The sequence below is a fragment of the Macaca fascicularis genome, chromosome 12, assembly GCF_037993035.2.
Source record: "Macaca fascicularis isolate 582-1 chromosome 12, T2T-MFA8v1.1".
NCBI lineage: Eukaryota > Metazoa > Chordata > Mammalia > Primates > Cercopithecidae > Macaca > Macaca fascicularis.
In genome coordinates this window covers 73,981,134-74,995,046 of record NC_088386.1, presented here as the reverse complement: position 1 = coordinate 74,995,046, position 1,013,913 = coordinate 73,981,134, and the positions used below count along the sequence as shown (strand labels likewise).

Sequence of the window (1,013,913 nt, the reverse complement as noted above, 5' to 3'; positions counted from 1 at the left end):
AAGGTTGAGCCTTACTGGAACAATCTACCAGAGGGCCTCCATGGGGCCTCCCCAGCATCCTCCTTGTTATCTCAGGTAGTTACATAGTAGCAGAGAGAACATTTTAAGAGTCCTGGGTAAAAATCAAAGCCTTCTTAAGAAATGGTGTTGAAACTCCCAGCACATCTTCTGCTGCATTCCATTGATCATGCAAGTCACTAAGACCAATTCAGATTCAAGAGGAAGAAAATTAGACATCATTTCTCAATATGAAGAAGAGAAAGAATTTGCCACCATCTTTAATCTACCACACTGTTACAGAATTTGGAGGGGAGTGGCTACAAAACCATTACAGATCCTGTTTCTTCCTACCCTACATGCAAAACATGTCAGTTTTTAAAAATGAGAATTAGGGTGGGACTTAGATTCTCATTTCTAAAAATTTAAGGCCAGTAGGTGGCAGTGTAACTGTGATGCATGGCTTCATGACTTCCTCTATGAGTTTAGCTAACTGAAAATTGTTGGTCTTAATATTTTGGTCTTATAATCAGGTTTCTTTCAGACTCTAGTAAGATATCAGTTTGATATTCAGAATTTGGCATTTTTAAGAAATATGACTCATTTGAAGTCTAACAATACTAGTTACACTTAACCTTGGTTGGACCTTCAGTCATGATTTATAGACAGCATGCCCTGAAGGAATTGTGTTTCCATTTAGCACTTTGGAGTACTTTTTATTTTTATTTTTAGGGACTTCAATGGCCATGATATTTTGTTTACCTTTCATTATCCTATATTTCATTAAAGCTTACTGCAATCCTCAAAAATTTATAAATGACAGTATTTAAATAGACTCAGGAATTTACTGATTAGATTTATAGAGTTAAGATTTGTTAAAATTACCATATGGAAGAAGTACAAAAGAATACCAGTTAATTAAAATGAATGCTTTCAAAAGAAGCCATGAACAACTTCAAGCAATTATTTATAAAACACTATTAAATGCATATATGTCATCATCCACCCTAATTCTGAAGTGCTAGTGTGGGTCAACCCTGGAAAGGATACACGTATTTGAACTAACACCTATTCCTATGCTATTTCTAATGAGAAAAGAGTGCCATTCTACTTCACTTATTGTGAAAGTTAAAAAACATACTGCTTCCTCTGACACAGTCTAGTTCTGGTCTCCGTAGAATCAAAAAACTAGTCTCAGGTAGGGTTGCCAGATAAAACATAAACTACCCAGTTAAATTTGAATTTCAGGTAAACAATGAATAATTAAGATAACCAATGATAACATAATTCAGATAAACAATGATAAACAACGGATAAAGATTAAGTTAGCATCAAGGCCTATACACCTTGATGTTTTAAATAATTTGTAGTACAATATTGCACATAGCAGAAGTCTGTTTCATAAATACACATGCAATATTTGGGACCTACTTATACTAGAAGATTATTTGTTGTTTATCTAAAAGTCAAATTTAAGTGGGCATCCTATATTTTTATTTGCTAAATGTAGCAACCCTTTTCTCAGGAGGATTTCTCCTCATCTCAAGAACCATGATGCTTCGGGAGAGAAACAACCTCTTGAGTATTAAAAACAAAATAATGAGTTTTTTAAAGGTACATTAATATATACTCACAAATAGGCAGAGGAAGGAACTTGCGTGAAGTAAAAGTCAATGACATATTGACTTTGCATAGGACCAGCAAGGCGGAAAATGTAACTGCAGATGCCTCTTACTGAAAGCTACAGTGATACCTGTTTATCAAAATTAAACCATTGTAAAAGGAAAAAACAAAATTTTAATTTATCTTATTCACCAACCACAGCACCCTTGATTTTCTTTTCTGCCCTAAATGAATTCTGGCTTTTCAGAGCAGAAATAGATATGGTCATGTCGAATTTTTCTCTCAGATAGTGTTTAAAAAAAAAAACAAAAACTATACTGCATTCAGTGTCACTGGGAAAGAGAACCAAGAAAATTCCCACTGGAAAAACGAACAAACAAAGGAGAAAGACATGACAGCATCAGGTGGAAATCCTGTTGTGCAGACTCCCAAAGGGAGCCTAAAGAGACTGACCAAGGAGATTGAATTTGGGAATCTTTTGGAAAATGGGCACCCACTGCCTGGGGTACCATCAGGGAGAAGAAACTTGTGGGGAGGAAAGAGATGTCCAGGAGCTGTTTGATGGATAAAGATTAAGTTAGCATCAAGGCATATACACCCTAGATGAGCACAGACATCTTCAGGTGACAGGGTGAAGGATTTCATTCCACCTCTGCAGGTCTGTGTGGATTCTCGCCTTCCTTAACAGTGTTTCTTCCATCTGATCCTTGTTTTGTTAATATGATGGCCCTCGATGTCAGAGGTGACATGTCTCTTAGGAAAAATATTAGTTTCTAGTACCATAGTGGGTTGAGGAGAAGCTATGCAGTGCAAGAGCAAATTCCACAGGGGATGCTATGTTTGCCTCCTTCCCTCCTCCGTGTAATTAGCTCCATAGGGGAATTCATCAAGGACATGTCATTGCAGGTTCTCAGCAGCTATGGAGTGTGACTTGGTAATTGCCTTTACGTATTTGGCTAACATTTCTAAAGCCAGATTGACTAATGTATTCTTCTGTTCCTAGCTAAGTGCTCAAAATGCATAAAATCTCTGGTCGTCAGAATCCCTTCTGTATGCGCAATGAAAATATCTTCATGTCATATTTTTCATTTTAAGAAGTCACTTAACAGATAATTGGACAAACTTGACATTAAGCATCTGCTGTTTATTTTTATTGTAGTGAAAAAGTAAAATTAGGATAAGGCAGAAATAAATAAGAAAAATACATAATTTGCACTCAAAGACCTGAATTCAAATCCTGATCATGTCATACACACATTAGTTCGGTGATCTTATGTCAGAAAAATATTGTATTTTGTTTCCCCCAAGCCTCAGGTTTTCACATATATAAAATAGATATAATAGTATTCAACTCACAGGGTGATTCTGAGAAGCACATATAATTAAACATGTGAGAATGTTTTTTGTACATTACCACATGCTGTATACCTTTGCATAGTAAATGGATAAATCAAATCAATAATTTTTCTGATTTTAAATTTGAAAATTGTAAGATTCTCTCAAATTAGCCAACTTTTTGCTACCTTGCATTTATTTATTTTATTACAGGTTCAGCGGGTACATGTGTAGGTTTGTTTTATATATATATACACACACACACACACACATATATATATGGCATGATACTGGGGTTTGGACTTCTAATGAACATAGGACCCAATAGGCAGTTTGTCAACTTGCCCCCCTCCCTTCTTCCCCACTTCCCCACTTATGGAGTCCCCAGTGCCTGCTGTTTCCATCTTTATGTCCATGTGTACTCATCGTTTAGCTCCCAAGTGAAAATATGCAGAATTTGATTTTCTGTTTCTGTGTTATTTCACTTAGGATAATGCCCTCCAGCTGCACCAATGTTGCTGCAAAGAACATAATTTCATTCTTTTTTATGTCAAATTAGCCAATTTTAAGTCTTTAGTGGTGACCTAGACACAGAGAAAAATTTATCTGTAAAGAAGAAATAGCAAATTCATCAATTGTATCTTTTATGCTCCTAGTCTCAAAGGTATAATCCAAATTCAAGTAATAGGATAACAGAACCAAAGTAAATGCAAAATGTTTGCTTATCACAAGAATGTTTGAATTTTATATCTTATATTCCACATAAGAAAAACATAATCTCAAGTTTAAAAAAAAAAAAGCTTTCTTACATTGTAAAAAAAAACACAACTCTTGTTATGAAAAATAAAATACTCATCACTGATGTAAAAACTTGTAAAACACAGTGTAAAAACACTGATGTAAAAAACTTAAAATATTATAAAGAGTATTTAAACATACAAAACAAACTATGGAAAATATTTACAATTCATATGCCATATAAAGGTTCATATTCTTACACAGAGAACTCATAAAATGGTGAAGTCTTTTATGAGAGTAAAAGAGGGGTAGGTGAACTCTTTCAAAAAAGAAATTATCTAATAGAAAACCAGACAAAAAGGCAAACCAAAAAAGACAAAATATACACAAATGCCTGATAGGAAAAGATGTTCCTCTTTACTTAAGTAATATGAACGAAAACAACATGTTTTTGATCTAGCATATTAACAAATTTTCTAATATTTTTAAACCTGGTATTAAAGAGGGTAGGGAAATAGACATATCCATACACTGTTAGTAGTAATGAAACTTGCTTCAACTTTTCTGGAAGGATGGTTGGTCATATGTATCAATCATCATGTTAGTTATGCCTAAGTTTTGGCCCAGAAATTCCATGTCCAAGATTTTATTCTAAGACAATAACTGTAAATTTTAAAAGATTCATGCACAAGTATGTTTTGAAATAGAAAAAAATAAGTTCATGCCTAGGACAGGAGGAAAAAAAACCTAGGGAACCAACATGCAGTGGGAAACAACAAGGCCATTAAAAATGACAACATCTCCAATTATTGACATGAAAAGATATCAATGATATATGTCTAAGTGGGGAAAGTAAATGGTTATAGAATGCATCCTGAGTGTGATCACATTCACGTTTTTTGGTTTTTTTTTTTTTTTTTTTTTTTGGAGTTTTGCTCTTGTCACACATGCTGGAGTGTAGTGGTGCTGATCTTGGCTCACTGCAACCTCCACCTCCCGGGTTCAAGCGATTCTACTGCCTCAGCCTCCCAAGTAGCTGGGATTACAGGCACCCACCACCACTCCTGGCTAATTGTTTGTATTTTTAGTAGAGAAGGCGTTTCACCATGTTGGGCAGGCTGGTCTCGAACCCATGACCTCAGGTGATCCACCCGCCTCGGCCTCCCAAAGTGCTGGGATTACAGGCATAAACCACTGCGCCTGGCCTAAATTTTAAAACTGTACCTGTGTGTTTGTATTTATGTATGGAGAGATGTCTGATAAAAGTGGCTAATTCCCACTGATAAAAGAAGTTATCCTTGAGTTGTAGATTTCTCTATGGCTTTATATTTTGATTATAATTTTTGGTATAGTTTGAATTTTTTACAATGAATATGTCACTGTTTCAGGATCATGCAAATATAATCAGTTGTCCCACTGTAATAAAAACATATACTTTTCACTTATAGTGACAGAGCAACAATTTCAAAGGACTCTCTGAAATTATAATTAGAAAATAAGCATATAATAAATATCAAATAAGAATGGTTGATTATAAATATAAAAAGCGAGTTGAGACATTTTGTGTTACTTTAGTTTTTTTTTCTTGAGAGATACTGTTTTCCTTACATGTTGAGAAACTGTAATATGGTTACTTTGAAAGAGGAAACACCCAATTTGTTTAAATAATGTAAATTGCCTCTTGAGGCCTATGACTCTCAATGCCATTCACACGGACTTTTCCCACCTTTCTCCTAGGTTCTGGGCTTTTCTCTTGCCCCAACAATGCCATGCTTTTTATAACTAAGCACCAGTTTTTCGGGAATTGCATAACCAGTGAATAGATTCATATGGCTCTATTTTTAAAAACTGAGAAATTGTGCCTATTTATGCTAATAATGACATTATTACTAGAATAAAATACATTTGTCTTTTACTGTTGATTGGAAGTGCATTTGTACTATAAAATATATAGTTTGGTGGACTGGAAAAAAAAAGGCAGCCTTTCTTTTTCCTCTTTGAGATGCCCACCATCTTAGGCATATTTGTCTGACATGAAAAGAGCACACACTAGAGAAGTGCAAATAGCTGGTAAAATCTCCTTGAAGAGCAACTGACAACATTTAACCTACAAGACCCAAAAGGTTCAAATGATAAAAGGATGATGTAAAACACAAGCTCGCTTTCCTTCAAGGAGTCGGAATTCCATTCGGATGCCCTCCCTAAGAGAATTCACAATTTGGATGCCAATGATTGTTTCACTTTCCACTAAATATAAACACATGGCACGTATGAGACTGAATGTTAAAATCAAAGCTTGCATGATAAATAGGAGAACCCTCTAGTGAAGAAACACTTTGCCTTTTGATTTCTAGCTCTTCAGGATAAAGATCAATAGACTCTTCCTCACGGCTCCTGGTAATAAGAGTCTCTCCTGAGATGCAGTATCATTATGGATAGCTGGTAGCCAAGTTCACACCTTTGTTAAAACAAAAGGCTAGCTTTAACTCTCACTCTTAGAATTCCCAACATGGCTGAGCCCATTTTAAAATCAATATAGTGGGCAGCTAAGCACTGAAATTAGTTTGGAAGCAGAACACCAAGCAAGAGTGGAAAAGTACCACTCTCAGCCAAAGAGCAAGAACTTTTCAATAGGGTGGTGGTTTGCTTCATCTACCGGCAAAAAACATAAACTGACCCACTAGTCACTGAGGTGCAAAATACAACCTGGATCACAGATTCTCCAAGATAGTGGGTAGAATAATCACCTGGAAAGATTTTTAAAATGCAGATGCCAGAGTCCCACCCTAGAGATTATTATTCAGAAAGGTATAAGTGGTTCCCAGAAATCTGCATCATAGCAGGTGCCCCCTAGTGTAACGAAGAGAAGGCAGAACAGTCTAGCTCATAAGATTAAAGAAAGCTTTATTAGCTTCATTTAAAAGGACACCTATTATACTGCTGCATCTAGGCAGTGCTGTATGTGAGGCCCAGATTAAAGCCATAAAGATTTCCAAAGATTATACTGAGTAGACCCAACTTCAGACTAGGGCTTCAAGGAGGTCCATCTCAAACAATCAAATATTTTTTGGTAAACAATAAAGATTTTTTAATGCCCTGGGAATCAATTCACTTGTTTCCCCATTGCAAACAGAATCTTACATATAGCCCTTACTGTAAAAAAAAAAAAAAAAAAAAAAAAAGGCCGGGCACAGTTGCTCATGTAATCCCAACATTTTGGGAAGCTGAGGCAGGTGGATCACAAGGTTAGGAGATCAAGACCATCCTGGCCTACATGGTGAAACCCTGTCTCTACTAAAAATACAAAAATTAGCTGGGTGTGGTGATGGGTGCCTGTGGTCCCAGCTACTCGGGAGGCTGAGGCAGGAGAATCACTTGAACCCAGGAGGTAGAGGTTGCAGTAAGCCGAGATTGCGCCACTGCACTCCAGCTTGGTGACAGAGCGAGACTCCACCTCAAAACAAAACAACAAAAAAAATAGTTTATAATATAGAAGAGGACCCAGTGAGTCGAGACAAGTAAAGGAACCAGATAACCTCTAATTTAAGAATAGTAATAAAAGAAAAGTGGTTTCAGGTATTTATGAAAGATTTAGGCTAGTTCTTAGGTAGCAATTCTAGAAAACTAAGAGGAGGATTACTGAAGGTGGCTTTCAATGCAAGGTCTCTAAAATTTACCCATTACTATTATGAACTAGGCAAAGCATGACTTTATCTAAAGGACAATCAGTAATTGAGAATACAACTGAAGGAACTTCTCTGTCCTATGATCCTAATTTCTTAATAAATCTACTACAATAACACTAAAATTTGGCTACAATAATACTTGATTTATAACTCAGGGGATAAGGTGTTCGATGTAAGCTTATTTTTTATATACATGAATCTTAGTCCCTTCAGAACTTCATTTCTCTTGGTTTTATTTAAACTTTTGACTGGAACACTTTCTAAAAGTTATTACCTATGGTATTGCCTGTGCAGTATATTATAGCAAGTATATCATTTGCAACATGATATACTGGCTAGAATCTTTTCTTGATGAGTTAAGTTCATCATTGAAACCATTATTTGTAGCACATATGTGGATGTCATATAGTCATGGAAAAAACAATGAACTAAAAATCAGAATTTCTAAATTTTGGTCAGCAGAACCAATACTTACTGGTCATGTTACCTTAAGCAAGTTTGAGACTCCATGTCCTCCTCTATAAAAAGGGAATAATACTATTTGCCTTGCATTTGCCAAAATGTATTGTGGAGATCAAATAAAAACAATTATAGTTAAGTGCTCAATACATTTTTAGCTTTCTATCTTTGGCATGTCAGGCACTGCACATAAACAGACAAGGAATCAAGGCTCACAGAAAATAACTTTTACAAATTGATCCCAGGCAGCTCATGTCATCTCCAGTGCTCCCCATGACTTTGCTATATCACTGTTAGAGCATCATATTCCACGGCCAAATCCTGGAAACCATTTGTAGAAACACAGAGCTTGTGAACTATGTACAGAGGTTCCTGCTGAGACATGACATCTGAGTTACAAAAATGAATGGAAAATGAATGGAAAAGAGCTTTTAATTTAGTCCCATTCAACTGTCACTTATTGTTTATATCAAACACTGAAAAGATGGTAAACAGATGATTCCCACCTTCTGGTTTCTTAAAATGCTGGGAAGTAGAAAAGGAAGAAGGGCAGTGGAGAGGAGGAAGTGGCCATGAAAAATAAACACATATGAACATTATTTCGATGTATGGTAAGATCAAAGGGAAGATAACTAGCCTAGCTAGGCGGGTGGCATATGTGTGGCATGAGTAGGTGCTGAAAAAAACTTCCTGGAGATTCAGGTAGTTAAAGTGGCAAGAAGAAAAGGCATCCGGTGAGAAAGGATGGCATGAAGATAGTGCAGCGTATGGGGAGAACCAGAGCAGTTCACAGAGCCTGAAATGAGAAGCTGGAGAGGTACAAGGAGGCTGGAAGGTAGATATGGATCAGTCATGAAGAGCTGTATACAGTGGTCTATGCTAAATCCTGTAGCTTGTGGGGATTGCTAGAGGTTTCTAATTGGTACTAATATGATGGGATTTGCATTTAGGGAGATCTTTCTGGCAGCAATAAAAGGAGGGATTGGAAGAAGTTATATGGATCAGAGAAAGAGTTATGAGGCCATAAGAATGGCCTGAACTAGGGCCTCAGTAATAAAAACTACGAAATGTTTTGGACAACGAAAACCAAGCAGCAGCAGTAGCAGCAGTGATGACAGCATAATGTTCATAATGTTACTACACTTGAGGCATCTCAAGAGCAAGAACCTGGGACCTGGTACTAGGTAGAAGCTCACCTGATACTCATTGAAAGAGTTTATTTTTATAATCTCCATGTATCCAGCATGATTGTAATATTCTCTGAGTTCAACTGTTTTTGTTTTGTTTTGTTTTGTTTTGTTTTTTGAGACGGAGTCTAGCTCTGTCGCCCAGACTGGAGTGCAGTGGCGTGATCTCGGCTCACTGCAAGCTCCGCCTCCCGGGTTCACACCATTCTCCTGCCTCAGCCTCCGGAGTAGCTGGGACTACAGGCGCCCGCCACCACGCCCGGCTAATTTCTTTTTGTATTTTTAGTAGAGACGGGGTTTCACCGTGTTAGCCAGGATGGTCTCGATCTCCTGACCTCGTGATCCGCCCGCCTCGGCCTCCCAAAGTGCTGGGATTACAGGCTTGAGCCACCGCGCCCGGCCCCTTGTTTTGTTTTTTTGAGATGGAGTCTCGCTCTGTCGCCTAGACTGGAGTGCAGTGATATGCTCTCAGCTCACTGCAACCTCTGCCTCGCAGGTCCAAGCAATTCTCCTGCCTCCACTTCCCAAGTAGCTGGGAGCACAGGCGCCCGCCGCCGTGCCCGGCTAACTTTTTATTTTTTGTAGAGACGGGGTTTCATCATATTGGCCAGGCTTGTCTTGAACTTCTGACCTTGTGATCCACCTGCCTCGAAACTCCCAAAGTGCTGGGATTACAGGCATGAGCCACTGCGCCTGGCCCTATTTACTTTTATAATGCATAATTTTTTTGTGTGTCAAATTGCAAAGTAGTCATTTTTTACCCTTTTTAGTTTCTATGAATGGAGAAACCAGAGAAGCAAGACTGTTAGAACTGTGTGTAGAAAAGGAACAGAGCTCCCAGAGCAGCCTGAGGGATGCTCCCAGAAATAAAGTGTACTAGAATCATCCTAGTCTTTTTGACATCTATTTTGGCTGCTCAACAGCATCTTTTTTCTTTCTTACTTTTAGTTGTTCCATAGTGTTTGTAAGTTGAAGATGTCATATCAATGATTTCTGGAAATTTATTATGAATCACTATTATAACATGAAAATAAATCATAATCTTCTTAATTCATTCTACCAACTAAAACGTGCTAGGTGCTGTGCTAAGAATACTGAAATAAATGAGACTCACACCTGGCTCTGAAGGAAATTATTAAGACTCCCAAAGAAAGCAAAGTCAATTATTGGGGTAGTAGGCTCCTTTTACCTGCATTTGCCTGTTTGTTTTAACTTGAACTGAATTATTCTCCTTCTGGTAATGCTGAGATGAGTTTAATCTAGGAGCTCTCAACCTAGCTGAGAATTACCTGGGAAGGTTCCAAAAAATATCAAAGCCATGGCCTTATCATTAGATCAACTAAATCCGAATCTAAAATGATGAGCCCCTGGCATTGACATGAAAACAAAGAGACTCCCCAGGTGACCTTCATGAGCAGACCTAACAATCATCAAAAGGCTTAAAACCCTGTGTTATTCAGAGCTGATGAAGGACCACAAATACAAAGCCCAGAGGCATTTGGTGCCCCAGATCACTTCTATTTGAGAGCAAAATATGTCTCCCAAGCTCAGGGAAAAAAATAAACAAACCAGCTAAGTGGGTGTGTGAGTGGTGAGAGAAGAGAATATATTTTGATTAAATGATGTCTTGCTTTACTTAATCAGATTATCTTCTGATTTCACCCATGTGTGGGCTTCCAGACCATTCTCATCTGGCGTTGTGTCCATGAGAACTTGGAAAGAATAACATTTGTATTAATTACTAAACTTCTGATGGAAACAAACAAACTCTAGAAACTAGTCTGCTAAAATGATTGATCTAAAGTTCCTAAAGTGGTCCAGAGTAATCTGTTCCACCACTGATGTCAGTACAACAACAAAAGAAATTAACTCCCCACAATTGACACATTCCTGTACGGTTGGCTCCAAAAATTACCAGAGGAATTTTTAAGAATATCTTATTATAAATTAACAATTTATAATTGTATAAGTGTATGGGGTACAAAGTGATTTCATGATTTATAAATCCAATGTGGAATAATTAAATCAAGCTAGTTAACATATTTATCACCTCAAATAAGTAACATTTTTTATGGTCAGAATATTTAAAATTTACTCTCAGCAATTTTGTAATGTTCAGTACTCTTACTATTAACTATATTCATCAAACTGTTCAATAGACCTCAAAAACAAAAAGAAAAAAACAGTATTCCTTCTGAGATTTTGTACCCTTTGGCCATCATCTCCCCACTCCCTCCACCCCCCAGCCTCTGCAATCAGCATTCTACTGGGAAATTGGCACGTATTAAATTTATGAAAATCATGAATTGGTTTTCATGAAATGGCTTTCTGATCGCATAGCAGTATTTGGATACACTAGTCCATTTGCTATATGTTTATGGTGATGAAGGTAGGGAAAGATGATCCCACATATTTAATAAATAGTAGTAAGTGATGACTGGATACACTAATGCTAAAAAGTCATGGGTGCTTCTGAATCATGATGTTTGTTGAAGTCTCAAACAGGTTTAAAATCATCTCTATCTGCTTTGAGTGTGAATTTTGCTTCCATGGGGTGATGTCATCTGGTTTCCTTTCTGAAACCTCATGCCATTATCAGATTCTGTAAAGTGAGCCACAGGGGGAACCTCACACAGAGCATGACAACAGCAGGACAGTAATCATATTTTATAAGACAGAGACTCTCTCCCTTTTTTCTCTTTCCTTCTTTTAAATTTTGCTAGCCAAATACAAATCCTTGGCAAAGGGCTTTCTCATTTAGGGACATCCCTGATAACTCTAATACGTTGTGCTCCAGCCATGACTGTCTCAGAAAAATGTGGGGGGACTCCCTTTTCTGCATCCCTTAGAACATTTTCTAAAATAAAGCTGGAAACATACATTACAGACGGAAATGCAATCCTGTTCACCAAGAACTCCATGCTTGGACTGACTCCTGTTACAGAGCCCCATGCAAATTAGCCACTGAAGAGAGAAACCAACAGGTAATGGAAGGATGCCCTGCACGTGTTTGCATACCTTCACACCCGAAAGTTAAGACCCATCATCTGTGAGTGCCAGGACCTGGAGGAGGAGAGCAGGTTTCCAGCCAACTAAGAAAGCTGGTGGATGTAAGCCTCCTGGTATCCCCAAACAGGTGGAGCTGCTGTGGGGGCCTCCGCGAGCAGGGAGGCAGAAGTGGGGACTGACTTGCTAGTAACTGAGGCAGCAGGCAGTCATCCACAGGTGTCCCAGTTGGTGTTGATTCCACGCAACCTGCTCCCCTACTCTCACTGTCTGGAGACGTAGGTAAAATAGTGCTCATTAAAAGCAAACACAGGCAGTGGAGCTAAGCTATTAGGCAATGCTGGAACTTGACAATCTAGGATAAGTCAAAATCCTTAGAGGCAAGACCAATTTGGCATTTAGGAAGATCAGGAGTCATTTTCGACGAGCAGGGGGTGCACTGTTTCAGCTGCTAGAGCTTTGATGCTGGTCAGCTTGACTTCCCGGCACAGCTCCCTCCTAAGGGCAGTTCAGTCGATAAAGGGACCCGTCTGGAGCAATTGCAAATGCGCTTGGCTCTAATCTCAATAATCAGTGTGAAACCTCGATCCAGCATGTGTTGAATGCAATGCAGTTTTCTTTTTCTTCTCTAGGAAGCAGATGGGAACCGTTACAACAAAAAGAGCCAAAGGAAAAAGAAAGCCTGTGGTTTTGCTGCCCCTGCAAGTAAGTGGGAAGCAGTTTCCTGCTTTCTCCAGAGATGCTTGGAAGAAAATAGGATGTTCTAGGACATAAGTCTGAAAAGGTAAACAAGCCATTTAATTAACTGAACCACTTTGGAGCAAAAAAACAAGGAAAGGATGAGATTAAGTACAAATCAATACAAACTATAGAAATATGAGATTCTTATGGACATAATGTTTCCTCCCAAATTGTATACTGGCCTCTGCCCCCTCCTATCACCAACTACCCCAACATAAGGGTGCCTTCTCCCAGGCAGGAGCCATTTTATTGCTTTAAACAAGTGTGTATAATCCCGTTAGACTTTGGTTTCAGAGGGCCCATGGCAGGTGTGCCTCTGAATCCCGGGACCTAAAACCGTCTTAGTATTCTTTGAACTATGCCTTACACAGTGGCTTCCACAATTTAGTAAGTTCCTTCTGACTTGATTGTGGGGATCATGAAGATGAACTGCTACCATTTTATTTAGTTATTTTACCTGTTCCCAGGCGATGCAGAGAGTCAGTAAAATTAATTAAATCAACACTCTCCATTACCACTCTTGCTATTTCCCCAGAATAACTTGTCACTCTCTAAGAAAAAGAATTTTTTTCCCCAAGGCTGTTTTAAAATGATAATACAACCTCTGCTACAAATGCAGGAGGGCTGGCAGTAAGATGTGCAAACCTACCTTTCTAAATGTAATTAAACCCATGTAGCAAGGATGTCTTTTGGAGCCATAGTTTTCTATTGGGTTCAGGCATATTTAGGCATATTTGGAGAATTTGCAGGGTGGAATCTCTTTGCAGAGCAGAGCAAATGGCCTTCTCTCACAGTCAGCGGCCCCAAAGAGGAAGGGCCCAAAGGGCCCCTGGCAAGTGAAGAAGGAGCTGTGGGTTGAGGGGCTTACCCTGATAGCAAAGCCTTGGAGAGGGAGACAGTTCTTAATCTCTTTGGCTCATAGACCCCTTTGAGAACCTGCTGAAAGTATTGGTATTGGACCCTGTGCAATACCACAGAAAACATTTACATATGCATTTACAACACTCAATTTCTTACACCATACCTGATGCATTCTCGGATTCCAGGAAACCTATCTGTGGATCACCATCAATGGTTCTGTGGACTCAGGGAAACACTTTCCTGAGAGTTTCTGCTTCTCAAGAATTGACTGGAAATAGCTCAGCATCCCTACCCTGTCTCCAGCCGACTTCCCTGGATGCAGGTCTGGTCCTGGACAGTAAGGAGGCCACTGTTCTCAATTCAGTAACACACTGGCCTCCTAGTGACACTCCTTTGGCCCCCTTGTCTAGATTCATTCCAAGGGGGAAGATTTGGTCTCCCCCACTTCACCTCAGGCACTCGTAGGACAGCCACCAGACCTGGATATCTATGCCCAGCAGAGAGGTGGGACAGTGCACATGCCATGGAGGTGCCACACATGTGGAACACTTCTGGGAGAACCCACCAAAACCTGGGGAGCTGGGAACTTACCCAGGCAAGGGCCCTCTAGCAAGCCAACCAAATGTGAGTATAATGGTACAGCGATCTCATTGGTACATTATACCTGATAATTACCTCCTTTACATCATTATTTGGGATTTGGTACTGGACAATGTTAGTCTAAGATATAAGAGCATTTCTGGAGTAAAGGTCTTTCCAAACTTCAGTTTATTATAACTAATTTTTTTACCATCTATTTATTTCATGTTGTCAAGACTGTTAAACACTGAAAGCATCCCTTGAATCGGACATCTCCGAACACAACTCTCAGAAGGGAGGTGGGGTGGGCGGCTGTGTTTCCAAAGTGAGAGCACTGAAGGGCTAGGCATGTAGATAAGTGTGTTGGAGGGGAAGGGAGTGGGAGGCAGTCCTGGATAATATATGCATATGTTCCCCCTAGTCCGGTGGTAGGAAGCTACACTGACTTGCTGAATCTTAGGAATATATCTGCACCCAAAAGCAGGCTCAGTAATTGAGAGATTATTGTCTTTTTGCTTCTATATTCATGTATTTACCTCTTCTAGTCTACTGGCATTTTGTTTCCTTCAATGCATCGAACTTACAAAGGTGTTGGCAAAAAACAGAATTACAACAAAATTATTAGAATCTATGCTTTCCACATAATGGGGTAGGGGATGTTGCAGGGGTGCTGCTATCAATATCTTAAATAGAACAAATTAATATTCAATGACTAAAATAGAACACATTTAGACTCTACTTTAGGTCACCTGTAAACTTGAGCAAGTCAGTTAACCTGTCCTGTTCCCTTAGACGCAAAATAGGATTTCAGCTAGATTATCTCTAATGTACATTCTGTTCAAAAATATTATTCATGCCTGTAATCCCAGCACTTTAGAAGATCAAGGTAGGAGGATCACTTGAGCAGAGAAGTTTTGAGACCAGCCTAGGAAACATAGGAAGACTCTGTCTCTACAGAAAATTTTAAGATCAGCCAGTTGAGCATAACTGTAGCCTCAGCTACTCAGGAGCCTGGGATGGGAGGATCACTTGAGTCTGGGAGGTCAAGGCTGCAGTGAGTCATGATCATATCACTGCACTCCAGCCTGAGCAACAGACTAAGACTCTGTCTCAGAAAAAAAATAGTACTGTGGATATAACCATGATCAAAATACCTTGATTTTATATGGATCTTTGATATTCACAAAGCACTTTCTTTACTTTAATGTAGCTTATTTAGTGGTTGAGAACACAGGTTCTGGAGGCAGACTTCCTGTCTGAGTTCAACTTCTGGCTCCACCACTTACGAACTGTGTGACCTACAGCAAAGTATTAACCTCTCTGTGCCTTCGTTTCCTCATCTGTAAGTGACAATAATAATTCCTTCCTCACAGGATTGATATGAGGAATAAATGAATTGTCACATACAATGAGCTTAGAACAATGTATGGTATATCATAACTGCTCAATAAATATAAATGTTAATTATATTTACTTAAAAATTTAATTCATACGTGAGTTGGGGCCTTCTTTTAATTTTTCATCTGATTTACCTTTCGTTATTTTCTTATGCATCTTTTTTACTCCATTTAATCTCTTATGAAATAATTTCATATGGTCAACAAATTTGAATTTGCAATGGCCAACTTAAGGGCATCCTTTAGTTGTGTGCGGAGAGATACTGTTTGAAGCTGATACTCATTGAGATGTCATTTGAAGCTATTCTTTTCCCCCATTTGTACCAGTCATATGTCTACAAGTTTCTGAAGTAGTTTATTTTGCTCATAAATAGAATCCATCAGTAGTTCAACTCATTTATGGAACCCACCGACTCTTCCATGAAGGTAAGATGGCCAAGCACCTATAAAGTGACATTTAGGGTCACTAAGAAGCTGCCTGTTTCAAATAGGTCCCACTAACCACCTCATCCTTCTATCGGCATCAATGTTTCTTTCTCTTCCTATGTGATCTGAAACAAACACTGTGACTTCTTTGGTGCTAAGGTATAACTCACTGCTTTGGGGCAATAGGAAGGTACTGCTTCTAGAAAGTACAAGCACTGTACATACAACTATTACTTTTCAAGGCATTTTAAGGTGATTATTCTCATATGCACCTTCCAGTGCACCTGAAGGACCAGGTAGTCTTATCACAATCTACAGATGAGGAAACAGGCTGAGAGGTGGCCAAAATTACAAACATACTCATTGATTTGCTGAGCAATTAATAAGTCCTCAGCTTGGTCTCCTTTGGGGGCTTAAAATGGAAGACCTACATTTAGAGGAGTTTACAATTTAGCTTTGTTTCTTTTTTTCCCTTGGGGGTTAGAAATTGTGTTTAAAATTTCTAGATTTCTAGATTAGCTGTTGTCATGAAAAAAAGAGAGAACCTATGACAGAGAATATGAAACCAAAAACAGCTGAGTTTCAGAAAGGAGGTGAAATGGAAGAAGATACCAGAACATGATTCAAATGATCAAAACAGCCAAAAGTAATGGTCTTCAGTAAGGCAGAACTAAGATGAAAAAGCAGCTGAGGAAAAATGGGCCCTGACTGCAGCATTAGATTCCTGATAATTCACTGAAAATAAGTAAAACCGACTGTGGTCAGTTTGTCCTGGGACCAGCCCTGGATCTCACGCAGCCCATGGTATTATAAAGACAAGGACCTCTAGGTGCTGAATTACACATAGCAACTGGAACTTCCTCATTCTGAGTGGAGGATCAGATGTGGGTTTATTCATCATCAGGAAAACTGCTCCCTGATGTTGTCCTAAAGTCGTGTGAGGTTTTATTTATTTTTTTTACAGTTTCAGGGCTGGAAAAGCTATGGAGATATTTTAATTCCATTCCCTTTCAAAAATTAGCAATTGATATCGCACCCTTATTTACCATTTGATTTATTTTCTCTGCCTTTCCTACCTCATCTCGCTCCAGATGCTCTTGAGCACCTGCCTCACATCACACATTATTTCTCAAGAATATCTTGTTGAGTGCATGTCCTGCCTAGCATTCATTCCCCCTAATTACTAATGCGAGTAATTAGCACCTGGCTGTCACCTGAGACCTCCATCTCCCCAGTAGTGTAGTATGGGTATGCCTAGGCCACCCCTGGCTACATTGGGTATGTGATCCAAGTTCATGCTGCTAAACTGGAGCTTGAGAAATGGAGAGAATTAGGGATCCTTCATTGGGCAGTGTGGTCCTGAAAGCATTTCTCACTAGTTGTTATCTCTAGATACCTGAAACTGTTCTTCCCAAGACCCAGCCATTCATCTTTTCTTTGATTCTGTAAGTAGTTCTGTCTTCTCCTACCAATAAATTCCCATTTCCCTTTGTGCTAGTCAGGATCAATTTTTGTAGCTTGTATCCAAGAATTCATAACTGATACAGTGCTTCAGACATATTGGAGCAAAGCAAAATTCCTTTCTCTGTAACCATTAAGCTTTAATACGTTTAACAATCCAAGACGTTTTGCTATGTTGAGAGACAATGTGTCATATGATGAGTAAGAACCATGCACCCTTTCTGGTTTGAATCCAAGCTTCATCCCTCACTGTCAGTTGAGGGCACATAACCTCTCTAGTCCTCAGTATTTCCCTCTGATAATAATAGGTTCTATCTCATGGAAGTCTTTAAGGTCTAAATGATCTAATATGGATCTTTCTATGTATTTAGTACAGCTAGTACAGAATCTAGAACTTGATAAGCTCTCAGTAAGAGTATCCATTATATTTCTTGCTCTCCATATCTAGTAAGTTCATATTAAATCGAGATGAACAGGCTAAGTGTTCAGGATTCGAATAATTCCCTTTCAAGCCACTACATCAACATATTGTGTGATTTCGGTGTTGCCTCCATCTTTTTTGCTATAAAATGAAGTAAAACAGATGGATTGTGAGATAATGAGTATATAAAGCACTATGAAATCCTTAGATAAAAGGGGTCCCTGAGTATCATTATCATATGACAAGAAATTGTTACTTTAGGTCAGGTTTTATATTTTTAATATATTTTAAATGCATTTCTGGGTCAACATGCGAGATGAGGAAAACAAGTGGTGTTTGAACAGAAACTCATGAACAGTGGTATAATTACTTCCTGGCCTGCATTGCCTTGTTATAGTCAACTCACTGCACAAAGAGTTTGAAAGACAAAAATCCTAATTTTTCTGAGGTTTACAATTTCTGGGACCTAGTTCTGATAAACAAGGCCATGCCAAGTCTACTTCTGTGACTTGGATGAGCTCAAGCACTTGTAACGAAATTCCAGAACAGTCAGCTCTTCATTTTTTAATAAACATCAAGCCAGAATCAGTATCCTTTCTCAATAGAGCTGTTTTTAGAGTATCTCAAAATTCCTTGATACTTCCAAGGACACCAACATCATCTAATTTATGAATAGCAAAGATTATCTCCCTTTCAGTCATTACAGGGAATATAATAAAAGTAAACATAATTATGCCCAATGAATGATAGACAATTCCATAGGTAGCATGGTTTGGAATTGAACCTGAATTTTAGTTGTCTCTAGTACTCATTAGCTATGTGACTTTGACAAATTACTTACATTATTTTTTTTAGTTAAACAAGATAACACATAATTTATAAGCTACTGTGTGAAAAACGTCTAACCCAATATCTAGCACATAATAAATATTTCTTCTCCTTACGGCCCTGAGATAAAAGATTCTATAACCTTGGTGCAATCCTAAAGCCCTCAGGTTTTCAGGTCATTCTCTTGAGGGTTAAATTGAGTTTATAACAACATAGGAGAGTGATAATTTTCCTATCTGCTCCTCAGATCTCCCAACAGAATTAACAGGAACTCCTGAAACTGTTTTCTTTCTCAGATTACCTACATAGGAAGTCTATTTAGTAATGAGAAATAATGGGACTGAAAACAGGACCCAGGTAACCTATTCCTAAATCTGCTATCAACATCTGCCGGCCAGGATGCAAGCAAACTCACAGCTTTCTGGTGCCCCCTGGAGGCTACCAACACTCTGCCTCATAATGCAAGGAACTTGTCTCTAAGGGCAAAAAAGGGAAATTCAGTCTCGCTCCTACACATGTTAAAGTTAAAAATTATCTCAAGCTTTTGTCGTCTGATCCTAAATTCATTTTTATTTTCTCATATAGAGTAGTTATCTTTATTTCTATGCTCATTAACTTTCTATGTCTGAATCCCTTAGAAGAAATAATAACAAATATTGGAGAGAAGGTAGTAAAAAATGATATTCCAGAGAAATGCAAATCAAAACCACAATGAGATATCACTTCAAATGTGTCAGCATGGCTATCATTTAAAAAAAAGGAAAATTACAAGCGTTGGTGAGAATGTGGAGAAATTGGAACCCTTATGCACTACAGGTGGGATGTAAAATGACATACCGGCTATGAAAAACAATTTGTCAGTTCCTCAAAAATTAAAACATAGAAATACCATATAATCTAGCAATTCCACTTCTCGGTATATATATGCAAAAGAATTGAAAATAGGAATACAAACATATATGTACACCCATATGCATAGCAACATTATTCACAATAGCCAAAAGGTGAAAGCAAGCCATGTCCATTGATGGATGAATGGATAAACAAAATGTGGTTTGTGTATACAAATGAATACACTAACTGAAATATTATTCAGCCTTGCAAATTAAGGAAATTCTGACACATGCTACAACATGTATAAACCTTAAAGACATTACGCTAAGTGAAATAAGCCAGTCACAAAAAGACAAATACTGTATGATTCTTCAAGTAAGGGTACTTGGAATAGTCAAATTCATAGAGAAAGTAGAATGTTGCCCAGGGTTGGGCACAGAGGAAAATGGAGAGTTATTGTATAATGGATACAGAGTTTCAATTGTATACGATGAAAAATTCTGGAGAGGGATGGTGATGATGGCTGTACAACAGTGTCAATGTATTTAATGTCTCTGAACTATACATTTAAAAATGGTTAGAATGGTAAATTTTATGTTATATATTTTACCATAATATTTTAAAATCAATTAATTAAGAAGACTGTTTTTTATCCTTTAAGTTCAGGGGTACACGTGCAGGTTTGTTATATAGGTAAACTTGCATCCTGGGGGTTTGTAGTACAGATTATTTCATCAACCATGTATTTAGCCTAGTACCCTTTAGTTTTTTTCCTGATCCTCTCCCTCCTCCCACCCTCCACCCTCTGATAGAACCCCATGTCTCTTGTTCCCCTTTGTGTCTATGCCTTCATCATTTAGCTCCCACTTATGAGCAAGAACATGGGTCATTTGGTTTTCTGTTTCTACATTAGTTTGTTAAGGATGATGGCCTCCAGCTTCATCCATGTCCCTGTAAAGGACATGATCTTTCTTTTTTATGGCTGCACAGTATTCCATGGTATATATGTATCACATTTTCTTCATCCAGTCTATCACTGATGGACATTTAGGTTGATTCTATGTCTTTGCTATTGTAAATAGTGCTGCAGTGGACATATGTGTTCATGTGTCTTTATAACAGAACAAATTATATTCCTTTTGGGTATATACCTAGTAATGGTATTGCTGGGGCAAATGGTATTTCTGTCTTTTGGTCTTTGAGGAATTGCCCCCACTGTCTTCCACAATGGCTTAACTAATTTACACTCCCACTAACAGTGTATAAGCATTCCTTTGTCTCCACAACCTCACCAGCATCTGTTATTTTTTGACTTTTTAATAATAGCCACTCTGATCCTTAGATAGTATCTCATTGTTGTTTTGATTCGCATTTCTCTAATGATCAGTGATGTTGAGCTTTTTTTCATTGATTTTTGGCTGCATGTGTGTTTTCTTTTGGAAAGTGTCTGTTCATGTTCTTTGCCCACTTTTTCATGGAGTTGTTTATTTTTTTCTTATAAATTTGTTTGAGTTTCTTATAGATGCTGGATATTAGACTTTTGTCTGATGTATAGTTTGCAAAAATTGTCTGCCATTCTGCAGGTTGTCTATTTACTCTGTTGATATTTTCTTTTGCTGTGCAGAAGTTCTTAATTAGATCCCATTTGTCAATTTTTGTTTCATTGCAATTGCTTTTGGCATCTTCATCATGAGATCTTTGCCCGTAGCTATGTCCTGAATGGTATTTCCTAGGCTGTCTTCCAGGGTTTTTATGGTTTTGGGTTTTACATTTAAGTCTTTAATTCATCTTGAGTTAATTTTTGTACATGGGGTAAGGAAGGGGTCAAGTTTCAATCTTCTGAATATGGCTAGCCAGTTATCCCAGCACCATTTATTGAACAGGGAATCCTTTCACCGTTGCTTCCTTTTGTCAGGTTTGCTGAAGATCAAATAGTTGTAGCATGTGGTCTTATTTCTGGGTTTTCTATTAACTATAGTTAATACTACAATGGGCAATAGATCTCTTGAAGTTATTCCTCCTACCTAACTGAAATTTTGGGTCCTTTGACCAACAACTCCCCAGTACCCCTCCCCTCCAGCCTAAAAATGTTCACAATAACACTTTTAGGTAATCAGCATTTTACTCTCTGTTTCAATGAGTTAGACTTTTTTATACTCCACATGTAAGTAAGATCATATAGTATTCAGCTTTATGCATCTGGCTTATTTCACTCAACCTAATATCCTCCTAATCCATCCATGTTGTCACAAATGACAGGATTTTCTTCTTTTTAAAGGCTGAATAGTATTCCATTGTGCATATATAACACATTTTCTTATCCATTCACCTATTAATAAACACTTAGATTGATACCATATTTTGGCTACTGTGACTAATGCTGCAATAAGCATGGGAGTACAGGTATCACTTCAATATACTGATTTCATATTCTTTGAATATATATCCAGCAATGAGATTGTTAGATAATATGGTAACTCTATTTTTATTTAAGGAATCTTTGTAGTATTTTCTATAATGGCTGTGCTAATTTATATTCCCACCAACAGTATGCAAGTGTTCCCTTTTCTCCACATCCTTACCAATACTTTCTATCTTTTGTCTTTTATGTTTGTTCGTTTGTTTGTTTGTTTGTTTTCAAGAGACAAGGTCTCATTCCATGGCCCAGGTTGGAGTACAGTGGCATGATTATGGCTCACTGCAGCCTTGAACTCCTAGGCTCAAGCAATCCTCCTACCTCAGCCTCCCAAGTAGCTAGGACTACAGGCACATGCCACGATGCCTAGATAATTCTTTTGCCTTTTTGACAATAACCATTCTAACAGGTATGATGTAATATACCATTGTTTTAATTTGCATTTCCCTGATGATTAGTAATGTTGAGCATTTTTTTCATATACTTGTTGGTCTTTCATATGTCTTTCTTTGAGAAATTTCTATTCAGGTCCTTAGCCCATTTTTTAATTGGATTTTTCATTTTCTTGCTGTTCAACCGTTTGAGTTCCTTATATATTTTGGATATTAACCCCTTAATGGATTTATCATCTACAAACATTTTTTCCCATTCTGTAAGTTCTCTCTTCACTCTGATGATTGTTTCCTTTGCTGCACAGAAGATTTGTTTGATTTGATGCAACCCTCAACAGTCTATTTTTGCTTTTGTTATCTGTATAAACATGTTACATGTTAGGGATCATGTCCAAAAAATATTTGTCCAGACCAAGGTCATGGAGTTTTTCCCCTATGTTTACTTCTAATAGCTTTAGAGTTTCAGGTCTTACATTTAAATTCTTAATCTGTTTTGAGCTGATTTTTGCATATGGTGTGAGATAAGGATCTAGTTTCATTCCTCTGCATGTGGATATCCGGTTTTCCTAGGACTGCTTATTGAATAAACTGTTCTTTCCCCATTGTGTGTTCTTGGCATCTTTGTCAAAAATCAATTGACCATAAATGCATGGATTTATTTCTGGGCTCTCTATTCAGTTCCATTAATCTGTGTCTGCTTTTATGTCAGTACTATGGTGTGTTAATTATTATAACTTTAATTATCTATTTTTGTGAAACAGAGTCTTATGGTTTAAAACGACAGTTATTTGTTATTTCTCATGATCCTGTGAGTCAAGAATTTGCTTGGCTCACCTGGCTTGCTCTGCATCACATGATGTCAGCTACTGAACCTGCATTTATCTGGGATCTGGACTGGGGCTGATATCTGAGATGCTCTTCCACCCCTAGCGTTTCTCTCCTTGTAGCCACTAATCATTTATTAGTCCAGCCTATACTTCTTTATAGCATGGTGGCAGGGATCCAAAGGAAAAAATAGCAGAGGTCATCATAACTCTTAAGAACTTGTCTTAGAAGTCCTAAAATATTATTATTTTCACCACATCTTATTTGTAAGACTCAAGGGGAGAAAAAGTAGACAGCTTCTTGATGTGAGGGGCAACATACAAGAGTGGGGAAATTGCCAGCAGCTATATTTGGAGATTTTCTACCACAATAACATTTTTAGATTATTTTATTTAAATTTTTTTTATTATTTTAGATTCAGGGAATACTTGTACAGATTTGTTACATGGGTATATTGTGTGATGCTGAGTTTTGGGCTCCTAACAATCCCATTGCCCAAGTGATGAGCATGACACCTAATAGACAGTTTTTCAAGCCTTTTCTCCCTCTCTCCTTTCGCCCTCCTGGGATCCCCAGTGTCTATTGTTTTCACCTTTGTGTTCATGTGTACCCAATGTTTAGCTCCCACTTAGAAGTGAAAATATGTAGTATTTAGTTTTCTGTTTCTGCATTAATTTACTCAGAATAATTTCCTCCAGCTGCATCCATGTTGCTGCAAAGGACATGACTTTGTTCTTTTTTTATGGCTGCATAGTATTCCATGATGTCATATGTATCACATTTTCTTTACCCAGTTCATCATTGATGGGCACCTGGGTTGATTCCACGTCTTTGCTATTATGAATAGTGCTGTGATAAACATGCAAATACATGTGTCTTTTTGGTAGAACAATTTATTATCTTTGGGTATATACCCAGTAATGGGATTGCTGAATCAAATGATAATTCTATTTTTATTTCTTTGAGAAATCTCCAAACTATTTTCCACAGGGGCTGAACTAAATTTACATTCCCACCAACAGTGTATAAGTGTTCTCTTTTCTCTGAAACATTGCTAACACCTGTTATTATTATTTTTTACTTTTTAATATAAGCCATTCTAACTTGTGTGAGGTAGTATCTCATTGTGGCTTTGATTTGCATCTTTCTCATGATTAGTGATGGTCTGCATTTTTTTCATATTTCTTGGCCACTTATATGTTTCCTTTTGAAAAGCATCTGTTCATGTCCTTTGCCCACTTTTTAATAGGGTTATTTGTTTGTTTCTTGTTGATTTAAGTTCCTTATAGATTCTGGATATTAGGCTTTTTTTTTTTTTTTTTTTTTTTTTTTTTTTTTTTTTGGAAACGGAGTCTCACTGTGTCACCCAGGCTGGAGTATAGTGGAGCTATGTTGGCTCACTGTAACCTCCGCCTCCCAGGTTCAAGCGATTCACCTGCCTCAGCCTCCTGAGCAGCTGGGATTACAGGCGGGCACCACCTCACCTGGCTAATTCTTTTGTATGTTGAGTAGGGATTTCACCATGTTGGCCAGGCTGGTCTCGAATTCCTGACCTCAGGTGATCTGCCTGCCTCGGCCTCTCAAAGTGCTGGGATCACAGGCATGAGCCACCATGCCCAGCCTTGGATATTAGACTTTGTTGGATGCATAGTTTGTAAATATTTTTTCCAAAAATATTTTTTTCCAATTCTGTAGGTTGTCTGTCTACGCTATTGCTAATTTCATTTGCTGTGCAGAAGCTCTTTTGTTTAATTAGATCCCAATTTTCAATTTTCGTTTTCGTTGCATTTGCTTTTGAGGACTTAGTCAAAAATTTTTTGCCTAGGCCAGTGTCTAGAAGAGTATTTCCTACTTCCTACTTTTTTCTAGAATTTTTACAGTTTTAAGTTTTATATTTAAATCTTTATTCTAATAAATAGATCTTTATTTATACAGTGATAGGTAGGGGTCCAGTTTCATTCTTTTGCATACAGTTAACTGGTTTTCCCAGCATCATTTATTGAATAGAATATCCTTTCCCCATTGTTTATTTTTGTCAACTTTGTCAAAGATCAGTTGGTTGTAGGTATGCAGCTTTATTTTAGTGATCTCTATTCTGTTCCGTTGTTCTATGTGTCTATTTTTGTGCCAGTGCCATGTTGTTTTGGTTACTGTAGCCTTGTAGTATGGTTTGAAGCTAGGTAGAGTGATGCCTCCAGTTTTGTTGTGTTTGTTTAGCATTGCCTTGGCTATTTGGGCTCTTTAGGAGTCCAATATGAATTTTAGAGTAGTTTTTTCTAAAAATAACTTTGGTAATATGAAGGGGATAGCACCAAATTCATAAACTGCTTTGGGTGGTATGGACATTTAAAAAATACTGATTTTTTCTAATTTGTGAGCATGGGATTTTTTCCATTTGTTTGTGTTGCCTATGATTACTTTCAGCAGTGTTTTGTAGTTTTACTTGTAGAAATCTTTCACCTCCTTGGTTAGATGTATTCCTAGGTATTTTATTTTTCGTTAATTGGAATTGCAATTTTGATTTGGCTCTTAGCTTGAATGTTATTGATGTATAGAAATGCTACTTATTTTTGTATGTTGACTTCTGTATGTTGATTTTTGTAGCCTAAGACTTTACTGAAGTCATTTATCAGGTCTAGGAGTCTTTTGGTGAAATCTTCCAGTTTTCTACATATAGAATTATATCATCAGCAAAGAGATAATTTAACTTCCTATTTTATTATTTGCATGCCTTTCACTTCTTTCTCTTACCTGATTGCTCTGGCTAGGACTTCCAGTACTATATTCAATAGAAGAAGTAAGAGTGAACATCCTTGTCTTGTTCTTAGGTGGAATGCTTCCAAATTGCACTTGTTCTGTATGATGTTGGCTATGGGTTTGTCATAGATGGCTTTTACTATTTTGAGACATGTTTCATCAATGTTCAGTTTGAGGGTTTTTATCATGAGGGGATGCTGGAGTTTACTGAATGTTTTTCTGAATCTATTGAAATAATCATACAGTTTTTGTTTTCTATTCTGTTGATGTGGTTTATCATATTTATTGATTTGCGCATGTTGAACTATCCTTGCATCCCACTAATATAGCTCACTTGATTGTGATGAATTAACTTTTTGATGTGTGAAGGCTGAATTCAGTTTACTAGTACTTTGTTAAGGATTTTTGCATCAATGTTTATCAGGGATATTGGACTGAAGTGTTCTTTTTTGTTGTTGTTGTTGTTGCATCTTTGCAAGATTTTGATATTAGGATGATATTGGTTTCATTGAATGAATTAAAGAGGAGTCTCATCTTTGAATTTTTGAAATACTTTTAGTAGGATCGGTGCCAGCTCTTTTTGTATGTCTAGTAAAATTTGGCTATGAATCTATCTTGCCCAGGGCTTTTTGTAGTTGGTAGCTTATTTAATCACTGATTAAATTTCATTACTTATTATTAGTCTATTCTGGATTTCTGTTTCTTCCTGGTTCAATCTTGGGGTATTGTGTATTTCCAGGTATGTATCCATTTCCTCTAGATTTTCTAGTGTGTGTACATATAGGTGTTCATAACAGTCTCTGAGGATCTTTTGTATTTCTGTGGGATTGGTGTGATGTCACCTTTGTCATTTCTGATTGTGCTTATTTGAATCATCCCTCTTTTTTCTTTATTAATCTAACTAGGGATCTATCAATCTTGTTTATCCTTTCAAAAAACTAACTTTCAATTTGTTGGTCCTATTTTTTTTTTTTTTGTTCTCAATTTCATTTTGTTCTGCTCTGATTTTTAGTTATTTATTCTGCTAGCTTTGAATTTAGTTTGTTCCTGTTTTTCTAGTTCCCTTAGGGGCAAGGTTACATTGTTCATTTGAGATTGTTCTATTTGGTACTCATGGACAACAAAGATGGAAACAATAAACACTGGGGATTCCAAAAGGGGGAAAGAAGTGAGGGAGTTTGGGAAGGATTGAAAAACTACTTACCAGGTGCTATGTTTTCTACTTGAGTGATGGGATCATTGGAAGCCCAAACCTCAGCATCAGGCAAAAAAGAAAAAGGGAAGGAGTGGTAAATTGTATAAAACACGCAATTCAGAGAAAATAATACTTGAATGGCCAATAAGCATATGAAAATATGGTATATATTTCTTCATAATCAGGGAATAAAATTAACATGACAATAATATACTGTTACTGAACTTGCATCCATCATGGGTTTACCATAATTCATTCTCATTCTATATAAATATACCTAAGACTCTAAGAGTAAGTGGGGACCCTGAGAGTCCAGGCTATTAATTTAAACCAGAACTTGCTTCAAACAAAGAAAGTAATCCAAATAACTAAAGAAATCTAAAAAACACAAATATCCAAAGAATGTTATCATATCCTGTCTTATTCACATTACTTCCCTATATTAGCTAAACTTTACATTAAAAAAATTTTTTTTTTTTTGAGATGGAATCTCACTCTGTTGCCCAGGCTGGAGTGCAGTGGCGCAATCTCGGCTCACTGCAAGCTCCACCCCCCAGGTTCACGCCAATTTCCTGCCTCAGCCTCCTGAGTAGATGGGACTACAGGTGCTTGCCACTACGCCCGGCTAATTTTTTGTATTTTTAGTAGAGACGGGGTTTCACCGTGTTAACCAGGATGGTCTTGATCTCCTGACCTCGTGATCCGCCTGCCTCGGCCTCCCAAAGTGCTGGGATTACAGGCATAAGCCACTGTGCCCAGCCTAAAAATATTTTTAAAGGAAAAGATAGAATAACCTAAAGTTATTTTTTCTTTGAGATCTTTCTTATTCATCAATGACTCAAAGATAGAGTGATGGCAGAATGTGTGTGTAACAAGAAATGAATAGAGCAATTTTTTTTTGTATTTCAATTGTTAGGCAGGAATTAAACACATATGCATACACGAACTACAAAATACTGGTAATTCTACAAATGAGTGAAATACGCTTATTAAAACTGGCACTGCATAATATCAAGAAGAATAGTTAAATTTATGCTAATAACTTAAAATTTTTCTTAAAATGATGATTACCCCTATTGGGTATCATAATTAATACAATTACTTCAAAAGAAAAAGCTTTATATATTAGTATTTTCAATGGAATTCTTTCCTTCTTCTGAGCAAGAGGCCCACATTCTTATTGCTCTGAGCCCCAGACATAATCTAGCCAGGCTTGTTAAAATCTGAACTATTCTAACTGTGACAAAAGTTTATTTTCTTATGTATTCAACCAACCTAGAGTTTTTTATCTTTCCACAAGCACCAAGTTTCAGCTGTTACTGAGGAACTGGAGAAGGGAGAAGAGAAAGCAACCAAGGGAGATGAGTAAGCAGTGGAACACAAAATTAATGCTGAAAGGCTGAAGTCATCGACCTCTTTAAGAGTAGGTTAAATACATTCATTTACATCTTAGGGTCATTGTAACAAGAATGTGAGCACACCTTTTGATCTCATATCCACTACACCCCAGTGGGTGTGTAGTGAGATAGTCATGGCACTTCTGTTGCTGTACAAGGGGGTACCCTCTTTTCCCCCATCTACATCTTCCTGTCCTGTGTCATACCTGGTGTGGGGGTTAACAGATAACCAACCTTACTCCCAGCCTAAAACTCCAACATCCAGGGAATCAAACACTTTGTGTTTCAGGCCGGGCACAGTGGTTCAGACCTGTAGTCCCAGCACTTTGGGAGGCCGAGACAGGTGGATCATTTGAGGTCCGGAGATCAAGACCAGCCTGGTCAACATGGTGAAACCCCATCTCTACTAAAAATACAAAAAATTAGCTGGGCATAGTGGCGCACACCTGTAGTCCTAGCTACTAGGGAAGCTGACGTAGGAGAATCACTTGAACCCGGGAGGCAGAGGTTGCAGTGAGCCGGAGTCGCGCCACTGCACTCCAGTCTTAGCGACAGAGTGAGATTCCATCTAAAAAAAAAAAAAAAACCTCTGTGTTTCAGTTAAATCTTTCTGGTTCTTTTCAGAGAGGGAAGTTTGCTACATCTGTTCATGTTCCTCTCCTTTTTTCCCTTCTACTTAGTGAGCAGGTCTCTTCTTGGGTAGGCTTAACCCATCACAAACTTGGGAGCTGGGAGAAGGGGGACTTCCCAGGGAGCAAATATAAGGATGTAATCCTGGCCACTTACAAGTCGTGTCTTGAAAGTGACTCCATTTTGTCTTTAAGTCATGTCACTCTTTACCACAGTCAAGACAAACTTGGGACTGTTTCCCACCTCCAAAGTTCTGTGCAGCTCAAGAATGATTACCAAAGCTGTCCCAACCAAAGAAGAGTTTGAAAACTGCCTAATGAGTGGTGGAGAAACTTATGATCCCCCTGTGACACATCGTGCCCCACTGTCAGCCTGGTCAGTGTTGAGACACCTACCTGGGAGCTCCACTTTAATAGGAGAGGATGAATCCCGGCCTCACTGGCTGTGCTCCAAGAGGGCTCTGTTGCCTGGATCCCAAATCACTGTTTAGTATTAGCATTCAAGAGCTTCAGGGCTCCAAGCACCACACTATTGCCCCCTGGTGGATGACAGAGTAAAGTAGCTTTTCCAGGCTGAACACCTAGATGGAATATTTCTTCAAGTTTGGTTATTAATTTGATACGTAAATCCCAGTAACTGCCTACTCTAACCTATGCTCTGTCTAGAACAGTGAAATATTTTTCCATAGACCAGACAGTTTAGACCTTCATTTAACTGGCAGTATTTCTCAATCATCAGCAGTTTCCTCAACCATATCATTTATTGATGTTTCTACTGTCCTCTATAAGTCTACTTCTCCAGTCCTTGGCATGCTACTTTTTGGGGAAAAAAAAAAGTCCCAAATAGCAATTACTGAATACCACAAGAGCCACTAAGTATCTAAGGGATCCAGTACACAGCAGTAGGGGTGGCCAGAAACTTCTAATTGTAAGAGTAGTTAAATCACCAACTTCCTCTTTCCTTCCATGAATGATATCCATTTCTTCAGAACTAGGTGAGTGTGGAGTTTGGGTAAAATATGAATGTTCAAGCATTCTCACTAACTTGATAAATTTAAAGTCTCCTCCTGCTAGAAAACAACCAGATACTAGAAAATGTGTAAAAAATACACTTCCTCATCTGAAAAAGTGATTCTACCAAAAACCACTCAATAGCATTCTTAAAGGAGAAATTTTATAAATTTTTCACTTAAAAATCAGTATTGAGAAAAAAGATAACTCCTATAAACACTTCTATTTAACATGATGCTTGGGTTCTTGCACATTGGGAACCCCATCTTAGCCCACCTATATTTTCCTCTTTTAGCACAGTAAGGGAGGAAAGTAAATAAAAACAAATAAGGATTGGAAATGAAGAAAATAAATTGCTTATTCACAGATTATATGAAGATACAAATATTTTTAAAGAAATTATTTGAATTGATAATAATAACTCAAGGTTCCAAGCACCACACTATTGCCCCGTGGTGGGTGATACAGTATTACTGTTCACAGTATCCATCACTGGGCAACATGTCCATCACTGGGCAACAGAGCTAGACCCTGTCTCCAAAAAAAAAAAAACACACAAAAAAAAACAAAAATCACTCCCTTCTCTTTTTCACAGTGTCCTTTTTCACAATAGTTCCTATTCCTTTTTAACTCTAGGTATTTTGAAAATCTTACATTAATTCTTTTTAGATTATTATCTGCAATTCTCAAGGTCTTAATTATCTTGTTTGTTGCATTTGCTGATGCTCAGCTAATTTATTTTGTGTGTCATTTGTATTTTTTATTGTGAAATCATCTCCAGAAGGAATTATTATTGTTATTGAATTCTTTTGTCATGAAAGTATCTTACAGAACAGTTTTATACTTGTTTCTTCTGGAACCCAATATATTTCAAAGATTCAAGTATGTTTTTATGTTATGTTCTCCACTGTGAGTTCCTGAGCCATGAAGTACTACGAATGTGTATGCCATATCTAAGGGTGGTACAAACTTGAGGTTATAATTTCTAATACATGACTTCTTTTATACTGAAAGCACAGGACAAATAAAAACATTTTCACTCTTTCCCCCAGCCAAGGGCAGAGTTTGTCTGGTCCCCCTTTAACAAATAGGGCAGTACATCCAAGATCCAACATTTATCCGGCAGTGTCAGTTCCATTTTCTGTATGTTCTCAAGACTGAGGCCATGACGCCTGCTCTAAGGAAGCATTAGAATCCCAGCAGAAGCTTCAGTCTGGTTTTAGTCTTTGCTCAGTGCTTTAGTTTTGATTTTTCTCTTTTCATCTGGCAGACAGATTTCTCTTTATTGTGAGCTTGATTATACATTCACAAATGTTTTAAGTGTATCTTTTATCCAACATTTTTTATGGGTTGTATTATGAAGACCTCATCTATGTTAATATAGTCCACCATGTTGGTAGAAGTTTCATCAATGAATTATTTTTTCTTTTTTTAATATGTATTAATATTCAGTTTTTCGAGTGCTAGTTTGCTTTTAATTTTAATGTTTTGCATCCTTCTTATAAAATAAGATATATATACAGGAACAAAGAATAATGCAACAAACACAAATGTCCCCACTACCCATCTTAAGAAAAAAGTGCTAATAGAGGTTATGCCACTGAGTACCTACCTCAAATAGGATACCCTTCTATTCTTCCCAGCAATAACCCTTTTCATAATTTTGGTATTGATTTTTCCATATATTTCTTTCTTCTTTTACTACATGCTTCAATAGCCTTAACGGCATGGTTATACATATTTTCAACTTTATATATATATAAAATTTGTATATATATAAACTTTACATATATTTTTATATAATTAACATATATAATATATAAATATATAATATATATTATTTTATATATATATTTTTTCCATCTCTGATGGAAATATATATCTATTATATATAAATATATATTTATATTTTTATATATAAACTTTATATGTATATAAATTTAAAAATATATATATAATATATATGTGTATGTGTATGTATGTGTATGAATGCATATAGTACCACATTAAGTTGCTTCATTTTATTCAACACTATGTTTTTAGATTCGCTCATGTTAAAATATGTAGCTCTGGCTCACTGATTTTCACTACTGTGTAGTGTTCCTTTTCATGACCATTTCACAATTATTTATCTATTCTCATAGGCTATGGTTTGAATGTGTCTTCCAAAGTTCACATATTAGAAACTTAATCCCTGATGCAACAGTGTTAAGAAGTAGAATCTTTCAGAGGTGATGAACAGATGCCCTCATGAATGGATTAATGCTGTTATGGGAATGGGTTAGTTATCATGGGAGTGGCTCCTGATAAAAGAATAAGTTTGGCGCGCTCTCTCTCTCTCTCTCTCACACATGCTGTGTCACCATGCAATGTCTTCCACCATCTTACAATGCAGCAAGAAAGTCTTCATCAGATGCAGATCCTTAATCTTGGGCTTGCTAGCCTTCAGAATTGTGAGCCAAATAAAATTCTATTATTTGTAAATTACCCAGTCTGTGATATTCTGTTATACTAACACAAAACACTAAGACATTGCATCAGTGGATATCTATGGTATTTCCAATATTTTGCTACTGCTGACAATGCTGCTGTGAATGTTTTTGTGTATATGTACATGAATTCTATAGGAGTGAATATACTGACTTGTAGAACATTTGCATTTTTAGCTTTACTAAAAATTGACAGATTTATGTAAAGTTGTTATATAAAATTTCCTCTATGTATACTAAACATCTTACAAATTCTCCTTCCCTTTTGCTTCCCTCTCAATACCTTCCACATGGATTGCAGACACTTCACTAAACTCTTTCTCCTATTCTCAAGACAACTCCCAAATCTCTGCATGTTCTTTTCAACGTTCTGCAGGTCTTTTACCCTCATAGGCTGAAACACTTTAGGATAGCAGGAGTACTTGGTTGGCTTCGCCACCTTCCATTTGCCCTTGACCCATTGAAGGTAAAGGTAAACATCCCAGCCACCTAGTAAATAAAGATTTTTTTCTCCTTTTCTAACTCATTTTAATATAGGAAATTCTGTCATGAATAAAATTATTTAAATTTTTACACAAATGACTTCCCAAGTTAATACATAAACGTATGTGTTCTCTTAGGTATAGTTTGACATGTTAATTTCAACACATATTCTAGAGGAAATATGAATTCTTTTGTTTATCATGCAAAAGGACTTACTCTGATACAAAAATTCTGGGCTTCATAGCTGACCTTCAAAGGGAGAACACAAAACTCCTGAAATTATATACACTATGTGCATACATGCATTATGTGCATTTTGCTTGGGGGAAGGTCTATAACTGTTATCAGATTTTCAAAGAAGCCCTGACTTCATAATAATGTATAATCAACTTTCTACCTATGGAATAAATTTCAGATACATATGGAAGAGGTCAGCCCCACCAGAGCCTAATGGGTACACAGGGTACCTTGGCACCTTTCCCTCACTATAAATAGCCCTTTTCCATAGTCTGGATCTATTTCTTCAGGGAAACTGTAGACTCTGGGTTACAATTAAATTATCTTTCTGGTCTATAATGCTATAATATATATTATAAATCAATAACGATGTCTGCCTTTGTAAATGTTTCCAGTTTAAAGCCACAGATACATAAAACTTGTAAGACAACACTTCTGTATATTGTTCTAATCAACTGAAATAATTTGAAATGGCAAAACATTCCTTTATACATAATACGTATCCTAGAGGCTTTTTAAAACATTAATTTAATACGTATCTCTATGGGGCTTCAAGGAAATTGTTGCTCACTTTCAGGATAAAGAAGAAAGAATAGGCAGAACGCAGAGAATGGTTAGGGCAGTGAAACTACTCACTCTGACAATGTAATGATAGATACATGTTGTTATACATTTGTCCAAACCCGTAGAATGTACAACACCAAGAGTGAACCCTAATGAAACTATGGACTTTGGGTGATTATAATGGATCAATGTAAGTTCATCAATTGTTACAAAAGTACCACTCTGGTGGGGGATGTTGATAATAGGGAAGGCTAGGTATGTGTAAGGGTAGAGGATATATGGGAAGTTTCTGTACCTTTTGTTTAATTTTTCTGTGAACCTAAAGCTGCTCTAGAAAATAAAGTCTATTTTACAAAAAACATGAAAGATTTTTTTTCCATTTCAGCTGATCACTAAGGATATGCCTTTCTCAATTTACTATAGAGAATGCATTTATGAAGGTCCTGCTAATATATTCATGGAATATGAGACATGCAGCCACCCAAATTCATGGCTAAATTTCTGAATTGACAGAGTAAAATTGCTAACAACAGAAACGCTTGTATCGACCAAGCACTGTGGTTTGATTAAGTTTACTCATTTATTTTATAAATTTGCTGTAAAGCTATTAGAAGAGTTTTATTACTCAAATTATGAGGCTGAGTCAGAGTAGCCTTTTAAATCTATAAATTAATTAGAACTGTATTTTTAGAGCACTGAAAATATCTACCCCTTTCTTTCAATGAATATATTTCCTTTCTCTATTACAAATAAATTGTGCCTCGTTTGCCATCATTCATATATATAGTACTTGGACAGATCGCAAATATAATTATAAATTTACTTCACAATCCACTTCTGGGTAGATGAGAGAAGCTTATATATGCATGTGATAGAAGAAATTACCCTTCATTAAAGCATTTTCTCCATTCAATACATTTAAACACATGCCCAAGCAAGGATATAGTTCTCGCCTATTTGTATTCTCCATGCAAAATGCTTTTTGCGTTCTTTATAACTTCCATGTGGGAGTTACCTCAGCCTAGCATTTATACTTTCTCCTAGTTTTTTCTTTTTGGCCACCACTTTGTTCTTTCTACTACTTTACCATCACTTTCTTGTTATCCTTTCTATAAGGCATTTATCAGTTCATTCTTGTTTTTTTCCTTCTCTAATCCTCATATGCCAGATTTGATTGTTTTTTCTAACTCCATTCAGAACCAAATCTGACTGTGTGCATGTCACTGGGCAGGGCTTACTCCACCACCTTCACTCATCAGTCATAGCAATTGGTCCAGGGATAGGTAGAAGGCCATGGCTGAATAAATCTGGAAAAAGAGAGTTTTCTTTCTTTCAGGGTTTTCTAGGTTGGTAGTATTTAAGACTGGAGCTCACGGAAGCCACCTTGCCACACAGGAAGAGATTGTCTGAGCATGATGCCACCACACAGAAAAGAACAGAGCAAAGAGAATAAGAGAGGCAGATTCGAAAGATATTTTCAAATACTGAGATCCAGTTTTGCTTGATCCATCCCTTGACTTTTATATGAAAGCAATGATATGCTTTGACCACTTTGAATCATGTTTGTTTTGTATGAAGCATTCCAATACCTTATTTTGTTTTAAAAAATTTTATTTGCATTCAATAAGAGGTAAGATATTCCTAACAAAATCCTACATATGTGTCCATTAGAACAACATTGCGTTAGTTAAGATACACCAGATTGCTAGAAATGGAAACGAGTTTCAATCTTGTCTAAATTGAAATAGGTATTTGTTCATTTCTATAAAGTTTCAGAGGTAAGCTAGGCTCGGGCATGGCTGAGTTCCAGAACTTCAACTACTAATTGTCCATATTTTAGTTGTCCACCCATTCCTCTTTTCAGCTTGACATCATTCTCTCCCCTTAACAGGTTTTCTCCATGTGGAGATAACGTAACAGCTGGCAGCTCCAGAACTGCATACCAGTCACGTTTTTATGATCTTTAAATAAAAGGTTATGCTTCCTCCAGCCCCAAGTACTCTGATTAGCCCTTCATAACTACGCCTGAAAAAAATCACGTGGCAAATATATAGTCTGTGACTGACTAGCCCTGAATTCCATGCCCACCTCTGCAGTCAGAAGGAAGCCTCTTGCAATGGATGATCCCAGTAGCACCCCATGAATTTGGAACAGATGGAAGTGGTAGGGAAGCAGTCTCCCAAGTAGAAACACAAGAGGTGTAAGATTTCTGTGAAACACATCAAGTTGCCCACTCATATTTATCTCTTGTCCTTCTCCAGACCCCACTAAAATGAGGAAATAACTGATTTTTTTAAAATTATGGGATTGGAGGAAGTAAAGGGTGAGAGAGCGCAACACAATTCTGGAAGGCAAGAAAACAATAGAAGAAGAGAACCAATCATGTTGGAAGATGTCAAAGCCTAAGGCATGGTCAGAGGCTGACGTCTGAAAGGACTTTGCATCACCTGGCATGGCTGCGGGTGGGGATAAGGTGAGGAGCTGTAAAAAAAGATATGGGTTGAAGTTGTGTGGAGTGGTCAATCCCTCCTGACTACCGATAAGCAGAATTTCAGAAATCTTTAATTCCCATGCAGCAGATACCTTCAATAATGCATCGTCAGGAGACTGAGGTTCTTTCTCTATAGAATTTGAATGAGAAACATGAAAGTCGGACAATCAGACTGGCAGAGGAAGGGGTAGGATATGGGGCTGGTAATAGAGAATTAATTTACAAGCTGCACATAGCTCCTCCAAACCCCATCCTCATTACATCTTTGTGCAGTGTACTGCCTGAACTAGAATATGTGGATATGTCTAGAACTATAAAATCTTGCTTAACTACAATCTTTGTCTGCATCCTCCTTTTAGGAAAATGAGGTAAAAGGAAAACAGTAAGCTTATGATATCAGAGAGTTATTTAAAACAAGAAACTGTAGTTCATTCCAGTTTTATGTCTCTAACAAAGCTACACAGAAATTATGAATATTCTAGGAGATGCCCCAGGCATCACATGATCCTAAATCATCAAAACAACATTGACTTGCGTTTGGCATTTTGTACTTACTGAGCCAGGAAAGTGAAGTGGTTCAATGTAGAAAGGTTTTCTAAACTAATAATTAAAACAAAGAGTTTTCTTTCTTTTTTTTTTTTTTTTTTTAATTATACTTTAAGTTCTGGGATACATGGGCAGAATGTGCAGGTTTGTTATACAGGTATACACATGCCATAGTGGTTTGCTGCACCCATGAACCCATCTTCTACATTAGTTATTTCTCTTAATGCTATCCCTCCCCTAGCCCCCCAACCCCCAACAGGCCCCAGTGTGTGATGCTCCCCTTCCTGTGTTCGTTTGTTCTCATTGTTCAACTCCCACTTATGAGTGAGAACATGAGGTGTTTGGTTTTCTGTTCCTGTGTTACTTTACTGAGAATGATGGTTTCCAGCTTCAGAACATTCTGATTAATTGTGATTTTGCTATATATTGATATTTTATAGCTCCTACCCCGTTTGTCAGCAGCTACCTCCCTATCGTTGAATTGATTAGTTATATTTAATAACGTTTGGTGTTTGGATTCATTTAGCAATAACACTTGGAAATTTCTTACCAGCTATTTTTAAAGTCTTAATTTGTTTTTTGTTTTTGTTTCTGTTTTTTCACCAGCTATTTAGGATAAGAGAATGTTTACATCTTAATGTAAAAAAAGAAAACAGGCATAAATAGTATTTTATGTATAGAAATGCTTTCTTTCATTACTTGGTGCCTGCATCTCTAAGTGTTTACATAGCTTCTCTGCCTGTATGATGTTGCTAAAAACATGAATCAGGAAGGAGAAAAAAAAAGTTGAATATCTAGTCCAAGAAGGAGAGAGGTTTCTATAAAAAATGTGTGTGTTTGTATATATATCTATGTATGTATATGTATGTATATATCTATGTATATGCATGTGTATATATCTACATACATCAATATGTACATATATTAATATATCCATGTATATGTATGTATACATATGTGTGTATTTATATATGTGTATACATATATATGTCTGTGTATATACACACAGCCACACCTTCTCTCGGCATTCTTGTCAAAAATCAGTTGACCATAGATAACTGCCTATATAATATGCACTGTGTGTGTATATATAACTATACAGGAAAAACAGGGTGCAAAGAAGAAAAAAAGAACCTTTTGTTGTTGTTGTTTTGAGACTGAGATTTAATACAGGCAAAATCACTGTGAACATTATAAATCACTTATGTAAGTTTAACCATTCTCCTACATATGATCCTAAGCTTTGTAAATGGGGAAATTCTTTTATTATTATTATTATTATTATACTTTTAGGTTCTAGGGTACATGTGTACAACGTGCAGGTTTGTTACATATGTATACATGTGCCATGTTGGTGTGCTGCACCCATTAACTCGTCATTTACATTAGGTATATCTCCTAATTTTATCCCTCCCCCCTCCCCACAATAGGCCCCAGTGTGTGATGTTCTCCTTCCTGTGTCCAAGTGATCTCATTGTTCAATTTCCACCTATGAGTGAGAACATGCGGTGTTTGGTTTTCTGTTCTTGCCATAGTTTGCTGAGAATGATGGTTTCCAGCAGCATCCATGTCCCTACAAAGGACACGAATTAATCCTTGAAAAAAAAGAACTTTTAAAAAAACATGTAATTAGAATCATCAAAGAGATAAGAAAATAATGCATGCATAAAATAAGAAAAAATATAAAATAAGAAAGATTAAGGTTATTAGAAATTAAAAATGTTATCATCAAAATGAGAAATTTAATAAAAGAGTTGGAAGATAGAGTCATGGAAAACTCTCACACAGTAAAACAAAGAAACTATTTTTTTAAAAGAGAGGGATAAAGCAATAAAGTCCAGAGGTTCAAGCTAGGAAGTCCTACATCCAGCCAAGATGAGTTCCAGAAAAAGAGACCAGCGGAAATCAAAGAAGAGAAATGGTCAAAGAAATAATAATGATAAAATTTCCTACAACAAAAGGATATGTCTCCAAGTTGTAAGAGACCACTAAGTAATTCACACTTACTAATGAATTTAACAAAAGAAGTGCAAAACATATTTTCAGAACTACAAAATATTGTCAAAGGAAATTAAAGAAGATATAAATGATTTTTAAAAACGCAAGATGGCTGTACTCCCCAAAGTAGTCTACAGATTCAACATCATCCTTGTCCGACTTTGGGCTGCTTCTTTGTAGAAGTTGACAGGCTGAATCTAAAGTTCACACTGAACTTCAAGGAGCCCAGAAGGGCCAAATCAATCTTAAAATAGAATAACAAAGTAGGAGGATTTATTCCTTCTAATTTCAAAGCTTACTACAAAGCAACAGTAATCAAGACAGAGTGGTACTGGCACTGGGATAGACATACATATCAATGGAATAGAATTGTGAGTTCATAAATAGACCTGTGTGTCTATGATCAACTGATTTTGACAATGATACCAAGAGTATTCAATGAGAAAATAACAGTCTCTTCAACAATTGGTGCCAGTGCCATTCAATAGCTACATGCAGAAGTATGAAGTTAGACCCTTACTTTACATCTTAAAAAAAAAAAAATCCAAAATGAATCAAAGACTTAAACATAAGAGCTAAAACTCCTAGAAGTAAACATAGTCATAAATTTTCATGACCTTTTATTTAACAATGATTTCTTATGTATGGCACCAAAAGCACAAAAATGAAAGAGAAAAAAGATAAATTTGAATTCCTAAAAATTAAAACTCTTGTATATCAAAGGACACTATCATGAAAGTGAAAAAACAATCTCCAGAACTGAAGAAAACATTTGCAAATTGTATGTCTAATAAGGATGTAGTACCAATAATACATATTTTAAAATCTCTTATAACTCAACAAAGAAAAGAAACAGTAGGCAAAGGACATAAATAGATATCTTTTCAAGGAAGATATGCAAATGTCCAACAAACACATAAAAAAGATGCTCATCATCATTAATTATTAGGAAAATGCAAATCAAAACTATAAGACACCACTTCACATCCATTAGGATAGCTATAATAACAATTTTAAAACAACAAAACATAAATGTTGGTAAGGATATGGTGAAATTGGAACCCTTGTACTTTGCTGATGAGAATTTAAATGCTGCTGCCACTCTGAACTACAATTTGACAGTTCCTCAATAAATTAAACATACAATTACCATAGGACCCAGAAAGTAAACTCAGGTTTATACACAAAGTATTTGAAAGCAGATATTCAAACAAAAATGTATAGATGGATGTTCATAGGAGTGCTGTGCACAATAGCCAAAAGGTGGAAACAACTCAAATGACCATTGACAAGTGAGTGGATAAACAAAATAGGGTAGACTGAGCTACCTGCATGCACTGTGCAGTGCCAGAGAGGTCAACCAGAATCAAGATGTCTGGCACTGAGGAAGCAATTTTTGGAGAGCGTGACAGTCATACTGCTGTTCATGGCAGTTCAGTATGCTTTGGACAGTGCCAGTACACAGTAGAAGAGTACCAGGCCATCCAGAAGGCCCTGAGGCAGAGGCTGGGCCCAGAATACATAAGTAGCGCATGACTGGAGGAGGCCAGAGGTGTGTTACATTGAGGGTCATTGGGTAATTAATCTGGCCTATGACATGTTTGGTTACAACGGTGGGGCACACTCCATCACACAGCAGAATGTGGATTTTGTTGACCTCAACAATGGCAAGTTCTACATGGGAGTCTGTACATTTGTGAGGGTCCAGTTGAAGGATGGTTCATATCATGAAGCTGTGGGTTATGGTGTTAGGGCCTCCAGTCCAAGGCCTTATCTTTGGAGAAGGCAAGGAAGGAGGCAGTGACAGAAGGGCTGAAGCGAGCCCTCAGGAGTTTTTGTAATGCACTTGGAAATTGTATTTTGGACAGAGACTACTTGAGGTCACTAAACAAGCTTCCATGCCAGTTGCCTCTTGAAGTGGATTAAACTAAAGCAAAGAGACAAGATTTTGAACCACCTGTGGAATAGGCAAGATACAACAGCTGCCAACTGAACATGACCCTGGGACACCCACAACTTCAAGTGGTGACCTTCCCTTGCGGACTAAGCCACGTTGTGATTCAGGGGGACAAGGATTGCAGCTTTCCAACTTCTGAACTCATCCACTATTGGTGAGAGAGGCCACGTACCAGCAGAAGCTCTGGCAAAAGCAGCTGCAGCAGCAGTTCCGGGAGCAGATGAAGAAACAGCAAGTCCACACCTTTTCGCCATCAGTTGAGAAGAGTGAGGAGACTCTTGGAGACAACTCTGAAATCTGGGATGTGACTCCAGATGCAGGGGATGGTGTGGTCAAGATTTGTCTAGAGAAGAACCACCCCAGACCTCTGACACACCAGCCTTGAACAACCAGATGGTGACCCAGAACAGGACTCCACACAGCCTACGCTGCCAGAAACCACAAGCAAAATCTGGATCTTGAGACCTCCAAACTTACAGCACTGACCAGCGCATAACAGGAAACTGGGAAGCTCATAGGAAGGGCCAGGACATAAAAGGAAATTGGATACATTTTAACTGAACCTCTGACTACATCATTGGACTCTGTCACAAAGGGACTTTGGAAAACTACTTTTTGGTCATGAAATTGTTCATCACTCATGGAGAATTAACTTTATTGCTAAGGATTTATCATGCTTCATTTTGAACCTCATCAATAGGATCTGACTGAGAGCCTACTGCAGTTAGAGCTGAGCACATTTAAAAACCTCATCCCACACTCTAGTTGGGAGAGGCTCTGGACAGATGAAACACCTTTTCTTTGGCTTGTGAGGCTTCCCACTATTTATTTCTAAACTATTATATTAACACTGATGGACATTTTAGGAATCACCAATGGCTGCTTGCCCTCAAGCAATATAGGCCAGACTTAGTACTAACCACCTGCCTCAGCAATTACCTACATTCAATTGCTTTGCATAACCTCTGCCTTCTTTCCTTTAGGGCACCAAGCATTTAATATTGTCCACATTAAGCACTGAGGATCATGACAGGAAAAAGGTTGGAGTAGCACTTTTTACTGCTTTGTATCAATCCAGGCTACAATCTTCATTTAATATAAATAAACTCACTTATGGGTTTATGACATAAAAAAATAGAGTATATTTATTTAATGGAATATTATTTGCCCTAAGAAAATAAGGTACTGATATATGCTACAACACAGAAGAACTTAAAAACATGAAAGAAGCCAGTCACAAAATACCACAAATTACATGATTTCTTTTATATGAAATGTCCCAAACAGACAAAATTATAGAGATATAAAGTAGATTTGTAATTACTTAGGAATGAGGAGGATAGGGAATAGGGGCTTGACAGCTAAAGGGTATGGGGTCCTCTGTGGTGATAAAATGTTATAAATTTGTCTTTGGTGATGGTTGCAGATAGCATGGATATACTTAAAAATCATTGAATTATATTCTTTAAAGTAGTGAATTGTGTGCTGTGTTAATTATATCTTAGTAAAACTATTTTTACAACTTGTAAAGGAAAAAATGGTAGGGCACCAAATGCTGAACACATTGACTAGAAAAAGACCCACATCAGTGCACATCAACAGGAAAAAAGAAGACACTACAATCTCCAGGTAAAAACCTTAGCCTTAGCTTACATTAAAAAGATTGTCGGGTGAGAATGGCATTGCCTTGTAAAAGAGAAAGCTTTGTAAGTTAGAAGACAATAGAGTAATATAAAATAATTGTTGAGGCAAAATAATTTTCAGTCCCACATTTTTATTTGAAAATGAGGACAGAAGGAAGATGTATTCATAAATGCAGAGTATACTTTACCTTCCATGCACCCTTTCAAAGGGAACCATCCTTCTACTGGAGAATAGACTCCAGTAAAGTCAGCAAGTAAAACAAAAAGAAGAGCCAACCCAATAGTACAGTCAAGAGGAGCCCCAGGTTACTGACTTTGCAGCCCATATTGGAGTGAGAAGCAGAGAGACCTCAACTGGATATCTCTATGGAGAAGCTATTCAGTAGAATAGTGGATATTATGGAGCATTTTGAAGCACTCGTTGGGCAGTGTGGGGAGAATACATGGATAGCAAGTATTACATGTGGAAAAATTTGATAAGGAAAAAACACTGCTGAAAAGGGGGGAAATGTATCATAGTATCATATGTATCATAGTATATGTATATACACATATATATACACACATATATACATACATATAAATACACACATATGTATATGTGTGTACATATATATGTATATATACACATGTATACATATATACGTACACACATACACACATATGTATATATGTATATATGTGTGTGTATATATATATGATTTTGCCTCACAATAAATAGTATGTTTATAGTTATAATGAATTGACATTAGATATAGATTTAATTTAAAAATACTGATATATACTAGGCAATGGGAGGAGAAGGAGTAAGACAGTATAAGAGAGCCACATGCCTAAAATTAATAACTTGAGAAAATAAGTATGTTTTTGATTTAGGAATAAGAACTTGAGAATAGAAGAAATCACTAAAAAAAAGTCAAAAAATTGTCTTTGGGTAGAAGGACATGAAGGGTCTGGGACTTATTTTTCATTTTAAGTTTATGGTACTTTTAAATTTTTCAACCATCTCCATGTATTATTGATTTTTATTTCATAAATACTTCAAAAACAACAAAATTGAAAAGGTGATGGGGTCAGGCACGGTGGCTCACGCCTGTAATCCCAACATTTTGGGAGGCCGAGGCAGGTGGATCACCTGAGGTCAGGAGGTCGAGACCATCCTGGCTAACAAGGTGAAACCCCATCTCTATGAAAAATACAAAAATTAGCTGGGCGTGGTGGTGGGCACCTGTAATCCCAGCTACTTGGGAGGCTGAAGAAGGAGAATCTCTTGAACCCAGGAGGCAGGGGTTATAGTGAACTGAGATCATGCCATTGCACTCCAGTCTGGGCAACAGAGTGAGACTCCATCTCAAAAAAAAAAAAAAAAGGTGATATACAAATCTTTTGATACCTATTTCACTAACCTGAGCTTTATATTAGAGCTACGAAGACAAGCTATGTTGACAGACTCCTTTGGTTGGTGTCTACACAGACAAAATTCTAAACACTTAAGGACAAAATGCTTTTGTTGATGCCAGTATTATAATTTCATTGAGTATATATAGTTAAAGTCTTACTTAATTTCACTAGTTCCTTTTCTGTGTTTCTCTGACAAGATTCTAATTTAATATTGTATAATTGCTGGCTCTGCTAGCAAAGCACCTGCGCACTCTGTGGTTAAGAGAGTCCTGATAATTTGTTAGCTCTCTTGAAACCTTGTGGATTTTTAGACATACAAATCCTACTTTTAAGAAATTGTCAAAGTAATCCTCAATAGACCAGGAATTCAGGTCAGAAAATACTTTAAATCCCTCAGACAGTAACCTAAATCCTTTAGGTTACTTTGGAGGATCTGAAGTGGGATGATATGTTTAATTCTGTGAATTATATGGCAAAATTGGAGTCACTTGGCAAATTCTTGCCATGATGCTACACTCTAGGGAGAGGAAGTCCATGCATGCTACATTATATTCCTGGGAAAACACAAAAAATAATGATTTCTTTCCATTACCCTGATCCCTTCAACATCCTGTTCCCCAGAAACCTCTGTAAAAAAACAGTTGCCCTCTGGATAAATGACCAGATCAAAACAATTTGGCCAAAAATTTTGAAATCAATACTTCTCATCTTTTCACCTCTAACTTCTCAGCTCTTTTAAGCTATCTTAACCCAGGTGTTCTCAAAAAAGAACTTTTCTTGAATCTAACATTGATTTTGTTGTTGTTGTTATTCTATACGATTGACTGAGTTTTTTCCACTCAACTTACTTGGCTATCTGATTATGGAAAGTAAAGCAACTCTCCATCTGGTTACCTGCTTACCTAACCTCTGTGTAAGAAACCTTAATGGAACCTGAATTTGCTCTTTTTTTTTTTTTTTTTTTTTTTTTTGAGATAGAGTCTTGCTCTGTCACCCAGGCTAAAGTGCAATGGCTCAATATCAGTTCACTGCAACCTCTGCCTCCCAGGTTCAAGCAATTCTCCTGCCTCAGCTTTCTGAGTAGGTGGGATTACAGGCACCCACCACCATACTCAGCTAATTTTTGGGTTTTGTTTTGTTTTTTTTTAGTAGCGGCAGGGTTTCACCGTGTTGTTCAGGCTAGTCTCGAACTCCTGACCGCAGGTGATCCACCCTCCTCAGCCTCCCAAAGTGCTGAGATTATAGGCATGAGCTACTGCACCTGGCTGTCATTCATTTTTAAATATTATTTATTTAAGAAATACTCCATGCATACACACAAGCCTCAGGGATGTACCCTGGATTCTAGCTGAACTAACAATTTAAAAATGATTTGTGATCACAAAATACATATTGGTCCATCTGTACTCCATAAGGGCCTATCTTGCCCATCCTCCTTCCCGACATCCTTGTCCAGGGCTCTCCCTCCCACTAGATAGGGACACACAAATGATCCTTCTGTAACTTCTGCCATCTAAATGCCTCATGCTGGAGACCTTCCTCAGTTCCTTCCATGACCTTACTCTCGGTTTCATTAAGGACTGAAAAAGAAAAGGAAAGCCAAAGCAATAAACGGTAGCCAAGAAAAGTTTGCTTAGCCTCCTTTGTTGTCTCTGCCCAATTTTAATTTGGTAATAATTTGTAGGGAACAGATAAAGTCAGGACCAGTCTTTCGTTGATGATTTTAAGGAAACAAAAAGCACTGATCTTGAAGTTTAGTCCCGGGATGTGTCTACTCTTCAATGGCAACTTCCATGTCCTTGGGCAAGCCACTTAACCCCTCTGATTTTATTTATGAGACAATAATCATATCATAGTTGTTATTTTTCTTTTTTTAACTTTTAGTTTCAGGGGCACATGTGCAGGTTTGTTATATAGATAAATTGCATGCCACAAGGGTTTAATGTACAGATTATTCCATGACACAGGAAATAAGTATAGTATCCAATATGTACTTTTTTTATCCTCACCCTCCTCCCAACTCCACCCTCAAGTAGGCTCCAGCATCTATTTTTCTACTCTATGTCAATGTATACTCAATGTTCAGCCCCCACTTATAAGTGAGAACATGCAGTATTTAGTTTTCTGTTCCTGAATTAGTTCACTTAGGATAGTGGCCTCCAGCTCCACTTATGTTGCTGCAAAGGATAGGATCAGCATAGTATTCCATGGTATATATGTACTACACTTTTTTAATCCAGTCTACCATTGATGGGCATTTAGATTGATTCCATGTCTCTGCTATTGTGAATAATGCTGTAATGAACATACACATGCATGTGTCTTTATGATAGAACAATATATATTCCTTTGGATATATATCCAGTAATGGGACATGTACCCAAATGGTAGTTCTGTTTTAAGTTCTTTGAGAAATCTCCAAAGTGCTTTCAACAGTGGCTGAAATAATTTACATTTCCACTAATAGTGTATAAGCATTCCTTCCCTTTTCTTCACAACCTTGACAGCATCTGTTATTTTTTGACTTTTTAATACTAGCCATTCTGACTGGTGTGAGATGGCATCTCATTGTGGTTTTGATTTGCATTTCTCTAGTGATTAGTAATGCTGAGCATTTTTCATATGCTTATTGGCCATTTGTATGTCTTCTTTTGAAAGTGCCTGTTCATGTCCTTTGCTCACTTTTTAATAGGGTTGCTTGGTTTTTGCTTATTAATTTATTTAGGTTTCTTATAGATTTTGGATATTATACCTTTCTCAGATGCATAATTTAAACATATGTTCTCTCATTCTATGGGTTGTTTACTCTGTTGATAGTTTCTTTTGCTGTGCAGAAGCTCTTTAGTTTAATTAGGTCCCACTTGTCAATTTTCATTTTTGTTGCAATTGCTTTCGGCATTTTTGTCATGAAATCTTTGCCAGGGCCTATGTTCAGAATGGTATTTCCTAGGTTTTATCCAATGATCTTTACAGTTTCATGTTATACACTCAAGTCTTGAATTGATTTTGTATATGATGTAAAAAGGCATTGATTTGAATCCATCTTGAATTGATTTTGCATATGATGTAAAAAAGATATCCAGTTTCAGTCTTCTGTATATAGCTAGGCTGTTATCACAGTACCATTTATTGAGTAAGAAGTCCTTTCCCTGTTGCTTTTGTTGACTTTGTCAAAGATCAGATGGTTTTAGGTTTGTGGCTTTATTTCTGGGCTCTCTGTGCTGTTCCATTGGTCTATGTGTCTGTTTTTGTACCAGTAACATAGTGTTTTGGTTACTGTTGCCTTATAGTACAGTTTGAAGTCAGGTTTTATATATATACATATATAAAAATAATCTGCCAGATTTTGGTATCAGAATGATGCTGGCCTCATAGAATAAAATAGAGAGGAGTCTCTCCTCCTCAATTTTTTTGAATAGTTTTAGTAGGAATGGTACCAGTTCTCTTTTACATGTCTGATAGAATTCAGCTATGAATCTCTCTGATCCTGGGCTTTTTCTGATTGACAGGCTTCTTATTACTCAACTTTGAAACTTGTTATTGGTCTGTGTTGCGGGAAGTCAGGGCCCCCGAATGGAGGGACCGGCTGAAGCCATGGCAAAAGAACATAAATTGTGAAGATTTCATGGACATTTATTAGTTCCCCAAATTAATACTTTTATAATTTCTTATGCCTGTCTTTACTGCAATCTATGAACATAAATTGTGAAGATTTCATGGACACTTATCACTTCCCCAATCAATACCCTTGTGATTTCCTATGGCTATCTTTAATCTCTTAATCCTGTCATCTTCGTAAGCTGAGGAGGATATATGTCACCTCAGGACCCTGTGATGATTGGTTAACTGCACAAATTGTTTGTAGAGAATGTGTGCTTGAACAATATGAAATCTGGGCACCTTGACAAAAGAACAGGATAACAGCAATGTTCAGGGAACAAGGAAGATAACCTTAAACTCTGACTGCCAATGAGCCAGGTGGAACAGAGCCATATTTCTCTTCTTTCAAAAGCAAATAGGAGAAATATCACTGAATTCTTTTTCTCAGCAAGGAACATCCCTGAGAAAGAGAATGTGCCCCTGAGGGTAGGCCTCTAAAATGGCCGCTTTAGGGGCAGCTGTCTTTTACGGTCAAAGACAAAGGGATGAAATAAGCCCTGGTCTCCTGTAGCGCTCCCAGGCTTATTAGGATGAGGAAATTCCCACCTAATAAATTTTGGTCAGACAGGTTGTCTGCTCTCAAACCCTGTCTCCTGATAAGATGTTATTAATGACAATGCATGCCTGAAACTTCATTAGCAATTTTAATTTTGCCCTGTCCAGTGGTCCTATGATCTCACCCTGCCTCCATTCGCTTTTTGATATTTTATTACCTTGGGAAGCATGTGATCTCTGTGACCCACACCCTATTCATACACTCTCTCCCCTTTTGAAAATTGCTAATAAAAACTTGCTGGTTTTATGGCTCAGGGAGCATCACGGAACCTGTTGACATGTGATGTCTCCCCTGGACACCAGCTTTAAAATCTCTCTCTTTTGTACACTTTCCCTTTATTTCTCAGACCAGCTGATGCTTAGGGAAATACAAAAGAACCCACATTGAATATTAGGGGTGGGATTTCCCCCAATAGGTCTGTTCAGATTTTCACTGTCTTTCTGGTTAATCTTGGGAGGTCATGTTTCCAGGAATTTATCTATTTCTTCTAGTTTTCCAGTTTGTGTGCAAAGCAGTGCTCATAATAGTCTCTGAAGGGTTTTTGTATTTCTGTGGGGTCAATGGTAATGTGCCTTTTGTCATTTCTTATTGTGTTTATTTGGATCTTCTGTCTTTTTTTTTTTCTTTATTAGTCTAGCTAGTGGTTTATTGGCTTTTTTTTTTTTTTTTTTTTTTTTTTTAGAAGTCTTGCCCTGTCACCTAGGCTGGAGTTCAGTGGTGCAATCTCAGCTTACTGCAACCTCCACCTTCCAGGTTCAAGCAATTCTTGTGCTTCAGCCTCCTGCTAGGTGGGATTACAGGCATGCACCACCAAGCCCAGCTAAAATTTTTTGTATTTTTTAGTAGAGATGGAGTTTCACCATGTTGGCCAGGCTGGACTTGAACTACTGGCCTCAAGTGATCCTTCCTCCTTAGCCTCCCAAAGTGCTAGGATTACAAGCATGAGTCACTGCACCTGGCCTATCAGTCTTATTTACTCCTTCAAAGTACCAACTTCTGGTTTTGTTGGATCTTTTGGAATGGCTTTTTGCATCTAAATTTCATGCAGTACAGCTCTGGTTTTGGTTATTTCTTGTCTTTTGATAGCTTTGGGGTTGGTTTGCTCTTGTTTCTGTAGTGCCTCCAATTGTGATGTCACATGGTTAATTTTAGATCTTTTTAACCTTTTGATGTCAGTATTTAACGCTATAAACTCTTAACACTGCTTATCTGTGTCCCAGAGATTCTGGCATGTTGTATCTTTGTTCTCATTAGGCTCAAACAATTTCTTGATTTCTGCTTAATTTTATTATTTACCCAGAAGTCCTTTAGGAGGAGTTCAGGTCCCGAATATCTTTGTTAGTCTTCTGCCTGAGTCATCTGTCTAATACAGTCAGTGGGGTGTTGAAGACTCCCACTATTATTGTGTGGTTATCTAAGTCTCTTCAGAGGTCTCTAAGAACTTATTTTATAAATCTGAGTGTTCTTGTGTTAGGTGCACCTTGAATTCCTCACGGGCAAGTCATTCCCACAACACCCTTACACCCATCCCCTCTGCCCCAAGATTTGGCCAAAGGACCTTTTGTTAAAGCAGAGAAAAAAACACAGTTTTTCAAGTCAGTAGATTATTTCCTCTAAATCTTCAGCACAATATCCAGCTATGAAACTGATATGCCAAAATGTTTATAGGGAGTAATAACTGGTTGGTGAAAATTCAAGAGTTTTTTGGGTTTTGGTTTGGTTGTTTTGCTTATTCATGTCTGTCTCATTGTTTTAATTCCTTTTTACAATCAACACATATTATTTTATAAGAGAAAATAACTCAAAAGCTTTTTAATAATATTAAGACAAAGAATAGAAGGGAGATAGAAAATGGTAAACTTAGACTCAGGAAATCTAGCTCCATTATTGCTAAAATAATGCTTTTAATTAATAGGGAGGGTATTAAAATACATTGACTTTATTATAAACCCAGTCTTCTGTAGTTCCGTGTTTTATGACTTTTTTTTATTCTGTGAAGAATTTCATTTGTATTTTGATAGAGATTGCTTTGAATCTGTAAATTACATAGTATAGACATTTTAATAATATTAATTCCTCCAATTCTTGAATATAGCACATCTTTCCATTTTTTTGTGTATCTTCTTCAGTTCTTTTCATTAATATTTTATAGTTTTTCCTTGTAGAGATCTTTCACCTCTTTGGTTAAATTTATTTACACGTATTTGTTTTTGTAGCTGTTGTAAATGGAATTGTTCCTTTATTCCTGTCCCTGATTGATCACTATTAGCATATAGAAACATTACTGATTTTTGTATGTTGATTTTGTAGCCTGAAACTTTGCTAAATTCATTTATCAACTCTGAGAGTTTTCTTAGTGGAGTTCTTAGGTTTTTCTAAATATAAAATCCTGTCATTGCAAACAGAGATAACTTCATTTCTTCCTTTCTAATTTGGATGCCCTTAATTTCTTTCTCTTGCCTAATTGATCTGGCTAGAACTTCCAGTACTACATTGAATCAAAGTGGTGAAAGGGTTTCCTTGTCTTATTCCAGATATTTTTTCCCATTCAGTATTATATTAGCTGTGATCTTGATATATATGACCTTTATCATGTTGATGTATGTTCCTTTTATACCCAATTTGTTGAGGGTTTTTAATTATGAAAGGATATTAATTCTATCAAATGCTTTTTTATCTTCTATTGAAATGATCATATTGTTTCTGCCCTTGATTCTGTTGATGTGATATATCATATTTATTTATTTGCATATGTTAATCCATTCTTGCATCCCTGGGATGAATCCCACTTGATCATGGTGAATAATATTTTAATGTATTGTTAAATTGAGTTTGCTAATATTTGGTTGAGGATTTATATATATATATTCATCAGGGATATTGGACTGTAGTTTTCTGAGTTTGGAACTATTCCCTCCTATTCAATTATTTGAAATAGTTTGAGTAGAACTGGTATTAGTTCTGTTTAAATACTTGGTAGAATTCAGCAGTAAGTCCATCAGGTCCTGTACTTTTCTTTGATGGCAGTCTATTTATTATAACTCTTATATCATTACTCATCATTGGTCTGTTCAGTTTTTCTGTATCTTCCTGATTCAGTATTGGTAGGTTGCATGTGCCCAGGAATTTGTCCATTTAGTCTAGGTTTTCCAATTTGTTGGCATATAATTGCTCACAATAATCTCTAATAATCCCTTGCATTTCAGTGGTATCAGTTGCAAAGTTTTATCTCTTTTCATTTTATTTATTTGGCTAAAGGATTTTTTATTTTATCTTTTCAAAAAATCAACTTTTCATTTTGTTGAATTTTTTTGGTCTCAATTTCATTTATTTCTGCTCTGGCCTTTATTATTTCTTTTTTTTCTACTAATTTTGAGTTTAGTTTGATCTTGCTTTTTTAGTTCCTTGGGGTTTATTGTTAGGTTGCTTGAGTCTTTCTGTTTTTTTATATAAGCATTTATTGCTATAAACTTCCCTCTTAAGACTGCTTCTTCTGTGATATGGTTGGATGTTTGTTTCCTCCAAATGTCATATTAAAATATAATCCCAGCCTGGTGCAGTGACTCATGCCTGTAATTCCAGCACTTTGGGAGGCCAAGGCGGGTGGATCATGAGGTTAGGAGATCGAGACCATCCTGACCAATGTGGTGAAACCCCGTCTCTACTAAAAATACAAAAATAAGCTGGGCCTGGTGGCACATGCCTGTAGTCCCAGCTACTCAGGAGTCTGAGGCAGGAGAATTGCTTGAACCCAGGAGGTGGAGGTTGCAGTGAACCAAGATAGCACCACTGCACTCCAGCCTGGCAACAGAGGGAGACTCCATCTCAAAAAAATATATGTATGTATGTGTGTATGTATACACACACACACACACATAATATAGAGAATATATATATATATATAATCACCACCTAGTGTTGGAGGTGGGGCCTTGTAGGAGGTGTTTGGATTTCGAGGGCAGATCCCCCATGAATGGCTTAGCACCATCCTCTAGGCAATGAGTGAGTTCTTGCTTTGGTAGTTCACATGAGATCTGGTTGTTTTAAAAAGCATGGCACCTGCACCCTCTCTCTTGCTCCCATTCTTGCCATGAGACATGCTGGCTCCATTGCCTCTGCCATGCTTGTAAGCCCCCTGAGGCCCTTACAAGAAGCAGATGCCACCATCACATTGCCTGTACTATATGCAGAACCATGAGCCAATTAAACCTCTTTTCTTTATAACTTACCCAGACTCAGATATTTCTTTATTGCAATGTAAGAACAGACTGATGTATGCTGTTTCCCATAGGTTTTTGACACGTTGTGTTTCATTTTCACTTCTTTCGGTAAATTTTTAAATTATATTCTTAACTTTGTAATTGGCTCATTGGTCATTCAGGAGTATGTTGTTTAATTTCCATGAATTTATACAGTTTTCAGTGTTCCTCTTGTTGTTGATTTCTACTTTTATTCCATTGTTTTAAGAAAAAATATTTAATAGGATTTCAACGTTTGTGGATTTGTTGAGACTTGTTTCGGGGCCTTACATATTATCTATCCTAGAGAATGTTCCATGTGCCGATGAAAAGAATGTATACTCTGCAGCAGTTGGATAAAATGTTCTGTACACATCTATTAGGTCTATTTGGTCTACAATATAGTTTAACGCCAATGTTTCTTTGTTGATTTTCTGCTTTGAATGACCCATCCATTGCTGAAAGTGGGAGTATTAAAGTTCCCCAATATTATTGTGTTATATTCTTTCTCTTCCTTTAGATCTATTAATGTTTGCTCTACATAGTTGAGTATTCCAGTGTTGGGTGTATATATATATATTTACCATTATATGCTTTTGCTAAATTTTATAATGATGTTTTTGTCTCTTTTTACAGCTTTTCACATAAGGTTTATTTGATCTAGTATAAATATAGCTATTCCTGCTCTCGTTTTACTTACATTTACATGGACTATCTTTTTCCCCATCTGAGACGTTGGGGTTTTCTAAATATACAATGGTGTCATCTGCAAACGGAGACAATTTGACTTCCTCTTTTTGTAATTAAATACACTTTATTTCTTTCTCTTGCCTGATTGTCCTGGCCAGAACTTCCAATACTATGTTGAATAGGAGTGGTGAGAGAGGGCTTCCTTGTCTTGTGCTGGTTTTCAAATGGAATGCTTTCAGTTTTTGCCCATTCAGTATGATATTGGCTTTGGGTTTGTCATAAATAGCTGTTATTATTTTGAGATACATTCCATCAATACTTACTTTATTGAGTGTTTTTAGCGTGAAAGGCTGTTGAATCTTGCTGAAGACCTTTTCTGCATCTATTAAGATAATCATGTGGTTTTTGTTGTTGGTTCTGTTTATATGATGTATTACATTTATTGATTTGCATATGTTGAACCAGCATTGGATCCCAGGGATAAAGCCAACTTGATCGTGGTGAATAAGCTTTTTGATGTGCTGCTGGATTCGGTTTGCCAGTATTTTATTGAGGATTTTTGCATCAATGTTCATCAGGGATATTGGCCTAAAATTCTTTTTTGTTGTTGTTGTTGTCTTTCTGACAGGCTTCGGTATCAGGATGATGTTGGCCTCATAAAATGAGTTAGGGAGGATTCCCTCTTTTTCTATTGATTAGAATAGTTTCAGAAGGAATGGTACCAGCTCCTCTTTGTACCTCTGATAGAATTCAGCTGTGAATCCATCTAGTCCTGGCCTTTTTTTTGTTGGTAGGCTATTAATTATTGCCTCAATTTCAGAACCTGTTATTGGTCTTTTCAGATATTCAGTTTCTTCCTGGATTAGTCTTGGGAGGGTGCATGTGTCCAGAAACTTAACCATTTCTTCTAGATTTTCTGGTTTATTTGTGTAGAGGTGTTTATAGTGTTCTCTAATGGTAGTTTGTATTTCTGTGGGATTGGTGGTGATATCTCCTCTATCATTTTTTAATTGCCTCTATTTGATTCTTCTCTCTTTTCTTCTTTATTAGTCTTGCTATCCGTTTATCTATTTTGTTGATCTTTTTGAAAAACCAGCTCCTGGATTCACTGATTTTTTTGAAGGGTTTTTTGTGTCTGTATCTCCTTCAGTTCTGCTCTGATCTTAGTTATTTCTTATCTTCTGCTAGCTTTTACATTTATTTGCTCTTCTCTAGTTCTGTTAATGGTGATGTTAGGGTGTCAATTTTAGATCTTTCCTGCTTTCTCTTGTGGGATTTAGTGCTATAAATTTCCCTCTACACACTGCTTTAAATGTGTCCCAGAGATTCTGGTACATTGTGTCTTTGTTCTTATTGGTTTCAAAGAACAACTTATTTCTGCCTTCATTTTGTTATTTACCCAGTAGTCATTCAGGAGCAGGTTGTTCAATTTCCATGTAGTTGTGTGGTTTTGAGTGAGTTTCTTAATCCTGAGTTCTAATTTGATTGCACTGTGGTCTGAGAGACAGTTTGTTGTGATTTCTTTTCTTTTTACATTTGCTAAGGAGTGTTTTACTTCCAATTATGTGGTCAGTTTTAGAATAAGTGTGATGTGGTGCTGAGAAGAATGTATATTCTGTTGATTTGTGGAGGAGAGTTCTGTAGATATCTATTAGGTCTGCTTGGTACAGAGCTGAATTAAAGTCCTGGATATCCTTGTTAACCTTCTGTCTTGCTGATCTGTCCAATACTGACAGTGGGGTGTTAAAGTCTCCCATTATTATTGTGTGGGAGTCTAAGTCTCTTTGTAGGTCTCTAAGGACTTGCTTTATGAATCTGTGTGCTCCTGTATTGGGTGCATATATATTTAGGATAGTTGGCTCTACTGGTTGAATTTATCCCTTTACCATTATATAGTGGCCTTCTTTGTCTCTTTTGATCTTTATTGGTTTAAAGTCTGTTTTATAAGAGACTAGGATTGCAACCCCTGCTTTTTTTTTTTTCCCACTTTCCATTTGCTTAGTAGATCTTCCTCCATCCCTTTATTTTGAGCCTATGTGTGTCTCTGCACGTGAGATGGGTCTCCTGAATACAGCACACTGATGGGTCTTGACTCTATCCAATTTGCCAGTCTGTGTCTTTTAATTGGGGCATTTAACCCATTTACATTTAAGGTTAATAGTGTTACGTGTGAATTTGATCCTGTCATTATGATGTTAGCTGGCTATTTGCCTGTTAATTGATGCAGTTTCTTCCTAGCATCAATGGTCTTTACAATTTGGCATGTTTTTGCAGTGGCTGGTACCAGTTGTTCCTTTTCATGTTTAGTGCTTCCTTCAGGAGCTCTTGTAAGGCAGGCCTGATGGTGACAAAATCTCTGAGCATTTGCTTGTCTGTAAAGGATTTTATTTCTCCTTCACTTATGAAACTTAGTTTGGCTGGATATGAAATTCTGGTTTGAAAATTCTTTTATTTAAGAACGTGAGTATTGGCCCCCACTGTCTTCTGACTTGTAGGGTTTCTGCTGAGAGATCTGCTGTTGGTCTGATGTGCTTTCCTTTCTGGGTAACCTGACCTTTCTCTCTGGTTGCCCTTAACATTTTTTCCCTCATTTCAACCTTGGTGAATCTGACAATTATGTGTCTTGGGTTTGCTCTTATCAAAGAGTATCTTTGTGGTGTTCTCTGTATTTCCTGAATTTGAATGTTGGCCTGCCTTGCTAGGTTGGGGAAGTTCTCCTGGATAATATCCTGAAGAGTGTTTTCCAACTTGGTTCCATTCTCCCCATCACTTTCAGATACACCAGTCACATGTAGATTTGATCTTTTCACATAGTCCCATAGTTCTTGAAGGCTTTGTTCATTTCTTTTCACTCTTTTTCCTCTAATCTTGTCTTCTCATTTTATTTCATTAATTTTATCTTCAATCACTGATATCCTTTCTTCCACTTGATTGAATCAGCTATTGAAGCTTGTGTATACTTCATGAAGTTCTTGTGCTGTGGTTTTCAGCTCCATCATGTCATTTAAGGTCTTCTCTATGCTGTTTATTCTAGTTAACCATTCATCTAACCTTTTTGAAAGATTTTTAGCTTCCTTGCGATGGGTTAGAACATGCTCCTTTAGCTCAGAGAACTTTGTTATTACCGACATTCTGAGGCCTACTTCTGTCAACTCATCAAACTCATTCTCCATCCGGTTTTGTTCCTTTGCTGGCGAGGAGTTGTGTTCCTTTGGAGGAGAAGAGGCATTCTGTATTTTGGAATTTTCAGCCTTTCTGCTCTGGTTTCTCCCCATCTTTGTGGTTTTATCTACCTTCAGTCTTTGATGTTGGTGACCTATGGATGGGGTTTTGGTGTGGATGTCCTTTTTGTTGATGTTGATGCTATTCCTTCCTGTTTGTTAGTTTTCCTTCTAATACGCCCCACAGCTGCAGGTCTGTTGGAGTTTGCTTGAGGTGTGCTCAAGACCCTGTTTGCCTGGGTATCACCAGCGGAGACTGCAGAACAGCAAAGATTGCTGCCTGCCCCTTCCTCTGGAAGCTTTGTTCCATAGGGGCACCTACCTGTATGAGGTGTCTATTGGCCCCTACTGGGAGGTGTCTCCTAGTCAGGCTACACAGGGGTCAGGGATCCTCTTGAGGAGGCAGTCTGTCTATTATCAGAGCTCAAATGCCATGCTGGGAGAACCAGTGCTCTCTTCAGAGCTGTCAGTCAGGGACATTTGAATCTGGAGAAGTTGTCTCCTGCCTTTTGCTCAGATATCCCCTGCCCCCAGAGGTGGAATCTGTAGATGCAGTAGGCCTTCCTGAGCTGCAGTGGGCTCTGCCCAGTTTGAGCTTACCTGCTGCTTTCTTTACACTGTGAGCATAGAACTGCCTACACAAGCCTTAGCAATGGCGGACACCCCTCCCACTGCCAAACTCCCACATCACAGGTCAATCTCAGACTTCTGCGCTAGCAGCAAGCAAAGCTCTGTGGGTGTGGGACCCACCGAGCCAGGCACAGGAGGGAATCTCCTGGTCTGCCGGTTGCAAAGACCATGGGAAAAGCACAGTATTTGGGCAGAAGTGTATTGTTCCACCAGGTACAGTCATTCATGGCTTCCCTTGGCTAGGAAAGGGAAATCACCCAACCCCTTATGCTTCCTGGGTGAGGCAATGCCCCACCCTGCTTTGGCTCACCCTCCATGGGCTGTACCCACTGTCCAACCAGTCCCAATGAGATGAACCTGGTACCTCAGTTGGAAATGCAGAAATCACCCATCTTCTGTGTTGATCTTGCTGGGAGCTGTAGACCACAGCTGTTCCTACTCAGCCATCTTGGAAGCGACCAATATCTTCCTTCCTTCCTTCCTTCCTTCCTTCCTTCCTTCCTTCCTTCCTTCCTTCCTTTCTTGTTATGTGATTTTTCTGTGGTAGTATGTTTTAATTTGTAGCTTTTAATTTTTAGTGTATCTATCATAGGTTTTTGCCTTGCGCTCACCACAAGGCTTACCAAAAACATCCTATAGTTATAAGTATTTAAAACTAACACCAAAATCTGAGGGGGAAAATGGCAGATAGGAGACAGAACTAACTTGCAGCTCCCACTTGGATGGACAGAGCAGCATGTAGAGACCCACATCATAAACTTTTGCTTCAAGAACTACCACAGGAATATACCAGGAAAGCTGAGAGAATTCACAGACCCTTTGAGGGAGGTGGATTGCCACTGCAGGCTCTGTGGGACAGCCGAGGGACCGTAAGTCAGCTTGCTTTCTCTGCTGGGAATTTGTAGCCTGGGGCAAGTTCTCAGCCCTGCTCACCAGCTGCCTGAAAATAACTCAGTGCTGTTGTGGGGGCATGGTGGGAGTGAGACCAGCCTTTTGGGCTCTGGGTTCCATGGGAGCCTGATGAGCCTATGGCTGTGGTTTTCCCCAACTTTCCTGATGACTGGTGTGATGCAACAGAGGCAGCCATAATTCCCCAGGAACATAATTTACTTGGCCTAGAAACTGCACCCCTATCCCCCACAGTGGCCAAAACAAGCCCCACCCAAGGATAGTCTGAGCTCACATATGCCTAACCCTGCCCCCACCTAATGGTCTTTCTCTACCCACCCTGGTAGCTGAAAACAAAGAACACAATCTCTTGGGAACCTTATGACCCACCACCTGATCCTTCATATACTACCACAACTATGCATTCCTGAAAGCACCACCTCTAGCTGGAGGCCAAAGAACACAAAATCAGCACACTTAAGAAAAATACAACCAAGGACCCTCACACAGTCCAGTGCATTCCCCTGCTACCTCCACCAGAGCAGGTGCTGGTATATTAGTACACTCTCATGCTGCTATGAAGAAATACCCAAGATGGAGTAATTTATAAAGGAAAGAGGTTTAATTGACTTACAGTTCCACATGAGTAGGGAAGTCTCAGGAAACTTAGAGTCATGGCAGAAGGCACCTCTTCACAGGACTTCAGGAGAGAGAAGAATGAGAGCTGAGTGAAAGGGGAAGCCTCTTATAAAACCATCAGATCTCATGAAAATTTCCTATCACAAGAATAGCATGGGGAAACTGCCCCCATGATTCAATTACCTCCCACCACCACACATGGGGTTTATAGGTATTACAATTCAAGACAAGAGTGGGACACAGCCAAACCATAACAGCTGATATCCGTAGCTGAAGACAGAGCACATCACAGGACTCTCTACAGACACTCCCCAGTACAAGCCTGGAGCCTGGTAGCTCTGCTGGGTGGCTGGATTCAGAAGAGGAATAATAATCACTGCAGTTCAGCTATCAGGAAGCGCAATCCCTAGGGGAAAGGCAAGAGCACTACATCAAGGGAGCACCCCATGGGACAAAAGAATCTGAACAGAAGCACTTGAGTCCCAGATCTTCCCTCCGACATAGTATACCCAAATGGGAAGGAACCAGAAAAACAATTCTGATACTATGACAAAACAAGGTTTTTTAACACTCCTAAAAGATCACACCAGCTTACCAGCAATGGATCTAAACCAAGACAAAATCTCTGATTTGCCAGAAAAAAATTCAGAAGGCTGACTATTATGCTAATCAAGGAGGAACCAGAGAAAGGTGAAGTCCACCCTAAAGAAATTCAAGAAATTATACAGGATATGAATTTTAAAATATCCAGTGAAATAGATAGCATAAATAAAAAATAATCACGGAATCTGGAAATGAAGGACACATAGAGAATTGCAAAATGCACTGGAAAGTCTGCAATAGAATCAAACAAGTAGAAGAAACAACTTCAGAGCTTGAAGCCAGTTTCAAATTAATGCAATCCAACAAGACAATTTTTTTTTTCTTAATGAACAAAGCCTCTAAGAAGTTTGGGATTATGTTAAACACACAAACCTAAGAATAATTGGTGTTCTTGAGAAAGAAGAGAAATCTAAAAGTTTGGAAAACATATTTGAGGGAATAATTGAGGTAAACTTCCCCAGCCTTGCTAGAGATCGAGACATCCAAATGCAAGAAGTTCAGAGAAGACCTAGGAAATTCATCTCAAAAAGATCATCACCTAGGCACATAGTCATCAGGTTATCTAAAGTCAAGAAGAAGGAAAGAAACTTAAGAGCTGTGAGTCAAAAATATCAGGTAGCCTATAAAGGAAAACCTACCAGATTAACAGCAGATTTCTCAGCAGAAATCCTACAAGCTAGAATAAATTGAGGTCCTATCTTTAGCCTCCTAAACAAAAGAATCAGCCAACAATTTTTTATCCAGTGAAACTGAGCTCCATAAATGAAGGAAGGATACAGTCTTTTTCAGACAAACAAATGCTAACATTTTACCACTACCAAGCCAAATTTGCCACTACCAAGCCAACACTACAAGAACTGCTAAAAGGAGCTCTAAATCTAAAACAAATCCTTGAAATAAACCAAAAATATTAAGTTAGGTTGGTGAAAAAGTAATTGCAGTTATTTGTGCAAAAGTAATTTGTGGCAAAACAATAATAACTTTTGCACCAATCTAATAGGATCTCCTTAAAGCATAAATCTCACAGGACCTGTAAAACGATAACTCAGTGAAAATAAACCAAGGCATTCAGGCAACAAATAGCATGATGAATAGAATAGTGCCTCACATCTCAATACTGATGTTGAATGTAAATAGCCTAAATGCTCCACTTAAAAGATACAGAATGGTAGAATGGATAAGAATTCACCAACCAAGGCCGGGTGCGGTGGCTCAAGCCTGTAATCCCGGCACTTTGGGAGGCCGAGACGGGCGGATCACAAGGTCAGGAGATCGAGACCATCCTGGCTAACACGGTGAAACCCCGTCTCTACTAAAAAATACAAAAAACTAGCCAGGCGAGGTGGCGGGCACCTGTAGTCCCAGCTACTCGGGAGGCTGAGGCAGGAGAATGGCGTAAACCCGGGAGACGGAGCTTGTAGTGAGCCGAGATCCGGCCACTGAACTCCAGCCTGGGCGACAGAGCGAGACTCCGTCTCAAAAAAAAAAAAAGAATTCACCAACCAAGTATCTGCTGTCTTCAAGAGACTCAACTGACACATAGGGACTCACATAAACTTAAGGTAAAGAAGTGGAAAAAGACATTCCATGCAAATGGACACCAAAAGCGAGCAGGAGTAGCTATTCTTACATCAGACAAAATAAACTTTAAAGTGACAACAGTTAAAAAAGACAAAGAGGGACATTATATAATGATAAAAGTACTAGTGCAAGAGGAAAATATCACAATCCTAAATATACATGAACCTAACACTGAAGCTCCCAAATTTATAAAACAATTACTACTAGACCTAAGAAATGAGATAGATGGCAACGCAATAATATTGGGGAACTTCAATACTCTCCTGACAGTACTAGATGGGTCATCAAGACATAAAGTCAACAAATGAACAATGGCTTTAAACTATACCCTAGAACGAATGGACTTAACATATATTTAGAGAGCATTATACCCAACAACTGCAGAATATACATTCTTTTCATCAGTACATGGAACATTGTCTAAGATAGACCATACGATAGAAAAGTCTCAACAAATTTAAGAAAAAAGTCTCAACAAATTGAAGAAAATTAAAGTTATCACAAGTATTCTCTCAAATCACAATGGAATAAAATTGGAAATCAACTCCAAAAAGAATTCTGTAATCCAAGCAAACACATGGAAATTAGATAATCTGCTCCTGAATGATCATTTGGCCAACAATGAAATCAAGATGAAAATTAAAAACTTCTTTGAACTGAAAGATAATAGCGACACAACCTATCAAAACCTCTGAGACACAGAAAAGGCAATGCTAACAGGAAAGTTCATAGCATTAAATGCCTCCATCAAAGAGTATGAAAGAGCACAAATAGACAATCTAAGGTCACACCTGAATGACCTAGAGAAACAAGAACAAACCAAGTCCAAATTCAGCAGAAGAAAAGAAACAACCAAGACAAGAGAAAAACTAAATGAAATTGAAGCAAAAAAAAAAAAAAAAAAAAATACAAAAGATTAACGAAACAGAAAGCTGATTCTTTGAAAAGATAAATAAAATCGATAGACCATTAGCAAGATTAACCAAGAAAATAAGAGAGACGATCCAAATAAGCTCAATTAGAAATGAAATGGGAGACATTACAACTAAGATCACAGAAATACAAAAGATCATTAAAGGTTACTATGAACACACTTAGGTGCATAAAATAGAAAACCTAGAGGAGATGGATAAATTCCTGGGAATATACAACCCTCCTAGATTAAACCAGGAAGAAATAGAAACTCTGAACAGACCAATAACAAGCAGTGAGACTGAAATGGTAATGTAAAAGTTACCAACAACGACAACAAAAAAGTCCAGTGCCAGATGGATTCACAGCTGAATTTCATCAGACATTCAAAGAAGAATTGGCACCAATCCTGTTGATGCGATTCCAAAAGATAGAAAAAGAGGGAATCCTCCCTGAATCATCCTGTGAAGCCAGCATCAGTCTAACACCAAAACTAGGAAAGGACATAACAACAAAAAAATAAAACTACAGACCAATATCCCTGATGAACATAGATGCAAAAATTCTCAACAAAATGCTAGCAAACTGAATCCAACAGCCTATCAAAAAGACAACATGTCATGGTCAAGTGGGTTTCATACCAAAAATACAGGGATGGTATAACATCCACAAGTTAATAAATGTTATACACCACATGAGCTTTTCTGCATTCAGTATAATGTTGTATAATGTTGGCTATGGGTTTGTCATAGTTAAAACATTCCCCCCGAAAACTGGAACAAGACAAGGATACCTACTTTTACCACTTCTATTCAACATAACAGAATGGAAGTCCTAACCAGAAAAATCAGACAAGAGAAAGAAATAAAGGGCATCCAAATAGGTAAAAAGGAAGTCAAACTATCTCTGTTTGCTTGTGATATGATTGTATACCTAGAAAACTTTAAGAACCCATCCAAAAAACTCCTAGAACTGGTAAATAAATTCATCAAAGTTTCAAGATACAAAATTAATGTACACATATTAGTAGCTCTGCTATACACCAACAGCAACCAAGCTGAGAATCAATCAAGAACTCAATCCCTTTTACAAAAGCTGAATATATATACACACATGCACATATGTATATATACATATATACAAACACACACATATATATGTATATATATACACATATACACACACATATATACACATATGTGTATGTAGACATATATACACACATAGATGTACACACATTATATACACACATAGATATGTGTGTGTGTATATATATATACACATTATATATACACACACACACAGACACACACACACAAACACTTAGGAATATGCTTAACCAAGGAGGTGAAAGACCTCTACAAAGAAAACTACAAAACACTGCTGAAAGAAATCACAGATGACACAAACATATGGAAACACATCCCATGCTCATGCATGGGTAGAATCAATATTGTGAAAATAACTACTGCCAAAGCAGTCTACAAATTCAATACAATTCCCATCAAAATGCCACCATCATTTTTCATAGAACTAGAAAAAACAATCCTAAAATTCATATGGAACAAAAAAGGAGCCTGCATAGCCAAAGCAAGACTAAAACAGAACAAATCTGGGCTGGGCACAGTGGCTCACGCCTGTAATCCCAGCACTTTGGGAGGCTGAGACTGGTGGATCACCTGAGGTCAGGAGTTCAAGACCAGTCTGGCCAACATGGCAAAACCTCACTTCTCCTAAAAATACAAAAATTAGCCAGGCATGGTGGCGAGCACCTGTAGTCTCAGCTACTTGGGAGGCTGAGGTAGGAGAATCACTTGAACCCAGGAAGCAGAGCTTGCAGTGAGCCAAGATTGTGCTACTGCACTCCAGCTTGGGCAAGAAGAGTAAAACTCCATCTCACAAGAAAAAGGACAAATCTGGAGGCATCACATTACCCGATTTCAAATTATACTACCAAAACAACTTGGTACTGGTATAAAAACAGGCACATAGACCAAAGGAACAGAATAGAGAACCCAGAAATAAAGCCAAGTACTTATAGCCCACTGATCTTTGACAAAGCAATCAAAAATATAAAGTGAGAAAAGGATATCCTATTCAGCAAATGATGCTGGGATAATTGGCAAGCTACATGTAGAAGAATGAAACTGGATCCTCATCTCTCACCTTATACAAAGATCAACTCAAGAATGACCAAAAACTTCAATCTAAGATCTGAAACTGTAACAATTCTAGAATATAATATTGGAAAAACTCTTCTAGACATTGGCTTAGGCAAAGACTTCATGAGCAAGGACCCAAACGCAAATGCAACTAAAACAAATAGATGGGACTTAATTAAACTAAACACCTCCTTAACAGCAAAAGAAATAATCAGCAGAGTAAACAGACAACCCACAGAATGGGAGAAAATCTTCACAATCCATACATCTGACAAATTACTAATATCCAGAATCTACAAGGAACTTAAACAAATCAGCAAGAATAAAACAATCCCATCAAAAAGTGGGCTATGCATATGAATAAACAATTCCTCAAAAGAAGGTATACAAATGGTCAACAAACATGTAAAAAATGCTCAACATCACTAATTATCAGGGAAATGCAAATCAAAACTGCAATGCAATACCACATTATGCCTGCAAGAATGGCTATTTTCATAAAAATATCAAACTAATTTTCAATTGTTTGAAACTATTCCAAACAACTGAAAAGGAGCCCCAGTGGTGTGAGTTTGTAAGAGGGATCTTTCAATCCATGGGTTGCAAACTTCTATGGAAAAAGCACAGTTTCCCCAGCTGGGTAGCATGCTCACTCACTGCCTCCCTTGTCTATGGGGAGGGGGTTTCCCTGCCCTATGTGGCTGTCAGGTGGGCAGCCACACCACACTGTTCTTCCTTCTCTCTGTGAGTCACGCCAGCTTTCTAGTCAATTTTGATGAGAGAATCTGGATACCTTGGTTGCCAGTGAAGGATTCACATACTTATTATGTTTTCTTTTGATGGGAGTCTCTGAACACCACTGCTCCTAGTTGGCCATTTTGGCCCCGACCCCCCTTACTTATTTAAATAAGCTTTCTATCCCCTTGTCTTTCTCAGTTCCCTCTTCAACTCCAATAACTCAAATATTTGCTCTTTTGATGTTGTTCCATAAGTCCTGTGGTTTCATGTATTCTTTTTCAGTCTTTTTTTCTTTTCTGACTGTGTATTTAATCCATTTATGGGCTCACTTATTTTTTTCTTCTGTTTGATCAATTCTGCTGTTGTTGCTCTCTATGGTACTTTTCATTTCATTCATTGTATTTTTCAATTCCAGGATTTCTGTTCGATTTTTTTGTCATTGTTATTTCAATCTCTCTGTTAAATTTATTTGATAAATTTCTGAATTGATTCTCTGTTATTGTTGAAGTTCATTGAACTTCCTTAAAACAGCTATTTCATATTCTTTGCCTCAGAGATCACACACCTTCACAACTTTAGGATTGTTTTTTGGCATCTTATTTTGAGGTTTTATTTCCCTGAATGTTCTTGGTCCTTCAGAAGTGTGACAATGCCTGCACAAAGAGTAATCAGGTATTTATTTTAGCTTTTCAGTCTGGTTTTATTTGTGCCTATCCTTCTTCAGAGAACCTTCCAGGGATTGTAAGCTAACTCGCTATTGTGTTACCCGAGTCTGTGATCACCGCAGCCATCTCAGCACAAGAGGATAGTATAAGCCTAGGCTTGCCATGAGTCTTGAGAGGGTTCTGAGGTTGATGCAACTTTCTAGCCCAAATGATCCTGGGGAAGACATAAGGAGGATATTGGGACTATGTAGGAACACTGGCCAAGGACCTGAGTCAACAAGACTGTCCCACTGTCCCAGATGAACATGCTTCCCAGCAGTTCTCTGCATAGGTGGGATGGGTCCCCAACTCCAGTGAGAGGAGCTGCATTTGAGACTGGGCCCCATTGGGATTTGCTGTGGGAAAGAGGCTGTTGTGCTTGTCTGACTCAGGTGGGTATACATCACCAAACAGGTCTCTGCACAAGTCAGATAGCTCCTTAACTGGTACAGAAAGGGCCAGAGCTGAGACTGAACCTTCCTGGGACCTGCCGTGGGATGAAGGTTGACAAGACTATCATATCTGCTTCGATAGGTGTGAATCTCCTAGCAGGTCCCTGCACAGATGGGATAGTGCCCCACCTGCAGCAGGAAGAGCTAGTACTAAGACTGGGTCCCCTTGAGATCTGCTGTGGGACAAAGGCTGGAGAGCCCAGTCTTGGCTTTGATGGGTGTATGTCATCCAGTAAGTTCCTGCATAGATAGAATGGCCCACCAATTGTAGCAGGAGGGGCTGGAATTGAGACTGCCCTCCCCCCCACCTCTCCAGGATCTCCTAAGAAACAAAGGTTAGAGAGCCCATCTTGTTGGCCCAGATGGGTACATATCTTCCAGCAGGTCTCAGCACAGATGGGATAGCTCCCTGACTACAACAAGAGGGGCCGGAGCTGAGACTGAGGCCCCTTAGCGTCTGCTGTAAGGCAGAGCATCTCTGAGGTGGGACCTCAGCTGAGGAGAGCCGGAACAGCCCACAGGGAAACTTTCAGGTTCACTTTGGAAACCAATATCAATGGGTAGCCAGCCTGTCCACCAAGGTAGTAGTGTACATGGTTCTTTCTGGACCCTTGCACAGATGGTTTTAGTTGAAAGCTCAATGCCAAACAGGGCTGTAGCCTAGCCCTTTGAGGGACTAGACTGTCTCCAGATTTGAACCTGGAAGCAAACTCAGCAAGGCAGATCAGCCAGCTGGGTGTTGTTCTGCACCCTCAAAACAACACTCTTGTAGATCTTGAGTTCTGTTAGGACTTCACAAACTCCCACCTGAATTCTGAGGCTCCTGCACAAAGACTTTTAACTGTGGATGGATGCAGAATTCTTATTGTTGTGGCGGTATATGAACAGGTTAGCTTCTAACCCGCCATCTTAATAACATCAGTCATATATTTAAAAAAAAATTTTGGTGTGATAATAGACAAAGAGTGTGGAAATATTACAGATTAAAGGAGATTAAAAAGATGTAACTAAATGCAGTTCTGGACTGTTAGAGAACCCTGTTCTGAAGAGGAGAAAGTTTTATAAAAGACGTTATTGGGTCCACTGGCAAAATTAGAATATGGATCATATATTAGGTAAAAGTATTATATCAATGTTAAATTTACTGATGCTGATAACAATACTGTAGTTATGTAGGAGAATACCTCTACTCTTAGAAAATAGACTACTCTGAAATATTTGAAGGCAAAGAACCATGAGGTTAGCATCTTATTCTTGAATGATTCCAGAAAAAAAAGTACGTGTACACACATAAACACATACAGTTCTTCCAAGCATACATTATTTTGACGTCTCACAATTTATATAATTATTATTACATAATAGTTGTAACATGTCAAAAATTTTTGTACATCTATTTACATGATCTCATGGGTTCCCTTTTTTTAGTGTATTAATATGGTAGCTAATCAACATTCAATAATTGATTTTTGAATGTTAAACCAATATTGCATTCTTGGAATAAGCCTGACTTAGTCCTGATGTATTATCCTTTTTTTGTATGTTGGTACAGTTAATTTCTAAAGTTTGCTTTAGCATTTTTGCATCTATGTTCTTGAGGGGTATTGATTCATAATTTTTTTCTTGTAATGTCTTTGTATACTTTTAGTCTGAGAATAATATTGTCCTTAGTGAATGAATTGGAAAATACTCCTTCTTCAATTTTCTGGAAGAGTTTGGGTAGAATTGGTATTAATTTTTCTTAAATATTTGGAAGAATCTGTGAACAAAGCTGTTTTGGCCTGGAGTTTTTCATTTTAGATATGTTTTTAACAAAATATTCTATTTCTTTAATTGATAGAAGGTTTTTCAGGGTTTTTTTCTTAAGCAAGCTTTCATAGTCTGTGACTTTTAAGAAATGTGTCTATTTCACATAAGTTGTTACATTTATAGGTATGATGTTGTTCATAACATTCCCTCGCCATCCTTTTGCTATTTGTAAATTCTGTAGTGATGTCACATTTCTCTTTCACAAATATTGGTCATTCACGACTTCTCTCTTTTTTCCTAATCAGTGTGGCAGGAATTTTATAAACTTTATTGATTATCTTTAAGAACCATTTTGGTTTCATTGATTTTCTCTATTTTTCTGTCTTCTATTTTATTATTTCCACTTTGCTCTTTCTCTATTATTTATTTTCTTCTTCCTCTTCTGATTTTCTTAATTATCTAACTCCAGATTTGATTCACTCTTCCTTCTCTAGTTTCATAAGGTAGAAGCAGAGGTTGATTTGAGACCTTTTTTCTTTTCTAAAATAAGCATTTATATATATATATGTATTTTTTTTTCTTTTCCTTTTTTTGAGATGGAGTCTCACTCTGTTGCCCAGTCTGGAGTGCAGTGGCACGATTTTGGCTCACTGCAAGCTCCTCCTCCCGGGTTCACGATCCTGCCTCAGCCTCCTGAGTAGCTGGAACTACAGGTGCCCGCCACCACACCTGGCTAATTTTATTTATTTATTATTTTTTTTTTTTTTGTATTTTTAGTAGAGACAGGGTTTCACCGTGTTAACCAGGGTGGTCTTGATCTCCTGACCTTGTGATCTGCCTGCCTTGGCCTCCCAAAGTGCTGGGATTACAGGCGTGAGCCACCACACCTGGCCTAAATATATATTATTTTTTAAAGGCCGTATTTAGGCTGGTCATGGTAGCTCTTGCCTGTAATCCCAGCACTTTGGGAGCCCGAGGTGGGTGGATCACCTGAGGTCAGGAGTTCGAGACCAAATTAGCTAGGCATGGTGGTGCACGCCTGTAATCCCAGCTACTCAGGAGGATGAGGCAGGAGAATCGCTTGAACCCAGGAGGCGGAGGTTGCAATGAGCCAAGATCGCAGAATTGCACTCCAGCCTGGGCGACAGAGCAAGACTCCCTCTCAAAAAAATAAAATAGAGTAGCTATATTTAAAGTACTGCTTTAGCAAATTCTGATGCATTATATTTGCATTTTTATTCAGTTTAATTTCTAGTTTCCCTTTTGGTGTTTTAATTCACCTATGTGTTATTTACAAGTGTTTTAATTTCTCCCTGTGCCACAGCCTAGAAACTTTCCCTGAGCAGTAAAACTGGAAGAGTTATAGGATTGACTTTTTTTGTTTCCTATCTCTCAAGGATTACTCACTTTCAATGCCTGATGTCCAGCATCTTAAAAACTGAAAACTATTTTGAATAGATTCTGTTTAGTTTTCTTTCTTTTACCCTTTTTTTTTGTTAGTTTTAGGCAGAAGGTAAATCTGGCTGGAAACAGAATTCCTCCTTTTCTTTTTGCTTAGGTTTAAATGTCTTGTAAGAGATCTTATCAGAATGAGGCAAAGAGCATGTAAGAATAAAAGACTAAGACTGGTAGAATTCTGGTACAATCTACCTGTTCTTCATAAAAGAAAATGATGCATGCAGCCTTGTGTTTATTAAGTCATACCCTCTTGGGCTATTTTATCAAGTTATATTTAATATAAAATAACCCTCGGTTACAGACAAGACCCACATGACTTTAAACTATTTACTCATTCAACAATGAAAAAGTCACTGAATAAATATGTATTAATCACCTATTATATGATAGGTACCTGGGATAGGGCAAAAAAATAAGGTAGTCTTTGTCTCAATGTTAATCAACATTTAAATAAGGAGATACACAGAAAATAAACAAATCAAGAAACAAACAAGATCACTTCAAATAATTTTAAGTATCACAGAGAAAGAAAAACAGCGTCTAGAGAAAGTGGTAAGGAAGAAAGGATGTTCTAGCTCCTTAATCTGAAGATCTGGCATTGTGTTTAGATTTGAATAAAGCAAAGAAGAAATGGTATGATAGTACAGCATGGGATCAGGAGGTAAGGAGACATTCCAAGCCAAGGAAATAGCAAATGCAAATACACCAAGAAGAGATAGAGTTTTCTGTAATTGTGGGTTATACAAAAAATCAGAGTGGTTGGAGACTAAAGAAGGTGGAAGACTGGTATGGGATGCGGTCTAAGAGCTAGCAGAAACCCCTTTATGTGGGCCTTGTTGGACATAGCAAGGCACTTGGAATTTCAATGGGACACCAGCAGAGTTTTGTGCAATGAAATGTTATGATAAGATTTCTGCTTTGAAAAGGTAACTCTGCCTGCTATGTAGGATGCATGGGTTTCAGTAAGATAGGATGGAAGTTTGAACTAGAATTATAGCAGTAGAATTGATGAGAAGTGATCATGCTTGGAATATAGAGTTGACAGTACTTGATAAAGGATAGATTGTGGACTATGAAAGAAAGCAAGGAATCAAGGATGTTTGTAGCCTGAGATACTTGCATGTTGGATATAGCATTTTCTCAGAGGAGAAAATCTGGTAGATAAGCAGATTTTTGAGTTTTCTGATGCATGCGTAGATGTGTCAGTCTGGCAGTCAGATACACAAATCTGGAGCTGAGGAGAGGGGCCCAGACTGGAGACAGAATGTGGGGATCCACTAGCTTATTACAAGATCACCTAGTGGGTAATAACATAGCACAAGACCTAAGTAATTTAAATTTAGAAATCAAGTAGTTTTTTCTAGTTCTGTGAAAAATGATATTGATAGTTTGATAGGAATAGAATTGAATCTGTATATTGCATTGGATAATATGGATGATTTAACAGTGTTGATTCTTCCAATCCATGAGCATGGAATTTTTTTCCATTTGTGTCATCTATGATTTTTTTCAGCAGTGTTTTGCAATTTCTCCTTGTAGAGATATTTCACCTCCCTGGCTAGATATATTCCTAGGTATTTAATTTTTTATGTATGGCTATTTTAAATAGGATTGCATTCTTTATTTGGCTCCTATATAGAACCGAAAAAGAGCCCAGGTCAGGCACGGGGACTGACGTCTGTAATCCTAGCACTTTGGGAGGCCAAGGCGGGTAGACAGCTTGAAGCCAGGAGTTTGAGACCAGCTTGGGCAACATGGTGAACCCCCATCTCTACAAAAAAAAGAAAAAGAAACAATTTGCCGGGCACGGTGGCACATGCCAGTAGTCCCACCTTCACAGGGAGGCTGAAGTCAAGGCTGCAGTGAGCCCAGGAGGCTGAGGCTGCAGTGAGCCATGATCATGCCACTGCACTCTGGCAGGGGTGAAAGAGCAAGACTCTGTCTCAAATAAAAAATAAAAATGCCCAAATTTCCAAAGCAATCCTAAGCAAAAAGAACAAAGCCAGAGGCATCACACTACCCAATTTCAAACTATACTATAAGGCTGCAGTAACAAAAACAGCACAGTACTGGTACAAAAACAGACACATAGACCAATGGAACAGAATAGAGAACCCAGAAAGAAAGCCACACACCTATGGTCATCAGATCTTCAAAAAATTCAACAAAATAAGCAATGGGGAAAGGACTCCCTACTTAATAAATGATGCTGGCATAGATGGCTAGCCATATTCAGAAGAAACTAACTGTATCCCCCTGTTTCACCATATAAAAAAAATCAATTCAAGATATATTAAAGATTAAAATGTAAAACCTCAAGTATAAGAATCTTAGAAGAAAACCTAGGAAACGTTTGGACATTGGCCTCTGCAAAGAATTTATGACTAAGCCCTCAAAAGCATTTGCGACAAAAACAAAAATTGACAAATGGGATCTAAGAAAACTAAAGAGTGTCTGCACAGCCAAAGAAACTATCAACAGAGTAAATCAACAACCAACAGAGTGGGACAAAATATTTGCAAACTATGCATCTGACAAAAGTCTGATATCCAGAATCTATCAGAAATTTAAATAATTGAACAAGCAAAAACCAAATAACCCCATTTAAAAATGGGCAAATGACACGAACAGATACTTCTCAAAGAAGACATACAGCTGGCCAACAAACATGAAAAAATCCTCCACATCACTGATCATCAGAGAAATGCAAATCAAATCCACAAAGAGATACCCTCTCACACCAGTCAGAATGGCTATTATTAAAAAGTCAAAAAACAACAGTTACTATTGAGGCTGTGGAGGAAAGAGAATGTTTATACACTGTTTGTGGGAATGTAAGCTAGTTCAGCTACTGTGGAAAGCAGTTTGGAGATTTCCCAAACCACTTAGAACTACTGTTCAACCCCCCAATCCCATTACGGCTATATATCCGAAATAAAACAAATCGTTCTGCTAAAAAGACACAAGCACTCACATGTTCATCGCAGGACTACTCAGCATAGCAAAGGCATGGAGTCAACCTAGGTGCCCATTAATTGTGGCCTAGATAAAGAAAATATGATGCATATACACCACGGAGTACTACATAGCCATAAAAAATGAAATAATGTCCTTTGTAGCAACATAAATGCAGCTGTAGACCATTATCCTAAGCAAATTAACACAGGAACAGAAAACCAAACACTTGATGTTCTCATTTATGAATGAGAGTTAAATACTGAGTACACACGAACGTAAAAATGGCAACAGTGGAAACTGGGGACCACTAGATAGAGAAGGGAGGAGGGAGGTTAAGGATTAAAAAACTATTCAGTACTGTGCTAAATGCCCGGGTGATGAGATCATTCATACCCCAAACCTTAGCATCACGCAATATAACTTTGTATATTGTATGCACATGAACTGCTGAATCTAAAGTAAAAGTTATAAACAAATGAATAAATATTTTTTTAAAAAAAGAAAAAGAAAATTAGAGGAGAGGTCAGGCTACCAAAGATACTCAGAAACAGTGGCAGATGAAATAGTAAAAAAACTCACAACTATGAAAACAAAGTGTTTCCAGAAAAAAGGAGTATTTATGATAAAAACTGCTGAGAAGTCAAATACAATGAGATTGAAGAACCACTGGACTTGCTAAGACGGAAGTCATTTGTGATATTGATAAGAGCTACTCATTGGAGTAGTGGAAAATCAAGTCCAAGAAGATAGAATGGAATGGTGAGAAAGCAGAAACAGTAAGTGCAGGAATTCTGTGCTTATGGTATCTATATTCCTGTACATGAGGATACAGTCGTAGGTACATTTTGTGTTTTAAATAAAGTGCCCTCAATAAAGTTAAATTAGGCTGTGCCAACCAAGGTCTTTCTCATGTTACTCTGTGCAACCTCTTCAATGTGTGTTAAGTTAGAGAAGATTCTAACTTAGATACACAAAATTGTAGAATTGAGCTGAATCATTTTGCTCTTCCGAACACCCTTTATTCAATGCGCTAGAGTATTTTTCCAAAGGAACTTATTTTATTATTATCCTATATTTTATTATGTAATATTTAATATATTCAAAAAGTTATCAAATATATTATGAAGGATAATAAGTTATGGGGGAAATACTTATGAATCCTCTACCTAACCTAAGAATTATTAATTATTAATATTATTTTGCATCTCACTGTGGGATCCTCTGTCATCCTCCTGCCTCCAGCTCTCCCCAAGGGTAAAAGCTACTCTAAATTTTATTTTCCCCTAGATTAAAAAATAAGTTTTATAATATACACATATATTCCTAAACAACATATTATTTCCTTGTCAGTCAGCCTTCGCAGCATATGTGTTACAAGCCTTTTTTCTTTGTAGAAATAAAAACTTAGGTGATTATGATTTACCAAAGGCCAAGAAACCAACTAAAACCAGAGCCAGATGTAGTTACTCCTTCTTGGTTCAGATCATAACTCATGCTAATACTCACAAGAGCTAGTACTGGAAAATAAAGTCACTGTGGAAAAGGCAGTCTTTCCAGCTTAACTCAAACACAACCTCAAATCATTTATAACAATGCACCAAGCAGTTATTACCAATTGCTTGGCTCTTTTAGAGACATGAACTGGACAGAAAGCCCTGTTGGTTGAATAACATGCAATACAGTTGTTATCCCAGTGCTTTTTCTCAAGTATGACATGATTTCTTTCTCATTTTAATGTTGAAAATGCTTTTTAATAACCTCTACAGTTTGATGTTGGAAAACTTATATTGAGAAACACCAGGAACGATTTCTTTCTCCAATTTGAAAATCAATAGTAACATTTCACATTTTTGTACCAGGAGTTTATGCACCAGGAGCATTTCACTAATGAAAGCACTATTTTAATATTATGTTGTAATAGAATTATAGAATCTCAATATTAAATGTATAAATGTATTGCCTCTGCCCTGATATTATCTTCTTTTCATAGATGATACTACCTGACTGCAGTCAGTAGTCCAATTAGCAGTAGACTTCACCAAACCCAATATTCTTTTGACCAATCTGTCCTTAGTCAGAGATTTAGCCCTTCATTTAATAGCTCAGCTGACACATTAATCTTGAAGTAAATCCTTTATTTTGTATATAAACAAAATGTTTCCAGAAAGAAGGAATGTTTATGGTAAAAGCTGCTGAAAAGTCAAATGCAATCTAGTGGATAACCACTAGACTTGGGATGATGGAGGTCATTTGTGACTTCCGTCAAATATGGTATTGAGTTTCTGCATTATTCTTGAAATTAAGCTACCACTTTATATCCCAAGTGTAATATGTGCTTCCCTGTCTTGCATAGGGACTCATCTCCTTCTTCTGATAATAGTACCCCACTTTCCTATAAATAATCCATTTCATATGATTTAGGTAGAGCGCATAATCAGCCATGGTCAATAAGAGAGCCTCTTGCCCCAAGTCAGAGTGATTAGTTCTAAACTGACTATATGATCCAAGCCTGGCCAACCTGATCTAACATGAGGACTTTTATTTGGGGAGGTTTAAACTCGTAAGATACATATCTTGAAGAAGTTAACTGCTTGAATGTAAGTCCCGTAGTGCCATCAGCAATCTTGCCTGACATTTGAGAGTACATTTTTAAGAAATAATGACATAGAACCTTCATAATTACTTGGGACACTACCCCCTCTGCAATCTTATCCGCCCATAAAACAATTTCTATTAAATGGACTAACAGAAATTGTTAGTTCTAAACTTTTAGTTAAACGAGCTAAAAATAATTTTCCCTTAGGCAGGGTGCAGTGGCTCATGCCTGCAATCCCAGCACTTTGGGAGGCCGAGGTGGGCAGATCACATGATGTCAGGAGTTTGAGATCATCTGGCCAACATGGTGAAACCCCATCTCTACTAAAAATTAAAAAAAAAAAAAAAAAAAAAAGCCAGGCAAGGTGTCAAATGCCTATAATCCCAGCTACTCGGGAGGCTGAGGCAGGAGAATCACTTGAACATGAGAGGCACAGATTGCAGTGAACAGAGATCATGCCACTACACTCCAGCCTGGGTGACAGAGCGTCTCCAATAATAATAATAATAATAATAATAATAAATTTCCCTTAAATAGTTTCAGTAGAATTTTTAAGCTTTCAACTGAAAGAGCCATGGCTAACACATAAACAAGTATACGAAAATGGGATGTGGCAGGCAATAGACCTTAAAATGAGGTGTAGGCTGAGTCCAGGTGGAATTTATGTGGCCTTGAGACAGTTAATTAAACTATGGGTATTGTGTTTCAGGATACAAATCATGTGCTTACTCAGGCTATAGCTTTAGTAACTTAGTAAAAAAGACATTCAGAGACTTCTGCTTTCAACCAAGATGGAGCAACAGAGACTAGAATTGCCCTCCTGTCACAAACAACTAAATAATAGGAAAAAATACATATAAAGCAGTGATGTTCAGATTTTGGACAACAGGCGTCATAGGACACTGATTCCTGAAAAAGAAAACTAATGAGGTAAACTCTGGAAACTTGCTAGAGACAGTTTCTAGGATACAGTGCAAACAGAAGGAACCCAGACAGAACCCCACAGTCTCCTGACTTGGAAAGGTAGAATTAACGGTTTGCAGAGGCCAAGGAAACTAGAATTTGGGTGAAGAATCAGAGAGGAGAGAACTTCTGGTCTAAAGAGTTCTGGAGATCTTCAGAGGTTCCCTTTCCCTCATCATCTCTTCACCTGAGTCCTGTCATTACATATATATGAGAAAACAACCCTAGGCCATGGAAAGAACCATCTGAAAGGGGCAGATAGAACAATCCCTGGAAGTCCCACAAGGCCAGTAATAGTTACCGTTTCCTTTTGTCAGAGTAGAAAAATGGCGTTATACACGGGGCATTAGGTGGAGCACTCTGAAGGGTATTAACTCACAAGCGGGCAAAACTAGCCCTAAAGGCTAATCTGGTCCCACCTAACAAAAATCTGTTTTGTTAAACTGTCGTAAAGTAATTTAACTATGTCCAGAATAAAAAGCTCCAGAATATTGTTTTAAATACATGAATATCCAGTAGCAGGCAAAGTAAAATTATCAATATCTGGCATGTAATAAAAAATTATCGGGCCTTCAAAGAAGCAGGAAAATAAGACCCTTAGTAAGTAGAAAAATCAATCAAAATAGAAACAGATGATAGAACTGGTAAACATAAACATGAAAGAACTTATTATAACTTATTCCATATGTTCACAAATGTAGAGGGAAACATGAGCATGATAAGGAGAGACATAAAATATGTAAAAATGATCCAGACTGGTCATCCAGATATGAACAATACAATGTCAGAGATTTAAAATACACCAAAACAAACTGCAACCCAAAGGCACCTGACAAATAATGCCTTTGTTTGGAATCAAATTCTGTTCTAGGTGATCCAACTGAGCTCCATTTCATTTGTGAAATGGTGATAATAATAGTATCCATCATATTGAGATATTATAAGGCTTAAATGAGCTAACAAGTACGATTCAGAACAGACCTTGGCACATAAAGAGAATTCATGAATTTAGCTAATAATATTAGCAATGTATCTTATTTACATATTTCACCCAGTTGCTCTGCTGTGCTCCAGCTCCCTCTTGATTTCCCAGCTGTTAGCTATCTGCTTAGAAGAACCAATTTTCACTATTTTTGCCTACACATCCAGTTTGACTGAACTTTCTTTTCCCATACTCTGCTGACTATGATCCTTCCCCAGGGCCAGTCTACTTTCTACTTCTTTTCCCACTTGGTTTAGTCTTTCCTGCTGTTTATCAAATTTGCTATTCTCTTTCTGACAACAGGGAACCTTGAAAGTCATCCAGTCCAATCACTAAAACTCCAACAGTGATAGGTATTATAAAGAGTTTAGTTTATTTTCCTAGGCTAGAAGTTTATTTCAGACAAGACATAATACACAAACCAGTTTTGTAAAGATTTTATTATTGAAATAATGAGTTTGACTAAATCTTATTATATAAACCATTCTATTTTAGTTTATATTATATATATAGAATATTATATACTATCATAATAAGTAAAATAATAGTGTATTATATAATGTGACATTGCATAGTATTTTACCCTGTATTTATAAATGTGATTTCTATATAAATGAAAAGTTACTAGTTAATTATAGCTGTAATCCATTTTAGCAATCTTTGTGTCAAGGAAGGTTTTTATATACTATCTCATTTCATTTCACCACAACTCTATAGAGTATTTACTATTGATATTCCTACTTTACAAATGAGAAAATTGAGCTTCAGAAAGGTTAAGTGACAGAAAGTTGGTGATACTGGATTCTATTCCATGTCCTTCCAAGTAAAAACCTAAGTTCTTAACTACTCTGCTATACTGGATAAAAATGAGATAAGTGCCTGGAATAGACCTAGCATTTGTTATTCTACTTCAAATAGTATGTTACTAAAGCACAAAACAGGAAGATTCATAACATTAATGCTGAGAAGGCTCTGGAAATCTACAGATAGAAATAATTCCTGGAGAGAGAGGACAACCATACTATCCCATACCTTGAATCACCATGAATTCAAAACAAGTATGATGTCTAGCTGTAGTCAGAAATCAATTTTCTTTCTATCTTTTCATAGCTTCTGTTTCCCCACTCTTTAAACTGTCCTAATCTGCTTTCCTGCCGTGACTTATTTCCGGTAATGTATAGCTTGGATCACAGTATCCACACACCTGGTGGGCTGTACGTAGCTATCCATGCTGTGAATGTTAAGGATTGTAGGAAACTGGGAGGTACAATACAAGCCCTCATAACTTCAAAATGAAGACCTGAGCTCTGCAGATGGTGGGAACTGGCCAAAGACAATAGCATCAAAACCATAGGTGAGCACTCTCACGTGCAAAAGCAAAACTCAATCAGAAGCCACATAGCAGAGCATTTTGATGAAAAAGAACATGTTTTATTAGATTCAGTTTCATCTATTTGTTGAACTGTATGCCTTTTATCATAAAATACTCATGTATGAACATATCCTGTAAACAGTACTCATTATGGTCAGGCACTACGTTTGGTATAGGGAATACCAAAAAAAAAAAAAAAAAAAAAGTCCCAGATGTCAAAGTCTTCATATTCAGGTAGAAAAATCATTATGTAAATATGTTGATACCCACCAGCCAAATGCCACCAGAAATACACCTGTATTCAAAGCTGGGTTTATTATTTGCTGCAACAAGGGAGACCCCAGGCCATGAGGAACAAAGAGGAGTCTCAGAGGGTTATAGCGAGGACTTGTTATAGGGTTTGAGTTCGGGCTTGCATTAGGTAATTTAAGGGATGGTTTAAGGAAACAGTGGTTTTTGTCCACATCAGGTGCTGTCAGAGGGTGGGAGTAATTCTATGATTGGCTGTCTTAAATTTTATTGAGGAGGAGGAAAGAATAAAATGGGGTTAAACTTGCAGTTTGTAAGGCAGCAGGAGCTATTAACTGGGAACGGGGTGTATGTGGCCACTATTATGGTTAGCACTGTGTTCTTGTTTTTTTCTGGGCTCTGATGTAACTATAGAAGGTTCCTGTTTTTGTTTTGATCCATTATGTGGTTTATGCACAGAGTAACATCATATGATTTTGTTTTTCTATAAAGTGTGTGTGCAGCTATGTTCAGCAGGATAACTATGGCTTGCCTGGGAGAGAAGTTGTTTTTTCTGCCTCAGTTGTGAGCTACACTACACCTTGATATGTGCTAAGTTACAAGAATACACACATGTTTAAAAAACTAACAAATCCTGCTTATGAATAGGTGTTCTTTAGAAAAAAGGTTTATGTGAATAGTATATTGAAGAAACAGAATTTACTGGGCTCGGGAGAGGTCAGAGGACATCTCCAAGCAAAAGCAGTGTGCAAGTACACACAGCATGATGGGGAACTTTGAGCGGAGCAGCACTGCTAGAATGAATGAGGGAGCTGAGTTGGTGAGGCTGAGGCTGAGTCAGCAGGTCATGGTCAAGTCATGAAGGAGTTTGGAGTTCATTCAGCTGGTAAATATGAATCCATCAAAAATAATTTAAATCAGAGTCCATGCATGGTGGCTCACGCCTGTAATCCCAGCACTTTGGGAGGCCGAGGCAGGTGGATCACCAGAGGTCAGGAGTTCAAGACCAGCCTGGCCAACATGGTGAAACCCCATCTCCACTAAAAACACAAAAATTAGCCAGGCATGGTGGATGCATGCCTGTAATCCCAGCTACTCGGGAGACTGAGGCAGGGTAATTGCTTGAACCTGGGAGGCAGAGGTTGCAGTGAGCCAAGATCACATCATTGCATTGCATTCTGCACTCCAGCCTGGGCAACACAGTGGGACTCCATCTCAAAAAAAAAAAATGAATCAGAGAACAACATAATCAAATCAATGTTTTAGGAAGCAAACCTTGGCAAAAATATGGAGAACAAACTACTCTAAAGAGATTTTTTAAAAAGAGACAAGTTAGTAAATTACTTTAGCCAAGAGACAATTCACATATAAGCTGAATCAGTAGCAGTGGGGATGGAGGATCGAGGGGTATAAGAGACATTGCTGGTATGCAACTGACCAGAGTTAGAGATTATATCCTACATTAAAATGTAAGCTGCATCAGGGTGAAATCAGGTGCATTTGCTCACACTGTACACCTAACAAGTACAGTGTCTGGCGTGTGGCAGTTGCTCAATGAATGTTTGTTAAATTAAAAAAAGAATTGTGAGGGATGGGTTGAAGAAGATGTGAATGAAGGAGAAATAGATATTTCTAGATCATGGTGCTGGGTGAATGGTGATTAAATAAACTGAGATAAGGGAGCATATATTTGTGGAGGAAGATGTTAGTTTGATTTTGGACAAACCCACAAAACAAAATAGATATTTTTGGCTTTATATATGTAAAATCTTTCAGGGGATATTTTTTAAAAGACAATATGACAACAACCTGAAGTGTGTTGATTAACCAAATAAAAACTCAGAGTCCTTAAATTATTCACATATGTTAAAAGAGGTTAATAAGTTCCTTCAATGCTGAAAACTACCCCATGATAGATAAAAGGCCTAGACTTATTAATTATATTTGGTGACTAAACAGACAGAGCTAAAAACTAAAGTTCTGGAAAATATAACTGGCATATGAAATGAAAAAATTTCTTGTCTTCACCATAATTTTTTCAGCTTTATTGAGGTATAATCAACATATAATAAACTGTATCTATTTAAAACATACAAGGTGATGAGTTTTGACGTACTTACACACCTCTGAAATAGTCACCACAATCAAGATAATGAATATATCCATCAACTCTAAAAGTTGCCTTATGGCTCTTTGAAATCCCTTTCTCCCTCCCTTCCTTTATCGCTCTATCCTCCAGCCCCAGTCCCAAGCAACGACTGATCTGGGTTCTATATGTATAGTTTAATGTGTGGTTATATAATTTTATATAAACAAAACCATACAGTGTATCTTCTTTTTTGTCTGACTTCTTCCACTTGGCATAATTATTTTGAGAATCATCCATGTTATTGCATGTATCAAAACTTTATTCCTTTTTATTGAAGAATAGTATTCCATTGTATGAACATGCAAGCAATTTCTGTATGGATTCTCCTATTGGTGGACATTTAGGTCGTGTGGCAGCTTCAAAATATGTTCAAGAATATGATTTTGATACTACTTCGACACTTAAGAAATGGAGTCTAATTTCCCTCTCCTTTCCAGTATGGACTGGCTTAGCAACTCATTTCCAATGAATGGAATAAAGCAGAAGTGATGACATGCAACTTGTGAAGCTAAGTCATATAAAGATTTTGGACTTCCTTCCTGCTCTTTTGGGTCATCCACTCTGGAGGAGGCCAACTGCCATGCTGTGAGGAAACTCAAGTAGCCCTATGGAGAAGGCCATGTAGTGAGAAACGGAGGTCTCCTGTCAGCAGTCATGTGAGTGAGCCAGGTTGAAAGCAGATCTTCTAACATCAGTCCAGACATCAGATGACCACAGACCCTTGACAGCTTGACTGCAACCTCATGGGAGACCCAGAGCCAGAACCACCCGACTAAGCTGTTCCAGGATTTCCGAACCACAGAAATTATGAGATAATAAATATTTGCTGTTTTGTCACTAAATTTTGGGTTCATGTGTTACACAGCAAGAGAAAACTAATATAGGTTATTTCAGATTCCGAGTTATTACAAATAAAGCTGATATTAACATCTGTATACAAATATGTGTATGAATATATGCTTTCATTTCTTTAGGTTTACTACATAATTTGACTAAATTTTTATTTTGCCTCATTTTTTTTCCATTCAAGTGTCAAGTTGACCCAACAAGGTTATACGCTCCAGGTACTTAATATTCCACACAATGCTCATCCCCATGCTAATTGACTAGTAGATAATCAATGTTTTGAATTGAGATAAATTGAGAACAATAATAAGTAGCCAAATGACTTTCAGTAGGCAGCCAAGAGAAGGGAGAAGGTGATTCAGTGTTGCTGTTGAACACACTGACTGACTTTCCCTAACCCTATCCTGTGAAAAACAATTTGATTTGCTTTAGGCTCAGGAGAGCAATGTACTTTGGAGTTCATAAAGAAAGTTTTACCCCCAGGTGATGTGAGTTCTCGTTTGAACACCACACATAAATGGGTAGAATTAATTCAGCTCCATCCTGGTGAAAAACTGAAGTGACATGCTCCCCAAAATAGAAATAATAGGTATTTGATCACATTGCCAGACTCCAGACTGGGTCTTCTCTCTTTCAGTTGCTTTTTAACCAATTTAAGCTGTGCTTAGGGGAACAAACTATGGCATTGAGAATTTGAGTGAGATTTCTCTTTCAGCTCTCAGATGTGATTGGAGAGAGCAGATAGAGAGCATACAGACTGCTTTGCTCAAAGAGTTTCTACTGATTTAGTTCCTTTATCTGGTATGGGGGACACTGAGTTTTCTAAAGGGATAGAAATATATTAAAGAAGCATTCTGAGCAAAGGGGGTTTACCAAACTGATCCACAATGTACTGAATTTATATTAAACATAATTATATATATTAGTGAGAGATAGGAATCACTCCATAGCAGTTCTTGAGAGGTAGCAATAATACGAAATTTTCTAAAATATTAATGAAATTTTCTGTTTTACATTTTCTTATACTAATCTTGCTTCTATTCTACCAAAAAAAAAATGCCTAGGGGAGATTTAGAATTGTTAAAACAGGAATGTAAAGAGGGGAAAAAAAGTGTTAATATTCAGCTCTTGCTATCTGAAAAGCAGCAACTTGTTTTAGAGAAAAAGAGAGCAGAAGGATTTTGCACTCTTTTATTGCTTCCTTTAGAGAGCCAAGATAGGTAATCTTAGTCATAATGTTTTTTATATAAGGAGGATCCTATCCACATAGGAAGACTGAGCAAACAAATTCATCCTCAGCCTGGTTAATAGGAAGTGAAGAACCAGAGTAGAAGGGAGTGGAGGCAGTGAGTAGAGGAAACATCAAGGCCGTTGATCCCTTTCATGCCTCCAGTGCCCCGTGTAAAAGCACACAGGGGCTTTAGAAATATCCTAATAAATATATTGGCACTTGAGAACCTCAGTTCTATTGGTATGCATCCCTCACTGCAAGCCTAGGAGAAGGCCTGCACCCAACCACTTTCAGTGTAGAAAAGAGCAAAATACTGGAGGTGGAGGCAGAAAGCAAGTAGACACGGGAGCTTGAATATTCATGTCAGAAATGCAGAAAACCCTCCACAACCTGATAAAGGTATGGAGAGGCAGTGAACACTGCTGAACCAACAGAGAGTTTCAGGTCCCGAACAAACGGCCAAGACCATAGATGCCAGTGGGAGTCAGACCAGAGATACCGCAAATAATCCCCCAGAGGCCAGTGAGATCTGTGGAGTCCCAACAGTGACCAGATTTAGCAGGAGACTACTGGTCTGACTACTGACCAGGTAAGTGCAGTGTTATACACCCTCTTCTGCCCCTCTTTAAGATGGGATGTGAAGATAGAGAAAGGATTGTATCTTATGTAGTTTTATGGGGTTTGTTAGAACAGTGCTTGGAACAATATAGTATCTTCTGGATCATTTTATTTATTTATTTATTTGAGATGGAGTCCTGCTCTGTCACCCAGGCTGGAGTGCAGCGGCGCGATCTCGGCTCACTGTGACCTCCACCTCCTGGGTTCAAGCAATTCTCTTGCCTCTGCCTCCCGAGTAGCTGGGATTACAAGCACACACCACCATGCCAGGCTAATTTTTTTTTTTTTTAATTTTTAATAGATACGTGGTTTTGCCATGTTGGCCAGGCTGGTCTGGAACTCCTGACCTCAGGTAATTCACCCACCTTGGCCTCCCAAAGTGCTGGGATTGCAGGCGTAAGCCACCACACCCGGCCAGCCTCTGGATCATTTCAGAGTGACTGGGCAATCCTAGAAAAATATAGGAGCTATTGTTAATTTATCCATGACAGTTGTGATGACAATACATTTTTGAATGTGCTATACTAGTTTGTAATTGCATTAGTTTGCTAGGGCTGCTATAACAAAGTACCAGAGACTCGGTAGCTTAAATAACAGAAATTTATTTTGTCACAGTTCTGCAGGCTGGAAGTCCAAGATCAAGGTGGTGGCCTTGTTATTTTCTTCTGAGGCGTCTCTCTTTTTGGCTTACAGAGGGCCATTTTCTTCCTGCCTTTACATGGTCTTTCCTCTCTGCCTGTGTTTATCCTAATCTCCTGTTCTTATAAAGACACCAGTCATATTAAATTAGGGCCTACCTCTAGTATCCTCATTTGATCTTAATTACCTCTTTATAGGCCCTATTTCAAATACAGCCACATTCTGAGGACTGGGTTAGGGCTTTAACACAGGAACTTGGTGGAGGAGTAGGGACACAATTTAGACCATAATAGTAAACAATCAGAAATTAGTGACTAGGGGCCTGGTGCGGTGGCTCATGCCTATAATCCCAGCACTTTGGGAGGCTGAGGTCGGTGGATTGCCTGAGGTCAGGAGTTCAAGACCAGCCTGGCCAACATGGTGAAACCCCATCTCTACTAAAAATGCAAAAAAATTAGCTGGGCATGGTGGCAGATGCCTGTAATCCCAGCTACTCGGGAGGCTGAGGCAAGAGAATTGCTTGAACCCGGTAGGCAGAGGTTGCAGTAAGCTGAGATGGTGCCATTACACTCTAGCCTGGGCAACAAGAGCAAAACTCCATCTGAAAAAAGAAAAAAAAAAAAGAAAAGAGAAGAAATGAGTGACTAGGTGTGATGGCTCATGCCTGTAATCCCAACAGTTGTGGGAGACCTAGGTGGGAGGATAGCTTGAGGCCAGGAGTTTGGGAGCAGCCTGGACAACATGGCGAGACCCTGTTTCCACAAATAAAAAATAAAAAAATTAGCTAGGCATGATGGCACATGCCTGTAGTCCTAACTTCTCAGGAGACTAAGGTGGGAGGATGACTTGAGTCCAGGAATTTGAAGCTGCAGTGAGTTATGATCACATCCCTACACTCCAGCTTGGGTTGTAAGAGTGAGACTATCTCTAAAAATAAATATAAATCAGAATTAAAATGTCATAATTCTTAATTCTTTTCTAATCCAAATAGTCAAGAATATAATTTTAGAGTTTAATAAATAATTCTGCTTCAGAAATTTTTATGCATAAAAATTTTTATTCTTTGTTACCCTGGTTGATTATTTATTACCCCCAGCTGGAGAGCCTTTGAAAAAACAAATTCCCAAACCCCATCCCAGACCTGCTCTCTGTGTGGTGGAATTCTCTGTGGCACCAAATAGCAAGAGCTATTCAAAGAAGAGGATATGTTTTCACTGTCCACTATAGGGGATATACGTTATTTTTTGCTACTCCAGTCTCTATTTTCTTGGTGTCTTTTGGAAAATTATTGCCTCCAATATGTGCAATCCTGGACCCATAAAACAAGATTGTCTGTCCTTCTCTAGCTCAGGGGTGGACCAGGGACCAAAGATGGCTACTTTGGCCTCTCTCCTCCAAGACTTTGAACTTTAAGTGGAAGAAAGGAGAATTGGAACAGTATCCTGAAACAACTGTGGTATACTCAGTGCTATCTGATTCCTGGAGATAGCTGTTGCTCTTATTTTTTAAGCCTCGTTCTCTACCTTCTTACTATTATCTTTCCATAGGTTCCTTTTCTGTTTTTTGTTAGCCAAAGTTGATTCCTCTTGCTTGGACCTCAAGACCTGCAACTAATGTAAACATTTGGAAAGTAAGAGGAATAGCTACTTGGAATAGACAAGGAGATAGGTACAGCCCAGTTTCAGATAAATTACGGTAATTTCTAATTCATGTCTTTTAATTAGTAACTTTTAACAAATTTCTTAGATATAAATAACTGGTAAGACATTAACTACAGTTTACTAAGAGACTTAACCCTAAGGAACATGAATTAACAGACAGTATCTGCCAGAAAAACATTTCTCTTTCTCTAGAAACAGGGGAGCCAGCTGTGAAATCTAATTACCAGAATTTTGACCATTCCCAATGTTCTGGTTCTCAAAGCCCACATCTAGATGTAAAGACTATATTTAGCTTCAAAATTTTAGAGCTTTAACTTGAGAATCTAAAAATCCACAGAAATAAGCAAAAAGTCTTTGAGGAAGTTAATAAATAGGACATGCTTGGATGCTGAGTTAGTAATTTCTGTCAGTCTATCGACAACAGCAAGACAGACACCATAGATACCTCAGAAGAGAGATGGAAATTAAATAGAAGAGAAATAGACCAGAGTCTATACATATCCTCCCTCTTCTAGAGGATACAATATGGGAGGTCAGCAGTCTGGAATAAAAACTTGCGATATCCCCACATTCATACTCTTAGTTGGAGTCATATCAGTGTGAAAAACTGTGAAGGGTTAAATTTTTACCCTACTTGCAAGTTGATGAATAAACCTTCCACAGTTTCACTGGTACTGGCAGAATACACCAAACTCCTGGGTCAAAAAACAAAGGATTTTATTAATCATAGCAATAGCAGTAGCCACAGGGGCAGCATTTGCATATGTTTCTCAAGCCTGAATTCCCACAGGGTGACATAAAGAAAGCTATTTCACTCCTTTATACATAGTTGATAACATTGTAAGAGAGAAACTTTGAGCTTAGGACACCTGGATCTTTTATGATGGACAGTGAGTCTACCTGACCTTTGTTCCAGAGGCAGACATTGTCCTATTACCCTGGTCAGGAAACAAATGTGCTTTCTGTCCCAGAGAGAGTCACTGTCTTCCAAGTCTTTCACTATATACTCAACCTTGAAAAGATAGTCTGGAACAAAGGCATTCAGGGACTCTGTTTACAAGATGTGCAAGAACATGAGACCCATAGAGAACTGTGTTCCAACAATCAATACCTACTAAAAACCTTCAAGGTAAGTATTTTACTCGCTTTTTAGAAAAGGAAAATGAGAGTAAAAGAAGTTAAGGAACTCATATTAGGCCCCACAGTGGTGCAGCTGGAATTGATACCCAAGACTTTGTTTTTCCATGGCCTCTCCCCACTAAACCGCTGCCAAAAACCATCCGTGTTTATGGTTTATGTTTATGATAAGCCAAAAATCATGACAGATCCTTCTAGGAGGAAGATTTCTGTCAGCTTATTATGCCCCCCAGGGTGACAAATGCAATTTCCTGAAAGATATCCTAGAAAAACTAAAACAAAACTTTATAAACAAGCTTAGCATGCCTCCCGCAAAGTGAGATTTGTCTACAGTAGGCCACCAAATTCTAATTGTCAACAAAAGGGGGAGGGGAGAGAAGGAACTATTGTCCAAGGTGAAAGAATATCCTAGGAACCTGAATGGAGTATCTATCCTCTTTTGTCCATTTCCAGAAATTGGGCTTCCAGAAACCTGGGAGGAGTGGCAGAATCTATCCTAGGAGGGTAGAAAAGAAGAGGGAGAATCTTGTTTAAACCTAGGAAGATTTGGTAGCTTGTTTCCAAGATGGCCACCACCGATTTTCTCCCTTCCTGTATGTACGTTTAATCCCCTAAAGAGAGGTAGGGTCTAATCCTCTCCCTCCACCTCCCACACCTCTTACCCCTCACCCCTTGAATCTAAGCTGGATTTGGTAAATTTCTTAAATAAAAAAATGTAACAGAAGTGGTATTCTGGGACTTGCAGACTTTAAGTCATAAGAAACCTTGCAGATTTTGTTCAAGTCTCTTGAAATGCTTGGTCTGGGGCGAGTATAAAAAGTCTGACTACCAAAACTGCCATGCTGTGAGGAAGCACAAGCTGGTCATACGGAAAGAGATAGCTGTCCAACAGCCCCACACTTCCAGCCATCTCAACCCATGCACCAGTCACATAAGCTAAGGAGCCATGTTGGACAGTCCTGTGCCAGCAGATGCCACGTGAAAAACAACAATAAAGAAGGATAAAAAAAAAAAAAAGAAAGAAAAAAAAAGAAAACAAAAGAAACTCAACCCACAGGGAGAACAAAGACCCCATACATATGGCTCAGTGTAGAGCCGTCCTAAGTATCTCAAGCCACGTCTGCTGTGCCTTATCCAAATTCCTGACTCACAAAATCATGCATACAATAAAATTACTGTTCTATGCCCCTAAATTTTGAGGTGGTTTGTTAAGAAGCAATAGATAAGAGCAAAAATAGGTATAACTGAAATACATGTTGGGAGAGTGGTTAAAAAATCAGACTGGGGCAAATATTAAACAGAAATTGTAAATTCACATTGTGAGCTGATTAGAAGTTTAACATGCAATTAAAACTTAAAAATAAATGTTTCACAGAGTTAACAGGATAAGATTTTAAAATGATGTTTGAAATCTCTTTCAGATACTGACTGATTGACCTAAAGTAGGAAAAGTTATCATTCTGGGGTAGTGTATCTCAACCAAGAGCAATTTTGTCCTTCAAGGTACATTTAGCAATGTCCAGAGACGTGTTTGGTTACCACATTTGGGGCAGGGGGCGCTACTGGTATATACTGGAAGTTGCTAAATGTCTTATAATGCAGAAAGCAGCCTCCCATAACAAAGAATTATGCAGCCCAAATTGTCAGTAGTGCCAAGGTTGGGAAACCCTATCCTAGACTGTCTGAGGCAACTATATTAAAGGGATTTGGCAAAGTCATAACTTCTTCCATTTGGAGAGAAGCTTTTGTTATTCATACTTTCTTGTCCATAATACAATGTTAAATGTTTATGTGGATCGCAACATGTGGGTTTCAGTCTAATACATAAAGAAACATTTCTTGAGGTATTTATCTGGTATTTTATTAGCAGTAGGCAATTCACTAGCACTGTGGATTTCACAAGTTTCCTGACTTCTGTGAGCTGTTATGTAACATGGAGATTGACATGTCAATGATTATTGTACTATGGGATAACAGCAGTACTAGAGACTGGAAAATAGGACAAAGAATACTAAAGTAGGCAGGGGATTTTCAGGAAAGGCTTCAAAAGGGAGGACCACTGAATTGAAACTACAATGAATAAGTCGGAATGTTTCAGACTGGAAGCTGGAGAAAAATAGCCTTGACTGGTATGTAAGCCCAGTTAGTTCTATAAAATAAATTGTGCTTTCCTTTAATAGTATATGAAGCAATTAGGAGTTGAATCAGATATAGAATCACTGGAGGCTTCTGAGAATTTGATTGGAAAAAGTACAATGGCTGGTAATTTAAATCTCCAAGAGAAAAGTCAGGAAAACTGAACAAGTTTTCAGAATCTAACTTCTTCATGGTCCAAAGATTATAAATATAAAACACACGAAACACAAAAACAAGTTTGGCCATGGCTAAGAATAAATGATTGAAAGCTGATAACAGCTTTTTAAGGATACATGGCCAGCATTAAATGTAAGGATAAAGAATAAAGAGGCTTTATCACCAGCATAGAGAAAGCATTAGATGAAAAAATGTAAGTTAAACTTTGGAAAATAAGTTTTGTCTTTGTTGTTTTCTAAAATCTTTTTCAGATTGAAACAATCATTTTTTGAAATTCCAGGAGATCCTTATGATAAATAACTGAAAGTCTCTTATGCTATCACATGCATTCAATTTTCCTATGTTTTCCCTGTAGAGACACACAAAAAATCCCTGTGGGCTTCAGAATATCTTAAGTACCTTAGTCACACAATGTTCAATTTGAACTGGTATCACTTATAAGCTTTTATGATTCGAAAATCATATAGTATGACATTTTTAAATAGCCCAAAGACTATCATAGAATTTCTATAATCATTTGCCACGGTTGTGTATTCTAACACTCAAGAAAATATACCTGATTTCAAAAGACATGTTTCCCTTGGCAAAACTGCTGTTTCGAAATGGAGCAAAGCTTCTTACTTCACAGAATACTCCGAAAGCACAGAACATCACTAAAGCAATGTACATTATCAGAATGTTGTGAACTAACAGAAAACCAACACCAGAATTCCACTGCACTAGGCTGGCCTGGTTATGCTCAACTAGGTAGAGGCCAAGCTCTCTCCCTGGACATTGGGCAACTCTGGTTTCTAAAAATCAGTTCTTATGTAATTATTTCCAAGTAGGTAAGTGAGACTTATGCTAGCATAACTAGTGAATGAATGCCCCAAATATAAAGTACATGATGTGATGATTCCTTTGCAAAAAGCAAAAACCGGATCATCTCCAGGGGAGGTCATTTAGATTGTTTTCATCCATACATAGCACTTTTCTCAAAATGTAGTTTTTAGACCACTTGCATAAACATAATCTGGGGTGTTTGCTAAGAGGCAGTTTCCTGTGTCCCCTCAGACCTAGTGGAAAATAATTTTTAGTTTGATTTTTTTGGCATGCTATAATTTATGAACTGTGTCTTTATGTTAAAAGTTCAGCAAAATTTTGCATAAGAAAATTACTTATTTTGTGTGGAATTCACTCTAGAATGTAAAATCATACTGAAAATATAGCTTTTAATTTCTTTAATGGTTTTGAGTGTTTCTAGCCTACGTCTACATGACAGGATAACCGCATTTGGGGGTGGGGGAAATCAACTATTGATTCCTTGCTTAGGAAATAAGATATTTCATCACAACTTTTATCAAAGTCAGTGAGCCATCACAGTAAGTGTTGAGACTGTTTCCTCTGTTCCCACTTTAGAAGGATTCAATGGGGTTGTTTCATAGAGCAAATTTCTCTGCAAAAAACAAAATATAAATAAATAAGTTTTAAAGTATGAATGTGGCTTAGCCCAGGGAAGGAGAGTTGATTTAACTTGAGAGCCAAGGAAACCTGAGGTAACAATTAGCATTAAAAAGAATAAAGTGTATTGTACTGAAAGGGCATCTTTCTTTTATATTATATGTCATGTAAACACACCAATCTTAAAACCATATATTCTTATAGGTCTTTAGTCTGCCCCACAACCCCTAGCAAAGTGTTATTAATACTTTGGGAGGGAGGGTTGGGCAGTGGAAGAGGTTGACATGCTCATGACTGAATGAATGAAGTGTACTTTCTTTCCATTCAATGTTCTAGGGTGCCAACAGCTCATTCCTTCTGAAGTGCATTCCCAGAGGAGCTTATCTGTTGATTAGCCAGAGACCTTAGACTTAATGAAAATGTATAAGCTGGGACAGATTCCTCTTACTGCCATTTTGGGGTCATGAGCAAGATGAGAGAGCAGAGGAAATTGTGATGAGAATGAGCCATAGGAGAGTAGAAACAAGACAGAGACAGAGAAGAGATCACGAAGCCTCTGAAAGATTGAGGTTGGTCTTCTGGTCCTAGTTGACATAAGACCTACTTAAATGCCATCGGGCGTCCTTATAGTTCACAAGACTTCCAAGCACCTGTAATAGCCCTCTTTTCCTTTGATTTGGCTTATTTTAGTGGCCCTCTGTTCTAGCATTCTTGAAACATAGAGTTTCTGAGATAATATGATTAATAATCGTGTAAAATTCCATACAAAGCATTTACAATGGGGATCTGCCTTCTCACTTCATCAATAGCCTGGCCTTTCTGAAATAGCTTCTGTATCTTTCATGAGCATTTTAGGGCATATTGTGTGGATAAGAATTACACAGAGAAGAAGGTATTTGGGCTCACCTCACCCTGTCTTGACTTGGGTAAACATGGTCTTTAATCAGCTGAATTCCCGTCTAGGGATTAAAAACTAACATTTATTTAAAATATTGCACAGGCAAAGATGTTTATGGTCATTAGCCCTTTAATCTTCACAACTTTGTAAGATTCAAACTCAGAGAAGTTAATTAACTTGCTCAATGATCAGAGCTAGAAAATGTTAATGTTTATACCATAATTCAGGTCTCTACTTCCTAGTTTGGAACTCTTTCTACTAGGCCAGTATCTCTCAAAATATAGTACACATATTAAATATGGTACCAAAGAGTATTTTAAATAGATTATGAAAAATATGTTTAAAGTTACACATTTATTTAATATACTGGAAATACAATTAAATCCAATTTTATTTTATGAATATATATAGTAAATAATAGTACAGATGGCATATAGATATGGTAAAAATATTGAAGATAAATGATTAAGTTTGAAAAACCCTCACCACACCAAATTCACAACTTGACAATATGTTCAAAAGTGATCCAATGGCCATATTAAGTTTAAAATTTGGATGTAGGTAAGATATTTTTAGGGAAGAATACACCTGTAGTATTTGATCTCCATATTATTTTGAAATTATTAATGTGCAGAAGACATTATTACATTTTAAAATTATCCTATTGTCATCAATATTCAATATAAAAATAATCTCATCAATATTCAATATAAAAGTATAATAAATATGTTTCTAATTTAATATGTGTACATTAAAATTGCTGAGTAACAATATGGGTACACTCTTGTTTTGTTTTGTTTTGTGTTTTGTTTTTGTTTTCTGAGATAGGGTCTCGCTCTGTTGCCCAGGCTAGAGTGCAGTGGCACGATGTCTGCTCACTGCAACCTCCACCCACCAGGCTCAAGTGGTTCTCCCACCTCAGCCTCCCAAGTAACTGGGACCACAAGTCAACACCACCATGCCTGATATGGTTTGGCCCTGTATCCCCACCCAAAATCTCATCTTGAATTGTAATTCCACATGTCAAGGGAGACCAGGTGGAGATAATTGAATCGTGTTCTCATGACAGTGAATTCTTACAAGATCTGAGGGTTTTATAAAAGGCTTCCTCCTTCACTTGGCGCTCATTCTCTCTCCTGCTGCCCTGTTGAAGAGGTGCTTTCCACCACGATTGTAAGTTTCCTGAGGCCTCCCCAGACATGCTGAACTGTGATCAATTAAACTTCTTTCCTTTATAAATTACCCAGTCTTCATTAGCAGCATGAGAACAGACTAATGCCCAACTACTTTTTTAAAATTTTTATTACACTCGGGGTCTCACCGTGTTGCCCAGGCTGGTCTTGAACTCAGCTCAAGTGGTCCACCCACCTTGGTCTCCCAAAGTTCTGGGATTACAGGCATGAGCCACTGCACCTTGACCAACCCTAAACTACTCTAATGCTTTAACAAATGCTAAAAAGGTTTAAACATGCACTTGGCAACTTTGTACGTCTTGAGAAAGTTTTCCAGGTAATCAAAAAAAAGACAGGGTATTATTCTAATGAAGGCCAAGAGAGTTCAACCACCGAAGAAATATAATGAGCCTTTAGTAATGTACTCCCTGGAGTTTCTTGCCCATATGATGAAATGGACCTGAGAAAGGAAAATGAACAAGAAATCAAAACTAGGGATGACTGGACACTGTGGGCATAAGTACCAGAACACTCATAGCCGAATAAAAAAAAAAATCCTTCTCATATTAACTTTGAGGTTCTTTCAGAGAGATGTAAATGTGCAATTTAGGGGATTTCTGACACTGAATCATCTCTGTTGTATGGGAGCCAGAGAATAGCAGCAATAAGTCTAGATTAGGAAGCAATCCAAAGCTTCGTTCTCCTAGCTCTGTCCTCTATTAACTGGGAGAATTTGGGGAAGACTTTTTACTGCTCCAAGTCTCTGTTTCCTCACTCAGAAAATATGAATAAAAATACCTCCCTGACTAGATTAAAAGAATATTATAAAGGTATATCATAAATTGCTAAGTACTCTTTATCTGTTAAGCAATATTATATCTAGATAAATAGCTAATAAAAGGATTAATTTTTTCTCCTTATGAGATTTGCTTGCCTTATTTTCTCCTATAGTGCAAAGCTTGGTGTATTTCTTTTAAGAAGGATAATTTTTCTGTAATATAATACATAATAGTATTTTAAATGTAAAGGCTGGATGCATGCTTATAGTGGGATATGGGAGAAATCCTATATTAAAGAAAGATTTTTTTCATCAAGAAACATTACAGTAGATTCCGTAGTATATTGGATGAGATTCTCCAATTTAAATAAACAGCAACCTGCTCTTTTTAGGATTGGAAGGAAGGAGGAATGTGTTTATTTTTCACAACATGGGATCCACTAGTCTGGAGATATATCTGAAGTAAAGAATTCATGCCCTCTGCATCTGACTCATGACAATGTCACTGCTGGTTTGAGGATGTTGTCTTTTTCTTTTACTGCCAACTTGGATCTTAACTGAGGTTCTAAAATCCTGTCATCATTTTGTTTTCTAAGACCTCATTAAGTTTGACTTTTCAGAATAAGATCACTCTAGAAGCAGCTTTAATCAACAGGCTTAATGAGGGAGATGGTTACAGAGTTCCATGTATGTATAAAAGGCTTATTTTTTTGTTTGTTAATTACTTTAGAAACATTTCTGTATTCCTTGACAAATTCACTTTACTTTTATCCAAGACACACATTGTCCTTGAAAATCATTTGATGCCCTTTGCCTTGGCCAGATGTCAAATACGTTGACCATTTCTAAAAGCCATTTCTCTTTCAGATCTCCTATTGAGGTTGTTTCAAGTACTGTGATTCTATATTGCCTTTTATTTCTTGGTAATATTCTTCTGCTCAAATATCTGGAAGAAAGGTTGCTTACTGTACCCTCTAGTGGTGATTGTGACATTCTCTTAGAAATATGTTTATTTCCATCTTTGGACTTTACTAAAAATTTAATGTACAGTATGAAATAATTTCATCAATCTTTAAGGAGATACAAATGATGAAATTACACTGTGATGGTGTTTTTAATTGCATCACAAATTGTTTCATAGGAAAACATCTTAATTTCCTCAAAATTTCTTAACCCAAATTTTATTCAATTAAAATCAAAGGGTTTAAATTCTTTTATTTTAGAATATTGTCAGTACTTAGTTATTCACACTCCTGGAGGAAGTATGCATAGCACTCTGCACCTCCCAAAATATCATTTATATTTGAATTTACAGGACCTTTTCATTCATGTTTAGTCATAGTGCATTTCACTTTCTAAGAATTCACAACAGTGGAAATAAAACGAAGAGGCCACACATGGAATTTCTGACTCTACAAGAACTAAGAATTTATCCACATGATTCCTCCTCCAGTATTCTGCCATTTCTTCTTTTCTTTCTCTGCCTTTCCTGCTCTCCATTTTCTCCCCACCCCAAAGTGGATCAAGGCAAGTCTTTAAAATGAGAGGAAGCATGTGCTTTGGAGGAGCTGCTGCCAAGAGTACAGCTGTTGCTCTGTGTCCTTTTTTCTCAGGTAGAAATTTAATTAGATAATTTTATTCTAAAGTTCTTGCCTCCAAACTCTAATGAGTTATAGTTCATATGTAGAGGATGAGAATAAATGCAGTTAAGAAAAACAAAGGAGATAATCAAGCTGAACAGGTGGTTCTCAACAAAAACTTGAAATTAAGATTTGTCTTCTACTGAGAATAATTAAGAGATAGCCATAAATTAAAATGACTTTAATAAATACATAAAATGTCTTGTTCCTGAATAAAAAGACTCCATATTTTAAGCTGTCAATTTTCCTAAATTAATCTGTAAATTCAATGGCATTCTAATGGAATTTTTAATAAACTTAAATAAATGTTTCTAAAGTTTATCTGAGAGAATATAGAGAATATTCAAGTGAGAACAGCCAAGAAGAAGAACAACAACAAAAATTTTAATAAGGGCCATAGAGAGAAGGATTAGATTTAATATATGTTTAAAGGTGATACCAAACCACAATAAATAAAATGGCATGTTCTCAGCTCAGTAAAAGAGACATATTCCAATGGAACAGAAAGAAAACAAATAGTAATATATAGTATTTTGTTTTATTTTATTTATTTTTAGAAAAAGGGTCTCATTCTGTTGCCTAGGCTGGAGTACGGTGGTGCTATCATAGCTCACTGTAACCTTGAACTCCTGGGTTCAAGCAATCCTCCTGCCTCAGCCTCCTGAGTAGCTAGAACTATAGGCACACACCATCACACCTAGCTAACTTTTTTATTTTTTGTACAGACAGGGTCTCATTGTATTGACCAGGCTAGTCTTGAACACCTGGCCTCAAACTATCCTTCCCCCTCGACTTTCCAAAATGCTGGGATTATAAGCATGAGCCACTTGTTCCCAGCCATATCCTACAGAAATGCTTTAAGTAAAGGTACAGATATCTGTACCTATAGGGCCATATATAATGGCTATTTATATATGTAAGTATATAATACAGATATATAAATATATATAATACAGATATATATCTGTGTATATATAGCTCTCTCTATATATACACACTATATTATACATGTTTTATATATATATATGGCTACTTTTATGTTATTAAAAATGACCCAAATGCTACTATGGATAACAATATAGAAGTTCCTTAAAAAAGTAAACAGAATCACCATAAGATCCAATAATTTCACTTCTGAGTATAAACCCCGAAAAACTGAAAGCAGGAATTCAAGAAGATATTTGTACACCTACATTCATAGCAGCATCATTCACAATAGTCAAAGCAACCCAAATTCCATCAACCAACAAATAAACAAAATGTGGTATATACATATAGTGAAATATTATCAGCCTTAAAAAGGAAGGAAATTATGATGCATGCTCACAACATCATTGGACCTTGAAGAAATTATATGCTAAGTGAAGTAAGGGAGTCACAAAAGGAAAAATACTGTATGATTCCCCTTATATGAGGTACCTAGAGGAGTCAAGTTCTTTGAGACAGAAAATAGAAGAGTGGTTGCCAGGAGCTGCAATGAAGTGGGAATGCAGAGTTTGTCTTTAAGGGTACAATGTTTTCGTTAGGGGAGATGAAAAAGTCCTGAAGATGAATGATAGTGATTGTTGCACACAATGTGAATGTACTTAATACCTCAAAACTCTACATTTTAAAATTGTTAAAATCATTAATTTTATGTTGTAGGTATTTAACCACAATTTAAAAAGTGTTGCATGGTAAATGTTGGAATACTCCTAGACTTACATCATCTATTAAAGTATTTTGAAATAAATACTTGTGGCAGTATTTGTTTAAACAACCAAAATGATCATCAGCAAACTAGTATAACCATGTAACTATGGAATAGCATGCAACTATTAAAAAGCATAAAGTTGACAATATATGGAATGATGCACAAAATGTATTGTCAAATGAAAGAGGATGGAAAATTGTATTTGAGTTACTTTACATATTTCTTTTGTAAAAACAATATTATATCAAGTTGCCCAAGGGTAAGACCATCTAACCCACATGATAGAAAAAGCATCATCTTTGTTATTTTCTTCTTGGGATCACAGAGCCAGTCTCACTCTTTTATATACTAGTTGGGTTTCCCTATAACAGATAGAAGTTCTCCACTTTCCATCATACTAGGAAGATATTCATCCTGGGACAGAAAATGAGGACTTGAGTAGGAATTAGTCTGAGGTGAGGAGAAATTGTTTCTTTTTTCTCTGGGTTTGAGACCCGGTGACTGTGAGGAGCCAGGTGTCCTGACCTGTGCCTGACTACACGGAGAAAAGCTGATGACAATTCAGGAAGGTGGCTGGACCCATAGGTGACCTACGGCAAAATGGACCTGAACTGTGAAGCAATGTATCTTCCATGTTGGACTCTCCTTCCATTAGTCTTGGTTCTTCTGTAAGGGGAAATTATGGTAGAGCCCACGTCCATATTGGTGGGCAGTGGTCAGTGCCAGAGAGCAGCCATGTCCTCTGGAGTAGAGATAGTGAGAGTCATCACTGGATCAAGAGGGATACTAACATGAGGACAGGACCAGAGGAGAGGGATGCCAGGGATGTGTTCCTTAGCACACGTTAGGTATCAAAATCCATTGGAAATATCTGAGACACATTCTTTAGAGGAGATAGCATCTTAATAAGACTGGGGGAGCAGTCTCACCATTGTGGTTTGGATTAGAGTAATTATAAACAAGATATATTCTAGGGTGTTTCTTACCCTTAAAGATAGAAGTGGTTCAACACTGCCAATTCCAGGTCCTATAGAGTCTAAAACATTTCCAAGTGTTCTGTGAATTTAGGGGGAATCAGGTAGCAAAGAAGTAAGGAGCTGTGTTTCCTGGCCACCTCTGTCTCTCAGCCCATGGGTGCCTGCTTCCACACATATGGGCTTTTTTTCCCACACAGCTTCAGTATGGTCTTGACACTCACCCCTGTTCCCACAGGAAAAGCTCGCTCACACCAAGTATTCTGTAGATATAAAAGGCTTTACTAAGCCATTAGGGGAGACATGGTGCTGCCTGCTGCACTGGTAATGCCATGATGCCCCCATAAGAGATTGCTGGACTCCAAATGTTTCCTGGGCACCTCAGCACCATGAATTCTTCTCTTCACTCCTCCCCCATTCAGCTCCCAGTCTTGCAGCCTCCTCTGGCTCCCCTTCCCTCCCTCTCATTTACTTCTCCCTGGGTTATTCTCTACTCTTCTCTCTGCCCTTTTTTAGAAGGAAAAAAAAAAAAAAAAAAGAACTCCTCTCCTTTTCTCATGCAGAGCAATTCTACCCTATTCTCTGAAGTTTGTGCATCAACCAATACCTTTTCAACATCTTTAAGATTTTTCTTTTAATTCAATCATATATTAGCTTTACAAACAAAAACTGGCCTCAATCTATAATAAATTTTCAGACCAGTGGTTGAGATAACAAAAAATATTTCCACCTTGATATAGAATATAGATGGATAAATGATAGAAAGAGATTAAACCCCAAAAGTAAAATGACTTAGTAAATCAAATGCTGATTTACCAAAGAGTCAACAATAAATTATCTTTAAGGGAATGGACCGAATTATTTTCATTTTCTTCATTGAGTATTCTCAATGATTTTTTAATTTTGATAATGAGAATATCTCATTTTCCACTGAAACATCAAAGGTGAGACAGACGAAGCCCCTGCCCTTGGAGCACTCCTAGTCCAGTCCATGCAGCCCAGGCATCAAGCCTGGTATGGTATGGTTGGTCAGTGTGGGTTGTCCCTGGCCATCCAAAGAACTGAAACATCTCATTGCATTATCACTGTCTATACTTTGTGGAACTCATTTTATATTGTTTTAAAACATTTTCTAAGTGGCAACAGACCCACCTTCTGTCTCCCAGAACCATAAGGTCCCATCAGTTCCTGGTTTTAATGTGTTTCCTTAATGAGTTCCTTCTAATAAAATCAGTATTTGATTTTTCCTGTCATTCACACAGCAATTTATCTTTTGTCAGGTTCTAATTGAAAACATCCAAATAATTCCTCTGGAGCTCCAATGCCAAGGAGCCAGATTAGGCATACTTTTCTGCTCATCCTGATAAGAAAACCAGAGAATTCTAAACTACCAGTTTTTTTTCCTAGGCTTAGAATTTAAATTATTTCAATATATTTATGAAATGAGACAAGTTTTTAGCAAAAGCAGTGCTCAGTAATTGGAAAGTCAGTTACCTTTTATCTCTTGGTTAAAAAGAAGAAGTAGGTCAGTTCTTTGTTAATATTATTAGCAAATACTATTTATAGCATGATATAAATTACTGAGAAAAGACATCCCAATTTTCACTTTTAAGCAGAAGGCAGGAGTTAACTCATTCTTATTCTTAAACATATTAAGGATACAGCGGACTAATTTTTCAGGAGGAGAGAGTGTGTCCTTACCACCTTACAAACAACAACTAACTCACTCAGACAATTTTCACTACTCACATCATGTATCTGCTGGAAAGATTTGTCACTCATGCACATTTCAGCCACATATCACAGGTCTATGTGATGGAGAGAAAATATGAACTTGAGAATAAAATATTTATGATATGGAGTTACTCATGCCCCTTTATAGACTTTTCTGTGTGTACTTATATCTCAACTGTAAAACTAACATTCTGGTAGATCTCTTTGCATTTGAATCTTCTGCTGAGGAGATTTAAATTGCCCAACCACTAAATTGGGTGCATCTGAAATAAATCATGAAGTATTTATAAATACCATCATTTCAAAGGCAAGAAAAGGATATTTATGCATTTGGCTTATTACTAAACTGAGAATAAGGTTGTCTTGGAGGCAACAAGATTATCAAACAGCCTCTGTGTTTGCACACATCAGAATGAATGACAATCTGGACATGGAATACAAGAGCAAATAGTTCTCAGGAAGAACCATGATTTGCGGCTTTTCATCTAAGTCTAGGTGAAATCATTACCAAATCTCTACTTTTCTGCCTTGTTCCTAAATGACTTGGAAGGACGGTGACATCATCCTTTGATGCTTAGAAAAGAAGGAAACCATATTTCAACTAGAAAGGATAGGAATAGTAAAACTCCTCAGACTGGAAATTTTTGCATCTGACAACACACCAAAAGCCATTGGGACAAATGTGCTCTCAAGGGCTGTCCTACTTTCAGCTTCCTCTCCTTTCTAAAGATTCTTCAGTTCTCAGCTCTGCTTCTGGAGGGATGCTGGCCAGAGTTCCAGGATAAACGATTCCCTGAGAAATGTTTCATGTTGAAGTCCTGTACAAGGCCAGGGAGCGGTGATGAATGGCAGCTCCAAGGGAAGTCGGAAATCTAATCACAGGAGGAGCCTTTGGATCTTTCATGCTCACTGACTTCACAGGATTTGTTTTGAGCCTGTAGACTGCGGATTAAAGCAGGAAGACTAGAGCTTGTGTCCCTGCCTGGTATCACTTTCAAAATTTAGAACAATCCTTAAAAGACGCCAAGAACTGAGATCTGAATTATAATTCTGTCAGTTGTTCTTTGCTTGCCGCATTCCCATTTAGTGCCTCTTCAAGTTCTGCAAATCCCTGGATCATTTTGGTGATTTGAATCATGATTCTCTACCTGGTATTTGGGAAGAATGACCACAAATAGGCTAACCCATCCACCTCCCAAGAGTTTTTGTTCTTTGTTATTGCTGATAAGTTGGGTTTCCATTGCCCTGAACCCCCAGTCTTGTATATTCCTGAGGTATTTGAGTTCTTTATATGATCTATTTCTACAACACTTATTTTCTTCAGTGAATTAAACCTACAGATACATATTAGTTTATTATTTTAGTTTTGAAGAGTAGAAAAGAAAGCATTTTCTTCATGATTTCCCCTTCTCCTATCTGTTGAAGCCATTTTGGGGTCACATTAGAAGTTCAATTTTGTTCTCTGATTTTTATTAAGGCAGTGAGTTCCCTTCAGATTTACCCTCTGAAATGCTACCATGCCTTTCTTTTAAAATGTTCATGTAATGTTCAAGAATATAATGAACACCTTAGAACTCATGAAAGAATTGCTTAAGGCTGGGCATGGTGGCTCACGCCTATAATCCCAGCACTTTGGGAGGTGGAGGTGGCCAGATCACTCAAGGTCAGAAGTTCGAGGCTAGCCTGGCCAACATGATAAAACCCCGACTCTACTAAAAATACAAAAATTAGCCAGGCGTAGTGACAGGCGCTTGTAATCCCAGCTACTAGGGGCTGAGGCAGGAGAATCGCTTGAACCTGGGAGGCGGAGGTTGCAGTAAGCCGAGATCGGGCCACCGTACTCCAGCCTGGGCAACAGAGCGAGACTCTGTCTCAAAAAAAAAAAGATCTGCTTGATAAAGAGACAGACCATTTGAATGGGAGAATTTGAGAGAGAGGACTTGCAGTCTTCTTTATTATCTAATCTAAGTTTATCCCCCACATCTACCTCCTTCACCAGCTACTATGGCTCTCACAGAGACCTTACATTGGGCACACATAGTTTTGATGCTATCATGAGCTATATAAAAAGTTAGAACTAGTGTGAATTTTGTCTTTCTTGGTAAAGTGATTTTTCTCCAAAGCATAAAATAAATAAAACTCACTTTGGATCACGTTTTGAGTTGAAGTGTGTCGTCCCCACTGCCCCCAAATTCATTCATATATCAAAGTCCTGTGAGTGTGACCTGAGTAGGAGATAGAGTCTTTACAGAGATAATCAAGTTAAAATGAAGTCGTTAGGGGAAGACCTTCATCTACCACAAATGATGTTCTTATAAAAAGGGAAATTTGAACACAGACACGCATAGCAGGATGATGATGTAAAGAGACACATGGAGAAGGTAGCCATGTACAACCAAAGAGAAAGGCCTGGAACAGATCCTTCCCTTAGGACCCGCAGAAGGAACCAACCCTGCAGACACATTTTGCATTTTGTACTTCCCACCCTCCAGAACTATGAGACCATGAATTTCTGTTGTGAAAGCCACACATTTTGTGGTACTTTGTTGCAACAACTCTAGCAAACTAGTACAGAGCCCAGTCGTTGTTGTTATTGTTTAAATAGAAATGGGGATTCCTTATGTTAACCAGGTTTGTCTCATGCTCCCAGCCTTAAGGAATCCTTCTGCCTCAGCCTCCCAAAGCACTGGGATTACAGATGTGAGCCACCACTTCACAACTAGTGAGCAACCAGCCCCAGTTATATTTAATTGCTTTCCTCTTTACCTTTCACCCAATAACTTTGTTTTCTATACTGAAGTGTTCATTGTGATAGCCCCCTCCTTCCCTTCTTCCCTGAAGCTTGAGTTGTGAGATGATACCTCTCTTAGAAGCAGGCTGCAAGGCTTGGGGTTTGGCACTCAAGATCTAAATCTGAATTGTTGACTGCACAAGCTCTGATTGACACCCCTGGAATATAATTATGACAACATTTATCATGTGCTATGCCTTTTTTAGGTGGTAGCTCTTTAACAAACATCACTTGTCACAAAAACTCTAGGAGAGATGCGCCAATATAATCCCCACTTGACAGAAGAAGAAACTGATAATCAGCAAGATTAAGTAACTTTCCCAAGGTCACACAACAGTTTAACTGAGACTTGAACCCAAGCAGTCCAACTGCAGAGAATATCTTTGCAGAAACCAAATGAGGTAGTCCCCTAACCAGAATGTCTACAAAAAAAATGAAATGCCCAAAATACTGGAGTGACTAAATAAGCTATGATTTACACATGCAATGAAATATAAAATATAGCATATATATAATATAAACAAATCAACATATAACATATATAACAAAATCATGACTATAAATTATTTTTCATATATTTAACGATATGGAAAAATGTTTATAATACAATATTAAATGAAACAAAGTATATTAAAGCTGTCTACTTAGTAAAACCCCAATTTTGTGGTTAAAAATTAGAAAATGTCAGTACTCTCCAGTGATTGCATAAAAAGGTGATTTTAATTTTTTTATGTTTCTATTTTCAATTTGTATGACTATATTCCACCTTTAAAATCCAAAAATTAAGGCACAGTAATGCATAAAACTTCCTAAATGCTGTCTAATTTCTAGCATTGAAGAAAAAGGAGTCTGTTTTGTTTTTTTTTCTTCCACAACAATCACAGCCACCTCTATCTAAAGGTAAGGTAGCCTCCCAGCCTGGCTTTGTCTAGATTCGGTTCCTTAATTTTCATAAGAAAATATCAATTCTACCGCCAGCTCAAATGGATGTGTCCTTCATTAACATCGTAGATTATTTATACTTGCCTTGAGCAGCTCTCCAGAGAGGATAACCTTGAACTCAGCTGCTTAGAAGAGTTAAAAAGCTTCTTGTAAAAAGAGAAAAAAAGAAAAGAAAAGAAAGAAAAAAAGAAAAGAAAGAAAAAAAATCAGGTAAAATTCCCGGATACCCATCCAGTTAATCTATTTCTATGAGACTTGACATTTTACCACCAAATCTTACAGCTGTATCCTACAACCACATTGTCGAGCTCCTTGCAGGATTACCTTTACTGAGCCAAATTTGGCCATGAAACCATCAGCTTGCATTGATGGACCTTATAAGTAACAACCCTATGAAACCCATTATTGCATTATATGTGCAGTGCTACTGAACAGTTGTCCACCACATCATTACACTTTAGGAAGGAATTTCTCTCAGGTCAAAAACTGTTATGATTCTTCTAAAAAACAGGTTTGTTTTCTTCTTATGGACATTTCAATTGTATTATCCATTTACAAATTAGAGATCTCGCACACACATCTGTATTAGCTGCTGCAAAGCTCTAGACCAAATATGAGGTGCCCCTCTAGCAAATGTCCAGGTGTATGCATGGTGTGCTAGGCCCAGATTTCCCCCTAGCACTCATTTCCTCCTTTTTAAAATTTTACTATGCTCCTTCAAAGCCGTTGTACAACAAGAAGGAGGAAGGGAGGAAATGAATGAATTAATGAAGAAAGAAATGTGTGGTGGGAACTTATGGTTATGATTGTGAGTCAACACAATATGAAGGAGAGTTTTATTGCTTTGTCTGTGTTTCTGGAACAATCTACAGTGATTCAGGAGGTGCTGCCCTGAGGAAAACATGACAAATGGAAGAGTTTTCTCCACTACTTGGCTTCAAGAAGAATGACAGTGTCCAAGTCCCAAGTACACATACAGGTCTGACAAGACCCACTGTGACCATAGAAACTACCTAAAACAGACTGTGTTCTTAGGAAATAGGCCTGGTGCATTGGATCCAAGTGAACAAGTGAGAGAGGCAGTGAAGAGTGATTTTTCCTTTGTTCCTTTCCAATTTTCTAAGTTCAAATTCTATACTGCATCTTTACACACAACCTTTCAACTTCAGAAAAGTGAGGATAAAGCAGGCATCAGAACAAGGGAGAGCAGGCTCTACCTACCAGCAACAACAGTGTGATCACTGGATTAGGGCCTCTTTGCTCATGGGTACTGAGAGATTTACACACAGCTTTTCAGAACCCGCGCTGTTCATACCTAGGAGAATTTCTGCTGTTCCCTTCTTTACCTTGCCTCACTGGGTTTTCATCATCTGTTGGTCGTTTTGTTGTTGTTGTTGTTGTTTCCATTTAGCGTTTAAGTTTGGTGTTTCAGCTTTCCCTGGAGGCAGGATTTGATCTCTTTCTTTCCTGTGAGCAGCAATGTGACCTGCCCTAACATTCCCTCCAGAACAATTTTTCTCTGTAAAGTGTTGAGTCACTGAAGAGAGCTACAGACACTCTGTGAGCAGCTATAGTCAACTGAGAAAACAGAATCATTTTCCAGGATTTGAAAAGTTCCTTTCAAGAGTGAGCAAATTCAGGAGGATCAGGAAAGTGGGCGAGAAGTTCATGCAGGGTAAAAAGCACAAAGTCCATTTCAGAGTTGCAGGAAGATCATATTTCATAAATGAAAATGGTATGAATGGAAAATTCTCTATTTAGCAGCAAGGAGGTAGCTCATCAGTCTTGGGCTGGGACTGCAGAGAGTTCGGTTTAGTTCTCATCCTTTCCTACCGGTCTCCACCTTTGAGTTTTTCACCAGTTAAATGGGAAGATGACCTTTGCTCCTCCTGTAATAGAAGGGTACTGAAAGGATGAATGTGTGAAGTTCTGAGCCTCTGAATGCCTTGATTTAGCTCTTGATCTTCAAATAGCTATTGCTTCAGAACCAAAGTCTGGGATTCAAACTTTCCATTTTAAATTTCCTAAAGGTCAATGAATTAAAAGTAAACTTTTTAAGTAAAAGAATGAAGCAGGCTGGACACAGGTGTTCATGCCTATAAGCCCAGAACTTTGGGAGGCCTAGGCAGGAGAATCACCTGAGCCTAGGAGTTCAAGACCAGCCTGGGCAACATAGTGATGAGGCAGGAAAATCAGGTCTGGAGGCAGAGAACAGAAGGCCAATACACACTTGAGCTATAACAAGAAATACCATCTCCATAGGACATATGCCATAAATGACTTTGTAACTTTACTTCATCCTCTTCATTTACATAGGGTGTACCCCAAGTAGAGGGTATTTAAACTCATGAAAACTCTGTAACAAAGCCTTTGAGCCCCTATTCTCAGGCCCGCTCCCACACTATGGAGTGTACTTTCATTTTCAATAAATCCCTTCATTCCTTCCTTGCTTTGTTTGTGCATTTTGTCCAATTCTTTGCTCAAGACGCCAAGAACCTGGACACCCTCCACCGTTAACAGTGAGACTTTATCTCTACAAAAAAGTTTAAAATTAGCCAGGTGTGGTGGTGCATGCCTATAGTCCTAGCTATTCGGGAGGATAAGGTGGGAGGATCACTTGAGCCCAGGACGTAGAGGCTATGTGAGGTCAAGGTAGTGAGCTATGATCATACCACTGCACTCCAACCTGGGTAACAGAGCAAGACTCTCTGTCTCTTGGAAAAAGAAGAAGAAGAAGAAGAAGAAGAAGAAGAAGAAGAAGAAGAAGAAGAAGAAGAAGAAGAAGAAGAAGAAGAAGAAGTAGTATGGTAGGATATACAGTATACGTTTGATACTATAAGCCTTTAAAAATGGGTATTGGTGAAAACTTCTTGTGAATAAACAATATTTCAATATAAAAAAGATTTAAAAATGAATATTCGTCCTACTGAAACACAGAGAACCGTCCCATAAAATAATGTGTGACTGTGATTTTATGACAAGACCCTCCTCCTGTTGATGCTCAGAAATGGACCTAATTGAATGGTTTTTGTCATGGACAGAAATGTATCTGATCCCATCATTTTATGTCGTATATTGCATGCTGAGTTATTTTGGACTGCTTTATCGTGGTGGTTCTGGAAGAGAGGCAGAAATCGAACCCACTCATGAAAAAGTCCCGGATATTAAAAAATTTAGACCTATCAGTAACTTTTATAATAACCTTCTGTTGAGAATCTATTTTTTCCAAAGCATCATCACTCTTCATAATTAGTTCTGTAATTTTCCTGTAGAATATGATCCATTTCATTTGAAGTGCTAAAACCAAGCACTAGTAGTTGATCACTGTCTGTCTATAATTTGCATTGTTCTTTATCCAGGAAAATATTAGTTCTTATTAGCCAGATAGAGATCTATTAGGAATGTCAACATAACTTAATTAAAGCATAATATTAATCATAATACTATCTTCCAGACTCAAATACTTCCCCAATGATGTTTACTTATGTAGATCTTCACCAATGAAATACAAAAATAAATCAGATGAAAGCATTTTTGATGAATAGAGAGATTTAACCAAAGCCTTTCTTAATGAAAAAATAATGTACTAGAAAGTATAGAAAGAATTGTATCTGCTAAGTCATATTCAAAAGAGGATCCCAATAAAATAAGAAATGTATTTTACCAACTTTATATCTAAACATTAAGTAATATTTTTTGAATTTCTGAGTGTTTCATGCACTGTGTGTCATAAATATTAGCCAACAAATCAAGCGCATAACCTCTACTAGTTTCCCCAAATTTTATTTATTACTATTTAAAATGCACAATAAAATCTTAGGCCTTAGAAAAAGTTTAGCCACAATCACAGTTTTCTTGTTTAGTATCTACATATATAATAACATTGAAAACCAAAGTGTCTTCTGCATTATTGAGGATGACTGTAATTTCTTTGGGGAAAGTTGTTCATTATTTTGGGAAAATATTCTAATAAATTTTTGGTTAGGCAAGACAAGGCCCAAAAGTTGGCACTGGAATAGTGTTTGGGGATTGTGGAGCAGTGGGAAGTGAGTACTGAGTCAAAAAGGTGACAATGGAGGAAAAAGAGGTTCTCAAAGTCCAGTCAAAAAAAATGAATTTTTGGAGACTGACTTAACTCTCCAAAGTTAAGCGACTCTCCATAAAAGGCTGTCTTCCTCAGATGTAGAGAATGTTGCAATAACTTGTTTGGGAACTTTCTGGTTGGGGTTGTAGTTGCCCCAGAAACAGCTGGGTTGTCATACAGGAAATGAAGAGGAAAAGAGAATGAGGACTTAGATCTGTACAAGAGTAGCCCTAGCCACAAGAGAAAAGGTGAAAAAAAAAAAAATCCCTCCTTAGCGATCCTCAGAGGACTTGAAACAAGCACCACAGTACTTTTAGCAGTCTCCTGGGATAAGAGCCTTGAATTACGGTACTAAAAGAAAGAGTCATCCCAGGAGGCTGGAGAAATTTATGGATATTAAGTTTGCACCTTAATTTATTCTGTTGAAATTCTTTTGGATGCAAGTAGCAAAAAAGTAGCCTGATTGGATTAAACAATAAATGGGAATTTTTAGCTCGATAGATTAAAAAGTCCAAACATTTTATGGGAGTTGAGGTGAGATTTGGTCAGGTACAGCTCCTTTGAGTCATGGCTCTTTGAATCTTCTTCCCAACATGCATCAACTTTGCCCTCAGGCTGTCTTCACAAGGTGACTGCAGCGTCAACTGAGACCACCTGCCCGTCAGTCACATCCAAAAGAAGAGGCTGGATTCCTCCAACCAACGAACAAGGGAAATGTCATGTGTTGATTATTAGGCCTACGTTACCTGAGCTAATAAAGGTGTCGATGAGACTGGGCTACCTGGACTGGTTTTGGTATGTCAGGGCTAAGGACTGCCATGGAAATGGAGTCAAGAATTATGAGGGAAAAAGGGAGGATGCTTGGAAGACAACTTTGATGTCCTTTATGAAAATCTTACTATCGTCCAGGCACAGTGGCTCAGGCCTGTAATTCCAGCACTTTGGGAGGCCGAGGCAGGCAGATTGTCTGAGCTCAGGAGTTCGAGACCAGCCTGGGCAGCATGGCGAAACCCCATCTCTACTGAAAATGCAAAAAATTAGCCGGGCGCGGTGGCGGGTGCCTGTAATCTCAGCTAATCAGGAAGGTGAGGCAGGAGAATTGCTAGAACCCAGGAGGCAGAGGTTGCAGTGAGCCGAGATCGTGCTACTGCACTCCAGCCTGGGTGACACAGCAAGACTCTTGCTGAACTTTTACATCAGGAAGAGTTTTAGGAATAAGTTTATGGTCCACTAAAATTTCAGTTAACTGCTCAAGAAACTCCAAATTTAATTCTCTCTCCATGGCTACTATATAATAAAATTATCTTAAATTTAGCAATGCTATTTTCTCAGAGTTAGCCAAAACCCATTTAATCTATAGTATTTTTATTGAAACTTACCGTACCGAGAACTGAACATTTTAATAAACCGATAGCAGTTTGAAAGCTTTAAAGAATCAAGCAACTCAAGACTTCTTCTCATGAAGGCAGAAGCTGGATATTGGAGGAACTGGAGTTCTTGAGACAGCAGAGGGGGATTGGCCTCTGCAACCCCACAGTCAGAAGCTAAGGCATGCTGCCCAAATATAATGCCAGCTGTGCAGCCTGATAAAAGGAGCCCAGCTGTGAGGCTCAAAAGGATTTTCAGGACTCCCTCTGGGCATCATTGCACCAGCATATGGGGGCTCTCCCAATAAATACCAAAAGTCTGAGTCGCAGGAATTCCTGCCAGCAGCCGCACAGTTGGAGTGATCCTTCAAGCAGCAAACAACATTTTCCAGATGTACAGACTCAGTGTGCTGGGAGATCGGCTTGGGGAAAACAGGCTAGACGTTTATCCCTGCTGACTGAAGAGGGTGTGTGGCTGGTGCCCTTCTAGACATGAATTCAAGAATTCAGTTGTATTTGTTTTACCACAGTGAAGAAAGAACTAAAGAATAATAAGGGTGATGGTTCTAGGAATCAGGAGACCCTGGGGCTCAGCTGCAGGCTAAAGTTTAGAGTACCTCCCTCGCTTCCTGAAGGATTCTTCCATTGCTTATTTCTACTTTGCCGATAGGCAACCGTTGAATATTTGTATGGCACTTTCAAAGATCCTGGAGTACTCTGAAGATATGGGAGTCATTTCCTTTTATATCTCTTTTTGACTCAGACTACATTGATCTGGCAAATGCTCTCCTTCTAAAAACTTTCATGAACTTCACCTGGTAGAACTTTATTTATGGTCAATTTAGCAAGATCTTTAAAGATTAAAAACAAGAATATTTGCGTTTTAAAAAATATTAACTCTCTTGATTATGAACCCAGCCAGGAAAACAGAACAAAGTTGGATGACAAATGCATTATTTATGTGAGATTGTTTAATTAATTGATTTGAATAATTTTCATCATGTTGGTTTGGATTGACAGATAACGTACGCTGTTCCGTAGCTGCTTCAGACCATGTTAGCCTCTTCTAAAGGAGGGCAGTTTTTCATCTGGGCACACTGACCTTGAACAGAAGAACAGATTATGTGCTGTAAACCCGTCTCAGCTGCTACAAAGATTCTCTACTTCAAAAATATCTGCCTTGCAGGTGCTGAAATCCTTACCCCTGTACCTTATAGCTTGGAAGAAGGCATTTCCAGGAGCCCCCTCTTAAAATGTAAATATTACTTGGAAAAGTCATATATTTTGCCAACTCACATCTGGTTTATATAGAATGTCTCCTTGAATTTATAATTATTTTTCTTGAACATTCCAGTTACGGGTGGTACCTAACATTTTCTTCCATACTATCTGAATTCTTTATATTTGAAGTATTCTTTATTCCTATAGGCTTGACTATGAAATTATTACATACATACACACACACACACACACACACACACACACACCACCTGTTTATGTAACCCATTCTCTGAAGCATGTGCCACAAAACAGCATCGTACACTGATGTTGCTATGAATGTAATTCTAACCTCATTGATAAGTCATGTATTTCAACCCCCCTGAGCTCAGTGTTGTATCCTATTCTTACTATTCCATTTGCCATTTTCTAACAGTAAAAGCTACCCTGTTGCTAGGTAACCTCAGCAATTTTGCACGTAGCCCTCTACTTTCTACATTCTTCTGGATTCCTTCTTGTGGTCTAATTATAATTGTTTTTCTTCTGAAGTCTCTCTCCCCATTCATGGTTGCCATTGTCATCGGATAGCTGTCAGTGCATTATTGTCACTCTTGAATTCACTGATGATAAGCCACAATTTGCTCATCCTTCACAGAATAGAAAATTGACATGTTCTTATGATGCATCTGCATGCTTTCAGAGAAATAGTTCCTCTCTTAGAGGTTACATTCCCAAAGAAGATTTTCAGTATGTGGCAACCCTCCCCCTCTCATTTGCCTCACCTTTCCAACCCCTACAGTAATTCCTTTTCTTCAGAAAGCAGGCTTGTATCTTGATGATAGTCATGTTTTTGTGCAATGATAAAATTCTTACAGAAAGTAAACAATAAACAATGTTCAGCCTATGAACTAGTAAACACCAACAGCCATAAAAATGACAATAACTACATTTAGCTGTGGACGTTTCATGTGCCAGGCACTGCTAAGTGATTTGCACACATTATCTCATTTGATCTTCATAAACTCTGTGAGGTATCATTACTCCAATCTGGTAAATGAGGAATCTGAGGTGAGACCCAGAGAGCCCAGATTATATGGTGAGTGAGTAGCAGAACCAAGATTTCTTCATTTATGATGTCATTGATTATAAAAAGTAATATCAACTTAATAACAGCTTTACATTAAATGTAAATTTGTAAGATAAAGCCTGAATTCAGAAATATGAAAATAAGGAAAAACATGTACCTTAGAAACAAAAAAAATTACTGTATGTATATAACCTAGTTACATTCTCTTGCTTATGAATAAGAATGGTTCTCTAACATTACTTCTGATAAATAATGTCATTGGATCAATGCCTTCTAATTCCATTGTTTCCCTCCCCACACCCCAACTCCTATCTTGCCACTACCATTTAATGGGATTCTTTCTAATGCATAAATGGCTGAGTATTTTGTAAGTTATGAAGTCAGAAACTTACTTCAAATTTGAAATCAGAAAGCCTGGAGTAAAGATGATAAATCATCTTGAGCAAGATAATTCATTGACTTAACTTCTCTGGTCATATTTTGTTTACCTTTATTACATTTTTTGATGGAGAGACAGATTTCTAAAAATACCTAAGTTCTCCACTAGCCTGTGACTTCTTTGATAGTAAAGTTAGTCTTTTGTTTATCCTGATATTTCTCTGTGGTACTTACAATACCTTGACATACTAAGGTACGTGTTCAGAAAATATCTCTTTAATCAAATTTGTTAATACATGTTTTTTTCCAAATAGCTACAGTGTGCTGATGTTATAAGAACCAATAAAGTAATGTGGGGAGACCTCAATTACATCTGTTCCCTAAGAAATACCATCTCAGAGTTGTGCTTTTACCTATTCCTTGGTGCGTTGCTTAAAGAAGTTAAGATTCTACTCTTTCCACAAGAATGTAACTTCTCAAATATTTAATATGTGCCTTCTTCTTTGAAGAGAAAGAACTTCCTGTTCTGATGTATAGGTTTCTTCAAGGAAGAAGGCACAAATGAATGGGAGGGAGAAGGGCGAGCACAGAGTTAATTTTACTAGGCTTTAATACAGAACGAATAGAAAAATTTTTGCCTTAGAGATGATTTGAAACTTTTATTTCAACATGTATGGTATAATGTGCATGTACTTTTATCATCTCTCTCTCTTGAGAAAATAGCCATTTTAGGTGCAGAAATTAAGCCAGAAAACATTGTAAGAACATCTATTTTCTAAACACTTTCACTCGGCTAGTTGTGAAATAAATAGATTAAGCTTACTTGTAGTGCTATTGTGTTGCAAAGCACAATGAACTCTTCATAAATGCATAGATAACCAACTGGAAGAAGAGTAGAGACAGAAGATAAGCCTCTAATTTAATTGGGTGATTAGTCATTTAATTTCCTTTGTCTTTTCTTTCTTTCCTGGTACACTTCATCTCAGAAGTGTTTTATAAAAGAAACTAAACTAGAAAGAGAGAGGGAGAAAAAGATCCTGATTGGTGAGTTGTGGGTAAAAAGCTCTACTTGGAATCAGCATAAAAACAAAAGAGAAAATGGAAAAGAAGTCTGAACATTAGATACCTGTTTGGGCTTATACTGCTTTTCTCATTCAAGATTTTGAATCTTGGATTTAATGAAACTAATCCATGTCGTTTGGGTTGCATATCTTTGGATAAAAACAATGTAAACTTTTGCTGTTTTTTTAATGTTATTTTGTTTTAGTTATTTATTATTTTGAGATGGGGTCTCACTAATGTTCTCCAGGCTGATCTTGAACTCCTAGGCTCAAAGGATCCTCCTGCCTCAGCCTCCCAGGTAGCTGGGATTACAGGCGTGTACCACCATGCCTGGCAACATTCTCTGTGTAGATTTATAGGTTTTTCATTACTTATCTGATGATAAGTCTCTTATATCATCCTATTTCAACTATATCAAAGTACACAAATTCCATATAATACGAGGGTGTAGAATTTGTTTCAAGTGCTATTAATTATATCTTTTGAGACCAGATTTTGTCTTTTATCTAACCAATGCTTTACATATTTTGTGGAGGCCATGAGGTCGATATTTCTTTTCATGTTCAGAATTCTTATTTATGTCTTATTCTCCAGATGCTTTTTCAGCATTACAGTCACACTGTTACACTCGGGTCAGCAAACACACTGTGTGAGGGCCATCATTCCCCAATTCTACACCCAAGGCAAATATTACTCATTGATCTTTTCTTTTTAGCCTGTGGTTGTACTTGGAATCCTTCTCAATGCCACACACCAGACATCCACTACTAATGCAATCTCAGCATAAAAGCTTTTTGCCAAACTATGCCAAAGATTAATTCATCACCTTCATTTTCTTTAATTATTGTAACCAAATTGTTTCAGGATGCTTTTCTACCTGATTGGATGTTCTCCTACCTTAACAGATCTTTCTTGTGAATTAGAAAGTGATATTAATTCACTATGACAAGGGTTCCTTTATAGAGAAAAAAGTTCTCCCACTAGGAATTCTAGTCCTGAGGTTTATTTTACACATTGTCTGACAAAAATGGATAAAAATTTAATCTAGGCATTTTCTGAGTGAAGACATGGAATCAAAGTTACAAGATAAACATGCAGTCTTAGATTTGTATATCTTTGTATGCACCTGCCTCATGCATTCTTAGAATATTTTTAAACCAATCAAATCTGAAGTACAGTTATCTTAGATGTCCAGAATATATGCTTTCTTTCCCATGTTGCTTAAAATAGATTCAGCTGGTCAGAAGTGATCAGCCTCCAGACACAAATATGAATTTTGGATTCTATTTACAACAGAATGGAATTATCCCTCTGATATATTTTTCTAATGGGTTTATTTGCTTCAGGTTGAAATGTGGAAACTTCTTCAGCATTTGTTCAGCAACAATGTAGACCACATCAATTCAATTCATGCATAATAAATTCCAGGGATAAAAAGACAAATCCTTCCTTCCTTCCTTCCTTCCTTCCTTCCTTCCTTTCTTTCTTTCCTTTCTTTCTTTCTCTTTCTTTCTTTCCTTCCTTCCTTCTCTCTTTTCTTTTCTTTCTTTCTCTTTCCTTCTTTCTTTCCTCCCTTCTCTTCTCTTTTCTTTCTTTCTTTTTCTTTCTTTCTTCTTTCTTTCTTTCCTTCCTTCCTTCTTTCTTTTCTTTTATTTTCTTTCTTTCTCTTTCTTTCTTTCCTCTCTTTCTTTCTTTTCTTCCTTCCCTTCTCTTCTCTTTTCTTTTCTCTTTGTTTCTCTTTCTTTTTTTCTTTCTTCCTTCCTTCCTTTCTTTCTTTCTTTCTTTCTTTCTTTCTTTCTTTCTTTCTTTCTTTCTTTCCTTCGTGGTGTGTGTATGTTTGTTTGTTTGTTTGTTTTGACAAGGTGTCACCATGTTGCCCAGGCTGGTTTCAATCTGTTGGGCAACTCAAGCAAACCTCCCATCTCAGCCTCCCAATTAGCTAAGACTACAGGCACACACCACCACACCTGGTTTAGAACATACATCTCTAACATTTAATTAGAAATCATATGCCTATATGCTATTTTTCTTTAGATTCATTTCACCAAAGTTCTAATTTTATTAGTTTCATCAAAGTCAAGTAGACCTTGCTATGATTATTGGAAGCAGTGGATAAAGGATTTAGCACAATGCCTTGACAGTTGTAGATTCTTTGTTGCTTTGTTTCTTTTTCATTTTATTTTATTTTATTTTTCAACTTTTGTTTTAGATTTTGGAGGTACATGTGCAGGTTTGTTATCTGGGTATGTGGCTTGATGCTGAAGTTTGGGGTATAAATAATCCTGTCACCCAGGTACTGAGCATAGTTCCCAAAAGATTTTCAACCCTTGACCCTCTCCCTCTTTCCCCTCTCTTGTAGTCCCCATTGTCTACTGTTGCCATCTTTATGTCCATGAGTACCCAAAGTTCCCACTCGTAAGTGAGAAGGTGAGGTATTTGGTTTTCTGTTTCTCTGTTAATTCACTTGGTATAATGGCCTCCAACTGCACCCATGTTGCTGCGAAAGACATGATTTCCTTCTTTTTATGGCTGTGTAGTACTCCATGGTGCATATGTACTATATTTTTTAATCCAGTCCACTGTTGATGGGTACCTAGGTTAAGTCTATGTCTTTGCTATTGCAATAGTGCTGTGATGCACATGCAAGTGCATGTGTCTTTTTAGTAGAACGATTTGTTTTCTTTTGGATATATACCCAGTAATGGGATTATTGGGTCAAATAGTAGTTCTGTTTTAAGTTCTTTGAGAAATCTCCAAACTGCTTTCCACAGTGGCTGAATGAATTTACATTCTAACAACAGTGTGTAAGCATTCTTTTTTCTCCACAGCCTTATCAGCATCTGTTATTTTTATTTTTAATAATAGACATTCTGACTGGTATGAAATGGTATCTTATTGTGGTTTTGATTTGCATTTTTCTGATGATTAGTGACGCAGAGCATTTTTTTTATGTTTTTTTGCCATTTGTATGTCTCCTTTTGAGAAATGTCTGTTCATGTCCATTGCCCATTTTTAAAAATTTTTTTATTTGTTTTTTGCTTGTTAAATTGCTTAAATTATTTATAGATTCTGGATAGTGGACCTTTGTTGGATGCATCGTTTCTGAATATTTTCCCCCATTCTGTAGGTTGTCTGTTTAGTCTGTTGATAGTTTCTTTTGCTGTGTAGAAGTTCTTTAGTTCAATTAGGTCCAATTTGTCAATTTTTGTTTTTGTTGCAGTTGAGAACTTAGTCAAGAATTACTTGCCAAGGCTGATGTCCAAAATGGTATTTACTAGGTTTTCTTCTAGAAGTTCTATTGTAGGTCTTACATTTAAATCTTTAATCCATGTTGAGTTTTTTTGGTTGTTGTTTTTTTTTGTTTTTTTTGTTTTTTATGGTGATGGTGAAAGGTAGGAATCCAGTTTCATTCTTCTGTGCGTAGCTAGCCAGTTATCCCAGCACCATTTATTGAATAGGAAGTCCTTTCCTCATTGCTTGTTTTGTCAAAGATCAGGTGGTTGTAGGTGTGCAGCTTCATTTTAGGGGCCTCTATTCTGTTCCATTAGTCTATGAGTCTGTTTTTATACCAGGTTTTGTAACAGTAGCATGCTGTTTTGGTTCCTGCAGCCTTATAGTATAGTTTGAAGTCAGGTAATGTGATGTCTCTGGCTTTGTTCTTTTGGTTAGGATTGCTTTGGCTATTTGAGTTCTCTTTTGGTTCCATATCAATTTTAGAATAGTTTATTCTAGTTCTGTGAAAAATGGCATTGATAGTTTGATAGGAAAAGCATTGAATCTGTAGATTGCTTCAGGCAGTATGGCCATTTTAACAAGGTTGAGTCTTCCAGTTTATGAACACGGAATGTGTTTCCATTTGTTTTTGTCATCTACAACTTCTTTTAGCAGTGTTTTATAGTTCTCCTTGTAGAGATCATTCACTTTCTTGGTTATGTGTATTCCTAGGTCTTTTATTTTTCTTGTGGCTATTTCAAATGGGATTGCATTCTTGATTTGGCTCTCAGCTTGAATGTTATTGGTATATAGAGATGCTACTAATTTTTGCACATTGACTTTGTATCCTGAAACCTTACTGAAGTTTTTTGTTGTTGCTGTTGTTTATTTTTGTTTTTTATTTAGAGGAGGCAGCAAGTACAGTGTGGGGAAAGTTAGAGAAAGCAAGGCAGGTTCTCAGCCTTCATGTATTATTCTTAAGAGTCTGGCTCTTGGCCCAAAATTGCACTCTCCAATCAGCAAAACAAAAACCTAGAATTAAATAATCCATCCTCCTAAAACATAGTTTATCCTGCCAGCTGTTACCCATCACATCACAAACATTACCATCTTATATGGTACTCTCCTTAAGACAAAGTGTGGTAAGTATAATTTTTGATACACATACTTATCCAACAGAGGTAGCTTCTTCATACATATCTGCTAATGCATTTGATGGCAGTGATTGAAAACTGATGTCTGCAGACAAACCTTGGTAAGGTGTGGTATGAAAATACAGGTTTGGCCACTCCATTGCCATGTGATAAGCAGATTGCTCCAATACCCAGGTCTAGTTGGAAACATAAATATGAAGGTCAGGGCTGAGCGCAATGGCTCATGCCTGTAATCCCAGCACTTTGGGAGGCCGAGGCAGGCAGATCATGAGGTCAGGAGATCGAGACCATCCTGGCTGACATGGTGAAATCCCGTCTCTACTAAAAATGCAATAAAAATTAGCTGGGCATGGCAGCGGGTGCCTGTAGTCCTAGCTACTCAGAAGGCTGAGGCAGGAGAATGGTGTGAACCCGGGAGGCAGAGGTTGCAGTGAGCCGAGATCGCGCCACTGCACTCCAGTCTGGGAGATAGTGTGAGACTCCGTCTCAAATAAAATAAAATAAATAAATAACAAATAATAAAAAATGAAGGTCAGATAAAATATGCAAGCTGAAGATAGAGTAGTTTTACATCCCCACTGGGTATATGGATCATACCTACAGGTATTATGCAAAGATGTGGAATAAATGGGGTTCCCCCAAAGAGAAACGGTTAAACATTAGAAAAGACCTAGGATGAAACTCCAGAGTGAAACACATTTTAAGTTGTAGATAAGATCAGTGAAGGAGTCTGAGAGAGGTACAAAGAAAACCAGGAGGTAATGGTGATAGAAAACTCAAGAGAAAACATAGTTCCAAGAAGGAGGAACAGCTCTGTTCATTCAACTTTTCCTTTTTTTTTTTTTTAAATAAAATTTAATTTAGCTGGGCATGGTGGCTCAAGCTTTTAATCCCAGCACTTTGAGAAGTCAAGCTGGGAGGATCGCTTAAAGCTAGGAGTTCTAGACCAGCCTGGGCAACAAATCAAGACCCTGTCTCTACAAAAAATTAAAAATTGGCCAGGAATAGTGGCACACACCTGTAGTTCTAGCTGGGCTGAGGTGGGAGAATCACTTCAGCCCAGACGTTTGAAGCTACAGTCAGCCATAATCATGCCATTGCACTCCAGTGTGGGCAATTGAGTGAGACTTTGTCTCTAAAAACATATAAAATTTTAAAAACTTTTACGTTATAGTAGATTCCAATTGAGATTACGGAAGAGGTATAAGGCAGGTGAAGGAAAGTTTAGAGATAGGATGGTGGGAAGTTGAGGAATTATTTACCAGATCACTTCTGTTTCCATGGCAAGTTGAAGGTAAATTTATTCAATAAATATAAATGGGGTGAGTTATAAAAGTTCGGGCAGCTGCTGAGCAGAATGAATTCATTCTTATCCGTCACACAATGACTACAATATATGCATCAGAAACCAATGACAGCAAAAATCATACCTGATATCTGATTCAAAAATATCAAAGTAGTGTGGAATATATTTTAAAACTTGAACTGAGATTCCAGTGATCTGAGTTACATCTCTGGCTCCGCCCCTAACTAGCTATGTAACTAGATTAAGTGACCAGTTTATCTGTTTTCATTTTTCTGATACTCAGCTCACTTAAGTTATTTCTAAGGTAAGAAAGCCCAGTGAGGAACAGCTTTCCTAGTGATGTTGGTGGAGGATTGTTTCCAGCATTCTCTTTAGATATGTTGAGTTTGATATGCTTATTGACATCCAAGGGAAGACAGCAGATGTGCAGTGAACACTACAAATCTGGAACTTGAGGCATAGAGATACATATTTGGAAGTCATCTTCACATAAATGTATCTTAAAGCCATGGGGCAAATGAGATCAAGAGACAGAGAGTAGTGCAGCTAGGAAAGAGAAGACTGGATTCTATCACACTGCAATATTTACAGAACAGGCATAGGAGGAGTAACAAGAGGCAGGAACTGTAGAGTTATCAGTGAGGCAGGCATAAATCAGGAAAGTTGGACTAAAGAGGACAAAAAGAGAAAAGAGAGGGTTGTTGAGTGTGTCAGTCCTGCTGAGAGAAGAAGACAAAGAAGTAATCGCTGAATTTGGCAACATGAGGAGCACTGGTAAGTAAAAAGGAGTCATTTTAGTGGAGTAAAAGGTCAAAAACCCAATGGCAATGAGATTATGGAGCTAGAAAGTCAGGCATGTCTTTTCAATGTATTTGCTGTGAATCTGAAGCAAAGAAGTGAGACTGAGGCAGGAAGGGAATATGTAGTCAAAAGAGTTTTATTTTGTTAAGGTACATGCCCTACAAACTCAAGCATGCTCCAGTCAGGATGTTATGAATTGTTTTTAATGTTTCTGTCCAGCTCCCAGTCCTTGGGAAAAAATGTTCTTATTTTCTATGTTATTTTCTTTCTTTTTCTTATCATGGTTTCTTGGTCATTTTAGCCATAGAGCCTATAGTTGTTCAATTCCTATCAGTTCTGGTACATGATGAATAAACCGACTTCTTCCAATTTTTTAACTCTTGAAGTATATTGTATTATATTCTAGAAAGGATTTTAGAGATTTAATTCAATCATCTTATTTTATAGGTGAGAAAACTGAAGCATCAAAAAAAATAAGAAAATACTTCAGTGATGGATCCAGAAATAGAATATAGGAATCGATATATTTACCATTTGACAAAACACGTTTCTCTTCCTCAAATTTACCTCAATATGTCTGAGCACTGTCCTCATCCCACAGAGAGCTCTCTGCACATCTGAATCCAATAAAGCATCTTACCTTTAACCATTGAGAACCAAAAATTAGGCCATTTCATACCACACCCAAAGCAATTCCTGTGAACATTCAATACACTTTTACTAATATATTTAAGAAATCCTTTGAAATTTTGAATTGGGCAGTGAGAGGTCTTTCATTACAAATGGTAGAAAATGTTTTGTTCTTATGGACTGGCGACTTTGCCCATTAGATCATGAGATCATAGAGGGCAAGAGTCTTTGAATTTTCAGAACATAAAACAACACCTTGCTTATAGTATATGTCAAAAAAAAAAATCCTTACCTATTGATGGAAAGAACAGAACACTAGCTGCTTGGTCTGCTTCTTAGAAAACTACATTGTAAGTAGCATTCATAATTTTGGTTCTTGAACAGGCCATAGCCCGCCTTTATTTGGTTTAGTCTTCTGATTAACAATTACTATCATATTCTAGGTTATGTTGTTCATCATCAGTTTCTATGTAATAATAGTTTTCTTTCTTCCGTAAGAATTTGTAAAACTAGGTGTCTACTGTATTATCTTCTCTGTTCCTTGACCTAGTAAGAGTCTCAATCTCTAATCATTATATGAATCTGGAGATACATGTAGGATGTTAATACTAGTGATAACTTCTGAATTAAAGATTGAGAACCTAGCCTTTCTTAGGAGCATTATAGAAACATAGAAAAGTATTCACATGAAGAAAATGATGTTACTATGTACATCATTTTCTATATGCCTTACAGACATTGTATGATTCAATGGTCTAAGCCCTGAATATAAGGAGAACTGACTTTTACATTGATTTCCAAAGCTCACTCTGAAAAAGTGACTTCATCTGAAAAATGAAAAGTGAATCCTTTTGAATAGTCAGTGGAATAGTGAACCTTTCCAACATCCATCAGAAATGTCATTTTAAATAGATGATAAAGGGTGAAAAAAGTTAAATTCCAATTAGGGAGTATACTTAAAGGGCTATTTTATGTTTAAAGTCTCAAAGTGAAATTGAATATAAAAACTATAACAGGAAAAAAAATTGTTATTCCTAATAATGTTTCTTGGAACACTTTATAATGTCCAAAGAGATTTGACTCAACCATAAGAAAATTCTATTTAACTCAAAAGTAGTTTAAGGTGTTTTGTAAAATCTAAGCTGGAAGCAGCTCAAAAGGATAAGAAAAATATTATAATTCAAGGAATCCAGAATTTCCTGACAATTTTTAGACAAGTGACTTCATTTGCCTGTGGCACTTTCCACATCTGTAAAGTTACTTGCCAGTAAGGACTTTAATAACAGCAAACCTTACTATAGATAAAGTGCTTGATGGAAAACTATAGAAATCTGGAATTTGAAAATCTAACGTTCCTTTAGAAAGTAAATTAATATCCCACTTGAGACTATGTGAGTATCATGTTGGTATAATCTAGTGATAACTATATGCCAGAAAAAAAAAAGAATTGAAAGGGTCAGACTCAGCAGAGCAAACAGAAAATATCTCAATAAAAACGCTTCTAATTTGAATATTGAGATTTATGAAGTTTGAGATTTTTCCAACAGAATAAAACCCTTAAGATATGTGGCACGCTTTGACTCCAGAACCACCAAGTCACACCTACTGGCTCCTCTACCACATAGGAACAAGTGGAAGCTGGCCCAAATTCAGACTAGTTGCTTCATACTCATAATCAATATGTGTAGGAATTTCCACTTTGCAATTCACATTAAAAACATAAAGCAAAAGCAAAGATTTTACCACCACTGAGAAAGTATCTAGTTCCTAGCAAGCACCAACATATGGCATCAAGCAACTGCTGCAGCCCTTCTCTTTCCAAAGGCAAAGGGAGCAGATCCATAGCTAGAAGTTCAGTCCTTGTAGTTCAAGCCATGCTCCAAAGGCTTCAAGTTAAAAAGTGACTGCAGCAGAGTACAAAATATAGGAAAGGCTGATTAGGAAAGCAGACTTACTGTCATCAATTGATGACAGTAAAAGGATTTTCTAGCATTTTGGAATTTTCTAAATGTAAAAATACAATATACAAATAAACTATGCTTCATATATACCAATGGTTTCTTTGATGCATGGTGAAAAATCTTTGTAGAGTGACAGCTAGAGGACTTCAAGGGCTCCATTGATCATTCTGAAGTGAGAATGAGATGATACATTCATTGAGGGAAAATTTCATAGATAGTTTTGTATCATTTTGCAGTTCCTCACTATATTTGATAGATTAAATTGTGGGAAAGCTGTGTGCAAGCCAAATCATATTTTAAAAGCATTCATTGAGCTTGCTGAATAGAGAAATGCAATTGTGGGCCGGGCACGGTGGCTCAAGCCTGTAATCGCAGCACTTTGAGGGTCTAAAGTGGAGGATTGCTTCAGTCTAGGATTTCAAGACCAGCCTGGGCAACAGGCGAGACTTCGCCTCCAATAAAAGAGTAAAGAAGTAACTAAATTCTGATTATAGAGAGATAAATGATAACATAATTAGTGGCACAATTGAGTTATAATTGAAGAAACATGCTTGGTGAAGTTGTGAAACACGTCCTGAATTCCACACACCTGCACCATTTCCAATGGTTAGTTCTAATTTGGAAATGGTGTCATTCCTTCTGATAATAACTTCAGACTGAAGAAATAATTCTGTATTACAGTAGTAAACAATGTAGTAGGTATTTTACAGTTCACAGTGCTACCTGGATAATCAGCATGATTCACTAGCCTGTTTAGTAATTCTGACATGAGACTGAAGCCAGACAGAACAGGCTTCTGAAGTAGTTCAGGCTTCTGAAATAGTAGAATCTAGGATTAAACCATATTTTAATGTAAATAAAGCTATTTAATTAGGAGGCAAAATAAAATCATTTCTTGTTCATTGATTATATCTACTTGAAAATAAATCCAAGTGTTCTTCAGTCACACCCTGATTGATCCTTCAATTTTAAATTTCTGTACATGTTAGGGTCTTTTATTCTTTTTTTTTTTCTTTTTTTTCTTTTTTTATGCAGGGTCTCACTCTCTTGCCTGGCCTGGAGTGCAGTGGCGTGTTCACAGCTCACTGCAAACTTGACCTCTGGGGCTCAAGCAGTCCTGCCACCTTTGCCTCTTGAGTAGCTGAGACCACAGGCACACGCCACCATGCATGACTAATTTGTTATTTTTCCAGAGACGGAATCTCACCATGTTGACCAGGCTACATGCTAGGGCCTTTTGCCATACTCAGGTTACCTCCAATAATTTACAGTATGGTAAGATGTGGTGATAAAGAAAGCAGAATTCTCTTGGAAGGAATATGAATTCCATTGCAGATGAGCCTCAAGAATAGAAGAAAGCGGCTTGGGACTAGATCACTGGACAACTCTCAGCATAAGGCAAGATTCATTAGCAACATCAATTAGCAAGAGTCACTCCACCTCCCACCTTGGTAATGGCTTATTTCTCCCCGTCATTGCTTCTGTGGTTCTTACCATGACCTACTAAATTCCCAACAGATATTAATCATCAGGATTCAGAAACAAAAAAAAAATAAGAATTTCTGAAAATTCTCAGCAATTCCCCAAATTATAAGTAATCTATGTTTTTCATAACACTTCCTGTATTGTTAAGAATACATTGTCATAGTAATAAGCAGTAAGTCATGTTTCTGTGATAGGCATATACTAAATCTCTCAGAGTTTTTCTATAAAAATGTTATAATAATAAATTATGGTTTGTTATTATTAAGACCCTAATATATTAGCATGTTATCTTAATAATATGTAAAGAATAATGTCTACCTGATAATTTTTAAAACACTAAAAGAAGGCAAGAATAACACAAAATAATATGCAACAAAATAATTTTAAAATTAAAAAAGAATACCATAACTATTTAATATTTTAAATTATCATTCTTAAAGTAAAACTTTAAAACACATCTAGAATTAATTGCCTTGTTCAACAGAAAATATTTTTTCCTTTTGCATTGACAGTCAGATTTTTAAGTAGGTCCAAAAGCATCCTCAAGTTGGACATTGAGTACATGTACCTTCTTATAAGTTTATGTCATTTTTTTATATATATACTTTAAGTTCTAGGGTACATGTGCACAACGTGCAGATTCGTTACATATGTATACATGTCCCATGTTGGTGTGCTGCACCTGTTAACTGTATTTACATTAGGTATATCTCCTAATGCTATCTCTCCCCCTCTCACCCAACTCCACAAGAAGCCCCAGTGTGTGATGTTCCCCACCCTGTGTCCAAATGTTCTCATTGTTCAATTCCCACCTATGAGTGAGAACATGCGGTGTTTGGTTTTCTCTCCTTGCGATAGTTTGCTCAGAATGATGGTTTCCAACTTCATCCATGTCCCTACAAAGGACATGAACTCATCCTTTTTTATGGCTGCATAGTATTCCATGGTGTATATATGCCACATTTTCTTAATCCAGTCTGTCACTGATGGACATTTGGGTTGGTTCCAAGTCTTTGCTATTGTGAATAGTGCCACAATAAACATATGTGTGCATGTGTCTTTACAGCAGCATGATTTATAATCCTTTGGGTATATACCCAGTAATGAGATCACTGGGTCAAATGGTATTTCTAGTTCTAGATCCTTGAGGAATTGCCACACTGTCTTCCACAATGGTTGAACTAGTTTACAGTCCCACTAACAGTGTAAAAGTGTTCCTATTTCTCCATACCCTCTCCAGCACCTGTTGTTTCCTGATTTTTTAATGATCGCCATTCTAACTGGTGTGAGATGATATCTCATTGTGGTATTGATTTGCATTTCTCTGATGGTCAATGATGATGAGCATTTTTTCATGTGTCCGTTGGCTGCATAAATGTCTTCTTTTGAGAAGTGTCTGTTCATATCCTTTGCACACTTTTTGATGGAGTTGTTTGATTTTTTCTTGTAAATTTGTTTAAGTTCTTTGTAGATTCTGGATATTAGCCCTTTGTCAGATGGGTAGATTGTAAAAATTTTCTCCCATTCTGTAGGTTGCCTGTTCACTCTAATGGTAGTTTATCTTGTGGTGCAGAAGTTTTTTAGTTTAATTAGATCTCATTTGTCAGTTTTGGCTTTTGTTGCCATTGCTTTTGGTGTTTTAGTCATGAAGTCCTTGTCCATGCCTATGTCCTGAATGGTATTGCCTAGGTTTTCTTCTAGGGTTTTTATGGTTTTAGGTCTAACATTTAAGTCTCTAATCCATCTTGAATTAATTTTTGTATAAGGGATAAGGAAGGGATCCAGTTTCGGTTTTCTATATATGGCTAGCCAGTCTTCCCAGCAGCATTTATTAAATAGGGAATCCTTTCCCCATTTCTTGTTTTTGTCAGGTTTGTCAAATATCAGATGGTTGTAGATGTGTGGTATTATTTCTGAGGCCTCTGTTCTGTTCCATTGGTCTATATCTCTGTTTTGGTACCAGTACCATGCTGTTTTGGTTACTGTAGCCTGTAGTGTAGTGTAGTTTGTAGTGTAGTTTGAAGTCAGGTAATGTGATGCCTCCAGCTTTGCTCTTTTGTTTTAGGATTGACTTGGAAATGTGGGCTCTTTATTGGTTCCATATGAACTTTAAAGTATTTTTTTCCAATTCTGTGAAGAAAGCCATTGGTAGCTTGATGGGGATGGCATGAATCTGTAAATTACCTTGGGCAGTATGGCCATTTTCACAATATTGATTCTTCCTATCCATGAACATGGAATGTTCTTCCATTTGTTTGTGTCCTCTTTTATTTTGTTGAGCAGTGGTTTGTAGTTCTCCTTGAAGAGGTCCTTCACATCCCTTGTAAGTTGGATTCCTAGGTATTTTATTCCCTTTGAAGCAATTGTGAATGGGAGTTCACTCATGATTTGACTCTCTGTTTGTCTGTTATTGGTGTATAGGAATGCTTGTGATTTTTGCACATTGATTTTGTAACCTGAGACTTTGCTGAAGTTGCTTATCAGCTTAAGCAGATTTTGGGCTGAGACAATGGGGTTTTCTAAATATACAATCATGTCATCTGCAAACAAGGACAATTTGACTTCCTCTTTTCCTAAATGAATACCCTTTATTTCTTTCTCCTGCCTGATTGCCCTGGCACTATGTTAAATAGGAGTGGTGAGAGAGGGCATCCCTTTCTTGTGCAAGTTTTCAAAGGGAATGTTTCCAGTTGTTGCCCATTCAGTATGATATTGGCTGTGGGTTTGTCATAAATTGCTCTTATTATTTTGTGATATGTCCCATCAATACCTAGTTTATTGAGAGTTTTTAGCATGAAGGGCTGTTGAATTTTGTTGAAGACCTTTTCTGTATCTATTGAGATAATCATTTCATTTTTGTCTTTCATTCTGTTTATATGATGGATTACATTTATTGATTTGCATATGTTGAACCAGCCTTGCGTCCCAGGGATGAAGCAAACTTGATCATGGTGGATAAGCTTTTTGATGTGCTGCTGGATTCGGTTTGCCAGTATTTTATTGAGGATTTTTGCATCGATGTTCATCAGGGATATTGGTCTAAAATTCTCTTTTTTTGTTGTGTCTCTGCTAGGCTTTGGTATCAGGATGATGACAGCCTCATAAAATGAATTAGGGAGGATTCCCTCTTTTTCTATTGATTGGAATAGTTTCAGAAGGAATGGCACCAGCTCCTCTTCGTATCTCTGGTAGAATTCAGCTGTGAATCTGTCTGGTCCTGGACTTTCTTTGGTTGGCAGGCTATTAATTATTGCCTCAATTCCAGAGCCTGTTGTTGGTCTATTCAGAGATTCAACTTCTTCCTGGTTTAGTCTTGGGAGGGTGTACATGTCCAGGAATTTGTCCATTTCTTCTAGATTTTCTAGTTTATTTGTGTAGAGGTTTATAGTATTCTCTGATGGTAGTTTGTATTTCTGTGGGATCGGTGGTGATATCCCCTTTATCATTTTTTATTGCATCTACTTGATTCTTCTCTCTTTTCTTCTTCATTAGTCTTGCTAACAGTCTATCAATTTTGTTGATCTTTTCAAAAAACAGCTCCTGGATTCATTGATTTTTTGGAAGGATTTTTTTGTGTCTCTATCTCCTTCAGTTCTGCTCTGATCTTAGTTATTTCTTGCCTTCTGCTAGCTTTTGAATGTGTTTGCTTTTGCTTCTCTAGTTCTTTTAGTGTTGATATTAGGGTGTCAATTTTAGATCTTTCCCGCTTTCTCTTGTGAGCATTTAGTGCTATAAATTTCCCTCTACACACTGCTTTAAATGTGTCCCAGAGATTCTGGTATGTTGTGTCTTTGCTCTCATTGGTTTCAAAGAACATCTTTATTTCTGCCTTCATTTCGTTATGTACCTAGTAGTCATTCAGGAGCAGGTTGTTCAGTTTCCATGTAGTTGCACAGTTTAGAGTGAGTTTCTTAATCCTGAGTTTTAGTTTGAGTGCACTGTGGTCTGAGAGACAGTTTGTTGTAATTTCTGTTCTTTTACATTTGCTGAGGAGTGTTTTACTTCCAACTATGTGGTCAATTTTGGAATAAGTGTGATGTGGTGCTGAGAAGACTGTATATTCTGTTGATTTGGGGTGAAGAGTCTGTAGATGTCTATTAGGTCTGCTTGGTGCAGAGCTGAGTTCAATTCCTGGATATCCTTGTTAACTTTCTGTCTTGTTGATCTGTCTAATGTGACAGTGGGGTGTTAAAGTCTCCCATTATTATTGTGTGGGAGTCTAAGTCTCTTTGTAGGTCTCTAAGGACTTGCTTTATGAATCTGGGTGCTCCTGAATTGGGTGCACATATATTTAGGATAGTTAGTTCTTCTTGCTGAATTGATCCCTTTACCATTATGTAATGGCCTTCTTTGTCTCTTTTGATTTTTGTTGGTTTAAAGTCTGTTTTATCAGAGACTAGGACTGCAACCTCTGCTTTTTTTTTGTTTTGTTTTCCATTTGCTTGGTAGATCTTCCTCCGTCCAATTATTCTGAGCTTATATGTGTCTCTGCACATGAGATGGGTCTCCTGAATACAGCACACTGATGGGTCTTGACTCTTTATTGAATTTGCCAGTCTGTGTCTTTTAATTGGAGCATTTAGTCCATTTACATTTACAGTTAATACTGTTATGTGTGAATTTGATCCTGTCATTATGATGTTAGCTGGTTATTTTGCTTGTTAGTTGATGCAGTTTCTTCCCAGTATCGATGGTCTTTACAATTTGGCATGTTTTTGCAGTGGCTGGTACTGGTTGTTCCTTTCCATGTTTAGTGCTTCCTTCAGGAGCTCCTGCAAGGCAGGCCTGGTGGTGACAAATCTCTGAGCATTTGCTTGTCTGTAAAGGATTTTATTTCTCCTTCACTTACGAACCTTAGTTTGACTGGATATGAAGTTCTGAGTTGAAAATTCTTTTCTTTAAGAATGTTGAATATTGGCCCCCACTCTCTTCTGGCTTGTAGGGTTTCTACTGAGAGATCCGCTATTTGTCTGATGGGCTTCCCTTTTTGGGTAACCCAACCTTTCTCTCTGGCTGCCCTTCATATTTTTTCCTTCATTTCAACTTTGGTGAATCTGACAATTATGCATCTTGGAGTTGTTCTTCTCGAGGAGCGTCTTTGTGGCATTCTCTGTATTTCCCGAATTTGAATGTTGGCCTGCCTTGCCAGGCTGGGGAAGTTCTCCTGCATAATATCCTGAAGAGTGTTTTCCAACTTGGTTCTATTCTCCCCGTCACTTTCAGGTACACCAATCAGATGTAGATTGGGTCTTTTCACATGGTCCCATATTTCTTGGAAGCTTTGTTAGTTTCTTTTTACCCTTTTTTCTCTAAACTTCTCTTCTCCCTTCATTTCATTCATTTGATCTTCAATCACTGATACCCTTTCTTTCACTTGATTGAATAGGCTACTGAAGCTTGTGCATGGTCATGTAGTTCTCATGCCATGGTTTTCAGCTCCATCAGGTCCTTTAAGGTCTTCTCTATGCTGTTTATTCTAGTTAGTCATTTGTCTAATCTTTTACAAGGTTTTTAGCTTCTTTGCAATGGGTTCAAACATCCTCCTTTAGCTTGGAGAAGTTAGTTATTACTGATCATCTGAAGCCTTCTTCTCTCAACCCATCAAAGTCATTCTCTGTCCAGCTTTGTTCTGTTGCTGGCGAGGAGCTGCATTCCTTTGGAGGAGATGAAGTGCTCTGATTTTTAGAATTTTCAGCTTTTCTGCTCTGGTTTCTCCCCATCTTTGTGGTTTTATCTACCATTGGTCTTTGATGATGGTGATGTACAGATGGGGTTTTGCTGTGGATGTTCTTTCTGTTTGTTAGTTTTCCTTCTAACAGTCAGGACCCTCAGCTGCAGGTCTGTTGGAGTTTGCTGGAGGTCCACTCCAGACCCTGTTTGCCTGGGTATCACCAGCGGAGGCTGCAGAATAGCAACTACTGCAGAACGGCAAATGTTGCTGTCTGATCCTTCCTCTGGAAGCTTCATCTCAGAGGGTCACCTGTCTGTATGAAGTGTCAGTCGGCCCCTACTGGGAAGTGTCTCCCAGTTAGGCTACTGTGGGGTCAGGGACCCACTTCAGGAGGCAGTCTGTCCATTCTCAGATCTCAAACTCCAAGCTGGGAGAACCACTACTCTCTTCAAAGCTGTCAGACAGGGACGTTTAAGTCTGCAAAAGTTTGTGTTGCCTTTTGTTCAGCTATGCCCTGCCCCCAGAGGTGTAGTCTACACAGGCAGGCAGGCTTCTTTGAGCTGCAGTGGGCTCCACCCAGTTCGAGCTTCCTGGCTGCTTTGTTTACCCACTCAAGCCTCAGCAATGGCAGACACCCCTCCCCAAACCCCGCTGCCACCTTGTAGTTTGAGCTCAGACTCCTGTGCTAGCAGTGAGCGAGGCTCCGTGGACATGGGACCCTCTGAGCCAGGCATGGGATATAATCTCCTGGTGTGCCGTTTGCTAAGACCATTGGAAAAGTACAGTATTAAGGTGGGAGTGTCCCAATTTTCCAGGTACCATCTGTCATGGCTTCCCTTGGCTAGGAAAAGGAATTCCCCAACCTCTTGTGCTTCCTGGGTGAGGCAATGCCCCACCCTGCTCCTTGGGCTACACCCACTGTCCACCAAGCCCCAGTGAGATGAACCCACTACCTCAGTTGGAAAGGCAGAAATCACCCGTCTTCTGCATGGCACATTCTGGGAGCTGTAGACTGGAGCTGTTCCTATTCGGCCATCTTGGAACCTCCTCCTTAAGTTTATGTCATTGTTTAATGATGAAAATATTTTGTCTGTTTGCCCTGATTTTGGTTTTACAGCCAAAATCAATATTACTTTTGGTAATTCAGATTTTGGATCTGTTTCCCATTTTATATAGGGAGCATTCACATTTTTTTCTCTCTGCTTTTTCCTATTACAGTATTTACAAAGATCTATAGCCTGCAGTGAATATTTAAACATTGAAAACACCAGCAAACATTATTGGATAGTATTCATGTAATTTCATTCAGATCTCCTAGCAAGGTTTATAGGATTTTACCGATTTGGCAGTTTAAGAACTTACTTTGCTTCCAAAACTTATTTCTTAGAACACCACTCACACAATTTGTATAAAGTAAACTAAGCATATAAACTTTTTTTTTTTTGCAAGAATAACTCACCATTAAAAAGAGATGGGGCCATGAAAACACACTTGTAACGTGTCCACGGCTGCAAGCAAGACTGACTGGATTGTGACCACTTATCTTCCATGTGCTCTTGTCCTATTCCCGGAAATGTTGACTTTAGCCTTTGACTCCACATGTTACTGTTTCCTGTTCTTGCTTTAAACTTGACATTAGTGGTTTCCATGGATCTAATAATGTTTCTATGCTGATTGTTAGGCTTTAATTTTCACAGGAGAATTTGAATACTCTCTCTGTTTTCCTGATTTCTCAACTGAGTTTTCTAGAGATTCAGCATTCAGGAAAACATAAATTTTCTGAGAAATGGTAGGAAGGAATTTCCATACGAAAATATCATGACCAACCAATCCTCTAATCCCTCTCTCTCTACTGATGCCACTTTTTAAAAAACCTGTTGCTCAGGCTGGAGTCCAGTGGCACAATCATAGCTTACTGCAACCCCAAACTCCTGGGCTCAAGTGATCCTCCCTCCTTGGCCTTACAGGTGTGTGCCACCACACCAGGCTAATTTTTTAATTTTTTTCATGGAGACAGGGTCTCACTATGTTGCCCAGGCTGGTCTTGTAGGTGTGAGCCACCACACCTGGTCCCACTGATGCATCTTTATTGGGCCTTACAACCCTTTTCACTCAAAGGTTTCTACTTGCCTTCCCCATATATCTTCCAGTTGGCCCAGTTCACCTCCATTATCACCTCTTTAGCTGGTACTATTCTCTCCAGACAATTCTTGGGCCAGGTGCTTATCTCTGGTCCAACCAGCTGTGGTCTGCAGGAAATGGGGGTCAAAGATCTCTAGGCTGCTCCCTCAGGTCCAGGTTAGGGATAGGACAGCTTTCCTCAAATGGAGTTCATGAGCAAGCTGGGCACAATGATTAACTAGTGTAATGCTTTCTCTGTGAGTTGCTAAAGCTTCCTTCCAGGGAAAATAATGCCCATAAGTGAAAGTAACAAAATATCATTGCCATGTGAAGAGTGATTACCCTGTAGGTCTTTTTGTTGTTGAGCACCTGTATACATATTGATCCCTAAAACAGGCAGAACTGCAAAGAGGGGAGAAGGCATAGAGGGTTTGGGTATTTGGGAAAAGTAACCCAAAAGACAGGAGCTAGGGATGGTGAGGACAATGTGAAGAGAAGAGGCCAGTACAAAGAAACTCCTTTTGGTGGCACCGCCAAGGAAGGGATTTTAAAAACAACAAACATGAACAAAAGTACAAGTTGAGTGCCTTTCCTTCCAATGACATATCCTCTTCCACTGGTTTGTTTCTTTCCTTTCTTTTCCCTCTTTGCTTTTTTACATAGTTGTAAAATGATGATATAACAGAGACTTTGGCTGTCCCCTCAAATCCCTTCTCCCTTCTTCTTTGGTAATGGAGTTCCTGACTTTTGTCTGCACACAAGACCATCCAGATTAAAGACTGCCTTTCCCAGTTTGCAGCCAGACTGGCCACTTGACTGAATTCAGGCCAGAGGACTCAAAGCAGAAGGGTCATATGGCAACTTCTGGGAATCATCCTTCAGAGACAGTACATAGACCCTTTGTATTTATTCCTTCATCCTGTGCTGCCTGGAACACAGAAATGCTTCCATCTTCAGCTTCAATGTTGAGTCTGTGCATAGTGGATCAACAACATTAATGTCCATGTGCCATCAGCATCCTGGCCCTGGACCACCAAATGAACTTTCATTTAACAGGGAAATAAGTTTCTATCTACTTTAAGCCACTGTTATTTGGGGCTGTCTTCACACATATGTGAGCTTAATCTTTTTTTTTTTTTTTTTTTTTGAGACAAGGGTCTCACTATGTTGCCCAGGCTGTTTTTGAATTCCTGACCTCAAACAATCCTTCTACCTCAGCCTCCCAAATTGTTAATTGTTGGGATTACAGGCATGAGCCACCACACCTGACAACTTAATCTTAAGTAATATAGGTGCATGAATTTTGCTAAAGTCTATCATTTTAACTTATTATATCATACTTTCAATTGCCAAATAATCTTTGTAACTGCAAGTTTTAATAGCATTTTGCAGCTTCATCTCATAAATATGCCACAATTTACAAAAGCAATTCCCTATTATTGAGTGTCTGTTAGTATTTATTTAATTAGCTCTAAATGCGCCCTGGTTTTAATATACCCATCCTTACTAGAATAACTACAATAAAGTAATTATTTTTGTGTCTACTCAATTGCCATGACACTATTTATTTAATAATTCTTATTCCTTTTTGATTTGTGCTACTGCCTTTGTCTGATTTTAAAGGTTTACACAGTTAATTTCCGGGTTACTTATTATATCTCACTAATCCATCAATTCTTAGGCCAATATTTTATTTATTTTAATGACCATACCTATAATATGACCTAACTGCAAATATATGTTAAAATACTTATGATTTTAATGTTTTTATTGTGGGTCAGTCTATTTTACTTATGTATCTTATAACCACAGTTTACTTTTTAGAGCTGAGTCTGTCGTTTGAAAATAATGCCAGTAATAATGATACCTTGCTTTCTCTCTAAACAGTATTTATTTCACAGTTCCATCAAATGTATTGGTTTTTTTTTTTTTTTTTTGAGTCCTAAATGGAGCTATTATGACATTCTTCAGATTAGTCCCATTCAACTACTCAGTCTTCCAAAATTCAAAACCAGAGAATTCTAAAAAGAAGTTACAATCAGGCTCTCTGAAATTGTTGTGAAATGCTCTTAAGAAGACAGCTGTCAACTCCCTTGGCTGCAGCCCCAGCATTTCCTTCAGATTATTGATGGAGTTCCGCAGTCAGGTCAAAGCTGGTTAGCCTCTTGCTAACTTTGGTTGCAGCTGTCTGCAGTCATGCCGAGCGTGAGAGGTCCAGTAGCACAGGCCATCAAAACACTGTTCTTTGCCTGCTTTAAAAATAAATCCCTATAAAGTAGGACAAGTAATTGAAACTTTGCAATTTTTCGGCCTGAGGCCTCAACTCTGTTCTTAAGATGATGAAGCATTAGCAGATCTGTTTAGAAAAGAGGTGAGAAGCTGCTTGAATAATAAAACATGACAGAGAGAAACATTTTGCAGATTTTTAGTTTGTACTGCCGACAACAGAATGATATACTATTCTCGGTATTCAACTGGCTTCTCAGAATAGAATACTATCTATTTTGTGCAAAGGAATATGGAAAAGATCTATTCTTCTGTATTTTAAGTGTTTGGACTACCACTAAGGTATAGTTCAAGTGTGATAGGACAAAAATTCAAGCAATTTCTAAGATAATGTATTTTTTTCTTTTAGAAAAGCTTAAATCCCAACTAGATCAGCTGGATATTTTCTGTAACAATGTATCTATACAAATGTTTTAAAATGTTATACAGCAAAAGTTATAGCCACTTTAATCAGTACCAAGAAAATGAAATGGAAGTCTTCTAAGGTGGTATATAGATACCTTTAAGAAATTCCATACAAATTAACTTTGACACTAAGGCAGACCAAGACAGAAAAATGGAATAGGTAGAGATCATGATCAGGTTGGAAAGGAATCATCAAGGGCACTTACCAGGCCATGAAACTGTCCTAGCTTAAGTCAACCTGCACATAAGACAAGGAATTTTTTTTTTTTTTTTTTTTTAAGATTGAGTCTTGCTCTGTCGCCAGGCTGGAGTGCACTGGCACAATCTCGGCTCACTGCAACCTCTGCCTCCCAGGTTCGAGCGATTTCTCCTGCATCAGCCTCCCAAGTAGCTGGGACTACAGGTGTCTGCCACCCTGCCCAGCTATTTTTTGTATTTTTAATAGGGACAGGGTTTCACCACGTTGTCCAGAATGGTCTCGATGTCTTGACCTTGTGATACACCTGCCTCGGCCTCCCAAAGTGCTGGGATCACAAGTGTGAGCCACCGCTCCTGGCCAGTACAGGGAACTTTAATGAAACAAAAAACTAAAAGGAACAGTAGAAAGGCTGCTCTAAATCAGCATTTCTCAAACTGGATGCGAACATGTGTGCAAGAGAAAAGCGTTCCATGCTCACTCTGGTTAGGGAGATGCTGGATTAAGCACGTTTCTAAGCATTCTTTTTTTTTTTTTTTTTGAGATGGAGTCTCCCTCTGACGCCCAGGCTGGAGTGTAGTGGCGCGATCTCAGCTCACTGCAAGCTCTGCCTTCCAGGTTCACGCCATTCTTCTGCCTCAGCCTTCTGAGTAGCTGGGACTACAGGTGCCCGCCACCACGCCCAGCTATTTTTTTGTATTTTTAGTAGAGAGAGGGTTTCACTGTGTTAGCCAGGATGGTCTCGATCTCCTGACCTCGTGATCCACCCGCCTCGGCCTCCCAAAGTGCTGGGATTACAGGCGTAAACCAGCGCGCCCAGCCTTGGATTAAGCACATTTCCATACTGCAGGATTTCTCTGAGCCTTCTGTGGGCCAAAATAGATCATGGACCTCCAAGAAAGGCAATCTTCCAAATTTACTTGACCTCTAATGTGGCCACCTATTTCTAGTTCCTGAAATGCTGATTTAGAGAATACAGCTCAAAATAAACATGTAGTTATTTAGATGTTTGTTGTTAAAAAGTCAGGTGCGCCAACAGAGCAAATGAATGCTTTGTTCTCTGCGAGCAGGAAGTTCAGGAGCTCTGCTGTGGTACCACCCTGAGGCATTAAATTGGCTCTAGAAAACTGTGACATAGTTTTTTAACATCTGAAGAGTATATAAAAATTAAGTATTAGAACAGAACAAGAGAATTCAGAGTTCTATTATACAGTTGTTAATTTGTTCCGTTTATGATATGGTTTGGCTATGTGTTCCCTCCCAAATGTCATCTCCAGCTGTGATCCTCAGTAATGGAGGAGGGGACTGGTGAGACATGATTAGATCATGGGGGCAAACTTCCCCTTGCTATTCTCATGACAGTGAGTATGTTTTCACAAAATCTGGTTGTTTGAAAGTGTGTAGTACCTCCGCCTTCTCTCTTTCTCTCTCTGTTTCTCTCTCTCCCTCTTTCTCTCTCTCTGTCTTTCTCTCTCTCTCTCTCTCTCTCTCTCTCTCTCTCCCCCCCTCTCCCCTGCCCTGCCATGGTAAGATGTGACTGCTTCCCCTTCCCCTTCTGCCATGATTGTAAGTTTCCTGAGGCTTCTCAGCCATGCTTCCTGTATAGCCTGTGGAACTGAGACAATTAAACCTCTTTTCTTTGTAAATTACCCAATTGCAGGTAGTTCTTTAGAGCAGTGTGAGAATGGACTAATACAATTTATAAAATAGTAGAATTTTAAACCTTGGGAAGATCTTAATAGAACTTCTAGTTTTATCACTTCTCTAACTTTATAATGGGGAAATTAAGGCCCAAATCACTTATGTGGTTTGTCCAAGGTTATTCAATTAGTTAGGAGCCTAATGAGCCCAGTTCTGATCATGCTCATGGAATACTCTCATAATTCCCATATAACAGGCCAGTTGTTTTTCCTTTTTTTTTTTTTTTGAGCCAGAGTCTCGCTCTGTCACCCAGGCTGGAGTGCAGTGTGTGCAATCTCGGCTCACTGCATCCTCTGCCTCCCAGGTTCAAGCAATTCTGCCTCAGCCTCCTGAGTAGCTGGGACTACAGGCATGCACCACCGTGCCCTGCTTTTGTTTTTTGTTTTTGTTTTTTTTTGTATTTTTAGTAGAGACGGGGTTTCACCATGTTGGCCAGGCTGGTCTCAAACTCCTGACCTCGTGATCTGCCCACCTCAGCCTCCCAAAGTGCTGGGATTACAGGCATGAGCCACTGCACCCGGACTTTTAATTTTATTTTATTATCTTTTTTCTGTAGACATGGAGTTATGCTATGTTGCCCAGGCTGGTTTTGAACTCCTGGCCTCCAGCGATCCTCTTGCCCCAGCTTCCCAAAGTGCTGGCATTACAGGCGTGAGCCATTGCGCCCGGCCTCAGTTGTTTTTCTTTTGTTTTAATTACACACATACAGAGAAAAATGAAAATTCTGCCTTTGCTCAACCCTTTATCTCACAATTTTCTCCAGAGTTAACAATTTTTATGTTGCATTTTTATTTTGTGCTTAATATCTGTACCTCTCTAATTTTATTTGAAATTGTATTACTCATCTATTAATTTATACAAGAATCATTCAGTGAGCATTGCTCATGTGCCAGCCATCAGAATCTGAGTCTTTGCCCTAAAATTGCTCAGTCTTGTGGGAGAGATAGCATGTTCTGTGATAAGTATTGTGACAGAAGTTAGACAGGAAACTCAAGGGCCACGTTTCTTGAACTGTGAGAAATCAAAGGAAGCTTTCCAGAAAGAATAGAACCTTAACTGACTCTCTCAAAGGGCAAACAGGACAAAGGCAGAAGAATAATGGGTTGACATCATGAGAACAGCACAGCAAAAGTGTAGAAGTAGGGGAGGTGTATCATGTAATGTTGTGTGGCTTTGATAGGGAACAAGGCAGGGAAATACATGTGGAGTCAAAGAGGCACACCAGATCATGAAAGGACTTAAATGCAATGCTAAAGATTCTAGATCTCACATGTTAAAAAGACCCAACTGGCAGCAATATGGCAAAGGGATTAGAATGAAAGAAGACAAGAGGTTATGGCAGTGGTCCAAAGGAAGAGTGATGAGGACCTGAAATATGATATGGGAGATGGAAAGGGAATCCTAGGGTCAAGAGCTCACAAGGAGCAAGAATAGAAGCAGGGAACCCCCTCTGAAGAGAGATAAATGCAGCCTGGAACTAAAAGAGGAAAATGAGAATGGAGAGTGGGTTGGTTTGAGATGTATTTTGGAAGTAATATCATAGGACTTGCTGTTAGGCTAGATAGTCTGGGTGTAGACAGGAACAGGAAGGAATTGAGCACAATGCCAGATTTCTGGCTTAAACAGCTGGGCAGATGATGGTCCTCTTTTCTTTTAGCTTGCAGAGCTAAAAGACAAGTAGGATTAGGAGAAAACATGTTTTGGACTTGTTAAGTGAGACATTCAAGAGAATGGCATGTCAACAATTGGACATGCAAGTGTTGAGTGCCGAGGAGAAGTTTGGGCTAGAGATATTAATCTGGAAATGTTCAGCATATAACACAGATGCTATGTTTAAAGTCAGAAAAGAAGGCTTAAAACACATAATATCAAGGGCAGGAAACGAAGCAGCAGCTAACTAAGGAGAACCTGGAATGGTCCAAGAGGTGGGAGTAAAGTAAGATGAGAACTGAAACGTCTATCTGAGTTATCAGCTACAAGGGCCAGAAACTGAGAGACTTTTTATTCTTCTTCAAAAGCCCTTCTTTTCTCTATAAAATAGAGGCAAGTTGTTTTCTGAGACAGACAGGGAGGTAGTGTATTTCAGGGGAGTTAGCATGACTAGTGAAGATTTGCCAACAAATGCTGTGCGGAATAAGTGAGGGGAGCCACCAACAACAGACTCAGAATCACTATTGCACGTCATTGATGCCCCAGCTACAATGGGCTCCAAGATGCTGAGGGGGTTTGGTCCATATTGTATGTATTTAAATAGAGTGATAATTTTTATAGACATCTGATTAGCTTCTGTCTTCTGTCTTAGCTCAGGCTGTTATAACAAAGTACCACAGACTGAGTGGCTTATAAACAACAGCAATGTGTTTCTTACAGTTCTGAAGGCTGGGAAGTCCAAGATCAGGGTGCTGGCATGGTTGTGTTCTAGTGAGGACTCTCTTCCAGGTTGCAGACTACCAACTTCTTGTTGTATCTTCACATAGCAGAAAGAGAACAAGTTAGCTCTCTGGCCTCTTCTTGTAAGGGCACTAATCCCATTCATGAAGGTGGTGCTCATGATCTAATTACCTCCCCAAAGGCCTCATATCAAAATACGATCACCTTGAGTATTAGATTTCAACATATAAATTTTGGAGGATACAAACATTCAGTGCACAGTACCTTCCTTTTGGTCAATCATCCATACCTCATATAAGCCTGTTCAATAGAGTTAAGCAATCATAATTTAAAACACCACTACTCACCTAGTTCTATTGACACCTAGATTGCAGTCTGGGTGCAGAGGAGGAAATAGATCATCCCCATCCTGCAAGTCTGAAGATCAGAGTTACCCAAGGGTCATAGTCTCAAGATAATATATTTAATTGCCTTGTGACTTCATCAGATTAAGTGACTGAGATATTTTACCTTCCTTGGTGAATACCATTAACCTAAAATTTACTCATGTGAATATTATTTTCTGATATTTAAGAAAAGTTTGTTTGTTTTTTAGCTAAAACTTCCCTCCAAAATATAAAATGGAGACATCAAAGAATGTGATAATGCTATTAGGCATGCTTGACTGCTTCTAGAAGAAAAACAAGTAATTCAGACTGAGAAAGCAACTTAAGGGAGAAATTTGATACCAAGTAAAAGGAATCTTTAAAATAAGAAATTTAATTATATTTCCATTAAAAGCAGAATTTATAGTTTATTTATTTGCATAAACTATATACAAATATATGTATATATGCTTATACTTCCTATTACAACTTCGAAAATCTTTTTTAATTTTTTTTTTTTTTTTTTTTTCCTGAGAGAGTCTCACTCTGTCACCCAACTGGAATGCAGTGGTACGATCTTGACTCACTGCAATATCTGTCCCCTGGGCTCAAGTGACCCTCCCACCTCAGCCCCCTGAGTAACTGGGACTACAGGTGTGTTCCACCATGCCCAGATAATTTTTTCTGTAGAAACAGGGTTTTGCCATTTTGCCCAGGCTGGTCTCGAACTCCTGGGCTCAAGCGATCCTCTTGCCTGGCTTCCCAAAGTGCTGGGGTTACAGACATGAGCCACTGCACCTGGCCTGAGAAATCTCAAGAGTTGGGACTGGAGGTCCACAGCACATGGGGTTATAACATACGGACCTGAAAATCAATAATATCCCACTACCAGGCGGTATAATATACTGGTTATAAGCCTAGACTTTTGGATTGCCTGGGTTCAGATTCTGTTCCATCATTCCTAACACAAGAACCTTGATCAAGTTATTAAACGTTTTTATCATTTTGTTTTCCAGTCTGTAAAATGGGAGTCATTTTAATACTAATATATCTCTTTTTTATTAGAATTAAATATTAAATATTATTTAAATTAAGTATTATATTTAATATTTAAATATATAATTATAAAATTATATAAAATGTACATATAAAAGTAATATTTTGTAAGTGCTTGATAAATACTGGAATAGATCTTTGAATTTTTTTCCAATTTCTGGATTAAACAATACATAAATTACTATGTGAGAAGCCATGTATTTTGAAACAAAACAGACTAAATTAATTTGAGGAAATGCATTGTGTCTATCAAAGAAAATACATCTTCAGTTAGGCACACAGGCAAGTATTCTGTTTCAGTTACTTATTTGCTAGCCAATGAATATTTGTTGAGCAGCTACTATAAGCCAAACACTATTCCAGGTGTTTGGCACAGAGAATATACCAGGGAACAAAAAAAGACAAAAATCTCTACCCTTGTGTAGTTCAAATCCTAGCAAGGAAAGATAGATAATAAAAAATACATAGTAAGTAATTTTAAAGTGTGTTAGATGGTGATAAATGCTGTTGTGAAAAAAGTAGAGCATAGTAAAGGGAACTGGGAGCAGAAGTTGAGATGTTGAGAATGGGGGAGGTTGTAATTTTAAGTGGGACAATCCTGGTAGTATTTTTGAGAACGTAACATTTTCAAAAACACTTGAAGGAGGTGAGAGAACGAGCTCTAGGGGTTGCGTTAGTTTCCTAGGGCTGCTGCAACAAAGCAGACGTTTATTTTCCCACTCTTCTGGAGGCTGGAAGTCTGAGATTAAGATGTCAGCAGGATTGATATTTCTGAGGCCCCTCTCTGGCTTGTATGTGACCCTCTTCCCCCTGTGTCTTTCCACGGTCTTTCCTCTGTGTCTGTGACCGGCTTTCCTGTTCTTTTTAAGGACACGATCATATTGGATTAGGGCCCATGTTAATGATCACATTTAAACTCAAAACCTTTTTAAAGGCCCTATCTCCAACTAGTCACATTCTGAGGGACTGGTGTTAGGACTTAAAGCATATGAATTTTGGGGGAACACGATTCAGCCCATAGCAAGGATATCATATTCCATGCAAAAGGAAAAACTAGTACAAAGGCTCTAAAATAGAAACTAGAGTGCTGGAGAACAGCAGGGAGCTGGGTAAGGTGGAGTGAGTGGGACTGTGGAGAAAGGCAGATTACTAGAGCCCTGTGGGCCATTGTAAGATCTTGGTGTGCTACTGAGTAAAATGGAGAACTGCGTTTGGACTTTCGGGAGAAAGTAACACATCTGCCTTATATTTTAAAACAGCCATTGGTTACTGTGTTGTGAATAGACTGCCAGGAACAAAGAGAATAGGGAGACTAGTTAGGGGTCCCCTGACTATGATCCAAGAGAGATAATGAGGCTCAGATGCAGGCCACAGCTGGGGACAGCAATCCGTGGAAAATGTCAAGATACATTTTGGTATTTATATATTCAACTGTCAAGCAATTATTGTGTGCCTACTATTTACCAAGGCATGACTTTTAATGAGGGGAAAATAGAAATGTAAATAGATTTGAAGCAAAAATTAGGGATATAGACAGAGGGAAATGAGTGAATTGTTTTTCTTCAGAGAAAATAAGATAAAGGCTTACCAAGGTAGTGAAATGTAAAATCATTAAATGACTTAAAAGTAATTTAATTAGAAATCTGTTCACATGTTAAGAACTTTGTTTCTAAGGTGAGGAAGAATGCCATCCTAATTGTTTTCAGGTCTGGTACTATCTACTTCCCCTTACCTTTCAGTTTCTCTCTATTTTTTCCATTTGGAATGAAACAACATTTGTTCCCCTTTCATACATTTAAAGACATCTGGTTACAGCATGTGGATCACTTCCGAAGCCCTGGAAGGGAAAGAGCTGAAGTGAAGCAAAGGACAAAATACAAAGCGGGGAGAATGGGTAAGGAAGAAGGAAGCAAGAAATGCTTGGTGAGGGTTCCAGGCAGATAAAATTCATCCAGCCCGCATGCCAAGGTCCACAAAACAAACGAACGAAACACTTAAATAGCACTTTAATCAGGGACTAAAAGGTGATCTGGTCTACAACAGACCACATGCAAGAAGGTAGTCCCATAAGATTATGATACCACATTGTTTACTGTACCTCTTCTATGTTTACATATGTTTATATACACACATACTCTTACTATTGTGTTCCAGCTGCTACAGTATTTAGTACAGTGACATACTGTATGGGTGTGTGGCCTAGGAGCAATAGGCTAAAATATATACCTAGGTGTGCAGTAGGCTGTACCATCTAGGTGTGTGTAAGTACACTCTACGACATTCACACAACTACAAAAAGGCTAACTACAAATTTCTCAGAATGTATCCCTGTGAGTAACTGATGCATGACTATACCACAGACTGGTGGTTGGAACAGCAAATATGTATTTTCTTGCACTTCTGAAGGCTGGAAGTTTGAGATCAATGTGTCAGCAGCTGTTTTCTCCTGAGGCCTCTCTCCTCGGCTTGTAGATGGCCACCTTCTCACTGCAGCCTCACATGGTCTTCCCTCTGTACTCAGGAAACCCTGGTGTCTCTCTGTGTGTCCAAATTTGCTTTTCATGTAACTACACCAGTCAGATTGGATTAGAGCCCTTCCTAATGACCTCATTTTAATTAACTACCTCTTTAACAGCCCAATCTCCAAATATAGTCACACTCGGAGGTACTGGAGATTAGGGCTTCAAAATACTAATTTGGAGATGGGGGAGGACACAGTTTAACCCATAACAGTGGGTTTAACCAACTTCATTTAATTTTTTTAAAAATCTTCATATATTCTTTGACTCCATGTTGGAGTTTAATTTATAACTTGTATTAGTCCATTTTCACGCTGCTGATAAAGACATACCCAATACTGGGCTGTTTACAGAAGAGAGAAGTTTAATGGATTTACAGTTCTACATGGCTGAGGAGTCCTCACAATCATGGCGGAAAGCAAGGAGAAGCAAGTCATGTCTTACATGGATGGCAGCAGGCAAAAAGAGAGCTTATGCAGGGAAACTCCTGTTTTTAAAACCATTAGACCTCGGGAGACTCATTCACTATCACGAGAACAGCACAGGAAAGATCCAATTCCATAATTCAGCCACCTCCCGTGGGTTCCTCCCATGACACATGGGAATTACAATTCAAGATGAGATTTGGGTGGGGACACAGCCAAACCGTATCATAACTTTAAAGAGAATGCAAGCTAATTAATTGAGCATAAAGTAAAATACTTTAGTCTTCAGTAGAATTACTATATGCATTACAAATATAGGCTTCTTCAGATAAAGTATTTAGATGAATTAGCTTCCTCTGTTGTTCTATACAAAGAACAAAGATATGAGATCTATTTTAACTCAACCATATTGTGTATGAATCTATGTATAAATCATGGGAAGCTAATACTAACTTCTGTCATAATGCAATATATATTTTCCTTCTTTCCTTCCTTCCTTCCTTTCTTCCTCCCTTCTTTCTTTTGCTTCCTTTATTTCTTTACTTTCTTTCTTTCAACAGGGTATAGGTCTGTCACCCAGACTGGAGTGCAGTGATGTGATCATGGCTCACTGCAGCCTCAAACTTCTGGGCTCAAATGATCCTCCCATGTCAGCCTCCCGAGTACTTAGGACTACAGGCAGGTGCCACCATGCCTGACTAATTTTTCTATTTTTTCTCGATACAAGGTTTTGCCTTGTTGCCCAAGCTGGTCTTGAACTCCTTGGCTTAAGTGATCTGCCTGCCTCAGCCTCCCAAAGTACTTGGATTATAGGTGTGTGCCACCACGTCTGGCCTACATTTCCTTAGGATAAAATATTTCAGAAATAAAATTAAAGAAAAATTTTCCGCATTTTTTGTTTTAAAAATTCCCCATGACTGGACAATAATTATTTGTCCATACTATGGGTTGGCTGATAAAGGGGTTTGAAGGTATATTAATTCTCTACTAAGCCGGGCGTGGTGGCTCATGCCTGTAATCCCAGCACTTAGGGAGGCCGAGGCAGGCAGATCACGAGATCAAGAGATCCAGACCATCCTGGCCAACTTGGCGAAACCCTGTCGCTACTAAAAATACAAAAATTAGCCAGGCGTGGTGGTGAGCACCTGTAATCCCAGTTACTCAGGAGGCTGACGCAGGAGAATCACTTGAATCCAGAAGGTGGAGGTTGCAGTGAGCCAAAATCGCGCAACTGCACTCCAGCCTGTATGACACAGTAAGACTCCATCTCAAAAAAAAAAAAAAATTATCTACTAAAACCCAAAGCAAAAAAGTTCATTTCAGATACTGTGAGAGACGGCTTCGTATTTATTATATTTTACTGTTTGTGGAGCACAGTGAACTATAGTTTGAACCAAGTTCTTAGAAATAGGAGTCAAAGCATCTGTTACATTCTGTGGAAATGAAAATGTGTGTTTGCCGGGCGCGGTGGCTCAAGCCTGTAATCCCAGCACTTTGGGAGGCGGAGACGGGCGGATCACGAGGTCAGGAGATCGAGACCATCCTGGCTAACACGGTGAAACCCCGTCTCTATTAAGAAATACAAAAAACTAGCCGGGCGAGGTGGCGGGCGCCTGTAGTCCCAGCTACTCGGGAGGCTGAAGCCGGAGAATGGCGTGAACCCGGGAGGCGGAGCTTGCAGTGAGCTGAGATCCGGCCACTGCACTCCAGCCTGGGTGACAGAGCGAGACTCCGTCTCAAAAAAAAAAAAAAAAGAAAAGAAAATGTGTGTTTGAGTATCTATTTTATTTTCTAAAAACTTTTCTTTCAAGTGCAAATAAATATTTCTCTCTCCAAATGATACTTGTTTCTCTTTTTCTGCCCTTCTGATTCAAGAAAATATGGATCACTGAAGATAAAGCAAAATCTAATGCTTTGACTTCATAGCTGTTGGAATTTCATTCTCATAGCTGTCCTGTGTTGCCATTTAAACATTTGCTTATAAAGATGTGTTTAAGATATGGCCGCTACCATGTATTAAGTTCACAATGCTGTCAGTCAATTAGATTGCCCCATTTTTTCCAGCCTATTTTTTCAAGTTGCAAATTCTAAATAAGTAATCTGTTAAATTATTTCACATAATTTAAAAATAGCACATCATTACCATCAGCCACCAAGTAGAATTATTTAATTTTAAAGTCTTTCTTCATTCCCTTACTGAAGAAATTGTTCTGCGATCAATTTGACCTTTTACCAACATAATTGCCAGATAATTAACAATGATAAATGATTATGATCTGAAATATTTTAACTAATTATTAAAGGACAACATATACTTCTTGAGAACAGGAAGTATATATTTTCTATAAAATATTAGATATATTCATTTATTTTATCCATTTAACACATACTTTGTACCAGAAACTGTCATCATGGAATTTACATTCCTAAAGTAAAGAAAACAAAGCTGGGCATGGTGGCTCATGCCTGTAATCCCAGCACTTTGGGAGGCCAAGGCAGGCATATTGCCTGAGCTCAGGAGTTCACGACCAGCCTGGGCAACAAAATGAAACCCCATCTCTATACTAAAATACAAAAATTTAGCCGAGCATGGCAGCGTGTGCCTGTAGTCCCAGCTACTTAGGAGGCTGAGGCAGGAGAATTGCTTGAACCCAGGAGGCAGAGGTTGCAGTGAGCCAAGATTGCACCATTGCACTCCAGCCTGGGCAACAGAACGACTCTGTCTCAAAAAAAAAAAAAAAAGAAAAAAAGAAAAAGAAAACAAAGGTATGATATCTATATGATATCCTACATTAGAAGGTTCTAATGCTATGGATAATAATAAAAGCAGGGAAAGGGAGTTGGGATTCTGCATGTGAGGGAAAAGGGGTGCAGTTTTCAAAAGGATGGTCAAGGAAGATAACATCTATGACAAATGTGGGTATCTGGAAGAGGTGTAGATGGCCAACCATACTGGCTTGTCGGGGACTAAGGGATTTCCTTGGTTGCAAGACTTTCAGTGCTGAAACCAGGGCAGTCCTGGCCCAAGCAAACCAGGACAGTTGGTCACCTGACAAGTGTTCCAGATAGAGGAAACAGGAAGAACAAAGGCTCTGAGATGGGAGCATGCCTAGCAGTTTCAGGAACTAGTAAGGAGGCCAGTGCAGCTGTAGAGAGGATGAGGTCAGAGACAAGAGAGGGTCACATCATGTAGGGCCTTGTAGTGGATGCAATGGAACTCTACCCAAATCCTCTCCCCAGGGCTGATGATCCCATCCTGCATGCCGCTAGGCTTGCATTATGTCTTGGAATGGTGCTTGCTCTTGACTTCAGGGAACTTCCTGCTCCAAGATAGCCTAGAAATATGGAAAAAAATAAGGAAAACTTAGAAATGTTATGATGCATAAAATATAGGTAGATAATAGTCTATTATTATTTTATCATTTACTACCACAAAATATACACAAATCTATTATAAAAAAATAGATATACACAAATATATTAAAATTTATCAACACCCGCACAAACACTTACAGACCATACACGGTGCCATGACGGGTCAAGAGAAATGTAAGCAACCATAAAGATGCTATTAAATTATAATTGCATAAAATTAACTGTAGTACATACTGCATAACTGTAATTATTTTATAGCTACCTCTTGCTGCTACTGCGGCAAGTTCAAGTGATGCAAGTATCCACTTATAGCACTGTATGAGGCTAATTATCTCTGCATAAGCAGTTCATCTCTCTAGTAAATTGCTTATTGTAGTAAAAAGTGATCTCTCCTGGTTCTCAGGTATTTGTCATCATGTGTAGTGCAATACCGTAAACCTCGAATAACACCATGGGACCCACATGAAGTGCCACTAGTGATGCTGAAACTGCACCCAAGAAGCAGAGAAGTCATAACATTGCAAGAAAAAGTTGAATAGCTTGATATATTCTGTAGATTGAGTTCTACAGCTGTGGTTGCCTACCATTTTAGAGAGAGGATTTATCTTGTAAACAGATGATGCAAGCTTATGCTATCAAGAAATACAGTACAGTACTGTGAAGACATTTTCTCTTCCTTATGATTTTATCAATAACATTTTCTTTACTCTATGTTACTTTATATATGTAATAATACAGTATATAATACAGCTAACATACAAAACATGGGTAATTGACTGTTTACGTTATCATTAAGGCTTTTAGTCAACAGTAGACTATTAGTAGTTAAGTGTTTGGGGAGCAAGTGGCCCTAATCCCGACGTTGTCCAAGGGTCAACTGTGCTCCACACCTCCCTTTTGTGCACACACACACATAGAAATACAGAAGTTTCTTAATTGCTTACTTCAGATTGTTTTTCTGAGCTTCATTGCTGCTATTGCACAGAGAACTGGGCTATAATCCAACCAGGAAATTTTAGGTCTGAAGAGTTGGCATTTCCCTTTGTGTCTCCAAATGTGGGGAGTAGGTGCACCAATTCTTCAGATAATTCAAGAAGTTCCTAGGTGTTAGATGGATTGTATCATACATTGAATTCCATTGTGTTATTAGGACTCCAGTTGTTTTAAATAAAGTAGGTACATCAAAGAGCAACAAGAAAAAGGGAAGTTCTTGCCCTCAAGGGTTTTATTCTACTTGTCTATGAGTCATTTTCCTGAAAATATTCAATAATAAATGGTTTACTCCAGCATACCTCAGAACCTTAATTTCCAGTGGAGCCAGCATTTTTAGGCAGTGATAAGGGGGTTAAGAAAACATCAAATGGGGAAACAACTATCTCCTTTCTCGTCACACACACCAACCTAAATGTCCAGCTGCCCAGGCAATATACTAACTGCATTTGGTATATCCAGCATATTTATATTTCAGGCTTCACTGAAGAGTTTCCAGGAAGACAGTAGACTCCAAATTCATATTCCTTAGGAAAATGATGAATAGGTAAATATTAAGTAGGTGGCAGCTCCACTCTTTATCATGTGCATAAAGAGGCTCTTTATCCCTCAGTTCTAACTGTTGCTTTTGTTTGTTTGTTTGTTTGTTTGTTGAGACAGAGTCTCACTCTGTCAACCAGGCTGCAGTACAGTGGTGTGATTTTGGCTCATTGTAGCCTCAGCTTCCTGGGCTCAAGGATCCTCCCACCTCAGCATCCGGAGTAGCTGGGACTACTGGTGTGCACCACCAGGCCTGGCCAATTTTTTGCAGAGACAGGGTTTTACCGTGTTTCCCAGGCTGGCCTCAACCTCCTGGACTCAAGTGATCCTCCCATCTCAGCCTCCCAAAGTGCTGGGATTACAAGCGTGATCTACCACACCCATCCTGAATGTTGTTTTTAACCCACTGTTTCAGTATAAAAGTTTCCCTGGCATATAAGTTTTTTCTGAGTATATATGAATTTTTATGTAATTAAAAACTTCTATGTTTATTTATTTATTGAGACAAGGTCTTGGTCTGTTACCCAGGCTTGAGTACAGTGGTACAATCATAGCTCACTGCAGCATCCCAGACTCAAGTGTTCCTCCTGCCTCAGCCTCCCAAGTAACTGGGACCACAGGTGTATCCCACCACACCCAGCTAATTATTTTAATTTTTGTAGCAACAGAGTCTCACTATGTTGCCCAGGCTGTTCTTAAACTCCTGGGCTCAAAGGATTCTCCCACATCAGCCCCTGAAAAGGCTGGGATTACAGGTGTGAGCCATTGCACCTGGCCTCATTAAAAATGTTTAGAAACTAATAAGGTTAGTTGTGTTTATAGTCTACACTAGAACAATGTTAGCTGTACAGAGTCAGAAATAGAATAAAAGGATCCTTTTGTTTTATAACATATTTATAAAGCTGTGGAAAGTACAGTGGCTTGAGAGTAAGCGGATCTGAATTTATTCCTGACTCTAAAATCGATTCACGTATAGACTAGCATGATGGACTTTGGAAAGAATAGGTCCGATAACATGATAAGTTTCTAAAAGAGAAGCAAGTTGTGAAAGGCTTTTCTACATAGGCTTAATTTAGAAAACGGACAATGGTGGGGACCCAACTCTGGCCTCCAGGGCTCACTGAATGGTTTCGCAATCTTCAGTAAATCTCTTAATCTTCAGAGACTTGGCTTTTTTTTTTTTTTTTTTTAATCTATTAGATGGAATTATACCTACTTTGTCTCAGAGAACTGGTTACATGCATTAATAGATATTGGGGCCAGGCATAGTGACTCACACCTGTAATTCCAACACTTTGGGAGGCTGAGGAAGGAGAATCACTTGAGGCCAGAAGTTTGAGATCAGCCTGGGGAACGTAGCAAGACTCTGTCTCTACAAAAAAAATTTAAAAATTAGCCAGACATGGTGGTGCACACCTGTAGTCCTAGCTGCTTGGAGACTGAGCATGTGGATCCCTTGAACCCAGGAGTTTGAGGTTGCAGTGAGCTATGATCACACCACTGTACACCAGCCTAGGTGACAGAGCGAGACCCTCTCTCTAAAATTAAACAAATAAAAAAGATGTGAGCATGATTTGAGAACTAAAAAGAAAAACAAGGTACTGTTTTTTATTTCTTGTATTTTTAAGGGCAAGTAAAAACTGCATCTTCTCTCTGCGCATTAGAATATAGTTTTGAAATTAACTGATGCCATATGTATATAAAGTGCTTTTAGCTCTTTAGAAAACATTTTATATTCATATAAACCCAAATGCAAATACACATAGACATAAATATATCAGCTAACAGAACCCTGTAATGTGCAGAGTATAGCACATTTTGGGTACTTAATCAGTTTTCACTGAAGGAATGAATAAAGCTAAAAGCAACAGAGGATCAACTTCTATTGTACTAAATCATGTTTTTAAAAATATATTAAAGCTAGTAATGTCTACAAATGACAAACAAATTTTAAATTTTCGTAGTTATATTTAAATTTCAAAGATTTATAATTTTATAAACAAAAATATAAACTCATCAGCTGATTTCAACCAAATATATTAGTTACTATTTAAAGTATCAAATGATAATCTTTTAAAAAGGAATTAAAAGAATTACTAAATATTAGAATTGCACATTACTTTTGCCATGTAAAAAAATACCCAGTTATGGAATCTGTCATTTCCTTCTGTTTCAGAGATTACATTTTATGGCTATCCTTTTACCTATCTAAAACCAGACAGGCCTCTGCCTGTGACCTTCAAAATGTATCACAGTTTCCTCTTGCACCTGGGCCATTATCAGACAAGTTCCACTTTATCTTGATTATAAGAACATGTATTCAGTAAATATTTCTCCATTTTATTAAGCATTTTAAGAAATAAAAAATGATGTCAGAGTTGCTTAACATAATAATAGCTGTTAAAGAACCTTACTAAGTACCAGACACTAGTCCAAGAGCTTGATATGCAATTAAATTAATATCCACAACAATCCTATCAGATATGTATGATGATTATCCTCATTATAGAGACAAGAACATGAGATGCAGAGAAGTTTAAAATCTTGCCTGAGGTCACACAGCTAATAAGTGATAGAGCCAAGATTTGAACTCAGGCAGGATAGCTCCAGAGCCAATGCTAAGCAATAGGCTTTATTGCTTCTCATCTAAAGGGCCTCATCTTCTTATTTGAATGTGTCATTCTTCACTTGCTTGGAGGCCTACCCTACAAGGCTGGAATAAAAATCACATTTTACCAAACACACATTTGGAGACATTCTATACCAGGGGCTGGCAAACTTTTTCTGTAAAGGACCAGACAGTGAATATTTTAGGCTTTGCATGCCAGTAAGTCTCCGTTGCAAGCTCAAATAGTGTTTTAGCACAAAAGTAGCCACAGACAAAGTAAACAAATGAAAATGGCTTTATTCCAATTAAAACTTTATTTACAAAAACAGGCCCTGGGTCAGACTTGTTCCATGGACCATAGTTTGCTAACTCCCACTCCACAGTCTTACTCTTTTTTTATTCATCCAAGTTACTTGGAGCTGTTCTGTGCACAGCTTTAGTTTAGTAGGAAATGGCTCCTATTCTTGCCTGCATGCACAGACAACTCTTAAAAGAAAAGACTCCTTTTTCGTATGTTACTTATTCTATAGCTTTTACTTTGCCTTTCTACCCAATTCTCAGACCTGGGTTTAAACCTTGGGTGCCAATTTCTCCTTCTTTTTAGGAAGATCAATACTTTTTTTGTTACTGGAGCTTCTAAAAGAAATATTTAGATTTTTGTCATACATTTTTGTTCTCCAAATGTGAAAGAATGCCATTTTACTACCCTCAGTCTAATAATAATGATTCAGGAAATGACCATTAATTGGACATTAAACCCACCAGATAAAAAGATACTGGAAAAGAGGATATTCGTTGGTCCTGAAGTATTACCCACAAATGAATCTACTTACTACAAAGAGAAAATATACCTGTCAGTATAAGAGCTAGAGGACACCACTTTAATTAAATGGTCAAAAGCAAAGTCATCAATAATGGAATAAACTGGAATTATGTGCCTCCATTTGTAATATAACGGGAAGGACATTACATTACCTATGTAATATTTTTGCCTGAAATCTTTAACCTAAATCCAATCATGAGGAAATAATCTGACAAATTGAAATTATAGGACATTCTGTTATACAATTGGACCTAGACTCTGAACAAAACAAAGAAACAAGGTAAAGCCTGTTCAAGATTATAGGAGAAAAAATATATGACACCAAAATGCAATGGATGAAACTTAATTGGATCTTGGACCTAAAAAAATTGAAAGACATTTTTGGGACTTGGAATGTATATTAGATAATATTATTGAATCAATACAAAATTTCTTTTGGAGATTACAGAAAAGTTAATCGACTATTTCTGCCCTCAAAGAACTCATCATCACTGGGGAAAAACAGACCAATAAGCAAAGAGTAAAACTAGAACATCTTTGAATTTCTCTCTCTAGATAACCATTATTTAAATTGATCCATAAAAACAGACTTCACAGTGAGTTCACACAATTATTAGACTCCACAATAAGGCACGTAGTTCCCAAAACCCAAGGTTGGACCCAGCTACTATCCATTTGACATACATAGTGTAATAGGAAAGATAAGAAAAATACCAAAATCATACTCTGCCCTGAATTTTATTTAAATTCTATATGGGATTGGAAATGAAATACCAAGGAGATGCCTCCCTGTCACCAAAAATGAACAGAGATAACACAGTATGACAAAGCTTCAAAGAAGCAAGGACATTTAGAAACAGACCTGAATAAAAGGAAGGAGGATTTCAACAGGCAGAGATGGGAGGAGAAGCATTCCAAAAGCATAGAGGCAGGAAAGAGGAGGCCAGTTCCTGAAAGCAAAAGCAATGCAATTTTCTTGGGGCACAAAAGACAGAAAAGTAGGTAAAAGCCACTTATGTGGAGATCTTTGAATGCCAGGCTGAGAAGCAAACATTCAATTCAATCACCAATGTTTTTAAATGGGATAATACTTTGAGTTATAAGTTGAAGATAATTAATCTAGAGAAAGTATACTGATGGAAGCAGATAAAAACTAAAACTAGGGAAAAAGTATTAGGTGATGGATTAGTCTTTCTCTTGCTACCATAACAAAATAACCCAGATTGGACTGTGCAGAATGGCTCATGCCTGCAATCCCAGCAATTTGGGAGGCCGAGGTGGGCAGATCACTTGAGGTCAGGAGTTCGAGACCAGCTTGGCCAACATGGTGAAACCCCACGCTTCTAACAAAAATTAGCCGGGTGTAGTGGTGTGAGCCTGTAATCCCAGCGACTCAGGAGGCTGAGGCAGAAGAACTGCTTGAACCCAGGAGGCAAAGGCTCCATCTCAAAATAAAATAGAATACAATAACCCAGAGTGGGTAGTTTAAACAAGAGAAATTTATTTTCTCAAAGTTTGGGAGCCTAGAAGTCTGAGATGAGGGTGCCAGCATGGTTGGGTTCTGGCAAGGGCTCTCTTCTTGACTTGCAAATGGTTGTCTTCTGGCTGTTTCCTCATACGGTGGAAACAGAGCGCTTCTGGTCCTTTCCCTATAAGGACACCAGCCCTTTTGGGTTAGGGTTTCATCCTTATGAACTTGTTTAACTTTAATTGCCCTCATCTTACTAAAGACCCTACTTCCAACACAGTCACATAGGGGAGTAGAGGTTCAACATGTGAACTTTGGGGGAACATAACTTAGTCCACAGCAAGTGGTTACTTTTACTAAATACTACAGAGGAATATAATTATCCAAATTTGGATGATAACAGTGGGAATAGAAAGAAAAGGCAGATGCTAGAGATAGATTTAAGCCATAGGATTTAGTAAATAGAAGTGAGAGAAGAGGGTGGAACAGCAAGGAAAGGAAGAAAAAGCCAAAACTAACTTCAAAATTCTCAGTTAGCATGACCCCTTGCTACTAGAAGCCGAGAATGAAGTAGGAAGAAAGCGAAGCTGGGTGTGCGTAGGGCTGGCTTCACAGGCATAAGACCCGTTCAGTCCAACGGCACCCCGCTCCCAGAACGGAGCCATGTGTGGTTTAATGCTCTGCTGTCCCTGTCTTGAAATTCTTAATAATTGCATCCTTTAACTTATGTTTTATAACTGAAGCTCAATGAGACAATGGAGCATGTGAATGGGCAGACGAGATACGTACAAATATGTGTCTGCTGTTCTTTGCTGCCCTATGTGCCCTTAGCATTTATATGGCCCATGAGCACAGAATTCTCGTGGACCTACAACATGTGAAGTTCAATGAGACTTGAAGCAAGTAAAAGGCAAGCACATGGCCTGGCGCAGAGGCTCACGCCTGTAATTCCAGCACTGTGGGAGGCCAAGGTGGGCGGATCACTTGAGGTCAGGAGTTTGAGACAAGCCTGGCTAGCATGGTGAAACCCCATCTCTAATAAAAATACAAAAAAAAAAAAAAAAATTAGCCCGGCGTGGTGGTGGGCTTCTGTAATCCCAGCTGCTTGGGAGGCTGAGGCAGGAGAACCGCTTGAACCCAGCAGGCATAGGTTGCAGTGAGGAAAGACTGATTGCGCCACTGCATTCCAGACAGAGTGAGGCTCTGTCTCAAAAAAAAAAAAAAAAAAAAAGACAAGCATATTATGTATATGCTTGAGTAAGAGGAGGGACTGACAGCTCTAAGAGGCCAAACTTTCCCTTTAAACCAGAACTTACTTCAAACACAGAAAGAAGACAATGGCATTCTAAGAAACATGAATGACCAAAGAACACTGTTATATCATTTCCTATTTATGTTAATTTTCTTACTAGTCACCCTCTTAAGCTGAAAATAAGGACATAAAAGAAAGGAGATTATAGAAGATACTTACAGAAACAAAAGAAAAAGGGAAAACAGGTAACCTGTAGTTCTTTTTCTTTTCAGTCCTTCGTAACTAATCAGCAAGTCAAAGGCATACAGTGCCTTAATACACAGGATGTATGTGTATTAAGAAGTGAAATAGTACAGGTGCAGTGGCTTACCCCTGTAATCTCAGTACTTTGGGAGGCTGGGGCAGGTGGATCACTTGAGGTCAGGAGCTCAAGACCAGCCTGGCCAACATGGTAAAACCCCAGTACAAAAATTAGCTGGGTGTGGTGGTGCACACCTGTAATTCCAGCTACTCAGGAGGCTGAGGCACGAGAATTGCTTGAACCCAGAAGCTGGGAGGCGGAGGTTGCGGTGAGCAACGATGGTGCCCCTGCAGTCCAGCCTAAGTGACAGAGTGAGACTCTGTCTCAAAAAGAAAAAAAAAAAAAAGCGAAATCAAAATTGAGTTAGGTTTGTGTAATGTTTTCTCTGTTCTGGTAATAACAAAGTACATATACGCATGTACACTGAATTGCAAAATTTCTGTGATTCTGCATACATTAAATGTTCTATTTGTGTTTGAAACTGGCACCGCACACATAAAAGTCAGTGGTAAAATGCTAATCATTAAACATTTTAATTTGTCTTTACCTAGGATGACATTAAAGATCAAATTAAAACACTATGATAAGTACAAAGAGAGACCACGGCATAAAGGAAAAAGCTTTTTATTTCAGTACCTTGAATGGCACTTTTTCCCTGCTTTTCAGCAAGGGTCTCCTCACTTTTCATTTGCGTGAGGTTCCACAAATTATGTACCTGACCCTCATTGTGTGTGTGTCTATGTGAAAGCGAAAAAGAGAGGAGTAGAAAGGGAAGGCACACATGCAAGAGTTTCAACTCAGAAGACATATGTAAACGTACCATGTGCCAGGCATGTGGCCCTGTACCAGACACTGACAAGCTACAAAACTAAAGAAGATAGATTGCACTTTGGCTAGTGGAGAATGATGAGTCAAATTTGGGACTTGCTGAGTTTAAAATAACAGCAGAACTTTCAGATGAAAATATCTAAAAAATAGCTGAACATGTGTGTGTGGTACAGCTAAAAGAAATATGAAAGTGAATTGCATAGAACTGTAGTAGTAAATATTTCCATAACAACAAAAATATGAAAAACATGAGAATGAACTTTAAAATAAATATGCATCATTTATATGAGGAAAATGAAAAGCACTTCTGAAGGACATCAAAGATGGTTTGAACAAATCAAAAGCCTATTGTATTCTTAGACTGGAAGATTCAGCATCATAAGAATGTCAATTCTTCCTAAGTTATTCTGTAAATTTAACCTGATCCCCATAAACATAACAATAAGAATTTTTAAAATTTGGAAGTAGACAAGCTGATTCCAAAGTTTATACATAAAAATATATAAATAATAATCAAAAATTTCAAAGGAGAGATGAGGGACTTCCTATTCTATAACAGAAAGGCTACAGTCATTAAAATAGTTCGGAGCATGTTCATTAATAAAAGAGAACGTCCAGAAGAAGACCACAAAACATACAAGGAGATGATACAAGTGCTACTTTTATAGTACTTCAAATTGAGGACGAAGTAAAATTATTCAGCAAATGATATTCAGACAAATGGATAGCAAGCTGGAAAAAAAAATTGGATTCCTACCTTACACTTTACATATAAATAAATTCCAGATGGATCAAAGATTTAGACACAAAAATGAATCCAAAGTACCAGAAGAAAATATGGAATCATTTTATATTAAATAATATCAGCATGGGAAGGGCTTCTGAGGATAACATAAAACTCAGAAGCTATTAAAGATTGGTAAATTTGACCACATAATAATCACAAAAATTCTGCAGGCAAATTAGCAAAATAAAACCATCCTACATAAACTAAAAACTAAGAAATAATATATACACCATATATCAGAAGCAAATTGCTATAAATTTTATTTTTTTGAGACGGAGTCTTGTGCTTGTCACCCCGGCTGGAGGGCAATGCGTGATCTCAGCTCACTGCAACCTCTGCCTCCCAGGTCCAGATGATTCTCCTGTCTCAGCCTCCTGAGTAGCTGGGATTACAGGCACCTACCACCATGCCTGGCTAATTTTTTGTATTTTTAGTAGAGATGGGGTTTCACCATGTTGGCCAGGCTAGTCTCAAACTCCTGACCTCAGGTGATCCACCCGCCTCAGCCTCCCAAAGTGCTGGGATTACAGGCATAAGCCACCGCGTCTGGCCTATAAATTATTTTTAAAAGACTAACTATTCAATGTAAAATATGAGTGAGGAGCTAAATAATATTTTGAAAATAGTTTATTAAAAAGGAAGTACAGGTGGCTTTTAAACATATATATGAAGATATCAGTCCTCACGATACTACACTGAGATGCTATCTTTTACCTATCGGACTGGCAAAAACCAAAATATTTTATAACACAGTAATGAAGTATTACTGGAGAGGTTGTAAATTGGTACAACCTCAACAAAAGGCAATTTCACAATATCAATCAAAATAACAAATGCACATATTTTTTGAACTAGTAGTTCTAGTCCTAAGTACCTATCCTGTAAGTACAAAATGATTGTTTAAGATAGATTATAAGAGACTCTGAAGCAGAGTAGATGTTTATCATTAGATGACTGGTTAAAAAAATCATGACATGTTCAAACAATGAAATACAATACTAGTAGGAAAAGATCTTCAAAATCTATTGTTTTTCTGGGGTGTTTTGATTTTATTTTTGTGTTTGCTGTTTTAAAAAATTGGTTTTTATTTTTGAGACAGAATTTTGCTCTGTTGCCCAGGCTGGAGTGCAGTGGCGTGATCATGGCTCACTGTGGCCTCAACCCCTCAGACTCAAGCCATCCTACAACCTCACCCTCTCAAGTAGCTGAGACTGCAAGCATATGTCACCACGCCTGGTAAAAAAATGTTTTTTTTGTAGAGACAAGGTCTCACTAATTGCTCAGGCTGGTCTTGACCTCCTAGGCTCAAGCGATCCTCCTACCTCAGGCTCCCGAAGTGCTGGGATTACAGGCATGAGCCACCATGCCTGGCCCCAAATCTATTGTTAAGTAAAAAAATGTAATGTGTAGAATAGTACATAGTATTGTAATATTTGTGTGGGGAAATTATACACATATACATACATATGTATGTACTCAGATGTTTGTAAATGGATAGAATATTCTTTTGAAGATTTGATCTTTATTTTAAAATTGCCAGGAGTGGTAAAATATATAGACACAGAATTGAAAGAGAGAAAAACAAATTGCTTATGTAATTGCCATAAAAATCAGAGAATGTTATCTATAGCCATTGTGATAATTTATTTCTAGATGTATCCTGCTTTTAAGATACTTCTAATTCTGTTAAATAATATCCTATCTTTTTCAGATGCCATTAACTGAGGATTTTAATTGAGGATCCAAATATTTTCATTTGACTTTGTAGGTTAATTTGTATATTCAAACTTGACAATTTAACACATTTTAAACTTAAGAGCTTTTGAAAGAAGGGATTGACTGAATATCTTAACTACCTTTTTATTTTTTCCTGAGACAGAGTCTCTCTCTGTTATCCAGGCTGGAGTTCAGTGGTGCGATCTTGACTCACTGCAACCTCCGCCTCCCAGGTTCAAGTGATCCTCCTGCCTCAGTCTCCTGAGTAGTTGGGATTACAGGCCTGCACAACAATGCCTGGCTAATTTTTGTATTTTTAGTAGAGACAGCATTTTGCCATGTTGACCAGGATGGTCTCGAACTCCTGACCTCAAATGACTCACCCGCCTCAGCCTCCCAAAGTGCTGGGATTACAGGCGTGAGCCACCACGCCCAGCCAATATCAATATTTTCATTTAAGCTAAAGATTAACAGGGTAATAATAAACATTTTCCATTTTTGTTGGTAGATTCAATGTAGTTCAGAATTTGTATTGTAAAAATTTCTTTTTTTAACTTTTATTTTAAGTTCAGGGGTACATGCGCAGGCTTGTTATATAGGTAAACTTGTGTCATGGGGGTTTCTTGTACAGATTATTTCATCACCCAGGTATTAAGTCTAATGGCAATTAGTTATTTATCCTGATCATCCTGATCCTCTCCCTACTCCCACCCTCCACCCTCCACTAGGCCTCAGTATCTGTTGTTCCCCTGTATGTGCCCATGTGTTCTCATCATTTAGCTTCCACTTATAAGTGAAAACATGTGGTATTTGGTTTTCTGTCCCTGCGTTAGTTTGCTAAGGATAAAGGCCTCCAGCTTCATCCATGTTCCTGCAAAGGACATGATCTTGTTCTTTTTTATGATTACACAGTATTCCATGGTATGTATGTATTATATTTTATTTATCCAGTCTACCATTGATGGGCAGTTAGGTCGATGCTGTGTCTTTGCTATTGTGAATAGTTGTAAATGCATAGCTGATTCTTAGATGGTTCCACAAAAGACTATTACTAATAGTGGTAGTTGGCTCCTAGGAGAGAAACTGGATGGCCCAGGGTCAGGGAAAAAAAAAGAGACTTATTTGTCACTGTATATTATTTTGTGGTTTTGAATTTAATATTATGTACATATAGTACTCAAAAAAAAATAGATGAAGAGACTCAGTATTTAAAAACACTGAGGCATTGAGATAGATGAGGTCTCTGAGTATGAGGATATTGGCAGAAAAGGGCCAAGGACTGACAAATGTCTCTATTTGAAGAAGGAAAAAAATGTCAGCTAGACACCATTACCAGGGAAATAGACTGAGAAGTGAAAAACAGGATAAAACAGTGTCATGGACATTGAAAGAGAAGAGTTTTGAGAAGAAAATCAAGGGTTCCAAAAGAAATGATAAATACCTTTAGCTGTAAAATAATTATAAAACTTTGTATATCAATATCTGCAAAAAAGTATGGCGAAATTTTTTAAAAGTCAATATACTTAGTATAAAAACAACTAATATAAATCGAAGGAAAAAACCCAACATTGTAACAGAAAAATTATCAAAGGGCATGAAGGAACAATTCACCAAGAAAATACAATTGCCAATAAACATATTATTTTATCATTCAGGAAATGCAAATTTAAAAAGAAGAAATCTTTGCTTATATATTTAGAAAAAAAATTGTAATGCAGTTCTCAATGCCAATGGGAACATCAATTGGGACATATATTTGGAAATTTGTTAGTATGTGTCAAGAGACCTTATAATTGTTCTATCTTAAATTTTTTTTTGAGAAAGAGTCTTACTCTGTCATCCAGGCTTGAGTGCAGTGGCGCCATCTTGGCTTACTGCAACCGTTGCAGGCTGGGTTCAAGCAATTCTCGTGCCTCAGACTTCCCAGTAGCTGAGATTATAGGTGTGTGCCACCACGCCTAGCTACTTTTTGTATTTTTAGTAGAGATGGGGTTTTGTCATGTTGGCCAGGCTGGTCTCGAACTCCTGGACTCAAGTGATCCACCCGCTTCAGCCTCCCAAAGTGCTGGGATCACAGGTATGAGCCCACAGTGCCTAGCCTGTTCTTTCTTAAATTTAACACTGTATTTTTTATTTCCAGGAATTTGTACCAAGGAAATAATCAGAATTGTCTAATATTATATGTGAAATGTTCATTATAGCATTATATCTAATAGCAAAACAAAAGTCAATTGCAATGTTAATCAATAGGTTTAAAAAAAGTGGTTCATTCATAGGATAAAACACTATATAGTCATTAAAATGATATATCCAAATATTATCTTATTATGCAGAACAATGCACATGGTACAGATTAAATGTTAAAAGCAGGCTGTAACATTCTATATAGGGTAAGAAACAATTTTCTAAAAATGTACACATGTGCATAGTGCACACCTTTTTATGGTTTTTGTTTTTAGAGTCAGAGTCTTGCTCTTTTACCCAGGTTGGAGTGCAGTGGTGTTATCTTTTCAAATATTCTAAAATGTCTGTATTATGAGATCACTGGTGGGTTTTCTTTTCCTTACACTTTTCAGAATGGTTGAAATCATCTGCAATGAAAGGTATGTATTTTATAATGAAGAAAGTGATAAATATTATAGAAGCAAAAGGGCAGAAAGAAATACATGGTCACCAATTGGATAAGTCACCTTTTGGGATGCCCAATTAGCCCACACTCCTCATCCCTGAGAACACCCTCCCAAACCCTGCTCCTTTGCCTGGTATACCCTCTCTCGTAATGGGACTGTCATTCACTCAGTCCACCACCTCTCACATCTGTCTGCCTCCTTAGTTCAGATCCTTATCCTCTTTCACTCAGAAGTTCAAGTTTCCTACATCATCTTCTACCTTCAGTCTTACAGCCTTCCAATCCAGCTTCCATCTACTTGCAAGGAAGTGTGTTATTTGCAAATTACTAATGTATTAAGAAGGACAAAAACGAGGAGGAAAACCTTGTTAGCACCTTGCGTAGTGCCTATAGGTTTAAGTCCAAATTCCTTCGATAAGTTCAGTGTCTTCTGTTATTTTGCATTGCCTTTCATTCTAGCTGTGAAGCCCAGCTCAGTTCCTATGTTCTAGACATACTGAACTATTTGCAGTGCCCTTAACAGACCTGGTTGCTTTATGTCTCTGCACCTTTGGTCATGTACTTCCTCTGCCACTAATGATGCCATAGCCTGCTTCCATCCACCTGATCAACACACATTGTCTTTCTAAAAGACTCAAGTGTAAAGCCATTCATGACTTCCCTGGGTAGAGGTAACTGCTCCCTCATTTGTGGTTCTACTTTTTTCCTTTAGAGCTTTATATCACATAGTTTGTGCACATCTCCTTTGATAAATAGACTGAACAACATTTGACATCAGACAATGTCCTTTTCAGCCCCAGGATCTAGTTTAGAGAATAGTGAAAACCTAGTAACTATTTGTTGATTAAAAGAAAAAGGGAATGAGTGGTTAACAGTATCAAGTACTATAAAGAGAGAAGAGAGGGAAAAAATCACTGAATATGATAATTAAGTAGTCATTGTTAACTTTGAAAGAACTATATCAGTTGATTTAGTGGGGAGGCTGCAAGTAGTGAATGAACGGTGAACAAGTAATCATTTCAATTCTAGATATTTTTCACTCACAAGAAAGCTGTCACTGAATGGAAGGAAAAAGAAGATAATAGCTTGAAAGAATATCTGAATTTTGGTTTTTATAAATAACAGAAACATAAATATTTTGTAGCTACAGAAAAAGAAATTACTCACAGGACAATCCTGATGTCACATGGCAAGATTAATTTTACAGGAAGATCTTAAAGCATGCACATTGCAAGTGCTTCCACAATTTATGCATTTCATTTATTATTAATAACTAGGATGAGAAACTCCTGCTGGCTCTGCATTTTCCCACCCCCTCCTCCACATCCCTAAGAGGAAAAAATATTAGTCAGATCAACCTCAGATTTTCTGGTTCAGCATTAGTGTGCATGAGTCTATGGATTTTGTCTTCTGCCCACCTGCTTGGTGAGCTGCTAGGCCTGTGACGCAAATGGGCTTTCTCTTTCTCTCTTCCTATTAATTTGATAAGACTGTTTGCATATTTCTTAACATTTCTTATATTTTATCTGCTTGTCTTCTGGGCTGCATTTTGTATCATTTCTTCAGATGGGTACTCGAATTTGCCAATATTTTTATTTAGCTCTTCCTAATATGTGCTTTAACCAATCAATTGAAATTTTTTACTTCAACAATTCTATTTTTTTTAATTTCTAAAAGCTTTATTTGGTTTGTCTTCAAATTTGCCTGGTCTTACAGAAGAGCCTGTTATTGTTTGCTTAATTTTTGTGTTTCCATCTTTTAAAACATTAAACATTTCATATAATTTGTTTCATATTCTTTGATCATTCCAGTATGTGAAACTCTGATTGAACAAAATGTGATATTGGTTGTTTCTGCTACTTTCATGAATTTGCTTGTTTATATTTTTTATAACCCTTGATTATGAAGTCCCATTTAATTGATTTTAATCTGTGGGAATCCTGGAGTCCTAACCTGAAGATGTGTTTCCCCAAAACTCATCTTCTGTACGGAGCCCCATGCCCCACTAGTAATCTGGAACCACCATAACTCCTTTCCAGGTTTCTGGCTTTGTGAGAGCTACCCTTCATCAGTTCTCCAACTTGCCCCAGGACCCTTTCTCTGGGTCAGTCTGACCTGGTGACTTACAGCCCACTGCTTTGCTTTCATTCCCCCAAATCCTGTGAGCCTAGAAGTGCATGGCATTATTGTTTTGTAGCAAAATAAGGTCTTTCTCCCATTTTCTTGTGAACCTCTTTCAATCAAACTTCCTCTCCCATCATTCCATCAAAACTGCTTTTCCTAAGGTCACCAATAATCTCCAAGAGCAAGGGTGACTTTTCCACTTCATCTTACTTCTTGTCTCAGTCTGTTTGTTCTGCCATAATAGAATACCTGACACTGAGTAATTTATAAGTAACAGAAATTTATTTCTCACGGTCCTGGAGACTGGGAAGTCCGAGATCAAGGCACTGACAGGTTCATTGCCTGATGAAGGCCTATTTCTCATAGATGACACCAACTATGCCCTTATGCCCTCATAAGGTCAAAGTATGGAAGCACAAACCAGACCAAATTCCCTCCCTTGAGCCCTTTTATAAGGACACTAATCCATTCATGAAGGCAGAGTGCTCATGGGCTAATCACTTCCTGAAGGTCCCACCTCTTAATAATGTTGCATTGGGGATTAAGTTTCAACATGAGTTTTGGGAGGAACACAAATATTCAAACCATAGAATCCTTGCTGTGATGATATTTTTAATTGTTTTATTTTTAATTTTTGTGGGTACATAGTAGATGTATATATTTATGGGGTTCATGAGATGTTTTGATCAAGCATGCAATGCATAATAATCACGTAATGAAAAATGGTGTATCTATCCTCTCAAGTATTTATTCTTTGTGTTATAAACAATCCAATTAGGCTCTCCTAGTTATTTTAAAATGTAAAACTATTATTGACTGTACTCACCCTGTTGTGTTATCAAATACTAGGTCTCACTTATTCATTCTATTTTTTTGTATCCATTAACCATCCCCACCTCCCGCCTACCACCCTTCTACCCTTCCCAAACTCTGGTAACCATCCTACTCTCTAACTCTGTGGATTCAACTATTTTGATTTTTGGATCCCACAAATAAATGAGGACATGCAATGTTTATCCTTCTGTACTTGGCTTATTTCACTTAATGTAATGACCTCCAGTTCTACCCATGTTGTTGCAGATGACTGAATCTCATTCTTTATATAGCTGAATAGTACTCCATTATGTATAAATGCTACATTTTCTTTATCCATTCATCTGTTGATGGACACTCATGTTGCTTCCAAATCTTGGCTATTGTGAATAGTGCCTCAACAAACATGGGAGTGAAGATATCTCTTCAATATACTGAGTCCCTTTCTTATGGGTATATATAGCAGTGGGATCGCTAGATTATATGATAGCTCTATTTTTAGTTTTTTGAAGAACCTCCAAACTGTTTTATGTAGTAGTTGTATGAATTTACATTCCCACCAACAGTATACGAGGATTTCCTTTTCTCCACATCCTCACCAGCATTTGTTATTGCCTGTCTTTGGATATAAGCCATTTTAACTGGGATGGGATAACATCTCATTATAGTTTTGATTTGCATTTCTCTGATGATTAATGATGTTGAGCATCTTTTCATATGTCTGTTTGCCATTTGTATGTCTCCTTTTGAGAAATATCTATTCAAATCTTTTCCCCATTTTTTAATCAGAGGATTAGATTTTTTTCCTATAGAGTTGTTTGAGTTCCTTATATATTCTGATTATTTAATCCCTTGTCAGATGAATAGTTTGCAAATATTTTATCCTATTCTGTGGGTTGTCAGTTCACTTTGTTCATTGTTTCTTTTGCCATGCAGAAGATTTTTAACTTGATGTGATACAATTTGTCAATTTTTGCTTTGGTTGTCTATGTTCGTTGAATATTACTTAAGAAATCTTTGCATAGGCTGATGGCTTGGAGGGTTTCCCCAACGTTTTCATGTAGTAGTTTCATAGTTTGAGATCTTAAATTTTAGTGTTTTTGTTTTTGTTTTTGTTTTTGTTTTGTTTTGTTCTGTTTTGTTTTGTTTGAGTCGGAGTCTCACTCTGTCACCCAGGCTGAAGTGAGTGCAGTGGCACTCAGCACACTGCAACCTCCACCTCCCAGATTCAAGCGATTCTCCTGCCTCAGCCTCCCGAGTAGCTGGGACTACAGATGCATGCCACCACACCCAGCTAAGTTTTGTATTTTTAGTAAAGACAGGGTTTCACCAAGTTGGCCAGGATAGTCTCAATCTTCTGACCTTGTTATCCGCCCACCTCGGCCTCCCAAGGTACTGGTATTACAAGCGTGAGCCACCATGACAGCCAGATTTAAGTCTTTAATCCATGTTGATTTGATTTTTTTTTTTTTTTTTTTTTTTGAGATGGAGTCTCGCTCTGTCAGCCAGGCTAGAATGCAGTGGCACAATCTTGGCTCACCACAACCTCTGCCTCTTGGGTTCATGCAATTCTCCTGCCTTATCCTCCTGAATAGCTGGAATTACAGATGTCACCACCAGGCCCAGCTAATTTTTGTATTTTTAGTAGAGAGGGTTTTGCCATGTTGGTCAGGCTGGTCTCGAACTCCTGACCTCAAGTGATCCACACACCTCAGCATCCCAAAATGCTAGAATTACAGGCATGAGCCACCGCGCCTGGCCTGATTTGATTTTTGTATATGGAGAGAGATAAGGGTCTAGTTTCATTCTTCTGAATATGGATATCCAGTTTTCCCACCACCATTTGTTGAAGAGTCGTTTCCCCAATGTATGTTCTTGGCACCTTTCTCAAAAATGATTTCATTGTAGGTAAATGGATTTGTTTCTGGGTTCTCTATTCTGTTCCATTGGTCTATGTGTCTGTTTTCATGCCAGTAACATGCCATTTTGGTTACTATACCTCTGCAGTATAATTTGAAATCGGATAATGTGATTCTTCCAGTTTTGTTATGTTTATTTAGGATAGCTTTGGGTATTTTGGGTCTTTTGTGGTTCCATATAAATTTTAGGATAGTTTTTTCTATTTCTGTGAAGAATGTCATTGGTATATTGATAGGAATTGCATCGAATCTATAGATTGCTTTGAGTAGTATGGACATTTTAACAATATTGATTCTTCCAATCTTTGAACATGGAATATTTTTCCATTTTTTTGGTGTCTAAAACACTAATGAAGGAAATTGAAGAGCACACCAAAAATAGTGGTTAGTGTTTTCATTATAAAGATCTTTCACTTCTTTGATTAATTCATAGGCATTTAATTTTATTTGTGGCTATCATAAATGGGATTACTTTTTAATTTATTTTTCAGATTGTTCATTGTTGGTATATAGAAATGTTATTAATTTTTTGTGTTGCTTTTGTATCCTGCAACTTTACTGAATTTGTTTATCAGTTCTAATAACTTTTTGGTGGATTCCTCAGGTTTTTCCAAATATGAGATCATACCATCTGTAAACAAGGATAGTTTGATGTCTTGCTTTCCAATTTGGATGGCCTTTATATCTTTCTCTTGTCTGATTGCTCTAGCTAGGACTTCCAATACTATGTTGAATAACAGTGGTGACAGTGGGCATCCTTGTCCTGTTCCAGATCTTAGAGAAAAAGCTTTCAGTTTTTCCTTTCTGTATGATACTAGCTATGGGTCTGTTGTATACGGCTTTTATTATGTTGAGGTATGTATTCTCCTTTTTTTTTTTGAAACAGAGTCTCACTCTGTCACCCAGAATGGAGTGCAGTGATGCTATCCTGGCTCACTGCAACCTCTGCCTTCTGGGTTCAAGCAACTTTCCTGCCTCAGCCTCCCAGGTAGCTGGGATTACAGGCTTTTAGCTGGGATTACAGGCCAGTTTTTTAGGGCTTTTATCATGAAAGGGTATTGAATTTTATCAAATGCTTTTTCAGCATCAATTGAAATGATCATATGACTTTTGTCCTTCATTCTGTTGATATGCTGTATCATACTGATTGATTTGCATATGTTGAACAATCCTTGCATCCCAGGGATAAATCCTATTTGATCATGATGAATATTATTGAATTTCATTTGTTCATATTTTCTTGAGGATTTTTGCGTCAATATTCATCAGAGATGTAAGCCTGTAGTTTTCTTTTTTTAATGTGTCTTTGTCTGGTTTTGGTATCAGTACAACACTGGCCTCATAGAATGGGTTTGGAAGTATTTCCTCCTGCTCTGTTTGTCTGAATAGTTTGAGTAGGATTGATATTAGTTATCCTTAAAATGTTTGGTAAAATTCAGCAGCAAAGCCATCAGGTCCTGGGTTTTCCTAACTTGGAGACTTTTATTATGGCTTTGATCTCATTACTTCCTATTGGTCTGTTTAGATTTTGGATTTTTCATGGTTCAATCAAGGTTGTAGGTGTCCAGGAATTTGTCAATTTCTTCCAGATTTTCCAATTTATAGTCATATAGTTGCGAATGGTAGCCACGAATGATCCTTTGAATTACTGTGGTATCAGTTGTAATGCCTCCTTTTCCATCTCTGATTTTATTTATCTGGATCTTCTGTCTTTTCTACTTAGCTAGTCTGGCTAAAGGTTTATCAATTTTCTTTAACTTTTCAAGAAACTAGCTTTTTGTTTCATTAATTTTTTGTATTGTTTTCTGCATTTTAATTTCATTTATTTCTGCTCTGGTCTTTATTATTTATTTTCTTTTACTTTTTGGGATTTTTGTTTGTTTTACTTTTCTATTTCTTTAATATGCATAATTCGATTGTTTATTTGAAGTTTTTCTTATTTTTTATGTAGGCACTTATAGCTATAAACTTTCCTCTTAGTAGTACTTTTGCTGTATCCATAGGTTTTGGTATGGTTCATTATCATTTGTCTTAAGAAATTTTTCAATTTCCTTCTTAATTTCTTCATTGACCCACTGGTCATTCAGGCACATACTGTTTAATTTCCATGAAATTGTGCAGTTTCCAAATTCATTTTATTATTGATTTCTAGTTTTATTCCATTGGGATGAGAAAAGATGCTTGATATTATCTCAGCATTATTGAATGTTTTAAGACTTGTTTTGTGATCTATCTTTGAGAATAATCCATGTGCTGAGGAAAAGAATGTGTATTCTGTAGCCATTGGATGAAATGTTCTGTAAATATCTGTTAGGTCCATTTGGTCTGTAGTGCTGATTAAGTCCAAGTTTCTTTGTTGATTTTCTGTCTGGAAGATATGTTCAATGGTGAAAGTGGGGTGTTGAAGTCTCCAGTTACTATTGTATTGGAGTCTATCTGTCTCTTTCACTCTAATAATATTTGTCTTATATAGCTGGGCACTTCAGTATTGGGTGCATGTATATTTAAAATTGTTATATCCTCTTGCTGAATTGACCCCTTTATCATTGTACAGTGACCTTCTTTGCCTCTTCTGATAATTTTTGTCTTGAAATCTGTTTTGTCTGATTTAAGTATTGCTACCCCTGCTCTGTTTTGGTTTCCATTGGCATGGAATATCTTTTTCTATCCCTTTATTTTCAGTCTGTGTGTGTCTTTATGGGTGAAGTGTGTTTATTATAAATAATAGATCATTGATCTTGTTTTTTTAAATTCATTCAGCTCATCTATGTCTTTTGATTGGAGAGTTTAATCCATTTACATTCAACGTTATTATTGATAAGTAAGTGATTTGTTTTCTAGAAGTTTCTTGGTCTTCTCTTCCTTCTTTCTTTCCTTTCTGTCTTCCTTTTAGTGAAGGTGATACTGTTTGGTTATATGACTTAGTTTCCTGCTTTTTACTTTTTGTGTATTTGTGGTATGATTTTGGTTTGAAGTTACCATGAGGCTTGCAAATACTATCTTATAACCTATTATTTTAAGCTAACAACAACTTAACACTGTGATATGGTTTGACTGTGTCCCCACCCAAATCTTATCTTGAAGTGTAGGTCCCATAATCTTCACATGTCATGGGAGGAACGTGGTGGTAGGTAATTGAATCATGGGGGTGGGTTTTCCCGGGCTGTTCTCATGATAGTGAATAAGTCTCACGAGATCTGATGGTTTTATAAAGGGGAGTTCCCCTGCACATGCTGTCTTGTACGTGCACCATGTAAGACGTGACTTTGCTCCTCCTTCACCTTCCACTATAATGTGAGGTCTCTCCAGCCATGTTTAACTGTGAGTCTATTAAATATCTTTTTCTCTATAAATTACCCAGTCTTGGGTATTTCTTTATAGCAGTATGAAAATGGACTAATACACAATGTTTGCATAAACAAACAAACAAAGCAGCAAGCAAAAGGAAAACAACACTCTATACATTAACTTTATCCCCCTGCTTTTTAACTTGTTGTTACTATTTATATCTTATTGTACTCTCTATGTCTTGAAAAATTGTTGCAGTTCTTATTTTTCACTGGTTCATTGTTCAGTCTTTTTACCTATGATAAAAATATTTTACATACCACAGTCATAGTGTGATAGTATTTTGTACTTTTCTGTGTACTTACTATTACCACTGAGTTTTGTACTTTCAGATGATTTCTTCTTACTTATTACTGTCCTTTTCTTTCTGATCCAAAAGCTCCCTTTGGCATTGCTTATAGGACAGGTCTGGTATTGATGAAATGCCTCAGCTTTTGTTTGTCTGGGAAAGTGATTATTTCTTCTTCATGTTTGAAGGGTAATTTCAGCAGATGTACTTACTATTCTAGGTTAAAGGATTTTTCCTTTAGCACTTTAAACATGTCATGCCACTCTCTCCTGGCTTATAAGGTTTCTACTGAAAAGTCTGCTGCCAGATGTATTGGACCTACATTGTATGTGATTTGTTTAGTTTCTCTTATGCCTTTTAGGATCCTTTCTTTATCCATGACCTTTGGGAGCTTATTTATTTAAGTGCCTTGAGGTTAAATCTGCCTGGTGTTCTATAACTTCCTTGTACTTTAATATTGATATTTTTCTCTAGGTTTGAGTTCTCTGTTATTATCCCTTTGAATGAACTTTCTAGCCCATCTCTTTCTCTATCTCCTCTTTAAGATGAATACCTCTTAGACTTACCCTTTTGAGGTTATTTTCTAGATCTTGTAGGTGTGTGTCATTGTTTTTTATTTTTTATTTTTTTGTTTGTTTTTGGTTTTTTTTTTTTAGATGGAGTCTCGCTCTGTCACCAGGCTGGAGTGTAGTGGCACCATCTTGGCTCACTGCAACCTCTGCCTCCCGGGTTCAAGCAATTCTCCTGCCTCAGCCTCCTGAGTAGCTGGGACTACAGGCACACGCCACCACACCCTGCTAATTTTTTTTAATTGTATTTTAGTAGAGACAGGGTTTCACCATGTTGCCCAAGCTGGTCTCAAACTCCTGAGCTCAGGTAGTCTGCCCACCTCAGCCCCCAAAGCGTGAGCCACCTTACAGCCATCAGCCACCGCACCCGGCCTGTTTTTTATTTTTTATTTTGTCTCCTCTGACTGTGTATTCTCAAATAGGCTGTTTCTAAGCTCACTAATTCTTTCTTCTGCTTGATCAATTCTGCTGTTAAAAGACCCTGATGCATTCTTCAGTATGCCAATTGCATTTTTCAGCTTCAGAATTTCTGTTTGATTCTCTTTAATTATTTTAATCTATTTGTTAAATTTATCTGTTAGAATTCTGAATTCCTTCTCTTTGTTATCTTGAATTTCCTTTGAGTTTCCTCAAAATAGCTATTATGAATTCTGTCTGAAAGGTCACATATCTCTGTTTCTCCAGGATTGATCCCTGGTGCCTTATTTAGTTCATTTAATGAGTTCATGTTTTCCTGGATTGTCTTGATACTTGTGGATGTTCACTGGTGTCTGGGGACTGAACTTAGGTATTTATTGTAGTATTTGCAGTCTGGGCTTGTTCATACCTGTCTTTCTTTGGAAAGCTTTCCAGCTATTTAATAAATATGGGTATTGCAATCTAAGCTGTCTCTGCTTTAAGGGGAACCCCAAGTACCGTAGTGCTGTGGTTCTTGCAGACTCACAGAGGTACCATCTTGATGGTCTTGGACAAGATCTGGAAGAATTCTCTGGATTACAAGGAAGAAACTCTTGTTCTCTTCCCTTACTTTCTTCCAAGCAAATGGAGTTTCTTTTCTGCTCTGAGCCACCTGGAGCTGGAGGTGGAGTGACACAAGCACCCCTGTGGCCACTACCCCTATGACTGCACTAGGTCAAACCTGAAGCCAGCACAGCACTGGGTCTTGCCCAAAACCTGCTGTAATCACTTCCTGACTACTACCTATGTTCACTCAAAGCCCCAGGGCTCTACAGTCAGCTGGTGCAAAGCCAGCCAGTCCTGTGTTCCTCCCTTCAGGGTGGTAAGTTCCCCCAGGTCCTGGGAAGATCCAGAGAGGCCATGTGGGAGTAAGGGTCTAAAGTCAAAAACTTTAGAAGTCTACCTGGTGTTCAATTGTTCTGTGGCTGAGCTGGCACTCAAACCACAAGTCAAAGTCCTTCCAACTTTTCCTTCTCCTCTCCAAACGTGGAGGGGCCTCACCCCATGGCCACTGCCACCTCAGGTCCACAAAGAGTACTGCCAGACTACCACTGATGTTTCCTAAGGCCCAAGGGCTCTTAGGTCAGCTTATGGTGAATGCTACCTGACCTGAGACTCACCCTTCAGGGCAACAGGCTCCTCTCTGGCCCAGAGCCAATCCAAAAATGCCATCCATAAGCCAAGTACTAGCACTGGGGACCCCAGGAGCCCACTTGGTTCTCTACTCGCCTATGGCCGAGCTGGTAGCTACAAAGTCCCCTTCACTTTTCCCTCCACTTTTCTCAAACAGAAGGAGTCTCATCCTGTAGCCAACACAACTGGGAATGTGCTGAATCTCACCTGAAGCCAGGAAGTCTCAGAGTCTCACTCAAAGCCCTCTGATATACCTGGGAATCACTGCTGGTTATTCAGGGCCCAAGGACTCTTCAGTTAGCAGGTCATAAATCCTTCCACACAGGGTCCTTCATTTCAAGGCAGTCAGTTCCCTTCTGGCCCAGGATGTATCTAGAAATGTCATCTGGGAGCTAGGGCCTGGAACAGGAGCCTCACAACTCTGACTGGTGTCCTATCCTGCTCTGGCTAAGCTGCTATCCAAAGTGTAAGACAAAGTCCTCCCTACTTTTCTGTCTTCTCTCCTGAAGCAGAAAGAAGAAGTGTCTTTAGAAGCCACAAGCTGTGCAACCTGGGGTTAAGGGAGGGGTGATGCCAGCATTCCCTTAGCTGTCCCAGTTGATGTCCCAGTAACTTGTATGGCCCCCAACCCTCTGCCCCACCCAGTTCACTGACTCTAGGCCCAGTTAAGCTCTAGGGCTGGCCTAGGTGTTGCAGTCCTTGGGGCTTACACTGTCTTTCAAGTTTATCTGAAGCCCCAGAGCACTTTAGCATGCAGTGGTGAGGCTTGCAGGAACTCAAGTTCCGACTGCCAGCATTAGTGAATCTACTCTGGCTAGGGCTATTTTAAATGCACCCTCCATGGGTGGATGTCAGCTGAGTTTGGTCTGGTTTTGCTACTATAGTAAGGGCAACGCTGAGTTCAATGCCTCATAGATGCTGGCTCTCCCTCTCCCTAGTGCATAGAAATGCCCTCTGCACCATGCCACCGCTGCCAGGGGGTGGGGGAGGGGTGGCGTCAGGGATTCAGAACTGTTTTTCTTACCTCTTCAGTGCCTCTTTCTGCGATATGAAGTTAAAATCAGGTACTATCAGTGCTCACCTGATTTTTGGTTCTTATGAAGGTTTTTTGTGTGTAGGTAGTTGTTAAATGGGCGTCCTTGTAGCGGGAAGATCGGTGGAGTCTTCTATTCCACCATCTTGTTCCAACCCTCCTTTATGTGATAAGTATTTTCATGTGTCAACTTGGCTGGGCCATACTGTTCAAATATTTGGACAAACATTTTTTTGGATGTTTCTGTGAGCATGGTTTGGTATGAGATTTACATTTAAAACAGTCAATTTTGAGGAAAGCAGATTGCCCTCTATAACATGGGCAGGCCTCATCCAATCAATTGCAGGCCTCAATAGAACAAAAGATTGACCTTCCTTGAGCAAGAAGGAATTGTGTAGCAGGTGACCTTTGGACTTCAATTACATCATGAGCTCTTCCTGGATATCCAGCCTGTCCACCTACCCTGCAGATTTTGGACTTGCTAGCCTCCATAATTGCATGAGCTAATTTCCTTAAAAAAAAAAAAAAAAGTCTCGGCTAGGTGTGGTGGCTCACGCCTGTAATCCCAAAACTTTGGGAGGCTGAGGCGGGCAGATTACGAGGGCAGGAGATCAAGACCATCCTGACTAACACGGTGAAACCCCATCTCTACTAAATATACAAAATAAATAGCTGGGCGTAATGGCGGACTCCTGTAGTCCTAGCTATTAGGGAGGCTGAGGCAGGAGGAAGGCAGAGCTTGCAGTGAGACGAGATCGCACCACTGCACTCCAGCCTGGCGACAGAGCGAGACGCTGTCACAAAAAATAAATAATTGAATAAAGTCTCTATACACACATCCTATTGGTTCAGAAAAAGTCTGACTAAAACAGTTGCCCTATTAGTAGCGTTTGACAGAGTTGTTCATTCCCTCCTCCTCTGAAAACTTTATTTGCTTGGTTTCCAGGATAACACACTGTCCTGGTTTTTCTCCACCTCTGGAAAAACAGCTCTGGCTGTTTCTCCTCAGTCTCCTTTGCTGATTCCTCCTCATTTTCCCAGCTTCTAAATGTTGGCGTATTCCAGAGCTGAGTCATTAGACCTCTTCTCTACTCTAGTTAATCTCACCAAGTCTCATGGTTTGAACATTATATATACACTGCTACACCAACACATTCCAAATGTATATTTATAGTCCAGACCTCCTTCTTTAACTCCAGGCTCATCTGTCCAGCTGCTTATTCTAAATGTGTGCTTACTGTCTGATAAGCATCCCAAAGTTAACATTTTCAAAGCCAAATTATTGAGCTCTGTGTGTTTCCCAAACTGCTCCTCCTCATAATCTCCATGGTAAATATAATATTATCATTCTAATAACTCAGACCAAACACCTCAGAGTTATCCCTGGATTTCTGTTTTAGTGACACCCCCCATCCAATCTGTCAGGAAATCCTGATGCTCTATCTTTAACATATAACCAGAATGTAACCACTTCCTACCACCCTTGCTGCCACCACACTGGGCCAAGCCACCATTATGTCTGCCCTGTGTAGTAGCTCTCACCTTGCGATGGTCTCTGTGCTTCCACCCTTCTCCAGAGGGATTCATTCTGGTTGCATGCAGCAGCCAGAGTGAGTCTTTAAAAATACAAACCCGGCCGGGCGCGGTGGCTCAAGCCTGTAATCCCAGCACTTTGGGAGGCCGAGACGGGCGGATCACGAGGTCGGGAGATCGAGACCATCCTGGCTAACACGGTGAAACCCCGTCTCTACTAAAAAAATACAAAAAACTAGCCGGGCGAGGTGGCGGGCGCCTGTAGTCCCAGCTACTCGGGAGGCTGAGGCAGGAGAATGGCGGGAACCCGGGAGGCGGAGCTTGCAGTGAGCTGAGATCCGGCCACTGCACTCCAGCCTGGGAGACAGAGCGAGACTCCGTCTCAAAAAAAAAAAAAAAAAAAAATACAAACCCACCTATCACTCCTCAGCTCAAAAGTTTTTCAACTTGCTCAGAGCTGAAGCCTCAGTCCTTACAATTCCTTAAAAGGCCCTATACAATCTCTCTTCACTCCTCCCATTCCCCTTCCTCCACTTGCCCCCTTGCCCTGGCAGATATGACCTCACCTTAGGTCCTTTCATATGCTGTTTCCTCTGCATGAAATGTTCTTCCTACAGATGAACATCCCTATAGTTCCCTCCCTCAACTTCTCCAGTCTTTGTTCATTGGCTACCTTCTTGGTGAGTCCTTCCAGGTCATCTGATCTAAAACCCAAACTATCTCTCATTCCTTATTGCTTCTCCCTCCTTAATTTTTCTCCATGACATTTATTTGACAAATGCACATTTTACTTCTTTATTTTTCTGTCTCCTCTCTCATTACAATGTAAGTTCCATGAGGTAGGAATTTTTGTTTTATTTGCTGTAGCATCCTCAATTCCCAATACAATACTTTAAAATAAAAGACAATAAATGTTGAATGAATGAATGACAAAAAACTGTAAATACTCATTCTTGGAAAGAGTGTGGGAAAAGAGATGATCTCTCACATTGTGGGGGAAAATACAATTTATGCAATATTTTTACAGGTTTTTGTGTCATACAGTGAGCTATCAGCTCTGATACACACAGAAAATGCATTTTGTGCCTAAAGCTGCTTAACTTATATCATTTACATTACCTGCCTGCCTCTGCAGCCTATTGAGTTTTCCACCCCTAGCCCACAGGTACTTTCCATTTTAATCCTTCTCTTAAATGATCCTCATGCAGCCACAGCAAGAATATTCAAAATTCTCCTCCAAACAGCATGTTGTTTGGTGCTTCTCAGCCACTGTATACTTTTTCTTCTGCTTTTTCCCCGCTTTCTCTGCTGAGATAATGACTTTCTTCTAGACTCAGTTCAAATGTCAAAGGCTCAGTGAACCCTTCACTAAACACCCGAGCAGTGACTCCCCTTTGGGTCCTGGTAACATTTTCTGTAGAATTTAATTACCACTATGGTGTATATCATGTTGCATTGAGTGTTTGCTTGGGTTCCTGTCTCCCAGTTACAATGACAGCAAACACATGACATCCCCGTCTTTGTCTGCAGGTCTCTAACACAGTGCTGGCCTGACACTTTTGGTTGCATGAACAAAGAAGTCATTGAATGTCTTTTCCTATGTTTCTTCATGCTTATCTTTTTTCCAAGTAAAATGTTTAAAAGTTGGCCAGGTAACATTAGAACGATACATCTTTCCAGATACAACCAAGCTGATGCCTGCACACAGAATCTCTAAACACTTCCAGAGTCGGATACTCTTGCTTGAAAGCATCGAGGCACAGTTTCTGTACAGACAAGACACCCAGGATTGGTAGACAGGAGGGGAAGCTGAACAGCAGTAATAGCCCCTGCCCCAAATTTGCTACTGTACTTTAAGTGGAGAAGTCCAGATGACAATTTTTTCCATTGTTAGAAATGGTGATAGAATATATTCATTGGGTTGTCTACCTTTTTTATACAAAAAGTTATGATTTCATTATAAAATGGTTAACTAAGTAAAATGTTTAACTCGGTGGCTCTCCTTCTTCGAGACCCCAAAGAGAAACGTACCCTTCATTCCTTTTTCCCCCTAAATCTAAGACAACATTAATGAGGCATAAAACTAGCTGGTGTCAGATGTTTTGAGCACACTGGTCCACAGTGCCGGAATCAAGTAACTCCACACCCTAAGAAGTGGCTTTAACCCAGGATGACACAATCTGTATTTGTCAAATCGCCAACTTAAAAAAGAAAGAAATTGTTTAAAAGCCCTTTGTTACACAATAATGTTTTATTCAGAAGGAGAGGAAAAGTTAGACTGATACAAAAGGCAATTCTTTCCATTGTCCACTTTATCCCACAACCAAATCAACTCTGCTTCTGTGTTGCTAGTGCCTCCTCCGACTTTATGCAATGGGACTTCTCACGAGCTGCCATTCAGCTGCTCATTGCAGAAGAGTTGTACACACCTCTCCAGTGCAGCCGGAAAGAGTGACAGAGTGGAGGGAGCCTGGGCATGGGTGGAGATTATTTTTAAATGTGGTTTGTCCCTATTTTGTCCAAAAACACAGGATCTAAAAAAAAAAACAAAAAAAAAAAAACTGTAGATAAACAAGAGAACCATTTCTGACCACCAGAGAATTGAAGCTACGAGGAAAACACTTTAGTCTCTGGCCCAGAGTGTTAAAGAGTCCAGGGCAGAACACATTACTTGATGGCTAAGATAAATATTGACCTTTGTATTCAATCTGATAACTGGCACACATTAGAAAAACAAAGGAGAACCTTATGACTTGGACCAAGCTTGTTTTTAACATTCTTTTCCATCTTACTAATATCTAGGACCCAGCCCCATATTGAAATATCATGTAACAGAAACCAAAGAGCTTTCTCTGTAACTTAACTAATATTTCTCCAATGAGATCTGAATATTTCACTCTGCAGATTGAATTTGACAATCAAGTGTTTTTATCTCTTTAGCTCTGAATAACATATTTTTAGATTCAAATTTTCTAATGCAAGTAATAAGTAAAAATGTTCTGATCAAGCAAAATTGTGTTTTTCTACCATCATCATGAATAAATTGAAGGATTTTTTCTAGGCTAGGATTTTAAAGGAACATTCACAAACCAGAAAAATGTAATTGAGTATAGGTTTTTAATATAAAATGATGAGACTAGAAGTAATTTACATTATAATTTTAACATTTGAGTGGGTAATAAAATATTTCACAAAAATCACCTTTCCAGCATGAGGCTTTGAAAAGCACACATCTTGCAATGAATATCTATTTTTTTTTTAATCTGCCTGGTATCCCTTTCTCTCCTTCTTCGGTAATGCCTCATCTTCTTTGGGGTAAACTTTCTCCCAAGATTAGAGCTGCTAGTTAGGATACCCAGCTCCCCACATGCCAGACCAATCTTGTTCTACTGGCCACAGTGTTTGAAGTTTCACCTGACACAAAATATCAACCACTCCTTATATTTTTCTGCATGAGCTATTAAAGCTGGGGGATGTATGTACAGCCAGTGCTATTTGGGCCTCTGCTCCTTGTAGTCTGATTTCCTGTTGGACAGATTGAAGACAAGTCCGAGAGGAACAGATTTGATAGAAGGGGCAAAAAGAAAGATGCTGACTTTGCTAGGGTCTCTGATACTGGTCTCTGAGGTCCCCAGAAATGCAGTTCTTCCTTCAATGCTCTGAGTTACCTCAGTATTAATCCAGAAAAGCCATCATACCTCCACCTCGATACAGTGCAAATTGGCTTTGGCACTTGCAACCAAAGAGTTCTGACTCAGGAACGCTCATTTGGGCATATATTGTAGCATTTAATGGTTCTTATGGAAAAATATTGATTGAAGAGAACTATAAAAATTGGCATAGCCTGTTTACTGTATTCCATTATGTAATATATTGTATATTACCAGGAGCATTTAAAATGATTTCCCTGAACAATTTGCTTTTCACTTGGCCTCCTTTGTTGACCTCTCTCAGAAAGTTTATATTAATTAAGAGTGACAGTAAATTGATCACTGAAATTAGAAGCTTTTCCCTTGTCTGAAATGCTATTTTATTTTTTATAATTCACAATACTTTTAAAGCACATTTAATGCTTAAGACATAAACGTATTTTGCCTAAATTATGCACTACATCTATGTACTGCACACATACAGATAATACTGCAAATATTCTAATACTTTCCAAGGCTTATATCAATGAGTAGTCAAGAGGCCTGAATTATAGTGTTTGATATTTTGTTAACCAACTCTAGAGCTGGGTATGTTGCTTAACTTCTCTGAGTCTCAGGGAAAAGAGGATGGAATAGATGGGTGTCTTCCAGTTTTAAGATCCTAATTTTACAACTAGGAAAGAAAATCAGTTCTGTTAAAAAACCGTTTTGCTGATTTTACAAAAAGAAAATCAAACACTGCTCTTTATTTATTCCTTTGGATAGTTTACCAAAAACATTTCATGAAACTGTGATTGGGGTAAGAAAACCACCTGACCAAGTGAATGCAAACTCTCTTGGTCTTAGAAAAGGTTCTGTTGCCTGAAGCAAGGGTCCCCAACCCCTGGGCTGTGGACAGGTACTGGTCTGTGGCTTGTTAGGAACTGGGTGCCTAGCAGGAGGTGAGTGGCTGGCCAGCAAGCATTACCACCTGAACTCTGCCTCTGGTCAGATAGTGGTGGCATCAGATTCTCAGAGGAGCACAAACCCTGTTGTGAACTGCACATGCGAGGGATCTAGGGTGCACACTCCAATGAGAATCTAGTGCCTGATGATTTGAGGTGGAACAGTTTCATCTCACAACCATCCCCCATCCCCTCATCCCATGGAAAAAAAATTGTCCTCCATGAATCTGGTCCCTGGAGCCAATAAGGTGGGGGATGGCTGACCTAAAGGACTCAAAATACATTGTCCTAGATAATGAACTAACAGGAGACTAAAACTAAAACAAAAATACTTAAAAATGTCATTTGTACAATTTCAGAATCATGAAAGTTTTTTTTTTATTTTTTTAAATACAAGATCTTTTTAAATGCTTCAGTGAAAGAGAGAAATTTTGAGCTGGGAATTAAAAGGTCAAATCAGTCAAAACTGATAAATTGGACACTCAGATTAATTTATTTGTAATATTACTAAATATTTTTCATAAAATTCAATAATGTATTAAATGTACATTAAAATAAATGTTATATACCTTTATATGTCAACAATTTTCAAAAATTTATTTTGAAATGTTAAACAGATAGCCCCAAATTTCCGTTTTTGTTTTGCCCCTAAACATATGAGTTATGGGATGAAGAACACCAACCCAGTGCTACAGTTTTGGCATCACCATCTCATGGTTTTGTGACTTTGGTATGTTAGGTGATTGTGGTTGCAAGATATAGAACTCAACCGTGTTGCTTTGGGGATTGGGGTGTTGGGGTTTTTAGTTTATAAAGAATACCTATGATATCTCAGCCATGAAATCAAGTGTTCCATGAACAATAGAAAAGTTGAACAATCAAAGACCCTGATATAGTTTGGCTCTGTGTCCCCACCCAAATCTCATCTCGAATTGTAATCCCCACATGTTGAGGGAGGGAAGTGATTGGATTATGGGCATGGTTTTCCCCATGCTGTTCTCATGATAGTGAGTGAATGCTCATGAGATTTGATGATTTTATAAATGGTAGGTTTTCCTGAGCTCACACATGCTCACTCTTCTCTTGCCTGACACCATGTAAGACGTGTCTGCTTCCCCTTCCACTGTGATTGTAAGTTTCCTGAGGCCACCACAGCCATGTGGAACTGTGAGTCAATTAAACCTCCTTTGTTTATAAATTACCCAGTCTCAGGTATTATCTATATAGCAGTGTGAGAATGGACTAATATAGACCCTAAGAGGAGAGGAATGCAAATTAAATTGTGCATTCTGGAAGACAGAATTTAACGGGTATTCAGAACCCAAGGCATCAGTGGGAGTTTGTAGTCTTTTCATAAGAGCAGGGATTCTCATCCTTGTGGAATGTTCCAATCATCTCAGGAGTGTTTAAAAATACAGACTTTTCAGGTCCCATCTACAAAGTTTCTGGTCTAGTTGACCTGGGGGAAAAGCTCCCAGGTAGATTGTCAATGTCGTGCTCTGTGTATAGTTTGATGTTGTGGCTCGTTATCTTGGTGCCTGCTGCGTGATGACCCAGCCACTAGCTGGCTCCCTCAGCGTCTCCCCTACCTTCTTTTCCACAGCCTCACTGCCTTGGATCCTTCAAGCCTTACCTGTGACTTCACCTGATTAGCAAGGCTTTCTCTCATAGTAAAAATTGTACCCTAAACCCCAGCACTCTCTAGTCCCCTTCCCTGCATTATTTTTATCTAGCACTTATCACCTTCTAGTGTACGATTTGATTTACTTATTTTGTGTTTATTGCCCGTCCCACCCACCAGAATGCAAGATTCATGAGGCAGAATTTTTATGTATTTTGTCCATACTGTATCCCCAGTACCTAAATCACAGGAGACACTTAATCAATACTTGTTGAATGAATATATGAATGGATATTTTCTGCTCAGTCATTGTTTGGTAGACAGTAGCTTCTTCTCACTGGTGATCTGTCAGGGCCCTTCCTGCCCACGGACACCCTCTGTGACTCCTGGATTTTAGCTTCCCCAGTTGATTGCCTGATTGGATCAGGGTTTTTTTTTTTTTTTTTTGGACTGATTTTCTCCCTCCAGGTCATTTTTTGAATGAGTATGACTTGTCTGTGTCTAGGTCAGTGCCCACCCAGGGGCAATCAACAGTGATTCAGGGATTACACACACAGTACAAGAGTCTTGCCTGGGGCCACCCTTCAGCAAGGGCTGGAGGAGGGGCAGTTTCTCCAAGCCAACTTTGCTGCAGGATGACTGTGTAGCAAATTACCTAACCGAGCTGAGTTTCAGGAAACTGGCAGTAACAATACCAGTCTGTCTGAGACCGATTGAGAATTCTTCAGTGGTTCAAGCGAACAATGTATGGAACATGCTCATAGAAGGTGTTTTCACTATTAATTTATGATATAAATAAAACAAGATGAGTATGGAAAGTTATCTAATTTTAGATGACATTCAAATGTGGCTTAAAAAAAATACTTGCTAGTATGGTAGATCACTCCCATAGTTCCAGCTACTCGGGAGGTTAAGGTGGGAGAATCGCTTGAGGCCTCGACTTTGAGACCAGCCTTGTCAATATAGGAAGACCTTATCTCTTAAAAATAAATAAATTAGGCCAAGTGCAGTGGTTCATGCCTGTATCCCAGCACTTTGAGAGGCTGAGGCGGGTGGATCACAAGGTCAAGAGTTCGAGACCAGCCTGGCCAACATGGTGAAACCCCGACTCTACTAAAAATACACAAATTAACCGGGTGAGGTGGCACGTGTTTGTAGTCCCAGCTACTCAGGAGGCTGAGGCAGGAGGATTGCTTGAACCTGGGAGGCAGAGGTTGCAGTGAGCCGAGATCGTGCTGCTGCACGCCAGCCTGGGCGACAGAGTGAGACTCCCTCTAAAATAATAATAATAATAATAATTATATAATAATTATTATTATTTATTAATCTATGATAAGTAGTAGAGGAGAAATTAAGAATTTAGAAACTTGTTGTTTGAGGTGCCTTTGGATTCTTTTTCTCCACCCTTTAATGTTTTAAAATGTTACTCTCATTTCACATTGATTTCTAGTTGGCAGGGGCTTCTGCACATAACTTCCAAAGTGATATTTAAGAGGAATAAATGCAAAGATCTGCACGGTTTCCAAAACAAATTGCAAAATACAGGTTGGAGAAGATATGGTTTTATAGCTGGATGTATGCTAAAGACTTAAAGATTTGGGGGTAATTTTTGCTTGTTTTTAGTTGGCAATGACATGATATTTATGAACAGTATGGGGTGGTAGAAAAATAATGTGATATCAAACTGAATTTTGAAATATCATCATTAGAATGCAGAAAATTGTACTCCTCTACTTCTTTCTTTATACTTGCAAGATTGGATTCAGTTCTAGGTGCCACATTTTAAGAGGCACTGGAGAATGTTTAGATAAACGCACATGGAGATGAATGGGATGTGAATAAAAAGTGGGTGGGGAAGGCACACATTGTGACTGTTGACTTCAAATGTTTACAAGGCTGCCTACGGAAGGGGAACCATGCTGTTCTGTATTAAACAATGTTAGTACTAGGTTCAGATTCACTGGACACATTCATACACATGGCATTCATATTTACAATAATGATTTAAGGTGCTATTATCATTTTATCCTTTTAGAATGGAGCAAACTCATACTTGGAGCAGTTTTGTGCTTTTCCAAGGTCACACAATTAGGAAGTTATAAACCCAGGATTTGACCACACTTCTTTGGAGTTTAAGTCCAGTGGTGTTTCTACCAATACTGCAGCTACCTACCAAATGTATACAGAGACACATTTCAGTTGAACATAGAAACTAGCAGGACTGTTTAAAAATGAAAACTGTTGTGAGGTCGTGAATGATTTCCTATCACTTGGAGTTCAAACATATGCTGGATAGCTAGTTTGCAAGAATCTAGCATATATATATATTTAACTTTATAACAAAATATTAAAAACAAATGCGAATCATAGAGCCGAAGAAACTCCAGAAGTGAAGCCTCATGACTATAAGTGATTGAGCTAAGTTCATTCAGTAGTTACTGGAAAACATAGCATCCAAATTTCATTCTCTGAATTGATTTAAGGTGCTATTAATGTTTTTTCCATTATAGCAGTTACTTCTCACCTAACACCTAGGTAATACAACGTGGAACCAGAAATATGGAAAGAGGAAGGGCAGGGATATTTTGTGAATTACTATAACGGATTGCTTGGCATGCTCTTGTTTTATTAGGATAAGCAAAGAATGTGAATGGTCGTTGGAGTGAGTTTTAAATGATAAGCAGAGAACACCATATAGTAGAGAAGGGAAAAACAGAATACCACGGAAGGCTAAAAAAGACAGGGACTGTGAACTTCACTGTATTTTCTTCTTGCTATGTTCTGGGGAGCAAAAAATGAACTAGATAAAATCCCTGTCCTTTTAAAGAACACACAGTCTAGGAAGAAAAGGCCACCAAGCAAAGCAACAGGAAAAAAGCAAGTACTAAATATTATCATATGGAACACTGTAAATAGATGATTTTATGAAAGCAGAGAGAAAAAGTATTTAATTCATTGTAAGTGTGTGGGGTAAGGATGCAGATGTGGTGAAAGGAGATGATTGCAGGGAAGATTCCAAGGAGGAAGGAATGTACTATCTTCATTATCTTGAAGGATAATAGGAGTTCAACTGGTTAAATGAGGGATGGATTTCAGGTGGGGGAAAACTACAAGGGCACAAAGACAAAGCCTGTTGAATTTGTGTGATACGTAGATATGTTAGGAGTTGAAGCTGGAGCCAAGGAGGTCAAGAGATCAGATTTTAAATGGCTTTGTAAACCATGATAATAGGTTTGACTCTGATTCAACCTGGTGGAGAGACTCTGAATGATTTTAAAGAGGGACATTGCATGCTCAGCTCTGTCTTTTTGGAGCATTCTCTCTGGCAGTTATGTGGAACTGAAGCAGCAGTGAAATTAAAGACTTGACCTAAAAAGTGGCAAAGAGGTGGAAGTCATGGAGACAGACTGATATTCACAGAATTAAGAAGAAGAATTAATCCATGGGATTTTAAGTCAGAAAACTTTAGTGGAGAGAAATTTGGTTGCTTAGTTGTTGGAATGGCAAGATTTTATCAATGGAATTAGGTGATACTCAAGTGAGTGGCTGAGTGAATAATATGGAAGTCTTGAAATTGGGACCACACAGCTGCTCTGATCTGGTGTGAATTTGCTGATGACTCTTTTGAACTGAATTCAGGAAATGACATAAAAATGATTTGCGCAATAAAATGAGAACAAGGACTCTTAAGTCAGTATATTTGGAGAAAAATAACTAGGTTGGTAAAAATGGGGAAGTAGCCATTATCAGGGAGCCCCATTTGTGGATTAATTTTGGACTGTCCAATGGAAAGATCCTCAAAGCAAAACAAATGCCCTGAATCCAGCCCTTCCTCACAGCAACCCTTTCCCTTTCATCTGCCTTCATCCTTCAGCCACACCACGCCTTGGCAGTGGGTACTTGGGAGCAGCTCTTGGAGACCTTGTACTCGAACCTCGAACTCCAGGATGAAGCCAGAGGAAATAAACGACCTGCCAAGGTGTCAAGTAGCGGGCCCTCTCTGAAGCCCAAATTTCTGACTTCAGGTCTAGGGACCCTTCCACTTTCCCAGACTGCCTCCCGCCTGGGGAGCCTGGGCCTCGACTAGGGGTGGGGACGGCAGGGTCCGTCCGGGATCGCCAGAGTCCCGCTCGCGCCCAGCCCTCAGCCCCAGGCCCGGTTGGACGCCCCGCCCCGTCCCACCCCGCCTGCTTCCCCCTTCCCGCGCCGGGCTGGGTCGCTGTACCGCCGTCACCCGGGCGTGCGCGGGGTCGCGCGGACGCGGCTCGGGCCGCGGGTGCCGAGAGGTCGCCGGGCCACCCGCGCCCCCGCTCCCGCCTGACGCACGGAGGGGCCGGGACGCGATTTGCCGCGAGTGACTGGAGCCGCCGCCGCCGTCGCCGCTGCTGCCGCCCGGGCCCGCTCCGCCCCCAGCCCGCCTTCCTCCCGCCGCGCCCTCCGCCTCCGCCCGCACCTCGCTAGCGTTCCCCTGTCCTCCCCAACGCCCCGGAGCCGCCGGCCGCTAGCGTCAGCGCCAGCCAGGTGAGTGTGGCCGCCGCTCGGCCTGGGCGGGAGAAGCGCGCAGGCCCCGCGGCCGGGCGGCCGGTGCAGCGGTGGCGCGGCGGCGGCGGCAGCGGGCCCGGCTTTCTTCCCCCGCGCGGGCCGCGGGGCGGAGGGGCTGCGCAGTGAAGGAGGGGAGCCCCCGCCCCGCCACCCCTCCGCTCCCAGCGCCCTGGCCGCCCCCGCCGCCGCAGACAAAGCGCCCGAGGTGGGAGCCCTGCGGGCCGCCTTTGCCTCCGCGCCGTCTGCCGGGTGCGGCCGCGGCCCGCAGAGACCGGGCCGCGCGCTTTTCCGCTCTTGAGCGCCCTTGTTCATTTCTGGGTGAAAGGGACCCGAATTGTGCAACAGGTTTGGGCGTTAATCCTTATTTTCCAGCGGGTCTCTTTTGCCAGCGTGCAGGAACCAGATGTGGCTCCCGGCTCTGGGGCGAGTCCCCACGTCCAGCGCCCGCGGCTGGCTCCTTTGTGTGACCGGTGACCGGCCCTGTCGGGTGGGTGGGGGACACGGACTCGAGGCCCCAGGGCTGTGCCGAGGCTCCTGGACGCCTCCTCAGGTCGCGGGGCTTGGCTTCCACGGGCCTGCCGGAGGTTAACATCCCTCCAGCGTTTGGGAGAGTCACAAAGGGGAGGAGAGAGCGGGTTGGCCAGGGTCCGTGGTTGTGTGTTTTTCTATTTTAGGTAGACTCATACTAGAAAAGAGCCGCAGTCTGACCAGCTCTTGAGGGTACGGGTGGCATTTCACCCTGGGATGCACGGTTTGGACTTGGCTGTTGCTCTGATATCCCCCTTGGTTTTCTTGGTGCTTTGACATCTTTCTCTCATACACAGACATCGCGGGAGAAGTTGGAAGTGCTGCCGAGGGAGTAACTAGATAGCAGCTGTTTGACAGGTCGTCTCTTGCTTCACGTTTTGCCTGTGTCAAGCATGCCCACCATGTATCCCAGCATAGCTTGGCAAACCATCAAATTTAAATTGCTACTCAAAATCCTAATCCTTATACATACTGACATACACAGACACATATATATGTGTATATTTTTTCTATTTTGGCTGGCTAAATCTTATTAATGTGAGAATTTTTCCCCCCAAGGAAGAATGCATAATAAGGTACACTTTATCTTTGTTTACATACCTTGGGTTATGCCAATACCTAGCTGGTTTCATTGGTATGCTATTTTAGTGTAACAATACTAATTCCTTTAGCTTTGAGCAGTAAAATACGTCTTTGTTCTGGGACCAGGAAGCTTTTATACGTAATACTTTGCCCCACGACTAAATACATGAAAAAATTCCCGAAGGACCTAGAAAGCATTTCACAACTCTATAGGCTGTTTTTATGTTCCAAATTCCAGGAAATCGTTTTGTTGAATATTCAAACATTCTGGACTAAATTTAACCTTAAAAATTGGGCCCACTCTAGTAAGTTCCCCAGCAGTAGAAAAATGAATTGATTGCATTTACCAAACATTTTAGCCGCTGTGAGTGAGAATTGAATGGAATAATTGATGTAAGAGATTAGGAGCTAGTGATGGACTAGGAATCTGACAACAGAATGCAGAATGTAGAAAGTTGTAAGTAGAGGTCACGAAGTTGCATCTCCTTGGGTTTTAGTTGATTGCTAGGCATTTAATGACATTTTTAAACAGGTAATCTAATGATGTATCTGAAAATGAAATGTCCACTAATTAAGAAAACAAAGTATTGCATTTTGACCTTTTTAAAAAAATGTGTTTTATAATGACTTGTTGAAGCTTTTCCACTCTCTAAAAATGAACTTGGTATTAATAACATTTCTTTTGAAAAAATGAAATTATACCAAACTAATCCGATTCTTAGAAAGTTTCTCTGTTATAGTAGTTTTACTTTACTAAAAATACCATTAATCTGTGTAGTAGCTGACTTCAAAGATCTTTTAAAGCTGTTACAAGCAACAGGAACAACCTCTTGAGGAAAGTAGAATATTTACTAATAAAAAGTAGCAAGCAGAGAAGTGAGCCACGACTGGACCATTCCATCCTGGGTGACAGAGCCAGCCTTGTCTCAAAAGAAAAAGCAGAGACTTAAATATTTATAATAATTTTCTTTGAGATATAATTCATATGCCATAGAATTCACTTTTTTAAAGTATACAATTTGGTGGTTTTAATATATTCACAAAATTGCGCAAATGTCAACACTAACCCAAGAACATTATTATCCTAAAAAGAACCTTGTACCTAGTAGCTTTTGTTACTATTCCCCCTCCCCCATATTTGACAACCACTAATTTACTTTATGTCTCTATGGATTTGCCTATTTTGGACACTTCATGTGAATAGAATCATAATATGTGGCCTTTTGTGTCTTTCACTTAGCATTATGCTTTCAGGGTTTATTCATATTATACCGTATATCAATACTTCATACCTTTTATGGCAGAATATTATTTTGTTATATGGCTATGCCACATTTTGTTTGTCCAGTCTTCAATTGATGGGCATTTGGGTTGTTTCTACTTTTTGGCTATAATGAATAATGTTGTGGATACTCAATTACAAGTTTTTGTATGGTATATATGCTTTCAGTTTTCTTGGATGTATACCTAGATGTGTAATTGCTGGGTTTTATGGTAATTCTGTTTAACTTTTTGAGGATCTACTAGACTGTTTTCCATAGCTGCTGCGCTGTTTTACATCCCTTCTAGCAGTGTATGAGGATTCCATTGTCTCCACATCCTTGCCAACACTTAATGTTTGTCTTTTTGATGATAGCCATCCTAGTGGCTGTGAAGTGATATCGCATTGTGATTTTCATTTGTATTTCATCTTTTCATGTTTTTATTGGCCATTTGTGTATCATTTTCTCATTTAATCTTTTAAATGGTGCTGTAAGGTAGGTTTATTCCTATTTTACTGCCAGGAAACTAAAGTGCAAAGAAGTTTAATCATTTGCTTGTTTTTTTAACCTTATAGTTAATAAGTTGCAAAGTCTGAATGTAAACTCAGGTCTTCTGACTCTACTTCCTGCACTCAATGAGGCATATAGAAGTTAAATTGTGTTTGTGAATATCTGGCTGATCAGTGACAAAGTGAGGGAAAAATAAAAAAAACCAAACAATAACAAAAAATAAGGTGTTGTGGCCACACTGCTACATATTCATCAGATTTTATTATGCATTTTCAAATAAATTCCTTTTCTTCTATCATAATAAGGTAGGTCTGCTTTCCACATTTCCAACGGGGAAAGAGAGTCAGAGTGATTCAACCTAGTAACAGCTTCTTAATGGCATAGCCCATCCTAGAACCCACTGTTTCAGAATTTGAATGTATGTATATATAGAGAGTAAAAGCTGAAAATCTCCCTTCACTTTGTCCTTTCCCCTTCTTCACTCCTAAGACCACTTCCGTGTTAGAGAAACCGCTGTTAACAGTTTGAGGTGTATATTTCCAAACCTGTATCTTTGTATTTATGTGTGTATTTATGTATAAATATACATTTTCATATTCTACCGTACATAAAGACATGTTGCTATTCACAATGTTTTTTCTTTTACAAATGGGATTATACTATACATATTCCTTTGTTTTTCACTTAAATATGTTAAACTTTTGCATATGTAATTACAAAGGATAAATCTAATATTACGTTTTCATTCAAGTTTGCTATCCATGCCTGGCGTTGGTGTCAGGATGAAGCCAGAATTGAGAATGATTAGGAAACTTTTCACTTTTTTCTGTGCTCTGAAACAGTTTAAAATATCTGCCCTTTAAATGTTTACTAGAAATCATCTGACAACTTGGGGTCAGAGAGAGATCTGAGATTACCTTTCTAATTTTTTTTTTTCTTTAGAGACAGGGTCTCGCTCTGTTGCCCAGGCTAGAGTGCAGTGGCGTGATCACACCTCACTGCAACCTCAACTGCCTGAGCTCAAGTGATTCACCCACCTCAGCTTCCCAAGTGGCTGAGACTACAGGCATGTGCCACCATGTGCAGCTAATTTTTGCATTTTTTGTAGAGGTGAAGTTTCTTGGTGTTGCCAAGGTTGGTCTCAAACTCCTGAGCTCAAGCAATCTGCCCACCTTGGCCTTCTCAAATGCTGAGATTACAGACATGAGCCATTGCACCTGGCCCATTTTCTTATTTGTAAAATGGCAATAATTCCTACCTTATAAGAGTTTTGAAATATTAAATGATATGTGAGCTAATATATGAAACGCCTCAGTAGTTGCATCTAACAAAATGAATAAATGTAATAAACTGTAACATGCTATACAAATGTAAATATGTTACTACAGTTATTGTAATTATGCTTTAACCTAATAGGAACAGGTTTAAGTAGATAGGATGGTGGAGCTAGGGACAGTTTCCACTAATAAATCAGAAGGATCTGTAAAAATTCACAGGCCATTTGCGATTTGATTCTGGTAGACAGTGGTATCTAAATACACTCTTTAAGAAGGATAGTAGGGAAAATCATTAACAAAACAGATCTGGATTAATCTTGTGTTGTCACTTGTTAGCCTTGTGACTGGACAAGTTAATTTCTCAGTAACATGAGATAACACCTTCTTTTATAGGGCAGTTAAGAAGAAAGAGATTAGTTTCTAGCATGCAGTAGATGTTCAAAATAGTCGATGTTTTTTCTTTCTATGTAGTGAATACCCAGCAGTGACAAACCTGAGATGTTGAGTTTTACTATTTTACGGTTGCTTAGTGAGTTGGAAAGAACATTAAGCCATAAGTCAGAGTTTTGTTCTCTCCTATGTTTATTAGCCATTGGCTGTGGATGAGTCACCTAAGTGCTTAGATCCTTCTGTTTTCCTTATCTATAAAAAAGCTAGAGAACTAAGACAGGCACGGTGGCTCACACCTGTAATCCTAGGACTTTGGGAGACTGAGGCGGGTGGATCACAAGGTCAGGAGTTCAAGACCTGCCTGGCCAAGATGGTGAAACCCTGTCTCTACTAAAAATACAAAAATTAGCCGGGTGTGGTGGCGGGCGCCTGTAATCCCAGCTACTTGGGAGGCTGAGGCAGAGAATTGCTTGAACCCGGGAGGTGGAGGTTGCAGTGAGCCGAGATCATGCCACTGCACTCCAGCCTGGGTGACAGAGTGAGACTTTGTCTCAAAAAAAAAAAGGCTAGAGAACTACACATTTTATCTCATTTAATTTTTCCAATAATCCTATCAGATAGGGATGATTTCCATTTTCCCTTTCTAATAGACAAACAAAGGTGCAGGAATTGGATTTTCCAAGGTCTACTTGGTGGACTCTCCCAGTCCTGGCACTATTCTTTGGCTCATTACAACTATTCACTCCTGGGATGATAGGGCGTGCCCTTATATACAGGGAATACCAAGGGGGGAAACCTACTATAAACTGAAATGCTAAGTGTATGAATAAACAAAGCAGTGTTGGATGAGACCACTTACTTATTAATGACTTCCATTAATAAAATACAAATAGAGGATTGTTAATGTGTCCCAAAGCCAATGCTTAAGAGTAGCAATTTAAGATGATACTTCATTTTCTCATAATCACCTTATCTAAATAATTTATTATCTACTCCTAATTTCATTTTCAGTTTGACCAAGTAAAGCAGAGAAGTAAATTAGTAAGTTAGTGGTCAGAGCTGGTTTGATAGTGGTGTGTGTGTGTGCGCGCGCGGGTGTGTGTGACAGCTGAGAAGTATAGTTCTTCAGCAGCTTGGCATATGCAGAAACTGCACATTCTTGGAAAGAAGTAATCTGATTATAATTCATTGCCTTCTAGTAGATTTGCAGAGTCATTTAGAAAATGAACCTGCCTTTGTCAGCTGGTTTGTAAAGACCTATTGATTATATTCTTGAAAGATAGTAATATTGTCTTTCCTTTACTAGGCATTGCCAAAGCTTTTGCTTGTGAGTTTCATTTTATTTGATCAGGTTCAGTGATATTGATTTGGTATCTCTGCATGCTTTGTGCTAGGGATATATGAAACAAAATGCTGTTGAGAGATCACAAATTGAATTGTGATTCAGTAATAGTTTAGAAAGTTTAGAAATTCTATCTATTAGGGCTTCAGTTAGCCTATTTTTGTAGTAGAAGTGGGAATTACTGTGTTTAGGTTAGATAATTTTTATCAGAAAAGGCTTGAATTGCACTGTGTAAATTCTCACTGACATTGCTTCTTTTCTGCAGAATACAAAATACTTTGGAGCTATATATAAGAATTAGAAAACGTGGTTCTTGTTTTCAAAGAGTTTATAATCAATCAGGGAGGCAATGAAGGAAGAAACTGAGTAAAAGAATAAAGAGCTCTTAAAGCTTGTGTCTTGTCTTTGTAAAATCAATTTTGCAACATTGGACTTTGGTAAGGTGTCATAGGTCTCTCCTGAGGGACAATATGAGAAACATCTATCCCTTTGAAGACTGGTGATTATGTGTCTCATATATTTTGATCATTCTATGGGGCTTTTTTTGCTATATAAAATTACTGTTTGATTTAACTACCAAGGGTAGCTCCCCTTCTGAGTACTTCTCTGTGTATCTCTTAGATTGCCTGGGTTTTCCTTTTTGTTATGGCTGCTAGAAAGCCAGAACTAGATTTGTGGCCCACTGCAGAACACATAAATATGTTTTTGTATTATACAATTTTTAGCCTTTTTCTTGGCACCGTTTTTGGTTCTTTTCTCTATTCTTTGCGTTTATTTTTAATTTGTTAACTTGTTATAGTGCATTTATTGTGTCTTTAACCCTTTTCAGAACAAAATGGGGTATATACAAATAAAGGCATACCCCTAAGGTATTGCCAGTTCAGTTTCAGACCAACACAGTAAAGCAAATATCTCAAAGCAAGTCATACAAGTTTTTTGTTTCTCAGTGCATATAAAAGTTATGTTCACACTGTAGTTTACAAAATGTGTAATAGAATTATGTTTAAAAAATGATCTATATATATCTTCATTTAAAAATACTTTATTGCTTAACAATGCTACGGATCCTCTGAGCCTAAGTGAGTTGTAATCTTTTTGCTGGTGAAAGGTCTTACATTAATGTTTATAGCTACTGACTGATCAGGATGGTAGTTGCTTGAAGTTTGGGGTAGCTATGGTAATTACTTCCTTACTTTCTTTTCTTTTTCATAAGGGCAGCCCCCTGAACCAGAATAGGTTCAAGATAGACTCCCTTATTCTATGACATAGGATGAGATGTGTTCTGATTTTAAATAAAATTGAAAAAAAAAAAAACCCAATAATGAAGTATGCCACGTTGATGGACTCTTCTCATGAAAGATTTCTCTGTGGCATGAGATGCTGTGTGGTAGCATTTGAGCCACAGTAGAACTTTCACAATTTGAGTCAGTCCTCTCAAACCCTGCCACTGCATTTTCAACTAAGTGTATGTAACATTCTAAATCCTTTGTTGTCATTTGAACAATGCTTATGGCACGTTCACTAGGAGTAGATTCCATCTCAAGAAACTACTTTCTTTGCTCCTCCATATAAAGCGACTCCTCATCTGTTAAAGTTTTTGTTGTTGTTGTTTTGTTTTTTTTTTTTTGAGATGGAGTCTCACTCTGTCGCCTAGGCTGGAGTTCAGTGGCACAATCTCTACCCAGTGCAACCTCTCCCTCCCAGGTTCGAGTGATTCTCCTGTCGCAGCTTCCCAGGTAGCTGGGACTATAGGCTTCTGCCACCACGCCCGACGAATTTTTTGTATTTTGAGTAAAGACGGGGTTTCACTGTGTTAGCCAGATTGGTCTCCATCTCCTGACCTCGTGATCTGCCTGCCTCGGCCTCCCAAAGTGCTGGGATTACATGAGTAAGACACTGCGCCTGGCCCCATCTGTTAAAGTTTTATCATGAGATTGCAGCAATTCAGTCACATCTGCAGGCTCCACTTCTAATTCTAGTTCTCTTGTTGTTTCTACCACATCTGCAGTTACTTCCTCCACGAAATTTTGAACTCCTTAAAGTTATCCATGGAAGCTGGGATCAACTTCTTCCAAACTCCTGTTTATGTCAGTATATTTTGACCTCCTTCCATGAATCACAGATGTTCTTAATGGAGTCTAGATTGGTGAATCTTTTCTAGAATGTTCTCAGTTTGCCCAAATCCATCAGATAAATCACTGTCTATGGCAGCTATAGCCTTTGAAATGTATTTCTAAAATAATAAGACTTGAAAGTCAAAATTACTCCTTGATCCATGGGCTACAGAATGACTTTTTTGTCAGCAGGTATGGAAACATTAATTTCCTTGTACATCTCCATCAGGGTTCTTGGATGACCAGGTGCATTGCCAATGAACAGTAATATTTTCAAAGGAATCTTTTTTTTTTTTTTTTTTTTTTTTTTGTCTGAGCAGCAGGTCTTAATAGTAGGCTTAAAAGATTCAGTAAACCATGCTGTAAGCACTTATGCTGTTATCCAGGCTTTGTTATTCCATTTGTAGAGAACAGGCTGAGTAGATTTCAGTCTGTTCAGAATGGTAAATGAGCATCGGCTTTCACTTAAGGTCACCAGCTGCTTTAACCCCTAACGAGAGTCAGCCTGTCCTTTGAAATTTTGAAGCCATTTACTTCTCTCTTGCTGTGAAAGTCCTAGATGACATCTTTGTCTAATAGAAGGCTGATTCATCTACTTTGAAAATCTGTTGTTTAGTGTAGCCACCTCCATCAGTTATCTTAGCTAGATTTTTTTGGTAACGTCCTGCAGCTTCTACATCAGCACTTGCTGCTTCATCTTGTACATTTATGTTATGGAGATGACTTCTTTCCTTAAACCTCATGAACCAACTCCTACTAGCTTCAAACTTGCCTTCTGGAGCTTCCTCACCTGTCAGCCTTCATAGAATTGACTAGAAGTAGTGTCTTGCTCTGAATTAGGCTTTGGCTTGAGGGAATGTTGTAGCTGGTTTGGTCTTCTATCCAGACCACTGGACCTTTCTCCATATTAACAATGTGGCTGTTTCACTTTCTTATCATTCGTATGTTTTCTGGAGTGGCACTTTGACTTTCCTTCAAGAACTTTACCTTAGAATTTACAGCTTGACTAACTCACTAGAGACCTAGCTTTTGACCTTTCTTGTCTAAAGACATACCTTCCTCAGTAAGCTTAATCATTTCTAGCTTTTCATTTAAAGTGAGAAATGTGACTCCTCGTTTCACTTTAATATTTAGAGGCCATTGTAGGATTATTGATTGGCCTAATTTCAATATTATTGTGTCTCCTGGGATAGAGAGGCCTGAGGAGAAGGAGAGAGACAGGAGAACCCCCATTTAGTGGAACAGTCAGAATATACACGATATGTATTGATGAAGTTCGTTGTCATATGGGTGTGATTCATGGTACCCCCAAACAATTAACATCAAAGATCGCTGATCACAGATCACCATAACAGATATAATAATAATGAAAAAGCTTGAAATATTGTGAGAATTACCAACATGGGACACAGAAACACAAAGTGAACACATGCTGTTGGAAAAATGAGCTGACAAACTTGCTCCACTTAGGATTACCACCAACCTTCAATCTGTGAAAAAAATAGTATCTGCAAAGCACAGTAAAGCAAAGTGTATTAAAGTGAGATCTGCATGTAGATATACATAAAATCCATGGCAAATATATTGAGGCAAACAGATTAATATAGTAGGGACTAGATATGGCAAGTATGTTTTATTTCATGGGCTAGCTTTAATTGATAGTGAAGACTGCCTAGAAGACTGCATTGAGAAGTTAGTTGGATATAGCTTCTGGATTTAGTGGGAAAGGATACTGTGATCATTGAATGGTGTTTATTGTTGTGAGTAGGCGTAGTGATGGCGTTAGTGCCTGTATTTGCTGTCCCTGGTATAGATAGAATATTCAGAATGCTAAATAGCACATAGGTGGGTGGCTTTTAAGTTTAAAGTTAGGTTTTGCAGGGAGAGATGCGAATTTGGGGAAAAATGCTGGTGACTCTGGAATTAGCAGTCAGATTGGTTCAGCTGGAATAAAAAGTCTGTAGTGCATTAAGGAGAAATGAAGTTGGTGGAAAAAGTGAGGAAGGGGATGTAGGAAGCCTTAATGGATAGATGGAGTAGATTAGATTTTCTTTTTTAGCTCCTAAATTTTTTTTTTCTCATTAATCCTCTACATTCTTTCCATAGTCTTTGTCTTAGTTCAGCTCCTGGTCATCCTTTTTATTTAAAAGTTAATTATTTTTTGAATAGGTAATACATTAATATGTTTCAAATTTTATTTTTTATTTTTATTTTTCTTTTTGAGACAAGATCTCTCTCTGCCACCCAGGCTGAAGTGCAGTGGTGCATTCAGGGTTCTCTGCACCCTCAAACTTCTGGGCTTAGGTGATCCTCCTGCCTCAGCCTCCTGAGTAGCTGGGACTACAGGTGCGTGCCACCACACCTGGCTAATTTTTGTATTTTTTATAGAGTCAAGGTTTTGCCATGTTGCCCGTGCTGGTCTCCAACTCCTGAGCTCAAGCAGATCCGCTTGCTTCAGCCTCCTAAAGTGCTGGGGTTACAGGTGTGAGCCACTGTGCCTGGCCTCTAAATTTAAAAGGTGTAAAAGGACACATTAAAAATTCTTCCTTTCATTCCTACTCAACTGCTGAGTTCTCTCCTCCACAAAGTCAGTGTCATCAGATTCTTATGTATTCTTCCAGAAATATTTTATGTATATGCATATGGTTTCCCATCCTTTTTATACAAACGATACTTCAGTACCTATTCCTATATTGCTTCTTCTATGTCACATAGTGTTCTGTACCTTACTTTTTTTACTTCTTGGAAAATTACATTAAAAGCTTTCATCTTTTCTATTTTTAAATATACTTTTTGTTTTAGAATAATTTTGGATTTGCAGAACACTTGCAGAATAGTACAACGTCCCCATATACACCTCACCCAGTTTCAGTTTCCACTGACAGTATCCTACTTTGGTTCATTTGTCAAAACTAAGAAACCAGCATCATATGTTACTGTTAACTGGAGACTTGCTTTGGATATCACCAGTTTTTCCATTAAAGTTCTTTTTCTGTTTCAGGAACCATCCAGAAAACAAGATTGCATTTAGTTGTCATTTCTCCTTAGTCTCCTCTTGACAGTTTTTCCGAGGTTTTTTTTTTTTTTTTATGGAAGTTTTAAGAAGTACTGGTGATTTATTTTAAGACATACACTCTAAAAAACAAAAGTGTTGAATCTTACTTTTTGTCAGCTGGATGGGAGTAGTAGTGGTGGTGGTCCTTTGCTCTTTTCCATGTTTGAGTTTTATGTTTGGAAGTCTGTGAGGTCAGCCTAACCACCTATGTATTTTATGCCTGTCTTCTCCCCAGACTTTTATAGTTCATTTACTCCTCACCGGATGGAGGCTGTAAGAACTTTGGGATGTGAGAACAGATGAACAGATTCCTGGGGGTTGGAAGGGAGGAAGATATACAAAAATGGTCACCATGCTGAAAGAAGGAAAGGGGTATCAAACCAGGGGAGGGAAGTAGACACTATGAAAATAACATCTGAATCTTTGCAACTTGAGTCTTGGGTTCTGAATAATTAAGTTTAAAAGAGTGGCAGGGACAAAAGAGAGGTCAAGTCAACTATTAACTTTTTGGGCCAAATTCTCCCAGATGTAGTATTTGTACTGAAACAATTTTTCTAGTGGACCCAGCAAAATAAAAAATAAAGCCCCTACTTCCTCAATTTAACCAAGTCAAACCAAAAGGTAAAAATACCTCTTAGCTGCCTTGAAGTGCAAGACAAGCATTTAAAAAGACAGTTCAGTCCTTGTTTAAATCTTTTTCTGATTTGATAGAGGAAGGTGGAAAATAGTGGACTCCTGAGGCAGGAGATAGAAAGGATGCTATAGACAACTTGAAAGATGAGAGAAAGGGGAGCTTAAAGGCAGCTCAGAAGACAAACAGGGATTTTTACAGTTTTAACTAGATCTTGAATTACCTTTACTCACAGCCAGATGAAAGCTGTATACCAGAGATTTCCCCCAGTAGGACAGGCAGCTAACCAGATACGCATCTTGAGTTGTGGTGAGGCGTAAGCCACTACTACTTTATAATTTAGTATTTGTATCCTATTTACTTTCAAAATACCTAAGAACTCCAAGATTAGAAATAGAGTGAGTGGATGCGTTAGGGCCTCTGAATTAAGCAGTTGACAACACCTGTACTACAGTTTAATTCTGCTCTGAACATACAGTTTCCGTTCAAATGTTATTTGAGCTAAACTGCTTTTGAACTTTGAGAGAATATTTAAGCCTATCAATTACTCATACCTTAGTGTGAATCATTTAAGCAAATTATTGCCATTCTCCCTAACACTTTGCTGACATCAGATACTGTGGAAGTAAGAATGTTGATAGGAGAGATAATTTTATAATTTACATCTGGTCTTAGTCCATTCAGGGTGCTATAACAGAATACCATATTCTGGGTGGCTTATGCGCAACAAAAATTTATTTCTTATGGTTTTGGAGGCTGGGAAATCCAGGATCCAATTATGACAGATTTTGTGTCTGGTGAGGGCCAGCTTCTTGGTTTGTAGTTGACCATCTTCTTTCTGTATCTTCACATGGGAAAAGGGGCAAGGGAACTCTCCAGATCTCTTATAAGAATACTAATCTCACTGATTAGGTCTCTGCCCTCATGAACTAATAACCTACCAAAGGCTTCATCTCCTAATACTCTCACATTAGGTGTTAGGATTTTAATGTATGAATTTGTGGGGGAGGACACAAACATTCAGTCTGTAGTACATCTCTTGTGCAGGATAGTGCTGGACCCTGCAGTTGTTGCTTTGGGTGACATTTAAACATTGAGCATAGACTGGTGATTGGAAGCACTGGTGTTGGAGCAAGGGCAGGTCTGGATTAGACAGAACCTGGCCCTCCTTAATCATTCCACATATGGTAACTAATATATCTTCATCCACCCCTGTGTGACCATTGTTATTCTTGTACTTTATTTTAGAACACAGTATTCAAATATTAGAAAGTACAAAAAAGATTTCGGGTAAGTTTCCCACCCATGTGTAGCAAGATATAAAGAGTTTCTTTCTGTGGCCACACCCAGTTCCTTCTCACCCACTACTTCCTCCTTAATACCTGGCAGCCATTATTCTCCAATTTCTATAGTTTTGTCATTTCAAGAGTCCTGTATAAATGGGATCTTATTGTATATATATTTTTGGGATTTTTTTTTAATTCAGCATAATTCACTGGAGATTCATACACAGGTTATTACTCTGTTTCCATAGTTCCTTTTTTATTGCTGAGTAGTATTCTGTGGTATGGATGTACCACAGTTTATTCACCCACTGAAGGATATCTAGGCTGTTTCTAGCTTTTGACTCTTACGAGTAAAGCTGCTGTAAACGGTCATGTATAGGTTTTTGTGTGAACATCACTCTTCATTTCTCTGGAATGAATGCCTAAGTGTTCAATTGCCAAGTTGTATGGTAGTTGCATGTTTAGGTTTTAAAGAGATTGCCAAACTGTCTTCCATAGTGTCTGTACTATTAATATTTTAAATTCCCTTTAACAATATATGAATGTTAAAGATGGAATTATATCCCCACAAATTTCATATGTTGAAGCCCTAACCCCTAGTACCTCAGAATGTGATTGTATTTGGAAACAGGTTTTTCTAAAAAGTGATTTTTGTTGAAATTGGGTCTTCAGAGTGGGCCCTAATCCATCTGACTGATATCCTTAAAAGAAGAAATTTGAACACACAGAGAGACACCAGGGATATGTGCAAACAAAAGAAAGACCATGAAAGGGCACAGAAAAAAGATGGTACCTGCAAGCCAAAGAAAGAGACCTCAGAAGAAACCAAACCTGCTGATACCTTAATCGTGGACTTCTAACCTCCGGAACTGTAAGAAAAGACATTTTGCTGTTTAAGCTACCCAGTCCGTAGTATTTTGTTATCGTTGCTCTAGGAGAATAATAATATGAGTGATCCAGTTTTTTTGCAATTTGAGTCTTCACTGTTTTGTTTTGTTTTTTTTAGCCATTGTGATAGGTTTGTAGTGATGTCTCACTATGGTTTTAATTTGTATTTTCCTGGTGGCTAATGATGTTGAACGTCTTTTCATGTGCTCGTCATCTGTATATCCTCTTTGATGAGATGTCTGTTCATGACTTCTGCCCTTCTGCCTGTTTTCTATTTGGATTTTTTTTTTTAAACTGGTGGGTTTCAAGCCTTCTCTATATATTCTAGAAACTAGTTCTTTGTTGAATATGTGGTTTGTTAAGTAATTTATCCCACTCTATAGCTTGTCTTTTCATTCTCTTAAGATGATTGTTCACAGAGCAAATGTTTTTAGTTTTGATGAAATTCCAGCTCTAGATCCTGAAAATTTTGGAAAACTTTTCTTCTAAAAGTTACAGTTTTTCACTTTTCATTTAAGTCCATGATCGGTTTTGTATAAGGTGTGAGACTTAGGTCAAGGTTCTTCTTTCTTTCCTTCCTTCCTTCCTTCCTTCCTTCCTTCCTTCCTTCCTTCCTTCCTTCCTTCCTTCCTTCCTTCTGTCCTTCCGTCCATCTGTCCGTCCGTCCGTCCTTTCTTTCTTTTTGCCTGTGGATATTCAGTTGCTCCACCACCATTTGTAGGAAAGGCAACCTTTCTCCATTGAGTTGTTTTTGTACCTTTGTCAAAAAGCAATTGGGCATATTTGTGTGTTTCTATTTCTGAGTTTTCCTGTTTTATTCATTTATTGGGTTAACTGATTCCTTCTACTGTATTGTTTTCCAAAATTGTTTTACGTAGTCTTTCTTTGCCTCCGTATGTAACTTTTAGGATAATTTTTTTCTATATTTACAAAGAATTTTGATAGAATTATGCTAGGAATTGCATTTAACTCATATAAATTCAGAGATAATTGGCACATTTCTATAGTGAGTCTGCAAATCCATGAATATGTTATATCTGTCAGTGTTTTATAGGTCTTTGATTTCTCTCATCAGTATTTTGTAGTTTCCAGCACACAAGTATTATACATATTTTGTTAGATTTATAACTAAGTATTTAATTTTTTGGAGTGATTATAAATGGTATTGTTTTTTAAATTTCATTGTTCATATGTTCATTGCTAGTATTATATGTTTGTCTTATATCCTGCAGCCGTACAGAACTCACTAGTTCTAGGATTTTTTGCTAGATTTCTTGGGATTTCCTATATAGGCAATTATTTGCAAATAGGGGTAGTCTTACTTCTTTTCTTTTATCTGTATGCCTTTTATTTCCTTCCCTTGTTATTGCACTGATTAGAACTTCCAGAACTGTATTGAAAAGATTGGTGAAAGTAGACATACTTGCCATGTTCTTTTTTTTTCTTTTTTTTTTTTTTTTTTTTTAAGACAGGGTCTCACTCTGTCACCCAGGCTGAGTGCAGTGATGTAATTATGGCTCAGTGCAGCCTCGACCTCCTGGGCTCAAGTGATCCTTCCACCTCAGCCTCCTGAGTAGCTAGGACCACAGGTGGGCACCACCACACCCAGCTAATTTTTTTGTTTTTTGTTTTTGTTTTTGTTGTTCTTCAGACAGGATTTCCCTATGTTGACCAGGTTGGTCTTGAACTCCTGAGCTAAAGCAGTTTTCCCACCTTGGCCTCCCAAAGTGCTGAGATTACAAGTCTGAGCCACTGTGCCTGGCTGCCATGTTCTTTATCTTAGGACAAAGTATTCAGTCTTTCACAATTGAATATAATATTAGCTTTAAGTTTTTAATGCAAACTCTTCATCAAGTTGATGAAGTTCCCCTTTATTCATATTTTTCTAAGAGGTTTTGTAGGTACTGAATTTTGCCTATTGCTTTTTTTGCAAGAGTTCATGATTATGTGATTGTTACCTCCTTTAGCTTGTTAATATGATTTTCCAATATTCAGTCAACTTGCCATCCCTACAATAAACCCCACTTGATTACTTTGTATAATCTTGCTGTGTATTGCTGAATACTATTTGCTAATATTTAGTTTAGGATTCTTAGGTTTATATTCATACCTTTGCCTAGTTTTGGCATTAGTGTATTATTAACTTAATAAAATGAAATGGAAAGTGTTCCCTCCTCTTCTGTCTCTCTTTTCTGTTTCAGTCTTCAACATGGACAATTCTCTTCTGTTTCTGGAAGAGACTGTGTAGAATTGGTGTTAATTCCTTTTAAAATATTTTGTAGACTTCTCCACCTGGGCTTGGAGATTTCTTCTTTCTTTTTTCTTTTTGAGTTTTATAAATTATGAATTTATTTTATTTGATAACTAAAGAACTATTCAAATTATCTATTTTATATTAGATGGGTTGTGATAGTTTGAGGAAGTGGCCCATTTAATCAAAGTGTGTAGAGGTGTTCGTAGTACTCTCTCTTGCTGTCTGCAGAGGCTGCCATGATATCTCTGTTGCATTCCAAATATTGGTAATCTGTGTTGTCTCTTTTTTTTTTTTTTTTTTTTTTTTTACTTTTTTTCCCCTTCTGCTTGCTTTGGGTTTATTTTGCTCTTGAGATGGAAGCTTAAATTATTGTTTTGAGATTTTTTTCCTCTTTTCTAATGTATACATTTAGTGCTATAAATTTCCCTTTAGCATGGCCTTAGCTATGTTCCATGTATTTGGATATATTGTAGTTTCATTTTTCATTCAGTTCAATATGTTTTTTTATTTCCCTTAAGACTTCCTATTTGGCTCTTAGGTAGTGTAAATTTCTGTTTATTCGTGTATCTACTGTACATTTAAGCCACTGCTAATTATTTACCATCCTAACTGACACTGTCAGAAATAACATCCTTTAACCAGGCATGGTGGTTCATGCCTGTAACCCTAGCCCTTTGGGAGGCCAAGGCAGGAGGATCCCTTGAACCTAGGAGTTCAAGACCTGCCTAGGCAACATAACGAGATCTTGTCTCTACAAAAAAAAAAAAAAAAAAAAGAATTAACAAATTAGCTAGGTGTGGTGGTACATGCCTGTAGTCCTAGCTACTTAGGAGCTGACGTGGGAGGGGTTGTGTGAGACAAAGAGTTCTAGGCTGCAGTGAGCTAGGAAGGTGCCACTGCACTCCTGCCTGGGTGACAGAGCAAGAAAGACCCTGTATCTTAAAAAAAACAACAACAAAAACAAACAAAATCTTTGGGCAACTTCCATGTTCTGAAGCTGAGTTTTCTAGACTTTTGTAAATGTTATAAGAACTTATGCTTCATTTATTTATTTTTAATATGCCCCATCCCTCATGCAGCATCTAGACTTAGGCTTTTATTGGATGAAATGGTCTTACATAATGTAAACTAAGTTGGAATTAAATTTAAAAAAACTACCCTGATCTCATCAGCATACGTTATATATCAAAACATTGCTATGTATCCCGTGAATATGTACAATTATTTTTCAATTAGAAAAACAAGTAAAATAAATACTTTAAAAATATGTGCCCAGCCTTGACTGCTATTATAGTTATATATATTACCTAGGTCGATAATAAAAGAATATATGCCCAAGTGGAATCTGAAAGTTGGAGACAATCCTCAACATGGACAAAGTAGAGAAAAAAATATATATATTTTATATATATATATATATAAAATGGGAGACTATATATATATATATATATATATATATAAAATGGGAGACTAATTCCTATTTCATAAACTCCTCAAAGTTAGATTTGGGCAGACTGCTGAGTAGATCTTTCTAATGAGTTTTAATATTAACCTACTTTCACTCTGCCACCTTCTCATGAGATTTTTTAGAAATGTTACTTGGTTACTAAGTGGTTGAAGATTGTTCTTTTATCTTTCTGTTATTGATTTCCAGTTTGAGTCCATTTGGGTCAGAGAAGAGATTCTCTATGATTTTGTTATTTTAAGTTTGTTGAAATTTGCTTTATTGCTCAGGTCTGTCTTGGTATGATCTATCTTAGTTTGTGATCCATGTGCATTTGGAAAGCAATTTGTATTCTGCTTTTTTGTGGTGGATTGTTTTATAAATGTTGATTAGATCTGGTTGGTTGATGTAGTGTTGAGTTCTTCTGCATCCTTGTTGATTCTCTGTAGTTGTTCGATAGACACTTGTTGAGAGAGAGAGAGAAAGAAAGCAAGAGATATTGAAGAGATATCTACAATTATAACTGTGCGTTTGTCTGTCTTTTTGGTTCTTTAGTTTTTGCTTCACATATTTTTCAACTTTGTTATTTGGTGCATACACATTTAGGATTGCTATGTCTTCTTGTTGAATTGGCCCTTTTATCATTATAAAATGTACATCTCTATCTCTGGTATAGCCATTCTCACTTTTCTTTGGTTAATTTTTTTTTTTTTTTTTTTTTTTTTTTTTGAGACAGAGTCTTATTCTGTCACCCAGGCTGCAATGCAGTGGCATGGTCTCGGCTCACTGCAGCCTCTGCCTCCTGAGTTCAAGCAATTCTCCTGCCTCAGCCTCCTGAGTATCTGGGATTACAGGTGCACGCCACCACACCCAGCTAATTTTTGTATTTTTAGTAGAGACGGGGTTTCGCCACACTGACCAGGCTGGTCTCAAACTCCTGACCTCGTGGTCCGCCTGCCTCGGCCTCCCAAAGTGTTGGGGTTATAGGCATGAGTCACCGGCCCGGCCTGGTTAATGTTTACATGATTTATTTTTTCCATCCTTTTACTTTCAGCTTGCCTTTTTAGTATATTTGAAGTGAGTTTCTTGTAGGGAGCAATTAGTTGGGTCATGTTTTTTAATCTGCTCTATTAACATGTTTTTAAATGACTATATTTACACTAATATATTTACTGTAGTTGTTGCTGTGTTAAGGCTTACGTCTGCCATTTTATTTTCTATTCATCTCTGTTTCTCTTATCTGTTTTCTTTTTCCTCCCTTTTTATGGGTTCTTTGAGCATATTTTATTTTTTTGAGACAAGGTTTCATTCTGTTGCCCAGGCTGGAGTGCACTGGTGCCATCACAGCTCACTACAGCTACTGGGCTTGAGTGATCCTCCCACCTCAGCCCCCTAAGTAGCTAGGACCATAGGTGTGTGCCACCATATCTGGCTAATTTTTTTTTTTTTTGAGACAGAGTCTTCCTCTGTCGCCCAGGCTGGAGTGCCATGGCGAGATCTCGGCTTACTGCAACCTCCACCTCCTGGGTTCAAGCGAGTCTTCTGCCTCAGCTTCCCAAGTAGCTGGGACTACACACATGTGCCACCACACCTGGCTAATTTTGTATTTTTAGTAGAGATGGGGTTTCACCATATTGGCCAGATTGGTCTTGAATTCCTAACTTCGTGAGTTGTCTGCCTCAGCCTCCCAAAGTGCTGCGATTACAGATGTAAGCCAATGTGCCCAGCCCATCTGGCTAATTTTAAAAAATGTTTTGTAGAGGTAGGGTCTTGCTATGTTGCCAACATGCTGTGTTGCCCAGGCTGATCTCAAACTCCTGGACTCAAGCAATCCTCTTGCCTTAACCTTCCAAAATGCTGGATTACAGGCATGAGCCAGCATACCCAGCAAGCATATTTTAGAATTCTGTTTTGATTTATGTGTTTTGTTTTTGAGTGCATCTCTTTGTGTATCTTTTTTGGTGGTTGCTCTAGGTATTAATATTATATACATAATTTATTACAGTCTACTGTTGTCATCATTTAACCAGTTTGAGTGAAGTGTAGAAACCTTACCTCCTTTATGGCTCTTTACCCCATTTGTAATATAATTGTCTTACAGTGTTTCCTGTACAGACATTTAGAATCATGTCAGACAGCTATATCCTTATTTCAGGTGTCAAACATATTTTAGACAACTCAAGACAAGGGAAGCCTATTGTATTTTCCCGTATTTTTGCTTACTACCTTTTTTTGTTTGTTTGTTCCCACTCTTCTGTGGTTTCCTCTTTTACCATTATCTTTCTATTTAGAAATTTTCTTTTAGCCATTCTTTTGCGGTATATATGTCAGTAAAAGTTTTGCTTAGTTTTTCTTCCTTTGAGAATGTTTTGATTTCTCCCTCTAGCCTATAATATATTTTTACTGAATATAGTATTCTGGATTGATAGTCTTGTTTCATCACTTGAAAAATATTGTACCACTCTCTTCTGGCATCCATGTTTTTTTTGTTTTTGTTTTTGTTTTTTGAGACAGTGTCTCCCTCTATCTCCCAGGCGGTAGTGCAGTGGTGCAATCTTGCCTCACTGCAACCTCCACCTCTTGGATTCAAATGATTCTCCTGCCTCTGCCTCCTGAGTAGCTAGGACTATGGGCGTGTGCCATCATGCCTGGCTAATTTTTTTGTATTTTTAGTAGAGACAGGGTTTCACCATGTTGGCCAGGCTGGTCTTGAACTTCTGATCTCAAGCAATTCACCTGCCTTGGCCTTGCAAAGTGCTGGGATTACAGGTGTGAGCCACCACACCCAGCTGGTTTTGTTTTCTTAAAAAATTCATTCATTCATTCATTTTGTTTAGAGATGACATCTTGCACTGTCACCCAGGCTGGAGTGTAGTTGCAAGATCATAGCTCACTGCAGCCCCAAGGTACTGGGCTTAGTGAGGCTCCTGCTGGAGCTTCCTAAGTAGCTAGGATACAAGTGTACACCACCTCATATATATATATATATATATATATATATATATATATATATATTTTTTTTTTTTTTTAATACTTTCAACTTTTAGATCCGTGGGGTACATATGGGTGCACATGTAGTTTGTTACATGGGTGTAGTACATGATGCTGAGGTTTGGGGTATGAATGGTCCTGTCACCCAAGTAGTGAGTAAAGTACCCAATAGGTAGTTTTTCAGCCCTTACCGCCCCGCCCCCGGTAGCCACAGTGTCTCTTGTTATCATTATGTCCCTGTATACCCATAGTTTAGCTCACACTTACAAGTGAGAACATGTGGTGTTTGGTTTTCTGTTTCTTTGTTAATTCATTTAAGATGATGTCCTCTAGCTGCATCCATATTGCTGCAAAGGACTTGATTTCCTTCTTTTTTTATGGCTACATAGTATTCCATGGTATATTTGTCCACATTTTCTTTATCCAGTCCACCATTGTTGGGTGCCTAGATTGATTCTATGTCTTTGCTATTGTGAATAGTGGTGCAATGAACATAGAAGTGCATGTGTCTTTTTGGTAGAGCAATTTATTTTCTTTGGATATATACCTAGTAATGGGATTGCTGGGTCGAATGGTAGTCCTGTTTTAAGTTATTTGAGAAATCTCCAAACTACTTTCCCCACTGGTGGCTGAACCAGTTTACATTCCCACTAACAGTATGTAAACGTTATCCTTTCTCTGCAGCCTTGCCATCATCTGTCATTTTTTTTGACTTTTTAATAATAGCCATTCTGGCAGGTATGTTTGCATGTCTCTGATGACTAGTGATATTGAGCATTTTTTCAGGTTTGTTGGCTGCTTGTATGTCTTCTTTCGAGAAATGTCTGTTCATGTCTATTGCCCACTTTTTAATAGGGTTGTTTGTTTTTCGCTTGTTGAATTGATTAAGTTCCTTATAGATTCTGGATATTAGACCTTTGTCAGATACATAATTTGTGAATGTTTTCTTCCATTTTGTAGGTTGTCTGTTTACTATGTTGATAGTTTCTTTTGCTGTGCAGAAACTCTTTAGTTTAATTAGGTCCCACTTGTCAATTTTTGTTTTTGTTGCAGTTGCTTTTGAGGACTTAGTCATGTTGCCAAGGCTGATGTCTAGAATGGTATTTCCTAGGTTTTCTTGTAGGATTTTTATGCTTTTAGGTCTTACATTTAAGTCTTTAATCCATCTCGAGTTAATTTTTGTATAAAGTAAAAGGTACTGTCCGGTCTCATTCTGCACATGGCTAGCCAGTTATCCCAGCAGCATTTACTGAATAGGGAGTCCTTTCCCATTGCTTGTATTGTCCAAGAGCAGATGGCTGAGGTTTGTCTGTATTTTGGGGTTCACTTTTCTGTTCCATTTGTCCATGTGTCTGTTTTTGTACCAGTATCATGCTGTGTTGGTTACTGTAGCCTTATAGTATTGTTTGAAGTTGGGTAATGTAATACCTCTGGCTTTGTTCTTTTTGCTTAGGATTGCTTTGGGTACTTGGGTCCTTTTTTGGTTCCAGATGAACTTTAGAATAGTTTTTTCTAATTCTGTGAAAAATAATATTGGTTGTTTGATTGGAATTGCATTAAATCTGTAGATTGCTTTGGGCAGTATGGCCATTTTCATGATGTTGATTATTCTAATTCATGAACATGTAATGTTTTTCCATTAGTTTGTGTTCTCTATAACTTGTTTAAGTAGTGTTTTATAGTTCTTTCTGTAGGGATCTTTTACCTCCTTGGTTAGATGTATTCCTACGTATTTTATTTTTGTGTGTGTGGCATTGTAAATGGGATAGTGTTTTGGATTTGACTCTCACCTGCAATGTTATTGGTGTGTAGAAGTGCTACTGATTTTCGTACATTGTTTTTGTATCCTGAAACTCTACTGAGCCCGTTTATCAGTTCTAGGAGCCTTTTGATGGAGGCTTTAGTGTTTTCTAGGTATACAATCATATTACAATGATAAGAGATAATTTGGCTTATTTTCTTAGATATATGCCTCTTATTTCTTTCTCTTGCTCAATTGCTCTGTCTAGGCCTTCCTGCCTGTTCTGAATTAATTTATCTTTTTTTTATTTTTATTTGTTTTTTTATGAGACAGAGTCTTGCTCTGTCACCCAGGCTGGAGTGCAGTGGCACAATCTCCGCTCACTGCAAGCTCCACCTCCCGGGTTCACGCCATTCTCATGCCTCAGCCTCTCCAGGAGCTGCGACTACGGTGCCTGCCACCACGCCCAGCTAATTTTTTGTGTTTTTAATAGAGACAGAGTTTCACCATGTTTGCCAGGATGGTTTCGATCTCCTGACCTTGTGATCCGCCCGCCTTGGCCTCCCAAAGTGCTGGGATTACAGGCATGAGCCACCGTGCCCGGCCCTAAATTTTTTTTTTTTAAGATGAGAATCTGGCTATATTGCCAAGACTGGTATTGAACTGGCCTGAGCAGTCTTCCTGCTTGAGCCCCCATCATGAGCCACTTCAGTTGGTGGTTTTTGATGAGAAATCTGCTTTCATTTGAATCGTTTTTCTTTTCTCTTGTAGATAAGATTTCATTTATTTTTTGAATGCTTTCTTTGTCTTTAGTTTTCAAAAGTTTAATTAGGGTATAACTTGGCCCAGATTTTTTTTTCTGTGTCCCTCCTCTTTCTGCTTCATTCACCTTCTGTGTCTTTGGATTGTTTGCCAAATTAGGGAAGTTTTTAGCCCTTAATTTCTTCAAGTACTTTTTCAATCCTCCCCTCCCTTTCTCCTCTACTTCTGGGACTCCAATGAACAAATGTTTGGTCTTTCATATAGTCTCAGTGGTCCTTGAGGATCTGTTCATTTGTTGTTCAGTCTGTGTTCTTGTTATTATCATGTAATTTCTACTATGTTTTATTGATTCCTTCGTTTGTGCCCTCATTCTGCTTTTGATCCCATTTACTGCACTTTTATTTGATTATTGTATTTTTTGGTTCTAAAATTTCCATTTGGTTCTCTTGTATTTTCTGTTTGGTTGCCAAGACTGTGTGTTTTCTTAGTGAGGCTTTCTGTTGTTTTATTTGTTTTAAACGCGTTCATAATTCCTTGTGGAAGCCTTTTCATCATGGATGCTTTAAAATCATTGTCAGCTCATTCTAACAGCGCCCCGTGTGGGCTCCACTCACACAACAGAGATGGAGAATGTTGGAGGTGGGAGATCATTACTAGATTAATGTGTTGGATCCCTACTTGGCTTTCTCTCACTTCATACTCCTGAGGGGTATTATATGCTTCCTTACAGACTTTCGAGAATGGAAGTCTAGGCCCTCCACTTGACCTTCTGGCATGGGTGAGGATGAGGCCAGTGTTTTGTGTAGTTTTGGCTAGAGTAGCACTATTTTTCTCTAAAAATTGTCTTTCCTGCTGGACTCCTCCTTCCTGGTCTTTTGACTGGAGGCTTTTGTTGAGGCTTTATTTTTGTCTTCCCCTGTTGGTATTTCCAGGTTGCCAGTTTTACAGCTGCAAGTCTGAGATGTGATTAGGCAAAACGAAAACTCAAGGGAAACTTACCACTGAGTTGTTCCTTGGGTCCTGAGGCCCCTAGTCAGTCTGCATTCCTTTCTCTACCATTCACAGACTTCTTATGCTTGTTTTATATGTAATGTGTAGCACTTTTATTTGTACTTGGTGAGAGGAGTAGGAAAAACTATATCTATCCATCTTCCAGGAAGTAGAACACCAAGTCACTCCTTTTAGAAAACCTCCAGTGACTCTCTGTTGCCTATAGATCATCATCTAAGTTTCTTAGTCTGTTATTCAGAGAGCTTTTTAATCTATACAGAATCTTAGCTTTTCTCTCCTCTTCCAGCTACTCCTGTGTGTCTCTATCATACCATTTGATGTTCTATAGAATTCTATAGGATTCTGCGTTTCTACTCTCTCTATACCATGACCTTGGTCAATTTGTTCCTCTGTCTAAAATGCCCCAATCCTTCATCTCAAGGCTATGTACCCCATCACCTTGTAATTTGCAAGCTATTAGGTGTTTGACTGGATCATCAGTTGTTCCAGAAGATGTGAAGCTGAAACTATTGAAAAATGTCAAAATATTATGTTCTGCACTAGAATAGTTTGTCCTTCTAAAGTAAGGTAATGATTGTAAATTTGATTGTTAATATATCAGTATCACCAGCCACTGATTGTGGAGCATCTACTCTTTGTTGAATATTGGACTTAAACATTGGAATGGTAGATAATTTAAGGTTTATATTTAGTTAAATGGCATTTCTTTAAGAATAAAGCATTAGTAGTGCTAAATGATGCCTCCTTATTTTAATCTATCTTAATAATGATAAAGACTTGGCCAGTGGTTTTGAATCCTAGCTGCACATGTTGTTTACCTGGGGAGCTCTGAAATAATTGCCGTGCCTAGGTCTAAACCCAGAGATTTCCATTCAGTTGATTTGAACTGGGGCTCTCGCATTGACTTTTTTAAAAAGCTCCCCAAATGATTCTAATATGTAGCTGGGTTAAAATGTAAGTGAACACCAGTAGTTTCAGTCACTTTTGAAGTTCTTTCCCAGAATGCTTCCAGCTGTGCAGCTTTTAACTTTATACTTCAAAGTTTTTACCTTAGCAGATTAAAAAAAAAAACCCTTGCACTTCCTGCAGATGACTCATCCAGGTGAGTCATTATATGAATTATGAGCTGGTTTGCAAAAGGAAGAAAACATTTTGTGGCAATAATTAAATTTCTGTAGACAATGTGAAATAACAAAATTCAAGATTGTTCTCTCAAAGATTTAAAAAAATTCTCTTACTGATTTTTTTAAAAGGTGGTTGCAGGAACAGTACAGAGTGTATAGCATCCTATATAATCCATTGATACTGTAGAATTTTTTGTTGAATTAATAGTCTTAATCTCTCTTCGAGTGTTTACTTTTTGTCAGATACTAAGATACGTAGTTGGCACGAATATAGATAATAAAGAATTTACTGCTACAGCAGAGAAATCAAACATTAGTCGTGATTAGTATATGAAACACTCTTGAATCTTATGATAAAACTGGTGTAAACATTTGGCATCTAAGTAGTTAATGTATTTAATTTAAGAGACTGACAGACTTTTAGTTTCTAATAATAAAAGCAGTTGGGGATAAGGAAACAAGGGCAAGGCAGAGGAAGAAAAAAAGGAGAAAAGAGGTCAGTTAATAACGAACATAGAGAAAAAATAGACTCAAAGATAAGAATTCAATTAACTTTGTGACAAAGACTTTCCTCTGAGAAAGAAGAAATTAGGTGCTCTAGTTCATTATTTATTTTAGGGCCATATACTCAATTTGGTTCATTATATTATGACTCCAAAGCACGGGAAGAATTATAAAATGACACTGACCATTTTCCCTACACATAGTAATTTATTAAGCAATAAATTTCTAGTTTCTTACAGAAACTGGCATGACTGAGGGGACTACTTTAAAGGGGCTGATGCTTCATGTTAGGTAAATCTCTAGGAATGGTAGTAAGAACATTATTAGATAATTGTCAAAGTATTTGTCAGATTTTGTTTTTCTGAATGTATATGCTGTAACTTTAATATATATTTTTTATGGAATCCAAGAATTTTGAAGAAATTTGATCATGACAGGATTTCTAAGGCCATGAGAAGGCATTAATTTTTATTATGCCTAAAGTTTTCTATGGACTTAATGGTATGATTATACTGTTGATCCTTGAACAACAGGTTTGAACCAGGTGGGTTCACTTTATGTGAATTTTCTTCTACATCTGTCACCCCTGAGATAGCAGGGCCAACCTTTCCTCTTCCTCCACCTTCTCAACTGGCTCAATGTAAAGACAACAAGGATGATGACGTTTTTGATGATCCATTTCCACTTAATGAATAGTAAATATGTGTTCTCTTTTTTATGATTTTCTTAATAACATTTTCTTTTCTCTAGCTTTATTCTAAGAATATTATATATAATACATATAACATACAAAATATGTGTTAATCAGTTTTATGTTATTGGTAAGGCTCTGGTCAGCAGTAGGCTCTTAGTAGTTGAGTTTTTGGGGAGTCTAAAGTTATATGTGGATTTTTGACTATGTGGAGGGTAGGTGCCTGTAACCCCTGTATTGCTCAAAGGTCAACTTACAATTAATACTTACAGTTTCATTTCCAAATTTGTATGCCATGACTGGATTTCCGTCATTCTGGCAGGAGATAAAGATACCGACTCCCATGGACTCTTGTCTCTGATGAGCAGGGGTGGGGCAAGTCTCTGTACTCAAACATTGAGGGCAGATTTTGAAGTTACCCTTTATGCTTCTATATTTGGCATATGTGTCATATTACAAGTTTGGAAATGAGCTTACTGACGGAAGGGACCATGGAAAATAATCACTTTCCTTATTTCAAAAGAAAATAAATCTTTATAAAAATTAGCCCTTAAAAATATCTCCAAACTTAGCCATTTGTCTTATGTTCACTGACAGTATGCTTGGGACTTGTAGGGAAGGGACACACACACAATGGTAAATAAAAACTGGCTCAGTGCCTGACTTTGTAAAGCACATGTTTTTAATACATGCTAAATTTTATGCCCGGAAATGTAGGCTATGATGGAAATGTGCGAAGGGCCAGGTAAACAAGGATCAAATCACGCCAAGTCCCCCAAAAAGTGTAATACAAAGTGAACATCAGAAGGTCATCGGGAAAAACAGGAGAATGGGGTATTAAAACACAAGAAGACAGCAAAAACAGTGCTAATTTCTGTAGGTATGATGATGGATATTTGTGTGTCATGGTATTTTTTTTTCACAGAAGCTTTCATATGGATTCTCATGTCATTAGTGATTTAAGGATCTCTGTTTTAGGATTAGAAAATAATTTCATTTGTCCCTGTAATATATTAGAAAGGAGGGCAAGTGTAACATTTGCAGTGTTTTCTTTTAAACATTTGTCTGATAGAAGATTATATAATCGGTTTGGTTTTAGATCAAGAAAACAAGATTAAGACCTAATTAGATATTTTTATAGACTTGATTTTAAATCAGGAATTACTGCTTTTAAAACACTTTGACCAAAAAGATGATCCTTGCACTTAAATATCACCAAGTAAAACTACTTGGTAAAATATGGTTGTATATTATTTTATTTACATACATTTATTTTGGTCCCAACTCATGATTGTAAAGCCTGTGAACCCCAAAGTGTTCTGAATCATCAAACTATAGCAAATACGAATGAAAAAAAAACTACATCAGATTTTTTTTCAAAGATGAGTGTGAAATAATTAAGTCTAGGACTTGTTCTTACATATTAAATTACAAGTAAGAGCACGGGTTGTCTCCCCTATTTAAATATTTATCTCTTGAAAATTATTTCTTCATTTTCTTAGATTTTACTTGTCAACATACAGATTGAGGCTTTCTTAACATCTACCCTTTACTATATGCTCAGGTAGTATGTATGTATATATACATATAATTTTTAAAAATAACTTTTTAGAGACAGGATCTCTCTGTGTTACCCGGCTTAGAGTGCAGTGACACAATTGTAGCTCATTGTAACCTCAAACTCCTGGGCTCAAGTGGTCCTCCCACCTCAGCCTCCCAAGTAGCTAGGGCTGTAGACATGCGCCACCATGCCCAGCATTTTTTTTTTTTTTAAAGACATGAGGTCTCACTATGTTGCCCAGGCTGGTCTTGAACTCCTGGGGTCAAGCAGTCCTCCTGCCTCAGCTTCCCAATGTGCTGGGATTACAGATGTGAGCCACCACACCTGGCTACATATAATTGCTCATTGTAATAAACACTGTTTGAGTTCATATCATATCTTAAGTAATTCAACAAGTAAAAATGATGTGGTTCCTTCTGTCAGTGAGCTCTTGTTAGAAGGGGAGATAGATGATGATGAATAATCATCATAATAATAGAGTGGAAGGTAAATGGTAGCACTGAGGAGGGAGAGAATGGGTACTCATTCTCCCCTTGAGTGTTGTGTCAGGGAAGGTTTCACAGAGAAGGTGAATCTAAGATAAGGTTAAAGCATGAGTAGAAATTTCATGGACAAAGGATTGTAGTAATGATGTTTCAGCAAAGATGACATCATAGGCCAGGGCTCAAACCATGAAACAGTTGCAAGTTCAGAGAGTTGCACTTGGTTTCTTGCTAATGAGAAAAACATGAAGTGGAGAGAGAGGCAGGAGGATGATCTGGAAAAGACTTAAGTCTTGTAAAAGAATTGGCTGTGGAGGATCATTCGGGATTTTCAAATTGAGTGAGAGAATTAATTTTGCAAGTGGGTAAAGGCGGTTGAGTCTGGAGTCAGGAAATGTTTCTGAGGTAATAGGTATTTGAGGCAATAGTGCTGTTGAGAAGAGGGTAGAATCAGCAGGCTATGTGCCATTTGTATGTAGACGGTACAGGAAAAGAATAACTTGAGGCTTTTCTTAGATTTTTGCCTTTGGTTTTTATAATATGTATGTGGGTTTGGACATATGTTGAGGAATAATGTAGAAAAGCTAGTGACTTCTGACTGTAATTTTACCTAAATTTATTTTATTTTGAAATAATTTCAGACTTATAGAAAAATTGCAAAGACAATTCAAAGAATTACCATGTGTAGGGTTCACTCCACATTCTCCTAATGTTAACTTTTTACCATACTTGGTTTCAGATTTTCATGAGGCAGTATTTGTTTCTGAACCATTTGGGAGTAATTTATAGATATTATGCCCCTTAGCCCCTAAATACTTATGTCCCTTTATTCCTAAGTATGTCCCCCAAACAAGGATTTTTTAAAAATATATAACCACAATATAATCATCAATATCAGGAACTTAACATTGATGCAATACTCTCTAGAATTTATTTAAATTTTGCAGTATTTCCTAATTTCCTTTTAAGTAAAAGAGAACTGTTTCCTCTGGTATAGGTTCCAGTTCAGGATTATATGTATTACTTTTGGTTTTCATGTCTCTTTAATTTCCTTAATATAGAACACTTCCTCAGTCTTCCTTTGTGTTTCATAATATGACTTTTTTTTTTTTTTTTTTTAAAGAGATGAGCTCTCACTATGTTTCCAAGGCTGGCCTTAAACTCCTGGCCTCAAGCAGTCCTCACACCTCAGCCTTCCAAAGTGCTGGGATTGCAGACATAAGCCACTGTGCCCAGCTGATAAATGACATTTTAAAAGAATTCCAGTCAGTTATTGTTTAGAAATATTTTTGCCATTTGAGTTTGTCTGCTATTTCCTCATGATTAGATTCAGGTTATGCATTTCTGGCTGGAATACTACTGAAGTGATGTGTCCTCAGAATCTCTTAGCAGGAGACCCATACTATTGTTTTGTTCCTTTACTGGTGATGTATACCCGTACTATTTTTAGTAGAGACGGGGTTTCACCATGTTGACCAGGCTGGTCTCAAACTCCTGACCCCAAGTGATCTACCCGCCTTAGCTCCACAAAGTGCTAGGATTGCAAGTGTGAGCCACTGCGTCTGGCCTGAGCCTTTTCTTATATTCTGGCAACAAGTGTTTCAGAGTCATCTTGTACTTTCCTTATCCAGCCTTGAAATCTCTCATATTTTCAAGCAGCCCTAATTCTTTTTAGGGGGAATGTTATTTAGAAATCAAGATCTGGGCACTCATGCTACTGAGAGATGTCTATTTATTTGTTTATTTATTTAAAGGGATTTGCTTACGTGATCATGGAGGCTGGTAAGTCTGATCTGCAGAGTCAGCAAGCAGACTGGAGACCCAGCGAGAGCTGATGTTCTAGTTTGAAGGCCATCAGGCAGGAAGAGCTGGTGTTGTAAATGAAGTCTGAAGACAGTCCTGCTGAAGGAATGCCTCTTACTGAGAGTCAGTCTTTTTGTTCTACTCATGCTTTCGACTGATTTGGTGAGGCCCACCTACATTACAGCAGGCAAACTGATTTACTCTACCAGTTAAATGTAAATCTTATCCAAAACACCCTTACAGAAAACAAGAAAATGTTTAACCAAATATGGGGACACACTGTGGCCCAGTCAAGTCAACACCTGAAATTACTGAAATTAACCGTCAGAGCCCTCCAAGTGGACAGAACCAGGGCATGCATACACACACATGCACACACACACACACCAGGGGCATGCATACACATACACATATACATATACACACACACCAGGCCATGTGCACACACATGCACACATGCATGCATGCATGCATGTATCCCTGTATCTATCTCTGTATAAAAACTATGAATACGCTGGATATGGTGGCTCATGCCTCTAATCCCAGCACTTTCAGATGCTAAGTCAGGTGGATTAGTTGAGGTCAGGAGTTCGAGACCAGCCTGGCCAACATGGTGAAACCTCATCTCTACTAAAAATACAAAAATTAGCCAGGCACTGTGGTGTGTGCCTGTAACCCCAGCTACTTGGGAGGCTGAGGCAGGAGAATTGCTTGAACCCAGGAGGCAGAGGTTGCCGTGAGCTGAGATCGTGCCACTGTACTGTAACCTGGGTGACAGAGCAAGACTCCATCTTAAAAAACAAAAACAAAAGCAAAAAGAAACTATGAAGACATATTCCTGTTCCAGCCATCATTACCAGGTTCATTCTAGCCTCCTTCCGCCCTTTCCATATTTGTACTACCTTTGACAATAGGAAGTCTGGTTTCTGCTGTTCACAGTATACTTACTTATTTGCTCAATCTTAGAATACACAAAAAGTAATTTAGAATTGCTAATCCTTAACACTATAAAAAGCAAACCTACTTATTGGAATTCATTGCTTACTTACAGTTCTCTTTTGTTTATGTCCTGAGAATATGTAGTAAAAATACTGTGTTCAAAAGTTACTTTGGTGGTTAGGTCTTCCTTTCTTCCTAAATTTTCCCTGAGTCATTTGAAATACCATCAGAGACATTCGTTTTGTTTGATTTCCATCTTAGATTTTTTTTCCTTTCTCATCATTGTGGATCTCCTTATTTCTTTGAGTATATGAAGCATTAACATGATTCCAAAAGTCAGAACCATACAGAAAGCTATACACAGGAAAGTGTTGATCATCCCTCCCATCTTTTCTATCACTTCTCCAGTCCACTTATCTTCTCCATCCCCTATTTTCTGCTCCCTAGATGATTACCCTGATTAATTTCTCATGTATTTAATTCTTTGGTTCTCTGTACACAAAATGGACAAATAAATGTATATCTTCTTTCCTGTACAAAAAGTAACACACTAAATATATTCTTTTCTATTTTGTTTTTCCCACTTAACAGTATATACTGGATATCTATATTTTATAATGATATAGAGAGCTCTTTATTAATTTTTAGAGCTGCATAGTACTCCATTGTGTGGATCTACAGCTTGTTTATTCAATCACTTTCCCATTTGTGGACATTCAGGTTATTTCTGATTGTATTTTACAATTATAAATATCACTGCAATAAATAATCTTTGTAATATGTGTTTTTATATTGTTGAAATGTATCTTCTCCCTTGTCACTTCTTATTTTGAATTTGTGCTTTCTCCTTTTTTTTTTTTTTTTTTTCTGGATTAACCTTGTTCATTTACTTTAAAAAATTCTAGGATTTTGATTTATGAATTAGATATGATTTTTAAAGTTCTCCACCTAGCTGATTTATTTTGTCTTTATTATTTCTAGTCTCTGTTTTCTCTTGGTTTAGTTTGTTCTTTTTGAATTACAAATGTTCAAGGCTGTATAGATTTTCCTCTGTTCAGGGTATTAAATGTGTAATTTTATATCTTTTTTTGGAAAATGTATAATTTTGAGGTAGAATGCTGTTTTTGTTTTTGATTTTGTTAATATCCAGTTTTATTAGAATTATGATCAGAGTGTTTGTGTTATTACTGCTTCATGAAATACACTGTTGCTTTTTACATTACCTAATATGTGTGCACTTTTTTTGGTCAATATTTATGTCCATTTGTGAAGGAGGTACAGTTTTTATTATCAGGGTATGTAGTTTTCAGTTAAGTTTATAAGTGTTTTTCAGTCTTACATATTATTAAAGTTATGTTCGTATGTCTGTATATCCCTGTACTTCTACTTTTTAAAGGTAGTTGCTGTGTGATGATAGGCGTACACAGTGGTTATATCTTCATTGTGAATTGCAGCTTCTAACGTTAAACAGTGTTTCTCTGTGTCATATTTAATGCTTTAGTATCAAGATCAGTACTCTTGCTTCCTTATCGTTTCTGTTTGCTTTGTATGCCTTTGCTTATCCCTTTTTTTAAATTAAAAAAAAATATTTTTTTTCGCTTTTTGGTCTATGCTGTTTTAGGTTATCTCTTGAATAAGCATTTATTAGGTATTTTTTTAATAGCCAAATGAAAAAAATTTTAATGACTTATGTTTGATTTCAGCTATTATGTTATAAATACTGTGTACATTGTTATATTTTTCTTTATTTCTTTGTGACGTGCTTTCTTTGCCTTTTCATCTTAAAATTTTTTTTTTGGATATTTAGGCTTTGCTGTTTATTGTTGTAGCAGCTACTTGTGCGTTTATGCCTTTTTAAAATGTCTTCATTTCGTTGTTTTCTTATTTAAGTTCATATGATCTATTATGTTAGTTTTTAATGGCGTCCTATAATTCTTATCTATTGCTATTTCAACAGTCAAAAGTTTATTTTACATTTTTCTTTTTCTCTTTCTTTTTCCATTTTTTTCAGTTGCATTATGTCTGTTTCATCCTCAATCCTTAATTGCAACTTCGTTTTGCTCTTAGATCTACAATTAAATATAATTTTCACCACCAGTTTTTTTGCTGAAGTTTACCTATTGGTTAGATATAGCTCAGATTTTAGTGGATTTCTTAAGAAGAACTCATGGTGACCACAATATTCCCTGAGTTCCTGCATATTAAAAATTGTTCTCCTGTAGCCTTAATATTGGTACTACAGGTTGGGTGGCAACAAGTCCTTGGTTCACACTTTCCCTTTTTATAATGTGGCCTTGCTTTCTATATGTTTTGTTGTTCTGAGAAGTCTGATGCCACTCTTAATTTTCTCGCCCTTGTAAGTTGCTTGAATCTTTTGTTTGGAATTCCTAGATCTTTTCCTTCTCATATTTTTAAAGTCTAATAGTTTTACTATAATATATCTTAGAATTGATTTTAACAGGTCAATTTTCCTTGCTACATTAGTGGGTTCTCTTAATGTGTAGAATCAGATTTTGTTTCTGCAAATTTTTTTTTGGATTATAGTTTTAAATATTAATTCTGTTCTAATATTTTCTTTTTCTTCTTTAGAAACTTCAGTTACTCATATAGTTATACCTTCTTTGTTTACCTGCCATTTTACCAACTGTTCCTGTGATTATTTTTTTTACCTCATTATCTCATTTTCATTCTCTTGGTTCTTTTCCTATTTTCCTCAGTACCTTTTTATTAAGGTTTTAGTTTTCTCTATTTTTGACGAGGAATTTAGTCCTCACCTTTTCTCTCTTATTTTTTCTTTTTGCCCATTCTATTTTCAGGTTTACATTTCTGATTTATGATGGTTTTCATACTCCTGAATGCTTGTTTAAAGAGATACAATTCAGGCTGGGTGCAGTGGCTCATGCCTGTAATCCCAGAACTTTGGGAAGCTGAGATGGGCAGATGGCTTGAGCCCAGGGGTTTGAGAGTAGCCTGGGCAACATGACAAAACTCATTCTCTACAAAAAATACAAAAAATTATCATCCCAGCTACTGGGGAAGGTGAGGTGGGAGGATCACTTGAGCCCAGGAGGTGGAGGTGGGGGTGAGCTGAGATCATGCCACTGCACTCCATCGTGGGTGACAGAGTGAGACCTTGTCTCAAAAAAAAAAAAAAAAAAAAAAAGCTACAATTCAGTTTGGAATATTTATTACAATCTTCTACTTTGTTGTGGGTTTTTTGGAGGTGCTTTTCATTAGCTTAATTGTCCTAACGTTAGTTTTTATTTTAGAAATTTTATATAGATGAAGATTGCAACAACTCTGTATGTCTGTGAGCAGGGCTGTTGTTGTAGGGGGTTTTATGAGATTGCTAATTCAAGTATGTCTTCCGCTGTCAGTGTAGCAAAGTGTGGTTTGTTTGTTGGATGGCTTTTTTTCACCTTTTGAGGGAGAGGATTTTGTATTTCTCAAGTAGGAGTGTGTGTGTGTGTGTGTGTGTGAGAGAGAGAGAGAGTATAAGTTCTTACAAAATCTTAAATTTCTTTATGTATATAAGAATCTTACAGAATCTGAAATTTTCTTTTTAGTTTCTTTTTTCATCACCATATAATTTCCAAAAACACACATTCTTTTCTTTTTACCACCTTCCTTGTTTTGTATTAGTCAGGGCTTTCCAGAGAAATAGAAACAAAAGGATGGAGAGTTATATAGATATATATCTAAATACATATGTATATCTAGATCTAGAATGAGTTTTTTTTTTTTTGTAAGAAACTGGCTCATGTAATCATGGAGGCTGAGAAGTCCCACCATCTGCAAACTGGAGACCTGGGAAGACCTGTGGTGTAAATTCCCGTCAGTCTGAAGGCCTGAGGACTAGGAGCAACAATGGTGTAAGTTCCAGCCCAAGGATAGGAGAAGACTGCTGTATCAAGCTGTAAGGCAGATAGAGAGAATTCAGCCTTTCTTCCTCCTTTTGTTCGGTTTGGGCTCTTAAGTTGAATGATGCTCCCTTACATTGGGGAAAGTAATTGCTTTACCTATTCCACAAATTCAAATGTCTTTTCTAGAAACACTCTAATAGACATAACCAGACATAATGTTTAACCAGATATTTGGGCATCTCGTGGCCCAGTCAAGTTAACACATGAAATTTACTGTCACACCTTTGATGCATTACCTTATCAAGACTACTTTCTTGAATCCTCCCTGTACTTTTAATTCCCTTCCCTGTAATTTTTTCTCATCTACGAATGGTCTTCTTGAGAATTTTTTCACTTAGGCTGGGCTTTCTTTTTCTGTGGATGATTTTAGTTTATTTTAGGCTTTCTGTCCTCACCTCCAGCCCCCTTTTTCTTTTTGCACAATTTTTCTTCCCCTAGATCTATCTGTCCTCTCTGTAATGGGTTAGGGGAAAAGCTTGAGTAATATCTCCACTAGAATGGAGTTTATGTTTTCTACTTTACAGAATTTGAAGTTAGTTTGTCTTGTATTAAAAGTGTGAAATTTGTATGGTTTTATTTGTTCTTTTAGCTTTTGAAGGTCTTTTTAGCTTTTGACGGTTATATTGGAGGATTTGGATTTACATGGCCACTAATACCTTGATTAACCCATGAGTTATGAAACTTTACACCAGTTGATAATTTTTTCCCTACTGAAACCAGAGTAGGTTACTTAGTGTTTCCGTATAATGCCAATGGACTGGATTAGCATTCAAGATGAAGCCTGTGTGCTTTCCTGATGTAGGATGAGTCCCTGGTTCTACAGTATTTTCCTTCATTAAATATAGACCCCATTCCCACCACAGGTTTGTATCTTAAGGCAAAGTCATTGCAACATCTTTTCTGCCACTGTATTTGCAAACCCTAAGATGGAACTCGTTTCACCTTCCATTACACACATGGACATATTTGTTATAAAGGAGATATATAACCCTCCAAAATGTAAAATGTGTAATTGAGGTAAGAGGTATAATATTCAGGCCAGGAGTAGTGTTGAGGAACTTCCTCATCTACAATACGCACACAAGCATGCATGCGTGCACAGACACAGATACATACACCCGTGACATATTTAATGTCTGTCATGTTATAGAGGCCACCTGGTAACACACTAAATTACATTATACTTCCACAGTGTGAGGGTCTGGGGACTATACATAGATTTTTGTCTCAGTGATTGATAGATGGTATAGATTCCTAGGAGGGGAGGATCATAAGGAGGCCATTCAGGAAGGATGATTGTCTCACTTCTAGTTCTTTAACCATTGAGACCAGTGTGAGTGGGCTTAAGCTAAAAGGGGTATTTAATTGAGTAATTTTGGCATATCACCCCACACCAAATGGCAGCTGGGTTCTGTTAAGGTACTGAAGCCAGGGTGAGTGGTAAAGTAACTTGCTTAAGGTCACACACCTAATAAGCGGCAGAGTTCAGATCTGATCCCAGTTCAACCTGGTGCTAGCCTTAATCATGACAACCTGCTGCCTCTGCTCATTTTCCCCCCAAAATTTCTAGTAATGTCAAGAGCTCCATAGGCAGTGCAGAAGTCATTGAAAACCGGGAAGTGCTACTTTGGTGCCTCCTACCTAAGCTTTGTACTAGAAGCAGTGACACTTTAAGAAAGCTCTTTTAACCTTAAATCATTTTTTGTAAAGGAAACAATTATCATAGTCTCTTATTTTTAAATATTAGATTTTGTGTTGTGCTTTTTTTTACAAAAACTATTTGTTCAAACAGCTGTTTTAGAGTATAGTAATAGTGGATGGCAAAAACATTGTTACCTCAATTCTTAGAAATACTTGCTAGCAAAAACTTATTTTTGACTGTCCAGAGGAATCCTAAAATTTTCTCTGTGCTGCCTTTGTGGATGGTATCATATAATCTGCCAAGTGAGAGGTTAGTGGCAGTCAGGAGCCATCTAAATATTTTGAGAATGTACTAGGAACTGAAAAGGCTTCATAGATACTAAAGTGAGAAAGTGAGGTGGGGGATAATAGTGAATATTGTAATAAAAGTTAAGATGTAATTTTATAAAATGGAAACAGCTGCATGTTAAATAGTGACTTTTTCCAAATTTTGAAATACAGATAATGAAAACTCACTTAGGCTGTAAAAGTAGTAAAGTCAAATAAGCCATTTCTGAAGCCAAAAGTTGGAGTTGACTCAGCATAAAGAAGGCTTTATAAAGTGCCCCTCTTCATTCATGATCCTAATGGACCAGGTCTCAAAATATTTCAGTAAATGTCCCTGAACTATGTAATTTAATATTTTGCTCAAAGTAAATAATGCTCTATTCATAGTTCTTTGGCATGTTTAAAATTATCTAAGCTTGCTTTTTCCTTCCTTTTTCTCCTGCTTCCTCTCTATTCTGCTAAGTGGCACCTAACTGAGAAAGCTGGCAGGATCATTATTCAACAAATATTTATTGCTCATTGGCCATCTGCCAGGCGTTGTCCTAGGCAAACAAATAGACACATTCAAATGACATAGGCAACATCTATTTTAGATTTCAGAAATAACTATTTTGGCTTTATTGACTGTATAGGTAAATAGATTGTTATTAAATTTGGATATGCTCTTTAGTGTTAATATGCATCATGCTCAAAATCTTTGGAATCTGTTTCTTTTCTGGATCAAACAATATGACATTTATTGATTATTAACCTGGAGATCTGCCTCGTCTTCTGACCAACCACTTCTGTGCACATATCAGCGTGAGTGGATATTGTGGACATAAATGTTGTTTTTCATAGAATTTAATCACTTAACTAAAAGTGTAATAATGGTGATAGTGATAGTGAGAAGGAGACTGCTGGGAAAATGACTGTGGTCATGAAAGTGAGAAAGGCCTAACAAGACAAGGAATAAATGTCTCCATTGCCAATAGAGTGACAGAAGTTGGGGTTCTGCCTGCATGCCTGCCTGCCTCTTTTTATCTTATGGCTGTTGCAGTGATCAGAATTGGTCTCCTGTTTTCTCAGCAGTCTTAAATGGGGTCCAGATACTCAGATTTTTCCCCACACCAGGCTTTAGAATATGTTGGTGAATATGAGGATATTTTAAGAGTATGTGTAGCCTATTTTCTGCCTTCCCTTGAGATTTGAAATAAAAATATTGCTAAAATGAAAAATTGTTTCAAGAATTATAGCTCTCTCTTATACATTTTTGATATGTTTAACAATTTAGTTTTCCTAAATTTTTATGGACCTTTTAAACATACAGAAACATAGGGAATGATAAAAGGTATCACTGTTTACTCATCATCCATTTATAACAGTTATCAATAAGTGGCCAATCCTGTTTTATGAATATTCTTCCTTCTCCATTATTGAAGCAAATCTTAATGGTATGGTCTGAATGTCCCCCAGAATTCATGTGTAGAAACTTAGCTCCAACTGTGGTTGCTTTAAGAGGTGTAGCCTTTGGGAGGTGATTAAGTCACAAGGGCTATGCGCTCATGAATGGGACTAGCACCCTTATAAAAGGACTCGAGATTGAAGGGAATGCTCTCTTGCTCTCCCACTTTTCTGTCACATGAAGACACAGCATTTGTACCCTTTTTGCCCTCTCATCTTTCTGCCATGTGAGGACACCTAGACGATACCATCTATGAGAACAGGGCTTCACCAGGCACTGAACCTGCCGGTGCCTTGATCATGGACTTCTTTTTTTTTTTTTTTTTTTTTTTGAGACAGAGTCTTGCTCTGTCGCCCAGGCTGGAGTGCTGTGGCCGGATCTCAGCTCACTGCAAGCTCCGCCTCCCGGGTTCCCGCCATTCTCCTGCCTCAGCCTCCCAAGTAGCTGGGACTACAGGTGCCCGCCACCTCGCCCGGCTAGTTTTTTTTGTATTTTTTAGTAGAGACGGGGTTTCACCGTGTTAGCCAGGATGGTCTCGATCTCCTGACCTCCTGATCCGCCCGTCTCGGCCTCCCAAAGTGCTGGGATTACAGGCTTGAGCCACCGCGCCCGGCCGATCATGGACTTCTTAACTTCCAGAATTGTGAGAAGTAAATTTCTATTATTTATAAATTACTCTATCTCAGGTATTTTTGCTACAGTAGCATGAACATATTAAAATACCCAGACATATTTCATTAAAGTATATGTCATTTAAAATATAAAGATCTCTTTTTAAAAAATATAACCTTAATGTCATATCTTTAAGAAAATGAATAATTATATTTGAGAGATGTCAAAAACTTTTATTATTTATATTACAATAAAGGTTACTACATTAATTACCACAAGCATGAGAATTAATATAACTTAGAGCTTAAGAGTAGGGCTTCTGTAGGAGATACAGGAAAAAAATCCTAAGTTGTTTTTTTCATCTCTGACACAGTCAACATAGAACACTTCATTTCTGGTCACTAAAATGTGTGGAAATGTTCCCCCACCAGCAACCAATCAATTTGCCAGCTGACACCAACTGGGTATCCTGTAATTGAACTCAATTTTAACACTGTCTACCTGGAGACAGCATCAGATCCCTCAGGTTGAGGGTGAGTCCCACAAAACTACCCCCCTACTTCAGATACTGATCGCAAGCCCAGGTTGTGACCTGTGTTACTGACTGACTGGCTATAAATTGGGGTTCCCATGTCCCCCTCCTCAGTTTTGATTTGCTAGGATGGCTCACAGAACTCAGGGAAAACCTGTAAATTTACCCATTTACTACAGAGGATATTACAAAGCATATAGATGAACAGCCACATGGAAGAGATACACAGGGCAAGGTTTATGGGAAGGGGCATAGAGCTTCTATGACCTCTGGTGGGCATTCCACCTTCCAGAAACACATAAATGTGTTCAACAGTCTGGAAGATCCCTGAATCCAGTCCTGTAGAGTTTTTGTGGAGGTTCCTTTATATAAGCATGATTGATTACATCATTGGCCATTGGTGGTCAACACAACCTTCAGCTCCTCTTCCCTTCTCTGAGTTAGTGGGGGTACTGAGAGGTTGGACTGAAAATTCTAACTCTATCCACAGGGTTGATTTCCCTGGCAACCAGCCCCCATCCTTCATAAGAGCCTTGAGCAATCAGACATTTCATTAGCATACAAAAGACACTTACCACTTTAGAGATTCCGAGAGTTGTATGAGCTTTGTGCCAAGAACCAGGAGCAGAAACAAAATATAAAGTATATTTCTTATGTCACAATATTGTATTCTTGGAGTTAGCCTTAGATTTGAATGCCAGTTTTGCTATATAACATTGGGCAGGTTAACCTCTCTTCATCTCACTAGGCCGCTGTATCCTCAGCTGTTAAATGCTGACAGTAATAGTTTTAACTAAGTAGGATAGTTGTGAGTTATAAATGAAACAATGCACAGAAAGCTATTAGGATAGTGTTTATGTATAAAACATGCTCAATAATGTTAGCATTATTATTTTTATTTGGAGGTGTGACAAAATACACATAATTAATTTGAGATCCCATTTTTTAGATTAGGCCATGTTTCAAAGTGATTTGTGTTTAATCATGCTCTTCACAGTTTATTTTTAGGGAATACAAAATAATATTGTTTTAATCTATAGGCACATTTATCCTTTTCTCAAAAGCAAATTTGACTTGTTTTAAAACATGTAATAGCATTGAAAGGAATAAATTTAACTTTTAATCAAATCTTGAATGTCTTAATGTATGTTGATGTGTGAAAACTTTGAGATACCCTAAGAGATAAGACCTTTATAATTTTCCCTTGAGATTAAAAATAAAATGCAAATCTAAGTTCCTTTTGTAGTTCCAATATAGAGTAATAGAGAGTTTGGATAATCTATGAACATAAATGTTATCAACAATACTGCTTATACTCTCCTTTCTTCCCTTTGTTTAATCCATTTAGTCTTATTGTCATTGTTTTATACCATTCAGAATGTACAATGTTGGAAGAAATTTGCCTTTGCAAAACTGAAGTTTTTCATAGCAATATGTTCTGATTATAGTACAACTTGGGGATAAATTGCTTAGCATATGCAGTTCATTTTACAGACTTTCTGGAGAATATTGCTTACTTTTGTTTTTAGTTTTTATTTCTTAATAAAATGTACATCATTTTCATCCAGATTGTCCTAATTTACAAAATGACCAATTCAGTTGTTTATTTTTTAAATTATTTTTGATGGCTTTATAAGGTGAAATTTACATATCATGAAATTCACCCATTTTAATTATACAGATTGATTTTTAGTAGATTTCAGAGCTGTGCAGCCACTACCACAATTTAATTTTACAGTGTTTCCATCTCTCCAAAAAGAAACTTAGTGTCTATTACCAGTCACTCTCCATACCCACCCCAGCCCTAGGCAACCACTGGCCTACTACTTTCTTTCTTTTTGGATTTGCCTATTCTGAATATTTTTTATACAAAAGGAATCATACAATATATGTTTGTGTCTGACTTTTTTCACTTAGTATGTTTTCTGAGTTTATCCTCGTCATATCATATATCAATGTTTTCATTCATTTGTATTGCCTGATGGTATCCTATTATATGGATGTGTCATGTTTTGTTTATCCGTATAGAAGTGATGGACATTTGGGTTGCTTTCATGTCTTGACTGTTATGAACAATGCTGCTGCGAACATTCATGTACACATCTTTGAGTGGATATATTTTTTGTTTATTTAAGAAAATTAACGAATAGAATAATAGTTATCTGGTATTTGTGTGTTTTTAATTTTGATTTTATTATGTGACAATGTAATACAGTGGAGAGAAGCACTGGACAGAGTTGCAGGAGCCTAGGTTTTTCACAGACTACTTTCTTGTTTTGTGGCCTTAGGATGGCAAATCTGTGTTTCCAGATTTACAAAATGGAAAGGTTAGACTAAATGATCTCTTATGATTTATAAATCTGTTAATTTCTATATTATTTTGAGCAGATTACTTCTCTGTGTCTCAGCTTTTTCAACTGAAAACATTGGGTTATTAATAGAATCATATCTAAATATTAATATGAGGATGAAAGAATATTCTTGGAATATAAAAAAGTATCAAGATAAGGCTGGGACTGTTGTTTTTCTGGATCAAGAATGCCTTAGTGGGAATGCTTTCACTGTGGCCTTAGTGGAGTTCCTGGTAGTAAACTGGTAAATCAGTAATTAGTGGAGGAAGGAAGATTTAGCTACAAGTAATAAATGCCATTTATTGGGTGCTTATCATCCTGAGTATACTAAACTATATATACATATTTGCTCACTTAAGTCCCAGTCTATGAGTTAGGTTCAGTGATTTGCTCGTAAAAGAAATTAAAGGAATTGCCAAAACCACATAGCTAAGTGACTGGCCGGGAGTCACACCCTGGCTCCAAGGCCGTGATTTTTGCCGCTGCACTAAACTTTATTTCAGGCAGGACAACTCTTTGGAACAGAATCCCATAGTAGAGAGATCTTTGGTGGGGGAAATCTTTTTTTTGGGGAAAGATAGCTAACTTACAGTCCTTATGAGAGAGAAAAGGGATGGTCACTCTATAAATACTTGGTTTTCCATGTGTCCTATGTTTGTTCCAATATGACATTTTAGTATTGAACAAGTTTAATAGTTGACCAAATAGAAAATTTGCAGAATGTTCTATTGTTTCGGTAGTTTTACTACAAAAAATACAATATATGTTGTTTTTTGTTTTTTAAATTTTTTTTTGAGACAGGGTCTTGCTCCATCACCCAGGCTGGAGTGCAGTAGCACAGTCATGGCTCACTGCAGCCCTGACCTCCTGGGCTCAAGGGATCCTCTCACCTCAGCCTCCTGAGTAGCTGGGACCACAGGTGCACACCACCATACCTGGCTTATTTTTTAAATTTTTTGTGGGGGGACTGGGTCACGCTATGTTGCCCAGGCTGTTGTCGAACTCCTAGGCTCATACAATCCTCTTGCCTTGGTCTTCCAAAGTGCTGAGATTACAACATGAGCCAGCATGCCTGGGGCATTTTTTTTTCTCCTCCGAAACAGTCTCGCTCTGTCACCCAGGCTGGAGTACAGTGGCACAATCTTGGCTTACTGCAACCTCTGCCTCTGCCTCCTGGGTTCAAGCGATTCTCCTGCCTCAGCCTCCCGAGTAGCTGGGGTTACAGGCATGCACCTCCACGCCTGGCTAATTTTTGTATTTTTAGTAGAGATGGGGTTTCACCACATTGGCCAAGCTGGTCTTGATCACCTGAGCTCAGGTGATCCACCTGCCTCAGCCTCCCAAAGTGCTAGAATTACACGTGTGAGCCACCGCACCCAGCCCCATTTTTTTTTTTTTTTTTTTTTTATAATGAGACTTTGACTCTGATGAAAGCAACTCATACATCTCACTGGCTTTTTTCTGCCTTGTTAACACTATTATAATTTCCATTTTAAAGCAATATTCCATTTTTTAAGTTGACTTAAAACTTTTTTAACCTTTTTTAAAAACTATTTTTACATTTCGTCCCCTCCCCAATGTAGTGTATGGCACATACCAAATATTTACATTATACAAACAAAAAATTTAGTGCCAGAATTTCAATTCATGATGCAGGCATATTACTTCATTTGAACAAAAGTATTATTTTATGGATTTGTGGTATTGAACATAAAAACATTTGGGTGCTAAAAATTTTAGTATGCCAAGTATATGGAATTAGGTGTCCTGTAATACATCTGAACCTCTGTTCCAAATGCATTTACATCTTATATATCTGGAATATTACATTTAGTCTGAACTCAGTGGAAGGCATGTATGTTTTTAACCAAGGAGAGAGGAAGAACGCTTCTTTCTAGGAGGAAGACTGGGAGAGAATGAGATTTGGTAATGACCCAGAGAAATTCGGAGTTGAAGAAGAGGAGAGGAAACACCTACAGCAGGTGAAGAGGAGTTGGAATCTGGAAATTAAATCCTGGAATTTGTGAAGTTATTGTGGCTGTATCCACTTCCTCCTCTGGTGATGGAAGGAGACCTCACCCAGCTATGTGAGCTTAGTGGACACATGCATGCCTTAGAAAAGGAAAAGGAAACGGTTCAGGTTTCTGGAGCTCAACACAAGGCTTAGATGCAGAAAATACACAGGTAGAGAACTCATCTAAGGGAACTCTGGCAATAGATAATGAGGTCCTAGCCATGGGGGATACTCTAAAACTGGGGGTTCCAGGAATATCTTGACCCTCCTGGAATTCCACAGGTGTGTGATTTGCTTCTCTAGTGCAATGTTCCTTTTTCCTTTTGCTGCTCCTATTTTGGTGAAGAAGCAGTCAAAGTAAGGATTTATCTGTAAATTAATAAGAGCCAAAGATTTAAAAAATTTTTCATATATTAATATGAAAGTTAAGGAACTTTAAATCTGGACCTTCAGAAATGGAGGTTTGCAGTTGCTAAGGGTTCGGTAGAATTGCTAGAGGGGTGGAGAAGGGACAGAGTGAGAAGGATGATCTGGGGTAGTGGCTTATATTGTAGTTTTCGAAAAGGGTTTTTAAGTGGTGGGCTGTCATTACCATTTGCAGTAGACTTTTGAATTTTAAATATAGTATAGGACTTTTAATGTCCCACTAGGCTTCTTAATGTATATTTTTTTGTTTCTTAAGGTGGATTAGCAGTATTTTTATAGAAAACTTAAAATCTCAGAGGCTTTCTTTTCCTTCTTTTCTCCATTTCTTATTCAGTAAACTAGTTCTTGATTCATGTGGTAAAAATGACATTATACAGTGATACTTTAGCTTTCAAATTAATTTAGAGGAGTTAGTTACACTTTTGGATAAATCTGTATTTTGGTGAAAGCCCTTTTTAAAAATAATTTTCATGTTAGGTCTACTCAAAGAATTGTTGTTCTTTCCTCTACAACTGTCAATATTGTTGCAAAACCAGATTAGTAATCATGCACTGGCACATGCAGTAACACGAAAATTACTTAAGATTTCCATTGTTGATTTGCTTCACCAATTTATTATACTAAAGTTGAATAATGTTTATTTCTGTATGATTTTATATATGGATATGTGGAGTGATAGAGCACTGAGTACCTGTATGTTTTAATTTTCTAAAATTGCTCTTACTTTGTAAAAACAGTTGAAAATATTTCTAATCTCAACTTAAGAATAGTTATAACTATAGTATTTCTTCTGGAAATACAAGGCCAAAGAGCCTGCATTCTAATTTTGTTCATTGCCATTTTGTGTCTATGTGATGTAGACTTATTAGAGATGATTTAATTACTTCTAGGCTATCGTAATGGGTTTTCACTGGTTGTTAAGAAATGCTCCTTGAAGAATTTAACTGAATTTTCCAAATAAACTGGTTGATTTATATTTATTGAGAGAAGAGTTCCAGTGTACCCACTCACATCATCAATTACAGTCTGTCATAAAGTGCAGTTTGCCCAGTCTTGATTAAAAGGCCGGCGGGGCGCGGTGGCTCAAGCCTGTAATCCTAGCACTTTGGGAGGTCGAGACGGGCGGATCACGAGGTCAGGAGATCGAGACCATCCTGGCTAACACGGTGAAACCCCGTCTCTACTAAAAATACAAAAAATTAGCCGGGCGAGGTGACGGGCGCCTGTAGTCCCAGCTACACGGGAGGCTGAGGCAGGAGAATGGCGTAAACCCGGGAGGCGGAGCTTGCAGTGAGCTGAGATCCGGCCACTGCACTCCAGCCCCGGCGACAGAGCGAGACTCCGTCTCAACAAAAAAATAAAAAATAAAAATAAAAGGCCTGCAATTCTGTTTTCTGCTGCTGAATACATCCTCTGCTGCCCTCTAATGGCAGCCCATTGGTGGCACCCACTGATGTCCATCTTAACCATCAAGAACTTGCTGTTCTTGGCATCCAGCAACTTATATAGCTGCGGGATCTTGGGTGGCTCTCCCAGTAAAAAGACATCTGATGGGAGCTCCTTTGAAGGAAAAGCATGCACATGTGAATCCTGTGATTTTCCCTCCAAGTGTTGGCATTCAGGTAGTTGTGACAATGTTAGGATTCTTAGAGTAAGTGTTTTACTTTTCCGTTTGTTCGTTTTATTGTTCATTTATCCATTAATTCATCAGATGTTTTGGAATACCAGAAATGTCTACCACCTAGACGTCTCTCAATCTGTTAGGTTCTTAGTATAGATTTGTTGAGTGAGTGAATGAATACAAAAGTAAATGACTTGGTCTCTGCCCTTGGGGAGACAAAATGCAAACTTAAATAAAGCCTTGGTTGCCTTTATTTTCCTCTTTAAATCTCCACAATATTGGGAAAGATAGTTAAACTAGGAAGTGGATACAAATATCCATGGAAACCTAGTCTCCCTGTATTTCTAGTTTTCAGAGTTCATCATCTCTAACTGTAGAAGGACTTTGTTCTAAGAAGTACTTATTTTGTACCTGGAAATGATACTACTTTTTTTTGGTGCTTCTTGCTTTTGGTTGAAGGTAACACACAATCATGGTTGCATTTTCCTTTATATTTACCAGCCTCTAAGGCACTTAATTTGTCATAAACTCTGGCTTTCTGTGTCTTTTATATTTAATGAACTATGATTTAAAATAGGTGCTGCTTTAAATGACCATATAAATATGATAAGTGCAGTGGTGTGTATTTTTTTTTTTTTGTTACGAATGTTGTGAATTCGTTAATTCTTTCATTTCTTAGCCTGCTTTACAAGACAAGTTTTGTTTTTGTTTTTGTTTTTAAGGTATTTTCCTTTCTATTCTTCATTGTTTTGTATTAGGTAAATGTCTGTTATTGGCTTCATTCCTTGTTTGAGAGTATAATCCACTCAGATATATTTAGGTCAAATATCCCATTGTAGAAGAATGTGGACTAGTATGTTTATGTAATTTTTTAAATTTATTTTAAATTATTTTTTAAATTATACTTTAAGTTCTAGGGTACATGTGCACGATGTGCAGGTTTATTACATAGGTGTACATGTGTCATATTGGTTTGCTGCACCCATCAACTCCTCATTTACATTAGGTATTTCTCCTAATGCTATCCCTCCCCCAGCCCCCCAACCCCTCAACAGGCCCCAGTGTGAGATGTTCCCCGCCCTGTGTCCAAGTGTTCTCATTGTTCAGTTCCCACCTGTTAGTGAGAACATGTGGTGTTTGGTTTTCTGTCCTTGTGATAGTTTGCTGAGAATGATGGTTTCCAGCTTCATCCATGTCCCATCAAAGGACATGAACTTATCCTTTTTTATGGCTGCATAGTATTCCATGGTGTATATGTGCCACAATTTCTTAATCCAGTCTATCATTGATGGACATTTGGGTAGGTTCCAAGTCTTTGCTATTGTGAGTAGTGCCGCAGTAAACATATGTGTGCATGTGCCTTTATGGTAGCATGATTTATAGTCCTTTTGGTATATAACTAGGATATAAGGGGATCACTGGGTCAAATGGTATTTCTAGTTCTAGATCCTTGAGGAATCGCCACACTGTCTTCCACAATGGTTGAACTAATTTACACTCCCACCCACAGTGTAAAAGCGCTCTTATTTCTCCACGTTCTCTCCAACATGTTGTTTCCTGATTTTTAATGATTGCCATTCTAACTGGTGTAAGATGGTATCTCATTGTGGTTTTGATTTGCATTTCTCTGATGGCCAGTGATGATGAGCATTTTTTCATGTGTCTGTTGGCTGCATAAATGTCTTCTTTTGAGAAGTGTCTGTTTTTATCCTTTGCCTACTTTTTGATGGGGTTGTTTTTTTCTTGTAAATTTGTGTAAGTTCTTTGTAGATTCTGGATATTTGCCCTTTGTCAGATGAGTAGATTACAAAAATTTTCTCCCATTCTGTGGTTACCTGTTCACTCTGATGGTAGTTTCTTTTGCCATGCAGAAGCTCTTTAGTTTAATTAGATCCCATTTGTCAGTTTTGGCTTTTGTTGCCATTGCTTTTGGTGTTTTAGTCATGAAGTCCTTGTCCATGCCTATGTCCTGAATGGTATTGCCTCGGTTTTCTTCTAGGGTTTTTATGGTTTTAGGTCTAACATTTAAGTCTTTAATCCATCTTGAATTAATTTTTGTATAAGGTTTAAAGAAGTGTTCCAGTTTCAGCTTTCTACATATGGCTAGCCAGTTTTCCCAGCACCATTTATTAAATAGGGAATCCTTTCCCCATTTCTTGTTTTTGTCAAGTTTGTCAAAGATCAGATGGTTGTAGATGTGTGGTATTATTTCTGAGGCCTTGTTCTGTTGACTGGTCTGTATGTCTGTTTTGGTATCAGTACCATGCTGTTTTAGTTACTGTAGCCTTGTAGTATAGTTTGAAGTCATATGTGATGCCTACAGCCTTGTTCTTTTTGTGTAGGATTGTCTTGGCAATGCAGGCTCTTTTTTGGTTCCATATGAACTTTAAAGTAGTTTTTTCCAATTCTGTGAAGCAAGTCGTTGGTAGCTTGATGGGGATGGCATTGAATCTATAAATTACCTTGAACAGTATGGCCATTTTCATGATATTGATTATTCCTATCCATGAGCATGGAATGTTCTTCCATTTGTTTGTGTCCTATTTTATTTGAGCAGTGGTTTGTAGTTCTCGAAGAGATCCTTCACATCCCTTGTAAGTTGGATTCCTAGGTGTTTTATTGTCTTTGAAGCAATTGTGAATGGGAATTCACTAATGATTTGGCTCTCTGTTTGTTTATTATTGGTGTATAGGAATGCTTGTGGTTTTTACACATTGATTTTTTTATCCTGAGACTTTGCAGAAGTTGCTTATCAGCTTGAGCAGATTTTGGGCTCAGACGATGGGATTTTCTAAATATACAATCATATCATCTGCAAACAGGGACAATTTGACTTCCTCTTTTCCTAATTGAATACCCTTTATTTCTTTCTCATGCCTGATTGCCCTGGCCAGAACTTCCAACACTGAGTTTAATAGGAGAAATGAGAGAGGGCATTCTTGTCTTGTGCTGATTTTCAAAGGGAGTGCTTCCAGTTTTTGCCCATTCAGTAGGATGTTGGCTGTGTGTTTGTCATATATAGCTCTTATTATTTTGAGATACATTCCATCAATACCTAGTTTATTGAGAGTTTTTAGCATGAAGGGCTGTTGAATTTTATCGAAGGCCTTTTCTGCATCAGTTGATATAATCATGTGTTTTTTGTTGTTGGTACTGTTTATATGATGGATTACGTTTATTGATTTGCATATGATGAACCAGCCTTGCATCCCAGGAATGAAACCGACTTCATTGTGGTGGATTAGGTTTTTGATGTGCTGCTGGATTCAGTTTGCCAGTATTTTATTGAGGATTTTTGCATCAATATTCATCAGGGATATTGGTCTAAAATTCTCTTGCTTTGTTGTGTCTCTGCCAGTCTTTGGTATCAGGATGATGCTGGCCTCATAAAATTGAGTTAGGGAGGATTCCCTGTTTTTCTATTGATTGGACTGGTTTGAGAAGAAATGGTACCAGCTCCTCTTTGTACCTCTGGTAGAATTTGGCTGGTCCTGGACTTTTTTTTGGTTATTAATTATTATCTCAATTTCAGAGCCTGTTATTGGTCTATTCAGAGATTCAACTTCTTCCTGGTTCAATCTTGGGAGGGTGTATGTGTCCAGGAATTTATCCATTTATTCTAGATTTTCTAGTTTATTTGCATAGAGGTGTTTATAGTATTCTCTGATGATAGTTTGTATTTCTGTGAGATCAGTGGTGATATCCCCCTTATCATTTTTTATTGCATCTATTTGATTCTTCTCTCTTTTCTTTGTTAGTCTCGCTAGTGGTCTATCAGTTTTGTTGATCTTTTCAAAACCCCAGCTGCTGGATTCATTGATTTTTTTTGAAGGTTTTTTTGTGTCTCTATCTCCTTCAGTTCTGCTCTGATCTTAGTTATTTCTTTTCTTCTGCTAGATTTTGAATTTGTTTGTGGTTGCTTCTCTGGTTCTTTTAATTGTGATGTTAGGGTGTCGATATTAGGTCTTTCCTGCTTTCTCTTGTGGGCATTTAGTGCTATACATTGCCCTCTACACACTGCTTTAAGTGTGTCGAAGAGATTCTGGTACCTTGTGTCTTTGTTCTCATTGGTTTTAAAGAACATCTTTATTTCTACCTTCATTTCCTTATTTACCCAGTAGTCATTCAGGAGCATATTGTTCAATTTCCATATAGCTGTACGGTTTTGAGTGAGTTTCTTAATTCTGAATTCTAATTTGTTTGCACTTTCGTCTGAGAGACAGTTTGTTGTGATTTCTGTTCTTTCACATTTGCTCAGGAGTGCTTTATTTCCAATTATGTGGTCAATTTTAGAATAAGTGCGATATGGTGCTGAGAAGAATGTATATTCTGTTGATTTGGGGTGGAGAGTTCTGTAGATGTCTATTAGGCCTGCTTGGTGCAGAGCTGAGTTCAAGTCCTGGATATCCTTGTTAACCTTCTGACTCGTTGATCTGTCTAGTATTGACAGTGGGTTGTTAAATTCTTCCATTATTATTGTGTAGGATTCTAAGTCTTGTTGTAGGTCTCTAAGGAGACTTACTTTATGCATCTGGGTGCTCCTGTATTGGGTGCATATATATTTAGGATAGTTAGCTCTTCTTGTTGAAGAAGAGCTTTACCATTTCTTTACCATTATGTAATGGCCTTCTTTGTCTCTTTTGATCTTTGTTGGTTTAAAGTCTATTTTATCAGAGACTAGGATCGCAACCCCTGCTTTTTTTTGCTTTCCATTTGCTTGGTAGATCTTCCTCCATCCAATTATTTTGAGCCTATGTGTGCCTCTACACTTGAGATGGGTCTCCTGAATATAGCACACTGTTGGGTCTTGACTCTTTATCCAGTTGGCAAGTCTGTGTCTTTTAATTGGGGCATTTAGCCCATTTACATTTAAGGTTAATATTGTTATGTGTGAATTTGATCCTGTCATTATGATGTTAGCTGGTTATTTTGCCTGTTAATTGATGCAGTTTCTTTGTAGCATCGACGGTCTTTACACTTTGGTGTGTTTTTGCAGTGGCTGGTACCAGTTGTTCCTTTCCATGTTTAGTGCTTCCTTCAGGAGCTCTTGTAAGACAGGCCTGGTGGTGACAAAATCTCTCAGCATTTGCTTGTCGGTAAAGGATTTTATTCCTCCTTCACTTTGGAAGCTTAATTTGGCTGGATATGAAATTCTGGGTTGAAAATTCTTTTCTTTAAGAATGCTGAATATTGTCCCCCACTCTCTTCTGGCTGTAGGGTTCTGCCGAGAGATCTCACCCTTTGTGGGTAACCCAACCTTTCTTTCTGGTTGCCCTTAACATTTTTTCCTTCATTTCAACCTTGGTGAGTCTAACAATTATATGTCTTGGGGTTGTTCTTGTCGAGGAGTATCTTTGTGGTGTTCTCTGTATTTCCTGAATTTGAATGTTGGCCTACCTTGCTAGGTTGGGGAAGTTCTCTTGGATAATATCCTGAAGAGTGTTTTCCAGCTTGGTTCCATATTCCCCCTCACTTTCAGGTACACCAATCAAACGTAGGTTTGGTCTTTTCACATAGTCCCATATTTCTTGGAGTCTTTGTTCATTTGTTTTTACTCTTTTTTCTCTGACCTTGTCTTCTCGCTTTAATTTCATTAATTTGATCTTCAGTCACTGATACCCTTTCTTCCACTTGATTGAATCGGCTATTGAAGCTTGTGTGTGCACCTCTGAAGTTCTCGTGCTGTGTTTTTCAGCTCCATCAGGTCATGTAAGGTCTTCTCTATACTGTTTATTTTGCAATTTGTCTAACATTTTTTCAAGAATTTTAGCTTCCTTGCAATGGGTTAGAACATGCTCCTTTAGCTCAGAGAAGTTTGTTATTACCGACCTTCTAAAGCCTACTTCTGTCAACTTGTCAAAGTCATTCTCCATCCAGCTTTGTTCAATTGCTGGCTAGGAGCCACAGTCATTTGTAGGAGAAGAGGTAGTCTGGTTTTTAGAATTTTCAGCCTTTCTGCTCTGGTTTCTCCCCATCTTTGTGGTTTTATCTACCTTTGGTCTTTGATATTGGTGACCTACAGATGCAGAACAGCAAATATTGCAGAACAGCAAATATTGCTGCCTGATCCTTCCTCTGGAAGCTTCCTCCCAGAGGAGCGTGCTACTGTATAAGGTGTCTTTTGGCTGCTACTGGGAGGTGTCTCCCAGTTAGGCTACACGGGGGCCAGGGACTCACTTGAGGAGGCAATCTGTCCATTCCCAGAGCTCAAATGCCATGTTAGGAGAACCACTGTTCCCTTCAGAGCTATCAGACAAGGATGTTTAAGTCTGCAGAAGTTGTCTGCTGCCTTTTGTTCAGCTATGCCCTGCCCACAGAGGTGGAGTCTATAGAGGTAGTAGGCCTTGTTGAGCTGCGGTGGGCTCCACCCAGTTTAAGCTTCCCAGCCACTTTGTTTACCTACTTAAGTCTCAGCAATGGTGGACGCCCCTCCACTAACCAGGCTGCCGCCTTGCAGTTTGATCTCAGATCACTGCACTAGCAGTGAGCAAGGCTCCACGGGCGTGGGACTCACTGAGCCAGGCACAGGAGAGAATTTCCTTGTCTGCTGGTTGCTAAGACCTTGGGAAAAGCGCAGTATTTGGGCAGAAGTGTCCTGTTTTACCAGGTACAGTCTGTCATGGCTTCCCTTGGCTAGGAAAGGGAAATCCCCAGACCCGTTGTGCTTTCTGGGTAAGGCAATGCCCCTCCCTGCTTTGACTTGCCCTCTGTGTGCTGCACCCACTGTCCAACCAGTCCCAATGAGATGAACCAGGTACCTCAGTTGGAAATGCAGAAATCACCCATTTTCTGCATCAGTCACACTGGGGACTGCAGACTGTAGCTGTTCCTATTCTGCCATCTTGGAACAGAAGATATTTTAAAATTATTTCAATAGTTTTGGGGGAACAAGTGGTGTTTAGTTATATGAATAAGTTCTTTAGTGGTTATTTCTGAGACTTTGGTACATCCATCACTTGATCAATGTGCACTGAAACCAGTATGTAGTTTTTTTTATCTCTCATCCCCCTCCCACCCTTCCCCTGAGTCCCCAGAGTCCGTTATATCATTCTTATACCTTCATGTCCTCCTGTCATAGCTCACACTTATAAGTGAGAACATAGGATGTTTGGTTTTCCATTCCTGAGTTACATCACTTGGAATAATGGTGTCCATCTGCATCCAGGTTGCTGTAAATGCCATTATGTCATTCCTTTTTATGGCTGAAGAGTAGTATTCCATGGTGTGTGTGTGTGTGTGACTGACATTTCTTGCAAATTATCCCAGCACCATTTGTTTAGTGGGGTAGTAGGGTGTCCTTTCTCCATTTTATGTTTTTGTTTGCTTTGTCATAGTTCAGTTGGCTGTAAGTATTTGGCATATTTTTGGGTTCTCTATTTTGTTCCATTGGTCTGTGTGCCTGTTTTTATACTAGTGCTCTGCTGTTTTGGTAACTGTAGTCTTGTAGTCGGGTAATGTGATGCCCCCATATTTGTTCTTTTTGCTTAGTCTTACTTTAGCCATGCAGGCTCTTTTCTCTGTTGTTCCGTATAAATTTTAGGATTTTTTTTTCTAGTTCTGTGAAGAATGATAATGGTATTTTGATGGGAATTGCATTGAATTTATAGATTGCTTTTGGCAGTATGATCATTTTCACAATATTGATCCTATCCATCCATGAGCATGGGATGTGTTTCCATTTGTTTGTGTTATCTGTGATTTCTTTTAGCAGTGTTTTGTAGTTTTCCTTGTAGAGATCTTTCACTTCCTTGGTTAGGTATATTCCTTTTTTTTCTTTTTTTCTTTTCTTTTTCTTTTTCAACTATTATGAAAGGGGCTGAGTTCTTGATTTGATTCTCAGCTTGGTCACTGTTGGTGTATAACAGTGCTACTGATTTTTGTATCCTGAAACTTCACTGAATTCATTGATCAGATCTAGGAACTTTTTGGGAGTCTTTATTGTTTTGTTGGTATACAATCATATCATCAACAGTGACAAGTTTGTCTTCCTCTTTACCAATTTAGATGCCCTTTATTTCTTTCTCTTGTCTGATTGCTCTGGCTAGAACTTCCAGTATTATGTTGAACAGAAACTGGACATCCGTATCTTGTTCCAATTCTCAGGGGGAATGCTTTCAAGTTTTCCCCATTCAGTCTAGTGTTGGCTGTGGGTTTATCATAGAAGGCTTTTATTACCTTAAGATATGTCCGTTCTGTGCTGATGTTGCTGAGGGTTGTAATCATAAAGTGATGCTGGATTTTGTCAAATGCTTTTTCAGTATCTATTGAGATGATTATATTATTTTTGTTTTTAATTGTTTTGTTTATGTGGTTATCACATATATTGACTGGTGTATGTTAAACCAACACTGCATCCTTGGTATGAAACCCACTTATTGGGTTCAGTTATTTCATGTTTTGTTGAGGATTTTTGCATCTATGTTCATCGGAGATACTGGTCTGTAGTTTTCTTTTTTTGTTATGTCCTTTTCTGGTTTTAGTATTAGGGTAATATTGGCTTCATAGAATGATTTAGGGAGGATTCTCTGTTTATCTTGGAATAGTTTCAGTAGTATTGATACCAATTCTTCTTTGAATGTTTGATAGAATTCAGTTGTGAATCCATCTAGTCCTGAATTTCTTTCTTTGGAAATGTTTAAATTACTGTTTCAATCTTACTACTTGTTATTGGTCTTTTTAGAGTTTTTCTTTCTTCCTGGTTTAATCTGGGAGGGTTTTCGATTTCCACGAATTTACCTGTCTCCTCTGGGTTTTCTAGTTTGTTTGCATAAAGGTGTTCATGGTAGCCTTGAATGATCTCGATCTCGGTTATAGTATCTCCCATTTCTTTTCTTTTCTTTTTTTTTTTCTGAGATGGAGTCTCACTCTGTTGCCCAGGCTGGAGTGCAGTGACGCGATCTCGGCTCACTGCAAGCTCCACCTCCCGGGTTCACGCCTCAGCCTGCCGAGTAGCTGGAACTACAGGTGCCCGCCACCATGCCTGGCTAATTTTTTTTGTATTTTTAGTAGAGACGGGGTTTCACCATGTTAGCCAGGTTGGTCTCGATCTCCTGACCTCATGATCCGCCTGCATCTGCCTCCCAGAGTGCTGGGATTACAGGCGTGAGCCACTGCGCCTGGCCAGTATCTCCCATTTCATTTCTAATTGAGCTTATTTGGATCTTCTCTCTACTTTTCTTGATTAATTTCATTAATGGTCTGTTGATTTTGTTTATCTCTTCAAAGAACCAGCTTTTTGTTTCATTCATCTTTTTCGTTGTTTCAATTTCATTTAGTTCTGCTCTGATCTTTATTTTTTTTCTTCTGCTGGGTTCAGTTTTGGTTTGTTCTTGTTTCTCTAGTTCTTTGAGGTGTGAACTTAGATTGTCAGTTTGTGCACTTTCCAACTTTTTGATGTAATAGGCATTTAATACTATGAACTTTCCTCTTAGCACCATTGTTACTGTATCCCGGAGGTGTTGATGGGATGTGTCACTATTATTGTTCAGTTCAAAGAAATTTTTTCTATCTTGATTTTATTGTTGCCCAAAAGATCATTCAGGAGCAGATTGTTTTAAGGTATTTGTGTAGTTTTGAGCATTCCTTTTCAAATTAATTTCCAATTTTATTCTACTGTAGTATAAGAGAGAGTACTTGATATAACTTCAGTTTGCTTAAATTTATTGAGACTTGTTTTTTGGCTTATCATATGATCTATCTTGGAGAATGTTCCACATGCTGATGAAAAGAATGTATATTCTGCAATTATTGGGTAGAATGTTCTGTAAATATCTGTTAAGTCCATTTGTTCTAGGGTGTAGTTTAAGTCCATTGTTTCTTTGTTGCCTTTCCATTTTGATGACCTGTCTTGTGCTGTCAGGAGAGTATTGTATTTCCCCAGCATTAGTGTGTTGCCATCTATCTCATTTCTTACGTCTAGTAGTAATTGTTTTATAAATTTGGGAGCTCCACCGTTAGGTGCATATATATTTAGGATTGTGATATTTTCCTGTTGAACTAGTCCTTTATCATTATATAATGCCCCTCTTTGCCTTTTTAAAGTGCTGATGCTTTAAAGTTTGTTTTGTGTGATAGAAGAATAGCTCCGCCTGCTCACTTTTGGTGTTCATTTGCATGGACTGTCTTTTTCAACCTGTTTACCTTAAGTTTATGTGAGTCCCTATGTGTCAGTTGAATCTCTTGAAGACAGCAGATACTTGGTTGGTGAATTCTTATTCATTCTCCATTCTGTATCTTTTAAGTGGACTATTTAGGCCATTTATATTCAATGTTAGTGTTGAGATGTGAGGTATTGTTCTATTCATCATGCTATTTGTTGACTGAATACCTTGGTTTGTTTTCATTGTGTTATTGTTTTACAGGTCCTGTGAGATGTGTGCTTTAAGGAGATTCTATTTTGGCGTATTTTGAGGATTTGTTTCAAGATTTAGAGCTCCTTTTAGCAGTTCTTGTAGTGCTTGCTTGGTAGTGGCAAATTCTCTCAACATTTGTTTGTCTAAAAAATACCTTATCTCTCCATTTATGACACTTACTTTTGCTGGGTACAGAACTATTGGCTGATAATTATTTTAATTAAGGAGGCTAAAGATAGGACCCCAATTCCTTCTGGCTTGCAGGATTTCTGCTGAGAAATCTGCTGTTAATCTGATAGATTTTCCTTTATAAGTTCACATAAGTGATGCTTTTTCTTCACAGCTTTAAGATTCTTTCCTTCATCTTGACTTTAGATATCCCGAAAACTATGTTCCTAGGTGATTATCTTTTTGCAATGAATTTCCTGGGTGTTCTTTGAACTTCTTGTAAGTGGATGTCTAGGTCTCTAGCAAGACCAGGAAGGTTTTTCTCTATTATTCCCTCAAATAAGTTTTCCAAGCTTTTAGATTTCTCTTCTTCAGGAATACCAATTATTTTTATGTTTGGTTGTTTTAATATAATCCCAAATTCCTTTGAGGCTTGTTCATTTTTTAAAATTCTTTTTTGGATTTCATTAATTTGAAAGCCTTGTCTTTGAGCTCTGAAGTCCTTTCTTCTACTTGTTCAATTCTATTGTTGGAACTTTCCAGTGTATTTTGCATTTCTCTAAGTGTGTCTTTTATTTCTGGATGTTTTGATTGTCTTTTCTTTATGATATCTATTTCTCTGGAGACTTTTTCATTAATATCCTGTATTTTTAAAAATTTCTTTATTTTCACCTTTCTCTGATGCCTCCTTGAATAGCTTAATAATCAACCTTCTGAATTCTTTATCTGGCAATTCAGAGATTTCTTGTTGGTTTGGATCTGTTGCTAGAGAGGAGCTAGTGTGATCTTTTGGGGGTGTTATAGAACCTTGTTTTGTAATGTTACCAGAATTACTTTTCTGGTTCATTCTCATTTTGTTAGATGGTTTCAGTGGAAAGATCTGGAACTCAGGGGCTACTGTTCAGATTCTTTTGTCCCACAGGGTGATCCCTTGATATGGTGCTAGGGATGGGGCTTCCTGAGAGCCGGACTACAGTGATTGTTATTGCCCTTCTAAATCTAGCCACCCAGTGGGGTTACCAGGCTCCAGGCTGGTGCTGGGGAGTGTCTGCAAAGAGTCCTGTGATGTCATCTCTCTTTAGGTCTCCCCTCTGTGGTTACCAGCACCTGCTGTGGTGGAGGTGGCAGGGTTATAAAGTGGACTCTGTGAGAATCCTTGATTTTAGTTTTGTTTGGTGCTGGTTTTCTTGAATGCTGATTATGCTGGTAGTGAAGTTGTCATGTGGACAGAATCAGGACCTCAGTTTAGCCAGGGTGTTGCAGGTGGTGGAATTAGCTGTTGTTTTCTCCTTCTTTGGAGCAGGGTTGTTCTGTTGAGTTACTGTAGTGGCTTGATTGGTTGGCCTCCAGGCACTTTCAAGAGAGTACCAACTGCAGTGGTAGAAAGTGGATATAATCTTGCCCCACATTGGCCAGGATGAGTACTTTGGTTTCTCCAATTTGGTTGTGGCCATAGAGCTCACAAGAGCTTTATCTTTTGTCTTTGGCTACCAGGGCAGATAGATGTAAACCATCGGCAGGGTTAGAGCAGTCTGAGCTCTGACTCCCTTTGGACGGGGGTTTCTGTGGCCACTATGGGGGTTGGTGGGTGGTTCTCAGGCCAATGGAGTTAGGTTCGAGGGGGATTATGGCTGCCTCTGCTGTATCATATAGATCACCAGGGAAGTGGAGAAAAGCCAGCTGTGACAGGCCTCACCTAGCTCCCATACAGTCAGCAAGGCCAGTCTCACTCTCACCTTACCCCCACCAACCACACTGAGTTTGTATCCAGACAGCCAGAGAGCAGGGCTGAGGTCTTGCCCTCAGGTACAAGCCTTCACACTGAGAAAACAAGCAGGGCTCTCAGGTCTCTCACCTTCCTGCCTGCCCGCCTGCATGGTCAGCTGCGGCTTCTGTGCTTGTATCTGCACTTCCTGTTTGCCCCCTACTCCCTGGATTCTGCTCAGGAAAGTTTGTGCTCAGTTGAAGTTATTACAGAGTTCAGCTAGGAGCATCCTTCACCCTGTGGCCCCTCCCCAATTTCACCAGCTGCCTTACTTCCCCTAAGGGACCTCTGTGAGATGAGGTCAGGAATGGCTTCCTTGGGCTTGTGCTGGGGTGCTGGGGACCAGGAGTGCCTACAGGGCTCTTCCAGCTGCTGCTTCTGCTTTTATGTTTCACACAACTCCCTAAATCCATTTCAACTCTAGGTAAATTAAATTCTTCTCCCATGATCTGGATTTTTGGGTTCCCCAGTGGGGATGTGTGTTCAGAGGCTGACTTTTCTCCCCTCTCACACTTTGTTGATTCACAGTTTTTCAGCTGTTTTGTGGTGTTGCAGCAGCAAGCCACTTTTTTCAAAGGATCTGTGAATTCTTCAGTTTTCCTGTTATGTTCCTATGGTTGTTCTTGGAACAAAAGTTAGCAATGTGAGTCTCCAGATGCTGTACTGTCTGTCCAAGTGGGAGCTGCATGTTAGTCCTGTCTCCTATTCGCCATTTTCCACCTTTATGTTATTTAACATTTTATTGTGGAGATGGAGGTGGTGTTGGTTGTATTTTGCAAGATTTTCCCTTTGTGTATTTTGTACATTATCTATTTAAATTTTTCTCTCAGATATTAAAATAACCAGAAAGAGGAAGGTTTTTTTTTTTTTAATAACTGTGCTAAACACTTGAAAAACTGGAACAAATAACTTTTGAAAAATTAAATTTGACCTAGTGATACAGTAATAATGATTTTTTGTTACCTATCTCTTTTGTGACAACAGTGAAAGAGATTGATGGAAAGGAGACTGTAGAAAGGAGGAAGATACAGAGTAAATACAGTTGTTTTCATCTCTTGACTGCTTTACTTTTTATCTATCAGGTTATTTGATCTTGGCTTATACACCCACAAAACTGTATTTCTCCTTAGTATTATTTTAAGCTACCTTTGTATCACTTTCAAGATATTCTTAAAATAAAACAATTTTAAAAAGCTGTTTAATTTTTTTAAAACCCAGTATTTTGCCTTGCTGAAGTGTTTGTGTAAAGGAAAGTTTGGATAAAGCACCTGTCTCTCAGGAGATAGTGATGAAATGGAAGATTGCTTCTGGATGTCATAGTTTGCCAAAGAAAATCTAGACCAAGAAACTAAAACCATTGTCCTTTTCCTTTTTAGAGATGTGGAGAATGCAGTTGTGAAAAGTTAAATTTTAGCATATGATGGCATAAAATCAATAATTTGACTTGGAAAGCTTCAATAATATTAATAGATTTTACTCCATGGGTCAGCTGCATCTATCATTTTGTACGCCGTGTCTTAGGGATGCCAGCTGTTCCTATTTCTTGGATGCTGTTTAATTAGGTTTGACTATGGCAAGGGTTAAAATCTCAATGTATTGTTGGGCATTTTTATTGAAATTAAATGGCAACAGAGTTTAAAAAAAAAAAAAAAAAAGCCTAAAGTGATTGGAGACCGTCTTCTAAACTCTCAATTTTAGTTTTGCTGCTTCTACCAACTTTCTCCACTGATTAAAAGAGGAGCCTATTTTAGCCAACTTAAGCAGAAAAGGGATTTATTTTGTATAATTTACAGAACTGATGAGAAGGATGGAGAAATAAGTTGAAAAAAAATAGGAAGGAATTAAAGGCAGCTGAGAATTTGTCTCTGCTCATATACCATAAAGAAAATCTGGTTAGAAAGCCAGTTCTGTTTCTTTGACTGTTGTCTCTGTATCTGCATTTCTCCCTCAAGGTTGAATTTTTTCTTTTTCTGGGGGAGCATCCTATGGACAGCTGAGATCAGTAGTTCTCTTGTTTCTAGCTTTCAGGAGTTCCTGAGGTCAAAACTGTTTTTTATAATTCTTATGTTTTATTTGCCCTGTTTACTGTGTTGACATTTGTGCTGATGGTGTAAAAGCGTTGGTGAGAAAGAGTGCTGGTGCCTTAGCATGAATCAAGGCAGTGGCATGTCTGTATGCATGTCAACCTAAAAGGAAGAAGCTGAGGCAAAATTAATATAAGTGAAGAGTTTTTTTTGGCTAAGCTCAAGGACTGCAGCCTGGGAGCATAGATTCAAATTGTCCTGAACATGCACTTTGATTAGTACCAGTTACAAGTAGATTTTTAAAGGCAAAAAAAGTTGCTTGTCAGGAATTCTCATTGGTTCACATAAATAACATTGGTTAATGATTGGCTCTACGTTGTTAAGCTATAAGATATGGATTATCGCAAAAAAGTCATCAGAAATTCTCATTGGTTCACAGAAAGAACACTGATTAGTAATTGGCTCTACATTGTTAAGCTATAGGGTATGGATTATAATGTCCAGTGGGGTATTATTAGATTTATTTATAGCTACTTGTGGTAATAGTAAGCAATTTCAGAAGATGAACACACAGCGCAAGACATGAAGAAGGGCGTGATTGTGGTCTCATTTTAGTGTCTCTCTTGGTCTGATAATTAAAAGGACTTGCATTCCTCAGATAAAAGTTCTTCCTTTTTTTTACCTGCACACACACACACACACACACACACACACACACACACGTATAACTTTTCATTGACAATATTTCTCATATCAAATGTGAGAGTTTTTTCTTCACACCAATCAATTCTCCATCTCTCCAGATACCACCTGGGTGTCCTACAACCCAATTCAGTTCTGGCAGTAAGTGCCTGGAGTTATCAGATCCAGAGTTTAAGGGCTCAGTCCCACAAGACTGTCCTCACTTTATTTATTTGTTTCTTTTTATTTTTTATAGATAAGAATCTTGCTATGTTGCCCAGGCTGCACTCAAACTCTAGGGCCCAGGCAATCCTCCCACCACAACCTCCTTAGTAGCTAGGACTACAGGCTCAGGCTGTCTTCACTTTAGGCGCCATAGCTGGGCTGTCCTCATTTTAGATGCCAGGCACAAGTATTGGGTCCCCAGATTACCCACTCTTCTGTCTGACTTGGCTACAAATCAAGGTTCTCATCACCCACAACCCCTTCAGGTTTGATAATTCACTAAGATACCTCACAGACTTCAGTAAGACAATTTACTTATGATTACTGGGTTGTTATAAAGGATACAACTCAAGAACAGCCTATAGAAGAGATGTTTAGTGCAAGGTATCAGGGGAGGAGGCATGGGGACTTTCCATGGCCTGTCTGGGTGTGCTACCCTCTCAGCACCTTGATGTGTTCACCCACCTGGAAGCTCTCTGAACTGTTCCCATCCCCTTTTAAAAAAAATAGAGTGGGGTTCTTGCCATGTTGCCCACGTTGGTCTTGAACTCCTGGATGTCATGGGTGCTACTGCCTGGGGCCAGCTTTGCAGTTTTTAAAGGGATTTACCAAGACAGTTGTAGGTAAAGAAATGCAGATTTATTAGCGAAAATGTGAAAATATGCTGCAGGGTTGCATTGGGCAGCACAGCAGAGAAAGGGTTGTCTGCCAAGAGGTGGGGGCTGGAGGGAAATTGTATAGAGTCATGCTACAAGGCGGCTATCTGCGGAACAAGGTAGCTGTGCTTGCAGGTTGTTTGTGATTAACCATCTGTCCTAACAGTAGTTCATTGTTTCCCATCTGGGATCACCCCTTTCTCGTTGTTGCTTACTTATCAGGACTCCACATCTGCCCCACCCCCTCTGACAGAACAGCAGTGACAAATCTTTGGCAATGGGGTGGAGGTCTCATCTTCCAACTACTTCCTGGCATGCCTAGAGCATGGAGTAGACCCTACCTATGGTTGTTGGTTTGTCAGGAGACCCTGTGGGTCATTGTCCCAGACTGTGGGTCTTAGGATATTGGATTTTTCTGGAGGAAGGTATTCATCAGAGAGGGGGAGTATGTCAAGATGAAACTGGTGACTAGCTGAATCCAGGGGAGATTTGTAACGGTAGCAGGCATCTCTGGGGAGAGACTGATCCCATACACAGTATCATTTGAAAGTGAAACTGTTGAATTCTAGAAGATAAAATTTTGTTTTTTAAAGCCATTGTCCAAAAAGGGATACACAAACCTTTTGCTTTGTGATTGTTTTTCCTTATTGGAAACCCGTTTAGGTAACCTGAAAATTAAACGCAATGAAAAAGTGTTTGCATTTAATTAGACACAGAAAGTGTGTGTTCAGCGGGGGAATACATGACTCTTAGGAACAGCATAAGTTGGTTTTTTTGATTACATGGAAAATTTAGACATACCAAGAAAAGCCCGGGGTCCAGAATTAAGTTATGTTAGAGGAAAACATTGCTTAATTTTTTTGACCTTAAAGTTGAAACGTTAAAATATTATGCTAATGTTTAGCATTAGGACATAATAGCAGTTAGAATTGGGAGGAAAACACGACAGGAGCTGACAAAAACTGGGGAGTGTTGTTATATTAGGCCTTTTTTAGGGGAGAAAAAACTGAAAGCAGCGGGACACAGCAAAAGTTAAACTGAGATGATTCTGAGAAGTTTTAAAAATAAACATTATAAAATGAAAAGTAAAACTTCTTGTAGTTTTGTTAAGAACAGATTAATACCTTAAGAAAACCTTGTTTTAACATATGGAGAGGCAATGTTAGAAAGACTATCCTAAATAATTCCCTTTCAGTTATAACCAACTTAATCACATAGAAAATTCCTTTCATAAATTTCCCTTCACAAACCTTCTTATGACTTACACAGACTATTTTTGACATGCTTGGACTTTACGACTTGTCCTAAGCATTCCTCTTTCTTAAACAACCAGTCATTCTATTTCAGGACAAGAATTTACTATACGAGATTTTTTTTCTCATATAAAGTATTTTTTGTTTGTTTGTTTGTTTGTTTTTAAATAACCTTCCTTTCCCAAAATACCTTTTTACCCTTATAACCTTCTTCATGTCTCTCTTATTCCCTGGTTCTTTTTACCTTGTTTTATATATAACCTTTAAGTAACCTTTGAATTAGACAAAAATTATTTTCCTTTTGTTGGGAAGTTAAGATTTGTATTTCATGTTGCTGTGTGATTTATGTGGAAGAGCAAATGAGGAGGTAGTTTACATGCTGTAGAAGTTATCCCTTCTTAAGAGATTTTTCAATTAGATTTCTTGCTAGGGCTTGTTTGAATAAATGTGGGCTATATTTTAAACACCTGAGGTAGGACTGTCTAACTTGAAGTTTCTATTTAATCCGTTTTTACACTGCTGTAAAGAAATACCTGAGACTGGGTAATTTGTAAACAAAGGAGGTTTAATTGACTCACAGTTCTGCATGGCTGGGGAGACCTCAGGAAACTTATAGTCATGGTAGAAGAGGAAGCAGACACCTTCTTCACAGGGTAACAGGAGAGAGAAGTAAGGAGGGCAGGAAAAATTGCCATTTATGAAAACATTAGATCTCGTGAGAACTCACTATGAGAACAGCATGGTGGAAACTCCCCCATGATCTAATCACTTCCCTCACTCTACATGTGGAGATTACAGTTCTCTTCCTCAAAACATGGGGATTACAATTGGAGATGAGATTTGGGTGGGGACACAGAGCCAAACCATATCCAGTGGCCTGTCCTTCTGCATCAACAACACTTACTTGGAGAAGTGTCCTCAGTACAATCTGGAATGGGCTGGAGCCTTCTAAAGCAGCCAACAGTTAAGCCTGTCTCTTGTCCTTGCATTTTTCTTTCTCTTTGGCTCTGTTCCCCTTAATCTGTTCTCAATTATTGAAGAAATTGAAACTATGTCCAGCAATGTTGGGAAAGTAGTTTGTGGTCTCTAATCTAGCTTTTGGATTTCATGTCTAATGTGTAGGGATACCTGGCTGATAAACAGCTATGACATTGAGGCCTTCTGGGCTCTGGGAGTTCATACTAGTATATTTTCTCATAGCCTCAGCCAGCTTGGAATACAATAGGGCTAGATTTTCATTTGACCCCTCTCTTATTTCCCTTAGTTTGGCATAATTTACAGGTTTTATATGGCCTTTTTAATGCCCTGAATCAGGCAAGTGATCATGTGATTATGACATTTCCTGCTGTGTTCTCCCTCTTGATAACCCCACCTAGGATCAGCGTCAGGCACTGCAGTTCTCCCAGGGCCAGACTCCTGGGGATTTGGGGTATGCACTTCATCTGCCCACCTGTGAGCCAGAGACCATATGTGGGATTTTTCCTCATGGGTGCAACAAGTGGTAAAAATAATATACATGTCCTACCAAGCGAGGTAGATAAAGCAGTAGTCTTTTAAATTCCTTCATGAAATGAGGAGGGCCCCTACTGAAAGAGCCAAAGCTTAGTTTTTATTTGGGAAAGATCAGACTTTAGGAAGGGAGCATGGACTCTCATGGTTCCTAGATCCCCATTTGCCACGTCCTGGAGCAGCAGAACTTTTTCTGAGGCCAAAATAAGATCTCATAGGTGACCTCTGACCTAGTATGAGAAGGGGAGAAGAATCCCTGATAAGGAGGAGGAAATCAACATCAAAGGTTGGGATGTTGAGGGGAAGGTGAGAGAGAGGGAGCAGATGGAGTAGGTGTAATTGAACATGAAGGTAGTTTGTTACGGGAAGAAGGTGTGGCCTCAACCCATCGAGCTAGCTGGGAAGAACGGGAGAGAGTAAAAGAAAGGCCATCCAAAATGTCAAAAGAGCCAGTGGGGCCAGAGAATATAGTCAGCACATTGAGCAGGTTTGGTGGAGATTTGGATCCCGAGAGAGTGAGTTACGAAAGCCTGGACATAGGAACTTCAGATCACTTAGAAGAGTTGCAACAGAAAAGGGCAAGCTGTAAAATAGTATTGGGGCAAGGGTCCCACCTTGTGGCCAGGAGGGTTCCTGATCTGAAAGTTTGTAATGTGGCCATGTTGTATTGCCCAAGAAAATTAAACTTTCTTTTTGAGAGTGTGAGGGTCAGATTTATCCAGTATTTTAGGATGCTACCCAGAGATGAGTCTGAAGGAATAGATGGGGTTTGTCCCATGGTGGGACTGGAAAACAAGCTATTTGGGGCTAATAAAATAATAGTACCTACCTCATAGAAATGTTGTGAAGACTAAGATAATAAAAAGAAATCGTTTAGAACAGTGCATAGTTTATAATAAACACTTAGTCAATGTTAATTATAGTAATTATTATCACCCCTTTATCAAACTTTCAAATCAGGTCTTCAACAAGCTGGTCACAAGACAGGAGATCTAAGACGTGAATCTAGGCTGTCTGGGTTCTTGTATAACTGGATAACAACTCATCAGATCAAGGTATTGATCTGAAAACATGGAGTGCTACTAGTTTTAGATTAAAGATGTATATTGTGAGCTTTTTTCCTCCTACTTCCTATTACTTTGTTTGCTGGGCTAATGTAGAACAAACTTGAATAAACAAATTGCAAATATTCAAGGGAACTTGAATATATCATCTAGATGGACAGCTTGTTTTCTTTGAAGACAGATGCAAATGGTCGTGTTTTTTAAATTGTATACACAAAAGCTGTAAAATTATATACTAGTTTAAATTAGTCTTGTTTAATTAGCCATTATCTGACCAATGTTACAACTCCATCTTTTTTTTCCTTAACATCTATTTTTTGTTTGTTTTTTAAAGACTGCTTTTTTTTTTTTTTTTTTTTTTTTCTCCAGAGCAGTGCTGTTTCTTGAGTTTTCAGCTCTAGCTGGTAGCATAACCTTAGGTGGGATAGGTTCATAGCAGGTGTTTGCTGAGTAAGTAATATACAAAGAGTCATATTTTCTGCTGTGCTAGAAACTGTCTTCAAGAGAGTATGCTTTCATTAAATACAGTAAAATTTCACAGTGCACTCCAAGGAACTGCTCTGTGTTGTGATGGTGGGTGGGTGTGAGATGGGACAGGGGAGGACGGGATAAAATGTGATTGAGAATACTCTCTCAGACATGAAACTAAGTATAAGAAGATAATAGAATTGATTTTGTTTGTTTGTTTTTGTTGTTTTGTTTGAAAGGTCCTATTCTCCTTAAAATCAAAATTTGATAGTATACTGGGCTGGCCAAGCCTGAATGCCTGCCATGGCAAAACCTCCATTTAAGGGAAACTATCTTGCCCTTAGCCCTTGCTATAAGGGTAGTCCCTTTTTGTATTTAGCTATAACCCCTGGCTATGGCTGAGTAGACCCTGGAAAACTGAATCAAAGAATAGTGAATTGTGGCCTGGTACAAAAAGATGAACTGGCCTAACCACAATTTTCCCTGGAAAATTAAAAACTGTAAAATGTAGAGAGATGGAGGCAGTTAACAATGGGGGCAAAAATTGAAACAATGTATTAGAAAATGTAGTGAGATAAACAGGATAAGATGTGGTACCCTGTATTATAGGGGAGCAAAAATATGAGAAATCAGAAAAAGTCATTTAATAGTGAAATGGAAAGAATCAGATATTTGGCATTAAGCTGTGTAATTAATAAGGAACACAAAGGAAGATTGACTGCCTGTTTCATTGATTCATTTGTTTATTCAACAAATCATTTTTTTAGTTACTAATGTGTACCAGGCAGTGTTTTAGCCCAAGAGTATTGCTCTGAGAAAGAAGCCAGTGATTTTCAACCACTTGTGATTTTGCCTACCAGAGGATATTTGGCCATGTCTAGAGACATTTTGGTTGTCAAAACTGGGAAAGGGAGGTGGTATTGGTTTTTAGTGAGTAGAAGCCAGGGATGCTGCAAACTATTCTACAATGCACAGGATAACTTCCCTACAAAAAAGAGAATCATCTTGCTCAAAATGTCAGTAGTTCTCAGGTTTAGAAACTCTGGGATAAACTATCATTAGGATATATTTCATGGAATAATTGTTATCTTGTAGTTGACATTTGACTTTCTGTGTTTTCAGAATTAAGGAAGTTCACTGGAGTAAAATGGAGGCCTCAGTAATATTACCCATTCTGAAGAAAAAACTGGCCTTCCTTTCAGGTATGTTTTCTTCTTAAAATTTGAAGTGTTTGATATACAAACTGTTTAATAGTTTTTTTGTTTGATGATTATGACAAATGCATTTTATGTTTTTATGAAAGTTTTGTTTAAAAGATATTTCTGAGACATCTTTAAATCAGAGTGAAGAGCTAGGAGAGCTAACTCTGTACTGGTTCTTGGCAGGCCAATTTATTTTTCTAATTTCAACTTTTATTTTAGATTCTGGGGGTACATGTGCCTGTCTGTTGCATGGGTATATTACATGATACTAAGGTTTGGGGTACAGTTGATTCCCCTCACCCAGGTAGTGACCATAATACCCAGTAGGTAGTTTTTCAGCCCTTTTCCCCTTCTCTCCCTCCCCCGCAGTAGTCTCCAGTGTCTGTTGCTCCCATCTTTAGGTCCATGTGTGCCCAGTGTTTCACTCCTTCTTATAAATGAGAACATGCAGTATTTGGTTTTCTGTTTCTGTGTCAATATTCACTTAGGATGATGGCCTCTGGCTGCATCCATGTTGCAGCAAAGGGCATGATTTCCCTGTTTTTTTTTTTTTTTTTACGGCTGCATAGTACTCTATGATGTTTATGTACCATGTTTTCTTTATCCATTACACTGTTGATGGGCACCTAAGTTGATTCCGTAGCTCTGCTATTATAAATAGTTCTGCAAGGAACATATGAATGCATGTGTCTTTTTGATAGAGCAATTTATTTTCCGTTGGATATATACACAGTAACGGGATTGCTGGATTGAATGATAGCAATCCCATTACTGGGTATATACCCAAAGGAAAATACATTGTTTTATAGATTTCTCTGTTTTAAGTTCTCTGAGAAGTCTCCAGACTGCTTTCTCCAGTTACTGAACTAATTTACATGACCACCAACAGTGTATATGCATTTCCTTTTGTCTGCAGCCTCACCAGCATCTATTATTTTTTTGACTTTTTAATAATAGACATTCTGACTAGTATGAGATATTTCATTGTCAATTTGATTGCATTCCTGTGATTATTTGTGATGTGCATGCTTGTTGGCCACTTGTATGTCTTCTTTTGAGAAATGTCTGTTCATGTCCTTTGCCCACTTTTTAATGGGGTTATTTGTTTTTTCCTTGTTGAATTGATTAAGTTCATTATGGATTCTTGGTATTAGGCCTTTGTTGGAGGCATAGTTTGTGAATATTTTCTCCCATTTTGTAGGTTGTCTGTTTACTCTATTGATAGTTTCTTTTGCTGTGCAGAAGCTCTTTACGTCCTGCTTTTCAATTTTTGTGTTGCAGTTACTTTTGAGGACTTAGTCATAATTTTTTTTCCAAGGCCGGTATCCAGAATTGTAATTCCTAGGTTTTCTTCTAGGATTTTTATAGTTTTAGGTCTTAGGTTTAAGTCTTTAATTCATTTTGAGTTAATTTTTGTATATGGTGAAAGGTATGGTTCAGTTTCATTCTTCTGCACATGGCTAGCAAGTTATCCCAGTACTATTTATTAAAACGACAGTTCTTTCCCCATTGCATGTTTTGTTGAAGATCAGAAGGCTGTAGGTGTGTGAATTTATCTCTGGATTCTCTGTTCTGTTCCATTGGTCCATGTGTCTGTTTCTATACCAGTACCATGCTGTTTTGTTTACTGCAGCCTTGTAGTGTAGCTTGAAGACAGGTAATGTAATACCTCTGGCTTTTTTCTTTTTGCTTAGAATTGCTGTGGCTAGTTGGGCTCTTTTTTGTTTCCATGTGAACTTTAGTTTTTTTCTATTCTGTGAAAATTGACATTGGTAGTTTGATACGAATAGCATTGAATTTGTAGATTGCTTTGGGCTGTATGGCCATTTTAACATTTTAAATATGATGATGGAATGTTTTTCCATTACTTTATGTCTTCTGTTCTTTCAGCAGTGTTTTATAGCTCTCCTTGTAGATATATTTCACCTCCTTGCTTAGGTGTAGTTTTAAGTATTTTTTGTGGATGTTATAAGTGGGAATATGTTCTTTATTTGGCTCTCAGTTTGAGTGTCATTGGTGTTTGGAAATGCAACTTATTTTTGTATATTGATTTTTTTACCCTGAAATTTTACTAATGTAATTTATCAGTTCTAGAAGCCTTTTGGTGGAGGCTGTAGAGTTGTCTAGGTATAGAAACATAAAGTCAACAAAGAGCAATAATTTGACTCCTTTTCTATTTCTGTGCCTTTTCTTTTTCTTGCCTGATGATTCTTGCTAGGACTTTTAGTACTATGTTGAATGCAAGTGGTGAGAGTAGCTATCCTTGTTTTGTTTCAGTTCTTAAGGGGAATACTTTTGGCGTTTGCCTGTTCAGCATGATGTTGACTGTGGGTTTGTATATAGATAGCTTTTATTATTTTGAGATGTATTTCTTCAATGCATAGTTTATTGAGGGTCTTTATCATGATAGGATATTGGATTTTATTGAAGGCTTTTTCTGCATCTATTGAGATGATCATATGGTTTTTAATTCTGTTTATTTGGTAAATCACATTTATTGATTTGTGCATGTTGAACTGATCTTGCATCCCAGGAATAAAACCTATTTGAATGTGGAGGATTATTTGGCTGTGAATCCATCTAGTCCAGGGCTTTTTTTTGTTGGTAGATTTTTAAATTACCAGTTCAATTTCAGAACTAAATATTGGGCTGTTGAGGGCTTCAGTTTCTTTATGATTCAACCTTGGGAGGGTCTGTGTTTCTAGGAATTTATCCATTTCTCTAGAGTTTCTAGTTAGTGTGCACAGAAGTCTTTTGTATTTCTGTGGGATCAATTGTAATGTCACCTTTGTCATTTCTAATTGTCCTTATTTGGATCTCCTCTCTTTTTTTCTTTCTTAATCTAGCTAGTGGTCTTTGATCTTGTGTATCATTTGATGTTGTCAGCTCCCCCGCCCCCCACACTTTTTTTTGAGACAGGATCTCACTTTGTCACTCATTCTAGGGTGGAGAGCAAGTACGAACTAGGCTCACTGCAGCTTTGACCTCCTGAGCTGAAGCAATCCTCCAGCCTCAGCCCTGACAATTAGCTGGGACTACGGGTGTGTACCACCATGCCCAGCCAATTTTTGTATTTTTTGTAAAGATGGGGTTTTGCTGTGTTGCACAGGCTGATCTCAAATTCGTGAGCTCAAGTGATTCGCTCACTTTGACTTCTCGAAGTGCTGAGATTTGAGGGCTGAGCCACCTTGCCTGGCCTTGTTGATTCCTTTAATGGATTTGGGGTCTCAATTTCATTCCCTTCTGCTCTAGTTTCAGTTATTTCTTTTTTCCTGTTAGCTTTGGAGTTTGTTTGTTCTTGTTTTTCTAGTTCCTGTAGGTGTGACGTTACATTGTTAATTTGAGATCTTTGTAACTTCTTGATGTAGTCATTTAGTGCTATAAACCTTAACAGTTTTTGCAGCATCCCAGGGATTTTGATGTTGTATCACTGTGTTCATTTATCTCAAACAATTTTTTGATTTCTACCTTAATTTTGTTTACACAAAAATCATTCAAGTGCAAGCTGTTTAATTTTCATGTAATTGTGTGGTTTTGAGAGATCTTCTTGGTATTGATTTCTACTTCTATTACACTGTGATCTGAGAGTATGGTTGGTATGATTTTGAGTTTTTTTAATTTATCAAGACTTGCATTATGGCCAAGCCTGTGGTTGGTTTTAGAGTATGTTTCACATGCAGATGAGAAGAGTTTCACATGCAGATTAGAGTAGAGTTTCACATGCAGATGAGAAGAATGTATATTCTGTGGTTGATGAATGGACTGTTCTGTAGATGTCTATTAGGTCTAATTGGTCAAGTGTCAAATTTAAGTTCAGAATTTGTTTGTTTTCTCCCTGATGATCTGTCTAGCTCTATTGGTGGAGTGTTGAAATCCCCTGCTATTATTGTGTGGCTGTCTAATTCATCTTGTAGGTCCAGAATTATTTTTTTATGAATCTACAGTACTTCGTTGTTGGGTGCATGTATATATATTTAGAATAATCAGGTATTCTTGTTGAATTGAACCCTTTATCATTATGTAATGCTCTTCTTTGTCCTATTTGATTATTGTTGGTTTAAAGTCTGTTTTTTCTGATATCAGAATAGTGACCCCTGCCCTTTTTTGTTTTGCTTATGTGTAATAGGTCTTTCCCCAACCCTTTTCTTTGAACCTATCATTATCATTACATGTGAGATGGGTCTCTTAAAGACAGAAGATGGATGGGTGTTGTTTTTTGAGTTTTTTGTTTGTTTGTTTGAGACAGGATCTCGTTCTGTCACCCAGGCTGGAGTGCAGTGGTATGATCATAGCTCACTGTAGCCTTAACCTCCTGGGCCTAAGCAGTCCTCCCACCTCAGCCTTTCAAGTAGCTGGGACCACAGACATGTGCCATCATGCCCAGCTAATTTTCTCATTTTTAATTTTTTTGTGGAGACAGGTGTCCTTATATATTGCCTAGGCTGGTTTTGAACTCCTGGTCTCAAGTGATCCTTCTACCTCAGTCTTCCAAATTGCTGAGATTATAGGCATGAGCCACTATGCTTGGCCAAATCTTGTTTTTTGAATCCATTTTGCCATTTTGTGTCTTCTAAGTAGGGTATAAGACCTTTTATATTCAAGGCTAATATTGGTATGTGAGGTTATAATCCTATTTTGAAGTCATTAACTGGTTTCTTTGTAGTCTCAATTGTGTAGTCGCTTTATAGGGTCTGTGGGCTATGTAATTAAATGTGTTTTTGTAGTAGCAGGTGTTCTTTTGTTTCCATCTTTAGAACTCCCTTAAGGATCTCTTGTAAGGCTGGTCTAGTGGTAATGAATTCCCTTAGGAATTACTTGTCTGGAAAAGATTTTATTTCTCCTTCACTTATAAAGCTTAGTTTGGTAGGATATGAAATTCTTGGTTGGAAATCTTTTTCTTTAAGAATGGTAAAAATAAGCCTCCAGTCTCTTTTGGCTTATAATGTTTCTCCTGAGAAGTCCACTATTAGCATGACAGGGTTCTCATTGTATGTGATCTGACTCTTCTCTAGCCTCCTTAAAGATTTTTGATGCTCTACACATTCGGAGAAAGCTCTCTAGGAATGAACTATAAAAATAATCCCTGAAAATACAGTCTTCTGATACTTATTCTGTTCTGTAATTTCATTAAAATGACCTCTACAAGGTAGATGTCACGATGTCTCACTTCTTATATGAAAAGATAATAATTAATAATTGACTAACTGGCATCCAAATAATTGTTTCTGAAATACAGAATAATTAGTTTTTATGATAACTATCTTCTAGCTTTTTTCTTCCATCTTTCTCTGAGGAAGTTTCAGTACACTGGAGGAGTTATTTAATATCCATTATGCTGTTTTCACTCTTTGCTGTTCAAAACTGTTTATATACACTTGAATTTATCTTCAGTTATCAACTCAAAGTATGTATCAGCTAAGATGAGTCAAGGGAAAGCTGTGAGTGGGAGCAATGGTATGGTACATTGGGTGTAGTGATCTTCTGGAGTTTGGATCATTGAGTAAATCTGTACATGCTGTAGCATAGATACTGCAGCTCTGCCAACTCAGAGTTATTTGGCCTGTATTAGCTTGTTTTCTCTGTGTTAATTCTTATTTATGTCCTGTCCTAATTGCCTTGATAACACTAATGTCCTTTTTTCAAAGTATGTTATGTCTCTGTATAAATCGACATGTTTTCCTAGTGCATTTTACATATTGTATATTATATACAATACTATATACTATATATATAAATATATATTATATATTATACTCTGATATGAATGATTTTGTAAATATTCTTATTCATAGCTTTGTGCATTTTTTTCTCTTCTATACCTAAAAAGCTTTGTGTATTTTGTACAAGTTCAGCAGTATGCATTTTTATAAGTAGAAGTGGTATAAAGATAATATGCATTTATATTTGTGTTAGGTTTTGTCAGATTGCCCTCCAAGAAGATTGTTTCAATTTCTGTTTTTTCCAATGGTGTATGAAAATGCCTGTGTTCTCACATTCTTTTCAATAGCAGACATTATTATTCTCTTATAATCTTTACCATGACATTTTTGCATCTTGTGACACTTGTCTCTGTAGCATTTGATGCTTTTGACCATAACTACCTTGAAAGTCTTTTTCCTGTTGGCTTTCACCCCTCTGGTACTTTTACACTGGTGATTATTTTATTGTCCCTGAATGAAAGCTGAGGGAATTGAGTTAAATATAGCCCTGAATGTTCAATTTATCTTCTAAAGACAATTCTACAGTGAGTCAGAGTGCCATAGTCCAGGTGTGAGCTTTTTTTGGGGCTTGGCTTAATGCATGGATAAAGCTTAGCAATTTTGAAGTATAAATGAAAGACTTCTTAGCCTATTCCTATTAACTTCTTCACTTGACCATTGATTGTTTAAGCCAGTAATTTTCAAACTTTTTTAGTAATAGAGAAAATTTTTTCAAACCAACAGAGTCCTTCAGTGGATGCAGTTTGAAAATCACTTGTGTTAATCCTTTTTTTTTTTTTTTGAAAAATGACACATATTCTGAACAAAAAATATGCAGTTGAAGTCATATTGATTGATTAGTAAGTTGAATCATCTTAGATGGTTATTTGTTGACATTAAACAAAGTGGTTGGATAGTAGTAATGGTTGACCTAATGGAGGACAGAAGTTCATTTATGGTTCATACGTTATGAATTCCATTTGTGTCACTAATATGAGTATTTTTCTTCACTTCACACTTACCAGTTTTTAGTGATAGATGTCTAGCGATCATGTGGAATTGTTTCTTTCAGTATTTTCTTCTTTTTAAGCTTCTAAAATTACCTCAAATGTCAACTAGGTCAGAAGATGGGCTTCAGTATGAAAATAAAACATGTAGGAAACTTCCAAAGACACGATGTGGGTATAAAAGTATTTAAAAGTTACATTATACTTTTGGCACACTGAAAGGGACTTGAACGTACATGGAATGTAACTGTATTCTACTACCTTGATTTCAGACTTCAATATCCAGTTCCCATGCACCCTTCTCAGCTGTGCAGTGCTTTATCTTTATTGTCTTATGAACAGTTTATGCCTGTCTGACCTTTGTGAGTTAACGCAGATCATTCCTCATAACAGAATACTCTTTTGACTTGGTTTACAAATTCTTCCCTGCCTCCCTCCCTCCCTTCCTCTCTCCCTCCCTCCCTCCCTTCCTTCCTCTGTCTTTTTCTCTCTCTCTCTCTTCTTTCTTTTCTTTTCTTTCTTTCGATGCAATCTTGCTATGTTGCCCAGGCTAGTACTGGACTCCTGGGTTCAAGTGATACTCTCACCCTCAGCCTCCTGAGTAGCTGGGACTTGAGACTACAGGCACACCAATACCCCCAGCTCTGTTTTCCTCAAGTCTTAGCTTTTTAATGAAACTTTTCACATTTACTGCAGCTCTTAATCATTTTCTAAATCCCTTTTTATAATTTTTATATATCTTATACAACATAACAAACTATCTTATTTCTTATGACCTAAATGTTTTCTTCCTAGGTTCATTGGAAATTTATTTTACTTTACTTGCAAGTATTTACTGTGCTGGGCACACGAGAGGTGCTTGATGAATTGATTACATTAAGCACACTAAATGGAAGAAATTTAAATAAAGCGATATTTGCTGTTTGGGTGAAGATTTCATGGGTGATTTTTTTTTTGTTTTTTCTAAATTTTCTATAATTCTCCTATACTATCATAAACATTTACAATCTATAGGTAGCCATTAGATATTTTCCAATTTATGTCTTAAACTTATTATTGTAGTAAGATTGGATTCAAATATATATTATTCAGATTATGCCTTAATATGTATTACATGTTAAATTTAAATCTCTTTTTTAATAGGAGGAAAGGACAGACGGAGTGGCCTCATTTTGACAATTCCATTATGCCTCGAACAGACAAATATGGATGAGCTGAGTGTCACCTTAGACTACCTACTCAGCATTCCAAGGTGACTCTAAAGGTGTCTTTTCTTAAATCTCAGTATGTTTTCTTTCAGTTACTAATGATTCTTTCTATTGTTGAAGTATACTTTGCTATCTTATTTGTTTTTATTCGCAGTGAAATTATAATTATAGATACTAAAATCAATGACTTATAACATCATTGCAGATAAAATGCTCATTTTATGCTCTTGATGAATTTAATGATTTACAGATTTCCAAAATGTATGTATTGTCAACTTTTAAGGAACACTGTAACTAAGCATCTATATCATGTAACTTTAGAAAAATTGGAGAATTTAATCAGTAGAAAAGATCTTTTATTTAGGTAAGCTATTTCACCATATTGATATAAATACATGTGCAGGTTTTAATGTACTGAGTGAGTGAAGGCTGTTAGAAGTTTATAAATATTTTTATTTTAAAAAATGTCAAAAATGTTTGTTTATATTTCAATGTAAAGGGCCTTTAACTTTAGTTTTCACATTTGTTCAGTGAAGACCCAACTTAAACCTCTTTATTTGCCCTAGTCTACCCATCACTTCAACAACAAAAATAAAGCTTCCTCCCCATCTGCTTCTCCCATAATTGGGACTGGGGCACAACTGTGACTGCATATTAGTCATCTGGAGTTTTTTTTCAAAATTCTAATGATCAGGGGTTCACTTCCAGAGATTCTGATCCAATTGTTCTTGGGAAGCCTGCTTATCAGAATTTTTAGAAAGTCTTTTAAGCTTCTTGTATATTTCTAATGTGCAACCAGGTTTGTAAACCACTACAATTAAGCATGTAAATGAGGGCAGGTTTCTGTGTGTGTGTCTGTGTGTGTGTGTGTGTATACAATGTAGAGGTAGAAAAAGGAACACGACTATTTCATATACTGCTTTTAAGTTCTGGCTAGTGAATTTTAAAACATTTTCGTCAGAGTAAACAATTCTTTGTATGTTTTTCCTGTATTTGCATTTTATTGATACAATAGCTTTTTTCCGTTTAAACCACCTTGCAGAGTATGGAGTTAAAACAACTCATTTTAATCGCACCTGCGTCCAGTAGTGTTCTGTAATTTAATGATTCTGTTGCTGTTTGTTTTTTTAATATTGTGGAAATAGAGCTCTTCATGTGAAAATTTTCAATATTTTCAGTTTCTGGGGGTGAAAATGATGAGAATCTGTAGTCAGTGTATTAGTATTAGCATTAGCTAATTGCATTAGCAGTAATCTTGCTAATCCCCCAAACTGTGGATTGCTAACTTGTTCACCATTAGATAACAAACTGCTTTTTAGGTAACCATGGTTAGCCAGACTTACAGCTTACAAGTTATGAAAAAAATTTCACAGATGGATTAATAGAAGGTTAAATATGTCAAGTGCCATCTGAACAACTACCTTATTTTGTAGTTGAGGAAATTGAAATTCAGAGGTTATGGTTACTTGCCCAAAATCTCAAACCTAGTGAGTCGCACAGCTGGGATGAGTGTCCACAATTCCTGACACCAATTTAGAGCCTTTTTGTACTTCAAATGAATAGAGTTCAGTGTAGTTGCATCTCACGTGAAGTCCAGTGGGTTCAGATGAAAAGCAAAAACTACTAATTGTCAAAGTTACTTTTGAAAAATGCCTGAGGGTGGATCAGAGACTGTATTACCTTTCCATGAACATGTTAGGTTTTCCTTCAGCATTGGAGCAAGTTATTCATACTGAATTCCAGAAGATATAGTTGTCTTGTGATTAGGTTTGTTTAAAGAAAATGCATGTTTGTATATACTGGGATCATATTCAGTTCAACAGGATGCTTACCCTGTCAGAGGCACTGGGTAACTGAGGGAGGCTAAAGGCCCAGCAAATTCATTCGCATCTCCTGACTCATGTTCACTCTGGTGTGGATAAGCAGGAAGTACAGCCTATACTATTTAAATTTTCTCTTTCTTTTTCTCATGTAAATGTACGTATGATGTTCCTCCAGTGTAAATGATGAATCAGTTTCTGCATATCTACACTTACCTGCCAACTAGCAGAGAAGGTGTAAGTTGAAGCAAGATGAAAGAACTTATTCTAGCAAGGCAAAATAGATACATGGATACTTTATTTCTTATGATTGTTTTGCTAAAATTTGACCTTCTCAAGTATTCATGAAAACTCTGTCCTGCTTTCTTGGATCAGTCTCCCATAATTTTGGGATTAACAAAGTGGCTGTCAGCTTTTTATCCGTACTTGCCATTTCCTTAGAGAGCTAAGGTGTTTTTGATCTCTCCATTGTGATGCTAGAGAGCAGTTAACTAGATGTGTGATCTTAAAACCAATGTTTTTCATTCAAAATTTCCACTGCTCAGAAGTGCTTTTAAAATGTAACCCCCCAACATTTTATTAAAATGTTTATATATGCAAAAAAGTTGAAGGAATTATATGGTGACACCCATATGTCCACCACTTAGAAAATCTAAAACTAACATTGTGTGTAGTTTTATCACATTATCACCCATGTTTCAGCCCTCTTTTTGTCCTAGGAATGTTTTTAAGTTTACCCTACCAGATCAGGCCCCGGATGTGTCTAGAAAAGTTTTTTCATTTCTAGTATATCTACATTCTTTTGTGACCTGCTTTTGTCTCCCAGCTTCCAACTGTTAATGTTTAACTCCTTCCAGCTGTGAACATCTGCAGACATCTCCAACATTGTAGCTAGCTAAGGTGGCCTCTTCCTAATAGGAGATGTCCAAAATTGGTTTGTTTTTTTTTTTTGTGCAGTGACTATCTTAACGTTTTGAATACAATAATAGCTTTTCAAAATTTTTGTGAAAATGAAAAGAAATTACCCCATTTCTTATAGTTTGTGCTTAATTTTAATGATCACAGGGACAAAGTGTGATATATAGCTATTTTAAATGGCTAACCTAGCACAGTTGAGAATGGAAGCATTTCTTGACTCTTTTGTACACAGGTTGGCCCTGAGTTTGTTTTCTGTTTCAGATACTAAGTGTACAGTATTTTGGATATTCATGAGTGCTATGAAAACAAAGCATGAAAAGAGTCAGAGTGCTAGAGTGGTGATACTTTACAAAATAAGATGATATTTTGCCAGAGATGATTGAAAGGAAGGGCAGACCCTACAGAATCTGATCAACGAACATCGAAGACAGAGTGAGCAGTAAGTGCAAAGGCCCTGAGGCAGGAGCAGGTTTAACATGTTCTGGGAAGATCAAGGAGGCTAGTGTGGCTGGAACAGTTTGAGAGAGGAGCACAGTGCTGGGAGGGGGACCAGAAGAGAGTCAGGAGTCAGGTCGTGGAAGACCATGTAGGCCATGGCTTCCGTTCTGAATGAGATGGAAAGCTATTGTCGTATCTGAGGAGTGATGTGATGTGTGTCATCTAACATTATTAAAGGCCTTCTGTATTTAAAGCACAGTGCTAGAAGCTGCCAAGACATTTGTAAGGTAACATTCTTGCTTTCTGGAAGCATATTATCTAATGAAGATGAATTGTAAACAAGTAATTATAATAAAAGCATAAGTGAAATTAGTGCCATTATGTAAATACTAGCAGAGCTGTGTGAGTGGAAGAGAAGGAGCGTGTAGTTGTAATCAAAGAAATGAGTGAAGATCTGCAGGATATTGGACCCAGGAAATCCACTAACAGTGTCTTCTGTGTCAAAAGTGAGTGGACTGTTTAGACAACCTCACCTTTACATAGCGGTTTTAACTCAGCTATGTCACTCTTGAAAGGTTTAACTGGGCTAGGAACTAGGAGGCGGGGTCTTAGATTTTTTTTTCTATTACTGTTAAAGTATAGTTATAAACATGGTAACAGGGGCTATAGGAATTTGTTATTAATAGCACTTCAGGTCCTACAACAGGCCCTTTATAAAGGGTATAGCATGCTTCTAAATTAAATATGTCGTTAGAAGCAGTTTAAGCCATCATACCACTTACAAGGATGAAGTAAAAAACAAAACTATTTCCTTTCAAGTACCTGAAAGACCACTTGGTCTGGCAATTTTGAAATAGTAATATCTTTGGATTTTGTGTATTTTCATTATCTATCTTAGTAAAATGTGAGAATATGAGAGGATTAAGTGTGTTTCTTAGTACTCTGAAAGATAAATTTAGAGTATTTTATTCCTTTAAGATCACTACAGATGGTATTTTCAAGCTTCATTACTTTCTTAGTCTTAATGTACAGATTAATTTATAGTGTGCTTTGAAATGTAAATGTATTGCTTATATAAAATGTATTTAACAAAATGGTTGTGTAACCTACATCTCAGGACTATAGATGCCAATGTTGAGAAAGTACCACATTATGAGAATGGCACGTTTCTCTTGGTGGGAAGGCCCTCTTCTGGACAGCTGTGTCTTAGCTCTCCTTCCTGCAAAAGGCATTGGTAGAATCCCTGCATTGTTGCCACTACTCCAGACCACTGAACAACCAGCTACCCTGCCTAGCTGATCACTGTTGGGCTTGTATCCTCTTCTATATCATGGTGGTCTTCTTAGATGTCTTGTTGGTGGAGAACCCCAGGAATCCCCTCATTACTTGAGCCCACAGATAGTCATTATGTGTCAGGTTTGCTTCTCTCCACAAGTCTTTTACTTTTTTGAAATAGAGATGGAGTCTTGCTGGTCTCACATGCTGGCCTCGAACTCCTTGGCTCAAGCCATCCTCTTGCCCTAGTCTCCCAAAGTGCTAGGGTTAGAGACGTGAGGCACCACACCTAGCCCCCTCTGCAAGTCTTTTATTTTCTTTTGCTAACCCACAAGTGATGACTGTATTGGCCTTACCTTTAGTTTTTCCCAAAGAATATTTAGTGGGTCCTTTATCTTGTGATGCAAATCCAAAAATAGAGTACTTTTGTTTTATTGAGATATAGTTCAGATGTCATAAAAATCATCTTTTTAAAGTAGGCAATTCAGTGATATTTAGTGTATTCACAGGTTATGCATCCGTTATGCTATCTAGTTTCAGAACATTTTTATCAGCCCAAAATAAACCTTGTTCCCATCGGCAGTCACTCTCCATTCTTCCCTCCTAACCCTTGTCAACCACTAATCTGCTTTCTGTCTCTGGCTTTGCCTATTCTGGACATTTCATATAAATGGAATCATTCAATGTGTGTCCTTTTGTGTCTGGCATCTTTTACTTAGCATAATGTTTTCAAGGTTTAGCCATGTTGTAGCATCTGTCAGTACTTCATCTTTTTTTATGGCTGAATGTCTCATTGTTTGGTTATACTGTGTTTTGTGTTTCTGTTCATCAGTTGATGGACATTTGAATTGTTTCTGCTCTTCAGCTATTATGAATTATTCTGCTATGAATATTTACATGCAGGTTTTTGTGTGAACATATGCATCAGTTTGCCTTACCTTTTGAATACTCTTTTGTTTACTTTGGAAGCTCAGCTTCTGTCCTTGCCTGTTCCCACTCTAAACTTTTAGCAATATCATCCTCATTCCTTGTAGTCTTACTGTTTCTCGGTAGAACAGAACATGACTTCTACAAGAACCTTCTTGGAACTAGTGTGCATGCTTGGAGGGAGAAGAGGAGGACTAGTAAAGTCCCCTGAACTGTTGGTGGATTTAAATCCCAGGAAAAGGTCTGTTTATTTTTTCCTATAATGTATGTAATTTGGAACAGTTTGTATGGGGACAGGTTTCACTACCAAAATCTTGCTCTGATAAGCAAAGCTGTAGTTCCATTTACTGTATTGGAAGGAGTGCAGTTGAGATCTTTACATTAAGTTGATAAGTAAACATAATAATAATAATAATGATAATGATAGGTATGTAGTTTTGGCCTTTAGAATGGAGTTTTTCCCTCCAGAAGTTGCGTTTTACTAGGTTAGACTTCTGGGAAGTGTTTAGTTAATACTTTAAATCACTCAATATAATACAGAAATCCAACACTGAAGATAATATTTTGTTGGTCAAGTGACTGAGAATGCAAAGTGAGAGTGGAAGTGGGTTAGACATGGTCTATTCAAGCTTTTGAATCAGCAGGTTCTACCTCATCTCATTAAATTTCTCCAAAAGAACGCTAAGAAGCCGATTTTTGTGATTTATTAATAACTATTTTCTATCTGTTTTGAACTGTCACTTCACAAATCTTATACTTCTGGCAGGAAGGTGAGACAAGAAATATATAACACATTTGGCAATTAGTGACTTACTTCACTGTGATCCCTTTTTACTGATGAAGAAATTGAGAGACTATTAGTACTGTTTGAATGTTGCTTTGATTTCTTTACTTTTTAAGACATTGACTTTTATGCTTTTAGAATAATTTTCTTGCCACATTAGTTTGTAAATTGTGAACATTTCCTAAAATGAGAAAAATAAATTGCTTGAGAAAATGAAAGGATACTCTGAAGAATTTTATTTATTGACAATGTAAACTAAACCAAGTGAGATTAATTCTACTGCATATGCAGTTAAGTTTTAAACCTTCTTTATTTAGAATTATGAAGAACGAATTCTGGAGCTTGTTTTAATGCTGTGTAATTTTGTTTTGTTTCAGTGAGAAGTGTAAGGCTAGAGGATTTACCGTGATTGTGGATGGCAGAAAATCACAATGGAATGTGGTGAAAACAGTAGTCGTAATGCTACAGGTAATTTTGGTTTTGTCTATCAGGAAATGGTTTTTATTTTACAGCAACAGATCCTGGTGAAAATGGCAAATGCACTTAATTTATTGGACTGTGCCTGGCGTCCTAGCAGTGACTGAGTTCTGAAAATGCACTGATCACTATTGGATTGTTCAAATTCAACTCCTTAGGTTTGAATTTAGGCAGTTAAGTAAATCTCTTCTAATAGGTTTGTAAATGAAAATAATATGTCATGTTTAAGTAATTTAAGAAAGGAGGCCAGTGATTTTAAAAGTGTGAGCGTTGAAATTATGAGACTCATGTGGGAGCTTTTGCATGCTCTGGTGTCTGTCATTCTCCCTCTTGCACCCCATTCTGAAACTACAGGTAGGTGGTAGGATTTTTGGTTAAGTGTAGTTCAGAGAAACTTCTCAGGTGATTCTGGCTTGTCTTTCTCTTCTAGTCCCCTATTTCCTACATAAAGCATCAGGATTCACGATGATCTTATTATTTGTTTATAGTCCAGAAGAAACTTACTTAACATCTGTGTCCTCAGGAATTTCAGCCCCTCACAAATTAACATTTAATAAACATCTACGATTACAAACTTTTTGAGATCTGATGCCAGTCTTGTGTTTTATATTTCCTCATGTTCCACACAGAATGTTTCTGTGACCCCTGGCATGTAGTAGGCACCCAGTAGACATTTGTTGATTTATTTTAAGGGTATTGAAGATGTGATTTGAAAAGGAAAAATAAAACATTTGAGTGATGCAGAGGGCAGATTGCTCTCATGCACTTGGCCTTCTGTAGGGTTCTAGAGAGGTAAAATTTGAATTATCCAATTTAAATGAAAGTAAAGAGGGCCTTCCTCACAGGTACTCTGAGTTACATATAGCTCATAAATGAAGCAAGTACAATGAGAGTAGTTGATGGCAGGCCAGTCTGGGAGAAACATAAGTTGGTAGTAACGTGGAATCATGAACATTCACTTAAGTGGACATCAGTAATATTGAAAGAAAGATCAAGAATTTTAAATGAATTCAACAAATAATTTGGTAGCTACTTTAGGATTCTGTGGAAAGGCATATAATTTTAAAATTTAAATAACTAAGGAGAATGGTTTTTAACGTTTTATCATTTATTTAGGTTAATTGGGAAAAAGGGATTCAAGGGATAGGAACAAAGTGGTAATTTTAGGTTTTAGTTCTAGTTTTAGTGCTTATTATGTTTCTGGTACTGTGCAAAGCTTGCTATATAAATTATCTCATTTAATTTTGGCCTCACAACCTTACAGAGAAGGTCAACGAGGCTCAAGGATTTTAAATAACTTAAAATCGGAACTTAGTACAGACTAAGTAAGCCCCAGGCCTTGACTTTATCCATTTTAAAATGTGTATTTACCAGTGGCCTGTATTTGAGGCGGGGGTGTCTGAATTTTCTACCCATTGCCTCATTCTTCTTAAATGTTTGGCTTAAACTTTTCATCATTAGAATTCCCCCACCCCAAGTTTTTTTTTTTTTCAGTCAGGGACTCACTTTGTCACTCAGCCTGGAGTGTAGTTGCATGGCTTACTGCAGCCTCCAGCTCCTGGGCTCAGGCAGTCCTCCTGCCTCAGCACCCTGAGGAGTTGGGAGTGTGGAGGCGAGTGCCACCACACCTGGCTACTTCTTTTTATTTTGTAGAGACTGTATTGTTCCAGTTGGTCTCAAACTCCTGAGCTCAGGTGATCCTTCTGCTTCAGCCCCTCAAATCACTGGGATTACAAGCTAGAATCACTCTTTGGGTTAGAAAGGACTTAGCCTCTGGAGGATCAGTTTTTAAGGGAGCACAAATTGGTGTCCTAAAATAACTTTTATTTTGAAAAAAAAAAAAGTGCTTCCAGCACTTTTATATTTCAAACTTTGAGAATTAACTCTTCTCTGTGAAAGTTGTTAAAATAACTCTTAGGTAAGAAATCCATTAATTATGACCTTGTGTTCTTCCTTTCATCCTGTCATTCAACTGTGTCACAGATGAGCTGTTTGGGACTTGCTGTTTGAACTGGACTTTGATCAATGGCAGTTTTGAAGAACAATCAATGGATGATTTAATCCCCTCTTGCGATTTCTTTTCTGATAGGTATTTTAACAACTTTTGGATTTATTACTAGTTAACATTTTCAGAAGTTGCAATGGCCTCTTTACTTCTAGTCATACAGTTTCTACATATGAAGTCATTCATTGCTTTCATCTCAGAAGGTACTGGGACCAGTTGTTTGGGACCCCACAGTGCCTATAACTAGTATTCTCTAAAATGAGGGGCTTGGTTTCTCTTGTTTCTCACAGCTTTCATATTCAATGATTTTGAAATAATAATCTTCCACAAGGCAATATATGAATAAAGCTCAATTTTATCTTAAATTTTCCAGCCCCTCTGATAAAAGTTTTGATACCATTGAATTTATTTTACTTACTTTAGTTCCAATCCAGTTGTTGCAGAGGATGCTAGATTTATGATGTGTGCATGTTTATCTCTAAAGGTTTTCCATTCTTCCCTGAATAGTAATAATAGTAATTATTATTATAATTATTCAGTGCTGCAATTTATGGTCTAGAACAGAGATTGGGCCCTTGATTTTATAAAGTTTTATTGGAGCTCAGCCATGCCCATTCATTTATATATTGTGTGTGGCTGCTTTCATACTGTCCTGACAGAACTGAGTAGTGGCAGTAGAGACATTATGGCCTGCAAAGCTTAAAATACTTATTATCTGGACCTTTGGAAAGAATATATTGACCCCAAGTTCAGAGCCTATGAAATAGTGTAGTAGAACATTAGAGTCAGACAGAGGTGGTTTCTATTCAGCCTAGTGACTTTTTAACTCTTATCTTAGACAAGTAACTTTATTTCTCTGAAGCTCAAATTACTCTCCTGTAAAATTAAGAGAATGAGATCCACTTGTTAATGAGGTTTCATTTATTTAACAAATATTTATAGCATGTGTTCTATTATATATGTCAGACATTTGTCATAAACACTGGAAACATAGGGATGACAGCATAGATAAGGTACCTGCCATTGGGAAGCTTATATTCTACTTGAAGAGTTAGACAATAAGCAGTTAAGCAGATGTAACAGCCCATGGTGATAAATGCTGTGAAGAAAAATACAGTAGTAAAAGAGACTGAGTCAGATGATGCCACTTTAGATAGGGTAGACAGGGAAGGCCTCTCTGAAGAGGGAATATTTGAATAGAATCTTAAATAAACTGAGGGAACACTACTAGGTATAAGGCAAAGGACATTCCAGATAGAGGAAATAGCATGGACAAAGACCTGAAGTGGAACAGACTTCATATTGCAGGAGCAGCGAGGTTAGCATGGCTGTTGTGGAGGAGTGAGCTAGGAGGGGAAGGTGTAAGATGAGATCTGAGAGGCCAACATGGGCCTGAGCTTGAAGGGCCTTGTAGGTCTTGGTAAGAGGTTTGAATTTCATTCAGAGTGCAAGAGAAAGTCAAGCAAGGAGCCTTGTAATGACGATATTTCAGAAAGCTGGATAGTTTGAAGTTGTTAACAATGCAGGCTGTAGAACTTGTTGGATTTAAGATACATTTTAAAGTTAGACTCTATAGGACTTGATAAAATATATGTGAGATATTTATTAATTCAATAAGTGTTCATTTCAATTCATTAGGTAGTATAAGTAACCGTATCAAGTAAATGTGAAATGGTATTTGTCAAAGATTAGCTTTTTGTCCTCCTCTTCAAGTTAATAATCATATAAAATCTTGGCCTCATTGTATAATGACTGATAAAAAACTTGTTTTAGTGAGAAAATTGATTTTACGTCTTTTGAAGAAATTCTCCAAGATGGATTGTGTTAGAAAAAATTTTTCATATTGTAGAAAAATCAAATTTAATAATTTCTCAACTAAAAATTAACTCTTACAGTTTAATCTAAACATATTCCTAGTACAGAGATTCAATAAAACAAAAAGTGATTCACATGTACAATTTATGCTGCATTGTTTATTTGAAGTATTTTCTGAATCAGCTTCTTTTTCAAGTTCTTCTTTATTGCCGTGTATGTTTTAAAGTCTAGAGAATTTCTTCTTTATTATTTTAATTCTCCAAACGTCTCTTATGTAGCTTAATCTTGACTGGTAATTTATAAATTTAGTAAATTATTCATTTTACGTGTGTAATTTGTGATTATTTTTCTGTATTTTATAGAATGTTGTTCCAGCTGAGGTGTCCCTTGTTTGTGTGGTAAAGCCAGATGAATTCTGGGATAAGAAAGTAACACATTTTTGTTTTTGGAAAGAAAAGGATAGACTTGGCTTTGAGGTAAATGTAATCTCTTTTTTTAAAGTCCATTATATCTTTAAAAATAGTATTTTACTGAAATTATTTTTGATGGTTCAGCAGTGGTTACTAAGCAGTGTTTAAGGAATACTTAATTAGTGCCTAAGTAATAATTAGTATACAGTCAGCATTTGGATACTTGCTGAATGAAGTATGATATTTTGGTAAAGATCATGAAAGCGTTCTTGTTTTCCATTTTCAATTATATCATTCTTTGTTAACTTCTTTGAATAAGTAGAACCTTTGTTTTTAAAATTTTTTATTGCATTATGGAGAGGAAATTTAACAAATACTAGGAAGTCCTAGACATTTTGGAGTTGAAATTATAGTCTATTTTCTGTGACATGTCATAATTATTTTTTAGTGTCTGGCCAGTTTTAATACATGAACACAGTTATCCATCCTTTCCTACTGACTTTTTCTTTCTCTCTTTCACTTTCTTTGTGTGATAGTGCATCTTATTGGAGGTTAGAAAAAAGCACTAAATCTAAACAGTTTGTCATATTCTTTCTTCCACACCTGTTAATTCTCAGCTGCCAGTAGGAGAGTTGATAAATAACAGGCTTTACATTGTCTAAATAAAGTGTGGAAACTTTGAAGAATACAAAGTCTAACTCCAACCTGGTATAACATAGACTCTTGGAATGCTTACAGTCAGATAATAAAGATTCATTTTGGAACTTGCCATACTATACACTCGTTTTTGTTTTTACCTAGGTCAATATCAGTGTATTTTTGGTATGGAGAAAAGATTGTTAATGTATATTGGATAGAAAGATTTGAGAAAACTTAGTTTATTCTTAAAGGACATGGCTGGAAATTTCTTAAAAATACATGGTTTTATTCTTTACTTAAAAAGTTAAGCTATAATTTACGTGCAGTGAAAGTAATCCATTTTAGTGATAATTCTGAGAGTTCTGACAAAACATGTAAAACCACAATCAAGAAATCAGGAAGTGTCTCATCACCCCCAGAATTCCCCTATATGCTCCTGTAGTTAACTTCTCCATTTCTAGACCCTGACTGATGGTAGGAAAACTGTTTCTGTACTCACAAGCCCCTTCTCAGGTTTAGTAATTTGCTGTATTGATTCATAGAATTCAGGGAATCACTAACATTTGCTGGCTTTATATAAAGGTTACAGATGAACAGCCCAGATGAAGTGATATACAAAGTGTGAGGTCTAAAATGATCCAGAGCGCAGGAGCTTCTAACCCTAGGGAGTTGGGGTACACCACCCTCCTGGCCCGTGAACATGTTTATCAACCCAGAAACTCTCCAAATCATTGGCCATGGATGATTAACTAACTCAGTCTCCAGCCCCTCTCCCTTCCCTGGAGGGAGAGGAGTGGCCATGAAAGTTTCAACTCTCTAATTATGCCTTGGTCTTTTTGGTGACAAGCCCTCATCTTTAATCTGTTTAGAGGCCCACAGCCACCATTCATCTTATTAACATCCAAAAAAACACTTATCACTCCAGAAATGCCAAGGATCTTAATAACTCTTGTATCAATAACTGGAGACTGAGACCAAATACTGTAATAAAAAGATGCTCGTATCACCCAGGAATTACAAGGGTTTCAGGAGTTCTGTGCCGGGAACCGAGGACAAAGAGCAAAGGCATATTTCTTATATCACAGTATGACAGATGGTATCTGTTTAAACCTTTTACCCGTTTTTTTAAAAAAAAAATGTCTTTTTTGTTACTGGATTTTGAGAGTTTTTTATGTATTTTGTATAGAAGTCATTTATCAGACACATAATTTACTAATATTATATCCTAGTCTATTGTTTGCCTTGTCATTCTCTTAACATTTTTCAAGAAATTTTTTTAACTGTGATGAAGTCCACTTTTTCAGTTTTTTTTTCCTTCTGATTTCACAGTTGGAGAAACGGTTTTCTTTTATGAATCAGACTTTTGTTGTCATAATCTGAGAAATCTTTGCCTTACTCAGGGTCACAAAGATTGTCCTTGATATTTTCTTCTAAAAGTTGTATAGTTTTAGGCATTAAATTTAGATCTGTGATCTATTTTGAGTTCATGTTTGTGAGCTATGGTCAAGAATATGTATTTTATGACTTCAGGTTTTTTTCATTTTTTTTTTTTTTTGAGACGGAGTTTTGCTCTTGTTGCCCAGGCTGGAGTGCAGTGGTGCGACCCCAGCCCACTGCAACCTGCGCCTCCCAGGTTCAAGAGATTCTCCTGCCTCAGCCTCCCAAGTAGCTGGGATTACCGGCATGCACCACCATCCATGCCTGGCTAATTTTTTGTATTTTTAGTAGAGATGGGGTTTCTCCATGTTAGTCACACTGGTCTCAAACACCCAACCTCAGGTGATCTGCCCGTCTCGGCCTTCCAAAAGTGCTGGGATAACAGGCATGAGGCACCGCACCCAACTGACTTCAGTAATTTTAAGTTTGTTAAGGTTTGGTTTGTGACACACTGTATGTTCTATCTTGATGAGTTCCCAGAATAAGTATTCTGTTGTTGGATGGAGTGTTCTGTAACTGTCAAGATGATTCATAGTGTTATTCAGGTCTTCTCTATCCATGGTAATATTGTGTCTACCTGTTCTTTTAATAACTGAAAGAGGAATATTGCAACCTCCAACTGTTATATCTGGGATTATTTCTATTTTATTTCTGTCAGTTTTTGCTTCATGTATTTTGAAGCTCTATTGTTTATTGCATAAAGATTTAAGATAGCTGTGTCTTCTTGGTGAGTAGGGCCCAATTTATCATTTTTGAATGTTCTTTTTTATTCCTGATACTATATCTGGCTCTGAAGTGTACATTGTCTGATATTAATATAACTACTCCAGCATTCTGTTGATTAGTGTTCATGTGTTGTATCTTTTCCATTATTTTACTTTTAATTTATTTCTTTATATTTAAAATGAATTTTTTGTAGACACCATGTGGTTGGATCTTGCTTTCATATCCAGTTTGACAATCTCTGTCTTTTCATGGGTATGACTATTTGTATTTAATGCAGTTATTGATACGGTTTATAAAATCTACCATCTTGCGAGATTTTATGGGGTTTTTTTGTTCTTTTCTGTCTTTGGACTGAGTATTTTTTATAATTACATCTTACTCCATTATTGGCTTGTAATTTCTGTCTCTTAATTTTTTAGTGGTTACCTTACTGTTTACTGTATACATCTTTAATAATCAGTCTAACCTTCAAATATTATACCACTTCACATGAAATAGAAGGACCTTAAAACAGTCTATCTCCAATAATTCCATCCCATTGTTGTTACACATTTCACTTTTACTGTGCTATAAACAAACACTACATTGCTACATTGTTTTTTTTTTTTTTTTTGCTACAGATAGTCTGTTTTCTTTTACAGCAATTAAAAATTTTAATTTCATATTTACTTTCATTTATGCCATTTCTGACATTCTTCATTTCTTTTTGGAGATTCAACTTTTTGTCTGGTGTCACATTCCTTTAATATATCTTTCAGTGCAGGTCTGTTGGCATTGAATTGTATCATTTTTTGTTTGCCTGAAGAAAATCTTTATTTCTATTTTAGTTTTGAAAATTATTTTCAATGGGTATAGAATTTTGTTTGTGGGTTTTGTTTTTTTTTTCTTTCAGCACTTTAGTCATACAGTTGACCTGTGAACAATGCAGGGGTTAGGACCAGCAACCTCCTGTGCAGTTGAAAATCTGTGTCTAGCTTTTGACTTCCCAAGAACTTAAATACTGATAGCCTACTATTGACCAAAAGCCTTACCAGTAACATGAACAGTCAGTTAACACAAATTTTGTATATGTGTTATACATTGTATTCTTACAATAAAATAAGCTAGACAAAAAATGTTAGGAAAATCATGAGGAAGAGGAAATATATTTACTATTTATTAAGTAGAAGTGGATCATCATAAAGGTCTTCATTCTCATTGTCTTGAGGCTGAGGAGGAAAAGGAAGAGGAGGGGTTGGTCTTGCTGTCTCAGGGGTGGCAGAGGCAGAAGAAAACCCCCTGTAAGTGGACCTGTGCAGTTCAGCCCTGAGTTGTTCAAGGGTCAACTGTATTTAAAAGTGCTTTCTCGCCGGGTGCAGTGGCTCTTGAAATCCCAGCACTTTGGGAGGCTGAGGCGGTGGATCACCTGAGGGTTAGGAGTTCAAGACTAGCCTGACTAATATGGTGAAACCCCATGTCTACTAAAAATACATAAATTAGCCGGACATGGTGGCATGTGCCTGTAGTCCCAGCTGCTCGGGAGGCTGAGACAGGACAGTTGCTTGAACCCAGGAGGCACAAGTTGCAGTGAGCCGAGATCGCGCCACTGCACTCCAGCCTGGGTGACAGAGGAAGACCCTGCCTCAAAAAAAAAAAAAAAGTAAAAAGTAAATAAAATTAAAAGTGCTATCTCATTGCCTTTGCCTTCTCATTGTAATGGTCACTGACGAGAAGGCCGCTGTTTTTTGTATCTTTGGTCCTCTGTGTATGTTATTTGCCTTTTTTTCCCTTTAGCCACTTTCAAGATTTTCATTTTGATTTTGGTTTTTGCAGTTGTATTTTGCTGTATCTGTGTGTGTTTTATTTGGTATTTATTCCACTTAGTGTTCTCTGTACTTCTTAGATAACTGGTTTGATGTCTGTCATCAATTTTGGAAAATGTTTATACATTCTTTTCAAATATTTTCTCTGCCCTTTTTCTGTTTCCTCTGGAACTCCAGTTCGATGTATGATACAATATTTGAAATTTTCTCACCATTTTCTTTGGTCTCCTGTTTTGTTTTTATCCTTCTCTTTGTGTTTCAGTTTAGGTATTTTTCTTGATCCATTTTCAAGTTCACTGTTTGTTTCCTTGGTTATGTTAAGTTTGTTGGTAAGACCACTGAAAATTACTGTGCTTTTGATTTGTAGCATTTCTATTTGACTCTTCCTTAGAGTTTCTCTTTGCTGAAATTCCTCATCTGTTCTTGCATGTTATTTTTCATTCTCTATGGCATCAATATCTTACATTTCCTATCTCATAGTCTTAATATCTGCATCTGTCTTACTCCACTTAACGTTGTTTGCTTTGTTTCTTGACAGTGGGTCATTTTCTTTCCTTTTTTGTGTGTGCCTTGTTATTTTTTATTGAATGTTAGACATCTTGTTTAGGACAGTAAAGACTGAGGTATAGGTGGTATTTGTGCCTGCACATGGGCTCATCTTGTCCTTTTCCTAGGCATAAGGGAAGAGTTGAGTTCTAACCAGGAATTGAGTGGGCTTTGGATTTTGTTGTTGCTATTATTTTCCTTAGTCCTCCACAGGCTTCTAATTTCTGTAGAGCTACTTTGTGTTGAAGATGGGGGCTGGTTTGCTGGAGAGTTTTGCTTTTTCATTATTTGTTGTATCCTCTGCTCTAGGTCTTTCCTTTGTGCCTGCACCTCAGAGAAAGTCATTCTGTGTACAATTGACCCTCATTAATAGGCTGCTGTTACTTGTTATTCAATATTTGTTAGAGAGGTGTTCTCTGTTGTTCTTACTCAGCCTCAATCTTAGGCAGGCTCTGTGTCCCTCAGCCTAGTGGGTAAGGGCCCTCTTGGTAATGTTGCCCCTCTCCCCCTTTTAGGAACCTATGTTAGTTTGGGTTTATAATATATTCCTGTCTCCACTCCCTCCCCTGTGATTGTCTTTTCCCATCTTCCACCTGTGGTGGGACTTCAGTTGTCCTCTGTGTGGTGGGACTTCAGTTGTCCTCTAAGGCCAGTGGGGTTTTCAGTCCTTTCTGCAGCACTCTAAGACTTTTTTTTCATAGGACAGATAGCATTGAAGATTTTGGGTTGTGCTTCATGCCTTTCCAGTAGTAGCTGCTCTTCCCCTCACCCAGGCCTGTGCTCCGAGAGGCTTTTTCAAATCTCTTATTCCTCTTATTTCCAGTCTTTCTCATGACTCCTTCAGAGATCTTTCCCCTAGAGATTCAGCCTCCAAGTGAGTATGAATTCTTCTTGTGTCTATACTTCCATGGGTTCTGTACTTTCACACTACCCCACATTTGGCCTTAATGATTCATTAAAATTTTACCTAAATTCCTACTGGCTGGCATCAGGTCTGGCATTTTTTCCAGGTAAGCAAGTAATCCAGTTCCATCTTCTTGAAGATGCCCGTCTTTCCTTAGATTCCAGGTTAATTGGTTTCCTTGTGAATTTAGCTCTCCAGTGGCTTCAGGAAAGTTATGGTGTTTCAGATTAACTTGCATTTTTTTTTTTTTTTGGTCATTGTTATATAAGAGTTGGAGCCATGCTCTTTCCAACTTCCTACATCCTAAGTGGGAGCCAGAGTTTTTTCCCGCTTTTCTTTTCAACTTTTGTCATTGGTAGACTTGACTATTCCGTAGACTTGATGGAAGGATGTGTGCCAGTAATGTAAGGGAAGGTGACCAAGGCTGCTGGATCACATTAGGAAGGGTGTTGCCCTGGTAGTTGATTGGAAAACTGCGCCCCCACAAAAAAAGACAAAAGCATCAAAAGCATAGTGAGGGAAGAAAGTAAAAGCTGAAGGCAGGAGGCCTGAATGTTGCCTCGAGAGTCAGGAGCATGGTGAGGGAAGACTTCAGCCAGCCATTGAGGCCTGCAGTTCATGGCCTGGGGCATGCAGGAAATGTTGCTCTGAGAGAATGCAAAGTGAACCGGGGGCAAATAGCGGAAACTAAAGCTGTGAATACTCGGTACCATGGAAGATCCCTTTTTATGAGGCACCTGTCACATCCTGCTTAAGCTAAGTAGGCATCTGCTCAGAGATGCTCTGGTAGTTGGGTCTTATGCTATATAAATTAATAGTGACTTTAAGTACCCTGCATCTTGGAGGATAAAATAGAAGACAGAATTTCTATCTACCTTGTTGTAGTGTCATAGATTGTTGTTTTAAAACAGAAGCATTAAAACTTCTTTCATCAGTATGTTTTCTTAGACATTTAAGAGATTCAGCTAGGATATTTTCTCAAGTAAGTAAGCACTAGGCAGTTACTAAAAGCCCAATTTCCTAATGAGATGAGAGTAATTTCAAATGCTGGTTAATACGCTGCCAAACAAACCTGGCTTTAAGGGGGCAATTCAACACTATCCATTAAATGTTACTTAGAGCTCTATATAATTAAATCCAACATAGATGCTTGTTTAATCGCAAATTATTTTCCCCGGTATTATTTTGGATAATTTAGCCTGTTGTAATTAAGCCTGTGTTTGTACATCTAATATAAATACTAAAAAAAAATTTTTTTAAACTTTAAGAGTAGTGGTGATCCTGTAAGCATAAATGTATGTTTTACCTTATAAAATTAAATTATCTGCAACAAAGATTTATTACCAGCTGTCTACAATGCTCATCAAGTAAATACCCAGTGGTCATTTTGGTGACACCTTGTTCCCACATGACTTCTTGTTTTCTTGCCCATGATACTTTCTAAATTTTTTCTTCTAGGTAACCTCCTTCCTATTCACTCCTCCAGTGTTTTTCATCGGCCATTGAATATTCATCTCTCATTGCTAACCTTAATATTTCTCTGTATATCCTTCCTATCTCTGACATAGATACCTACCTGTTTAGTTTCCTTTTTAGCAACTCAGATATTATATTCAAGTACTTCGTATCTTTCAGCAGCATTGTACCTGGTGACTGTGATAGATTTTGCTGGTTAGATGATAGTGTCTATATTCTGTCTAATGACAAGATAAAATTGAGGTCATACTGGCATTAATCTTGTCTTCAAATGGAGAGATTAACTATCAAAAGGATCTCCACTCTCCTTTTTTGTCACTCATTAAAGTGTTGTTTATTTAATGGTAACCAGCCCCCATTCTAAGTCACTTTATTCTCTTTATCTGTTAATACTGGATTTAATAGTGTTCTTTTTTGAGACTATACATAATTGTAGGATCCAGGACCAAAGGCTTCCATGATGCTGTTCTTTCAAGAACACCTCTGGCTCCATTTATTCTGATTCTTTCCAGTTTTTATAGAAACCTATTTTCCTTGAGTGAGAAATATATTCTTCAACAAACAGGTACAAGCAGACATACACATCAAAATAGTATGTGTATGAACATATATACACACATGAATCTTTACTAACTGCAGAAATACATACAAAGGCAGATTTTCATTCTGGATCTTGCACACACATTCTTAGCAATAGTGAAATAATAAAACATCTCAGTGCCTACAAAATGAAACTTTCAGTGGTAGGTTTTTGGGGAATGTTTTACTAGGAAAGGATAAGTATTATAGTTACAGAAGGAATAATGAGAGTAAAGGAGAAACAAGTTTTTTATCTTTCTACAAGTTAAAATTTGAGATTAAAGAAAACCTGCACAAATGTTTTATTAAAGACCAGATGGTAAGTACCTCTCTCTTCAAACTTGTTGAACCATGTTATGTGCTAGTTAATACAATATTGTGGTTTAGTCGTTTAATTTGTCTTGTCTTGACTTCTCTAACATATATAAAATGAAGGGGGAAAGTAATATTTATGTAGGGCTTTATTATTTTTAAAACTTTATGTTTTGTATTACCTTTGAAAGGACTTAGCAAAAGTTTGAAATGCTTGTGCAGGGTAGTGATCTTTTTTTCCTTCTTTTTTGTAGTTTTTTTTTATTCTTGTTCCCTTTATGCTGATTATTAGATTTCAAATTTCTTTGGTAATATGAGGATAGATTTGAAATTTAGATTTCTGCTTAGTAAAATGATAGCTACTTTGAACATAACCAGTAACCTTTGTCTTCATAAATTTAATGGTATGCATAAATATTAGAGTGTTCATGGAGATGGCTATTTGAAAATAGTTGATGAAAGTCAGAATTTGATCCACTCCACATTCTTAAATTGATAAAACATATGTTAAAGTGTCGTTTTCCTAAAGGTGAAATCATGACTCTAATGCAAATATAAAATGAGCTTAAGTCAAATACATTATTCAATTCGTTGATAGATTAGGTTACCAGTAATTTATAAGCTGTGGTTCACAGAGCATTTGAGGAATTCAGGGTTTTTATAGGAAAAGATTGCCAACCAAATTAGATACGAACCTAATTATTATTCTATACATCCGTAAGTTGTAAACTTTGAGGTTGTCTCTTATTCCACTGGACAGAAGTGTATCAGTCTCATTAGACAATTATTTGCCTTTATTCTTTTTTCTTTTTTTTTTTTGGAGACAGAGTCCAATTCTGTTGCCCAGGCTATAGTGCAGTGACACAATCTTGGCTTACTGCAACCTCCGCCTCCCAGGTTCAAGCGATTCTCCTGCCTCAGGCTCTGGAGTAGCTGAGATTACAGGCATGCGCCACCACGCCCAGCTAATTTTTTTTTTTTTTTTTTTTTTAAAGTAGAGACAGAGTTTCACCATGTTGGCCAGGCTGATCTTGAGCTCCTGACCTTGTGATCCACCCACCTAGGCCTCCCAAAGTGCTAGGATTGTAGGCGTGAGCCACCATGTCCAGCCTATTTGCCTTTGTTCTAAACAGAACCTACAACTTCTACTCCTACAGAGCTTACTACCTACTGAGCAGTCTATAGAGTCAATCAAAGATACAAACCCACCACTGCATGAAACAACACCCAGTAATAATGTTTGCCTGTTTCCGAGATTTAGGTAGTTTATCTGATAGACGAATTTTATTTTTTATAGGAGGATATTTTGTAAAACTTGATTTTGGATATCAGTGACATACTGCATTGATCACTGCAAGATAATATAAGCTGTTTCTTGAAGTTTGATATTTTAGTATCAAACTACGTATCAGTCTCTCTTTAAACTTTGTATTCCAAGCTGAGAGCAACATTATTTAGTATTTTCCTACATCATTTTCTAAATTGTTCAGAGGATTTATATCCTTAATGGAGGAATCATATTTTTAATACTGTCTTTTAAAAATATAAGTTTTTTTTTTTTTTACTTAAAATATATTCATTTGAAAACTTTCAGACATTAGTTGCCTAGTTTGGGAGATTTGTCAGTTGCTCAGATTTATCACTCAGCTGGAAATCATAATCAGTTTGGTGGCTTTCTCTATTAAACAATTTCAAATAAACCACTGGTGAATAACGAACCATAAGAGTCACTGATAATTGATATGTAACAACTTAAGGAGAAGAATAGTGATGATAATCCTATAAATTTGCCTCAAGACAATTATTACTAAAGGTGTAAATTGTACTCATTTCATAAAATTGTTATGTAGCATATGAAGATGTCTTTAGTACTCTAAAAATAGTGGTAAAAAACATAGTATGCAGTGTGATGAAATTGAATTGGTTCTTCATTTTTGGAGAAGAAAAGACTTTACACATTCAAAGAGTTATCTACCAGTCCAGGACTGCAAACTTTTTCTCTTATGTAGTTGCTTAAAAAGAAATATGAAAATTACAAAAATAAGCCAACTAGATTTTTTAAAAGTATAAAAGTTAAAATGTCAAATAGCAGGTCATGAAAATAGCTTCTCCTCTCTATTTTTGATGGCATAATACCTTTTTTTTTTTTTTTTTTTTGAGACTGAATCTTCCTCTGTTGCCAGGCTGGAATGCAGTGGCGTGATCTTAGTTCACTGCAACCTCCACCTTCCGGATTTAAGTGATTCCCCTGCCTTAGCCTCCCTAGTAGCTGGGACTATAGGTGTGTGCCACCACTCCCAGCTAACTTTTGTATTTTTAGTATAGACAGGGTTTCACCATGTTGGCCAGGATGGTCTCGATCTCTTGACCTCATGATCCGCTCGCCTCAGCCTCCCAACATAATACCATTTTGATTGGGATGTATGTATAATCTTAAAATTCAACATGAAAGGTAACTTTATAAATGATTTATGGTGAATCATTGTATTTTGTATGACTGTTTCTAAATTAACTGAAGATCCTTAATATTATTTCTTAGGTGGGAAAAACACAAATTGGTCTTACATTTTTATCTTGGTATAATATATTATTTAAGGCCAGGAGCAATGGCTCACGTCTGTAATCCCCACACTTTGGGAGGCTGAGATGGCAGGATTACTTGAGCCCAGGAATTTGGGACCAGCCTGGGCAACACAATGAGAACCCTTCTCTACAAATAATAATAACAACAACAACAAGAATAATAATAATAATATTAAAAACAGCTGGGTATGGTGATGCACACCTGTATTCCTAGTTACTAGGAAGGCTGAGGAGGGAGGATCACTTGAACCAAAGAGTCAAGGTGCAGTGGCCCTCCAGCCTGGGTGCCAGAGAGAGACCCCGTCTCTAAAAAAAAAAAAAAAAAATGTTTAAGGTGTTATTATGAAGTTTGCTTTAATTTAGTATTTTGTAATACTAATAATTAAGTAAATCCTTTTAGAAAAATTAAAACGAGCTTATTATATATACTACTTCATTATGTTCTGCAAAATAAATGTAGAATGATATGGAGAGTGTATGAAATTTTCATAACCAGGAAATAGTGATTTAGAGAGTCACAATAGGCTAGTCTAAAGAAATGCTGGATACTTTTGGAAAATTTACTCTTTTAAATATTTTTCTGAGAAATGAAAATGTTGAGTTTGTGGTTCCATCTTCTCCATGGGCAATGAATTTTTTATTTTTAAAGAAGGTTTGTCTTTAAGTTAGAATATGATGTTTCTATCAATTGGTCACTTAATTAAAACAGGTGACAATGTCAATAAATATTTGAAAGAATGTTTTGCAGAAGATAATAAAGAATTAACCATATAATTTTTAAATTAATATAATCTATATATATTTGTGCCATTTTGTACTTTTCAGTATTTGTGCTCTAATTCACAATGTTATTTCTTATTCATTAATCACTTCCCTAAAGATTTTCAAAGCCTTTTTTATAGCTTTGGAAAATGTTTCTTTAGAATTTTCAGCAATTGTGTCATTGTTTCTTCATTTTCATATTTAGAATCATAGGATAAAATGAATTATACATAATATGTGATCTCAATATGATTTTGAGGGGGAATCTTTTCTAATTTTTTTCTTATTTTTAGTTGATGATTGCTCTCTGAGGCTAGACTTTAAAAAAAATTGATTATGGGCTGGGCACAGTGGCTCACGCCTGTAATCCCAGAACTTGGGGAAGCTGAGGCAGGTGGATCACCTGAGGTCAGGAGTTCAAGACCAACCTGGCCAAAATGGTGAAACCTCATCTCTACTAAAAAATTACAAAAACTAGCCAGGCGTGATGGTGGGCACCTGTAATCCCAGCTGCTCGGGAGGCTGAGGAAGATAATTGCTGGAACCTGGGAGGCAGAGGTTGCAGTGAGCTGAGATCGTGCTATTGCACTCCAGCCTGGGTGACAAGAGCAAAACTCTCTTACCAAAAAAAAAAAAAAAAAAATTTATTTTCATTATGTTTCTTTCTTTGTTTTTTTCTTCTTTGCCAGGTAATAAAACATTTCCCATAACATAAAACTGATCCTTTGATTTGCATTGCTTTATATTTAAACTTTCATATAGGTTTGCCATCTGTGAAAGTTTAGTGGTCTCTTCAAGAGCTGTAACAGAAAGGAATATAGGAAGCCCTACCAGTATTTTGTAATTTTAAAAGCTGTAATGAAACAATTTATAGAAAATCACCTAGTGTGGGATTCCTAATTTTGTTTTGTTGCATTACCCTGAAATGTGTCAGTTTTTTCTGTTTTCTTCACGTTGAGTTTTTGCTTTTAAAACATCTAGAAATCTCTACACAGTCTTCCTTTTTCAACATTCCAGTTCTACTTCAGGCCTAAATCCCACCCTGCAAATGGTTTCTTATTTTGCTTGCACGTTTGAATTTGCTCTTTTCAAGCAAATTCACAGTGGTGAAATCACACCCTTCTGTGATGTTTGCCATCATTGGAGTGGAGTTGAATTGTCTGTTTATTCAAACTTGGTTTGTCCTCTGGGAAGCAGTTGTCTGTAATTTATATGTTGTATCCTGGTAAGTGGTGTAATTTTCCAAAGGCAGGTGGACAGTTTTTCACCTTTGTAAACAGAGTGTATTTTTGCAGTGCATTGGAAGAAGGGATTCTCTTTCCTCTTACACATGCTGATCCTGACCCACTTTATAAAGGTGATTGTTAGGTGAAAAGCATATGTATAGAATAAGATGTTTCCTACTATTGCACACTCTTAAATGTCTTTTCCCTTCATTCTCTTTCTAAAATAATGTTTCTGGTAAAATGGAAACATTTATTGCTCTTTAGCCAGCCTACTCTGCCCTTTCTCCTCACCTTCACCCTCTTAAACAAAAATGAGATTATTGCAGTGGAAACTGAGATGTTTCATCACAGTAGATAGTTCTGTAAGTTGTTAATTGGAAATTATTGTGATTGTGAGTCTGCTGATTGTTCAAACTGTTGCTTTTCCCCCACATACGTTTAACTTCAAGATACCTTTGGTGTTGATAAAATTCTGTATGTCTACATGGCAGGGCTACTGTTTTAACTTTTAATAGCCACTAGTGAATTTTATAAGAATATGGATTGTATAAAATGTTTTATAATAATGGAGAAAATGAGTTTTCTGTAGCTCTCCATAATTGTGTTCTTCCCTTATTTAAAACTATTTTGCATAGGTAAAAACAGAATAGCAGTAATCTTGGTGAATTTTTTAAAAAATTATTTTGATTAAAAGATAATATACTCTTAAATATATGTTATGTCATAAAAGGTGAATCTGTACTGTTGACATTTAAGTTCATTTTAGGAAAAAGCTTTTAAGAGAATTATTCAGATGGAAATAAACTTCTGTTATATGTAGCTGTTAACTGGAAAATTTCCCTATGGCTCATTAAACTCGAAACATGTTTATCAGTGATTTTGGTGCATTTAGGAACTGTAAAAGTAGAAAGGAATACATATGGTAAGGCTAACCAGTGTGGGTAGAAAAGTGACAAGTGCTCTTCATTGGACAAGACAGGTAATAGAGAGAATGGCCCAAATTAAATGTATCAGATATCAGCTCATTAGAATTATGTCCTTTTAGAGCTTAAAGAAGCATCATCAATAATTTAATGAAGATGGCTTCTTCGAAAGATTGGGGAATAAGCTTGGAGTGGTGAATTCTTTTAGGTTGTCTTCTACATAAGTTAGTGAATTTGTGGCAGAACTAGGGCACAAACCTGGAATGAATGGCTTCTAGTTTTGTATATTTTCATTTGTAAAATAATGGTGTTTTTTCCTGGTAAAAGGGTTGGGAAATCATCTGGAGTATTCTAGTAAAGCCTTTGGACCTCTATGCTGTTATGACGAAAGCAGCAACAACATTTAGGGTATCTTCAACAAAGGCTTTAGAACAAAGCAGAAAACTTTATTCTACATTTTGTGCCTTACACAACTGTCTCGGGAATATTGCAGAGAAATATTGCAAAGAAACAAATGAAAAGCTAATTTATTTGCCAGAAGCATATCTTATTCATCTTCACATTCCCAACACTAAAACACACGTCTTCTGATAAATAAGTTTAACTCCAGTAAGTAATGATTGTTAAGTGAATCAATAACGCATTATTAAAAATTAAGTTTAATATAAGGAACATCTGGCTGTAAGTATTTGGATTTATTTCTGGGTTCTGTATTGGTATGGTATAAAAATAGTCACATAGACCAATGGAACAGAATAGAGAACCCAGAAATAAGTCATCCTGTGATTTACCATCCTATGATTTTAAATATGAAATCATCCTATGATTCTGAATATGAAAACAAAGAAACAATGACACTGTTACTATGGCCTTATAGTATGGTTTGAAATCAGGTTGTGTGATGCCTCCAGGTTTGTTCCTTTTGCTTAGTCTTGGTTTGGCTATACGGGCTCTTTTTTGGTTCCATATGAATTTTAGAATTGTGTTTTCTAATTCTGTGAAGAATGATGGTGGTATTTTGATGGGGGTTGTGTTGAATTTGTAGATTGCTTTTGGCAGTATGGGCATGTTCACAATATTGATTCTGCTCATCCATGAGAATGAGATGTTTCCATTCGTTTGTGTCGTCTTTATTATATTATATATATATCATTATATTAATATATATCATATATTGTATATATATCTACATCTATCTATCTGTCTATCTGATGGAATACTACTCAGCCATATAAAGGAATAAATCAACAGCATTCACAGCGACCTGCATGAGATTGGAGACTATTATTCTAAGATAAGTAACTCAGGAATGGAAAACCAAACATCGTGTGTTCTCACTGATATGTGGGAGCTAACCTATGAGGACACAAAGGCATAAGAGTGATAAAATAGACTTTGGGGACTTGGGGGAAAGGGTTGGAAGGGAGCAAGGGATAAAATACTATAAATAGGGTGCAATGTATACTGCTTGGGTGATGGGTGCACCAAAATCTCACAAATCACCACTAAAGAACTTACTCATGTAACCAAACACTAACTGTATCCCAGTAACCTATGGAAAATTAAAAATAAATAAGGGACATGATAGTGGGATTTTTCAAAAGAGAGATTTTCATCAGTATTTAAATAGAATATTATGTTAAATAAGATGCGATTGAGGAGCAAAAAGACCGTCCTTAATATTTTGTATTTTTTTTGAGACAGAATCTCCTTCTGTTGCCCAGACTTGAGTGCAGTGGCACGATCATAGCTCGCTGCAGTCTTGAAATCCTGGGCTCAAGCAATCCTTTTACCTTGGCTGCCCAAATTGTTGGGATTACAAGCATGAGCCACCATGTCTGGCCTGCATTTTCAGGAGAGAGTGCTCTGGGATTTTATATTTTCAGATGTGAATTCATGCTCAATTTAGCAAGTAATTTATTTCCTCATAGAATAAATATATATTACTTGGTTTCATTTTTAGTATATATAGTTATATATCTTGTTAATATATTGCTTGACATTTTTGGAGAAAGGAAAAGTTCTTTTCGGGGATCTGATTGTGTTTAATTTCCCTAGTATGAAAGCATCTCTGTGGATCCCAAAAAAAAGAGTTGTGGGCTGGGTGTGGTGGCTCACACCTGTAATCCTAGCACTTTAGGAGGCCGGGGCGGGCGGATCACTTGAGGTCAGGAATGTGAGACCAGCCTGGCCAACATGGTAAAACCCCGTCTCTACTAAAAGTACAAAAAAAATGAACCAACCATGGTGGCATGCACCTGTAGTCCCAGCTACTTGGGAGGTTGAGAAAGGAGAATCGTTTGAACCTGGGAGGCGGAGCCTGCATTGAATTAGAAATCAGTAATACAGATTGCTGATATGATTGATTATTGATTTCTAGCTTAATTTTATTGTGATCGTAATACGTATTCCTTTGAAATTTACTGAGGCTTTCTTATGCACTAACATACAGTCAAGTTTTAAAATATTACATAACTTGCTTGAAAAGAATGTGTAATTCTCTTATTATTGGTTGTGGGATTCTGTATATGTTTATTAAATGCAGCTTTTTAATCTTTAGCTTCTCTTTGTCTTATACATTTTTTTTAAGAGACCAGATTGTTTGCCCTATAGAGTTTCCAGTAGTCTGCCTATTTCGGCAAGTATCCCTGTGGTATAATTTACATGTATTTTTATAAATTGATAGTTGGATTTAGACAGTGATTAGATTTAGAGTTGATTTTCTTTTTCCAAGGCTCGTCACAGGTGGTGATGTGTTCCTTGATCATGAGATTTGTAATAGTTGTCTTTTTGTGATGTTAGTAGCCATTGATGTTCAGTGTCTAGATCTCTTACTTCATTAAAAATTATAAAATGATGATCTATTCTATTATTCCTTCTTCATTTACTAGCTGTAATAGTTTTATAATGAGAAAGTTATTATTTGTCTATCCAGTAATACAGTTTGTATATGAAAAGTGAAATAAATGCTTGTTTCTCTTTATTTGCTGGTTTCCTAATACACTTTATATATGAAAGGCGAAATAAATGCTTATTTATTTGCTGGTCTGTCTGTCTCCCTCCCTCCCTCCCTCCCTCCCTTCCTTCCTTTCTTCCTTTCTTCCTTCCTTTCTTCCTTCCCTTTCTTCTTTCCCTTCCCTTCCTTCCCTTCCTTTCCTTCCATTCTTTTCTTCCATTCTTTTCTTCCTGGAGTTCTCTGTCCCCCAGGCTGGAGTGCAGTGGTGCAATAATAGGTCCCTGCAGCCTAACTGCTGGAAACAAGTGATTCTTCTGCTTCAGCTTTCCAAGTAGCTGGGACTACAAGTACACTTTTTTATTTTTTATTTTTGTAGAGATTGGATTTTCTTATATTGCCCAGGCTGGTCTTAAACTCCTGGTTTCAAGCAATCCTCTTGCCTTGATCTCCCAAAGTGCTGAGATTACAGGCATGAGCCACCATGCCCAGTCTGGTTTTCATTATAGTGTGTTCTCTAGCTTAGTCCAGTGGTTATTATTTCTTTTGTATCAGTATGCACTCATTGATTTAAGCATGTTTAATGTTTCAATTCATGGCATTTATCATTCTTATTGATGTGTAACTTGTCACATCTTTGGTCAGTAGAAGCCTTTTCACATCCTTTCGTCACAACCACAGTAGTCTTTGATAGCTTTTTTGATGTCTGGTAAGGTGTTCCAAGCTTACTCATCATGTGTATTTCTCCATTTCTCCAAGGAGCCCTGATTCCTTTTATTTTATTTTATTTTGTTAAAAAAATTGTTTTTGACTAATGCTATTTTAGTAAAACCTGATTCTTTTTGAGAAATGGTACTCAGAGATCATAGTCTGGATACTAGGAGTATACATTTTGACAAAATTGGTCATTATTTCTAAACCTTCCATTGGACACAACTAGAAAATACATATACATATAAATGTGTGTGAGAGAGAGAGTGAGTGTGTGTGTTCATTTAAAATGAAATACATTGTGGAGTTTAAACTGATAATTCCAATTTAAAATGAGCACCATAAGGATGCTTTTTCTTTCCCACATCTTCCTTCCTCCCTTGCCAAAAATCCCATTTTCTTAAGGTTGTTGGGGATGGCAGAATTATAATATCCCATGTCACTCATTGGCTTTGTTCCTCATCAGGTGATTGCAGAATGGCAGTACTAAAACTATCACTAACAGCACGATTACTGAAAACATAAAGAATCTAATGATTCACCTCATTGGTTGTAGGTATTCTGTTTTCTTATGTCAGTTTTGATAAGTTACACTTTTTAATAGGAATGTGTCTATTCTTCTAAGTTTATAGGTATTGGCACAAAATTATCCTGTATCCTTAATGTCTTTTAAACCATTGCTATCAATGAAATTGTATTCTCCTTTACATTGTTACCATTATTTATTTGTACTTTGTTTTTCTTGCTTCATCCTATCAGAAGTTTGTTGATTTTATTAGTCTTTTCAAGAAGTAAATTTTGGCTTTTTTGAGCCCATGTAAGCTCTTAATTTATGTTTACTTCTGATTTTTCACCTCCTTTCTTCTATTTTCTTTGGACTTATTCTGTCTTTTTCCTCTCCTCACTTCTTAGATGAGTCACTTAGCTCATTCACTAGGCTGTGTTTCCTCATATAAATGTTTAAGACTATTAATTTCCATTTAATGTATTGTTATCAATAGCAATTTGTTGTGCACTCAAACTTGATAGAGTTCATAGTTCTATGAATTTTTCATGCAGTGTTTTTGGTATCTTCCTGAGGATGAAATTTCCCCTCTTTCGGCAAAGCAGTCTTGGTGATTTCTCCTTTATTGTTTATAACTTCATATACAGTATGGATGTACCTTGTTTTACATATTGTGTCTGTTTCTGAATGTTTCATTTGTCTCTTTCTGAGTTCTTCCACAAGTCCTCAAGTTGTTTTTTAAATTTTTTAAAAGTCAGTTTTATGAGGTATAATTTATGTGAAGTAAAATTCATGCCTTAGCATATAGTTTTATGAGATTTGACAAGCTCATATAGTCACATAATTTTTGCCATAATCAAGATACAAAAGAGTTCCAAAACTTTCGCACATGCGCTCTGTAGTAGCCCCGTCACCTTTCTCTCTGTGATGCCTACCTTCTCTTCAACTTCAAACTAGTTACAGGTTTCCCTGTAACCTCAGCTTTCTTAGGAGTTCCAAAAAAAGTTATAATTTTGCTGATCGTCTGGCTTTTGTTATTGTGAGAGTGGGAATGATGCCAGACACATTCTTTTTCTTATCAAGTCATTTTTGGTAAATTCACATTTCCATATATCATTTAGTATTAACACTACTGTTTGAATATCTTCCATAGATGCATTTTCTTTTATATTCATGTGTATCTTCACTGAAGTTTTATTTAGTTCTGCAATGGTCTCTTAGGTACTTACTTAATTTGTATTTGAAATCTTTTTAAGTTTAGAGTTAAAAGATTAGCATTTTAAAATGTACTTTTCAAGTTTGTAAATACTCTGATCTCCTAATTTTTACTAAAAATTAAATATTGGCATACATTATCGTGGGTTATACTCTACAACTGGAGGACTTGTTTTGTTCATATGTAATCAAAGGAACATTAGAAAAACTTTAAAATGGGTAACTTTTTGATCGCCGGATTTACTCTTCATAGAGCTTATCATTTTAGTGTCCTTAGCTAATTTTAAGGTGATGTGAAAATTTTTTATTACTTCATTGCATTAAGGAATTGATTTTTGTTACAAAGAAACATTAATAAAATATTTTTGAAAATATTTCATCTGAACTGCTGGTACCTGTTGTTTTTTAAAATGTGGTATTAGAAAAAGTTTTTGGTGAATTTTTTATCAGGTATCTATAACTTATTGAATTGGTTTTAAATATTGTATTAAGTAAATGATAATGTGTCATCATGTTGGAAACAGCATTGCATATTTTAACCTAATTTTACCTCCCGGTTACTTTCATGGACTTTAATAGGGGGTTACTAAATGTTTCTTTTCTTTTAACCTTTTTGTAGGTTATTTTAGTGTCTGCCAATAAATTGACTCGTTATATTGAACCATGCCAATTAACAGAAGATTTTGGTGGGAGTCTCACCTATGATCACATGGACTGGTTAAATAAGAGGCTGGTTGGTATATTACAATGAGATAAAATGTTATTGCATAGAAATAAGATATATTTTGACAACTTTATAATTTTATTCTATTAAAATATAGATTATTTTTCTTTTTACAAAAATGGAGAATTATGTGCATACTACATTATAACATAATAGACAAATACTGTGCAGTTGGACTTACTTGATTAGAATTCTGATTCTAGTTGCTAGGTGTATGGCCTTCAACAATGTATTTAATCTTGCCTTGGCTTGATTTCCACATTTGTAATATGGTGATAATAAGAGTACCTACCTTTGTGTGATTATGGGTAAAATGAAGTGAATATACATATAAAGCATTTAGAATAGCACCAGATATGATATAGTAGCACTATATAAGTATTAGCTATTACTGTTCTGTCATTGATAGCATTAGTAAAAGTTGTAAATTTTTAAAGTAGAATAACAGTAGCATAATTTCTCTTTTATTTTATTTTATTTTATTTTTTTTGAGACAGAGTCTTGCTCTGTTGCCCAGGCTGGAGTGCCGTGGCACAATCTTGGCTCACTGCAACCTCTGCCTCTGGGATTCAAGCAGTTCTCCTGCCTTGGCCTCCTGAGTAGCTGGGATTACAGGCACGCGCCACCATGCCCAGCTAATTTTTATATTTTTAGTAGAGACGGGGTTTCACCATGTTGTTCAGGCTGATCTCAAACTCTTGACCTCGTGATCCACCTGCCTTGGCCTCCCAGAGTGCTGGGATTACAGGCATGAGCCAGTGCTCCCAGCGAACATCAGCGTAATTTCTTGAGGTGATCTAGTTGCTTTACCATTTTCAGAGAATATTTAAACATTAATTTGAATTATCAACTTGAAGAGCAGTTTGACATATTAAACATTTTCATTTGTGAAAATTTATCATCTTCGGCAATCTAGACTTCTGAAATCTGCTACTCTGTGTAATTTGATGGTTTTTTTAAATTCAACTACTGAAAGAAAAAACGTCAGATTAACTCATTTTAGATTAAATGATAATTTTTTTGGAGAATAGTGAACTTTTGGTTATCTCTGAATGGTTAACTAATTCTGTATCCACCCAGTTTATTTATTTAGAGACAGGGTCTTGCCCCAGGCTGAAATGCAGTGGCATGATCACCACACACTGCAGCCTTTAACTCCTGGGCTCAAGCAGTGCTTCCAACTCAGCCTCTCAAGTAGTTGGTACTGCAAGTGCATGCCACCATGCCTGACGAAGGTTTTATTTTTCGTAGAGATGGAGTCTCCTTGTTGCCCAGGCTGGTCATGAACTCCTGGGCTCAAGCAACCCCTCTACCTCAGCCTCCCAAAATGCTGGGATTACAGGCATGAGCTGCTGTACCCAGCCTATTTCTACCATATTTAAAAAGTGCTGTCAGTCAAGTGATTGTCCACTTTATTATGTACGTTTAAACAGACTTGCGCAAATTCCTTTTCAGAAATATTTGAAGAAATCATTAAAATTATAACTAATTTTAAATGCTATATGCATGTATGTAACAACTATTATATGAAACCAACATGTGTTGGTGATAGAATAACATAAAGAAATGTTCTGTAACTGTTATTAGAGACTTAGCATGTTCTAAATTACATGTATGTAATTAGAACTGTTATCGATGCAAATGTTTCTCAAAGAAACACTTATCTGAATGGAGAATGAAGATAATTTATTGATGTATTTAAATTTTAAAAATCATTTATCCATGAAACTATTCATTGCTTTAGGAAACAGTTTTGTCTTCTCTTGTGTACATTGTTGTGCTCTGGTGGTAGAATTGCACTGACTGCCAGGGAAGGAAAACAAATCCTAGCTGGCCAATTCTGTTGCTCTTAACAGATGATCCTTATTACATATTAATTTTTAAGACTGTTCTTAGTATGTTAATAAAACTCATATTGTAGGTTTTTGAGAAGTTTACAAAGGAATCTACATCATTATTAGATGAACTTGCTTTGATTAACAATGGAAGTGATAAAGGAAATCAGCAAGAGAAAGAAAGGTAGGTGGCTAGTGGCGTGCAATTATATCCTTTCAAAACTGTAATTGATCTGATAAAAGATAGCTCTGTTGTTAATACAGGCTAAAAAATCTACAGTAAAAAAAGTCTTCATTCTATCAAAATTGATATACAATATTCATGAGAATTTGCTTTACATGTAAAACGTATTGGTTTAAATCAAAGTTTCTTCACAAAAGCCTTGTGTTTTTTGTTTTTTTTTTTTTTTGAGACGGGGTCTCACTCTTGCCCAGGCTGGAGTACAGTGGCACGATCTCGGCTCACTGCAACTCCGCCTCCTGGGTTCATGCCTGGGTTCATGGGTTCTCCTGCCTCAGCCTCCCGAGTAGCTGGGACTACAGGCGCCCGCCACCTCACCTGGCTAATTTTTTGTATTTTTAGTAGAGACGGGGTTTCACCATGTTAGCCAGGATGGTTTTGGTCTCCTGACCTCTTGATCTGCCTGCCTCGGCCTCCCAAAGTGCTGGGATTACAGGTGTGAGCCACCGCGCTTGGTCCATTTTTAAATGAATAGTAATGTATTTACTTTTTTCTGACACTATGTAAAGTGTTTCAAGAACATATTTTCAAAAGAAACAATTTTCTGCCTTTTTAGAGTTATCTTCTTTCCTGGCTAAGAATATGAAAAAAGTTGCAGTTTGAAATACAATTATTATAACCCTTATTTGAATACATTAGCACTAAAATGTCTAGCCTATAGAACTTTTTCTGTTGTTGTAAAATATGTGATATTCGTGAATTGAACTTGGAGAATTTAGTGTTTTATGACATGCGATGAAGTAATAGTTGAGTTGTGTTATCTGAATGTAACTACCTAGATTTATCATATTAACAGATTTTCCTTGATTTATAGCCTTGTCAGCTTTCACATTTCTGTTGGTAGGCCAAGTCCCCCTCCTCAGATAAAAAACACTTTAGCAAGCAAATTAACTATTCAGATCACTTGATTATTACTGGTCACTAGAACAGTAATTTTTCATTAGGAAATGTGAAAGAATCCTTGTCTTCCCTATCATCCTGTCTCCTTTGAATCTGACCTTGAAGATACAGTGGAACCTTAATAAAATGCTTGTTGTTATTCCATGAATCCAAATACAGTCACATATCAAGTTTTTGAGTGTAAGATCTTAGTTTTAACAAAATCTTGATTAAAACAAAGTCAAAATGTGAAAACAAATGGTTTGAATGTAAATCTGATTAAAGTCACCACAAGCAGTTAGGAATGTTTCTGTCCTATAGATGCCATATAAAAATGTAAAATTATGAAATTTTGTCTGTGTATATAAATATGTGATTGTGTGTCTGTAGATATCACACACACATATATGCTGTGGTTTAGGAATTGAAAATATCATGAGTTACTTGATGAAAATTAGCTGGACTTCTTTGATTTCTGAATAGTCCATCAGAGTAAGTTTGATGTTTCTTCGTTATATTCCTTGGGAAAGACATCCCATGTTGGTGCCTATAGAAAATGAGTCCATGGTCAAAGAGTTTAATGCTGTTGACTATATTTCCCTCTTTGAGAATGACTATGAATATTGCAGATTATAGGTTCTAAAGAAGCAGTGCAGCAAAGAAACCTGTTTAATTGCTTCCTTAAAACATATCTTATTCAGGCCGGGTGCAGTGGCTCACGCCTGTAATCCCAGCACTTTGGGAGGCCAAGGTGGGTGGATCACGAGATCAGAAGATAGAGACCATCCTAGCCAACATGGTGAAACCTTGCCTCTACTAAAAATACAAAAATTAGCCGGGCATCGTGGCGCACGCCTGTAGTCCCAGCTACTCAGGAGACTGAGGCAGGAGAATCCCTTGAACCCGGGAAGCAGAGATTGTAGTGAGCCGAGATCACGCTATTGCACCCCAGCCTGGGTGACAGAGCGAGACTCCGTCTCAAAAAAAAAAACTTTTTCGGTGTTTTGGGAAACACTTTGGAAAGTGCTGGTTTGCATGACTACATGAAATATCAAAACCTTGTATTTGCCAGTTCCTCGTGCAAGGAACTCACGTGTTATTGCTTAGTTTCCTTTAAACCCCAGATCGCAGATAATAGAGTCCCTCCTCTTGCAAATTTTAATCAACCGTCTTTTTTTTTTTTTTCCAACATTCTTTATGTCAATCCTCAGAAAGCATCTGAGGACCTAGATCAATTGACAAAAAGCAAAAAATTTAGCACAAGACCGGTCAGTTGCAGCAGCAAGGTCCTTGTCCCCTTTCTTCCCTTCATCTTTTCTTTCCTGTATGTGTTTAGGAAAATAAAGGCAGATGTCCAGCTGCACAAGAAGTATGATTAGGGAAGAGAGTACAACTGCTAGGACGGACACACACACACACACACACGCACACACACACACCCCTCTGGAATATAAGACAGAATATTTGCAGCTATCAAAGATTGCTGTAGGTAAATAAAGTTTTGACTGGAGGATGGCTGCATGCATTTTTTTAATGTTAAATTTCTGGGTTACTATATGACAAACTTCATTTTGAAACAAATATTCATTGGATAAATACTAAATGGACTTCTTTGATATATTTGAAATAATATTATGACTAAAAACAGTAAACTGTATTTTTCCAAGTAGTTATTTTATGATTTATTATGTTGGTATTTCTCTGGCTACTAGTATTTACTTTTCCCAAATGGGCTTCCTTATGCTTGAGATAAGTTAGCATGGTAGAATGGTATGCTTCAGATTTTCATACTTTTGTGCCCCTGTTTTGATTTTTTATATATAAAGGAATTTTTAAAGTTACATTGATAGAAATATGTCTTTTGAAAATTACTCATTTGGTGTTTTCCAGGTCTGTGGATTTAAACTTTCTTCCATCGGTTGATCCTGAGACGGTTCTTCAAACAGGTAAGATTTAAAAAATATTTGTAATAATAATCCAGTAAACCAATTGGATTGATTGGTTCATTAAATAAACATGAGTTCAGCATGAATGTGGTACATGTGGAAGGAACTCAAGGGGAAATTTTTCAGGACCAGGGACTGGTTTTGTGGAAGACAATTTTTCTGTGGACTGGGTGAGGGATGGTTTCAGGATAAAACTGTTCCACGTTAGATCATTGGACATTAGATTCTTATAAGGAGCATGCAACCTGGATCCCTCGCACGCATAGTTGACAATAGGGTTTGTGCTCCTGTGACAGTCTGAGGCCGCCACTGCTCTGACAGGTGGCAGAGCTCAGGTAGTAGTGCTTGCTGGCCTGCCGTTCATCTCCTGCTGTGTGGCCCAGGGTGGGGGTAGGAGGAACCCCAGCTTTATAATATTTTTAAAAATTAGTAATAATTATCTCTCCCTTAAAAATTTGGATTTATTTTATTATAAATAAAATGAAGATAAAAATTTTTATTTCACTGGGTTGCCCTAAGAATTATTGAACACTCCTTATGTGGCAGACATTGTATTTATGTATTTTTCTTTTTCATTCTCCTAACAAGCCTTTGAGATAATTAGTGTTATTTTATCTGTTTTGTACTGGAGGAAGCCAAGGTTTAGCGATAGAAAATAACTTGCTGAAGATCAAGTAACTATTAAACTCTCTCTCTCCATAGCTAAATCCAAAGCCAAAGCTCTACTGTTTTATAATCTTCGATGTAAAAACACTGATCACCTTGCAAAGCCTTGCACATAGTGCTGCCTGATATGTATATTCCAACCCAAATATCTCTGGTAGCAGTTTCACAAACTCTAGGAGAACCAAACTGTAATTTTTTCCAATTGAAATACCTCAATTTTATTTCTAATCTTTTTTTAATAATAGCTCATAACTCTAATCCTACGGTGTGCCACCTCTGAGCACTTTACATATGTTAATTCATTTCGGTCCTGTGAAATAGATACTATTGTCATCCCAATTTTAAGACGGGAAAGCTGAAGCATAAAAAGGTTAAGTAACTTATATAGGTTACACAGCTAGTAAATGCTGAAGCTGAGACTTGGACCTAGGCAGTTTGATTTCAAAGCATGCTCTTTGAGATCATGACACTATCATGACAGCATAGTGTCGTGATATCCACAAGGAAAATGATATCCACAAGGAAAGTATTAAGGGTGACAGTTGTCAAAGTAGAAAAAATTAAATGTATTCTGATATTCATAGCTTTTATGAATGTATATAAAACGACTGCGCAAATCTTTAGAACAGTTACTTTTCCAATTATAAAATGTAATAAATAATAAAGAAGTAAATTCTGAATGTATTTGTTGTGTTGATTCAGGTGTCCTAAGTTCTTCCAGTATGATATACAGCTTATTTTGTTAGAGAACAAAGAAATACTTGTAACCTCTGAATTATTATATGTTTAGAAGGTACTGTCAGTAAAATACTGCTCTAGATTTAAAACTTAATTCCATACATATGTTTAACAGCTTGAAACTTTTTATTTTAATTCATTGAATTAAGCTTTTAACAATTTCTGTTTTAAATTTAATTTTATATGCTACTAGGTCCTATTTTATATGCTGTTAACTTTTAAACTAAGGATTGAACGAGAATATAAAACGAAGAAGTTTAGAACAATCATAGGTACTTTTAGAAATTAGAAATACCTCCAAACCATAATAAAAGTTCAGTTGCTGTATATTGATAGCCATTTAAATTTAGGATATTATTCTAAATAAGGAAGAGAATTTAAATATGTGTGTTGTTTTGATGCCTAAATATTAGTCACAAAAACAATTTTTACCTTCTTTACTTTTAAAATTATTTAATACCTACAGCTTTAATTGTTGCACATTTTGCAATTGTAGTTCCTCATGTACGAGTGGATTTTCTACATGAGTTTTCTGTAATTGAGTCACATTCACTGCAGTTCTAACACTAGTACGGCCCGTTATTATTCACTGTTAATATGTTGTGAAGATTCTTATAAATAGAGATTATATAAATATTATTTTGTACTTGTAATAAAAACTTTCTTCTTTTAATCATTCGTTATACTATCACCTTTTTTTTAAATGCTATAATTGAGAATATGGATTAATACTGAAACCCTACAACATACAACTTGGATTAGTACCATCAGACAGAAATCCCACAGTATAATTTTGCTCTACAGATAAATAGGATTGTTTGGCACAGTATCCTGAGTAATTAATTCACCAATAACAAAAATGTGATTGATAGAAAAAAATATATAAACCGTATATGTGCCATATTTAATATGTAGTATAGTATTTCTATGGTGTATATATTTATGATGTATGATATAGCATTTTAATATACTAGTTTACATAGTATATATGTATACACACATATACATATTAATATGTGCAGTTTTCCTATTTACTGTGATACATACATTTTTAAATTGCATTTATAACCTGATAGATATGTAGGTAGACAGATAGGTTTTAAAAACAAGGGACTAGAATTGAGAATATTGAGAAGTGAGAATTGCATTTCTTTACAGATATTAATTTCAAGTATCTTTTATTTGTAAAGGGCATGAATTATTATCCGAATTACAGCAGCGTCGATTTAATGGCTCAGACGGAGGGGTTTCATGGTCTCCAATGGATGATGAACTGCTCGCACAGCCACAGGTTATGAAATTATTAGATTCACTCCGAGAGCAATATACCCGCTACCAGGAAGTTTGTAGGCAACGTAGCAAGCGCACACAGTTAGAAGAGATTCAACAGAAGGTGATGCAGGTAGGTGTCTGATTTGAATATATTTAACTCTTTTTAATTCCTTATAATTTCTACTGTGTGACTATTAAGTCTTATATGTACTATATAGAAAACCTTAGAACATATCAAACTGGATTCTGAAACTTTTGAATTGGGTATTGTTTTACAAATAGTATTTGAATTAAAAGTTATTTCTACAGTGATGACATTGAGCATTGAGCTTAGTGTAACAATGAACTTCAAAAATAACTGATTCTTGGAAACATCATCAGTGGTCTCAGTGTATTCTTGCAAAAAATAACATTTCATTATTGATATTTGGTTTATTCTTAATTTCTAATAACTTAGTTTTTTGGTTAATTTAGGCATTATGAAGAGTATTTCTGTCCTAGCAAAATAACCCATGTAATGCAAATGATTCTAATATTAAATTTTTTTATAATACTGATAGAAAACATTAAATGTATTTAGTTGTTAGGAATTTTAATTTCTTTTAAAATTTATTTTTATGAGAAAAGTAGGCTAAAATACTAAAAATGCTAAAGGAATACATTTCTATTATTTAGATTACACTCTGGATTTTTATGTTGAATAATTAAGAAAATAAATCTTCAAATATTTTATTTAAAAATACAAACTGGAAACATCTTAATTTTTAAATCTAGGTTCATTCACTCATTAGATAAACATTTATTAAGTGTTTCTTTTGTGGAAGGCATTGTGGTAGATTTTGTACAGTATATAAAGGTAAACTTGGTTTTTACTATCAATAAGTTTAAGGCGAGAAAGTGTTAAGAGTCACAGGACATGACTGAGGGGTTATAGCCACTTATAGGAAGGATTATTTCTCAGCTGCAGGTAATCTGGGAAGACTTAGTGGGGGAAGTAGCATTTGAGATTGTCCTCCCAGAATGTATCTGATTTCACCAGGCAGTGATAGGTTTTGAAAGAATTGGCATTTTGGGGAGGATAAAGAGTAGCATGAGTAAATCATAGCAGCGTAGAATCCTAAGTTCTGTTGAGGAAAAAGGAAGCAGTAGGCACAGTAGGAAGTGGATGACCTTTTTGAGTCACTGAGTGTGATCCCAATCCCAGTTCCTCTGCTTAGCTGTGTGACCATTCACTATACTTCACCTACCTGAGCCTCACTTGTTCTGTTTTCTTTCTTTCCTCTTTTCCTCTCTTTTTTTCCCTGTCTGCCTTCTTTGCTTAATTGAAACAGGAATGATAATACTCCCTTTGAAAGGCTAGTGTTTGGAAAGAACCCAGCTCTCAATTAGTGGTAGTTATTTTATGTATTTCTTTTGAACTAGACTCTACTTTAGAGGTCTAGTGTAGTTACTGGCAAACTTCTGTAAAATTCCAGACATTTAGACTTTGTGGACCATACAGTCTTTCTTGCAGCTGTGGCTGCTTAACTCTGCCATTATAGTACAAGAGCAGATATAGACATTGTGTAAACCAACATGTGTGGCCATTCTCCAATAAACTTTTATTTATTATACAAACACAGGTGGTGGGCCAGAATTGGCCTGCACAATTGATCTAGTTCATGACTTCTCAAATTAGAGCATCAGGATGTCATGAGAAAAAAGATTTGAAAGGAAGGAAGGAGTTGGATCATGGAAGATGTTGAATTTCAGGCAAAAGGATTTAGAATGTATTCCATGATAACCACATATAAACTGGATATTTCTGAGCATATGTTAATTGTACATGGCTTTTTCCATGGACTTCATTCATAAGTTAAAGAGTTTGTTTTAAATGCAGGTAAGTTTTAGCCAATTAGCTTGAGATTATCTTTGAAAACCACTAAGATAGAGTAGCAGAGCAGTACAGAAATCATATTCTGAACCCAAATAATCTGAATCTACCCTCTTCTACCACTTCCAAGCTGCTTGACCTTGGGGAGAAAGAAAGTCCTAGTTTCTATGTCATAGTCTCCTCTTCAGTAAGCAGAGGATAACAACAGTAACCACAATAGCAGCAACAATAATGCCTACTTATTAGGACTGTTACAAGAACTAAAGAAGATAATTTTCATGAAATATTTAGTGTTTGACACATAATGAGTCCTCTTTGAATAACACCTGTTAGTTCATCCATTAAAAAAAATGAATGTCTACAGTAGTATGACATTGTCCTAGGTTCAACAATGTGATGGTGAGTAAAACTAGGATTGTTGCTTCCTGGGACATATTTACATGATGACACAAACAGCTGTGAAATTGCAGCTATGACAAGTGCCAAGAAGGAGAGTGATGGGAATAGGATTAGGATGAGTAAGAAGATACTAGAGACGAATCATATTTCTGACTTGTAAGACTTGGTGTCTTAGCTTGCAAGATAATGGTGTTGCCCACCTAGGGAACACTGGGCAAGATTTGGATATTACTGTGGGTGCAAAATAGTGTGGAGAATCATGAGTTTGGTTTCAGACTTGTTAAGTTTGAGGTGACTGTGACTTCTAAGAGAATATGTAGAAGGGTAGTTCAGAACGGGTCCAAACTTCGAAGTCTGGGCTGGGGTATATTTGTTTGTCATCTGTGCGTGAATGGTAATTAAAAGCATTGATGTGGATGAAAATTGCCTGAAGAGAAAGTTGAGAGAGGTAAGAAGAGTGCTTTAAACTGAACTTTGAAAAACTCTAACATTTCATGGCAAGGTAGAGGAGCACACACCTGAAAAGAAGGCAGTGAAGGACTGGCCAAAGATGAGAAAGTGTGAAGAGTTCTTTGTCATGGAAACCAAGGGAAGAAAGCATTTCAGGGAAGGAGTTTTACAAACCTGTCAAATGCTGCTGAAAGGGTAAATAAAAGGACTTAAAATGTCTGTTAGAAAAGCACAAGATTGAGGTCACTGGTGACCACAGGGCATGGAGTGGCAAGGCCAGGAGCAACAGTGGAGTGAATTCAGGAATGAAAGGGAGGTGTGGTGAAGGAAGCAATGAGTATCGACAAGTGGTTGATAAGTCTGTCTCTGAAGGAAAGATGAGAAATAGAGTAATGGCTATAAGTGGTGGAAGAGGGGTTGTATTGCATTGCGAGGGCTGCCATAGCAAACAGACTAAGTGATTTAACAACAGAAATTTATTTTCTTGGAGTTCTGAGATCAGGAGGTCAGTAGGATTGGTTCCTTTGAGGGCCATGAAGGAAGGCTCTGTTCCAGCCTCTCTCCTTGACTTGACGATGGCCTTCTCCCTGTCTTCACATTGTCTTCTCTCTGTATGTGTCTGTGACCAGATTTCCTCTCCTTATAAGGATACCAGTCATACTGGATTGGGCCCACCCTAAATACCTTATTTTAGGTTAATTACCTCTTTAAAGACTCTGTCTCCTAATAAATATTGTTACAATCTGAGGTACTGGGGGTCAGGACTTCAACCAATGTATTTTTGAGGGGAGGGACACAATTCAACCTATAGGAGGGGTAAGGATAGTTGTTCTTTCTTTTCATGATATGAAAAACTTTAAAGATTGCTGGAAAGTGTTGCGGGGAGAGGTTGAATACACAAGAGAGAAGGAATAATTAATACTATCAAGTTCCCAACAAGGTGGAATCAAAGCACAATAGAAGGGATTTGCTTTAGAATGAAAGAGGGAGAGCTCTTCCTGTGTTGCAGGAAGAAGGATGGCTAGGATTGCCATAGGACCATGAGGTTCCTATGACTGCTGCCCAGTAAACAGACCAGTTATACAGACAGCAGAGAAAGAGTTAATTCTTGCAGGGCACTGAGCAAGGAAATGGGAGGAGACCCTCAAATCCATCTCTTTGAGGAGTCTTTAAGGCTAGAGTTTTTAAGGGGATCATGGAGGGTAAGGGGCTGGAAAATTGGGGTTGTTGATTGGTTAAGGCGAGGGAGATGAAGTCAGCAGGATGTGGAAACTGCATTATTTGGTGAGTCAGCGTCATGGGCCCCTCCGACCAGCTGGCAGAGTAGTTTCGTCAGTATGCAGGACCTGAAGGAATGTCTCAAAGTGAAAACAACGATTCATAATGTTTAGTTTGTTATCTATAGAACAGTTCAGGGAAACTATAATCTTGTAACAGGGTCCATGATTCTAGGTCAGTAGGCAGCAAACAACTATGAGGAAGCAGGTGAAACTGAGCTGACCTAACAATTAACTTTCAACATGCTGCAAGCTTGGTATATTTTCATTTCTCCCTCTTCTTTCTTCCCTGATTAATTTTACAAAGTTTATAGGGGCGGTTTTAGGATGAGTCCAGAGGTGCTTTGTGTGTAAATCAGGCATCAGGAAGTTTGAAGGAGTTACTGTGTGATGTGTCTTTTTTTCATAAAGAGGAAAAGGCCATCTGCTTGATGGCACAAATTGCAGGAATGGTGTTTAAAGAGGATCAGTGGTTTGAACAGGCGGAGGTGATTAAAAATTTTCTTTGTGGGGAATCGAAGAGTGAAATTATCACTGCCAGCCTAAATAACAAACAAAGAGAGGCTCTCTAAAAGGAAGAGATTATTTGTTTTAGAGAATAGAACATTACAATGGGAATACGCATGTCATAGTAAGCTGTGTGCATATTCAGAGAGGTAAAGGAAGACAAACATTTTTAAAGGAAAAAAATGAGGATTACATAATTGTTTTGAAATAATTGTCTTTGATTCTAAAGATCAATGAACAAGGGTGATGCGCCTCTGAGGTTGGACAGGCAATTGCTGGACAGATGTCCTTGCAGAAGAATTTTTTTTTTTTTTTTTTTTTTTTTTTGAGACAGGATTTCAATCTATCACCCAGGCTGGAGTGCAGAGACCCGATCATGGCTCATTGCAGCCTTGACCTCCCAGGCTCAGGTGACCCTCCCACCTCAGCCTCCTGAGTAGCTGGGACTACAGACACATGCCACCATGCCCAGCTGTTTTTTGTGTGTGTTTTGTGTAGAAATGGGGTTTTACCATGCTTCCCAGGCTGTAGAAGTATTTTTTGTGTGAAGTTGCAATGCCTTTGTGTATAGTTTTGGTTTTTGCAGTCCTTTGTGATAGTTTTTGTTAGCAGGCATACAAGCATGAGAACCTCTTGCCATGGCTTTCTCTGGCACTATTTTTCAGGGTTGTTTATTTTCCCCCCAGTATTAGTGACTCCATTTTGATTCGGACAACTTTCATATCACAAAAATGTAGCTGTATTTTGGGGTAGTATTGATCTTAATTTATGGCATAACCTCTCTGGCTTTTTATGTAACCCTATCTGACAATTCATACGTGGCTGTTGAGGTTCAGGCACCAAACACATGGGTGACAGAATTTATCCAGCATTTGTACTTTGCTAAATGGGATAAGTGACTATGACAAAAAGATAGAGGGGCAAAGGAGTTAATGTATTGGCAATCGCATTTTTAAATGACGGACCAGCTCAACTGGGTAAGAAACTGGAGAAAGGAGATGATGATGTTTATGTTTATAATGATGGCGATGATGGTAACGAGATTACTGTTAAAAACCGGTAAACTTCATATTCAGTTTTCTTTATCAGAATAACAGGTGAATTGGTTTGAACAACAATAGTCAGCATATAATGTTTCCTGCACTCTGTTTTTCACAGGTCACATTTTAAGGAAACATCTGTATCCCTTGCCAAAATGATTACTATATGATAATATATTTTGAACTATATAGTAACATATTGATCATATGTTGGTCACACAGCGTGAATCGTACTATTTTCAGTCTTACAAATTTGACAAAAATGTGAAAATGTTTTTGCTTGTATAAAGATAATTATAAACTGAATATCTGTGTTAAATCAGTGAAAATGGAATTGTTTCAAACTTCTTTTGTTTTTACTGACTCATCACTGAAAACATAACGCAAGAGGAATCAGTTGCTTTGATAGATAAATTATATAAGTAATAACCATGATATTTATCCCTGATTCCCCACAGTTCAGATCAGTAGCACAGGACTTCATGTGGTATGCAGAGATTCTCTATACTACTGCTGCTGTTACAGTTAAAAATTAGATTTCACATGCTTCTGGGTAGCAGACAGTGCCACTTCACTGAAATGTGCTATCATTATGCTCATTATTTATTGTGGCAGTAATTACTGCCAGCACTGCAAATGTTATTTCTAGAATCATCCATGTGCTTTTCTTCCTTTGTAGAGAGGAATCATAGATGCCAAATAGAATACATTGCATTGCATAAGCATACAGCTGGAGGCTGTGTTCTCAGTTCCCCATACTCTTTCTCCAGGTTAGATGGTTGACATTTCCTTGACATGCCCTTCTGCCTGGTTTGACTTTGCATACTTCTACATGTTCTGTCATGCAGTTTTTAAAAATAAGCCTAGCCGTGCGAGAAGTATGGATAGTCACAAGCATTTTTGGCCAGTGTAAATATTTTTCATGGTAGATTCTAAAAGCATAGCTCCAAGGTTATACTTTGTGTATAAATGTAACCACTTGAAGGGTCACGTTGATATGGATTGGGCATAGAACTGTTTTTCCTGTAAGGTAATATTCAGATTGAGCAAGATGTCTTCATTGAAATTAAGTTTTATAGCCTAGTTTGGCAAACTGCCATTATTAATGCATTTAAATAGACTTGTTTACTGGGGCGTCAACCTCAATTTGAATCATTTTTATTAGAAAGAGTCATATATTTACTATGTCTGCATTATTGATGTTGTATACTAAGGGACATTACTTTCAGCCTATATTAAAGCCATATGTATATATATACACACACACATATATATACACACACACATATATATACACACACATATATATATGTGCCCATTACTATGTAACTGGTTTTTTGAGGCAAGGAGATATCTTTGCTTTATTTAAGATTTATTTTTCAACTTATGGCATTTCAAAAGTTCCATGTTAATGAATTGTTTATCCCCAGCTATCCCGATTTATATTAACCTGCTTCTAGATTATTCTAAAATCAAAATCTAAATGCTTAGTGATGTCTTAAGTTTCTAAAAACTATACATTGTTAAAATTTTTAGATGCATTTGTTCCACTTTTATTTTTAGAGCTTAGATATTCCTAGTAAAATAATTACTTTAATTATTTAAAATACTTAAAAGTCATTTTATCACTATGTTTCTATATCTGTTTGTAACACGTAGTGATAAATGAGAAGCAATTGATTCCCGAAAAAGACATGTAAAATTGTTTTAAAATGTTTGCCTATGTTTCCTTAAAACTTGTTCTTTTTATTTCTGTTTTTTAAAGTGTTGGATACAGTAGTTCAGGAGCTTTCTCAAGAAACTAGGGTTGTTATTGTAAAATGCAGATGTGAAATAAACTTCATAACGAGTTAGTGGACAGAAGGAACTAGCCTACAGAAAAAGTAAGAAAAACATAGAGGCTAACAATTATTAGTATCATTACTGTGCTGTCATACATATAATGACAGACGTAATCCTGACAACAGCCATGTACTGTAGGTACCATTAACATCATTTAAAAGGTGAGGAACCAAAGTCTTTCAACTAAAAGAAGCAGAGCCAGAATTCAGACCCCCTAGTAGTGGCAGAACGAGAATTCAGAATTCAGAATCATGGCTAGGGCTTTCTTTATATTGCACTGCTTATCTGTCTCTTTTGTGAAAAAGTGATATTTTCCCCAAGCTGGCAGAGAGAAACAGGATCCTAGTACCCTAGCCCTCCAAAGATAACTCATACAGAAGAGTAAAGCAGAAAAAGTGGATGTGTTGAGGAAAAAAAACATTGCACTTAAAGAGCATCTGATAATACAGTTTTGCAGATGGATTTAGCACTCTGAAAACAGAGTTTAGCCAATAGAAAGTTATAGCAGTTAGGCTGTTCCACTGAGTCAACAATAATACTTTGACTTTGACTTTTTTGTTTTTGAGTTTTGCTCTCTAGATTTTTGGGTTTTGTTTTTCTTGAGACAGGGTGTCACTCTGTCACCCAGGCTGGAGTGCAGTGGCACAATCCCAGCTCACTGCAACCTCTGCCTCCCAGGCTGAAACGATTCTCCAATCTCAGCCTCCTCAGTAGCTGGAACTATAGGTGTGCATACCATGCCTGGCTAATTTTTGTATTTTTAGTAGAGACAGGGGCTCACTATGTTGCCCAGGCTGATCTTGAACTCCTGAGCTCAAGCCATCTGCCCACCTCAGTCTCCCAAAGGGCTGGGATTACAGATATGAGGCACTGTGCCTAGCCTTCTCTCTAGTATTAAGCTTTATAAAGAGAGGGGACAAATTTATATATTAATATTCTTTTAAGACTCTAGAACATAAATCAACAAAGAATATGAAGAGATAAATCACAAAAGATCACATACCTTGAATAAGCAACCATCTGCAATGTATTCAATCACTGATCTTTAAAAAATACATGGAAAGATTTCTGTTTTTTCAATTGGCAGAAGTATTTTAAAAACAATAGTCAGTTTGGGCTGGGGGCGGTGGCTCACACCTGTAATCCCAGCACTTTGGGAGGCCAAGGCTGGTGGATCACGAGGTCAGGAGTTCGAGACCATCCTGGCCAAGATGGTAAAACCCTGTCTCTACTAAAAATACAAAAATTAGCCAGGCGTGGTGGTGGGCTACTGTAATCCCACCACTTGGGAGGCTGAGACACGAGAATCACTTGAACCTAGGAGGCAGAGGTTGCAGTGAGCTGTGATTGTGCCACTGCACTCTAGCCTGGGCAACACAGCAAGACTCCGTCTCAAAAACAAACAAAAAACAGCAACAACAAAAACAACAATAGTTTGTATACGTTGTAGAGCTTAATGTAGAGTTCAAACTATCATTAATTGGATGTTTCAGAGAGAAACGAGTTTTAGAGAACAATTTTATAAAGTGTAGTAACAGTCAATAGTCAGTTTGTATACCTTGTAGAGGTTATTTACAATTCAAACTATCATTGATTGGGTATTTCAGATAGGAACAAGAGCTTTAGAGAGCAATTTTATAAAGTATATTAACAAGCATTAGGATTACATCATCATTGGACTCAAGAAGATCTTTATTGGAAACCTTTCCTGGGAAAATAAAACAGAAAAAACGTTATATATAACTGCTATATATGTGTTAGTCATAGAATTACTTAGAATTGATGGAAATTGGAAACATCCTATGTTCCCGACAATAGAGAATTAAAGTATTGATAGCAGGTACAATAGTTATTTGAGGCAGTACATTACTTAGCTCTTAATAAGAGTGGGTTGATTGGTTGGTTGGTTGGACACATGGGAGAGATGGAGGCAGGCAGGCAACAGGATTGGCCTTCTGAAAAAAGGATTTGCAAAGTCATTGAAAATTATGTTATAATAACAGTAGCCAAGTGGAAACTCATTAAAGTGTAGAGTTTAATGCTAAGTGAAAAACAGGATGAAAACTACTTGTATTCTATGAGAATTGGCTATAACACTTAAATCTGGAGTAGTATATGAAAACCCTTATGCAGGTGAAAAATTAATGGAAGGAAATATAATATGGTTGTCCCTTGGTATTTGTGGTAGGTTGGTTCCAGGACACCCTGCAGACCGTGGATACCAAGATCAAAGATGTTCAAGTCTCATATAAAATGGCATAATATTTGCATATAACCTATGGATACCCTCTTATATACATTAAATCATCTCTAGATTACTTATAATATCTACTACAATGCAGATGCTGTGAAAATAGCCGTTATACTGTACTGGCTTATTATTTGTATCTTTAAATTGTTGTGTTATTGTTTTTTTGTGCTTGATTTTTTTTTCCCAAATATATTCAATCTGTGACTGGTTGAATTCAAGCATGAAAATCTGTGGATATTCAGACAGGACTGAATGCGTATGTGATTTTTCTTTATGATGTGGTACTTTTATATAATTATAAAAAGGATACATGAACTGTTAGATTTAGAAATATATTTTTTTTAACCTGTTAACAGCAGAAGTGTACATCTACACTGCTCTTTTATAAAGTTCTATGTTAAGCCTGCCCACTGGGTCTATAATATTATGCTACAGTGATACCCCTATTCACTTCTTGGGGAGCTATCCTAAGTTTAGATTTAGGATATAACCATACATCTATTCTTAAATTCCTTTTTCTAATTTGGCAAAAGGTAAAGCTTAGTAATACTATTTTTTCCACTAAATTTACTCCACAATGTGTTTGTAGTTTCAGAGTATATATGATTGTGGGTAGAGTGTCAACACAGTCCTCTCCTTCTGCATGAGAACCTGATCTTTGCTTAATTCTCTAGCTCTATTCCCCTGAAGACCTGATTAAAAATTGGAATGTCAACTATGTTACTAAGCAATATTGCTTATAGTAAATATTCCAGATCTGGACTGGGAGAATTATTAATATATGATTAATATATGATGGAAGGCATAACTGGGGCCGGGGGAATCCTTGAGATTAGTGACTCATAATGGGCCTAGTCCTGTGGGGTATCACGTTTTGATGCCAGAGTGTCTCCCATATCTGCCCCATACTGATCTCATCTGCTTATACCTGCTTGAGGGACTCAGCTGAAGAAGAACTCCCGATGCTGTCATCCTGGCAAACTATAGTACCCACCCTATATCCTTACTAGCAGACTGGTGCTAGTGGGACCTTCTGTGGGTCTGAATGTTGGTTGATCCTAAGAAGACTCCAAGAGGATATTTATTACATTAGTATAATTCTAATTAGTTTTTAATTTTATTTTTGAAGTGCAAAAGTAGTATACTAAGTTTATAGTAGTTAATTCAGTCAGTTTTTTCAATGCTTGGAAAAAGCATTAGACTGTGAGTTAGAACATATGGCTGTTAGTCCAGTTTTTCAGTAATGGATTATATTACCTTGGGCAAGTCACTTAATCTCTTTGAAACTCAGTTTTCTTAAATGTTAGTTAAGAACTTTGACCGATACCATTTCTGATGTTTTTTCCAACTCTAAATCTTATGATTCTCTGATTCTCTTATCATCATAAGTTAATTTTTAGTCCTCTTTTATAGTAGCATTCCAGATTTCTTTTAGCCTGGAAGATGATAAGCTGAAAGCTTGTGATGCTGCAGTGTACATTCTTCCACATTTAGGTTTTGAAAATGTTGTCACATTATAGCTGTGTAGTTCTAGAAGAAACATTTAATCTGCCTATGGGATAGAATGTAAAGAATTTACATTAAAAATAATTGGGGAACTTTGGGAGGGGAAAAATAAATCAGAATGAAAGTTTGAAAAGTTTTTGATTCTTTAAAAATTGTATTTCTACTTTTGTTTATAGGTTGTGAACTGGCTAGAAGGGCCTGGATCAGAACAACTAAGAGCCCAGTGGGGCATTGGAGATTCCATTAGGGCCTCCCAGGCCCTACAGCAGAAACATGAAGAGATTGAGAGCCAGCACAGTGTGAGAGGCTTTTTCCTCTGCAAGTTACAATGCTATTATGAACGTGGATAATTAGTAGCACATGTGGTACTGAGTGATAAGTTGCTGCAAACTTTGGTATGGGGCATGAAGTACAGTTTGTTAAGTGCCTAGAGGTCATAAAGTACATTTTGATTACTTAGTACATGTTAATTAGAAGGTTGTTTTTGGTTTTGTCTGTAATGCAGTTTAATTATATTTTTATGGAAGCACGATTTGCATGAAATTTTAAAGCTACAGTGACAGAAAAAAGAGTGATAGTACAAAAACAGACCTTTCATCTGTAGTCTCTGTGACAGAAACTTCTGTTTTCAAGTCCCCCCACCCCCACTTTATTGGGAGTATATAGTACGATTAAATGCCTGAGAGTGATAGCAGAATTGCTGCATTAAACACAACTGATGGAGAGTAAGTCCAGAGGGTGCAGAATATTTTTCCATTCTCTGAGCATTTAGGGGTCCCTTTTGTATTTGTGAAAGGAGTAATCAGACAAATCACAGGTATAAAATTGGGAAATAAGTAGATTCTTAAGCAGATTATACATAATAATTGTTCGAGATAATTTAAAATTTAACAACTTGTTATGTGAAAGAAGCTGGTGTTCATTAAGCTCCTGCTCTGTTATAGTTAATTCTTCATTACTGAGAAAGAGATGGTACAGTTTGTGGACTGGGTAGCTCACCTCCTTCTCCCCAAGGTCATATCACTTTGGTAATTTAAAATACATTAAATAAAAAATTGGAAAAATAAAATTTGAATCAATTCATTCCCTTCTCCTTAGGTTATTTGTCTTAAAAAGGTTGGTTAAAATGTTAAACTCTGGACCCAGGTGAGCATTAAGTACCATCTGAACATTAATTTCTGCAGCGTTTCTTCTTACCTCTAATTATGTTGATAGTATTAGGAAATACCCATTTTTAACTAAACAAGATTAAAAAATAAGTAATATGATTTGCTTGGGAATAAATTTGAATGAGTAAATCTCATCTTTACTAGAATTTAACAGTATCTGATACTTATTTTTCTTCTAAATATATTCCATTTTGCTTAGTTTCCTCATATTGCTTTCTTTATAATATTCTGTAAATCAGGAATAACAATTACTGGTATTGGCAGAAAATCTACATACTATACCCTAAAGTAGTTGTAATCTACCTGAAGGAATAATAAGAGATATTACAAGATTTGGAATTGTCTAAAGGCACTATACGTATATTCCTTGGAATTTTTCTAATTAGTACTTGTAAAAAACTTGAAAATGCAATCTGATAATTGAAAATCGATTTATTTTATGCGTTTCACAGGTTCCAACATAATGGTTCTTGCTTTTATACTAAAATAATCATATTACAAACCCTGTTCCTGAGGATATAATCTTTTAATTCTCTTGGTACTTTTAAAATAACTTAATGTTTTGATTTTTTTTTTAAAACGTGGATTGTGATTTATTTGAACCTGATAGACTGTTCTAGAACATGTTACTATAGTTAGAGTCTACAATTTTGTTCCTCTCTTTAGTTCCTAAAAACTGTATTTACTCCAGAACATTCTAGACTTCACCTAAGGGGATTTAGTTATGAAAGTATTCCAAAAGTTCTTTTTAAGAAGGGCACATGACACATGAGGATCCTAAAGACAGGATTTATCTATATTTTATTATTGTTTTAAATGCCAAGATAAATAATTATAAATTGGGTTGTATACATACTGTACTGTACTCTTAAGTTTACTAAAAGAATTCAAAAGCAAATTTTATATTGCATATAGTATGGATGAAGTTGCAGATGATATACATAGAAATTGCTATGTTCAGATGTTGGTTTTGTGTTTTTAATATATTTATAAGGTTTTCAAAATCAGCTTAAAGAAACATCTCTTAAGGGTGGTCCTTGCCATGTGCTTAAGCTTACTTATAATATGGAACCAATATATAAAACTTTTGAATTGCAAAATACCTTATAGATTATTCTGATGTCCTCATCTTATTTTATAGACAAACTGGGAAGCTACATTTTTTGCTCAATGAATAGTTGAACTATGGTTAAAACACAGATCTCTTGATACCCGGGGGGATCCTTTCTCTGGCTCTCTCTTAGAGAAAGCTACTAAATTTCACAGATACGCATAAGCTACAGTATTTTTTCATTCTTATACTTTTAATACTTAGAACTGTACATATACATTGACATCTGCATTTATAGACATAACCTAAAGACAAGAAACATTGATGGCTATCAGAGATTTTATTTCCTTAAATCACGTGTGATATTTGGGATTTGTTTCAGAATTGGGAGGTAGGGACAGATTGAATGGATGGGAGTGTATGTGAAACAGAATTAGCCATAAATTGATCATTGTTGAAGCTGGATGGGAAGGAGTTCATTATACTGTTCTTCCCACTTTTGAAGTATTTTGAAAAGCAGGTTGTACGTTTTAGCCAATAGGTGGCACTGCATTGTCACCTTGAGAATAGGTTGGTTGATGCTGGATGAATATTTTAGCTTATGATGTTTAAGATATTCTAATATTTTATTAAAAACTTTCTTTTCTCTCTGTAACTAAGAGTTAACAGATTAAAGCATTATTGGAATTGTTCAAGTCTTGTGAAATTATAATGACTAATTTCTGGCATTGACAGCTATTAACGGTAGAATTTGAGAAAACTTTTAACATACAATTTTGCATTACCAGCTCAATGTCATATATTAAATTTTAGAGTCCGTATAAAAGCACAATGCAGAAATAAAGCTAAAAACCTCAAATTTGTTAGGATGTTGAGTTTCAATAAATAGAAAAATGAAATTTCTGCCAACATGTAGTTCTAGTTCAAGGGTTGGTAATTAGAAGTTAACTTGGTTTTTTAATACAACGCACACACACAAAAATAAGGTACATGAAAATGGTTATAGTAACTGGCAATAAATTTAAAAGTAGTTTAGTTCAATAATCTAATTTTATGTTTTGGGTTGAAGGAAGTGTGTGGTAGGAACAGCGTGTGTGGTAGGAAAAGCGTGTGTGATAGGAACATGGAGGAGCATAAATATCTGAAACTGCTTGAGAGTTTTGTCACTGTCACACCATGTCATAGTGCTGACTTCTGGACTACAAAGAAACCACTTTCTCTGGTGTATTATGCATAATAGTAAGCAGCAGAACAGGTCTACCTGGTGAATCAAGACTCATTTCTCCTAATGTATAGTCTGAGTATAATCACTTTTTTAACCCGAGTGGGCAGGGTTTCCTTCCGCCTATGTATGGATTCCCATTTCATGGTATAAAGTATAAATACCCATCATTTCACCACGTATGCATCACTGCCAATATGATTGCAGTGTCAATCCTGACTGCTCGTGTCCTAAATGTGATCCTTCAAGCTCTTTTCTTACTTACCATCTCAATCCAAATCCCAAATATTGGTGTCGTCTTTTTATTTTGCTATAAAATAATCGTTTTCTACACAGTTAAATATACATAAGAGACAGACCAAAGAATGGCTGTAAGTGAACAAAATACACCTAAGGTTCTAGGGAATCTACATTCCTGTTTTTTTTTTTTTTTTTTTTTTTTTTGGTGTTTTTTTGTTGTTGTTTTGTTTGCTTGCTTTTTGTTTTTGAGACGGAGTCTAGCTCTGTCACCAACCTGTAGCACAGTGGTGCTATCTCAGCTCACTGCAACCTCTGTCTCCCAGGTGCAAGTGATTCTCCGGTCTCAGCCTCCTAAGTAGCTGGGATTACAGGCATGCACCACCACGCCCAGCTAATTTTTGTATTTTTAGTAGAGACGGGGCTTTACCCTGTTGGCCAGGATGGTCTGCATCTCCTGACCTCGTGATCTGCCCACCTTGACCTCCCAAAGTGCTGGGATTACAGGCATGAGCCACTGTGCCCGGCCGTACATTGCCCTGTTTTTTAGGAAGAAACATTTGGATGAATTTTAAATATATGCAAATGTATCCGCCAGATTTTTTTCCTCTCCACATCCCAGAGAGAATTACTATTTCTTTATTTCAACCTCAATCAGTAATATCAGTGTCTCTAATTTCAGGTATTAATTTCTTGAGATGTACTGGTCCTCATAATGTATTTACATCCCTGGTCAGGTTGCTAGAGCCTATATTTTACAAATTCAAACCAGGAAATAATTAGCTTCACAGTGGTGGTTCTTAAACCTTGATGGGCGTAAGAGTCATCAGAGATGCTTGCTAAAATATATGTTCCAGGGCCTAACTCCCAGATACTGATTTAGTAAGTCAGGGGTGAAGCTTAGGCATTTTTAATAAACACCCCAAGTGGTCTAATGCTGGTAGCTCTGGAAAGTGCTATTCTGGGACTCTAATCCTTTACTACTTTTCTCAGAATCGTTGCTATTACTTCTTCAAAGAGTTAAGCCTATTTCTTTAGAGCATTTAATGATCTGGAAGTACTATGAATAAGGTATTGAAATCCTTTTGTATTTTAGAGCATGACAGTGATAATTTTCTCAGGTAATGTTTTCTACTTTAATATAGTCTCTATTAACCATTATAAACTATATAGTTTAAAAAATATTCTATGCATATTATTGAGTTAAATCCAAACAATAACCGATAAACAAGGTAAGACAGATATTATCATCACCATTGGATACAGGAGGATTTCTCTTCCTTAGCACACTCTTGACACTTTGGGCCAGATAAATCTCTGTCGTAAGGGCTGCCCTGCACATTGTAGGGCATTCTGCAGCATCACTGGCCTCTGCTTACTAGATGCAGTAGCATCCTTGCTCCTCAGTTGTGATAACCCAAAATGTTTCCAGACACTGCCACATGTTCCTTGAGTGACAAGATTACCCTCTGTTGCCTACTTAATGTAATGTCAGTAAATCTACAGTGATTAATATGTTTTACACATTCAATCAGTGCATGTTAATTGAGCACATACTATGTGTCATGTGTTGTTCTAGGCTTTTGTGATATAGTACTGTCTTACTATATGGAATTTACATTCAAGTTGGGGAGTGGAGAGCAATATAGGTGTAGATTTTAGGAAAGGCCTGAGGAGATGACATTTAATCAGAAACCTTGAAATGATGTCAAGAAGTAATCCAAACAGGGCAATTCAGATAGAGGACACAGCAGTAGAAATACCCTAACACAGGAACATGATTGAGGAGCAGCAAGAATGTTGGTGTGGCTAGAGTACAGGGAGCAAAGGAGAGTCACAGAAAATAAAGTTTTAGAGGAAGTCAGGGGCCAAAACATGTAATATCTTTTTAGCCCATGAACAGAAACTTGAAATTTATTTTAAATGTTATGTGAAGTTATTTGAAACTTTTGGACAGATAATTAATTTATGTTTTAAGCAAATCACTGGCTATCGTGTAGAAAATAGGGAACAGAGACTAGCAGTGAAAATGGAAGGCAGGAGGCTGATAGATGGAGGCAGTAGAAGTAATGAGAATTGATAGAAGTTGATGAGGTTGAACCAGCAAGACTTGCTGATGAAAGAATCAGGCTTTTGGCCTTAGTAACTGCTAAGGCAGGGAGGACTGCGAGAGGAACAGGTTGGGAGGATAGTGAATAAGTGTCTTTGGCAGCAGGTTAGATTTTAGATATCTGTTAGTCATCCAAATGAAGGTGGCTAGTGGGCAGTTGGGTATCAGTATCTGGGGTTCATGGGAAGGGTCAAGGTTGATGATTAATTTGGTAATTCTTAGCCTATAGATATATTTAGAGCCTATATTAGCTTGGTAGTTCTTAGCCTATAGATATATTTAAAGCCTATATTAATTTGGTAATTCTTAGCCTATAGATCTGTTTAAAGGCATGGGACTAGGTGAAGTCATCCAAACCCAGTGAGAAGAAAAGAGAGTCTCTGGAAAACTGAGCCTTGGGTCAGCCTAAACTTTAAGTGCAGAAAGAGGGAGGAGAGCCAGCAAAGAAGGGTAAAAGGAGCTGTTGTGTCTCAGAAAACAAAAGAAAAGGCCATTTAAAGGAGGAGGAAGTGCTTACTTGTGCCAAATGCAGCTGTTTGTTGAGAGGCTCAATAAATAAAGACTGAGAATTGACCATTGGATTTGTGGCAAGATGGAATTTTTTGGTGAATTTGACAATTGGTTTCAGAAGGGTGGGAAGAACAAAATCCTGATTGGAATGGATTAAAAAAGAATGAAAAATGAGAAAAGAGTGAATACAGAGAACTCCTTTAAGAAAAGGTTTTTTGGCCGGGCGCGGTGGCTCACGCCTGTAATCCCAGCACTTTGGGAGGCCGAGGCGGGCGGATCACAAGGTCAGGAGATCGAGACCACGGTGAAACCCCGTCTCTACTAAAAATACAAAAAATTAGCCGGGCGCGGTTGTGGGCGCCTGTAGTCCCAGCTACTCGGGAGGCTGAGGCAGGAGAATGGCGTGAACCCGGGAGGCGGAGCTTGCAGTGAGCTGAGATCCGGCCACTGCACTCCAGCCTGGGCGACAGAGCGAGACTCCGTCTCAAAAAAAAAAAAAAAAAAAGAAAAGAAAAGGTTTTTTTTTTTTAAAAAAAACAGGTTTAATTTCAGCATAGTAAAATGCACAAATCTTAAATGCGTCTTTTATTGTTTAATATATTATAGCTTTTTTATGTGCTGGTGGAAATAATCCAGTTGAGACAGAAGAACTGATGGAAGAGAGAGAAATAACTGTGAGAGCAAAGCTTTGTGTAGGCAACAGAGATAGCCTGTAATGCACGAGTGGAGTGGTTGGCCTTAGAAGAAGAGATAGGCTGCTCACTATTACAGCACTGAGGGCAGAGCATAGGGCTGTAGAATGGAGGGTTGGGGATTTGTTGGTGGGAAGATGAAAGAGTTTTCTGATTACTTCCCTGTGAATTAAGATCTTTGGCTGAGAATGAAGAGGTGAAAAGGGGATTGGAGACTGATAGTGAAAAAAACATAAATGATCATGAGAATGAGAAAGTGAATTTACTAGAGAAACATAAATGGATTGCCAAAGACTCATTTGAGATTATTTAGTCATAACTTTAAACAGAGATATGTCGTTCCTTTGTAGTTTATAAGTGTGATGATGGGTGCTCACACTCATGTGAGATGTGTCTCCCTCTAAGCCTTGTAACAACATCAGCACATTACCCTTCTGATGTGAGGGGGAAAAAAAGAGAGAGAACGCTATCCACCTAGTTTTTAATCTACCCATGTTCAGCTTCTGTGGTACAGGCACACATTAGGCAGAGAAAACAGATCTCAGGTTTCAACAGGTGATTCTGATGGAAGAACAGAAAGCCAGGCATGGGCATGGGTTATATGCTGGGAGGTGGTTATAGCCTTTGATCGAGGATGGAAGTGAGGACAGAGGTTCTCATGTGCTGGACATTAGAGAGGTCAATAGATAGGTGGATTCCATAGGGTTGCAGGTGTGAGCCTACAAACAGAGGTGAGTGGGAGAGTCAGTGGTGGTGGCAGAAAATGGGTTTCATGAAATTGAGATTTCCGGAGCTGCATAGTAGTATATGACGACAAGTTTTTATGGCCAGTGGAGGAGGTAGCTCAGTTGAGGTGAGGACAAGTTAGTTGGAGGTGAGGGAGGGAGTCAAGGAACTGGAGGTTCATGATGGTGGTGGGTGCCTATGTGGTGGAAGTCACTAAGAAGGCTTGTGCTGAGAGGAAGGCAGTGACCTTTGCTAAACCCTTCTGTGGATGAGGGAGTGCAACAGAGAAAGCTGACAGGATGTAATCTAACAGCATACACTTCAAAGGGGATGTGGTTTTTTGAAAGAAGAAGGAAAAGAAATGGTCTGCAAGTAGTGAAGAACGAGGCAGCCATCAAACCCACCTTCAGGCTTGCAGTATGTCAGACATGGAAACAGTAATCAGTTGAGAAGGCTGCAGGGGTAACTGAGGGCAGACAGGTTTCACTTAGAGCAAGGAAGAGAAGGGAACTTTTAGAGGCCAAGGATTGAGTTCCAGGGATCACAGTTAGGATTTGAGGGTTAGGAACTTCCCACCCTGAATTTTAATAATTTTTGCCTTAGGAAAAAAAAAATCATGTATTACTTAGTTTATCTGGAGAACTTGTAAAAGGTAATCTCTACCAGGAACTAATTTGAGCCTTAATTTACTTTGTAACATCTTGATTACAGGAATGGTTTGCAGTGTATGTGGAACTTAATCAGCAAATTGCAGCACTCTTGAATGCTGGCGATGAGGAAGATCTTGTGGAACTAAAGTCACTGCAGCAACAACTTAGTGATGTTTGTTATCGACAGGCCAGTCAGCTGGAATTTAGGCAAAATCTCTTACAAGCAGCTCTTGAATTTCATGGTGTTGCCCAAGATGTAAGTGTCTACTCTGATTCTTTTCTTTTCTTCAAATTATCTGAACACTTACCTATGCATAATTTTTTTCAGGTTTGCATGCCTCCTAAATTATTTTTCTGAACCAATAAAATGATTTACTGGTGGGGGTAATGAGATAAAATTCTTTGATTTTTTAAAAACAAGTATTTTTTTAAGTCATTCTGCATGCAATTCAACCTTTTATTATCTAACTAGAGTGTTCCAGTCTAGTAGAATATTTTATTTTGACTCTTTCTCAGTGTTTATGCTTTATAACATAGATGGAAATGGAAGTCTGCTGACCTGGTTGTACTTCTTTGTCTTCCTGGTGCATGCATCTGTGTGTTCTATCTTCCAGATAACACGTATTCTAATGATTTGTCCTTGTCTTGTAACAGTGTAGTCTTTTCAAGTGTAATTGTGATAACCTCGTTAGATATAAACCTCGTTAATCATTAAACACTTTAGATGCTGATTACATCAGGGTTATCTCTTTGGTGTCCCTCTGCTTTAGTTGTCTCAGCAGTTGGATGGCTTATTAGGGATGTTGTGCGTAGATGTAGCACCAGCTGATGGAGCATCGATTCAGCAAACTTTAAAACTGCTTGAAGAGAAGCTGAAAAGTGTTGGTAAGCAGATTTTAAAAATGCTGAAACATAAGGTTTTTTGTTTTTTTTTTTGAATATCATTACCATGGTTAGACAATTAAGTCAACTTACACTGAACTAAATATTATTATTTTCAGGAAGCAGAGAAAAATAGTATAAAAAGGTGTTATTCCCTTGAGGGGTTATAATTTATGCTGAAAATTTTATTTTTCATAGTTAGTCACTCCTCCCTTCCCTGGGCATTTACCCTTGCCTGTTTACCCAGCTATATCTACAGGTGCTATGTCTTGCATATACTATGAACAATTATTTGTAGTGCATGCATAAACTGTAATTAGCTGTGAAATGTTCTGTGGTAAACCGTGTATGCCCCAAATTGTGTTTTATGCAATGATTTTTGTTGTTGCTTTATCCTAACCTTGTGAAAAAATGGTTGGTTTGGTTTTTTGGTTCTTGTCTCACCAAACTGGGAATATTGCCAGATTACCCACTCTCAAAGGAGTGGGGTCCATTTACATTAAGGGGTCCAGTTACATTAAGCTAGTTCTATCGTTTGACATCAAGGCCTTTAAAACTTTCTACAGCAGGAAGCACAGTGAACTTTCCTAAAAGGTCAGGATGTGAAAATGGGAAGGTGGGGAGTCGTATCAAGGGGGATAAAAGGGGAAATGGCAATGGAAGAGAGGAAACAGGAACTTAAGGCAGAGAACTAGTAAAATGTGGTTGCACATGACTAAATCAAATTAATTATTGAAAACTGCCTTAGGGAATTGGTTTGAAAAATCACGCTTGTACTGGACATTTTACTTGCTTACAGCCTTTATTTTATTTTATTTTATTTTTATTTTTATTTTTATTTTTTTTAGATGGAGTCTTGCTCTGTTGCCCAGGCTGGAGTGCAGTGGTGCCATCTTGGCTTACTGCAAGCTCTGCCTCCCAGGTTCAAGCGATTCTTCTGCTCAGCTTTCTAAGTAGCTGGGATTACAGGCACCTGCCACCACGCCCGGCTAATTTTTATATTGGTAGTTTTAGTAGAGATGGGGTTTTGCCATGTTGGCCAGGCTGGTCTCAAGCTCCTGACCTCAGGTGATCTGCCCACCTCGGCCTCCCAAAGTGCTGGGATTACAGGCGTGAGCTACCGCGCCCAGCCAGCCTTTGTTATTTTAACAGATGATATGCATAATACGTATTTAGTATTTAATATGACAAATGAATTTGATTTTAAAATATTAGAAGTTTTCTTGAGCCACAGTCTTTGTTTAAAAAAAAAAAGTTCCTTTACACATGTAATTTGGAGAATTGTAAATACACCCTAATTGTTGCTTCCTATGGTATAGAAGCTAGACTGTACCTTTAGTCACAATGTTCAACATCCTTTGACATTGATAATACATTGCTGAAGTGTCTTAAAATTTTGCAAGGCTTATGCACTTTTTTAAACAACATATTTGCCTTGTTCTCCTATAAGTTGGACAGCATAAAAGCAGGAAGAAAAAATAGAAAATTGTTTTCTATTAGAAATAGAAATTTTCATACTTTTCTTCTGCCTTCATTTTTTAAAAGTAATTATTGTCTATGGAAACCCATGTTTTCAGAATTCCTTTTAAGGAGAGAATTTGGCATGAGAGAGAGCTCCAGTTCGAGTCACATTTAAAGGGTTTTATTGCTTGAAATGTTCATAGGATGGAGTCTTGGGATTGCATCCCAAGATGGTTTACTGTGCAAAGCTTCTGTACTTGGGATCCAGGTACAATATCTGATGAGACGATTTGTTTGAGGGAGGGAAAGCACCTTAGTTGTGTAAGAGATTAAATCTAGCAACTTTTGTTTTAGATGTGGGATTGCAAGGTTTGCGTGAAAAAGGTCAAGGTCTCCTGGATCAGATCTCCAATCAGGCATCCTGGGCCTATGGAAAGGATGTAACCATTGAAAATAAAGAAAATGTGGACCACATACAAGGAGTGATGGAAGATATGCAGCTTAGAAAACAAAGGCAAAGTTTGACTATTAATGTTAATTTTTACTAAAGTAACAATATTAATTAAAATAAAAAGTTATATAACATATTTTATATACAGACAAAACGTTCTTAACTGTTATATAGAAGACATATAGTAGGTTTTTGGTGAATGTAATAATTACTGTGTATAATTTTACTAACAAATAGTAATAATTTATTCAATTACTAGGTACCATTTCCTTTTTACTGCGTTGTAAAAATTTCAGTTATACTCAACTACTTCATATTCCATATCCCCAATGTAGTCTATGACTCTGTTCTGCTTTAAAAAAAACTTTGTGAAGAATAATTTTGCTTTTTACATTTCATTTAGTTTAGAGTTGCCATTAAACTTGTCATCTCCATTGATCTGTTTCTTCATCTAAACTTACAGAATGTCACACATTCATTGTTCTCATATTTGCTGTAGTAGGATTGAACAATGGACTAGTGATGTTTAGTTTCATTTTCTATAAAACCAGGAATTTAAAAGATTATTTGAAAATTCAGTTTGCAATAGCAACTACAAAGTATTGCAAAGTAAAGGATTAAAATTGTCTATGAAATATATACAGTCTAGCATGGTTATATGAAATGTTGCACACTTAAAAATTTTATGATCATCAACAAAACTTCACAGAAAGCTTCCTTCTACATCACAGAGAAAACAGTCATGAGGCAGAAATTTCTTCCCTCATATCTGCAAACTTGCTTTATTCTCACACCACAGAGGATGACAGAGCTCTCCTCTTCTCAAAGCTGAGCTTCCATTTAGGCTCTGATTCTGATCACCCTCCTGACTCCTAACTCCATCAAATCCCATTCTCTACTCTGCTTCCTGTCTTTCACTTAAATGCTTAAATTTCTCCTATTTTAAAAATAATAGTCACACACATGGGTGTGTCTTCCTCTTCAACTCTTTGTCTTTTAGCATTAGAGCTCTTTTTCCTCACAGCTAAGTCATTTGGATAGGTTTACAGTACATTCATACTACTTACCCACTACCTCCAATTTATTTTCAACCCTTTTCAGTCTGACTTCTACCCTCACTGTTTGACTCAACATTGCTCTTACCAGCATTACCAACATAATAAATGCTGGATCTTACTTAAAATTCAGAGAATACTTATAGTCCTGACTTGCTTAACTGTGATTAGAGTCAGGCACAACTGACTTTTCTTTCATTTCGTCTTTCTTGAAAACACATTTATGATCCTTCTCTGTTTCTTCTTGGTTTTTGTCACTGATTTGTTGGCCACTAGCTCAAGTTACCGCTTCCAGAGTTTGTTCTGAGGCCAGATTCCCTTCTTTGTATGTTCTCCCTGGACCTTCTCACTACTCGAATTACTTTCTTTAATAGATCATAGTTTAGTAGTTACAGCTCTTACCAAGTCCCTCTCCCGTGCTATAGACCCATAATTCCAGTTGCCTACTTAGTGTCGCCTGCGGAATGCCCCGTGTACTGCTGAAATCTAGTGTATTAGTCCATTCTTGCATTGCTATAAAGAACTACCTGAGACTGGGTAATTTTTAAAGAAAAGAGGCTTAATGGGCTCACAGTCCCACAGGCTGTACAGGAAGCATGGCTGGGGAAACCTCAGGAAACCTCCAATCATGATGGAAGGGGAAGGGGAAGCAGACACATCTTACTTGGATGGAGAAAGAGGAAGAGAGTGAAGGGGTAGGTGCTGCACACTTTTAAACAACCAGATCTCATGAGAACTCACTTACATTAAAACAGCAAGGGAGATATATGCCCCCATGATCCAGTCATCTCCCACCAGGCCCGTTGTATTAGTCTGTTCTCACGCCGCTGTAAGCATATATCCAAGACAGGGCAATTTATAAAGGAAAGAAGTTTAATTGACTTACAGCTTTGCAGGGCTGGAGAGGTCCCAGGAAACAGAATCATGGTGGAAGGAAAAGCAAACACATCCTTCTTCACATGGCAGCAGCAAGGAGAGGTGCAGAGTGAAGAAGGGGAAAGCACCTTATAAAACAATTAGATCTCATGAGAACTCACCATCATGAGAACAGGATGGAGGTAACTGCTGCTATGATTCAATTACCCTCCGCTGGGTCCCTCCCACAACATGTGGAGATTATGGGAACTACAATTCAAGGTGAGATTTGGATGGGGACACAGCTGAACCATATCGCCCCTCCTCCAAATTTGGGGATTACAATTCAACATGAGATTTGAGTGAGGACACAAATCCAAACCATATTATTCTACCCCTGGCTCCTCCCAAATCTGATGTCCTTCTCGCATTGCAAAATAAAGTCATCCGTTCTCAACCAGTCCCCCAAGTCTTAATGCATTTCAGCATTAACTCAAAAGTCCACAGTCCATAGTCTCATCTGAGACAAGGTAAGTCCTGTCCAACTATGAGCCTCTAAAATCAAACACAAATTAGTTACTTCAAAGATACAACAGAGTTACAGATACTGAGTAAATACACCCATCCCAAGAGGGAGAATTTGGCCAAAACAAAGGGGCTACAGGCCCCATGCAAGTCTGAAACCCAGCAGGGGAAATCTTAAAGCCCTGGAATAATCTCCTTTGATTCCATGTCTCACATTCGGACCACACTGATACAAGAGGTGAGATCCTAAGGCCTTGAGCATCTCCACCCTGTATCTCTGCAGGGTACAGCCCTCTTGGCTGCTTTCACAGGCTGGCATAGAGTGCCTACAGCTTTTCCAGCTGCATAATGCAAGCTGTCAGTGGATTTGCCATTCTGGGGTCTCACAGCTCCACTTGACAGTGTCCCAGGGAACTCTGTTTGGGAGCTCCAACCTCACATTTCCCCTCCACACTGTCCTAGTAGAGGTTCTCAGTGAGGCAGCAGCCTTCTACCTGGACATCCAGGGATTTCTGTACATCCTCTGAAATCTAGCCAGAAGCTCCCAAGCCTCAACTTTTGCCCTCTGTGCACCCACAGGCTTAATGTGGAAGCCGCCAAGACTTACAGCTTGCACCCTCTGTGGAGCAGTGGCCTGAGTTGTATCTGGGGTCCTTTTAGCCGTGCCTGGAGCTGGAATGGCTGGGACACAAGGAGCATTGTCCCAAGATTGTGCAGGGCAGCAGGGCCCTGGGCCTGGCTACAAAACCATTCTTCCCTCTTAGGCATCCAGGCCTGTGATGGGAGGGGCTACCGCAGAGGCTTCTGAAATGCCTTTGAGGCATGTTTGCCATTGTGTTGGTTATAAACATTGAGCAACTCTTTACTTATGCGAATTTCTGCAGCCAGCTTGAATTTCTCCCCAGAAAGTGGGGTTTTCTTTTCTACCACATGGCTAGGCTGCAAATTTTCTAAACTTTTTATGCTCTTCTTCTCTTTTAAATATAAGTTCCAGTCTCACATCGTCTTTTTGCTCACAAATACAAACCTAGGCTGCTAGAAGCAGCCAGGTGAAGTCTTGAACATTTTACTGCTTAGAAGTTTCTCCCACTCTGTACTGCAAATCACCTCTCTCCAGTTCAAAGTTCCACGTGTCACTAGAGCAGGGGCATAGTTCTGCCAGTCTCTCTGCTAAAGCATAGCAAGAGTGACCTTTGCCTCAGTTCCCAATAAGTTCCTCATCTCCATCTGAGACCTTCTCAGGCTGGACTTCACTGTGTATGTCACTATAAGCATTTTGGTCACAACAATTAACAAGTCTCTAGGAAATTCCAAACTTTCCCTCATCTTCCTGTCTTCTTGTGAACTCTCCAAGCTGTGCCAGTCTCTGCCTATTGCCAAGTTCCATCACTGCTTACACATTTTCAGGTATCTTTATAACAGTGCCCCACTCCCAGTACCAGTTTTTGGTATTAGTCTGCTCTCACACTGCTATAAAAAACTATCTGAGACTGGGGAATTTCTGAAGACAATAGATTTAATTGGCTCAAGGTTCTGTGGGCTGTACAGGAAGCATGGCTGGGGACGCCTCAGGAAACTTTCAATCATGGTGGGAGAATGAAGGGGAAGCAGACATGTCTTACACAGCTGGAGGAGGAAGAGAGTGAAGGGGACAGTGCCACATACTTTTAACCAACCAGATCTTGTGAGATCTGACTTACACAAGAACATCAAGGGGGAAATCTGCCCCCGTGATCTAATCACATCCCACCAGGTTCCTCCTCCAATATTGGGATTACACTTTGATATTAGATTTGGGTGGGGACACAAATCCAAAACCCAAATCCAAACCAGAACACCTAGTATGTCCAGACTGGAATCATTTTCCTCTAAACTTGCCCTCCTTTTTTCCTCTTTTTTTCCTCTAAACTTGCCCTCCTTTTTTAATTTCCTACCTAAGTTAAAGTTACCATCAGCTACCAAACTTGAGATTTATCCTAAAATCCTTCATCTTTCTCATCCCTTATCAAATGTCCAGGTTCTGCTGTCTCTGAATCTCAAACATTTCTGGTCAAGATCTTAAACTCTTATCTGCCTCTGGCCTGGCTACTCCAGCTTTTTGTATATAAGAGTAATCTTCATAAAGTACGGCAATTGTGTAAAACTTCCTTCAGTGACTTCCTGTTTGCTCAGATGGAGTTAGTCTTCTTGGAATAATGTAGGAGACCCTTCATAATCCAATCTTGCATAATTTTATCTTCTATAACATTCCCATAAAATCACACAGTTGTTTTTATCTCCCTGAAAGCATCATGCTGTTTCATGCATCCATGACTAAGAATACTTCCTTCCTCATTTTCTGCTCAGTGAATTCCTACTTACTCTTCAAGACTCAGGGATACTTACTTTAGGAAGCCTTTTCGGACTTCTAAGGCAAGTTAGTCACGTGCTCCTCCCTACTCTTATAAAACATTTTAAATAGCTTTATAATAGTACTTATTACATCTCTGCAAATGGGAGCATCTTGATAGTAGAGACCATATCTTATATTTTCCCCAGCACACATTAATACCTGAATACAGTATGTGTATGATACCATCTTCATCATTAAAGTGGCCTACATTGTTTTTTAGTTTCATATTTAAAAAATAAGTATCACTTCCCTTCAATCCATTGTGGAATTACTTTAACCAAGCTGAATTTTAATGTCATATTACAGCTTTTATTGAGAGCTGCTTTATTTTTTTTTTTTTTAAAGCCTTGTGATACCTACTTCTATATTGTTATTAAACTTTCTTTAAGGACATCAAGTACAGTAGAGCACAGTTACTGGTAACTTGTTATAGGCATTTGAGACTGCAGTGGGAGTCCTCCATCCCACCTGCAGTACACAGAATTGCATGGAAATGAAGGAACCAGAGTTAAGTTAGGTTAAGTTGCCTTAAAAACTTAAATGGTTATATTATCCAAACAGACCACAGCAAGATTAATAAATAATTTGAATTGTTTTTCTCTACACCCAGAGGTCAGTAGGGTTTTTTTGTTTTGTTTTTTTAAGCCCTCCATCTAGTTGTTTCTAAGAATGTAGATGGAAGGTTTAAAAATATATATATATATATATATATATATTATTTTAGGTACTGTAATATAATGAAAAGCATTAATTTTTAGAAGTTTCTTTAGCTGGGCATAGTGGTGCACACCTGTAGTCTCAGCTACTTGGGAGGCTGAAATGTGAGGATCATTTAAGCTCAGGAGTTTGAGGTTGTAGTGAGCTATGATGGTGCCACTGCACTCCAGTCTAGGTGCTTGAGTGAGACCTTGTCTCAAAAAAATATCATCCTATATTTGAGAAACATTACACTTTTATCCTTGAAACTTGTTTGATGCTAAACAGCAATGGAGATTTTTGGGGTTTTAGTGTACTGTTGTCCTTACATTTTGCTTTAATATTTTGCAGAATCCGTGCTATCCTTAAGAGGGTTTGTCATTGAGTATCATTTGGGTATTTTGACGTTTTGATGTAACATTGATATAAATATCCCTAAAATTCTTACAAATCAATACAAAATAGTTGGATTCTCCATTGTGTAGGACTAAGTATTTTAGTGTACTATAAAACACACATGCCAAATGATGATGTTACAATAGTAATCAATAAAACAGAAATGATGAGTTAAATTTGTTTGGGTTCATTAGATGTGAAGACATGGTAGATGTGCGAAGGTTAAAGATGCTTCAGATGGTGCAGTTGTTTAAATGTGAAGAAGACGCTGCTCAGGTAAGGACCAGCCAGCTATATTATGTGGTTAGCTTTTCTTAGAAGATTGATTTCATCTAACTACAAACAGAAGTGTACTTTTCATGATCCTAAAAAGTAAATTCTTGAAGTCAGGTTCTAGTTTATCCTGTTGAAGAATACACTTTAGTATTTCCAGCTAGTTTATTGATCTCATTTAACTTAATCTTCTCAATGAAATCCTCTATTGAGCTAGAGATTGGGATTATTTATTATTGTTGATTAGGTTGTCAGTTACATCCAGGATAAAATCTGGTGGAGCACATTGCATTTTGCTCTCTTGCATCTGCAGGAGAAATTTCAACACCAGATAAACAATTTGATATATTTTGTTGTTATCATTAGAGAACATCATTTCAGTTTGATTTAGAGAAAATTTTTGGTTTTATATAGTAACACAAATCTATAATGCAATCTTGATGGATCTATATACAGAAATACATGATCTTTTATTATGTGATACTAACTTTAAAAGAATGCTTTTCTTTAGTATGTCTTGCCTTCAGATTTAAAAAATTTTGAGGAGTAGGAGAGGTAATTAATTCATGTAGCTTATCATTGAATGAAATAAACTTTTAAGACTTTAGGTTATAATTAACGGATTCATTAATCACATGATAGTAATCACTGTATAAATGACATTTTGATACAGTAAGTAAAGAGTTCTGAATCCAGCTTCATTGTTATGTCTTTTTGTTTAGGCAGTAGAATGGCTAAGTGAACTTCTGGATGCTCTGCTTAAGACTCACATCAGATTGGGCGATGATGCTCAAGAAACGAAAGTTTTGCTGGAAAAGCATAGAAAATTTGTTGATGTTGCACAGGTGCAAAACTGGTTATCTTCCTTTTCCACAAGTTCAGTGTTTGAATAGCTTTCTGCATGATTATAATGTAACTTTACCCTCCAAGTACAAGAAGGTTAGTTTTGTTATTCCAGAAGTATCACAGAATTAAGAAAGTGTCAGCTGGTGCATCAAAACTAGCCTGCATAAACTTGAGAGGGTTTATGTTTCCCTGAATACATGTTCTGCATGGTCCCTCTGATTTATGCTATATATTGTGGCATTTTTTAGGCAATCCAGCTGTTGATTCACAGAAGTTAATATGAAATGGATGTTAATATCAGTAAATAAGAAACCTCACTTTCTGCATCTCACTAGTGTTAGCATAATAATACAGAACTTTTTTGTGGTGAAAAGTATCTTTCTTTTTTTTTTTTTTTTTAAAGACAGAATCTTCCTCTGTTGCCCAGGCTGGAGTGCAGTGATATAATCTCAGCTCACTGCAACCTCTGCCTCCCAGGTTCAAGCGATTCTCATGCCTCAAGCCGCCTGAGTAGCTGGGATTACAGGCACTGGCCACCACGCCTGGCTAGTTTTTGTATTTTTAATAGAGATGGGGTTTCACCTTGTTGGCCAGGCTGGTCTTGAACTCCTGACCTCAAGTGATCCACCCACCTCGGCCTCCCAAAGTGCTGGGATTACAGGTGTGAGCTACGGCGCCACGCCAATAAGTATCTTATTTTCCCTGATAATGAGTTCACATTGTAACAGGTGTAGTTTCCTATATGGAATATAAAGTGCCTAATTTCACCTTCTTTTGAAAGTAGTTTTGATTAATTCATAAGCAGACATTCTTTCTGACCAGTGAAATTTGGCGGATTGTGATGGGGGAAACAGAATGAAGTGGGGAAGCCTAACAGAAAGAGAGTTTTTTTCTAATTAAAAATTTTAAAACAATTTATTTTTTTGAGACAAGACCTTGCTCTGTCACCTACGATATAATGTGGTAGCACAATGATAGCTCTCTGCATCCTCCAACTCCTGGGTTCAAGTGATCCTCCTGCCTCAGCCTCCGAGGTAGCTGGGACTATAGGCAAGTGTGGCCAAACTCAACCAATTTTTTTTTTCATTTTTTTGGGGCAGGATCTTGCTATGTGGGCCAAGCTGGTCTTGAACTCCTAGGTTCAAGCGATCCTCCCACCTCAGCCTCCCAAAGTGCTGGGATTACAGACATGAGCCACTGTGCCTGGCCAAGAAACTTATTATAAACTAACCAAAAATATTGCTTCCCCTTTATTATTTATACACACAGATAATTTGTAGTAATAAGTGCCACTAGATTTATTCAGTATTGATTTCTAGTAGTGTCACTTAATTGTAAGGACAGTCTTCCTGCACACTTTCCTCATCCTTCTCTTAAGAATTCTTTTTTTATAATTTTATGTTTCCTTTTCTTTTTTAGAGCACTTATGACTATGGCAGACAGTTGCTACAGGCCACAGTGGTGTTATGCCAGTCTTTGCGTTGCACTTCTCGGTCATCTGGGGATACGCTTCCTCGATTGAACAGAGTATGGAAACAATTTACAATAGCATCTGAAGAGAGAGTACATAGGTTGGAAATGGCTATTGCATTTCACTCAAATGCTGAAAAGGTTTGCTTTTTTTTTGAAATGTTATTCTCAGTGGTATTTATTATATGTGTTTAAAGTGTGTTAATTTTAGTAATGTAACTATATGACTGATCTATTTTTCAATATTTATATTAGTTCCATTGTTAGTTTGCTTAGATATAATATATTGCCTTAGAGAGTTCAAATTAAATTCTTGATTCTTACCAGTGCTGGAGAGCTGTGATTAAAGAAATCTAGAACCACGTGGTAGTCTTCTCTTTACACTTGTCTCCTCACCAAGCCTGGTGTCCAGAATATGCCCTCTGTTCTTTAGAGTATCATGAGTTCATTCTCTTTCGTTATGCCTGGAAGGGAAACTTTTTGCTTTGGCAACTGCTATTAATTGTCACACATTTTCTAAAAGGCACCTTGTGATTTTATAAAGTAGGGACATTAAAAAAATAAGGACAAAAGTAAAATGCTTTTTTATATGGGTTCTTTAAAGATTCATTCTAGAATTTATTATTCAATGAATTAAGGTCATTAATTCCAGAAACAAAAGATAAAATATGCAGGGTTATTTGGACACATTTTCAATAGAACTTTTTTCTTACTCTTTGTAGTAAGAATTTATTGTACCCAAGCCTTACATATCCGTTCTGAAAAGGAACTTTATTATGTAGTTAATTTTGTTTTGATCTCTTACAATAAAAGTTTATACGTAGGGAATGTTCATTACACTTTGAGATATTAGCAAACCTAACTCGATCCATAGAACAGATGTTGCAAGGAACCTCAGGAATTAAACAGTTTCTGAGTTATGAAGTACATCTGTTGGGATGTGTCCATAGTTAACTCATTCTCAGCTGGTCATTGAACTCCATAGATCAGTGTTTGATGAACATGGGCCTAATGATAAATGGAAGTATACAAAATGGTGTAACTTGTTTACTGATTGTTTCAATGAGGATTTTTTATTATTAAGTATACTGTTAACATAGAAAACATACAGACCACAAGTATTCTGTGCAGTGAGATTTCACAAAGTGAACACACCTGTGTAATCAGTTTACTGTTCAAAAAAACAGAACATTACCAGCATCCAGAAGCTCCCCTCCGTTCCTGTAGTCACAGTACTGCTCCCCCCACCACCTCACTGTCAAAGAGTGACCATTGGCCCAATGTCTAGCACCACTGATAACTTTTGTTTTGTTTTTCAAGACGGAGTCTCACTCTGTCACCCAGGCTAGAGTGCAGTGGCACGATCTCGGCTCACTGCAAGCTCAGCCTCCCAGGTTCACGCCATTCTCCTGCCTCAGCCTCCCGAGTAGCTGGGACTACAGGCGCCCACCACCACACCTAGCTAATTTTTTAAATTTTTTAGTAGAGACGGGATTTCACTGTGTTAGCCAGAATGGTCTCCATCTCCTGACCTTGTAATTCACCCGCCTCGGCCTCCCGAAGTGCGGGGATTACAGGCGTGAGCCACCGTGCCTGGCCCACTGATGATTTTTTAGGATACTGCTTTTAACTACCTTTTAATGAGGTCATATAAGAATGAATAGAGTTGAAAGATTTTTTTGAATAGAAAGTTGTTTCCATTTTTTTTCTGTTACCTAGCCTTTGTCTTGTTTGTAGTAAATTTGATTTAAATTTGATTTACTTAGGTTGTACAAACTTAAGTAAAACCCTTTGTTATCAGATATTACTTTCTTCTTGACTGTATTCTATTTTACACCATTAAGCATAAATATAAATAACCACAACTATAAGCCAATTGTCTAGTATAATGATTAGAAAAATATCTGAATTAAATCTTGAGTTTTAAAATACAAAAATGTCTGTTTATGAGTAATGCTGAAGTAAACATGATTGAATTCCCTAAAGTGTAATGCAAAGAAAAGTTGTAAAAATGAGTACTTCTTTTTCTTCTCTGTCTCTCAAATTTTGCAGTTCTTTCTTGTGGTTTAATTTAAATAGTAATGGTTAGGGTGAAGTGAAGAACAGTATCTCATCAAGGACTATAGAGATTCCCATATTTGAATTATAACCTAATCATTTTACGGCAGTTAACTCAAGCCAGCAGATCACTTGTTAAATATTATCATCGAGCTAAGTTGTCACATCAGTTATATATTTGTACTCTGTTGTTTTTTATTCATATAATTTTTCATTTGTAATGTCTGTGTGCCTTTTGAGAACAGTCTATACCTCCTTCACCTTCCAGGCTGCTAAATAAACATAGAGTAAACTGTTCAATAAATGGCACTTAATAAATGAAAGAATACTTCTTAAGGACAGGTTGAACTTATTTTCCAAATAGTAGTCTAGCATTTTCTTTCTTGGAAATCACCATATTGTTAGTAGGAATTATGTATTGCATTTTGTTGTTTGAATTTCTTGAAGAATGTTGCCAATAATAGATCAATCTTACATAGTGGTATACCTGAAGATGCTAAGAACAAGAAAATGCCTTATAATCTACCACATTTGTATGAGCTTGATTCCATTTCTGTGTCTCTCTTTTCTCTCTTTTTTTTTTTTTTTTTTTTGGATCCTCTGAAACTGCAGACCTTTCTGTGTCTCTTAATTGATGTTGCTCTTTTATTTGCTGCAGATTTTGCAGGACTGTCCAGAAGAGCCTGAAGCTATTAATGATGAGGAGCAATTTGATGAAATTGAAGCAGTTGGGAAATCACTTTTGGATAGATTAACTGTTCCTGTAGTTTATCCTGATGGGTATGGGGCATGTTCTTATAATTTTATTTTTTATTGATGTGGTCTTAAAGTGAAATCATTAAAAGAGGAAATCTATTCTTTAAAAAGCCAAATAAATTAGGTTTGGTCCATATCTTTAACTCCTACGATAAATTAGTTTAAAATGAAAAGAAATCCACACCTCTTAGCCACAGTAATGGTACTTGCTGACATCAGATGTGTTGCTTCTTGACAGCTTGTTGTAGAATGATCATTGACTAGATTAAGACACTGGGTTCTAGCCTTGGCTATGATGGTAGGGAATAGTGTGGCTTGGGGCTTCATTCAGGAAAAGGAAGAGGGGACAAGGGACTAATGGTTAGGGAGTTCATAGTATATGCCAAGTACCAAGTGAAACATTTCACCTTCTTTTGACCAAAGAGGACCAAACCAGTATGATTATTCCTGATTTACAAATGAAGAAACTGAGGCCCAGAGAGATTAAGTAAGGCTCTCAGGATTTCACAGCTTCTAAGTGTTAGAGTAAGGATACAATCTCAGGTCTGTCTGTGTGACTCCAAACCTATTCTCTTTGTACCATGTTACATGGCATTCTAATTTCTTTATGTGTAAAGGGATGGGATCCTGATTTTCTTACACCTTTCCATTTCAAATAGTCAGTGATAAAAATATGAAATAATCTGATGCAAAATAAATGGACCAGGAAAAGAATCAGGAGGAACTTCATTCCCGGTGATTTAGATCTGATTCTTAGTGAAAATAATTTAGAGATAATCCAGAGGATATTTAATTCAAATGATAGAGTAAACAAACCATTAAATAAAAATACAAGTATCTTTAACATTGTGGTATAGTGTGATGGAGTGAGTCTGTGTACTCTGGAGCCAGAGGTCTCAGCTCTACCACCTACTCACTATAACACCTTGGGCAAGCCACTTAACCTTTGTGCCTCAGTTACCTAATCTAAAAACAGCCATGTAACACTCCTACCTCCTCAGGTTACGGGGGCGTGGGAATTACCTGAGCAAAATAAATACAAAGTACTTAAAACAGATCTGACACATAATAAGCACTGCTACTACTGTGCCATGATCTTCTAGTGATTATTTGGGATTGATATTGAAAAGATGGCATTTTATTCCCTTGAAAGAATATTATTCATAGTCTATACTTATGTTATCTCAAGCCACACCTAAACTTGAACAATTGGAAGTAGGCTAAAGTCACCTGAAGTCACCTACATCTGCAATAAAAGAGAACAAATTTCAGCTAGTAACCTAGTAACAGAATTATAGGTGTGTTTCTGGTTGTTCCATTCCAGGATCCCTTACCCTCCCTGATTCCTACATTTCACAACCAGTTGTCACACAATCAGCCTCCTGTTCTACCCATGTCAGCCTAGGAACACCTCTCCCTTTTATGCTTGCTTCAGCTTCTTGTCTGTGTTTCACAGATAGTCCATGTGTCATTTCCTCATCCTTTTAAGATAAAAGAATGTTAGTACTGTATATTCAAAGTTCACATCTACCTTTAACATTTTGGAATTGCTATTTTATTCCACTTTATATTCATATTAAAACTTATTTATATCTCTTTTAGGTATTTTGCTAAATTAAATATTTCCCAAAGTTGTGTGTAATGTTTTCCATAATTATTAATATAATGGTAATCTGTTTATGCCATGTATAGTTTGACAGGTTGGACAGATTTGTCTTTTATACCTTCTCCTGGTAAAAGAGATTGATGGTCTCTCTGGATTCACTGCTCGAAGACCTAGGTTCAAATTCTAGTTTTTCCCTGTGTGACTTTGCTTACATCATTTAACTTTCTAGGCTCCACTTTTCTGATCTAAAAAATAAAGAAATTAGCGTGATAATTTCTAAGAAATCTTCCAGCTCTAAAAATATTCTGTGACTCTGAATACAGTATCTTTGAGAGTAGAATAAAATTAATGATTTTATCTGTTAATGTACCAATGTCATAACATTATAAAGAATATTTATTTTGCTTGCCAGCTGTATAGACAAGTGGTGTCCCCAGCCAGTAGTACTCAAGTACATGTATAAATTTTGTGTTTGTGTATGCTTCTGGACCCACATATTTCCAGTGTTTCATTGTTCGGTTTGTTGCTATTATCTCATAAGTACACATGATATAACCTTTACACCACCAATATATTTTTCTCATCATGTCTTAATGTATTTTATGCCATTTTAAAAAATGTTTTTCCTGCTGAATTTCCTGCTCACAGATAAACGGTATGATCACAGATAAACTGATATTTACACATAGGCTATCTCATGTAGATTTTTTATGGTAAACTTTTGCTTCTATTTGTATTCACTGCAGTTAATGGATTTGTATTAATCTGAGGTTTTTCTGTGTGTTTGGATTTTTAGAACCGAACAATATTTCGGGAGTCCAAGTGACATGGCTTCTACTGCAGAACACATCAGAGACAGGATGAAACTAGTTAATCTCAAAAGGCAGCAGCTGAGACATCCTGAAATGGTGACCACAGAGAGCTAATAGCTACCAGCTACCTACAGATTTGCAGTTCATAATCCCGCATGTTGTCAACATACTACAGCATTAGCCACCACACTAAGATGCATTTCACAGCCAAAATAAGTCTCATTTCTTTTCATGACACATTTCTCTTTATATGTTAACACCTTGCTATTACCAAGGCATAATTACTTAACATGCTTCGAGGCTGTAGACTCCAAGTATCTTAAAAGAAGGAACTATAAACATTGCACTGAAAACTTGCTTTAAAGCTTTACCTGACCTGTCAGTTTGTAGATAAACAACTGATAATAAGCTTTGAATGGTGCTAATAAGAGTAGGAATTTTCTCTATTTAAAAAAAAAAAAAAAAAGGTTGCCCTTCCTCCACAGGTGATTTAGTAAATTTAGGCAGTAGTTAAACTCTTATTAGTAAATAGTGGTGTCCTCAAAATTTTACTTTGTAATTCTTCAGAATTGATTATTTTTATTGTGTCAATATGGAGAAAACCTTTCAGATCTTTGATATATCATAGTCATTAAAAGACCTTTTCCTATTTGTATTGATAACGTATTAAAAGTTGTTTGTGCTTAATAAAAGACTTCTTTAAACATCTTATTTAATTTAGTAGTTACATCCTATTTCTAAACATGAGTGCCTTATTTAAAAGGGCATTCTTAGGACTGTGAAGATGGTTTAATATTTGTTTTTTCATGGTGGTTGCATGTGTTTTAGACAGGAAATTCATATGTAAGCATGTATATATAATAAATAAGCATGTTTATCATGAAAAATTATTGTGAACAATTTAGATCTTTAAGAACTTATTAATAATGGAATACTATTTCTAATTTTTCTCTTCTTCAACTTGAAAAATATTCTCAAAATTATTAACTACCCTGAAGATACTTTGTCTTTAGGGGAGGAGGGCTGAGGAAGAAGGCATACACAATTACTTCAGTGTAATCCTTTATATCAGAGTAATCTTTCTGGAACTAAAATAGCAATTGTTAATAAAATTTAGTTTCTCATTATAGTCTAAAAGCAAAATAAATTCTTAAGTAGTCCAGTAACAGAACTGTATGACTCCTTTAGAAATAAAATTTATCATGAAATGCTAGTGCTTTTAAGTTTGTATTAAGTTTAAATGGTGAAATGCATATAATTTAAATTTTGCGTATTTTTATTTCAGAAAATTTTTTAAAAGATTAAAAATTATTTTTTAGGCTTGTAGTTGTTACAAAATTACAAACGAGTTGTATACTGGTTCCTTTTTGAGGTCTACAAACATGTTCATGTATCCTCCGATGCAAAAAAAAAAAAAAAACAACCCTCCCTCTTAACCTAGATTTTCCAACCTTCTTCACTGACAGACTTCTTGGAGAAATCCACATCCAATGCCCCTACATCCTCATCACTCACTACTCGGCACCTTGTAGTCTGGTTTTACATAGTACTCTACTGAAACTTCTTTTGAAAGTCAACAGTGGCCTCCAGTTACCAAACTGAATGGTTTTTTCTCTGTCTGAATCCCTTACCCTTTTCTCTCTGCAACATTTACACCATTGAGCAACCTTTCCTAGACAGTGTCTCCTTCCTTGAAGATGCTATCCTCTGAAATAACTGTGAGTACAGTCGCATAACCCTAATTTAAGATGTGCCTGCTGAACATGTGCTCTCTCAGATCCTGTCCTCAGAATGCTTTTGGCTCTTCTCTAGGTATCTCATCCTTATGGTTTTAATTTTATACCAGTGTTCTGGATTACATATCTGGTCCAGAAATCTAGACCTGTACTTCTTTTTAATTGCCTACTTGACATTTCAACCTTGATTAAAGATTTACAATATTTATCACCTTTTCCTTCTGGAACAATTTAGGTTAATGGTGCAGCCTTTTTTCCTAGTCAAACATGCCAGGAAATTCAGGGCAAAGTTCAACTGCTCCCTCTTGTCTTATGTGGTCACTGCTTCTGAGAACATCCAGGAAGTTCTTTCTATACTTGATAATCTTCTCAGTCCTTTGGGGCTTTACTGCTATGAGTATGAACTTTTGTGATTATTTATTTCAATCTTCATGATGGTGCTAGTCACATTCTACAGTTGTTTATGTCTGTACCCACTAAGCTCTTTTGAGGGAAGGAATCTTGTCTTCTCCCATTCCCAGTCTTGCTCATGCATAACAGATGCCCAGTCCTCCTAAATATGAATGGTGTATTATAGGCATTAGTAATAATCCCTGTTATATTGCAGTCTGAAGTATGTTTTAAATATACTTATTTTTTAAAGTTAGAACTGACTTACAAGTGAATCTATTCTTAGATTCTTAGATACTACTTTAGATATTTAGTTATACTCAATAACTGAATATCAGTACTCAATATCTGTTTCTTCTACTGAATTTCAGAGTAGTTAGAATGTTTTTCTTAAGACTTTGCTAGAAAGGAACTGGTTTGTTAGTAATTCCACCATCAACTCATAGAGTTATAATTGCCAAATGAGTTAATTTTTATATAACTTAAGCTATCCTACCTACAAAAAGTAAAATAAGGCCGGATTCATAAATGTTATTTGTAAATGGAGTGTTTCACATGAGTCAAGTCTGATTTTAACATATTGAATGTCGTTGCTCCTCATCTGTAAATTTGCTGCTGCTTTCATATGTGTATCTGTACATACACAGAGTTATGAATGAAAATCCAACAATGCCCTAAAGTGACTTTTTTCCATAGGGTCATAGCTCACTTAAAGTGAACATGTGAAAAAAGTGACTGCAATATGTTTGAAACCACAAGCTGTTTCTTTTGCTTTCTTTTTTTTTTTTTTTTTGGAGACGGAGTCTCGCTCTGTCACCCAGGCTGGAGTGCAGTGGTGCGATCTCCGCTCAGCCCCATGCAAGCCCCGCCTCCCAGGTTCACACCATTCTCCTGCCTCAGCCTCCCAAGTAGCTGGGACTACAGGTGTGCACCACCATGCCCGGCTAATTTTTTGTATTTTTAGTAGAGACGGGTTTCACTGTGTTAGCCAGGATGGTCTCGATTTCCTGACCTCGTGATCTGCCCGCCTCGGCCTCCCAAAGTGCTGGGATTCCAGGCGTGAGCCACCGTGCCCGGCCTCCACAAGCTGTTTCTATGTCATAAATTAACATCAGCTTGCAAATCTCCGTAAGAACCACTCATTTCTAATTGGTATATGTCACAACCTCCCACATTCCTTTAGCCCATCTCAGGGAATTATTGAAATGCTGGCAGGATTAGTTTTATTTTGTTTGGTTTTTTGGGTTTTTTTTTTTTGTTTGAGGATTTTTTTTTTCTTTCATCTTATCATTTGTTTGCTCCTGTGTAAACTTAATATTTAATGGCATTTTGGCATCTGTTCTTCACACATGTCTATCCCAGCAGAGTTATGATGCAAAAATGATAACTTCATTTTAGGTCAGATTGGCTTTGTTCCCAGTCCTCATTGTTGGTGACTTTGTTCTGTTCTGGTGACTCATTGGTGATGTTGATGAAACTGCTCAGCCTGCCAGCTGGGATATTGATGGCAGGTGTAGGCTTCATTGCTAGGTAGAAGATTGAATACTTCTCACTTTATAGAAATTTACATTGGCTATTGCTCCCATGTGTTAGCTAGTCTTAACGTGTTTGTTATTTCATTATCTTATTAGCTGACATATGGAGTGGTATTATTATTAGTGTCATACTCCTTAGTATGAGCATGACAATTAAGTTACCTTACTGATAGTGATGAGTAAACCATACTCTCTGATATAAACCCATTGTTACCAATTATGTGATTATGAAGTTAGCTGAATCTGTCTCACTATGTGGTCTACATTCGAAGAAATAGTCAGAATTCTCTACTATATTGTAAGTTACTTGTCAGTAGAGATTGGGCGTTTTTATGTACTCCTCCCCTTCTCACATCCTACCCAAAATACACAAGGCCATAGTAAAATACTGTTGCTACTAAAAACTAAACATACTGTGGCTGCTAATGTCCTTTACATCTTCAGTACAGGCAGAAACAAGCACCATTAAGTATATTATCAGTAGTGAGATCTGTATGATTAGGATATCTTTTCTTAAGCCCCCAAAGGAAAAATTCTCTAGCATTAAAAACATGGCTGGAACATAACTAAGCAGTTAACCTAATTAGTAGACTTCTTGTTAACTTTCAATCCTAAAAATGAAAAGCTTCAGTTGGGAGTAGAAAATATACTATGCTGGTATATAGAGCAACAAATACCCTGATGAGATGAAGTAGAAACTTACCATTTGACATTATTTGACTTTCATTCATGCTACTGAAAAGTCTAGGTTTAGCTAAGAAGCATAAATAATGGCAATACTTGTAGAGGAAAGACCATACCAGCTAAAACAAGAACTGTAATGAATATAATGGAAAGTGTTTGGAGCTTGAATACTTGGCTTCAAAAATCTGGCTTTGCTATTTACTGTGACCTTGGTTAAAAAAAAAATCTGAGAATTTCTCTGGGACTGTAAAATAGAGAAGTCATACCAATTTCGAGGATAAAATATATAAAGAAGTGTTGAAACCAAAATATCCAGAAATAAACAGAATGGAAAGTATCATTGCTATAATTATCTTTTCAGAATAGAAAATAGAGTATTCTTTTTTCTTTCTGTTGTCTCACATGACAAGCATGGGATGGTGAGGAAATGGCACTTTGCTTATGTTCGCTGCCCCCCCGCCCCATTAGCTCCACCACCCCTTCACCCTCACCTCCAGTTCACTAGTGTGTCAGAATGTACGTTCAGAATTAACACACTGAAGATACAAAAGGTATAGTTGGTAAGCTCATCAGTAAATAATAAGGCTTTGAAATCTGACAAATTAGCTGTTTTTATAGGAAGATAATAGACCAGCAAGATGGAAGACAAGTGGTGAGTATCATGTTTTGAGGTTGACAGGGTGTGATGTAACCCCATTAATAGACATAAGTAAAAGCACGTCATACTAGGAGTTAGTATTAGTGAGCAAGCACCAACCAGTGGAAACAACAAGAGCATAAATCTGTTATTTATGAAGTATCCCAATAATGAGGTTAAAAAAAAAAAACCCAACAACAAAACATGACAAGACCACAATTAGTGCTGGTTATGCTTAAGAGCAGTCTCTTGGTAAACTCAGGCAGTGATGAACAGAAAATGGCCAACTGATACTATAATAGAGGCACAGAACTAAGGACACTCCATGAGCTGGCATAAATACAGGGGAGTCTAAGACTGAAAAACATTCGTGGGTATGACACTTAATATCACTCAACATTACTGCAGAATTTTAAAGCAAACATGAAAGCTTGAGAATAAACACTCGTTCCTGTACTTCAAGAAAAAGCAGAACCTGTACTAGAACATGAAGAACTTAGAGATCAAAAGACAGCCAGAACTATGATGAAATATTTTGAAAGCAGTGGGCACATTTTTTAAAGATTTTTTTTTTAGAACTTTATGAGGCTATATATAATTCCTATATATAATTTTATAGGAATTCTTAACTGAAAATAGTTATCAACTGCTAGTTATCAGGAACAGTGTTATTAGGGATTTTAAGTTAGGCATGTAGAAAACTTTCTGACAAAAGGGCTATTGAACTCAAGCCAGTTTCCAGTGAATCTCCAGGAGGCACCTTAGAAGTCTTTACGAGCTGAATATCATGTCTAGAGGGTCCAAATGCATCTCTCTTGGGGGAAAAATGAGAGATGACTGGATGCCTTTCCACTCAGAACACAGTAGCTCACTCATTATTTATGACCAAGCCTCATGTCTTTTCTATTACAGTTACAGATTCTTTTTTAGTCTGGAAAAATAAAATTTCTGTGTTTGGTTTTTCTCTTAGGAATGTTTTCTCATCTGAACTCTTATCTTTATGGCCAACAAATTTGCTCAGAACATATCAAAACATATCTATTAGATTTTGTAAAGGTGTGAGAGGATCGAAATACCACTTTGACAATTACAAACCAGAGTAGATTTGAGTACTGATTGCTCACATCACACTTAGAAATAGTCTCAGAAGCCTTTAAGAGAAACTTACTTATCAATGGACACTTAGAAGAATTTGATGATTATACTGTCCAAACATCAATAATGAAATTCTCAGCAGCATTATTTGGTAAACATTGCACCCTATATGTTTACCCAACATTTTGTTATGAAAATTATCAGGTACACTAAAAAGTTAAAATGTATAGTGTACTCACTAGATGCTAATTAGCATTACCTGTGCTTGCTTTGTCATATCCATCAGTTCATATTATTTGATGCATTTTAAACTGCATATCATTAACTAGAGTTCATTGTTGGCTTTTTTTACATAAGATTAGCATACAATGAAGTGCATAGAACATACATGTTCACTGAGGTTTGGCAAATGCATATACTGCCATGGAAATAGGAAACAATATCACCACCCTAGAAAATTTCCACATGGCCCTTTCCAGTCAATTCCTGTCCCTACTTGACCCTCAAAGGCAACCACTGTTCCTTTTCCTACCATAAGATTTTCTGTTGTAAAAGTTTATATAAATTTATATGTAGATTCACACAACATGTATACTTTTCTACAAGGCTTCATTTTTTTATTGCTGTTCTTTTTTATTGCTGAGTAGTATTCCACTGTATGACAATATTACAGTTTATTTAATTTCCTATTATTGATAGATACCTGGACTGTTTCCAGAATTGGCCATTATAAATAAAGCTGCTATGACCATTCTTATATAAGTCTTTGTGAACATAGGTTTTCATTTCTTTGCAGTCAATTCCTTGGATTAGAATTGCTGGGTCACAGGGTAGTTTTAAAAGAAACTGTCATACCTTTTTCCAGTTCAGTTTTTATTGTGCCCTGTATTTTGTATTTTGATGTGCATAAAGGTGTAAACTATTTTTATGATCCATATTGAATATTAGAAGAAGCGAGTTTGGAATAACAATAGCATTATACATGGTCGAGAATGGCAGTTGGAGCTATTTGAGGAAAGCAAAGACCTGTCTGCCCCAAACAGCTCCTCAAGGAGTTCCTATGCCTGAAACTTTAGCAATATTTCACTCCTTGAAAGGTTAAAGCCCAACCATGGTGATATGTTAGCTAGAAGAAACAGCACTTGTTTTGTTTATGTTACTAACTTTCACCACCCGTTTTCAGTAGGTAAAGTAAAACTGATCATTGAACAGAAAAGGTTATTTTGTGATGAGGTTGAGGGAGTAGTGGAAAGCATGTATTGCTAGTAAGTCCCAGGTACAGCAATGTGAGAGAGAGTCACCTGGGCAGGGAAGTCCCGCAAATGGTGGTCAGAAGAGCAGAAAACAGGGTGGGAAAAATTCTACCTCACAGTTTTGCATAGGGGATAGCTATGCTCTTACGGCACATTTTAGCCTTTAAAAATATTTTCAATATTGTCTCTTTATTCAGTACCACCCAGCTGTAGTTTTTTCACACTCTGATGACTTTCTTATCCACTCTGTTTTACCTCTCCCAGCTGTTCTATTACACACAGCATTCACCTGTATTAGCCTATAAAATTATAATCATCTGTGTGTTTCTAATGCTCATTTTCAAAAATATGTATGGTTTATTCGATTTTTCCTGTTAAAATTTTAAGGGCTGGGAAATTTGGCTTCTACTGTAAATCCTTATAATGTTCCATATATTGTAAATATGCAATAAAAATGTTAAAACCTATAATGGCAGCAGGTTTTGGTATGTATTTCTTTGATATATTGTCACTTTGGACAATAAGTTTGATTTCTATTAATAAAAATTGTTCATAAAATCTAGGGAGAATTAAGTCACACTGGTATCTATAAGATAATCTGGTGAATTCTGCATCTTTGAATCAATTTGAATTATTTTTTTGTAAAGGTTTAAATTTCTTCTAACAATGTTACCTAAAACCTTTTATTAAATCAAAAATGTAACTTGTACATTCTGAAATAACCTGGAGTCTTAGAAGACAGAAGCTTCTCCTTCCCTCTCCCATGACCCCAACGCCCCCTTCCCACAGGCTTGGCACAGAAGTTCAGTGCTTTCTCTAGATCTTGTGGTGGTGTCAGAAATAGGTTCTCGCCATAATAGACAGTGGTTAAATTTCCTTTGTTCCTACTGAGAAGTCTATTTTTAAGGCATAAAAGATGAATGTGTATTTGGGGATGGAGGAGGCATATTAGAACAAAGCAATATTTAAAGTAAAATCATATGCTATAAACAATAGCAGTTCCAGAATGACTACTAGGGATTTCAGATTGCCAGAGTTTGGAAATTGGCAAGCCCTTATACCTTGTCCAATGAAATTAACTACATTTGAGTGACAGTTCAACATACGAGCAAAAAAAAAATATAGAAGAACAATGTACATTTGTTATTAATAGGTATGTTTACACGTTAGAGTATCCACCCATCTCTAGGTTTTCCATTAGATGCTTCGTGTATCCACAAACCTGTTTCAAACCATTGAAGTGATCTTACCATTGTGTTTGGTCAAAATAAAATTGGAAGAAAATGTGAATGAGTAAATAGCAACGCTTGACATTCCTGTCTTTTTAATACATTTTATTCTTGTGTTTAGAACTTTTTCAGAATAGGAGTATCAGCTCCACTAATTGTATACATATACACAAATACTAACAGTTGTGTCCATCTGGGAGTCCTGTATTGATGGCAGTATCAGGCTTTCCTAGAATCTTCTGTTAGAACTGTTAGAACTGGGAACATACTTTCCCATAAAAAAATGATTAAAATGCAATTAGTCTTTTTCAACTACATTATGAGTTAAGCAAGCTACTTTAAGGTGACCTACAAATCTAGCATTAATAATACTACTGTATAAGTTGTTAACAACTGACCTACCAATATATTTTTAGGGTATGTCCCATTCATTAGTTGGAAGCCGCTCTTGTTCTAAGAAAATGTTTAGAACTCGGACCATAAAGATAGTACTGGTACTTAGGACATGAACATAGATTAAGTTTTAAAGGAGGACTATAGTTGCATTGTAGACATGTAGTTAGAACTAGAATATGTGGTCTACACCAATGGTTATCAAACATGAATGTGCCTACAAATCAACTGGAGATGTTATTAAAATGCAGTTTCTGATTCAGTAAATCTAGGGTAGGACCAAAGGTTTTTGCATTTTCAATGTTTCTAGCTGCTGTTGATGCTGCCAGTCTGCAGACCACACTTCTGACTGCAAGATTCTAGAATACCTTTTATAAAAACCTCAGTATATAAACTTTTCAGAGGCAACATCTGATCATCCTGCAAATTACCTACTTTCTCTAATTTAAGTAGAAGACTACAGAGATGGCATTTTGGGAATTATATACTTATAGGGACTAGAGAAACCAAATGTATTTATGAAGTTAACACATTCTGAAAGATTAGCACATCCAATCTATGGTAAAAATTATTAGCAAATTCAAAACAGTGAAGCCTGAACTGTCATTTTCCAGTATCTCATCAGTGAGGGAAGGTTGTTTTCAAAACTGGAAATAACTAATTCCTTTATGCTTTATTCTTTAAAATTCCATTTAAGAGTAATGTGTAGTTACTATTTTTTACAGTACTCTAGTAAATAGAGAAAAATATTAAAAAAAAAACTTCCTATAATTTATCAATACTGAGAACATACAGTTAATATTTGATATATTTTCTTTGTATTTAACCTAACAAGATTATGCTAGCATTCAACTTTATTTCCTGCTTTTTACAGCTATATCATTAAAAAGTTATTAAACTTTTTTCCCAGTTTAAGTCAATAGCTGTGTAATATTCAATAATATGTAAATACCATGATTTAACTATTACACTCTTAGGTAAAACATTTAGTTTCTTTCTTTCTCTTTCTTTCTTAATGGTACTATAAGTAATGCTGCAATGAACATCCTTGCTCTTAACTTTTTGACAGCATCTCTCCTTGGGATTGATTCCTGAAAGTAGAAATCTTGGATTGGAATGTATCCATATTTTGAGGCTTTTAATAGATATGGCCAAATTGCTTTCCAGAAGGTTAGGTAGATGTATGTGTCTGTTAACAGTTACACATACATCGTGTATATGGCACTGTTTCCTGTCTCGTGGCACTATTTCCAGCATGAAGTGTTCTTCTTAAAGTCTTTACAAATCTTTGAGAAATTCAGTTCACTGTACATTTCTTTAACCACCAGTGAGGCTAAAACAAATTTAGTGATTTATTATTATCCATTGTGTTTCCCTTCTGGTGACTTGTCTGTTACTGTTTTTGCATACTTTTCCTTTGGAGTTAGCATTTTTTCTTATTTGTTTGAAGAGGTTTTTGTTTTTTTGTTTTTTTAAATAAGACTAATAATCCATCATATTTGAACAAGTATTTTTCCTAGTTTGCTATTTATTCTGTCTTTATGAAGTTTGGTGATGTTATTGTGCTCATATTTATGGTGAAATTTATTAACAGATTGTCTTCTTGATATTTTCTTTTCTTTTTTCTTTTTTCTTTTTTGAGACAGAGTCTGGCTCTGTCGCCCAGGCTGGAGTGCAATGGCGTGATCTCAGCTCACTGCAAGCTCCGCCTCCCGGGTTTACGCCATTCTCCTGCCTCAGCCTCCCGAGTAGCTGGGACTACAGGCGCCCACCACCACGCCCGGCTAGTTTTTTTTTTGTATTTTTTTAGTAGAGACGGGGTTTCACCGTGTTAGCCAGGATGGTCTCGATCTCCTGACCTCATGATCCGCCCGTCTTGGCCTCCCAAAGTGCTGGGATTACAGGCTTGAGCCACCGTGCCCAGCCTTGATATTTTCATATTGCCTTAATGACTAGAAAATCTTTCCTCAGCTTAAATTTTGTTTCTCCTGTGCAGTTTTTTATTACTCTAAACTCCTACATTCATAAAAAATGTTGGTGCCTTGTGTGAGGTAGTAATATGGTACATTTTTCCACATATCAAATGTTCTCAACATAACTTATTGGATAATCTATCCCTCCTATTGATTTCTGATACTCCTTTGAAAATATATAGAGTTGAGTTCTTAAGTCTTCTGGGGCTACTTCTGGGCTAGCTATTCTGTCCTGTTGATCAGTGTGTTTATAATTTTGCCTATACCACACTGCTTTTAGTATTGCTTTAAAAATAAGACAAACAAAAAATAAACAGTTCTTTTTTGTAGCATTGCAGAGAAACAGCTTTTCCTACTGAAAGAATTTTTTTTTTTTTTTTTTTTTTTGGTAGCATGGTGAGTATAGATGCCAGCAAATTTATGTGAGTGAAGAAAAAGTTTATATGCTTAGAGGTATTTTAGTCAAAACAAGAAAGGAAGTGAAGAAGTAGTAGCTGTGTAGCAGAGAGAGAACAACCTGTGCAGAATGCAGAGAGGAAAAAGTACAACAGAAAAGATCAAACAGCAAGAGAACAGCACAAAATAGAAGGGAAGCAAAAAAATTGGAGAAACAACTGAAGATTTGTGAAAAGAATGGAATAGTAATGATTATAGTATTACATTTACTGAGTATGTTTACAGACATATAAGTGTATTTACAGTAGTGTATTTGAATATAACGTGCAAAAACACACAATAAGGCCTGACCCATGAGATCAACAAAGACATACAAAACCAGAATGATGTATCAACATTAATGACAAGAAATAGACTGAGACAGAAACCCAGGTGCTCACACTAACAAAGTGCAACAGATTCTGTTGTAGTTGGATTGATGGTCGAAAGAATTCACAAGTACAAGGCTCACATGACCTATCCTGAAATTAGTAATACATGTTTAATTTTTCAGTTTGGTAAAATCATTTATCATTGTTCCAATAGTTACTCAAAATCAGATTTACTTTAGACACCGTGACACAGAAAACAGAATACAGGCTTTGGGGTTTCATGCTTTAGAGCCGGTGGTTCAGAATTCTGTTTTTGGTGTTAGGTTGGCATGGGTTAAGCCATATTAACCTTGTGATTTTGGATGTCATTTAACGTTTCTAGGTCAGTGTCCTCAATAAAATGGCATTAATACAGAAAATACTTCAGTGTTTCTCTAGTAATTAAGTGACATTATGTAAAATAAATCTTCAGCAGGGTATCTGGCACATGATCAGTGCCCTATATTGATATTATTTTCTCTGAGCTTCCTAGACAACAAGCTCCTGAGGGCAGGGATCGCATTTGTCTTCTTGCCTGATGTTTTTTTGGTGCTTAAGTCAACATCTGGTACATCAAAAGTGCTCAGCAAGTATTTGTTGAAAAAGAAAATGATAATTTGCATGGCATTTAAAATGTGAGGCAGGTGGAGTGGGTAGAGCAAGACGGTGGAATAGAAGTCACCAATTGTTCCCCCTCAAGCCCCCTGCAAGAACATTGATTTTAAAACTATCTACACACGCACACACAAAGCACCTTCATAAGAACCAAAAATCAGATGAGCACTCACAGTAAATACCTGCTTTTAACTTCATATCGCTAAAAAAGGCAATGAAGAGGTAGAATGAACAGTCTTGGATTACTGACACCACCTCCTCCTCCATCCCCTGAAAGTGGCGGTAAGATGAAGAGAACCTTGTGCCTTCTGTGCCCTGGGAAGAAGGAAAGCACAGCAATTGTGAGGTATTGAACTCAGTGCTGCTGCGTTATAGCAGAAAGCAAAACCAGACCCAACTCAGCTGATGCTCACCCGAGTGTGCATTTAAACCAGTCCTAGCCAGAGGGGAGTCGCAGATCCCAGAGGTTGGAACTTGAGTTCCTGCAAACCTCATCATTGTAAGCTAAAGGGCTTTGGGGTCCCATATGAACTTGAAAGGCTGTCTAGGCCACAAGGACTGCAAAATATAAATGAGTCCTAGGTTTAAACTGGGCCCAGAGCCAGTGGCGTGGGGGGACATGGGACATACTGAGACACCAGCTGGACTGACTAAGGGAGTGCTAGCATCACCCCTTCCCTAACTCCAGGCAACGCCAAAAGAGAACCCCTTCTTCCACTTGAGAAGATGGAAGAGTGGGGCAGGTTTTGTATTGCATCTTAAATACCAGCTCAGCCACAGGAGGATAGGGCACCAAAGTCATAAGAACCCTATTCCAGGCCCTACCTCCTGGACATTTCTAGACACACCCTGGACCAGAAGGGAACCACTCACTGCCTTGAAGGGAAGGACCCAGTACTGGCAGGTTTATTACCCGGTAACTGAATAGCCCTCGAGCCCTGAATAACCAGCAGCAATACCCAGGTACTAAGTCAAGGGCCTTGGGTGAGACAGAGACTTACCAGCCACAAATGAGTCTCAGCATATTCCTAACTGTGGTGTCTAAAGGGTGAGGCTCCTGATTGAGAAAGCAGAGGGAAAAGTAAAGGGGACTTTGTCTTGCACCTTAGATACCAGCTCAGCCATAGCAGATTAGAGCACCAAACAGGCTCTTGGGGCCCCCAATTCTAGGACTTAGGTCTTGGATGGCATTTCTGGACCTGCCCTGGGCCAGAGGAGAGCCCATTGCTCTGAAAGGTGAGTCCCGGGCCAGGCAGCACTCACAAGCTGACTGAAGAGCCCTTGGGCCTTAGGAGAACACCAGTGGTAGTCTGGCACTACTCCCCATGGGCCTGTTCCTCAACACACAGATCATTCTCAAGCATAGACCATATGTTAGGTCACGTAACAAGCCTTAAAATATCCTCCCAAAATTAAAATAATATCAAGCATCTTCTCTGACCAAAATGGAATAGGTGGCAATGGCCACCAGGTGAGGCTTCTCTGCCTTTGGAAAGGGGAGGGAAGAATGAGAAGGACAGCCTCTTGTGGTTTGAGTGTCAGCTCAGCTGTAGTACAATAAAATACCAGGTGGACTTCTAAGGTTTTTGACTCTAGACTTGGCTCCTGGATGGCATCTCTGGACCCACCTGGGAGTCTGGGGGAACTCACCACCCTCAATGAAAGAACAGCATAGGTGTGACTGGCCTTGGCACCTGCTGATTATAGAGCCCCAGGGCTTTGAGCGAACATAGGCGGTAGCCAGGAAGTGGTTACAGAAGACTTTGCGTAATGCCCAGTGCTGTGCTGGCTTCAGGTCTGAACTAGCAGAATCCTAGGGGTGGTGGCCACCAGGGTGCTTGTGTCACTCCACACCCCAGCTTCAGGTGGCTCAGGGCAGAAAGAGACTCTATTTGTTTCGGAGAAAGTAAGGGAAGAGAACAAGAGTCTCTGCCTGGTAATCCAGAGAATTATTTATCTTGGCCAAGACCATCAAGGTGGTAACTCTATGAGTCTGCAAGAACCACAGCACTGCTGGGTTTGGGGTCTGCCCTAAAGCGGATACAGATCAGAACACCCAAGCCTTTTAAAATACCTGGAAAACCTTCCCAAAAATGATAGTGCAAACAAGCCCAGACTGAGAAGACTACAAAAAACAAAACAAAACAAAAAAAGTAACTTTTCAATGCCCAGACACAGATGTACATCTACAAGTATCAAGATGACCCAGGAAAACATGACCTCACCAAATGAACTAAATAATGCACCAGGGGCCAATCCTGGAGAAACAGAGATATGTGACATTTTAGATGTTGAAGTCAAAATAGCTGTTTTGAGGAAACTCACATAAAGACAACACAGAGAATTCAGAATTCTATCAGATAAAGGAACAAAGAGATGGAAATAATTTAAAAGAATCAAGGAGAAATTCTGGAGCTGGCAAATGCATTTGGCATAGTGAAGAATGCATCATAGTCTTTTAACAGCGAAATTGATCAAGCAGAAGAAAGAATGAGTGAGCTTGAACACAGGCAATTTGAAAATACACAGTCAGGGGAGACAAAATAAAAAATAACACAAACCAATGAAACACACATATTTTAGAAAACAGCTTCAAAGGGGGAAATCTAAGAGTTATTGGCCTTAAAGAAGAAGTAGAATGTCTATTCAAAGGGATAACTACAGAGAACTTAACAAACCTAGAGAAAGACATCAATATCCAAGTACAAGAAAGTTATAGAACACTAAACAGATTTGACCCAAAGTAGATTACCTCAAGGTATTTAATAAACAAATTCCCAAAGATAGAGGATAAAGAAAGGATACTAAAAGCCACAAGAGAAAAGAAACAAATTGCTCCAATACATCTGGCAGCAGACTTTTCAGTAGAAACCTTATAAGCCAGGAGAAAGTAGCATGACATATATAAATTGCTGAAGGAAAATATTTTTAAACCTAGAATAGTACATCAGGTGAAATAATCTTTCAAACATGAAGGAGAAATAAAGACTTTCCCAGACCAAAAAAAAAAAGGAGAGAGATTTTTATCATCACTAGAGCTGTCCTATAAGAAATGCTAAAGGGAGTTTTATAATCATAAAGAAAAGGACAAAAAGGAGCAAGAAGAAATAATCTGAAGGTACAAAACTCAGTGGTAATAGGAAGTACAAAGAAAAGCAAAGAATAATATAACAGGGTAACTGTGGTGTGTAAACTGCTATTAAGTAGAAAGACTAAACAATGAACCAATGAAAAAATAGTAACAACTAATTTTTACAATGTAGACAGTACAATAAGATACAAATAGTAACAACAAAAAATTAAAAAGCAAGGGGATTATTAAGGTATACAGTCTTAATTAGTTTTCTTTTTGATTGCTTGCATGTTTGTTTGTTTATGCAAACAGTGTTGTTATCAGGTGATCTCAAACCAAAAATCATACAATGTATACAGAAAAAATAAGCAAGAAATGAAATCATATAACCAGAGAAAATTATCTTCACTAAAAGGAGGACAGGAAGGAAAGAAGGAAGACAAGACCACAAAGCAACCAGAAAACAAACAAAATAGTAGAAGTACATCGTTATTTATCAACAATAACATTGAATGTAAGTGGACTAAACTCTCCAATAAAAAGACAGAGTTTTGGATACAAAAAGCCAAAAAACATGACCTATTAATCTGTTTTCTACAAGAAACATATTTCAACTATAAAGACACACATAAACTGAAGATAAACGGATAGAAAAAGATATTCCATGCCAATGGAAACCAATAAAGAACAGTAGTAGCTATAATTATATCAGACAAAATAGATTTCAAAACAAAAACTGTAAGAAAAGACAAAGAAGGTCACTGTCACTATATAATGATAAATGGGTCAGTTCAGCAAGAGGATATAACAATTTTAAATATACATGGGCCCAACCCTGAAACACTCAGATATACAAAGCAAATATTATCGAGCTAAAGAGAAAGACTCCAATACAATAATAGCTGGAGACTTCAACACCCCACTTTCAGCATTGGACAGGTATTCCAAATAGAAAATCAACAAAGAAACATCAGACTTAAAATGCACTATAGACCAAATGAATCTGATAGATATTTATAGAACATTTCATCTAATGACTATAGAGTACATATCCTTTTCCTCAGCACATGGATCATTCTCAAGGATAGACCATATATTAGGTCACATAACAAGCCTTAAAATATTCCCCCCAAATTAAAATAATATCAAGCATTTTCTCTGACCACAATGGAATAAAACTACAAATCAATCATAAGAGGGATTTTGGAAACTATACAAATACATGGAAATTAAACAATATGCTCCTGAATGACCAGTGGGTCAAGGAAGAAATTAAGAAAGAAATTGAAAATTTTTTTGAAACAAATGATAATGAAACACAAGATGCCAAAACTTATGGGATACAGCAAAAGCACTTCTAAGAAGGAAGTTTATAGCTATAAGTGCCTACATCAAAAAAATAACAAAAAGTTCAAATAAAAAACCTAACATAGGATTTTAAAGAACTAGAAAAGCAAGAGCAAATTAAACCCAAAATTAGTAGAAGAAAAGAAATAAAGGTCAGAGCATAAATAAATAAATTTGAAATTAAGAAAATAACAAAAGATGAATGAAATATAAAGTTGGTTTTTTGAAAAGTTAAACAAAATTGACAAACCTCTAGTCAGACTAAAAAAAAAAAAAAAAAAAAAAAAAAAAAAAAAAAAAAAAAGAGAGAGAGAGAGAAGATCCAAATAAATAACATCAGAGATGAAAAAGGAGACATTACAACTGATACTGCAGAAATTCAAAGGGTCATTAGTGGCTACAAGGAGCAACTACATGCCAATAAATGGGAAAATCTATAAGAAATAGACAAATTCCTAGACACATGCAAACTACCAAGGTTGAACCATAAGAAAATTTAAAACCTAAACAGACCTCTGACAAGTAATGAGATTGAAGTCGTAATAAAAAGTCTCCCAGTAAAGAAAACCCTGGGTCCTGATGACTTCACTACTGAATTTTACCAAATATTTAAAGAATAACTAATATCAATTCTACTCAAACTATTCTGAAAAACAGAGTAGGAGGGAATACTTTGAAACTTATTCTACAAGGCCAGTATTACACTGACACCAAAACCAGACAAAGACACATCAAAAAAGGAGAAAACTACAGGCCAATATCTCTAATGAATATTGATACAAAAACTTCAACTAGATACTAACAAACCAAATTCAACAGTACATTTAAAAGATTATTCATTGGCCAGGCACAGTGGCTCACACCCGTAATCCCAGCACTTTGGGAGGCCGAGGTGGGCGGATCATGAGGTTAGGAGATGGAGACCATCCTGGCTAACATGGTGAAATCCCGTCTCTGCTAAAAATACAAAAAATTAGGCGGGCGTGGTGGCGGGTGCCTGTCATCCCAGCTACTTGGGAAGCTGAGGCAGGAGAATGGTGTGAACCCAGGAGGTGGAGTTGCAGTGAGCCGACATCGTGCTTCTGTACTCCAGCCAGGGTGACAGAGCAACACTCCATCTCAAAAACAAACAAAACAAAACAAAAAAATTATTCATCAAGACCAAGTGGTATTTATTGCTAGTTTGCAAGAATGGTTCAACATATGCAAATCAACCAATGTGATACATTATATCAACAGAATGAAGGACTATAACCATATGATCATTTCAATTGATGCTGGAAAAGCATGTGATAAAATTTAGCATCCTTTCATGATAACAACTCTCAGAAAACTGGATACAGAAGGAACATACCTCAACATAATAAAAGTCATACATGGCAGACCCACAGGTAGTATCATACTGAAGGGGTAAAAGTTTGAAAGCCTTTCCTCTAATATCTGGAACACGACAAGGATGGCTTTCACTGCTGTTATTCAACATAGTACTGAAAGTCCTAGCTGGAGCAATAAGGTAAGAGAAAGATATAAAGGCCATCCAAATTAGAAACAAAGAAGTCAGATTTGCAAATGATATATTATATTTAGAAAAACCTAAAGACTCCACAAAAAATCTATTAAAACTGATAAAAAAAAAATTTAGTCAAGTTGCAGGACACAAAATCAACATACATAGAATTTCTATATGTTAACAGAAACTGAAACTAAAGAAACTGAAAAATAAATTAAAAAGTAGTCCCATTTACAATAACCATGAATAAAATTAAATATGTAGGAATTAACTGAAGGAGTTAAAGATCTCTATAATGAAACCTAAAAAACACCGATTAAAGAAATTCGGGCGGGGACACCATAAAACACAAAGATATTCCATGTTCATGAATTGGAAGAATCAATGTTGTTAAAATGTCCATAATACCCCGAGGAGTCTACAGATTCAATGAAATGTCTATCAAAATACCAATGATATTCTTCACAGAAACAGAAAAAAAACTATGCTAAAATGTATATGGAACCACAAAAGATCCAGAATAACCAAAGTCATCCTAAGCAAAAAGAACAAAACTGGAGGAATCACATTACCTGACTTCAAATTATACTACAGAGCTATTGTAACCAAAACAGCATAGTAATGGCATAAAAACAGGCACATAGACAAATGAAACAGAATAGAGAACCCAGAAATAAATCCACACACCTACAGTGAACTCATTTTCAACAAAGGTGCCAAGAACATACATTGGGAAAAAGATTCTTCAACAAATGGTTCTGGGAAAACTGGATATCCGCATGCAGAAGAAGGAAACTAGTCCCCTATCTCTTGTCATACACAAAAATCAAATCAAAGTGGATTAAAGACTTAAACCTAAGACATCAAATTATGAAACTAACACAAGAAAACATTGAGGAAACTCTCCAGGCCATCAGTCTGGCAAAGATTTCTTGAGTAATATCCAACAAACATAGGCAACCAAAGCAAAAATGGGCAAATGGAATAGCATCAAGTTAGAAAGCTTCTCTGTACAGCAAAAGAAACAATCAACAAAGTAAAGATAAAACCCACAGAATGGGAGAAAATATTAGAAAACTACTCATCTGACAAGGGATTAATAACTAGAACATATAAGAAACTCAATTCTACAGGAAAAAATCTAAAAATCTGATTAAAAATGGGGAAACCACTTGAATAGACATTTCTCAAAAGAGGACTTACAAATGGCAAACAGGAGTATGAAAAGGTGTTCAACATCATTGATCACCAGAGAAATGCAAATCAAAATCACAATGAGATATCATCTTATCTGAGATAAAATGGCTTATATCCAAAAGACAGGCAATAACAAATGCTGGCAAAGATGTAGAGAAAAGGGAATCCTCATACACTGTTGGTGGGAATGTAAATTAGTACAACCACTATGGAAAACAGTTTGGAGGCTCCTCCAAAAAGTAAAAGTAGAGCTACTACGTGATTCAACAATCACACTGTTAGTTATATACCCATAAGAAAGGAAATCAGTATATCAAAAAGATATGTACACTCATGTTTATTGCAGCTTTTGTCACAACAGCCAAGATTTGGAAGCAACGTAAGTGTCTGTTGACAGATGAATGGATAAGAAAAATGTGATACTTATACATAACGGAGTACTATTTAGCCATAAAAAAGATTGAGATTCAGTCATTTGCAACAACATGGACAGAACTGGGGTCACTATGTTAAGTGCAATAAGCAAGGCACAGACAGACAAACATCACATGTTGTCACTTGTTTGTGGGGTCTAAAAATCAAAACAATTGAAACTATGGAGATAGAGAGTAGAAGGATGGTTATATGGTCTGGCTGTGTCCTCACCCAAATTTCATTTTGAATTGTAGTTCCCATAATCCCCATGTGTCGTGGAAGAGACCCAGTGGGAGGGAGTTGAATCATGGGGGCAGTTATCCTCAGGTTGTTCTCATAATAGTGAGTGAGTTCTCATGAGATCTGATGGTTTTATAAGGGACCTTGCCCGCCTTTGCTCAGAATTTCTCCTTGCTCCAGGAATGTGAAGAAGGATGTTTGCTTCCCTTTCCACCACGATTGCAAATTTCCTGAGGCCTCCCCAGCCATGCTGAACTGTGAGTCAATTAAACCTTTTTCCTTTATACATTACCCAGTCTCAGGTATGTCTTTATTAGCAGCATGAGAAAGGACTAATGCAGTAAATTGTTACCAGGTAGTGAGGTGCTGCTGTAAATATATTGAAAATGTGGAAGCAACTTTGAAACTGGGTAATAGGCAGAGGTTGGAAAGTTTGGAGGGCCCAGAAGAAGACAGGAAAATGTGGGAAGTTTGAAATTTCCTAGAGACTTATTGAATGGCTTTTACCAAAATGCTGACAGTGATATGAACAATAAAGTCCAGGCTGAGGTGGTCTCAGATGGAGATTAGGAACCTGTTGGGAACTGGAGCAAAGGTCACTCAAGAGACTGGTGGAATTTTGTCCCTGCCCTAGAGATCTGTGGAACTTTAAACTTGAGAGAGACGATTTAGGGTATTTAGTGGAAGAAATTTCTAAGCAGCAAAGCATTCAGTAGGTGACAGAGCATAAAGTTAGGAAAATTTGCAGCCTGACAGTGCAGTAGAAAAGGAAAATTCATGTTCTGGGAAGAAATTCAAGCCTGCTGCAAAAATTTGCATATGTAACCAGCAGCCAAATGCTAATCACCAAGACAATGGGGAAAATGTTTCCAGGGCCTGTCAGAGACCTTCTCAGCAGCCCCTCTCAACACAAGCCTGAAGGCTTAGAAGGGAAAAAAGGTTGTGTGGGCAGGGCCCAGGGTCCCCCTGCTGTGTCCAGCCTCAGGAAATGGTGTTCTGTGCCCCAGCTGCTTCAGCTCCAGCCATGGCTAAAGGGACCAAGTTACAGCTTGGGCCACGGCTTCAGAGGGTGCAAGCCCCAAGCCTTGGCAGCTTTCATGTGGTATTAGTCCTGCAGGTACACAGAAGACAAGAATTAAGGTTTGAGAACTTCCACATAGATTTCAGAGGATGTATAGAAATGCCTGGATGTCCAGGCGGAGGTGTACTACAGGGGCAGTGCCCTCATGGAGAGCCTCTGCTAGTGCAGTGCCAAAGGGAAATGTGGGATTGGAGCCCCCACACAGAATCCCCATTGGGGCGCTGCCTAGTAGAGCTGTGAGAAGAGGGCCATCACCCTCCAGACCCCAGAATGGAAGATCCACCGACAGCTTGCACAGTGCACATGGAAAAGCTGCAGACACTCAATGCCAGCCATGAAAGCAGCTGGGAGGGGAGCTGTACCCTTATAAGCTGCAAGGGTGGAGCTGCCCAAGACCATGGGAACCCACCTCTTGCATCAGCATGACCTGGATGTGAAACATGAAGTCAAAGAAGATTGTTTCAGAGCTTTAAGATTTGACTGCCCTGCTGGATTTCAGACTTGCATGGGGCCTATAGCCCCTTGGTTTTGGCCGATTTCTCCCATTTGGAATGGCTGTATTTACCAAATGCCTGTACCCGCATTGTAGCTAGGAAGTAACTAATTTGCTTTTGATTTTACAGGCTCATAGGTGGAGAACAGACTTGCCTTGTTTCAGATGAGACTTTGGACTTGAACTTTTAGGTTAATACTGGAATGAGTTAACACTTTGGAGGATGATTGGGAAGGCATGATTGTGTTTTGAAATGTGAGGACATGAGATTTGGGAGGGGCCAGGGGCTGATTGGTATGGTTGGCTGTGTCCCCACCCAAATCTTATCTTGTAGTTCCCACAGTCCCCACATGTCATAGGAGGGACACAGTGGGAAGTAATTGAATCATGGGGTTGGTTACCTCCAAGCTGCTATTTCTGTGATAGTGAGTGAGTTCCCACAAGATTTGTTGGTTTTAGAAGGGGCTTTCCCCTGTTTTGCGCAACACTTCTCCTGGCCGCTGCCATGTGAAGAAGGATGTGTTTGTTTCCCCTTCTGCTATGTTTGTAAGTTTCCTGAGGCTTCCCCAGCCATGCTGAACTGTGAGTCAATTAAACCTCTTTCCTTTATACATTACCCAATCTTGGGTATGTCCTTATTAGCAGTGTGAGAACAGACTAATACAGATGGTTATGAGGCTAGGAATGGTAGTGGTGGGGTGGGGGTTTAAGAGGTGAGGATGGTTAATCGATACAAAAAAATAGAGTAAATGAATAAGGCCTAGTATTTTATAGCACAATAGGGTAACTATAGTCGATAATAATTTAGTTTTACATTTAAAATAACTAAAAGAATATAATTAATTTTTGTATTATACTTTAAGTTCTGGGGTACATGTTCAGAATGTGCAGTTTTGTTACATAGGTATACACTTGCCATGGTGGTTTGCTGCACCCATCAACCCATCATCTACATTAGGTATTTTTCCTAATGCTATCCCTCCCCTAGCCCCCGATCCCCATAGGCCCCAGTGTGTGATGTTCACCTCCCTGTGTCCATGTGTTCTCATTGTTCAACTCCCACTTATGAGTGAGAACATGCAGTGTTTGGTTTTCTGTTCCCGTGTTAGTTTGCTGAGAATGATGGTTTCCAGATTAATCCATGTCCCTGCAAAGGACATGAACTCATCCTTTTTTATGGCTGCATAGCATTCCATGGTATATAAGTGCCACATTTTCTTTATCCAGTCTATTATTCATGGACATTTGGGTTGGTTCCAAGTCTTGCTATTGTGAATAATGCTGCAATAAACATACATGTGCGTGTGTCTTTATAGTAGAATGATTTATAATCCTTTGGGTATATACCCAGTAATGGGATCACTGGGTCAGATGGTATGTCTCGTTCTAGATCCTTGAGGAATCACCACACTGCCTTCCACAATAGTTGAACTAATTTGCACTCCCACCAACAGTGTAAAATCGTTCCTATTTCTCCGCATCCTCTCAAGAATCTGTTGTTTCCTGACTTTTTAATGATTATCATTCTAACTGGCATGAGATAGTGTCTCATTGTGGTTTTGAATTGAATTTCTCTAATGACCAGTGATGATGAGCTTTTTTTTATAAGTTTCTTGGCCGCATAAATGTCTTCTTTTGAGAAGTGCCTGTTGATATCCTTTGCCCAAAAAGGATATGGGGTTGATGGGGTTGTTTGCATTTTTCTTGTAAATTTGTTTAAGTTCCTTGTAGATTCTGGATGTCAGCCCTTTGTCCAATGGATAGACTGCAAAATTTTTTCCCATTCTGTAGGTTGCCTGTTCACTCTGATGATAGTTTCTTTTGCTGTGCAGAAGCTCTTTAGTTTAATTAGATCCCATTTGTCAATTTTGGCTTTTGTTCCCATTGCTTTTGTCGTTTTAGTCATGAAGTCTTTGCCCATGCCTATGTCCTGAATGGTATTGCCTAGGTTTTCTTCTAGGGTTTTTATGGTTTTAGGTCTTACGTTTAAGACTTTACTCCACCTTGAGTATGTTGAACCACCCTTGCATCCCAGGGATGAAGCTGACTTGATCTTCGTGGATAAGCATTTGGAGGTGCTGCTGGATTTGGTTGGCCAGTATTTTATTGAGGATTTTTGCATCAATGTTCATTAGGGATATTGGCCTGAAATTTTCTTTTTCTGTCGTGTCTCTGCCAGGTATTGGTATCAGGGTGATGGCTGGCCTCATAAAATGAGTTAGGGAGGATTCCCTCTTTTTCTATTGTTTGGAATAGTTTCAGAAGCAATGGTACCAGCTCCTCTACCTGTGGTAGAATTTGGCTGTGAAAATGTCTGGTCCTGGACTTTTTTTGATCCCTTGGAGAAGAAGAGGCATTCTGGATTTTGGAATTTTCAGCCTTTTTGCACTGTTCTTTCCTCATCTTCACAGATTTATCTACCTTTGGTCTTTGATGTTGGTAACCTTCAGATGGAGTTTTTGTGTAGATGTCCTTTTTGTTGATGTTGATGCTATTCCTTTCTGTTTGTTAATTTTCCTTGTAATGGTCAGGCCTCTCTGCTGCAGGTCTGCTGGAGTTTGCTAGACATCCACTCCAGACCCTATTTGCCTGGGTATCACCAACAGAGGCTGCAGAACAGCAAAGATTGCTGCCTGTTCCTTCCTCTGGAAGCTTCTTCCCAGAGGGGCACCTGTGAGATGCCAGCCAGAGCTCTACTGTATGAGGTGTCTGTTGGCTCCTGCTGAGAGGTGTCTCCCAGTCAGGAGGCATGGGGGTCAAGGACCCACTTCAGGAGGCAGTCTGTCCCTTAGCAGAGCTCCAGCACTGTGCTGGGAGATCTGCTGCTGTCTTCAGATCTGGCAGGCAGGAACGTTTAAGTCTGCTGAAGCTGTGCCCACGGCAACCCTTTCCCCTAGGTACTCTATCCCAGGGAGATAGGAGTTTTATCTATAAGCCCCTGACTGGGACTGCTGCTTTTCTGTCAGAAGTGTCCTGCCCAGAGAGGAGAAATCTAGAGAGGCAGTCTGGCTACAGCAGCTTTGCCAAGCTGCGGTGGGCTCCACCGGGTTCAAAGCTCCCAGCTTTGAACTGTAAGGGGAAACAGTTTACACTGTAAGGGGAAAACCACCTACTCAAGCCTCAGTAATGGAGGAGGCCCTTCCCTCCACCAAGCTCGAGCATCCCAGGTCAACTTCAGACTGCTGTGCTAGTAGCGAGAATTTCAAGCCCATAGATCTTAGCTTGCTGGGCTCCATGGGGGCAGGATCTGCTGAGCTATACCACTTGGCTCCCTGACTTCAGCCCCCTTTCCAAGAGGAATGAACAGTTTTGTCTCGCTGGCATTCCAGACGCCACTGGGGTAAAAAGAAAAAAAAACTCCTGCAGCTAGCTCACTGTCTGCCCAAATGGCTGCCCAGTTTTGTGCTTAAAACCCAGGGCCCTGGTGGTATAGGCACCCAAGGGAATCTCCTGGTCTGCGGGTTGCAAAGACCATGGGTAAAGCAAAATATCTGGACTGAATGCACCATCCCTCATGGCACAGTCCCTCACGGCTTCCCTTAGCTAAGGGATGGAGTTTCCAGACCCCTTGTGCTTCTCGGGTGAGGTGATGCCCCAAGCCGCTTTGGCTCACTCTCTGTGGGCTGCACCCGCTGTCTAACCAGTCCCAGTGAGATGAGCTGGGTACCTCTGCTGGAAATGCAGAAATCACCCACCTTCTGCATTGATCTCGCTGGGAGCTGCAGACCGGAGCTGTTTCTATTCTGCCATCTTGCCCGCCACTCAATGCAATTTTTTATAACACAAAAGATAAATGCTTAAAAGGATGGATACCCCATCTTCCATTATGTGATTGTTATGCATTGCATGTCTGTATCAAAACATGTACCTTGCAAATATATGTGCCTACTATGTACCCACAAAAATTTAAAATTAAAATAAACTCACATATCCCATAAATATATATACCTACTATGTACCCATAAGTATAAAATGAAACATGAATAAAATAAATGAATAAAATAAAATGCCATGCAAATTTTTGCTGTTTTTTGTTTTTAGCCAGTTTGATCCTTTGTGGGGGCTTTTTAAAAAGAGATATAAGTATGATGATAGGAGAGGAGAGAGTGGATCAGGCTTACAAGTTTGCTTATTGAGGATCTACTCTCCTCTTGTAAAAACTCTCTTTCTTCTTGTTACTAATCCCCTTTAAATGCAATGTCATGTAGAAGAGGCCAAACTTTATATCAGCATTAAGTAACACATTAGGCCATGTGCCAGCCCCTTAAGTGGGATCTGGTCCATGACCAGGTAAAGGCAGGAGTTATGGGACAGAAGGCAGAGACCATGGCAGGTGGTGAGTGCCCTGGACGAGGAAACCAGGAGGGCACAAGAACTGAACTCCTCTACCGTGAAATTCTCCTTGAACTGTTATTTTTTTCTGTTTATTTTATTCTGTAAAATTTGTACATCCACAGGTAGTTGTGAGATGGAATTCTGTGGAGAAGTTTATAAAATACAGATTATTCATTATCCTGGAGGATACATTCTGAAATAAAGAGCTTTCTTTCAGTTCTGTGATCTCAAGGTTTTGCTTTTAAAGAATTGAGTTTGAATTCCTGATTGAGTTTGATTGAAATGTGCTTTGGTCTCATCCATTGCACCTCCCCAGCCCTCTTAACAACCATGAAGGAAAAAATGTAGAAAACTGTATGAATAGTGCTATATCCCAGATGTCCTCAAACCCAGCCAGTCTATGGATGCCAGTGGGGAGAGGAGTCCCCCGTTACAGCAATAACTCAAATTTCCTGTTTAACTGTATTATTTGTTCACATGTTCCACCACCTGTTTCACCTGGCACATTTGGTCTGCTCAGCCAAATCCACCTGTGACTTTAGAAGGACTGAGAAGAGCCAAATCACCCACTCCTGGTACCAAAATCTGTATCAATCAGAGCTCTCCAGAGGGACAGAACTATAATAGGATATATGTATATACGAGAGGGAGTTTATTAAGGAGAATTGACTCACACAATCTCAAGATAAAGTCCCATGATAGGCTGTCTGCAAGCCGAGGACAAAGAAGCTAGTGGTGGTTCAATATGAGTCTTAAAGCCTCAGAAGTAGGGATACTGACAGTGTAGCCTTCAGTCTGTGGCTGAAGGCCCGAGACCCCCTGGTAAATCATTGATGTAAGTCAAAGAGTCCAAAGGCCCAAGAACTTGGAGTCCAATGATCAAGGACAGGAAGCATCTAGTACAGCAGAAAGATAGAAGCTGAAAGACTCAGCAAGCCAGCTTCGTCAGTGTTCTCCCACACATTCAAGTTGCAGGGTTCCATTCTTTTCCAATCAATGCCCTCACTTTAACAGCAGACACTTGGCGAGGCTGTGTGTGCACCTTCCATTGCAGGTCCCAGCCACTCACATCATAAGAGCTTATGTTTGATTTTCTGCAATTTCAGCCCTTTGTCTACAGGAGATAAGACTCTCACTCAGGGCAATCTTAGAAGATTTGAGCCTAAATATATGCTTCTGGAGGCAGGAGTTGGAATCCCTGAGCTTATCATTTTCTTTCATCACTTTGTTATGCAAGCTTAGGAGCAACCAACCAACTTCATTACATTCCTTGTTTCTCCACATACAGTCAAAGATACTACGTATAGGGTCACTAAGCTCCTTGCTTCTCAAGAGGAGTGAATCAGGAGTGTCAAATGCATTTATTTTGCATAACTGTTCATGCCAAGGACTATTAGTGTTCTCTATACTATTAGAAGTAGAGTCCTTAGCATTTTTGTGTCTAATCAGATTAAGCAGCCAACTCCCAAAACCCCCAAACTGACTAAAGAGATCCATCCTTAAAATTCTGTTCCTCTAGTACCACTCCTGGTACCAACTTTTTGTATTAGTCCATTTTCACACTCTTATGAAGAACTGCCCAAGACTGGGTAATTTGTAAAGGAAAGAGGCTTAATTGACTCACAGTTCTGCATGGCTTAGTGGGCCACAGGAAACTCACAATCATGGCGGAAGGGGAAGCAGTCACCTTCTTCACAAGGTGGCAGGAGACAGAAAGCATGTGAAGGAGGAACTGTCAAACACTTTTAAAACCACCAGATGATATCTGATAGTTTTATACCTACATCTAACTTCTTTTACCTTCCGGACAGTCTCAGTAATTATTGCCTTTCATGAGGGTTCTATGACAGAGATGAGTGATATAATAACAGAAAGGAAGATTCCCATAGCAAGGGATAGCTATGTGAATGCTGGGGTGAGGCGTTTGGCTTGGAACGAAGATGCAGATCTGAACCAAACCATATTACCCTCACATCTTGTCCATGTCCTTATCAAGCCAGGTAGCAAAAGTGATTTTAAAGGTAAGAAGAACTATGACACAAACCCAGAGCAGTTTTATTATAATGATTGCTTTACATCCATGTATAAAACTTGTTCTTGTATTAACATTGCTCGCGTTGATTTGGGGAATTATTTAAAAGGGTTCTTCTCATTTCCAAGGCATTTCAGTTTGCTATATTTCCTAGATGTTGTCATCACATCTTCCTATCAAAATGCCTCACGTGTGGATTTTGTCTTCCCCATTGTGATGGTAGGGTGTGGGGGTTGCTGAAAACGGAGATAATTTTGTACTTCTTTTGTTGTCTTTTAAGGGGTCTTGGTGCAGTGCTCTGAGTCAAAGGACTCTGTTGCAGGTGTTCAACTGTGTAGATTAGCTGAGTGACGAGTATGTGTGGACATTTGTACAAATTTGGATATAGCACTAGGATAGTAGAACTTACTCCCTGTGAGACTGGAGCAAGAAACTAAGAGGGGAGCAGTTGGGGGTCTCGACTTACTGGCTTCATGAACTTGGATAAGTCACTTTACTTCTCTTGCCTCAGCTTTTCAACTCATATGGCGGAGCTAATAGTCTAGAATACAAGCCCAGAGTACAGCATTGTTGAGAGGCTCAACTAGATTAAATGGCTACATGTTTTACAAACTTAAAATGACTGGATGAACTCGGGCCTTGTGTACAGTGGGTGCTCAGCAAACATTGGTAGCGAGGCCATTGGCTCTCCCTGCTAGCAGGAGCTCAAAGCAGGGATGGGCCAGAAGCAGAATCCAAACTTTCCATAATATAGGCTGACTTTGCTTTTGAAGTCCTTCCTTTGAGTGTGGAATTTGTGATAGGAAACGGGTTTGCTTGGAGTGGTGAGGGTTGGGTGGGGTGGGGTGCAGATGATCTGCTACTTTTGTTTCCATTTTGGATTTCCAGGTTTCTGTGAGTTTCTCTCATCTTTTTCCTGTTTTTCCTAAAAGCCTGCGTATATGAGTATCTTTTTTCCTGCAGGTGTTTCTAACTTCTTTTTCCTTCCAGACAGTCTCAGTAATTATTGCTTTTCATGTGGGTTCTATGACCGAGGTGAGTGATGTAATAACAGAAAAGAAGATTCCCATAGCAAGGGATAGCTATGTGAATGCTGGTGTGAGGCGTTTTGGCTTGGAATGAAGATGCAGATCTGAAAAACCATATAATATATATATATATACACACACACACACACACACACACACACATATATACATATGTGTGTGTGTGTGTGTGTGTGTGTGTGTATGTTTTTTGAGACAGACTCTCACTCTGTTGCCCAGGCTGGAGTGCAGTGGCGAGATCTCGGCTCACTGAAATCTCACTGAAGTCTCCATCTCCTAGGTTCAAGTGATTTTTGTGCCACCATGCCCAACTAATTTTTGTACTTTTAGTAGAGACAGGGTTTCACCATGTTGGCTAGGCTGGTCTCGAATTCCTGACTTCAAGTGATCTACCTGCCTCGGCCTTCCAAGGTGCTGGGATTACAGGCATGAGACAGTGCGCTTGGTCAGATTTTTTAAAACTCAGTTAAATTGTATAAAAATGATTTACTAAAGTATATTAAAATATGTGTTTTTCACTAAACTGATGCCAATAAACTATCAGTGAATCATCGAACATCACCACTGTACAACAGAGACAGCCCATTATAACATTCCTTAAAACAGTCTCTATAACTTATATATCTATACCCCATATATACATTAATTTCTTCAATCACGTTTTAGTGTTTCTTCATAAAATCTTATATTTTAAAAACTTTCTCTTTTTAACTTTTTACATACTTCCTGCTTCGAATCCATCCACAGGTAATAACCATGCCATTTAGGCTATCTTGCTTTTATTTATTAATAAAACCATGGGTTTTATTAGATCATTATTTCTTCCTTAGCAAGAATGATTGCTGCTTGAGGAAGTGGTGGCTTAGCCTTATTGTCACTGCTATCTTCCCAAGCCACTGGAATGACTGCTGTTCTCTAGGTCTCTCTGGGGACTACTCTGAGATGGAAAATTCTCAGCCCCAACTGGAATTTAGCCACAGAGTGGAAAAACAAAAGAAATGCAGTTTTCCAAAATCAAGTTGACGAAGACTCCTCCTTTCATTACATATCATCTCCCTGCCTCCTGAAGACTAACTCTTGGGACACTTCTTTGTGTAAAGAGGAATTATAACAGAGAACCCTGCTATGTTGGAGCTTAAGTACACAGCTCAACACAGGTAGGAAGGCAGGTGACTTGAACCCTAAAAAAAATAAATTTAGCACATGAAAGCTTTTCAGCAATTTAAAAAAAAATGTTTTCTGGCTTATTGTATACATCTTTCCCATGTAGAATAGAGTTTGCCCAAATCAATAATAGCCATATGTTTACCATTTATTTTAACTTTAGTCTACACATGTATTTGACAGTTTTCTAGATCATGCATAACTCTAACTAGAGACTATTCAAGAAAAATGTCCATAGTAATTTAACAAGTATTGATATTACCTAGCATATCACTTTTGGCGAACCATTGGTTAAAACTAGAGTAAATACAGCCATCTTAGTCTTTTGACCAAGTTAAGTATTCTTTCAATTTGCCCAAGTTTTGTTTTCTTTTCTTTAGCCCTTATAGAAGGGAAACTTGCTAGATATAAAAGTTGCTTGTTTATAATTATTCTACTAGCTCTTAGGGAGAAGCTAAGGATTCATATGTCATTAAACATGTTTAATTGTAAGGAAATCTATGAAAGTCAATACATAGAATAAAACTGCCAATAGGAGTCACAATGTTTTGGACATGTCATTCGTCTTAAGGAAAACCTAAATGTCCATAAAGAAACATCCCAAAGCAGCAATGTGTTGGCATTTGTGGATTAGGTGCTATGGAATTCATTTTACTTCGTGCTCCAGTCTCTTCTTCACAAATAGTTTTTAACAATGTTAAGTCAAATGCTGTTATTTCTTGGATGTAAAACCTGCAGTACTTTTCTATCTCAGAATTAAATCCAAAGTCCTTACCTAGGCTTAACAGTAAGATTATCACATAATCCATCATACAAACGGGATTCCTCTGAAAATGAAAAGAACCTTAGGGGCAATCACTCCAGGGCAACAGGTGTAAACCAGAATTGTCCCCAAGCAAACCAGGACCTAGAGGCACCTACCTAGATGGCCCTAGATGAACTAGTCATCCCTCTCTCTCATATCTCATGTTCTATCACTGTCTCCTTCTCTCTGTCCTCAATTAGCTCCAGCCACAACAACCTACTGGATGCTTTTCAAATATAACAAGCATGTCTCAGTTGCCTGGAATGTTCTTCCCCAGGATAGTTGTGCAGGTCTTGCTGTTTTCATTTAATCCAGGATTTCTACTCAAATCTCATTTATTAAAGAGACTTTTTCTGATGCCCTCCTAAACTAGCATCCCTCTTCCTCTGTTCGCTCTCTCCACCTTACTCTGCCTGAGTTTTCTTCATAATACTTATTACATCCTGACATAAAATATATGTACTTTTTAATTGTTTGTTTTCTTCCTTTTTTGTGTGAGACAAGGTCTCATTCTGTCACCCAGGGTAGAGTACAGTGCCATGATCCTGACTCACCACAGCCTTGACCTTCCAGACTCAAGCAATCCTCCCACCCCAGACTATAGAGTAGCTGGGACTACAGGCATGCACCACTACGCTCCACTAATTTTTAATTTTTTTGGTAGAAATGGGGATTTCATTATGAAGCCCAGGCTGGTCTGAAACTCCTGGCCCCAAACATCTGTCCCGCCTTGGCCTCCCAAGATGTTGTGATTACAGGCGTGAGCCACTGTACCTGGTCTTTCTTGTCTAACTGGGTATGTCTCCCTCACCAGAAGGCAAGCTCCATCTGAGGATGAATTTTGTTTTGTTTATTACTGTGTGCCTGGCATCTAGAATAGTGCCTGGCACTGAGTACATATTTAATTATACTTGATCAATGAACAAATGAGTGCATGCATGGAAGAATAAGCTGTTGTTTAAAATCGGAGGCATCTTTAAGGGGAAAGAGCAACTTCCATTTACTTTTGGATGGCAGTTAAGTGAGAATGCTTGTATTCTAAGAAATAAGTGAGAAGTATCAGGAGGAGCATTACATGATGTAAAGAATGAGTTGGGGAGAAAATTTTGGCTAACGTGAATGATGAAGGTATTCTAGAAATGGCTCACTGAAATGTTTTTACAACTGATTACAGTGAAATAACTTACTCCCTGGTAATGCATATTTTATGTGTTGATAACATGTTGAATCCATTCAGATTGCCTACCTTGTGTTTTAATTCAACTTAATTTTAAAAACTCATTTCAAATTTTGTGGCAGCCACTAGATTTAGGAAATCCCTTAACAGATGATGTTGCCATCTTTTGAATAAGAATATATACCTATCAGACCATCACCTATGTGCCAGGCATTATCTTTAGTGCTTTTAAGTATTATTTCATTTAGTCTTCTCACCATATTATACGGTGTAGGCATTCCCATTATTCCCAGTTTACAGTGAGGAAACTGAAACATGGAGAGATTGAGGCAGTCTGATTTCAGGGTCCATCAACTTCGTCATATTGTGCAATGTTGTTTTTTTTTTTTTTTTAATCGTTGTTGCAATCACTATTCATTTATTATTCCCATTAATTTCTGTATTTTGATAGAAATATTTTAATAGAATTTCCTGATTTCCCTGGCAAATTCTAAATGTAACCTTTTGTGATTCAGTCTACTTAAACCACTACCAGTTGTTTTTCTCTTAGCTTTTATGACAGTGTGTTTTTTATCTTGGTTATTTATTTCACTGTTTATGGTCTATCTTTTCTTACTGAAATTTCAGCTTCTTGAGGGTAGGAACTTCTTTGTTTTGCTCACTGCTATATTACCAATGCAAAAATGCCTGGTATATAGTAAATGCTCAGTAACTGTTGGCTGCATGAATAAATACTGAATGAATGAGTTATATTAATTAGTTGTATCCTTTTACTCTATGACTCATGTGATTCAGTCAACCAATGTTTATAAGCACCAATTCCATGCCTAGCACCATGTTCCATAAATGGACTTAAATGTCAGATCTTCTTCCAAGCACTTCATGTAAAGCAACTCTTAATCTCTACGGTAACTCTATGAGGTGATCTGCAAAGGTCCAAAAAATGTTGGGACATGGCTCCTTTCCAGAAGGAGCTTCCAATAGAGTTGAGAAATAACAATAATGCAAGAAAAATAATTAAAAAATGATACAAGTTTATAATACAAGTGTATTAGGCCATTCTCATATTGCTATAAAGAAATACCTGAGACTGAGTAATTTATGAGAAAAGAGGTTTAATTCGCTAATGGTTCTGTAGGCTATACAGGAAGCATAGCAGCATCTGCTTCTGGGAGGCCTCAGGAAGCTTCCAATCATGGCAGAAGGCAGGAGGTGCAGGCAGGTCACATGAGAAAAGCAGGAGCAAGAGAACAAGGAAGGAGGTGCCACACACTTTTAAATGATCAGATCTTGTGAGAACTCACTCTCATGAGGACCACACCAAGGTGGATGATGCTAAACCATTCATAAGAAGGCCATCCCCATGATCCAATCACCTCCCAAAAGGTCCCACTTCCAACATTGGGGATTACCTTTCAATATGAGATTTGGGTGAGGACAAACATCCAAACTACATCAACAAGCATTTAATTATTAAATTTTGAGTTACAATTATACTTTAAAGAAATAAGTGTCAGGCCTCTGAGCCCAAGCTAAGCCATCATATCCCCTGTGACATGGGGGTATATATCCAGATGGCCTGAAGCAACTGAAGATCCACAAAAGAAGTGAAAATAGCCAGTTCCTGCCTTAACTGATGACATTCCACCACTGTGATTTGTTCCTGCCCCATCCTAACTGATCAATTGACTTTGTAACAATACACCCTCCCCACCCTTGGGATAATATACTTTGTGATATTCCCCTGCCTTTGTGAATGTACTTTGTATACCATACCCTCCCTACCCTTGAGAAGGTACTTTGTAATATCCTCCCCCACCCTTAAGAAGGTACTTTGTAATATTCACCCCACCCTTGAGAATGTACTTTGTAAGATCCACCCCCTGCCCACAAAAAATTGCTCCTAACTTCACCGCCTATCCCAAACCTATAAGAACTAATGATAATCCCACCACTCTTTGCTGACTCTCTTTTTGGACTCAGCCCACCTGCACCCAGGTGATTAAATAGATTTATTGCTCACACAAAGCCTGTTTGGTGGTCTCGTCACACAGATGTGCATGACAAGAAGAATATAGGTAGATATTTCAAATTTTTAAAAAAAGTTGATACTTCATCTTGGCCTCAAAAGATGGGAGGAATTTGGATAGATGAAGGGAAGAGGGGAATGATATTCCTGGATAGAACAACTGAATTAAAATGGAGAACAACAATGACCTTTGGGGTCTGGGAATAATGGTATACATGACTGGGCGGACAGGGAGAAGCCACCCATAGATAGGTTTGAAACCCAGGCAGAAAAAGTTGAACTAGAGGTGACTGGAATTAGTGAATTGCTGGGTGTGAATATGTGTGTGCATGTGTGCGTGTATCATTTGTAAAATTAAAGAAATGTTTTTTCCAACCTTATCATGTAGATGAAATGGGATAAAGAGTGTAAAGCACTTATTCCAGTTCCTGGCCTGTATGAAGCAGTCACTAATTAGTAGCCATTATTACTACATTAGTGGTAACAGCAGAGAAAGATTTGCCTTGAATTAAAAAAATATTTTATTTTTATGTGTATGAATTTATGGGGTACAAGTGTAATTTTGTTAAATGCATAGATTGTATAATGGTAAAGTCAGGGCTTTTAGGGTATCCATCACCCAAATCATTGTACCCATTAGGTAATCTCTTATCATCTACCCACTCCCACGCCCTCACCTGTACAAATTTTCATTGTCTATCATTCCATTCCCTATGTCCATGTGTATATATTATTTAGCTCCTACTTATAAGTGGCTTTCTGTGTCTGACTTGCTTCACTTAAGATAACTTGCCTTGAATTTTTAATTTGGACAAATAGACTCATTCTGGGTTATCTATACCAGGTCTATCTAATTTGTCTTTATAAAGTTTAATATAGTTTAATCAATAATACTATCGATGAAGACAAACACCTAGGATCTTACATAAAAATGAGCAGACCCCACATATACTCCAGCAAAGAAAATGTGTTATTTTAATGGCATCACCATTGACAGAGTTAAAAATAGTCACATGAAAAAGTTTTCAGACTACTGACTATTTCATTAAAAATGTGCTATTTGCAACTCTACTGAATCCAGTTATAGCCTTATGATTCCCCATGGAGGATATTTCACTAAAACTCAGTTGGTATAAAAACAGGCATTTCCCAGAGGGATAAACAGAGAAGGCATAATAACCTCTGTAAGATCCTCTATAAACTTCAAAGGTATGAGAATGCCTGGAAGGTTTTTGTTTTGCTTTGTTTTGTTTTGTTTTTGGTGATGATAGGGGAGGCAGAGTATAAATAAATTGTAACTCAAGAAGCTTTCAGTTCTTTGACATTAAAAAATCCATCTTAGTGTACCAGTATCATTAGTACTATATATTCCACACTATTCTTCAAGCTGTTTATATGAGTTAATGGTGCAACTTATAATTAAATATTATTCTAGATGAAGAAAACAAGGCCAAAGTTCTAAATAAGCTAGATGTGGACGGAGAGATCTGAGCCACAGGGCTTCTGTAGACAGAAGGACTAAAAAGTTTAGGAGGAAAAAAAAGAGGAACAGAAAACAAGAACAGAGGAGAAAAACATGATTCAAGTCCTTTGAAGATTTTAAAGTCAAGAGTTTAAATTTAAAATAAAATAGAAGCCAGTTAAATTCATGTACGCAGTTTGCATTATTGATCATGTCCACCAATGTAGAAAACATTTCTTTTGTGCAACAGCTTGGACCTGCTCCATCTAATTAACAGAAAGAAAGGTCATACACACACACAGGGAAAGGCACTACTTTTGTTGCTGAATAGCTGGGTTAATCTTTTAACAAAGTCTTATATTTTTCTAATTCCCTTTGCCCTTAAACCTTGGAATTAACCACACTTCCAGCCATGTGTTCTCTCCTCTTCATTTCCCTTCTACTTTTCCCTCTGTCTGGGCCTGCAATTCCAGACATTCCATGCTACCTTCCACACCCCTTACGCAATCATCCATCCTAACTACAGCTTTGTGGACACAGCCACCCTTAGCCTGTGGTCTTTGCAGCCTGCTGCCAAAACCCTTTCCCACCTGATGGCCTTTATGCAACTTGAGGCACACACTGAGTTTCTAGCAACAGAATTAACTTTAGGTGAAAGTGCATTGAGTTTATTTTTATTTATTTTATTTTATTTTATTTTGAGACAGGCCTCACTGTGTCACTCAGGCTGGAGTACAGTGACACTATCGTAGCTCACTGCAGCCCCCAACTTCTGGGCTCAAGGTGAGGTAGGAGAATAGGATCTGGAGGCAGGGCACTTAAGGCCAATTCGTGCTGACTTCCTAAAGCTGAATCAAGGAAAAACATCAAGGTCTGGGGGCAGGGAATCTGAGGCCAATTTGTGCTGATTTCCTAAAGCTAAATCAAGGAAGAACACAAAGGTCTGGGGACAGGGAATCTAAGGCCAATTCATGCTGACTGCCCAAAGCTGGGTCAAAAGGGAAACACCTGGGTCTGGGGGTAGGGAGCCTAAGGCCAATTAACATCAACTTCCAAAAGCTAAACCAAAAGGAAAGACCCCATCTTCCCACACCAAGTAGCAAAAGTTCAAAGGCTACTCTCCCTGCAACCCTCCCCCTTTCCCAGGGCTCAGATGGAAAGGGAGAGTGCCTTGGATTTGGGCCAAGTGTGGGCCATCCCTTCATCTTCATAGGGTGTCAATTCACATCAGCCTTTAATTAGCCATGGACAAAATCCTTCATTCAGGTAAGGGATAGCCACTGGGGACCTCATAAGGCATACTTAAAACCCAGAAAATGTTGCAACACGGTCCTTATTCAGGGTGGGTCCACTCCCACACTGTGGAGTGCTTTCTTGCTTTAATCCCTGCTTTCGCTGTTTCGGTTCTGTGTTTCATTCCGTTGTTACTTTGTGCGTTTTGCTCAATTCTTTGTTCAAAACACCAAGGACCTGGACAACTCACGCTTGGCCTTCCTTCTGGTAACAAACGGATTGTCTCGCCTCAGCCTCCCAAGTAGCTGGGACTAAAGGGGCACGTCACCATGCCTGGTTGATTTTTAAATTTTCTGGAATCCTCCTGCCTTGGTCTCCCAAAGTGCTGAGATTCCAGGTGTGAGCCACCATGGCTGGCCCGCACTGAGTATTTTGAGTGCAAGTCACTATTTGCCGTTCCAATTGGCAAAGTATGCCGTTCCAAATGACAAGCTATGCTTATTGGGCATTTTAGTTTACAGTATAGATATTCTGAGACACAAGTGTCAACTGTTGCCTTTTCTTGAGGGCCATTAGCTAAAAACCAGTTGTGATCAGTTCATTTTGGTTTGTCTGGACCAACTACTTGCTCGAGTGGAAGGAGCCTGCCTTCAAGCTTCCAGGTCAGTTACCTCTCTGCAAGCTCTCCAGCCCTGCCATAAAATGAAACCCTTTGCAATAGTTGCTACATCATAGCTTGCTTGACATCTGCTTTCCTGAGCTTGCTCCAATTGTTCCCTTCATGGGGTCAGGTGAAGTTCACGTTGCATAGGGACGAGGATCTAGGTATGGTTTCCATCTCACTGGGGCAGCCAGCAGATGCTGAGCACAGAGGACCTGGGTGGTGGCTACACAGTTGCAGAGCAGCCATGACATGCTCTTGGAAACAAAAATAAGTGTTGAGCACTGAAGTATATGTAAAAGTACTTTTCCCCTTTGAATCAAGAATATGATCATGAACCTTAGCAAAACAAAGCAATGGTGCTGAGTCTTCTGACCCTGAACCTACTATTAAATTGGGCTAAAAGGTTTACAGAGCAAGTAGATTCATTAAAACTGTTTTTTTTGCTATATTCTCTGTTCTGGCTTTGTCCCAGAGATTTCCAATGCTTCCAGCAGCTTTGGAGTGAGTAACTCTGATATGTTTGCATCTGACTTCTGACCTAAACTTTAGTGTTATTTTCAGCTGTTCTTTGACACGGAATCCAACAGCTGCTGTTTAATACCACAGACAACTTGTGACACAGGCTGAGTTTCTAGCAATAGGATTAATCTCCCAATGTGGGGCACTGATTTGAAGCTGGCTATAATTTTCCTGCACAGGAGGTGGGGCTAGGGAATAAAAATCAAGCCTGAATACAGTACAGTGCTTTCCTTTTTGTTTTTGTTTTTAATTGCAGCAAAATATATGCCTTAATAACCTTTAACCACACCAAAAAATTTTCTTGCTGCAATTAAAAGGTAACAGCAAAGCATTTTGCTTTCTCATGGTGTTGATAACTGAACTTGAAAACCCTGTTCAGTGGAGCAGAATAGTCACAAAGAAAATCTCAAATGATAGGTACCTATTTATAAATGCTGGTTGAAATATTTTTACAAAATTCCTAAGAAATCTGAGGCTCTGAGAAAATGTGGTTATTCCATCTAAACTTCATTTGGCAAAGAACAGTAAGTTTTAGAAAAGCAGATTAATCTAAAACTGTCTTTTAAGCAATTTGTGACTTAACCCCAAGACAAATACCAAAGCTTTTTTAGAGTACACTTTGGTAGTTTTCTTTGCCTGAGAGAGACTTCAAAAATCTTGAAAAGATTGATAGCCAGGTCAATGACTTACTGGTTTCAAAGTCCGTGGTTACAATTGCATAGTTTCGGTGGCAAAACTAATTTGGGTTGTCAGGATGTAATTTTTTTTTCCATTTGTTATCGAGCATCAGCTGATAAGGAAAGAGCTTGAAGCTGTCCTCCACATTTAAGATAACAGCAAAAATAACAGGCACTTAGCGTTACCATACTAGGGGCGTGGCAGTTCTCTCTCGTTCGCTTCGCTCCTTTCTCTCTCACGATAAACTCAATGGGGTTGTCTATTTTTAACCTCCTGTTCTTTCCTTTTGGCAGAGTAATCAGTGTGAGCTGAGCTCTTTCCCTGAATGAATCCAAGTAAGCCTGGTGGTTGCGTTCTGAAATGACCAGCAGACAAGCAACTGTCCAGAGGCTGCCCAAAGTATAAACTGTGGTTCTAAAGTACCATGTCCAGCCAAGAAAGTCCTAGTGTGGAGCTTTCTACGACGACAGTCAGTTCAGTTGCTGTGCAGGCTGGGGACTCCAAAATCGTTATAGCTGTCATAAAGGTAAGCTAACAACTTCCTTTTTTCTGTGCGGCTGTGGGCTTCTAGCTGTGTGTTGAAAATCCTAAAGAAAATTCTATGCAATCGGCAGGACACAGCATAGAGAAGACAACGCGGAAAGCACTGTTACTGCTTTCTTAAATTGGCTACTAAGAGGAACCTCTGCAAGTTTCAGCAGTTACCAGAGATTCTCTTTCCTTTCAGTCAGCCAGAAAGCATCTACAGCTGCTTGATTTAAAAAAAAAAAAAAAGAAAAGAAAGAAAGATAAAGAAAAGAAAACTTCTAGCATATACTATTAATTTGGTCTTTAAAAGCAAGGCATTGGTAATTGGAAGCTCATGATTGCCTGACTAAAGAGTCCAATGGACCTGTGAAATGCTCGTGATTTTTGAGAGTGGATGTGATGGAGGTGGGAGGAGGCAGGTCCTGACAGACATGGGGAGGGCACCGCTTTAAGCATGATGGAACTCAGAAAACACCTAAGGAAAGGGCTTCGATATGTGCCCTTTGCAACACTGGTTTTGACATGGTAAAGACACTGCTAAATCCTTGTTCAGTAATGAAGACCCTGCAGGGAAAGGTACAAAAGGTTTGTGTCAAATTTGTTCTTAACAGCAGGAAGTAGAAGCCACTTAGGGTTTACGATTACTGCATGTTTTATGACAAGCCATTTGCCCATTTGCAAAGATGACCACACATCTTTGGGTTGAAGAAGACATCCATGATTTTATTCTCCATGGAAATGCCCTGCAAAACAAAACAAAACAAAACAAACAAACAAACAAAAACCTTTCAAGCACTAGACTTGGGCTTTAGATGATATTCCACCTAAATAATTCAGTGTTTAATGAAGGGAAAGCTGGCAAACAAGCTGATGGTCACAAACCAGTTACTTTCAGGTCCCCACCAGGCTTAATTGAATGACTTTTCTGGCCTTTTCTTAGAGCATGGACAGCAAGCGTGTTTACTTAATTGCTGTGAGTTTTATGGTAATGTGAAAATTCATACCAGGAAAACAGCACTTGATATTGAGCAAAACGATTCACTATAGAAGGACAGAATGGAAAGTGCTCCTACTGAGGCAGATTTTCTGGTGTTGTGATACTCATCTCCCACAGGAACCAGGCCTCTGCTGACTTCCTCACCCTCCCATCTTTTCAGAGTCCCGGAGTGGAGATGAGAAGAAGCCTGGCGCAGAAGTGGTGCGAACAGACCACTTGCACAGGATTAATGATACTTTGAGTTAACTGCAGATTTCAGCAATGAGGGAAAAGAGGCAAACTCACTATTTTTCAAAAAGTTAACTTTTCATTTCCTCAAATATGAAACATTCTTGGAGCAGGATGAGGAATAATATTAGAGGATAAATTACAGAAGAATCAGAGGTAGCTTGCACACAAAAAAATTACACTGGAAATTACACTGGAAAATTACATGGGAAACTCTTATTTTAACTGAATTGTGTTTCTAAGAATGTTCCCCCACTACCCTCTCCTCAGCTCTCTTACCTTACTGCCATCTCCATACAAAACACACCCCAAGCAATTCAGAGTAGAAAGTCCGTCTTAATGGAATAGGAGTGCCTGTGTGTGATTTATAGTGACTTTCCAAACTGTCTCAGGGGACTGAATATCTTCTAAAATAGAAACACGTTTTTCTAATTTCTCTTTAGTAATTCATGTATCTACATGCACATGCCTGTTAGTGGTTCCTTTTGCTTAATGAGTTGTTGCTTCTTAGAAAAGCAATTCCTCAGGAAATGCAATGACAAATTATGTCTTAGAGCGGTGTAAATCTTGTGTGGAAAGCAAGTTGACTGTGCTCAAATGGCAGTTGTCACAGGCATCTAATTTTGTTAATATTTTCCTACATGCTTTAATGAATATTCAACAACTAAGGTTGGAAAACAGTATATTTTACCTTTGAAATAAGATAAAAATCAATTCCTTCATCTGATATTTATTATTTTCAGCTAAACCAGCAAGGCCAATGTAAAGACACTTATCAAGCTAAACTGCATTTACAAGAACTTTCCTCTATGGTGAAATTTGCATCCTACTTGCCCAAGTAGAATTTCACTGTTTTTATTGAGTTCAGTTTTATGAGTGAGAGAAGATACAGTTGTGTAAATTATTCTGTAACTTTATAATATTCAGTAATATGTAATCCATCATATGTTTTTCTCATTTGGGAATTTTTAACTCAAATCCTATATGCCATGAGAGAATAATTTATCCTAAGAATAAAAAATAAAAGGCAGGGCATGGATTTATATTAGATCTGCTGTTTCAATTGAAGTAAACCCCATATCTATGGAAAGAATGGACAAAATAGAAAATAGAAAAAAGTGTTTACTGTATAACTGGAAATTTTAAAGATATATTAAAAATGAGAAGAGTGAAGAGGAAGGAGCAAGAGGAACTAAAAGTGCACTTAATTTAATTTTTATTTTTAGTGTGGCAAATGGGTACAACTTCAACTGGCTGAATCACAGCCCAATCTTCTAGAAATTGGCAGCAGTCAAGATGAAACCAAAAAACTTCTTCATGATCATGAACTTCTTTTGGCCAAGCTCAAGGTAAGATACTAAGATGTGAAGCAAAAACAAAATTAAAGAGAAATTAAAAAACTATTTCTTATACTTCTTGATTCCTCTGCTGTTACTGGCCTAGTGCCACTTTAATATGGTACCAGGTAGATAATGGAAAAATCAGTAGTTATTTATGCACAAACAGCATCAGAGAGAAGTAACAAGATTTAAAAAAATTTTCCCTAATGTGATAGAAAATATGGAATGATAATATTTTCACTGTGGAGAAAAAAGTAATTTTTTTTTTCCTGGCTGCCTCAGTGGAAAAAAAAAACTCCATCATTTTTTCATTTCATGCATTACACCATCAAGTCACAAAAACAGATCCACAATTTCTATTGTTAATGATACCTGCTGGCAAAAATAATTTAGAAGACTTTTCCCCCTGTTGGACTATTGAAAATATCTGATTCCGTGCTTAGTATTAAGAGTTCTTGAAACCAAATAATACTTTTAGTAAAACCAGACATACTATTTTATATATGTTGAGAGTATTTAGTTAGAAATCTAAAAGTAACATTGGTTTGAGGTTGCCAGATAAAGGCCAGATAGGATCAGAGCCAGCTACATAATTTGTGAGACCCAGGGCAAATAAAAATTTGGAGCTTTTTGTTCAAAAAGCAGGGAAAGGCATTTTCTTGACCTGTCATGTTGTATTTTATTCACTACTTAATGTCTAGCTCCTTCATGTGTAAGATGAGTGCAGACCCTCACAGGTACATGGCCTCACCCATGACTCAGTGCAAAGGACTGGGTTTGTCCCCACCCTTCTTAAGTTTCACCTTGGCCACAGCTCCGGCTATAGGAGGTGGCAACAGTCACTGAGTGGAGCTGAGGAGCAGACAGGACAGCCGACTCTATCTCCAGGAGATAGGACTGCATGTCTGATGAGGTGCCAAGCCCTCAGAACTTGCTCTGTTGTCCCATTGGACTTAATTTACAAAACACAAATGTAAAGAATTTCAACACAGGAACAGATACAGCATTAAACCCTAAATGGTGTTCCATTCTGAGGAACCTCTGAGGGAGCCAGCCCTGTGAGTAATAACCTCATAGACAAATGAAATATCTTCACTAAAATCAAAGAAGTTCAAAGAGGTTTAATGAGGATTCAGAGGACTGCAAAGACTAGGATGCTCTACATTTTTAGTACTTTAATATTACTGTTTTCTTTGTTACATCTAGGCTGAAATTCATACTTGCTTTCTAAATTTAGAAGCAGATTTGATCTGCATCTGATATATAGACAGTGGTTTTCTGCTTGAACAGTGGTAAAAGTAATTGAGTAAATGAAACCAAGAAGTTGAAGAAAGAATTAGTACAAAGACGAAGGCCCTTAGAATGCAGAATTTATTCCCGTTTGACAACTCCTTACTCTGGGATTTAAGTTGTCTTGAAAGGCAGAAATCCCTAGTTATTATTAAGTCTTTTGTTATGTAGGAAAACCCCATTATGATATGGAAGATCAATGAACCAGGAATTAAAACACCTATTGTTTAGCTCTACTTATGTCACAAACTAGTGTGATTTGGCTAACAACTCAAGGTCTTCCTGCTACACAAAAAGTTGTGTAAACTTGTCGTGAATCCCCAATTCCATGAACTGTAGAAACACAATACTTACTTGAAGTTTCTGACCATTTCCAGAAGTTTGCTTTCTCATGATCTCTTGTGTCCCCAGCTCCTTTGTATATACCAGCCAACTGTTTCTGCTGAAGCTAACCTGGGCTTGAAACCACATATTTTCCCCAGTTCCCGCTAGTAATTCATGCCCAGCCAGCATTTCCCAGTCCACTGATAAATTGTGGGTAGTGGTGGGTGAGCTCAGCTCAGTTTGGAACTCTCAGGCTACCTCACTTCTCCCTTCATCCCTACTCCATCCAGGACTACAGAAGGGAAATGCCTTCTTAAGTGCAGCAATTCAGCTCCTGCCTTCTACCCTGTGCTCAAATGTGCATACCTAAATCCATCCCGTAGCTCAGCTAGAAAAGGGTTTTTCTGTAGTATAGTTTGAGGTTGGGTAGAGTGATGCCTCCAGCATCATTCTTTTGCTTAGGATTGCCTTGGCTATTTGGGCTCTTCTTTGGTTTCATATGAATTTTAAAAGTTTTTTTTCTAATACTGTGAAGAATATCAATGGTAGTTTAATGGGAATAGTATTGAATCTATAAATTGCTTTGGGCAGTATGGCCATTTTCACGATATTGATTCTTCCTATCCATGAGCATGGAATGTTCTTCTATTTGTTTGTGTCATCTCTGATTTCTTCAAGCAGTGGTTTGCAGTTCCCCTAAAAGAAGTCCTTCACTTTTCTTGTTAGTTGTATTCCTAGGTATTTTATTCTTTTTGTGGCAGTTGTGAATGGGAGTTCATTTGTGATTTGGCTCTCGGCTTGCCTGATGTTGGTGTATAGGAATGCCAGCGATTTTTGCACATTAATTTTGTATCCTGAGACTTTGCTGAAGTAGCTTGTTAGCTTCAGAAGCTTTTGGTCTGAGATGATGGGATTTTTCCTATATCTTTAGATGTAGGATCATGTCATCTGCAAAGCTAGTTTTACTTCCTCTCTTCCTATTTGAATGTTCTTCATTTGTTTCTCTTGCCTGATTGCCCTGGCCACAACTTCCAATACTATGTTGAATAGGCTTCCTTGTCTTGTACTGGTGTGCAAGGGGAGTGCTTCCAGCTTCTGCCCATTCAATATAATATTGGCTGTGGGTTTGTCATATATGACTCTTGTTATTTTGAAGCATGTTCCTTCAATACCTAGTTTATTCAGAGTTTTTAACATGAAGGAATGTTGAATTTTATCAAAGGCCTTTTGTGTGTCTATTGAGATTATCATGTGGTTTTTGTCTTTAGTTCTGTTTACGTAATGAATCACATTTATTGATTTGCATATGGGGAATGAAGCCTATTGATTGTGGTGGATAAGCTTTTTGATGTGCTGCTGGATTTGGTTTGCTAGTATTTTGTTGAGATTTTTGCATTGATGTTCATCAAGGCCTGAAGTTTTCTTTTTTGTTGTATCTCTGCCAGATTTTGGCATAAGGACAAGTTAGGAGTCCCTCCTCCTCAATTTTTGGAATAGTTTCAGTAGGAATGGTACCAGCTCTTCTTTATACCTCTGATAGAAGTCAACTCTAAGTCCATCTGGTCCTGGGCTTTTTTTGGTTGGCAGGCTATTTATTACTGCCTCAATTTCAGAACTCATTATTGATCTATTCAAGGATTCAATTTCTTCCTGGTTCAGTCTTGGGAGGGTGCATGTGTCCAGGAATTTATTCATTTTTTTCTAGATTTTCTAGTTTATGTGCATAGAGGTGTTTATAGTATTCTCTGATGATTGTTTGTATTTCTGTTGGGTCAGTGGTAATAACCCCCTTATCATTTCAAATTGTGTTTATTTGATGCTTCTCTCTTTTCTTCTTTATTAGTCTTGCTAGTGGCCTATCTATTGTATTAATTGTTTTCAAAAAACTAGCTTTTTGGATTCATTGTTTTTTGAAAGTTTTTTTGTGTCTCTATCTCTTTCAGTTCAGCTCTGATCTTGGTTATTTCTTGTCTTCTGTCAGCTTAAGTGGTTTGTTGTTCTTGGGTCTTTCTTTTAGTTATGATGTTAGGTTGTTAACTTGAGATTTTTCTAGCTTTTTGATGAGGGCATTTTAGTGCTATAAATTTCTCTTTTCATACTGCTTTAGCTGCATCCCAGAGATTCTGGTACATTGTATCTTTGTTCTCATTAGTTTCAAAGAACTTATTAGGCTGGGCACAGTGGTTCATGCTTGTCATCCCAGCGCTTTGGCAGGCCAAGGTGGGTGGATCACCTGAGGTCAGGAGTTTGAGACCAGCCTGGCTAACATGGTGAAACCTCGTCTCTACTAAAAATACAAAAATTAGCCAGGCGTAATGGTGTGCAACTGTAATCCCAGCCACTTGGGAGGCTGAGGCAGGAGAATTTATTGAACCCAGGAGGCAGAGGTTGCAGTAAGCTGAGATCGCGCCATTGCGCTCCAGCCTGGGTCACAGAGCAAGACTCTGTCTTTAAAAAAAAAAAAAAAAAAAAGAACTTCTTGATTTCTGCCTTAATTTCATTATTTGACCAAGAGTCATCCTGGGGCACATTGTTCAATTTTCATTTAGTTGTATGATTTTGAGTGAATTTCTTAATCTCAACTTCTAATTCTAATTTGATTGTACTATTGCCTGAGAGACTGTTATGATTTCAGTTCTTTTGCATTGGCTGAGGAATCTTTTACTTCTGATTATGTGATCAATTTTAAAGTAAGTGCCATGTGGCGATGAGAATAATGTATGTTCTGTTGTTTTGGTGTGGACGGTTCTGTATATAACTATCAGGTCCACAGTTAAAGTCTGGTGCGGTGTTAAAGTCTACCACTATTATTGTGTGGGGGTCTAAGTCTCTTTGAAGTTCTCTAAGAACTTGCTTTATGAATCTGGGTTCTCCTGTATTGGGTACATATATATTTAGGATATTCAGCTCTTCTTGTTGAATTGAACTTTTTACCTTTATGCAATGCTCTTCTTTGTCTTTTTAAGTCTTTGTTGGTTTACAGTCTCTTTTGTCAGAAACTTGGAATGCAAATCTTAATTTTTCTGTTTTCTATTTGCTTGGTAAATTTTCCTCCATCCCTGTATTTTGAGCCTATGTGAGTCTTTGCATGTGAGATGATCTCTTGAAGACAGCATACCAATGGGTCTTGGTTCTTTATCCCACTTGCCATTCTGTGTCTTTTAAGTGGGTGTTTCCATTTACATTTAAGGTTAGTATTGTTATGTGTAGATTTAATCTTGTCATCATGGTGCTAGCTGGTTATTTGGCCAAAAAACCCCACAACCAACCCCATTAAATAATAGGCAAAGGACATGAACAGACACTTCTCAAAAGAAGACATACATACAGCCGACAAACATTAAAAAAAAGCTCAAAATCACTGATCAATAGAGAAATGTAAATCAAAACCACAATGAGATACCATCTCACACCAGTCAGAATGACTATTATTAAAATGTCAAAAAACAGTAGACGTGGCTGGGTGCGGTGGCTCACACCTGTAGTCCTAGCACTTTGGGAGGCCGAGGCGGGTGGATTGTGAGGTCAAGAGATTGAGACCATCCTGGCTAACACGGTGAAACCCCATCTCTACTAAAGATACAAAAAATTAGCCGGCCGTGGTGGCAGGCACCTGTAGTCCCAGCTACTCAGGAGGCTGAGACAGGAGAATGGTGTGAACCCAGGAGGCAGGGCTTGCAGTGAGCTGAGATCATGCCACTGCACTCCAGCCTGGGTGACAGAGTGAGACTCCGTCTAAAAAAAATAAGCCAGGCACAGTGACTCACACCTATAATCCCAGCACTTTGGGAGGCCAAGGCGGGCCGATCATGAGGTCAGGCAATTGAGACCATCCTGGCTAACATGATGAAACCCCAACTCTACTAAAAATACAAAAAATTAGCTGGGCGTGGTGGTGGGTGCTTGTAGTCCCAGCTACTCGGGAGGCTGAGGCAGGAGAATGTCATGAACCTGACAGGCGGGGCTTGCAGTGAGCTGAGATCACACCACTGCACTCCAGCCTGAGTGACAGAGCGAGACTCTGTCACAAAACAAAACAAAACCAAATGGAAAAATAACAGAAGCTGGTGAGGTTGTGGAGAAAAAGGAATGCTGTTACCATGCTGGTAGGAGTGTAAATTAGTTGAATCATTGTGGAATTGTGGAAGACAGTGTGGCATTTCCTCAAAGACCTAGAGGCAGAAATACCATTCAACCCATCAACCCCATTACTGGGTATATACCCAAAGGAATGTAAATCATTCTGTTATAAAGTTATATGCATGAGCATGCTCACTGCAATACTATTCATGATAGCAAAGACATGGAATCAACTTAAAACCCCATCAATGATAGACTGGATAAAGAAAATGTGGTACATATATACCATGGAATATGATGCAGCCATAAACAGGAATGAGATCATGTCCTTTGCAGGGGCATAGATGGAGCTGGAGGCCATTGTCCTTAGCAAACTAACTCAGAAACAGAAAACCAAATACCATGTGTTCTTACTTATAAGGAGGAGCTGAATGATGAGACCACATGGACACAGTTGGGGGAGCAACACACAATGGTGCCTGTCAGAGGGTGGGAGGTGGGAGGAGGGAGAGCATCAGGAATAATAGCTAATGGATGCTGGGCTTAATACCTGGGTGATGGGATGATCTGTATAGCAAACCACCATAGCACACTTTACCTATATAACAAACCTGCCCATCCTGTACATTTAGCCCTAAACTTAAAATTAAAGTTGGAAATAAAAAAAGAAGAGGGGTTTCCATTTCTATCCTCTTTAGAAAGCACTGGTTCTAGAGTTAAACATCTTGTTCTTTGATGCCATTCAGGCTACATGTGGACTAGCCATTTAAGTTTTCTGGACTTCAGACTTTTTATCTTTAAAATGAAGGAAGAGGACAGATTAAAGCTTCATATTTATTGTGGATCCTACCATAATGTACCATTCTCCCTCCCTGCACATGGATCTAAGAAAATGAGGTCTCAAACAAAAAGATCTTTTACCTTCATCTAGACCTCTAGCCATAACCTCTTAAGGTCCATCTTTCATATTCTCCCCCAACTACTCACCACTCTCAATCCAGCCACTCAGCCCTAACAAACTTTAACTAGTAGTTTCATCATCTAGATATACCTAAATCTAATATTATGAGTCTAAAAAAGAAGACAATGATCAAGGAGTCTGAAGTCTATTTCAGATTTGCTGAGAAAAGACTTTTAAAAATAATGAAAATGTAAATTCCATTTCACAAATGGATAGATCATAAATTCAACCAATTTACTAGTTAATATGCTGTCAAGATAGGCACAGACTTAACCTGCAGCAGAAAATTGTTAGATCCAAGTTGGTTTGAATGTGAGCTTTTGAAGGATGAGGACATTAGTAGTTCAATAAGCCAATAGTACTTAATATTTAATGTTTATTCCAGTCCTTTTTGTATGTACAGGGTCTTGCAATTTGTTCTAATCATAAAGAATGCTGTGAAAATGGCATTGGAAGGGTGTAGTATTTGGTGCTGAGTCCACTCTGATTTGGGCACAACACTTAGTCTCTCTGGTCTCAGGGTCTTTATCTGAGAAATTAGAATAATAATAACGGTTACCTTCACACACCTAAAAAGAAAATTTGGGGAAGAAATACAATAACATATGGAAGTACATGCTACTTTTCAAAGAAAAAGTGGCATAATTATTATGTTAATGAGTACATCAGAGTAATTTGATATATTAAATGTTTAATTTAATAGAAAAGCTATTTTCTGCTTTCCACTGAAAATTATCTCAAACTCTAGTAATATAGACTAAAGAAAAAAATTCTGAAAACCCAGAATTTTTATAAGTGCCTCTAATGTTGGTAATATCTGTACCCTAGAGATCTTATTTTCCCTTCTGCGATGTACTTAATCTCAGTGGAGTGTCCAGAGAAAAAATATTTTCCTGTTTTCAGTGATGAAAATATAATCAAGTGGAAAAAACTTTAATTCCCAAAAGGCATCTAGATTTCCAAACCGTATTCAAATCATTTGCAATGAAAAAGAAAGATTCCAGAAAAGGTAGATTTAAACCAGGTAAAGAAGATCTGCCTGTGGCTACTATTGACATACATCCTCAGGTGAGGTGCAGAGTGTTAAAGGAAGAAAAACAGTTGGAAATTCCTTAGGGAAGTTGCCAAGAATGTTCTTCTTAACATCTGACTTTCCATTACATCGCTGTTGTCCGGGGGAATTATGACTGTAAGAATCAGGAAAACCTCCTGGGCACTGGCAACTGTAGTTGCAGTTAGCATTCAGTGAAGAATGACCCTTTAGAGTGGTAAAACTCTGGAAAATTTCACCTCTAATTGGACTCTCATAAATTTACTGGTATCCTGTTCTGACTGAATCTCCAACTCAGGGAATGCTTGCCCTATTTCTATTTTCTGAGCCAGAAATGAATGTACTGTAACTAGAATATATTATTAGTAAAACTAAAAGTCTTATAAAAGACTTACATAAAAGAGATAGCGAGGTTTTCTGGTGTTGATGTGAAATATTTACTAAGAATGCATTTAGAAAATATTTTTATTATGGTAAAATACACATAACGTATAATTTGCCATTTTATTCATTTTATATGTACAATTCAGTGGCATTAGTTACATTCGCAGTGTTTTGCAACCATCACCACTATCTATTTCCAAAACTTTCTCATCACCCCAAACAGAAACTCAGTACCCAGTAAAAAAAATAACTCTAATTATTACTTCCACTGGTAAGCTCTAATCCACTTTTTGTCTCTATGAATTTGTCTTTTCTAGGTACCTCATATAAATGGAATCACACAATATTTGTCCTTTTGTACCTGACTTATTTCACTTAGCATATGATGTTTCCAAGGTTCACCCATATTGCAGCATGGATCAGACCTTCATTCCTTTTTGCATAATGAATAATAATCCATTGTAATGACATGGTACATTTTGTTTATTCATTCATCTGTCAATAGACACTTAAGTTGTTTCCACTTTTTGGCCCTTATGAATGATGCTACAATGAACATTGGTGTACGAGTATCTGTTTGAGTATCTGTTTTCAATTCTTTTGAATATATATATAGGAGCAAAATTGCTGGGTCCCATGCTGGGTATTTCTGTTTTTAGCGTTTTGAGGAAACACCAAAATATTTTCCACAGCAACTGCATTAACTTTTGTTCCCACCAACATTATATGTGTTCCAATTGGTCCACATCCTGTCCATAACTTGTTGTTTCTTGTTTGTTTCTTTTTAAAAAAGTCGTAGCCATCCTGTTAGGTGTGAAGTGATATATCATTGTGGTTTTAATTTGGATTTCCCTAAAGTGGATGATGTTGAGCATCTTTTCATGAGCTTATTAGCCAATGTATATCTCTTTTGGTGAAATATCTATTCAAATTCTTTATCCACTTTTAAAGCAAGTTGTTTGGATTTTTTGTTGTTGAGTTGTAGAAGTTCTTTATATATTTTCGATATTAATGGCTTATCACACACATGATTTACAAATATCTTCTGCCATTCTGTAGGTTGCTTCTCATTTTCTTGATGATATTCTTTAAGAATGTATTCCAAAGCTGTGTGACTTGAATTATTTATATTTGCATATTAGAGGAAATTTCATAGCATGTGTGTTGCAAATGTGATGAAACACTTTCAGACAGTGTTAGAAGAGGACTAACCTGTTTTACATTATCTGTGTCACAGCAGTGTTTTACTCTAAATGCTTACTTTATATAGGAGCCAATTTATCTCTTTCCCTGTGCTCCTGTCGACCCACACTTCTCTGAGAAGTGTTGGGGAAGATGTTTCCATTTATATCTCCTCACTTTCTCTTTCCTACACAAGTAGGGAGGCCTGTGTCACCTTATTGGTGAGACTGGGGGAGCCTCAAGGGCTCTTTCCGCAGATCCACTTAACTATGGGCTGCAGGCTCTCTTCTCTCTGCTTCTGCTCACCTGGCCAGATGTCCCCACCTGGCAGACACAGGCCACAATCCCACCTAGGGCAGCCAGTTACGTATCTGTGCCTCAGATCCGCCTCTCTCCACAGGGAGGTTCTATGGGATAGGTTATAGGGAGAAAATGCAGAAATGCAAATCAACCCCATCCTCCAATCTAGCTTTACCAGTAATAACAGCATATATTCTTATCCCTCCCTCACCTGGACTTCTATTTCTCAGTTGATTCAGAATCTTGAAGGGAAAGGAATGAGATCAATTGGCACCTTCCAAATTCCAACACGAATTGATCTGTGTTTGAAATAGAGGGTGTTCTCGGCTTCTATGTATGTAAAGTTCCTGCCTTATTTTTCATGGATCATTTTGAAGAAGGTGACTGGAACAACGTGGGAACAATGCCGGAATTGTGGCCGGGTGGTAATTAGTCAGTGCTTTAATTTCTCTTTTAGGGTTTTGAAAATGGAGAACTTTTTCCACTAAAAAATGAAAATAGTGTTCTCATAACTATGAGGCAGCACAACTTCCTGGTGACTTTCCCTGCCTTGCTTGGCACCTTGCTTCTTTATAGAATATTTTCTTTCCCTGGTTCATTTCCAGTGGCTAGAAGGGAGCAGTACAGTGGTCCAAGAGGCTAAAGTTTAAATAGCATTCTTTATATTTGAAAAGTGCCTTGGCCGATTCTGTAAAATATGTTTTTCACAAGTAGATGTGAGACATGTTGATTTAAGAGAGTCTAGGGTATCCATTAAAATAGGCTTCCTCAACATAGAGTTAGGGTACATAATATTCTGGATATCACAAATAATTTGTTACCAGTTCAGGTTGAGTGGGCGTTTAGAGTATGACCATAACCAATGAAGTGTTGATGGAGTTGATTTACCAAAAGGGCAAGAATTCTAGGAGAGAATTTTGTAGGCAGAGACCGAAGAGTAAGAAAATTTACAAAAGACACTCCTGACCTTGGCCCTGTCCTGGCCCAGGCATCAAGGTTGGACTTCTTAGCAGAGGCTGACAGGCCTGTGAAAAAGATGAGGCACACACCATACTTCTTTGTTGCTGGGACGCCAAATGACACAGAATAGGCAAAAAAGAGAGGTGTCCTCCATATTTCTGCAAGGAACAGAAAGAACCTGGCTTGGTTATAGCAAATACTGTCAACTCTTTTGGCAGCTTTGAAAAGACCTAGTACTCAGGAATATTATGGTAGATGAAAGATGGCTATTAATTCTTTGAAATGTCTCCTCCTGAGAAGTGGGATCTATGTCCCTTCCCTTAAAATAGGAGACTCTGTGACTGTTTAGAGTAATATGATGATGTTGTGCCATATTCTGGGCCCAGGCCTCAAGAGACTGGCTGCTTTTACTTCCTGAAACTTGGAATTGTAACTCTGGAAACCCACCTACCTTGTGAGGAAGTCAAACAGCACTGTAGAGAAGCCCATGTAGAAGAGAACTGAGGCTCCCAGGTAACAGCTTTGGCTGAAATCGAACAGTCAATCAACTTCCAGTCATGTGAGTGAGCCACCTTGGAAGTGGATTCTCCAACCCCAGTTGAGCTTCCCAGCTGACTTGCATGGGGCAGAGATGAGCCTTCTCCACTGAGTCCTGCCCAAATTGAGAATCATGAACAAAGTAAATGGTTGCTTGTTTCAGGCTACTAGAATTTGGGGTGGCATGTTACACAGCCACAACTGGAACAGAGTGCAAATGCAGAAGGAGCACCCTATAGGGATTTTGAAGGCAGTGCTCATAAATGAAAAGGCACAGGCAGAGGAAAACAAGAGTTTTTATGGGAAGACAGTGGATAAGTGGAACTGAGTTTCTCTAAAGAGAAAGATGGGGTGATAATCCTAACGATAAGTAAAAAGAAAATTCTGAATTTATGAGAGATTTACTTTATGAAGAATGAATGAGAACAGATTCAAAGATATGTCGATAATGTTAGACTGTTTTACTTGCATTCTGATAAAGTTTCTTGATAGAAAAATGTTGTAGTTATAATTCAGCACACAGATATATACACAAACTATTATGGGTATATTGTGGAAAATAGGGTATTTAGTTCTTCCAGGAAAACCTTGACAGAAAAAGTGGTATTTGAGCTGCCCTGGAGATGAATATGAGTTTTCCAGAACCCATAGACTAATTTAATGGACAAACAATAGATAGGGAGAAAAATATTTGCAATTTACATGAAAGTCAAATGGTTATAATCCTTCATAATGATAAGAAATATAAATGAAATCAATAAAAAATGGACAATTTACAAAAGAGAAATACATTTCCAGTAAACATTTAAAAAGATCAACATCAGAATTACCTGAGAAATGAAACAATAATTAAAAAGATACACCATGATTTGCTAATATACCATTATGAATTCAAAATAGCAATAACATCCAATGATGGTGAGAATGTGAGTAAAGACTGGTTGAGACTTTGGATTGACACAAGCTTTTGGAAACTGGAAAGCATGAAAATGTAAAATGCATGCATTCTGTGATCTACTAACTTCACCTCCAGGAAACTATCCTTGGAAATGAAAGCACTAGTAGAGATATTGATATAAAGATGCTTTTGATCTGATATTGACCATGTTTTCACATTTTTTTAAACTTTTAAGTTCAGAGGTACATGTGCAGGTTTGCTATTTAGGTAAGATTGTGTCATGGGGGTTTGTTGTACAGATTATTTCATCACCCAGATATTAAGCCTAGCACTCTACTAGTTATTTTCCTGATCCTCTCATTCCTCCCACCATCCACCCTCCATTAGAACCCAATGTCTCTTGTTCCCCTCTATGTGTCCATGTCCATCTGTCCTCATCATATAGCTCCCATTTACAAGTGAGAACATGCAAAATTTGGTTTTCTGTTAATGCTTTAGTTTGCTAAGGATAATGGCCTCCAGCTCCATCTATGTCCCTGCAAAGGACATTATCTCATTCTTTTTTATTGCTGCATAGTATTCCATGGTGTTTACCACATTTTCTTTATTCAGTGTACCATTGATGGGCATTTAGGTTGATTCCCTGTCTTTGCTATTGTGAATAGTGCTGCAATGAACATGTGTTTTTAGTAGAACAACCTAACTAGAAACAAAACAATATACAATAACAGGGGAAATAAAATTTTAAATTGGTAATTTATGCTTTTTTCATACTGTGAAATATTATGCTGAGCCCTAGGCTTCTTACTTGTGACATAGATAAATACAGAAGTTTAAGCCAGTGTTCATTGGGCTTTATGTTATTTGTCACTAAAAACATTTCTATTTGAAAGGCCAGGATCATAGCTAGCATTTTTGAAATCGTAGGCCTGTAGTCTCCAGATATTAGTTTTCTATTTAGAAGGTAGTCCTTTAAAATATAAGCCTACAAACAAAATTTTTTCATGGAAAATAGAACCCATAGTCCTTATTAGTATGACAAAAAGGCTCTAGGTCTGAGATTTAGACAGACAGGACAAAACTCTGACTGTTCAATGTAAATGAAAATGACAGAGATAAAGTGGACACAGAATCCATCCATCCCCTACTCCCAATCTTCAATACGTCTGAGTAAGATTATATACTTTTGTATTCTGTCAAGAAGGTAGCAGTTCTTTCTACTCTAGAAAAGACATGAAATTGTCTCTCAGTACCTATGTAGGATTGGTTCCAGGATCTCTGCAGATACCAAAATTCACTGATGCTCAAGTCCCTTATATAAAATGGCATAGTATTTGTGTATAAGCTATGCACATCCTCCTTTATACTTTAAATCATCTCTAGATGACTTATAATATATAAAATAATGTAAACATTATGCAAATATTATACCACATTGGTTTCATATTTGTATTAATTTTTGTTATGTTATTTTTTTCTGAATATTTTTATACGTGGTTTATTGAATCTGTGGATGTGGATGTGAAGAACCAACTGTCCATATGTATTGTACTTAGCCTAGAATGAGAGGATTTTCTTTTATTTTGTTTTGGTTTGTCTGTGTGTTTTAAGTCCACTATGACTCCTGCCTGATTAGCCTTAGCCAGAATGCTTCTTTTCTCAACTATAGACTTTGTCCGTGATATAGTAATAATGTATAATACTGTATAAATGTATTATATACATATATAATAAATATAATAATGTATAAATGTGTAAAACACTAGAGATTTCAAGTGGCATGACTATATCATTCTCATGACAAGTTCCTCTAGCTAATACTCTTCGGGAGAATAAAGTAAACTTCTGACTGTATGATTAGCCTTGTTCTCCAAATTTTCTGTGCACTCCATCTCCTTGCTACCATATATTTGAAACTTAGGTCCTTGAGTGAAATTACAATTTTCATCTTTTTTACTGGTTCTAGTACCACAAAAGATGAAATGAACATCCTCCACCCTGTCTCTACTAACCGCAGCTATAAACCCAGGCGGAATGCATGTATGACGAGGATGATGAAGAGTTAATGCCTGCAGATAGATTGGGGGAAAGGATTAGAATTCCAAATACCACCAAACCAGCGGTGTTTTCATCTGTCCTTGCTCTGGTATTTCCCAGGTTGAATTCAAAGACAAATTGACACCCTGATATATGTACCAGATGTGGACAGAAAAAGTTCCAGAAAAGCCCTCTCTTTCAGTTCTGAGCAGAGGAAAGAGGATCCAAAGGTCAGAGAGGGAGAGGGAAAAATCCCTTGCTTTTGTTTTTTGCTTTTTGTGTTTCTATTGTCTCTGCATCAGTCCAGGCCACAGTGGCAGTGGTGATAGCGAAAGTGGAGCAACCAGGCAGATGCCTACCCTCCAAGAGAGGGGAAAACTCTCTGGCCAGAAGATCGATGGTCCCAGAGCTTGGAATGAATTCACATTGCTTTTTCTCTCCCCACCCTTTCTGCTGCTTGGTCCTACAGGTGCCATGAGAGGATGTGCACAGCAGAGTGAGGAAGCTAAAGCCCCAGCTTTAATGCCAGAGAACCAGTAAGGGGGGCTTCCCTGGTACAAATTTTAGGCACTGAGTCAAGCCAGTAAAGTGGGAAGACAGAGAAAGCAAAAGAGCAGTCTCACCTTTCAGCTCCATCACTCATATTATATAGATGGTTCTCTGATTTTTTTTTTAAGTAAGCTTAATTACTCTGTCAGTAGACAAAAAACTCTGAAGAACCATAAGTTCTCAAATTCAATTTCATAAGACGTGTTTTTCACTTTAACAGCCAACTCAAAACCCATCCCAAGCATTCCCGTAGTTGAAACTGGAGAAACGCAAACCACCCAAGGCTATTGCTGACTGCTTTGAGTGCCTGAGATTCTTAGGTTCAGTGATCCCATAGGCTATTAAACTTTTATTAACATGTTGAAAAGAAAACACTTTGCTAGTGTGTCACACTTCTTGGAGCAGCAATAAATAGAAATCCATAAGGCAAACCACAAATGCAAGCTGCATATGTAATTTAAATTTTTTGGTAGTCCATATATGAATTCTGGAGCATTAAATGTTTACATTGCAAAATAACAAATGCCTCAAATTGATGATCTAAGCTTTTCCCTTAAGAAACTAGAAAAATAAGAGTAAATTAAAACCAAATCAAGCAGAATGATGGAAAAAAATGAAGATAAAAGCAGAAATCAGTGAAATTGAAAATAGTAAAACAATAGAGAAAATCAGTAAGACCAAAAGCTGGTTTTTTGAAAGGCTTTCTTGGCCAGACTGAGAAAAGAAAGAAAGAGGGCAAAAATTACTAATATTAGACATAAAAAATGGGTATCACTATAAACCCCACAGATATTAAAAGTATAATAAAGGAATACTGTGAACAACTCTATGTACATATTCAACACTTAGATGAAAGAAACCAAACCTTAAAAATCATAAGCTACCAAAACTACTCAAGAAGAAAAGTAAAAAAAGAGCCAAGTGAAAATAATTTGATATGTTTAATTTACCGCAATATACATAAAAATATTATCTCTTAGCATCTAATCTTTATAAAAATTGAGATAGTTTAATCTTTTTTGCATTAAAACTTCAAAGTCCAGTATACACTTTGTACTTATAGCACATCAGAATTTGAACAAGTCACGTTTCAGGTACCTAGTGGCCCTCCATATTGGGTAGAGCAGATTTAGAGAATAAAGAAGACTACATCTTCTGGGGATGAAAATAGTTCATTTTTTTAGCCCAGGAAGAGCCTGCTTACCAAATTAATGCATACAGAGCCTGAAAAGGAAAATTGTGAGAGGAGATTTATTTCAAGGATGAGAAAAGAAAGAAAACCAGGCCAAATTATTTCTAATAGCAAATGTTTGAAGGCAACTAATAAAGCAGTATTATTAGACACTGTCATAGGATGAGTAGGAATATTTTTCTTAATGTCATATTTTCAAAAATAGGTATGCCTGTAAATTTATTGGTATATGTATGTAGTAACTATTCCAATTATTTTACTTAGAAAAGCAATTTCTTTAAAATGAATGAATTATATAAGCATTTTGCAACAATGAAATGAAAACATACCAATCCAGTTTGAAAGACTAGCAGTAAAAGACAGTAATTAAATGGTGAATTGTCTGTTTACAAATTCTGGAAGCATTAATGCACATTTCACTAATAATATTATATGTAATTAATTTGTTGTTCATTGTTCATCCATTGCTCAAATATTGCTCAGTGGATTTTTTTATGGTTATGTTTCTTAATAATGATAACAACATGGGAGGCCAAATGCAATTCAGATTCTAAAAATAGCTGAAAGGATTTTGTTAATATGCCTTAGTTAGTTTTGCTTAATATTGGTTAATGGGTCATTAAAGATTTCCGTTAGCATATTTGGAAAATGAACTAACTTAAAAATTGTTTTTGGTATTGCTTTATTTATAAATATTTCACATGTGACTAATTTTCGTTTATGGTTGTAGATGATGGCCTAAGTTCTGAATAATAAACAAAGGGGGGGATATATATGTTATTTAAGAATGTGATCTCTAATAACCTCAGTGTTCTATCAATGTTTATAGCCATTTAATGTATTGTGCTTAGAGAGGAGAGAATTATGCTCTGGATATTACATATACAAATAGGATAAAGATTTAAATCTCTGGTAGAGCCTGTTCTCCAGGACTAAGCAAGACACCTGGAAAAAGTACTAGATAATTAATCAAGATTAGAAAGGCAAAAAATTAAAAATTTTGGATTTTCTTTTTCTTCCAAGAACAGAAAACTTTCTATATCACCTGAGACTTAGAACTGGCCTGCAAAAAGGGTTAAACACAGGGATATCAAACATTTTCAATCCTGAAATTTCCATCATAACCAATTGATTAGTTATCATAAGTGATTCCTTTTAATAAATCATGTTTATACTTCTAACCAAAAATCCCTGCTAAGCTTGCAAATAGGATTTTGCTGTAATTCCTAGAATGTTCATGATTACTTATGGACCCAATATGTAACTATGGGACACCCTCTGTGTAAACAGCTCAGAGTTGGTACACAAAGGATTGTGGGTATGAAATATTGCAAAATAAAGTTTTTACTCCCTTGAAAAACTTATAGAAGCAATAATGGTTCCTATCTATGAATCATCTACTATATGCCAATCATTGTATTAGATGCATTAGATATTTAATCTTTAAATTAACCTTGTGAGATAGGAAATATTTTCATTTCACAGATGATTAAACAAATTCAGAAGTGGCTATGCCCAAGTCCCACAATGGCCTATTAGTCATTGCTACTCTAACTTATTTAAGGAGGTTAGTATTAATATTTAAAATATAGTCATGGCAAGATAATATGTGGAAGACTATATACAAAATGCTGACAGATGGCTCATAAAGAGTCATCAGCCCAAGAGAGGGAAGTATTTACTTGGATCTCAAAAGAAGTGATGGGTAAAGATTGGGAATCAGACTGGCATTCCAGATTAGAGTACAGGATTAGCAAATGTCCTGAGATATTTGGCTGAGACAAATATAAGCAAAATTCACATGGGGCACGTGAAGAACTCTGTCAGGAAATATGACATGAGGTTACTGTGTTGTGGAGAATAGGGGCTGGGGCTGAATGGCAGTACACACTGGGCTACACAGTTAGATTTGATTATGGCCAAGAGTGGGTTTTTAAAGTGGGGATAGATTTAATAAAATAGAGTTTTATGAAGGTTGCCTTTATAACTACATGTGGGATGGACTTGAATGGGAAATTTGGGGAGTTAAAATAAGTATTTGGATACTATTAATAGACATTGGAATTTAGTCTGGGGTTTTCAGTGAGCGTAAATAGGATAAAATTTAAAAGGTTTTGTTTAGCAACATAGTGTATTTGTATAGTATATTGATGAAGTAATGAATTATAAACAATATATTTTAGAATCAATAATTTTACAAATAGTGAGGGAAAAGTCAAAGATAATCCCAAACCTTAAAGCCTATAGGATAAAAAACAACAGATATCCCACTGGTATTATTACATAATTGCCAAAGGGTACCATTTTGAATCAGAATGTCCTTTATATTTGGCAGATTGGAGGTCACTGACATCATTTGCTAAAATAGTTTCAAGGGAGCCATGATGCTGGATACAAAGTTGCAATTGTTTAATGAACAAATGTAAAGAGAAAAATTTGCAGTAGTAAGAGTAAACTATTGTTCCACTGAAGAGTGATGCTGACTGAGAAGCTTTTGTTAGTATGGGAGAGATGAGGGTTCAGGAAATGAGCAGCCTGCACTTATAAAGTATAGTGTGAGTGTTAGTGAAGAATTCATTTGCTATGAATCTGAATTTCCAAGAGATACAGTTGTGAAGTTTGGAAGGAAGGGAAGCAGTGATAGGAAGATTATAAAGCAGACAGATGACCAGTTCTTAGGTGAACAAAAACGGGAGGAATGTAAGGCAAGGTGGAGTTACCAGCCTTGCAGTGCCCAGTGCTCATAGTGGAATTGATCTCATGGTATTCTGGGTGGGAAGTCTGGGATGGTGACTTCTTGCTCCAGTGTTCTCCGTCTGATGACTGTTTCTAGGCAGTTCAGGAAACCATGAGAGGAAAGGGGGTGAAAATGAACAATCTCATCTCGCATGTTTTCACCTGTAAGTGGGAGCTAAACATTGAGTACACATGGACACAAAGAAGGGAACAACAAACACCAGGGCTACTTTTGGGTGAACAATGGGAGGAGGGTGTTTTAGCTTGTTTTCATGCTGCTAATAAAGACATACTGAGACTGGGAAATTTACAAAAGAAAGAGGTTTAATGGACTTACAATTCCACATGGCTGAGGAGGCCTCACAATCATGGCGGAAGGCAAGGAGGAACAAGTCACATCTTACATGGATGGCAGCAGACAGAGAGAGAGCTTGTGCAGGGAAACTCTTCTTTTTTTTTTTTTTTTTTTTTTTTGAGACGGAGTGTCGCTCTGTCACCCAGGCTGGAGTGCAGTGGCACAATCTCGGCTCAGTGCAACCTCCTCCCAGATTCACGCCATTCTCTTGCCTCAGCCTCCCGAGTAGCTGGGACTACAGGCACTGGCCACCATGCCCAGCTAATTTTTTTGTATTTTTAGTAGAGATGGGTTTTCACCATGTTAGGCAGGATGGTCTCGATCTCCTGACCTTGTGATCACCCGCCTCGGCCTCCCAAAGTGCTGGGATTACAGACTTGAGCTACTGCAACCGGCTGGAAACTCTCATTTTTAAAAGCATCAAATCTCATGAGACTCATTCACTATCACAGGAACAGTGCAGGAAAGAGTTGACTTCATAATTCAATCACCTCCTACTAGGTTCCTCCCATGACATGTGGGAATTGTGGTTGTTACAATTCAAGATAAGATTTGGGTGGGGATACAGTCAAATCATTTCATTCTACCCTCACAAATCTCATGTCCTCACATTTCAAAACCAATCATGCCTTCCCAGCAGTCCCCCAAAGTCTGAACTAATTTCAGCATTAACTCAAAAGTCCACAGTCCAACATCTCATCTGAGATGAGGCAAGTCCCTTCACACCTTGAGCCTGTAAAATCAAAAGCAAGTTAGTTACTTCCTAGATACAATGAAGGTACAGGCATTGGGTAAATACAGCCATTCCAAATGGCAGAAATTGGCAAAAACAAAGGGGCTACAGGCCCCATGCAAGTCCAAAATCCAGCAGGGCAGTCAAATCTTAAAGCTCCAAAATAATCTCCTTTGACTCCATGTCTCACATCCAGGTCATGCTGATGCAAAAGGTAGGTTCCCATGGTCTTGGGCAGCTCCGGGGCTGTGGCTTTGCAGGGTACAGCCTCCCTCCTGGCTGCTTTCATGAGCTGGCATTGTGTCTGTGGCTTTTCCAGGTGCACGGTACAAGCTGTCAGTAGATCTACCATTCTGGGTCCTGGAGGAGACTGGCCCTCTTCTCACAGCTCCACTAGGCACCGCTGCGGGGGGACTCTGTGTGGGGGCTCTGACCCCACATTTCCCTTCTGCACTGCCCTGGCAGAAGTTCTCTATGAGAGCCCTGCCCCCAAAGCAAACTTCTGCCTGGACATTCAGGTGTTTCCATACATCCTCTGAAATGTAGGCAGAGGTTCCCAAACCTCTTGTCTTCTGTGTACTTGCAGGCTCAACACCACATAGAAGATGCCAAGGCTTGAGGCTTGTACCCTCTGAAGCCATGGCCTGAGCTTTATGTTGGCCCCTTTCAGCCATGGCTAGAGTGGTTGGGATGCAGGTCACCAAGTCCCTAGGCTACCCACAGCACAGGGACCCTGGGCCTGGCCCACGAAACCACTTTTTCTTCCTAGGCATCTGGGCTTGTAATGGAAGGGGCTGCAATGAAGACCTCTGACATGACTTGGAGACATTTGCCCCATTGTGTGGGAATTAACATTTGACCCCTCATTACTTATGAAAATTTCTGTAGCCAGCTTGAATTTTTCCTCAGAAAATAGGATTTTATTTTCTATCACATTGCCAGACTGCAAATTTTCTGAACTTTTATACTCTGCTTCCCTTATAAAACTGAATGCCTTTAACAGCACACAAGTCATCTCTTGAATGCTTTGTTGCTTAGAAATTTCTTCTACCAGGTACCCTAAATCATCTCTCTCAAGTTCAAAGTTCCACAAATCTCTAGGGCAGGGACAAAATACCACCAGTCTCTTTGCTAAAACACAACAAGTTCTCATTTTCATCTGAGACTGCCTCAGCCTAGACTTTATTGTCCATATCACTATCAGCATTTTGGACAAATCCATTCCGTAAGTCTCTAGGAAGTTCCAAACTGTCTCACATTTTCCTGTTTTCTTCTGAGCCCTCTAAACTGTTCCAACCCCTGCCTGTTACCTAGATCCAAAGTTACTTCCACATTTTCAGGTATCTTTTCAGCAATGTCCCACTCTACTGATACCAATTTACTGTATTAGTCCATTTTTACACTGCTGATAAAGACATACCCAAGACTAGGCAATTTACAAAAGAAAGAGGCTTAATGGACTTACAGTTCCATGTGGCTGGGGAGGCCTCACAATCGTGGCAGAAGGCAAGGAAGAGCAACTCATGTCTTACATGGATGGCAGCAGATGAAGAGAGAGAGAACTTATGCAGGGAAACTCCCGTTTTTAAAACCATCAGATCTCGTGAGACTCATTCGCTATCACGAGAACAGCACAGGAAAGACCCACTTCCATAATTCAGTCAATTCCCACTGGGTTCCTTATGCAACACCTGGGAATTGTAAGAGTTACAATTCAAGATGAGATTTGGGTGGGGAGACAGCCAAACCATATCTGAGGATGAGGATCAAAAAATTACCTATCGGGCACTGTGCTGATTAACTGGGTGACAAATATCTGTATACCAAACCCCTGTGACACACCGTTTATCTATATAACAAACCTGTACATGTATCCCTGATTTTAAAGTGGAAGTTAAAAAAAAGAAAAAGAAAAAGAAAATGAACAATCTCCCTAAGGAGCAGTAGAGAAGAGGAAGGAAGTCCTAAATAGGTGATTCTTAACTGGACTGGCATCAGAATCAACCGAGGAACTTAAAAAAATAAACGACAGGACTCATATATTCAGGCCCCAAACCCAAAGAGGCAAAGAAAGGCTGGAGTGCCTGTATGTTTTTTAAAAAGTTTTTGCAGTAATTCTAAAACACAACGAGGAATAAGCAGCTCTGACTATAACCTAAAGAAACATTTTTCCATTAAACAACAACATTAAAGTGCCATCAATGGAACTGAAAAAGAGACTAATGGAAAGTTAGAGGCAAAAATATTCAGGGTCCCATCACAAACATTTTGAGAAAAGGAAATTCTAACAGGTATTGAATAGTGTTGAAAACAGCAGTGTGTGTGGGGAAGCTGCCATGAGCTCTGACAATGAGGAAATTACCATTGCTCTCTGAAATTCTTGGAGTGCTTCCCACTTACCTTATTTGGCCATGATCTCCTCTGAGTACCTTCTATAACTTGCAGCCTACCTACCTCTACTATAGTGTACGTTCCATGACAGACCATGAGTGTTTCGTTTTCATCTTTGTGAGATTGTGGGCATATTTCTATCCGTAGAGCCTAGCACTGTGCTTGGATTACATGTTCAACAAATGTTTGTGGAATGAATGAATAAAGGAATGAATGAATGAATACATATATTCATGACATAATCACAGGAACAGTTCATCCCTGTAATAACAAAAGAAACACGCGAAAAAGGAATGTGGGTAAAGAAACAAAATAGAGATGATTTAAATGGTATTCACATACCTTGCTGTTCTTGCTTGCAACAGTTCTGAGGGTTTGAAGAAGACTCAATTATTAATGTATGGAACATTTGGGCTCCTAAGAGAACGTGGTGGAACGGATGAATAATTAATGCTGTTAGTTTTTCTGATTTGTGTCATTATTCTTCTTTTAACTGAGCCAGAGGATGGATTTCCCTGTAAATTATAGATGTCCTCATTTTAGAATGTCAATGTGGCCTCCTGAGCTTTGCCCTCACCTAAGCCGGGCCTGTCTCTCTCTACTGTGCTTCCTCCGAGTTTCTCAACCAGTGTCTCATTATGCACAGTACAGTGTCACATTAATGTGGCACTTACACAAGCATGGCCTGTATAATGTATTTCAAGCGTGGTTTATGAAGTATTTACATTCATATCATCTTGGGTACCTGTTAAAGGGCAGCTCTCCAGACCTCTATGAGATAAGACTCTCTGTGGGTAGAGCAAGGCCATCTGTACTTGGCACCTGCAGCTCTAAGCCTCTTCCTCATCATGTAGCATTGATTTTAATGTAAGTTTGCTTATATTTTTACATATGTATATATTTCTCATAAGAGTGTAAGTTTTCCTCAGGACAGAGATTGTGTTGGTGCACATTAAGTTATTTTCTAGATAATTTTTGTCTAAATTTGTTGTAAGAAATTTAGAGCCCAAGTTGTGATATATGTATAAACATAACACAGTGGACTTTTATTGCATGATTGCTAGGTGCCAATCACTTTCAAAAATTTAACATTTAATTTCAAACTTTACATATATTTAAATGTTTTAAATGTATTAATCTGTTTAATCTTTAAAATAATCATATGAGTTAAATTTCGTAACAGGCAATGTAACTTAGCAGTTGAGTATGTATGTTCTGCCTGCCTGGATGTGTGTTCCAGTGTTGCTGCTTGGATGTGTAACTCTGGGAAAGTTACTTATCCTCTTTCTGCCTCAGTTTCCTCATCTGTAAATTGGAGGTAGTAATACCTACCTCAGAAGGTGGATGTGAGGATTTAGTGAGTTGAAACCTTTAAAGAATTTGAAACAAGGCTTCACACATAGTGAGTGCTGAATGATTACCTCTTATTATTTTTAATCTCCATTTTACAATTGAAGAAACTAATGCATATACAAGTCTGTATACACAAATGTATATACAGTCATTTGCCCTGGTCATATAGCTAGGAAGCTATGGAGCTGGGGCTCCCACTCCAGTGGTGTGCATTTGTGCGATTCCCCATACCCAGCATGCTGTGTGCCCTTCAATCATTAACTGTAGTATGAGATCCCACTCATTCAGGGGATCACCTCTAAGCTGACTGGAAAGGACCACTCAGTAATTTCTTTAGCAATACTGAGGCCGTGGATCTCATAGGATTTGCAGGAACCTCATCACATAGCATCAAGATGGCCCTGCTCCACCTGGCTAGCTTCCCTGTCTACTATGTGCCTCTGTCCTTGGCATTGGAAGGGACACACACACAAAATGTAAAAGGCATTCTTGACCTCAAGAAATATATGATGTATAATATATAGAGAACAAAATGACCCTGGTAGACTCACAAAGCAGTTAAATAACAGTGAAGTCACAACATCAAGGCACTAGCTGATTAAGTCCCCAGATGAAAGACATTGATAGTGAAAGTACCATAGACATATTCATGGAGAAAGAGGAATTAATTTAGCTGGAGTGGTTTCATGGAGAAGGTAGAATTTAAGGTCAACCTTGATATACAAAGTTGTGGGAGTAAGTGACGTGAGACAGAAAAGTGTTTGCGGCAGGGAAGAGAGCTAGCTCTTTTTTTTTTTTTTTTTTTTTTTTTTTGAGACGGAGTCTCACGCTGTTGCCCAGGCTGGAGTGCAGTGGCGCGATCTCGGCTCACTGCAAGCTCCGCCTCCCGGGTTCCCGCCATTCTCCTGCCTCAGCCTCCTGAGTAGCTGGGACTACAGGCGCCCGCCACCGCGCCCGGCTAATTTTTTGTATTTTTAGTAGAGACGGGGTTTCACCGTGGTCTCGATCTCCTGACCTTGTGATCCGCCCGCCTCGGCCTCCCAAAGTGCTGGGATTACAGGCTTGAGCCACCGCGCCCGGCCGAGAGCTAGCTCTTCAACTTAGAAAAGCTGCCTCTTTCCTCTGCTTTGGGTTCATCCTGTGAGCAGATGTTAGCTTAGTACTCGTATTTATTTATCTTTCTGTTTGGTACAAAAACTTCCTATTGCTCTAGCTTTCATCGAGTCTTGGGGAATGTGTCATTCTCTTTGTTGTTATTTTTGTATTTTATTCAAGCATGGTAGAGTTCAGATTCTCCAGTAAGACACACAATGGTATTCTTGATAAGCCTCCAGGACTCTGTTTTTGCAGTCACTTGAAAGGCCACAGAACTCTGCAAAAAAGGTAGTGAAATCCAAACAAATCCAAGCGTACAGACAACTCCCTCAAATAGCAGAAACTACTATTATTTGGCCCATACACCTGTAGATTATTTCTAATTACATTATTTACTTCATTTAACAGAACAGATATGGAAGAGTCATTTATATGCAAATATCCAAAAAGAAAAAATTAAGAAAATGCATTTATGAGAATTAATGTTGTAGAGCCTTTTAGATGCATTTGAAATCTGTTTTATAATGCCATCTTTTATTAGGCCTATCCAAAAGAAATATTTTTGGAACAATTATTTTGCAGTAAACTGAGAAGAAAATATCTGATCTGGTTCCATTTACAATGCACTTAGTCCTATGTAATTATAAAGGGACTAAGTTGTAACTGGCATTTCCATTATAAACCGATTTTATGGTCCTTTAATACATGGTTCTAGTTTGAAAAGTGACCAAGAAAACACAAATCCTTATTTTTTTAATCCAAATTGACTAATTCAATACAATGTCAGAATTTTTCAAGTTGCTTTTCATAATTTTGTCTCTTTCTGTTACTGTGTATGTCACTGACATTTCCTAGTGACAGCAGAACCATTTGATCTTTTACTAATTTGGTTTTAGCACAGGAGCCCCTGAAAATTAGAGAGCTGACACGAGAATTCTCAATTCACTGAGGGCTGTGGTCTAGCTTTCAGTTAGAGGCGAATTTCCACTTGGGACGGCTGTGACCCTCAGGTTTTCAGCAGCCCATTAGCTGCAGCTTCTATTTCAAACTGAAGCCAATCAGAATACTAGTTCTGTCATTTGTGTGCCAGTTTGGATTAGGGGCAGCCTATACAAATAGGACAAGGTAATACCCCCTTCAGATAGGCATGGGCAATTAGGTTTGCATAGCTAAAATTAAGTGGTGGTATGTTCATTTCTCTTTCACCAGAAAAAATAGTTGAAGCCAGAAATTCATTGTGCCTGTCAACAGTATGTGTAAACTCAAGATCAAATTCAGCATGGTTTACAAAGGAAGGTATAACCTATTTGTTAATGAAGAAATAAAGGCATAAAATACATATAAAAGGAAGTATGTAATTTCCAAAGTATTTATTATCTTATAATTATCTTACATTTTGGTTACTATTAATGATGATGATTATGCTAAGTTACTAACTTTTATGGAAGACTGAACAGTAGCCAGGTGATGTGCTAACAATCATATGCTAATTAGCCAGCATGTGAAAAAGGATTTATTATCAACATCAAGGTTTTCCTTACATCCCTGAAATCACACCACATATTTGCTTATTTATTCCATCAACTTTTATGGCTAACCCTAACTGCCATCAGGAAATGTTGAAGCCTGTAGAAATATAAGCATTGCATGTAACTGAGCTGTAACCACTAAAATATCTTCACAGAATCCAAGTAAAACTAGATGAGAATAATTAACATTACATAAATGCATATGTATTTACTTTAGAGACTGCTTTCATATCATTGCCTCATTTTAGCACATATAATAAGGACCAGTGTGGTACGGACTCATTTTCACAGGTAAGGGAGCTGAGTGTCAGAGAGATTAAGGACAACTGAGTCTCAGAGAGATTAAGGGACTTGCTCAGGTTTAGTAACTGACTGAGCTGGGACCCACACTCTGATTAAAATCTCATTTTCATGATCTTACCATGATGTTGGATCCTGTGGCTTCCTGGCACAAGCTGAGCATGGAAGCCTGCTGCTATCTAGAAATACACACCTGATCCCATGAGAAGTGCTGTCGTATCACAGCCAACAGTGGTCTCATGGGATCAGGTGTATGTTTCTAGGTAAGCCTAAGACTGGCCCAGTTCCAGCTTGGAGGATTCTGACATGCAAAAAGCCTTAGTTCCCCTGCGTGGGGCAGTGTTGATCAGCCCAGAGTAGCACTGTGGCACACTGGATAGGAGTGTGGGGGCCACGTAACTGACATAAAAAGTAGGAACGTATTTAGGTAAAATTATGCTTTTGGATTTTAGTTCTAAAGCTCCTTACATTGTTGAGTGAGAGAAAAAAAACACACACCTTTATTTGAAATACGCATGCCCTTTCTATGGAACTTTTTGGATTCTACATGACAGTTATAATAGTCTTTATTGCTAATAAATATGAAACTATGTTCTCTTATCTTTCAAACAGTCTTTCCAGCTGGGGGTAGTGGCCCATGCATGTAATCTAGCACTTTGGTAGGCCCATGTAGTCGGATTGCTTGAGCTCAGGAGTTTGAGACACATCTGGGCAACAAGGTGAAACCTCATCTCGAAATTAGCTGGACATGGTGGTGCATGCCTGTAGTCCCAGCTACCTGGGAGGCTAAGGTGGGAAGATTGCTTGAGCCCAGGAGGTTGAGGCTGCAGTGAGCCATAATCATTGCCACTGTGCTCCAGCCTGGCAGACAGAGTGAGATACTGTCTCAAAATGAATAAAATAAATTAATAAATAATAATAAATATTTATAAAAATGATCTTACCATCACTGCAAAATAGATTAAGAGCTATACTGACGTATTGGAAATACATTGTTTCACATTTAAAGTCAATATTAATTATTAAAGTGTAGTTTCCTACTGTAGAATAATCATTTTACTTTTGATATGAGGCAAAGTGTGAAGTAAAGGGGATAGAAAGGGAAAGAAAATAAATAGCGGTTTATGAGTAGATTTTTCTTTCTGAACACTGCTAAAAGCTTTCCTGTATGAAATAAATATTACGTCATTAAACTGGAATTACTGATACAAGAAGAAGTGATGTGCAGTAGGTATTGAGCAAACAAAGGGTACCATAGTGAGGCCCTGGTGTTCATATGTCTTTACACGAATGCTTCTCTCTCATCATTAATGTTCTGCATAGATGAAGTAATGATTATAGGAGTCATTTTTTTAATAAACATGCAGATGTTTCACTTATCAGCAGTGTAGACCATGAACATATGTCGTTGATTCCTGGAGTCTCCAGGGAGATCCATTAAGATGATAGAAATATTGGGAAATATATTAAGTATTTGGATTCGGATAAGTGTTGGGAACCAAAAAGACTTTTGTCTTCTAATATAATATTGGCTCGCTGGACTGTGGAACATTGGCTCAGTGGACACAATTTTATTTTTGAGTAACCAAATGGTAATTAACACTGACAAAAAGCCATGTTCTGAACCTGGAGCTGTGGGAGTCCAAAGAAGAGGGCCATGGTCTGGCTTTTGGGCAATTATAATCAAATGGACATTGGATTTTGATTTTTGATTTTTAATATTTGCTTTTAAAGAATTATCTGAAATGTATTTTATTGACTTCTCAGCATATGAATTTTAGAACATTGATTTGTACTTTTTTTGCTATTTACCTTTTTCAGTAACTTCATATTGTATTTAAAAAGAAATATACTGTCTAATAAGAAGTACAAAAATGAGTGAGACTGTTCTTGCTCTCACCTAGTTTATAATCTACAGAATTTAAAACTAGCTCACTCACAATTGTACTAAACAGTGAAACATAACAACCACATTAGGAAGGTGGAAAGAAAGTGACAATGGAGTCCACGGCAAAGAGTTACTTTTTGCTGCTATGGAGAGAAGGGTTTCATGGAGGAGGCAGCATTGTAATTGGGACTTGAAGGCTAACAGGTTTTAGACAGGCAGATGCTAAAGTGTAGAACATGCTAGCTAAAATCCTTCAACAAAACAACAGCAAAAGCTAAAGCAAATTCTTGATATTATTTGAAAGAGACTAAAAAAATAGAACTGAACCATTTACTGTTCCCCAAGTTTTTAAAAATGTGTATTCTTTACTTTTAAGTGTCTTAATTACCTCCAGTTTAGTGGTAAAACTAAGTGTATTTCTATAAACTAGAGACTCTACCTGTATCCCACAGTTTATGTTACAGATAGACTCCAGTGTCAGGAAAACATATGCAGGGTATGCCACATATGTTTGCTCTTTTAGAAAATTGCATTCAGGGGACCATTTAACGCTCTACTGAAGAGAATGTCCACAATCCTTTTTTGTGGTCCGCATAGCAGTTGAGGTGGTGCAATGTCTATAAAATATGCTGTCCTTAAAAGCAGCAATTTCAAAGCCACACTTAAAAAGACAGAGTGCATTTTTCAAGTATTGCCACACAGCCTTGGTTTCCTATCCTTTTGGAAGCAAAGGGAAGTAGTGCCTTTTAGCGTTTCTTTAAATAACCAGCTTTATGATGTTGGCCAGAACATCTTTTTCTCAGATCCAATTCCAAAATATTTTCCTTAGTTTAATGACTAAGCAAGTAGGAGAGGAAAACTTAAATTAAGCTGACCTTGACTGAGTCTTGAGGCAAGCCATTTTTCATGGGCTGCTCTTCTTATAAGTGCCGTATCTCATCGTCAACACAAAGTCTGCTCACGTTGTAAACTGGGCATTCCGTTTTGTTCCCTTAAACAACTAGTTTTAAAAAATGTTATTATGGTTGCTATCAATTTATCCAAGGGTTTTATTTGGTAACTGCCCTGAGTTTTAAAAAATATCTGAGAATATGTGTTTTCTTTCAAGGTAAGGACAAAAATTGATTTTTCAATACTTTGCAAATAGATTGAAGTGTATTTTTTCACCTCAGACAGGGTCTGATTTTCTTTTAGGATAGTTCGTGTAACCTAGCTGCCACTTTCTTCAAGTTTAAAGATGGTACCAACAAGAAGAAAGGGCTTTATTACGCTTTAAAGCAGGGGAATGCGGATTTAAGGAAGGGCACAGAAATGACTTGAAAGGTGGGAACCCAGTGTGAAGGGTTATCACCCACCCCAGACACGCCCCTATAAGGCATCTTTCTTCGAAAGTCGATGTAAGTAAGAAGTGGAAGCTCATTTGTAAGATGGACTTCTTTAGTTTACAATAGAATCATGTGGTTCCTTAACACAGGTATCTCTATCAAAAGATAGAACTAGAAGTATTATTATTATTATTATTTTTTTGCAAAAGTCAACTATTATTCAGAAAGAAAGAAAGATGTGGAGAACACTGGATAAATAGGCCACCGGTATGCACTTTCTTTTGTTGTAAATAATTATTTAAAAGTTCAAAATATCTGGATAAAGTAGAAAATTTGATAATCATAACTTACAAATATTCATACTGTATGAAAATAAAATCTGCCAAATGAATAGATTAATACATTTTTGTGTGTGGGAAATCTCCTCCCTCCCCTATTAAAAAAAATAAGAAGAAAAAGGAAAAACACTTCTTGAAGCATGGTGACCCACATAGGGAATATATTTGGTATCAAATGTTTGCCTGGGGACCAACTGACCCAAACTTCAGCATATGTAACACCTTTTACCCTTCAGAAATATGAAGTCTCAGCAGTTTATAAAGCCCACTCGACTCTGCTCTTCACCCTCCACCCTGATGCCAACCCTCACCTTCTGACCTCAACCAGAATTCCACTTGTTTTCCACTAGGTAAAATTAACCAGTACACTCTTAAAGAAAGAAAGAAGTTTATTCTTGCTTATTCATGAAAAGGTATCAAGACATCAATGTGTCATTCCCACCACTTATCAATTCACTCAAAAGTCAGTAAAAGCATACTCTATGTCAGGTACTAGATTAGATTCAATCAATACAATTATGATTATGGCATGACTCCTGTACTCTAGAAGCTTCTGTAAAGACGGACCATTCTTAGCAAACTTTTTATTTTGAAAAATTTCAGACCTGCAGAAATCCTTCACTTATACTTACTAACTGTTAATGTTGCATATTTTCTTTCTCTTTCTCATCTTGCCTCTAAACATGTGTTTATGTGTATACATTTTTTATGGTGGGGGGAGAACTATGTACTTTTTTTCCCCCATAAGTTATTGGGGTACAGGTGGTATTTGGTTACATGAGTAATTTCTTTAGTGGTGATTTGTGAGATTTTGGTGCACCCATCACTCGAGCAGTATACACTGCACCATATTTGTAGTCTTTTATCCCTCGCCCCCCTCCCACTCTTCCCCCCAAGTCCCCAAAGTCCATTGTATCATTCTTATGCCTTTGTGTCCTCATAGCTTAGCTCCCCCATATCAGTGAGAACATACAACGTTTGGTTTTCCATTCCTGAGTTACTTCACTTAGAATAATAGTCTCCAATCTCATTCAGGTCATTGCAAATGCTGTTAATTCATTCATTTTTAAGGCTGAGTAGTATTCCATCATTCATATATGTATACACACACACACACACATATATATATATGAATACTATATATTATTTATATATATCTCTCTCTCTCACAGTTTCTTTATCCACTCATTGATTGATGGGCGTTTGGGTTGGTTCCATGATTTTGCAACTTGAATTGTGCTGCTATAAACATGAATGGCAAATATCTTTTTCGAATAATGATTTCTTTTCCTCTGGGTAGATACCCAGTACTGGGATGGCTGGATCAAATGGTAGTTCTACTTTTAGTTCTTTAAGGGAACTCCACACTGTTTTCCATAGTGGTTGTACTAGTTTACATTCCCACCAGCAGTGTAGAAGTGTTCCCTGATTGCCGCATCCATGCCAGCATCTACTGTTTTTTTATTTTTTGCTTACGGCCATTCTTGCAGGAGCAAGGTGGTATTGCATTGTGGTTTTGATTTGCATTTTCTTGATCATTAGTGATGTTGAGCATTTTTCATGTTTCTTGGCCATTTTGATGTCTTCTTTTGAGAATTGTCTATGCATGTCCTTAGCCTACTTTTTGATAGGATTGTTTGTTTTTTTCTTGCTGATTTGTTTGAGTTCATTGTAGATTCTGGATATTAGTCCTTTGTCAGATGTGTAGATTGTGAAGATTTTCTCCCCCTCTGTGGGTTGTCTGTTTACTCTGCTGACTGTTCCTTTTTCTGTGCAAAAGCTCTTAAGTTTCATTAGATCCCAGCTATTTATGTTTGTTTTTATTGCATTTGCTTTTGGGGTCTTGGTCATGAAATCCTTGCCTAAACCAATGTCTAGAAGGGTTTTTCCAATGTTATCTTCTACAATTTTTATAGTTTCAGATCTTAGGTTTAAGTCCTTAATGCATCTCGAGTTGATTTTTGTGTAAGGTGAGATATGAGGATCCAGTTTCATTCTCCTACATGTGGCTAGCCAGTTATCCTAGCACCATTTGTTGAAAAGGGTGTCCTTTCCTCGCTTTATGTTTTTGTTTGCTTTGTTGAATATCAGTTGACTGTGAGTATTTTTGTATTTCTGGGTTCTCTATTCTGTTCCATTTGTCTATGTGTCTATTTTTATACCAGTACCACGCTGTTTGGGGGACTGTGGCCTTATAGCATAGTTTGAAATGAGGTAGTGTGATGCCTCGAGATTTGTTTTTTTTTTTTTTTTTTTGAGATGGAATCTCACTCTGTCGCCCAGGCTGGAGTGCAGTGGCGTGATCTCGGCTCACTGCAAGCTCCGCCTCCTAGGTTCACGCCATTCTCCTGCCTCAGCCTCCAGAGTAGCTGGGATACAGGCACCTGCCACCATGCCCGGCTAATTTTTTGTATTTTTAGCAGAGATGGGGTTTCACCGTGTTAGCCAGGATGGTTTTGATCTCTTGAACTCGTGATCCACCCACCTCGGCCTTCCAAATTACTGGGATTACAGGTGTGAGCCACTGTGCCCAGTCTAGATTTGTTCTTTTTGCTTAGCCTTGCTTTGGCTATGTGGGCTCCTTTTTGGTTTCATGTGAATTTTAAAATTGCTTTTTCTAATTCGGTAAAGAATGATGGTGGTATTTTGATGGGAACTGCTTTAAATTTGTAGATTGCTTTTGGCAGTATGATCATTTTCACAATATTGATTCTATCCATCCATGAGTATGGGATGTGTTTTCATTTGTTCATGTCATCTATGATTTCTTTCAGCAGTGTTTTGTAGTTTTCCTTGTAGTGGTCTTTTGATTCCTTGGTTAGGTATATTCCTGAGTTTTGTTTTTTTGTTTTTTTTTTTTTTTTGGCAGCCATTGTCAAAGGGGTTCAGTTCTTGATTTGATTCTCTGCTTGGTTGCTTTGGTGTATAGAAGAGCTACTGATTTGTGTATATTAATCTTGTATCTGGAAACTTTGCTGCATTCTTTTATCAGTTCTAGTAGCTTTCTGGAGGCGTCCCTAGGGTTTTCAAGGTAAACGATTATATTGTCAGCAAACAGGGGCAGTTTGACTTCCTCTTTACTGATTTGGATGCCCTTTATTTCTTTCTCTTGTCTGATTGCTCTGGCTAGGACTTCCAGTACCATGTTGAAGAGGAGTGGTGAGAATGGGCATTCTTGCCTTGTTCCAGTTCTCAGAGGGCATGCTTTCAACTTTTCTCCATTCAGTATTGTGTTGGCTGTGGGTTTGTCATAGATGGCTTTTACTTGGCTTTTACTACATTAAAATATGTCCCTTGTATGCTGATTTTGTGAGAGTTTTAATCATAAAGAGATGCTGGATTTTGTAGAGTGCTTTTTCTGCATTTATTAAGATGATCATGTGATTTTTAAAAAAATTCTCTTTATGTGGTATATCACATTTATTGACTTGCTTATGTTAAGTCATCCCTGCATCCCTGGTATGAAACCCACTTGATCATGGTGGATTATCTTTTTGATATGTTGTTGGATTTGGTTAACTAGTATTTTGTTAAGGATTTTAGCATCTATGTTCATCAAGGATATCGGTCTAGAGTTTTCTTTTTTGGTTATGTCATTTCCTGGTTTTGGTATTAGGTTGATACTGGCTTCACAGAATGAATTAGGAAGGGTTCCTTCTTGCTCTATCTTGTGGAATAGTGTCAAAAGGATTGGAACCAATTTTTCTTTGAATGTTTGGTAGAATTCTGCTGTGAATCCATGTGGTCCTGGCCTTTTTTTGTTGGTAATTTTTAAATTACCATTTCAATCTTGCTGCTTGTTATTAGTCTGTTCAGGGTATCTAATTCTTCCTGATTTAAGGTAGGAGGGTTTGTATTTTTCCAGGAATGTGTCCCTCTTTTCTAGGTTCTCTATGTGCATAAAAGTGTTCATAGTGGCCTTGAATCATCTTTTATATTTCGGTGGTGTCAGTTAGACTATCTTCTGTTTGTTTCTTAGTGAGGTTATTTGGATTTTCTCTCTTCTTTTCTTGGTTAATCTTGCTAATGGTCGATCAATTTTATTTATCTTTTCAAACAACCAGTGTTTTGTTTCATTTATCTTTTGTATTTTTTTGTTTGTTTGTTTCAATTTCATTTAGTTCTGTTCTGATCTTGGTTATTTCTTTCTTCTTCTGGGTTTGGGTTTGGTTTGTTCTAGTTTCTCTAGTTCCTTAAGTTGTGACCTTAGAATGCCAGTTTGTGCTCTTTCAGTCTTTTTGATGTAGGTGTTTAGAGCTATTAACTTTCATCTTAGCACCACCTTTGCTGTATCCCAGAGGTTTTGATAGGTTGTGTCATTATGGTCATCCAGTTTGAAGAATTTTTTAATCTCCACCTTGATTTCCTTTTTGACCCAGTACTCATGCAAGAGAAGATTACTTAATTTCCATGTATTTGCATGGTTTTGAAGGTTCCTTTTGGAGTTGATTTCCAGTTTTATTCCACTGTTGTCTGGGAGAGTGCTTGATATAATTTCAATTTTCTTCAATTTATTAAGGCTCGTTTTATGGCCTATCATATTGTCTATTTTGGAGAAAGTTCCACGTGCTGTTGAATAGAATGTGTATTCTGTGGTTGTTGGATGAAATGTTCTGTATATATCTGTTAAGTCCGTTTGTTCCAAGATATAGTTTAAATCCATTGTTTCTTTTGACCTGTCTAGTATGTGTTGTCAGTGGGGTATTGAAGTCCCCCACCATTGTGTTTCTGTCTATCTCAGTTTCTGTCTAACTCTATTAGTAATTCTTTTATAAATTTTGGAGCTCCAGTGTTAGATGCATGTATGTTTAGGATTGTCATATTTTCCTGTTGGACAAGGTCTTTTACCATTATATAATGTCTTTCTTTGTTTCTTTTAACTGCTGTTGCTTTAAAGTTTGTTTTGTCTGATATAATAATAGCTAACCCTGCTCATTTTTGGTGTCCATTTGCATGAAATGCCTTTTTCCAACCCTTTAAGTTTACGTGAGTCCTTATGTGTTAGGCGAATCTCCTGAAGGCAGCAGATAGTTGGTTGGTGAGTTTTTTGGTCCGTTCTGCAGTTCTGTATCTTTTTTTTTTTTTTTTGAGACAGAGTCTCACCCTATCACCCAGGCTGGAGTGCAATGGTGCAATCTCGGCTCACTGCAACCTGTGCCTCCCAGGTTCAAGCGATTCTCCTGCCTCAGCCTCCCGAGTAGCTGGGATTGCAGGTGTGTGCCACCACACCCAGCTAATTTTTTGTATCTTTAGTAGAGACAGGGTTTCACCATGTTGGCCAGGCTGGTCTTGAACTCCTGACCTTGTGATCTACCCAACTCAGCCTCCCAAAGTGCTGGGATTACAGGCATGAGCCACCATGCCCAGCTGGTTCTGTATCTTTTAAGTGGAGCATTTAGGCCATTTACATTCAATGTTAGTATTGAAATATGAGGTACTGTTGCATTCATTGTGCTCTTTGTTGCCTGTGTACTTCGATTTGTTTTTTGTTTTTGCTTTTTAACTTGTAGTTTTGTTTTATAGGTCCTGTGTGATTTATGCTTTAAAGAGGTTCTGTTTTGTTGTGTTTCCATGATTTGTTTCAAGATTTAGAGCTTCTTTTAGCAGTTCCTGTAGTGATGGCTTGGTAATGGCGAATTCTCTCAGCATTTATTTGTCTGAAAAAGACTGTATCTTTCCTTCATATACAAGGCTTAGGTTCGCTGGATACAAAATTCTTGGCTGATAATTGTTTTGTTTGAGGAGGCTGAAGACAGGACCCCAATCCTTCCTAGCTTGTAGGGTTTCTGCTGATAAATCTGCTGTTAATCTGGTAAGATTTCCTTTATAGAGTACATGGTGATTTTGTCTCACAGCTCTTAAGATTCTTTCCTTCGTCTTAACTTTGGATAATTTGATGACAATGTGCCTAGGTGAACATCTTTTTGCAATGAATTTCCTGGATGTTCTTTGTGCTTCTTGTATTTAGATGTCTAGGTCTCTAGCAAGGCTGGGGAAGTTTTCCTCGATTATTCCCCCAAATATGTTTTCCAAGCTTTTAGAATTTTCTTCTTCTTCAGTAACACCGATTATTCTTAAATTTTGTCATTTAACATAATCCCAGACTTCTTGGAGGCTTTGTTCATATTTTCTTATTCTTTTTTCTTTGTCTTTGTTGGATAGGATTAATTTAAAGACCTTGTCTTCGAGCTCTGAATTTCTTTCTTCTACTTGTTCAATTCTATTTTGTGACTTTCCAGAGGATTTCACATTTCTAAAAGTGTGTCCAAAGTTTCCTGAATGTTTGATTGTTTTTTCTTTAAACTATCTATTTCCTTTAATATTTCTCCCTTCACTTCTTGTATCATGTTTTTGATTTCCTTGCATTGGGCTTCACCTTTCTCTTGTCCCTCCCTGATTAGCTTAATAACTAACCTCCTGAATTCTTTTTCAGGTAAAGGGATTTCTTGTTGGTTTGCATACATTGCTGGTGAACTAATGTGATTTTTTGGGCAGGCTGACCAGCGCAAAAATAGAGCATTAAACCACTAAAGCTAAGAACCCTCATGGAATCCACTGCACCCCCACCCCCACCCCTGCCACTTCCACAGGAACAGGTGCTGGTATCTAAGGCTGAGAGACCAATAGGTGGTTTACATCACGGGACTCTGTGCAGACCACCCCCATTACCAGCCTGGAGCCGGGCAGACTTGCTGGGTGGCTAGATTCAGAAGAGAGAAAACAATCACTGCAGTTCAGCTCACAGGAAGCCACATCCATGGGAAAAGGGGAAGAATACATAGGAAAAGGGAACACCCCATGGGGCTAAAGAATCTGAACAACAGCCTTCAGCCCTAGACCTTCCCTCTGAGAGAGCCTACCCAAATGAAAAGGAACCAGAAAACCAACCATGGTAATATGACAAAATAAGGCTCTTTGACACCCAGAGGGGAGAACTATTTAAAAGTAAGTTTCACACATCAGAAGTTGGGCATTTAAACAAATAAGCCCAATGAAGTTGTAACAGCTTCAGCAGAAACCCATATAAAATATAGTTACGAGGAAGAGGAGGGCATAGGAGATAATCAAGAAAGTCTTCCTCAGAGATGATTTGCCAGGTATTTTAGAGATGGGAAGACAGCTTGAGCAACAGGAAAAACATGTATCAAGGTCCCAGGACCAACCCCATGCACAGCATTAGGAGAGCAGTAAGTAGTTTTGCATGGTTGGCCCATGTGCTAGAGATAAAAAGATTGGGAAAAGGGTCATGAGAAAGATAGGATGGACAAGTAGGCAGTGGCTGAAATGCAGAAGGCCTTGTATGCAACTAAAAGGAGGTTTATCTTTATCTTATGACTGATGAATAATCATTGACAAGTGATAGGCTGAGGAGTGATCTGATTTGTGCTCTGTATTCAGAACTTTATAGAGAGAACATCTAAAGTTAACAGAACAATGGTGAAGAGGGAGATTTTCAGGCACCCTGATAGTCCTATGGGTAGAGATATTTGGGGAACTCAAGGCTTTTCAAATGCCCCAATATCTTACCTATGAATTGGTGCCCTGATTTTTCCACCACAGAATATATATGTGGAGCGGTGCTTCCAAAATATGGTTGTGTGTTACAGTCAACTGAGGAGTTTTAAAAGAAGCAGAGAGTCACAGCTTTTACTCCAGACCTGTTGAGTCAGAATCCTCTGAAGTGGAACCTGGGGATCTGTATTTTCCAGAATTTCCTCCAGGTAGCACTGGTGCAGCCAGTTTACTGAGTGAGGTTTGGGGACATAAAGTTGCAGAGGGAGAGTAGGAAGGAATGGCTACAGAGGTCTTACAAAGGCTCAGTTGGTCAGTGTCCGTGACACCTATCAAATGCTGTGGGAGCAGGTTGGTTATATTAGCCTGCATTGCTCAAGCTGCCATGTCATATGTCTCTTTGTGTCCTTGGAAAGTCTTGCAAAGTCAGGCATATGGTAGAGGCTCCTCAACTATTTGATAAATGAATGAGCATGGCTGAACTCAAATGTTAGCGAAGACTGGCAGTATGACTAACAGTGTGCTTGTATATTTTTCTTTGACCAAAATACTCTAAAATACCAATTTATTAAAACAAGAGATACATATAGCCTAAAGCCCAGCTATTTACTCAGACTTTTCAGCAGTTCTGTTCATTTTAATTTTAAAATTAGGGCTCAGTCATTTTGATAAAATATCTGCTCTGAAGAAGATAACAGATCTTAGAACACAGAAGATGACATCAGTCATCTTGTGAACACTGTTACACTGAGATTTTATGAGCTAAACTAAGAAAATGTATTCTCTGGTACTACTTCTGAATCAATTATCATCAGTGTGTGATTGTGATAATCTAAGTGATGACAACTGGACATAACATTGGTAGTTAATTCAGACATATGTTAAATAATGGAGACAGGAAAAATCATTTGAAGTTAAACTTGACAATCATGGCATGATGTTTATTTCAAACATGTTTTGAAAGAAATGTTTTAAAACATTTAATCTTTTTGCTTGGTAAAAGAAGAGATAGTATTATTGCATTCATTAGTTGAGGTTTTATTATAGATGTCAAAACCAAGACTCTTATTAGACATAAATTTTTTTTAAAAAATTATTTGTTTCTGACCCTCGCCCATTTAAAATAAAAATCTCATTTAGACATTTTATGTCTAGAGAGGTGCTGAATGGACAGTCAGAAGGTGGATGTTGGGGAAACAGAGCTGATCTTCAGGAATCAACAGTTGACTCTGTTCAAACACCATGTTCCAAAGTAACATGCATTTTAAAGCAGCTAAATAATGATGTTTATCAGATGCAGCTCTTTTGATAAACAGAGGTGATTTAAAGATTTTAATTAACTTCACATGTTTATTAAGTTCAGTTTGGAGAAGCCATGAAAAATGTGGATTAGGTCTCAGTGTTTATTTGCATAAGTAGGAGACCAAGTTAGAAGCAGGCTGAACACGGGAATACTGTAACATTGTCAAGTCTCTGTCTCTCTAGCTCGTGGACAGTCTGTCTACACATGGCTGATGGTATGGCCAGTCAGCTACACCAAGCTCACGTCTTACCAAATTTGTAACCAGTGAATAGAATCTTTACAGATACCCTCAGCAGAAAAGATTCTGTGGAACCTGATTTTCCAGACTTTGATCATTTTCCATCCTTGAATCAATCATGTTTTCATCCTTGGGCCCATCCACTCAATAATAAGGGGGAAGGCAACTCTTACCGAGCTGGCTCTGTGCCATTACTTTCCCTTGTCAGTGGGTGGAGAAGCAGGTTGATCCTTCCCCAAATCCTGTGTCATGGATTTCTCACATGGAAGGAGTGTTTTACTAAGAGAGAAGAAAAGCATTGTTCTATTGGCAAAAGGAAAAGAAAAAAGTCAACAAGTGGCTTAATTTCCCCATTAGTGTTTAATATGTTTAAGGTACGAAGAAAAATCAGTCTTCAATGGCAAAAGCAAATTTTATGCTCCCAAGTGAGGAAACATCGCATCTCTTCAACAGTGAAAACAATGGTTTTATTCTTGTATTTCAGTAATGTCTTAGATGTTATATGCCTCTCGCCAACCCTGGATCTAATTTTAAACTCTTGTATGAAATGTGTAAGACAAAAAAGTTAAACATTTCACATGCAAAGTTTCTAGATTTTAGCTACTCCTTGTGCCTTGCAAATGGTAAATACTCAATATCTGTTGCATAAATTAATTTATTATATCACTGAACCATGGAAATAGATGGGTCCTTAGAAGGTATCTAGTTAATCTCTTGGATGGATGCAGATATTTCCTACAGTGTCTTGCAGAGGGATCATTGAACCACTCTCTGAACACTTTCATATGAAAACTCCCACTGTTTTTGTTCTCAGGGAGTTTGTTTGCCATCTCCCAACATCTTACATAGTTAACAGAAACTGGTAACACTGAACAAAGGGACATTCACAGTTTGCTTAATTTCTTTTTCTCCTCCCCACCCCCATGTATGTTAAGATAAAAATAACAAATTGAATGATATATCAAGTAATATTATCTGCCAACGAAATGTAAATGAACAAGCTAGTCTTTGTTCAGGGGAAGTGGGGAAGAATTCCAATGAGGGAATTGATTGAGAGATAGAAGTCATGGACCATTGTTTCAGCCTTGAAGCTGCCTGAGAGGAAGTAATGATTCTCCTGGATAGTTGGTACCTGGACTGAGAGCTAGGCTGGCTTCTTTGTGGCTGTGGGAGGTGTATCTTCACTGGAATGACAGAGAAGAAGAAAATGAGGTTCTGTGTGATTTAGAAGGTAGGGAGGTACAGAGTATCCAGAGGCGTAGCTTACGTTAAGAAACACCAATACCACTGGGCATGGTGGCTCATGCCTACAATCCCAGCACTTTGGGAGGCTGAGGTGGGTGGATCACTTGAGGTCAGGAATTTGAGACCAGCCTGACCAACACGGTAAAACCCCCATCTCTACAAAAAAATACAAACATTAGCAGGCATGGTGGCACATGCCTGTAGTCCCAGCTATGGGGGGGTTGGGGGAAGTAGAGGTTGCAGTGAACTGAGATCGCACCACTGCACTCCAGCCTGGGCGACAGAGTGAGACTCTGTCTCAAAAAGAAAAGAAAAGCAAGAAAGAAGCACAAACACAGTGTTGAAGTAGGCAGAGGATGGTGAAGCACAGGTTCCACATGTCTTGTAGTGTTATTTGTCACTTCTGGTAACAAGATTTTTAATAATGTAATATGCCTGTTCTTTGCAATGTTACTTTTTTATTGTTTTTTTTAATAGATGAATTACATATGTAAATAATCTCTAAATACATCTCATCTTTGAATTAATTTGCTCTGTCTTTTTCTCCTGTAATATATACATTATAATGTATTTTAAAACTATTTAAATAATGTCAGTGTGTTACATTGTTTAATAATTTTCTAAACCTTTTTTTAAAAAAATTCTCCAAATAATGTTCACAAGTATAAGAAAATCTATGAATAAGTTCTTGTGGAATAGTTTAGATCCATTTACTTGAATATTTTTCATTACAGGTAGTCTAATTGGAGGGAAATCACTGTCAATTAGTCGTGTGTAGTTGAAAATATTTAAAGAAATTTGTTCATATTAGGTTTGAATAGAGCATTCCTAAAGTCTTCCCTAAATTGTAAGTTTGGTGATTTAAAAGCTCTCAAGAAGTCAAAAAAATTTTGTGACTTTTAAGAACTTAGTCTTTAGGCCGGGTGTGGTGTCTCATGCCTGTAATACCAGCACTTTGGGAGGCCAAGGCAGGTGGATAACCTGAGGTCAGGAGTTCGAGACCAGCCTGGTCAACATGGCAAAATCCCATCTCTCCAAAAAATACAAAAGTTAGCAAGGCACAGTGTCACGTGCCTATAATCCCAGCTATTAGGTGGGGCAGAGGCAGGAGGATGGCTTGAACCTGGGAAGCGGAGGTTGCACTTAGCCGAGATCGTGCCACTGCACTCCAGGCTGGGCAACATAGCAAAACTCCATCTCAAAAAAAAAAAAAAAAAAAGTTTTTAATGTTCTTTATTTAGGAAACATTTTAGATACTTAATAGAGAGGACAAGATGTAGTTTCAAGAAAATTTCAGGAAATCAATATCCAGATGTCATTCATAGAATAGAAATTTCAGATGGCATCTTCATGTTGACTCTGAAATAATTAATTACAGAAATGGTTGGCAGTAGAATTAGAATCAAATTGACAATAAAATATTTATTAATTCAAATACCATTCTATCACATACCATGGATAACAGTTCCATGAACAATTTTCACATATAATTTACCTGTCAGGAAACGACTATTATTCTTCAAAATTGGTCATTTGTATGCGTTGTATGATTTTTTGAAACAAATGTATTAGAACAATTATTAGCATTAGAAGAAGTAGCAGAAGATGAATATAAGCATATGTTTGCTCTCACATATGTTCATTTTCTTTTAGTGAGGGATGCCCCAAGGATGCATAGAGAGGAATTTATCAGTATCTCCCTAATCATTAATGCAGTCTTCAGCCCAAGGGAACTGCAAATCCCAGAATGCAACATTTCATTCTTATTTTAACATGGATTTCAGAAACCAGTGGACCAAATTTGATGAGGAAATTGGATTTACTATGAAGCCCCAAATGCTAAGACTTGAACTTTATACAAGGTAGACTTTTGCTAAGTTTACTACATTTCTTCATTCAGTTTTAAGTAGTAGATGTTTGTACTCTCCACCTCATCAGCATATGTGATACAATTACTTGTTTTCATATACAAAAAATAAATCATTTCACCATAGAGAATTAGTATGAAGTTTAAGAACAAAATGAATGATTGCGTTTTTATTCTGAAAAAAGCAATTATTTTAAAAACATATTCTAACATACATGTTTCTTGAAAGTAAATCATTGTTATTTGGATTCAGATTAAAATATCTTATGTTTTGAACTTTCATCATTTCTGAACTTGTCATTGCAAGCTATCATGATTAGCATTCCACGTAGACACTTCAAATCAGAAATAGGTTTTTGTTTCCTCTTGTGGGTGTGGTGTCACTTAGTTTATTACTACTGTGACTTCAATATATTCTCTACAAGTGGTTTGATAAATACACAATAATAATAGTAGTAAGAAGGTATACAAAACAATAAACATAATTAAAATAATAGCTAATATTTATTGCATACTTACTATATTTGAGGCACTTTACTAAGAGCTTCCATGGATTACTTCATTTAATCTTCACAAAATCTTATAAGATAGTTACTATTAGTGTTGGTATTTTATTTATTTATTTATTTATTTATTTATTTTGAGACAGAGTCTTGCTCTGTTGCCCAGGCTGGAGTGCAGTGGCACGATCTCGGCTCACTGCAACCACCGCCTCCCAGGTTCACGCCATTCTCCTGCCTCAGCCTCCCGAGTAGCTAGGACTACAGGCGCCTGCTACTATGCCCGGCTAATTTTTTGCATTTTAGTAGAGACGGGGTTTCGCTGTGTTAGCCAGGATGGTCTTGATCTTCTTGTGATCTGCCCGCCTCGGCCTCCCAAAGTGCTGGGATTACTGGGATTAGAGGCGTGAGCCACCGTGCCCGGCCTAGTGTTGGTATTTTATAACAGGCTGAGGCCTAGTGAGAAAAAGTAATTTATAAAATGTGCAGAGCTCCTACCTGGTGGAGCCAGAATGTGGACTCCAGGGTCTGGTTCTTAATCACTATGTTACGCTGCATGCCATGCTTTGAAAGGAGATTTATTTTACAATGTGGCCACTCAAGGCAAATTCATCTCCACCACTGGAGAAACAACTCAATGTGCATGATTTTTTTTTCTGTTGGAAAACATGATCTTTATACATGAAAGATAATGTTATATCAACATTTTCTTCATGACCAAAATTGTCTCCTTTTCATGAGAAGAAAACTTTTCAATTTTATTTTGAGAAGTTAATATAAGTGAATATATAAGGTTAATTCCATCCAAAAACAATACTGGGCAAAACAGATCTTTGTCCCATTTTCCAGATTGACTCAACACATCCATCAAGTTATATGAGTAATTGCTCGACTGTTTACTTATGTTTCTGGCAGAATATCTTTTACAACTATTTTGAGTTCACAAAAAGAATATCGGTCCTACTCTATTTGTGAGAGGTATTATTTTGATGTATTTGTGATGTTTCCTGGGAACTTTACCCCATTCATTACAGTGTCCTTTCTGGTCCCAACCTTCTTTTTGGGGAGAGTAGTCTGATTTTATTTACTCATTACTCAAAAGATATTATTACAGACTGGACTCAGAAGTAGGCACAGGCTGCGTTTCTTGGTTATCTGCTCCTGGCATATTTCTTTGGCCTCCTTCATTCTTTTGGCCAAAGGTTTAGCATGTTCTGTAGTATACTGTTTCTGCAAAGCAACATAGCAGCATTTGTGTTGTGAGACATTTGGAGTAACAAGATGCCGAATCTTGGGTGTTTTGGTCCTAGGCTTACCTTCTTTTTTAAAGGCCTTTCTTACCACATATTGTTGGACATCATCTTTTTTAGAGAGATTGAAAAGTTTGCAGATTCTGCTAGCTCTTCTGGGCCCCATGTGATGAGGCATCATAGTGACAGTCAGTCAAGGAATATCCTTCTCTCCCTTTTTTACAATAAGTTAGTCAAGAACATTTAGATTGGCATCCACAATGCAATCCTGAACAACTTTACACTTTCCTTCTCCAGTTCTTCTGGGTTTATAACAGGAATGCCCTGTACTCAGTAGCAGGTGGACATGGTCATGGGCCAAGACATCCTGCTTCACAGGAAAACTTTCTTATTCCTACCACTGATTTGGACCACATAGTCCTTCCATTCTTCACCCAGAGCATCAGCAGCTACTTCTGTGGCCATGTGCTTCTCATAAAAAGTATGAACTTTGGCCAGGAGTAGTGGCTTATGCTTGTAATCCCAACACTTTGGGAAGCTGAGAGGGTGGATCAGTTGAGGTCAAGAGTTAGAGACCAGCCTGGCCAACATGCTGAAACCCCGTCTCTAATAAAAATACAAAAATTAGCCAGGTGTGGTGGTGCACACCTGTAATCCCAGCTACTCAAGAGGCTGAGGCAGGAGAATCACTTAAACCCGGGAGGCGGAGGTTGCAATGAGCCAAGATCACACTACTGCACTCCAGCCTGGTTGATGGAGTGAGACTCTGTCTCCAAAAAAAAAAAAAAAAAAAAGAACTTTGCATTCATTAATGACTTCAGTGAATTTTCTGACAGCCGGTGACTAAGAAGGAGATATTCAGCTGCTTCAAGAAGCAGCTGATTGCCTCCAAGGTGCCACAAAAAAGAGCTGGTCTCCACTTTCTTACATCAAACTCTGTAATGTCCTGTGTCCTCCTGGCTCTGTTAATCCTGCCATTCTTGCCTGTGCTCCCCAGGGTGCTCTGATTTCCAGATGCTCTACTATCTAGCACAGCCCTCCATCTCTTTTTAACTCCTCCTCCTCTGATCTTTTTGGTTCAACTTTATGATTTTTTAAGTTGCTATTCTCTTCATACCTTCCACAAATACTGCAATCATAAGTCTGGAAAGGCAGAAGTGGTTTCTGGCCAGTTGGAATATATCGACTCCACAGTTCGTTGGCATAGATGATCTCTGGTGTTGGTTGCTGACACTGCAGCTGCACATCAGCACATTTAGGTGTTACTCCCAAGGCTCCACTCCTTTCTTCATTTCCTCTGTTGAGCTGTTTCTCAAATTGTGCATCTCATGTCCCTAAGAGTTCACAAATATACTCTCAGAGACGCATAAGTACCTAAAATAATCTCAAATTTTGATTGTTTAAAAATATTTAATATAAGTTACCAAATTTCATTGCTTACACTTGTACTTGTATTTTCATTTCGTTGGTGCCAAAGGAATGGCAGTGTTTGACTTTTTTCATGTTTTCTCAAACTGGGGATTCATAGCTTGTTCTCTGAGTTCCTGTGCTCTCAAGATTGAGAAAAACTGCTCTGCCGTGCTTGAAATGGACCTGGGCAAATGAGCATCACCCAGGCCTGGCTATTCACTCCTCATGCATCTGTTGTGTACTTTCTACATTACACACTGCGTTACACACAAGGAATGAAAAACAGTTTCTTTCAAGGGTTAGTGGGGAAGTCAGATAAGTAAACAATTTTAATCTATTATGATATTGCTAGTCAATTGGTACAAACTTTCTGGAGGACAATGAAGTAATTGCATCAAGCCTTGTGGATAATCCTTAACCCAGTCATTTCACTTTTAGAAATTTATTTTATGAACACAAGAGAGGTCTACAAAGATTTGTATGAAGGACCCAGAAGTCAAATTAAATGAGGATTATTGTAATTGACTCAGCTCAACGTTATTTATAATAGTTATAAATGGAAAGCAGATTTAAAATTTAACAATAGGGGAATAGTTACATAAATTATGGCATCCCATGTGATGGGAGTTTAGATAGCCATTAAAAATATTATTTTGGCTGGGCGCGGTGGCTCATGCCTATAATCCCAGCACTTTGGGAGGCTGAGGAGGGCAGATCACAAGGTCAGGAGTTCGAGACCAGCCTGGCCAAGATGGTGAAACCCCATCTCTACTAAAAATAAAAAGCCGGATGTGGTGGCACGTGCCTGTAGTCCCAGCTACTCGGGAGACTGAGGCAGGAGAATCCCTTGATCCTGGGAGGCAGAGGTTGCAGTGAGCCGAGATCACACCACTGCACTCTAGCCTGGGCGACAGAGCAAGACTCCATCTCAAAAAAAAAAAAAAAAATTATTTCTACAAAATATTGAAAACAAAGGACTCATAATACTATTTTAAGCTGAACAGCAACACACAGCTCTCTATACCAGAAGTCAACAAACTTTTTCTGTAAGAGGGTCAGATGGTGAATATTTTAGGATATTTTATCTACATTTTAAATTATTTTAGGTAAATATTTTAGAATCATATTACTTTGTGAGTTGCAACTATTTAGACTAGGCTGTTGCATTGTGATAGTAGCTGTGGACAGTATGTTAACCAGTAGACATAGTTGTGTTCCAAAAAAAAACTTTATTATGGACATCGAAATTTGAGTTTCATATAATTATTATGTGTCATGAAATACTCTTTTTTGAGTTTTGTTTTCAACCACTTAAAAATGCAAAAGCCATTCTTACCTTACAGGCCATACAAAAACAGATGGCAGGACAGATTTGGACCATAGGCTATAGTTTGTTGATCGGTGATCTATACCATGTGATTCTAATTGCGTGTGTGGTGGCGGGGAGGTGGTGAATCTCTGAGCAGTGGAATTATGGGCAATTTTTATTTTTTACGGTTTTCTCCATTTTAAAATATGAACTTACATTACTTTTATAATCAGAAAAGCAAAAAATGAATGCATTATAATAATGGCTATAATGGTGGAAAGTGCTTTAAAGGGTCTAATACCCTTGACCCAAGTAGGAGAGGAGGATGAGGGGCAGGGAAGGTTTGCTGAGACAACTTCTGAATAGTGTTGCAAAGGATGATGAAGAGTTGTTCAAGGATAGGTGAGTCACGGAGGAAAGAAGGGAGAGTGAGAGGCCAAAAGGAAGAGAATTCTAGGCTGAGAAATAGATCATAGACCATAGGAGAGTCAGGGAACCACAAGAATTTCAGAAGGCTGGAGAACAGTGTTAGGGATTGAGCCAAGAGGGATAGGACTAGAAAAAGAATCAAGCACTGAGAATCTTATTTGGTTGCTTGGACTTTAATTTTTTATCTTAAAATCAATTGGAAGCATGGAAAGATTCGTGAGTTGCTGAGTGACATGCTCATACTTCTGATTTAGAAAGTTCTATATGGCATATGGGTAGATAATGGATTGGGTGAGGGTGAGCCTAGAGGCAGGAGAGCAAGTTGAAAGGCTGTTGTAGGAATTCGGGTAAGAAGTGTTGAAAGATGAAACTGAGGTATGGGGATGGAAATAGAGAAAGGAAAGGGTTCAAATGATATGTAGGAGTTGACTCAGTGGGCCCTGGTGACTGATTAAATCTTGGAGTTGGAGGAGATGCACAGGAAAGAATGAAGGTACCCTTCTGTGTTTTTGCTCCTGGCAGCCAGGTGAGTTTCAGTGTAAATATAGAAGGTATGATTTGTTTGTAGATGGTTTGAGTTTGAGGTAGTTGTGGAAAATTTGAGTGGAGATTTTCAATACGGAAAATCAGGCGAAATAAGTTAGTAGACAGTGGTTGCAGATATAAGAGCTGATGTGTTCACTTGAAAAGAGGGTGTTGAATAATGACTGCTATACTTTCTCCGCCATCCCTATTGGACTGTATGGAGATGCAATCCAATCAATGTTCACGACTTGCTGTGATAGTCTATTCAAACTTTAGAATCACTTGTCCTCAGCTCTCAGAGTCATATTAGCATTTCTGGAGTAAGTTAACTATAGTTTGAAAAAGTCATCCAAATGATTTTGATATATGCTCCTCAGACCCACCATTGATACTTGCTTGAGAAGAAAACATCAAAGACTATGATATCCTGAAACACCTAGATGTTTAAAAATAGGAAGAGAAAGTGAATCTGTAAAAGAGAACAGAAGCACAGAAGAAAAATCAGAGTGCACTGGTAGTCAGTGGAAGAAAAAAAAATTTTAATGGAGCATGCAGCAGTATTAATCATGAAGAGGTAATTAAATAAAGATTGCTGGTGTTGACCAAAATGAGGTCGTATAGACCTATACAAGAATATTTCACTAAGATGATGGGGACAGAAACTGTTCAGGAGTGAGTAGAGAAGTGGATGGGTATTAAGAAAAAAAAAAAAAAAACTGAAGCACGGAGGAAATGAAAACAATACAATAGCAGACTCCTCCTCAATCTTTTATATTTGTTACCACAATGTGTACTATTATACTTAAGAGGTCTTGAAAAATGCTTGCTGAATAACTGAGACAATGAATGCGTGAATACATTCATGAATAACTTCAGCTTCCATTTGGTATTATCTTCGCTGAACTGTAAGGGTCATTGAGAGTATTATTTTATTTGAACAAGGGCAGTTTGGTTTTAGCTTTAATAAAGGATAAAGAGCACCCTTTCCATTCTAGTGAAGTACTTTCTATGGCTCCCTGTTGGTTGAGAATGTTATAAGTGCTGTAGAATACTATATAAATTTTTAAACTAGAAATCAATATACAAATATTTTATTTATATTGCAATATTATTACTGAATTTATAAATAAGACATGCAAAAATGAGATTTCTCCTGCTTTTAAGTGTGTTTTCAGATATGAAGTTGTCTTTCCATACCTTACGGTTTTTGATGGTCATCCATGGGGAAGAGCTGCTTCTCTCCATTTAGACAAGAAATCCATCTACAGCCAACAGCAATGGAGAGAGGTCACTTGAGGGGATGGGTTAAAGGCAGGAGCACCAGGCTCATTTTCAGCGTTCAAAATCGGATCCTCAGGTTTGCCTGGTTTAAATTCCATAGTACACAAATCTTATGAAATTGCTAAAAGAATTCTATGGCTTTAAACAGGAAGTGAGAGAGAGAAGACTTCGAGGTTGTTATCAAGGGTTTTCCCACCATTGGAAAACTGGGAATCATGGCATTCTGGGGAATGAGGAGGAAAATTTTGATCTGGTCTAAAAAGACTTCTAATACCTATAGAAGACTCTGTTCTAAACTTAAGAGAGCCCCACCACTCTAGAATCAGTGCTGGGTGGCAGTTTTGTTACAACTTCCTAAAGTTGATGTCAGATTGGAACGTCTTCTCTAACAGCTTGTGAGACAAAATAAAATAATTTTCAAGAGAAAGCGAAAGAAACCTCTTAGACCTTTCCCACACTTCTACCACAAACATTTATTGAGCCTCCGCTATGTGCAGGGCATTCTGTGTTTCTCAGGAGGGGGGCTATTTGGTGGGACAATCCTTCCTCAAGCCCCTCCAATCACTACCACACACACATAACAACTAAAAATGTCTCAGAACCAGTGCTGGAGCTGTAAATGTGAGTGAGACAACTTATGTCTCTGTTTCCCCTTCCCAGATCTGAAATCATTATCATCGGCATGCTGGGGTATCATGCCCTGTAGCTGTCTCCATTAGTACCTCACTTGTGTTTGTGTTTCAGGCTGACTGACTCATAGATACTGCTCTATAGGGGAAGAGAAAAGAAAGAAGTAGCTTCCATGGAGGCTCAGCAATGGACAAAAAAATAAAATAGTATTTCCTGAGTGCTGACAGCATATGAGCAATCCCCAGATTCAGAAGGGAAGGCCTGGCCCACAGGATGATGTGGCACATGGGCAAACAGAAATCTGGACCACTAAAAGAACCACAGGGTCTTCCTAACACCTTTACCAAGGCTGAAGAAGTATCACGGAGACCCAATTACTCCACGTCAAAAACCTGCCAGGGTGGATTCTGCCTTTGGGTTCAAGATCATGTTCTATTTCCAGAATCTCATAGGAGACACATTTTAACTGGTCACTCCTAAGATTTTGGATTTGCTAGAAATATCCCTGCTCTTTAAATCCTGTCTAGTTCACTCTGTTTGAGTCCCTGTCTCCTCCAGTATTTCAGATGATGTTTGATAGGTCTTGGGAAGCATTGGGCCATACCTGGCCTGTGATCCTAGCAGCTTAAGAGCGATCTATAATTCCATGGAAACTTGAATCAGACAGTTTTCTACAGATTCCCAAAGCAGAATGTCTGCTGACTTTCTTGGAGAAAATCCCAAGTGTAATTTGTACCAAATTAAATCCAGAGGGTTCTGCAAGAATGTTCTGGCCTTAGATCTGCAATGAATAGAACATTTTGTGGTTCACAGCGGAGGTCATGGGAGAGTCCCAACGAAATATTGGGAGCCGTAATCATAGTTCTTTAAATCGCTCTCCCTAAAGCCTTTATATCACTGATTTATAAATTGTCATTTGAGTGGGAAAAGAAAAATATTAAGAGGAGCTTATTTTATGTGTTTAACAAGGCTAAGAGGTTCCAAAGGCAACCCTATTAGATATAGAAATAGCCCATTTTTGAATTTATTTTAGCACCTTTGTGCCAAATCTGAGAAATATTACTGGAAAGTTACATGTTTACCTGGTTTTCCCTAGAATGAATTCGTAGTCTATTATTTCTTATTCTTCCCTGTATCACTGCCATAGAATTTTCCAATTTTGACTGGGTGCAGTGGCTCACTCTAATCCCAGCACTTTGGGAGGCCAAGGTGGATGGATCACCTGACGTCAGAAGTTTGAGACCAGCCTGGCCAACATGCTGAAACCCCATCTCTACTAAAAATACAAAAATTAGCCAGGCATGGTGGCACATGCTTGTAATCCCAGCTTCTCGGAAGGCTGAGGCAGAAGAATCTGGGAAGCAGAGGTTGCAGTGAGTGAAGATCGAGGCACTGCACTCCAGCCTGGGCGACAGAGTAAGATTCCATCTCAAAAAAAAAAAAAAAAAGAGAATTTTAAAATTTCATGGCATTTATATTTCAGTTCTTACCACATTCTTTGTCATACGAAAAAAGTTAAAATTTAAAACTTTTGATATAATGTTTTCATCTTATATACTCTTGAACTAACACCATTATAAGTGGAGATTGAGGCCAGGTTAACCTATTTTAATGTTAAAGGGTATAAAATGAAAAATATGCACAAAACAAAATTAACCAGCCCTTACTATGGTCTCAAACTTGTCACACAAGAATGAAATGTCCAGTTATTATGCTCTCGAATAGCTAGGTAAGAAAATATACACTTTTGGTCAAACTCTCTTGTCAATGTAGACACTCAGTTGTCTGTTTATCCTAAATAGCAAAGAAAACAGAGCTGGCACATACTCATCTATCTCTTAGTGGATATTCATTGCATTTCTACCCAATGCGCTTGAGACCTTTTTTGAGGCAACTGTGAAATTATCAGTCTATGATCTAGATTTTTTGTTTTGTTGCATTATAAATTTTATTTTTTTCTTTATTAAGTATAAGAGAACCTTGGTGACAAAATGTACCAATAAAGGATTTTTACATTAGTAAATGTATCTGTCAACTTGATATGGTTTGGTTTTGTCCTCACCCAAATCTCATCTTGAATTCCCATGTGTTGTGGGAGGGACCTGGTGGGAGGTAATTGAGTCATGCTAGCGGGTCTTTCCTGTGCTGTTCTCGTGATAGTGAATAAGTCTTATGAGATCTGATGGTTTTAAAAATTGGAGTTTCCCTACAACAAGCACTCTCTTTACCTGCTGCTATCCATGTAAGATGTCACTTGGTCCTCCTTGCCTTCTGCCTTGATTGGGAGGCTTCTCCAAACAGGTGGAACTGTGAGTTCTCCATTAAACCTCTTAAATTTCCCAGTCTCAGGTATGTCTTATTCAGCAGCATGAAAATGGACTAATACAGTAAATTGGTACCGGTAGAGTGGGACGCTGCTGAAAAGATACCTGAAATGTGGAAGTGACTTTGGAACTGGGTAATAGACAGGGGTTGGAACAGTTTGGAGGGCTCAGAAGACAGGAAAATGTGGGAAATTTTAGAACTTCCTAGAGACTAATTGAATGGCTTTGCCCAAAATGCTGATAGCAATATGGACAATAAAGTCCAGGCTGAAGTGGTCTCAGATGGAAATGAGGAACTTGTTGGGAGCTGGAGCAAAGGTGACCCTTGTTATGTTTGAGCACAGAACTGGTGACATTTTGCCCCTGCCCTAGATATCCATGGGGCTTTGAACTTGAGAGAGATGATTTAGGACATATGGCGGAATAAATTTTTAAGTAGCAAAGCATTCAAGAGGTGACTGGGTGTTGTTAAAGGCATTCAGTTTTATAAGGGAAGCAGAGCATAAAAGTTTGGAAAATTTGCAGCCTGACAATGCGACAGAAAAGAAAATCCCATTTTCTGAGAAGAAATTCAAGTTGGCTGCAGAAATTTGCCTAAGTAACAAGGAGCTAATCCCCAAGAAAATGGTGAAAATGTCTCCAGGGCATGTGAGAGGTCTTCACAGCAGCCCCTCCCATCACAGGCCAAGGCCTAGGAGGAAAAAGTGGTTTTGGGGCCAGGCCCAGGGTCCCTGTGCTGTGTGCAGCCTAAGGACTTGGTGCCCTGCCACCCAGCCACTCCAGCCATGGCTGAAAGGGGCCAACGCAGAGCTTGGACTGTAGCTTCAGAAGGTGCAAACCTCAAGCCTTGGCAGCTTCCACACGGTGTCAAGCCTGTGAGTATGCAGAAGTCAAAAACTGGGCTTTGGGACCCTCTGCCTAGATTTCAGCAGATGTATGGAAATGCCTGGATGCCTATGTAGAAATTTGCTGCAGGGCCAGGGCCCTTATGGAGGTCACTACTAGGGCAGTGCAGAAGGGAAATGTGGGACTGGAACCCCCAAACAGAATACCTACTGGGGCATTGCCTAGTGGAGCTGTGAGAAGAGGCCCACTGTCCTCCAGACCCCAGAATGAGAGATCCACTGACAGCTTGCAAATAGAAGCTGGAAAAGTCACAGACAACTCCAGGCAGTGAAAGCAGCCAGGAGGGAGGTTCTACCCTGTGAAGTCACAGGGGCAGATCTGCCCAAGTCCATGGGAACCCACCTCTTGCATCAGCATGACCCAGATGTGAGACATGGAGTTAAGAAAGATCATTTTGGAGCTTTAAGATTTGACCACTCTCCTAGATTTCGGACTTGAATGGGGCCTGTAGCCCCTTTGTTTTGGCCAGTTTCCCCTGTTTGGAATAGCTATATTTACCCAATGCCTGTACTCCCGTTGTGTCTAGGAAGTAACTAACTTGCTTTTGATTTTACAGGCTCATAGGCGTAAGGGATGAGACTTTGGACTGTGGACTTTTGAGTTAATGCTGAAATGAGTTAAGACTTTGGGGGACTGTTGGGAAGGCATGATTGGTTTTCAATATAAGGACATGCAATTTGTGAGGGGCCAGAAGTGGAATAATATGGTTTGGCTGTGTCCGCACCCAAATCTCATCTTGAATTCCCACATGCTGTGGGAGAGACCTGGTGTGAGGTAATAATTGAGTCATGGGGTTAGGTCTTCCCCATGCTGTTCTCATGATGGTGAATAAGTCTCATGAGATCTGATGGTTTTAAAAATGGGGGTTTCCCTACACAAGCCCTCTTTGCCTGGTGCCATCTACGTAAGATGTGATTTGCTCCTCCATGCCTTCTGCTATGATTCTGAGTCTTCCCAGCCACATGTAACTGTGAGTTCTCCATTAAACCTCTTTCCTTTGTAAATTCCACAGTCTCAGGTACATCTTTATCAGCAATGTAAAAATGGACTAGTATATAGCTTTTATTAGGTAATGCTAGGGTAACAAATGACCCCAAAATAGCAGTGGCTTACAAATAACAGATTTTATCTTACCATGTTGGCTGCATGGTAAATGCAGTTCAGGTTTGTGTGTCTCCTTTATTTTAGAATCCTGGATGAAGGAGTGTATTAGTCTGTTCTCATGCTCCTAATAAACACATACCCGAAACTGGGTAATTTATAAAGGAAAGAGGTTTAATTGACTCACAGTTCACCATGGCTGGGGAGGCCTCAGGAAACTTACAATCAGAGTGGAACGGGATGCAAACACGTCCTTCCTCACATGGTAGCAGCAAAGAGAAGTGCTGAGAAAAAGGGGGAAAAGCCCCTTATAAAACCACCAGCTCTTGTGAGAACTCTGTCACTATCACAGGAATAGCAGCATGGGGTAACTGCCCCCATGATTCAATCATCTCCCACCAGGTCCCTCCCATGACATGTGGGAATTATGGGAATTACAATTCAAGATGAGATTTGGGTAGGGACACAGCCAAAACATATCAAGAAGCAACCACTATTTATGGAAAGAGCAATGATAGACTCACTTATTGGTTCTTAATACTTCTACTCAGAAATGGCACACAAAACTTCTGTTCACAGTTTGTTAGTCTAACTAAGTGCATACAAGTCTGGTTTTAGGAGGCATAGAAGTACAATCCTCTTACAGAGAGAAACAGCAAATAACTGGGAACAATAATATAATTAAAGTGTGTAATGTGTCTTAGAATATAATTTGGAAGGATAAGGAAGGAAAGGACTGTTCAAGAATAATAATTGGAGACAACTTAGGTCCATGATTCCAGTACAGCAATGGCATGTGTTGTTTTTCCTTTAAGAATAGGTCTATTTTACATAATTGCAAAAATAAAAATATTTCCTCCAGTAATAAAAATAACATACTTTTATTATAAAAAATTGAAAATATACAGAAAGATATAAATAAGAAGGCGAAAGTAACTGGAAAACCCTAGGTAAATACCTAGAGAAATCAAAATATATGTCTACCCAAAAACTTGTACATAAATATTTATAGCAGGTTTATATATAGTAGTCAAAAATTGGAAACATCCAAATTTCTACAGGTCACTAAATAAACAAATTGGCATATTCATCTATTCTTTTAGGGACATACTTGAGAAATTATTCAATATTTTCCATGATGGTGGCAGTCATAATAGTGATGATGAGGCAGATGATGACAAGATTTCCTTGGGGCAATTTTGGTAACCTTTTAAAGAAAATTTTCCATTTTATCCCCATTTTTGTTTTTATTTGCAGAAAATCCAAAACTTGCTATATGCATTTATAGCCCTCAATCTTAATATTATATAATTATGTTAAATAAAATATTTTAAATGATACATAATAATTGCACATATTTATGGGGTACATGTGATATTTTGGTACATTTCTACACTGCATAATGATCAAGTCAGGGTATTTGGAATATCCATCACCTCAAACAGTTATGATTTCTTTGTGCTGATGACATTATAAATCTTCACTTTTAGTATTTTGAAATATATAACAATTAGCTATAGTCACTCTACTATCAAACACTAAGGCTTATTCCTTCTATCTAACTGTATTTTTGTACCCATTAACCAACCTCTCTTTATCTTCTTCCTTCTTACACTCCTATCCTCTGGTAACCATCATTCTATTCTCTACCTCCATGAGATCTGCTTATGTTTTTTGTGTATCACTTTGTTCCTTTTGAAATGTCATAAGTTAAAAAAATTTTTGAAGAGACAAAATTCATATAACATAAAATTAACCATTTTAAAGTGTAAAATTCAGTGGCATTTAGTACATTCACAGTGCTGTGTGTGAAAAGTTCAATATAGAAATGAACTTCTGAAATTAAAATGTTTTATTTGGGAGAAAAGTACTGCAATTCAGGGCATAAATGCAGACTGGCTGGTCTTCAGTATGTCTGAAAAACAAAGAGAAAGTTAGAGGTTTTATAAAAAGGAGAATATGTATTGCTCTTAGAGAAATTTCATTGCCACTAGTAAGGTTTTGAGGAGCTGGAAAGCTCTGATTGGCAAGTGACAATAGTGGGCAAAACTAGTTTCAGAGTTGCAGAGGTTGTTTTAGTAGCCAATAGCTAAAACTGGTTTCAGGTTATAGTAGGCAGTTTCAGCTTGCAGACTTGCATGGAATTACATTACTTTGTGCCCTGAATGGTTTTCTCCATGACCTCTCAACTCCATTTTTGTTGAGTATGACCCAATTCACATGATCAACTTTCACATGTGAAACCATCACCTCTATCTAGATCCAAAACCTTTCCAGCAGCCCAAAAGAAAACCCTGTACCCATTATGTAGTGACTACTTATTCACTCTTCCCTCAGCCCCTGGCAAGCACCATTCTGCTCTTTATTACTAAGATTTTACCTATTCTAGATATTTACCCCTCCCCTCCCCTCCCGTCCCCTCCCCTTCCCTCCCTACCCTTTTCTCCTTCCTTCCTTCTTTCTTTTCTTTTCTTTTTTCTCTCTCTTCTCCTCTTCCCCTTTCTTTCTTTCTTTCCTTTTTCTTTCTCTTTCTTTTTTCTTTCTTTCTTTCTTTCTTTCTCTTTCTTTCTTTCTTTCTTTCTTTCTTTCTTTCTTTCTTTCTTTCTTTCTTTCTTTCTTTCTTTCTTTCTCTTTCTTTCCTCTTTCTCCTTCCTTCCTTCCTTCCTTCCTTCCTTCCTTCCTTCCTTCCTTCCTTCCTTCCTTTCTTTCTTTCATACTATGTATCAATACTCCCTCATATGGGTAAAGTACGTTTTGTTCATCCATTCACCAGTAAATGTATACTTGGGTTGTTTCTGTCTTTTGGCTATTGTGAATACTGCTGCTGTTAATATGCATGTCCATGCTTTTGTGTGGACATATGCTTTTATTTCCTGTGGATATATGCCTAGGAGCGTAATTGCTTGGTCATATGGTAATTCTATGTTTGACTTTTTGAGGAAATGCCAATATGTTTTTTTAAAGCAGCTGTACCATTTTATATTATCATCAACTATGTACATGGATTCCAATTTTCTCCATGTTCTTGCCAACACTTGTTATTTTCCTTCTTTTTTTTTTTTGAGATGAAGTTTCACTCTTGTTGCCCAGGCTGGAGTGCAATGGCGCAATCTCGGCTCACTGTAACCTGTGCCTCCCAGGTTCAAGTGATTCTCCTGCCTTAGACTCTTGAGTAGCTGGAATTACAGGCATGTGCTATCATGCCTGGCTAATTTTGTATTTTTAGTAGAGATGGGAATTCTCCATGTTGGTCAGGCTGGTCGTGAACTCTCGATCTCAGGTGATCTGCCTGCCTCAGCCTCCCAAAGTGCTGGGATTACAGGTGTGAGCCACTGTGCCCAGCTTCCTTTTTTTTTAAGGTTATAGCTATCCTAGTGGGTGTGAAGTGACATCTCGTTGTGCTTTTGATTTGCATTTTTCTAAGACTAATCATTTGAGCATCTTTGTGTGCACTTGTTTGCCACTTATATATCTTTGTTAGAGAAATGTCTTTTCAAGTCCTTTGCCCGTTTTATGACTGTATTGTTGTCCTTTCTATAGTTTTATTTATTTATTTATTTATTTATTTATTTATTTATTTAATTTTTTGAGACAGAGTCTTGCTGTCTCACCCAGGCTGGAGTGCAGTGGTGTGATCTCAGCTCACTGCAACCTCCACTTCCTGGGCTCAAGCAATTCTCCTGCCTCAGCCTCCTGAGTAACTAGGATTACAGGTGCCCACCACCACACCTGGCTAATTTTTGTATTTTTAGTAGAGATGGAGTTTCATCATGTTGGCCAGGCTGGTCTCGAACTCCTGACCTCAAGTGACCTGCCCACCTCGGCCTCCCAAAGAGCTGGGATTACAGGCCTGAGCCACTGTGCCCGCCCCTTTCTATTGTTAAGTTGAAAGAGCTCTTTATATATTCTGGATACTAGATGCTTATCAGATACATAATTTGCAAACATTTTCTCCCATTCTAAGGATTTTCTTTTTACTTATTTGATAATGTCCTTTGTACACAAAAGTCTTAATTTTGATGAAGTCCAATTTATCTGTTTGTTGTTGTTGTTGCTTATGCTACTGGTGTCATATCTAAAAAACTATTGCCAAATTCAAGGTGATGAAAATTTACTTATAAAATTCTTCTAAAAATTTCTTAGTTTTAGCTTTTACATTGAGATCACTGATACATTTTGAGTTAATTTTTATATGGCATGTGAGGTAAGAATTCAATTTTATTCTTTTACATGTGAATATCTAGTTGTTCTAGCTCCACTAGCTTAAGAGACTATTCTTTCCTAATTGAATGGTCCTGGCATCATTGTTGAAAATCAATTGTCCATAGACATATAGGTATATTTCTGAACTCTCAATTCTAGGCCATTGCCCTATATGTCTATCCTTGTGTCAATACACTGTTTTTGATTACTGTTGCTTTGTAGTAAGTTTTGAAATTTAGAAGTGTGAGTCCTCCAAATTTGTTCTTTTTCAATATTGTTTTGATTATTATGATCCCCTTACAAGTCCATATAAATATGAAGATTATCTCTTTAATTTCTGTCAAAAAGCCTGTGAAATTTTTATATTGATTACATTGAATCTGTGGATTACTTTAGATAGTATTGCTTTTTAGCAACATTGTCTTCCAACTCATAAACATGGGTTCTCTTTTCATTTATTTAGGTCTTCTTCAATTTCTTTCAGTAATGATTTTTAGTTTTCAATGTACAAGTCTTTCACCTCCTTGGTTAAACGTATTCCTAGGTATTTGATTCTTTCCGATGCTCTTGTAAATGAAATTCTTGATTTCCTTTTTAGATTGTTCATTTCTTTATAAAGAAACACAACTGATTTTTGTGTGTGTTGATCTCATACTCTGTAACTTTGCTGAATTTATTAAGTAGCTTTAGCATCATTTCTTCTTTAAACATTTGGTAGAATTCACCAGTGTAGTCACCTGGGCCTAGTGCTTTCTTATTTGGAAGGTTGTTAATTATTGATTTAATTTTTTAATAGATATAGACTTGTTCAGATTACCTATTTTTTCTTGTGTGAGTTTTGGTAGATTGTGTCTTTCAAGGAATTTGTCCATTTCATCTCAGTTATCAAATTTATGGGCATAGAGCCACTTATAGTATTCCTTTTTATCTTTTTAATGTCCATGGGATCAGTAGTTGTGGCCCCTCTTTCATTTCCAATATTAGTAGTTTGTTTCTTTTCTCTTTCTTTCTTGATTAGCCTAAGTAGAGATTTATCAATTTTATTGATCTTTTTCTAGAACTCGTTTTTGCTTTCATTGATTTTCTCTGTTGTTTTCATTTCATTGATTCCTCCTCTAATTGTTATTATTTTCTTCTGTTTACTTAAGCTTTAATTTACTCTCTTTCTCTAGTTCCTATGGTGAAAACTCAGAATATTGATTTTAGGTCTTTTTTCATTTCATATATATGTATATATTCAATGCTATAAAATTTTCTTTAAGCACTACTATTGTGGCATCTTAAAAATTTTGATACATCGTATTTTCATTTTCTCATTTAGTTCAAAATACTTATATTTCCCTGAGACTTCTTTGACCCATGTGTTATTTAAAAGTGTATTGTTTAATATTAAAATATTGTGGTATTTTTGGTTATATTTCTGTTATTGATATGTAGTTTAATTCTTTTGTGGTCTGAGAGTACATTTGTATGATTTCTGTTTTTAAAAATTTGTTAAGGTATGTTTTATGGCCCAGGATATGGCCTATCTTGATGAATGTTCCATGTAAGCTTGAGAGGAAGTATGTTATGCATTGTTGGAGGAATTATTGTATAAATGGCAATTAGATCAAGTTGACTGATGGTGCTGTTCAGTTCATCTATATACTTAATAATTTTCAGTCTGCTGGATATAATGATTACTGATAGAAGGATGTTGAAGTCTCTATTATAGTATATTTATCTATTTTTCCATGCAGTTCTATTAATTTTTGCCTCATATATTTTGACTCTCTGTTGTTAGGCTCATGCACATTTAGAATTGTCGTGCCTTCTTGTAGATTGACTCCTGTATTATTATGTGACACCCATCTTAATCTCAAATAATATTCCTTGCTCTAAAATATTATCTGTCTAGAATTAACATAGCTACTCCATCTTTCTTTAGATTAGTGTTAGCATGGTACATCTTTCTCCATCCATTTACTTTATTTTCCACCCAGCTTTACTGAGTTATAATTGACAACTAAAAATTGTATACACCTAAGTTATACAATATGATGTTTTGAGGTATGTATATGTTGCAAAATAATTAACACATGTTAAATTAATTGAGTTAATTGACATATCACCTCACATTGTTACTCCACTTCATTTACTTTTAATGCACTTCTGCCTTTATATTTGGAGTAGGTTTCTTGTGGACAATATACAGTTGAGTCTTATTATTCTTATCCACTCTAATAGTCTCTGCTGAACCCAGGAGGGGTTGAGCAAGGGCATGTAAAAATATCTCAAAGCTTTTCTACCATTTTTAAGTCACCTTTTTCTTGCTTCAGCCTTTGTTTGGTGGCTGTAAATCTTTGACTACTTTCCAGAGTTCTAACAAAAATAAGACAGTTTTTGCTTGTGTTTTTGTTTGTTTGTTTGTTTGTTTCTGAGGCAGAGGCTCGCTCTGTCACCCAGGCTGCAGTGCAGTGGCACTATCTCAGCTCACTGCAAGCTCTGCCTCCCGGGTTCACGCCATTTTCCTGCCTCAGCGTCCCTAGTAGCTGGGACTACAGGCGCCCGCGCCACGCTCAGCTAATTTTTTTGCATTTTTAGTAGAGATGGGGTTTCACCATGTTAGTCAGGATGGTCTCGATCTCCTGACCTCGTGATCCGCCCACCTCAACCTCCCAGCGTTTTCTGATGTTTCTCTACAGGAATGGTCACTTGGAGCTATCTACTCTCCCATTTTTATTGACATCTGTCAGCTGTTTTAATATTTCATTGGCTTTTTAATTAATCAACTTAAAAATCAATTCTAATATTTTAATCTAAACTGCTAATTTCTGATTTTGTATTAAATCAGTTTATCCCCCTTAATTTGTTGTTTTATTTATTTTTTAAATAATTTAGAGCTAGATGTTGAGATAATTTGTTTTCTTTCTTTGTTTAAGTTGTCTAATACTATGTATTTAACCTGAGCATAAGGTTAGCTGTATATTTAAAGTTTTTAAATGTAGTAGCCTTATTATTATTTTTAAAAACAGTCTATAATTGTAGTTCTTATTCTCTGTTCATTTGATGTAAGACTGCTTATATTTACTTGAAATATTTCAGTGCCACAGATACAAAGGTTCATGAGTGTCCTTACTGTGGATTGCACTATTTATCATTATAAATGCCATTTTTAAGCATCAGTGATTTTAGTTTTGATTCTAATTTGTTCAATATTATAGTCCTGCTTTCTCTTGTCTGTCTTTGCCTGATATATCTCATCTCTTTATTTTCAAGAAGTATTTCTTTTTAGGGACACTCTAGGAAACACAAATTGGTTGAATTTTGCTGCCTTTTTTTCCTCAGTGTGATAGCGTTTGTCTTTTTGTTTAAAAAGTTAGCTCATCCACATTTTTTGTGTTAATTGATATTTAATTATGTACTTGTCATTATGTTTGTGTGTGTGTGTGCGTGTGTCCTTATGAACCTGCTCTTATTTCTTTTGTTTTCTTTGTTGTATTTTTCTTTATCACATTTTTAAGTTCCTTTTTATGTTGATATTTTAGAATTTATTCATACTATTTTAGTCTACTGTACTCTTTAAAAATTATGCCTTTATTTTGGTGCTAACTTCAAGAATTATATGGAACTTATTAAATCCTCCTATCCCTGAATGAGACAATTATGTAAGCACATGTTCTTTTTCATTTTTCGTATTTTGTTTAAACAGTAGATAATGTTGGTTATAGATATCTTAAATTTTAAATTATGACTATTCTGGTTTAAAAATCTACTCTTAATATTTACATTAAGCATCATGGTCATATTAACAACTAATGACAATTATTTGCAATAAACAGTAAGCTTTACTGGGCTTGTTTCTCACAACCTTTATTCTTGATCATTCTTCTAGGTGTGTTCTTATTACTTTTCTTATTTTTTTTGGAACTGTGAGATTAACATAATATTCTATACCCCTTGGGAATGTAGACATGTGTCTTTGACAGATGTCAGCAGTGTTTGGGCAATGTTTAAATGTGAATCCCTTTAGCCTGGCCATGCTTCCTGGCTCACCTCAATCCAATCGCTCCTTCCTTCCTATTTGATATACTTTCTTGTATAACAGTTTGTGTTTATAAATTATCTTTCCTAGACCACATACAATTTCTAATATCCAAGTGTTTAAAATGTGATCCTGTGTTCTTACATTGAGTTAACATCCTGCCTTATGCCTTTTCTTTTGTACTTAGGCTTTGGAAGATCGGGTATGGGAACTCTTGCAGGAAGCAGACAAGACAGCTGAAGAGAACAAGGATCAGAGTCAGGTCTATGACGCCATGGCCGAGACTCTGGGTGAAGCATGGGCAGCCCTGGTGTCCATGCTTGAAAGAAGAATGGAGCTCCTTAGGTTGACTTCTGAATTTTTTGAAAATGCCTTGGAGGTTTGTGCTTTAAAAAACTTCTCCCTTCCCCACATCAGAGCAAATTAATAGCACTCCTGAAAATGTTTGTTTTTCCACAAATAGACATTGCAAGCAGTTAAAAAAATGGCAGAATAACCAAGACATACATAGACAATATATTTATTTTTTGATTGTCAATAAATAAAATTATTACTATTTTAAGAGTAGGTCTTCAAACAAAAACAAAGTACAGTTAAGTAACTAAAATTTGGTAAAATATTAAGTAATAATGGGAATGCTCATAAGTCATTATGATTATTTCCCTCTATAGAAGGTAGTAATACAATTACTAAATCAAACAATTACCCTGATTGTAGGATTACTAAGAAATGCTGGTCTAGAGTGTTGTTCTTGGCTAAAAGTTGGAGAATAAAATTTCCTTTTGCTGCCTATGTTTTAAAAAGGTAATTATAGAATATTCCATAGGATATTTGATTCATAAATATAGCATTTTCTGAGTACTTTCCTAAGGCGTATAGTTGATTTTCCATAGTTTGAACACCTAACAATACAAGAGAAGGAAAAAGTCCTTCTGGACCTAAGAAGGTCATGTCTCCATGTGAGTTTTCTCGAATTCTACAATTTTTTGAGGTTTCTCATTTCAAAATGTGAGTTTCAAAGAACATTATCAAAAGAGGTATTATATTTGGTATAAGACAGTTATTGGAAATTTCACTTTTAACTTCTCTGTCAAGTGGCAGCCCATTCATTTTGATGTGAGAGCACTGCTTCATTATGATAAAGCACTAGCTTTGAAAAATATGACATTTCTAAACTAAAAATTCAGTGCTTAAATCCAAAATAATGAAGGAAAGAAGATTAGTAATGGAACCTAAAAATTGGAGTAGGCAATCTCATGCATCATGAACTTGTTTAAAAGCAAAAGGGAGGAATAAAAACCTTATTATAACTTTCAAGGCTTGTTTTTCACAGTTTGAACACTGAAGTTTAACTCATTTCAGAGACCATCTTGGAAGAAGTTTCATACACAATCTTTCTTCCCTGAAAATAAATAAAACAGCTGAAATATACCTACAGACGCCAAATTATGGATATATCTGACTCATTCTATCTTAGTAAGTAGGGTACATGTGTCAACTGTCCTTGAAACTCATCTGTTTTGAGTCCAGGAAATTTTCTTCTTTTTCTAGCGTTAGAGCAATATTTGTTTCTCATTGTGCTTTAGTGTTAATGCTAGCTTATCTTCTCCATGATGAGTAAATTGCTTTCCGATATAACATGAAGTAAAAGGAAATAGCAGGCCAAACCATGATTCAACCCAACACTGTTATTCTTACACTTGCATGAGCTTTTATTGCTTCTAGTGAAAAGACTAATTATTACTTGTATTATCCCATTTCCAATTTTGTGAATCACTTCATATTAAACTGAAGACAAACTGCTATATAATCCTTATGCCCCCTTTGTATGCCAAAGCCATTTCTTTAGTGATAAAAGAGAGTGGAGAAAGGAAAATACCGATAAAAGTAAACAGAACTTTAGGGAAGCTTTTTTCTGAGTAAAGCATTGTTTGCTTATTGGTTTATTTTTAATTTGATAACAAACTGAAATATAAATATAAGTTAAACAGTGACCCTGGAACTTTTTGTAATGTTCTGCAGGTAACAAACAAACCACCTACTAGGATTTTTTTTCTTTTTGAAGATTCTCTTTAAATAATATTTTAAAAATCAGTTATTAGAAATTGAGTGAATTAGAGATGTAAATGATGTGGATATTGACTCCCTTATTGAATTATGTGCATGCAGAAGTTTTTGAGAAATTAAAAATTAATAATGATTGCATGGTTGATCATTATTACAAGATTATTTCAGGCTCATTCACAGACATAACTATCAGTTGGGTTATTCTCACCTCAAACACTGTGCTATAATTTAGAAACACCGCCCCTGAGTGGCAGCAGCAGATGTCCATCAGGTTGTTCTGATAGGATAACAGAGGCCTGCCTTGCATTTCCAAAACATGTCCCATGCTCTTCAGTCTCTCTCTCGTCATTCCATTTCATTTATAATTGGATTTCATATGGCTGTTGTAATAAACTACAGTCGATTGTGTTAATCAAATAGTTACATTAAAATATTAAGAATCCCCAGATTCAAAGATGATAGTTTGGAGAAGACTTGAAACAGAAGATAAGTAACATCGCAAGCTTCTGTGTCTTTTACACTGATACTTGTCCTTAATTAGTTTATCCTAAACCTAATCCAAAGGTGAATATATTGAAATGCTCATATAAATTGTGATAATTACTATTGAATCTTAGTGCTAAAACAAGCCAGCTATTTGTCTACCACTATAGATATACTGTGACAGGATAACCAAATGCATTTTGCCGTCTTCTAAAATTTATTTCTAAGATGATTTTCCTGAGCATTTTAACATCACATTAATTATCTCTCTCGATTTCCCACTGCCTCTATGGAGAAAAAGAAAAAGAGAGACCAGTCATGTTCCTCACCATTTAGAGTGTGAAATTGCTATGCATTTTCCTTGAAAGAGAGGATAAATTTCTCACTTGTCATTCTCGCTCCATCTAATCTCATTTTATTTATAGATGTAATGCATATAAATTATTGATAAAAATGCAAACAGAATTACAAATTATAGATTCAAATATTAAAATTTTACCTCCTCTTGCTCATCCTTAATTTCATTTCTTCTCATTAAGTCACCATTTGGTGTGTATTTTTTCAGACCGCTTTCTATACAAATATATATATATAGGATTAGATATGGATTAGACTATGTATTATTTGGAAACTTGCATATTTCACTGCTAAGTTCAATTATAGAGGGAAAAAATAACTATACTTCAACTTTCTCTCTAAGTGAGTTCTTAAGCTACATTTACTTGCAAATGTGTAGATTACTTTCTAGTTAACCTCTTCCTGGTTTCCCTTAGCTAACTATCTGCTTATTCTTAATTAAGTGCCTTAGAATGTTGAAAGTGACTGTATACATAGGACATTATAATTTTGTTTGAAAAATTTGATAGGCATTTGGACAGGAAACAGGTTGGTTTATTTCAGCATACAAAATTAGGTATGAAAGGAGAAGAAAGTTCTTACCAATGACACTTTGTAAATTGACCACATGCAAACACACACCCTCACACAAACACCGTAAGCCAACACACACTCACACAAACACATACGAACATATACCCTGCACAAACACACATCCTCAGTTGGGCTACTAATTTATGAAAAACATCTACAGGTAACTAACAATGGCACATTAATTTTTATACAAATGTCTTTCCTCTGTATTTCTATTGTAGTTTGCTATTAAAATAGACCAAGCTGAAGATTTCCTCCAGAATACTCATGAGTTTGAGAATGCTGAGTCCTTAAAATCACTTCTTCAGCTTCATGAACATCATACTAAAGGCAAGAAATACGTTTATTTCTCGCAGAAGTGTTTAGAGGTTTTAAAAGATGTTAATGTGAGAATGCTTATGTATGACAGTGTATTTGAAATTTATCTATTTATGTATACCTCAGCTTGTTCTAAGAAAAGTTAAATAAAGCTTCATTTTTAGTCATCTTCTGAAAGAAAGAAGTAGTTGTAGATATGCTGAGAGGACGGCAGAGGACATGCCTCCAGGAGATTCTGTTATTTGGTCTGCTAGAGTTTAGCTCCTGAGGACAGAGGCCATTTCTTCCTTGTTCATCCTTTTGCCCTTAGCATCTAGCAAGGTTCCTGGCCACATGGTAGATCCTCAAGAAATGTTCTTAGTTGAATAAATCATTGAATTCAGTGAATATTCCTTCTAAGGGTCAATCAATGAAGGTCATTCTTTAAAAAGCAGGTCTGGATCAGCAAAATTCCTCTTTCACTATTGCAGTTAAAAAATGGAACAGTGAATTTTTCCAGATGAAAATCTAATAAGACACTCTACAAAAAGATTTTCAATTCCCTTTGAACAACTAGAAAGACAGTCTAGTTGTTAACCAACAATTTGTATGCCAAGGCTTTCTACAAGAATTTGGTGTGGGCCAGGAGTGGAGTAGGGAACGCATTTGTAGAAAAGTAGTAGTTAACCTGTCATCTTTTGCTGTGGAAAGAGGTTAGATAAATAGATAGAAACAACCATTTCCTTTCTGCCTAATATGTCTTCTAGTTTTACTGCCAAATAGAACAGGGGCTGGATGGAAAGACTTCCTGAATTCATTTGTCACAGTTCTAACTTGACTTCCAGCTCCACCAGCCTGTCATTCTGGACTTTAAAAAACCAAAAGGTGTTTTAAAGTCACAAATAGATTGAGTGTTTATATTACCCTTCAAAAGACTCTAGACAATAGATCATTATGATAAATTACTTATCACAACTTTCTAAAACTCAAAGATTAATGGACTCAATCTTTTCTATGTAAGATTAAAGGACTTAATCTTTCCTATGTAAATTCTTATGAGATCCTACCAAATATGTATATATAATTTCCACTGATTATTGTTCTATAGGACCTATCACTAATAGGGATTATAAAAAGCATCAAAAGCTTGTGCTTTAAAGCAACAGTTGTCTATTATTATACAGCAGTAGTAATCTAGCTAGGTCCAAAGGAAATGAGTAGAATCACGTGGAATTCCTGCTAGGAGACTAGAAGGTAACAGATGGGTTCTGTGGTCTCAGTTCACTCTTCTTTCAACCAACATGATCATCACACAGCAGTTTTACCTCCAGAAACCTGACAGTGACAGATGCTATTGTTGAAGAGTTTCAATACTGAAGCAATCGAATGAAAGCATTCTCCGGAGGGACGGGGGGCTTGTAGAAGTAGGGGCTTTTCCATAAATATTTGGCAATGGAGCTAGCAGGGGAATGTAGCCTTAATGCTGTTTTGTTGTTGCTACTGCTGTTGGCTCCTTCAGAGTTCCTAGGATCTGTGGCACCGTGGGCCAGTTTACATCAGGGACGTGCTGCTTTGTTTGCACTTCTCTGGCATCCAGCTGACAGTGAAACTGATGTCTTGCTTTTCGGGGGTACAGCCTTCGAGAGTCCACTGGGTCTCCTTAGTCCGAGGAGATGGATAAAAATGCTAGTGGAAGACAGGAAACATAGTTTATTTTTGTGATGAAAAAATATTCTTCCATCTTGATGACATATTTATTGTGAGAGTTTGTGCCCTTCTGTGTGATACTTGAAGCACAGAGATGACAGAAAACTCTGGTCAGGACACTTCTTCCCAGTTCATATGCCCAGTGGTGGCTTCAAGGGCTTTTGTTTTCATAAAACAAAAAAATGAGAGTTGATGCAATTTATTAACCAACTACTTCTGTGGGATATGATTAAGATTAGTGGATTTGAAATGCTTATTAAAGGGTGAAATTCTGATTTTTTAGTTAAGGGCTTCATATCTATTATCTTTAAATTTAAGCAATAAAATATGTCTGTAAGTGCAGCTAGCCATTCTAGTAAGTTTCTGAGATGTTGATCGGTTGAGTAGTATAAAACATGAGTGTCAGGGTGACAAAAGCTGGAAAAACTGTAATCAAACTTACCCCTAATAGTCACTTTATTTCAATTAGCTTCACCTATGCTTTCTCCTTATTCAGCAATGCTAAGGTTCTCTACTATGTAAGAAATATATTCTTTAACACTATGGGAGTCAGAACCAGGATTAATGGGTTGAAGTTTCTGCCCCCTGGAATGTTTCAGAATAAGTTGGTTCCCTCTACTACATAACAATCCTTGAAATAGAGGGAATAATATACCTTTTTCCAGTCTTCTCTCCTTGGGGTTAAAATTAACCTAGTTAAAGTCTTCCAGCAAATATGGTTTCCAGATTACTTACTGGCCTAGTTGCCCTCAATCAAAGAACACATAATTAAATACTGTTTTCTGAACCCATAACCTGGTGAGAAATCCAGGGCCACGTGTCAGGGGAGTACATGGCCCTTTTCCTCAGGAAGCCTGCAGTTTATCAGGACATGTGCATATTCCTTGGTAACTCCCTCTGTACTTCCTATGGGTACTTCAGTACATCACCTCACACACTGTGTAGTAATGATTTGTTTTCTTATTTATCTTCATCATCAGGTTGTGAGACCCTAGATCTCTGAAGCTGAGAATAGTGTGCAACCTGAAGTATATTCGTTCAGTGTTATTTGTGTATAATTCCAATGTATGACATGGCAGAATGATACAAAAGCGAGCAACACACAAGGTGCCATAGGGACATTAAGGAGAAGAAAATTTACTCTAAGCTCCAAAGAATGACAACTGCACCCTCCAGTTTTCTAAGGGTCTTCTTAAAATGAATGTAAGAACTGAGAAGCTGCATCACAGGAAGGGTCATATTACTTCTTTTTTCTTCTTGGATGTTGTATATATCTTATTTTAAAATTTATTTTTACTTAGTTTTTTTATTATACTTTAAGTTCTGGGGTACATGTTCAGAATGTGCAGTTTTGTTACGTAAGTATATGCTTGCCATGGTGGTTTGCTGCACCCATCAACCCGTCACTTACATTAGGTATTTCTCCTAGTGTTATCCCTCCTCTAACTCCCGCCCCCAGACAGGCCCCACTGTGTGATGTTTCCCTCCCTGTGTCCATGTGTTCTCATTGTTCAACTCCCACTTATGAGTGAGAACATGTGGTGTTTGGTTTTCTGTTCTTGTGATAGTTTGCTGAGAATGATGGTTTCCAGCTTCGTCCATGTCCCTGCAAAGGACATGAACTCATCTTTTTTTATGGCTGCATAGTATTCCATGGTGTGTGTATATGTGCCACATTTTCTTTATCCAGTTCATTATTGATGGACATTTGGGTTGGTTCCAAGTCTTTGCTATTGTGAATAGTACTGCAGTAAACATACATGTGTATATGTCTTTATAGTAGAATGATTTATAATCCTTTGGGTATATACCCAGTAATGGGATTGCTGGGTCAAATGGTATTTCTAGTTCTAGATCCTTGAGGATTCACCACACTGTCATCCACAATGGTTGAACTAATTTACACTCCCACCAACAGTGTTAAAGCATCCCTATTTCTCCACATTCTCTCTAGTATCTGTTGTTTCCTAACTTTTTGATGATTGCCATTCTAACTGGCATGAGATGGTATCTCATTGTGGTTTTGATTTGCATTTCTCTAATGAACAGTGATGATGAGCATTTTTTCATATGTTTGTTGGCTGCATAAATGTCTTCTTTTGAGAAGTATATGTTCATATCCTTTGCCCACTTTTTGATGGGGTGGTTTTTTTCTTTTAAATTCGTTTTTTTGTTTGTTTGTTTGTTTGTTTTTTGGTGGAGTCTCGCTTTGCCACCCAGGCTGGAGTGCAGTGGCGCAATCTCAGCTCACTGCAACCTCCGCCTCCCTGGTTCAAGTGATTCTTCTGTCTCAGCCTCCCGAGTAGCTGGGACTTCAGGCGTGTGCCACCAAGCCCAGCTAATTTTTGTATTTTTAGTAGAGACAGGGTTTCACCATATTGGCCAGGCTGGTCTCAAACTCCTGACCTCGTGATCCACCCGCCTTGGCCTCCCAAAGTGCTGGGATTACAGGCATGAGCCACCGTGCCCATAATTTTTCTTGTAAATTTGTTTAAATTCTCTGTAGATTCTGGATATTAGCCCTTTGTCAGATGGATAAATTGCAAACATTTTCTCCCATTCTGTAGGTTGCCTGTTCACTCTGATGATAGTTTCTTTTGCTGTTCAGAAGTTCTTTAGTTTAATTAGATCCCATTTGTGTATTTTGGTTGTTGTTGCCATTGCTTTTGGTGTTTCAGACATGAAGTCTTTGCCCATGCCTGCCTTGAATGGTATTGCCCAGGTTTTCTTCTAGGATTTTTATGGTCCTAGATCTTACGTTTAAGTCTTTGATTCATCTTGAGTTGATTTTCATATAAGATGTAAGGAAGGGGTCCAGTTTCTGTTTTCCATATATGGCTAGCAGGTTTCCCAACACCATTTATTAAATAGGTAATATTTTCCCCATCGCTTGTTTGTGTCAGGTTTGTCAAAGATCAGTTGGTTGTAGACGTGTGGTGTTATTTCTGAGGCCTCTGTTCTGTTTCATTGGTCTATATCTCTGTTTTGGTACCAGTGCCATGCTGTTTTGGTTACTGAGGCCTTGTAGTATAGTTTGAAGTCAGGTAGTGGGATGCCTCCAGCTTTGTTCTTCTTGTCCAGGATTGTCTTGGCTATGTGGGCTCTTTTTTTGTTCCATTTGAACTTTAAAGTAGTTTTTCCAATTCTGTGAAGAAAGTCAGTGGTAGCTTGATGGGGATAGCATTGAATCTATAAATTACTTTGGGTAGTATAGCCATTTTCACGATATTGATTCATCCTATCCATGAGCATGGGATGTTTTTCCACTTGTTTGTGTCCTCTCTTATTTCCTTGAGCAGTGGTTGGTAATTTTCCCTGAAGAGGTCCCTCACATCCCTTATAAGTTGGATTCCTAGGTATTTTATTCTCTTTGTAGCAGTTGTGAATGGGAGTTCACTCATGACTTGGCTCTCTGTTTGTCTGTTATTGGTGTATAAGAATGCTTGTGATTTTTGCACATGGATTTTGTATTCTGAGACTTTGCTGAAGTTGCATATCAGCGTAACGAGATTTTGGGCTGAGACGATAGAGTTTTCTAAATATACAATCATGTAATCTGCAAACAGAGACAATTTGACTTCTTCTCTTCCTATTTGAATACCATTTATTTCTTTCTCTTGCCTGACTGCCCTGGCCAGAACTTCCAATACTATGTTGAATAGGAGTGTTGAGACAGGGCATCTTTGTCTTGTGCCAGTTTTCAAAGGAAATGCTTCCAATTTTTGCCCATTCAGTTTGATATTGGCTGTGGGTTTGTCATAAATAGCTCTTATTATTTTGAGATACATTCCATCGATACCTAGTTTATTAAGGATTTTTAGCATGAAGAGGTGTTGAATTTTATTGAAAGCCTTTTCTGCATCTATTGAGATTATCATGTGGTTTTTGTCATTGGTTCTGTTTATGTGATGCATTATGTTTATTGATTTGCATATGTTGAATCAGCCTTGCATCCCAGGGATGAAGCTGACTTGATCGTGGTGGATAAGCTTTTTGATGTGCTGCTGAATTAGGTTCACCAGTATTTTATTGAGGATTTTCGCATCGATGTTCATCAGGGATATTGGCCCAAAATTGTCTTTTTTTGTTGTGTCTCTGCAGGCTTTGGTATCAGGATGATGCTGGCCTCATAAAATGAGTTGGGGAGGATTCTCCCTTTTTCTATTGTTTGGAATAGTTTCAGAAGGAATGGTACCAGCTCCTCTTTGTACCTCTAGTAGAATTCAGCTGTGAATCCGTCTGATCCTGGACTTTTTTTTTTGGTTGGTAGGCTATTAATTACTGCCTCAATTTCAAAACTTGTTATTGGTTTATTCAGGAATTCGACTTCTTCCTGGTTTAGACTTGGGGGAGTGTATGTGTCCAGGAATTTATCCAATTCTTCTAGATTTTCTAGTTTATTTGCATAGAGGTGTTTATAGTATTCTCTGATGGTACTTTGTATTTCTGTGGGATCGGTGATGATATCCCCTATATCATTTTTTATTGTGTCTATTTGATTCTTCTCTCTTCTTAACCAGTCTGGCTAGCAGTCCGTTTTGTTGATCTTTTCAAAAAACCAGCTCCTGGATTCAGTGATTTTTTGGATTTTTTGCATTTCTATCTCCTTCAGTTCTGCTCTGATCTTAGTTATTTCTTGTCTTCTGCTAGATTTTGAATTTGTTTGCGGTTGCTTCTTTGGTTCTTTTAATTGTGATGTTAGGTTGTCAATTTCAGATCTTTCCTGCTTTCTTTTGTAGGCATTTAGTGCTATAAATTTCCCTCTACACACATCTTTAAATGTCCCAGAGATTCTGGTACACTGTGTTTTCATTCTCATTGGTTTCAAAGAACATCTTTATTTTTGCCTTCATTTCCTTATTTACCCAGTAGTCGTTCAGGAGCATGTTGTTCAGTTTCCATGTACTTGTGCAGTTTTGAGTGAGTTTCTTAATCCTGAGCTCTAATTTGATTGCACTGTGTTCTGAGAGACTGTTACGATTTCCATTCTTTTGCATTTGCTCTGGAGTATTTTACTTCCAATTATGTGGTCAATTTTAGAATAATTGTGATGAGGTGCTGAGAAAAATGTATATTCTGTTGAATTGGGGTGCAGAGTTCTGTAGACGTCTATTAGGTCTGCTTGTTCCAGAGCTGAGTTCAAGTCCTGAGTATCTTTGTTAATTTTCTGTCTCGTTGATCTGTCTAATATTGACAGTGGGGTGTTAAAGTGTCCCAGTATTATTGTGTGGGAGTCTAAGTCTTTTTGTAGGTCTCTAAGAACTTGCTTTATGAATCTGGGTGCTCCTGTATTGGGTGCATGTATATTTAGGATAGTTAGCTCTTCTTGCTGCATTGATCACTTTCCCATTATGTAATGCTCTTCTTTGTCTCTTTTGATCTTTGTTAGTTTAAAGTCTGTTTTATGAGATTAGGATTGCAACTCCCACTTTTTTTTTACTTTCCATTTGCTTGGTAAATATTCCACCACCCTTTTATTTTGAGCCTATGTGTGTCTTTGCACATAAGATGGGTTTCCTGAATACAGCACTCTAATGGGTCTTGACTCTATCCAATTTGCCAGTCTGTGTCTTTTAATTGGTCCAGTTAGCCCATTTACATTTAAGGTTAATATTGTTATGTGTGAATTTGATCCTGTCATTATGATGTTAGCTGGTTGTTTTGCCTGTTAGTTGATGCAGTTTCTTCATAGTGTCAATGTTCTTTACAATTTATTATGGTTTTGCAGTGGCTGGTGTGAGTTGTTCCTTTCCATGTTTAGTGCTTCCTTCAGGAGCTTTTGTAAGGCAGGCCTGGTGGTGACAAAATCTCTCAGCATTTCCTTGTCTATAAAGGATTTTATTCCTCCTTCACTTAGGAAGCTTAGTGTGGCTGGATATGAAATTCTGGGCTGAAAATTCTTTTCTTTAAGAATGTTGAATATTGGCCCCCACTGTCTTCCGGCTTGCAGGGTTTCTGCCGAGAGATCCGCTTTTAGTCTTTGTGTGTAACCCGACCTTTCTCTCTGGCTGCCCTTAACATTTTTTCCTTCATTTCAACCTTGCTATATCTGACGATTGTGTGTCTTGGAATTGCTCTTCTTGAGGAATATCTTTGTGGTGGTCTCTGTATTTCCTGAATTTGAACGTTGGCCTGCCTTGCTAGGTTGGGGAAGTTTTCCTGGATAATATCCTGAAGAGTGTTTTCCAACTTGGTTCCATTCTCCTCATCACTTTCAGGTACACCAATTGAACATAGATTTGGTCTTTTCACATAGTCCCATATTTCTTGGAGGCTTTTCTTGTTCCTTTTTATTCTTTTTTCTCTAATCTTGTCTTCTCTCTTTATTTCATTAATTTGATCTTCAATCACTGATATCTTTTCTTCTGCTTGATCGATTCAGCTATTGAAACTTGTGCATGCTTCACAAAGTTCTCGTGCTGTGTTTTTCAGCTCCATGAGGTCATTTATGTTCTTCTCTGCACTGGTTATTCTAGTTAGAAATTCGTCTAACCTTTTTTTCAAGCTTCTTAGCTTCCTTGCATTCGGTTAGAACATGCTCCTTTAGCTCGGAGGAGTTTGTTATTACCCACCTTCTGAAGCCTACTTCTGTCAATTCGTCAAATTCATTCTCCATCCAGTTTTGTTCCCTTGCTTGTGAGGAGTTTTGATCCTTTGGAGGAGAAGAAGCGTTTGGGTTTTGGAATTTTCAGCCTTTTTGCACTGGTTTCTCCCCATCTTTACGAATTTATCTACCTTTGGCCTTTGATGTTGGTGATCTTTGGATGAGGTCTTTGAGTGGATGTGCTATTCCTTTCTGTTTGTTAGATTTCCTTCTGACAGTCAGGTCCCTCTGCTGCTGGTCTGCTGGAGTTTGCTGGAGGTCCATTCCTGACCCTGTGTGCCTGGGTATCACCAGTGGAGGCTGCGGAACAGCAAAGATTGCCACCTGATCTTTCCTCTGGAAGCTTCGTCCCAGAGGGGCACCTGCTAGATGCCAGTCAGAGCTCTCCTGTATGAGGTATCTGTCAGCCCCTACTGGGAGGTGTCTGCCAGTCAGGATACACAGGGGTCAGGGACCCACTTGAGGAGACAGTGTGACCCTTAGCAGAGTTTGAATGCTATGCTGGGAGGTTCACTACTCTTCAGATCTGTCAGGCAGGGATGTTCAAGTCTGCTGAAACTTTACCCATAGTTACCCCTTTCCCCAGGTGCTCTGTCCCAGGGAGATGGGAGTTTTATCTCTAAGTCCTTGATGGGAGCTGCTGCCTTTTTTTCAGAAATGCCCTGCTCAGAGAAGAGAAATCTGGCAGTCTGGCCACAGCAGCCTTGCTGAGCTGCAGTGGGCTCCCCCCAGTTTGAAATTCTCAGTGGCTTTGTTTACACTGTGAGTGTAAAACTGCCTACTCAAGCCTCAGCAACTACGGATGCTCCTACCCCCACCAAGCTCAAACGTCCCGGGTCGATCTCGGACTGCTGCTGTGCTGACAGCGAGAATTTCAAGCCAGTGGATCTTAGTTTGCTGGGCTCTGTGGGGGTGGAACCTGCCGAGCCAGACCACTTGGCTCCTTGGCTTCAGCACCCTTTCCAGGGGAGTGAAGAGTTTTGTCTCACTGGTGTTCAAGGTGCCCTGGGGTATGGAAAAAAAGAACTCCTGTAGCTAGTTCGGTGTCTGCCCAAATGGCTGCCCAGTTTTTTGCTTGAAACCCAGGGGCCTGGTGGGGTGGGCACCGGAGGGGATCTCCTGGTTTGTGGGTTGCGAAGAAAATTCCCCTACCCCTTGTGCTTCCTGGGTGAGGTGACACCCCACCCTGCTTTGGCTCGCTTTCTGTGGGCTGCACCCACTGTCCAACCAGTACCAGTGAGATGAACTGGGTACCTCAGCTGGAAATGCAGAAATCACCTTCCTTCTGTGTCGATCTATCTAGGAGCTGCAGACTGGAGCTGTTCCTATTCAGCCATCTTGCCAGCAATCGTGAATGTTTTTTATATCTTAAACCTAGCTAGGGTATACATTCCTGGTGGCCCATTATACTATTATCTGTACTTTTGTCTCTATTTGAAAATACCCATTAATTATGTTCAAGAGAAACCATCCCACTGGGGAACATTTAGAATAATTTTTGAAGTATTAGGAAGAAATATCATACATTATCTCAGGACCAAGATGGTGACCTTGATGGATTTTATAAAGTTTATTTAACAAGCTATAAACCTATCCACCTTGTGTATACCTATTATACCATCTTAAATTGGTTATTTATACTTAATAATTGTGGCAAACTATAGAGGTATTAATATAAAATATGATGTATTTTGTGAACTTTAATGATAATTTTTTAGATAGATTGAAAATTAATCAAAACAATTAATGAAAATTTATCAACTATTTTCTAAGTTCACATGAGAAGGTATTGTGTCAGTAAGAAGGATTTTGTATGTGCTGATATACAATCTTTAAAATAAATTGACTGTAAAGATGTTCTTGAAGGTCGCAATATATCTAGACAGTTTACCCTTGGGGAAAAACACATCACTTTGTAAGATCAACTGATGGAATAAATAGCTAGGAAAATGTAAACTGTGAAGAAACAAAATGTAAGAAACTGAAAGACTGAGGGAACTGGCAGAGGAAACTGAGGGAAGAATCCATCCACCTCAACAGCCATCATGGTGGCAGGTAACAGACTGACTCAGCCTGGATACATTTTACAAGTTAATGCTGGCTCAGGAGGCTGTGTGCGTGGCAATATTGTGGTAGTTGTTATATTATTTTGGCAGAAGGTGAAACAGAAAACCAGGAAAAAAAAATGTGAATTGTAATTTTGGCTAATTGTTCGTGTTCTCACGGGAACCAGAACAGGTTGACCATTAGTCTGCAATACCCTGAGGACCTAAAGTTGTGCCTCCCTCTCTCATTTGCAAAGTCTAATATGTAAGAGTTAGTTACAGGAAGGAAGGAAACCCTGTGGAGACCCTGTTGCCTTCCCAAACTTCTCATGTGTGGGCTGTATGTGTGTGTATGTTTGTGTGTAGCTGTTCACAATATCATAACAAACTCTTCAGTGCAAAGGAAAAATACTATTTCTCTCTCTATATAAAAGGAGACTCCATCATACTTCTTACTTCTTTAAGGATATACAAATTAAACTCTTTAGTCTGATAGGTAAGGCCTCGTTTCTCCAGTTGTGTCTTGGACCTTCCCGTAAGAACTTGTTCTGAGCAGATAGATCTTTTCCTGAACCCTACCCCCAGTCCCATCTTGTTCATGTTTGCTTCCATTTCTTTTTTCCAAAGAAATTGACTTGAATTATGATGTTCTCCCTGACTTTTCTTACACTATCTACATTCTCCCGTTCTTCTGACTTGGTTGAAGTCTGTGGTTGTTTTTGTCTTTTGTTTCTTCGCATTGTTGACTCACAATCAAATTGCCCAGGGGACATAATCACACTGTCATTCGGAGCAGATACTACTAGCTAATATTTTATAGGACAGATCTAGGTCATGTGGAATAAACTACTTCAAATTATTTCCTTTTCATCTCAAAATGCCTTTTTACAGTATATTCACTTATCTTATTCTCTCCTCCAGCTTTCTCCCCCGCCCCCCCCAAAAAAAGGGTGTCAATTGAAAGAGAAAACTGGCCCAACTACCTCAGCCTACATCATCGCTGTGTAATAAACTGCCAAGAATGCTGAAGTTGAGTGTGTCCCTATAGTGGAAATAACACTGAGTTATACTAATCACAAGTCTTGAGTTTCAGCACCGGTTCAGTCCATTTTTATTAGTGTCAGACTTGGTAAGATGCTTACTCTCCCAGTGTTCTCCACAGTTCCCCCATCCTGAAAATAAAATAATAATAATAAAAAACAGTATATTTGACCCTGTTATTCTCTCAAGATACTATCCTAGCATTTTCTTATAAAAACAAATGTCTCAAAGATTGTCCTGCTTGTTGCCTTCCCACTTCTCAGCTCACTTTCTTCTCACTTCTCATTGCCTTCTCACTCCTCACCCTGGTAACTTGGCTTCTGTTTCCATCACAAAACTCAAAGTCTTCTCAACTTCTCTTTTATACATCTCTGGAGAACTTCTGATCTCTAACATCTGTAGCTCTCCCAATCTCCTCCCCCCGCATTTCAAAATATTTGTTCTCGCTCTATCATTCTACAAAAATGATAGCAAATCTCCTGTACCAGTCACCGTGCTAAGTGCTGGATGCAGTCATGGTCTCTATCCTCATGTTGCAATGGAGCCTAGTGGCAAAGACAGACATTAAGTGTGAGAGTATTTGATCCCATTTGGTTTGTCCTTTGAGGAAGTGACAGTTGACATGAAGTATGAGTACAGTAAAGGTAACGAAGGAGGGTGTTGAGGAGAATGGTGTCCCTGTGAGTGGACATAGTGAAAAGTTCAGGGTCAGGAGGGAGTATAGCATGTGTGAGGAATTTAAAGAAGAATGAAAAATTGAGAAATTGAGACAATTTGAAAAGGACGGAAGAGACTAGACCATGCCAGACATAGTAATCTACATTAAGGGGTCTGTCTTTAATTTTAAGGCAATGGGGTGCCATTGTTTAAGTGTGTGTGTGTGTGTGTGTGTGTGCATGCATCTGTGTGTGAGAGAGAGAGGAAGGAAAGGAAGGAAGGAAGGAAGGAAGGAAGGAAGGAAGGAAGGAAGGAAGGAAGGAAGGAAGAAAGAAAGAAAGAAAGAAAGAAAGAAAGAAAGAAAGAAAGAAAGAAAGAAAGAAAGAAAGAAAGAAAGAAAGAAAGAAGGGAGGGAGGGAGGGAGGGAGGGAGGGAGAGAGAGAAAGGAAAGAAAGAAAGAAAGAAAGAAAGAAAGAAAGAAAGAAAGAAAGAAAGAAAGAAAGAAAGAAAAAAAGAAAGAAAGAAAGAAAGAAAGAAAGAAAGAAAAAGAGATGTTATGTTTAGAAAAGATCGCTGTGGCTAAAGTCTGGAGCATTGATAGATGGATTGGAGAGAGGATACAATTAAGAGAAGACTGTACATCCAGGCAACAAATGATGCTTTCCATGGTGAGGATAGAAAGAAGTAGACAGATGCCAGAAATACCATGTAATATCAACAGGTCTTGATGATGGCGGGTTGAAGGAGAGGGATGTCATGGACAACTCCTTCATTTCTGCCCGATGGAGACTGGACAGTTCCCCAACTGCTCCTTCAGTTGATCCGCAAGTGTAGATGCCTCTCAATGTGCTATTCTCAACTCTTTCTTCTTCTACACTTTCTCCCTTAGTAGTTCTTCAATTTCTAGCTTAACATCTCAATTCTGCAAGATGTTACCCAAACTTACAATGCTATTTACTCCAGAGATCACATACTGGTAGCCCATTTGGGAGATATCGATGCTTCATTATCCTGTGATTTTTTAATTAAAAATATGAATTATGAAAGATTTAGAAGTCAGAACTTTCATATAAAATTTGCATTTGAAACTCTTTTAATAATTGGAAGCTCCATCAACACTGAACCCATATTCTTCATGTCAACAGTTCGTCAGAACTGAGTGACAGCTGACCCTTTTAGCAAGTATTTTCCACTTTGCTGTAGTCCCTGACATTTGGGCACCTGGCCACCACATTTATTGAGTTTCTGTTTGGTCATCCCAGGCACTAGCCTTTAAACCTCAGCTTTAGTCCAATCACCTTAGAATGTAGAACATTTACCCAGCATCATACCGCTGAAAACTGCAGCAATGTCAAAATCCCACGCTCATTCTACTCCCTGCCTGAATCACACAATTGCTGAACAAAGCATCCCATCAGTTGGCAGTTAGCACTATCACAATTGCTAGGCTAAGGTGTTTGACCAGTTTTTTCTTTGAAGTACTGTAGGCAGTTTCTGTCCACATATTTTAATTCCTTGCAGCACAACTTGTTTTTTATTAACATAAAAATTACATATATTTTACATTGTGAAGAGTCCAAATATTGCTGTATAAAAGCTTGCTAATATCATTATTCTTTCTTCTTTCTAATTTTCTTCTAGAACTCTTGGAACGGTCTTTAGCCCTTTTAAACAAAAGTCAACAACTCACTGACTTCATAGAAAAATTCAAGTGTGAAGGACCTAATGTGAATCCTGAGTTGATTCAGGGAGCTCATAGCAGCTGTCTGAAGATTGACAGCCTTCTTGAACTTCTACAAGACAGGAGAAGACAGTTAGACAAGTACTTGAAGCAACAGTGGCAAGAATTGAGTCAGGTTCTGCAGATATGTCAGTGGGACCAACGAGAAAACCAGGTAACCCAAAGGGGCATTGGATGATGTTCCAGTCTCAGCTGATTAGTTGTTATAGGGATTAACCATTCCCCGGGGTAGTTTGTCAGTCTTCATGGTCAAATCCTTTGGTCTTTGGTCCAAAAATCTTTCATCCAAACTACCATGTTGTTTTTCCCTGTAAGTAATATAAAATCAAATGTATGCATTTTTTTCATTATACTGTTGATTTTATAAATGAGAGAACACCTGTGGGTAGTTTCGAGAATGAATGTATTCTATTGTTGGATTCTTCCTTCCTTCCAGGTCACTACTTTTAGACATGTTTCTTTAACATTTTGAAATGTTAATTGCAATTTTCTTAAAAGTTGAAGAGGCATGATGCTGCCAAATTGTGCTAGATTGCTGCTTACATCAGTAAAAAAAGTCTGTCAGCCCAAAATAGAGATAATGTTCTTAGAAGAGTAGTCTGATGCCAATCAAGAAATATGACCTTGGCCCATAGCTGCAGGATCTGTGGTCAGAGGGCTTTGGGGGTTGATGAGTTTGCAGGCTCATTAGAGCTCATTACCCAGGCTGCGAGCACATTTCTGATGGGTTGTCAATGTGCTTGACACAGATTTCTTCTGCTACAATTATTTGATGTGAAGAGTGGGCAGAACTCTCTTTGCAAACCCCCAACTCAAATAAGTGAGAAGTTTATCACAACACTTCTGATTGTCTTAATTCCATGTTTAAATCTGTACAGATTAAGTGGAAGGAATTTTTAGGGAGAAATTATGTGGGGGGACGTCTCCTGGCCTAAATACACGGGAAAGAGGTTTTTTCATATATTTAATATTATTGCTCCATCCAAATTGAAGAGACATTCATATATTTGGAAGCGCATATGAGTCCAGAAGAAACTGGTTCTTATTTCAAGCTGGAAAAATGAGAACTTAAATGATGATCAACCTTTCAATTAATACTTATTGAGCACCTACTATGTACCAGTTTCTATCATAAGTGTTGGGGATATACTAGACCACAAGATGGTGCCTTTTTCCTCTAGGAAATTTTCTTCTAATTCAATGTTTTTCAACCTTCACACTATTGACATTCGGTGCTAGGTAATTCCTGGTTGTGGGAGGCTGTCCTGTCCAGCACACTCTAGGATACAGAGCAGCCTTGCTGGCCTCTACCAACAAGATACCAGTACAACATCCCCAGTTTTGAAAAACCAGAACTGTCTCTAGACATTGCCAAATGTCCCCTGGGGGACAAAATTACCCCCAGTTAAGAACCATTATTCTAATGTGATGAGGACTTATAATAAACAAATGATGAGTATGATGATAAACCTGATGATGAAATCAAATAACGTAATGAATTTTGACATGTGTTGGTCAACTTTTCATCAAAGAAGGAATCAAAGAAGACTCTCCGAGGAAGTGGCATAGAGCAGAGACCCAAATGCAGATGTCAGTCATATATTCTCCTGCTTGCATTTTGTTGCCATTCCCTTCTAAGTCACCATACACTTTCTAAGCTGCCTTGCTTTTATCATTTTACACTGACTGCTGCCCGCTCCTCCTGTCCTGCTTCTGCTGTGCTTGACCTGCGGACTCTGCTCTAGCCATTATACACTCTCACATGCACTTTCACATGCTCATCTCCCAAAGCATTATCGTCCAATGCAAAGGTCTTTTCCTGATGACTCTGACATAACAAGAAGGAAATTAATCCTCAGGACAAGAAACTTAAAATTGTAAGACAACTGTTTCCAAAGTTCTTTGTCCTTCCGAGCATGAGTGGGTGTATTTTAGCTCCCTTGCTCCTCTCTGTCTCTCTCTGCCCTAATCCTGACCAGCCACCGTGTTCCCAGAGCTACTATCCCCTTAAAGGAACCTTCCTTTTATCTCTTCATTCTTGTGTTTACAACCCCAAGCCCCTGCCTCTAGTGCTTCCAAAAATACATTAAAAACTCCTCTTGCTTTATCATACAGAGAAGCACTTGTATTTTAAACCTCAACATCTCTTATCTGGATTAACACAGACACCTTCTCTCTCCAAAAAAAAAAAAAAAAAAACCTCCTCAAAGAGGCTCCCCAAACAGAACAATTTCCCAATAATGAGAAAATAGCTTCAGTAATTTTATTTATTTATTTTTAAAACAGCAATTTTGCCTTTCTGCCCCATAACTATGGCAGTAATCATCCACTTGAATCCTCTGTAGTAAAAAGAAAAGAAAAAAATCACCTGAAAATTTAGAAGATTCAAAATGGACATTCTAATCCGGCCACATTCTTAAAGGAAATCTAAATCCCTTGCTAAACCTGGAAAGCAAAAATATATTTGCTAATAAGTAAAGTAAGGTATAGTAGAAGGTGTCTGACTTGGTAAGTTCTCTAACTTATGGGGTCTCATTTTGTTTTAGAGGTGAATGCTTTTGGGAGGGGTGCTTTTTAAAAAGTAAAGTTTATTTTTTAGAGCTCTTTTAGGTTCACAGCAAAATTGAGAGAAAGGTACCGAGATTTCCTATATGCTCCCTGCCCCCACACATGCAGTTTCTCTCTTTATCAGCATCTCCCCTCAGAATAGCTTGTTTACAATCAATGGGCCTACAGTGACACATCACTATCACCCAAAGTCCACAGTTTACAGGAAGGTTCACTCTTGATGATGTATGTTCCAAATGTCCAATTCCACGTACATATGGGTTTGAACAAATGTGTAATGACATGCATCCACCATCATAGCATCATAGAAACCATGTTCACTGCCCTAATAATCCTCTGTGCTCTGCTTGTTCATTGCTCCCTTCCCTCTAACCCCTGGTAAACACTCATCTTTACTGTTCCCATAGTTTTGCCTTGTCCATAATGTCATATAGTTAGAATCATACAGGACTTTTCAGATTGGCGTTTTTCACTTAGTAATATGCATTCAAGTTTCCTCCATGTCCTTTCATGGCTTGATAGCTCATTTATGCTTAGCGCTAAATAATATTCTAGACAACCCTGGGCAAAGCAGGGAGACCCTGTCTCTACAAAAACTTTTTTAAAGTAGACAGGTGTGATGGTGTGTACCTGTGATCCCAGCTACTCAGGAGGCTGAAGTCGGAGGATCCCTTGAGTCTGGTAGGTTGAGACTGCAGTGAGCCATGATTATGCCACTACACTCCAGTCCGGGTGACACAGAGCAAGACTCTGTCTCAAATAACATAAATAAATTAATAAATCAATAAGTATCCCATTGTCTGCATTTACCACAGTTTGTTCATCTATTAATCTACTGGCATCTTAGTTGCTTCCAAATTTTGGCAATTATGAATAAAGCTGTTGTGGACATCCATGTGCAGCTTTTTATGTGAACATAAGTTTTCAATTTCATTATAGATAAATACCAAGGAATGCGATTGCTGGGTCATATGGTGAGAGTGTGTTTAGTTTTGTAAGAAACTGCTAAACTGTTTTTCAAAGCGGCTATACCATTTTGGATTCCCACCAGCAATGAATGAGTGTTCCTGTTGCTGTACATCCTTGTCAGCATTTGGCATTGTCAGTGTTCTAGATTTTGGCCACTTTAATAGCTGTGTTGTGGTATCTCATTGCTGTTTTAATGGGCCTCATCTTTAAATTGGGAATAATACTTAAATCACAGAGTTGTTATAAGGATTACATGAAATAATGTGCAAAACACATAGCACAATGCATAGCGTTTTAAGAGGTACTTAATAGTTTCTTTGCCCTCCCTCTCTGTGGTTAAACCTTACAACTTATGAAAGCTTTCTCATTCAGCCCAGATTCTTTCCCCTGGATGTAGCATTACTGTTGTCATACATGTCTAGGTCTCTTAATACTGTTTAGTTATTGGAGGCTGTTACAAGTATAGTTAGGATTTAGGAATCCACATTCGTGGTTAAGGGAATGAGGCTGTCATTTAGACTCCATTCCTAACAGCACTTGAACAAAAATTAATTATAATAAGAATAATCAACATTATAGTAAATATAACCAGTTAATAAACAAGATAGTCATTTCCTTAAATATAAAATTTAGGCTCTTAGGCTGGGTGTGGTGATGAATGCTTATAATACCAGCACTGTGGGAGGTGAGATTGCTTGAGCAATCTCTGTCTCAAAAAGAAAAAAAAAATAATAATAATAATAATAATAAACAGAAGTTTAGGAAAACTGAACAACTCAGGTGAGATAATTTGTGCTTATACATACCTGGACTTTAAAGTGATTCCTTTTTCATATAATTATCAACAGAGCAAGCAGGCAGATTCCTTGAGCCCGGGAGTTCGAGACCAGTCTGGGTAACATGGCAAAACCCTGTATCTACAAAACACACACACACACACAAATGAGCCAGGCATGGTGCCATGCTCCTGTAGTCCCAGATACTTGGGACCCTGAGATAGATGGGTGGCTTGAGCCCAAGAGGCCAAAGCTGCAGTGAGCCAAGATTGCACCATTGCATTTCAGCCTGGGTGACAGAATAAGACCCTCTGTCTCAAAAAATAAAATAAAAATAAAATTTGGACTCTGAATCTTAAAACACCTATGTGACATTTTCTCTTGTTAACAGCAGTGACAGCAGTTGGAGTAGTTAGTTAACAAAGCTAAGTATTGTCTCTTTATGTTGGTAAGGGTACAGATCCTGGGGCCAGACTGTTGGCTGGGTTCAAATCCTAGCTTCACCACTTACTAGCTGAGTAACAGCAATTATTTAACTTCCCTGAGGCTCAGTTTTCTGTAAAAATATGAATAGTAATACCAACTACTATCTTAGTGTTAGCAGTTGTTACCATCATGTCTGAAAAAGATGGTGAAGGCCCGACATGTTACATACTCTCCCCACTTCTTGCCCCCGCAATGTCGTGCTCAGATGAAGATTGGTCTCAGATTGAAGACCAGTTTTATTATTTGAGTTCACAGGATGTGATAAAATAAAAGTCGCTTTAATAATGTTAACAGCTACCCTTGTTCAACGGGCACTGAATTGATAGTTTAAAACAAAAAGTAGTATCTTTTTTTCTGCTTGTGATTTAAAAATGCTTCTTTGTTAAAATGTAGCGATCCCCCTCCATGCAGATTGCTACTAGAAATTTGGCATACTGCCACCTTCTAGACTTTTATCCAAGTGTGAGCGTAGTCACAGGCACACACACATTTATTATAAAAAACTAAACAAACAAATGAAAATTAATTGAATTAGCCTATATATACCGTATTACAACCTGTTTTTTTGTTAAATTGAAAAAAAATCCTAAACATATTCTGTGTTTAAGTAGAGCAATTAATTTTAATAAGTGTGTAGTATTCTGCTATTTGAATATAAAACAATTTAAACAGTATTTTATTAATGAGGAAATAGAGTTGCTTTGATTTCTTAATATTATAAACAATAATTAATGCTTACTCTGTCGATAATTATATGAACAAGGATTCACTTTAAAGTCCAGGTATGTATAAACACAAATTATCGCACCTGAGTTTTTCAGTTTTTCTAAACTTCTGTTTTTTATTATTATTATTGTTACTTTTCTTTTTGAGACAGAGTCTCACTCTGTCACCCAGGCTGGAGTGCAGCGACACAATCTTGACTTACTACAACCTCCACCTCCGGGTTCAAGCAATTCTCGTGCCTCAGCCTCCCAAGTAGCTGAGACTACAGACACACGCCACCACGCTGGCTATATGTTTTGCATTTTAGTAGAGACGGGGTTTCACCATGTTGCCCAGGATGGTCTTGAACTCCTGGGCTCAAGTGACCTGCTGGTCTTGGCCTCCCAAAGTCCTGGGATTACAGGCATGAGCCACGGTGCCCGGCCTGAATGTTCTAAAGTGTTGTTGATGGTACAATGGTGAAGAATTGCAGCAGGGACACTGAGCTGAGTGTCACTCAGTTCGTAATTTGGGTTTTATAGTTATCATGTTCTTGGATGATCTACCTGATAATTCTAGAACATATGGAACCACATTTCATTGGAGGGCAAAGGGTTTTTTTTTTTTTTTTGGTCAGTTCTGTCTTATTTTAAGTGAACACAGGAGCTATCAATCTTTACATTAATGAAATATCAACTTTGTCAATCATTTTAACCAATTAAGAAAAAGGGAAATTAAGTAAAGAAATAGAACAAAGATTACTGATGAATAATAATGTGGATGTCTGAATACGTGATGTGTCTTCTTTCGTAAGAGCCATTTAAAAGATACATTTAGTGCTTCTCTGTTTCTGAGCTGTGGCCTAATGCTTTTGAACTATAATAGTTCAGCTAATTCTCCTTTGGAAAAGAAATTAAGTGACCAGCATGATGGGGACTTAGGATTCACATCAACTGCAGGAAAACAGTAAATGAAAACCACATACTTTCCTATCTTAATTAGGATGTGATCACCTCATAAAGATAATTATAGCATGTTCTTTCATCATTGTTTTTCAGATATAATAATGCACTCTTGTTTTACATTTAAAGATAAGCAGCTGACCTTTCTTTTCAGCTCCAGCAGCATCTTATTTTGCAGATAATCTGCCTCATTAATGAAAATCAGAAGCAGCTTGAAGTACTTCGTGCATAATTAATTATCTTGGCAAGAAGATTTATGAATGTAATTTTTCTCAATTGCTCCAATCAGGCATAAGTGAGACAAACAAATATATTAAAACTAAGCTATTCATGGTCTCTATGTACAAGACAGTGTCAAGGACGTCTAGGAGAATTAAGACATGAGGGCAGACAATCTCTTTTTACTACCCAGATCACATATGAGTTATACATCTTTAGGGGCAGGAAGGATAATAGAATTCACATCAGAAGGTTTTGTGGTTTTATAATTTGAGTAAAATGTGTATCATAATCATGCAGTATATTCCTTGTCAATGAGCAATTTAAATGATATTAAAGATGACATATATGAGCATAGCGTCTGGGCACCAATCTTGTGTCTGGTGGACATCTGTAAAACTGTGCACCCATACAGGCATATGTGAGTGTATTCTCTTGTATATGATGCCACCTTCTAACTAGGATTTAGAACTTGAATGATTGAACAGCTTAAATGCGTAATTTTGAAAGTCCTTCTCTGGAAGTTACTTACCTGAGCTTCTTATCTATTGCTTTGGAAATTTTGAAATGGGGATACTAAACCTATCACCAAGAGATTTTGTGAAAAATAAATGAGAAGGTGTGAGTGAAAATACTTTGAAACATTTACATCAGCAAAATGTCAGTCCTGGTCCCATGATTATGACTATGCACAATGAGCCTCTTCAGTTGTATTCTTGAGTGTATCTTTCATATTCCAAGAGGTGGTATTCCTGGATAAACAGTGTTATTCCCAAAAGTGGAATTTGGGGGTTGATAGAATGTGAACAAGTGTTAAGTCCCATGATCCATCTTGTCAAATTACCCCCACAAAAGTTGTTTAAATTTGACTCCAACTAGTTGGAGTTGAGTACTAGTTCCCACCACATTGGTCAATGTTGAGCATTACCTTTCATTTTCATGTTTGCAAATCTGGTCTTGTTGTTTAACTTAGTATTTCCTAAATCTCTAGTGATTGCATTAAAAATACATGCATTTGCATCTCTCAATAAATGTGAGCTGCTGCCTCAAAAAAAAAAAAAAGAAAAGAAAAGAAAAAAAAAGTCCTTCTCTGAAGGCAGCTTTCATACATTGGCTGGCATAAGGCCAAAAAAAAGGGTTGCATTATTTTGGTGACACTGGTATCAAACCGTTGGGTCAGTAGCAGGTATACATGACTGTCCCACTGTCCATAGATGAAAATTTATCACAGAATTTCATTTTGGTATACAGTCTGTCTCTAGAATTCTCTCTAGGGCACGCCAACAGTAAATGCAAAGGATCTGATAGTATTTGTAGAAGGATCATGTAATTTTGACAGAAAAAAAAAACCTTTTCTAACTGGGATGTATGCGAATGACTATTGCTTCCAATGGCACTGCAGTTCAAAGGTTGAAACAGAGGGACTCTGGTGCAGATGGCATGGATGCCAATCCTAGCTTTTACATTTACTAGGTATGTGGTTTTGGGCCAGTTACTTGGCCTCTGTGCCTCAGTGTCCTTTTCTATAAAATGGGGATAATAACAGTATCTACCTATAGATTTATTGTAAAAATAAAAAATATTATACATTTTAAAATGCTTTGAGCACAGCTTGGCATATTGTAGGTGCTCAATACTTTTCAAATGTTCACCATATCACTACATACTTTGGTGGTCACTTTCTGAGCTTTACTGGATAATCACTAGCCTACAAAATCAGACACACTGGCCACATCCCACACCAATTCCATAAACCACTAGATAATCTTAACTTTCTAAAATGTTCTGATATGAACAGGGCATAAATGCCATTTCATGGCTTTATATCCAGTCTAGTTTACTCAAAAGGTCAGCTTTAGCTGGAAGATAGAGTTTAAAACCAATTTTCCACTTCTTAAGTTTCTCCACCCTTTAGCTATTCTTTAGGTCACTTATACTTATTATAGTTGATTACATTTTCATTAAATTAGGTCATTCCTGTATACTGTTCAATTGAACTGATGGCTTAACAACATTTTGGTTATTGAAGCCCTCAAGTCGGTTGGTAAGGGGGATGGGGACACACACTGTGACCACATTCACTCTCAGAAGTGATGTGTGTGTGCTCCCTGGGGAAGGCTCTGTGGTTGCTTCTAATCCTCATGCCCATTGTATGACAGAATTAGCTGTTGCTGCCTGAGATATCTGCTAAGCCCCGGGGCTGCCTGTGGGTCTCCTTTTACCTCTCTAAGCTCTTTTCCTTCCCTACCCCTGGTGCTTGTCCCTGGTGATCATTGGCTTCTCTTTTCTCCTGCCACCTTCCCAAACTAGCCAGGAAGTAGAAATCATTTTCTCCTCTTCCCTCATTCTCACGATCCAATCCCAAAGACAACCCAAAAGGATGAACTAATTTTAATGAATATTGTAGGGAGACTCTTAAGCAAACAATAAATGGCATGCTTTAAAAAGATGAAGACATCTTTTAAAATTTACCAGTTATTTATTCTGTCTATATGACAGTTTCTGATTCATTGTTTTTCCCAACAACCAGAGGTTCAGGCCAAAACTTTGGTAGGAAATCCATTAAGCTGCCTGACCTAGGAAATGGGAAGGTAAAATGAAAATGTCAAACTTTGGTCCCACTCCTAAGTAGCTCTGCGCTGTCTGTCGGTCTGTCTCTCACTCTCTTTATCTCACACACACAGTGAATATAATTGGCTGAAGATCACTTAGGGTGGAACTTTAAGTTATATTGGGAAAACCATGCCTTCGATATCTTTGGCAGGGATACACATTTTGCCAAGACACTGGATGGGGCTGTTTCCTCTCCTGAAAAACAATTTCTTTCCACTGCTGGGGAAGTTATTTTCAATGAGTCAGAGGTAATGTTAGAAATAAAATTTAGGTCCAGAGACTTCTACTGTACTGATTTTGTCCATTGGACGAAATAACTTTCCATCCATTAAGTAGTTGGAAGTGAAGAGCCTACCTAAACACAAATAATTGTTGTGGGCAATGTTAAGAAGGGAAGTCCTTACTGCCTTTTTTTAAAATGAAATATAGATGTGAGAAGAGAAATTATATGCTAACACAAGTCAGAATAGTTAAATACATAAAATTATTATTCTAGACAGGAAAAAAGATTGTATGTAAAGCTGTTCATAAAGTAACAAGTTTTGCCTTAAAATAACATATTTTAGCTTTCCTACTGCCCCTCAACACAGAATACCGGGATTTGATGCTGGAATTTGTTGAGGAGATACAGATACCTTCCAGTTGATCTCAGTAATTCACAAAGGGCTCCCAAATTCTACAGAAGAAAATTGTGAGCATTGTCCTCCTGGAATCTCTAAGTCCAAATAATAACAGGCCAATAACTAGATCGGTCCCAGAATACATCTAGAAATGGAAACCCAATCCACGTTTTTGGCACTAATTGTTTTTTTCTGCCCTCCTGCCAAGTCTGCAGGTGCAAACATCAGCAACACAGCTTTAGCATCTCTTCTAATGTGCATTAGAATCACCTAGTGGACCAAATAGATATTTCAAATCTGGTTATTGCTAGTTAAGTCCAGAGCTCATTTGACTGTATTGTCTAATACAAAATACAACTGGTTCTCCTACTGTAAAAAAAGAAAAAAAAACCAAAGCCCTATGGAAACATGCCTTCAAAATCAAAGCAGGCATTAGAACTGTCACCTGTGACCATCAACTACAATTGAAAGCATTCTCTGTATGTGTGTATTTTTGGTAATTGCAAGAGAGACTGTCAAAAAGTCTTGGGTTAAAGAAGATGAATAACTGATGCCTTTTTCCTTGATCAGTTTTTTGTCCTTAATAGAACCTGGTTATTCAGCAAGTTCTGCACGTGGAAAAGAAAATGAAAGTAATTTGATGAGATTTTCATCTCCCCTTAAACATTTCTGTTAAGGTGGTTTGAATTGCTTATTGCTAGTTCACCTCCTCCAGCATATTTTAAATAAAGACAAAAAAGATCTGATTTCAGATTGTGGAACAAATTGCAGAAAAATAAGCTGCAGTGGTTTATGACATTCTGATGCATTGCTTTGGGCTGCAGCAGAAGTTCACCTTCTTGACGCCTCCGTTGTTTATCCTTGACCATCAGAGAGCATTTTCTATTGCTTGCATGCTCCATCTTTCAGTCCTGTCTTTGGCACATGTCATTTGGGAAGTGAAATTCTCAGCCTGCTCTTGCTGTCACCACTGCCCACAGCTGGCATCTTGCTCTCAGGGACTCTCTCTGACAGGCCTGACCCACACATTCATTCTCCTCTCTAATGAACTATTTTCACTAAGCCCCTGATTATATACAGGACCTAATTTGGTGTTAAAATTGGGTTCTATAACCATAGCTTTGCATTTTGGTTTTTATTTTAAGAATGTTCAATGAGATACCATCTCACACCAGTTAGAATGGCAATCATTAAAAAGTCAGGAAACAACAGGTGCTGGAGAGGATGTGGAGAAATAGGAACACTTTTACACTGTTGGTGGGATTGTAAACTAGTTCAACCATTATGGAAAACAGTATGGCGATTCCTCAAGGATCTAGAACTAGATGTACCATATGACCCAGCCATCCCATTACTGGGTATATACCCAAAGGATTATAAATTATGCTGCTATAAAGACACATGCACACGTATGTTTATTGCAGCACTATTCACAATAGCAAAGACTTGGAATCAACCCAAATGTCCATCAGTGACAGATTGGATTAAGAAAATGTGGCACATATACACCATGGAATACTATGCAGCCATCAAAAAGGATGAGTTTGCGTCCTTTGTAGGGACATGGATGCAGCTGGAAACCATCATTCTTAGCAAACTATCACAAGAACAGAAAACCAAACACCGCATGTTCTCACTCATAGGTGGGAACTGAACAATGAGATCACTTGGACTCGGGAAGGGGAACATCACACACAGGGGCCTATCATGGGGAGGGGGGAGGGGGGAGGGATTGCATTGGGAGTTATACCTGATGTAAATGATGAGTTGATGGGTGCAGCACACCAACATGGCACAAGTATACATATGTAACAAACCTGCACGTTATGCACATGTACCCTACAACTTAAAGTACAATAATAATAAATTAAAAAAAAGAATGTTCATAAATATAGCCTAATGAGATATATATAGGCCACTTCTCTTCTCCAGAATCCTTTATTTCTGCAGATGTATATAATAAGCAGGAAAAATATTGCATAGTATGAATTCTGACACTAGCATTTCTGTCCCTACCTACAGGAATTTCCTCCTATTGGTTGTTTGAAATTAGGCAAGTTATTGAACTGTCTATTGAACTGTTACCTCATCTATTGAAAAGACAAATATCTTTATCACAGGAGGGGTGCAAAGATTAGTTGAAGTTATGTTGTAACCTACCTAAATTAGTACCTAATGCTTCTCTTGGAAGGAAGGCTGGTTCACTTCTTTTACTTTCTTCATTCTTATTTACCAGCAGGAGTCCAAAGTGGGACTTCCAACAAGACAAAAATTAAAAATATTTAAAAAAAGGAGTCCTTCTTTGCTCAAGGCTAAATACCTTCAATAGGTATTTAGCCCAAGCTTCCCTCTCTTCCAACCTTCCCACTGTTTTTGGTACATCCCTGTATCAACTTTCCCCATGCATCTTCAGTGATGAACAACACAAGCAAAGAAATGCATGTCTCACCTAATCAAAGAAAAAAATGTGGGGAGGAGCCCCTTTGTTACTTCTGCTTTCCCAAAAGCTATTATCCTTTACTCAGCCAATGAATGCAGCCAATGTCTTAGTCCATTTTGCATTGCTACAAAGGAATACCTGAAACTGGGTAATTTATGAAGATGAAAGGGTTATTTGGCCCATGATTCTGCTGGCTGAAAGACTGGGCACCTGTTGAAAGTTCAGGCTGCTTCCACCCATGGCAGAAGGTGAAGGGGAGTTTCCAAATGCAGAGATCACATGGCAAGAGAGGAAGCAAGAGAACACATGGAGGCACCAGGCTCTTTTTAACAACCAGGTCTGCTGGGAAGTAATAAAGGGAGAACTCTCCCACAGCCCCCACCAAGGAAGGGCATCAATCTATTCATGAGGGGTCCACTCCTATGATCCAAATACCTTCCATTAGATCCCATCTCCAACACTGGGAATCAAATTTCAACATGGGGTTTAGAGGGGACAAACATCAAAACTGTAGCAGCCAACATCCGCACTTAGATGTTCATAAATGCTACCAACTGATATCTCACACCGCTCTTCTCCTGACTCCACTTTTTACATATCCCTAATTAAAGCTCAGTCTTTAAGTCTACATTTAACAAATATAGTCCAAATATATTTTAATTGAAGAACCATCCAATAGTAATAGAATGCAACCTGCTGATATGATTTTAAATTTTCTAGTAGCCACATTTTAAAAGTAAAAAGAAATTAAAAAGCAAAAAGCCACACAAAAAGGGTGAAAACCAATAATATTTTTAAATTAACCCAACATATACAAAATGTTATTTCAATAGGTAATCAATAGTAACATTTTTTTTTTTTTTATTGAGACAGGGTCTCACTCCTATTGCCCAGGCTGGAGTGCAGTGGCATGATCTTGGCTCACTGCAGCCTCAACTTTGCAGGTTCAGGTGATCTTCCTTCCTTAGCCTCTCTGAGTAGCTGTGACTACAGGTGTGTGCCACCACACACCAAGCTAATTTTTTGTATTTTTTTAGTAGACTGGGTTTTGCCATGTTGCCCAGGCTGGTCTCAAACTCTTGTGCTCAAGTGGTCCGCCTGCCTCAGCTTCCCAAACTGCTCGGTTTATAGGCATGAACCACCATACTCATACTCATACTGTTATTCTTAATGAGATATTTTCATTATACTTTATGCTAAGTCTGTGAAATCTGCTGTGTGCTTTATACATGGAGCATGTCTCAATTAGGACTAGTCACTTTCCAAGTACTAGATAGCTATGTTGATTAGTGGCTACTGTATTGGACAGTGCAGGTTTTCCTGCCACCCCACTTTAACTTTGAAGGAAGCTCTTTGTTTTCACTGGACATTCCTGATTGCTTCCTCTCTGCATCTTTGCTGACTTTCCTTTTTCTCCATCTCTTGTCATTCTGTGATAGATGCCACCCCATCACTACACACACACCACTACAAAGATCTGCCTCACTCCTCTGCTGAGTTCTATCTCCTCTGGGCATCAAGTACCTAGAATGCCCTATCAAATTAATGGGATGACCATGAACACATTGCTCAGATGAAACTGAAAGATAGAAACTGGGAAGAAAGGAAAAATATTCTAATTTACCCCTTTAATCCATCATTGCTCAGAACCAATTTCCAGTTGCACACTTTGAATACTTTTTGTTTTCCTTCCATTGCACATCTCCTCAGCTTATGGCTCATGTTTTCATAGTTTTGCAGGGACCATGTTCTACATAAATGTCCTGGTGCATCATTTACTGTACTTATCACTCAGGCTTCTGGACAGCAGCTGACATAATTTAAAACCTTATAAAAAGTGCACTTAGAATATCTATGCAGCTGTCTGAAGTAGCTACTCGCCAGGCACAATGACTGATTTACTGGGTGGCAGAATATTATGATTGACATGCTCCTGGTTATTTAGGGTGTCCTATCTTGTGATCAGAAGGACTCTGAGAGCCTATTTTGTGTGCATCCCACAGCATACATGGTAAATCTGATCTAAGAGTCTGCTCCTGTGTGTGAATACCTCATAATGAGATGTAACACCCTCATGATGATCGACTGACTTCTGAGTGTTACGCCAACTTGTTTTTATGTTTCTTTCCAGGGTGCATCTGGTAGTAACAATTTGTAGATCTAGAGAGTCAGCATGATTTAACAGGCAAGAATGTGAACAAGACATGCTGAACATTATCGTAGTTCTTTACATTCTCTTAAAGAGAATAGTATTGTCTCACAGGAATAGTATCTTTTGGGAGTTGAAATAGTATGTGCCAAATCCAGAAGATGAGGTCAGTAGATACGGTTTAAAAATCAAAACAACTCACTCTTTCCCAGCTTTCATCACTGCTGGCATGTGTTAGATGACAAGTCTTTGACTCACAAAGTTTAATAAGATTATCTGAGGGTTCAGGCTTCTCACCTGTTTTTAGAGATTAGAGAACACCTGTTTGTACCCATTTTTCATCCACTCTGATTCTATATTAACTGTCCCTATTAAAGCATTCTTGATATGTCAAGTCCCTCCCACTTTAGCTAAGAATAAATAAAACTCACTTTCATTTAATAAAATAAACGATCTCTGGAAGTTAGTTGTATCGTGATCCACTTTACTTTGAGGAAACCCTTAAATCATTGATCTAGTTGTGTTTTTATAGGGGCTTACTGCATTTTTGGGAGAAAATTATTTTGTTTTACACAATAAAATAATAAATTTTATAGCTGTTGATAAAATACTCTGTGTGTGTTTTCATAGGCACATTGTACATATCATCTAGCTCTAATTGGATACCAGAAAAACAGACTGTCTTCAAATAATTGTAAATACATAAGCACAATACTTGTATATCTTGGGGACTAACTAGATAATGTGTGTATTGTGCATAGATTACCAAATATTCAGAAGAAAATGAGATATATGTCACATGAAAACTGCTACAAGGTCACCAGTATTCTTTTCTTTGCACTAATGATGGACTAAAATGGTGGTTAACAAAGACATTTCCAATTAGCAGAAAGCTAGAGAAATGCTTCCATACTGTATTTTAACTGCCTATTCCATGCTGAGAAATACTAAGAGTTGGTGTAGACCTTTTGATCACATAGTCAACTTTGCAATATCAGCCCTATAAATGGTGTGTCCTATTCTAGGTAAGCCATTAACTCTGACGTGTGTGTGTGTGTGTGTGTGTGTGTGATGTGCATTTATTGTGTGGAACTTCCAAACTAATCTAGAGTTCTCCTTGGCCACCTGTTTCACACATTTCTCCATGTTACAGGATTTCAGAGAAATCCTGAGACTGCAACAGGCAAGACAACCTAGGCTGGGGAAAGACATAGTATCAGACTTGGGATTTATATGCCCATTGTTTTGAATGGGCTGCCAGTGTTCATTTTTCAGATTTGAAGTCATTTCCCCTGATGGCAGGGCTGTAAGATTTGAAATGACTCAAGCATGGCAGCAGGGCACAATGGAAAGAGCATGGACTTTGAAATCCTGCAGACTGGAGGACAAACTCTGCTACTTACTATGCGGCTGTGGATAAGCTGCTTAACCTCTTCAAAACTCAGTCACTGCATCTCTAAAATGATGATATCATGACTGTTATAAAGTTGTTGAGAGAAATAGAGATGATGCCCAAAAAGCAACTAGCAAACTGTGTAGCTGGTAGTAGTCTCTTAAGAATCAGTCATTATGATATGATCATAAGGATAATGCTATACAGGATTCGAGAGTAAAAAATCTAAGTCTCCTTTAATTGGGATAAGGAATCTGTATCCAGGTCCCCCATGACAAGTGTTGGCATCATTTAAAAAGGTACGGATTATTTCAAGTCTTTTGCTATTTGTGGTTTCAGCACTGTATATGGCATGTATGATAAATCAAGTCAATGTAAATGTGAGTCATGCCCTTACCACTTATAATGTCAATGGATTTTAATAACCTCTCTATTTTCTGGATATAGATTTCCAGCACTTGTAGCAAACTAAATATTTCTGCATAGTCTATTTTATGGCAGAAAATATAATTCTACCTATACTGTTTAATATTTTCGTATGGGTTTATATAACTATACTTAGATTCATATTCATTTCCAGGAAAGAAGATATATTTTAAACGAATTCATGATTTTTGGACTGCTTGGGAATGTATTTTGATTCTTTGTTAGGAGATTTTGATCTTATTCATGCCATGTAATCTACTGAACTGATTAGTCATTTTCATACTTTTCTGGGATTTTTTTTCTTTTATGCATGTAGAGGTTAAATGAAGAAAAAATTCTAAACTTGTTCATATTATTTTAATACATGAGATAGTTTATATAAAGAGAAATTAAAGTAGCTTAACCTTTGAAAGGTTGAGGGACTATTTCTGAATTTTTACTCACTTATTCTGATTATTTAAATTTTGATCTTTCTTTGTTGCTTTTTACCTAGGTTACTTGTTGGTTTCAGAAAACGATAAGAGATTTACAGGAACAAAGTCTAGGTTCATCACTTTCAGACAATGAGGATCTAATTCGTAAGCACGAGGAACTGATAATAAAAGCAAAGGTAAGAGATATATTAGACACTTTAAAAATAATTGAAAAATGCATTAACTTTTCTTGAATATGCTTCTGTGGGTAATTTAGAGGAGAACTGAGAAGTCTCTTTGATTAATCTACTATTCATGTAAAAAAAAAAATCCCAATAACATTAGCAATACCGCTGTGCATTGACAGGGCTTCCAGAATAATGATAAACAAATTAACAGCTTCTACAACAATAACTATATTGTTCTGAATAGTTACTATATGCCAGGCACTATACTATGTATATGAAATCCATTGTCTAAATTATCATAAAACCCCTAAGGGAGAGGTATTATTTCCCCCATTTTATGCATCAAAACAAATAAAACACAGAGGCTTGGAAATGCAAAGTCGCTTGACCAATATAATATATCTTGTCAGTGGCAGATTTAAAATTCAGTTCTAGGTTTTGTCTAATACAGAGGCCCAAGCTCTTAAACATTATACTTTTTTAGCTTTCTAAAATTTTTTTCTACACTGAGATATCATTACTATGAGTCATCACTTTTATGACTTCCAGATATAATTTGATTGCTGTTCCCATTTACATGTCTTTTGCTCCTTAACTTGCTTCAGATTTCTCAGTTTTGCAACAAGTAATGGTTACCAGCCCGGCAGCCTCTTGTAGGTATATAGAATGCATTAAAATGCAAGCATGAAGTGCCGAAAGCAAGATGAGTAAAGCACCTGTGTTGTGGTTGACCTTCTCTCCATTGTGTCTTGTTATTTGAAAATCAATGCATTTATACATCTGGGGGTCTATAAATACTTTCCAAAATTCTTTACAGAGGCTCCATATTGATCTGCAAGAAAACAGAAGTCCATCATAGTAGATGGAATGAGAACAGTGAATAATCACTATCAACGTTTAGAGAACTTTGTATTATTAATATTTTAGATGATTGATAGTTGTAGGTAAAGCTAAGTCATAAAGCTCTAGAAAACAATGGGCCAACACTACTAGACAATAGCTGAATACAGGCTAGACAAGTCAAATATTCACATATCTGGGAGGATAGGAGTCGGCAAGATGAGGACGGAGGCAGTAGATTGCATTTATTTAGACTTAAATCTTTTCATGGGGATCATGACACATTTGTTTCAGTTTCTTGCTTCTGTTTGAACACTCCAGTGTCTTCTAGGCATTCAAAGTGTTTGGTTTGAATATTTGACTGATTGATAAAAGGTGCACTTACAGAAGACTGACTAATAATGACTGATTATTTTTTAAGTTCTTAAAATTTTTCAGCATTTGGTTTATCTGTTTAGGACGTTAATTTTTTTCATTGAATTATATGGCAATTGATTCTGTTTGTATCACTCAAGTTTTATCAGTGAAAGTTCTATCGAAAGCCCCAAATGCTAAGCACAAGAGATTACCAGAATTGCGTAGGATGCTGCTTCCTTTAATACAAAAAAAAAAAGCAGTATATAGTGTACACATAATTTATACATCCCTTGGGGTTATATTCATGATAAATGTGGAGTTATGGTTTCCTCTAGCCTGAAGACAGTCTGGAGTAGAATATTTGTTAATGTTTGACCTTAGTAGGCCACAGTTTTTCTCATAGTTTATAGCTGTATTTCCACCTCTGATGTGCATAAACAAAAAAGCATATAGATATTATTTCCATCAATATTATTAAGTTGCAGGTATAAGGGATGTAAAAAATAATTTTTAAAAGACTATTTTTAGAGCAGTTTTAAGTTCACAGCAAAATTAAGGGGAAGGTGTAGAATTTCCCATATACACCCTGCCCCCACACATTCATAGTCTCCCCCATTATCAACATCCTCACCAGAGTGGTGCATTTAATGGACCTACATTGACACATCATTATTACCCAAAGTTCATAGCTTATATTAGGGTTCACTCTTGGTTTTGTACAGTCCATGGGTTTGGACAAATGTGTGATGACATGTATTGAATGATTGAACATCATTGAATTATACAGATTATTCTTGCTACCCTAAAACTCCTCTGTGCTCTGCCTGTTCATTCTTTTCCACACCCGCAACTCCTGACAACCACTGATCTTTTTACTCTCTTCATAGTTTTGCCTTTTCCAAAATGTCATGTAGTTAGAATTGTACAGTATGTAGGCTTTCAGATTGACGTTTTTCACTTAGTAATATGTATTTAAGTTTCCTTTATATCTTTTCATGACTTGATAGTTCATTCCTGTTTAGAAATAAATAATATTCTAGATAAGCCTCATGACATAGGGAGACTCCATCTCTACAAAATATTTAGCCAGGTGTGGTGGTGCATGCCTGTGGTCCCAGCTACTCAGGAGGCTGAGGTGGGGGGATTGTTTGAGCCTGGGAGGTTCCATACAAGTATATCCACTTCCTTTAGGGTCCTGAACTACTCTGCATCTTGGGCAGAAGCTGAGTACTGCCCCATGTACTCAAGTAGTTTTCAAGGCAAACTGTTTTTGAAAAGTGAGGCAGAGAAACCTATTTCTCTACAGCATTCCTGAGAATAAATTTATTTTCCTTTTTATTTATTTATTTATTTATTTTTTTTGAGATGGGGGTCTCACTCTGTCACTCAGGCTGGAGCACAGTGGTACAATCATAGCTCACCACAGCCTCGACATCCTGGGTTCAAGCGATCCTCCCAACTCAGCCTCCCGAGCACCTGGGACTGCAGCTGCACACCACCACACCTGGCTAATTTTTTTTTTTTTTGTAGAGATGGGGTCTTGCTATGTTTCTCAGGCTGGTCATGAACTCCTGGCCTCAAGTGATCCTCCCACCTCAGCCCTCTAAAGTGCTGGGATTACAGGCATGAACCATCATACCTGGCAAATTTATTTTCTAAAAAAAAAAAAAGTATTAGTTTATTTATTGGGATTTCTTCTTTTTATTTATTTCTGTGAAGTATTCTTTCCAATGTAAGATTTTCCTTCCGAACTATGGGTTGGGCTATAGAGCCATCAATCTTAATCCACCTTTAATTACAAATTACAAAAATGTGGACTAATTATTTAGACTGATTCAGTCAAATGAAAATGAATGCTCAAATATAACTTGTAGATACAAAAAGGTTCTAAAGATATTTGCCATGAATTTCAGACACTAGAGAATTCACTGGCAAGATAACTGGTTATTAAGACTTCAGGAGTCTCCGAATCATATGGGTTGAGAGAGACCACCATCAGTCTGTTTGTACAAGGGGGAGTAGTGCTCTATTCTGGGGTGATCCAGGACAGCTTTCTGGAATGATGGGGCTTGAACAGATGGATAGAATATGAGTTGTTGGTTAGGAGGGGGTGGTCAAACCAGAATATGGCAGAATAAGGCAAACAGCAATCAAACCAGGCTGTCTATGATGAGAGTTAAAGTCCTCGTAATGTGTAAGCCAGAGAAGAGAGGCTAAGGAGAGTTGTCCTAGAGGCAATAGACATCCACAGCCATTCTGTAGGAAAGAAATAATAATTCATGGTCATGACAGAAAAGTAGACTTCCACAGGTTGGGAAATAGAAGAGATTCCTGAAGCAATCAGAGGTAGGCCTAGATGACCTCAAAACTTTGTTTAATTTTCAAATCCTGTAAATGAGATAGGATGCACATTTCAATATCAGTTATGCTTGTTATATTGAAAGCAAGATGAGTGTAAAAAACACCTTTCCAGAGCTGGTTGAAAGGAATAAGTCTGGCTGGGGGAAGTAGCAGTATTTTTTTTAAAGTAGACAGTGTCTTACCTTGGTATTCCCAGCACATAGGACAGTCCCTGATATGAAAAGGACATTTGATTGATGTCTGTGTAGTAAGTCTTTTACGTTGTGAAGAAGAAACATCCTTTTAGTTTTTCTTTGTGATTCCCTGGTGACTTTAGATAATCACTTAGCCTTCTTTTATCTATCTATCCACCTATTATCTTTAAAACCATTTTTGTAACCCTCAGAGTAGAGTTACACTTCCCTTTTGGTTTACCTTATTGTCTTCGCCTTTATTCTCTGTCTCCCTCACATTCTCATTCTCACAGGCACCTACTCTAATGGGCTCAACTTTTGTCTTTAGACATAGTCCTATTTCTAAAATAGAGAGTTACATGTTTTAATTTTCATAAATAGTATGAAGCCATAGATCTCATATTGTTTTTTGCCATAACACTCTTTGCATCTAGTTTATACAGTTCTTTGTGTTCTTCAGTACGCTAATTTCTAGTCGCAATGTAAATTTGGAAAGTTGTATTACATACATGATGTTCTACTTATATCCTTCTTAACTTGTCACTGCCTCCCCCTATTTCTTTATTCCTTCCTAATCTCTGATCTTATAGCGCACTCATTCTTTCTTCTGCTGTACTCCTTCTGCCATTCAGCCCTTCTGCCAAGTTCTTCACTTCAGCTATTACATTTTTCATGCCCAATTGCTGACATTGATTCTTCTTCACAAATGGTTTTCTGTTTTACCTATCTAATGTATTTCCTCATACCTTAAGACGTACTTTTTAACATATTAAATTTTTGGTCTGTCCAGTGCATTAATTCTGCTTCTTCTGTATTTCAGTGTTGCTTGTGGTCAACAGATGTTGTTTATCCCTGTGAGTTAATGTTCCATTGGGATATCAGTAACTTTAGTATGTTGGGGATATGAAAGCCAGTGCTCTAACTTACCCCTTCTGGGTGAGTTGGGGAGAGTACCCTAAGTGCAGATGACTTCTTTTGCTACAATTAGTATTCAGCCATTCCCATTTGTCCCCCAACACCCCCCCTCCACCACACGAACAAAAGAGTATACCCCTTGGACGACCTCCCAGTGACTGGATTCTGGACCTTGCTTTTATCCATGACCTATTTCTCTGGGTGGTATTCTACCCAGCTCACATGGTGGAGAGTTGGTACGGACACATGAAGAAACAGATCAGGTTGCCTGCCTCTCTAATATCCACTATCCATCTGATTAGATTTCCATGGGGTTCTGTTTTTTCTCTCTTACTGGTACTGGACTGAGGGTACTATTTTCTATCCAAAAAGGTACAAAGATGAGCAACGACCAGGGAGGTAAGGAGAGAAAGCATCACACCTAAAAAGTTCTCCCCTGACATATCTCCTGTCTATGGCATCCAACCTTATTGTATGTAGACAGCCATGTGCCCTGAGACTCAACTACCTTTTGTCTCCCACAGAAAAGTTCTGGGATCTACAAAACCTTACTTTCACTTTACAGAAAAAACAAGCTACATAATTTGTGGGGCCCAGTGCAAAATAAAATTACGGAAGGTTTTCTTAAAATATTATTGAGAAGTTCAGTATAGGGGCAGCATGGGCCCCTTTTAAACATAAGGCTCTGTGTGATTGCACAGGTCAGCTGGCCATGAAGTCAGTCCTATATATAGGGTTAGGATTTCTGGAAAGACCTGGCAGCCTTTGCTGAATATACATTTTCCTTAGCCACTTTATTAACCTCTTCTCACTTGAATTAGCAGGCTTCCTACAACAAACCAAAAGAAAAAAAAAACATGCAGATTAGATTAGAGAAAATGGAATTATAATGACAAAATGATTATAGTTCTATATTCTTTGTCTTCCCTTACTCCAGAACAGAGTATGTTCTGTGAGCAATGCAATATCTAGAAGTTGACTATAATGCTATACTTGGTTGCATCTACATGGAGAAAAACAGGTGTAAACCCCTGCTATGACATTCACTCCATAGTGAATGACATACCTTGGGTACATTACATACCTGTGAGCCCCACTTTCCTTACCTGTAAGCCTTGAAAATTCAATTAGAAAATTTTTATGACAATAATAGTGGGAGACTTCAGCACTCTACTGACAGTATTAGACAGATAATTCAAGGCAGAAAATTAACAAAGATATTCAAGACCTGAACTCAACGTTGGACCAAATGGATATGTTAGACACCTATAGAACTCTTCATCCCAAAACAACAGAATATACATTATTTTCATCACCACATGGCACATACTCTAAAATTGACCACATAATTGGACATAAAACAATCCTCAGCAAATGGGAAAGAACTGAAATCATACCAAACACACTCTCAGACCACAGCACAATGAAAATAGAAATTAAGACAAGGAGAATCACTTAAAACCATGCAATTGCATGAAAATTAAACAACATGCTCCTCAGTGACTTTTGGGTAAACAGTGAAATTAAGGCAAAAATCAAAAAGTTCTTTGGAACTAATGAGAACAAAGATACAACGTACTAGAATCTCTGGGACACAGCTAAGGCAGTGTTAAGAGGGAAATTCATAGCACTAAATGCCCAACATTTAGTGTTCTCCCCTAAATGCCTTTCTAACATCAAAAAGTTAGAAAGATCTCAAACTAACAACCTATCATCTCAATAGAAATAATTAGAGAAAAGAACAAATCAACCCTAAAGCTAACAGAAGACAAGAAGTAACCCAAATCAGAGCTGAACTGAAAGAAATGAAGACATGAAAAAACATTCAAGAGATCAATGAATCCAGAAGTTGGTTTTTTGAAAAACTTAGTAAGATAGATTGACTGCCAGCTAGAGTAATAAAGGAGAAAAGAGAGAAGATCCAAATAAACATCATTTGAAATAATGAAGGGAATGTTACCACTGACCCCACAGAAATAAAAATCACCATCAGAAGCTACAATGAACACCTTGATACAGACCTAAAAAAATTCCTAGACACATATACCTCCCAAGACTGAATCATGAAGAAATTGATTCTCAGAACAGACCAATAATGAACTCCAAAATTGAATAAATAATAAATAGCCTATCAACAACAACAAAAAAAAGCCTAAGACCAGATAGATTCATAGCCAAATTCCACCAGAGGTTCAAAGAAGAGCTGGAACCATTCCTCCAACAACTATTCCCAAAAATTGAGGAGGAGGGACTCCTCCCCAACTCATTCTATGAGGACAAAACCTGGCAGAGACACAACAAAAAATGAAAACCAGGTCAATATCCTTGATGAATATTGATGCAGAAATCCTCAACAAAACACTTACACACCAAATTGAGCAGCACATCAAAAAGCTAATCCACCACAATCAAGTAGGCTTCATCCCTGGGATGCAAGGTTGGTTCAACATATGCAAATCAATAATTGTGATTCATCACATAAACAGAACTAAATTAAGCACCGCTTCATTTTAAAAATCTTCAATAAACTAGATATTGAAGGAACATACCTCCAAATAATAAGAGGCATCTATGACAAACCCACAGCCAACATTATACTGAAAGGGCAAATGCTGGAAGCCTGGCACAAGAAAAGGATGCCCTCTTTCACCACTCTTATTCAACATAGTATTGGAAATCCTAGCCAGAGCAATCAGGCAAGAGAAAGAAATAAAGTGCATCCAAGTTGGAAGAGAGGAAGTCAAACTCTCTCTTTATGCAGATGACATGATTCTATATCTAGAAAACCCCATAGTCTTGGTCAAAAGCTCCTTCAGCTGATAACTTCAGCAAAGTTTCAGGATACAAAATCAATGTACAGAAATAATTAGCATTCCTACACACCAACAACAGCCACGTCAAGAACCAAATCAGAAAGGCAATCCCATTCACAGTTGTTGCAAAAAAAATTAAATTCCTAGCTAACCAGGGAGGTGAAAGATCTCTACAACGAGAATTAGAAAACGCTGCCCAAAGAATTCACAGATGACACAAACAAATGGAAACACATTCCATGCTCATGGATAGGAAGAATGAATATCATTAATATGGCCATACTGCACAAAGCAATTTACAGATTCAACCCTATTCTTATCAAAATATCAATGACATTCTTCACAGAAGTAGAAAAACCTATTTTAAAATTCATGTAAGATCAAAAAGAGCCCAAATAGCCAAGGCAATCCTAAACTAAAAGAACAAAGCTGGAAGCATTATGTTACCAAACTTCAAACTATACTACAGGGCCACAGTAACCAAAACAGCATGGTACTAGTACAAAAACAGGTACATAGACCAAGGAAACAGAATAGGGAATCCAGAAATAAGGCCACAAACCTATGACCACCTGATCTTCAAAAAAGCTGACAAAAACAAGTGATAGGGTAAAGACTCCTTATTTAATAAATACTGGAATAATTGACTAGCCATATGCAGAAGATTAAAGGTGGACCCTTCCTTACACCATATGCAAAACTCAACTCAAGATAGGCTGATTAAGGACTTAAATGTAAAACTCAAAACTATAAAAACCCTGGAAGACAACTTAGGCAATATTGTCCTAGACACAGGAATAGGCAAAGACTTCATGACAAAGACACCCAAAACTATTGTAACAAAGCAAAAATTGACAAGTGGGATCTCATTAAACTAAAGAGCTTCTGCACAGCAAAATGAACTATCAACAGAGTAAACAGACAACCTACAGAATGGGAGAAAGTATTTATAAACTATGCATCTGACAAAGGTCTAATATCCAGCATCTATAAGGAACTTAAATGTACAAGAGAAAAACAAACAACTCCATTAAAAAGTGGGCAAAGGACATCAACAGACCTTCTCAAAAGAAGACATATGTGTAGCCTGAAAAAAAAAGCTCAATATTACTGATTATTAGAGATTATTAGCCTGAAAAAAAGCTCAATATTACTGATTATTAGACAAATGCAAATTGAAACCACAATGAGATACCATCTCACACCAATCTGAATGGCAAAGTCAAAAAATAACAGATGCTGGTGAAGTTGTGGAGCAAAGGGAACACTTAACACGGTTGATGGGAATGTGTAAATCACAGTATGGAGACTCCTCAAAGCTAAAAGCAGAACTGCCATTCAACCCATCAATCTCATTACTGGGCATATACCCAGATGAATAGAAATCATTCGACCATAAAGACATATGCATGTCAATGTTCATTGTAGCACTATTCACAACAGTGAAGACATAAAATTATCCTAAATGCCCATCAATGACAGATTGGATAAAGAAAATTTGGTACATATACACCATGGAATACTATGCAGCCATAAAAAAGAATGAGATCATGTCTTTTGCATGAACATGGATGGAGCTGGAGGCTATTATCCTTAGCAAACTAATGCAGTAACAGAAAACAAAATATTGCGTGTTTTCACATATAAATGAGAGTCAAATGATGAGCACTTATGAATACAATGAAGAAAACAGCCGACACTGGGGTCTTCTTGAGGGTGGAGGATGGGGGAAGGAAGAGGATCAGAAAAGATAACTACTGGGGACTGGGCTTGATACCAGGGTGATGAAATAATCTGTACAACAAACCCCGTGACATGAGTTCACCTATGTAACAAACCTTCACTGTATCCCTGAACATAAAATAAAAGTTTTAAAAAAAGATAATGTTTGTGAACACATCCATGTTTTAGTAGTGGCTCCAAAAATATTGTTTGGTTTCCTTTCCCATCCATAGTGTAAACTTCCAAATAGTTTTTATCTGTGGTTTTTCAACAATCTAATTTCTTGTTCATGGAAAAGAAATTCAATTTTATATGTCCTTAAGTAGTAAGCAGCATATTACATTTTGGACTTTTGTTTGGGTGTGGATATGAGGCACAGAATAGGAAATATTCCTTTCAAAGAAGATTTAACATAGAAATAAGGAATCAAGCTGAGGATTCATCAGTGAAGCTCCTATAAATAATCTGGTAACACAGAGAAAGCAGGTGTTCTCTGCTACCCACAGCTAAATTCAACAGCAGGAAGCTGGTGTATATGGCTTGTTAGTCTACTCAGTGAGTTCTTTCTAAGTAAACTTTGAAAATGTCTCTATCATTTCTTACTGGAATACATTCAGAACAAGAAATACAGCAACTTTCATAGCTCTTAATAAGTGTGATACTTTATTCAGAACATATTGAAATAAATGAACTAAAGGATTTTTAAATATGACCTTTGACTGTGGGTAATTGTTTTGAATTATACTTTCTTTACCGAATATGAAAATTCTTTTTTTCTTTTACATGTGTAAGAGACAAAGAAATAGCAGATATGGATAATTATAAACTGTCCTTTGGTTTAAAATCTTAAATACTCTTAAATTGTATTATAAATCACCTTGATGCTCCAAAGCTTGAATTGAACCTTTGAAACTCAGAATTTGTTGTAGGATGTATTAAAATATTATGCAAACAAATACTTGCTAATTATTTTTTTGAGGGGGTATGATCAGTCCTTCTCTTACACATCAGAAATAATGTTCATATAATAGAACTCCCTTCATGAACCAATCTGTACTTCTATAGCTTCAACCCTTGGTTAAGTTCAGGCCCTTTCTAGTTTGTGCCATGGGGGAATGTGTGGATTAGTGCTTCTCAACTCTGGCTGCACACTGGAGTCACCTAGAGGATGTTGAAAAAATACTGATGTCTGCATCTCATTCCCAGAGATTCTATGTAGGTTTTGGTGGGCATCTGGCTTGAAAAAAATAATATTAATCTTAAAATGTTGGAGTTTCTGTTAAAAAAGAAATCTAGATTTCCTGTTTTTTTAAAAAAAACTGGAAGATCTGGCATTATCAGCTCGTCTTCCCACATAGACATAGTGACTCCTGGCTGGAGCCCAGTAATACCTGTTTCTTTTAGAAAAGGTATGTGCATATCAGTCTGCCACAGTCCTTAGTTTGCCACTATTCCTCATGACCTACCTCCCCTTTTAGCCTTGCTTCACTCATTCACATGATGTGCCTGGCTGCTGTAAACATTTGGATTTGAGACCAGATGGGCAATTAAATATCATCAAAGCAAAGTATAGCTTAAACTGATTTGCATTTTGGGAGATTACCTTGGAAATAATGTGAACGACAGTAATGGGAGGGAGATAGAAGACAGAAAATCACTTAAGAAACTACTGTGGTTTGAATGGGAGTGACTTCAGGAAGGGCATGCTCTCTTTCAAGATGGAGGTTATTAATCTCCATCTTTAAGGCTTAAATGAAACTTATATAGCCTTGTTATTCAAGGTGTGACTCCCAGAGAGCAACAGCAGCGTCAGAGAGTTGTTAGAGATTTAGAATCTCAAATCCACCCATCACACTTATGGCATGAGACTGTGTTTTAACAAATTCCCCAAGAGGATTTGTATTCATGCTAAAATTTAAGAGACACCAACTTAGATGTTTCGCCCATATGTTTCATGTATGTTCATGTTCCTCTTAATTTTTATAGATGACTTATATTGTTGTCTTTTATTATGACATATATGGTTTATGAAGTTCTTGATTAATAATTTTTAAAGTTCTGGGAGAGAAGCAAAACTGAAAATTGTGTATAGAAACATCATCTTCAATGTTTTAATATAGCAGCATTCACATATCTCAGCTTCAAGATTAAAACCATCTTCCACGATTCATCATCTAATCCGATTTTCCAAGTCATTGAAAATATTTTCTAGTCATTATTGAGTGATTTCATAAATTGGATTTGTGATCTTGGCCCCAAGTTCCTTCAAATAATATTATTTGGAGATCTTCAGAAAATACCAATGCTTAGGTGCTTAGGTCCCACAGAAACTTTAGTCAAAGGGAAGAATTCAGTTTAAAGTTAAAAAATATTTATAAATATAGGATAAGGAAGTAAAGCAGAATATCCCGCAAGCTTATTTAAGTAATTTAAATGCGTAATTATCATCAGTAGAGCCAATGCAAGAAAGTGACTCTTTCAAAATATGTTTATTGTTTTATTTTTCTGATTACACAGTACCTTGTCATCTTAGAAAAAATAGAAATGACATAAAACTAAACAAAAGAAAATTAAAATCACACTGTATGTGGGTGTATATGGAAATAGGAAGGAAATATAAAACATTTACATATGAGTGTTCCAAAACTGTGTATTATATGCACGTATATACTATATATTTTGTGTATACATATATGTATGTATACACAAAAAAATTGTATGTGTTGTTTTACAATGTGATGCTTTTTCCAATTAACATTATATCATAAGCATTTCCTCATTTTAACACATATTTTAAATGTGTTTTCTAAGGATTACATGTTACCAAACCGTGTAGATATACATTATGTGAAGTGGCAACATATAGCATCTTAGACTACTTAGCAGAGAGTGAATGGGATGCTCCCAGGCAGCATACAGCATGGCAGCACTCAGGCAAGGGAACTGGAGTTAAATTTGAGCATCTCTGCTTACTTCTGATATAATCTTGGGCAAATTTTTTGTGTATTTGGGCCTAAGTTCCAGTCCCTTTTTGTGAAAGGGGGTAACAATTGTACCTAATTTACAGTTTGTTGTGAAGATTAAATGTGGTCGTTTATAACAGTTTTGTGTGTGTGGTTTTTTTTGTTTGTTTTTTTTTGTTTTTTTTTTTTTTGGTTTTGTTTTTTTGAGACTGAGTCTTACTTTGTCACCCAGGCTGGAGTGCAGTGGCATGATCTTGGCTTATTCAGGCTCCACCTTCCAGGTTCAAGCAATTCTCTTGCCTCAGCCTCTTGAGTAGCTGGGATTACAGGCATGCGCAACCATGCCCCAGTTGATTTTCTTATTTTTAGTAGAGACAGGGTTTCATCATGTTGGCCAGGCTGGTCTCGAACTCCTCACCTCAAGTGACCTGCCCTCCTCAGCCTCCCATAGTGCAGGGATTACAGGCGTGAGTCACCACACCTGGCCATATGTAACAGTTCTTAACACAATGCCTGGCACAACAGAAACACAACATAATATGGGCTTTAAGAAAATAATGGTGAAGTAAATATTACATAAAATTTATCATTAGTGACATTTAGTAAATTAGACAGTATTGTATAACTATCATGGCTACCTAGTTCAGAATATTTTCATAACTCCAAAAAGAAACACCATAACCATTAAGCAGTCAATCTTCATTCCTGTCTCCCCTCAGCCCCTGACAACAACTAATCTGCTTTCTGTGTCCATGTATTTACCTATTCTGGAAATACCATTAAATAAAATAATATTTAATGGCTTTTTGTGTCTGAATTCTTACACTTTGCATGTTTTTCAGGTCTATCCATGTTGCAGCATGTATTAACACTTCCTTTTTATACTGAATAATATTCCATTGCATGGATATACCATCTTTCATTTATCCATACATCAGTTGATAGACATTTGGGTTGTTTTCACCTTTTGTCTAGTGTTAATAGTGCTGCTATGAACATTCATGTATATGTATATTTTTGAATACCTCTTTTCAATTCTTTTGGGTAATATCTAGGAGTAGAATTGCTAGATCGTGTGGAGTTTCTATGCTTAACTTACGAGAAATTACTATGCTATTTTTCCATAGCAGCTACTCTGTTTTATATTTCTACCAGAAAGGTAGAAGATTCCAATTTCTCTAAATCCTCTCCAGCACTTGTTTTCTTTCATTTTATTTGATTTTTATAGTCATCTTAGTCTGCATCAAGTGCTAGTTCATTGTGATTCTTATTTGTATTTCCCTAATAACTAATGATGTTGCAGATCTTTTCATTTAGTGACTGGCCATTTGTATATCTTCCTTAAAAAAAAAAAGTCTATTCAAGCCCTTTGACCAAAATGTTCTTTGCTAAGTAAAAGTTTTAATTTTGATAAAGTTTATCTATCTTAATTTTTTTGGTTATGTTTTTGGTGTCATGTCTAAGAAACCATCACTAAATCCAAAGTTATGAAAATTTATCCCTTATGTTTTCTTATAACAATTTGATGGCTTTAGTGTATATATTTAGATCTTTGTTCCATTTTGAGTTAATTTTTTGTATGTTGTGAGGTAAGGGTCTAACTTCATTAGTTTGCATGTGGATATTCAATTGTCCCTGCAAGATTTGTTGGAAAAAAATATTCTTTCTCTGTTGAATGACTTTGGCACACTCACTGAAAATTAATTGGCCACAGATGTGTGGGTTTATTTCTGGGCTCTTCTATTCTGTAAATCTATATGTCTATCTTCATGCCAGTTTGCCACACTGCTTTGATTACTGTAGGATTGTAGTAAGTTTTAAAATCTGGAAGGGTAAGTTCTCTAATATTCTTCTTATTTACGAAGATTGTTTTGGCTATTCAGGATCCTTTGCAATTCCACATTAATATTAGGATCAGCATTTCCATTTCTTCAAAAAAGGCCAGTGAGATTCTGATAGGGATTGCATTGTATCCCTAGAATACTCTGGGAAGTATTGCCATCTTAACATTAAATTCTCCAATTCATGATCATGTGATATCTTGTCATTTATTTAGGTTTTTCATTTTTTAACAGTGTTTTGTAATTTTCCTTGTATAAGTTTCCAATCTCCTTGATTAAATTTATTCCTAGGTATTTTACATTTTTTTGATGCTACTGTGAATGAAATCATTTTCTTAATTTCCTTTTCAGTTTGTTCAATGCTATTCTATAGAAACACAAGTGATTTTTTTTGAGTGTTGGTTTTATACTCTCCAACTCTACTGACTTAATTTATTTGCTTTAATTTTTAAAAATTATCCCTTAGAGTTCTCAGCATGTAAGATCATATCATCTGCAAGTTTCCCCTTCCATATTCTTTGTTCATTTGTGTTTTGATCATCTGTCTAGTTGTAAGAAGCTGCTATTTCAGTGTATTCTAGACCAGAGCTTCTCAAACTATAGTGTACTCATGAATTACCCATGTATTTTAAAAGGCAGATTCTGATTCGTCAGGTTTAGAGTGGGACCTTAGTATCTACATTACTAACAAGCTGCAGGGTAATGATGCTGCGGGTCTCGGGGCTGCCTTTTGGATAACAAAGGTTATAAGGGAAATAACTGCACAATGAAAGAGAGTATAAGTGATAGAGTCAGAATACTGGGTCATTGTTAAAACTCAGAAGATATAAGTCAAAATAAATCTTTGAGTCTCTTAAGGTGTGGACGTGCTTGCCCAAGCTTACAACTTAATTTTTGTTGTTGTTTTTATTTAGTCCTAGATACATTACTCAGGTAATTGAAGATCAAAAGATAAGTATTTAAATGTTCTGATTGTTCATTTTCAAAAATACAAATATTTCCTCAGAAGTAGCCCTTATATTTATATTTATATTATACTTATATTTAGTAACAAAGGAGCTACTTATATGTCTCATAGGTAGTTAAAGAGGTATGTAGCAATATCCAGAGTTTGCATAATCATAGTGTCCAGGATATCCAAATATTTTCCAAGTGTATCACAGGCATTGTTGAACAATTTTCTTCTCATTGCTGCATTTATTAACCTGTATAAAGAAGCTGACTCTTCTGCTATTTGAACTTTGATTATCTCCCCAAATTCCTTCACCAAAGGTATGTGAAAAAATTGTAAAATCACTATAAAATATGTTGCTTCAATAAATCAGCTCACATATCTGATGATTACAAAGAAAATCAATACAATGAAAGACAGTCTGTTTTTATAATGTTTCATCTAATTTAAAAAATAAAGTGGGGTCTGAATCTGAAATGTCTCAAGGCAGAAATTAGTGAGTTCTCCAAAGAGTAAGACACCTGCAGCAGAGCATTTCAATTCCTCTGTCTTCATTTTAGTGAATAATTTGTTTTACTCGTCTGATTCTTTAATGAACTTTCCAATTAAAAGCAGATGTCATTTTTCACAGAACATAAATTAGAAATCATTTTATTACTAACAGGCAAAATATATACAAATAGTATGGAATTTGCCAGCAAGCACTGGGAATGTCCACACAATGATGGGATTTTCATATTGGTGACCCTATTCTAGCCTTAACTTGTAGCTCAATTTAAAGTTTAGTGAACCCTATGTTTTAATTTCCAAGGGAAAGGTGAATTTAGAAAGTCCCTCCGAAATATTCATGCCCATCTAAGAAAGGGCTGAGTTAAGAAAGCAAATAAAGAACATTGTGCTCTATGATCTATGATCATGAGGTTTAAAACTACCTGCTGTTATTTTGCTTACAGAATCTTTACCAGCTCGTTAAGTTTAAATGCTTAGAAAATCATTTTTAGTTTTGACTTTTACAAAAATTCCTCATACATCTTTTTTGGTTTTTTTTCCTGGCATTTGTCAGCCCTTAAATAAAATGTCCCAGAAAGCATGGCTTTTTACAGTTAATACTATTATATTGCATGGTATTTTGCTATCATGATAATAATAGTGAAATTGAATCTACTTTAAGTGAACACCTGAGAGGACTTCTTATTACCTTAACACAGTCATTCCCTGAACCGCCTACAACCTTCCTGTGCTAATTTAGCCATTTAGTGACTTATTTAATGCCCTAGCCTTTGCTTTCCTTGACTTTTTTTACTCCAAAGACCTATTTTCAGCTAGCTTCAGCTTCCCACTACTGTGGCCACAACACTTTGTTTTATAGCATCACCCAAAACTGCTCTCATCACCACCTCCGTGCCTTCTTTCTTTTCCTGGTCTCTGTCCTTGTGCTACTCAGCATGTGCTACTCAATCAGCTGGTTTCTCTGTTTCTTCCTAATTCTGAAACAATTAGCATAATTATTCTGATCATAATTTATCTGTTACCAGTTAGCCTTTCAAATCCCTTTATTTATCATCTGTTAATTCCCTGCTCCATACCCCTTAACAACTAGTCCAAAACCTTCGTGCTCTTTTAAAATGCTCAACTATCATGGAGCCAGGCTTTAACTAACCTCAAAGTCACTTAGTCCCACAGAGTGGAATTGCTTGTTCTTTTCTTCTCTGCCCAAACTTTTTGTCTCTTCCTTGCTTCTCTCTTTTACTTCTTTCCCCTCATTTCCAGGAGAAATGGATCCTATTCTAAATCCCACTGGTTCTATCTCCTATTCATTTTATATCTCTTTTCATTCTTAATATCTCATTTTTCTGTCACCCTTCACTCCCCACCCCACCTGCACTCCTTTTTTTGCCTAGATAACTCCCACAGCTTATTTGAGGTCTCAGCTCAGACATCGCTTCCTATAGGAAACTCTTATGAATTCTCTGGAAACCATTAGCTCCATTTCTCTATGATCCAGAATCGTCCTCCACATTTTCTTGATAACACCGACCCCCTTGCTTCAGTGCTCTGGCTCAGGCTGTCTCTCCTGCTTGGGACATGGTGAGTCATCCTTGCCCTCTCCCAAGACCCACCTCTACGCTCACCAGGTGAAATTCCTGTGCGTGTTTAAGACCCAATAAGATGGCTTCTCAGATACCCCAAAGCAGAAACTGATTTCACTTTCTGCTACACACTTGTTTTGTTTTCCATTTGAGCTTGTGTTCATAAAAAGTGCTGAATAATGCTTTTTAGATGGTTCCACATTCAGCGTAGGAGAGTTATGGAATGCCCATCCCGGTATCATTTGTGGCTGGTTCACAGATTATTGACTATGGAATGAGAGTCCTGTGCATATACTTAGTGGTGAACTGAAACCCAGAGCCTGCAAAGAGATGAGTTGAAGAAATTCTAGCTTTCAGTGGATTTTGTTAGATGACAAGCGATTTCTTCCATACCATTAGAGGTAAGGATTTTTTCCTATGATAGAATACATAGCTATTATAAATATAGTTACAAAAATTTTACAAGGAAGGTAAAAATAACCACATGGGCATATAGCCAATTTTGGGAAAGAAAAACCTGATCATATTTTTTTACCTTTTCTTAGCTTTTTTTCTTTAAAATGACACATAATAATTGTATATATTTGGGGGGTACATAGTGATGTTTCAATACATATAACATATGTATGTATATCAGATTGGGCTAATTACCAAATCCATCATCTCGCACATTTATCATTTCTCTGTGTTGGGAACATCCAATATCCTTTCTTCTAGCTATTTGAAAATATATATTATGGTCATCCTACAGTGTTATAGAACATTAGAACTTATTCTTTATATCCAGCTGTAATTTTGAATCCTTCCCCTTTTAAATCAGTGGTGCCTTTGTTGAGACAATGATGTCAATGAAGAAAGTAGGAAGAAATGCGTCAGTTTCATCTTTCTGAATTAAGACTAATGATATCCAATATTGCACAGGGCTGTTTAAACTCCTGATGGATTAGTGTAACAATCATTCAAGGAGTCTAAGGGTGAGGATTTTGTTTATTTGTCATTGTATCTTCCACAGGCTAGCTCAATACTTATTGACTGAATGAAGTAATGTGTAAAACTAAAGTTAAATTTTAGATTTAGAAGTCATTAATACAATAATGTAATTTTCAGAGTCAAGTTAGTTGAAAGTTTTAGGTTTAAACTACTATTCTTATAGAATCTATCTTCCAATTATCAGCATAATTATATATCAATTATTCTAAGTCAAATGTTACCTATTCATTAAATACCTTAGAATATTCTGTATCAGTGGTTCTAAAATTTGTCTGTGTCATTTCCTTGTCCCTGACTGCAAATAAAATGCTTCAGATTTTTTTTTAAATCCTTATTTTTTTTCACCCTACTAATATAAATTATGATTCAGTGGATAGGGGGTGAGCCTGGAAATACGTGTTTTTAAAACTTTCCCAAGAGATACTAACAGCCAATCAGATTTAAGAGGCTTTTTAAAAAAGTCTATATTTGAGGTTTATTGTGGATAAAACATAAATAGACCCTCCCTTCTATTAAGTTAGCCTATTTCATTTAGGGAAATCACCACACAATCTAATAATTTCCCCTGTAGCTGAATTATGTGTGTTGAGATCCTGAAAATATCTCCAATGGATTGTGTAGACAATGAAAAAGTAAGTCCTCTGAGGACATTAAGATAAACTGGGACCATATGGTCAGCCCATGACACAATCTGATTGTAGGCAAATTGTGTTAGATGCAAGTATTTTGGCCAGCTAGACTTTTATTAAATTTAATTTAAAATGGAAACATCAACCAGGCTCTCTTACTTAACTAGAAGAAAATGTGATTAATAGGAACAAGAAATCTAAGAAAAACAGGGACGAGACACTAAAGAAGAAAATGGTTCTTGGAATATACAAATCTTGGGAATATTTTCCCCAGAATTCCCTTGTAATTAAATTTTCATCTATGTCGAACCAAGGAAGAAAGAATAAATGCATTTGTGCTCCAATGACTATTTTGAAGATTTGTTTATGAGCATAGTGTGTTGTGATTTTATTTTATTTTCAAATTTTATTTTGCCACATAGCCATTTGCTTCAGTGTGTATTAGCAACAAGCACCCTGCTTCATGCTGCTAAAGTGCTGCTGAGTGGAATCATTCAGTGGCCAAACACTGAAGAGAATAAGGGAAACAAGAGATTTCCAAGTCATGGGCTATTTTCCTGCAACTTTAAAAATATCTGAATGAACTAAAACAAACTAACTAAATCTCTAAAATATGCAAATGAACTAAGATAAGAAAGCAGCAACTAATAGTCAGAAATTAATTTGGTGATATCTGTCACTTCTATTACAGACTTGCAATTCCAATGCTGGTAAGGTTAATTTATGGATCGAACAGCCAGTATCCCACAGTTTGGGAGGGCATAAAATCCAGGAACTTGAAGCACAGCTAATTTGTCACTGAATTAACAGATGAGTCACTAGGAAAGCAGAAATGTACAAACTGGTGGTGACTGTCATTGCACTGCAGTAAAAATAAGGCTCAAAAAAGCAAAATCTTCTTCCTGAAGCTGCTTGACAAGCTTGGATAAAAAGTGTACCTCTAGCTGGTGTTCTTTGCTCTTATCCACAAGCTCTCCCTGGTTCAATAGCAATGATTTTCACCGTATTCTGGGAGGTGAAACAGCACACTTCTTTCATCTCTAGGTGAAATGCAAAATCACAGTCCTTCCTGTTTGCAATCTGTGCCTTTGCTGGACTGCATCATAGTGAGGGCAAAGTTCAAATGGCCTGTAGACACTGAACTCAGCAAGCATGGCAGACTGAGGCAAGACACTTCTCTCCAGAATGACCCTGACATTTGCACAGGTCAGCATAGAAATGCCCCTGAAGGGAGCATGAGGAGAAGAAACTGCCACCCAGTTTATAATCCAACTTGACATAATCAGAGAGTTTCAGCTTCTAAAGGGCTCAATGCCACTCTTCGAAAGCATAAACATTTCTGTTAAAAACAAAAATCTTAAGCAGACGTTCAAATATTCTATGATTAAAATTGCCAGGTTCGTTTTACCATCTGCTAATGCAATCATGCAAAATTCTATGATTTTGTGTCAATGAGTTAATTCTAGTTGTTCCGAATGGAACTGTGGACTTGGGGGTTAAACAAAAACTAGGCTATATCTAATGAGATGGTCTAGGAATCAGCCATGCTTTGGGAACTATGCATGAACTCAACACATGCTTCTGCCAGATTTGATTTTGGCCAGTAATCTCCACAGTTAATATTTTTTAGTACTTTTCAAATATATTCCCTATTGTTTTTTGGTCCACCTTTCCCCCACTTAAAACTTAAATTCTGAAGTCAAGCTTATAATGAAAAATTACCACTTGATGTTGAATGGTTAATATCCCCTCATACACAGGGAAGTTTTTGTGTGAGCGAAAGCTTACTAAACATGCTGTGGTTATCATTATTTTTTCATTTCAGTTGGAGCCCCTAACATTCTTACTTTTTGGATCTGCTTGCTGGATAATTGTTATGCCAAGTCATAACTTCATTTAAAGAGCTAAGCTAGGACTAGCAGTGGGGGGAAGGAAAGAAGAAATCTTTTTTGCCTTCTTGTCTATCAGCACTAATCCTCTGAAAAGTACCCTTTCAATCAAGGGATCCAAGAGAAGCTCAATTGCCTCAGCAAATGGAATACTGAAAGGTACAGTTAAAAAGGTTCCTACTGTGAGTGAAAAATGAAAATAATGGTGTGACCTATGGAGACACTGCAAACCTGGGAACACACAGGGCCTCTTGTCTGTATCAGGTCCGAGATATGCAGGCATCTCTGTCAAATTAAAAAGCCAAGGAAGTGGACGGCTTGGGCTTCCTGCTGGTGGGGACAAGAACTGGAAATATTTTATTGCAAAGTGACTGAGACCCTGTTAGAAGTTTAACACTTAGCAGGCAGGCAGCAACCGCTTAGAGAAAACAGAACGAGATTTTCTCCATTGGGCTCCTCCAGTCTTGACAAGGGTGACAACTATATTTTTTAAATAGTGTGATGGATTCAAATGGCTCTGGAAAGTTTTGTCTTAAAAATAAAATGGTGGAACTGTCCCCTGTGAAAAATGGCTGGGGAAATAAATACATTACCAGAACGGTATAGAAATGCATCAGAAACTGCCTATAGATTGCCCAAAGAAAACAGAACCAATTTTCCGAGAAGATTGAATAGAAATATTGAATGGACCCAGCTTCATTTAATACCCACAGAGTTCATGTGAAAATGTAATTAAGAAGACTGGGGATGGAGAACAAAAAAAGATAAGAGACACAAAATGGACCTTTACAGCTTCTTTGGAAGGTCACAGTCCACTTTTTATAGCATGATGTCAAGCACAAGGTGAAAGTGGGTTTTCAAAGATTTGGCTCTACTCCAAAGGTCTCTCTTTAATGTTGCTTGCAAAATTTATACTGAAGGCAGATTTATGAACATTGTTGGAGAACAGGTATTCCTCTTCTTGTTCATAGAGAAGAGGTTTATTATTTTGGTCCAGTTGCTAAGCAAAACTAAGTCTGAGTTTGGGCTGTAAATTTTCAACTGTATCTATATTAGCTTTATGTTTATTCTGAAATGGCGAGCCTTCTGATTTCAAATCTGAGAATGCCAGGGTCATATAAGATTTTTATCACCTCCGAGGTCTTGTCCAGGCCATATGGAAGTTTTACCTAGGCAATTCCAAAATAATATGGCTAATCATTATTTGATGAGAAAAACAGTGTATCAAGACTGAGAAGAGTCAAACTACCTGAGTTTCAAATTTGGCTTTTTCACTTACTAATGTTGACACCTTGGACAAGTCAGTCATCTCCCTGAGCCCCAGATACTCCATCTGTAAAATGAAGATAATAACAGTTCCTACTTCATAGGGATATGATAAAAATTAAATGAGATAATGCATGTAAAGTGTTTAGCACACCACTAACATACAGGAAGAAAAATCAACCCTTACCATCTTGCAGACAGTTAAGACAACATCCTAGAGCTTAGTGTTGTTAGACTGAGCATGCAATGGCTGTATTTCATTTCTTCATATCCTAACTTCTGCATTTTCCTTGCCCCTGTTTTTCTAGGCCCTCCCCAGCTTCTCCATATTTGTTAAGTAGTCTCCCCCTAATCAGCACAGAAGGTTCTGATCAATACCAAATCTTTTTAAAGAATTACCTGCTTTATTCTGCATCTTTAAGCATTAAGTATTTCTCCACCTGAGTTTGAGTATTAACGCCCCACAGATCTTAATAGACAGAAGAAGAAAGAATGGTACAAAGAGAGGAAATGAACTAGCAGAGGAGCTGGAGAACAGAGACAAAGCAAAGAAAGAAACAGAAAGACTTGTGAGAGCTGGTGAACTCAGTTGGTGATTCAGCTTGTCTTAGCTACAGAACGTTTTCCCCCAACGTTGTTCCAACTGGAGCATTGGTCCCCTGAGATGACTAGCAAACAGTTTATTAATCAAAGAGAGTTTGTCCAAAATATTCCACACCACACTTTCCTCTAGGAGAGTCTCAATGCGTGTTAGTACAATAAAGATGCCAAGAAGTACTGCAGTAAAAAAACAAAAACAGAAACAAAAACCACACACACACACACACACACACACACACACACACACACACACACAAAAACCATTTTACTTTGTTTCATCTCATAAGACTGATCAATACTTAACACTAATCAATAACATTTTTGGGAAACATTTCACTACCATTATTTTACAACTGGGTTGCAGGAATACCCATAAATAAAGAACAAATTTTGGAGAATTAATGAACCAAAACTGATGGGCAGAAAAGTGGGACTAACATTTAGTGAGTGCCTATTATGTGTGCCAGAAATTGTACTGTTTTAAAAATATTTGCTCATTCCCAGTAGGTTAACGTAATGGTTTTTAAGTGGTAGGGTTGATAAAAGTGCTTTATGAAAGAACATCTTGGCACATATTAGTTTTCCTTACGTGGGGACACAATAGCTCTTTAAAAATGGAAAGATCTTGAGAACTCACGTAGCCCGTATCTATGCTTAAGAGTGTTGCTTTTGCATGCACTGAGAAATTGCAGATTTTGGAGTCTATCCTCAGTTCCCTGGAAGGTAGCATGAGACAAAGACCTGTGAACTAGTCCTGGTACTGCCACTTACTGGATATGTAACCTTGAGTAGCATACTCTTCTGAACCTATGTCAATACTAGAAAAAATAATATCTAATTTAAGGGTTTTTGAGGATTATAGTTATAAGCCACAATTTTACATAACTGATACTTCAAATAATTCAAATTTCTTACTCTAAGTTTTATATTCCTGTATTCATTGATCAAAATGTTTTTCTCTTGCACCTAAAACTATAACAGTTCCCATGGACACAAAATATGTGTACAATTTGTATCTTAACACCTGCTAATTGTTATTTAAAATACTACTGTATTGAGTGTGTGTGTGTGTGTGTGTGTGTCTGGAGTTCAGTGACATGATCACAGTTCACTGCAGCCTCGACTTCCTGGTCTCAAGCGATCCTCCCACCTCAGCCCCACCAAGTAGCTGAAACTACAAGCATGCGCCACTATGCCCATATGTCCACTATTTGTATTTTTTGTAGAGACAGAATTTTGTCATATTGCCCAGGCTGGTCTCAAATTCCTGGGCTCAAGTGATCTGCTTGCCTTGGCCTCCAAAAGTGCTAGGATTACAGGCGACCGCACAAACCATTTTATTCTTTCTTTATATTCCCCAAGGCATCTGTCTTAGCATAGTGCTGGGTACATAGTAATACCATAGTAGTTACTTTGTGAAATGAATGAATGGAAAAATTAATGGCAAATTGCACTAAAATTGTACTTATTTTACACAGCGTAATATAACAAATGTAACTTAATAATAGGATACTTTGTACTGGTAGAACAAGGCAGGATGGAGTCAGACTGAGACTTCTGAAATCTTGTGCTAAATTTTCCAAGCTTAACAAGTAGCCTATGCCTGTCACTCAACCTCAGCTTATGTGAATACCAGAAGATTCACTAACAAGACAGCCATGTTAGAGATAATCATTCTTTTATGACAGTGGGTCTGACTTCAGGACTTTTGCAAGAAACTTGAATTTCCCTTCAAATAAATTGAATGTAAATATGCTTGGTTTACTCCGACTCATATTTTAATTCTGTTTAATGTTTTTCCACCCTCATGCAACAAAAAGTAAAAAAGCTACCTCTTTTCATTTTCTGAAAGGTCTATATACCATTAAGAGTGAAGCCTTGAGAGGTGAAACTGATATCACGAAGGAGGAAATACAGAACAATAACAGCTATTCATTTTATGAAGGGTAACAGAACTTCATTTTATTAGGTTGGTGCAAAGGTAATTACTTTTAGTGGCAAAAACTGCAATTACCTTTGTACGAACCTAATAGCTCTACGTGTAGGCAGACACAAAAACAACAGTCATAAGACATGTGATTTCTCTTCATTTCTTGTACACATTTACCCACATTGACAGTGAGACTGAATTGTGGGAAAGATATGTTTTTATACTTAAATGAATAAACATTGGACAAAATGCGTTCAAGATTTAAAACTGTTGTTCATTGTATAGGGGGTATATTTTTAGGTGGAGTTCATAGAAATGGAAGTGACCTGTATTCAGGTCAGCTGGGAGCTCTGCCAGTCACTCATCCCAACTTCCTGCCTCTTTCTACTCTCCCTTTTTAGCCTCTTTCTGTGTCTTTTCCCCACTACATCTACATGACACTCAAACCTGTAGTGAAGCATTTACCACTACAGTATTTACTGCACTTTCACGATTTGAAAATCGAATGGCAGATTTCTGATATACTCAACATATCTAAATATTCTCTGAATCTTATCAGAAATTATAAAAAGGGGTGTCTCTGTCAGTTTGAGTTTCTATAACAAAGTAACATAGACTGAATGACTTGTCTACAATAGATATTTTTGTCTCATTGTCCTGGGTGTGGGAAGTTCCAGATCAGGGTACCAGCACGGTAGAGTTGTGGCGAAAACCCTCTTCTGGGTTGCAGGCTGCCAACTTACCGTATCCTCACACGGTGGAAGGGGCAAGGTAGCCCTCTCAATCCTCTTTCATGAGGTCACTCATCTCCCAGAGCCCTACTTCCTAATGTCGTCACCTTGGGGATTAGATTTCAGCAGAGGAATTTGCGGGGGACACAAGCATTCAGTCCATAACCGGGGAGATGTGTAAAATAAACTTAGTAAGAATGATCTGTTGCAGGAATGGAATTCTGCTGTTGAGAAGCTGAAGAGTGGGGCACTGAGAATTCTGCTGTCACAGGACTACGCGGAGAAAGAACACCTCCAGCTCTCTCACCAGAAACTGAGTCAGCTTCAAGAAGAATTTGGACAACTCATGGTGGAAAGGAATACCTGGTTAAAGAAGGCAAATGCATTTTTTAACAGTGCTAACAAGGTCAGTGTGAGATCAAGTTGATAATTTTCGGTAATCAGGGAGACCAGTAAAAGAACCATTACTTCAACCAGCTGGAGCACATCACAGAAGTCAAAACTCCATGTAAACTTTCAAAACTGATAGCAGCAAAGAAGAGTTTTTAACATATATTCCTATTATGGCCATTATTTGGTTCTCAAAACTAGAAGACTGTTTTCCCATGTAAAAGGTGACTTTAAAAACAGCAAACACACCTCATGAGGGTTTTTTGTTTTTTTGTTTGGTTTGGTTTGGTTTGGTTTGGTTGTTGGATGGTGTTTGTTGTTGTTTTGAGAAAGGGCCCGGCTCTGTCACCCTGGCTGGAGTGTAGTGGCGTGATCATAGCTTACTGCAGCCTCGACCTCCCAGACTCCAGTGATTCTCCCATCTCAGCCTCCCACGTAGCTGGAATCACAGGCACATGCCACCATGCCTCACTTTTTTTTTTTGTAGAGACAGGGTCTCACTATGTTGTGCAGGCTGTCCTCAAACTCCTGGGCTCAAGTGATCCTCCTACCTCGGCCTCCCAAAGTGCTGAAATTATAAGTGTGAGCCACCATGCCGAGCCTCATGAGGGTTTTATCTTACAGCTGCCACTGGTCTGTTTGGGGGGGGACACTTGTGCCCACATTATTGTGTTTCCCATGGAGGAAGAGAATTATCATAAATATATCAAGGTTTAAAAATACCTTAAAATTTTTACCGAAGGCCCTCCTTTTTTTCATCCTCTTTTATTTACCAAGTAAAAAATATATGAATATTGCAAGTCTTTTTGCACACAAGCCATAAGGCTAGAAACAGTGCCTCAGCCTGGTTGTTCCACCTTGATCTTGCCATTTTAAGTCAGCCAGAGTGAAATCTGGCTGTGGACCATCTCCAGGTCTTCTTGAGTTGGAGAAGTGCTCTGCTTCTCCTCTCGGATTCACTGGACGTTCATTGCAGCAGCTGGTTCCTGCTAAGTGGCAGTGTTCACCTGTTCACATCACTTGAGTATGGCTCAGTATATGAGGCTGGGGATCTTATTTGAAATTTTTTTCTACCTTTTCCAATGTAATATACACCTTCAAATGGTGTTTTTGGAATTCTTTCATACCTTAAATTTCACTGATGTTTTCAAAACAGACAATGTGGCAGGAAATGAAAGAGGAAACCCTAGAAGCTGGGTACGTTGTGATCTAAAATCGTATCATCAACACCCTGAATACAATGTCCTGTTGCATATCAAAATATTGACTTAATTTTGAACTTCTTTACTAACAAAAACTTTCTGAAAAAAAATACTAAAATTTCAAAACAGAAGTGCTAAATTGTGGTAAAATGTTAAAGAAAGATTTATTGTCAGATTATTTGTCATTTGGGATTTCTTTGTTTTAAGAGAGGAAACAGACATACCATATTACTGGAGCTATTGAACTAATTCGATGTTAAGTGCTAATTAAGTTTCTCCTCAGTAATTCTGTTTTTGAATAAGAGACTTTTAAATTTAAACTGCAGGTTCATTTTTCAAAATGAGTGGGTCATCTACAAGTCAGTTAATATTGTTTCTAAGGAAAACAGTTATCAAACATATTGCTATAAAACAATGCTTCCAGTTCAAACGCTATAGTTTACAGCGTTGCAAAATGTACTTTCTCTCTTTCATTCCCATTCTCTTACTCTGGTTTTCTCTGCTCTCATTATTTTGTACTTTGCTGTTATATCTTTCTGGGTTTTAACAGAGAAGGAATATTCCCTCCAAAAGTCTTTTTTTTTTAAAAAAAAAAAAAAAAAAGAAGAAGAAGAGAGTGGTTACTTTCTCAGACTCATACAGTAATTCAGGTCAGACTGGAGAAGAGAATGTATGTTTCTTAATCACAAAGACTTTTGATTTCTAGATTCCCCATTTTATCATTTGAAAGCCATGGCATGCTAACTATACAAATTATAATAAGCTCCACTGGGATTTATCCATACTATAGCAGGTTCTAGAGCCAAGTGGTGCTCAGAATAGTGTCAGAATCCTTTCTCCCTTTTCAAAGCATCAAGGAAATAATTTCTGACTCCAAATCTAAGAACGCAATGTGAAAGATGATGGATATTTCTACCTCAGCAAAAATAGAAGCTGGAGTTTGGAATGTAGATGTTTAATCATGACTGTTGAATGAATTTTTTACTGTGTTATTAAGTAAAATAACTATATTATTTATACTATATAATTAAGTAAAATAAATGATGAAATTATGTAGTGTAAATCTACTTAAAGAAGAAAACTCTTCTCGTGGCTTATAAATGGTATTTTTTTAAAATTTATATTGTAAAACCTCCAAATTTTACAAAAATTTGACCACTTTACCCAATTCTTAGCGTGATACTTATAGCCCTAGTTTAAATAAAGAACTGAAGTTTTAAAATTAATATAATTTCAAAATCCCTTAAAATGTTTTTTTCTAGAATAAAATTCTGTTGACACTAGTGAAAAGGTATTCAGTTTATATAATCAATTATCTCCGAAACACTGAATTTTCCTTTTGAAAATTCACTTTGTTGTGCCTTGAGTGCACTGGGATTTCCTCATTGTGAACATTCCTGTTCTTAGATGAAGTCATGCTCTCAAGAACTGTGAGGGGTTTGAGATCTTACCCTCCGTTCCAGCTAACATGTTAACTTATCACAGTTTCATGGATGACTACAGAAGACACCTGACCTCTGGGTCAGAGGTGATTGATTATAGCAAAGCAGCAGCCAGAGTGTCAGCATACCACATCAATTCTCCCAGCTCCAGTTCCCCAGAGTGATGCAGACGGGCCCTGATGGATGTATGCACCTGCAGCAGGTGGGGTTCAGGAGAGGAACCCTAAGCTTGGAGAATCTGTAGTTTTACAGCAAATAGGAAGCAAGCCTGCTCTTTGTCTTGGAGGGCAACATCACCTCAATCCTGAAGGTTGCTAGTTGCAGACCCAACACTGAGAAATGGCCCAGATATAAAGGGGTCAGGGTCTTGTATTCTTGACCTACCTGTGAGATGTGTAGGAGCACAAGAGATCCATGAAGAACTTTCTCTCCCAGCACATGCGAATCTGGATGTTAGCACTGCAGGAATAGAAGATGAAGTCAGCACTTTACAAAAAGATACTTTCCTTGAAAATCAATTTCATTCTTGAAAAGTGGAATTATTTTTCAGCAAACAATTTCTTGTTCCAAATTCGTTGAAGCTAGGTCAATATACTTTTTCAATTTCTATGTCAAATACTAGTCAAATTTGTTAGTATCACACGCAATATATAAATGAGTGAGTGGGATAACTTGAATATCTGCTTGGTAAAAAGTGAAATACATGATTTTTTAAATATACTTTTTACTTTTTTGAATTTTGTTAAAATAAAGAGAATAAATATCCAGTTTTATCTGCAGAATAGACTGTTAGTAATTTTCTCCTATCATATATATTTTTTCATCCAGATTTTTATCATATTTCTGGTTAAAATCATTGAGGAGTCCCTCTTCCCCCTTTTCCTTCATTTTCTTTCTTTCTGATTTTTTCAGGGGGTGGGGACAGGGTTTCACTGTCACCAAGGCTGAAGTGCAGTGGCATGATCACAGCTCACTGTAGCCTTGACCTCCGGGGCTCAGGTAATCCTCCCACCTCAGCCTCCCAGGCAACTGGGTTGCCACCACACCAGCCTAATTTTTTGTATTTTTTGTATTTTTTGCCATGTTTCCCAGGCTTGTCTTGAGCTCCTGGGCTCAAAGGATGCACCCTGCTTGGCCTCCCAAAGTGCTGGGATTATAGGTGTGAGCTACCACACCCCACCTCTTTTCATTTTCATTCATTCCCCTCTCTAACAATTCTAGATAGGGATATTATTATTTACTAGAAATATTTCACAATAATTTATTTTATTATTTAAAGGGGAATTCATGAGAATAATTACCCTTCTCCTTAGATATTCACTTATTTAGTATATATTTATTGAGTCACTGCTATGTGTCAGACATTGTTCTAAATGCTGGAAAATAAATAGCAGAGAACAAAACTTACAAAATTTGTGAAATTCAGTAAAATATAATCATCACTTAATTGCCCACATTGCCAACAGTTCCCCCACTGCCTTTGTCCAGTGGCTCCAGGAGTGCAATTGATTACCTTTAGTTCTACTAGGGTTTGGTGAGTACCCAAGGTTCAGGAATGTTTCTCACCCAGAGGAATTGTCTGGTAGCCTTTGACTGGAGATACGAATGTTTGGACCTGGAATGAGCAGCAGGTGGCGATGTTGAGACGGCATTAGGAACATCACTACCTGCTGCTTGCTGTAAACCAACCACTGGATTCAAGTGGAGTGAGCCGTATAACTCAAGAATCTGAATACTTCCTATTCTTTTTAGAGTTTCCTAACGTGTTTGGTGAATGAACCTATTTGTTAAGTCACTTAGCAGAATATACAAGTAAGTGTCAGTTGTCGACATTGACTAATAGCTGATTGGAGAAGAGTTCCTCTAATTATCAGATGTTGCTAAGACTTATGAGAACATGGCACGACATATGAATTTAGCACCTATTAGAATAACTCATCTCGATCCTCCAAATTATTCATCCTTCGGGATTATATATTATCTTATTTATTATACTTCCAGTGTGTTCACAGAAAACAAGCTATGGTTAATATTTATTGATCACCCCAAATGTAATTGTCATTGTTAAGGGAATGTAGTTTAAATCTGAGATAAATATATCATATGTTTCAAAAACAGAATGGGGTGAGCCTGTTTTTACAGGACTGCTGCAATTGAACCCAAAACTGTAAAACATGACTGACTGGTCATAGTGTATCATGTCCTATGCCTTCCATTCCCAGGTGTGTGATTTCATTGAAGAAAGCAAGCAGAGGAAACTGAGGACAAATCCATTTTATGAACATGGTCTGATTTTTGGGTGGTCAGTCTGAAAGCAAAGATGAAGCAAAAGTTGGGGTGGCCAAAGAAACACACAAAAAGTAGTTTGAAATGTAACAATTGTCATAGCTTCCTTTGTTTCTGCCATAGCTATTGAAACATTAATGTCCTTTAAGAAGATGATATTGTTTTTCAAGATATTTACAGTGATGCACAGTAATGCTTATAGCAACATCACTGTTTCAGATGCAAACAGAATAAATAAGCATGGAATTTGGTACGCTTTTTTTCCTATATATATCTATGTGAGATATAAGTGATCTTACTGTTTTCAAAATAAACACATTTTAGGCCCAGCTGACGAAAACAATCAAAATGGTCCAGTTGTTGTATAGATTGAAATTTTTAAAAACCTGCCCAAGTAGAGTACCTAAAAATATTATCCAGAAGGAATTTATTGAGGTGATATAAACGAATTCAAGAAATAGGCTAAATGTTATTAGGTATGAAGGAAAATGTTATTACTTTCAGTTTTATAATTCCTCAGCAGCCTGTCTTAAATTCCTCTTTTTCAGAACAACTCTCCTTTCTCTTAGAAATAACTAAAGCCTCTTATATTCCCTCCCTCTCTTCTTCCATATTTGCATTCAGCTAATATGTTGTGTTCCTATTCTTGCCATGCATCAGATGGGTACTTGAGCAAAAGCAATGAAAGATATAATCCCTGCTTTCCAGACATTCTCAGTCAAGTTTAGACAAGACGCAAGGGAACAGAAGTGTGCTGGGTTGTGGGAAAGCTATGATGGAGTAAGCCCAAAGCATTAGGGCACACAGAGCGGAGACCCTTAACCTGGCCCAGGGAAAAAGAGTCAAGGAAGGCTCCCCAGAGGAGGTGACCACTGAACTAAGTTTTTCTTTCTTTCTTTCTTTCTTTCTTTCTTTCTTTCTTTCTTTCTTTCTTTCTTTCTTTCTTTCTCTTTCTTTCTTTTCTTTCTCTCTTTCTTTCTCTCTTTCTTTCCTTCTTTCTTTCTCTCTCTCTTTCTTTCTCTCTTTCTTTCTCTTTCTCTCTTTCTCTCTTTCTTTCTTTCTTTCTCTCTTTCTTTCTTTCTCTCTTTCTTTCTCTCTTTCTTTCTTTCTCTTTCTCTCTCTCTTTCTTTCTCTCTTTCTTTCTCTCTTTCTCTCTCTCTTTCTTTCTCTCTCTCTTTCTTTCTCTCTTTCTTTCTCTCTTTCTTTCTTTCTTTCTTTCTTTCTCTCTCTCTCTCTTTCTTTCTTTCTTTCTGTCTGGCTGTCTGTCTGTCTTTCTTTCTTTCTTGACGGAGTCTTGCTCTGTCGCCCAGGCTGGAGTGCAGTGGTGCAATCTCGGCTCACTGCAACCTCTGCCTCTCGGGTTCACGCCATTCTCCTGCCTCAGCCTCCAAGTAGCTGGGACTACAGGCACCCACCCCCATGCCCGGCTAATTTTTGGTATTTTTAGTAGAGATGGGGTTTCACCGTGTTAGCCAGGATGGTTTCGATCTCCTGACCTCATGATCCACCTGCCTCAGCCTCCCAAAGTGTTGGGATTACAGCCGTGAGCCACTGTGCCCGGCCTGAAATAAGTTTTAAAGGATGGGGCAAGAAGGGTCAAGGAAGGGCTGGATGGTACAAAGTCATGCCATGTTTGGGGAACCTAAGATAATTCAATTTGCCAGGAGTATAGTATGTAAACCTAAAGTGATGAGAGACGAAGGTGGTAGAAGCAGGTGGGGAGATCAGGAAGGGTTTTGAATAGCATGCAAAGGAGTTTCTATTTTATGCTGAACGTGTCTTTAAATATGCAGAGATATTTAAGAATTGAAAAAGCCATGATGATGCAAACCTCACCACAAGAAGCAGATGATGTCTTAATTTACCTTCTTCCTGTACTCTCTCTGGGAGAATGATGACTGTTGGGTTTAGAAACCTTTGATTTTAGAGCTCAGAGGTCAGGCTATTTAAACCACAGCAAGCATTTGATAAGTATGGCTGTTATTAGCATACAATTATGAAAATGGAGATATCATAGAAAAATTATAGAAAAAGAAACACCTTTAACATCTTAAGTGTCTTATGAGGGCTCACAACTCAGTTCATATCTCATAGTCTGATAATCAAGCTGTTCAATTTTATTGTCCTCACTCATGAATACCTTTCACATCTAAGCTGTCAATGAATTTCTAAGTTAAGAGTGTATTAATTGGTTTCTATGTGCAATATCAGATTGTTGCATCTCTCTGTTGGCAGTAAACACATTCTGCTTAGTATTACAGTTATTTCTGGGTAGATTTCTTTGGCTAAATTAAAATTTCTTGAGGGTAAGAAATATGTTCTTTTCACTTTGTGTTCACCAGAACACCTAGAACACTGACTTCTAGTTAGTGGGGTTAGTTCTATATTTTTCTTCCTAATTCTCATACTAACTAGAGCAGACTAAGAGCGGTGAAATATTATAAACTCTAGAGTTTCAAGGCCAACTACATGAAATTGTTCATTGGAGATTATATTGATCCAAGGTACTTGGGACTTGACCATTTTGAAAGAAGATAACTTAATTACTTTAATATACAAGGAACACAAATTTTAAGCTTCATCTCTGCATCGTATCTGAGAAGGCAGGTCATGCTGTGTAAAGGGCTTGTCATCTACACACAGTGCCTCCTCTGAGACATCTCCAGGCAGCACTAATTGCTCATTTTGTATCATTTCCATAATATTTTTCTGTACGCCTTAGAGATTATGTCCTGATCTTTGTGTGTCACATATGTTCAAAAAACTTTTGTCGGATGAATGAATAAATGACTGGCCATGTGACAAATCAATTTACATTTTGAGCTTGAGTTTTCTCCTTTCTAAAATCAGTCTAATAATCCTTATCTACTTCAGAGAGTCTCATTCAATAATAAAAGTTCTTATAATTGGTGATAAATAGTACACAATTTTTTTGGATAGAGTTGGAGTGTAAAATAAATGGAATTGTAGGGTATTAAGTGAAAATTAGAAATGTTTGCTAGCATGACACTTTGCCAAAATAACAGTAGATTTTGGAGCCCGGATGCCTATGTATGAATCTGATCTTGGACATTTATTAGCTGTACGACCTTGGGCAGTCGCTTAACCTCCCTGTGCATCTGGCTTTTTTAACCTGTAAAATAGAAGTACTATTGGTACCTTATAAGGACATTGTGCTAAGTAAGTTAATACATGGCTGCAGCACAGGACTGCTAAGCACTCACTAAGTGCTAGCCATTATTTTGTCTTTATATCTCTCATGTGATGTAATGCTTTTGTTCATTTTCGCATTCCCAGCACATAGCTGAGTACATAGTCTGTAGATTTCAATGTTTTTTGATTAAGCAAAAAAATAAATGCTTAACACATTATAAATGGACATTTCCTGTATTAATATTTCCAAGATCATCTTAAAGTCATTTAGGTCAACTTAGAGAAAAGAAACCAGAAATTATAAATAGTGACTAGCTGCCTAAAGTGCTATTGAATGGGTCTAGTTGTATTCCTCAGAACAAAGATGGTCAGTGCATAAACTTCCTCCATTCCTTGTTGATAAAATGCTTCAGATACATACCACTTTCAATCCCAAACCTCTTTTATTCCAGTGTTTTCTCAGCTTTCCGGATTATGAGACAAAAGCTTCCAGAGGTGCTAATGGCATTTAATACCTGTCATTAATACCATGAATTCACCCTGGAACAAGGAGGGAGCCCTGGGGTCCAGCAGCAACCGCCATTGACAGGCGAGGAATAAGCTGGAGCTGCAGCAAGGGACAGCAAATATTGGGAGCTTAAAAATCACATCACCCCTATACTCTGGCCTTCATGGCCTTTGAAAGCTTGGGCAGATGTGGGGAGGACCTGATAGGAATCAGTTCCCCAGAGTGGGAACCACCAGAAGTTCTCTTCAGGTGATGTATAGAAAAGGAAACTGAAGCTTTTGGTCTTTGTAACAGAACCTAAGGGAAATCCGAATCTCTACAGGTAATAGAATCTGGTGCTCTAATTAGAAGCACAAATTAGACTCAACTCAGCACTCAGCTGAGTTTTGTGTTTTTGGTAGTTACAAGCATTCCAACGAAACTCTCTCCAGCCACTAGACTCATGGAAGGAAATGTTCTAGGTTCTGCTGTTTTCTTTCTGTTGTTGTTCCTATTTAATGTTGACTCTCTTCAAATTGATTAGTCAAGAAGCAAACAACATTACTTATTAAACACCTTTGTGAAACAGCATGATAGAATTCTGCTAGATAACTCACGGCTCTTGTTTGATTTCATCTTGTTGATATTTTTAAAAGAATGAAACGTGCCATGTCCTGATACTATCTCTATTTGATTTGGTGCAGGCTGCCTTGGGTCCTGTACCAAACAAGTGAAAAAGGAAAGGTCTTTATTGGTTTTGTGAAGAACAAACACCAAGCAACTCCTTAGTCTTTTCCAAAACAAGGCCAAAAAGAGCTGATTCATCTTCTTATCTGCCTAAAAACTGAATAGTACATATAAAATGGTCAAGAAGAGCTAGGAACCAGAGGGATAAAATATTATCCTTGTCCTATATCCTTTCTTCCCAATCCAGTCGTAGTAGCTTTATTTGACTTGCACATATAAGGTTTGAAGAAAGAGAGATATGTGAAGGAAAAAAGACTAAAGGGAAAACACTACTTCCAAAGGAGTTTATATGGGGGTCACAGTGTTCTTAATGCCAGAAATAATATGTTCTGTACTGTGTGTGCGGCAAAGGGAGTCTTTCCAGGCTGAATCCAGTATATCAGGTTCTTTATGGATATGGTAAATAGAAAAGCGCTCAGTTCTATTTTGAGGGTAGATTAAGTGAGAGCAATGATACTTAGCTCATTTCTGGAACTGGCACATGGAACTGGCAAATTCTGCATGGGAATAAGAGAGATGAACTTTGTGTATAATTCAGACAATCACAGACAGTATATTCTCCCTGAAAGTAGCTTCCTGTTAAAGTCCAGAAATTTAACTCTTATTTCTGTGTCTACAGATTATTCCTATTAGGGTTTGCTTAGGATTGAGGTCAGTATCGGGCCCGTCGTACCAATAGGTATTCTACATATGTATTTGTTGAGCTAATGAAGGAATAAAATCACTTACTTCCTTTCTACTGCTGTAGCTCTATTAAGTGTGATACATAGAACAATTTATAGTAAATATTTTCCTTACATATTTGAGAAAAAGCTCTGGAAGATAATTTGACTATTTTGATTCTCATTATGGGCTATCTTTGTCCTTGATATATCATTCCCTACTTCTAGTGAATGCTTAGTCTTTCAATTTATTTCCCATTTATTAGGAAGTAATACTTTTATTGTAACATTCAGGAGGGGGTGGAGTGATACCACACAAGCATTCAATGACCTTGTGGTTTTAGCATCTAATTCCAATAAAGATGAGACCAATGCCTGAGGATTTGAGAGTGGCAGATGTTCAGTGGGGCCACAGAGGAAAAGCCCGTGTGGGATGAATGACAGGCACCAGGTGGCCATGCACTTCTCAGTGACTTTTTAAAGATGGGCTCAATCAATCAAGATTTAGAATAACAGCCAGTATTTTCCAAGTACCTACTACATGTTTGCCATGAAACCCACTTACTTTTCTATATTTTTCTTCCTAATTCTCAAAACAACAAACATGACATATATTAAGGTTATAGTGGCTTTATATTAGAAAATGGGGTTAAATGTGTAAGCAAGAAAAAGCACTTTGGAATTTTCTATTCTTTCTCCATTCACACTGAAAACTTGAGAATTATCTTAAGGGAAGAAAGGGGAGAAGGCTCTCACATTTACATACAGACTTGCCTTTTATTTCCTCCTTTAGTGTAGCTCAGGGGTTCTCAATTCTAAATGTGAATCCGAGTTACTATATGCACTAATTCACATATGTTAAACTTTAAGGGTGATTTAAGGGAGTTCAAGATGATTTTGACTATGCCAGATATTTGCTTCAGGCATTGACTTTAAAGCTAACCCTCAGCCGGGCGTGGTGGCTCACGCCTGTAATCCCAGCACTTTGGGAGGCCAACACAGGCAGATCACAAGGTCAGGAGTTCAAGACCAGTCTGGCCAACATGATGAAACCTATCTCTACTAAAAATACAAAAATTAGCTGGGTGTGGTGGTATGTGCCTATAATCCTAGCTACTCAGGAGGCTGAGGTAGGAGAATCACTTGAACCCAGGAGGCAGAGGTTGCAGTGAGCTGAGATCGCACCACTGCACGCCAGCCTGGTGACAGAGCGAGACTCTGTCTCAGAAAACAAAACAAAACAAAAAACCTAACCCTCAATTAACAACAAACTCTGCTTTATTCAAAATAAGCAATACAAATTTTAAAATATATTTAAAATTTTCAGAAACAGTGGTTATTGGCAAATGATGTTTCAATGGGTTATGGAAGTATAGAGAAAGTCATTAAATCATCTTCTTTCCCTCCCTCCCTCCTTTCTTTCCTTTCTTTCTTCCTTCCTTCCTTCCTTCCTTCCTTCCTTGCTTGATTGCTTGCTTGCTTGACAGACTTTCACTCTTGTTGCCCAGGCTGGAGTGCAGTGGTATGATCTCGGCTCACTGCAACCTCCACCTCCCGGGTTCTAATGATTCTCCTGCCTCAGCCTCCCGAGTTGCTGGGATTACAGGCACGTGCCACCACGCCTGGCTAATTTTTTTTTTTTTTTTTTTTTTTTTTGTAGAGACAAGGCTTCACCATGTCGGTCAGGCTGGTCTTGAACTCCTGACCTCAAGTGATCCACCTGCCTTGGCCTCCCAAAGTGCTGGGATTACAGGCGTGAGCCACCATGCCTGGCCAATCAACTTCTTTTCTAACATCAACATTTTGTTGCACTCGGCTCCATTGCCAACCTCAGGAAAGCAAAAGAATCAGATAAAGAAGAGTTCTTCAGGTTCAGAGTTTCTTCAATTAAATTCTCTTTCTTTTACAGTCCTATAGTGTAAGAGAAATCTCTCAACCTTTCTCTGTATCTTTTCTAACCTATAAGAAGGAAAAGCAGAGACATACTTACAAAAAGTAAGTTTTAAAATCCCTCCTTTTCCACCCAAAATTACAACTTTATCTGAAATAGCCCTTCCTTCTTAGGCCTTCCGAGGTAATCTTTTGCCACATGGCACCACAGCCCAGGGTTTGAGAGCAGTGGTCTCAGAGTCAGGAAATGGGGTATAAATCCCAAATCCACTCCTTGGTAGAAGTGTCACTTTCTGCAATTTGCTTAACCTCTCTGAGACTCCGTTTTCCCAGTCATATGTTGGGGATAATTTCTTACTTCCTCTTAGGACAGTTAAGGAGAGTCTGGAACTAAGCAGGCATTCAATATTCATTGACTGAATAAGAATTGTGCAACACACAGTATTGAAGCAAGCACGTAGTCTGTTCTTATTAAAATATAGTTATATAACTATGTATATATTAAAATATAGGTATAACTTCCTCTTCGCTGCTAAATAAGTGAGAATGATTTTGTTTTAAACATTCTAAATAAACAGAATTGCAGCATGGGAGACATGAGGACATTGGTGGGAAAATAGAATATCAGTGCATAAATAGTAAGACACTGTTTGAGTGATTTCATTCATAAATTCAAATTTTGTCCAGTTCCAAGTCTACCACTAGATCTCACCCCCGAGATGGCAGCAGGTGCAGGGGCATGAGTGCATTTGTGTACCTCCATGACCATAGCCTCTACAGTTGGTTTCGCCCATGTTGCCCCAGCATCAGCTCAACCTTGCTTGCCTGGTCTCCTTTAGGTCTTAGTAGTACTGGACTCATGAGCCCACCTATTCTCATTTCTTCTGGTCTGGGATCCTTACCTAGGGTCTTCTGTGGGGTCTTCCTGCTCTACTGGTCAGCTCCTGGCAAGCTCACTGGCTTCTAACTCAGCAATCCAGGGAGGCTACACTTCAAGGCCCCTGCCTGACTGTTAGGACTATTTTCCAGATTGGTATGGAACATTCCCTAAGGTGGCTTCTTCCAGTAGTGCTAAAGGGCAATGTGGCAAGATCTCCCATGCCATTCAGATTTTCTTCAATGTACCATTTGTTCTCTAGGTCAAAATTATTCCTAGAGACATTATGTGCGATATCAGGAGACCTACAAAGACAACTGCACTCTGCTTTCTCTCTTTCTCCTCATATTCCCACGATCTTCTTTCATTGCCTTTGTATCATACACTCCTCCATGTTAATACCAGCTAAGCCTTAATGGCCCAGTGGCTAACTCCTCTCTACTTTATGTTAATTCTATAAGCTTAATCCTGCATGCTGGGTTGTTGATCTGCTAATAAAGGACGAAAATAAAGGAATTTAAAAATCTTCTCTCAAGACAATATCTTGGTTTGCAAGGCTATGTTTTTTCTGCATAATCCTATTTATGCATGCCAGAAGCTAAATATTACCTTGGTCTTACTCTTTGCACAGCACCAGAACAGAATTCTAAACTCTTCTGAAGACAGATGGATGCATTGGATGGAGTAGGCTGAAGGTCTTATATCTGCAAAAGCAAGAGAAAAAAAGGACATTCATAATTTCTTGGATATTTTCCTACAGTGTTTCAAGAGCAAAGTGGAATTTACAGGGAAATTTCCTCTAAAGAATATTAGAGAAACATTCTTGCCATTAAAACCTGCATGATATATTTAAATAACTCATCTGTTATTTCTGTACAGTATAAAATGCACAAAATAAACCAGACTGACTCTCCAAATTCTATACAGTTATAACTCTGTGTTGTATAGATACATTCTCAATGTAAACTATTTTGGTGATTTTATGTTATTGACATTTATTTATGCTGAACTAAGCTATGATCAGTTTCCCTAAATGGAATCCTAAAAAACTATACAGCTGTTTTCCAACAATCTTCCAAGATTAAGATAGTTGTTTTTTGTTATAATGAAACTAATAAATTGTTCGGCCTGGTTTAATTGCTAGTGTTTTGTGTACACGTTGATGTAGATTTTAAACAAGAAAAGCAGAAAACGAAAGTATGTTTTCTTTGGCAGGCATTTGATGTACTTGGAAGAGTTGAAGCTTACCTTAAGCTCCTTAAATCAGAGGATTTAAGTCTGGCTGTTTTGGCAGCGAGGCATGAGGAATTACACAGAAAAATTAAAGACTGCACAGCTGATGCTTTGCAAAAGGGACAAACCTTAATCAGCCAAGTAGACTCCTGCAGGTAAGTAAAGTTGATTTCTTTCTTGGTGTAACAAGCTTTTTCACAGTTTCCACAACCTGCTAAAAAATAAGATGCATGATTGTCTTTTTCTGGTTCTGATGTTTTGCTGCATTATGATGTGGCTTAAAAGGATCTATTGAAGTTTGATCAACAGCTATTCTGAACACAGCCATTGCTCATCCAGAAGTGAGGCCATATTCTAAGCCTGGAGACTTACATATGCTAAAGCTTTCTGTTTACTCATTTCTGAGGAGGGGAAAGAGAATGGACAAAATAAGAAATGGAGCTTTAGTTCCCAAGGCTTTTCAAACCCTAGCATCTTTATGGAATAGCTCCCTCCCTTTGGTTCATGAGTCATGAGTCTATCCTGCCCTGTTTTTTTCTTACTGGAAGAAAATAAAATACCAGAATTTCCTTCCAGTTAGACCTTGGTGGCTCACCATGCAAAACCCTAAGTAAACAGTGACAATTGTTAATCCAACGGCATGGGCACCAGACTGCATGCTTTTGAACAGTGCTCTAGGTGGGCCTGTTTTATGAGCACATTTGGTGAATGCATCAGTGTTGAGCTTAGTGGGTATGAATAGAGAGAAAGACCTTGAGAAAGAGAGAGAGAATGCAGTAGGAAAGTATGGGAAAGACCAGGGATTGGAAGACAAAGAGGAAATGACGGAGCAGATAGTGGAATGCGTATTGACCAGAAAGAAATGAAAGCAGGGCTTACATTTTTGACAGAGACAAAAAAAAATATTATAAATGGGTTAAACTCACTTTTTCACCTTCCATGTCTGCAAATCTCCTTGAAACTCAAAGACATTCAGTTTGAAGAACCATGAAATAGGTGAAATGTGATAAAAATCATTTTATTTCTGTTTAAATCCTTGTTCTGTTCTATTTTAGACGTATTTAAAGGTGTTGATTTGGTAACTTTGGGTTTGGGGAACATTCTTTCCAGAAGACAGTCTGAATCTGGACAGAGGTATTTAACCCAGCGTTTGTGATATTTGCTATAGGACCATGCACGACTAAGATTAGAAACAATCCAAGGTCTTCCAATAAAAGCCAAAAAGTTGAGGCTATGAAGACAAGGGATTCTCCCCTTTGAAAAATGAATAGCTGTGTTTTTTACTAAGTTTCTTTACTTTAGCTCCAAGCCATGCAGTAGGTAATAGGGGTGTCCACTAGGCTTCAGGAGTTTCAAGGTGTTCCCTCCCATCCAGGCACAAAATATGGATACTGGAACTCCTCCTTCTGCTCTTTTCCAGCTTTTCCAGAATGTATAAATGTCTTGAACAATACAGAAAACGTCCTATGGGGTGGAAGAGACATTTATTGTGCCTAGACTCGGGGTACATGTTGGACATTGATTTGAGTCATATGATGACTGAATTAAGCGGTGAGGTTTCCAGTTATAATTTTAAAATGGTCCAATCTCAGTTTAACAAATGGGTCTCAAAGCATGGACAGATGTTATTTCTCTGGTCAGGCTACTCTTTGCTTGTGACACGTTCCCTGGCTGTGGAAAGGTTCCTCTCACGCATGGGGAGATCACAATGTAGCTGAAGACCTCTGCCCAAATCTCTGGAGTTCTGTTTGTGGGTTACTCCTTCCTGTCTGGTACCCTGCCCACAAATTTGAGATGCCTTGACTCAAAGCCTGATTCCTGTCTTCTCAACTCAGCAAGAACTCTGGGCTCTGCTTAGGTTCCACCTCTCTGAGCTTTGATCTAAAAATTACCTTCCAGGCAGTAAACTAGTGCAATCATAAGGCTCATCTCATGTATTTTCCTTCTCCAACTGATCACTGCCCTGTGCTACTAATTGTTCAGTGTCTGAAAACCATTGTTCCTGTACTTGTTTTTCTAGTTGGTTAAGATATGAAGGTAAATCCAGTCCCTGCCTCTTGACCAGAAACGGAAGTTCCCGATTCAGTTTTGATGCTTGACTCCTGGAGTTAGAAAAGTAGTCACAACTTTTTACTGCTGAATTTTATCCTGTTTGCTCTAATCAGTAATTCTTGTTTTCAAAACTTACATATAAGAGGAAAGCTGCTTTTATTTTATATACATTCTATGTTTGAGGTTTTACTGACTATTTTTAGCCATCATTTTGTAATGGCTGATATGTTTACTTGCTTCTTTATGTGCCAAGAGTGGTGCTGTCTCATTCAACTACAAAAAACAAACAAACAAAAAACTCTATGAAATAGACATCTTCATTTCATAAACAGGAAACTGAGATTGAGAGAAGTTCAGTTGAAATGTCATGGCATTGTTTTTGACACTCCACATGTATGAAATTAAACTCCCTTGACATTAGTCTTAGTTTCCTTATCCATACCAGTTTTCTTTTTACCTCTTTTGCTCTTTTTGGTCTTAATTTTAACATAATTATCATTTTTCAAAGAGACAGCTACAATCCTGTTTTTCGTGATGCAGACTGGTTTCAATAGAAGAAGAAATAATTAGGTACCATTTCAAAAAGCTTGAATTAATGCTTAGGTAAGTGAGTTTAAGAAAATCTTTAGCAATATGGTTTCTGTCAACATTGTAGTTCCAAAGCATTTGGTTTCCTTGAGATTTTATAATATTTTATAAATCAATACTATCTTCATTTCACAGGAGGAGCTGAAGATAAAATAAAATTGTTTCTTGGCAAAGGACATTTTTGGATTCAGAAGGTAGATGTAGAATAAAAACCCATTAAAAATTGAACTGAAATGCATTAGACTGTCAGTTGCAAACTAGAGCCATACATTGCTATTGACCTCAATCCCATGTATTCTGTTTGGGATTTGCTCCCTTTCCTCATCTAATAATTTATGTGCTTAATGAACTGAGTCACCATCACAGGAAAGAAATAGAATGTAAGGATAATATTTCAAGTTGCAGTCGCTGCTGGAGTGAAGATGGAGTTTAGAATGCTGGCAATGGAAATCAATGTAAATTTCAACAGAGCAAAGCAGATATTGCTGAACATCACAGTAGCTTCTGAGACTTCTGAGTGCCAGCCACACTCATGGGACACAATATATTAAGGTTCCTATTACCAGACACCAAAAAACTGGTATGGATAAGAAACCCAAGACTTCATGTTAAAGGAGTTCTAATTCATACATTCTGGGTGCCAAAACAATGCCATGACATTTAAACTTAATTTCTCTGAATCTCAGTTTTCCCTTTGTAAAACGAAGATATACATTTTATAGAGTGTTTAAAAAATTGAATGAGACAGCACCAGCAGTTGAGCACAAACTCACTTGTTTGTTGAGCCCTGTCTATGTGCACCACCATCAGCACAGAGAGGGCTCAATAAACAAGTACAGTGATACATCGCTTAACAGTGAGGAGGCATTCGGAGAAATGAGTCTTACATGATTTTGCTGTTGTGTGAACATCATAGAGTGCACTTACACACATCTTACACACACACCTACACATACTTAGACATGGTATAGCCTACTACATAGCTAAGCTAGCCTGTTGTTCCCAGGCTGCAGACTTGTGCAGCATGTTACTGTATTGGATATTATAGGCAAATGAAACACAATGGTATTTGTGTATCTAAACATAGAAAAAGTACAGTAAAAGCACAGCATTATAATCTTGTGGGACCACCATTGTTGATTGCAATGTTATATGGTGTATAACTATACTTTTTTACTTTCTATATAAAGAGCTTAAAAAAATACTGAGGGTAATATGGTTGTTTCAAATGATTACAGCACAGTCAGTTGTATCAAACTGTATTCATTTTCACTAACTGGAAAGGTAATATTTGAAATAGGGAAGATAAACACTTACCTTAATGTAATAAAAGGCATAATTTAGTATTGGGGCAGGTAGGAATTTCAGAGGCCCTTTGATCTGATTTTTTTTTTCTGTTAGTCAAAAAATAGGACCTCAGAAGTTTACGTTTATCTGAAATGAAGCTTCCTTAGTAAATCTGAGACATTTTCATTACTGTTCGGTAATTACTACTTTATTAGGAACAGGCCTACACTGTTTTACTATCATGCAATCAAATACATCTGAAGTTTGAGCAGCTTCACAAAGTAAATTGTGGTTATTTACATGTTTTCTTGCCTTTTCTATTTCCTGCATTTAATCTGATGATAATTCTGAGTCACTATTAAATAGTTGTTGTCTTTTTGGAGTACAATATCTGTCACATAACCACTTTAATTTTAAAGGCATTTTAGTGCATTCTTTATGATGCCTAAAAGTGTATGCAATAACAGTTGTCTTAGTCCATTTTCTGTTGCTGTAGAAGAATATCTGAGACTGGTAGTATGTAAAGGAAAGAAGTTTATCTAGCTCATGATTCTGGAGCCTGGAGGGCCAAGATTGGGTGGCCACATCTGGTCAGCTTCTGGTAAGAACCTCATGCTGCCTCATGACATGATGGAAAACTGGAAGGAAACCAGCTATGTATGAAAAAAGGGCAAAACACAAGAGGCAGCCTCACTTTATAACAACCTGCTCTAGTGGGAACTAATCTATTCCTGAGAGAACTAACCCAGACTTATGAAAAATACATTAATCCATCTTAATGACCATGTTATTTACCTCTTGAAGACACCACCTCCCAACACCACCTCATTGAGAACCAAGCCTCCACATGAGTTTTGGTGGGGACGAACCATACTTAAATCATAGAAATGGCCAAACGTAGACTTATAGTGAAGTTAAAAGCCCCTGGCTTCCAGCCTTCCTCATCTCCCTAAGCATCATCCTTGAGAACCAAGTCTAAAGAAAAACCAAAGATGGCCTGCTACCAAGCAGAATTTTGCATTTATTAAGACACAGGAATCAGTGGTGATTGGAAGTGCTGGGTCCAGGACCTTGTGTGAGGGTAAGATTTTCTATAATGGGACAAAAATGAGGACCTCCTTTTTTTCTCTCAGTTCAGTTACCAATTCAGAGCTGAAAAACATACAAAAACCCAGCAAGACCAGGCTACCTTGTGAAGTATTCATTTGCCTTTCCCGTTTGCCAAAATTAACTTATATAATTTACATATAAACTTGCTTCAGAGTTAACTCAATTTCTATACCTGCCTAAAGGACTGCATCAGTTTTCATTCTACCTCATCATGGTGGATTTAGGCTTATATGCCTCATCCTAACTGAATATTTTGCTTTGGTATAACTTTAAGACTTATCTGTTTTGATCCAACACTTACTACCCTCTTAATGTAGATCTTCTTATTTTCATATTTTATAGAGACATAAAACAGGAGTTTATTGGATTTTGCTTTCTTTTCCCACAATTTTCATTTGTGTTGGTTACTGCTACCTCCTTTGGTTGATATTGTGCATGGTTACGAATTTTTTGGACAGAACATGATCCATTTCTTCATTTGTTTATTCAGAAATATTTATTGACCATCTTTTGTAAATCAGATGTTCCCAGGCATCGAATGTGACAGGTGAAGTGTCCATCTTCATGGTGATTATGCTATTCTGGTGGTAAGAAATAGCCAACAAATAAATCGAATACCTAAGATGCTCTTACCCGGGAATGAGTACTATGAAAAAATATAAAAGGGAAATGAGATAGAGTGACTGAGCAGGAGATCATTTTAGACATTGTAGTCAGAGAAGGACTCTCTAAGAACAAAGGGGGCTACCCTGCAAGCAGCCGGGAGATGAGTGGACCAGGCAGAGCAATAGTAAGGGTGCCACAGAGACAAGGGTGGTGTGGCTGGAGGAGGGGGTGGCAGGGGGAGAAGGGTGTCAGACAAGACTACAAAGTGAGAGGGGGAGGTACACTATGTTCAATGACTCGTTAGCAATAATGGCAAACACTTCTGTGCTCTAGACATAAACTAATTTAATCCTCAAAACCACCCTGTGAAATGGGTACTACTATTATCATTGTCCCTGTTTTGCAGATGAGGAAACTGGGGCACAGAGAAGTTTAATAACTTGCCCTATTGCCTGTAACCCTGCAGTAAGAGGTTGTGTGAGTACTTAAGAGCTGATCTGAATTACTATTAGGTTGCTAGCTTTTTGTCTTTCTACTCCTTTCATTCAGCTTTAATCAATAACAAGAAGACTGGTGGCTAAATGAACATGGATCCTTTTTTAAAAATGTATATTTTAGTGCACTTAAAATTTACTCTAGCTTCTAGCTTCAGCTCAAGTCCCAACTTCTCTACAAAGTTTTTCTTTCAGTTCATTTCAGAAGTTATGAAATGTACATATGAGCATCTTATATGACATAGAAGCACCAGGCCTCAGGGACAATCAAAGCCTTATAAAACTGACCCCAAATCCCCAGAACCTGTCCCATGTCCAGTCAGGGAGCGACACATCAAGGAAGTGTGCTCCAGGAATGAGGGGACCATGAGTACAGTAGGTGTTGGGGTCACTTCTTCAGAGAAGGGAGACACAATCCTAAAGTCTGAGATCAGGACAGGCCGGGTGAAAGGGTGAAATCTGAGAGGGCTATGAACAGTTGCTGTATTTGGTAGGCTGAGATAGGGTCTACATCTTCAAGCCGAGATGAGCTGAATCAATACCTACCACATAACAGTTTATTTTAATTCCTTTTTATTTGTCATGTCTATCTCATGGCTTCACTTTTCATTCTGTGCTGGGCTGAATCATTCTTTAGTTATTTCATTTGTGACAGTATCATGTCCTCATTCAGACTATGATATCACCCAAGGGCTGAAACCACCCAAGAAACCTCTTTTTACCTTTCTTAGCTTAGTATTACATTACTCTAGTATTACATACTGGGTGACTTGATTTGAAATGTTAAGGGGTTGGCATGACATTGAAGGAAAGCCCTTATCATAATGAAAATATGTATAAAGATCTTAACAAACAAAAACAATCTCCATTCTCCAACAAAGCAAACACATTTCCTTTGCCTAGTAGATTTGTCTATGCCTGCATTTTATATGAACTGTACTAAGCATTTAAGAACTTAAAAATAACTGCTTTTAAAAGAGTTTGATGATGCATTTAGATGGTAAATGTCAGATAGTGAAATTTAGGAAATTACAAAGTTGAGTTCTTATGACAGTCTTAACCCAACCACTTTCCAAATATTTTCATGTCTATAATAAGCTGTTCTTTTTAGAGGCTGGGTAAATGTCATAACTGCAATCTTGGCTTGTTAACGCTGTTAAAGATTTTATCATTCTAAAACTCTTTAGTATGAAAAGTACCAAAAGCTCACACTTTCCATTAAATCCAGGAGTAACTACACTAGGTTCTCATAAAGTATCTTTACCACTGCAATATGAATGTATTCATTTATAGTGCTGATGATGTGATGTGAAGTAGCAAAGATCCCAGAGTAAAAAGATCTGGATCCACAGAACCTCCAGAGGAAGGCTGACTAAAGAGGCAGAAATCCCTGCCCTGGGTGGTTGAGGAGTCCTCTCATATTACAGGGTTTAGGGAGAAGAGGACAAAGAAAAGAGACAGAAAGAGATATGAGGGGACATATTTATGAACAAGATGCTCATCACAGTGCTATTTATAATAGTGCAAACCGGAAAACCACCTAAATATTTCCAGAAACTAGGGAAATGTTTGAATAGTTTAAGGGAAAGCACATAATGGAATATTCTAAGTCCCTATCAAATGGTGTTTTGAAGAATATTTTAAGACAGAGTATCCTCACAATATAACATAAGTAGGTACAAGTGGGGCCCAAGTTCTCTAATATGGCATAATACTAATGTGGGGTGGAGTAGGCAAGGAGGGCCAGGGGATTACCGAAAAGAAAGTCGTTTTGGAAGGAAATACATTAAAAGATATTTTTATGTTTTCCAAATAATCTCAAATGTGGGCATTTATCTGTTTAGCTCTTGCTGTGCCCTTTTAATCTCAGTACCATGTCGCAAATTATGAGAAAATTTCAGCCATTATCTTTTTAAATATTACTTTTCTGCCATTACCTTTTTTTCTCTTCTCCTACACCTTCTATTAGAAGAATGTTGGAGCCTCTTGGTCTCTTTCCAGTCTCTTACCTGTCTTTGTTTTTTTTTTTTTTTTTTTCACTATTTTAACTCCTCATGTTGCATTCTCCCTGGGTCCTCAGGCTATTTTCTCTTTTGTCAATTTCCCCTTTTTTTCATTCATTGATTTCTTATTTTAGAAAATATATTGTTTTCATTTCTGTGATTTCTAATTTTTTTGTATCAAATTTTGCTTTATTTCTGACTGTTTTTGTTTCAAAATTTCTTGGTCTTTTATTGTGGATGTTGGTTTTTTTAAATCTCTCTGACGATCTCAGGCATTTACTTTAAAGTCATTGTCAGATTGCTGTACTTATTTTCTTTACAACTGGAGTACATTTATCTCTTGGTTGTTGAATGTATCTTGGATTTGCTTTTCCTCATGTGTTTTGAGATTTTGGATTGCACTCTCATTTGGAGTGGGAGGGTTTTTTCTTTGACTTTCTTTTGCTTGCTTTCTTCTCTCTTTGCTCTTTCCTCCTTAGCAGCCTTGCAGTGACCACCTGGACTCATAGTACCTTCAGTCCAGCATAAAATGTCCTTCTGTTATTTGATCAGGGTCACACAAGCATCTATGGAGATATTCTGGCTCTTGAAGATGCAGTCAGAAAACCAGAAGAGGGCTTGATGTGGTTCCTGATGGCCCGCCATGTTTGATTCCATGGCCCCCATGGATATAGCAGTTGGCTATATCCATATAGCAGCTGGCTGCAGTATTTTCAACCTCCCCTAATGAGGGTGGAGAATTTCAGCTCTGCTACTAATTTCAGGAAGAATCCTAGCAATGGCACCCTTCAAATAGAACATATATGTTGGTCTCTATGGCCTCACAGAAATGGAACTTCTGGCCATCTCTACATGCATCTGAACAAGAACTCAGGTGCCCTGTAGCTTCAGCCACACTTACTGCTTTCTGTTTCTACTATGTTATCTATACATAAAAGATTGTGTGTGTGTGTGTCTGTGTGTGTGTGTATGTGAGAGAGAGAGAGACAGACAGATATGTTTGGTGGGAGAGATTTTCAAAGTATATAACTTAAATAAGAATCAAATTTATTGTAGAAACATAGGCACTTCACTTCTACAGCATAAATGGCACTTTTTCAAAGTAGGGATGAAAACTGGAGAGAGCAGCAGTTGTTTCCTCAAAAATAAAGACAACCATAAACATAAAAAGACACTCTTCAGGTTCCCATTAAAAGAAGCAGCAAGCTAAAGATAAGGAAGATTTTTTTCCATCTTCAAAGTATAATTTGTCCATAGACAAAAAGAAAAATATGGTCAGCTGATCTCTCCCAATGAGACAGAGTAAGCTGTCAAGTGCTTACCATCTGGTTCAGCTCCTAATCCAGATGGGCTGACAATAGTAATTTATGAAAGGTTTGAAAGCAACTTGCCATTCTTCAGAAAAAATCATTAGAACACATTAACATTGGAATTTGCTCCCCTCCTCCAGCCCCAATTTACAACAAATGCAAAGATAAGGCAACAGCTTCCATACAGTAAATAGAACAGCCTATTCTTGAACCAAAGTCTCTGCTCTTTGAGAAAAAAAAAAAAAGTAATTATTTTTCTTCCTCCTCCACTCCCCTCTATTGGCTGAATGAGTAAGGGAGAGAATGTTCTCATTTGGAGTTTCTAACAAATGCCTGAAGAAGCCTTCGCAGTCTGTGATGCTTGGAAAAGTCGAAGTCAACATCAGGAATAATCTGATGTACTGCATGTTCACACTACAGACGGGCATCCTCTAATCCATTCTTACAGAGACAGCCCAAAGGTCAATCAATATTTCCAATGCAAATCACAGAGCCACAGACTGTTAGAGCTAGAAGTCTAGCCCATTGTTAGCCCCTCTCCTACCCAATCAGACTGCACATGGGCAGTGTTGCTTCCAAATCAGAACAAAATGACAGGGCACCACGTTTTTGGTTCAACCAAGTTTTGTCATTAATTTAATAAGATTGTAAAGTAATAGGACTCATTTCTGGGAGACTGATGAGATTCTATTAATTTATTTTCAGTTCATGTAAGAATTGCTGGCAAAGAGTGGGGTCATACCTTTCCTTTGATCAGACCACCTGCTGTTCAGGTGCTGAGGAAACTGTCAATATGCATGCTATGCAGGTTTTAAAATGTTTTAGAACTTTCAAAAGAAAAGTCTGGTATCACCGTATAGAGTTTCTAATGGAAAAGGATGGAATCAGGGCTGAATGTAACCTGCAGATTAGGATGTCACTAAGAAGAAATAGAAAAAGCCCTAGGACTGGGAATGTGATGGATATCTTCCAATTGGGAATCAGAGAAAAGGAACTGGTTACTGCCCAATCAGACAGAGATGACCAAGTTATAAGGGCATAGAGAGAGGGAAATGGGAACTGGCTAGATTAACCAAGATGAATGGAAACTTCTCTTCCCAAGAAAAGGATCTAAGCCACATGTGAGAATGGAGTACACACAGGACAGGCAGTGATGCACAGAATGACAAGGCAGTTCAGTCTGTCCCTCTAAGGCTTTAAATAGAAGGAAGTATCGAGCCAAACTACACATGATAAATTTGGTTTAACCTAACTAAATGCCAAAGCATACCAAAGAAGAAATTGGGCAGTCTTTGGATAGCCTAAAACTTCTACAAGTGGCCAAAAGTGCAAGTCATCATTGTTTAAAACTGCTGGACACTGTTACTATGACATTTCAAATATGGTAACTGTGCGTATATTCTTCTCAATCTTTAAATCTATGTGTTTTCTTCCCTTAAATAATGACCAGAGACTATTTTATTTTATTTGAAAATGGGCATTGATATTCGACTACTTAAAAGGCTATGTGTTCAGGACTACAAGGGATATAAGAATAAATAGGACACCATTTATTTCCCTCAAAGAATTTACAACGCAATAGATACACATGATAAGGCATATATCATCACAAAATGAGACAGAATCTCCAAGGTTACTGAAAAACAGAGAGAGATAGAGAGATCCTATATGGTTGGTTGTAATTTACCTAAATTAAAATGGTAGGTTCTTTAAAAAACAACACTTTTATGGAAGGAATGCTTGGTTTGGTTTTGTTTACCTATTTTTTGTGCTGAAGGGACCGTCAAGACAGGTTGTAATTTGAACAAGCTACCATGACCCTCTAGTGGCCACTTGGAAAACTGCAGCAGGCATCGCATTACCTGGAAAAGCCAGCCAGTTTTAAAAGAGCACGTCAGCCAGGCCACCCCTGTTTCTACTTGCTACGACAGCCAAGAACACTCAACTCAAGGCAAAGTGAAATTTTAGAGGACAAAATACTCCCTACCCCAAGTCATGTGTCATAGACCCAGAAAAAGCATTATGAGGTGGTAGAGTGTGAACTCTGAGATCAGATGTCAGCCATTTCAGAACTGGGCCAGTTACTGAGACTCTCTCTGTTCCTCAGTCTACTCATCTGCGAAATGGGGATAACAATCCTACTCAGCTCATAGGGTTGTTATGAGGATTAGAAAAGAGACTACTTAAAACATTAAGAATGGTGCCTTATCACAGTAAGAGCTCAATAACTGTTTTTATTAGTTATGGCATTTTATGGTAAAAACTAAACCAATGTAATCTGTTTTTCCTTAAATTTCCTGAAGGTAAGATGTGTAACTAATCATTAAATCAATAAAATTGTTAAGTATATTAAGTCTATCTATTCAGGTAGCAGAGAGACTTGACATTAAATCAAGTCTTTGCTACTTACTAGATGTGTGTCTCTAGGGCAAGTTATGTCACCTGTGAAGGCTCAGTTTCATTGGCTAAAAATTGAAGTTATTGTTGCTTTTCTGACACTTCACAAAGTTATTGTAAGGATTCTATCAAATAATGCATCTATTGCACTTAACAAAGTGGCAAGTTTGGTGCAAGAATGTATTAAATAGTAGCTATTATTATGACTATATGCAAATTTATAAGAAGTGTGCATCTATAATCTATATTTCCATGACACTGTACAATCGAGTGATGCCATTTTAGAAAGAGAGTTCATTTTAGATTCAAAGAGCCGAAGAGGAGGCTGGGCTTAGTGTGAGTGTTGAATTAGAGCATCATAATTAAGACAAAGTAGGGATTCAAGTGGGAAATTTGGGAGGGGGAGGAGATGCTAGAGCAAGTTCAGGTGAGAGTCAGAGAGTGGGTCTGAGTTCTGGTACTTCTGGTACCTGAGACATCATGGCTAGGACTTATAGATAACTGCAAGAAGCTGGCTAACAGTCTTATTCTTTGGAGAAGGCCAGGGAATGAAGAGTAATGTGAACAGGAATCAAGAGGCTTGGCTGGAGCTGGTTACTGAGATCTAGTTTCCCCCAAGGGAGTAGCCTATTCAGAATTTGGACTTCCCTTCAAGCTACAGCTTCTTGGGACCAGGGAGGCCTGTGTTCTAAGTTTAGTTGGTAAAATAGCCCCTAACTGGAATGGTTGCCGAGGGCATTTGGGGTAGGACCACACAGGGCAGCTCAGAGGTGAGAGTGGCCACCTTTTTATCTTGGCTTTTCTTTCTTAATTGTATTAATCATTTCCAAATTCCTTTTATTTTAGTAATGGCATTTTCTGCCACTTTCAGCTATATTTCTTCTCTGTGTGTTTGCCCATTTCCTTTCACAACCTTTGTTCTCTGTACCTGCTTTCCACAATGCCCCTTATTCAATTTATTTTTCTCATTCCAGGTTTCCATATTCTGCAGAAAACTTGGAGCCTAAAGTATACAGGAAAACTGGGCTTTTAAATGCCTTTTGAGCATACAATATTTCAAAGTCTAAAGCCTAGTCAAAATACAATTCATATCACCAATACACTGCTTTTGTAGAATTATGGAATTTAGTGTTATTAAGAACTATTTCTTAATGATAAATGAGAAGAATCTCCTGATGTCTTGATTATATTCTTCACTGTCTCTACATATTAAAATGCAAAACTAAATGTTTAAAATGTAACATCTGTGAAACATTATGTGTCATGAATAAGATTACTCATAGTGGTTTCATATTTTCCTCCAATTAAACGTATCTGAGACTCCTGTGGTCCACAAGACACACCTCAGTGTTTTCCAGCTCTATAGCGGCCTCGTCATCACTCCAGTGAGGTTACTTTACCTCTCAGTCATTTAGGATCTTGCCCTCATTTCATTACTAATTAAATTCATTTTTACAGAGTCATAAATTAATTATTTTGAGGTAAACTGACTGAAACCTGTACCTTGTTCTGAGCTCTTTTTAAACTCTCGGTAATTAAATTTAAGAGCTATCATGTTAATCTTTATTAATACAGTATGCGAAGGAAATGACTGAGGGGAAATGAAAGACATCAACTTCTTAAATAGTCTTAGGGATAGGTTGGAAAATTTAAAAGTGTTCATTCCCTCAACAATATTAGGAAACCTGTTAAGATATCTTTGGACTAGAGGTAGGGTCCAACTCAAAATTCATGCATTGTTTTAGACGCATTTTCGTTGCGGGAGCTCTCATGTCACTTTTCTTTGTCTCATGAGACCAGCACAGGCGACAAAATGATAATGGGAGGCTTGGCTTCTTTTTTTTATCAACAAGTGTATTTGATTTCTAATTGTTGGTGATAACTTGGTTTTCATCTAATGAATACAGCCTTGAACATTCATAATCATTGAGAACAAGGACCTTAGTGTTATATAAATATTTTACCCTATTGGATTAGTAAATGCTTTGTTAATTGGCTGATCCACATTTCTATTCAAAGAGCATCTTTAGATAAATGAAGTTTTTAAATAACACCCTAAGGAAAAGTCGTGGTAAACACACTGTGGCTTTGCCATCAGGTTTTCAAAATATCCTACAGAAATATTAAAAAGTAAGCCTTTAGAAAAGAAGATTAGACCTTGTTGCAAAAACCCATAACTCATCTTTTCCCTCAGGACTGACTGACAAAAGAATATAATTTGTTTTTGCTTTCTGCTATACCGAGATGATAGCTACTTAACTTCTATTATCCTAAAGCTGATGCCTTTTACCAGTGCCTACCTAACATGAAAGCAGATCTGTTTTCAAATACTCTGTGTTCTATATTGGGGTAGAGTGAATTAACAGCTGGTTTGCTCTGTTCAGCTCTCAGGTGTCTGGCATCCACGAGATGATGGGGTGCATTAAGAGACGAGTGGATCATCTGACCAAACAGTGTTCAGCACACAAGGAATATGCTCTCAAGAAACAACAACTAACAGCCTCAGTGGAGGGTTACCTACGGAAGGTAGTTTCATCAACTAAAACTTAAACATCTAAGTTGGTGGTAATAGATGATATGGTAGGGCAGTATGTGGGCATGGTGGGAGGACAGGGGCATGTCTCCTTAGGCTGCCCTTATGTTCCACATTGGGTCCTTTAATTGAACTAGACACGGTTGTAATTCACTATTGTTCATCAACCACCCCTGACCCAGGTGGCCTGTCTGTGCCTCTGGCCTGTAGGTATATACACAAAGGCAGTTCCCGCTTTGCACAGTACTGTGTTAACTGAACCAAGTACATATGGGAATAGAGTGGATTTTTCATGTGCATCGTTCTGAGCATGGTTCAAATATGCACAAGTTTCTGTTACCATGGTACCATACAACACCAGGACTATAGATAGGTAGATAGACTGATATATAGACAGATACCAAATATTATGAGTTTTAGGTTTTTCAAGGAATAAATTGCCATTGTTATATTTTATTGAACTAGACCAGTGCAAGGCAACACAGTCATTCTGCATATAAACATACATGTGAAAATCCTCTCTGCAAAGTGAACATGATGGCTTCGTATGGAAGAATTTTACTTCCTGTTTCCAAAGGGGAATAAAACTAAGGAGCTGCAATCTGACTAAATAAAAAAATTATTTGTCTTCAGCAAAAACTAGTAATATCTCAATGGCATTGATGCTAATGAATCTTGCTGTAGAGGCTGGGTCTCAAATTTTCAATGATGTTTTCATTTGATACGATGGACTTATGTGCCTGAACTTACATGAATAGAGTTAGTACCCTTCACTGGAGAGGACATTAAATATCAATGTCTGTATTTAAATTGCCTCCTCACCTGTTATTAATCAGAAACTTGGGAATTTTATCCTCGTTCTGGTGCCTGGGTTCAGGGAGTTTCCAAATATGGTGGCAGCTGTGGTGCTGCATCCCCTGGAGCTTGAGAACCAACCTAATTTGGTGGTGGTGGACCAGTAGGACCTCAGCTGCTGCTACTTGTCCTATTGCCAATTCGTAGTCAATTTGAGTCTGGGGAGTATGGACTGGAGTTAGAGCAATGGGACAAAGCATGTAACTTGAATGGAACAGAGCCCTTCAAGGGTCATTTTAGTCAATGACTCATGTCCACTGAGGATCAAATCATAGTCCTCCAAGTTCATCAATTAAATGTCCTAAGTATGCCCCTGTGTTTTACTACGACATGTCCAGGGTTTGGTGCTTCCCTAGAGTCCCTCTTCCCAAAATACTGCAGTGCTCATGCTCTGGATCTTGCCTTTAAAATGTGCCTGTAAATTGGGTGCCATTCCACTCACAGATAAATTCATCTCTGTTGATGTGTTAGCAAGTGCATTATCCTTCATAGGTAATACAGATAAGTTCTTAGAGGATGTGGATGATTGCTTATATCTCACAGCTGTTAATAAAAGAAATCCCTTTCCACATATAACCTTTGTTGGTGGGCCACAAGTATTACCTCCTGTGAAGAGCAGCATTATTAAAATATGAAATTCTGAATATTTAAAACTATATTAGATTAATATTGGTAAAATATATTTCAAGTATAATGAGAATCTATAAAATAATATTTATCTTCCTGACATATGTGTGTACCTATATGCAAAAATATATTACTAAGACTGCCATATATTATTCACTCCTAAAGGTGGAAATGTCAATTCAGAAAATCAGTCCAGTGCTTTCTAATGCAATGGATGTTGGCTCCACCTGTTCTGAATCAGAGAAGATTTTGAATAAATATCTGGAACTAGATATCCAAGCTAAGGTGAGTAAAACGAGAATGATTATTATGGCTATAATTTTGTAAATATAATTTTTAAATTATTTGATAGCTATAAACAATCCTAGCGCCCTTGAGGTTTACAATTCTAAATTCGTATGTAGCACACAATGACTTAAAAACTCATATTCTTACATGTCTAAATTATTTTTATATATGCATTTATTAGGACATTTGTGCTCACTGAAAGTCAGCATTACAGCTGGGTATTGGTCATTTGGTTCCCTTTCTTGCCTGGGCAGTTTCTCACAAAAAGCTTCATTTTGGGGGTGACAGAGGAGGCAGGGACAGTGCTTCTCTGACTATTGGCAATTTTTTCTGCAGGAGCAAGTTACCAAAAAATTACCAGAAGCAACGTGCATTATTGCAAGATTCCAAGGATATAAATAAAAACAACCTTGTTTGCTTACCTAACACTCAGAGACAGAAAGTGCCATACCCCCATCATAGCACCTTCTCCAGCTCCCCCATACCCGTTTCACATGGTGCTTAGCTCCAAACCTGCCCTGAAGTTTCTGTCTGCTCCAGCAAAGTTTAAGGACCTAAGTCAAGTGCCCTCCTCTGGTTGGTTCTCCCAGGTCCACAGGAAGAGCCCTGTGACTCCAGTTCTCAGCAGAAGAGCCTCCTTCATGGACTGTGTCCCCACCGGAAACTCACAAACACACTAATTTTTTGTTAAATGGAGTATTTTTTATTTATTATTTAGAATACTTAAAGCTTATGTCTGAACTCAATTTCATTTTTTAATGTTAAACATTTTAGAAATGGGAAGGAGATTACAAGGGAAGAAATTCCCCACTTCTCTCCTTCCCACAGTGCTATCATGAAGCAGAGCCTGTAAATTAAAATTGCCTTCATTCAGTGGAGTACTTGGGAAGCATATTAATCACAAGTAGGGAAGCAATCTCTCATTGCTGCAGAGCTTTTTTCTTTCATTTTGCTTGGTTTTGAGGTTGTTCTCACATGAAATTTTACATGGCTCTTTCTATGACATGCGTAATCGTCATGGCTACAATTTCTATTCGTCCATTTAATCAGTGGTTGGAGTTCACGTAACAGAAATTACACTCAGAAGAAAACATAGGAGAACATCCCTGAGCAAGTCAAAGTCACTGACTTTTTAGGTTATTTAGGCCTGATATGTGATATTTTCCCTACTAGCCCTTCTAGATAGAGATTTAAATAAGACTGCACTATCGATATGTCATCTTTTTGTAAACTAAAAACTAATGAATAAGTTTTGTAAATTTGCCATCTCTTATATAATAAAATTAGTTTAGGAATTTGCTAGAAGTATTGTTAAATTTCAAATAGCAATCTCATGTATAATTAATTCATTTAAATTATTTAAAACATTTTTAACCTTTCATACCAAACAACCTTTCTTTTATCTGTGACACAGAAAATAGAGTGCTCAAAATAAATATAGCTGATAGAACCAAGAATAATTTGTGATGATTTTCATTCTAAAGTGCCCTTCTTTTTTTTTTTTTGGAAGTTGTGTCTTTCTTTATTGTTCTTTATTGAGGAGATTCTTGGTATAAGTTCAATTAGTAATCATAATTGATGGATATGCAGAAGATAATGAAATGTGAATGTTCATGATTCCCCTGTCAGTTTCTGACCTCCAGTGCTTTGATTTTACAGGAGACATCACATGAATTAGAAGCAGCTGCAAAAACCATGATGGAGAAAAGCGAATTTGAATCTGATGAAATGGTATCACTTTCCTCTAAAGCCAGATGGCTAACAGAAGAATTAAACCTATTTGCCCAAAGCATTGACTACAGATCACAAGTCCTGCAAACTTACGTAGCATTTCTGAGGTCATCAGAGGAGGTATAGTACTATGTGTTAACCTTCTTCAGCAAGGTGGCCACTGCCCATGTCCTTGCTTTCTGTGGGGATATATGCTCTGCCTTGGTGGGTAGTTCCATGTCCTCTACCCCTGTGCATGGGATCACTTACAGGCCCTGTGTTCTTGTAAACCAAAGAGTGATTGCAGCAGTTCTCAATCTATAAAGGTTTATTTAGCCAAGGTTGAGATGTGCCTGGGAAAAAATAAAAATCCCAGGAGCACCTGTGACCTGTGCTTTTTCCAAAGGGGGGTTGGGGAACTTCAGTATTTAAAGGAGAAAGGGCAAGCACGAGGAAAACAAAAAGGAAGGAGGATAGGCAGTGAGGCAGCTGGTTACATTCTTGTGAGGCTCTGACTAGCCTCAGCAAATCTACATTTTACATGTGAAAACCTACATTTTTACATGGGGGAAAAGTAAATTATGCATTATTGCACACCCAGTAAATCTACATTTTACATAAGATAAACATGTGAAAAGAGGGAGTAGAGTCTATGACATAAAGCTGTAAAATTACAGTTATCTGTTTGGAAACAAAAGCAAAGTAGTTTTTGTGTGTGTGACCCAGTTCCCAAGCTTAACCTTCCCTTGGGCATAGTGACTTTGGGGTTCTGAGATTCTGTTTATTTGTTTTTTGTTTTTTTCCACATTCTTCAAGGCACCATACAAAGGCTCAAAAAATAAGTTGTTTTATTAAAAACATACAAATTTGTATGTGTGGATAGTATGGGATATGCACAAATAAACAAACTAGTTATACTGGAATAAATTTTACTATATCCTACAAATATTTACAATATCCTAAACAGACAACAAAATTATTTCAAAATAGTCATCTTCTTTTTTTTTTTTTTTTTTTTTGAGACAGAGTCTCGCTCTGCCGCCCAGGCTGGAGTGCAGTGGCGTGATCTTGGCTCACTACAAGCTCCGCCTCCCGGGTTCACGCCATTCTCCTGCCTCAGCCTCCCGAGTAGCTGGGACTACAGGCGCCCGCCACCTCGCCCGGCTAGTTTTTTTGTATTTTTTAGTAGAGACGGGGTTTCACTGTGTCAGCCAGGATGGTCTCGATCTCCTGACCTCGTGATCCGCTCGTCTCGGCCTCCCAAAGTGCTGGGATTACAGGCTTGAGCCACCGCGCCCGGCCCAAAATAGTCATCTTCTAAACCATAGATCTTTTTGAATACCTTAGCAGTTAGTGTGGTTCATTTGAAATACACAGAATTGCAAAATACAGGCTACTGGGTTCAGTCTCGAATCTGCCTTGTATGATGTGTCTTCCTATATTACCCCTCAGAGTTTCTTCCGAGGCCTTATTTTGTCTGGTTATGCTAGACAACCTCTAATATTCCCTCTAGTACACTGGATTCCATCTCAAAGGTCTTTGCTTCTTGAAGCTGGCATCAGTAATAGAAAAGCCCTAGAGTCTCACTTTATTTAACCCCTATCCTAGTAACCCCCATGCAAATATAAATCACTCTCCTCTTCAGGCAGAGAGGTGCTGGTTAGTGGGAGGCGGAGCCAGCAGGGTTCACTCAAAGGTGGAGCCAACCCAAGACAAGTATATGCTTGATTTTTTTCCTCTTCTTACCTCCACCTTCTCAACACCTTCCTTCTTAACTCTCACCACCACCATCCTGCCGGCACACCTCTCCTCTGTCCAATTCCTTTATAATATTCTCAGTTCACCACTGCATCCTTTTCTACATTTTTACTCAACTGTTTGTCCCTTCTGACTTTTTAGCTTTTTCTCTTTATTTTTCTTTTTTCTTAATTTTTGATTTTTGTGCATACATAGGTATATATATTTATGAGATGATTGGAGGCAGGCATGCAATGTGTAATAATCACATCATGGAGAATGGTGTACCCATCCCCTCGAGCATTTATCCTTCATGTTCTTTTTAGTTCTTGACCCTAAACTCTCATGGTTTGGCAAGTTCCAAACTATTCCCAACTGACAGAATTATCTTGTTGATGAATATTATAATGCAGTACGTGAAATGGTAGAGAAGCTACAAAGAAGTGCTTGCCTTCTGCATCTTCATTGCCAAAAATGAACCTCCTCAGCTTTCAGTTAAGCATCCACTTTGATCCACTCTGGCCTTTGGACCAGGAGGCTTAGCTTTGCAAACAACAATTTAATCAGAACATTCTAGCTTCCTGCTTTCTATTTTCTGCTAAATCTGTTTTTCTACCTGGCAGAGGCTTCCATCCTTCCAATCCTGGCGATGCTCCCCGTACATTACTTCACTCCTCCTCTGGCTTTCCTTTCTTCCTCACTAGCTAATGGTTACTCATTTCCTTTCCATTCTCCATCCCGTCAACTCCCTGCCCTCCACCCTGACTAACCCCTGCCAACTCCCAATACGAGATCAATCCAATAGTCTGTTTACTCAGCCTTTCTTTCCAAGCTTCCAGACACTCCAGTGGAAAATCATACAATTGTGCTGATTGGCCCCATTACAAATGCACGGGCCTCTGCCTCAGCTGGGTCTCCTATATGCTCCCTAGTTGGTTCCCATTTGGTAGCAATTCTCAAGCATATTACCTTAGTTTCTATCTCTAAATCTCATCCAATGTTCTTAACTCATATGTCACTGAAAAAAAAAAAATGAAGCCATTGACAATAATGGCCTTGACTTCCAAACTTGTTGACATATTCACCCATCCTCCATGGGTTCCAATAAATGAAAATATTCCTACATCCTTCAGCATCTAGCTCCGGCAATCATCTTCTAATTTTATTTTTTTTAATTTTATTATTATTATTATTTTGAGATGGAGTTTCACTCTTGTTGCCTAGGCTGCAGTGCAATGGCGCAATTTTGGCTCACTGCAACCTCCACCTCCTGGATTCAAGCGATTCTCCTGCTTCAGCCAGGAGTAGCTGGGATTACAGGCATGCGCCGCCACACCCAACTAATTTTTGTATTTTTAGTAGAGAAGGGTTTCTCCATGTTGGCCAGGCTGGTCTCGAACTGCCGACCTCAGGTGATCTGCCCGCCTTGGCCTTTCAAAGTGCTGGGATTACGGTGTGAGTTACCACATCCGGCCATCCTCTGATTTTTAAAAGATTTCTTTTCCATTGCTTCTTTCCCTTTGTTCTACAGTTATGTCCATATAGTCTTGCCCTCACCAAGGCTACCACTCCATCATTTTATTTCTCTTCAAATGTAGACCTTTTTTTTTTTTTTTTTTTTGGGAGACAGGGTCTCACTCTGTCGCCCAGGCTGGAGTGCAGTGGCATGATCACAGCTCACTGCAGCCTCAACTTTCCCAGGCTCAGGTGATCTTCCCACCTCAGCCTCCCAGGTAGCTGGGACTACAGGTATGTGCCACCAAGCCCAGCTATTTTTTTTTTTTTTTTTAAGAAATGGGGTTTCTTCATGATGCACAGGCTCAAATTTGGACTCTTGAAATGGGAAGAAGATATTCCTCACCTCTACTTGCTCATCCTGTCCTTGTCCCACTGCAATTCGCTTTATTCCTGTCTCAACCCTTCCACTTGCCACCTCTTCACTCCATTAAAAACATTCTTTTAAGCTACCTACTGGTTGACAGATGAAATAGTATATTTTCAGTCTTCATCCTGCTTAATCTTTCTGCAGCATTTATTTGACCCAGTTACCGACTCTCACCTCCTTTGGGTTTTTTTTTTTAAATAACAGATTTACTGAGGTATAATTTACATAGCATGAAACTCACATATTTCATAATGTCGTGATTTTTCCTATATTTATAGAATCATGCAACCACCATAGCACTCCAGTTTTAGTGTATGTCCATCATCCCCAGAAGAGCACTGGCTTACATTTTTAGGCAGTCCTGGCTCCCACCCCCAGCCTCAGGCAAGCACTGATCTACTTTCTGTCTCTCTAGGTTTGCCTTTTCTGAATATTTCACATAAGTGGAATAATCCTATCTACTTCTTTGTCTGTTCCTTGTCCTTACTCCTAGTTCACTTTTCTTTTTTGTTCTTAAAGCATGGTGGGTCATAGAGTTCTTGCATGTGCCCTCTCTTTTGCACATTGTACCCGCTTTTTTTTTTTTTTTTTACAAAAACCACATTCCCACCTATGGTTTCTTCACCAATAACTCAAAAGTGGTTCCTGAGCCCCAACTCTCCTGAGCTCTAAACCAGTGCTTTCAGTTAGTTATGTATCCTGTAGGCTCCTCCAACTCAGCAAAACACAGCTGGTGGCTTTTCCTCAAATATGCTTTTCCTTCTGTATTTTGGCATTGGGTTAATGACTCCACCATCCTTTCAGGAATGCTATTTAGAAGCTTCTATGTCTCTTTCAATCACTTTCTCACTGAGCATTTATTTTGTACTAGGTACTGTGCTTTTCATTCCTGATTTTATTTAATCCTTATAGCACCCTATGTTTTAGTTACTATGATCCCCATTTTGTAAATATGGGAAACTGAGGCTCTGAAGGATGAGGTATGCAAGATCAAGCACTAGCAAACGTCAAAGCTGAAGTTTCATCCCAAATTATTTCCCTTTTGTTTTTCCTATTTCAAAGGCCGTGCTCTTCCATATCTGTTTATTGAGCCAACCTAAAAGATTTCTGAACTCCCCTTTCTCTGCACTTGCACCATCACTTCCTCGGTTCAGGCTGTCATGATCTCTTATCCAGCTTAATGATGTCATCTTCTGCCTGCTCAGTTTGCCTCCTGTTTTTACCCCTTCACACTCCCCTTCCCTTTGTAGGCAAAACAAAAGTCATACTAAGGCAAATCTGATCACATTACCTCCTGAAATTCAGGTACTTTGACAAGTGTAATAAAGCAAGTTGCAAATAACTTTTACCAAAAATGAATAAAATCTCCCATTAATTCACCTAAATCAACTAGTACAGAGTTAAGGGAATTTCCATAATAATATGGTTCTCATTTGCATTCAAGGAGGCTTTTTTGAGCAGTTAGAAAAGAAGGATGAATTAAAGTTTGTGTTTTGAGAATTGCACATAACTGACTGCCCATAATATTGACACCCAGCATATAATGGATGACCTTATTGAAGGCCTGATGATTGCCATGCTGATTCCGAGTCATCTATCAGTGGTTTCAACCTAATCAGAATGTATCTCAATTATGTTGGTTACAGTAGGAGACAGGTTGAAACTTGCTGGCCAGCTTTATCCCAGCACAAATATCCCTCCGTCTCTTATCTTACCACTCAGCTTGTGTAACCTGTACTTCACTCACACTAAGATCATGTATTGTCCTCTGAACCAGTGAGTGTCTTCACAGCTAGTGTTTCACACTTTTACACAAGTTATCCCTCCCATCCGGGATCCCCTTTGACGCCTTCTCACCCTGGACAATTACTCAAGACACAGATCAAATGTCACTTCCTTTGGGAAGCGCTTCCCTATTTACTCCATACATAGAGTTGGTGGCCTCTCCTCAGTGTGCCCATAATATTGTCTGTGTATGTGTCTCTGTGTTGTAATAATTTGATTATGGCTCTCTTTCTCCTAGAACTATCTTTGAATACCTCCCAAAATAGTTAATTATTACTAGGGCATCTTAGAAGGCTCCATGGAGGAAGTGGCATTTTAACTGCTCATGAAGGATAAATAAGAGAGGAAAATTGAGGAAACATCATTCTGGGCTGAGGGAACAAGCATCAGCAAAACGTAGAGGCGTGTATAAGTGGAATATGGAAATGAGGAGAGAGCTTCTGTTTCTGAGAGCTATTTGCAGGCTCTCCTATCAAGTTCAGTTAAATCAAGAACAATGTTAAAATCTTTAAAATATAGTGACTAACCATTGCCTGAGATTTCTTACCATGTTTAGGTTGGGAGTTACGAGCTATTTAAATCTAGTCCTGTCAGGCATTGGTGTTACTGAAAATGCATACAAACTTGTGTCAAATAATTTCTACTATTTCTATATCATCCAATTACATATTAATCTGTAGGTCTACAGACACATTTGATTTTATATAAACTCTGCTCAAGGAGAGTGATTTAAAATGATCTAATATTGCTTATATTGGTTAGCAAATGAGAAAATATAATTCCAGGGAGGCATAGTAATGTACCTTAATAAGAGATTAGCTCATGGAGGCAGTTTAATATTAATACTTTGGCAGAACATTAAGAATTATTTATACTTTTTTATTCTGGTTTATTGCTGATTAGAAGTAAATCGTGATTTATTAATTACTAATCATCTTTCACTGGCCTGTATTTCTTACTGATTTGTATTATCTGATTCTATGTATGCATCTTTCTTCTGAATTATGAAACTTGGCTTTAGATGAAACCACACAGGTCTTTGACATACATTGTCCCAAATTGAAAAACACACAAACACAGAATTTATAAATATGATGTTGGCTTCAATAATTAGTTTTTATGCTTAATAAACCTGTCAGCTCAGTGTTCTACCCAAACAATCAACAATCCAAATAGATTTTTATATCTTTTCAATAAGTTGAAAACATTCAATAATTATTTTAAAAATTCTGAAAATGGGCTGGGGTTGGTGGCTAATGCCTGTAATCCCAGCACTTTGAGAGGCCAAGACAGGAGGATCTCTTGAGCCCAGGAGTCCGAGACCAACCTGGGCAACATAGCAAGACCTCATCTCTACAAAAACGAAAAAAACAACAAAAAAAATTAGCCAGGCCTGGTGTTGAGTGCCTATAGTCTGTAGTTTTTAACTATTAATACTTGGAGGATGAGGAGGGAGGATCGCTTGACCCCAAGAGATGGAGGCTGCAGTGAGCTATGATCGTGCCACTGCACTGTAGCCTGTGTGACAGAGCAAAAGACCTTATCTCTATAAATAAATAAATAAATAAAATGTTTAAAAATTAAAAATTCAGAAAATGTAGTTTTAGGTTTTATATAGGCTTTTATTGGAATCTACTGTTCTTTTTCTTTAAAAAAATGTGTTTGAGTGTTCTTAACCCTCTTTTTCTTTTTTAGGTAGAGATGCAGTTTCAGAGCTTAAAAGAATTTTATGAAACCAAAATCCCTCAGAAGGAGCAGGATGATGCTAAAGCCAAGCCTTGTTCTGACTCGACTGAGAAGCAGTGGCCACTATTTTTAAAGAAGAGTTTTGTAACACAAGATCTAGGGCTTGAGTTCCTTAATTTAATAAACATGGTAAGAATGACATTAAATGGATCACACCTTCTGCTAGGATTACTCATCAAAGTCAAAATAATAATTTCAAAGGTTCAGCTGTCTACTAATCAGCAGTTCTCTCGTAGGAAGTTCTCGTTAGCTTCATTCAACCTAGACCAGTCCTGAAGCCCAATATTTAAATGCTTACTTGGCCTAGAACTTTGGTTAGTTTATAACAGGAAGGTTGTTTTAACTATTAAGAAGGAAGAGTGACTGTAATCCAAATGCAACATTGTTATTATTAAATAGAGTCCTCAGAAGTCCACCCAAAAGTTCCGTGTTATGTTGAAAGCATGCAACAAGGTCCTTTCAAAATTTCTGGGGGCTAAAGACAACTTCTAAGATGAATCTTCTTTTGAAGAGTTTCTTACCTTAGCAGATCTTTTTGTTGTAAAGGTCCATTGTATTTAGAAAAATACCCTAACCTTTAGCTGTCTTGAATTATGTCTGTAAAATATTCTAGAATCCTTATATCCACCCATAACCAATATTAAATTCCCTGTAGGATACTTAAAAGATGGTTAGTCCACTTCTCTTTCAATACCTCAAGTATTTTCCTAATGAAACTGCTCATTTCATTGTTGGAGAATGCCAGCTGCTAGAAAACTTTTTTTTTTTTAATGTTAAATATATCTGTTTCCATATCTACTCCTAATCTTCTGTAGCTACACAGGGACAAAAAGTATTCATATTTAATTTCTCTTATATATGAAAGTCCTTCCAACATTAAAAACAGTTTGCTATGTCTGAGTGTTTTCTGCAGCATTAAAAATCCTTTCCATCATTTATGAAGGAGCTTTATTTTTCTTTCTATGCGATTGATCCCCCCTTCTCAGGATTTTCTGTGGTTTGTCGAGATCATTCATTAAATGTAACCAAAAAGTGAACTACAGGTGCAACACAGAGTACAATAAACTGGACATTATTATTTACTAATGAGACCTACAATTATGCTAACATTTTTAGGAGTAGTTTCACTTTGCTGGTACATGTTAAGCTTGTGATAGAACAAAACTCTCATAATATTTTTATTGCAGCTTCTGTCAAACCATGTCTCTCCCATATTATACCTGTATCAGCCATTTACCTTTTTTATACAAATATGAGTTTTTATATTTTTTTATTTAATTTTATTTTGTTAGTCTTCACACATGATCCCATCTTGCTAAACTAATTTGAACCTATCTAGTATATTAGCCATCTGTCTTGGGTTTAATTCTGTAGATATGACAAGTAAGCTTTCTATGGCAGCAATTAGTTCTTAAATATAAATGCCTAAAGGGCAGATTGACATTCCAGTTCATGAAGCAGTCTATTGATTAACCAGTTTTTAAAATAATCATGAATGCTCCCAATAATACTTAATTCAGCCACTACTTCATAATCTTTGTATTAAGTCTATAATGGGAGACTTTCTCAAATAAACTGCTCAAAAGAAGGTTTACCTACCTAGTATCCTATCAATGACACAGACATAATTTGACATAAATCAGGATGGCTCCTAGTGATCAAGGCATTCTTTCCAAAATGCTCACAAAGTGCTTGATAAGTAATGAACTTACTGCACTGATTTTCAGTGTGAAGCTTACCAATCTGTAAATTGTGTAATCCATCCTTTCCTCCTTTTGAAAATCAGGGCATTTTCTGTTCTCTAATTTTATGGCCCTTCTAGTTTCTGTAGATTTTCAAAGATAACTGACAGCTGCAATTTTCTCTGTACCTGGGATGTGATTAATCTCAGTCTGGAGCCTGAATTCATTTGGAAGAGTTAGGGTCTAACTACCCTCATCTACTTTGAGCTACAATTTTCTCTTTGTCTTGTTTCAACTTTTGTTGTTTGAAGACCATTCTTGTTACACCTACTTGGAAATAAAAGATGCATTAGCTAATTCTAATTTATCCAACACTATCCTTAAGCATTAAAGAAAACTTGCTAAGCAATTTGCCCATGTACCTGTGTGATCTAGGTACTTTACTGTAAAAAATATATATATATATTTTTCATTTAGAACATTTAGAACATGTATTATCCATCTATCTATTGCTCTGTCTCTCTCTTACACTTTTACATGGTTCAATCAATCTTCTCCCATCTGTTGATTATATATGTTTGTGATTTACCTAAGGGAATTCAAATACTTTCAAACTGCATAATTTTGTCTATCTTATTACTAACTTAATTTCAGAAATTTTAGTTCTGGAATATACAGTTGGTACTTTTATTTATTAGAGTTAAATTGCTGACGAAATTCGAAATTCTGTTTCTTGTCTGTACTTTTCCCATCCTTCCAATACTTTCTTGAACCATATATTAACCCTAGGCACTTAAAGTGCTTGTCAGCTAACTACAACATTTGGATTTGGAGCTCTTTCTTTCTTTTTTTCCTTTCTTTCCTTTCTTTTTTTTTTTTTTTGATAGAGTCTCGCTCTGTCACCCAGGCTGGAGTGCAGTGGCGCGATCTCAGCTCCCTTCAACCTCCAGCTCTCGGGTTCAAGCGATTCTCATGCCTCAGTCCCTAGATTAGCTGGAATTACAGGTGCCCGCCACCAGGCCCAGCAAATAATTGTATTTTTAGTAGAGACGGGGTTTCACCACGTTGGCCAGGCTGGTCTCGAACTCCTGACTTCAAGTGATCTGCCCACCTCGGCCTCCCAAAGTGCTGGGATTACAGGCATGAACCACAGCACCCGGCCGATCTGGAGCGGTTTCTATTGTCTAATTTTTCACTTGGTTTCCAGTCCTGTAGTCCTGTGTCTTGGCAGCACTAGTGAATATTTATCAAATGCCAGACATTATGTATAAAAAATTGGAGGATCGGCAGATGGTGTTTTCTTCTTCTAGAAAGGGTCGCCCTTCTTTCTCCAGGCAGGTGTTGGTAGGCAATCACTGAAGCCAATCAGAAGCTGGCAGAGTTGTGTTTGCAGTGTAGTCCTGTCCCCTCAGGCTCCCAGAGTTTTGTATTGAGAGCCAGGTGCTTTCTCTGAGATCTGTGCCCCTGGCAGGTCACAAACTCCAATCTTTGTTTGGGTTGTCTGCTGAAAAACTCCACTCTGCTTTTCAGAGGCCTTTAGCTAAGGTTTTTTAATCCACTGCCCCATATACCCCTGGTATTTTGTCAGTCTTCTTTAGAAGAAGATCATTGTGCTTGAAGCCCTCCAAGTGTCTGCCAAAATCTCTGTTGGTTTCTCTGCTCCAGGGAAGTCTTGATTATCAGCCTCCTGTCTGCACAGAATTGGGAAATGCCCCTGGGATGACAGATGAGCTCACCACTGTCAGGTTCTTCCCTCTCTGGAGTCAGCCTCTCTAGTTCTGGTTGCAGAGCAGCTCTCTGCTTCCTTCAAATGGATTCCCTCTGCATTTTACCTAGCTTTTCTAGGTATTCTAAGCAAAAGCACTGCTCTGCCACTGGCTACTCCATTCTACCCAGAAGTCCTTTGTTACTTATTTAGAATGTTTAAGATTGTACAATCAGATTTTCGTTTTTAAAGATCTGCAACAATAACTCATTCCAAATTATATTTTGAATCTATATCTAAATAAACTTAGGTTATCATAATATTCAATGCCTACTTAGATCTCCCAGAAATAGCATGTATTTTACTACTGTGCTCTGGTGGTCTTTTATCTTGATGTCATAAACATGGTCACTCTACCCCAAGGTCTTTGCCACTATCATAGGATAAATAAGTTCCTCCTTACTGATTAAAATTAAAGCCCACATGATAATGAAATTTATTGGTTAGCAACATTTGGAGAGATGAAATTGTTGGTAAAGTAAGTAAAACAATTTTTTTCATTCTCATGATATCTTTTGGACCACTAGGCTTTTAAACAAACATTGTTGTTGAATCATGGTGACCAGTTTGCTCGTCAAGAAGGCAGAGGCCAGCTGGTATATTCAATTGAGTGTTCTGTTCTTTATTGGGTTGTCGTGGCTCATATTTTCAAGCCAGAAATAGAAAATTTTTCAGTTCATCTAAAAATCATTAAGATCAGAGAAATTGATTCAGGTTCAAATTATGACAGACATCTTGATGAAACTTCCAATTTATTTATTTATAATGGTCAGTACCAAGAATGCTATCTGGGATACAGCCTTCCTATTATCAAGGTATCTGAAAAGTAAGACATCAGAAAACCATTTATGGTGCATGAATACAAGTGAAAAAGGAATGCTTTAGTCGCCTATTTAGACTGGATTATGGCAAAAAGTTTCCATGCCCTACACGGAAGTAAAATGAGTACTGTGTTTACTGATTAGACCTCAGGCAAATTATTCAATCTTCTTGAGTGGCCAAAATATTCATCTGCCAAATACAGGATCACTTTTCACAGATCCTACTAGCTAGACATCTACGAATCCTACTATAGCTCTCCTTTCTCTAGACCTCACTCAGAATCCACCATATCCTTCTGATTAAAGTTGTCATTGGCATGCTGCAGTTTCAAAATTTATGTTAAATTATATAGTACATTACATTCTGGTTAATCATTTCTTTAAAATATGTGAAAGATAACTTTATTATATAGATAAAAGTATAATTTGGGGTGGATTCTGCTGAGTTGTCTAATATCTTTCATAATTTATTATGTATCATTATTAATAATGAGGGAATATATCATTTTATTACTAGATTATTAAGTTCATGGAGGAATCCTCATTTAGGACCTACAAATATATATATTTTTTGGAATTAGTTGCCACTTTATAATGTATAAAATTATATAAAAATATAAGTGCACAATATCAATATCATTTAAAATAATTTTAAAATAAAATGGCCTATCTTTAAAATATCCTGTTCAATATTTATGATACTATCAATTGCTGTCATTGAGATGATAGAAATTTGAAGATTTATTGAGAAAGGCTGGCTACTAAAGTAAAAACATAATAACTGTTTTGCCAAATGAATGTTCCTGTGCATTTTTTAAATGTTTCTACAGAAATAAAGCACACGTAGTCTTACTCTTTGCTATTATCATTTTACCACTAATTGAATTTCCCTTTGTTTAAAACCATTGTTTAAAAGATTTCTAATCAGTAAAGCAGAACATATGAAAGCTTGGAAGTGAAATCTTCGATTTTAGGTACTGTGCTTCCGGTGTATGATGTAGTTCTGAATACAGAGATGCAGACCCATTTCAGTTCTCACAAAATGGAGGAACTTGAGAAACAGCAAAGGACATTTAAAATAATTGCAATGTATACAATGGAATAGTTTAAAGAAAAAGAAAAACAGTGGTCCAGAACATCCTGTCCCCTCCTATTCCTCAATACTGATATTTTGATGTATTCTAATGAGCGTGTTAAAATAAAAGATAGAGTATCTTTCAAATGCATATAGGTATACTTATACGCATGTTTTAAATCTTGACTTCAAAAATTCTGGATCCTCTGCTCATTAAATAATCTTTTAAACCCCAGGAAATAACCAGACCCTAGGTACGAATTCAAACACCCCTTGGGTCTTGAAGAACTGGGGACCTGACGTCTAAGAACAGTATGTGGGTTCCGAGAGCTGAACTGTGCCTCTGCGCAGGGAGTTCGAACTTGTTGGGATGTCAGAACCGTGCTCTGCTTTGGCTGTGATAAAGAATTTGCCTCGTCAAATAGTTATATACAACAAAAAGCTGTATCTCTTGGGAAAGAAAAGCTATTATATGAATTATTAATTTAACAGGCAAAAGAGAATGAGATACTAAATGTGGAAAATGAAGTGTACATCATGAAGAACACTATGGAAAACCAGAAAGCAGAACGGGAAGAACTTAGCCTCCTTCGGCTGGCATGGCAGCTTAAAGCCACGGAAAGCAAGCCTGTCAAACAGCAGTGGGCGGCATTCAAAGAGCAGCTTAAAAAGGTGAGGCAAGGGACAATGGGGTGTGAAAAGGAATGAAATTCTGACACAGGCTAACATGAGCGAACCTTGAAAACACTAGCTAAGTGAAATAAGCCAAACACAAAAGGATAAATATCGTGTGATTCCACTTATAACTGAGGTCCCTGTCGTCAAACTCATAGAGGCAGAAAGCAGAATGTAGGTTACCAGGGGCTGGGAGATCGAGGGAGGGAATGGGGAGTTGTTTAATGGGTGCAGAGTTTCTGTTTGGGATGATGAACAAGTTCTGGAGATGGATGGTGGTGATGGTGATTGCACAATGATATGAATGTATTAAATATCATGCCTCTGAAATGTACACCCCAAAATGGTAAACATGGTAACTTTTATTATGTATATTTTACCACAGTAAAACCAAAAAAGGCAGCAGAAACCAAGGGCCTTACTCCTTGGTTGTTTAGAACCCTGAGCTCATGCCACATCCTGAGCGTTTTCATGGGGCTTGAAAAATTTGATCACACTCTTGTCATTACTAGAATGATCACATTTGCTGGAGATGTCAAAGAAAATGCATGTGTAACTGTCCAATATTTATTTCAGACTACTCACAACTTAAAACTTCTTCAGGAAGCACTTATGCCTGTGTCTGCACTTGACCTTGGAGGGAGCCTCCAGTTCATTTTAGGGCTACGACAAAAATGGAATGACATGAAGCCTCAGTTCCAGGTGAAGAAATACATTGCCGGATTTGGGTGAATGGAAAAAATATTTAAAACTGTTTGGTTGCAGTTTACCTGATTAATTGTAATAGGCTGGTGAATTTCTATTTTTTAAACAAAAGTATCGCTTGTCTAAAAATCCACTGTAGGGACATTTTTCTTACTGTTTTCCTACATTCTTTTGAATTTGATGATATACCAACATTTGGGCTACAAAATGTCCTAAATAGATTTTTATCTTAGATTTTTAAAATTCACATGGCTAATTAAACTAGTCATATATTTATCCTGTATTTTCACTCTAACTCTTTTCCTGGGGAGTGCAGAGGTGTTTTAAATTGAGACCTCTCAGAACAAGGATGGGCAACCTCGGACCCAGAGGCTCTGCTGCCCTGAGTCCCTGAGGTGACCACTGTTATGTCACTGTCCTCACCCACCAGCACCCCAGGCACGTACCATCACCCCAGGAATTTTGCTGTGCTCTCCACTCCACCTCTCAGGATATGAGCAACAAAACCACAAGTCATGCTCCTGACCCTGACTGCTTAACACTGTCCCTATTTCCCTGCCTCTTGCCTCTCCAAAATGTGACACAACTGCCAAAAATTGCCAGCTGCTAGTCACATCATACTTCTGCCTGGATTCTTATGCTTTGCTGCAAAATTTAGATACCTGTGTTTCTAGCTGTCACTACATAAATGTGGGCTTCAAAGAATCCCAGAATCAGAAGATTGAAGATTCCTTTAGGGAACGGTAGGTTTCCATTAAGACAAAAACCAATGTAAAACATAGCCACCACGCCTGCTACACACAAACACACCCACAACTGTAACCCACAGCAAACTCTTTAAAACTCTCAGCAAATGTGACTGGCCTATATTAGGTTCTTTAATACACCCTGTGTTATCTGCTTATATGCGTTTGGTTTGTATGCACATTTGCATGTACATGTAAGTTCCTCTAAATCAGGACCATTGCCATACTTCTTTAGCCCCGTCACTGTGGTGCACATATATTTGATGCCCAAATGCTTAAACTCGACGACCCTTTTTAGGTCACTCTTCTGAAAATTATCTCCTTAGTCTAAATCATTTCCATTGCTTTTACCTTTCATACAAAAGATCTACGCTTGAAATTATAGTAGCATTCTCTCTCTTTCTTTCTCTCACTCTGTCTCTCTTTTTTTTTTTTTTTTTTTTTTTTTTTTTTTTTTTGAGACAGAGTCTTACTCTGTTGCCCAGGCTGGAGTGCAGTAGCACAATTTTGTCTTGCTGCAGGCTTTGCCTTCCAGGTTCAAGTGATTCTCGTGTCTCAGCCTCTGGGGTAGCTGGGATTACAGGTGTACGCCACCACGCCCGGCTAATTTTTGTATTTTTAGTAGAGACAGGGTTTTGCCATATTGGCTAGGGTAGTCTTGAACTCCTGCCCTCAGGTGGTCAACCCTCCTTGGCCTCCCAAAGTACTGGGATTATAGACGTGAGCCACCGTGCCCGGCCTACAGTAGCATTCTCTTTAAAGTATGCCCCCGTTGTAAATTCTATTCCAGAATCTGGATTCCCATAAGGGGTATCTGAGCAATGCCAGGTGAAAGAGAAGGCAGTTTATCCTTCCCTACATGTGATGGCTATTTGTGGATCATGGGATGACCGCTTTTGAAACAGTCTGTCTACTATGCTGTTCAGCTGGTGGTTCATTCTGATCATTCTTTTATCACAGAGCACAAGTTATTCCCCTGATATATTTTTACACTCATCTCCTCATGGTGTTTTTACCATACTGCCTGATTCTAGTCTGTATTAAATATCAGAGATAATCATGGGGCTGCATAAAATATCTAAAATACATTTACTTAACAGATGAATAGAACATTTGGTATGCCATAGAAATGTATGACTTTGTTTTTCCACATAGCTTTGAAACATTTTTGCATTGCTCATGCTATTTTTTTTTGTAAACTTCTCAGATGAATATAGAAAAATATATCTCTATCATCCAGCACAATGCCCAAATTTTTTGGAGGGTGAGGGCATTCATAATAAGTGTTTGTTGACAAATGAATGAGTGATTCATTGTTTAGACCTTTATATTGTCAGTTGCAAAGTAAAAAAGTTCTTTAAAAGCAAGATTTTTTTATCACTTTCAATATTTTAGCAATTAAATGATGAGGTTCAATACATTATGAAAGAATCAGAGGAGTTAACTGGCAAAAGAGCCCCTGTAAAAGAAAAGTCTCAACAACTGAAGGACCTCATTCACCTCCAACAAAAACAGAAAGAGAGAATCCAGGATTACGAGGATATCCTGTACAAGGTGGTCCAGTTCCACCAAGTCAAGGAAGCGGTAAGGCTTAGAAGGGATGTTTGAAAAATCCTGAGTTTTAAACTATGCAATTAAAAATGAATTATTAAATAATAAATAAAGACCAAATTGTATCTTCTAATATCAGAAGTTTACACAATCTGGCCCCTATCTTTACTCTCACTATGTTCCTATTCTTCCTTTTGTTCCAGACAAACTGAGCTCTTCATCCCTCAGAGATGATGCACACATATCTAACTCCAACCCTTGACTCTCAGGCTGCCATTATTTGACAAGTCTGTCTTTCTCCTCCCTCTTATCTAAATCCTATACCTCCTTCCAACAATCCTACCTCACTTGGAGTGATTTCTCTCTCTTCAAAAATCCTAGAGCTCATTATTTATTCCACATATCTTGCATTTTACTATCTTGATTCTTAACTACCTTTTGATAAGCATAGCTTCCCTCCCCTACCCCCCCGCCCCGCCCAATTCAGTTGTAGGCTCTTTGAGGGCAGAAACCAAGTTCAATTTTTTTTTTTTTTTTTTTTTTGCACTTCAAGTACCTGACATCACGGAGTGCTATTTGTTGGTGGCATTTTTACAAAAACTTCATAGTTATGGTCTCTATTAACATAAGATAGAGGAATATTAATTAATATCCCTTTAAAATAGCCTCTAAATTTACTCAGAGCACAGGCCTAGATCTTGCTAATGTTTTGGTTCATGACCAAAAAGAATTTCCTTCTTTAATGGAACTGACGACATTAGCAGTTCAATTTTACCACCATTGGATTTGCAGCATTCTTATTTGGCTAATGCCAACAGTTTATAGATGGCCTTGGCAGCATTTCGACCAGCTAGCAAAATGTGCTATAGAAATTAGGCTTAAAAAAAAAAATCTGTCTTCATATAAAACTCAGGTTAATTGTTAATGCCCTAAATTTTAGCTGGGACATCTCATCAGATCAAGAGAGCTGGAGTTTGTAGAGCAGCCGAAGGAACTGGGTGATGCTCACGATGTGCAGATTCACCTCTGGTGCTCTCAGGAAAAGCAAGCACGTGTAGACCATCTCCACAGACTGGCCCTTTCCTTGGGAGTGGACATCATCTCATCAGTGCAGCGGCCTGTAAGCATCCAGCACCACCATCATTTGACTCAGTTCTAACTGGGGCTTGGGCTAGCGTATGAAAGAAACCAGGCAGATTGCTTAGTATATGTTAAATTTAAAAATAAATTAAACCATTGGGGTAGTTATTAGTGATTCGTTTCTACCCTCTGACAAGAGAAAAAATTTTAAGTAGAAAATCTAAATATAAAAGTCTTGTTGAATACCTCTATTCTCATGAAAAAATATTTAAGAGCATTTATATAGTAGATCTGTATAGTCCAGTGTCGCAGTCACTTTTTTGCCTTTGACATGTGCCTAATGCAACTAAAAAACTAAAGTTTTAATTTTATTTAACTTGCATTAATTTAAATACAAATTTAAAAACTGATCCTCAGTATAGTTATTGGAAAACTTTTAAGTATGTTGAGAGCAATTTGGGTATGGGAATCAACTTTTGAAACTGTAAATTAAAAAAATTAAAATACAGATCAAATATTTCTGATCAAAATTTAGCAACAAGTGAGGATGCTCAAAGTATGAAATACACACCAGATTTCAAAGAGGTATTATGAAAAGCAATCATAGTAGTATTTTTTATATTACTTACATGTTAAAATGGTGATATTTGGACATAGTTGGTTATATTATAAAAATTAATTTTGCTCTATCTTTTTATTTGATTTTTTGATATGACTACTAGGCAATTTTAAATTATTTGTGTGTTTACATTCTATTTTTGTTGGCCAATGCTGTTTTAGCATTGCTGATCTGGAAGACCATCTAGATCTTAGAGTTCACCCAGGCCAGAGCTATCATTTTATGGATGAAGAATTTGAGGCAAACAGAAATTCCCACCTTACCCATAAAAGCCCAGAATGGAGAAGTCCAAGTCTCCTGATTCTAGCCAGGGCTTGTTGGATTTGTTTGATGCCACTGTCAGACTTCAAAAGAGGGGCCTAAAAGAGAAGGAAATATTCCCAGATCAAATTTTCATCAATAATTCACTGGACATTGATTCTTAAAAAAAAATCCTTCTTCGGCCTGGGCACATTGACTCACGCCTGTAATCCCAGCACTTTAGGAGGCCGAGAAGTTCAAGACCAGCCTGGCCAACATGGCGAAACTCTGTCTCTACTAAAACTACAAAAATTAGCCAGGTGTGGTATTACATGCCTATAATCCCAGTTACTTGGGAGGCTGAGGTAGGGGAATCGCTTGAACCCGGGAAGGAGAGGTTGCAGTGAGTTAAGATCCAGCCTTTGCACTCCAGCCTGGGCAACAGAGTGAATAAGACTCCATCTCAAAAAGAAAAAAGAAAAAAAACACACACATACACACAAAAACCACCACTACCAACAAACACAAAATAAAACACAAAATCCTTCTCCAGATTTCTAACTTGAGGGGAGAAAAGATTATGTTTACTCTAACAACAGGTATAACATTAATAAAATCATAATGGCCCATTTTATTTTAAAGTACATGTAAGATATCCACTAAACTATATGAAATGCAGTGAATATAAAATATATATTTTTTGAACTGAAAGATACAGAAATACAAATTATCTGCTGTTGTTAATGGAATTGGTTTTTTGCCAGGAAAGAGCTTTCTTTTTAAAGAGTTTTATTTTATTAGTACATTTATTTTTAAAAGAATAAGAAAGCAAGAAGTCTCACTTTGTGCAAATAATGTGAATTGTTCTCCAGTCGTCCTCTGGCCTTGGCCCTGGCAGCCCGCTGTGCTGAGCTGAGATTGGAGCACTTGCATAATGAACCTGAGGTTAAGCTCAAGTTGACAGGAAAATTATAGTGCAGAAATCAAATGTTTCTAATGCATATTTTAGGCCTTTTGAAGTAAAGATCATACCCTATAATGAATGGGGTCTCTGAGGAGTCGGGTGTGATGAGTGAATCTTCAACACTAGAAATTCGAGCTGGGAAATATCTTTTCTATAATGTTGGGTGTCTGGCTTCTTTCTGAAATAATTATGCTCAAATATGTTTAAGGTAAAATAAATCAGGAACCTATTTCTTTTTTAAAAAAGTGTCATTTATGAGTTTCATAATTCAGGTAAATAGCTTACTCATCTCATTGCTGTTTTGCCCATTCTCCCCATTACCACCATTTGTCTCTTTTAGCACTGCTCTAATGTTTCTGCAAAGAACTTACAGCAACAGCTGGAGCTCCTTGAGGAGGAAAGCATGAAGTGGCGTGCCAAAGCTGAGGAGTATGAACGGAGCCTGTCCCGTAGTTTGGAGTACTGCGCCATGAGAGACGAGATAAACGAGGTGGGGGTGGGAGGGGTGAGAACTGGCACATTGCCAAAAAGCTGTTTGACCCTAAAGCATGTGTCTAAATGTCCACATATGTGCACACTCCCACACACACAGACACACAGTGAATCAGGAGACTTTCTTCTCACTTATGTCTTTTAATCCACTGAGCAGTGACCTCAGGGCTCTGGAAGTTTGAGTCAACTTCAAGCTCCCAAATTTGTTGAAGTCAGTATGATGTCAATACATAGAAAAACCAATAATTCAGTAGTATGGTTTTTTTGCTTGCTTTTGTTTGTTTTTTGCTTCCCCCTTCTCCCTCAAACCTGTATAGCAGTCATTTGCTTGAGTGGATACAGCTTTTTCAGGACCCAGAGGAAGGGGTGACATTGACCAGTTCGTTGCAGCCAACTCCAGCCTGCTGAGGTTCTATTTAAGGGTCATTGACTCATGGTGAGTCAATGGTGCCAGAGGCCAGGGAGCAGGCACTTTGCTTCGGAGGCTACGAAGTATTATCACTGAGGTCTAGTGGCTGGTTTCATATTTACTCAAACTGCGTGGCTTTTCTGGCAAAACAACTCTTCGAGAAAAAAGAAGTAACAGATCAGAGTGATCTTCTACATCCATGCACCTCCACATGCTTAATTCTACCTCCTCTCCCTCAACTGTAACCAATCAACAACACCTAGATATTCACTAAATCACAACCACCACCTGCTCCTAGCTAAGCTTTCCATTGAAAGGCTTACTTGTTCTGGGAGAAAACAACTCACAGATTGGGATAGCAACAGTTCTGATTCTTAACTGGGAAGTGATAGCAGAACACAAGGGTACCCATAATTCTGGATTTATCTCCATTTAGAACAAAATGTTTCTGAGCCTATTAAGCCATGAGTCCATTGGGAAAGAAGGTGGTGGAAAAGGAGGCAGTAAACTTTCTTCACTCTCTATTTATGCCCAATTTACATCAACTAGACCCAGCAAGTATCAAATATTACCCAACAACATTAAAGCACAGAAATAAGTGTAAATAACTCAACTTTAATGGTGGCATGGCTCTGAAGTGGCCCTTCCTGTAGGCCACATATTTACAGACCACAGGCAGGTGCAGGATGGAGCATGGCTGGAAGAAAAACCAGAGGGGAAGAGAGCAGGAGTGGCCACTTTGATCCTGTTAAACAGGAGGGAAGCAGGAACTGATATCTGATAATGATGTTCATTTCAGCAGTGTGCTACAGGACTGTAGAGTTTCAGCTCATAATTTGTGTTCCAGCGAGTTACTTTTGGCTAGAGAGGTGTCAAGACTCTTTGGGGTTGAACCGGTGTTGTAATTTGCCCTGTAGGTGATAGAATGGCCACTTCAGGTTCCTGTACTGCTGCTTACATGTCAATCACGTCTTGTTAAGGAAAACCATCAGAGCACATTAGTCTCCCCAAGGCTACAAAATGTGGATTCATGGTTATGGAAACTGTTCCTTTACAGTCTTTCCTTAAAGTTATCTTCTTTATTCCTCCTTCTCTCTTCTTTCCTCCCCTCCCCCTCCCCCTTTCCTCTGGTTTTCCCTCCTTCTCTTCCTCCTCGTGTACTTCTATTTGTAAACCTTTGTCTTGCCAAAAATCCTCCCTCTTTGCAGGGATGGTTGGGCTCTACATTTGCTGACGTGCAAGTGGAGCAGGCTGAGGGGTTTTCCCAGCCCCCTCTGGCTCCATTTCTGTCTCCCTGTAGACCTGTGATATTTATGAAGCTGGGTCTCCCTGTTCAGGCCCTTCCAGCAGGAATTCTATTTATAGGGACTGCCTCATGATGAGACTGCGTTTGGAGCCAGTCGGCTGGGATGACAGATGTCCCTTCCTGTCAGTAGGGACGCCCCAGGATTGTCTGTACCGTGTCAGAATGAGCAGCCAGATACATGCGGGTTTGATTTAGGAATCAGGTATCACTTCAGCATGCTCTTACATTTTAAGAGAGATATTCTTCCCATTTGCTTCCACTACAGATCCAGTTAATCTTTCATGTAACTTACAATTTCACATTTAAATGACCTTTGAGAACTTTGGGTCTTTGTCGTTTCTCCTTTTTTGTGGAGATATGAGGAGTGTGCACACCCTGGACTTTCTCACGACAGGCCTAAGGGAAAATAATCAGAAGAAATATTTTCCATGCCCCTTAGGAAAATAAAAATACGTGTGTTCTAGTTTATATTGTGAATAGTAGAACCCAAACAGATGGCTAGTTTCCACAGGGGTAATAATATTTGCTATCTAGACATTATTCTTATTGTTATCATTATTAGTCTTTGGGTACAGCTGCTTAAAACATTTGTAAAATTAAATATGATACGTTACACTATTTTTTTCTGCATAAACAACTAAAATTAGATAACATGCCAGAGGACTAAACCAAGTATAGCATTTAATTTTTAAAGTTGATTTTTAAACACAGTTTCACTTCCAATGTGCTTAAAGTACTGTTAGAAAGTTCACAGATTCTGACTTGCAATGGATTTTGGAGAATGTCCAGTTCAGTATGTTCATTTTTCAGATGGGAAAACTGAGGAGCATAAGACTTTCATGTTAGGAATATGCTACAGGACAACAGAGTTTCAGCTCAGGGTGTTCCAGGGAATCGACTTCAGGCCACAGACTCATTTGTTGGGCACCAACATGCTTATCATTTGTTAAATTCAGAATTCACCATTTATATAATATTTCAGTGTCATTCAACCACTGCATGGTCTGATGTTAAATATCTTTTTTTTTTAATGCTTTCCTCTTCTATCCCTATTTTCTGGTATATCTAAGATGTTTGTATGATCTGATATCATAGCACGGTTCATTTGGTTATTTCAAAAAAATTTCTTTCTTGACCGTGCTATAGCTAACTTACATGGTCTTAACTGCACTGAAAGCCCTTAGAAAAGAACTCAGTACCCCAAGGCAAAATAAAGTGTTCTAAATGTAATTTTTTAAAATGCAATGTGATGTGCCTTAAAGACAATGAATGATAGTTTGTGCTTATCTTTGAGTAAAAACCATTTTTTTCCAATTTCATATGAAGACATAGGAAATTGTAAAGCCTTATTTTCTTCATGTCTACCTACTAGAAAAATAATCTTCAGACTGCCAGATTTTGTGTTTTTTCCTACCCATTTCATACAAAGATACATTTGTATGCATGAATGTTGAATATAATTCATATTTTTTCTTGCCTGGCTATATAAATAAGTTGTTCATACACAAAGCACAATAGACATATTCTCTGCCATATTACATGACACAGAAACATCATTCTTTACACATCTACATTTAGAAATGTAATAAGTTAATATCAAGCATGTTTTCTTCTTTCAACCTGACCAAAAAAATTACCTTTACATCTACATGATGTTAATGGAAATTTGTAGCTCGAGGCTTATATTACAGATCACAATTACTTTGCTGAAAAGTATAGTAATGACAGAATTGGGTTGGTATTTATTTTCTCAAGTTTTCCACATAGAACTTCCAGATAATTATTTTACCTTACCCTGAATTTTTCCACTGTAGCAACATCTTGCCCATCAGGAATTATGCAGAAAAGGACTTAGTATATATGTTCCATGTATCAGTCACATGTTCTAATGGCACAAATTCTTTTTTCAACTTGAATAAATCAGTCCAATGAGTTCCAGGGATACAAGTCGATTAGTAGCAGTAAATTAGAATAGGGGAATAGTGTTGCTATGGACACATACACAATAAAATTAAAACCACCTGACATTGTATAGCACTTTGCCACTGACAAAAGGACCATGGCAGCAAAGGAAGCAGAGAAAGAGTTTGCATAGATGGCAAAACACCCAACAGGGCAGCACAATGGTATAGTACAGACAATAATTATTTTCCAGATTTATAACCTGAATTCATCATTTTCTTTAAAAAGGACTCCATTATATTCACTCAACGAATGTGTTACTGTGGCTTCTGTGTACCAAGCCATAAGAATACAAATAGCAGTGGCTCACACCTGTGATCCCTGCACTTTGGGATGCCAAGGTAGGAGGATTGCTGGAGCCCAGGAGTTCAAGTTCAGCCTGGGCAAGATGGTGAGACCCTGCCTCTACAATTTTTTTTTTGTTTTTTTTGTTTTTTTTTTTGTTTTGTTTTTAGACAGAGTCTCACTCTGTCGCCCAGGCTGGAGTGATCTCAGCTCACTGCAACCTCTGCCTCCCGGGTTCAAGCAATTCTCCTGCCTCAGCCTCCCGAGTAGCTGTGATTACAGGTGTGCGCCACCATGCCCAGCTAATTTTTGTATTTTTAGTAGAGATAGGGTTTCACCATGTTGGCCAGACTGGTCTTGAACCCCTGACCTCAGGTGATCCACCCGCCTCAGCCTCCCTAAGTGCTGGGATTACAGGCCTGAGCCACCGTGCCCAGCCCTACAAACATTTTTAAAAATTAGCCAAATGTGGTGATATGTCCCAGTAGTCTCAACTACTTGAGATGCTGAGACAGGGGGATCCCATGTGCCCATGAGTTTGTTAGGCTGCGGTGAGCCGTGATCACTCCAGTGCACTCTAGCCTGGACAAGAGAGTGAGACTCCACCAATTAAAAAGAAAAAAAAGAACACAAACATCCTCAGGAAACTTCAAGTCTAGACAGCATTAAAACCCATGAGACTTCACAGTCACAGCCATTCCTCTAGTGGGCCCCATCCTGGATCCATCTGGATGGTATGTGTAAGAGGATAAGAAAGATTACAATTTGCTCTAAAAGCATCCATTCCATAAGGTTAAAATGTTAACATTTTGGTGTTTAACATCTGCAAAATGACTGGAATCTTTCTGAAGAATAAAGAGAGCTGAAGTTTTAAATTATGGTTATCATTTTCAGAAAACAAAACTTGACAAACATATTATGAAGACACAAAACATGCAAAATGGATAAAATATTTATTACTGACACCTGTTGCTACCTACAATTTAAGGCAGAGCAATTGTCATGTCTTCCCAAGTTGTCCCACTTTCAGCCTCTAGCAACTGGCCTCAAGCATGGGAAGACAAGGGTGTGGTTGCCAAATGGAAGGAGGACAAAAAGTCTTCTCCTGAAATCTCTCTAGCACTAAGTCTGAATATTCTACAATTGGGAGGCCAAGGTAGGAGGATTGCTGGAGCCCAGGAGTTAAAGTCCAGTCTGGGCAAGATGGTGAGACCCTGCCTCTACAAAAAAAATTTTTTTTTTTTGAGACAGAGTCTCACTCTATTGCCCAGGCTGGAGCGCAGTGGTGTGATCTCGACTCACTGCAACCTCTGCCTCCTGGATTCAAGCAATTCTCCTGCCTCAGCCTCCTGAGTAGCTGAGATTACAGGCGTGTGCCACCATGCCTAGTTAATTTTTGTATTTTTAGTGGAGATGGGGTTTCACCATGTTGGCCAGGCTGGTCTTGAACTCCTGACCTCAGGTGATCCACCCACCACAGCCTCCCTAAGTGATAATTGATAATTGTAGCAAATGATTTGGGTTAAATTTTGAGCCTTTGGGTCTCTTGATTTTGAATAACGCATACCTGGGAGGTGATAACATCACAGCTTTCTGTTGCTGAACATGAGCATCAGAAAGCTTTTTTCTGGAGTAAATAAAATGACAGGCAAGAAATGACATTCATGAAGGGGACATTATGGAAATTGACCAGTCATTTTATATTTTTGCTTCTGGCCAAACATGTGCCATAGTTCTAAGGAAAGGCTTTCTTTTTAAATGCATTAAATGCATTTCTGTTTTAAATGTCCCATGTCCCTCACACAAATTGGCCTTGACAGCAGCAAACTTATAAATAATACATTTTCATGCCAAAGCTGGCTCAACCAGCTTGCCCAGGGTGGACTAACAATAGCAAGCCAGCCTCACTTGGCATCAGCCTCTTTCCCTTCTGCTTCTTTCCAAAGAAGCTTTGTTCATTTCTAACCCTGAGAGGGGGCTTACGGCATGCTAGAAAATTTGGCAAAGATGCTCATTCTGCTAATTTCAAAATATTTATAGTTTTTAAATCTTAATAGCTTATTTCTAATTATAGCTATGTTAACTCAGTCTGTTTATTCTATGGTAAATATAGAGGAGCTGACCATGTGAAAAGATGGGAAAATAAAATTATTCATTAAAAATATATTTTCCCTAATTTTCTGAAAACTTTGAGGAACTTTAGTATGAATTATGACATCATTTAAAGATTTCTAACAGGGTAAAATTTTTCTCACCCCAAGCTTGGGGTGTATTTCTCCGCTTATGTGTTCAACTGGAGCAGTTGTCTCAGCCCCATCCCACCATTCCCCATTGTTGACAAGTTGACTAAAGTTAGAAACAGCTGTGTGAACAATGATACCACACCCAGCAACTATGGCACTCAGTTCCTTTAAAAATATGACCACAAGTTATGTTGGGATTAGATGGGAAGTTAAGTTTTCTTTTTTTTTTTTTTTTTTTTGGAAGTTAAGTTTTCATATTGGAAAGTGCAGGTAAGAAAATTAAGAATGGCAAGATTTTTCAATCGCTGAAGGTAGTTTCGTGCATATTGCCTTCCACTCGTATCTGCAGTAGTCCTGACTTTGAGTTGAAAAAAGGCACAGAGATTTAGATTTAAAATGGATTTCCAGTGAAACCAAAATAGAAAAGTGCCAGCAACTTTGTCAAGGGAGCTCATGTGTCAGAAAGAAGCTGATCCCATTTCACATGCCCACAGTGTCATGAACATTCTTTCGCCTTATAAATCATCTTCAGTGGAAGTGCACACATTCTGAAGCAAACAGAAATCAAATCACACTCATCATTTATCAGTCTTAAATTTCTTAATCCAAAGTAGATTTAAAATCTCATGGTTGAAAATTAAAGTATTAAATTTCAGCCTTTCTCTATTTATCATATAGTTTTCAAATAGACATTGAATTTTCCCATTTAAAGCAGATGTAATCCAGTGGTTATCAGGTTAATGACAGAGCCCTTCTTCCTTTCTGTAGACTAAGGTTTTCTGATGTATGTCACATTTAAGTAGAAGAATATATAAGTTTATTTTCCAGTGGATAAATTTTAGTGACAGGGCATTTTTCCCTTCATTTTTAATTGTGGTAAAATGCACATGGCATGAAATTTACCAGCTTAACTGTTTTAAGTGTATAGTTTAGTGGTATTAGGTACGTTCACATTGTTGTGAACCCATCACCACCATCCATCTGCAGAGCTTTTTTGTCATTTTAAACAGAAACTCTGCACTCATTAAATAGTAACTCGTTATTGAGATGTTTTTTAAAACAATAATGTCTGGTTTCCTCAGATGTAGTACTTATTACATTTATAGTTGCAAAAACTCCTGCCAAAATTTTATGTAAATTACTAAGGATATAACCCCTTTATATCTCAATCTTACAAAATTGACGTTATTTATCCTTTCTTGTTAAAATCAAACATATGCACATTAAAACATTGAGTGCCATAGAATGTAAATGTTTATTAGTTATTTCACAAACACATCAACTGAATATGATCTTTTAAATATTCCGCTGAGTTTCTAATAGAGAAATAATGTTCAAATTCTGAAACTTTTCACTTTTTCTGAACATTACTGATTTATTTATCAGTTAAAGTAGTTCATGCGGTCTCTGTGCTTGGTTTAGTTTGTAACTTAAAAGTAATGTTCAACAACATTATTTACCATATAAACTAAACAACACTGATTAAGTATATGTGTATCCGATGCAAAAATTCTATCAGTATAATAATTTCCGTGTGCAATTCCACTAGAGCTTTAAAGTTGATGTCTCCTAGATGTGTTAAAGATAAGATAAAGGCTTTATTTTCACAGTCTGCAGAATTTGAAATAAGCATTTTGAAAAAGCATACATTTTGTAGGGCAAGTATATTTTTCAGCATTACAATTCTAAAATCTAGCACATGCATGGTCTTTATTCCCTCCCAAATAATTTGTTTGCTGTCATCAAAAAGAATTTTAATGCTTTTCTGACTTATCTTAGCTCAAATTTATCAACCATGACATTGTTCAGTCTTGCTGTGAAATGCCTCCATATAATCTGAGAAGGTATTTTTTTTCTCTGTACTTTGTTGATAATACAGAGAGTTGCCTGTCAATATGCTTATCCTTCTTAAATATAGAGAAGGGACAGAAAGAGGTGCATTTAATGGAACTGGGCTGCTTAGAAATTTGGTGCACTGGTAAAGTTGAACTGTTTTTAAGACTGTCAAAATCTTTCCCCTATGGATAGCTGTATGCTTTATTTATACACAGGTTAGCTTAGCTGTCATTAGCAACAACTGTCACTTTACTTTTTTTGTTTTTGAAGGATCTCTGAAGTTAATGGTCTATATCTAAGAAGTAAAACTCTTTTCAGAACTGCTCACGAAAAATAATTTTTAACTGGGCAGATAATAGTTATTTTTCCCTACTAAATCTCATATTGGGTCTTCTCTTCCACCCCACCGATGTCCAGGTGGTCTAAATGTCAACACTTCATTGACTTCTTCAACATGGATAGCTTTTTGGAGCCTTAATAAATGTATACATGATGGCTGTGAGAGAGTATTGGAAGATAGATCTGGGGCAAATATTAGCATATCGAAAACAGAATGAATGGGAAAAAAAGATATAAAATAAATACAAATAAGAAAATTAGAGTTGTTAAAAGTTTATGTATGATATCTGAGAAATTTTCTTACTTGAGGGACAAAGGAATGTTCTATAGCTATAATTCCTAATTAAAAATTACAAATCGAAAAGTATTAAACATTTTATAATTACTCATATTTGGAGGATATATTTAAATTCACTTTGTGTGTCCACTTGGCAGACTTGTTTTCTATTGAAAATCACTCTGAGGCCGGGCGCGGTGGCTCAAGCCTGTAATCCCAGCACTTTGGGAGGCCGCGGTAGGTGGATCGCTTGAGGCCAGGAGTTTGAGACTAGTCTGGCCAACATGGTGAAACCCTGTCTCTACTAAAAGTACAAAAATTAGCCAGGCATGGTGGCACACATCTGCAGTCCTAGCTACTTAGGAGAGACATCAGAATTACTTGAACCCAGGAGGCAGATGTTGCAATGAGTCAAGATCGTGTCAATGCACTTCAGCCTGAGTGACAAAGTGAGACCCTGTCTCAAAAAAGAAGAAAGGGAAAGGAAGGGAATGGAGGGGAGAGAAAATTACCCTAAATACATTTTTAAGATTATGAATATTTTGAAGTGTTCAGATGCTTTGATTTCTTTATGACTTACTTTGTTTTCTCATTTTAAGGAAATCACCTATTTCTTTTTGTTGAACTACAGCTCAAAGAGTCATTCAAAGATGTCAAAAAGAAATTCAATAATTTGAAGTTTAATTACACTAAGAAAAATGAAAAATATCGGAATCTGAAGGTGCTTAAATATCAAATTCAACAAGTTGATATGTACGCTGAAAAAATGCAGGTAACAAGAAAATATGGTTTGTATATGTGTGTGTGTGTGTATGTATGTACTACACAATTATTGCAAAATTGTTTTGCATTTCAAATCTAGATACCTAACTCTGGCTTTTTGTAGCATTGGGACTCAAAGGGTATTTTTCCATTTTTATAACAATTTTATCCTTCATGTAAAAATACATAATAAATTGATTTATCTCTTGAGGCAGATCCAGAATGGTTTCTGCCAAACCTACCCAGCGTGTCTACTTCCATTCTTCTCCCCAACACATACACACACATGCATGGACGCATGCACACGCCTTCTACACTCCTCCTCCTTTTCTTGCGTCCATCTATGTCATTAGTTTTGCTGCTCCTATAGCCTCTTATTCCTACCCTGATTATCACATGTACTGGCTAGATTATTTAAATGCCTTTTCCAGGAGACAGTGAGCTTATTGAGGACAACTATTTGATTTAATTATCATTGTCTTTAAAAAATATCATATTACTAGTCTCAAAATCTGGAATAAACCTGTGTACATTTTCTATTTATTTGCTGAATGCTAAATCAATAGAATTTGGGGAAAACCCATTCTTTCCATAATATATTTGTAATAATTATTATTTTAATAGATTGGAGGAAGCTGCAAAAGCTTTTACTAGTTTTTTTCTCGGTATTTAATCACTAGCATCATAAATACAAATTGAATGTTATTTTAAAAACTTCTTGTTTTTCACACAGGCTTTGAAAAGGAAAATGGAAAAAGTTAGTAATAAAACTTCTGATTCTTTCTTAAATTATCCAAGTGATAAAGTTAATGTCCTTTTGGAAGTCGTGAAGGATTTGCAAAAACATGTGGATGACTTTGACAAAGTTGTGACAGATTACAAGAAGAATTTGGACCTGACTGAGCATCTCCAGGAGGTGATAGAAGAGGTATCTTCTTTTTGCAGTGGTATCCATGTTGCAATGTTGTTTTCAAAAATTATTTTGCAACTTTAAAGCAATGTCACATTAGCTGTTATTGTCATTATACATGTATCATGCTCCTTTTCATGATTTTTTTTCTTAGGATAATTCTTTTAAATGGAATTGCTGGACTTAAGGGGATGAATGTTATAAGGTCTTTGGTTTTATTGGTCAATTTATCTTGAGAAAGGTCTTTACTAATTTACCGGCAATGTATAAGAGTTCCTGTTTCTCCATAACCTCATCAACTGAAGATGTTTAATTGTCATGAAATTATGCTGGATATCTGTTTAAAATGCTCAGAGTGGCTTATTTATTTCACAGAACTTGAAAATATTTATTTTAAAGATCGATACTGTGATTTTTCAGTTACAAAAAGTTGTTATTGGTGTTTTATTACTGTCAAGAGGATAAAAGGTAGAGTATACATAAAATATATGAAATTTGACAAGTTAAAGTTATTGTTTGAACACTTCGTATTGAAGAAATTCTGCACTTGAAGTTCTTGAGTGTTCTTTGTTGCCCATTATTGTTTGAGATACAGAACGTCTTTACCACTAATGCAGTTGAGTTTTTAGATTTAACACCAGATTAAGGAGAATCAAAATGATCAGTCTTCTACATATGATGTACAGGTTTGTTGTGCCTTTGTGGCACTTATTTAAAACCAACTCCTAACAGAGTCATGTGTTTCTATCTCTCACCCTGCATAAGTGCTTTGGGTCTGGGTCAGACATTCCTTCCATCACAGTTATTTATTTTTAATGAGAAATTGTCTCATTCTCCACTGTGTTTGGAAAATATAACTATTTTCTATTAAGAAAAGGTGAAATGCTATTTGTTGGATGATATTTTCCCACTCATAAACTAAATCTTATTTTTCAAGGAGAATTTATTTGGTAGAGTATTCATCAGGCAATACTTTAGCAGTGTATTGTTAATGATATCAATTCATTATGCTGGATTGTGAACATTTGACCTTTTTCTTGCCATTTAGCATGTATTTGGATTCTTTGTCGTGCCAGGTGCTTTTTATCCTGCCTGTTCTTGTAAGTCTGCAACATTCCTCTTAGGAATTATATTTTAGGCAAACCTAAGAAGGCAGGAGAATCAAATATAGTTTCATATTTTTACTTTCTTATAGTTTTATTTATATATATTTTCATATTTGTACTTATTTCTGCCACTAACATTTAAGTGCAAAAGAATATGATCATGTTTTAATATTTTCTTTATTATGACTTAGAAAGTTCAAGCCAATGTGAACATAAAGTTGAGGGAATTAAAATTTGATACTCCACTGGTCAAAATTAAGAACTTTAGAAGGACCGTATTTCTTTCACCTGTGCTTTATCCTATTTAAATTTAGTGTCACTTTTGGTACGAAGATGCAAGTGCCACAGTTGTAAGAGTGGGAAAATATTCCACAGAGTGCAAGACAAAGGAAGCTGTGAAAATTCTCCACCAGCAGTTCAATAAGTTTATTGCACCCTCGGTGCCGCAGCAAGAAGAAAGAATTCAGGAGGCCACTGACCTTGCTCAGCGCTTATATGGTGAGATCTCTTTTAAGATATCCTGTGATTGGCCATTGAACAAATCTATACTGAGCCTAATCCAGTAGAAAGCAAGAGCGTGGCAAGTCCTCAGGGTCCACAGTATAACAACCTATTCAGGGAAAAGGTTCAAGATAAGAACCCACAGCCAGGGAAAGCAAACAGGGAACAGAGGGAGGAATTTCTGGAGCAGATGAAGCCTGCAGATTTTTAACTACTTTGTGTAAGCCTTCCTTCTCTATTCTCTTTTCTCCTCCATCCTTGTTGTTCATCTCTAGGGTAATGACACCAGAACAATATTCAGCTTATATAAACAACAACAACAAAAACCCCATTTAATTTCCACTAGAGTGATTCCTCGAAAAACATATAAAACTTCAGTAATACTTTAAGTAGACATAAAGCTAAGACTGAAGTCTCCAGCCCTCTCATTTCGACGAGGCTTTTGGTTCACGAATTTGAGAAAGACCTGGAAAATTCTCCTTTGTCTTCCTCTCACTTGTGGAATAAATGGGAGAACTCAAATTGCCATTTTACAAGTTCTGCTTTCCTCTCTTCCGTGACTAGAAAAGATAACGTCATGTCAGCCTGGGAGATCCTTCCTCCTAAAAGAGGCCCCCATTTAAGAAGTCCATGGAGGATGATAGTACTTGAGGGCTCTGAGGAATAAGTTCCATGAATTCCCTGGTATCAGTCCTACGAGATCCAGAGTAATTCCCAGTGACCAGGCAAATGCAGCCCAGAAAGAAGACACAGCAGTTGGTACAAAATGCTTAATTTGGCTGCCCATGGCTGCTGCCAGATATTTTCTCTTATATAACATGAAACACTATCCATGGAGAACCATAAATTTTGAAATTTTGTAGTATACTACTTAAATTGTTGAGAATGAATTATTCATGATATTCCAGAAGAAAAGGGTAGACACATAAAAATAATAAAATACGGATTGAAAAATTAATGGAAACTAAGGTGACATCTTCTTGCTGGAGTTACCGTGTAAGTGCACTAAAAATTTTGGAGACACTCTGCTCCCATAGCCTGGTATATATTTCCTCCACGACTGAACTTTTTACATTGTAGTATAAACACCTATTTATCTTCTCTACTTCCCATAAACTTGAGGAAAGTATATATTTTTTTTCACTGTATTTGTGCCTGGATCAGTGCCTATTCAATCTCAGAGCATGATAAGTACTGACAAAGCCCCTAAAAAGTTAAATTCCCTTCTTGACATGCAAGATCCTGCTTCTGGCTTTGTTTGTATCCCTGGCCCTTATCACCAACTGACATTTTATGTAGGTATTTGTCTGTTGCCTGGCTTTCCTTACCAGAGTGTAAGCTGTATTCGAGGATGGATTTTTGCCTGTTAGTTCACTGTCTAATGGCACATACCAACAGCTTAACAAATATTTGATGAATAAATGAATCACTGAATGAATAAATGAATGACATGAGTCTCCATCTGTTTGGTATGGAAGCTATACATTTTTTAAAATTAGTACATCAAGGGAAGTACTTTAAGATTATATCAACTCTTACAAGCTGTTCAAGCACTACTGAACTCAGAATTTTCATGCAAAAAAATTATCTCAAACTTTTGCATACCTTTATCTACTAAGAGCTGTGGCTGTTATAAAGACAATTAAGACCTGGTTCCTGCATTCAAGAGACCACAGTCTAGGCCTTGAAGTCATGGTATGGTAAATGGATTGAGAAGGACATAAAATGTTCGTGTTTGTTTTCTAGGGCTACCGTAACAAAATACCACTGACTGGGTGGCTTAAACAGAAACTTATTTTCTTACACTTCTGGAGTCTGGAAGTCCGAGATGAAGATGCCAGCAGGGTTGGTTTCATCTCAGGCCACTCTGCTTGGCTTGCAGATGGCTGATCTCTTGTTGCCTCTTCACATGGTCATCCCTCTGCACACACACGCCCCTGGTGTCTCTCCCTCTTCTTGTAAGGGCACCAGTCATATTGGATTAGTGCCCCATCCCAATGGCCTCATTTTAACTTAACCACCTCTTTAAAGATCTTATCTCCAAATACAGTTACATTCTGAGGTACTGGGAATTGAGACTTCAACATATGAACTTGGCAGGATGGGGGACATAGTTCAGCCCATAACAATGTGTGACACAATCTTGGCCTGGGGTGTGGAGTCAGATAGTCCTGGGTTCAAATCCCTGTTCCTCCGTTTATTGTCTGGGTCACCTAAAGAAGTTCTTTTTTTTTTCTTTTTGAGACAAAGTCTTGCTTTGTCACCCAGGCTGGAGTGCAGCAGCATGATCTCGGTTCACTGAAACCTCCACCTCCCAGGTTCAAGTGATTCTCCTGCCTCAGCATCCCGAGTAGCTGAGATTACAGGCATGCGCCACCATGCCAGGTTAATTTTCATATTTTTAGTAGAGATGGGGTTTCACCATGTTGGTCAGGCTGGTCTCGAACTCCTGACCTCAAGTAGTCTGCTCATCTTGGTCTCCCAAAGTGCTCAGATTGTAGGCACGACCCACTGTGCCCAGACAAGACATTCTTTTGAGCATCGCATTACTCATTTGTAAAATGTGGATAGTAGTAGAGTCTATCCAAGGATTACATTGAACAATGGTTATATAGTGCTTAGGCACAGGCAAATAATAAGCATGTGCTACATGGTAGCTATTTTCATTACAATATATATGGAGAAACCCAGTTGGAAAAGATTCAGAATATCTTCACAGAAATGTTGGCATTTCAGGCGGACCTTAAAGAGTAGGTTATATTTGGACAGCAGAAATAGAGAGTGGAGGGACAGTAGTCCTGGTAGAGGAAGGAATACTCAGTTGCTGTGGGGATCTTCAGAAGGAGTTGCTGGTTCCGTTTGGCTGGAGATAAAATACAGGAGAGAACTAGAGTGACATACATTTGGGAGAGGCAGACTGAAACCATGTTATGGAAGGGCCTTGAATGCCATCCTGAGGAATTTATTCTTCTCTAAGCAGAGAGGAACCACTGGATGTTCTGAATAGGAAAAACTGAGGAGAATTGAGCTTTAAGACTATTCATGTAGCAACATTATTTAGGTTATGTGAAAGTGGCATGGTACAGCAAATGTAATCATTTTCCTAGAATATCTAGCTTTTAGAAACATGTCTTTATTCATTTATTTATCTGTTCAGCAAATATTTATTAAGAACTTACAATTTATCAGCCCTTACACTGGACATGGATATGAATTTATACCTGGACTTTTTTTCTTGCTAAAAATTTGACCTTTAAAATTAGTTTCATCCTTCTCCCCAGGTTTGGAAGAAGGACAGAAATATATTGAGAAAATAGTGACAAAACACAAAGAGGTTCTTGAATCTGTGACTGAATTATGTGAGTCCCTCACAGAGCTTGAAGAAAAACTGAAGGTAATTTCTTCTTCCTAGAATATGTATTTTCAAGCAAAATAAATAAAAATGTGTTAATCAAATGTCTTCTGGTGCAAAGACATTTTAATAGAATTTCTCAAGGGACGTAATGTGCACATTTGTTTCACAGCTTTCTAACATAATTATCTGGGTGTTTCTGATAATTAATTCTATTTCTTTCCCATCACTGCAGAGAAAAATATTGCTGGGAATGAGGGCTAAACACAATTAAGGTGTCTGGTTTACATTTTCATGGATCATATCCTAAAAAATGTGTCCCATTAAGACTCTGCCAGTAAACTTTGTATTAAGTAGCCTATGGTTTTGTTTCATAATTAAGTAGCCTATGGTTTTATTCATAAATAATAGATGCCAGGGTGGTTTTTTTTTTCCTCTCCAAATTGTGGCACCAGAGAAAATAAAATTAATCTTCAGGTATTATATTCATTGAACACTTTTCCTCATGGAAATAGTAAACTAATCATGATCACTTTTCATAGAATACCAATTTCATGGTAACAAATATAGAGAATGTGTTTATGTCTAAGCAAAACCAGTTAAAGTGAAATACATATGTTTCTTTGTCAGTGTCACGACACAAACTGGTTTGATTAATGCTGTTTTCATAGCTGGCTGAAAGAACTGGTTGTTGAGGATGGGCAGAATAGCAAGGTCATTAAGGTCAAAGGCTGTAAAGCAAAGCACAGTTGCCTTGAAATGCCAACTCCCTAAATAATTGGATTTGTGACCTTGGTTACATTATTTAATCTCCCTGAATCTCCATTTCCTGATCTACAAAGTGGATCCCAGGGCAGCCCTGACAATTGACTGTGAAGATACTCAAGATTATTGTTGGGATAATTGTTATTGAGGCCTAGTGGTGGTCTCGCAGTTCAGAGCAGAATTATATTTATTTCTAGTAGCCACTTTTTTTTTGGTAGGAATTTCTATGTCATAAATTTATGTGCCTCTTCCATTCAAATAGTTTGTGAGGCTTTTAATTCAGTGGGTGCCCAACTAAATTATCTTTATCCTTTGGTTAAGAATCTAGATTTTCTAACCATTTTACCATTTTAAATAACACCACAATGAACATCTTTGTGCATAGCTTTTTCTTTCTTTTGTATTATTACCCACACATAAATTCTACAATCAGGTTTGAGAAAACTGAAATGTTTAATATATGAAATGATTAATATTCTAATATATATGTTATTTGCTTCCCATCAATGTTTCACAATGATAATAAACCATATATCTCATGTTATCTTTTTCAACATTTATCCTTTCCTCCCCACCTCCATCCCACCCCCTGAGGAGCTGCTGCTGCTTCTGACTTCCAATACACAGGCTGCAAATCACTACTTCCTCTGACTCTTTGCTCTTCATTGTCTACAGTATTCCTCCCATTTATATTGCACATCTTAAAGTGAGGGTCAGCTTCATAAAATCTGCTTTCTTCAAGTTATATCCCTTTTCAGCTTTTACCTTGATGGCTATTCTTCCTGAAAGGGCTGTTTCCACAGCCTCTCCCACTTCCTTATTCTCCATTCCTTCCATACTCAGAGTAGTCAGGATTGCATTCTCTCTTTCTCACGCTCAACCTGTCACTTGGATTCTCTTTTGCACTAGCCAGGAGTCCCCTAATTATACTCCCAGCTAGATTACCCTTCCTAAATAGTTCTGCTAGTGTCATCTTCACATTCACAACACTCCACTACAAACTCTTCCTTACCAAGTCAAGTTCCAATTCAAGGCCTTTCAATGTTCTGAGGCTGGTCACCTTTCCCAACCACTGTGCTTCTATATTCACTGTAGATCTGTGTCCTACTGATCTACTGTGCTCCCTGGGATTTCCCACTTCTAAACCTTTACTTCAAGGACATGACCTTCTGTCTGTTTTTCAAAATCTTACCATCTCTCAGAGCCAAACCCAAATGCTGCCTCCTCCATAAATCCTTCCTTAGCTATATCACTCCCTCCCTGATCTCTCATGCCACTTGTGTGCCTTCCTACCTGTCTTAGTCCATCCTGACTGCTATGCCAAATGCCATAGACAAGATGCCTTATAAAAAGCAGACATTTGTTTCTCATAGTTCTGGAGGCTGGAAGTTCAAGATCAAGATGCTGGCTGATTTGGTGTCTAGTGAGGACTTCCTGGTAGCTGTCTACTCACTCTAACCTTACATGGTGGAAGAATGAGGGGTATCTCTCAGCCCTCTTTTCTGAGGGCACTAATCCTCTTCATGAGAGCTTCACCCTCATGACCTAATCACTTCCCAAAGGCATCATCTCCTAATACCATCACCTTAAGGATGTGGATTTTAACATATAAACTTTAGGGGAACATAAACATTCAGGCTATAACACTAGTATAATCACACATATAACTACTACATATAATTACATCACATATAACTACTGTTGCCATCCCAACTCTCCCTACTTGATTATACTTAAGGAAACCCTCTGGCGCTGCTAAATTTAGTGTCCCACACAACATTTAACATTATGCTTTACCTTTTATTGATTGATTGATTGATTGATTGATTTAGAGACAGCGTGTTGCTCTGTTGCCCAGGCTGGAGTATAGTGGTGTTACCGTGGCTCACTACAGCCTCGTCTTCCCAGGCTCAAGCAATGCTCCAACTTCAGCCTACCAAGTAGGTGGGACCACAGGCATGCACCACTACATGTTTTGATATTTTTGTAAAGTTGAGGTCTCACTATGTTGCCCAAGCTGGTCTCAAACTCCTGGACTCAAGTGATCTTTCCTCCTTGGCCTCTCAAAATGCTGGTGTTACAGGTGTGAGCCACCATACCTGGCCTGCTTTGCTTTTTAAAGCAGGTTATCCAGAAAGAGTTTTGGCATTTGTAGTAAATGCCCAATGAATTGGTACAGAGAAGAACTATCTTTCAGTGCTTGAAGGTGTTTAATTTGGGTGGATGTAGAAATGAGAAAGGGTCTCCCTGGCAAAAGAAATAGGCATCAGCATTATCTTTATGAGTTACAGCCGCAACAAATGCTTGCCAAAGAATGTTTACCAGCACTTTATAGGTGTTTGTATGAAGAGAGCAAATGTCTATTTTTTATGTTTTTAAATATAAAGGTTGATGCTATGGCTCTCTTTTCAAAGTTATAGAAAGTGGGCTCAGCAATTCCTGTCAAGGCTGAAATAGTGATAGAAATCCTTTCTAATGTATAGCAATTTCAGACTTACAAAGGACGTTCATATATACATTATCTCCAGTGATTTCCAAATAATGTTGAGATGAAAAGAAGGCAAATGTTTTCTGTGTAGAGGTGAAAGGAAAATTCCAAAGAGGGTAAAAGTGCTTTACATGGGCCCCAATAGTCAATAGTGGTAGATCTGAAATTTGAATTTAGATTTAATTCAAAATCTAGCATTCTTTCCACACCAGCTGATATTTTAGAATCAGCTGCATACCAAAGCTGCATACCAAAACAGAGTGATTCATTGAGCGACACGAACCAGTTCAGTTTAGAGTTGGGACTAAAAGCAGAATCTCCCCAGTAGTGGGTCTCCCTGAATCCTCCGAGCCAGTGTCGCATGTGCATTTTGATGAGCATGTGTATTGCATGCTCCAAGGATCGTATTCCAGGTGGAATAAAGACTCTTCCATTGCAGTATGATCATCATTCTAAACTGGCGTGCTCTATCACGTGGGATACCAGTGGCTCTTTCCACCTTTACAAAGTCTTCTTGGCTCTCGCACTGACTCCACAGCACTTTGCAAACCTCCACTACCTCCATGACTAAAACTGAGCCCCATAAATGCAGGGAACAAAATATCTTCAACCACATGAAGCGTCTGTGTTCTCAATTGCTGTTTTTCTTTACTATACTCAGTGATATTTTATTCCTCTTTTCAAGAGTCTCCCTGGTATTTTGCTTGTGTTGATTCTCTGGATTTCCTACCTTCTTCTCCCCTAGAAACCTTTAATCATTTCTACCTCACTGCTGCTCCCCAGACTCTCCTAATGGTTTACACTGCCATGCATAATGATTCCTTTCTCTAGAGAATGCTCCTGCAGGAGCATCCTATTATAATGATTACTTTTTTCCTGCTGGGCCTTTCAACAACCAATTTTTACTGGCAATGAACTCTATCAAAGGAATGAGGCAGGAGGGAAACTGAGCTGGGAGGGATAATTTTATAAATCACATCATGGGAGTACACCAGTCTCTTGTGGAATGTATTTGCTGAAAGGTTGCAAGTGGTCTACGTTTTCTTCCAAGTAGTGTATGGCACTGTTCCTCCAACTTTCCTGGCTCAGGCTCTCACTAACTGTTGCTTTGTACAGCAGGGAGACGTTTTAAAGATGAATCCAAATTTGGAAGACTTCCATGATGATTACATTGACTTGCTAAAGGAACCAGCAAAAAATAAGCAGACAATATGCAATGAAGAAAGGAATAAGGTAAAGAAAACTACTTAACCTCAGCTATTCAGTACTTTTGCTTTGAGGTTAGCGTCATTGTTCATTGCAAAATAAAAGTGAATTGCAGCCTTCTTATCTATCCAAATAGAATTTCCCAATGTAAATGCAATGTGAGTTTCCTCCTTCCTTGCTTCCGTTGGCTCCTTACTTAGTGCTGCTTCTCTCTGCTATGCTGTTTCCTCTGAGCTTCTCACTATCAAGTACTGAAACCGTGACATTTCACAGTAGCATTGGGACAGCCATTTAAATGCCATGTCACCCCAAACCACTTCTGTTTTTCCCATCTCTAGCTGCCTTTTCCATTGTCTTTTTATATCCAATCCAACTTCAAATTTTACTTCTCCCTTTTCATCATATTGCCAAGCCATGATTTTTATTGTTTTACACAACCCATTAGCAAAGCTTAGTTCATGAAATTAGATAGTATCTTGTTCCCATAGACTCTACCTCTAAGATGATATTTCCAGGCACATTTACCAAACCATAGAATCCAGCTGAAATATAAATACTAAAGTATTTAGAGAAATGTTTAAATTATTGTAAAACGTATGCACTTACTGATAAATTAAAGCATGTAATGACTACAGATACTCACAAAAATGCAAATGTATCATGATTTTGAAAGTATTATTTAAATCACAACATCATGATGGTTTTTTGGCATAAGTTGCTCACTCTCTATTCATCGCTGCTGGACTATAATAAGCTTTTGACTTTTTGCTTTGCCAAGTTGCCTGCCCCCAGTGTTTCTCTACCGAGGAGCTGAAGGAACAATCAGAGTCAACATTATTCTCAACCGTTCTCAAATTAATAAAATATACTTCTTGTGACATGAGAGTTAAAAATAAACACAAACCCTCTCCATTTGTAGTAGTTATTTCATGGAGAAAGATTTATCTTTCCTTGAAGTCAATAGAGTTCTTTCAGCTTCCTTATAGGTCCTTTCCCACAGGTTAATCTATGCCAAGGCCTGGTGCAGTTATACAACCACCAGGCAGCAAGTACTGTTAAGCAAACTGTCTTTTTTTGTGGTAGGGTCTTGAGCCACTTAAACCCAAATTCCTCTCTGAGGCAAAGGAAAGCTGCCAAACTTTGGTCATTTTGCTGGATGTTACTCTTATATCAAATGATCTTACGTTACTCTGATTGGTCTAAATCAGGGTTTCTCAACCACAGCACCGCTGGCATTTTGGCCACAGAATTCTCTATAGTGGGGAGCTGTCCTGTGCATTGTAGGAGTTTAGCAGTGTTCCTGGCCCTGCTCACTAGATGCCAGTAGCGTCTATTATACAAAAATCACTTAAATTGAGAATGACTGGTTGACATAATAAAGAATAGCCTTAAATGCACCACATTTTCTTAAAAAGGTTTCTAAGAGTTACTAAATTCAGCATCCTATCATTTATTTTATTTAGTTCTGCACATTTCCTACATTGTGAACTAGACACATTTACTAAGAACTCAGAAACAAAAATTGTTACCAAAGCAAACAAAAATAATTTATACTTAGCAAAAGTGCTTATCTTGCTTTTATTTTCTTATTAGAAGAAACAGATTCCTTTAAATTAAAAAAAAAAGCAAGATTTACATTCATGGAAAAATCACTTTTGTTCTAATATAAACTAAAAAGATATAGCATCAGTCATTTCAGGTGTAAGTGAAGGTCTACAATTACAGCTGTCAAGAATTCTTATTAACATTATGTTATGTCCTGGTGCAATTGGTGTAGACAGCCAAATGAAAGGGTGGCAGTAATCTTCACTTTTAAGTAGCTCAATCACATTTACCCTCTTATTGTCTCTATTATTTATATGTACATCAGATGTAATGATTCTCCACAACCCCATGTGGGAAGCACCAAGTGAAAAGCTGGTCCTGGTATTACTGCAGTCAATTCTGATACCCTTAAATGATGGTAGCCTTCCTGAGGAAATTATTTGAGTCGGAAAGAATAGTTCCACTGAACTACCACAGAATATATTCAACACAGGGATTTTTTTTCCTGGAGATAGCAAAGTACTTCTCATTTTTCAGACCCAAAAATGCAGTAGGTGGAATTAGGCAATTCACTAAATGTAACACACGGAGCACTGCTAACAGATTAGTGATGGTGTTTTATTCCCAACGTGAGCACCGAAGCTATGAAAACTCCTCAGATTAAATGGAAGCACACAGTATTAACAGGCTCACCTAAAGTCATGGAACTATTCGGTGGAAGATGGTGGCTTTTGATGCCAGCATTTAGAGTTATAGAATTTTAGTGCTAGAAGGGATTTAACAATAATCTGATCAAATATCATTTTACAGTTGAGGAAACTGAGGCCAAAAGGGATTAAATATATTGCCCTCCAAAAATTACAGAAAGTAGTGTAAAAACTGGTAGTCACCCCAATTCTCCTGAATTTTAACCATACACTTTTCCCACAAGACCAAATGGGAGCTCCCGGGAACTGTTGCATATACATAAGCTGTTTTGTAATGATACTGTAGATGTCCATGACAAACTTTTCCCCTCTTCCTATTTATCTGTTTACAAGCAATAGCATGGAAATATTTCTGCACCAAAGAATTCAGTGGAGTGCTCTTATCAGACTGGGTAAGGAGGATCCCTGCACTCCCCCTCTACCCTCAACACACACACACTAATCCTGATCACCTGGCAGGTACAGGAAGATGTCCCTGAAACACTTGCCTTGAAAAAATTTGGGAAGAGACAAAGTGTTTTCTTCACCACCTCTCTGTTCCCTTTTCTTTTACCTTGTCCACGTAAAGTGCCCAAAAATGCCATATTACCCCTTTTTGTCTAAAGCCCCCGCTAAGGGCCTTCTCTACAAATGCCTCTTACAGACCAAGTCCTATGCTTAATATCTTTCTTTGTGTTCTTCCTACTTACCTTCATTAAATCTTATTTACCCTAAAGTAAGGCTATCTGTTATGGAGCTATTTTGGAAGATAAAGTCTTGTGGTGTTCCTTCAAATTTACCACATAAGTAGTTGCCTGCTCTATGTACTTTGAGGATTGGTTCTGCCCCCTTAGTTGAATGGATGTAGGAATATCACTGCATTCTCTCTTCCAGACACTTTTTCTGCCTACAGGGCAATGATTAAATTCAAGGGATTATGCCCATGAGCAGAAATGAAAGTTCGGAAGTCCTGACAGAGATAAGACTTGAAGCTATAGATTTAGTATTAATTAAAAGTTAATTGTTTACTAGATATGTAAGTGGGTGAGATCTTGGAGGGGCAAAGAATATAGAGACAATTAGAGAACTTCAAGATAAGGCTGCAGACCATTCATATATTTAGAAGGTGGGAAAAGAAAAAGGAATCAACAAAAAGACAAAGATCAGCCTCTCAATTTGATATAAGAAAAGCAGATTGAGAGTTGAGCTATGTTTTGGTGAATTAGATCAGAGTTTCCCAGCTATTTTGCCAGAACTCATTAGACTGATGTAAATATGCCCTGTCTGTACTGAACACCATAGATTTATTTAACCTTTTCTGGGTAAATAACACACACTTTTTTTTTCTAATAACAAACATGGTTTTATGGTGAAGAAATATTAACAAATAATTAGTATATGTGACTGTTTGGATAGCATTTTCGTAGTTGAAAACTAGACAGTTCTAGGAAATATAGGTCAGTGAGTTTTAAAATAATGTTTCTGGCCGGGTGCTGTGGCTTATGCCTGTAATCCCAGCACTTTGGGAGGCTGAGGCAGGTGGATCACCTGAGGTCAGGAGTTCAAGATCTGCCTGGCCAACATGGTGAAACCCTGTGTCTACTAAAAATACAAACATTAGCTGGGCATGATGGCAGGTGCCTGTAATACCAGCTACTCGGGAGGCTGAGGCAGGAGAATCATTTGAATTTGGGAGGTGCAGGTTGCAGTGAGCCGAGATTGTGCCATTGCACTCCAGCCTTGGCAACAAGAGTGAAACTCCATCTCAAAAATAAAAATAAAATAAAATAATGTTTCCATAAAATTCCACAGTGACTTAAAAACTAAAATCTTATTTGCATTTTTAATTTTCTTAAAAATTTTTATATGATACATAATAGATGTACATAGTTTTGAGGTACCTGCGATAATTTAATACATTCATTTTTGCATTTAAGAATAAAAGCAGAAGTGCCAAGAGCCAAATGGGTTTACTCAGAAAACCACTTGCATATATATTAAACTCACCTTATCTTGTTTCCTGAGATGATTATTTAATGAATAATTCTAGATTAGTGCCATAGGCATAATTTATTATGGTTTCAAGAAGTCATCTGATAAACACACTTATGATGCTCTCTTAAGATAAGTGGAGAAATGTGCACTGAATGAGGGTTTGGCCAAGTTATAATTGTACTCGAGTGTTAAGTAGTTCATCAACATCAACCTTGGAAACAGTCTGTCTTGTGGAGATATCTGACTTTGTTCTAAACACTGCAGTGTTCAACATTTTCATCAATAGCACTAATGGACAGAGGAGGTAGCAAATTTTAGTTGACTACAAATCCAGTATGAGTCAATGGTCCCATGTGATTTTTATTTTAAAAAATGAACTAATACTATCACCTTAATAAAAACATATCATATAGGTCAAGAAGATGATGAATCCACTGATTACTTACCATCTGGAAAGTAAACAACTCTAGAAGCAAACATGTTTAATGGGGAGTTAAATGATTCCAGAAAAAGATTTGAGAAAACTCTCTCCCTCTTATTGATAGTAGAAATTATTGAGTAGTGTTATTTTCCGAGGAAAGTACTTTTTCTATTTTAGGAATTGTTAGAAGTGAAAAAATGATAGTCTTGGATTCCTTTCCTGTGTTTGGTACCAGCTAAAAGTAAGATACAGGAGTCAGGAACCAGTTAAAGCTGGATGGCTTGAACTTTTCTAGTGGGTTTCCCCAAACTTCGTGCCTGATTTAAATAGATTAAATGTGTACCTAGTCCACTTGGGTGCCCATCTAGACAACCACAGACTTCACCTCCAGGGGATTTTCATGCCTTAGAGCCAACCTGAACCCATGCATTTCATGAAAGGCAAATCCAAAAGAGAGGGCCTCATAGAGACAGATCTGAGCATGCTCAGTTCCTTCTTCCAAACCCTCAATTAGGAAATAAATTCCTCCCCAGCAGGGATTGAGGAGTTGGGAGACTGGTCTGGACTTTTATTCAAGTTTCTCTCCTAAGCTTATTGTAAATTTTCAGACAATTGTAACACATTATTCTTCTGTGGAGAGTCATAGGTTACCTGACGAAGTCATTAAGGAGTTGTCATTGTCTGCCCCTGGAAGGCCATCAAGTCAACAAATGTCCCTGCTCTTCTATAAAGGACCTTGTGGTCCAGTAGGAGTGGGACCTCCCAGAAATGACCAAAATGATGACAGAGTTGAGGCAGAAGAAGACCTGAGAGTGTCTGGTACAGAGAAAGAGGCTTAGACAGGTTGTAGGACCAATACTCCAAACAGTCAAAGAGCTGTTAAAATTGGAGAGCAGCTGGACTTTTTGTGTAGCTCCAGGAGGCCAATTCAGATCCATTGGTGGAAATTGCAGGAAGGCAGATCTCTGCTACATGTAGGAAGATATTCTTAACACAAGTAAGGTGCACATTCTCAAAGTACTCTTTCAGAAAAAGTATTCAAATAGAGGCTGCCAGAATGTTGTAGCGGAGATTCTTAGACAATAGGTGTTTGATCAAAGTCCCTATAAGGAGGAAAATAAGCATTCTGCTTTCATGAAGAGAGAGACCGAGCTAAGCTGTGGAACGACAACCAAAAGAGGGAGGGGCAATTAGTAATTTTAGTATTCTTTGTAATGAGAGGAACTTCTAAGAACATCTGGGTTTTAGACTCAGAATTTAAACTTTTACTAAATGGCGGAAGGAAACCACTTTCTCTAAGCTGGGTTAATGTTTCTCTAAGGAGAGATCATCTCTGTGGGATAGTAGAAGCAACATTGTTTTGCTTCTGCTCTTCAACTTGAAAACACTTTTTTTTTTTTTTTTTTTTTTTTTTTTTTTTTGGAGACAAAGTTTCACTCTTGTCACCCAGGCTGGGGTGCAATGGCACAATCTCGACTCACTGCAACCTCTGCCTCCTGAGTTCAAGAGATTCTCCTACTTCAGCCTCCCAAAGTAGCTGTGATTACAGGCAACCATCACCACGCCTAGCTAATTTTGTTTTGTTTTGTTTTTTGAGACGGTCTCACTCTGTTGCCCAGGCTGGAGTGCAGTGGTGCAATCTTGGCTTACTGCAACCTCTGCCTCCTGGGTTCAAGCTATTCTCCTGCCTCAGCCTCCCAAGTAACTGGGACTGCAAGAGCATACCACCACGCCTGGCTAATTTTATGCATTTTTAGTAGAGATGGGGTTTCACCATGTTAGCCAGGATGGTCTCTATCTCCTGAACTCGTGATCTGCCCATCTTGGCCTCCCAAAGTGCTGGGATTACAGGCATGAGCCACCGCACCTGGCCTTATTTTCTTAAAAATCACTTACAAAGTGTATATCAAGAACAGGACTACAGGCTAAAATCAAAAACTCAAAGGCAAGTCACTCAAAGGTGACTTTCCTATATGCATCAGTTACTACAGGACAAAAACCAGTACATACTAAGTAAGAAGCCACCCAAAATGCTGAGGAACGGCACAGAAAGGAGATATAAAACAAGCAGGTGGGGATAGACGAGATCGCTTTTCAGCTTCAATGTTCTTTTGAGTCTATGCAACAGGGACATTTGAGCCTCTTCTTAAACCAGAGATGGATGTGGATTAGACTAGGACGGTGGAAGCAGAGAAAGAAGTACTGCTACTCACAGCTCCTAGCAGAACTACACTCCGATTGGAGCAAAGAGACAAGTGGCAGGTGCTTTCCTATTGTATCTTGATGTGCTCTCTTGGGAAAGGCCATCATGTCTGACTGTTCCATTAATATCTACCTCCTCCACTAGGATATCATCTCCTCAACTGCAAAGACTGATCTACTTGTATTCACCAAATTATGCCTGTAATACTAGCATGGTTCCTAGTGTATAGCAGTACGTGCTCAATAAATATATTTTCAATGCAAGAATAAACTAAGGGACTTTAAGAAAATAAAACTAGTCATGAAGAATTGCTTACTCTATATAAGGTACATAGAGGGCTCAAATGCATAGAGCAAGAGAATAGAATGGTAGTTAACAAAGGCTGAGTCAGGGGGAAGATTGAATATGAACGGGTTAGTGTTTAGTGGATAGAGTTTCAACTGGAAAAATGAAAAAGTTCTGGAGATGGATGGCAGTGATAGTTACACTCAATGTGAATGCACTTAATGCCACTGAACCACACACTTAAACATGGTTGAAGTGGTACATTTTTTGTATATTTCACTACAATTTATTTTAAAAAGGAATTGTTTTCTTGAGAGAGAAGACAGGTTATTCTGGGAGGGTCCGAGGAATCACCTAACAAGGGAGTCTCTGATGGTCAGCATCTGTGAGTTCACAAGGAGTGTAGACAAGCCAGACCTAAGCTGACTTTGCTGGTGTTCAGTATCTGTGTGTTTACAGGAAGTGTAGACAAGCCAGACCTAAGCTGACTTTGCTGGTGTTCAGTATCTGTGTGTTTACAGGAAGTGTAGACAAGCCAGACCTAAGCTGACTTTGCTGTTTCAGGAGACTCCTCAGATCATGGTTTGAAAGATGTTGATCCAGTCCAACCCCTTTGCTACAGATGGAAACTAGGACTTTCTCTCTTCTGTTCACAAGGTCTATCACATTTTATTCAGAACTTGAGGTCTTTGTAATGAGTCCTTAGTCATGAGAAGTGGGACTGTGCTCAGGATAGACAGACAAATGGTTTTCCTCCAGCCCCCTAAGTTTTCACCCCCTGTAGGTTTTCTCAGGTTGTCTCTCTGAAGTTGAGTTTTACTGTAATTGAAACTGGAAAAAGAAAAATGAATGAATAAGGATGATTTGGCTTTTCTGTTTTCAAGGGGCAGGTACAGGTGGCAGATCTTTTGGCCATCAATGGAACAGGGGAAGATCGGCTCCCACAAGACCTGAAGGTGTCTGCTGACAAGGAGGGTGGCGTCCAGGGCCTGCTCCTGCCTGAAGACATGCTCTCAGGGGAAGAATATGAGTGTGTCTCACCTGATGACATCTCCTTGCCTCCTCTCCCAGGAAGCCCTGAGTCCCCCCTTGCACCATCTGACATGGAGGTGGAAGAGCCTGTCAGCTCCTCCCTCAGCCTTCACATAGGCAGCTATGCGGTGCAGGCTGGGACCAGCAGCCCAGGGAATGCCCAGGAATCTGTTCTTCCACCACCTGTTGCATTTGCGGATGCATGCAATGATAAGAGAGAAACATTTTCAAGTCATTTTGAGAGGCCCTACCTCCAGTTCAAAGCCGAGCCCCCACTAACCTCCAGAGGATTCCTGGAAAAGAGTACTGCCTTACACAGAATCAGTGCTGAACATCCAGAGAGCATGATGAGTGAAGTGCATGAGAGAGCTTTACAGCAGCACCCTCAGGCTCAGGGCGGTTTGCTAGAAACACGGGAGAAAATGCATGCTGATAATAACTTCACTAAAATCCAAGATAGGCTGCATGCTTCCCCTGATGCATTCTCAGGCCTCAGGTTTCAATCAGGCACCAGCAGGGGCTATCAGAGGCAAATGGTTCCTCGAGAAGAGATTAAAAGCACGTCAGCAAAGAGCAGCGTGGTCAGCCTAGCTGACCAGGCACCTAATTTCTCCAGGCTCCTGTCTAATGTAACTGTCATGGAAGGTTCTCCAGTGACTTTGGAAGTTGAAGTAACAGGATTTCCAGAGCCTACACTGACATGGTGGGTAGCCTATAATGACAAGCCATAAATGGAAACAAATTCAGTCACAGAGAAAAATCATTCTGTGAGCACTAACTGAAAGGTTTAGGGCTAGCTGATTAATATTCTATGACACTGCAACTCTGCATGATTCAATCTCACATCAGACCACTCTCATTTTAGAAGCAGCATAGTTAATACCTTTAAGAAAAATAAAAGGTAACCATATAAAGTACTAATAATTTAACAAATTTCCAAAGCACTGTAGGTTGGTTGTGCTTGTTTTTTTCTGTGTTAAACATTCCACATTTCTAAAGATTGTGGGTTGAAATTATTTTCTATTGTCTATTTCTATATAAGCATGGCATCTGCTTGTTTTAACTACCTTTATGCAATTGAAAAATACAAGAATTTGGTTTTTTCTCCTTCTCTCTCATTTACCTCTTTCATCTTTTTCCTCTTTCCAACAGAGTCACACATGTCATCTTTGTAACATTTTGTTTTACTAGGATTTCTTTTTACAAATTTTTTCAATATGAGAGATGGAATAAAAATATTTCTGTCACAGTTGTTCCAGGTGACAGGCAATAAACTCATTTTTGTAAGGTAGTATAATAACTGGGCTGTGAACGATATGATTTCACTCTGGAGACATCATTATTTTTTAGCCTATTTGTTTCAGTAAAAGCAAACTGTAGAATACTGGTTTTGGATTGCCTACTGTTGGTAACAAAAGCAGTTCTTTCTCAATATGTGGGTTACTTTTAAACATTTGGAAAATTCTCATCCTTAAGTAAATTTATTTGAGGACAAAGTTACAAATCTGCGAGACCTAGTTTATACTTATAAACTAAGATTAAGTAAAATAGCATTTATTGATCACAATATTTCAGTAGATATTAAATGATCAGTTTCGATTATTGTGTGTGCCCATTAATGGTACTTGAAATATGAACCAGTTATCTAAGGAACTTATGAGAAAACTCTGGTTTCTCAAATTATTAAAAGAAACTGCACTTGTGCTATATTAGTGCGGTCACTTTTGCTTTTTGTTTTATTGTCTTTATTATTGCATGTTTTTTTACAAATCAGGAGTGTCATATTTATGAATTTTAAAAATATTTAATTCATTATTAAATCTCAGTTCACTCCAAAGAAAAATGTTGTCAGATGTATTTCTTGTTTTTGTCCACACAGTAAATATTAATAATTTGGTTAGTGTGTATGTGGTTAAAGAACCACTGCTACTTACATGTTGTTGAAGAATATCACAGTGTTGTAAACAAATGTTTTGCCATCAGATTTACAACTGTGCTCAAATAGTAACTGACAAGCTTTCAGGATATCATACATTTTTAGGACACCCAGGAAAAGGCAAAGTTATCACTTAGGCAATGGGAACAGAAGACGATTCAGATTTGTCATCCCCCCTGAGTGGTTGATTGTGGGTATAAATAAATAAACAAGAATCTCAGATATACAAAATAAACTATTTGCTTTATAAAAACATGCAGTTAAGCACTCATGTTCATAGGAAACTTTTAGAAATATGTTATTAGTCATAATCCAGTTGCATAAATACCTTTTATATTTACAAGCCATTTTCTTCTAATGAAATTGCTTTAAAAAAATTAAATGAAGTGATTTCATCAGGAGGTGATGTTAAGTCCAGTCCTCTAAAACAGCACATCTGTATTGTCGTGTGGATATCATGGTATGAATATGATGGAGTAGATGAGTCTCACTCCAATACAATTTCTGAGGAGTCCCAGCTGCTGTTCCAGAGTGGCAAAAAGAATAAAGCTGGACAACATGAGGGTGCCATTTCACACCCTAGATAATTGTTACTATAAGCAAATGGTGGCCTAATGTGACCAGATGGTCTGTTTTGTTTTTGTTTTTAGATGTAGCTGTATATCTGAATTTTCATTTGCAATATTCCAATTTTTAAAGGATTTCAAAAAATTCAGTTTTCCAAAAACATTGTCTGAGCCAGTCGAAGCAATTCTCTCCCCACCAGTTGCCAACTTCAGCTTGAAAGATAAACAGCCCATAATACCAGCTACTCAGGAGGCTGAGGGAGGCAGATTGCTTGAAACCAGGAGTTCAAGACCAGTCTGGGTAACACGTGAGATCCTGTCTCTTAAGAAAAATGAAAAATGAAAAACTTAGCCTGCTCATGGTAGTAGGCGCCTGTAGTCCCAGCTACTTGAGAGCCAGAGGTGGGAGGACTGCTTGAGCCCAGGAGTTTGAGGCTGCAGTGATCTCTGATTCTGCTACTGCACTCTAGCCTACTAAAGAAAAAAAGATAAAGAGCCCCACTGGAATTTGTTGTGGCTACAATGTTCCTACTAATCCTAGAGAATATTGTGTGGTAATAGGCCTATTTGCAACCGTTATTAGAACTTGGAAATAATGTGAATGAACAGCAATCCTGACTTTAAAAACTGCCTCTCTGCTTCAGGTACAAGAAGGGCCAGAAACTGTCTACAGATGGGCACTTACAGGTTTTACACAAGGAGACAAGGCATTCCGTGTTCATTCCGAAGGTATGCAAGGGAGACGAAGGCCTCTATGTGGCTCAGGCCCAAAACCCTAGCGGCACTCTCTCTTCCAATGTCATCCTCCATGTGACGGGTAACTGCAGGCCGCCAATCACAAGAATAAACTGGATAACGCTGTGTGTCGTCTATGTTAGTGTGTCCCTAATGTACTGGCTACTCACACAATAACTGTGGTATTGGCACCAATGGACATCATTCTCATGTACCTAAAGAACAATGCCACTGTTTATCTTCCTGCACCTCCTGCAAAGCATCTCCCACCAAGTGTATCTCCAGTCTCATCACCATACCTGTTTGGCCAATACCACTGCTAGGTGAAATAATCGAATTTTCTTGAGTGTTTAATATAGTTGAAAAGCTTGATAAATTATCTGTAGTGGATAAGAACATATTTTTGTGCTCTAGAAAGAGATGTTTTCAACATAATATGCAGCAAAACTATTCTATGCCTACTCCCTCCTAATTTAAGGGTGTGCAGATGAAGGCTGACATTGGCATAGAGATGTGCTAAATTTCAAATACAGTTGTTTATTTATTTTTAATTGTATTTAAAAACATCTCTTTGTAGGGAATATCGGTAGAACTATTGAATTGATGTTGTATTTTTGCATTAGCTGTCCTTTAATTTTGCTTTCCATGTCTTGATCTTTTTACTGAAATGCATTCTGTGTAATTTCAACACAGACGACATTCCTGAGTCTGATGATGACACTGTAAATAATCATTCCTCATGTTGCTCTCACGGATTTGACATTGGAGAATAGACGTGCCATCAACTTTAAATAGAGCTTCCATCTTTTGTCAGCTCTGCATGTCATATAGCAAGATGGAATACAGGTTGCAAGAAAGAACCAGCATTATTCCTGACATTCTATTGATGTGTTTTGAGCAGCAATGTGTACATTGTAACCAGGTGTTTCTGCTTCTAATCTTGATTCTGCTGATGACCATTTTTATACTCTATGGCAAAGTATCTCATTGCCTCAGTTTCCTGTCTGGAAAATGAGTTCATCATCTACCTCTTGGGCAATTGAGAGTTTTCATTTTGTGTCTTTTAAACATCTGGAAAATGGAAAGCACTCTATGAGGGCTAAGGATAATGATATTGTTTAATGTAATTTGTCATCAGACTGGCCTCCTGCTCACTATTTCTTTATTTTTTTTTAGATGCTGTTTTTTTAGAATATTAAATTAAAGGGGTGCTGTTAATATGTAATTTTCAACGAGTTCCATGGGGGAAAGTGATGTTTTATGAATTAGAACTTAAATTCCTATCTAATTTCTTAAGACTGCATTCTTTTCAAAGACTTGAAATTAAACTCAGGAGGATACATTTTGTTTGTTCCAAGGGGAAACATGTAATAGAATGGTATGAGATGAATTCTATCCTTTTATTATAATAATTGTTACTATAATATTGAAGTATTCTATGCCTTTCTGCAACACTTTATTCAGAAAAGATCATTTTTTGGCCTCCTTTTAAAAATAAGCATGAAGTAGGGAGGCATTTGTTTTTTAGATTTTAAATGTAGTCTTACTATGCTGAGGAAAATCTTCAGTTGAAAGAATAATTCATTATAGATTTTTGATGAAGGGAAGAAATTAATTATGTTGCTGGAAGACTGTCTACAAATAACCAAAATATTTAAATATAATATATTCAAGTTGTTATTAAAAAGTTGCTGAATGTTATCTGAAGATGTGAAATGTGTAGTCAAGTAAAAAGTTGGCATATACTTTCTTGTGCTGCATATCCAATTCAATTAAAAAATTAAATCTCCGTTTCCTTCTAAATTTTGATAGAACCATATTAAAAGCTTGTATATACAACATCCTAAGGAATTTCTCTTAACTACTTTTTTTTTCTTTTTTTTTTTTTTTTTTTTTTGAGAAAGACTCTTTCTCCGTTGCCCAGTGCAGTGGTGCCATCTTGGCTTACTGCAACCTCCACCTCCGGGTTCAAGCGATTCTTCTGCTTCAGCCTCCCGAGTAGCTAGGATTATAGGCATGCCTACCTAATGTTTGTGTTTGTAGTAGAAACCAGGTTTCATCATGTTGGCCAGGCTGGGCCTCAGCCTCCCAAAGTGCCAGGATTACAGGTATGAGCCACCATACCCGGCCTCTTGTATCCTTTTTGTCCAATTTCAAATAATGTTCGAATCTTGCCTAACTGCTATTGCCTATGTTGAAGCTAAAGAGTAAAAACCTGTTCATGTCCAAAGAAGGCAGGTGAGACCTGGTAACAAACTGTCTCTCTTCCCACTTTCTCTTTCTTATGAATTTGGCAGGATCTCCCTTCCCATTTTGTCAACATGGTTGAATTTGTGTGTTGAGGTTGTTAGGGCATGGGAATTCCTGGTTTGCTTTTTCTATTGCATGCTTGTTCATGTTAACTCTTTGGGGAGCAGAGTGAGATGCATATATATCCATGGTGTATGATGGAAAAAAGCATGCAAAATCCATTTTGAGAGAGAGAGAGAAAGGTGGGTGTGGGGAGCACAAAGATCAGAAAACAGTACTATGCTGATATTCAAGATATAGTACAGATAGCTTTCTGTGTACCTATCCATCTACCTGTTCCTCTGGGCTATTGATTGACTCCCACAGCAGTAAAGAATAATTATTCAGTTATTCTTCTGGTTATGTTTTAATTTCAAAAACTTAAGTGTGATTTTCCTTTTTGCTGGGATTTCTGTCTTGAGCAAACAATTCTTCTTATGAAAGTATCAATTGCAGTTACTGGTTAAAAACATAAGACCCAGGAAATTTAAGTGTTGTTTCTATTTTAAGGTATATACCTAATTTATAACCATTTACTTCTAGAGAAAATCCTGAATGGTTAGTAATATCAAAAGATTTTCAACAAGAAAACTAAAATGAAAAGAAAGATTAAAAATTATATGTGTTACAGCTCTTCTAGAATTTGTCTAGCAGGTTTTCTGGTGAAAATTAAACTCAAGATTTTCACCAGAAAACTTTTTAAAACTTCCAAACTCTTAAACAAATTGTAAATACTTGATACTTCAAAGAACTGCAAAACAAAATGTTTTTAAGTTTTCATAAGGCAAAATCATTGAGTTTTCCAGCTTTGATTTTCCAATAAAAGGACGTATAAATATTTGGTGGTAGTTTTTCACACTCAATTCCAAGATAAATTTACCTTAGGAATCTTTACATTTGAATCTCTGAATATTCTATGATATTTAAAATATTTGAACAAGATGCAGACAATTTTTTAGCTATTTTAATCAATAATGGTAACCTCTTTCACTCATAATCAAGACACATACTTAAAATAGATGACTATAAGACTGTCCTAACTGCTTTGCTCAAATTTAAGATTCCTCAAGTAGTTCATAGGCCTTTTACAACCTGGCCTCCCCTCTCCACCCTCTGTTTGATCTCCTCTTATTACCCCCAACCCCTAGCGAAGTGACATTTAACCTCAGGGTTTTCACCTGTCATGCTCTTCTCTCCAGCCCTTTCTTCCTATAACTTTCTTACTATCTTCACCACCCTCTCTTCATGTGACTTAAGTCTTGCTTATGTTCCAGTTCCACTGAGACACAGCTTCCCCTGAAAAGCCTCCTGACCCATCAAGTCCAGAGTAGATGGTCCTGCCATGTGCACTGTCAGCACCTGCACTGCCCAGCCACACCGCTGAATACACACACGGGAATTGCAGGTTTGAGCATCTGTTTCCTCTGGCTATGTGGTAAGAACCTTATCAGCAGGATCCATGACAGCCCTGTTGTCCTTGTATTGCCAGTACCTGAGACACAGTCACACTCAGTAAACTCGTTTGAATTGAATTGTTGCCAAGGGTAAAAAAAAATAAATAAATAAACCTAGCTTGTTTTTCTCCCCTTTTTAGAGAGAGGAGAGGGGAAATGTAAAAAGACAAAGATAATTCTCCCTTCTTATAGACAGGAGTCAATCCAAATCAGGCCCTAACAATGAAGCATGCTTGAAAATTTCTCACCTCACCTGAAAAACTTGTGTGAGAACCCTCCAGACCCTCTGGGCTAGACCCTGATTGAAAATTTCAATTTAAAAATAGATGCTGGCACGAGGGACTAAAATAATAGTGAGGAGGAAAGAGGAAAGGTCGGTCCAGGATTGTTGTTCCTGGATCAATATTGTTCCAACATATGAAAGCGTTCCAACATTTTAAAACATATGTACTCAGGCATAAATCATCATCCGGTATGAGGAAATGGATGCCTCCACTCTCTATGACTAAATCCAAACTGTCAAAACCAGAATTTATGTACTTCTTTAAAACACTACGTAAATGATCAATATTTAATTGTAGCTGGGGCTCAGTAATCTGGGCTGTGAACAGATCTTATTTGAAACCAGTATTTCATACATACTTGTAAATATAAAGAAAGCCAAATCCAAGAACTTAAGAGTATTTGAATTCCAAATGAAGAAAGGAAAGAATATCTTATTTTGTTCTGCTTTATGTTTGTCTTTATTCATGACCATTTCTTACTAAAAATTACCATCTGAAGCTTTTGACGCTCCTGTTGTATGCACGGCATTTTAAGTGCAGCCATGAAATAAGTTAGTTGAAACAAAATAAAATACCTCCTAACAGTATGCTCTGATATTGTGTCAATGTAAATGCCAAAGCATGACAGACTTTTCCATTTATAATAAGCGGAATCTTGAGTTGCATTGGAAAGCTAAAAGATTTGCACTGACTTAAATGAAAAAGTGTCCTTTTTAAAGCAAAAACAATTCATTTTGTCTGTGCTCATCACAGGAGATGAGATTTGAATGCTATCAGTTGTGCATGAATTCAACCTCAAAAACAGGAAGCACACAGCTGTGATTCTGGCCTTTTTCCATGAATCTCCACAGCACTGTTCCTTTTGATGGTGAGAGTTTGTATAACATCAGGAACCATCTGAGCATCAGTGCAGGTTGGAGGCATGACACTCCTCAGGGTGAACAAGCCTTTGTGTTGAGAGTTTGAGTGTTTGGCCTGCTCACTCTTCCTTCTGTTCAACAGCAGTTTCATTTGTGTAACCCAGGACAGGGCAAATCGGATTCCTTGGATCCTCCTTTTTTGTACCATAAAATTAACATCCTATCTTCCTTAAAGAGCAAGAGTGCAGAAATAATTGTATAGACAAGAATGCATGTGTATTCCCAATTCGCACAATAAAAACTGGGTGAAATCAAAATGTATTTTAACCATATGAGTAGATGGAAAAAATAGATCAAATCCAATTTTTCTTTAAACCAGAAAAATAATAGTTACATAACATGACGTTTTCTATCTGTATTCTCATGGCTCCTTGCCATGGCTCTTTTTCCATTTAGAATGCACGTAAACATCAATACTTGTGAAATAGCAGCTCCAGAACTAGGTAATAAAATGAAATCATCTTTTTCCTTTGTCATTCAACAACTGTTCTTTTTACAAGAACTTTATTGATTCAAGTATCTACAAAATGGTATTTTTATCTTACGTATGCATTTTAAAAAATCATGTGATAAAATCTTTTGAGCATAAAAAATCAGTGAAATATAAAAGGACATACTTTATTCATGGCAAATTGTCTCCAGCACATATTATGCTAATGATGGCAGACAGCCACCTCTCTTTGTAATAATTATTATGCACACCCACACACAAACAAGCTGTTGGAAAACAGAGTCAGCTGGAAATGCAGACAAGGTAGGAAACCACTTACTTGGCAGAGTCAGAAAGGCGAATATGCCCATTTGCTCCAGAGCCGCTCCTCTAGCAGCTGCTGCCATGCCAACCCTGCAGGGCCAGCCTTTGATTCAAGTGAATGCAGCTCCAGAAGGTGCCTTTTAAAATGCATTTTTATTCGTTTCTATTACTCTTACAAGAGTAATAGTATTTCTTATCACATTCTGGTCTGGACTAGTAGATTAAATAAGAATGCTTCCCCACTTAAAGAACATAATTTCTGGTGAGAAAATGGGGTCTATGGAAAGATGAAAGATTTGCAGGCTGTGTTCCACTTAGGGGTGGTGACTGGGGATATGTAAAACTAGAAGGGATAAACTGGCTACACAACACGGTGAGGATGCTCAGTGTCAGCTTTGGCTTTCAGCTTCCCTGACTGTGTGAATTTCCTATGGATTCTGGAAATGTTTTTAGGGAACTCCCCGAGAAAAAGTTAGAGACCCCAATAAAATGTTTCTACATGACAATTTTTGTTACCCAGTAAGAGGACTCTACTGGGTTTAGTAGTGTCAAGGTGGACCCTACATCCAGTTCCTGGTGTCTTTATAAGGAGGCCATGGCAGACACAGAGACACAGAGGAGACACACAGGGAGGAGGCAGTACATGACACATGACAACAGAGGCAGAGATTGGAGTAATGCAGCTGCTATCAGCCAAGGTGCACCAGAGATTGCAATCACTGGAAGCTAAAGGAAGTGAGGAAAGATTCTTCCCTAAAGCCCTTGGAGGGAGAATGGTTGCTTTACTTTAGAGTTTGGACTTTTGGATTTCTAGCCTTCTGAACTATGAAATAATACATTTCTGTTGTTTCAAGCCACTCTGTTTGTGGCACTTTGTTATGGCAGCCCTAGGAAGCTAATACAATGACCATGTTTTAGAAGAACCAATACAAGTCTCTGGTAATAAAATTCCTAGAGACCGTTACTGGACACCAGTCAGCCTTTCAAACCAGCACTCCTGTGGTGTGCTGGAATACCTCTGCTTCCTTCTTGATTTGAAGGGATCACCTTGGTACATTTCGGTCAATCAGTAACTTTTCATCTTCTATGTGAACATCACCCCCTAGGTGCACTATGGTGCAAAGAGTTCTAGAGGAAGCTGAAACTATTCACAACAGGGGTCGAGGAAGGCAGAAAGAAAGTTGTGTTTAGACATATAATAAAAGTAAGACTATATACAATAAAAGGAAGGAGAAGAGAGATAAAAAAATGGGATTACTAACAGTCAAAAATTAAGAAATACTGACCTAAACAACACTATCAATCTACTTCATCTAATTGACACATAGAATATGCCATCCAACAAAGGCAAAATACACATTCTTCTCATGCTCACATGGAGCATTTTCTAAGATAGACCACATTCTTGGCCATACATCATACATTAAAAATTTAAAAGAATAATAATTATACAAAAGCAGGTTTACAGACTGCAATGGAATGAAACAAGAAATTAATAACAAAGCTCAAAAATCCAGAAATATTTGTAGATTAAACAGCACACTTCTTTTTTTTTTTTTACACTTTAAGTTCTAGGGTACATATGCACAACGTGCAGGTTTGTTACATACGTATACAGGTCCCATGTTGGTGTGCTGCACCCATTAACTCGTCATTTACATTAGGTATGTCTCCTAATACTATCCCTCCCCCCTCCGCCCTCCCCACAATAGGCCCCGGTGTGTGATGTTCCCCTTCCCGTGTCCAAGTGATCTCATTGTTCAATTCCCACCTATGAGTGAGAACACGCAGTGTTTGGTTTTCTGTTCTTGCAATAGTTTACAGAGAATGATGGTTTCCAGCTGCATCCATGTCCCTACAAAGGACATGAACTCATCCGTTTTTATGGCTGCATAGTATTCCATGGTGTATATGTGCCACATTTTCTTAATCCAGTCTGTCACTGATGGACATTTAGGTTGATTCCAAGTCTTTGCTATTGTGAATAGTGCCACAATAATCATACGTGTGCATGTGTCTTTATAGCAGCATGATTTATCATCCTTTGGGTATATCCCCAATAATGGGATGGCTGGGTCAAATGGTATTTCTAGTTCTATATCCTTGAGGAATCACCACACTGTTTTCCACAATGGTTGAACTAGTTTACAGTCCCGCCAACAGTGTAAAAGTGTTCCTATTTCTCCACATCCTCTCCAGCACCTGTTGTTTCCTGATTTTTTAATGATTGCCATTCTAACTGGTGTGAGATGGTATGTCATTTTGGTTTTGATTTGCATTTCTCTGATGGCGAGTGATGATGAGCATTTTTTCATGTGTCTGTTGGCTGTATGAATGTCTTCTTTTGAGAAGTGTCTGTTCATATCCTTTGCCCACTTTTTGATGGGGTTGTTTTTTTCTTGTAAATTTGTTTGAGTTCTTTGTAGGTTCTGGATATTAGCCCTTTGTCAGATGAGTAGTTTACAAAAATTTTCTCCCATACTGTAGGTTGCCTGTTCACTCTGATAGTAGTTTCTTTTGCTGTGCAGAAGCTCTTTAGCTTCATTAGATCCCAATTGTCAATTTCGGCTTTTGTTGCCGTTGCTTTTGGTGTTTAGACATGAGGTCTTTGCCCATGCCTATGTCCTGAATGGTATTACCTAGGTTTTCTTCTAGGGTTTTTATGGTTTCAGGTCTAACATTTAAGTCTCTAACCCATCTTGAATTAATTTTCATGTAAGGAGTAAGGAAGGGATCCAGTTTCAACTTTCTACTTATGGCCAGCCAATTTTCCCAGCACCTTTTATTAAATAGGGAATCCTTTCCCCATTTCTTGTTTTTGTGAGGTTTGTCAAAGATCAGATGGCTGTAGATGTGTGGTATTATTTCTGAGGGCTCTGTTCTGTTCCATTGGTCTATATGTCTGTTTTGGAACCAGTACCATGCTGTTTTGGTTACTGTAGCCTTGTAGTATAGTTAGAACTGATAGAGATGAAAACCATGACACAAGAACTACGTGACAAATGCACAAGCTTCAGTAACCAACTCAAACAACTGGAAGAAGGAGTATCAGTGATTGAAGATCAAATGAATGAATGAAGCGAGAAGAGAAGTTTAGAGAAAAAAGAGTTAAAAGAAATGAACAAAGCCTGCAAGAAATATGGAATTATGTGAAAAGCCCAAATCTACGTCTGATTGGTTTGCCTGAAAGTGACGGGGAAAATGGAACCAAATTGGAAAACACACTGCAGGATATCATCCAGGAGAACCTCCCCAACTCTCCCCAAGGCAGGCCAACATTCAAATTCAGGAAATACAGAGAATGCCACAAAGATACTACTCGAGAAGAGCAACTCCAAGAAACATAATTGTCAGATTCACCAAAGTTGAAATGAAGGAAAAAATGTTAAGGGCAGCCAGAGAGAAAGGTCGGGTTACCCACAAAGGGAAGCCCATCAGACTAACAGCGGATCTCTCAGCAGAAACTCTACAAGCCAGAAGAGAGTAGGAGCCATTATTCAATATTCTTAAAGAAAAGAATTTTCAACCCAGAATTTCGTATCCAGCCAAACTAAGTTTCATAAGTGAAGGAGAAATAAAATCCTTTACACATAAGCAAATGCTTAAAGATTTTGTCACCACCAGGCCTGCCCAACAAGAGATCCTGAAGGAAGCATTAAACATGAAAAGGAACAAGTGGTACCAGCCATTGCAAAAACATGTCAAAATGTAAAGTCCATCAATGCTAGGAAGAAACGGCATCAACTAATGAGCAAAATAACCAGCTAATATCATAATGACAGGATCAAGTTCACACATAACAATATTAACCTTAAATGTAAATGGACTAAATGGTCCAATTAAAAGACACAGACTGGCAAATTGGATAAAGAGTCAAGACCCATCAGTTTGCTGTATTCAGGAGATGCATCTCACATGCAGAGACACACATAGGCTCAAAATAAAGGGATGCAGGAAGATCTACCAAGCAAATGGAAAACAAAAAAAAGCAGGGGTTGCAATCCTAGTCTCTGATAAAACAGACTTTAAACCATCAAAGATCAAAAGAGACAAAGAAGGCCATTACATTGTGGTAAAGGGATCAATTCATCAGGAAGAGCTAACTATCCTAAATATATATGCATCCAATACAGGAACACTCAGATTCATAAAGCAAGTCCTTAGAGATTTACAAAGAGACTTAGACTCCCATACAATAATAATGGGAGATTTTAACACCTCTTTGTCAACATTAGATAGAACAACGAGACAGAAAGTTAACAAGGATATCCAGGAATTGAACTCAACTCTACACCAAGCAGATCTAATAGACATCTACAGAACTCTCCACCCCAAATCAACAGAATATACATTCTTCTCAGCACCACATCATGCTTATTCCAAAATTGACCACATAGTTGGAAGTAAAGCACACCTCAGCAAGTGTAAAAGAACAGAAATTATAACAAACTATCTCTCAGACCACAGTGCAATCAAACTAGAACTCAGGACTAAGAAACTCAATCAAAACCGCTCAACTACATGGAAACTGAACAACCTGCTCCTGAATGACTACTGGGTACATAATGAAATGAAGGCAGAAATAAAGATGTTCTTTGAAACCAATGAGAACAAAGATACAACATACCAGAATCTCTGGGACACATTTAAAGCAGTGTGTAGAGGGAAATTTATAGCACTAAATGCCCACAAGAGAAAGCAGGAAAGATCTAAAATTGACACCCTAACATCACAATTAAAAGAACTAGAGAAGCAAGAGCAAACACATTCAAAAGCTAGCAGAAGGCAAGAAATAACTAAGATCAGAGCAGAACTGAAGGAGATAGAAACACAAAAAACCCTCCAAAAATCAATGAATCCAGGAGCTGGTTTTCTGAAAAGGTCAACAAAATTGATAGACCACTAGCAAGACTAAGAAAGAAGAAAAGAGAGAAGAATCAAATCGACGCAATAAAAAATGATAAAAGGGATATCACCACCGACCCCACAGAAATACAAACTACCATCAAAGAATACTGTAAACACCTCTATGCAAATAAACTAGAAAACCTAGAAGAAATGGATAATTTCCTGGACACTTACACTCTTCCAAGACTAAACCAGGAGGAAGTTGAATCCCTGAATAAACCAATAGTAGGCTCTGAAATTGAGGCAATAATTAATAGCCTACTAACCAAAAAAAGTCCAGGACCAGATGGATTCACAGTCGAATTCTACCAGAGGTACAAGGAGGAGTTGGTACCATTCCTTCTGAAACTATTCCAATCAATAGAAAAAGAGGGAATCCTCCCTAACTCATTTTATGAGGCCAACATCATCCTGATACCAAAGCCTGGCAGAGACACAACAAATAAAGAGAATTTTAGACCAATATCCCTGATGAACATCGATGCAAAAATCCTCAACAAAATACTGGCAAACCTAATCCAGCAGCACATCAAAAAGTTTATCCACCATGATGAAGTGGGCTTCATCCCTGGGATGCAAGGCTGGTTCAACATATGCAAATCAATAAGCGTAATCCAGCATATAAACAGAACCAAAGACAAAAACCACATGATTATCTCAATAGATGCAGAAAAGGCGTTTGACAACATTCAACAGCCCTTCATGCTAAAAACTCTCAATAAAGTCAGTATTGATGGAACGTATCTCAAAATAATAAGAGCTATTTATGACAAACCCACAGCCAATATCATACTGAATGGGCAAAAACTGGAAGCATTCCCTTTGAAAACTGGCACAAGACAGGGATGCCCTCTCTCACCATTCCTATTCAACATAGTGTTGGAAGTTCTGGCTAGGGCAATCAGGCAAGAGAAAGAAATCAAGGGTATTCAGTTACGAAAAAAAGAAGTCAACTTGTCCCTGTTTGCAGATGACATGATTGTATATTTAGAAAACCCTATCGTCTCAGCCCAAAATTTCCTTAAACTGATAAGCAACTTCAGCAAAGTCTCAGGATACAAAATCAATGTGCAAAAATCACAAGCATTCTTATACACCAATGACAGACAAACAGAGAGCCAAATCATGAGTGAACTCCCATTCACAATAGCTTCAAAGAGAATAAAATACCTAGGAATCCAACTGACAAGGGATGTGAAGGACCTCTTCAAGGAGAACTACAAACCACTGCTCAGTGAAGTAAAAGAGGACACAAACAAATGGAAGAACATACTATGCTCATGGATAGGAAGAAGCAATATTGTGAAAATGGTCATACTGCCCAAGGTAATTTATAGATTCAATGCCATCCCCATTAAGCTACCAATGACTTTCTTCACAGAATTGGAAAAATCTGCTTTAAAGTTCATACAGAACCAAAAAAGAGCCCGCATTGCCAAGACAATCCTAAGCCAAAAGAACAAAGCTGAAGGCATCACGCTACCTGACTTCAAACTATACTAAACAGCACACCTCTAAATAACATGTAGATCAAAAACAGATCTCAATAAGGATTTTAGATGTTTTGAAAAATACAAAATTACAAATAAAACATCAAAATATGTGGGATGTAGAAAAATAGTGTGTAGAGGAAAATGTTTAGCATTAAACGCATATATTAGAAAGAAAAAAATCTAAAATCAACCTGAGCTGTCACCTTAGGAAACTAGAGAAAGAAAAGTGATTTAAGCCTAAAGCAAGCAGAATAAAAGAAAGCTTAAAAATGAGAGTGTAAATCAATGACATTGAAAACAGGAAAATAATAGAGAAAATCAATGAAAACAAAAGTTGTTCTCTGAGCAGATCAATAAAATTGATATACTTTTAGCCAGGATAACCAAGAAAAGAGAGAAGACAAAAATTACCAATATTAGAAATGAAAGAAGGGTCACCACTACTGATCTATGCACATTAAAAGAATAACAAGGGGTACTATGAACAACTCTAAGCCCACAAATTTGATAACTGAAATGAAATAGATCAATTCCTTGAAAGACAGCCTGCCAAAACTCACACAAGCAGAAATAGAAAACCTGAAAAGCCCTTTATCTGTTAGATATACTGAACCAATAATTAACAACTTTCCAAAAAAGAAAACACAAGGCCTAGATGATTTCACTGATAAATTTACCAAACATTTAAAGGGGAAAAAATAGCCATTCTCCACCATCTCTTCCAGAAAATAGAAGCAGAGAGAACTCTTTTTAAACTTGTTCTCTTGGGTCAGAATTACTCTAATAGTAAAACCAGGTAAAGGTATTACAAGAAATGAAAACTAAAAACCGATATCTCCCATGAATATAATTACAAAAATCCTCAACACAACACTAATAAGTCAAATCTAACAGTGGATAAAAAGAATGCCACACAAGACATGGGATTTGTTCTAGGTATATATAGCTCTTTCAAAATTCAAAAATCAATCAGTGAATCCACCACATCCACAGGCAAAAGAAGAAAAATAAGATAATTATATCAATTGATGCAGAAATAACATTTGACAAAAATCTAATATGTGTTCATGATAATTTTTAAAAACTGTCAGAAAACTAGTAGCAGAGGAAACTTCCTCAACTTGATAAAGAACATCTATAAAAACCTGTAACTAACATCATACTTAAGGACATCCTCTCTTACCACTCTTATTCAATGTTGACTGGAAACACTAGTGAGTGGACAGGAAAACATAAAAGTTATGAAGATTTTAAAAGAAATAAAACTAATTTGATTTATAGACATCATGACTTTCTACCTAGAAAATCCCAAAGAATCTACAAAAAACTCTTGAAACTAATCAGAGTACACAAAATCACCAAAGCAGAAGATCTGCAACAACTGCTCTCGAGAAAAAGCTAGGGAGCTGTCAGTGTAGTGATCAGGCATCTCCAGAGACCAAGGCAAAGGCAGGCTGTAAGAAATTGCCCCTTTTCTGTACATTGGTTACAGACATTATGAAAACCTGAAATCTAGTTGCGACATGTCACGCTTGCTTTTTCTTGTACCTTCCTCTGATATTTTGGTGGGGGTGGGGGCAGATTTGAGAGAGGTAAATTACTTGAAGAAGATGATGCTCACCAGAATGAGGGAATGCTTGATGTGGAACATAAATCAAATTTGATCATTAACTGCCATTGTCATTATCAACAGATCAAGATAGAAAAAATAGAAATTGTGATTACAGGATTGCTGAGCTGGGCTTTCTCCAATAATAACATGACCAAAATAAAATAAAAGAAGTCCTTTTGGCCTCTGACATCACATCCTGGAGTAGATGATTTACCAGTTGGTCATCTGCTGTGCTGCAAGAATGAATGTAGCTACCGTGGATATGTACTTTCCTATCAGCAAGGATAGGCCCCGGCTGCTAGTATTATTTCTAAGATTTCTTCTTAGAAACCTAAGCTAAAATATGCGAACCTCTGTATTATACCTTAAAAAGCAGTATTTCATAAAGTCATATTTTAGTTTGTTAATTCATTAAATGATAGAATACACATGGCTATTTTGGCACTTATAGTTAACTAGAAACTTTTCAATGAAACTAATTGTTTTATATTATCTAAATGTTAAATATAATTATTTTCTTCATTTCCTTTAAACATTTTCTTGAGGGTAATTTTTGGTCTTATATGTCAATATTCTAAATTATTATGGCATTGTACTTTGTCACTTAAAAGAAAACGAACTGATGCACCACAAAAGCCAAGTATTAAACTTGTATTTTATCAAAGGCCTTGTAAATATAGTAGTGTAAGCAGTAGAGCACTGTAAAGACCCCATCTGGGACTTATAAATGGATATACAAAGTACCTATTATAGGTTTTGTTCAAATCTATGGCAATACATTGTATAATTGCACCAATACTGATTTACTTTGAGAACCCAAAATGGATTATGAACACCATGAAAGATGGCCCAGGTTTAACAGGATGTTCCTGGACAAGTCAGGAGCACAGTCTAAGGTACAGGGGCTGGTCCTCAGTTGCAGCGGACTTTTTTTTTTTTTTTCTTTTTTTTAGACAAAGTCTCGCTCTTGTCGCCCAGGCTGGAGTGCAGTGGCGTGATCTCGGCTCACTGCAACCTCTGCCTCCCGGGTTCAAGCAATTCTCCTGCCTCAGCCTCCTGAGTAGCTGGCATTACAGGTACATGCCACCATGCTGGCTAATTTTTGTACTTTTAATAGAGACGGGGTTTCTCCATGTTGGCCAGACTAGTCCCAAACTCTTGACCTCAGGTGATCCACCTGCCTCAGCCTCCCAAAATGCTGGCATGAGCCACTGTGCCCGGCCACAGCTGACTTTTCCTTGGCACATGAGTCTCATTCCTCTGTGCTCTGACTCTAATCCATTCTAGGCAAAAATTAAATCAGTGAAAGGAATGATACCATCTCATAGAGAATCTCAGAATTAGAAAAGCCTGTACCATTTCTTTAAATGTAAGAGATTCTTGGTTGGCTGAATCAAAATTATATAGCAGAGTGTGTTATATGCCATAAGGATCACTGTGAATGAATAAAAACTATTTCAAGAGTTTTGAATCTTTGCTATATGTGTGTGTGTGTGCATGAGTTCTTACTTGTATGAATTCAGTAATACATAAAATGCCCAGGTGATATGTGATGTGATTAGGTTAGAAAAACACCTCATGCTAATGGCCCCAGTGCCATTAGCAACTTATGGCCTAGATTTGATGAAGAAATACGCTTCTCTCATTTTAACAGTGGTATCATACAGAGAGTTATTTATATGCATGCTCTGGATAAAAAGCTCAGCACAACTCCAGTTTTAAAATAGATAATTAAAAATCTGTATATTTCAAACAAGATTTCCAGATAGCTGTTGGAGGGTGGGAGATACTGTTAAGATATGTGTACACATATATCAACCTCAAATGTAAATTCATTTAAATTCTTCATTGATAGCAAACCAAAAAGAATTATTTCTAAACAGAACTTAGAAGTTACTTTAATTTTAGTGTAATAACAACATCATAACATCATAAATCTTAGCTGAGAAGCAGCTGTTGGTTTTTTTCAATCCATTAGTTATGGTATTTCAAGCTTCCATAAAAGTACTGAATCTAGATCTTTAAAGATGAATTTTTCTAGTTCATATCTTTAGGTTACTAAAGCAGACATGATTACTGCAGGAACAAATGTTTTGTGTGTTTATTTCTTTTTTATTGCTAATGGTTTATATGCTAATAATAAAATGTATATTATGTCTACTAAATACCTGGAAACAACAGAATTTACTTGCCTGTTTCTTAGCTTTACTGGGAATTCCTTAAAGTATAATTTGACATTAAGTTCCTGTAAAGGTAATAAATTTAATCTGAATATCTCATTCAAACTTTTGCAGATAGGGGATGCTTATTCTTGTATAAATATTGACTCAAAATGCTCTTAATAAATGCCATTTCTCCAATTCAAGAGAAAAAATGATGATGGTGGTTAATATTTAACCACCATTAACATATACCTATTAAACATTCCATTGCAGAATAGTGGTTTGTTTTATGGAAGGACAGTAATCAAAGCAAGTTAAGACAGTTTTCTATAGTCAAATGTACTGGCTTCTCATTGTGCTATATTCCTTTTCATGTGTGGACACATGGAGAAATATTTCTTTTTCCACCAATCTGAAACTTTGCAGGTTGGCTCAAACAGACTCCATATACAGTGCAAAGATTACATGGTTATATTTATAACACCAACAGACATATTTGAAATCAGAGTATAACTGATATTTAAATTATATGACATTGGCTGTGTATGTTACTGAAAATAAATTACAACCAATCTTCATTTTTGTTTTAAATTTCTAATGATGGATATGCCTTTATATGTCTAATATAAACATTTCCATTTAGAGATAACATAGATGAGATAAATGGCTCTCTATTGATGTTGCCCTGAGAAACCTAGGGCCATCTGAATCCTTTTTAATTGGGTAAATGTAGGCTTTTTGTTGAGGTTATCATGTACCTTTATGCAAGTAAATCGAAGTCCTAAATATTGCTTATTAAAATAGTGGAACACTGAATATCATGCTTTTGAGCCCGGTCTCAATCTTGTATTCTTAGAGAAGGGAGTACTTGTTTTAAAGAATTGAAGTATTCTGTATTACTCCTCTTAAAATGTTACTATTTGGAAGAGCTAAAGACCTAAATTCTAATCCTAGCTTTGCTACAGAAAAACTCTGAGGATTTAGGCAACTAAAATCTTTGACCCTCATGTTCCTTGCCTGTGAATTATGGTGCAAAATAGACCACTTCTAAATGTGCGTCTAGCTCTCACTGATCTCTAAGGGGTATTAAACACACAATGTGTTCTTGATTTTCTCATTGGAACAGGTGGATGATATTGCCAAGCACTTGGTGTTTGGGGCCAAATGATCAAGAGACCAGTCAAGGTTTAGAACAAAATTTTAAGGAAATTTCCTGGGAAGCAGAAGACAGATAAGGTAATAATTTTGTTTGCTCAGAATAGTGTACTTTTTTGGCAGTCATAAAAAATTCTATTTATTCAATAAAGAAAAAATATAAATATATATATATGATTGTAGGACTTCAAATATGGTTCACTAAAAACTTGGTGTACCAAACACAATCAGGCTCTTATTCACCCCCAAAAGTCCCAGCCTTGAAGCCCTTTCATGCAGTTGTGGCTTTGTTGAGTGATGAAATAACTGGGAATATAGCACATAGTAGTTGATAAAAAATTTATCCCTATGTTAGAAAAAAGAAAGTCAGCATAGATATTGTCATTCTCTAGAGAAATGCAACCCTAGTTTAACATTTGTTTTGTGTCCAATGAGTATTATAAAAATGCATAGTGGTATAATAGAACATAGAAAATAATATGCCTAATGTAAATGACGAGTTAATGGGTGCAGCACACCAATATGGCACACGTATACATATGTAACAAACCTGCACGTTGTGCACATGTACCTTAGAACTTAAAGTATAATTAAAGAAAAAGAACATAGAAAATGAAAAGTCACTTTGACATGTTTAACATGTGGAACCTTGAGGAACTTTGTAGATAGATACCCTTATAAGACTGTAGCACTCTAAACAGGGCTATCAAAATGTCCACCCACATGATACTTGCTTTAATGAAAAGCTCAGTACCAGTTTCAGACAATTTAAAAATCTTAGCCTTTATTATATTGAAATTAAGTCAAATTATTTTTCCATTATGATCCCTTTTGAAATAAGCTTTCACACATTTCTAATGCTTTCTTCAGAACAGCTCATATAAATTAATTTTTTTAAAAAAAATTCTTTCATTTCAATTTAATCTATTAATACTTTAGATCTCATTCTCAGGTAAAAATTACTTTATTGCATGTAAAGTAATTGCAAATAGCATATAGTTCACAATTTTTTTCCAAATTAAGCTTGAGCCTGTATAAAAATATTTTTAAATGCCCAACAATATTCAGATATTATTTGCCATGTTTCTGTTTTCATAGGAAGAGATAATATGTTTCATAAAACTACATATCTAAAAGGATAATCTGATTTGTAAAATTATAAATTTTAGTTTTCAGCCAAAACCACCCTGAACGTGAACTTATCAGAATCTTGTCTGAGTAACTGCAACCCCTCCGCCAACCTTAAAAAACACACCACAGCCCCACTCTCCACCAGTGTGGCCAAACTAAGGGAAACAAGAAGCAGGAACATAGCTACACAGGTCAGAGCCAAATACGAAGAGTAAAAATAGTACCTTGAGCTTTCAGAACCACAAATTTTCAAAGTGAGCCAGAGGGCAGAGCAGCAGCTACATTTTCAAACAGAAGTAACTACATCTTTCTAATCAACTGCCGTGTTATGGAACATAAACTGCAGGAAATGATGTCTTAATGTCCTTTTCTGTATCAGATAAGCAGGAGGAGGTATCAGTGGTGTGCTTTACTTAGTGAGTGAAGCTTAATAAATATATTCAATAAATATCTTCCACTTATGTCCTTTAATGCAGTAGAATGCTTTTCAAAAACCATTCAATTTCTGTGTACGTTGACCAGAAAGTGTTCTACATAAAAAAACTGTATTTTGCTTGGGTTTTGAGATGAATGTTTCATGAGATAGCTGTCTATGTATGAAAATTATTTAAATATGAGGAAAATGTGATATTCATCCTGTATTTCTCTGAAGCAGGATTTTTCAACCTTGATACAAGGTTGACATTTGGGACCAGATAATTATATGTTTTTTGGGGGTTGTCCTATACATCGTAGGATATTTAGCAGCATTTATGGCCTCTACCCACTGGATGTCATTAGCACCTCCACCCTCAGATGTAACAACCACAGTGTCTCCAAATGTTGCCAAATATCCCCTGGCAGAAAATCATCCCTGGTTGAGAACCACTATTTAAGGAAGCAAGATAGCATAAGCTTGGTCAAGATTACATGTTGGTGTTTTGTCAGTACAATTTAGAAAATAAAATCCAGCAAATAGCGTGGTCTTCACAAAGCAATTTTACTGTTTCTTAATTATTGAAACTTTTTCTTATTTTTGTTCTTCTTCTTAAATGGATTAGTTGTCCTGGGTGGATTAGTAAATAGTTTTAATTAGTTGAATAAATTTGTTATGAGAGCTAAAATTCCTGACATACCATTGCCCTGACATACCAGCAAAATGATAATGATGATATTCAATTAAACATATCAAATAAAAGCCTGCAAAATTCAACAGACTGAAGTCCATATTCTGGAATTTGACAGAAAAAAAATTGTGGAGGTTATAATTTTTTGACAAAGAGGCCCCTAAGTACACTTGCAATCAATGGCTACATGCATAGTTCAAAATGTCATCTTTATTACTTCTGTTTAAATTTGTTTCTAGAATAGTCTCCAAGAATGTAGCTTTTTCACTTTGGAAACTCTTACTCAGACAGATCTCCAGTAAAGCATGGTAATGTAGTAGCTTAAGAACAAGTTCCTCCTTCTATCTGCCCTTCTTTCTCCCTTATATGTGAGGAAAGTGGAATTTCACAAGATGACTCTATTCAAGAGTCTTGATAAAAGTCACCTTTACGAATGCTTTTACACTGTTTTGGGAAGTGTAAATTAGTTCAACCATTGTGAAAGACAGTGTGGCAATTCCTTGAAGATATAGAATGAGAAATACCATTTGGCCCAGCAATCCCATTACTGGGTATATACCCAAAAGAATATAAGTCATTCTGTTATAAAAATACATGCCCACATATGTTCACTGCAGCACTATTCACAATAGCAAAAACATGAAATCAACCCAAACACCCATCAATGATAGACTGGATAAAGAAAATGTGGTACATATACACCATGGAATACTATGCAGCCATAAAAAGGAATGAGATCATGTCCTTTGCAGGAACATGGATGGAACTGGAAGCCATTATCTTCAGGAAGCTAACAAAGGAACAGAAAACCAAACACCACATGTTCTCACTTATAAGTGGCAGTTGAACAATCAGAACAGATGGACACAGGGAGGGGAACAACACACCCTGGGGCCTGTTGAGGGTTGGGGGAGGGAGAACATCAAGATGAATAGCTAATGCATGTGAGGCTTAATACTTAGGTGATGGGTTGATAGGTACAGCAAACCACCATGGCACATGTTTACCTATGTAACAAACCTGCACATGCTGCACATGTATCCTGGAACTTAAAATTTTAAAAAGTCACCTTTATGGGTTTTGTTTTTGTTTTTACTTTTGCTTTTGGTTTTCCAGTCAGGGGAATATTGATAATTGCTAAACATTAGGAGGTGGTAAGAATGCAGTAAAAAAAACTTTGACATTGTTTAGAAAGACTTCTGAAAATGAGCATATTGAAAATATTGCATATGTGGGCCAGGCGCAGCGGCTCACACCTGTAATCCCAGCACTTTGGGAGACTGAGGTGGGTGGATCACCTGAGGTCAGGAGTTTGGGACCAGCCTGACCAACATAGTGAAATCTCGTCTCTACTAAAAATACAAAAATTAGCCAGGCATGGTGGTGGGTGCCTGTAATCCCAGCTACTCAGGAGGCTGAGGCAGGAGAATCACTTGAACCTGGGAGAAGCAGGTTGCAGCGAGTGGAATTTGTGCCACTGCACCCCAGCCTAGGCAACAGAATGAGACTCCATAGAAAAAAGGAAGGGAGGGAAGGAGGGAGGGAAGGAGAGAGGAGGGAGAGATAGAGAGAGAGAAAAGAGAGACAGAAGAAAGGAAAGGGAAGGGAAGGGAAGGGAGGAAGGAAGGAAGAGAGAGAGAAAGAAAGAAAGAAAGAAAAAAGAAAGAAAAAGAGAGAAAAGAAAGAAAGAGAAAGAGGAAGGAAGGAAGGAAGGAAGGAAGGAAGGAAAAGAAAGAGAAAGAAAGAAGAAAGAATATATTGCTCATGTGTATCTTATATTAGCAACTTCAAATTTCCTTTACCTTTTAGTATGAGGCAAAATTCTAAGATTCCTAGAAAGTGTTAGACCTGTCAACTTCCAGGAAGGATGAGATCTGCTTCCACACTGCACACTGTCCAGAAGGTTAGGACTATGTGTCACTTGGTTCAAAGATGACTTCTAAGTGGTACCTGGAGATACTGAAGTAGACCATGTGGTTTTGTCTTTATTTTCAGAAGAATATATTGTGTTTCCTAACTCTATGTTTTTCTATATTATCCACAGAAAAAAAGCATGAATCTTTCTGATTCTAGGAAGTACTTCTGTCCTAAGAGTAATAAAGTAGGAAAGATCTGTTGTTCCACCAACAGTAGTTTCAGCTAAATTCTTATATTTGAGGCCATGTTCTCAGGTACACAATACATCAATGAAAGAAATACTTATTCACAAGACAATGTGCACCCTTTTGTCTTAAAGAAAGAAACATGTGGCACATTTCAGACAGAAACTAAACACAAACAAAAGTTTTTGCCCAAAAATACAACAGAGGAAAAAAAGTATTAGAAGTATGAAAAAAGTACTAGCAAGGACCAGTTGTCCACTTAGGTAAAGGGGCAGGAACTAAAACTCTTTTGTGGAGGTTATCCCATTTCTAAGTATAAATATTCATATGTGGAAATATCCATAACCCGTGTGGATATTACATATTTTATTGTCCTTTCTACTTTTAGAGCTATTACTGTAAAATTGTAATTACATTAGACATCTAATGTGCAGATATAACCTTAATGAATAACCCAAAGTTCTCATTCCTTGTTTCTCTTAGGTGCAGATTTTAATCTCATCCTAGAAGGCTAGAATATGAAAACCAATGATTTACTCAGAGAATGAGCCTGGCCTACCACCCAGGAGCCAAATTTAAAGTTATTGTTGTATTTCCCTCATTCTCTTCTTATTGTGGAATACACCCTAATTATCCCGAAGTACTTATTTTATTATGGTAAAAAAAATGGGTCAGAGTACATACCTATTAGAATGACTAAAATCCAAAGCACTGACAAAGCCAAATGCTGGTGAGGATGTGAAGCACCAGGAACTCTCACTCACTGCTGGTGGGAAAGCAAAACGGCACAGCCACTTTGAAAGACAGTTTGGCAGTTTCTTACAAAACTGAACTTACTCTTTATTTTTTTAAATTTATTTTATTATACTTTAAGTTCTAGGGTACATGTGCACAACGTGCAGGTTTGTGTACATGTGCCATGTTGGTGTGCTGCACCCATTAACTCATCATTTACATTAGGTATATCTCCTAATGCTATCCCTCCCCTCTCCCCTCTGCCCACAATAGGCCCCGGTGTGTGATGTTCCCCTTCCTGTGTCCAAGTGATCTCATTGTTCAATTCCCACCTATCAGTGAGAACATGCGGTGTTTGGTTTTCTGTTCTTGCGATAGTTTGCTGAGAATGATGATTTCCAGCTTCATCCACATCCCTACAAAGGACACAAACTCATCGTTTTTTATGGCTGCATAGTATTCCATGGTGTATATATGCCACATTTTCTTAATCCAGTCTGTCACCGATGGACATTTGGGTTGATTCCAAGTCTTTGCTATCGCAAATAGTGCCGCAATAAACATACGTGTACATGTGTCTTTATAGCAGCATGATTTATCATCCTTTGGGTATATACCCAGTAATGGGATGGCTGGGTAAATGGTATTTCTAGTTCTAGATCCTTGGGGAATCGTCACAGTTTTCCACAATGGTTGAACTAGTTTACAGTCCCGCCAACAGTGTAAAAGTGTTCCTATTTCTCCACATCCTCTCCAGCACCTGTTGTTTCCTGACTTTTTAATGATTGCCATTCTGGCCGGGCGCAGTGGCTCAAGCCTGTAATCCCAGCACTTTGGGAGGCCAAGACGGGTGGATCACGAGGTCAGAAGATCAAGACCATCCTGGCTAACCCGGTGAAACCCCGTCTCTACTAAAAAATACAAAAAACTAGCCAGGCGAGGCGGCAGGCGCCTGTAGTCCCAGCTACTAGGGAGGCTGAGGCAGGAGAATGGCGTGAACCCAGGAGGCGGAGCTTGCAGTGAGCTGAGATCCGGCCACTGCACTCCAGCCTGGGTGACAGAGTGAGACTCCGTCTCAAAAAAAAAAAAAAAAAAAAATGATTGCCATTCTAACTGGTGTGAGATGGTATCTCATTGTGGTTTTTGATTTGCATTTCTCTGATGGCGAGTGATGATGAGCATTTTTTCATGTGTCTGTTGGCTGTATGAATGTCTTCTTTTGAGAAGTGTCTGTTCATATCCTTTGCCCACTTTTCGATAGGCTTGTTTTTTTCCTGTAAATTTGTTTGAGTTCTTGGTAGGTTCTGGATATTAGCCCTTTGTCAGATGAATGGATTGCAAAAATTTTCTCCCATTCTGTAGGTTGCCTGTTCACTCTGATGGTAGTTTCTTTTGCTGTGCAGAAGTTCTTTAGTTTAATTAGATCCCATTTGTCAATTTGGGCTTTTGTTGCCATTGCTTTTGGTGTTTTAGACACAAAGTCCTTGCCCATGCCTATGTCCTGAATGGAATTACATAGGTTTTCTTCTAGGGTTTTTATGGTTTTAGGTCTAACGTTTAAGTATCTAATCCATCCTGAATTAATTTTCGTATAAGAAGTAAGGAAAGGATCCGGTTTCAGCTTTCTACTTATGGCTAGCCAATTTTCCGAGCACCATTTATTAAATAGGGAATCCTTTCCCCATTTCTTGCTTTTGTGAGGTTTGTCAAAGATCAGATGGCTGTAGATGTATGGTATTATTTCTGAGGGCTCTATTCTGTTCCATTGGTCTATATGTCTGTTTTGGTAGCAGTACCATGCTGTTTTAGTTACTGTAGCCTTGTAGTATAGTTTGAAGTCAGGTAGCATGATGCCTCCAGCTTTGTTCTTTTGGCTTAGGATTGTCTAGGCAATGCGGGCTCTTTTTTGGTTCTGTATGAACTTTAAAGCAGATTTTCCAATTCTGTGAAGAAAGTCATTGGTAGCTTAATGGGGATGGCATGGAATCTGTAAATTACCTTGGGCAATATGGCCATTTTCATGATATTGATTCTTCCTATCCATGAGCATGGTACGTTCTTCCATTTGTTTGTGTCCTCTTTTACTTCACTGAGCAGTGGTTTGTAGTTCTCCTTGAAGAGGTCCTTTACATCCCTTGTAAGTTGGATTCCTAGGTATTTTATTCTTTTTGAAGCTATTGTGAATGGGAGTTCACTCATGATTTGGCTCTCTGTTTGTCTGTCATTGGTGTATAAGAATGCTTGTGATTTTTGCACATTGATTTTGTATCCTGAGACTTTGCTGAAGTTGCTTATCAGCTTAAGGAGATTTTGGGCTGAGATGATAGGGTTTTCTAAATATACAATCATGTCATCTGCAAACAAGGACAAGTTGACTTCTTCTTTTCGTAACTGAATACCCTTGATTTCTTTCTCTTGCCTGATTGCCCTAGCCAGAACTTCCAACACTACGTTGAATAGGAGTAGTGAGAGAGGGCATCCCTGTCTTGTGCCAGTTTTCAAAGGAAATGCTTCCAGTATTCTCTGATAGTAGTTTATATTTCTGTGGGATCGGTGGTGATATCCCCTTTAATATTTTTTATTGCGTCTATTTGATTCTTCTCTCTTTTCTTCTTTCTTAGTCTTGCTAGCGGTCTATCAATTTTGTTGATCTTTTCAAAACAAACCAGCTCCTGGATTCATTGATTTTTTGGAGGGTTTTTGTATTTCTAGCTCCTTCAGGTCTGCTCTGATCTTAGTTATTTCTTGCCTTCTGCTAGCTTTTGAATGTTTTTGCTCTTGCTTCTCTAGTTCTTTTAATTGTGATGTTAGGGTGTCAATTTTAGATCTTTCCTGCTTTCTCTTGTGGGCTTTTAGTGCTATAAATTTCCCTCTACACACTGCTTTAAATGTGTCCCAGAGATTCTGGTATGTTGTATCTTTGTTCTCATTGGTTTCAAAGAACATCTTTATTTCTGCCTTCATTTCATTATGTACCCAGTAGTCATTCAGGAGCAGGTTGTTCAGTTTCCATGTCATTGAGTGGTTTTGATTGAGTTTCTTGGTTCTGAGTTCTAGTTTGAGTGCACTGTGGTCTGAGAGATATAATTTCTGTCCTTTTACATTTGCTGAGGAGTGCTTTACTTCAACTGTGTCATCAATTTTGGAATAAGTGCAATGTGGTGCTGAGAAGAATGTACATTCTGTTGATTTGTGGTGGAGTGTTCTGTAGATGTCTATTAGGTCCTCTTAGTGCAGAGTTGAGTTCAATTCCTGGATATCCTTGTTAACTTTCTGTCTCATTGTTCTGTCTCATGTTGACATTATTATTGTGTGGGAGTCTAAGTCTCTTTGTAAGTCTCTAAGGACTTGCTTTGTGAATCTGGGTGCTCCTGTATTGGGTGCATATATATTTAGGTAGGTTAGCTCTTCTTGTTGAATTGATCCCTTTACCATTATGTAATGGCCTTCTTTGTCTCTTTTGATCTTTGTTGGTTTAAAGTCTGTTTTATCAGAGACTAGGATTGCAACCCCTGCCTTTTTTTGTTTTCCATTTGCTTGGTAGATCTCCCTCCATCCCTTTATTTTGAGCCTATGTGTGTCTCTGCATGTGAGATGGGTCTCCTGAATACAGCAAACTGATGGGTCTTGACTCTTTATCCAATTTGCCATTCTGTGTCTTTTAATTGGAGCATTTAGCCCATTTACATTTAGAGTTAATACTGTTATGTGTGGATTTGATCCTGTCATTATGATATTAGCTGGTTATTTTGCTCGTTAGTTGATACCGTTTCTTCCTAGCTTTGATGGTCTTTACAATTTGGCATGTTTTTGCAGTGGCTGCTACTGGTTGTTCCTTTCCATGTTTAGTGCTTCCTTCAGGAACTCTTGTAAGGCAGGCCTGGTAGTGGCAAAATCTCTTAGCATTTGCTTGTCTGTAAAAGATTTTATTTCTCCTTCACTTATGAAACTTAGTTTGACTGGATATGAAATTCTGAAAATTCTTTTCTTTAAGAATGTTGAATATTGGCCCCCACTCTCTTCTGGCTTGTAGAGTTTCTGCTGAGAGATCCGCTGTTAGTCTGATGGGCTTCCCTTAGTGGGTAACCCGACCTTTCTCTCTGGCTGCCCTTAACATTTTTCCCTTCATTTCAACTTGGTGAATCTGACAATTACGTGTCTTGGAGTTGCTCTTCTGAAGGAGTATCTTTGTGACGTTTTCTGTATTTCCTGAATTTGAATGTTGGCCTGCTAGGCCAACCTTGCTAGGTTGGGGAAGTTCTCCTGGATAATATCCTGCAGAGTGTTTTCCAACTTGGTTCCATTCTCTCTGTCACTTTCAGACACACCAATCAGATGCAGATTTGGTCTTTTCACATAATCCCATATTTCTTGGAGGCTTGATTCATTTCTTTTTACTCTTTTTTCTCTAAACTTCTCTTCTTGCTTCATTTCATTCATTTGATCTTCAATCACTGATACTCCATCTTCCAGTTGTTCGAGTTGGTTACTGAAGCTTGTGTATATTTCACATAGTTCTTGTGTCATGGTTTTCATCTCTATCAGTTCATTTATGGACTTCTCTGCATTGATTGTTCTAGTTATCCATTATTCCGTTCTTTTTTCAAGGTTTTTAGTTTCTTTGCACTGGGTACGTAGTTCCTCCTTTAGCTCTGAGAAGTTTGATCAACTGAAGCCTTCTCTCAACTCATCAAAGTCATTCTCTGTACAGCTTTGGTCCATTGCTGGCAGTGAGCTGTGTTCCTTTGGAGAGGGAGATGCGCTCCAATTTTTTGAATTTCCAGCTTTTCTGCACTGCTTTTTCCCCATCTTTGTGGTTTTATCTGCCTTTGGTCTTTGATGATGGTGATGCACTGATGGGGTTTTGGTGTGGGTATCCTTTCTGTTTGTTAGTTTTCCTTCTAACAGTCAGGACCCTCAGCTGCAGGTCTGTTGGAGTTTGCTGGAAGTCCACTCCAGACCCTGTTTGCCTGGGTGTCAGCAGCGGAGGCTGCAGAAGATAGAATATTGCTGAACAGTAAGTGTTGCTGTCTGATTCTTGCTCTGGAAGCTTCGTCTCAGAGGTGTACCCAGCCGTGTGAGGTGTGAGGTATCAGACTGCACCTACTGGGGGATGTCTCCCAGTTAGGCTACTCAGGGGTCAGGGACCCACTTGAGCAGGCAGTCTGTCCGTTCTCAGATCTCAGCCTCCATGCTGGGAGAACCACTGCTCTCTTCAAAGTTGTCAGACAGGGACATTTACATCTGCAGAGGTTTCTGCTACTTTTTGTTTATCTATGCCCTGCCCCCACGGTGGAGTCTAAAGAGGCAGGCAGGCCTCCTTGAGCTGCAGTGGGCTTCACCCAGTTCAAGCTTCCCAGTGGCTTTGTTTACCTACTTAAGCCTCAGCAATGGTGGGTGCCCTTCCCCCAGCCTCGCTGCTGCCTTGCAGTTAGATCTCAGACTGCTGTGCTAGCAATGAGGGAGGCTCTGTGAGCGTGGGACCCTCTGGGCCAGGTATGGGATATAATCTCCTGGTGTGCCGTTTGCTAAGACCCTTGGTAAAGCACAGTATTAGGGTGGGAGTTACCCGATTTTCCAGGTGTTGTGTGTCTCAGTTTCCCTTGTCTAGGAAAAGGAATTCTCTTCCCCCTTGTGCTTCCCAGGTGAGGCAATGCCTTACCCTGCTTTAGCTCTCGCTGGTTGGGCTGCACCCACTGACTGGCACTGACTGTCCAACATGCCCCAGTGAGATGAACCTGGTACCTCAGTTGAAAATACAGAAATCACCTGTCTTCTGTGTTGCTCATGCTGGGAGCTGGAGGCTGGAGCTCTTCCTATTCGGCCATCTTGGGTGCCCCCCAAACTGAACATACTCTTGTCATACCATCCAACAATTAGTTTCCTTGGTATTTACCCAAATGAGCTGAAAACTTGTGTCCACACAAAACCTGCATGTAGATGTTTATAGCAGCTTTATTCATAATGGCAAAAACTTAGAAGCAAACAAGATGTCCTTTAACAGGTGAAGGGATAAACAAACTGAGATACATACATACAATGGAATCTTAGGCAATAAGAAATATGCTACTAAGGCATAAAAAGACACTAAGGAATCTTAAATGCATATTGCTAAGTGAAAGAAGTTAATCTGAAAAGGCTACGTACTGTATGACTCCAACTACATGGTATTCTGGAAAAGAAAGTACGGAGACAATAAGAAACCAGTGATTGCCAGGGTTTAGGGAGAGAAGGAAGGGGAAGATGAACAAGTGGAGTACAGAGGATGTTTAGGGCATTGAAGCCACTGTGTATGATACTGCAGTGGTGGATATGTGTCATTAAACATCAGTTGAAACCCACCAAATGTACAAAACAATAATGAACCCTAATGTATATTATGAACTTTAGTAATAATGCAACAATATTGGCTCACCACTTATTACAAAGGCCAGCTTCTGGATGCCAGGACCTACTTTTATCTTTTTCAAAGCTTATTGTTTTTTAAACTTACATATGCTCTTATAATAGTTGTTACTCAACTAACCTCTAATGAATGTAGTCTTTGATGGGTTAATAACACAGTTGCCTCTCCCTACTCACATGTTCTACATCCATGAATTCAACTAAATGCATATCAAAAATATTCAAAAAAGAAAAACCCCAAAATAAAAAAATACAAATAAAAAATACAGCATAACTATTTACATAGCACTTACATTGTATTTGGTATTATAAGGAATCTAGAGATGATTTAAATCATATGTGAGGATGTGCATAGGTTAAATGCAAATACTATGCTATTTTATATAAGGAACTTGAGCAGCCACATATTTTGGTATCCGCTGGGGATTAGGGGTTCCTGGAGCCAATCCCACAAGGATACTGAAGGATGAGTATACTGCAGGCATCCCCAAATCACAGTCTATCAACAGAGATGCGGGGAGACAAAGATTCACATTACAGGTGATAAGTGTTCCTTCGTTTTGACAAAGAATTTGCCAAAGGTGAAACTGTTGCTAAAGTTTCCTCATTTTAAATGCAAGAGTACACATTAACACTTAGATCCAAAGTGAAGGCCTAGAGATGAGCAGTTTCTTGCTGCTGAGATATGGTAATAAGCAATTAGAAAGTCCTGTCCTCTCCAGCCTGCTCCACTCTCATTTCCTTAAAATATGATTCAGGGATTCTGAGAAAGTCGGTCACCAAAAGCTCAAATTGTCATCATATTTATCTGATAAAGTTGTTCATGTCCTTCATATATACGTTATTGAGCACATCATTAGTTTGCTAGCACTGCCATAACAATGCATTACAGACTGAGCAACTTAAACTTACTGAAATTTATTTTCTCACAGTCCTGAATACTTGAAGTTTGAAGATCAAAGTGCCAACAGAGCTCATTTCTTCTGAGGCTTCTCTCCTTCACTTCCATCTTCCTCCTGTCTCCACATGGCCTTTCCTCTGTTCCTGTTTTGTCTTAATCTCTTGTTCTTTTTTTTTTTTCTTTATTTTTGGAGATAGAATCTCACTCTGTCACCCAGGCTGGAGTTCAGTGTTGTGATCATGGCTCACTGCAGCCTCACTCTTCCAGGTTCAAGTGATCCTCCCACCTCAGCCTCCTGAGTAGCTGGGTCTACAGGTGAATGCCACCATGCCCAGGATTTTTTGTTTTTGTTTTTTAAGACAGACAAGATCTTGCTATGTTACCCAGGCTGGTGTTGAACTCCTGGTCTCCAGCAATCTGCCCACCTCCATCTCTCAAAGTGTTGGGATGACAGGCATGAGCCACCAGTCCTGGTCCTATTTCTTGTTCTTATAAGGACACCAGTCATATTGGGTTAGGGCCCACCCTAATGAGCTCATTTTAACTTAATCATCTCTTTAAAGACCTAATCTCAAAACACAGTCACAGTGTGAGGCACTAGGAGTTAGAATTTCAACATATGAATTTTGGAGGGTTCACATTTTAGCCCATACCAAGAGCTACTATGTGTCGATCATTTTTCTAGTCAGTGCCACAAAAAGGCAATGGGCTGGGCAAAATCAAAACAGGACCAAAAAGTCCGGAGTGGAGGATAATAGACTCGATCAGTATCTTGGGTGATGTAGGGCTCCCAAGACTTGCTGAAGATTTAAATCAGGGAAATTTTCTGAAATTTTTATCATGGAGTGCTTATTGGTCTTTGAGGTAGACTTTAGATTGGAGGCACAAACAAACGGTTAAGAGGCTAAATCCAACAGAATAAGTGAGAAATGAGGACCTGGAAATGGCAGTAGCAATAAACAAGATTACAAAGATTCAAGCTATTTTTAGGTGGTAGAATTAAAAGAATTTATTGACATCTCAGAGGCAGGTAATAAGGAGGAGAAAACATTAAGAAAAACTCCCAGAGTTCTCACTTAGGTGATTGAATAGATTGTGATGTTATTAACTCAGATGTAAAAATCCAGAAAAAGGACACATTTATAAGGAGTTAAATCTGGGTGTTTTAAGTTTTAGATTCTCTTGGAGATACCCAGTAAGAGTGAAATGTGAGTCTGGAGCACATGAGTGATGAAAGGGGCAGATATAATCGTCTTGAAGTGATCCGAATGTGGTTGAAGCCTTGAAAGGAGATGAACTAACACCAGGAAAACACAAGAGTAAGAAGAAGTAGAACCTGATCAAGACCAGCAGGAGGAGAATAAGTCAGAACTGTATGAGTCCAGAGAGTCTGGTGCCATGGAATTCAAGTTTGGAGAGAGCTTCTAGAAAGATGAAGTACAAAACTACGTGAACTGGTGAAAGTGATGGGATGCAGAAAAATTATAATCTTGGGTGATTCTTCCTGGCTATGTTTTGTCAAAAAGCCAAGGCCAAAGGAAGACATAACCTGAGAAATAGTTCAAGTTTAGTGCTATGAACTCATTGACTTTTCAATCACTCAACACAAAGTTTTCCTTTAAGTGAATTTATTTGAAGAGTTTCCTAACACATCACTTACTATTATGCATTATGAAAATACAATTTTTAAGCATCCACTGGATGAATAAGTGACAACCAAAAATGTTGCAAAAAAGTTTTGAAAAACCTCTGCCTATTGGATTTGGAAATAAGAAAGGCAATGGAAAACACAATGTGAGTAGTGCAAGGACAATAAGAAAAGAAGCTGAATGAGGGTTCAGAAAGAATAGGTGTCTTAGTCTATTCAGGCTGCTCTAGCAACTTACCTTACCCTGGGTAGTTTATAAACAATAGAAATTTATTGCTTACAGTTCTGAAGGCTGGGAAGTTCAAGATCAAGCCACCAGCAGATTGTATATCTAACAAGGGCACTTTTCTCATAGAAAAGGCTTTCTTGCTATGACCTCACATAGCAGAAGAACAAAAGGAGCTCTTTTAAGCCTCTTTCATAAGGGTACGAATCCCATTCATGAGGGCAAAACCCTCATAACCTAATCACTTGCCAAAGGCCCCATCTCTTAAAACCATCACCTTCAGGGTTAGATTTCAACATGAATTTGGAAGGAAACAAACATTTAGACATAGCAATAAGAAATAAAGAAATTAATACAGCAATAAACTCAGTTATAATTAAATGGGAAAACAATGTTTCAAGTGGAGTGGCTGGTAAGGGGAAGAAGCTTCTAGACAGGGGAAGTGAAACATATTATATGGAATAGTGTGAATAGTGTGTGTCTTGGAAGAAACAAGAGTAGAAGGATCCTAAATATTGGTCTAGCCTTGAAGAGGAATAGACCCATTTTCCCCTGACACTGGAGGAAAACAGATAAGCATAGGTATATGGTTAGAGAGTAAATGTTTAAGCCCTACTCATGATAATACTGACAAAAACAGATGTATCTTTAACTTCTCTGTTGATGTTAGAAGAGAAGCAACTCCACAGAGGAAAGACCTGAAGAGAGCAAGACCCAAAGTATGGTCACAGTGGTAAAGTGTTGAAATGGGAAAGAAGAAATGAATGCCATTTCAGATCTGCCAGGCAGGACCTTTGTGGCTAAAGGCGTAGAAAGAGCTACTCAAATAATGACAATAACCAGCAATAGCTTCTACATTGAGCATTTGTTATAAAATGTGCTATGAAAAAAAATTACTAGTATCTAAAACTATTTGTAAAAGTAAAGAATCAAATAAGAACTTACAAAACCTAGTTAATGAAACCAAAACAACAGTAAAGGAGAATATTCACTATGAAGAAGTGAGTATTCCCATTTTACGAGGAAGAAATGAAGCTTCAATGATTAATCCAAGGTCATTTTGCTAATAACTGGCACATCTGGGATTTAATCCAAAGTCTGTCTGACTTAGAAACTGTGCTATCCATCATTTTCCTCTAGTGTGGTTACACATGGATGTGGGAGTCCCTCAGGGTGTTTGCAAGGCTTACACTAGGGGTGCTGATGCTGATGTCTTCAGGAAATTTTGAGAAAGCCCTTAAAGAAAACACCCTGAAAGCCTGGAGAAGGTAGGTAGAAAGTGGTAGCTAAAGAATCTTTAGCTTCAAAGGAAGAATAGACTTTGTTTAGAAATAAAAAAGTAAACATCTGGAGGTGATAATGGAAGCTGGAGAAAAATCAGCACTTGGCTGTGTGGGCACTGAGTAGTTTCCACTGGGTGAGGCTGCGAAGGGGAAACATGCATTTCAGTTAAGGCAAGGAGAGGGCAGAGGCACTCTGTGAAACAACTGGAACAGAGGTTTCACAGGGCTTGGGAAATTAGAGTCAAGTTCAGGAGAGGAAGACACAGCACCAATAGCAAAGAAAGAATTTTCCAGAAGGCTCCTTTTTCACCCCCAACTATTTTATTTATGTTAATGATCATTGCACCTGGTTTTTGTCTGTGTTTGAATTTCATTTGCTCTTTATAAAAGCAATACATGTTCATTGCACCCAAATAACATAACTAACACTTCAGTGTACTAGGCTTCTTTCCAGTTACTTTATCCCCCTGTATGTTGTATATGATTTCCACTTCTTAGATCGCTCCAGCTTTTGATCACTTTTATCCACAAAACAAAATCTTGCAGGGAGAGATGCATTTCATGGAAAAAGTTTCTGTTTGTTATTTATGTTTTTACTAAATAGAATGTATAAGTTTTGCCTTATATTTTTAATTCCACACTAGTTTTGGATACATTATTGTAATAGAAGTTTTTTTAAGAGAGAGTAATACATGTTCATGGTGAAAATTCAAATTCAGGTCAAAGGTGAAAATTAAGTTTTTCATCTAAGCCCTACATGCATCTATCTCAAAGAAGTCACTTTTAACAGTTTTTGTGTATCTTTCCAGAAGTTTACTATAAATTTTCATTAAATAAATGTTCAATGAGCATCTTCTATCTAGCACACCACTGTACCAGGAGCCAGAGTTTTAAAGGTGAACTTAACAGACTTTAATGCTTCCTTACTGAAGTTTATAGACCAATAGAAGAGTCATATAATAATCAGGAAAATGGCAAAACAAATACACAAAAAGCAAAAAGAAATATGATTAAAATGAGCAGATTGCTGTGATTGAGAATAATATTCATTGTATATCACTCTGCAACTTGCTTTTTCTCCTACTGTCATGGCCATCTTTCTGGGGCAATATATGGGTCTAACTCATTATCCTTAATTGCTGGGTGCTATGGATATCATGGTTATACCACAAATAATTCAAGCATTTCCTCACTGATTAAAATTCAGGTTGTCCATTTTATCCCCTTTAAACAATACTAAAATAAATATTTTTTATACTCATACTTTTACTTTTATATTTTGCAGTATCCAATCCTTTACTGCAGGTGCAACATGAATATTTTTCTCAAGTCTTTTTAATTTGACCAAAGTAGATTGTGCCATTCAAAATTATTTATTTGGTAAGAGTTTGGTCTTTTCATTATGACATCTGAGTGTCCAGTGTTGCTTCAAATAGTTTCTCCCACCTGTGAGGTTCCACAAATATTATCTTACATATTGTCATAATATTTTATCATGTTCCTTTTACTTTGGGGATTTATGTTACATGGTATGAGGTACCTTCTTTTGAATAAATATTCAATTATGCCAGCACCATTATGAACTAAGCCATTACAGATTAATTCTTCATATTTTCTTGGATCTGTTTCTAGACTCTCTATTATTTTTACTAATTTATTTTTATATTTTATATTACTATGCCAATACTTTGGTTGCTGTAGTTGTATAGTAAGCTATTTCTGGTAAGGCAAGTTCCTTTTCAACATTATAGTTATTTTTTAAAAGCTTCCTAATAGTCTATTGTGTCAGCGTATAATACTCTCTATTGGTAGACAATTATATTGTCTTTAGTTTAAATCTCCTATTAATATTACAAATTCCTAGAACGAATGGTTTTCATCATTTAATGTAATTCTGCATTGCAAAAGCAAAGAACAAAATCCACACATTAATGCATCCCTTGTCCACTATAGATTCATGTATTAGGTAAAGGATTAGCTTTGGTACACAGCTAGATAATATATTGTATTAGTCTATTTGCATTCTGCTGATAAAGACATACACGAGACTGGGCAATTTACAAAAGAAATAGGTTTAATGGACTTACAGTTCCACATGACTGGGGAGTCCTCACAATCATGGTGGAAGCCAAGGAGGAGCAAGTCAATATTACATGGATGGCAGCAGGCAGAGAGCGAAAGAGCTTGTGCAGGGAAACTCACATTTTAAAAAAATCAGATATAGTGAGACTTATTCACTATCATAAGAACAGCATGGGAAAGACTCACCCCCCATGATTCATTTATTTCCCACCAGGTCCCTCCAACAACACATGGGAATTATGGGAGTACAATTCAAGATGAGATTTGGGTGGGGACACAGAGCCAAACCATATTATCCTGCACCGGCCCCTCGCAAATCCCACGTCTTCACATTTCAAAACCAATCATGCCTTCCTAAAAGTCCCCCAAAGTCTTCACTCACTTCAGCATTAACTCAAAAGTCCACAGTCCAAAGTCTCATCTGAGACAAGGCAAGTCCCTTCTGCCTCTGAGCCAGTAAAATCAAAAGCAAGTTAGTTACTTCCTAGATACAATGGGGATACAGGCATTGGGTAAATACAACCATTCCAAATAGGAGAAATTGGCCAATACATAGGAGCTATAGGCCCCACACAAGTCTAAAATCAAGCAGGGCAGTCAAATCTTAAAGCTTCAAAATGATCTCCTTTGACTCCATGTCTCACATCTGGGTCACACTGATGCAAGAGATGGGTTCCCATGGTCTTGAGTAGCTCTGCCCCTGTAGCTTTGCAAGATACAGCCTCCCTCCTGGCTGTCTTCACGGGCTGGTATTGAGTATTTACAGCTTTTCCAGGCACACAATGCAAGGTGTTAGTGGATCTACCATTCTGGGGTCTGGAGGATGGTGACTCTCTTCTCACAGCTTCACCAGGAAGTGCCCTAGTAGGGACTGAGTGTGGGGACTCCAACCCCACATTTCTCTTCAGCACTGCTTTAGCAGAGGTTCTCCATGAGGGCTCCACCCCTGCAGCAAACTTCTGCCTGGACATCCAGGCATTCCCATATACCCCCTGAAATCTAGGTGGAGGTTCCCAAACCTCAATTCTTGACTTCTGTGCACCCGCAGTTTCAGCACCATGTGGAAGCTGCCAACACCTGGGGGCTTGTACCCTCTGAAACCACAGCATGAGCTGTACCTTGGCCCCTTTTAGACATGGCTGGAGCACTGGGACACAGGGCACCAAGTCCCTAGACTGTACACAGCAGAGGGAGGAACCTTGGGCCTGGCCCATAAACCCACTTTTTCCTCCTAGGCCTCTGGGCCTGAATGGGAGGGACTGCCACAAAGGTCTCTGACATACCCTGGTGATATTTTCCCCCATTGTCTTGGTGATTAACATTTGGCTCCTCGTTACTTATGCAAATTTCTGCAGTCAGCTTAAATTTCTCCTCAGAAAATGGGTTTTCTTTTCTATCCCATCTTCAGGCTGCAAATTTTCTGAACTTCTATGCTCTGTTTCCCTTTTAAAACTGAATGGTCTTAACAGCACCCAAGTCACCTCTTGAATGCTTTGCTGCTTAGAAATTTCTTCTGCCAAATACCCTAAATCATCTCCCTTAAGTTCAAAGTTCCACAATTCTCTAGGACAGGGGCAAAATGCCACCAGTCTCTTTGCTAAAACATAAAAAGAGTCACCTTTGTTGCAGTTCCCAACAAGTTCTTCATCTCCATCTAAGACCTCCTCAGTCTGAATTTCATTGTTCTTATCATTATTAGCATTTTGGTCAAAGCCTTTCAACAAGTCTCTAGGGTGTTCCAAACTTTCCCACATTTTCCTGTCTTCTTTTGAGTACTCCAAACTGTTCCAGCCTCTGCCTGTTACCAAGTTCCAAAGTCTTTTCCACATTTTTGGGTAACTTTTGAGCAGCACCGCACTTCTGGTACCGATGTACTGTATTTGTTCATTTTCGTGATGCTAATAAAGACATACTCAAGACTGGGCAATTTACAAAAGAAAGAGATTTAATGGACTTACAGTTCCATATGGCTAGAGAGTCCTCACAATCATGGTGGAAGACAGGGAGGAGAAAGTCACATCTTCATGGATGGCAGCAGGCAGAGAGAGAGAGAGCTTGTGCAGGGAAACTCCTGTTTTTAAAACCATTAGATCTCGTGAGACTTATTCATTACCACAAGAACAGCGCAGGAAAGACCCGCCTCCATGATTCAATCATCTCCCACCAAGCCCCTCCCACAACATGTGGGAATTATGGGAGCTACAAGAAGAGAGTTGGGTTGGGACACAGAGCCAAACCATATCATATATAATACATGTAATTCAAATTCACACTTCCTCAAAACTAAATGCTATGACTCTATAGTGTTATCCACAATGTGTCAAACCTACAGGTTAAATCTTTCACTGCCAAAGGTCTATTATGTAAAAACTTGCACCCTACTGGATTTATTTCATTGGTATGCACAGAGTTCTCACCCTAGGAAACTTAAAAATGAAATGCTTAAACTGATTCATCCACTGAATTTCTTTTTTTAATGCTAATTTCTTCTCATACTCATATTATCCACTAAAGTCTTCAGGTGAAAATCTTAGAAACAGAGGCATGAGGGAGTCAACGTGGCTACACTGGTTCCGACATGAATACATGACATGGCTTCCTCTTCAAAGGTCTTTTATACCATGACCTCATCAAAAATAATGTGTAGCTGGTGCCTTCAACCTTTGCATGTAGCAGCATGTTCCAACATTCAGGGGGACATACTTGTACTTCACCTTGACCTTCCACAGGATGTCTGCCTGCTCCTTTTACACATTAGCAAAGGACAATCCTTTTAGTTTCTCTAAGGACCATCCTAACACCAATATTCTACAATCCAAGAATGTAATTATCAAATGAGAACTGAATTTACTTTCAAAAATATAAACTACTTGGTAAGCATAAAGTCGTGATTGTTGTCATTAAGGACAGTGAGAAAATGTGGAAACCTTTACATTATATCAGGAAATGTGAATTTCAGTAAAAACCCTTAAAGATAATGTCAATCACTTCACAATCAAGCACACAGAACACCAGGATTGCAGTCATATTTTGGTTTCGATTTTGATCATTTGGATCTAAATCCTACCATGGATCAGGTTAGAGCCTCACTCCTTTTCTTAATTTTTTAAACTTGGGTTATATTTCCTTAGCCTTTCATTCAGTTGCATTCAGTGAATTGCTTTTTGGTATGCCCTGAACTTTTGTTTAAAACTTGCACTGAAAATATCAACATATCAAATTAAGTCACTGTATCTACTACAGGTACATTGTTAAGGACTTTTGGTAGGTACCTCCCTTAGTGCCTACTCGATAAAGCTGTACATTATACATTTTACAAATTTAGCATTAGAAAATTGCATGTGCCCCAGGAATTGGTATGCTTTCTACTCTATATTTTGAATTATAACTTTCTTTTTTCTTTAACTTTAAAGAAGCTCATCACCAACCTAAAGATCAACTACAGCAAATATAGTGGCCTTTGTGGATTGTGAACTTATGTTGTTATTTGGCATGGCTTTAGTTTTCTACTCTGTTTCTATTTTCTCTCAAAGGCATTTTTTATTTCCATTTCTCTTTTATCATATTTTATGTGCTTTTACTGAAATGCTTCAATTCTTTTGTAAAAAGAAATAAAAACACCCAACCTAAGTGATCCTCTCCATGAGGAGTTGTGCCTTTGTTTCACTCTGCACTGTTCTCTTGCACCTCTGAATTTCTGAGCACTTAGTGTTTCTTATCATTCTGGCCCTTAACCTTTTATTGTCTGTCCTTGCATTGTTACATAACTCTCTTGTCTTTCTAACTAATATCTCAGCAAACGGCCTTACATCATCTGTATCTTTTATAGTTCTTGGTACATGGAACATACTCAAAAAACACTTGAGAAGGAAAGAAAAGAGGGAGAGAACAACAGAGAGGAGGAAGAAATGAACAGAAGTCTGAACATGATGTTAAAAATACGTGCTGCCTGTAGGGAAGAAGCTGGGTAAGGAAGAAGTCAATTGGAAATGGAAACTATAACTTAGCAATGAAGGTAAATGTTTGACTTAGTTTAGCTTAAGAAAAAGAGAGAAGTTGTTAATGTTGTCTTTATGTGAGTAAGCCAGGTCGCAGTCAGGGCAGGAAGTACATGCACCTCAAAAGAATAACTGAAGAGAGTTTAGTGAAGGGATTATTACAAGGCGTAGCAGGGTAATGAAAACTAATGGGGGCTGCCGAAGAATCCTGGAGATAGCAACAGTCCAAAGCCCTAACTAAAAACACTGGGGAAAGGAGCAGTTCCTGGAACCAAAGAAAGAATCTGGAGGAGAAGGGTCACAAGAGCACGGCCACAAGTAGAGGAAGGCATGGTCACAAGTAGAGGAAGGCAAGTTCAAACCATGGCCAGGCAAGGAGGAAGCAGGGGGAATGAATACTCCAACTTCTCTCCTTAAAGCACTTCCCATTGGCTGAACCAGATGAGAAGCCAGAGGGCCAAGGAGGACTCCTCTAGGAGTCAGCCTCCCAGAGGCACAGAGTAGCTTGGAGCAGGGTAGGTAGCAAATGGGATGGGCTGGGGCAACAGACAATATGATAGCACCCCACACTTTGCTAATACAGTAAGGGCTTGCTCAAAAAATATTCTATTATGATTAGGTGAGGAAATGGGGGAAGAGGAATTTATCTGGGAATTTGAAATAGATGGGGTAAAACACAAAGGTAAAAAGGCCTAAATCTCTTTAACAGACACATAAAAACTAAATAATTCCATAGGAACATAAAAAAGAACCATAATTTAAGGCTCAAGGAGCCTTTAATCTTTCAAAGATTACCTTTGTTTTTTGAGACTGTAGAGCCTCTTTTAGGGCCATTTTTAGATTTTTGTCCCACAGAGATTGTTTTAGTTTTGGAAAATCCATCCCTGAGCTTATCAGATGCATTGAAATATACCAATCTCAAGTGCAGTTGACTAGTTGACATATCTTCTTTTGTAGGTATTTGATAAACATCCATTCTTTTCCTTGTTGCAGATTTCTTTTTGTTTTCAAAGCAAAACTTATTTTTCAGCTCCCAAATATGTTTTTGACCCTGAAAGAGCCCTTAATCCCTGTCCCCAGATGCCGTGCCTGCAGTGGTTACTGGAAAAAATGAGGCTGGCTGCCTCCCTTCAGCATGTGTAAAGCTTGATGTTTGACAGCAGTATCCCCTCCAATGAGCGTTTGCTGGTGGTTGGATCTAATCAGGATTATAGTTACCTGCCACAGGCTTTCAGAAGCCCAACTTATTTCTTTTTTAAGATTGCAGTATTTCTTGGGCTTTGCTTTAATCCACATATAAATGTCATGTCACCTTCTGAGGGCCTTCAGGGAAGGACATGAGATGTGCTTTATTCCATGAGCTCACTTTTGGACTTCTCAAAGATTTCTTAGAAAATACTATCTTGTGTATTTTATCAGGTAGTCAGAGATAATTTAGCAAATCAATACAACCAAGCACAGAAATTATTTTCTTAATGTCATTCTTGGCAGCAGCAAATGAACAAAATGCCTACCATGTGTCAGATTCTCATGGTCCTGGACACTGCCATGATCATTCTGTTATTTAATCTTCCTAATAACTCTTTGAAGTCAAGATCATAATCACCAATTTGACCAGACAAATCTGAGACAGAGATTCAAGTGAGTTGCCTAAATCCAGGCAGAGTAGGAGTGAAATTCCGAGTGCCCCTAACAGCAGTGCTACTGAGACATTCAAGACTTTATTTTTTGTTACCTTTCTTACTTTGGTAAAAATATCTTACATGTCTGAAATAATCTTTTTGTATTCGATGTGGTGTTAAATGCATCTGTGACTATTCGTGCACTTGTAAATACTTGTGGAAATCTAATTTGATCTTGCTTCTAAAGAAATTATAGCTGGATGTAGAAAAAAATGGGACAATAAGTCTTCTTTTAAATTGTAAGCAACAATTTCTTGCCTCCCACATTCCCAGTGTAGCTTTTTCTGCCTCTATAACTCCAAGAACACAGACTGTCTTCCATTAGAATAAGTTGTTTTCGTCAGCAGGCTTTTCCCTGTGCACTTCTTGAATTTGCTTTTCTACTTCCTTGTTTAAAAATAGCTCCATGATGAGCCTATATTTCAGTTTTGATATGTTTTATGAGTGGAAAGGAATTTACTGATATTATATCACTTAATATTACTGTGCTAACAAAAATGTAAACTCTTAGAGGGCATGTATTTTTGTGTGTTGTGTGCATTGCTATAATCTCTGTGCCTAAACTGTGTTTAATGCAATAAAAGAACACACACAAAAATTTAACCAGTCATAAGATACATTAGTTTTACTCTCTTCTAGTATCCTGGCATCGGCCTTAAAAACTGTACCCATTTCTTAAATAACTCCCAGTAAGTCCTTCCTTTGTAAATGGTCCTATATAAGGTAAACAAAATCTGACGATGTCGTTGGAGTTACTGCCTGAGTTTTGCATATATCCTAGACTTGGTCTCAGTCACAGATTAATGAGCATTCATTAGGAGTTTATGTAGACCACGATCTCTAAGAGCACAATAATTGTAACTGTCTTTTCTTGGTCAGCTCTGCCTAGCCATCACTAGTACAATGCCCAGCACAAAGTCACCACTCAGAGATATTTGTCAAATCAACAAATAATGACAGAATCCAAAATCATAATAATTTATCCCAGTGCTCAGCACTGAATATATGTTTAATAAATATTTACTGAATTTCATTGAATATTGTGCTCAAAGAGAGAATCATGCCATGCATTCCAAATTAAGTGCATTACATTTGAATTATCAGCTGTTTGGGATTATCTATGTGGCTCCTCCCCACTGTTAGGGTGGTAAATTGAGATCTTACTGCATCAGCAAACTCCCCAAATCTGCCCAGTATTTGGTTTCCACAAGACTAGTTTACTAATTCTAATGATGGCATATTTAATTTTAAAACTAATGCATACCATGATATCATATACTGTCCATTACTATTCCAATAATAAGAATTCTTTTTCAGAGCAGAATATTAGTTATTTACTGACTGGTCCTTTCTTTTCTTTTCTTTTCTTTTTTTCTTTTCTTTTTTCTTTTGTTCATTCATATTTTTCTTTTCTTAATTCTGAATGTCATATACTGTTCCTTTCTTTTCTTTTTTCTTTTGTTCATTCATTTTTTCTTTTCTTAATTCTGAATGTCATATAAACATATAAAGGCCTAAAGGCAAGGATCCTGACAATATTGCAAGGTGTATTAGGGTTCTCTAGAGGGACAGAACTAATGTGTGTGTGTATGTGTGTGTGTGTGTGTGTGTGTACATACATATATATATGGAAGAACTAGTATATAATATATATAAAAAGGGAAGTTTGTTAAGTATTAATTCAAACAATCACAAGGTCTCACAATAGGCTGTCTGCAAGCTGAGGAGTAAGGAGAGCCAGTCTGAGCTCCAAACTGAAGAACTTGGAGTCTGATGTTTGAGGACAGGAAGCATCCAGCTCGAGAGAAAGGTGTAGGTTGGGAGGCAAGGTCTAGCAAAGTCAAAGAACAGTGACTAGACAATCAGCTTAAAAGGAAAGACACTTGACTTTAGGTTTATAACATATGGTCCGTCTTCTTGGCTCTTGAGTTACCTGAATTGCATCATGTCAAGATGATGCAGGCTTCCAGATTATAGTCACTTCTTCCCTCTAGTTCCCTTAAGAATTTAAATGGTTTGACTTTAATTCCAACGAACATAACACAACATTAATCTGCTTCACATTAGATCAAACGAGTCTAAAAACACACACACATGCACAGTATATACACACACACAAACATGCACAAATGTATCCTAAATAGATAACCAGTTGGTGAACACTCCAAAACAGAAAGATCACATATTTCTATTGTTTCTTTGCCTTATGACTGGCAGATTCTTTGTAACACAAATCTCTCACTGGGAATAATTTTCAAAGTGTATAATATGAAACCAGTTGTTTCTGAATAAAACAATCAAATAGAATTATAGCAGATGCAACCTATGGGGGTGGAAATGGTGCCACCAATACAGATACACCACTTAAGTAAAGGAGAAAAATGTTTAAATAGGTACATGGTGTCATCTTGTTAATAAAACTATACTACATTAGTTGTCAGTAAATTTAAGCTCTGTTAAACATTAACATATTAACCACTATATAAATAAACATAAGATATGAAATACTCAAGAAATTGAAAAGTTTAGTGCATGACCAAATTCTTCCATAACAGGGAATATTTTTATTACAGAAATTTATAAAGAAATTTAACTTAAATTAAAAATTTTAGTCTCTTTTATTGATAAAAGTCTTTTTCCATTATCAACAAGACAATTTTCTTCCCTCTAAGTAGAGTTTCACAAATCTCTCAGCTGAGTCATTATAAAGATCTTTTGGTGTGCTCTTTTGTATTTGAAATATCTCTTGCTTGAAATTAAATTCAGTCCTAAAATAGCAACTATATCATCTCCTAACCACTTCCCATTAGTAACAGCAAACTCCAGAGATTAGCAGAACAGCATTCATGTGCCTGGAAAAAGAACCTTATGGATGATTTAAGCATAAGACCTGGCTACTTACTAAGGAGCAGTGCACACATATTTGTAAATATTAATGCCAGACAAAAATGAAATCTGACAAAGGTGAAATCATTGTACTGTGCAGACTAACCTAAGCAGAGTTCCAATTTTGCCTTTCAACATTATTTCTTGCAGGGTTGTATAAGCAATAAGCTCATTAACATCAGTGTAACTGTCCCCGAAATACAAGTAGATTCTGGAGAACGTAGGTAGTACAAATGAGCTCTCTTCAACACTAAGGTTTATAGCAACTGATTCTTCAGAGACCGTGAAGCCTCATACTTGAGATAAATTCCCTCATCTGCTGTCATGATTGACAGGTCCATTTGGTTTGTTTTATGGGGGAAGGGAACCGGACTGGGACCTGACTCGGGGCAGAGTCCTCAGGTTTGGGGCTCTTTTGTATAACTGCCCGCAAGTGCAATCTACTGTCACACTTCTTTAGACCTGCATTTTCAGATTTTAACATCAGCAACCAATTCTCTTCTCTGAGTCGCAACACAGTTATTCTTTAAATACAGTTCTATTTCCTTGGTAAAGTCTCCTTTCAGGTACTAAATTTAGCACTGTCAATCAGAAGAACAGGTGGTATGTGACACTACCAAATAGGTCCTCTCCCATCATGCTTTCCTAAGACAGCCAATCACCCAGGGCCCTGCCTAAGGATGCGGGGCTGTCAGCAGATCTGGTGAATATAAGGGCAGGCCAGACCCTGGCTCTTCAGCAGTCGTGCATTCCCAGCCTCGCCTCGGGTGTAGGGATTGCATAGAAAAGCAAAACTACACAGTCTTGACTGTGTAGTTTTGTTTTTAGGATTAGAGGCTCACCGATTCATGTCGGAGATGGTCAGAAAAACCAACTCTCCATAGGACGTCGTTTCAGAAGCAACCTTGGGCTTAGTCCCACCCTTTTTAGGCACTCTTGAGAAATCAGGTGAGCAGCAACTTTTCTTATTTTAATAGTAGAGTCACTTTCTTATTGATCTCTGGCTCCGGATTATTTGTGTGTGCTAAATGCCTTTGTAGAAGTGTTTGTATAACTACTTCTTGCTAGTGCTGACCCATTATTTAAATCTGCTTGTTACATTCTGTTTTAAAATGTCTGAACATTTTTCCTTAAAAAGTTGAAAGCTTTAGCATATCAGCTAAATGATTCCATGATTCAAATTGCTTAAGTTCACTTCATATTCTAAAAGTTGAGGTCTGAAATGTTGAGAAAAATGTTTACTTCTTGTCTAGACTCTCTTTGTCTGTTGAGAATGTTCAAGGTTATGTTACTCAATGATAAAGTGAAGCACACCAAGAATAGCTCTGATAAAATGCATGTGGTATCAGCTACACCCTGATGACTTTTTAAGGGAATCAACTGCTGAGGTATCAGTTGCAGGACAGTGACACAACACTTGCCTGCTGTCAGTCAACCTTGGAGAGTTTAGGAGAGTTTATTTTAAGAGCATGACATTTTAGATGCATACCTTCAGCCCCAGTTAGACAAAGGCCTGGGAAGAGCAAGTGCTAAAGCAACAAAATTTACCTAGACAATAGGCATGTAAGATCAATTTAAGCTGGTTAATTGCAACATAGTTAGAGATTTGGAATAAAAAGATATAATTGTTTTCTAAAATATTCAGAATCTCTTCATGCATTTTAATTCAGCGCACAGTCCAATTATATATTTTGAGATAAATGTTGATGCTAAGAAGGGTAAGAAATAATGTTTAAAGGAAAGGCTTCTTACTTCTAAATACACTTTGATTTCTCATCTTCCTAGAATTCAATTACTAATTGTCAATGCCTGTAATACATAGATATATAATTAGGTATTCTATATCTAAGAAGATATTTTTAGATGTACTAGCTTGTAAACAGAAAAAGTTAGACACAGAAAGTTGTTCGTCCCAAAGATAATATGCTACGAAAAGGAGTTTCTGACAAAAAAATTTATGAAAGCTTTTGGATATTATCTGAATTTTCCAAATATAAATTTTATTGTCTCAGAGAATGCTGGTTTCATTGTTTTAACTAAGTAGAAAGTTACAATAAGAAACAGAATTATCACTGAGAAGATTATTGCTCCATGAAGTTTTAGTAAACAAAGAATTTAATGAAAAATAGTAATGAAGTGATTGACAATTCAGAAATGTTCTATTTCAGAACAGAATAGTCATGTTGAATAATTAGGTATTTATGCATCAGAAAATTCTTCACATAATCTCTCTGAAACTGATAGGCAAAGTACTTTCTTGCACTTAACAAAATGACTTAACTGCAAATTTCATACTCGTTTCTTTGATGTTGAATATTTTACTTTATGAAAGCATAGGCCTTTTCACTTCATCTACATTTTACACCAGCCTTCCATTATTCAAAGTTTGCAAATTGTTCCATATTAAGAACTCGAGCCAGCATTTTTCTTTCAGATCTATAATAAACTTTGGCCTGTTCACTAAAATTTAAATTTTTCTGAATATTTACTTCAGCAGTAGCAACATTTACTGCACAGTTACAGTATGAAGAAATGTTAAGAAATAAAAAGCACCGTATGCTGTCTACGAAAAGTTTGCATATTTGCTAAGGCTTGCCAAAGCTTTTCCAGTCAGGAAAGAAATTACAAAGTCCAGATTTTTACTTCTGGCAACTATTTTAAGTAATCAGATAATGTCTGAATCAATGTCAACTTCGTAAATATAGAGTGAATGAAAAATATTGGGGAAAAGGAAAATTTTTTAAATAATTGTCACTTACACATTAAGCTCATGCAGAGGTTTATTTAATTTAATTTAATTTTTTTGAGATGGAGTCTCACTGTGTCACCCAGGCTGGAGTACAGTGGCACCATCTTTCCTCACTGCAACCTCCACCTCCTGGGTTTAAGCAATTCTCATGCCTCAGCCTCCCAAGTAGCTGGGACTACAGGCACGCGCCACTACGCCTAACTAATTTTTGTATTTTTAGTAGAGACAGGGGTTTCATCGTGTTAGCCAAACTGGTCTCGAACTCTTGACCTCAAGTGATCCTCCCGCCTTGGCCTCCCAAAGTGCTGGGATTACTGGCATGAGCCACCACGCCAGGCCCAGAGGTTTAGTTGACATTTATCACATGTCTTGTCTCTCTAATTACACTTCACTAACCCTGCATTGCTGTGGTTTTCTTTTTCTTCAACTGTGAACCTGATTTTCCACTATTGGTAAGAATGTATATTCCCTCTTTGACCACTAGGGTTCATTCCTTGCTCTGTTTGGCTAATATTTTTTTCCATTTCGCCTTACACTTGCTTCTTTGGGTTAGGCTTTAAGTAAACTCAATGATGAACTATGCAAAACTGTTCAAACCACAAAAGAGAAGACCTGTCCATCACTTTAGGCCCATAGACGACCTATGGAGCAATCCATTTGGAGGAACATGTGTCTCCGCTATCTGCAAAGCAGCTCCAGAGTGACCCTTAGTTGGGACACCCTAATTTATTTTCTCTTCTTTTCCAGAGTGCCTAGAAAGATGACAACTCAAGCACCGACGTTTACGCAGCCGTTACAAAGCGTTGTGGTACTGGAGGGTAGTACCGCAACCTTTGAGGCTCACATTAGTGGTAAGCTCACACATCCACACTTTTGTTTTTTTTCCTTTGCCTCTTCTCCAGTAAGTTAACGTTAGTGCAGGACTTGATGCCAAGTTTAAGCCCTGCTTTCACTTCGGTAAATTAGTCCAACACTATGGAAAGGTCATTTTAAGGGTATACCATTCACAGAGTACTGACAAAATCTGACAATATAATGGCTTGAAAATGTTTTATTCATATTTGTTATTCCACAAAGCAAAAATAATTAGCATTGGATTAAAATTGCTGTTAGAATCCAGCAGCTAAGTAGGACCAAATTTAGTCATTCTATATTTGGGTTCAGCTGCAGAGCCAGACTGGAAGCCAAGAACTCAAGCCCAATAGAAGCCAGCCACAGAGCCACTGGGTAGGCAGTCTGGGTTGCCTGCTCTGGACACCTGAACTTCAGTTGGTTCATATGCAAAATAACAGTGCATCTAATTTTCCTCAGAGGCAGAGCTGTTCAGTAATTAACCAACTCCTCATTATTTTATTATTTTATTTTCAGTCTTTATTGAGTGATTCTAATGAGTTAAAAGACTCCAATCATTTTGAAATGACAGAAAATAATATGCTTCTCGGGTTTCTCTATTTAAAAGGAAGCAAACACTAACCCTAGAATTTTATTTGAAAAGAAGTTCATCTCTTTTTTGCCTTTCTTTTTCTTCCTCATAACTCAGTTTATGGATGGTTCAAAAAAATGCATGGTATCATCTTATGAAAAAATGGGGAGTAGTTTATGAACTATATTGTAAATAATTTTAAAATTAATCAATATTTTATCTTTCTGTAGTATTATAACTAGCCATGTAAGATTGATATGGATTAATAAAAAATCATGCTTAATTCTTAATTTAGTGTACTTCCATCATTCATTGCCCACTTCTTTTTAAAAATTTTATGGCTTATGATAAAGATATAAAATAATATTTATTTTTTTCTCTTTTTTTCTACTGTATGCACCAATCTTATTCATAACTGGATAATACTTTATTTTACATTGCACAAATATCATATAATCATTACTTATTTTCTATTGTACATATATAGACCAATGAAATTCCCTCTTGCATGATAAAGTCTTACTGACTTCCAAATAATTTACTTATTTATCTGGTAGCACTCAGTAACTTCTGAATTTTGGAACACATATGACTTCAGTGGGAATTTGCCTCCTTGAGAAGTAGTGGAATCTGGCTACTTCATATCTTCTTGTTCCTTCAAACTATATGCAAATAAACTGTTACAAAGACACTACTGAAAATATCCAATACCCATAAATCAGTCCAATAAACTATTTAATTGGCCATAGTGGGAGATTGGCTAATGTATAAACAACAAAATAGAGTTTCTCTAGATTATCTTTACCTCCCAGTCTAAGTAGATAAAGCATCAACCTTTATGCCAAGTGCAAAATAAATCATGCTCTGAATGTGCCTCATACATTCTCAATGTACAGAGTTTTAATATATTTAAAACCTCAAACCATGGACGTGTAGTTCTCGGCTCTACAATTTATGGCAGATAAAGAGAATTTGGCTTTCCAGCTGCAATTCCAATGATACATGTTGTTCTGAAAGACTAGGTTTCTTATTATGAGAAATTGCTTGTCCGTGTTACAATGTTTTTACTGATTGCACTTGTGAAAGCAGAAGAGTCCAAGAAGACAGTGTCCCTGTAACCACAGAGAGAGGAGGGCATGCCTCCTGGGCCTGTCAGGCAGAACCTGGAGATCAGTTTGCTGCTTTTGTTCTTCACTTGCTTTCAAGGAGGACAACAGTCACTTTTCATTTCAAATTTTCCTTGGTTCTTCATTTTTATAAGTCCCTTTCATGATTTTAATGATGTCTATTAAATTGCATCAGAGAGGCCGGGCGCGGTGGCTCAAGCCTGTAATCCCAGCACTTTGGGAGGCCGAGATGGGCGGATTGCAAGGTCAGGAGATCGAGACCATCCTGGCTAACCTGGTGAAACCCCGTCTCTACTAAAAAAAAATACAAAACACTAGCCGGGCGAGGTGGCGGGTGCCTGTAGTCCCAGCTACTTGGGAGGCTGAGGCAGGAGAATGGCGTGAACCCGGGAGGCGGAGCTTGCAGTGAGCTGAGATCCGGCCACTGCACTCCAGCCTGGGCGACAGAGCAAGACTCCGTCTCAAAAAAAAAAAAAAAAAAATTGCATCAGAGAGAGCTCTAGGCAGGAAGGCAGGAAATTCTAGTCCCCTCTGTGTCACTGCTAGCTGAAGGACCTTGGAAAAATCATTAGGCCTCTTTTGGCCTCAGTTGCCTCCCTTCCTGCCTTCCTAATGGTCTGCAAGTTTACACATTGATCATGCAACTGTTGGGTTTTCCCTATCATTAAGTGGCATTCCATGCTGGAAAGCTTTTACAGATTGGGACAAGGCAGTGAACATGATGGGACACAGCAGAGGACTTTGTGGTGCCCACTCAAACCTAAAGATGAATTGTTCTTGCTCTTCAGGTTTTCCAGTTCCTGAGGTGAGCTGGATTCGGGATGGCCAGGTGATTTCCACTTCCACTCTGCCCGGCGTGCAGATCTCCTTTAGCGATGGCCGCGCTAAACTGACGATCCCCGCCGTGACTAAAGCCAACAGTGGACGATATTCCCTGAGAGCCACCAATGGATCTGGACAAGCGACTAGTACTGCTGAGCTTCTCGTGAAAGGTAGGCTGGTGGGGACCTGCCAATCCTCTGCTCCCTCAGAGGACATCTCTGGCAAATTGGGAAAGGGGTCCAGAAAAAGCTATGGGCATAGGTAGATGCAGCTCTTAAACTAGAGAAGGGTCTACTGGAGGCTGAATTATTTGTAACCAAGTTGTTTGCCTTTTGGAATTTAATTTTCCTCTAGGGTACATCATAAAAGTGGCTGAGAATCAGTTTCTCTATGCACATATTAAACACTCAAAAGTATGTTAAGGAAATATTGAAAGTCATGTTTCTCAGCAAGTAGAAAAGCTTGGAACCTTGTTTATAAGTCTATTAAGGAATAAGACATATTCTCCAGGAAAATGTGAATCTCCAGGAATTCACACTTTAATAAGTATCCAGATAATTCTGATGCTGGTGGTCTACAGACCACCCATTTAAGAGGCATGTAAACATACCCAGAAGAAAACAAATGCTTGTTTATTATTCAAACACATGACACTGTTTCCCCAGAAAAATTATCACCAATCTTAGTGGCCTGTTGTTTTTCTCTATCCTTTACTACCTAGTGAGACATTATTATACAGAATATTGCATGCCTTTACATGTTTTATAACAATATCCTACATGAGCTACATAAAGTTACATATGCTTATCCAATAAACTGTACATTCAGTGAGGTTCAATTATAGGGCTATAATTGACCTAAACAGAAACCACATCAAGTAACTTCAGGTAGAACTTTAGCATGTACCCAGAAAATTCACAAATGGAAAATGCACAGGGTTGGCAGCACCTGCTGTTGTTTATTACTCAAAATCACGTCAAAGTTAATTCCATTCACTCCTCACACTTGTAAAAAATTTCTTTCAACATAACCAAAAAAATCCCCTTTCTGTAATGTAATTAAAGTAATGTTATTATTGTGATTAACATTTTAAATGCAAGTAAATATTTGGGTTATTTGAATACCTATCAAGTTGGAGAAAGTTTAGGATTTTAAAAATTAAATTTAAAATGTAGTGATTCTTTAAGTAACAGGTGCACCCATCATAGCAACCACTGGAATTCATTTTAATGCAACTTACTGGAATATGCAACATGGCCTTCGCATATTAATAGAGCGCTAGATGTGAGGTTGAAGGGGAAGTGCCAGAAAGAGTCTCAAGAAATGCTATAACAAAATCTAGAGCTTTTATTTAAAACAAAGAAACAAAAAGTGTTGGCCTAAACTGCTAAGCAAAACAAAGCAAATAAAATAAAATAGGGTGGTGAGAAAGCCTTCTGTAATCTCCTGGTTCCATTCTTGCTGTCATCGCTGGGTGAACTGGGTTCAAGGACAGCTAAGGATGTTTAGATTGGCGAGTCATCACCTGGTTTTGGAATTGGAGTTGTGATTGTTTAAAAATTACCTTGTGGGGAGCACCCTGGCTCTCACTCCTGACTTTGTTCTCTTGCCCCCGCAGCTGAGACAGCACCACCCAACTTCGTTCAACGACTGCAGAGCATGACCGTGAGACAAGGAAGCCAAGTGAGACTCCAAGTGAGAGTGACTGGAATCCCTACACCTGTGGTGAAGTTCTACCGGGATGGAGCCGAAATCCAGAGCTCCCTTGATTTCCAAATTTCACAAGAAGGAGAGCTCTACAGCTTACTGATTGCAGAAGCATACCCTGAAGACTCAGGGACCTATTCAGTAAATGCCACCAATAGCGTTGGAAGAGCTACTTCGACTGCTGAATTACTGGTTCAAGGTATGTGCTGGAGGTTGGGGAACAGAGAGAAGGGGAGAGAGCTGGTTTGTGATGAAGTGGGACCAAGGGTTCACTTGCCACCTCTCACAGCCCTGGGAAGAAGGCTGTGAGCTAATATAAAAGCCGGCTTTTCGACACCCATGAAAAGTCCCTGAGATTCTAGGCAGGAGCGCAGAATGGAAGCAATCTGTGCTTATGAATCTCATTATAAACTGGAAAGGGTTTCAATTAAGTGATCTACATTTCCAAATTATTGGCAAATAATGAAATTTTAAAAAATCGTTCTAAGTAAATTTTTATCTAGTAATGAATGTTTTCTATTTTTAAACCTAATTTATATTCATGCAAAATCTAAAACTTTCTGCAATTTTCTCCATCGGGATACCCAGAAAATCTTTTTGACTTTGTAGTCAGAATTAACAGAATGTCTTTTAAAATGGGTCATTGTGCCCCCTCCTAAACATTCATCTTTCCCTTCTCGCAGGTGAAGAAGAAGTACCTGCTAAAAAGACAAAGACAATTGTTTCGACTGCTCAGATTTCAGAATCAAGACAAACCCGAATTGAAAAGGTATTTTTTCTATACTGTTGGTTTTCAAGCCTTTCAGGCTGTTGCGTCCCCAGCTATTCCTCCTCAACGTGGGCTTTGTTTTAATCTTTTACAGAAGATTGAAGCCCACTTTGATGCCAGATCAATTGCAACCGTTGAGATGGTCATAGATGGTGCCGCTGGGCAACAGCTGCCACATAAAACACCTCCCAGGATTCCTCCGAAGCCAAAATCAAGATCCCCAACGCCACCGTCCATTGCTGCCAAAGCACAGCTGGCTCGGCAGCAGTCCCCATCGCCCATAAGACACTCCCCTTCCCCGGTCAGACACGTGCGGGCACCGACCCCATCGCCGGTCAGGTAAAGCTTCCATAGAAAGAGCAGGTTATTGCACATTTTGGAACTAGGTTTTGAAACGAGAAAGATTCCCTCACCCCCTCGCAGGGCATGAGATGCGGAGAGTGGCTCGCTTCTTCAGTGTCCCCCGCTGCTCAAACCTCTAGGGGAGCATTAAAACTGGCAGGTTGTGGGGCTCCGTGTTCCTCTCGACATCCAGCCGCTTGTGTGTCTACCTACTAGGGTCTCAGGGGTTTTTATAGACATAGGGTTGGGGCGTGGCAGGTCAGGGTGATCTTGGGAAATGCAACATTTGGGCAGGAAGGCAGCAGTGCCTGTCCTCACCTAGGTCCGTGGGCACAGGCCTGGCTAGGGACCATGCCCTTCTCTTCCCAGCACTTCCCAGCCCTCCTCCCGTGTAAGTTTCATGCAATCAAAAATGTAGCAGGTGACAAAGGAGGTAAACCAAGAAGTTACTGAATATTATTTTCACAAATCCTCACTGTCCACAGGTAAATTGAAGACCCTTAAAAACTTCTGAATTCTTATTTATATTTCATGTAATAAATATCTACTTTAGGGGCCAAAATATGGCACAATGAAAGGAGAAGAGTACAGAAGTTAGAGTTGAAAGCCCTAAGGACAAATCAGCCTGATCACTTAACAGTTTGATTTAGGGCAATAAGTATAAATAATAAAATAATTGTTACTATATATGGATCACTTCCTCTGTCAGACTGGAACTATACATACATTATCTTATTAAATGTTCACAACCTGTAAGAATTATTATCCTCAATTTTATTGATAGATAACTGGAATTAAAGAAGTTAAGTAGTTTATTTAAGGTTTCAGTTGTGTCATCTGTAAGTTAAAGAGAATGACAATAAGAATGACCTCAAGCTGCGTTTTGGGGGTTCAATGAGATAATTAGTTGAAAGTGCCTTGTAAATATAAAGTAATTATGCCAATATTCTTATATTCAGAGAGTAAGTAAAACCTTTTAAGTATTTTGCATATGCTTGTGTTATTTTATCTAGAAAATAAAATGGACTTCTATGCTTACTTAATATGGAAGTATTTTAGAAGGTGATCATGTATCATAATCAGGGCTCAGAAATTATATAATCAAGTGTAAATTGTCCACAACAGTTTTGAAAGTTTGGGATTTAGTTTATCATGATGAAACTTTTAATATGATGAAATGAAAAATGTACAAAATTTGAGCAAACCAAAAAGTGTTTATTGATCAATTTAAATGAAATAAAAAAACACATGATGTTCCCTACTAATAAAATTTTTTATAAAAGAATAATAAGGAGATAGTTGGCTTAAATAATATTCAAACATACTATAAAGTTACTATAATCAGAACAGTATGGTATTGGTAAATGAATAGAAAAATACACCAGGGGAACAACACAGAGAGTCCAGAAAGAGATCCAAGTAGAATAGGTCCAAGTATATAGGGAATTCAAAAAGCAAAGTGACCTTTCAATTCATGGGAGGAAGAGGTATTTTAATAAAGAATGCTGGTCCAATTAGCTATCCATCTGGAAGCAAACAAACACAAACTTCTGCCTTTCACTATTTACAAAGTAAATTTCAGCTTGATTAAATAGTCAAAAAATAAAAAAATAAAAAAAAAAGAGAGAAGACAATTTGCAAAAGCATTTATGGGCGAAAGCTTTTAAAAACACAGTTACAGATTCAACTACATAAAAATCAAAATATATGTATGGCAAAAGGTCATCACTAAACCAAACAGAACTTTTGAAAACATTTTAAGAGGTTTCCCCTCCTCAAGGTACTTCATTGCCTCTGCCATAAAAGTATCATAATAAACATAAAATGGCTACAAGGTGGACAATACCAGTCTAGAAACAGTATATAGCATACACAATTATGTATGTTTATTCTGGATAAGACCCATAAACAAGCAAAATGAAAGAAATGGATCTGGAGGAATGTTTGTAACACTTATGACAAATAACTAATACACTAAATGCATTAAAAATCATCCATAAATTAATTTTTAAAGGAAAATATACTACACAAATAAAAAAAGACAAAAGATACAAAAAAGCATTTCACATGAGAGGCAATGTAAAAGTCCAATAAATATGTGGGAAAAAAATGCTAGATGTTTTCCAATTTTTATTGTTTTAGCCACAAAAATGTAAAGATATTGGCAAACACTAACATGAAACCTTGAACAAAAAGCTTACTTTAAAAAACATGTCTAGCAGTTGAATAAAAAAAAATGTTCAGTCTCAGGCTAAATCCAAGTTTGCACACCATGAAATCACAACACAAGCCAAATGCAATTTCTTGAGGAGATAACAACCTAACTATATTTTAAAACCCAAGCCTAAGGGTCATTTAGAATCATGGAGTGTTCCTGATCCCATGGAGCATTTTGACCATCTTAGTAGTTTTGAAAGTTCATTAATAACCATCCAAATTGCCCCCAAATTTTGCTTTCAAATAATTAAGAAATAAAATGCCAATTTGCAGAGAAAATAATGGTTATCAAAAATAGAATACTTTCTAAATATCTCCTAGTTTAATCTTGAAAGGCAAACATATTTCATTGAATAAGGTGCATTGTATCTTGCTGTGACCAGGTGATTATTTTTTATTGTAAGTGCAGAAATAAGCACTCTCCTATAATGACCAAAATTACAATGATTTTCACAGTTATGGGCTTACCTGTGACCTGCTGTTAATCAGTCATGTCATGCTAATCTTGTCTTTTAACTGTTTTCGAATTAAACCCATTTACTAAGTACAGCAAGAACAAGGCACAGGCTGAAACTTAAAAGTGCATGTCTCTTTGCTTTTCTTCAGTTAGTGGAAACCACACATTATTCTAACTTGGTTTTGGTTATATTTCGAAGGCAGTCGTGTTCAGAAAAGAGACTTGTTCCCTAGATTTTCCTTTAGTTTGATTACGATTTCATTTACAAAATGTAAATGGATTTTCACACAAAAAAAGCCCTTCCTCGAGAAAATAAACATTTCTTCGTGAAACCAGTTAATGTTGTAATGTACTGTTAAGGTACTCTGTAAGTTACAGAAAATATCAACTGTACCTTGAGCTTAATTAGAATAATCATTTCATTTATGATCAGTGTAAGCTAAATATCCTAGATAGTGACAGAATGTATTTATAAACATTTTCTTATATGCAGAATTAATAAAATGCAATGATAGGGCAATACTGCCACCTAGAGAGGAAAATGTAATAAGCCTTATTAAGAATTAAATTAGTTTTGAAAAAAATTTTACCTTACAATAGTAGTCCAATCCCCAGAATTATTGCTATAGATCAGAAATAGTCTTTTTTGGCCATCAGTGCTGGGATTTAGCACCCATATTCTTCAACTGATGCTACTTGCACTTTGGATACATCTAAAAAGCAAACAATGAAAACTATTCTGGAAGAAGCAACTTTATCAATTTAACGAAAAATCACAGAATCATTAGTTTTTAAATTAGTCAATTCCCACAATAACTCTAAAGATATTTAAAATAAGTCCAGAGTGCAATACAAGGAGGGCATGTGCAAACAAATACGGAGGAAATTAAAAGTAGCTGTCCACAAACACTTTAGCTAAAGCAGCAATTTGCAAAGTGCACTGCACAACCTATATCCAGCAACATGCTGCAGAAAGCTTCCTGAGAATGTGTCCTCCTGTCCTGGAAATTCACAAGGCATACTGACATAGTAAAGGCTGTGGGAAGTCCTGCAAGGGGGGGAGGGGGGAGGCTTAAGCTGCTTAGTCAAGAGTGGCACAAACATTTTGATTATAAAAACCTTTCTTCTTACAACACCTATTTGACATCCTCTAACCCCCGAGAATTGAAATACAGAGATGAACTGGGAATACAGAGGTTGCTGGATTTGACATGTCTTGTCTTTGGCTGCATATTAAAGAAGTAGATTTTTCTGTTGTGATTTTTTTTTTTTTTTTAATGTGAGAAGGTGCAAGGCACAAAATCCCCAGCTTATTTGGAATTAAAGCTGATTCTCTTACAGGGTTACAGCATATAAGAATAGGTTTATTGAGATTTAAAACAGATTACTTCCAAGTACATTATTTACCCTCTGAATAGGTTATGGAGGCACACATTTTAAAACTCTGCCTTAAAGCACTTCCAGATTTTCATCCATGATTCACATCCAATTACCTCTACTTGCTTTGACATTCTTGACCTCTGCCTTTGGTTTTCAGGTCCGTGTCTCCGGCAGCAAGAATCTCCACATCCCCCATCAGGTCTGTTAGGTCTCCATTGCTCATGCGTAAGACTCAGGCATCCACCATGGCCACAGGTCCCGAAGTGCCACCCCCTTGGAAGCAAGAGGGATACGTGGCCTCCTCATCTGAGGCTGAGATGAGAGAGACAACGCTGACAACCTCTACTCAGATCAGGACAGAAGAGAGATGGGAAGGGAGATACGGTATCCAGGAGCAAATGACCATCAGTGGCGCTGCGGGTGCTGCCGCCAGTGTGTCGGCCAGTGCTACCTACGCAGCAGAGGCTGTTGCCACTGGTGCTAAAGAGGTACTGTCAGAATGGTTTTGTTTTTCCTTATTGCACATTCTAGTTTCTCCAAGTGGATTTCTGCCAGAAACTCAGTCTGTATAAATTGGAGGAAAAATGCATATGAACATAAAAATATAGCAGCAACTGAAGACCAAATTCAGTAGTCATGCTTTGTAAAACCATTTTTAATTAGGACAAAAGCTCCAATCTGTGAAGTTTCCATAAAGTACAGGGTTTAATGATACAGCCTCTATATTTCTTGGCAATAATAAATGCTTATATATGAGTGTATTTTGCTCTAGGTAGCTCAGTTTTCCAGTATGCTGTTTTATTTTCTACTGGGCATGTCATTTTAAAAAGTAATCTACTTGGTCATTTCTAATCTAGGTGAAACAAGATGCTGACAAAAGTGCAGCTGTTGCGACTGTTGTTGCTGCCGTTGATATGGCCAGAGTGAGAGAACCAGTGATCAGCGCTGTAGAGCAGACTGCTCAGAGGACAACCACGACTGCTGTGCACGTCCAACCTGCTCAAGAACAGGTACGTGTGAGGCTGCCATGAGGCACCCGCAGAGCCGCGTCCTTCAGTGCACATTTACTCAACCACCATCCACTGAGCTTTGCACGCAGCAGTGCTCAATTCATTCTGAAGACAGCCTTGAGTCCAGCAGGGCCCAGACTTTTAGAACTTTCTGAGCAAAAGGTGGTCTGAGATACCAAAGGTGTTGACAATGTGAACATCAGAAGAGCAGCGTAGGCCAGAAATACCTGGGCTATATGAGCAGGCGAAAGTCAACTATGGTATTCAAGGTAGGCAAAGGATGGCCGGAGAAACAGAGAGCAGTCAATTCCAGAACTCAGTCACTGCACACACTAGACGTGGAAACTACTATTTCAGGGCAGGCATTACATTTCTCTAAGTTTCCCCAAAGGACTTTTGTTTTTACTTTTCTCAAAACAAACATGACACTTGATTCATAGCTAGAACAGTGTTATAAATCCAGGATAATGTCCCACCTCGTATTTGAATAGATCTTCTGTTATAGTTTAAAACCATTCCAGCTTTCCTCCTTACCTCTCTTGTGTGATATTTATGTCTAGATCCTGACAGATTATTGTAACTTTTTTCTTTTTTGAGACAGAGTCTCGCTCTGTCGCCCAGGCTGGAGTGCAGTGGCATGATCTCGGCTCACTGCAGCCTCCACCTCCTGGGTTTGAGTGATTCTTGTGCCTCAGTCTCGTGAGTAGCTGGGATTACAGGTGTGCGCCACCACACCCAGCTAATTTTTGTGTTTTTTAGTAGAAGATTTCACCATGTTGGCCAGGCTGGTCTTGAACTTTTTATGTAAGATGCATTAAAGTGTTTTCTTCCTTTCCTCTATGAAAAGCAGGTGAGAAAGGAGGCAGAGAAGACTGCTGTAACTAAGGTAGTAGTGGCCGCCGACAAAGCCAAGGAACAAGAATTAAAATCAAGAACCAGAGAAGTAATTACCACAAAGCAAGAGCAGATGCACGTAACTCATGAGCAGGTGAAAATGGTTTTCTATTTAAAATTCACTGAGGTTCTTACAGGGGTCAACACAGATAATCACCTTTACCATGAAGAGTGTTGTTTTTTGGGCCATATGGTTGTTAGCATGCTAATAAAATCCCCTTGTTGTATGTGTAAATTTCTGGGTACTGGATACCAAAGTTTGGTAGTGTCCCTGAATGCTCCCCTTATGAGTATGAAAAAGAACTCTGTGAACATACACCAGGGATCTCACCACATTGATCTGGGGATGTAAGTATATGACTATAGGGAGAGGACAGATGGGTAAAACCAGGAGGAAGAAATCAATGCTGAGGCAGGAATGGGGAAAAGTGGAGGAGACACTGAACTCACTTTGCTTTAGGAATCTTAGCAACTGCTTCCTGGCTACTTGGGAAGACATTTACACATGAGTTTGAAGTGGAATGGACAGCATAGCCTTAACAAGCCAAATGACCAGAAAAGGTGAAAAGGACAGCCCCATGGTTGGCAGCATTTGGGGACAGATTGGAAAAGGCCAGTTAGTAAAGCTCTTGGCCAATGGAACCAGTTGTCAGTTGGGTGGTTTGAGAAGATGAACTTTCAAGTCTCTTTCAGCCTTGAGATTCTGTGTTTCAGTGATGAGATGTTTGAGAACAGCACAGAGGCAAATGGAGAAAACTGTCCCCCTATACACGCATATAACTTAGATGCCCAGATGGAAACAGCATTCTTCACAGTATTTAGGAAAATTGACAAGACAAAATTATTGTATAAATGCAGATTATAAATTATCCGTGCTTGATTTCTCACATGGAAAATAAAAAGATCAGACAAAATTACTTCTAAAGCTTTCCATTCTGATGTATATTCTAAGATTACCTTTAGATGACAGAATTAGTACAGAATAATATTGCCATAGATCTATTTGTAAAAATTGGAAGTCATTTTAAAGAAGACTACAATTCTCCTGTTCAAAACAAAGTGTTGAATTAAACTTTGTTTTCTCTAAGCAGCCTACATAATGTACAGTTGAGGGAGAGAAAGAGCATGATCTTATTTATGAACATGAGATTATTTATTTTATTTAGTGACATCTCCAGAAAAGGGATTTTACATCTTCAAATCCCTATGTTGTTATATTTAATAAACACCATATCATTTCATTGGGCATCAGGAAATAAAGTTTTTTTAATCATTGTTTGCAGATAAGAAAAGAAACTGAAAAAACATTTGTACCAAAGGTAGTAATTTCGGCAGCTAAAGCCAAAGAACAAGAAACTAGAATTTCTGGAGAAATTACTACGAAACAAAAACAAGTAACTCAAGAAACAGTAAGTTCGATTTTCTAAATATTTTGTAGTTCGTTGACAATATCACATTACAGCCAGCTGCAGGTAGCTTATAACTGAAACCCACAAATGGAGAAGTCTTTTGTTGTGTATTTTTTGTTATTGTTCCTCTATGTCTAGCATTGAAACTCAAGATGGAAATTATGTTCACATTGCACTATTTTCCACTCACTTGATCAGTTTTCAGGAGACTGTCTACAGAACAGTTTAGGGCACATCTATGAACTTTCTAGACCATACATGAATGGATGATAGATATCATGCCAATCCAGTTACCCACCGGGACAGTCGGTTTCTTTGTGCATAGCCTAAGCCCTCAGTCACTTAGATTGTAATGCACAAACTTTACATAGTTGTAAGACACATCATGTGTGTGCACGTGCACACAAACACACACACACACACATACATCAGCCATAAACACCCCAAATAAATAGCAAGGGAAAGTGAGGAAATGCCAGACATCGGCGAAAACGAATACTTCCTCAAAAAAAAAAAAAAAAAAAAAAAAAAAAACCTTCAAATCATGATTGATAAACAGTGACCTAGAAGCGTTTGCTGCTGTTGTGCCCTAGAGCTGTGTAAGGACAATCTCAGTATCATTAAAATCCACATCTCTCCCGTATGTGAAATCAAGCCTTTAAGTGTCAGGAGAGAGGCATTTATCTGAATTCTTCCATGTTGAAGAGGGCACCTGTGCTCATCCTCCTTGAACTCAAGCTCTTTGCTGATCTTAGAGCTACTTTCTTCAAAGGTCCAGTTGAGAACCCTGTACACTTAAAAGGCTGACCAGAGGCTGCTGACTGAATTTCCCTCTCCTTACTGTGAGTGAGACACTTTGAATGTAGCAAGAACCCTACTTGGCATAATCAAAGGCATAGAAATCCCCATGGCCATTGCAATGCTGGTGACTGGCAAGTTCAGCTGGCCTATAGTTTTCCAGCCACTTGTCAGCAGCCAACCACCAGGATCGCTAACATGTCAACATGTCTCAAGATGAGATATTTTCAGTTCTAGGACAATTTGCTAAGGAGCATGTGGGCAGAAAAGAAGACCATACCTCAGGAAAGCAGTCTATGTCTGAAGCACAAGTGTAGGCCCCTAAAATGGAAATCTGACATTTTATCTTTCACCACTAAGCATTCTCTATTTTCCTGAATGTTTCAAGCATGTCGTGCCATTTCTTTTGTATCTTTTGAAACTCAAATCTTTATTTTACTCTAAAAATCAGATAAGACAGGAAACTGAGATAACTGCTGCATCCATGGTGGTAGTTGCCACTGCAAAGTCCACAAAACTAGAAACAGTCCCGGGAGCTCAAGAAGAAACTGCCACACAACAAGATCAAATGCACCTAAGTCATGAAAAGGTGATGACTTCCTGCCAATGTGAAAGTCACTCTTGCACCATTTCATTTGCAAATCACCTACATTTCCATCATGGATCTTAATCATCACTTCTTCACTTTCACCTCTTCTTATAATGCAAATAGAAAATTTCTTTCCCCACACAGCTACCTTTCACCGCCAATTCATTCCTAACTTTCAGACATTCTTTGGCTTGTTACTAATATAATATAATAATTCACTTTAATATCTTCCTATTGAAGCAGATGTCTGTAAATAAGTCAATTCATAATACAAAAAAATGTGCTATTTACAGTGCTATTGAAATGTCTTATAGATTATACTTTTTAAAATGTGAAAAATACAAAAGAGCACTCATTAGTCTTTTATTGTTAATCACATTTTTTTCTTTTAAACTGGACTTATTGTTTAGATATTTTTGCCAGTGAAACAGTATGGATGATCAAAGCAGCTCAAATGATATATTTTAGTGTAATTAAAATTTCCTTGAATAGGAAGAAATTTTGCCTCCTTTCTTTTTGATTTATGTTTCTTTTATTAAAGACTTATGGAATTAATGACTATTTTCTTACTTTTTGTGTGTGATCAGATAATGAAGGAAACTAGGAAAACAGTTGTACCTAAAGTCATAGTTGCCACACCCAAAGTCAAAGAACAAGATTTAGTATCAAGAAGTAGAGAAGGCATTACTACCAAAAGAGAACAAGTTCAAATAACTCAGGAAAAGGTGAATACAGATATTTGAGCTGTGAAAAGTTCATCTTTAAACTAATTTCTAGTAAACTATTAACTACAATGTGGTATGAATTATTAATCTGTATTTGCCTTTTAAAACCCCTAACTAAAAACAAAACGGTAAATATGCAACTGATTATCATTAATTTTATCTGCACATTTGATTTTCATCCTCGGTAACATTTATAATTCATTTTATTCACCATTATTCTTTGCATGAAGATTAGCATTTTTTAGCTTAATTTTTAAAAAGCGACATAGGGACTCATCTAGAGGTTTTTAAATAGCTAACATTTCTAAGTTTTGTGATTCACAGTCAGTATATGTAGACATTGCCAGGTGAAAGTTAATTTCTCTTGTGTATTTAACCCTGAATAACCATCTTGCATCACCATGAGGAAGCGGGAAGGGTCATACTATGTGTGTTCGAAGCCCTGTTCAACTTAAATCTTGATTTTACTGTAATAATCAGATGAGAAAGGAAGCTGAGAAAACTGCCTTGTCTACAATAGCAGTTGCTACTGCTAAAGCCAAAGAACAAGAAACAATACTGAGAACTAGAGAAACTATGGCTACTAGACAAGAACAAACCCAAGTTACCCATGGAAAGGTGACTATTGTTGTTCCAAGTGTGAAATCCCCTATTATAATACATTAATACCACATATCATGTGAAATTCCTTATTATAATACATTAATATCAAATCTCTGAATTTCTTATGTATGAGTCACTATTAACCGAATTTATTTTTTAGACAATTAAATAATTGGAAACTAAAAAAGATTTATTGTTAATATTACTACACATCCCTTTCTCCACTTACCTCTTCGCCATTATTTTCAACATTTTATTAACATCTGGGAATCTTCCAGAAGTTGATTAAAATTGCATGCAGGCTAATTTTAAGAGGCCCATGAACATTTTTTAAAACACAAAGTTGTATAAGTAAATGATGACTCTTAATCACTGTCAAGAAGATATGTGTTTTGAGGGGTCATAAATTCAGTATATTATGTTATGGAGTATGGACTTATTTCAGTAAATTACCCATAATTTTCTTTGTATGAAACTTTATCTTTTTTCCCTCCTGTAAATATCACAGGAGAAGATAAGCTGAAAAAATTATAATGCCTGCTGTAGCAGCTCCCACTAAAGCTAAACAAGATGCATATTAAAATCTAGAGAAGGAAGTATCCAAACAGAACAATTACACATAAGCCATGAAAAGATTACTGTATCTATTTGTAGCTATGAAATATCCATGAATTAAACTGTTTCCCATGACTATCATTTACTCCAAATGAGCCATTTACCTAATTGTATTCTTTATTGCTAATATACCACTTGAAAATTAGCAACTAAAGTTTCCCCATTTCATTAGCAGGATGGCCTGAATCCTATTTGTATTTCCCTCAATGTCATTTTCTAACTCTACATCTTTTTTTTTTCTAAGACATGATTTAAGATAAACTTTTTAAACCTTTACTCAAGTCTAACATTTAATGGCATATCAGCCTTACAGAAGTCTCATAAATCATAGAAATTCCACTATGCAACATACTTCATGAATGATTAACTTTTTATTTTTGTTTCCATTCAAATTTTGTCATGAATTCACTATCTTATTCTTGTTAAAAAATAGCTAAGGATGGAAGCTGAGAAAATGTTTATACCTAAAGTAGTAGTTACCACTGCAAAATCTGCTGAATCAGCCGCACCGCCAACAACTAGAGAAGTATTTCCTGTTAAACAAGAACAAATACATCTTTTCCAAGAAGAGATGAAAACTGATGCAATGGAGGTGACAAGTATTGTTTCATCCCATTTCATCATCAACTCTCATAACTTTTCATCCGTCATGAATTGTGCTTCCAGTGTTCCATCTAATTGCTTGACTGATCAATAAAACAGTAGAGATGGTTAGATTCAGTCCATCCTCCAGTTGAACAGTGAGCATTTCTAGTAGTGAAAAGTCAGACTATATAATACTCTTCTTTATGTCTCCTAAATTTATTCTCAGCATTTACCTGGTATGAACTGGTATATTCTAGTCCAATTTGTCTTCCTGCTTCTCTAGGTTACAAACATGAGAGATATCAAAGTCCACTAAGAAATAAAAGCAGTTACCAGCGTACTCATTTGTAGTCCACCAATAAGTGTGTGTATATAAATTTGACATACAATAATTCAAGGAAAAAACAGACAGATGTTTCCTCAATTTAAAATATTCTACCATGATTAAGATTTTTCCATATGTTTAAAATTAAGAACAAAATTTAAATATTTCAGTTGTGTGATATTTAGTCAAATGACAGTTTCTTTGACAGTTTCTTTTATCATTGTTAAAATAAAATTAAGACTTAACCTGACTACTTCATATCAGACTGGCTAAAAGTTTCAAATGAGATATGGTGGAAATGTGATCACTCTACAATCAAAATAATATATATTTATTTAGTGTTATCTGTCGAAGATGTTAACATTTTAAAACGTCTAGACAATTAAAGTCAGCTCATTGCCAATATAGTTTTTAAAAAAGAAACAAATAAATGGACAAACTTAACTCACCTAAGCCTCATGTATATTTTATGTTTTCTTCTGAGATGATGCAATCTAAAGTGAAGATGGTATTTGCAGTCCTTTGAGGCAGATGAAATTGTTTGTGTCTTCCTAAAAGGAAGCCCTGGATAAAGCCCATGATCACTAAAGACCCAATTCTATCTCAGAAAAATCTCATTTATATCTTAAATAGTTCAGAGAACAATTTTTAAAGATATACAGGTAGCATAGTTGAAGAATGTTTCCGATGCATTCTAGATTCTATTCACAGATATAGAAAACTGAACATTAATAAAATTTTCCAATCTTACTTTTAAAAAGCACTGGATGAACATGGCTATGTGATTTTTGTGGTGTGCTGTTTCCAAGTATCACATAGAATCATAATATCTAAGCCGCATCAGCTAGTTTGCCTTCTTTAGAAGAGAAACCGCTCTGCAAATTTCATTTCCATTTATGTTCATCAGACTCAGAAACGAGAAAATAATATTTGTTTCATTCTTTGCTTTAACTCTCCATAATAATGAAAGTAAATTAAACACCAATGTGAAAGGTTGTTCTCTTGAATCCAAACATGATAACACTTTCATTTTAATCACAATATTTTCATTTGCACGGGGTTCTCTTTGTCATCTGTGTGTTTTGAGACAGGTATTTTCTAATAGATTAAACAAATCTTACCCTTAGGGAATCATAAGTAAATTCATATGCTCACTCTGTGTTTATGAGCTTTCATGTTATGTCCGATTTGCATGCAACCATGTAACTCTGTAGTTACTGATTTTTCTGGATGGGATGATGATGGTATTCGAGTGCACTTATATCACCACTGTCATTGCATTAACCTCAGACTAAATGGTCAACAAGATAATAAAAATAATCAGTGAGGAGAACCAGCTCCAAAATTCTGATTTTCCAATTGCTGATTGACTCTCTGCCTGGAAAAATTCTACAAAATGTCAAAATCTCCTTATGATTTTATGGTCATATTGTGATTGTCCTATGTTGTGTCTATGTGATTTAATGTCTAGTATAATTAAGCAGGTGTACAGAGAGTGGATCTAAATCGATGTCTGTACAATATAATAATCAATGAAATAGTCCCTAAAAGTGTTTCTGAGATACATTTCTAGACACATTAACACTGCTGTATAACGTGGATGCCATATACATATCACGCCTTTAGCCATTTGCCTGTCCTGATGCCTAGGAGATGTTCCAGCCTCATCTTGATATTCCTGTGTATTAACTCTGGAACCCTTGTCTCTAGGTGGATGTTGGAAAAAAGGCTGAAGCTGTAGCAACAGTTGTTGCTGCAGTAGACCAAGCCCGAGTCAGAGAGCCCAGAGAGCCTGGGCGTCTTGAAGAATCCTATGCTCAGCAGACCACTTTGGAGTACGGATATAAGGAACGCATTTCCGCCGCAAAGGTAGCTGAGCCTCCCCAACGTCCAGCCTCAGAACCCCACGTTGTCCCTAAAGCAGTCAAGCCTGTAGTAATCCAGGCTCCTTCTGAGACTCATATCAAAACTACTGATCAAATGGGAATGCACATATCATCACAGGTGAGTCTATACCTGCTGATTTTTCACCTTGTTCATGGTAAAGCAAGCCTCACTGCTGTGGTCATTGGTGATCAATGGTATCACTGAGTTTCATTTCAATGCAGATCAAGAAAACTACAGATCTAACAACGGAAAGATTAGTCCATGTGGATAAACGCCCCCGCACAGCGAGCCCTCACTTTACTGTTTCAAAAATTTCTGTTCCTAAGACAGAACATGGATATGAGGTAAGAAGTTACAGAGCGTGATATAGAAATGTTTAAAGGAAATAAGTATCTAACCTGTGAAATAGAGCATCTTTAGAGTAGGCCAATGGAGGCTTTTTTTGGTGATATGTGTGTGTGTGTGTGCATTCACAGTGGGCCCAGATGCCCTAAATTTTTGATTTCTGAAACTTGCCCAGGAGAGTGAGCATAGAGTCACAAGTGGTTATCTTATACCGCTGAGGAGACACAAATCCACACAGGCTTCTCTCTAGTTCACATTTCGGGGACAGCTCAAACTCAATTGTTTTACTGTTGTTCTGATGATTTTGTGAAAGTAGTATATTACACAGCATAGTTTTACTTATGCTGTGAGACATTTCAGAGTAACTTAACTGCGAATGTGTTTCAATAATAAAGACAGGCATTGAGAAATCATATATTTATATACTCAATATAGCAAGATGGAGAGGTGGTACTATATGGTGGTTGGGTTGGATTGTGGAATCAAATAGCTCTGGATTAGTGCCCTATCTTCCCCCTTATAACCTCTGTCATCAGGAGAAAGTAAATGTACATGTAAAATGCAAGTAAAAAGTATATAAAAACCTTAACAAGTTGTCAGCATGTAATAAATCCTTTATATTAATCACGATTGTTATCATACATATCCAAGAAATAGAACCCAAACCTTCTATGGTTTCAAAGAACTGTAAGTTACATATAATGCCTGTATTCAATTTAGTCCCAAATTACAAATCAAATAACCATAGACCGCAACAGAATAAAAGCAGTAAGGAAACCTTTAAAATATTTTGTCTGAATGTCTCCATGTTCACCTTTCACATAGATTTGTGGCTAAAACTCAAATGTACTATTGCAAAGTAGTTCTTAGGAATTTACCAACAATTTCAATAATTTCTTAATTTTGAATCTCCCACTGTGGCATATTCGAAAGTGGCATTCATCGGAATGGTCAAGTGAAAATTCATGACTAAGCTTTAGAAGACGCCGTCCTTTTATGATAAAAGCTGTAAAATAAGGAGTTCTGAATACAACTCTTTAAAAAAGATATTTCAAATTTGTTTTACAAACTAACAGGCATGACGAGGAGCTTTATAATTGGCTTATCTCTAACGGACTTTTAATTAACTGTGTGATAATGAGTGATAACGAGAACATTAAAAAACGGACCTTATAGAAATAGGCTGAGACTCAGTCCGAGAGGGTTAGCCATCTGAGAATGGTTAAGTGACTTTATTTTCTGACTCTGTTTCCATGTAGGCATCAATAGCCGGTAGTGCTATTGCCACATTACAAAAAGAGTTGTCAGCCACATCTTCTGCTCAGAAGATCACCAAATCGGTGAAGGCTCCTACTGTGAAGCCCAGTGAGACTAGAGTAAGGGCAGAGCCCACACCCTCGCCACAGTTCCCCTTCGCTGACACGCCAGATACTTACAAGAGTCAAGCTGGCGTTGAGGTGAAAAAGGAAGTAGGGGTGAGCATCACTGGCGCCACCGTCCGTGAAGAGCGCTTTGAAGTACTGCACGGGCGCGAAGCCAAGGTTGGTCACTGGTTACCCGCTGTTGCTTGGCCCATTCCCATTGAGCAGGGCCAGGTGGTTGGCTAGTTTGTACTGAAAAGTAGCCAGCGGAGTCTTGCCTTTCTCCTTTACCACGCTAAGACTTGATTTTTGTGGAGCACAGTATGGGTCAGAGATCATTTTCTCAAATTATTTTTATAATGTGGCATGAGCTAAGAGTTTATGAGATTTCCCTTAATTTCATGAGCATTTTGTAATATAATTTGTAAAAATCTAGGTAACAGAAACAGCAAGAGTACCAGCACCTGTTGAAATTCCTGTTACTCCACCAACTTTGGTCTCGGTGAGTAAAGAAGTTGATTATGTTGGACCCTATTCATATCTGCTCAAATCATTTTAATACATTTTTGAAAAGATCTGTTTCTCAAATTAATACAAAATGACGTTAGTGAGCATACAGATGCTCATTTTAAGACCATATTTGACCATATTGGCAAGGAAGAGGGGAATTCTACGGGGTACATCATTCATGGATTCAAAAGATTTAATGTGCTTCTCATATGCAAAAGGCATTATTGCAGGAGCTGTGGAGACATAAAGACCAATCCATCCCTCCATCCCTCTTTGAAATATTTTCTTTGCCATCAGAGAAAATGTACATAAACGAGCATAATAAAATATATAAGGTGATAAGCACCACAACAGAGGGAGAATCCATGGGAGGGATAGATTCATTCCAGTTGGTGATACCATGGCAAAGCTTTGTTGAACAGGTAGCATTTGCTATTGAGCCTTACAGCTCTTTACTAATATATTAGTATATTACATAAATATTAGTCTCTCTACTACTATTTCTGGAGTCCTGATTAAAAGGCCATTTTGTGGCAGTTGAAATGTGTAAGTTCAAACTCCACATTTGTTACAAAACAGAAATGATTAATGAATATGCACACGTATCATTATTTATTTTTCTTCTCTCTTCAGGGCTTAAAAAATGTGACAGTCATAGAAGGTGAATCTGTCACCTTGGAGTGCCACATCTCTGGATACCCATCCCCGACAGTGACATGGTACAGGGAAGACTACCAAATCGAAAGTTCCATTGACTTCCAGATAACCTTCCAGAGTGGAATCGCTCGTCTTATGATTCGCGAAGCGTTTGCGGAAGACAGCGGGCGATTTACCTGCAGTGCTGTTAACGAGGCTGGAACTGTCAGCACATCCTGCTATCTGGCTGTGCAGGGTTAGTGGCCACCCCTCCCACAGTCCTAATGCACATGCCATCACTTTCATGTGACATTCTTTTCCACAATACGGTTTCTGCGCACCTTGAAATGATGTCCCTTTTTGGAACTGGGGGGGAGATTATATGGTCAATTTAACTGTCAGCGCTAAGCGGGATCACTAAACATCTCATCTCAATGAGAAACTTTTGTCTTCTTTTAGTGTCAGAAGAATTTGAAAAGGAAACCACAGCCGTGACTGAGAAATTTACCACAGAAGAGAAACGGTAAAACATTTTGCTAATTAATAGCTGTTCTAGTACAGTTTTGACTTTCAGCCCCGTCAGTATTGGCAAATTGCAACTCAGAAACTAATATGAGGGGAATTCTCTTTCCAGCTTTGTTGAGTCAAGAGATGTGGTTATGACTGATACTAGCATCACAGAGGAACAAGCAGGGCCTGGAGAACCTGCTGCGCCTTACTTTATTACAAAACCAGTGGTCCAGAAACTGGTGGAAGGTGGGAGCGTGGTGTTTGGATGCCAAGTTGGTGGCAACCCAAAGCCCCATGTGTACTGGAAAAAATCTGGTGTTCCTCTGACCACTGGATACAGGTATTTTGATGGCTGAATATAGAGTTCTCTGCGACTTGTATAATATTTGCATGAAGCCTAGAGTAGAATTTACTTACCCCACCGACCCTGAGCGTAGGCTCTTTCATTGTGGAGCCATCTTTGTTTTGAGGTATTTTTACATTTTTTGTGCAAAGTCTTCTAAGAAATAAAGCTATGTGACAAAAGTGGATGGAAGATATATTTATTTACATTATAGTTTAATTCATTGAGGTTGTGAAAGTAGAGAAAATATGGATTTTCACACATACACACTTCCAGAAAAGATTTGAGACAACTTTCAATAAAAACATGTAATAACTAAGTGACTAAAAGATAGAAGAATAGGGGCCATGTAATGAAGAAGAAAGCTAGTTATGCACAAAAATCTATGCTACTAATTTTTCTTCAATTCAATACGAAATTTAACTCTGAATATTTTGCAACTTAAGATAAAAAGAGCAACCTGGTAATCTAAAAATGTAGGTGCCATACCTTAATAATAATAAATATAATGTACCAGAGAGTTAATACTGAAATATTTAAAGGTATTTATTGTTTTAATTATTCATTTGATCTCTGAATGAAATAATGAACAAAATAACAAACGAAGAGAAAATACCTGTTGTTTAAGTGACCTGATCATTTGCTAATGTAAACACCAAAAACCACTTAATTTCATGACTGATTCTAGCAATAAATATTCTTTAAAATGAATATTTTAACTTATTGGGCCCTAATTACTCATGTTCTTGCATTTTTCTCAATTTTCAGCAATCTTATAATCTATTGTGGAGCTTAGTCGTATGTTTAGGGTCATTGAATTTTATACCACAGATCCGCTCACAGATAAGTCCAATTATTTTACCCACAGAAGGGTTGTTTATAACTGATTTTTCAATTTTGTACATTTACCTAAAGATACAAAGTGAGTTACAACAAACAAACCGGTGAATGCAAGCTAGTAATTTCTATGACTTTTGCTGATGATGCTGGAGAATACACTATTGTTATTCGTAATAAGCATGGAGAAACTTCTGCATCTGCTTCCTTGCTTGAAGAAGGTAAGTGCAACTGTAGTTTCTACGTGCATGATAAGATCTGAAATACAAGGAGATAGCAGTGCTGTCCGTTTGCTGAAAAACCTGTTGCCATTTACTGGTTCTGATACTTTGCCCCAGTGTCTTTGCCTCAGTTGTATGGAAAATGTTTTAGACCACATGGCCTCAAAAACTATACTGGCATTAAACTTCTGAGGTTCTAGCAATAGTTTCTGTTTGGTGTGTTTGTTTCTAGGCATATCATGCCTCCGAAAATGCACAGATTCTAAATCCAGTTGCCTTCCAGGCCCAGGCAGGTAACAGTGAGCGCAATGAAAACAGTGGCAAACTGGAGAGTAGGTGCCCTGCCTCAAAGAGACAGTAGCTGTGTTGTTGCCCGGCATGCACCAGGCTGTTACCAGGCATGCACCAGGTTGTTACCAGACTCAGTGTTGCTCCTGATACTTTAAAGAAAACCTGGAAGTCAGGATTTTCAATGTTTATAACTTGAAAACAAATGCAATAGCTTTCATGCTAGACTGTTCACATTTACAGTGAACTGGTTCTCACTCTGTTTCATTTGATCTACACAGTATCCCTTAGAGGAAATTACAATATTATCTTCATTTAGCCAATAAAGCACTCAAGATTCAGGAAGGTAAATGAATTGTTAAAAGCCACATGGCAGAGTAGGAAGACCTCCATGGTAGATCCCCCCAAAACTGACTGCTAATATAAAATTCTTTCTACAATTGTAGTGGCTGATTTGATTTGTTAGTGTAAGTTTGGTTTCCAAATTCCATCTAGAAAATATTGAGCACGTCAAGAGTAGATATTTGGAAAATTTGGCTTTTGGTTATCAGCTTTCCCCAATGTAGAGTTTACCTGAATGCATAGTGGCATGAATGTTTTTTTAGTAAGAATATTAAAAAATTAACTTATGTTCTTAACTCTTAGCTGATTATGAGTCACTGATGAAGTCCCAGCAAGAAATGCTTTACCAGACACAAGTGACTGCATTTGTTCAAGAACCCAAAGTTGGAGAAACAGCCCCTGGATTTGTATATTCTGAGTATGAAAAAGAGTATGAAAAAGAACAAGCCTTAATTAGGAAGAAAATGGCCAAAGATACTGTAATGGTCAGAACATATGTAGAAGATCAGGTGAGTATAAAAATAATGACCAATCAACCAATTTCATAAATTATACTTTCCTTTTTTTGTTTGACATTTTCATTTTCAAGTGATGAGCTCAGGGTTAGACAACTATTAGTAGGTCAAAGTTCACTGCTGCTAAGTTTCCTTAATCTTCATGGTATGTTGCACCTGTGAGTTTAGAAATAGAGATTACATATATGCCATAAATGTGGCTTTAGAAATAGGGTTTATAATATATTAAGGAAAAGACCAATATTAGTAGAGCTAAGTTCATTAATGCCAAGATCTCTTCATCTGTATGATAAGCTAATGTAACCTCTAACCCAACTCTAACTCCTGCTTTTTTGGAAAACCTTTCTACCCAAGATGCTACAGCATTCAGTGGGAAAGATGACCATAATGCAGATTAAAACAAACAAACCAAAGTCTTCTAGATTCTTCTCCCAGCTAAAAACTTCAACAATCTAGCTCAGATACATATCCTTAAATAATTTCCATCAGTAAGGATAAGTATTTTTAACAGACCATAATCTTTTTTGCATAGGAATTCCATATTTCTTCCTTTGAAGAGAGACTTATTAAAGAAATTGAATATAGAATAATAAAGACTACATTAGAAGAACTTCTTGAAGAAGATGGAGAAGAAAAGATGGCAGTTGACATTTCTGAATCTGAAGCTGTTGAATCAGGATTTGAGTTAAGAATCAAGAATTATAGAATTCTTGAGGGGATGGGTGTCACTTTTCATTGCAAGATGTCTGGATATCCATTACCAAAGGTAAAATATAAACATTTATAATACCTCCTTGCCACAGTAAAGATACAAGTTGGTTACAGTATAACTATTTGATGTAAATTTTACTCATACATGCATGGTGTTCTTTGCAGATTGCTTGGTACAAAGATGGCAAGCGCATCAAACATGGAGAAAGATATCAAATGGACTTTCTACAAGATGGCAGAGCTAGTCTGCGTATACCTGTTGTTCTTCCAGAAGATGAAGGAATCTACACTGCATTTGCCAGCAATATTAAAGGAAATGCAATTTGCTCAGGGAAATTGTATGTGGAGCCTGCTGCACCACTTGGAGCTCCAACTTACATCCCCACACCAGAGCCAGTGAGCAGAATCAGGTAAGACTTATAATAATTTGGGTTACTTAGTATGTAAATTGTTTTCAAAACATCAAATATCTTAGTAGCAAATCGCTATTGTGTAAGAAAAAAATTGAGGGCTAAGATGGCACAGAAACTTACCAGTGGCAACACCAACAATTGCCAAGAGTTTTTATTTCTTGCCCCTGTGTAAGATGAGCAAAGAATTTTCATCAGTGTATCATACTATTTATTTTCCTAGTGCTACAGCTAATATCACAATAGCTCTTATTTGACACCTGATTTTTACAAATGTAAATTTATACAACAGCCCTGCAATAAAAAGATGACTATTACTGGTTTGGAAATAGGAACACTGAGGCCCTGGGAATCTATGAATATTGCCTTAATTCATCCAGCCTGTAAGTGGTGGTGCCAGCATTCAAACTCCAAGTCAGTCTGGCTGCAATGTGTAGATAGAGTCTTGTTTTGCTTTGTTTTGTTTCCAAATTGATTTCTATGTTTTCCTCCTCTGAGATAAAAAATATATATATTTTTATTTTTCCATAAATGTATTCATTTGGTTTACTTATCCAACCAACATTTATTAGGATGTTTTGGTAGTTAAATCAAAAAAGTCTAGTGACTGATTAAATCCAAGTGGTAAGGAAAAGACAGTATTGAGAATTATTCCAAGATTTTTGAACCTGGGTACCTGGATGTACTGAATGACTACCAGCCAAAATTGAGAATATAGGAAAAACATAGCTGTGGGGGCAACAATAATATATTCTATTTCAGATCTGAATGAGTTGGAGGTGCCTTCTAATACATGCAAGAAGTAAATTCTAAAATAACGTGAATAGTGAATAATGAATAAGACAAAATGAAGTTTGTTTTGCTGAGTTTTCTTTAGGCCTCATGAAAGTATTGTTTGTCTTTGTTTTACAGATCTCTCTCTCCACGTTCAGTGAGCAGGTCTCCTATACGCATGTCTCCTGCACGGATGTCACCTGCAAGGATGTCTCCTGCACGGATGTCCCCTGCAAGAATGTCCCCTGGACGTAGGCTGGAGGAGACAGATGAGTCACAACTTGAGAGACTGTATAAACCAGTCTTTGTGTTAAAACCTGCTTCTTTCAAATGTTTAGAAGGGCAAACTGCCAGATTTGACTTAAAGGTTGTTGGTAGACCTATGCCAGAGACGTTCTGGTTTCATGATGGTAAGTATGACAGGTTTTTGCTCATGAATAATAAAAACACAAAAACAAGCTTATATATCTGTCTAACAATTTTTAAAAACTATTTTAAAATCTACTTTCTTTTGAACATATTTTCACAGGCCAGCAAATTGTCAATGACTATACCCATAAAGTGGTCATTAAAGAAGATGGTACTCAATCACTAATTATTGTCCCTGCCACACCCAGTGATTCTGGGGAATGGACTGTGGTTGCCCAAAACAGGGCAGGCAGATCTTCAATTTCAGTGATTTTAACTGTGGAAGGTAAAATGAGATAAAATAAAAATAAATGAATTTTCTTATCACTTGGATTATAAACAGGTATTTCAGCCTTACTCCCTCTAAATCATGACCTTTCTCTTTCAGCTGTGGAACATCAGGTAAAACCGATGTTTGTAGAAAAACTGAAAAATCTCAATGTAAAGGAAGGTTCCCGACTTGAAATGAAAGTCAGAGCTACGGGTAACCCCAACCCTGACATTGTATGGTTGAAAAACAGTGACATCATTGTGCCTCATAAATATCCCAAAATCAGGTAAGTTTGGAAATAATAAAGCTAAGCTCATTATACAAATCCAATAACCAGGGAAGCTATACTACTATATTGATGATTCCCTCCCCCAACTTTTTATAGAATTGAAGGAACCAAGGGAGAAGCTGCCCTTAAAATCGATTCCACTGTCAGCCAAGATTCTGCCTGGTATACCGCGACTGCTATTAATAAAGCTGGCAGAGACACTACAAGATGCAAAGTAAATGTTGAAGTTGAGTTTGCAGAGCCTGAACCAGAGAGAAAATTAATCATCCCAAGGGGGACATATAGAGCAAAGGAGATTGCAGCCCCAGAACTGGAGCCCCTCCATTTGCGATATGGTCAAGAGCAATGGGAAGAAGGTGATCTCTATGACAAAGAGAAACAACAGAAACCATTCTTCAAGAAAAAACTCACCTCCTTAAGACTTAAGCGCTTTGGACCTGCCCACTTTGAATGCAGGCTAACACCCATTGGTGACCCAACGATGGTGGTGGAGTGGCTCCATGATGGAAAGCCACTTGAGGCAGCCAACAGGCTCCGTATGATCAATGAATTTGGGTACTGCAGCCTTGATTATGGTGTTGCATATTCTAGAGACAGTGGTATCATTACTTGCAGAGCCACTAACAAATACGGAACAGATCATACATCTGCTACCCTTATTGTTAAAGATGAGAAAAGTCTTGTGGAAGAATCCCAGTTGCCTGAGGGGAGGAAAGGCTTACAGAGAATTGAAGAATTAGAGAGAATGGCTCATGAAGGTGCACTTACAGGTGTAACAACAGATCAGAAAGAAAAGCAAAAGCCAGACATTGTCTTGTTCCCAGAGCCAGTTAGAGTACTTGAAGGGGAGACTGCAAGGTTCCGCTGCAGGGTAACAGGCTACCCTCAGCCCAAAGTCAACTGGTACCTCAATGGACAGCTCATTCGCAAAAGCAAAAGGTTCAGAGTTCGCTATGATGGTATCCATTACCTGGACATCGTGGACTGCAAATCATATGACACAGGTGAAGTGAAGGTCACCGCAGAAAATCCTGAAGGTGTGATAGAGCATAAAGTGAAGCTTGAGATTCAACAGAGGGAAGATTTTAGGTCTGTTCTTAGGAGAGCTCCTGAACCAAGGCCCGAGTTTCACGTACACGAACCAGGAAAGCTTCAGTTTGAAGTACAAAAAGTGGATAGACCTGTTGACACCACTGAAACCAAAGAAGTTGTGAAGTTGAAAAGGGCTGAAAGAATTACCCATGAAAAAGTGCCCGAAGAGTCGGAAGAGCTGCGCAGTAAATTCAAGCGCAGAACAGAAGAGGGCTATTATGAAGCCATTACCGCTGTGGAGCTCAAGTCTCGAAAGAAAGATGAATCCTATGAGGAACTCCTCAGGAAGACAAAAGATGAACTTCTCCACTGGACCAAAGAGTTAACTGAAGAGGAAAAGAAAGCTCTTGCCGAAGAAGGCAAAATCACGATTCCAACTTTTAAACCTGATAAGATTGAACTAAGTCCTAGTATGGAGGCTCCAAAAATCTTCGAAAGAATCCAAAGCCAAACAGTGGGCCAAGGATCTGATGCACACTTCCGGGTCAGAGTCGTGGGGAAACCAGACCCTGAATGTGAATGGTACAAAAATGGTGTCAAAATTGAACGGTCTGACCGGATCTACTGGTACTGGCCCGAAGACAATGTTTGTGAATTGGTCATAAGAGATGTGACTGCTGAGGACTCTGCCAGCATCATGGTAAAAGCCATCAACATAGCTGGAGAAACCTCCAGTCACGCATTCTTACTTGTCCAAGGTAATTTGCATGTCTTTCCTTTGATGGACCTGTCTTTGTATTCAAGAATATCCATGAGTGCGTTTACTTTTATTTTCTTTCCCCATTCCTCAGGTTGCGAATTTAATTTAATATAATGTGCTCTCCCCTTTTCCCCCCACCTTTTTCTTGTAGCCAAGCAATTGATCACTTTCACACAGGAATTACAAGATGTTGTTGCTAAGGAAAAAGATACTATGGCAACCTTTGAATGTGAAACTTCAGAACCATTTGTCAAAGTGAAATGGTATAAAGATGGTATGGAGGTTCATGAGGGAGATAAATACAGGATGCACTCTGACAGAAAGGTTCACTTCCTCTCCATACTGACCATTGATATGTCTGATGCTGAAGATTACAGCTGTGTACTTGTGGAAGATGAAAATATCAAAACAACTGCTAAACTTATTGTTGAAGGTATTCAACAACAAAGGATTTCATTGTTTACCTAAGCTCTAAGGTCACCCTTAGCATGTGGTCAAATTAGCTATGCAATTTTTCTTTCATAAAACAATTATTTGGAAATTGGCTATAAGTTTCATAGCCAGAATCATAAATTTATGTTCCTAATTAAGAATGTTAATAATTTGACCATTTGGATTTTTTTAAGTAGTATTATCTTGATTTTTAGCTTTTAAGATTTTTATTAAAACATAATTCTTTACTTTCAAAAATATTTAAAAATTAAAATAAAATAACTGCTTCTCATTGAAAATTTATCTCTCAGCCCATTAGCAGGTAGATATTAAGAATATTCCTGATAGTATGGGGGAGATAAGAGATATACAAGACATTGTCTCCATCCTAAGTCTAGATGCATACCTCTCCAAAAAAAAATGTTTTCTTTTTCTGTTATACACTTCAGGTGCAGTTGTTGAGTTTGTGAAGGAACTTGAGGACATAGAAGTTCCAGAATCATATTCAGGAGAATTAGAGTGTATTGTATCCCCAGAAAATATAGAAGGAAAATGGTATCATAACAATGTGGAGCTTAAATCCAATGGCAAATACACAATTACATCTCGTCGTGGACGTCAGAACCTCACAGTCAAGGACGTAACCAAGGAGGACCAGGGAGAATACAGCTTTGTCATTGACGGAAAAAAGACAACCTGTAAACTAAAGATGAAACGTAAGTCTTCCCATTCCTGTCAGCCTGCAGTGAGCATCATTATGGTTTATTGATAAAAAATGATCATAACAGTCTTTTTCTCCCCATATTTCACAGCCCGCCCCATTGCTATCCTACAAGGACTTAGTGACCAAAAAGTCTGTGAGGGTGACATTGTTCAGCTTGAAGTTAAAGTCTCCTTGGAAAGTGTGGAAGGTGTCTGGATGAAAGACGGCCAAGAAGTGCAGCCCAGTGACAGGATTCACATTGTGATAGACAAACAATCTCATATGCTGCTCATTGAAGACATGACTAAGGAAGATGCTGGAAATTACTCTTTCACCATTCCAGCCCTTGGCCTCTCCACCAGTGGGCGTGTCTCTGTCTATAGTGAGTCCTACTTATACAATTTTATGTTTACACTATCAAGCAACATAAAGAACTTAAAGGAGCAGACAATTTCAACAAAATTCATTCATCTTGTGTGTGTATGATTTTGCAGGTGTGGACGTGATAACACCTCTAAAAGATGTTAACGTGATTGAAGGCACAAAGGCTGTGCTTGAATGTAAGGTCTCAGTCCCTGATGTGACTTCTGTTAAGTGGTACTTAAATGATGAACAAATCAAGCCTGATGACCGTGTACATGCCATTGTAAAAGGTACTAAACAGCGGCTAGTCATTAACCGAACTCATGCTTCAGACGAAGGACCCTACAAGCTGATAGTTGGCAGAGTTGAAACCAACTGTAATCTCTCTGTAGAAAGTAAGGATTATTCTACTTATCTAATAATTACTTTAAGCATTCTACTTTCTCAGTGTAATAATAACCAAGAGATTATTTTATTTTTTCCCCAGAAATTAAAATTATCAGAGGTCTTCGTGACCTTACCTGTACAGAAACTCAAAATGTGGTGTTTGAGGTTGAGCTGTCCCACTCTGGAATTGATGTCTTGTGGAATTTTAAGGACAAGGAAATCAAACCCAGTTCTAAATATAAAATCGAAGCACACGGAAAAATATATAAACTGACAGTTCTAAATATGATGAAAGATGATGAAGGAAAATATACATTTTATGCGGGAGAAAATATGACATCTGGAAAACTTACTGTGGCAGGTAGGTATATTTATTAACCTAAATTCTTATGAGGAGCGATTGTTATTTTAAGAAATTGTTATTCATTTCCCCCAAAACTCCTTTCAGTTTCCCACTTCCATGCCTCTGCTTATGCTGTTCCCAAAGCCAATAGTACTTGCAACACCATTCCCACCAGCCTAAATTACAAATGTTCTTCTAGGCCTACCTCAAACATCACCTTCTCCATTAAACCTTCCTTAATCTCCCCATTTATATATGATCTCTTCCTCCTCCAACCCCAGGATCACTTTATATGTTTCTCGTTCATAGTATTTATTATGCACTTGTCTTATTCCCCATTTCCTCTTTCAATATCCTTCCTCTTTCAATATCAGTGTATAAACTCCTGAAATCTGGAATTTTCTTTGTATATTCCAATATATTGCAAATGACAGATAATCAATTGATATTTGCTGAATTGAGCTTTATTTAAACTTTCTTATTCTAAAGAATTATTTCCTTTTGTAGCCATTCTTGCTTCTTTAGTCTTTGTGCCTTTTGTTTTCTTCCTACCTTTTAATGAACTCAATAAATATTTTCAAAATACAGTTTAACGTAACTGTATCTCTTATGATATCATGTAGAAATAAGACCATCGTTCAGCAGAATGTCTTAGCTTTACAACGAAGAATAAAAAATGTAAATCAATTGTCAACAAAAAACTAGAAGTCATCATTAATTTGTTTGGTTCATTACAGTTTAAATATTGAGAGTTGAGATATTACATTCAGATCGTGTTGTCTATTACATCCAGAATTGAAGCCAGTTATATGGTAATGATCTGTCTTATTTGCTATGAAAGTTTCATGGTTTATACTTAGTTACATTATAAGATTTCCTCAGAGATCGGACCATGAAAAGACTGGTAAAACAAAATTTCAGATTTAGCATTTTTATACATTTAATATAAATTACATGTTTTTAAATGTGTGGAAACAGGAATAAACTATGAACCCCTCTGTGATTTCACCCAATGTTTTTAAAGTACCTACCATAAGTCAGACACTTGTAGGAACTCAGGACACAAAACTAAATAAGAAATGATTTTTTTCTTGAGAAATTCATAATTTAGAGAAGACAGATACATAAGCAACTAGCTTGTTAAAGCAGTAATTATTTCTACTAGCGGATGATAAGAGTGGAGGCAATGGGGTGAAACTTCATAGAATGGGTGACATTTGTCAACACAGTGATTTTTAGTATGCAGAAATCCTTAATCTAGTAGAAACATTGATGACTTGTACATTTTGTTTAGCAAATTTTTATGTAGTCAAAATATCAGATTCCCAGGAAATAATCATTAAAAGACCAAGTAAAATGCTTCTGAAGAAGAAGGAATTGGGTTAGAGGCTACCCCAGTGTTACACTGTTCTAAGAATTTCCTATTAATTCAACAATTGCTTTTTCTTAACAAAACTTTTCTGATTCCAGTATTTCTCCTAATTATCAGTCATACATACTTGGAATAAGGGATTTCTTTGGTACCTTCTCAATATGGGTATAAACAATCTTATAGACATTTCATGATTTCAAAATCATGTTCTTAAATTTGATATTTTATATTTACTTCTGCAAAGATTTTCTTATTATGTGAGTATTTTTAAAGGGCTCATACTGTACTTCTCTTGTTCCAAAGGTGGGGCCATCTCCAAGCCACTCACAGATCAGACCGTAGCTGAATCCCAGGAAGCTGTGTTTGAATGTGAAGTTGCCAACCCAGATTCCAAAGGTGAATGGTTGAGGGATGGCAAACACCTACCACTGACTAACAACATCAGAAGTGAGTCTGATGGCCACAAAAGGAGACTTATCATTGCTGCCACCAAATTAGATGACATTGGAGAATATACCTACAAGGTGGCCACCTCCAAAACATCTGCCAAACTTAAAGTTGAAGGTAAGTAACATAGGATTTGTCCTTTTCAAATCGTATTACAATCTTGATCATTATCATTTTAAAAGACAAATGATATGGCCATTTTGGATACCATAAATTTTCACTTCATAAAGTCCTTCTAGATCCTCTAAACCTTCCTGAGACACATACCACAAGGCACAAAATTGCTTATCAAATGTGTTTATGCAAAAAAGCCATTTCTTAGGTTAAAGCTCTATGAAACAGCTATATCAGACACTGATTCTCCATTCATCTCTCACCCTTCTCCAATTAGTCTATTATGCTACTAATATATAGCTATGCAAACTTCATACTACTCGAGCATAGAAAAATCATTTCATGATGTACATGTCCAGTTGGATCCCAGGTTTCCCTAAATAATCTCCGGTGTCTTTTAAAACAGAGGTGCTGCATAACTGCAAAATGTTTGGTAGCCATTTTTTTGCAGGGTGACTAAGCAATGATCTTGTTCAGGACTTCTTTTCCTTCATGATGTCATCCATATTTTCTAACCCAATCATAAATTTGTCTTCAGCTGTCAAAATTAAGAAGACTCTGAAGAACCTCACAGTGACAGAAACACAGGATGCTGTTTTCACTGTCGAGCTTACACACCCTAATGTCAAAGGTGTCCAGTGGATCAAAAATGGAGTTGTGCTGGAATCCAATGAAAAGTATGCTATCTCTGTCAAAGGAACAGTTTACTCTCTGAGGATTAAAAACTGTGCCATCGTGGATGAGTCTGTTTATGGCTTCAGGCTTGGAAGGCTAGGAGCCAGTGCCAGACTGCACGTTGAGAGTAAGTTGACTTAGAAACACTTTACAAATAGTCAGCCCATGGTTACCATTAAGTTAACCCTATCACTGAATTGCTCCAATTTTCCTCTTAGCTGTCAAGATCATTAAAAAGCCAAAGGATGTGACAGCCTTGGAAAATGCCACTGTTGCCTTTGAAGTTAGTGTTTCCCATGACACCGTTCCAGTAAAATGGTTCCATAAGAATGTGGAAATTAAGCCAAGTGACAAACACAGACTGGTCTCAGAAAGGAAGGTCCACAAGCTGATGCTGCAGAACATCTCCCCCTCAGATGCTGGGGAATACACAGCTGTGGTGGGGCAACTGGAATGCAAAGCAAAACTGTTTGTGGAGAGTGAGTATCAGGCAGCCCCTACGGCCCTTTCCTTGATGAACCCCATGTATTAATTTGTTTGGTTTCGTCTATTTTTTAAATAAATTGTATTAACTGAAGTGTTCTCTGATTTTACCAAGCATTACATATTACAAAAACCATGAAAAATATCGAGGTGCCTGAGACCAAAACTGCCTCTTTTGAGTGTGAGGTGTCCCACTTCAATGTCCCTTCCATGTGGCTGAAGAATGGTGTGGAAATTGAGATGAGTGAAAAGTTCAAGATAGTTGTGCAGGGAAAACTCCACCAGCTGATCATCATGAACACCAGCACGGAGGACTCGGCAGAATACACATTTGTCTGTGGCAATGACCAAGTCAGCGCCACCCTGACAGTCACCCGTAAGTTAAAAATAGATACATATATGTATATAAAATATGAAATATTCAGTAGATTCATTGATATTCTATATCCTACACTTTGCTGACCACTCAAAAATCCTTGATTGGGTGGGTAGGGTGGCTCAAGCCTGTAATCCCAGTACTTTGGGAGGCCAAGGCAGGAGAATCACTTGAGATCAAGATTTTGTGACCAGGCTGGGAAACACAGTGAGATCCTGCCTCTACCAAAAACAAAAGGAAAAAAAAAATTAGCTGGGCATGGTGGCACAGAGTTGTAGTCCCAGCTACTCAGGAGGCTGAGGTTGGAGGATCACTTGGGCCCAGAAGACCAAGGCTGCAGTGAGCCACGATCATGGCACTGCACTCCAACCTGGGCAAGAAAGTTAGAACCTGCCTCAAAAAATAAAAAATAAAATTGTTACTTGAAACATCTAGTATGTGGTTACACTGAGTAAAGCACTAGTATCTCCACCTGGATAAAATGTTCCAGTTAGAGTAGCACTGAAAGGCTACCTGGAAAGATGGCTCAGTGTCTATCACTTGATCTTTCTGTTCCTCTGAGCTGGCACTGTCCTGTATGGTACATGGAAGGTATCAAAGCTTATATCTCTAAACTGTAATTGCCTCAACAGATGTACTAAAAACATTCCAAGTTTTTATTCTGCACCTCTTATAACCCACATCATATTTACATAAAGTCTCCTTGGGTGTGTTTCCTTTTCTCCTTTGCAGCAATCATGATTACTTCCATGCTGAAAGACATCAACGCTGAAGAAAAAGACACTATTACTTTTGAGGTGACAGTGAACTATGAAGGCATCTCTTACAAATGGTTAAAGAATGGTGTGGAAATCAAATCAACTGACAAGTGCCAGATGAGAACCAAAAAGCTCACACACTCACTGAACATCAGGAATGTTCACTTTGGGGATGCTGCTGACTACACCTTTGTGGCTGGAAAAGCTACATCAACAGCCACACTTTATGTGGAAGGTATGGTTTCATAAATATTAGATCCATAGAAAAAATGTCACACATGCTTTGTAAAATTTAGTGTATCAATTAATGAATGGATAAATAAAATGTGGGATAGCCATACAATGGGAAAGCAATCAGCAACAAAAAGGAAGCACTACGATTTACTACAAAATGGATGAACATTAAAAACTTTATGCTAAGTGAAAGAAGCCAGAGACCATACAAAGATCACATATTGTATGATTCCATTTATATGAAATGTCCAAGATACACAAATCTATAGAGATGTAGATTGGTGGTTGCCTAGGTCTACAAGGGAGACAATAGAAAAGTCCTTGGGGCAATGGCTAAGGGGTACATAATTTCTTCTTGGGGAATGAGAATGTTCTAAAATTATGGTGATGTCTGCACAATGATGAATACATGGAAACTCATTGAATTGTGTACTTTAAATGGGTGGATTGTATAGTATGTGAATTATATCTCAATAAAGCTGTTAAAAATGTTAATTTTCTACATGCTATTTTCCAGCTCGTCATATAGAATTTAGGAAACACATTAAGGACATTAAGGTTCTGGAGAAGAAGCGAGCCATGTTTGAATGTGAAGTTTCTGAACCTGATATCACTGTACAGTGGATGAAAGATGACCAGGAACTGCAGATCACAGACAGGTCGGTTGTTTTGTCTTGCTACATTCCAGTAATTCCCAGTTTCTTCTGAATCACCATATGGTAAAACTCCAATTTCCATTTCATCCATAGAATAAAGATTCAGAAGGAGAAATATGTCCACCGCCTTCTGATCCCATCCACCCGGATGTCTGATGCTGGGAAGTACACAGTGGTGGCAGGAGGCAACGTGTCAACTGCAAACCTCTTTGTAGAAGGCAGAGATGTTCGCATCCGAAGTATTAAAAAGGAGGTTCAGGTATTGTCTATATACTAAATGTTTTGAAAAATCATCAGTAGTCCATAATCTATCATTTTATATTTCAATGTTTCCCTTTTACATTTGCTAACCACAGTCCTTTAAAGAATTAAATCAGCTCATTCTTACTTGGCTTAGACTCTCTCATGCTGACCTCAATTTAGTCACAGTTTCCACTCAGGGAATAAGTATGTCCCTAGCAGCTGTCTAAATACGTTAATTAAAGCAGCTGTAGAAACTTCACCGTCTAATAAATGGCTGCTTGCCAAGCAGCACCAACCAGAAAAGAATTAAAATGTAAATCATGAGGTTCACACATCAATTAGAATTAAGGAAATTTTGAACAAGGTGACATTTTCTCAGGTTTCTATCTATGGAGAGCCAAGTGTCAAGGGACTTAGTGGCTAGAAGTACTTTCTATGAAGTCTAAGAGAAAGCCCCGTCCAAGCCATGCTGGGTTCCTGGCAAGGATGCTGGATGCTTTTGCTGTCGGCTGAGTTTACAGAGCTTGTCCTCATAAGTGTCAGTCATCCCAAATGATATAATGGAGGACACATGTCTAGAGAAATACCAGTTGAGTTCAGCTTCATCATGTTGCTCATCCAAAGAAAACCAGGCTTTAGAGACTGTAGACCACAATGAAAAAGCCTTCAATGAGGACTCAGATAACCTGGAGAGGTCTTCCATCATTTATTTGCCAATTCTGAACCTCAGTGTTCTCACTCAAAATGAGGATAATAGTTCCTACCTAGCTCACAAAGTTATTGTTCATATAAAATGAAATCAAATTAAGTAATAACTTTTTAGATAATAAGAAGCCCCCAAATGTAAAGTGTCTTTATATCCCTTTTTAGTAAATAAGCAAACATTTAAGGATGAAATAATTGTCCCTTTGGGCCAGCTCCTTTCCTCCGTGCAGGTGTAAACACAATTCTCTACAAGAGAAGTTTATGTACCATTTGTCCAACACTAGACAGGAAAAATTACAGAGTGCTATAATCAGCCAACTTATTGCATTATAATATATTGGTTTCACATGCCATTCATTGACCAGTTTTAGAAATTGATTAACTGGGAGGAAACCAAAGCTTCAAGTTTTTTGTTTTTTGTTTTTTTTTTTAATGTTGTTTCATCAATAGGTCATTGAGAAACAGCGTGCTGTTGTTGAGTTTGAGGTCAATGAAGACGATGTTGATGCCCACTGGTATAAAGACGGCATTGAAATCAATTTCCAAGTTCAAGAACGACACAAATATGTGGTGGAGAGAAGAATCCACCGAATGTTTATCTCTGAGACCAGACAGAGTGATGCAGGAGAATACACCTTTGTGGCAGGAAGGAACAGGAGTTCTGTCACTCTCTATGTCAATGGTATGTAGGGACAGATTTCAGCATATTTTGTGGATCCATCAGAAATAATCCTCCTGTTTAAGTCACTAAATTCCTGTAATTCAAAGGAAATGTCTAAAGAACCTATGGTATTCACATGGTTGCAGTTATATTTTTTTCTTCACATTATACCTACGGAAAAGGGAGAGCAGCTGTTAAAAGACCTATTGAGAAGTTATTTTCAGAAGCACCTGATGGCCAGATCCTTATCTAGTTGCTCAACACTATTGAATACCCACTGGGTGTCAATTGTCATATACCCCAGATGGGCTTCCAGATTTGCTGTTAAACTATTTTAGTTCTCTGCCCTCTGCCTGAACTGCTCAAGTCCTAGCAGCACTAACAAGTCAAAGTAGTGTTTCCAGCCTCTAGTATGGAGTGCCTGGGAGAACTCAAAGGTCCTCTTTGAGACCCTGGAAGGCCTAGAGAGCCTCAGGCAATGTGGAACTAGATCCTCTCTACCCCAAGCTCTAAGAACAGGGGCTCTTATTTTGGAGGGGGAATTTCACCTGCTAGCAAGCACTCCTGAGGAGCCTCTCAGCAGTTCTCAGGGAAGTGCTGTTAAACCTCTGCTCTCCTCATTAGAAATCTTAAGGCTGAATCTCAAGCTGACCTTGTTTCGAGTCTAACCTAGATGCAAGAGAAAAATGGAACCTCCCTTTCTCTCCTCATCCTAGGCCATATCTCTTTGAATAAAATACCCCTGAGGCAGATGCAGGAACACCAGGGGTAATCTCAAGATTCACAAAGATGAACCATATCGCCAACATTCCCTTGGTTCCTAGGAGACCAAATGGTCATGGCATCCAGTTCTTATTATCTCTGTATTACTAGTGGAGAAACTGAGACACAGAAAAGTAAAGATCTTTTCTATGATAGTGTCAGAAGCCAGCCTCACAGAAGTCATTTCTTCTAATTTCTGGGTTCCATGAACTAACCAGGTCCCCTCACTCATCACAGCACTGAGAATATGCTTTAGTTAGCAAAACAGGAAAGCTGAATTTGTTAAATCTACCTAATGGCATTTAACTAGATCTGAAATAGTAGTCATTCATTCAATACTTACTGATTGCATTTTACTGGCACTGGTACATAACAAAATGACTATGACATAAATACAAATACTTGCAAAACAAACAAAATGGAATGGGATGAGCCTCCTCACCATATGATTTGTCCAAATGACTTTTGAAAATAGGTAGCATGTGTAAGTTATTTTATAATTCATTCAGGTATCCATCGCTAAGCCCCCACCCCAAACAGAAACTGGGATAATCAGGTTAACTCAGCACTCTCAGCATGCCCCCCAAATGTCAAAAATATCTTTCTGAACCTATTCCCTCTGCTTGTGGACAAATTCTAAATGCTTTCTTCATTCTTAGCACAAAGAATGTTCCAATATTCCAAGGCAAGTAAAAATACCACAATTCCAAAATTTTGTCTCTGGATGTATAAGTAGACGGCAAGAAATTAATGTAGAGTTTTGCATGCTCTCCTGTGTTTTTACACTTTTTTATGGGCTATTTGTCAACATTTACTCCTAGCTCCTGAACCGCCCCAAGTTCTGCAGGAGCTCCAGCCTGTCACTGTGCAGTCTGGCAAGCCGGCCCGCTTCTGTGCCGTGATATCCGGCAGACCACAGCCCAAAATTTCCTGGTACAAGGAAGAGCAGCTGCTTTCCACTGGCTTCAAGTGCAAATTTCTTCATGATGGGCAAGAGTACACGCTTTTGCTAATTGAAGCCTTCCCAGAGGATGCGGCAGTCTATACCTGTGAAGCCAAGAATGACTATGGAGTTGCCACAACATCAGCTTCACTCTCAGTGGAAGGTGGGAATGCCTTGCTACTTCCAGCTGAAAATAAAACCTAAGAAATGGCTTTTGTCCTTTCCCAGTGCATTTAAAAATACAATTTGGAGCTCATAAAAGTAGATTGCTACCCAGTTTTGAAAGCACTCTACTGTGAAATAAATTAAGATAAACCTACATGCTCCCTTCTGTGAGGTCTCTATGGTGACTTAATCATGACAAATCTTGTGGTTTCTTTCTTTAGTTCCAGAAATTGTGTCTCCCGATCAGGAAATGCCAGTTTATCCACCTGCCATCATCACCCCGCTTCAGGACACTGTCACTTCGGAAGGGCAGCCAGCCCGTTTTCAATGCCGGGTTTCTGGAACAGGTAAGTTTAAGAACAAAAGGTATCATTGCTAATACTTACAAAGAATTATATGGGAAAAACATTCTGTCACCTTCTCCTCTATCACAAACATCTCTCATGCATAATTTGAAGCTTAATGGAAATCTAGCAGAAAACTTATTTCAATTATTAAATTAAGAATTAGATAAGTGTTTTTCACTATTCTGTGCCCTTAAAAATGGTTATTTATGTTATGTTATGTGTTCTTTATCACAGTAAAAGAATTACATTAGTGTTTTTTACTAATCTTTAAAAAAGGTCATGTTCCCTTTATGATTGTAGCTACACTTAATTTCCTAATTGATAAAATACAATGACAAAACTAAAATTATCATTAGATTAATCATAATAGCATCTACATATATTTCAAAAGAATAATACATTTATATAAGATATTATTCAGTCTATGGAAAATGCTTGTGTGAAAGGTATCCTTTGGAAGACAATATCCTATAGTGGTCAGAAGTCAGGGCTTTATGGTCAAAGATGCTGAATTTGAATCTTGCCTTCAATATGTGACCTTAGGCAAATATATCATTTCTCTGGTTCTCTTTCTCTCATGAATACATTGAGTAAACTATTGCATTCAATTCTAGAAAATATATTTTATAAGGCTAGGAATTCTGTTTTAGTACCTAGAATTTGGCATCTGAAAAATAGTACCTGATAAAAGGTAAGCTCTATGAAAACAAGAGTGGATCGTTGCCCTAGAATATCACCTGATACATAGTAGATACTCCATAGGTAATTGTTGACTGGACAAATTAATGATGGTTAAATGACTGTTACCAAACACTTAAGATTATTATCAAGATTAAGTTAGGTAACTCAAGTCAGCACATAGCACAGTGCCCATCATAGAATAATCAATGAGAGTCAGCTGCTACCATTTTTAATTGGGGCATGCTTCTCAAGTACCACCAGCCGCTTTCCTCATCCCAGGAATCTGACCTTGGTAGAATGAGACAATACACGTAGAACCACTTCAAGTCATAATTGATTGTCTGTAATCACAATTGATAGATATCTTGTCTCAGATAGAAACAAGATAAATCAAATGAATGTATGATCCCTTTATCCCAAATGAAAATCACTCTCTAATTTTCTTGGCTTTTGTATACCACCAGCCAAAGGGAAACTCTCAAAGCTTGGGCATCTCCCAGTACTCTTAATAGGCTGATGCAAAAGTAATTGCAAAGTTGTATTGTTTTGTTTATTGTGCTTCTCCCATTAGTTTATAATCCAATATCTACCTTGTCAAGATTTATTTTTCTGAACAGGTTAGTACTTCAGTTGGTCTTCTGACCTGATTATTTCCTCCTCAGAAATGGAGATTGTGATCTAGAAATCCAATAGACCTATTTGATTGTATGAGCATAATTAAAAGATATAATGTATGTAAAGCACCTATAGCCATGGCTGCCAAGTAACTGGGGCTCAATACATTCATTTTATTATAGCCATAGAGAGGAATTACATAAACATCAATGTATTGGGTGACCAATATGGACAAATACCATGGACTGTATACTTGAGGGATAGTGTTCAAGAAATACTAAATATTAATAAATGAAGACTGATTTGATAATATCCTACTAACACAATAATAAAAATATATTTTAAAAGCAAATTCACTAAAGCTACACTAAATACGTTATCCATTTATTTAATTTTTAGAGGAATTTTTTTAATATAAACATATATATACATCATTCAAAGTAGTAATATTTGTCTTAACTATATTGGTATAGTGCTTTTAAGTCTATAACATATTAACATATGGTAGTATTGCCTTTAAAGTGTTGCAGAAATACACCTGAAGCACTCTACAAGACACCAATTGGGGTAGAAAGAGAAAAACTTCACTATCTTTTCTGCATAACCAATGTTTTTAAAGTTTGAATAGGCTTTGTAAACTCAGAAGATCATTAACGTCCTATGTGTGGTAATATTTATACACATATAGTGGTTTTAGCACCCTCTTGTAAATTTGTTTTCCATATGAAAGAAATTAAATTCATTAAATAAAATGCTCTTTCAAAAACTCACCAACTCACAGAGTTTCATACCACTGGAACTAAAAATATTTACACAACTTCCTCTGGCTACGTATTGCCTTAAGTAAGTGTGGGCCTGCTTTCCACAAATTGAAAAGAAATTGGGAGTCTTCAGAAGCCCCTTTTCCATGCTTTTTGGCGATGCAGTACTTTCTGAAGCATGAAACGTGGGCCTGAGCAACCAGGGGCTGTTTCTAACAGGGAAAATGTTACCTATTGAAGGTCTCCAGTGCCACCTACTGGTAGAGGAGCAATTTGGAAAAGCAGAATCTTAAAACGTAAAAAAGCTAGTTTTTTGCTGTTTATTCTACAGATGATGAGTCAGTGTCATTTGGAGGGTTACAGAGTGACAGCTAGCTAAACAAAATGGTGAATAATTAATCTAGCACTGATGTTGTCTGTTATTCATTTAAGCATCTGTGCAATTTTTATTCTACCATTTATTGTTTCCCTGCTATTGAGACATTACCTTAGGTGCTGGGGTGCAGATCTTGCTCTTGCTTTAAGGAGCTCAATATGTAGGTGAGGAGATGCATGCACACAACTAGATCCCAAGGTTTTAAGTGCTATTAACAGGCCCACTTTCTCATCATTCTCTGTCTGGGAAAGAGCCAGAGAAAGATGTGTGAACTGAGCATTGTAAAATAAGTAGGATCATCGAACACAGTGGCATCTTATGATGAGAAAACAACATCTCCAAGTCATCAAAACTTGCAATAATGTGTCGTGTGCTAGAATCGAGTGGTTTAAGTACAGTTGGTTTAAGTGATATCATGAGCAGGTGAGAAGGCTGGATAATATGGCAAAGCCCATGCTAAAGTTTTTGATATTCTTTGCTGAAGATTTTGGAATTGATCTTGTTTACATTTAGGAGACACTGAAGGATTTTTAAGCCCTCAGGTACCATGATCAGGTTTGCTTTTTAGAAACGATACTGTGATAGGGAAAGAAGGAATGGACAGATGTGGGAGGCAAGACTGGCAGTCAGGAACTCGGGAGAGGTTATTACAATAGGCCTGGAGAGTGTGGACTAGGACTTCAGCCAGAGGAGGCAGGAGAGAGAAGGGAGGGATTGTAGAAGTAGTAATATGGGAGAAGAATGGCCTCAAAGAAGCCGCAAGAGGCTTATGACTAACGCAGATCATGGCATCACAGCCACAAGTACCAAGTCCACTACCACGAAAGGTTTCACCTGTTAACTCACTCACTGCGTGCAGTTCTCGTCCAGTGGCAGTTCATGTGTATCCTGATGCCTCATTCAGCTCACCAAAGGAAGAAGCTGTCAGTAGAAATAAGCAGAGAACCTTCTAAGAGGATGTACCAAACTATTCATCCTTCCCTTGCCATTGATGATCACACACACACACACACACACACACACCTTCACACAAACGAAATAGGGGTGGTGTTTCATGTTATATCACATGGACCTGTTTTTTGGCATGTTATTGAAGACACTTTTGCTTCCATCTGTGATGTTAGACATTCTTGCTGTAATGACTGACTTGTGACAGTGGCTTATAAAGCCATTTCATGTGTGTTGTATCATTTAATTCTCACAGCAATTATATGCAATGAATAGCCCATAAATCATTATGCATGCCATTTTACAAATGAAAAGACTAATCCAGAAAGCTTAAACGACATTTCCAAGGTCACACAGCTGACAAGTTGTAGTGTCAATATTTCATTTTCTTTTTCTTTCTTTCTTTTTTTTTTTTTTTTTTTTTTTTGACGGAGTCTTGCTCTGTCGCCCAGGCTGGAGTGCAGTGGCAAGATCTTGGCTCACTGCAACCTCCCCATCCTGGGTTCAAGCGATTCTCCTGCGTGAGCCTCCTGAGTAGCTGGGATTATAGGCATGCACCACCACGCCTGGCTAATTTTTGTATTTTTCGGTAGAGACAAGGTTTCACCATATTGGTCAGGCTGGTCTCGAACTCCTGACCTTGTGATCTGCCCACCTCAGTCTCCCAAAGTGCTGGGATTACAGGCGTGAACCACCACACCTGGGCAGGATTTCATTTTCTACTTTACCTTGCTATCTAAGGAACTGAACAGATTTGTTACTGTAAGAGGAGAACCTGCCATTTATACACAACTACCATCATGGGAAGGGCAGTAAATTTTATAGCAAGTATTGGCATTAAAATGCAGACAAATGCTAGATGATTGGACTATGAGAAGATCATCTTGGATGGTATTGAGACAAAGAAGAGGTATAGTGACTATGCTCCAAAAACAAGATGGCTTTGATTTTGGCTATTCAAACAATTAACTAAAATTAAAGTGCATATCACCTCCAATTATTACAACACAATAACATGCTACTTTACCTGTAATTTGGGTTTTTACTTTCTATTATTTTAAGATGGTTCAAATTCTTATATAGAAATAGCTAGCTTTATTATAATGTCTTATAACTGCCACTCTGTAAAGAGTCAAATGTATCTAACATGCTCAAATACCATAAATCACCCTCTTTATTTAAAAAATTATTTTCTGTACAATTATTTTTTGCCATATATACTGCATACTGAAACCTTTTGCTCATCAGTAACAAAGACAGAGATTTTTTTTTCTACAGCCTTCAAAGTTATCTATTTTAGACTTTTCATATCTTGATCTTCTCAGCTCTCTTTTTGATTGATCTTTCTGCAAACCAAAAGTGGAGATTTTTCTCACTTCCTGTCCCAGAAGGGCAACTACAAGCCCAGATCAAACCTTTCATGATGACTGTTCTCAGGATTGTCTTTTCCTCAAAGTGGCTGAATATGTCAAAATCTTGTCCCTGCTTCTGCTGTATGACATGCAAATGTCTAAAGAGAATGTAACTGAAATTCTATCATTTTAAACATTACAACCAGTTCAACCATAGGACAAGCTATATTTTTCTATCATCATACTTCCTTCTTGAAGATGAAAGGAAATCATTTAATAATAGTAGATATGGCATGCCCAGAGAAAAGTATCATGTTATTAAGTCAAATATGAAATGTAGGCACTAGTATTATTACATAGTGTTTGCAGGTAAATTTCAAAAATCCACTCGTTTTTGTGGTTGAAGTATCTCTTCTTTTTTGTTGTAGATCTAAAAGTGTCTTGGTACAGCAAAGACAAGAAAATCAAGCCATCTCGGTTCTTTAGAATGACTCAATTTGAAGACACTTACCAACTGGAAATTGCCGAAGCTTATCCAGAAGATGAAGGAACTTACACGTTTGTTGCTAGTAATGCTGTAGGCCAAGTGTCAAGCACAGCCAACCTAAGTCTGGAAGGTAAAGTAAAACAAATTTCAGAACCCCATTTAAATATAGATCGAATCTTACAATGTCTGTAACAATTACTCAAGAGTTCATGTAAATCATCGTTGTTCCTACCATTCTCTTCTAATTCAACTAATTATTTCCATGTTATATGCCATGTTCTCGTTTCTCCTTTACCACTTTTCATTGTGAATCATAGACCATCATGTTTCATTTGGCCCCGCTTTTTCTCTGTAACAATTTGTAATGTATTGCTGCTGTCACCAGCTGTCATGCTTCCTGATCAGCATGAATCAGAAGGGGGCAAAATATGCTGAAGAAATAGGTAGATTTGTTTTCTCAATTGGCTAACATAAAAATTATATTTTAAAAACATCTAAGAGTGTTATCCTCCTACCGTGCTGACACAATTTTGATTTCACAAAAGCTAGACCATTTCAGGTCTGTACACCAGCGAGTTATATTCACCCTCCTTTCAAGAATGTCTGAGTGTTAAGGAGTGCAGTCCTAAAGTGGTTTAACATTTCTGTGAGTTAGGGCTCTTAAATTGTAATCAGAAACACTTCCTCAGTAACATGGGGACTTTGATTCAAACGAGGATAGCATTTTTATATAGTGGGACTATTTTTCCTGAGCAAATACAGTCTATGCAGTATTAAGTACATACAAATACACAAAGATTTAGAGAAACTTCTATTTTTTTTCTTAACTTTATGCATTAACTGTAACTAGATGTTTGTTAAATAATGAATTTAAAGTGGTTTATAAAATTAAAAAGTTGACTTTACAACCAGAGGAAGAAAGAAAAGAATACCTGAACCCTGGTGGATACTCCACTATTGCCTTCATGAACAATGTAGTGAAGTTCCTTAGTCCATTCATGTCTCAGCTTGCTTCTCTGGGAAATGGAAGGGAACTTGTGTGACTTTGAATCAGTAGTGATATACAAGGACAAGGCATTAGGATTGGACTGAATTCTAGTCCATTATTGGAATTTGTGACAAATCTGTAGACAACTCCAAATAAGTTCTGGTTTCAATGCAAGGTAAGACATTAAAAATTGGTATGCTTCTTTTCAGGATTTAGCAAATTTGAAGAACATACATCAAACTCCCAATGGCATGTCTCTTTATCAGTTTCATTTAAGAAGGAGCCCCTTGGCCAAAAGCCCAGCTTCATCCAGCCTCTGTCAAGCCTCAGGGTGCACAGCGGGGAGACAGTCAGATTTCATGCGAGGGTTTCTGGCATTCCCAAGCCAGAAATCCAATGGTTTCGTAACCAGCAGCTAATTCTACCAACAAAAGATGTAGTTTTCCATTTTGAGGAGTCCACAGGCATGGCTTTAATGCTTATAGTTGATGCTTACTCAGAGCATGCTGGGCAGTACTCTTGCAAAGCAACCAATAGTGCTGGGGAAGCCACTTGTGCAGCTACACTCACAGTGACTCCAACAGGTAAAGCCCATCTTGCTTCAAGGACTTTGATTTGCTGTATACCTCTCAGTCCCACTGTTACTAATGAGAGTCTCTGTTGTTTGTTTTATTGCATACTGTGGTCAGTCCATAACTTACTAATAAAATAACATGCAATAACTTCCCCTAGGTCCTCAATTATGGGTTAACCTACACACTTTAAATTTCACTGGAGTATCTGTTCTATGCCCCAGAGAACCAGTAATGATTTTATTAGGCACCATCTTTGCCTGGCTTCTTTACTCTTCTAAGCAACATTGTATCATTGCATCATTAAATTATCTATTTGCTGAGTATTACTTATAAAGCATACAGTGGACGGAGAGCAAATGCTACCCCAAATATATTCAGCTAGAGTGAGAGAGAGAAAGAGAGACCGGGTCACTTTGGATAGCTGAAATGACAACAGAAAGAAGGAACCAGATACTGTATGGCTTCCGCATGAGCCTTCATCAACCATTCATCATGGAATCACTGGGAATGAATTTTCTTTTGTGTGATGCTGACATCTAGATCATATTGCATCTGGCATGCGCTTCCAAGTGACAATTATGTCTTTCATCTTCATCTTCCATGCCATTTTGTGTTACTAACATAGGCAAGTGACAAAGCTTAGATCTTAATATTCTTTTCTTTTTCTTGTCACTTGATTATACAGTGCAAGCCCTAGATAGGCAAAGTTCTGGGAAAGATGTAAGAGAGTCCACCAAGTCCCAGGCAGTGGCAGATTCCTCTTTCACAAAGGAGGACAGCAAAATATCTCAAAAGGATATTAAGTCATATCAAGGATCATCATATAAATATGAAGTGCAGGTTTTTGAAAGTGTATCTCAAAGTTCCATCCACACAGCTGCATCCATTCAAGATATACAGTTGCGCCATACTGCATCCCTTTCAGAAATTGCAGAAAGCACTGGGCTATCTAAGGAATGTGCCGAAGAGTCCATGGGTGAGGCGCCCAAGATTCTCCTGCATCTTCAGGACATCACTGTAAAGTGTGGTGATACGGCTCAATTCCTGTGTGTTTTAAAAGACGATTCTTTCATTGATGTAACCTGGACTCATGAAGGTGCAAAGATAGAGGAATCCGAGAGACTGAAGCAATCACAAAATGGAAATATTCAGTTTCTTACCATATGTAAAGTTCAGCTGGCAGACCAAGGACTATACAGCTGCATTGTACACAATGACTGTGGAGAGAGGACAACATCAGCAGTACTAAGTGTAGAAGGTGGTTAATTGATTTTTAGCTATGACTTGCTTCATTTCATCCTCATTGCTTTATGCAGCTTTTCTGCCGTGCAAATTCAATCAATGAATATATTAATTAGAATATATCTAAACTAGCACCATATTCATAAATGACTTCTGAAAGTCAGCCAAGTCAATGACCATAATTATCCTGAAAATTTAACTTGCCAGTCTAGATTCAGAAAGTTTAATTTTTAAACGTAGATTCAAGAAGCAAAGGCTTATTTCCTATATGCTGCATTTTCTAATATTTACCAATGCGCCACCAAGAAAGTGTAGCAAAGTTAAAATGTTGTAGTCTGAGAAGTATTTATTGGGTATTTATTATTGTGCCGGATACTGTGGTAAATTTCAGTTTAATTGTTTTAAAGTAAGAGGTTCAACAATTCTTATCTCCTCTTCATTTTCACATCTGGAGGTTCTAGTTGTTTACAAAGGGGCCATGAAAATAGAAAATTGGGACCAAGTACAGTGGCTCATGCCTGTAATCCCAGCGCTTTGGGAGGCCGAGGCAGCCAGATCACTTGAGGTCAGGAGTTCGAGACCAGTCAGGCTAATATGGTGAAACCCCATCTCTACTAAAAATACACAAATTAGCCAGGCATGTTGGTGCATTCCTGTAATCCCAACTACTCAGGAGGCTGAGGCAGGAGAATTGCTTGAACCCAGGAGGCAGTGGTTGCAATGAGCCAAAATAGGGTCACTGCACTCCAGCCTGGGCAACAGAGCTAGACTCCATCTCCAAAAAAGAAAAATAGAAAATTGGGTGCTGAAAATAACCTGGCTCTCTCTGGACCAAAATTAGAAGTCTCTAGATATTACTCCATAAATGATGCTGCTTTTACAGGCTTAAAATCCTCCTGGAATTGTAGAATTTTCTCATGGCAAGATCACAATTTTTGTCATTATTGGGCTTGATTCTCCATCATGTCTGGAAGAGCAGGAATAAACTTGTCTGGGCAAGTGATAACTTCTTCCTCTTATCGATGGTCTTTCCTTTTGGATATTAATGAAATGAGAAAAATATTTTTCAGGTGCTATAAGCCTGTGTTGTGTGCCTGTAGGCAAAACAGCTCCACTGAGTCTCATGGAAGGAAGGTGGTGGGAGAAGTTCAGGCATCTCCAGGGGTCTGTGGAAAGCTCTGGCCTCAAGTTCCTCCCTAATCCTGGCCATAGTGGTGTTAAGGATGAAAAAGGGGCAGTGCTATGGAGGTGCACAGTCATCTCTGCACAGAATTTTGAAACAGTGGCCTTTCTTCCTACCCAGTACAGAGAATATGGTTCGTTGATTCATATAATTTTTCTGCAACACCTGCTCACCAAAAGGAGGTCTTATTCTTTCTTAATGAGATTTTGTTCTAAAGCTCTATCTCATTCTGTCACCACAGCCTACAAAGGCAATATCTCAAGAACTGAGGTTTAGTTATGTAAATTAGATAGAAAATTCCACCAGCCAGAGAGTTGACCCTCAATTTCACTGCAGCTGCTGGCTAGCACAGTAATCACACAGAGTGACTATTTATTTGGAGGTATTGTCTGCAAGTTTTGTAGGTGACAGTGTGACAACTTTTTCGGAAATGTAATTGGGAGTTGGCTGTCTTGTGAAGGTGGGAGAAATGTAGATTAGATCTCTTAACTCAGTTCCTAAAGAATCTAGTGCTATAGTGCAGTGTTTGACTTTCATATTCCCAGAATTGATTTGAGCTTGGCTCTTATGCCCTAGGATCTCCAGTTCATTGAGTTCCAATGGATAATATTATTAAAGTGTGAAGCAAAATAATTTTTTTGAACATCCAACTGCCTTACTTGTACCTAAGAAAGTTGAAAGATAAGATATTTTTAGGTGTTTGAAGAGTGAAAGATCAGGCACAGTTGTCTAATTATTTGACATAGGCCAGTCTTTATATGTTCCTTTTTAATTTTGGCCTAATAAGTTCATATAGGCTACAGAGTTATCCACCAAGATCAAGCAGGAATGTCAAACCCCTGGAAGTCTGTCTGAATACAGTTCTTATGTGCATAATAAACATAGACATATCGTATATTAGTTTGATGACTAACATGCTGCCTTTCCTTCTCATCCTAATGACATTCCATCTTCTCCACATTCAGCATGTTTTTTAATCTTACAAACACAGCTAATTTATGCCTTTCCCTAACTTTATTCTTACCCAGCAAAAGAATCGCAAGCCAGAGCACTTACAAAAATTACTCTGGGTTCAGACACTAAAAGTATTAAAACACTCAAAGAGTCACAAATTAAAACAACCCCTGAAGTAAAAAGAGAATCGTCAAAGAAAACATCAAGTTTGTCATTAACTTCATGCCAAAAACCATAAGAAACTGAGAACAAGGGAATGAAGTCTACTGACAGGATACCACGTGGACTGAAGACAGAGTGATACGAGAGTCCCAGCCTTTCAGCTGCCCCAGAGATGATTGTGTCTAAAAACTGTGCATATTCCTTGTGTAATAAAAACAGTTTTGATAAGTCTTTGTTTTGTTCCTTAATATGTAATTGGACTTTGTATAGTTTAAAGTTTGAAAGGTGGTTCAAATCAAAGGAGTATTTACTAGCAGGAAAAACTGAGAATAGCCCTCTGCTAAAGTAGCAGTTTAGAAAATGCATGTTCTTTCTAAATGTGATTTCATCTCTTAGCAAGTGTTTAGTCAATAGGACATTTTTTTAGAAAATAATATTCCTTCAGTTTGTAGATTGCTTTCTGAATGCATGTAAAGGCATGGGGAATTATAGAACTAAAAGTGGAAATTTCATGAAGAACCTAAAATAAAAATGTTTTAAATCTTTCTGTCGACATTGCCATGTGTTTTATCAGCTCAATAGTTTGTTTGGCATGGACTTTTTGGTATATTTGGGGAATGCAGTTTTCTGTTATTATAATAAAAAGAAAATTTTAATCATATAAGTCATGAATTGATGCAGAAAGTATATGCAATTGATAACTAAAATCTCTTTATATGTTTTTCTATTTTAGCCCCTGAATCAATTTTGCATGAGAGGATTGAACAAGAGATTGAGATGGAAATGAAAGGTATTGTTATAATGGATGTGAGATTTAAGTAGAAATTCTAAGGGATTAATAGGATCCTTGAGTTGCCTTCTTTCTCTTAGTATTATTGAGAAAAAAAATGACATAGATGTACAAATATATCTCTTAGAGTATATATTACTATGTCGCATGCTTGGTTTAGAATGTTGATGGTTACATGCATTTCACAGTAATTTATCATAAGTTAATTTAAAATTTTGTATTTAAAATTTATCAGCCATATTCAACTTTATGTTTGCAGTCATTTCCAAAAGTGTGTATTAGGAAAAGTTGTCATCTTAATGCATGAAATCATGAAGTAGAAGTTTGTTTTCAAAATCACAGTGAATTACATTGAACAATAGACAATAACCTAGCTGTCATTCTCAGAATGCAATGTCATGAATGAATTTTGATTGAAATGCTACTTCACTGAGGTTGTGTGAAAACATTACATTCCCATCTGGTTTACACTTCATGCACATACATCATTTTAACATTGATATGTCTCTTACACTGGCTTGCAGATAGCTGCCTTATGTGATCCTTATTGCCTGCTTTTCTTTGCATAACATTGTGATTTTATGGCTGTATTAGTTCGAATAAACGCCTTCTCATTTTATTTTAGCTAATTATTTATGGTTATAGTTCTTGCATATACTCTTTAAATAGTTAATTCTCAAAAAAATAATAATTTAATCTACAATCAAAAGAATCAGAAAGGGCGTTTATTCCACTCTCTGCAAGTCAGGTAAGATTTTCCACTTAGCCATCAAAAGAACAAAGTTTTCCTGCTCTCAAAACAAATATGCACAGGAACATGTTATTTTGAAATGCATTTTTGCTTGTTCAAGAAGAAATTTCAACAGTTTGAAGAAAAGACCAGACAACGAACGATTTTCGTGTCAGAATCTTTTAAACAGAGCATGGTGTTGCGTTTATTCGAACAAATATGGTGAGTGAATTTTTCTATGGATTTGTGAGATCTGTAGCATGCAATTTATTTCATTTCCTATTTTGCAATTTTATTTACTTTCAACTTTTTCAAATTCTATGGAAAATAGTAAAAGGTTTTATTTTTTTTTTCCCAGAATTATTCTCCGAGGGGGAATCTGAACATTCAGAAAGGGATACTCGTGATGCCTTTTCAGATTCTGAAGACATAGACCACAGCTCCATGGCTGCTAAAAGATATGCAAGTAGAATATCATCTACAAGCTCCTGGCCTGAATATTTTAAGCCTTCTTTTACCCAAAAACTTATGTTTAAATATGTTTTAGAGGGTGAACCAGTTGTTTTTACATGTAGATTAATTGCCTGTCCAACTCCAGAAATGACTTGGTTTCATAACAGTCGGCCCATTCCAACAGGTCTTCGTCGGATTATAAAAGCTGAGAGTGATTTACACCATCACTCTTCCAGCTTAGAGATTAAAAGGGTCCAAGACAGAGATTCTGGAAGTTATAGATTACTAGCAATTAATAGTGAAGGGTCTGCTGAATCAACTGCATCATTGCTTGTTATCCAAAAAGGGCAAGATGAGAAATATTTAGAATTTCTGAAAAGAGCAGAACAGACACATGAAAATGTGGAGGCTTTAGCTGAAAGGGGAGAAGACAGGATAAAGGTTGACCTGAGGTTTACTGGCTCTCCCTTTAACAAAAAACAAGATGTGGAACAAAAGGGAATGGTGAGAACTATACATTTTAAGACAATGAGTTCTGCCAAGAAAACAGATTACATGTATGATGAAGAATATTTAGAAAGTAAATCTGACATAAGAGGATGGCTTAATGTAGGTGAAAGTTTTCTGGACAGGGAGACCCAAGTGAAGTTGCAACGTTTAAGGGAGGCTAGAAAAATGTTAATGGAGAAAAAGAAATTATCTCTTTTAGATACGTCTTCTGAAATAAGCTCAAGAATTTTGAGAAGTGAAGCTAGTGATAAAGATATTCTATTCTCTAGAGAGGACATGAAAATCAGATCTATGTCTGATCTAGCTGAAAGTTATAAGGTAAATAATTCAGCTGAGAGTATTGTGCAAAATCCACACGGCCTTTCTAATCAAATGGATCAAAATATAGAATCTGAGGAACTTCCCACAAGCTTTCAAACTATTGTTGATGAAGAAATTTTCCAGACTGAAATAAGAATGAGCCAAGAGTCATTGGCAAAAGAAAGTCTACCAAAAGACCATTTATATGGTGAAATTCTAGGAAATGAAAATACCCAAGCAAGAGGACAGCTGGAAGAAATTATGGCCAGTACTACAGTTGGAGAGTCACCCACATATATCACTAATGTATGTGAGAAGGAGGAAGTATGTGAGACTCCTGAAAAGGTGTCTCAAGCTATTACACCACATGCCAGCGAATCTTTTGGTACACTTGTAAATGTTGAAGAAAGTGAAGAAATAGCTAGTGAAAGAATAAGAAAGGATGATGTAAGAGAATTACAACTCTCTGCTTCTACACAAATCGATGAATTCAAAACCGAACAGAAGGAGGAAAACATGAGATTTTTTGAAAATTGTTTTCGAAAACGCCCACAACGTTGCCCACCTTCATTTCTTCAAGAAATTGAATCTCAAGAAATTTATGAAGGTGACAGTTGTAATTTCGTGTGCCATTTTCAAGGATATCCTCAACCTATCGTGACGTGGTATAACAATGACATGCCAATCCCACGTAATCAAAACTTTATCATTCATTCTTTGGAAAACTATTCAATATTAACTCTTCTGTCTGTTCATCATCAGAATGAAGGTTCTATTACTTGTGTGCTATTTAACCAATATGGAACAGTAAAAACAACCGGTATGCTTAAAGTGAAAGCAAAACAAAAACATGATGTCAAAACACATAAAATCCCAGTGTTCCGTGACTACTTTGATGAGGAAGAAGAGCTAGCATTGGTGTTTGATCAAGCAAAAGGTGCCCACCCATCTATGAGTCAAGAGGGCCAAACAAATCTTCACGTGTTAAAAACTAACCCACCAGTTCCTCCCTCTGGAGATACAGAATTGCTTTCCTTTCCTGTAGAAATCCAGGTAACAGCAGCTACTCCTATCCCAGAAGAGGATAAAGAGATGTTTCAAACTGAGGAGCTAGAACCTGAAGCAATGCCTCAAGATCAAGCTACTCAGTCACCAAAACACAAATTTGTATTTTTGTCTGATGTTACTAATGAGCCACCAAAAATGTTACAAGAAATGCCAAAGCATGCCAGGTGTAGAGAAGGGGATTCCATCATTCTTGAATGTTTAATATCTGGTGAGCCCCAGCCAGTTGTAACATGGTTTCAAAATGGAGTCCTTTTAAAGCAGAACCAGAAGTTTCAGTTTGAAGAAGTTAATTGTAGCCACCGATTATGTATTAAAGATGTTAGTTCTCAAGATTCTGGAAAATATAAATGTGTTGCTGAAAACAATTCAGGGACAGCTGAAAGTGTTTCAGATCTAACAGTGGAGCCTGTCACTTATAGGGAGAAGAGTCAATATGAAAATATTGGTGAAATTTATGGAAAATATTCCAGAGATCAGCAAGTGCAAGTCCAGGGAGAATCTGTAAGGGCACATTTTTATGATTATCCAGCTGGTCCTTTTACTCCCTGGACAAATGTAAAAGAATATTCAGTAAGGGACTATTTTCAAAGCCTTGAGACCATTAAGCAGATAGACCAGAAAGACCAGGTGCGTTGCGTACCTTCTAGAGAAAAAATTCCCAGATTTGTGCGTGGTGCTTCAAGAACCATAAAAACCAACAAGCCCATCAGGGCTGAATTCATACAATGTCAGGCTGAAGGGAAAGAGAGACATGTAAGTGAAAAATCAAAGCTGCACCAAGCGGAGAGTACTGTTTATCCATTTGTTGATGATTTCAGTGATATCACTATTAAGAAAGACATAGGAAACAATTTTGGAAAACTTGGTAGATCAGAAAAGGAAAATGTACAAGAATATGCCCAAAGTGACTATTTACCAAATATTCACTCTGAGAGAATTTCTGACAGTTACAATACAAAAGATTCATCTGCCGTTGCACATGAAGAATCCCTTGGTGAAGAGATACACTACCCGGGGGAAAAAGTGAAGCATAGAATGATCGAATTTGAAAAATTACATGTAGAAAAAAGAGTTCTAGAAAAAAGACCTACCAGAACATCATTCGTTAATCCTCCTCAAAAGAAGATTGATGACAAAGCCTTTTCATTAAAGCAAAGAGAATCAAGATCAAGTAATCTAAATGCAAATATGTGTCAGACAGAGAAAATGTCTCCAAATACTGAATCAAATTCATCTAACATTGCAATAAATTTAAAGCTGCTTTCCTCTCAAACTCATAAGGAATCTGAAACACAAGAAAGGGAACAACAGGAAAAAATAAGTCTTATAGATAAACCTGCAATTTCTAAAAGAGTTGAACATGAATCACCTATTACATTTGACTTAAAGCAGTTTCACACTCAAATAAAACACACAGATGTGAAATTCCAAGAATTAGATAGTAGTCAACCAGAAGAAGCTTATTTTAAAATCCAACATCCTGCTTCCGAAACAGCTGACACTGAGAACATTGTGTTTGATCTAAAACAAATGCATTCTCATATAGGAGATCCAGCTATGGAGTTCCAAGGGCAAGAAACTAGGGAACAGCAGGAAATATATTATAAAGAAAAAATTCCTAGCCCTGAAACATTACAACCTGATACACAGAGTATCTCTAAAAATGTGCAAAATAATGTATTTGCCAGTCAAGAAATTTCTTCCAGTCAGGAGCTTTCATATAGAACTATGGTGGAGAAAAGTAGTATTGATGAAAATTCCATTTCTTTAGAAAAAGAAGTCCAACATGTACAGGAACAAAACTTAGACATTTTAAAAACTGATCTTTCTCTTAAATCCTTTTCTGAAGAAATCTATAGTGAATCATGTGCCCTATTTCCAGCCTCATCTGCAGATATAGAAGAAACTGATCTTTCTGAGAAAAATTGTTCTCTAGAAAATGGAGACAGAAGTTTCATCTCACATTTGAAAAAAGCAGTAAGTGAGGAAAAGCCTTTAGAGGTTGGTGAAATGGAAGAAGAATGCACTCTAGAACCAGAGTTGGCATCATTTCCAAAGCAGGATGGTGCGGCACAGGAATATACAGATGCCACTTTGGAAGACCACAGAGGTGATATTCAGGAGGCTGACACACTCCATAGACAGCTCTCCCTGAGTCAGTGCTTCCCATTCTTGATGACTGAAGAAAAACAGAATCCAGGTGAACAAATAATTACAAACATTGATGCTTCTGGAGAAGAAAAATGTTATGAAGAAGTCCAAAATGAAACTTCTTTCTCCACTTTAGGAGAAATGATAGAAACTAGTTCTTCTCAAAATATTCCTAAATTAGATGAGGCACATACCACTGAGGTAGCGGAATCTGAGACCTCCCTAACACAATATTTACTTGCTGCTGGAAAGCGTGAGGTTCCTGAAACTAAAGACACCAGAGACCAGGCAAAGCTTGTCCAGAGTGAATCAATCACTTCAATGGAGGTGGAAGAAGTAACTTTCAACACTGTGTACGAATACTACAACCAGAAACAGGAATCACTAGGTCGTCCATTTTCTCCTGAGTCTGACATTTCCATTGGTGTGGGAAGTACAACTAGTGAAGAAATATCTGAGTTAGATCAGTTTTATACCCCACCATCATCTGTTGAATATTTTGAATCTCCAAAGTCCCCTGACTTATATTTTAATCCTTCAGATGTAACTAAACAATCCTCAATATATTCAGGAGGTGAGACAGTTGAAAGATATTCCACACCTTTAGGGGAAGTTACTGAAAGATATTCAACACCTTCCGATGGTGAGATAGGAGAAAGATACTCTACACCCCCAGGGGAGACACTAGAGAGATACTCCACACCCCCAGGAGAGACTCTAGAGAGATACTCCACACCCCCAGGAGAGACTCTAGAGAGATATTCCACACCCCCAGGAGAGACTCTAGAGAGATATTCTATTCCTACTGGAGGACCAAACCCCACTGGTACGTTTAAAACATATCCGTCAAAAATAGAAAAGGAAGACAGTACACCAAATGAGCGTTTCTACACACCTACAGAAGAGAGAGGTTCAGCTGACGAAATATGGCGTTCCGATTCATTTGGCACACCCAGTGAAGCCATTGAGCCAAAAGACAATGAAATGCCTCCATCTTTTATTGAACCTCTGACCAAAAGGAAGGTGTATGAAAACACAACACTAGGCTTCATTGTTGAAGTTGAAGGTCTTCCAGTTCCTAGTGTGAAGTGGTATCGAAATAAATCTTTACTAGAGCCAGATGAAAGAATCAAAATGGAAAGGGTGGGTAATGTATGTTCACTGGAAATTTCAAACATTCAAAAAGGAGAAGGGGGAGAGTACATGTGTCATGCTGTAAACATCATAGGGGAAGCAAAGAGCTTTGCAAATGTAGACATAATGTCCCAAGAAGAAAGAGTGGTGGCACTCCCACCTCCAGTAACACATCAGCATGTCATGGAGTTTGATTTGGAAAACACCACATCATCAAGAACACCTTCTCCTCAAGAAATTGTCCTGGAAGTTGAATTAAGTGAAAAAGATGTTAAAGAATTTGAGAAGCAGGTGAAAATAGTGACAGTTCCTGAATTTACTCCTGACCATAAAAGTATGATTGTGAGTCTAGATGTTCTTCCATTTAATTTTGTAGATCCAAATATGGATTCAAGGGAGGGAGAAAACAAAGAACTAAAAATTGATTTAGAAGTATTTGAAATGCCTCCTCGCTTTATAATGCCTATTTGTGATTTTAAAATTCCAGAAAATTCAGATGCTGTGTTCAAATGTTCAGTCATAGGCATCCCTACTCCCGAAGTTAAGTGGTATAAAGAATATATGTGTATTGAGCCAGATAACATTAAATATGTGATTAGCGAGGAGAAGGGAAGTCACACTCTTAAAATTAGAAATGTCTGTCTTTCTGATAGTGCAACATACAGGTGCAGAGCTGTGAATTGTGTAGGAGAGGCTATCTGTCGTGGATTCCTCACCTTGGGAGATTCCGAAATATTTGCTATGATAGCAAAGAAAAGCAAAGTGACTTTAAGCAGTTTGACAGAAGAATTGGTCTTAAAGAGCAACTACACAGACAGTTTTTTTGAATTTCAGGTGGTGGAAGGGCCTCCCAGGTTTATCAAAGGTATTTCTGACTGTTATGCACCAATAGGTACAGCAGCATATTTTCAGTGCTTAGTTCGTGGCTCTCCAAGACCCACGGTTTACTGGTACAAAGATGGGAAATTGGTCCAAGGAAGAAGGTTCAGTGTTGAGGAAAGTGGCACAGGGTTCCACAACCTGTTTATAACAAGCTTAGTAAAGAGTGATGAAGGAGAGTACAGGTGTGTAGCTACAAACAAATCAGGAATGGCTGAGACCTTTGCAGCACTCACCTTAACTTAAAATGTAATGTTTTAGTGCCTCAGTAATTATTAGAATTGATCTGAGTGCTTTCATATTTTCCAAATTGTATGGATCTAATAAACTTCCAAACAGGTCCACTATATTTGAATGCATTATCTTGGAGACCGCTGGAGAAATAATCTCTGTGTAGAAATCTCATCTTTGTAACACATGTAAATATTTTGTTATCTGAACTGTGGAATCATCACTTGAGTCACTCATGCTGTGTAACATCAAACACAATTAAATCTCTTCTTGGCTACCTAATTATTTGTACTTCTATTTACCCTCATGCCTCCTCCACAAAGTGTTTCAGTGGAATGGACTCTCTTTTAGCAGATAAACCATATATGCAAAAGTACAATGTAAATGTGGAGACCATATCAGATGACCACGCAGACAAATTGGTAAGGGCAAATCTCCTCTCTGCTCCCATTCTAAGTTATTTTTGGAATTGTAACCCCTTTGCATCCAAACCCATGTTGATTTACTTCGACTTAGAATAGGCAAAACAAACAATAAAAACCAGCTTCTCCCAATTGGCAACTAACTCTATAATCTGTTTGCCATTTCAATCTTAATATATTAACTTCATCTCTTTTAAAAATATTTTCATTATTAATATTCCTCTACATAAGTGCTTTAATTCTCACTGGCTTCAAGGGACCAATTGTGCTCTTTGTGCGCAGGATTCACCTAGACATTTGCAGAATAAGCAGATAAAGATCTTTCCACTTTTGGAGATACCTTATTTTTCTCAATTTTTGAGATGACATCAAGTGTAAAATGCAGCAATAATTTAGTATTGGCCTGGGGAAAAAAAGGGAAACTATCACATTGTGTTTACATATAGATTTTAAAACTGTATTCTGATTTCAGAATCTTTAAAATTAAAAAAAAAGTGGGATATTTTTAGAATTGAGTCAATATGGCAATTTGTATTTCAGATTATATGTAAATAACAAGATATCAAGCTTTCCTATCAGTTTCACTGAATTTCATCTTTAAAACGAATATAGCTTAGTAAGCATTCAATTTTTATTATGATATTTATGTTTCTAAAGTAACTCTTTAATTTTGTCTTTTAAAATTAAAATAACAGTAAATTAACATACTCCTTAATATCTTACCTATATACTAACATGGACCTAAGTCTTCTCGTATAAGACTCGACAAATATAAACAAATTCTGAAAATGAAGGGTAGGAACAAAAGACCTTAGAGACGATCATTCAACAATAGAGTTCTGTGTCATCCTAATAGTAATTATCCTTAATACAATTTAGAATAAACTTTAATTTTGTAACAAAGGACGAGAGAAAGAATACTACAATGAAAGATAAATTTTATCTCCCTCCACCTCTTAAATTACTTATTGTTACTAAATGGCTATATTTGTCACCTGCGTTCAGCAATACTTAAGTACCATGATCATGTTTAAAATACTAATTTTAATTTAATTTGAAATATAAACACTTTAATTTTCCAAAGAATTCATATCCAATTATGTTTATTATGTTTCCTTCATCTATCAATCTTTATTCTCAACATGGGAATTCTCTAACAGCTATCCAAATTAAAGAAGCAACAGAGACAATGTATAGAAAGTAGGCAGAGCAGTCAGGTTTCCCATGCCTTCCTCACAAAAAAAAAATTTGATTTATCTGTTTGAGCCACCATAACTCATCAGCATAGATATACTATTGTAGAACAATCATTCCTGTTCCAACCAGTGAGCATACAATATCTGTGATAATAATTATAGACATAATGTAATGTATCACATCACAAATTCCTGAAATAAAACTAATTCTATAGATTAGGAACTTAAGGATTTATTCTGCGCTTAGTCATGTAATGCATGTTAAAATTAATGAGAAACTCAGATTGAAGCAAACATGACAAGCATGCTTTACTCAATCATCATACAGCACAGCAACAGTTCAAACCTTGTTTCTTTAAAAAAAAAAAAAAAGAAAAGAAAGACAGAAACAGAAAAATGTTTTAATGTCCTACTGGATTTTAGGAAGAGCTGAAAAACACTTTTATTCATATAAGAAGGAGGGCTTTGTTTGATTTTGCTCATTAAAATTCTGTAATTCTGTTAGTTTCAAGTACAGTGAACTTGAGTATATGCAGAATAACAGTGACCGAATAAAGAAAAGTAAGCCTTGGCTTACTTTAATCGTCATAGATAATGAAATGGAATTTTTTATTTTCTGACTCAATGGTACATAACATAAAACCCTGAAATATTAGTTTCTCTGATTCTGGATAAAGAATTTATTGTATTGCAGATAGTTGAGTTTAGACAATTAATAGCTGCTACCACTACATGTAATTTTTTAAACTATGCCTTTCAAGTTTCAGCACGTTTGAATTTCATTTACTATCCTTTTTGTGGCTAATAATACCATGGCTTGAAGGGAAAACATTTGAAAATATTTCAACATACTAGTGAGTAAGGGTATTTTAACTGTATTCACGTTCATTACCTTTACAGATATTTTGTGAGTTCAAGTGAAGGGAAAGGTAACATGAATTATATATTGTAGATTAAATGCAAAGTTAAGTGATCATCATTAATATGTAAAATTATCAATGGTTTTATGGTTTACTTAAAATAATAAATACCTGAATATGTATTCTGCATGCTATAGATGAGTTTCTCCAGTATTTTTATAGCCAGCAGATACTTGAGTCCTGACTTCTAATGCTTGTATGCTAGAACAGAAAGGAATTAAGGTGTAAGTCTATTTCATGTGATGCAAGTGAAGTCACCAAATAAAATCATAAAACTGCCTTTTGCTAAGGCAATAAAACTACTAATAACAGGCCTGTTCTACATCCCTAACAGGTTTAATAAAAAATCAAATTGTTTAAAATTACATGTCTTTCATCCTGTCATCCAGGATACTGTTTAAAGAGTCTCTGTTATGCACTGCTTTGTTTCTTGCTCAGTGGTTCTGTATAGGTTTTCTTATACAATAAAATACAAGGAACTTTTAATATTGGAGTTGTTTTCTCTTATTTTTGATTCTCTTATTTTCTTGGCTAATGCCTTACGTAAAGGCTTTGTTCAAGTAATGTGGTGATTTACACAGGTGAAAGAAGGCCTGCATTTCTAGAAACTGAAAACAGTGGTTCTCTTACAAATCCAAATTAAACATTTCCTGTAGCCTCTTATTTTTAATAATGACTTTAGAGGCAGTAATTAGAACATCAATGTTTTATTTTGGAAATAATCAGTCTTTAACAAAGAAGATTATTCTTAAACTCAAGAAAACTCTAAATATAAATAACAATTCTGGATCTTTTTAGAAGTCGATTTAAATAATGCTGGATTATTATAACTAATCAGCAGTTTTTCAAACTTTAAAATTGGAATTATATCTCAAGAAAAACTCATGAGAGCATTTTTAAAACTTATGAACTCTAACACAGATGAAGTGGATCAAAAATTGCATTTGTACAGTATCTATAATTTTGTGTAATTTTTTATGTTAAGCTAAGAAAAATTTAGAAATGTGCTTTTTGATAAATTAATCTTGTAATAATCTAATCATTCCAGGAATAAAGCAGAAGAAGGCCATCAACTGGTATCTAATTCTTTGGTTTCTATTTTTTATTAAATAAAATTTTGTAGTAAAATAATAATCATTTTTCCCCATACAGAGTTTGCTAGTTCTTTTCTGTCTGCCGAGGAAGAAGAACTTCATAGCTCTGAACTTCATTTATCTAATATAAATGAAACACTTGAACTTTTGTCTGAACCTCCAGTTTACTCAACTAAATTTGATTCCAAAAAGGAAGGCGCTGTCCCAGTTTTCATCAAAGAAGTGTCAAGTGCTGATACAAGCATGGGGGATGTGGCTACACTGTCTGTAACTGTCATTGGCATCCCCAAACCTAAAATTCAGTGGTTCTTTAATGGAGTGCCATTAACCCCTTCTGCTGACTACAAATTTGTTTTTGACGGTGATGATCATAGCCTGATCATTCTGTTCACCACATTGGAGGATGAGGGAGAGTATACATGTATGGCTAGTAATGACTATGGACAAGCAATATGTAGTGCCTATCTAAAAATAAATTCCAAAGGAGAAGGTCACAAAGACACAGAAACAGAATCAGCAGTGGCAAAATCTCTGGAAAAGCTTGGAGGTCCTTGTCCTCCTCGCTTCCTTAAGGAGTTAAAAGCAGTTCGCTGTGCTCAAGGACTTCCTGCCATCTTTGAGTACACAGTAGTTGGAGAGCCTGCCCCTACTGTTGCATGGTTCAAAGAAAACAAGCAGCTATGCACCAGTGTTTATTACACTATCATTCATAACCCTGATGGCTCTGGGACTTTCATTGTCAATGACCCTCAGAGGGAAGACAGTGGCCTCTATATCTGTAAAGCAGAGAATATGCTGGGTGAGTCCACCTGTGCAGCAGAACTTCTTGTGCTTCTGGAAGACACAGACATGACTGATACCCCCTGCAAAGCAAAGTCCACACCGGAGGCTCCTGAGGATTTTTCACAGACACCCTTAAAGGGTCCCGCAGTTGAAGCAGTTGACTCAGAGCAGGAAATTGCAACGTTTGTAAAAGACACCATTTTGCAAGCTTCTTTAATTACAGAAGAAAACCAGCAACTATCTTATGAGCATATTGCTAAAGCCAATGAATTGAGCAGCCAGCTTCCTTTGGGAGCTCAGGAATTGCAATCCATTTTGAAGCAAGACAAGTCCACTCCTGAAAGCACCAGGGAATTTCTTTGCATCAATGGCAGTACTCACTTTCAGCCTCTCAAGGAACCCTCTCCCAACCTACAACTGCAGACTGTACAGTCCCAGAAAACCTTCTCCAAAGAAAGCATTCTAATGCTTGAAGAGCCTGAGACACAGGCGGTTCTATCAGAGACTGAGAAAATCTTCCCAAGTGCCATGTTCATAGAACAAATTAATTCATTAACAGTTGAGCCTCTGAAAACTGTATTAACTGAACCTGAAGGGAATTATCCACAGTCTTCAATAGAACCTCCAGTGCATTCTTATCTAACCTCTGTGGCTGAGGAAGTGCTTTTACCAAAAGAAAAGACAGTGTCTGATGCCAACAAAGACCAAAGAGTGACTCTTCAAAAGCAAGAGGCACAAAGTGCACTCATCTTGAGTCAGAGCTTAGCAGAGGGACACGTGGAGAGTCTCCAGAGTCCTGATGTCATGATCTCTCAGGTAAACTATGAGCCCCTAGTCCCTTCAGAACACTCATGCACAGAAGGAGCTGAAATTTTGATAGAAAGTGCAGATCCACTGGAAAATGCAGGGCAAGATTCTGCGGTCAGAATTGAGGAAGGCAAGTCCTTAAGATTTCCGCTAGCACTTGAAGAAAAGCAGGTACTGCTCAAAGAAGAGCATTCTGACAACGTGGTGATGCCCCCAGACCAAATCATTGAGTCTAAAAGAGAGCCTGTGGCGATAAAGAAAGTGCAGGAGGTACAGGGAAGGGACATTCTTTCTAAGGAAAGCTTGCTTTCTGGTATTCCAGAAGAACAGCGATTAAATCTGAAAATTCAAATCCGCAGGGCTTTGCAAGCAGCTGTGGCCAGTGAGCAGCCAGGTCTTTTCTCTGAGTGGCTAAGAAATATTGAAAAGGTGGAGGTCATGGCCGTAAACATCACCCAAGAGCCCAGACACATCATGTGCACGTACCTTGTTACTTCGGCGAAGTCTATAACAGAAGAAGTAACCATCATTATTGAAGATGTTGATCCTCAAATCACTAACCTGAAAATGGAACTTAAGGATGTTTTGTGTGCTATTATATATGAGGAAATAAGCATCCTAATAGCTGAGGGTCCTAGAATTCAGCAAGGAGCCAAAACAAGTTTGCAGGAAGAAATGGATTCTTTTTCAGGTTCACAGAAGGTTGAACCCATTACTGAACCAGAAGTTGAATCTAAATATCTTATCTCAACTGAAGAGGTCAGGTATTTTAACATGCAAAGTCAGGTTAAATATTTGGATGCCACAACTGTCACTAATGGGGTTGCTTCAGCTGTTGTCTCTGATGAGAAACAAGATGAGAGTCTGAAACCATCAGAGGAAAAAGAGGAGTCCTCCTCTGAAAGTGGTACTGAGGAGGTTGGTACAGTAAAGATACAGGAACCTGAGGGTGGCTTAATCAAAGAGGATGGCCCCGTGATACATACACCCTTAATGGACACTGTTTCTGAGGAAGGTGACATTGTACACCTCACAACATCCATAACAAATGCTAAAGAGGTGAATTGGTATTTTGAGAATAAACTGGTGCCTTCAGATGAAAAGTTCAAGTGTTTACAAGATCAAAATACGTATACGCTAGTCATCGACAAAGTAAATACCGAAGATCATCAAGGAGAGTATGTCTGTGAGGCCTTGAATGACAACGGAAAAACAGCAACTTCAGCCAAACTCACTGTAGTAAAAAGAGGTTGGATTTTAAGGATGAAATAGATCAAGTGTTAACATTCACTGGATTGTAATGATTTAGCTTGCACCACTTAAATTTTCACTTATCTGCCACTTCCAGAATGTAATTTATTTAGAGTAAGAATGAAATCACAGACATAATCATGGTTATGAACTCAGCTTTTCCCTTACTGCCCTGTTGGGTGCTATGCTATCATATCCATGGTACTACTTATGTTAAAAATAAATCATCTTTTCATATGTTTCATAATACCAATAGAGAAGCTTTTTAGTTTATTTTCATATGAGGATAACTTTCATAATATGTAATAAAAAGTATCAGTGAACACCTAGCCACTGTGAAATCACTGGTCTCGCCCTAGATTCAAAATAACCATGATTAGTTGTCTGTTTCTTCTTTCTATTTATTTTTTGCTGTTGTTTCACTTCATCACTTTATTTAGTATATCATGTTTCTTCACATGATTGTCAGTGTTACCATTCAGCATGGTATATTTAAAGAATATATCATGTTGTTATGCATGTAATCCAATAGCATCACATTTTTTTCACAATTCACTGCAGAGCAATGATTGAATATGTTTTTATTTAAAAAAAGCTTATTGTCTTCTTTTGCCTTCAATGATCTTTCTCATTTTCCAGTCACTTGTCTTAAACTGCTGTAATCCATCTCACCAATTTCAACTGTTTTACTCCATTAACAGCAACAAAATTTAGAAGAAAGAGAGAAATGTCATATGCCTGGTAAGGAGGCATGTTAATGGACTCTACTTCCCTTTGCAGCTGCCCCAGTGATCAGGAGGAGAATCGAACCCCTGGAAGTAGCACTGGGCCACCTAGCCAAATTCACCTGTGAGATCCAAAGTGCTCCCAATGTCCGGTTCCAGTGGTTTAAAGCTGGCCGAGAAATTTATGAGAGTGACAAGTGTTCTATTCGATCTTCAAAATATGTCTCCAGCCTTGAAATCCTAAGAACCCAGGTGGTTGACTGCGGCGAGTATACATGCAAAGCTTCCAATGAGTATGGCAGTGTCAGCTGTACAGCCACACTAACTGTGACAGGTAAATGCCATACATTGGCACAGATGTTGTCACTTCATTTCATATTGTTGTCCTTTTTGCTTTTTGTACATGTGTGGGAAATGCTTGTATTACCAACTGGAGAGACCAATAACCAAGACGGTAACATGGTAGGTAGGTATGCAGAGCCTATATGGGATAAGAAATCATTATTTACAGTCATATTTCCACCACTGACCAAAGAAAAAATAATTTATTATTTGAGAACAATGTTAAGTAATCAAATGAGCTCACCTTGGCCCTTCATATAAAACATATCAGGACAGTTTGGTGCTACTAAAAAGAAAAAAAAAAAGTCTCAATGTATTTAAAAATTTTTAAATCAAATAACCAATTAAGAGCAGAATTACAAACTTAAAAAAGTCAATGTCTAGTCTAAAATTAAATCCTTATGTAAGACAGGGAACTAGTACAGGACTGAAAACTAGGATTCTCACTCTAGGCATTTTTACTAGTTTAAAAATAAGACGGCTGGGCACGGTGGCTCACGCCTGTAATCCCAGCACTTTGGAAGGCCAAGGCAGGCAGATCACAAGGTCAGGAGATCGAGACAATCCTGGCTAACACAGTGAAACCCCATCTTTACTAAAAATATAAAAAATTAGCCAGGCGTGGTGTCACGCACCTGTAGTCCCAGCTACTCAGGAGGCTGAGGCAGGAGAATTGCTTGAAACCAGGAGGTGGAGGTTGCAGTGAGCCAGGATCACACTGCTGCTCTCCAGCCTGGGCAACATAGTGGGACTCCATCTAAAAAAAAGAAAGAAAGAAAGAAAAAGAAAAAGAAAATAAGACAACTACATAAATATCCTATTCCCAATTTTCTAATTGATACATAGGTTGACTTTCAAATAGTTAATAACACTCATCAAATACTTGAATTCCTTCATTAACCAAAATATTAGCAGCTAGCTTTTCTTCCTTCCTTCCTTCCTTCCTTCCTCTCTATCTTTCTTTCTTTCTTTCCCTCTTCCCAAGAGAAAGTGTGAGTATGAACTATATTTTGAGGACAGGGGTAGAGATGCAGTCAAGCCATACTTGGACTGTCAGGGAAGGCTGTCTCTTGGTCTTCTTTGTCAATGAGAATATCAAGGGGAAGGGCAAATGCAGCACATCTCTTGGACATGAAAACGATCAGGTTCCCTATAGCTTCCTCTTCTCTACAATCCTTTTACATGATCCTAAGAAAAACCCAGGCCCATGATGACCCAACCAATGCTTTTCACTCTGGTCAAAATGTCTCCATAAAACCAAGTGCATGATATTATTCATACTGACACTTTTTGAAGTTTCTTTACTCAAATTAGGTCAATTTAGGAATGCAACTAATATTGAAGCTTCAGATAATAAGAGGAAAGGATAAAGAGGATGACTTAAAAAAATTAAAAAGAGAGGTTCTGAAAGTCTGGCTTCAAGATGCAGATTGTAAAAGGGAAGTTGCTGCTATTAAATATTTTTACAAGTTTGAGTTGGCCTAGAGGATGCATTCATAGTTAAGCCATATAAGAATTTCCAGGCAGTTGATGTGAGGGTTACAAAGACATTACACAACTACTTCAATCTTCTTATCACTTAATATCCCTACTCTTTAGAAGAGTCAAATATATTTTCTTTATCTTCCTTACATAGTCTTCTAATTTGCAGAATTAAAGTATCAGCTCAATAGCTTATCAAATAATTAAACAATCAGCCACTAAAATGGACAAATCTTTAGCAATGTTACTTAATAAAGGAACACTTGTCTTTTCTTTGATAGAGACAAGTAAAGTGATGTCTTGCTCCTTTATAAAGAACACTCTCATCCCTTTCCTTTGACAATCTTTTGTTCTTATTAACGCATTACTCTATTTTAAATTATGGCTCACGTCTATCTAAAGACTTAACTCATCTTTTCTCTGTCTCGGAATATATAATTACAGCAAGTGCTTTGGTGGGGACTAAATGTAATGCTGGAAAAATTTCTTTTGCAGAGGCATATCCACCAACCTTTCTCTCCAGACCTAAGTCCCTTACGACTTTTGTGGGTAAGGCAGCCAAGTTCCTCTGCACAGTGACAGGGACTCCTGTGATAGAAACCATTTGGCAGAAAGATGGTGCTGCACTCTCACCTTCACCTAACCGGAAGATTTCTGACGCAGAAAACAAACACATTTTAGAACTCTCAAACCTTACCATTCAAGATAGAGGAGTTTATTCTTGTAAGGCTTCTAACAAATTTGGAGCAGACATCTGCCAAGCAGAGTTGGTCATCATTGATAAGCCATGTTTCATTAAAGAATTAGAGCCTGTGCAATCTGCTATCAATAAGAAGGTCCACCTTGAGTGCCAAGTAGATGAAGACAGAAAAGTCACAGTTACGTGGAACAAAGATGGGCAAAAACTCCCCCCAGGGAAAGATTATAAGATCTGTTTTGAAGATAAAATAGCAACACTTGAGATTCCTCTGGCCAAACTGAGAGATTCAGGAACCTATGTCTGTATAGCTTCAAATGAGGCTGGAAGCAGCTCCTGTTCAGCCACAGTCACTGTCAGAGGTAAGAAACATGTGAATGTATTTCCAGTCCTTTCTCTGCAAGGAATCCTCGGTAGAAAAACTGTTGGCAAACAATTCAGTCAGTACACTTTGTTATTAAAATAATGCCATTCAGCAAACATTATGGTTTGGGAAAGTCCTGGCATTGTTTGATTTTATGTTTTTAATCCTCTTCAAAGTTCACTTACTTTTGTTCTTCTAAATTGTCTGCTATTAACAAAGCTTGCTTAAAATTTCTTCTAAGAAAAAATTCCAAGTGTCTGGGAAATTGCTAACTATCTTCTTTTATAAAATTGTTCTTTGTGTAGGTAGCCTGTTTATTGTTATTTTATTTTAAACCGAGAGACTGGGAAAGTGTCTTAGAATGACAGGAACCTGTTAAATGCACCACAACTTTTTCAGAAATTTTATGTGTGTTGGGTCTCTTTGTTGTATATGTCTACTTTTCTTTTGTGGAGTTTATGTTTCAGATATCTTCTCCTTTTTCTTTTTTGTAAACTTCATGTAGAACCACCATCCTTCGTGAAGAAGGTGGATCCCTCTTATTTAATGCTGCCAGGTGAATCAGCACGCCTCCATTGCAAGCTGAAAGGCTCACCTGTGATCCAGGTTACTTGGTTTAAAAATAACAAAGAACTCAGTGAAAGTAACACAGTCCGAATGTATTTTGTCAATTCTGAGGCCATACTTGATATTACGGATGTAAAAGTTGAAGACAGTGGGAGTTACTCATGTGAAGCCGTGAATGACGTTGGCAGTGATAGCTGCAGTACTGAAATAGTTATCAAAGGTTTGTTTACTGACTTTCCATGCAGTATTTTTCTGAGAAAAGATTTCCCTTTCAATTATTTATTACTCATTACTTACACAATGCTTTCATGCTTTTGTAGAACCTCCTTCTTTCATCAAAACTCTTGAGCCTGCGGACATAGTGAGAGGAACAAATGCTCTACTTCAGTGTGAAATCTCAGGCACTGGACCATTTGAAATTAGCTGGTTCAAAGATAAGAAACAAATTCGAAGTAGTAAAAAATACAGATTGTTTTCTCAGAAGTCTCTTGTGTGTCTGGAGATCTTTTCTTTTAATAGCGCAGATGTTGGTGACTATGAATGTGTTGTTGCTAATGAAGTTGGCAAGTGTGGCTGCAGGGCAACACACTTACTCAAAGGTTAGTGCTTGAAAAGCTAATGTCTCTTTGACAAATTGTCAAAATAGCTTTCTTACCCCAAGGAAGAAAAACTGATACTTTTTTCTCTTGTCCTATCCTTTAAATTTGTTTTGTCTTGGTTTGACCTGGGACCTTGGGAACAAAGTCAATAACTTTCGCCTGGTCTTTTTCCTGAGACCAGTGTAAATATCTATTATCTGATACCAAAAGGGAATTACATAATAAGCCATTTTGTCAGCTGACGAACATGTATCGTCTATGCCTCTGTCTCTTGGATGGAATTATAATTATTCTTAACTTTTATTTCTTCTTCTAATTAACACTGTGAAATACTATTGGGACAAGATAAATATAATCTTGATAAAACTCTTAATATAGATGGTGTTGAAAGTGTTTGGGAATTGATATGTTTTATGTGCTCTCTTTCCTTAATTAGAACCTCCAACCTTTGTAAAGAAAGTAGATGATTTTATTGCACTAGCAGGACAAACTGTTACCCTGCAAGCTGCTGTGAGAGGGTCAGAACCCATTTCTGTCACATGGATGAAAGGACAAGAGGTCATTAGAGAAGACGGAAAAATCAAAATGAGCTTTTCCAACGGTGTTGCAGTCTTGATAATCCCTGATGTTCAGATTAGTTTTGGAGGCAAATACACGTGCCTGGCTGAAAATGAAGCTGGAAGCCAAACATCTGTTGGGGAATTAATAGTTAAAGGTTTGTGTAGGAACATTTAAACCTCAAATTGCTACTTAGATTTAAAGTGAAACCCTAATATGCATTTAGGATCCTAACTATTTCATACCATCGTAGAACCTGCCAAAATCATTGAGCGAGCAGAACTGATCCAGGTGACAGCAGGAGATCCCGCCACACTGGAGTACACAGTGGCAGGCACGCCAGAACTGAAGCCCAAATGGTACAAAGATGGGAGACCCTTGGTCGCCAGTAAAAAATACCGAATAAGTTTTAAAAACAATGTTGCTCAGCTCAAATTTTATTCAGCTGAGCTGCACGATAGTGGCCAATACACATTTGAGATTTCCAATGAAGTGGGCAGCAGCTCCTGTGAGACTACATTCACTGTATTAGGTTAGTATTTTTAGAAAATGATGCTGCATATGCATTTGAAACCCAACAAATGGCCTAAAGTCAATCACTGAGCACTTTTCTATATTGACCATTTCTCCCTTCTTGTGCCACAAACAGATCGAGACATTGCTCCATTTTTTACCAAACCCTTGCGCAACGTGGATAGTGTTGTTAATGGTACCTGCAGACTGGACTGCAAAATTGCAGGCTCCCTTCCCATGAGGGTGTCCTGGTTTAAGGATGGCAAAGAAATAACTTCTTCTGACAGATACAGGATAGCATTTGTGGAAGGCACAGCCTCTTTGGAGATCATCAGAGTAGACATGAACGATGCAGGCAATTTCACTTGTCGAGCCACAAATTCCGTGGGAAGCAAAGACAGCAGTGGAGCCCTGATTGTGCAAGGTTGGCTGGAGACTTTGCATTTTATCCTTATTAAAGATTATGTTCAAATTAAGTTGTCTTCCCTTAGATCAGACCTCTTAACCCTTTGAAATTCTTTCTTATACCCCTTCTTCAGAACCACCCAGTTTTGTAATTAAACCCGGCTCAAAGGATGTTCTGCCTGGCTCAGCAGTCTGCCTGAAGAGCACTTTCCAAGGATCTACTCCTCTCACAATCAGATGGTTTAAGGGCAACAAAGAGCTGGTTTCTGGTGGAAGCTGCTATATCACCAAAGAAGCTTTAGAGAGTTCCCTGGAACTTTATGCAGTAAAAACCTCTGATTCAGGCACATACACATGTAAAGTCAGCAATGTCGCTGGAGGCGTGGAATGCAGTGCAAACTTGTTTGTAAAAGGTTTGCATTGTTTTCTTGACATCTCTGTGCTACCCTTGTTATACATTCTCTCCTCTTTCTCACATTTCTTAATAAATTCCTTCCTTCCACAGAACCTGCCACATTTGTTGAAAAGTTAGAGCCATCACAGCTGTTAAAGAAGGGAGATGCCACCCAGCTAGCCTGCAAAGTAACTGGTACCCCTCCAATTAAAATAACATGGTTTGCAAATGATAGAGAAATTAAGGAGAGCAGCAAACACAGAATGTCTTTCGTGGAGTCTGCTGCAGTTCTAAAACTGACAGATGTTGGCATCGAAGACAGTGGTGAATATATGTGTGAGGCCCAGAATGAGGCTGGCAGTGACCACTGCAGTAGCATTATAATAGTCAAAGGTTTGTGTTCACTTTGCCTCTTGTGTTGCCAAAGTTATGGCCCATGGCACAGACCCCTCCTCCCTTAATGCAAATCATTCCTTTTTTACTGTAGAGTCACCTTACTTTACCAAGGAATTTAAACCAATTGAAGTCTTAAAGGAGTACGATGTCATGTTGCTGGCTGAGGTGGCAGGCACTCCTCCCTTTGAGATCACTTGGTTCAAAGACAACACAACCCTGCGAAGTGGTAGAAAGTTTAAGACCTTCATTCAGGATCATCTGGTTAGCCTGCAGATCCTCAAGTTTGTAGCTGCAGATGCTGGTGAATACCAGTGTCGGGTGACCAATGAGGTGGGCAGTAGCATCTGCAGTGCCAGGGTGACTTTAAGAGGTTAGTGTTGGTTCCAGTGATGGACTGGCTCTGCTGAAGAGTCAATTCTTTTTTTTAAGCCAGTTTTACTTTAGGGATAATATTGATTGAGAATTAATTCTTCTGTTAGAACCCCCATCCTTCATAAAGAAGATCGAGAGTACCAGCTCCCTCCGAGGAGGCACAGCTGCCTTCCAGGCCACGCTGAAGGGCTCCTTGCCAATTACGGTGACTTGGCTAAAAGACAACGATGAAATCACTGAAGATGATAATATAAGAATGACCTTTGAGAACAATGTGGCCAGTTTGTACCTCAGTGGCATTGAAGTCAAGCATGATGGGAAATATGTCTGTCAGGCCAAAAATGATGCAGGAATACAAAGATGTTCTGCATTACTCTCAGTAAAAGGTTGGTTCAGAAAGTTTGCCTTGGATTTGAGGAAGAAATGCAGATGTAAGCCTTTCAGCAGGGTAATGCACAACCCACATCTATCCCTTTGTTTTCTACAGAACCTGCGACAATCACCGAGGAAGCTGTGTCTATAGATGTCACCCATGGAGACCCAGCCACTTTGCAGGTTAAATTTTCAGGGACTAAGGAGATTACAGCCAAATGGTTTAAAGATGGCCAAGAACTGACCCTGGGCTCAAAATATAAAATCAGTGTTACTGATACAGTCTCAATACTGAAGATTATTTCTACAGAAAAGAAAGATAGTGGAGAATATACTTTCGAGGTCCAAAATGATGTTGGGAGAAGCAGCTGCAAGGCTAGAATTAATGTATTAGGTTGGTATTGTTCTTCTATAGGGAGGATTGGGCATCTCCATGCTCCTTCTTCCCTTAAAATTAAAAAAAAATACAAGTTAGTAGATTGACCTTTTTTTTGTTTGTTTGCTTTTTCATTGAATAGATCTTATCATACCTCCTTCATTCACCAAAAAGCTGAAGAAAATGGACAGCATTAAAGGCTCTTTCATTGACTTAGAATGTATAGTGGCTGGGTCACATCCCATAAGCATCCAGTGGTTCAAAGATGACCAAGAAATATCAGCTAGTGAAAAGTACAAATTCTCTTTTCATGACAATACTGCCTTCTTGGAAATCAGTCAACTGGAAGGTACCGACAGCGGGACATACACTTGTTCTGCCACCAATAAGGCAGGGCACAACCAGTGCAGTGGGCATCTGACAGTCAAAGGTTGGCAAATTTTACTTCCACTTATCAAGAACTTACAAAATATTTTTCTTTCATTTCTTAATTTTTACCTTTATTGCTAAGTTATAAAATAAAACTTCCTCTTTTCTTTTGCTTCTTGTTTCTTTCACCCCAGAACCCCCTTATTTTGTGGAAAAGCCACAGTCACAAGATGTCAATCCCAACACAAGGGTTCAGTTAAAGGCTCTTGTGGGTGGCACTGCACCCATGACAATAAAGTGGTTTAAAGATAACAAAGAGCTACACTCAGGAGCAGCCCGCTCGGTTTGGAAGGACGACACCTCTACCATTCTAGAGCTCTTTGCAGCCAAAGCTACCGATTCCGGAACCTACATTTGCCAACTAAGCAATGATGTTGGCACAGCAACCAGTAAAGTCACTCTCTTTGTAAAAGGTCTGGTCTCTACATCTCCTCACTTTCTTGCTTGTCTAAATTTTCTTGCCTGGGGGTGGGGAGGGAAAAACGCTTAAGAAAGCAGTTTTGCCCAGTGACCTGTTTTTAAAAATATTGAACATCACAATTCTTTTTCCATCTTTAGAACCTCCTCAATTCATTAAGAAGCCCAGTCCAGTCTTAGTGCTGAGGAATGGACAGTCAACAACATTTGAATGCCAAATAACAGGCACTCCTGAAATCCGAGTGTCTTGGTATCTAGACGGGAATGAAATAACAGCCATTCAGAAGCATGGCATTTCCTTCATTGATGGTTTAGCCACTTTCCAGATTTCTAGTGCCAGGGTAGAAAATAGTGGGACTTATGTCTGTGAAGCTCGAAATGATGCAGGCACGGCGAGCTGCAGCATTGAACTCAAAGTGAAAGGTTTGTGAATGGAATCTATTCTCCATTTTGGCTGTGCTGCCTGATAGGTTTGGGGTCTTCCCTTAAGTAAGCTACTGTCTTCCTTTTGAATCTTTAGAACCCCCCACCTTTATCAGAGAGCTGAAGCCTGTGGAGGTAGTAAAAGATAGTGACGTGGAGCTGGAATGTGAAGTTACAGGAACACCTCCGTTTGAAGTCACTTGGCTGAAGAATAACAAGGAAATTCGAAGCAGCAAAAAATACACATTGACCGACAGAGTGTCTGTGTTTAGCCTCCATATAACCAAGTGTGACCCTTCAGACACTGGGGAATACCAGTGCATTGTATCCAATGAAGGTGGCAGCTGCTCTTGCAGTGCTAGAGTTGCCCTGAAAGGTCAGTTTTACAAGAAGGAGCCTACCAAATAAAAATTCTGTAAGGCTTTTTAATCTTATGATTATGGGTAGGAGTTACAATATGTCTCTTCTTTTCACACTCTTTTATTTAACCACAGAACCACCATCGTTTATTAAGAAGATAGAAAATACCACTACTGTTTTGAAAACTTCTGCCACCTTTCAGAGTATCGTGGCAGGTTCTCCTCCTATTTCTATAACCTGGCTAAAGGATGATCAGATTCTTGATGAAGATGATAACATCTATATTTCATTTGTGGACAGTGTGGCCACACTTCAAATCAGAAGTGTGGATAATGGGCACAGTGGGAGATATACGTGTCAAGCCAAGAATGAGTCAGGAGTTGAGAGGTGTTATGCTTTCCTTTTAGTACAAGGTTTGTAAGCTATTCTCTTTCAAAGATAGTCTACAGAGACAGTTTCATGAGCAGACATTATTTCTAGTGGAGTTATCAATGTAACTCATCCACATTTTCATTTCTACTACAGAACCAGCTCAAATCATAGAGAAAGCTAAATCAGTTGATGTTACGGAGAAAGATCCCGTGACTTTGGAATGTGTTGTGGCTGGAACACCAGAACTCAAAGTGAAATGGCTTAAAGATGGGAAACAAATAGTTCCCAGTAGATACTTTTCAATGAGTTTTGAAAACAACGTGGCCAGTTTTAGGATTCAGTCAGTAATGACACAGGACAGTGGTCAGTATACTTTCAAGGTGGAAAATGACTTTGGAAGCAGTAGCTGTGATGCCTACCTAAGAGTGCTAGGTTTGTATCTTTACCCCAGTCAACTTCCCTTATTTATAGTATGTCCTTTGTAAACAAATAACAAGAAATTAATGGATGTGTTTTGCTGTTTGCATTGGACAGATCAAAATATTCCTCCATCATTCACCAAAAAATTAACCAAAATGGATAAAGTTCTGGGCTCTTCTATTCATATGGAGTGCAAGGTTTCTGGTTCACTTCCCATTAGTGCTCAGTGGTTTAAGGATGGAAAAGAAATATCCACAAGTGCAAAATACAGACTTGTATGCCATGAGAGATCTGTGTCTCTGGAAGTTAATAATCTGGAATTAGAAGATACTGCAAATTATACATGCAAAGTGTCAAATGTAGCAGGAGATGATGCATGCAGTGGCATCTTAACTGTGAAAGGTTAGAATTTCTTTACCTCTTCTTGGTTCTTCTTTGTGAATGGTTCTTAAATGTATCACTCTTACCTTTGTATCCTTTAGAGCTAAAATCTCTATGATTCTGGTTCTTTAGACACATATTCATTGTGTTCAAGAAATATTTAGCCATTGCCTCTTTTCAAGAGCGTTTTCTTAAATGTCCATAAAACTGTCACAATAATTCAACTGCAAGCAACTTAATTAAATATATCTCTCTCAAAATCTATAGAACCACCAAGCTTCCTAGTGAAACCTGAGCGACAACAAGCCATACCTGATTCTACAGTGGAATTCAAGGCAGTACTAAAAGGAACACCACCATTTAAAATAAAATGGTTTAAGGATGATGTGGAACTTGTCTCAGGTCCTAAATGTTTCATTGGCTTGGAAGGGTCGACTAGCTTCTTAAATCTCTACTCAGTGGATGCTTCTAAGACTGGACAGTATACTTGCCACGTTACCAATGATGTTGGTAGCGACTCTTGTACTACAATGTTACTTGTGACAGGTGTGCAAGTTTGATTGCTTTTATGTTTCTGTCTGACTGTGTCTATGGTTCTCTATATTCAGTTACAATGTCTCTAAACAATCAAGAAAACAGTATTCTTTCTAACATAGTAGACAGTATTTGCTCATGTTTTTCTCTTCCCTATGTATTACCTAATTTAACTATTGTTATTTATTTCTGTTCCCTCATACTCTCCTCTTTCCTGACTCTTTAGAACCACCAAAGTTTGTAAAGAAATTAGAAGCATCCAAAATTGTGAAAGCAGGTGACTCTTCACGACTTGAATGCAAGATAGCTGGATCCCCAGAAATCAGAGTTGTATGGTTCCGAAATGAACATGAACTTCCAGCCAGTGATAAGTACAGAATGACTTTCATTGACTCAGTGGCCGTCCTACAGATGAACAATCTCAGTACTGAGGACAGTGGAGATTTCATTTGTGAGGCTCAGAATCCTGCTGGCAGCACAAGCTGCAGTACCAAGGTTATAGTAAAAGGTAGACATCTTGTTCTTATGTTTCTCATTAAATGAAAACCGTCTTCTCCCCTGGGTATTATAGCTCTTTATTCATTTACTATCATTTTAGTTTCCATTTGAGATCATAGAATATTTTTCTGAGCTAGTATTATTTCCCTTTTTAGATGTTTTTCCTTCTTGAATTGTGCTTACATGTAACTAGTCATCATGAAATATTTTTCTGTTATTCCAGTGTCATAATTCTGATTACCTCAACACATTTGCCAAACATCAAACGTGATGTTTCAAAACTGCACACAAGAAAACGAAGTAGGCATTTTAAAATTAGTCTTTGCCTTCAGTCAACTTACAGATATATCATTCTCACTATAATCTATATCATTAACAACAAGCACTATTTACTATATCTATGCAAAGTGAGAGCAATACAGGTTTTAAACTTATGTTTAAAACAGGACAATCATATTTTTTCCTTCTCTCTCAAGAATCACTTCCTATCTTTTAAAAATTATATGACTATACCTTGGTACAAACAGTACCCATATTTTTTTGCTGCAATTTTCCTGTGCTTTTTTTTGGTCACAAAGGCCAAGTTTGTCTTGTGGCAAGACAGTTATTGCAGTAATCATTTGCTGAAATGGAAGACTTAGATCACAGATGTTGTGATGACTTCCAGGTGTCTGTTACAGAACATATACAAAAAAAATCATCCTTGAAATTAGAATTCCATACTTCGTGCAAATCCTATTTATTGCTATACTTGCTTATTTACAATTTTTGTATCAATCTTTGTAGCCTAAGATACATCAGTAAGGGGGAGTAGACAGAATGTTGAACTTTTCAGTAACAACATCTAGGATCTATCTGGGTTCTCGGCCCATCTAGCTGGTTATCTTGTGAAGGTGAATGACTTCTGAGGCTGTTATCCCATGGAGTGATAGTGCTGGACTCTACTTACCCATTAGAATATCCTAACCTTTTCTTCCAATTTAAAGACAAATAAAAAACTTTCATTCTGTGAAATTCAGTAGCCCAATTCATGAGAAATTCTTGTTTTTTACAGAGCCACCTGTTTTTAGCAGCTTCCCTCCAGTAGTAGAAACCCTTAAAAATGCTGAAGTCAGTCTTGAATGTGAACTTTCGGGAACACCACCATTTGAGGTGGTGTGGTACAAAGACAAGCGGCAACTCAGAAGCAGCAAGAAATACAAAATTGCATCCAAAAACTTCCACACAAGTATTCACATTCTCAATGTGGACACTTCAGACATCGGTGAATACCACTGCAAAGCACAGAATGAAGTGGGAAGTGATACTTGCGTTTGTACTGTAAAATTGAAAGGTAAATATAGTGCATTCACATGGCAGAAATGTCATAAATGTGCAAAATCCCATTTTTTTCACTCTCACATGATCTGGACAATCTTTTCAACAATCTCCATCCATCTTTTCCTGTCCAGAACCACCAAGATTTGTCTCCAAACTGCACAGCCTCACCGTGGTAGCTGGAGAGCCTGCTGAATTACAAGCATCCATAGAAGGCGCCCAGCCTATTTTTGTCCAGTGGCTTAAAGAGAAGGAAGAAGTGATTAGAGAAAGTGAAAACATCAGGATTACATTTGTGGAAAATGTTGCAACTCTGCAGTTTGCGAAAGCAGAGCCAGCTAATGCTGGAAAGTATATCTGCCAAATCAAGAATGATGGTGGAATGAGGGAGAACATGGCCACACTGACCGTCTTAGGTTGGTACAATAACCCACGATAGAAACTGGTGCCAAATGCTGGAATGAATTACTAAGAGTTACTGGCAGACTCTTTTTCTGAATTTCTTCTAGAACTATATTTATCCTCATCTATTTGAAAGGTCTAGAGGAAAGACATAGTCGATCTTTCAAACACTCTTTTCTGTTTCTGTGATTCTAACAAAAGTAAACATCTGTTTTATTGTTTAATAACTACCTGTCTTAATCAATTAGCAGATGTAATCATGACTCTCTTTGATTAAGCATGAAAGAATACAGAGCCCAGCATGTGCTACAAGAGTAATTGTTAAAACTAACAAGAACTCCAAAGGTTGGCATTTGATAGCAAAGCTTGCACATAAAATTAAATGACAATTAAACAATTGTTTGAATAACATCTTTCAAAGAATTGTCTTTAACACCTTAAAGTAGAGCAAAAATACCAAGTAATTCACAATAACGTGTAGCCTTTGATCTACAGAGGGTCAAGTGGAAATCAATATATACTATCTAATGCACATTGTTTAAATCGATTTGAGATGAGTCGTGCATGAACATATATTTCTTAAGAATAATTGCTATAAGATGACAGCAAGAGTGGTGGGAAAAGTAAAAAATAAAGAAAAAAGAAAACTAAAAAGAAAAAATATTAAAACAAAAAATAGCTATCATTCTATGACTGCATGTAATTATGGAATCACACTTTAAAGTCGAGAGAGCGAGCACCCTAACGTAACCATCTCATTGGGAGAAACAATCTTAGTGAATGTGATAGTAGAGACACAGTAAAGATCCCAGACTTTGACAAATGGATATCATGTTTTATTTCAGAGCCCGCAGTCATTGTTGAGAAGGCAGGACCGATGACAGTGACTGTAGGAGAAACGTGCACTCTGGAGTGCAAGGTGGCTGGCACTCCAGAACTCTCTGTTGAATGGTACAAGGATGGAAAGCTGTTGACCAGCAGCCAAAAACACAAATTTAGCTTCTACAACAAAATCTCTTCCTTAAAGATTCTCTCAGTTGAAAGGCAAGATGCAGGCACATACACTTTCCAGGTTCAAAATAATGTTGGGAAAAGCAGCTGCACAGCTGTAGTTGATGTTTCAGGTCAGTTCTGCTATTTTTCTCTGGTTGCTTATGCAAATTCCTTTTACAAGTTTCCTTCTTTCAAGTCTCTTCTATTCTTTCAAATCATGATGAGTCTCTTGCCTTTCCTCACACAGACCGAACAGTTCCTCCCTCTTTCACACGAAGACTGAAAAATACTGGTGGGGTGTTAGGTGCCTCTTGCATCTTGGAATGCAAAGTAGCTGGATCATCACCTATCTCAGTTGCCTGGTTTCATGAAAAAACTAAGATTGTCAGTGGAGCAAAGTACCAGACCACATTTTCAGATAATGTCTGCACATTGCAGTTGAATTCTCTGGATTCATCAGATATGGGCCATTACACATGTGTGGCTGCTAATGTCGCTGGGTCTGATGAATGTCGCGCAGTGCTAACTGTACAAGGTCAGTAGACAGTCCAACTTGTAAGGAATTTCATACAAATTCCTTTTCAGATGCACATCTATGTTGACAAACATTCAAAAGTGCTCTAAAGTTTTATTCAAAATTACAACTCCATTTGAAGCTTACAGGATCTTTCAATTGTTCTCCATGTCTACATAGAACCACCCTCTTTTGTGAAAGAACCTGAACCTTTGGAAGTACTACCAGGGAAAAATGTAACCTTCACAAGTGTTATTAGAGGAACCCCTCCATTCAAAGTCGGCTGGTTCAGAGGTGCCAGAGAACTAGTGAAAGGAGACCAGTGCAACATCTATTTTGAAGACACTGTGGCAGAACTGGAATTATTTAATGTTGACATATCTCACAGTGGGGAATACACCTGTGTGGTTTCTAACAATGCTGGCCAAGCATCTTGCACTACCCGTCTCTTTGTAAAAGGTTTGCTCAAGTGGATTTGCTTTTTCTATTTTCTGTATACTGACATCTTTGTGTTTTTATTGTGTTTAACTGCTGTGCTTTGTCACTTACTAGAACCAGCTGCATTTGTGAAGAGATTAAGTGATCATTCTGTAGAACCAGGGAAGTCCATAATTCTGGAGAGCACCTACACTGGAACACTTCCAATTTCTGTCACTTGGAAAAAGGATGGTTTTAACATAACTACCTCTGAAAAATGTAACATAGTCACAACAGAGAAAACTTGTATCCTGGAAATTCTGAATAGCACAAAAAGAGATGCAGGACAGTATTCCTGCGAGATTGAAAATGAGGCAGGAAGGGATGTTTGTGGAGCTCTGGTATCTACATTAGGTGCGTTGTCTTATTGTCTTTTAAATCATTTGCATTCTTCTAACATGTAGCATAGTTTCTTTGATATTCATTAATTCCAGTTGCTGATTGTGAGCCTTTCTTCCTTAGAACCGCCTTATTTTGTTACGGAACTGGAACCTCTGGAGGCATCAGTTGGAGATTCGGTTTCTTTACAATGCCAAGTTGCTGGGACACCAGAAATTACAGTGTCTTGGTACAAAGGAGACACCAAATTACGGCCAACTCCTGAATACAGGACCTACTTTACAAACAATGTGGCCACGCTTGTTTTTAATAAGGTGAACCTCAATGACAGCGGAGAGTACACATGCAAAGCAGAAAATAGTATAGGAACTGCTTCTTCTAAGACTGTGTTCAGAATTCAAGGTGACGATATTTTACAAATTAAGAAATTCCTTTTTTCCTTAACTCTTGTATCTTTATGGTGAAGTTCTCATTTCATCTCCTAACGCCTTAAGTATTACGTGTCTCCCTACAGAGCGCCAACTCCCACCTTCCTTTGCAAGACAATTAAAGGACATTGAACAAACTGTGGGGTTACCTGTTACACTCACTTGTCGATTAAATGGCTCTGCACCCATCCAAGTGTGCTGGTATAGAGATGGAGTACTTTTAAGAGATGATGAAAATCTACAGACATCGTTTGTAGATAATGTGGCAACTTTAAAAATTTTGCAAACTGACTTGAGTCACTCTGGCCAGTACTCTTGCTCAGCTTCCAACCCACTCGGAACAGCATCTTCTAGTGCTAGACTCACAGCAAGAGGTCTGTTCACATGTCACACTTTTTCTTTGCAAACTGTGACTTCATATTTCATTGTCAAAGTAGAAATGACCAATGGCAAAAAAAAAAAAAAAAAAAAAAAAAAAAAAAAAAAACACACATTGCCTTTCTTCTCATCTTCCAGAACCCAAGAAATCTCCCTTCTTTGACATCAAGCCTGTATCTATAGATGTTATTGCTGGAGAAAGTGCTGATTTTGAGTGTCACGTTACTGGTGCTCAACCAATGCGAATCACTTGGTCAAAAGATAACAAGGAGATCCGTCCTGGAGGAAACTATACAATCACATGTGTGGGAAACACTCCTCATTTGAGAATTCTTAAAGTAGGCAAAGGAGACTCTGGTCAATATACTTGCCAAGCAACCAATGATGTTGGCAAAGACATGTGCTCAGCTCAGCTCAGTGTAAAAGGTATCATTCCATGGCTTTTCACAATATTTGTTCCTTACCATGTTTGCATAATTGTCTTATAAATGTTTCTTTGGTTTTTAAGTGTTTGAGATAAACTAACTGGACATGTTAGAATTTGTGTATTAGTGTTGGAGGTAACATTAATCAAAGTTGTGTTTTCTCTTTATATTGTTCTTTACATTAGTGTATCTCTAAGTGTAATCTTATCAAAAAGTATTGTTTAATTGAAATTTGTTAAATGTTTTAACTGTCTAGTCCATTTTTTAATGCTTTCTTGTTATATGGCATTCTGATTTATCATTACTAAATGTTGATCAAATACATCTATAATACATTAACTTTTATGTTTTAACTTACATAGTCAAACTAAAAAAAGTATCAACTAAATTATTTAAAATGTTATGAGATTATTTAACTTAAAAGATAACTTATTTTACTGCAAAATCCTCAGAAAGTATATTCTTAATAACAAACCAGTTTAAATATAAATTTATGGGATCTTCAGCTACAAAAACAAGCTCTTTTAACATGTATAATAAATATCCCTCACTGACTGTTTTGTTTGGTTTACTAGAACCTCCAAAGTTTGTTAAGAAATTAGAAGCTTCAAAAGTTGCAAAGCAGGGGGAATCCATTCAACTGGAATGTAAAATAAGTGGTTCCCCAGAAATCAAAGTTTCGTGGTTCCGAAATGACAGTGAACTTCATGAAAGTTGGAAATACAACATGTCATTCATTAATTCTGTGGCACTGCTTACCATCAATGAAGCTAGTGCTGAGGACAGCGGGGACTACATTTGTGAGGCTCATAATGGTGTTGGTGACGCCAGCTGCAGCACAGCGTTGACAGTGAAAGGTTAGACACACTAAGCTTCTTCATTTCTTTATTCTCCTCTGATTTGGGCTCTTAGCAAAGTTACGAGCTCCAAAATAAAAGGATAATTAAGGTTATTTTGTTGCAATTCTTCAACAAGTTTTAATGAATTGTCATTTCTTGTGTCAACATGTATTGTCATATGATCACACCAGTCAGTCTTCAAGGTTCTAGATTTAATTTTTTCTTCCTTTATAGTAAGCAAGTGTTCTCATTGTTTATCTTCTTTTTTCTGGTAGCACCTCCTATTTTCACCCAGAAGCCTTCTCCAGTAGGAGCTCTTAAAGGTTCTGATGTGATTCTACAATGTGAAATTTCGGGAACTCCCCCATTTGAAGTAGTATGGGTTAAAGATCGAAAGCAAGTTAGAAGCAGCAAGAAATTTAAAATCACTTCGAAAAATTTTGATACAAGTCTTCATATCCTTAACCTTGAAGCCTCCGATGTCGGGGAATATCACTGCAAAGCTACTAACGAGGTGGGAAGTGACACGTGTTCTTGCTCTGTCAAGTTCAAAGGTTTGTATACATGGGCACAAAAATATATGCCCCTTACTTCTATCTGTTCTTGCCTAACTAATAACTTGTGTGGCCATGACTCTCACATTTTTTCCTCTAATCACAAATTTCTTTCATCAGAACCTCCACGATTCGTGAAAAAGCTAAGTGACACCTCAACACTTATTGGGGATGCTGTTGAGTTACGGGCCATAGTGGAGGGCTTCCAGCCAATTTCTGTTGTCTGGCTGAAAGATAAAGGTGAAGTCATCAGAGAAAGTGAGAACACCAGGATTTCATTCATTGATAACATTGCAACCCTCCAGCTGGGGAGTCCAGAAGCATCGAATTCTGGAAAATATATATGCCAAATCAAAAACGATGCTGGAATGAGAGAATGCTCTGCAGTCTTGACTGTACTAGGTTAGTAGCAAAGCACAGCCAGAGAAAAAATATCAAGTTAATTGATCCATGATCATTTTCCTCAAATATTCCTCTTATCAAGTAATACAGTGATTGTACTCTTGAGTTTGAAAGGTGACTTTGTTTTCAATGCAAAATACTTCTTCTTTTAGAACCAGCCAGAATCATAGAGAAGCCAGAACCCATGACTGTCACTACTGGAAATCCTTTTGCATTAGAATGTGTAGTGACTGGAACACCCGAACTCTCAGCCAAGTGGTTCAAAGATGGAAGAGAATTGTCTGCAGACAGCAAACATCACATTACATTCATCAATAAAGTAGCTTCCCTCAAAATCCCCTCTGCAGAAATGAGTGACAAAGGGTTATATAGCTTTGAAGTGAAAAACAGTGTTGGCAAAAGTAACTGCACTGTATCTGTCCATGTTTCTGGTGAGTAGAATGAGATTTTTGTGCATTTACAATATTTCCACGGGGTGGAGGGGCACAGAATAAAACTTCTCTTTAAACACAAAACTACCCTTCCCCACATAGATCGGATTGTACCTCCTTCCTTCATCCGCAAGCTGAAAGACGTGAATGCCATCCTGGGGGCCTCAATTGTTTTGGAGTGCCGAGTCTCTGGTTCGGCCCCAATTTCAGTTGGCTGGTTTCAGGACGGAAATGAGATTGTTAGTGGGCCCAAATGTCAGTCCAGCTTTTCGGAAAACGTCTGTACTTTGAATCTGAGCTTGTTGGAGCCCTCCGACACAGGCATATACACGTGTGTGGCTGCCAACGTAGCTGGTTCCGACGAGTGCTCAGCAGTCCTGACTGTGCAAGGTCAGTGTGCAGGGAAAAAGCTGCTGCTTCTCTAACACCTCTTTCATGTGGATGTGATGTCTGCCTTCCCTGGAGTTTCTTTATTTTGTCTTCATGTTTAGTCTTAGCTCCCTTTTTTTTAAGGAGCAAAAGCACTTCTCACTTGGATTTCTTTCTTCTCTTAATCTCCCCTTCCACCTTGCAATATCTAGAACCACCATCTTTTGAACAAACCCCCGATTCTGTGGAAGTTTTGCCTGGAATGAGCCTCACGTTCACCAGTGTCATCAGAGGCACCCCTCCTTTCAAGGTCAAGTGGTTTAAAGGCAGCAGGGAACTGGTGCCTGGGGAGTCATGCAACATCTCCCTGGAAGATTTTGTCACAGAACTGGAGTTGTTTGAGGTGCAGCCATTGCAAAGTGGAGACTATTCTTGCCTCGTTACTAATGATGCTGGCAGTGCTTCCTGTACCACACATCTTTTTGTGAAAGGTTTGCTTTTTCCCCCAATATGTGCATCTTTTAAAATTTCTCCTAAGTCTTCATTAGAAGACATGAATTTTACCCTCATGTTTTCTCCCTATAGAACCAGCCACTTTTGTGAAAAGACTGGCTGATTTCAGTGTTGAGACAGGAAGCCCCATAGTTCTCGAGGCCACATACACTGGCACACCTCCAATCTCAGTGAGCTGGATAAAGGACGAGTATCTTCTTTCACAATCTGAGAGATGCAGTATTACTATGACAGAAAAATCTACCATACTGGAAATTCTTGAGAGCACAATAGAGGATTATGCACAGTACAGCTGCCTGATAGAAAATGAGGCCGGTCAAGATATCTGTGAAGCTCTGGTGTCTGTCTTAGGTGTGTTGACAGCTACCTCTTTGTATTGCTCTTTCACTTCAAACATCCTCTTTTACATGGCATGGCTGACTGATTGATTACCATCCTTTGTACCATAGAACCACCATACTTCATCGAACCTCTGGAACATGTGGAAGCAGCCATTGGAGAACCTGCAACTTTACAGTGTAAAGTGGATGGAACTCCAGAAATTAGAATTTCTTGGTATAAAGAACACACAAAGCTACGATCAGCTCCTGCATATAAAATGCAATTCAAAAATAACATTGCTTCCTTAGTAATCAACAAAGTGGATCACAGTGATGTGGGAGAGTATTCGTGCAAGGCAGAGAACAGTGTGGGGGCAGTCGCTTCTTCAGCTGTGCTTGTTATCAAAGGTGATGATGGTGTTGTTTAACCTAGTGTGTGTGAACAGATTCATTTTCTTAAAAACATCAAAACTTTCATGGATTGAAATATGTTGTGGATGCTTTCTCACTTGTAAATAAGGATTATCTGTAACTTCTTTACAGAGCGCAAACTTCCACCTTCCTTTGCAAGAAAACTGAAAGACGTTCATGAGACTCTAGGCTTCCCAGTTGCATTTGAATGCCGCATCAATGGCTCAGAACCTCTTCAAGTGTCTTGGTACAAGGATGGGGTTCTTTTGAAAGATGATGCTAATTTGCAGACATCTTTTGTTCATAATGTAGCAACTCTTCAGATTTTACAAACTGACCAGAGCCACGTAGGGCAGTATAATTGCTCTGCTTCTAATCCTCTTGGGACTGCTTCATCCAGTGCCAAGCTCATTCTCTCAGGTGAGTAACTCACATTACCCTCTTCATTGTAAAGCAGCTTCACTGCTCCAGGCCACCAAAAGGCTGGCGCCATTTAGTTTCTGCTGTGTATATGAGAGCATGGAAATCAAAATCACCATGTTGGTCTTCATTCTTTTCAGAGCATGAAGTGCCTCCTTTCTTTGATCTAAAACCTGTATCAGTAGATCTTGCTCTTGGAGAAAGTGGTACTTTTAAATGTCATGTAACTGGGACTGCACCAATCAAAATCACTTGGGCCAAAGATAACCGAGAGATACGCCCTGGAGGCAACTACAAGATGACTTTGGTAGAAAATACTGCCACTCTGACAGTTCTCAAAGTAGGCAAAGGCGATGCCGGGCAGTACACCTGCTATGCAAGCAACGTCGCTGGAAAAGACTCTTGTTCTGCTCAGCTGGGTGTACAAGGTACTTGTTAGAGTGAAGGAGCAAGATCTCTTTTACATTTTCAGTATCTTAAAATATAGGAGGGTGGGTGTGCTTGAGAGAGGGCTACATTTAGGACCAGGGTCTAGTGATTAAAATGGATCAAGTGGATCAAGTACCTTCCAAATGGAGACAAGTATTTTTTTATTACTTAAAAAAAATTTTTTTTAAACTAGGAAAACATGGACCAAAAGTCCATTTTAAGAGATTAAAAATAGAGACTAGAGAGAGACAACCAAAACTCTACAAAATTGCGAGAAAATCCTAGTTTGAAAGGCATTATCATAGGAGAAAAAAGCAAAGTTATTGCAAATGACTTGTTTTCCACAGTACTTAGTAAATGAATGGCTTTTGTCCGTCTAAGGCATAGCAAAACTCCAAACTATCAAGCCCTTCAAGGAGAATTCAGATGAGAATGATAAGTTCAACTTACTTTCCTCCATGAGCCCCACTTAAATAATAGTGGACGTCAGCGGCTGAGGAGTAGGTAGATCAGTATCTGCTATTATGGAAGGCAGTCATGTGTTTCTGCCACATGTTTATAGCTGCTAGTGTTAGCAATTAAATAGTTTACTCAATGGACTGCTAGTCGAGTCCATTAGAGTATTTTTAAGGGTTTTTATGATGGTGGTGGTTTATAAATATCTTGAAATTAAAATATAATTAGATTTAGCAGCCCATTTGCTCTATGACATATAGCTAATCATTTTCACTTCCCTATGCCTGAATTTTTTGCTTCAGTTAATGAGGAAAGCATTACTCTTGCACACTTCAGAGGAAAATTATGAAGGTTGAAGAAATATCCATTTAACACCTATAAGAGGAAAATGGCGTTTTAAAAATATTAGGATATCTGACCCATTTTGCCATTCTGGCTCTTCATGCTATGTAACTGATAGCATTGCAGCCTTAGGAAATAGTTCTCCACTGGTTCACATACAGGACAGTAACGAAACTCTCATTCCCCGTGGACCTCAGAGGGCTTCCACTGACAGATACATGCTATTATCTCTGATCTTGGCACTAGAGAAGGGACTCTTTTGCTGGGAGAGGACGGCACATTAGAGAGTAACGTCTTTTTCTCCTTCCTTTAGTAATAATACTTGATGTGGATGCTTACAAAAACAAGCGTATTTTATTTTAGAAATTTTCTATTTAGGTTTCATTTAACTCTTCTTCCTTGAACTGCATAAATTTGTTTTCCAGAGCTAAAGACCTCTCTAGCAAAGATTATTTTTTCCACCTCATCTTGAATTATATGCATCTTTTCCATCCCTTACCCTTTGTGTTTCCTTTTGTTTCCATAGAGCCACCCAGATTCATTAAGAAGCTAGAACCTTCAAGAATTGTGAAACAGGATGAATTTACAAGGTATGAATGCAAAATCGGCGGGTCTCCAGAAATCAAAGTTTTATGGTACAAGGACGAGACTGAAATTCAAGAGAGCAGTAAATTCAGAATGTCATTCGTTGACTCCGTGGCTGTGCTGGAAATGCACAATCTCAGTGTTGAAGACAGTGGAGACTACACCTGTGAGGCCCACAATGCAGCCGGCAGTGCCAGCAGCAGCACGTCCTTAAAAGTTAAAGGTCAGAGCTCTCCCCACCTGTGTATTTTTCACATTCGCCTCCTCTTTAATTGTCCTCTTAACTCCCTATTTGACTCTCCAACGATGTTTTAAAATTGGGAAAGGACACAGTAAAGAATTGAAAGTGTTTTTTTCACTCTATCTCCGATGGAGTGGAAGACTGATTCTTACTTTTAACTATATACTTACATAATACATCCGTATCTTCCTTTTTTCCAATTTTAGAACCACCCATTTTCCGCAAAAAGCCTCATCCTGTCGAGACACTGAAAGGAGCTGATGTTCACCTTGAATGTGAGCTTCAGGGCACGCCCCCATTTCATGTTTCTTGGCATAAAGACAAGAGAGAACTTAGGAGCGGCAAGAAGTACAAGATAATGTCTGAGAACTTCCTTACCAGTATCCACATCCTGAATGTTGATGCTGCAGACATTGGGGAATATCAGTGTAAAGCCACAAACGATGTGGGGAGTGACACTTGCGTTGGTTCCATCACTCTCAAAGGTTAGATGGACTGCATTCTCTTCTGCTCACTACTTCCCGTCTAATTGTAATAGTCTGTTGCCCCCTTCACCCTAGCTCAGTCTTATCACTAACAGCCTATTCCACTTTCCCTTTGTTTCCTTTCCAAGTCCTTTTCTGTTGAGTCTGCATCCCGTTTCTAAATCCTACTAAATATCCTTTTAGATAATGTTGTCATTAGGTTTTGATTGGATTAAGAAAGCTGGAGTAGATGAGATATTCAACTTTCCTACTGAATATAAACTTTAATGTGTCCCTGCTCGCATCGACCAAAAATGCCTCTTAAATGGAAATGATACATTATCACTAGTTTGATTCTTGGCATTCATGATTTGAGCAAAATGCTGTCAGTCCCACACATTTTAAAACCCAGGCTTTCCTCTTTCTTCATCAGCACCACCAAGCTTTGTGAAGAAGCTCAGTGACATTTCTACTGTCGTTGGTAAAGAAGTTCAGCTGCAGACTATCATTGAAGGCGCTGAGCCCATTTCAGTGGTGTGGTTCAAAGATAAGGGGGAAGTCGTTAGAGAAAGTGACAACATATGGATTTCTTATTCAGAAAACATTGCAACCTTACAATTTTCAAGAGTGGAACCAGCCAGTGCTGGAAAATACACTTGTCAGATCAAAAATGATGCTGGGATGCAAGAGTGCTTCGCCATGCTATCCATTCTCGGTTAGTACGAAGATGATGTTATCACAGATACAAGGCACACACTCACCAGGATCTGTGTTTTCTTTAGTTTTTCAATTTGAATTTAAAATATGGGTATCTTTTACATTTCATTCCAGAGCCTGCAACAATTGTAGAAAAGCCAGAATCCATAAAAGTTACCACAGGAGACACCTGTACCTTGGAGTGTACAGTAGCTGGCACCCCTGAACTCAGTACTAAGTGGTTTAAGGATGGAAAGGAACTAACAAGTGACAACAAATACAAAATAAGCTTCTTCAACAAAGTATCTGGCCTTAAGATCATCAAGGTGGCACCGAGTGACAGTGGGGTATACAGTTTTGAGGTGCGGAACCCTGTTGGTAAAGACAGCTGCACAGCTTCAGTGCAGGTTTCAGGTTGGTTGATTTCTTGGGCTTTCCCTTCACCATTATAATAATGTATTTCCTGATTTTCATAAATGTATATGGGTTGTTCCATCTTCTATAGGATAGCATGAGTCTTACATCTTCTGAATCAGCAAATTCAGAGGCAATACCATCTGTAGAATTAGAAGAAAACCACATTCAAAAGTTATATCCCTTTCTTTTTGAGGAATTTCCAAAATGATGATAGGAATGAAAAATAGTGTCTGGATAAGGTTAAAGCAGTCTTCCTTTATGCTGAAATAATTCACCACATAATGCTTCACGGCAAAGAGAGAATAAAATCCCTAGCAAGTCAACCATCACATTCTGCCCACTGATTCTCCAAGCTTTTGATAGTGTGAAGCCATAGAGGATTTTTTAATACCCTCACAAAAGAGCCAAATGGATCTAGGGATATTCCATCAAGAAGACAGCTCTCTCTTCAAGTCATTTTATAACTGTTGTCCTTTGTTTTTGCTTTTTTTTTGTATCACATTCAGATCGAACCGTTCCTCCTTCATTCACAAGAAAACTGAAAGAGACAAATGGTCTATCCGGTTCCTCAGTTGTAATGGAGTGTAAAGTCTATGGGTCACCTCCAATCTCTGTCTCCTGGTTCCATGAAGGAAATGAGATCAGCAGTGGAAGGAAATACCAGACCACCCTGACAGATAATACTTGTGCTTTAACTGTGAACATGCTGGAAGAATCAGACAGTGGTGACTACACATGTATAGCTACTAATATGGCTGGTTCTGATGAATGTAGTGCTCCTTTGACTGTGAGAGGTCAGTTTACAAAACAGTAAAATGAATTGCATTTCACAGTTTATTAAGCATGTTTGTCATAACAATTCACAAATCTAAACCTTTTCTGATATATGCTTTTGTGTTTAGAACCACCATCTTTTGTTCAGAAACCTGAACCCATGGATGTTTTAACTGGTACCAATGTAACTTTCACCAGTATCGTAAAAGGAACACCTCCTTTCAGTGTTAGCTGGTTCAAGGGTAGCAGTGAAGTAGTACCAGGGGACAGATGCAACGTGTCCTTGGAGGATTCAGTTGCTGAACTGGAGTTGTTCGATGTAGATACATCACAAAGTGGAGAATATACTTGCATAGTTAGCAATGAAGCTGGCAAGGCTTCTTGTACAACACATCTCTACATAAAAGGTTTGTCAGACTGCTCTTCTAGATTTATATGGTTAGTAATTAGATGTGTCTATGTCTCTATGTATATGTGTTTGATATTTTCAATTGATATATTTTCAATTTGGTCACTTTAGCCCCAGCCAAATTTGTGAAGAGGCTGAATGATTACAGCATAGAGAAAGGAAAACCCCTGATCCTAGAGGGTACATTCACTGGAACTCCTCCCATTTTTGTTGTCTGGAAGAAAAATGGCATAAATGTAACTCCTTCTCAGAGGTGTAATATAACTACAACTGAAAAATCGGCAATCCTGGAAATTCCAAGTAGCACAGTAGAGGATGCAGGACAATACAACTGCTACATTGAAAATGCTTCTGGAAAAGATTCCTGTTCAGCACAAATACTCATACTAGGTTTGTCATGATTGCACATTCTTACCTTTGTATGCAATCGATGATCTGGCCCATCTCCTTCATCACTGATTGATTATCTCTCTTGGCTGCAGAACCACCGTATTTTGTCAAGCAGCTGGAGCCGGTTAAGGTGTCTGTTGGAGATTCTGCCTCTCTACAATGCCAGCTTGCTGGAACCCCTGAAATTGGGGTATCCTGGTATAAAGGAGATACAAAATTGAGACCCACTACGACCTACAAAATGCATTTTAGGAATAATGTTGCTACACTGGTTTTCAACCAGGTTGATATTAATGATAGTGGAGAATATATCTGCAAAGCTGAAAACAGCGTAGGAGAAGTTTCCGCATCAACTTTCCTTACCGTTCAAGGTGATGGCAATATTTTTAAAGTGAACGAATTTGTGTTTCTTTTGAACAAGATTTAAAATGTCTGGGGAGGCCTTGTTTTTAGGAAAATCTTTCCAAAGTCTTAATATTCTGCTTAAGTAATCCTATTTACAGTTAGTGGCTTATCTTTTTCTGTGGATTTTACAGAGAGAGATAATATGACTAAATCTTTAATTGGAAGGATTATGCAATCATTTGATTCTATAATTAAATCTTTTTTAAAAGTGATCATATATTTTTTAATTCCACCCCATAAGTATCTCATGCAAATTGTTAGAAGGCAGTCTTTAAAATTACAGGAATCTGCTGCTTGCCCAGAGACATGCCTTCAGCCAACCAATTGCTTTACTGGTTTTCAGATTGGTTTGCACCTACTGTGCATAAGGGTTGGTCTCAGAGTGATACTTTTGCTCCAGAAATCTATATGCTTTTCTTTATCTCCAAGTTAATTCAAGAGACGTTAGTAATTCCTGATTTTTAAAAGAAATCACATATATACATGCATTTTGTATATATATAATTGTGAGAAGAGCATTTAGTAAATTAAAGTGTTTGTTACTTTTATTCTGTTCCTACAGAACAAAAACTTCCACCATCATTTTCTCGACAATTGAGAGATGTTCAAGAAACAGTTGGACTGCCAGTTGTTTTTGATTGTGCCATAAGTGGATCAGAACCTATCTCTGTGTCTTGGTATAAAGATGGCAAGCCATTGAAAGACAGCCCAAATGTACAGACATCATTTTTAGACAATACAGCCACACTCAATATTTTTAAAACTGACCGGAGCCTTGCAGGCCAGTATTCTTGCACAGCTACAAACCCTATAGGCTCTGCTTCTTCTAGTGCCCGGCTCATTCTTACAGGTTTGTGGATTCTTACACTTTTATTTCTATAATTAAAGTATTGTAATCAAATGTGAAATTAGGGAGAAATTTCTGTTTCAGTAAACTGACACGGTCCAGATACTGAGCCTGAAACCTTGTCTTTCTGCTCTACTATTAGAGGGGAAGAACCCACCATTCTTTGATATCCGTCTTGCCCCTGTGGATGCTGTGGTGGGAGAAAGTGCTGACTTTGAGTGCCACGTCACAGGCACACAACCGATAAAGGTCAGCTGGGCCAAAGACAACAGAGAGATACGAAGTGGTGGAAACTACCAGATTAGTTATCTGGAAAACAGCGCCCACCTGACAGTCCTCAAAGTAGACAAAGGAGATTCTGGACAATATACCTGCTATGCTGTGAATGAAGTGGGAAAAGACTCGTGCACAGCTCAGCTGAATATAAAAGGTATCATTTATTTTATAAGTGATCCCACAAAAGTGTAATTTTGTAGTATATCCTGAAGGTGTAGTTTTTATGATGATGAATGCAATTTAGGACATTTTTAAACAAATGAAAAGAAAACGTTTACGAGGAAATAAGTTTATCTAGAGAAGAAGTCATTTTTTAAATCTGTATTTCTTTCTTTTCTCGAGACAGGGTCTCACTCTGTCACCCAGGCTGGAGTACAGTGGCATGATCTCTGCTCGCTGCAACCTCTGCCTCCTGGGTTCAAGTGATTCTCATGCCTCAGCCTCCTGAGTAGGTGGGATTACAGGCACCCACCACCATGCCCAACTAATTTTTGTAATTTTTGGTAGAAACGGGGTTTCACCATGTTGGCCAGGTTGGTCTGGAGCTCCTGACGTCAAGTGATCTGCCCGCCTTGGCCTCCCAAAGTGCTGGGATTACAGGCATGAGCTACCACACCCAGCTTATAATCTATATTTCTAAAACTTTATATATTCCATATGATACTGAGATTACCCCCTCTTTTTACAAATTTGTGATTCTGTAAATGACCATAAGTTATTTCTTATCACCCACCTTGTAAGTCAAAGAACAGTTTAGAATAAGCTGGTAGAAGGAGACTGAAATGTTTAGGAACATACACTGATATAGTGTATTTAGTTGGTTAGCCTTGATTTTTAACTAAAAATATGAGATTTTTTCCTTGAAAAGCTTCATATTAGTAATCTGCTTCTGGATTCTACTTCATATATCCTTGCAATTTCTTACAGAGCGGCTCATCCCACCAAGTTTCACTAAAAAACTCTCAGAGACAGTAGAAGAAACAGAAGGGAATTCTTTTAAACTTGAGGGACGTGTGGCTGGTTCCCAACCTATAACTGTTGCCTGGTACAAAAATAATATAGAGATACAACCAACTTCTAACTGTGAAATAACATTCAAGAACAACACGTTAGTGCTGCAAGTCAGGAAAGCAGGCATGAACGACGCGGGTTTGTACACATGCAAAGTGTCCAATGATGCAGGCTCTGCTCTGTGCACATCTTCAATTGTCATCAAAGGTGAGTTATCCTCACAGCCCCAACCTGTTGTTTTTCTTCACTGCCTGTTATATAGCCATGTGCATTTCTTATGATATCTTGACCATGTAAGTTATAACAAATATAAATACACATTATTTAACTGTGTATTTATCACTCCACATGTTTACCAAAAATATAAATTATTGTAATTTAATTATGTGTCTTCCCAAAGGAGGTGTCATTTAATGGACTAGTATCTTAGGTTTCTAAGTCATATCCCCAAATTCCCTTAAGTAGTTAGAAGTTTCAGCATACTCTGAAATGTGTGCATACGTGACACATATATTTTTATGAAGTACATTTGTTTTTAATTTTTTCTAATGTTCATCACCAAACATCACACTTGACTATTATTGAGTTATACATTATATCACAGTCTGAAACTTTCTCCTTTCTAAGTGTATTTCTAAAGGATTATTTTTTAATGTATATTGCCCAAAGCTTTGGATCTGCAAACAAATATTAATCCCAGACAAAAGGGTAACATTTGCCCAAAAAGAAAAATAATGGGTAGAAAACATTGCATATCATTATGGAAGATGTATTTAAATACACAATCATAGCTTGAGACAATGAAATAGACTATGTTGTTTAAGGATATCTTTATCTGTTTCTCTTCACTGTAACGGCTTCCAGTAATTACAACATAGCTTCATCAAAATCACATTAAAAACTAAACTCTTAGAGCAGCTTGGAATTGATTACCAACTCTTATGATCTGGTTGATTATCTCACAGTGTACAGATAGTAAGTTATTATTAATAGACTGATATTTCTCATAAGTAAATATCACTGAGTTGTCTTAAAATTCCAATTTCATCACTCATTTAATGGAATTTATATGCATTTAGTTTTAAAACACATTTAATAAAATGAAAAACATATACTTAGCAGTGGCTTATATTCATGATTTACATTCATGATGGTTTTACCACGGCAGATAAATGCTTTCTATAGAATTCTGAAGCTATTTGTAAAATTTTTTAAAGGGTAGACATCAGAAGTTTTAATCTTTGCAATAACAAAAAAAAAAAGGCCTTATTCTTTCTAGGTACAGGTCTCAGAACCATTGAACAAAATCATTATATACTACTGAGTTGTACATGGCCTTCCTATCATGTTACTCATCGAGTCTTCATCATTGGTCTTCAGTTAAATACTGAACTTCAACTCCTAATTCCTTTGGGCTAAGATTGGATTTTAAATGCTACTGTGGCTCCATTTAAAAGCTAAAGATGAACATCAGAGAAAATCACATATAAATATGTGGGCTCATGTATTACTCAGATGCTAGCTTTCTTTCCTAGAGGGTAGCAATCACTGCTGCTGGAGATAAGCAGAATTCCCAAATAGGCCCTTCATTTTCAGGGTTCAGCAAAAACGCAGCTGTATACAGGTTTGAGAGAATTAATAGTGTGCTACATGGTAAAGAAGTTTATAGTAACTGCCAGTGTCTGCAGTGCTTAGTCAGGACACAGATGCTGGGGCAATTTGTGGGCAGCATGTCATGTGTTCTTTGCTTGTTTTTAAACCTTTATCGTTTTTAAAAATCCAACAAATTTAAACTACTGTCTTTAGAGAGGAATAAACCAGACACATAATTCTGTTCTACTACAGCAACCAGTGTTACCTGTTAGAGGCAAAACTGGTTTTCTCTTTATTTGTTTCTCTTGTGGAATTTAATACTTTTTTTGCCTTTATGTTCCTCATGAAAATACCTTTTCAATTCCAGAACCTAAGAAGCCACCTGTATTTGATCAGCACCTTACTCCAGTAACAGTGAGTGAGGGAGAATACGTGCAGCTCAGCTGCCATGTCCAGGGATCTGAGCCAATTAGGATCCAGTGGTTGAAGGCTGGCAGGGAAATAAAGCCTTCAGACCGATGCAGCTTCAGCTTTGCTAGTGGGACAGCTGTACTGGAACTCAGAGATGTGGCTAAAGCAGATTCGGGAGATTATGTGTGTAAAGCTTCGAATGTGGCTGGAAGTGACACTACCAAATCAAAAGTGACCATTAAAGGTACAGACACCTCAGAAGTATTATGCAGTTCAAGCCAGCCACCACTCATGTTTATTTGCTTATTACAATTTCACTAGAAATGGAATCAGATTTTTAGAAATATCAGTTGTTGCTCATCTGCAATTTGTAGGCTCCTTATTTTAATTGAAATATTAGATAATTTAACAGAAATAATGTCAATACAAAGTATCTGAAATTATTACAAGTTTACCACTCTTCTTGAACCTCTTTTCACCATATCCAGTAAGATTTAATTAATGCAGTTCCAAAAATGATGCTATAATAATGTGATAGAAAGTAGGCTGGTGTGATACACCTGGAAAAAATAAAACCAGGTCTAAAAATATTGACACTACTAACATGATTATAGTTCAACCTTTGATAGCTATCATTAGCATAAATGTCTGAGAAGCTGCTTTATCTTCTGTAACCCACCGTTACATAGGAAGAGAATTCTGCAGTACTTACTTATCACACTGCCAACCTCCTAAGGCTTATTTTAAAAAGGGGGATATTTATTACAATTCTGAGGTGATTGTAGTAACAAAACATGTAAACGTTTTTTCAGACAAACCAGCTGTGGCCCCAGCAGCCAAGAAAGCTGCGGTAGATGGAAGGCTCTTTTTTGTGTCAGAACCTCAGAGTATCAGAGTCGTAGAAAGTAAGTGTACTTCCTGAGAAGTACATCTTCATCTATCTGGTACCTTTTACTTATGATTTAATTTTGGAAGAACTGATTTTAGAAAATTAAATTTGTATTCATTTGTCTTCCTTATTCCTTAGAAACCACTGCAACCTTCATTGCAAAAGTTGGAGGTGACCCAATCCCAAATGTTAAATGGACAAAAGGGAAGTGGAGACAGCTGAACCAAGGAGGTCGTGTTTTCATCCACCAAAAAGGCGATGAAGCAAAACTGGAGATTAGAGACACCACAAAAACTGATTCTGGGTTATACCGATGTGTGGCATTTAACAAACATGGTGAAATTGAAAGTAACGTTAACTTACAGGTGGATGAAAGGAAGAAACAAGAGAAAATTGAAGGCGATCTTAGAGCAATGCTGAAAAAGTGAGTTCAATAAAAACCACAAATTGTACAGTCAGCCCTCAGTGTAAGCGGGTTCCACATCCACAGTCAACCAGCCCCAGTGGAAAGTTTTAAAGAACAAAAATTTTAAAAATACAAATAAACAAGACGGCATAACAACCATTTACACAGCACTTACATTGTGTTAGATATTATAAGTAATCTAGAGATGAAGTATACAGGAGGATGTGCATAGGTTACATGCAAATACTATGCCATTTTACATCAGGGACTTCAGCATCTAGCCACAGGCCTCTTGAAGCCAATCTCCTATGCATTCAGAGGGACAACTGTAATGTCCCATTCACAAAAGGAATCTCTCAAAAGGCATGGGCCATCCATCTCATGATTCAGATTGTTAAAAAACATAGGCATATAGACATTTTAACAGAAGCAGATAAGCAAAAACATCTGGGTGTTCTTGTTTCATTAGAATCAATTTCTGAATGTAAGAGAAAGTTTTAAGAATGAGGTGAATGTCTATTAAGATTTTTAAACAAAAAGAAATGCCCTAAAGAAACCCTAGTATTGTCTGTGCCTAGGTATGAAATTTTTGTTTCTATATATAATTTCTTATGTTATGAATGGTTCTCTAAAACAACTGTTTTAAACATTTTCCATAATTATCATCCATTTCAATATAGTTTATTTTTCAACATAATTATTGAATTAAATCCACACTCAATTCCCATAAATCTTTTCCATGAGATGTATACTATTCTATTATTAAAGTTTTCCATTGCTATTATTATTTTTTCTGATATTATAATTCATTAACTAGGCTCTTTGGTTATGAAGTTTACAGAAATACTTCTATTATTCTTTCCTTTCTTAAAATTTTTGATCCAATGTCTATATTTTATAACAATGGTCCTAATCCATCTGATTTTAATCCACTCCATCTCCAAACCCACATTTTAAAATTATTTCACAGCTAACATGGTAAAATTAATATTTATTGAATAAAGAACAAGAAAACCTTAATGAAGTACATAATCTTTGAATGATGATAGATAATTAAAAATAAATAGAAGACAGGTGATTTATCCTTACTTCTTAAATTTTATTTAGGACTCCAATCTTAAAGAAAGCTGGGGAAGAAGAGGAAATTGATATCATGGAACTTCTCAAAAATGTTGATCCTAAAGAATATGAAAAATATGCCCGCATGTATGGAATCACTGACTTCCGAGGTCTTCTTCAAGCATTTGAACTGCTCAAGCAAAGCCAAGAAGAAGAGACACATAGACTGGTATGCTCCTTCATATATAGCATCATCCTAAAAAAGTCACATTTAAAACATCTCACACATTCCCTTTGAATTACCAGAATCCTATAGTTATATGACATCATTTAATATGACCTAAACAGCATCCAGAATGGAAGTTGAATATAGTCATGCATCCTCTAAATCAAATTTTGTTTCATATGTAATACCTATCATTTTTGTTCTTCTCAGGAAATTGAAGAAATAGAGAGGTCAGAGAAAGACGAAAAGGAATTTGAGGAACTTGTATCATTTATTCAGCAAAGACTGTCACAGACAGAGGTAAAAAGAATTATGCTGATAATAAAATGAACAAGTTAGGATTGAGTATTATTATAAGGGAAGGAGTAACAAATGTATTTTAATTCTTTATTCTCCTAGCCTGTCACTCTGATCAAGGACATCGAAAATCAGACAGTTTTGAAAGATAATGATGCTGTCTTTGAAATTGACATTAAAATTAATTATCCAGAAATCAAGCTTTCATGGTACAAAGGAACTCAAAAACTGGAACCCAGTGATAAATTTGAAATAAGCATCGATGGTGACCGACATACACTCAGAGTCAAAAACTGTCAACTTAAAGACCAGGGCAATTATCGATTGGTTTGTGGCCCACACATCGCTAGCGCTAAACTAACCGTAATTGGTAAGTTAGAAAAGGCTTATGAAATACTTGTGAGATTTAAATTACTGTTGAGCACATCTGCGTGTGATACTGAACAAAATGTGTGTTGTATCACATGAACAGAGCCTGCGTGGGAACGGCATCTTCAGGATGTGACTCTGAAAGAAGGCCAGACTTGCACCATGACATGCCAGTTTTCTGTACCAAATGTAAAATCTGAATGGTTCAGAAATGGCAGAATCCTTAAACCCCAAGGTAGACATAAAACAGAAGTGGAACACAAAGTCCACAAATTGACCATTGCAGATGTTCGAGCAGAAGACCAGGGTCAGTACACCTGCAAATATGAAGACCTTGAAACTTCAGCAGAACTCAGAATCGAAGGTGCGTGAAACACTGTGGAGTCCTTGTGGTGCAGCATAGGTCAATGGCAAATGTTGTGCAGGACGCCTGCAGCCCTGCCTTTAGATACACACCAAAGTGGTCATGTGTTCTTATTTCCCAACACACGTTCTCATAGTATTCACTCACATCTCAAAGTTCATACAGAAGCACACGGGAAATATTCAAATGAGTGTCAATTCTTTTGCGTCATTCTTTTAGATTTTAATCTAGTCTAAGACATAATCTTTAACAGTAATTTCTGTCTAAAGTCTAAATTTCATGATTCTCATATCTAGGATTGTAGAAAGAAATCTAGGAAAGGACAAGATCTCATAGCTGTAAATCTGGAGGATCTTGGTTAGGAATTGATACTTTGTTTATAGGACATAGTCTGACTTTCTCTGTACAAAATTATGTAGATAAAATTAACATGTCATGTGCAATTAGCAATTATTTTTCAAAAAATATTTATTTCATTTTCAGATCATGTTTCAACCTTCTGAATCTCTGAAATTAAGTGAAATCTCAGAATTTAGGAGCAACAACATTCATTTCCTAATTGATTATATGCATTTTCCAAAGACACCCTCAAACTGTATTGAGAAAAATTTTGGTTATAATAGCATCTGCTTTCAACTATTGGTGCCCATTTGTATTTGCTGAAACACAAATATATGACATTCGATTTACATAAACATGTCAACTTTTCTAGCTTACCTTACAATGAATATCAGTGACTGGTTGTATTTTAAATGATTTTCAAAGTAAAGGTCCAGCTGCAAGTACTAATTATTTTTTAAATAATTGATATTTTTAATATAATTATTTAGTAAATAGAGCTCACCAGAGTACTGTGATTTCTAAGATTTTATGGTACTGTTATACGTATAAGACCCTCCCCTCCGTCCTCTTCTAGAAAACACTCCTGCCATCCACACAGATCCTTTATTTGTGCCCCTATGTACTTAGCAGATTTCCGAACTCTAAAATTTTTTTGTGAAATTTAGAAGTGCAGATTTCCTATTGAGTTTGAAATTATTTTACAAGAAAAGTTATACATATTAGATAAACAATTCTAGATCCTGAGTAACAGAAATCATTTTACTGAGGCAAGAAAGAATTTCACAGAGGAATAAGTTACAGAGTACAATTAAGTTTGTGTACCCTAACACTTTTAAAACTTAATTTGACTTCGGGTCATAAGCTCTCTTTAATATGTCCTTTATGTAAATATTTTAAGGACTCACAATAATTTCTTTACACTTTGCTACATTCGTCCGGCAGGAATACACTTAAGAATTGGGATACTTTTTTGTTAGTGATGCAAAGAAGTGTGCATTTCTTTTCATTTTGGATTTTTGAACTTTTCTTGCTATTTTATAACTGGGTACAAAGATGGAGATTTTAAGTATATGAGGCAAAAGCAAGTAAAAGAAATTCCTCTCTATATAACCTAGCTTTGAACTCTCTTTGTACTTAAACAGCTGAACCAATTCAGTTTACAAAGCGTATACAGAACATTGTGGTGAGTGAGCATCAGTCTGCCACCTTCGAGTGTGAAGTGTCCTTTGATGACGCCATTGTAACATGGTACAAAGGACCAACAGAACTGACAGAGAGCCAGAAGTACAACTTCAGGAATGACGGTCGCTGCCATTATATGACCATCCACAACGTGACCCCAGACGATGAAGGTGATTTCATTGACAGTTTTCCAGTGAATGTATAATTGAAGGCTCATCTGTTTTCTGTATTTCTACCCTGTATGCGCTCATGCTCTAATTCTATCTAGAATGCTTTTTTAGAAAAGACAAGTGTAAATAAACACATACATATATTGAAGTAAAGAAGTGTTATTTGCAACATATCAGAAAACAAAAGTTGGATGATTTTTCTCCCTAGGTGTCTACTCGGTCATCGCTCGGCTGGAGCCAAGAGGTGAAGCAAGAAGCACGGCAGAGTTATACCTAACGACGAAAGGTGAGGGAGCGCCATCTGAAAGCCACCCTGCCATCTTTGAAACCCGTAGCCTACCTATACCATTCTCAACACAAAAATATCATTTTTTTTTTTATTTTGCAGAAATCAAACTTGAGCTGAAGCCTCCTGGTAAGTTGTTTTGTAAAAATCAATCCTTGCTTACAATAAATTCAGCATAATTTTGTAAATCACAGAAGCCAAACTAAAACGTATAAGATATCTTTCTCTTTTGGATAAAATATTTTTCAATAAAAGTGTTATTCAGTCAAATTACTTTCAGTCAAATAATAAAATGTTAAACTTTGTGAGTATGGCAAATCAGAGATAATAAGGTCTCACTCAGCTGATGCTAGAATCATGCCAAATAGAATGGCCACAGAATGAAACAAATTTTGACAGCAAACAAAACTTACCTATGTGGCTGCATACAAAAGAATACTAATATTATTTTGTCTGTATATTAGATTCTTCCATTAGATATGCCTGACATATCTTAGGGTCTAATAAATAGCTTGTTCTCAGTCTCTCTATGCTTATCATTACATGTCCCTTTCCAGATATTCCTGACTCCAGAGTTCCAATCCCAACCATGCCTATTAGAGCAGTACCACCAGAAGGTAAGACCCAGAACCTCAGCATCTGAGCTTGGAGCAGCAATATTCTAGCACTACGAATCTGTACAAAACTTTATACCAACGCCCAAACTGCAGCAGAGTCAGAACAAACCCTTCCATGTTGTATTCTTCAGTGAGCAATTAGAAATTAAAGTAAAAAAAAAAAAAAAAAGTAGTTCCAGTAATAAATAGATGCTACTTTTATTTGTTCTGATTGATGAATTGGTACTATAATACCTTTGAAGTACTGAAAGAAAGGCATGAGACTATTCATTATATTTTACGCAAAATAGGAAACTAAAACATGTTACTAACGGCATTTATTTTCTTCAGAAATCCCTCCTGTGGTTGCTCCTCCTATCCCCCTTTTGCTACCAACACCCGAAGAAAAGAAACCACCAGCAAAACGTATTGAAGGTATTATACCTCATCTACCTAGACGTCGAAATAAGAATTTCACTCTGCTGACCCGAAAAATGTTGCTTAATACAACACATTGGCCCTCTAGTGGTCAAGAGGTGGAATTGCCTTTCAAAATGTAAATTATTTTCTCAAAGTATTAGCTAACTAAATGTGTAAGTCATGTGCTTAAAACTCTGAAAATCATCAAACAAAATACTATGTTGCTATTAAAATATTTTATTTTAATGGAATTACTGAAACATTAATGTAGAATTAATTTTATGTTTCGTATTTTCTTAACTACTAAGTATAACAAAAAGAATAATGGAACCAATTTCTAGTGCAGCTTATGGAAATAAACCATAGTAGTTTACAGTTAAATTGCAAATTATAGCTTGTGGTTCTTCTCAATTTGTAGTATTAACTACTCTTTAAATTTTACTATTTTGTTACAAAAAATATGATTTAGAATACTTATGAAATATTTGACTTCTTTTGTACCTAAGGCATGATCTCACCAATAAAGAAATCTTAAGCGTTCCAAGGAATTGCTCCTCTCAAATATTCAGCAGAGAAATTGTACTATTTGTGTCCTAAAGTTTCTCAACTAAATTAGACAACAGATTTCCTGGGACTTTCTGGAGTTATAGGGAGTTCAGAAATGCTGTCAGAATTCTCCCAGCATGGTCAGAAAAAAATTCTGTGTGTCAAAATCACACTTTTCTATAGCTAAGTCACTACTACTGTAGTAGATTCAAGGGGTGGACATGGTAGGCCCTTAACATCCACTACAATTGGCATTAAAAGTTTGACCTATTTTTCAAGCCAGTCTTAGAGGAAATTCAGTTAGAAACTTCCAATTTTGTGACTAATGCAACCTCATTAACAAAGAGAAGCATTTTTATGATTCATACCAACATAAACATTTTATCGAGCTGTGAGAACAGGGAGGAACAAGAATCAACAATCATAAATTGGATTTCCATTTCTATTTCTGTTGTCAAAAATAATAACTTATGTTAATGAATGATTTGTTCTTTGACTGGTAGTATCGACATGGCTAAGTTTGAGAACTCACTGTGAAACTTGAGAAGTTAAATAATGTTTTAAAAATTAAAAGAGAGTGTTCTTTATTCATGAATACGAGAGGCCATAATCAAGTATGATTAGGAAATGTGGTTAAGGTATAACAGCAGCACAACAAAGGACTTTAAACCCACTTGTTACTCTTCCTCCTAACATATTTGTGTTCATCCCTAAGTGAAACAAGGATGAAAATGTGTACTTTTCTATTTATGATATCACTTAGATTCACACCCCATGTTCTGAAAACTTTAACTCTCAGCAGACACAAAATCAGTGAAGACGTAAGATCACAGTACATTTTTTATATCCCTCCAAAACAATTTTTTTGCATCTAGTCCTAGATCTTTCCAAAACAAATATCTTGTAGTAATGTGCAGAAGCTCACTACTATCAACATTTGGAAAAATAAAATATTTCAATGAAATTCCGAGTTTCCTGAAAGCATTTTAGTTACTTATACCAGAAATCTTTTTATTATTTTTTAGTTACCAAAAAGGCTGTGAAGAAAGATGCCAAAAAAGTTGTTGCAAAGCCCAAAGAAGAGGTGACACCACGTGAAGGTATTATAATTAATGAAAAAGCAGTCTTAATACTTTTTTCTTGGCTAAAACTTCTAAATCCTAAATAGTGGAGGGTGAAGGAAGGGTAAGAATTTGCAATCACAAAATGGTACCTCTCCCTTCACTCACTTTCACCCTCTTTGACTCAGTCCTCACTCTCTCTTTCTCAACTTCCTTTTTTCTCCCTTTTCTCTTTCCTGTCCTCCTGAGCCCCTGGGAACCAATGACAACACCAGTGTATACTGGTTTTTTCTGGATGATAATTTAAAGAAGGTCTTGCCTGGAAGTCCAACAGCTATTCTTTTTTTTCTTTTTTATTTTATTGTAAATTGACGATTTACTATTGTGTATATATTTACGGGGTACAAAGTGATGTTATGATCTGTGAATACAATATGGAATAATTAAATCAAGCCAATTAACATATCCATCACCTCAAATACTTAACATTTTTGTGGTGAGAATATTTGAAATTTACTCTTCAGCGAATTTGAAATGTACAATACACTATTATTAACTATATTCACCACTCTGTACAACAGATCTCAAGAAAAGCCATATTTCTCCTGTCTAGCTAAGATTTTGTACCCTTTGACCAACACTTCCCCATTCCCTCAAATTCCCAGCCTCTGTAACCATCATTCTACACTTTATGAGTTCAACTTTTTAGTTCCACATCTAAGTGAGAACTTACAGTCTTTGTCTTTCTGTGCCTGGCTTATTTCACTTAGCATAATCTCCAATTCTATCCATGTTGTCACAAATGACAAAATTCCCTTTTTTTTATAAGGCTGAATAGTATTCCACTGTGTATGTACGTACCACCTTTTCCTTATCTATTCATCCATTGATGGACACTTAGGGTGTTTCCATGACTTGGTCTTTGTGAATAATGCTGTAATGAACATGGAAGTGCCCAACAGCTGGTCTTGATAAAGTCCCATCAATAGAAGAGCAAGGGTTGGTGCTAATTTTAAGAGGTTGCTGCAACCTACCTCAGTGTCCTTCCTGATTTAGGTGATCTAAATATCAATATTTGAAGAAAAAATACTTTATGAAGGAGGATCAATTCAAATCACTTTAACTTTCAATATATCCTGGGAGATTTTTAGGAAAACAGTTGGATAACTAAATTTAAACAAATAGTTTTAACCCATTCGACTAAGATTAGAGTATAGCATCCTCCATAAAGAAGGAAAATATGGAAGCACAAGGCATCATTTATCATTCAGACTTTTCTGAGTGGTCATTTGTGAAACATCATGGAATAAGAGGACACTCAAAAAGCATGGATATTTCGTGAACTTTATAGTTAATAATTGAAAATGTCTAATGCATTATTTTTAGCATTGGACATATTAAATATTCTCTTCATGCTTAATGTTAACTTATTATAAATCAATCTAAACTAGAATCAAACTTTGGCCTTTTGCATGTTTGTTTTTTGTTAATATGGCATTGCATAGCATTTCTAATGAGCTAGATTTGGAAATTATAAAAGCATTATTATGATTCCTGGAAAGGCTGGTGTATTTGTAGTAGTCATAGCTCCTACAAACAACTAACAATGATGTGCAGGATTAGTAAACATTAGTAATAATGTAATCTAAAAATAAATACCCATTTTTATGTTTTTAAACTCCCAGAGCTTGTCAAGAAGCCTCCACCTCCTACTACCTTAATTCCAGCAAAAGGTAAATAAAGAGAAATTATTTTTATTCTGTTTATTCCTGAGATTTGCACTTCTGCTGACTATTCTTATTTTAAATATTAGGCTTCCAGCTTATTGCAAAGTTGTGGAGTCTCCTCTGCTGTGTTAAATTTAGCATTAGAAATGATGGCTATTTCATATTGCCCCTTTCCCAGGAAAAGAAACCCAGGCAGATGTTTATGCTGCCTCTGTGCAATGGTCTCAGAGAAAGAAGCAGTGAGGGCTCAAAAGGAGGGGCCATTCCTTAGTTTTTTAATTGTAGTTAACACAAATGTTAAGAGTCATATAAATAATGAGAGCCCTTAAGAACTTTTAAAATCTGTTATCTAAAAGTACCTAATTAACTTGGTTACATAATTTTAAATGTTGTTTTTATTAAATGACTAAGGGATCCTATGCAATAGTCAAAAATGTAGGTTTAAAATTAGAAATGTGTTTGAAATCATAATCAGAACTTTTTAAAAAGGTTAACTGTTTAAGTATTAAATATAAATTCCATAAACTTATCGAATGTTAAAACTATTCCACTGGAAGAAACTAGGGGTTCTGCAAACTGGAGCTCTCATGGAATAATGGAAGTTGTGTCCATTTGATAATATTTATTGAATCCATTTTTTCACACTGGAAAAATCCTCAAATCAACAGTAGAATGTATCTTGATACTCTACTGTGTTCCGTAGTCAAAAATTTAAATGGAACCAATACAAAAAAAAAAAAAGGATTCTCAATAAAATAGATCTGAAATACTGATGTTGTTTAACTAGGTAGATTTTTGTTTAGTGAAGCAGTTGGATGGATAGAATTAATGTGCTAATAGTCTCTTTATCTATTTTAGGTCCTGAAATCATTGATGTATCCTCTAAAGCTGAAGAAGTAAAAATAATGACTATAACCAGAAAGCAAGAGGTTCAGAAAGAAAAAGAAGCTGTGTATGAGAAAAAGCAAGCAGTCCACAAAGAGAAGAGAGTTTTCATTGAATCTTTCGAAGAACCTTATGACGAACTGGAGGTAGAACCATACACAGAGCCATTTGAACAACCTTATTATGAAGAACCAGATGAATACTATGAAGAGACCAAGGTAGAAGCTAAAAGGGAAGTTCATGAGGAATGGGAAGAAGATTTTGAAGAAGGGCAAGAATACTATGAAAGGGAAGAAGGCTATGACGAAGGGGAGGAAGAGTGGGAAGAGGCTTACCAAGAAAGGGAAGTAATTCAAGTTCAAAAGGAGGTCTATGAAGGTATGTATAAACTGAATGATTTGTTTCCCTCTTTTCTTCATTTTTGCTCAGTTCATTAAATTGTCAATGCTATGAACCTGATTTGCAGTTTATGTGAAATAGATAAAATGATCTTGGATTTTTTTAAGGTTAGAAATCTTTTAAAAGTTATTTTCTTCAGAGTTACTTTCATGCTTTGACATTACAAGCTAAATCATTTAGTCTTATTACTAACACTAAATTGCAAGTGCTAATTTCTAATGCAGAAGTTCAAGTTTTACTTTTACTGCCTTGTTGCATCTCTGCTTGATCCTGCTTCAAAACCTAGCACTAAGAATTGTGTTGGTAATAACGGTCCCAAAATTATATATTATCCTTACCTTATCTCATTTGGAATTAACACAACCTAAGAGAACTTATTTAAGCATCCCTTCTTATTCCTGTGTTTTTATTAAAGAATCACATGAGAGAAAAGTTCCAGCCAAAGTACCTGAAAAGAAAGCACCACCACCTCCTAAAGGTAAGTAATTGGAAATATTTAAATAGACTAGAGCATCGACATCATTATCATGGCTTGTTTGGCAGCAATGTATAAATCAGCAGTTCAATCCAATAGGCACAACTTCTTCTCTAAGCTTTATTGTGAATGATTTTTTTTCTTAAAATTTCTATCTAATTCATTTAATTTAAAAAATCAAAAGATGATAAAAATTGTAATAGTAAACTTAAATATAGCCAAAATATATTAAGTACAGAAACTTGTACCCGACGTTCAAAGTTGTGCATAAAGGTCAAAGCACCAAACTCGTCTCTGTCTTTAAAAAATGATACATATATCTGCATATATACATATAGGTGTGTATAAACACAGAGCGAGAGAGACAGAGAGAGATTTTTAATAGGAATTCTAAAAGTACTGCAATTTCTTTAAAATGCTTGCAGTTATAAAGAAGCCAGTAATTGAAAAAATTGAAAAGACTTCTCGAAGAATGGAGGAAGAAAAAGTTCAAGTCACCAAAGGTATTATCATTTCAAACGTTCCTAGCACCCATGTACACAAGTAATGTGTTTACTGATCTATACTCACGTTAGTTCTTTATATAATCAAATACTTATAAATTTTGTGCAAAGCAACATTCTTCAAAATACAAATATATTTGTACATATTTTTAAAGTACCTGAAGTTTCAAAGAAGATTGTTCCACAAAAACCTTCCCGGACTCCAGTACAGGAAGAAGTTATTGAAGTGAAAGGTATACATCTTTGTTTTTCAGCTACAAGTTCAAATTTTTTTTATTTATGTGTATGGACATGTGTACATATATTGCTAAGTAACTCACAAATCTGAAACGACCAAAAAAACACATTTTTACATAATACAAGTCTTACGTTGAGTTGCACATATGTTCAATTTAAATAATAACATTATCTACTTTGTTTCTAGTTCTGCTTAAAAATTACATTTTTTATTATAAGGAAGGTTTGTGTTTAATCAGTAGTTTGCTAACTTTACTATGCAATGCATTCCATTGCATATAATATTCCCTGTCCTCTTATTTATAGAAATAGACCCTAACAGATTTGGAAAAGCACAACATTGTGTGTGAAGAAGTTGTGTCTATTTGATTCTCATTTAAGAACGTTTGATGAAGGCTGCATGTGTTGTTTGTCCCTATAGATCAAAAGATGATTTGTTTTCTTGTCAATACTGAATTTGTTCTCAAGCTACCATATTAACCCACTCATTCTGTGTCGAAATACTTGAGTATAAAATCCATGTGTTTGATCTGATGTCTTGTACTAAAAAAAGAAATACTAATGTGAAATACTCTCTTTAAAGTACCAGCTGTGCATACAAAGAAGATGGTTATTTCAGAAGAAAAGATGTTCTTTGCTTCTCACACAGAGGAGGAGGTGTCAGTCACAGGTATAAGGCAAACTGGAATGTGGGGGCTCAAATGGAAGGGTTTTAGGCAGATTTTTATCCCTCTTGTTTAATTTGTGATCATGTAGACATTTCTGTCTCTTTGTAAATTCTCTGTCATCTTTTTCATTTCATGTTTGTCTCTGTTTTCATTTTATTTTAATGTTCTTTGTAAATTACAATTACCACCCACAACATGGCATATCAGTAATTACAATGCACATTTTTTAAGTCCCCGAGGTACAAAAGGAAACTGTTACTGAAGAGAAAATTCACGTTGCTGTTTCCAAAAGGGTTGAACCACCACCTAAAGGTATTATTAATTCATTCTAAGTTTAAACTAGTCTTTTAATAAAAGTTAGTACAAATTCCATAGTAAACATTTATGTTATTATTAAATAACAGATTTAGTCACAGTCTGCGTACCTATAGCCACTATGTACAAAGGATGTGATGGGGGACGGGAAGAACCATGAGGAAGGCACAGGGGAGAAAAGCGAAAATTACTGGAGGCTCCATTCCCAGATTCAGAGAGTTTGCAATCTCATCACCTGTTATTTGGAAATACAGTGTCCTGGAGCTAGTTCATACCAGCTCACCAGTGCCTATGGTTAAATTTTCAGGAATTTTGCTAGCCAGTAGTTTAACACCGCCATTATTAAAAATTAGATTATGTAAAGTTACAGTCCAATAAAGTATATTTTTAAATGTTAATAAATACTCAAAACTTATTACCTCCTATTTTACGGCATTTTGTTCTTATCTGTGTTTCTGAGATTGTTTCTATCTTTGTGTCTGTGTGGTGGAAATACCATATAATGTACTACTGCAAGTCTCTTTCCAACTCAAGGACAATGACATCACCTTTATAGCCAGGGTGGGAGGGAGTGTTTACACCACCTTGGAAATCGGAAATCTGCAAGCACTATAGATCAAGCCTCCACCCCCTCCATCCCAGCCAAATTGTTGAACATTTAAGACACAAAAAAATCGAATTCAATTGTGTTTATGAAACTGCTTTATAAAAGTAAAGGTTACCAAAAAAAAAAAAAAAAACCTAACTTCATAGTTACTGATGTTCGTAAAAAGCTGGTTTCTGAGGAACCGACACAGGCACCTCCGAGGGAGGGTTGCTCCTACCTGTTCCTGACAAAGTGGAGGCTTCTGCAGTTAAAGGTGACAGCAGTCACATTTTCCAATTAGCCATTCAGCCATCTTCATTTGCCCTCATTTCTAAAGCATAATTTTCTTGCATTCAATTGGTATAAAAAGGGAATCTCTATTTTTTTTTAATTCTAAGTCTTACAACAACATATGCCTTGTCAAATGCACACTTTCTCAAAAACGGTACATTTCTTTTAAAGTCCCTGAGCTACCTAAGAAACCAGTTCCAGAAGAAGCGGTCCCTGTTCCCATTCCTAAAAAAGTGGAGCCCCCAGCACCAAAAGGTAGAATAATATTTGTGAAAAAAATAATTATTAGCATCCATCTTGTATCTTTTTCTATGAGATCTGTGTATTAACAAAATAGCATCTGCAAACCATCTATAATATATTTAATTCTGTGTATATTGATTTCATTTATTTGTGGTAATGTGTTATACCAGTATTGGTAACATTTCTAGACTCCAGAGCATGCTAACTGGGTCTTTGTCTGCTTGTGTAATGTATGTAATGTCTACATGGTGTTGAGGTATTTAGCATTCATTTCTATCACAAACAGGCATATTTAAATTACTTCCTAATTCTCACACTCTTAGTGAAGATTTATGCTTTAATGTAATCTTAAATGTCCCAGAAGGAGACTAGAATATTCCACATTATTTCAACAATTGTATCTTTAAAGTTCCTGAGGTTCCCAAGAAACCCGTGCCAGAGGAGAAAAAGCCAGTTCCTGTGCCTAAGAAGGAACCTGCTGCTCCCCCGAAAGGTACACCAGAGCCCATGATGGGGAGACTCTTTGCTCCAAGTGCCAGCCTTTTCCTTTCTGCGATCTTCATGTGTACTATGCTGCCTTTGTCTTTGTCTCTTTTACATTCTCCTCCTGTTTTTAGTGTTTGTCCACTTCCGTGCCATGCTCTTGACATACTTTGTTTATTATACTGAATATTCCTAAGACATCACCAAAAAATGTTGTTAAAGGAAGTAACTATGTGAAACTGCTATCTTCCCTCTCTTAGAGAAAAAGGAAATGTTTGTGAAACTTGTTTTCTACATGTTTCTAGGAAAAAACTTTCATCCTTCATAAATGCAACTTTTTCTTAGTAAAAGCAGTTTCATGCATTATGAAGAGGTGTGGGCAATGATAACTATAGAGTGTCTGGCAGAACTAGTTGTTAATTACATAAAGACGTACATAGTACCACACTTCTTAAAAGTCAATAGTGGTGAGTCTTCAATAGTGGGGAACATACAGGTTTTTTGAAGTTTACTTTCACCATTTTCTTGAGACCTTAACTGAGCTTCAGTATTTGCCGTAAATGTTTCAGTTATCTAATTAGCTAGTCAAAGTACCTTTCATAGAGGTATGTTTGAATGAAAATGTACTGCTGTGGTATATCACAAACCCCTTGCTTTCGTTCGTTTGGGATTTTTTGGTGATTAAAGGCACTATCTTCTTGAAGCACTGAAACTACAATTACACATATCTGTTCAGCTATAGAAAGACTCAGCAAGAATTCAACAACATCCAATTTAGGAGAAACCAGACCTAACTAAAACAGTATATTTTGAATAGTGTTCCCTTGGCCTGACTTTGCAATGTTTCTATTTTCTTCCTGAATCAAATATGCTTCTCTCTTTCTCAAACTCTTGGCTCTTTCAAAATTCTTTTGATTATCTAACCATTAAATACAAAGGTCATATTAGTAAAACCAATACTAATACTAAAGCTACGTGAGACAGATCATCTTAGATAAATTAAACCCATTGTTATTATGTACTATATTTCCCAATACAAAGCATAAAGAAGCTTTTCTATAAACTATCTGAACATTCTTGACTGCTTGTGTAATCACTAATTCGTTTTCAGCAAAGTCATATATGTCTTTTAAAGGAGACACAGAGGCATCTCTCATTTACTCATAAAAACAAATACACATAGCATAATAGCATGTATATATATAAATACTACATGTATATATAGCATAACACATACATATAGAAATGAGCAGCTATATAATTACACCAAAATATTACAAATGCATGTGCAGAGGTGCAGGGATTCACAAAAGCTGCCAATACTGTATTTAAAATGAGAACAATTACTGCCAATAATGCATGCTGTTAAAATTCATCTTCCAATGAAAAAGTTAACATTATCCATTCTTAGAATAGATAAATCAAATACACTGTAAACATTTTTTAGGTTGAAAACCCTGTTGAAAACTCTAGAGCCCCTTAGAAAAAAAGCACAAATACACATACCCACAGAATTCTGTACACAAAGCTCTGTAAAGAGCTTATGACACTCATGGGTATCAGATGGAGAGACCTACTCTAGAGTAAGTGTTTCCTGAGTTTTGAATTCACTACAGGCACACCTACCAAAAATGAGAGGAGATATGTGGGGAAGAGAAGTAAGTTATATATATATTCAACTATTCTAAGACTCTAAGGCTTCTTAGTCTTAGTCTAAAATAGTCTTACATAAACTAAAGCCATTGTTATTATTTACTCAATTTCTCAATACAGAGCATAAAGAAGTTTTCTATATACTATATCCACATTCTTGATTGTTTGTGTAATCACTAATTTGTTTTTAGCAAGGTCATATCAATATATAAAGGATGAATTCTGTGCACAACTTTCTATTACGTAACTCATTTTTGCCTAAATGCCTCTAAAACATTATTTGTGATATTTGTCACATTATGATCCTTGGAATATTATAGTTAGCTTAATTTTCTGGATAATTTTGCTGATGCATAAATAATCTATAACAACATTAATGTACTACGTAAAGATTTGTGCATGTGCCCATGTTCTTTCATAAAAGTGATATATGTCTGAACCAACATTGTGTTTCAAAAACTTTAAGTCCCAGAGGTGCCAAAGAAACCTGTCCCTGAAGAAAAGATTCCTGTTCCTGTTGCAAAGAAAAAGGAAGCTCCCCCAGCTAAAGGTACAGTGGCTTTCAAAGTAAAGAAACCCTATCTTTTTTGTCTTTGATGCAAAATATTTTGTGTTTAATTATCTGTCCATTGAGTTACTTTAATTCTAAATGGATGTTTTGTGGTGAGAATTGAACAAAAGTGTCTGTCCACCTGTCTGCTTTCTTAAAAAAGTAGCTGTGCATAGCTACTTTAGAAAATATAAAGTCAATTCTAAAAATGTCTTTTCAAGTTCCTGAAGTACAGAAGAGAGTTGTGACAGAAGAAAAAATAACCATTGTAACTCAAAGAGAGGAATCTCCACCACCAGCAGGTACTTAATTCCATCTCCATGAAATAACCTCGTCTTTCCTTCAAGCTTCTTTAATTGCATGTCTTCTTTAATTGCCACTTCTATATTGCTCATTTATTTGGACTTTTTGACAAATTTTAAAATTCAATACTATCCTTTAAGTGCCAGAAATACCAAAGAAGAAAGTTCCTGAAGAAAGAAAACCTGTTCCTCGGAAAGAGGAAGAAGTTCCACCACCAAAAGGTATTGTTTCTCCATCTTCCCAAGAACAGTCTTTATGTTCCAGTGAGTTTGTTAGTTTTGTGATATGAGTGCTTTGTGGGTGTATTTCTTTGTTTTGCATTGGGCTTCACTGAGATCACATTAAATTTCTAAAAGTGCTTAATGTCTCTAAAGTGCCAGCTCTGCCTAAGAAGCCTGTCCCAGAGGAGAAAGTTGCAGTGCCAGTTCCTGTCGCTAAGAAAGCTCCTCCTCCCCGAGGTAGGATTTGCCTCAATCCTCTGACCAAAAAAAAAAAAAAAATCTTCGAGTGTGTTAACTTCTTGCTTTTTCCATCTGGTCTGTGCTTGTACTGATCTGTTGTCTTACTTGCAGTGAAACTTTTTTGTTTATGTCCTTGTGATATGTAACTTGTTTTCCCATTTTGCTATTCAAAGTGGTGTACGTGCAACTCTTCCCCAAATTCTAGAAAGTGGGAATTGTTAAAATTCTTGATTTTAAACTTCAATTTTAATGCTTCCTTAAAGCTGAAGTCTCTAAGAAAACTGTTGTAGAAGAAAAAAGATTTGTTGCTGAAGAAAAACTATCCTTCGCAGTTCCTCAAAGAGTGGAAGTCACGCGGCACGAAGGTATATAATTGGAAGTCAGGGGATAAATGAGTTTGTGTTTCCTCAAAGTCTCTTCTTCTTCCACATGTGATTGCTTACCTTAGAACGTGTCCTCATCAGTTATGTCTCCTTATGTTGGTATTAGAATGTGTCTATTTTGTAGCCTTCTGGGACTGAGTCTTCTGTGTCTATGTTGGTCTTGAATCATTCGAAGGAAGTGGATGAGTCCCGAAAATGTTATAATTTTGAAAGTGGCCACACTTGGACATAACTCGAGTATCATTCTCAGTCTTGGGCCGTACTTGCCCTCATCTTAAATTAGCTTCCTCCTTCTTGTAGTGAGGAAGAACCATGAAGCTATGTCCTAAGCAAATAGAGGAACAGTTATCCATCTGTAGTGACCACATGGCTGTATATACATCTGTATCTCAGCAGGCTGAATTTAAATGAAACTTTATCTTTTAAAGTATCTGCAGAGGAGGAATGGAGTTATTCAGAAGAGGAGGAAGGTGTGTCCATTTCAGTTTATAGAGAAGAAGAAAGAGAGGAGGAGGAAGAAGCGGAGGTTACAGAATATGAAGGTAAACAATGCAGAGATGATCTGGGGTTTTGATGAGGTGTTTTCTTTCACAAACTGTTTACAGACCAATGAAAAGGGACACAAAAAGTGACACAAATTCAGTGAACATCTACCAGTCTCATTAAATGAATATTTTGATCAAAACACGAAATTCAGGAGGATTATACTAGATTCAAGAAATCCAGTGTATTTCTTGTGCATCCCTTCTTACTTGCCTATATAGAATAAAAGAGGCTTCATATTTATATATAATTAATCAGGGCAGGTATCTCCATATACATATATCCTTTCATTAAACAGGATTTGGCTTCAGCATGGGGGGCTGGCATAAGCTTTACCTTAGTAGTCTAATGCCTAATTGGTGTTTCTCAAGCATTGCTTGTACCACAATCCACAGACAAAAATATATTTTATATTATAATCCTACACACATGTGCAAACCAGAAAACTTTAATTTTTTTATTTTAGTCATTTAAAAAATACAAGCTATAATCCATTAAGTCAATTGCAGAAGTCACTATAATGTCTTGACTGACAGTTTTAAAATGAACAAGAAAATATATTACCTCATTACATTCTAGGAGTCAATGCCACATTTGTGAGTCTGAACCACTGAACACATATGGCTTTCCTGTATTTTACATATGGAGAAAACAATTGTGTTATATATGTGATCAGACTGACTTGTTACTCAGATCTTTTCATACCTATAATGCTAATTATCTATAATTTCTTAAGGACAGAACCAACAAACTATTCCATTGGGATATCCTTTCAATGAATTAAGGCGGGTTTCCAGCTAAAATCCAGCATTCTGGCTAAAGCCATATGGCCAAAAGAACTTTCCTAAGAAAGTTCCTAAGGTCTGCTTTTAAAGAGAAATCAATAAGCTCCTTAACCAAACTCTCTTCCCAGTGAGAAGATGAGTAGAATTGAAGTACATTTAGATGCCCTAAGTATCTGTTTTTATCTGTCTAATAAAAGATGGCACACTATGCCCCTTTTTTCACTTGGAACAAAAGCCCATGTAAAAATCCAAGGTGCGTAGTCTTAATGGAATGCCTTGGAATAGGCCAAGATGGGACATGACTCCCAGGAGGAAATCCGTTAGTTCTGTTGTGCTTCCTGGAAGAGGCCATGATGGTGGACGGAAGTCAGGAAACTGGTAGATTTGAAGACGACTCCATCTTTTTTAAAAGTGTTCGTAAAACCAAACATAGTCTGATTTCAACTTTTGACACTATAAACTTCCTTTAGTACTCCAGACTCTAGTTAAAAGGAGAAACACTGATTATTTTTAGGTTCTCATTAAGCCCCAAATATAGGTGGCTTGTTAGGTTTACTTTCAGTGTAAGGAGCAGATATGTTTTTAACCAGACACTTCTATTCCTTATTTAACTTTGACCAGGCATGGTGGCTCATGCCTATAATCCTGGTGCTTTGGGAGACCAAGGAGGGAGGATTGCTTGAGCATAGGAGTTCAAGACCAGCCTGCGCAACACAACAAGACCCCATTCTACAAAAATTAAAAAAAACAGCTAGGCACAGTGGCATGAGCCTGTAATCCCAGCTACTCAGGAGGCTGAGGCAGGATGATCATTTGAGCCCAGGAGTTTGAGGTTACAGTAAGCTGTGATTACACCACTGCACTTCAGCCTGGGCAACAAAGCAAGACCTTGTCTTAAAAAAGAAAAAAAAATTAAAACTGTATACACTTAGGCTCAAAAATCATGTGAAGCCTCCCGCCTTTTCTACCATACCTGCCCCCACAAAACTGGTGGGGAAAACAACATGAAATATTATCTTGCAATTCACTTAAATCCTCAAGTATATGTTTCTGCCCTGCGGCCTTCAAATCTAGAGTGCTCTGTTATTTGTGAAACTCATCTTCAGATTCTTGTGTTCTTGTTAACTCAGCTGTTATAATCACTTTTTGTCTTGTGCTTGTCCTGTTGTTGCTGTGGATATAAGCATTATTATCTGTATGACACATGTGAAAATTAAGTTAATGAAACATAGTTCCCATTTCCCATACTCTTCATTAACACATATGCTTTGATTAAAATGCTCTTTGAGCATTTGAAATAGGAACACGCAGGGATTTGGCAAGGGTTAAACTTTTGCTATTTTAATTACTCTTTGAAGTGATAAATTAAAGCTAAAATTAAACACGAAAAACTCTGTAATTTATCTTCTTTAAAATTGCTGTCTTTAAAGTGATGGAAGAGCCTGAGGAATATGTTGTGGAAGAAAAGCTGCACATTATTTCTAAGAGAGTGGAAGCGGAGCCAGCTGAAGGTATACTGACTCTTTAATTAGTTTTATCCCTATGTTAGCTTGTCTCCTTTATGTTTTCTTTTAGCTAATTTGTCATCCATATTGCATATGTTGATAAATATAATGTCTAATAAAAAGACCCCTTACACTTTTATCGAAAAGAAATCTGGACATTTCTACAAGTATATTTTATAATCTTTTCAAGTGACAGAGAGGCAGGAGAAGAAAATTGTACTGAAACCAAAAATTCCTGCTAAAATAGAGGAGCCTCCACCAGCTAAAGGTATGATTTCTTTCGAAGAAATGCAACACTATTTATTTTCATGTATATAATAATACCTTCATATTTGCATAACTGTCTTATGCATAACAATTTGCATAACTGTCTACGTTTTGTCAGCACACATGTATGAACGTATTTACTGAGTATAGTCATTAATGTTTGTATATATGTGCAATCTTTTCAAAAAGTGAATTCTAAGCCCCAAAACTATATCACTTCATATGTAAGGCAAACTCATATTCTTAAATCTAATCTTTCTAAAGTTCCTGAAGCACCTAAGAAAATTGTGCCAGAAAAGAAAGTTCCTGCTCCAGTTCCTAAAAAGGAAAAGGTGCCCCCACCTAAAGGTACATTGGATTTTATTTTATTCTTTGAGACTGTCTTTTTTTAAATCTTAAATTGATACATTCTTCAGATTTTTTAAACATTAACAAGAAAATAAGTGTGCCTATGTTTAGTGTTTTCCATATCGTATGTTTGACGGTATTGCCTGGTATCTTTTAAGTGCCGGAAGAGCCAAAGAAACCAGTTCCAGAAAAAAAGGTTCCTCCAAAAGTCATTAAGATGGAAGAACCTCCACCAGCCAAAGGTAAACAAACCTCCCCAGCAGAAATACTAGGAACTTGTCTTTCTTTCTCTCTGCTGCTGTCCTTTGGGTCAAACCGTTTATATGTTGGTGGGTGACAATGGTGTCTTTGGGTGGAGTATTACTTGTGATGTTTATTTGTGTGTGCCTTGTAAATTCCTCTATTCTAAAATCACAGTACTTTCTGGCTAGTATATTTTTTACGTCCACTTTAATATAACTCCCTATTCCTAAAATTATCTTTTAAGTGACTGAGAGGCGCATGCAAATTACCCAGGAAGAAAAAGTTCTTGTTGCTGTAACTAAAAAAGAGGCGCCTCCAAGAGCAAGAGGTACATCCGCCCTTCCATTATGCACAATATTGTACTTGCCCTACTCTCTTTACCAAGTACACTGGTTATGGGTGCTAGTTTTTGTTGTTGTTGTTGTTGTTGTTGTTGTTGTTGTTGTTACAGTTGTTGTTTTATGTTTGAAATAATGAAAATGTCAAGTTTTTTGTTTGGGCTACTACTATATGGCTGCCTTTTTGTGGTTTGAAAGAGGGAAACAATACGTTAAAGTGAAATCTCTCTTTAAAGTGCCGGAGGAACCGAAGAGAGCTGTCCCAGAAGAAAAAGTTCCGAAACTCAAACCTAAAAGAGAGGAGGAACCACCAGCTAAAGGTATACTGACTCTTTAAAAAAAAAAAAAAAAAACAAATTCAAAATAAGCATCCAGGCACTAAAACTAATCTAGTGGAATAGGTGTCATTCGGAAAAAAAAAAAAAAAAAAAGACATATTATAAAGTAAGCAATGTAAGTTTGTTAATGCATATCACTTCAAAACTAAAATTTTTGATAATAGAAAGTACTTTTTACTTCAAAAAACTGAGGCTTCTTCTAAACGTATGTGAATAATTTTCCTTCATCTGTATTTGTCTTCTAATGTCTTTGTCCATATACGAAACTCATCTGCCTCGATGCTTGTTTTACGTAGCAATCTCTGATGAAATTTTTAATTTTTTCAATTCTGAATTTTCTACATTGTACCACCAGAACTAAGGAAAATGTCTTAGAATTAAGGTGAAGAAACTATTCATGTAACACAGGTTTCTGTCTAACGCTTCTACTTAGCTTAATAGTCATTATTTACGCTGTCTAGTTGTCTTTTTAAACTTTTATAAATAATACTTGATTTTGCTAAAATTATTCAGTGTCTTTGATGTACTAAGTAGCCTTTTTTGGAAAAAAAAAAAGGTATTCATATGTATATTAGAGCAAGTTTATTTCCAAGTCTATTGATTTTCTTGCCTTTTAAATCAAAGTTTAATCAGGCACTGTTATGGTTGTCTTTGTCCTTGGATTGTTTGAACGAAATTTCTCTTCACACACACATTTTCAGAATCTTGCAATTCACTTTTAATAATTACTCTTTTAAAGTGACTGAATTCAGAAAAAGAGTGGTTAAAGAAGAAGAAGTATCAATTGAAGCTCCAAAAAGAGAACCTCAACCCACCAAAGGTATATTGAACTTTGATTAAGTAATGTGAAGCATGAAACTATCTGGCTCTTTGCCTTCTGGTTCCCAATCTGACTCCTTTGCTTTATTAGCTTATTGTTGACTAAGGGCAGGATATACAACATTTGAAATCACAATTACTAAATATACTCTATGATACCTTGGCCGGCCAAAAAAAGCAGTCAGAGTCTCCCATAATCAGTGCATGAAACAAACACAAAAGAATAAAATCAAAGCACATTGTGACTATCAGTCATCCCTAAAAGTGCTTTAAAGTAAAGTGCTGCCTGTTGTTAATATTGTTTCAGAAGTAATTATAATGGAAGAGAAAGAAAGGTCTTATACCCGAGAAGAAGCTGTTTCAGTACAACGGGAAGAAGAATATGAGGAATATGAAGAATATGATTATAAAGAATTTGAGGAGTATGAACCAACAGAAGAATATGACCAATATGAAGAATATGAGGAACAGGCGTATGAACGATATGAAGAGCATGAAGAATACATCACAGGTATGAGCAAAACTGCAAACTCAAAACCACACTAAATATGTGCACACTCGAACAAGATAAAACAAGATAAATCAGAACAAGATAAAAATTTGGATGTCCAAAGAAATTTGGAAAGAACTTTGTTTCATTTGGCAAATGTGGAATTTTCTTCTTTGATAACTCCTAGAAAAAAAAAAAAACTCTATAAATCTTAAGGTTATTGTTAGATTTTTCCCTCATTTTGGCTCATATGCAAAATAGCAAATGTCATTAAGTTTCTTTTTCAAAAAGGTTACAAGTTTATCTTCAAGTGCCCATGATCGTTCTAGGACATGGTTAAAAATTTCTGAACATCTTTTATTCTAAAGCTTGCTATTATGGAGTACGATAGGCTATTGAGAAAATATATTTACCCACAGGGTTCCCATTATCAACACTTGACAATGACTACTTCAAAAGTAAAGACAGGCATGTAAGCTAACACAAGCTGTTGTGTTTTACCTAATGAAGGTCAAATTTGTAGGCATGTATTTTGGGCTTCAAAGAGTTTATTTCACTCAAAGAATAAATTTCTATTGGAATTTTGAAATAAATCAATATTATTTCACTTATTCAGTCTCTGATGTTTCATAGCCCAACTTTGAGAACATTCTACATAGTCTTATGGATAGCTTTAAGAAACCCATATTATAGGGGAGTTTTAGCCAGGAATTTATCTACCTGAAGTGAAATGAGAATTTTAACATGTAAGAATTACCTAATTAAAGAAAATAGCAAGAAGGAAAGGGCAATATGAGCTTGTTCTGCTTGGACCTCTGATTCTTGCCTACCTCAATAGGCTATGGCTATACTGTAGATAAAAGGTATTTCAATTATTTAATTCCTTTTAAGAAATGTTTAAACTTATGTTCTAAAGTCTAACATGAAATACCTTGTATGTACTTTTAAAGAACCAGAGAAGCCTATCCCTGTAAAGCCCGTCCCAGAAGAACCAGTTCCCACAAAACCAAAGGCCCCACCAGCTAAAGGTAGAGTGAAAAAAACATTATTACCTGTAAGAGATCTTTGTTTCCTCCATGTCTGTCCTACTATAAAAATATATGTAAAAGTGGCAGTGTACAAATTATGTGTGTGTTTGGGAATATTATGTTGTATTTGTCTTTCTTAACTTTTTGTTCTTACTAGCCTTGAGAAATCTGTTTCAAGTTTTAAAATCTCTTAATATTGATATTTTAAAGTGCCGAAGAAAGCTGTCCCTGAAGAAAAAGTACCAGTGCCCATTCCTAAGAAACTCAAACCTCCACCACCCAAAGGTACATTACTGAGTAATAATCACCAAAAACAACTTTGTTATGTATGTTCTAAAATCATGTCTTCCTAGCCAATCTGATGTTCTGTGTTTTTGCTGAGTAGGATGTTCTTGTCCTGATTCTTATATTTGGTTTTTTATGTGTATATTTATTACATAGTATTCAAGGAATTGGTTTTAATGCCCTTTAATAATTAATATCTTTAAAGTGCCTGAAGAACCAAAGAAAGTTGTTGAGGAAAAAATACGTATTTCAATTACCAAACGTGAAAAAGAGCAGGTGACTGAACCCGCTGCTAAAGGTATAATGATTTCCTTCCTCAATTGTGATCTTTTCTGATGCTTCTTTTGAAATTAATGTAACTATGATTCATTTTGTTTTGTTGTTTCTTGTCTTTTAAATTAGTTGTCTGCAGAATGTTGAATGTAAAAATCTGTAAATACAGGATAAGAAGATAATACCTTTAAAAGGAAAAATTATTTCAAAATACATCCATAGCCTGTTAGACAATGGCTGTGTCCTACCACATGGCTACAATACATATAAAATAGAATGTTTGGGTTTAGAATCAGTGACCATTTGGCATATTCCTGATTTACCTAAACAATGTAATGATACCATAATATTCACCAAACTTTGGTAACTGTTTATTCATTCTAAATTCATTTTGAAGATTTTTTTTTTTTTTTTGAGACCGAGTCTCGCTCTGTCGCCCAGGCTGGAGTGCAGTGGCCGGATCTCAGCTCACTGCAAGCTCCGCCTCCCAGGTTTACGCCATTCTCCTGCCTCAGCCTCCCGAGTAGCTGGGACTACAGGCGCCCGCCACCTCGCCCGGCTAGTTTTTTGTATTTTTTAGTAGAGACGGGGTTTCACTGTGTTAACCAGGATGGTCTGGATCTCCTGACCTTGTGATCCACCCGTCTCGGCCTCCCAAAGTGCTGGGATTACAGGCTTGAGCCACCGCGCCCGGCCGAAGATGTTTTTTAAAGCTAACCAGTTTCCAGTCATTTTCCCCCCTGATTCATACTAAGTGTGAAGTATACTAATTGAGAAGTAAATTTCACTTTTCAGGAAAGGATATTTCTTTCAAGCAGAGATATTTGAACAGTAAACCTGATTTCACATTTGGGCTCTGCTACTTTGTTTACTTGGGTACTTCTGTGTATCTGTATTTCTATGAAGCTCAGAATCCTTTCCACGGAGAGTACATAGTTTCTTAAAGAGGAATAATCGCATATCTATCTCATTAGAGGGAGATACATTATTCTATCTGCTTAAAGTACAGCAAAGCAAGCATTGGCTGGGTGGCCTTTTCCCAACAATAAAATTTCCTTATACTTAATATTTCAAGTGCCCACGAAGCCCAAGAGGGTTGTCGCAGAAGAAAAAGTACCTGTCCCTAGAAAAGAAGTAGCACCACCTGTTAGAGGTACCTAATGGCACTCATTTTAATATGTTGTTCGTCTTTTGCTGTTGAATTACTCTTCAGTTCTGTGTGTGAAAACTTTTGTGGGAAAAGTAAATCTTGTCCTTTCTTCTGTTATAAATGGGCCTATGTTTCTAAGGTGTCTTAATTTTGCTGAGTCATTGGCAAAGGTCCAACTTAAAGATAATATCTTTAAAGTGCCAGAAATGCCTAAAGAACTTGAACCAGAAGAGGTTGCCTTTGAAGAGGAAGTAGTAAGCCATGTAGAAGAATATTTTGTAGAAGAAGAAGAAGAGTACATTCATGAAGAAGAGGAGTTCATGACTGAGGAAGAAGTGGTGCCAGTGATACCAGTCAAAGGTAGATGATGCCTCCTGCAAAGGGATGTGCAACAGCATCTTCGGAGTTTGGGGGTCTGATTTGGTCAGATTCTGGGGGTTATTAGCAGCACTGATGATTGCTTACTTTAAACCAGATATTTTTAGATGCTGAAATATGGTTTCTACCGGTGCTTTTCACATTTTATTTCTTTCTTGCAAAATTTCCAATATTCTTAATAATATCTTTAAAGTGCCTGAGTTACCCAAGAAACCTGTTCCAGAAGAGAAGAAACCTGTTCCTGTTCCCAAAAAGAAGGAAGCTCCACCGGCAAAAGGTACACCACCATTCATTGATGGGTATCTAAGAGACTTCATCTGCCTAGAAATAGTTAACTTTCTTCTGAGTTCAAAACCTTGTGTGTGTGTCACTATCTGTTGTTAAAAACCATTAGCTGTGCTTTATATGGATGTGTTGTTACTAGTAGTTAGAACTTAACAATAAACAATATCTTTAAAGTGCCTGAGGTTCCTAAGAAGCCAGAGGAGAAACTTCCTGTGCTTATTCCTAAAAAGGAGAAGGCTCCGCCAGCAAAAGGTACATCCTTATAATCCATCAATGGACTAGCATGATAATTCACCGTGTAGCATAACTTGGTGAGCCATAGCAGATCTTTCCCCATGACAATATTAACAACACTAATGCCATGACAAGAACCTCTCAACTGGCCACAGGAGCAGTTTACCCGGCATTCATCTCTCAATTTTACCATCAAATTTTCCTTATGCTCAATGGTTGGCTCCTCCTCTTTAGTGGAAAGTTCTTCAAGTAAAATATTCTTTTTGCATATCAAAATGGACAAAACCATCATTTATCAGGCATTGTGTCTTGTCTTTATCACCAGTCCACTTTTTTTCAGTGTTTTTTATTTTAATTTTTGTGTATTTTCTGGTCTTTGTTTTGTGGCTATTAGAATTTTCCGTCTTAAAGTGAAATTGATAGAATATCTATGCTGCTTCAATTAAGGCCTTACATTGCCAGCCTTAAAATCTTAGCTATGGATGAAAAATGTGACACTAACTCTATCTGATATCTTTGAAGTTCCTGAAGTGCCCAAGAAACCTGTACCAGAGGAGAAAGTACCAGTACCAGCTCCTAAAAAGGTGGAAGCTCCACCTGCCAAAGGTACATGAACTTGTAATGTTGCAATTTTTTTATTTTACATTTGCATATGAGTAAAAAATTAATTGGTTTAACTCTGAACTCTTTGGGATGCAACTCTTTAGAGAAAATTAAATATTTTGTTTTAAAAAGAAAATGCCTCTTGGAATATCTTTGTCATACTTTTATTACCTTACTTTAATCTTTTGAAACTATGCTTGGAATCCATATTTTTATGTTGTATGAAGTTTTTCTCTAAATCATTTCTTTAAAGTGCCAGAGGTACCCAAGAAACCTGTGCCTGAGAAGAAGGTGCCAGTTCCTGTTCCTAAGAAAGTGGAGGCTCCACCTGCGAAAGGTACATCATTTCATCATTTAAAGTACTTGGGGGAAAAAATGCACATCTATGTATACTCATACACAAATTTCCCCGTTACATTGTACATTTTTAAAGTGTCTATCTTGTTAGAAATATGTCAGGTATTTTGCAATTCTTTTTCATATCTATTGCTCTAAGACATTGTAAGAGAACATATTCCTAAATACAAAAAATATCTTTAAAGTGCCAGAGGTGCCCAAGAAGCTCATCCCAGAAGAAAAGAAACCAACACCTGTTCCGAAAAAAGTGGAAGCACCACCACCCAAAGGTACATTAATCTGTAACAGAGCCATAGTAAAAGAGAAAACTAACTGGTGTTATACAGCCTTACTAATTGTAATGCTTAGTTTTTATGTTGATGATAATCAATGCTTTGTGATCACAGAATATTTGTCTTTCATAAGCTTCTTCATTGTTTTGAATATTTTACATAAAAGTGATGTTTCTACCTTTGAATAAATATCTTTAAAGTGCCAAAGAAACGTGAACCAGTTCCTGTAGCTCTACCTCAGGAAGAGGAAGTTCCATTTGAAGAAGAAATTGTTCCTGAAGAGGAAGTTCTACCTGAGGAAGAGGAAGTTCTATCTGAGGAAGAGGAAGTTCTACCTGAAGAAGAGGAAATTCCACCTGAGGAAGAGGAAGTTCCTCCTGAAGAAGAATATGTACCTGAGGAAGAAGAATTTGTACCTGAAGAAGAAGTCCTTCCAGAAGTTAAACCTAAGGTGCCAGTACCTGCAGCAGGTATGGCAGCTCTTCTTGGAATCATCAAGGCCTTTTTTGTGTTGAATTCTGCTTTTCCATCCTTTTGTTCATCTCCAGTTTTATCTATAATGCTTTACCCTCTGTAATTGACCACCTAAATCTTAGAAAACATTCCAGACATTTGTGCTGTTATTATTGTGTGTCTGCCTTGTGTATCTGTCTATTGTAAATTATCTAAATGTCTTTTCAAATCACGTATTATGTTTACTTGTTTGTGGTCTTACTCTCATGTGTCTCTTTCTTATATATATATACACGACCATGTATATGTGGTTTTTAATGCCTTCAAATGAAATGTTTTTAAGTGCCTGAAGTGCCAAAGAAACCTGTACCAGAGAAGAAAGTCCCTGTTCCCGCTCCTAAAAAAGTGGAACCTCCACCACCACCCAAAGGTACACCTCCCCAAAGTGAATACATATTCTTCACCCATAGCTTCACCACATAAATTATGATGAAACTGGGTTTTAGGAAAAATTATATTTATGAAATGGACAATCACCCACTTACATATTTACTTCTAACGATGTTCAGGAACACTGATACCTACTTTTTTCACTAGATGAAAAACAGGATTCAAGAACAAAGATGAAAGGAAGCATTGTCCCAAAACTCATAGAAAAGTTCTAATTTCCTATCATTTGATTAAACATCATAGTTTTCATGGAGATATATTTAAATATACATGAATAAGTATACTATATATTTAAACATATCAAAAAAGTTATGAATAAATATTCTTAAATTTCATGCTTCGGCCGGGCGCGGTGGCTCAAGCCTGTAATCCCAGCACTTTGGGAGGCCGAGACAGGCGGATCATGAGGTCAGGAGATCGAGACGATCCTGGCTAACACGGTGAAACCCTGTCTCTACTAAAAAATACAAAAAAAAAAAACTAGCCGGGCGAAGTGGCAGGCGCCTGTAGTCCCAGCTACTTGGGAGGCTGAGGCAGGAGAATGGCGTGTACCCGGGAGGCAGAGCTTGCAGTGAGCTGAGATCCGGCCACTGCACTCCAGCCTGGGTGACAGAGCATGACTCCGTCTCAAAAAAAAAAAAAAAAAAAAAAAAAAAATTTCATGCTTCAACCATTTATATTAAATGCGTATTTAACACCAGGCTAAAAAGAAAAAAAGATGAATGTATTTACCAAAACACAGAATAATAGTTATGTCTTCTAATACATATATATAAAGGGCAGCCCAACAGGTTTTGATTTTAGTGTTGACTTTACACCTTGTTGTATTACTCTCAGCAAATCCTTTAACCAACCTGAGCCTGAAGTTATTTTCCTGTAAATTGGGGATGCTAATATCAGTCTTAATGGGTTCAGATATTATGGTGAGGATAAAATAAAGTAAGTTATTAAAGTAGTCTATCATTGAATGAATAGTATCCAGATTTAACATATTCAATCAGCTCATAGTACAGGACAGAATTAATACATTTGTGCTTTAAAGCTCAATAATATTTTCTACAAAAGGTGCTGACATGGCTACTTAAAATCAGCATAACCCTCCCATCAGGCCATATAGTTATATAATCAAATGAAATAGTAAAGCTGATCTTTTATTGGATATCAACGATTCAGAAATACTTTCTAGACAATAAATTACTAATGAAATTTAAATGGATGAAATGACATTAGTTTGTTGCAAAAGTAATTGTGGTTTTTACCATTAAAAGTAATGTCAAAACCGCAATTATTTTTGCACCACCCTAATAGCATCTGTGCTCTGATAATGACATACGCTGCTGGTTCCTTGCTTTACAACTCCCAATTACATTATAATATTTGGGCTCCCAACTTGCATTACAGACCTGTCTTGAGTGACTGTTGCATGTTGGTCTTTCTGGGTGTGGGGACTTCTTGGTTTCTCTCTTTTTTTGTCCTTCAAAATAAATTCTTGTCATGAAATGATGTCTTTAAAGTGCCTGAGATTAAGAAGAAAGTGACAGAGAAGAAAGTGGTCATTCCCAAGAAAGAGGAGGCTCCCCCTGCCAAAGGTATTGCTATTCTGAAGTAAATTAGACCACGCCATTTCCTTCCTTCACCTGTAAAAATCAAAATGTCCTGTTTCCGTATTTGTTAGTACAACTTATATTACTGCTATGTCTACTTGTCTTTGTGTTTCTGAAATTGAACTTATAAAATAAAATAATATTTTTAAAGTGCCTGTGGTACCTAAGAAACCTGAGCCAGAAAAGAAGGTCCCTCCTCCTGGTCTTAAGAAAGCAGTGGCGCCTCCTGCCAAAGGTACATCATCCCGTAACAGGGATGTGTTTGCTGCACCGATGTTGAACGGTGGTTCTATCCACACAGGACGTTCAACATAAATGTGTGCGTTGTATGGTCTGTCATTCACATTCGTCATTTGTGACTCTGTTGCACCCAAGTTTGTGTTGTGTCCATTTTTTCACTTGGTATTGGTGTGTTTTACATTGTTTCTCTATGTATGTTGTTTCTACAAAATAAAAATGCATCTTTAAAGAGCCAGAAATAACTAAGGAACTAGTCCCTGAAGTACCCATTTCTTCCTACCAAAAGAAAAAAAAGAAAAAGAAAAAAGAAATGGAGACTCCAGTAGTAAAAAGTAGAATTTCTCTTTAATAAACCCTTAATCTTAAACCACAAACTTTTTATTCTTTTCTCATTAACTGATTCTGTGAAATGTCAATGTTTCATCTTGTGTATGTGCCTTTTGATATTTACTCTCTTATGCTGGAAACTGGAAACTTGGTCTTTATTCTTCTTTGGTTCTTGCATTTTAAGTGTCTAAAATAATCAATGTCTCTCAAGTTCCTGAGGTGCCTAAGAAGGTAGAAGAAAAACGAATCATTCTTCCTAAAGAAGAGGAAGTTCTACCAGTTGAAGGTAGATAACTTTCTAAGAAAATAACATTGCAAAGTCATCTTTGTCTTATTATTGTCTAATATTTAAAGTAGGTAAATGTACAATTTACCCCGGGAAATCAACATATTCAGATTCTAAAATAAATTATTATTAACCTAATAAAAATTGAGCAGGCAAATTAATATTATTTGAATCTCCTTCTTGCATGTTCAGCCTGTTTGTCTGTTATTTGTTTTATTTTAATTAGAATTCATGAAGGGAAACTGTATTTGCTGTGGGAAATTTTTCATCAAATGACTTAGTAGGAAATTGTAAAATAAGCTTATCCAAGAGAAATTCCAGTTAAGCCTGAGTAACTGGTGCAGAAAATCTGACTTCTACCCCAAGTGGCTGTTTGACTTCAAACAAGTCTTTCATTAAAAAAAAAATAACAATAATAATTTTAACTAAATTATCTGAAGTCCTTTCCAGTTCACAAATGCTGCGATAGGCCTAACATATTTTGAAGACCCAGTAGAGATTTTTTAAGGACTAGTGAGTTTACACAAGTGTTTTGAAGGCTGAGCAGTTTTCGATATTATCACTGTAGTCTAATATTCAGAATAATTATAAAATTAATTTACAAAATAATAATCTTTTTAAAGTGACTGAGGAGCCTGAAGAAGAGCCTATTCCAGAAGAAGAAATCCCAGAAGAACCACCTAGCATAGAGGAAGTTGAAGAGGTGGCACCACCTAGAGGTATAGCCGCTTTTAAGAGTTGAACATTTAAAACATTCGGTGTTACAAATCTTTCTCAGAAGTTATCTAAATCTAATACTCACCAGTATGCTTTTCTTTATCATATCCATGATAAAGTGAAGATTAATTATTCCTGGCACCTGAATCTATGTGTCCTTTTTTTACCCTAAATTTTTCTACAGCATCTGCAATACAACTAAGAATGAGAGATTACTATTTTGTTGTTGGCGATTTAATTTTTTTCTGACCAGGCCCTACTGTAATAGTTTCTCCTAGATTTCAATCCTTAATTTTGTTTTTTATATTAATATGAGGGGAATCTATTTCTGTGGTGAAAGTGTTCATTTTTTAGAAAAATCTTTAACTTATTATTCCTGAAGAGTGTGACAATCTTTTGCGTAACTGGTATTATATTTGCTTATTCTAAGTAATATCCTTTATACCTCTAGGGTTCCTACTCCACATTTATTATTACCATTTAGGTTGCTAATATCTTTTAAAAATAAGTCAATGTTTTGTGATATTTATTTATTTATTGGTATATGGGTGGTGGTCTGCTCATTACATGCCACTTTTCAAAATGTTCATAAAATTTCTTTTAAGTGCCTGAAGTGATTAAGAAAGCACTACCTGAAGCACCTACTCCTGTTCCTAAAAAAGTGGAGGCACCACCAGCTAAAGGTATATCAAATCCTCATTATTAATATCTTTAAATTCCCATTAATTTTCTTTCTAAAAAGCAACATTGTCTTTTTTGACTGCTTTCTTATAATCATTTAGATAAGTGAACTGATTAAGGACCAATAAAAATATAACTCATTCCAGTTCTTTAATCTTTTCTAGGATGTTAACGAATAATTGTGTACATATGTTTATGTATGAATTATTCTAGAAGCTTCTTAACTAGCTGAGAATTTTAATGTATTAGTATGTCTCTCAATACTTATACACATAGCAATGGATCCCTCTTCCCCACATTCTGGATTATTCCATAAGTGGAGTTTTCGTATGTGTTATAATAATTATTTTACTATATTTATTATTTTATGGAAAAAATCTAATGCTTGGATAATAACCATTTTAAAGAGCCTCACGTCCCTTTTGTAATGTTTAACCCAAGCATTCAAGGTTATTACAAAATGTCTACTTTTCCCTGCTTCCTAATTCACTTAATGCTTCAGATAGTGCTCTTAAGCAGTTAGATTATGCTGTCCCTATCACAGCAGACTCCTCAGCTAATATAAGAGTGCACAGCAGAAAGTGAGGCCAATGTCAGGGCTTAAATACTCTACAATGGTAATCACTTCAAAAAAGCCTTCATCAAGTTAAAAATAGTAAAAGTGGGTTCGTATTGGTAATCCCTGTTATTAAAAGAAAAAAAAAAGAATGGCACAGGTACTTGGTGGACATTTCTTCCTCTATAGGAATGTTAGGACAAATGAGTGATTTGAGAAAGTAGCTTTATTGCCTCTAAAATGGATGTCCCACAGTACAGAGTGACTTCTGAAAAACCTTAGTTATTGTAACGTTGGTGTTGTCTCTGGTGTTTTTTTTTTATGTGTGTTATTAAGCATTCTCAGCTAACTAAAACACCTAATATCTTTAAAGTGCCAAAGAAAATTCCTGAGGAAAAAGTACCTGTTCCTGTTCAGAAAAAAGAGGCACCCCCAGCCAAAGGTACATCTTCTCTTTTAAACCTGACTTCCTCGTCTGTCTTTTTGCGTTAAGACTTTTATGTTTCATGTCTCTGTGTCTTGATTGCTTTTGATGACTTTTGTCTATGAAAGCTTGCTCTCAACACTCCTAAATATTAAAACTGTATCTTTAAAGTGCCTGAAGTACCAAAGAAAGTCCCAGAAAAGAAAGTCCCAGAAAAGAAAGTCCTTGTGCATAAAAAAGAAGCTATTCCCCCAGCTAAAGGTATTTTTGAAAAGATCTTGGATTTTCATGTATTGTTGCATGCAAGCCTTTATTCAGTTTTAAAAATATATATTTGAATGTACATCTTTATTTCTTCAGTGTTTAAAAAAATAAGTCTTTTAAAATAGATGCTCTTTCAGGGAGAACTGTCCTTGAAGAAAAAGTATCAGTTGCCTTCCACCAAGAGGAAGTAGTAAAAGAAAGACTAGAATTAGAAGTAGTAGAAGCAGAAGTAGAAGAAATTCCAGAAGAAGAAGAGTTCCATGAAGTTGAAGAATATTTTGAAGAAGATGAGTTTCATGAAGTAGAAGAATTCGTCAAAGTAGAAGAACATAGAGTTGAAGAAGAACACAGAGTTGAAGAAGTACATAGGGTAATAGAAGTTTTTGAGGCTGAAGAAGTGGAAGTATATGAAAAACCAAAAGCTCCACCTAAAGGTATAGGGAATTCTTCAAATAATACAAATTCTTATATCTTGCTCTAACTTTCCTTTGAAAGTAAATTTTGTGTTCAGTTTGGAAGATTAGAAACCCCATAAAATACTTTAAACTTGAGTTTAAACTAGTTGACATGAAGATTAATATCTCTTAACCACACGGAGTATAATTTTAGTAGATGATAGTAATATTTGAGATCTACTTATCGAAGGAGGTCACTGTATGAATTTGGAGATTATTTTTTAAATTTGACTAAGAATGTTACACAATTGTTACAGGTACCAAAATAACTGACCAGTGTCATTGGTTAAAGGAAAAAGAAACTCCTCAGTTCACTGAGGAATTTATATGCTCAGGCAAAATAACCACTGCTTTGTTAACATTTCAGTCAAACTGTTCACAAACTGAGAATTACTTATCAAAAGCTTTTGCCAGTTTATGATACTTTTATTAGAGAAACAACATTAAGGAAGTGAAATATTGTTAATGGCACCTGTATTCTAGCATACTATGAAGACAAACTATAGCACAAATAAGTTATCTGCAATACCACTCTAGATCTTGCACAAATTAATAATATATATGCAATATGAAGGAATATGTGTGTGTATGTGTTTAGCATATATAGAAAATTACAATATACATGATATTTAGCAAATCAAAGCTCTTTTGGAAATAAATGTGTTATAAATTCAACAAATATAAAGAATTTTGTGACCCCTCATTGTACTAACTTTAGTAGTAGTGCTCCAAAATACTTCAAAAGTTCATTCTAAACCAAAATACTAATATCTTTGAAGGGCCTGAGATATCTGAGAAAATCATCCCTCCAAAAAAACCGCCCACTAAAGTTGTTCCTCGAAAAGAGCCACCAGCTAAAGGTATCTACTTGGTGAAAAATTACTACTTAACTTTACATACAATAGCACCTTGGTTACTTTATAAGCACAAGTTTGCATTCCACTTGATGTCTTTCTTCTGTATTTCTTGTTTCTGACATGTCTAAAACAAACTAATATCTTTAAAGCAGCTGAGGGTCCAAGGGAAGTTCTCCCAAAAAAAGACAGTCACTGTTGTTATACCTAAAACAACCAAAGCAAATATCTCTAGTAACCAAATAGTGAGCCCAGATCTCCTTCTTTGGTGCTGTTTGATTACATATTCACTAACGTGCTTGCTGATACACACATGTTTTTCTATTTATTATTAATTATATTAACCTGGCAAATATAAATACATAGTGAATATGTGTTTAATGTTCCTACTTTGTTCATTTTTGTAAATCTCTTAAATTTCACAATAGAAATAAAAAAGTATACAATAAATAATATAAACTTATATCTTTAAAGTCCCTGAAACATGCAAGAAAGTTATCACTGAAGAGAAGGTACCAACTCTTCCACAAAAACAAACAGTAATAGCACCACCTGAAGGTGTACTGTTAATTTTTCTTCTCAAGTTCTTACCATTCTAACGTGAAATTCCCCTGGATTCTTGTTAATATATTTTTTTTAATTCAATGCATTTGAAATACTGTAATGTATTTGATAAAGTGATGCCTGTATTTTATATTGTCGCTGCATTCTGTTCTGTGTTTATATCTCTCTTATGCTCTGCTTGTTAAAAAATTGCATATTTAAAAGAATATTTAAAAATAAAAGAAATTATTACTATTATCTTTAAAGTACCAGAGGTGCCTAAGAAAATTGTGGTAGAAGAAAAAGTACGTGTTCCTGAAGAACCCAAAGTTCCACCAACTAAAGGTAACTGCCTTTTCTGATTCATCATTAATGTAAAATCCTCTTTTATTCACTTACTATGTAAGAGAGACCATTCTCCTCTCAATGCCACAAGATGACATAAACTTCAATTTATGTTCTATAACATAATCCTGTCTTTTGAGGCAATGCTTTAGGCATAAAGACATAAGCCCAAAGTTATCATTTGTATTGATCCTCTTATTTAATAACTAAGTAATATTGATCCCTCAAACTTCTCTTTCAAAAATAATTCATTTTGGAAGCTCTTCTGAAGTAGCTCTGAAAAAAAAAAAAAAAAGTGCGCTCTAAATGACAATAGAAAAGGATACTATCTCCAAAAAGCAAAGTGTTTCTGATATAATGAATCAAGAACTCCTCGACAAGGCAATTCAGAGAAATGCACTGACTACATTTGACTTATAGTTGACTTATAATTGGGGGGTTTTTGACATTCTCCTTGTTAGATGCCGCTTCTAGGCTTGATATGTTTACACCCAACGATAATGTTCTGAAAAACTAAGATAAATAAATATCTTTAAAGCACCCGAAGTACCCAAGAAAATTGTCCCAGAAGAAAAAGTTCGTGAAGCTGTTCCTAAAAAGCCTGAAGTTCCACCAGCTAAAGGTATACAGTGATGCTAATCACAACATGAAATAACTCTTGGTTTAGTTTTTCATGGTTTAAAGTGAATGCGTGTGACATTAAATCCTTATATTTTGTATCTTATATTTGTTATTTATAACAATTAATATCTTTAAAGTTCCTGGAATGCCTAAGAAAAGTATTCAAGAAGAAAAATCACCTATTGTTATTTCTGAAGACACAGAGATGTACAGTGAGTGTAGAAAAATTAGTGATTCTTTTTGGTTTCATTCGTGTCCTTAAATTCACTGTGTTAGTCTTTATAGCTTTGAAAAGTAAATACACTAAACTCTTGTAAAAGCCTAACATGCCAAAAATATATGACTCAAATAATCTTTGTGTCTACTATCTTCAGACAAACTATATTTCCTCACCAATTTAAAAAAGAAATACTATACTTACCATAGTGTGTGATTTTAGAAAAGTCATTTGTCTTGTTAAATTTTCCTAACCTATTCAGTATGCAAGTGTCTTTTGCTTTGAAGCAATTTATTTTCTCAGATCATGAAGTAACTTACTTTAACTCCATAACAATATTTTAATTGGATTTTATAAAATCAAAATGTTTCACCATTATTATTTTTTTACTCTTGACAACCATAATTGGAAACATTTTGGCAAAACTGCTCAAAGGACCGTAGGTTTACAAGGCCACTCAAACCTCAAAAGAATTCTCAATACTTTTTTTTTTTTTTTGCTTTGATACAAAATTAGGATTAAATAATTTGAATGATGAAATAATCCAAATAGTAAAATATTGTGAATAGAATACTGTTCAACAACCTGAATAATAAAAATGACAGTAGTCAAAATATTCTTCCTTTTTTTTTTTTTTTTTTTTTTTTGAGATGGAATCTCACTCTGTCGCACCCAGACTGGAGTGTGCAATCTTGGTTCACTGCAACCTCTGCCTCCTGGGTTCAAGCTATTCTCCTGCCTCCGCCTCCCAAGTGGCTGAGATTATAGGCGCCCACCACAAAGCCCGGCTAATTTTGTGTATTTTTAGTAGAGATGGGGTTTTACCATGTTGGTCAGGTTGGTCTCAAACTCCTGAGCTCAGGTGATCCACCCTCCTCAGCCTCCCAAAGTGCTGGGATTATAGGCATGAGCCACTACACCCAGCCCTCTTTCATTTTTTTAAATCTAAAAAATTTCCTGATGAAACTCAACTTTTTTGTTGTTCATCCTGTTATATATACTAAGTTGGGATAAAAGAATATAATCACTTCCTCCTTTGAATATTCTTTCTATTCTTGACTTTAGTTATTGTTTTCAGCCAGTTTTTCTTCTAAAAACTGGAGAAATTTTTGTTGTCTTTATTTGCCTTGTTTTCTAAATAATTAATTTTTTAAATTTTCTGCCTCCAAGCCCTAAATGGCTTTTACATTCATATTAAATTGTGAAACCATATATTAGATGTGATTTGAAAATATAAATAATGAAGCTTCTAGAAAGGGAAAAGACTTACTGAATTTCTAGTAGGTCAAATACAGGAGAATTCTCAATGTGCAATTCAGTATCTTCCCTGTTCTTTATGAACAAATCCATTAAAAATAAGACCAATAGGACAATTTTACCAATAACTTTCTCAAGGCAAAATGAAGAATTATATAGTCCTTGCCTGAACAATTCATCCATTTTATTATCATGATCATAGAGAAATGCTTACAGTCTTATATCATGAAACTGGGAATGAGGCTATCCCCAGCCAATGGATTCTAGCCACTAATTCGCCTCTATGTACTACTATTAATTTTGGTGATGAATGTGGTATTATATATTACATTTTTCTTAATACAATTCTTTATCCACCTTGAAACATCCTAATTATTTGAATACTAATATCTTTAAAGTTTATGAAGCATCTGAAGAAGCAGACCTAGAAGAAAAAGTACTTGTGACTCAACCTCAAAAGACAAAACCCAAACTAGCAAAAGGTATATAACAATGATCCAGTCTGAAGAAAAACTATTTTTTGGCTCCTTTTAAAAAGCTCCATATGTTTCCTCACCATTTATAAATATAACTATACTCATATCTTTTAAGTGCCTGAGCCACCCAAGAAAGTTGTTCCAGAGGACAAAATATATGTGACTATTCCTAAAAAGAGAGAAACACCAGCAACGAAAGGTATATTTCAAATACATCAAACCCAGATGAATATCTTTGGCTTTATGACTCAAACATTGCATGCTTTATATAAATTACTGTTTTTACAAGTTTTAAATGTAAACCTACTAATATCTTTAAAGAACCTGATACAACCAAAGGCGTTTTTCCAGAGGTGGAGGTACCTGAGGCTATTCCTGAAATTCCAGAACATCCTCCAACTGAAGGTATAATTCTCTAGTTAGGAAAATCTAAAGAAGAAAATATACTGTCTTCAGTCTGCAAAACGTTTAATGTTTAATATACATTCTCACAACCTCTAATGTTAAAATACTGTCTTTAAAGGATCTGATACACCCACAAAAAAGAATGATCTATGACTTGCCCCCAAGAAAGTCAAATACCACACATATAATATACAAAGATAAAATATTAGAACAAAAATAACATTTCTAGCATAAAGATCTCTGAAATGATATTAACAAATCTAACTTTCTTAGTATGTCATGTCTTTATGCCTTTGCCTTTTCTCAATTAAAAAACAAATACTAATATCTTTAAAGAGTTTGAAGTCTTCAAGGAAGTCATTCCAGAGGAAGAAACTCCCATTGTTAAAAGAAGAAAAACACCATCACCAACAGGTACAAGTTGGAAGAAAGTCAGCTTTTTAATTTCATGTTTGCAGTTGTACTTAACACATGTAAAAATACTAATATCTTTTAAACCACAGTGGCTACAGAGGAAATCATTTCATAGATGGATCCCCCAAATAGAAGCTCACCCAAATGTATACATGTCCCAGTGAGTCACTCAAGATACAATAGAGGAAAAATGCCTTTAACTTATACACATGAAAGATAGTTGAGTCAGTGTATTTTCAAGAGGACTCCAGAGAGAACATATATACACACATTATGATCAAAACATGTCTTAAAGAAAAGAAAATATTTAATTCAGTGTGAAGTTGATCTGTAATATCTCTACAAGATTAGAACACCTCCCAGAATATCCTCCAACCAAAGCAAAAATAATTCCAGTTAAAGCTGGAACTCTCCCCTCAATGTTCATTTGCTCCTCTCATTGCCTTTTATTTTTCAAGCATCATACATTTTTTTCATTTTGAATATCTTTAGATAAGTCAAAACATGGAAAAGCTTTAAAACCTCTGGAACAATAATTGCATCATAACACCCATGGTGTTCTGTAATTTAAAGAATATCTGAATATTTTGATATTTTTTCTCAGTCTGGAATCTTTTGGTTGTTCTCCCCTCTCCTAAACTGGAAAAACACTCACCTTTTTAAGGTGTTGAAGGTGTAGATGCAAAAAAAAGCCAACCTAGATTTTTCAAAGTGGCTGTAATTTGTTTTTCTCAATGTAATAGCCAGAGGTATAGCATTAATTATAATCAATGTTTCCACTTTCCATGATCTAATTTTCTATGCATCTACCACTCCAAGAAATAAAATTACTAATATTGATAGTGTCTGAGGTGACCAAGAAAACAGCCACTCATAACCAAAAACACTGCTACAAAAGAATCTGATTCTGGGGGCAGGGAGTGGGAGAAGGTTCCCATCTGGAACGTTCTGCATGTGCAGTTATGATGGAAACTCTTTACTCCTCTTCATAACTCCAAAGTACAATGCATTCATATCTTTAAACTGCCTGAATCACCTCGAGAAGTTGTCCCTGTAAAGGAAACACCCATGGCTGCTCCCCTTGAAATTGAAATACCTCTCACTAAAGGTATCATTCATCCTGTCATCCCTTCCTTCATTTATTTAATAATATTTAATAGTGTTTAGTATGTACAGGGTGCTAGGGAACTGGAGAATAATAAACAAAGACAATTAATATTTGGTTCCTCTCCTCAAGATTTTATACCTTCTCAGATTCTTTAAAGGAATCATCTTTGTAGCCATAAAAATCACTTTGGTTCAGCTCATTTAATTAATGTCTCCACTGATCCTTTTAACCTCTAACCATAATACTAATATCTTCAAAGCACCTGAAGCTATGAAAGAAGTTGTTCCTGAAATGAAAATGTTTGAGGATGTACCTGAAGAGCCAGAAACTCCACATATGAAAAGTACGTTACCCTGAACAAATGTGGAAGAAGAAATTATGTCCTCTGCTCTTAAAACTATGTTTTTTTCTAATACTCTTCATAAATTCTAAATATAAACATACTAATATCTTTAAAGTGTCTGAGGTTCCACAAGAACTTTCCTCTAAAAAGAAAATATTTGTGGCTGTTTCTGCCAAAACAGAAAACCCTCCTGCTGAAAGTATTCATTCAACAAATCCTTTATAATGAGAGTGTAGAGTGTCGCAAGAACTCTGTGAGGTTCTGGAGGAGGGGGAGCACCTCTTCTCAAGGATCCACTAACCCCTTAAAAGACTAAGCCTATTGGTTGAGCAAAGGGAAGATGGAGGAAAGAGAAGAAAATGTCGTTATATTTGCTAACTTATTGTGGTTACTGTTTTCCATTAATAATTTTAATTCTTAAATGTGAACTACTAATATCTTTCAAGTGCCCGAAGTTCCTCAAGAAATTACTCCTGCAAAGAGAGTTCCTTCCAAAAAAAGAGAACCCCCATCAGTTAAAGGTACAAGTCACCATGCTCTCAGGGTCAAGAACTAGCTCTTCTAGTTTTGAGAATATTTTTGCTATTCCTAGTGATCTGCATAACACTAAACATAAAACTACTAATTTCTTAAAGTGCCTGAAGCTCTTCAAGAAATTGTCCCTGAACAGAAAACGCTTGTGGTTCCTCTCAGAAAGCCCGAAGTCCTTCCTGATGAAGGTATATCTTGCTGGAAGCTTAGAGGGGTGGGAAAATGTCTTTTCTTGTATAAATGTGTTTCTTGATTGTGTTGATTCTTGTAACTTCTAAATGTAAAATTATTCATATCTTCAAAGTGCCGGAGGCTCTCAAAGAAGTTATCACGGAAAGGAAAATGCATCTTCCCCAAAGGGCTGAAGTTGTACCTATCAAAGGTACATTCTTAACTGTCCCCTTATGGTGGGATAGTGGGTGGGGCGATAGAAAGGACCACCTTTCCAGCCTTGAAGATTATTTTGATGTGTACATGTGAATCATGTCTGTATTGACTCTTGTGACTCAAGTGTAAATGTTTTAATATCTTCAAACTGCCTGAATCTCCCAAAGAAATGGCTACCAAAAACAAAGTACCAGAAGTTCCTCCTCTAAAACCTGAAACGTCACCTATTATGGGAACTTGTTACCACTGATCTCAGGCTCAGGGGAAAAAGAAAAGCTCTTTTGTTCTTGAAAATGTCTGTGTATCTATCTAGTCGTCTCTGTATTTTCTGAGTGTAAAAATACTAATATCTTTCAAGTGCACGAAGCTCCCAAAGAGATTATCCCGGAAAAGAAAGTGTTGGTGGTGCCTCCTAAAAAACCTGAAGTTCCACCTGTTAAAGGTATTTGTCACTGACTTTAGGCTTCAGAAGACCTAATTCTTCTGCTCTTGAAAATATTTTGTTCTAGTGGTCTTCATAACACCTAAATGTAATTTCACTAATATCTTTTAAGTGCCAGAAGCTTCCAAAGAGTTTATCCCCGAAGAGAAAGTGCCCTTGGCTCCTCTTGAAGAGCCTGAAGTCCCACCTGTTAAAGGTAGTTGCCACTGACCTTAGGCTTCAGATCTCATTCTTTTGCTCTTGAAGATATTTTTTCTAGTGATCTTCGTAACTTCTAAATGTAATTTTGCTAATATCTTTTAAGTGCCAGAGGCTCCCAAAGAGGTAGTTCCTGAAAAGAAAGTGCCAGTGGCTCCTCCTAAAAAGCCTGAAGTCCCACCTGTTAAAGGTATTTGTCATGGACTTTAGGCTTCAGAAGATCTATTCTGCTCTGGAAAATATTTTTCTAGTGGTCTTCATAATGCCTAAATATAATTTCACTAATATCTTTCAAGTGCCTGAGGCTCCCAAAGAAGTTGTTCCTGAAAAGAAAGTGCCAGTGGCTCCTCCTAAAAAGCCTGAAGTCCCACCTGTTACAGGTATTTATCACTGATTTTAGGCTTCCGAAGATCAAACTCTTCTGCTCTGGAAAATATTTTTCTAGTGGTCTTCATAATGCCTAAATATAATTTCACTAATATCTTTCAAGTGCCTGAGGCTCCCAAAGAAGTTGTTCCTGAAAAGAAAGTGCCGGTGGCTCCTCCTAAGAAGCCTGAAGTGCCACCCACAAAAGGTAGACACCCTCATGTTGCTGTGTTTGATATTGTTTGTTTGTCTTTACTTTGTCTAATAATGAAAATACTAATATCTTTAAAGTCCCAGAGGTGCCAAAGGCAGCTGTCCCAGAAAAGAAAGTGCCTGAAGCTATTCCTCCCAAACCGGAAAGTCCTCCCCCAGAAGGTATGCGAAAGCTATACAAACTATAGGAGAAAAACGATTGTTATTTTAACTAGGAAATTATATGTTAAAAATCCTGCTACTTAAAGATGATATAATTCTAAATAAAACAAATGTCAACTGCTATCCAAAATATCTTGGTGTGTGCTTATATGCAAAAGGCATCTATTGTTTTCACCTTTTCTAAACATAAATTACGAATATCTTTGAAGTGCCTGAAGTGCTGCCACCAAAGGAAGTGGTCCCAGAAAAGAAAGTACCAGTGCCTCCTCCCAAAAAGCCAGAAGCTCCACCTCCTAAAGGTAGGTATCATTACACACTGTCAGTCCGGGGGGCCTGGGGAAAGAGTGTACAGAAAAGTCTGCGGATCTAACAAGTTGTATTTGCTTGGGTCAATGTGGAGTCGATATTCCCCCTTTATAGCTTCTAACTAAAAGATACTAATATCTTCAAAGTTCCTGAAGCTCCTAAAGAAGTTGTACTTGAAAAGAAAGTATCTGTGGCTGTGCCCAAAAAACCGGAAGCCCCACGAGCAAAAGGTATTTATTCCCACTCCTCTGTTAAGAAAAACTTATTCTCTGTACCCCTCACAATCATTGTAAAATATGCCTTCACCATTCATAAACTATAAAAATACTAATATCTTTCAAGTACCTGAAGCTGCTCAAGAAGTTGTCCCAGAAAAGAAAATTCCCAAGGCACCGATCAAAAAACCAGAAGCCCCCCCAGTTACAGGTACATGTCAGCTCAACCTTATCCTGCAGAAGAAATCTCTCTTCCATTCCTGAAAACAATTTTAGTCCATTCCTCTTCATTAACCTAAGTATAAAACTACTAATATCTTTCAAGTGCCAGAAGTTCCTCAAGAAGCCGCAGAGAAAGAAATTCCCATGGCTCCACCCAAAAAACCAGAAGTTACAACTGTGCCAGGTACAATTTAGCCCTGACTTCATTCTGCAGAAGAGATATCTTCTCTCCTACTGTAGACAATTTTAGCCCATTTCTCTTCATTAACTTAAGTCTAAAACTACTAATATCTTTCAAGTGCCTGAAGCTCAAGAAGTTGCCCCAGAAAAGAAAGTTCCCAAGGCTCCGCCCAAAAAACCAGAAGCCCCACCTGCCACAGGTATTTTTCACCCCTGTCCTTTTTCTGCAGAAGAAATATCTCTTCTGATCTTAGAAATATTTCAGTCCATTTATCTCATTAACCTAAGTGAAAAACTACTAATATCTTTCAAGTGCCTGAAGTTCCACAAGAAATTGCCCCAGAAAAGAAAACACTGGTACCTCCTAAAAGGCCAGAAGTTCCACCTGTTACAGGTACTTGTCATTTGACCTCAAGTTTCAGAACATCCAGTTCCTCTGCTGTATATTTTTTTTAGTAGTCTCCATAGCTCTACATGTAACTTTACTAATATCTTTTAAGTGCCAGAGGCTCCCAAAGAAGTTGTCCCTGAAAAGAAAGTGCCCTTGGTTCCTCCTAAAAAGCCTGAAGTCCCACCTATTAAAGGTATTTGTCACTGACCTTAGACTTCAGAAGATCTAATTCTTTTGCAGTTGAATATATTTTGTTCCAGTGGACTTCATAACCCCTAAATGTAATTTTACTAATATCTTTTAAGTGCCAGAGGCTCCCAAAGAAGTTGTTGCTGAAAAGAAAGTGCCAGTGACTCCTCCTAAAAAACCTGAAGTCCCACCTGTTACAGGTATTTGTCACTGGCTTTAGGCTTCAGAAGACTGAACTCTTCTGTTCTTGAAGATATTTTTCTAGTGGTCTTCATAATGCCTAAATGTAATTTCACTAATATCTTTTAAGTGCCAGAGGCTCCCAAAGAGGTTATTCCTGAAAAGAAAGTGCCCTTGGCTCCTCCTAAAAAGCCTGAAGTGCCACCTGTTAAAGGTATTTGTCACTGGCTTTAGGCTTCAGAAGATCAAACTCTTCTGTTCTTCAAAATATTTTTTCTGGTGGTCTTCATAACCCCTAAATGTAATTTCACTAATATCTTTTAAGTGCCAGAGGCTCCCAAAGAGGTTGTTCCTGAAAAGAAAGTGCCAGTGGCTCCTCCTAAAAAGCCTGAAGTCCCACCTGTTAAAGGTATTTGTCACTGACCTTAGACTTCAGAAGATCTAATTCTTTTGCAGTTGAATATATTTTGTTCCAGTGGACTTCATAACCCCTAAATGTAATTTTACTAATATCTTTTAAGTGCCAGAGGCTCCCAAAGAAGTTGTTGCTGAAAAGAAAGTACCAGTGGCTCCTCCTAAAAAACCTGAAGTCCCACCTGTTACAGGTATTTGTCACTGGCTTTAGGCTTCAGAAGATTGAACTCTTCTGTTCTTGAAGATATTTTTCTAGTGGTCTTCATAATGCCTAAATGTAATTTCACTAATATCTTTTAAGTGCCAGAGGCTCCCAAAGAGGTTGTTCCTGAAAAGAAAGTGCCTTTGGCTCCTCCTAAAAAGCCTGAAGTGCCACCTGTTAAAGGTATTTGTCATGGACTTTAAGCTTCAGAAGATCTATCTCTTCTACTCTTGAAAATATTTTTCCTAATGGTCTTCATAACTTCTAAATGTAATTTCACTAATATCTTCTAAGTTCCAGAAGCTCCCAAAGAAGTTGTTGCTGAAAAGAAAGTGCCAGTGGCTCCTCCTAAAAAGCCTGAAGTCCCACCTGTTACAGGTATTTATCACTGATTTTAGGCTTCCGAAGATCAAACTCTTCTGCTCTGGAAAATATTTTTCTAGTGGTCTTCATAATGCCTAAATATAATTTCACTAATATCTTTCAAGTGCCTGAGGCTCCCAAAGAAGTTGTTCCTGAAAAGAAAGTGCCGGTGGCTCCTCCTAAAAAGCCTGAAGTGCCACCCACAAAAGGTAGACACCCTCATGTTGCTATGTTTGATATTGTTTGTTTGTCTTTACTTTGTCTAATAATGAAAATACTAATATCTTTAAAGTCCCAGAGGTGCCAAAGGCAGCTGTCCCAGAAAGGAAGGTGCCTGAAGCTATCCCTCCCAAACCTGAAAGTCCTCCTCCAGAAGGTAATAATGAAACTATTCAAATTACTGTTTTTTAAAATACAAACTCTCTCCTTAGTGTTGTAAAAACCTTTTTTGTGTGTGGAAACTATTGCATGCATTTTAGTCAATTCTGGCATTAAAATGAGCTCATGTCTTTAAAGCTTTCGAGGAGCCTGAGGAAGTTGCCCCGGAAGAGCCTCCTGCTGAAGTTGTGGAAGAGCCAGAGCCGGCTGCGCCTCCACAAGGTACCTGGCAAGAAAGCTGCTGGGACACGTCGGCCGCTCTTTCCCCTTCCTGCCCTGATAATTCTGGGCGCTCTGAGCTTTTGTCTCATTTCTCAATCTTCATTCTTTCTAAAACATACCTTCTAATTCTTTAGTGACCGTGCCACCTAAGAAACCTGTCCCAGAAAAGAAAGCACCTGCTATCGTTGCCAAAAAACCTGAACCACCACCGGCGAAAGGTATTCCTCACTGCCAATAACTCCCTATCAAAAAACTGTCTTTAAAATGCCATATTCCACTGTTCTGCTTCATGATTTTCACATTTCATTGAAACCATGAGCTTAAACAACTACTAATATCTTTTATAGTGCCTGAGGTGCCCAAGGAGGTTGTTCCTGAAAAGAAGGTGCCTCCAGTGGTTCCCAAAAAGCCAGAAGCCCCACCTGCTAAAGGTATATGTAGCTTTCCACTGTTTGATGGAGGCAGATGGAGCCCCCAGCTTCTAAAACGTTTTGTTCTGTGTAAATGTGATGGATGTTTACTGGTGATTGTTTCTAATGTTAAAATACTAATATCTTTGAAGTGCCTGAAGTTCCAAAAGAAGTTGTTCCAGAAAAGAAAGTAGCTGTTCCCAAAAAGCCAGAAGTCCCACCAGCAAAAGGTACATGTCACTAATGAGATTCTGCAGAAAAGCACTCACCGTTGTCTAAAAAGTCACCTATTATCAAACCCTTTATTTGCCAATCCTCTTAAATCCACAACTACAAAACTGTCATTCTGGATTTTTAGGGTGTAAATGCTTTTTTAATAGCATCACTGACTTTTAAAAGTGATATATTTACTTATTACAAGCATTGGAAAAGTTTACTAACTTGGTTTTTTTATTTTTAATAGGCCATATTTTCCTCCCCACTATATGAGGATCCAAAGACAGATCACTGACCTTATTGTGAAATTTGTTCTTGGATCTGTCCCTGGGTTATTTGAGCAAAATGTGAAGTAGATGTGGTATAAATTTAATATACTTCTCAACTACTCATAATAAAAACTAATTAATATCTTTAAAGTGCCAGAAGTGCCAAAGAAACCTGTCTTGGAAGAGAAACCAGCTGTTCCTGTTCCGGAAAGAGTGGAGTCTCCTCCCCCAGAAGGTACACGTGAGACCGATCATTAATGACCTTGCCACTTGCGACTATTTCTAATTTAAGCTTTGTTCTTCTTCCTTCCTAACTATTATTTCTTGGTCATTTTCTAACCTTTAATTATTTGTCTTAATTCATCATTCTAAATTAGCTCCAATCTCAAATCTATTTTGGGTTATTGGTCCACAGTATCTACATAAGTCATAGTAAGCTGTATTAAACAAAGCTTCTCCAATGTACACAGAAAGTAAGACAGGAGAACTAATGATTATAAATGACATTAAACACTAAAAGGGCTTTGCAAGCATTCGAATCAATAGACAAAGAAGTTAGTGCAAATGAGATAGATTTTATCTTAACAAAAATAAGAGAAGGTATTAATTGAAACAAAAGAAGAAATCAAGATTACTATGTGTCGTGTTTAGTGTTTGTCCATCTTAGAATATTGTTCCATACATTGAAATAAAATTAACTAATATCTTCAAAGTATATGAAGAACCTGAGGAAATTGCTCCTGAAGAGGAAGAGCCGGTACCTGTTGCAGAAGAGGAGGAACCAAAAGCCCCACCTCCAGCAGGTACGAAGCAGAATTCACTGTATGGGAAAATACAGTCATTTCATTTTTGTGTCTATATATCTTCTTCAAGGCAAAATATCAGTCTTGTACCTTGTTGCCTGAAATCTGACTACATTAGGAACAAAAGTCGTTTCTACACATAAAACTTTGGTCCCACAGAATTTGGTCCCACATATACCAAGAAATATGTGTGGCTTTTAATTCATTCATTAGCATTACATTTTTCATTGTAATCACCTAATTCTAAAAGAAATTCCTATTATTCAAGTGCCTGAAGAGCCCAAGAAGATCATCCCAGAGAAGAAAGTTCCTGTCATCAAAAAACCAGAAGCACCACCTCCTAAAGGTACTCATGTTAAAATGAATACTTCATTTTTGTGGTGTCTACAATTTTACACTCTTTTCTTATTGTGTGTTGTGTTATATCATACGTTTGTTAACTCTTACCTATATGTTATGGTGTTCAATAAACTTGTATGTATATCTTACATCTTGCAACTTTGTATTATTAAATGCTACTAATATCTTTCAAGAACCTGAGATGCCAAAGAAAGTTGTTCCAGTGAAGAAGGTCCCAACTGTTAAGAAGCCAGAAACACCAGCAGCTAAAGGTATTCACATCATCATTGGCATCATAAAAAAGAAAATATTCTGATATCTTAAAGTGGAATCCAATAAGTTGTCCTCGTTGTCACTGCCTAACTAAGGACAAAAATTTCCTTATTTTGTTTTCATTAATTTTAATGCTGCTCCAATAAATGCAGGTTTTTTATTCTTAATATTTAAAAATGTTTTTAAATACTCTTTTTAAAACAAAACTAATATCTTCAAAGTGCCTGAGGTGCCCAAGAAACTTGTTCCAGTAAGGAAAGAACCTGTGCCTGTTACCAAAAAACCAGAAGTTCTTCCAGAAAAAGGTACCTACCATGAAGAAAAAATAGATTTCTCTAACTGCTATTTAAGCATGTTAATAATAGGTCTTAGAGAAAAACATACTGATTGTGAATTTATGTTAAAACCACATTGCACAGAAAAAAGGGAAATAATGAAGGGGAAAAAATGAAACAGACAAGCAGGAGTGAAAAAATGAATGGGATTCAGTTGTGCTGTGATATATCACATGGTTACAACTAGTAGAAAAGAACCTCTCATTCAATGTGTCAAACAGCTCAATTCAACATATTTTGTTGAATGTAGACCATTAACAAGATATCATATTAGAAAAATTAAGGCCTGATCTTGTCTTCAAGTAAGTTAAATCCAGTGAGAGGATAGAAAGATAACAGGACTCTAATACACACAGGAAGTGATTACACATAGCAAGTGAATACAAAGGGCTGCAGAAACACAGGGCAAGAAAAGATTACTTTCAGGCAGAGGCATCATGGGAAGTTGTATGGAATAATTGAATTTAAATTTTGATGGACTTTTACATGTAGAAATTGAGGAAATGAGGCCGGATGTGGTGGCTCACGCCTGTAATCCCAACACTTGGGGAGGCCGAGGTGGTTGGATCACTTGAGGTCAGGAGTTCAAGACCAGCCTGGCCAACATGGTGAAACCCCATCTCCACTAAAAATACAAAAATTAGCTGGGCGTAGTGATATGTGCCTGTAATCACAGCTACTTGGGAGGCTGAGGCAGGAGAATTGCTTGAACCCAGGAGGCAGAGGTTGCAGTGAGCCGAGATCATGCCACTGCACTCCAGCTTGGGCGACACAGTGAGCTGTCTCAAAAAAAAAAGAAAGAAATTGAGGACATGATATCCTATGGAAAGGGAAGAGCATATTGAAAGGCACAGAGATAGAAGGATCTAGAATGTTCAAGGACTTTCAAGTAAACTTATACAATTTGAGTATGGATTGACTGTGGAATGTCTTGAAAGATAATACCAGATATAAAGATGGGGTCATATTTTGGAGTACTTCAAATGCTAGAAAAAGGCTTGTACTTTTTTCTATAGGCAATAGGAAGCTTCAAAGGTTTTGCAGCAGGCTTACATATTAACAGGATTTGGGCTTTAGAAAGGTAACTGACAGCAATTTCAGCTGCTAAATAGTAAAGACCCATTGTAATTATTTAAGGTCTTTAAGAGTTGGACAAGATCCGTGGTGGTAGAAATGAAAAGGGGCACTGGGTTTGAGAGAGATGGAGACTGAGTGGCCTCTGACCATTGTCAAAACCATTAGGGAAATTGAGGAGCCCAAGATCATTGTAAGGTTTAAAGCTAGATGGCCAAAAGAATGGTTCATTGGGTCTCTGAACACATGTTAGAGGAAGATGGTAGATGTATTTTTCACCTTTAAAGCATAAAAGTTGGGAGTATGCCTCAGGAGCTTAAGAAAGAGATCAGGCCTAGAGATGTAGCTTAAAGTCATTCACATGGAAATAAGAATTGAGTATGAAGGAACAATTACTCAGAAAATGTACAGCAAATTTTTTTAAGTGTCAAAGTTAGACCAGTGGGAAAACATCTTCATTTAAGAGTACACAGAGGACTAGAAGCAAATGAAGAAGGCTGAGAAGATTCATATATAAAATTAGGATGTCCAAAACGGTGCCATGTCTCAGAAGCCATTTTCCCCATGAAATCTTCTAAGATGAAGCTCTTGCCCCTGCATTCTTTGCCTGCTCTTTAGACAGTCTTGCATGTCTTCTAAATTCTTAATAGTAAACAAAATCATATCTTTAAAGTGCCCAAAGTGCCCGAGAAAATCATCCCAGAAAAGGAAGTGTCTGTGCCTATCCCTGCAGAGCCAGAAGCTCCACCTGCTGAAGGTACATGGCTTCTCCATAAATCTTGTAAAGATGACAATTGTCTTCATCCTCTTGCTTTGATTGTAGATGAATCTTATGTATTTGTCCGTCTGTCTCATGTATTGAAGTTATTGATATTTGGGGGTCATCTGAATAATCTGTTATAGAGTGTTATTTAATGTAGCTAGGTTGATATGTTAGAATAGTAGTTGCAGTATTCTGTTCTAAATATAGTCTAAAATAAAACACTATATTTTTTAAAGTTGAAGAGACTCCTGAGGAAATAATATATGAAGAAAAAGCATCTATAACCATTGGTAGAAAAGAGACTCCCCCTATTGAAGGTATATATATATATATATATATATAAATTTTTTTTAATCTCCTGAAGATTACTGTTAGAATTACAAAAGCATTTACAGGACACTATTCCTTCTTGAAATTATATACAAGATCTGTCTAGCATGTTTGACTGCTTTATTTTTGAAATAGTTACACTTCTTTCAAATTATAATCTTTAATTTGGTTACTCTTGTTGGTAATTATAAATTCCAAAAGGTACAGTTTACTGAAGCAAAATGGAATAATTGCCTTGGATCCCCAAATGATAACACAGTATCAAATTTTAAAACTCATCTCATTTGCCATCAATATACATTGAATAATCTAATTAATAGGCAGTTCAAGTATAAGAACTTTTTCTTATATGTGAATTTTTCTATACGTGAATTTGTATGAATTGTATATTTTTATTTTGTGACTGTAATCTTTGCATCAACGTGAAATTTCTATGAGTCTTTTTGAAGAACTTTACAACTTCGTATCCTTTGTCAAAATTCTTTAAAGAACGTGAAATTGAAAAGTACGTTAAACCTGAAGAGCCTGAACCTGAACCACAGCCTGAAGAAATACCAATAAAAGGTATTCAAGCCAGTGGACTTAAATCTTCTTTATCATATTCTTTCTCTTTAAATGTATACAGTTTATGTTGTTGTACATATGTAGTATGTCTGTTCCCATTTGTATGTATTCTTCATTTTAAATGTGAACCTCATTCTTAGGTTTCCATATAACTTGTACCGTTTATCTCATGTCAATTATGGCTTGTCTGGATGCTCTGTTTGTTGTTGTTATTGGTGCCTTTGCTGTATTTCTCATCATCTATGTAAAGGGTTGATATTTTTATGTTTTATGTTCTGTGTTTTGTGTCGGATACTGGTATTATGTACCTTAAAAAGTAAACTTTTTACTTCATATACATATATGTATATATGTGTGTGTATATATAAAATAGAAATTATATATATAATTTCTATTAAATATACTACATATCCCCATGCTAACATATACATATACTAACACCTCTGAAATACTCTTTCAAGAACCTGAACCTGAAAAGAAGGTTATTGAGAAACCAAAACTCAAACCAAGACCCCCAGCTCCGCCACCTGCTCCACCTAAGGAAGATGTGAAGGAGAAAATATTCCAACTTAAAGGTAAAAATACCACTTCCAAAGTTTTATTAGCCTGCTTCAAACTTCTATCCAGCCATCTGAAATGATGCTTGCAAGAAATGTATGACTTTTAGAAGTGTGTACTTCTTCAGACATGATTGTACTGTGAGATTGCATACAGTTGTGTCTTCTGCTGCCCCATGGTTCCTGGGTTGCTTGTCATGTCATGCCTGCTGCTGCAAAAGTCAGAAAGTACACTGATAGCGTCATTGGGATATCTGAATGCAGGGGCTATCCAATTAACTTTCTTTTGTGGAGTGGGTAGAAAAGAGTTTTCTGATTTCAAAGCCTGATTGCTATACATATCATTGTGGTCTTATGCTTAAGGAATGTATAAGAAATCTTTGCAAGATATTTTCAATATTGCAGTAACACATTTACTTAAAAGCCAAAACTTTGTTCTTAAAGAATTGCATGTGCTTTTAAATATATTACAAGTAATATAGTTATGATCTCCAATAGCTGATATGTGCCTATATATCATGAAAGGAAAGCATATGAATGACTTGTTACTGTTCCCCTATCTTTTTTTTTTTTCTTGCAACTTAAAGAAGTGTTCTGTGTGGTTCTCAGGGGAGCTGGAAAGAGTGGTTATGAAGACATTTGGTATCCAGCATCCCTTCCTATTATTAAACTTCTCTTCCACCTTCTTATATTTTGATTTTTCTATGAATTGACACAATGTTACTTAATTTTAAAAATATCAGTTTCTTTAAAAGCTGAAACAAACTGGCAAAAACATATTATTCTTATTTTAACAAAAAGTTGTCTTGTGATGTCATATGATTCCCCAATCTAAAATTATCTAGATGTAATCTTAGATATGCACTTTCCCCATACAGACCTGTGTATCTGCAAACCAGAGTCTTCCAGCATAAGACATTGCTGCTGGTGATTCTTGCCCTCTACAACCCTCATGGCCTTTAGGGGGACCCTCTGGCACCTCTTGAAAGGCCACCCATCTGTTAATTGACACTCCATGAGGACACACACATAAATACATTTCCCTTAACGTAAAATGTATGCTCAAAGGAAAATTTCTTCCTCTTGCCAATAACAAAAATTGCCTTATTTCTCTGCCGGTCTTTAATTAACTACTGAGCTTTGGAGTAAAACTGCAGTCTGTTTTCATGGTTCGAATGCTGCTTGTGTGTTCTTTGGAAGCTGTTCTTGGCTGTTATTAATGCTTTCTGGTTATAAGCAAAGCTTGGTTTTGATTCTTGGAGTAGAAAGTTAATCACTTGCTTCAGATTAAATATACAAATAACAAAAGTAAAATCATATTCTTTAAAGCTGTTCCAAAGAAGAAAGTTCCTGAAAAACCTGAAGTTCCAGAAAAAGTGGAGCTTACACCTCTGAAAGGTATTTCACAGGCTGAAAAATACATACTTACGTGGTAGCCCTTTTCCTGACTCCTCACTCTTTCTGCCTCCATTGAATGTTCTGTCTCTCTTTTTCAATCATCAGAGAGTAGTCCCATTCATTTCTTATATCTCTGTGGCTTTTATGGTCCTGGCTCATAAGTGTGGCTTCCTTTGTCTCCCATCCCTTTCATACATTGCATAGACATGGTCTATCTTCGTCTCATCTGCATATGTCTTCTTGCATTTTCCTAAACTTAAAAATATCAAATTTTACTGGTTGGCCAAAATTGGTATCAAGAGACATGTGAGATTAAAATGCTGAGAGCTATTAGTAAACTGTTTTGACATTTCCCTGACATAAGCATTTTAGCCAATGTAATAAGCATTAAAAATAAGTCCTATCTTCCTTTTATATTATGAAGGTTATTTGTAGGGATTTCCTTAGGACTTTCATGTCAGTCTCTTCTCACTGGCTCTAAGGCATTCTCTGAGGTGTACAGAATTCACATTTCAGAAAAATTTCCTTATTGCTGTAGGTAATTTTTAAAATGTATTTTTCTGTAAACAGTATTTTCCCTAATAAGGTCTCATCTAAAATTAGACCCTAAAGAAAACCAAATGAATTATAAGAGTCTAGAAAACATCTATCAAAAATAAACTTAATTTTTCTAGTAGGTAGCAGTGTTCTGTTCAAGTAATCAACACATTCAGACCTAGAAATTAAGACTGTTTCTGGTCACTCTGAAATTTTGGGGAAAAAAGTCATCCATATAAATATACACTTCCTGATTTCATAAAGGGCAGATTACAAAATAATGTTATCATGGATATTGATCATAAACATTAAAATAGCACATAATCACACATAATGACTTTAAAAATAATAGCTACAATGGTGGGTTCTCAAATATCAATAAGATTTTTAAAATAAAATAATAATATAAAAAACGCACAGATATATTTTCACTATGTCCATTATATCAGTAAAGAAAATCAATATTATGCCTCCTCGCTTTACATTAATTAGATGCATGTGCTTCCTTCTGGGTTTGAGCAATAAAAATAGTTACTAAGAAGATTGGTACCTTTAAAATAGTATTGAAGGCCAACACAATTTATCCTGGATAAAATATGTAATGTTTAACTGTAAAATTTTTACTTAAAATATTTGGCATTAGAAAAAAGTGATTATTCAAAATGAAATACATATTTGCCTATTGCAGGTTTAAATTTTTGAAATAAGAGTTAAGCAATGTTATCTTTATCACATAAAAAAATTTAATGAGTTGCAAATATCTTGTTTGAAGCCCTAAATAGGAAATTTTACAGAAATATCTAAAAATTCAGCTTTCTGACAGTGAGCAAATAGTTACATGATACAAATAAATACTGTTCTAAATTAGATTTTAGTTGACATTAGTAGAGAGGAAAAAGGTTTAATAATCACTACATGTTCCTTTCTTTCACCATTCAAATCTGTGAGGGCCGTAATAGCAAAAGAGGCCGCTCTATAAAATAGCATCACCCACCATGCTCAGTATTCACTGTAGAGGAAATTAATTTTGAATTCCTTGCATTCCTTAATTTGAATGAAGAACATTTTCTTATTCATGAAAAATGAGCTTCCAACACCAGCTTTGAGATTTTATAATTCTATAATTTTAAATATTTTATCCAGTATTATTTCAAAAAGGAAATCTTAAGAAAGGATACTCTTTTTCTGTTCAGAAAGTGAGATATGGCCCTTCCCCAGCATCAAAGTCACAAATCGGAACCCTTGGCCACCGTCTGCCCTCAGTGGAGAAGACTGAATGATGGCACTAACACTTGCCAGTATCATTTTCATACATTTAGTGGTCGGGGAGGTAACATCATAAATTTGGACAATCTGCAGTTGCAGTTTGGGACAAAGATGCTGACCCTATAATTTGATTAAAGATTCATAAAGTCAGTACAGAGCAACATCCTCTACAAGCATTTAAAATGAATACATTTGCCTGCAGTTAATGGAGTTGAATTTCATCACAAGGCTGTATAGATATTTATACAGAGGAGATAACTTGAAATGTATCATTTAAACTTAAATTCTGTGGTATTTATATGCAGTGAAAATTGTTACTTAATGCACTACAGTTAACTAGTTTTAGGAGAGACATTTTTCTTGTTGAAATTCCGTTTTTATATAAATTCACTTCAAAATTTGAAATCATATTCTTTTAAGTGCCTGGAGGTGAAAAGAAAGTTCGCAAATTACTTCCTGAACGTAAACCTGAACCAAAGGAAGAAGTTGTTCTGAAAAGCGGTATAGTATTTTTCGACCATTCTGTCAGCGTTAAGTAATTTTAAAAATGAACTTGAAAGCTTACAAAATGTTTCTGTCCTTTGGTTTTCTTTGAATTGGTTTGCTATTTATCAAAATTTGTTTGTAGTTTCACTGAAAATTAAGAAAAATGTCATTTCCAGATCTTTTTTTTAAAAAAAGACAGAAATTTTGTGAGCATTCACAGTATTTTGAAATTTAAAATGTTAATAGGCATAACTAAGTTGATAATATTCTAAACTAACAACAACCATGACTGCCATTTTCATAACCAAATTATGTAGTAAAGTACACTAAACCTATTGAATACCTTACATGAAACTACTTTAGCTTAAATTCAATATTCAGTTTTAAAGCATGACACAGGATCACCACAACTAATAAATAACATCCTTAAAAAACTGAACATTTCTTTCCGACTAATACAATATTAAAGAATGTGAAACAAGATAGTCAAATGAAGAATTAAGTTCTAACATTGTCTTCACATAGAATTCTGATTTTTAGGCTACCTTTCTTTAGATATCTCTGCTTAAGTAAAGTTTCTACTTATTTACATACTCATTAAATCATTAACATTTAATTATTATTACAATTCGTTGCTATTCAAATTATTTATTTTGTGTTGGAGCTGTTTCTCCCACAGACTTGTCTCAGAATATACCCTCTATCAAGACAGAAACAAAGTAACTTTGAGTGCTATTATAATTAACGTAACAACCTTTGATTCAAAAAAAAAAGAAAAAACTTTTAGTGTAAATGCTTACTTTCCAGAGTGCTAGGTAGCATGTTTTTTTTTCATTTTCCTTGCTTTGTACATTATTTGCATTTGTCAAGCTTATTCAACATCTTCATTAGTTTGTCTTGGTTTACATATAAACCTTTTTGTCTTTAAAGTTCTAAGAAAAAGACCTGAAGAAGAAGAGCCTAAAGTAGAACCTAAAAAACTAGAAAAAGTTAAAAAACCTGCAGGTAGGAATCTCAGTGACAATTTATAAGAATATCTTTTAACAAAATGGACATTTAACAAAAGGTTTATCTTGTAAACATAAATGAAGTTAGATGTAAACATGGCTTCATATTTCATCTGTGATGTAGTCTTTGTTTTCCATTGTCTGCTTTCTGTTTAAATAGTTTTATAGTAATTCCCAAATCCATTCATGTATTTCCCTGCACTTCATTCTTATCATTCCTTTGCAACTTAAGTTCCTCCAGTAGAAATGACTGAAATAATCAAGTGGCTATTCATGGGAGGTTGTCAGCAAAGGTTTCATAATCTGGGAGCTTTTAAATGGATTGGCTTTTATCATTAGCCTCTTCTCAAAGGGTGTAATTATTGGGAACTATTATAGAAGTGATTTAGAAGGAGAGAGCTATGGGGAGTGGAAGACAAGTTGATGGAATACAAGGAAGAAAAATAAATGAAAGCAGAGTCAAGAAAATAAAATAGAAATTGATAAACTATAAGGTTTTTTAAAAAACCATCAATAGAGTTTTTGAAAAATAAATTGATATTTCAGATGAGTTGCTCCCTAAATATTCAAATATTAACACTAAAAAAAAATCTTATTATCTTAAAGTACCAGAACCACCACCTCCAAAACCTGTTGAAGAGGTTGAAGTACCTACTGTTACAAAAAGAGAAAGGAAGATTCCTGAACCAACAAAAGGTACAAATCTACTGGCATTCTTAGTTGTCTCTAAAAATGCAAATATGTATCATTTAAAATATTGTTACACTGACATAAAGATTTGAACACATGACCTTAATCTGTTCATCACATATGGCTTAATTTTCTTTACCATCTCACTCTCCTATGCAATTGGCTAATGATTACCCAGTTGCAAAATAAGTTACCAGAAAAAAAAATTGTATTTATGGGCAATGAGATAAATAACAACATTAAAACCAAGAACATTGCCTTACTATATTTTCCAAATATTTTGTTTAAAATGAAAACTAATCAAATACTTGATTTGATAATTATATGTATATAAATTCTAATATCTTCCAAGATATGTGGGCTTAATTTTGGTTTTGACTTTGTGAAAAACTTCAAAAATCCTGTAATAATCTGCCCTCTACTCTGAATTATTTCAGTGCCTGAAATCAAGCCAGCAATACCTCTCCCTGGACCTGAACCGAAACCAAAGCCTGAAGCAGGTGAGCAAGCTTATCCTCAATGTCAACAGCATATTCCTTCTTGATTCACACACATAACATGTACTTAATAAAAGATAGTAGGTGAAAGTCAGTATGTATCAAATGATTTCTAATGTCTCAATATGCTTAACATACTATTCTCTTAAAAACTAGTTATTCAAAGATTTCAAAATTATATCAGAAGAGGCAAATAAGCCACCAAATAAGCTTTTAGGAAGTGACAAATTGATACATTAATGCAATGGACATCTCTCTACAGAAGTGAAAACAATCAAACCACCTCCTGTGGAACCTGAACCAACCCCCATCGCTGCCCCAGTAACAGTGCCGGTGGTTGGAAAGAAAGCAGGTATTTATCTTGTAGCTTTCTTTTTGCTAGTTTGTTTTGGTGACTTAATAAAAGTATTCACACTTGATTAAAATTCAAGCCCTGTTTATGTTGCAACATAGGTATCATTTCAACTTTAGAGGTTTATGCTAAGTTTCTAGCCTTTCTTCATCTAGTATCTTTTATCCACCTTGTCTCCTGCCCAGTGGGTGAATATTGTGCCTTAATTGGAATGTACATTCCCGGGTTGTGCCATTTCTTTCATATGCTTTGGAGATTAAGTAATGAATATGTTTGGGGCTGATAAAAACTAAGGAGACAGGCAGAGACCCTATAAGGGTATACATATAAGAATCCCATGAAGCTTCAAATTTTCCTTATACCCTATTGGAACTATTTCTCTTTTTAAAAAAAGTCTGTATATTGGGATAATGTAAAAGTTCTGGAAATGGATAGTGTTGATGGTTGTACAACATTGTGACTGTATTTCATGCAACTGAATTGTATACTTAAAAATGGCTAAAATAGTAAATTTTATGTTAGGTATATTTCACCACGAAAAAAAAGAAAAAGAAAAAAGAGACTCCATAGTTCAGTCTTTTAATCTGTATAAGGAATTAGATCAATAATAATTTTCTTAAATGTTCTAACTTAATGGTATAGATATCTCAAGTCCAAACTTAAAGCACCTATTAGTTGTATATGAATTATTTAGTATAGTTCATCATTTAAGTGATAATTTGAGACATAATTGATCAAAACTAATTTGATATGTAATTGATAGTCATTGATAAACACACATGCTACTTGCCCTCTGGCTCACTATCTGGCTGACAAGATCATTCATATCCCAAACCTCAGCATCATGAAATATATCCACATAACAAAATTGCACATGCATCCCATGAGTTTAAAATAAAAGTTGAAATTATTTTTTAAAAAAAGAAAAAAATAACAAAACCAAAAATAAAACAAAGTAAATTTAAAGTGGGGTGTGGGGGGAATGCATATATTGATAATTTTCTAAGATGTGAAGAATCTAAGATATTCAATGTAATGCCTTGACAATTTGTTCCTATGGAAAAATGATCATCTCCACTGATAAAGCACAAAATAAAAAATTCAGGGTGAATAAAAAAAAAAGAACTATTTGTTACATTCCACAATGAGATGTGCATAGCCCCCGGGAATAACATTTAGAAATATCCATAATAGCTTGACAGAGAGATTTTTGAATTTAATTTTCTGAACCTAATAAAAATTGATTATATCTTTAATAAATCAATAAATAAAACTATTCAGAAAAATTATATTATTTTAGATTATTCATTCAATAATTAGTCATTTTATATTTGTTTATATATTTTTATATAAATTATTTAGAAATTTTTTTATTTAAAATTCTCAAAATATTTGGAGTTTACCATGTTTAATGACATGAAAAAATATACTATATTCTTTTGACTGTAGTTTAATTTTTAATATTTGTTATATTTTGTCACTGATGTTTATGATTTGGGCATTACTCTTTTAAACTTTTATAATGTCAATGTAGTACTTTTATTATTCAGAAAAAGGTGATGAATTGCTCTTGGCTAATTAAGTATGTATAAAAATAAAGCTATTCTCAGTTATCCTGGGGGCTGAGGCTAGCGAACTCGTTCCACAGTTTTTACTGTCCTGTATTAATAATGGAATCAAACTCTAAATGTCAGAACTCTCTTGCTTCTGCTTTACTTCGTTGTCTAAGGGAAATCTTCAAAGAAACTCATGCATGTATGGTACGTGGACTCTTTTTCTTTAGTCTTCCCTGGATTTGTTTGTCTGCCCAATTTAGACATAAAAAGAAAGTCTTTTGGTAACTTCTCAGCCATTTCCCTTTTCCCTACACTGATTTCTTGACAAAACCTCATTTCCTTGGCTCACATAATCAGGACATACATAAACATATAAAATATTTTGCATAGTTAGGCAGGAGCAAAACTTTTCCTCACAAGGCAACAGTAAGCCTTCCAAAAATGGGAAGAGAATAAGGCACTTGCTGAAATAATCTGTTAATCCTAAATATGTTGGCAATTTAGCTTGAGCTCTGCAATCTCAGAATATGCCTTCCTGGAAATATGATTATGCATAGAAGTCATATAAATGAAACCAATTTCTCTTTATGCATTAATATTTATAATGGAGTATGACTCACCCTCCATGGTTTACTATTAAACATGAAATAAGTCCGAAAAGTGTTTAAATGCTGAGTTTTATTTTTATTTCAGAAGCCAAAGCACCTAAGGAAGAGGCTGCCAAGCCAAAAGGTCCTATCAAAGGTGAGACTCGTTTTTCTAGTACTTGTATTGTAACCTTCCACTCTGAATTTCCAAAGTTCATATTCAAGGGGAAAAAAATTACAAAATTTATAACAATTTTTATTTTTTCTAATTGATTCTACTAAAACTAGCATGTTTTCTGATATTTCAAATAATACACTTTTAGTATTATGCAAGGAGGTAAAAATATATATATATATTATTTATATATATATAATATATATATATATATACCAACTATGTTTAAGCATAGGGAATCCTGTAAGTTCTTAGCTTCACTTTTCATATGCATATTTATACATGGCAGATAAAATAATCAGACATTAATCTGGCTATTTTATACTTCAGATTAAAACTTGAGAAAAGGAGCATTTATGATTCATGGATTCCTTATACCATCTCATTTTCTTGTCTGAAACAAGGCAGTATAAATTCAATTGACCTTTCAATTGCCTTGTCTGGGTGGTTTTATCCAGCAAGCAGCCAAGTATGAATTTTCTGACTCCTATGGAGATGCCAAATCAACTTTTTATTTTACTTTGAATTAGGTGTAGCCAAAAAGACTCCTTCACCAATAGAAGCCGAAAGGAGGAAATTAAGGCCAGGAAGTGGTGGAGAGAAACCTCCTGATGAAGCCCCATTCACCTACCAGCTAAAGGCTGTGCCATTGAAGTTTGTGAAAGAAATCAAAGACATCGTCTTGACTGAATCAGAGTTCGTTGGCTCTTCAGCAATCTTTGAATGTTTGGTCTCCCCCTCCACTGCAATTACAACCTGGATGAAAGATGGTAGCAATATCCGTGAGAGCCCCAAGCACAGGTTTATTGCAGATGGTAAAGACAGAAAGCTGCACATCATTGACGTTCAACTTTCCGATGCTGGTGAATACACCTGTGTTTTACGTTTGGGAAACAAAGAAAAGACCTCCACGGCTAAACTTGTTGTAGAAGGTAATTTCCAGTCTTCTGAACATAATCTACATTAAACTTCAATGTAACAAACCTTAGTAGCAACTTGCATTGTAGTTTTACAAAACCTCTTATTTCCAAGTTTTATTTCATTGAAAATATTGTATTTATTGAAATATATACTGAAATTCTTCACAGAACTTCCTGTGCGTTTTGTAAAAACACTGGAAGAGGAAGTCACAGTGGTCAAAGGACAGCCATTGTACTTGAGCTGCGAGTTAAACAAAGAGCGTGATGTTGTCTGGAGGAAGGATGGCAAGATTGTGGTGGAGAAACCTGGCCGAATTGTGCCGGGCGTCATTGGCTTGATGCGGGCCCTGACCATCAACGATGCAGATGACACAGATGCTGGAACATACACAGTTACTGTGGAAAACGCCAACAACCTGGAGTGTTCATCTTGCGTAAAAGTAGTAGGTTAGTACTTTCCTGGAAGATTTTTTCAGCTTATTACCACACTAAGGAAATGGAAGAAGGGACTTCGTTTCCCAGTATTACGATATTAGAAATCTTGTACCTAAAAGGGGAATAACAATATATCCTATAGTGGATTAATTATGCCCAATTTTGTGAAATTTTTCCTATTTCTGAAATTTACTAAGGAAGCTATGTATATTACTTGTTCAGATCTTAATCATTTTTCCTGATTTTATTTTCATATAGAAGTCATTAGAGATTGGCTGGTGAAACCTATACGAGACCAGCATGTGAAACCCAAGGGGACAGCTATTTTTGCCTGTGATATAGCAAAAGATACTCCAAACATTAAGTGGTTCAAAGGATATGATGAAATCCCTGCAGAACCAAATGATAAGACTGAAATACTGAGAGATGGAAATCATCTATACCTCAAAATTAAGAATGCTATGCCAGAAGATATTGACGAATATGCAGTGGAAATTGAAGGAAAAAGATACCCTGCAAAGCTGACACTTGGAGGTATGAAAATCCTACCTTTTATTCGAAATATAAGTTTTGTATATGTGTAAAGCCAAATAACACACCAAAACACATAAAAGCAAAGCATTGTTGGATTGTCTAAAGCATTATGTTATTTCATCCCTGACCAATACAGAGCGTGAAGTTGAACTGCTTAAACCAATAGAGGACGTTACCATCTATGAGAAAGAAAGTGCAAGCTTTGATGCAGAAATCTCAGAGGCAGACATTCCTGGACAATGGAAACTGAAAGGAGAACTTCTAAGGCCCTCACCTGTGAGTAATTTCACATTTTAAATTGTTAGTCATATAAAATAACCACATCCTATATTCAATATCTACTTCCCAGATTCAGGTTCCTTTAATAATAATGGAGTCTTCTAAAGTCTCCAAGAAGGAAAGAAATTTTACATATCATTTGGGGACAACTTGAACAATTTTTGTACAATGTTATGACAGGGAATTCTCTGCTTACTTTTATTAGTAGTACTTTTTAAAACTCTATAGAAATCTGTATCTGAAACATTTCTCCTATAGGGAATTTATCTCTTTCAAATGGTTACTAAAACTATTGTTTTTCAGACTTGTGAAATCAAAGCAGAAGGTGGAAAACGCTTCTTAACTTTGCACAAAGTCAAACTGGACCAAGCTGGTGAAGTCCTCTACCAGGCCCTGAATGCAATTACAACTGCCATTTTGACAGTAAAAGGTATGGGGCTTTTAGAATTCAGGGAGGGGCCTCAACTTCATTTCACATCCCTGTGCATTCTGAAAAGCCTCATTCTTAATGTCTGATTTTCAGAAATCGAACTTGACTTTGCTGTGCCCCTGAAGGATGTCACTGTTCCAGAAAGGCGACAGGCTCGATTCGAATGTGTCCTCACCCGAGAGGCAAATGTTATATGGTCCAAAGGACCCGATATAATCAAGTCATCTGACAAATTCGATATCATTGCTGATGGAAAGAAACATATTCTCGTTATTAATGATTCTCAATTTGATGATGAAGGGGTCTATACTGCTGAGGTAGAGGGCAAGAAGACCTCAGCTCGGTTATTTGTCACAGGTAAGAGAGCTAATGAGATCTGTGACATCCCATAAAAGCATGCAAATATATGACTTTAAAGATAGGACACCAAGTTCTAAAAGCTGTGATAATCAGCATCACTAATTAACTTTCACAGTGTTACCAAAACAACCCCCTGAATTTTTTTTTAGTGGCACTCTATTTGGAAAGATGAATAAATAAGTGTCATGTGAAATGGGTCCCTTTTACTCAGACAGATTAGAATGGAATGTTTCTGAAGGTGAATTGTGTTTCTGAGGCATTATCTATGCTTGCATTTCAGGTATAAGACTGAAATTCATGTCGCCTCTTGAAGATCAGACAGTAAAAGAAGGTGAAACAGCAACTTTTGTATGTGAACTTTCTCATGAAAAAATGCATGTAGTCTGGTTCAAAAATGATGTCAAACTCCACACAAGCAGAACAGTACTCATCTCTTCTGAGGGCAAGACTCACAAATTGGAAATGAAAGAAGTGACACTGGATGATATATCTCAGATAAAAGCTCAAGTCAAGGATCTGAGCTCCACAGCACAGCTGAAGGTCTTAGGTAAATGTAACCAACTATAACCAGAGAGCCAGTTTCTGAATCATGGGAGTGGGGAGTAATAAAATATTTTGCAACCTTTTACTCTTTAATAAACTTTAGTTTTCACATTCTTCTAATTTGATGCTAAATGTTATTTACAGAGGCTGATCCCTACTTCACTGTGAAATTACATGATAAAACTGCAGTGGAGAAGGATGAGATTATTTTGAAGTGTGAATTGAGCAAGGATGTACCAGTGAAATGGTTCAAAGATGGTGAAGAGATTGTCCCTTCACCCAAATATTCTATCAAGGCAGATGGCCTGCGCCGCATTTTAAAAATCAAAAAGGCAGAACTTAAAGATAAAGGCGAATATGTGTGTGACTGTGGCACAGACAAGACCAAGGCAAATGTTACTGTTGAGGGTGAGTTGCTCGACAATGTAAAATTTACCGTATCTGAATCTGTAGTTTATTAGTTCGGTCATGCTAACAAAACTGTATAATTTCAGCTCGACTAATAAAAGTGGAAAAGCCTCTGTATGGAGTAGAGGTGTTTGTTGGTGAAACAGCCCGCTTTGAAATTGAACTTTCTGAACCTGATGTTCACGGCCAGTGGAAGCTGAAAGGAGAGCCTTTGACAGCTTCCCCTGTAAGTCAAGATTAGCTAATCATATAGGAGAGGGGTTCCTTGGTTGTATAGGGTGAAAAAAGGCATAAAATATCTAGATGATTTGTAGGAATAACTATGTAAATGATGTTTTTTCTTTCCTTCTAATCCTCACTCCAAACAGGACTGTGAAATCATTGAGGATGGGAAGAAGCATATTCTGATCCTTCATAACTGTCAGCTGGGTATGACAGGAGAGGTTTCCTTCCAGGCTGCTAATGCCAAATCTGCAGCTAATCTGAAAGTGAAAGGTATGCTCTACTTGTCGGTCACATTTTTGTATTTTCTCTGCAAGACTTCCTGATACACCCCTGCATTGATCAAGGGTCCTCAATGGAAACATATTCTGACTTCATCCACTGTCCACTTCTTTCAGAATTGCCTCTTATCTTCATCACACCTCTCAGTGATGTTAAAGTCTTCGAGAAAGATGAGGCTAAGTTTGAGTGTGAAGTATCCAGGGAACCCAAAACATTCCGTTGGCTAAAAGGAACCCAGGAAATCACAGGTGATGACAGAATTGAGCTTATAAAGGATGGCACTAAGCATTCAATGGTGATCAAGTCGGCTGCTTTTGAAGATGAAGCAAAATACATGTTTGAAGCTGAAGATAAGCACACAAGTGGCAAACTGATCATTGAAGGTAAATAGTTTTATTAAATAGTCCACCCCAAAATCATTTTTTTGCCTTTACTTTTATATTTCTTCTTTAAAGTGCTTCAATTAATAAGTTCTTTTTTTTTTTTTTTTTTCTTGATAGGAATCCGGCTTAAATTTCTCACTCCTCTCAAGGATGTAACTGCCAAAGAGAAGGAAAGTGCTGTGTTTACTGTGGAGTTATCTCATGATAACATCCGAGTTAAATGGTTCAAGAATGACCAGCGCCTACACACCACCAGGTCGGTCTCAATGCAAGACGAAGGGAAAACTCATTCAGTCACATTCAAAGACCTGTCTATTGATGATACCTCTCAAATTAGAGTAGAAGCTATGGGGATGAGTTCAGAAGCTAAACTCACTGTGCTTGGTAAGTGCTTTTTAAATTTTAATTTTATTGCATTAAATTCAGCAGAAATTTGTGGAGTATCTATTCTATAAAATAGTCTTCTAAGTGTTATATTGCATGAAAGCAGCCCAACTCCTTATGAAGGTATCATATATGTAATCGGGCTTATTTCTAAAACATTTTACCTTCATTACTGTAAATTAATGAAGATTCTAGCTTATACCCACAAAATAGCCAGTTAAAAGCAAACTTAAAATTTTTCATTAATTATTGAGCCCTGTCATGTTTAAAACAGGAATATATAAATACTTTCTATCTCTTCATTTTATCAAAATTATTTCAGAGGAATGTTTTTCAAGTTTCCCATAAGAGAAGATATTACATAACCTACATTAACGAGCCTCATTTTCTTGGCCACCTAATATCAACAAGATTAAACATGAAGGCTAACATATAGACATGATTAAAGGCAAACTATTAATTGATTAAGAAAAACTAACAATGTGAACCTGAAAGCTTAAAAGTAAACTAGACATAATAGAGTTGCTAAGAAATTAGAAATTTATCCAAATAATGGAGGAATACAAAATTGTATTTGAAGCTAAATTTCAGTCTTTTTGGCTACTGTTAACAAAATGTTTCAGAATTCAATATGGATGGATTAGATCTTGATAAATCCCATGCACTGATTCCCTTTCTAATATTTAGAGAACTTTTGAACATAAACAGGTTAAATGATTGAACACTTGACACAATTTAAAAATATACTCAGAACTCTGTGAATTGTCTCTTAAACTTTCCAAGAGATTGTCATTTCCCTAAGGTGATTAATAAAACTTTTTCACTTACACTTTACTTGCAGAGGGAGACCCGTATTTTACAGGAAAACTTCAAGATTATACTGGTGTAGAGAAAGATGAAGTTATTCTACAGTGTGAAATTAGCAAAGCAGATGCACCAGTGAAATGGTTTAAGGATGGGAAGGAAATAAAGCCATCCAAAAATGCTGTTATTAAGGCAGATGGCAAGAAACGCATGCTAATCCTAAAGAAAGCCTTGAAATCGGATATTGGACAGTACACCTGTGACTGTGGGACAGATAAGACCTCAGGAAAACTTGACATTGAGGGTAAGGAAATTTCCATGAGTTTCACTCTTGAAGCATTGGGGTTATTTGTGCCAGAGGCTAATGACCCATGCTGGCCCTTCACTTTTCTAGATCGGGAAATTAAACTGGTGCGACCCCTGCACAGTGTGGAGGTGATGGAGACTGAGACGGCCCGCTTTGAAACCGAAATCTCTGAAGATGATATCCACGCCAACTGGAAACTCAAGGGAGAGGCCCTACTCCAAACACCTGTAAGGCTATTTCTGAACTTGTCAACACCTAAACGAGCTGTGTGAATTAGAAAAGGACAGGTGAAAGTCAGAGTGCATGCAGGACATTTAAAACATGATAGTTTCTCTATCAGACCCTAAGCCAAAGAGAGATATCAGGGTCTATGAATGGGCTCAGACTGGCACACTTGCATTACTTTTGATCCAGCAGAGTGGGTATAAGGTTGTAGATACTCTGTGATGCTGCTAGTTGGCTCAGAATTATACAGCTAAAATAAATGTGGCTTTCCTCTTAGTACTTGTAAGCTTTACTTCCTAAAAAAGAGCTCAAAGTTATATAAAGTTTCACTACCATTTATTTGTTGCATTCCTTTAATTAAGATATTCTATCCTTAGAAAAAAAATTCAAAGAAAATTATTTTCTATGAAAGTTTTTCTATTTTGTTGGTACAGGATTGTGAAATTAAGGAAGAAGGCAAAATACACTCCCTTGTTTTGCACAACTGTCGCCTGGACCAGACTGGTGGGGTGGATTTCCAAGCTGCCAATGTTAAATCTAGTGCTCACCTCCGAGTTAAGCGTAAGTATTGTATGTTTTTGAGGAAAATTAAATAAACACTTTTTCAGAAAATGAATGTGAGTGAAATTAATTGGAATTATTTTATTAGTTAGAAAATATTGTTAAAACACAAAAACTGGCTCTCTTTGCCACTTTGACATTCCAATACAGAAGTGGTTCAAATTGTAAAATTTTGGAAATTTTGTTGACCTTGCCATTTGAACAAAAGAAAATTTAGCAAATCAGATTTTCCCGCTCTGTAGTCCTCTCATTGAAAGTAGATACACATACAATAAGAATCTAACTCAGAACCCTTAAAGACCACTTCCCTCAAGTGACTGTGCAACTAGAGCACCAGAAAGACAAACTTTGCTGTGTGAGCATGTCAGATTCAAGAAAGAACGTGGAGAGCATTAGGCTAACATTTCTGGAAGGTGCAAAGTGTTTGATGGATAGGGACAGCCTCTGATTGAGGGCCCCTTGTCCTCTCCCAATCAGAGTCTTAGTTATTTTGGAAGTCACATACCTTATGTAGCAAGAAGAACTTGACGCCTGGCAGAGAGACAGATGCGGCAGAGATTTCTCGCTGACCTTGTACGTCAGAACGAAAGGGCCCCTACATATACTCGCTCTCCGGCTACCAGCTCTCCCCTTCTCATCACCATAAGGCCACGTTCACATTGGAGTTAAAATAGTGGCCAGTCCTGTGGCTTCTTGAAGAAAGCAACCATGAAGGTTCATATCTAAGTCTCTATTTATTCTTTGGGGATTACAAAATGAGTAATGCAAAGCTGTTTCTTCCCTCTCGAAAAGCACGAGTAATTGGTCTTCTGAGGCCTTTAAAGGATGTCACCGTGACTGCAGGGGAAACAGCCACCTTCGACTGCGAGCTCTCCTACGAGGATATCCCCGTAGAATGGTATCTCAAAGGGAAGAAACTAGAGCCCAGCGATAAGGTAAAAAGCAGGCATGCCTTGTCTTTCCCATTCTTTTTCTGGAGTTCTTCCACCTTCACTTGTATGTTCCTTATTCTTTGCTCTTTCTAATGTCTCTTCCTCTGCCTTTGCCTTTCTCTTTCCACCTTTAGCCTGATTTCTGCTGAAACTGTAAAGCCGATGTTTCCATTTTTTATTAGGTTTAACCTGATATTTTTATTAAAATAGAAATAAATTTAAAGTATGATCATGTTTTAGTTTTTTGGAGAAAAGGCAAGACTCATTGACTATCAATGGTAGTTTGTTTGATTACCCAGAAGACAGGAAGGATCAAAAAGGCTTTCTGACTGCATGCTCTGCAACCATGGTGCACATTAAGTTTTAAGATTAATGCTCTCCATCCTATCTAGTGTTCTGCATATAAGGGGATTAAGAGGAGAAGATTGAAATTCCATTTCAGGCAGTTGATCAAGTAGTTGAGATAACTTCTGGGCAGATTTTCTCTTCAAGCATTTCTCCAAAGCTATTTTTAACCTTCAAGTGCGTTGGGCTGTGTGATATCTGGAATGCAAGTGGACTATTTAAAGTGCAACTGATGGTACTGACAAGAAAGAAGGGCTCTGTGGTTATCCACATATGTGAATGAAATATTTTTTTAAAGCTTTGGGAAAGAACTAGCTCCTGCTGTTACCTTTTACTGACATTCTTTATGCCCAAGATTTTACCCATAAGTAAAAACTAAGGGATTATTCAGATAGGCCCACAATACACTTTGCCTAAATTGATCTGTATGTTTTGTTCCCAGAAACAACATATGTCTTTAAATTATCTTGACAATCCATCATTAATTTTGAATTCTTAAAATAAATTATATGGAATATGTCCAGCCTGGGTTGGAAATAAAGCACAAGAGAGTAAATTGTTCTATGACATTTTCCCCCAATATTTCAGAAATAATATTAAATGTGTTATAAAGATCTCAATAAAAATCAAACTTTGAAGACTTAAAAGAATATAATTAAAAAGTGATTCAGTTTAACAAAAAGCCACATAGTTGACTGAAGTATTTGAAAGCAATGCCTTCAAGTAACTGCTCTGAAACAAACAAATAAACAACAACAACAAAAAACTAGTGTTCCACTACAGTGATTACAGGGTAATTCACTAACAGTTATCTGATAGGTAACACCTGACTGTTATACAGATAAGGAGATCTTCTTGGTCTCCTTTTCCACTGACCAGAAAAAGCAGCAGTACATTCCATTTGTAGCATGAGAATTAAGTTACATATGAGAAAACCTTCCTTACAATGAGGTCTTCTAAATATTGAACTGAGGGAGGCACCTCTACCTTCAAGCTTATTGTTTGAAAATATATATTTTTCCTATCATGCATGATTTAATTAACTTCATGTCTAAAGGCAGATAATAGGTTGACTTTTCAAGATTCTTTCTAGATCTGTAAATTCATGATTTATATATAGAAACACTGCTTAAGGACAAATATTATTTTTTCATTACCAAATATCTTTTTGTCATATTAAGAGCTTCTTATTAAAAGATCAGTCTCAGTTCTAATACAAAAACTGCACTATTTTAATTCAAATGTAGACTCCTAAAAATCTTATTCACTTTTTTTTTTAAAATTCTTATTGTAACTAACATTTTTTCTAGGGTTAGAAAGGATCAGTTTACGATAATTCTATAGGGCCCGTTTACATCTCTTTCGGCATAGGAATTTTAATCCTTTACTCTAGGCACCCGAAATACTTTAGCCTTTTGTGAACTTGCTCTTGCATTACTTAAATGTCTCTTTTCAAAAAGAGCTTAAATATAAACTTTGAAGTAATAAAATCATTTTATTACATTTGGCAGATTTTGTTTAAATTAAGTCTATCAGAACAAACTTGCTCTTGTCAATGTAATTCCAACCTTTAATATTCACTTTTTGTAAAAATTTTAGCCTTCAAAACTGCAATAATCAAACAAGCAAAAACAAGCTATAGGAATAGGAAATATGAAGAGAAACTTGTAGACATGAGTTGTTTGCTTTTTTTCTTCATTGTTGTAGTTGTTTTTGGCTGTCAGTTTAAGAAAGGACTGCCAAGTTCCAAATGGCATTTGATAATTTTAAAGTTAAATTTTAAATTTGAGAAGTTTAAACATAAAACTTTAATAGTTTTGTCACAGTCATAAGCCTACCGTATTATAGTAATATGCTTCCATTTTAAATATTTTTTTTAAATCTCTAACATTATTCCTACAATCTACTGCAAAATCTTCAACATTGATTTTGATTCATTTCATTGATTTATTTTTATAAGGTACCCCAGTTTTCCTTTTTTCTTTCTTTTAACATAGTGGGAGTAGATTGTGTACAAGCTGTTTATTGAGACATACTGCATTCTGAGCAGTGTCCTAGAGTAGCTACAGTGGAACTCAGATGATAAAGCAACATAATATTAATAGATAAAACATATCTGTGGGTGGGTTAGAAACTGAGACACCTTTTCAAATAGCCAAAAGTTGCATGTCAAAATTTATATTGAAATGTTATTAAAAAACAAATTTTCCCCATTTCAGCACCATGCCCTTGGATAAGTAGCTCTGTTCCAAGGACATATTTAATTACCCTCTCCTAGCTGTTATTTTTCCTTATTATGTTTTTCGCTCACCCTCAATTATTAAGATAATTATGTGACTAACCATGCCCAGTTCTTAAAGAAGACACTTTCAGATGAAACCTTATTTCTGATTCTTTTCTTTACACCAGCATAATAAATAGTTCCACTGGTGAAAACCTTTACATTATTTTTAACTCTAAGTAAACTCTTAAGCAGTGCAAAATCAGTCTGGATGACAGGGCGCAGCTTCTTAGGAATTTTATATCATAGAACTGGAAGAACCCCCACATCTCTTATCTTTACTGTCAGAATGACCCTATCTGTCATACCATTGACATCTGATTTTCCATTCCTGATGCTTAGACACATGAAAAGGGAAGAAGAGTCCAACCTTCATTTGCAGTTTTGAACAACATTAATAGGTTGTACCAATTATTTTAATCACAGGTTTAATTGGTTTGCAAAATAAGTTTAACTGCTAAAATAAATGGGAAGAAGAGTTATAGCTTGTTGTTGCATGGCGAACACCTTACATACAGAATATAAGGTTTACTTTTAGCTTGCCATAGCCGATATTTTTCTTTCATCCTTTCATGATTTCGCTTTTCTAAGTTCTTCCTTTATGTATATATAAGCCCAGTAGCAGAATGGGGGCACACATATATATACACATATATATATGTGCCATATATCTACGCATATGCAAAAAAGACCACAAATGTAAACAGAAATCGGCCTGGGCAATTTCAACGTGAAAGGCCACCTAGCAGTTATATAAAGGTAACTATGAAAGCCTAAAATTTTCTTAAAAGATCCGAAACTATTGGTTGGAATTATTTTTGAATGCATATGTGCTAAATATATGATTATAAAACAACTTGGAAAGCTCTATTTCCATTTATTTTTATCTAAATGAATTAAATGCACCCATATACTAGATTGCTGTTTCATATATTCTTTTTTTTAAAACAACTAGGTGGTCACACGTTCAGAAGGAAAAGTTCATACACTTACTCTGAGGGATGTAAAGTTAGAAGATGCTGGGGAAGTCCAACTAACAGCAAAAGATTTCAAAACTCACGCCAACCTCTTTGTGAAAGGTAATTACAAGGCTTATTTTAAAAACATGTATAAGGCAGAGGCTCATAAATAATGCCAACTCTCAATTATCTTTATATGATGAGTACTATAGATGTTTAAAATCAACCAAATAATCAAAAGTCTAATTTTACTTTTTAGCATAACAAAATACTTCACAGGCTATCTTTTTAAAGAGTCAAAATTGACTAGCATAGGTTTTACTTCCTCCTTCCATCTCTATTGTTTTTCTTGCACATCCTAGATTTCCAAAAGCCAGCTGGAGGAAGAATTATTATCAAGCTAGGTATCCATCACTTTATTAACCAAGAGTTGGCTGTTATTTCCTTAATGTTTCCTAGTTTTTAAAAATGATTTTCCTCTTGTCTGTACAAATAATGATAAAATATCATTATTAGAGGAAAACGTCTGAGTGTAATCAAAACTTGAAAATAAAACTTAGGACAGAACAAAGCTCTGGAGATGGCAGGGAAAGTTGAGATGGTACCAAAACTCTTGGAGAAGGAAAGCAGTACCTTGGCTAATGAGTATGATTCTTTCAGAACCCCCAGTTGAATTCACTAAGCCTCTTGAGGACCAGACGGTCGAAGAGGGAGCCACTGCAGTGCTGGAGTGTGAAGTCTCCAGAGAAAATGCTAAGGTGAAATGGTTCAAAAATGGGACAGAAATCCTCAAAAGCAAGAAGTATGAAATTGTTGCTGATGGCAGGGTCAGAAAACTTATTATACACGGCTGTACCCCAGAGGATATTAAAACATACACTTGTGATGCTAAGGATTTTAAGACTTCCTGTAACCTGAATGTCGTGCGTAAGTATTCTTCTTACAAAGGACTTGTCATTTGCAATTCTTTGATAACAACAACAACAAAACAACACAACACTTTTTGCATGCCCTTCTTGGCCTAACTGCATTTCTTGGCAACTTCTAGTATTGACACTGACCTAACCTGATCCTTTATGTGTTTAAAGAAAAAAAGAAAAGAAAAGTCTTATTCTATGTCTGGTCTGATTAATGATGGAGCAATCACTTTTCCCTATGCTTCTTTTCTCTCACTGAGTAGTGAGTAGATGTGCTCTTTGTCTACATGGGGTCAGTCTACTGTATGGATATCCTGATATGGATGAGGAGAAACTGAATTTTAAAGATAAGTAGGGAGTTCTAATTTTAAAAACAAAGTAAAAGTGATTTCCATGTGGAAGGAAAATGAATTTTCAGGTGTGGGGAACAACTAGAAAATGAGCATGAAATTTCAGTCTGAATAGGAGCATAATAGAGATCTGCTGTAATATGACAAAGCCTAGTCACATGATTCAATCTCTGAGAATAAGAATGGATAAGAAGATAGAGTAAGGCCCTGGATCCTTTGAGTCCTGGACTCTGCATGAAGAGAACTCTAATGGTTTTTAACATTACTTCTTCCTCTGGTGAAAAATGTAATGTCTTTTTTCAAAATGCCACATGCTAGCTTATTTGTTTCATTCATTCCTTTGTCCAGTGATGACATTTTTCTGCGTACTTTTGTGAAATATTTGTTTGTTTGGTTTGGTTGCTTCCCATCTGTCAACAGCTACAACCTAGTGACTCTGTGCTTCATGCATCTTGTACCATGTTTTTCTTACCACTTTGTGGTTGCTCTGCTCAAGCTTATGTCAAAGTAGCTTGTTGGGTCTCCTTCTTCCCCTCGACATCTACCTTCATTCCAGAAGGCTCAGCTGCAAGGAGCGTATCTTCAAACCTATTAGCCAGCATTTGTCTCAGAATCTTATTGCTCAAGAATGGTCATCTTGGGAAGGACTCACAAGGAGCTCTGAAAGAAGGAAGGACAAGGGGGCAGCTCCCTAATTCTATACACCAGCTGAATTAATTCTAGAGATGAATGAAATAACAGATGTAAAATCCTAATCACCCTCCCATACAAAACACATTGCTTTATTGCACTAATAGATGCTATGCCTGACTTATATGTGACGTCTTCAAAGCTGATTTTTTAAAAAAGCTGAATATATGTTTCAATCACAGCCTCATGCCTCTTAGCCATACACAAGGCTGGCCGTAGTGCTTCACGTGTTTTATCTTTGAATTCTGCTAATTTCTCAAAGATTGTGCTGGGTGCCTTAAAGAAGACAATGTTTCTTTGCCACTGGTGCCTGCTGTTTCCTTTGACGTTATCTTTCAAGTCTGGTGCAGTACAAATGAAGATTTTTCCTCCAGCTATTATTCAAAAGAACTGAGATGGCTCCCTAGTATATATACTATACACACACACATGCACACTAGTTGAACATATAGAATGCCACATAATTTTATGTAAACTACAGAGATATCTAAAAAGCAAAGCATCATATCTGATGGGCTTCAAGTGATTTCAAAGTCAGTTGTAGTCTATTAAGATGGAAAGGTCCTATAAAAGAGTCACTTTTTCTTAATGAATATTATGGTAATGTCAGAGTAAATTTCCAGAAACCTCATTTTGAATTCTAATGACATTCTTTTACAGCTCCTCATGTGGAATTCTTAAGACCACTCACAGACCTTCAAGTTAGAGAAAAAGAAATGGCTCGATTTGAGTGTGAACTTTCCCGAGAAAATGCTAAGGTCTGTGATTGTATACCTGTCACCTTATACTGTCAAATAACTTTATATTTACTTTTGGTCTAGCCAAAATGGAAAAAAAAAAGTTAGTCAAAACTTTCTCTTGTTACCACTTTACTTTTAAAGATAATTTTAGTATAAAATGCATTCTTGACTTTAATTGTTCTCTTTTTAGTATTATTAATTTATTATTACTTGAAAAACACTGGACTCACAATCAGGAGATTTAGTTATTAGTTTGAACCATATAAAACTGCTGTTTTCTTAGATCAGTAAAAGTCAAATGTCAGCAATTATATTTGTTTCAACTAAGTACCTCCTGTTGCCATTAACTACCATTGGCAAGTTTCTAGCCTCAGTTTACACATCCAAGAAGTTAGTCTGCATGATGTCTAAGGCTCACTATAGCTCTAAACTTATATGATCCCATTGTTTTTAATAACTGATAATAATATCACAGCAGCTCACTTAACAGTAATTGGTAAGATTGTTCTTGCTTTTGGGGTTTATATTTGTGTCTGCTACCTTGGTTCTTCTTCATACTATGAAGTCTCGTTGGCTGCTTTCAGAAAAACTCACGATCATAGTTTCTCTTAGGGACACCTGTGTGAAGGAACAAGAAAACTGATCATCTGTTTATCTTAAATATAGGTTCAGTGGTTTAAAGATGGTGCTGAAATTAAAAAGGGCAAAAAATATGACATCATATCCAAGGGAGCGGTGCGCATTCTTGTCATCAACAAATGTCTACTGGATGACGAAGCTGAATATTCCTGTGAAGTAAGGACAGCGAGAACTTCTGGCATGCTGACAGTTCTGGGTAAGAGTGAAGTCGTTCTTTGTGAAGTATATGTGTTGGGAAAAAATAATAATTTCCAACTTAACTCAATGCGGCTTTTGTTTTTTCAATGTTTGCAGAAGAAGAAGCTGTCTTTACCAAAAATCTTGCCAACATTGAAGTTAGTGAAACAGACACTATAAAATTGGTTTGTGAAGTCTCCAAACCTGGTGCAGAAGTGATTTGGTATAAAGGGGATGAGGAGATCATTGAAACAGGAAGATATGAAATACTGACTGAAGGACGGAAGAGAATCCTGGTCATTCAGAACGCTCACCTTGAGGATGCCGGCAACTACAACTGTCGACTCCCAAGCTCTCGAACCGATGGCAAAGTCAAAGTACATGGTATGAAAACTACAGTGAATAATCTTTTATTTCTAACAATTCACACTTGCTAGATTTAAAGTACAAAGACATACGTTTCTAATATCTTGTAACTTTTTCTTCCCAGAACTGGCTGCTGAATTTATCTCAAAGCCTCAAAACCTTGAAATACTTGAAGGAGAAAAGGCTGAATTTGTCTGCTCTATATCAAAAGAAAGCTTTCCAGTCCAGTGGAAGAGGGATGATAAGATACTTGAATCTGGAGATAAATATGACGTTATTGCTGATGGTAAAAAGAGAGTTCTAGTTGTGAAAGATGCCACATTACAAGATATGGGCACTTACGTCGTCATGGTAGGGGCCGCCAGAGCAGCAGCTCACTTGACAGTCATTGGTAAGTTTGTTCTTGCTTTTCGGGTTTTTTCTTTGTTTTGTTTTGGTTTTTTGTATTTGTATTTACCACTTTGATCATTCGTCATACTATAAAGTCTTGTTGGTTTCTTTCAGAAAAACTCAGGATCATAGTTCCTCTTAAGGACACCCGGGTGAAGGAACAACAAGAAGTTGTCTTCAACTGTGAAGTCAACACTGAAGGTGCCAAAGCCAAATGGTTCAGAAATGAAGAAGCCATATTTGATAGTTCAAAATACATTATTCTCCAAAAAGACCTGGTCTACACCCTCAGAATTAGAGATGCACGCTTAGACGACCAAGCCAACTATAATGTGTCTTTGACCAATCACAGAGGTGAAAATGTTAAAAGTGCAGCCAATCTAATAGTAGAAGGTAAGTAATTTATATACCACTAGAGATTTTTCCATCAGTTTCTATTATGAAAATAATTAAAATAAACATATTTTTCTCCTTTACAACAGAGGAAGACCTTAGGATTGTTGAGCCTCTTAAAGATATTGAAACAATGGAGAAGAAATCTGTCACATTCTGGTGCAAGGTGAATCGTCTCAATGTAACACTGAAGTGGACCAAAAATGGTGAAGAAGTGCCTTTTGACAACCGTGTCTCATACAGAATTGATAAATACAAGCACTCGTTAACTATTAAAGACTGTGGCTTCCCAGATGAAGGTGAATACATTGTCACTGCTGGACAAGACAAATCTGTTGCTGAGCTTCTCATCATAGAAGCCCCTACAGAATTTGTGGAACACTTGGAAGATCAGACAGTCACTGAGTTTGATGACGCTGTCTTCTCCTGCCAGCTCTCCAGAGAGAAAGCCAATGTAAAATGGTACAGAAATGGGAGAGAAATCAAAGAAGGCAAAAAGTAAGCAAGATCTTTTTATTCTCTATTTCCATAGCTATATATACACTTTTGACAATTTAGTGGCCATTATGCAAGCTAACTGATAATCCAATGTCTCCTTTAGATACAAATTTGAAAAAGATGGAAGTATACACAGACTCATTATAAAAGATTGCAGGCTGGATGATGAGTGTGAATATGCTTGTGGAGTAGAAGACAGGAAGTCTCGTGCTAGACTTTTTGTGGAAGGTACATATTAAGTGAAAGGACAATTCTAATGTTACCAATTTTTTAAAATTGTTAATCAAAATGTAAACATATTTATATTTATTTCACATTTTCTTTCCAGAAATTCCCGTTGAGATCATCAGGCCTCCACAAGATATTCTTGAAGCCCCTGGTGCTGATGTTGTCTTTTTAGCAGAACTCAATAAAGATAAGGTGGAAGTCCAATGGCTAAGAAATAACATGGTTGTTGTCCAGGGTGATAAACACCAGATGATGAGTGAAGGAAAGATACATCGACTACAGATTTGTGATATTAAGCCCCGCGACCAGGGTGAATACAGATTTATTGCCAAAGATAAAGAAGCCAGAGCTAAGCTTGAACTGGCAGGTCAGTCCCTTTCTTTTATTTTAAAATATCCTTCCAATATCACAGAGATTAGTTAGATTTCCGATTTCACAGTTACTTAATGAGGTAATCCTTGTGAGGGTCTTTCATTTCTAGCAAGCCCTACCCACATGTTAACAGTTCTAATTTTGCTCACTACAAAGTAAGTGTCTTGAGTAAGAGGAAATTAATAGCAATAATCTTTATATGCCAGAATGTTGAACAGTTCCTAGTACATGATGACTGTTTATGAACTTAGGCTAGAACTAAGCTATCACCCTGAGAGTCTTGGCAAATCTAAAGACAGTCTTATACTCTCCTACTTTACAAACCCCTGTGTGCCTTTTAGGTATGTTCTCATCCTGACCCAGGACATCCTTATACACTGTCCTCATGAAAAAGCCATTAGTGTACCTCTCATTCATAGGAAAAAAGTTTTCTGATTTATTGAACTAAGTACGCGGTGCCTACTCTATCAAAAAACAAAACATGTTTTGCACTACACTGAGTCCTATGTCACTATTTTTGGCAAGGAATGCATGTCTTATGATTTTGTGCCGTTCCCAATCCTCTACTCTCCAATCTAACTTGCACACACAAAAACAACCAAAAAAAAGCTATGAGAAGTCTAAGCCACTTAGTTTTCTGTGCTATAAAGCTACTGTGGCATACTTCCAAGGTTATGTAACCAATATTTGCTGACAAATGCATAATAACATATGATGTAGCTTGGTTGTGTTTAATAGTCAAAAGCATTCACATTTTATCTTTCTCACTAGCTGCACCGAAAATCAAGACAGGTGACCAAGACCTTGTGGTTGATGTTGGCCAGCCTCTGACAATGGTGGTGCCATATGATGCCTACCCCAAAGCAGAAGCTGAATGGTTTAAAGAAAATGAACCTTTATCTACAAAAACCATTGATACTACGGCTGAACAAACTTCTTTCAGAATTTTAGAAGCCAAGAAAGGAGACAAAGGGAGATATAAAATTGTGCTTCAGAACAAACATGGAAAAGCAGAAGGATTCATCAATCTAAAAGTTATTGGTAAGCCCTTGGGTCTCTCAGACTTAATTGGCAAAGCACAATTTAAAAGTAAGACAGCACACTAAAAAATTCCTTTATATGTGAATTTCAGATGTTCCTGGGCCAGTACGTAACTTAGAAGTGACAGAAACATTTGATGGTGAAGTGAGCCTTGCTTGGGAAGAACCTTTAACTGATGGTGGAAGCAAAATCATAGGTTATGTTGTTGAAAGACGTGACATTAAGAGAAAGACCTGGGTTCTGGCCACAGACCGTGCAGACAGTTGTGAGTTTACTGTCACTGGTCTACAGAAAGGAGGAGTTGAGTATCTATTCCGTGTAAGTGCAAGAAACAGAGTTGGCACTGGTGAACCAGTAGAAACTGACATTCCTGTAGAAGCAAGGAGTAAATATGGTAAGAAGTTTTAAGTAAATTGCAAGCTAGCTTTTAAGTAAATTGCGGTCTTTGCCTTCATCATCATTGTTAACCCAAAACTCCTATTTTCTTCTTCTGTGATGAAATCTAGATGTTCCAGGCCCTCCTTTGAATGTAACCATCACTGATGTGAATCGATTTGGTGTCTCACTGACATGGGAACCACCAGAGTATGATGGAGGTGCTGAGATCACAAACTACGTCATTGAATTAAGAGACAAGACTTCTATCAGGTGGGATACTGCCATGACTGTGAGAGCTGAAGACCTGTCTGCAACTGTTACTGATGTGGTAGAAGGACAGGAGTACAGTTTCCGAGTGAGAGCCCAAAATCGAATTGGAGTCGGAAAACCAAGTGCAGCCACACCCTTCGTCAAAGTTGCCGATCCAATTGGTAAGCCCATCAAAAAAAGGAAATAATTACTGCATGAAATCCTGATATTAGGCCTATCAATTAAAATAAATCAAGTTCAATGAAAGTTAATAAAAAGGTAGAATATCATAAAAATTTGGATAAAGTTCTAGAAACCCAGACTGTGCCTACTTTACTTTGTGAATTCAATAAATCTGTTATTTTAATGATGATGATATAATTGATTACAACATTGTCTTCATAAATTGTCACTAACGTAAATGGTATGCTCCAACTCTTTCTTTTATTCCAGAGAGACCAAGTCCTCCTGTAAACCTAACTTCCTCAGATCAGACTCAGTCATCAGTTCAACTCAAATGGGAACCTCCTCTGAAAGATGGAGGAAGCCCAGTATTAGGCTATATAATTGAGCGATGTGAAGAAGGAAAAGATAATTGGATTCGTTGCAATAAGAAACTTGTCCCTGAACTGACTTACAAGGTAGGTCATTTGCATATAAAAAAGAATATTCAGTGTGGATCATGGACATAACTGTATGTGTTTTTTACAAATATTAATTCATAATTGTAGGTTACCGGATTGGAAAAAGGAAATAAATATTTATATAGAGTATCTGCAGAAAATAAAGCTGGTGTTTCAGATCCATCAGAAATTCTTGGTCCTCTCACCGCTGATGATGCATTTGGTAAATAGATACTTTATTTTTAGACCAGGGAATAGAACATAGTTACTTTGGGGCAACAGGGACTTAAATATGGCACTGCAGACTCATTAACTTTTCTTCTTTGCAGTTGAACCAACAATGGATTTAAGTGCATTTAAAGATGGTCTGGAAGTTATTGTCCCAAATCCTATCAAGATCCTGGTTCCAAGTACAGGCTATCCAAGGCCAACTGCAACCTGGTGTTTTGGAGATAAAGTACTAGAAACAGGGGACCGTGTGAAAATGAAGACCTTGTCTGCCTATGCCGAACTTGTCATTTCTCCAAGTGAACGTTCAGACAAGGGCATTTATACGCTGAAATTAGAAAACCGTGTGAAAACAATTTCTGGGGAAATCGATGTCAATGTAATCGGTAAGGAACTAACTGTTTATCATCTAAGGTGATTTGGTAGTATTGACAAATATTAGTTCAGACTATTAATGACAGTGACTTGTGAGTGCATTTCTTTTCAGCTCGCCCAAGTGCACCCAAAGAACTGAAATTTGGTGATATAACCAAGGACTCAGTACATTTGACTTGGGAACCACCTGATGATGATGGAGGAAGTCCATTAACCGGATACGTTGTTGAAAAACGAGAAGTCAGCCGGAAAACATGGACTAAGGTGAGTTTTGAGCAGCACTGCATCAACGCCAAAAATGAGAGTAGGGGAAATCCCAGAAGGTTGGGATGCCATGCACAAATCTTGTGTGCTACAACTTCTTACCTTTACCTCACTGAAAATGTACAAAAACTTTTTAAGAATGCATCGGTACTAATGCTTCCTGAGGTAGCTCAACCAAGGGTTGTATAATTGTAATTGTCTTGTCTTGTGAGCCTTACCAAATGTGTAAAAAATTAAAAAAAAAAAAAAATCCCTACTGACTTGGTAAAAATCTTTTGAGTTGGGGAAAGGGTTTTTGGAAAATAGCTAATTAACTATATTTCTTTGTCCCAGGTTATGGACTTTGTAACTGATCTAGAATTCACAGTTCCTGATCTTGTTCAAGGAAAAGAGTATTTATTTAAAGTTTGTGCTCGTAACAAATGTGGCCCTGGAGAACCTGCATATGTTGATGAACCTGTAAATATGTCAGCTCCTGCAAGTGAGTACATTCTTAATGATTTCTTACCTAATCTTGTTGCCTGTTTTTGCTTTTAGACCTAGAGTTGAAGTTATGGGGCAAGGCAGGGGTTGGCAATGCGAAGAGAACTGCATAGGTGCCCTGCGTAAGACTGACTCTCTCTTCCAAATGTTATAGCGGTACCTGACCCACCAGAGAATGTTAAATGGAGAGATCGAACAGCCAATAGCATCTTCTTAACATGGGATCCACCTAAAAATGACGGTGGTTCACGCATCAAAGGATATATAGTTGAAAGATGTCCACGTGGTTCTGATAAATGGGTTGCCTGTGGAGAACCTGTTGCAGAAACAAAGTAAGTTTTTTATTTGGCATGAGAGTAAATGTGTACTCCTAGTCACTAAAATGGGCTTTGTTGGGGAAAATTTAAATGTTTGTCTTTTTTCATTGAGAATCCTATACTGCCGGTGTGTCTGTCTGGTTTTTAAAGGTGCTGCTGAATGTACTTCATGCTCAGGGTTTTCATGACAGTATTAAAATGAAAATGTATTCAGTTATAGTGTTGAAGTAATCCAGGTTTAATTTAAAGACTAGTATTATACCAGGGGTTTGAATTTTTGAAAGACCATGAGTACTACACAATGAAACGATTATTGACATCACAGTAAAACATCTTATTCTGTTTTCTGACAGGATGGAAGTGACAGGTCTTGAGGAAGGCAAATGGTATGCCTACCGCGTGAAGGCCTTAAACAGGCAGGGTGCTAGCAAACCAAGCAAACCCACAGAGGAGATCCAGGCTGTGGACACACAAGGTATCTATTTTTGATTTTTGTCTTATCAAATAGGCCTCTGACCTTAAATCTGCTTGAACTTGATAACATCATAAATAATCTTTTCCAATTCAGAGGCCCCAGAAATCTTCCTCGATGTGAAGCTCCTTGCTGGTCTCACCGTAAAAGCTGGGACCAAGATTGAACTTCCTGCCACTGTAACCGGGAAACCTGAACCTAAAATAACTTGGACAAAGGCTGATACGATTCTGAAGCAGGACAAAAGAATTACCATTGAAAATGTCCCTAAGAAATCCACAGTGACTATTGTTGATAGTAAGAGAAGTGACACTGGCACATACATCATCGAGGCTGTGAATGTGTGTGGCCGGGCCACTGCTGTGGTGGAAGTGAACGTCTTAGGTAAGGAAGGTTCTCATTTTAAAAGGGGATAAACTGTTTGCAGTTACTTTCTTGAAATAAATAAATAAATAAATAAATAAATAAAACAATTTTTTTCCTGCATCTGTAATGCCATACACAGATAAACCTGGACCACCAGCTGCCTTTGACATCACAGATGTAACCAATGAGTCATGTCTTCTAACATGGAACCCACCACGCGATGATGGTGGATCTAAGATCACAAACTATGTTGTGGAGAGACGAGCAACTGATAGTGAAGTGTGGCACAAGCTCTCATCCACCGTCAAGGATACAAACTTCAAGGCCACCAAATTAATCCCCAATAAAGAGTACATCTTCAGAGTTGCTGCAGAAAACATGTATGGTGTTGGTGAACCAGTTCAGGCCTCTCCAATAACAGCCAAATATCAGTTTGGTAAGTTTCTCAATCAGCTGATTAAAAAAAAAAAAAAGGATGCTTATGTCAAACTTGCATTTTGGTGTCATATTGATATACAGGACATATAACATTTTACACCATTATCCTGTCTATAGATCCACCTGGACCTCCAACTCGCCTAGAACCTTCTGATATCACTAAAGATGCAGTGACTCTCACGTGGTGTGAGCCAGATGATGATGGTGGCAGCCCAATCACTGGATACTGGGTTGAAAGACTGGATCCTGATACGGATAAATGGGTTAGATGCAATAAGATGCCAGTAAAGGACACAACATACAGGTATGCTCAGAATCCCCATCAAGATGTTAAGACAGCAGTATATTCAAATGTTTACTCTTTAGTATTCCTTGGGATTACAGATGATTATATATTGCTAAAACATTTTTAAACTACTTTTACTCATATTTGCTATTACCTCATAATTTGAAAAATTATATAAATTCCATTCAAGGGCACATTTCTTAGTTTACTCTAAAATATTAACCTTCAGGAAGTTTCAAAGTATTTGATCCTCCAGTACATTATGATAATGATCATTGTCATAGATATTATAATTAGACTGGTATGTGTGGCCAAGTCTAAAGTGTGCCTGTTAAAAAGCAACTTTAATTTATATTGAAGTGCTTTTCAATTAAATTTCCAAATCATCTTTTCACAATTTAAATAAATTAGTCTCTTCTGTGTAAAGTAAACATAGGCTTCTTCTGCTTCTTACCGTGATGTTATACATGCACTTTGTTCCTAATTCAGAGTGAAAGGTCTCACCAATAAGAAAAAATACAGATTCCGTGTGTTGGCTGAAAATCTTGCTGGACCTGGAAAACCAAGCAAATCAACTGAACCAATCTTAATAAAGGATCCCATAGGTATTATTTATATAATTTTTGTGGTTATTTTGAAGCTCATATGAACTCCTTTTTGACAAACCTAAACAATGATTTCACTGGCTTACAGATCCTCCATGGCCCCCTGGAAAACCAACTGTAAAAGATGTAGGCAAAACATCATTAAGGTTGAATTGGACAAAACCAGAACACGATGGAGGCGCAAAGATTGAGTCTTATATCATTGAAATGCTGAAGACTGGGACAGATGAGTGGGTCAGAGTGGCGGAAGGGGTTCCCACCACTCAGCACTTGCTCCCAGGGCTCATGGAAGGACAGGAATACTCATTCCGAGTTAGAGCTGTGAATAAGGCTGGGGAAAGTGAACCCAGTGAACCCAGCGACCCTGTGCTTTGCCGGGAGAAGCTATGTAAGTCACTCTTGACGTCTGCGGTATGTAAATTCTTCTAATGTCTGCCTATGTACTACGATATGAGAAAATATGAAAAATTCATTACTATTATTTCCTCCTGGCTACATTATTTCTTAATGACTGCCTGCACATTCAGACTGACTATTGGGTAATAAAACAAAAATGAATTTGTTTTCGTTCCTTCTTTTTCAGATCCTCCGTCACCACCACGCTGGCTTGAAGTTATTAATATCACAAAAAATACAGCAGACCTAAAATGGACAGTTCCTGAGAAAGATGGAGGGTCCCCCATCACCAACTACATTGTAGAAAAGAGAGACGTCAGGCGAAAAGGCTGGCAAACAGTGGATACCACTGTCAAGGACACCAAGTGCACAGTCACCCCGCTGACTGAGGGCTCTTTATATGTGTTCCGAGTTGCTGCAGAAAATGCTATAGGACAAAGTGACTACACCGAAATTGAGGACTCTGTGCTGGCCAAAGACACCTTTAGTATGCTCTCACACTTAATCTTTGTGACAATAAGTGCTCTCACACTTAATTTTTGTGACAGGAGATTATCACCTTCCCTCTGGTTTTCCTAATCATTGATTATTTTGCTTTCAGCCACTCCTGGACCACCCTATGCCCTGGCAGTGGTTGATGTGACAAAACGACATGTTGACCTAAAGTGGGAGCCACCTAAAAATGATGGTGGAAGACCAATTCAGAGGTAGAATTTGAATTAATTCATAAAGAATAACTTACACTTGGTTGCAAAATCTCAACAATGTTTTTTCATTAATGCTAATAAAATGCTTTGTTATTTCAATAGATATATCATTGAGAAGAAAGAAAGGTTAGGTACCCGTTGGGTGAAAGCTGGAAAGACTGCAGGACCTGACTGTAACTTCAGAGTAACTGATGTCATTGAAGGAACAGAGGTCCAGTTTCAGGTTCGGGCTGAAAATGAAGCTGGAGTTGGCCACCCAAGTGAACCCACAGAAATCCTATCCATTGAAGATCCAACAAGTAAGTAGTGCTGATTATACACAAGATATTGTCTAGAACTTGATGAGACGGTGGATATGAATGTTTCACTCTTTTCGCAGGTCCTCCCTCACCACCCCTTGACCTACATGTGACTGATGCTGGGAGAAAACACATTGCCATTGCTTGGAAGCCTCCAGAGAAAAATGGTGGAAGTCCTATCATAGGATACCATGTTGAAATGTGTCCAGTAGGCACTGAGAAATGGATGCGAGTTAATTCTCGCCCAATAAAGGACTTGAAATTCAAGGTTGAAGAAGGTGTTGTTCCTGACAAAGAATATGTCCTGAGAGTGAGAGCAGTCAATGCTATTGGTGTCAGCGAGCCATCTGAAATCTCTGAAAATGTGGTTGCCAAAGACCCAGACTGTAAGAGCACAATGTCTTTTACAGTTAATAAAATACCCTTTATTCATGCATTGCATTTTGACATACTCTCTTTTTTGCTCTTTCGAATGATATCTTACAGGCAAGCCAACAATTGACCTGGAGACTCATGACATTATTGTTATTGAAGGTGAAAAGTTAAGCATTCCTGTTCCCTTCAGAGCTGTCCCAGTTCCAACTGTTAGTTGGCATAAAGATGGCAAAGAAGTTAAAGCAAGTGATAGATTAACAATGAAGAATGATCACATCTCAGCCCACCTTGAAGTTCCCAAGAGTGTCCATGCAGATGCCGGAGTTTATACCATTACACTGGAGAATAAGCTCGGCTCAGCAACAGCCTCAATCAATGTCAAAGTCATAGGTAATCATTGTTTGAAGAAACACCATACATTCTTCACATGTAGAGGAAATTAGTTAACTTTGCAGTGCTATTAACAGTATAAATGACTTCATGAACTGGCCACTTGTAAACTAAATGTCACTTCTGATTATGTCTTTCCGTATGAGAAGTAAAACAATTCTAAAGAGATGAAATTGCTAAACTCTTATTAGAGTAATTTATACTAGTTTTAATTATTTGCATGTGAAATACTAATTTAAATAAAATATATTAGCATACCCAAAGAATATTGAAATGACCACAATTTTTTAATTGTACAGCTTCACATTTTCCCATAGTGTTCTCAACCAGGGATAGTAACATTTTCTGCATTCCCCCCGGCTCTGCAAATAATGTCTGGATATTTGTGGGGCCATTTTTCCTTGGCACACAGACTTGGGGTAGATACCACTGACATTTAGTAGTTGGGAGCCAAGGGTGCTAAATGCTCTGCAGTGTGAATGCCACTCCAGCACATCAAAGATTATCCTACCCAAAATACAGATAGCCCCACTTAGAGACAAGTGCATTATTAAAATGCTGATTTTTCAGGATTACTAGAATAATTATCCATTTCTGTAATAGGCCTACCTGGACCATGCAAAGATATTAAAGCAAGTGACATTACCAAGAGTTCTTGTAAGTTAACCTGGGAACCTCCAGAATTTGATGGTGGAACCCCAATTCTTCATTACGTCCTGGAGCGCAGAGAAGCTGGGAGAAGAACATATATACCCGTCATGTCTGGTGAGAATAAACTGTCATGGACTGTGAAGGATCTCATACCAAATGGTGAATACTTCTTCCGTGTTAAAGCAGTCAACAAGATTGGTGGAGGAGAATATATTGAACTGAAAAATCCAGTCATTGCCCAAGATCCAAAGCGTAAGTTTGGGCATAGATGTACTATGGCTAAGAACTAATAAACCATAGTTTTGTTTTAAGAAGGTGGTTTTCCTGATACTAACTTTTTTTTCTTATTCTTCAGAACCCCCTGATCCACCTGTAGATGTAGAGGTTCATAATCCTACAGCAGAGGCAATGACTATTACATGGAAGCCACCTTTGTATGACGGAGGAAGCAAGATAATGGGCTACATCATAGAGAAGATTGCTAAGGGTGAAGAAAGGTGGAAGAGATGCAATGAACACCTGGTACCAATCCTGACCTATACAGCAAAAGGACTTGAAGAGGGGAAAGAGTATCAATTCCGTGTGCGAGCAGAGAATGCCGCGGGTATTAGTGAACCTTCTCGGGCTACTCCTCCAACCAAAGCTGTAGATCCCATTGGTAAGTTTTGTTTAATGGAGTTACCACTTTCCCATTTTGAAATAAATGAAAATAATGTTTTGTCAGTTGTTTTCATCAGAACTGAAAACATTTATTGGTTATGATCATTATAGATGCCCCCAAAGTCATTCTGAGAACAAGCCTAGAAGTGAAACGAGGTGATGAAATAGCACTTGATGCAAGTATTTCTGGATCACCTTACCCAACTATTACATGGATAAAGGATGAGAATGCTATTGTACCAGAGGAAATTAAGAAGCGTGCAGCACCCTTGGTTAGAAGAAGGAAGGGTGAAGTTCAAGAAGAAGAACCATTTGTCCTGCCTCTGACACAGCGTTTGAGTATTGACAACAGCAAAAAGGGAGAATCTCAGCTACGCGTCCGAGATTCTCTCCGACCTGACCATGGTCTGTATATGATCAAAGTTGAAAATGACCACGGTATCGCAAAAGCTCCTTGTACTGTCAGTGTGTTAGGTGAGTCATTAAAACTACACTTTCCAATTGAAAAAGGTTTTAGTAAAACATAAAAATAAAAAGTTTGGGGGACAGTTAAAAGAAATGGGACATAGCTTCAGCAAGTTATCCTCAGTCATATTTTATCTCCTGGCCATGTAAAAGAAATCGCCTGACCTTGTTATTTATTAGCTAATAGAATACAATGATAGATGTGGGAAAACCAGAAATCATGTCAGAGGAGCATGCTCACATTTACATTTTCCATAGCAACCCTTCCCACACATGTTTTTGATTACTGTTCTCTTTTGAAATATTAGATACACCGGGACCACCAATCAACTTTGTATTTGAAGATATCAGAAAGACCTCAGTCCTTTGTAAATGGGAACCACCCCTTGATGATGGTGGCAGTGAAATCATAAACTACACTTTGGAAAAGAAAGACAAGACAAAACCTGACTCAGAATGGATAGTTGTCACTTCAACACTTAGACATTGCAAATATTCAGTAACAAAACTGATTGAAGGAAAAGAGTACCTCTTCCGTGTAAGAGCTGAAAATAGATTTGGGCCAGGTCCACCATGTGTTTCAAAGCCACTTGTAGCTAAAGATCCATTTGGTAAGTTTTCTTTGGCATCTAAAGTTTGCCTTTTACCATGTACTTTGGTATATAATTACTACAGCTTATAAAATTGCATTTTATGTCATACTAGGGAATTAATTCAAATGTGTTTGTTTTTTTTTTTTTTATCAGAACCACCTGATGCACCAGATAAGCCCATTGTGGAAGATGTTACCAGCAACAGTATGCTAGTGAAATGGAATGAACCAAAAGATAACGGAAGCCCCATTTTGGGTTACTGGCTTGAAAAACGTGAGGTTAATAGTACACATTGGTCTCGTGTCAACAAAAGCCTTCTGAATGCCTTGAAAGCCAATGTAGATGGCTTATTAGAAGGACTCACCTATGTCTTCAGAGTATGTGCTGAAAATGCAGCTGGACCTGGAAAGTTCAGTCCACCTTCAGATCCCAAAACAGCACATGATCCAATCTGTAAGTAGTTCCTTAAGAAGAAGGTGGAGTAGAACAAGTTATTGTACATTTTAAAATCATCAGGGAGGTTGATTTTTATATCTTCATTCATTCTAGCTCCGCCTGGGCCACCTATCCCAAGAGTCACTGACACAAGCTCTACGACTATTGAACTAGAATGGGAACCCCCAGCTTTCAATGGCGGTGGGGAAATTATTGGCTATTTTGTTGATAAGCAGTTGGTTGGCACAAATGAATGGTCACGCTGCACAGAGAAGATGATCAAGGTCCGTCAGTACACAGTCAAAGAAATCCGAGAGGGTGCTGATTATAAACTTCGGGTGAGTGCCGTCAATGTCGCAGGGGAAGGACCGCCTGGAGAAACAGAACCTGTTACTGTGGCTGAACCACAAGGTACTTAACATTATTGGAATAAAATTATGGATATTTTCTCTATACAGGACTATTTTTTAATCTTTCATGGGCTAATGTATGACTGTTCTCTTTCAACAGAGCCTCCAACTGTGGAACTGGATGTTTCTGTCAAGGGTGGAATACAAATAATGGCTGGGAAGACTCTTAGAATTCCAGCTGTGGTAACGGGTCGTCCTGTACCTACAAAAGTATGGACCAAAGAAGAAGGGGAGCTGGATAAAGACCGCGTTGTAATAGACAATGTTGGAACCAAATCTGAACTAATTATCAAGGATGCACTGCGAAAAGACCATGGCAGATATGTGATTACAGCTACAAATAGCTGTGGTTCCAAATTTGCAGCAGCCAGGGTAGAAGTTTTTGGTAAGGAATGTTACATTGATTTTCATAGGATTTTCCCAAATGTTACTATCTTATTACATTGGTTTTTGGCTTTGTTTTGTTTTCAGATGTCCCTGGTCCAGTTCTTGATTTAAAACCTGTTGTAACAAACAGAAAAATGTGTCTACTTAACTGGTCTGATCCAGAAGATGATGGAGGAAGTGAAATAACAGGCTTCATCATTGAAAGAAAAGATGCCAAGATGCATACTTGGAGACAACCAATAGAGACTGAGAGATCTAAATGTGACATCACAGGTCTGCTTGAGGGACAAGAATATAAGTTCCGTGTTATTGCCAAGAACAAGTTTGGCTGTGGCCCTCCTGTTGAAATAGGACCAATTCTTGCAGTTGATCCACTAGGTAAAAGAGAAGGTTTCATTGTGTTTATAGAATAATGTTTTGCTTCTGGTTATATTATTTACTGAGCGTTATGGCTTCAAACTCCCAACAGTCTCAAAATCTATAGCTAAAGAGTAACAAGAGAAGTAAATCAAAAAACTATTAGCAACATTAAAGATATCATATCTGCTATAATTTCAGTGTAATCTGTGACTCTAAGTATATTAATCATGCATGGTTTTTTGTACTGAAAAACTTGGATCTACAGGGGCTTAATAATAACCTAGAAGTAGTTTAGACATATTATGTCTCTCCAGTAGAACACATTGGAAGTCGGGTTTTTAAAATTTACTAGCCTAGTAGTGAGAGAATTCAATATTCTTCGAAAAGATTAGACAATTGCCTGAGGATAAATGCCTTAGTCTTCCTCTATATTCAAAAAGTCCCCATACTGTTAGAATAGAGAGGCCCAAAACCAGAAACAGCCTCCAAATAATAGAAAACCAACCAGAGGGAATCTCCCAGAAATCAATACGAAACACTAAAATTGCACACACAGTAATGCGCACCGACATTCCATCTAAGAAAGCAAAACCTTTGAGGAAGACCCATTCCTCAAGAGACAGAAGAACTTATTCCTTCACCATCACCCCCTGAAAAAAAAAATTACATCCTATGCCACTGCTGCAGCCCATCTATGAATGTCCAATATACCACAGGCTGTGCCAGAGGTACCAGAACAGAGCTGAGCTTCCACTCCTTCTGGTTGCAATAATAGTGAACAAGTATGGATTGGGTCTAGTTTAACCACTGAAAGCTTAACTCTTAGTTTGGTCCTTCAGGAAAGAAAACTTCAGCAGCATTACATAAATCCTCTTTCCATCATATTTTGAACCCACATGTGAGGCAACATGGCTCAAAGTATGTTCATAGACATTCCCACTATCTGTTAATAAAAGAAAAAACACTTTGCTCTCAGCTGCTCATTCAAAGCAAAACTTCACAGACTTACTTTCCTAGTTCATTAGAATTAGAAGCATCCCCAGTTACAAAGGTAAATAATCTAAAATGTTAAATATGAAAAAGCATATGTGCCCTTGATCTATTTTTCACTGATAATCTTGATGAAAAGTTGGCTAAGAAAAATTCTGTCTATATGAATGTCTATAATTTTGGCAACTGACAAGTTTTAGGAATGACCTTAAATAAGGATGTAAGGTTATGCCAAACAGAAGGCTATTTTTTACATAATTAAGTTGAAGTGAAATATTATTTCTTATATGAATATTTATCTCATGCTAATCATTTTCACTTGCCTCTGGCGAAAGGTCCTCCAACATCTCCAGAGAGGCTGACATACACTGAAAGGACAAAGTCCACTATCACCCTTGACTGGAAAGAGCCCCGCAGTAATGGTGGCAGTCCCATCCAAGGATATATCATTGAAAAACGGCGTCACGACAAACCTGACTTTGAAAGAGTTAACAAGCGACTCTGCCCAACTACATCTCTTCTGGTTGAAAATCTTGATGAACACCAAATGTATGAGTTCCGTGTCAAAGCTGTCAATGAAATTGGTGAAAGTGAACCATCCCTGCCTCTTAATGTAGTCATACAAGATGATGAAGGTGCGAAATCTGAATATAATAATAATTTTAATGCATTTTACAGTGTGCCTTTATCCCATAAGTTGAAAAAATGTCCTTATGACTTTGCTACTTTTTTTTTCTTTCTCTTCTCTTTGCAGTGCCTCCAACTATTAAGTTGCGTCTGAGTGTTCGAGGAGACACTATCAAAGTTAAGGCAGGAGAGCCTGTCCACATCCCTGCAGATGTGACAGGCCTTCCAATGCCTAAGATTGAATGGTCCAAAAATGAAACCGTAATTGAAAAACCCACTGAGGCACTTCAGATAACCAAGGAAGAGGTATCCCGAAGTGAGGCAAAAACTGAGCTTAGCATTCCCAAAGCAGTCCGGGAAGACAAAGGCACTTACACAGTTACTGCTTCCAATCGCCTTGGCTCAGTGTTCCGAAATGTTCACGTTGAAGTATATGGTAGGTGACTTGCTTTCTTACATCAAAAAGGCATCCAGTGTCTGTTTAAGAATTGCCTTCTCAATATTCTCTGTTGATTCCTTTCCAGACCGCCCATCCCCACCAAGAAACCTTGCTGTTACTGACATTAAAGCTGAATCTTGCTACTTGACATGGGATGCCCCTCTTGATAATGGTGGCAGTGAAATCACCCATTATGTTATTGACAAACGTGATGCAAGTAGGAAGAAAACAGAATGGGAGGAAGTCACCAACACTGCTGTAGAGAAAAGATATGGGGTAAACTCTTCTAAATATTTTCTTAAACACATTAAAATTACATTACTCTGGTTTGATGCCATTTTAGTATAACCTTGGAATTTGATAATTAAACTCAAAACCACACACAATAAGCTGCTATTTTGTTATTGTAGTGTTTAGCCCCATACACATAAGGCTCCTTAGTAAATAGCGTTTGATACACAGATACTCTTTTAATTGAGATCCACTATCAGGTACAATACATCTACATATTTTTATTTTTAAAATGCTTTCTCCTTTTCTCTGTCTTCCCATGTTTTGAGTCTATATATTTATTTCTTCTTATAGTCATCCCTCCCAAAATAAGTTGAATTTTTAAATGAGTGAAAATCAACATAAGTATATTCTCTTCAATAAATTTCTATTTTTCTAATTTCTAGATCTGGAAACTGATCCCCAATGGTCAGTATGAGTTCCGAGTCAGGGCAGTGAATAAATACGGAATCAGTGATGAGTGCAAATCAGATAAAGTAGTCATTCAAGATCCTTATCGCCTTCCTGGACCTCCAGGAAAACCAAAAGTTTTGGCACGCACCAAAGGATCAATGCTAGTGAGCTGGACTCCTCCTTTGGACAATGGTGGCTCTCCAATTACTGGCTACTGGCTGGAGAAAAGAGAAGAGGGAAGTCCTTACTGGTCACGTGTTAGCCGAGCACCAGTAACCAAAGTAGGATTGAAAGGCGTGGAATTTAATGTTCCTCGTTTGATTGAAGGCGTTAAATACCAGTTCAGAGCCATGGCAATAAATGCTGCAGGAATTGGTCCTCCCAGTGAACCATCAGATCCAGAGGTTGCAGGAGATCCCATATGTAAGTATGCTTCCATTTCTAGGGACTAATTTCTAAAGCACAAAGTCACTAAATGGGTAATTCTGCTCTTAAATTTCTTATATTTTTCTATGCCAAATTATTTTATTAAAATAAAAAAGGTTCATATTCACATAGACTATCAGAAGTATATATGTATACACACAGGCACATATATATACATACACACATACATAAAATCATACAGTTTGTAAACTCTTGGATTAAACAAAATATTTTATGAGGAATCACAATAATAAAGACCTGGACTATAAACTGCTATCTCTTCTGATACTTTAAATAAGTTTCTAGCTCATTAGATACTGGGGAAATCATCTCTCCCACCAAACAGTCTGACCTTCCAGACTTTTCAACAAAAAGCAAAGTGTTGTTAGCTTTTCAATAATATTATTGAACAAAGATTTAGGATTCTCAGGCGTAGTCTGTGAGGTCAAATAAGAGAGGAAAATTCTTCTAAAAGATCTATGAGCAGATTAGTTCAAAAATTTAAAAATACTGTGGCCTAATAATTCATCCTATTTGCCATATATCTGATTAGATTCTCTATAGAAGAAAAATTCAATTATTTGTTAAAAAGAAAATTTTAAATACTCAAGTGCTATGTGGAGCATATATACATATATAAGGAGATAGTTATTCATTCATTTGCAAACTAGTACTGAACATGTGTTTTGTGCAAGGATCCATATTAACCACTGGAGGGGGAAAAGTTAAGATTAAAAAGACAAGTGGAGTAAGATAATTTCTGTAATTGTAGAGCACTTTCAGAAAGGTAAAGGATTGTTATGGGATTATTGTAGACACTGATCCTGTCCCTAAAGGGCATTAAGATTAGTTTGTGTTCACAGGTTTGCTAGCTATTGATGGAATCATTTTAAAATTTTCATATTGTGCCAAATTAAATTTAAATCATGTTTTCAGTAAAGGCTATTGTAGAATTTCTTCAAAGGGATCTCAAAAGTAAAGTAATTTTTCACCAATCATGTGTAAATAGAATGTAAATCTAACAAGATAGTAAGTAGTCTTTCTATTCCCAGTTAGTTGTTTGCTTTCTCTGTTTTTTCATTAACACTAAAGGAAAACAGACCATTTCCTTTATTTCTCTTCTCTAGAAGCCAACTGTATTTCCTTTTAGCATTTCTATTTTGGTATTTTAATAGATTAAAAATAATATATGATCATGTGTAGTAAAAGATTCTAGCACTTCATCAGCTTTAAAATCTGATGAAGCTTTTTTTTCTTTGTTATTAGTTCCACCGGGGCCACCTTCTTGCCCAGAAGTAAAAGATAAAACAAAGTCAAGCATCTCACTAGGATGGAAACCTCCAGCCAAAGACGGTGGCAGCCCAATCAAAGGATACATTGTAGAAATGCAAGAAGAAGGTACTACTGACTGGAAAAGAGTAAATGAACCAGACAAACTTATAACTACCTGTGAATGTGTGGTGCCTAATCTGAAAGAGCTCAGGAAGTACAGATTCAGAGTGAAAGCTGTCAATGAAGCTGGTGAATCTGAACCAAGTGATACAACCGGGGAGATCCCTGCCACTGATATTCAAGGTACTAGTACTTACTCAGTTTATGTATTCCTCTTTGGATCTCATTATAAAATTGATTAATTTACTTTTCAATTACTCTTCAATTGAAGATATTTCAATTACTTTTTGACAAATATGAGTTAAATCCTGTTAAATTGTATGTGGTATTACAGAGGAACCAGAGGTTTTCATTGACATTGGAGCACAGGACTGTCTGGTTTGTAAAGCTGGCTCACAGATTAGGATTCCTGCTGTCATCAAGGGACGCCCAACACCAAAATCATCTTGGGAATTTGATGGAAAGGCAAAGAAAGCAATGAAGGTAAGAAAATAACCATTCTCCTCTTTTTTCCACTGAATCACTATGAGTAGTATTTATACTACAACTGACTGTCTCCTTTTCTAATAGGATGGAGTTCATGACATACCCGAAGATTCACAGGTAAAAAATAATAATAATTAAAATAATTCAAAATATGGTTGACTTCAATACTACTATGATTTCATTCAATGTATGACTACTATTTTCTTTGTACAGCTCGAGACTGCTGAAAACTCCTCAGTAATTATTATTCCGGAGTGTAAACGATCTCATACAGGCAAATACAGCATCACAGCCAAGAATAAAGCAGGACAAAAGACTGCAAATTGCAGAGTTAAAGTCATGGGTAAGAAAGACTTTGAAAGTTGCAAAAGAATAAAAACAAATCATGTTTAAGCATTTAAGGAACTTTGCTTATATTGTGATTTACATCCAACAGATGTACCAGGCCCACCCAAAGATCTGAAAGTCAGCGATATCACAAGGGGTAGTTGCAGACTTTCATGGAAGATGCCAGATGACGATGGAGGAGACAGGATCAAAGGCTATGTTATCGAGAAGAGAACTATTGATGGAAAAGCCTGGACCAAAGTCAATCCAGACTGTGGAAGCACCACATTTGTAGTGCCTGATCTCCTCTCTGAACAGCAATATTTCTTCCGTGTGCGAGCAGAAAACCGTTTTGGTATTGGCCCACCTGTGGAAACCATTCAGAGGACCACTGCCAGAGATCCGATATGTAAGCTTTAAAGTCTAAATTTAAAATATCTTCTCAAAATTGAAGTATATTATTATAAACAATGCTTAATACTTCCTTTAACTATTTTTAAAGATCCTCCTGATCCTCCTATTAAACTCAAAATTGGCCTCATCACAAAGAACACAGTGCATCTGTCATGGAAACCCCCAAAGAATGATGGGGGCTCCCCTGTTACCCACTATATTGTTGAGTGCCTTGCATGGGACCCTACTGGAACAAAGAAAGAAGCCTGGAGGCAGTGCAATAAGCGTGATGTGGAAGAACTGCAATTTACTGTTGAAGACCTAGTAGAGGGTGGGCAATATGAATTCCGAGTCAAAGCTGTCAATGCTGCAGGAGTCAGCAAGCCTTCAGCCACTGTTGGCCCCGTGACTGTCAAAGACCAGACATGTAAGTACCAATGTACTGACAAAGAATGTCCTCCTTACGACTGCCTTCCTAGGTGTTCAATAATAGTTCAAAATTAAAAGAGCTATATCTGTACCTTAGAAAGCCACCATGGCTTGAATGTAGACATGGGCACATTATTCAATTACTCATTCCCTCAATTTCCACAGAATTTTCACATTCCCTTACCTGTTAACTTTTCTCTATTCAAAGGAGATGATGTCTGTAATTTCCTCGCTGTAATTTTCTCCATGGCAGGCTGTTTTACTTATCAGAGGTTAGAGCAATTTCTCTGCATGCTCCTCAAAAGGGACAGAAAGTAACTAGTCATTTGCTTAGCAACTGCTGAGACCCATTTATCTTCACAATCAAGTTTCTATTTCTCTATATGAGAAAAGATATATCCACTTTAATGAAGTATATATAATATATATGGTAATAATTCTTCCTCTGATAATTACCATCACTACTGTTGTGTATCTGTTTATTCTCTCATCTAAGTGTAAAGAAACTGTAGTTGCTACCCTCTTTGAATATTTCTGTCCTAAATTTGAGCAAAATGGAAAATTCCTTCCCTTTTATTAACAGTTATATTTCTTAAAAGGGGAATTCACCTTCTTATGTATCCCTTCATAATTCTGCATAAACATTAGAGAGTGTCCCATGATACTCTCCTACTACAATCTCCTCTCTTCCCTTTTGTCAGGATATGAGAATATAATAATATGCATCATTACATGCATAATGATGCCAAATAAAGAGCGGCAAGCCCTGATATACAGCCACATGTGTACCTGCTCCCCAAACAAGTGTAATAGTGTTAAAGACAGAACCGTTCTTTACATTGGGCTGAGCTACAAAGTCTGACTACGGTGGATTCAAACAGCTTTATAGTCACTGTGAATTCTACTTTCTATCCCTCAATGCTTTTTGCTCGTAATGACAACTTTTTTTCAATAATCTAGGCCCACCATCAATCGATCTAACAGAATTCATGGAGGTTGAAGAAGGAACTGATGTTAACATTGTGGCCAAAATTAAAGGTGTGCCATTCCCAACACTAACCTGGTTTAAAGCTCCTCCAAAGAAGCCTGATAACAAAGAACCTGTTCTCTATGACACCCATGTCAACAAACTGGTGGTGGATGATACTTGCACTTTAGTTATTCCACAGTCTCGCAGGAGTGACACTGGCTTATATACCATCACAGCTGTAAATAATCTGGGAACAGCATCAAAGGAGATGAGACTGAATGTCCTGGGTAAAGACTGCATGGTTTGGTTAAAACTACTTGTTTTTCTGTTCATAAATAACATTTGGCTTTAAAATCATCTGACTGATAAAGGGTTCCTTCTTTAAACCATTTTAGGTCGTCCTGGCCCCCCAGTGGGACCCATAAAATTTGAATCTGTTTCAGCAGAGCAAATGACACTGTCTTGGCTTCCACCTAAAGATGATGGTGGGTCTAAGATTACAAACTATGTAATTGAGAAAAGAGAAGCTAACAGGAAGACATGGGTCCGTGTCTCCAGTGAACCTAAAGAGTGCACGTACACGATTCCCAAATTGCTAGAAGGCCATGAATACGTATTCCGAATCATGGCCCAGAATAAATATGGCATTGGAGAACCTCTTGACAGTGAACCTGAAACAGCAAGAAACCTCTTCTGTAAGTAGGACAACATTTTCACAAACAAAGTCATTTTTACTTTTTCAAAAAAATTTCTTATAATCAATATGATCTTTTTCACAGCTGTCCCTGGAGCACCAGATAAACCAACAGTTAGCAGCGTGACTCGTAACTCCATGACCGTCAACTGGGAAGAGCCAGAATATGATGGAGGCTCTCCCGTGACAGGGTACTGGCTGGAAATGAAAGACACTACTTCAAAGAGATGGAAGAGAGTTAACCGAGATCCTATCAAAGCCATGACTCTGGGTGTTTCTTATAAAGTGACTGGTCTTATTGAAGGTTCTGACTATCAATTCCGGGTATATGCAATCAATGCTGCTGGTGTGGGTCCAGCAAGTCTGCCATCAGATCCAGTGACTGCTAGAGATCCAATTGGTAAGCCTTGAAACCATTCCTTTTTTTTAATCTTATTTTCCAAAAGTGCCTTGGGAAAGTCAAGAATACTAATGTATACTGGCTCTTTCCAGCTCCTCCTGGTCCTCCATTTCCCAAAGTGACAGATTGGACTAAATCATCTGCAGATCTGGAGTGGTCTCCCCCACTAAAAGATGGTGGATCCAAAGTAACTGGATACATCGTTGAATATAAAGAAGAAGGAAAAGAAGAATGGGAAAAGGTAGGAAAACTTGGCACTAAGGAAATGCACTATGAATAAACTAAAAATGTCTTAGTTATTCTCAATCCCATTAACTTCTGTCTATGTTTTTTGGATTAAGAAATCAGGAAAATAGCATAATTTTAACTCAAATTCCAAACGTCTGTTAATGTCAGAAATCTAATCAAAAGTTAAGTCATGATATTACTAATCTTTTGGTTATAAATCCTGGAATGTGGAATAAATAAATAAAGGTTTAATTGTTTGACAATAATTTTAAAGCATAACTCCTGCCAAGTTATTCCATTCAGTGTTGCCTGTAGTATCTGATCCCTGAAACCTAAACCAGCAACAATTTTCCCAGAGTAAACAGTTAAATAGGCTGCTGGTGATGCTTTAGGAAGTCATTAAAGCAAGAAGCTACAGATGACTATTCTAATTTTAAAATGTTTATGATTTCTCCCCAGGGTAAAGATAAAGAAGTGAGAGGAACAAAGCTTGTTGTGACAGGATTAAAGGAAGGCGCATTCTACAAATTTAGAGTTAGAGCAGTCAACATTGCTGGCATTGGAGAACCTGGAGAGGTCACAGATGTCATTGAAATGAAAGACAGACTTGGTAATTATCAATCCTTCTTTTATGCCATCAGTATTTATGTTTCAGATTGAAGGGGGAAAAATCACATTTGTAATTTTCAATTGCTTCCAGTTTTACCTGACCTTCAGCTAGATGCCAGTGTCAGAGATAGAATTGTCGTCCATGCTGGAGGAGTGATCCGAATCATTGCCTATGTGTCTGGAAAGCCTCCTCCAACCGTCACCTGGAACATGAATGAAAGAGCCTTACCTCAAGAAGCCACCATTGAGACCACAGCTATTAGCTCATCCATGGTCATCAAGAACTGCCAGAGGAGCCATCAAGGCGTCTATTCTCTTCTTGCCAAAAATGAAGCCGGAGAAAGAAAGAAGACAATTATTGTTGATGTATTAGGTAAATACTTTCAATTTGTCTGTGCAACTTTTTAAACCAACATTCTTCTTATATTTACACAAGGCTACACTGTGTGCTATGTAACAAACATTTTGGAAAATAAGAAAAATCACCCATAATCACGTTGAACATTATTAGAATTTCTAAAAATTTCCTCCTTACTTTTTTATTATATGCATATTCTGTTTGGTGGGTCTAAGATTACAAACTATATAATTGAGAAAACAGATGCTAACAAGAAGTCATACATCCATGTCTCCAGTGAACCTAAAGAGTGCATGTACACAATTCCCAAATTGCTAGAAGGCCATGAATATGTATTCTGAATCATGGCCCAGAATAAATATGACTTTTTTATAGAACTTGCCCCCATACTGTCTATTATGTTGTTATACAGTTTTCATAGAAGCAACTTTCCTTCAAGTGTACATGAATGTTTAACAATTTGCCAGTGCTGACCATTTCACATCATGAGACTCTATCCCTATCACGAAATTATCATAATAATGCAAAAACTTCTTTGAAGGGTTTCAGTATTCTAATTGAAGAGAGGCATCATAGTTGGTTATCAATATTGCATTTCTAGTCATTTAATATAGAGTTGAACTCTATGAGGCTTTTTCATGCCTCTCATTGGAGGCTTTAGTCCAGTGATTTGCTCAGAACTTGAAGCCCTTCCACTCAGAGCTCTTTCTAAGCATGTCTCTAGGCACAACAATACTCCAGTCACAGTTTTTATGTGAAATTTGCCAGTTCTATGTTGAATATAATTAATATAAGAATGTCATAAGGAAAAATATTTCATTAACCTATAATCCCACAAACTTTCAGGTTAGTTTCAAGCACCTAAAGCTCTTTTGCCTAATGGCTACTACTCTAATTTGAAAACTGGTACATTTCCATGTTAATTATTTGCAACCTCCTCAAAGTCATTCTGAAATTTGGGGCCTCCTATGCTGCTCGTTGATCCACTGATCATCCAGAAAGAATCCATCTCTCCCTCCTTTTCCCCTGGAGAGGAAACTGGACATAGAAACTGACTATGCCACTCTTACCCACCTCCTGTATCCCTCTGCATGTTTGCCTCCCAGCTCCCTCCTGTCCAACTCACGAATTGCTTTTAAAAAGCATTTTTATTTTCCCTTCAGCCTCTACTAAAAGCATGGTAACCAGTAACTGTTGCAAAACTACTTCATTAACAAATGTGGGGCTTGATGCTATGACTCACACCTGTAATCCCCTGACTTTGGGAGGCCGAGGCAGGTGGCTCACTTGAAGTCAGGAGTTCGAGACCGGCCTGGCCAACATGGTGAAACCCTGTTTCTACTAAAAATGCAAAAATTAGCCAGGTATGGTGGCACGCACCTATAGTCCCAGCTGCTTGTGAGGCTGAGGCAGGAGAATTGCTTGAACCTAGGAAGCGGAGGTTGCAGTGAGCTGACATCGCGCCACTGCACTCCAGCCTGGGTGACAGAGCGAGATTCCATCTCAAAAAAAAAAAAAAAAAAAAGTGGTTGACTGTTTTTGTATTGACTAGATAGCAGGAGGAGGAGGAAAAACTAACTCAATTAGTAGACACAAAACCTTACTTTCTTCATAACAACATTTTGTCTCCTTTTAAAAAACAAATGTTGAGCATTATCTTTCATTGAAGGCAAACAGCTTGAAATATTTTCTTCTTATTTCCAGATGTTCCGGGTCCTGTTGGAACACCATTCCTAGCTCACAACCTAACCAATGAGTCCTGCAAACTGACATGGTTTTCTCCAGAAGATGATGGAGGCTCTCCAATCACCAATTATGTCATTGAAAAGCGTGAATCTGACCGCAGAGCATGGACCCCAGTGACATATACAGTTACCCGACAAAATGCTACTGTCCAGGGTCTCATTCAAGGAAAAGCCTACTTTTTCCGAGTCGCGGCTGAAAATAGTATTGGCATGGGTCCATTTGTTGAGACATCAGAGGCACTTGTTATCAGAGAGCCAATAAGTAAGTAAAATTAAAAACAACTTTATGCTTAATCACTTCTTTACTCATTTAGTACAAGATGATGGTAAAAAAAATATGTGTATAAATGCCATACATTTCACTCATTTGACAAGTAGTTATTACACAACTACTCAGTATCTGATTTGGTAGTACTTGGACAGTGATTGTGAAAGAGATTTTACAAATACGTATAATTCATCAAATTTCTTTTTTTTTTTTTCTTGGTTTTGTTTTGACACATAGTCTTACTCTGTTACCAAGGCTGGAGTGTAGTGTCATGATCTTGGCTCACTGCAACCTCCACCTCCGAGGTTCAAGTGATTCTTGTGTCTCAGTCTCCCAAGGAGCTGGGATTACAGACATGCACCACCATGCCCGGCTAATTTTTGCATTTTTAGTAGAGACACGGTTTTGCCATGTTGGCCAGGCTGGTCTCAAACTCCTGACCTCAAGTGATCCACCTGCCTCGGCCTCCGAAAGTGCTGGCATTACTATGCCTGGCCCATTTATCAAATTTCTTCCATCTATACCTCACAGATTTTTTAAAATTCCCACTTAATGGCATTAATAGAAACTGAATTATTTTCCTACGTCTAAAACTACCAACTCTGAAGATCTTTCTTAAATTATTTTTCCTCAGCAAACCTCATTTCCTCATCTGTCAAGTGAAGAAATTCTATTGTATTTGGTCCTTTTTAACTCTAATAGTTTTCGGATGAGACCTCTTTTGCTATTTATGGGAGCAGAGAGTTTAATGTTTAAACACAATCCTCAGAAAAGGAATATTCACTACATCCTACTACATTCTTAATGTGACACTTTTTTCTACCACAATTCCTATACTTATATTCACAGCTGTACCAGAACGTCCTGAAGACCTGGAAGTCAAAGAAGTTACTAAAAGTACTGTAACTTTGACTTGGAATCCTCCTAAGTATGATGGCGGGTCAGAAATTATTAACTATGTCCTAGAAAGTCGGCTCATTGGAACTGAGAAGTTCCACAAAGTTACAAATGACAACTTGCTTAGCAGAAAATACACTGTTAAAGACTTAAAAGAAGGTGATACCTATGAGTACCGTGTCAGTGCTGTCAACATTGTTGGACAAGGCAAACCATCATTTTGCACCAAGCCAATTACTTGCAAGGATGAGCTGGGTATGTGTCTACTACAATTTATACTTCAGAAACTTGCACATTTGTAGTTTGTAATAAGACATCAGTAAAAATGACTTGCCTTTATAATTGTAAATTTTAGCACCCCCAACACTTCACCTCGACTTCAGAGATAAGCTCACGATTCGAGTTGGTGAAGCTTTTGCCCTCACTGGCCGTTACTCAGGCAAACCAAAGCCTAAGGTTTCCTGGTTCAAAGATGAAGCTGATGTGCTGGAAGATGATCGCACTCACATAAAGACTACACCAACAACACTTGCTTTAGAGAAGATCAAGGCCAAACGTTCAGATTCCGGCAAATACTGTGTGGTTGTGGAGAATAGTACAGGCTCTAGGAAAGGTTTCTGTCAAGTTAATGTTGTTGGTAAGTCTTATTTAGTGGAAAGAATAGATCTTCTTTTCTTTCAAAAGCAGAAATGGAAATAACATTTTGTGCCATGATTTTTTTTTTCTGCAGACCGTCCTGGTCCACCAGTAGGACCAGTTATTTTTGATGAGGTGACCAAAGATTACATGGTTATCTCTTGGAAGCCTCCTTTAGATGATGGAGGCAGTGAAATCACCAATTATATTATTGAGAAGAAGGAAGTGGGTAAAGACGTCTGGATGCCCGTGACATCTGCAAGTGCTAAAACAACATGCAAAGTTTCTAAACTACTTGAAGGAAAAGATTATATTTTCCGGATACATGCTGAAAATCTGTATGGAATAAGTGATCCTCTGGTGTCTGATTCAATGAAAGCCAAAGATCGTTTCAGTATGCATTATGTCTCTTTTTAGTGATTCAATGCTTGATATAACTAATAGGAAGAAATAAAATTCTAACACATTTTCCAACATTTGTTACAGGGGTTCCTGATGCACCTGATCAGCCAATCGTTACAGAAGTTACCAGAGACACTGCATTAGTAACCTGGAACAAGCCACATGATGGAGGAAAACCCATCACAAACTATATCCTGGAAAAGAGAGAAACTATGTCTAAACGATGGGCTAGAGTTACCAAAGATCCTATTCATCCGTACACTAAATTTAGGGTTCCTGATCTTCTAGAAGGATGTCAGTATGAATTCCGGGTTTCTGCAGAAAATGAAATTGGTATTGGAGATCCAAGCCCACCATCCAAACCAGTCTTTGCTAAAGATCCAATTGGTATAGTATTAATGGATTTATTCAGTTTTCATGTTATTTAACTTTGTTTTCAGCTATATGCTAATTCATTTTTTACTTTTATTTTTTAGCTAAACCAAGTCCACCTGTTAATCCTGAAGCAATAGATACAACATGCAATTCAGTCGATCTAACTTGGCAGCCACCACGTCATGATGGTGGGAGCAAGATTCTGGGTTATATAGTTGAGTACCAGAAAGTTGGAGATGAAGAGTGGAGAAGAGCCAATCACACCCCTGAGTCATGTCCTGAAACTAAATATAAAGTCACCGGTCTTCGGGACGGTCAAACCTATAAGTTCAGAGTGTTAGCAGTCAATGAAGCTGGTGAATCAGATCCAGCTCATGTTCCAGAGCCAGTCCTAGTAAAAGATAGACTTGGTGAGTAAAATGCTCTCACCTGTGTTTGCAAGGAAAATAGATGTCTGATTGTATGTGTTTAATTATAATCTGCATTATGGATCAAATCTGAGTGTTCTGTTCTCTTTTTTCTAGAACCCCCTGAGTTGATTCTTGATGCCAACATGGCAAGAGAACAACACATTAAGGTTGGTGATACTCTAAGACTTAGTGCCATCATCAAAGGAGTGCCATTCCCAAAAGTAACTTGGAAAAAAGAAGACAGAGATGCTCCAACTAAAGCAAGAATTGATGTGACTCCAGTTGGTAGCAAGCTTGAAATTCGTAATGCTGCCCATGAAGATGGTGGAATTTATTCTTTAACAGTGGAGAATCCAGCTGGTTCAAAAACTGTCTCAGTAAAAGTACTTGTATTAGGTAAGAATTTTAATACTTATGCCATTAAAAATAAATTTTGATAATTTTGAGCTCTTATTTGGATAAAATTACTTATAAAACTGTTATTTAACACTTTTTAGATAAACCTGGGCCACCTAGAGATCTGGAAGTCAGTGAAATCAGGAAAGATTCTTGTTACCTTACTTGGAAAGAACCACTGGATGATGGTGGTTCTGTTATTACCAATTATGTGGTTGAGAGGAGAGATGTTGCCAGCGCCCAGTGGTCATCTCTCTCAGCTACATCAAAGAAAAAGAGTCACTTGGCTAAACATCTGAATGAAGGCAACCAGTACCTCTTCCGAGTAGCTGCAGAGAACCAGTATGGACGTGGTCCTTTTGTTGAAACACCAAAACCAATCAAGGCTCTGGATCCTCTCCGTAAGTTGCTTTCTCTGAATACAAAACTATTGTTTGACTGTCCTCAAGAATATTCCTTTTTCATCATAACTTCTTCTTTGAAAAGATCCCCCAGGGCCACCCAAGAACCTGCACCATGTAGATGTTGACAAGACTGAAGTCTCCCTCGTCTGGAATAAGCCGGATCGTGATGGTGGTTCTCCAATCACTGGATATTTGGTGGAATATCAAGAAGAAGGCACCGAGGACTGGATTAAATTTAAGACTGTGACAAACTTAGAGTGTGTGGTTACCGGACTACAACAAGGAAAGACCTATAGATTCCGTGTAAAAGCTGAAAATATTGTGGGTCTTGGTCTCCCCGACACAACTATCCCGATAGAATGTCAAGAAAAACTAGGTAATTTTTGGACTAGCAGTTTTATCTTATTTCTTTTTAAAATTATTCATGTAGGTGAAAATCAAAATCTAATTTATTCATGTTTACTTTTCAGTGCCTCCATCTGTGGAGCTAGATGTGAAATTAATTGAAGGTCTTGTGGTAAAGGCTGGAACCACAGTCAGATTCCCTGCTATTATAAGAGGTGTGCCTGTTCCTACCGCAAAGTGGACAACCGATGGGAGTGAGATTAAAACCGATGAGCACTACACAGTTGAAACAGACAACTTCTCATCAGTACTTACCATTAAGAACTGCTTAAGGAGAGACACTGGAGAATATCAAATCACAGTTTCCAATGCAGCTGGTAGCAAAACAGTAGCCGTACATCTTACTGTTCTTGATGTTCCTGGGCCACCAACAGGTCCTATTCATATTCTGGATGTTACTCCTGAACACATGACTATCTCATGGCAGCCACCTAAGGATGATGGAGGAAGCCCTGTGATAAATTATATTGTTGAGAAACAAGATACAAGGAAAGACACTTGGGGTGTTGTCTCTTCGGGAAGCAGTAAGACAAAGCTGAAAATCCCACATCTGCAGAAGGGCTGTGAATATGTTTTCCGAGTTAAAGCAGAGAATAAGATAGGTGTTGGTCCTCCCCTTGACTCCACACCTACTGTTGCTAAGCATAAATTTAGTCCTCCATCTCCTCCTGGTAAACCAGTGGTTACTGACATTACTGAAAATGCAGCAACAGTGTCTTGGACCCTGCCAAAATCTGATGGTGGCAGTCCAATAACTGGCTACTACGTGGAACGTCGAGAAGTAACTGGCAAATGGGTGAGGGTCAACAAAACACCTATTGCTGACCTTAAGTTCAGAGTGACTGGACTCTATGAAGGAAATACATACGAGTTTAGGGTTTTTGCTGAAAATCTTGCAGGACTAAGCAATCCATCCCCAAGTTCCGATCCAATAAAAGCTTGCCGTCCCATCAAACCACCTGGACCACCTATTAATCCTAAACTGAAAGACAAGAGCAGAGAAACAGCTGATTTGGTGTGGACAAAGCCTCTCAGTGATGGTGGTAGCCCCATTCTAGGATATGTAGTGGAATGTCAGAAACCTGGCACAGCACAATGGAACAGGATTAATAAAGATGAACTCATTAGGCAATGTGCCTTTAGAGTACCTGGACTAATTGAAGGAAATGAGTACAGATTCCGTATAAAGGCAGCTAATATTGTAGGAGAGGGTGAGCCAAGAGAACTAGCAGAATCTGTGATTGCAAAAGATATCCTTCATCCTCCAGAAGTAGAACTTGATGTTACTTGTCGTGATGTTATTACCGTGAGAGTAGGCCAAACTATCCGCATTCTAGCTCGAGTCAAAGGCAGACCTGCACCAGACATAACTTGGACTAAGGAAGGCAAAGTATTGGTCCGAGAAAAGAGGGTGGACATTATTCAGGACCTACCTCGTGTTGAGTTACAAATTAAAGAAGCTGTTAGAGCTGATCATGGCAAGTATATCATCTCAGCTAAGAACAGCAGTGGACATGCCCAAGGTTCAGCCATCGTTAACGTCCTTGACAGACCTGGGCCTTGCCAGAATTTGAAGGTTACCAATGTAACCAAAGAGAACTGTACAATTTCTTGGGAAAACCCACTAGATAATGGCGGCTCAGAAATAACAAACTTCATAGTAGAATATCGCAAACCAAACCAGAAAGGCTGGTCAATTGTTGCGTCAGATGTCACTAAACGATTAATCAAGGCCAACCTTTTAGCCAACAATGAATACTATTTCCGAGTTTGTGCAGAGAATAAAGTAGGTGTTGGGCCAACCATCGAAACAAAAACTCCCATTCTGGCTATTAACCCTATTGACAGACCAGGTGAGCCTGAAAACCTTCACATTGCAGATAAAGGAAAGACATTTGTCTACCTAAAGTGGCGGAGGCCTGATTATGATGGTGGCAGTCCAAATCTGTCATATCATGTTGAGAGAAGGCTGAAGGGCTCTGATGACTGGGAAAGAGTGCATAAAGGAAGCATTAAAGAAACTCACTACATGGTTGACAGATGTGTTGAAAACCAGATTTATGAGTTCAGAGTGCAAACGAAGAACGAAGGTGGGGAAAGTGACTGGGTGAAGACAGAGGAAGTTGTTGTTAAAGAAGACTTACAAAAACCAGTACTTGATCTGAAATTAAGTGGTGTCCTAACTGTCAAAGCAGGGGACACCATTAGGCTTGAGGCAGGGGTTAGAGGCAAACCATTCCCAGAAGTTTCATGGACCAAGGACAAAGATGCTACAGACTTTACAAGATCACCAAGGGTCAAGATTGATACCAGTGCTGATTCATCTAAATTTTCTCTTACTAAAGCAAAGCGAAGTGATGGGGGTAAATATGTAGTTACGGCAACTAACACAGCTGGCAGTTTTGTGGCCTATGCCACTGTCAACGTTTTAGATAAGCCTGGTCCTGTGAGAAATCTGAAAATTGTTGATGTGTCCAGTGATAGGTGTACTGTTCGCTGGGATCCACCAGAAGATGATGGCGGCTGTGAAATCCAAAATTATATTCTAGAAAAATGTGAGACAAAGCGAATGGTTTGGTCTACCTATTCTGCTACTGTCTTGACACCTGGTACTACAGTAACACGTCTCATAGAAGGAAATGAATATATTTTCAGAGTCCGTGCAGAAAATAAAATAGGCACAGGGCCTCCAACAGAAAGTAAACCAGTCATAGCCAAAACCAAGTATAATAAACCTGGACGCCCTGATCCCCCAGAAGTCACTAAAGTAAGCAAAGAAGAGATGACTGTGGTTTGGAATCCACCTGAATATGATGGTGGAAAGTCTATAACAGGATACTTTTTGGAGAAAAAGGAAAAGCATTCAACACGATGGGTCCCTGTTAACAAGAGTGCAATCCCTGAGAGACGTATGAAAGTACAGAATCTCCTCCCAGACCATGAATATCAGTTCCGTGTCAAGGCAGAAAATGAAATTGGAATTGGAGAACCAAGCTTGCCTTCAAGACCAGTGGTGGCAAAAGACCCCATAGGTAGGATGTCCTTGTTTTTTCTGATATTACATCAACTCTTAATCTCAAGCACAGAAGTATTTGATAAATAAGTTAATGTAACATCTAAATCCATAACATAAAAACTGTATTTAGCAAATATTTTTCCAAATAGACCTTTTACCAAAATACCTAAAAGGTACAAACAATAGTAGATTCTCATTTTTATGAAGGAAAATAAAGAGGACTCTAATTGAAAAATTGGACGACCTATATTTGATTAACTGAGGCTAGGCTATATAAAATTACACATTGAAGTATCACTATTAGTAGTTAAACATATGTATATCTATTCTTATATTTTATTTTCAGAGCCACCTGGTCCACCAACCAATTTCAGAGTGGTTGATACAACCAAACATTCCATAACTCTTGGGTGGGGAAAACCAGTCTATGATGGTGGTGCACCGATCATTGGATATGTTGTGGAAATGAGACCAAAAATAGCAGATGCATCTCCTGATGAAGGCTGGAAACGTTGTAATGCTGCAGCACAGCTTGTACGCAAGGAATTCACCGTTACCAGCTTGGATGAAAACCAGGAATATGAGTTCAGGGTGTGTGCCCAAAACCAAGTTGGTATTGGGCGCCCTGCAGAGCTAAAGGAAGCTATCAAACCTAAAGAAATACTAGGTAAGTCCTTCCTTTAGCATGTGATTCATTCACACCTAATTTCTTATGATTTCCCCACATTCTGAAACATCAATTAATGACCTTACTGTCATTTGCAGAACCTCCAGAGATTGATTTGGATGCCAGCATGAGAAAACTGGTCATAGTGAGAGCAGGATGCCCTATTCGTCTCTTTGCTATAGTAAGAGGACGACCAGCCCCTAAAGTCACTTGGCGAAAAGTGGGCATTGATAATGTGGTCAGAAAAGGACAAGTTGATCTGGTTGACACTATGGCCTTCCTTGTCATCCCCAATTCTACTCGTGATGACTCAGGAAAATATTCCTTAACACTTGTGAACCCAGCAGGAGAAAAGGCTGTATTCGTAAATGTCAGAGTATTAGGTGGGTTACTAAAATGCTTCTCCCTCCCACTTCAAAAATGAATTTGTTAATAGGGATGCTGAGGAAATGTGTATATCTGATTTTATGACTCTTTACAGACACTCCTGGCCCTGTGTCTGATTTGAAAGTTTCAGATGTCACTAAAACATCATGCCATGTGTCCTGGGCCCCTCCTGAAAATGACGGTGGGAGCCAAGTGACACATTATATTGTGGAGAAACGTGAGGCAGACAGAAAGACATGGTCAACCGTTACCCCAGAGGTTAAGAAAACAAGCTTCCAAGTAACCAATCTTGTCCCTGGGAATGAGTATTACTTCAGAGTAACTGCTGTCAACGAATATGGCCCTGGCGTCCCAACAGATGTCCCAAAACCAGTGCTTGCATCAGATCCTCTAAGTAAGTATTATGCTTTCTTCCTCCTTTTAACTCCAGCCTCCTATTTCAGCAAGGTCAAGATACTAATACCATTTTAATCCACTTCTGAAAGAGATTTCATTTGTAGAGACCCAAATAGTGTAATAAATGTCTGTCTCACTCATGAAACACTTTTTTGATCTGTCTCATCTTACGTGTTTTACTTTTAATGTACTGAACTACAGGTTCTATGTACATTGGAGCAAATGGCATACTAAAACTCTTATGTACATTAAAAAGGGGATTTGATTAGGTTACCTAGGTAATTTTATACATTATGTTTTTCTTCTAGGTGAGCCGGATCCCCCAAGGAAATTAGAAGTGACTGAAATGACAAAGAACAGTGCCACCTTAGCCTGGTTACCTCCCCTGCGTGATGGAGGTGCTAAAATCGATGGCTACATCATTAGTTACAGAGAAGAAGAGCAGCCTGCAGACCGCTGGACAGAGTACTCAGTGGTAAAAGATCTCAGCCTTGTTGTCACTGGCCTAAAGGAAGGAAAGAAATACAAATTTAGAGTAGCAGCCAGAAATGCTGTTGGAGTCAGTTTGCCAAGAGAAGCTGAAGGAGTGTATGAAGCCAAAGAACAACTGTGTAAGTAGTCATTGCTTCATTTATGTCATGTGCTAAGTTTATTAGAATTTCTTTTATATGTAGACATTTCTCCCTGAGGAATCTAGCTCTATAAATACTTGAAAAACAATAGAGAACAGTGGCTTTCAAACACGTGGGTGGGCCAACAACACACAGTAAATAAACTTATACAAACACATAGATAACTAAAAACCATTTCCTGAAACAATACCCATTCATTATCATGTGCACTCTTATGTTTTCTACCCTATTCTGTGTGGTTTTTGTTTTGTTTTGTTTTGTTTTTTGAGACGGAGTCTTGCTCTGTCCCCAGGCTGGAGTGTATTCTGTGTTTTTTAAAATGTTGGCTGTACAACAAACATATAAAAAAAAAGCTCATCATCACTGGTCATTAGAGAAATGCAAATCAAAACAACAATGAGATACCATCTCATGCCAGTTAGAATGGCAATCATTAAAAAGTCAGGAAACAACAGGTGCTGGAGAGGATGTGGAGAAATAGGAAAGCTTTTACACTGTTGGTGGGAGTGTAAATTAGTTCAACCATTATGGAAGACAGTGTGGCGATTCCTCAAGGATCTAGAACCAGAAATACCATTTGACCCAGCAATTCCATTACTGGGTATATATCCAAAGGATTATAAATAATTCTACTATAAAGACACATGCACATGTATGTTTATCGTGGCACTGTTCACAATAGCAAAGACTTGGAACCAACCCAAATGTCCATCAGTGATAGACTATATAAAGAAAATGTGGCACATATATACCACAGAATACTACGCAGCCATAAAAAAGGATGAGTTCATGTCCTTTTCAGGGACATGGATGAAGCCGGAAACCATCATTCTCAGCAAACTAACACAAGAACAGAAAACCAAACACCACATGTTCTCACTCATAAGTGGGAGTTGAACAATGAAAACGCATGGACACAGGGAGGGGAGCATCACACACTGGGACCTGTCAGGGGGATGGGGGGCTAGGGGAGGGATAGCATTAGGAGAAATACCTAATGTAGATGATGGGTTGATGGGTGCAGCAAATCACCATGGCACGTGTATACCTATGTAACAAACCTGCACATTCTGCACATGTGTCTCAGAACTTAAAGTATTTAAAAAAAAAAAAAATTGGCGGTAATACAAGCATTAATTTGAACCAGTATAGTTCTCCACCAGAAGAAACTTAACCACCTTCCCAAAATTAGTATCTTTTCATTTTACTTTCAGTGCCACCAAAGATCCTTATGCCAGAGCAAATTACTATCAAAGCTGGGAAAAAACTCCGAATTGAAGCCCATGTGTATGGAAAGCCTCATCCCACCTGTAAATGGAAAAAAGGAGAAGATGAAGTTGTCACATCCAGCCACCTGGCAGTGCATAAAGCAGACAGCTCTTCAATTCTGATCATAAAAGATGTGACTAGAAAAGACAGTGGTTACTACAGCCTCACAGCAGAGAACAGTTCTGGGACAGACACTCAGAAAATCAAAGTTGTAGTCATGGGTGAGTTAAGTATTAGACAAACGGCCATCTAAATATGAAACTCTGAAACATTTTTACCCATCAGATCCTTGTTCTTACATTTCTTTCCTCTTGGTTCATGCAGATGCCCCTGGCCCCCCTCAGCCTCCATTTGACATTTCTGATATAGACGCCGATGCTTGCTCCCTGTCGTGGCACATCCCTCTGGAGGACGGAGGCAGTAACATCACCAATTATATAGTGGAGAAGTGTGATGTAAGCCGAGGTGACTGGGTCACGGCTCTAGCTTCAGTCACAAAAACTTCCTGCAGGGTTGGAAAGCTGATCCCAGGCCAGGAGTACATCTTCCGGGTCCGTGCTGAAAACCGATTTGGCATTTCAGAGCCTCTCACATCTCCAAAGATGGTTGCAGAGTTCCCATTTGGTATGTTTTTGTGAAGGAGAAAAAAAGTTATGTTTTCTTTCTAGTTTGTTACTGAATGTAGAAACTGAAATTTTCCTTGTCTTCATCTCCAGGTGTTCCTAGTGAACCAAAGAATGCACGAGTCACCAAAGTCAACAAGGACTGTATTTTTGTTGCATGGGACAGACCAGACAGTGATGGAGGGAGCCCCATTACTGGTTATCTGATTGAACGCAAGGAAAGAAACAGTTTGCTGTGGGTGAAAGCCAATGATACTCCTGTCCGGTCAACTGAATATCCTTGTGCTGGCCTTATAGAAGGTCTTGAGTATTCATTTAGAATCTATGCCCTAAACAAAGCTGGATCCAGCCCACCCAGCAAACCCACAGAATATGTAACTGCAAGAATGCCAGTTGGTAAGTTTTGGGGGTTTTTTATTGTTGTTGTTGTTGTTTTAGTATTATGGAGGCACATTTAAATCTCAGAGTCTAAGATTTGGACTCCAAGACATAGACAGTAGTAGAGATCTGAAGATTACAACTCCCATTCAAGAATATGGTCTATCTCTTACAATGAAGATGACATATTAAAAAAAGAAAAGGACATACAATTTCCTTTAAAGCATACAGCAAGGACTCAAAAGTGCATACTAGTTGGACAATTATTAAAATGGGATAATTATCATCCTGTTGAGCTTGTTACTTAGCAGCAGGGATGATAATGTGAAATATGGAAGTTTAAACTTCTGCTAGTAAGATAAATGGTGAGTGTACCTCTTTTTGTTTTAGATCCTCCTGGGAAACCTGAAGTTATTGATGTCACCAAGAGTACTGTATCTCTGATCTGGGCACGTCCAAAGCATGATGGAGGCAGTAAAATTATTGGTTATTTCGTAGAAGCTTGCAAACTTCCTGGTGATAAATGGGTACGGTGCAATACTGCACCTCACCAGATTCCCCAGGAAGAGTACACAGCTACTGGCCTAGAAGAGAAAGCTCAGTATCAATTTAGAGCTATTGCCAGGACCGCAGTAAACATTAGCCCACCTTCGGAACCTTCTGATCCAGTGACTATCCTCGCAGAAAATGGTAAGATTCTGCTGAGTATTACAGGCAAAGATGTAACAGCATTCATGATGGTCATTTTTCCTAATAAACAACTAAGTATACACCTAAGGAAGAAAGGAAAAATAAAATGATATTTTATATAAAGACACAAACATTATGATTATGGAGAATCATAATAAAAGCAGGATACACAACTGTGGCAATATATTTTCAATATATTTACAATATAATTTCAATAGTTATTCAATAATGCAGTTATTATTTGTCTATTTAAAATATGCAAAATGAAATAACATTGAAATTCCATTCTTGAAAGAGGTAGCATATGAATTTCCCACTATTATTAATAAGGATTACATAATATAGCCTTGCATATATTAAGTCCTTTATCTTCTTTCTTTCCAGTCCCTCCCAGGATAGACCTGAGTGTGGCTATGAAATCACTGCTTACTGTGAAAGCTGGAACTAATGTCTGCTTGGATGCTACTGTTTTTGGTAAACCAATGCCAACGGTTTCTTGGAAGAAAGATGGCACACTGCTAAAACCAGCAGAAGGCATAAAGATGGCCATGCAGCGGAATCTGTGCACCTTGGAGCTATTCAGCGTGAACCGGAAGGACTCGGGAGACTATACCATTACTGCTGAAAATTCAAGTGGTTCTAAGTCAGCCACCATTAAGCTTAAAGTGTTAGGTAACTAATAAACTTCATTAGAATCCCATATTTTACTTTGGTTAATGGGACGTAAATAGGATTTACAAAATAATGTGGGAGAAGACATACATATTCTAAAGTATATCTCCTATGCACAGAATTATTCTTATGACAGAACCATGTTTTAGAGTTAAAAAGAGCATTAGAAAAATCACATGTTTCAATTACCCAATTTTACAAATGAAGAAACTAAGATTCTAAAAAATTAAGTAATCTCCTAGGTCATATAGGAAATTGACAATAGAAAGACTGCAGTCCAGGTCTCCAGACTTCTACTCTATATTCATTCCCCATTCCAGATATTTTAGTGAAAGACTTCACTCTTCTTCCTTATTCTTTCAGATAAACCGGGTCCTCCAGCATCTGTTAAAATCAACAAAATGTATTCAGATCGTGCAATGCTTTCTTGGGAACCGCCTCTTGAAGATGGAGGCTCAGAAATCACCAACTATATTGTTGACAAACGTGAAACAAGCAGGCCCAACTGGGCTCAAGTCTCTGCAACTGTGCCTATCACCAGCTGCAGCGTGGAGAAACTTATAGAGGGCCATGAGTATCAGTTCCGTATTTGTGCTGAAAATAAATATGGAGTAGGCGATCCAGTCTTCACTGAACCAGCAATTGCCAAAAACCCATACGGTAGGAACATTTCCCGGTGGTTTTTCATTTTACTTTTTAAATATTACCTTTTAGTCTGGGAAATTAACTTTTCAATCAATTTCTGCAGACCCACCAGGACGCTGTGATCCTCCTGTTATTAGCAACATAACCAAAGATCACATGACAGTCAGCTGGAAGCCACCAGCAGATGATGGCGGCTCACCCATCACTGGCTATTTGCTTGAAAAGCGGGAAACCCAGGCTGTTAACTGGACTAAGGTCAACAGAAAACCTATTATAGAAAGAACACTAAAAGCAACAGGTCTTCAAGAAGGTACCGAATATGAGTTCCGTGTTACAGCTATAAATAAAGCTGGACCAGGCAAACCCAGTGACGCATCCAAGGCCGCTTATGCTCGGGACCCTCAGTGTAAGTGTTCATGAACAAGATCCATATCCTGTGTTAAAAGCAGCATGAAACACCCAGGAAGGAGGTTTGAATGAAAATTTCCTATCATTATTTCTTCTCAGATCCTCCTGGCCCACCGGCTTTCCCTAAAGTATATGATACAACTCGTAGCTCCGTGAGTCTATCCTGGGGCAAGCCAGCCTATGACGGCGGCAGCCCTATCATTGGTTATCTCGTTGAAGTAAAACGGGCTGACTCCGATAACTGGGTGAGGTGCAACTTACCACAGAATCTACAGAAAACCCGCTTTGAGGTTACTGGCCTGATGGAAGACACACAATATCAATTTCGTGTGTACGCCGTTAATAAGATTGGATACAGTGACCCCAGTGATGTGCCAGATAAACACTACCCCAAGGACATCTTAAGTAAGTATTACCAGGGGCAATACCTAAGGCTTTTCTTATTAATCATATTCTAAGAGGGAGAATAGAACTCCCTTAGGTAGATTAATTTATTTACAAGGTGTAGACTTGGTAACTCCAGGAGTACTTTTTAGGAGAGCTGGGTGGGTACTTTACGGTATTGTAGAACAGGCAAATCAAATGCAAATGATTTGTGGTTTTGAAAAGCTTTTCATATATATAAGAATTTCATGTCTTCAAAAGACATAGAATGACAGAATTTTATTGGAATGTAAGAATTTTATTTTACGAATAAAGAGGCCTTTTAACTAAGTAGTGAGCTATTTACTATTCTTAGGGTTTCTGTTTTCCAATCCACCATCTCCCTAAGTATGTGATTGGTGGGCTCTCCATCTTAATTTCCCTTCTTCTTATTTTTTCTATTTGCTTATTCTCCATGATAATTTCCCCTTTATTTGAATTACTTGATATTATATGTCACCCTCCAGGTACTTTTCTTCCTACTATGAAATAATAAAGAGAGCTAGAATATGTGGCAGAATACCTTCATGGAATGTAGAAAGGAAAAAACAAGAATGAAAGGGAGCCAAAAATCAATCATCTACTTTCCTTTTAGTATATGTAGCATTTCAGAGTACATAAGGCTCATGAAAAAGGAGGTACAGATCCTCCGGGGAAAACCTGGTTAAACTAAAGCATAGTGGAAAATGGAAAGATCAATAATTAGTACAGAATAGAAAAATGGTTTTGAGGATTGTATTAAGGAAGTTTTAAAGAACAAGAAATTGGCTCTAGAAAATAAATGTATTTTAGGAGTGATAAGGCCAGTCCTTGGAAATACATTTGACTATTAAATTTTTAATTAACTTTCTTCACCCAAAATTAAACAGTTCCACCTGAGGGAGAACTTGATGCGGACTTAAGGAAGACACTCATATTACGTGCTGGAGTTACTATGAGACTATATGTACCAGTAAAAGGACGCCCACCTCCAAAGATTACTTGGTCTAAACCTAATGTCAATCTAAGAGACAGGATTGGACTGGACATAAAGTCAACTGACTTTGACACTTTCTTGCGCTGTGAAAATGTGAACAAATATGATGCAGGAAAATACATCTTAACCCTGGAGAACAGCTGTGGTAAAAAGGAATATACCATTGTTGTGAAAGTGCTTGGTAAGTCTATTTCAAAAAAGAATCATATATATTTTAAAATAGTATATGTATTTTTTACACATTCATTTCTTATTTACCCACTATTTATCCAGATACTCCTGGGCCACCTGTCAATGTGACTGTTAAGGAAATATCCAAAGACTCTGCTTATGTTACCTGGGAGCCTCCCATTATTGATGGTGGAAGCCCCATCATAAACTATGTGGTACAAAAACGTGATGCAGAGAGGAAATCCTGGTCTACAGTGACAACTGAGTGCTCCAAAACGAGCTTCAGAGTATCTAATTTGGAGGAGGGAAAATCCTACTTCTTCCGAGTGTTTGCTGAAAATGAGTATGGCATTGGTGATCCCGGTGAAACTCGTGATGCTGTCAAAGCTTCCCGTAAGCAAATGAACCATCATCCCATCATTTTGAGTGACATGCTTCCTTTGCTATATGGGGCTTACACTTATCATTTCTCCTTTGCTTTAGAAACTCCTGGACCAGTTGTGGACCTGAAAGTGAGGTCTGTAACTAAGTCATCTTGTAGCATTGGCTGGAAAAAGCCTCATAGTGATGGTGGAAGTCGGATTATTGGATATGTAGTTGATTTCCTGACTGAAGAAAATAAGTGGCAACGAGTTATGAAATCCTTAAGCCTACAGTACTCCGCAAAAGATCTGACTGAAGGGAAGGAATATACCTTCAGAGTGAGTGCTGAGAATGAAAATGGAGAAGGAACCCCAAGCGAAATCACTGTGGTGGCAAGGGATGATGTTGGTAAGGCTCTATCCACACATCTTCATTTTTCCTTTATTGTCATCAAAAGTGCACTCTTGTGTCCTACTCATTAGCTTATCTAAAAATCCATTAAAAGCTAGAAGTATGTGAAAAAGTTAATTACCTGGCCTTAAAAATAACAGTAATTTATCTCTGCTATTTTACAGTGGCTCCTGATCTTGACTTAAAGGGTCTACCTGATTTGTGCTACTTGGCTAAAGAAAACAGCAACTTCCGGCTTAAGATCCCCATAAAAGGCAAGCCAGCTCCATCAGTCTCCTGGAAGAAAGGGGAAGATCCTCTAGCAACTGACACTAGAGTCAGTGTTGAGTCATCTGCAGTTAACACAACTCTTATAGTATACGATTGCCAAAAATCTGATGCTGGAAAATACACAATCACACTTAAGAATGTTGCTGGCACCAAGGAAGGAACTATCTCCATAAAGGTTGTTGGCAAGCCTGGCATCCCCACTGGACCAATCAAATTTGATGAAGTCACAGCAGAAGCCATGACCTTAAAGTGGGCTCCTCCAAAGGATGATGGAGGTTCTGAAATCACCAACTATATCCTAGAGAAGAGGGATTCTGTGAACAACAAGTGGGTGACGTGCGCCTCAGCTGTCCAGAAAACCACCTTTAGAGTAACCAGACTTCATGAGGGCATGGAATATACCTTCAGGGTCAGTGCCGAAAATAAATATGGTGTAGGGGAAGGCCTGAAATCGGAGCCAATTGTTGCTAGACATCCATTTGGTAAGTGTCTTAAATTCAGAAGACATGAAGCAAAACATGGTTTTGAGGAGGCTTCTTATTATAAATCTTGCATTATCTACTTTTTTCTAGATGTGCCTGATGCTCCCCCACCTCCCAATATTGTGGAGGTCAGACACGATTCAGTATCTCTAACTTGGACTGACCCCAGGAGAACTGGTGGCTCTCCAATTACAGGTATTTTGTTTATTCTTACCCTACATCTTTTACATCAAGATTCCTCACAAATATTTCCCTGAGAACAGTGGAATGTGTGCTTATCGATAACACTATCTGCTTATACAGAAATGTGTTTTTCTTTCAGTACATATGGTTAATGTTTAATTTTATTGAAAATCTCCTAATGTAATAGTTAATAAAGTATTTCTTATATTTCTTATAATTATAATTATTATAATATCTATTTTTGTAAGTTAAAATTGTTCAACAAAAAAGACAACTATGCATAGTCCAAGGGGAAAAAAATGGCACTATGCTTAGGTAATAAAAGTATAGATACTAGCAAGAATGATTACTTGTTCAATATATATGGATATGTATAAATAATTTGGGCAACACATATATATTGTAAAATCAGGCTGCATTTATACTTTGTATGTGAATGGATACAACCCTGGGTCTTTTGTAGGGTATCATCTGGAGTTCAAGGAAAGAAACAGCCTTCTGTGGAAGAGAGCTAACAAGACTCCGATAAGGATGAGAGACTTTAAAGTGACAGGATTAACTGAAGGTCTTGAATATGAATTCCGAGTTATGGCAATCAATTTAGCAGGTGTGGGCAAGCCAAGTCTCCCATCAGAGCCTGTCGTGGCACTGGACCCGATTGGTAAGTCATTATATGAAGAAAAACCCATGTGCATTTTTTACATGAAGAAAACATTGGTATTTGTTTGACTGGTTTTGTTTTTATGTTTTAGATCCTCCTGGAAAACCTGAGGTTATTAACGTAACAAGGAATTCAGTGACTCTCATTTGGACTGAACCTAAATATGACGGTGGTCATAAGTTAACTGGCTATATAGTGGAGAAGCGAGATCTACCTTCCAAGTCTTGGATGAAAGCCAACCATGTTAATGTCCCAGAATGTGCCTTTACTGTAACTGACCTTGTTGAGGGTGGAAAATATGAATTCAGAATTAGAGCAAAGAATACAGCAGGTGCTATCAGTGCTCCATCAGAAAGTACAGGAACCATTATTTGCAAGGATGAATACGGTAGGTCCATTTTACTTTTTATGTACTTTGTTGTTGTTTTTTTTTAAAAAAAAAAAAAAAAAAAGCAAATTAAGCCTCCTTCCTTTTCTGATTAAAATGTATTTTCTTCTTTGCAGAGGCACCAACAATTGTCCTTGATCCCACAATAAAAGATGGGCTAACAATTAAAGCAGGGGATACCATTGTTTTGAATGCCATTAGCATTCTTGGCAAACCCCTTCCAAAATCAAGTTGGTCCAAGGCAGGAAAAGACATTAGACCATCAGATATCACTCAGATAACTTCAACCCCAACATCTTCCATGCTTACTATCAAGTATGCCACTAGAAAAGATGCCGGTGAATACACCATCACTGCTACCAATCCTTTTGGCACGAAGGAGGAACATGTGAAGGTAACAGTCCTTGATGTACCTGGTCCCCCAGGTCCTATTGAAATCAGTAATGTTTCTGCTGAAAAAGCAACACTTACATGGACACCTCCCTTGGAAGATGGCGGCTCACCAATTAAGTCCTATATACTTGAAAAGAGAGAAACCAGTCGACTTTTGTGGACAGTGGTTTCTGAAGATATTCAGTCTTGCAGGCATGTGGCAACCAAACTTATCCAAGGAAATGAGTACGTCTTCCGGGTCTCAGCTGTAAACCACTATGGCAAAGGAGAACCTGTACAGTCTGAACCTGTCAAAATGGTAGACAGATTTGGTATGTAGAGCATGTGAGGGAATTGAAATGGAAACATTTATAGCAGAGTTTAGGAAATCATGGATTTCTAATAAATTTGCTTCCTTTTCAGGTCCCCCTGGCCCTCCTGAAAAACCAGAGGTCTCAAATGTCACTAAGAACACTGCCACTGTCAGCTGGAAAAGGCCAGTGGATGACGGTGGCAGCGAAATCACAGGATATCATGTAGAAAGGAGAGAAAAGAAAAGCCTGCGGTGGGTGAGAGCAATAAAAACGCCAGTTTCTGATCTCAGATGCAAAGTAACAGGACTGCAAGAAGGAAGCACCTATGAATTCCGTGTCAGTGCAGAAAACAGAGCAGGAATTGGTCCACCCAGTGAGGCTTCAAATTCTGTTCTAATGAAAGATGCAGCATGTTAGTATTTGTCTTTTTCAATACCATTCATTCCAGAATGCCAATATTTTATCTAAATTATCCAAAAGCCAAACTCTGAATATATACTTTTATGTCTTTGTTTCTTTTTCAGATCCTCCAGGACCACCTTCAAATCCGCATGTCACTGATACGACCAAGAAATCTGCTTCTTTGGCATGGGGCAAGCCTCATTATGATGGTGGACTTGAAATCACTGGCTATGTTGTGGAGCATCAAAAAGTAGGAGACGAGGCCTGGATAAAAGATACCACAGGAACTGCCCTCAGAATCACTCAGTTCGTTGTTCCTGATCTTCAGACTAAAGAAAAATACAACTTTAGAATCAGTGCCATCAACGATGCAGGTGTTGGGGAGCCAGCGGTGATTCCAGATGTTGAAATTGTAGAACGGGAAATGGCTCCTGATTTTGAACTAGATGCCGAGCTTCGAAGAACACTTGTTGTTAGAGCAGGACTCAGTATTAGAATATTTGTGCCGATTAAAGGTCGTCCTGCTCCTGAAGTGACATGGACCAAAGATAACATCAACCTGAAAAACCGAGCCAACATTGAAAATACAGAATCATTTACTCTTCTGATTATCCCAGAATGTAACAGATATGATACCGGTAAATTTGTCATGACCATTGAAAACCCGGCTGGGAAGAAAAGTGGCTTTGTGAATGTCAGAGTCTTGGACACGCCAGGCCCAGTCCTCAACCTGCGGCCTACAGACATCACAAAGGACAGTGTCACCCTGCACTGGGACCTCCCTCTGATAGATGGAGGCTCACGTATAACAAATTACATTGTAGAGAAACGTGAAGCAACACGGAAATCTTATTCCACAGTCACCACTAAGTGCCATAAATGCACATATAAAGTTACCGGCTTGTCTGAAGGGTGTGAATACTTCTTCAGAGTGATGGCAGAGAATGAATATGGAATTGGTGAGCCAAGAGAAACTACAGAGCCTGTAAAAGCCTCTGAAGCACCATCTCCACCAGACACCCTTAACATCATGGACATAACTAAGAGCACTGTCAGCCTGGCATGGCCTAAGCCCAAACACGATGGTGGCAGCAAGATCACTGGCTATGTGATTGAAGCCCAAAGAAAAGGCTCTGACCAGTGGACCCACATCACAACCGTGAAAGGGTTAGAATGTGTTGTGAGGAATCTAACTGAAGGAGAGGAATACACCTTCCAAGTGATGGCAGTGAACAGCGCGGGGAGAAGTGCCCCTAGAGAAAGCAGACCCGTCATTGTCAAGGAGCAGACAATGCTTCCAGAGCTGGATCTCCGTGGCATCTATCAGAAACTGGTCATTGCCAGAGCTGGTGACAACATCAAAGTTGAAATTCCAGTGCTCGGTCGACCCAAGCCCACAGTGACATGGAAAAAAGGAGACCAAATTCTTAAACAGACACAGAGAGTTAATTTTGAAACCACAGCAACTTCAACCATTTTAAATATCAATGAGTGTGTCAGAAGTGATAGTGGGCCCTATCCATTAACAGCAAGGAACATTGTAGGAGAGGTTGGTGATGTCATCACCATTCAAGTCCATGATATCCCAGGGCCACCTACTGGACCAATCAAATTTGATGAAGTTTCATCTGATTTTGTAACCTTCTCTTGGGATCCCCCTGAGAACGATGGTGGTGTACCAATAAGCAACTACGTAGTGGAGATGCGGCAGACTGACAGTACTACCTGGGTTGAGTTAGCAACCACCGTTATACGTACTACCTATAAAGCCACCCGCCTTACTACTGGATTAGAGTATCAGTTCCGTGTAAAAGCTCAGAATAGATATGGAGTCGGACCAGGCATCACATCAGCATGTATAGTTGCCAACTATCCATTTAAGGTTCCTGGACCTCCTGGTACCCCTCAGGTAACTGCAGTTACCAAGGATTCAATGACCATTAGCTGGCATGAGCCACTTTCTGATGGTGGAAGCCCTATTTTAGGATATCACGTTGAAAGAAAAGAACGAAATGGTATTCTCTGGCAGACTGTGAGCAAAGCTTTAGTACCAGGCAACATTTTCAAATCAAGTGGACTTACAGATGGTATTGCTTATGAATTCCGGGTGATTGCAGAAAACATGGCAGGCAAAAGCAAGCCAAGCAAGCCATCGGAGCCTATGTTGGCTCTGGATCCCATCGACCCACCTGGAAAACCAATACCTCTAAATATTACAAGACACACAGTGACACTTAAATGGGCTAAGCCTGAATATACTGGGGGCTTTAAAATTACCAGTTATATTGTTGAAAAGAGAGACCTTCCTAATGGACGGTGGCTGAAGGCCAACTTCAGCAACATTTTGGAGAATGAATTTACAGTCAGTGGCCTAACAGAAGATGCTGCATATGAATTCCGTGTGATTGCCAAAAATGCTGCAGGTGCCATCAGTCCACCTTCTGAGCCATCTGATGCTATCACTTGCAGGGATGACATTGAAGCACCAAAGATAAAGGTGGATGTTAAATTTAAGGACACAGTTATATTAAAAGCAGGTGAAACATTCAGACTGGAAGCTGATGTTTCAGGCCGCCCACCTCCAACAATGGAATGGACCAAAGATGGAAAAGAGCTGGAAGGCACAGCAAAGTTAGAAATAAAAATTGCAGATTTCTCTACTCATCTGGTAAACAAAGATTCAACAAGAAGGGATAGTGGTGCCTATACCCTTACAGCAACTAATCCTGGTGGCTTTGCTAAACACATTTTCAATGTCAAAGTTCTTGACAGACCAGGCCCACCTGAAGGACCTTTGGCTGTAACTGAAGTGACATCAGAAAAGTGTGTACTATCATGGTTGCCTCCACTGGATGATGGAGGTGCCAAAATTGATCATTACATAGTACAGAAACGTGAAACCAGCAGATTGGCATGGACAAATGTAGCCTCAGAAGTCCAAGTAACAAAGCTAAAGGTCACTAAACTCTTGAAAGGCAATGAATACATATTCCGTGTCATGGCTGTAAATAAATATGGAGTGGGAGAGCCACTGGAATCAGAGCCTGTGCTTGCAGTGAATCCTTATGGACCCCCTGATCCGCCCAAAAACCCTGAAGTGACAGCTATTACTAAAGACTCGATGGTTGTCTGCTGGGGACATCCTGATTCTGATGGTGGAAGTGAAATCATCAATTATATTGTGGAACGGCGTGATAAAGCTGGCCAACGCTGGATTAAATGCAACAAAAAAACTCTTACTGATTTAAGATATAAAGTGTCTGGACTGACAGAAGGACATGAATATGAGTTCAGGATTATGGCTGAAAATGCTGCTGGAATTAGTGCACCAAGTCCTACCAGTCCATTTTACAAGGCTTGTGACACTGTGTTTAAACCCGGACCACCAGGTAACCCACGTGTTCTAGATACAAGCAGATCATCCATTTCAATCGCTTGGAATAAACCTATCTATGATGGTGGATCAGAAATCACTGGGTATATGGTTGAGATTGCCCTGCCAGAGGAAGATGAATGGCAGATTGTCACTCCACCAGCAGGACTCAAGGCAACTTCTTATACTATCACTGGCCTCACAGAGAATCAGGAATATAAGATTCGCATCTATGCCATGAATTCCGAAGGACTTGGGGAACCCGCCCTTGTTCCTGGAACTCCGAAGGCTGAAGACAGAATGCTGCCTCCAGAAATTGAACTGGATGCTGACCTGCGCAAAGTTGTTACGATAAGGGCCTGCTGCACGCTGAGACTTTTTGTTCCAATCAAAGGAAGGCCTGCACCTGAGGTGAAGTGGGCCCGGGAACATGGAGAATCTTTAGATAAAGCTAGCATTGAATCCACAAGCTCTTACACACTGCTTATTGTTGGAAATGTAAACAGATTTGACAGTGGCAAATACATACTAACTGTAGAAAATAGTTCAGGCAGCAAGTCTGCATTTGTCAACGTTAGAGTTCTTGATACACCAGGCCCTCCACAGAATCTGAAGGTAAAGGAGGTCACTAAGACATCTGTCACACTGACATGGGACCCACCTCTCCTTGATGGAGGTTCAAAAATCAAGAACTATATTGTTGAAAAGCGGGAATCAACAAGAAAAGCATATTCAACTGTTGCAACAAACTGCCACAAGACTTCCTGGAAGGTAGACCAGCTTCAAGAAGGCTGTAGCTACTATTTCAGGGTTCTCGCAGAAAATGAATATGGCATTGGGCTGCCTGCTGAAACCGCGGAATCTGTGAAAGCATCAGAACGACCTCTTCCTCCAGGAAAAATAACTTTGATGGATGTCACAAGAAATAGTGTGTCACTCTCTTGGGAGAAGCCAGAGCATGATGGAGGCAGCCGAATTCTAGGCTACATTGTGGAGATGCAGAGCAAAGGCAGTGACAAATGGGCCACGTGTGCCACAGTCAAGGTCACTGAAGCCACTATCACTGGATTAATTCAGGGTGAAGAATACTCTTTCCGTGTTTCAGCTCAGAATGAAAAGGGCATCAGTGATCCTAGACAACTGAGTGTGCCAGTGATCGCCAAAGATCTTGTCATTCCACCAGCCTTCAAACTCCTGTTCAATACTTTCACTGTACTGGCAGGTGAAGACCTAAAAGTTGATGTTCCATTCATTGGCCGCCCTACCCCAGCTGTAATCTGGCATAAAGATGATGTACCACTGAAGCAGACAACTAGGGTAAATGCAGAGAGCACAGAAAATAATTCACTACTGACAATAAAGGATGCCTGCCGAGAAGATGTTGGCCATTATGTGGTTAAACTGACTAACTCAGCTGGTGAAGCTACTGAAACCCTTAATGTTATTGTCCTTGACAAACCAGGGCCTCCAACTGGACCAGTTAAAATGGATGAAGTGACAGCTGATAGTATTACTCTTTCCTGGGGCCCACCCAAGTATGATGGTGGAAGTTCTATCAATAATTATATTGTTGAGAAACGGGACACTTCCACAACCACCTGGCAAATTGTATCAGCTACAGTTGCAAGGACAACAATAAAGGCTTGCAGACTGAAGACTGGATGTGAATATCAGTTTAGAATTGCAGCTGAAAACAGATACGGAAAGAGTACCTACCTCAATTCAGAGCCTATTGTAGCCCAATATCCATTCAAAGTTCCTGGTCCTCCTGGCACTCCACTTGTCACACTGTCCTCCAGGGACAGCATGGAAGTACAATGGAATGAGCCGGTCAGTGATGGAGGAAGCAGAGTCATTGGCTATCATCTAGAACGCAAGGAAAGAAATAGTATCCTCTGGGTTAAGTTGAATAAAACACCTATTCCTCAAACCAAGTTTAAGACAACTGGCCTTGAAGAAGGTGTTGAATATGAATTTAGAGTCTCCGCAGAGAACATCGTGGGCATTGGCAAGCCGAGTAAAGTATCAGAATGTTATGTGGCTCGTGACCCATGTGATCCACCAGGACGGCCAGAGGCAATCATTGTCACAAGGAATTCTGTGACTCTTCAGTGGAAGAAACCCACCTATGATGGTGGAAGCAAGATCACTGGTTATATTGTTGAGAAGAAAGAATTACCTGAGGGCCGTTGGATGAAAGCCAGTTTTACAAATATTATTGACACTCATTTTGAAGTAACTGGCCTAGTTGAAGATCACAGATATGAGTTCCGGGTTATAGCCCGAAATGCCGCAGGAGTGTTTAGTGAGCCTTCAGAAAGCACAGGGGCAATAACAGCTAGAGATGAGGTAGATCCACCACGAATAAGTATGGATCCAAAATACAAAGACACAATCGTGGTTCATGCTGGTGAATCATTCAAGATTGATGCAGATATTTATGGCAAACCAATACCAACCATTCAGTGGATAAAAGGTGATCAGGAGCTTTCAAACACAGCTCGATTAGAAATAAAGAGCACTGACTTTGCCACCAGTCTCAGTGTAAAAGATGCAGTACGTGTCGACAGTGGAAATTACATACTGAAGGCCAAAAATGTTGCAGGAGAGAGATCAGTTACTGTGAATGTCAAGGTTCTTGATAGACCAGGGCCACCTGAAGGACCTGTTGTTATCTCAGGAGTTACAGCAGAAAAATGCACACTAGCTTGGAAACCTCCACTTCAGGATGGTGGGAGTGATATCATAAATTATATTGTGGAAAGGAGAGAAACCAGCCGCTTAGTTTGGACTGTGGTTGATGCCAATGTGCAGACTCTCAGCTGCAAGGTTACTAAGCTTCTTGAAGGCAATGAATATACTTTCCGTATAATGGCGGTAAACAAATATGGTGTTGGTGAACCTCTTGAATCTGAGCCAGTAATTGCCAAGAATCCATTTGTAGTACCAGATGCACCAAAAGCTCCAGAAGTCACAACAGTGACCAAGGACTCAATGATTGTTGTATGGGAAAGACCAGCATCTGATGGTGGCAGTGAAATTCTTGGATATGTTCTTGAGAAACGGGATAAAGAAGGCATTAGATGGACAAGATGCCATAAGCGTCTGATTGGAGAGTTGCGCCTGAGAGTAACTGGACTCTTAGAAAATCACAATTATGAGTTCAGAGTTTCTGCTGAGAATGCTGCTGGACTTAGTGAACCAAGCCCTCCTTCTGCATACCAAAAGGCTTGTGATCCTATTTATAAACCAGGACCTCCAAACAACCCCAAAGTCATAGATATTACCAGATCTTCAGTATTCCTATCTTGGAGCAAACCAATATATGATGGTGGCTGTGAAATCCAAGGATACATTGTTGAAAAATGTGATGTGAGTGTTGGTGAATGGACAATGTGCACTCCACCAACGGGAATTAATAAAACAAACATAGAAGTAGAAAAGCTGTTGGAAAAGCATGAATACAACTTCCGTATCTGTGCTATTAATAAAGCTGGAGTTGGAGAACATGCCGATGTCCCTGGACCTATTATAGTTGAAGAAAAATTGGAAGCACCAGACATTGATCTTGACCTAGAACTAAGGAAAATCATAAATATAAGGGCAGGTGGCTCCTTAAGGTTATTTGTTCCTATAAAAGGTCGTCCTACACCAGAAGTTAAATGGGGAAAGATGGATGGTGAAATTCGAGATGCAGCTATAATTGATGTCACTAGCAGTTTCACCTCTCTTGTTCTTGACAATGTCAACCGATATGATAGTGGAAAATATACACTTACATTAGAAAACAGCAGTGGAACAAAGTCTGCCTTTGTTACTGTGAGAGTTCTGGACACGCCAAGTCCACCTGTTAACCTGAAAGTCACAGAAATCACCAAAGACTCGGTATCAATTACATGGGAACCTCCTTTGTTGGATGGGGGATCCAAAATAAAAAATTACATTGTTGAGAAACGTGAAGCCACAAGAAAATCATATGCTGCTGTTGTAACTAATTGCCATAAGAATTCTTGGAAAATCGATGAGCTCCAAGAAGGTTGCAGTTATTACTTCAGAGTCACAGCTGAGAATGAGTATGGTATTGGCCTTCCTGCCCAGACTGCTGATCCAATTAAGGTTGCAGAAGTCCCACAACCTCCTGGAAAAATAACTGTGGATGATGTCACCAGAAACAGTGTCTCTCTGAGTTGGACAAAACCTGAACATGATGGTGGCAGTAAAATCATTCAGTATATTGTGGAAATGCAAGCTAAACACAGTGAGAAATGGTCAGAGTGTGCTCGAGTAAAGTCTCTTGAAGCAGTAATTTCCAACCTAACTCAAGGGGAAGAATATCTTTTTAGAGTTGTTGCTGTAAATGAAAAGGGGAGAAGTGACCCTCGGTCCCTTGCAGTTCCAATAGTTGCCAAAGATCTGGTAATTGAGCCAGATGTAAAACCTGCATTCAGTAGTTACAGTGTACAGGTTGGCCAAGATTTGAAAATAGAAGTGCCAATTTCTGGACGTCCTAAGCCAACAATTACCTGGACTAAAGATGGTCTCCCACTGAAGCAGACCACAAGAATCAATGTTACTGATTCACTGGATCTCACCACACTCAGTATTAAAGAAACTCATAAGGATGATGGTGGACAATATGGAATCATGGTTGCCAATATTGTTGGTCAGAAGACAGCATCCATCGAAATTGTAACTCTAGATAAACCTGATCCTCCAAAAGGACCTGTTAAATTTGATGATGTCAGTGCTGAAAGTATTACATTATCTTGGAACCCTCCATTATATACAGGGGGCTGCCAAATCACCAATTACATTGTTCAGAAAAGAGATACAACCACCACAGTATGGGATGTTGTTTCTGCTACTGTTGCTAGAACTACACTCAAAGTGACCAAACTGAAAACTGGTACAGAATACCAATTTAGAATATTTGCCGAAAACAGATATGGACAAAGTTTTGCCTTAGAATCTGATCCAATTGTAGCTCAATATCCCTACAAAGAACCAGGCCCTCCAGGTACACCATTTGCCACAGCCATTTCCAAAGACTCCATGGTCATACAGTGGCATGAACCAGTCAACAATGGTGGAAGCCCAGTCATAGGTTACCACCTGGAGAGAAAAGAAAGAAATAGTATTTTGTGGACAAAGGTCAACAAAACTATTATTCATGACACCCAATTCAAAGCACAGAATCTTGAAGAAGGCATTGAATATGAATTCAGAGTGTATGCAGAAAATATTGTTGGTGTAGGCAAAGCAAGCAAGAATTCTGAATGCTATGTAGCCAGAGATCCCTGTGACCCACCAGGAACCCCAGAACCAATAATGGTTAAAAGAAATGAAATCACTTTACAGTGGACCAAACCTGTATATGATGGTGGAAGTATGATTACAGGCTACATTGTAGAGAAACGTGATTTGCCTGATGGTCGTTGGATGAAAGCCAGCTTTACAAATGTCATTGAAACTCAATTTACTGTGTCAGGTCTTACTGAAGATCAAAGATACGAATTCAGAGTCATTGCAAAGAATGCCGCTGGTGCAATAAGTAAACCCTCTGACAGTACTGGACCAATAACTGCCAAGGATGAAGTTGAACTCCCAAGAATTTCAATGGATCCAAAATTCAGAGACACAATTGTGGTAAATGCTGGAGAAACATTCAGACTTGAGGCTGATGTCCATGGAAAGCCCCTACCTACCATTGAGTGGTTAAGAGGAGATAAGGAAATTGAAGAATCTGCTAGATGTGAAATAAAGAACACAGACTTCAAGGCTTTACTTATTGTAAAAGATGCAATTAGAATTGATGGTGGGCAGTATATTTTAAGAGCTTCCAATGTTGCAGGTTCTAAGTCATTCCCAGTAAATGTAAAAGTATTAGATAGACCAGGACCTCCAGAAGGGCCAGTCCAGGTTACTGGAGTCACTTCTGAAAAATGCTCTTTAACATGGTCTCCACCACTTCAAGATGGTGGCAGTGACATTTCTCACTATGTTGTTGAAAAGCGAGAAACCAGTCGACTTGCCTGGACTGTTGTTGCTTCAGAAGTTGTGACCAATTCTCTGAAAGTTACCAAACTCTTAGAAGGTAATGAATATATTTTCCGTATAATGGCTGTCAACAAATATGGTGTTGGAGAGCCTTTGGAATCTGCACCAGTACTAATGAAAAATCCATTTGTGCTTCCTGGACCACCAAAAAGCTTGGAAGTCACAAATATTGCCAAAGACTCCATGACCGTCTGTTGGAACCGTCCAGATAGTGATGGTGGAAGTGAGATTATTGGTTACATTGTAGAGAAAAGAGACAGAAGTGGCATTCGATGGATAAAATGTAATAAACGCCACATTACAGATTTGCGTCTAAGAGTGACAGGATTAACAGAAGATCATGAGTATGAATTCAGGGTCTCTGCAGAAAATGCTGCTGGAGTTGGGGAACCAAGTCCAGCTACAGTTTATTATAAAGCCTGTGATCCTGTGTTCAAACCTGGCCCACCCACCAATGCACACATTGTAGACACCACCAAAAATTCAATCACACTTGCCTGGGGTAAACCCATCTATGACGGTGGCAGTGAGATCCTGGGATACGTAGTAGAAATCTGTAAAGCAGATGAAGAAGAATGGCAAATAGTTACTCCACAGACTGGCCTAAGAGTTACTCGATTTGAAATTTCAAAACTCACTGAACACCAAGAGTATAAAATACGAGTCTGTGCCCTCAACAAAGTTGGTTTAGGTGAGGCTACATCAGTTCCTGGTACTGTGAAACCAGAAGACAAACTTGAAGCACCTGAACTTGACCTTGACTCTGAATTAAGAAAAGGAATTGTTGTAAGAGCTGGTGGATCTGCCAGAATTCACATTCCATTCAAAGGTCGTCCAACGCCTGAGATCACTTGGTCTCGAGAGGAAGGTGAATTCACAGATAAGGTCCAAATTGAAAAGGGAGTAAACTATACCCAACTATCAATAGATAACTGTGATAGAAATGATGCTGGAAAATACATTCTTAAGTTGGAAAACAGCAGTGGATCAAAGTCTGCTTTTGTAACTGTGAAAGTTCTTGACACTCCAGGACCACCACAGAATTTGGCAGTCAAAGAAGTGAGAAAAGATTCTGTCCTCCTGGTATGGGAGCCACCCATCATTGATGGAGGTGCAAAGGTCAAGAACTATGTGATTGACAAACGTGAGTCAACCAGAAAAGCATATGCTAATGTGAGTAGTAAATGCAGCAAAACAAGTTTTAAAGTGGAAAATCTTACAGAAGGAGCCATTTATTACTTCAGAGTCATGGCTGAAAATGAATTTGGAGTTGGTGTTCCAGTGGAAACTGTTGATGCCGTGAAAGCTGCTGAACCTCCTTCCCCACCAGGAAAGGTTACACTCACTGATGTGTCCCAGACCAGTGCATCACTTATGTGGGAGAAACCTGAACATGATGGTGGTAGCAGAATCCTGGGGTATGTTGTTGAAATGCAGCCCAAAGGAACTGAAAAATGGAGCATTGTGGCGGAATCCAAAGTCTGTAATGCAGTTGTTACTGGTTTGAGTTCTGGACAAGAATATCAGTTCCGTGTCAAAGCTTATAATGAGAAAGGAAAAAGCGATCCAAGAGTGCTGGGTGTTCCTGTCATAGCCAAGGACTTGACTATACAGCCTAGTTTAAAGTTACCATTTAACACATATAGTATCCAAGCTGGAGAAGATCTTAAAATAGAAATTCCAGTTATAGGCCGACCAAGACCTAACGTTTCTTGGGTCAAAGATGGTGAGCCTCTTAAACAGACAACAAGAGTAAACGTTGAAGAAACAGCTACCTCAACTGTTTTGCACATTAAAGAAGGTAACAAAGATGACTTTGGAAAATACACCATAACAGCAACAAATAGTGCAGGCACAGCAACAGAAAATCTCAGTGTTATCGTTTTAGAAAAGCCTGGACCTCCAGTTGGCCCAGTTCGGTTTGATGAAGTTAGTGCAGACTTTGTAGTCATATCTTGGGAACCTCCAGCCTATACTGGTGGCTGCCAAATAAGCAACTACATTGTAGAGAAGCGAGATACAACCACCACCACTTGGCACATGGTATCAGCAACAGTTGCAAGAACAACAATTAAAATAACCAAACTGAAAACAGGCACGGAGTACCAGTTTAGAATTTTTGCTGAAAACAGGTATGGAAAAAGTGCCCCACTGGATTCTAAGCCAGTTATTGTACAGTATCCATTTAAAGAACCTGGACCACCTGGAACTCCTTTTGTGACATCAATCTCAAAAGATCAAATGCTTGTGCACTGGCATGAGCCAGTTCATGATGGAGGCACCAAAATTATTGGCTACCATCTTGAACAGAAAGAAAAGAACAGTATTTTATGGGTCAAGTTAAATAAGACCCCCATTCAGGACACCAAATTCAAAACAACTGGGCTTGATGAGGGCCTTGAGTATGAGTTCAAAGTTTCTGCTGAAAATATTGTTGGCATTGGCAAGCCTAGCAAAGTGTCGGAATGCTATATTGCTCGTGATCCATGTGACCCACCTGGTCGCCCTGAAGCCATTGTTATTACAAGAAACAATGTCACACTGAAATGGAAGAAACCTGCCTATGATGGTGGTAGCAAAATAACAGGTTACCTTGTAGAAAAGAAAGATCTACCTGATGGCCGCTGGATGAAAGCCAGCTTTACCAACGTATTAGAAACTGAATTTACAGTGAGTGGACTTGTAGAAGACCAAAGATACGAATTTAGAGTAATTGCAAGAAATGCAGCTGGAAACTTTAGTGAACCATCTGAAAGTAGTGGTGCCATTACTGCAAGAGATGAAATTGATGCACCAAATGCCTCTCTGGATCCAAAATATAAAGATGTCATCGTTGTTCATGCAGGAGAGACTTTTGTTCTTGAAGCCGACATCCGTGGCAAACCTATACCTGATGTTGTTTGGTCAAAAGATGGAAAAGAACTTGAAGAAACAGCTGCTAGAATGGAAATTAAATCTACTATTCAGAAAACAACTCTTGTTGTCAAAGACTGTATACGGACTGATGGAGGACAATATATTCTGAAACTCAGCAATGTTGGTGGTACAAAGTCTATACCCATCACTGTAAAGGTACTTGACAGGCCAGGGCCTCCTGAAGGGCCTCTGAAAGTTACTGGAGTTACTGCAGAAAAATGTTACCTGGCATGGAACCCACCTTTGCAAGATGGTGGTGCTAATATTTCACATTACATCATTGAAAAGAGGGAGACAAGCCGACTCTCTTGGACCCAGGTTTCAACTGAGGTACAGGCCCTTAACTACAAAGTTACTAAACTTCTTCCTGGTAATGAGTACATTTTCCGTGTCATGGCTGTGAATAAATACGGAATTGGAGAGCCCTTGGAATCTGGGCCTGTTACAGCCTGTAATCCTTATAAGCCACCAGGTCCTCCTTCAACACCTGAAGTCTCAGCAATCACCAAAGATTCTATGGTAGTAACATGGGCACGCCCAGTAGACGATGGAGGTGCTGAAATTGAGGGCTACATTCTTGAAAAACGAGATAAGGAAGGCGTTAGATGGACCAAGTGCAACAAGAAAACATTAACGGATCTCCGGCTCAGGGTAACTGGTCTTACCGAAGGCCATTCCTATGAATTCAGAGTTGCTGCTGAAAATGCAGCTGGTGTGGGAGAACCTAGTGAGCCATCTGTTTTCTACCGTGCATGTGATGCCTTGTATCCACCAGGTCCACCAAGCAATCCAAAAGTGACGGACACTTCCAGATCTTCTGTCTCCCTGGCATGGAGTAAGCCAATTTATGATGGTGGTGCACCTGTTAAAGGCTATGTTGTAGAGGTCAAAGAAGCTGCTGCAGATGAATGGACAACTTGTACTCCACCAACAGGACTACAAGGAAAGCAGTTCACAGTGACCAAGCTTAAAGAAAATACTGAATATAACTTCCGTATTTGTGCCATCAATTCTGAAGGTGTAGGTGAACCTGCAACTCTACCTGGTTCAGTGGTTGCTCAGGAGAGGATAGAGCCACCAGAAATAGAACTCGATGCTGATCTCAGAAAGGTGGTCGTTCTGCGTGCAAGTGCTACTTTACGCTTATTTGTCACTATCAAAGGTCGACCAGAACCCGAAGTTAAATGGGAAAAGGCAGAAGGCATTCTCACTGATAGGGCTCAGATCGAGGTGACCAGCTCATTTACAATGTTGGTGATTGATAATGTTACCAGATTTGACAGTGGTCGGTATAATCTGACATTAGAAAATAATAGTGGCTCCAAAACAGCTTTTGTTAACGTCAGAGTTCTTGACTCACCAAGTGCTCCTGTGAATTTGACTGTAAGAGAAGTGAAGAAAGACTCAGTGACGTTGTCCTGGGAACCGCCACTTATTGATGGTGGAGCTAAGATTACAAACTACATTGTTGAAAAACGAGAAACTACAAGAAAAGCCTATGCTACTGTTACAAACAATTGCACTAAAACTACTTTCAGAATTGAAAATCTACAAGAAGGATGTTCCTACTACTTCCGAGTCTTGGCTTCCAATGAATATGGGATTGGTTTGCCAGCTGAAACAACGGAACCCGTTAAAGTGTCTGAACCACCCCTCCCACCTGGAAGAGTAACTCTTGTTGATGTGACCCGTAATACAGCTACAATTAAGTGGGAGAAACCAGAAAGTGATGGTGGCAGCAAAATTATTGGTTATGTGGTTGAAATGCAGACTAAAGGGAGTGAAAAGTGGAGCACCTGCACACAAGTTAAGACTCTAGAAGCAACTATATCTGGCTTAACTGCAGGAGAAGAGTATGTCTTCAGGGTAGCTGCAGTTAATGAAAAGGGAAGAAGTGATCCAAGACAACTTGGAGTGCCAGTAATTGCAAGGGATATTGAAATAAAGCCTTCAGTTGAGCTTCCTTTCCATACTTTCAACGTAAAGGCTAGAGAACAACTTAAGATTGATGTGCCATTCAAAGGAAGACCTCAAGCTACTGTGAACTGGAAAAAAGATGGTCAGACTCTTAAAGAGACAACTAGAGTCAATGTTTCTTCTTCAAAGACTGTAACATCACTATCTATTAAGGAAGCTTCAAGGGAAGATGTTGGAACTTATGAATTATGTGTTTCAAACAGTGCTGGATCCATAACAGTTCCTCTTACTATAATTGTCCTTGACAGACCGGGACCTCCAGGTCCTATACGTATTGATGAAGTTAGTTGTGACAACATAACCATTTCTTGGAATCCTCCAGAATATGATGGTGGCTGCCAAATTAGCAATTACATCGTTGAAAAGAGAGAAACCACCTCTACAACATGGCACACAGTTTCACAAGCAGTTGCAAGAACATCCATTAAAATAGTTCGCCTGACCACAGGAAGTGAGTATCAGTTCCGTGTTTGTGCAGAAAACCGCTATGGAAAGAGCTCCTACAGTGAATCTTCAGCTGTTGTTGCAGAGTATCCATTCAGTCCCCCAGGTCCTCCTGGTACTCCTAAAGTTGTGCATGCCACAAAATCTACCATGCTTGTAACCTGGCAAGTGCCAGTTAATGACGGAGGAAGTCGAGTAATTGGCTATCATCTTGAGTATAAAGAAAGAAGCAGCATTCTTTGGTCAAAAGCAAATAAAATCCTCATTGCTGATACTCAAATGAAAGTCTCCGGCCTTGATGAAGGACTGATGTATGAGTATCGTGTATATGCTGAGAATATTGCTGGAATCGGTAAATGCAGTAAATCTTGTGAACCAGTCCCTGCAAGAGATCCTTGTGACCCTCCTGGACAACCTGAAGTCACAAATATCACAAGAAAATCAGTGTCACTTAAATGGTCTAAACCACATTATGATGGTGGAGCTAAAATCACAGGATACATTGTTGAACGCAGAGAACTACCAGATGGCCGGTGGCTGAAGTGCAATTATACTAATATACAGGAAACACACTTTGAAGTAACTGAACTTACTGAAGATCAGCGTTATGAATTCCGGGTTTTTGCAAAGAATGCTGCTGACTCAATTAGTGAGCCATCTGAATCCACTGGGCCTATTACAGTTAAAGATGATGTTGAGGCTCCAAGAATTATGATGGATGTCAAGTTCCGAGATGTTATTGTTGTCAAAGCTGGAGAGGTCCTTAAGATAAATGCAGACATTGCAGGGCGACCTCTGCCAGTAATTTCCTGGGCCAAGGATGGTGTAGAAATTGAAGAAAGAGCAAGAACAGAAATAATCTCAACAGACAATCATACTTTGTTAACAGTTAAAGACTGTGTAAGACGAGACACTGGGCAATATGTACTAACACTGAAGAATGTTGCCGGCACTCGGTCTGTGGCCATTAATTGCAAGGTACTTGATAAGCCTGGTCCACCAGCAGGACCACTTGAAATAAATGGCCTCACTGCTGAGAAATGCTCTCTTTCCTGGGGACGCCCCCAAGAAGATGGTGGTGCAGATATCGACTATTACATCGTAGAAAAACGTGAAACAAGCCACCTTGCATGGACAATATGTGAAGGAGAGTTACGGACGACATCCTGTAAAGTAACCAAGTTACTCAAAGGCAATGAATATATATTTAGAGTAACTGGTGTTAATAAATACGGTGTTGGTGAGCCTCTAGAGAGTATAGCTGTAAAGGCACTAGATCCATTTACAGTTCCAAGTCCACCCACATCTTTGGAAATTACTTCTGTGACGAAAGAATCTATGACGCTTTGCTGGTCAAGACCTGAGAGTGATGGAGGTAGTGAAATATCTGGATATATAATTGAAAGACGAGAGAAAAATAGCCTAAGATGGGTGCGTGTAAACAAAAAACCAGTTTATGATCTGAGAGTGAAATCAACAGGACTTCGGGAAGGATGTGAATATGAATATCGTGTTTATGCAGAAAATGCTGCTGGCCTAAGTCTTCCAAGTGAAACCTCTCCCTTAATTCGAGCAGAAGATCCAGTGTTCCTACCATCTCCTCCATCTAAACCCAAAATTGTGGACTCAGGCAAGACAACTATAACTATTGCCTGGGTTAAGCCACTGTTTGATGGTGGGGCCCCAATAACTGGATATACTGTTGAATACAAAAAATCTGATGACACTGACTGGAAAACTGCCATTCAGAGCTTACGAGGGACAGAATATACAATAAGTGGACTAACAACAGGAGCTGAATATATTTTCAGAGTAAGATCTGTCAATAAGGTTGGTGCTAGTGACCCCAGTGATAGCTCCGACCCTCAGATAGCAAAGGAAAGAGAAGAAGAACCTGTATTTGATATTGACAGTGAAATGAGGAAGACTTTGATTGTCAAGGCCGGTGCCTCATTTACCATGACTGTGCCTTTCCGAGGAAGACCAGTGCCCAATGTCTTGTGGAGTAAGCCAGACACTGACCTCCGCACTAGAGCTTATATTGATACCACAGACTCTCGTACCTCACTGACCATTGAAAATGCCAACAGAAATGACTCTGGAAAGTACACATTAACAATTCAGAATGTTTTGAGTGCTGCTTCACTGACCTTAGTTGTCAAAGTTTTAGATTCCCCGGGTCCTCCAACCAACATTGCTGTGCAAGATGTAACCAAAGAGTCTGCAGTGTTATCCTGGGATGTTCCTGAAAACGATGGTGGAGCACCAGTGAAGAATTACCACATAGAAAAACGTGAGGCCAGCAAGAAAGCATGGGTCTCTGTGACCAACAACTGTAACCGCCTCTCCTACAAAGTTACCAATTTACAAGAAGGAGCTATCTACTACTTCAGAGTCTCTGGAGAAAATGAGTTTGGTGTTGGTATACCAGCTGAAACAAAGGAAGGAGTAAAAATAACAGGTATGTTTTAAGAATAAGGAAATTCTACATATCCACATTAATTTTGCTAGAATAGTGTGAATCATTCTAATTAGTCATTATTTCATCTTAAATGCTTTTGGGTTCACACCCTTCACACCCCAGACTATTCATACTATGGCACAAAATGGAATCTCTAGTGAAGAAAGTCTTTCGTTGATTAAAAAAACAGAAATTTACATAGCTAAAATTGGACAATTTATGTTGAATTTAAGTATTATTGAATCTAACTGTATGTATATGTAGGTATACATGCTTATATATACACAGATTTTACATATATATAGTGTGTTTGACACATATATCATATGTATGTGCATGTGTGTGTGTGTACAGAAATTGTATCATAAAGTTTTTTAAAAGATTGTTCATCTTGTTCCTCTTTTTTATACCCATGATTAATTTGGAGTAAATGTTATCACTTAATCTGGTCATTTTACCCTTAATTTGGATTTGAATGCTATAGCATGTAATGACATAGCTTGTGGGAGCCTTGGTTGGCTCAGAAGCAAAATGGGTCATGTAAAAAGGAAGGAAGACTAAAATCAAAGTAAAAATATGGTCTTCATTTAAAAGTTTTCTTTTGACGATACATGAAGAATGCACATTTAAAAAGTTGTAATAATTATTCACTTTCTTTTGATGCTTGTTTTCTTAGAAAAACCAAGCCCACCTGAAAAACTTGGAGTAACAAGTACATCCAAAGACAGTGTTTCCCTGACCTGGCTGAAGCCTGAACATGATGGCGGAAGCAGAATTGTACACTATGTTGTTGAAGCACTAGAAAAAGGACAGAAAAACTGGGTTAAATGTGCAGTGGCAAAGTCAACCCATCACGTTGTTTCTGGTCTGAGGGAGAATTCTGAATACTTTTTCCGGGTGTTTGCTGAAAATCAAGCTGGCCTGAGTGACCCGAGAGAGCTTCTGCTTCCTGTTCTTATTAAGGAGCAACTAGGTATGTCTAATTTTGTGTAGAAGCAAAATTTGAAATTATTTGCATTGATTTATGTTAATTTTCAGAAACCCTTTTTCACTTCCACTTTCTGTACTCATTTTTCAGAACCACCTGAAATTGATATGAAGAATTTCCCAAGTCACACCGTATATGTTAGAGCTGGTTCAAACCTTAAAGTTGACATTCCAATCTCTGGAAAACCACTTCCCAAAGTGACCTTATCAAGAGATGGTGTCCCCGTGAAGGCAACCATGAGATTTAATACCGAAATTACTGCTGAGAACCTGACCATCAATCTCAAAGAAAGTGTTACAGCTGATGCTGGGAGATATGAGATCACTGCTGCCAACTCCAGTGGTACAGCCAAAGCTTTCATTAACATTGTTGTGCTGGACAGGCCTGGTCCTCCAACTGGCCCTGTCGTTATTAGTGATATAACTGAAGAAAGTGTGACTCTCAAGTGGGAGCCACCTAAGTATGATGGTGGAAGTCAAGTTACCAACTACATTCTACTTAAAAGAGAAACCAGTACTGCAGTATGGACTGAAGTGTCTGCAACAGTTGCAAGAACCATGATGAAAGTCATGAAACTGACCACAGGAGAAGAATACCAATTCCGCATCAAGGCAGAAAACCGCTTTGGCATCAGTGATCACATAGATTCAGCTTGTGTGACTGTCAAACTACCATACAGTAAGTTGTCCAACTTTTCAAAGATCCAGGTTTTCTTTTACCATAAATGTGTTATTATCTGTACTAATCTATAGGATTTCTCTCTTTTGTAGCAACGCCTGGACCACCATCTACACCATGGGTCACTAATGTTACTCGAGAAAGCATCACTGTGGGCTGGCATGAACCAGTGTCAAATGGAGGCAGTGCAGTCATAGGCTATCACCTGGAAATGAAAGACAGAAACAGTATTTTATGGCAAAAAGCCAACAAACTGGTCATCCGCACAACTCACTTCAAAGTCACAACAATCAGTGCTGGACTTATTTATGAATTCAGGGTGTATGCAGAAAATGCTGCTGGAGTTGGAAAACCCAGCCATCCTTCTGAACCAGTCTTGGCAATTGATGCTTGTGGTATGTATTTGTCATGGGAAGGGCAGTTCTGATAACAGAAATGCAAATCTTACTTTTGCGAAGCCAGATATTATGATATAAGTGCCGCTAATCTGCTTCTCTTATTACCACAGAACCCCCAAGAAATGTTCGTATCACTGATATTTCAAAGAACTCTGTCAGCCTTTCGTGGCAACAACCAGCTTTTGATGGAGGTAGCAAGATTACAGGCTACATTGTTGAAAGACGTGACCTTCCAGATGGCAGATGGACCAAGGCCAGCTTCACCAATGTTACTGAAACTCAATTCACCATCTCTGGCTTGACTCAGAATTCCCAGTATGAATTCCGTGTCTTTGCTAGGAATGCTGTTGGTTCCATTAGCAATCCATCTGAGGCTGTAGGGCCCATTACTTGCATCGATTCTTATGGTAAGCATGCTTAGCACTTTGAATCACAATAGCTGTTTAACTCAGTATTTCCCCGTACCTTTTCCTAGTTCTGATCTATAGAATAACTTTTATTCTGTGCCTTAATGAGGTTTTTGGAAGAACTTATGAACTAGCTGGGAGTCTGAGGAAAATTCCTTAAATACCTTTCCAGCCCTCTTGACTTGACTGTAAAGTGAGAGATTTAGACCTCAGGATATCTACGGGCCTTTCCAACTTCAACCTTTTATGATTGTTTGATTGTACGAGTTGGTGCTTTCATTCTATTTTAAATTATCAGAGTCAATAATTAAACCATGGTTGAGTTCCTAGAGAATATTGCTCTTAAATAGGCCACAGACTAAACAGAGACTTCGTTTTTGGTGGTTTTTTTTGTTTTGTTTTTTTGTTTTTTTGAGACAGAGTCTCACTGTGTCGCCCAGGCTGGAGTGCAGTGGTACGGTCTTGGCTCACTGCAACCTCCGCCTCCTGGGCTCAAACGATTCTCGTGCCTCAGCCACCTGAGTAGCTGGGATTACAGGCATGCCCCACCACACCCAGCTAATTTTTTGTATTTTTAGTAGGGACGGAGTTTCACCATGTTGGCCAGGCTGGTCTCAACCTCCTGACCTCCGGTGATCCACCCACCTCAGCCTCCCAAAGTGTTGGGATTACAGGTGTGAGCCACCACACCTGGCCTAAACACAGACTTTGATGATGATAGTATTAGCAGCAGCTAACATTTATTAATTTTCATGAATTCTTTCCCTTAGTTCTCATAGCCCTCATATTAGCCATCTTATAGAAGGGAAACCAAGGCTGAGAGTGCTTCTGTAACTTTCCTGTTAGGGATGGAGTGGGAATTCAAACAGACAGACTTCAGAGCCCTCTCTATCATGGTTAGTCCAAAATGCATATTCTTCACCATTCTGGAAAATAAGTGGCACATTCAACTCAACAATGTTTTGAAAATTAAAACATCATGAGAGTCAGGTATCCTGTGACACTTTTCCTAAAAGATCTCCAATCACTAAGAGAAAATTGAGCCACTATAGTGTCTGGGCAAAAGTATCCACTCCCATCTTCATGCTGAGAATCTCAGGGCTGTTCTTTATTTATGAATCAGGCTTTGTGGATACTGCATCAGTGTTTATGAGAGTATGAAGCAAGTCAAATTTAGTTCTCTTTCTTGATCATTCCAAACAACATGGCAGAAAATCTGTCCAGTGAGTATGTAGTTCTGTGGGTAGAGAATTCAGACTTTAGGGGTCTGACATGAACCATCCACACCTGGATATCAGTGAACTGGGAAGGAAAAAGAAAAAGAATAGGAGGTGCTTAGAAGAAAAGGAAAAAAAAGCTAAAGTGAAAGAAAATGTTTAACAGCTTCTTCCATGATGTTCTCACTATCATATCCCATTTCATCACTGGAATAAAGCAACTAATGGACTTTAAAACACATGTAAAAGGTGCTTAAGTCCCTGCACAACTCACAGTCTTTCTACCCCATCTGAGATAGAAGAGTGGCCTATAAATTTTTAATTTTTAAATAATAATTGCATAGAATTATAATGACGGGGTGTGTGTATAATTTAATAACGGCCAATGACCTTACTTTAAGGTTGGTGCAACTATTTTTTTCCATCCTTATAATATTTTAAATATTTCTCATCTGTTTTTCTTGCAGGTGGTCCTGTAATTGATTTGCCTCTAGAATATACAGAAGTTGTCAAATACAGAGCAGGTACATCTGTGAGGCTCAGAGCTGGCATTTCTGGCAAACCTGCGCCTACAATTGAGTGGTATAAAGATGATAAAGAATTACAAACCAATGCACTGGTTTGTGTCGAAAATACCACGGACCTCGCATCTATACTCATCAAAGATGCCGATCGCCTTAATAGTGGATGCTATGAATTAAAACTAAGGAATGCCATGGGCTCAGCCTCTGCCACCATCAGAGTACAGATCCTTGGTAGGCGCTGAATACAGACCACTGTCATATTACATTTGCCTAAAGCTTAGTAATTTTGAGTAAGTAGGCTTTAAAGAAGTACTAACATTGTGTTTTGTCCTTTCATTGATAGACAAACCGGGCCCACCTAGTGGACCAATTGAATTTAAGACTGTAACTGCTGAAAAGATCACCATTCTCTGGCGGCCTCCAGCTGATGATGGTGGTGCAAAAATCACCCACTACATTGTGGAAAAGCGTGAGACAAGCCGCGTTGTGTGGTCTATGGTGTCTGAACATTTGGAAGAGTGCATCATTACAACCACCAAAATTATCAAAGGAAATGAATATATCTTCCGGGTCCGAGCCGTCAACAAATATGGAATTGGCGAGCCACTGGAATCTGATTCCGTTGTAGCCAAGAACGCATTTGGTGAGACATGATTTCATTAGAAAATTGAAATATAAAAAATTTAAAAATAAACTATGTTAACCTGTGCATATGCTTTAATTTTCTTTTGTATAACACCTGTCTCATTACCATCCTTTTCACAAGGTGAAAAATATAAAAAATAAAATTAATATTCTTGGAAAGAATGTGAACATCAAAGGTACAATTTATCAGTAATGTTGATTCTTGTACCTTGTTTTCCTTTCCTTTCTAAATAGTCACACCTGGGCCACCAGGCATACCAGAAGTGACAAAGATTACCAAGAATTCGATGACTGTTGTATGGAGCAGGCCAATTGCAGATGGTGGTAGTGATGTAAGTGGCTATTTCCTTGAAAAACGAGATAAGAAGAGTCTAGGATGGTTTAAAGTACTAAAAGAGACTATCCGTGACACCAGACAAAAAGTAACAGGACTCACAGAAAACAGTGACTATCAATACAGAGTTTGTGCTGTAAATGCTGCTGGACAGGGTCCATTTTCTGAACCATCTGAATTCTACAAAGCTGCTGATCCTATTGGTAAGTGCTCATACCTGCAGCATCTTCACCTGTGTCTTCTAAATTTGCCTGTGTGACTAAATTATACATGATTGTGTAATTATTTTATTGTGAATGGCCATTCCAGATCCTCCAGGTCCACCTGCTAAGATAAGAATTGCAGATTCAACCAAGTCATCCATCACCCTTGGCTGGAGTAAGCCTGTCTATGATGGGGGCAGTGCTGTTACTGGGTATGTTGTTGAAATGAGACAAGGAGAGGAAGAGGAATGGACTATTGTCTCTACCAAAGGAGAGGTCAGAACTACAGAATATGTGGTATCCAACCTGAAACCTGGAGTCAATTACTACTTCCGGGTATCTGCTGTAAACTGTGCTGGACAAGGAGAACCTATAGAAATGACTGAACCTGTACAAGCTAAAGATATACTTGGTATGTACCTACTGGTGTGATTATGTTTTTTTATAAGCATACTTCCAGGAAATCACTTGTTTTTTACTTTTAAAATTCACTGTATATATCCATTTTATGCCTACAGAGGCACCAGAGATTGACCTGGATGTGGCTCTCAGAACTTCTGTTATTGCCAAAGCTGGTGAAGATGTACAAGTGCTGATTCCCTTTAAAGGTAGACCTCCACCTACTGTCACGTGGAGAAAAGATGAGAAGAATATTGGCAGTGATGCCAGATACAGCATTGAAAACACTGATTCATCTTCATTACTCACCATTCCTCAAGTTACTCGCAATGATACAGGAAAATATATTCTCACAATAGAAAACGGAGTTGGTGAACCTAAGTCTTCAACTGTGAGTGTTAAAGTGCTTGACACACCAGCTGCCTGCCAGAAACTACAGGTTAAACATGTTTCTCGAGGCACAGTCACTTTGCTCTGGGATCCTCCTCTCATCGATGGAGGATCTCCAATAATTAATTACGTAATTGAAAAGAGAGATGCCACCAAGAGAACATGGTCTGTCGTGTCACACAAATGTTCTAGCACATCCTTCAAGCTAACAGAGTTGTCAGAGAAGACTCCATTCTTCTTCAGAGTTCTTGCAGAAAATGAAATTGGAATTGGGGAACCCTGTGAAACTACGGAGCCAGTGAAGGCTGCTGAAGTACCAGCTCCTATACGTGATCTCTCAATGAAAGACTCAACAAAGACATCTGTCATCCTCAGCTGGACCAAACCTGACTTTGATGGTGGTAGCGTCATCACAGAATATGTTGTAGAAAGGAAAGGTAAAGGTGAACAGACATGGTCCCACGCTGGCATAAGTAAGACATGTGAAATTGAGGTTAGCCAACTTAAGGAGCAGTCAGTCCTGGAGTTCAGAGTGTTTGCCAAAAATGAGAAAGGACTGAGTGATCCTGTCACTATTGGGCCAATTACAGTGAAAGAACTTATTATTACGCCTGAAGTTGACCTGTCAGATATCCCTGGGGCACAAGTCACTGTGAGAATTGGGCACAATGTGCACCTTGAATTACCTTATAAAGGAAAGCCCAAACCATCCATCAGTTGGCTGAAAGATGGCTTGCCACTGAAAGAAAGTGAATTTGTTCGTTTCAGTAAAACCGAAAACAAAATTACTTTGAGTATTAAGAATGCCAAGAAGGAGCATGGAGGAAAATACACTGTTATTCTTGATAATGCAGTGTGTAGAAATGCAGTCCCCATTACAGTCATCACCCTTGGCCCACCATCAAAACCCAAAGGACCCATTCGATTTGATGAAATCAAGGCTGATAGTGTCATCCTGTCATGGGATGTACCTGAAGATGATGGAGGAGGAGAAATTACTTGTTACAGCATCGAGAAGCGGGAAACTTCACAAACTAATTGGAAGATGGTGTGTTCAAGTGTTGCCAGGACGACTTTCAAAGTTCCTAATCTAGTCAAAGACGCTGAGTACCAGTTTAGAGTGAGGGCAGAAAACAGATACGGAGTCAGCCAACCACTTGTCTCAAACATTATTGTGGCAAAACACCAGTTCAGGATTCCTGGTCCCCCAGGAAAGCCAGTTATATACAATGTGACTTCTGATGGCATGTCACTAACTTGGGATGCTCCAGTTTATGATGGTGGTTCAGAAGTTACTGGATTCCACGTTGAAAAGAAAGAAAGAAATAGCATCCTCTGGCAAAAAGTTAATACATCACCAATCTCTGGAAGAGAATATAGAGCTACTGGACTGGTAGAAGGTCTGGATTACCAATTCCGTGTATATGCTGAAAATTCTGCTGGCCTAAGCTCACCTAGTGACCCAAGCAAATTTACCTTAGCTGTTTCTCCAGTAGGTAAGTGATTATTATTCAAATACATTTAGTTTAACAATTGAATATATTAGAAACAAATATATCAAAGAATGCTTTTCTTCTCTGTATCACCTTCTTACATATCTTCTTATCACTAGAGAACTGGTGATGTAAAGCAAGAGGAATGATTTTAAATCAGTCTAATAAACTAATTTGAAGTTCATTTTAAAGACTATGAAATGGAAAGTTGAAATTAATGACCAAAATGAGTTTGGGAGATTGAATAAATTATTTATTATAAAAATTTTATTTATTAATATTATTGAATAATTTTATTTTTCTTCCATGGATGATTAAGACCTGGTTACAAATGTAATGATGCATTTACCTTCCTTATAATATTTTAGACCCACCTGGCACTCCTGACTACATTGATGTCACCCGGGAAACCATCACACTTAAATGGAACCCACCATTGCGTGATGGAGGCAGTAAGATTGTGGCCTATAGCATTGAGAAACGGCAAGGAAATGAACGCTGGGTGAGATGCAACTTTACTGACGTCAGTGAATGTCAGTATACAGTTACAGGACTCAGTCCTGGGGATCGCTATGAGTTCAGAATAATTGCAAGAAATGCTGTTGGAACTATAAGCCCGCCCTCACAGTCTTCTGGCATTATTATGACAAGAGATGAAAATGGTAAGCATTTACAACTTATTTCCAATGAGACTAAGCGCATTCACATTTTTAAAAACCACATTTGGCCTCTGGCCTGTAAAATGGGAACAGAAACAAATTACCCGAAGTTGCTAAGTGAATGAATTATGTCTTTCTACCTTTCAGATGAAAAGAAGAAAAAAGTAATTGGCATCAATTATTTTTACCATGTCTATTATTTCACTCCATTCCCACGTAAAGAGCATGCAGCAAGTTGGAATGAGTTTTTAGCTTTGTAATTTTCGCCACTTACAGTAAATAAAGAAAAAAGGTTCTCAAGGATAACTGTCCATCTTCACTGAAGTTATTAAAATACAACATACATCCAACAATACAATCATTCCCTTGCTTGAATGCAGCTAATGGCCTCTTAAAAGAACTTGTTTGTGCAGCAAAGTAAATGATCTGTAAATGTTTCACTTTTCTTTTTACAAACAGCAATGCAAAATTAAAAACATGACAGGCATTACAAAGCGAATAATAATAGGCAAATATCTAACCCCATAGTCCAAATTCTCAATTATCAATCCTACTTTCAAAATAGCCTTTGGTAGCACAGTACAAGTCATTACTCTTCCAGGCCTTGTGATATGGCACTACTGAAAAATATATATTTCTTTTGTTTTTATTAAGCCAAACTAATACACAGTATTTCTCTTCCTTTTATAGTTCCACCAATAGTAGAGTTTGGTCCTGAGTACTTTGATGGTCTCATTATTAAGTCTGGAGAGAGCCTTAGAATTAAAGCTTTGGTACAAGGAAGACCAGTGCCTCGAGTAACTTGGTTCAAAGATGGAGTGGAAATCGAAAAGAGGATGAATATGGAAATAACCGATGTCCTTGGATCCACCAGCCTATTTGTTAGAGATGCTACTCGGGACCATCGTGGTATATATACAGTAGAAGCCAAAAATGCATCTGGTTCTGCAAAAGCAGAAATTAAAGTGAAAGTACAAGGTACTTTTAAAATAGCTTCTTAATGTTACAATTTATGAACTTGGATTAGAGACATGCCTAGTTGTGTTTTAATGGACAAGGAAAAAGAAACTAACTCTAGAAACTTTTTCTTACAGATACACCAGGAAAAGTAGTTGGGCCAATAAGATTCACCAATATTACTGGGGAGAAGATGACTCTGTGGTGGGATGCTCCACTCAACGACGGTTGTGCTCCCATAACCCACTACATCATTGAAAAACGGGAAACCAGCAGACTTGCTTGGGCACTAATTGAGGATAAATGTGAAGCCCAAAGTTACACTGCCATTAAACTAATAAACGGCAATGAATACCAATTCCGTGTTTCTGCAGTTAACAAGTTTGGTGTTGGCAGGCCACTTGATTCTGATCCAGTGGTTGCTCAAATACAATACAGTAAGTTTGCATTTTTGCTAAGTGGTACTATGTCAAAAGATTAACCTTCCAAGCAAATGTATCTAATTGATTTGGGGTTTTGTTTTTGTTTTACAGCTGTTCCTGATGCCCCTGGCACTCCAGAACCTAGCAACGTAACAGGCAACAGCATTACCCTGACATGGGCAAGGCCAGAATCAGATGGTGGCAGTGAAATTCAACAGTATATCCTTGAAAGAAGAGAAAAGAAAAGCACAAGATGGGTAAAAGTGATCAGTAAACGACCAATCTCCGAAACAAGATTCAAAGTCACCGGTCTGACAGAAGGCAATGAGTATGAATTCCACGTCATGGCTGAAAATGCTGCAGGAGTCGGACCTGCAAGTGGCATCTCAAGACTCATTAAATGTAGAGAGCCCGTCAACCCACCAGGTCCTCCTGCAGTGGTCAAAGTAACAGACACATCAAAGACAACTGTGAGCTTAGAATGGTCCAAACCAGTGTTTGATGGCGGCATGGAAATAATTGGGTACATTATTGAAATGTGCAAGGCCGACTTAGGAGACTGGCACAAGGTGAATGCAGAGGCATGCGTGAAAACAAGATATACAGTCACTGATCTACAAGCAGGTGAAGAATACAAATTCCGAGTTAGTGCTATCAATGGTGCTGGAAAAGGAGACAGCTGTGAAGTGACCGGCACAATTAAAGCAGTTGACCGGTTAACAGCTCCTGAGTTAGACATAGATGCAAACTTCAAACAGACTCATATTGTTAGAGCTGGGGCCAGTATTCGCCTCTTCATTGCCTACCAAGGTAGACCTACTCCTACAGCTGTGTGGAGCAAACCAGACTCTAACCTTAGCCTTCGGGCTGATATCCATACAACAGACTCCTTCAGCACCCTCACTGTGGAAAACTGCAACAGAAATGATGCAGGGAAATATACCCTTACTGTGGAAAACAACAGTGGTAGTAAGTCGATCACATTCACCGTAAAAGTGCTAGACACTCCAGGCCCGCCCGGCCCAATTACCTTCAAAGATGTGACCCGGGGATCGGCTACATTGATGTGGGATGCCCCCCTTCTTGATGGTGGTGCCCGAATCCATCACTATGTGGTAGAGAAACGAGAGGCAAGTCGCCGTAGTTGGCAGGTTATCAGTGAAAAATGCACTCGACAGATCCTCAAGGTCGGTGACCTGGCAGAAGGTGTTCCATACTATTTCCGTGTTTCTGCAGTAAATGAGTATGGTGTTGGTGAGCCCTATGAAATGCCAGAACCAATTGTAGCCACAGAACAGCCTGCTCCACCTAGAAGACTTGATGTTGTTGATACTAGCAAATCCTCTGCAGTCTTAGCTTGGCTTAAACCTGAGCACGATGGAGGCAGCCGGATCACTGGCTACCTGCTTGAAATGAGACAAAAGGGATCTGACTTCTGGGTTGAAGCTGGTCACACCAAACAGCTGACTTTCACAGTAGAGCGTCTTGTTGAGAACACCGAATATGAATTCCGTGTGAAGGCCAAGAATGATGCTGGCTACAGTGAACCCAGGGAAGCCTTCTCTTCTGTCATCATTAAGGAGCCTCAAATCGAGCCCACTGCTGACCTCACTGGAATTACCAATCAGCTTATAACTTGCAAAGCAGGAAGCCCATTTACCATTGACGTACCAATCAGTGGTCGTCCCGCCCCCAAAGTAACATGGAAACTGGAAGAAATGAGACTTAAAGAGACGGATCGAGTGAGCATTACAACAACAAAAGACAGGACCACCCTGACTGTAAAGGACAGCATGAGAGGTGACTCTGGAAGATACTTCTTGACCCTGGAAAATACAGCTGGTGTTAAAACATTTACCATCACAGTTGTGGTCATTGGAAGGCCAGGTCCAGTAACCGGCCCCATTGAGGTCTCATCTGTCTCGGCTGAATCGTGTGTCCTGTCATGGGGAGAACCTAAAGATGATGGAGGCACTGAAATTACTAATTACATAGTTGAAAAGCGTGAATCGGGTACAACAGCTTGGCATCTTGTCAATTCCAGTGTCAAGCGCACTCAAATTAAAGTCACTCATCTCACAAAATACATGGAATATTCTTTCCGTGTCAGTTCAGAGAACAGATTTGGTGTCAGCAAACCTCTAGAATCAGCACCAATAGTTGCTGAACATCCATTTGGTAAGAAAAATAAAAATCCTATTTCAAAGTCTCTGTTATTAAATGTTTCCCCTGAGTTTTATAAAATTGTATTCATACTTAATACCTTTGTTTATATTTAGTCCCACCAAGTGCTCCTACCAGACCTGAGGTCTATCATGTGTCTGCCAATGCCATGTCTATTCGTTGGGAAGAACCCTACCACGATGGTGGCAGTAAAATCGTTGGCTACTGGGTTGAGAAGAAAGAACGTAACACAATTCTTTGGGTGAAAGAAAACAAAGTGCCATGCTTAGAGTGCAACTACAAAGTAACTGGTTTAGTAGAAGGACTGGAATATCAGTTCAGAACTTATGCACTCAATGCTGCAGGTGTTAGCAAGGCCAGCGAAGCTTCAAGACCTATAATGGCTCAAAATCCAGTTGGTATGTATCACAATTTAAGGGCATATTTGTTTATTATTACTGATTCTAGTAGAACTCAGAGTGGTATATTTTAACCTTATTTTTGCATCCCTTCTAGATGCACCAGGCAGACCAGAGGTGACAGATGTCACAAGATCAACAGTATCACTGATTTGGTCTGCCCCAGTGTATGATGGAGGCAGCAAGGTTGTGGGCTACATCATAGAGCGTAAGCCAGTCAGTGAGGTAGGAGACGGTCGCTGGCTGAAGTGCAACTATACCATTGTATCTGACAATTTCTTCACCGTGACTGCTCTCAGTGAAGGAGACACTTATGAGTTCCGTGTGTTAGCCAAGAATGCAGCAGGCGTAATTAGCAAAGGGTCTGAATCTACAGGCCCTGTCACTTGCCGAGATGAATACGGTAGGAAATAGTCAACATTCTCCTTTTTAAAATTATCACAATTTATGTGAAAATAAACTCTCAGATATTCATTCATATCTGTTTTGCCTACTGACAGCTCCACCCAAAGCCGAACTGGATGCCCGATTACAGGGTGATCTGGTTACCATCAGAGCAGGTTCTGATCTTGTTCTGGATGCTGCAGTTGGTGGCAAACCTGAACCCAAAATTATCTGGACCAAAGGAGACAAGGAGCTAGATCTCTGTGAAAAAGTCTCTTTGCAGTATACTGGCAAACGAGCAACTGCTGTGATCAAGTTCTGTGACAGGAGTGACACTGGAAAATACACTTTAACAGTGAAAAACGCCAGCGGGACCAAGGCCGTGTCTGTCATGGTCAAAGTGCTTGGTAAGCATGTCAAATGTTCTCACATTTATATAGCATTTTCTAGTGTGGGCAGAAAGAATGATCTTCATCATGGCTTGTCATTACACCTGTTTCAGATTCCCCTGGCCCATGTGGAAAGCTCACCGTCAGCAGAGTAACAGAGGAGAAGTGCACTTTAGCCTGGAGCCTTCCTCAGGAAGACGGAGGAGCAGAAATCACTCACTACATCGTGGAAAGACGCGAGACTAGCAGGCTCAACTGGGTGATTGTTGAAGGCGAATGCCCAACCCTATCCTATGTCGTTACCAGGCTCATCAAGAACAATGAGTACATATTCCGAGTGAGGGCAGTAAACAAATATGGCCCTGGTGTGCCTGTTGAATCAGAGCCAATTGTAGCCAGAAACTCATTCAGTGAGTATTAACACTCAAACAATTTGACAGTTGAAATGTAATAGAATCGGGGGAGGAGGGAGAAGGGCAGTCTTATTAATAGTAATTTTGTGCAATTCTAATCATCCTTGTTTTCATAAACAGCTATTCCATCACCACCTGGCATACCTGAAGAAGTTGGCACTGGCAAAGAGCATATCATCATTCAGTGGACAAAACCTGAATCTGATGGTGGCAATGAAATCAGCAACTACCTAGTAGACAAACGTGAGAAGAAGAGCCTGCGCTGGACACGTGTCAACAAAGACTACGTCGTGTATGATACCAGGCTGAAGGTGACGAGCCTGATGGAGGGTTGTGATTACCAGTTCCGAGTGACTGCAGTGAATGCAGCTGGTAACAGTGAGCCCAGCGAAGCTTCCAACTTCATCTCATGCAGAGAACCATCATGTGAGCTCCAAGAATTATACATAAATACAATGCTCCTCAAAACTATATGACAGATAATTTTCCAACATACAAATTCTAAGAATTTGTAGAATTTATGAATGGTCTAGAAAAGCATATGCTTATTCACATGATCATAAATATAGCTTAAGTCAGAGAACATTTTAACTACTACATCTGTTAAGTTAGCAATTAGAATTGCTAAAAATTGTTACAGCATTTTCCAATTAATGGAAAAATATTCTACTATCAATATGAAAAGAATCTATTTCATAAATTTTCCTTAGAGAAAAATGCATTGTACCATTGTACTGTAACAACTGAAAAGAAAAATGGCAAAACTCCTTTTAAGAAGAGGTTTAGCAGGAACATACAGTTTCTAGTGGTTTCATAAGTTACTGATAAAATAATTGTCATAAGAGCTTCAAAAGTAAGTGGCAAATCCTTTTACAGAGTCTGAGTCCAAGAACTATAAAGGAATAGTCACTGGGACTGAATTGGGGAAGTTGAGATGAAGGGGGCCAGCCCCTCCACACCTGTGGGTATTTCTCATCAGGCGGGACAAGAGACTGAGAAAAGAAATAAGACACAGAGACAAATTATAGAGAAAGAAAAGTGGGTCCAGGTGACCAGCACTCAGCATATGGAGGACCTGCACCGGCACCGGTCTCTGAGTTCCCTCAGTTTTTATTGATTATTATTTTTCACTATCTAAGCAAGAGGAATGCGGTAGGAGAGCAGGGTGATAATAACGAGAAGGTCAGCAAAAAAACATGTGAGCAAAAGAATCTATGTCATAATTAAGTTCAAGGGGAGGTACTATGCCTGGATGTGCATGTAGGTCAGATTTGTTTTTCTCCGCCCAAACATCTCAGTGGAGTAAAGAATAACAAAGCAGCACTGCTGCCAACATGTCTCGCCTCCCGCTATAGGGTGGTTTTTCTCCTATCTCAGAAGTGAACAAATGTACAACCGGGTTTTATACCGAGACATTCGGTTCCCAGGGGCAAGCAGGAGACAGTGGCTTCCTCTATCTCAACTGCAAGAGGCCTTCCTCTTTTACTAATCCTCCTCAGCACAGACCCTTCACGGGTGTTGGACTGGAGGATGGTCAAGTCTTTCCCATCCCACGAGGCCATATTTCAGACTATCACATGGGGAGAAACCTTGGACAATATCCGGCTTTCCAGGGCAGAGGTCCCTGCCGCTTTCCACAATGCATTGTGCCCCTGGTTTATCAAGACTGAAGAATGGCGATAACTTTTACCAAGCATATTGCCTGTAAACATTTTGTTAACAAGGCACATCCTGCACAGCCCTAGATCCCTTCAACCTTGATTCCATACAACCCTTGTTTCTGTGAGCTCAAGGTTGGGGCAAAGTTACAGATTAACAGAATCTCAGGGCAAAGCAATTGTTCAGAATACAGGTCAAAATGGGGTTTCTTATGTCTTCCCTTTATACATAGACACAGTAACAATCTGATCTCCCTTTCTTTTCCCTACATTGAGGAAACCAATTCCTGTATTCATTAGAAATGTATTGGTGGCAAGTGATACTAACCCAGTGAAAGATAAGCAACTAAAGAAAAGTCCCCGAATGGGTACTTTAAGTAATGAGCTTAGCTAACGGAGAATACACAGTGAAGCTAGCCAAAGCAGTGGGGAAGAAATATCCACTTTCCTAAAGCAATTTAATTATTAAGATAATAATATTAAATTATAATGTGGCATGCAGTGCTGTCCTACAATATCAGGAGCCTAGTTAATAAAGATTATTTTGGCGAGTGTGGACAAAGAGCAATAATGCCTTTGTGAGTCTTGAAAACAAAAAATACAAATCTCAACATTTCCTTATTTGCCTAATATCTGCATCTCACTTTTTAAATTCCATAGATACCCCTGGACCACCTTCTGCTCCAAGGGTTGTGGATACCACCAAACACAGCATTAGTTTGGCATGGACCAAACCCATGTACGATGGTGGTGCTGACATCACAGGATATGTTCTGGAAATGCAAGAGAAGGACACTGATCAGTGGTACCGAGTGCATACCAAAGCCACAATAAGAAATACTGAATTCACTGTGCCAGATCTTAAAATGGGTCAGAAATATTCCTTCAGAGTTGCTGCCGTGAACGTGAAGGGTATGAGCGAATACAGTGAATCAATTGCTGAAATTGAGCCCGTGGAAAGAATAGGTATATATCATAGAAACTTTTAGGTGAATTATTTTCTTCTCACACCTGTCCATGAATTAATTAAATTTTGTCATTAAATTTCCAGAAATACCAGATCTCGAGCTTGCAGATGATCTAAAGAAGACTGTGACCATCAGGGCTGGGGCCTCCTTGCGCTTGATGGTGTCTGTATCTGGAAGACCACCTCCTGTCATCACGTGGAGCAAGCAGGGCATTGACCTTGCAAGTCGGGCAATTATTGACACCACTGAGAGCTACTCATTGCTAATAGTGGACAAAGTTAATCGGTATGATGCTGGAAAATACACAATTGAAGCTGAAAACCAATCTGGCAAGAAATCAGCAACAGTCCTCGTTAAAGTCTATGGTAAGCATTTTACTTAAAATTGGCTATACAATGAGTAGATCCTCTAAAACAACATAGCTTGACCTATGATTGATCACCTCTCTAGAGAGGAACTATGTTGATTATATTTCCCCAAGGAAAAAAAAAAAGCTATCAGGCAAATAGGAAATATTAATCTTTCATTCTGTTTTTCAGATACTCCTGGTCCCTGTCCTTCAGTGAAAGTTAAGGAAGTATCAAGAGATTCTGTGACTATAACTTGGGAAATTCCCACGATTGATGGTGGAGCTCCAGTCAACAATTACATTGTTGAGAAGCGTGAAGCTGCTATGAGAGCATTCAAAACAGTAACTACCAAATGCAGCAAGACACTTTACAGAATTTCTGGACTTGTAGAAGGAACCATGTACTACTTCAGAGTGCTGCCAGAAAATATTTATGGCATTGGAGAACCCTGTGAAACATCTGATGCAGTACTGGTCTCAGAAGTGCCTTTGGTGCCTACAAAGCTAGAAGTGGTCGATGTCACCAAATCCACTGTTACCCTTGCCTGGGAAAAACCACTCTATGATGGCGGTAGCCGACTCACTGGATATGTTCTCGAGGCCTGCAAAGCTGGCACAGAGAGATGGATGAAGGTTGTCACCTTAAAACCCACAGTCCTAGAGCACACTGTGACTTCCTTAAATGAAGGTGAACAATACTTATTTAGAGTGAGGGCACAAAATGAGAAAGGTGTGTCAGAAGCAAGAGAGATTGTCACAGCCGTGACTGTACAAGACCTCAGAGGTATGTACCAAATAGCCAAATAATAATAATGGTAAAGTAAAATGAAAATTCAGAATTCGTAACAATTTACCATAAAAATAATGCTTCAGAATAAATACCTGATTTCTTTCCCATAGTGTTGCCAACAATCGATCTTTCTACGATGCCTCAGAAGACCATCCATGTCCCAGCTGGCAGACCAGTAGAGCTGGTGATACCTATTGCTGGCCGTCCACCTCCTGCTGCTTCCTGGTTCTTTGCTGGTTCTAAACTGAGAGAATCAGAGCGTGTCACAGTTGAAACTCACACTAAAGTAGCTAAATTAACCATCCGTGAAACCACTATCAGAGATACTGGAGAATACACACTTGAACTGAAGAATGTTACTGGAACTACTTCAGAAACCATTAAAGTTATCATTCTTGGTAAGGATGTGTGACAAAGACACAAGCAAGTTGTTGATGTTCAGTCACCCAATTTTGATTTGAAGTAAAAATTAATTTCTTGTATTTCTTCTCCTTCATAGACAAGCCTGGTCCACCAACAGGACCTATTAGGATTGATGAAATTGATGCTACATCAATTACCATTTCCTGGGAACCACCTGAATTGGACGGTGGTGCTCCATTGAGTGGTTATGTGGTAGAACAACGTGATGCTCATCGTCCAGGATGGCTGCCCGTTTCTGAATCAGTGACTAGGTCCACGTTTAAGTTTACCAGACTCACTGAAGGAAATGAGTATGTGTTCCGTGTGGCTGCAACAAACCGCTTTGGGATTGGCTCTTACTTGCAGTCTGAGGTCATAGAGTGTCGCAGCAGCATCCGTAAGTCCACAGACCCTTCTACCACTCTCTCCACCTCTGATTCTGAATGTTAACAAAAAAGAATTTTTTTTTTTTTTTTTTTTTTTTTTTTTTTTTTTTTTTTTGAGACGGAGTCTCGCTCTGTCGCCCAGCCCAGGCTGGAGTGCAGTGGCGCGATCTCGGCTCACTGCAAGCTCCGCCTCCCGGGTTCACGCCATTCTCCTGCCTCAGCCTCCCGAGTAGCTGGGACTACAGGCGCCCACAACCGCGCCCGGCGAATTTTTTGTATTTTTAGTAGAGACGGGGTTTCACCGTGGTCTCGATCTCCTGACCTTGTGATCCGCCCGCCTCGGCCTCCCAAAGTGCTGGGATTACAGGCGTGAGCCACCGCGCCCGGCCAAGAATTTGTTTTTAATATGCCCTGATGTAAATAAAAATAGGTCACAAAATTAACCCTGTGGTCTTTCTAAGGTTTCTAAACCTCCTTTTCTCAGAGCTTTTCAACACACTTAGGCTTGATTTTTTTTTAAATCTTCACTCTTATGAAAGAGGAGGGAGTTAGGAAGAAAGGAATGGAAGGAAGAAAAGAGAGAAGGGTAGGAGGAAGAGAGGAAAGGAAGGAGGACTGGCAATGTTATAGTGAGAAAAAAATACAGTCCATACTTAATAAATGTAGAATTGAAGAAAATGAGGAACAGCAAGGAAAGTACAAAATTAAACCTCAGCATCACCCAATATACCCATGTAACAAACCTGCACATGTACCCCTGAACCTAAAACAAAAGTCAAAATTTTTAATAAAAATAATTAGTTAATTAAATGATTTAAATTAAAATTTACAAATAGTACAAAAGTGAAACTATTGGAAAAATAGTCATGTGTCTTATATATCTTTTAAAATACCAACCAAAACCCCTAAGGCACACACAAATATATGAGTCATTGTTTCAATTTATCCATATTGCCATATCCTGTTAACCTCTGTCTTGTCACAGGTATTCCTGGACCCCCAGAAACATTACAGATATTTGATGTTTCCCGTGATGGTATGACACTTACTTGGTACCCACCAGAGGATGACGGTGGCTCCCAAGTGACTGGATACATTGTGGAGCGCAAAGAAGTGAGAGCAGATCGATGGGTCCGTGTAAATAAAGTACCTGTGACAATGACACGGTACCGCTCCACTGGCCTTATTGAAGGCTTAGAATATGAACACCGTGTCACAGCCATTAATGCAAGAGGGTCTGGAAAACCAAGTCGTCCTTCCAAACCCATCGTTGCCATGGATCCAATTGGTAAGTACATTTTGTATCAGTCAAGTTTGAGTTATAATTTATATGTGGGAAAATTCACCTTTTTGAAGTATACAGTTCTATGACTTTTGAAAAATGTACTGTTTTGTAATCACCACCACAATCAAAATGTGGAATATTTTTATTACCCCATAAAGTTCCCTTGTGTCCATTTGTAATCAGTCCCTTCCCCACCCCAGCTGCTAGCAATTTCTGGCAAATAATTTTTAATATTCTTCTCTGGAGTCAATTTCCACCTCTTTAAGATAAGATTCATAATATATGCTTTCTATCACAATTAACATTTTAAAACAAGTTAATATTTCTGGAAGCACTTTAAAAACTGATGATAAATGTAAGATAATAATAGTGATTAAAAATGAAGCACATTTAAGAGAAAGGAAAGTGAAAAATGTTAAGTATTTTTAACTGATAAAATGAATAAAATTTTCTTTTTCTTTTTTTTTTTTTTTGGAGACAGAGTCTCACTCTGTCGCCCAAGCTGGAGTGCAGTGGCATGATCTTGGCTTACTGCAACCTCTGCCTCTCAGGTTCAAGCAATTCTTCTGCCTCAGCCTTCTGAGTAGCTGGGATTACAGATGTCTGCCACCACACATGGCTAATTTTTATATTTTTAGTAGAGACGGGGTTTCACCATGTTGGCCAGGCTGGTCTTGAATTCCTGACCTCAAGTACCTGCCTACCTCGGCCTCCCAAAGTGCTGTGATTATAGGCATGAACCACCACACCAGGCCACGAATAAAATTTTCACATGACAAAAAAACAGGCTAATGTTAACAGTCCCTGTTTCAACAACCCATTGAATTTGTTAGGTGGCAGAGCTAATTTTCAACTTTGCGGCAACTTTAACCAGTATATTGTCTTATTCTTATTCCCAGCTCCTCCAGGAAAGCCACAAAACCCAAGAGTTACTGATACAACAAGGACATCAGTTTCCCTGGCCTGGAGCGTTCCAGAAGATGAAGGAGGATCTAAAGTCACAGGCTACTTGATTGAAATGCAAAAAGTAGATCAACATGAATGGACCAAGTGTAACACCACTCCAACCAAGATTCGAGAGTATACTCTAACACACCTACCTCAGGGTGCGGAATACAGGTTCCGCATCCTAGCTTGTAATGCTGGTGGACCTGGCGAGCCTGCTGAGGTACCAGGAACAGTCAAAGTCACTGAAATGCTTGGTGAGAAATATGATCATTTACTTTCTGCAATAATTGCCATAGACTTATTTCTTACTCCCCCTACCCCAAATGCTAAATTGAAACCCTACTCTTTTTTCCAGAATATCCTGATTATGAACTTGATGAAAGATACCAGGAAGGCATCTTTGTAAGGCAAGGTGGAGTCATCAGACTTACCATACCAATCAAAGGAAAACCATTCCCAATATGTAAATGGACCAAGGAAGGCCAGGATATTAGTAAGCGTGCCATGATTGCAACATCTGAAACACACACTGAGCTTGTGATCAAAGAAGCAGACAGGGGTGATTCTGGCACTTACGACCTGGTTCTGGAAAATAAATGTGGCAAGAAGGCTGTCTACATCAAGGTCAGGGTGATAGGAAGTCCCAACAGTCCAGAAGGGCCACTGGAATATGATGACATCCAAGCCCGCTCTGTGAGGGTCAGCTGGAGACCTCCTGCTGATGATGGTGGTGCTGACATCTTAGGTTACATCCTCGAGAGACGAGAAGTGCCTAAAGCCGCCTGGTATACCATTGATTCTAGAGTCCGAGGTACATCTCTGGTGGTAAAAGGCCTTAAAGAGAATGTAGAATACCATTTCCGTGTTTCAGCAGAAAACCAGTTTGGCATAAGCAAGCCCTTGAAATCTGAGGAACCAGTCATACCAAAAACACCACTGAGTAAGTGTCCTTTCAACCACAAAATTATAAACATTATTTCAGCACTTTTCTGTTTTTAAATGAAAATCATCGGCTTATAAGACTTGGGACTGTACTCTAATACATGTGTGCTTTCTACTTATATTTATAGATCCTCCAGAACCTCCAAGCAATCCTCCGGAAGTACTCGATGTAACCAAGAGTTCTGTTAGCTTGTCCTGGTCCCGGCCCAAAGATGATGGTGGTTCTCGAGTCACAGGCTACTACATTGAACGCAAAGAGACATCCACTGACAAGTGGGTCAGACACAACAAGACTCAGATCACTACCACAATGTACACTGTCACGGGGCTTGTTCCCGATGCTGAGTATCAGTTCCGAATCATTGCACAGAATGATGTTGGCCTAAGTGAGACCAGCCCTGCTTCTGAACCAGTTGTTTGCAAAGATCCATTTGGTAAGGAATTCAGAAGAAGGGGTTAAATTAAAGAAGCAAGCCATGTTTGGTCCTTTTATTTCACCAGTAAAGCTGATTCCCTTTTCATTATTTTACAATATTTCAGATAAACCAAGCCAACCAGGAGAACTTGAGATTCTTTCAATATCCAAAGATAGTGTCACTCTACAGTGGGAGAAACCTGAATGTGATGGTGGCAAAGAAATTCTTGGATATTGGGTTGAATATAGACAGTCTGGAGACAGTGCCTGGAAGAAGAGCAGTAAGGAACGTATTAAGGACAAGCAATTCACAATAGGGGGTTTGCTGGAAGCTACTGAATATGAATTCAGGGTTTTTGCTGAGAATGAGACTGGGCTGAGCAGACCTCGAAGGACTGCTATGTCTATAAAGACTAAACTCACATGTAAGTAGCCTTTGGTTCTCTACTTATTATTTACAAACTAAACAAATTAAGGCTAATTCCCCCTCTATACTAAGTAGAACGCTGGAAAGCTTTATTGGAGAGCAAGTGTTTAGAAAGAAAAGCAAGTGCACACACAGGAAATATGATAAGTTCTATAGGAAACCATTCCAAGCACATAACTTCAGCAGGAGATGTTAGATGCAGTGAACTGAGCACTTTCCTTGAGCAATTCCCTCTAATGCAATGGTTTCTTTTTTAAAATACTTCCCAACAAGATTTGAAAGGTCAACAATTGTATGCCACTTCAATGAACCTAAGTAAGGGCAAGAATACTACAGAATTATAGAGAGAATTTATAGTCCCTTAAAAGCCTATACATTATTAATTCCCTTCCAATCACAAAGGGAAAAAGTCATTCTACAGAAAATGTGACAATGTGCTCACTGAATCCCTATTTACCATATGATCCTAAGAAAATCACTTCAAAGAGTTTTTAAGAATTAGGCTAATATGTAAATCATGGTATGTGTTAGTAAATAAGGTAAATTCATTCCTGATGTACAAGGACAAAGGACTACAGATTGAGTAGTAACAATCACTTAATATTATCTTTCATATCGTTCAGCTGGAGAGGCCCCAGGAATACGCAAAGAAATGAAGGATGTTACCACCAAATTGGGTGAAGCTGCTCAACTCTCATGCCAGATTGTTGGAAGGCCTCTTCCTGACATTAAATGGTACAGATTTGGTAAAGAGCTCATACAAAGCCGGAAATACAAAATGTCTTCAGATGGACGCACACACACTCTTACAGTAATGACAGAGGAACAGGAAGATGAAGGTGTTTATACCTGCATAGCCACCAATGAGGTTGGAGAAGTAGAAACCAGTAGTAAGCTTCTCCTGCAAGCAACACCACAGTTCCATCCTGGTTACCCACTGAAAGAGAAATATTATGGAGCTGTGGGTTCTACACTTCGGCTTCATGTTATGTACATTGGTCGTCCAGTACCTGCCATGACTTGGTTCCATGGTCAGAAACTTTTGCAAAACTCAGAAAACATTACTATTGAAAACACTGAGCACTATACTCATCTTGTCATGAAGAACGTCCAACGTAAGACTCATGCTGGGAAATACAAAGTCCAGCTCAGCAATGTTTTCGGAACAGTTGATGCCATCCTTGATGTGGAAATACAAGGTATTTTATTTTTATTTTCAGTGCTTTTTATTTTTAAAGAAAAAAAAAATCTCAAAAACACACTATGAAAATCACTACAATTGTATTTTCCCCCAACAGATAAACCAGACAAACCTACAGGACCAATTGTGATCGAAGCTCTATTGAAGAACTCTGCAGTGATCAGCTGGAAACCACCCACAGATGATGGAGGCTCCTGGATCACCAACTATGTGGTGGAAAAATGTGAGGCCAAGGAGGGGGCTGAATGGCAATTGGTGTCTTCAGCCATCTCAGTGACAACCTGTAGAATTGTGAACCTCACAGAAAATGCTGGCTATTACTTCCGGGTTTCAGCTCAGAACACTTTCGGCATCAGTGAACCTCTAGAAGTGTCCTCAGTTGTGATCATTAAGAGTCCATTTGGTGAGTACAACCTGATTTCCATATCTTCCTATGGTAAAGTTCCATCTTTGTATGAAATTCTTTTAAACAGAAAGAAATTTTGAAAGGAAATAGCAAAGATTCAGATAAAGTACAAGTGCCTTTACTTTCATTTTAATTGAATGTTTGCATATCTAAAAGGAGAAATATATATCCTAACCCCTTTTTAAAAATACAACTTTGGTTTTTGATATGTCTTAGTATAAAGTAACCAATTTCATTTTTCTGGAATACCTATTTTTTAATAAAATTTTGGACTCATAACATTCTTTTCTTAAATAAATAAGCTTTAATAAAGCTGCCTGTTTCATCTCATGACTTAAATCTTTTGGTTTTTTTAATAGAAAAGCCAGGTGCTCCTGGCAAACCAACTATTACTGCTGTCACAAAAGATTCTTGTGTTGTGGCTTGGAAGCCACCTGTCAGTGATGGAGGTGCAAAGATTAGAAATTACTACCTTGAGAAGCGCGAGAAGCAGCAGAATAAATGGATTTCTGTGACAACAGAAGAAATTCGAGAAACTGTCTTTTCGGTGAAAAACCTTATTGAAGGTCTTGAATATGAGTTCCGTGTGAAATGTGAAAACCTAGGTGGGGAAAGTGAATGGAGTGAAATATCAGAACCCATCACTCCCAAATCTGATGTTCCAATTCAGGCACCACACTTTAAAGAGGAACTGAGAAATCTAAATGTCAGATATCAGAGCAATGCTACTTTGGTCTGCAAAGTGACTGGTCATCCAAAACCTATCGTGAAATGGTACAGACAAGGCAAAGAAATCATTGCAGATGGATTAAAATATAGGATTCAAGAATTTAAGGGTGGCTATCACCAGCTCATCATTGCAAGTGTCACAGATGATGATGCCACAGTTTACCAAGTCAGAGCTACCAACCAAGGGGGATCTGTGTCTGGCACTGCCTCCTTGGAAGTGGAAGGTAAAAATATATTATCATCAATTTGAGGCTAAATGAGTTATTAACTTGGGGGGTGCAGGTTATTGCACTTAAACAGATATTGTTAGGTGTTGCTAAATTATATTCTTATTTTTTTCTGATACAGTTCCAGCTAAGATACACTTACCTAAAACTCTTGAAGGCATGGGAGCAGTTCATGCTCTCCGAGGTGAAGTGGTCAGCATCAAGATTCCTTTCAGTGGCAAACCAGATCCTGTGATCACCTGGCAGAAAGGACAAGATCTCATTGACAATAATGGCCACTACCAAGTTATTGTCACAAGATCCTTCACATCACTTGTTTTCCCCAATGGGGTAGAGAGAAAAGATGCTGGTTTCTATGTGGTCTGTGCTAAAAACAGATTTGGAATTGATCAGAAGACAGTTGAACTGGATGTGGCTGATGTTCCTGACCCACCCAGAGGAGTCAAAGTTAGTGATGTCTCACGAGATTCTGTCAACTTAACATGGACTGAGCCGGCCTCTGATGGTGGCAGCAAAATCACCAACTACATTGTTGAAAAATGTGCAACTACTGCAGAAAGATGGCTTCGTGTAGGACAAGCCCGAGAAACACGTTATACTGTGATCAACTTATTTGGAAAAACAAGTTACCAGTTCCGGGTAATAGCTGAAAATAAATTTGGTCTGAGCAAGCCTTCTGAGCCTTCAGAACCAACCATAACCAAAGAAGATAAGACCAGAGCTATGAACTATGATGAAGAGGTAGATGAAACCAGGGAAGTCTCCATGACTAAAGCATCTCACTCTTCAACCAAGGAACTCTATGAGAAATATATGATTGCTGAAGATCTTGGGCGTGGTGAGTTTGGAATTGTCCACCGTTGTGTTGAAACATCCTCAAAGAAGACATACATGGCCAAATTTGTTAAAGTCAAAGGGACTGATCAGGTTTTGGTAAAGAAGGAAATTTCCATTCTGAATATTGCTAGGCATAGAAACATCTTATACCTCCATGAATCATTTGAAAGCATGGAAGAATTAGTTATGATCTTTGAGTTTATATCAGGACTTGACATATTTGAGCGCATTAACACAAGTGCTTTTGAACTTAATGAAAGAGAAATTGTAAGTTATGTTCACCAGGTCTGTGAAGCACTTCAGTTCTTACACAGTCATAATATTGGACACTTTGACATTAGACCAGAAAATATCATTTACCAAACCAGAAGAAGCTCTACCATTAAAATAATAGAATTTGGTCAAGCCCGTCAGCTGAAACCAGGGGACAACTTCAGGCTTCTATTCACTGCCCCAGAATACTATGCACCTGAAGTCCACCAGCATGATGTTGTCAGCACAGCCACAGACATGTGGTCACTTGGAACACTGGTATATGTGCTATTGAGTGGTATCAACCCATTCCTGGCTGAAACTAACCAACAGATCATTGAGAATATCATGAATGCTGAATATACTTTCGATGAAGAAGCATTCAAAGAGATTAGCCTTGAAGCCATGGATTTTGTTGACCGGTTGTTAGTGAAAGAGAGAAAATCTCGCATGACAGCATCAGAGGCTCTCCAGCACCCATGGTTGAAGCAGAAGATAGAAAGAGTCAATACTAAAGTTATCAGAACATTAAAACACCGGCGTTATTACCACACCCTGATCAAGAAAGACCTCAACATGGTTGTGTCAGCAGCCCGGATCTCCTGTGGTGGTGCAATTCGATCTCAGAAGGGAGTGAGTGTTGCTAAAGTTAAAGTAGCATCCATTGAAATTGGCCCAGTTTCTGGGCAGATAATGCATGCAGTTGGTGAAGAAGGAGGACATGTCAAATATGTATGCAAAATTGAAAATTATGATCAGTCTACCCAAGTGACTTGGTACTTCGGTGTCCGACAGCTGGAGAACAGTGAGAAATATGAAATCACCTATGAAGATGGAGTGGCCATCCTCTATGTCAAAGACATTACCAAATTTGATGATGGTACCTACCGATGCAAAGTAGTCAATGACTACGGTGAAGACAGTTCTTATGCAGAGCTATTTGTTAAAGGTGTGAGAGAAGTCTATGACTATTACTGCCGTAGAACCATGAAGAAAATTAAGCGCAGAACAGATACAATGAGACTCCTGGAAAGGCCACCAGAATTTACCCTGCCTCTCTATAATAAGACAGCTTATGTAGGTGAAAATGTCCGGTTTGGAGTAACTATAACTGTCCACCCAGAGCCTCGTGTAACATGGTATAAATCAGGTCAGAAAATCAAACCAGGTGACGATGACAAGAAGTACACATTTGAGTCAGACAAGGGTCTTTACCAATTAACAATCAACAGTGTCACTACAGATGATGACGCTGAATATACTGTTGTGGCAAGGAACAAATACGGTGAAGACAGCTGTAAAGCAAAGCTGACGGTAACCCTACACCCACCTCCATCAGACAGTACCTTAAGACCCATGTTCAAAAGGTTACTGGCAAATGCAGAATGCCAAGAAGGCCAAAGTGTCTGCTTTGAGATCAGAGTGTCTGGCATCCCCCCACCAACATTAAAATGGGAGAAAGATGGTCAGCCACTGTCCCTTGGACCTAACATTGAAATTATCCATGAAGGCTTGGATTATTATGCTCTGCACATCAGGGACACTTTGCCTGAAGACACAGGTTATTATAGAGTCACAGCCACTAACACAGCTGGGTCCACCAGCTGCCAGGCTCACCTACAAGTGGAACGCCTGAGGTACAAGAAACAGGAATTCAAGAGTAGGGAGGAGCATGAGCGACACGTACAAAAACAAATTGACAAAACCCTCAGAATGGCTGAAATTCTTTCTGGAACTGAAAGTGTGCCACTGACACAGGTAGCTAAAGAGGCTCTGAGAGAAGCTTCCATCCTTTACAAACCAGCTGTAAGCACCAAGACTGTAAAAGGGGAATTCAGACTTGAGACAGAGGAAAAGAAAGAGGAGAGAAAACTCCGGATGCCTTATGATGTACCAGAGCCACGCAAGTACAAGCAGACTACCATAGAAGAAGACCAACACATCAAGCAGTTCGTGCCCATGTCTGACATGAAGTGGTATAAAAAGATACGTGATCAGTATGAAATGCCTGGGAAACTTGACAGAGTTGTACAGAAACGACCCAAGCGCATCCGCCTTTCAAGATGGGAACAGTTCTATGTGATGCCTCTTCCACGCATTACGGATCAATACAGACCTAGATGGCGTATTCCTAAACTGTCCCAAGATGATCTTGAGATAGTGAGACCAGCCCGCCGGCGTACACCTTCTCCTGATTATTACTTTTACTACCGACCTAGAAGACGTTCTCTTGGAGACATCTCTGATGAAGAATTACTCCTCCCCATTGATGACTACTTAGCAATGAAAAGAACAGAGGAAGAGAGGCTGCGTCTTGAAGAAGAGCTTGAATTAGGTTTTTCAGCTTCACCCCCAAGCCGAAGCCCTCCACGCTTTGAGCTTTCTAGCCTACGTTACTCTTCACCACAAGCTCATGTCAAGGTGGAGGAAACAAGAAAAGACTTCAGGTATTCAACCTATCACATCCCAACGAAGGCTGAAGCTAGTACAAGTTATGCAGAACTGAGGGAACGGCATGCCCAGGCTGCGTACAGACAGCCAAAGCAACGGCAAAGAATCATGGCTGAGAAGGAGGATGAAGAGTTGCTTCGCCCAGTTACGACCACCCAGCGTCTCTCAGAATACAAAAGCGAACTTGACTACATGTCAAAGGAGGAAAAGTCTAGAAAGAAATCAAGGCGACAAAGAGAAGTGACAGAAATAACAGAAATTGAGGAAGAATACGAAATCTCAAAACGTGCTCAAAGAGAATCATCCTCATCCGCATCTAGACTACTGAGACGACGGCGCTCCCTGTCTCCAACTTATATTGAGTTAATGAGGCCGGTGTCTGAGCTGATCCGGTCACGTCCACAACCGGCTGAGGAATACGAAGATGACACAGAAAGAAGGTCACCTACTCCAGAAAGAACTCGCCCACGATCCCCCAGCCCTGTGTCTAGTGAGAGATCACTCTCGAGATTTGAGAGGTCTGCAAGATTTGATATCTTTTCCAGGTATGAGTCCATGAAAGCTGCTTTAAAAACTCAGAAGACATCAGAAAGGAAGTATGAAGTTTTGAGTCAGCAGCCTTTCACACTGGACCATGCCCCTCGAATCACATTGAGAATGCGCTCACACAGGGTACCATGTGGCCAAAATACACGTTTTATTTTAAATGTTCAGTCTAAGCCAACTGCTGAGGTTAAATGGTACCACAATGGTGTGGAACTCCAAGAAAGCAGTAAGATTCATTACACCAACATGAGTGGAGTTCTGACCCTGGAAATTCTGGACTGTCATATTGATGACAGTGGAACCTACCGTGCTGTGTGCACCAACTACAAGGGTGAAGCTTCTGACTATGCAACATTGGACGTAACAGGAGGGGATTATACCACCTATGCTTCCAGGCGCAGAGATGAAGAGGTCCCCAGATCTGTTTTCCCTGAGCTGACAAGAACAGAGGCGTATGCTGTTTCATCATTTAAGAAAACATCTGAGATGGAAGCTTCGTCTTCTGTCAGGGAAGTGAAATCACAGATGACAGAAACAAGGGAAAGTCTCTCCTCATATGAACACCATGCATCTGCAGAAATGAAAAGTGCTGCATTAGAAGAAAAGTCGCTGGAAGAAAAATCCACAACCAGAAAGATCAAGACAACTTTGGCGGCAAGAATGCTAACAAAGCCACGGTCCATGACTGTCCACGAGGGCGAGTCTGCAAGGTTTTCTTGTGACACCGATGGTGAGCCGGTACCAACTGTGACCTGGCTGCGTAAAGGACAAGTGCTAAGTACTTCTGCCCGCCACCAAGTGACCACCACAAAGTACAAATCAACCTTTGAGATCTCTTCAGTTCAGGCTTCCGATGAGGGCAATTACAGCGTGGTGGTAGAAAACAGTGAAGGGAAACAAGAAGCAGAGTTCACTCTGACTGTTCAAAAGGCCAGGGTAACTGAAAAGGCTGTGACATCACCACCAAGAGTCAAATCCCCAGAGCCTCGGGTGAAATCCCCAGAAGCAGTTAAATCTCCAAAACGAGTGAAATCTCCAGAACCTTCTCACCCCAAAGCCGTATCACCCACAGAGACAAAAACAACATCAACAGAGAAAGTTCAGCACCTCCCAGTCTCTGCCCCACCAAAGATTACTCAGTTCTTGAAAGCAGAAGCTTCTAAAGAGATTGCAAAGCTGACCTGTGTGGTTGAAAGCAGTGTATTAAGTGCAAAAGAGGTCACCTGGTATAAAGATGGCAAGAAACTGAAGGAAAATGGGCATTTCCAGTTTCATTATTCAGCAGATGGTACCTATGAGCTCAAAATCCATAACCTCACTGAATCTGATCAAGGAGAATATGTTTGTGAGATTTCTGGTGAAGGTGGAACATCTAAAACCAACTTCCAATTTGTGGGGCAAGCCTTTAAGAGTATCCATGAGAAGGTATCAAAAATATCAGAAACTAAGAAATCAGATCAGAAAACCACTGAGTCAACAGAAACCAGAAAAACTGAACCAAAAGCTCCTGAACCAATTTCCTCAAAACCAGTAATTGTTACTGGGTTGCATGATACAACTGTTTCTTCAGACAGTGTTGCTAAATTTGCAGTTAAAGCTACTGGAGAACCCCGGCCAACTGTCATCTGGACAAAAGATGGAAAGGTAACCAGTTCTTAAATGTCTCTTACTTTTATCTTCTAAAATATTTTATCTCCTAAATTCAGCTTCCCAAAAAACACTTAAAATGAAATCACTTTTTAAAGCGCAAATCATTTGCATTCTACAGGCTATTACACAAGGAGGTAAATATAAACTCTCTGAAGACAAGGGAGGGTTCCTCTTAGAAATTCACAAGACTGATACTTCTGACAGTGGACTTTATACTTGTACGGTAAAAAATTCAGCTGGATCTGTGTCCTCTAGCTGCAAATTAACAATAAAAGGTAGGTTGGCTTTTGTTTTTACCCACATTTTTTCAGAAGATAATATTAGGGAAATATTTTCAAACATCCCCCCTTATATACACATACAAGAAAGTATTAAAATAAAATTATTTTCCTAATTCCAGAATGCAATTTGTACACCAAAGTAGAAACACACATTTGAAGTTAGCATATGCTTTTCTATGAGCATAAAAAGCAGTTATTATATATGGTATTATATAAGATTCTATAGTGTCAGCCCCTGCTCCCAGGAATATTTAAGAATAAAGTCAGTGAATATACAAAATGGCACTGCTTGCCTAAACCTTCACAGTTGCTAATTGTCCAAAGCAGTACAAAGTTAATTAAAGAACTATTTCTGTTTTACCAATTAAAATTAGTTTGCTTTCATTTCAATCTTCTGAAAGATAATTTAATGTTTTGGTTACTCAAAATCTCCCAAATCCACTTATCTCCTAAATCCTTTGACTATTCTTTTCAAGACGTTTTTCCTTAAGTCATAGGAATCATCTTTGGTTCAGTTTAGTTTAAGGACTCATTACACTGATTTCAAAAGTCACACATGACAATTTTCCAAAAGTGTAACTGAGAAAGTATTAGGTATTACCTACACTGCATGAAGTTGACTTTTTTCTTTGTATGTTTTTCACATGCAGAATCTAGAAGAGTAAAAGGTGGGGGTCTCTTTCTAATTAAGTTTGCCTTACAGAGGTTTCTTTTTTAGCTGTAAAAGACACTGAGGCACAGAAAGTCTCTACACAAAAGACTTCTGAAATTACATCTCAGAAGAAAGCTGTTGTCCAAGAGGAAATTTCCCAAAAAGCCCTAATGTCTGAAGAAATTAAGATGTCAGAGGCAAAATCTCAAGAAAAGTTAGCCCTCAAAGAGGAAGCTTCAAAGGTTTTGATTTCCGAAGAAGTCAAGAAATCAGCAGCAACCTCCCTGGAAAAATCCATTGTCCATGAGGAAATCACTAAAACATCACAGGCATCAGAAGAAATCAGAACTCATGCTGAGATTAAAGCATTTTCTACTCAGATGAGCATAAATGAAGGTCAAAGAGTGGTTTTAAAAGCCAACATTGCTGGTGCCACTGATGTGAAATGGGTACTGAATGGCATAGAGCTTACCAACTCTGAGGAGTACCGATATGGTGTCTCAGGCAGCGATCAGACCCTCACCATCAAGCAAGCTAGTCACAGAGATGAAGGAATCCTCACCTGCATAGGCAAAACCAAGGAAGGAATCGTCAAGTGTCAATATGATTTGATGCTGAGCAAAGAACTCTCAGATGCTCCAGCCTTCATCTCCCAGCCTAGATCTCAAAATATTAATGAAGGACAAAATGTTCTCTTTACTTGTGAAATCAGTGGCGAGCCATCCCCTGAAATCGAATGGTTTAAAAACAACCTGCCAGTAAGTTTAATTATGAATATATTATTGAAGAAAAAACTAAAATACCATGTCTTCCACATCTAAAGAACTTCAACATTTCCTTTCTTTTTCCTTCGTCTTAGATTTCTGTTTCTTCAAATGTCAGCATAAGTCGCTCCAGAAACATATACTCTCTTGAAATCCGAAATGCATCAGTCAGCGACAGTGGAAAGTACACAATTAAGGCCAAAAATTTCCGTGGCCAGTGTTCAGCTACAGCTTCCTTAACGGTCCTTCGTAAGTATCTCCTCACCATTCTTCCTTACATGCTTAAGGCCTTTAGATGGTTTTTTTTGCCTCTCTTTCAAGCACAGAAAACTCTAAGAAGCCTTATTAAATTCCATGTGAAAGAGGGACAGCCATCCGATGTGAATTCATTCTTGCAGTCAAACTTTCTTTATAGTTACACAGAAACTTGGATAGATTACATTTCAAAGTAAAGCTACCAACTGCCCTGTAACATTTATTTTCAGGACGCACAATATGTCAATTACTTTCTATATGACTAATCATTTTTTTCCTGGTGATTCCTAGCACCTGCATGTAATGTAATGATAGAAATATAAGGATTCATGTTTTGGAGACATTGAGCTAGCTCTTGACAAATGTATGTATATATGTATTTGCTTATGCTTCAACAGCAAATTGTTTGGGTTATGCTGCTGTGCGTGTGTTGAAGTTTCCATTTCTGTAAGTCAGCGTCATATGTCACCAATTAACCAGATGTCATTGATGTTCACTGTGTATCTGCTATGCTCCACAGCTCTAGTTGAAGAACCTTCCAGAGAGGTAGTATTGAGAACAAGTGGTGACACAAGCTTGCAAGGAAGCTTCTCGTCTCAGTCAGTCCAAATGTCTGCCTCCAAGCAGGAGGCCTCCTTCAGCAGTTTCAGCAGCAGCAGTGCTAGCAGCATGACTGAGATGAAATTTGCAAGCATGTCTGCCCAAAGCATGTCCTCCATGCAAGAGTCCTTTGTAGAAATGAGTTCCAGCAGCTTTATGGGAAAATCTAGTATGACACAACTGGAAAGTTCAACTAGTAAAATGCTTAAAGCAGGCATAAGAGGTGAGCAATAAAATTACCGGTAGAGGTAGACAAGCCAAGTAACATGGTGTAGTCTTTAGTACACACAATTCAGTAGAAAGCAAATCTTTATTTTTTTCAGTGATTCTAAGACTTTTTTTTGTCATTGTTCCATAAAGGAATTCCGCCTAAAATTGAAGCTCTGCCATCTGATATCAGCATTGATGAAGGCAAAGTTCTAACAGTAGCCTGTGCTTTCACGGGTGAGCCTACCCCAGAAGTAACATGGTCCTGTGGTGGAAGAAAAATTCACAATCAAGAACAACAGGGGAGGTTCCACATTGAAAACACAGATGACCTGACAACGCTGATCATCATGGACGTACAGAAACAAGATGGTGGACTTTATACCCTGAGTTTAGGGAATGAATTTGGATCTGACTCTGCCACTGTGAATATACATATTCGATCCATTTAAGAGGGCCTGTGCCCTTATACTCTACACTCATTCTTAACTTTCTGCAAACGTTTCACATGGACTAATCTTTCTGATCTGTAAATATTTAAAGAAAAAAAAAGTAGTTTTGTATCAACCTAAATGAGTCAAAGTTCAAAAATATTCATTTCAATCTTTTCATAATTGTTGACCTAAGAATATTATACATTTGCTAGTGACATGTACATACTGTATATAGCCGGATTAACGGTTATAAAGTTTTGTACCATTTATTTTATGACATTTTACAATGTAACTTTTGAAACTAACTGTTGGTAGGAGAAAGTTTCTTATGGAACGAATACCCTGCTCAACATTTAATCAATCTTTGTGCCTCAACATACTGTTGATGTCTAAGTATGCCTCAGTGGGTTGAGAAATTCCCCACTGAAGATGTCCTGTCCACCTAAAAGAGAATGATGCTGTGCACATCACTTGATATGTGCACCAATACCTATTGAATCAGAAATGTAAGGCATTGGTGATGTTTGCATTTACCCTCCTGTAAGCAACACTTTAATGTCTTACATTTTCTCTGATGATGTCACACAAAATTATCATGACAAATATTACCAGAGCAAAGTGTAACGGCCAACACTTTGTTCGCTCATTTTACACTGTCTCTGACATAAGGAGTGCCTGAATAGCTTGGAAAAGTAACATCTCCTGGCCATCCCTTCATTTAACCAAGCTATTCAAGTATTCCTATGCCAGAGCAGTGCCAACTCTTGGAGGTCCCAGGGTGCAGCCAATGCCTTTGTGTGGTAGTTCTAAATTTTAATTGCACCTGAAAAACCTGGGCACCTAAGCAATGAGCCACAGCAAAAACTAAAGAACAACAACAAAATAAAGCTGTCGTTAAATTTTAAACAACAATATTACTAATTGCCCAAAATGTCAATTTGATGTAGTTCTTTTCATGCAAGTATAAATTCAATTGTTAGTTATAATTGTTGGACCTCCTTGAGATAGTAACAACAAAATAAAGCAAGCTATCTGCACCTCAAAATGTGTGGCTGGTTGTTTTCTGTGAAATTCTGGGGTGGGGAAGTATGCACCTTCAAGTATCACAAAAACAATCATAGATAGATAAGGCAACTCAAGTTCAAAACAGCCCATACTATAAGTTCTTTTAAGCAAATGTTTAAATTATCGTGTTAGATGTATTCAGCAATTTTGTTTAAAAAGCCTAGATATAGTTCTCATGGATATATTTATCCCCAAAAATTTATCTTCTAAATATATCAAGAAAAATATTTTTAGGAGAGCTGATTCAACTTGGAATCAGCTGTGATTCAATATCTTTGATGGATTTTGACCATCTACAATTTCACAATCTTTTGTGCTAAACACCACAGGGAACAATACAAAGATGATTAACACGGTATAGATACAGTCCCTCAAAGAGCATAGTGAACAGAAAAGGACAATTTCAGGGAAAATGATCAGTTGTGCATCTGAGTCCATATTGGCTACTGCAAGTCCAAATTGAGACAAAACAAATAAAGGACCTCAGAACTAAAGAACTATTTTATTACCAAGTCTAGATCAGTTGTTTTAAAAGCATGGTAGAATGACAATATATGCAAGACTGACACTATTTTAAATAGTGTCATTCTACTACGCTTTTTAAACAACTGATCTAGACTTGGTAATAAAATAATGCGAAAAATATCTGTATTTGTCCACTTCAATTTGCTAACCATAAGCCTATGATGTTATTTGCCTAAACTGACCGCCTTAATGTAAGTACAGGTGACCAAAGTTGAAGCAAATGTACTGTCAGTTTTCATTCTCCAGAGGAAGATCCTGGGTCTTCACCAATTTATTCAGCAAGTTTTCTGTCTGAAGTCAGATTCCCTAAAAGCGGAGCCTGAGACGGGGATTCTTGTCTCAGTAGTTCTTTGAGGGATTATTACTCTCAGGGAAAAAGGGAATGGGGCAACCGGCAGATAGGGCAGAGGAAGAAAGCTCAGCAAGAATGGGGCCTCGGCAAAAGCCTCAGCCAGATCTAACAGGGAGCATCAATTATACCACAGAGTTGGTACCATCTAGGAGCAAGGGGGCTGACATTTTGTACTCCCTTACCAACCAGTCAATGGCTACAGGCTATAAGCTGAGGGGCTGAGGAGGCATGGAAGAGGGAAATAACCTTCCCAAGTGAAGAGGGGTGCCTGTTGGCCAGGTCAATTCTCCACGGACTAGGGCAGCCAAACAGTGAACAATCAAGAAATCGAAGGAAGAATACACATTCCCTCGATATCTGAGTGATGCCAACATAAACCACTACATCATCTTACAATGTTAAATGCCTATTCTTACCTTAATATGAGAGGCAGAACTGGCTAGGTGATGCCTAAGGATGATTCCCAGCCTTGACATGCTAGTATTCTTACATATCCTATCCGTGGCTGATATAGTCTGTGCTGACGAAAATTCCAAAACCGAGGACAGGATTTCGCACTTGCTGCAGTTGCGGCTCGCAGGCGCTGAGATCCAATTTGGGCCTGGGAGAGTGGGGAGGGAGAGCAATCTGCCCAGTGAAGGACAGCTGCGCTAAAGGCAAGGTTTTATTTCTGTTTATCCCTTAGCAAAAGCCCACTGCGCTCCAACAGAACGGCCAGAAGCCCCTTTCCTGGCTTACCGGGGAGCCTCTTTCCCCTAATTCCTCCAAAAACAGCACTACTCCGAAGACGCTGGGGGAGGGTCTTCCTGCCCTATACCCCACCTTCCGCAGCGCCAGGAGTGGTTCCTCAGCATCATGGCGTCATTTCCGAGTCAGATCCGCTCTTCTCTCCCCAAGTCAACAGAGGGCGACAGGGAGCACCAAGCCAATGCGTGCTTTTTGGTTCCAATCTACCCCCTCGGCAAAACGCATGGGCAAGTTTCACGGTCATCCTGCCCCTTTTTCTTAAATCCTTCACGTCTGTTTTATAAACCCCACACCTGGCTACATGATCAGCCGAATAATGTTGCAATTACACATCTGCATTCAAAACCCTGCATTCAAAACCCGCTCAAATCTAAGACCTGCTGTTTACTAACTTACTTCACCTGGGGCAGATTACCGAACTTCTCCGTTCTTTGACATTCTCGTCCGTAAAATGAGAATAACAGCAGCAACCTCACAGTATTCTGAGGATTAGACAAGTTACTACATGTAAAACTCAGAACAGTGCTTAGCAGAGCACCCAATAAATACCAGCAATCATTATTCTGTTAGGGACCACTGTACAGAATATTGAAGCTAGGGACTAGAGAGGCAGCATTTTAGAGGGGACCTAGCCTAGGTCTCACTGGTACTCATTAGATGTACAGCAGGCCACCTTCATTCTTGGGGAACCTATCCCAAGATCCCCCAGTGGAATCCTGAAACTGGATTATACTGAATCCTACATATACTATGATTTTTCTTACACATACATACTGATATGGTTTGGCTGTGTTCCCACCCAAATCTCATCTTGAATGGTAGCTCCCATAATTCCCACCTTATGAGAGGGACCCGGTAGGAGATAATTGAATCATGGGAGCGGTTTCCCCCATACTGTTATCATGGTAGTGAATAAGTCTCACGAGAGCTGATGGTTTTGTAAGGGGAAACCCCTTTTGCTTGGTTCTCATTTCTCTCTTCCCTGACACTATGTAAGATGTGACTTGCTCCTCCTTGCCTTTGCCGTGATTGTGAGGCCTCCCCAGCCACGTGGAACTGTAAGTCAATTAAACCTCTTTCCTTTATAAACGACCCAGTCTCAGGTACGTCTTTATCAGCAGCGTGAAAATGGGCTAATACACATACCTATGAAAGTTTAATTTATAAATTAGGCAAATTAGGCACAGTAAGAGATTAACAACAATAATAGAATATAACAATGTACTATAATAAAAGTTATATGAATGTGATCTCTCTCTGTCTAAATATCTTATTGTACTGTACTGCAGGTAACACAAAACAGCAGAAAGTGAAACCACAGATTAGAGGGGACTAGTATATTCGTTATCTAGCACTGCTGGAACAAAGTACAACAAACAGAGTGGCAGACACAACAGAAATGTATTGTCTCGCAGCTCTGGAGGTTGGAAGTCTAAAATCAAGGTGTTGGCAGGGTTGGTTCCTTCTGAGAACTCTGAGGGAAGACTCTCTCCTAAGCCTCTCTCCTTGTCTGTAGATAGCTACCTTCATGTTCACACGACATTTTCCCTGCATGTCTGTGTCCAAATTTCTCCATTTTGGAATACCAGTCATACTACTGAGGCTCATCCTAGTTACCCCACTTCAACTTAATTACCTCTATAAAGCCTATCACCAAATAAGTTCGCATCCTGAGGTACTTGAGGTTAGGAGTCCAACATCTCTTAGGGAGGGACATAATACACATCTATCACCCTAGATGTGACGGACTTAGAACAGCACCTCTCTGGAATTTCTGTAAAGAGAGATTTATTCTCTCTATCCAATAGTACCTGATTATGTAGACGGTTGTAGAGGTTGTTAAACCAGAAACAGTCCATAAAATAACAAGTTAAATTTGTATCTCCATGGTGACTGATTCAAGAAGAATGTTTTATGATTGTGCTCCAGAAAGAAAAAGTAATTTTCAATTTTGTTTACTGTGCCGCAAATGTAATTTTGAGAAATTCAGCAGAGAAAGTCATTTCCTTGTAATAGGAGAAAATAGTGTCTGCTACTTAAGTAGGACTTTTGAAAATAGACTGGCCCATGGGTTTTTATTTTAAGGTTATAAAATGTGAAAACTTTGTTTTATGCATTTTGGTACCCCTGGGTCAATGTTTCCCAAACTCTGCTCCTCAAGATGTTGTGGAAAAACTGTTCCACTGCCTAATAAACTTAGGATTTGGGTAACTGTTCTTCTCTATACAGGATTTCTCGGAGTCTTCGATGAGCTATGAATTATGTTTCCAGGAGGTGGCACAGTGCTCCCCAAATTTATTTGAAGACAGAATTTGCTTTTCATTGGTGCTATGCACAATGCAGGTGCACAGCATGTCAAGACAGGCTATATAAGGTAGAAACACTGAAGGTGTGGAAGGCAATAGATCTTGGTTGAAGGGGCAACTGAATATCCCCTAAGAAACGAAGTTAAGTGCTATGATCGAAGAAATCCAGAGTGTTTGAGAGCACATTGCTAAGGCATCTTATCCAGTCAGAGAAAGGGCCAAACAGGCAAAAGCTGCAACCTAAAATGTGGGATAAGAAGGGGCATGCCTCGCTTTCCAGGCAGACAACCTTTGCACCTGCAGAGACCTTGGGGCAAAGGACAGCACAATACATCCAAAAAAGTTTAAAATTTTTTTATTTTTTGTTTAGTAGAAAAAATATTATAGTGGAACAACCTTTGAAGGGCTCGGTGCAAGAGGCAAGGCCACCTTGCAGAAAGCCTCATACACCATATAATAGAGTTTGGACTTTTCCCTAAGAGGTAAGGGAATCACTAGAGATTTAAGTCAACTAGAGACTTGATAAAATTTTGTTTTTACCAAGTCTTTAGCTGTTCTGAGAAAGCTATGACATTTGTTTGCTTTCTACATCAAAGAGCTTATTTTCTCCTATAGAATTCCACTCACAGGAAGACTTTACCTACCACCAAATTTCTAACCCATGGTGTCGCTTGTAATTATAGCACTGGGAGGTTATAGTCAATCATGGAAAGGTCTTTCCTAAGATTTTCGTGGGACTTGGGGGTGCATATAAATGAAGTCAATCTGTTAATGACTTCCCAGGCATAGGAAAAGTGGCAGCAAGGGGTGGATATAGGAGGGCACCTTACTGCCCCAAACCTTCTAAGTGACAGAGCCACTGCTATGGCATTGGCAGTGAAGAGGTAGAAGAGTCCCGCCCAGCAAGCCAAGTTACACTGAGGATGTTGTGTTAGGAATACAGCCGATGGAGATGATTCCCATCCACTCCTGCTGTATTTCAAAAGAGATGGGAAGCAGGTAAGAGGAATGGGCAGCTATGCCAATGCTTCTCAATCTTGTAGGAATTCCCTCCAAAAGATAGCATGTCCTAAAAGTCGGAATTCCAAACATGAAACTCATGCTTATCCTGAGATTGTTAGTGATCCACAAGGTCCCTGAGACTGTGTCTATGTATATTTTTTAGGTTTCATTTACAAAGATGCCAGTGACTTTAAAAGTTTAAGAAATGCTGTCCTACATGTGTCTAAGAGGTAGCAGGCTAGATAGGATTTATGAAAATAGATTGGCCCATGGGTTTTTATTTGAAGTTATAAAAAGTGAGAGTTTGGATTTGTGCTTTTTGGTATCTCTGGGTCAGCATTTCCCCAACTCTTTTCCTTGGGATGTCTAAGCCACCTGAGAAATACCTACACATAGTTCCCCCTAAAAAGAGGCAGTGACGAACTCCACTTTTGAAACCCCTACAAAGGCTCGATGCTCAGAATTTCCTTTCCTTCTGCATCCAAGAGAGGCTGCTGCCAATGAACCTTGTGTTTCCTGAACGAGCAGAGTCTCAAGGATGAATACTTCCTGCTATATGCAATAGGTATGAATTCCCTGAGTTACAGAAGTCTCCAGGGATGCTGAGGGGCCTCTGTCAGACACCAGTCTCAGCCTTATGAAGGGATGTAGCACGTGAATGAATGCAGTTTTTTGTTGTCAGCTGCCAGTTCCGAGACCACCATAATCAACTTTTAGCTTTTGGTCAGATGAAGGACACAGGTATTCCTTGTTCTCCAACTTGCCAAGAAATTCAGCCCACATGCATCAGGCCAGCTGTTTCCCCTTCACTTCCATGTCCCTGCCACAACCCAAAGCAGCCAGAGAGAAGGGACACCACCAGGCCCATCAGGCCAAGACCAGGTGGGAGGCTGAGATGCTCTGTCCTAAAAACCTGAAGGACTACTAAGGGGAAAGAATGAGACCCCTGATGGAGATAACCACCAGAAGGAAAGCTCAAAATGGAGAATATTGAGATCCAGGTCTTTGAATAACATGCCCAGAGTCACATGGTTAGCAACAGAGCTGGAGCCAGAGGCCAGGTCTCTGTTTATCAGTGTTGTCTTTCCACCCCTTCACAACACCAAGAACCAAACCTGCTAGAGGGTGAGCAGGCAAGAGAGTGCTTGTTTAAGGAGAACAGGGCTCTTTTCCACTTTGAGAATCACTGTAGTTCCAGCGTAGAGTCCACAGCAAAATGCCATCAGGTTGCTTCCTATAAAAAAAAGCCTTTCATTTCTAGTGTAGGGAATTCCTCTTCTCAGAAAGCTCGGGCCAGAGATGCTGAAATACAATCAGGAAATAGGGTGCTTACCTGACCCAGCGTGTCACGTGAAGGGACAGCAGTGGGAGAGCTTCCCTGAAACTACACTACTGGACCCTACAGTATTCATAGAAAAGAATCTTTCCATCATTGCAGAAAGAAAGCATCCTAGCAAAATAATCTGCCTATTTCTTGGTAGGGGTTGAGACAGAGGGAAGCAGACTGAAAGTTCTTGAAATATTTAAGATATGGGATTGTAGCCACTATAAGAAAGGTTTCTGAGTGCAGGGCATTATACAGAAATTATTTCAGAGAACTTGAAGGATTTGGCTTTATTCATTGTGGTTTGACACTGGGATGAGTACATTTCTTACTTAAAGGGAAATAGCTTTCTCTTTCAGAGAAGAATTCTCAAAGGTATGTATAAAGCAGTATCCTTGAAAGTACTGTACTTCTTATTTTTCCTTAACACATAGGGTATTTGAGAGAAGAGACTGAAAGAGTACTGCCTTCAGCTCAGTGACCATTCTTTGAGCTGTTTTGTCTTTCCCCATCTCAGGGAAGAGTGGAGTTTTGTGGTGATGGCAGTCATCTCCTTCACATCTGCTCCAGATAAGAAACTCACCACAGCTATTAATCTGCTGATGTGAGCACATAGTACGATCTTCATCTTCCAACCCCACATAAAAATGTCACAACTTTAGTCAGAAAACCAGAGAGAAGCAAAAGGCAGGGTGTATGGACATCTACATTTACCCTAGTATCACCTCCAGTAGAGATTCTCAAACTTTAAAGTGTGTGGGAATCACTGCAGGAACTTTTGAAAATGCAGAATCTAGTTCAGCACACCTGGGGTGGGGAGGATGAGATTCTGCATTCTAACAACCCCCCAAAGTAAGGCTGATGCTGACCCTCAGACCATGCTAATAAGGACCTGTTTGGCCTTTCTGACTGCTAGACGATGGCCACAAACTTTAGTGAGACAGATATAAAAAAGAGATAGATCTGTATCTATCTATACACACATACAAACACACACCCCTCACTTCTAAAATACAACAATCAGAATTGAGAATTTCCATCCAGCTCAATGGTTTCCCAAGTTGGCTACCCATTGGAATTACTGAAAAGCTTTCAAAAAATACTGATGATTGGGCCCCATCCTGCCCCCAGAGGTGTTGCTATAATTGGTCTACGTCAACCTACCCATCAACCTAGGAAATTTAAATGCACCCCGGGGGGCGGGGTTTTTGTTTTTGTTTTTTTGGTTTGTTTTTTTTGAGACAGGGTCTCACTCTGTTGCCCAGGCTGGAGTGCAGTCGTGCAATTACAGCTCACTCAGCCTCAACCTCATGGCCTCAAGCAATCCCCGCATCTCAGCCTCCCGAGTAGCTGGACCTACAGGCACACAACACCACGTCCAGCACTTTTTTTTTTTTTTTTTTTTTGGAGAGATGAGGTTTCACTATGTTGCCCAGGCTGGTTTTGAATTCCTGAGCTCAAGCAATCTGCCCAACTCTGCCTCCCAAAGTGCTGGGATTACAAGCGTGAATCACTGTGCCTGGCTGCACCCTAGTGGTTTCTGATGTGCAGCCAAGGTGGAGAACTCCTGATCTAAACAAATAGGGTGATGCACTGTACGCTCTCGTTTAAAGGTTAGCTATCATCTTACTATCTTTTCTCACATCACAGCACTAATCTTAAAATAGCCAACTAGCTTTTACATTTAAATGTGCAGCAAACCAGTCATCTTTGTAAAAAGCAAAGTGTTATTCTTCCTCGAACTTTCAAAACATGCTGTATTTAAGTTTTTCTCAGTGGCATGGCAAATTTATTAAACATTTTCCCCCACACTGTTCACATCACTCACTTTTATTGAATTTATAAAATTACTACAATATTTTCAACAAGCAGAATTTTTATGACAAAAATATAGAGTATACACCTTTTGGAATTTGGAAAAGAAAAAAATATTCACAAAATAAGTATCCATATATTTTTAAATGAAGTTTATTTTCCCCTGGGTATAGAAATCCTATTCTGAAACTTTTTCAAATTAAAGTGTTTAGTTATACCAATCAAAATCCGTACTTGCTATTAGGTTTCTAAGTTAATTTAGAGACTAGCTTTTTAAACCAATTCCATTATTTCCAATTTCTTAACTTCTAAAGTTACAAGTTTTTCACTTAAATACCCATAACTACTGTTGCAAGAATCATTTTATGTATATATATGTATGAATGTATATGTATGTGTATATACACATATATAAGCTATATATACATCTTATAACTAGCTACAAAAAAGACATTTAAAAGACCAAAAAAAAATTCGTGTGCTTATGTTTCTAATAATATTTAAACACACAAAGAAAAGGCTATTTTAATAGCAATCATGCTACTTTCTAATGCTTGCTTATTTATGTTTAGGTTAAAACAATAGTTGGGGTGCAAATGTGAAAGATAAATACTATTCAACTAGTTAACTGAAAAAAGTTAAAATTTTGGAAAGTCAATTATAATTAAGATAGTCAGTGTATCTAAGCTATTAAATAATAAAGCAGTGAGTTTTAAATTCACTCAAAAATTAGAAAGCAAAAAAATTACAAAAAAATAATTAGAAAGCAAAGATAAATACTAGCAACATAGCACTTAGTGAGTGGTCAATGAATATTAACTGAAGAAAATTTTTTAAAGAGGTAAATAAATGTATAAACAATCCTAAATTAAATGGTTAACAGCCCCTCTGAACTCTCCACCATTCTCAAGTGATTATTTTCTTTTCTGAAATAATATACCTAATATAGAAATAGTAACAAGGCCATTTTGGGGAACTCTATAATCATCTATCAAAACTGAAGAAAAAGATAAAGTGAATAAAATTTTTAAAAAGGTAGAATGAGAAAAGTTCATATGACTTTTTTTAGCTAATTATAGATAATATTGGAAAGCTCTTAGAAATTTACTAACATTCAACCATGATTTCCATAAAAGCTCTTCAAGGCAGGTAGAAAGCAAATGTTGAGAAACTACACAGAATTCTGAAAACCAGAGGGCAAGAAAACTCACACAGTGAGTCTTTCATTTTCTCTAGAGCAAGACACTAATGGACTTGATCTATTAGTAACATCATCTAAGACTATATCCACTGCCATCACACTCCCCCAAAAGAAAAAAAAAACCAGCAGGAGTCAAATCACCAAAAGTGGCAAATGCCAACATACAGTAGAGGAAGCCATATGCTACAAAAAAAAAAAAAAGAGAGAGAGAGAGAGAATGTTATAAGACCAAAAATTGATAAGTCATCGGTACATGGCTTCCTCACTCCAGTCACCTTCAAGGACCCTGTGTGAACATGGCCTGATTCACAAAAGCAGGAAAGAAAAGTTGCAATCTGTGCCTTTTCCCCTCAAAGGTCATGGCCTATATTAACCAAATATCACAAGGGGAAAGAAGGGCAACTCATCTCTGTGAGGAGGTTTGCCACTAAAGCAAAACCACAAATGAATTCAAACTCTTCTCTCCAGTAATGACTAAGGGTGATCAAAACACAAAAGGTGACTAAGGTAAAGCACTGATATGCTACTGAATTTCACTTACCTTACCTAAACTAGTACTTCTTAAAAAAAAAAAAAAAAGAGTATTGGCACTTTTTTTCCTGAGCACCATGTGACAAGTGTCTTTGAATTCATGAAGGCACTACTAAGTGAAGGATATGCATTACTTATACATACATATGCACTTAGCCTAAATAAAGACATGACAGGCTATGTTTGTTTCCATTTTAAAGTATATGTACGAACTTAAAGTTCATCCTAGTTGGATAGTGAAAACAGAAAACAGGGAATCAATTTTAAGTTGTTCAGCTTTGCTTATTGTGAGTAGCAAAGTTATGCAAAGTCAGAATACACCCATTTCCCTATATTCTCGATGATAGTTACTCCTGCCACCATTCCCCACACCCTTTTAGTAAGCCCATGCAGACATCATTAATCAAGTAGGTAGGTCATTCTCTGCTAATCCTAGCTGCAAAATCAAAGTCTTAAAATTAGCCACAACATCAGAGATGACACAGGAGTTTTTTTTAAAAAAAAAAAAAAAAGCAGTTTGCTATCCATGGTAATTATGGTAAACCACAGTAAGTGTGTGTACTTATTGCTACACACCCTTCTCTAGCCAACCACTGCAAAACAAGAAAAAAAATTAATAATAAGCTAAATGAAAGTTGTATTCTAAAGCCTCCCCAAGATGAGGCACCATTGCAAGAGGCTATGGACAATCACCTGAGGATGCCAATTCTGAAAGCATGCTGAATCACTTGGATAACCCAGCAACCCCTAGTGACCACAAATACCACTGGAATAGGCATAAATAGAAATGTTCTAATACTTAAAAGATATTCATTTTATGCTCATTTACCATATGAATTTGTCAAATGAAGACTTTTAATTACATGGACATGTATGTATTATCTGACAAAAATCTGGGTGGTTAACCCTTACTATCTGTGGGCCATACTTTTGATTGCTGTCAAACAAAAAAAACCCCAGAACTCTCTATTTTGACCAAGTAGTGGTAACTTCTACAGCAAATTTGTCTCATCTTTTATAGACAAACTTTTAAAATCAATTGGAAAACTAAAATGATTCCAAGTTGCATTGTCCACAACTAAGAAACTATGCATACAGATGCATTCACAGATACAGATACAGGCACACACACTCTCACACTCATGCATATACAATTAAAGAAAACCACTAGAAACTCTAGGACTGTCTATTGAAAGAAAATGGCCCCAGCTAGCCAGAAAAAAACAATCCACAGTTTCTTGCATAGAAGAATTAAAAAGAAAACGCCTGTCCAGCCAACAATGATAGGAGTCAGAATTGTTGAACTGTCACACACAAAAAAAATACTCAAGTAAAGGTCATAAAGCCAGCTCCTTTTCTGGTACCAGATGCATCATAAAAATGTGCCACTGGGGCCAGGATCCCAGCACTTTGGAAGGCCAAGGCAGGCAGATCACGAGGCCAGGTGTTCAAGACCAGCCTGACCAACATGGTAAAACCTTGTCTCTACCAAAAATACAAAAATTAGCCAGGCGTGGTGATGAGCGCCTGTAATCCCAGCTACTCGGGAGGCTGAGGCAGGAGAATCACTTAAACCTGGAAGGCAAAAGTTGCAGTGAGCCAAGATCGCACCATTGCACTTCAGCCTGGGCGACATGGCGAGACTCTCCAAAAAAAAAAAAAAGTGCCACTGTTTTAACCACCCTGCTATGGATGAGCTAATCCAAACTATTGGAATGTACATCTATATAAAAGTCAATACACAGGAAAAAGGTCTGGAAGAATATATACTAGAAAAGAATGGTTACCTCTAGGGGATGGAGTGTCAAGGTGAATTTTGGTTTATTCATACTGTCTAAATGATTGTTTAATAACTCAGGTATTGCTTTCAAGTAAGAGGAAGGGTAGGAAATACCCTGTTCTCTCAGAATTTTAAGTCCAGAGTGCTGAGAGAAAAAGATGGCAGCACTGAGTGGGACTGAAAAGTTTTCCTAGAACATCTCCTTTCATTACATGACTCACCATTGTTCACTCCTAAAATGCTTCATCGCATCCAAAAGGACTTCTGCCTACTAATACCAGAAAAGGTTGGGAAAGAAGAGTGTAGTTATAGCCCCTGATGGCTGATTCTATTCTCTCTCCTTTGTTCCTAACTGTCCCCATGCTGCCAGATCTGGCAATATACTTTATATTGAGATTTAAGTGGGTAAAAGTCTTTATGCCAAACTTGCAAAAGCACAGAGATTATCAACAGCACCATCCTCCCACCTTGTCACAGTAAAACTGAAGAAGGAATTCATTATAGTCATACATTTTACTCATCTTTAATACTCTGAATATATTACCCATGGAAACAACCCCTCATTTATGTCAAAAAATTGCTTAATGCATTAATATTCCTTTACATTAATTTATTTGGTTGATCTACAGTAACTAAGCAAAACTGAATCCACCCTGTCATATATTCTAGGTTTTGTGGATACATTCTGAATTATTTATTCAACAACTAATGCTAGTCCAAAAAAATCAAGAAGCATGTGAATTTAAATACTAAATAAAGAGGTAACTTAAAGGCTTAATGTTTCAGGATACAATAAGATATTCATCATTCTAATCAATCTCATGAGTTAATCCTGGTGCTGTGCATCTTGGCTGCACTGGTAGTCCTGTACTTCTGCATCTCTGTTATAAGGCTAACATGAGGTAAAGCACCTGGCCCACAGTAAATGCTCTAAAATGTTTTATTACCAAAGAGACCAACAAAAAACTTTTTGGGGGAAGAGGAACATATCATGGGACAGAAAGGACAAATTCTATCCTATGAAAATATGCTAGATTAGTTATTGCATTTGGAGGAGAGGCAGCATAAGGACGCCAAAGATGGAGAGGTCAGGTCGGGCACAGTGGCTCACACCTGTAATCCCAGCACTTTGGGAGGCGGAGGCAGGAGGATCTCCTAAGCTCAGGAGTTCGAGACCACCCTGGCCAACATGGTGAAACTCCTTCTCTAAAAATACAAAAAATCAGCTGGGCATGGTGGTGTGTGCCTATAGTCCCAGCTATTTGGGATGCTGAGGCACGAGAATTGCTTAAGCCCTGGAGGCAGAGGTTGCAGTGAGCCAAGATCGTGTCACTGCACTCCAACTTAGGCTACAGAGTGAGACTCTGTCAAAAAAAAAAAAAAAAAAAAAAAAAAAAAAAAGAGGTCAAAGTTCCAGAGACGGGATATCAAAACAGATAATAAGGGATAATAAGCAGACCCAATAAAGATAATAAAAGTCACATCAGGGAAAGAAGAAAATGCCAGCATCAAGCTAATAGCAGGCAGTGGTTTCTTTAGCCACTTTTACTTTATTTACAGCCATTTGCCACACCCACGGGACTCTACTTTAATGAAAGTTAATACAAATGTCCTTACAAATAAAAATCTCCCTTCTTCAAGTATGCAGCTCTATAGCCGTAGAAAGAGTAGTATGATCACCTACTCCCACTTCACCTCTAGAAGAGAATCTTGTTATCATACCTCTCTGAATCCAGACACAAAAAAGATACTTAAAATATCTGAAAGAGATTTAAAAACCTAGACTCAGAGTAGCTTCTACCTAGAACACAATTATTTTGTTTTAAAACATTAACCTATAAAAAACAATCTGAAGCAGACCATTAAAAAAATTGAATATAGTATTTAAATTAAATGTTCCCCAAAACACTTTGAATAGAAAATAGATTAAAATTTTACCTATGAAATAAATGCAGGCATTTTGCTTATGTAAGTCCACAACATTTTCTGAAAGGTGTACAACTATTTATAAGAGGTTATGGACACAGTGATGGGAATTTACTATAAAGAATGAAAATTTATTTTTTCACAGTTTTGGAGGCTGAGAAATCCAAGATAAGGCGCTGGCACGTTAGGGCTCAGTCTCTCTGCTTCCAACACTACGTAGAACACTACGTCCTTTGGAAGGGAGAGACATTCGGCAGAAGAGCAGGAGAGTGTTCACCCACTCCCACAAGCCCTTTACACGGCGGCATTAATCCATTCATGAGGGTGGTGCCCACATGACCTAAACACCTCCTGGTAGGCCCCACTCCCAACACTGTTGCATTGGGGATGAAGGGAATCTACTATTTCTGTACTCCATATATTAAGAGTATTACATCTACTGGCGGTAGGTAAGGCATAACAAACATCATCTGCATTATCTCCTATACTTCATATTTATATGATAAAAACAAAATATAATACTAATAAAGCTTAAAAGCACATCAAAATTGTTATACTCTTTTTAAAACTTTTAAAGTAACTATTACTGATTAGATTTCTTAAGGCTTGAATGTTTCTCAGAAAGATAACACCTAACACTTGAACATTTCATATGAAGTCTATTTAAATGCAGGGTCTGCTGGGCACGGTGGCTCACACCAGTAATCCCAACACTTTGGGAGGCCAAGGCAGGTAGATCACCTGAGGTCAGGAGTTCAAGACCAGCCTGACTAATATGATGAAACCCCATCTCTACTAAAAATACAAAAATTAGCTAGGCGTGGTAGCGTGCACCTGTAGACCTAGCCTGTAGCCTAGGAGGCTGAGACAAGAGAATTGCTTGAACCCAGGAGGTGGAAGTTGCAGTGAGCCGAGATCACGCCACTGCACTCCAGCCTGGGCGACAGAGTGAGACTGTTCAAAAAAAAAAATGTAGGGTCAACATTATTGAACACTAGATTTTCCCATATATTAATAATTCTTCTTATGGTGAAACATTTTCACTCAAGAATAAACAGGTTACTGAATTGAGAGAGACAGCAGAGTGCAGTGGCTCATGCCTGTAATCCTAGAACTTGGAAAAGTCAAGGCAGGCATATCCCTTAAGCCCAGGAGTTTGAGACCAGCCTGGACAGCATGGCAAAACCCTGCTGCTACAAAAAAATACAAAAATTAGCCAGGAGTGGTAGTGCATGCCTGTAGTCCTAGTTATTCAGGAGGCTGAGGTAAGAGGATTGTTTAAGCCTGGGAGGTGGAGACTGCAGTGAGCTGAGATCACGCCACTACACTCCAGCTTGGGTGAAAGAGTGAGACTCTGTCTCAGAAAAAAAAAATGTGATAGTAGTAATAATAATAATGATAGTAAACAATATTAATAGCTAACACTCAATACACTATGTGCCTGGCACTTTTCTAACTGCTTTTTATGAATTGATTCTTCTAATCCTCACAACCCTATGAGGTAGGTAGTACAGTAAAACCATATGAATTAAAAATAACTAGAATGAATTATAAATTAATACTAAAGAATTTTTATTTTCTATATACTATTAGAATTTAAATCTAGACTCCAGTGAAACATACAAACCAACCACATGAATTTATTTCCTCTACCTCCAAACCACCGAAAAGACATTAAAGGAATACAAATGGTATTAAACCATAAAGAGAACAGACTACAAAGCCATGAGATTTTAACAAAGTTTATACAGATAAAAACCAGGAGGAAGTGTGATACCTAACCTAGCAGAGTGGAGGAAGTTAAAGCCTAAGTACCCAAAAGGGAGAAACCAAAAAACACACTCCACCAAACCTCTACTAAGTTCAGGAGTTGGAAGCACTAGGTATTGTAGAAGATGAGAGTGAGGTATAGAGCTGAAATCAGGACTAGAAGTCTGTATAAAGAACAACTGGAACCCAGGTCCTCTCCCTGACTCTCCACAGCCAGCCTACCCGCCACCCTCAACCTCCACTGACAGGAAAAACTGAACCTGAGGGTCAGCAGCCAGAGGAGGATTTGCGGGGTGGGGCCGGATGGGCCTGAAAGAAGCTGAAGATAGAAGGATTAAGCAAAAGTCATCATACAAACCTCAGCTGTCCTTTTCTTACCCTACTACCAGGACCCAGTTTTCTAGAGAAACTGGCCCCAAAGAGAAGACCTCCACTGAAATTTAGGGGGCCTCAACAGAAAACGCCAACAACTCTCTACCTGATGGCCCTTTAGACAACTTATAAACCCTGCCCACACATAAAGACCTATGACATTAGCTTTTTAATACATGACTAATATGAATAGATGATCTCTAAGAAAGGCTTCAGAATGAAAGAGCTCAAAACAAAGAGAAAATAGAAACATGGCGGGGGAGGAGGAGAACCATTCAAGAAACAGGAAAGATGTAAGAAAAAAATCTTAATTTTATCCTCAGGGAGATACAGGGAAACATTTAATCTATAAAATAAAAATTGGTTTTTATGAAATGAAACAGAAAAAAAAGACCTCTTAGAAATTAAAATATATATAAAGAAAATTCAACAGAAGAGCTGGAGGATAACAAAGGACAAAGATAATATAACTTAAGGAACAACTAGAGAGAAAAAGCTTTTTTAATTTAGAGGAGGTCCAACATTCAAATAACAGAAATTCTAGAAAGATAGAACAAACAAAATGGAAGAGAGAAAATTGTCAAAAATACACACACACACACACACACAAACCCAAAACTGAAGCAGACAAATCTCTAAATTGAAAGATTCCACCACGTGCCCATCAAGATGAATGAATAAAGATTCACCTATCATTATGAAACATCAGAAGTAATGAGAAGTTCCTAAAAGCTTGCAGAGTGTAAAAACAGATCCCAGGGAAAGGAACGGTATCAGAATTCTCACAGAAAAATTAAATGCCTTAAGAGAATGAAGTGTTGCCTTTACAATTCTGAGGGAATGTTATTTTTCAGACTCCAAACTACCAATCAAGAGTAGAGACATTTTCAGACCTGTAAAGCCTTAAAATCTTTACTTTCTATGCACCTTTTCTTGGGAAGTTACTGGTGGAGGAGCTTTGCCAAAAAAAAAAAAAAAAAGGAAAAAGGCAGTAAATCTAGAAAGAAGTTACAAGATCCACAATGGAAGATCTAATGTGAGACTAAAAAACAAAGGGAGTTTCAGAATGACAGCTGAACCATGGAACAGGCCTGGAGGGCAACAGTACAAATGGCAGAAGATGAAGGACTGTGGAAGAAATGTCCCTAAAGGATGACAAAATATTTTTTAAAACTTTTTTAAATAAAGGGAATTGATAGATTATCTGATATTTTTCAGCATTTAAGTCTTTTGGATAGTCATTGTGACGGGTACATTAAAAACTAAGCAAATTTGAAAATCAGGCAATACCAACCCCAGAAAAAATAACATTCTAGTAAAAAGGAAATAATGATAGTTAACCATGTGGTACATCAGTGAACTACATTTATGTCTATTTAACAAAAAGTTTGTTCTAACAAGAAGTTGTGTGAATATAAATCTATTTTGGGAGGGGTGGGGGAAGAAAAATGGGGAGGTGGAGATTTTAAGTTAAGTAAATCCTGTCTACCATAAAAGGCATTCGAGAAACTATTTCTGAAATTGGTAAATCAAGAAAAAGTGGTATAACATTTTCAAACAGGAAGGTAAATACTAACACAAACCACTAAGAGTTCCAAGTGTTTGTCTTTGGAATGCTAAATTGGGGAAGAGGGAACTAAACTTTTTCACTATAAACCTTTTAGTTCTATTTGATTTTTTCAAACTATGTACATTAATTAGTTTAATAAAAAGAAAGCTAAAATTGAAAAAAAAAAAAAACAACAGAATTTCAAGTTAAGAATTCAACATGAATTCAAAGAGAGGATTGAGGAGACAGAAAGACATGAACAAGAAGGCCTATCTACCAGCTACCTACCATTCATTTACCCGCCAGGGTTATTAAAAGAGAGACCTCCTCAAAGGAGCTCCTGCAGCCTCATGTGGCTTTCTTTCAGGCCAGGACACTCCCTCTGCACCAAGTAACCAGAGCAAGGCTCAAAGTACAGACCTCATTAAATAAAAGAACTAGCGGAGTCCAAATTAATGGTATTATCATGTATATGGAACTAGTCTAAACAGCAGTCTGGTATTAACATATTACAAGGACATATTTCCTGAGATCTTGTTATGATTTTTAAATTTCTAAATGTGATAATACATACTGAAAAACTACAATTCAAGGTCAAAGGTCAAAGGTTCCAGGGCATCTGTGGAAATAAAGATACTCTATCTCCTGCCTTGGAATTTAAGTTTAAGCAATAGCATCCATTTCTGGACTCTTCCTGACTGAAGATCATGCCATAATCCCGTATGATGTAAGAAAATTCAAATTCAGCTCATTTATAAAAGAATTGTATCAAAATCCCTTTAGTCATGGAGGCCTGTGATTCCCAAAGAATAGTGAGCAAGCACTTGAAATGAAAAACAAGCACTGCTTTTGCTTAGACGATCACTGATACGCTGCCAAGAGAACCTCCAAATTTCTCAACAACTTTTCATGTTTTTCAATAACCCCATGACCTAGACAAAGCAAAAATGGGACTACTAATAACTAATAATAACCAATAATTTTTCTATAAAGTATAGAACAACTTGACAAGCTAAAATTCTTACAGAATTGTTATTTGGTTCATCTTTTTCTTAAAGTTCAAAAAAGGCACACTGGAAAATAAAGGACTCCTCAAAATGCAAGGTTCCCTTAAGCTTTATAGGTTTCTTCCTGCTACTAATTCACTGATCAAAACCTGGATATAATTCAAGATATGTTTATACTCCCACAAAATAAATGATTTCACATATGTTTTTGGTTCCTAACAATAACAACAAAGAGTGGCTCCAACTCATAACAAAAGACATACTTAGGGATACTGCAAACCTGTTCAAGGACCTGTTTCAAGGGGGAAAAAATGATACAAACCAGAAATAATTGCATTGTATTTTTTAAATATTTACAGAAAACTCTTCACGAACCCATCTATTTGGATAAAGCAATAGAAAATGGCTGTGACTGTTTTCTATAAGTTCAAAAGCTTGTTATGGTGTTTTCATTATAAACCTATTACTTCAAAAAAACTCACTACCAGAAAAAACTCCCGATCAATAGCACCCTGACCTTCATGGTCTTAACACTGTGCAAGTTCTTACTACAAAATAAAAAATAATAATAATAATAATAATAAACTTGATTACCTGCTCAACATTATAACTTACTACATTATCAAACTTTTTTTTTCAAATTAGACATATGAAGTACAACTCATGAGCAGGAAAAGACTCCACTGAATATAAAGTAGTCTGATGACCTGTGTGCTATTTAAAATTACAAACACTTTAAGTAGCATAGAGTTTACCCAAACACATATTAATGTATAGACTGTTTATGTCCATTTTAAACTTAAGATGGAAGGCCTATAATTACAGTTTTTTAAATAAATACCAAATATTAATTATTTTTAAATATCCCACATAAACTTACAAGAAGAATTGAAATAAAATGAAATAGGCCACACCATTCTAAGCTCACAGGCAACAAAAACTAAAAGCAATCATTTGTGTCTTCACCAGCAGGCCTAAATATACAAACTCAAATCCATTAGAATTATATTAGTGCCTAATAAAGATTAGACAGAGGCCGGGCGCGGTGGCTCAAGCCTGTAATCCCAGCACTTTGGGAGGCCGAGGCGGGTGGATCACGAGGTCAGGAGATCGAGACTATCCTGGCTAACATGGTGAAACCCCGTCTCTACTAAAAATACAAAAAACTAGCCGCGCGTGGTGGCGGGCGCCTGTAGTCTCAGCTACTTGGGAGGCTGAGGCGGGAGAATGGCGTGAACCCGGGAGGCGGAGCTTGCAGTGAGCCGAGATCACGCCACTGCACTCCAGCCTGGGAGACACAGCGAGACTCCGTCTCAAAAAAAAAAAAAAAAAAAAAAAGATTAGACAGAATATCAATGAATATAAAAAATACAATGTATTATATGATGTGTTTGAATGCAAAAACCACACATTTATTAAACATATGATTAACTTAAAAACAACACACCAGTTTGTTTTAAAGTGCTCCTTCACCAAAACCTTAAAAAAAACTATTAACCCAAAGTGAATTCAAAACAACCGATTACAAGGCAAACAATGACAATAGGTATAGACAGGCACTACCAAAAAATGCTATTTGTTCTTTAATTAAATAATGCCATTCTCAAGTGATATAGAGCAGTCATCTTGACAGAATTCCTTTTTGTATAAATATTCATAAATAAAAATGTCTCTAGACATTGGAAAGAGCTGCAAACAATACTTTACAACAGCAGCTTAATGTCTATTTTAGGGAAAAAAAAAGCACTAAAATCCTCTTCCATTGAAAGTTGTTTATTTCTCTGGTGTAAGTGAGCAAAGTCACTATAGCATTAAAATCTCTTTTCTAGAACAATGTAAAGAACAACGTATACACATCTTAAATTTGGTAGGTCACAAAAGTTAGAATGCAATCATCTTTTGAGGCAACAAGAAAATAAATAAAAATTAAACACTTTAACCCAACATTTGGAATGACAAATCAGTAGTGTCAACTTCACATATGAAGGACAATACAGTCTGGTTAAAGATGTTCAATATGTCATGGTAATTGGGCTAAAGATACTTAAAATATTGTGTTTCCTTTTTGATTAAAGGAATATAATACAATCACCATCAAGCTGCTATCGTAACTCATTTTTAGCTGTGGTAAAGTGACCATTTGGTCCCTGGCACAAGTTACATATATCACACTTCTGTCAAACTGAAACCTTATAAGATTTCATGTTTATAAGCTACAATACACCCTGACCAAGCTGTCAGTCCTCTCACAGTTTTTTAGAAAAATATCTACATTTGTCCTTATGGATGTCAAAATGTTACACCATCATTTGTTTAAAAAAAAAAAAAAAAAAAAGATGCACATTCATACTGTGAGTTATTAGGAAAATACTCTTGCAAACAAACTATATAAAGATAAAATACACTTCAAAAGTATGTGGTTTGTTTCCTTGTCTGTTTTACAATATTCTATAAAGTGCAGAGTCCTAAGGGAAAAAACTACTCCCTATAACAATAGTTTAATTACAGCAGCTTTTGCATAGCAATACTTAGAGGAAGTTGGACACTTCAGTTTCTTCAGGAAGAGAAGGATGGAAGAGTATCTTCCGATTCAGATTTTTTTTTGGCCATAAGTCTGCTTTCTTCAGGAATGGTTGCTGATGCCAAATCTCCATTAAGTGTATTTTTTGAACAGTGAACAGGTCCTATGAAGACATTGGTAAAAACATTAAACATCCTGTCAATATTAACTCCAGTCCTCCGTGAAAGAACATTTTAAATTTCCTATTCAGGGACATGAAATTCCTTTAGCTTCCTGCTAATTTTTTATTTCCTTGTTTGTTTCATACAGGAAAACTTAACTTTTAGAGTAGAGTATCAACAGTCAAAAGGAAAAACATCAGAATTCATGGGATAAATGACGAAACTGCCTGAAGTAGAGATTTTTGTTTTGTTCATTGCTAGAATCACGGTTGGCACATAACAAGCAGTCAATAAATATCTGCTGAATTGAATTTAATCTTTATTAATTAAATATTGCTCTTTCAGCCTATTTTAATGCTGTTAATATCCTTCTTGTTCCTAGGCAAACAAACCAAGACCCATAAAAGGATACACGCCCTACCCAACATCACACAATTGGTAACAGAACGAGGACTAAATTCAGGTATTCCTCTTTTCATTCTAAGACTTTCTGAGCAAAGCTGACAAGATACCTCACACTGAAAGATCCCATTTCTCCATTTGTAATGCAGCTCACAGAACTATCACTGCAGCTCCATGTTAACACAGCTGACTACACTGGCATAGTCCTGTTCTAAGGCAGTTGTACCTTTATACACATTGTTTGAGCTTACCATCATCATTTATTACTTTCATACTTTTTGAAAAAGCTTGTTTAGAAAAATAGAAACAGTTGCATCTCACAAGAAGAATATTTTTGAGTAACAACTTTCAACCAAAACTGCCAACTGCAAAATATATACTTTCTAGAAGGAGCACTAATTCAATCTTTGCTTTGTCAGCTAATTGAAACACTAAACTAGTATAAACAGGAAAAACTCTAAGGATAAAATTTCTGACCTAGTCTATACTTGCTAATTTAAAGATGTTCTAGAGAAGTGAACTATATGTATGCATGTATATACGTGTGTGTGTGTGTGACTAGTTTTGTTACAGTCCATAACTTAAACTGGGGGATGCTAAATACAATGAGCATGTACACCTAGATCTTTTGAAAATTGTTTTCAAATATTCAGGACTAGGGTAACGAGAAGGAAAGAATTCTAAAGAAAAATGGATGACTTTAAAAAAGTTATTTTAGTAATCACAAATGATCCTCTTAAAAAAAAAAAAGTCACACTTAAAGAAAAGTACAAGGTAGCATACAGAACTCCTTCATGAACTCTGGATTAAGAGTCATGTGTAAAAGGCATAAAGAATAAAGAGAATCAGAATCTATCTTACCTGCCTCAGATAACACTTTTTTCACATACTCAACCTCTTTAACCCTCCTTCTCTCCTCCTCTTCTCTTCCAGGTCTTGTTTGATTGGCCCAAGAAAGTTTCTTTCTCCCTTCCCCTTCCCGGTTTCCTTCCTTAATTTCTCTACCCATATCTCAATTTAAATTCAAAATGTTAATGAGCATAGAATAGTGCCATATATTAATAAATAGATGATTAGTTCGGTTAAAAAAAAAGTGAGCATTAAAAAAAAAAAAAAAAAAACAGATTTTATCACTCCTAAAAATCCAAAAATGACCAGCAATCCTTTTTAAAATTGCCATGTGTGTGAACTAAACCTGTTTAACTTTCTGGTTACATAAAACAACTCCAGCTTAATCAATGTTTTCAATACACTCAAATGCTAGAAATACACCATTGTTTTGTCCCATTTCAGCCATACTATGAATTCACTGGGTTCTTCTAGGCTATTCAAAGAGCTAACCACCACTTATCATGTCAGTTCCACAAGAAAAATAAAATCTGTTTTCCAAACAACTGACTTACAAATGAACTACTGGAACACAACCTGTTCCTTAATTGGAAATTGTACATAGTTTCTATCCCACATGTTTCCTGAGAAATAGTAAAGACTTGGAGAATAGAAGTCTATTAATAGAGATGTAATAATAAGACTATATTTGTGTTCACTGCAAATCATGGTCACTACTATCTTACTAGATATTCTGACACACTTTCAAAGCTTCTTCTCTGAAGAGAAAAATTTAAAAATTTTAACATAAATCACAAAACCTTTCCCAAAAACATTCAATCACAGTATGCTGCCTCTTTAATAAGAAAAAGGTACAGGAATGAATGCTACTATAATTCACCATGACTACCAGACAAAATTCTTTTCCTTAGCCATTTCAAGGTATTTTAGTAAAGTAACAATGCTGACTTTTATATGAACTTGGAACTTGCCTTTATTTTCCCCTAGAATCCTGCTAACAATTCATGCCTTCTTCTGAAATGTTTTTTAAGTGCAAGTATAGTGGTGGTAAAAGATCATGATATTCTATAAATATATATCTAAGATACGATATTTACAAAGCAATCCTCAGCACTCCTTAGTTAATAACAAACCTGTTTGTAAGAGGATATATGAGTTTTCATTGATTGAGCGCTGTTTGCTTACCTCTGAATGAAGGAATCAATCAAAGAAACAAAGTACAATGTTCAATGTCAGTATACTTCATTTTCAGAAATTACAGAGTCCCACAGTAATTTTGCTGAATATGCCAAAGAAAGAGACAGAACCTATGCCACTTACTATCTGGGTCTTCAAGAGGAATATCATTACAAGAATCTGTATCTGAGTAGGTTCTTCGGCGTCGCTGGGAGAGTCGGTGAAGTGTAGATACTGGTTCTTTTATAGAGTGGCTACTCCTGCAAATTAAATAAAAAGCATTAAATTGTAAGGCCTTACATAAATAAAAACACCCTCGACTGGAATTTTAAATGACTTCTCTTTAAGTGAAAAAAGAATTATTTTTATGCTCAACGTCCCATGTTAGCAACATTCTACTCAGAAGTCAAAAACAAGTGAACCCATTTAGAAGACAGCTGGTAACCTGAAGAATATGGCTTCTGAGCTGAAATAAAAGGAAGAGGGGTATAATGAAGAAGTAGTGACTTCTGTAGGGGAGACTCCAGAGAGCAGACATATCAGTCGGTTTATAAATGTTTGAAAACTAAAAGTTATAGGTTTCATTAGTGCATGTATTTCAAGTCAATCCATATCTGACCAAAACCAGCAGACTGAAAGAAATGGGCAAGGAGTTCATAGAGCTAGAGGTAGACTCACTCACAACAGCAAGAGAAGATAAAGATGGCAAGGGACCTAGAAAAACTTTTTTAAAAATCTGCCTCAAAAAATTAAACAGAGAAGCAAATCACCACCACCTAATAGCACCTCCGCTACTATTTTTGTAACAGCCCAACATTACTGTACTTAATGACAACCTTGATTCATCAGGAAACAAATAAGATTTTAAAATTATTATTTTGTGAAGTAGAAAGGATAGAAAACTTTCTTTCATAAAAATAAAAGTTGATTAAGCTTCCATTTTTCTGGAAAATTCAGTTGGTGGGACTCTTGATTCCCTGACAAAGTTGGGCATATACATCATTGGACTCCTCTGAGTATTTGACGGTTTAATCAAAGATTATATAATCATCAGGGGAAAAAATTAAAACATGACAAAACAATAAGGACCCAGCATTTAACAGTGCAAATATAGAGAAATAAATGCTAATGTCACTATAATTAAATCACTTTCCAAAGAACCAAATAAGACAATCATAGCAACTTAAAGGACTATTACCTAACAAAATAATAGTTTAACAACTTAGCATTTTGGTAAGATCTATCCAGAAGGTAAGATTTTTTAATGTATTGATATGAATAGGTACTTTAAAATATCAAGTGGTTTCTCTTTTCAGCAAGATCTTTTTCTCTTAATGAAATAACAGCTCAGCATGAATAGATGATGCTATAAACAGTTGAGGTAAAATGAGCCCCAGCTGTGGAGTCTTAATACATCAAAAATGTACTTCTGTCTAACTATAACTTGATATACAGTCATGCGTCTCTTAATGACAAGGATGCATTCTGAGAAATGTATCACTAGGTGATTCTGTCACTGTGCAAACATCACAGAGTGTGCTTACACAAAGCTAGCTAGTATAGCCTACTACACACGTAGGCAATGTGGTATAGCCTATTATTCCTAGGCTACAAACTTGTACTGCATGTTACTGTACTGAATGCTGTGGGTGACTGTAACACAATGGTACATGTGTATCTAAACATACCTAAACATGGAAAAAGTACAGTAAAAATATGGTATTATAATCTTATGAGGCCACTGTCACATATGCAGTCTATCATTGATGGAAAAGTCATTCTTCAATATATGACTGTATTTCAAACATCTAAAAAAAGTAAAATGGCTGGCAAGGTGCTTACCTTGCTGGTTAATTAATTAATTCATTTTTTTTTATGACTACCTACTGAGGCCAGGCCCTTATACTAAATACTAGGAGATAAATACAGAGAGATAAAATGCTGGTTTCAGAATCAGACCTAACCCATACAGAGTTTACATTCCACATCACTTGTTAAAGGCCCAGAGAACTTCCCTAAATAGGTATAGTTTGAGAGAACTTAATCAAAAGAAAAGGTTCTTTTACCTCTCTGAACTGCAAGAACCAGGGTGGCTGACAGAACGCTTCATCTAGAAATTTTGAAAAAAAAAAAAAAATTACCATAATCCACATGTCAAGTAGAATCATGCAGCTCTAATTTACTATTATCATAATAAACATAAATTTACTCAGAGAAAAAGATACCTGGCAAAACAAAATTTATCTTTCACAGACTCGAGTAACATAATTAGCACAACATAAAGCTTTCTCTCTAATAACCGTTAACTGGAATCTTTTTCAACACACACCAAAAACATGCTGGATTCTTTTTTCAAAAGTAAAAACCAAATTTTATACATAATATATATATATGAGTGTGTACACAAATATAAAAAACAGGGTATATAACTATAAATAGGATATAAATGTGATAAAAAGGAGTATCTAGCAAGCCAGAAAATATTCTAATAAATATCTCTTTTTAAAGGGAAGTAGTAGAAGAGTCAGGTAGCAAAGCTTCTCTTTACTATTAATTATTTAGGTAGCTGATATACAAATGTTCTGAAGTGTGGTTTTCATGGAAGACAGCATTAATAATTTAAGATTTTAAAGAACTCAGAAGAGCCCTAAGTCTCAATGGATTTCCAAAACATATATTTAAAAAAATAAAAAATACCTAATTAAGCAGAGCATTTAAAAAATATGATAAATACTAAACATAATTTGGAAAATCCAACTACTCCATCAAAATATGAAGGGAGGCAGTCAAGTAAAATTGATTATTTCAAAGTTTAACACGGTAGCAGAAAAACAAAGATTAAACTAAAGGTTTAGGGTGATTGCTTTTGTACACATGAGCCCAAGAGTCTAACAAGCCCAGGTCTAACATTTATGTTATGTAAATGCCTTCTATATTTGGAACATGAGCCACTAGTTGCTCTGAGAAATACCAGTTGAAATGATAAGAGATATGACCCACCCAATCTGTAGTCTGGGAACATCTGATAAGATTGACATTAAGATGCAAATGGACATTAATATCTCCTTTAACAGAAATTACTTCCTTTAGGCTTACTAACCCAAGGACATCCCCACTATAATAATCACTCAGTCTGTAGGTCCAATGACAGTTGTCTGAACTTTTATGATAACTTGAAATAAAGTTAAATGCAAGTTTACTCTAAGATGGATTCATTGAGATTAACTATATAAAGCGCTCATAAAGATCAGATTAAACTGTTTTGGAATACTCAAATTTTCAGCTTTATTTTTCATATAAATAAATGTAATTTTTTCATATAAATAAATAAATAATGTTATTTAAAAAAAAAAAAAAAACATGAAGACTGTCTGACCTCACTTTCCATGCTATTTGTCTCTAGAACTATTACATAAGCCACAATTCTTGCTCTTTTTATCAAGTAAAATGGCATAGCTAGCAAAAATAAGCAGCTTCTAATATTTCCTAAATTAATGTATTAGATTTCCTGTAATTTTTCTATTGAAGGTTTTAGCTTTAAAAAGACAATTATTTTAGTTTCTTATATGTAAAATACACATATGACTACTCTGGACTAGAGAGCATTTATAACATAAGGGATTTCCTGAGAAGTTCAATGCGGAAGCAAGGCAACTCTGAAGTTTTACTGCATTTGACTCTAAAAAGTACAGCTGTAAAAACAAAAAAGTGTACCCTTTGCATATCAACCTCAGGAACACAGCACTATACATCCATCTCAAAAGACTGGTTTCTTTGTTCACATATACACGTTAATTAACAGTTTATAGCATATCTACAATTGTCCTAAAAAGCAACATGGTCAAACTATGTTTTACTCAACACCACAGTCCTGTAAAATGGTATTAAAAAATACATAAAAAGGGTCAGGCACAGTGGCTCACGCCTGTAATCCCAGCACTTTGGGAGACTGAGGTGGGCAGATCACGAGGTCAGGAGATCCAGACCATCCTGGCTAACATGGTGAAACCCTGTCTCTACTAAAAATACAAAAAATTAGCCAGGCGTGGTGGAGGGCACCTGTGGTCCCAGCTGCTCAGGAGGCTGAGGCAGAAGAATGGCATGAACCCGGGAGGCAGAGCTTGCAGTGAGCCAAGATTGCGCCACTGCACTCCTGCCTGAGTGACAGAGTGAGACTCTATCTCAAAAAAAAAAAAAAGAAAAAGAAAAAAAAAATATATATATATATATATAATGGGCTCAATTGTCAAATAAATTTCAGAAATACTGTACACTACACCTCCACCTCTCAGAGATTCATAATATACTTCAGCATAAAAGAGGGTGTGAAAAGCATAAAAGCTGGGCATGGTGGCTTATGCCTGTAATCCCAACACTTTGGGAGGCTGAAGCGGGAAGACTGCTTGAAGCTAGGAGTTTGAGACCAGCCTGGGCAACAAAATGAGACCCCATCCCTACAAAAAATAAACTGAAAAACTTAGCTTGAAGCCAGGAGTTTGAGACCAGCTTAGGCAACAAAATGAGATCATCTCTACAAATAATAAGTTAAAAAAAAGTAGCCAGGCATAGTGGTATGCGCCTGTAGTCCCAGCTCCTCAGGAGGCTGAGGTGCGATGATCACTTGAGCTCAGGAGTTTGAGGCTGCAGTGAGTTATGATGGTCAGCCTGGGTGACAGAGTGAGATCCTGTCTCTAAAAAAATAAATAAATAAAAAGGCTGTGACAAGTCCTATCAAACTGTCCTTGTCAGATTAGAGAAACCCAATTCATATCATTTAAGTTAACCTAGCAATTCCCAAATTAATCTGGCCATAAAACTCATTTTCATGGTACACTTGTCTCAGAGGAAACTATTAGCCCATCAAACACTGATTAGAAAACAATTATCTAAATAAATCTAGGCAATAATCTTTACTAACTCTCATATAACTAAATTTGCTGGGATAGGTAAGAGAACCTAGGAATAAGTTAGACCCTATTCTCCTAACAAACAGATCTTCAGGTAATTGCTGAAACAGCAACAAGGTGGCATTCTTACTCCTATAAATGGACTCCTAAAAACACTTTGATGAAATAAAGTCTCATTATAAAGCTTATCTCACCTACAAGTTTCTCACAGCATGCTAGAGCAAATTTATTAGCTCAGAAAGGACAACAGATCTGCCACCCCTGGCAAAAAGAGGACTTGTTGTTCTGAGTAATGAGGAAGTAAGAAACTAACACTGAGCACCTAACAGTAAGCAGGTCAGATCGTTTGCAGTGACTCTCTGATATACACTGTATTTTTACACATGAAGAAACTGAAGATCAGCTACTCTGAGGGTTCAGATCCAAATAGTGAGTACAAAACACCGTTCCCACTAGACTATGTTTCAAATTCCTTCTAACTCCTTTAAAGATTTACTTAATTGTACCCCATTGTGACTAAAACCTCATTCCGTTGTGTAATTCTTACCAAGCAGAATAGAGCCTCCCAATTTTTTCTCTGTCACAGCACTTTGTAATATTGTCCTAGATACTGGGGGAAATGGATGAAGCAGCCTGTGGGCAGGCCATGCACAGCCCCTCCAAGCGGAAGGAGATAAGGACACTAGCACAAGTGCTGAGCTCATCAGCTGAGAAGCTCTAATATGAAACAGTACAAACAAAAAAATTCAACTTGTTACCTGTTTCCCCGCCACTGCCTGTTTAAGCCCTTAAAAATAAATACCAAAATGAAACAAAAGCCACATGCAACATTACTACTGAAGGAAAAAAACAAAACAAGAAGTTCAAACCATTTGAACAGGAGAAGGTGACACAGGAGAAACTAAGGGATCCGGATGGGGCAGTTGAAACATCTCAGGTTTAAACTTGGCATTGGCTATCTTCACACATTCCTCGAGCGTTGTGATGAACGTGTTACACGTGGCGCTAAGCAGAGAAGAGGCTTCATTCATGTTCTGAAAAATTACACAAAGACTTGAACAGATTTGCATACAACGACATGGAATCATATACAACCTTATCACTAAATAAAAAGACATCTCCAACAGACACATTACTATGTTCAAATTTATTTAAAATACAGTACCTTAGAAAATTAAGCTGGGGCAAAAAAAAAAGAAGAAAATTTAAAAATCTATGAATAAGAAATGCCTGTCTCCTAAACAATGTATGAACCTAGATTCTAAGAAAAACTAAGTTTTGCATTGAATTATCATATTGAAAAATCATGTACAAAAATTTATCTTAGAGAAATCTAACCTAAACAGTAATTTTCATTTTCCCAAAAGTGGTCACAGACATGGAATACCCTTAGAATTACTTAGTGGCAGTACAATTCATGTCTACCCTCTATCTGTTCTCCCACTTCTTCCTTGACAGAGTAAAAACCCCAATTTTGTTCAGGATCGCAAAGTGCCCTGATCCTGGGGGATGAATAGAGACTGATCTAAGCTAGTCATGGCTATTCCAAGACTCTTTACCAAATGCTCATTTTTTTCCTGGCTTCCCTTGAGCCAGAAAAAAACAAAGATGAGAAGTCTGCTGGAGAATTTCTGGGATTTTTGTTCCCTGATTCAAAACCAAGCACAGCAAGTTGAGAAGGACTCTCTCCACTCTGGCGGCCCCACTGCCTCCTGCCTCTTTGTGAGCTTGACAGTCATCTTGACACCTGGGGCATTAGGAGAAAAACTCAACACATCAAGAATGGCAGAGTGGAAAATGCAACAAGCCTGGGTCCCTAATACTGTCACCGAGCTGCTGTAGCAAGTGTGAGAGCACCCACCTCCAGGGAGCTTGTGGTCAGTTTGTCCTTGGGCTTCTTACACAAGATTCCTCCCCAACAGGAGAAAGTCACAGAAGAAGAAGATTTCTTGCTGCACTTCTATCAAGTTAGGCAAAAAGGGACAGGCAACATGCTGGCCTTTCACCCAGAGAGTGGTATAGCTCACCAGTCCTATTTTACCATAAAGAATGAGCCTATTATAGCCCGATCCTACTAATCTGAGTTTTGATTCCTAAGTCACTGTTCTGAGAAGGATTTGTTTTAAGTTATTCCATAAAGATAAGTTATCAACTCTCACAGTTGAAGCAGGGACCTTATTACCAAAAAAAGAGAATAGCAGCTGTCCAGTGAATTTATGCCGCTAGCCTAGAGAACAAAGCCTGGAATGCTTCTTCCCCACTCCAACCTCCAAATTATTAGAGTGGCTGCAAAGACAAGCCTTGATCCCCAGAGAAATATGCTACTTCATGTTCTTCTCTGGCCACACAGACAAAACCGAGAAGATGCTACAGATTTCCAGATAGTCTACAGTAGGCAGAACCCAGAAAAGCTGAAAATAACTCAATGTGAAAATGCCTATCATCTTATGGAATGACTGAGGATCTCCCCAGAGCACTCCAAAGCATAACTGCACATGAAGAGATCCTCTTTGCTCTACCTCTGCACTAGGAGATGAATGATTCTCATCATGGTGAACAAATTCCTGTATTGTATGAACTTGCTGCATTAAGAGGTCACAGTAGAGGCGAAGTTCAGACATTTTGGTTTTCAGCGATTCACTGGTTTCACTTATTTCTGAAAAGAACATATATAAATATCCAGTTAGATCATTTTCATATTCTTTGGGCAATGCAACAAAATGTAATCATTTAAAAAAGCAATGAATATAAATACCTATAGCTCAAGAAATGTGAGAACTTGGGAATAGGATACCAGAGCCCTAAGGAAACATCTTCTCTTTAGATAATTGGGAAAAAGCTGACAGTTACATGCCTGCCACATTTAGATGATTTCCAGAGACAGGATGATGACCACTGGATATTTTATACAGGATATTTCCATTCCATTACTCATCTTCCATTTAAATAGTGCTTAGTTTTCTTTGGTGAATTGCTTTTTTATTTTGTCCTTTATACATTTTTTTCCAGCTCTGATGTTGATTTTTCTCTTAGCAATATAAACTGATAGTTTGTAAAAGTTCTTACAAATTAAGACAGTAATCTTTCCTCTATCTTATATACTGCAAATACCTTATCCAGATCTGTTAGCTTCCTTTCAGTTCTCTTTATTTTGGCTTACAGAAGTTTTAAATTTTTATGTAATTAAAACTATTATATATAAACATTCATTTATTTTCTTCTGATCCTTTCAGTTTCATTTTCACATTATACTATTTTCAACATTTTTTATTAAGAGCATACTTTCTTCCTTAGTATCTCCAGACAAACTAAACACCCAGCCATAATCTCAGCCACTCACAAGCCAATACCTTTTAAACTAGAAGTATAAGCTACATAGGAGAAAAATTCGTAAATTTCTGGTGATTCTCCACACTCCCTGGGCCAGGCCCCAGTGGCCTTGCTCTCTGATCCTAGCCACAAAGCCACTTTTGCCAGAGTGGACAAAGCAGCTCTATCTGCCCATTTAATCTAACCTAAATAAATTCCTGCTCACATTTAAGCCTGTTCTTTCTCCTTTTAAAAAAAAAAAAAACTGTGGTAAAATATACATAAACATAACATTTACTATTTTAACCACTTTTAAGTATTCATTTCAAAATGTGGCATTAAGTACATTTGTATTTGTAAAATCATTACCACCATCCATCTCCAGAACATCTTCATCTTCCCCAGCTGAAGGCCTGTACCCACTAAACATTAACCCTATTTCCACCTCCCCCCGGGCCCTGGGAACCAACATTCTATTTTCTGTCTGTATAAATTTGACTGCCCTGGGTATTTAATATAAGTGGAATCATAGACTATATGTCTTTCTGTGATTAGCTTATTTCACTTACTGTAATGTCTATAAGGTTCATCCACAGTGTAGCATGTGTCACATTTCCCTTCCTTTCTAAGGCTGAGTAACATTCTATCGTATATTTTGTTTATCCATTCATCTACCAATGAACATTTGGGTTATTTCCATCTTTTAGCTATTGTGAATATCCATTCCTTCTTATCCTACCTGTAGCCATATTCTGTAATGTTTTCATATATTTCAAAATTGTTATAAATTCAATCCTCAGCCTTCATTTCTCAATACCTGTAATTTACCTGCTTTCACTAATGTAATATGTATTTAATTATAAAAGTAACACATACTTAATAAAAAATTTTGAAAAATATAAAAAATATAGAAAACAAAAATCAAACAACTGTACTACGGTCCGAATATGGTTAGTTTCCAGCAAAATTCATGTTGAGGCTAGGTCCCCAGTGTGGCAGTGTTAGGAAAGTAGTACCTCTAAGAAGTGCTTAGGTCATTAAAGAGGTTTCATACCTTCCTCAAAGGAGTGAGTGAGTTCTCAACCTCTTGGAACTACATTATGGGAAATACAGTTATAGTTACTATGAGAGCAGGTTGTTATAAATTGAGGCTGCCTCTTGTGTTTGATCTCTTTCTGCACACGCCCGCATTCCCTTGCTTCCTCCACCATGCTATGAGGCAGCATGAGGCCCTCACCAGAAGCCAACTAGATACAGCTGCCCAATCTTGAACTTCCAGCCTCTAGGGCCATGAGTCATACCTCTTTTCTTTAGAAATCACACAGTCTCAAGTATTGTGTCAAAGCAACAGAAAATGAACTAAGACAAACTATAATCTCACTATCAAGAAATTGTCATTTTCACATTATATCTGTATATAGTTGAACTGATAACATAAATCATTTGCTTTGCTTTCAGTTTCTAAAAATCTTTTTGAATTGGCAATATGCATACATGGTAAAGTCAAAAGATACCAAAGGGTATACAGTGACAAGTGAGTCTCCTTCCCACAAATTCCACCTCCAAAGGTAACAATCTGACCAATTCTTACATACCTTTCCTAAGCCAGCCAATGAATACTAACACTATATATAATTATGAATCCTGCTTTTTTCAATGATCATTTAACCTTGGGCATTTTCTCACACTGAAATTCGTTTTAAACATCTTACTATCTATATATCAGCCAATGAAAGCACGAGTTTAGGCTGGGCGCAGTGGCTCACGCCTGTAATCCCAACACTTTGGGAGGCCGAGGCGGGCGGATCACCTGACGTCAGGAATTCAAGACTAGCTTGGCCAGCATACAAAATTACAAAAATACAAAAATTAGCCAGGCATGGTAGCAAGTGCCTGTAATCCCAGCTACTTGGCAAGCTGAGGCTGGAGAATCGCTTGAACCTGGGAGGCAGAGGTTGCAGTGAGCCGAGAAAGCGCCATTGCACTCCAGCCTGGGCAACAGAACGTGGCTCCATTTAAAAAAAAAAAAAAAAAAAAAAAAACAAGAAAGAAAAAGTTTATTGAGACATTCCCCTAAATTTATAGCTTTTACAAAATGTTTACTATGATAAAGATACATGTAAATCTACATTTCTAATTATTTCCTTGGGATAGATACTAAAAGTGAACAGGCTATTTTATTTATATTTATATTTAAGAAAGTACTCTCACCACAAGGGAAAAGTTTATAGTTACCTTTTTCTTTTTTAGTCCTTGTGTCAGTCAAACATGCTTTGGAGCTCCCCAGAGCAACCAGCCACCTCTGTCTTTCAGCTGCATTCACTGCCTTCATGTAGAAATGCTGCTCTCCGGGAATGATTAATTCCATTCTTGTGTTGTCTGCTGAATGAACTATGATGAAAAACAAAGAGGAAATACAGTTATAGACTTAAGTAATTTAAGGGGAATCAAATAATCATCTAATCACACAGTATCAGATGCTTCATACACCTAAAACAATGAACTATCATTCATGATGCAGCCAGTGCATCAGTGGCACTCCCCAAACCAACATTCTCATATAGACCCAGGGTGATAATGGTGCCAAAGCGATGACAGAGTATGAAAAAGAAAACAGGGACATACTAACTACTGAGAAGTGAGACCCCCTCACCCACCTTGGGGCCACTTATCATATTAAATACAACTGCAATGAATGTTACACTATCACACATTTTTTACTGATTTCCTTGAAAGTAAAGTCTTTGTTTTCATATCCCCCAAGGCTAGGATAGTGCCTGACACATAGAAGGAATGTAATAAATGACAACTACAGCCACCATCTATCCGAAGAGTAACTCTATGATATGCCCTTAATTATGGATCATAGCATAACACACGGAAGCCATGTATATTTTGAAGACATTCATCTCTTTGCCTCTTTCTACCTCTTCTCCTACACACACACACACACACACACACACCTCCTTTGATGCTCTGAGAAAAGAAAGCTAATCAGGAATTATGATGAGCCAATCCCAAGTCTTTGTTGTAAAACAAAATTTGTGTTAAGCTGTCATTCATCAATAAATATTTACTCAGCTCAGAGCAGTGCTAGTAGAAGGCAAGATAGAGGGGGAAAAAAAGATGTCTTTGCTTCTATACAGTTGACTATTTAACCAAGATACAAACAGACACACCAAAAACAATCAGAATACGTATATGTTTAACTCTTTGGTGCAGAGATTTCTTGTGTAATTATGAGAGAAAGTAATTTAAGACAGGAAATTTAAAAGGCTTCAAGAAGAAGGATTTGATGAAAGCAGGATTTGGTTAAGAAAATGAATGAGAAAAAGCTTAAATGAGAAAATAAACACAGAATGTACTGAGAATATTAGGAAACAAGCAAAAATAGAGGCTTCCATTGTAGTGCAAAGTAATATTGATATTTGTTTAGCCAGCACAGTGGTGCAAGCATGCACTCCCAGCACCTGTAGACTCAGCAACTTGGGAGGGAGAAGGCTGAGGCAAGAGGATCACTGGAGCCCAGTACAGGCTGTGGTGAGCTACAGTCACACCACTGCACTCCAGACCGGGTGACAGAGCAAGACCCTGTCTCAAAAAAAAAAAAAAAAAAGGAAAAGAAAAGAAAAGAAAAAACGCCGGGCCGTGGCTCACGCCTGTAATCCCAGCACTTTGGGAGGCTGAGGCGGGCGGATCACGAGGTCAGGAGATCGAGACCATCCTGGCTAACACGGTGAAGCCCCGTCTCTACTAAAAATACAAAAGATTAGCCGGGCAGGCTAATTAGTAGTGCCTGTAAAATACAGGCTAATAATTAGCGCCTGTATTCCCAGCTACTCGGGAGGCTGAGGCAGGAGAATGGCGTGAGCCCAGGAGGCAGAGCTTGCAGTGAACTGAGATCGCGCCACTGCACTCCAACCTGGGCGACAGAGTGAGCCTCGGTCTCAAAAAGAAAAGAAAAGAAAAAAAGAAAAAGAAAAAAATGTATATTCATGAATGGATAAGTTGGGAGGAGCCAAATTATGAGGGTCCCAGCAAACTCTGGCAGAAGCCCCAACTTATATAATTAATTGCTATAAATATTGACCAGATGTTTAGTCTATTATGGTGAGTAAGTGCCACAAAAACATTGCTATCTTATTATTCTACTTACATGGGCCATTCTTAGTTGCAGACACTGAAACATACAACCATGCAACAGGCAATTATGAATGCAAAAGATTTCTAGGCTAGGGTAAAACTACTGAACTCCTAAAGCTATAAGAGTAACTCTTCCTTGCTACTTGCCAATACTAGTGAAAGCACCAGTAATACCTACTTTAAAAGAAAGCAATGCTCTAATTTCTAATGATGTTGCTACAAGATGAAACTAAAATAAGACGACTCATTTTTAAACATACCAGAATTTATGTATCCAATCAAGGGGGGTCCCCTCCAAAGTTGTCACCTGAAAAGGCAACAAACTTAAAAACGATGCTTCCAAAACATCAGAAAAGATGGACGAGACCTCTAAACACAAAACTACAAAACATTACTGAGAGAAACTAAATATCTAATTAAACAGAGTTAATGGAACAGAAGACTCAATTATCATCAAGAATATAATTCTCCTCAAATTGTTCTGTAGATTCAACACAATTTCAAACATTCCAGCAGATAGCTGTGGAAATTTATAAGCAAATTCTAAAATGTATAAGGAAATGCAAAGGGCTAACAACCAATACAGTACTGAAAAAGAACTAAAGTTAGGAGACTTTGGCTATCAGATACAAAGAGAATAAAGCTAAAGAAATTAAGGCAATGTAATATTGGCACAAGGATTAACAACAACAACAACAAAAAACAGGGCCACAGAACAGAATAGACAGTCTAGAAAAAGACCCACACATACATGGTCACTTGCTTTGTGACAAAGATATCTCCATGATGCAGTGGGGGAAAGGTTGTTACTAAGTCAGGTACAGACCTAATATGGACCTAAATATAAAAGGGAAAACTATAAACATTCCAGAAAGCAACACAGAAGATGTTTTCAGTGGGTCATAAAGGGATCCAATCAAAGAAATTAACAAATTGGACTTCATTGAAATTAAGAACTTCTGTTCCTCAAAAGGTATCATTAACAAAATGAAAACATAAACTACAGAGTAGAAGAAAATATCTGCAACACAGACTCATCCAGACTATACAAAGAACTCCTACAAATCAACATGAAAGATAGCCAAGGTTAGAAAATGGGCCAAAGACTTGAAGAGGACTTCAAAAGAAGAGAACATTCAACCTTTTTTTTCCTTTTTGTGGAGACAGGAGTCTCATTTTGTTGCCCAGGCTGATCTGGAACTCCTGAGCACAAGAGATCTGCCTGCCTTGGCCTCCCAAACTGCTGGGATTACAAACATGAGTTAACGCGCCCGACAAGAGGACATTCAAATGGCTAACATCTAAAAAACCATTCAACATCATTAGTTATTGAAGAAATGCAAGTGAAAACCACCATGAGATACCACTACAAACACCAGGAATAGTCTGAATTTTTAAAATGGATAATACCAAGTTTTAGCAAAGATGCAGAACAACTGGAACTCTAATACTCTGACTGATTGCAGAAAAAATTGATATAATCACTTTGGAAAACATCTGGCATTATCTCTGAAAAAGATTATTGGCCAGGCACAGTGGCTAACGCCAGTAATTTCAACACTTTGGGAGGCCAAAGCGGGCAGATTGGTTAAGCTCAGGAGTTCAAGACCAGCCTGGTTTTTGAAACCCCGTCTCTACAAAAAACACAAAAATTAGCTGGGCATAGTGACGTGTGCCTCTGGTCCCAGCTACTCAGGAGGCTGAGGTAGCAGGATCACCTGAGCCCAGGAGGTCAAGGCTGCAGTGAGCCATGATCACACCACTGCATTCCAGCCTGAGCAACAGAGTGAGACCCTGTCTCAAAAAAAAAGAAAAGAAAAGAAAAAAAGAAAAAGATTGTCTTCTTGACCAAATTTTAGTCAGGCTCATTTGAGTCCTGTACTCACCTAAGCTTCCTTCTCCATCCTTGTAGAATCCAGTTTTAGTAAGAATCCTACTAAGTCAGTTTAGCCAGAATCCCCTAACACCATATTTCATCACCTGCCCTTGCTATCTGACCACATTCTTCATTCCCTACCATCTCCCAGCAATGTCTGATCACCCTGGCTTTGGCCTGCCTTCAGCAAGAATCCTGTTAGGTCAATTTAGCCAGAATCCCCACTTACCTCTTAGTAACTTTCCCTCCACTGATACCCTCTCTGCCTAACCCTGCTCCTTGGCTATACATTCCCACTTTTCCTTGTACTTGGAGTTGAGCCCAATTTCTCTCCTCCAATGCAATACTCCCTATATCTATCACAATAGTCCTAAATAAAGTTTGCCATACCATTTCAACAAGTATCAAGAATACTTTTTTCTTTAACTGCTATTAAAGCTGAATGTATGAATATTCAATGCCTTAGCATTCCACTCCACTTCCAGAGATACACTAAACAGAAATACACACATATGTTCAATAAATGTGTAAGAATGTTTATGGCAGCTTTAGTCACTGTAGTCCCAAAATGGAAATAACCCAAAAATCCTTCAGTACTAGAATGGATACCAAAATTGTGAGATATTCACACAATGGAATACTATACAATAAGAATGACTGAACTACTGTTACATAGAACAACATAGATAAATTTCACAAACACGATGTTGAGTAAAAAAAAGCAAGACACAAAAGAAAATAGTGAATTATTCCATTTATAAAATGTTCAAACGGAGATAACACTTATATATGGCAATTAAAGTCAGATTAACAGCTACCTTTCAGGAAGACTATTTGATAGCTATGACCCAGAGCTCACCACATCAAAAGAAACACACTTCATGAAGGACAAGTATTTAAGCTAGAGTGGAGAAATGAAAACGACCAGGGGGAAGTCGAACAGTCACTCCCCTGGCATTCTAGTTTTTCCTTCATTCTCTTTGAAGAATTCAGTACTTTTCACTGCCATTTTATCTGATTTCGCCTCCACCCCACACACCCCAACCACACACACAAATGAATCAATGGTCCATAAAATCTTCCTTCACAAAAATTACAGCAGGACCTATCACTTTATTTCTCCCCTTTTGGAAGAAAAGGAAACCATCTCTATCACCCAGAGGAACTTACCTCCAAATTCAGCAAAGAACCAGAGTTTACAACTCCAACTTCATACTTCATCAAAACCCTACAGAGCTGGCCCCATTATCTTTGGAGTAAAGCTTCCAATTTTTACAATATCTTTATATTAATTACAACAATAATAAAATAGAATGCTTGTAGACTGAAGGTGGACACTAAAGTAGTATCCACAAGAAATTGTTTGTCAAATGCAAATTGGAAGACTAGCAAAAGTTATTTCCATTCAAAATACATTTGTACAGGGAGCATGATAAAAAACTGTGTTTAATTGTGTTAACTGTGATGAAATGCCACTCCTGACTGCTAAGGATATAAATGGTATTAGAAGATCCCTACATGGTTAGAAATGCCTTTTTTACTCTTGTCTGGAGTATGCTGAAGAACCCTTGACTAACCTCCAGTTCCTCTAATTCCATATATTCACTTACCTTTAATTTCACAAACTGCCATCTTTATGCTTCCTTTGCTCCCTTTGCAAACATCATCCTGTGAATCATAGTAGGATAAGATTCCATTATCTAAAACAAACCAACGAGGCTGCCAACCTAAAAAGATCATAAATAACAAAAGGTCAATTGGAAAGACATTACTTTTACCACGTAGAAAACTGTGACTTCAAAACTTGCTATCCACATTATTTCTTGGCTCTCAAATAACATTCTGACAATGAAATTTTTAATCACCAAGGCTTACCAAAAATGTTTTTGCATCAGTCTCCACTTTACTGGGAGAGATTTCTGGAGCAATCTCCAGAACAGCAAAAACACAGGGAGTAATACTTCTAATTCTAGCTCACAGTGTTCTCATTAACAACCCATAAGGCCCATCCTTAGTAATAGCCCTAAACCAGGTATAGCATAACTGCCCTCTTTTCCTAAAAAGGAACAGAGGTGGGGTTATGATATTAAGGGAAAAGCCATGGAAGACAGTGATTCTAGCCTTACCTATAGTATCATTCTTTAATTGGATAATTATACCCTGGGGGCGAATCTTTTCATTTCAATAAATCTCTAAAATTCTCAGTCTCTAAAATGTATAGATTGAATAAGATGACCTCTCAGGTGCCACCTGGCCCTCTAATTCTGCAATGTGACTCCTATGAAATACATACTTCTAAGCAAACTCCCTTAAACACAGTGAGTGCTAAATGAATTCCAGTCTCTTAAATAGAAGCTACATACCCTATGGTGAGAACATAGATTCCCCATGTGATCCCCTCTTCCCTTGTCTGCAGGTGCACAGCTAGGGCAGAAATCCTAGAAACTGCAGTTGTTCAACTGATATTTATTCAGTGACCAGAGCTCACATCTATCACAGACTTGGCTCCATGCCAAAGCTGGTGACAAGGATGATGGCTTTCCTTGGCACCCAATTCCCACTCCTCTTTGAAGCCAAACTTGGTGTTCCCTGGATGCTTGATTAGCGTCCCTTATCAAGCATGCTACTAATTTACAACAGTTCACTGACTATTAACATGGTGACCATGCTGGGGGCAGCGTGACTGTCCTTGTTGTTTTTTGTTTGTTTGTTTGTTTGTTTGTTTTTGAGACGGAGTCTCGCTCTGTCACCCAGGCTGGAGTGCAGTGGCCGGATCTCAGCTCACTGCAAGCTCCGCCTCCCGGGTTTACGCCGTTCTCCTGCCTCAGCCTCCCGAGTAGCTGGGACTACAGGCGCCCGCCACCTCGCCCGGCTAGTTTTTTGTATTTTTTAGTAGAGACGGGGTTTCACCAGGTTAGCCAGGATGGTCTCGATCTCCTGACCTTGTGATCCGCCCGTCTCGGCCTCCCAAAGTACTGGGATTACAGGCTTGAGCCACCGCGCCCGGCCGACTGTCCTTGTTCTTTCCGTGACTATTAAATAACAATTCAGCACAAGTGTTCATGGCTAAAATGTACATTTTAAACCATGGGTGTTCAAATCCTGGTCACTTTTGCCATAGCCTGCCACATGATTAATCTGATCTTTCCAGAGTCAGATAGTGCCGAGAGGGGAGAGGGGTCAATCATCCTTACACTTTAATACAGATCCAGGACTTAATTCCCCAAAAGGATTTATCTCTAACACTTTTGAAATGACAACACTGAGTCATCATAAAAGATTAAATTTTACTTTGTAACCTTGTTTAGGAAGGCAGGGAATGCAGTAATACAGTTCAGAAAGATGGATATCTAAAGCAATTAAAAACCAGCAATTTTCAGGTTCCTGGAAGATTCCTTTTTGTGAAACAACAGAGTATTCCCTAGTGAGACCTAAACAAATTAGAAAATAAGTTATTTTGGTATATGGACTTTATCTTGCTCAACACTGCATTCCCAGCAACTAGAATGGTGCCTGGCACATAAGAGGTACCAAAAGAATCTATTTCTCAAGTGACTGAATAAATAAATGAATGAATAAATACCCCCAAAAGTGAGATATTTCATGGATTGCTGCTGCTGTTGTTGTTTTGTTTTTTTGAGACAGGGTCTTGCTCTGCTGCCCAGGCTGAAGTGCAGTGGCATGAACATGGCTCACCACAGCCTCGACCTCCTAGGCTCAAAAGGTCCTCCCACCTCAGCCTCCCAAGTAGTTAGGACTATAGACACGCCACCGAGACTTGCTAATTTTTTAATTTTTTATAGAGATGAAGTCTCACCATGTTGCCCAGGCTCGTCTCAAATTCCTGGACTCAAGTAATCCTGCCACCTTGGCCTTCCAAAGTGCTAGGATTACAGGTGTGGACCACCACACCTGGCAGATATTTCATATTAACCATGAGAATATAGACATACAATATATCTTTGAGAGTATATTGTATTGATCATGCATGGAAATGATAAAAACTATCTTTCCAAACACTAATTTACCTTATCAAACAAATTATAAGCAGTGGGTGGTGAAAATACACTCCTCCACCCAGGTCTAGTGTGCCTATAGAACAAATTATGATTTTGCAAGCCTGCAGTACTGCAATTCAATATCTCTTTAAAACAAATATTGGGCAAAATGATTCATTTAGAATTTGCAGCAACATGAAAGGTGAGTGGTTGAACATATTAATATAATCAAGCCTGTTAATTATCTCTACACACTTTTTGAAGAAACATTTAATAAAACAATTTCTAATTGATTCACACACTCAAATAACAGAGGGTAATATCTGTGAAAAAGAGTCACAGGTATTCCCTTTTTAAAATTCTTTTTTTAATTCTTTTTATCTCAAACTACCAAATGTTACTGAAATTCTTACTCTCCACAAAGGATTCTCAAATAACACTATCTTTTTTTTTTTTGAGATAGAGTCTCACTCTGTTGCCAAGGTTTGAGTGCAGTGGTGCAATATGGGCTCACTGTAACCTCTGTCTCCCAGGCTCAAGTAATTCTCATGCCTCAGCCTCCCAAGTAACTAGGACTACAGGTGCACGCCATCATGACTGGCTAATTTTTTGTATTTTTTGTAGGGACGGGGTTTCGCCATGTTGGCCAGGTTGGTCTCAAACTCCTTACCTCAAGCTATCTGCCCATCTCAGCCTCCCAATGTGCTAAGATTACAGGCATGAGCCACTGTGCCTGAACAACACTATCATTACACTGAAAGATCACTTAGTATGAACAGCTGCTCATCCTAATGACCTATGATGAACTAAAATTAATCATCAGCACGCTGTTGACTCAAATTTAACTCTTAAAAATGAAATTCTTCCAACCAAAAGATTTCTTTTCAACCAGCTTCTACAATGCATACTAGAAGTTGACTAAATGCCCTGCAAAGACTACAATCTAAATCACATGCGGTGAAAAGCTCAACCACTGGTTATTTAGTACCATAGGAGATGAGGAAATGGCCACCAAGACCAGGTTTCACCTCAGTTCTTAAATTATGACTCATCTCAGTAATGACCCAATGGTTCCTCCGGCATGACCTCCACAACACCATGCTTAGGAATACTTGCAATGAGATGAGCATTTGCATCTCAAAGCATACAAGCTACTGTCTTTTTGTTTTATTTTGCTTTTTGAGACAGGATCTCATTCTGTTAGCCAGGCTGGAATGTGTGGGTACAATCATAGCTCACTGATCCTAGCTCACTGCAGCCTCCATTTCTCTAGCTCAAGTAATCCTCTCGCCTCCGCCTCCTCAGTAGCTAGGACTACAGGCGTGCACCACCACACCTAGCTAATTTTTTTGTTTGTTTGTTTGTTTGTTTGTTTAGTAGAGACCACATCTCCCTGTGTGGCACAGGTTGGTCTTAAGCTCAAGCAATCCTCCCACGTCCGCCCCCCCAAAGTGCTGGGACTACAGGGGTGAAGCACTCTACTGTCTTTAACAGTTAACACTGTACCTCAACCAAACAGTATAACTGCTCTCACAAGGGCCCAAATGAAAATGCCCAATAAAAAATATTTATCTAACTTTTAAATGTTTCCCATTAAAACATGTCACTTATAGAAATAAATTGACTTTTTAGTTTGAACAAAATAAAACATCTGTGTATCATAAATGTTAAAAGCATTTGCTGCTATCAATCTGGCTTTAGCATTCTAAGAAATCAAAAAGCAGGTATAACTGTAGCCCAGTGCTTTTGCCTGAAAAAGTTTATGTGCACATTTTGCACAAGATCAGGTGGACACAAGTTCAGAGTACCACACAATTACTGAGGGATTCGATACTTTTGGCAGAGGGAATAAGTGGGCAGCAAGTCATGATTTGCCTATGCTAGACCCCCCAAAAAAATCTGTTTACTGTTCAAATTTATGTTAAAACCATCCTCTCACTTAGTGAGGTCATGGAATTCTGGAGTTGGAAGGCATGTCCAGGACAAAATAGCTAATCACCCTGGCCTTACCAGACTGAGGTCCTGAAAGAATAACTGACTTGCCTTGATTGTTGGTTGATGGCAGAGATTGGACTACAACTCAAATTTAAGGAGCTTTTAAATAAGCCAGACTGCCAATGTCATGGAAAGGAGCCCTTTCCTGCTGGCCTCTGATTTCTTCAACGTTCTCCCTTCCACCCACTTCACAGGTGAAAGTGACTTGCCTGCTCCCTTTCTGTGTATTGGCACTGTCTTCCACTATTTCCCACACAGTTAACAGAATTCCCCAACGTAAGGATACTTCATTGACAATCCCTAAGAGAATATTATCTGGGGACAGCTTCCAAAATCATGCTCGCTAAGCTCGAACAACCTCAACAAGACAACTTTTTAAAATAAAATGTTAAGGAAATTAGAAGAAATACAGAAAAGAGTTCTTAAAATTAAATCTTGTAGTTGAAACAATTAAAGGGTCCTTTCCAGTCCAATACTCTGACAACTCAGTTATTAACAAAATGCTCTTAAAGTATGAATACTAAGTGTGAATAAGGACGGAGATCGCAACAACACATGTAGGGTGACTGAGAATTGTTCCGGAGGCTACAGGAGGCAAAGATTGGTATTATCACACTAGCAAGTAAGTGGCAGGTGCATTTCCCACCCTCTAGAAGGTGCGCAGCCTTAAACCCTCCCCTGAAGAGGCCAGAAGGACTCAATAAGCCCTGGAATCGAGTACAGCGAATTCGCTCTGAGGGTCCGCGGAGGCCAGACGGAGGAAGAGAAGTCCCGGACCCGCCTTCTCCGCAGCCTCCTGCCTAAGCCCCTCCAAGCCCCCCGCCTCTCCCCTCTTCCCTCATCACGCGAGCCCCCATACCTGTGAGATAGTTGGTCCACTTGTACAAAACCCCCTCCATGCTTCAGAGCCCCACACCGCGCATCCTCCCGGCCTGGGGCCAGCCGCGGTGATGGGGTAGGCGCGGGGCCTGGGGCAGCCACTCCCGGCCCGCCCGGGCCCCCTCCCCCGGAGCCCGCCGCCGGCACGAAGCCGCCCTCTGCCTGCGCGCGCCGCCCGGACGTGGCGGCCCTTAGAGGCCGGAACAGCGGGCGCCGCGTGGAGCTTGGGGGCCGCGAGGCGCGGGCCCAGACATCCCGGAGTAAGCCTCGGCGGCGGCGGCCGCGACAACGACAAAAATGCGACCGCGACCGGCCTCCTGCTCGCGCTTCCGCGGCCCGGCGCTGCCTCCTCCTCGCCTGCCTTCCTTCCCCCCGGGCTCCCCGTTTGTTTTCATTGACCCCGACGTCGCTTTCACTTCCTGGATGAAAGGGGCCGGATCGTCCCGGGAAACCCCTCCCCGGCGGCGGGGCTGAAGGAGCGGGCGCGGCCTGCGGCCTCGCCGCCTAGCCGGAGGCTGCGTGAGGAGGGCGGACCTGCGCGTCGCACCCTCGGCCTGCCAGCTAGGGCAGCTCTTCTCCTCTCACGGGCCCAGGGCCAACAGTCCCGAGGCTCCCTAGTCTCTCCCTGGCCGCCAAGGCCCAGGCCGACCGCCCCCGGGGGCCGAGGCCTTCGGGCTCCACTGCGCGCGCAGCCCCGGTGCCCACCCGAGGAGGAGCTCCCCACACACTCATCCCTCGGGCACTTAGTTCTCTCGGGTTTTCCTGGTTTGTTTTTTTTTTTTTCCTGAAAAAATAAATAAAAGCCTTCCTATTTCTGTTTGCTTCGTATTTTCCTCATATTCAAGGGGTCTGAAATTATCTCCTATGAAGGCAATGTGCAACAGACGGGGTCCTCTGACAAGGAATGGCGAGGGCCCCCCAAGGAACTGTCATCACGCCGATAATTAACCTTGGATAGCCACAATTTTATTTAGAATATAAAACATTGAACTTGACTTTGGAATTTTATTCTAGAAAGGAGGACTTCCCCCTAGCTTTTATGATTTTTGAAACTCCTGCTTGGACGCAATCGTCATCTTGCATAATCGACAGTAATTTTCAGGTTTATGGAATTTTGCAAACTTTAAGCAAAGCACATCAATCGGGCTCAGTGCTGCGGCTTTTCTTCGCATCACCCAGGTGGAATAGCACCTCTACTCCCAGAACTTAATCCAGGCGAATGCAAAAGGCCTTTGCTGGTTTTCTGGTTTGGATAGTCTTTAGGTATTCACTCGGAAACAAGGCGAATTGATGGAGGAAAGAGTGATGGATGGATATATAATAAATATAATTCAATGACAGGATCTAGGCGGTGGGTGTACGAGTGTTTACTGTAAAATTCAACTTTTCTGTGTATTTTAAAGGTTTTCGTACTAAAATTGGTGGTGGGGAGGTGTGGTCACACAGATTTGACCAAAAACCTGGCTGCGTATTAGCTGTGAGATTAGGAAAAAATGCCCAATACTCAAGTTTTCTTGACTGATGTGGAAAATTACGTATCCCATGGGATTGGTACAAAAAAGTCAAAAGACCATTCCCCGCACTACCAGAGGCCCTCGAATCAAGGGCGACCCCTAGTGGAGGGGGAAAGAAATGCAAGCCAGCGGCGGTCGCTGAATCCTGGAGGTCGGCTCTCGAAAATGCCTGCAGCCAGGCGGAGGAGCTGCTGCACCGCAGTTTCTTCGCGTCGGGCTGGCCTTCAGGTTGTGCGACTCAGCCTGGAACTTCTGAATGCAAGACTCCGACCTGAGGATTCGCTTCAAGGACACCCCAGAAGCACCCAGGAAGCCACCGCCAGCCTATTTTTTACGCTCCTTTTCCAGCATGCTTCTTCCTCCCCCCAGTATCTATCTGCTCGTTCCGTAGGGGTCTTAGAAGTCTTTTGCTTCCACAAATGACAACCATATTCCCTGACTCTACGACATCCCTGGCTGTTTATTTCGTCTTATGCCAGTTCCATTTTAGAAATGCCAATGTTGTCACCGAACCCTGAGGAAACCGGCTGTAAAATATGCGGGTTTAGCGAGAAGCAGAGCGAGTGTGCGGTGCAATCTTAGAGATGAGAACAGCCAGCCCGGGGGCCTAGAAACAGCGTTAACCGCGCTGAGCCCGCTGCCCAAGGAGGAGGGGTTGGGCCTGTGAGAGGGCAGGGCCGCGTCTATGGCCCAGCCCCGGCCCTTTGTGACAGTGTACAACGCCTGCCACGCGTCGGAACTCGGCGCGGGGCATCCAAGGGGCGCGAGTGACACGCGGGAGGGAGAGCGCTGTTCTGCTGGAGCCGATGCCAGAAACCATGCATTTCTTATTCAGATTCATTGTTTTCTTTTATCTATGGGGCCTTTTTACTGCTCAGAGACAAAAGAAAGAGGAGAGCACCGAAGAAGTGAAAATAGAAGTTTTGCATCGTCCAGAAAACTGCTCTAAGACAAGCAAGAAGGGAGACCTACTAAATGCCCATTATGACGGCTACCTGGCTAAAGACGGGTCGAAATTCTACTGCAGGTAGGAAATGCTGCGAGCTGCCCACGCGTCCAGTTGCACAAAATCTTGCCTGCCTCCACCAAGCGTAAGCCTTACTGGTTAGTTGGTTGGTTGGTTGGTTGGTTGGGGTTTTATTTTTTAACAGTAAAAGTTGAGCCCTTTATTCATTAAATATATATATATATAATATATATATGTGTGGTTCTCTAATAAACTGAATATTTCTATTTAAAGTATTGAAAATGTTGGTCCAATAAATTATCGAAAATACAGTACATCCACACACACACCAACCACTACCATTACCTTTAATTCTGGGACCTCCAGAATTAAATCAAGGTTCTGCCTGTAAGGATGTTCACATTTTTCCCTTGCCGGAAGTATTGAGTCTTTACGGAGGAATACATGGAATAACGAGATTTAACTCTGGCCTTCAGAAGCACGATTTTTATAGGTTGTGGCCACTTTCTATCAAGAAAAACCATTACTTCCCTGGTGACTTCTGGTGCCTACTCTGATTTAATTGATGGCTTATTACTCAGAGGGAGAATCTTTTCTTCATCCTGTAAAGATAGGACTGGGTAAGATAGTTCCATCCATTTAGAATAAAATAGAGAAATTTAATAAGAATTTATACAGTTTTTAAATTTAATATTAGGATTTAATAAGAATATAGACTATATTACTAGAATTTAATAAGAAAATATACCATTTTAAATTACTTTTAAAATGACTTTTTGAGGCTAAACCTGCCTCATCATTTTTTACAACACACTCAGGGGAGTTAAATGAGTTCTTTGTACAAGCCATGCAGCTAGTTAGGGGCTGGAGACCCATTAAAAAGTTAACTGTTGAATAGGTTTTGTAAAGATAACAATTTTAAAAAATGAGATGGCTCTTAATGATTAGCTTTGGGCAAATCATACTTCTTTCTGGTGATTATAGGGAAGTTTGAGTCAAACACCCGGTTAGGGGTTTTAGAAAGAGTGCTTATACAGGAATGATGGTTAGAGAGGACTCCAATTTTAAATGCCCAGCTGTATTTTCAAGTTTGATTTCTTGAAATCAGTTTACTTAAGTATTGTTTTTTATTATAGCCGGACACAAAATGAAGGCCACCCCAAATGGTTTGTTCTTGGTGTTGGGCAAGTGATAAAAGGCCTAGACATTGCTATGATGGATATGTGCCCTGGAGAAAAGCGAAAAGTAGTTATACCCCCTTCATTTGCATACGGAAAGGAAGGCCATGGTAAGATGTTTAATTTTAATTTCTTGTTTTAGTTATATTTTAAAAATGATTAGTAGATTTCTGGGTATGTAGGTCTGAAAGAATTGAAAGCCCAGTCTCAAAAAGAAATATTTGTACAGCCATGCTCATAGCAGCCATGTACAGTAGACAAGAGATGGAAGCAAGCCACATGTCCATAGATGATAGAGAAATGGATAAACAGCCGGGCGCGGTGGCTCACGCCTGTAATCCCAGCACTTTGGGAGGCCGAGGCGGGCGGATCACGAGGTCAGGAGATCGAGACCATCCTGGCTAACACGGTGAAACCCCGTCTCTACTAAAAATGCAAAAAATTAGCCGGGCGAGGCGGCGGGCGCCTGTAGTCCCAGCTACTCGGGAGGCTGAGGCAGGAGAATGGCGTGAACCCGGGAGGCGGAGCTTGCACTGAGCCGAGATCGCGCCATTGCACTCCAGCCTGGGCAACTAAGCGAGACTCTGTCTCAAAAAAAAAAAAAAAAGAGAAATGGATAAACAAAATGAATATATGCGTATATGGAAGCCAGGCACAGTGGCTCACGCCTGTAATCCCAACAGTTTGGGAGGCCAAGTTGGTAGGATCGCTTGAGGCCAGGACCAGCCTGAGCAACAGCAAGACCCTGCTCTACAAAAAAAAAAAAAAAAAAAAAAAAAAAACCCACATGAAATGGAATATTATTCAGCCTTAAAAAGGAAGAAAATTCTGAGACATTCACCAACATGTATCAGCCTTGAGGACATTATGCTAAATGAAATAAACCAGTCACAAAAAGATAAATACTGTATAATTCCACTTATATGAGGTACCTAGAGTAGTCAAATTAATAGAGACAAAGTAGAAGGGTGATTGCCAGAGGCTGAAGTGAGAGGGAAAAGGGGGAGTGTTGACCAATGGGTATAGAGTTTCAGTTTTGCCAGAGGAAGAGTTCTGGAGATTGGTTGCATGGCAGCATAAATGTACTTTACTGAACAACACACTTGAAAATCGTTATGATGGTAAATTTTATGTTATGTGAATTTTACCACAATTAAAAACAAAAAAAGTAAAATAAATAAAAAATGATAGATGAAATAAAGAGAACAGTTGAGTCCAATGACCTTAAGCTCTATCTAGTTCAGTCCAGTCCCCTCTTTTTGTTTATAAAGACATTGTTTGAATATAGATATCTGGCCAGAGTTCTTTCTTCTACATTGTGGCAACACTCATGATGATTCTGTATATTCTATAAGCTCTATCTTAAGCATTTTTTTTGAGACGGAGTCTCGCTCTGTGGCCCAGGCTGGAGGGTAGTGGCACGATCTCGGCTCACTGCAAGCTCTGCCTCCTGGGTTCACGCCATTCTCCTGCCTCAGCCTCCTGAGTAGCTGGGACTACAGGTGTCCGCCACCATGCCTGGCTAATTTTTTGTATTTTTAGTAGAGACGGGGTTTCACCGTGTTAGCCAGGATGGTCTCGATCTCCTGACCTCGTGATCCGCCCGCCTCAGTCTCCCAAAGTGCTGGGATTAGAGGCTAAGCCACTGTGCCTGGCCAAGCATTTTTATTGTTTTCAGCATATGTCATTATTACATAAATATTTATAACAGATCTTTGGTAAGCAGTACCAAAGTTAAATTCATAAAACTCAGAAACTGGAACATGTGGGTTTAGAGTAAAAGGACAGGACGGGCACACTGTAAAAGGAACATCTGAGATATAATAAGCTGTCAGTCATTATTACCCCAATACAGGACAAGCCTTCAAATGTGTAAGAAATGATCTTATTCTTTCAATATCTTGCCTATTTTTAAAATCGTAGAGCAAAAGATCTGAAAACCTAGGTAAAGCAAATAAATGGGAAAAATGTTTGTATCATATATGAAGACTGACTTACACTAACCAATAATGAAAATGACATATCCCTAGAAATGGGCCAAATTCATAAATAAGCACCCACTAGCAAAAAATTACAAATGGCCTTTAAGTCTGTGAGAATACTTAATTTTATTCATAATTAAAGAAATTAAAAATGAGACACCATATTTCACTCATCAGATTAGCAAAGACAAAACAACTTGGCAAAAGCATGGAAAAATCAGCATTATTGCTGGGAATGGAAATCATTCAACTTCTCTAACAATTGTTATCAAAAGTGAAAATGCAGGCCCAGGTGTGGTGGCTGATACCTGTAATTCCAGCACTTTGGGAGGCTGAGGTGGGCAGATCACTTCAGGTCAGGAGTTCGAGACCAGTCTGGCCAACATGGTGAAACCCCGCCTCCACTAAAAATACAAAAATTAGCTGGTTGTGGTAGAGTGTGTCTGTAATCCCAGCTACTTGGGAGGCTGAGGCAGGAGAATCACTTGAACCTGGGAGGCAGAAGTTGCGGTGAGCCGAGATTGTGCCACTGTACTCCAGCCTGGGCTACACAGTGAGACTCCATCTCAAAAAAAAAAAGTGAAAATGCACATGCCTTCTTATTCCAGTAGTTCCATTTCCAGGAATATGCACAAAGGTATGTGTAAAAGAACATTCACTGCAGGCATTTTTGTGGGGGAGGGTAGCAAAAGGCTGGAAACCACCTCCTATCCATCAGTGGGAAATTAGTTAAATATAATATATCTACACAATGAATTACTGTGTAGCCAGTAAAAAGAATTAAGTAGAGCTATACTTATTAATATGTTAAAAATAAAGTGGAGGCCAGGCATGGTGGCTTCATGCCTATAATCCTAGCACTTTGAGAGGCTAAGGTGGGAGGATCACTTGAGCCCAGGAGTCTGAAAGCAAACTGGGCAATGCAGGGAGACCCAATCGCTACAGAAAATTAAAAAGTTAGCCAGCTGTGGCGGTATCCACCTGTGGTCCCAACTACTCAGGGTGCTGAGGTGGGAGGATCCCTTGAGCCTGGGAGGTCGAGGCTGCTGTGAGCTGTGTTTGTGCCACTGCACTCCAACCTGTGGACTAGACTATATTCCACTTTTGGGATATGTATTGAGCATCAGTGCCAGGCTTTGTAGGCACTGGGCATAAAGCAGTGACCAAAGTAGACACTACTCCCGATCCTCTATGAGCTTGTATCTCAGAGGAGGAGTTTCACATATGCCTGTATCTACACAAAAATACATCTGGAAGAATATGCAGTCATCTGATGACATTAAGTGTTCCTGGGAAGGAGGCCTCAGGGTCAAGGATGAGAAGATTTATTTTCATTCTAACATTTTGTACCATTTGAAAGTTTTATAGTGCATGTATTAATTTTTCCAAAATTAAATTTTTAAATTACAAAAATTGAGTGTAGCAGAACAGAGAAGAAAATTTTTAAAGCAGGCAGGGAGGATGGGCAGCCTGACAGACAGGCTGCACCTTGCATCCTTTGTTAGGTTCTTGCTCCACGTTGCTGCTTGAAGGCTGTACAGAAAGAATCTTTGCCTCCTTACCCTATTTAGAGCCACTGCTAACTCCACCTGTTTGAAATAGTAAAGATCAATTTTCCACAATGAGATATGGCATTGCTCCCAAATATTTCATGGAAGTGGCATGCCTTCTTTGAGGCTGTTTTATTAGTCATTAAGAGTTCTTTCCAGCAAAATCGGGGCATCAGTGCCCCACATTGGATTGGCGGGTGGTGGGGGGTTGTCAGTGCTTCGAGTCAGACCCAGTCAGGCTTAAAACTCCTAAAGAGACAATTTCCAGATAACTTCAGCTTTATTTTTAATGCTTTTTGCCAGTAATTTGATCCCATCAGAACAGCTCCATGGTACGGTACCATAATTTATATATCCTGTTTTTATTTGTATAGGAACCTGGGAGAAAGAAGGAAAATTGAAAATAAATTAAGTCAAATGCAATACTTGTGCTAAAAATCTGTCAAAAGTTAAGGCCACTTCTAGGCAAAATGATGGAGGAAGAGTTTGCCTTTCAGTCTCTTTCTCATTTTCAAAGTTTTCCTTTCTGTCTTGTGTTGTGTCTTCAGATGCCTCCACATTCTGCCTACCACTAGAGCACCCACTCTCCTATCTGCCTGGAGCACACATATCTGTCATCATCAGGTGCTCATCCAGGGTTCACCACCCTCAGGCAAAGGACCACTTAGCTTATCCTTTTCATAAAGTAATTTATCCTTAGATATGAATGACTACCCAGGCTGCCTAAGCTCTTAATAAATCAGAAACTTGCTGCAGAGATATAGAAGTTTGACATGAAACAAGTTCCTATTCAATTGGAGGTATCTCTAACAAACATTAAAGTGAATAATCTCACTAGTAATACCACCAGCACCCTCATTTTACAGGAAAGGAAACTGATGCCCCAAAAAGTGTGTTAATTGGACCATAGTTAATACTGGCCTTGCCTGCATTGCAATACCTTGGATTACATTATTTTAAAAGTTGCAGTGTAGACCTTAAGTAACTGTTTAACAACCTCTTGATTAAATAAGCATTTAAAAGTAAGTTGTTATTAAGACGTGACATTAGCTATAACTTTATTTTAGGTAGTACTTGAAGAAGTCTTTCTTCTGTAAAATATCCTTGTCTCATGTCACAGAACAACCCTGCATGTCTTGAAATGCATGTGACTTGTTAGTGCTTAAATAACAATATATAACAAGAAAAAGAGGTAATTGGCAATATATCCTTTTTTTTTTTTTTTTTTTTTTTTTGTGATGGAGTCTTACTCTGTCGCCCAACTGGAGTGCAGCGGTGTGACTGATTTTGGCTCACTGCAGCCTCTCCCTCCCGGGTTCAAGCTACTCTCCTGCCTCAGCCTCTGAGTAGCTGGGATTACAGGCACACGCCAGCATGCCTGGCTAATTTTTGTTTTTTTAGTAGAGACAGGGTTTCACCATGTTGGCCAGGCAGGTCTCGAACTCCTGTTGGCTTATACCACTGCGCCTGGCCAATGTTTTCTGTTTATAGCAAAATTGTTCAAAAACTGCCTATGTACCTACGATATTTTTTCTTAAGAAATTTATGTTTTGGGCTGGGCACAGTGGCGTATACCTGTAATCCTAGCACTTTGGGAGGCTGAGGTGGGTGGATCACCTGAGGCCAGGAGTTCAAGACCAGCCTGGCCAACATAGTGAAACCCCATATCTACTAAAAATACAAAAATTAGCTGGGCGTGGCGGTGCATGCCTGTAGTCCCAGCTACTTGGGAGGCTGAGACACAAGAATCACTTGAACTCAGGAGGTGGAGGTTGCAGTGAGCCAAGATTGTGCCACTGCACTACGGCCTGGGCAACAGAGCAGATTCTGTCTCAAAAAAAAAAAGGAAGAAAGAAATTTGAATTTGTGTTTTGAATTTGCCTTGAATTATTGTCAGAAGTAATTGTTTTTCTGTAATAAGGAGATTATAACTGGAAAAAATAGGAATAGGTTTTATAAAACGACCATTGACTCAATCTCTAGCTCTTCTACTCTAAAGTCAGGTAATATGTGGTGCATTAGGTTAGGACTTTTATGTTAGTCATATGATGCATGGGTAGATCCTTCTATGTTTTCTCTTTGAAAACTACTAATCTGCTACTCCTTTTGGCTATAACTCACAAACTCTTTTCTCTTCAGATTATATAAAGACTTTAGCTAGAATGCTTCACTTTTTTATTAAAGATATTGCTGTTTCCTTCCAAGGAGAAACATTTTAAAAATAAATGATATGGGTCATTCATTTGACAAATTGGACTGTCTGCAGTAGATCAGGCACTGTGTGAGACACTGGCAATATACTGATGACACAAGCTACCCACTGCCCCTTAGGAAGTTATTTCTGCAGGTCATTTTTATGACATATATATCTGAAATAGCCCATTGTTTATTAAAATCACCTGTGACATCATGGCCTGGCACGGTGGCTCACGCCTATAATCCCAGCACTTTGGGAGGCCAAGGCAGGTGGATCATTTGAGGTCAAGAGTTTGAGACCAGCCTGGCCAACATGGTGAATCCCCATCTCTACTAATAAAGTACAAAAAATTAGCCAGGAATGGTGGCAGATGCCTGTAATCCCAGCTACTCAGGAGGCTGAGGCAGGAGAATTGCTTGAACCTGGGAGGCAGAGGTTACAGTGAGCCGAGATCGTGCCATTGCACTCTAGCCTGGGTGACAGAGGAATTTTCTTGTCCAAAAAGAAAAAAAAAAATCTGTGACATCAGCTAATAGGTTAACTTAATTAAAGAGAGCAATTCTAGCCAGGCACAGTGGCTCACATCTGTAAGCCTAGCACTTAGGGAAGCCAAAGCAAGCAGATCACCTGAGGTCAGGAGTTCAAGACCAGCCTGGCCAACATGGCGAAACCCTGTCTCTACTAATAATACAATGCCTGGTGTGCACCTGTAATCCCAGCTACTCAGGAGGCTGAGGTAGGAGAATGGCTTGAACCCAGAAGGCAGAGGCTGTAGTAAGCGGAGATTGCGCTACTGCACTCCAGCCTGGGAAACAGAGTGAGACTCCATCTCAAAAAAAACAAATAGATAAAAATAAAAAGAGGTATTCAACTTAATGCTTAAAAATGTATACAATTTCTTTGTAAAATTGTTACTGAATTTTTCTTTTATTTTTAATTCTTTTTTTTTTTTTTTTTTTAATAGAGACAGGGTCTCACTATGTTGCCCAGGTTGGTCTCAAACTCCTGGGCTCAAGTGATCCTCCTGTCTCGGTCTCCCAGAGTGCTGGAATTACACGTGTGAGCCACCATGCCCAGCCTGTTACTGGATTTTTCTATCATTGCACTTATTTTTTAATGTCTATAAAAAATTTGAAAGACAAATATATTGATACTTATGTTTTATTTATGCTTCCAAATAACTACACAAAATCATTTTCTAGAAGATTACTCATCTATGCTTTGAAATTTTTCTGCCCCTGCATTTCTTCTCTGTGCCACCTCTCTTCTGTATTGATGATAGGAGAGTGCAGTTGTCTCTCAGTACCTGTTAGAGATTGGTTTCAAGACTTTCTCATGGATTCCAAAATCCACAGAAGCTCAAGCCCCTAATATAAAATGGCATCACATTTGCATATAACCTCCGCACATCTTCCAGTGTACTTTAAATCATCTCTAGATTACTTATAATATCTAATACAATGTAAATGTTATGTAAAAGGTTTTTGTATTGGTTAGGGAATAATGACAAGAAAAAAGTCTGTACGTGTTTATTACACACACAACTATCCTTTTTTTGTATGAATATTTTCAAGCTGAGACCGGTTGAATCCACAGATGCAGAACCCACAGATATGGAGGGTCATATCCATGTATTAATAAAAATTTATGATTTGTACTTAATCAAGAAATAGTGGTCCCATAGGTCCTTTGAATTGACTTGGTTCAGAAACATGCGGAAAAAATATTCCTAAAAAGTATTTATAAAAAAAGAGAAAAAAAGCAAAAATGAAAACTCTTGAAAAGCTGAAAGAAGTTATAAAAGATGAGAAAAAATTAAAAATTGTGAGTATTCAGATAGCAATTCTTATCAACATGAAATAATGTAATATGGTTATGGCAGTTCATGAGTAGATATTTGAACCATATCTTTACGTAAGTTAAACTGCTAAAATTTATACCCTTAGCAGAAGGCAAGATTCCACCTGATGCTACATTGATTTTTGAGATTGAACTTTATGCTGTGACCAAAGGACCACGGAGCATTGAGACATTTAAACAGATAGACACGGACAATGACAGGCAACTCTCTAAAGCCGAGGTAATTCAAACCAATTTCATGTGTATAGTCTAATTTTTTTATCTCAGTTTAAATACATCTGTTTTACAACTATTACTTTTTAGGTCTAGCTAGCATGGGCTCTGATCACTGCTTTTATAGAGCTGGTCACTAAAAAATAATCTAAGCGCTTAGAAAAAGCTCTAAGCTTTTTCAGTATAAACCTTGTGAGTCATCCTCTTCAATTGCCTTTCTCCCTACAAGAGAGTCATTAAAATCCCAAATTATTCATCTCTACAGTGCTCTTCCAGTTTCTAGACTACACTAGCATATCTCTTTTTCAGGCAACACTGTAAGAATTTGCAACAGGGCAAATAATTCACGCCTCATAGGATTATGAAAAGAGCTAGCAAGGATCTGAATTGAGTGGGCTAGAAAGTTGGTAAACAGGAGCCAGGAGTTCAGCCAGCTAGCTTCTGTATCTCAGTCTTGTAATAAAGATCTTGTAATAATAATGATAATTGGGCTGGGCATGTGGCTCATGCCTAAAATCTCAACACTTTGGGAGGCCGAGGTGGGAAGATTGCTTGAGCCCAGGAGTTCAAGACCAGCCTGGGCAACATAGGGAGACCCATCTCTACAAAAAATTTAATAAATTAGCCAGGTGTGGTGGTGCATACCTGTGGTCCCAGCTAGGAGGCTGAGGTAGGAGGATCGCTTGGGCCCAGGAGGTTGAGGCTGCAGTGAGCTGTGATCGTGCCACTGCACTCCAGCCTGGAAGATAGACTGAGACCTTGTCTCCAAAAAAAAAAAAAAAAAAAAAAGAGATAATAATAGGTAACATTTATTTTGTACTTTTAGTACCAGATACTATTTATAAGCATATAAGTATGTGAACTTATCTAATCTTCATGATAGTTTATGGGGCAGACACTATTGTCATCATCTCCACTTTTAGATGGAGAAAATAATAATCAGGTTAACTAGCCAAAAATCACACAGTAGTAAGGGGCAAAACCTGGGCCATCTGGCTTCATGAGTCTTCTTACAGTTTAATTTTTCTTAGAGACAGGGTCTTGCTCTGTTGCCCATGCCAGGGTGGAGTGATCATAGCTCACTGCACCCTTGAATCCCTGGACTCAAGTGATACCCCAGCATGCCACCACACCCAGCTAATTATTTTTAAGAGATGGAGTCTCACTACATTGCCCAGGCTAGTCTTGAACTCCTGGCCTCAAGTGATTCTCCTTCAGCCTCCCAAAGTGCTGGGATTACAGACATGAACCACCATGCCCGGCCCACTACTATATTTTTAACTTTGGACTTAGACTGCTTCTTTTGGAGAAAATCATGAATGTTTCAAGTCTAATACTATTTATTGAAGTCTAATGTTTTACTTAGTCCCACTGACCATACTCTTGCTTAAAATTAGTAAACCAGCTGTCTCCCCTCTAAACTAGTTAGGAGACATTTAAAAATGCATAACTCTACCACATAAGTGAGTAGTAAAAGATTGATTTCAAGTGATAAAAATAAGTCTTTTTCTCTGTTGCTTTTTCATCTCCCTCTCCAATCCTTTCCCCACCCAGTTCAACTTCTTACACCTGGATATTAGTAATGACTTTCCCTTCAAGCATCTTGGTTGGCCAACAGTGGAAGAAGGAGAAGGGAACATGTCCTGTTCTTAAGAAGAAGGGCAGTTACAGGGGTGGCAAATGGTTCCCAAAGTGTACTTCTCCATTGACTCCTTATTCACTTCTCTATTGACTCCTTATCACCCTTTTTTAGAGTGAATAGCAGCTGCAGCTGAATTCGCATAGTACCCAAGGGCTCAGCCTATGCACACAGACCACTCATTATCACAGGCACACCAAGAGCCATGTTCTGCAGTATGACTACTCCACAGTAAGACATTAGACAATCTTAAATTCTTTTCTGGAAAATAAAAATAGAGAAAATTCAAAATACTAATCTACTTAGCTACAATTTCCCTGGATGTCTTTGTGATATCAGCTGCTTTATCGCCAGATGGATGAGAGTGATTTTCACTAACTTGAATAACAATAGCTATCTTTTATTGATGGCCATAATCATTATTCTAATCCTTGCATCAATCCTACAATATAGATACTTATTTACCTCCTTTTACAGATGACAAAACTGAGGTTCAGAGAGGTTAATTTGCACACGACCACACAGCAAATCCAAGGCAAAGCCTGAATTAGAAACATGAACTAAAAAAAAAAAACAAAAAACTTTATTCATTGTCAGAAAGATTAAGTAAACTATTTTATCAGTTTCATCTTTAAAAAAGAAAAAGAAAAATATTTCTTTAGTATTAAAGGGGAAGGATGGGGGAAATACAGTGTTTTATTAAATTAAAAAGTGGAAATAGTGTGGAACCCATTACTAGCAAAATTAAGGTCATGTTCTTACCCACTGTCTTTCTGTACCTCTGTACTATAGTGTACTGGAAAAGGAGTCGAGTTTAAGCATCAGCAATATTGGTTGTGTAAAAATAAATGAACTTACTTAGAAACTGAGAAATATTTGAAGCTATTAAAAATTGTTTACACCTACCTAGGACTGCTAAGCTTTGGCTGGAAGAAAAAAATTCGTCTCCCTCATGTAGGACCAAAGTCCCATTTGAGAACAGTTGATGTATCCTTCATTAAGGTCCACTGATTGCTCTAAAATAAAGTCAACTTGCAATGGGTTGACCGTAGGATATGTATTGGCGAAAAACCTCTCAAACTCTAGCTTTCAAAAATACTCTTGCCTCTTTAATGCCAGCCTTACTGAACATTACCTCCAGATGATTGTGCATTGCTTTCTTTAGTTATTATAAGGATTAGTGCTTTCCAATGGAAATATAATTTGAGTTACACATATAATTTTAAAATTTTTATAGTCACATCTTAAAAAGTAAAAAGATATAGGTGAAATTAATTTTAATGTTATATCTTCACTCAATATATCTAAAATATTGCCATTTCTATATGAGATCAATATAAAAGTTATCAATTAGATATACTTTTTGAAGCCTTCAAGATCTGTTATATATTTTACATTTGTAGTAACATATCTCATTTTGATCTAGCCATGTTTCAAGTGCTCATTAGTCACATGTGGCTAGTGGCTACTATATTGGACAATACTTTTAATGTGTGTTTGCATAGAGAAATTTTATATAATTAGTGAATACTTCAGGATTCCTTTCTTTATTTGACATTATTAAAGAGATTATTATAGTTATGTAGATTTGGAAGAGAGCAATAGAAGCCTAGAAAAACTTAAAATACTAAATTTTATTTCAAAACCTATGGTTATATTTTATTGATTATATAACATATTCATTAGTTTTAGAGATTATAGAAATGCCAATTTGGGTTTTTTTCACTAATGGCAGTCATGCATTATTTTCCTTTGATAATATGAACAGCATGGATTATTAGAAAGCATTTAGTTTCAACAAAGTTCAATTTAAATATTAATCTTTGAGTATGTACCACTAACCATCTATCATCTTAGGGAAAACTAATTTGAAGACCTGTTTCTCTCCAAAACATTGCTTCAAAGAGTAAGAAAAATAAAACCTCAAATAGCTTTTCAAACTGTTGTGTCATTTACTATAAGTAATCCTGGACATGAATTTCATTATTATAAATATTCTCAAAGTTACTGGAAATTTACTGTGATGGCTTTTAATTAAAGGAATGTTATTTTGGCCTTCCAGATAAACCTCTACTTGCAAAGGGAATTTGAAAAAGATGAGAAGCCACGTGACAAGTCATATCAGGATGCAGTTTTAGAAGATATTTTTAAGAAGAATGACCATGATGGTGATGGCTTCATTTCTCCCAAGGAATACAATGTATACCAACACGATGAACTATAGCATATTTGTATTTCTACTTTTTTTAGCTATTTACTGTACTTTATGTATAAAACAATGTCACTTTTCTTCAAGTTGTATTTTCTATTTTCCCCTATGAGAAGATATTTGATCTCCCCAATACATTGATTTTGCTATAATAAATGTGAGGCTGTTTTGCAAACTTAACTTGTAGGAATGGTATGATTGTGTTTCCTGTTGCTTTATTCTGTAAACGAGAATTGTAGCACTATGAAACAGACCTCTCGGTCCCAGTGGGCATTTCTTCGCCTTTCAGGATGTAGGAGGACGTATACAGTATGTCAAAAACTGCAAGCTTTTCCCAACTTTAACCTTACCAGCATGTTAATATCCAGTTTTTTTATACTTTAAAAGTTAAAGTGCCTCATATTTTTAAAATATCCAATAAGGACCCAGGAATTAGCATTTCACTTGTTTATACATCTTATAACATTATGAAGAGGATATAAAAATCCTAGAACTGAAGAGTCTTCCTTTGGTATATGTGCAGGAAGAAAGTTGTATATCTCTGTTCCACAAAGAACACAACACAGTCTCTATACTTTTTGGTGTAAGCTTCTAGCCTTGGTTATTTTCCAGTGCGGAATGTTTAAAGATATTTGACCAAACCAAAGACTTTGCCTCTTATAGCAAGCATAGAGAGTGTACTGCCTGGCTTTTGCATTCCTTCAGACATTATTACAAATGTGCAACTCCTCTTCCCTCTTTAAACCTTTATAAGATGTCTGCCACCCCAAGCTTTTGTCTTGATAGTTTTAAATTGATGCCATGAAATTTCTTAGTTTTTGTTCCCTTTTTCTAGTTATCTCTTTCCTTATGTCACCTCATTTCCCATCATTCTTGTCATTAATGATGAATGATCATTACAAATTGGTATGCTGTCAAATTTTGATAAATGTGCCAAACAAAGGAGGATATACAGTGCCATGGCAGTTTTGTGTCATGGTCAAGTTATGATATCATATGACTTGAGAATAGTATGTAAGAGATGCTGTAGAAGATCACGTTGGAGGCCGGGCGTGGTGGCTCAAGCCTGTAATCCCAGCACTTTGGGAGGCCAAGACGGGCGGATCACGGGGTCAGGAGATCGAGACCATCCTGGCTAACACAGTGAAACCCCGTCTCTACTAAAAAAATACAAAAAAACAGCCGGGCGAGGTGGCAGGCGCCTGTAGTCCCAGCTACTCGGGAGGCTGAGGCAGGAGAATAGCGCAAAACTGGGAGGCGGAGCTTGCAGTGAGCTGAGATCCGGCCACTGCACTCCAGCCTGGGCAACAGCGCGAGACTCCCTCTCAAAAAAAAAAAAAAAAGATCACGTTGGTACCAAAGAAAGGGCACGTGTCTATCAGAACATAGAAGATTTTGCATACTGCATGATATGGTTAGGCTTTGTGTCCACACCCAAATCTCATCTTGAATTATAATCCCCATAATTTCCATAATCCCCACATGTCAATGGAGAGACCAGGTGGAGGTAACTGAATCATAGGGGTGGTTTCCCCCATGCTGTTCTCATGCAATCTTTGGTTTTATAAGTGTTTGATAGTTCCTCCTGCATTCATTCTCCCGCCTGCCACCTTGTGAAGAAGGTCCTTGCTTCCCTGCCTTCCACCAAGATTGTAAGTTTCCTGAGGCCTCCCCAGCCATGGGAAACCGTGAGTCAATTTAACCTCTTTTCTTTATCAATTACCCAGTCTAGGGCAGTTCTTTACAGCAGTGTGAAAGTGGACTACTACACTGCATATATAGGAAAGTATGGTCAGACAGTAAATAGCTCTGTTCAAAATAATTGAGTTCCCAACAAGTGAAGTTTTTTCTACCTTCTGAAACTTGCTCTTTCCAAACCATTGTTCATCCTTTAACTTCTTTACACTATCAAAAATTCTATGTAAAAATAGAGGGCTTTCAGATGAGTATGTACAAAAATAAGTGTACATAGGGGTAACACAACCATGAGATTAGTAAATAACACATGGCTAGCACATAATTTGACACCTCATAAAACAAGGATCTGTACTATCTTTTCCTTCCTCCCAATATTTAACACTTTCTCACGTGTTTAATCATTTACTCTTTCATTGCCTTCCCTCAGAAAAACCTGCTCCGTTGAAGTAAACTAAGTAACTCAATATTCTTTATTTTGGTTTGGAAGCTGTCTCCATTCTCTGTATCCATATTAAGAAGTCACCTTATAATCTACACTTTGTAATTCTAATTTTTTGTCCCATTATTTTTCATACAAAGTGCTTTTAAACTTGTTTTTAAAAAATGACAGATAATGCCACATGAATAGGGAGATGATTCATTCTAAAACTTGTATTTACACAATTAAAAATAAATTTCTAATCATTCTACATACAATACAGTGTACAAGTATTTCATATCGGCATGATTGCCTTCTGCCTTCATATGCATATATGTGGCATTCAGTGCCGTGACTACATTTTGAGTTCTAGAATTTTAACATTTTATTCATTATCAATTATTTTAATAAAGGTAAATAGTAATTTAGGTTGTGTATGAAAAATTCAGATTTCTCAACAGAGTAGATTAAAAATATCTTTCAGAACTGAATATGTTAAATGTTTTAAACATTTTCAAAGAAACAGATGTGTCTTATCTGTCTTAACTTTACAATGACAGTATTGCGTTTTATGAAGACGAAACTCGTGAGCATACCCACATCATAGAATGGCAGCCCATTACTACTATCAGTCACCTTGTTAACTGTGTACACAAAACCCTATGTTGAGTTCAGTGTGCTTTTAATTTGATACTGCAATTAAACATTTAGGATTGCATTAAATTATTAACACATTTTTCTCATTTTACCAGACCAAAAGCAATAGTTGAAACACCATAAAGTTGCTACTTATGCAGTCGTGTCATCCTTACATGTTGAATTGAAAGTTGATTGAAAATAAAATTGGTATTTAGAAAAATCTCTTAATTATATAAAAAGTTATCTAAGCCAGGTGCAGTGGCTCACACCTGTAATCCCAGCACTTTGGAGACCGAGGCAAGTGGATCACAAGGTCAGGAGTTCAAGACTAGCCTGGCCAAGATGGTAAAACCCCATCTCTACTAAAAATACAAAAAATTAGCCAGGGGTGGTGGCAGGCGCCAGTAATCCCAGCTACTCAGGAGGCTGAGGCAGAGAATTGCTTGAACCCAGGAGGCAAAGGTTGCAGTGAGCCAAGATCGTGCCACTGTACTCCAGCCTGGGCAACAGAGCAAGGCTCTGTCTTAAAAAACAAAAAAAAAAGTTATCTAAAATGATAGACTACATCCCAAAAATGATTCTAAAGTGACTGGCAAGATTATGAAAGAACATCTCTATTCTGAATGTTAACATGTGAATCTTTTTTGATATAAATAGTGTTATTAATTTTCATGACAACTTAAGAAACAGACACTACTGTCATCATCACTACTTTATAGATAGGGAAAATGATACCCAGACAGGTTAATTTCTTTCTGTTTTTCTCATTTTAATTTAACTCATCAAACCAAACCTAGATAATTTAGGGAAGGTTTGTGGCACAACTGCACCTACAACACCAACATGGTATATTCATTTTTCATTTTATTTCATCCTCTTGTGCCAAATATCAAAACAAGGAACTGCATGAAGTCTCACATACTTCTGACCATCAACAGAACACTGAAAGCACCCATAAACTGTCTCCCTTTTGAAGTTCCCCATTCCACAGAGTATGCACGGCCCTTTGGGAATGTTGTGATTAAGTAAGTTAACTCGAATATGGGTCCCTTCTTTGAGTGAAATATCAGTCATGCTGAGAGGTTTGTCATAGTAGTCAGAAAAAAGATCATCCAAGTAAAGCTGTGAACGAGAAATTACATCCATCACTCTTCTATCTAAAAAGACAAAAACAGAACAGAAATGTGTTAGAAGTGAAAATGAAAAATACATAATGCAAATAGCATTAATACATATGTGAATCCACTAGTCATGAAATAATTTGGCTTTTCTTTTTTTTTTTTTCTGGCTCTATCACCCAAGCTAGAGGGCAGTGGCGCAATCTCCACTTACTACAACCTCCGCCTCTCGGGCTCAAGTGATCCTCCTACCTCAGCCTCTCAAGTAGCGGGGACTACAGATGCACACCACCACAACCAACTAATTTTTTTTCTTTTATATGCTTTGTACAGATGGGGTTTTGTCACATTGCCCAAGCTGGTTTCAAACTTCTGAGCACTAGCAATCTGCCTGCCCTGGCCTCCCAAAGTGCTGGGATTATAGGTATGAGCCACTGTACCAGCCAGGCTTTTAAATTCAAATTTTTCCTTAACAGATGGGATTACTGAATAGAAAACCTCATGCATTAAGCCAGGAAAGAAAAAAAAGACATTCACAACGGACATACTTCTTTCAAATAGGATATTTCTCAACCTGTACAGCAGTGCAAATGTTGCCGTTTCTTCCCTTTCAAATCCTCCTTTTGACACTGAAGTGACACAAAGGTCTACAAAAAAAATTGTTAGAAGATGTAATTACTTGAATAATTCACGTTTTATTGTTTGATGGGGTGATGAATTCTGGTACAAACCATTCATTGTATTTTTTAAAAAGTTAACTTTTACATACTTTTGGAAAAGGTAATATTCACATGGTACAAAATTCATACAAAAAGGAGATACAGCGACAAATAAGTCTCTGGTCCACCCTGTATCCAGCCACAGTCTTCTACCTCAGGGGCTCATACTCCAGAAATACTCCATATATTTTACAAGCATAAAGAAAGATGTATGTATACATGTATGTGTATAAAATTATTTATGCCCAAATAGTTACATATTATACTCAGCTCTTTAAAAATATCCATTAAAAGTATTATATTCTTATTGGCTTCATAGTATTCTCTTGTAAGGATGCACCATTATTTAGTCTCCTTAAAGTTGTTTCCAATCTCTTGTTATTGAGGACTGAATATACTTGCACTCATATCATTTCATATATGTGTAAATATATCTGTAGGATAAATTCCTAGAAGTGGAAGTCCAAATTATACGTATATTTTAAATTCTTGTGGATATATCAGTCCATTTACATTCCTCCCAACCATCAATAAAACTGTAAAAACTTAAAATTTACTTAATAAGACCTAGTATTTGGAAGCGTAATAGGGTGACTATAGTCAAAACAATGTAATTGTACAGTTTTTTCTCCATCTTAGACTGAGAATTTGTACATTTTTAAATAACTAAAAGAATTTGTACATTTTTAAATAACTAAATAACTAAAAGAGTATAATTGAATTGTTTGTAACACAAAGGATAAATGCTTGAGGGGATGGATACCCCATTTTCCATGATGTGATTATTATTGCACTGTATACCTGTATCAAAATACCTCATGTACTCCATATATAAATAAATATATATCTATCTACTATATAGCCACAAAAATTAAAAATATTTTTTAAAAAAACAATTTACTTAACATGTAGTTTTGTTTTGTTTCTGGACTCCCTATTCCCTCCTCCTACAAAATTGCAGAAATGAACAAAAACAGGTCTAAAAACATTTGTAAATTACCATGGCTAGGGGACTCCCTTTCCTGATCCTTTGGGCTACACCTGGGCTTGTTCCAGTTGGCCAACAGACCTTAAAGACCTGTGAAATGTAGAGACCTAAAGTGAGCTGCACTTAGGTATTATACAAGGTGACAATTTTGGAGGAAGTATTTTTACCTTTTAAAGTTATTTTTTAGGAAGAGTGCAAGGGGAAGCTTGTTATGATAAGTAAAACTGAAGTAAGAAAAGCTGTCTTTAGATGCCCTGGTTTGGGAATCCTAACACTTCAGGCATCCTACTATCTACCTACTCCTCTGTTTGCCACCACCAAAAACTACCTATAAGAAAGTCATTTATTATCTCCCCATGTAAGCTAAGGAATACTTTGTCAGTAGATGGCATTTTAGCTCTTATTTATAATTTTAAATGGGGTAGTGGAGAGTTTACAACCTTCACCAAGAAGCAGAAAAGTGGAATGGGGAAGCAGGGAAGGGAAGACCTTTCTCAGCTATTTTGCCCAAGCATAAGATTGACAGTGCTGACAGCATCTTCTATAATTGTTAGACACAGAAAAGAGAGAGAGAGAGAGAGAGACAGAGAGAGAGAGAGAGAGAGAGAGAGAGAGAGAGCCCATGCCCTGTTGGATGCTCCTTAAAAATATAGTCATTTGTATTTCATGCAGACCCTTAACTCACCAAAGGCACCATCCAGGTATATGAAGAGTTCAAAAACACTGAAAGCTATGGTTGTATGTGCTGGGAAAACAATAGCTTTGTCCCTTCCCTTGGGATTCTGTTCATCCATAAAGTGAAACTATATTGAATAAATATACAACATTATTAAGTATTATAACACGTAAGGATAGCTTTCTGGAGAAACAAAACATCTCATAAAATCCTACCAAACAAAACAAAAAATTCCCAAGTAAAGAATTATTCTGCTTGAATTAAACCATTTTTTATAGCAGAGATCCAATTGGTCCAACAGAAACTCCTGGTCTATATTAGGAAATACTTCTGCACTTTTCACTTACTTTGGTATTACAGCCCATGATTAGTGCTACCACAACCATAATGCTCTGGAGTAGAAGCCTTTTTTTTCAACAGGAAATCTTAGAAAGCAGTGCTAGAGTTTAAGTTTTCAGCCTAGCCTGTCTACCATTCCAAAGCCCTCCAGAGTTTTAATCCAATCAAGTCATTATTAGGTGTCACTGAATGACAAAGATAAACAATATCATAATTGAGCTGAAAATTAAACACATAATTTTCTAATTCTTTTTATTGTTTCAGAGACAGGCTCTCTCTCTGTCACCCAGTCTGGAGGGAAGTGGCACAATCATAGCTTACTGTAACCTTGAACTCCTGGCTGCTCCTGCATCGTAAGGTGTCCCCGCTAAGTCCTGAGCTCGAACCTGCAAACTGCTGGTTGGACACGGAGCCCATGGTCATCAGCTGAGCCCTTGGCCCTAGGTCCCTAGTTGGGTGGTTGCTGGCCCCAGAGAAGTCTGAAGGCAAAGGGGTGGTTTGGAGAAGAGGCTGCTACATCTTCCCCAGCACAATAGCGGTGGGAGGGCCCACGGCTCTTCAAAGGCTCCCAAATTCTAAAAGACAATGACCCAAACCCCCACAGGCAGCCCCCTGCCTCAGGACTATAGGCGTGTGCCACCACACCCAGCTAATTCTTTTATTTTTTGTAGAGACAAGGTCTCATTATTTTGCTCAGGTTGGTCTTGAACTCCTGGCCCCAGGCTGTCTTTCTATCTCAGTCTTCCTAAGCACTGGGATTACAGGCATGATCCACTGCACCTTGCAGCTAATATATTTTAAAGGATTTAACTAACCTTGAATAAAGCATGTATGGCCATTGATAATATTAACTTTGAAAAACTATTTGAATATAAAAATATAAATTCAGCTTTTAAAAATTCAAAGTGTAAAAACTCTATCACTTAAAAAACAACTCAGTTTAAGCACTCAATTTTTATTCCTAAAACAGCACTTAAATAGTAATATGAGGGACTCCATTATGCATGTAATTTCACAAGGATTACTGTTTTTGCATTATGTTACTTTTTTTTTTTTTTTTTTTGGTTGGGGTTTTTGTCTTGTTTTGTTTTGTTTGAGACGGAGTCTCACTCTGCCACCCAGGTTAGAGTGCAGTGGCACAATCTCGGCTCACTGCAACCTCCACCTCCTAGGTTTAAGTGATTCTTGTGCCTCAGCTTCCTGAGTGGCTGGGATTACAGGGGTGCACCACCACACCTGGCTAATTTTTGTATTTTCAGTAGAGATGGGGTTTCTCTATGTTACCCAACTTGATCTCCAACTCCTGACTGCAAGTGATCCGCCCACCTCGGCCTTCCAAAATGCTAGGGTTACAGGCGTGAACCACTGTGCCTAGCCAAAAACTATACCACTTAAAATCAGTTCAACTCACTCAATTTTTATTCTTAAAACAACACTTAAATAGTAATTTAAGGGACTCCAGTATGCATGTAATTTCATAAGGATTACTGTTTTTGCATTATATTACACATGTTTAGAACCCCAACATTTCTTTTTTTCATACTCTAGAATAGACATTGCTGTGCAAAATCCCATACAACTGCAGCTCTTTCATCAGAACATTTGACAAAATACACAAGTCTGACGAGAAATTCAATACTTAAAAAAATTCCCATGGCAACACTTTAGTTAGTAAGAGAAGCCCAACGAGTGTGGTTTACCCGCATTGCTTCCCCTCGAATTCCAGCATGCACAGACAGTGAGCACTGTCGTGTGGTTCGGATGCTCTCCATGACCACACACAATACTGCCTTTCTGCTGCTCCTTGACTGACGTATCAAGCTGTGGTCAAAGTTAATTTTTCTAAAATAAAGAAGATACATTCACAAGACTCTGTAACATCTAATTACACATAATCAAGTACATTTTTTGCTGTCATGTGTTATTCATTCATAGTTCACCTAATAGTAAATCAAGGCAATCTTAATAGTCAGAAAATACACCCAAAAGAAATGTAATAATTTGTCTCTCCTATCTGTTTTCTTAAAACATGCTTATGGGCCGGGCGCGGTGGCTCAAGCCTGTAATCCCAGCACTTTGGGAGGCCGAGACGGGCGGATCACGAGGTCAGGAGATCGAGACCATCCTGGCTGACACGGTGAAACCCCATCTCTACTAAAAAATACGAAAACTTAGCCGGGCGAGGTGGCAGGCGCCTGTAGTCCCAGCTACTCGGGAGGCTGAGGCAGGAGAATGGCGTAAACCCGGGAGGTGGAGCTTGCAGTGAGCTGAGATCCGGCCACTGCACTCCAGCCTGGGCGACAGAGCGAGACTCCGTCTCAAAAAAAAAAAAAAAAAAAACATGCTTATACACAATGTTTCACTCCGTCTGTTGAAAGTCTTTTGAGGGGGGACTCTATTTGTTGCAGACAGATTCCTCTATTATTTAAATCTAATAATTTAGCAAATGTGTGTAGAGCCAAAGTAATTTTGTGGAACAATTAAGTTTTGTTTAAGCCAAGTGACTTTTTTTTTTTTTAAACTGGGCAAATCGTTTTAACGTGTAACAGTAGACCAACTAGGGAGGACAAGACCCCAAGCTCCAGCCTTTCCCCTGATGCCCTGGGACCTGTGTGCCTGGGCCAGTCCCATGCCTGCCCCAAGCCCTGAGGCCCACAAGTCCCAGAGAAGAGTGGGAAAGAAAGCTGGGTGGTTGCAGCTCAGCTCCAAGAGTTCAGGGAGGAAAAAACAGGGGCTAGTTGAATTTAGCCTTGGAAAAATACATCTCTGGATGCTGATCAATGAACTTCTTCAGAATCTCCTGTTTCTTCTGTTGGTCTGAGGTTTGCAGCCCCATGGACTTCTGTCTCTGGTCATACATCATCCTTTCCACCATGCTGCGAGTCTCACTGTCCAGGTCTGACAGCTTGGAATTCTCAGGGTTAATATTCTTGGTATTGATCTCAAGGTCACTGGACACCAAGCGGCTCCACCACTCCGTCTTATTGATCTTCTCCAGATGCAGAGTCACCACCTTGCCGTCCTCAATGAGCCACGAGCTCTCCTCCACCTTCACTTCATTGTAGAGCTCCCTATAGATGATCGCTGGCTGCCCCTTGAGCCCCATCCGGAGGTGCCACTGCAGCATGTCTACCACCACGTCCTTCCCTTTCAGCCGGAAGTTCAGACGGAAAGGGACTGCCAGGTCCAGCTCCGACAGGGTCTGGGTCCAGTGGTAATTGGGCAGGTCTGCCCCGTTGCCTAGGTTGGGCTTCAGTTTTTCTTTCTCCTTCTCTCTTCCTCCTCCTCATCTTCCTCAGTCTCCTGCTTTCCTGGGGAGTCAAGGCTGCCGTTCTTGAGCTGGGCCTCATGATTCTCTGCATCCTTTTTCTGGTCAATCTCTAGCTGCAGCCTCTCTGTGTCTTCGTCAGTTAGCTCCTTGATCTGGGGCCCTGAGGTCTCTGACTTAAACCAAGTGATTTTTGATATCTATCCTAATTCAAAGTTTGGATATACCACTAATGTATTTCAAACATACCTAGCAAATTACACTAGTAAAATACAACCTCAATGTTTTAAGCATTCTTTGTAATGAAGTTTATATAGCTAAAGTATTTAATGAAAACACTGAAATATATTAGGATTATTATACTGACCGTGTAGTAATTTCTTTGAGTAGTGTTGATACTTCCACTTCATGTTTGGTTACTATACCAAACGAAGCTTTCACCGCAATGGAATCTGATCCAGCAACATTAATCCCAACGTCATTTACAATATGGTTACCTCGCCTTCCATAGAGTGAAACATCGGATTCATCTTCATAATTCAGTAATTGATAAGATGAAATACCTTTACAAGAAGAAACGTAGTCTTTTTAAAACGTCTTTAATTTATCTTATGTAGATTATATATAGTAACACGTTAATTTACAATTGAAGACTCAATTACCCAAATGTTAGAGAAAGGCAACATTACTCACCAAGATTTAAAGTAGTAATTCAATTAATCTTACAACTAAAAGAAACACATAGCCAGAATTCTTAAAAGGAACTCAAATTTTCTATTCAGCCAACAGAACTTCTTAAGCATCAAGATCCACTGGGCAATTCAAAGAAAAAATAAGCGTTTATAAGCAGTAACTCATTAAAATATCAGCTTATTAAATAACCTACCCTTCAAATACATTTCAGTTTACCAATTGTAATAATTGCATTGTAAAAAATAAATACAAATTACTTTCATCTCATTTGACCATATAAGATAGGTAAGCCCAAATAATACCCCATTTTATAGATGAAGAAATATGTCATAGTCTAAGTTGATCTGATTAAAACAATTTATAAAATAATTGATAGATTTGAAAATTATTTGACCAATAAGAGATTTGATATTATACAAACTTTCGGCATTGTTAATCTTAATAACATTATTATACTACCATCATAATAAAAGTTGCTTTAATCATTGAAAATGTGTATTACTAATGTAAGTAGCATATATGACCTATGTTTAGGTTACCAATAATACAGACGAATGAGTTGGCACTCCCAAACATTTAAACTTACCAGCTGAAATTTCTCTGTCTCCTAGGAGAATATCTTTCAGTGTAAAAGGTGTTGAAGTAAATTTATACCTAGGAAACAGAAAGCATCGCTTCTTTTTTACCACCAGACTTAGAGGTTGATATTTGTCAGCTTCACTGAGGCTTGGAACAGGAACTAATCTCCCTCCATCTCCAACTTGCTTGACAAAGCTCTTGGTAGCAGCAGCAAACATATTAAAATCAAAATGTCATCAACTGCAACCCCCAGATAAATCCATTTTTAAAGACGAAAATCAGGCACAAAATTAAGCATTGCTTGTTTTTAAATATAATTATACATCTTAAAAATACAAAGCATGGTTTCACCAAGTAGTTTACCACTGTATAATTCACTGCCTCCGCTCATGTGCTCAGGTAATGAATTATAGATCAACGATGTAAAACGATATGCTAAGAGCATGTTTAATTTGGAATGGCAGGCTATAGCACTAAAATATACACAGAAAACTAATAACGTAAAAATATGACCAATGTCTATGATAAGGATCACAGTAGATAGCGATTTGCCACTGGCAATGGGCCAATTTTAAGGGAAGTATATAGCACTGTGGGAAGCAATGCAATTTAGGCACTAACAATAGTCCCGGATACAATCTACAGTGGACCTAGTCCAAAGGGAATTCCTTCACAAGTCCACACTGGAATTTTGGCAACACGAAAGTGCTGTTTTGAATCCTCACGGCATACAGTTCATTGATAGAGCATTTCATTCATTTTCCATCTTACATGTTTACAAAACTGTGTTTAATATTAAATATGAATTCACAGATATAAACAATTACATGCAGATCTTTATAAAAAAATAAAGCCACATTACATGTAAGTAACTATATAAACTATTACCTAGTGGTTTCTTACTCTGAAGTTGGACACATAGACTCTATCCCTTTGAAATGGAGTCCTGCTGCATCTTTTTGTTTCATTATTATCCCAGCTACTGGGATAGTAATAAGAGCTATCTATATAAAGTACTGGCCTGTTTTTAAGTGATTTTGTGGCTAAAAATGAACTTTATCTGAGTGCTGAAATGTTTTGGCATAGGTGTTATGCGGAGTTCATATATTTTGAAATAGTGACTATGTATCCCTTCCAATAAGATATCCATTAAAACAGTGATGGATAGTAATCTATATACATACATATATAGATGGAGAAGAAGAGAGAATAGGCTCTAATTAAAGCATCAAATGATATAATTTGATTAGATTCGGAACATCTTTCACTTGCTTTCAAGCATCCAGGGCTCACATGCTAACAAAATAACAAACCACTTTTTTTTTTTTTTTGAGATGGAGTCTGACTCTGTCGCCCAGGCTGGAGCGAAGTGGCGCTATCTCGGCTCACTGCAACATCCGCCTCCCGGGTTCAAGCGATTCTCCTGCCTCAGCCTCCCGAGTAGCTGGAATTACAGGCGCATGCCATCACGCCCGGCTAATTTTTGTATTTTTAGTAGAGACAGGGTTTCACCATGTTGTCCAGGCTGGTCTCGAACTCCTGAGCTCAGGCGATCCGCCTGCCTCGGCCTCCCGAAGTGCTGGGAATACAGGCGTGAGCCACCGCGCCCGGCCATAAATCACTTTTAATAATATCCTTTCGTACGAAGAGCATCGTGCAAAGCAATCTTCCATAACACCGCGTAAGCACGGGACGGCATTTCAGCTAGTGCCTAGCAAGCCCCTGGAGAAGCGACACGACATCCAATGGCCCACCAAAGGTGCTGCATCCCAGGCAAACGCCATTACAACCGACTACACAGGTCCCCAGAAAGGCCTTCGTTTACTCCTAACGTTTTGCTGGGATGCACTGACCCAGCATTCCGTCTCGCGACGAAAGCCCAGAAGACAAAGGAGCCCGCCTGGCGGGAAAGGAGGGGGTGTTTGGACGTCCCAGCGTGTTCCCAAACACCGGGCTCGGAGACCCGAAAAGCCCACCGCAGCCCCCTGGAGCGTACATATCCGGGGTCTCAAGCTTCAGAACCAGGCCCGGGAGACTCCCTGGAATTCTGCCTTCCGAATTTTCAAATCTTTTTCTTAAAGTGACACAGCCCCCAATCCGTCCTCCCCTCAAAGGGTTAACTTCAGGCCTCAACGACCCTAGACCCACGCCGGACAATCCCTCTAATCCCTCTCTCCGGGAAAGAAACGGCCTCCTCCTAAGGACAAAGAACTACGGCCTGAGGGCCAGTTACTGCAGGCTGGTCAGGGCCGGCAGAGGCGGGCGCTGAGAACCCCGGGAGCCCAATGCCTGTGCCCAGGCGGGAGCGGGGCGGAGACGGGCGGGAAGGAGGCGGACCCTGGAGGGGACAGAGGCGGGGCTGGGCCGGGACCGAGGCCCGCTGAGGGGCAGCGAGGGGGCGTAGCCGGAGCTACGGCACCAAGGCTCCGCCCCCGCCCCTCCCGCCCCCTCGCTAGAGGAACGCAAGCAGAAGGAGGGGGAGTCGGAGGCGGCGGCGGCGGCGCTGGAGCTCCTCCTGGGGACCAGCGACCCGGGGAGCTAGCACGTCGCTCCGCACCGCTCTTCCTCCACCCGCTGAACCGTCCCTTCTCGCCATGTCCCAGAGCAGGCACCGCGCCGAGGCCCCGCCGCTGGAGCGCGAGGACAGTGGGACCTTCAGGTCAGCGTGCGGGCAGTCGGGGCCCCAGGGCCGGGAGCGTTGGGCGGCGAGACCGGGGCGCGGGGAGCCGGCCCTCCAGAGGCATTCTGGGTAAAGCCCTGCCTGGCGCCCACGCCTCCGCGGCTGTGGGCGCTCGGCCCCGCCCTCTCGCTTGCGAGGGTTGGGGTCTGCGGCCGGGCCCCGCCCCTCTCTTGGCCCCAGGCAGCGCGCGGGGCGATGGAGGTGGCGCGCGGTCGCCGCGCAGGGGAAGAGATCGTCAGGTTTGTCCTGAGAGGCTGCGGCGCTGCTACTAGCCCTGTTCTGTTGAGACTGTCTCCTACCCGCATTCAAGTTCTCTCTCTAAAGACCTCGCTCACCCCGCCTGCCCCTGCGGGGTGACTGCCGCAGCGGGGCCGGAAGACAGGTGCGCCCCAGCCTCTCCAGCTCTGGCCCTGGCCTCCGGGGAACTCCGCGCCTCCCTTGTCACCGTCGGTGGCGGTCAAAACTGGCCTCTGTACGCTTCTGCTTCAGTCTCCAATTTGGCATGCAAAGCACACCTTTTTCTGGTTTTTGCAGTTTGGGGAAGATGATAACAGCTAAGCCAGGGAAAACACCGATTCAGGTATTACACGAATACGGCATGAAGACCAAGAACATCCCAGTTTATGAATGTGAAAGATCTGATGTGCAAATACATGTGCCCACATTCACCTTCAGAGTAACCGTTGGTGACATAACCTGCACAGGTCTGTATACACAGTTAACCTGGATGACCGAGTGGGTTGGCAGTCAATACTTGGTGTTGCTTTTCAGTTCGGAAAAGTGCTCTTTTTGCCAGACAGCTGTGAGGAACAGGTTCTGAAACTGAGACCTCTCATCTCAGATCGTTAGGGCTTTTCAGCTTCATCTGATTCTCTTCCTAATTTTCTCTTCCCCAGATACCAAAGAAGCTCAGAAACTAAAAAGTTACCCAGCCATCCTGCACGACTCTTTTCATACCCCATGATCCTCCTAGGGTTCTTCTAAGAAGTAAAGGGAAGCAGGAAAGGTTCTTGGAGCAATCATAGCTGGGTCCCTAGGTACTGTGAAGTTTCATAGATTATAGCAGATACCAGCAGGCATGACCCCAGAATTTTCTGCGCGTCTCTCCTCTCTTTATGGACTCATTTGGCCCTTTAGGTCCATTGTACCACTTTTGATTCTGTATCCAAACAAAATGAGGAAGGGGAGAAGGTCTTCATACATTATATTGCATAATAACTTCTAGTTTTTGAAACGTAACAGATATTTTGTATATTATCCACTTTTTAAACAAGAAGAAACAGGTTCAGAGAGATAAGTAACATGCCTGTAGCAATGAAGTCACATAGCAATGAAATTTTAAAGTTCATGCTTTCTTTTGGTCTGTGAGCTTGAGCAAATGATAACTAAAGTTACTCATTTGTAAATGTGGACATTATTTTTCTTATGTATCTATTTAATTGCAAACACAAAACATTGGATGCTAAATTTAATTTGGAAGGATGCCAAGAAAAAAATTTAGTAGGAAGGCTCAAGTTCTGCCATCTGGTAAATCTGACGGCAGCATTTGTTTGTGTCCTTGGAAGTTTGGAGTCCTTTATTTTAATTGACGCCACTTTAAGAAAAGTTTAAAACTTTTTGTGTGAGGCAGTTAGATTGTAGGTGCTGGCCGGAAGGGTCCCCATGGGAACCATAGAGTCAACACTGCATTACTTACTTTAGCTAGTCTATTTCTAGATAATCAGGAAGAATTCAAGAAAAAGGAGGCTTTTTCCCTCTCGATGTGTTTTAGACCCCAAATTAACAACCTATGGCAACCGTTCTGCCTACGCCCTCTTCTCACACTACCATGGCTTCCTGTGCAAGCTTATCTGCCTCCATGGCTTCCGATACTATCTAAAGGCTAATAATTCTGAAATGTCTGTCTACATCCCAAGCCCAGTTACAGAATAGTGTATCAGTCTATGCTTGCTGAGCATCTTTGCTTGGATGACACAGAGGCCCCTCAAGCCTCTCATTGTCCCTAACTGAATCCATCTTTTCCCTCAAACCCATTCTTCCTGCATTCCCTTTCTCTGTAAAGGCTCCACAATCACCTAGTTCAGTAGACATGTGGGTTTTGTCTTCCTAACTACTTCCCCTCTCCCTCCCTCTTGTCCAGTCTGTTATTAAACTCCATCCGTTGGAGTTTAATAATCCACTAAATAGCCACTGAATCTGTCTGCTTCTCTCTCCTGGCCATTGCCACTGCCTAGGCGACCATCATCTCTCACTTGGATTGTAGCTGCATTCTTTTTTTTTTTTTTTTTTTTTGAGACGGAGTCTCGGTCTATCGCCCAGGCTGGAGTGCAGTGGCCGGATCTCAGCTCACTGCAAGCTCCGCCTCCCGGGTTCATGCCATTCTCCTGCCTCAGCCTCCCGAGTAGCTGGGACTACAGGCGCCCACCGCCTCGCCCGGCTAGTTTTTTGTATTTTTTAGTAGAGACGGGGTTTCACTGGGTTATCCAGGATGGTCTCGATCTCCTGACCTCGTGATCCGCCGGTCTCGGCCTCCCAAAGTGCTGGGATTACAGGCTTGAGCCACCGCGCCCGGCCTGTAGCTGCATTCTTGTAGCTACATGTTTACCTTCTAGTCTTGTGATGTCCTTTTGTCACGTGACATCCAGTGTTCATTTTTTTTTTTTTTTTTGAGACGGTCTCATTCTGTCGGGGAGTACAGTGGCATGATCATAGCTCACTGCAGCCTCAATCTCCTGGACTGGAGCAATCCTCCTGCCTCAGCCCCCCGAGTAGCTGGGACTACAGGTGCACACCAGCATGCCCAGCTAATTTTTCTGATTTTTAATAGAGACAAGGTCTCACTGCATTGCCTAGGCTGGTCTTGAACTCTTGGCGTCAAACAATCTTCCCACCTCAGCCTCTTAAAGTGTTGGGATTACAGGCGTGAGCCACCTCACCCACCCTTAACAACCAGTATTCTTTCTAACATTCATATGTCTTCCTCTTCTCAAAATCCATTCAGTGGTTTCCCTGTAACCCTCTGGATAAACACATGTTTTTTGTTTGTTTGTTTCCGAGACAGAGTTCCACTCTTACACCCAGGCTTGAATGAAGTGGCACAATCTCGGCTCACTGCAACCTCTGCCCCCTGGGTTCAAGCGATTCTCCTGGCTCAGCCTCCTGAATAGCTGGGATCACAGGTGCCTGCCACCACGCCCGGCTAATTTTTGTATTTGTAGTAGAGACGGGGTTTCGCCATGTTGGCCAGGCTAGTCTCGAACTCCTGACCTTAGGCGATCCACCCGCCTCAGCCTCCCAAAGGGCTAGGATTATAGGTGTGAGCCACTGAGCCCAGCACAATACCATGTTTCTTAACATGACTTACAGCCTTGCTTCTTACACTTTAAAAAAGCTCTTACACTGCCGGGCGCGGTGGCTCAAGCCTGTAATCCCAGCACTTTGGGAGGCCGAGACGGGCTGATCACGAGGTCAGGAGATCGAGACCATCCTGGCTAACCTGGTGAAACCCCGTCTCTACTGAAAAATACAAAAAAAAAAAAGAAAAAAAAAAAAAAAAAGCTCTTACACTTTGGCCAAAGCCGACTACTTGGGATTCTTGAGAACACTGTGCTGTATGTTGCCTTTGAGCCTTTGCAGGTGCTCTTTTTCTCTGCCTAGAATGCTCTTCCTACTCCCCCATCTCTCTTCACTTTATTAGCTGTTACTCATCATTTAGGTCTCCATTTAGTTATCTCTTCCTTCATGAAACCTTTCTGAATCCTTACAAAGAGTCGGAGAACCGCTGCTTTTATGTGCTCCCCTACAGCCTGCACTTAGGCTTATTGTAACATATCCCATTCCATATTTCAGGTGCCTATTAACAGACAAAAATCCCACACCAGGCTGTTGGCTCTTGAGGGCAGGGCCCCTGTATGCTATATCCCTAATACCTCTGTTAGCAGATAAATATGTGGTTTGTGTATCTTCTCACACTTGAGGGCCACACTTAAAACTTATCCCATGAGGGTATGGGAGTTTGAACTTAAAAGGAAAAAGATTGAATTTATCATTTGCCATTGCGATTGCTTACTGAAATTAGACATCAGTCTTATCCCCGGTCCCAACTTAGCTACCCATGCAGAAGATACAGACTGTCCAGAAGATACATAACAAGCTGTCACCTTACTTCATAAAACACTTTCCTGTTGTACCCAACACATAATCATGACTGCTAAGCCTAGCAGAGCAGTTTGATACATTATAGGACAGGCTATTCGAATAAAATTATGCATATTTTGCTGTCAAACAATTCTGCTGTAAATGGTTCCTTTAAAAGAAACTTCTTGCTGCAGAAGAATTTCCCCTCCAGGAATGAAGGAAGAGTAAAATACTAAGCTGCATTTCTTCAGAGGTGTGACATGGTCTACTTTATTACCCTGTTATGTAATAAACACATATAATGTAGAAATAAAGATTTTTATGCAGGTATGCATAGAATTGAATATATAGAACTTTAAAAGTTATTTTTTGAAATATTTTTCACCTGGTGAGTATTTTATTAGTGTGTAACCACATGTAGTGTATATTTTTATTACCTAGTATGTGTATGTAAAATCTATAGTGACTTTTTGTGTGTTTTGAAAACATCTCTGTAAGCTGCACATTTTTGTAGGGGATAAAGACTTCTTTTTTTAAATCTTAATTCAGGTGAAGGTACAAGTAAGAAGCTGGCGAAACATAGAGCTGCAGAGGCTGCCATAAACATTTTGAAAGCCAATGCAAGTATTTGGTGAGCTAAATTTCTTTGTATTCAGCAGCTCAAAAATATCATGGCTGAGGTAAGATTAAAAATTTCAACATGCTTACAAAAGCAACAAAGTGAACAGTTGTTAGCATCCTACCTCTCTAATTATATTTCCTTATGAAGACTTATCCATGGAAGAAAACTTTATTGAATCAAATCCAGCAGTTAGCTGTTAAATGAAGGCGCTCATGAATTAGGCTTTACTTTTTTTTTTTTTTAACATGGGGTGCAACAGTAGAAAATCAGTGCTTCTTGCAAATATTAATATTAACATTTTGTATTTAGACTTTGATTATTTATACATTGAAGACAACAAAGTGTGAGATGGAGAAAGATCCACTAAAAGTACTCTTTTAGGAATTATAATTTTGAAGAAGCAGGCAGAGGTTTTCTTTTATTATATAATATATACCAAAAGAAGATAATGTTAAGTGGGATATTCTTGACATATCTTTCCAAAGTAAGATTTTTTACTACTCTAGGTGTTTCTGGATAGAATATTGGTCCTGGAGCATCTCACATATTATAGTAGTGTCCACTGGGTGTACTCTGGAGCTTGGCATACTTTCAAATTCTTCTTGTGCATGCACTCACATTAGCCTGAAGTACGATCTGGTGTAATCTGCTTATAGCCGACAGTAGAGACCCAGGGAATTTGGGATGGGTTTTTTGTTCCTAGTCATAGAAAGGCTTTTGGATTAGGGGTGTAGTTAGGTTCTCATGTAGTTTTCCTCTCTTTTTGTAAATCATTCTAAACCGTTTGGGTAGTTAAGAACTAACCAGTGACACGGCAACCCTCTAGATAAGCAGCTGCCCAAGATAAGCCTTGCATTTCACAAGATGATGCTTCATTCTCTAGGGTCATGCATTATAATTGATCTATGCCAGGCTGGGCGGGGTGGCTCACGCCGTAATCCCAGCACTTAGGGAGGCTGAGGTGGGTGGATCACTTGAGGCCAGGAGTTCAAGACCAGCCTGGCCAACATGGCCAAACCCGTCTCTACTAAAAATACAAAAATTAGCCAGGCATGGTGGCAGGTGCCTGTAATCCCAGCTACTTGGATGGCTGAGGCACAAGAATCGCTTGAACCTGGGAGGCAGAGATTGCAGTAAGCCGAGATTGCGCCACTGAACTCTAGCATGTGAAACCCAGTCTCAAAGAAAAGGCCAGGCGTGGTGTCTCACATCTGTAATCCTGGCACTTTGGAAGGCCAAGATGGGCAGATCACTTGAGTCAGGTGTTCGAGACCAGCCTGGCCAACATGGTGAAACTCCATCTCTACTAAAAATACAAAAAATTAACCAAGTGTGGTGGCATGCTCCTGTAATCCCAGCTACTTGGGAGGCTGAGACACAAGAATCCCTTGAACCCAGTAGGCAGAGGTTGCAGTGAGCTGAGATCGCACCATTGCACTCCAGCCTGGGCAACAGAGCAAGACTCTGTCTCCAAACAAACAAAAGACATGCCAAATGACATGGCAGGTATTGGGTTCTCCCCCACTGGTGATGGCCATGCTGTTTCTGTACAGCCTGAAGGTGAACCCAACCAGTAAGTACACTTGTAGAAATGAGGGGTATAGAGTGTCCTTTCTGCACCTGGGCACTTCACTTTGTCAGCAAAAAAAGCTAACAAACTTTACTATATTTGTGCTTCTTGACAGATAAAATGGGAATTACTAAGCTGTAATCAGGCCTAAAGTGGCCTGACTTAATACAGAGACTTTCTCACTTCTCCATCACAATTATTTGGGTAGCTTCGGCATGCAGCATTGTAAGTGAATACTCATATCTCATCAGCCTATGTAAAGCTTGAAGTTCTCGCAGTTGGAGAAAAAGAAAAAAAAAAAACCTTGAGGAAGTGGCAATAACTAAACCTCACTTGTCATGGAAAAATGACTCCAGTTGCCTAGGTGGTAGTAACCTTGAAATGCTGCTTATTCAATTTTAAGCACTGACCTGCCAAGTAACTAGTAATTCCCAACTCCCTAGAAGAGGTTCTCTTTTTCCCTAATCATAATCCCCACATGCTAAAACCAAATTCATCTAAGCCATCTATTTTATGCAGGATACATGTAAATCTTAGAGGATTATCCCAGCACTGAGCAGATGACAGATCAAACAGATCTCTCTTCATAGTTCTCTGGATGAAAAAAACAATGTTTATAAATAATCTGTATTGTTCACATTGCCAGGTTCAATTTTCTGGATCATTGTTACTCTTCTATTTTTTGCATAGTTGTAACAGAGTATTCTTTAAATATTTTTTTATGACATGCCTATTACGTACAAAACGCCACAAAGCTTATGTAGGTAAGTGATACATAGGCCCTACCTCAAGGAGCTTATAGTCTGAATAGGGGAGAGGTATGGTGAAGGATGGACAAATTATATGTATTTGTAAGAGTATATAATTTATGGTAAAACAATTTCCTCAAGAAAGGATTAAACCGTGTGTTATAATGTTTCAAAGAAGGGAGAGATTATAAACCACTGGGGTAAAAGGATAGGCTTCTTGGAGAAAGTGTCATTTGAGATATATCTTGGATGACAGATCAGATTCCCATAGAAGAGGCCTGAGAAAAGGGCATTCCATGTAGAAGGAATGACAAGAGCAAAGACATAGAGAGTTAATTAGAAAATGCTTGTCATTTATTTCATAATTTGGGGGAAATTATTTTGTTTTATAACACTTTTAAAAAATATTTAGCTTTGCAGTTCCTGATCCCTTAATGCCTGACCCTTCCAAGCAACCAAAGAACCAGCTTAATCCTATTGGTTCATTACAGGTAAGTTGTACAGTTCTTTGCCTACTGATGAAATATATAATAAGTTTGTAATATCAGAGGGGCTAACACAAGGAATTAATATTTTAAAGACAAGATAGTGATATATTTTGTTTGCCAACTTACGATCATTAGATTTATAGAGCTAACTTGAAATTATTCCATATACAGTATTTGCCTTTGGCTTATACAATTCTCATTTAAGATCAATAGGCCCTCAGTGCACATGGGTAGAGTGTTTTATACTTTAAGAATAGTTCTTGCTACTCTTGTGACAAATCTCTTTCTACTTCTGTTGAGACAGAAGACTTTATAAAGAGCCTAAATCAAATCAGTGAACCTAACTCAAGAAAAGGAGTCTGCTTATTTGCTTATTCTACCGAAAAAAGAAAAATTTATATCTACACACACTCACATATGCACACATATTCAGCTTTGAATTTCTATATGCAGAATATCCTTGCAGACTATTCATGTGCTCTGTTAGGCCATTCCCCTCCCCATTATTCAGCCAGTCCTTTGGTCTCTTTTTCCAGCACTATGAGCTTTTCTATAGTTTTCTTCACCTTCTGTCCCCCACCTCATCCAAGTCTGTTGTTTGCTGTCCCTACTCATGTGTTCTTGGCCAGCTGTGGGTTTGGAAGTCTATAGCTAGGAGGGGAGGGACTTTAGGAACTGATGGCAGTGAAACCTGTAGATGGTCTCCTCTGGTGTTCCCAAAGAGGGCGGTAGTAGCCTGTTTTTCTAGTTGAAGTCTCATACCAGCTCACTATGGTTTAATTCAAGAACACCATTCATAGCAGAAAACTGATTCAGTTTTGGTATTGGGATATAAAGATACAAAATGCAGGAATGTCTCTGAGAAATAGAGGGTCTTCCCTCTTTTTTCCGTTGCAGAAAATCACTATTCTTTTCAAACATATACATAGAAATGGGATCAAAATTAAGAAAATACTTATGTGATTGAGCCATTGCATAAAATTACTATTAAAGCCTCATCTTGATTTTATAGGAATTGGCTATTCATCATGGCTGGAGACTTCCTGAATATACCCTTTCCCAGGAGGGAGGACCTGCTCATAAGAGAGAATATACCACAATTTGCAGGCTAGAGTCATTTATGGAAACTGGTACTTATTTCTTACAATTAAAGGCATTTGAAATATTTTCAGATGATGAATGACTATAGAAATTTCTGTCATAATGTTTTCCAGTATTTCTATGCAGAAAAGTTGATACACTCCTCTTTTATAGTCTCTGACTTTCTGAGGCTGAACTTAAGTATAAATATTTGGCTTAAGATACTTAGTCTTAATTTGATATTTTTAAAAATCAGAGATTATTAATAGAAACTATTGGCTTGTACTTTAAACAGTCCTCATTGATAAATTAGTGACTTTAAAAAAACTCATTTTGGAGACAAAGCTATAGCAAATCTCTTGGATTTTATTTAAGAGCTATTCTATCTAGAAAATAGGACTAGAGGAAGATTACCCTTGAAAACGATATGATTAATAAGAGACTAGATGGCAAATAATTGCAGTGAGATAAAAATGAAAATTATCTTTCTTAATTGTAGCAACTCCTATGTTATAAAGGATATAAACTGTAAGAAACACTGTCACTTTAGAAAGTACTAGTGAGAATTCCTGTTAACTTTTCTGGCATGTTTTTGTCATTTTTTAAAGTGGCTTAAAATGGGATTTTACCTTAACTAGATAATAGTTTCAAGTAATAAGAAACTGTGTGCCTTTGGGAGGTAGTGTGGGCTCTTACAGAAAGCACCAGGTCAAAAGCAAGAACCTCAACTTCCATTTTTGATGCAGTCCTTGATTTGCAAAGTTAAGCAAATTAATCTCTCTGGACCTCAGTTTTTTAATCTATAAAACAAAAACATGGAGATAGATATTTGTGGTATCTTTCAACTCCAGCATCCCCTGTGCCTTTCTTATTCCTGTTTAAAGGAATTCCATATAATTGTCAGTTTAGAGAAGATCACAAGCAGGAAATAGACATTGAGAGAGAGGAGTTATAATTCAGATGTATTTTAATAAATATGAATAATTGGTCAGAATTAAATGTGGTTCAGTAATGCTAGACATAGGAAAATACAATTATTATAGAAAAACAGAAAGCATAACTATTAAAAACTTAAAACAAATGCCTTCAAAAGTGTAAGAATTAGTAACTATACAGGCCAGGCACAGTGGCTCACCTATAATCCCAGCCCTTTGGGAGGCTGAGGTGGGCCGATCGTCTGAGGTCAGGAGTTCGAGACCAGCCTGGCCAACATGGCAGAACCCTGTCTGTGCTAAATATAAAAAATTAGCCAGGTGTGGTGGCAGGCACCTGTAATCCCAGCTACTTGGAGGGGCTGAAGCAGGAGAATTGCTTGAACCCAGGAGGCGGAGGTTGCAGTGAGCCAAGATTGCACCACTGCACTTCAGCCTGGGCGACAGAGCAAGACTCCATCTCAAAAAAAAAAAAAAAAGAATTAATAGCTATACAAAAGAAATAACACAACAAACAAAGATACCAGGTCAGTAAGAACATAGTCTAGCATATAATAAAAACCATGAGGTTCTCTGATTAAATACAATACTTTATACAGTTTGATCATCCTCTGTGGACACTAATTTCTTTTCTAAATCTACCATTTCTTTTTCTTTGTTCAGGAAAGGGGGCATCAAAAAAGCAAGCCAAAAGGAATGCTGCTGAGAAATTTCTTGCCAAATTTAGTAATATTTCTCCAGAGAACCACATTTCTTTAGTGAGTAATGTTGACAGCTATGATGTTAATGTCATTAAGCATTTCTTGCTGTAGGAAACTTTCCTTGATTTCTTATTGTATGGCTACTTCAGAGTTGTGATTTTTAGAAATCTCTTCATTATTCAGTTATACACTACCCCATTTTTAGCTGCTTCCTGTTTGTGAGTCAGGATCACAAAGGCAATTAGGTAAGAGAGCTTGGGAGACACAGTCAAATTCAGAATAATAGGATGGGATGTAAAGATAATAGGCCAGTAGTACCATTTTTGCCTTCAAAGTGACAGCGCATTTCCATCCCTTTGTTCATTCATTCACTCAGCAAACATTTAGTGAGCTCATACTATGTGCTAATTGTTGCGTTGGGTACTGGGTTGCAGTGGATAAGCAGTCCCTGCCTCTAAGGAGTTTATAGACTACTGAAAGAGAGGAAGGAACTCTATAGACGAGTCCTTACAGAGTGTGATGTGGGAATACAGAAGAAAGCATCCAACCAAAACAGGTTTGGAGACAGATTCCAGGAAGAAGTAATGTCTAAGCCAAGACCTGTAGGTCTAGAATGGGGGAAAGGAATTCCAGAAAGAAGAAAAAGCGTGTGCAAAGGCCAGGAGTGAAACATCGTATGCGGTCTAGGAGCCCTAAGTGATTTGTTGTGTGTAGAGCATAGTGTTGGAGGAAGGGAGTCTCAATGAAGCCAGCAAAGTAAGGAGGGATTAAATCTTAAAGGGACCCCTATATAAAGAAAGTGAACTTTATCCCAAGGGTAGTACAAAGTCATTAAAGAATTTTAATCTGGGAAGGACAGGATCTAGTCTAAACATTAGAAGGAAATCACTTGGCTGCATTATGGTGAGTGAGTGAAATTAGGATCAAAGAGACCTGCAAGAGTGCTGTTATAGAAGACACATGAGACATGACAGCTTGAACTAAGGTAGTGGCTGGGAAATGGAGAGAGATGGGTAGATTTTAAAGTTATTTAGAAAATGGAGGTAAAGTGGCATGGTAATTGATTGGATGTAGGAAGCAAGGGAAAGGGAGGAAATTACTATTTTAAGCTTGGCAATAGCAAGAGGGGAGCAGATAATGAACTAAATGTATTGAATTTGAAGTGCTTGTAGAATAGCTTATGGAATAGCTAAGTGAATGTATCGAGTAGCTGAACAAATAAATACAGAGCTTAAGAGATTGAGACCTACACACGATATATAACTTCAGATTCTGATATTCATAGATAGGTGTTGTCATGTAATACATTATCTGAGAGTAGTATATTGGGTGGGAAATAAAAAAGTACAACTATAGCAACTTCTTCACTGAGCTTATGATAAAATAAGGCCTCATTCTTTAGAAAAAAAATCAAAGACTATATACAAATGAGTAATATAATTTGATTCTACTTTTTTAATAGAAAAATTAACACCGCATTTACTGCTTTTGGAATTTGGATCAACAATATCACCAAAATTACAAAGCACAGATAGGTTTACAGGTGAAATTGGTCAAATCTTCAAAGAAGAGATCATTTCCAATGCTATTTAAACTCTTTTCAGGCAATGTATAGATAACATAAAGGAAACTTTTAAATTTATTCTCCAAAACCAACATGATACAAACACCAAAACCTGACAATAGTAAGTTCAACAGAAAAAAAGATTATAGATCAATATGCCTTATGGTAAAATGGTAAAACCTTTGTAAAATGTTCAGTTCAACATTAAAATAATAATAAAACATTGACAAGTAGGGTTTATTCAACTAATGCAAGACTATTTCAAGGTTAGTAAGTTGGTTACCACATTAATGTGTTAAAGAGTAATATATAATCCTCTCAATGGATGACAATTTTTGATAAAACTCAGCAATCATTACTGATAAAAACTTTGAAAAAAACGAAAATCATGGTTAAATATTTACACATTGTACTCATTCCCATTAATATCAGAAATAAGGATGCCCACCAACACCACTTTTATTTAACTTTGTTCTAGAAGTACCTACCAATTAAAAACAAATTAGACAAGAGAAAACAGGAAGAAGTTGGAAATAAGAGGAGATAAAATGGTTACTAACTGCTAATGATACGATTGTATCCCTTTAAAACCCTAAAGAAAAACTACTAGAAATAATAAGAGAATTCATCAAGGTAACTGATTATGAAATTAATATACAAAATCAATAGCTTTTCCATATTACTCAGAGTTATGTAGGTAACAACTAGAATAATTAAAAATAAAAAGCTAAAAATTATTGTATCTGGGAAGGGGACTGAAGGTGGAGAAGGGGCAAGGCAGAGGTTGTTGCTTTTATACTTCTGTACTATTTGATTTTTTGCTGTATGTGTATATCCACTTTGACAAAACTTACGAAGCTTGGTAACATTGGACATTTTATAGAAAAATAGAAAATCTATCCTATTCTGAAAAAATATACTAGAAAAAAGTCAATAGTTTTCTTTACAAATAATAACTAGAATATAAGAAGATCTCAATTTAAATTGTAGAAACAGGGATAGGATATCTGAAAATAAACTTAAAAAGAAATGCGCAGGACCATGTGAGGAAAACTCTACTAAAGAATAGAGCAGAAAATATTGTAAATATATTTAACTGTAATGTGGTCTCACTCAAAACCTACCAGCATTCATTTTGGACCTTCATACACCTTTATTAAGTTTATCTGGGGAAAAACCCTCAAGAATAACCAAGAAAACTGAAAAGGAAGGGTTGGGAGAGCAAGAGTGTGCTGCTTTACCAGAGAACAAAACATACTGTAAAACTGTACTTGTCAGACAAGGTACTGGGCCAGGAATAGTCAGAGGAACAAACAGAATCCAGGTGTAGATGCTAATCCACATAGGACCATAGTATATGGCAACAGTGAGATTTCAGATCAGTGGGTGAGAGGATGGATTATTCAATAATGATGTAGAAACGGTTTACATCCACTTTTAGGTGGGGGCTGTATATATATTTGTTTATGAGTATGACATCTACTTAGGATGCTTCCTTATTCCTTACACCAAAATAAATTTCAGATGGATCAAAGATTTGAACATAAAAATTTAAAACAGTATAAGTATTAGGAAACATGGAAGAGTTTTTCTTTTTAAAAATCTTAGCATGGGGAAAGCATTTTAACTTAAAACCTAGATGGTTAAAAGATTAATAAATTTGGCAACATAAAACCTACTGCACAGCAAAAAATCTGTAAATCAAGAGAATAAAAACAAAGTGGGAAGAAATTATTTTCAACATATAACTATAAAGGAACTGTTTTCAGTACCAACTTTAAAGCTCTTTTATACACATCTGCACACAGCAGCACATGTCTGTAGTCCCAGCTACTGGGGAGGCCAAGGTGGGAGGATTGCTAGAGCCCAAGAGTTTGAGAGTTAAGCCACATAGCAAGACCCTAACTCTTAAAAACTAGAAAATTTAAAAAGCTCTTATGTATCAGTTAAAAAGACAACCCAGTCGGGCGCGGTGGCTCACGCCTGTAATCCCAGCACTTTGGGAAGCTAAGGCGGGTGGATCACAAGGTCAGGAGATCGAGACCATCCTGGCTAATATGGTGAAACCCCGTCTCTACTAAAAATACAAAAAATTAGCCGGGCATGGTGGTGGGTGCCTGTAGTCCCAGCTACTCCAGAGGCTGAGGCAGGAGAATGGCATGAATCCGGGAGGCGGAGTTTGCAGTGAGCCGAATCGCACCACTGCACTGCAGCCTGGGCAACAGAGCGAGACTCCGTCTCACCAAAAAAAAAAAAAAAAAGACAACCCAGTAGAAGAAATGCAAACGATTAAGGAAAAAAAGAAAAGAAAAAATATTCAACTTTATTCATGCAAGATAAAATATTTTCACCTTTTAGATTGGCAAAAACTACAAAATTTGATAATAGCTGGTATTAGTGAGGGTATGAGAAAACAAGCCCCCTCCAAGACAGTTGGTAGGAGTATAAATTGGTTCAGAAATCAGTTTGGAAGTGTTTTTCAAAATTAAAAGTTTACATGTTCTTTGACTTAGCAGTTCCACTTCTAGAAATAATTCTACAGAGAAACTCATTCAAGTGCAAAAGAGTGTTTATTGCTAGTAAAAGCAAGAAGCCAGAAACAACCTAAAGCTCACAGTTGGAGATTCATAAGGTAAATACAGTGCATATATGTGCACTGATAAAAGAAAAATGAACAAGATGTAGAGGAGTAAGTTATCACTTGCTTTAAAAGATTGTGTGTGCTTGCATATGCATAGAACATTTATGAGAAGATACTGAAAAATGTTTAACAGTACGTCTAAGAAATAGAACAGAGGTCTTCAGGGAATGGGTGGTAAGGAAGAGAGACTGTACTCTTCATTATATATTTGTTCTTAGTGCATGTATGTATTTTTTTAACCATGTAAATAGTGTTTTTTAATTTTTTTTAAAACAGTATTTTAAAGTTGCTATAATGTAAATTTTTATTTGGTAAATCTAACAAATTACTTAATTCCATATCATGCCATCTCTAAAATCTTTTGGAAATTGCCTCCCGTCTGTCATGCTCATTAATAAAATAAGATTAAGAGTAGTAACCCTACTTACTTCAGAAAGTAGTTGTTTTTATTTATGGCATATGAAAGCAATTTGAGAACCATAAACTAATATGGAAATACGAGGCATTCTAAGGACAGAGATGAAAATGGAAGGATATAGGGGAGAATAAAGGAAAGAGGAAAAGCAGAAAGAAAAAGGAAAAAGTACTCAGTTGGGTTCTGGGAAAGAAGTCTAAGAACTTTTTGACATCCTGTCATTTATTTGACTGACTTGTTCCTCAAACCCAACTTGCACATTTCATGTTTTTTTATAGATTTTTTCTCCTGTTTTATAGCTGTCAGTTATAGTGATTGGAATACCAAAGATATGAAAATTGTTTTATATTTTAATCTGCAAATTGCTCCATTAGGCAGATTTAATTATTTATGGATTTATGGATACGGTGCTCCCAAATATCTTGTACCTCTTAATGTGACCATCAGAAAACTCGACTGAGAAACATTTGTACTATACAAAATACAAAATACTTTCAGTATATTATTGCAAGTGCTTCTTAAAAACATATTTTGTAGTACTTGTTAAATGTGTACTTTTTAATGTCTTGTTTAAATTGGAAAGTTAACCAAATGTTATCCATTTAAACATGCTTTATAACATATTAAATGTGAGTGCTTAATAAGTACTTTTAATTATACTGGTACTGGTGTTGGAACCCAGTCCTAGTCAAGAGTCTAAATCTTCATCTCTGTTTTTCAGACAAATGTAGTAGGACATTCTTTAGGATGTACTTGGCATTCCTTGAGGAATTCTCCTGGTGAAAAGATCAACTTACTGAAAAGAAGCCTCCTTAGTATTCCAAATACAGATTACATCCAGCTGCTTAGTGAAATTGCCAAGGAACAAGGTTTTAATATAACATATTTGGATATAGGTATGATTTTTTTTTTCTTTGGCTTTCCCAAGACATGTTTATTTACAAATGTGTATGAGGAATGAAAATTTCTATTATAATTTATTTTATTGATCAGGGATTCTAAGTATATATAATTACTAGACCAGTAATATATATAATTGATATGTCCCATTCTTATACAAAAACAACAATAGCAAAGATAGAGTTTTACTATGTGCCAGGCATTGTTCTAAGATTACATGTATCTACTTACTGAATCCTCAGACTAACTCTATGAAGCAAATTCTGTTATCCTTATTTATAAGTGAAGAAACAAAGGCACAGAAAGGTTGAGAAACTTGCCCAAGATCACATAACTAGTCAGTGGTAGAGCAAGATTTGGGGAAGAGTTCCAGAAGATACCCTGGCTGTTAAACTAGCCCTGCTGGGCGGCTGGGCAAATGAAAAGGCACCTACATTTCTAGCACAAGTACCAAGTTTGTGGCGCCCAGACCCTTTCTCTCTACTTTGTCACTGTATGCTGATTCTGGGAGGTAAATGGAAACAAGTCAGTTTATAGTTTTATCCTTTCCCAGCCATCATCATCTGTATTTTCTCTAGCCCTTAATCATTTGGACAGACAAATATGGACAGATGGGAAAGCAAGTCAGTATGGATTTTCTTTTAATTCAATTTATAAAGCTAATTAGTTGTGTGTGTTTGGTGTCTTGATTTTGTTCTTTTTTTTTTTTTTTTTTTTTTTTTTTTTTGAGACAGAGTCTTGTTTCTGTTGCCCAGGCTGGAGTACAGTGGCACAATCTCAACTCACTGCAACCTCTGCCTCCCAGGTTCAAGTGATCCTCCTGCTTCAATCTCCCAAGAAGCTGGGATTACAGGCACCCACCACCACGCCTGGCTAATTTTTTTTTTTTTCCCTGAGATGCAGTCTTGATCTGTTGCCCAGGCTGGAGTGCAGTGGCATGATCTCAGCTCACTATAACCTCTGCCTCCCAGGTTCAAGCAATTCTCCTGCCTCAGCCTCCCAAGTAGCTGGGACTACAGGTGTGTGCCACCATGCCCAGCTAATTTTTGCATTTTTAGAAGAGACGGGGTTTCACCATGTTGGCCAGGCTGGTCTCAAACTCCTGACTTCATGATCCACCCACCTTGGCCTCCCAAAGTTTTTTTTAGTAGAGATGGGAGTTTCACCATGTTGGCCAAGCTGGTCTCAAACTCCTGACTTCATGTCCACCCACCTTGGCCTCCCAAAGTTTTTTTTAGTAGAGATGGGAGTTTCACCATGTTGGCCAAGCTGGTCTCAAACTCCTGACCTCAAGTGATCTACCCACCTCGGCCTCCCAAAGTGCTAGGATTACAGGTGAGCCACCGTGTGTGGCCAAAGTGACTTGATTTAACGTGTGAGAAATTTTATATCCCTATCCAACCACAGATGTGGGGACCTTGCTTGTCAGGGTCCCCTGACCCTGGGAAAGTAGGGCACTTAGGGGCTCAAAGAACTTCTGATATTCTCTGCTATTTTGGGATTGAAGGACGGGTCAAGTGCATTGTCTTAGTAAACCAATAATGATGCAGAACCTGAGAAGTCAGTGCAGACAGATGGTTAGAGAAGGTGGCTGATGAAAAATTAACCGGGTGTGGTGGCACATGCCTGTAGTCCAGGCTACTAGGGAGGCTGAGGTGGGGACAATGACTTGAGCCCCTGAGATTGAGGCAGCAGTGAGCCATGATCATGCAGCTGCTTTCCAGCCTGGGTGACAGAGTGAGACTTGTCTCAAAAGAAAAGAGGCCAGAGGCCGGGTGCGGTGGCTCATGCCTGCAATCCCGGCACTTTGGGAGGCCAAGGCAGGCGGATCACCTGAGGTCAGGAGTTTGAGACCAGTCTGACCAACATGGTGAAACCCCATCTCTACTAAAAATACAAAAATTAGCCAGGCATGGTGGCGTGCACCTATAATCCCAGCTACTCAGGAGGCCCAGGTGGTGGGAGAATCACTTGAACCTGGGAGGTGGAGGTTGCAGTGAACCAAGATTGCACCACTGCACTCCAGCCTGGGTGATAGAGCAAGACTCTGTCTCAAAAAAAAAAAAAAGAAAAGAAAAGAAAAGGTGGCTGATGAGAGACCATTCATCCAATAAATATTAGTGTCTACAGTTTGTTGAGGGTTTAGAATACAGAGATGAATGACCCATGTCATGAATAGAACTATGGAGGATACAGAATCTGGGGGAAAAAAGGAGACCTGAAATAAATTTTTAGATTATAAATTAATGATGCCTCTGAAACATTTCTTCCCAGTTTTAAGAACTAAATAGTTCTTGTAGATATGGAAAGCAGTCTAAAAACCACAGTCTGTTAATTTGGCTAGTTTCTATGCAGCTACCTTCAAAAGAACCTAGATATTCTCCAAAGGAGATATACAAATGGGCTGGGCACAGTGGCTCACACCTGTAATCCCACCCCTTTGAGAGACTGAGGCATGACAATCGCTGGAACCCAGGAGTTTGAGACCAGCCTGGGCAATATAGTGAGAGCCTGTCTCAAAATTTTAAAATTAAAAAAGAAAAATGACCAAATGACCAAAAAATACATGAAAAGATGCTCAATATCATTAGTTAATAGAGAATGCAATCAAAACCATGATAAGGTACCACTTCAAATCCACTAGAATGGCTATCATTAAGGAAATGGAAAATAGCAAGTGTTGGTGACAATGTAGAGAAATTGGAACCTTATAGGTTGCTGGTGGGAATATAAAACAGTTCAGCCTCTGTAGAATAAGCTTCTCGGTTCCTCAAGTGAATTGCCATATGACCCAGCAACTCCACTCCTAGGAGTATAAATCAAAAACTGGTATTTAAACAAATGCCTATACACACAGATCCCTGTATATTCATAGCAGCACTAGTCACAAAAGCCAAAAGGTAGAAACAGCCCAAAACATCCATCAATAAATAAGTGGATAAACAAATTGTGGACTGTCCTTCCAATGAAATATTATTCAACTGTAAAAAGAAATGAAGTTCTGATATATGCTACAACATGGATGAGCCTCAAGCAGGGGTTGGAGGGTCAGGAGAAAAGAACCTAGATACTAGAACTAGAAAGCCTCTTCACTCATTAAATAATCCCATTGTATCTGGATATTTTCCACTAAGTAGAATATCAAAAATAACATTTTTATTATGCCCACTTTAAGTTATACCGCACATGTTTGTTTCTTCCTCTTTGCCCTCATTTCAGCCATCTTTAGTAAGAATGACTCATCAGTTGATGGGAAGAACATTTGTTTCCTGGGTCAGGTATTGTTTTTAAAACACCATGACCCATTTACAGTATAAATAAAGAACTAGACTCTGCACAGACTTAAAACCTAAGAACATGAACGGACAACTCCATGAATACATACAATTATTATGTATCAATTAAAAAAAAATTTTAATAGAAGACACGAGGTTTTGCCTTGATCCAAGTTATTCCTGGTTCAGATGCCTCCTGAAAATGACTTCCTAGTGGAAAATACAATCTCTCCAGTCCTTTAACAAATGGTTCTTTCCCTTTTGAGAAAGTTACTTAATGGTTCAGTAATTTCCAAATAGTGTTCAACTAACCATATTAGAATTGCCTTGGGAACTTTTTTTTTTAATGTAGGAATCAGCCACCCCCAACCATATATTTCTGATTGAGTGAGCTAGAGTGCAGCCTACATATCTGTATGTCTTTAAAGCTGTCAGATCATTATGAAGTGTAATGTGTTTGAAAACTGCTACAGCTGAGCAGTTGTGGTTTCTGTTTGTACAAGCAAAACAAAGATTGCGAGTGGTGTAGTATACTATGGATGCTTAAAAAGAAAGTAATAAGAATTGTATTGTTTTTACAAATGATCCACTTTATACATATTGGACATTAATCGTCATCCTTGAATGTGTCATTACAGATGAACTGAGCGCCAATGGACAGTATCAATGTCTTGCTGAACTGTCCACCAGCCCCATCACGGTCTGTCATGGCTCCGGTATCTCCTGTGGCAATGCACAAAGTGATGCAGCTCACAATGCTTTGCAGTATTTAAAGATAATAGCAGAAAGAAAGTAAATTTGGAACAACTTAACAAATCTTTCAGTAGCACATAAAAAGTTCCCCTTTGGCCCCTTCCCAAGTAAAACTTTTACCATAGTGTTTGAGTTTATGTCTTGTTTCTAAATCTCTTCATAGAGTCCATCAATACTCCAGATTTAATTATCTCCTCGTGGTTGTTATTAAGCTCTTTTTAATGGCTTCAACTTTGTATCGGCATATTGTATTTATAAACTTTGTACCACAAGACAGAGTGTAGCACCCATTTTACAGTGCCATGCACATCGGAGAAAGAAACTGCATGTTTGTTGTTGTTGATGAAATAAAAATGCTAGCAACAGTCTTTCTTACTGGTGCTTAAGCTCTTTGCACAAAGCTTTATAAAGGGAATTCAAAGGAAGCCCTTTTGAATTAGAGTCTTGAGGGACAGCACTAACAGGCCTTTATTAAGTATGATTGTTAAATTTCAGGGAACATGATTGGTCTGCTCTGTATTTGAATTCATGTAACAAAGAACTGTTATGATGGGATTCTGCTCATTTTATTAAAAAGCTACTGACTTGACTGTCGTCCTGTTCTTGTTAGCCATTGTCGTGAATATTTTAATGTTGATAATTCTGTTATTTACATATCTCTAATTTACTTTGAAATTCAAAGGTGAAAATAATAAATGATGGCCTAAGCAAAATTTACAAACATACATGTAATGGGTTACTTCCTTACTTTCTCTAAGCGTTTGCAACCTTGTATTTTTCTTTGACATAACCATACACAGGTGAATTACTAGTTTAAAAAGCATTTGACCACGCACGGTGGCTCAGGCCTATAATCCCAACTCTTTGGGAGGCCAAAGTGGGAGGATCCATTCAGGCCAAAAGTTCGAGACCAGCCTGGGCAACATAGTGAGTCCCCATCTCTACCACAAAAAGAGGAAAAAGAAAATCAATCGGGTGTGGTGGCACACTTTTAGTCCCAGCTACTCAGGAGGCTGAGGTGGGAGTATTGCTTGGGCCCAGAAGATCAAAGCTGCAGTGAGCCAGGATCACACCACTGCACTCCAGCCTGGGTGACCGAGTGAGACCCTGTCTCAAAAAAAAAAAAGCGTTAGAATTACCCAAAAACCCTTCCCAGTTTATTCAGTTCAGTTGCAAGAATGTTCCAAAGTGATGAGTGATGAAAAGGTTAGGAAATAAGTCTAATGAACAGATTTTAACCTTTAGTGTTTCTATATATCATCTTGTAACATCTCAAGTCTTCCATCTGTCAGTGCCGGCTTGTGCTAGCTTTCTAAGTTAGGTAGAGGTCTCAGCTCTGTGTTTGGAGCTCGGGGAAAGCTTCATAGAGGTAGGTCTTTATGAATGAAGGTAGGTCTCATGTATTCATACCGAAAGAAGTATGTAGCAGGTATTTTTGTCTGGAAAAAAATATCTGGAATTCTTTGCGAACAAACTATAAAATAAAGGAAAACCAGTACATGTAACTTACCTTCAATTCTAAAGAGCACTTACCATAGGTCCATATTCTAAGTTCCATTTGTTAAACCATAGAAACAGGTGCTTTTTTTGGCAAAGTAAGGAATAGACTTAAAAAACTGGAAAAAAAGCTGGGCATAATAGGATCTTGTGACTCTTTAAAGATTGAACTAAGGTTTTAGTAAATGGTCTTGGATATGGGGGAGGCACAATGAACTCTCTGAGATGACATTAGACTTCTGCATACTGAAATCCTGACTTGGATAAATTGGGGGAAAGTTTCATAAGGCTGATGAAAAGGATAATATCACTTGGTTGTAGACAGTCCATATGTATTGATAAAATGAGGTCTGAGGATAAGGTGCCCAGAAGATAAAATTGCTGCTGCCTCTGCTTTCCCTGCTTCTGGCTCTGGAGGAAAGTGCATTCCTACACTGTTCAAATGTCGCCTCTCAGATTATCCAGATTTTCTAGAGTTAGGGATTTTCTTGGACCATCAGGTGTATCCTTTAACACCATTTTGGTTAGCCCTCTGCTAAGGCTCTTAACCAATCTAATTAGTCAAACTTGTTAAATATAGGTTAATTTCCCAAATAGGCTCAACAGGTAATTGTGTCATAGTCATCTTCATAGTGTCAGTTCTAACACATAAGAGCATCCATTAAGTGATAAGTGACTTTAAAAGATGAGGATGGCAATAATACAATATGATGGTAATACTAATTCAATAAGTTATTGAGCACTAATGTGCCCAGCACTACAGCAGCCTCTGGGAATGTGTTGGCTCATATTGTGTTATTTGATGAAGAGCCACTCCCCTGATCTCAGGGTGTGCTGTGATATTCCACGCAGGTTCCCCTTCCCTACAGAGGATTTTGTTTCCTCACCTTGGCAGTGTGCACCCAACAGCCCTCAACTGTCAGTAGAATTGCCCTCTAACTGAAGAAAGCCACCTCATCTAAAGTCACACTTCCTTCTTGGGCCAGGCTGCATGCAAAGACTAGTCCCATTGCCCCATATTAGGACAATCTGAAAGACCATCCTAGCTTCAGAGTTCCCCTTACTGTCAGCTAAAGCTGCCTTTGAGATTGCATCATAGTCCATATTCTTTCTCCACCCAGTGGAGCTTCCTTTCTTTCCACAGGTGGCAATCCTTAATAAATCTCCTACCCACTTATCTTCATCTGAGCATCTGTGATCTTGGTACCAGAAGGGTTGCAGGAAAATAGGTGCTCCTGGGCTTTTGGAGCCATTTATCTTGCCTTTTCACTTACAGGATGAGATTCTCCTCACTGGGGTAGGGAGAAGTTAACTACTAGCACACCCTGATAGTGCAGTTGTTAAAACTTTCACTAGTGGTGAACTAAGATGGCACGTCAACTTAAGGAAATGCACTGGCAGGCACAAAGATCAGGTGGGAAACAGTGCGGATAGTGGAACTGATGAGTTATTACTGAGCTAGACCGATACCTTGGAAAAAGATAACAAAAGAATGAGAATGGGCCAGGCATAGTGGCTCACACTTGTAATCCCAGCACTTTGGGAGGCTGAGGCAGGAGGATCCCTTGAGGCCAGGAGTTTGAGACCAGCCTGAGTAATATAGCGAGACCCTGTCTCTACAAATTTTTAAAAAATTATCCATGCCCAGTAGCTTGTGGCTGTAGTCCTAGCTATTTCGGAGGGTGAGGCAAGAAGATCACCTGACCCCACAAATTTGAGGCTGCAGTGAGCTATGTTTGCACTACTGCACTCCAGCTTGAGCTACAGAGTGAGACCCTGTCTCAAAATAAAAGAATGAGAGTGATTAGTTGGTAATTAAAAGCTGAGTGTGGGATCAAGAGCAGTGGCTCATGCCCGTAATTCCAGTGCCTCAGGAGACCAAAAAGGGAGGATAGCTTGAGGCCAGGAATTCAAGACCAGCCTGGGCAACATAGCAAGGCCCATCTCTACAAAAAATTTTTAAAATCAGCAGGCCATAGTGGCATACATTTGTTGTCCTAGTTACTTAGGAGGCTGAGGCCAGAGGATAATTTGGGTCCAAGAGTTCAAGGTTACAGTAGCCTACTGTGCCACTGCACTCTCAGCCTGAGTGACAAAGCAGGATCCTGTCTCAAAAACAAACAAAAACTCAGTGTGAGGGCCAGAAAACCTCCCTCGTAGAATATCAGACTCTCAGCTCCTCAAGCCAATGAGGAGAGGAAGCTGAGGACCAGGCCCAGGACTTAATCATGAGAATAAAACTCCAAAGAAGTTAGGACCCAAGCTAGGCAGGTCTACTGTGCTGTGGTCAGGACCCTGATTGGGAGAAAATGGAACCCTGACCCAAGGGATGAAACCATCAGGGTTGATGCACCTGAAAAATCTTCAATCCTCAGGTTTCGAGAACCTTCTAAGGCTACAGAAGTGCCCCTCTCTTCTCTAATAAGGGCTAGTATGCTCCCTGTTTTGCTTGAAGACAATGAGCTGTCTCTCCAAGGACAAAACATACACTCTTCAGGATCCTCCCCAACTTCCTCTCTTGGCAACTAAGCCAATTTTAAAAAAGTTAAACTGGCTGGGTGCAGTGGCGCATGTCTGTAATTTCAGTACTTTGGAAGGCCAAGGAGGGCGGATCACCTGAGGCCAGTAGTTCAAGATCAGCCTGGCCAACATGGTGAAACCCTGTCTCTACTAAAAATACAAACATTAGCCGGGCAAGGTGGTGCGCGCGCGCCTGTAATCCCAGTTATTCGGGAGGCTGAGGCAAAAGAATTGCTTGAACCCAGGAGGTGGAGGTTGCCGTGAGTCGAGATTGTGCCACTGCACTCCATCCTGGGCTAAAGAGGGAGACTCTATCTCGAAAATAAATAAATAAAAAATAATCACGACCCCTTACTCAATTTCCAGACCTGAGTCAGTTTTTGGATCCAGGCCCATTAACTAAAGAATCTGGGTCCCCAGGAGGAAGGACTGTGTAATACCACAGTGTGCACAAATAATGATTCCTCTAGTCCTTCTCCAAAGGGACTTATCGCCATTACTCAGGAAATCATACAGTGGTGAAAGGGGAATACTCAACATTTTGATATCTGTTGGACACAGGATCTGAGTTAACAATGATAACACAGAACTGAAAGTCATTATATGCCCTTGATTACAGTAAAGGTTATGGAGGTCGAGTCCTAGGGAGTCCTGGCCCAAGTCTGGCTCACAATATATCCACAGACCCACCTAGTCGTTGAGTGTATAATTGTGATAAATATACTTGATTAGTGACACCAGGTTTCTCGGTGTGTGTGGTAAGAGCTAACATAGTGATAAAGGCCAAGTGGCCAGGTGGAAGCTTTCAAAGTTGACCTCTTCTCTATACCAATATAGTAAATCAAAAAATAATATTTCAGGGAATGGCAGAAATTAATGCCATCCTAAAATATCTAAAAGATTCAGGGAGGATGGTTCACATTGTATCTCCATTTAATTCACCAGTCTAGTCCCTCCAAAAACCAGATAGTGGGCTACCACAAACTTTATGAGGTAGTAGCTCCAATTTATCTACAGAGACAGCTATAGGCATCTTTGTTAGAGCAGACCCACATGGCATCAGGTGGACTTCTGGTTCAAAAATGGCAGTGTAGACGCAAGCTGGCTTCACTTCCACACCAGAAAACCAAAAACAAATATACAGCACCGAGATTATCACCAACAATATCCCAGAACTCAGATATAAGGATGAGTCAATTCCTGGGGACATAGAAGTCAAAAAACTCTGAGCAGATGGTAAGAGAATCAGACTTTTATATCTGCGGTGCCCCTCCCCACAATCTGTCTGGCACCAAGTGTGTGGAAAACTTCCCCCAACTCACAGTTTCTACAATGGAAAAAGTGAGAAAAGGTAGACAACCAACCTTCCTGCCGTCTTGGATTCCCTGGAAGGAGACCTGTCCCCGACTCAGCCCATGGGAAGTATCATGAGTACCTGAGGGAAAAACATTACCGAGGACAACCAGAGACAAAGGGAGGACGCAGGACTTCAATCCCCAGCCCTGGAAACTCTGCTCTGGAACTTGACCAAAGAAGATGCCAGATCAGAGTGGCTACTCAGCAGCAACAGCTGTAGGAGATGCATTCCACAGGTCCTCTTGGCACAAACTTTTAGCCGGCCTTTCACACTGCCAGGATATCCCCTTTGGGACCTCCCCCATTTGAGAAGGGCATCACTCTTATAAGTTTCTAAAGCGGAGGCAAAGCTGGGCGTAAGGTGCCATCAAGTGCCAAAAAGGAGACAGTGATCTAGTGGGAAAATAAGAAATTTAACAGATAAGTCACAAAGAATGTCTAAGCAAACATCGCCAATAGAAAACAAAACAATCAAGACAGAGAAGACTGGAATAAATAATCCTTCAATGCAAAGATATGGATGTACATCCACAAGAAAAACAACAGCAATAGGGAACCATGACCTCCCCAAAAGAACAAAGCAAGGAACCAGTATCTGAATCTAAGAAAATGGTGATATGTGAGCTCTCTGACCAAGAATTCAAAATAGCAGTTTTAAGGAAACTCAGTAACCTCCAAGATAACACAGACAAGCAATCTATAAGTTTATCAGAGAAATTTAACAGATTAAAATAATTTTTAAAAAAACAAAATTCTCATTACTGAGAAATATATTTGCTGAACTAAAAAAAAAATCAGACGATTTCAACCACAGAATGGATCAAGGAGAAGAAAAAAATCAGTGAGCTCAAAGACAGGTCATTTGAAATTACACAGTGAGAGGGCAGAAAAGAAAAAAGAATGAAAAGGAATGAAGATCACCTATAAGATATAGAAAATTACCTCAAAAGACCAAATCTAAGAATAACTAGTGTTCAAGAAAAAGCTGAGCAAGAGCAAGGGGTAGAAAGCTTATTCAAAGAAATAATAAAAATTGTTCCAAAACTTGAGAAAGATATAAATATCCAGGTATGAAGGTCAGAGAACACTAAACAAATTCGACCCAGATAAGACTACCCCTTTGAGAGACACAGTCGAACTCTCAAAGGGCAAGGACAAAGAAAGGGTCCTAAAAGCAACAAGAGAAAAGATGCAAATAATATAAATTCCAATTCATCTGGCAACAGACTTCTCAACAGAAACGATACAGGCCAGGAGCAAATGGGATGAAATTTTCAGTGTTGAAAGAAAAAAAAAATCTGCCACACAAGAATACTATATCCAGCAAAGCTATCCTTCAACCATCAAAGCAAGATAAAGTCTTTCCCAGATAAACAAAAGCTGAGAGAATTCACCACCATGAGGCCCATCTTAAAAGAAATGCTAAAGGGAGTTCTTCAATCCAAAAGAGAAAAAAAAGCACTAATATGCAAAAACAAAAACATTTGAAGGTATAAAACCCACTGATGAAATTAAGTACAAAGACAATCCCCAAATACTTTAATACTGAAATTGTGATGTGTAATCCACTTATAACTCTAGAATGAAGACCAAAAGACAAATCTACCAAAAACAATAACAGCTACAGCAACCTGTTAAAAGATAAGCAATATAAAAATACATAAATTGAGACAACCAAAAGTCAAAATGTAGACGGGATGGAGTTAAGGTATAAAGGCTTTTTTTTAGTTTTTTCTTTCTTTTTTTTTAATCTAAGGTAAGTTGTCATCTCTTTAAGATAACTTGGCATATCTGTGTTTCATGTAAGCCTCATGATAACCACAATGTAAAAACCTATAATAGATACACTAAAAACGAAAAGCAACAAATTAAAACATATTCCAGAGAAAATCGCTTAGCCACAAAGGAAGACAATAAGAAAGGAAGAGAGGAATTATAAAACAAGAATTAGAAAACAAGCACAAAATGACAGTAGTAAGTCCTTACTTGTCAATAATAACACTGAATGTAAGGGGACTAAATTCTCCAATTAAAAGACATAGAATGGCTGAACGGATTAAAAAAAACAAGCCCTAAACTATATGCTGCTAACAAGAAACTCACCTCCGCTGTAATGACACATAGATGGAAAGTGAAGGGATGGAAAAAAAAATCGATGCAAGTGGAAATCAAAAAAGATCAAGAGTAACTATACTCACATCAGATAAAATGGACTACAAGTCATAGACTATAAAAACAGACAAAGAAGGTCACTATATAATGACAAAAGAGTCCATTTAGCAAGAGGATATAATAATTTATATATCTATGCACCCAACACTGGAGCACTCAATTATACAAAGCAAACATTAATAGATCTAAAGGAAGAGATAAACTGCAATACTGTAATATTAGGGGACTTCAGCAACCCATTCTCAATAACAGTTAAATCATCCAGACAGAAAATCAACAAAGAAACACTGGAGTTAAACCACATACTAGATCAAATAGGCCTAACTGACATTTACAGAATATTTCACCCAACAGCTACAGAGTGCAATGGTGTCATCTCAGTTCACCACCCAACAGCTACAGAGTGCAATGGTGTCATCTCGGTTCACCACCCAACAGCTACAGAGTGCAATGGTGTCATCTCGGTTCACCACAACCTCTGTCTCCTGGGTTCAAGCAATTCTCCTGACTCAGCCTCCCAAGTAGAGGGGATTACAGGCATGCACCACCATGCCCGGTTAATTTCTGAATTTTTAGTAGAGATGGGGTTTCTCCATGTTGGTCAGGCTGGTCTTGAACTCCCGACCTCAGGTGATCCACCCACCTCAGCCTCCCAAAGTGCTGAGATTACAGGCGTGAGCCACTGTGCCCAGCCCAGAATATACATTCTTTTCCCATTCTCCAGAACAGACCATATTTCAAACAAGTCTCAACAGATGCAAAAAAGTAGAAATCACAACATGGCACTACATATACAATATGCAGCCGTTGATCTGACAAATGCATCCTTTCTATCTCTATTAGAAAAGAGGATCAGAAACACATTGCCTTGGATCAGACAATAGTGAACGCGTATAATCTTCTTAGAAGAATGTTAACTCTCCCACCTTTTATTGTAATATAGTCTGAAGGACCAAGACCAGCTGGGCATCTTGCAGAACATCACTGATCCACTACATCAATTATACCACGTTAATTGGACCAGAAGAGCAAGAAGTAGGTAATACATTGGAGCTACGGCACATATACTCTGAAGGTGAGAGATTAAACCCTACAAAGATTCAAGGGTCTTCCATTGGTGGCTCTCTGGTGGGTCCACAGTCCAGGGTATGCCAAGATATCCCTTCCAAAATAAGCAATAAATTATTGCATTTTGTACCTCTCACCATAAAGAAGGAAGCATAGAAGAATGATAGGTTTCTATGGGTTCTAGAGGCAGCATATTCCATAGCAGGAAATACTTGCTGTTACCTATACACTGGATGACATAAAAGGCTTCCAATTTCAAGTGAGACCCAGAGCAGAAAAGGGCTCTGAAGCAGGTCCAGATGGCAGTTTTACCACTTGTGCCATGCCACCCAGCAGATGGTGTTGTATTAGATATGTAGGAAAAGATTCTGTATGGAGTTTATGAGAAGTCCTAATGGGAAAATCACAATGCAGACCCAAGAGTCTGGCTGTGCTATCTGTAGCAGAGAAGTAAACACCTTTCAACAAACAGCTGCTGATGTGCTACTGGGCTTTTATAGAGATATAGCACCCGACAAAGGGATGCCAAGTGGCCATGAAGCCAAGACCAATGATTATGAGCTGGGTTCTATACATGTAGAACACAAACATAGGCAGATGGCACAGTATGTTACATTAGCAAGCAGCCTAGACTCCCATGTCTCTACCACTGTTGCACCAGTGTCTCTCCCTTGGCTTACATTTATTGCCACTGATCCCATATGACCAGATGATGAAAGAGGAAAATGCATGAATTTGACTCACAAATGGGTATATTTTGGCAAACAAAACAGATGGTGGCTATGTTACTGTGCAACTCAGGGGTGGCCCTGAAATTCAATGATAAGGGAAAATCCTCCCAAAGGGCGGAACTTTGAGCAGTGTACTTTGCCGCCCATTTGTGTAGAAAGGGTCTCAAGGTTAGAATATACATGGGCGGTGACAACTGGCTTGGTCATGGGATCGGGGTCCTGAAAACAGAGAGACTAAACTATTGGGAACAAAGAGATTTGAGATAAAAATGGTGGACTGGGCACATGAGAGTGGGCACAAAGTGTTAGGAGCTTTGTACTGCATTTGATCTATACCACCAAGTACCCATAATAGAAAAGGCCCTGACCAACCAAGTTACTATCAGGACTTGGCCAGTTAATAACACCCAGCATCTGGCATTGGAATAACTACTGTGGCAGGAATGGAGGCTAAGTAATAGACCTAACAGGATGGGCCTATACACTGAGGCTGATTTGTTATAGTCACTACTAAATTTTCAGCCTGCTAACAACAGAAACCAATGCTGCAATACTGAGTGCCTATTCCTCAAGAAGACCAATCAGCCACTTGGTGGCAAGCTGACTTACAATAATGATCCTAACAAGAGGCAGTGACTCATTTTGACAGGAATAGACACATATTTTCCATGATTCTCCTTTTCTATCTGCAGGGCATCAGCCAGCATCACGGAGGGCTTTCAGAGTGTTTGAACTACCTCATGGGACCTGTTTTATAGCAAAGGAGGAAAGAGAGTGGGCAAATGACCACAGCCTCTGCTTGTCATATTATTACATGCTGCATCACCCAGAAGCCTCTACCCTAATAGAATAATTAAATAACTTGTTGAAGGCATACGTAACACAAACACCATCCTTTAAGATGAAATGTACACTTTAATGGTCTTTCTGTATGGCTGTGTTCTCAATAGGTAGAATACATGGGTCCAGGAATCAGGGTGTAGAAGCAGGAATGGCCCTGCTTTTTATCATTCCCAGTGATTCCCTTGGGGGAAATTGCGCTTCCTGGCTCCACAACACTGGGCCCTGTCATTTAGAGGTCCTGCTTCCTAAAGGTGAAACACCTCCACCAGCAGATGTAGTTTGCAGTTCAGTGAGACCCAAGAAGAGACTCATTGGTCTCATTGAACTATGAGCTACATCTGCTGACTAGGTACTTCAGGTTCCTTGCACCGAGAAAGTAGCAGGCAAAAAGAGGAGTCACATCTTAGTAGGGATAATGGATCTTATCATAAAGAGGAGGACTACGGTTACACAGTTGGAGGAAGGAGGAAAATGTTGGTACCCAAGTAGTGCACGGATGCACCTCTTGGTATGCTCTTGCCCAATTTTGATTGTAAATGGACAGTGTAGCAGCCATTATCAGCCTAAAAAGATTATGGGGACCAGGGACTCTGAGCCTCTGAGGATTGAGGGCCGAGTTTTATCACCAGGTATCACCAGGTAAGTCACTGAGACCAGCTGAGAGTGTCACTGCATCCAAGGTTACCCCCATCTTTGAGTTCCTTGAACTTCTTGCTCCAATATGGGACACCAAAAGGGCCAAACAGCTTCAAAGTTTCCCATGGGGTCAGCTGAGAACACTGTTGACACTGTATCACAACCCAAGTCCTCCTTCCACCCAATCCTCATTTCTTCCCATTCCTTCCATGGATGATGATCACGAAAGCATTCCCTAATAAACCTGCTGCCCACTGTCTCCTGAGTCTGCTCCCTGAGAGTCCCACCTGAGATACGGAGTTATAGTTTAGTGAGAAAAGATGATAAGAATATCATATAAATCACGTAATTTAAGATACATAAAATTACAAGCCAGCATTTGAGATACCCTGGATTCTCTTCAGATCATGTATCTTTTGCCTTTTATTAGAATTTCTAGAGATAGGACAAATTATGAGTTTGTAGCCAGTTTTTTCTTTGCTTTTTATTTTTGGCAGGGTTGCTATGGTTTGGATATGGTTTGTTTGTCCCTTCTCCTGCAAATCTCATGTTGAAATTTGATTCCCAGTGTGGTGGTGTTGGAAGGTGGGGCCTAGTGGAAGGTGTTTGGATCATGGGAGTGGATCCCATATGAATAGATTAATGCCTTCCCTTAAATGTGATTGAGTTCTCACGCTATTAAATCCCAAAAGAGCTGGTTGTTAAAAAGAGCCTGGCACGTCTCCCTAACCCCTGCTTCCTCTCTTGCACGTGATCTCTGCACACACCAGCTTCCCTTTACCTTTGCATGAGTGGAAGCAGCCTGAGACCATCACCAGATGCAGAAGCCCGATCTTGAACTTTCCAGCCATCTAAAATCAGAAGCCAAATAATATAAATTACCCAGTCTCCGGTATTTCTTTACAGCAACACTAAACAAACTAAGACAAAGTTTCTGTAGACGGTGTATGTGCTGCAATGACAAAAAATATTTGCATTTTCAAAAGATTTATTTCAACATTATCCAAAACAGTATGTCGGAAATGAAATAGAAATTATGCTAATTTGAGGACAACGTCCACTGTGAGTAATGCTGCATCTAGAATAACACTGCATCTCAAGGTCCAAAGAAGTTAAAAAACATGAAAGAGCCCATATTGTAATATGAGTTATAAAAAGGATAGTTTCATGAAAGTTTCAGAGTATTATAACTAAGCAGCAGCTCTTACTACATTGAAAAAATGAATTTATTTTAAGGTAATAAATTATAGCTTTACCTGAAAAATTGTAAACTTGTAGAAATTACTGAAGATGTGGTCTACTCAGAACATTTTACAAGCTTGACAACATATTCAGAATTACTAGCTTAACAATATACTGAGACAGCGGATCACGATGGCTTTCTGCCACAAATACAGCTGATATCAAAAAGGAGATGATAATAATAAGCCAAGTCGTACATTTCTTGTAATTAATTTATCATTTTCTGATTTCTTCATTTCCCTTAATAATTTTTTTAGGTTAAGACTTATCAAAAAGGCGATCTGCAGAGAACAGTGTGTAATGGAGATCTGATAGCTATTCAGTCAATTTGAACATTAGAGAGGGTAAAGTAGATGGATTGGACTATGTGGGTTTTTTTGCTTCACTGCTTGGGCTGAGGCAAGAGTGGGACATTGTGGAGAGAAGACATGAATAAACTAGTTTTTCTATCTATGCTAATCTGAGTGAATGGATAGCTGCCACATGTTTATAGCATTCCGTTCTAATAGATACAATAGAGGTTTGAAAAATATTTACATATATCTCACCAAAAAAAAAAAAAAAAAGGCAGAAGACAGAGAGAAACTGTTTTCAAGCGTATGAGCTAAAACCAAAGAAAGGCTTGGACTTACAGATGTCTCCAGTTATAATGTTTTAAAATAAGATGAACAATTGGAGCTCATTTAGATGGCAGATTAAGAATTAGATAGTATAGTAAATGCTGGGTTCTATTACAAATGTTTACATTTTTATTTATGAGCTTGTGCTTTCATTCTGGTGCAATCTCCATTATGGCCAGATGGGTGTGTTACTGCACAGGATTTATTTGAAATTCAGAAACTGATAGTACCTATGCCTGATTGCTTGGTTTATTTTATTCATTTTATCTTATATTTCTAGTTAAGAAAGGTAGTGTTGGCCGGGCGCGGTGGCTCAAGCCTGTAATCCCAGCACTTTGGGAGGCCGAGACGGGCGGATCACGAGGTCAGGAGATCGAGACCATCCTGGCTAACACGGTGAAACCCCGTCTCTACTAAAAAAATACAAAAAACTAGCCGGGCGAGGTGGCGGGCGCCTGTAGTCCCAGCTACTCGGGAGGCTGAGGCAGGAAAATGGTGTGAACCCGGGAGGCGGAGCTTGCAGTGAGCTGAGATCTGGCCACTGCACTCCAGCCTGGGCGACAGAGCGAGACTCCGTCTCAAAAAAAAAAAAAAAAAAAAAGAAAGGTAGTGTTAATGGCAAAAGAAAGCAGGCTAAGGATTTAATATTTTGTTCATGCACTTAATAAAGGACTTAAGCAAATGCTTTGTTTTTATTTGCTAATAGTAGGATGGTAATAAAAATTAGTGTTAATAAGGAATATCAACTCACTTGATGGTGCTTGTGTCCTATTAATCATCTTTTGCTTTGAAACACTGGGCTAGGAACAAATTCATACTGAGCTTTAGGATTTTAAAGAATAATTTAGCTAGACTTTATTAAGGATTGACTATGTTACCTGACACTGGACAAAACATTTTACATGCATATATAAAGCCGTTTTTCTAAGAAGCTGTACAGTACAATAATTAAGTGAGCATCTCTAAAGATAGATTGCCTAGGTTTGAATTCAAGCTCCATCACATGTAAACAGCTGTGTAATTTGGGGCAAGTTGCTTAACCTTTCATTTCCTCAGTTTCCTCATCTCTAATTTAAGGGTAACTGACTTCTGCTTCCAAATGTGATATAGTAACAGGTGTGGGCTAGCGCTCCTCTCACTGTAAACAACTTTAAAACTGGACAAAAGACAGAAGGCAGCTCCTTTCAGACATTATACATATAAAGAAAAAATTATTCAATGAGGCAAGGTGCAGTGACTCACTCCTATAATCCCAGCACTTTAGGAGACTGGGGCAGGAGGATTGCTTGAAGCCAGGAGTTTGAGATCAGTCTGGGCAAATAGTGAGACTTCATTCCTACAAAAAATAAAAATAAATAAAAATATTAGCTGGGCTTGATGGTACCCTCCTGTAGTCCTAGCTACTTGGGAGGCTAAGATGGGAGAATCACTTGAGCCCAGGAGTTTGAGGCTGCAGTGAGCTATGATCATGCCACTGCACTCCAGCCTGGTGACACAGTAAGACCCTGTCTTCTGGAAAAAAACAAAAAAAAAACAAAAAAACCAGAAATTTAAAAAATGATACTTGTTAAAGCACAATAAGGCAGATTTTATTTAGGACTATCTCAAAAGGTACAGGGACCTGTACAATGGGATTTAGCAGTAGGGGAGAGAGGTTAGGTTCAGCTGTGAATATAGCATGGGCAAGAAGGAATTTACAGACAAGGGGCAGGGTGGTGGCAGTGGATAGAAAATTACTAAGAGGAAACATCAAAGGTAAGGGGAATTCTGGCTAAACCAACCAACCTAACAGGATTCTTGCTGAAGTCAGGCCAGATTAATCAGATGTCACCTTTGGGATGGTAGAGGACGAGGAACCCAATTAGATATCAAGGGTGATCAGATATCAAAAGTGGGGATTCTTGCTAACCCAACTAAGCAGGGTTCTTGCTACAACTGGCTTTTACATTGAAGTGCACAAATGGGCTTAGCAGAAGCCTTAGGAGCCTGATTAAAGTTTGACCAAGCAAAGAATCTTAGACAACAGCACAGGCTGCTAATCTGACAGAGGAGAAACACATGAGTTGATCCCTCTGGTGGCCCTACATTTCTGCTCAAGGGCCCATTTTGGACTGCAGAATGGAGAAGTGAAGTTCAGAAAGACCTCAGGGATGCCGAGTTGCCTAGAGTAAGTAGGGCAGAGTGCCTGAGGATAAGAAGTGGTGTAGAGAAGAAACTACAGAATCCTGCATAGGGATTCCCTTTAAGTCTTTAGCCAAATATAAAGCTGTGCATGTGCAGAGTAAGATTCTGTGAAGGCCAGCAGAGAAAAGTTACCACTGAGGAGTGACAAGCTGAGTCAAGATTCCACAAGTCCTCCAGTGTTGGAAAACAAAGGTGATCAGCACGATCCAGCAACACATGTTCTGATTATGTGTCACATTTTCCTGCTTTTCTGATTCTCTTACATTTTGATAGATTATATGTTGTATATTACAAATTCTACCTTGTTGTGAATCAAGACTTTGTTGTCTTCCTTTAAAGAGTATTGAGTTTTTTTCTCACAGTTAATTTACTGATGGATCACATTGATTCTTATAGGAGGGGTATTTTAAAAGCTTTGTTGGCATGGGTTTAAAGTAGACCCTTTCTAGAGACTAAAGCAGCCCTATTCTTCAAGTATGGCTCTTTCCACAGCATTGCAAGTCACAAACTCAAGATTCAAGAGGTGGGCCCAACTTTTCATGGGTAGAGTTAAAAAAAAATCACATTGCAAAGGGTCTGCCTACAGGGAAGGATTGGAGAAATTCTTGCAATGGATCTATCACAGTTCATTTCAATCTGTTTCTTCTTCACTTCCCGCATATTTCTGGTGCCAAGCAATAGGTCACATTCACATCATAGTGTGACCTCTGGCCCTGCTTTTATGTGTAGGGTGTAGGTGAACCTGCACAATCACTAGTAGGAGTATTCCTAGAAACCATTCCAATGGTGGGATGACCAATATTTAAGTATACATGGATGTGACTACAAACCACATACATATATCCCATTAAACCCAAACTCAATGTAGTCTCAACTCAATTTATCCCTTGCCAAATCCCAGAAATGCCTGTGATCACTCAAAAACTTTAAAGTTGGGGGTTGTGCCTAGCCAGAGCAAGGAACAGTACCGGGATGGGAGACAAGAGGGAAGTCAAAGTGGGAAGAGACAGCAGGTCTAATTGTCAAGGGCCAAGCTTGGTTCCAGAGAGTTGAGGAGCCAGATGTGAGAAAAGCAGTGAAGACAATAAGCCAATATGAAAGGAAGGGTCAAGTCTTTAATCCCATGCTGTGATAGAATGGCACCAATCCAGGGTCAGGTGGATCAGCACAGCATGGCTGAGGGAATGCCTGAACAAAAGGCTCCTGCAGTTTTATGGACCCAGGGCCTGGGATGAGGAGAAGGTGAAGGGCTTGGAGTGGAAAAGTGCTTAGTACTGAGTCCGAGTGGGGAAAAGTGTCTTCAAGCTTCCTCCTCTCCTTCAATAAGGAGGTCTCGGCAGAAGTCCTTGAGGAAGCTCCCCCTCTACATAGAGACCTCCAAATGGACCCCATAATGATTTGGTCCCTCTGAGTCACTGTTCTCTGGCATCCTTAATTCCAATATTCTTCACATCACATGAACTCTTTGAGCCTCAGTTTCCTCACCAGTAAAATGGGGATAACCTGCTCTACCTTCATCTCAGATTAGAAAGATGAAATGAGATAATAAATGTGCAAATGTTTTGAAAACCTTGAAGATGCAAAAAAGTAAGCCATTTTCTTCTTACAAAGTTATGAAATTGAGGTGGCTAACTCAAATAGAAAATAATTCCCTCTGTAACATTTCAACTTCACAGGCTTTAAGGGATCAGCTAAGTAAAAAAAGGAAATGGTTTACCCAAGCACAGGATTCCAAGGTTATTTATGGCATTCTCTGAATCTCTGTAGTACTTCCTGTTGTCCTGTTGTTACAATCTGTCCCGCATTGTCTGATGATGGCCTTTTATCTTAAATGATGCTGAGACTTTTTGTTACTATTACATCGGCACTGTCTGAAAAAAAGATAATGCAAACCATATATACAACTTAAAATTTTCTAGTAGCCACGTTCTTTGGGAAAAGAAACTAATTGAGTTATATTTTACTTAACCTGTCAAAAACATTATCATTTTAATATGTAATAAATATAAAAATTATTAATGAGATATTTTACATCCTTTTTTACATGTGTCTCTGAATTCCAGCGTATATTTTATATTTTACATTTATAGTACATGTCTTTTTCTTTTTTTTTCTTGGAGACAGAGTCTTGCTCTGTTGCCTAGACTGGAGTGCAGTGATGCGATCTCAGCTCACTGCAACCTCTATCTGCTGGGTTGAAGCAATTCTCCCACCTCAGCCACCCACGCCCAGCTAATTTTTGTATTTTTAGTAGAGACCGGGTTTTGCCATGTTGGTCAGGCTGGTCTCAAACTCCTGGCCTTAAGTGATCCGCCCACCTTGGCCTGGCCTTGCTGTCACTGACTTTGTAAGGAGTTTCTGCAAATGCTTCTTCAGACTTTTCCCACATTTTTTAAAACCCCTATTTATATTAATAGTTGCAATTTCTTCCACTGTCACAGAGAACACAGAGACCTTTGATTTGCTCTTTCCACCACAGAATATTACTCTAGGAAAGCATTCCATCATAATATATATAAGGTGCCTAAACTGTGCTATAATCTTAAGCATTACAGGGACTCAGAATGAGGTCGTTAAAGTAGTGTTTTCCAAAGTGTGTTCCGCGGAGCTAATCCCACATTCAGCGTATGCAACTTGATATTTTAATTTGTACCCTAGTGATCTAGTCTTATTCCTTCTGGGTACATATTGCGTCACATCTTTAAACACATCCAGCTTCTAGAATGGTGCTGTACACGCAGGAGTTCCTTGAGCTTCGCCTTCCAGCTAACGGCAAAATCAGCAATTGCCTTTAACCACAGGAACTTCAGTCCGTTGGTCACTAGGGGGAGACACACATGCGGTGGGCCTCTCTAGGCTCCTCAAATCCCGCCAGAGTCGCCCACTGTATAGACTCTGCCCAGCCAAACCACACCCAGTCTTAGGAAGAGGAAACCGCCATCCATTTCATGCTACTGTGGCCGGCGAGCTCAGAGTGGAATCATTTGCAAAGCAGCTCCTCCAAGAATAACCAAGCCGAGATCTAGCTGATCCATGATTGAATTTAGAGTAAAACTTGACAGAAACTCCCTTCGGCTTGTCCGTACTACCTGGGTTTGCAGAAATAATGCTTTTCCTTAGCATTTAATTTTGAGACCTGTAAATATAACTGCTTTTTAGATGCATTCCATAATCTTCAATGAACTTACTGCAGTAATAAAAGATAATTAGGTTAATATAAACTGCTCCAAGGGGTTTCTGATCAGACGAAATTTTATTTCATTTGAAATGAAGTTAGTGCTTCATTTTGCAGGTTACATAATCTTGACTTTACTCTGAATAGTGGCCTTACATGAAGGAAAATTTCCTTTTCATACATGTGAGAAAGAAACCGTTTCTTACACTCATATTCACGAGTGTGACCGTTAGTGCAAGTTGAGGCAATTAACATATTTAGGAAGAAAAAAAACTTCCTCACAGAAGGATTGGCATTGGCCCTTCTGTACAGTAGTGTAAAGTCTGAAGGAAAAACCCTATTGACACCACTTTCCAGCCAAATGCTACAGGACGGTATCAATACTTACTGTACTGAGTGGGCATTTATTTACTTATTTCACAGTGAAGATATCTTTTCTGGAAAATTCCTCATAAGAAAACTGAAATTCAAGCTCCTGCTCGTTCTTCCGCCACCGCTACGCGATGCTGCTTTTTGTGCCCATAGGTTCTTCTGCCCTAAGCAAAAGCTATTCAATGACGGCGCCGGCGCTGACGTCCGGGAGCAGGGCCGCTAGGCCCCACCAGGTCGCCACTGAAGCCGCCCCTCGGCCCTGCCGGGGGCTGTGCGGGGCGGATGGAGGCTCCCAGGCGAAGGAGTCCGGGAACCCCTAAAGACCCTTTAGGAAGTGGGGTACGGAAAACCAAGCACGAGCAAGAGGCCCCGGGCGGCTGTATCCCTGCTCCGGCGAGTTCAGAGGGAGCGGGCACTGCGGCCATCCAAGAGCCAGAAGGACGGCGGCGCGGAGGAGGGGATTGGGAGGGGTGTGGGCAGCTCAGAGGCGCGGGAGCTGAGAGCACCGCGAGGCTTAGGAACTAAAATGCTTGTCTGAATCTGCACCGGGTAGGGGATGAAGGAACAAGGGCTTGGGAGGAGACAGATACAGTTTAGAAATTGCGGGGGGCGGGGCGAGCCGGGCGCGGTGGCCCACGCCTGTAATTCCAGCACTTTGGGAGGCCAAGACGGGCTGATCACCTGAGGTCGGTAGTTCGAGACCATCCTGACCAACATGGAGAAAGAAACCCCGTCTCCACTAAAAATGCAAAATTAGCCGGCTGTGATGGTGCATGCCTGTAATCCCAGCTACTTGGGAGGCCGAGACAGGAGAATCGCTTGAACCCGGGAGGCGGAGTGAGCCAAGATCATGTCACTGGATGTTATTTGTTAATTTTTTCATGTACACTGCAAGATCACACAAGAAATGAAGCTATTAAGCCCAGGTATTGGGCCCTTTATAAAGGTGTTTTTTCATGGTGAATGGGTAAATATGTCTCTACTTTGTGTGCCTATTAAACAACCCTGAATATGTGGCCTTGAAAGGAGAGATCCTCCCTTAGTTTTCCTTCTCATTAGCCTTATGTGAGGCTTTTTTTCAGAGACACGCAGCCAGGAATATCGATTCCAGCAGCAGTCAGTGTAGTGGAGAATTTGGGGTTTGAATCATAGAAGATAGAACTAGATAAAATCCTAGATGTTACCTCCAATCCCTTCATTTAAAATTTTGAGGTTATCCAGGCCAGGTGCAGTGGCTCACGCCTGTAATCTCAGCACTTTGGGAGGAGGGTGGATCACCTTAGGTCAGGAGTTCAAGACCAGCCTGGCCAACATGATGAAACCCCGTCTCTACTAAAAATACAAAAAGTAGCTGGGTGTGATGGTGCATGCTTGTAATCCCAGCTACTAGGGAAGCTGAGGCAGGAAAATCGCTTGAACCTGGGAGGCGGGGATTGCAGTGAGCTGAGATGGCACCACTGCCCTCCAACCTGGGCCACAGAGTGAGACTCTGTCTCAAAAAAAAAAAAAAAAAAAAAAAATTCAGGTTATCCAGATTAAGAGAATTGATAGTTAAGACAGACCAAGAGTAATAACTTTTAGACATCTGTAGACCCTAGTTATTGGGGGTGCTGGACTCTTAACACTTTTCCAAGAAAAGGGGTAAAGCTTGTGTTTCTTAATTTGGAAGGAAAAAAAATCTGCCACTTGCAATTTGGCATGGGCTAGAGGCAGTACTATCAGTTATATGCCTCTACAGTGTGATATTGAGTGAGATACATGGAGAGAATCTGCGCTATATTTTATGGTTTACTGTTTTGGGGAAATGAGGCCTTTGACATACAAGGTAATTATTGTTGGGGACTCTGCTCAATAGGAGGCCATCACCTAGGCTCCATGCCAAAGGGAAAGCTTGTAAACTCCACTTCCCTGGAAGGCTGATAACTTGTAATAATCATGACATGGATTACTTGGTCCTGCTGGGTCCCAGCTTGTGAGATTCTTTCTGATCAAAGTTACCATCATGGGCAAACTGTGGGTAAATAGGTTTTAATCTCTGTGTTTGTAAAGTTCTATTATCCTGGTCCAAGAGATCGGCAGTCTATAACTTCCTTTTTTTTTTTTTTTTAACACAAGCATTAAATTAACACTTTCTGCTCTAAACTAATTACAGATTCACAGGAAGTTGCAAAGGTAGTAGGGAGATGTCCCTGTACCTTTCACCAAGTCCTTCAGTGGTTACATCTTACATAAATACAGTGCAATATTAAAACAAGGAAATTAACAACGGTACAACATGGATATAGGTAGATGTCATTTTTTTAATTCAAAAATTTTACTTGCGGTAAAATGTACATAACATAAAATTTACCATCCTAGGCCAGGCACGGTGGTTCATGCCCGTAATCCCAGCACTTTGGGAGGCCGAGGTGGGGGCGGATCATGAGGTCAGGAGTTCGAGACCAGCCTAACATGGTGAAACCCCGTCTCTACTAAAAATACAAAAATTAGCTGGGCGTGGTGGTGCTCACCTATAATCCCAGCTATTCAGGAGGCTGAGGCAGGAGAATTGTTGGGACCCGGGAGGCGGAGGTTGCAGTGAGCTGATATTGCTCCATTGCACTCCAGCCTGGGTGACAGAACAAGACTCCATCTTGAAAAAAAAAAAATTACCATCCTATTTTTAGGTGCACAGTTCAGCAGTATCAAGTACATTCACATTGTTGTGCAACCAATCTCCAGAACTCTTTCTCTTGCAAAATTGCAATTCTGTATGTACCCTTTAAATACTAATGTCCCATTTTCTACTCCCATCTCCTGGAAACCACTTTTCTATTATACTTTCTACTTCTATGAATTTAACTTCTTTGGGTACCTCATATAAGTGGAATCATATACTATTTTTCTTTTTGTACCTGACTTATTTCTTTTTTTTTTTTTTTTTTTTGAGATGGAGTCTCGCCCTGTCGCCCAGGCTGGAGTGCAGTGGCCAGATCTCAGCTCACTGCAAGCTCCGCCTCCCGGGTTAACTCCATTCTCCTGCCTCAGCCTCCTGAGTAGCTGGGACTACAGGCGCCTGCCACCACGCCCGGCTAGTTTTTTGTATTTTTTTAGTAGAGACGGGGTTTCACCATGTTAGCCAGGATGGTCTTGATCTTCTGACCTCGTGATCTGCCCGTCTCGGCCTCCCAAAGTGCTGGGATTACAGGCTTGAGCCACCGCACCCAGCCTGACTTATTTCATTTAGCATAATATCCTCAAGGTTCATCCGTATTGTATATGCATCAGAATTTCTTTCATTTTTAAGGCCGAAAAATATTCCATTTTATGTATATACTACATTTTGTTTATTCTTCAGTCAGTGAACACCTGGGTTACTTCCTTCCACCTTTTGGCTATTGTGAATATGGGTGTGTAAATATCTCCTCAAGACCCTGATTTCAATTCTTCTGGATATTGTCATGGGCTGAATGTCCCCATAAAATTCCTATGTTGAAGCCCTAACCCCCAGTATCTCAGAATGTACCTGTATTTGGAGACAGGGCCTTTGTAGAGGTAATTAAGTTAAAATGAGGTCCTTAGGGTGGGCCCTAATTCAATCTGACTGATGTCCTTATAAGAGGAAATTTGGACACACTGAGAGACACCAGGTACTTGTATGGGCTGAGGGATCACCAAGAAACCACACCTACTTATGCCTTGATCTTGAACTTTTAGTCTCCAGAGCTGTGAGAAAATAAATTTCAGTTAAGTCATTCAATCTATGGTTTTCTGTTATGGCAGCCCTAGGAAACTGATGTAGGTTTATACCAGAGGTGAGATTGCTGGATCATATGGTAATTCTATTTTAATTTTTTGAGAAACTGTCATACTCTTTTCCACAGTAGGTGTACCATTTTACATTGCCATCAGTAGATCACAAGGGTTCCCATTTCTCCACAAGATCGTCCACACTTGTGTTGTTTGTTCGTTTGTTTATAGTAGCCATCCTACTGTGTGTGATGTGGCATCTCATTGTGGTTTTGATTTGCATTTCCGTAATGCAATGCGGTAATGTTGAGCACCTTTTAAAGTGCTTGTTGGCCACTTGTGTATCTTCTTTGGATAAATGTCTATTCAGGTCCTTTGCTCATTTTTAAATAAAGTGTTTGCTTTTTTGTTGTTGGGTTGTAGGTTTCTTATCCTTTAAAAATCCTCTTTTTGGACCTAAACCCTGGGAGAACTGATGACCATAGAAGTTTTAAAGGAACCTAATTTTAGAAAGAGAGGGGGGGGCTACAGATACATGGATTAATTGTGTGACTTACTGTCCAAACCAGACACTTTTGAGAAGGGGGTGCTAAACATCATTACAATTTTATATTTTAAAAAATATTTATTGACCAACAAATTCATGTTATTATATTGGTAGACTTATAAAAACTTGTATTCAGTTTTCAAAGAAAAAAATTCTTTTTTAAAAAATAAAAATCTAGAAAATTTAGAAAGTTTTATTTCTAAAAAGAATATATATTCAAGAATTTACAAAAAAATTTTAAACAGTATTCATATTGATTATCTGAACATTAAAAAATACTCAACAGAATAAAAACTTTTAGTATATATTTGTGTCCACTAATCAGTTACTTAGATGTATCTCTAATATTGTATCACTGGCATTTTCTGAAGTGTGTGTATGGTCTTATTATTTTTCATTTTCTTCTTAAAATTGCCTGCAATGTTCTTTGACATTGTGTTTTATGGTTAATAATTTTGTGATTGTTAACATCCTCAATTGTTTCTTCACAGTAGACCATAATAATGTTTTTAACTGAGAAACTACTCTCTCTCTGCAAGTGCTGAAGTTATTGGTAAATTTGGGGCTAATCCTGCTAAATGGAGGATATTCTAAAATATAATAGTTTTTGTTGTGAAATGTGTAAAATTTCAGCCTAAATATTTTCACAAGAATCAGGGCCGGGCGCAGTGGCTCAAGCCTGTAATCCCAGCACTTTGGGAGGCCGAGACGGGCGGATCACAAGGTCAGGAGATCGAGACCATCCTGGCTAACACGGTGAAACCCCGTCTCTACTAAAAAATACAAAAACCTAGCCGGGCGAGGTGGCGGGCGCCTGTAGTCCCAGCTACTCGGGAGGCTGAGGCAGGAGAATGGCGTGAACCCAGGAGGCGGAGCTTGCAGTGAGCTGAGATCCGGCCACTGCACTCCAGTCTGGGCGACAAAGCGAGACTCTGTCTCAACAACAACAACAACAACAACAACAACAACAAAAAAGAATTGTCCCTTTGCCATTCATCAGAACACCTGAAGCCACAAATAGTTTTGACAAGACAAAATGTGTCAAATAAATTGTTTCCAGATTCTTTTGAATGTTTTGTCAATTTAAATGCTGCAAAACCATTGGGCGGTCTTCATTTTATTC

At 37.9% G+C, this 1,013,913-nt stretch overlaps 7 protein-coding genes, 2 long non-coding RNA genes, 2 other non-coding genes and 4 pseudogenes across 39 annotated transcripts; 8 read left to right on the top strand and 7 right to left on the bottom strand.

Annotated features, from left to right (window-relative positions):
• The first annotated feature begins 40,380 nt into the window (after nucleotides 1-40,380).
• On the top strand, nucleotides 40,381-41,227 carry LOC135966436 (DNA repair protein RAD52 homolog pseudogene; annotated as a pseudogene).
• Nucleotides 41,228-182,528: 141,301 nt separating this feature from the next.
• Nucleotides 182,529-333,913, top strand: SESTD1 (SEC14 and spectrin domain containing 1). Of its 10 annotated transcripts, XM_065525701.2 has the most exons (19): nucleotides 182,529-182,820; nucleotides 248,498-248,592; nucleotides 250,192-250,271; nucleotides 258,121-258,229; nucleotides 264,725-264,815; nucleotides 269,007-269,120; nucleotides 288,973-289,086; nucleotides 290,999-291,096; nucleotides 293,923-293,978; nucleotides 296,573-296,784; nucleotides 307,976-308,098; nucleotides 316,228-316,422; nucleotides 316,937-317,051; nucleotides 318,864-319,023; nucleotides 325,074-325,155; nucleotides 325,875-325,997; nucleotides 327,418-327,609; nucleotides 330,185-330,306; nucleotides 332,685-333,913. In XM_065525701.2, exons 3-19 carry the CDS (start codon nucleotides 250,217-250,219, stop codon nucleotides 332,812-332,814), a joined length of 2,091 nt encoding a protein of 696 aa, XP_065381773.1. In that variant the 5' UTR covers nucleotides 182,529-182,820; nucleotides 248,498-248,592; nucleotides 250,192-250,216; the 3' UTR covers nucleotides 332,815-333,913. The 10 variants fall into 10 exon arrangements, 5 of the variants coding, with proteins under 5 accessions (XP_065381773.1, XP_045223263.1, XP_065381775.1 ...); XR_012421285.1 differs by lacking the exon at nucleotides 248,498-248,592 and having other exon boundaries at nucleotides 325,875-326,091; XR_012421286.1 differs by lacking the exon at nucleotides 248,498-248,592 and having other exon boundaries at nucleotides 258,121-258,241; nucleotides 325,875-326,091.
• LOC135966692 (small nucleolar RNA U3) lies at nucleotides 255,274-255,370 on the bottom strand (annotated as a pseudogene).
• On the top strand, nucleotides 315,129-315,230 carry LOC123568198 (small nucleolar RNA U13). Its single transcript, XR_006691414.1, has one exon. It is a non-coding gene; the product is annotated as a small nucleolar RNA U13 (small nucleolar RNA).
• Nucleotides 333,914-371,845: 37,932 nt separating the features above from the next.
• On the top strand, nucleotides 371,846-582,119 carry CCDC141 (coiled-coil domain containing 141). Of its 2 annotated transcripts, XM_015432436.4 has the most exons (24): nucleotides 371,846-372,071; nucleotides 374,525-374,647; nucleotides 436,671-436,862; nucleotides 440,185-440,293; nucleotides 453,956-454,209; nucleotides 470,875-470,991; nucleotides 496,256-496,450; nucleotides 510,396-510,568; nucleotides 524,645-524,786; nucleotides 526,441-526,560; nucleotides 528,223-528,414; nucleotides 535,376-535,555; nucleotides 541,262-541,441; nucleotides 542,021-542,146; nucleotides 544,291-544,479; nucleotides 545,387-545,566; nucleotides 547,690-547,839; nucleotides 557,130-557,270; nucleotides 557,994-558,188; nucleotides 559,591-559,774; nucleotides 563,059-563,171; nucleotides 567,499-567,615; nucleotides 575,608-576,458; nucleotides 578,902-582,119. In XM_015432436.4, the coding sequence occupies exons 1-24, from the start codon at nucleotides 371,970-371,972 to the stop codon at nucleotides 579,167-579,169; spliced, it is 4,593 nt and encodes a 1,530-aa protein (XP_015287922.3). In that variant the 5' UTR covers nucleotides 371,846-371,969; the 3' UTR covers nucleotides 579,170-582,119. The 2 variants fall into 2 exon arrangements, with proteins under 2 accessions (XP_015287922.3, XP_073865638.1); XM_074009537.1 differs by lacking the exon at nucleotides 440,185-440,293 and having other exon boundaries at nucleotides 578,902-581,632.
• Nucleotides 418,041-423,259, bottom strand: LOC102130882 (small ribosomal subunit protein eS6-like; annotated as a pseudogene).
• On the bottom strand, nucleotides 439,903-635,658 carry LOC107126920 (uncharacterized). 3 transcript variants are annotated; one of them, XR_010580219.2, is made up of 9 exons: nucleotides 635,315-635,658; nucleotides 634,412-634,534; nucleotides 546,409-546,504; nucleotides 510,542-510,627; nucleotides 509,790-509,884; nucleotides 499,463-499,537; nucleotides 458,399-458,509; nucleotides 457,254-457,373; nucleotides 439,903-441,946 (listed from the first exon to the last, which is right to left on the bottom strand). It is a non-coding gene; the product is annotated as an uncharacterized lncRNA (long non-coding RNA). The 3 variants fall into 3 exon arrangements; XR_001483973.4 differs by lacking the exon at nucleotides 439,903-441,946 and adding an exon at nucleotides 471,699-471,814 and having other exon boundaries at nucleotides 457,247-457,373; XR_010580220.2 differs by lacking the exons at nucleotides 439,903-441,946; nucleotides 634,412-634,534 and adding an exon at nucleotides 471,699-471,814 and having other exon boundaries at nucleotides 457,247-457,373; nucleotides 635,315-635,451.
• Nucleotides 581,902-581,960, top strand: LOC123568144 (U7 small nuclear RNA). Its single transcript, XR_006691365.1, has one exon. It is a non-coding gene; the product is annotated as a U7 small nuclear RNA (small nuclear RNA).
• Nucleotides 622,946-896,704, top strand: TTN (titin). Of its 5 annotated transcripts, XM_065526514.1 has the most exons (346): nucleotides 622,946-623,156; nucleotides 625,705-625,808; nucleotides 628,296-628,499; nucleotides 629,948-630,235; nucleotides 630,720-630,805; nucleotides 630,900-631,144; nucleotides 635,359-635,689; nucleotides 636,059-636,211; nucleotides 637,059-637,199; nucleotides 638,389-638,514; nucleotides 639,764-639,901; nucleotides 640,489-640,626; nucleotides 641,107-641,244; nucleotides 644,465-644,758; nucleotides 644,863-644,985; nucleotides 646,246-646,527; nucleotides 646,784-646,849; nucleotides 647,491-647,749; nucleotides 647,953-648,016; nucleotides 648,128-648,343; nucleotides 649,262-649,404; nucleotides 650,338-650,543; nucleotides 651,082-651,315; nucleotides 651,426-651,670; nucleotides 652,583-652,854; nucleotides 652,974-653,138; nucleotides 653,241-653,409; nucleotides 653,509-655,202; nucleotides 655,356-655,637; nucleotides 656,086-656,352; nucleotides 656,449-656,721; nucleotides 656,834-657,097; nucleotides 657,190-657,450; nucleotides 659,108-659,368; nucleotides 659,904-660,167; nucleotides 660,259-660,519; nucleotides 660,639-660,899; nucleotides 661,632-661,892; nucleotides 662,409-662,550; nucleotides 662,641-662,806; nucleotides 663,946-664,177; nucleotides 665,740-666,024; nucleotides 666,248-666,373; nucleotides 671,535-671,723; nucleotides 672,791-673,165; nucleotides 677,431-677,487; nucleotides 688,634-691,414; nucleotides 692,197-692,475; nucleotides 694,461-695,024; nucleotides 695,532-695,813; nucleotides 695,914-696,192; nucleotides 696,629-696,907; nucleotides 697,004-697,282; nucleotides 697,400-697,687; nucleotides 697,803-698,081; nucleotides 698,174-698,455; nucleotides 698,550-698,828; nucleotides 698,938-699,216; nucleotides 699,318-699,596; nucleotides 699,721-700,008; nucleotides 700,142-700,420; nucleotides 700,566-700,847; nucleotides 700,945-701,223; nucleotides 701,342-701,620; nucleotides 701,733-702,011; nucleotides 702,114-702,401; nucleotides 702,648-702,926; nucleotides 703,141-703,422; nucleotides 704,467-704,745; nucleotides 704,864-705,145; nucleotides 705,977-706,255; nucleotides 706,372-706,659; nucleotides 706,819-707,097; nucleotides 707,191-707,469; nucleotides 707,578-707,856; nucleotides 707,969-708,256; nucleotides 708,399-708,686; nucleotides 709,261-709,542; nucleotides 709,800-710,078; nucleotides 710,199-710,480; nucleotides 710,633-710,911; nucleotides 711,014-711,301; nucleotides 711,493-711,771; nucleotides 711,866-712,144; nucleotides 712,243-712,521; nucleotides 712,657-712,944; nucleotides 713,085-713,372; nucleotides 714,698-714,979; nucleotides 715,204-715,482; nucleotides 715,895-716,176; nucleotides 716,293-716,571; nucleotides 717,081-717,368; nucleotides 717,477-717,755; nucleotides 717,869-718,147; nucleotides 718,240-718,518; nucleotides 719,115-719,402; nucleotides 719,542-719,829; nucleotides 720,603-720,893; nucleotides 722,647-722,934; nucleotides 723,503-723,595; nucleotides 723,718-724,003; nucleotides 725,093-725,273; nucleotides 725,481-725,570; nucleotides 725,670-725,937; nucleotides 726,040-726,300; nucleotides 727,785-727,994; nucleotides 728,203-728,280; nucleotides 728,383-728,409; nucleotides 728,838-728,897; nucleotides 729,228-729,311; nucleotides 730,868-730,942; nucleotides 732,589-732,636; nucleotides 733,489-733,893; nucleotides 734,330-734,392; nucleotides 734,815-734,892; nucleotides 735,048-735,125; nucleotides 735,713-735,799; nucleotides 736,029-736,109; nucleotides 737,161-737,244; nucleotides 737,642-737,725; nucleotides 739,835-739,918; nucleotides 740,140-740,220; nucleotides 740,362-740,442; nucleotides 740,596-740,679; nucleotides 740,946-741,047; nucleotides 741,494-741,607; nucleotides 743,824-743,904; nucleotides 744,089-744,166; nucleotides 744,430-744,513; nucleotides 744,672-744,755; nucleotides 745,001-745,084; nucleotides 745,331-745,414; nucleotides 746,172-746,252; nucleotides 746,559-746,762; nucleotides 747,692-747,769; nucleotides 747,980-748,054; nucleotides 748,260-748,352; nucleotides 749,403-749,480; nucleotides 749,676-749,837; nucleotides 750,049-750,132; nucleotides 750,315-750,392; nucleotides 750,897-750,980; nucleotides 751,231-751,314; nucleotides 751,520-751,603; nucleotides 751,807-752,076; nucleotides 752,403-752,489; nucleotides 754,024-754,098; nucleotides 754,265-754,348; nucleotides 754,892-754,966; nucleotides 755,590-755,685; nucleotides 756,289-756,366; nucleotides 757,294-757,362; nucleotides 757,516-757,605; nucleotides 757,746-758,042; nucleotides 758,843-758,923; nucleotides 759,728-759,805; nucleotides 760,344-760,427; nucleotides 760,564-760,638; nucleotides 762,299-762,382; nucleotides 762,492-762,575; nucleotides 762,698-762,781; nucleotides 763,118-763,195; nucleotides 764,563-764,646; nucleotides 765,093-765,167; nucleotides 765,282-765,365; nucleotides 765,482-765,559; nucleotides 765,923-766,006; nucleotides 766,119-766,202; nucleotides 766,311-766,394; nucleotides 766,501-766,584; nucleotides 766,695-766,778; nucleotides 766,862-766,945; nucleotides 767,155-767,244; nucleotides 767,398-767,481; nucleotides 767,594-767,677; nucleotides 767,792-767,872; nucleotides 767,988-768,068; nucleotides 768,182-768,262; nucleotides 768,369-768,452; nucleotides 768,565-768,648; nucleotides 768,759-768,842; nucleotides 768,954-769,037; nucleotides 769,150-769,233; nucleotides 769,344-769,427; nucleotides 769,539-769,622; nucleotides 769,733-769,816; nucleotides 769,900-769,983; nucleotides 770,124-770,207; nucleotides 770,342-770,425; nucleotides 770,555-770,638; nucleotides 770,770-770,847; nucleotides 771,254-771,337; nucleotides 771,816-771,905; nucleotides 772,174-772,251; nucleotides 772,439-772,516; nucleotides 772,739-772,822; nucleotides 774,600-774,683; nucleotides 774,926-775,006; nucleotides 775,509-775,583; nucleotides 776,045-776,158; nucleotides 777,470-777,538; nucleotides 779,762-779,842; nucleotides 780,758-780,832; nucleotides 781,441-781,530; nucleotides 781,962-782,024; nucleotides 782,284-782,373; nucleotides 784,623-784,673; nucleotides 785,222-785,623; nucleotides 785,780-786,058; nucleotides 786,305-786,580; nucleotides 786,717-786,856; nucleotides 787,163-787,289; nucleotides 787,383-787,646; nucleotides 787,930-788,196; nucleotides 788,337-788,600; nucleotides 788,687-788,826; nucleotides 788,969-789,095; nucleotides 789,221-789,487; nucleotides 789,605-789,871; nucleotides 790,713-790,979; nucleotides 791,070-791,209; nucleotides 791,642-791,768; nucleotides 792,561-792,703; nucleotides 796,282-796,405; nucleotides 796,946-797,212; nucleotides 798,903-799,000; nucleotides 799,649-799,817; nucleotides 799,916-800,182; nucleotides 800,289-800,555; nucleotides 800,669-800,947; nucleotides 801,037-801,445; nucleotides 801,549-801,673; nucleotides 801,774-802,040; nucleotides 802,817-803,086; nucleotides 803,178-803,480; nucleotides 803,593-803,895; nucleotides 804,167-804,354; nucleotides 804,445-804,559; nucleotides 804,666-804,950; nucleotides 805,052-805,203; nucleotides 805,537-805,684; nucleotides 805,841-806,018; nucleotides 806,357-806,478; nucleotides 806,572-806,859; nucleotides 806,981-807,277; nucleotides 807,397-807,583; nucleotides 808,055-808,170; nucleotides 808,259-808,558; nucleotides 808,754-809,053; nucleotides 809,168-809,273; nucleotides 809,376-809,572; nucleotides 809,653-809,958; nucleotides 810,059-810,337; nucleotides 810,941-811,240; nucleotides 811,344-811,646; nucleotides 811,760-812,122; nucleotides 812,422-812,724; nucleotides 812,860-813,159; nucleotides 813,256-813,552; nucleotides 813,652-813,936; nucleotides 814,023-814,316; nucleotides 815,624-815,923; nucleotides 816,043-816,351; nucleotides 816,440-816,630; nucleotides 817,032-817,461; nucleotides 818,731-819,039; nucleotides 819,191-819,339; nucleotides 819,427-819,459; nucleotides 819,556-819,685; nucleotides 819,779-820,078; nucleotides 820,172-820,489; nucleotides 821,452-821,748; nucleotides 821,857-822,156; nucleotides 822,241-822,555; nucleotides 822,648-822,796; nucleotides 823,243-823,393; nucleotides 823,484-823,765; nucleotides 825,455-825,757; nucleotides 826,613-826,915; nucleotides 827,016-827,297; nucleotides 827,391-827,690; nucleotides 827,783-828,085; nucleotides 828,175-828,483; nucleotides 828,598-828,879; nucleotides 828,981-829,280; nucleotides 829,366-829,659; nucleotides 829,754-832,720; nucleotides 833,051-833,371; nucleotides 833,470-833,754; nucleotides 833,853-834,152; nucleotides 834,463-834,765; nucleotides 836,001-836,276; nucleotides 836,380-836,679; nucleotides 836,772-837,074; nucleotides 837,447-837,746; nucleotides 838,131-838,418; nucleotides 838,782-839,078; nucleotides 839,167-839,469; nucleotides 839,571-839,876; nucleotides 840,764-841,051; nucleotides 841,144-841,434; nucleotides 841,525-841,812; nucleotides 841,980-842,567; nucleotides 842,658-842,762; nucleotides 843,214-843,411; nucleotides 843,503-843,799; nucleotides 843,916-844,503; nucleotides 844,595-844,897; nucleotides 845,010-862,115; nucleotides 862,792-863,088; nucleotides 863,194-863,781; nucleotides 863,874-864,176; nucleotides 864,290-864,586; nucleotides 866,271-866,558; nucleotides 866,671-866,970; nucleotides 867,207-867,509; nucleotides 867,616-867,921; nucleotides 868,028-869,794; nucleotides 870,160-870,453; nucleotides 871,141-871,428; nucleotides 871,545-871,844; nucleotides 871,941-874,007; nucleotides 874,109-874,411; nucleotides 874,509-874,814; nucleotides 874,912-875,202; nucleotides 875,298-875,594; nucleotides 875,718-876,023; nucleotides 877,916-878,221; nucleotides 878,307-878,588; nucleotides 878,763-879,356; nucleotides 879,473-879,760; nucleotides 879,862-880,161; nucleotides 881,136-881,438; nucleotides 882,335-882,637; nucleotides 882,739-883,323; nucleotides 883,454-883,759; nucleotides 883,866-884,165; nucleotides 884,791-885,366; nucleotides 885,466-885,771; nucleotides 886,134-886,727; nucleotides 886,852-892,460; nucleotides 892,585-892,741; nucleotides 893,466-894,157; nucleotides 894,259-894,412; nucleotides 894,939-895,241; nucleotides 895,379-896,704. In XM_065526514.1, exons 2-346 carry the CDS (start codon nucleotides 625,718-625,720, stop codon nucleotides 895,675-895,677), a joined length of 106,035 nt encoding a protein of 35,344 aa, XP_065382586.1. In that variant the 5' UTR covers nucleotides 622,946-623,156; nucleotides 625,705-625,717; the 3' UTR covers nucleotides 895,678-896,704. The 5 variants fall into 5 exon arrangements, with proteins under 5 accessions (XP_065382586.1, XP_045224266.2, XP_065382589.1 ...); XM_045368331.2 differs by lacking the exons at nucleotides 672,791-673,165; nucleotides 688,634-691,414 and having other exon boundaries at nucleotides 637,062-637,199; XM_065526517.1 differs by lacking the exons at nucleotides 672,791-673,165; nucleotides 688,634-691,414.
• LOC135966681 (uncharacterized) lies at nucleotides 807,157-820,815 on the bottom strand. Of its 2 annotated transcripts, XR_010580222.2 has the most exons (4): nucleotides 820,676-820,815; nucleotides 813,071-813,170; nucleotides 808,020-808,119; nucleotides 807,157-807,294 (listed from the first exon to the last, which is right to left on the bottom strand). It is a non-coding gene; the product is annotated as an uncharacterized lncRNA (long non-coding RNA). The 2 variants fall into 2 exon arrangements; XR_012421283.1 differs by lacking the exons at nucleotides 807,157-807,294; nucleotides 808,020-808,119 and adding an exon at nucleotides 810,945-811,069.
• A 19,617-nt stretch (nucleotides 896,705-916,321) lies between the features above and the next one.
• PLEKHA3 (pleckstrin homology domain containing A3) lies at nucleotides 916,322-941,552 on the bottom strand. Of its 2 annotated transcripts, XM_074009541.1 has the most exons (9): nucleotides 941,128-941,552; nucleotides 935,886-936,002; nucleotides 932,660-932,706; nucleotides 930,492-930,647; nucleotides 927,467-927,603; nucleotides 925,817-925,981; nucleotides 922,107-922,150; nucleotides 920,185-920,300; nucleotides 916,322-917,615 (listed from the first exon to the last, which is right to left on the bottom strand). In XM_074009541.1, the coding sequence occupies exons 4-9, from the start codon at nucleotides 930,622-930,624 to the stop codon at nucleotides 917,488-917,490; spliced, it is 723 nt and encodes a 240-aa protein (XP_073865642.1). In that variant the 5' UTR covers nucleotides 930,625-930,647; nucleotides 932,660-932,706; nucleotides 935,886-936,002; nucleotides 941,128-941,552; the 3' UTR covers nucleotides 916,322-917,487. The 2 variants fall into 2 exon arrangements, with proteins under 2 accessions (XP_073865642.1, XP_005573661.1); XM_005573604.5 differs by lacking the exon at nucleotides 932,660-932,706.
• Nucleotides 941,553-943,367: 1,815 nt separating this feature from the next.
• FKBP7 (FKBP prolyl isomerase 7) lies at nucleotides 943,368-956,631 on the top strand. Of its 3 annotated transcripts, none has more exons than XM_005573603.5 (4): nucleotides 943,368-943,688; nucleotides 944,765-944,916; nucleotides 952,485-952,615; nucleotides 956,310-956,631. In XM_005573603.5, the coding sequence occupies exons 1-4, from the start codon at nucleotides 943,468-943,470 to the stop codon at nucleotides 956,469-956,471; spliced, it is 666 nt and encodes a 221-aa protein (XP_005573660.1). In that variant the 5' UTR covers nucleotides 943,368-943,467; the 3' UTR covers nucleotides 956,472-956,631. The 3 variants fall into 3 exon arrangements, with proteins under 3 accessions (XP_005573660.1, XP_005573659.1, XP_065382596.1); XM_005573602.5 differs by having other exon boundaries at nucleotides 952,482-952,615; XM_065526524.2 differs by lacking the exon at nucleotides 952,485-952,615.
• A 3,328-nt stretch (nucleotides 956,632-959,959) lies between these two features.
• Nucleotides 959,960-1,008,953, bottom strand: PJVK (pejvakin). 5 transcript variants are annotated; one of them, XM_065526519.1, is made up of 10 exons: nucleotides 1,008,531-1,008,953; nucleotides 1,006,685-1,006,838; nucleotides 1,004,026-1,004,119; nucleotides 1,001,703-1,001,772; nucleotides 967,599-967,666; nucleotides 966,687-966,882; nucleotides 964,752-964,893; nucleotides 962,722-962,839; nucleotides 960,878-960,976; nucleotides 959,960-960,368 (listed from the first exon to the last, which is right to left on the bottom strand). In XM_065526519.1, the coding sequence occupies exons 4-10, from the start codon at nucleotides 1,001,708-1,001,710 to the stop codon at nucleotides 960,076-960,078; spliced, it is 924 nt and encodes a 307-aa protein (XP_065382591.1). In that variant the 5' UTR covers nucleotides 1,001,711-1,001,772; nucleotides 1,004,026-1,004,119; nucleotides 1,006,685-1,006,838; nucleotides 1,008,531-1,008,953; the 3' UTR covers nucleotides 959,960-960,075. The 5 variants fall into 5 exon arrangements, 4 of the variants coding, with proteins under 4 accessions (XP_065382591.1, XP_005573658.1, XP_005573657.1 ...); XM_005573601.4 differs by lacking the exons at nucleotides 1,001,703-1,001,772; nucleotides 1,004,026-1,004,119; nucleotides 1,006,685-1,006,838; nucleotides 1,008,531-1,008,953 and adding an exon at nucleotides 968,776-969,878; XM_005573600.5 differs by lacking the exons at nucleotides 1,001,703-1,001,772; nucleotides 1,004,026-1,004,119; nucleotides 1,006,685-1,006,838; nucleotides 1,008,531-1,008,953 and having other exon boundaries at nucleotides 967,599-969,878.
• LOC102130493 (nuclear migration protein nudC pseudogene) lies at nucleotides 965,642-966,613 on the bottom strand (annotated as a pseudogene).
• Nucleotides 970,056-990,687, top strand: PRKRA (protein activator of interferon induced protein kinase EIF2AK2). 5 transcript variants are annotated; one of them, XR_012421282.1, is made up of 9 exons: nucleotides 970,056-970,250; nucleotides 970,806-970,975; nucleotides 974,958-975,039; nucleotides 977,762-977,840; nucleotides 978,850-978,967; nucleotides 980,513-980,607; nucleotides 984,631-984,746; nucleotides 985,892-986,066; nucleotides 989,984-990,687. XR_012421282.1 is itself a non-coding variant. In XM_005573599.5 (8 exons), exons 1-8 carry the CDS (start codon nucleotides 970,186-970,188, stop codon nucleotides 990,139-990,141), a joined length of 942 nt encoding a protein of 313 aa, XP_005573656.1. In that variant the 5' UTR covers nucleotides 970,056-970,185; the 3' UTR covers nucleotides 990,142-990,687. The 5 variants fall into 5 exon arrangements, 3 of the variants coding, with proteins under 3 accessions (XP_005573656.1, XP_073865640.1, XP_065382593.1); XR_012421281.1 differs by having other exon boundaries at nucleotides 984,628-984,746; XM_005573599.5 differs by lacking the exon at nucleotides 984,631-984,746.
• Nucleotides 1,008,954-1,013,913: the final 4,960 nt, after the last annotated feature.

Coding starts and splice junctions, on each gene's coding strand:
- SESTD1 (XM_074009542.1), top strand. Junction 258,230..264,724: donor TACCTACTCAGCATTCCAAG/GTGACTCTAAAG, acceptor GTTTTGTTTCAG/TGAGAAGTGTAAGGCTAGAG. Junction 264,816..269,006: donor CAGTAGTCGTAATGCTACAG/GTAATTTTGGTT, acceptor TGTATTTTATAG/AATGTTGTTCCAGCTGAGGT.
- CCDC141 (XM_015432436.4), top strand. CDS start 371,970: ATGTCCAGCCAAGAAAGTCCTAGTGTGGAGCTTTCTACGACGACAGTC. Junction 535,556..541,261: donor TCCTTAATTTAATAAACATG/GTAAGAATGACA, acceptor TTAATTTAACAG/GCAAAAGAGAATGAGATACT. Junction 547,840..557,129: donor TGAGAGACGAGATAAACGAG/GTGGGGGTGGGA, acceptor GTTGAACTACAG/CTCAAAGAGTCATTCAAAGA.
- TTN (XM_065526514.1), top strand. CDS start 625,718: ATGACAACTCAAGCACCGACGTTTACGCAGCCGTTACAAAGCGTTGTG. Junction 692,476..694,460: donor AGCCACACTAACTGTGACAG/GTAAATGCCATA, acceptor TTTCTTTTGCAG/AGGCATATCCACCAACCTTT. Junction 710,481..710,632: donor TGCAGTCTTGACTGTACTAG/GTTAGTAGCAAA, acceptor TTCTTCTTTTAG/AACCAGCCAGAATCATAGAG.
- PLEKHA3 (XM_005573604.5), bottom strand. CDS start 941,167: ATGGAGGGGGTTTTGTACAAGTGGACCAACTATCTCACAG. Junction 930,648..935,885: donor GGCAGTTTGTGAAATTAAAG/GTAAGTGAATAT, acceptor TTTTCATCATAG/TTCATTCAGCAGACAACACA. Junction 922,151..925,816: donor CACCTTCTCCTGTTCAAATG/GTTTGAACTTCT, acceptor CAAAATTTCTAG/ATGAAGCGTTCTGTCAGCCA.
- FKBP7 (XM_005573602.5), top strand. CDS start 943,468: ATGCCAGAAACCATGCATTTCTTATTCAGATTCATTGTTTTCTTTTAT. Junction 943,689..944,764: donor GGGTCGAAATTCTACTGCAG/GTAGGAAATGCT, acceptor TTTTTATTATAG/CCGGACACAAAATGAAGGCC. Junction 952,616..956,309: donor GGCAACTCTCTAAAGCCGAG/GTAATTCAAACC, acceptor TTGGCCTTCCAG/ATAAACCTCTACTTGCAAAG.
- PJVK (XM_005573600.5), bottom strand. CDS start 967,809: ATGTTTGCTGCTGCTACCAAGAGCTTTGTCAAGCAAGTTGGAGATGGA. Junction 964,894..966,686: donor CTCAAAGAAATTACTACACG/GTCAGTATAATA, acceptor TCTTTATTTTAG/AAAAATTAACTTTGACCACA. Junction 962,840..964,751: donor TTCGAGGGGAAGCAATGCGG/GTAAACCACACT, acceptor TATTCAATATAG/TTTCACTTTATGGATGAACA.
- PRKRA (XM_005573599.5), top strand. CDS start 970,186: ATGTCCCAGAGCAGGCACCGCGCCGAGGCCCCGCCGCTGGAGCGCGAG. Junction 970,251..970,805: donor GAGGACAGTGGGACCTTCAG/GTCAGCGTGCGG, acceptor TGGTTTTTGCAG/TTTGGGGAAGATGATAACAG. Junction 980,608..985,891: donor CAGAGAACCACATTTCTTTA/GTGAGTAATGTT, acceptor TCTGTTTTTCAG/ACAAATGTAGTAGGACATTC.